We start from the raw sequence: 985,278 nt of genomic DNA on the forward strand, positions 1-985,278 counted from the left end.
TCAGGAGGGTTTCTGAGTTGACAGCCTTGTCTTGTAAGTCCCCATACTTGATCCTCCACAAGGATAAGGCGGTGCTATGCCCGTAGCCTTCGTTTCTTTCGAAAGTTGTTTTGGCTATTCACTTAAAGGAGTTGTAAAGGAAAACGTTTTTTCACCTTAATGCATTCTATGCATTAAGGTGAAAAAACTTCAGAGTATACCGGCCCCCCCCCCCCGTTATACTTACCTGACCCCTCAAAGTCCCACGCTCGGTCCCGAGATCCTCTTCGCCGCTGATTGGCTAGAGCGGATGGATTGAAAGCAGCGCAGCCATTGGCTAGCGCTGCTGTCAATCACATCCAGTGACACGGCATGCTGAGGGGTGGGGCTGAGTAATACAGTGAGCGGCTATGGCCGCTCGCTGTATCACGGGTGTTTGCCCGCAAGGACGACACACAATGCAAGCTCTCTTGCAGGGAGGACCAGAGACAGACGCCGAGGGACCCCAGAAGGCGTGGATCGGGGCCACTCTGTGCAAAACTATCTGCACAGTGGAGGTAAGTATAACATGTTTGTTATTAAATTTTTTTGTTTACAACCCCTTTAAATGAGGACATTGTGCTTCCGTCCTTATGTCCTCGGCCGTCGCACCACAAAGGGGTTGCTTTGCATTCCTTGGACGTGGTCTGAGCTCTGCGGTTGTATCTGTCTGCTACGGCTCCGTTTCGGAGGTCAGACTCACTGTTTGTGTTGGTGGCTGGTCCAAAGAAGGGCCCGGCTGTCTCGTCGGCCACCATTTCCCGGTGGATCACACAGATCGGGATTCAGGCTTATGCTCTAAAAGGGCAGGTAACTCCCTTTCCTGTCACAGCGCATTCGACCAGGGCAATAGGTGCCTCCTGGGCCTTCCGACATCAAGCGTCTGTCTCACAGGTGTGTAAGGCGGCGACCTGGTCGTCCGGTCACACTTTCACTAAGTTTTACAAGGTTAATGTGCATGCATCTGCGGATGCTTGCTTTGGCCGTAAAGTTTTGCAGGCGGCCATTTAAGGTTGCAACTCCTCCGTTGAGGAGCTCAACCTTAAATGAGCTGAGCCCACCCCTTGTTTTTTTGACACTGCTTGGGGACGTCTCTACTGTTAAGAATAAAGGAGCTGTGTCCATCCATGATGAAAGAGAAAATAGGATTTTTGTACTCACCATAAAATCCTTTTCTCTGTAGTTCATGGCCAGACACAGCACCCACCCCTCCTTTTTATGTTTGTACTGCTTTTTGACAAACTGAGCTGCTAGATGCAGAGTGAGGGGTTATAACCAGAGGGACCGCCCCCTGGGCGGTACTGTTCAGCTTTGCTGTTGTTACATGTTTTTAACTGTTTAACATGTCTGCCTAGTCCTCCCCTGATAGACAGCATATAAACCCTACTGTCAAGAATAAATAAGCTGTGTCCATCCATGAACTTCAGAGAAAAGGATTTTACGGTGAGTACAAAAATCCTATTTGTCACGGCTCCAGCTATAAATTCTTTCATGTTTCATTAACCACTTGCTTACTGAACACTGGATACGCCCTTCCTGCCCAAGCCAATTTCCAGCTTTCAGCGCTGTCACTCTTTGAATGACAATTGTATGGTCATACTACACTGTACCCAAATGACATTTTTATCATTTTTTCAAACAAATAGAGCTTTCGTTTGGTGGTATTAAATCACCACTGGTTTAAATTTTTTTGCTAAACAAACAAAAAAAGACCAACATTTTTGAAAAAAAAAACAAACGTGTTTCACTAATGGTCACTGGTGAGGTGGACTGATTGATGATGCGGCACTAATCAGGAGGCACTGATAGGTGGCATGGAGAGGCGACACTGATCAGGAGGCACTGAAGTGCACTCATAGGTGGCACTGATTAGCAGTACTAATAGGTATCTATGTCCCTCCAACAGAAGCTGGTTACCAGCTTTATTATTTTCTTCACACTGACAGCGTGAAGAAAAAGAAAAAGCCGGTAACCGGCTTCTGTTTACATTGTCTGACAGCTAATCAAGTGGTAAAGGGCCTGCTGTGATTGGCCCTTTACCCTGTTCTGTGATCAGCCAAGTCCAAAGAACTCAGCAATCACAGAGCAGGGAGTGCAGGCAGCGCGAGAACAGGACGACGTACATGAACGCCCCCGGGATTTGAGGTCTGCGCTGTAGCCGTCTCAAGCGGTTAAGGGCTCATGCACATTGCAGCTCAAAAAAAAGCTTTTACAGGCATTTAAGCTTTGATTTTTCTGTCTAAAAGCTTGAAGAAGCTTGTTTTTTTTTACGCTCTTTTGTGTGTTTTTATTGCGCTCATTTGAGCTTTTTTGAGCCAAGGCATTTTCTTTCCCAAACCTTCCCCTCGGCTCATTTTCCCTTTTTGTGTGTGTGCATTTTCTAGCTTTTTTCGTGTTTTTGGTCATTTAGGTGTCTTTTCTGCTCGAAAAAGGTCCTCTCAAAAAAAAAGGTTCTCTCAAATACATAAGTTTGGTGAGGTTTTTTTTTCTGCCTGTAAACTCCTGAAAACCACAGCGTGGATGGAAATATTGGCTAACATGGAGGGGAGTTTCCAGGCAGAAAAAAATGAGAACTCAAAAGCCTGTAGGAGCCGCTTCCTTCAGGGTACAGTAAAAACAAGGGAAGCCTTGTTATGTGGGAGCCGCCTCAACAGAACTATTGAGCTTGCTTGAAGTTTTCCTTCATATCCCTACAGTGCCTCTGAGTTTGCTGTTTCGGTATTCAGGTGATTAAGCACTGTACCATACAGACTATTTCTATTGTTTTCTGCAGGGTGAATTATGTTTGGTCTCTCCTCTTTCCACTGTTCCATCAATCAAAAATATTTTTTCGCCATTATCTCTTTGAAATAATATATTATATTTTTATTTTATTTTTTTAAAACACTGCCTCGCCCTTTCCTATTCGATTTCAGCCTAATCAAGCTGCTTATGTATTGTACAGAGAATGGGCAATATTTTTGGCTATTGTTTATAAATGCACTTTATTTCATGACAAACTTGCCAGAATATCATCCTCGTAAAAAGGCTAAGAACTAACACTATCATTTTTATTTTCATGCTAAAACCCACCTGTTCTCCATCTCTGAAACTGCAGCCTAGCAAAAAGGCTGAGATTGCATTGGTACAATATTTCTGATCTTTGTCTCTTCAATTGGCCCATGGTTCTTGACATTGCGTCATCTGGTGCACACACATCCGTAAGTTATCTGGTCCCAGACAGCTTTTTTGGGGGGTTTACCCACCCTCTCTTCTTTACCGTGACCTAGCTAACTTACTTAGACAACCATTCTCCCTTGCAGATACTTGACACGTCTGCTCCTGAAGAGCGGTTGAAAGCCACGAAATGCGTTGAGCTACTAGACACTGTATACCACAAGTTACACATCTACCGATTAATATGTGTTTATTTTATGTTTACCATGATAGGGAATATAAAGACTATGGACCGTGCAGATGCTATCTTTGTAATGCTTATACCTAACCATGAATATTGGTGGATCCCCTGAATTTTACCATATCATTAATATGTATAAACATGTTAGTACCAGTTATTGCCAACTTGGAAACCGGCACCTCTTATGGGGTGCATTTCTCTGTATATGCAATTCAATGTATGTAAACATGTTTTTTATCTGATACTATTAAATCTTTTATATTCCACCAATGTATTCACTTTGCCATCATGAGCTTCATTCAAAATCCCACTCTTTTTTGTTTGCAATCTTGCTGCCTTTTGCTGCGATATTCATGGAACTGGGTTTGGGACTTTGAATGAGGCATGTGGATGACACATACCTCCATCCCTGAAAATTTAAAGAAAGAAAGGGTTGGGACTTTAAATGAGATGCGTGTTGATGCAAACAGTATGAAAATAAATAAAGTAGTATAGCGTAATAACCAGGCTCAAACTTACCAACCAAATTGCAAGCCGAATTCAACTGTCTAACTTAGTATGTTAAAAGCAGAGGATTGGTTGCACACATTTGCAAATATATGGATAAGCCACAGGCCACTTACAACTCTCTGCATTCCTGTGGTCCTAACTAAACTTTTCTAATTTCCTCAGTAGAGGCATACAAGTGCTAATGAGTAGATGGAGAGCAGGTGACTAGGGGTGTGTGTCACCAGCCAGCCTCCATCTAAAATAGGTGTAGCAATAAAGAGCACTGGAAAAAACGCATAAGAGTAAATGTATAAGCATCAAAATCACATCTCCATCCCTATTGATAAACATAGAAATGGGTTTGGGACTTTGAATGAGGCATTCAACATGCATACTGTTTGCATCAACACGCATCTGATTTAAAGTCCCAACCCTTTCTTTCTTTCTTTCAATTTGCTGCGATATTGCTCCCTTCATCAAAATCACAGGGATGGAGGCACATGACTTTACCCAGCCATGGCCTCATGTAAAGTCCCAAATTTTCTCCTTCCCCCCCCTTACTACATTTAAGGCTAGTAAAGGGGTTTTCCATAGTATACATGGCGTTTCTACAATATTTGACTTTTTTCTTTGAAAGAAATACAAAATTTAGATTTCTCAATTAAAACCTGCCTGCTCTCTCCTTGTGAAACGGCAGTCTAGTAAAGGCGCTTACATAGTGTGCGCAGAGTCTGTACAATATTTCTGACTTTTACTCTGTGAACAAATACATTCAAATTTAGATTTTGTGTTTTAAAACCTACCTGGTCTCCCCCTTCAGGCTAGTAAAAGTGATAACATACTTTGCATGGAGTCTGTACAATATTTCTGACTTTTTTCTTTGAAAAAAATTGACTCAATTTGTGATTTCTTGGTTAAAACCTGTGTGTGCAATATTTCTTGGCTTATATTTGGCTTTCATTCCGTGAAAAATGCACTCCAATTTTTTTCATTAAAACTTTAAAAACAATTCAGTCAGTTTTGATTTCTTGAATAAAACCTGCCTATCTCTCCCACTTAAATTTCAGTCAGTTAAAGCTGAATATATTGGGCCAAATTCTCAAAAGAGATACGCAGGCGGAACTGCTGTTTAGCCTGCGTATCTCTGTGCCTAACTTTGGAAACGATCCTCAAAAGGATTTTTCCAAAGTTAGGCAGAAGATCTGACATCTGTAAGACACTTAAACTGTCAGATCTTAGGATGCAGTACCGCATCCGCCGCTGGGGGCATTTCGAGTCGAAATGCCGGCTAGCGTATGCAAATGAGTACTTAAGCAGATCCACAAAGCATTTAAGCTTTGTGTTTTCTGCATAAGTTAAGATTTGCACGCGTTAAATTAGGGCTGGTTTTACAATGTGTAAAGTTAGTACACCATGTAAAACCAGACCTTTTTTCCGATCGCCGCGATTTTTTTTTAAATTTGAATTTTTTTTTCCCGGCGCGTATTTTTTTTTTCACCCGTCGCAACTTTATTGTCCCGTCGCAATCCACAAAGCCCGGCGTAAATTACGTTCGCGCGATGCACGTCGGGAAAATTACATCACACGCATGCGCAGTACGGCGGGCGCGGGAGCGCGCCTCATTTAAATTGTAATCGCCCCCCGGAGAGGAGGACCGCCTTGCGACGGAGGCACTTAAGTTACACGGCCTGAAATTTCTAGGTAAGTGCTTTGTGGATCACTTAGGTAGAAATTTAACGCCTGTGTAACTTAACTGCTGAAAGTTAAGTTAGGCGGCGTTTTTGAGAATTTGGCCCATAATGTGCATCTAGTCTTTACAAAATTTCAGGCTTTTAATAAACACTAAATTTTCTTTCCGGATAAAAATTACTGAGTGCATCTGCCTAAAATGTCTAGGAATAACACTCTAATTTTTAGTTCCTGATAAACTTATTTTATGATAAAACCTTCCAGCTGCAGCCTGATAAAAAGGCTGACATAGGCCCCATACACACGAGAGAATTTATCCGCGGATACGGTCCAGCGGACCGTTTCCACGGATAAATCCTCTCAAAGATTTCCGCAGATTTCGATGCGATGGAGTGTACACACCATCGCATTGAAATCCGCGCGGAAATCCTCTGCCGATGACGTGTCGCGCCGTCGCCGCTATTATGACGCGGCGACGGGCGCGACGCTGTCATATAAGGAATTCCACGCATGCGTCAAATCATTACGACGCGTGCGGGGAATCCCTTTGGACGAATGGATCCGGTAAGTCTGTACAGACGAGCGGATCCATCCGTTGGAATGGATTCCAGCAGATGGATTTGTTGTGCATCACAGCAAATATCCGATCTGCTGGAATCCATCCCAGAGGAGATTTCTCCGCGGAAACAGATCCGCTGGCGTGTACACACCATAGGATCTTTCTGCAGAAACCCATTTGCTGGGATTTATCTGCGGATGGATTCTATCGTGTGTACGGGCCATAGTGTGTATGGAGTTTGTACAATATTATTGACGTTTTATTCAGAAATAAGTCTTTTATTTCATGATAAAATCTCCTTTGTATCTCCTACTTTAGTTGTGGTTTAGTAAAACTGCTTACATAATGTGAGTCTGCACATTATTTTTGAATAAGGTGTCTGAAATAACAAACTCTAATGTTTATGTCGGCTGTGTCTCTCCCTCTTCCATTGAAGCCCAGTCAAGCTGCATACATACTCTCCAGCCACTTTAATAGATGTGTCACTATTGTCTTTAAAATATGGCACTTTTTCTGTCATGATAAAAAATGCCTCATCCCTGAAATGCAGGCTTGCGGCTTTGAAGCATTTTTTTTTTTTACATTTAAACTGAAGTTACAGTGTGGTACTGGAAAAATGATTACAAGCTATATTATGCAACTGTTTTGTCATTGGCCAATTAGTACAAAATTAAGCACTTAAGTTTTATGTATTTTAAGAAAAAAAAAACTATATTTATAGATCTGTTGTGGTTGTTTCTTCCACCATTTGATTCAGGCCTATTAATGAAATAAAAAAAAAATCTAATACAAAATATATGATGCCAGAATTTGGTATCACTGACACTGTCCATGAGAAGCATTCTGTAACACCACATACAACTTAAAGGTATCTCTGAAATATGTAATAGCAAGTAAAGGTGATTTTCCCATGTCACCCTCAAAGTCGCTTAAGATAGAAGACTCTCTCCCTGCTGTATGGCATTTAAAAAATGTTTGCATTGGTATATGTCCCCCATTGCAGTGCCCATGTCCCCATGCCTTTGTTTAACCCTTTGCCATAATGGTCAAAAAATACTTTCAAGATTTGCTCTCCCAATTGACTTCAATAGGGGTTGTATTAAAATCCACAATTTTTGGCCCTTAAGATGGGTTCAACTAATCACAATGAATCAAACCTAGGGAGCAAGTCCACTCGTGACGAAACCAGTTGGGCTGAGTTGCAGATCTTTGTCATCGCGTCTATTTGAATCGCTAGCAAATGTTCGTTTTTATAATGTTTTCTACCTTTTGCATCCTTTTTATACCTCTTTTTTTTCCTAAGGGACTGTTGGCTCTTTCACCTTCTGCATACTCCTTAAAACCAAATACATTGTAAATCCTTTCACATCTGTATCACTCCCTTAAACCATTATACATTGTAAGCTTTTTCATCTTCTGTATACCTCACTTATAACCTAATAGTTTGTAAGCCCTTTTTATTTTCTGTATCCACTTTTATACCTTAAAGCGGAGGTTTACCATCTTATAGTTCTTTTTTTCACCCGGCTTCCGGGTTCTCACCGGGATGATTGACGGGGTTCATCTTCCGGGATGATTGACGTGCGGCTAAGGTGCGTCACGCGTTCCGAAAATATCCGAACTGGGACTCGGCTCTATACGGCGCCTGCGCACAGACTAGGAGCCGTGTAGAGCTGACTGCACAGGCGCCGTATAGAGCCGAGTCTCAGTCCGGATATTTTCGGAACGCGTGACGCGCCTTATCCGCACGTCAATCATCTACGCCTCTTCATAGGAACGCCTACTCCCGGCGGCAGTGAGAACCCGGAAGCCGGGTGAAAAAGAACTATAAGACGGTATGTACAGCAAAAAAAAAAAAAACACCAGCATACTGTACATGTCGGAAGTATGCTGGATTTAATGGTATAAAGATGTTTTAGGGTGAACCTCTGCTTTAATAAAAGGCAAGCTCTTCCACCTTCTGTGTTCTCCATTATACCACAAATATATTGTAATCTATATACGGTATATATTTTAAAAGATTGTAAGCTTTTCTGCCTTCTGAATCCTCCCTTACAACCTACTAGATGGGTGAGCTTTACCTTCTGTACCCCAACCTTATACTATAAAATTATGTAACCTATTTTGCCATTGCTTGGCTAAGAAGTGGACATACAGTAAGATGCTAAGGTCCTCTATGAAGTATCTTCCTTTCTAAAGATATGTTCCAATCAACCTACCAATGAATAGAATATTAAAACCAGTTTTATTACACTATTGAGAACATAGGAGAATTACATGATTGAAGAAAGAAAAGCTGTTTTAAAAAAGGCAGGAGGAGATTCTCCTGTCCAAACACAGGTGTTCTCTCTGCTGTGTTAAAGTGGTTATAAATCCCACATGCCATAAGGATGTATCTGTATTTAATTGTGTATTCCCCTTACAGGTGGCTTATTATCTCCGGTTCCGTGGGCCTGATGAGGGCGTGGACTTCCCTCCCAGAGGTACACGCCCTCACAAATCTCCCTGGCTCGGCTAAGCAGAGCACATGGCTGGGGGAGCTAGAGGAGTTGGTAGAGGGATCGTTGCGGATAGGCAGTGTTTTTCTGGCTGCAGGAAACACGATCCCTTCTCTCATGCATGAGTCTCCTAATTAAGTCTGTTAGTCACAGGAGAGGGGGCTTGGCAATTTTTTTTTTAAATGTGTTAAGCCCCATACACACTATCAGTTTTCCTGCTGGTTTTCTCTTCAGGTTTACCAAAACCATGTAGTACAAGGACCTGCCTGATTGCATTCAAATTGAAACGCTTAAGGTTTGACCTCATATTAGATGGTTTTGGTAAACCTGAAGAGAAAACCATCAGGAAAACTGATAGTGTGTATGGGGCTTCAGATTTTTTCACTGTCGGAACCAAGGAGGATTGCAGATGACTGGCTGCTCCTTTCTCGACCAGACTGGGGACAGATGACTTCTGCTGAATATGGTTTCATTTACATTTTTGAGGTTTACAACCACTTTAAGTCCATAGAATACTGCAGGCTACATATCACACACTGCATTTCATGAATGGACATTCCACATTGTGCAAAAGTTCTGCAAAGTATAATGGTAAATGGATAGTGATATCTGCTCACCATTATACATGGCCACTATACTTTTATTAGTTTTGAACTTATTGGCAAACAAACAAGCGAGTGATGCTGTTGTCACTACATAGATGGGCAACAAAGATCAGGTAATTTTGAAAGAGTAACTCCACTTTTGTTGAGAATAAAACATTCCCCTCTGGGTGCTCTATGTACATTGCAAGGATGTTAACAAACGTTGCCCTGGTTCACACTGACTGCGAGTTCAGCTGAACTTCAGCATGTCAGTGCTGCCCAAATGCCACGTCACACCAATTCGGACGCTGCCATTGCTGCCGATTTGGCATGTCAAATTGCATGTCAAATCGCATCATTGTGAACCAGGGCTTTGTTGCAGATTCCTACCATTTGTTATTCTGAAGAAATCCCTGTGTGTTTGTCGGTGTCCATGTGGGAAGTGAATCTAATGGGAATGGTTTCATAAATATCAACCAGCTGCTGCACTTGAAGGGCCCTAATGAGAAAAATTGTGTCTGCATCCCTTTGGAGGCGATTTCCTATTGGCAGTATCTCACCAATTTTTTTATTTTTTTGTAGTAGTAGGGAATGCCTGAAATGTCACTTGTATCTTAGTGCAGACTGGGAAAATCAGAGAGCCAATAACACAAGCAGAAAATTATGTTGCTGGGGGGGGGGGCCTTCTGTGTACAGAACACCTCCAGGTTGTCATGTTGCATTTTACAGAAAATTACAGAGCTGCAGATTGAAAAGTAAAGGTAACTAATTTTTTAATAACATCCAATTACAATATGACTTGTATCACAATTGCATATGCTATATTATTTTTGCTATTTTTTTTCCCCATGGAAGTGGAGTTACTCTTTATGATTTGAATAATGGGCGCCTAGACACCCAACGGTCTTTAGGCACGTACCTAGGTTGCCTTGTAGGTGATCAAGTAGGCTTATGTTAAATATGGCACTGTATAAAAATGTGGAAATGCCTTATAAAGAGTAAAAACCCCATGAAACCCATTAAATGATTTGTTTCAAGTAAACATGCAACGTGTAAAGAAATGCTAAAAAAAATGACAACTGTAAAGAAGCTCTTCAATTCATTTTGTCACCTATAAATTTCAATATTTAGACATTTGCCAAGAAAATATTCTTTTGTATGAAGCCATGTTATTTAACAACAAATGTTTCAGACATATGAAATGAATATAAAATAATTAAAAATGGTATTCAAAACATATAAAACATTTTGCAAATAAAACTGTCAAGTCATATATAGTTTAAACATAAAAATAAACAAACATTTGTGTCTCTGGAAAATTACAAAACATAATTTTCTATGCCGGGAAATTAGATCCCGTGATTTCTAGGATGTTGCTGAAAATACCGAGCGTTCATGGGGAAGGGAAGCAGAAGAGTCTGGAAAGCTGGATTGTGAAAGAGTTTATCTACCAAGCTGAAAGTTTCAATTGCTTGCAACTAAGCTATAAGTTGACACAGGTGCAAGTCCTCCCTGTACAATAAAAAGCCATGGTGCAGGTGTGTTAACGCCTCAAAGATCTGTGATGAGTTTTGTCTTTGAAACAACTTATTGTAAACCAGCAAGGATGTGAGTAGATCACTGAAATGGTGGTCAAAAATGTATCCGTCTCAAGAAAATTGGAAGTCATAAAAAGTTGCAATTGGTTACAATTTAAAGAGAATAAAAGGGAAGGAAAAAACCTTCCAACTCAGCACACTGATAGGCAAGAAGATGGACTGCATTGAAAGTATTTTCACCAGCTTCTCTGATGCCAACCGGTCAGCAAGAAAGTCTATGCATCATACATAGATACCAAAGGTCTAGAACGGGGGTCTCCAAACTTTCTAAACAGAGGGGCAGTTTACTATCCTTCAGACTTTAGGGGGCCGGACTGTGGCCATTGGGAGTAGAAAAGGCCCCGACGTCAGAGGAAAAAAAAAACAACGCCCCATCGTTGGTGTCATTGTAAGGAATTGTGCCTCTTCACTGGTCTCAGTCGGGAGGAATTATGCCCAATTGTTCATGAAATAAAAGGATATTTAATGCCGCATACACGCGATCGGAAATTCCGATAAGAAAACCGTAGATTTTTTTCTGACGGAATGTTGGCTCAAACTTGTCTTGCATACACAAATCTTGTCCAAAATTCCGACCGTCAAGGACGAGGTGACGTACAACACGTACGACGAGCTGAGATCAATAGGTAGTTCGGCTCTTCTGCTTGATTCTGAGCATGCATTTTTTTTTGCGCGTCAAAATCAATCTTTTGTTGGCAGAAATTCCGACAGAAAAAGTCTGATGGAGCCTACACAAGGTCGGAATTTCTGACAAAAAGCTCACATTTCTGATCGTGTGTATGCGGCATAAGAGCCTGTATGAAGTTGCAGATTGTCTTCTTCTACTAATTATGCCCCATTGTTGGCATCAGTGGATGAAATAGTGCCCCAAGGGCTGGATAAAAACAAACAAAGGGCCACAGTTTGGAGACCGCTGGTCTAGAGGTATCCACAGAGCTTTGGGAGTAGTTCTGGATATTATACCCCTAAGTCTTTATGCATCCAAAACTTTTTAGATATTTATAGTTTCATGGATGTGGGCTTAGTCTGGACCTGCTTCAGTACTCGGATCTCTGTACTAGAGTCAAGGACAATATAGTGTAGAGAACCACCTGCACCCTCATCACTGCCACAGAAATATATGTAATAAATTCCTAGAAAACTTCTTTAAAAGTTAGGTCCACCCGGAGCTGATAATTTAGTTTTTGGTATAGGCTAAGGAATTAAGGGCCAGATTCACAACAAACTCCGGTAGCGTAACGTATCGTCGTTACGTTACACCGCCGCAAGTTTACAGCGTAAGTGACCGATCCACAAAGCTCTTACCTGTAAACTTGCGGCGGTGTAATGTAATTCCGCTCGGCGAAAGCCCGCCCAATTCAAATGGGGCGGGCACCATTTAAATTAGGCGCGCTCCCCCGCCGGACGTACTGCGCATGCTCTGTTTTGAAATTCCCGCCGTGCTTTGCGCGAAGTGACGTCATTTTTTAGAACGGCGACGTGCGTAGCGTCCATTCGTATTCCCGGATGTCTTATGTCAAGAAAAAATAAAATTTAAATTCGACCCGGGAACGACAGCCATACTTTAACATGGCTCGACTAAAGTTAAGCCATGTTAAATCAGGCTTAACTTTGCGACGGGAAAAAATTACTAGCGACGACGTAACGAACGCGAAAACCTTTGTGGATCGCCGTAAAACCTAATTTGCTTACCCGACGCTGAAATACGACGCAAACTCCCCCCAGCGGCGGCCGAGGTACTTCATCTTAAGATCCGACGGTGTAAGTCAATTACACCTGTCAGATCTTAGGGCTATCAATGCGGAACCTGATTCTATGAATCAGCCGCATAGATACGACAAGAGATACGACGGTGTATCAGGAGATACGACGGTGTATCAGGAGATACGCCGTCGTATCTCTTCTGTGAATCTGGCCCTAAATTCTTAAATGGTTTATTATATTTGGCACCTGAGTTCCTGCAATAGCCATTTCAATGGGGTCATGGTATCCCTGCTGGATTTTTAACTCCACATCTGAATACAGCAGGAAAAAAACACAAGTGTGAGCATAGATGGGAGGAATCACACTTAAAGGATTCGTTCACTTTCACCATAAAACTGCTTGTGCAGGTAAGAGGCGCCTGTAGATAAAAAAACTGTGCAGCTTTGACTAAGGTTGGTAAATGCAATAGGTGACTGAAAAACTCTCAGAAATGGCATCATACCCCCCTTTTTCCCATTTCTCCCTCTCTTTCCCTTCTAATTTTTTTCACTCATGTCTCCCTGATCCCCATATCTGTTATATCTTAGGTTAAAAAAAAAAATTACTTAAAAGTAGAACTATAGACAGAACTTTTTTTCTTTATTTTGGATAGAGCAAGGGAGGGTTGTAACCAGTCAGATTTTTTTTCGCCATCTGTGTCCCATTGCAGAGATTTCCCTTCACTTTCCATCACATAGCCAAACAGGAAGTGAGAGGAAATCCCTGGAAATTAAGGGAATTTCTTGGGCGCCCCCAGGTCACTGGAAATAGTGTCCCCATTGGAAGATTTACCCTCTATTACTTTTTTGGGGACAACCCAGAATTTGGGATTTTCTTTTACTATCACTGTGTGCGCTAATGGTAAACAGGGCAAATAGCGAGGCAGAAACGGGGGCACAGACAGCAATAAAAACTGACAGGTGTTCTAATCCCTCTCCACCATATCCAAAAACAAACAAACGTTTGGCATTTAGTTATACTTTATCCCCTTGCCGACCGCCTAACACTAAATGTACGTCATTACTTTGACGTTAAAGCGGAGGTTCACCCTAAAACAATTATATACCATCCCATCCAGCATACTGCCAACATGTACAGTATGTTGTTGTTTTTTTTTTCGCTGTACTTACCGTTTAATCGTTAATTTTCTTTTCTTCCTCCCGCGGGGAATAGGCGTTCCTATGAAGAGGCGTAGATGATTGACGTGCGGCTAAGGCGCGTCACGCGTTCCGAAAATAGCCGAACTAGGACTCGGCTATATACGGCGCCTGCGCAGTCAGCTCCTAGTCTGTGCGCAGGCGCCGTATAGTGTCGTGAAGAGCAGAGTCCTAGTCTGGCTATTTTCGGAACGCGTGACGCGCCTTAGCCGCATGTCAATCATCTACGCCTCTTCATAGGAACGCCTATTCCCTGCGGGAGGAAAAAAAGAAAATTAACGATTAAACGGTAAGTACAGCGAAAAAAAAAAAAACCAACAGCATACTGTAGCTGACGTAAGTATGCTGCATGTAATGGTACATAGATGTTGTTTTTTAGGGTGAACCTCCGCTTTAAATACTAGTGTTATGGCAACAGCTAGCTGGTGGAAGGTTTGAATTGGCTGGGAATTTTTGAGCAATATCCTAGCAACAAGGTAGGATGCGATGATGCCAGCACTGGGAGTCTTTTAGTCAGGCTTCAGGGGGGGTAAATGGCATAAACCTATAGAAAAGACATTATGGAACTTTGTTTAGAGATGTACCGTTTATTTTTAAAAGCGCCACTCAGCTTCATAGGCAGTTTATGGTAAACATGCATTAACCCCTTAGCTTTAAAGTGGGCTGGAAAAAAGCCAGAAACTGTTTAAACGATAACTCATAACTGGAGTCCAAATGGATATAAGGAGTAAACAGGAGCTGTGGCCGAGCAGCTTTCACCTATATTTAAAATATCAGCTTTGGGTAGAGTGGTCTTTTAAAGAAGAGCAGTTGTCTAAAATACAATGTTTAAAATACAACATAGGTAATCATACCAGACAATAGAAATGTCTAGAGAAGAGATGTGTAGAAACAGTTGCAATCACACTTGATTATAATTTTAGGGCACTGTAATGACTAAGGCTTCTTTCACACTAGCCAACTCTGACGTCAGTGCAACTTTGGAGTCAGACTTTGATACAACTTTGATGAGACTTTTACACTCTCTGCAATTGAAGCCGTGTCAAAGTCAATTAAAAGTAGTGCAGGAAGTCACAGTGACTTCAGTAGTGTCCATTGAAACGACTCACATAGAGATACATGGCAAGTCGGATCCTAAGTCGCACAAGTGTAAAAGGAGCCTTAGGCCGCGTACACACGGTCGGACAAAACCGATGAGAATGGACCGAGGTTCAGTTTCATCGGTCCAAACCGACCGTGTGTATAGCCCATCGGTCTGTTGTTCTTCGGTCCAAAATTTTAAAACATGCTTTAAAATCGAACCGATGGCCCGCTGCCCGATCAGTCCAAACCGATGGTTAGTACAAAATCGGTTCAAAACCCGCGCATGCTCAAAATCAATTCGACACATGCTTGGAAGCATTGAACTTCGTTTTATTCAGAACGTCGTGTGTTTGACGTCACCGCGTTCTGACCCGTTCGGTTTTTGGAACAATGGTGTGTACGCACATCAGACCATCAGGCCACTTCATCGGTGAACCAATGAACCAATGGAAATGGCCCGTCGGACCATTCTCATCGGTTTAGAACGACCGTGTGTGCGCGGCCTTAGAGTTCCAAAGGTTCCAAAATGTTGTAAATTATTTCTGCCTTTCTTGTTGAACAGTAGCTAACAAACACACAGCTAAAACACTCTCAGTCACATCTCGTAACAAATAGACAAATACAAATTATTGCTGTTTCTTTAGACTGCTTCTCAGTCAAATACATATACACAAGTATAGTCATACACTTGTACCAACATTGCTTAGAAAACCCACATTGATTACTAATCTGGATTATTTGTTAAAATATTGAGAATAGCTAAAGAGCACAATTCCTTGTGAGTATAAAGCAGTAGGTGAGATATGATACTGGTGGTGAAATACATGAAAGGGAACTAAACCCAGCCTGTATTTTAGATATACAAACCAATCAGTTGTAGTACTACTTGCTCATCTGGGGTTACAACCTTTGCTTTCTAAAAGAATAATTTCAGAACAAAGACCCAAATGCAGGGGGCTTGGAAAAATATAGCATTGGTATAAATCTCTCCTCGGTACCTCCAGACTAATGGGACCTAAAGGAGTCACCATGAGCACTTCAACCTTCATGTACTGCAGTAGACACTGTCAGCATTATTGCCTAATGGAGAAGTGGCTCTATAGCCTTCAGTGAAAATTTTCATTGATGCATCAAGCGAGATCTGCTGTGGGATCCTTGGGTGATGATGGACCATGCACAGAGAGGTATGCCATGCGCACCTCTGCCATTCTGCACCTTCTCCACTTAATTATTTAGCCAAGAATTTTCCTTTTGGAGAAAAAAAAACAGGTCCCATATTTACACTATTTGGCAGAGTATATGCTTCACTATAGCAACAGAACATATCTATACCTGGATCCAAATCCAGTTATAGCCATTTAACTTGAAACCCTATTTTTTATTTGATCAACTCTGGGCCTTCATCTAAAAGTGAAAGTTCTGCTCACCCTCCTCCCCATTAAATTTGAATCTTTTCTGGGAGCTGGTACCTTTTTCTTACAGGTCTTCTGTAATTCTGGTCTACATAATAATTACATCAGCTTGCCCCTTCCACATACTCCGCCTCCCCCCACCCATCCCACCAACCTCCTGGCATAGGATACATGCCCCAGGAGGCTGCGGGACCAGTCCCATAGTGCTGTCATGCCTTGCGCATGCTTCAGGAAGTCACAGCCAGCTTCCATATCCAAGATGGTGGTGTTGGAGAGTTGAATTGTCTCCGAAAGAAGACCGTGTTGGACACCACAGGCTGGTAAGTGTCTATTTCTCAAAAAAAACAGCAGCTACCGTATTTGTAGCTCCTGGCTTTTATTTATATATATATATAGATTTTTTTTTTAATTAAGTAAAGTTCCTCTTTAAGGTGGCCTCCTGCAGCTGGAGGAGCTCTAAAAAACTGTGATCAGCTGATCAGACTATTGCATTTTTACAATGGTCGGCCTTGTGCCTTGTAACACTTGTGCACTTGGTTACCAATCATATAGTGTGGTACTTGCATACATAGTGCTTTTCCTTAAAAGTTGGGAACATTTGTAAAACGCTAGGGCTTAGATATATAGAAAGCTGCTTAAAAGCTAACAAATGGATATTTGCTTTAAGTTTGTAAACAGTACTTAAAAAACAGTCACTAAGTTTTTAGTTTTTTTTTTTGTTTGCAGAGCTACATGCACCAGTTCTCGTAAATATCTCCAACTGTGTCTTTAATCCCCATTAACAGAGGATCAGCCGGCTCAGCACATTGGCCAATAAATCTATACATTTGCACAGAAAAGCCCTAAGTTTAACAGTGGAAGAAAGTTTTCTTCTATATTAAAAAAAAAAAAGAGTGTTGTAGCAACCATAGCATTAATACTAAGTAGTATTAATGACTCCTATTCAATAAAGTATGGTGCCATTTCCTTTGTTGGGAAGATATATTTTCTGATTACATTTTATGAAGTCTAAAATCTTCCAAGACAAAGAAAAAAAAAACTAGATCATACTCTATTAAGCAGGGTTTCGTGAACCATTACAGAGATTATTCATCGGATACAAGAATTGGTCCAGTACAGGGTTACATTTCAATCGATAATCTGGCAACAAAAAGGAAATTAAATCAGATTTTTTTTTCCTCTCCACATCTTTAAAAGTCGTTAGGTTGATTAGGATTTATTAAAGTGTGGTTCTTCCTGCCAATCACAGAGATGGTAGAGCTGAATTTAAGTGTAATGTGCTGTCAGCCACCACCCAGCAAATGCCTTGCACTTGTATCAATCAGAAGAGAGGGCTGCCCAGTGCCATTAAGTAGGAAGCTGGAGCCATGCCAGTTTTGCTTAGCTTCACATCCCATGGTGGGTTCTTCAATAAAAACAAGCAAAAAAAAAGACTTGATAGTGTATCCAACCCGCTGGAAGATCAGATGCTGAAGGCTGAAAAACAAACGGCATTGTTCTTTCCAAACATCAACTTATAGATCAGTAAACTGTACTAGGTCTGACAGAAAGAAATAATTTATATATATATATATATATTTTGATATATATTTTTTTCCTTTAAAAAATAAATAATTCTTCCCTGGACTACAGTCAATCCATCTCGTCCATCTACTATAAAACAGACTCCATGTTTTCGCACCATTCGTGGTCTTCGAGGTTATAGATGAATTTTGTCCTGTTCGTTTTATTTTGGGCGATAGTCTCTCTGCCCAGGTTATCTAAGGTCAAAGTTGATGCAAAAAATTCACTTGTTGTGAGGCCTCCCTCATGGTTTTTGATGTATCTCTTATAGTTTTTCCTTAAGCATTGCCATGTGGTGGTATAAAGGATAAATGCTAAAGATTTCAGCGTTATAGCAATGCTGACATAAAGGTATCTGTAGGCAACGTTATCATACAGAGCACAAGCTCCCTGCTCCCCACAAAACGTGCTCCAGAAGAGGCAGGTGGAGTCAATCCCGGCTCCAAATATCAGCGGCGGAGGGATAAAGCCTACAAAATAAAAGAAGATTGAATTATTTATGCATTGTAACCTTCAAATGTGATATATTTATAGGTTATTAATTTATAATGAAACATGTCTAAACTGAAAGAGTGTGCAACAGAATTACTTAAAGAGAAAGTAAACCCTCTTAAACATTTCCTAAAAGAAAACCTGCAAGAGAAAGGCATAATGAGTAAGAATTACTTACCTGAGATCGAAGCCCCCGCAGCGGTCCTGGGTGACCTCCTCCATCGTCGCCATGATACCGGGAGTGACTTCCAGGTATTGCTGCTCCGGCACTGTGACTGGCCAGAGCGGCGATGACGTCGCTCCCGTGCATGCACGCAGGTGCCTCCACTAACGGCATGATCGTCGTTAGAAGTGGCACGCTCAGTGCGCCTGATGTCTACGGCGCATGCGCCCCACCTGTGCACACAATTAATGGCTTGAAGTGCTATATAAATCCTGTATAATATTATTGATGGATAGGTCTAGCAGAGGGAATGCGTGCTGTGGCCTGGCAGAGGACAATGGGCATTTTTACTCATCTTCCTTTCCTACTTTTAGTTGCTTACTCCAGTGTTTCTCAACTTTAGTCCTCAAGGCGCCCCAACAGGTCATGTTTTCAGGATTTCCCTCAGATGAAACGGCTGTGTTATTTACTAAGGCAGTGAAACTGATCAAATCATGTGTGAAAAATAATGGAAAGCCTGAAAACATGACCTGTTGGGGCGCCTGAGGACTGGAGTTGAGAAACACTGGCTTATGCCGCGTACACACGATCGGTCCGTCCGATGAGAACGGTCTGATGGACTGTTTTCATCGGTTTGACCGATCGTGTGTACGCGGCATTACTCTACCATTTTCTTTCCCTTCCCCACTACCACCCAAAAAAGTTTTTTCCTTTTTTTTACTGAGGCCTCAAAGACATTTTCTCTGGACTTCAAACATGTGCACTGCTCTTGCTGACATCAGGGCTTTCTATGTATTATTATGAGATTATCTAATTGCTGCTTCCCAAAAGATACCTGGGGGCTCAACCTTCATTTTATGTTACTGATGTGGTTTCTGTTACTGCTTTTGCTTCTACTTTTTAGTTAGTTTGGCTTTGTTTTGTAACAACTTGTATGCACTGTGACTGAGTGTAATAATCAAATCGCGTGCAAGCAAAAATCTTTTTTTTTATCATTTTCCTCTTGCATTCGGTTTTCGATACAAAATTTATTTTCATGTCATTTCACATCATTCCCTAAGATACGTGAAATCCCATTTGCAAAGTAAAAATGTACTTTAAAAGCAAAAATGCTTTTATTTTCAGCCCATTTTTTAGGGGGGGAATAACCTTCTGGTATAAAGCACAGGAACCTAGAAGTGCCAGAACATACCTGAAAAAGCCCCCAAAAGATATGCCCGGCACCAATGAGGAACAAATTAAGGAGAGGGCATACATAATTGTGTGGAAGGGGAGCCAAGCTGGAGGGGCTAACTATTTTAAAGTGGGTGGTCAGTGACTGACCCTTACCCAATTGGTCAAGCAGATGGGGTGGAGCTGGAGCATATGGTTGCTGGGGATAAGTGGTTTTGGTTCGCTCTCAGATCAGGAATCGTTGGAAGAACGTCCCTCCCTCCCACCCTTATGGTTTAAGGAACTCCGAGTTATTGTTTTCTTTGGTATGCTATTGCGGTTTGGAGTCCTTGACAGGGGTCTAAAAGCTGGTCCTATTAGGAAAAACGGTGGAGATCCATCCAAGGTATAGCATGCTCTAATTGGTAGAGGTGATTGTCTGAGGTCAGCTGGGTTAGTTCCTGAGGCGGTGCTTAGCGGCTGGGGGCGTAACCCTGCTAAATAGTGCCACAGACACAAAAGTTAGTAGTAATATGGTACTGTCATGGACCTGCAACCAAGTTTAAATGGATTATGTTATGTTGGTTAAAAGCTTGTTGTTTATTAAAAGGCAGTGTCAGACATTTAAACTCCACAAAAGAGTAGTGTGATTGTTTCTAAAGGTGGAGGTAACAGGATGAATGAGGGTGGCTTTGGAGAATGTAGTAGGGCAATGTAGCTTAAAGTGATACTAAAGCTTCATATACAAAAAAAAATAACAAACATGTCATACCTACCTCCACCGCGCAGCTCGTTTTGCACAGAGTGGCCTCAATCCTTGTCTTCTAGGGTCCCTCAGCGTCTGTCTCGACTCCTCCCCGCTTCTGATAACCCCTCTGGGAAGCGCTCTCCCAAGGGGGTTACCTTGCTGGCGTGCTCCAGAGTCCAGTATTCAGCGTCCATAGCCGCCAACTAAAGGACTTGGCCTCGCCCTCGCATCATTGGAGTGGATTGACAGCAACGTGAGCCAATGGCTGCTAACAATCTATCCAATGAAGAGCCGAGAAGCCCGGCCGAGAAGCCAGCGCGTTTACGACGTGGGACTTTTTCGAGGGCTCAGGTAAGTAAACGGGGGGGGGGGGGGCTGGGGGGCCTGTAAGCATCGGATGTTTTTTCCCCCTTTAATTCCTAAGATGCATTAAGGTGAAAAAATGGGAAGCTTTACAACCCCTTTAATAAGGTGAGCTCTGAACTACCCTGGTCAAGCCTTTAGTTATGTAACTGGAGATTAATCTGGGCTAATGGAGTGGACTTTAGAGGGTACAAGTAAATATTGTAGAAAATATATAAATATATTTATTCATAAAAAAAGGGGTATACGAAGAAAAATATGATATACAAAACTTTGTGAACAAAATAGTACAATATCAGCATATTATCACAGTACACAGTTTAGGAAATAATACATAAAAGCTTATACTAATGCAGATATGCTTATAGAAACAAGACCATACAGCACCAGGGAATATATAAAAACGTTTAGATCCTTAGGACTGGATTGGATATGCGGAGTGATGGATGTTACTTTTACTCGCTTTTACTCAACATGTTTTGCGTTCAGGACGCTTCATCAGGAGCATAACGGAAGGTAAGATAGGTCTCCGCAGGAATGTGTGGGACAAACCCAATGGGCATATGAAAGGCTATTTAAAACACCATAATATATAGAGGTAGAAAACTTCAGGCTAATGCACGGATTGTAAAGGTAAAAATAGCAAACGACATCGGATACTCCGGCTAAGATCCCTATATCGAGTCCCAGATTCAGTATTAGCTGGAAAGGCAGGATAGCTTGTAGGCTTGGTAGCCAGCAGAGCTTGGAATCCGGACCCGAGGGGAGCAGAGAAGGGGTGTGTGGTCTCCGTGTCGCACTTGCATGTGCAGCTCTTGCAGCATTTTATCGGGACGTTGGTATACTCTAACACTGGCATTCACAGCGTTTAGTCGCCCTGTGGTTTATGCACTTTTTTCTCTAGCAAGACCCATTTAAAAAAAAGCCTTTAGTTATAGCTGAATACAGGAATGTTCAAAGCCCAAAGCTTTCCCTTACATCTGTCTATGGCCCATCACTATGGAGGCCTGCCTTACTTGCCAATAAAAATAAAAAAAAGCACAGAATGTAGATAATCAATCAGAAAGTGTCAGAGCTTTGCTTGTCAGAAATGCCCAGCATTTGGCCCAAAACTTCAGGTTTGTGCAGCAGCGTTTTATTTTCCAGCTCTGCTAAAAAGAGATCCTCCAACAATTTTTCTGGCAGCTTCTAGCAGGAAACTATTTTCCTCTAATTACAGCATTTAATTCTGACATGCTGCTAAAATTTCAAATCTATCCATAGATATTTTACATGTACACAACAATGTTTATATTTTATTTTTATTAGTCCTTTTTTTTTTATACTCGCATATTTATTCCCATGGGGGATTTGCAAGAGAAACCAACTAATTTCCCAGAAGCCTTTGTATTTATGGCTCTTATGCACCCCCTGCAGAAACAGAGGTTTTGTGTTTCAGCTGAGAACTCCTCATCAGCTTATTAGTGCTGTTCTGCCTGTGGCTCAGCTGTGTAACATCAGAAGAGAACTGGTGAGGACTGAGCACAGTTGTATGCACTTCATTATCCTTATAATCTTCAGATATAAAGATCACACTTGTAACTGGAGGAAAGTAGTCCTAACTCCTGTACTAAAGTCAACATGTTGTTTCCGCTTTTTCGCCAAACAGCACAAACTTTGCCCGTAGCAATAAAACAAAATATCTAATACTTTGTCAGCAATCTAGAATACACCGCAGATAGCCTGCAGGAGCTCCGTAAGAAAAATAGCTAAAAGGCAACAAAAAAAAAATTGAGTTTCTTTTGTTCATAAAGGAGCTAAATTCAGTTCATAATCTGCTAAACATCACAGAGCCCCCAGAGTACATTTTAGAAAAGGGAAGTAGGTGACCTAGTTGTCACAACTGCCAGATACGGTAGCTTGTCGTGGCGTCCTGCCTGCCAAGTCTCATTAATATTCAGTAAGTCTTTGTGATTTGGATTTGTCTCACTAATTTCTACCTTCACATAATTGGGTTTTGGCCCTGCATATTCAGGATGTTGTGACACTTTTGTGTTCTTTTAGGAGTTCGGAGAAAATTTGGGAATAGAAAGATTGAAAAAGAAATCTCATAGTGATGATGCATGTGCCCACAATGTCATACGGGCCATTGCCTCTACCAATAGACCCTGCAGTACAACTGGACTCTATACACAACATATGACCTTCACTATGAATGAGAAGAACTAAAGTAATGTTGGGGTTAATATTTGAGGACGAATGAGAAAAGTAGCTCTCAGCATCGTCCAGAAAAAAAGATCATTCTACCCATGTTGGAAGAAAAAGATGGTATTTGTAATACACAGAGTATAAGTAGCAAGGGTAATTTCCCATAAAAACTGTACAATAGCATGACATTGTTAGGTGGTCCTGATCTACCTTCCTCCCTGTGTCAGAGAATGCAGGACATTGGGATCGGATCCGAGGTCTTTTATGAAAGCAGATAGAAAGGATCCTTCGCTGTAGGGGTTAGGGGCAACCCAATGGAATGTATAAGGTCAACTAAGTACCCAAAGTCCCTTGTATCTCATGCAGATTCATTCTACAGCTGGAAACCATAGCTGAAAGTGACACTAAACGATATCCTTATTTGTGTTGCTATGGCTATTTTGATTGTTATAGCAGTTACATGTGATGTTTCTGGAAGCTTGGCTCCTCTTATTCAAATGCTAACAAACCTTATTGGACTGGTTCATGAAGCTCAGGGCAGAAAATGATGTAGGCAAGAAGTGGAGGACTACAGGTACGTTGTATCGCACGGCTGTATATGTGCGGTGGGCGGTATAACAGGCCATATTGTCCAGTGGTAGTTAGATGGGCTGGGACAATGCCACAGGTCCTTACAATGATCAGTTAAGTTGATTTGTATTTTAAAGCAGATCCTAAAGCCTTTTAAAAAAAATATATATATATTAGGCGCATGTGCAGCTCAGGCATTGAGCATGTGTGAGTTCACACAACCTGCGCTGGCCAATCACTATGGCCAAAGAATGGCACCTGGAAGAAGCCAGGGAAAAGATGCCAGTGACAGCGAGGGACATTGCGGGCATTAAAAACACTGGAGCTAAGGTAAGTATCAGGGACTTCAGTTCCGCTTTAGCCTTGCATAATAGCAAAGAGGTAAACAGACTGAAGAATTGCTTTGTTACATTATGAGGACAGGGTAAACTCCAGTAGTAGATAAACTGATTACAAACTTAATAACCCCATGGTCACATTTTTGCATCTCCTCCAGGGCACTGGAGAAGATTAAGCATCCTCTGGAAATGTAAAAGAGTTGTAAAGGCAGAAGGTTTTTTATCGTAATGCATTCTATGATAAAAAAAAACCTTTGTGTAGCAGCCTCCTCAGCACCCCTAATACTTACTTGAGCCCCTTCTCTCTCCAGAAATGTCTGCGAGTGTAAGAAATCCGGGAAACTCCTCCAGATTGGCTTAAACACAGCAGCGGCGCCATTGGCTCCCACGGATGTCAAAGTCGGTCAGCCAATCAGGGGAGACAGGGGGCTGGGGTGTTATACTTACCTGCTCTGTGCAGTCCAGATCTCCTCTTTTCGGGTCCCTGGCTGGAGCTCCTGGCCCCTCCTGTTTAGTGCTACCAGCTTGCTATGTGGGCACCCGAGACAAAGCGCAGCTCTGTTTATCCATTCAGACACAGATTCGGCCCCAACCCCTCTCTCTCCTGATTGGCTGAGTTTGATTGACAGCAGCAGGAGCCAATGGCACCACTGCTGTGTCTCAACCAATCAGAAGGGAAAGTCCCAGACGGCCGAGGCACTCCACCTCCTCCTCCTCCTCATGTCGCAATGGCGGACATCAGCTGTGGTGCCAACATCTCTGGACTCCAGGACAGGTAAGTGTCCTATTATTAAAAGCCAACTTTAATGCACAGAATGCATTGAGATTAAAAACCTTCTGCCTTTACAACTACTTTAATTGTTCGGTATTTTAGAAGAGAGATTTCCAATAGGAAGCCAACTAGCTCTTCATAGCTACTGTTATCATTGCACCTATTCATTTAGCTCTCAGATTGTAAAACTATAAAGATTCAGAAAAATGTGCCTTTAGCACGAACAAACAAAACTTTTTTTTTTTTTGCAAACAATGGCTTAAGAAATGTATAATGGTCATTGTGATTGAAGGGCTACATAGTCTCATAAAGATTAGCCACTTTTGAATGTGTCAACTTATTTATTGCCTGGCAACAAAAGAGATTGACATATAATTATATATTTATTTTGTGTGGAGCCATTAGTATAATTCTAATGGGTATTAAAAGAATGAACAATAATTTACTTTCAATCCTGCAGCTGAAATGCAATATTCAAGGGCTTAAAGCTTGTACGCCTACTACACTGTATCATTATGCTTTCCTGTTAGCTTCTGAAAACACATGTACAAAATTATTGCTCAATTATTATAATTGCAAACATTACCTACAATGGAGTACAGATGACTTATAAGACATAAAAATAATACTTGGGATCTTTTATCATCTGAGTTAGTTTATGTGTTTTTTTTTTCATTAGACAAACTTTATCGGTTTTTGGAGGTATAAAAACACATTGTAATCTATAAATCTAAATAGAGATATAAAAGACCAATAAAATGAATACACAGTAGATTGCATATAAGAGCGACTATCAACATTCACAAGTGTGAAGGAGTCAGCTGTTTATGGGAATGAAAAATATATGACATCAGAGCCGGTTCACACGGGGGTGGCACGACTTCGGGGGCGACTCGGCAAGGCGTCCTGAAGACGACTTCAGAGACGACTTGCAAAATGACTTCTATATAGAAGTCAATGCAAGTTGCCCCCGAAGTCGTACAAGAACCTTTTTCTAAGTCGGAGCGACTTGCGTCGCTCCTATTAGAACGGTTCTATTGTATAGAATGGGACGCGACTTGTCAGGCGGCTGAGTCGCCTGACGAGTCGCCCCAGTGTAAACCGGCTCTAAGGCTATACGGGAGCTATGGAGGTTTCCTTGCATACAGCGGACCTGATATTAATAATCACATGAGGCACGCCCCAGTCACAAATATTTATCATATGTAGCACTACCCCCGAAGCTGCTGGTTTATATTTGGGTTTGCCGTTACCTTACTGTTCACCATGCTTGTCCTAGGGGTCCTTCTTGAAGAGTTACAAATGTCCACACCAACACTTGGTTTCCTTTGCTTCAAACGTTTTATTAACAAGTTCCTTTAGAGGGACAGAGGGTTAGGGAAGATTCAGGTACCTTGCTTTGCGGGTTGCCAGTATAATCTTGGATCCAGAGGGCAACTGTCCCACACTGGGTTCGGCGACCACCAGATAGGCCCCTCTCACTGGCCTACCAGGCGGTGCGAAGCTCACTCAACAATCTCTGCCACAGGCTTGATGAATACTGTTGAGTCGTTACCAGGGCTCAAGTCCTGTGGGAACGGTGATCCTGCACTTTTTTCACAGCAGGAACGCAGTTCCCCTTGCAGACTAGAGCAGCCGAGCCGCCCGAGCCAATTCTTCACTAAGCGCCGATGCCCAGCTCAAGTCACTGCTTAAGGTTCTTTCTAAATACCACGATAACTCGCGGCAGACCTCCGCAATGTCTCCTGGGAACAATGACAAAAGCTCCCAGGAGACATTGCGGCATCGAGGAAGTGACAGAATACCCGCACACTACCCGATGAATCCATATACAGGAAACGGGCAGTAACATAAAGGATTACTAAGGTACAGTGGATCGAAAAAAAAAATGCGGTTTAGTAATTAAGCATATGAGCGTATCATTTTTTTTTTTTGGTGGGGGAGTGGATCTTGGGTGAGAGTTCCCACACTTTTTTCCCCAGGACTTGACTCCTGGTCGTTACACGGTCCTCTGCCACAGGATCATGTAACTACACAAACACTTTGCAAAGTTCCAAGAAAGATTACACAGCTCACGGTGCTAGGATCTTTCAGCCGAGCCGGCCGCACTGTGAGGTACTTTGGTCAGGACGCATCCTCTAATTGAATCCTCAATTATTTGTCTCCTTCCTGCAGTGAAGACAGCACAGGACCAACCTTGGACCAGTAGGCCCACAGAAACTTCTGGGTCTACTTTCAGTAGCGGTGCCTCGGGCCAGCAGGCCCCGAGACCAAAAAGGTTGTCAATACATCGCTGAGGCCAGGAGGGCCACCAGGTCAGAATCGGAAGGCCCCGCCAGAATGGCATCAGCCGCTTAAGTACCCCTCCCCAGAATGGACAGCAGCGGTGACCACTCCACTGAGCTGTTTCTGGGCAACAGGCACCCAATATACCCAGCCCATTGCAATTCCAACCTTGTCCCCTGGTGAGAGCGACACCCACAGTCAGGTGGAAGATGCGCAACACAGCCGAGCTGGAACAGAGACCCATAATGTGGCAAAAAATCTGAGCTAAACTACAGCTCAGATAACTAAATTTACAAAATCGCGCCTACTCAACAGAAACAGGGCGCTACACATACTTTTACAACGTAACAACTGAGAAGAAATAAAAAAAAAATGCAATGTTTCAGCCCTTCAGAGCACACAATACTTAATATCAGGTTTTCTTAAATTAACTGGATTATATGGATTTTGCAAAAACATTTTGATACAGTTCCCCATACACGGCTAATTCACGAAGTGAGGTCTGTTGGCTTAGAACTTGAAGTGGTAGCAAACACTGTGTTACCACTCATACCTACAGGTAAGCTTATAATAAGGCGTACCTGTAGGTGCTGTAAATATCTCCTAAACTTGCACTGTTTAGGAAATGTTTAGAGTACATGCAGCCGTTGACGTGATCACCGCATACCATGCTGGACCTTCAGAGCCCTTGCTGTAATGTGGATGTGTTAACCCCTCTCGGCCACTCATGTAGCTGGAGGCCGCGTACCCGAAAGGAAGACCTGGTGAAGATTTTGAGATAAGTCTCTCATAATGTGCTAGTATGTGATGCATACTAGCACATTGTCACCCAGCCTTGCAGGGGAATTTGTTTTTTCTGTAACTGCAGTTTACTAATGCTTTAAGGTATGTACCTGGACTAAAACTGGTTATAGGGGCAGGTACAAAGGGTGGTGTTAATTAGCGAGTACTCAGAATGATCTGGAGTGGTAAGTGGGGTACCCCAAGGATCTGTCCTGGGACCAAGTCAGTTTAGCGTATTCATAAATGATACCAAGAGTGGAATAAATAGCTCAATCTCAGTGTTTGCTGATGATACAAAGCTAAGGAAGGCAATAACTTCATAGCATATATATAATCTTACAAGAAGACCTCAATAACATAAAGGGGTAGGTAAACACATGGAAAAATAGGTTTAATGTAGAAAAATGTTAAGTAATGCAGTTGGGGGCTAAGAACATGAATGCAAGATTCTTGCTAGGGGGAGAGCCTTTGGGGGAGTTCATGATGGAAATAGATCTGGGGATCCTAGCAGACTTAGCAATAGCATGAAATGCCAAGCTGCTGCAAGCAAAGCAAGCAGAATATTAGCATACATATTTACTCAAAGGATATAACTATAATTCTACAGCTTTAAAAGACTCTGGTTGCACCACATCTCGAGAATACCATCCAGTCCTGGTCACCAGTCCTCAGAAAGGATGTGTTGGAATTGGAGCACAGGCTCTGCACAGCACGGGCTCTGAAGGTTCGGCATGGTATGCACCAGTGACGTCAGCGACAGCATGCACTCTAAATATTTCCTAAACAGTGAAAGTTTAGGAGATATTCACAGCGCCTACAGGTAAGCCCATTTTTATAAGCTTACCTGTAGGTATGAGTGGTAAAACAGTGTTTACGACCACTTCAAGGTCTAAGCCAACAGACCTCACTTTGTGAATTAGATGTGTATGGGGAATTGTATCGAATGCTTTTGCAAAGTCCAGAGAAGGGCAACAAAGTTAATAGGGGGACTGAAGGACCTCAATTATGAGGAACAATTACAAATATTAATATTTTTTCTCCCTGGAGAAGAGAAGCTTGAGTAGAGATGTGATGTATCTTAATGGTGATTCTAGCATAGGGAGCAAACTATTTTGTTTCAGGGAGCTTAAAAAGACACGTGGCCACTTCAATGAAATTGATGGAGAAGCAGTTCAACCCTAAACTCTTTACTGTTACTGCGGTAAGGATGTGGAACTCCCTTCAACAATCAGTGGTGTCAGCAGAAGTGTCGGTAGTTTAACCACTTAAGACTTGGACCAAAATGCAGGTAAAGGACCTGGCCAGTTTTTGAGATTCGGCACTGCGTCGCTTTAACTGACAATTGCGCGGTCGTGCGACGTTGCTCCCAAACAAAATTGGCGTCCCTTTTTCCCCACAAATAGAGCTTTCTTTTGGTGGTATTTGATCACCTCTGCGGTTTTTATTTTTTGCACTATAAACAAAAATAGAGCGACAATTTAGAAAAAAATTCAATATTTTTTACTTTTTGCTATAATAAATATCCCCCAAAAATATATAAAACATTTTTTTTCCCCTCAGTTTAGGCCCATACGTATTCTTCTACCTATTTTTGGTAAAAAAAATTGCAATAAGCGTTTATCAATTAGTTTGCGCAAAATTTCTAGCGTTTACAAAATAGGGGATATTTTTATTGCATTTTTATTAATTTTTTTTTTTTACTACTAATGGCGGCGATCAGCGATTTTTTTCGTGACTGCGACATTATGGCGGACACTTCGGACAATTTTGACACATTTTTGGGACCATTGTCATTTTCACAGCAAAAAATGCATTTAAATTGCATTCTTTAGTGTGAAAATGACAGTTGCAGTTTGGGAGTTAACCACAGGGGGCGCTGAACGTTTTAGGCTTCACCTAGTGTGTGTTTACAACAATAGGGGGGTGTGGCTGTAGGTCTGACGTCATCGATTGTGTCTCCCCTATAAAGGGGATGACACGATCGATGCGCCGCCACAGTGAAGCATGGGGAAGCCGTGTTTACATACAGCTCTCCCCGTTCTTCAGTTCCGGGGAGCGATCGCGACTATAAACGAATAGCCGCGCCATCGTCCCGGATCGCTCCCCGAGGGAATTCGCCCGCCGCACGCAGCGGGGGGGGGGGGTCCCGATCGGACCCCCGACCCGCGGAAAGGTAAGGACGTTTATATACGTCCTTCTGCCTGTCCGTGCCATTGTGCGGACGTATATAGTCGTGTGGCTGGCGTTAAGGGGTTAAAAAAAATGTATTGGATATGTTTTATCGCACAAAGTAAAAAATATTGTTTTCTTTTCAAAATTGTCGCTATTTTTCTGTTTATAGTGCAAAAAATAAAAACCGCAGAGGTGATCAAATACCACCAAAAGTAAGCTCTATTTGTGGGGAAAAAAGGAAGTGCAATGAGTCATGCCTCGTACACACGACCGTTTTCGTCAAGAAAACTGCTGGCAGAGCTTTTTTGCTGAGAAAAACGGTCGTGTGTATGTTTTTCGTCTAGAAAAATGTTGTGGATCTCGACGAGAAAAAAAGAGAACATGTTCTCTTTTTTTCTCGTCAGGAGTCTCAATTTCCTTGTCGTGTTTCTCGTCGGGCAGGTTTACGAAGAGAAACAGGTTCGCATGTATGCTTAGAAACCCGCGCATGCTCAGAATAAAGTATGAGATGGGAGCGCACCTTCGGTAAAAGTAGATTTCGTAATGGAGATAGCACATTCGTCAAGCTGTAACAGACTGAAAAGCGCGAATCGTCTCTCACCAAAATTTTACTTAACACGCAGTAACATGAGATTAGCAAAAGCAGCCCCAAGGGTTGTGCCAGTGGAATCGAACTTCCCCTTTGTAGTGCCGTTGTACGTTTTGTACGTCACCGCGTTTGAGAACGACGAGATATTGTTTTGACAGTGTGTATGCAAAGAAAGCTTGACAAGATTCTCGACAAGCCTGACAAGAAACTCGTCGAGGAAAACGACGTTTCTTTTACGACGAGATTCTCGGTCGTGTGTACGAGGTCTTACTCCTGCTTCACTCCACCAAAAACCATAAAATCCATCTTCAGTAAAGATATGCTTTTACAATCACTAACAAAAAAGGACAGCATATAATATGGCTTATTTGGTGTATAGCAATTGGAGCTAAAAAAAAAAAAAAAAAAAAAAAAAAAAAAGGACGTGTCTTTTATAGTTTCTTTGTCGATATAACATTACAAGCTCCACTACACTGAGGCCTCGTACACACGACCGAGGAACTCGTCGTAAATGAAACATCGTTTTCCTCGACGAGTTCCTTGTCAGGCTTGTCGAGAAACTTGACAAGCTTTCTTTGCGTACACACTGTCAAGACCAAATCTCGTCGTTCTCAAACGCGGTGACGTAAAACACGTACAATGGCACTATAAAGGGGAAGTTTGATTCCACTGGCGCCACCCTTCTGAGCATGTGAGGGTTTCTAAGCATACACACGAACGTGTTTCTCGTCGAAAACCAGCCCGTCGGGGGAACACGACGAGGAAATTGAGACTCCCGACGAGGAAAAAGAGAACTTGTTCTCTTTTTTCTCATCGAGTTCCACTACAGTTTCTTGATGAAAAACATACACACGACCGTTTCCCTCGGCAAAAAAGCACTGCCACCAAGTTTCTTCATGGATTCTGTCGAGGAAAACGATCGTGTGTACAAGGCCTCACAGCGGTGTGTTCAAGTGCTGCTAAAAGCTGATATGTTGCGGCCCTGCATTTTTTCTTTTGTTATTTCAAAACTTTTGTTAAAAGCTCACATACATAATATTTCTACTGTGTTTTAAAACATTTCGATATTTTTTTTTCTTAACAAATTGTAATTTTCTGAATATACCGTAAGTCAGAAAAGAAAGATGTAGACCTAACAATTTAAACAGCTTTTACCATATTATGAATAAATGAAAATGGCAAAAGTGACAGAGTAACAATCATTAATGCAAAAGGCAGGGCATTTCTTGTACAAGGTAAGACGATAACAGCATCCATCAGCGTAAAACCCCCAGCCTGCAGAAAAACTTTCTCCAAAGTTCATGTCACCTAAAGCCCACATTGCTAGGATATGCTAATGCAGGGTTTGACAAATTTGCTTGGAATCTAGGAGCCAGCTAAAAAAGGTTAGGAGCCAGAAAACGCACCCCGTCCTGACGAGCTTGCACGCAGAAGCGAACACATACGTGAGCAGCGCCCGCATATGTAAATGGTGTTCAAACCACACACGTGAGGTATCGCCGCGATTGGTAGAGCGAGAGCAATAATTCTAGCGCTAGACCTCCTCTGTAACTCAAAACATGCAACCTGTAGATTTTTTTAAACGTCGCCTATGAAGATTTTAAAGGGTAAAAGTTTGTCGGCATTCCACGAGCGGACGCAATTTTGAAGCGTGACATGTTGGGTATGAATTTACTCGGCGAAACATTATCTTTCATAATATTAAAAAAATGGGGATAACTTTACTGTTGTCTTATTTTTTAATAAAAAAAAGTGTAATTTTTCCCCCAAAAAAGTGCGCTTGTAAGACCGCGGTGCAAATACGGCGTGACAGAAAGTATTGCAACGATCGCCATTTTATTCTCTAGGGTGTTGGGATAAAAAATATATATAATGTTTGGGGGTTCTAATTAGAGGGAAGAAGATGGCAGTGAAAATAGTGAAAAATTACATTAGAATTGCTGTTTAACTTGAAATGCTTAACTTGTAATACCAACGGCCACCACCAGATGGCACCAGCTCACACAAGGATCTGTGGGGACTTCACAAAAAAAAATTTAAATTTTGCCCACCTTCCAAGCCAAGTCGCCAGGATGCTATTTCTAGTCGCCATGGCGACCGGGATTTGTCGAGCCCTGTGCTAATGTACAAAGTCACAAAATTGCACAGAGTTGGGTAATTCTACTTTCATCTAATGTATCTCTTTTATCTGCACTAAGGGACATGGCTGCATTGTTTGCATTTTTAGATAGTATAGAAGCGAGGTAGAAAGGTATTTGTACCAGATGAAAATCCTCTTCTTGTATCCAGGAGCATTCTGCCATGTCAGAAGTCGGAGCTTGGTTTTCTGCCTCCTCTGGGAACTCACTTCCATGACCTCTGTCAAAATCCATCTGCCCATCATGAATATCTCTATTTCTGTATACATTTGGGGCAGTACAATGTAAGTCCCTAATTACTGCATTCTGTATACCAGGGCCAGCCAACTATGGGGCAGATGAGGTAACGAGGATCAGTGAGAAATCTGGTATTCACGCATGAAGAGTTTTTCCTTTTGGAAAGCGGCCATACGGAGACCAACCAGTAAGATTCCTAGTATAGATTTCAAATTGGCATTGGAAAATGAGAGATGGAATCTGAATAATGGTCAACATGAACGCAGTCCTGGGAATTAACCACTTGACGTCCACACTATAGCGAAAGACAGCTACAGTCAATGACAGCTGATCACAGAAGTAAACAGAAGCCGGTTGTCCGCCTTTTTTTTCTTTCTTTCCAGAGCTGCACCTGAATTTGCACCCTTTCGTTTTAGTAAATCCCCCCCTAAGTGACACCTTTTTTGGGACCAGTGACACCAATATAAAAAATAAATAAAGGGGGATTTACTAAAACTAAAGGGTGCAAATTTGGGTGCAGCTCTGGAAAGAAATCAATCAGATTCCAGACTTTATTGTCCAAGCTTATTTTAACCCCCCTGGCGGTATTCTCGAGTCTGGCTCGGGGTAAGATTTTTATACCAAAAGCGGTATCCCCGAGTCAGACTCGGGCTCGCCACGCTGCAGCCAGAGACAAAGTTACTTACCTTGTCCCTGGATCCAGCGATGCCACCGCGCTGTGTGAGCGAGCGGGTCCTCGCTCGATTCACACAGCGTCCTCCTGTGCCACCGATCTCTGTTCCCTGCGACGTTACGACGCACGGGGGTGGAGAACGGCGCCAAATTCAAAAAGGTAAACAAACACCTTACATACAGTATACTGTAATCTTATAGATTACAGTACTGTATGTAAAAAATACACACCCCCCTTGTCCCTAGTGGTCTGCCCAGTGTCCTACATGTTCTTTTATATAATAAAAACGGTTCTTTCTGCCTGCAAACTGTAGATTGTCCATAGCAACCAAAAGTGTCCCTTTATGTCAAAAATGGTTTTAGATCAGCTAGAAAACAGCGATAATAAATTATAATCACTTGCAGAATTGAGCGATAGCGATTTGTGGGGAAATTCGTCATAAAAAATAAAAGTAATGACAGCGACAATTCTGCAACTGAGCAAATTTCAGTGATTTTGAGTTGATTACATTATTGAATAATTTTTATTATAATTATATTATTACTCGTTATAATTATTTATAATTTATTTATTATATTATAATTTATAATTTTGTTTTTAAAAAAAATTCATACCCGGGATGCCTACTAGACTCTTGTTTGGACAGATATAAGTGAGTTATTCCTAAAAATTACAGGCCTACAGTATAAAACGTCAAATTTCCATTTAAAATAATGGTACCGCTCTCAGCACCTAAAATCTGAAATAATCATACCGCCAGGGAGGTTAACAAGCTGAAGTTAGAAGCTGATTGGCTACCCTGCACAGCTGCACCAGATTCCGAGTGCACACGTTTTAGTGAATCTCCCTCACAGTGTAAGATTTGTTCACCGCAATGTCGTAGTCCCGCTAAAAATTGCTGATCTCCACCATTACTATTAAAAACAATAAAATAATACTGTATAGGGAAGGGGTTAACATCAGGGGTAATCAAAGGGTTTATAGAGAGTGCTTTCTAACTGTGGGGGAATGCTGTGACTGGAGAAAAGCAGAGAATTGTGTTTCTGCTTAGCAGAAACACAAGAACTCAATTTTCCTCCCTCACAGAACAGCAGTCTGCCTTGTTTACATAGGCCAAGCCACTTCTGTGTGTCTATTCAGACACGGGCCCTGCCCTCTCTCTCTCCTCATTGGCTCACTGACTTTGACAGCAGCGGGAGCCTATGGCATTCCTTTGCTGTCTCAGCCAATGAGGCAGGAGAGTCTCTCCTGCAACATCGCTGGATCGAGATGGGGCTCAGGTAAGTATTAGGGAGGCTGAGGGAGCTGCTGCACACAGAAGGTTTTTCATCTTAATGCATAGAATGCATTAAGATAAAAAACCTGTCTTTACAACCACTTAAAGTGATTGTAAACGATCATCTTGTAAAACAACCTATTCAGTTTAAAATTGAAATGAAAAGCAAAACATTTTTGCATAGATATATAAAAAAAAAAAATATCCTTTTCCATTTTTTTTTAACCACTTAAGACCCGGACCTTTAGGCAGCTAAAGGACCCGGACAGTTTTGCAATTCGGCACTGCGTCGCTTTAACAGACAATTGCGCGGTCGTGCGACGTGGCTCCCAAACAAAATTGGCGTCCTTTTTTTCCCACAAATAGAGCTTTCTTTTGGTGGTATTTGATCACCTCTGCGGTTTTTATTTTTTGCGCTATAAACTAAAATAGAACGACAATTTTGAAAAAAATGCAATATTTTTAACTTTTTTCTATAATAAATATCCCCCAAAAATATATAAAACATTTTTTCCCCCAGTTTAGGCCGATATTTTATTTACCTATTTTTGGTAAAAAAATCGCAATAAGCGTTTATCAATTGGTTTGCAGAAAATTTATAGCGTTTACAAAAAGGGTATAGTTCTATTGCATTTTTATTAAAAACATTTTTTACTACTAATGGCGGCGATCAGCGTTTTTTTTTCGTGACTGCGACATTATGGCGGACACTTCAGATAATTTTAACACATTTTTGGGACCATTGTCATTTCACAGCAAAAAATGCATTTAAAATGCATTGTTTACTGTGAAAATGTCAGTTGCAGTTTGGGAGTTAACCACAAGGGGGCGCTGATGGGGTTATGTATGACCTAATCTGTGTTACTAACTGTAGGGGGGTGTGGCTGTAGGTGTGACGGCATCGATTGTGGTTCCCTATAAAAGGTAACACACGATCGATGACAGCGCCACAGTGAAGAACGTGGAAGTTATGTTTACACACAGCTCTCCCCGTTCTTCAGCTCCGGGGACCGATCACGGGACTCCAGCGGCGATCAGGTCTGCGAGTCGTGCGGCCACGGAGTTTCGGACGGGGTCGCGTGCGTGCATGCGTGCGACCCCACAGCTGGGCTTAAAGAGCCACGTACATGTACGTGGATGTGCCCAGCCGTGCCATTCTGCCAACGTATATCGGCGTGAATGGGTCCTTAAGTGGTTAAATAACAAAAACAAGAGAATTAAATTAACCGCTAGTGTATATCCCATAAAGTAGTCTTTCACAACCTTTTCAACATTGACAAACACTTTAACCACCTCAGCCCCGGACCATTTTGCTGGCCAAAGACCAGGCCACTTTTTGCGATTTGGCACTGTGTCGCTTTAACAGACAATTGCGCGGTCGTGCGACGTGGCTCCCAAACAAAATTTTTCTCCCACAAATAGAGGTTTTTTTTGTGGCATTTGATCACCTCTACGGTTTTTATTTTTTGCGCTATAAACAAAAATAGAGTGACAATTTTGAAAAAAATTCTATATTTTTTACTTTTTGCTACAATAAATATCCCCCAAAAATTGATAAAAAAATGTTTTTCCTCGGTTTAGGCCGATACGTATTCTACATATTTTTGGTAAAAAAAAAAATCGCGGATAAGCGTATATTGATTTTTACTAGTAATGATGGTGATCAGCGTTTTTTATCGTGACTGCGACTTTATGGTGGACACCACGGACACTTGACACATTTTTGGGGCCATTGTAATTTTTACAGAGATCAGTGCTATACAATTGCACGGATTACTGTGAAAATGACACTGGCAGTGAAGAGGTTAACCACTAGATGGCGCTGAAAGGGTTAAGTGTGCCCTAGGGCAGTGATGGCGAACCTTGGCACCCCAGATGTTTTGGAACTACATTTCCCATGATGCTCAACTACACTGCAGAGTTCATGAGCATCATGGGAAATGTAGTTCTAAAACATCTGGGGTGCCAAGGTTCGCCATCACTGCCCTAGGGAGTGCTTCTAACTGTAGGGGGGTGGGCTGTGTGTGACACGACACTGATCACAGCTTCCGATTAGAGGAATCTGTGATCACTGTCCTGTCACTAAGAAGAATGGGGAAATGCTTGTTTACAACAGCATCTCCCCGTTCTTCCTCACCGTGACACAATCGCGAGTATCCCAGCGGACATCGAATCCACGGCAGGCGCGTGCATCCATAATACAGTTTCCTAAAGGGGATGTATATATACATATTTTTGCGCAGCAGTGCCATTCTGTCAACGTATTTAGTCGTGCATCGGTCAGCAAGCGGTTAAATAACTTTACAGTCTTAGGCCTCGTACACACGACCGGTTTCCTCGGCACAATCCATCAAGAAACTTGGTGGGAGAGCTTTTTTGCCGAGGAAACCGGTCGTGTGTATGTTTTTCTTTGAGGAAACTGTCGAGGAACTCGACGAGCACAAAAAGAGAGCAAGTTCTCTTTTTCCTCGACGGGAGTCTCAATTTGCTCGTCGAGTTCCTCGTCTGGCTGGTTTTCGACGACAAACTCGAGCGTCTGCATGCTAAGAAACTCGCGCTTGCTCAGAATAAAGTATGAGACGGGAGTAAAAGTAGCGTTTGTAATGGAGATAACACATTTTTCACGCTGTAACAGACTGTAAAGTGCAAATCGTCTCTTACCAAACTTTTACTTAAAGTGGAGGTTCACCCGATTTTGGCACTTTGTCCGATTCACTAGTCCCCCCGATGTACATAACGATTTGGCTATTCAAAAAAATTCAAAAAATCTCCATACCTTCTTTATGGCTGCTCGTCCAGGCACTTCCTGGTTCTAGGGTTGCGGGACTGGGCGTGTCGCTTTGCACCGCAATGAATTTTGGGAGCTATCACGTGTGTCTCTGGACGATGACGAGACACTATTCTTTACAGCAGCCAGAGGAGAAATCTCGAGAGATTTCAAACGTCACATGACTGCACCGGGTCATGTGACGGTCATGTGACCGGGGGCGGATACAATTCGCCCATTGTAAGTATGCAGTGTTGACGGCCCAGCTCGCCGTCAGACTGCGCTTGCGCGGGATAGAGCGCGCATCCCGGAAGATCGTACAGGAGGGCTTCAGAGTGCCCGGAGTAAAGATGGCAATGTCCATCACGAAATTTTATAAAATCTATTTCTGAGGGATATCGTCCTGCTAGCGGCTGCCATGATGAGACTGGTGAGTACTATTTTCTTTGTACCACCAGCGTTACAAGAAAGTATTTAAAAAAAACAGTTTTCCCGCGGAACTCCCGCTTTAACACGCAAACTCATGAGATTAGCAAAAGCAGCCCCAAGAGTTGTGCAAGTGGAATCGAACTTCCCCTGCCGTTGTATGTGTTGTACTTCACCGCGTTTGAGAACGATGAGATTTTGTCTGTAAAGTGTGTACGCAAAGCAAGCTTGTCGAGTTCCTCGACAAGCCTAACAAGAAACTCGACGAGGAAAACGATGAGTTTCGCCCGACGAGTTCCTCGGTCGTGTGTACGAGGCCTAAGGCCTGATTCACACCTATGGCATTTTTAGTGCTTTTTGCATTTTGCAGATTTGCACTACAGAACATGTTCCATAGGAAACCATGATAAATGGACTGTAGTGCAAATCTGCTAAATGCAAAAAGCACTAAAAATGCATAGCTGGGAATCAGGCCTTGGGGATCGTCTGCTAATTAAAGCTACATCTACAGGTCACAGTACATTAGCGTGATGGTCAGTGGGAAGAATGCACCTTACATTTGTGGTCAGTGGAAAGAATTCCCACTTACAGATAGCTAAAAAGATAATTGGTAACAGTGGTAATTTATCTGAGAGGCAGTCATTACTCAAGGAACTCCTAGCAACCTCTGGGGGAACCCTGGTTAAGAAAGAATGGTGTAAGGTGTAAAGTATTTTAGATACTTACCAATTAGACGTAGTAAAAGGAAGAGAACACCCAGTGCATATGACTTGAGCTCCGGACTTACTGCCCTGCAGGGAAAAACAAAAACAAGAGACATTGTGGATAAGGGCATGTAACCTTTAGAATAGCTGGACTACCTGAAAAGAAATGCTTCTTTAGCCTAGGTTCACACTGCTGCGAATTCAAAATCGCGGTAAAATGCGCGATTTTACCGCGATTTCGCGGCCTCAAATTTTGCCGCGATTTCGGCCGCAATTTAATGTAAATCGCAAAAAGTAGTACAGGAACTACTTTTTGAAATCGCAGATGCGGCGTCGCACTGATTAGGACAGTGCCATTGCCGACAATTGCCGCCGATTTGAGATGCGATTTGACATGTCAAATCGCATCTCAAATCGTTCCAAATCGTACCCAGTGTGAACCAGGGCTAAATAAATAAAACAGAATAGAGTCAGAGGGACTGATTTACCAAAAGCAAATAGGCTGTTTGTTTTTGCAAGGACATTTTAGTGAATAAGGTGAAGCTGCCCTGGCTTTCATTATTGAATTGTGTGCAGGTAAAAATGCTATTTTTCTTCTATTTTTTTTTCTTTGCATGTGATTCAGGGTTGCCAACTTTCAGTAAATTTACAGTTTGTAAAATCCATAATTGTTGCGTCTGTCCATGAACGTCAATTACGGACATGCAGCCTATATGACTGTAATGGAAAATCAAGGACAGATGCAAAAAGTACAGATTTTACAAACTGTTCGTAAATTTACTGAAAGTTGGCAACCCTGATGTGATTGGGTATTCTTTGCAAAGTGAAATTTAACCACATTGATTGGGCACTGGGCCAAATTTACTTGCAAAGTGAACAGCCTATTTGTCTTTAGTAAATCAACCACAATATCCACATCGTTATCAAACACATTTGTTATGCCGCATACACACGCTCGATGGGAGCTTGTTGTTGAAGTTGCGACCGTCTGTAGGCTCCATCGGACATTTGCTGTCGGAATTTCCGACAAAAAAAATTTGAGAACTGGATCTTAAATTTTTCGACAACCGTTCGCGTAAATTCTGAGCGTGTGTAGACAATTCTGATGCATAAAATTCCACACATGCTCTGAATCAAGTACAGGACGGAAGCTCGGTCTGGTAAAACTAGCATTCGTAATGGAGATAGCACATTCGTCACGCTGCAATTTTTTTTATCTTTTAATGCAGCGCATTCTCTTTTCTTTTATAATGCTAGAATAATGAAGTTGTTTTGCTGCTGATATTCACACAGAGTTCTGACAAACTGATTTCTCCGAGACTCCAAGAGATCAGGAACAGCAGCAGATGACATAAGCACGAATTGTCTCTCACCAAACTTCTACTAAGACGAGATTAGTAGAAGGAGCCCAAAGGGTGGCGCACTTGGTATTGAACTTCCCTTTTCTAGTGCCTTCCTACATGTTAGACGTGACCGCGTTCTTGGTGATCGGAATTTCCGACATTTGTGCGACCGTGTTTATGCAAGACAAGTTTGAGCCAAAATCCACGGGTTTTGTTGTCGGAATGTCCGATCCTGTGTACGCGGCATTAGGTTCACTTGCTTGAAAATGTTTATCCATGCTGTTGAATCTTCATCTGCCCATGCCCTTATTCATAGATGTGTGCATCCTATTGCATTAAGGGGTCTACCCCAAAGCTCAAACACACATGCGTGTGTGTATATATACATAATATAATTTTGGACTTGACTTTTGGCTCTGTGGGGTGGAAGGACGGAAGTCCTCCCCTACATAAATGCCGCTGATATATCTCTGGGACCAGAAGAATACTAAAAGGCACCCAAGGATATTATCTATACTGTGAGAGATCATCTACTCATATACAAATTTAGGAAGAGGTGCTTATTGGCGTAAATTAAGGCCATTGGCGACCCCCATCTTGGAGGCTTGACAATCCTCGTCTCAGAATTAGAAGGATCTAAGAACCTCAGAATAATATCCTTTGAATGCGCCCCGCACAGGGATTTACACTATGGTCTGGCATGCCCCCCCCGATCTCAGGAGCAAGTGCATTGACAAGTTTTCTTTAATACTAACGCACTACTAGCTCCTGAAAAAGCGACTAGGTCACAAAACATTTAGATCAAACTATGATGGTGTAAAGGAACCCTAGCACCTGGCAGAATTTAAAGGAATTGGTCTACACCTAGACAACCCTCCTGGTGTCCGGTATACGTGTATTACACCATCTTTGGAATATGTAGTGCCCATCGATGTCTCAATGATTTTACATATGTTTATAATTGTGAATTTTGGATAAACTTTTATGATGCTGAAGAATCAAATATTAATCGATTTTAAAATTTAATTCATGTGTATATGCCTTTAAGGTCCTTTTTTTTTAGATTTTCTAAAATTGTGTATCAATTTGGGAAGTGGCACTGATTAACACCTGAGAGTGCCCATAGTACCACCACAGTTAGATATATATTAAAACATGGACAGTGTCAGTAGAGCATTGAACGTTGTCAGTAGAGCGGTGGACGATGTCAGTAGAGCAGAGGACTGTCAGTAGAGCAGTGGACGGTGTCAGTAGAGCAGAGGACGGTGTCAGTAGAGCAGAGGACTGTGTCAGTAGAGCAGAGGACTGTGTCAGTAGAGCAGAGGACTGTGTCAGTAGAGCGGTGGATGGTGTCAGTAGAGCGGTGGACGGTGTCAGTAGAGCGGTGGACGGTGTCAGTAGAGCGGTGGACGGTGTCAGTAGAGCGGTGGACGGTGTCAGTAGAGCGGTGGACGGTGTCAGTAGAGCAGAGGACTGTGTCAGTAGAGCAGTGGACGGTGTCAGTAGAGCAGTGGACGGTGTCAGTAGAGCAGTGGACGGGGTCAGTAGAGCAGTGGACGGTGTCAGTAGAGCAGTGGACCGTGTCAGTAGAGCAGAGGACGGTGTCAGTAGAGCAGTGGACGGTGTCAGTAGAGCAGAGGACTGTGTCAGTAGAGCAGAGATTCGTCTCAGTAGGGCAGTGGAAGGTGTCAGCATTTTTTTTTTTTTTTTACAATTTTATTATGTTTATTTTTTCGGAGCCCCATTGGGGGGGCTTTGGTGAAATATCAGGGGTCCAAACAGATTGCTGATCCCTCACTTTGGAGACAGATAAAGGGACTTAAGACAGAGATTCTCCAGTCTCTTTCTCTGCAGCCTTGGCTGCACTGGAGAGTGAATGAATGGGAAGTGCTCTGTGCTGAGCAGCTTCCTGCTCATTTAAAAACTGAAGATTGGTATCGATCATTCAGAAAAAGAAGGGACCGGTAAACTATATATTTACCGGCCTCTTCCCCGCTCTCCATCTTGAAACCTCCTCAGCAGCCAGCCGGAAAGGAGGGAAGCTGGCAGTGATGTGACGGGGCTGGGGGTCGGGCAGCAGGGGAAATCTGCGCCGCGCGGGGTGATTAGTGTGAACCCCTATGCCCTTATTGCTGTAAAAACCTGCCTGGGGAATTCTGCAAGCAATGGAACAGTAAGGCCGTGTACACACGGTCGGTCAAAACCGATGAAAGCGGACTGAAGGACCTTTTCATCGGTCCAAACCGATCGTGTCGGTTATCCTTCGGTCCAAAAATGTAGAACTTGCTTTAAAATTGAACCGATGGACACCTAACCGATCGGTCAAAACCGATGGTTAGTATGCAAAAGCATCGGTTAAAGGTCCACGTGTGCTCGGAGTCGAGTCAACGCATGCTTGGAAGCATTGAACTTCGGTTTTTTCAGCACGTCGTTGTGTTTTACGTCACTGCGTTCTGACACAATCGGTTTTTAACCTATGGTGTGTAGGCACATCAGACCATCAGTCAGCTTCATAGGTTAACCGATGACAACTGTCCTTCGGACCGTTCTCATCGGATGGACCGACCGTGGGTTGTAATATAATTCACAATAAACCAAGCAGCTTGGAATAAGTAGGAGTTGGAAAGGAAGCTCCATTATAGAAGCCTTGAGTGTTTCTACATTGAATCACTCCAGTATTGATTTCACATCATTTAGAAAAAATATGAACAAACGGATATGGGGAGAATGTACAATTCATTCATCAAATATAAACCACCAAGTTTAATCCCATCGCTATTACAGCAAAGGATGTTAAAATGTTACCCGCTCACTGAAGGGCAAGGATCAGGAGAATTGCCGAGATTGTTAAAACAACAGTCAGTATGAATTAAACATGACTGTAGTAGCTTTGCAGTGCGAAAAAAAACATGTAAGCATTGGGGTTGGACTAATCTTTCCAATAAAGACAGATAATACCCTGTATGCTACATGACCCGGTGATGAATGGTGACCAGGGACATTATACGACAGGCAGAAATAGGATCAGCTTTGCATATGTCTGTCTATCTTAAATACAGAGTGCAGAACTGAAAATGGCATAAACAGCTGAAGAACAATGATTATTACGCAGCTTTAATTAATGGGCCTTTCAACGACACTTTGCTGCCAATCAGGGAGGTGCTATAACCTCTTCAAAAATCATTACTGGGATTTTCGCAGCGGCTGCTCCCTGTCTCAGAAATAATTACATCTGGAGCTGCATATTAAGTTCTGGACTTCAGGAGCATTGTTAACACCAGCTAATGGTGTCACTGGGAAATAAAAAACAAGTCATTATGGTTGGGAACTGCAGATTTTGTCTGTTAATCTGCTAGAGAGACGTTTTGTGACATTGGTTTGGGGACCTAATATACCTCTATGAATTATAGACGGAATGCTCAGGTGTTCCCAGAGAGGTAAGCAGGACGCTGTCCAAAATGTGAGAATATTACATAGTAGAGATTTTTTTTTTTTATAACCCAGCTTGCGGTTTTACAATAAGCATTTAGCTATAGTGTGTTGGCTCAGGCTTAGAATGTAACAGCAGGCCTCATAATGTTTTAAGATATAACATCTGGGACAATTAAGCTCCGTCTTTAATGTCCCAAAATTCAGATGATTGGTCCATAGTGGGTTAAGTATCTTTTACATGGCTAAGGCTCTTTTACCATCCAAGAAGTCAAATCTGCCCCTTTACGGCGATATTTCAAAGTTATTAAACAAGAGTGGTTGGCTTAAAAAAAAAAAAAAAAAAGATCGATAGATAAAAACCCTGTGAGATTTCAAGTACTCCATCATTTACAGAATGATTTTGATAAAGCAGAATCCTGTCTTTCACATTATAAAAAAAAAAAAAATTAAATAAAAGGTAAAGACTGATTTAAAAAAAGAATGTGATTTAAGAGATAATAACAGTAGAGCCCTTTTAAAGCCTGCATTTTGGTTTTCTTAAAGTGCAAATCCAAAATCTATCCTTTGGTATGTTTGGCACCATGCCTCGATATATACAGTTTTCTTAAAGTGGTTGTAAACTCAATCACACAACTTGCACCTACAGGTAAGCCTAGATTAAGGCTTACCTGTAGGTGCAAGAAATATCTCCTAAACCTGCACGGTTTAGGAGATATTTACATTAAAGCGGAGCTCCGGTCACGTTTTTTTTTTGGCCATTTAAATATTATGTAGCTAAAGGGCCAGATCCACAACCAGCGGGCTTAACTTAAATGTTCCGATTTAAGTTACACCGCCACAAAATTTCTACCCAAGTGCCCAAGCACTTACCTAGAAATTTGCAGCTGTGTAACTTAAATCTGTCCGGCGCAAGGCGTGCCCAAACTAATGGGGCGAGTCCCATTTAAATTAGGCGCGCTCCCGCGCCGGACGTACTGCGCATGCTCCCGAAGCTATTTTCCCGACGTGCTTTGCGTTACGTTGCGCCGAGTTTTGTGAATCGCGACGGGTAAAAAAGAGATGCGGCAGGAAAAAAAAAAAAATAATTTGACAGCGACGCGGGAAAGAAGGGTATACTTTTACATGGTGTACTAAGTTTACAGTTTGTAAAAGCAGCCCTAATTTTGCGACGGCAAACTAACACTTACGGAGAATTAACGAAGGGAAAAACCTTTGTGGATCTCCGTAAGTGCTAATTTGCATACCCGACGCGGAATTTAGACGAGAAATGCCCCCAGCGGCGGCCGCGGTACTGCATCCTAAGATCCGACAGTGTAAAACTATTACACCTGCCGGATCTTAGGAATATCTATGCGTAACTGATTCTATGAATCATTCGCATAGATAGAAACAGGGATACGACGGCGTATCAGCAGATACGCCTGCGTATCCCTTTTGTGGATCTGGCCCAATGATCCCATTGTAATGCATATAACATACCACATCTATGTGTAAATAAATAAAAAACTTGTCCTCCTTTGCTGTGCAGTACGATGTGGCCGTTTCCATCCTCTGTGTGGGCAACTGAAGCCCAGCACATTTTTTTTTACTATTCCCGGCGAGATGTGCATGCTGGGTAAGCCTTAAATCTCCCGCGTGCGCATTAGAGCGCCGCTCGTATCGGCGATTGTGCCGTTGTCATAACAACGAGCGGCGGCGGAGGAACGTCCCGCCCCGTTGTTTTGACAACGTAAATAACATAATCCCCACACTAATAAAAATAAATTCACGCCGATCTAGTGAAAAGTAAGGGCTTTGTGCCCTTTTTGAAAATGGCGCTGTAAACAGCCCTATTCGTGTCATTTCCTCTACTGAAATCCCGCGATTTTTTTGGGGCATAGGAGCACACTCCTGAGAAATTATGACACAACATTCCCAGGAGTCTGTGCGGTATAGGCTACAGAGGAAAACAACTGCGGTGCAGGAAGAAGGCAGATTAGGAAGTCTTCCTAGCAACAACCGTTTTAAGGTATGTAAAAATATATATATATTTTTTTACTCGGCTAATTACATTTTTTTAAAAGTGCTGATGCAGAGTTTAATTTGAGGGTGGAGCTCCGCTTTAATTACATGCGCCAATGTCTATGGTGCGGAGCAGGCACACTGAAAGTGCAGTTTTACGCAATGGCATAACCTGGGTTAATGCCGCGTTTTCACGCATGCGCAGGGATCTTCCTGTCCCGTGCGCATGCACGGGAGTGACGTCATCGCTGCTCCGGCCAATCACAGCGCCGGAAGTATCTGCAAGGGGACACGGCAGCGGCAAACGAGGAGGACTACGAGGGCTTCCATTTCAGGTAAGTGGCACATAATGAGCTGGTATGCTATGCGTACCAACTCATTATGCCTTTCTCTTGCAGGATTAGGTTTTTCCCGTTTTTCACGGGGCGGTTTACTTCCTCTTTAAAGTTGAGTTTCACCCTGATTTTTTTTTCCTTAAAACACTCATGGAAACATTTGGATAAAAAAAAAATGTACTAACCAGAAACGTCCTGTTGCTATGCCGTCATCCTAATCTGCCACTTCCTATACCGCAGAGCTCCTAGGTCACTTCCTCCCCCTGCCCGTGTCTTCTGGGACCTGTGGGTGTCCCAGACAAGCTGGCCATTCACGAAGGCCCTGCGCGACTTGCACATGCGCAGTAGGAAATGGGCAGTGAAGCCGCAAATCTGCAATGCCAGTTTCCCTTAGTTAGAATGGCGGCATTGCACCCGATCTGATGAACGGATCGGCCTCGGCTGGCTGACATTGCGTGCTCCCTGGACAGGCAAGTGTCCTTATTAAAAGTCAGCAGCTACAGTGTTTGTAGCTGCTGACTTTTAAAGAAAAAAAATTGCGGGTGGAACCAAACACTAACCAGATATAAAAGACACAAATGAACCACTTCAGCCCTGGGCCAATTCTGACTCAAGTTCCATAAACACAAGGATGAGCGAGTTTGGGCTGGAGGAACTTGACTGTTCTGCACAGAGTCCTTACCTCAAGCCTATAGAACACCTTTGAGGTGAATTAGAGTGAAGACTGTGAGCTAGGTCTTCGCTTCCAATCGATGCCTGACCTCACAAATGCGCTTCTGGAAGAATGGTCAAACATTCACTTAGACACACTCCTAAACCTTGTGGACAGCCTTCCCAGAAGAGTTGAAGCTGCTATAGCCACAAAGGGTGGGCCAACTCAATATTGAACCCTACAGACTAAGACTAGGATGCCATTAAAGTTCATGTGTGTGTACCCTCCGCAACCTAAGGAAGTTGGCCTCAACGCTACCAACCTCCACGCAAAGAACACTACGGAAAGAACAACTACTAAGAATTTACCGCCAACCAAACCCAAAAAACGAGAAGCCACCGCATCGACTACAACACTTAGAATGCGCCCTGATCAACACAAGATGTGCAGTCAAGCACAGAAAGAAAATCCACAACTTCATCGTCCAACACAACACAGATTGCCTCTTTATCACAGAAAGTTGGCTAACACCTGACTGTAATCCCATCCTAGCAGGATTTGTGCCCGAGAACTATCGCATCCTAACCGAGCATAGAACAGGACAAAGAGGAGGAGGCCTTGCAGTGATCTACAAATCCCACCTCGCTCTTACCAAACCAACTCTACAGAACTCATTGCCCTTTATGGAAACACTCACCCTGCAACTTCAAACTACACCCGAGGAAACCGTCCACATACTACTATGCTACAGACCGCCCAGACCAAAGACGCATCTCCTCACACCCTTCACCGAATTTTTCTCAACGTACACCCTGAAAACCAAAAACCTGCTGTTACTTGGGGACTTCAACCTCTGGGCTAACTTAACCCAGGATCCCATCGCTACCGCCTGCATCGACCAACTCGAAGAACGTGGTCTGCACCAACTCATAAAGACTTCAACACATACGTCAGGTCACATTTTGGACCTCATCTTCAAACAAAATGTGAATATCAACAAACTGGACAACAGACCTTTACCCTGGATGGACCACCACGCCATCAAATTTATATTAACCACTGACACCGTCCTTCAAAAACCCAAACTCCCAACAACTTTACGCTGGGCAAGATCGCAGAAGAAACTACACTCTGAGCTCTTCAAAACCACACTAGCGACAAAAATAGAAGTACCAAATCTGAACCACTCAACGGAACAAACACTCAACGCCTTAAACAAAGCATTACTACAAACAGCAGATATAGTAGCTCCAAAACGTAGAGCTCTCAGCCGGAAAAACAACTCGGGCTGGTTTAACGACACTATCACTCTACTGAAACAGGATCGCAGAAGAGCTGAAGGAGCCTGGAGGAGGAACCCATCAAAAGAAAACCACACAAAGTACAAAACCCTCACTAAGAATTACCACAAAGCGATCTTTAAAGCTAAAAAAGAACATTTCGCAAACACCATCTCAAAAGCCCTAAACCGTCCACGGGAACTTTTTAAACTAGTCGCTAAGACTATGAACCCCTCCTGCTTGGAGGCCCCTGGAAGTGAGACACAAGAATTCTGTAATGAACTATCTGACTTTATCGACAAAATTGAAAAGATTCGGGCAACAGTTCAACAGAAAAAATACACCAACCCCACTCAGATACAGCAAGAAGAAGCAATCAACATAAATAGTCCACGATCGACGAATTTCGAGCTGGTCCCAATTACCATCGACACCACAAAAAACATCATCGGAAGCCTCCGAGACAACACTTCACCAAATGACATCATTCCTACAAAACTCTTGAAAGAATGCACTGACATCTTGGCACCCACCATAACGCACATCATAAACCAATCGTTCAGGGAAGGGATGGTTCCGAACACCCTCAAGCAAGGCATAATAAAACATCTCTTAAAGAAACCCAACCTCGACCCTAAAGACCCAAACCATCGCAGACCGGTAACAAGCCTGAACACCATCTCCAAGATCATGGAGAAAGCAGTAGTACAACAGCTTCAGCCCCATCTGGACGACCACAAACTCCTAGATCCCCTACAATCAGGTTTTCGCCCAGGCCATGGCACAGAAACGGCTCTCCTCAAGATATGGGATGACGCCCTCGAAGCAGCAGATGACGGAGAATCCTGTCTCCTAGTGCTGCTTGACCTCAGTGCAGCCTTCGTCACGGTAGACCACAACACGCGACTCAAAGAAGTAGCAGGAGCCTCTGACTCGGCCCTACAGTGGTTCGCATCTTTCCTAGAAAATCGCACTCAGACCGTGAATCTTGGAGGTTTTACATCAGAAACACAGACCATTACATGCGGAGTACCTCAAGGATCACCCCTCTCACCTGTACTCTTCAACATCTACATTCGCCCGCTTCTCAAAATCATCAGCAAACAGGACCTGTGCTACCACTCCTATGCGGACGACACGCAGCTTTACCTTCGAATCACCAAAAAAAAAGACCAATTTCATGAACTAGGAAAGTGCCTACACTGATCGACAATTGGATGACTGAAAGCTCCCTCAAACTCAACGGATCCAAAACAGAACTACTCACTACTCACCCCTCACGCAAATAGGAAATCCATTTCCAGGACCACATGGACACCACCCACCATCCTCGTACAAACCATTGCGCCAAGCAAGAAAGTCAAGTCTCGGAGTCATCTTTGACTCAGACATGACGATGGATGCACAAATAGGATCAGTCGTCAGCGGTTCTCATCACTGGCTCTGCATGCTATGTAGACTCATCCCCTTCATCCCCGAAGAGGACACAGCAGTAGTGGTTGGAACTATCATCAACTCGTGACTCGACTACACAAACTCCCTCTACCGAAATACCAGATCTCACGTCTACAAGTCGTCCAGAACACGGCAGCCAGACTGGTAACAGGTAAAAAGCTGTGGGAACCAATCTCCCCGGTCTTGAGGTCCCTCCACTGGCTGCCCGTACAGGACCGGGTGACATTCAAGACACTCTGCCTCACACACAAATGTACACAGGGTAACGCTCCTCAATACTTAAGCGATAAAATAAAACCCTTCGTCACCAAGCGCGTGCTCCGGTCAACCAACCAAAACCTTAAATCCCGCTACAAATCTAAGGGAGAACGTAGATTTTCGGTCCAAGGACCACGGCTCTGGAATGCTCTACCCACTACCATCCGCTTGGAAGAAAACCATTGGGCTTTTAGGAAAAAACTAAAGACCCACCTCTTCTGAAAGACCTGTACGACTCTGGATGCCAAGCGCCTTGAGGCGATTAAGTTTGCATTTGTTGCGCTATACAAGTTACCCACTCACTCTAATGGCACGCGTCCCAATACTTTTGGCAATATAGGCTACCTGGAGCGGCCTCCGAGTCTTGGCTTGAGAGCCTCAGCCTCCCCTCTCTAGATCAACAACAATTGAACTCTCTCAACACCCCCTGTACAATAGAAGAAATCACTCAAATCATCAAATCACTTAAAACCTCCACAGCCCCCGGCCCTGATGGTTATACTTCTCTATATTATAAAAAGTTTGCCCCACTCCTAGCCCCACACTTAAAAAACCTATTTAATTATATCCTGGAGGGTAATAACTTCCCAAAGGAGATGCTTTTAGCCAATCTCTCTCTAATCCCCAAGCCCAACAAGGATCACTCACTACCTCAAAACTTTCGCCCTATTTCGGTATTAAATAATGACCTCAAGATTTTCGGCAGGATCCTGGCGGACAGACTTGCTAAAGTCATTTCACCATTAGTACATATTGACCAATCTGGCCTCATACCCAATAGACAGATCACAGATAATATTAGGCTGGTTACGAATATCATCCAGGATGCCAACCTTCACTCACGCCAAACCTGTCTTCTCAGCCTAGACATCCATAAGGCATTTAACAGCGTCAGCTGGTCTTACTTGAACCGTTTACTACCTAGATTCGGAATTTCAGGGGGCTTTTTACAAGGGTTCAACGCACTTTATAGCTCCCCACAGACCCGCATCAGGATTCCTGGTATTAACTCGGAATTCTTCCCTTTGGGGAGAGGGACCAGACAGGGTTGCCCCCTGTCCCCACTCCTTTTTGCTCTGGCCATAGAACCCCTTGCTCAGGCTATAAGGTCAAACTCTGACATCACAGGTTACACTAAAGAACACCACGAATATAAAATTAGTCTATATGCAGATGATGCATTAATCTACCTCACAAACCCCCATACCTCCATACCAGTTCTTCTCAAGGAGCTGGATCTTTTTCACAAGATTTCAGGCCTTAAAATCAATCTGAATAAATGCTCGGCCCTACCTGTCAACATTCCCCCAAACACTCTCAACCTACTTCAGACTAACTTCCCTTTTACATGGATCTCATCCTCGATTAAATATTTAGGTGTTAATATCACCCCCGACCACAATGGCCTATTTAAAGCTAACTACACCCCCCTTTTTGCACGCATCAGCACACTCCTGGACACTTGGTCCACTTATCACATATCCTTTTTAGGCAGAGTGTGCGCTATTAAGATGAACATCCTTCCCAAACTATTATACTATTTCCGCACATTTCCAATCAACATCCCAAAATCCAAGCTAGAGGCCATACAAAGGCTCATTAACAAATTCATATGGGCGGATAAGAGACCAAGATATAGCTATGCTTTACAACATAGACCCCAATCTAAAGGTGGCTTAGGCCTCCCTAACATATGGAAATACTTTTTAGCTGCAAGACTTTCACAGCTCTCTCAATGGTTCTCCCCCTCTAAAACCATCCCATGGAAGAGATTTGAGTCTTCATCTATTAATCCATTGCATCTACAAGGGATTATGTGGTCCAACTATGTCCTATACCGTAACCTTTTAAACGTAATATCATAGTGGCTCACATGTTCCGACTCTGGCTTAGTACAAAAGACCCTTTTCTATTATCCTCAGCTATCTCGCCACTCACCCCATTCCTAGGGGACCCCAGACTTCTCTCTGCATACAATGATAGACCCTCATTCTCCATCTGGATGGACCGTGATCTAACCACTCTGGGATCGTTGCAGTCCAGGTGGAGATTTAAGACCTTTGAATCTCTCCAGAGGGAACATAACTTCCCTCCCTCTGAACAAGAGAGATTTCTGATGGTCAAATCTTTCTTCCAGGCGCATTTCTCACTCTCCACAAGCCCCAATGTCACCATATTTGAAAGGGTATGCATGTCCTCCTCCAGGGACAGGGGTATGGTCTCTAGACTGTATAATTACCTTAATGATTTCTCTGCTCCTGAAAAATCGCAACCTATGCTCCAATGGGAGGCAGAGCTGAATATTGCTCTCCCCCCAGACACCTGGCATTCCATGTCAGAGAATCTCCGGAAGAGTAATAGAGCAGTCTCCTTTAGAGAAACCCCAATGAAGCTATTTACCAGGTGGTACCTTACCCCATCGAAAATTCATACCTTCTACCCATCAGTTTCCCCTAACTGTTTCAGGGGCTGTCAGACAGAGGGTACATTGCTCCATGTGTTTTGGAGCTGCCCACGGTTATCAAAGTTGTGGTCAGAGGTAACTAGCAGATTTGAAAGATCTTCAAAACATAAAGTCTCTCTCACCCCCAGATCTGCCTTCTCTATGATAATATCCCAGACGTCCCCCTCCCATGTTTCAGACTTTTCCACTCACTCTGCAGCTCTGTGCAATGGATGATAGCGCTTAATTGTAGATCTGGAGAGGTGTTGTGGTCGCAGGTGCTGGACAGAATGGAGTTGTTGAAACTTTCTGAGAGAGTTTACCACACACTTAATGACAGCCTACACACTTTTGATGCTAAGTGGTCATACTGGTCGCTTACTAACCAACACTAATGATCCCCCCATGTACTTCAACGTCTTTCAATCTGCTGCTAGCATTTAAATGCTCTGTTTTACCATACTACCGGAACATATACCTCTCCTAGCCTACTTAATGTGCTTCCTTTTGTATGCCTTTGATACGATTTGATACAATTTACCTATGCTTGTATACTAATTATTTTTCTACAATAAAAGCTTTTGTAAACAAAAAAAATATAGGCTATATATACACTGCTCAAAAAAATTAAAGGAACACTTTTTAATCAGAGTATAGCATCAAGTCAATTCAGCTCCTGGGATATTGGTCAGTTAAAGGGGTTGTAAAGACAAAAATATTTTCCTCTTAAATGAAAGTCTGACAGTAGCTGATAAAGTAAAAAGTAATGTTTTGCATTATAACTAGTTTGATACCTGTTGAAATCGAGCTGTTTTTATTCACCTCTGTCACTCCTGAATCATTATTCTCACTGACTTCCTGGTTTGCGGTGCGCATTCATTCTTGCTACATCACGGCCTAATGGGAACTACAGTTCCCATTAGGCTTAGCCTCCATGCCTGTGAGGGATAAGAGCATCTTCACGCAGGGCTGTAGTCATAGGGAGGGGGTGAGCACATTCTGCTTTCCACCATGCAAAATGGCTCAGATGCTGGTGGAAAGCAAGAAGAGGAGTAACAGGAAATGGCATTTTCAGACCTGGATTACTGTATTTTGGAGGTCAAAAGGAAAAACGAGGTAAGTGATAATTAAATGATCTTGCTTACAGCAATCAATTGATCTAATAAAAAACAAACCTTTAGTGTTCCTTTAAGTAGCAGAGGGGGTTGTTAATCATTTTCAGCTGCTTTGGTGTTAATGAAATTAACAACAGGTGCACTAGATGGGCAACAATAAGACAACCTACAAACCGGGAATGGTTTTATAGGTGGAGGCCCACTGACATTTTTTTTCCCTACTCATCTTTTCTGACTGTTTTTCACTAGTTTTGCATTTGGCTAGTGTCAGTGTCACTACTGGTAGCACGAGGCGATACTTGGACCCTATAAAGGTTGCACAGGTAGTCCAACTCCTCCAGGATGGCACATCAATACGTTTCATGGCCAGAAGGTCTCATAAGCATGGAGGAGATTCTAGGAGACAGGCAGTTACTCTAGGAGAGCTGGACAGAGCCATAGAAGGTCCTTAACCCATCAGCAGGACTGGTATCTTCTCCTTTGTGCAAGGAGAAAAAGGATGAGTACTGCCAGAGCCCTACAAAATGACTTCCAGCAGGCCACTGGTGTGAATGTCTCTGACCAAACTATTAGAAACAGACCTGAGAAACCGACATCCTCTAGTGGGCCCTGTGCTCACTGCCCAGCACCATGGAGCTCAAATGACATTTGCCATTGAACACCAGAAATGGCAGGTCCGCCACTGGCACCCTGTGCTTTTCACGGATGAGAGCAGGTTCACCTTGAGCATATGTGACAGACATGAAAGGGTCTGGAGAAGCTGCGGAGAATGTTATGCTGCCTGTAACATCATTCAAAATTACCGGTTTGGTGGTGGGTCAGTGATGTTCTGGGGAGGCATATCAATGGAGGGACACACAGACCTCTACAGGCTACACAATGGCACTCTGACTGCCATTAGGTATCAGGATGAAATCCTTGGACCCGTTGTCAGACCCTACGCTGGTGCAGTGGGTCCTGGGTTCCTCCTGGTGCACGACAATGACCATCATGTGGCGAGAGCATGCCACCAGTTCTTGGAGGATGAAGGAATTGAAAATATTGAATGGCCCCCACGCTCGCCTGACCTAAATCCAATAGAACACCTCTGGAACATTATGTTTCAGTCCATCCAATACTGCCAGGTCCAGATCTGGGAGGAAATACCCCAGGACACCATACATTGTCTCATTAGGAGCATGTTCCAACATTGTCAGGCATGCATACAAGCACGTGGGGGCCATACAAACTTGTATTGGGCTATTCATTTTTGTTTTGTTATTATGCACTAACCGACTTAGTGGAGTGTGCTCTGATGGAATAAGGAGGAAGGGGAAACAGGTCCCCCTTACAGGAATCTTTGGGTATGATCCACTCCCCCACCAAAAAAAAAAAAATGATACGCTCATATGCATAATTACTAAACCGCATGTTTTTTTTTTTCCGATCCACTGTACCTTAGTAATCCTTTATGTTACTGACCGCTTCCTGTATATGGATTAATCAGGTAGTGTGCGGGTATTTCGTCACTTCCTCGATGCCGCAATGTCTCCTGGGAGCTTTTGTCATTGTTCCCAGGAGACATTGCGGAGGTCTGCCGTGAGTTATCGCGGGACTTAGAAAGAACTTTAAAGCAGATGTTCACCCAAAAAACAAGTATATAACATTACATTCTATATACCTCAAACATGTACAGTATGCTGTTTTTTTTTTTTTTGGGGGTGTACATACGGTATTATCGCTATTTTTTACCTGGCTTCCGGGTACTAGCTCCCGCGGGAGTAGGCGTTCCTATGCAGTGGCGCAATGTCCTCTGGGACTTCGCCTAGATGATTGACGTGCCTGACAAATACTTCCCCGGCGGATAAGGCGCGTCACGACTTTCCGAAAGTACCCGAACTGCGAGTCGGCTCTATAAGGCGCCTAGTCGGTGTGCAGGCGCCGTATAGAGCTGACTCGCAGTTCGGCTAATTTCGGAAACTCGTGACACGCCTTATCTGCCGGGGGGGGGGGGGGGGTTGTCAGGCATGTCAATCATCTGGGCGAAGTCCCAGAGGACATTGCGCCACTGCATAGGAACGCCTACTCCCACGGGAGCTAGTACCCGGAAGCCAGGTGAAAAATAGCGATAATACCATATGTACACCCCCAAAAAACAAACAAACAGCATACTGTACATGTTTGAGGTATACAGAATGTAATGTTATATACCGTATTTATCGGCGTATAACGCGCACTTTTTTCCCCTTAAAATCAGGGGAAAATCGTGGGTGCGCGTTATACGCCCATCCGTGCTGCCTGAGCTCCGCCACCTACATATACCGAGCGCAGTACACTTGGGTACACTCGGCTAAGCTCGGCCACGCTCGGCTCCCCTCGCGTTCACTCCCTGTCCCGCCTCCTAGCCTTTATGCGAGAGGAGCCGAGCGTGGTTGAGCCTAGCCGAGTGTACTGCGCTCGGTATATATGTCGGCGGTGGCACTTAGAGACAGCGCAGGATTAGCGGGGAGGATACCACCAAGGTCGCAGATGGACGCCGGCCCACGTTCCCGCAGGACTTGAGCCCTGATTGCGTGGTAATTAAAAATGTATATACAATCTACCAAGTTCTTACTACAGGGGTGAGAGCTGTGGCTCTATTTAGCCCTGGAATTAATGTACAGGTTAATTACACTGGTGGTCAAAACTATGCTAATTTATTCCATGGCCTAAAATATGATGCAGAAGGCCAAGTCATAAATAAGAAAACCATTCTGTCTTTACCACTATGAAATTAAACAGCCACGATACAAACATACAAAAAGCTGGCAAAATACTTCCACATTCTATGCTATTTAATCAGCAGTCATCTAGCAAATGTCAGTATATTTTTCAGTCTGTCCTGCAGTCTAATGGACATTGAGGATTTAGGCTTTGACAGCCAATCCTTTTGCCTGAGGGTAGCCTTAGGACCAGAGCACTAGGATACCGCTGTAAAATCTAAAACATCATATAGCAGGTTTCTCTAGAAAATATGACAGTATACCAGCTAAGAGCACAATGTAACAAGAGTGATAAATGATAAGAAAAGGATTTATGTTGTCCCTGGAGAATTTGAGATGGACTCCTAATTACAGAAGTCGCCTACAACAGCGAAGGGAACAGAGGACCAGATTCACAGCCGAGATACGACGGAGTATCTCAGATACTCCGTCGTATCTCTCGGAGTATCTATGCGACTGATTCATAGAATCAGTTACGCATAGATATCCCTAAGATCCGACAGGTGTAATTGTTTTACACGGTCGGATCTTAGGATGCAGTACCGCGGCCGCCGCTGGGGGGAGTTTGCGTCGTAAACCAGCGTCGGGTATGCAAATTAGTAGTTACGGCGATCCACGACGGTTTTTCGCGTTCGCTACGTCGCTGCTAGTCTAGTTTCCCGTCGCAAAGTTAGTCGTCGTTTTAAGTGCCCTAACTTTACATAGCACACGTATGTGCTGTATAAAGTATGGCCGTCGTTCCCGCGTCGAAATTTAAAAATGTTTCCTTCTTGCGTAAGACGTCCGGGAATACGGAAGTACGCTACGCACGTCGCCGTTCGAAAAAATGACGTCACTTCGCGCAAAGCACGGCGGGAAATTAAAAAAAGGGAGCATGCGCAGTAGGTCCGGCGCGGGAGCGCGCCTAATTTAAATGGCACGCGCCCCTTTGAATTACGCGGGCTTGCGCCGGAGGCTGCCGGCGGAAGTTTTCTCGCAAGTGCTTTGTGAATCAGGCACTTGCGATGAAAACTTGCGTCGGTGTAACTACGATACGTTGCCGCGATTCTACGTGAATCTGGCCCAGAATATCTGATGAAAGATTGCTTGTAACTGTGAAATTAGAAGCAGATTCCCAATTCTGAAACAACTCCCGGCTAAACTTCCCTCGTTCAGTTTACAGTGTCTTGAAAAAGTATTCATACCCCTTAAAGTTTCCCACATTTTGTCATGTTAGAACCAAAAACCTAAAAAAAAAATTATTGGAATTTTATGTGATAGACCAACACAAAGTGGCACATAATTGTGAAGTGGAAGAAAAATGATAAATGGTTTTCAAAATTCTTTACAAAACAATATAAGATAAGTGTGGTATACATTTGTATAGCGCCCCCCTGAGTCAATACTTTGTAGAACCTCCTTTCACTACAATTACAGCTACAAGTCTTTTTGGGGATGTCTCTACCAGCTTTGCACATCTAGAGAGTGACATTTTTGCCCATTCTTCTTTGCCAAATAGCTCAAGCTCTGTCAGGCCCCGTACACACGACCGAGTTTCTCGGCAGAATTCAGCCAGAAACTCGATCGGAGCTGTATTCTGCCGAGAAACCCGGTGGTGTGTACACTTTTGGCCGAGGAAGCCGACGAGGATCTCGTCAGGCCAAATAGAGAACATGTTCTCTATTTCCTCGTTAGTCAATGAGGAAACTTGGCTCGCCGAGATCCTCGGCGGCTTCACAAGGAACTTGACGAGCAAAACGATGTGTTTTGCCCGTCGAGTTCCTCGGACGTGTGTACAGGGCCTCAGACTGGATGGAGAGCATCTGTGATCAGCAATTTTCAAGTCTTGCCACAGATTGTCTCAATTGGATTCAGGTCTGGACTTTGACTGGGCCATTCCAATGCATAAATATACTTTGATCTAAACCATTCCATTGTAGCTCTGGTTGTATGTTTGGGGTCATTGTCCTGCTGAAAGGTGAACCTCCGCCCCAGTCTCAAACCTTTTGCAGACTCCAATAGGTTTTCTTCTAATGCCCCGTACACATGATTGGTTTTTCCGACGGAATTCCACTCAAGCTTGGCTTGCATACACACGGTCACACAAAAGTTCTCTGAACTTTCAACCGCCAAGAACGCAGTGACGTACAACACCATGATGAGCTTAGAAAAGTTTGATGCTTCCGAGCATGCGTCGGAATTTTGCGTGTCGGAGTTGCTACAAACAATCGGATTTTCAGATCAGGAAAATTTGAGAACCAGCTCTCAATCTTTTGTTGGCGGAAATTCCGACAGCAAAAGTCCGATGGAGCCTACACGCAGTCGGAATTTCTGTTCAAAAGCTCACATCGGACTTTTGCTGTCGGAGTTTCTGACCATGTGTATGGGGCATTAGATTGCCCTGCATTTGGCTCCATCCATCTTCCCATCAACTCTGACCAGCTTCCCTGTCCATGCTGACGACAGTCATCTCCACAACATGATTCTGCCACCACCATGTTTCATGGTGGGGATGGTGTGTTTAGAGTGATGTGTAGTGTTAGTTGGTCGCATCTGACCAGAGCACCTTCTTCCACATGTTGGCTGTGTCCCCCACATGGCTTCTCGCAAACAGAAAATGGAACTTCTTATGGCTTTTTTTCAACAATGGCTTTCTTCTTGCCACTCTTCCATGAAGGTCAGATTTGTGGAGTGCACGACTGATAGTTGTCCTGTGGACAGATTCTCCCACCTGATCTGTGGATCTCTGCAGCTCCTCCAGAGTTACCATGGGCCTCTTGGCTGCTTCTCTGATGAATGCTCTCCTTGCCCGGCCCGTCAGTTTAGGTGGACGGCCATGTCTTGGTAGGGTTGCAATTGTGCCATACTCTTTCCATTTTAGGATGATGGATTGAAGAGAGCTCCGTGAGATAATCAAAGCTTGGGAGATTTTTTATAACCTAACCTTTCTTTATACTTCTCCACAACTTTATCCCTGACCTATCTGGTGTGTTCCTTGGCCATCATGATGCTGTTTGTTCACAAAGGTTCTCCAACCAACCTCTGAGGGCTTCACAGAACAGCTGTATTGATACTGAGATTAAATTACACACTATTTACTAATTAGGTGACTTTTGAAGGTAATTGGTTTCACTATATTTTAGTTAGGGGTATCATAGTAAAGGGAGCTGAATACAAATGCACGCCACACTTTTCACACATTTATTTGTAAAAAATGTTGAAAGCCATTTATCATTTTCCTTCCACTTCACAATTATTTGCCACTTTGTGTTGGTCTATCACATAAAATACATTTATGTTTTTGGTTGTAACATGACAAAATGCGGAACTTATTTTTTTTGCATTATGTCCCCGAGTCCTAGGACAGCCAGTGGGGGAAAATATCTCCAAAGGTTTTTGAGATCATCATAAAGAAGTTTTCTTTTTTAGGGAAAAGGGTTCAGCACTCCTACCAGATATGTATTTGTGTTCCAGAAAGGAAATCTCTGCTCATTTCCCATCCCAGCATTAGTTTATCGAAAAAACAGAATCAAATATCAAACTAGTTTTATGTTGCCCTATTTTACCTTTATAATAAAAAATATTACAAAATTATGTTTTACTATTCAGATAGGGACATTAGGGTTAGGGGTTAGGGCTAGGGTTAGGGGGTTAGGGTTTCCCATTGAAGAATATGGCTAGGACTCAGGAATTTGAACAGGGACCTCCCCCAAAGGTCAGAGGGTGGGTTCCCAGAGGTCAAAGATCACAGGGCGGGGCTGACCCACCCCCACCAAGGTGTGCCGCCTACCCCAACTAAGTCAGGGAATGAACAAGTAGGGGAAAGAACAAGTCGGGGAAAGCGTCGATATATGTCGGCAGAATGGCATGGCTGTGCAAAGCAACGTATATTTACGTCACTTTGAATTTCCGTCCCCTACCACGAGCTCCGTGACCGTGCCCGTGGGACCCGCGGACTCAATGTCCGCCGTGTCCCGCGATCGGGTCACAGAGATGCAGAACGGGGAGACGCCAGTGTAAGTAAGGCATCTCCCCATTCTGCCTAGTGACACGGACACTAATCGTATGCTCCCTCTCATCAGGAGCAGCAATCAGTGACATGTCACTCGTAGCCACGCCCCCCAACAGTTAGAATCACTCCCTAGGACACACTTAACCCCCCTTTAAATCCCCTATTTTGTAAACGCTATAACTTTTGCGCAAACCAATCAATAAACGCGTATTGTAATTTTGTTTACCAAAAATGTGTAGAAGAATACGTATCGGCCTAAACTGAGGAAACAATTCGTTTTTTTATATATATTTGGGGGATATTTATTATAGCAAAAAGTAAAAAATATTGATTTTTTTTTTTAAATTGTTGCTCTATTTTTGTTTATAGCGCAAAAAAATAAAAACCGCAGAGGTGATCAAATACCTCCAAAAGAAATCTCTATTTATGGGAAAAAAAGGACGTGAATTTTGTTTAGGAGCCACGTCACACGACCGCGCAATTGTCAGTTAAAGCGACGCAGTGCCGAATCACAAAAGGTGGCCCGGTCATTTGGCAGCCAAATGGTCCGGGGCTGAAGTGGTTAATTTGTGATCTGCCTGACTTTTTCTGCTCATCAGCTTATTGTTTGTGTATTTTTTAATGCGTGCCCCAGGACAATTATTCTGTCAGTGTGGCCCAGGAAGGTCCAAAGGTTGGACAACCCTGGGCTAGAAAGTCATGTTACCAGACCAATTCTATTTTGAATTACAGATGACAAAATGCAATAACTCAGAGCAACCAGTCAGATATAATCTTTCATTAGTTTGACTGCAAAAAGCTTGGTCGATCATTGCTTACTGAACTTTTAAATAAAATACTAAAAAAGCATTTGAAAGGATACAATTGTCGTTTTGGAAGTTCAAAATTGCCATACATATAATTGGTTATTTATTGTTTTCCTTTTGCAAAAGAACGTATTTACTACAAAGACAAAATTGTAGCTTTTAATAAAAGTGGAATGTTTCCTCAAAGGTCACCTTCCTGTACAATTGTTCTGGGTCCTTCCACCTCGACATTAACCACTTGACCACTGGGCACTTAAACCCCCTTAATAACCAGACCAATTTTCAGCGTTCGGTGCTCTCACAATTTGAATGACAATTACTCAGTCACACAACATTGTACCCAAATGAAATTTTCGTCCTTTTTTTCACACAAATAGAGCTTTCTTTTGGTGGTATTTAATCACCATTGGGTGTTTTATTTTTTGCGCTATAAGAGAAAAAAAATACTGAAAATTCAGTAAAAAAAAAATATTTTTTCTTTGTTTCTGTTATAAAATTTAGCAAATTAGTATTTTTTCTTCATTCTTTTGCATAATGTGAAAGATGAAGTTACGCCGAGTAAATAGATACCCAACATGTCACCCTTCAAAATTTGCACACGCTCGTGGAATGGCACCAAACTTCGCTACTTAAAAATCCCCATAGGCGACGTTTTAAATATTTTTACTGGTTATATGTTTTTAGTTACAGAGGAGGTCTGGGGCCAAAATTATTGCTCTCGCTCTAACGTTCGCAGCGATACCTCACATGTGTGGCTTGAACACCATTTTCATATGTGGGCGGGACTTACGTGTGCGTTCGCTTCTGCATGCGAGCACACGAGGACAGGGGCGCTTTAAAAAATATATATATTTTATTGTTCACTTTACTTTATTTTAGTTTGACACGTTTTTCCCGCAAAAAATAAAATGTTTTGATCACTTTTATTCCCATTACAGGGAATGTAAACATCCCTTGTATTAGGAATATGGCATGACAGTTCCTCTTTACAGTGAGATATGGGGTCAATAAGACCCCATATCTCACCTCTAGGCTGGGAAGCCTGAAAAAAAAACAATCCTGGCTTCGATCGTAGCGTTGAGTCGGTAGAAGCAGGAGGGGGCAGAGTATTGAGGAGTATTGCAGAGTATTGCGGGGTATTGCAGAGTATTGCGGGGTATTGCAGAGTATTGCGGGGTATTGCAGAGTATTGCAGGGATTGCGCAGTATGGGGCAGGGATGGCTGAGCAGGGATGGATGGCTGGATCTGTGACTGCATTTGTCCCAGATCCAGCCCACAGCACTGCTGCTGCCTCCGCTCTCTTCCCTCTCCTCTCACACTGTACCGTTCGGTACAGAGAGGAGAGGGAAAAACCGGCGTCATCACATGACGCCGGTTTGTTTACAAGTGATCGCTCCGTCATTGGACGGAGCGATCACGTGGTAAACCGCCGCCATCAGGACCCGGCGGTCACGGACATTCCCGTGTGCGCGCCCCAGGGACGTCCTCCCAGAGTTAAGGAACCGCCTTGTAGACGTATTTTGTCTATAAGGCGGTGATTAACTGGTTAAAGTAAATATAAACTGCTAAATACCTTTTCTCATCACCAGTATAGAGCAGTCTTGTGACTTCTATCAGTGTCCAGCCAAGCACTGCCTAAAGCTTGTAGAAGGCGTTTTCATTCTCCTCCGATTGCTCGTTGAGGACCCTCTGGACAGTGCTGATTGGCCCTGTGCTGATCACATGCACCCTATAGAAATGCACCCCAAACTGAGCATGGCTAGGGCTCTGTGCGATCAGCAGATGGATTAGGGATAGTAAAAGAAGGGGTGGATCAGAGAAGACAGGATCAAACAGCCTGTTTACACAATGTGCAGGATTAACCTCTTAGGTCCCACAATGAGTACAGGTATACCCCACTTTTAAGTACACATGGGGTTTATTTACTAAAGCTGGAAAGCGCAAAAATCAGGCTCACTTCTGCATAGAAACCAGACCCTTATCCGAGCACGCAACCTGGCAGGCGACAAGGGCCTCATCCCCACAACCCTTGCCCGGTGGTTGTTGGGGTCTGCGGGCGGGGGACTTATCGGAATCTGGAAGCACCTTTAACAAAGGGGACCCCCAGATCCCGCCATGTGAATTGGTAACAAGGTACATTGTACCCCTACCATTTCACCCAAAAAAAGTGAAAAAAATTGTAAAAAAACACACGCACAGCTTGAAACAAGTCCTTTAACCACTTGCCGCCCGCCATATAGCAAAATGATGGCGGTAAAGTTGTTTCATGACGTCTTCAGAATATTGAGCAGCTGCGCGCCCTCGGGGGGGGGGGGGGGTTGTGCTGATCGATTATCAGCGCAGCCCCCCGAGGATGCCCACCAGGGATGCCAATCAGAAATGTATAATGGATAACTAATGAATGCCAATCCAATAGGCATCGCTGATTGGCAGGCATTATTGTTTGGCACTGATTGACATCCATTAGTACAACACATTACAGTACATCAGTGCCCATCCATGCCCAACTGTGCCACCTATCAGTGCCTATCCATGCCCATTCGTGCCACCTATCAGTGCCCATCCATGCTGCCTATTAGTGCCCATCCATGCCGCCTATCAGTGCCCATCTGTGTCGCCTATCCGTGCCCATACATGCCGCCTATCCGTGCCCATACATGCCGCCTATCCATGCCCATCCATGCCGCCTATCAGTGCCCATCCATGCGGCATATCAGTGCCAACTATCAGTGCCGCATATTAGTGCCCATCAAAGCCACCTCATCGGTGCCACCTTATCAGTGCCAGTGCAGTACCATCAGTGAAGGAGAAAACTTACTTATTAGTACTTATTAGTCAAAATTTTCTTTAAAAATCCCAGAGGTCATCAAATACCATCAAAATAAAGCACTATTTGTGGGAACAAAATGATAAAAAATTAGTTTGGGTACAGTGTAGCATGACCGCGCAATTGTCATTCAAAGTGCAACAGCGCTAAAAGCTGAAAATTGGTCTGGGCGGGAGGGTGTATAAGTGCCCTGTATGAACGTGGTTAATAAAACAGAAAAAAAAATTAAAGCGATGTAATCCTTCCACGACCCGACGATAAACGTTGCCACGATCCGCCTTCATGGGAGACGCCCGCCGAATGACGCGAGACCCGTCGTGACAGCTCTTAAATAGCCACCTGTGACGTACGCGGGTGACCCCGCCAGAGGGGTGACACCCTCCCGAGGGTGGCGAAAGCACTGGCTCCCTTATGATTTTTTTTTTAGCAAGCGAACACCTCAGGCGCGCTCTGCAGATGTGCCTGCCTGGCTCTGTGTACCTCTGGGTCCTCCCCTCTCACTACTGCACTGCTGAGCTTTTCACTTCCTTCTCCGCCCGGGTGTAACATCACATGTGCCAGAGGCATAGCCCTAAGCTAGTGCGGTAATAGGCGGGGTGGGGGGGGGGGTTAGATTGCAATCGGGGTGTCCTCTGAGGTGAGCTGTTGCTATAGGGTGGGGGGTTGGCATGGTGTCCGCCACCCAGTCACACCTGAGCCATCCAGAGCTGGTGTGGATATGGAGGAGTGCTTGTGTATGGAGCCCTGTGTCCTGAGCTGGTCTGATAAGGGGGGTGGGGGGGCACAGTGGTGGCATTTGATGGGCACAGTGGCTGCATTTGATGGGGCACAGTGGTGGCATTTGACAGGTACAGTGGCTGCATTTGATGGGGCACAGTGGCTGCATTTAATGGGAACAATGGCGGCATTAGATGGGCACATGTGGCGGCATTAGACTGGGCACAGTGGCGGCATTTGATGGGGCACAAGTGGCTGCATTTGATGGGGCACAGTGGCTGTATTTGATGGGAACAGTGGCTGTATTTGATGGGAACAGTGGCGGCATTAGATGGGGCACAGTGATGGCATTAGATGGGCACATCTGGTGGCATTAGACTGGGCACAGTCGTGGCATTTGATAGGGAACAGTGGCTGCATTTGATGGGGCACATTTCTGCTGAGAACAACCAATTGTGTCATGTGTTCCCGCACCCTGCAGAATGCTTCTCCTTTTCAGCTACTGTCTTCTGCTTGCTGACTACAGGGCCTTGTAGCAACACGACTTGTTGTCGGCAGGCCACAGCATCTTGCCATCTTCCCTGTGGCCATTAGATCCTGTCCAGCAAGCAACACACCGCGTCAGCAGGTTAGTTCCAAAATCAAATCAAAATTATTGGGGGGGGGGGGGGGTGACACCATGTTTTACAGCACCAGGTGACACCAACCCTAGTGACGCCACTGTGGCTACCAAGCTGCATCTGGTGGCTGGGGGCTACCAAGCTGCATCTGGTGGCTGGGGGCTACCAAGCTGCATCTGGTGGCTGGGGGCTGACAAGTTGCATTCTCCCAGATGCAGCTTGTCAGCTGCCAGATACAGAGTGGTAGCCCCCGGGAAGAGTGGGAGGGGGGGTTGGGGACGTCCCCTCCTGCTCCTTTAGGATAACAACCGATCAGCTTTTAGCCGCATTGTTTGTTATCCCTAAAGAGCCGACCCACTCTAAAAAAAAACTGTACCGGGGTGAGGTACCAGGCATCACCCTGATAGAACCCCTTCAAGTATAAAGCGCGGCGCATGCGAACTGAACTTCTGGGCGCTAGTTGTTCGTGTCTCATGCCCTCAAAAGAGCAGAGTTTTGATCTGTCTTCTGAAAGTCAGGTGGTTTTCCTCCAATCGAATGCTGATTGGTAAAGCGTTCCATAGTCTAGGACCCTGAAAAGCAAACCTCCTTTCTCCTTTGGACTTGTATTTGGTTTTTGGTACCTTGACCAGATTTTGGTCGGTGGATCGCAGAACGCGATTCGAGTTGTGAGGTTCTATCTTGTCGCAAAGATATTGCGGAGCCTTCCCATGGATGCACTTGTGTCAGACAGAGTGCTTTAAATGCAATTCTGTCTTTTACTGGCAGCCAGTGAAGGGTTCTCAACGAAGGTGAGATTGATTCCCATTTTTTTTCCCCAGTCACCAGTCTGGCAGCCGTGTTCTGAACGACTTGCAGGCGGGAGATTTGGTACTTTGGGAGTCCGAGGTAAAGGGCATTTGCATAGTCCAGTCTGGAATTTACGATTGTTCCCACCACGACTGCTACGTCTTCTTTGGGGATAAATAGAATAAGTCTGCGTAGTAGGCGCAACAGATGGTGCGCTCCGCTGACTACTACATATGTGAGTATGGTTGGCGCTAAGGGGGTAATGTAGGCTGTTTGCAAGAAATACATTTCATCCCATTTCCACACAAACGTACCTGCAATGTTTTCAGGTAAATAGCTAAAGAAAGTCTACATCCTATTGCAGGAGTGCACAGCAGGCCTAGGTCTATGCTGGTCTACATGGGGTTAAAAATATTTTCCCCGCCGGAGTAGCATCCAATGTAATGTGCACTCTCAGCATCGTCGCACAGCTCTAATACATGATCTTCCTTCACCTCTGTATATTTTGAAACCGTGGAGTGTTGTGAATGCAATAAGTGCTGTAATAATGACAACAATGAAACACTACACGGCCTGCACTGAATTCAATGCAAACCATTGAAATTTTGAGTGAAATGTCAGCATGGGAGAGCTTTGCAGGCCTTACATAGCTTTGTCATTGGAAATCTCTATTGAATGAGGACAGCTAATGTGGTATGAAATATGGTGTGGGCAGGTATACACCATTCTTCATACCAGGAGATTTGCAGAGGCTTTCATTCTGAATGGGGGGAGTGTGTCAGACCTTAACGCCCATGTAATCATCCTTCTTCCCAAGAGACATGCAAGCAAATCAGTCTAGACCTTAGTTAATGATAGCGATCTTGGATGGTGCAGGTTTAACTGTAGCAATGCCAGGAGGAGAAGTCTGCATGAAGCAACCAACTGAAGATCTGAACAAGCAGGCAAATCCAGGCGCATTACCCAAGTTTGCTTGCGATCGCTCGGCACATTTGGGAAGTTATCAGCTTCCAGGGCAGCAGGTGCATAGGGCAAATTCAAATAATAATCTTCATTTACAGGATATTGGGACTTCATTGAATGCATACAGCGGGGAGCATACGGGATTAAGTGCAGCAGGTTATCTGTAACAAGCAATAGACAAATCAATTGTAGAATCCAATTCACTTTCTGCAGGAAGCAACACAACCTGGGTCTAGCCACTGTCACCTTCATAGTATTAAACAGGATGCATATGTAGCGCCCCCTTTACTTTCAGTAAGGGCACTACGCTAAAGTTAGTGGGAGAATGAGAGAGGTAAGTTGCTCTCATTCTTGATTATGTTAAATTTGGCTGTCGCCAATTCTGGATTGTTCTGTGGGTCAGACTGCGTTCTAGGGATGCGGTATCATCCCTGGGCGGCAGGTGGCGCCAGAGAGGTCCAGGCGGAGCCGTTTCTTCTCAGCAGCCAATTAGAGGAGTTTTCCCTCGCGGGGCATGCTGGGGAGGAGTATTTCTGTGGCGGACGTCGTTGTTCTTGGTTCTTCGTGGGTTCCTGGTTCCAGGTGCGGCACGCACCTTTAGGGTGCGTGCACATCGCGGGCCCCAACACTATGGCCTACCTGATCTGGGGTCGCGCGCTACGCAGAGTTCCTGACTCTGAGCCCTTCCGGCCTGGAGCAACTGATGCCACAGAGGGGCCCCAGTGACTGACTAGGTTCCCCCTTCTATTGAGAAGATCCCAGGCTGTGTGCCGTTCGGTGGGGGATCGGCTTGAGGAAACCTGGAGGCAGGTTATCCAAAAGGGCTTGAACGAACCATCGGGGATCTTGTGACCGGAGCATTGACAGGTACACTTCCACTGTCAACCGGTGAACCTAACACAATTTACTGGGAGGATTCGCTCAACTATTTAGCTCATCCAAGTTCTAGGCCTGTGGCAGAGGCCCCACTAGAGCCAGGTCTGTAGCAGAGGCCTGTTCCTCCCAGCAACCTTAAAGTGGCACTTCGGCTGCCAGGCCTGTGGCAGAGGTCTGTCCGGAGGCACTTCACCCACTCTGGCTGGAGTGGCGACGAACTGTACTACTATTGCTGAAAGCAGGATTGCTTTCCTTTTATCCAAGCCTGATACCGCAAAGTTCCTTTACTTCATCAACCTTTTCTGTCTACCTCACGTTGATGTTGGTCGTGTTGGGCCAAGAAATAAAGCATTCCGAAAACCTTATCTACGAACTGGACATTCGACTTATTGCTCTGCTCACTACATTCACACCTAGACAACACATAGAGGTAACTCAATACGCCGATCCCAAAACAATCAGCGGCTCCTGAGGGGGTAGCGCTACACATATTAATAAGAATGGAAAAAATGTGCAGAAATCATAAGTCTATCCGCACATATGAAAGTGCTTCACGACAGCAAACAACCAATCTAATGTGTGGTGAATGTGCAATGAATGATTGGTGAATTCTCTGCAACATTCACAGGCTAGCTTTATAAATACAGTTGAACCTCGGATTACGAGCATAATCCGTTCCAGGAGAATGCTCGTAATCCAAAGTACTCGCATATCAAAGCGAGTTTCCCCATTGAAGTCAATGGCAATGAAAATAATGAAAAATGTGGTAGATGGCGCACGGTTATTAGAGCATACACAATAATGGTTAGTAAGATAATATAATATAGTATGGTCCATAAAAGGCACTAAAAGTTAAATCCAATGTCCAATAAAAATCCGATGAATAGTCCAAATACATATATATGCACTAGCGGCAGCAGCCCTGAAGCAGAAGCAAGCTCTGAAATATATTGTAAGAAGAGAAAGAGATGCACCAATCAGTGCAGTAAATAGAAAATGTATTAAAAAAAGTGTTGTGTGTCACATACAGCCAAATGGCTACTCACAAAACATGAGAGGTAAAAGGGCATATAGATGGTGATGCAGGCCCGATGTCACTACGGGTGGTCAGAATTACCTGGTCCCGATCCACATTCCTTTGCCAACAGGAGAGCTCAATTTAATGGAGGTCCAATGTCTCAGGGAGCCTCAGGGAGCCACGGGGAAGCAGGAAGCCAGATGCGCCGATCGAGACGGCGTGCGTGTCAGCGTGAAGCGCAATGTGCCGTCGTCGCACCGGAAGTGACGTGGAACACCCAGCCAGCCAATGGGATGGCTCGGTGTTTCACGTCACTTCCGGTGCGACGACGGCACGCTGCGCTTCACGCTGACACGCACGCCGTCTCGATCGGCGCATCTGGCTTCCTGCTTCCCCGTGGCTCCCTGAGACATTGGACCTCCATTACATCGAGCTCTCCTGTTGGCCGAGGAATGTGGATCGGGACCAGGAATAGCTGACCACCCGTAGTGACATCGGGCCTGCATCACCATCTATATGCCCTTTTACCTCTCATGTTTTGTATGTGACACACAACAATTTTTTTAATACATTTTCTATTTACTGCACTTAGATTGGCGCATCTCTTTCTCTTCTTACAATGAAAATAATGAGTTCCGCATTGACTTCAATGGAATGCAATACCACATGTGGCCAGAGGTGGGGGGGCGGGTGCCGGAGAGCCTTGTTAACACATGGAAAGGCCTGAGGACTAGACGTGCACACTGAAATATTTTGTTTCGGAATTTCGTTTCGTCTGAAAAAGAAATTTATTTAGTTACTCCCGAAATTCGTTTTTATTTATTTCGTTTTTTGTTGGAAACTGCATTTGTCCGAAAATCCGAACGAATTAAGGTTGAATCTGTCATTGAAGGCTTATTGTGTCTGTCGAATGTTCAAAGAAGATTCGACGGAGCAGCGAAACTGTACGAGTCTGCAATCATACATTTCCAGTCGAATGTTCCGCCTACAAGCTATAGTAGAAGTCTAATGTTGTAGGACTAGTAATAATTATATTTATTTATTATTACTAGTCAACCAACATTAGAATTTTTCTATAGCCTATGGGCCGAGCATTTGACCGGAAATGTACAATTGTGGCGTCGTACAGTTTAGCTGCTTGACGCCATTTTGTCATTCACATCTCAACGCTGTGAAATCACGGGCAGATCCACAGCAAATCTGCCCACGATTCAAAACGTATGTGTAGTGTGAATGCAGCCTTAATGCCAACATGTACTGTGACATACTGGAGCAGAGCATTATCACCTCCCTTTGGAGACTGGGCCGCAGGGCAGTATTCTAACATAATAACGACCCACCAACACACCTCCAAGGTGACCACTACCTTGCTAAAGAAGCTGAGGGTAAAGGTGATGGACTGGCCAAGCAAAACATTCAACCAGCGCAGGAAATGGCTTCATAACATTTGGGGATTCTTTTTGCCCCATTTAAAATGCTATAAATTTTGCGCAAACCAACCGATAAATGCTTATTGCGATTTTTTTTTACCAAAAATAGGTAGAAGAATACGTATCGGCCTAAACTGAGGAAAAAATTGTTTTTTTATATATTTTTGTGGGATATTTATTATAGCAAAAATTAAAAAAATATTCATTTTTTTCAAAACTGTCGCTCTATTTTTGTTTATAGCGCAAAAAATAAAAACCGCAGAGGTGATCAAATACCACCAAAAGAAAGCTCTATTTGTGGGGGAAAAAAGGACGCCAATTTTGTTTGGGAGCCACGTCGCACGACCGCACAATTGTCAGTTAAAGCAACGCAGTGCCGAATCACTAAAACTGGCCGGGTCCTTTAGCTGCCTAAAGGTCCGGGTCTTAAGTGGTTAAGGAACAGATGCTTACCAGTCAATGCAGTCTTGTACTGTCTTCCATGCAGTTTCTCAGGGTTCCTGTTCCTTCGAACCTCCAAGTTCATTTCAAGAGCTGACTGTCAGTTTTTGATGACTCGCAGATAGCGCCTCACTGTGCATGCATGAGGTATTGCCCGCAGTTTCCTGGGATGTGTGAGGAAGCTGCAGGCAGGTGGAGAATGGTCGGGGACCACGCCATCCTCTCCTAGGCATGAAGCAAGGAAGAGGAAGTGGGTACGGCCAAAAAATGTATACAGTGTATGCTCTTTAAAAGAATGCCAAGGAGGGGGAAGAGTCAATGATACATGGCTGAGACCTGCAGAGTGTCCAATTGCAGTACAGGGTGCTGTGTTTATAAACACAAAGGGCTCTGTAAACAGTGAATGTGAAAGGGGTCTTATTGGGATTTTTTTTTATTTATTTTTTTATAAACCAAAGACATGTAGAAGAATACATTTTGGCCAAAATTTATGAAGAAATGCAAGTTTTTTTTTATTTTATTGGATATGTTATATAGCAGGGCCTATTAATTTTGCCCTTTTATTGACAATTTATTCACATTACATGCTAAAAATCCTGTAAATATAAGCAGATGTAAGACTAAATAATTTACCTTAAAAAAAAAATGTTACATGTATATATCAGCTTAAAGCGGGAGTTCACCGGGAATTTATTTTTTAACATTAGATTCATGCTCATTTTGTCTAGGGGAATCGGCTAGTTTTATTAAAAACGAGGCAGTACATACCGTTTTAGAGAGCGATCTTCTCCGCCGCTTCCGGGTATGGGCTGTGGGACTGGGCGTTCATATTTGATTGACAGTCTTCCGAAAGGCTTCCTACGGTCGCATACATCGCGTCACGAGTAGCCAAAAGAAGCCGAACGTCGGTGCGGCTCTATACGGCGCCTGCGCACCGACGTTCGGCTGCTTTTGGAAAATCGTGACGCGATAGATGCGACCGTCGGAAGCCTGTCAATCAAATAGGAACGCCCAGTCCCGCAGCCCATACCCGGAAGCGGCGGAGAAGATCTATCTCTAAAACGGTAAGTACTGCTTCGATTTAAAAAAAAAACACCCGATTCCCCTAGACAAAATGAGCATCAATCTAATGTTAAAAATTTACATTTCCGGGTGAACCTCCACTTTAAGTTTTACGTTTAGTGTGCTTGTCATTAGGTTATCTTTCTGCTGGTATATGGCACTACTATGTTAAGCACCCGCTGCATCGTTTCCTTGTTTCTCTGGGAGATATTTTATAGTTTTAATTTTGTACATGTCCTATATCACTTTCCTTATTATCTTATCATTTCCCACAATGTCCTATAGCAAGAACGAAGGCAACAGGTGAAACAAAGGACACTTTTTTTTAGCATGACCTAAAGGTAGCCATGCAGGTTTTTATTTTGTCATTTTTTTTTGCTTTATTTTTTGGACCGAACATTGTGAAAAAAAAAACACGTTTCTCTTTGTTTCAGCTATAAAATTTTGCAAACAAATAACCTTTCTTTATAAATTTAGGCCAAAATACATTCTTCCACATTTCTTTGGTAAAAACAAAAAAACAAAACCAATCAGTGACGAGGATTTTGTCACTTCTGGTTTCGGTCCCATGTAAACAAGCCATTACTGTCTTGTGAAAGACTAGGGTTGCACCAATACCGTTTTTTTTATCAACGTTACAGAGTACCGATACTTTGTGGTGCGATGTGTGTCAATACAAAATAAATGGGCGCAGATCGCACTGTAGAATTGCATGCCATTTCACCCATCACTGTTGTGTGTGTGTGTGTGTGTGTGTGTGTGTATATATATATATATACAGTAGGTGACCGCGATATTGTGTTTCTAGCACGACAGCATCGCGCTGATTCTCGGCAACATGGTGCCGACATCTCGCACTCGCTGGAATAGACAAAGCACATTCCAGCGAGCGTGTCATAGAAGCGACGGGGATCCGACTTGGATTCCCGCCAATTCTAGCATTGGCATTTGGTATGCATTCCTGAGAGGGAGAACTCCACGACAATTTTTAAATAAAAAACCGACATTTCTCCCCCCCCCAGGAGCATACCAGGACCTTAGGTCTGGTATGGGTTGTAAGGAGACCCCCCCTACGCCGAAAAACCGATGTAGGGGGTCCCCCTACAATCTATACCGGACCCGTATCCAAAGCACACTACCCGGCCGGCCAGGAAAGGAGTGGGGACGAGCGAGAGCCCCCCCTCCTGAGCCGTACCAGGCCGCATGCCCTCAACATGGGGGGGTTGGGTGCTCTGGGGCAGAGCACCCTGTCCCCATGTTGATAAGGACAGGGCCTCTTCCCGACAACCCTGGCCGTTGGTTGTGGGGGTCTGCGGGCGGGGGGCTTATCGGAATCTGGGAGCCCCCTAAAATAAGGAGGCCCCCAGATACCGTCCCCCTACCCTAAGTGAATGGATATGGGGTACATCGTACCCCTACCCGTTCACCTGGAGGCAAAGTGTTAAAGTTAATAAACACACGACACAGGGTTTTTAAAATAATTTATTGGTCTGCTCCGGAGGCCCCCCCTGTCTTCTTTAGCTCTTTTAGCAGGGAGGGCTTCTTCTTCCGCTCTCCGGGGGGTCTTTTGCTCTCCGGGGGGTCTCCTCCGCTCTCCGGGGGGTCTCCTCCGCTCTCCGGGGGTCTTCTCCGCTTTCCGGGGGTCTTCTCCGCTTTCCGGGGGTCTTCTCCGCTCTCGGGGGGTCTTCTTCAATCTTCGCCGCTCTCCGTTGTTGACTCGGCGCACCCCGGTTCTTCTCCTTCAGGGCTGGCCGCCGCTATCTTCGTGTGTTAGCTCAATTTCTAGCAGGTGGCCAGCCCGCTGTTTTGTGACGTCTTCTTCTTCTCTTCTCTTCTTCTCCCTTCTTCCGATGTTGACCCGACGCCTCTTCTCGCTGCAATGACAGGTGCGCGGCTTGCATCCGACTTATATAGGCCTCACAGTCCCATCATGCTCCGGTACCTACCCACGTGGACATGCTGCAATCTGGGTTGCCACGATTGCAGCATGTCTTATCGTTTCGGCAGATCCGCACTGCAATTTGAGGTGTCATTCAAATGAATGGCATATCGAATGGGAGTCTCACATTTTGTCATTCACATCTCAATGCTGTGAAATCGCGGGCAGATCCACGGCAAATCTGCCCACGTTTCAAAACGCTGTAGAGTGAATGCAGCCTTAATGCCAACATGTAATGTGACATACTGAAGCAGAGCATTATCACCTCCCTTTGGAGCCTGGGCCGCAGGGCAGTATTTCAACATGATAACGACCCCAAACACACCTCCAAGGTGACCACTGCCTTGCTAAAGAAGCTGAGGGTAAAGATGAGGGACTGACCAAGCAAAACATTCAACCAGCGCAGGAAAAAGCTTCATAACATTTGGGGATTGTTTTGCCCAGGGCTTTTTTTCTCAGAGAATAGGTGCAGGAACTCCTCCTTTCTAAGTCACCCATTGACTCCGCCCCCTACCCACCTCCAAGCACTGTTCCTTGTATTTGTATGGAATTTGTTAATGATAACAAGAAAAGCAGTAAAATGGATTTAGCAACAATGGATACCCCAGTGACAATACACTCCCAACAACCAGCATCAATAGGCTCTCCAGCAGCCAGCAATACTAGACCCCTCCCTCCAGCAATGATTGTCCCGCTGCAACATAAGACCCACCCCAGCAACAATACAACCCCCACTGGCAACAATAGACCTGGACAGCAACAATAACCCCCCCCCCCGCAAAAATAAGTCCCCTCCAGCACCAATAGTTCCCCAGTAGCCAGCATTAATAGACCCTCCAGCAGCCAGAAACAAAGACCCCTTTCTTCAACAGTAAATCCCTCCCAGCAACTTAAGACTTACCCAGCAACAATAGATCCCCCATCCTCAGCAAATAGATTCCCTCCAGCACCAACAGATTCCCCAGCACCAATAGATCCTCCAGCACCCCTTGCCATTACAAATATTCAGTTCTGGAGGTGCCGGAACTGCGTTCACCCACGTTCCCGCTGAAAAAAGCCCTGGTTTTTCCCCATTTAAACAGAATGAATGTGAAGTTTTACTAGGCAAATTTTTTTAATACACCCCTAAAAGTTATTATGAACACATCTAGAAGAACAAAATGATCATACACATGACTTGATCTGAGTGAGTGAGTAACTTGTGTAGCGCAACAAATGCGAACTTAATCGCCTCAAGGCGCTTGGCATCCAGCGTGGTACAGGTCTTTCAGAAGAGGTGGGTCTTTAGTTTTTTCCTAAAAGCCTGATGGTTTTCTTCCAAGCGGATGGTGGTGGGTAGAGCATTTCAGAGCCGTGGTCCTTGGACCGAGAATCTACGTTCTCCCTTAGATTTGTAGCGCGATTTAGGAATTTGGAGAAGGTTTTGGTTGGTTGACCGGAGCACGCGCTTGGTGACGTAGGGTTTTATTTTCTCGCTTAAGTATTGGGGAGCCTTCCCCTGTATACATTTGTGGGTGAGGCAGAGTGTCTTGAATGTCACCCGGTCCTGTACGGGCAGCCAGTGGAGGGACCTAAAGACCGGGGAGACTGGTTCCCACGGCATTTTACCTGTTACCAGTCTGGATGCCGTGTTCTGGACGACTTGTAGACGTGAGTTCTGGTATTTCGGTAGTCCTAAATAGAAGGAGTTTGCGTAGTCGAGTCGTGAGTTGATGATAGTTCCAACCACTACTGCTGTGTCCTCTTCCGGGATGAAGGGGATGAGTCTACGTAGCATGCGGATCTGACTGAATGTTAAAGAGGAGGTCCACATTTGGCACCTTTCAGGGGGGAGGGGGTGCAGATACCTGTATAATACAGGTATTTGCACCCACTTCCGGAAATAGACTCCCGCGGGAGTCATGCCCTTTCCTGTCCCCCCCGCTGTCTTCTGGGAAACACACTGGTCCCAGGAGACAGCGGGGACCAGTGAGGACGGGCCGCGCCACTCGCGCATGCGCAGTAGGGAACTGGGCAGTGAAGCTGCAACGCTTCACTTCCCGATTCCCTCACTGAGGTGGCGGGGGCAGCCGAGAGACAAGCGATTGCTCAGCCTCAGCTGCCGACATTGCGGGCGCGCTGGACAAGTAAGTATGCATTTATTAAAAGTCATCAGCGGCAGTATTTGTAGCTGCTTGCTTTTTTTTTTTTTTATTCGGGCGGACCTCCGCTTTAAGGAAAATTGTCATCATTTTCTATTGTTTGTCTTTCAATCCGCAAAAAATATATCAATCAAAATGACATATGGTTATCATTAAGTTGACATTTTTGTACCGACCAATTAAATCACGTCATGAGTGCCATTTGATTGTGCACAGATGTCGTATCTTCATAAGCTTTGCCAGCCTGACAGCTGCAGTATTTTTGGAAAGTTGCTCCAATCAAAGGCTCTCTGTAGAGATTACCTTTTAAAGAAGACAGCGACTGACTACAGAGAAGTTGCAGCACCGCTCATATCAAGCCAATGAGCCCTTCAGTTACTGTCAACGTGTTAGAGGTGTGCAAACAGTACAGAAACATTCTCCAGCATTCCCCACCGGGGCAAAAATCATTTTCAGTCCTCCACTAGTAACATCCATAACGGCTCGGTATTTTGCTGGCACAGCATTCAACCGATGTCTCATTCCAGTTCATTTTGATTAGTTCAAGAGGTGACAAGCAGAGCCAGAATCAAGGAAGGTCACTGCCTGCATTTAACACCTTGCTTTAGGCTATGTTCTTATGAAACTGAAGATAAAGAGCAATTGCAGAAGGCCTGACATATTTTAACTTCCATGAAGCCGTGGCTAGGAGGTGTTGGTTGGCTGTCAAGGTCTAGATGAAGAGACAAAGTATGTGTGTCTTTAGAGAGAAGACAAGTGACACCTTTTCCAGTTTCTTCTGTTGTCAGCTGAATCTCTTGCATATGCTCATTGAAAGAGGAGCTCCATGTTCCAAAGTCAGCAGTTACAAGTATTGTAGCTGCTGATTTTTAATATTAGGACACTTGCCTGTCCTGGGATCCAGCAATGTTATCACCCGAGCCGATTCTTCAAACAGCTCCGGGTCACGGAACAGAAACGGCGCTGCTCAAAATATGGGATGACGCTCTAGAGGCCGCAGACGAAGGAGAATCTTGTCTCCTGATACTGCTGGACCTAAGCGTGGCTTTTGACACTGTAGACCACGGACTACTACTGGCTAAGCTAGCTGAAGTAGCCGGAGTCGCTGAAGGTGTTTTACCCTGGTTCTCCTCCTTCTTGGAAAACCGATCACAAATAGTGAAACTGGGGTCTTTCACTTCTGAAAAACGTACGGTGTCATGCGGAGTCCCTCAGGGATCTCCCTTATCGCCCATATTGTTTAATATCCATCTTCGCCCTCTCTTTGAAATCATCAGTAACCAGAAGTTACTTTACCACTCCTATGCAGACGACACACAACTGTATTTCCGCATCTGCAACAAAAAGGATCATTCTCTTGGACTAGAGAAATGCCTCACTCTAAGGCCTCGTACACACGACCGAACATGTCCGCTGAAACTGGTCCGCGGACCAGTTTCCGGGGACATGTCCGACCGTGTGTACGGCCTAGCGGACCGGTTTCCTGGCCTAGCGGACAGGTTTCCAGCGGACAAAAGTTTCTTAGCATGCTAAGAAACTTGTCTGCTGGAACCATGTCCGTCGGACATGTCCGATGGTTAGTGCGACTCATCGGACATGTCCGCTGGTTATGACGTATAACCAGCGGCCCGAAATCCCACGCATGCGTCAAATTGATTCGACGCATGCGTGGAAGCATTGAACTTCCGTGTCAGAGAACGTCGGTGTCTTCTATGTCACCGCGTTCTCTGTCCGCGGGGATTTTGGTCTGATGGTGTGTACCCACATCAGACCAAAACCTCCCAGCAGACATGTCCGATGAAAACGGTCCACGGACCGTTTTCATTGGACATGTTCGGTCGTCTGTACAAGGCCTAATAGATAACTGGATGACAAACAATTATCTTGAACTCAATGGGTCGAAAACAGAACTTCTCCTGTCTCACGCTAACCGGAAAAATCACCCCGCGTCAACATGGACTCCCCCGCCCATTTTAGGTAAAACTATCAACCCTAGCACCAAAGTCAAAAGTCTCGGAGTAATTTTCGATACCTACATGACAATGGATGCACAAATAGGGTCAGTAGTCAGCGGATCCCACCATCTGCTGCGCCTACTAAGCAGACTCACGCCCTTTATCCCGAAAGAGGACATTGCAGTCGTGGTGGGAACAATCATCAATTCCAGACTCGACTACGCAAATGCCCTCTATCTAGGACTCCCCAAATACCAAATCACTCATCTGCAAGTCGTTCAAAATACGGCTGCTCGACTAGTGACTGGAAAAAAAACATGGGAATCAATCTCACCTTCGCTGAGGTCCCTTCATTGGTTGCCAGTAAAAGACAGAATCACTTTCAAGGCACTGTGCCTACTGCATAAGTGTATTCAAGGAAACACCCCCCAATATCTATGTGAAAAAATAAAAGCCCATAACCCCAATCGCATTCTGCGATCCACCAATCAAAACCTACTCCAGATACCCAAGGCCAGATACAAGTCCAAAGGAGATTGAAGATTTGCAGTCCAGGGACCTCGCCTGTGGAATGCACTACCAACCACCATCCGACTGGAATCGGACCACTTGGCCTTCAGGAGAAAGATTAAAACCCATCTCTTCTGAGGTCAAGGGGTTCTTTACCCATGAAATGGATACAGCGCCCAGAGGCGATTCAGTTTGCATGTGTTGCGCTTCACAAGTTTCTCACTCACTCACTCACTCAAGGGAGACAGGCAGTGAGTGAGTGAGTGAGAAACTTATATAGCGCAACACATGCGAAACTGAATCTCCTCTGGGCGCTTAGTATCCTTTCCCTACTGTACTTTTGCCCTCAGAAAAGATGGGTTTTGAGTTTTTTTTCTGAAGGCCAGGTGATTCACCTCCAACCGGATGCTGGGTGGTAGAGCGTTCCATAGTCTAGGTCCTTGGATTCCAAATCTTTGTTCTCCTTTGGACTTGTATCTGGCTTTGGGTATCTGAAGTAGATTTTGGTTGGTGGATCGCTGGACTTGCTGGTTACAGTTTACCAGCCAGTTTCCTGCCACGCTATTCCCGATTCATATTGAGGCTTGGACTGCAGCACATTAAAATTCCCTTGATTTTGTGTGGGCGTGTCCTATCTCAGAACGGGACTTATGCCGCGTACACACGATCATTTTTCGGCATGAAAAAAACGTTGTTTTAAAAAAATGTCATTTAAAATGATCGTGTGTGGGCTTCACATCATTTCTCGGCTTCTGAAAAACGACAAAATGTTTTTTCGAACATGCTGCATTTTTTAACAACTTTTTAAACTATGTAGTTTTTCGGGTTGTAAAAAATGATCGTGTGTGGGCTAAAACGACGATAAAAACCTGCGCATGCTCAGAGCAAGTTATGAGACGGGAGCGCTCGTTCTAGTAAAACTACCGTTCATAATGGAGTAAGCACATTCATCACGCTGTAACAGACAGAAACGCGTGAATCCTCTTTTACTAACACGGAATCAGCTAAAGCAGCCCCAAGGGTGGCGTCATCTGCATTGAACTTCCCCTTTATAGTGACGTATTTTTAAAAAACGATAGTGTGTGGGCAAAGTCGTTTTAATGATGAAGTTGGAAAAACTTTGTTTTTTCTACATGCCGAAAAACTTCAGTTTTTTTTCATGCCGAAAAATGATCATGTGTACGCGGCATTAGATCTCAGTGCGTCATACACTCTCCCCTATGCGTGCGTGTCTCGTTTCAGAACAAGGCTTGGACCGCATTATGTCATATCCTCTTCCTTTATTTATTCATCATAGTGTTTGAAAGTGAGGCATGGAACACACGCCGGCGCCATTTTTTGGAACACCTCTGATGTGATGTTCAGGTGTCCACCATTGCCAGTTTTAGTGCAAATTTTATTGGCTGATATAACTATATATATTGCAACGATTACACATGAGCCTCACACCCCAGATGATGTCAGGTAGGAAAAAACACATTGGTTGACGCTCCTGGAAATGTTGCTTATGTCCTAGTTTATCTACAAGATTGTTTTATTGGATTTGCTGTAAGTGCAAACCCCCATTTTTTTACCATTAAACGTCATACAAGTATCATGCTGCGTACACACGATAATTTTTCGGGTTGTAAAAAATTTAGTTTTTTTTTTTAATGTCATTAAAAACGATTGTGTGTGGGCTTCAGAGCATTTTTCGGGTTCTGAAAAAAAATTCGAACATGCTCTATTTTTTAACAACGTTTTTAACATTGTCGTTTTTCGGGTTGTAAAAAATGGTCCTGTGGGCTTTAACGACGTGAAAAATCTGCGTATGCTCAGAAGCAAGTTATGAGACGGGAGCACACGTTCTGGTAAAACTACCCTTTCGTAACGGAGTAAGCAAATTCATCACGCTGTAACAGACAGAAAAGCGCAAATCGTCTTTTACTAACACAAAATCAGCTAAAGCAGCCCAAAGGGTGGCGCCATCTGCATGGAACTTCCCCTTTATAGTGCTGTTGTATGTGTCATACGTCACCGCGCTTTGCTAGAGCATTTACTTAGATCACTAGTAATGGCAGTGATCAGCGATTTTTTTCATGTCTGCGACATTGTGGCGGACACATCGGACACTTTTGACACATTTTTGGGACCATATTCACAGCGAAAAGTGCTATAAAAATGCTATAAAATGCTATCGAGTACTGTGAAAATGACACTGGCGGGGGGGCGCTAAAGGGGTTAAGTATGTCCTATTGTGTGTTTCTTACTGTAGGGGGGCGTGGCTGGACGTGTGGCGTCACTGATCGTCGTTCCCTATGACAGGGAACAGACGATCAGTGACAAGCCACAGAGAAGAACGGGGAAGGTTTGTTTATTTATTGTTTGCGTATAGCATAGGCTATCCCCCGGGGCATACGGCGTTCTGCATACTAATATGTACTTGTGGCTTCATTGATTTCACTGCCTATCCTATCTCTGAGGGTTCCTAATGCACATAATTTTGGATCCAGGTCTGATATACCTGGCCGTAGTATACTGGATACTTGTGTGTCTTTGCTACACCCTCTTTTCTCTGTCCTGGAACTAATGTTCATCTGCCAACCATTAGTACTGGTTTTCCATACCTATGGTGCATTTCCCTAACAGTCAGAACAGACGAATGAAGCTTTCTCTGGTAGATTTTGGAGACTTTTTCTACTATATCTGGAACTTCCTCTTACTATCCCCTCGACATATGTATATGCGACTTAGAGTATTCCGAGACAATAAAATATATTTTTATACTGTTAATTTCTTCTGCTCATCCTGAGGAAGCCCAATGGCGAAACACGTAGACGATGCACAGAGGATATTTTCCATATCATATATCCTATATGGTTTTATTTTATTGATTTGTTCTGTAAATTTAGTATTTTTGTATAAAATTTATATACGTTTTGATATTCCTGTCTTGCCTCTAAAGTCTGACCATTAATTAGTCCTTTGAGTAATTTTCCCTGTCTTCCAATTTTACGGATGTGGCAAATGTGAGTGCTCCCCACTTTTGTCCTATTTTTGGAAGGTTTGTTTACACTCACCTCTCCCCGTTCTTCAGCTCCTGTGACCCGATCGTGGGACACCGGCGGCGATCGGGTCCGCGGGTCCCACGGGCGTGGTCACAGAGCTTCGGACCGGGCCGCGAGCGCGACACCGGCAGCGTGAGGCGGTCTTTAAGTGGTTTAAAGTAAAAATCTATTTATAACTTTTTGAAATGTGATTTTTCTGGATATTGTTGTTATTCTGTCTGTCACTGCTAAAAATAAACCGACCATTAAAATTATAGATCGATCATTTCTCTGTCAGTGGGCAAACGTACAAAATCAGCAGGGGATCAAATACTTTTTTCCCTTAGGGCTCTTTCACACTGAGCGCCCGTACAGGTCCGTCTGTCAGGTTTTTTTGCGGACCTGTGCGGGCGCTCTGTGCTCCTCTATGGAGCCGCGAATGTCAGTGGTGACATGCCCGCTGACATTCGACCCGCTCCGATCCGCCAAAGTGTGACGGAGGAAAAACCTACTTTTCCTTCCGTCTGGCGGATCGGATGAACACGGACATACGGTCCGTGTTCATCCGATCCCCCCACAGGGGAGAGCGGAGAATAGACAGGGCGGTCCCTGCACAGTGTGCGGGGACCGCCCTGTCATCCGCCGGCTCAGCAGGGATCAACGGAGCGATCCCCACTGAACAAGCGGAGGTTCACGGGGCGGATCATTACTGATCCGCCCAGTGTGAAAGAGGCTTTACTGTATGCTTTTGCAATATAGGTGCATGCATTTTTTATTTTTTGCAAAAGGTGGAAGTCTCCTTTTTTTTTAAGGTTAGAATCCCTTTAACCTCCTGAGACCCGCGCTATAGTCAAATGACGGCTACAGCGCGGATCTCAAAATCCAACTAGACGCCAATTGACGTCCGCCCCTTTGGACGTTCCCCGCGTGCGCTCCAGAGCGCGTATCGGGGAACTTCTGTGTTGGCCGTGTCCCTTGGACACAGCCAATTACAGATCGCCACGAACGGCCAATCAGAGTGGCCATTTGCAATGCGATCTGTGCGGCCAATGAGAGATGATCTCATATGTAAACATATGAGATCATCTGTCATTGCCGGCTCTCACACTGACAGCGTCCTGTCAGGGAGAGAGGAGACCGATCTGTGTCTCTTGTACATAGGGACACAGATCGGTCACCCCCCCCAGTCACCCCCCTTCACCTACAGTTAGAACACTATACAGGGAACATATTTAACCCCTTCCTCACCCCCTAGTGTTAACCCCTTCAATGCCAGTCACATTTATACAGTAATTAGTGAATATTTATAGCACTGATCGCAGTATAAATGTGAATGGCGCCAAAAATGTGTCAAAAGTGTCCGATGTGTCCGCCATAACGTCGCAGTCCCAATAAAAATCGCAGATCGCCGCCATTTCTAGTAAAAAAAAAATAATAAAAAATAATAATTCTGTTCCCTATTTTATAGGCGCTATAACTTTTGCGCTTATTGCTAATTTTTTTTTTTTTTACCAAAAAATATGTAGAAGAAAACGTATCGGCCTAAACTGAGAAAAAAAAATTAGTTTTTTTTTTAAATTGGGCTATTTATTATAGCAACAAGTAAAAAACATTGTATTTTTTTTCAAAATTGTCGCACTTTTTGGTTTATAGCGCAAAAAATAAAAACCGCACAGGTGATCAAATACCACCAAAAGAAAGCTCTACTTGTGGGGAAAAAAGGACGTCAATTTTGTTTGGGAGCCACGTCGCACGACTGCGCAATTGTTAGTTAAAACGACGCAGTGCCGGAAGCTGAAATTTCACCTGGGCAGGAGGGGGGTATATGTGCCCAGTAAGCAAGTGATTAAATACCATCTCATAAAAAGCTGCAGTAGAGCACTATTTATCTTGATATCTTGCTGTATTCCTAGCTTTACACAACAAAAAATGGATGAATTAATTATTTCAGTGGCAACATCAATAAGATGCTTCATCTAGATCTCCTAATACAACAGCCCATGGGGCAACCTCCAGCATCTCACCTGATAAGAATGATGACAGATGGCGTCTGGGCCATCGCTCCAATCATGCTGCAAACGCACATCACACACAGGAATGTGAGAAAGGCCTCCTGGCATCCAGGGCTGGGACATTTTCCAGGAACCACTGTGCTGTTCTCCATGGGGACAGACATGACACACGTGCAGCCAGACAGATTCTAGATAAAAAAAAAATGAATAAAAATCTGAGGTAATGCGAGAGTTTATTTTTATATTATTCCCAGTGTGCCATTTATAAGCAAGTTATCAAGTGGAACTGCCAAATGGCAATTAAGCAGTACACAGTAATCTACCGATTATCATAAGCTTTATTTATATACACACCTTGCTTAAACTCTCACTGAGAACATAATTTACAGAGGATTATTAAAGCTGTTTTTTTTCGCATATCAGAACAAAACCCTACTTGGGAAAGCGTAAGATTACCGGAACATCCAATTAAGCGTGCTGAAGATGGTGGTTGCCAAGCACTATGGTGAATGAGAAGAATTTGAATTTATACCACAAAAGGGCTATAGTGTAAGATATATACTGTAAATACAATGCTGTACAAAAGTTTTAAGGCGGTGTGAAAAAATGCTGTAAATTAGCCACTTAAAGTGGATGTAAACCCCAAAAATTGTATTTATTTTTTTGGTGTCACAATGTAGAGTATAAGATTTCCTATCATCTGTGCCCAGTCTTGCCACACAGAGTTAATCCAGCTCTGAGCAATCCTCTTTTATTGTTCAGTAAAAATTAAAAGACTTCCAGATAAAAACCTGTCTAAATAAAAAGTCCTTTCCGTCCCCTTGCTTCGAGTGACAGGGTTTTTACATATCTCGTGCACTAGCTTGGACACATGCACATTCCTGGATGTTTATCATAATATGGGGGGTGATCCACAGTTCATTGTGAGAGGTAATGTATGTCACTCGACGTAATTCAAAGTAGGAAGGAAGTGGGCGTGATCCATTTAAATGAAGCGTGACCCCATGCAAATGAAGGGCCGAACAAACGACGCATGCGGCGTGACCATATGTCCCACGCCCCTCTGCACATGCTCACAACTACACCCGGCATAAATCCTGAGATACGCCGGCCCACCGTTTACGCCCAGGGCATAAATACGCTCAGACATGCACCCGTCGAGTGCAAAAGTACACCCGTCTGTTTGTTAGTGGTGCAAGTGCTTTTGCTGTCTTCCTTTGTGCCATGTCTGCTTGTCGTAGTGGTAGTAGGAAGAAAAACTTCTCCCCAGAGGAGAGGGCCATTATCATTTCGGCCATGGAGAGGTATGATGCTCGCCTCCATGGGGCACAAAGTAAAGACACCAGCGAGGGGAAAAGGGGTGAGATCCTGATGCGGATAACCACCCAGGTCAATGCCCTAGGGAATGAGGTAAGGAGGCCCCAGGACATTGTCAAAAAAATGAACGACCTGCGCAGGAAGGTCAAGGAGAAGCTGGGCAAGATGAGGAGGCATGCCAGCGCCACTGGAGGTGGACCAGCCTCTACTATTAGGCTGACTCCTGAGGAGCAGGTGGTTGCCCGGTGCCTTGAGAGGGAGCAAGTGGAGGGAGTGGAGGGCTAGGACTCAGTTGAGCCGGCCTTGAGGACAGGTAAGTGTGTTTTTTCTCCTATCTGGTGTGTAGCATGTGAGGGGGTGTAAGGGAACATGTGACAAGTGTGTGGGTCCACCAACATGTGAATGTTTTGTGTCATCCGCAGATGTCCAGGAGGGAGCTGGGCCATCATCTGCCTCTGCCCGTCCCACACCTTAATCCCCTGAGCATCATGCCCCTGACCCCCTGGGAAGCCAAGAGGCATTGGTGGAGGGGAATGGTGCCCAGACCTCCAATGAAGAGGTGGTTGAGGAGGATGGGGTCCATATGGGTGAGGAGGTGTCCCTGTATTTGGAGGAATACTCCTTCTCGGCTGACCTGTCGCAGACGTCAAGCCCCATCTCGTCCAGCCCCTCAGGATCCATCCCCAACACACCCACTTCCTCAAGTGCCTCCCCCTATGCCAGGCCTCAAGCCTCTTCTGGCCCCAGGAAGGCAACCAGGAAGACCAGGGGGGTTCCTGAGTTCCTTCCGGAACATTTAACCAGGGCACAGGAGTCCCAGACCCGCCATATGGGTGAGATGGCCGTGGAGATGCGGCGTGTGGCAGACAGCCTGGCCTCCATGGGCAACATAAATGACGCCCTTCAAGATCTGTCTGGCAACAGTGCAGCGGTGATCACCTGCCTGGGGGAGCTGCAGGCCACAACGGCTACCCTTGTGGCAGAGATGAGGTCCCTGAGAGAGGCCGTACAGGGCAACACAGCTGCCGCGGAGGGGAGGCAGTCGCAGCTGGTGCAGGCAGAGACAAATACAATCCTCACCCGCATTGCCGTGGCTTTAGAGGGCAGGCCTCCAGCCTGGGAGAGACCAGGGGATGCTCCTCCACCTGATGCCCCCCCCCCACCTGAGCCTTCTACCAGGCAGTTACGGAGCCGTGGCAGCAGGCTTGGCCCACGGCAGGGCAACTGATTTTTTGATTTTGCTTTTTTTTTGCTCTGGTGAAGAGCGTTTTTGTTTATTTTGGCTCAGGTCATGAGGTTTTTTTATTTTTCCTCAGGTTATGAGGTTTTTTTTTTTTTTTACAATTACTGCACACGGTGAGACGTGCAGATTATAGTGTGACTGGTGTGTGAATGGGGGGCTGACACTCCTGCCAGCAAAGGGGTGTCACCCTCCGTCGTTGGGGAGAAGTTATCCCCACGACCGTGTGAATGTGGTATGAATGGTCAGCGACATAATTGGAGCCTTGGCGTGGCGTTGCTGCTCCCAAGTCCTGCATGGTGGACTTGGGCTAATCCAATGTGATGTGAATGTGGTGTGTGTGAGCTAGGGACCACAGTGGTGTGCATGAGTGCATTCTCCTTGTGCCATGATGAATGTATGTGTTTAACGTGCAAAGATGCGTTCCACGAGGCAACTCCTGACTGCTGTTCCCTCAGCAGACGGGGTAGCCTCGGGCAGGGGGGGCATGTCTGGTTCGGGGGTCAGGTCATCATGTATGTCAATCTCTAGGCCCTTTCTCTCGGCAAAGATGTGCAGAATGCAACATGCACCGATGATCTGGCACACAAAGTTTGGGGAATACAACAGGGTCCCCCTGGACTTATCCAGGCATCGGAAACGGGACTTCAGGAGGCCAAATGTGCGTTCCACCACTGCACGGGTACGTATGTGTGCATCATTGTATTTTTGCTCTGCTCTGGTTTGGGGATCCCGGAATGGAGTCATGAGATGGGGCCCAAGTGCATATGCAGAGTCACCTGGAAGGGAAAGACAGGAGGATGTTAGTCGTGCATGTTCTCCTCGTGATGTGTGCATCATGGGGTCGGACAGTCATGCCTGACTCCCATGTCACTCACCAACCAGCCAGCTGTCCCCGTACACATTCTGTTCAAATTCCGTTGGGATGGTGCTTTGACGGTATATGTAGCTGTCGTGGCTGGCCCCTGGGTGTTTGGCACGGACGTGCCATATGAGGCATTGGGCATCGACTATCACCTGTACGTTGATGGAATGCCAGTGCTTCCGATTGCGGTATATGTGCTCTGTGGCACGGGGGGGGGGGTCGTAGTGCCACATGTGTGCAATCAATGGCCCCCCACGGTGCGTGGGAATCCTGCAATTCTGACAAAATCTGCCATTGCCTTATGCCACAGGTGCTCCTGGGTGGGACTGATGATGTGTTTGGACATGCGTCTGAGGATTGCGGGGACAACCTGGTGCACACATCTGCTCATGCTGGTTTGTGACATCCCAGCCACAACTCCACTTGTATGCTGAAAAGACCCACTGGCGAGGAAATGCAGTGTTGCCAGTACCTTGACCAGTGGCTGCACTGCATGTGAGCGGTGTGTCTGGCTGGTGATGTCATCATGCAGGGTTGTGGCTAATTCCAGGATGGCATCAGTGTTGAATCTGAAGATACGATACACCTCCGAATCCCCCATGCCAAAGACGTTCATGCGCGTTCGTTATATCCTCTCCTGTGCCCTCCTCCTTCTACGCGCCTGGGCACACACTAGTAGTGCTATGACCATGCCTGCCCCTGGCATGTTGGCATATGGATGTGTTGTCTTGCAAGTGTGGTTGCTCAGCTCGTCCGTAACAGTGCTGCTGAAGCTGCTCTCCAGCTGACCTGCACACGTCTGGTGCAAAGTTACCCCTGCTTTATGAGGGGTAACTTTAGGCCGGACGTACAGCTTACGCGCACCACGCGTAGCCTGCGTCGGGCGTACGTACGTTCGGGAATCGGCATATCTCCCTCATTTGCATATTTGAATCCAAAATCAATGTGAGCGCCAGATGCGCCCAGCATAAATATGCGCCCACGCTACGCCGGCGTAGAAAAGTTACGTTGGTCGGATAAAGCCTATTTTCAGGCGCATCTGGTTCTGTGGGTACAGCGCATAGATACGCCGGCGTATATATACACTCACGCCGTGCATCTCGAGATATGCCGGCGTAACTTCTTTGAGAATCTGGGCCTCGGTGTGTAGGTTGTTCTTAAACATCTTGGGGAACTAATCACAGATCTTCTGTGGATGTAGGCTGCCTCAAATCCTTCCGTCTCTTTATGTAATCCCAGAAAGAATCCATGATGTTGAGATTAGGGCTCTATGATGGCCAAACCATCACTTCTAGGACGCTCTGCTCTTTTTAAAGCCTCATACACACTATCAGACTTCCATCTGACTTTTCTGTGGATTTTGGTCCGAAGGGGCGTTGGGCGTGAACTTGTTCTGCATACACACGGCAGAACATTTTCAGCCAACTTTCACCAAATCAGCTCTTTACCGCCACCCTTTGGGCAACTTCTGCTGTTGTTGGCTAATGTTTAGCATTGGTTCTGAGCATGCGTGTTTGTACTTTGGTCTTTAGTCCGATGGACTTGTGTACACACAATCGGATTATCCTCCATCGGACATTTGTTGTTGAAAAGTTTAAGTGCATGCACAACAAACATTTGTCCGTTGAAAAAGCAACAACAATTGTCCGATGGAGCATACAAACGGCTGGATTGTCCGATAAAACAGGTCCGTCGGACCGTTCTTGTCGAAAAGTCTGATTGTGTGTATGGGCCTTTACACTGACAATAGTTCTCAATGACAATGGCTGTATTTTTGGGGTCGTTGTCCTGCTGCAGAATACATTTGGGCCAACCACACACCTCCCTGATTGTATGGCATGATAGATAAGTATCTGCCTGTATTTCTCAGCATTGAGGACACCATTAATCCTGACAAAATCTGCAATTTAATTTGCAGAAATGCAGCCTCAAAGTTGCAAAGAGCCTCCACCATGCTTCACTGTTGCCTGCAGACACCCATTATTGTACCGCTCTCCAGTCCTTCACCAACAAACTGAATCCTGCTACAGCCAAATATTTCACATGTTGACTTATCAGTCCTGAACACCTGCTGCCATTTTCTACACCCCAGTTCTTATGTTTTCTCGCATGGCCTTGTTTCCGATTTGGAGGTGATGCTTTTTGGCTCCAATTCTTCCATGCAGACCACTTCTGCCCAGACTTCTCTGGACAGTAGATGGGTGTACCTGGTGGCACTGCTGGACATATTCTGATGTGAAAGAAAAGTAAGCATGTGTCGTCTTTCATCTGCTGCATTGTTTCCTTGGCCAACCACAGCATCTACAGTCCTCAATGTTGCCCAAACAACAATGTCTTCAATGCTGAGAAATACTTATCCATCATGCCATACCATCAGGGAGGCGTGTGATTGGCCCAAAATGTATTCTGCAGCAGGACCCCAAACATACAGCCAATGTCATTAAGAACTATCTTGAGCATCATCAAGTCTGGATGTAGGCATCATCAAGCCTACATCCACAGAAGACCTGTGGTTAGTTCTCCAAGATGTCTGGAACAGCCTACCTGCAACCACCAAATCTAAGGGCTAATAAGCTGCAATAGATTACATTTTTGTTCTTTAATTAACACACTTTAATTCGCTCAGTTCTGTGCCATCTTACCTCCTGCCCTCTTTTGCTGAAATTATAAAAGATGCTTCTTAAGCCTCGTACACACGACCGAGAAACTCGACGGGCGAAACACATCGTTTTGCTCGTCGAGTTCCTTGTTAGGCTGTCGAGAATCTCGGCGAGCCAAATTTCTCCATTCCCGTCGAGGAAAAAGAAGACATGCTCTCTTTTTGGCTCGATGGGATCCTCGGCAGTTTCCTCGTCGAAAAGTGTACACACGACCGGTTTCCTCGGCAAAAAAAAACAGCAAGTTTCTTGCTGTTTTTTGCCGAGAAACTCGGTCGTGTGTACGAGGCCTAAGATATACCTGTAGACTTAAAGACGAAGTCAATTCTGATCCATTACTTGTACTGTACCTATAGGTAAGCCTATAATAAGGCAAGATATTTAGTATACATGCAGCCAATAACGTCATTGGCGCATGCGCTCTGAAGGAACTGCCGCTAGTGCCGTTCCTTCAGATTACTGTACTGTGAACTGCGGCTACCCAACACATAAGGGAGTCCGCAGATCAGGAAGGAAGACAGGTAAAGATGGATGCGGCCTGCAGCAGGGACAAGGCATTGATTGAGGGCTTCATTTACAGGTAAGTTTCACATAATGTGCTAGTTGTCATCTGTTGTCAACTGTCGGCCCCCACTCACCAAACTGCTTGGCGATGGTCTTGATTCCAGGCTTTTGTAGGTCTACAATATTTTCCCTGACATCTTTGGACAGCTCTTTGGTCTTGGCCATTGTGGAGAAATTGTGGAATCTTATTGCTTCTGTGAACAGGTGTTTTTTATACAGGGAACAAGCGGAGATTAGGAGCACTCCCTTTAGAGCCGGTTCACACTGGGGCGACTTGTCAGGCGACTCAGCCGCCTAACAAGTCGCGTCCCATTCTATGCAACAGAACCGTTCTAATAAGAGCGTCGCAAGTCGCTCCGACTTAGAAAAAGGTTCTTGTACGACTTCGGGGGCGACTCGGGGTGACCTGCATTGACTTCTATACAGAAGTAATTTTGCAAGTCGACTCTGAAGTTGTCTTCAGGACACCTTTGCCGAGTCGCCCCAGAAGTCATGCAGCCCCAGTGTGAACCGTCTCTTAAGAAAGTGCTCCTAACCTCAGCTCATTACCTGTATAGAAGACACCTGGGAGCCAGAAATCTTGCTGATTGATAGGGGATTAAATACTTATTTTCACACATTAAAATGCAAATCAATTTATAACTTTTTTGAAATTCGTTGTTCTGGATATTTTTGTTGTTATTCTGTCTTTCACTGTTAAAATAAACCGACCATTTGCTTGCTGGAGATGCTCTAGTATCCCTGTTGGCTTTCTACATATATTCTGGGATTGCCCACAGGTTCAAGATTACTGGGGGGGATAATTCAATTTATCCATGCATTGACTACCATACCTATTTCTATGACAATCAGTGTCTGTCTCCTCAGCCTTGTGAAACAGCTGGCATTAGCTAATGCAATCCGCACCCTAATAGGTATCCTACAATTTTACGCAAGAAAAGCCATAGTACTAAAATGGAAGTCAGCGACCCCCCTACCTTGTCATTGTGGAAAGCATTAATTAATACAATGATACAAAGCAACATATTTATCCTGAGGATGCCCCAAAATATATGAAAACGTCTTGCACTTGTGGACAGATGATCAGCCTGTTGGGAACTTCCCTGGTTAGACACCCTTAATTACTACCCGGCCCTGTTGAGTGTTGGGGTCCAGGCCCCAGACAAGTGAGTGGTGGTGTTAGTCCAGAGGTTGAGCGATCATGCTCGACCCTAGCTGTCCTTGTAACGTCCGGCTCAGACAGATAAGGGGGATGAGAGGTCCTACAGGAATATATACCTCCCACCATTATCCTACCATGTGGAAACTGGGTACTAGATACGTTGTATATGAGATACATGGTGAGTTGTACACTGTTATGCACATGGCTATGTGCACCAATTGGCCAGGATATTCCCCAATGGCCCTGTTTTGTACCTCCACGGTAAAAAATTTCAATAAAAAGAATTTCCAAAAAAATAAAAAAAAATTAAAATGATATAGACTGACTATTTCTTTGTCAGTGGGCAAACGTACAAAATCAGCAGGGGATCAAGTACTTTTTCCCCCCTCTGTAAGCAAGGTGGATGGAGGAATCATCCATGTTGTGCTATTGAATTCTCACAACGGGGACTCCTCCACAATCAGAATACAATGGATTTGAGTTGTAGCTCATTGGTTGCAGGCGCTCATAAAATTAAAATTTTCCACCAATCCCATCTGAGAGAAGTCATTCATTCGATTGACTTCTCTCCAGCAGGAATGGCCATAGATAGATCAAAATTCTTAGCGGAACCATCCAAATTTTGATCCATCTATGGGCAGCTGTACTTTCAGTAAACCCTAATTAGTTGGGAGTATAGATTGCCTTTAGCAGTGCCTTACTATTGAATACAGAAAATTAGCTAGATTCACATAGAGTTAGGTCGGCGTATCAGTAGATACGCCGACCTAACTCGGAATCTGCGCCGACCTAAGTTTAAGTGTATTCTCAAACAGAGATACACTTAAACCTATCTAAGATATGACGGCTTGCGCCGTCCTATCTTAGGGTGCAATATTTAGGCTGGCCGCTAGGTAGCGCTTCCATTGCGGTCGGCGTAGAATATGTAAATCACTAGATACGCCTATTCACGAAAGTACGCCCGGCCGACGCAGTACAGATACGCCGTTTACGTAACGCTTTATCAGGCCTAAAGTTATTCCATCAAATAGTTGGAATAGTAATGTTAAAGTATGGCCGCCGTTCCCGCTTCGAAATTCGAAAATTTTACGTCGTTTGCGTAAGTCGTCCGTGAATAGTGATTTACGTCATTTACGTCCACGTCGAAACCAATAGGCCTGTGCGGCGTATGTTGCCGCAATGCACACTGGGAAATGTAGGCGGACGGCGCATGCGCCGTTCCAAAAAAACGTCAATCACGTCAGGTCAAACCAAATTATCATAAAACACGCCCCCTCAGCCTATTTTGAATTAGGCGCGCTTGCGCCCGCCGCATTTATGCTACGCCGCCGTAAGTTAGGAGGCAAGTACTTTGAGAATACAGGGCCAGATTCACAAAAGGGATACGACGGCGTTTCTCCTGATACACCGTCGTATCCCTGTTTCTATCTATGCGACTGATTCATAGAATCAGTTACGCATAGATATCCCTAAGATCTGACAGGTGTAATAGTTTTACACTGTCGGATCTTAGGATGCAGTACCGCAGCCGCCGTTGGGGGGAGTTCGCGTCGTAAACCAGTGTCGGGTATGCAAATTAGGAGTTACGGCGATCCACAAAGCTTTTTTCCGTCGTTACGTCGTCGCGAGTGTTAGATTTCCGTCGCAAAGATAGGGCACCTTTAACATGGTGTAAAAGTACTCCACCATGTTAAAGTATGCCTGTCTTTCCCGCGTCGCTTTTGAATTTTTTTTAAACCTTTTATTTTTCCCGGCGTAAATCTTTTTTTACGTCGCGATTCACAAAACGTCGGCGCGTCGTAATTTCGCGCAAAGCACGTCGGGAAATTTTGCGACGGGAGCATGCGCAGTACGTCCGGCGCAGGAGCGCGCCTAATTTAAATGGTACTCGCCCCATTCTATTTGGCCCGCCTTGCGCCGGACGCATTTACTATACATCGCCGCAAGTTTCCAGGTAAGTGCTTTGTGGATCGAGCACTAAACCTGAAAACTTACGGCGGTGTAACTTAAATGGCTTACGTTTCCCCGGCGCAATTGTACGTAAATCTGGCCCACAGTAAATACGCTACGCTACGCCGCCTTAAAGTTGCGCGCCCCTACCTGAATCTAGCTAAATGTTATTTTCTTTTTCAGCCAGATACCATCATAGACAAAACACTTTGCCTGTGCTTCGGGGGATTTGCTAGGCTATCCCCAGTATTACAATCCTGGATAATGTTGTTCTAATTTAGTCCTGTGCCACTTGACTATAATATTCAACTCACCTTCCAATTTTTCTCTTAGCTTAGTAATGAGGAGCCAGTAAATTGTATCCGCATTAACAGTGAGAGGAATAAGTGTGTGCCGCGCAGGCAAATAGCCTGTTCTTAATGAATAGGAGATGAGAGAATTATCAATGAATCAGCATGCAGTTTGTTCACAGTCTGTAATTGTCTCAATAGGATGAAGACTTAGGAAGCAGGAAATTGCTTTCTAGGGTTAATGCTGTGTTTAAAATGAGTTATCTGTACCAAAGCATTCACCATTGCAAGAATAAACAATAAAAAAAATAGGGAGTTTACAGTTCCTTCTGGGAAAAACACAACAATATGGGGTAACTAATAAGAAAAATAAATGTGCCCAGATTCACAGAGAGCGGGCGCACATTACGCCGCCGTAGCGCAAATCAATGTACGCTACGCCGATGCAGCGCAGAGAGGCAAGCATGGAATTCAGGAAGCCAGTGCTCCCAAAGCTGCGTTGGCGTGGCGTAGATTTCGAAGGCGCAGGCCGGCGTAGGTGGAAGTGGGCTTGCCCCATGCAAATGAGGCGTGACCCCAAGCAAATGATAGTTTGAGAGCCAGACAAGTACGTTTAACGAACTGCGCATGCGTCGTGACATGGACGCATCCCCGTGTGCATGCTCACAACCACGTCGGAACAACTGCCTAAGATACGGCGGATCACTGCGTACGCCATGAACGTAACCTACGCCCATCCAGACACATGTCCAACGTAACATACGCCAGCTTGGCCGGCTTGTGTTCCCTGATGCAGACCTTTACATGTCTGCTGCTGGGTTACACCTCCTTTATGGGGCTTAACTTTACGCCAGACGTACAACTTACGCGCACCTCTCGTAGCCTGCGTCGGGCGCGCGCAGGTTCGTGAATCGCAGTATTTTCCTCATTTGCAGATTTGAATGGCTAATCAATGGCAGCGCCACCATGCGTCCAGCGTAAATGTGCGCCCACCCTACGCCGGCGTAGGCAAGTTACATCGGCGGGATGAAGCCTGTTTTTAGGCGTATCTTAGTTTGTGGGTCCTGCGCACATTTGCACTTACGTCGGCGTAACTTGATATACACCGGCGTAAGTGCTTTGTGAATCCGGGCCATTGTGTTTATGGGATCTTGTCTCTTCCTAACCATATGTCCTTCACCTATGTTTACAAATTGCATATGATACTACAAGGACAATAAAGGTTCCTTTATTGAGCAACTTAGGTCAGTCATTCTCTAAACTCTGGTGAAAGATTTGGACCTAATAGCCTACCCTGATAAGATAATCCTCAAAGCAAAGAAAGATCGAATTATGTTGTACAGTTCCTCTAAATATCAGGATATTAACTAGTACTCTAGGTCGTGGTCGGTGTCCCTTGGGCTTTAGAACTAGCACTCTGTTACAGCCCATTATTAATGCATTGGCTGGCATTATTGTAGCCAGGTCTACTATGTACCACAACACTGGATAAACTTCTGTACTGTAGGAAGAATGGGTGCAAATGCTGCTGAGATCACAAGTAGGCTACTTTTAAGAGTTTCCAAGTGCCCTTGCTGTATATGGAGTCAAGGAAAGATTTCTGATGCACAAAAACATGATCGAAACAGGCATCAGGTGTCTTTGAGTGTTTGAGTGGACACTTCTCAAACAAATGTGATTGAAAACTGTCCAATGGTAACATAGGGGCAGATCCACAGAGATCTGCACGGGCGCAGTGTACACTATACACTAGATACACTACGCCACCGTAACTTTCCCGGCTTTGGTTCGAATCCTGAAAGATTGCGCGCCGAAAGTTACGGCGGCGTAGTCTATCTCTGGCAGCATAACGGTGCATAATTCAAATTGGCGATTAGGGGGGCGTGTTTCATTTAAATGAAGCGCGTCCCCACGCTGAATGAACTGTGCATGCTCCGTTTCGAAATTTCCCGCCGTGCATTGCACGAAATGACGTCGCAAGGACGTCATTTTTTAATCTTAGACGTGACTTACGTCCATCCCGATTCCCGACTTACGCAAAAAAACGAAAAAATTTGAATTTCGACGCGGGAACGACGGCCATACTTAACATGGCAAATCTAACCATACGCCGCAAAAAAGCAGCTTTAACTATACGCCGGAAAAAGCCGACTAGAGACGGCGTAAGAGAATGCGCATACGTTCGTGGATCGTCGGAAATAGCTCATTTGCATACCCGACGCGGAAAAAGACGTGAACGGCACCCAGCGGACTCCGAAGTATTGCATCTTAGATCCGAAGGCGTACGAGGACGTACACCTGTCGGATCTAACCCAGATGCCGTCGTATCTTGGTTTGAGGATTCAAACTAAAGATACGACGCGGGTAATTTGAAAGTACGTCGGCGTATCAGTAGATACTTGTCTGTGGATCTGCCCCATAGACACTATTATTGTATGTTAGGCAAATGTCAGTTGGCAGGTGTATTCTGTATAGACGATGCATTTAGGTAACCAATGGTCAACATAGCTTGACCTTTTGACATGTACGACCTATGACATGCGTGTATGATACAATAATGCCCTCTAGAGGTTGAATTGGGAACATTTTCACCTATAGAAGACTATGGTGAAGGAAGTATTGAGAAAGGATAGTCTCATGTGGGCTTTTCTACCTAAACTTCCAAATTAAAAGGACCAGCAGCTAAAGCTGATGGAAGGACTCTACAATGACATAACAAAGAAGGTCTGTGACAGAAGAAAACTATCACACTTTCACTCTATTTCCCACAAATTGCTAGTACAGTAAAGCTTGGGATCCTGGTTGCCTACGAAGCAACCACTATACCCTGAGCCAAGTAACTTTTAAGCATGTTCTTATTGTATACCGATCATTATTCATGCCAATTTGATAGGAAATTGGTAGCATACGCATGTCTGTCAGTCTTGTATTGCTTTCCTTGGGTATGTGAAACATTTTGTTTAGTAGAAGCACATTGATATACTATAGAGGTTTTAATTGTTTCTAATGCAAAGAACCTTAAAAGATGCAAAGCAAAACATCTGTACAAATGATAATAGACTGTTTCAAAAACAGGGTCTGGTGTCCTTTACAATTAAAGAATAATAGCTGGATTCAGAGAGAGTTAGGCCGGTGTATCAGTAGATACGCCAACCTAACTCGGAATCTGCGCCGACCTAAGTTTAAGTGTATTCTCAAACTGAGATACACTTAAACCTATCTAAGATACGACGGCTTGCGCCGTCGTATCTTAGGGTGCAATATTTAGGCTGGCCGCTAGGTGGCGCTTCCATTGCGTTTGGCGTAGAATATGTAAATTACTAGATACGCCTATTCACGAACGTACGTGCGCCCGTCACAGTAAAGATACGCCGTTTACGTAAGGCATTTTCAGGCGTAAAGTTATTCCAACAAATAGCTGGACTAGTCATGTTAAGTATGACCGTCGTTCCCGCGTCGAAATTTGAAAATTGTACGTCGTTTGCGTAAGTTGTCCGTGAATAGGGCTGGACGTAATTTACGTCCACGTCGAAACCAATACGTCCTTGCGGCGTACTTTGTTGCAATGCACACTGGGATATGTACACGGACGGCGCATGCGCCGTTCGTAAAAAACGTCAATCACATCAGGTCATTCTCCATTAACATAAAACACGCCCCCTCAGCCTAATTTGAATTAGGCGCGCTTACGCAGGTCGCATTTACGCTACGCCGCCGTAACTTAGCAGGCAAGTACTTTGTGAATACAGTACTTGCCTAGCTAACTTATGGCGGCGTAGTGTAAATACGATACGCTACGCTGCCGCAAAGATGCGGCAATGTACCTGAATCCACCTATAAATCTAAAAGAAATGCCGCATACACACGGTCGGAAATTCCGCCGGCGAAAGTCCGATGTGAGCTTTTGGTCGGAAATTCCAACCGTGTGTAGGCTCCATCACTCTTTTGCTGTCAGAATTTCCGCCAGCAAAAGATTGAGAGCAGGTTCTCAATTTTTCCGACGGAAAAAAATTCCAACGTGCATAATTCCGACGCATGCTCGGAAACAATTTGAAGCATGTTCGGAAGCATTGAACTTAATTTTCTCGGCTCGTTGTACGTCACCGCGATCTTGAAAGTCGAAAGTTCAGAGAACTTTTGTGTGACGGCGTGTATGCAAGCCAAGCTCGAGCGGAATTCCGATCACGTGTACGGGGCATAAGATCTAAACTTATACCAGTGCTTGATCATTCCAGAACCCCCGGGAACATGAATATGGCCAATAACCCAACCCCAGAACAGGGATATAATTAAATAAAAGACCATTTTGTTTTAAATGGTGTTTTCATATTCCTTGCCCCTGTTTTGGGGATGGCTATTAACAAATGATAATGGCCTCAGCTGCAATTTAAAAGGTTAGTTCATATTTACCAAAAAAAAAAAAAAAACACCTTTGCAAATGAGGGGCACCTGTAGGTATGTAAAAGGCCTATACCTATAGCAAGGGCATTCCTTTTTGGTCAAAGCTGCAGAGTTTGTTTTTATCTACTGACATCTCTTACCTGTATAGTCAGTTTTTTGGCAAAGGTGAACTAACTTAAGGTATTCCCAGCATGCTGCCCAGAGTTTTGGGCAGAGTTAGAAGTCCTGTACAGTAGGTGCACGCGATATTGTGTCAATCTCGCTCCCTTTCTCGGCGAGATTGAGCACCTACGAGCCCCATCGCGGGAGCCAGCGCCGAGCTGGCCAGCCGCGATGGAGACAAAGCCGTCATAGAAGCGACGGGAGATCCGACTTGGATTCCCGCCAATTTTACACGTGTGCGGCGTTTGTTATGAATCCTGAGGGGGAAGTCCCCGCCGGATTTTAAATAAAGATTCGGCATGGGTTCCCCCCTCAGGAGCATATCGGGCCCTTAGGTCTGTTATGGGTTGTAAGGAGAGCACCCCCTACGCCGAAAAAACGGCGTAGGGGGGTCCCCCTACAATCCATACCAGACCCTTATCCAAAGCACGCTACCCGGCCGGTCAGGAAGGGAGTGGGGACGAGCGAGCGCCCCCCCCCTCCTGAGCCGTACCGGGCTGCATGCCCTCAACATGGGGGGGTTGGGTGCTCTGGGGCAGGGGGGCGCACTGCGGCCCCCCCACTCCAGAGCACCCTGTCCCCATGTTGATGAGGACAGGGCCCCTTCCCGACAACCCTGGCCGTTGGTTGTCGGGGTATGCGGGCGGGAGGCTGATCGGAATCTGGGAGCCCCCTTTAATAAGGGGGCCCCCAGATACCGGCCCCCCACCCTAAGTGAATGGATATGGGGTACATCGTACCCCTACCCATTCACCTGCAAGAAAAGTGGTAAAAACACAAATAAACCACACAGGGTATTAAAATATTTTATTAGTCTGCTCCGGAGGCCTCCCCTGTCTTCTTTAGCTCTTTTACCAGGGGAGGCTTCTTCTTCCGATTTCCGGGGGTCTTCTCCTGCTCTCCGGGGTCTTCACCGCTCTTCTGTGACGTCTTCTCCGCTCCGGGGGGTCTTCTCAGCTCTTCTGTGACGTCTTCTCAGCTCTGGGGGGGGTCTTCTTCTATGTTCACCGCTCTCCGCTCTTGACTCGGCGCACCCCGGTTCTTTCTCCCGCTGTCCGGTTCCTTTTCCTTCAGGGCTGGCCGCCGCTATACTGGCGGCGGTCAGTCCGCTCTTCTGTGACGTCATCTTCTTCTCTTCTCGTCTTCCGCCTTCTCCAGATGTTGACACGCCGGCCGGCTCTTCTCGCTGCAATGACGGGTGCGCGGCTTGCGTCGGATTTATATAGGCCTCACAGTCCCATCATGCTCCGGTAGGTACCACGTGGGTAGGTATCACATGGGTAGGTCTCCCGGTGAAGACCCCGGAGAGCAGGAGAAGACCCCCGGAAATCGGAAGAAGAAGCCTCCCCTGGTAAAAGAGCTAAAGAAGACAGGGGAGGCCTCCGGAGCAGACTAATAAAATATTTTAATACCCTGTGTGGTTTATTTGTGTTTTTACCACTTTTCTTGCAGGTGAATGGGTAGGGGTACGATGTACCCCATATCCATTCACTTAGGGTGGGGGGCCGGTATCTGGGGGCCCCCTTATTAAAGGGGGCTCCCAGATTCCGATAAGCCTCCCGCCCGCATACCCCGACAACCAACGGCCAGGGTTGTCGGGAAGGGGCCCTGTCCTCATCAACATGGGGACAGGGTGCTCTGGGGTGGGGGGGCCGCAGTGCGCCCCCCTGCCCCAGAGCACCCAACCCCCCCATGTTGAGGGCATGCAGCCCGGTACGGCTCAGGAGGGGGGGGGGGCGCTCGCTCGTCCCCACTCCCTTCCTGACCGGCCGGGTAGCGTGCTTTGGATAAGGGTCTGGTATGGATTGTAGGGGGACCCCCCTACGCCGTTTTTTCGGCGTAGGGGGTGCTCTCCTTACAACCAATAACAGACCTAAGGGCCCGGTATGCTCCGGAGGGGGAACCCATGCCGAATTTTTATTTAAAATCCGGCGGGGACTTCCCCCTCAGGATTCATAACAAACGCCGCACACGTGTAGAATTGGCGGGAATCCAAGTCAGATCTCCCGTCGCTTCTATGACGCGCTTGCTGGAATGTGCTGTCACTATTCCAGTGAGTGCGAGATCTCGGCACCATGTCGCCGAGAATCAGCGCGATGCTGTCGTGCTAAAAACACAATATCACAAACACCTACTGTATGTTTTAGATAGGACCAGTGAACCCTGCCTATAAAACTGTGAATGCACATATTAATATTTTGGTACACCAGTGTCTTTTCAGAACTTACAAACTTTCTGCATCCAGCAAAGCAGGCAGACAGGTAGGTTATGCCATCAGCACCACAAACAGGAGAGAAGGAGTCATTGTGACATTCGCAGCCAGTGTTGCATGGAGGTTGGTGGTTTAATGAAGACGCCAAAGAACTACTGAAAAAAAAAAAAAAAAAACGTGATTTACACAAAGTATGGATTGAAGGGTAGACGTCTTACATAGTTACATAGTTAGTCAGGTTGAAAAAAGACACAAGTCCATCCAGTTCAACCACAAAAAAAATAAACAAACAAAAAAAACACAGTACAATCCCATACACCCAACTCCATACCCACAGTTGATCCAGAGGAAGGCAAAAAACCACAGCAGAGCATGAGATCCAATTTGCTACAGTAGGGGAAAAAAATTCCTTCCTGATCCCCCGAGAGGCAATCAGATTTTCCCTGGATCAACTTTATCTACAAATCTTAGTACTCAGTTATATTCTGTACATTTAGGAAAGTATCCAGGCCTTTGTTAAAGCAATCTACTGAGCTGGCCAGAACCACCTCTGGAGGGAGTCTGTTCCACATTTTCACAGCTCTTACTGTGAAGAAACCTTTCCGTATTCGAAGATGAAATCTCTTTTCCTCTAGACGTAAAGAGTGCCCCCTTGTCCTCAGTGATGACCGTAAAGTGAATAACTCAACACCAAGTTCACTATATGGACCCCTTATATATTTGTACATGTTGATCATATCCCCCCTTATTCTTCTCTTCTCAAGAGAGAATAAATTCAGTTCCTCTAATCTCTCCTCATAGCTGAGCTCCTCCATGCCTCTTATCAGTTTGGTTGTCTTATGTGACAATGGAGTGAGTGTCTGTGGTCTGTTACATGGAGATCAAGTATGAAGCAATTCCTAAAGTCAAAAAGTAAAATCCAGCAAATTATTGTTATTTTACAGTAGGGGTCTCCAAACTGTCTAAAAAAATGTTTACTGTCCTTCAGACATTATAGGGGCCGGACTGTGACCAGTGGGAGTAGAAAACGTCCTGGGGTCAGTGGGAGTAAACAATGCCAAATCTTTAGTGGGAGGAACTGTGCCCCATCATTGGTTTCAATGAGAGAAATTATGCCTGAATGTTGGTGTCAGGAGGAGGAATAGTGTTGCATCATTGGTGTCAGTGAAAGCATAGTGTTCCATCATTCATGTCAGTGAAGGAATAGTGCCCCAATTTTTGTATCAGTGGGAGGAATATTGCCCCATCATTGGTATCAGTTGGAGGAATAGTGCCCCATCACTGGTATCAGTTGGAGGAATAGTTCCCCTATCACTGGTATCAGTTGGAGGAATAGTGCCCCATCATTGGCATTAGTGGGAGGAATAGTGCCCCATCATTGGCATTAGTGGGAGAAATAGTGCCCCATCATTGGCATTAGTGGGAGGAATAGTACTCCATCATTGTTGTCAATTGGAGGAATAGTGCCCAATCATTGGTAGCAGTAGGTGGAAGGGTGCCCATCAGTGGGAGGAACAGTCCTCCATTGTTTGTGTCAGTGGCAAAAAATATTCCCCCATAGTTGGTGTCAGTAGGAGGAATAAAGGCAAGCAAATGGCCGCATCTGGCAACTGGGCCGCAGTTTGGAGACCACTGTTTTACAGTATCAGTATTATAACTAAAAATCCACCACATTTACCCTTATACTCATGGGTTGATTGTGTATTTTAGTTTTGGACACAATGAGAAAGCATTAGAACCTTGACAGGAAGAGTTGAAGCTGTTATAGCTGCAAAGGGTGGGCCAACTCAATAAGACTGGCATGCCATTAAAGTTCATGTGCGTGTTAAGGCAGGTGTCCCAATACTTTTGACAATATTATATATACACACACACAACATCGCCACCATCTACATCACCAACCTCATTTGCAGATATCACCCAAATCGTCCCCTCCGCTCCTCCCAGGACCTCCTGCTTTCTAGCTCCCTTGTTACCTCCTCCCATGCTCACCTTCAGGACTTCTCCAGAGCCTCCCCCATCCTCTGGAACTCCCTGCCCCAGTATGTCCGATCAGCCTCTACCCTGTCCACCATTAGGAGATCCCCGAAAACTCATTTATTCTGGGAAGCCTATCCCACACCCACCTAACAACTGTCCACGAGCCACCCCCATCAAATCATTCTCTGCAGCTATTACCTTTTGTACCACCACCCCCCTTCCTTTAGAATGTAAGCTCTATGAGCAGGGCCCTCCTGTACCTTTTACAAGGCATACCCCACTTTTAAGTACACAATGGGACCAGAGCATGTATGTAAAACGAAAATGTACTTAAAGTGAAACAATACCTTTTTTAACTTCTAGGGTGTAGTGGGTGGTCAGGGACTGTAGTTAAGGTCTCAGGGGCTGTAGTGGGGGTGTCAGAAGCTGTAGTTGAGGTCCCAGGGGCTGTAGTGGGGGTGTCAGGGGCACCCCGGGAACAGGGCGGGCCATGCTCTCGGAGCTTCAGCTCCTTCTACTGCGGCTGCAAAATGTCTGTACAGTACTTGTAAGGCACTTTACATACACTCACGGGTATGTCCTTACTCGCGAGTGTATGTAAAGTGAGTGTACTTAAAGCGGGGTATGCCTGTATATTGAACTGTACTGTAATTGTGTTGTCCCTCCTATACATTGTAAAGCGATGCGTAAACTGTTGGTGCTATATAAATTGTGTATTATAATAATAATACATAGTATACATATGTAAAGTTCTGCCTAAAGTATTGATGCTATAGAAGTACTGTATATACTCGACTATAAGCCGACCCGAATATAAGCTTATTGACTCTAGTATAAGCCAAGGGTGTCCATCTGCATAACTCACTGTGCCTCACTGTGTCCATGTGCATGCCTCACTGTGTCCATGCCACACTGTGCCCATGCCTCACTGTGCCCATGCCTCACTGTGCCCATGACTAGACTGTCGTTTAACATGGGAGTCTATGGAAGGAGTGCCCGGCTTTGAAAAATCGGTGCTCCCCAGCTGTAGGTTCCCCAGACAACAAACATTGTACACTTATAGAGGAGAAATGGGGCTACATGTGTGCCCTGTTCTGGGTCCAGGGGACATACGACCGGTCAGTACCGGGTCCCCAGACTCACCGGAGAAATTACCATTTAACATGGGAGTCTATGGAAGGGGTGCCCGGGTTTGAAAAATCAGTACTCCCCAGCCGTAGGTCCTCCAGACAACAAACGTTGTACACTTGTAGAGGAAGAGTGGGACTACATGTGTGCCAAGTACTGGATACCGGACCAGGTCCCCAAATCCGAGAGATCAGGCGCAAAAAGGTGACTCGAGTATAAGCCGAGGGGGGCATTTTCAGCGCAAGAAAATGTGCTGAAAAACTTGGCTTATCCTCAAATATATACTGTCAGGGCAGGATTTAGGGTGGTGGGGGCCCCTGGGCTTAATAATCGAAGGGACCCTCTGGAGCAGAGAAGCAGGGGGGTGGGTTGTTACCGCTGACCGATCATAGTTGTTGAGTGGGGGGCAGCCGCTGGACAGAGGGCCGCCTTCAGTAATTTTGGTGCCCCTTACACAGCTGCAGGGGTGCCGAAATTTGCTGCGAACGGGGGATTGCCGCAAAGTTGCGGGAGGGGATTGCCGCAAATTTGCAGGAGGGGACTTCCGCAAAATTACGGAAGACGCTTGCCGCGATTGGGCCCGGGGCCCCCTTTTGGGCGGGGCCCATGGGCTTGAGCCCAGTCAAGCCCAATGGCAAGTCCGGCCCTGTATATGGTACTTGCAATTATATTAAACATCAAACTGAAGCAAAGTTTCCGGCAATCAGATTTATGTTTTTATCCAGACTTTTAGGCAGAAAATGGCAACTGGTAATTGATAAACGGCAACAGAAAAGCCTTTACTTTACCATTTTTTTCTGTTATAAACTGCATAATTTACAATGGGCAGAGACAAACGTCTATATTTGGGCTATTATATAGCTATCAGTTGGTTATTTTTCCCAGTTATTAAAGTTCTCTTTCTTTTTAGTAAATTTATGAAAATGGCTAACAGATTTACATTCATTTCCTCAACCAAAGTGTAATTTTACAAATGACAACTGTAATCTAGTAGCTAGATTCAGAAAGATTCACGCCGGCGTATCAGTAGATACGCTGACGTAACTCTGAATCTGCGCCGTCGTAAGTTTAAGTGTATTCTCAAACTGAGATACACTTAAACCTAGCTAAGATACGACAGCCTGTGCGGTCGTATCTTAGGGTGCAATATTTAGGCTGGCCGCTAGATGTGGCACTTCTGTTGAGTTCGGCGTAGAATATGTAAATGCCTAGATACGCCGATTCACGAACGTACATGCGCCAGTCGCAGTAAAGATACGCCGTTTCCGTAAGAGATACGCTGTGTAAAGTTAAACCTGCCCCCTAGGTGGCGTACCCAATGTTAAGTATGGCCGTCGTTCCCGCATCGAAATTTGAAAATTTTACGTCGTTTGCGTAAGTCGTCCGTGAATGGGGCTGGACGTAATTTACGTTCACGTCGAAACCAATACGTCCTTGCGGCGTACTTTGGAGCAATGCACACTGGGATATGTACACGGATGGTGCATGCGCCGTTCGTAAAAAAAAACGTCAATCACGTCGGGTCACCCCCCCCAGTAACATAAAACACACCCCCTCATCCTAATTTGAATTAGGCGCGCTTACGCCGGCCCCATTTACGCTACGCCGCCGTAAGTTAGGAGGCAAGTACTTTGTGAATACAGTACTTGCCTCTCTGACTTAAGGCGGCGTAGCGTAAATACGATACGCTACGCCGCCTTAAAGATGCGGCACCCTACTCGAATCTGACTATTGTAGTCCGTTGTATATGGTCTGTCAGTTTACCAGGATCTATTGTAACAAAGGATCATTGTAGAAAAAAAAAAAAAAAGAAGAAGCAACGCGCTGCTCTCTTAAAAGACTGTGAAATGTCAGGTGTGACATTTATTGCGGTTTAAAGCAGGTAAGAAGTGCACTTTGAACACTTTGGCTTGGTTTAAACATCAATAAACGCTGAGACTGTCTGAAATACTTTGTGAAGTGCTCTCTTTTGCAGTACGGCCATTCCAGGTATTTATGTATTTGACTAGTAGAAGTTTTATCTTCTATCTCTGAATTTCCAGACTGCCCAAGCTTTCTGTACTATGTCGTCTTGGATAAAATGCATTAAAAATAAAGCCAACAGACAAGCTGGAGAACTAACAAATAATTTATAGACACCCGTACAGGGCAGAGGAACTGCAACAGATGTCACTGGTCCACGTCTAATGATAGATGGGAGCAATCTTCAAAGACCATTGCCAATCACTGAGAAAGATCTGAGGACCTTCACACGCTGGTGCCGTGTTTGAAGATCCTTTCCACATTCTATTTACACATTTGATTATGAAAATCTACAGTACATGTGCGTAAAAAAAATAGGCTTCAAAGCTACTAATGAAATATCAAGGTTGATAACTGTACCAGCTCCTCTTTTTTTTTTTGTGTTGATTTTTGGCCAAATAAGAGGCAGTAGTGGCGCTGTTGCCCTATAGTTTTGCCCGCTGCCCACCTATGCTCCCACCCACAATGTGCAATAACAGACTATCTCAATATAAGGTGGCAGTAGGGTGGAGTGTGCGGCAGCAGCAGATTTGAGGACCCGCTTGTTGTCAAAGCCCAGGATGAGCTGCAGCCACAGAAAGGAGAAGCCACAGTCAGAGTCTAGGAGGAGGAGCATGAGGGCTGTGTGAGTTATAAATATATAGGTAGATTCAGGTACATTGGCTTATAGTTGCGGGGCGTAGCCTAGCCTGTTTAGGCTACACCGCCGTAAATTAGTTAGGCTAGTAGTGATTTTCAATCTACTTACCTGCTAATCTACGGCGGCGTAGCCTCAAACGAGCGGGCGTAAGGGCGCCTAATTCAAATTGGTTGGAGGGGGGCATGTTGTATGGAAATGAGGCTTGACCTCACGTTTTTTGAATTTCTTTGCTACTGCGCATGCGCCGGGCGCCTACATATCCCAGTGCGCATTGCGGCTAAGTACGCCGTACGGGCCTATTGATTTCGACGTGGATGTAAACGATGTAAATCCCGATTCGCGGACGACTTACGCAAACGATGTAAACATTTCGAATTTCGCGGCGGGAACGGCGGCCATACTTAACATTACTAGTCCACTAGAGCATAGCTCTAACTTTAGGCGGCCTATCTCTTACGGAAACGACGTAATTCGACTGCGGCGGCCGCGAGTACGTTCGTGAATCGAGGTACAAGCTCATTTACATAATCTATGCCGGCTGCAATGGAAGCGCCACCTAGCGATCAGCCAAAACATTGTAATCTAAGATTGGACGGCGCAAGCCGTCCTATCTTAGGTATGTTTAAGTGTATCTCTGTTAGAGAATACACTTAAACATAGGTCGGTGCAGATTCAAAGTTAGGTCGGCTTATCTGTAGTTAAGCCGGCCTAACTCTTTCTGAATCTACCTAACTGTGTTACATTAGTGGTTACTAGTGCAGTGGCCCCTCAGTGTCACTTCTTCACTGACATTGGTAGGTGAGCACATTACCACTGACACCAATATAAGGAGGTGGAACCAATATCATGGGAGACTTCTCCACTGATACCAATGTAGGGGGGGGGGGGCACATGACCATTGACACAAATGTAGGAGGGGCATATTACCACTGATCACAAATGTAAGGGGGTACTTCATCACTGACACAAATGTAGGGGGGCACATTAAAACTGACACCAAGGTAGGGGGGCACTTTGTTGCTGACACCAATATAAGGGGGTACTTTATCACTGGAACCAATGTCATGGGAGACTTCTCCACTGATACCAATGTAGGGGGGGGCACATTACCATTGATCACAAATGTAAGGGGGTATTTCATTACTGACACCAATGTAGTAGGGCACATTACCACTGATACCAATGTAGGGGTGCACTTTGTTGCTGATACCAACGTAAGGGGGGTACTTCATCACTGGAACCAGTGTCATAGGAGACTTCTCCACTGATACCAATGTAGGGGGGCACATTACCACTGACACCAATGTAGAGAGGCACGAAACGCCTGCAGAAGGTGCAGGCCCCATATGCCATGCTATACCCTGCAAGACTTCGAGTCATTTTGAATGGTCAGGCCCACTTTTTTGAACACCCTGCTGACGCCTCAGACTGGCTGGACGCTAATGAGGGGGCACTACGCCAGGTGAGGAGGCCTCCTGCGGAAGATGGCTGACACTATGGCCCATTAGCTTATGCACTGCCTATGTTGTCCCTCGGATGAGGGCCCTGCCGGAAACACTCAATATCCTTTTTCTTTGTTGCTCTGAAATGCGAGTTCGGAAATGCTGTTATTGTTGCACCCAGCAATGAGGGGAGCAGTGGCCGCAGCCACTGGTGCTACTTACCTGGAAGAATGCAGGGACCTGTTGTCCCAAGGTTTTCGGGGTTGCCAGTTGGCACCCCGCAGTTTGAGTTTACAAAAGGTCCTGTGGGCAGACGCGCACACACCCCTCACGGGCGGTTGGCCTGCAACGGAAGAAATTGGCGAAATGCCCTGATACACGGCTGTGTATTTATGTCCATCACATTGTTTCAATTTACTCCAGAGCTTTTTTTGACTTGTTTCTGCTTTTTTCTATTTTTTCTCATGGGAGATCATGCTCTTCCCTCTACACTTGGTTGACCAACCTGTATCTATTACGAGTCCTGAGGTCCGCCACGGCTTTTTCTACTAAGGGGGTGGCGGGTGGAGGGAGTCGAGGAGTCTTTTCCCAGTCTGGTGACATGCAACAACCCCCCTGATGGCGACGGTAACTGTATTATTGTGGAATGTTATGGGTCTGCAAGACCCGTTGAAGAGAACTACAGTAGGTGTTTGTGATATTGTGTTTTTAGCACGACAGCGTCGCGCTGATACTCGGCGACATGGTGCCGAGATCTCGCCGACATCTCACACTCACTGGAATAGTGACAGCACATCCCAGCAAGCGCGTCATAGAAGCGACGGGAGATCCGACTTGGATTCCCGCCAATTCTACACGTGTGCGGCGTTTGTTATGAATCCTGAGGGGGAAGTCCCCGCCGGATTTTAAATAAAAATCCGGCATGGGTCCCCCCCTCAGGAGCATACCGGGCCCTTAGGTCTGTTATGGGTTGTAAGGAGAGCCCCCTACGCCGAAAAAAATGGCGTAGGGGGTCCCCCTACAATCCATACCAGACCCGTATCCAAAGCACGCTACCCGGCCAGCCAGGAAGGGAGTGGGGACGGGCGAGCGCCCCCCCCCCTCCTGAGCCGTACCAGGCTGCATGCCCTCAACATGGGGGGGTTGGGTGCTCTGGGGCAGGGGGGCGCACTGCGGCCCCCCCACCTCAGAGCACCCTGTCCCCATGTTGATGAGGACAGGGCCCCTTCCCGACAACCCTGGCCGTTGGTTGTCGGGGTATGCGGGCGGGGAGGCTTATCGGAATCTGGGAGCCCCCTTTAATAAGGGGGCCCCCAGATACCGGCCCCCCACCCTAAGTGAATGAGTATGGGGTACATCGTACCCCTACCCATTCACCTGCAAGAAAAGTGGTAAAAACACAAATAAACCACACAGGGTATTAAAATATTTTATTAGTCTGCTCCGGAGGCCGCCCCCTGTCTTCTTTATTAGCTCTTTTACCAGGGGGAGCTTCTTCTTTGACGTCTTCGGGTGGGTGGGGGCCGCCGTCTGGTTCTCTTCCACCGCCGGGGGGGGGGGGTGGCTTTTAAAAAAGCCCCCACCCCCCCGGCGGGTTTCCTCCGGCGTCTTCGGCGGGGCTTTTCTTCTTCTTCCGCTATCCCGACGGGTCTTCTCCGCTATCCGGGGGGTCTCCTTCTATGTTCGCCGCTCTCCGCTGTTGACTCGTCGCACCCCGGTTCTTCGTCTCGCAGTCCGGTCCCTTCTTCCGTGCTGTACGTCTTCTTCCGTGCTGTGAGTTCTTCTTCCGTGCTGTGACGTCATGTTCTTCACTTCTCTTCTTCTCCCGATGTTGACACGCCGGTCCTTCTCGCTGAAATGACGGATGCGCGCCTTGCATCGGACCTATATAGGCCTCACAGTCCCATCATGCTCTGTACCTACCCATGTGATACCTACCACGTGGGGCACCCGGAGACGATGGTCTCCCTGTGGAGATATACAAACAGTATGGGGAACTGATGCTTCCACGTCTCTTGAAGGTGTTCAATGCCGCAAGGGAGGTGGGTACTCTCCCCACGTCCATGACCAGAGCAAACATTGTCCTGATCCTAAAGCCCGACAAAGACCCGCTTGACCCAGGATCCTACAGACCAATTTCCCTGTTACAGAATGATGTAAAGGTTCTCGCAAAGGTCCTGGCGGTCAGGTTGAATGGTGCCATATCCACTATTATTCACTCTGACCAGTCGGGGTTTATGCTGCAGAAATCGACGGCTATAAACTTGAGGAGACTCTTTCTCAACATGCAATCCCAGGCGGATAATATGGGGGACAGAGCTTTGCTGTCTCTCGACGCACACAAGGCGTTTGATAGCATCGAATGGGAATATCTTTGGGCGGTGATGCGAAAATTTGGGTTTGGAGAGGGATTCATTTCTTGGGTCCAACTCCTGTACTCATCCCCGGTGGCGGCGATAAGGGAGGGTGGCAGGGTGTCGCGCACTTTCGACCTGCACAGGGGCATGAGACAGGGGTGCCCTAGCCATTGAGCCTCTCGCGGTCATGATACGGACGGATCCATTGATTCAGGGATTCCATTTTGGGGACCTGCACGAGAAAATTATGTTATACGCCGACGATACCATGCTGCTTCTTGGGGACACGACCGGGTCATTGACGGAGGCCATGGAGGTGGTCCGGAGGTTTGGCGTATATTCGGGCCTGACCATTAATTGGACTAAGTCCTCTTTGCTGCTGCTTGATCGACGGCCTCTCCTACCCATACATACTATTCAAGACATCCCGGTCTCCGAATCTTTTCGGTACCTCGGTGTCCAGGTTACCGCATGCCCGCTAGACTATGTCAGACTCAACCTCACCCCCTTGCTTAATCGCTGTAGGGACTGGGTCAAGGTGTGTGAACTTGATAAAGATGATCCTTATGCCACAATTACTATACATATTGCACAACTCCCCGATGGTCATCCCTCTGAAAAAGTTCAGAATTATTAATTCTATTTTCCGCTCTTTAATCTGGCTAGCAAAACCCCCCAGGGTCAAACTTGAACAACTGCAATGTCCAAAAGAGGCCGGTGGATTGGCATTGCCCAATCCCTGGCTCTACTATTTGGCCTCCCAGGCGCAGCATATTGCGAGGGTGGTTGGCCCTCAACAGGACCTCCAGCTGAATCTGAGGGACTCATCGGTTCCGCTGCTCAGATTCACGACCGGGGGGGAAGTGATAGAAGGACTAGAGGACTTGAGATACGCGAAATCCAACAAACGGTTTCCCACATATGTACTCATGCAGAAAGTCTGGAACAAGGTCAGGATGATGCAGGGTGTGACTGGGTACACTAAATATAGCCCCGTATGGGACAACTTACACTACCGCGAGATAGCGAAAATACCGTATGGTTCAAGGTGGAAACAACATGGCATATCCCTCATGACACACATTGTAAGGGCAGGACGACTGAAACCTTTTGCTGAGCTCAGGGCTGACTTTCAGCTCCCGACTTCCATGCATTTTTACTACCTACAACTCAAACATGCATATGAAGCCCAACGGGAGGATGACATATGGGTCATGAATGTGGCACCGGTCTTTAATTACCTATCGGATGTGTCCTCCTACAAGGGATTTATATCCAGCTGCTATGCTATGCTGCTCAACCTCTTTTTACCAGGTGCCCCTCACAGGGCGGTGGCGCGGTGGGAACAGGATGTAGGAGCGTTTGAGGATGAGCAGTGGGAAGAGGCCTTGCAGGCGGTTCCCGCTTGCTCCCTAAACGTGGCACAGAGACTTTCACAGCTGTACATACTCCTACGGGTTCATTACACGCCGGCCAGGCTGGCGAGGATGGGACTGGGGGTAGACCCCTGCTGTACTAGATGCTGTAGAGACCATGGAGATCTCATTCACCTCCTGTGGCGATGCCCGAAGCTCCATCTGTATTGGTCAGGGGTGGTGGATACGATTAACAGGGCCTTTCGGGCTCAGGTTCCTTTGGAGCCCAAGGTGTGTCTCCTGGGGATCACGGAGGGTCTCCTGGTAGAGGATATACCCAGACAGGCTATAGGTAGAGCTCTGTTTCAGGCCCGCTTGTTAATACTGAGACACTGGAAAGACACTGAACCACCGACAGTGCAGGAATGGGTTAAACAAATGGGAGTCACTCTGAGGTTGGAGAAGGTGGTGTATCAGAAACGAGGGACTAGCGGCAAATATGAGAAGTTATGGGCCCAATGGCTTGACGTTCCTGGACTTGCCCCAATAGATTTGGTATACGACAGGTTATTTTAGAACCCTTTTCAGCCGGGTTGGGAGCAACCTTATAAGCCCCGCAGGGGGAGGAGACGGGATTTGTTGCAGGGAATTTTACCATGATGCAGAGTTTTGAATGTAGTACAAAGTTTTGTTTTATGTGTACTCTCCCATGTGATTTTCAATGTGAATATGCTCTGGAGATTGTAAACTGTCTTTTTTTTATATATGCTCAATAAAAACATTTGTTTGAGGAAAAAAAAAATATAGAGAGGCACATTACCATTGATCACATATGTAAGGGGGTATTTCATTACTGACACCAATGTAGGAGGGACATATTACCACTGACCACAAATGAAAAGGGGCATGTCATCACTAAAACCAAAGTAAAGGGGCTTTTTCAACTCGTCACCGATGTAAGGGGGTACTCTGAGACTTTCTTTGTAGTATAGCAATTAAAGCATATTTTGTGGGTACAAGGACTGTGTCACATATGTGCTGTGTATAAATCTAGTAGACAAGGTATTGGTTGACATCTTTAAGCAATATTAAGTAGCCATGGACTTTTGGTGGAAAAACAGTTAACAGATATATAACATTTTGGAAATGTTATTTGGACATAGATACAAACAGAAAAACCGGACATGCTGCAGACATAAAATATGTATATTTTTAGGTTCACATAGATGTACTGTAATAATTTACCAGAAAACTCAACGTGTTTCGAATGATCTTCCTCAGGAGTACACAAATGAAATCTACAAACATGAACACATTGGGGTTGATTTACTAAAGGCAAATCCACTGTGCACAAGTGCACTAAAAGTGCACTTGGAAGTGCAGTCGCTGTAGATCTGAGAGGAAGCTCTGAAATGAGGGGAAGCTCTGCTGATTTCTATCATCCAATCATGCATGTCCCCCTCAGATCTATAGCGACTGTACTTGTAGTGCACAGTGGATTTGCCTTTAGTAAATAACCACTTAAGCCCCGGACCAATATGCTGGCTAAAGACCCAAGGGGTTTTTACAGTTCGGGACTGCATCGCTTTAACAGACAATTGCGCGGTCGTGCGACGTGGCTCCCAAACAAAATTGGCGTCCTTTTTTCCCCACAAATAGAGCTTTCTTTTGGTGGTATTTGATCACCTCTGTGGTTTTTATTTTTTGCGCTATAAACAAAAATAGAGCGACAATTTTGAAAAAAATGCAATATTTTTTACTTTTTGCTGTAATAAATATCCCCCAAAAACATATATCATTTTTTTTTTCCTCAGTTTAGGCCGATACATATTCTTCTACCTATTTTTGGTTAAAAAAAAAAATCGCAATAATCGTTTATCGTTTGGTTTTCGCAAAATGTATAGCGTTTACAAAATAGGGGATAGTTTTTTTGCATTTTTATTTTTTTTATTTTTTTTACTAGTAATGGCGGCGATCAGCGATTTTTTTCGTGACTGCGACATTATGGCGGACACTTTGGACAATTTTGACACATTTTTGGGACCATTGTCATTTTCACAGCAAAAAATGCATTTAAATTGCATTGTTTATTGTGAAAATGACAGTTGCAGTTTGGGAGTTAACCACAGGGGGCGCTGTAACATTTAGTGTTCACTGTGTATGTGTTTACTAGTGTAGGGGGGTGTGGCTGTAGGACTGATTTCATCGATCGAGTCTCCCCTATAAAGGGGATCACTCGATCGATGCGCCACCACAGTGAAGCACGGGGAAGCCGTGTTTACACACAGCTCTCCCCGTTCTTCAGCTCCGGGGAGCGATCGCGACGGAGCGGCTATAAACAAATAGCCGCGCCGTCGTCCCGGATCGCTCTCCGAGGGGACCCGACCTCCGCATGTACCGGGGGGGGGGGTCCCGATCGGACCCCCCACCCACGTCAAGCAGAGGACGTACAGGTACGTGATTGTGCCTGTCCGTGCCATTCTGCTGACGTAAATGTACATGAGGAGGTCGGCAAGTGGATAAACTCCTCAGACATACATAGATAATAGAGGATATACAATTTTATATAGGGTTTCATAACATTTTTCATAGAGATACAATGGAACCGAAATTGTTTATTTTAAAATCACCAAAGAACAATATCAACTGGAATCCACATCAAGTGGAATATCTCCATTTGATAGGGTGCATATTGCGATGGAGAGATTAAAGGCCTCCTTTTTCAGTCTTGTGCAATTTTAAAAAGTCAGAAGGAATATATAGGCACTTGTATATATATATATATATATATAGGCACTGATTGCTGTATGCATGTCACTGGCAGTGAAGGGGTTAACACTAGGGGGCAATCAAGGGGTTAACTGTGTTCCCTGGGTGTGTTCTAACTGTGGGGGGGGGGTGGGCTAACTGGAACATGACAGAAATCGCTGTTCCCGATCACTGGGAACAGTAGATCTCTGTCATGTCACTAGGCAGAGCGAGGAATTGCATTGTTTACATAGGCAGTTCCCTGTTCTGCCTCTCCTTACCACAATCACGGGTCGCCGGCGGACATCTAGTCTGCGGGACCCATGGGCACACTCCCGAGGCACCCACGCCTGCTTGCCACCCTGCATGGACCGATGTACAGGCATGTCGATTTCCGCAGGAGAGCTGACCTGCTGCAGTGTATCGTGAGCTGGTCACTAGTGGTTAAAGTTAAAATAAGAACTAGATTATTAATAAAAATTCCATAAAACTATCCTCTATATATTGTAGCCGCTATAACTTTTGTGCAAACCAATCAATAAACGCTTATTGCGATTTTTATTTTACCAAAAATATTTAGAAGAATACATATCGGCCTAAACTGAGGAAAACAATTTTTATATATATATATATATATATATATATATATATATATATATATATATATATATATATATATATATATATATATATATATATATATATATATATATATTTTTTGGGAGGGGGATATTTATTATAGCAAAAAGTAGAAAATATCGCTTTTTTTTCCAAAATTGTCGCTCTTTTTTTGTTTATAGCGCAAGAAATAAAAAACGCAGAGGTGATCAAATACCACCAAAAGAAAGCTCAATTTATGGAAAAAAAAAAAGGACGTCAATTTTGTTTGGGAGCAATGTTCGCACGACCGCGCAATTGTCAGTTAAAGCGACGCAGTGCCGAATCGCAAAAAGTGCTCTGGTCTTAGGCCAGCTAAATGGTCCAGGGCTGAAGTGGTTAAGAAACAAATATAGGCCCGGATTCAGATACGAGTTATGACAGCGTATCTCCAGATACGCTGTCGTAACTCTGAGTTTGCGGGGTCGTATCTATGCGCCTGATTCTTAGAATCAGTTACGCATAGATTTCCCTAAGATCCGACCGGCGTAAGTGTCTTACACCGTCGTATCTTAGGCTGCATATTTACGCTGGCCGCTAGGTGGCGCTTCCATAGATTTACGCGAGGAATATGCAAATTAGGTAGATACGCCAATTCAGAAACGTACGTCCGCCCGGCGCATTTTTTTACGTCGTTTGCGTAAGGCTTTTTCCGGCGTAAAGTTACCCCTCATAAAGCAGGGGTAGGTCATGTTAGGTATGGACATCGTCGTTTACGCAAGTCATTCGCGAATAGGGCTGTACGTAAGTTACGTTCACGTCGAAAGCATTGACAGTTTGCGGCGTAATTTGGAGCATGCGCACTTGGAAACGTTCACGGACGTCGCATGCGCCGTTCGTAAAAAAACTTCAATTACCTGGGGTCACAAGTAATTTAAATAAAACACGCCCACATCATCCACATTTGAATTAGGCGGGCTTACGCCGACACATTTACACTGTGCCGCCGTAACTTAGGGCGCAAGTTCTTTCTAAAAATGGAACTTGCGCCCTAAGTTACGACGGCGTAATGTATCTGAGATACGTTACGCCCGCCGATATATACGAAAATGTATCTGAATCCGGGCCATAGAATCTTTCATCACATTAGACAAAGAATACAGGGCCAGATTCACAAAAAAGAGATACGACGGCGTATCTCCTGATACGCCGTCGTATCTCTGTGATCCGCCCGTCGTATCTATGCGGCTGATTCATAGAATCAGTTACGCATAGATAGCCCTAAGATCCGACAGGTGTAATTGACTTAAACCGTCGGATCTTAGGATGCAATTCTAGGCCGGCCGCTAGGTGGCGATTCCATTGCGGTTGGCGTAGAATATGCAAATGACTAGTTACGGCGATTCACGAACGTACGCTTTACCCGTCGCTCTAAATTTACGTTGTTTCCATCGAGATACGCCGCGTAAAACTAAGGCTGCCCTCTAGGTGGCCTAGCCAATGTTAAGTATGGCTGTTGTTCCCACGTCAAAATTTTAAAATTCACGTAGTTTGCGTAAGTCGTCCGTGAATGGCGCTGGACGCCATTTACGTCAACGTCGAAACCAATGACGTCCTTGCGACGTCATTTAGCGCAATGCACGTCTGGTAATTTGCCGGACGGAGCATGCCCAGTACGTTCGCGGGAACGCGCCTAATTTAAATGGTGCCCGCCCCATTTGAATTAGGCGGGCTTGCGCCGAGCGGATTTACGTTGCACCGCCGCAAGTTTACAAGGAAAGTGCTTTGTGAATCAGGCACTTACGCTGTAAACTTGCGGCGGTGTAACGTAAATGGGATACGTTACGCCGCCGCTGCGCAACGTATTTGTCTGTGAATCTGGCCCACAGTCTCAAGTTATTTTTTATTTTTTCCTATTTTATTTTTACATTAATATAAGGCAAGCAGCTACTTTATGTATCTCTAAATGTATAGATTGTGCTTACATCAGCTGTCAAATCAGAATTGAAGAATTTATAAGAGGTGCTTTTATATGTATTTACAACAAGGATAAATGGCCCTGACATTTTCATTATAACAGCCTTAAGTGTCTGTTTCTCTAAATCGTCTGCAGGAAAATAAAAACAGAACAGAATATGACTAATTATGGCGTATCAATACCGCTAAAGATTTATGTAAGCGCAGTAATAAGTACTCCTGTCACATTTAACTCCTTTTATAAAGACCTTCTTAAAATGCTGGCTGGCTGACTTTAACAGCGTGTTCTGCTCAGCTTGTGTTGTAGAGCTGCGCGGCGATAAAATCCTTTAGCGACATCTGTTTCATCGCTTAAATTAAGTAAACTTGACCTTTTGTACGGCAGCGACTTAGCTTGGCAAAACTGCATCATTGAGCAGAAAGTATCAGTCAATGGTATACAACAATGTTAGGCTACTGCAGAAAATGTCAGTTGGTAATACTCACACGTTTCCATAGGGAACAGTTATTCCTGCTACGGGCCCCGTGTCACAGCCCAGGAAGAGGAAGGACACGTAGCAGGCTGTGGACACTAGGTTCACCAGCATTGCCATTCGGATGGCACCAAGGGCAGACAAACTTAGTTTCTTCACCAGAAGTCCACCTAGGAAAATGCCTAAGCAGGCACATGGTATTGCTGTCATACCTAGAAGAAGACGACAGAGTATTATATCACTACCATTATATTATTATTATTATATAATTATATTAATTTCCTGCAACAAATGTGAAAGTATCAGAAAATAGCAGAGCTGCAGATGTTTAAAGTGAATGTACCCTTCCAGTGCCCCCTCTTTCCCCAAACTGCAAGGGTAAAATGTTCATCGGCTGAAGAAGTCCCCGTCCACAGGAACGCAACGCGTACAGAGCACGGGACAAGCGCAGTGACGTCACCCACAACCATCACCCACCTGTTTACATGCCGATCCAGCCAGCACTGGGACAGTGCTTTGTTTGTAAGTTTTATACTTGTTATTAATAAAAGTCAGGGCTTTTTTTCAGCAGGAACGCGGGGAAATGCAGTTCCGGCACCTCCCAAACTGAATGTATGTAATGGAAAAAGGTGCTGGGGTGTGCTGGAGAGTCTATTGATTCTGGCTGCTGGGGGATATATTTTTGCTGGAGGGGATCTATTTTTGCGAAGGAAGGGGATTTTTTGCTGCTGGGGAGTTCTTCTGTTGCCCGTGGGGGATCTGTTGTTGCTGGGGGGGGGGGGGGTCAGTCGTTGCTAGGAGGTATGTACTGTTGAGGGAGGGGTCTTTGTTGCTGGCTGCTGGAGGGTCTACTGATGCTGGCTACTGGGGAATCTATTGTTTCTGGAGGGGATCAATTTTTGGAGGGTATTCTATCGTTGCTCAGAGGTGGGTAGGGGGCGGAGTCAAGGGTGGCTTGGAAGGGAGGAGTTCCTGCACCTGTTCTCTGAGAAAAAAAGCCCTGATAAAAGTCATTTCATTACGGAGAGCACTATGGGATTGTTCTTTCACATGACGAATGCTATACAGTATTGGGATTATTCCATCGCCTATGAGATCGCTGACCAATAATAAGGATTTGGATTCATTCATTATACCCGCAAGGGGATGCTGGTTTTGACCCTGTTTTCTGTGGGGTCCTGACTGGGAGGTGAGCGGCCATCTTATTTCAGCTGGTGGAGGTTTTTCACATATTACGTGGATTTCTGCATGTTCCATCATTCCATTGAAGAACTCACTGAGGGTGTTTTACTGTTTATATGGACTGAATATATTTACCTCTGCACCAACTGTTTTTAAAAATGTTCGTAAGTCTAGGGGGAGATGAAGACAGTGGGCCGGATTCAGAAAGATGAGCGCATCTTTCTTCCGGCGTAACGTATCTCCGATACGTTACGCCGCTGTAACTTTGGGCGCAAGTTCTGTATTCAGAAAGAACTTGTGCCCTTAGTTATGGCGGCGTAACGTATGTGTTGAGGCATAAGGCCGCCTAATTCAAATGGGGATGTTGGGGGGCGGGTTGTATTTAAATTTTACTTAACCCCGCGTTTTTGACGTTTTTTTTGAACGGCGCATGCGCCGTCCGTAAAATATCCCAGTGTGCATTGCGCCAAAGTACGCCGCAAGGACGTATTGAATTCGACGTGAACGTAAATGACGTCCAGCTCTATTTGCGAATGACTTACGCAAACAACGTAAAATTTTCAAAACTCGGCGCGGGAACGACGGCCATACTTAACATTAGCTACGCCTCATATGGCAGGGGTAACTATACGCCGAAAAAAGCCTAACGTAAACGACGTAAAAAAAATGCGCCGGCGGGACGTACGTTTCTGAATCGGCGTAAATACCAAATTAGCATATTCCTTGCGTAACTATACGGAAGCGCCACCTAGCGGCCAGCGTGATTATGCAGCCTAAGATACGACGGTGTAAGACACTTACACCAGTCGGATCTTAGGGATATCTATGTGTAACTGATTCTCTGAATCAGGCGCATAGATACGACCGACCGCACTCAGAGATACGACGGCGTATCAGGAGATATGCCGTCGTATCTCGTTTCTGAATCCGGCCCAGTGTATTATTTACCTTACCTCCACTTCAGCAGACTCTGGTGCTTTACTTCTTCACATCAAATCTCCAGCCTAAGGCCCATTGGCTTGGCTATGACCAAGGGGTCTTAAAACTGGAGGCAGCACTGGACCAGTTGCCTGGATTGAGGTAGCCTGCCAGAATGGGGAATAAGGTATTGCTCTTATTCTTGAACCTAGACCAACCTTACTCCCGCTCCATCACGTACTGGCGCTCCCCTCCTCCACACCAAATCACCAGCCTGTGGGTGGTTTCTTGGTGTCATCCTGTGCAATGCAAGGCATTGTACGTGAAAGAGGCTGGAGTGCAACTGTGACAGGAGACAACATTGGACCAGTCGCATGGATAGAGGGAGACTGCCGGTGTCCTACCGACAATTGTCCCCTGGCGGATAATGCCCACTCTGTACTGCGCAGGCACAGCGCTTGTGCAATACAGAGCACAACGGACCTCCGAAAATCGCAGAAGATGAACACATCTGTGAATCACCTGTACACGGCACATGCGCAATGAGCACGATATTGTGCCACACGCTGATGCATGCTCCCGATGCTCGCTTCACTCTGCAAGGGGCGTGTGTATTACTATTATATCGTGTAAGGGGCGGATGGCAACAGCAAGGGGCGGGTGTATTACTATTATATCAAGTATTGAAATCGCCCATCCACATTGAACTACCCGCCCTTATCATCTCTGTCCATCAATTTACAATACGGCCTCTTCGCCCTTCATTTGTTTAAACATGCCCTGTAAAGACGTGTATTTTTTTGATAAAACCAGCCTAATACACCTGCCCCTTGCTTTAGCCATCCGCACCTTACACGATTTATTAGTAATACACCTGCCCCTTGCAGAGTGGAGCGAGCTTCGAGAATGTGCGGCAATGTCTGTCACAATGTCCTGTTCATTGCGCAGGCGCAGTCTACAGCTGATTCAAAGCTCTTCATATTCTGCAATTTTCGGCGGCTCCGTTTGCTAGAGCGCTGCGCCTGTGCAGTCCAGGGCGGGCATTATCCTCCAGGGGGACACATCTCGGCAGAACACCGGAATGGGGAATATGTTTTTTCTTATTCATGAACCTAGGGTTAACCTAGGCCTAACCTTACTCCCGGCTCCAGCAGGCTCTGCCGCTCTCCTTCTTCATGCCGAATCACCAGCCTTTGGGTGGTCCCTTGGTATCATCACGTGCAATGCAAGGCTATTAACAATGCATTGTACGTAAAAGAGGCTGCAGTGCAACTGTGGCAAAAGTGCCTTAGACAGGAGACAACATTGGACCAGTCACATGCATCGAGGGAGAATGCTGGAATAAGGAATAAGGTATTTTTCTTATTCATGAACCTAGACCTAATATTACCCCTGCTCCAGCAGGCTCTGGTGCTCTCCTTCATGCTGAATCACCAGCCTGTGGGTAGTCCTCACATGCAATACAAGGCTATTAACATGCATTGTATATGAAGGACGCTGGAGTGCAACCATGCCCAAAGTGCCTTAAAAAGGAGGCAGTATTGGACCAGTCGCATGGATTAAAGAGCCTGCTGGAATAGGGAATAAGATATTCCTCTAAAGCCTCGTACACATGATCGAACTTCCATCGGACAAATCTGTGGATTTTTGTGCGAAGGGGAGTTGGCCGTGAACTTGGCATGCATACACACAGCAGAACATTTTCAGCAAACATACACCAAACCACGTGGTTTTTCAGCTCTTTACCGTCCACCCTGTGGGCAACTTCTGCTATTGTTGTCTGATGTTTAGCATTGGTTCAGAGAATGTGTTTGTAGTTTGGATTTTAGTCTGACGGATTTCTGTACACAGGATCGATTGATCCTACGGAACACATGTTTTGACGGACAATTTGAGAGCATGCACAGCCAACATTTGTTTTCAGAAATTCAGACAATTGTCTGATGGAGCATACAGATAGTCAGGCATTCATTGACCCCTTAACCTAACAAGAAGATGGTGGGGGAGCCACTGTAAGAGTAGATTTTGTCTAACTTTCAGCGTTTAGCTTCTGGTGAGCTAGAAGAATAGGGAGAAAGTGTGTTACTGTACATGTGGCATGGCTGACTTTCTGTTCTTTATTCCCATAAAAATATAAATGCAATCTGACAATTCTAAGCTTATTTTGGTCTACAATAGCAATTAACAATAGACTGTGGGGGAGATTTATTAAAGCTGGAGCGTGCAAAATTTCTAATGATTATTCCCCTGAACTATGCCATGACTACACATAACGGCCCGGATTCACAGAGAGTTGGGCGCACATTACGCCGCCGTACGCCACGCCACGCCGACGCAGCGCAGAGAGGCAAGCATGGAATTCAGGAAGCCAGTGCTCCCAACGCTGCGTCGGCGTGGCGTAGGTTTCAAAGGCGCAGGCCGGCGTAGGTGAAAGTGGGCTTGACCCATGCAAAACCATGCAAATGAGGTGTGACCCCATGCAAATGATGGTCCGAGTAAAGTACGTTTACCGAACTGCAGATGCGCCGTGACGTGGACTCACCCCCCTCCGCATGCTCACAACCACGTCGGAAAAACAACTGCCTAAGATACGCCGGAGCAATGCGTACGCCAATGAACATAACCTACTCCCAGCCAGACACACGTCCAACGTAAAATACGCCGGCTTGTGTTCCCTGGTGCAGACCTTTGCATGTCTGCTGCTGGGTTACACCTCCTTTATGGGGCATAACTTTACGCCGGACGTACAACTTACGCGCACGTCTCGCAGCCTGCGTCGGGCGCACGCAGGTTCGTGAATCGCCGTATTTCCCTCATTTACATATTTGAATGACTAATCAATGGGAGCGGCACCATGCTCCCAGCCTAAATGTGCGCCCACCCTACGCCGGCATAAGCAAGATACGTCGGCGGGGTGTAGCCTGGTTTTAGGCGCATCTCTGTTTGTGGGTCTTGCACACAGATACGAAGGCGCACATTTGCACTTACGTCGGCGTAACTTGTTATACGTCGGCGTAAGTGCTTTGTGAATCCGGGCCAACATGTTTTTGTCCTGAATGAGCCATAACTTAAAGCGGGGGTTCACCCTATAAACAAAAAAATAATTATTATTTTTTCTTCTAGCATAAAATTAGGCATAGTAGCGCGAGCTACAGTATGCCTGTCTTATAAATTTTTTTAGCCCGGTACTCACAGTGCAATCGTACATTGAATATACCGACTCCCCGCGGGGAATGGGTGTTCCTATCCAGACGGAGGATGATTGACGGCCGGCTCTGGCACGTCACGCTTCTCCGGAAATAGCCGAAATAGGCTTGGCTCGCGCTACTATGCCTAATTTTATGCTAAAATTTTGCTATGGAGGGTGAACCACCGCTTTAAATCAATGTGAAATTAGGCCTCCAACACATTAAAGTTTGTGTTTCACAGTTCTGCATTAATTGCACTTTTGAACAATGCCGCGAAACATTCTAGACATAACACTTAAACTGCATGTAAATAAAGACATTTCTATGCTCTCCGTTTTCCTCTCACCTAGCAGTTGATTGGCTGATGATGTTGTCAAGTTAAATTGCTGCTCTAGGTATTTCCCCAAGAAAGCTGCAAAGCCGGCCACCACAGCAATCTCCATGCAGGCTGCGAGGACGATGCAGGTGAACACAGGGTTGGAGAGCAGGTGCTTTGTGACTTTTGGAATGACTGAAAAAGAACAGAGACATTAGGATCATGGTGTCAGAAATCAGCGTCACATTCATTTTGACATTCAGTTGTTTACCAACTTTCTTCTTCGTGAGCCAATACTTGGCATTTTCTGTTACAATGAAAACTACGCCGGGCTGAGCAGTTGACCTGTTAAAACCACAAACCTGAAAAACCGAACCTGCTGCACAGAGAATACTGTGAATGCGTCAAACAAGGGTGTTTTATTAACCACTTAAGACCCGGACCTTTAGGCAGGTAAAGGACCTGGCCAGGTTTTGCGATGCGACACTGCGTCGCTTTAACTGACAATCGTGCGACGTGGCTCCCAAACAAAATTGTCATCCTTTTTTTCACACAAATAGAGCTTTCTTTTGGTGGTATTTGATCACCTCTGCGATTTTTATTTTTTGTGCTATAAACAAAAATAGAGCAACAATTTTGAAAAAAATGCAATATTTTTTTATTTTTTGCTATAATAAATATCCCCCAAAAATATATAAAAAACTATTTTTTTTCCTCAGTTTAGGCCGATGCGTATTCTTCTACCTATTTTTGGTAAAACAAATCGCAATAAGCGTTTATCGATTGGTTTGCGTTTACAAAATAGGGGATAGTTTTATTGCATTTTTATTTTTTATTTTTTTTTACTACTAATGGCGGCGATCAGCGATTTTTTTCGTGACTGCGACATTATGGCAGACACTTCGGACAAGTTTGACACATTTTTGGGACCATTGTCATTTTCACAGCAAAAAATGCATTAAAAATGCATTGTTTACTGTGAAAATGACAATTGCAGTTTGGAAGTTAACCACAAGGGGGCGCTGAAGGGATTAAGTGTGACCTCATTTGTGTTTCTAACTGTAGGGGGGTGTGGCTGTAGGTGTGACATCATTGATTGTGTTTCCCTATAAAAGGGAACACACGATCAATGACGGCGCCACAGTGAAGAACGGGGAAGTTGTGTTTACACACAGCTCTCCCTGTTCTTCAGCTTCGGGGACCGATCGCGGGACTCCAGCGGCGATCAGGTCCGCGGGTCCCGCGGTTACGGAGCTTCGGACCAGGTTGCGCGCCCGCGACCCACGACTGGGCACTTAAAGAGAATCTACCTGTACGTGCTTTTGCCCAGCCGTGCCATTCTGCCGACGTATATGTGCAGGAGGCGGTCCTTAAGTGGTTAAAGGCAAAATAGATCTTGTCTTGGGGACACCAAGACAAGAGTCTACTTAGGACTCATGCACACTGCAGCTCGAAGGAGCAGCTCCTACAGGCTTTTGAGCTCTTTTAAACTCCATTTTTTTCTGTCTAGAAACTCCCCTCCATGTTAGCCAAAGGGTTTAAATTGACTAAAACTGGAGAGTGCAAAATGTGGTGCAGCTATGCATAAAAACCAATCAGCTTCCAGGTTTTACTATCAAAACATAATTGAACAAGCTGAAGTTAGAAGCTGAAGTTAGAAGCCGATTGGCTGCCATTTACAGCTGCACCAGATTCTGAGTGCTCTAGTTTTAGTAAAATCGACCACAATGTGCCCATGCACACTGGGGCTTTTTCAGGCATATGCTCCTACAGGCAGACAACTCCCCCCCACCAAACTCTCGTTTTTGAGAGGAGCTAGTGCCAAAAGGAGCTAAAAAAAAACTTGAAAACGCCCAAAAGCATTGGTTCCAGCCTTTTGTATTGTATATACAGTGGTTAAGAAAATACTATCTAGGCGGGTTTGTGAAAAAAGAGCTTCGAAAAAGCTCAATAAAAATGTGCACAAGGTCATAAAAAAGCACAAGGCTTCTTCAAGCTCAAATAAAATCTGCAGCGTGCATGAGCCCTTAGACCATGGGGGCTAAATCTGTGGCCCGCCAGCTATTGCGGAACTACAATTCCCATAATGTCCTATAACAACCCATGACTAAGTCACATGCCGAATGACGCACCACGTGGGGGAGGAGCCTAGTGACGCGATCGACGGACATCTTTTCGTATGAGGAGATCGCTACACTGAGCGGCAAACAAGGCTACATTTGAAGCTATCTTTGATCGGGGGTTGCGTGAGTGTACTTGCAAACACCGCACATATATTTCCTCTTGACCCACAATATTTGCACCATATTTTGTCTCCTCTTTTTTTCATGAGCTGTGTCATCGTGAAGCATAAAAGCACCAGCTGGAATTAACAAGCACTGTGCATACTCCCAGTTTCTACATAGGATTGTTCCTTCTCAGCTCCGGTCTATACACTATCTGGAAGGAGGGAGGTGTTTGTCTTGGTTTACAAGAACATTATTTATGCGCTCTTGTTTATTTATATGCACATATCTTACATATTTTATTTCACATTGCACTGGATTGATACCGTTATCCTAATTGGATGCTATTTGGTATCGTTTTGGCACATGATATTTACTGTACTTAAAGCGGGGGTTCACCCATCAATTTAACAGTTTGAAAAAGCAGTTACATTCCTGGCATTCCGGGAATGCTAACTGTCACATTGGTTGTGCTCTCAACCAAACTGTCAAACCATCCAATGGCTGGTGTCATAACTGATCACATGTGCAGCATCATGGCAGTTGAAGATTAAACAGAGGCCAAGACGCGCCTTAGCAGCCGTCAATCAACTCCTCTTCGCTTAGAAACGCCCATTCCCCGCAGGATCCCCCGCTCGGAGCCGGAAAACAAGGGCTCATATAACGATAAGTACAAGTAAAAAAAAAAAAAAAAACAGCATACTGCAGATGTTAGCAGTATGCTACAGCTAATGTCAAAAAGTGGGTGAACCTCCGCTTTAACAGCAACAAATGTTGGTATTAGCGCAGTACCTTTATTTCCCAATTCCCATAATGCTTTTTGCTTTGGAAGTAACTGTCAGTGGCTTGCAATGCCTCATGGGACTTGTAGTTCTGCAACAGCTGGAGGGCCTCAGGTAGAGCACCCATGCCTTAGCTTTGAGCATGGGTGCTCAACCTGTGGCCCTCCAGCAGTTGCGTAACTACAACTCCTGGCCTAGTCAGGAAGGGGGGGGGTGTAAATCTCACGGAGGTGAAGTGGTTAAACACCACCTTTCTTCCCTGGTCATCCTTGCTGCCTAAAAACGTCCTCCCAAACACATTTTATCCACACCTCAGCGTAGCGGAAATAAGTGTTCCTGCTCGCATTTTTTTTTTTTGTGTTTTTCAAATGCCCCTATTTATTACAGCAAAAAGTAAAAAATATTGCATTTTTTTCAAAATTGACGCTCTATTTTTGTTTATAGCTCAAAAAATAAAAACCGCAAAGGTGATCAAATACCACCAAAAGAAATCTCTATTTGTGGGAAAAAAAGGACGCCAATTTTGTTTGGGAGCCACATCGCACGAGCGCGCAATTGTCTGTTAAAGCGACGCAGTGCCGAATTGTAAAAACGCCTTTGGGCATTTAGCAGCATATTGGTCCAGAGCTTAAGTGGTTAAAAAAACGATCGTGCCAGAACGCGGTGACGTAATTCACAAGGACGTGCTGAGAAAAATGAAGTTCGACTTGATTCTGAGCATGCGTTGATTTTTAACCGATGGATTTCCCCACAGACGATCGGTTTTTTAACCATCAGGTAATTTTAAAACAGGTTCTTAGGGCCAGATTCAGATACAATTACGTTGCTCCACGGCAGCGTATTGTATCTGATTTACGTTACACCGCCGCAGGTTTACAGCGTAAGTGCCTGATTCTCAAAAATCTTACCTGTAAACTTGCGGCAGTGTAATGTAAATGCGCTTGGCGCAAGCCCCCCCAATTCAAATGGGGCGGGCACCATTTAAATTAGGCGCTTTCCCGCGCCAAACGTACTGCGCATGCTCCGTCGGGTAAATTACACGACGTGCATTGTGCTAAATGATGTCGTACGGACGTCATTTGTTTTGACGTTAACGTAAATGGCGTCCAGCGCCATTCACGGACGACTTACGCAAACAACGTGGTTTTTTTAAATTTCGACGCGGGAACGACGGCCATACTTAACATGGCTTAGAACAACTAGGGCTCAGCCCTAATTTTACGCGACGTAACTCAACGGAAACAACGGAAAGTTAGATCGACGGGCAGCGTGGACGTTTGGGGATCGCCGTAACTAGTCATTTGCATATTCTACGCCGACCGCAATGGCCTCGCCACCTAGCGGCCGGCCTAGAATTGCATCCTTAAGATTAAATTACACCTGTCGGATCTTAGGGCTAGCTATGCGTAACTGATTCTATGAATCAGTCGCATAGTTAGGACGGCCGTAACACAGAGATACGACGGCGTATCAGGAGATACGCCGTCGTATCTCTTTTGTGAATCTGGCCCTAAGTTTTTTCACCGATGGGGAAAAAAAACAATGGGGCCCACACATGATCGGTTCGTCTGATGAAAACGGTCCGTTTTCATCAGACGAACCGATCGTGTGTACGCGGCATAAGAGTATATTTGCAATGGCCTCTAAAGCTTTAGAAACCTCTATTGTCCCAGACCCATCCATGGCTCTTATAAATCTCAAAGAAGCTACACTTACCCGGTCTCAATTTCCAATTACTTATTCAAATCAATATTGCAGCTAAACAAACCATAGCCAAGGCATGGAAATCTAATTCTCTGATCGTGGCGGAAGCCAAACATAGAATGAATAGAGCCCTCATTTTTGCTAAGATGACAGCTATTAAAGATAACAGCGTTAATAAATTCCGTAAGATTTGGCAACCCTGGGTTAAAGTAAAGGGGTTGTAAAAGTTTGTTTTTTATTTTCGAAATAGGTGTTCACAGCTTCTCCCCGCATGGATGTATTTACAAGGGAGGGGGCAGGCACGCTAACTAACCCCCAGCCAGAATGGCTCGGATGATGGGGGCAAGCTTACTGAGGAGGAACAGGAAGTGAGAAATTCAGACAAAAAAAATAAACATTTAGAAGGGAAATCGAAGGAAAAGGTAAGTGAGCCAACAATGCACTAGCTTAACCACTTAAGCCCCGGACCTTTAGGCAGTTAAATGCCCAGGCCAGTTTTTGCGATTCGGCACTGCTTTGCTTTAACTGACAATTGCGCGGTCGTGCGACATGGCTCCCAAACAAAATTGGCGTCCTTTTTCCCCCACAAATAGAGCTTTCTTTTGGTGGTATTTGATCACCTCTGCGGTTTTTATTTTTTGCGCTATAAACAAAAATAGAGCGACAATTTTGAAAAAAATGCAATATTTTTTACTTTTTGCTATAATAAATATCCCCCAAAAACATATCTAAAATTTATTTCTTTCCTCAGTTTAGGTCGATACGTATTCTTCTACCTATTTTAGGTATAAAAAAAAAATCGCAATTAGCGTTTATCGATTTGTTTGCGCAAAATTTATAGGGTTTACAAAATAGGGGATAGTTTTATTGCATTTTTATTATTATAATTTTTTTTACTACTAATGGCGGCGATCAGCGTTTTTTTTCGTGACTGCGACATTATGGCGGACACTTCGGACAATTTTGACACATTTTTGGGACCATTGTCATTTTCACAGCAAAAAATGCATTTACATTGCATTGTTTATTGTGAAAATGACAGTTGCAGTTTGGGAGTTAACCACAGGGGGCGCTGAAGGAGTTATGCTTCACCTAGTGTGTGTTTACAACTGTAGGGGGGTGTGGCTGTAGGACTGACGTCATCGATTGTGTCTCCCTATAAAAGGGATCACTCGATCGATATGCCGCCACAGTGAAGCACGGGGAAGCCGTGTTTATATACGGCTCTCCCCGTTCTTCAGCTCCGGGAAACGATCGCGAGGGGGCGGCTAGAAACGAATAGCTCCACCCTCATCCCGGATCGCTCCCCGACCGGAAAGGCGGGGACGTACATGTACGCCCATATGCCTGTACGTGCCATTCTGTGGACGTAAATATACTTGCGGCGGTCGTTAAGCGGTTAAAGGAACCTATTTAGACAATAAAAAACAAACCTTTACAACCCCTTTAAGCATTTATTTCCCTCTGATTTTGAGCAGTCATTGTTGTTACCTTACTAGAATCCTTTTTTCGTTACTGTAGTAATACTTGTCCATGTCGGGAGCCGGGCTGCCACCAGAGATTATTTTATTTTCTTCTCTTCTTAGAGCCCATTCACACAGGGGCAACACGACTTCCAGCACGACTTTGGGAGGCAACTTGGACACGACTTGAGTGTGAATCATCAGGCAACTTACAAGGCAACTTCAAGTCGCATCCAGGACAGGAGGCTTTCCAGTGGCCAATCAAACAATAATCAGCTCTGTGGGAGGGGGGGGGGGGGGGAGGGGTTTGCCTGAGAAATGTATGTTATCTTCCTGTATTGTTGCTTCAGTTAAGACAGTGATCCCACTTCTGAGGCGACTTCCATTGAAATCAATGGGTACAAGTCTTTTTTGAAGTCGGAGTGACTGCAGTAGTGTGCATTAAGACGGCTCCATTCACTTACATTGATTTTCTCATGCAGTGCGACTAGGGGCGACTTGAAATCGGATCCAAAGTCGTCCCTGTGTGAATGCGCTCTTACTTTCTGTGATTTTTTCTCTCATGTTTTTGTTTGCTTTAATTAAAATAACTTTCAGAAGGGCAAACTGGTGCAATCCTTATCTTGTACTCATCCATCAATATTATGATGCTCACATGGGGCCAGATCCATAAACGAGATACGACGGCGTATTTACTGATACGCCGTCGTATCTCTGTTTCTAACTATGCGACTGATTCATAGAATCAGTTACGCATAGCTAGCCCTAAGACCCGACAGGTGTAATTGAATTACACTGTCGGATCTTAAGGATGCAATTCTAGGCCAGCCGCTAGGTGGCGAGGCCATTGCGGCCGGCGTAGAATATGCAAATGAAGACTTACGGCGATCCCCGAACGTCCCGAACAGCCCGTCGATCTAAATCTACGTAGTTTCCGTCGGGTTATGCCGCGTAAAACTAGGGCTGAGCCCTAGTTCTCTTAAGCCATGTTAAGTATGGCCGTTGTTCCCGCGTCGAAATTTAAACATCAACGTCATTTGCGTAAGACGTCCGTGAATGGCGCTGGACGCCATTTATGTTAACGTCTAAGCAAATGACGTCGGTGCGACGTCAGTTAGCGCAATGCACGTCGGGTAATTTACCCGACGGAGCATGCGCATTACGTCTGGCGCAGGAGCGCGCCTAATTTAAATGGGACTCGCCCCATTCGATTGGGCCTGCCTTGCGCCGGACGGATTTAAGTTACACCGCTGCAAATTTCCAGGTAAGTGCTTTGTGGATTGGGCACGGCGGTGTAACTTAAATCGGGAAAGTTAAGTTGCGCCCGGTCTACGTGGATCTAGCCCATGGTTCTTATATTCTATTCTTTCTTTATTCTACTTTTTTTTCTTTTATCGCTCACTATGCAAAATAGAAACTTTGGGTTACCTTAATGTTTCACTTAATTATTTATAACTCACAAGTATTGAGTAATGCTTTATCTAAATGTTTGATTTTTACGAAATTTCTCTCTAAATTGTTATATTTAGATAAAAATTTGTAAGGATAGTGTTCCACCACTTTTTATATATCATATAATCTACTTATTGTTTGCATTTAAATAATCCAATATTGTATAACCATGCCCCCACCCATCCACAGTTGGAGCCCATTTGGGGTGGATGGGTGGTCTGGAGGCATGATTTACACATTTTCTAAATCAATTCTTGACCCTCATGTGGGGATCCTCACATTTCTATCTTATCTACATTGGGCCAGATTCACAGAGAGCAGGGCGCACATTACGCCGCCGTAGAGCAAACACTGTACGCTACGCCAAGGCAGCGCAGAGAGGCAAGCATTGCATACAGCAAGCCAGGGTTTCGAAGGCGCACGTTGGCGTAGGTGGAAGTGGGCGTGAACCCATGCAAAAGAGGCGTGACCCCATGCAAATGATGGGCCGAGCGCCAGACAGGTACGTATCACGAACTGCGAATGCGCCGTGACGTGGAAGCAACCCCATGCGCCTGCTCACAACCACGCCGGCAAAACTGCATAAGCTACGCCGGATCACTGCGTACGCCGTGAACATAACGTACGCCCAGCCAGACACACGTCCAACGCACAATACGCCGCCTTGTGTTCCCTGGTGCAGACCTGTGCATTTCTGTTGCCGGGTTGCACCTCCTTTATGGGGAATAACTTTACGCCGGACGTAAAACTTACGCGCATCTCGCGTAGCATGCGCCGGGCACACGCACGTTTGTAAATCGCAGTGTTTCCCTCATTTGCATATTTGAATGGCTAATTAATGGGAGCGGCACCATGCGCCCAGCCTAAATGTGCGCCCACCCTATGGGCGGGGTGTTGCCTGATTTTAGGCGCATGTCTGTTTGTGGGTCTGGCGCACATATACGACAGCGCACATTTGCACTTACGTCGGCGTAACTTGTTATAAGTCGGCGTAAGTGCTTTGTGAATCTGGGCCTACGTCTCTACAAAATTTTTCTTTCTCCCCTCCTGTAAGTCTAGCTAAAGTTATACATTTATAGAAATGATTCTATTGAATACATATGTACCCCATATTACGATATTTATTTTGTATTGTCTTTCCTTATGTAAATTTTAAATAAAAATATTGAACAAGAAATGGGTAAGAGTAGGGCGAGGAGGGTTACCAACACTAAAAGGCTGCTAGACAGGGGGTGCAGGACATAATGCTGCAGCTCTCCCCGCTAGCCTAGTTGCTGTTATCTCTATTGCCTTTCAGAATTAATAGTCCTTTACCCCTGCAAGGTCTATAGGGAATGTTGGATTATACAGAACTAATATCATTCTACGGAGCATTCTAGTTTCAAGATTAACCCTTTTTTGAATCAAAGTGTCTAATTGAGCACATAAATTTGAAAGTGATTACTCTGAAGTAGGAAATTTGGTTAATGGATCCAATATCAAATTTTCTACATCAGTAAACATCTTAATTATTTTAATGATAACACAGCTTGATCTGGAAGTCATCATAATGTATGCTCGCACTCCTTTGTTCTTAATAAGTTGTGACTAATTTCGCACAGAATTAAAAGTGATAATCTATCTGTTTAACATTTAAATCAGCAAAGTGTTAGAAAGGTTTTTTGGTAGCGTTCATGCTGCATGATAAAAAAAAGTTAAGTAGGCTTTATGAATGGAGCCAATGCATTTAATAGCCATATTAAAGAAAATTCTATCACTATGAATGATGATCAAGCTTTGGATTCTGAAGAAACTGAGGCCTTTAAGTTACAAAGCAAAAAGCTAGGCACAATGAACCTTTTTAACCAATCAGTAGTCTTTTTTTTTTTTTAACTGCCCTAATCAAAGATAAAGCGGATCTTCACACATTTCAGAGAATTGCTCCTTTGCATGCCACCCATCCTCTGCTGCACAACTATCAGTTTTCTTTTTTGTTAAATATATAAAAATTTAAGCCGACCTCCCCATCCTCCATCCAATCTAGGCGATTCATGTCAGTGCCCCGGCACCTCCTGTAATATACAGTGGGGGAAAATAATTATTTGATCCCCTGCAGATTTTGTAAGTTTGCCCACTTCCAAAGAAATGAAGGGTCTATAATTGTCATCATAGGTGTATTTTGAATGATAGAGACAGAATATCAACCAATATATATATATATATATATATATATATATATATATATATATATATATATATATATATATATATATATATATATATATATATATACACACACCGTATTTATCGGCGTATACTGCGCACTTTTTTGCCCTGAAAATCAGGGCAAAATCATGGGTGCGCGATATACGCCGATACCCGCGCTGTGTTTGAACCACTGCGCCGACATATACCGAGCGCAGTACACTCAGGTATAGTCGGGCAGGCTCGGCTCCTCTTGCGGTCACTGGAATGGGCTACAAGACCATCAACAAGAAGCTTGGTGAGAAGGAGACAACTGTTGGAGCAATTATTTGCAGATGGAAGAAATACAAAATAACCATCAATCGCCCTCGGGTCTGGAGGTCCATGTAAGATTTTGCCTCATGGGGCAAGGATGATCAATGAGAAAAGTGAGGGACCAGCCCAGAACTACACGAGAGGAGCCTGTGAATGATCTCAAGGCATTTGGGACCACAGTGACCAAACAAACCACTGGTAACACAATACGCCACCATGGATTAAAACCCTGCAGCGCCAATAAAGGTCCCCCTCTTCAAGAAGTCACATGTACAGGCCCAACTAAAGTTTGCAAATGAATAAATGATTCAGAGAAGTATTGGAAGAAAGTGCTGTAGTCAGATGAGACCAAAAGTGAACTCTCTGGCATTAACTTGACTCACAGTGTTTTAAAGAAAAATGCTGACTATGACCATAAGAACACCATCCCTACAGTGAAGCACGGAGGTGGAAACATTATGCTTTTGGCTGTTTCTCTGTTAAAGGTACAGGCTGCATTTAGGAGCCAATGGACGGGGCCATGTATTGTAAAATCTTGGATGAGAACCTTCTTCCCTCAGCCAGAACACCAACGATGGATCGTGGATGGTCTTCCAGCATGACAATGACCTAAAACATAACACCAAGGCAACAAAGAAGTAGCTCAAGAAGAAGCACATCATGGAGTGGCCTAGCTATCTCCAGACCTTAATCCTATAGAAAATGTATAGAGGGAGCTAAAAATGTTTGTTGCCAAACCTTAAGGACTTAGAGAAGATCTGTAAAGAAGAGTAGGCCAAAATGCCTCCTGAGCTGTGTGCAAACCTGGTAACCAACTACAAGAACTGTCTTACCTCTGTGCTTGTAAATTAGGGTTACGCCACAAAGTACCAAGCCATTTTTTTCTTGAGGATCAAATACTAAGGCACTTTATTCTCTAAAATGGGCGGTACTGGGAGGTGAGTAGGGGGTGGAACCAAGAGTCAGTGGTTGGAGGTGGGTAAGAGGTGGAACTAAGGGTCGGCGCTCGGAGGTGGGTAGGGGGCAGAATCAAGGGTCAATGTTTGAAGGTGTGTAGGGGTGGAACCAAAGGTTGGTCCTCGGAGGTGAGAAGGGGGCCAAGACACGAAGTGACTCAGAAGAGGGGAGTTCCTGCACCTAATCTCTGGGGGGGAAAAAACAGCTTTATCAGCTTTGATATTTATTGTCTAGTTGGTTTTGCTATGGCCAAATATCAATTTTCCTTCTGAATTCAGTTAAATGTTTCTTATCTTACAGTACACATAAGGAAAGGAGCATTTTATGAGAGAAGTAATATTTTTATTTCTTTGGACTTAGAGTAGCATGTAGATTAACAACTACCATGGATCTCATGCTGAGATTATGGAAGGCAACTGTAGACATGCAAAATTTTAACAGCTCTCAATCCAACGTGCCCTTTGATTGCTTTCAGTCTATAGTGTGACCAATATAAACTTATTATGCTGCTATATGGAATGTTATTTCTTTTTCAATCCTATGGGGCTATTATAATGAGGACACAAACATCTTTTTGCGGTCACATAGACACGAGGAGATAAAAGACATTAAAGACATGGCTGGCCAGTCCCTCATTAGTCCCAGTGATAACCTGCTGGCACTCTATGTCATTAGGTGATCTCCTGCTGGCAGCGCTTCGCAATACGCCGCATAGTTGCATGATGCAACAGTACCCATGAATATTAAAGAAGAAATTAGCTAGAGGACAAGGAAAGACATTTGAGAAGGCCACAGAGATGAAGTTTACCCTTGTTATGTGTAAGTCAAGATAACAAGATTTTACTCCTGATCAGATAAAGAAAAGTAATTTGTATTTTGTGATAAACCAGTAATGATACATTCTCACAGGCTCAGCTTCAATGCATGATGTGCATTTTTACACTGAACAGCAATTTGCTGTCAGAAGTTGTCTTGTCTAATGTCTCATTCACATAGTTGGTAAAAATGGGCGGTTTGACTGCCTCCTGACCACCCACTGGAAGCCTAACATGGCAGCTAGAGGAGATCGTACACAATTGTGTCAAATTTGACTCAGCTTGTTAAGTTTGACAGGTGCTGTCCTGAAAAAAACTCATAGAAATACCGTTACCGGTAAGTGTAACTAAGGTTTTCTCAAATCGTCTTTCAGTACAGCACCTGGAGATAAGCGAGTACTTATTCTAGGGTGGGACCACCGTCTGAAAGGCCTATCTGCTAAAAGATTGCTCTGCTGCTGAGAGCAAGTTCATCCTATAGTGGCTGCTTTGCAGACTCATCCTCGCGAAGCCCCAGCTTGTTCCGCAGGGCCGAGAACAGAATGAACAGAGGATTAGTGTAACAAGCATCTTCTTACCTCACAACTGTGAAACTTCCTTTCTTTAGGACAGGACAGTAATGGAAAGAACGTTGGGAGAACTATCTCTTGGGATCTGTGCAAAACTGAAGAGACCTTTGAAAAACACTCCGTGTCCTCAGAACTACCCAGTCTGGGGGAAAAAAGGTTCAATAATAGACAAGGCCTGCAGCTCACTGACCCTTCTAGCCAAGGTAACTGCCACTAATAACGCTAGTTTTAAAGACCAATCTTTAATTGTAGCCTCCTCTGGTGGTTCAAAAGGCCTTTTAGTTAGATCTTGTAAAACCACTGACAAATCCCACTTAGGAAAAAAAAAAAAAAAAAAAATTAAAACGGAACTGGCCTGGCTCTGGCCAGTGCCTTAAAAAATCTAACGATCAAAGAGTCCTGAGGTAACTGACTCTCTAAAAATACTGACAAAGCGGCTACCTACCACTTTTAAAAGGTACTGGCCGCCAGATGCATTGCCATTCCATCATAGAGAAACTCAAGGACGAAAATGTTTGAAGTACACCAGGAGTTGAAATATTTCCATGTTTTTAAAATTAAAGGCCCTTGTGATATTTTTTCTGCTAACCATCAACGAACAAATAGGTAGATTCAGGTAGAGTGGTGTAAACTTGTGGCGGCGTAGCTTAGCGTGTTTAGGCTACGCCACCGTAAGTTAGCGAGGCAAGTACTTGATTCTCAAAGTACTTGCCTGCTAAGTTACGGCGTCGTAGCCTAAAGCGGGCGGGCGTAAGGGCGCCTAATTCAAATGTGTCTTAGGGGGCGTGTTTTATGTTAATGGGGCTTGACCTTACGTTTTTGACGTTTTTCCTACACTGCGCATGCGCCGGGCGCCTACATTTCCCAGTGTGCATTGCGGCTAAGTACGCCGCACGGGCCTATTGATTTCGACGTGGACGTAAACGAAGTAAATCCCTTTTCACGGACGACTTACGCAAACAACGTAAAAATTTCGAATTTCGAAGCGGGAACGGCGGCCATACTTTAACATTACAATTCCATCTATTAGATGGAATAACTTTAGGCCGGATAATGCCTTACGGAAACGGCGTAAATGTACTGCGGCGGCCGGGCGTACGTTCGTGAATCGGCGTATCTACTAATTTACATATTCTACGCCGACCGCAATGGAAGCGCCACCTAGCGGCCAGCCTCAATATTGCAACCTAAGATAGGACGGTGCAAGCCGCCCTATCTTAGATATGTTTAAGCGTATCTCTGTTTGAGAATACACTTAAACATAAGTCGGTGTAGATTCTGAGTTAGGTCGGCTTATCTACTGATAAGCCGGCCTAACTCTTTCTGAATCTACCTAAAAATGATTTTTTGGACAAACCCTTTTTCTTCATGATTTGCTCCTCAGCATCCAGGCTGCCAGCCTTAGATGTCCTATGTTGGTATTAAGAAAGGGTTCCTGACTCAGCAGGTCCCCTTGCAGGGATAAAAACCAATGGGGTTCTACTGCTAACTTCCGCGGGGTCGAGATCCATGCCCTCTTGGGCCAATAAAGGGCCTACTAGAATTATGCTTGTGGCCTCTCCCTGTAACTTTTTGAGCACTAGAGGGATCATTTGAACAGGGGGAAAAGCGTAACACAAGCAGAAGGTCCAAGGTTGGGCCAATGTGTCCAGACCCACTGATTGCTCCTGCCTGTTGAGAGAAGTAAACTGGTACTTTTGCATTTGTTTGAGATTAAAAAGGGCGATTTGTGGAACTCCCCATTTGTCTTTTATCATCCGGAAGCTTTCTGCATTCAGGCCCCATTCTGATTCTAGTACTCGTCTTCTACTTAAGAAGTTTGCCACTTAATTTAGGCTGCCCTTTAGATGCCCTGCTGTAAGGGATGCTAAATTGTCCTCTGCCCGTATCAGAATCTGGAGGGTGAAGGGCAGAAGAGCCCTGCTACTTGTGTCTCTCTGCCTTGAGACGAAAGCTACTGCCATGGCATTGTGTGATAATTTTTAATGCGTTGGCCCTTAATTATTTCTTTGGATGACCACAGCTCCAGGAGACTGGCCCTCAGCTCTATGCAGTTGGCGGTTCTCCTGGTTTCCCTGTTTGTCTAGCATCCCTGGGCAATCTGGCTCTCAAGATGTGCGCCCCTCCCCCAGGAGCTTGCGTCCATTGTTAATGTCTTTGCTGGTGGAAAGTTCCAGAACAAGCCCCTGTTTAAGTTTGTTTGACTCCTCCAATCACCATTCTCTAATGACTCCCCGTGAGACCAATTCTGCAGAATTGCCTGCTGGGGATCTCTTGAATGGAGGTGGGCCCCCTAAACAGCTGGGATCGAGGCTGTGAGAAGGCCTAACATAGACAAGGCTGCCCGAACTGCAAGGCTTTTTTAACAGAAACACGTGTGAATAGAACCCTAGTCCTTACTCTTCCTTTTTCTGTAAAAAGTTCCTGCACAAGGGACGTCATTGCTAGAGATTTCTCTGGGATTATTGGGAACTTGAATTACATAAAACCAACTTGGTGGGGTTTGCGAGAACTCCAGCCTGTAGCCCTCCGGATAGGATGTCACTGCTTTGCATTGTGGGAAAAAAGGACTACAGCCTTCCTCCCACAGGTTGGAAAACCATCACTGTTTTTTTGCGGGCTGGCTGGGGAGACAGAACACCCCAGTTTTTCTTTAACCCCTTTGAGACCTCCAGGGTCGCTTGTGTCTTGCCTTTTTTTGAATCCTGGGTTTGGTGAAACTATTTATAACCTGCGTGGTAATTTTAGTTTTCCCTGGAAAGGTCTTATTTTTATCTACCATTCTGTCTAAAACGACGTTAAGATTGGGGCCAAACACCAGATCCCCTTCAAAGGCCACACAGCTGCACTTTTGAGGCCGAATGTCCTGACCAAGTTTTAACCCACAATGCTCTTTGTGCCAAATTCACTAGTGCCAAAGATCTTGTGGACGTCCTCACGGATTCCGCCGAGGCGTCTGCCATATATCCCACAGCCTTTTGTATGACTGGCAGAGTGTCAAACAGATCTTTGCGAGAGATCCCTGCCTCAACATGACATTTTAACTGTTCTAACCACTGATCCAAGCTAGTGGCTACTATAGTTGACGCCATCACAGGTTTGAAATTTAGCTAGCTTTGAGTCCCAGGCCTTTTTTAACAAGGAATCAGCTCTCTTATACATACAGTAGTGTCCTTCAGGATTTTCTGATACCTGTGAGAAGGCTGAATCAAGCTTAGGTCTTTTGTTCTAAACGTGCACACTGTCCTCGTCAAAAGGGAATCTCCCTTCCCATTCTCTTTTTTACAGCCTTTGACAGGACACCCTATGCTTGAACTCATCCATACCCCGATACATTTTATTATGCAGGGATATCTGGGTCTTATCCTCCTTGATGTTCAGAGTGGTATCTATGTATGGTTTTTAATAGGTCGTCCACCTCTTCCAGGGACAGCCTATAACGGGAGGAAGATGCCTCCTTTTCTTCACCCTGCTCTCCATCTGACCCTATGGAGTCACATCCCTCCTCTTCCAACTTGCTAACCTCCCTAGGAGCCAAAGTGGACGGACGAGGGTGAATTACTCCTAGACTGTGCCACCAGACACTTATCCAGATAAGATCGAATTGACTGAAACATGTCTGCCAACTCCTTCCAGAAAGCAGTGAGAAGCTCACTAGGTTAAGCAGAGGAAGCCACTGAGGACATCTCCTCTGACTAGATCTGCTATACAGGACCTACATAAAGACTTGGTCCAAGAGTCCCTAAGGGAGGCCTTACAGGAGGGACATCTCTTTTTGGAGGGAGGGGAAACGTGCTTGGTCTTTTCTTTGGCTTTTGCCTGAAAGACACCACGCCCAAAAAAAAAACGCCAAATAAAATACCTCAGGCCTCCTCCCCAGCAGACCAATCATCAGTAGATGCAGGTCCCAGGAAGGGAGGGACAAAAATTCCACTTCCCCTCCTACCTGGGCCTAGCTGGTGCTTGTGGCTCCTGCTCCCGCCACCGCCGCCGGTTCCTCTGGCTCCATTCTTCAGAGGGCATCAAAAAAAGTCCGGAAGCTTTATGTCAAATTGTTCCCGGTCCTTTCCCAGCTGCGAGGATCGGAATTCCACCAGCCAAGGCAGTGTCCCCGTCCTGTGTCCAGCAGCCGGAAACCACTGTTCACCGTCGGAAGTCCCGCCCCATCCGGAAGTGACATCGCCTACCACCTGGGACAAGTGAAAGCCTGGATGCCAGAGACGCTGCCCCATGCATAGAGCAGCCCCTACTCCCAACTCGCACTCTCCAGTCTATTGGCGCGGGACCCTCCGTCAGCCTCTAACCTTGCCGGGCTCGAAGAGGAGGAAACCATCTTGTGACAACAAAAGTGATCCAAAAAAAAAAGCAACAGTGTAAAAATCGAAAACATAAAATAAATAATAATAATACAAAAAATGTAAGTGCCCCTTGTCCCCCTATGCTAGCGTGCAAAGGCAAATGCATGCTTCAGTCCCACACGCAAACAGTGATCGTCCCACACATGAGGTATTGCCGCAAACATCAGATCATGGGCAGTAATTTTAGTACCAAACCTCTTCTGTACTGTAGATATAAAGTGATATCCTGTAAAGACTTTGAAACGTTGCCTATGGATAGTAAAATTTACAGGGTTTGTCACCGATGCGCGGGCTTGTTCAATCAAGTGTGACATGTTTAGTATCTATTTATCTGGCGTGACATCATCTTTTATATTTTACAACAAAAAGTTAGGTTATCCATTTTTTTTTTTTTTGCATTCAAATTTAAAAAGGTTTAGGTTTTTCCCCCCAAAAAATACTGTGCAAATACTACAGTAGGTGACCGCGATATTGTGTTTCTAGCACAACAGCATCGCTGATTCTCGGCGACATGGTGCCGACATCTCGCACTCGCTGGAATAGACAAAGCACATTCCAGCGAGTGCGTCATAGAAGCAACGGGAGATCCGACTTGGATTCCCGCCAATTCTAGGTGCGGCATTTGGTATGCATTCCTGAGAGGGAGAACTCCACGCCAATTTTTAAATAAAAAACCGACATGGGTTCCACCCCCCAGGAGCATACCAGGCCCTTAGGTCTGGTATGGGTTGTAAGGAGACCCCCCCTACGCCGAAAAACCGACGAAGGGGGTCCCCCTACAATCCATATCAGACCCGTATCCAAAGCACGGTACCCGGCCGGCCAGGAAAGGAGTGGGGATGAGCAAACGGCCCACCGCCGCCTCTGATTTATATAGGCCTTACAGTCCCATCATGCTCCGGTACCTACCCACGTGGTACCTACCCACGTGGTACCTACCCACGTGGGTAGGTACCGGAGCATGATGGGACTGTGAGGCCTATATAAATCAGATGCAAGCCGCGCACCCGTCATTGCAGCGAGAGGAGGCGTGGGGTCAACATCGGAAGAAGGGAGAAGAAGAGAAGTGAAGAAGATGACGTCACAGAAGAGCCGGGCTGGCCGCCTGCTAGTAACTGAGCTAACACACGAAGATAGCGGGCGGCCAGCGCTAAAGCAGAAGGCACCGGACATCGGGAGAAGAACCGGGGTGCGCCGAGTCAACAGCGGAGAGCGGCGAAGATAGAAGAAGACCCCCCAGAGCGGAGAAGACCCCCCCGGAGAGCGGAGAAGACCCCCCAGGAGAGCAGAAGACCCCCCGGAGAGCGAAAGAAGAAGCCCCCCTGGTGAAAGAGCTAAAGAAGTCAGGGGGGCCTCCGGAGCAGACTAATAAATTATTTTAAAACCCTGTGTCGTGTTTTTATTAACTTTAACACTTTGCCTCCAGGTGAATGGGTAGGGGTACGATGTACCCCATATCCATTCACTTAGGGTGGGGGGCCGGTATCTGGGGGCCCCTTATTTGAGGGGGCTCGCAGATTCCGATAAGCCCCCCACCCGCAGACCCCGACAACCAACGGCCAGGGTTGTCGGGAAGAGGCCCTGTCCTTATCAACATGGGGACAGGGTGCTCTGGGGTGGGGGGGCCCCGCAGTGCGCCCCCCTGCCCCAGAGCACCCAACCCCCCCATGTTGAGGGCATGCGGCCTAGTACGGCTCAGGAGGGGGGGGGGCGCTCGCTCGTCCCCACTCCTTTCCTGGCCGGCCGCGTAGCTTGCTTTGGATACGGGTCTGGTATGGATTGTAGGGGGACCCCCTACGTCGGTTTTTCGGCGTAGGGGGGGTCTCCTTACAACCCATACCAGACCTAAGGGCCTGGTATGCTCCTGGGGGGGGAACCCATGTCGGTTTTTTATTTAAAAATTGGCGTGGAGTTCTCCCTCTCAGGAATGCATACCAAATGCCGCACCTAGAATTGGCGGGAATCCAAGTCGGATCTCCCGTCGCTTCTATGACGGCTTTGTCTCCATCGCGGCCAGCTCGGCGCTGGCTCCCGCGATGGGGCTCATAGGTGGTCAATCTCGCCGAGAAAGGGAGCGAGATTGACACAATATCGCGGTCACCCACTGTATGTGATATAAAAAATAGCAAAATTCACCAATTTATTCCCTTGGGCCTCTGCTTTAATAAAATATATCATGTTTGTGGGTTCTAAGTAATTTTCTAGCAAAAAAAAAAAAAAGATTTTCACATGTATGCAAAAAGTGCCAGAAAAAAAGCCTGATCTTCAAGTGACTATACAAGGTTTAAATTTTCTTTTGTCAGCCTGACTTGTGAAAAACAGCAAAAATTAGGTTAAGCAATTGAAAATGTAAAACTATTTTAGATTTAGTGTAAGCAATTTTAAACCTAGTATCCATTTTTTCTTTGTATTATCCCTTTTGTGTTATTAATCTCGATGGACTTTGGCATAACCCGTTGTGCACTGGAACTGTAAAGTTTAAACCCCAGCGGGAGTTAAACATACACTTCTCGACTACACATAAAGAGCATAGAGACGCAGCGAGAAGCTTGCAACGCAGACAATAATCCCTCAATCTCACACGGTAGCTGCCTTCAACACAATAAGAAATGAGAATATAAATAAAACATCAAGGATGCTAGAATCATCAGCCAAAATGTTTGTCTTCAAGCAGCCAGTTGTTATTTGCTGCCAAATTCAAAGCACTGTTGAAAAGATTGTCTGTTGAGGGTACTACCAGTAATTGCTCAAATGATAAAAGCTCAAATTTCTTCACAATTTCTTACAATAAGCAATACTTATCTTGTGTACAGTATTTTCTCATGCTAAAAAGAAATCATTTTCACTTCTGAATGGACACCCGCCGCACCCTGCACAGGTGTAACTGCAGTCAATGAATAATAGGAGGCTAGGGGAGAAACCTACACTATATTGCCAAAAGTATTGGAACGCCTGCCATGACACGCACATGAACTTTAATGGCATCCCAGTCTATAGCTAGATTCAGAGAGAGTTACAGCGGCGTATCAGTAGATACGCAGTCGTAACTCTGAATCTACGCTGTCGTAAATTTAAGCGTATTCTGGAAACCAGATACGCTTAAATTAGGCTAAGATACGAGCGGCGTAAGTCTCCTACACCGTCATATCTTAGGGTGCATAGTTACGCTGGCCGATAGGTGGCGCTTCCGTTGATTGCGGCGTAGAATATGCAAAAGAGCTAGATACGCCGATTCAGAAACGTACGTGCGCCCGGCGCATTTTTTTACGTTGTTTACGTAAGGCTTTTTCCGGCGTAAAGTTAGTCGAACAAAAAGCTGGCCTAGCCAATGTTAAGTATGGACGTCGTTCCCGCGTCAAATTTTGAAATTTTTACGTTGTTTGCGCAAGTCGTCCGTGAATGGGGCTGGACGTAATTTACGTTCACGTCGAAACCAATACGTTCTTGCGGCATACTTTGGAGCAATGCACATTGGGATATGTCCACGGACGGCGCATGCGCCGTTCGTTAAAAACGTCAATCACGTCAGGTCACGAATCATTTACATAAAACAAGCCCCCCTGTTCCTCATTTTAATTAGGAGCGATTAGGCCGGCCCATTTACGCTACACCACCGTAACTTAGGAGGCAAGTGCTTTGTGAATACAGCACTTGCCTCTCTGACTTACGGCGGAGTAGCGTAAATATGATACGCTACGCCGGGTCAAAATAAGGCCGCCCTACCTGAATCCAGCTATTAGTCCGAAGGGTTCAATATTAAGTTGGCCCATCCTTTTCAACTATAACAGTTTTAACTCTTCTGGGAAGGCTGTCCACAAGGTTTAGGAGTGTGTCTATGGGAATGTTTGACCATTCTTCCAGAAGCGCATTTGTGAGGTCAGGCACTAATATAGACGAGAAGGCCCGGCTTGCAGTCTCCACTCTAATTCATCCAAAAGGTGTTCTATTGGGTTGAGGTCAGGACTCTCAAGTTCCTCCACCCCAAACTCATTCATCCATGTCTTTATGGACCTTGCTTTGTTCACTGGTGTGCAGTCATGTTGGCACAGGAAGGGACCATCCCCAAACTGTTCCCACAAAGTTGGGAGCATGAAATTGTCCAAAAGGTATGCTTAACGCCTTTAGAGTTCCATTCACGGGAACAAAGGGGCCAAGCCCAACCCCTAAAAAACAACCCCACACCATAATCCTCCTCCACCAAATGATTTGGACCACACTGGTAAAGGTCTCCAGCAAAGCAAGATCCATAAAGACATGGATGGGCGAGTTTGGGGTGGAGGAACTTGACTGGCCTGCACAGTCTTGACCTCAACCAGACAAAACACCTTTGGGATGAATTAGAGCGGAGACTGCAAGTGAGGCCTTCTTATCCACATCAGTGCCTAATCTCACAAATGCTCTTCTGGAAGAATGGTCAAACATTCCCATAGACACACTCCGAAACCTTGTGGACAGCCTTTCCATAAGAGGTGAAGCTGTTATAGCTGCAAAGGGTGGGCCAACTCACTATTGAACCCTACGGACTAAGACTGGGGTGCCATTGAAGTTCATGTGCCCCAACACTTTTGGTAATATGGTGCATCTTCTCTCCTACCCCCCTTCTTACAGCTCTTCAGCCTCTCCAATCCACCCTCTGTTTCTCCCCCTTTTAATTAAATATTCTATTATTTTATTTTACATTTTTATTCTATCAGAGCTATCAATTTCAGTCCTTTTGCTTCCACTCCTATTGTCCTCCCAAATTGGGAGTACCTTCCTACTATTTCTAGCCAATTGCTCCTCCTCCCTACATCTTGGTGTCACCATCCTAGCCCCCCCCCCCCCTCATAAGAACCATAAGGTTTTGTGTTTTCAATGTATCATCATATTCTGATTTATACTGTGACTTGTACTATGAAAATTGTGTTTGGTAATATGGACCTCCTTTATCAGGAGGCCATGTGCTTTTACCAGTGTGTGGACATCTTCTTAAATAAAACAATATACATACAGTACTGTGCAAACGTCTAATGCTGCGTACACACAATCGTTTTTCGGCATGTAGAAAAAACAAAGTTTTTCTAACTTCATCATTAAAACGACGTTGCCCACACACCATCGTTTTAAAAAAATGCTCTAGCAAAGCACGGTGACGTATAACATGTACAACGGCACTATAAAGGGGAAGTTCCATTCGGATGACGCCACCCTTGGGGCAGCTTTAGCTGATTCCGTGTTAGTAAAAGACGATTTGCGCTTTTCTGTCTGTTACAGCATGATGAATGTTCTTACTCCATTATGAATGGTAGTTTTACCAGAACGAGCGCTCCCATCTTATAACTTGCTTCTGAGCATGCGTGGGTTTTTAACGTCGTTTTAGCCCACACACGATCATTTTTTACAACCTGAAAAACTACATCATTTAAAACGTCCTTAAAAAATGCAGCATGTTCGAGAAAAAAAAATTGGCGTTTTTCAGAAGCCGAAAAATCATGTGAAGCCCACACGATCATTTTAAATGACATTTTTTTTTAAAACAAAGTTTTTTTAATGCCGAAAAATGATCATGTGTACGCGGCATTAGGTAGGTGTAAGGTTAAGTCGCTTAGCCTTGTTTCCAGAAACCAGTTGGACCCAGGTACACTCATCTACTGTTTGGAGAAGTGTGGCCAGATGTGCTCTTTATAGAAGAATTGCAGGCAAACAGCCTTTCCTTCGATGTGTAAACATGGCTAAGCGACTCAACTATGCATGAAAACATAGGGACAGTGGTGCAAAAAAATAAAAAATCTCAGAAGGTGCTTTGGACTGATGAGTCAAAATTTGAAATAATTGGCTGTAGCAGGGGGCAGTTTGTTGGGGAAGGGCTGGAGAGGGTACAATGATGTGACTGCACAGAGCAGTGAAGCATGGTGGAGGTTCCTTGCAAGTTTGGGGATGCTTTTTTGCAAATGGAGTTGGAGATTTGGTCAGGATCAATGGTATGCTCAATGCTGAGAAATCCAGGCAGATATTTATCCATCATGCCATACCATCAGGAAGGCGTGTGATTGGGCCCAAATTTATTTGGCAGCAGGACAATGACCCCAAACATACCTCCAATGTCATTAACCACTTCCGGACCGCCGCATGTACATATACGTCTGCAGAATGGCACGGACAGGCACATCAACGTACCTGTATGTCCCTGCCTAGACGTGGGTCGGGGGTCCGATCGGGACCCCCCCCCCTCGTACATGCGGCGGTTCCCGTGGCTTCAGGAGCGATCCGGAAGGAGGGCGCGGCTATTCGTTTCTAGCCGCCCCGGAGCTGAAGAACGGGGAGAGCCGTATGTAAACACGGCTTCCCCGTGCTTCACTGTGGCGGCTGCATCGATCGAGTGATCCCTTTTATAGGGAGACTCGATCGATGACGTCAGACCTACAGCCACACACCCTACAGTTGTAAACACACACTAGGTGAAACATAACTCCTACAGCGCCCCCTGTGGTTAACTCCCAAACTGCAACTGTCATTTTCACAATAAACAATGCAATTTAAATGCATTTTTTACTGTGAAAATTACAATGGTCCCAAAAATGTGTCAAAATTGTCCGAAGTGTCCGCCATAATGTCGCAGTCATGAAAAAAATCGCTGATTGCCGCCATAAGTAGTAAAAAAAATAAAAAAATAAAACTATCCTCTATTTTGTAAACGCTATAAATTTTGCGCAAACCAATCGATAAACGCTTATTGCAATTTTTCTTACCAAAAATAGGTAGAATACGTATCGGCCTAAACTGAGGGGGAAAAAAATGTTATATATGTTTTTGGGGGATATTTATTATAGCAAAAAGTAAAAAATATAGATTTTTTTTCAAAATTGGCGCTCTATTTTTGTTTATAGCGCAAAAAATAAAAACTGCAGAGGTGATCAAATACCACCAAAAGAAAGCTCTATTTGTGGGGAAAAAAGGACGCCAATTTTGTTTGGGAGCCACGTCGCACGACCGTGCAATTGTCTGTTAAAGCAACGCAGTGCCGAATTGTAAAAACCCCTTGGGTCATTTAGCAGCATATTGGTCCGGTCCTTAAGTGGTTAAGAACTATCTTCAGCGTAAAAAAGGAATCCTGGAAGAGATGGTTTGGCCCCCACAGACCCCTGATCTCAACATCATAGAGTGTGTCTGGGATTACATGAAGAGACAGAAGGATTTGAGGCAGCCAACATCCACAGATCTGAGAGAGACAAAGCTGAAGCGATATAAATATATAGAGATAGACAGACCTGTCTTTGCTCTGGCATTTCTACCGAGTCCTAAATCTATGCCAGTATATGATGTTGTTCATACAAAAAAAAAGTAGTAGACTCAAATTTGCCTAAGAAACATCATTAGGTCCCTTTCACACCTGCAGACTGTATGTCCGCTTTTTCATCCATCCGTTTGCGGATGAAAAAGGGACATACATTGGTCCCTATGAGATCGCAGATGTCAGCGGATAAACATCCACTGACACCCGATCTCACCCGCCTCCGCAATGATCCGATTTTGCAGACGGAAGAAAACCCTATTTTTCCTTCCGTCTGCAGATCGGATTGGATGAACACGGACACACGGTCCGTGTTCATCCGACCCCCCCATAGGGGAGAGCGGAGAAAAGACAGGGCCGTCCCTGCACAGTGTGCGGGGACCGTCCTGTCATCTGCCGGCTCAGCGGGGATCAACGGAGCGATCCCCGCTGAGCAAGCGGAGGTTTACGGGGCGGATCATTACTGATCCTCCCCGTGTGAAAGGGACCTTATAGTGCATCAAAGCTTGGCAGCAAGAAGCTCTATGACTATCTGAATGCATACCAGCCAACAATGTACAGTAAAATAAAGTAATAAAAATGTACTAGTGTAAATATAAATGTAGATGAATATCAATCCCTTGTCTCGCTGCAATTAAGGATAAGCCTATCTGTATGCATACCCAGCTTACATAGCACAATGTGTCACAGCTTACATAGTATAATGTTTACCAGACATTGTAAACAAAGGCAATGAAACGAGGGAGAGTAAAAGGGATAGGGAAACATAATTACAAGACAACAGGCACTTTGTGGTTTATAAACTTTTTATCATAGCACTTCTGACTCAGTTTTCCTCTGTAGGAGATCAGTATACTGTATATTAGAGTATTGATTACCAATCTACCCATTCCTAATCCTGAGAAGAAGAAAACGTTGTGGATGAGACCGGCAAGGAGAAAGAGAGATAGAGAGAGAGCCAGAGAGAGGGGGGAGAGTGGAGGAGGGGAGGGGGAGAGAGAGAAGGGGGTGGAGGGAGAAGGGAAAGGGGAGAGAGGGAGGGGGAGAGAGGGGGAGGGGAGAGGGATAGAGTGCGAGAGACTGCGGGAGAAAGAGAGAGAGAGGGATAGAAGGAGAGGGGAAGAGAGAGAGGGAGGGGGAAGAGAGAAAGGGATAGAGGGAGAGGGGGAAGGAGAGACGAGGGGGAGAGTGAGAGGGGGAGAGAGAGGGATAGAGAGAGGGATAGAGGGAGAGGGGAAGAGAGAGGGATAGAAGGAGAGGGGGAAGGAGAGACGAGGGGAAGAGCGAGAGGGGGGAGAGAGAGAGGGAGGGAGGGATAGAGGGAGAAGAACAGGGAGATAGAGTGGGAGAGATAGATATAGAGGGTGGGAGGGGGAGAGTGGGGGAAGAGAGAGGGAGAGGGATAGAGGGCGCGAGAGATGGCGGGCGAGAAAGAGGGGGATATAGGGATAGCAGGAGAGAGAGAGAGAGGGGGATAGAGGGAGAGGGGAAGAGAGAGAGGGATAGAGGGAGAGGGGGAAGGAGAGACGAGGGGGAGAGAGAGAGGGGGAGAGAGAGAAGGGGGAGAGGGGAAAGAGGCAGGGGGAGAGAGGGAGGGGGGAGAGGGGGAGGGGGAAAGGGATAGAGTGTGAGAGAGATGGCGGGAGAGAGACAGAGAGAGAGGGAGTGAGAGAGCGAGGGATAGAGGGAGAGGGGAAGAGAGAGAGGGATAGAGGGAGAGGGGGGAGGAGAGACGAGGGGGAGAGAGAGAGGGGGAGAGAGAGGGAGGGAGGGATAGAGGGAGAAGAACATGGAGATAGAGATAGAGGGTGGGAGGGGGGAGAGAGGGGGAAGAGAGAGGGAGAGGGATAGAGGGCGAGAGAGATGGCAGGGGAGAGAGGGAGAGGGGGGGATAGAGGGATAGCAGGAGAAAGAGAGCGAGAGAGAGGGTGGATAGAGGGAGAGGGGTAGAGAGAGAGGGATAGAGGGAGAAGGGAAGCAAGAGGTAGAGGGAGAAGAACAGGGAGATAGAGAGTGAGAGATAGAGATAAAAGGGAGAGAGGGGGTGAGGAGAGAGGGTGGAGAGAGAGGTGGAAGAGAGAAGGGGGAGAGGGAGAGGGGATAGAGAGGGGGAGAGAGAGAGGGAGAGGGGAAGAGAGAGAGAGGGATAGAGGGAGAGGGGGAAGGAGAGACTATGGGGGAGCGAGAGGGGGAGGGGGAGAGAGAGAGAGAGAGAGAGAGAAGGATAGAGGGAGAAGGGAGGCAAGAGGTAGAGGGAGAAGAACAGGAAGATAGAGAGGGAGAGGGGGAAGAGAGAGAGGTATAGAGGTAGCGGAATAGAAGGAGATAGAGAGGAAGAGGGAGAAAAAGAGACTAATCACCACCATTAGTATATATATATATATATATATATATATATATATATATATATATATATATATATATATATATATATATATATATATATATATATATACACACATACATATACATACACATACACACACTATAGATTGTAGATACTAACTTTCATGCAAACCAATCAATATTGACTTATTGGGATTTTAGTTAGCAAAAACATAAAGCAGAACAGATTTTGGGCAAAACATTTTTTTGACATTTTATATAGCATAAAGTACATTTATGTTGGTCTTTTTAGGTTTATATTGAAAGGAATAAAAACTCAGTGGTGATCAAATACCACCAAAAGAAAGCTTTATTTGTGTGAAAAAATGATATAAATTTCATTGGTGTACAGTATTGCATAACCGTGTAATTACCATATTTATATATATAGTGTTGTGTAAATTGGCAGCGCTATATAAGCACTTGTAATAAATAGTGTTCAATACAGAGATACTGGCCCTGCATCAGTCTTGGTGACATCAGAGGACCTCCTTCACCTTCTCTGCTTTACAGAGTAAACATTAGACAGCAAGAGGTTGATATCCATTTAAATTCAGGTACTTACACTGCCTGCATCAAACAATAATGTTGTGATGTATTGTGTCTTTTATCTGCCCGAAGTTCAGCTTAAACTAACTAGTTGCAGCTAGAAGGGAGAAGGACACAGAGCAATAAAGAAAGTACAAACGACACGCTATCGAGAAAGGGAAAATGCTTCCAGCTGTATAAAAAACTTGTCTGAAGTGCAATAAGCTGTTATTAAACTGTTATGACAGAGATTGTGAGTGCTGTACCGAGAGGATGTCCTGGATTCACAAATTGTTAGATAATGTTCAAAGAATAAGCTGAACTTAACCTCTAAAAGCTGTGCTTGTTACTTATAAAAACTAATTATTCAAATGCATAATCTATGTTTAATTTTTAGATACAAGAACATTAATTAACAACATTAAAGGGTCACTAAAGGAAAATTTTTTTTTTGCTGAAATGACTGTTTATTGGGTATAGAGACATAAAAGTTAACTGATTCCTTTTAAAAATGATTACAAATTGAATTTAATCTATCATATAATGTGCTTCTAGTTTCACTTTCGGTTTTAAAGGTACATACATGAAGTTCCGGGTGAGAGGTGAGTCGGGAAGACACACAGAACAAAAACAAACACATCCAGGGCAGTGTTTTGTTTTTAAAATGAATCTGATTGGTTCTGGGGAGTTTTAGACACACAGTAATGACAGCTTAGACCCCCGTGAGAAAGCTCCCAGTACGATGATTATAAGGAAACAGGCAACCAGGAAGTGTGGAGATCACAGCAGAATTACAGCTACTTCAAAGCAAAAACGAACAATGAGGACATGAAACCAGGTCTGCAGTAAGGTAAAGGAAGCTATTTAGCTATAAAAAAAAAATTCCTTTAGTGACCCTTTAATAACGTCACCATTTTTTTGGGTAAATACATTTCTAGAGGTGCTATTGACATGAAACTTTCACCACATGTCGGTAGCAATCCGTGCAACCCATACATACAAAGGGGTTTATTTACTAAAGCTATAGAGGGCAAAATGTGTCACAAATCTGCATAGAAACCAATCAGCTTCCAGGTTTTATTGCTCCAATGGAGTTCCAACACAGACTTTGAAATTTCCTATGGTTTTTCTTTTTGATCGGAAAATTTTAAAACATGTTCTATTTTTTTACAAAGTCTGATGGGGCCCACACACAATCGTTTTTTTTTCCGATGAAAAAAGTCCATCGGACTTTTTTCATTGGAAAAAACGATCGTGTGTACACGGTATTAGGAGTGGCAGTAAACCGACTTGTGTCCTACATCCAATCCGATCCGCAAAAAATAAATAAGGAGTATAGTGGGTTGTGTCCATGTCAGCAGACACGGACCTGCCATCCGCCCGCTCTGCCCATTGTGCCCTGCGACCGGTTACCAAGTCGCTTAGGTGGCCCTCAACCTTCAAAAGGTTGGGCACCCCTGCTCTTGCCGGTGGAATGCTGGATCGTGTCTCAGGTCTCCCAGTGGGACGGGAGGCCCGGTAAGAGCAGCGTAAAAGCCGGCAGGCGGGGGGCAGTCCCTTCTCGCTCCTCTGGTTTAACAGCTGAGCGTCTTTTAGCCACATCGATTGTTATCTCTAAAGAGCCGTTTGCCCGCTTTAAGGCCCCTTTCACATTGAGGCGTTTTTCATGCGGTACATAGCGCTGCTATACCGCATGAAAAATCATACCCTGTAGTGTTCAATGTGAAAGCCCGAAGGCTTTCACACTGAAGCGGTGCGCTAGCAGGAGCGCTCCAAAAGTCCTGCTAGCCGCATCTTTACTGCGGTATAGGAGCGGTGTGTTCACCGCTCCTATACCGCGCCTTCCCATTGAAATCAATGGGAAGGCGTTGCGGGCGGTATTAACCCTTTTTCGGCCGCTAGCGGGGGTTAAAACCTCACCGCTAGCGCCCGAATATCGCGGTAAATACGACGGTATAGCGGCGCTAGAAATAGCGCGGCTATACCGTCACCGCGGCTCCACGCCTCAATGTGAAAGAGGTCTTAAAAACAGTACCGGGATGATGCCTGCAGCTGCAGGCAACATCCCGGTATAACCCTCCAAAGCCGAGGCCGAATATGTGCGTACGCTCGGCAGGAAGGAGTCAATTGTTCACAACAAGCAGTGCTTAGATGGCTTATTTTGCACTGGGAAAGCAGCAGGTTGCGTGGACTGAAATGAACTTAGATGTTGGTTCTCCGCTGCTGCTTCGCGATGTGGCTTGATTTCTCCAGGGCACGGCTTTAATCTTTGAAGAATATGTCCTGATTTCAACATAACTTTTCTGGTTAGGAACACAGTTTCTCTGTCCCTGACCTCCGGTCAACTCTCCTTCTCTTGTGTTCCACAAACTTCATCCCGGCTACTTTATTCACACATCTGAAAAGCCTTCCTGAACTTTAGCAGGAACCTCTACGGAGTCTATTTGGGTTATTTATGATGTGTTATTTATAAAGTGCAAATGTCACGCAAGGTCATTTTTTTTTCAATTTTTTTTTTCCAGACTGATTTAAATTTCAGGTTTCCTCCACAAGATACTGTATATATTGAGGAAATAATGATGTTAAATCCACTATTCATAACCAATACATCGGTATGACATGACATTAACCACTTAAAGGATCACTAAATAAATATAACAAACATGTTATACTTACCTTATACTTAATTACCTCCACTGTGTGGCTCGTTTTGCACACAGTGGCCCCGCTCCATGTCTTCTGGGGTCCCTCGGCGGCTGTCTCGGCTTCCCCCGCAAGAGCTTTCCACCTTCATGCGAGCAAGCTCGCATGGTGGAAAGCTCTTGCGGGCGCGCTCCCTGTATCACTCAGCCCCCGGCGCGCCGCCTCATTAGATGTTATTGACAGCAGCGCCAGCCAATGGCTGCACTGCTTTCAATCCATCCAGTGTAGCCAATCAACGGCCAGGCTGAGAACCGAGGAGGATAACGGGGACGAGCACGGGACTTTCGAGGGGTCAGGTAAGTAAAACGGGGGTTCGGGGGGGGGGGGGGGGCGGTACTGTTGGATGTTTTTTCACCTTAATGCATAAGATGCATTAAAGTGAAGAAACATTTACCTTTACAAACCTTTTGGCTGGCCAATGGACCAGAGCACTTTTTGCGATTCGGCACTGCGCCGCTTTAACTGACAATTGCGCGATCATGCCACGTGGCTCCCAAACAAAATTGACGTCTTTTTATTCTCACAAATAGAGCTTTCTTTTGGTGGTTTTTGATCACCTCTGTGGTTTTTATTTTTTGTGCTATAAACAAAAAAAGAGCAACAATTTTGAAAAAAAATAAGCCATTTTTATCCTTTTTGCTATAATAAATATCCCCCCAAAAATATATTAAAACAAAATATTTTTTTCCTCAGTTTAGGCCGATACGTATTCTTCTACATATTTTTGTTAAAAAGATAAAATAAAAATCGCAATAAGCGTGTATTGATTGGTTTGCGCAACAGTTATAGCATCTACAAAATAGGGAATAGTTTTATGGCATTTTATTATTTTTTTTTTTACTAGTAATGGTGGCGATCAGCGATTTTTATTGTGACTGCCCCATTATGGCGGACACCTCAGACACTTGACGCCATTTTGGGACCATTGTTATTGATACAGCGATCAGTGCTATAAAAATGCACTGATTATTGTGTAAATGACACTGGCAGTGAAGGGGGCGCTGAAGGGGTTAAGTGTGTCCAAGGGGGTGCTTCTAACTGTAGGGGTGAATGGGCTGTGTGTGACACGACACTTATCACCACTCCCGTGTACACTGTCCTGTCACTAGGAAGAATGGGGAAATGCTTGTTTACATCAGCATTTCCCTGTTCTTCCTCTCTGTGAAACGATCGGACAGCGTCACGGAGCTCGCGGCTGGAGCGCGCCCACAATTTCGCATCTTAAAAGGGAATATATATATATATATATACGTCGATCTGCCCACAGGAGGCATTGTGTCGACGTATATATGCGTGAGCTGGTCCTTAAAGCGGTATTCCACCTGCGATTTTTTTTTTAAAGTCAGCAGCTACTAACACTGTAGCTGCTGACTTTTAATAAGGACACTTACCTGTCCTAGTCGCCCGTGATGACGGTCCCCCAACGGCGATCGCTCGGTCCTTGCGCCTCCATCCTCACTAAGGGAAACAGGCAGTGAAGTCTTACGGCTTTACTGCCCGTTTCCTACTGCGCAATGCGTGACTCGCACGGCGCTTTGTGAATGGGCAGCTGCCTTCTGGGATACACACAGTTCCCAGAAGGCAGCGCGCCCCATTCACCAGAAGACACCGCGACGGAGGAAGAGGCAGAAGAGCTACTTCCACATAGCAACCGTCCTTTCAGGTGAGTATAAAAAAAAAAACATAAATTTTTAGATTTTTGGTGGAAAAAAAAAAGGGTGGAACTCCACTTTAAAGCGGGGTTCCAACCAAAATTAGCATTTTTTAAATGTATGTCCTTTCATCATGCGTTTTTATAATATAAATCCGATCACTTACTATTTTACAATCCGCCGCAGCTCCGCATAGTTATTCAAAAAAACTATGTCCACACCGTTGTCATTTTGCTTGTAGGCATTGTGAAGCCCACAAGCACTTACTTCCTGGAAGTCTTGGATGGGGAGTGATAATTGGGTAGCGCACTGCATCCTGGGAAATGATGACACACATTTCCCAGGAGCATTAGAGGGAGATGATGTCAGAATCCTAGGTGATTCCAAAGGCAGATTTCGTGGGACCGCATAGCAACAGGCATTTCCAGATGAGTAAAAAAACATTATTTTTTAGGTCTAATGAGCACAATAATGAAAAAAAAAAAAAAATTGGGATGGAAACTCCACTTTAAGCGGTTAAAAGAACTTTCCTACTAGAGAAATATCATTATACTTGCATACCTCTGAGCTGTTGAAAGCAGGTAGCGCTCTCTCCTGACTCGGAAGAATGAGCCAGCACTCCGTTACTGGGTTTTGGTCTCTCGTATTCTCGGTCAGGTAACATGGTCTGCTCGCTCTCCTCGACGTGATCCATATGTGTAGAGAGAGACTGAGGGAATCCAAACATCAGCAGGGACGAGAAGAAGAGTAAGGCACCGCAAAGCAGAAAGCCGGCCCACCAGGCTCCAATCCAGCGCGGGTCTTCTGGAGTGATTTCCAACTTGCCTGGTACAAATCACAAATAAAGGAATAAGGAATGCTTAAAAGTAGTACATACAGTAGCCTTCTATAATTAATTGTCAAGAAATTACATTACAAATGCAAAGAACAGAAAGAAAAAAAAACATCATCATACAGAGAGGGAATATGAGGGCTGTAGCAAAAGTTGGCATAACTTTGTTAACTTACTGCAAGTATTCATACCCCTTGAAATTTTCCAAATTTTGTCATATTACAACCAAAAACTTAATTGTATTTGGACTTTATGTGATAGACCTACACAAATGGCACATACTTGTGAAGTGGAAGGAAAATGATAACTGGTTTTCATTTTTTTTACAAATTAATATCTGAAAACTGTGGCGCACATTTGTATTCAGCCTCCTTTACTCTGATACCCCCAACCAAAATCTAGTGGAACCAATTGCCTTCAGAAGCCACCTAATTAGTATATAGAGTCCATCTGTGTGCAATTTAATCTCAGTATAAATACAGCTGTTCTGTGAAGCCCTAAGAGTTTTTTTTAGAGAACCTAATTGAACAGACAGCATCATGAAGGGTGTCAGGTCACAAGTGGCCAGATGACAAGTGAACCCTGTTGGAGTCAGGGGTGCACCACAAGGTAGTGAACCCTATAGCAGACTGCTGCGGATGGACCACAGAGTGGATATGGAGGAGAGGTTCACTGGGGCACAAACAGGGATCCTACAGGAAGCTTGAGCCCAAGATTCCCCAGGCAGCGGAGTCTAAGATCCAGCTGGTATTCACCAGAGCCTCTAGTGGTGAGGATGGCCTTTGCTGCAACTGGATCCAGGTCGCGGCCCCCGGAGTCCCCTAGGTCACACTCCGTAGGGAGAGAGGTGAAGCAGCCACTTAGGACACAAGAGATAGTGAAGGATAGCCGAGGTCGGGGCAACAAGCAGACGGGGATAACCAAGGGACAGGCCAAGGGTCACAGGCAAACAGGAGTAGTCGAAGACAAGCCAAAATCGGTACACAGAGATAACGTAGCACACGGCAAGCAGGAACACAATGATAACAAACAACGTTGATCAGCAAAGCAGACCTGCAGTGAACAGGTTAATATAGAGTTCCTGGGATGGCGTCATACAGGGAGGAGAGATGATAAAGGCAGCCAGATAAGAGTCTGGCCTCTAATGAACACATGGAGAGCAAGGTAATCTGCAGACATACTACATATCCATGACAAAGGGCAAGAAACAAACCAAACAGGGATAAAGTTGTGGAGAAGTTTAAAGCAGGGATAGGTTATAAAAAATCTGGTCTTAATGGAAGAGTGGCAAGAGGAAAGTCATTGTTGAAAGAAAGGCAAAATAAGTCCTATTTGCAATGTATGAGAAGCCATGTGTGTGGGGGGCACTGCAAACACATGGAAGATGGTGCTCTGGTCAGATGAGAACATTTTGGTCTAAAAGCAAAATGCTATGTGTGGCGGAAAACTAACACTGCACATCACCCTGAACACACCATCCCCACCGTGAAACATGGTGGTGGCAGCATCATGTTGTGGGGATGCCTTTCATCAGCAGGGACAGGAAAGCTGATCAGAGTTGATGGGAAGATGGATGGAGCCAAATACAGAGCAATCTTAGAAGAAAACCTGTTAAAATCTGTAAAAAACTTGAGACTGGGGAGGAGGTTCACCTTCCAGCAGGACAACAACCCTAAACATACAGCCAGAGCTACAATGGAATGGACTAGATCAAAGCATATTCATGCGTTAGAATGGCCCAGTCAAAGTCCAGACCTAAATCCATTAGAGAATATGTGGCAAGAATTGCAAAATTGCTGTTCACAGATGCTCTCCATCCAATCTGACAGAGTGAGCTATTTTTACATAGAATAATGGGCAAAAATGACTGTGCAAAGCTGGTAGAGACATCACCAAAAAGAGTTTCAGCTGTAATTGCAGTAAAAGGTGGTTCTACAAAGTATTGACTCAGGGGGGCGCCATACAAATGTACCCCACACTTTTCACATATTTATTTGTAAAACAAATTGAAAATCATTTAACATTTTCCTTCCACTTCACAATTATGTGCCACTTTGTGTTGGTCCATCCTATAAAATCATCAAGAACTCAATAATGACATGTTGTTTCTGCTTAAGATCAGATATTATTGTTTTATTTTATTTGCATTCCATCCTTGTTAAAGTTGTGCAACAGTATACAGAGCAAGGATAAAAAATATAAATACAAAGACAAAAAGAAGAATTTTTGGAAAAGAACAAATGAGAAAATGACTTCCATTCTTGTGAACAGAATAATATCCAATAGGGTCCTCTGAAAGTGAGGATGGGTACATATTTGCACAAAATACCTTATACACCTTATCGCACATGCTCATTGAAATGAACCAAAAAGCAAAAATGTAATAAACTATAAAATAAAAAAAAATAACTTGCATTCTCAGAACCATAAGCCAGCGGTTGATTCAGAGTAAGATAAGTAAAATAATCTTTACAGAATCTTCTTTTGAAAAAACCCAATGGGCCATCAGCTCCCTGTGAAGCTTTTTATTGAGACTTCTAAAACCATTGAAACACATCATTTGTTCACATCTCTGGTTTTCCTATCCATGGTTCTTCCATCCGAGTTACTATTAGCTTTAACTTCCCAAAACACATAGAAAAAAAACAATACTTGCCTAATGCTTTAAGGAAGCTTTTTCTGTCATGCAGACATGGTCAAATCTAACCAAATTTCTAAATATTTTGCCAAGAATTCCTCTCAAAACCTCTCATCACCTATCAAGGCCCGCCCAAATTGGAAGGTTGGCAACCCCAGCATGCATGCCCATGTGGGTATGCAATGTCTTTTTCAGCAACACTCTGACATTAGTTGCCTCCATTTCTGCAGGGAGGGCACTTCTTCTGTCTACTTGTGCAAAAGCAGGGTGTTCTAGTGGTGGCTCTGACTTAGCACAGAGCCTCCTAAGAATCGTCTAAGCATGGGGATCTGAGGGTGTGGAATTCAGGGCAGATCTGAGGTCTGATGATACGGGAACTGGGTCTGATCTGAAGTCTGTAGGTGCAGGAATTGAGGCTGATCTGAGATGTGAAGGTGCAGGTAATGGAGGCTGATGTCAGGTGTAAAGGTGCAGTTATTGGGCCCGATCTCAAGTATAAAGGTGCAGGAATTGGGGCCGATCTGAGGTGTGAAGGTGCAGAATATGAGGCTGATCTGAGGTATGGGGCTGATCAGAGGGTCTAATGGTGCAGTAACTGGGACTGATCTAAGCTCTTAAGGTGTGGGAATTGGGGCTGATCTGAGCCGTGAAGGTGCAGGAATTGGAGATGATCTGAAGTTTAAAGTGCACAAATTGAGGCTGATCTGAGGTTCGAGGTTACGAAAATTGGGACTGATCTGAAGTCTGAGGGTGTAGAAATTGATACTGATCCGAGGTCTGAAGGTGCAGGCATTGGGGCTGATCTGAGGTGTGAAGGTGCAGAATATGAGGCTGATCTGAGGTATGAAGGTGCAAGAATTGAGGCTGATCTGAGGTGTGAAGGTTCAGGAATGGAGGACGATGTCTGGTGTAAAGGTGCAGTTATTGGGCCCGATCTCAAGTATAAATGTGCAGGAATTGGGGCCGATCTGAGGTGTGAAGGTGCAGAATATGAGGCTGATCTGAGGTATGAAGGTGCAGGAATTGAGGCTGATCTGAGGTATGAAGGTGCAGGAATTGAGGCTGATCTGAGGTATGAAGGTGCAGGAATGGAGGCTGATGTCAGGTGTAAATGTGCAGGAATTGGGGCCGATCTCAAGTATAAAGGTGCAGGAATTGGGGCCGATCTGAAGTGTGAAGGTGCAGGAATTGGGGCCGATCTGAGGTGTGAAGGTGCAGGAATTGGGGTTGATCTCAGGTGTGAAGGGGCAAGAATTGGGGTTGATCTGAGGTGTGAAGGGGCAGGAATTGGGGTTGATCTGAGGTGTAAAGGGGCAGGAATTGGGGTTGATCTGAGGTGTAAAGGTGCAGAATATGAGGCTGATCTCAGGTGTGAATGTGCAGGCATTGGGGCTGATTTAAGTGTGAAGGTACAGAATATGAGGCCGATCTCAGATGTGAAGGTGCAGGAATTGGGGTTGATCTGAGGTGTGAAGGGGCAGGAATTGGGGCTGATCTGAGATGAGAATGTTCAGGAATTGGGGCTGATTTGAAGTGAGAAGGTGCAGGAATTGGGGCTGATTTGAGGTGTGAAGGTGCAGCAATTGGGGCTGATTTGAGGTGTGAAGGTGCAGGAATTGGGGCTGATTTGAGGTGTGAAGGTGCAGAATATGAGGCCAATCTCAGGTGTGAAGGTCCAGGAATTGGGGTTGATCTGAGGTGTGAAGGGGCAGGAATTGGGGCTGATCTGAGATAAGAATGTGCAGGAATTGGGGCTGATTTGAAGTGAGAAGGTGCAGGAATTGGGGCTGATTTGAGGTGTGAGGCCCCATACACACGAGAGGATTTATCCGCAGATACGGTCCAGCGGACCGTATCCGCGGATAAATCCTCTCGAGGATTTCAGAGGATTTCTATGCGATGGCGTGTACACACCATCGCATTGAAATCCGCGCTGAAATCCTCTGCCGATGACGTGTCGCGCCGTCGCCGCTATTATGACGCGGCGACGGGCGCGACGCTGTCATATAAGGAATTCCACGCATGCGTCAAATCATTACGACGCGTGCGGGGAATCCCTTTGGACGGATGGATCCGGTAAGTCTGTACAGACGAGCGGATCCATCCGTTGGAATGGATTCCAGCAGATGGATTTGTTGTGCATGTCAGCAAATATCCATCTGCTGGAAATCCATCCCAGGGGAGATTTCTCTGCGGATAAATATCCGTTGGCGTGTACACACCATAGGATCTATCCGCAGAAACCCATTTGATGGGATTTATCTGCGGATAGATTCTATGGTGTGTATGGGGCCTGAAGGTGCAGGAATCGGGGCTGATTTGAGGTGTGAAGGTGCAGGAATTTAGGCTGATTTGAGGTGTGAAGGTGCAGAATATGAGCCCGATCTCAGGTGTGAAGGTGCAGGAATTGGGGCTGATCTCAGGTATGAAGGTGCAGAATATGAGGCTTATCTCAGGTGTAAAGGTGCAGGAATTGGGGCTCATTTGAGGTGTGAAGGTACAGAATATGAGGCTGATCTCAGGTGTGAAGGTGCAGGAATTGGGGCCGATTTGAGGTGTGAAGGTGCAGAATATGAGGCTGAGCTCAGGTGTGAAGGTGCAGGAATTGGGGCTGATTTGAGGTGTGAAGGTGCAGAATATGAGGCTTGAAGGTGCAGGAATTGGGGTTGGTTTGAGGTGTGAAGGTGCAGAATATAAGGCTGATCTCAGGTGTGAAGGTGCAGGAATTGGGGCTGATCTCAGGTGTGAAGGTACAGGAATTGGGGCTGATCTCAGGTGTGAAGGTGCAGGAATTGGGGCTGATCTCAGGTGTGAAGGTGCAGGAATTGGGGCTGATCTCAGGTGTGAAGGTGTAGGAATTGGGGCTGATCTCAGGTGTGAAGGTGTAGGAATTGGGGCTGATCTCAGGTGTGAAGGTGTAGGAATTGGGGTTGATTTAAGGTGTGAAGGTGCAGAATATGAGGCTGATCTCAGGTATGAAGGGCCAGGAATTGGGGCTGATTTGAGGTGAGAAGGTGCAGGAATTGGGGCTGACGTAAGGTCTGAAGGTACAGGAATTGGGATGATCTGAGATGAGGTCTTGAGTTTAGAACCACTTTAATATAATACCATTTAATGTGTTTAATTTGCCATTAGCACTACAAATATGAAAGCAAAAAGTAGAGACATTAGATACTCTTTTGCAATAAACAGCATGTCTGCTCAAAGTTTGCTGAGCCCTGAGCTGTTATACAAATCCAAGATAATATACAAATTAAAGTGGTTCTAAAGGCTGAAGGTTTAAAAAAAACCTTGTGTGTCCAGCTCTCCCGAGCCCCCCAACTTACCTGGCCCTGTTTTCGATCCAGCGAACCCTGTCCTCGATCCAGCGATGTGCACAAAAGCAGTGTGCCTCGCTATATGTGTCTTGGGCCGGCCATACACAGTTTAAATGCTGGTGAACCGGCCAAGATTAGAACCGTTAATGGGCAGGCTTAATGTACCAAGTTTATCTATCAGTCAGCTTGGGTACAACCAGCTTGCTGGATTCTCTTACAATTATGCTATAGCCACTAGCAATCATCACTGTCCTCTCCAGCCCTCCCCTGCCCCACCCCCACCCCCACCAGGAGCAGACAACTGCTCAGCAGGAGGGACTCCTCTGTTACCACTGTGTCGATGAGGGAATCGCACAACCTTCTTTCCTGCAACCCATGGTCAGTGTATGGCCGGCCTAATAGGCACAGAGCTGGTCTTGGGAGAGAGCATGCACAAGTGCCCCCATACCAAGCAGCTTGCTATGGGGGCACTCAGCGGAGGGGGGAGCTAGGAGCACCAGTGGGGGACTTAAAAAGAGGAGGATCAGGGCTGTTCTGTGCAAAACTATTACACAGAGCAGGTAAGTATGACATGCTTTTTTTTTTTTTTTAATCTACCTTTAGTATCACTTTAAATTAACTAGAACTAATCAATAAACAATCCCTAGCCAGTTTCCTTCAATACCAAAAATAAATAGTTGAATATTTTGGTTTCTAATAGACAAAATCCTTAATGTGTCACTATATCCAGCTATTCCCATCACCCCTGGTCACCCTAAAGCTTCATTCACACTTGTACGACTCCTAAGTTGTGCCAACTTTGGAGTGCAACTTTTGACGCAACTTTGGATGGGTGCAACTTGGATACAACTTTGGCTTTGACCAGTGATAATGGACAACTGTTGCATTGTATAACATTCAGCTATGACTTCCATGCAACTTTTGAGGGTCAATATTGAAGTCTATGGCCCTCAAGTTGCATGAAAGTTGGACCAAATTAGTGCATGAACTACTTTGAAGTCACGCCAACTTTAAGTCACGCATTTGTGAATTGTTATCATCGGAAAACATGGAGAATGACTTGTCATGCAACTTTGATGTCCAAAGTTGCATGACAAGTTGCACAAGTGTGAATGAAGCCGATATGAAGAAATTTTATAGGAAAAAAAAAGTAAAGTTCACTGCCTTGATCGCGAGTACAAAAAGGTTTTCACAATTTTTAGTTCCTTTTGTATATCTCTATAAAATGATTGAAGTATCTCAAGAAGATCTCCACCTCCGTGCTGGAGTACACACCAGGGATGTCGGCCTCAACAGTTCAGATTCCGGTAGACCTCCAAAGCATACAATCTGACGAGAGAGCTGGAGTCCGATAAAAATCCTTCACATTGCTTTATTTGGTAAAAGATAAGCGATTCCCGACATCCAAACTAAGCAGAATGCCAACGTGCCGGTCTGAAACACATTTGAGTTCTGCTGGCTTTGTTTAGATGTCCCGACCGCTTATCTTTTACCAAATTAAGCATTGTGAAGGATTGTTATCAGACTTCAGCTCTCCCCCCGAACTCTATAAAATCCCATTCTGGGAATTTTCAAGAAAACTTGAATAATGGCAAAATGATAAACGTTGACATTAGGACAGAGTTAGGTGGATATCTGGATGGATATAAATGTATTTAGATATTATTATTATTATTATTATTATACAGGATTTATATAGCGCCAACAGTTTACGCAGCGCTTTACAACATCAGGGAAGACATTATAGTTACAATACAATTTAATACAGGAATGATCAGAGGGCCCTGCTCGTTAGAGCTTACAATCTAGAAGGGAGGGTAGTAGATGTGGGGGGTGATCAGGTAGGAAAAGTTAAAATACAGTTGTTAGGTGTGGGAAGGATAGGCTTCTCTGAAGAGGAGGGTTTTCAGGGATCCTCTAAAAGCTAATAGAGAAGGAGATAGACGGATAGTTTGGGGTAAGGAGTTCCATAGGCTTGAAGAGGCTCTGGAAAAGTCCTGTAGACGAGCATGGGAGGAGGTGATGAGAGAGCTAGAGAGTAGGAGGTCTTGAGAAGAACGAAGAGAACGATTAGGTTGGTATTTGGAGACTAGGTCAGTGATGTAGCTGGGGGCAGAATTGTGGATGGCTTTGTAGGTCGTAGTTAGTATTTTGAATTTAATACGTTGGGCGAGCGGAAGCCAGTGGAGGGATTGACAGAGAGGAGTAGCAGAGACAGAGCGGTTGGTAAGGTGGATAAGTCTGGCCGCAGCATTCATGATGGATTGAAGGGGGGTTAGAGTATGCAGCTGTAAGCCAATGAGAAGGGAATTGCAGTAATCAAGGCGAGAGATGACCAGGGAGTGAATTAAGAACTTTGTGGCGTCATTGGTTAGAAAGGGGCGTATTTTGGAGATGTTGCGAATGTTGAGGCGGCAAGATTTGGACATTGAACATGAGGCTTAAAGGACAGTTCAGAGTCCAGGACTACTCCTAGGACCTTGACATGTGGGGATGGGCTGATAGTTGTGCCATCAATTTTGACAAAGATATACTTGTTTGGATCTCTCTCACAATTTAACCCCTACCTGCATATTAACCACTTGACGACTGCCTCACGTACATCGGCAGAATGGCACAGGCAGGTAAAGCAACATACAGGTCACGTACAGGTTCGTTGCTTTGAATCTGCAGCCTAGCGGGCGTGCGTGCGCCGTGACCATACCTGCGGGACCCGCAGACTCGATGACCACCGCGATCATGTCACGGAGAGGCAGAACGGGGAGATGCCCGTGTAAACAAGGCATTTCCATGTTCTACCTAGTGACAGGACAGAGGTCTACTGCTCCCTCACTTGTAGCCCAGCCCCCACAGCTAGAATCACTCCCAAGGACACACTTAACCCCTTCCTCGCCCCCTAGTGTTTAACCCCTTCCCTGCCAGTGTCATTTACACAGTAATCAGTGCATTCCTATAGCACTAATCGCTGTATAAAATGACAATGGTCCCAAAATAGTGTCAAAAGTGTCCGATGTGTCTGCCGCACTATCGCAGTCACGATAAAAATCGCAGATCGCCGCCAATGCTAGTAAAAAATAAATTACTAATAAAAAAAACTATCCCCTATTTTGTAGATGCTATAACTTTTGCGCAAAACCAATCAATATACGCTTATTGCGATTTTTGTACCAAAAATATGTAGAATAATACGTATCGGCCTAAACTTTTTTTTGTATATTTTTATGGGGATATTTATTATGGCAAAAAGTAAAAAATATTGGCCCAGATCCACAAAGAACTTACGCCGGCGTATCTATTGATACGCCGCGTAAGTTCTAAGATGCCCCGTCGTATCTTTGTTTTGTATCCACAAAACAAGATACGACTGAATGTGGGCTCGATCCGACTGACGTACGTCTTAGTACGCCGTCGGATCTTAGGTGCATATTTACGCTGGCCGCTAGGTGGCGCTTCCGTTGATTTCCGCGTAGAGTATGGAAATTAGCTAGATACGCCGATCCTCTAACGTACGTCCGCCCGGCGCATTTTTTTAGGTCGTTTACATAAGGCTTTTTTCGGCGTAACGTTACCCCCTGGGTCTATGAGGCGTACGCAATGTTAAGTATGGACGTTGGGACAGCGTAGAATTTTCCGTTGTTTACGTTGTTTGCGTAAAACATTCGCGAATAGGGCTTTGCGTAAATTACGTTCACGTCGAAAGCATTGACTATTTGCGACGTGATTTCGAGCATGCGCACTGGGATCCCCCATGGACGGCGCATGCGCCGTTAAAAAAAAACTTCATTTACGTGAGGTCAAGTTGAATTAACATAAAACACGCCCACATGTTAGTCATTTGAATTGCGCGCCCTTACGCCGACACATTTACACTACGCCGCCGTAACTTACGGCGCAAATTCTTTCTGGATACGGAAAGTACGCTGTAAGTTACGGCGGCGTAGTGTATCTGAGATACGCTACGCCTGCCTAAAGATAGGCAGATCTTTGTGGATCTTGGCCATTGCTTTTTTTTTTCCAAAATGTACGCTTTTTTTTGTTTATAGCGCAAAAAATAAAAACCACAGAGGTGATCAAATACCACCAAAAGAAACCTCTTTGTGGGAAAAAAAGGACGTCAATTTTTTTTGGGTGTAACGTTGCACGACCGCGCAATTGTCAGTTAAAGCGACGCAGTGCCAAATCTCAAAAAATGGCCTAGTCATTGGGCAGCCAATTATTCCGGGGCTGAAGTGGTTAATGTTATTCAGCATGATGATCAGCGCTGCAGATACAGTGCATCCGGAAAGTATTCACGGCTCTTCATTTTTGTCACATTTTGTTGTTACAGTCTTATTCCAACATAGATTAAATTCATTCTTTTCCTAAAAATTCGACAAACAATACCCCATAATGTATGAGGCTACAAGCTCAGCGCACCTATTTTTGGGCAGTTTCTCCCATTCTTCTTTGCAGGACCTCTCAAGCTCCATCAGGTTGGATGGGGAGTGTCGGTACACAGCCATTGTCAGATCTCTCCAGAGATGTTCAATCGGGTTCAAGTCTGGGCTCTGGCTGGGCCACTCAAGGACATTCACTAAGTTGTCCTGTAGCCACTGCTTTATCTTAGCTGTGTGCTTGGGGTCGTTGTCTTTGGAAGATGAACCTTCGCCCCAGTCTAAGGTCCAGAGCGTTCTGGAGCAGGTTTTCATTAAGGATCTCTTGCTGCATTTATCTTTCCCTCGTTCTTGACTAAAAAACGTTACTCAGAGAGTTACCAATTGGTCGGACTTTAACCAGCTGCTCCATCGCGATCGCTCCCCGGAGCTGAAGAACGGGGAGAGCCGTATGTAAACAGGGCTTCCCCGTGCTTCACTGTGGCGGCGTATCGATCGAGTCATCCCTTATATAAGGGAGACTCGATCGATGACGTCAGTCCTACAGCCACACCCCCCTACAGTTGTAAACACACACAAAGTGAACACTAACTCCTACAGCGCCCCCAAACTGGTTAACTCCCAAACTGCAACTGTCATTTTCACAATAAACAATGCAATTTAAATGCATTTTTTGCTGTGAAAATGACAATGGTCCCAAAAATGTGTCAACATTGTCCGAAATGTCCGCCATAATGTCGCAGTCACGAAAAAAAATCGCTGATCGCCGCCATTAGTAGTAAAAAAATTAAAAAAAATAAAACTATCCCCTATTTTGTAAACGCTATAAATTTTGCGCAAACCAATCGATAAACGCTTATTGCGATTTTTTTTTACCAAAAATAGGTAGAAGAATACGTATCGGCCTAAACTGAGGAAAAAAAATTATATATGTTTTTGGGGGATATTTATTATAGCAAAAAGTAAAAATATTGATTTTTTTTCAAAATTGTCGCTTTATTTTTGTTTATAGCGCAAAAAATAAAAACCGCAGAAGTGATCAAATACCACCAAAAGAAAGCTCTATTTGTGGGGAAAAAAGGACGCCAATTTTGTTTGGGAGCCACGTCGCACGACCACGCAATTGTCTGTTAAAGCGACGCAGTGCCGAATTGTAAAACCCCCTTGGGTCATTTAGCAGCATATTGGTCCGGTCCTTAAGTGGTTAAAGGCATGAAAAACAATGTGAAAGTTTTTAGAAAAAATATAACAATTTATTGAAAAGAATACATAGTCACGCGAATGTTCAAAATGGTTAAAAATCAAATGAAAATGATACAATTTGTACAGTGAGCCCTTGCGTTTTGACGTGTTTCACCGTGAGGCTTCTTCAGGATACGGTACAGTTTCAGTGGAGTAACAATAAGGAGAACAAGTCTCACTGTTGCAACTAAATATATTCAAGTTACACATATGACAAAAAAACACTATGATACAAAGTCATAAAAACAAGTAATGATTTGTCCCATGAGGGGGCCGACATCACACAAAAGAACCAGAGGGTACCTTAAGATGGACTTGGCCTTGTTTGTGAAATGTCCAATGGACGCAATGTTCACAATATTTTAGATTATTGGAGTCAAAAATCCAAAGTAAGTGGGGACATTCCAAAGAAATGTAGCACTGTAGGCAACAGCCAATTAGCTCTGATAGAGATAAATAAAATGTATTTATCTCTACCAGAGCTAATTGGCTAATCTAAAATATTGTGAACATTGTATCCATTGGACATTTCACAAACAAGGCCAAGTCCATCTTAAGGTACCCTCTGGTTCTTTTGTGTCTCTAGATACGGGGTGGGCAATTATTTTTTCGATCGGGCCACATGAGAAACTAAAAATATTTTGGAGGGCCGGGCCAAAAGGCTAAACTCAATACTGCATAAAATCAATTGTATTTCTTTATAAAAAGCAGTAAATATCATTGTTGGAAAACTGGTACGAGTACTTGTTATAGACATGGCACAGGAGGGGGACAGAGGCTGGGGACATGACACAGGAGGGGGACAGAGGCTGGGGACATGGCACAGGAGGGGGACAGAGGCTGGGGACATGGCACAGGAGGGGGATAGAGGCTGGGGACATGGCACAGGAGGGGGATAGAGGCTGGGGACATGACACAGGAGGGGGACAGAGGCTGGGGACATGACACAGGAGGGGGACAGAGGCTGGGGACATGGCACAGGAGGGGGACAGAGGCTGGGGACATGGCACAGGAGGGGGACAGAGGCTGGGGACATGGCACAGGAGGGGGACAGAGGCTGGGGACATGGCACAGGAGGGGGACAGAGGCTGGGGACATGACACAGGAGGGGGACAGAGGCTGGGCACATGACACAGGAGGGGGACAGAGGCTGGGGACATGACACAGGAGGGGGACAGAGGCTGGGGACATGACACAGGAGGGGGACAGAGGCTGGGGACATGGCACAGGAGGGGGACAGAGGCTGGGAAAATGGCACAGGAGGGGGACAGAGGCTGGGGACATGACACAGGAGGGGGACAGAGGCTGGGGACATGACACAGGAGGGGGACAGAGGCTGGGGACATGGCACAGGAGGGGGACAGAGGCTGGGGACATGGCACAGGAGGGGGACAGAGGCTGGGGACATGACACAGGAGGGGGACAGAGGCTGGGGACATGACACAGGAGGGGGACAGAGGCTGGGGACATGACACAGGAGGGGGACAGAGGCTGGGGACATGACACAGGAGGGGGACAGAGGCTGGGGACATGACACAGGAGGGGGACAGATGCTGGGGACATGACACAGGAGGGGGACAGATGCTGGGGACATGACACAGGAGGGGGACAGACGCTGGGGACATGACACAGGAGGGGGACAGATGCTGGGGACATGACACAGGAGGGGGACAGACGCTGGGGACATGACACAGGAGGGGGACAGACGCTGGGGACATGACACAGGAGGGGGACAGACGCTGGGGACATGACACAGGAGGGGGACAGACGCTGGGGACATGGCACAGGAGGGGGACAGACGCTGGGGACATGACACAGGAGGGGGACAGACGCTGGGGACATGACACAGGAGGGGGACAGAGGCTGGGGACAGGCAGCCACTGTTTAATCAATAACAATTTATTAAACAGTGGCTGCATGTGATGGCACAGTGGCTGCGTGTGATGGCACAGTGGTTGCGTGTGATGGCACAGTGGTTGCGTTTGATGGGCACAGTGGCGACAATTGATGGCACAGTGGCTGCGTGTGATGGGCACAGTGGCAACAATTGATGGCACAGTGACTGCGTGTGTTGGCACAGTGGCTGCATGTGATGGCACAGTGGCTGCGTTTGATGGGCACAGTGGCTGCGTTTGATGGGCACAGTGGCTGCGTTTGATGGGAACAGTGGCTGCGTGTGATTGGCACAGTGGCTGCGTTTGATGGGCAGAGTGGCTGCGTGTGATTGGCACAGTGGCTGCATGTGATTGGCACAGTGGCTGTGTTTGGGAACAGTGGCAACAATTGATTGCACAGTGGCTGCGTGTGATTGGCACAGTGGCTGCGTGTGATGGGCACAGTGGCTGCGTGTGTTGGCACAAGTGGCTGCATGTGTTGGCACAAGTGGCTGCGTGTGATGGGCACAGTGACCCCTCCCGGCCCTGCCTACTGTTATCACCGCGGCGGGGAACATTACAGACAGCGTTCGTTTGAACAGCTGTTTTCCCTGCCGCGCATAGACACTCCCCCTTGGACGGATCTGTCCAATCGCGAGCAAGGGGGAGTGTCTATGTGACTTCCCCTTGCTCGCGATTGGACAGATCCGTCCAAGGGGGAGTGTCTATGCGTGGCGGGGAAAACGGCTGTTCAAACGAACGCTGTCTGTAATGTTCCCCGCCGCGGGGATTAACGTGGCGGCGATTTCGGCGGCGGCGGCGGGGGGGGCCGGATTAAAAGGTCCGCCGGGCCGTATACGGCCCGCGGGCCGTAGTTTGCCCAGGTCTGCTCTAGATGTTGGCTCTCTCATGGGACAAATCAATACTTGTTTTTATGTCTTTGAATGATAGTGTTTTTTGTCATATGTGCAATTTGAATATATTTAGTTGCAGACTGTGAGACTTGTTCTCCTTATTGTTACTCCACTGAACCTTGACTGTATCCTGAAGAAGCCTCATGGTGAAACGCGTCGATACGCAAGGCCTCACTGTACAAATTGTATAATTTTCATATGATTTTTAACCATTTTGAACATTCGTGTGACTATATCTATTTTTTTCAATAAATTGGTATATTTTTTCTAAAAACTTCCACATTGTTTTTCATGCCTTTAAAGTCCGACCAATTGGTAACTCTCTGGGTACTGTTTCTTGTCCCCTTCGTATATACAGATGGGGCAATGTGAGTACTTTCCTCTTACAATTATTCTCATCCTTGACTAGTCTCCAGTTCCTGCTGCTGAAAAACATCCCAAACAACATGATGCTGCCACCACCATGCTTCACTGTAGGGATGGTATTGGCCAGGTGATGAGCAGTGCCTGGTTTTCTCCAGATATGACGCTTGCCATTCAGGCCAAAGAGTTCAATCTTTTTTTTTTTTAAACCAGAGAATTTTATTTCTCATGGTCTGAGTCCTTCAGGTACCTTTTGACAAACTCCAGGCAGGCCGTCATGTGCCTTTTACTGAGGAGTGGCTTCCGTCTGGCCACTTTACTATACAGGCCTGATTGGTGGAGTGCTGCAGAGATGGTTGTTCTTCTGGAAGGTTCTCCTATCTCGACAAAGAAATACTGGAGTGTGGACTCCAATCAAGTTGTAGAAACATCTCAAGGATAATCAGTGGAAACAGAATGCACCTGAGCTTCATTCTGAGTGTCATGGCAAAGGCCGTGAATACTTATATACATGGGATTTATTTTTTATTTTTAATACATTTGCAAAGATGTCAAACAATCATCTTTCACGTTGTCATTGTGGGGTATTGTTTGAAGAATTTTGAGGAAAATAATGAATTTTATCTATTTTGGAATAAGGCTGTAACATAACAAAATGTGGAAAAAGTGAAGCACTGTGAATACTTTCCGGATGCAATGTACATTACTATGGCCCAGATTCTTGTATATGGGCGTAAAGCTGTGCGGGCGTAACGTATCTGATTTACATTACGCCGCCGCAAGTTTTACAGGCAAGTGCTTTATTCACAAAGAACTTGCCTATAAAGTTGCGGCGGCGTAGTGTAAATCACCCGGCGCAAGCCCGCCTAATTCAAATTAGCCGGGTAGGGGGCGTGGAGCATTTAAATTAGGCGCGTTCCCGCGCCGAACGTACTGCGCATGCGCCGTCCGGAAAATATCCCAGGGTGCATTGCTCCAAATGACGTCGCAAGGACGTCATTGGTTTCAACGTGAACGTAAATGGCGTCCAGCCCCATTCACGGACGACTTACGCAAACAACGTAAATTTTAAAATTTTGACGCGGGAACGACGGCCATACTAAACATTGGTTGCCCCTCATATAGCAGGGGCAACTTTACGCCGCGCAAAACTAACGTAAACGTCGTAACTTCACTGCTTCGACCGCGCGTACGTTCGGGAATTCGCGTATTTAGCTAATTTGCATACTCGACGGGGAAAACGACGGAGGCGACACCTAGCGGCAAAAAAAAAAAAAATTGCATTTAAGATCCGACAGCGTAAGAGCCTTACGACTGTCGGATCTAATGGATATCTATGCGTAACTGATTCTAAGAATCAGTCGCATAGATACGACGGCCCAGATTAGGACTTACGACGGCGTACATTGCGTTGCGCCGTCGTAAGCCCTTTGAGAATCTGGGCCACTATGTTCAGAACTAGAGGCCAGCACCAAGTTGTAATTGAAAAAAATAAAATATTATAACCTGTTACAATTAATTATAAGTGACAACTGCATTGTTTCCACTGTATGCATGATTGTACTCCCACGCTATCACTTCTGATAAATGCTATGCTAAACAAGAACAGGCTTCTGCAGGCACCTTGTAGCTTACCCACTGCAAATGAAATGCATAAAGTATACAATGAATAGTGCTGTGCTGCTTGAATATGTGCACAGAATCGTAGATATTCTGCGAAAACAAGGGGCCAGATCCTCAAAGAAGTTACGCTGGCGTATCTATTGATACGCCGCGCAACTTCTATTTTGCTCCGGCGTATCTTTGTTTTGTATCCACAAAACAAGATACGCCTGAAGCTGTGCTAGATCCGACTGGCGTACGTCTTAGTATGCCGTCGGATCTAAGGTGCATTTTTATGCAGGCCGCTAGGTGGCGTTTCCGTCGATTTCCGCGTCGAGTATGCAAATTAGCTAGATCCGCAAACATACGTCCGGCCGGCGCATTTTTTTACGTCGTTTCCGTAAGGCTTTTTTCAGCGTATAGTTACCCCTGCTATATGAGGCGTATCCTATGTTAAGTATGGCCATCGTTCCCGCGTCGAAATTTGAAAATTTGACGTTGTTTGCTTAAGTCGTTCGCGAATAGGGCTTTGCGTAGAATGACGTTCACGTCGTAAGCATTGGCTGGTTGCGGGTTAATTTTCGAGCATGCGCACTGGGATACCCCCACGGACGGCGCAAGCGACAGTTAAAAAAAAAAAATTAATTTACGTCGGGTCAAGACATATTAACGTAAAACACGCCCCCATCACATCCATTTGAATTGCGTGCCCTTACGGCGCCAAAGTTACACTACGCCGCCGTAACTTACGGCGCAAATTCTTTCAGGATACAAAAAAAAAGCTGAAAGTTACGGCGGCGTAGTGTATCAGAGATACGCTACGCCGGACGGATAGAAGCGCCAGGCTTCGTGGATCTGGCCCAAGGTGCTTAAATGTATGCAAAAGCTTGCTGCAAGTATGGTGCAAAACAAGCAATAATAAGTTGTGCAGCTCTCTAAAATTAATATGCTCCTCAGGTTGGTACAATAAATGCCAATGAATAATTAAAGTATAATTAAAGGCAAAACTTATTTTTTTAGTATTGCATAGAGTAGAGATAGATTAGAACACATGTTAGTTTGTATTGCTGTCTGTGTCCCCATTGGGGAGATCCCCCCTCTCTATTTGTCCTGTTTACCATTAAAGCGGGGTTCCGGGCATATTTTTTTTTTTTTTTTGCAAGCTAAAATTAATCACATTAAATAGTCCCTAAAACCTATCAATACACTCTCCAATCGTTCCAGAAATCATTGCAAACACTTGCCTTATATCCTCCAGCTCATGTTGTGGCCGTATCCATCCTATGTGTGGGCATGTGAAACCCAGTTCCTTTTTCTTCCTGCTTTTCAGGGAGAGGTGCATGCTGGGCGATTTGTAGGCAAAGTAATGCTCAGAGACTCCTGGGAAATGAGTGTCATCATTTCCCAGGAGGCAATGGGGTTTTAGGACAGGAAGCTGAAGCACCTAGAACCAGGAACTAGGCAGATTACGAAATTTGCCTAGTAACAGCCAGATAGAAATGAGTAAAAAAAAAAATGTTTTTTAATTTCCTTTTTTTTTTTTACATTAAAGGCAAGCTGTTCATTTTTAGGGTGGAACTCCGCTTTAATATTAAAAGTGAAAGTAAAATAAAATCCCCAAATTTTGGGTTGTCCCCAGAAAAGTAATAGAGGGGAAATCTTCCAATGGGGACACCAGTTGGGGTGACATGGGGGTCCCAAAGGTATTCCCTTAATTTGCAGGGATTTCCTCTCACTTCCTGGGGGGAGTGGTAAGTGTCAGGGTGGGGGGGGGGGGGGGGTAGGGTCCCGCTGACCGACTGACCAACCCCCAAAAAAATAACATCAGCCGCCACTGCTCTATATCGAAGGTTTTACTGTAAAACTAAAATGGCTTTTTATTTAACCACTTTACAGCGGTTGTATAGTAATATTTTGGAACTTTTACCTATAATAAGGGTCCTTTCACACGTGCGGACCGTTCGTCCGTTTTTCATACGTCCGTTTACGGACTGCAATGCTTTCCAATGGGATAGCGTACGTTAGCGGATGAGCATCCGCTAACGTCCGTTAACATCCGTCTCCGTTAAGCTCCGTTTTTTTGAACGGAAGGAAACCCTATTTTTCTTCCGTCAAAAAAACGGAACGGACGAAAAACGGATGTTAGCGGACGATCCGTTTAACATCCGATACGCTAACATCCGTTTTTCATCAAAATATGTAATAATAATAAAGTTCTAACAAAAAAAAAAAAAACGGATGAAAAACAGATGAAAAACGGAAGAAAAACGGATGAAAAACAGATGACAACTGATGAAAAACGGATGAAAAACGGATGACAACTGATGAAAAACGAATGAAAAAACAGATGAAAAACGGATGACAACTGATGAAAAACGGAAGAAAAACAGATGAAAAACGGATAACAACTGATGAAAAACGGATGTAAAACGGATCAACTAATGATAAAAAACTGATCAACTAATGATAATAAACTGATTTAAAAAACGGTCCGCACGTGTGAAAGGACCCTGAGGCCCCGTACACACGATAGAATCCATCCGCAGATAAATCCCAGCAAATGGGTTTCTGCGGATAGATCCTATGGTGTGTACACGCCAGCGGATCTGTTTCCGCGGAGAAATCTCCTCTGGGATGGATTCCAGCAGATCGAATATTTGTTGTGCTGCACAACATATCCATCTGCTGGAATCCATTCCAGCGGATGGATCCGCTCGTCTGTACAGACTTACCGGATCCATTCGTCCAAAGGGATTCCCCGCACGCGTCGTAATGATTTGACGCATGCGTGGAATTCCTTATATGACAGCGTCGCGCCCGTCGCCGCGTCATAATCGCGGCGACGGCGCGACACGTCATCGGCAGAGGATTTCCGCGCGGATTTTAATGCGATGGTGTGTACACTCCATCCCATCGAAATCAGCGGATATCTTTGAGAGGATTTATCCGTGGAAACGGTCCGCTGGACCGTATCTGCGGATAAATCCTCTCGTGTGTATGGGGCCTAAGGCTTACCTGTAAAAAAAAAAAAAAACTCCTAAACCTTTATGGTTTAGGAGATATTCCCCTCACAATGAGCCGCTGCAGTGGCGCATGCGCACAGGAGATTCTCGGCTTGCCGGAAAGAAATCTCCCGCGTGCATGCGCGGGAGTGATGACATTGAGGCTCCAGCCACTCACAGCACTGGAGCCGCGATACCCGGAAGACACACTGAGGCAACATGTCAGCTACCTCGGCGTGGACCAGGTAAGTTACCGACGCCTCATTCTAAGTTAAGTATCATTATGCCTTTTGTCTTACAGGTGAAAAAAAATGTAAACATTTTTATGGGACTATACAACCTGCTTTAAGACCATCCGCCATTGTTTGACGGCGGCACAGTGGCTCGCCTGCATGAATCACCGTAGCTGTACGACAGCTCGCACAGGTTCAGTTGCAGGCGGGCGCTCTCTCCCGCTGCGGGAGTGTGCCCGCGGGTCAGGAGGACTTGATGTCCTTCGGTGGCCCGCAATAGCCTTGTACACAGGCAGAACGGGGAGATGCTTATGTAAACAAGGCATTTCCTCGTTCTGACAGGTGACATTGCCAGGGGTCGGGAACAGTGATCTCTGTCATGTCCCAGTGAGCCCATCCCCCTACAGTTAGAAACACTTAGGCCTCGTACAGACGAGAGGATATCCGCTGGAAACGGTCCGCCGGACCGTTTCCAGCGGATAAATCCTCTGGCGGATTTGGATCTGATGGCTGTACACACCATCAGATCGAAATCCCTGCGGAATACATCCGCGGTGACGTGGCCGCGCCGTTGCGGCGACGATGACGCGGCGACGTGCGCGACCCTGGAAGGTAAATACTTCCACGCATGCGTCGAATCATTACGACGCATGCGAGGGATGGGATCGGACGGACTGATCCGGTGAGTCTGTACAGACGACCGGATCAGTCCCCTGGACTGGATTCCAGCGGATAGATTTCTTAGCATGCTAAGAATTTTTTTTACGCTGGGAATCCGACGGCTGGATTTTTATCCGCTGGGAAATGTCCGCTCGGACGTACACACGACCGGATCTATCTGCTGGAACTGATCCGCGGATCAATCCCAGCGGATAGATCCGGTCGTGTGTACGGGGCCTTATAGGGGACACAGTTAACCCCTTGATCGCACCCTAGTGTTAACCCCTTCCCTACCAGTGACGTTTATACAGTAATCAATGGTTATTTTTAGCACTAATCGCTGTATAATTGTCAATGGTCCCAAAAAAAGTGTCAAAAGTGTCCGCCGCAATGTCACAGCCCCGATAAAAATCGCAGATCGCTGTCATTACTAGTAAAAAAAATAATAATAAAAATGCCATAAATCTATCCCCTATTTTGTAGACGCTAGAACGTTTGCGCAAACCAATCAATGTACGCTTATTGCGATTTACATATACATATATACATATCGGCCTAAACTGAGAAAGACATTTTTTTTTATATATATTTTTGGGGGGATATTTATTATAGCAAAAAGTAAAAAATATTGGGCCTAATCCTCAAAAACCCGGCGCAACGTAACTTTTTTAAGTTACACCGCCGCAAAATCTCTAACTAAGTGCCCGATCCACAGAGCACTTACCTAGAAATTTTGAGCGGAGTAACTTAAATCCGGCCGGCGCAAGGCATTCCTCTTCAACTGGGGGCGATTCCCATTTAAATTAGGCGTGCTCCCGCGCCGGCCGTACTGCGCATGCTCGTGACGTCATTTTCCCGACGTGCATAGCACAAAATTACGTTACGCTAAGCTTTGTGGATTGCGACGGGTCAATAAAGTTGCGTTGGGAAAAAAAAAGATATGGCGAAAAAAATAATAATTCAAAACAAAAAAAAAAACGCGTCGCTGGACAGAAGGGTCTACTTTTACAAGGTGTAAACAGTTTACACTTTGTAAAAGCAGCCCTAATTTTACACATGCAACTTAATACTTACGGAGAAAAAACGAAGCTGAAAAGCTTTGTGGATCTCCGTAAGTGCTAATTTGCATACCCGAGGCGGCATTTCGACGCAAAATGCCCCCAGCGGCGGATGCGGTACTGCATCCTAAGATCCGGCAGTGTAAGTCCCTTACACATGTCGGATCTTCTGCCTAACTATGGAAAACTGATTCTGTGGATCAGTTCCAAAGATAGAAACAGGGATACGACGGCGTATCAGTAGATACGCCGTCGTATCTCTTTTGAGGATCTGGCCCATTGCTTTTCTTTTCAAAATTTTTGCTCTTTTTTGTTTATAGCGCAAAAAATTAAAACCGCAGAGGTGATCAAATACCGCCAAAAGAAAGTTCTATTTGTGGGGGAAAAAAGAACGTCAATTTTGTTTGGGTGCAACGTTAAAGCGACGTAGTGCCAAATCGCAAAAAGTGCTCTAGCCAGGAAGGGGGGGGGGGGGGGTGGTAAATTTTTCCGGGGCTGAAGTGGTTAAAAGACTAAAACTAAATCAAAACTTGACATCAAAATGAACACTGGTTGACATATCCAAGCACTTACTTGTGTCTGCGAGTAATGCATCCACGTAAATCTTGGTGCAGAAAGATCCCAAGATAAAGCCACAGGCAGGTCCAAATACCAACATCGTGAACAGGATACCTGCAAAACAAACAGAATATTGTTTCAGTAATTAAAATGAACCGAAGGCAAGGCTTTTCACAAAGAAGAAGACTGCTGCGGGCACACGCTGGGCACACGGTGGGTAAGTCTTCAACAGCTACAGTCGTTTTGCATGTAAGTAAGGCAGGTGTGAGGAACAGGCACAAGTCATTTCAAAGCTCTCTGCTAAATTGTAGCCCTTCTGCCGCACATTCATAACAAAAAACTAAATTACCATGAAGTTCTCCGCGCAGTTCCAAAAAGAACAGGCGCCGTTCATTAAGCTGGGAGATACCTGACCGGTTTATGTTCCAATGTACTTCATTTCTTTCAGCACACAGAGAATTTACATGTGATTATAGTCATATTATAGCTGCAAAAAAACGTACTTGTTCAGAAAGACAAAAAAAAAATGGCAGTTACCCTGTATTTACGTAGATCATCTAATAAAGATAAAGTCATATAAACCCTCGTTTTTTTTTTAAGTAATTTTAGCAGCTGATATAACGTGACCCCTGGAAGACTTACCCCCCCCCCCCCTTCATGACCCAGCTTTTTTTTCCCCGAAATGGAAGTGCGTTATTTTAACTGACAATTGAACAACAATTTTCGTGCAACACTGTACATATATAAAATCCATGTCATTCCCCCCCCCCCCCCCCCACAAATAGAGCTTTTTTTTGGTGTTATTGGATTAAAACATGTTTTTATTTATTTTTTGAGCTATAAAAACAACAAAAAACGGAAAAAAAAACCCAAAAAAAAACGATATTCTTTACTTTGTGCTATAAAACATATCCAATTAAAAATGTTTTAAAAGATCAAAACATTTTGGTAAAAAAGAAAGAAAGAATATAAGTGTATATTGATTGCTTTGCGCAAAAGCTTTAGGCCTCGTACACACGGACGGACTGTAAGCTGAAATCGGTCCGCCGGACCGTTTTCATCGGACATGTCCGCTCGGAGATTTCGGTCTGATGGTTGTACACACCATCAGACATAAATCCGCGCGGACAGACAGCGCGGTGACGTGGCCGCGCCGATGACGCGGCGACGTGCGCGACCCTGGAAGGTCAATGCTTCCACGCATGCGTCTAATCACTTTGACGCATGCGAGGGATGGCGGCCGATCGGACATGTTCGGTGAGTCGTACAGACGACCGAACATGTCCGACGGACAGGCTTCCAGCGGACATGTTTCTTAGCATGCTAAGAAACATTTGTCCGCTGATAACCTGTCCGATCCGCCGGACATTTGTCCGGTCGGCCGTACAGACAACCAAACATGTCTGCTGAAACTGGTCTGCGGATCAGTTTCAGCAGACATGTTCGGTCGTGTGTACAAGGCCTTGGCATCTACAAACTATGTGATATATATACTGGAATTCTTATTTATTTATTTTTTATACTAGAAATGGCGGCGATCAGCGAGCTATAGCGGGACTGCGATATTGTGATGGACAAATCTGACACTGTTTGGGGACCAGTGACACTAATACAGTGATCAGTGGCAAAAATTTGCACTGTCACTGTACTAATGACACTGGCTGGGAAGGGTTGAACATCAGGGGTGATCAAGGGGTTAACCGTGTTTTATTATAGCGTGGGAGGTGCGTTGCAAGGGGAAGACATGAAACACAGAAGCCATGCCTTCTGTCAGAACGGCAATCTGCCTTGTTTACATAGGATGATTGGCGGGTGACGGCAGACATCGAGTTCACCATACCAGACGATTGGCTCCCGCTGTGTATAATCACAGCAGGAGGGAGCCACCGGTGGCGCGCATTCATGCCCCCTACCCAGAAGTGCAGGATCACGTATATATATATAGCTAAATCAATGAAGATCGAGCAAAATATGGAGCTGCTATTTTAATTACATTCAAGGCTCATTTACACTTGCTTCAAAACAGGGCTTCAGACACGGGGGAAGGGGATTAACATCAGGGGCGACCAAAGGGTTAAATGTGTGCCTATCCTGTGATTCAGTGTAGTGGGGGAGGTAATTTTACTAGTAGAAGTTATTGATCGGTGTCCCTGCTTAACAGGAACACAGGATCCATGCCTTCTGTACTGACAGAACAGCAATATTCCTTGTTTACATAGGCAGATCGCCATTCTTCCTCTGTAACGAAGGATCGGCAGGTGTCGGCGTTAAATGTGTGCTAGCCAGTGTTTTTCTGCATCCGGCAAATGTTTATCAACACTGCTCAGTGCTGAGATAACTATAAACAATGTAACATTTGGTTCTTTTTTAGATCAAAGGGATGAACTTCGGTCTGCAAATAAGGTCAATTTAACCACCTGCTGACCAGGGCCTTTTCTGACGCTTGTTGCTTACAAGTTAAAACCAGTATGTTCTGCTAGAAAAATACTTAAAGCCCCCAAACATTGTATATATATGTATTAGGGTTGTTACTGTTTAAAATGTTCGTGTTCGAATTAATCCGTTTTTTTTATCGATTAATCAACTAATTTTGATTAATTATAACGTGCATACATTTTTCAGATCACCACCATATATAGTCCCCACTGTAATATCCACAGACATCTCCCCCACTGTAATATCCACAGACATCTCTCCACTGTAATATCAACAGACATCTCCCCCACTGTAATATCCACAGACATCTCCCCACTGTAATATCCACAATCTCCCCCACTGTAATATCCACAGACATCTCCTCCACTGTAATATCCACAGACATCTCCCCACTGTAATATCCACAGACATCTCCCCACTGTAATATCCACAATCTCCCCCACTGTAATATCCACAGACATCTCCCCCACTGTAATATCCACAGACATCTCCCCCACTGTAATATCCACAGACATCTCCCCACTGTAATATCCACATACATCTCCCCCACTGTAATCTCCACAGACATCTCCCCCACTGTAATATCCACAGACATCTCCTCCACTGTAATATCCACAGACATCTCCCCACTGTAATATCCACAATCTCCCCCACTGTAATATCCACAGACATCTCCCCCACTGTAATATCCACAGACATCTCTCCACTGTAATATCAACAGACATCTCCCCCACTGTAATATCCACAGACATCTCCCCACTGTAATATCCACAGACATCTCCCCACTGTAATATCCACAATCTCCCCCACTGTAATATCCACAGACATCTCCTCCACTGTAATATCCACAGACATCTCCTCCACTGTAATATCCACAGACATCTCCCCACTGTAATATCCACAATCTCTCCCACTGTAATATCCACAGACATCTCCCCCACTGTAATATCCACAGACATCTCCCCCACTGTAATATCCACAGACATCTCCCCACTGTAATATCCACTGTAATATCCACATACATCTCCCCCACTGTAATCTCCACAGACATCTCCCCCACTGTAATATCCACAGACATCTCCCCCACTGTAATATCCACAATCTCACCCACTGTAATATCCACAGACATCTCCTCCACTGTAATATCCACAGACATCTCCCCACTGTAATATCCACAATCTCCCCCACTGTAATATCCACAGACATCTCCCCCACTGTAATATCCACAGACTTCTCCCCCACTGTAATATCCACAGACATCTCCCCCACTGTAATATCCACAGACATCTCCCCCACTGTAATATCCACAGACATCTCTCCCACTGTAATATCCACAGACATCTCCCCCACTGTAATATCCACAGACATCTCCCCCACTGTAATATCCACAGACATCTCCCCCACTGTAATATCCACAGGCATCTCCCCCACTGTAATATCCACAGACATCTCCCCCACTGTAATATCCACAGACATCTCTCCCACTGTAATATCCACAGACCTCTCTCCACTGTAATATCAACAGACATCTCCCCCACTGTAATATCCACAGACATCTCCCCACTGTAATATCCACAGACATCTCCCCACTGTAATATCCACAATCTCCCCCACTGTAATATCCACAGACATCTCCTCCACTGTAATATCCACAGACATCTCCTCCACTGTAATATCCACAGACATCTCCCCACTGTAATATCCACAATCTCCCCCACTGTAATATCCACAGACATCTCCCCCACTGTAATATCCACAGACATCTCCCCCACTGTAATATCCACAGACATCTCCCCACTGTAATATCCACAGACATCTCCCCACTGTAATATCCACAGACATCTTCCCCACTGTAATATCCACAGACATCTCCCCCACTGTAATATCCACAGACATCACCCCCACTGTAATATCCACAGACATATCCCCCACTGTAATATCCACAGACATCTCCCCCACTGTAATATCCACAGACCTCTCCCCCACTGTAATATCCACAGACATCTCCCCCACTGTAATATCCACAGACATATCCCCCACTGTAATATCCACAGACATCTCCCCCACTGTAATATCCACAGACATCTTCCCCACTGTAATATCCACAGACATCTCCCCCACTGTAATATCCACAGACATCTCCCCACTGTAATATCCACAGACATCTCCCCACTGTAATATCCACAGACATCTCCCCCACTGTAATATCCACAGACATCTCCCCCACTGTAATATCCACAGACCTCTCCCCCACTGTAATATCCACACACATCTCCCCCACTGTATAGGAAGAGTAGTGCTTGCTTAGTCTTACCAGAGAAGCCGGCCGAACACGAGCAGTTGAGGCCGGGTGATGACATCAGCTCGCCACTCTAGGCTCACCTAGGCTGCCGCCGGGTGGACCAAGATGGCGGCCGCTCCGGAAGCTAGGCTGAAGCCGTGGCCTTTCCCATGGCCAAGGCAGCAGCAGAGCTTCGCGGATCACGTGGTGTGCCGATCCACATATGGCGACCCGTTCGGATCACGGATTTACTATCCGTTGCACCACTAGTACCGACCAAAAGAATTTTGATCGATCAAAAAAAATAACGATTAATCGAGGAATTAATCTTTAATTTCCACAGCCCTAATATATATATATTTAGTAGAGACCCTAGAAAATAAAATGACAGTATTTTATGTCACACGGTATTTGCGCAACGGTCTTTCAAACGCAATTTTTTGGGAAAAAATACACTTCAGTTAATAATAATAATAAAAAAAAAATGAAACTGTAAAGTTAGGCCAATTTTTTGTTACGCAGAGAATCGTGATCTTTATTCTAAGCAAAAAATTGTGATCCACATTTTTCGAGAATCGATCAGCTCTAGTGTAGACCAGCTAATACTATATAGAATTTCTCAGCAAATTCCATTTTTTCTACATACCCGAAATAATCCAAATAAACCGTATACGCTGCTCACAGCACAGGCTACAAGAAACTATGCATTGTATTTAGACACAAATCTACACTGCCATCTACTGGTAATAATACAAATTAACAGTTTCTACAGGACAGTTGAGTAACATCCACAATATTTTTTCAATTTGCACAGTTAGGGGCAGATCCACAAAGAGAGTACGCCGGCGTATCTACTGATACGCCGGCGTACTTTCAAATTTCCCGCATTGCATCTTTGGTTTGAATCCTCAAACCAAGATACAACGGCATCTGGGTTAGATCCGACAGGCGTACGGCTTCGTACGCCTTTCGGATCTTAGATGCAATACTTCGGCGTCCGCTGGGTGGAGTTCTCGTCGTTTTCCGCGTCGAGTATGCAAATTAGCTATTTCCGATCCACGAATGTACGCGCGACCGCCGCATTCTCTTACATCGTCTCTAGGCGGCTTTTTCCGGCGTATAGTTAAAGCTGCTGTTTTGCGGCGTATAGTTAAACCTGCCATGTTAAGTATGGCCGTCGTTCCCGCGTTTAATTTGAATTTTTTTTTTTCGTTTGCGTAAGTCGTCTGTGAATCGGGATGGACGTAATTTACGTCCACGTCCAAAAAAATTACGTCCTTGCGACGTCATTTAGCGCAATGCACGGCGGGAAATTTAGGGACGATGCATGCGCAGTTCATTCGGCGCGGGGACGCGCTTCATTTAAATGAAACACGCCCCCCTACTCGCCAATTTGAATTAGGTGTTGTTACGCCGCGAGAGATACACTATGCCGCCGTAACTTACGGCGCAAATTCTTTGTGGATTCAAAGCTGCCAAAAATAAGTTACAGCGGCGTAGCGTATCTCACATACGCTGCGCCCATCTAATTGTATGTGGATCTGCCCCATAGATTTTTAGGAGAAGCTTTTAGGGTCTTTAGTTCTGATAGACAATGAACCTTAGAAGAAAGGGTTTCCACCCCGAATGATTATATTAAGAAAATTAGGGGTTAGTGCAAATACAGAGTCATTGAATGTACTAAACTGTGCTGCTGCAAGTGAAATAATAAGGCTACAAATTACCTTAAAGCGGAGTTCCACCCAAAAATGGAACTTCCACTTTTTGAAATCCTCCCCCCCCTCCGCTGTCACATTTGGCAACTTTCAGGGGGGAGGAGGGAGCATCTTAGATACCTGTGTAATTCAGGTATTTGCTCCTACTTCCTGGCATAGATCACCACGGTGATCGCGGCGACCTACGCCACTTCTGGCGCCTACTCCGTCCTCCCCCGCTGTCTTCTGGGAAACACAGGTCCCAGAAGACAACAGGGACCAGTGAGGACGCGCAGCGCGACTCACGCATGCGCAGTAGGGAATCCTGTTTCCCTCACCGTGGATGGCGGCGGGGGCAGCCGAGAGACGAGCGATTGATCGGCTTCAGCTGCCGACATCGTGGGCGGCAGCCTGGGGAGTGTGGGCAGGACAGACTCAGAAGGAGGAGGAGCAGATGAGCTTTATCTCTCCTCGTGTCTGTGCAGAGAGAGAAGGGCATGTCAGCGCTGGTGTGCGCTGAGGCTGAGCTATGTGTGAGACGAGACATAGCTCAGCTCTGCAGCCATCTACCTCGGAGCTGACACAGGCACGGCTGCACAGTGTGAGGTGAGCAGCGGCCGTAACCTGTGTTAACAGAGCTCCAGCAGGCATATTCCTGCTCTCCAAAAACAGTATTTGGTAGTGGCTGCCGGTGGCTGTGCCTAGTGTCACCAGCCCGGGAGGAGATTTCCACCCTGCCCCCCCTGCCAGCCCTCCCCTGTTTACAACCCTACCCACGTTGCTAGCAGTTGTAATCACACAAACTCGATTGAATTTGTAATGAGGGACTGAAGACATCATGGCTTCTGGTAGACTTCAAAATGACCAATGTCGGGTATAGGTGAGGAAGCAACTGAGATCAGTCTCCGCTTTGCCTGCTCTGTGCCGGCAAGCCTGACTTCACTCATCTCTCTTCTTTCTGGTCATTATCTTCTTACTTATGGTCACAAAAAAAAGTCATTTTAAGCCCCAGAATGTATTGATTCTGCTTCTAATTGGATATAAATTGATTTGAATGAGCATGAAGTATAGAGATAATCAGACTCAAGATTACCAATCATAGTTCTGAAATGCTCAGCCACAAGCTTTCGGAATAAGATAATATTGTCATCAACATAATAAAGAGAGAAAAATAAATTCAAGTGCTCTTCAGATGAAAAGTAGCTTAATTTCCGTGTCTTTAGAGCGGCGTTTCGCAACCTTTTTTTTTCCCACCCTTTAAAAGTATGCAAAATACAGAGGCATTCCAGTCCAATACAGTAAAACCTTGGATTGAGAGTAACTTTGAGAGCGTTTTGCAAGACAAGCAACATTTTTTAATACATTTTGACTTGATATACAAGCGATGTCTTGATATACAAGTAGCGTCATGTCACAACTGAGTATAAAAGAGAAGAAAGGCGCCTCTAAGTGTAGCAATATGGTTATATTTAAAGCGGAGTTCCAGCCACAATTTCACTTTTTATATATAAATACCCCTGTAATACACAAGCTTAATGTATTCTAGTAAAGTTAGTCTGTAAACTAAGGTCCGTTTTGTTAGGTTGTTACAGCATTTAGACACTTTATAAAATAGAAATTGACTGGGGCCATCTTAAGTGTGGGCATCATGAAGCCAGACTGTATGACTTCCTGGATTTCAGCCTTGCAGATCTCGCACATGCTCAGTGCTGCACAAGCAGTGTAAAAGGTTTCAGATCAGGTTTCAGCACCTGTACTGTCCAAGTCACATGATTCTTCGAGACTGGGGAGTGCACAGACTCCTGGAAAGTTACACCCACTACATTCCCAGGAGTCTGTGTGGTGTAGGTTAGGAAGCTTAAGCACCTAGGTGCAGGAAGTGGGAAGATTAACTATTCTGCCTAGCAACAACACTTTGAAGGCATCTAAAAAAAAAAAAAAAATCTTAAAGGACTAATGACATTTTTTTTAAAACTACTGATGTAATGTTATATTTATGGGTGGAACTCCACTTTAATGAAGGTACAACATTTAGCAACATATTGCTACAGGCGCCTCTCTTCTCTTTTATACTCTGTGGCTCCTGCTGGATTTTGCTTCTAATCCCCTTGTGGAGGCTTCCATTTGTGGATGGACATTTTATGGTTACACAACCTATCACATTGCTATAATCTTTATAAGGAGTATAAACTGAAGGACTTATGAATAAATGGTTGTGGAATGAATCATTTGAGTTTCCATTATTTCTTATGGGGAAATTCGCTTTGATATACAAGTGCTTTGGATTACAAGCATGTTTCTGGAACGAATTATGCTCACAAACCAAGGTTTTACTGTATGTAAAAAAAAAATGCAAATGTTACTTATCAATGGGAAACCTGAGCCTTGGATTATGCACACAACCACCTTAATAAAATTAACTTCACAATAGAGCCCCCCCCCCCCTCCCTTCACATCAGAGGCCCCCCATCACATCAAAGTTGCCTTTATACATCAAAGTCCCATTTACATGAGCATTAGCGGCCCCCCGCTTCCCATCAGTGGCCCTCCATTGCATCGGAAGCCCCCTTATACATGAGAGCCCCTCATTACATCAGAGTGGTCTTTATACATCAAAGCCCCATATATACAGTGAGGGAAAAAAGTATTTGACCCTTTGCTGATACAAAAGCCTTAATGTAGGCTTACCTGTAGGTGCATGTTTCACAAGAGGGTATACAACCGCTTTAAAAAAATGTCCACCTTAACCACTTCCTTACTGGGCACATATACCCCTTCCTGACCAGGTGAAATTTCAGCTTGTGGCACTGCGTCACTTTAACTGACAATTGCGCGACGTGGCTCCCAAACAAAATTGACGTCCTTTTTTCCCCACAAATAGAGCTTTCTTTTGGTGGTATTTGATCGTCTATGCGGTTTTTATTTTTTGCGCTATAAACAAAAATAGAGCGACAATTTTGAAAAAAAAACAATATATTTTACTTGTTGCTATAATAAAAAACATTTTTTTTCTCAGTCTAGGCGATACGTATTCTTCTACATATTTTTTGGGGGAAAAAAAAAAAATCGCAAGAAGCATCTGGTTTGCGCAAAAGTTATTGTGCTTACAAAATAATTATTATTATTTTTTATTATTTTTTTTTACTACTAATGGCGGCGATCAGCATTTTTTTCGTGACTGCGACATTATGGCAGACACATCGGACACTTTTGACACATTTTTGGCGCCATTCACATTTATACAGCGACCAGTGCTATAAATATGCACTAATTACTGTATAAATGTGACTGGCATTGAAGGGGTTAACACTAGGAGGTGAGGAAGGGGTTAAATGTGTGCCCTAAATTGTGTTCTAACTGTAGGTGGAGGGGGGGTGACTGGGGGAGGTGACCGATATGTGTCCCTATGTACAAGGGACACAGATCGGTCTCCTCTCTCCCTGACAGGACGTGGAGCTCTGTGTTTACACACAGAGCTCCACGTCTTGTCCCTGTAGCCCGCCGATCCCGAGTCCCTGGCGGACATCATGGCCGCCAGGCACTCGCATCGGCATATCAGCGATGCGGCGAGCACGCGCGCGCCGCCGGACGCATGCGCGCCCCCGCCGCGGGATGCGCGCGCAGGCCGTGTTTTTACGGCCAGTTAGAGATTGAGAACCACCACGCGGCCGTATAAAGTCGTACGGCCGTCGGGTAGTGGTTAAATACAAATTCAACTTAGGAACACACCTACAGAACCTTGTTTGTCATCTGAGGATTGCCTGTAGTAATCGTTTTACTGTTAATAATAATGTTACCATTAAAGCGGAGCTCCCCCTAAAGTGGAACTTCCACTCATCGGATTTCTCCCCCCCCCCTCCGGTGTCACAATTGGCACCTTTCAGGGGGGAGGGGGGGTGCAGATACCTGTCTAAGACAGGTATTTGCACCTACTTCCAGGCATAGACTCTGCGGGAAACTCCGGGCAATACGCCACCTCCCGTGCCCCCGCCACCCCCCGCCAAACACAAGGCTCCCAGAACACAGCGGGGAACAGCGAGGACGGCGCAGCGCGACTCGCACATGCGCAGCAGGGAACCGGGCAGTGAAGCCGCAATGCTTCACTTCCTGATTCCCTCACCGATGATGGCGGTGAGGGAATTATTAGTATTATTAGTATTATTATTATTATTGTACATAGTATTATTCATATTGTATAAAAAAAAAAAGGCAGGAATAACCCAATGTTGGACTTTAAAGGCACAATGAGCAGTAGAGGATATACAGACTTGTTAGAATAATATTTATTAAATACAAGTACAAAAATAAATAAATAAGGAGAATTAAAAAAGGTATATACACATAGGCGTGCGCACAGGGTGTGCCCAGGCACACCCTAATCACCCCATGCACATTAGTGTTATCACTCTGTGTAGCAACAGGAACATGGGAAAGACCTCCCTCTTACCAGTTCTGCCATAAGAGAAGTTTTTATACTCTTCTCTTTCACTGTGCCAGCAGGGAGATCAATGTCCCAGGGTCATATATATGTAGACACATGCATGTGTGTTTGAGCTTAAGGGTGCACACCCTAATGCATTAGGCTGCGCACACCTATGTATAATATACAAAATATACAAGAAGAAGTGAGCCCCTTTGTGTCAACGTGTTTCGCCGTTAAGCTTCGTCAGGACACATTCAGGGATCGTTGGAAATAGAAAACAGGTCTCACTGTCTAGAATAGAACATGCATATAAGAATTTATGATATAACAACATATATCTTAGAAATAGACCATCATATCCAAGCAAACAAAATTGTTATTATTCTATTTCTCTCTCTCTATATATATATATATATATATATATATACACACACATCTCTCTCTCTCTCTATCTATCTATCTATACACACACACACACACATATAGATAATATATGTATATATATATATATATATATATATATATATATATATATATATATATATATTAATTATACAGGATTTATATAGCGCCAACAGCGCTTTACAATATAAAAGGGAGACAATACAGTTATAATGCAATAAAATACAAGAGGATTAAGATGGCCCTGCTCAGAAGAGCTTACAATCTATAAAAATATAGGGCCAGATTCACAGAGATCTGCGGCGGCGTAACGTATCGTCTTTACGTTACACCGCCGCAAGTTTTCAGCGCAAGTGCCCGATTCACCAAGCACTTGCGTGTAAACTTACGGCGGTGTAACGTAAAGCCGTTCGGCGCAAGCCCGCCCTAATTCAAATGGGGCGTGTACCATTTAAATTAGGGGTGTTCCCGCGCCGAACGTTCTGCGCATGCTCCGTTTGGAAATTTTCCGCCATGCTTTGCGTGAAATGACGTCGCCCGACGTAATGTTTTGAATGGCGACGTGCGTAACGTAATTTCGTATTCCCGGACGACTTACGCAAAAAAAAATCAACGCGGGAACGACGGCCATACTTTAACATGGACTGTCTATTGTTACACCACCTCAATAGCAGCCGTAACTTTGCGACGCGAAAAACCGTAAAAGCTCATTTGCATACCCGACGCTGGAAAACGACGCAAACTCCACCCAGCGGCGGCCGAAGTATTGCATCCTAAGATCCGAAGGCGTATGAAGCCGTAAGCCTGTCGGATCTTAGCCAAATGCCGTTGTATCTTGGTTTGTGAATTACAAATAAAGATACGACGCGGCAAATTTGAAAGTACGCCGGAGTATCAGCAGATACTCCGGCGTACTTATTCTGTGAATCTGGCCCATAGTATTGATATTATTATACATAGTATTGATATTATATACATAGTATTATTATTATTATTATTATTATTATTATTATCATCATCATACAGAATTTCTTAAGTGCCAACAGTTTGCACAGTGCTTTACAAAATAAGTCAGACAGTACAATTACAATACAAAACAATAGGAGAGGGTCAGGAGGATCCTGCTCAGGAGAATACACAATCTAATGTGCACATTGCAGTCTTCCCTTTCACAATATATTTTTTATTAATTATAATTATTATTATTATTGATCTACATGTCAAAAGATGGCATTATTAAGTATAAAAGATGAGCTTTATTATATTATTGTTTTTTTTTTGTCCTTTCAGCTCCTGAAATGGGTCAGCTATGGTCAAATCAAATTAATTTTGGTGGAGGCAGCATTTCTACTGCCAGGAAATAAAACGCAATTTAATTAAATGCACCCAGTAAATGAAATTTGGACCCTGTATTAGATCCAAGTTCAGCACATACAATAAGGCTGCAATGTTCATTAGTCGAATCATCAAATACCCTGCTGAAAAGTCGCGCTCCTTTGTGACTCAGCCTGTACCCTCGGCATCATTAGAATATCATAAAACCAAGCACTTTTTGATTTAAAGTTCATCCATATTCATGGCTGGAAATGGCTGTGTCAACAGTGCACTCGCCTGCGAGCCTCCTTCAGGACAGACGGGACGATAATGGCGGCACATTTGTCTTTGAGCAGTGGTGACAAGACGCGCGCTACAATTTAATCATGTAATCACGCAATTATTAGCTGGAACGCTGGCGTGGCATATCGAGACAGATTGTGACGGAGGTCACCGGTCCGCACTGACAAACACACACTTCACCGATGTAAATGGCAAATAGAAAGTAATGTAAAGCTGACAGCCATTGTGCTGACCTGTCAGTGCGAAGAAGCTCGGTCTACGTGGGTTTTCTTTTCTGTAATCACACAGCACAACACTAAGGGACACTTTTTGTAGAACGTTTGTTACACGAATGTCAGAAACATTTGCGCAACGCTAAACAAAATGTGATCATAATTTATGTAAGAGAATGATGCCTGTACCTTCAGCTCCATCTACTGGCCAAAATGTAGTATAGCTTTCTCATACAGGTGTTTAAGAAATCTATACCACATTTTGGCCACTAGAAGGAGCTAAAGATAGACATTAAAGGGGTTGTAAAGGTAGAGGTTTTTTTTCCTAAATAGCTTCCTTTACCTTAGTGCAGCGTATGTTGAAGCGTATGCTCAAACAGAGATACGCTTAAACATATCTAAGATACGACGGCTTGTGCCGTCCTATCTTAGATTGCAATATTTTTGATGGCCGCTAGGTGGCGCTTCCATTGCGGTCAGCGTAGAATATGTAAATGAGGAGATACGCCGATTCACGAACGTACGCCCGGCCGACGCAGTACTTTTACGCCGTTTACGTAAGAGATAGGCCACGTAAAGTTAGAGCTAGGCCCTAGTGCAGGGCTCAACAAATCCTGGGCGCCAGGTCGCCATGGCGACTAGAAATAGGGTCCTGGCGACTTGGCTTGGAAGGGTGAGCCGTTGGTATTACAAGTTATTACCACCAGATGTGAGCTGGCGCCATCTGGTGGTGGCCGTTGGTATTACAAGTTAAGCATTACAAGTTAAACAGCAATTCTAATGTAATTTTTCACTATTTTCACTGCCATCTTCTTCCCTCTAATTAGAACCCCCAAACATTATATATATTTTTTATCCTAACACCCTAGAGAATAAAATGGCGATCGTTGCAATACTTTCTGTCACGCCGTATTTGCGCAGCGGTCTTACAAGCGCACCTTTTGGGGGAAAAAATTACACTTTTTTTAATTAAAAAATAAGACAACAGTAAAGTTATCCCCATTTTTTTTAATATTATGAAAGATAATGTTACGCCGAGTAAATTGATACCCAACATGTCACGCTTCAAAATTGCGTCCGCTCGTGGAATGCCGACAAACTTTTACCCTTTAAAATCTCCATAGGCGACGTTTAAAAAAATCTACAGGTTGCATGTTTTGAGTTACATAGGAGGTCTAGGGCTAGAATTATTGCTCTCGCTCTACCAATCGCGGCGATACCTCACATGTGTGGTTTGAACACCGTTTACATATGCGGTCGCTGCTCACGTATGTGTTTGCTTCTGCGCGCAAGCTCGACGGAGCGCGTTTTCTGGCTCCTAACTTTTTTAGCTGGCTCCTAGATTCCAAGCAAATTTGTCAACCCCTGCCCTAGTGGAATAGTAATGTCAAGTATGGCCGCCGTTCCCGTGTCGAAATTCAAATTTTTTACGTCGTTTGCGTAAGTCGTCTGTGAATCGGGATTTACGTCGTTTACGTCCACGTCAAAATCAATAGGCCCATACGGCGTACTTACCGCAATGCACACTGGGAAGTGTAGGCGCCCGGCGCATGCGCAGTTAAAAAAAATATAAAAAATGTGAGGTCAAGCGCCATTAACATAAAACACACCCCCTCAAACACATTTGAATTAGGCGCCCTTACGCCCGCCGATTCAGGCTACGCCGAGGTAACTTAGCAGGCAAGTACATTGTGAATCATGTACTTGCCTCGCTAACTTACGGCGGCGTAGCTTAAATTCCTTAAGCTACGCCGCCGCAAAGTTACGCGAACGTACCTGAATCTACCTATAAATGTCCTTATTTCTTCTGAGAAATCCTCCCTTCCTGTTCTTCTGTCTGTAACTACACGCAGTAATGCAAGGCTTTCTCCCTGGTGTGGAGTGTCGTGCTCGCCCCCTCCCTTGGACTACAGGAGAGTCAGGACGCTCTCTACGTTGCTGATAGAGAAAGGAGCTGTGTGTTAGTGGGCGTCCTGACTCTCCTGTAGTCCAAGGGAGGGGGCGAGCACGACACTCCACACCAGGGAGAAAGCCAGCACCCTTGATCTCCTGAGACCATACTGATCATCCCAACACAATCCACCTGGAGCGGTAACTTTCTTTCTTTCTCACTTGTAGTTCATTCTCAGGAAAATTAGAATTGGTTGTAAACCCTTAGGCCTCGTACACACGACAGAGATTCTCGGCAGAATTCACCGAGAAACTCGTTCAAAACCCGGATTCTGCCGAGAAACTGTACAGTCGTCTGTACAGTTTTGGCTCGATGGAGCCGCCGAGGAACTCGACGAGAAAATAGAGAACATGTTCTCTATTTTCTCGTTGTCCTCGTTCTTCTATGGGAGAAGCCGGCCCGCCGAGCTCCTCGGCGGCTTCATCCCAAAACTCGACGAGGAACTCGACGTGCCAAGCACGTCGAGTTCCTCTGTCGTGTGTACGGGGCCTTACAACACACTTTTTGCTACAGGTAAGCAAATAATAGGGCTTATGCCTCGTACACATGAACAGTTTTCCTGGCAGGAAAACTGCCATGAGAGCTTTTGGCTGGGAATCCTGGCCGTGTGTATGCTTCATCGCAGTTTTCCCGATAGGAAAACCGGCGGGATTCCCGGCGGTTTTTAACCACTTAAGGACCGCCTCCTGCACATACAGGGAGTGCAGAATTATTAGGCAAATGAGTATTTTGACCACATCATCCTCTTTATGCATGTTGTCTTACACCAAGCTGTATAGGCTCGAAAGCCTACTACCAATTAAGCATATTAGGTGATGTGCATCTCTGTAATGAGAAGGTGTGTGGTCTAATGACATCAACACCCTATATCAGGTGTGCATAATTATTAGTCAACTTCCTTTCCTTTGGCAAAATGGGTCAAAAGAAGGACTTGACAGGCTCAGAAAAGTCAAAAATAGTGAGATATATTGCAGAGGGATGCAGCACTCTTAAAATTGCAAAGCTTCTGAAGCGTGATCATCGAACAATCAAGCGTTTCATTCAAAATAGTCAACAGAGTCGCAAGAAGCGTGTGGAAAAACCAAGGCGCAAAATAACTGCCCATGAACTGAGAAAAGTCAAGCGTGCAGCTGCCAAGATGCCACTTGCCACCAGTTTGGCCATATTTCAGAGCTGCAACATCACTGGAGTGTCCAAAAGCACAAGGTGTGCAATACTCAGAGACATGGCCAAGGTAAGAAAGGCTGAAAGACGACCACCACTGAACAAGACACACAAGCTGAAACGTCAAGACTGGGCCAAGAAATATCTCAAGAATGATTTTTCTAAGGTTTTATGGACTGATGAAATGAGAGTGAGTCTTGATGGGCCAGATGGATGGGCCCGTGGCTGGATTGGTAAAGGGCAGAGAGCTCCAGTCCGACTCAGACGCCAGCAAGGTGGAGGTGGAGTACTGGTTTGGCCTGGTATCATCAAAGATGAGCTTGTGGGGCCTTTTCGGGTTGAGGATGGAGTCAAGCTCAACTCCCAGTCCTACTGCCAGTTTCTGACAGACACCTTCTTCAAGCAGTGGTACAGGAAGAAGTCTGCATCCTTCAAGAAAAACATGATTTTCATGCAGGACAATGCTCCATCACACGCGTCCAAGTACTCCACAGCGTGGCTGGCAAGAAAGGGTATAAAAGAAGAAAAACTAATGACATGGCCTCCTTTTTCACCTGATCTGAACCCCATTGAGAACCTGTGGTCCATCATCAAATGTGAGATTTACAAGGAGGGAAAACAGTACACCTCTCTGAACAGTGTCTGGGAGGCTGTGGTTGCTGCTGCACGCAATGTTGATGGTGAACAGATCAAAACACTGACAGAATCCATGGATGTCAGGCTTTTGAGTGTCCATGCAAAGAAAGGTGGCTATATTGGTCACTGATTTGTTTTTGTTTTGTTTTTGAATGTCAGAAATGTATATTTGTGAATGTTGAGATGTTATATTGGTTTCACTGGTAAAAATAAATAATTGAAATGGGTATATATTTTATTTTTGTTAAGTTGCCTAATAATTATGCACAGTAATAGTCACCTGCACACACAGATATCCCCCTAAAATAGCTAAAACTAAAAACAAACTAAAAACTACCTCCAAAAATATTCAGCTTTGATATTAATAAGTTTTTTGGGTTCATTGAGAACATGGTTGTTGTTCAATAATACAATTAATCCTCAAAAATACAACTTGCCTAATAAATCTGCACTCCCTGTATACGTCGGCAGAATGGCACGGCTGGGCACAAGCACGTACGTCGCCTTTAAGAGCCCAGCCGTGGGTGGCGCGCGCACGCGACCCGGTCCGAAGCTCCGTGACCGCAGCCGCGGGACCCGTGGACCCGATCGCCGCCGGTGTCCCACGATCGGTCACAGGAGATGAAGAACGGGGAGAGGTGTGTGTAAACACACCTTCCCCGTTCTTCTGTTCCCTGATATAGAGAAAGACGAACAATGTAGTCACACGTCCAGCCCCACCCCCCTACAGTTAGAAACACATATGAGGTCACACTTAACCCCTACAGCGCCCTCTAGTGGTTAACTCCCAAACTGCAATTGTGATTTTCACAATAAACAATGCATTTTAAATGCATTTTTTGCTGTGAAAATGACAGTGGTCCCAAAAATGTGTCAAAAGTGTCCGATGTGTCCGCCATAATGTCGCAGTCACGACATTAGTGGTAAAAAATAATAAATAATAAAAATGCCATAAAACTATCCCCTATTTTGTAAACGCTATAAATTTTGCGCAAACCAATCTTTAAATGCTTATTTCGATATTTTTTTACCAAAAATAGGTAGAAGAATACGTATCGGCCTAAACTGAGGAAAACAAATGTTTTTTTATATATTTTTGGGGGATATTTATTATAGCAAAAAGTTAAAAATATTGCATTTTTTTCAAAATTGACGCTCTATTTTTGTTTATAGCGCAAAAAATAAAAACCACAGAGGTGATCAAATACCACCAAAAGAAAGCTCTATTTGTGGGGAAAAAAGGACGCCAATTTTGCTTGGGAGCCACGTCGCATGACCTTCATATTGGTCCGGGTCTTAAGTGGTGAAGGCGGCAGTTTCCCTATGGGGAAACCCTGCGCTGGAGCATACACACGGCCGGGTTTCCCGACCAATGCTCTCATGGCAGTTTTCCTGTCAGAAAACCCAGCTGTGTGTAGGGGGAAAAAGCTACCGAGCAGGTTCTCGGTTTTCCCGGCGGACTTTTTACCGCGGATATCTCCTAAAACTGAACAGTTTAGGAGATATCCCCTGCATTTGCCGATTTAATTGGCACATGCGCACTGAGGCAATGGCACGTAGTGCCGTTGCTTTCAGTGATTATGCCGTTACCATGCAGGGAGTGACGTTATCGTGGCTCCAGCCAATCACAGCCCCGGAGCAGTGATACCCAGAAGTAACTCCAGGACGACATGTCGCCGGCCGGTGCTGTGTCGGGCACCGCAGCAGGGGCTTCGATCCCAGGTGAGTATAACACTCTGGTGTAAGGGCCTCCAATGGGAACTCTGGTGTAAGGGCCTCCAATGGGAACTCTGGTGTAAGGGGCTCCAATGGGAACTCTGGTGTAAGGGGCCTCCAATGGGAACTCTGGTGTAAGGGGCCTCCAATGGGAACTCTGGTGTAAGGGGCCTCCAATGGGAACTCTGGTGTAAGGGGCCTCCAATGGGAACTCTGGTGTAAGGGGCCTCCAATGGGAACTCTGGTGTAAGGGGCCTCCAATGGGAACTCTGGTGTAACTTGGGCCTCCAATGGGAACTCTGGTGTAACTTGGGCCTCCAATGGGAACTCTGGTGTAACTTGGGCCTCCAATGGGAACTCTGGTGTAACTTGGGCCTCCAATGGGAACTCTGGTGTAACTTGGGCCTCCAATGGGAACTCTGGTGTAAGGGCCTCCAATGGGAACTCTGGTGTAAGGGCCTCCAATGGGAACTCTAGTGCAAGGGCCTTCAATGGGAACTCTAGTGCAAGGGCCTCCAATGGGAACTCTAGTGCAAGGGCCTCCAATGGGAACTCTGGTGCAAGGGCCTCCAATGGGAGCTCTGGTGCAAGGGCCTCCAATGGGAACTCTGGTGCAAGGGGCTCCAATGGGAACTCTAGTGCAAGGGGCTCCAATGGGAACTCTAGTGCAAGGGCCTCCAATGGGAACTCTGGTGCAAGGGCCTCCAATGGGAACTCTAGTGCAAGGGCCTTCAATGGGAACTCTGGTGCAAGGGCCTCCAATGGGAACTCTGGTGCAAGGGCCTCCAATGGGAACTCTGGTGTAAGGGCCTCCAATGGGAACTCTGGTGCAAGGGCCTCCAATGGGAGCTCTGGTGCAAGGGCCTCCAATGGGAGCTCTGGTGCAATGGCCTCAAATGGGAACTCTGGTGCAAGGGCCTCCAATGGGAACTCTGGTGCAAGGGCCTCCAATGGGAACTCTGGTGCAAGGGCCTCCAATGGGAACTCTGATGCAAGGGCCTCCAATGGGAGCTCTGGTGCAAGGGCCTCCAATGGGAGCTCTGGTGCAAGGGCCTCCAATGGGAGCTCTGGTGTAAGGGGCCTCCAATGGGAACTCTGATGTAAGGGGCTCCAATGGGAACTCTGGTGCAAGGGGGGTATTCAGGTTTATTTGGATATCCTTTGCTTTGTTTTACTGAATTTCTTTTCTCTCTGTTGTTCTAATCTAAATCATAATTCTGATTACTGGGGAAAAAAAAAAAAAACGGAATTTAAATTTGATTTGATAAAACTTTTTACCGCGGATATCTCCTAAAACTGAACAGTTTAGGAGATATCCCCTGCATTTGCCGATTTAATTGGCACATGCGCACTGAGGCAATGGCACGTAGTGCCGTTGCTTTCAGTGATTATGCCGTTACCATGCAGGGAGTGACGTTATCGTGGCTCCAGCCAATCACAGCCCCGGAGCAGTGATACCCAGAAGTAACTCCATGACGACATGTCGCCGGCCGGTGCTGTGTCGGGCACCGCAGCAGGGGCTTCGATCCCAGGTGAGTATAACACTCTGGTATAAGGGCCTCCAATGGGAACTCTGGTGTAAGGGCCTCCAATGGGAACTCTGGTGTAAGGGGCCTCCAATGGGAACTCTGGTGTAAGGGGCCTCCAATGGGAACTCTGGTGTAAGGGGCCTCCAATGGGAACTCTGGTGTAAGGGGCCTCCAATGGGAACTCTGGTGTAAGGGGCCTCCAATGGGAACTCTGGTGTAAGGGGCCTCCAATGGGAACTCTGGTGTAAGGGGCCTCCAATGGGAACTCTGGTGTAACTTGGGCCTCCAATGGGAACTCTGGTGTAACTTGGGCCTCCAATGGGAACTCTGGTGTAACTTGGGCCTCCAATGGGAACTCTGGTGTAACTTGGGCCTCCAATGGGAACTCTGGTGTAACTTGGGCCTCCAATGGGAACTCTGGTATAACTTGGGCCTCCAATGGGAACTCTGGTGTAAGGGCCTCCAATGGGAACTCTGGTGTAAGGGCCTCCAATGGGAACTCTGGTGTAAGGGCCTCCAATGGGAACTCTGGTGTAAGAGGCTCCAATGGGAACTCTAGTGTAAGGGGCTCCAATGGGAACTCTAGTGTAAGGGGCTCCAATGAGACCTCTAGTGCAAGGGACTCCAATTGGGAACTCTAGTGCAAGGGGCTCCAATGGGAACTCTGATGTAAGGGGCTCCAATGGGAACTCTGATGTAAGGGGCTCCAATGGGAACTCTGATGTAAGGGGCTCCAATGGGAACTCTGATGTAAGGGGCTCCAATGGGAACTCTGATGTAAGGGGCTCCAATGGGAACTCTGGTGTAAGGGCCTCCAATGGGAACTCTGGTGTAAGGGCCTCCAATGGGAACTCTGGTGTAAGGGCCTCCAATGGGAACTCTGGTGTAAGGGCCTCCAATGGGAACTCTGGTGTAAGAGGCTCCAATGGGAACTCTAGTGTAAGGGCCTCCAATGGGAACTCTGGTGTAAGGGGCTCCAATGGGAACTCTGGTGCAAGGGACTCCAATTGGGAACTCTAGTGCAAGGGGCTCCAATGGGAACTCTGATGTAAGGGGCTCCAATGGGAACTCTGATGTAAGGGGCTCCAATGGGAACTCTGATGTAAGGGGCTCCAATGGGAACTCTGGTGTAAGGGGCTCCAATGGGAACTCTGGTGTAAGGGACTCCAATTGGGAACTCTGGTGCAAGGGACTCCAATTGGGAACTCTAGTGCAAGGGGCTCCAATGGGAACTCTGATGTAAGGGGCTCCAATGGGAACTCTGATGTAAGGGGCTCCAATGGGAACTCTGATGTAAGGGGCTCCAATGGGAACTCTAGTGTAAGGGGCTCCAATGAGACCTCTAGTGCAAGGGGATCCAATGAGACCTCTAGTGCAAGGGGATCCAATGAGACCTCTAGTGCAAGGGGCTCCAATGGGAACTCTGGTGTAAGGGGCCTCCAATGGGAACTCTGGTGTAAGGGGCCTCCAATGGGAACTCTAGTGCAAGGGGCTCCAATGGGAACTCTAGTGCAAGGGGCTCCAATGGGAACTCTAGTGCAAGGGGCTCCAATGGGAACTCTAGTGCAAGGGGCTCCAATGGGAACTCTAGTGCAAGGGGCTCCAATGGGAACTCTGGTGTAAGGGGCCTCCAATGGGAACTCTGGTGTAAGGGGCCTCCAATGGGAACTCTGGTGTAAGGGGCCTCCAATGGGAACTCTGGTGCAAGGGCCTCCAATGGGAACTCTAGTGCAAGGGCCTCCAATGGGAACTCTGGTGCAAGGGCCTCCAATGGGAACTCTGGTGCAAGGGCCTCCAATGGGAACTCTGGTGCAAGGGCCTCCAATGGGAACTCTGGTGCAAGGGCCTCCAATGGGAACTCTGGTGCAAGGGCCTCCAATGGGAACTCTGGTGCAAGGGCCTCCAATGGGAACTCTGGTGCAAGGGCCTCCAATGGGAGCTCTGGTGCAAGGGCCTCCAATGGGAGCTCTGGTGCAAGGGCCTCAAATGGGAACTCTGGTGCAAGGGGCCTCCAATGGGAACTCTGATGTAAGGGGCTCCAATGGGAACTCTGGTGCAAGGGGCTCCAATGGGAACTCTGATGTAAGGGGCTCCAATGGGAACTCTGATGTAAGGGGCTCCTATGGGAACTCTGGTGCAAGGGGCTCCTATGGGAACTCTGGTGCAAGGGGCTCCAATGGGAACTCTGATGTAAGGGCCTCAAATGGGAACTCTGGTGCAAGGGCCTCAAATGGGAACTCTGGTGCAAGGGGCCTCCAATGGAAACTCTGATGTAAGGGGCTCCAATGGGAACTCTGGTGCAAGGGGCTCCAATGGGAACTCTGGTGCAAGGGGGGTATTCAGGTTTATTTGGATATCCTTTGCTTTGTTTTACTGAATTTCTTTTCTCTCTGTTGTTCTAAATCATAATTCTGATTACTAAAAAAAACACAAAAAAAAACGGTATTTAAATTGGATTTGATAAAACTTTCATTTATAAAATATATTTTATTCTGGCCTGTGAATATTTGTAAAACATTTGTTCTGAAACTTTTGGAGACCTATGGTATAGAATATTTGCTGAATTCTGATAGACCCGTTAGTTTATTTTTATATATATATATATATATATATATATATATATATATATATATATATATATATATATATATATATATATACTGTAAGGGGTTAGCTCGGTAGCGGGGGTGTGCGACCCCCTGGATGGGTTCACTACACATATACAGAACTATACAGAAAGGCAGTCGAAGACGGTTGAAAACAAAGATTTTGGTTTATTCTTCCATCTTGCTGGAAACAAGTGTAAGCATCCAAACAGCATAAACAAAATCAAACATAAAATAAACCCTGGCCACTTGGGGCGTCTATCTTCACCACACAGGAACCTATCTATGGAGTCTGGCACAGCCTAGTGCTGGGCAGACACTGCTGGTCATACAGCAGAAAAACAATAGTCTTTTGATTTTTATCACACAGAAAAATCAATCACTTCCTCACCTACTCAGAAGACTTTTAGCTACTGCTCTCTTTCACTCAGAAAGCCCCAGGATGCAGCAATTCAGTGGTAATCCTCTGGATTACTTATAGAGGCCTTAATTGCCTCATTCTGAACAGCTGAAGTTTTGAAACGCCCTTAGACCTTTTCTGGCTACAAATCGCAGCCGACGCCTAATAACAATTGGTGTATTGTCTAAACAAGGCAGAAATGTATCTCCCATCTGTGACACCACCCACAGATTTACCTGACTTCCTGTCACAACACACACATTATATATATATATATAAAAATGGATAACTTTGGATATGCAAATTAACAGTAAAAAAAATAACGCCTCTTGCAAATAGCAATGATGAACAACAGATATTATTTTAATCAAAGTGAACAAAGAGAGATCATTTGTCATTGGTTGTTGTCATTTACTGCACCTATTACACCAATAAATGCCCCGATCATGTGGTCACACATAGAAACAACAATAGGCAATCTCAAATCCCCATTACCAAAAATAAATAAAAATGATAATCATTAGCATCCTCTGAGAATTGAGCTTTATAAAGTGGTATGAACACCAGGAGCAGTAACCTCGCTCTCCGTGATATTAAGCCATAATTTATAAAGCAGATAATGGGCTGTTAAACGTGTTAAACAAAAGTAAATGGCTTTTGTGTTTTCCCTTTAATATGCGGTTCGCAGCATGTGGTATTTTTGATGTTCTCATAAAATCTGCATCACCTATTTTACCATGCCAATTAAATTTTGGAAGAGTGCCGTTAAAAATACCGTACACTAATACAATTTGGAAGATGCAACACTGCAGCAGAAAGAGAGGTTAATAAATCATCCTTATGTCTCCCTATAAATTCCACACAGTTGCTACTTTTAAATTGAACCCGATGTCAAACCCAAGAGTTTTATAGAGCGTTAGAAGTTTCTGCAAATCATTTTACTTAATGCAGTATAAAAACACAAAATCAAAAATCTAACATATTGGAATGTATTACCAATCCTAAAATGTGATGGATGCATTTATTTTCTTTTTTTAAAAGTGGATGTAAACCCTCACATGTACCCAGGGAAGTGACTGACCTCAGGTCAGGGTTTGACAAATTTGCTTGGAATCTAGGAGCCAGCTAAAAAAGTTTGGAGCCAGAAAACGCGCCCCGTCCCGACGAGCTTGCGCGCAGAAGCGAACTCATACGTGAGCAGCGCCCACATATGTAAACGGTGTTCAAACCACACATGTGAGGTATCGCCGCGATTGGTAGAGCGAGAGCAATAATTATAGCCCTAGACCTCCTCTGTAACTCAAAACATGCAACCTGTAGATTTTTTTTAAACGTCGCCTATGAAGATTTTAAGGCCGGGTACACACGGACAAACATGTATGGTGAAAGCGGTCCGTCGGACCGTTTCCACCATACATGTCTGCCAGAGGGCTTCTGTACGATGGTTGTACACACCATCGTACAGAAGTCCGCGCGTAAACAATACGCGGGGCGTGTCCGCGGTGTCGCCGCGTCGATGACGCGGTGTCGCCGCGACAATGACGCGGCGACGTGGGCGGCCCGCCTTTAAAATGCTTCCACGCATGCGTCGAAGTCATTCGACGCATGCGAGGGACGGCGGGCGCCTGGACATGTACGGTAGGTCTGTACTGACGACCGTACATGTCCGAGCGGGCTGAATTCCAGCGGACTGTTTTAAAACAAGTCCAGGAATATTTGTCTGCTGGGAAAAGGCCCGGCGGGCAAATGTTTGCTGGAATTCGGCCCGCTCGCGCCCACACACGACCAAACATGTCTGCTGAAACTGGCCTGCGGGCCAGTTTCAGCAGACATGTTTGCTCGTGAGTATGGGGCCTTTAGGGTAAAAGTTTGTCGGCATTCCACGAGTGGACGCAATTTTGAAGTGTGACATGTTGGGTATCAATTTACTCGGCGTAACATTATCTTTCATAATATTTAAAAAAATGGGGATAACTTTACTGTTGTCTTATTTTTTAATTAAAAAAAGTGTAATTTTTTCCCAAAAAAGTGCGCTTGTAAGACCGCTGCGCAAATACAGCGTGACAGAAAGTATTGCAACAATCGCCATTTTATTCTCTAGGGTGTTAGGATAAAAAATATATATAATTTTTGGGGGTTCTAATTAGAGGGAAGAAAATCGCAGTGAAAATAGTGAAAAATTACATTAGAATTGCTGTTCAACTTGTAATGCTTAACTTGTAATACCAATGGCCACCACCAGATGGCGTCGGCTCACACAAGGAAGAGCTGGGAACTTTTTTTTGCCCACCTTCCAAGCCAAGTTGCCAGGACCCTATTCCTAGTCGCCATGGCGACCTGGTGACGGAGATTTGTCGAGCCCTGCCTCAGGTGATACAAATCCTCCTAGATAAGTTGTAGCTGGTTATCTACGACCCTTTCTTCTCTACAGCTGTTCAAAGAGCAGAATTTATAAAGCTTGTTCAAGCTTACAGAAAGCATGGGGCAGAGAGCTGAAGTTAAAGGGGTTGTAAAGGTTTGTTTTTTATTTTCTAAATAGGTTACTTTAAGCTAGTGCATTGTTGGTTCACTTACCTTTTCCTTCAATTTCCCTTCTAATTTTTTTTTTTGTCTTTGTCTGAATTTCTCACATCCTGTTCCTCCTCAGTAAGCTTTTCTAAATGACTTTCCACCGCTCGGATGATGGTGGAAAGCTTACTGAGGAGAAACAGGAAGTGAGAAATTCAAACAAAGAAAAAAAAACATTTAGAAGAGAGATCAAAGGAAAAGGTAAGTGATCCAACAATGCACTAGCCTAAAGGAACCTATTTAGAAAATAAAAGATGAACCTTTACAACCCTTTAAATAGGAGCTCCACCCAAAAGATGAAGCTCCGCTTGTCTGCCTCCGCACCCCCCCCCCCTCCGCTGCCACATTTGGCACCATAGGCGTGCGCAGGGGGTGTGACAGGGCACACCCTAATCACTATGTGCAGTTCCGATTCCCCCTATTGCCTGGGCCTCCCCCCCTGTTGACTCCCACGCCCCGCAGTGCTGCTGGTTTCCCGTCTCTCCTCTCGCCCCAACTGCTGTGGGGATGTTTCAGGGTGGAGAGTGGGGGAAGTGGCTAGTACATATGTAATTTACCGACACCTTCCTTTCCTAAATGAACACAGTGAACACACTCCCAGTGTTCATTCATAACCGAAGCATAGTAAACTGTGTTTCTGTTTTAGAATGAAGCCACTCAGCACAGAGCAGTTCCCATTAACCACTTAAGCCCCGGACCAAAATGCTGCCTAAAGACCCAAGGGGTTTTTACAGTTCGGGACTGCGTCGCTTTAACAGACAATTGCGCGGTCGTGCGACGTGGCTCCCAAACAAAATTGGCGTCTTTTTTTCCCCACAAATAGAGCTTTCTTTTGGTGGTATTTGATCACCTCTGCGGTTTTTATTTTTTGCGCTATAAACAAAAATAGAGCGACAATTTTGAAAAAAATGCTATATTTTTTACTATAATAAATATCCCCCAAAAACATATATAATTTATTTTTTCCCTCAGTTTAGGCCGATACGTATTCTTCTACCTATTTTTGGTGAAAAAAATCGCAATAATCGTTTATCGGTTGGTTTGCGCAAAATTTATAGTGTTTACAAAATAGGGGATAGTTTTTTTGCATTTTTATTTTTTTTATTTTTTTTACTACTAATGGCGGCGATCAGCGATTTTTTTCGTGACTGCGACATTATGGCGGACACTTCGGACAATTTTGACACATTTTTGGGACCATTGTCATTTTCACAGCAAAAAATGCATTTAAATTGCATTGTTTATTGTGAAAATGACAGTTGCAGTTTGGGAGTTAACCACAGGGGGCGCTGTAGGAGTTAGGGTTTACTTTGTGTGTGTTTACTAGTGTAGGGGGGTGTGGCTGTAGGAATGACGTCATCGATCGTGTCTTCCCTATAAAGGGAATGACGCGATCGATGCGCCGACACAGTGAAGCACGGGGAAGCCGTGTTTACACACGGCTCTCCCCGTTCTTCAGCTCCGGGGAGCGATCGCGCCGTCGTCCCGGATCGCTCCTGAAGCCACGGGGACCGCCGCATGTACGGGGGGGGGGGGGGGGGGTCCCGATCGGACCCCCGACCCACGTCAAGCAGGGCACGTATATATACGTTGATGTGCCTTCCTGTGCCATTCTGCTGACGTATATGTACATGAGGCGGTCCTTAAGTGGTTAATTCGCTGTCAAGTGCAGCTGAGGCTGCAGGGAAAGGCATGTGTGTTTGAGCTTTGAGGTGCACACCCTAATGCGATGGGCTGTGCACACCTATGTTTGGCACCTTTTGGGGGGGAGCAGGTACCTAGTTTGGACAGGTATCCGCTCCCACTTCAGGCTCAGTTTGGTCCCTGCCCTCCTTCCCCTGCAGTCAGTCCACTCACAAAGCGCATGAGCTTCAGGCATGAGCAGTAGGGAACCGAGTATGAAGCCACAGGCTTCACTGCCAGTTTCCCTTAGTCAAGATGGCGACGGCAGCACCCGATAGCCAATTAAAAAATTGGCTCGGGTGAGGACACAGGATAGGTAAGTGCCCTAATATTAAAAGTCAGCAACTACAGTATTTGTAGCTGCTGACTTTTAAACCCCTTTCACACTGAGGCAGTTTTCAGGCGTTTTAGCGATAAAAATGACGCCTGTAAAGCACCTGAAAACCGTCTCTCAGTTAGAGTGCTATCACACTGTGGAGGTGCGCTTGCGGGACAGGAAAAAAATCCCTGCAAGCAGCGTCTTCGGGGCGGTTTGGGAGCGCTGTATACATCGCTCCTACACTGCCCCTGCCCATTAGAATGCATAGACAGCGCTTCGGCCGTTAGCGGGTGATAAAAGCACCCCGCTAGCAGCCTAAAAGTGCCGCTAAAACAGCAGTAAAGCCCACTATAACTAGCATCGCTTTACTGCCAATGGACCCGCCGCCACAGTGTGTGAAAGGGGTCTTAATTTTTTCCGAGCACGGAGCTCCCCTTTAAGCTCTGTACACACAAGCCAAATATTTTGTGAGATCGGACAATTCTATAGAAATGGTCCGTAATTCGGCCCGTAATTTTTGGGGATATCTGTACTGTCCCGGTATTTCAGGGTCTGCTCACATCTTGGCGTATGGGGGTGACAATTGTGGTAAAAAAAAACGCAAATAGAATCGCGGGATGCCCTTCGCCCCAAAAGAAGCTCATGTACATCTTTTGGGCCACAGACGCCCACGCGATTTTACCACGATTGTAACCCGACGAATCGTGGGAAAATCTTACCTCGTTAGGTGTGCCCCGTGATTTGTCGGGGGCAGAATTACGATGATTCCCCCCCCTCGGAACGCAAAGATGTGAATGGAGCCTCAAGAAATGAGGTCGTCAGTACATCAGAAATGGGCAATTTCCAAATATATATACCATAGTATACGCTTTCCCCAAATTTGTTCATTCCCCGACTTAGTTGGGGTAGGCGGTAAACTTTGGTGGGGGTGGGTCAGCCACGCCCTGTGACCTTTGACCTCTGGGAACCCGCCTGCTGACCTGATGTTCCAATTCCTGAGTCCTAGCCATATTCTTCAATGGGAAACCCTAACCCCCAACTTTCCTACAGACAAAATATACACCGATTGGGGTACAATATTTATCGGGGTATAGCGCGCTCCTGCGTATAGCGCGCACCCCTAAAGTTGCCCCAATTCCTGTGGAAAAAAGATTTTTTGTACTTACAGTTTTGGTGTCTTGCGCGGCGGCCTCGTCGGGTCCAGCGTCCGTCTGCGGCTTCGGGTGTCCTCTTCGGCGGGTCCGGCGTCCTTCTGCAGCGTCCTCCCCGCTCATTTCCCGCGCCGACATATACCGAGCGCAGTACACTCGTGTATCGTCGGGCAGGCTCGGCAACTCTCGCGCTGACGTCCTGTACGTCCAGGACGTCAGAGCGAGAGGAGCCGAGACTGCCCGACCATACACGAGTGTACTGCGCTCGGTATATGCCGGCGCAGTATTCAAACTCTGTGCGGGAAAGCGGGTATCGGCGTATACCGCGCACCCACGATTTTGCCCTGATTTTCAGGGCAAAAAAGTGCACGGTATACGCCGATAAATACGGTAATTTTCACCAAAGAAATGTAGCAGAATACATTTTGGCCTAAACTTATGAAGAAAGAAAGACAAACAGGTTTTCATTCAAAAGCTTAATTTTTTATTTTTTTTGTTCATATAGAAAAAAATAAAAACCCCAGTAGTGAATAAATACCACCAAAAAAAGCTCTATGTGTGTGAAAAAAATGATAAAAATTTCATATGGGTACAGTGCTGCGTGACCGCGCAATTGTCATCCAAAGTGTGACAGCGCTGAAGCTTGAAAATTGGCATGCTGCCCATGGAAGGGGGTAAAAATGCCCGGTATTGAAATGGTTTAAGAAAATCCAAAATGTGGGTTGTCTCCAGAACAGGAGTAGAGGGGAAATCTTCCAATGGGGACGATGGTTCTGGTGATCTGGGTGACAACCAGAGATTTTCTCACTTTGAAAGAATTTCATCTTGCTTCCTTTTGTGGCTATGAGACTAGAAGTGAAGGCAGCTCTGCTCAAAGGAACATAGGGCCAGATTCATAGACAGCAGCATATTTTTGTTCCGGCGTAGCGCATCTCATTTGCGCTAAGCTGACGTAACTCTGAGAGGAAGAGCTGTATTCACAAAGCACTTGCTCCCAAAGTTACGGCGGCATAGCGTAAATGGGCCGGCGTAATTCAAAGTAGGCATGCAGTGGGCGTGCCACATTTAAATTAACCGTGACCCCATGTAAATGAAGGGCCGTTCGAACGGCGCATACGCGCGCATGCTCAGAATCACATTGCATATACTCCCTAAGATACGTCGGCTCAATGCTTTCGACGTGAACGTAACCTACGCCCAGCCCCATTCACGTACGGCTTACGCAAACGACGTAAAATCCGACTGCTGTTCCGACGTCCATACCCTAACATGACTTACCCCTGCTTTATGAGGCTTAACTTTACGCCGGACGTACGACTTACGTAAACGACGTAGCTTACTGCGACGGGCGCAAGTACATTCGTGAATCAGTGTATCTAGCTCATTTACATATTCGACAAGTAAATCAATGGAAGCACCCCTAGCGGCCAGCGTAAATATGCACCCAAGATACGACGGCGTAGGAGACTTACATCGGTCGGATCAAGCCGAAATTCAGGCGTATCTTGCATTGAGAATAAGGCGCATAGATACGACGGCGCATCCATGGACTTACGCGGCGTATATAAAGATACGTCGGCGTAAGTCGTTCGTGAATCCGGACCATAGACATCAAGGAAAAAAAAAACGACAAGGGTTATAACCCTCCTTTAATTAAAAAAAAAAAAGTTTTTTAGTTCTAAATAAAGCTTTTTGGTTATTTTCTCATTTAAAATTGGGTATTTCTTTTAAACATTGCCAGAATTTTAAAAATAAACTTTGTGTTATTATAAACCTGTCTCTCAGTTTGATAGTAAAGCATAAAGTAAAGCAGTTTAATTCTATAACTGTGGACAGAATTCTATTTGTACACTTTGCTTTAAAAACTGCAATAATAAAATTGTCCACTAGAGTGCACTCGAGCATTGCACTTTAAAGATTGTAATATTCTCAAAAGTAAAAAATAAATAAATTCAGCCTATAAAAGCCATAATTAATTTAGATGCGGCTGCAGGAATTCTAAGATGACATACTAAATACAAACGTAATAAGAGATGGCATTAAGATATTTATGCACACAACCCCCCAAAAAAATAAAATGCACAGAGTATTATTAATAAGAATATTAAATGTTATGTTGAATTTGAAGGTTTACAAAATGAAGAACTGGAGTTTGGTTAGTCGTCATACATACATCAAAATGTAATTGGTTATTCATGGACCGTACTGGCGATAAACTTGGTAAAGGACCACGAGGAAACGCACAGCGGCAGTGTGGATAATCTTAAAGCCCTACTTGTCCCACATTCTGTCTATTGCAGTGGCTGAAGGATTTTACATATCTCTGTGTGCGTCTGCGGAGGGATTACAGAGATATATTTAACACGTAGTGAAGCTTGTCATGTTTTTTGTTGCCTGTTATGATGGCCATCTGTTAGACTTGTACAATGACCACAAGGGTTGCAATCAGCCTTAGGGTGGCCTTCAAGTTCCTGAATATTACGCTCCATGTACACGGGACGTTTTTACAACTGCTCCTAAATTATTAAACTTGACAGATAGTAACCCACGTTTAAAACGTCCTTTTCGCCACGTTTACATGCCGCGATTAGTGGCGTTTTGCATTTAAAAGCGTTTAGCCGCGTTTGGCATCTGAACTAATTTTTTTGCTTTCAAAGAAACGCTGTTAAAAGCAACTGCCTAAAAAACGACTGTAAACAAGACTGTGTACATGGTCACATAGGATAACATTGAATGTGTTCAGGGGCAGTTGAAAAACAGCAGCGGTGTACATGGGGCCTTAGGAGTATTATAATAACATACTCAGACTGGGGTTTACAAGAATGATCAATCACGAGGTTCACAAATCAAAATGACTATTGCTACCAAACCTGTGCCAATGACAGATCAATAGAAGAACCATTGGGTTATTCCCAAAACTGGTCACCCAAAGTCCTTATGGTGGCTTTCAGGTTGTTGAATATTCACAATTATTATAATAATATTCAGACTTAGGCCGCGTACACACGATCGGTCCATCCGATGAGAACGGTCTGATGGATTTTTCCATCGGTTAACCGATGAAGCTGACTGATGGTCAGTTGCGCCTACACACCATCGGTTAAAAAACCGATCGTGTCAGAACGCGGACACGTAAACCACGTACAACGGCACTGTGACGGATCTGCGATACCCCAGGTGGGCACATCCGCCAGACCTGTGTCTCCTGTCCTCCAAACGCACCCGCAGCCTCGCCATAACCAGGCCTTAACCCCTCAATCACGAGACAATCCACACAGGTGTTGAGGGTTAAACATCCAGAGCTTAAACTGTTTATTAAATACAAAACATACAGTTTTACACACAGTTTGGGACACTCCCCTTAGCCTTGTCTAAGAGGGGAGGGGGGCAAGAAACAACCAATGGGAACTGAACATTTGTACATTGAAACAGGCTACAGATAAACCTAATGAGATTATGGTGATCAGGCAGCCTCAATACGTCTCCACTCTCCAGTCCAGTCTCCATTGTCTATGTGTCATGAATCAACACAATTAGGCACAGCAACAAGGGGGGGGGGGGGGGGGGAGAAGGGCTGTAGCATTACATTACATTACTTTATCTCAATACCAGCTTGTCCCGGGTCTCCAGTATCTTCTGGCCCATAGTCTGACGGTAGGAGGCACGCGCACAGTCCCTTCCAAAACACACAGTGACAGTGGGTTCTGTCACAGGCACTATAAAGGGGAAGTTCAAATGCAATGGCGCCACCCTTGGGGCTGCTTTAGCTGATTTTGTGTTGTAAAAGACGTTTCGCGCTTTTCTGTCTGTTACAGCGTGATGAATGTGCTATCTCCATAACGAACGCTAGTTTTACCAGAACGAGCGTTCCCGTCTCCTAATTTAGTCTGAGCATGCGTGGATTTTTAACCGATGGTCGTGCCTACTAACGATCGTTTTTTTTTCTATCGGTTAGGAATCCATCGGTTAAACTTAAAACAAGTTGGCTTTTCTTTAACCAATGGTTAAATAACCGATGGCGCCCACACACGATCGGTTTGGACCAATGAAAACGGTCCATCAGACTGTTCTCATCGGTTTAACCGATCGTGTGTACGCGGCCTAAGGTTTACTAGAGTGATCAATCACGAGGTTCACAAATCAAAATGACTATTGGTACTAAGCCTGTGCCAATGACAGTAGGGTGACCAGACATCCTCGGTTTCCAGGGACAGTCCCCAGACCAAGTCTGTCCCCGGTTTTGTCCCCGGATTGGATTTGAACAGGGGATGGGGCAATTTAAAAAGACAGTCAGTGCAGAATAAAAAAAAAAAATCTGAATTACACACCCCCGCTCCTACTAGCTTAAGGGAGTGTATTTGTTTCCCATTATCTGTGCCCCTTTCTGATGATCATGTGCTGGTCGGAGCGGAGGGAATATTTCTTCAGTTTCGGGTGCATGCCCCGTTCAGCTCCGTTCACATGTTCTTCTGCCTCGGCTCAAGTCCCGGCCAGCCGCCTGCTTACTTATCTCCTTTTCTTCCCTGGCAGAGTGATCTTCCTCCGCTCCCCACCTAGTAGTAGCCGGGGTCCGGAGAGTAAGGCTTGATAGGCTGTGAGGCGGGCAGCAGCCGCGAGAGTCACTGATTGCTACCATTACTAGTAAAAAACAATATGTCCCCGGATTTCAAAAATAAATCTGGTCACCTTAATTTACAGAGATCTAAAGAAAGAACCATTGGGTCATCCAAAACTGGTCACCCAAACTCCCTATGGTGGCTTTCAGGTTTTTGATTATTCACAAGTGTTATAATATTCAGACTGGGGTTTACAAGAATCATCAATTATGAATTTTTACCACATTCACTCAAGTGAAAGTTTCTCTTTTCAAAGTAGACATGCTCTGTGCCTTTAGTAAATCAGGAAAAGAGAAAATTGCGCTAATCTAATGTAAATTAAGTGAATAAATGGGAAGGCTGCAATAGCGTGAACTAACACAAAACAGATATAAAAGGAAGAAAAATTGCGCCAACCAATAATAAATTAATATAAACAGTGAAGTCCTTTGTGTCTTCTACAAGTGAGACACAGAAAAAATGTGCACTATAAAAGTGCATAAATCGTGAACAAATGGTGAACAAGTTATTTAAAAATCCAATAACAGAGTCCATAAACTGAAATTCCGACCCAGACAGCACCCAGTGTGGAGATGATTGACAGTTGTGACCCGCCACCATATGGACTGAGGCTTACCACAGGGTAATTTGATAACAGCGTTATTCAAATTATTGCAGGATACTTCCAGAACGCCGGATAATGGCCAAACATACACCAGGTCACGATCCCTTTAAGAAATCCACGATGGGGTGCAGCAGCATATAATAGCGAATAGCGTCCTCATAGCATGTCACAGCCCAGTCAGTGTCAACATAAAAGGAAGGAGACCGCACATAGGGTAGTATGCACTAACAGGTTTTAATTAAAAAAGATTTAAAACTACTTACAGACGAATGTAAATAGAGAGCGAATAGACATTTGCCGGCCGGCATCTAACAGGAGCCCTTCCTGTACGCGGTGACGTCACTGCACTCCGTCCCAGACGCGTTTCGTCACAATATGACGTTCTCAATTCCCATTGAGAACGTCATATTGTGACGAAACGCGTCTGGGACGGAGTGCAGTGACGTCACCGCGTACAGGAAGGGCTCCTGTTAGATGCCGGCCGGCAAATGTCTATTCGCTCTCTATTTACATTCGTCTGTAAGTAGTTTTAAATCTTTTTTAATTAAAACCTGTTAGTGCATACTACCCTATGTGCGGTCTCCTTCCTTTTATGTTGACACTGACTGGGCTGTGACATGCTATGAGGACGCTATTCGCTATTATATGCTGCTGCACCCCATCGTGGATTTCTTAAAGGGATCGTGACCTGGTGTATGTTTGGCCATTATCCGGCGTTCTGGAAGTATCCTGCAATAATTTGAATAACGCTGTTATCAAATTACCCTGTGGTAAGCCTCAGTCCATATGGTGGCGGGTCACAACTGTCAATCATCTCCACACTGGGTGCTGTCTGGGTCGGAATTTCAGTTTATGGACTCTGTTATTGGATTTTTAAATAACTTGTTCACCATTTGTTCACGATTTATGCACTTTTATAGTGCACATTTTTTCTGTGTCTCACTTGTAGAAGACACAAAGGACTTCACTGTTTATATTAATTTATTATTGGTTGGCGCAATTTTTCTTCCTTTTATACCTTTAGTAAATCAGCCACAAAGTGACCCTCATTCACAAAAGGAGTGAAGAACGCTCACTTTCAAAGTGAATTTTCATTGATCTTGCGATGTACCGTATTTATCAGGGTATTGCGCGCTCCGGCGTATAGCGCGCACCCCTAAAGTGGACCTGCATTCCTGTGGAAAAAAGATTTTTGTACTTACAGTTTTGGTGTCTTGCGCGGCGGCCTCGTCGGGTCCGGCGTCCGTCTGCGGCTTCGGGTGTTCTCTTCGTCGGGTCCGGTGTCCTTCTGCGGCGTCCTCCCCGCTCGTTTCCCGCGCCGAGTTTGAATACTGCCCCGGCATATACCGAGCGCAGTACACTCGTGTATAGTCGGGCAGGCTCGGCTACTCTCGCGCTCACGTCCTGTACGTCCAGGACGTGAGCGCGAGAGGAGCCGAGCCTGCCCGACTCTACACGAATGTACTGCACTCGGTATATGCCGGCGCAGTATTCAAACTCAGCGCGGGAAAGCGGGTATCGCCGTATATCGCACACACACGATTTTGCCCTGATTTTCAGGGCAAAAAAGTGCGCGGTATACGCCGATAAATACTGTAAATGCCAAAAACTGTGTGCAAGGAAAATCATATGGAGGGATTTTCACTTCCCAATGACTGGATGGTTGAAGTCGGCATAACCTCACCCCCTCCGCTAAGCTAAATACATTTTCTCTTTCTAAAATGAATTTATACTTCGCTAAGTGAACGAGGTGGAAGCTGTGCTGGCTTTAATCATCCATTTATATGCGGTCAAAAATTGTATTTTCAATTAAATTTTTCTTGCAAATGATTGGGTAATCTTTGCAAAAAGAATTTCCAGTTTGTGTCACTTCATTTACCAGGGTAAGTGCAATTTCATATTGAAAATGAACATTGCTTTTGTACATCGGGGTCAATGCGTGAGGTCAGGCAGGCGACAAAATCCACAACTGTGATATGTGAAGTGACTTCTCACTCTGCGACTCGTCAGGATCAAACAAAGTAAATGAAGCCAAGTGGGCAAAAATTAATCCATCACGAGGAAGTATCCACAATTACAATGATTTAAGCTTATGCCGCGTACACACGGTCGTTTTTTGGCATGAAAAAAACCCGTCATTTTCCAGCATGTCCAAAAAACGATGTTTTTCCAACTTTATCATTAAAAACGACGTTGCCCACACACCATAGTTTTTAAAAAATGATGAACAAAGCGCGATGACGTACAACACGTACAACGGCACTCTGAAGGGGAAGTTCTATTCGCCTTTGGGCTGCTTTAGCTGATTCCGTGTTAGTAAAAGACGATTCGCGCTTTTTTGTCTGTTACAGCGCGATGAATGTGCTTACTCCATTATGAACGGTAGTTTTACCAGAACGAGCGCTCCCGTCTCATAACTTGCTTCCGGGCATGCGCGGGTTTAAAACGTCATTTTAGCCCACACACGATCATTTTTTACAACCCGAAAAACAACATTTTAAAAAAAATGCAGCATGTTCTAAAAAAATTTTTTTTCGTTTTTCAGAAGCCGAAAAACGATGATTTTAAATGAAGTTTTTAAAAACGTCGTTTTTTTTTCATGCTGAAAAATGATCGTGTGTACGCGGCATAAGTATTCAGATTATAGCATAAAGCCCAATGGAAATGTTTCTCAATAGCATCCTAGCAGAAGGGGTATCTGTGGTTAAAATTAGCCACTTGCTGACCAGGGCTTTTCTGGCCACTTCTGCCCCGGAAGATTTGGCGGCTCAATGACCAGGCCATTTTGCAGACTCGCTTTAGGGCTCGATTTACACCTATGCATGTTGCTTTTGAGCATTTTTGCAATGCTTTTTGCAGTGCTTGCTGCGTTTTTTGACGTGCGTTTTTCCCGCGATTTGCGTTTTTATTTTTTATTTTTATTAGCCAGTATTTTTTTTTTTTTACATTTCCTTTAACAACCAGCTATAAACAGGTTAAACGTATATCTGCAGGAGGCGGTCCCTAAGTCCCCTTTCACACTTATACGACTTGTCTCACGATTTTGGACTGCAAAATCGTATGACAAGTCATTCTCCATTATTTTCAATGACTACCATTCATGCTGGCACGACTTTAAGTTGTGCCTACTTCAGAGTAGTCCTTGCACTACTTTGGTCCGATTTTGATGCCACTTACCCAGGCATTCATTGAAATCGCGGCTGCGAATCGCGGCAAAATCGCGGTAAAAACGTGCGACTTTGAAGTCGTACAAGTGTGAAAGGGGGCTTAGTGGTTAAAAAAATATATATTATTTTTTTTTTTTACACTTTCCCTTTTTTTTTCCATTTTTTTTTTTTATTACTTTTATTCCTAGATGTAATGACGTCACTTGCGGCCTCCGAGCATCATATGAATGGCCTTGGACCATCTGGTCTGTGGTCAGCTCTATGGTAAACTGGCACCGCCATCAAATTCACACCCCGGCTCGCCAATCGCATGAGCAAGCTGGGAGAACCAGCAGAGTGCATAGTGTCCCTGGCCTGCCGATGATCGTAAATCACGGCCGCTGGAGAGAACAAGGAAAAAGAAGCCAACCAGCGATAATGTCTTCTTTAAATGCCTGCCCAACGTCATTTTACGGCGGCAAGTCGGCTCCCCTGTGCGAGAGCCCGTAGCTCTACGTCGGCTCTCGCGCAGGCCCCGACTGTAGCTCGCCCCCAACTCCCGTGCGCGTGCCCGGCGGGCGCGATCGCCGCCGGGCACACGCGATCGCTCTGTACAGAGCGGGGACCGGGAGCTGTGTGTGTAAACACACAGCTCCCAGTCCTGTCAGGGGAGAAATGCCTGACCGTCTGTTTATACAATGTATGAAAAGCGATCAGTCATTTCCCCTAGTGAGTCCACCCCCCCCTACAGTTAGAACACACCTAGGGAACATACTTAACCCCTTCCCCGCCCCCTAGTGTTAACCCCTTCATTGCCAGTGGCATTTTTATAGTAATCCAATACATTTTTATAGCACTGATCGTGATAAAAATGCCAATGGTCCCAAAAATGTGTCAAAAGTGTCCGAAGTGTCCGCCATAATGTCGCAGTAACGGAAAAAAAAACGCTGATCGCCGCCATTACTAGTAAAAAAAATATTAATAAAAATGCCATAAAAATACCCCCTATTTTGTAAACACTATAACATTTGCGCAAACCAATCAATAAATGTTTATTGCGATTTTTTTTACGAAAAATATGTAGAAGAATACGTATCGGCCTAAACTGAGGAAAAAAAAAAAAATTATATATTTTTGGGGGATATTCATTATAGCAAAAAGCAAAAAATATTCATTTTTTTTCAAAATTGTCGCTCTATTTTTGTTTATAGCGCAAAAAATTAAAACCGCAGAGGTGATCAAATACCACTAAAAGAAAGCTCTATTTGTGGGGAAAAAAGTACGCCAATTTTGTTTGGGAGCCACGTTGCATGACCGCGCAATTGTCAGTTAAAGCGACGCAGTGCCGAATCGCAAAAAGTGCTCTGGTCTTTGGACAGCAATATGGTCCGGGGGTTAAGTGGTTAAAAATGGTGGTGCAGGATTCCTTGTGGAGGTGGAAAAAAAATAAAAGAAGCAAATAATAATAAAAGTATGCATTTTGTATATATTTTTTTATCCATAGTGACAGTTTTATATAAACAAACAAAATAAATCTGCGCTATCAATACAGTGAGCAGCCACAAACAATCTAGTGAAACAAGAAAGTGATACAAATGTGGAAAAAAACAAATAAGTGGCGCTGGATAAATGATGACAAAAATGATGTAAAAATATATAAATAAATCAACATCAAATGGCAATAGAATCAAAATGAAAAGTCCATGTGTTTAAGGCCCCATGCACACGAGACGCTGCTAAACTCGAGTTCAGAGGCATTTGGGCATTTTTTTCAACTGCCCCTGAACACATTTAATGTTATCCTATGTGTCCATGCACACAATCACGTTTTTTGGCGTTTCAAAGCAGTTGGGTTTAGGGCCGTTTTTCCAAACCCAAAATTTTGGGTTCAGAAGCATTCAGCTTTCGCGTTTTAGACGCAAATCGCGGCAAATCGCGGCAAATCACGGCAAATCGCGGTAACGGCGTTTTGCCGCGATTTCGTCTATAGGCGTTTTTAAAGGTGACCTATTTTTTTACATTAGAAATCTCAAAAATGATGGCAAATGATGAAAAACCATAAAAAAAACATAAAAAATGTAATTGCTTGTATTGCATTGTGGACAATCCACAACTTGTGGCAGGTGACGTGGCCAGTGGACAATCCACAACTTGTGGCAGGTGACATGGCCAGGTGACGTGGCAAGTGGACAACCCACAACTTGTGGTAGGTGACGTGGCCAGGTGATGTGGCAGGTGACGTGGTCAGGTCACGTGGCCAGTGGACAATCCACAACTTGTGGCAGGTGACGTGGCCAGTTGACGTGGCAGGTGACGTGGCCAGTGGACAATCCACAACTTGTGGCAGGTGACGTGGCCAGGTGATGTGGCAGGTGACGTGGCCAGGTGACATGGCAAGTGGACAATCCACAACTTGCGGCAGGTGACGTGGCCAGGTGAAGTGGCCAGTGGACAATCCACAACTTGTGGCAGGTGGGGTGGCCAGGTGACATGGCAGATGACGTGGCAAGTGGGAAATACACAACTTGAGGCAGGTGACGTGGCAAGTGGACAATCCACAACTTGTTGTAGGTGACATGGCCAGGTGATGTGGCAGGTGACGTGGCCAGGTGCCGTGGCCAGTGGACAATCCACAACTTGTGGCAGGTGGCGTGGCCAGGTGACGTGGCAAGTGGACAATTCACAACTTGGCAGGTGACGTGGCCAGTTGATGTGGCAGGTGACGTGGCCAGTGGACAATCCACAACTTGTGGCAGGTGACGTGGCCAGGTGACGTGGCAGGTGATGTGGCCAGGTGACGTGGCCAGGTGACATGGCAAGTGGACAATCCACAACTTGTGGCAGGTGACGTGGCCAGGTGACATGGCAGGTGACGTGGCAGGTGGCGTGGCCAGTGGACAATCCACAACTTGTGGCAGGTGGCGTGGCCAGGTGACGTGGCAAGTGGACAATCCACAACTTGTGGCAGGTGACGTGGCCAGGTGACGTGGCAGGTGGCGTGGCCAGTGGACAATCCACAACTTGTGGCAGGTGGCGTGGCCAGGTGACGTGGCAAGTGGACAATTCACAACTTGGCAGGTGACGTGGCCAGTTGATGTGGCAGGTGACGTGGCCAGTGGACAATCCACAACTTGTGGCAGGTGACGTGGCCAGGTGACGTGGCAGGTGATGTGGCCAGGTGACGTGGCAGGTGACGTGGCCAGGTGACATGGCAAGTGGACAATCCACAACTTGTGGCAGGTGACATGGCCAGGTGACATGGCAGGTGACGTGGCAGGTGGCGTGGCCAGTGGACAATCCACAACTTGTGGCAGGTGGCGTGGCCAGGTGACGTGGCAAGTGGACAATCCACAACTTGTGGCAGGTGACGTGGCCAGGTGACGTGGCAGGTGGCGTGGCCAGTGGACAATCCACAACTTGTGGCAGGTGGCGTGGCCAGGTGACGTGGCAAGTGGACAATTCACAACTTGGCAGGTGACGTGGCCAGTTGATGTGGCAGGTGACGTGGCCAGTGGACAATCCACAACTTGTGGCAGGTGACGTGGCCAGTTGACGTGGCAGGTGACGTGGCCAGTGGACAATCCACAACTTGTGGCAGGTGACGTGGCCAGGTGACGTGGCAGGTGATGTGGCCAGGTGACATGGCAGGTGACGTGGCCAGGTGACATGGCCAGTGGACAATGCACAACTTGTGGCAGGTGATGTGGCCAGGTGACATGGCAGGTGACGTGGCCAGGTGACATGGCAGGTGACGTGGCCAGGTGACGTGGCCAGTGGACAATCCACAACTTGTGGCAGGTGACGTGGCCAGTTGACGTGGCAGGTGACGTGGCCAGTGGACAATCCACAACTTGTGGCAGGTGACGTGGCCAGGTGATGTGGCAGGTGACGTGGCCAGGTGACATGGCAAGTGGACAATCCACAACTTGCGGCAGGTGACGTGGCCAGGTGACGTGGCCAGTGGACAATCCACAACTTGTGGCAGGTGGGGTGGCCAGGTGACATGGCAGATGACGTGGCAAGTGGACAATACACAACTTGAGGCAGGTGACGTGGCCAGGTGATGTGGCAGGTGACGTGGCCAGGTGACGTGGCCAGTTGACGTGGCCAGTTGACAATCCACAACTTGTGGCAGGTGACGTGGCCAGTTGACGTGGCAGGTGGCGTGGCCAGTGGACAATCCACAACTTATGGCAGGTGACGTGGCCAGGTGACGTGGCAGGTGACATAGCCAGGTGACATGGCCAGTGGACAATCCACAGCTTGTGGCAGGTGGCGTGGCCAGGTGATGTGGCAAGTGGACAATTCACAACTTGGCAGGTGACGTGGCCAGTTGATGTGGCAGGTGACGTGGCCAGTGGACAATCCACAACTTGTGTGGCAGGTGACGTGGCCAGGTGACGTGGCAGGTGATGTGGCCAGGTGACGTGGCCAGGTGACATGGCAAGTGGACAATCCACAACTTGTGGCAGGTGACGTGGCCAGGTGACATGGCAGGTGACGTGGCAGGTGGCGTGGCCAGTGGACAATCCACAACTGGTGGCAGGTGACGTGGCCAGGTGACGTGGCAGGTGACATAGCCAGGTGACGTGGCCAGTGGACAATCCACAACTTGTGGCAGGTGGCGTGGCCAGGTGATGTGGCAAGTGGACAATTCACAACTTGGCAGGTGACGTGGCCAGTTGATGTGGCAGGTGACGTGGCCAGTGGACAATCCACAACTTGTGGTAGGTGACGTGGCAGGTGATGTGGCCAGGTGACGTGGCAGGTGACGTGGCCAGGTGACGTGGCAAGTGACACGCTAAATACACGTACACTGCTGCTCTCTCAGCTGCTCTGGTCTCACAAAATAGCTGAAATGGTTAAATAATATTGTTTTTTGAGCTTAGGGAGGGTCTTATGTTTCTTAACCAAATGCTTACAAACGCAAACGCGGTAAAACGCGGTAAATCGCGGTAAAACGCCGCGAAATTCGCGGCAAAAACGGGCGTTTTAAACGCCGGTTTTTGCGTTTGAAAACTTGTGTTTAGATGAGTTTGCATTTGCTTCTCGTGTGCATGGGGCCTAACAAATGATATGGAATCATGAAGAAATTATACTGTGGATGGATAATCTTGTATACTGAAAGACTTCAAACACCAAAGTGAGATGAAATGGATAACTGTGATGTGTGAGTAACCACCACCAGGAAAGGAGGCTTACCAGAGGTATTGCACCCTAATAAGCATACGCTTAGAGGGTCAATACAGACTTTGTATGGGTAGTTGAAACCCCATCAATCAGATCTGGATGTCCAGTTGAAACGATAACCTGAAGGAATCACTTTAGGCCAGAGCAGAAGGGATGACGACAGCTCAACGATGGCTTATTTTCATCGCCACGTCCGGGTATGTCTTCTGTGGGACTGGGCGTTCCTATCCGATTGACAGGCTTTCAACCGTCGCATACTATGCGTCACGAGTTGCCGAAAGAAGCCGAACGTCGGTGCGCAGGCGCCGTATAGAGCCGACCAACCGCAAACCAATCAATAAACGCTTATTGCGATTTTTTTTCTTCGAAAAATATGTAGAAGAATACGTATTGGCCTAAACGAGTTGTAAGTCATAAGTCCGGTACGTTCAGCACCTCCTGTCCACAGCTCTCCTCCACCTCATTACACGGCTCCCCCCACTTCTCTCCAAAGAGCTGTGGACAGGAGGTGCTGAATGTACCGGACTTATGACTTACAACTCGTTTAGGCCAATACGTATTCTTCTACATATTTTTCGAAGAAAAAAAATCGCAATAAGCGTTTATTGATTGGTTTGCGGTTGGTCGGCTCTATACGGCGCCTGCGCACCGACGTTCGGCTTCTTGAAGCCTGTCAATCGGATAGGAACGCCCAGTCCCACAGAAGACATACCCGGACGTGGCGATGAAAATAAGCCATCGTTGAGCTGTCGTCATCCCTTCTGCTCTGGCCTAAAGTGATTCCTTCAGGTTATCGTTTCAACTGGACATCCAGATCTGATTGATGGGGTTTCAACTACCCATACAAAGTCTGTATTGACCCTCTAAGCGTATGCTTATTAGGGTGCAATACCTCTGGTAAGCCTCCTTTCCTGGTGGTGGTTACTCACACATCACAGTTATCCATTTCATCTCACTTTGGTGTTTGAAGTCTTTCAGTATACAAGATTATCCATCCACAGTATAATTTCTTCACGATTCCATATCATTTGTTAAACACATGGACTTTTCATTTTGATTCTATTGCCATTTGATGTTGATTTATTTATATATTTTTACATCATTTTTGTCATCATTTATCCAGCGCCACTTATTTGTATTTTTCCACAGTTTTATATAAGGAAGAGGGGGCATTGTTCTAAAGCTTACTGTGAAACGCTGATCATTTGAAATGCTGATCCACAGAAGGAATAATATGCTGTAGACCCCCCAATAAGAGTATGTTTGCACAGACATAGCAGATACTGGAACTAGTTGGACATTTCTTTTCTCTCTCTCAATAAAGATGCAGGTTTCATTTATGTTTCTGTTTGCAGCCTTGTTGAAAACATTCCAATAATCTGCACTCCCTAGACATGCTGTACCCAGGTGCTTTATTAGATGGAAAATACAGACATCAGGGGAATAAAGAATAACAAGTGATATGTTGGTGCCGTGAAACTAAGAAACAGCATATAAAACAAATGCAATTACAGAAAAAAGTGTGGGCAAATGTAAATCCACCATTGTGTCCATTCACCAGAACAGCAGAATTTATTTAAAAGAAGAATTCCAGGTATGGTATATTTTTACATTGTTACAATTGGTTACATCTCCACTCCTCCCAGGATCTCCTGCTCCCTAGCTGTCATGTACCTGGCTGTCTTTGAACTGGGATGTTCCTGTTCCCACAACTGCAGTCTTACCTGTTGTGCCACGGAGGAGTTCTGGAGTTATTGCAATGTTCTCCCAGCTTGATGCATTGCCTTGGACTCACCAGCCCCACCTGCTGACAGCTTTGGACAATGTACAATCAAGCAACCCATAAACAGCAGCACTTCCTGTTACTCAGTGCCTGTTTGTTTGTCCTAGCTCCCTGGGTGTATTGATAGCGCTGTGATTTTGACTACCGTGTATTAACCATTATCCAACCTGCTGATTTGGCACTTCACCGCCAGCTAGTGTATGACCTTCGCCTGCCCGACCTTTTTTTGGATTTTCGATTTTGTACGGCTTTGCCTGATCTGTTGCCGACCAGACCTGCCCGACTACGTCTTCATCCAAATCCTCGGCAAACAAGCTCTGCTTCAGACACTACCTACCACGGGTACCTTACACATGCTCACCTCCAGGACTTCTCCATAGCCTCTCCCATCCCCTGGAACTCCTTGACCTAGCATGTGCGGTCAGCTCCTACCCTGTCTGCCTGTAGGCGATCCTTGAAAACACACTTATTCTGGGAAGGCAACCCCACCTAAACCTAAGAACTGTACTCAAGTCCCCTCCATCAGATCATCCCTTGCAGCCATTACCTTTTGTACCACCTCCCCCCTCCCTTTAGCAGGGCCCTTCTATTCCTTCTGTATTGAACTGTATTGTAAAGCGCTGCGTAAACTGTTGGCACTTTATAAATCCTGTATTATAATAATAATAGCTTGGACCAACTCTGCATATCCACTTGCAACCCGGGAAGATTTATCCCCCCCCCCCCCCTTTATGACCAGGCCATTTTTTGCTTTTTGGGACTGTGTTGCTTTAACTGCCAATTGTGCGGTCATGCAACACTGTACCCTGAAACTTAGCAAATTTTTTTCACACAAATAGATCTTTCTTTTAGTGGTATTTGATCACCACTGGGATTTTTTTTTTTGGGGATATAAAACTAAAAAATATCAAAAAGTAAAAAAAAAAAAATTGGCATTCAAATATACAGGTGAAACTCGAAAAATTAGAATATCGTGAAAAAGTTCATTTATTTCACTAATGCAACTTAAAAGGTGAAACTAATATATGAGAGAGACTCATTACATGCAAAGCAAGATCGTTCAAGCCGTGATTTGTCATAATTGTGATGATTATGTCTTACAATTCATAAAAAACCCAAATCCACAATCTCAGAAAATTAGAATATTGTGAAAAGGTGCAATATTCTAGGCTCAAAGGGCCAGATTTATATAGAATTGCCCTGGCGCAGCGTATCAGAGATACGCTACGCCGCCGTATCTTACCTGGCGCATTTTCGAATCCAGGAAGATTTTGCGCCGTAAGTTACGGGGGCGTAGTGTATCTCTCGCCGCATATTTCAAATTGGGCGGGTAGGGGGCGTGATTCATTTAAATGAAGCGCGTCCCCGTGACGATTGAACTGCGCATGCTCCGTTTTGAAATTTCCCGCCGTGCTTTGCGCGAAATGACGTCGCACCGACGTCATTTTTTGAACTTTGACGTGAGTTACATCCATTCCTATTCACGGACGACTTACGCAAAAAAATAAATTAAAATTTGACGCGGGAACGACGGCCATACTTTAACATGGCAAGTCTATCTATACGCCACAAAATAGCAGCTTTAACTATACGCCTGGAAAAGCCGACTAGCGGCGACGTAAGAGAATGCGACGGCCGCACGTACCTTCGTGGATCGACGGAAAAAGCTAATTTGCATACCCGATGCGGAAAACGACGCGAACTCCACCCAGCGGGTGCCGAAGTATTGCACCTACGATCCGAAGGCGTACGAAGCCGTACGCCTGTCGGATCAAAGCCAGAAGCCGTCGTATCTTGGTTTGAGGATTCAAACTAAAGATACGACGCTGCAAATTTGAAAGTACGCCGCTGTAACAGTAGATACGACGGCGTACTTGCTCTGAGAATCTGTCCCAAAGTGTCCCACTCTAATCAGCTAATTAAGCCATAACACCTGCAAAGGGTTCCTGAGCCTTTAAATGGTCTCTCAGTCTGTTTCAGTAGGAATCACAATCATGGGAAAGACTGCTGACCTCACTGTTGTGCAGAAAACCCTCATTGACACTCTCCATAAGGAGGGAAAGCCTCAAAAGGTAATTGTAAAAGAAGTAGGATGTTCCCAAAGTGCTGTATCAAAGCACATTAATAGAAGGGAAAGGTGTGGAAGAAAAAGATGCACAAGCAGCAGGGATGACCTCAGCCTGGAGAGGATTGTCAGGAAAAGGCCGTTCAAAAGTGTTGGGGACTTTCACAAGGAGTGGACTGAGGCTGGAGTCAGAGCATCAAGAGCCACCACACACAGACGGATCCTGGACATGGGCTTCAAATGTCGTATTCCTCGTCAAGCCTCCTGAACAACAAACAACGTCAGAAGCGTCTTACCTGGGCTAAAGAAAAACACACCTGGTCTGCTGCTCATTGGTCCAAAGTCCTCTTTTCTGATGAGAGCAAATTTTGCATCTCATTTGGAAACCAAGGAGCCGGAGTATGGAGGAAGAATGGAGAGGCACACACTGCAAGATGCTTGAAGTCCAGTGTGAAGTTTCCACAGTCTGTGTTGATTTGGGGAGCCGAGTCATCTGCTGGTGTTGGTCCACTGTGCTTCATTAAGTCCGAGGTCAGTGCAGCCGTCTACCAGGAGATTTTGGAGCACTTCATGCTTCCTTCCGCAGACGAGCTCTATGGGGATGCTGACTTCATTTTCCAGCAGGACTTGGCACCTCCCCCACACTGCCAAAAGCACCAAAAGCTGGTTCAGTGACCGTAGGATTACTGTGCTTGATTGGCCAGAAAACTCGCATGACCTGAACCCTGTAACAAGACCCTTGCTCGCTCGCTTCCGCTCTCCCGACACTCCTCTGCTACTAGTGAGTCAGCTTGCAGATCGCAACGTCTGATGGTTCGGTCATCTAAGTCTCTGGGATCCGAACTACAGCTATGTGCCGTTCGGGATCCATTAGAACAAACACCAGGCAGGCTGTATGTAAGTTCAAACAGGAAGACCTTTATTGGAAGTACACAACACACTTTTAAACAGAATTTGGAACATCCCGCCCCCAACAATCGCTTTCCTATTGGTCAATTGTAAAGTACATGGAGTTCTCCTTCAGGTCCTCTTAGGCATGCAAATGAGGACTTGAACATGAGTCAGCAGGGATTGGTCCGATAGCTTGCATTATGTCTTCTATGTGTAATGAGACAGAAGCCCCAGGGGGCAATCGATGTACACACTAGCCAGACACAGAACAATGGAGCCGTCTGGAGCTTTAAGACAGGGAAGAAGACCCCCCACTGTGTAACAGCTTTCAAAGAGATATACTTCAGCATTCCAAGGTCCATGACAAACCCCATAGAGAATCTATGGGGCATTGCCCAGAGAAAGATGAGAGACATGAGACCCAACAATGCAGAAGAGCTGAAGGCCGCTATTGAAGCATCCTGGTCTTCCATAACACCTCAGCAGTGCCACAGGCCGATCGCTCCCATGCCACGCCGCATTGAGGCAGTAATTGCTGCAAAGGGGGCCCAAACCAAGTACTGAGTACATATGCATGCTTCTACTTTTCAGAGGTCCCATATTGTTATATGTATAATCCTTGTTTTATTGATTGCATGTAATATTCTAAATTTTTTGAGATTCTGGATTTGGGGTTTTCATGAGCTGTAAGCCATAATCATCACAATTATGACAAATCACGGCCTGAACTATCTCGCTTTGCATGTAATGAGTCTATCTCATATATTAGTTTCACCTTTTAAGTTGCATTAGTGAAATAAATGAACTTTTGCACAATATTAAACATTTTCGAGTTTCACCTGTAAAACACGTGCAATAAAAAAATGTTAGGGTTGAAAATGTTTTTATTAAGTCAACATTTAAAGACATGTAATCACGACACACACACAAAAGTAATGAAGTATAACAGCAAGTCAGCTCAATGGCTATAGCCCATAGCATGACAAATGCAAACCAAAAAAGGAAAATCAGAGACTGTGGGTAGTGTCATAATAGAGGAACCATGTTGAATAACAGAAATATGGCATGGACCATTATCCAAGCCAACAGAGTGGGTAATACACAGTCAACCCGGTATGATATTTATATACCCCAAAAAATTGTCATGTTTTACAATGAACAGAGAGTAGAGAAAAAAGAAGGAAAACACAACAAGAAACCAAAAGGGAGATGGAAAGAAGGAGAGCAAGGGAAAGATTGGGGGGGGGGGCTGGTAGTGAAGCTGGGATGAGACTCCGGGAACGTTGGGTCTAGCGGGATTCATGGAATCAAGAAAAGTGTCACCTTAACAACTATAACATATAAGGAGAGCGAACACTAGTAGGAAAGTTATCAGGAAAAACTGTGGTTCAGACCCACACCATAGGAAACATGGAATTTAAGGACTCTTTCACACGGGCGGACCGTATGTCCGCTTTTTCATTCATCTGTGTACGGATGAAAAAGGGACATACATTGGTCCCTATGAGATTGCGCGTGTCAGCGGATGAACATTTGCTGACACCCGATCTCATCCAGGTTCGCAATCCTCCCATTCTGCAGACGGAGGAAAACCCTATTTTTCCATCTGTCTGCGGATCGTATCAGGTGAACACGGACAGACGGTCCGTGTTCATCTAATCCCTCCATAGCGGAGAGCGGAGATCTGACAGGGCGGTCTCTGCACAGTGTGCGGGGACCGCCCTGATATCCGCCGGCTCAGCGGGGATCAACGGAGCGCTCCCTGCTGAGCAAGTGGAGGTTCACAGGGCGGATCATTGCGGATCTGTCCCATGTGAAAGAGGCCTAAGGGAGGGTCAGGGATGACCACACAGGGGTCGAGAGCAGAGATGCAAGGGTAATATTTTTTTTTTTATAAAAATCATATTTCTTAATGAATTAGGCCAATATGTATTCTGCTACATATTTCTGGTATAAAAAATAAAGAAAAAAATACCAATAAGCATATAGATCATGATTCTTTCACAATTCTCACGGCGTAACATCATCATTCACATTAAAACAAAAAAAATGGGTTAACTTTACCGTTTTTTTTTTTTTTTAATTTATTGAAGTGTATTTTTCCCCCAAAAATTTGAAAGACTGCGGGGCAAATACAACGTGACATAAAATATTGCAGCAATTGCCACTTTATTCCCGAACGTCTCTGCTAAAAAAATATATATATATATATATATATATATATATATATATATATATATATATATATATATATATATATATAATGTTTGGGGGTTCCACATAATTTTTCTAGCAAAAAAAATAATTTTAATTTAAGAAACAAGTGTCAGAAAAAGATTTGGACTTTAAGTGGTCAAACTTCCTGCATTTACACACAGAAGTTTGATCTAAGAAGGAAGTTAGTTAGAATGTTTCATGTTGTTCAAAATTGGCAGACTGCCCATTTTATTTACACACACACACACACACACACACATTTATCCCTTTGATCTAAGAAGGAAGCGTTAGTTACAATGTTTCCTGTTAAAAACTTGGCAGACTGCCGGGATATATTCTATTGACAGTTGAGAAAGCAGATAAAGTCTCCCCACTTGTTATATGAAAGAAATCGGCAAACTCTGCATTGGAGATCGTCAGGGGGGGTTGAATCGAGATCACGATTTTTTAACGAACTGTGCAGCTCTAGGATATATACTGAATTTTTTATTTATTTATTTTATGCTAATAATGGCGGTGATCAGTGACTTATAGCGGGACTGTGATAGTATGGCAGGCCTGCTCTCAGGCAATGAGGAAAGGCATTCCCGAGACAGCTGAGGCTCTCCTGCACATCGCTGGATCCAGAGGGGCCTCAGCTGAGTATTAGGTGGGCTGGACTGGGACAAAAATTTGGCCGTGGACTTTATCTAGACTGGCCCACTTTGACAGGTCTCTCCCATGGCAGCCAACAACTCCCGCACCCCCCCTGGCCACCCAAGCCCTCTCTCCCCCTTCACTAGCCACTAGCCGTTCTACTTTATTAGAGTAGAACGTCTGGTACTGGTACTTTTATAGGCAGTACCAGTGGGGAAGCTAGACATTATTTCACCTGTGGGAAAGGATCAGTTTGATGTCCCCCCTTATGGGACAAGATGAGGCAGAAGTGAGAAACTCCCAGGCCATAGCTGTTGAGTCGGCTGTCTGTCCCCTCACCCCATGCTCCTCTGTCATTCCCCCTGCTCCTCTGGTCCTTCCCCTGCTTCTCTGTTCCCCCCCAGGTGAGCGCTAGGGGAGGGAGAGGAGGTGAGTGCTGCTGGGAGGGAGAGGAGGTGAGCGCTGCGGGAAGGGAGAGACAGAGAACCGGAGGGGGGCGTCGGTCCGCTGTCACTGAAGCCAGCCCACTGAGCCATCGGCCCACCGGGAAACTCCCTGTAGTCCCAATGGCCAGTCCATCGCTGTAGGTGGGACTGTAGGGGGAGCAGCACACAGAAGGTTTTTACCTTCATGCATAGAATGCCTTCAGCCTTTACAACCCCTTTAATGTTGATTGAGAGTGTTTAGTTCCCCTTTACAAGAGCAGTATATCCATGTCTTCATATGAATGGCTTTCCAAAGCATGCTCGGCCTGTACACACATAGGAGGAATAGGCTGATCATCGTTCCCCGTTGATGGAGGAACTCGTATTGTATAAAGGTTTGGCTCAGGTGTAGTAGGAACGGGGCCTCATATTGATTTGTTATGCTCCTTTAGTAAAGTCATTGGAGCGAGGGGAATATTAAAGCAATTCTGACAGATGTTTCAAAGTGCCTGCAGCTGTTAATTAATGAGGGGCACTACTGGAATGATTCACTTTAATGTTCAGTGCCTTTTATGACAGGATCACACTTATTCTAGACATCCAGATGCTTGAAGCGTGTAATCAAGGTTTTTTTTTTTACTTTCCATGGCTTCCAACTCATATTCAGCCTTTCCAAAAATTCATTAATTAAATAACAAAATTAAAAATGTCACCTTTGTCGTAAATACTTCAGTTCCATCTAGCGGAAAACATTGGATGTGTGACCACATATGTCTTCAGGGCATGGGGACACTAAATTGTTGTATTTGATTGGATTCAATTATTTCAAGCAATCCAGTATTTTGGTTATTAACGCTTTGAAACCCTCTCTTGGATTGCATAACAGGCACCTCCATGCACGATAAAGCTGAATTCCAGAAAGATATAAGACACACATTTAAAGCAGCTTTATAATCAATACATCACATAATGTATTTTTAACCTTTTTCTGGCTGCCCAACACATATGTGCAGTGGAACAGGGATATGCCTCCCATACAAGTCATTGGGCAGACAATGTTTATATGACAAAGAACTCTCTGGGCTAGAGATTGGTTGCAGAGGTCGGCTTCCAATCATGTGACCACTGTGACAGCAGTCATTTGACTGCCAATCCTTCCCACCCTCTGGGTATTCCAAACTGTTGCAAGCAGTACGAGTATCTAAATTACTTGGCATCAGATCCTTGCAGTGCAAATAGAATGCCGAGAGGAAGAGAAGAAGAGGAAGAAGAGGAGGAGAGGAAAAAGGAGGAAGAGGAGGAGAGGAAAAAGGAGGAAGAGAAGAGGAAAAAGAGGAGGAGAGGAAGAGTAAGAGAGAGGAAGGAGGGGGAGTAAGAGGAAGAGGGAGAGGGAGGACAGGAGAGTGAGAGGGAAGAGGAAGGAGGAGGAGGAAAAGGAGGAGAGGAAAAAGGAGGAAGAGAAGAGGAAAAAGGAGGAAGAGAAGAGGAAAAAGGAGGAAGAGATGAGGAAAAAGAGCAGGAGAGGAAGAGGAAGAGATGGAGGAGGGGGAGTAAGAGGAAGAGGAAGGAGAGAGAGGAGGGAGGGAGATAGAATGCAGAGAGGAAGAGAGGAGGACAAGAAGAGGAAGGAGGAGGAGGAAAAGGAGGAAAAGGAGGAAGATAAAGAGGAAGAAAGAGGAGAGGGAGAGAGAGATAGGAGGGAGGGGAAAGAGAGAAAAGGAGAGATAGGAGGGAGGGGAAAGAGAGAAAAGGAGAGAGAGGAGGGAGGGGAGAGAGGGGGGAGAGAGGAGGGAGGGGAGAGAGAAGAGGGAGGGGAGGGAGAGGAGGGAGGGGAGAGAGGGGAGGGGGAGGGGAGAGAGAGGAGGGAGGGGAGAGAGAGGAGGGAGGGGAGAGAGAGGAGGGAGGGGAGAGAGAGGAGGGAGGGGAGAGAGGAGAGAGCGGAGGGAGGGGAGAGAGAAGAGAGGAGGGAGGGGAGAGAGGAGAGAGGAGGGAGGGGAGAGAGGAGAGAGGAGGGAGGGGAGAGAGGAGACAGGAGGGAGGGGGAGGAGAAAGGAGGGATGGGAGAGAGGGGAGAGAAAGAGGGGGAGAGGGACAGAGATCTCCTTATCGGTGTGCTGCTTCTTTGACTGGACGGGGAGGAGACTTGTAAGTAAAAGTGAAACTGAAGCAAATAAAAATACAGTCTCCTTCCATGTCAGACTAGGACGTGCTGTTTGGAGAGAAGAGGAAAAAGGAGGAAGAGAAGAGGAAAAAGGAGGAAGAGAATAGGAAAAAGAGCAGGAGAGGAAGAGGAAGAGATGGAGGAGGGGGAGTAAGAGGAAGAGGAAGGAGGGAGATAGAATGCAGAGAGGAAGAGAGGAGGACAAGAAGAGGAAGGAGGAGGAGGAAAAGGAGGAAAAAGAGGAAGATAAAGAGGAAGAAAGAGGAGAGGGAGAGAGAGATAGGAGGGAGGGGAAAGAGAGAAAAGGAGAGAGAGGAGGGAGGGGAGAGAGGAGGGAGAGGAGGGAGGGGAGAGAGAAGAGGGAGGGGAGGGAGGGGAGAGAGAAGAGGGAGAGGAGGAAGGGGAGAGAGGGGAGGGAGAGGAGGGAGGGGAGAGAGGGGAGGGGGAGGAGGGAGGAGGGAGGGGAGAGAGAGGAGGGAGGGGAGAGAGGAGAGAGCGGAGGGAGGGGAGAGAGAAGAGAGGAGGGAGGGGAGAGAGGAGAGAGGAGGGAGGGGAGAGAGGAGAGAGGAGGGAGGGGAGAGAGGAGAGAGGAGGGAGGGGAGAGGAGGGAGGGGAGAGAGGGGAGAGAAAGAGGGGGAGAGGGACAGAGATCTCCTTATCGGTGTGCTGCTTCTTTGACTGGACGGGGAGGAGACTTGTAAGTAAAAGTGAAACTGAAGACTAGGACGTGCTGTTTGGAGGAGTTGTGAACATCTCAAGGCTGGATAGACAAAAGTAGAAATATTTTGGCAGGTAAAACAGCTTCCAATATACAGGGGTTGGACAAAATTATGGAAACAAGTACCGTATTTATCGGGGTATTGCGCGCTCCGGCGTATAGCGCGCAGCCCTAAAGTGGACCCGCATTCCTGTAAAAAAAAAAAAAAGATTTTAGTACTTACAGTTTTGGTGTCTTGCGCGGCGTCCATCGGCGGCCTCGTCGGGTCCGGCATCCGTCTGCGGCTTCGGTGGTGTCCTCCTCGTCGGGTCCGGAGTCCTTCTGCGGTGTCCTCCCCGCTCGATCCCCGCTTCCCGCGCTGAGTTTGAACTACTGCGCCGGCATATACCAAGCGCAGTACACTCGTGTATAGTCGGTCAGGCTCGGCTCCTCTCACGGTCGCATCCTGTACGTCCAGGATGTGACTGCGAGAGAAGCCGAGCCTGAATTTCAGGGCAAAAAAGTGCGCGGTATACGCAGATAAATACGGTATTCTAAAAGAACAAAATCGTTACCCAATATGGTGTTGGACCGCTTTTGGCATCCAAGACGGCCTGTAATCAACATGCCGTTGACTCTACCAAGTGGCGTTGAACATGAAACCATGCAGCTACCATCCAATAAGTGATCCATCAGCCACAGCTCAAGGAACTCGTAGAAACTTTTGTAGGAACCCTGGTTTAGATGTTTGCCTGGAGGTTAGTTTTAAGTTAACCTCTGGGAAAGAGGATCTAAAAGTTTGACTTTAGGAAGGTGGAAGATAACTGCTTCTCTCTTGACAATGGTGGGCCTCACTGCCTAATAACAAGGTGCAGATGACATGTCTTTTCCTATGTCCTGTCCACAGCCAGGCCCCTTATTCCATTTGGGCCAAGTACATTTGATGTCAACTAGGATAGACCACAACACTGTCCAGAAGGTAGGTATAAGCAAAGCTTTGAAGGGCAACTTAAAGTGGTTCTAAAGTCTTTAGGTTTTTAAAAAAAAAAAATCTGTTTTAGAGGATTCCCTCCAGCCCCCCTTATACTTAGCAGAGCCCGATCCCGATCCAGCGCTGTGCACAAGAGCAACTTTATCACTCCTCACTGAGCAGATTGATAGCCAATGGTTCCAGCTCCTATCATTCAAATCCTATGACGAGGGAGTGGGGGACGGGATCAAGCTCTGCTTTCTGTATGAATAGATGCATGAGAGTACTCAGCAGGGGGGGAGCAAGGAGAGCAGGCCGGGGACCGGAGAAGAGGGGATCCAGGCTGCTCTGTGCAAAACCAATGCACAGAGCACTGCACATGTTTGTTATTTTAACCCCTTAAAGACCGGCCACCGCATATTTACTGTGGCAGGGTGGCCCTATTGCACAAAACTACCCATATGTCGTTTTGTGCACAAGATACTGCGTGTGCCAGCTGCACTGTGGGGGAGGCGATGCGTGGGTCCGGCGGCCGCGATGTCAGAGAGGCAGAATGGGGATCTGCCTATGTAAACAAAGCAGATCCCTGTTCTGACTGGAGAATACAGTGAGATCGTCTGTTCCTAGTGATCAGGAACAGCGATCTCTCTGTACTCCCAGTCAGTCCCCTCCCCCCACAGATAGAACGCACCTCCCTAGGGAACATTTAACCCCTTGATCACCCCCTAGTGTTAACCCCTTTCCTGCCAGTATCATTTATACAGTGATCAGTGCATATTTTAAGCTCTGATCAAAAAAAAAGTGTCAAAAGTGTCCGATCCGTCCGTTGCAATGTTGCACTCCCGCTAAAAATCGCTGATCACTGCCACTACTAGTAAAAAAAAAAAAAAAATGCCATAAGTCTTTCCCCTATTTTTTAGACGCTATGGGGCAGATCCACAAAGCGAGTACGCCGGCGTATCTACTGATACGCCGGCGTACTTTCGAATTACCCACGTCGTATCTTTGGTTTGAATCTTCAAACCAATATACGACGGCATCTGGATTAGATCCGACAGGTATACGTCCTCGTACGCCTTCGGATCTAAGATGCAATACTTTGGCGTCCGCTGGGTGGCGTTCACGTCGTTTTCCGCGTCGGGTATGCAAATTAGCTATTTCCGACGATCCACGAACGTACGAGCGGCCGGCGCATTTTTTCCGGCGTCTCTAGACGGCTTTTTCCGGCGTATAGTTAAAGCTGGTATTTTGTGGCGTATAGTTAGACCTGGCATGTTAGGTATGGCCGTCGTTCCCGCGTTTATTTATTTTTTTTTTTTTTGCGTAAGTCGTTCGTGAATTGGGATGGACGTAAATCACGTCTAAGTTAAAAAAAAATTTTAGCGCAATGCACAGCGGGAAATTTAGAAACGGAGCATGCGCAGTTCATTCGGCGCGGGGACGCGCTTCATTTAAATGAAACGCCCCCTAATCGCCGATTTGAATTCCGCCGCCAGAGATACACTACGCCGCCGTAACTTACGGCGCAAATTCTTTGGGGATTCGAACCGGCCAAAAGTAAGTTACAGCGGCGTAGCGTATCTCACATACGCTGCGCCCATCTATTTCTATGTGGATCTGCCCCTATAACTTTTGCGCAAACCAATCAATCTACGCTTATTGTGATTTTTTTTTACCAAAAAATGTATAGAAGAATACATATTGGCCTAAACTGATTAATACATTTGTTTTGTTTTATTTATTTTTTATTGGATATATATTATAGCAAATAGTTAAAAAATAATAAAATAACATTATTTGATTGGCAAAATAGTATTTTTTAAAAAAAAAAAAAAAAAATTTTTGTTTATAGCACATATATATTAATATGTACATTATATATATTTATTTTTCAATTTTTTTTTTTTTTTTTTTTTAACAGTGCTATGTAAGGTTTTAGCACGTTTTAGCTCTGTTACCGCTGTAATTTCTTATTGCCACTAGAGGTCTTCAGTGTTCCAGGGTAAATGACAGAAGCTTCAAAGAGCTTCAGTAGATACGCCAGCCCAAGTCAGAATTTGCGTTGGCGCTAATTTAAGCGTATTCTGATAACCAGATACGCTTAAATTAGGCTCAGATACGAGCGGCGTAAGTGTCTTACACCCTCGTATCCTAAAGTGTAATTTTTAGGCTGACCGCTAGGTGGCGCTTCCATTGCGGTCGGCGTAGAATATGTAAATCAGTCGATACGCCTATTCACGAACGTACGCCCGGCCGACGCTGTACAGATACGCCGTTTACGTAACGCATTATCAGGCCTAAAGTTATTCCATCAAAATAGCTGGAATAGTAATGTTAAGTATGGCCGCCGTTCACGCGTCGAAATTCAAAAATGTTACGTTGTTTGCGTAAGTCGTCCGTGAATAGGGATTTACGTCATTTACGTCCACGTCGAAACCAATAGGCCCGTGCGGCGTACGTTGCCGCAATGCACACTGGGATATGTAGGCGGACGGCGCATGCGCCGTTACAAAAAAACGTCAATCACGTCAGGTCAACCAAAATTAACACAAAACACGCCCCCTCAGCCTATTTTGAATTAGGGTCCTTTCACACGGAGCGGACCGTTTCTGTGTCCGCTCCGTGTGTCCGCCAAAGCTCAGCGGGGATCCCCACTGAGCTGTCAGCGGATAGGGCGGTCCCCGCACACAGTGCAGAGACCGCCCTGTCTCTGATCCGCTCTCCCCTATGGGGGATCGGATGCAGACGGACCTTCTGTCCGTCTGCATCCGATCCGTTCCGCCGAACGGAAGAAAAATAGGGTTTCTTCCGTTCGCAAAAGCGGATCCCGACGGACGCGGACGCAATGTATTACAAGTCCGTGAACGGGATGTATAGGGATGTATTACAAGTCCGTGAACGGACTTGTAATACACGGACGAGCGGAGCGGACGTGTGAAAGAGCCCTTAGGCGTCCTTACGCCCGCCCGCTTTAGGCTACGCCGCCGTAACTTAGCTGCTTGTGAATCATGTACTTGCCTCGCTAACTTACGGCGGCGTAGCCTAAATGCCATAAGCTACCCAGCCGCAAGTATGCGCTCGCCATCCTGAATCTAGCTAATAGTGTAATGATGCAGAGAGTATCACCCAACACTGAAGAGGAAGAGGAACTTCATATCACGTAGTCTGGACATTGCAGAAAAATGCATGCATAAATACATGAAATACATACAGGGGGGTTGGTTGACTTGCGGGGGGTGGGGGTTTGGCTTTAAGCATTAATGACAAAAAAAATGATGATTAGCGAAAGGGAAAATAAAATGCAAATCTAGAATTAAAGACAAAAGCTAGAAAAATTGGAAGGGTCTCACATCATTTACTCTCAGCAGTTCCATCTGTCTTCTCCCCGGCCTTATATGACAACTGCTCTTCCTATTACACTTAATTCTTGCATGGCCTACCCTTCCAGCACAGCTAGACGTAATGAATGACAAACACATTTTTATGCATCATGTCTATTAAACTGAAGAAGAAGAATTCGGGGACACATCCAGGTCTCAACTCCATCTCATTCACCACTTTTTACAACTTTCTATACATTTTCCCAGCAGCTGGCGCAAAGGCCTAGAATCTGGGGATGAAAGGTGCTGTGAATGTGTTGGGTGTCCGACATATTTGGGTTGCTTTATTAACCACTTAAGACCCGGACCTTTAGGCAGCTGAAGGACCTAGCCAGTTTTTTAGATTCGGCACTGCGTCGCTTTAACTGACAATTGCGCGGTCGTGCGACGTGGCTCCCAAACAACATTGGCATCCTTTTTTTCCCACAAATAGAGCTTTCTTTTGGTGGTATTTGATCACCTCTGCGGTTTTTATTTTTTGTGCTATAAACAAAAAGAGCGACAATTTTGACAAAAATTCAATATTTTTTACTTTTTGCTATAATAAATATCCCCCAAAAATATATAATTATTTTTTTTCCTCAGTTTAGGCCGATACATCTTCTACATATTTTTGGTAAAAAAATCGCAATAAGCGTTTATCGATTGGTTTGCGCAAAATGTATAGCCTTTACAAAATAGGAGATAGTTTTATTGCATTTTTATTAATTATTATTTTTTTACTACTAATGACGGTGATCAGCAATTTTTTTCGTGACTGCTACATTATGGCGGACACTTCGGACAATTTTGACACATTTTTGGGACCATTGTCATTTTCACAGCAAAAAATGCATTAAAAATGCATTGTTTACTGTGAAAATGACAATTGCAGTTTGGGAGTTAACCACAAGGGGGCGCTGAAGGGGTTATGTGTGACCTAAATTTGTGTTTCGAACTGTAGGGGGTGAGGCTGTAGGTGTGACGTCATTGATTGTGTTTCCCTATAAAAGGGATCACACGATCAATGACGGCGCCACAGTGAAGAACGGGGAAGCTGTGTTTACACACACCTCTCCCGTTCTTCAGCTCCGGGGACCGATCGCAGGACTCCAGCGGCGATCGGGTCCGCGGGTCCCACAGTCACGGAGCTACGGCTGGGTAGTTAAAGAGGACGTACCTGTACGTGCTTGTGCCCAGCCGTGCCATTCTGCCGATGTAAATGTGCAGGAGGCGACCTTAAGTGGTTAAAATTGGGGAGTGCAAAATCTGTCACAGGTCTTCATAGAAACCAGATTCCAGGTTTTATTGTCACAACTTAACCACTTGCCGGCCAAGCTAAAGCAAAATCACGGCTACAGCGCGGTCGGCCAGTTCTGGGAGGGTGTCTTTCAGAATCAGCTGATCATAGAATGGGGTAAAGAGCCAATCACAGCTGATCACCAAGTAAACACACTTGCTGGTTATCGGCATTCCTTCCCTCTGTCCCTCTTATCACAACATGAGGAAAGGGGACATCTGCACTGATAACCAGGGCACTGATCATCTATGCAGCCCCAACAGTATTCATCAGTGGTGCCTATCAGTACCAACCAGTGCTCATAAGTGATGCCAATCAGTGTTGCCAAATTGTGCCCATCAGTGATGCCAGTGTTGAAAATCAGTGGCAATCTGTAAGAGAAGTCCTTCTAACAGACGCCCGTCTGCGCACAAGCACACCAGTATGTGTACAAAGAGGGACTTGTATTGGCGCATGCGCAGCACGCACAGGCATGTATGGGCGCCAATTAAGCCTATTTAAACTGAACATCCAGCTTCTTCCCAGCAGCAGCATAAAAAAAGGGGGATGCACTGTAATGTAAGGGAGAGTGGGAGACTCAACTTCTTATGGTGGGGTGGCTCTTGACATCTAATGTAAAGGGGAGGGGATGCGCTGGACATCTAATCTTACAGATACAACCGGCCCTTTTGAGGGCAATCATAATCAGGGGAGGGCTGGCAGTCTTAGGCCTGGGGGGAAAGTCCAGTCAAGTGGCCCATAGAGCGTGGAAAAGTGATGGATCGAGGAAAACAGTCTAAGATTTTTCAGGATCACAAGCGTCCGCACAGAGCCTCCTCTTACATCAGAGTCCGCAAAGAGGCCCCCCTTACATCAGAGTCCGCACAGAGGCCCTCCTTACATCAGAGTCCGCACAGAGCCTCCCCTTACATCAGAGTCCGCACAGAGGCTCCCTTACATCAGAGTCCGCAAAGAGGCCCCCCTTACATCAGAGTCCGCACAGAGGCCCTCCTTACATCAGAGTCCGCACAGAGCCTCCCCTTACATCAGAGTCCGCACAGAGGCCCCCCTTACATCAGAGTCTGCACAGAGGCCCCCCTTACATCAGAGTCCGCACAGAGGCCCTCCTTACATCAGAGTCCGCACAGAGGCTCCCTTACATCAGAGTCCGCACAGAGGCCCTCCTTACATCAGAGTCCGCACAGAGCACATATACATCAGATCTGATGTAAGGGGTGTTCTGGGAAACTTGATTTAAGGGTGTATGCTGTGGACTATTGTGTAAAGAGGGTCTCTGCTCACCAAAGCCTGCCCCCCCTCCCCTTTAACAAAGTCCACAGCGCACCCCTTTTTATACACTGGGAGGCAGGAGAGACTAGAGAGGGTGAGCTTACCAAGATGGAGGCTGAGGCGCAGGCAGGCTGTCTGATGCTTTTTTGGGTTCAAACTTCCTGTCCAGTGCCCACACATGCCCGGGGAGTGTGGGCAGGGCAGACTCAGAAGGAGGAGGAGCAGATGAGCTTTATCTCTTAGGCCTTGTACACACGGTCAGACAATCCGATGAAAACGGTCCGCCGGACCGTTTTTATCGGACATGTCCGCTGCCGGATTTTGGTCTGATTTGTGTACACTCCATCAGACCAAAATCCCCACGGACAGCGAACGCGGTGACGTGGTCGCGACGTGGCCGCGACGATGACGCGGCGACGTGCGCGACCCTGGAAGGTCAATGCTTCCACGCATGCGTCGAATCACTTCGACGCATGCGAGGGCTTTCGTACAGACGACCGAACGGACAGGCTTCCAGCGGACATGTTTCTTAGCATGCTAAGAAACATTTGTCCGCTGGAAACCTGTCCGCTAGGCCGGGAATCCGGTCCGGTCGGCCGTACTGACGACCGAACATGTCCGCGGAAACTGGTCCGCGGACCAGTTTCAGCAGACATGTTTGGTCGTGTGTACGAGGCCTCAGAGAGAGAAGGGGATGTCAGCGCTGGTGTGCGCTGAGGCTGAGCTATGTGTGAGACGAGACATAGCTCAGCGCTGCAGCCATCTACCTCGGAGCTGACACAGGCACGGCTGCACAGTGGGAGGTGAGCAGCGGCCGTGACCTGTTTTAACAGAGCTCCAGCAGGCATATTCCTGCTCTGCAAAAACAGCATTTGGTAGTGGCGGCCTGTGGCTGTGCATAGTGTCACCAGCCTGGGGGGAGATTTCCACCCTGCCCCCCCTGCCAGCCCTCCCCTGATCATAATGCTAATGCGGCCCACTGTGAAATTGAGTTTGACACCCCTGTTCTAAGCAAAAGTATAGTGATTCTCATTTTGGCCAGAATCGTGCAGCTCTACTACTTATATGATGTCATTATGGACACAAATTTATGAATGAAATCTCTTACATGTTAAGTACAGCAATAAACATTGTTTTTTTTACATTAACTGTGTTTCTGCTGCCGCACATACCTCAGAGTCCCACTTTAGTTATTTTTTGTTGCTACTGAATTAGGGATGGAGACTATGGATATTGTCATAAAAAGTGTTTGGGGACCCCAGTCCTGCCCCAGGGGACATGTATCAATGCAAAAAAAGTAGGGCTGGGGAAATTAAAGATTAATTCCTCGATTAATCTTTAATTTTTTTGATCGATCAAAATTCTTTTGATCGATCAAAATTCTTGACGTCACCGGACAGCCTGGACAGTGAGACTTACCCTGCTGGATGCGAGCAAACTGCACCCATTGGATTGAGGTACCTTTGCATCTGTGGAGCAGGAGGATGCATCAGGCTCCATCAGGGGAAGGGGGCAAAAATAACCATCGTTTTCCTGTCCTAAGCAGTTTTGTGCAGACAATGCTTTGTGTATGGCAAACATCTGTTCCGTGGCGAAAGACTGTTCAGTTCTTCAGGGTATATTGTCCATAAAATGCGATCATATCTGCTTCCAGAAATTGTAAACACTCTGGTATGTCTGCGTGATTGGCTAAAGTGATGCCTACTATAAAGTGACTGACAGTCAATATATACTAGATACGTTTTATAATTAAAGTTAAACTAACTTTCTACGTTTATCTTAAAGTTTAATACGAAAAAAATGACTTACGTCAGTGCTACAGTTTGAATTTAAAACGTATTTATGTGAACTGTGAAGTTAAGTTATGGATTGTGGAAACTAACTAGTGTCGGGTGATTGTATATAGTGTATATCACATTTACCACTGACTAATGCAGAGTTGTAATGCAAGGAGATCAGCTAAAAGTAGTTGGATCTGTATGTGCGTTATAATTAATAGAAATTAGTCGATTAATCGATTTAAAAAAAAAATCGATTAATCGAACACGACAATTTTAATCAGTAACAGCCCTAAAAAAAGTTTTAAAAAAAAACGTTTTTCCAGGAGCAGTGAATTTAATAATGCTTAAAGTGAAACAAAAAAAGTGAAATATTCCTTTAAATTTCGTACCTGGGGGTGACTATAGTATGCCTGTAAAGTAGCGCATGTTTCCCGTGTTTAGAACAGCCTCTGCAAAAAATGACATTACTAAAGCCATTACTGTGGCCTGCCGTGTTGCTTGGGCACCCGCGATTGCCCGTGAACACAGCAGATCCAGGTCCTGTCAGGTGTGAGGAGACCGATGGTGTGTTACCAATACAGAGGAACAACGATCGGTCTCCTCCCCCTACAGTTGGAATCACACCCTAGGTAACATAATTAACCCCTCGATCGCCCCCGAGTCACATTTACACAGTAATCAATGCATTTTTAACACACAGATCGCTGTATAAATTAGAATAGTCCCAAAAATGTTTTAAAAGTGTCCGATGTGTCCATGTCGCAATGTCACAGTCACAAAAAAAAAAATTGCATATTGCCGCCATTACTAGAAAAAAAAATTGCCATAGATCTATCCAGTATTTTGTAGACGCTATAACGTTTGCGCAAACCAATCAATATACGGAACTTATTGCGATTTTTTACCAAAAATATGTAGAAGAATACGTATTGGCCTAAACTGAAGAAAACATTATTTTTTTTTTTTTAATCTGGAAATTTATCATAGCAAAAAATTGTGTGTTTTTTTTTTTTCAAATTGTTTATAGCGCAAAATTTGGGTAGTGTTGCACGACCGCGCAATTGTCATTCAAAGTGCGGCAGCGCTGAAAACTAAAAATTGGTCTGGGCAGGAAGGGGGTGAAAATGCCTGGTATTGAAGTGGTTAAAAGTCAGCAGCTGCAGTATTTGTAGCTGCTGACTTTTATTTAATTTTTTTAAGTCGGAACTCCGCTTTAAGATCCTGCAGAGAATAAGTAGACAACTGCATATTGCCTGAACATGAAAGAGTTGGACTTCCTACGCATTGGGCTAGATTCACATAGATCAGCGGATCTTTAGATCCGCGTGATCTATGTGATTTAAGATCCGCTGCCGCAAGTTTGAGAGGCCAGTGGGTAATTCACAAACCACTTACCTCCAAACTTGCGGCGGCGGATCGTAAAACCCCCCGGCGGAAATTAAAATTCCGCGGCTAGGGGGAGTGTACTATTTAAATCAGGCGCGTCCCCGCGCCGATTTAAATGAGCATGCGCCGTCCGCGAAATTTCACGGCGTGTATTGCTCCCACTGACGTCGCTAGGACGTCAGTGGTTTCGGCGTGAGCGTAACTTGCGGCGTGCGGGTTTCTGAATCGGCGTACGCAAACGACGTAAAAAAAAAAATTGACGCGGGAACGACGGCTATACTTAACATTGGCTGCGCCTCATAGAAGCAGGGGTAAGTATACGCCGGGAAAACCGCTACGGAAACGTCGTAACACTGCGTCGGGCCCGCGTACGTTCGTGAATTGGCGTATCTCGCTGATTTACATATTTCTCAGCGTAAATCAGCGAAAACGCCCCCCGCGCCATTTTTAAATTGCAGGTAAGATTCGACGGTGTAACACAGTTACACCTGTCGGATCTTAGGCATATCTATGCGTAACTGATTCTATGAATCAGGCGCATAGATACGACCAGCCTAAGTCAGAGATACGACGGCGTATCAGGAGATACACCGTCGTATCTCTCTGTGAATCTAGCCCACTGTCTGCAACAACAAAAGTAGAATAGATCCCAAAATCCAAAATGTTGCCATCTGCTATGTTTCCCCCCCCCTCCCCCTCCCCAACACACACCCTTCATCTGAACTCCCCAAGTGTCTTATAGTAAATCTACCCCGGAGGGAAGGATAAGTCTGACCCACTTACACATGTGCTGGAGATACAGGATGCAGGATGTACTCACTACTAATACCAAATGAAAGCAACAAGTTTCCAGCAATAGAATATTCCTCCTCTCTCCCTACGTGTTGCGGTGTCACCTGCTCGCATGTATAAAGCTTCCTACTACTTAGTACACATCCTTGGGCCATGTAATATGTTCAGCATCCCTCCACCAACACCATATGTCAGCGCTGGCAGCTCTTCAAATCCAGCGGTAATTCATTCACAGCTTATTTTAATGTTTTTTTTTTTTTAAATGAAGATGGAGATTAATCTTTGCTATGGAAGAGCGTGCGTTGTATTAATGAGTAAATAACAATGACACCGTTATCTGCTGTGCTGATTAATTTAAAAACAGATCACTGAACTATAGAGAGAATTAATGAAAGACGTGCTCTAGTTTGGTCATTTAATTGATTGCTGTGTTACAGTATCGCTCCTCTTTATTATTACTTATCTAGCTAATCTAAAACACCCGCAGCTTGGAATTATGTTATTTTATTGAAGGAACCTAAATGGTGACAACACAGAAGATAATAAACTCATATGTTAACCACTTCACCTCCGGAAGATTTACCCCTCAAGACCAAGCTATTTTTTTGCGATACGGCACTGCGTTATTTTAACTGACAATTGCACTGTACCCAAATAAAATTTTTAGTATGTTTTTCCCTACAAATAGAGCTTTATTTTGGAGGCATTTGATCATCACTGCATTTATTTTTTGCGCTATAAACCAAAAAAAGTAGGGCTGTGGAAATTAGAGATTAATTCCTCGATTAATCTAAAAAAAATTTGAACGATCAAAATTTTTTTGAACGATCAAACTTCTTTTGATCGGTACTAGTGGTGCAACGGATCGTAAATGATCCGTGATCAAAACGGGTCACCATATGCGGATCGACACACCATGTGATCCGCGGAGCTCTACTGCTGCCTAGGCCATAGGAAAGGCCGCGGCTTCGGCCTAGCTCCCGGAGCGGCGGCCATCTTGGTCCACCCGGCGACGGCCTAGGTGAGCCTAGAGCGGCACGCTGACGTCATCACCCAGCCTCAACTGCTCGTGTTTGGCCGGCTTCTCTGGTAAGACTAAGCAAGCAATACTCTTCCTATACAGTGGGGGAGATGTCTGTGGATATTACAGTGGGGGAGATGTCTGTGGATATTACAGTGGGGGAGATGTCTGTGGATATTACAGTGGGGGAGATGTCTGTGGATATTACAGTGGGGGAGATGTCTGTGGATATTACAGTGGGGAGATGTCTGTGGATATTACAGTGGGGGAGATGTCTGTGGATATTACAGTGGGGGAGATGTCTGTGGATATTACAGTGGGGGAGATGTCTGTGGATATTACAGTGGGGGAGATGTCTGTGGATATTACAGTGGGGAGATGTCTGTGGATATTACAGTGGGGGAGATGTCGGTGGATATTACAGTGGGGAGATGTCTGTGGATATTACAGTGGGGAGATGTCTGTGGATATTACAGTGAGGAGATGGCTGTGGATATTACAGTGGGGGGGGATGTCTGTGGGTATTACAGTGGGGATATGTCTGTGGATATTACAGTGGGGGAGATGTCGGTGGATATTACAGTGGGGAGATGTCTGTGGATATTACAGTGGGGATATGTCTGTGGATATTACAGTGGGGGAGATGTCGGTGGATATTACAGTGGGGAGATGTCTGTGGATATTACAGTGGGGGGAGATGTCTGTGGATATTACAGTGGGGGAGATGTCTGTGGATATTACAGTGGGGAACATTTCTGTTCCCACAGGCCACCGTCTGGGCTTCTATATATATATATTGACTCTTTGTTTGGAAAGTTTTGGGACCGTTTTTTAAACAATCGACTTTAATATTGTAATGCATGATAGGCTCAGCAATGGCATGCAATGCCAAGCTGCTGCTAACAAAGCAAACAGAATATTGACATTAAAAAAGGGGAATAACTCCAGGAGATAAAACGATAATTCTCCCGCTCTACAAGACTCTGGTTCAGCCGCACCTGGAGTATGCCATCCAGTTCTGGGCACCAGTCCTCAGGAAGAATGTACCGGAAATGGAGAGAGTACAAAAAAGGGCAACAAAGCTAATAAAGGGACTGGAGGATATTAGTTATGAGAAAAGGTTGCGAGCGCTGAACTTATTCTCTTTGGAGAAGAGAAGCTTGAGAGGGGATATGATGATTTCAATTTACAAATACTGCACTGGTGACCCTACAATAGGGATAAAACTTTTCAGCAGATAGGAGTTTAACAAGTGTGACAGGAAGTCAGGTAAATCTGTGGGTGGTGTCACAGACGGGACATACATTTCTGCCTTGTTTAGACAATACACCAATTGCTATTAGGCGTCGGCTGCAAAAGTAGCCAGAAAAGGTCTAAGGGCGTTGGAAAACTTCAGCTGTTCAGAATGAGGCAATTAAGGCCTCTATAAGTAATCCAGAGGATTACCACTGAACTGATGCATCCTGGGGCTTTCTGAGTGAAGGAGAGCAGTAGCTGAAAGTCTTCTGAGGAGGTGAGGAGAGGATTGAATTGTCTGTGTGATGAGAATCAAAAGACTATTGTTTTTCTGCTGTATGACCAGCAGTGTCTGCCCAGCACTAGGCTGTGCCAGACTCCCTAGATAGGTTCCTGTGTGGTGAAGATAGACGCCTCAAGTGGCCAGGGTTTATTTTATGTTTGATTTTGTTTATGCTGTTTGGATGCTTGCACTTGTTTCCCGCAAGATGGAAGAATAAACCAAAATCTTTGTTTTCAACCGTCTTCGACTGCCTGTCTGTATAAATTCAGTGTGTAGTGAACCTATCCAGGGGGTCACACACCCCGCTACCGAGCTAACCCCTTACACAAGACACACAGCCACTCATTAAAGCGGTAGTTCCCCCTCAAAAAAAATGTTACCCTTAGATTGATGCTCGCTTTGTCTAGGGGAATTGGCTAGTTGTTTTAAAATCGAAGCTGTACTTACCGTTGTAGAGAGCGATCTTCTCCGCCGCTTCCGGGTATGGTCTTCGGGACTGGGCGTTCCTATTTTGATTGACAGTCTTCCGACAGGCTTCCGACGGTCGCATCCATCGCGTCACGAGTAGCCGAAAGAAGCCGAACGTCGGCGCGGCTCTATACGGCGCCTGCGCACCGACGTTCGGCTACTTTCAGAAAATCGGGACGCGATAGATGCGACCGTCGGAAGCCTGTCAATCAAGAAGGAACGCCCAGACCCGAAGACCATACCCGGAAGCGGCGGAGAAGATCGCTCTCTACAACGGTAAGTACAGCTTCGATTTTAAAACAACTAGCCGATTCCCCTAGACAAAATGAGCATCCATCTAAGGCCCCGTACAGACGACCGAACATGTCTGCTGAAACTGGTCCGCGGACCAGTTTCAGCAGACATGTTCGGTCGTGTGTAGGCCCGAGCGTGCAGGATTCCAGCAAACATTTGCCCGCCGGGCCTTTTCCCAGCGGGCAAATATTTCTGACTTGTTTTAAAACAGCCCGCTGGAATCCTGCCCGCTCGGACATGTTCGGTCGTCTGTACAGACCTACCGTACATGTCCGAGTGCCCGCCATCCCTCGCATGCGTCGAATGACTTCGACGCATGCGTGGAAGCATTTAACTGGCAGGGCCGCCCACGTCGCCGCGTCATCGTCGCGGCGACGGTGCGGACATGCCCCGCGTATTGTTTACGCGCGGATTTCTGTACGATGGTTAGTACAGCCATCGTACAGAAATCCCCGGGCAGACATGTACGGTGAAAACGGTCCGGCGGACCGGTTTCATCGTACATGTTTGCCCGTGTGTACGCGGCATCAGGGTAACAATTTTTTTGAGGGGGAACTACCGCTTTAAAATTAGAAGAAAAGAGGTTTAACCTTAAACTATGTAGAGGGTTCTTTACTGTAAGAGCGGCAAGGATGTGGAATTCCCTTCCACAGGCGGTGGTCTCAGCGGGGGGCATTGATGGTTTAAAAAAACTATTAGATAAGCACCTGAACGACCACAACATACAGGGATATACAATGTAATACTGACATATAATCACACACGCAGGTTGGAATTGATGGTCTTTTTTCAACCTCACCTACGATGTAACTATATAACATAATATCTAGGAAAATACAAATACATCAGATCTGGAGATACGAGCCTTCAGTCAAAATTAGTATCTTAAAAAGTCTTCCGATGGAGAATTTCTCTGCTTGACTCTCACCAAGTTCAGTGATAAAATGGAGTAATATTTTCTATCTGTCCTCCCAGAATTTCTGTCTTCAGATTGATGACTTTCCTGGGGCTGGGAGGCCGGAGGATGTATATGGAATTAAAAGAAAAGAGGAAGGTATTTCTACAGCACATGAATCATGGCGTTTATTTTATGGCTTCTGCATTCACTAAATGAGCAAATCAGAAGAGCGGAAACGACACGAGATCAAGGGCCGGAGAAAATTTATGAGCAGGTGAACGTGACTGCGATACGGCTCTTGTTTCTCAAGTCAGATAACATTACATCTAAGACAAATACAATGTGAACAGAAGAGGATAAAGCACACAAGATCAAATAAAAGGGAAATCTAACCAATACATAGAGGTCACACCTAACTACAGGAAAAGAACAGCTTTAGATGTCTGCTTGTAAAACAAAAATCCCCTGTAATGATTAAAGATGGGGTCCCATGGGTGAGGATGGGGTCCCATGGGTGAGGATGGGGGTCCCATGTGTAGGGATGCTGGTCCCATGCGTAGGGATGGGGGTCCCATGTGTGAGAATGGGGGTCCCAAGTGTGAGGATGGGGGTCCCAAGTGTGAGGATGGGGGTCCTGTGTGTAGGGATGGGGGTCCCATGTGTGGGGATGGGGGTCCCATGTGTGGGGATGAGGGTCCCATGTGTGGGAATGCTGCCATGTTATCTACAATTCTGGGTTTCAGTCATCATGTCACCAGTGTAAACGTCAAAGTCCCAGATCTCATACAGAACATATAGTGATGATAGTGGGTTGTTTACTCTCCAACTCATCCAATCACAAAATATTTTGCATTCTTTTCACAGAATACAGGGTGTTCTGTGATTGGATGAAGGGAGATCACCCTCTCCTCTACATATCTAATCTTAAACTAGAGGTCCCCAAACAGCGGCCCCTTTGATTGAGCACTACTCCTCCCATTAATACTAACAATATACTTCCCACCAATACCAATGACGGGGCACTATTCCTCCAACTAATACCAATGACAAGGCACTATTCCTACCGTACTGTGTGTTTTTTAGCCAGGTTTCCTCCTCACACACTGAGGAGAACCCGGAAACAGCACTACAGCCGTTTTATTGTCATTTGTGACCAGCTGTGATTGGACACAGCCGGTCACGTGGTAAAGAGACCATTTTTATTGCCACTTTACCCTGATCGGGGAGGGGGTGTGTCCGAGGGGCGCCCCCCCAGGAGTGGCAAGTTCGAGCACACCCCCCATTCTGATTGGACACAGCCGGTCACATGGTAAAGATACATTTTTATTGGTCCTTTACCTCGATCAGGAAAGGGCGCATAGGAGCCGCAAGTCCGGACAGACGTCATATGTAGTCTACCCGAAGGGACAGAGTGTTCCTGCCAGGGTCATTTTACAACAGCCCGGTATGGAACTGGTTATATAATGCAATACAATTTAACTAAACCCATTAGATCTTAGTCGACTAAAACCATTTAAAATGTCTAAAATACGGCTAAAACTAAAATGGAATTTTAGTCAAAAGACTAACTAAAACTAAATCGAAACGTGACGTCAAAATGAACGCCGCTATGTAGTTGAAGTCCCATGATGGTGCTTTTAGACTTTTGAATGTGTGTTTTTTTTTGCACATTTACTATTGCACTTTAGGCATGTTCTCTGTGATCATTAGCTTTAGAATCAAATTACGGTACATAATAATAGAATGGGTCATCAACTATCCCAACCACAGAAGACTGTAAATAAATATCTCAGAAGTGAATAAATACTCCAAAGAAAATAAATACAAGACATGTCCAAGGAAACAAAGACAATAATGGGGAGTGATCTGTAAGAAAAAGGTACGATGGCTGCAAAAAAAAACATAAAATGTATTTCTATAAAAAGCTCTTGTATGTCAGTTTGAATGAGATTGTTTACCATGGCAGAATGAACCATATGTTTTTTCCACAGCCCATTGTTTCCTGTCAGAACAATGCTTGAGGCAGAGCAAGTGTTTGGATAGAACTGGTACACAATGCCGGCCATTCTCCTTCACGGAGGTGAACACGACCCATTCTGAGCTAAAGAGAGATCTCCGTACAAGCCAGGTCTCCGTACAAGCCAGGTCTCCGTACAAGCCAGGTCTCCGTACAAGCCAGGTCTCCGTACAACCCAGAACTCCGTACAACCCAGAACTCCGTACAACCCAGAACTCCGTACAACCCAGAACTCCGTACAACCCAGAACTCCGTACAACCCAGAACTCCGTACAACCCAGGTCTCCGTACAACCCAGGTCTCCGTACAACCCAGGTCTCCGTACAACTCAGATCTCCGTACAACTCAGATCTCCGTACAACCCAGATCTCCGTACAACCCAGATCTCCGTACAACCCAGGACTCCGTAGAACCCACGACTCCGTACAACCCAGATCTTCTCACTGCTCTCTTCTCCATGTCCCCTAAACATAAACCATGCAAATAAACATGAGGACACACAAAGTGCTGATAAAACCCAAAATCAAACATTTTATATATTGCAGCTAACCATATCCACGATAAACAGTCTGTCAGAGAATAAAAAGAAACCGGACTTGCCAGTATAGCCGCTTTCCTGCGCGATGGAGTGGCGCTTCGGCGCACAAGGGTGCACGATCCAACAGAACGGCATACGCGCATTCGCACTGGAGCGTGCATAATGTGAGTTCCCTTGCCAGCCTATAAAAGACTGTTCAGCCCCATGTTTAGTTGCTGGTTTGTGTCTCAGCTTCCCGTGTTCCTTGCCTTTGTATCCTGTCCTGTTGTGACCCGGATTGACCTTGACCTGCTTTGAACTTCTCCTGCACCTGTCTCCGTCTTGCTTTAAGGACCTCTCTGCTCTACCTGCCTCCTGTGTTTGACCCCCTGCCTGCTTAAAGGACCTTGCTACCTGCCTCCTGTGTTTGACCCCCAGCTTGTTTTAGGACTCCTCCATTCCCACTGGGTTAGAATCTCAGCCAGGCCTGAAACACTGACCGTTGTCAAGCCTACCTCTGCACAGTTACCAGCTCTCCAGTCATCTTCACGCAAGGCCGTCCAGCCTGCTGGTGACTCGTGCCTCTTTGTGCCCTCCACCCTCTGTACCACCTCCAGGGGTGGAGTGCGCTTAGTCGCAAGGGGGACCTAGACAAGTATGAACCTACAAAAAATAAAAAACAATTCCATACATCTCTTTTAATGCTTATAGATGTTCCTCATTCCTTAGCTTAGTTGTCCATCCCTGGACTCTCCCAGTTCCAGCACATCCTTCCTGAGTATTGGTGACCGGAACTGGATGGCATACTCAAGATGTGGCTGAATCAGTATTGTAAAGTACGGTTTACCCAAAAGCACTAGTCGTGTGAAAATCTCTCCTCCTAAAAAAATAGAGAATGCCGGTCATGGCTCGTTCACTGGCCCGTCGATAACCCTAGTTTTGCCCCCTAGTGTACCGGTTTCATTTTAATAATCTTCTATGAATAGAAAACGTTTATTCTCTACTATCCTGCCATCCCTAACCCTGTGCTGAAAGTAAAACACATCTGGAAATGATGGGTGTAATTTCTCTGTATGACAAGCAAAGAGGAAATGTGCCAGTTTGTCCTCTCCCAGGAACAGAGATTTCATATACAGAATCATGGCAAAGCAGAGAAAGTGACATTCCCGGCAAACATTAGTAATTGGCTGTCATAACAATGTTTTCAGTTTATGAACCTAAGTGTTACAACAACCCCGACCTGCCAGAAACTATGGAACATTTCATACAAACATGTAAAATTTGTTGGCAAGACGCAGTGGGAGTTATCACCTGTAGCACACTGTAAAAAGGAGGTCTGTGTGACAAAGAACATAATTCTATGAAGAAACGTTCACAAGGGCATTTATGTTCTGTTTCTTGAAGGTACTCTTATTTGAAGAACACTTTACCAAGCCAATCCAATTCTATAGCTTTCTGCCTCGTACAGTACACACGACCAGTTTTCCCGTCTGGAAAATTGCCATGACAGCTTTTGGCCGGGAAAACTGTCCGGCCCCGTACACCCGTCCGAGAAACTCGACGGGCAAAACACATCGTTTGGCTCGTCGAGTTCCTTGTGAAGCCGCCAAGGATCTCGGCGAGCCAAGTTTCCTCATTGACCAACGAGGAAATAGAGAACATGTTCTCTATTTGGCCCGACGAGATCCTCGTCGGTTTCCTCGGCCAAAAGTGTACACACGACCGGGTTTCTCGGCAGAATACGGCTCCGATCGAGTTTCTGGCTGAATTCTGCCGAGAAACTCGGTTGTGTGTACGGGGCCTAAGTGTGTAGGCTCCATGGCAGTTTTCCTGACAGAAAAACCGCCAGGAACCCCGGTGGGAAAAATGAGGACATGTTCTCTTTTTTACTGCTGCGATTCCCGGTGGTCTTCCCTATGGGAAACACTGCGGTGGAGCATACTCACCCTTCTGCCAGGAAAACCGGCCGTAAGTAGGGGGAAAAAGCTGCTGAGAAGGTTCTCAGTTTTCCCGGTGGACGTTTTACCGACGGGACAACCGATCGTGTTCAAGGCATTCCAGTGCTATCCCCTTTGTACCAGTGGTAGTCTACTTCGTATATCAGCTTTTGCAGTTGGGTATACCAAGACTCTGTATCACCAAGAGTAAAATTGGCAAATTATTTCCCATTTTAACCACTTGAATACCGGACCTTTTACCCTCTTCCTGTCCAGGAATTTTCAGTTTTCATAATTGTGCGGTCATGCAACACTGTATCCAAACTACATTTTTTTCACACAACTAAAGCTTTCTTTTGGTGGTATTTATTTTAGATACCACTGGGTTTTTATTTTTTTTGCAAAAAAAAGTAAAGACAAATAGCCAGATTCAGGTAGAGTTACGCCGGCGTATCAGTAGATACGCCGTCGTAACAAAATGTATTCTGCTACACTTCTTTGGTAAAATAAAATACCAACAAAGCCGCCCTCTTCAGTCCTCCCAAGACCTCCTGCTCTCTAGCTCCCTTGTCACCTCCAGGATTTTTCCAGAGCTTCTCCCATCCATCTGACTGACCCCTAATCTATCCATCTTTAGACAATCCCTGAAAACCCTTCTTTTTAAAAGGGGTAGTAAACCTTGCCGTGTTTCACCTTATCCTATGCATTAAGGTGAAAAAACATCCGATAATTGCCGGACCCCCGAGCCCCCCCCCCCCCCGTTTACTTACCTGAGCCCTCGAAAGTCCTGCGTCGAGAATGTGCTTGATCTCGACCCGGTCTTCTCAGTTCTTCATTGGATAGATTGATAGCAGCACAGCCATTGGCCCCCGCTGCTGTCAATCAAATCCAATGAGGCCGGTGCCAGGCCGAGTCTGGCATTCGTGTCTATGAGCGCAAATGCTGGACTCAGGATCGCGCCCGCAAGGTAACCCCCTTGCATTTCAGCCCTGCCACAAAAGGACCAGCTGACATCATATCAGTGATTCTCTCGTTAACACAGGTGTCAGTGTTGACGAGGACAAGGCTGGAAATCACTCATTATTCTTCCTCTGTTAACCATGGTTACCTGTAAGAAAACATGTGCAGTCAACATTGCTGTGCACAAAATGAAATTCTCAGGCAGGATATTGCTGCTACTAAGATTGCACCTAATTCAACCATTTATCGGATCATCGAGAACTTCAAGGAGAGAGGTTCAATTGTTGTGAAGAAGGCTTCAAGGTGCCCAAGAAAATCCAGCAAGCGCCCGGACCGTCTCCTACAGTTGATTTAGCTGCGGGATCGGGGCACCACCAGTGCAGAGCTTCCTCAGGAATGGCAGCAGGCAGATGTGAGAACATCGGCACACACAGTGAGGAGAAGACTTTTGGAGGATGGCCTGGTGTCGAGATGGGCAGCAAAGAAGCCACTTCTCTCCAGGAAAAACATCAGGGACAGACTGATATTCTGCAAAAGGTACAGGGATTGGACTGCTGAGGACTGGGGTAAAGTCATTTCCTCTGATGAATCCCCTTTCCGATTGTTTGGGGCATCCGAAAAAAACCTTGTGCGGAGACCACCAGTCCTGCTAATCGTAAAACATCCTGAGACCATTCATGTGTGGGGTTGCTTCTTAGCCAAGTGGGCTCACTCACAATTTTCCCTAAGAACACAGCCATGAATAAAGAATGGTACAAAAACATCCCCAGAGAGCAACTTCTCCCAACCATCCAAGAACAGTTTGGTGATGAACAATGCCTTTTCCAGCATGATAGAGCACCTTGCCATAAGGCAAAAGTGATAACTAAGTGGCTTGGGGAACAAAAAATCAACATTTTAGGTCTATGGCCAGGAAACTCCCCAGACCTTGATCCCATTGAGAACTTGTGGTCAATCCTCAAGAGGCGGGTGAACAAAAAAAATTTTAAATAAAAATTCTGCCAAACTCCAAGCATTGATTATGCAAGAAGAATGGGCTGCCATCAGTCAGGATGTGGCCCAGAAGTTGATTGACAGCATGCCAGGGGGAATTGCAGAGGTCTTGAAAAAGAAGGGTCAATACTGCAAATATGGACTCTTTACATAAACCTAATGTACTGTATTTGCTGGCTTATAAGACTACCTTTTACATAAAAAAAAAATGGCTGCTGGATGTGTGGTAATACTGTATGTAGCTTCAGCTACATACAGTATATGCCGCTTAGCCAATCCCGGTGAGTGATGTATTCAAATGAATACAGAGCCTGCTCGGATTGGGGTAACAACCTCTGCCAATCCAAGTGCCTACATACAGAAGCCTGCTCGGATTGGCTTTGAGAGTCAGAGAGGCGTGGGCTGATGATGTTACAGTCTCTGCCAATCCAAGCAGGCTTTGTATTCATTAATAGAATACATTGTTCGCCGTAATTGGCTCCAGCTCCAGCAAGAATGAAGAATATGGATCCAGAACAAAGAAATATGAAGTATCGGAATGGGGGTCGTCTTATACGGCGAGTACAATCAAAAAATCTTAAAAAAAATGTAAAAGTAGGGGGTCGTCTTATACGCCCAGTCGTCTTATACGCCGGCAAATACGGTAATTGTCAATAAAAGCCTTATGAAATGCTTGTAATTATACTTCAGTATACCATAGTAACGGCTGGCAAAAAAATCTAAAAACACAGAAACAGCAGACTTTGGGAACATTTATATTTGTGTCATTCTCAAAACTTTTGGCCAGGGCTCTAGGTCTAAAAAAATAAATAAAAAGTACTGATCCCTATGCAAGGGCATTTATATATATTTTAATATAAGAACTCTTAGAATATAATTTCAAGTGATAAAAAGAAAGAACATATTTCCTGGAATATAAATGATTGCAATAATGTGCTGAATAATCTCTAATTTTAATAACACAATTGAAACCTAAAAGATTATTCTACTCAGGACTGGACATTCACTGCCTGATGGAATTACCATAACACGTCGACCACCATACTAAGCTCTATCTTTTTCCCAAGGCTTTGGGGGCAAGGGACATTGGCTAACGCTCATGCATTATTCACAACTGCCATTGCCATCATGCTCTGCATCCAAAAATCCAGTGTGGAATATAGTTGGTGAATAGCTATTCTGTTCCACTGGATAAGAATATGAATGATGGTGCCTTGAAGCAAACGTCTTGCTTGTTACCTGTAGGGGAGGAACCTACAGGTTCTTATGTGAAAATGAATACCGTGTTTCCCCGAAAATAAGCCTGGGTCTTATATTAATTTTGACAACAAAAGACACAGTAGGGCTTATTTTCGGGGTAGGGCTTACCATGTAATGTGCTGTCTTTTTTCCCCCTCTTCCTGCCTGACAGGAATCCCCAGTGTAAACGGAGTTAAAATGCTTGTAAAGTCCTATAATCCACTCAATGTGTGTGTTTCTGTAATATAATTGTGCCAAATACCTTCGTTCAGTGCTTTTGTGACCCTCCGGAGCTCTCTTCCCCGCAATTATATTACAGAAACGCACACATTGTACATTATATACCACTGTAATAGAGTGGATTATAGGAAGTTGCAAACATTTTAAACTAGGGCTTATTTTTGGGGTGGGGCTTATATTGCAGCCCTAAAATAATGCTAGGTCTTATTTTCGGGGTAGGTCTTATTTTTGGGGAAACACGGTAATAAACACAAGTCCAAAAATAGGCCATCAACAATACTCAAGTTTATTGCATGCGATGCAGTGCTCCACCACCAGTAAGATGCTTGTTCACTTGGCCCTATATTTATATACCGTTTAGAATACGCCTTCCATCTGGAGATGTCTTCAACCCATTAGGTAATGGTAGAGCGGTCACCTTTAAACCACTGGCAGATCTCATTTATATCCTAGGCATCCTTCCGTTCAGCCATTAAAAAGGCTCGGAGGGAAAAAAAGAGGCCTCCGATATTTTAAAACATGAATAAATGGTATTGCGCTAGAAAAAAAAAAGGAATATAGCACAGTCACATTAAAATCAAAGAGTCGCACATACTACTATTCTATGCCCGCAAAGCTATTGTGCTGCGGTGGAAGCATCCATCCCCCCCATCTGTCCAATTCTGGAAGGGACTGATAAACGCCAGTCTACCCCTGTATAAAACCACCTATGCAAACAGAGGGTGCCCCACCAAATTTACCAAGGTCTGGACATGTTGGATTGATGACGCCACCATGGCAAACTAAAACCATGGCCTTATGATTTTTCATAAAAAAAAAAAAGACTCATTACCAGACTCATTACCAGCATTAGAAAACACTCACTTCCAGGTTTCGGCTTTGGACCAGAAGTGATGTAACCCGGCTCCACCCTACACAAGGCGTGAAGTATCTGCAGCCAGACAAGGGTGACAAGGGCCATTGGCTGGCGCTGCTGTCAATCACATCCAGTGACGCGGCGCACCGAGGGGTGGGGCCGAGTGATACAGTGAGCGGCTATGGCCGCTCACTGTATCACGGGAGCACGCCCGCAAGAACTCATCACCATGCAAGCTCTCTTGCATGAAGGTGATGAGTTCTTGCGGGGAGGACCAGAGACAGCTGCCGAGGGACCCCAGAAGACGTGGATCGGAGCCACTCTGTGCAAAATGAACGGCACAGTGGAGGTAAGTATAACATGTTTGTTATTTTAAAGAAAAAACAAAATTCCTTTAGTGACCCTTTAAGGGCTGAGAGCAGAGAATTCTCTGCATACAAAAGATCGGGAAATACTTGGTCAAGAACAGGAAAACTGATTAATCGTGTAGCTCTAGCAGAAAGTAAAATGATTTTTTCAAAATTGTCAAATCCTTTGGGCCAGATTCACTACGCCGCCGTACCTTACCTGGCGTATATTCGAATCCTCAGCGAGTTCGCGCCGTAAGTTACGGCGGCGTAGTGTATTTCTGGCGGCGGAGTTCAAATTGGGCGGGTTGGGGGCGGGTTTTATTTAAATGAAGCGCGTCCCCGCGCCGAATGAACTGCGCATGCTTCGTCCCGAAATTTCCCGACGTGCATTGCGCTAAATGATGTCGCTAGGACGTCATTTTTTTTAACTTAGACATGAGTTACGTCCATCCATATTCTTACGCAAAAAAAAAGAAAAATTTAAAAATTCGACGCGGGAACGACGGCCATACTTAACATGGCAATTCTATGTATACGCCGCAAAATACCAGCTTTAACTATACGCCGGAAAAAGCCGACTACAGACGACGTTAGAAAATGCGACGACCGCGCGTACGTTCGTGGATCGTCGTAAATCGCTAATTTGCATACCCGACGCGGAAGACGACGTGAACACCACCCAGCGGACGCCGAAGTATTGCATCTTAGATCCGAAGGCGTACGAAGACGTACACCTGTCGGATCTAACCCAGAAGCCGTCGTATCTTGTTTTGAGGATTCAAAACAACGATACGACGCGGGAAATTTGAAAGTACGCAGGCGTATCAGTAGATACGCCGGCGTACTTCGTCTGTGGATGTATCCCTTTGTTTATAGCGCAAAAAATAAAAACCGCAAGGGTGATCAAATACCACCAAAAGAAAGCTCTATTTGTGGGGGGAAAAAAGGACATTGATTTTTTGGGTAGAGCGTCGCACGACTGCGCAATTGTCAGTTAAAATAATGCAGTGCCGTATCGGGGGGGGGGGGGGGAGGCCTGGTCTTGAAGGGGGGATGAATCTTCCGGAGGTCAAATGTAAATACATTTAATTGCACAGGAGGAACGTAGATTAAACTGTAACAGACTCTTTAAATTTTACAAGAGATGACATTTTCACTCCTGACAGAACAAGCACATGGTGATTTCTTTAATCTTCACATCTCTCAAGTTATGTTGCTTTTCCATTTTTTTTTTTTTTTTTTACGTTTTATCAAAAAATGAGATTGCCGGAGCTCCAGCAAACAGAGAGATTGAGAGTTGTTCCACAAACAGTGTACTGTAAATGTCAAGCAATCGGAGTAGCTGAGCACTGGGAAATAACACTACTCAGGAAAGAAACTCATTGTACAGAGAAAAAAAAAAATGGTCTTCCATTATAATTTGTAAACACATTATGAAAATGAAATTAATTAGCCCGCATGTCCACAGCCGGCGTCTTGAAATAACACACATACAATGGCAGCATGCAGAGACAGAGTGGCACGTGTCACTTCGGAACCTAAACACAATGCCACGGGCAGCCGGCCAGAGCAGTGCTAGGGAAAATTCAATTGCTTCTAAGAAATGGCCCGCACAAAGCATTCACTTAGAAGTGTCATTAGTTTTAAGAGGTACAAGAAACTGTTGCATGAAAATGAGATGATTGGCTAAACAGTAATTTGGGGGATTGGAACATGGCCATTTCCAAGTAATGGATAACAAATTACGGCACCTGAAGATAATGGGGAATCTTTTGTTAAAGAGGGACTTTCAGCAATGCAATTACAATGTAGGGTGGCTGCTAAATCACTGGGAAGACAGAATATTTCTGTCCAGTGAAAACATTGAAATTGGAAGTCATTTTCAAAGACATATTGCTATGTAACTATAAAGACGACATTAAAAAGAAATCCCGCTGAGCGCTGTCTGCTAACCACTAGATGTGTCTAACTTTTATCATAATCATTTCAGAAAAGTTATAACCTTTTCTGTAAATAAAAAGTTATTTTTTAAAGTATCCTCATGTCTCTAACTCCCAAGAACACAGGGAGAAACTGGAAATATATTTTTTGTAATTTTTTAAGATACAAAAAACATGTATCGTTTACAAATTCTCTTTTCGTCGTATTTTTATGCAGATTTTTGCTCTCCCCTATTCTCCTGAAGAAGTGGGACATCCCATGAAACGCGTAGAGAAAAACAGGATACCTATGACAGTTTCAGCAAGACAAAGACTGGTGCAAATATAGGCAGATTGCCTGATTTGGATATATGGTGTAAGATACCATAAATAGGGATCCCTTGTTTATTTACTAAAGCTATAGAGGGCAAAATTCACCACAATTCTGCAAAGAAATCAGCCTCTAACCACTTGTTTGTTTAAATAGGCTTTAGCAAAAAAAAACTGGAATACACACACATATACATAAATAGATCTATTATATATCATTTTTATATAGTCCTTGGGTGCCTGCTGATCACACACAATGGCCCAGATTCAGGTAGAATCGCGCAATATTTGCGTGGGCAAAGAGCAAAAATTTTTCTCTGCGCCCACGCAAATATTGCGCTTTGCCCGCGATTCACGGAGCAGTTGCTCCGTAAATTGCGCGGGCGATATGTTAATCAGCCGTGCGTAAGGCTGCCTAATGTAAATGATCCCGCCGGGGGCGGGAATCATTTAAATTAGGCGCGCTCCCGCGCCGAGCGAACAGCGCATGCTCCGTCGGGAAACTTTCCCGACGTGCATTGCGGCAAATGACGTCGCAAGGACGTCATTTGCTTCTAAGTGAACATGAATGGCGTCCAGCGCCATTCACGGTTCACTTACGTAAACAACGTAAAATTTGAACATCGCGAGCGGGAAGCGCAGCTATACTTTAGCATTGGTTGCGCCTGCTATTAGCAGGAGCAGCCTTATGCTAAAGTCACAAAAACATAGAATATCCAGGCTCAAACTTACCGACCAATCAGCAACCAACCAAATTCCCCTGTCTAACTGGTGCGTTAAAAACAGAGGCTTAGTTGCACACATCTGCAAATGCATGTGTAAGCTGCAGGCCCCGTCAAGGCGCTCTGTGTAAACTGCAGTCCTAACTGCAACATTGCATTTTATGTCTCCTCAGTGGGAGCACATGACTGCTGATGGATAGATAAGGGGCAGGTGACTGGAGGAGCCCAGCCCTCAATAAAGGGGCAGGAACACACTGCACACTAAGCACATGGAAGCAAAGGTGCTAGTGCGTTGCCTGACCACAATGACAAAAATTCAACAAACAATAGTCACTGCCCCTACCTATGAATGGTATAATAAGGAGCGCTGGAATGGGCGTATAAACATACAAAAACATAGAATATCCAGGCTCAAACTTACCGACCAATCAGCAACCAACCAAATTCCCCTGTCTAACTGGTGCGTTAAAAACAGAGGCTTAGTTGCACACATCTGCAAATGCATGTGTAAGCTGCAGGCCCCGTCAAGGCGCTCTGTGTAAACTGCAGTCCTAACTGCAACATTGCATTTTATGTCTCCTCAGTGGGAGCACATGACTGCTGATGGATAGATAAGGGGCAGGTGACTGGAGGAGCCCAGCCCTCAATAAAGGGGCAGGAACACACTGCACACTAAGCACATGGAAGCAAAGGTGCTAGTGCGTTGCCTGACCACAATGACAAAAATTCAACAAACAATAGTCACTGCCCCTACCTATGAATGGTATAATAAGGAGCGCTGGAATGGGCGTATAAACATACAAAAACATAGAATATCCAGGCTCAAACTTACCGACCAATCAGCAACCAACCAAATTCCCCTGTCTAACTGGTGCGTTAAAAACAGAGGCTTAGTTGCACACAGCGCCTTGACGGGGCCTGCAGCTTACACATGCATTTGCAGATGTGTGCAACTAAGCCTCTGTTTTTAACGCACCAGTTAGACAGGGGAATTTGGTTGGTTGCTGATTGGTCGGTAAGTTTGAGCCTGGATATTCTATGTTTTTGTATGTTTATACGCCCATTCCAGCGCTCCTTATTATACCATTCATAGGTAGGGGCAGTGACTATTGTTTGTTGAATTTTTGTCATTGTGGTCAGGCAACGCACTAGCACCTTTGCTTCCATGTGCTTAGTGTGCAGTGTGTTCCTGCCCCTTTATTGAGGGCTGGGCTCCTCCAGTCACCTGCCCCTTATCTATCCATCAGCAGTCATGTGCTCCCACTGAGGAGACATAAAATGCAATGTTGCAGTTAGGACTGCAGTTTACACAGAGCGCCTTGACGGGGCCTGCAGCTTACACATGCATTTGCAGATGTGTGCAACTAAGCCTCTGTTTTTAACGCACCAGTTAGACAGGGGAATTTGGTTGGTTGCTGATTGGTCGGTAAGTTTGAGCCTGGATATTCTATGTTTTTGTATGTTTATACGCCCATTCCAGCGCTCCTTATTATACCATTCATAGGTAGGGGCAGTGACTATTGTTTGTTGAATTTTTGTCATTGTGGTCAGGCAACGCACTAGCACCTTTGCTTCCATGTGCTTAGTGTGCAGTGTGTTCCTGCCCCTTTATTGAGGGCTGGGCTCCTCCAGTCACCTGCCCCTTATCTATCCATCAGCAGTCATGTGCTCCCACTGAGGAGACATAAAATGCAATGTTGCAGTTAGGACTGCAGTTTACACAGAGCGCCTTGACGGGGCCTGCAGCTTACACATGCATTTGCAGATGTGTGCAACTAAGCCTCTGTTTTTAACGCACCAGTTAGACAGGGGAATTTGGTTGGTTGCTGATTGGTCGGTAAGTTTGAGCCTGGATATTCTATGTTTTTGTATGTTTATACGCCCATTCCAGCGCTCCTTATTATACCATTCATAGGTAGGGGCAGTGACTATTGTTTGTTGAACTTATGCTAAAGTCGCCGTACGGAAACTCCGTACCTTGCGTGCGCAGGGCCCGCGCAACTTTTGTGAATCGGTGGTAGTATGCAATTTGCATACTATACGCCGATCACAAAGGCCAACGCAAGAATGCAGCCTGGGATGTGAAGGCATAAGGAGGCTTATGTCTGTCACATCCTAGGCTGCAGTTGGTGTAACGAGGTTCCTGAATCAGGAGCACTCGTTACACCGGAGCAAGTAAGCCCTTGCGCCGCGCAACCTATGGTTGCGCGGGCGCAAGTGCTTCTTGAATCTGGGCCAGTAGATATACACAGAATTGTGATTAATGACCCACTTGCAAGCTCGCATGGTGGAAAGCTTTTGCGGGCGCGCTCCCGTGATACAGCGGCGGGCATAGCCAACGACTATCACTTGCAAGGAGGAGCCGAGACAGCCGCCGAGGGACCCCAGAAGACAGGGTTTGGGGACACTCTGTGCAAAACGAGCTGCACAGTGGAGGTAAGTATAACATGTTTGTTATTTTTCCCAAAATGTTTTTTTAACTTTAGTGTTCCTTTAAATGAATGAGAGCATCTACTGCTAACAATAGAAAAAAAGAACAATTATGCACTACAGCAGTTCTGACCCCTATTCTCAACCTGGTCCATTGGATTTTGCCAGCCTTGCTACTTATTGTAAACTACATTCAGATTCTATCATGCAGAAGAAAAACTGATATTGTGAGCTACAAATAGCCTATGGAATGAAACGGCCTGGCCCAATCCTTTTGGCGTATTTTTAGTAGCCAGAAGCATCGAAAAAGCAAGTTGATAGTACCTTGTTGAATAATAAAAATGCTGCATAATTACCATATGAAAAAAGAGCTATACAATACGAAGTTACGACTGCAACAATTCAGAATTATATGTCTAAAAAAACAAGCATTGACATGGTATACGTTGTACAAACTAAAACACTGCTGACTGGAACAAAGTACTCCAAAAGAGGTCAGTAAAAAAATTGTTACATCATCTTTTCAAGAGATCCTACAAAAAAGTTCTGTAAATTCTCTAAATTCTAATATCACTTATGATTATATTATCACTTGCAATTGTAACTGCATTTATTTATTTTACCAAATTACTTAAAGCGGTGGTTCCCCCTTAAAAACAACTTTTTTTTATTCCACTGCCCCCCCACATTACAATCGAATTAAGGCTCTTATTTTTTTTTTGCTGCTGTACATACCTTGATACAGCATCTTCACCCGTGCATCCGGGTTGCGAGTCCCGCGGGAGTGGGCGTTCCTCACATGCTGTTGATTGACGTTTTGCCCAAAAACGAGCTCTCCCCCGTCGCGTAAGCCGCGTCACGATTGGCGAAAGGAGCCGAACGGCGATGCGCATGCGCAGTATAGCGCCGACACGCCGTTCGGCTCCTTTCGCCAACCGTGACGCGGCTTACGCGACAGGGGAGAGCTCGTTTTTGGGCAAAACGTCAATCAACAGCATGTGAGGAACGCCCACTCCCGCGGGACTCGCAACCCGGATGCACGGGTTAAGATGCTGTATCAAGGTATGTACAGCAGCAAAAAAATAATAAGAGCCTTAATTCGATTGTAATGTGGGGGGGGGGGCAGTGGAATAAAAAAAAGTTGTTTTTTAAGGGGGAACCACCGCTTTAAAGGGGTTGAAAAGGATTTTTTCCCCCCTAAATAGCTTCCTTTACCCTAGTGCAGTCCTTCTACACTTACCTCATCCTTCCATTTTGCTTTCAAATGTCCTTATTTCTTCTGAGAAATCCTCACTTCCTGTTCTTCTGTCTGTAACTCCACACAGTAATGCAAGGCTTTCTCTCTGGTGTGGAGAAAGCCTCTTGAGGGGGCGAGCAGGAGTGTCAGGACGCCCACTAACACACAGTTCCTTTCTCTATCTGCAAAGTAGAGAGCGTCCTGACTTGCCTGCTCGCCCCCTCCCCCCTCAAGAGGCTTTCTCCACACCAGGGAGAAAGCCTTGCATTACTGTGTGGAGTTACAGACAGAAGAACAGGAAGTGAGGATTTCTCAGAAGAAATAAGGACATTTAAAAGCAAAATGGAAGGATGAGGTAAGTGAAGGAGGACTGCACTAAGGTAAAGGAAGCTATTTAGGGGGAAAAAAATTTACCTTTACAACCCCTTTAAAGTAAAAATTACCTACTCGAGGATGACCTAGTGGCCTACCTGTTAGGCCTCGTACACATGAAAAACCCTTTGTTTTCTTTGACGAGATTCTTGGCAAAAAACTCTTGCCGCCCGAGTGTACTAACTTTCATTTCAAAGGAACCGCGGTTCTCTTGAAAGGAAAGAACGTGGTGACGTCATCACGTACAAAGAGCATGCGCTCGTCACATTCGATGCCCTCTCCGCCATCTTGCTTCACCCTACCTATCCCGGGGAAGCTACTGCGCATGCGTCAAAGTCATTTCGAGCATGTGCGGGTTTCCACTGCGACAGGTAAGTATACACACTCTCGGGTTTCTCGTCTGGAAACAGGCAAACGAGAATCTCGACGAGAAAAAAAAAAGAGAGCAGGTTCTCTTTTTTTCTCGTCGAGATTCTTGCTCGGCAAAAAACAGCAAGAAAACTCTTGCCGAGATTCCCGTTCGTGTGTACGAGGCATTCAGGTTTCTCGTCTGGAAATCAGGCAAGAATCTCGACGAGAAAAAAAGAGAACCTGCTCTCTTTTTTTTCTTGTCGAGATTCTCGTTTGCCTGTTTCCAGACGAGAAACCCGAGATTGTGTATACTTACCTGTCGCAGTGGAACACCCGCGCATGCTTGAAATGACTTTGATGCATGCGCAGTAGCTTCCACGGCATAGGTAGGGTGAAGCAAGATGGCGGAGACGGCATCGAATGTGACGAGTGCATGCTCGTCGTACGCAATGATGTCACCAAGCCCTGAGATCTGGTTCCTAAGTCATCCAAATGATATATTTTCTCTCACCATTCACCTACTCAATGCAGCCAAGGTCTGTATTCTGCCATGTTCTGGTGACAGATGATTCCACCCAGTATGGGGGTTTGGCTCGGTAAAATATGTGAAATTTGTACGATGGAAGAGACTCTGGCATCTGCCAACCACAGAAAAGAACATACTAGGGGGAGTACAACTGAGGGAATCCATAGTAGACAAGGATCTGGGGGTTTTGGTAGATCATAAGCTCAATAAAAACATGCAATGCCAAAAGTTTCCAAAGCGAGCAAAGTCCTTTCTTGTATTAACCAAGCAAATAAAAAGTGTCCCTTTATGTCAAAAGTGGTTTTAGAGCAGCTGGAAAACAGCAATAATAAATTAGAATCACTTGCAGAATTGAGCGATGGCGATTTGTGGGGAAATTCGTCATCAAACAGTGAAAGTAATGACAGCGACAATTCTGCAACTGAGCAAATTTCAGTGTTTTTGATTTAATTACATTGAATAATTTTTATTATAATTACATTATTATTTGTTATAATTATTTATAGTTATTTATTATATTATAATTTTTGATTTTGTGTTTCAAACTTTATCATACCCGGGATGTCTACTAGACTCTTGTTTGGACAAATTTAAGTGAGTTATTCCTAAAAATTACAGGCCTACAATATAAAACGCCAAATTTCCATGCAAAACAATGGTACCACTTTCAGCATCAAAAATCTGACATAATCATACCACCAGGGGTTAAAACAGGCACATCTAAGGCCCCATACACACGAGAGGATTTATCCGCAGATACGGTCCAGCGGACCGTTTCCACGGATAAATCCTCTCAAAGATTTCCGCTGATTTCGATGGGATGGAGTGTACACACCATCGCATTGAAATCCGCGCGGAAATCCTCTGCCGATGACGTGTCGCGCCGTCGCCGCGATTATGACGCGGCGACGGGCGCGACGCTGTCATATAAGGAATTCCACGCATGCGTCAAATCATTACGACGCGTGCGGGGAATCCCTTTGGACGAATGGATCCGGTAAGTCTGTACAGACGAGCGGATCCATCCGTTGGAATGGATTCCAGCAGATGGATATGTTGTGCAGCACAGCAAATATCCGATCTGCTGGAATCCATCCCAGAGGAGATTTCTCCGCGGAAACAGATCCGCTGGCGTGTACACACCATAGGATCTATCCGCAGAAACCCATTTGCTGGGATTTATCTGCGGATGGATTCTATCGTGTGTACGGGGCCTAAGAATACAGGGTACTCTTCCCAGTGACAATTACAGAGTGACGGTGAGAGCCGGCGGTGCGGGCGATGGTCTATGTGGACAGCTTTACCCCAGATCCCTGCATACTTTTAATCATCAACCATGTGAGTTGCTAAATGTTGTACCTTCATTAAATGTAACCATATTGCTAAACCTATGCCACGTACACACGATCGGAATTTCCGTTGGGATAAACTCTGACTGATTTTTCCAACGGAATTCCGTTCAAGCTGTCTTGCATACACACTGTCACACCAAATTCCGACCGTCAAGAACGCTGTGACGTACATCGGATAAAAAAGAGAACATGTTCTCTTTCTAAATCCGTCGTAATTTCTTAAGGAAAAACTCTGATAGGGCATACACACGGTCGGAATATCCGATGAAAAAATTCCGTCTGACTTTTTTCATCGGAAATTCCGATCGTGTGTACAAGGCATTAGAGGCACCTCTCTTCTATTTTATACTCTGTAGCTCTTGCTGGATTTTGCTTCTAATCCCCTTGTGAAGGCTTCCATTTGTGGATGGACATTTTATGGTTACCGCATATACTTGAGTATAAGCCAAGTTTTTTCAGCCCCTTTTTTAGGGCTGAAAATACCCCTCTCGGCTTATACTCGAGTCAGTGTACCTTGGGCGTCCATTCCCGTTCTGTGATAGGCGTTTGACACTGTGTTCAGTGTTCCGCCTATCACGGACGTTCTTTCATCCTCGAACTCAGTTTCCCAGCAGACACTGAGGTAGATTCAGGTAGAATGGCGCTTCTTTGTGCGGGTGTAACGTATCCTATTTACGTTACGCCGCCGCAACTTTTACAGGCAAGTGCCGTATTCTTAAAAGAAAGTTGCGGCGGCGTAGCGTAAATAGCCCGGCTTAAGCCCGCCTAATTCAAATTCTGAAGAGGTGGGCGTGTGTTATTTAAATCAGGCTTGACCTGACGTGATTGACGTTTTTCCCGAACGACGCATGCGCCGTCCGTGGAATTTCCCAGTGTGCCTTGCTCCGCAAGGACGTCATTGGATTCGACGTGAACGTAAATGACGTCCAGCCCCATTCACGGACGACTTACGCAAACGACGTAACTTTTTAAAATTCGACGCGGGAACGACGGCCATACTTAACATAGGATACGCCTCATATAGCAGGGGTAACTATACGCCGGGAAAAGCCTTACAGAAACGTCGTAAATGTACTGCGTCGGCCGGGCGTACGTTCGTGAATTCGCGTATCTAGCTGATTTACATATTCTAAGCGTAAATCAGCGTACACGCCCCTAGAGGCCAGCTAAATATGCAGTTAAGATCCGACGGCGTAAGAGACTTACGTCGGTCGGATCTAAGTCAAATCTAGGCGTATCTGATTCTATGAATCAGGCGCATAGATACGACCTACCGGACTCAAAGATACGACGGCGTATCAGGAGATACGCTGCCATATCTTCTCTCTAAATCTACCCCACTGTGTTCACAGTTCTGCCTATCACGGACCTTCTCTTGTCCGAGGATGAAAGAACGTCCAGGATTGGTGGAGCTCTAAACACAGTGTCAAATGCAAATGCCTATCACGGGACAGGACAGGACCAGGAGGAAGCCGCAAAATTTAAAAAAATGGACGCCCTGCAGCGCAGCCTGTCAAGATTTTCAGCAATGTACACAGTGAGGTTGCAATGGGCACAGTGAGGTTGTAATGGGCACAGTGAGGTTGTAATGGGCACAGTGAGGTTGTAATTGGCACAGTGAGGCAGGCAAATGGGCATTGTTGACCCTCTTTTCCACTTACAGTAGCTGCTGCATTCTCACCCTAGGCTTATACTCGAGTCAATACGTTTTCCCAGTTTTTTTGTGGTAAAATTAGGTGCCTCGGCTTATACTCGGGTCAACTTATACTGAAGTATATACGGGACACAACCGATCACATTGCTAAAAAATGTATATGGATTATAAACTGAAGGACTTATGAATAAATGGTTATGGAATGAATCATCTGAGTTTCCATTATTTCTTATGGGGAAATTTGCTTTGATATACAAGTGCTTTGGATTACAAACATGTTTCCCGAACAAATGATGCTCCCAATCCAAGGTTTTACTGTATTCTCTTCTACAAAAGAAAACACAATTGTGATTTACTATATTATTTGGATGGTGGATTACAGAGGAGCCATTGCCGGAAATCGAGGAGGATACAGGTTGGTCTGTCAGCAGTGAAAGGGGTTGGGTTGGTCTAATGCCTCGTTTCCACTGAGCGGATCAGTTCGGGTTGGTTCGGTACGCTACGCTACGCTATTTTGATGGTTTCCATTATGAAAGTGCCCCATAAAACTGAGCCATACCACACCATTCTAGATGTGGTGCCATTGAAAAATTGTACGGTTCGCTTAGGGGGCAGAGATACTATACATTCCACTCATTGGCGGACACGCTAGGAATTTTTTCTAAACCCTGTATGGCCCCTGACGGTCCGACTTGCAGTGGAAACGTTCACCAGAATAGGCCGAACCTATACCAAACTGTGAAAAATATTTGAGGTACACAAACCATAGGATGGACTATGGGTGTCCTAAGGTACTGCAGTGCCACGTCCTAGATACTATTAGAAACGGGTTTATTGTTCTTTTGGTTACAGTGCGTTTACGCACATTTCAATAATGTTTTTACCTACAAATGACGAACAATATACTAAATTGGAAACCAATAATAGTTTACTATTTTTCCTTCTTCGAATATCTATAGCTCCTGAAGAAGCACTCAACTGCGAAACATGTAGAGCTCATGCAAAATTACGTCTACTAACAATTACGCTGGTCATCAACCCACGTTGCTGTCCTTAGTGGACTTGTATTGGTTTCAGTGGATTTATTCTCATTGTTTTAGTATCACAGGAATGTTCTGTGACAATTTATGTGTTTTTTAAAATGTATTTTTTATATGTACTGTAATATTGGTTCATTACCCATTTTGGAATTGTATCAATAAATTCTATTTTTTGTCAACCATTGGTGCCTAGAAAGTCCATTCTCTCCGCAACAATAAACCCTATACCAAACTGTACCGACCCGAACCGTTCTGTTCAGTGGAAACGAGGCATAACCCCAGAACTGGGATTAGATCCCATCATGTATATTTTTTATTAGTTTGATGTTTGTATCATGATCTTGGGGAAAAAAACACATCTAAGATAGTGTTGAGCAGAATACGCCATATTCGATTTCGCGATATATCACGAATATATAGCCGAATATTCGAGAAATATTCGCTAAATTCGAATATTCGTGATATTTTATCGAAATGAAATGTTTGCGAAATTTCGCTATTGCGAATGCGAAAATAATTGCGAAATTTTGACAACTGCGGTAGGAGCACCTGATTGGCTCAGAATATTCGTGATATTTTATCGAAATTTCGCAAAATGCGAATGCGATATTTATTGCGGAATTTCGACAACTGCGGTAGGAGCCCTCTGATTGGCTCAGAATATTCGTGATATTTTATCGAAATTTCGCAAAATGCGAATGCGATATTTATTGCGGAATTTCGACAACTGCGGTAGGAGCCCTCTGATTGGCTCAGAATATTCGTGATATTTTATCGAAATTTCGCAAAATGCGAATGCGATATTTATTGCGGAATTTCGACAACTGCGGTAGGAGCACTCTGATTGGCTCTGATGCAAAAGAAGGGCGGAGAAAATAATCGTGCGATATTCCGATTGCCGAATAATCGCATTGCGATTTTTCGGCAAGATAAAATGATTGCTTCAGCTACTCGGCCCAAGGTCTCTAATCATACCAGCAATGCTTTTAGACGTCGATGGAGATCTCTAGGATGTGATCTGTTCTAAAAATAAAATTGAAAAAATTTGAATATTCGGAATAGCGAATATTCACCGCGAAATTCGAAATATATCGCGAATACTCGAATATGCCATATTCGAGCCGAATATTCGCAATACGAATATTCGTGAGCAACACTAATCTAAGATTGTTCAGTGCATGAATCAATTTTCACATTTTAAAAGCAGCCATTACTGGCAATAAAGAGGTTGAGGGGTTTAGATTTATTTTGCCATCATACCCAGACTTGCAGCATATAAATTATTACCTTTCATTTTTAAATAAACAGGCCTCTAGCTGTATCAGGGAAATAACACCTGCAACTCCTCTACTAAATCCCTGAGCGGATGGTGCTGCTGACTATTGGAATATGAAAAGTCCCGCAAGGAACCATTTACACTCTGAATTCATAAGGGAGCTCTGGAGCAGAATAAGTACAAAGTGCAAATGGCTTCATTAAAGACTTAAATTGGTTAGCAGGGAAGGAGCGGTCCTGCACATTCTTACAGTAATAATATTCTACTTCGGCCCACATTCATTTATCACAAGCCCATGGCTGGGAATTTAAGCAACTACTTATCATTGTCACATTTTACTTGCCGTGATTTTACTGGACTCATCGCTGCTTAGGAGATAAAACCTTGAAAAGAAAGAAGGGAATGCAATTCCAGGATCATAAAAATGCAATAAGAAAGTTATAAGCAATTCACTGAATATTCCCTTTAAACCCAAATGTTCTGTGATTTTATGTCAGTATTATCTGGCAGGAGCCATTTACTGATAAAGCACAATATGTGATATCTATGGGGCCAATGTATGAACGGTGTGGTAAGAAAAGCATTCCTTGTTGCATATCAGAATATTTATTTCATTTCCATCTTTGGACTACAGAAATGACAGTTGGAAGCAGAATAGATATCAAATATGTTGGTTGCGGGCAAAGTCAATCTGATTAACCACTTGACCACCAGGCACGTAAACCCACTTAATAACCAGACCAATTTTCAGCTTTCGGTGCTCTCACAATTTGAACATTGTACCCAAATAAAATTTGCGTCCTTTTTTTCACACAAATAGAGCTTTCTTTTGGTGGTATTTAATCACCATTGGGTTTTTCATTTTTGAGCAAAATAAGAAAAAAGACTGAAAATTCTGTAAAAAAAAATATATTTTTCTTTGTTTCGGTTAAAAAAATTTAGCAAATTTAGTATTTTTTCTTCATTCTTTTACATAATGTGAAAGATGAAGTTACGCCGAGTAAATAGATACCCAACATGTCACCCTTCAAAATTGCACACGCTCGTGGAATGGCGCCAAACTTTGCTACTTAAAAATCCCCATAGGCGACGTTGTAGGGTATTGTGGGGTATTGCAGAGTAGTGTGGGGTATTGCAGAGTAGTGTGGGGTATTGCAGAGTATTGTGGGGTATTGCAGAGTATTGCACAGGGTATTGTGTATTGCATAGTATGGGCAGGGATAGCTGAGCATGTAGGGATGGATGGATAGCTGGATCTGTGACTGCATTTGTCACAGATCCAGCCCACAGCACTCGTGCTGCATCCGCTCTCTCCCCTCTCCTCTCACACTGTACCGTTTGGTATAGAGAGGGGAGGGAGGAATTGGCACACATGACGCCGGTTTGTTTACAAGTGATCGCTCCGTCATTGGACGGAGCGATCACGTGGTAAACCGCTGCCATCAGCGGCGATTTACTGTGATGTCACGGACATTCCCGTGTGCGCGCCCCGTGGGGCGCGCGATTCTGGGAGGACGTCCATGGACGTCCTCTCAGAGTTAAGGAACAGCCTTGTAGACGTCTTTCGTCTATAGGGAGCGGTGATTAAGTGGTTAAAATGATTCTTATGCCCAGCTGCTTTACATGCTCCACAATTCCCTGGTAGTGATCCCACTGAAGACCTTTAGGATAGTGAATGCCATTTTTCGTGAACTGATCTGGAAAAATTGCCCGCCCAGGATAAAATTAGAACACTTGCAACGCCCCAAGGATGAGGGTGGCCTTGCTTTGCCGAATCCGTGGCTGTACTATCTCACATCACAACACCTGATAGGTACCATGGTTTCTGAAGGTGACCAGGCGGGCAGAACCTCCAGCGCCTCTGAGCATATTATGCTCCAGACGGTGGGGGGGAAGTCCATTCCGACAGCGCTTGAGTTCCTAGCTTTTGGAAGGCCCCAAAAAAGCTTCCCTACGTATAGTTTAAAGCAGAAGATATGGAAAACAACTAAATATTTATAGGGGCCTCGGGTATTACCGAGTTCAGCCCCATTTGGGCAAATGATCCCTATCCCGAGTTAGCCAAACTGCAACATGGGAATAGATGGAAGAGGTATGGGATCTGCTACCTGACACAGATTCTGGGGAGTGGTAGTTTATTGCCCTTTGAGACTCTGAGGGAGGCATATCAACTACCAGCGAACATGCTCTTCTACTATATGCAACTTAGGCATGCATTTGTTGCTCAGTCCAGGGCCTCGGAGTGGCATGTAGATTCCCTTCCAATCCTTTTGCAGCTTAAGAGTGCAGAGACGTCTAAGGGCTTCATTTCCCAGAGCTACAGTACACTGCTTCATACATTTCTCATGAAACACCCCCTGACAGTTAAAAGGAAATGGGAGGCTGATATAGGGCCCCTGGATGAGGATCAGTGGGAGGAGGCCCTGCAGTCGGTTATCATATGCTCCCTTAATGTGACACAGCAGTTGACACAACTATATACACTCCTAAGAGTATACTACACGCCCCACAGATTGCATGGTATGGGACTGCGGCCCACACCGACCTGTGCGAGATGTAAAAGGGACCATGGGGACCTGATAGATATGCTCTGGCGCTGCCTCAAGTTGCATGCCTATTGGAAGGGGGTGACAGACACGATAAACACAGTATTCCAGGTGTCAGTCCCATTAGATCCTAAACAATGTCTCCTGAATCTTTTAGATGAGCTGGAATGGGAACCCCATATTATGGAAGCCCTCACTAGGGCCCTTTTTATGGCACGAAAACTGATCATGCAGCATTGGAAGTCTGAATCACCCCCCACAGTCAGGGAATGGATCACTGCACTTGGTAATGCACCGAGAATGGAAAAGGTTATATACTATGGGACCTGTGGTTGGGAACACCGGGGCTAGCCCCAGATGACCTAATCATGGACAGACTCTTAAGACTGAATGTGGGTTAAATATGTTGCTTATGTGTGCCGACACTGGTGTATGGGGGGGCAAGTTGACCTGGCACTAATAGGGGCCAGGGGGTAGTGTGGTGGTCGGTTACGGTTGTATGACCACTCAGGATGATGACCTCTGTTTAAATACAGTTCTTTTATTGTATATGGCCTTGTACGTGTTTGCTATATTGGATAAGAATATGGTACTTTGGACTGTATGTGTTATATTCTGATTAATAAACTTGCTTTTTGGGGGAAAAAAATAGGATTTTTTGTACTCACCGTAAAATCCTTTTCTCTGAAGTCCATGGACGGACACAGCTCCTTAAATCTTGACAAGTGGGTTATGTTCCCTGTTTACAGGAGAGGACTAGGCAGAAACATGTTAAATAGTTAAATACATGTTACATTAACAGAGTTGAACAGCCCCGCCCAGGGGGCGGTCCCTCCAGACATAACCCTCCTCACTGCAGCTTGCAGCCTCAGTTCGTAACAAGCAGTACAAACCTAAAAAGGAGGGGTGGGAGCTGTGTCCGTCCATGGACTTCAGAGAAAAGGATTTTACGGTGAGTACAAAAAATCCTATTTTCTCTTATCGTCCATGGACGGACACAGCTCCTTAAATCTTGACAAGTGGGACGTCCCCAAGCAGTGTCAAAAAACGAGGGGTGGGAAATATATCAGTAAAAACAATTTTAACTTCACCCCAAAACAAGCAGAGCTCCTCAACGGAGGAGGTGCAACTTTAAACAGCCGCCGGCAAAAACTAGCGGCTGAAAAAAACATCATAAGATGCACTCACAGCAACCATGTAAATTCTGGAAAAAGCGTGAACGGACGAGCAAATCGCCGCCTCGCACACCTGTGAGACCGACGCATGATGTCGGGAAAAAAAAAAAAAAAACCCAGGAAGCACCAATTGCCCTGGTCGAAAGTGCCGTGACCGGAAAGGGGGGCCCGCCCTTAGGAGCATAGGCCTGTATGACGGCCTGCCCGATCCACCGAGAAATGGTGGTCGACGAGACCGCCAGGCCCTTTTGTGGACCAGACACCGACACAAAAGAGAGTCAGAAGCTCCGAAATGGAGCCGTAGTAGGCTGGTATACCCGCAAAGCGCGTACCACGCCTAAAGTATGAAAGGCCGAAACCTCCTTCGGAAGAAGGGAAGGTCGCGGGCGCACCATCACCTAATCCTTATGGGGGATCAAGCATGGCGGCTTGCAAGACAAGACCGCCAACTCAGAAACCCCTCTAACAGAGGTAAAGGCCACTAAAGGGGCCACCTTCTGAGATAGTGTCAAGAGAAAATCTCTCTGATGTTTCCAAAAGGAAGGTTCCTGAAGAACCGAGAGCACCAGAGTCAAAACTCATGGGGGAAGAGATGGGCCAAGAGGGGAAAGTATATGACAAACCCCTTGCACACAAAAAAAGGGGACCCACCAGGGAACGGGCCGCAAAAAGGCCACTAAAAGAACACAGCCAAGGCTGAAATCTGCCCCCAAACGGTGCTTTAAGCAATTTTTAGATCCAATCCAAGCTTTAAAAACAGCAGGACCCTGGACATTGAAAGTACGCCCGTGGACGTCACTCCATCCCTTCGCACCAAGAGAGGTGCGACGGTAGATCCTCCGGAAGAAGACTACGGTGCCCTGTTGAGATGACCGAGTCAGACAGACCCTGGTCACCTAAAGTCTGGCTTCCAATAACCATGTTAAGCAAGTCAGTGACTGTACAACAGGAGGAAGTATGGGACCTTGAGACAGGAACCTCCTGCCCTGGCAATCGCCAGGGTGCCTCCGCTACCAGGCGCCCGATATCAGCGTACCAAGGACGCCGAGATTAATCTGGAGCGATTAGAATCATCGGGATCTCCTCAGCATCCACTCTGTGGAGCGGCCGAGGAAGCAACTACCATGGAGGAATGGCAAAAAATCACCGATACAGACAACACAGGGCCACCAGCGCGACTGACGCGTCTGTACAAGATCACTAGACCTGGCCACTAACTGACACCCTTGCGGCGGAGACAAGCTGCCAGGAGATCCATGCCATGTGAGGCTCACCTCCTGCAAGGGAGCCGAAACACCCCAAGCACAAAGACCAGTCGCCCTGGTCCAGCATCTGGCGACTCCAGTAGTCTGCCTGCCGGCATACCTGATGGTAGACTGAAGCCACGGCCGTGGCGTTGTCCGGCTGAAACCAGATTGGTCGACCACAAGGAGAAGCATAGCCTGATCGCCTAAAATAGTAGGACAATGAACAGTAGACAGCACCTGGTATTCCCAGGCGGTCTTCCACCAGGCACTAGCCAGGCCCGACCCTGGGTAGCTACCGAGACCAGACACATTCAAGGAGGTGTGGTCATAGGTCCATGCAAGTCCAGCGACTCAGGGCCGACTGGACCCCCCAGTTTTGTGAACCTCCAGGTTCACAACCCGTGAGCTGGCATTCGTCGTAAACACCGACCACTGGAAGGAAGGAACAACTTCCCGGACCGAAGAGTCGGGAATCTCTGTCACCAACTCAGAGAGACTCTGACTAGGTGGCGCACAGGAATCTAATGATTTCAGAGACAAGAGATTTTTACCACCTGGACAGTAGTTCCACTGGAAAACCAGGGTGTGGAACTGGGCATACAGTACCACCTTGAAGGAGGCTACCCACAGACCCTGAACCAGCAGGCGCCCGGAGAGAAGACCGATTGCGTGATGCCAATACCTTCTCCGCAGACTGAAGAGTCTGCAATTTCTCCAGGGGAAGAAGGACCTTTGCCACTGAGGAGTCTGGATCAACACTAGATACTCCTACGCTGAGTCGGAACCTAGCATGCCCATAATTTGAACCCTGGGTCGCACACATGTAGGGCAGGCTTGCTGCCACTGAGCTACACTTTCTGGCCTAAACGTTTAACATCCACCCGAATCTTCGGAGGGTCTGAATGGGAATAACCCATCCACTAGGTCGGAGACAGAAGCTGCTCTCAGAAGAAAGTCGTCAAAGTAGCCAATGAGGCAAAGCCTCGCTGTCCCAACAAAATTCAAATAAGTGCGAGCTCCTAGCTGAAAACCCATGGTGCTGACGCCAGATCAAAAGGGAGGGCCACAGGCTGACAGAGACCCTTCTCTCATCACGAAGCACAGAAAAAAACACTGTGACATGTGCAAAACGGGACATGCATGTATGCGTCCCTGATGTCCGAGGACGTCAGGACATCCCCCGGATGAAGCGCAGCTACCACTGAACAAATGGATTCCATGCGGAACTACCCGACGTTCACAAAGGTATTTAGGGCCTGAGGCCCATAGAAAACCCCAAAACTCTCGTCCTGCAGGAAAGGTAAAATTACCTTGCAGCTTAGCAAATCCCACACTGCCCAAGGCAGACCGACGTGCCGGGAGGGGAAGACACAAGGACAGAACTTTGTTCTGTGGATAGGAGGAAACCCTATCTAGTACTCCGAAGAGACCACCTCGCAGACCCACTAGTCGGAGAGCAGGGAGGTTTCACTGAATTGTGAACCTGCAAGCCGCCCCTCCCACCTAGAGACAGGGAGGGAAGGCTATATACATTGGCAGGATTTGGGTGCCGGCGTGATCGGCTTATGCACCCAGGGACAGATTAGTCCCCCAGCTGGGCCTTTGACGGCCTGGGAGGGTTGCCCCTAAATAATACACACACATAGTGTGTATGTATATTATGTAGGTGTATGCACACATGTCTTTGGAGGAAACCGGAGTACCCGGAGGAAACCCACACAGACACAGGGAGCGACAATGCAAGCTCCAGGCAGATTGGCGTCAGTGTGCAGATTCGAACCAATGACTCTTTTGCTGCCAAGTAATGGAGTTAAGCACTACACCACCGTGTGCATAAAACCATTCTGAAACAGACGCCCTGGATAACAAGGGCGCAGCATTCAATGAAGCATCACAGACCTATATGAGATGAGGCCCTGGACCAGCTGGTCCGCTAGGCTAATAACCTCAGGAGAGAGTCGGTGCTCCTCCACTGTCTGGTGCAAAATGCTCACTCTGTGAGTTGTATACAGCACTAGGGGTCAGGACTACTCCAAGATGGCCGCCGAGCGTTCAGAACGCGGCCACAGGAAAAAGGCCAGCACAATGTAAGCTGCGCCATAGCGTGGCTACGACAAAATGGGCGCCAATGGGAGTTTTCAATGTAATTGAAAAATCTCCCAAAAAATAGCGCCAGCGACCACTGAGACCCCAGTGTAGTGGCCACAATAGGCCGCAAGCGGGGGCGTGGCTGACCAGCGCGGATGATGGCTGCCTGATCTCTTCGCTCGTATGCCAGGGAGAGGAACGGAGCGACTAACACCCACCATAGCCGACATCTACAGCCCGGATACCTGCCTGAAGATGCAGAGACCACAGCGGGACCTAACGCGGAAGCGGCAGACGGAACATCAGCCTCAGAAGCTGACTGCCTTCTTCGGAGCGCCGCGCCAGGTCAGTACCTCACAAAATGGCGCCGCCGGACACGCGCTGACAGGGGCCTACTCTGAGCTCCCCGAGGAGAACGCGGACACTAGGAGACAAGCCGGGTCACCCAATGCTAAAACGGGGGCAAACCCAGTCACAGGGAGCCCGGCGAAAGCGCGGATGCGCACTAATTCTGGGCCGCATCCCACTTCCCCGCAAATTGAGCCCCAGGCCTGTAGCTACCTTCCATCGAACCAGGCCCTGAACTCCTCCATGGCTGCTTTTCCCACATCAGGCCAGCCAGTGATGGATACGATCCTAAAGGATATGCTTCTCTCCCTCCAGTCCTCCCTAATGTCTGATTTGTCCTCCATCTTCACTAAACTCTCAGCTGACATGCACGTTGTGGAGGACAGGGTGACCCACTTAGAGAACAGCATGGAGGACTGCACTGCTACAGTAAATGACTTAGTTGATTCTTATGGAGATATACAGACAGAGCAGAAATGGGTCAGAGCCAAATTAGCTGATTTGGAAGATCGTTCCAGACGAAACAACTTAAAACTGCGGGGGGTCCCAGAATCCATCATCCCTGCTGACCTCCCTAAGTATGCTAAAGAAATTATGCATCTAATGCTACCGGATGCATCTCCCAGGGACCTGATCATAGACCGGATCCACAGAATTGCTAAACCCGCTCATCTCGCTGAAACGGTCCCTAGAGATGTTCTGATGAGGGTCCATTTTTTTCATGTAAAAGAAAAGCTCCTATCGGTCGCAAGGACCAATCCACCGCTGCAAGGTCCGTTTGAAAATGTCTTATTCTTCCCGGATCTCTCAAAATACACCTTGCAACTTAGACGCCAACTAAACCCAATCACCAAGGGTCTTTCTAACCACAAGATCCTGTATAAATGGCGCTACCCTGCCACACTACTAGTGACCAGGAATGGTACCACTCAGGTAATACAAGATCTACAGAAAGGAATGCGCTTACTCCACACCTGGGGAATCATCCTGGATCCACCACGTGACCTTGCACCCCCAAAGGAGCAACGCAGGTCTCGCACGCTGCGCCATGACCGTGACCTGGGCGAAGATATTTCAGACCAAGTGGTGTAAATGCCGCCGGGTATACTTATCTACTTGTTAAATGCTCTCCCTGGCATTCAGCTGCATGCATGTTTTTTTTTTCCTCTTGTTATCTCCGTTATTTTTTCTCTTTTTGCCCGTTAAGGTAACAGCCAAGTGACACTTGTTCCTCCACCCAGTGGTTTAGTGGGATTATTAGATCCTGTACTCCACCACCTGCCTTAAATCGGTGGCACCACCACCGTTGGTCATTACTGACAGAGCTATTTTTTTCTTATGTGCACCAGTTTTTCTTGTTTGTTCAAAAGATAACGTTAGTGTTTCAGGTACAGCATATACGGCTCCAACGTAAGATACCACGCATTGGGAAGCTTCATCTGAAACCAAAGTGACTTCCCCACACTACTACCACGGTCTTCCTCTCCAACTCCGCTACGCCGAGGGTGCAGGGACCTGCACTCCTGGGATCTCCATCCGACAGCGGCCTCCAGAGTGATCTCTGGTTGGTGCGCATTGATACTCTCAACTTCTTCAAACTGTAAGTGACCTCCATTTTTTTTTTTTTTTTGGGCTCACATCCAATCTCGATGGCGCTCAAGATACTGTCCCTAAACGCCAATGGGTTGAACCACCCGGCAAAAAGACATTCCCTATGGAAAACGGCAATAGACCTGAAATGTGACATTGTATGTGTCCAGGAAACACATTTTCTATCCACAGGGGCACCTGTATGTAGCAATAGGAACTTCCCTCACGTGTTCTCGGCCCCTTTCACCTCCAAGAAGAGGGGGGTATATATAGCAGTTAGGGATACGGTTAAATTCCTTCTGACACATGTTGAATTGGACCCAGATGGCAGGTTTATTGTACTTGTATGCAAAGTGAATGACATTGATTACACCTTGACTAACATTTACGCACCCAACGTCAAACAGATCGGATTTCTCCGTAAATTGATGAAAGTCATCTTACCCATTAAAAAAGGGCGCCTTATCTTGTGCGGAGATTTCAATCTGGTCCCAGATGTCCTCCTGGACTCCACCACCGCCTCTAAACGCAGAGCATCTCCTCTAAAAAATTTCATGGCCTCACAAGATCTGTTTGACGTATGGAGATGCTTCCATGGCTCTGAACGAGATTACACGTTCTTTTCACCTCTACACAGGACCTATTCACGCATTGACCTGTTTCTTACGGACAAATGGCTCTTGCAATCTATCAGCGCATCTGTGATCCACACCACGACCTGGTCGGACCATGCCCCAATAACACTCACGATATCTCAATCACAAAACGCACGTCCTACTTTTGTCTGGAGGGCTAATAATTACATATTGCAACACCCCTCTTTCTCTCCGGAGATATCTGATCACCTAAAAGAATACTTTGACACTAACACGGGCTCAGTGCCCGACCCAGGCGTGGTGTGGAACGCGCATAAGGCGTTTGTAAGAGGCATTTTGATTAAGCTTAACTCAGCTCATAAAAAATCTAGATCAGTGAAGATAGATGCCCTTGTGACGCAAATAGATACCTTGGAACGACTCGACAAATCCAATCCAGACCCTAACAACTCCGCACAAATTTTGTCCCTACGACAAGAACTCAGACTCCTCCTCTTACAATCATTTGAACGCACTCAGCGGAGACTGAAGGCGTTCTCCTACTCCACATCAAACAAAGCGGGTAGAGTCTTAGCCCAACGCATTAAAGGGCGGAGGTTGAAAAATAGAATAGACCACATTTTTCACCCACACACGAAAGAGCGACTTAAAAACCCCCAGGACATAGCTGACGCATTCAGCACGTATTACAGTGACCTATACAACCTACACGCCGACCCTGATACACATCAACCCTCCTCTACTGACATTGACGACTTCCTCAGCCACGTTAGACTCCCGTCCCTCACCACTGCCCAACTGTCCAAACTGAACGATCCCTTTACCGAGGCGGAAATATTAGCGACCATCAACTCCTTGCCTTCGGGTAAGTCCCCTGGACCAGATGGTCTCACTGGGGAATACTATAAACAATTTGCTCACCTCCTAGCACCAGCACTAACAGCCCTATTTAACCATGCGGCCACTACCTCCATTCTCCCAACGGAATCCCTACAAGCACTCATAGTAACCCTGCCCAAGCCGGGAAAAGAACCAACGACACCCCAAAATTTTCGTCCCATCTCCCTTCTCAATCTAGACCTAAAAATTTATGCAAAAACGATCGCCACAAGACTCCTTACTATCATGCCCGTGTTGATTCATAGAGACCAATCGGGGTTCACTGCAGGACGACAGGCGTCCGATGCCACGAGAAGGGTGATCGACATCCTACACCATGCTGAGTCTAGTGGAACGCCTTCTCTGCTTCTGGCTCTAGACGCAGAGAAGGCGTTCGACAGAGTCCACTGGGGATACCTCCGGAGGGTTCTCCAGAAATTCGGATTTCAAGGTCAAATAACGAATGCAATACTCGCCTTATACTCGTCCCCGTCGGCGCGAGTCTTCTCAACTGACATGCTTTCTCAACCCTTTAGAATAACGAACGGCACTAGACAAGGCTGCCCCCTCTCCCCGCTGATTTTTAACCTGCTTATTGAACCCCTTGCGGAACATATTAGACAAAATTCAAACATTTCAGGATTCAACATCGGTACCACTTCCCACAAAATCAGCCTATTCGCGGATGACGTCATCCTTATGCTGACTAACCCGACTACGTCACTAGCAGAAACACAAAAGATCCTTCAATGGTTCAGCAAAATCTCATACTATAGAGTAAACGCCACTAAATCCTATATCCTTGACTTAGGCCTAGACGCCACAACTAGAAACCTCCTCCAAGCCCAGTTTCCCTATGCATGGGCAGACCACGAAATAACCTACTTGGGAGTCCAACTAACGAGATCCACAAAACACCTCTTCAAGAGCAACTTTAAACCCTTCCTAGCTGCACTCCAAACAGATACTCAATCATTGGCCAAACACGAATTATCCTGGATAGGAAGACTAGCAGCATTCAAAATGCTTTACCTCCCCCAACTATTATATCTATTTCGGACAATCCCCATACCCATCCCATTGTCATACTTTCATGCTCTCCAAACTACCCTGAATAAATTACTGTGGCAAGGCAAGTCACCTAGGTGCGCGAAACACATTCTCACTAAACACAAATATGCAGGAGGCGCGGGATCCATAGACTTCAAAGAATATCACTGGGCTACGATACTCGCTCAACTTAAGGACTGGTTCCACCCCAGCCCCCTTACTCTTTGGGGGCAGTTGGAATCCACGATGGTTAGGCATCACACTCTCCGAAACTGGTTACTGGGAGTCCCTCATGGGTCTCTAGTATCTGAATCGCTTCCCCCTACGATGAGGGCTGCGGCCCTAGCGTGGCAATTTTTAGTTACACAGGGTGAACTACACCCCCAGCCGTTCCAACCTCCTCTTCCATTGACCGTACTGGAACACTGCACGACCGATCTTAGGCTGTCACACTGGACATCCTCTGGTGTACACTTTATACATGACATCTTCAAAGATGATTCACTGCTCTCATTCCCGCAGTTACAGGACAAATTTAAACTTAAACAGACGGAGCTCTTCACATACATTCGGATTAAACACTGTCTATCTCGGTTGCTAAAACCATGCTACTCCATACCTCCAAAACTTTGGTCATACTTGACCGATACCTCCTCCAAGTTGAAGGGAATTTCCGTATTCTATAACTCTTTTCGGCAAAAACAGGTCTTCACTAAAGCCAAACCCCACACTCTGTGGGACATGGATACAGGTCAGACACTCACTGAAGATCATTGGCGCTCAGCACTCAGATCTGTATACAAGTCCACCCGCAGTGCAACATTGTGGGAACTCACAATAAAAATCTCACTTAGGTGGTACCTCACGCCCGCTAAAATAGCTAAGTTTGGGAAGGACATTCCCGACTCCTGCTGGAGATGCACCAAACCCAAAGGTGATATCCTCCACATCTTCTGGACTTGCCCGTCCATCGAGACATACTGGACCAACATCTTTCGCATCCTGTCAGACATTACAGGGTCCGTCATAACACCCTCGCCAGCAATGGCGCTACTCAATATGCATGTAGATAGATTCCCCAAAGACTTGAGACTGGTGGTCACCAACATTTTACTTGCAGCTCGTCTGAGCATAACTAGACTCTGGAAAAATACTCAACCCCCGACGATTGTAAATACAATTGACTTGGTTAATCTACACTACAACTATGAGTTGACGATGGCCTCCAGTGCTGGAAAATACGCTGAGACCCACACCAGATGGCTTCCATGGTCAAGTTGGACCGGGGCAGCAGCAGTCCTGTGAACCCAGCGTATATTAAGGATGGGCCCATCCTTCTGGTCACTATGTCTTCTGTAATTTACGTAAATTTTGGTACTAGCTTGCTTACTGTTCTCTGTCTTATGTGTTCTTCTCGATCACCCGTAGTAAGACCGAGACACCGCTCTCTGCTTTATACGTTGTATACATTATGTGTACTGAATAACTGCAACTAACTGTAACCTGATACTTATCCTAACCACTACATTCTTACTCTTGACGAAAAACTGGATTGTATTCAAATTGATGTGATACTGTATCTGTGAAAACCCAATAAAAATTATTGTTAAAAAAAAAAATAGGCCGCAAGCCAGACCCCAGCATGGTAAACATGGAACGGGTCAGTACTTCGGATCTTCTATCAGTCAGATCCAGACAAGTAGGGGTTCCCGCCCGGCGGTGAGGGACTACAAAAGCCCTCAGTGGCTTTTCTCATTCCGCATCTCAGAAATTATCAAAGAAGGGCACAGAAGGAAAAAACCTACACAGCGGTCTGATTTGTGTGATCCAAAAAAGACCGAGCCCTCAGCGGAAACCCAGCTGCACTATGCAGCTTAGGAGAGTCCCTTGCAGCAGTAAAAAGCGCACCCATAAATGCCTTATTCTGCCTTTTTTTTTTTTTTTTTTTTTTTTTTTAACTAGGTACCTGGTCCATGGCTCCATAACAGAGCATTCCCCAGGGGATAACGGGGGAAGGGGGCACTCTTTTACCGCCCGCCCGCAGTCCACCCCCACCCTGGCACAAACTGTGTCCAGGACTAACAATAAAAACTCTGTGGGAATCACAGGTGCCAACACCTGCTGCCACCACCAGCATGTGGGGAAGGACCCAGATACTGACTCCAATATTTACATATAGTGTGTATTATAATATGCACACCTGTCCATACAAATAGACAAAAGCTCCTAGAGCCCTATTCAGGGCCTCTCACCCACTTGCTGCGCTGACCAGGTGTAACCAGGGGACTCCCTCAGGAGGAGACTGCACAGCGCTGCCTGTGAGGAAAAGAACCGTGAGGTAACTTTTGCAGGGACCTGTGTTTAAACAGGAAAAGCCTCCTAGGGCTGTTTTATTTAAGGATAAGACACAGATACAGCATAAAAAGCAAAACCGTTACAGGTGTCACCAATCAGTCAGCGTCTGCTGAAGTATAATCATAAACATCTGTGCTCATCACAGGGCTTTTTACCTCACAGGAAAGCCCAATACAAAAAAGAAAAAACACAGGCCAGATAACACAGTCCCCTCAGGAAGGCCCCCTCCCCCCTGACAGCGGCAATGTTAGCAATGCAGCAAGGGAAAGGAGCAGGGAAGTAAGGGGAAGGGACCCCCGAACCCCAGGAATGCCCAGCTGTACCAACCCACCGAAGCAGGAGGGACTGTACTTACCCGTCCAAGCGAGGACTCGCTGACGCATTCCTGACAGAACTACAACCGCAATGGAGGTAGCTGTCGGCCCGGTCCACTGTGATTGAGGCAACACCACAGCTCAGTCATATGTGGACCTCGGAGCAAAGCTCACCGGCCACCTCAGGAGTCATGAGGTATGGCGTGGCAGACCAAGCCTCTTTGCAAAGGTGTGCCCACGCTTGCTGGTCGGACTGAGTAGACTACAAGGATCTATAATATCCAGCCTGTCTCTCAGCCAACAGTTGAAAGAAGATTCTTCAAGAAAAAGTAAAGTAAAATAAAATAAAATTTCTCCTCAGGGCGCTGGGCCCAAAGGGAGCCATACGTCCTTCTCCTTTGCTAGGCAGAACGAAACTGAGGCTGCAAGCTGCAGTGAGGAGGGTTATGTCTGGAGGGACCGCCCCCTGGGCGGGGCTGTTCAACTCTGTTAATGTAACATGTATTTAACTATTTAACATGTTTCTGCCTAGTCCTCTCCTGTAAACAGGGAACATAACCCACTTGTCAAGATTTAAGGAGCTGTGTCCGTCCATGGACGATAAGAGAAAAAGAATTGATATCAAAACGGTTCTTCGCCCTAGGAGGGAGTGGGCTGTCATTTACCACGGTTTATACACCCACATGTGTGACTCTATAGTCACATGGGCTGCTCAGATGTGATAGGGAGGAAATGCTCAGCATACAGGGCCTTGAAAAAAGTAGTCACACCCCTCGAAATGTTCCACATTTTGTCATGTAACAACCAAAAAAATATATATATTTTATTGGGATTTTATGCGATAGGACAACACAAAGTGGCACATACTTGTGGAGTGGATGGAAAAAGATAAATGGTTATCATTTTTTTTTACAAATAAATACCTGAAAAGTGTGGCGTGCATTTTTATTCAGCCAATACTCTGCAATTACAGCTGAAAGTCTTTTTTGGGTATGTCTCTACCAGCTTTGCACATCTAGAGAGTGAAAGTTTTGCCACAGCTTCTCAATTGGATTTATGTCTGGACTTTGACTGGGCCATTCTAACACATGAAAATGCTTTGACCTAAACCATTCCATTGTAGCTCTGGCTGTATCTTTAGGGTCGTTGTCCTGCTGGAAGGTGAAACTCCGCTCCAGTCTCAAGTCTTTTGCAGACTCTAACAGGTTTTTAGCTCCATTCATCTTCCCACCAACTCTGACCAGCTTCCCTTCTCCTGCTGAAAAAAAAATCCCCACAACATGATGCTGCCACCACCATGTTTCACAGTGAGGATGGTGTGTTCAGAATAATGTGCAGTGTTAGTTTTCCACCACACGTAGCATTTTGCTTTTAGGTGAAAAAGTTCAATTTTGGTCTCATCTGACCAGAGCACCTTCTTCCACATGTTTGCGGTGTCCCCCACATGGCTTCTCGCAAACTGTGCACGGGCCTTTTATGGCTTTCTTTAAACAATGGCTTTCTTCTTGCCACTCTTCTATAAAGACCAGATTTGTGGAGAGCAGAGTTGTCCTGTGGACAGATTCTCCCACCTGAGCTGTGGATCTCTGCAGCTCCTCCAGAGTTACCATGGGCCTCTTGGCTGCTTCTCTGATGAATGCTCTCTTTGCCCGGCCTGTCAGTTTAGGTGGACGGCCATGTCTTGTTAAGGTTGCAGTTGTGCCATACTCTTTCCATTTTCAGACGGTGAATTGAACAGTGCTCTGTGAGATGTTCAATTAAAGCTTGGGATATCTTTTTATATAACCTAACCCTGCTTTAAAATTCCCCACAACTTAATCCCTGACCTGTCTGGTGTGTTCCTTGGCCTGTCTTCATGATGACGTTTGTTCACTAAAGGTTCTCCAACAAACCTATGGGGGCTTCACAGAACAGCTGTATTATACACAGATTAAATTACACACAGGTGAACTCCATTTACTAATTTCGGTGACTTCTGAAGGTAATTGGTTTGACTAGATTTTAGTTAGGGGTATCAGAGTAAAGGGGGCTGAATACAAATGACTTGTATTAGAAAGAGAGAAAGAGGGAAAGAGGAAAAAAAGAGAACGAGAGAAAAGAGAATGAGAGAAAAGAGAACGAGAGAAAAGACAACGAGAGAAAAGACAACGAGAGAAAAGACAACGAGAGAAAAGACAACGAGAGAAAAGACAACGAGAGAAAAGACAACGAGAGAAAAGACAACGAGAGAAAAGACAACGAGAGAAAAGACAACGAGAGAAAAGACAACGAGAGAAAAGACAACGAGAGAAAAGACAACGAGAGAAAAGACAACGAGAGAAAAGACAACGAGAGAAAAGACAACGAGAGAAAAGACAACGAGAGAAAAGACAACGAGAGAAAAGACAACGAGAGAAAGGAGGAAAAGAGAAAGGAGGAAAAGAGAAAGGAGGAAAAGAGAAAGGAGGAAAAGAGAAATAGAAAGAGAGAAAAGAGAAAGAGAGAAGAAGGGAGGAAGAGAGAAAAGACAAAGATAAAAGACAAAGAGAGATGCAAGCTATTATTCAGACAAAAGTATAACATGGTTACAACCACAAATGTAGAGTTGCAATTAATAAAGGATGAAATGGAACACTGTACTGTATAATATCTAGATGTTGTTACTTAATAAAGCAAAGGCGTACAGCTGATAATATCTTATGTTGGCACTGTATAGGGAAATGTGTGACAAATCCAATTATAGGTCGGATCCGTTGAAGATAATTTTATGCTCGGCAAGCTATATAACATTGTACAGCACTAACAGCAGACAAATTTATACTCATGAAAAAGCTCAAGAACCCCCAACCATTTAGGAGGACTCTTTGAAAACACAGTCCAATTAAATGGCAGACATTATTGGTAAAAATCAAAATTAATAATAGAAATAGAAATGAATGGCTTTATCAGATGTATGCACTTGTCCAAAGTGAGGGTATGCAACTGCTGCCTCGTTATTAATGGGTATTCAATATGTTTTTTTTTTATAAATAACTTTTTATTTATTTTTTTAGGTATCAAAGAATACAAAAATGTGAAAACGTGAAATTAATTTCATATAATAATTGTTCTGGAAATTTCATAGATAGGCAACGCCTATCCTCAAATTGATTAGTGGTTCCAAATGAATAAAAACTACTGCAGTAGGCAACAGACACAAAAGATACACTCTGCATCTTTTCATATAACTGTTCTCATTTATTTGACGCAATTGAAGGTTTTTATACACATGCTTATGTAGGGGGTCACATGAATATTACAATTGTACTTTTATGGTAACAAGGGGCGTAACATAGGCAGGCTAATTCTGATCAGAAAACAAAAGAATGCAAACATGTAATGAAAATATTATTAGTGCCGTGTGCACAATGTAAGTGCAAAATAGAATACAATTATAAACAGAACTTACAATGTTCCTTTACAATCTCCTCTTTTTTTGATCAATATTTTGACTACATGTTATGATCAATTTTTGCCACTAGATGGTTCGCTGGGCTCATTTCACATGTTTACCTGTCTCTACTAAGTAACTTTTTTTGAGAAAAGCATGAAGTTTATGGAGCTCAACAATTCAGGCTCAAAATTTACACAAACAAAAGAGACTCATAACCCTTCCATAGGTGTGTGCAGCCTATTGCATTAGGGTGTGCACCCCAATGCTCAACCAAACATGCCTTTCTCTGCAGCCTCAGCTGCAGTGCAATTTCAAGTACACTTTGCACTTGTAGTGCAAAGTGGATTCGTTTTTTCGTAAAGACCCCCAAAGTGTTCTATGCTTCAGTTAGAAAAGAAAGGGGCCAGTAAATGAAACATTTACTAGCCCCTTCCCCCGTTCTCCATTCTAAAAAATCCTTGCAGCAGCCGGGAAGGAGGAGAGGAGGGCAGCTAGCAACACTACAGGGGTAGGCACAACACAGGGGGCAAAAGTGCCCAGTAGGCAAGTGGTTAAATTAAACATTTTGGTTTTTTTATATATATAGTATATTGCGCTGAATATTAACTAAGATAATGTGAAAACCAAAATATAAGTGATTCAATATCCAATAGGTAAATACACAGATCCACAAACAAAAAACAATTAGTCCAATTGCATGGATGCACCAGTGCTTCTTCCGTGAACAACACCCTGTGAAATGATTGAGAGATGTGGGATCTAATCACACTATGTAGACATCTGTTTCATATATGCAGCACTTCCTCCACACTGATACAGCTCATAGAAAACAAGAGAAGAGATCTCATAGCGCAAATAGCATGAACAAATTGGGATAAATGATTTCTGACAAGGTCTCACTCACGAATCCGCCGAGTTTAAACAGCATTTAGGACAACCAAGCACCAATCCTTCAAATTAAGCCGCTCAGCGTATCTGATGCACTCTCCTCATTCGGATCTGCGATCCGTCCCGCTCGTAACTCCTCCCCCACGCGTTACGTCACTAGACACGTGACTTAGTCATGGGTAACTGCTTGCCAGGTCTCAGCTGATGTTATTTATAGTCAGCGAGATACTCAGGCACCAACGGGATGTGCAGTAAGGGAGTGTTTCATCTTACATCATCGCAGGCTAATAAGGATTGGTAACATATTCATATGTACAATTTATAATTTTAATACAGGTACAATTTTAAAATTTGTTGTTAAAAACAATCATTCATATTCGACAACTGGGGATATGTATATATACATAGCAGCCTCCAGTGGTCACAAGTGGTACAACACTATAACCTCCAACACATCATCAATTTATATGGACAACTGTGGGTATGCATATATACACAACAGCCTCCGATGGTCATTAGTGGTACAACACTTAAAATTGCGAAAAAAGAACTCCAGCAACTTATCAATACCCATATCTGCCGGACATGATAAAAAATTAATATAAAAATTAATATAAAAATGTATATAAAGTTTTAAAATATGCATAGAATATGTATATAAAAAACATAATAAAATACCTATTGAAATTACCTAATTAAAAACCAGAGAGGAAAATATCTCAACATTACACATATAGGTAAAAATGTGAAAATGTATAAAATATATAAAATATAAAAATCAGTAATCAGAGATGAAACAATTGAGGTCAAATTCAATATTTAACCCATTCGGTGATAATGATCTCATTTCATGTATCCATCTTGATTCAGTCTGACTTAATTGCCGTACCATATGACTCCCCCTCCAGTGTGGATTATATTTGGCAATAGCCCAAAATTTGAGGTCTTTGGGGTTATTTTGATGACACATAGAAAAATGGCGTGACACATTATGGTCAGGGAAGCCCTTTTCGATATTTTGAACATGCTCCCTCAAACGTTTCCACAAGGGCCTTTTGGTACGGCCAATGTACTGAAGGGAGCATGGACATTGTAAGGCATAGACTACACCCTCAGTTCTGCACGTTCTTAAATCTTTGATTTGATATTCCTTTTGAGTAACGTTAGATACAAAACTGGAGCATTTTTGTCCATTAAAATTAGTCTTTCTGCAGGCAAAGCATCTTTTACAAGGGAAAAAGCCTTTTCCTTGGAAGAAAGTTAGTCTGTTAGATTTAGTAGGGGGATCCGGTACATTCTTAGCCACTAAATCCCTTAAAGTGGGTGCCCGTCTATAGATTATTCTTGGCATACTTGGCAATATACATTGTAATTGTTTATCCGCCTGTAATATAGCCCAGTGCCTTTTAAAGATAGTCTCCAATTGTTTGTGTTGGACGTTGTAATTCAAAATAATTGGTACTTGATCATCCAAAACTGTTCTTTTAATCCTATCTTCTATTAGTGTCTCTCTGGGTATTTCCAACACTTTTTGGATCTGTGTCTGTATAAAACCAGTGTCATATCCTTTGTTCACAAACTTTTCACCAATCATATTAGCCTGGTCCATGAATATTTGTGGGTCAGTACAGTTTCTACGGATCCTGACCAGTTGCCCCTTCGGGATATTTATTAACCAGGGGTCATGGTGGCAGCTATCCACCGGTATGTAGCTATTACGCTCAACCGGTTTGAAATAAGTTTTAGTGGTAATTCGTTGAGCTTCAAGTGTGATTTCTAGGTCCAGAAATTGTATAGTTTTCTCATTAATCATGTGGGTGAGTATAATGTTTTTCTGGTTCATATTGAGTTTTTCAAAAAATTGGATCAACGAACCCTCATCACCACTCCATATGAGAATGCAATCATCAATGAACCTTTTATAGAGAACTAATTGCTCAGGTGGGTCTTCATAGATAGCAGTTTCCTCCCACTCAGCCATAAACACATTGGCAACACTTGGTGCATATTTTGCCCCCATGCCTATGCCATTCAGTTGACGATAATATTTCTGTCTATGCCAGAAATAATTGTGTTGTAGGCCGAATGCCAGACATCTCAACACAAACCTGTTTTGTTTCGACACAAGTGACCCAAATTTATTCAATGCCCATTTTGATGCCTGAATCGCCTCTACATGGTTAATAACCGTGTAGAGCGAGGACACATCAGCAGTGGCTAATAGGTATTTCTTTGATCTATCGATCCTCAATGTATCCAAAATCTGAATCAGATGTTTCGTGTCCCTTAGATAGGCCCTTGTTTGTGGGACTAGTGGTTGAATAAACTTATCTACATATTGTCCAAGTCTTGAATTTATAGACTGAATTCCATTGATAATGGGTCTACCTGGAGGTCTGAGTGGGTCCTTATGAATCTTCGGTATTGTATAAATTATAGGCACCCTGCAGTTATCTGGAACCAAATATTTTTGTTCTCTTTTATGAAGTACTCCTTTGTCCCTCCCTCTTTGAATCAAATCAATTAGTTCTTCCTTATATTCACACGTAGGATTTCCTCTGAGCTTAATATATGTATTTTGATCTTCCAGTTGACTTTCCAATTCTTCAAAATAATATTCTTTAGATAATACCACTATAGCTCCTCCTTTGTCCGCAGGTCTAATGATGACTTGTTTGTTGTCCTCCAGTTCCTTAATTCCTTTGTGTATGTTTTTGGGATCCGGGACTTTTTTTTAGTTTTTAATTTCTCTAGGTCTCTCAGAACTATTTTGTTAAAAACTTGGACATGTTCATTATTGTGAACCTGGGGATTGAATAACGACTTATTCCTTAATTGACTATGCTGAACTCTCCCCAAAAGGGTTTGATCCAGTGCTCCCTTTATGGGTTGACTCATCATATATTTCTTAATATTTAATTTCCTGGTATATTTTTGTATATCCACATAGACATCAAATTTGCTCAGATTCCGTTTTGGAGCAAACTTGAGTCCTTTATCCAAAGTTAAAAATTCCGTACGTGTTAGTTCTACCCCACTAATATTATAAATTCCTTCCCCTACTGCACCTTTCTTCTTTTGGATCTTGTGTTCACCTCTGCAGCCTCTCTTTCGTTGGGACTTCGCGGGTGTGTCATTTGTTCGTATCGTGGGGGTGTTCTGTCGCTCCGACGATACTCTAAAAAAGATCTAGAATCATTTTCCTCTCTGTAATTACCCAATGGTTCATATTTATTATACATTGGGACGGGACTTCTTCTATTATCATATTGATGATAGTCCCTAGGAGTTGAGCTCCCTTGTTGGTATTGTTGGGGCGGTACTCTAGGCTGTTGCTGTGAATGGTTATCCCTGGGATCCCTATAGTCATGGCAATAGTACTGATGTTCCTGTTGATATCCATATTGATGCCCCCGATTGATCCGGTCGATTTTGTGGAGCTTTTGATTGTTTTTGGTTGTTCTTATTTTTCCAAAAGACCTTTAGGTGATTTTGACCTTGGTTTTTGATTGCTTTTATTCCCCCACCAGGGTTTTGGAGTCCTAGGTTCATTCTGATCATTTCTTGTAGATCGACCTTGACTATTGGGGTATTGACCATTCGGGTTATCCCTATAAGGTCTTCCATATTCCCCTCCATTATGACTGGTGGGTTCTGGAGATCTATATCTCATCTCCCTCCTAGGAGATACTAAACTTACCTCCCTTTCTGGGGATGATGAGATTGATCCCCTATTACCATCCTTAAGGTTAATCTGCCATTTAAAGGTCTGGTGCTGTTGGTAATCATATGTGTCCCTAAGATATTTTCTCTTCTTCCGTTGTTTAATCTCGAGATCCTTTTGCTCCAATACTTTGTTAAGTTGAGCAGTGAGTGTTATAAAAGAAGGAGTATCCTTATGTCCTTCTAAGAATACTTTGCATTCAGCAATTTGTTTATTAATTGTTGCAATTTTTCTTTGTTTCCGTTTCATTATAAATTGCACTAATTCAAGCCCTTTTTCATTAAAAAACTTGTACCATTCTTCTATAGAGTCCTGGTCTAGAAGACCATCATTAATCGGTACATCCCATCTGAGTCTCCGGGGTACAATGCCCTCTTTGATATATTGTTCATGAGTGGTTAGGTCCCACCATATGCTAACCTTCTTCTCCATTAAATGGCCAAACTTTCTAAAGGTAGTATCAAGATCTCCTACTTCAGAAACAGGTTTGGTGGTAAACACATCTTTCAAATCAACTGTGCGGTTTTCCATAAATTTAAATATATCCATAATAGCTGCTGAATAGTGATAAAGTGACTGGTGTGAAAAAATGTAAAAATGGTACAACAGCGCTAATTAAATATTTAAAAAAATGACATTAACTAAACCCACTTTAAGGGATTTAGTGGCTAAGAATGTACCTGATCCCCCTACTAAATCTAACAGACTAACTTTCTTCCAAGGAAAAGGCTTTTTCCCTTGTAAAAGATGCTTTGCCTGCAGAAAGACTAATTTTAATGGACAAAAATGCTCCAGTTTTGTATCTAACGTTACTCAAAAGGAATATCAAATCAAAGATTTAATAACGTGCAGAACTGAGGGTGTAGTCTATGCCTTACAATGTCCATGCTCCCTTCAGTACATTGGCCGTACCAAAAGGCCCTTGTGGAAACGTTTGAGGGAGCATGTTCAAAATATCGAAAAGGGCTTCCCTGACCATAATGTGTCACGCCATTTTTCTATGTGTCATCAAAATAACCCCAAAGACCTCAAATTTTGGGCTATTGCCAAATATAATCCACACTGGAGGGGGAGTCATATGGTACGGCAATTAAGTCAGACTGAATCAAGATGGATACATGAAATGAGATCATTATCACCGAATGGGTTAAATATTGAATTTGACCTCAATTGTTTCATCTCTGATTACTGATTTTTATATTTTATATATTTTATACATTTTCACATTTTTACCTATATGTGTAATGTTGAGATATTTTCCTCTCTGGTTTTTAATTAGGTAATTTCAATAGGTATTTTATTATGTTTTTTATATACATATTCTATGCATATTTTAAAACTTTATATACATTTTTATATTAATTTTTATATTAATTTTTTATCATGTCCGGCAGATATGGGTATTGATAAGTTGCTGGAGTTCTTTTTTCGCAATTTTAAGTGTTGTACCACTAATGACCATCGGAGGCTGTTGTGTATATATGCATACCCACAGTTGTCCATATAAATTGATGATGTGTTGGAGGTTATAGTGTTGTACCACTTGTGACCACTGGAGGCTGCTATGTATATATACATATCCCCAGTTGTCGAATATGAATGATTGTTTTTAACAACAAATTTAAAAATTGTACCTGTATTAAAATTATAAATTGTACATATGAATATGTTACCAATCCTTATTAGCCTGCGATGATGTAAGATGAAACACTCCCTTACTGCACATCCCGTTGGTGCCTGAGTATCTCGCTGACTATAAATAACATCAGCTGAGACCTGGCAAGCAGTTACCCATGACTAAGTCACGTGTCTAGTGACGTAACGCGTGGGGGAGGAGTTACGAGCGGGACGGATCGCAGATCCGAATGAGGAGAGTGCATCAGATACGCTGAGCGGCTTAATTTGAAGGATTGGTGCTTGGTTGTCCTAAATGCTGTTTAAACTCGGCGGATTCGTGAGTGAGACCTTGTCAGAAATCATTTATCCCAATTTGTTCATGCTATTTGCGCTATGAGATCTCTTCTCTTGTTTTCTTTTTTAAATCGTTTATTTATATACCACATGAGGCCGGTCCACATGGACCACAATACAAACATCACATCTACTGATGCTAACAGTCGCACATAACAGTAACAGCAGAACGTGGATATGCGTCTTAACAGTATTCATGCGGCACATTTTAACACTTTATATCACGGGCCCGTGGCTCAGCCTCCCACTTTTTCTCGTTTCCTAAGAGCGAAATGAATGAAGAAGAGAGAGAAGAGGTTGCTGGGCCTGCTCGTTGAGCAGTCCAGCAAGTAAAGAAAAGAGAGGGAGTAAGAGAGGTGGGTGGGAAAGGGGATGGGGTAGGGGGGGGTGGGCAAGAAGGGGGGGGGCTCGCGATCATGGGCATCCGCCGCCGGCTGACAGCGTCTCCCGTCACGGATTCTCCAGAACATTCCGGAAAGCCTCGGAGACAGGCGCGGCTCGCTCAATCTGCCCGGGGAGTTGGTTGTCCACCTCTGAGGGCCTGGCCCTCATCTGAGTACTTGAACAGTGTCCACATTTGCCACGTTTGGGAGTATTGCTCATTTCTATCCTGTTTGGACAAAACTAGATCTTCCAGCCAACTAATCTCGTCCACCTTTTTCAGCCACATGGCTAATGTCGGTGGGTGCGGGGATTTCCAGCATAGCGGGACGCAGGCTCTAGCCGCGTCCAGCAAATGCCGAACAATGGACTTTTTATAGATCCGCGCAGGTGTGTCTGTGGCATGGAGAAGGAAATATGCCGGGTCATCTGGTACTCTGCGGTCCGTGAATTTTTGGACAATCTGTCTGATCTCCTCCCAGTATGATCTGATGCGTGGGCAAGACCAGAAAATGTGCATCAGGGTGCCCCTTTCCGCCTGGCACCTCCAGCACCTGTCTGATGCGTCTGGAAACAGTTTATTCAGTATGTCTGGGGTTCTGTACCACCTCGTCAGTAGTTTGTAATTGGTCTCTTGGACCCTGGTACAAATCGAAGATTTGTGCGTGAACGTAAGGATGTGTTGTCTCTGACTGGTTGTGAATTTTTTTCCCAGGTCTCGCTCCCATTTACTAAAGCTTGGTATCTGGTATCCCTCCGATGGCTCAACTAGCAACGTGTGTAGTAGAGAGAGCGCATGGGGTAGCGCTCCCGTCTCCACGCACAGCTCCTCCAGATATGTAGGGGGCTGGCTCGCAGGCGGGGGGGTCATGGTTTTCAAAAAGTGGCTCAACTGGCATGTTCTCAGAAAGTCTAGTTTGTAGGTTCCCGAGGGGTCCATCAGCTGAGCTGACGTCTTCCATCTGCTCGATTCGCTGAAGTGTGAGGCCTGAAAGTGACCCGACTCGCGCAGGGCGACGAACCTAGCGTCTCCTAGTCCGGGTGTAAAGCTCGGGTTGCCCAAGACTGGACGCATGGGTGATACCTCCGATGCAAGGTGACCTTGTGTCAGCAACCTGGCGCAGACCCTAATAGTGTTCCCTATAGTCGGGTGACATTGTACGTCCTTTTGTTGTATGTTATGGCACCATGGGGCTCGCTTCAGTAGGACTTCGCTCTGCGCCTGTTCCAGTCGTGGCCAGAGTTTAAGTAGGTCGTGACGGCACCAGTCTATAAGTCTATTTAATTGGGCTGCCTGGTAGTATGTTTTTATGTTTGGCATAGCTAGCCCTCCACTCAGTTTGGGTAGGGAAAGCACAGTTCTATGTACGCGGGGTCGCCTCCCTGCCCACAGAAACCGTCCGAATACCGTCTGCGTTTGTTTAAAGTATGATGTCGGAATATGAATGGGGAGTGCCTGTAGTAAGTATACGAATTTCGGGAGGATGGTCATCTTTAAGATGCTGTTCCTCCCGAACCACGAGTGCAGCCCCGAAGTCCAACCAGTCAGTAATTGCTGTACCGTCTTAAGCAGGGGGGGGAAGTTAAGTCTGTATATGTCAGAAAGTTTTGGTGGGATGCGCGTCCCCAAGTATGTCAGTGCCACGTCTGTCCATTTTAGTTTAAAGTCACGTTTGAGTCGCGTCAACTGCTGTTGGGGGACTCCCACCCCCATCGCCTCGGACTTTGTCAAATTGATTTTCAGGTTGGCTAATTTGCCGTATGAGTCAAATTCCTGCATCAGGCTCGGGAGGGACACCGCTGGATTGGTCAGGGAGAACAGCATATCGTCGGCATAGGCCGAGATTTTGTAATGACCCTCCCCCACCTTTATCCCGGTGATGTTCGGGTTTTGTCTCACGTGTTGTAGGAAGGGTTCCAGGGTCAATGCGAACAGGAGAGGTGACAGTGGGCAGCCCTGCCTGGTTCCGTTGGTAATCGGGAATGCATCAGACAGAGTGCTGTTCGCCTTCACCCTGGCCGTTGGGTTTGTGTACGCCGCTGTTATCCAGCTAAGCATCCTCCGTCCCACCCCTACGTGCCTCAGGGTCTGAAACATGAATTGCCAACTCACCCGATCGAACGCCTTTTCGGCGTCCGTTCCTACAAAAACACATGGCTCTTTTGTCTTATTGGCCACATGTAGCAGGTTCAGCACCTTGGTTGTATTATCCCTGGCCTCTCTGGTTGGGACAAAGCCCACTTGGTCCAGATGTATGAGGTCAGGGAGGTACCGCTGAAATCTGGTAGCGATTATTTTTGTAAACAATTTTACGTCGGTATTTAGCAGTGAGATGGGGCGATAGCTGCCACATTGGCCTGGGTCCTTCCCTTCTTTATGTATTACCGCTATCTGTGCCTGCAGGGTGTCTATATGGAACGCCCCCTCTGAGCCCACCTTATTGAATAGGCCCACTAACCGGTTTCCCAGTGTCGGGAGTAGGGATTTATAATACGCGGTGGTAAGGCCGTCCGGGCCGGGGGCTTTGCCCGGTTTGGCGGATTTCAAAGCTGCTTGGATCTCTGGAAGAGTGATTGGCTCCTCCAGAGTCTCTCTCATGTCTGTCGTTAGTGTCGGCATGCAGGAGGCCTCTAGGTATGTAGATGTCCGGTCTGGGTCAGTGTCCATAGGCGTGGAGGGAAGGTTGTACAGGTTTGAGTAAAAGGATTTAAATTCTTGTGAGATCTGTTGTGGTACCGAGATCTTCTTCCCCTCTCGTGTGACTATGTGCGGGATGTACGATGCCACGTTTTGCGCGCGGATCGTTTGGGCTAGCATCCTTCCGCATTTATTCCCTGATTCATATACATTTCGTCTACAAATCTGTATTGCTGCTTTGGCCTTGTAATGCAGCAAGTCAGTAATCTGCCGGCGGGTGGTGTCTAGGTCTGTTCCCACTTGGGGCGTCAGGGTCTGTTTGTGTTGGGTTTCCAGTAGCTGTAGTTTAACTAGCAGTGCGTCTAGCTGTTCAGTTCTCTGTTTCTTCAATCTAGTACCATGTTTAATAAGGAGGCCTCGCACGACCGCCTTGTGAGCCTCCCACACCACCCCCCCGTTGCTGTCTGGGGTGTCGTTGGTTTCAAAATAATGCCCCACTTCCCTGATCACTTCAGTCATGGTGTCTGAGTCCTGTAGTAGGCTCTCATTGAGTCGCCAAGACCTTCTCTGTGTTGATTGGGAACCTGCCAAGGCATACACCAGCTTGATTGGGGCATGGTCTGACCAGGTGATTGGTCCGATCTCTACCTCCTTAATCGCGTCTAGCTGTCTATGGGGTATGAAAAGGTAGTCGATTCGTGAATAGGATCCGTGAGGTCTGGAGTAGAAGGTATAATCCCTCTCTCCAGGATGAAAAAGACGCCAAGCGTCCACTAGTTGGGCCGAGTGTAGCGCTGCGTGTATTCGTTTCCGAGATTCTCTGGAGCTAGAGGAGGCGCCCGTCGATGTGTCCTCTGTTGGGATCAAGGGAATGTTAAGGTCTCCCCCTACAATCAACTGGCCCTCCGCAAAGCGTAGCAGTTTGTTTAAATGTCTGGTTATGAAGGAGTCCTGATGGTCATTTGGGGCATACAGGTTCGCAAGGGTTACTGGCGTTTGACCAACCTTGCCCTTCAGAAACACATAGCGACCTTCAATGTCCAGTACTGTTTCCCCATGGTGCCATGGGACCCTGGCTGATATTAGTATAGAAACCCCTCGTGATTTTGCTTTCGCATAGGTGGAATGGTAGACCGTGGGGTACTGTCTATTTTTTAATAGGGGTAGATTTCCTTCCCTAAAGTGTGTTTCTTGTATCATAACCACGTCTGCCCCCAGGCGTCGCATATCGTGTAGGAGCATTCTCCTCTTTTCCGGGATGTTTAAGCCCTTAGCGTTTAACGAGACCACCGTCAGGTTGTCCATGACCGCGAGTCAGTGTGGGGTAGGCCCCCAAATGTGTGGGGAGGGGGGGGGTCAGTTCACGCGTCCACGCGGGATCGGGATAGGTAGGGGAACAGGGGGGTTAGGGGTGAGTGAGGAGGGAGAGAGGTTAAGGTTAGGAGGCCTACACAAGAGCGTGTGGCCGGAGAAGCTAAGATAGTTTAGCTCAAACAGCTAAAAGCACTCACCAGTGCAGTACTGGGAATTGAGCGCAGGCCTAGGTGGGTAGGTGGGTAGACAGGACCAGTAAAGCGAGCTCCCTGGTCCTCGCCCCCCCCCACACCCGGCTGCTGATGCTGTTGGGACTCGAGTCTGCAATGCAATCAGATATAACACATTTGTTCAGGTAATCATATCAACTATGGTATGTCATCCTCCATAAGGTAAAACAACAAATTACGTGGGCATAAGGCCGCTAAACATATAACAACTCAGTTCTTATGTAACATTCCAGCCTGTCCCCCAACATGGGGTGCTAGTAAGCTCCCCCCTGTCGGAGGAGGAGCCGGGACAAAACGCCATAGGGTCTCCAACATACTTGGTGGGTGATAACATTAAGACAGGTAGCCGCGTCATCCATCCCCCAACCCTCCCGTCCCCCTGCTCCATCGACCCCCCTATTTGCACACCCTCCTGTATATCAGTTGCCACATAAGTATCCCTCCATCCGTGCCCTTCAACTTCAGCGCACAACCCCTGCATAGGGTGCCCCCACCCTCCCCTCTCCCCCTAGTTCAGAGTCCAGGACCCAGTCTCTGAAGCCTCAGAGTGCGGTGGTTCCTGTGGTCTCGTAAAAAAGCCGCCTGTTCCTCCCCCGCAGTCACGGGGGTGACCCAGAGCGACCGTAATCCGGTGGGGTTGGGGGGGGGGGGGCACCCCCACGGCATTATGCAAAATGACACCCGTTTCTCCCTATACGGCAGTAGTGTACCACGGTATCTCAAGGGGCGATGTTTAAGGGGGATATCATCCCCACCACGTACGGGCTCCTTCCGTTGCCCTCCTACAGTGTGGAATCTGCTCACCACTGCAGGCTATGCTTTTGTCAGGTGGACCGTGGTTCGGTGGGATCTGGGCTCACTGAGGACCTCAACAAGGGTAGTTGCCAACCTCCACCCCCTTCCCTCCATCTCGTATCGGATGCAGGCTCCCGATGGGGGGTAAGTCTGGTGCGTGCCGTGCCTGGGGATGGTCTCTGACACCCGCCATCAGATCTACACAATGGTGTCATGTATTCCCGAGAAAAAAGGGGGGGGCTCTCCAGTCAGATGGCACAATGGGCAGCACTGCCAACATGAACATAGGGGGGGGGGTTCAGGTGTCTCCTGGGGGAGTCAAGAGTAGTGTGTCTAGCGAACAGGGGTATATGGGCGGTAAGCGAATGGCGGGTTGCGGCTCAAGGCCTACTCACGTCACCCCTGCCGAGCTTCTCCCGATGGTGCCCGTTGTCGTCGGCCGCCCTGTCTTCTCTGGCGAGGTTGTGCTGCCACTCTGTAGCTGGAGGGTCCGGATCTTCCTGGCGCACGTGGCAGGATCTGCAGCCAATCCGGTATCGGCACTGGTCCCGCTCCCAGGAACCGGAATAAGCCAGGCAAGTCCGCAGGGGATTGTAGCGTGTAGGCCGAGCCATCCTTCCGGAATGTCACCGCGAGCGGGTATCCCCATCTGTAGGTAAATCCCAGCTGCTTGGCGAGTTCCAACACCGGCTTCAGCATTGCTCTGCGGCGAAGTGTTGCCCTTGAGAGGTCTGGCAGGATCGTAACCGGAGCCCCGTCTACTGACACCGCTCCGTGTTCCCATGCTCCTCGGACAATGCGATCCTTCTGGGCATACCTCAGGAGCCTGCAAATGACGTCTCGGGGCCTATCTTGGTCTTCCGTCCTGGGGCCCATGGCGCGATGCGCCCTGTCGATCTCCACGGTTGCCAGCGGTTCCTCCAGTACTTCACGGAACAGCTCCTGCAGTCTTCCGTCTAGGTCTTCTGCACCGACCGTCTCGGGGATTCCCCGGAGCCGTAGATTGTTGCGACGGCTCCGGTCCTCCACATCTTCCAGGTGGAGCTGCAGGGCTATCGCCGCATCTCTATGGTGGTCTCTCGCCCGCTCCAGGCCCGAGACCCTCTGTTCAAGGGTTGAGAGTGATGCTTCGCCCGATGTCACCCTTTCCGTCAGGGAGGACACCTCCGCTCTGACCTCCTGAAAGTCTCGCCGGTGAGTCTCCTCCAGCTTCAGGATCAGGGCCTCTATGTCAGACCGCGTGGGTAGGGCCTGCAGCAGGGCTCTGATCTCCCGCTCCGCCGAGGAGCCTCCCGGGGAAGAGGATGGGGAATCCATAGGTAAGTCCGGGGGGTTTGTTACTACCTTCGGACCGGATGGAGGATCTGGATCAGTAGGGTATAGGGCCCACTCGTCGTTCTCCTGTGCGGTGGCCAGTGCAGCTCGAGCCGTGCCTCGTGGCGTCGTCGCTCTGGCTCCAGGTGTGGTTTGCTGCTGCGGCTTGAAATACCGGTGTAAATCTCTCGCCGGTGTATTGGATCTGGTCACCCGGTTGCTGGCTTTAATGCTGCGTTTTTTGGTTGATTGCATGCCGACTTTTCTGCTTTTTAGCCGGTATAGGGGAGGACAAGGCCGGGAGCTCAAGAGAAAAGCAGCTTCACTCAGCCATGTCCAGGCCACGCCCCTCTTCTCTTGTTTTCTATGAGCTGTATCAGTGTGGAGGAAGTGCTGCATGTATGAAACAGATGTCTACATAGTGTGATTAGATCCCACATCTCTCAATCATTTCACAGGGTGTTGTTCACGGAAGAAGCACTGGTGCATCCATGCAATTGGACTAATTGTTTTTTGTTTGTGGATCTGTGTATTTACCTATTGGATATTGAATCACTTATATTTTGGTTTTCACATTATCTTAGTTAATATTCAGCGCAATATACTATATATATATAATTTTGCCCTACTTTGTTTGACATACATCACCGTATTGCTGCGTTTATTATTTGGTAATTTTGTTAATGTCATTTTTTTAAATATTTAATTAGCGCTGTAGTACCATTTTTACAAACATTTTGGGTTGACACCAGAACATGAATAGATGAGAAATATTTTAATGGGGACACTAGTTTGGGTGACAACAAGGGATTCTCTCACTTTAGAAGGATTTCCTCTCACTTCCCGTTGTGGCTTTGGAACAGGATGTAAAGGGAAATCTCCCCAATGGGACACAGAAGGCCAAACAACAAACAAAAAACAGACAGGGGTTATAACTATCCAAATTGAAAAAAATATTGGCTTTAGATTACAGGTATATGCCCAATCTTGGCTCTGGATGTACCGTATTTGCCGGCGTATAAGACGACTGGGCGTATAAGACGACCCCCTAATTTTCCAGCCAAAATGTTGGTTTTGGGATATACTCTTCGTATAAGACTACCCCCCTTCCTACTAGTCATGCCTCGCCTCATGGTGCCACCATTACATGCCAGACTGTGCCCCATTACATGCCAGGCTGTGCCCCATTACATGCCAGACTGTGCCCCATTACATGCCAGACTGTGCCCCATTACATGCCAGACTGTGCCCCATTACATGCCAGACTGTTCCCTTACCTTATCCTAAGACATGCAGAATCGCGGCCGTCCATTTTTTCAAAAGCCGCGCCTCCTACGTCTTCTGTTCCGTGATAGGCGGAACACTCAGCTTCCCAGGAGGCACTGTGTTCAGTGTTCGCCTATCACGGAGGCCCTCTCATCCGAGGACGAGAGGGCCTCCGTGATAGGCAGACACTAAACACAGGACGAGAGGGCCTCCGTGATAGGCGGACACTAAACACAGTGTCTCCTGGGAAGCTGAGTGTTCCGCCTATCACGGAACAGAAGAAGTAGGAGGCGCGGCTTTGAAAAATGTACGGCCGCGATTCTGCATGTCTTAGGATAAGGTAAGGATGTTAGGTTACCGGCGTATAAGACGACCCCCGACTTTTAAGAAGATTTTAAGGGGTTAAAAAGTCGTCTTATACGCCGGAAAATACGGTATTCTTTCTCCAGCTCTGGCTACCGCTCTTTACTCATGTTCCAGCACTTCTCTTGTGTTGCTTCCTTCTGGCACATAAAAAGGATATTTCTACAGACTCTCTGCATTCACCAAAATGTATGCACAGTTATGCCACCGCTACACTTTGCAATCTACAAGGAAGAGATCTTTAAAGGCCAACAGAAACTAGATGGTGACATTATAACTGGGTGACACACACAGTATAGTAACCAGATGTGACATGTAGTTCGACTCATCTTCATCCAAAGGACAGACATCCAGGCCTCATTAGCCATGATAAATGTCTGCTACACACACTAAGAACTCACGACATGAATTGATTTACTCAATTGCTTTAAAACTTATCTATACTACGGGTTTGAATTGAAGAGCATAAGGTTGCCGCTTTTGCGGACGACATACGTCTATACATAACTAAGCCAAGGTTATCATTACCAGATATAATAAAAGAACTGAAGGATTATGGTGAGCTCACAAACTTTAGGATAAACCCCACAAAAACAACAATATTAAATTTAGGAATAGAAAGGAAAGAGGAAACAGCTTTACAACAGGAATTCCCGTTTTCATGGGAGCCAGAAGCACCAACATATCTGGGAATTAAATTAACTCCCACTATAGGAAAAAATATATCATGCCAATTATATTTCATTATTGAATGAAGTAAAAGAAGATATAAAAATGTGGAAACCTCTAGGGTTGGGATTATGTGGGCAACAAAAAGAATATATATTCAAAAAATTATAAAAATATATTTTAATACATATGCGTAGAAAAATTTAATTTTGTAATTTTTCTACGCATATGTATTAAAATATATTTTTATAATTTTTTAAATATATATTGTTTTCGTTGCCCACATAATCCCAACCCTAGAGGTTTCCACATTACAAAGTTTTAAGGGATGATGGCAACTACATGGTCAATTGTATAGGCTGGTTTGTTTACAAGAAGATATAAAGAAAACTATCGAGGAGACCTATTTCGTGGATGGGAAGAATAAATCTATTGAAAAGATACTACACGGCAGTAATAATTGCAAGGTTAGTAGAATGGGCAAACACAAATAAGAGATGGGTAAAAATGGAAAACACGTTGCACCACCTAAAAATAGAACACTTAATTCTGACACGCACAAGTTACCATATTTATCGGCGTATACCGCGCACTTTTTTCCCCTGAAAATAGGGGGAAAATCACGGGTGTGCGCTATACGCCGATAGTGTACCTTGGGCTCGGAGGGGAACGAGCGCTGCCGGAATCCACGAGCCGTCTCTCCTGTTTACTCGGCTCTAACGTCACACACACAGTCCCGCTTCCGCCTCCGCCACTGGACCAGTGTTCTGCCTATCACAGTAGCTGGTCCAATGCCGATGGCGGAGGCGGGACTGTGTGTGTAACGTGTAACCTCCGCTCGTCCTGCACATTGAGTCGCCTGCCCAGTCCCAGCCCAGTCTCGATACAGGCTTTGTTTGAGCCTATCATCATCACCCGCTCAAAGCCTCGTTCTGGGTTATACTTCCTGGCCGTTTGACGTCACGCCCGGGAAGCACAGGCTTACCATCGACTGGATGTTTCAACGGCGGACTGACGTGACACCCACCAGCACAATTGGGCTCGCTTCCTCGCATCCATCTGGCTGAGTCATCCCCTCGTTTCCATCGCAGACACAAGATAGAGGTCCCACGAGGTTCCATCTACTGCAGCTCACTGCTTCTTGTCATCTGGTGTGTTTCACTCCGTCCCAGGTACCATCCCATTGCCATACAAGCTGAGTTTATTTGTGCTGCAATGAGGAGTTTATTTGTGCTGCATTGATCAGGCTGCATTGAGGAATTTGCTTCAAATTTGTTTTTTCCCTGAAACTTCCCTCTGAAATAGGGGTGCGCGTTATACGCCGGCGCGCGTTATACGCCGATAAATACGGTAACTAAAATTGTTTTCAAAGTATGGGATAGATTATATCGACAGGAAAATTGGGAATAGAATTCCCTATTGATCCCACTGTCGGGAACACGTTTTTTTATCCCAGGTAATGGGACACGGATGGGAAGATATATGGGAAAGGCACAATTGAAAGACATAACGACACAAGGACAAATTAGGACAAGACTAGATTTAATAAAAATGCACGGGTGGCAGCAGGTAAGCGAGTGGGAGTACCTGCAACTTAAAGCGGGGGTTCACCCTATTAAAAAAAAAAAAAAAATTTTTTTTTATTCTAGCATTACATTCGGCATCGTAGCGCGAGCTACAGTATGCCGGTCTTACATTTTTTATCCCCGTACTCACTGTGCTATTGTACATTGAAGATTCCAGGGGAATGGGCGTTCCTATGGTGAGAGAAGGTGATTGACGGCCAGCCCTGGCACGTCACGCTTCTCCGGAAATAGCCGAAATAGGCTTGGCTCTTCACGGCGCCTGCGCATAGCCTGTGCGCAGGCGCCGTGAAGAGCCGAGACCTACTCCGGCTGTCTTCGGGGAGCGTGACGTGCCAGAGCCGGCCGTCAATCATCCTCCCTCTCCATAGGCACGCCCATTCCCCGCGGGAGTCGGAATCTTCAATGTGCAATAGCACAGTGAGTACGGGGATAACAAATGTAAGACCGGCATACTGTAGCTCGCGCTACGATGCCGAATGTAATGCTAGAATGATGTTAAGGAGGGTGAACCACCGCTTTAAGCACTTAGTAAGCACAATCCCTCAACCAATTAGAGAGGAGAAAACCTTGAACCCAATTGAACAACTTTGCAATGTTAAAATGCCTTTGAAACATGGAATTTCTCAAATGTATAATATATTAACAGATTTACCTTATATAAGGAAATGGGAACATGATCTAGCAATAAAGTTGGAGGAAAAGCAAATGATAGAAGCAGTCTATAACTATGCAACAGATATTACTACTATTGAAGCCAACTATAAGTGCATGGTAAGATGGCATCTGACCCCTGAAAGAATCAATACATTTCAGCCAAGTAGATCCCCCCAGTGTTGGAGGGATTGGAAACAAATGGGAACAACAATACATATTTGGTGGGAGTGCCCAACAATAAAAGAGTACTGATATAGTATTTTAGAGTACATTGAGGTTAAAATCGGGGAAAAGATCCCTTAAAATGCCTGGAATGTGTTATTCCACAGGAACAATAAAACTAAGAAACAATATCGAGAAACTTTGGTCCCTCCCCTGCTCAATGCTACAAAGGCCCTGATCCCAAAAAATTGCTTCAAGTGGAGAAGCCATCTATAAAAGAATGGATACAGAGGGTAGATTATATATCAGAGATTGAGTACCTTTGCAGCAGAGAGCAGGGAACGGAGGAAAGACATCGATTTATTTGGAAGAAATGGCATGAGTTTAAGCAAACAGAGAACTATGCAGTAGCCATGATAGAAACGGAAGTGATTGAAATAAGTTCAAATGGGGAGAAAACCGGATCTTAGGGGGGGGGGGGGGTAAGTAGGTTGTTTTGTTAGAATTTTATTGTAATTTATGTAATTTGTACTGTATGCGGAAAAAAAATAAAGCAAAGATTTATATAAAAAAAAAAAAAAAACGTACCTATACTAAAAATCTAAGGGCCAGATTCAGGTACATTTACGGCGGCGTAACGTATCACATTTACGTTAAATCGCCGCAAGTTTTACGGGCAGTGCTTGATTCACAAAGCACTTGCCTGTAAAGTTGCGGCAGCGTAGCGTAAATCCCTCCGGCGCAAGCCCGCCTAATTCAAATGATCCGGGTAGGGGGCATGGATCATTTAAATTAGGTGCGTTCCCGCGCCGAACGTACTGCGCATGCTCAGTTTTGAAATTTCCCGCCGCGCTTTGCGCGAAATGACGTTGCACCGACGTCATTTTTTGAACGTAGACGTGAGTTACGTCCTTTCCTATTCACGGACGACTTACGCAAAAAAAAAAAATAAAAAATTTGACGCGGAAACGACGACCATACTTTAACATGCCACGTCTATCTATACGCCACAGAATAGCAGCTTTAACTATACGCCGGGAAAAGCCAACTAGCGACGACGTAAGAGAATGCAACGGCCGCGCGTACCTTCGTGAATCGCCGGAAAAAGCTAATTAATACCCGACGCGGAAAACGCAAACTCCACCCAGCGGGCGCAGAAGTATTACACCTACGATCAGAAGGCGTACGAAGCCGTACGACTGTCGGATCGAAGCCAAAAGCCGTCGTATCTTGGTTTGAGGATTCAAACTAAAGATATGACGCGGCAAATTTGAAAGTACGCCAGAGTATCAGTAGATACTCCGGCGTACTTCTTCTGTGAATCTGGCCCTAAATGCTTACAAACAGATTCAGTAGCACAGTTTATTTGGACGGAGCTAATGTGGGAAAAAAAGGTACCTTTGGCAAAGATTTCCTCTATTCTGCCTATCAAGACTTTGACATCATAGGCAAAACAGCAGTTGTAGAAGCCCGACAGTCCACAGGCTCCATTCACATTTCGCAATCACATTGCGATCGCTGCATGACGCATGTTTTGGTGCCATTATGCTTTTGTGGCACCACAAACCTAATGCGATTTTGCCACGAGGGTTGCATGGCAGTCCCAGCAAACCACGCCTTAAAAAAATCGCATGAAGCTTTTCACCCGAAAAGGAGCAGGAGCTTCTTTTAAGGCAACAAATGGGCATAGGGCAACCCATTCACTAATACAGTGATCAGTGCTAAAAATATGCACTTTCACTGTACTAACGACACTGGCTGGAAAGGGGTTAAAGGGGTGGTTCCCCCTAAAACAAATTTCTAACAATACATTTGTAAGACCCGTTACACTGCGGGTAGGCTGGCTTTTGTTTTGTTTTTTTAGTACATACCTCGATATCGGCGTTTCGTCCCTTGGCGGTGGGCAGGGCCGGACTTACCATTGGCCTTGACTGGGCTCAAGCCCAGGGGCCCCACCCAATAGGGGGCCCCCTTTAAAAAAAAAAAAAAAAAAAAAAAATTTTTTTTTTTTTTTTTTTTAGGGGTCCGGAGGTCCCCAGGGCCCCGGACGGCAACCCCCCTTTTTTTTATTTATTTTTTGTAAAAAAATGTTTTTTTTTATATATTTTTTTATTTATATAATATATATATATATATATATATATATATATATATATATATATATTTTATTATTATTATTAAAGGGCCCAGGGGTCTCCAGGGCCCCGGATGGCAACCCCCCTTTTTTTTATTTATTTTTTGTAAAAAAATGTTTTTTTTATATATTTTTTATTTTTATATATATAATATATATATATGTATATATATATATATATATATATATATATTTTATTATTATTATTAAAGGGCCCAGGGGTCTCCAGGGCCCCCGGATGGCAACCCACCTTTTTTATTTTTTTATAAAAAAAATTACATTTTTTTATATATATATATATATATTTTTTTATTAAAGGGCTCAGAGGTCCCCAGGGCCCCATGTGGCAACCCCCCCTTTTTAATTTTTTTTATAAATGTTTATTTTTTTATTTTTTTTTATTTTTTTATTTTTTATTAAAAGGCCCAGAGGTTCCCAGGGGCCCAGAGGTCCCCAGGGCCCCCGGGTTTGGCAACCTCCCTTTTTTTATGTATTTTTTATAAATGTTTTTTTTTTTATTATTAAAGGGCCCAGAGGTTTATTTTTTCTTTTTATTAAAAGGCCCAGAGGTCCCCAGGGCCCCGGATGGCTACATATATTTATATATATTTGTTTTCTTCTTTATTTCTTCTTTTTTTTGTAAAGGCCCCCCCGCTTCTCAATTTGCGGCAGCCCCCACGCTTCTCAATTTCAGGCGGCAGCACCCCCACCCCCCCTAGGTTCTCTGCTTCAGGGGGCCCATGCCTTAAGCTGTGCAAGGGGCCCCAAAATTCCTGATGGCGGCCCTGCGCATACCTCCCAACACGCACGGATTCTGTGGGACTTTCCCGCACAGACAGCTTCTTCCCGCAGTCCCGCAAAAGGGTTAATTTTCCCGCACTGCAAGAGGAGGCAGCACGGAAGCAGGAGGAACCGGAGTGGTGTGTGGAGGACTGTGGCTGCTGAAGGGAAGAAAGCCGAGAGCCGGGCTAATGACAGTCTGTGGCCCCGGCTGTTGGCACAGGTGAGAGGCACTCCCCCCCTCAACAACTGCAAAATCCCCCCCCGCTCAACAACTTTAATGCGCTCCCCCCCGCTCAACAACTTCAATTCGCCCCCCCCCCGCTCAACAACTTCGATCCCCCCCAATTCTCGGCTCCAGGGGGCCCCTTCAACACTCAAGCCCAGGGGCCCCCACCACCCTAAGTCCTGCCCTGGCGGTGGGCGTTCCTAGTTGATTGACGTTCCTCCGACGGGCACATACGTGACGTCACGACTTTCCGAAAGAAGCCGAACGTCGCTGCGCAGGCGCCGTATAGAGCCGACTCTATACGGCGCCTGCGCAATGACGTTCGGCTTCTGTCGGAAAGTCGTGACGCTCAGTATGCGCCCGTCTGAGGATCGTCAATCAACTAGGAACGCCCACCGCCAAGGGACGAAACGCCGATATCGAGGTATGTACTAAAAAAAAAAAACAAAAGCCAGCCTACCCGCAGTGTAAGCAGTCTTACGAATGTATTGTTAGAAATTTGTTTTAGGGGGAACCACCGCTTTAACCATCAGCGGCGATCAAAGGGTTAAATGTGTGCCTAGCCTGTGTTTATGTGTTTCAAGTTACTTTTATTGAGTTTTTTACATATATAAAATCGTACATACTTTGCGAAAAACAGTACACAAATGGATCTAACCTCTAACAGACACTTAAATAGAGTAAAGCCGCGTACACACGATCAGTCCATCCGATGAGAACGGACTGAAGGACCGTTTCATCGGTTCACCGATGAAGCTGACTGATGGTCTGATGTGCCTACACACCATCGGTTAAAAAAACGATCGTGTCAGAACGCAGTGACGTAAAACACAACGTGCTGAAAAAAACGAAGTTCAATGCTTCCAAGCATGCGTCGACTTGATTCTGAGCATGTGCGGCCTTTTGACCAATGCTTTTGCATACAAACCATCGGTTTTGACCGATCGGTTAGGCGTCCATCGGTTTAATTTTAAAGCAAGTTCTAAATTTTTCGACCGAAGTATAACGGACCGATGGGGCCTACACACGGTCGGTTTGGACCGATGAAACGGTCCTTCAGTCCGTTTCCATCGGTTTTAACCGACCGTTCAGTCCGTTTCCATCGGTTTTAACTGACCGCGTGTACGCGGCCTATTGGATCTATCCCACAGTAAATACTCCTCTTAAATTCTCCCCGACCATCTAAAAAACAAAGAAAGTGAAAGAAGAGAAAAAAAAGAGAAGGGAAAAAAAAGAAAGATGGGGAACAGGGCCATTCCCCCTCCCCCAAAAAAACAAATAAAATATGTTTTGACTGTGTGCTTCTTTTACTAAGGCATCTGCCGCCGCCCCATCCCCCCCCCCCCCCCCCCCCCGCCCCGATGACAGGACAAAGCTTTGTATTGTTTACATAGACAGAGCTCTGTCCTGTCTCCCTCCTCACTGATCAGAGGGTGCCAGAGGTCACCTATTGGCCGGCACCCACCGATCAGCCTGTGCTGTATCTAAACCCAGCAGAATCCCAAGCTGGACCAATGTAGCTTTGCATAAAATATCCAAACCTGGAATTATTTTTAATATTTTTATTGAGCCATCATGTGCTATAAAATGATACAGAATTTTTTGCTTTCATGTAATTTCTCCATCACATACACAGAGATCACTAAATGCTAATAAATGTCACAACATATGCCATTATTGGACACTAATAGGTAGATTCAGAAAGAGTTAGGCTGGCTTATCAGTAGATAAGCCGACCTAACTCAGAATCTACGCCGACTTATGTTTAAGTGTATGCTCAAACAGAGATACGCTTAAAACATATCTAAGATACGACGGCGTGCGCCGTCCTATCTTAGATTGCAATATTTTGGATGGCCGCTAGGTGGCGCTTCCATTGCGGTCGGCGTAGAATATGTAAATGAGGAGATACGCCGATTCACGAACGTACGCCCGGCCTACGCAGTACTTTTATGCCGTTTACGTAAGAGATAGGCCGCATAAAGTTAGAGCTAGGCCCTAGTGGAATAGTAATGTCAAGTATGGCCACCGTTCCCGCGTCGAAATTTTTTTACGTCGTTTGCGTAAGTCGTCCGTGAATCGGGATTTACGTTGTTTACGTCCACGTCAAAATCAATAGGCCCGTACGGCGTACTTAGCCGCAATGCACACTGGGAAATGTAGGCGCCCGGCGCATGCGCAGTTGAAAAAACGTAAAAAACGTGAGGTCAAGCGCCATTAACATAAAACACGCCCCCCTCAAACACATTTGAATTAGGCGCCCTTACGCCCGCCGATTCAGGCTACGCCGACGTAACTTAGCAGGCAAGTACATTGTGAATCATGTACTTGCCTCGCTAACTTACGGCGGCGTAGCTTAAATTCCTTAAGCTACGCCGTCGCAAAGTTACGCGAACGTACCTGAATCGGATTTTCCGCAGACAAAGCGTAGGACTTTTGTATGAAGGGGCGTTGGTCGTAAACTTGTATTGCATACAAACGACAAATCCAAAACTACGTTGTTTTTCAGCTCTTTAGCGCCACCCTTTGGGCAACTACTGCTAATGTTGTATTATGGTGAGCATGCGTGTCTGTACTTTGGAGTTTGGTCCGATGAACTTCCGTACACACGATCAGATAATCCGACAACACACATTTGTGGGCAGAAAATTTTAAAGCATGCTATGACCACATTTGTTGTTGGAAAATCCGACAACAATTGTCCGATGGAGAATACAAATGGTCGGATTATCCGACAACAGCCTGCCATCACACAATTCACGTCGGAAAATCCGATCGTGTGTACGGCCCTTTACTTTCCATCATGGGGAATCATTACGCGAAGAAAAAAAAAAAAACGATATTACTTTGGAATAAAAAGTGCTGTAATATTTGTTCATTTTCCCGAGACAGATTTACGCCCAGCAGACCGTTCTATATATAGTGCAGATTTCTATAGTCTGTGCTCTTCCAAGCAATATTACTTTCCCCAATGTCAGTTCTCAATTGCTATATATAGAGAAGGCTGCTGGAGTAATTGTCCTATTCCTAACCCCGTGACACAGAATGGATTCTATCAAAGGCTACACAAGTAAAGTCCTTTATTTTAGTTCTACTGGAACCTTTTCTTTTTTTTCTCTCTCTCATTTCTTCAAGCTTTCCATGATCCTAATAATCTTCCCACGGCCAGCATAGTCTGTGACCCGTCTATTACATGAACGATCCTGCGCCATTTCCTTCCTCCAGGTTCATTTATGGGCCATGAATTAATGAGACACCGCTCAATATTCAGCAGAGGAGCCCGTCCTTATTAGAATGACGCTGGTATGATGAGGCGTAGCTGGAAGAAACTTAAAGCGGGGGTTCACCCTAAAAAAAAAAAATTCTTTATCTACCATACAAACGAGCATACTAGCGTCAGCTACAGTATACCTTTTTTTTTTTTTTTGCGCTGTACTTACGGTTTAATCCGTAACTTTCGTTTCAGCCTCCGGCCGGGAAATGGGCGTTCCTATGAAGAGGGGTACATGATTGACGTCCAGCTATGGCGCGTCATGCCTTCCGAAAAAAGCCGAAACATATACGGCGCCTGCGCAGTCAGCTCCTAGTCTGTGCGCCGTATAGCGCCGTGAAGAGCCGAGTCCTACTCCGCCTATTTTCGGAACGTGTGACGCGCCATAGCCGGCCGTCAATCATGTTCCACTCTTCATAGGAACGCCCACTCCCCGCGGGTGTCTGAAACGAAACTTACGGATTAAACCGTAAGAACAGCGCAAAAAAAAAAGCCATACTGTAGCTGATGCTAGTATGCTAGTTTGGATGGTACAAAGTTGTGTTTTTGGGTGAACCTCCGCTTTAAAGGGTTACTATAGGAAAAAAAAAAAATCTTTAAAATAACAAACATGTTATACTTACCTCCACTGTACAGTTTGTTTTGCACAGAGTGGCCATGATCCACGTCTTCTGGGGTCCCTCGGCGGCTGTCTCAGGTCCTCCTCGCAAGAACTCCACACATTCATGCGAGAGAGCCTGCATGGTGATGAGTCCTTGCGGGCGCGCTCCCTTGATACAGCGAGCGGCCATAGCCGCTCGCTGTAACACTCGGCCCCGGCCCTCAGTGTGCTGCGTCACTGGCTGCGCTGCTCCCAATCCATCCACTCTAGCCAATCATCAGCCAGGATGAGCGGCGAAGAGGATCTCGGGACCGAGCGCGGGACTTTCGAGGGGTCAGGTAAGTAAAACGGGGGCTCGGGGGGCCGGCATTAATTCTTTACAACTCCTTTAAATTCATAGTCATGTATCACATTTTATAAAGTAGAAATATCAGTACAGATAAAAGTTTCTCTCACCTGGGAGGTGTAAAAGACATTATTATTAACTGCTTCAGCCCCGGAAGATTTTACCCCCTTCCTCACGTTTTACAATTTGGCACTGCGTCACTTAAACTGACAATTTCGCGGTCCTGCGATGCTGTACCCAAACAAAATGTGCATTTTTTCCCCCACAAATAGAGCTTTCTTTTGTTGGTACTTGATCACCTCTGCAGTTTTTATTTTTTGGGCTATAAACAAAAGAACAGTGACAATTTTGAAAAAAACACAATGGGGCAGATCCACGTACCTTTGCGCCGGGCGCAGCGTATCTAAGATACACTACGCCTCCGTAACTTATCTTTTTTTTTTTAATCCACAAAGAATTTGTGCCGTAAGTTACAGCGGCGTAGTGTATCTCTTGCGGCGTAAGGGCGCGGAATTCAAATGGATGTGATGGGGGCGTGTTTTATGTAAATACGTTGTGACCCGACGTAAACTAAGGTTTTTTTTAACCGCATGCGCCGTCCGTGGGGGTATCCCAGTGCGCATGCTCGAAATTAAACCGGAACCAGCCAATGCTTACGACGGTGACGTCATTCTACGCAAATTCCTATTCGCGAACGACTTACGCAAACGACGTAAAAAATTCAAAATTGTACGCGGGAACGACTTAACATTGAGTACGCCTCAGAACAGCAGCTTTAACTATACGCCGGAAAAAGCCTAACGCAAACAACGTAAAAAAATGCGCCGGGCCGACGTACGTTCGTGGATCACTGTAACTAGCTAATTTGTATACTCGACGCGGATTTAGACAGGAACGCCACCTAGCGGCCGCCGAAAAATTGCAGCATAAATCCGACGGCGTACTAAGCCGTAGGCCTGTCGGATCTAGTCGAGAAATGCCGTTGTATCTTGTTTTGTGGATACAAAACAAAGATACGACACGCAAAATTTGAAATTATGCGGCGTATCAAGAGATACTTTGTGGATCTGCCCCAATATCTTTTACTTTTTGCTACAATAGATATCCCACATTTAAAAAAAAAAAATTATATATATATATATATATATATATATATATATATACACATATACACACACACACACACACACACACACCGTATATACTTGAGAATAAGCCGACCCGAATATAAGCCGAGGCACCTCATTTTACCACAAAAAACTGGGAAAATGTATTGACTCGAGTATAAGCCGTAGGTCCCCCAGACAACAAACTTTGCACACTTATATGGGAGAAATGGGGCTACATGTGTGCCAAGTTCCGGGTCCAGGGGATCTATGACCGGTTGGTACTGGGTCCCCAAATCACCAGAGAAATTACAGTTTAGCATGAGAGTCTATGGAAGGGGTGCCCCGGGTTTGAAAAAAATCGGTGCTCCCCGGCCGTAGGTCCCCCGGACAAAAAACTTTGCACACTTGTAGAGGAACAGTGGGGCTACATGTGTGCCACGTTTAGGGTCCAGTGGACCTACGGCCAGCCAGGACTGGGTCACCAAAATCCAGGATATCAGGCGCAAAAAGGTGACTTGAATATAAGCCGAGGGGGGCATTTTCAGCACAAAAAAAGCGTGCTGAAAAACTCGGCTTATGTATATTTGTTTCCTCGGTTTAGGCCGATATGTATTCTTCTACATATTTTTGGTAAGAAAAAAAAAAAAATGCAATAAAGCGTACATTGATTGGTTTGCGCAAAAGTTATAGTGTCTACAAAATGGAGGATAGAATTATGGCATTTTTATTATTACATCAGTCATTTCTCCCCTAAGTGAACCGGGATCTGTGTGTTTACACACTCAGATCCCGGTTCTCGCTGTGTCACGAGCGATTGCTGGTGCCCGACGGTCATCGCGCCCGCCAGGCACGAGCAACCCGTTCCCTAGTGGCCACAGGGCGAAGCGACGTAACATAACGTCATTTTACCCAGCCGAGCCATGCTGCCGCAGTAAAAAAATGAAATGCCAAATGTGGCATGTAAGGGGGCGAGGAGTGCTTAAAGCGGATTATATAACAGTAATAAATTGGAGCCATTTCGCAGCTATAACATACCCATGAAGTCACAGGAAGAGCAGGATGAATTGGACCTGTCACTTTAATTAATGCAGGTAAAAGTGCAGAATGTGGTATAAAAAATATTGCGCTCATTCAAAGGTAACCAGCAGCAACTAAACAGTGTTATATTACACCAAAAACAAATAAGTAAGCAAAACGACAGCTGCGCTAAATAAAGAATCAATATAGCGATACCACTCTATATAAAGTGAAGTGCAAAAATTGATAATATAAATGAAAATGACTAAACATCAATAAAAATCAATAAAAGTGCCCCCACGTGAGTAAATAAGGAAACCAATAAGGAGTGTGATCATAAAAAGTCCAGTTATGGAACCGTCCATTTATTAAGATCTACATTTCAAAGAATTGTGATCCCCAAAACAGTGATAATGAAATCACAGAAGGTGTTGAAGCAATAAATATCCAGTGCACAAACTGCTAGCATCCGGGAAATGTGAAGAAATGAAACCTCCACCATATGTAATAGCTGCCTCTTACCAAATAGTATTGATCTCTGGTTAGGAGATGATACTCGCTTTGAAGGTTGTTAGTTTCCACACCGCTTTTCACCAGGGTAATCCTCCATACAGATATTCACATCCAGTGCATAAACCGATATGTCAGGAAAAGAGAACTCGCATAGTGTAAAATCCAAGGTGTATTTAATGTAGTATAAAAAAATGCACTTACAATGTAGATGACATTAAGAAGCATGTAAAAAGAGGACGTCCTCTGTGCGACGAAACGTTTGGGCAGGCGACGTTCTGATGTCACCGCGTTACCATCTGAACCCGGAAGATGGGCAGGCATATCGAGGAAGCCGGCCGGCTCAATTTTTTACATGCTTCTTAGTGTCATCTACATTGTAAGTGCATTTTTTGTATACTACATTAAATAAACCTTGGATTTTACACTATGCAAGTTCGATTTTCCTGACATATCGGTTTATGCACTGGATGTGAATATCTGTATGGAGGATTACCCTGGTGAAAAGCGGTGTGGAAACTAACAACCTTCAAAGCGAGTATCATCTCCTAACCAGAGATCAATACTATTTGGTAAGAGGCAGCAATTACATATGGTGGAGGTTTCATTTCTTCGCATTTCCCGGATGCTAGCAGTTTGTGCACTGGATATTTATTGCTTCAACACCTTCTGTGATTTCATTATCACTGTTTTGGGGATCACAATTCTATGGACTGTAGATCTTAAAGCGGTTCTCCAACCTAAAGTGGAGTCCCGCTGATCGGAACCCTCCCCCCTCCGGTGTCACATTTGACACCTTTCAGGGGGGAGGGGGGTGCAGACACCTGTCTAAAGACAGGTATTTGCACCCACTTCCGGCCACACGCTACGGGCGAAAGACGGGCATTCCGTCACATCCCGTCTGTCGCCCGTTGTGTGCTGGGAACACTCGGCCCCCAGCACACAGCGTGTGAGCCGATCGGCGGGCGCAGCGCGACTCGCGCATGCGCCGTAGGGAACCGGGCAGTGAAGCCGCATCGCTTCACTTCCTGGTTCCCTCAGCGTGGATGGCGGGGGGAGCAGCAGAGTGATGAGCGATCGCTCGTCCTCTGCTGCGATCGGCGCTGGACTCCAGGACAGGTAAGTGTCCTAATATTAAAAGTCAGCAGCTGCAGTATTTGTAGCTGCTGGCTTTTAATATTTTGTTCCCATGGCACATCCGCTTTAATATATGGACAGTTCATTAACTGGACTTTTTATGATCACACTCCTTATTGGTTTCTTTATTTACTCACGTGGGGGCACTTTTATTGATGTTTAGTCATTTTCATTTATATTATCAATTTTTGCACTTCACTTTATATAGAGGTGGTATCGCTATATTGATTCTTTATTTAGTGCAGCTGTTGTTTTGCTTACTTAAAAGTGCAGAATATGGTGTCACTGTGATCTGAAAACACAGATAAGAATAATAGGATTGCTAATTAGATACAGCTCCACTTCCTATATAGTGCCTGCAGGAGGCTCGGCTCAGTGAAATCTTCTTATAGGCTTTACTGCCTTTAGAACCATGGAGAGCAAAATAAACATTATTTATCACGTTTATCATAAAAATAATGATGCTTTGCACCAACTATCACACATAAGTATACCAACGTTGGGGAATTCCTCGGTACCATACAACCCCTCCCAAATGTACTTCCTATTCCTATTCTTTTTATAAGCTATTCAATTAGAAGGGTGGCTTGTCCTTCTAAAAGTTGAGTTCCAGAAGTTTTTGTGTTTATTATAAGTCAGCAGCTACAAAAAGTGTATTTGCTGACTTTTGACCTGTCCCACGGTCCAGCGATGCGGCCACCCCAACCCTCGCCTCTCCCCGGTGCTGACATTACAAGTGTGGACACCTGGCTGAGACAGCTTGCACAGCTTCACAGCCGGATGCGCAAGACGCACTGTGCCTCCTTAATAGTCGGTACATTTTCTGGGACCTTAACGTGTCACAGAAAATTGCAGGGAGGGAGGGGGAGAGGAAAACTTCCGCTTGAGTCGCCTAGGCAGCCCGAGCAAAAGTGAGAGCAGATATCTGTCAAAACTAGGCACCCACTCCCCCCCCCCCCCCCCAAAAAAAATGAAATGCCAAATGTGACGTACGATGAGGGGGGGGGGGGGGTTAGTGCTTAAAGCAGAACTTCCCCTTTAAGATGCACCACATCCTTATATCAGATACTAGAGCTGCACGATTCTGGCTAAAATGAGAATCGCAATTGTTTGCTTAAGGGCTATGTCAAGCGAAAAAGTGGAAGCAGCGACTCTCCTGTGTGACAATAAACAGTGAACAAAGATAAAAAATATATAAAGTCGCGCTACCTGAAAGCATACATAAATCACGAATGCTCTAATCAACCCCAAATTAGTGAAACATAGGAATATTAAGCCCCCTTTCACACTGGGGCGTTTTCGAGCGTTATTTGAGTGTTTTTCGAGCGAAGCCTCATCTGCAATCCCAATGTGCTGGTAAAGCACCGCTAAGACCCTAACGTTTTAGGGCGTTTTTGCAGTGCCTCAGTGTGAAAGGGTAAGGCGTTTTTACAGCGCTTTCAATTAATTTCAATGGAGAGGGGCGTTTTTGGAGCGTTTTTTTTCAGCGCCCAAAAGCTGCTCCAAAGATGCTGCTTGCAGGACTCAGTGTGAAAGGGTCCATTGAGATGCATGGAGAGCGTTTTATGAGCGTTCTATTTTTAATGCTAAAACGCTGTAAAAACGCTTCAGTTTGAAAGGGGTCTATGTGAAAGATAGTCAAATAAATTAAAAATTACTAAATATAGAATGCTGAAAAATTTGTGAACGTGAAATAAATGAAATTGTAATGTTCAAGGGAAAAATAAAATTTAAATGAAGTCCATATGCATAGACGAAATTAAAAAAAGTCAACCCGTGCAAACTTCTTGACATTGATTAGTGAATACAGGCTCATCAAACTCTGGTGACAAAGGCTAATGTGAAGTCCACCACCAATGGAGAGAATCACTGCTTCCCAGAAAAACGTGATGCCCCCACGACAGAGGATCAACAAAAGCATGTAATTAACACAGCCTGTGTTCCAAGCGCTTCAAACCTGCTTCACCGCTGATCAGATCGCTCGCATGGATATTTCAGACTCAAAGGCACATAGCGTGGCATGTAAAAGATATAGGCCCAGATTCAGGAAGCTATTGCGCCCGCGCAACCATAGGTTGCGCGGCGCAATAGCTGTTTTGCTCCCGCGTAGCGAATGCCCCTGATTCAGGAACATCGATACGCGGACTGCAGCCTAGGATATGACAGACATAAGCCTCCTTATGCCTTCATATCTCAGGCTGCATTCTTGCGTTGGCCGCTAGGGGGCGCGGCCATTTTGATCGGCGTATAGTATGCAAATTGCATACTACCACCGATTCACAAAAGTTGCGCGGGCCCTGCGCACGCAAGGTACGGAGTTTCCGTACGGCGACTTTAGCGCAAGGTTGCTCCTGCTATAGCAGGGGCAGCCAATGCTAAAGTATAGCCGCCCTTCCCGCTCGTGAAATTTAAATTTCACGTCGTTTACGTAAGTGATTCGTGAATGGCGCTGGACGCCATTCACGTTCACTTAGAAGCAAATGACGTCCTTGCGACAAAGCACGTCGGGAAAGTTTCCCGACGGAGCATGCGCTGTTCGCTCGGCGCGGGAGCGCGCCTAATTTAAATGATTCCCTCCCCCGGCGGGATCATTTACATTAGGCAGCCTTACGCCCGGCTATTTAGCATATCGCCCGTGCAATTTACGGAGCTACTGCTCCGTGAATCGCGGGCAAATCAAAATATTTGCGTGGGCGCAGAGCAAAAATCGTTGCCCTTTGCCCACGCAAATATTGCACGGATCTACCTGAATCTGGGCCATAGAGGCTCCGATAGTGTAAAACCTTTGTTTTATTGTATAAAATAGTAAAAACACACTTACAAACAACTTGATTATGGAAGCATTAAGTCCGATGTGCGGGCCGGTGCACCATCGGATAGACCCGTCTGTCTGGATTGCGAGCAGTATTGAGAGGTGACGTCAGCACGTCACTCAGCTCCGCCATACGCGTTTCGTAAAAAACTTGCGTCTTCCGGGGGCTGTGTGCAAATACAAGTGTGACATAAAATATTGCAATAATCACCATTTTATTCCCTAGGGTCTCTGCTAAAAATATGCGTAGCGCCTGTCTATTTTCATGGCAGGTGCTATTGTAAATTTATAGGGGTGTCAGAGAGTTAATTGACTCTGACCATGTTTATTTCACTAAAATTTGAGGCATCTGTTCCAGCTCTGGCTGTACTGTGTGCCCGTGCTGCTGTCTGGAGGACTTTAGTCACCCCCCAGACAGTAGGTGGCAGCAGTAGGAGTCAGGGTCATGTGGATACTTCTCCTCAGCAGCCAAATCAGGAGGGTTGATCGGCTCGCTGTGCATGCTGGGGAGGGGTATTTAGGGGACAGACGCCATTTGTTTGGTCATTGTCGTCCCCCTCCCCCCTGAAAGGTGCCAAATGTGGCACCGAAGGGGGGGGGGGAGAATCTGATGAGTGGAAGTTCCACTTTAGGGTGGAGCACCGCTTTAAGGCAGCTCTGAAGACAAAAGGGGGTCCAACCCGGTACTAGCAGGGTGGACCTAATAAAGTGGCCGGTGAGTAGAGCTGCACGATTAATCGTCAAGAATCGTTATCGCAATCTTTTTTCCGTTGCAATTCTTAACACAGGGTTTCACAATCTTTGACATGAAAAGGATTTTCTCTCTGCACTTTGGTATGCAAAGAATTTCCTGTCTGCTCTCAGCCAAAAGTCAGTCTGGGCAGCCTGCCAAGTTTTGAAAACATTCTTTATCAGAGAAAGTTAAGTCTAAACATTGTATCACATTTACATCAAAGGAATAAACTTCTGTATGTATATTAGGAATGTTTAACCACTTAAACACCAAGGCCCAGATTCTCAAAGGACTTACGACGGCGCAGCGCCATGTACGCCGTCGTAAGTCCTAATCTGACCCGTCGTATCTATGCGTCTGATTCTTAGAATCAGTTACGCATAGATATCCATTAGATCCGACAGGCGTAAGTCTCTTACGCCGTCGGATCTAAACTGCATCGAATTCCGCGTTGAGTATGCAAATTAGCTAGATACGCAAATTCCCGAATGTACGCGCGGCCGACGCAGTAAAGTTACGACGTTTACGTTAGGCTTTTCCCAGCGTAAAGTTGCCCCTGCTATATGAGGCGCAGCCAATGCTAAGTATGGCCGTCGTTCCCGCGTCGAAATTTGAAAAAGTTACGTCGTTTGCGTAAGTCGTCCGTGAATGGGGCTGGACGTCATTTACGTTCACGTCGAAACCAATGACGTCCTTGCGGCATACTTTGGAGCAATGCACACTGGGAAATTCCACGGACGGCGCATGCGCCGTTCCGCAAAAACGTCAATCACGTCGGGTCACAGTAGTTTTGCATAAAACACGCCCCCCTGATCCAAATTTGAATTAGGCAGGCTTACGCCGACCGATTTACGCTACGCCGCCGCAACTTACGGAGCAAGTGCTTTGAGAATACAGCACTTGCCTGTCTAAGTTGCGGAGGCGTAACGTAAATCAGATACGTTACGCCCGCACAATTTTACGCGGCTCTACGTGAATCCGGGCCCAAACCTTTTTCTGACAGCTCTTTTCAAGTTAAAATCATTTTTTTTGCTAGAAAATTACTATGAACCCCCAAACATTATATCATTTTTTAGTGGAGACCCTAGAGAATAAAATGGCGGTTGTTGCAATATTTTATGTTGCACTTGTATTTGCGCAGCAGTCTTTTTAAATGCAATTTTTTGGGAAAAAATTACTTTAATGAATTAAAAAAAAAACTAGCCAGTAAAGTTAGCCCATTTTTTTTTTTTGTATAAATGTAAAAGATTTTACGCCGTGACAATCGTGCGAGAATCGTGATCTTCATTCTAAGCCAAAAAATTGTGATTCTCATTTTGGCCAGAATCGTGCAGCTCTACCGGTGAGTGTAGGTTGAACTGGACGGGCCTGCACTGCGCCTTTTTTTTAACATTGCAGAATATGCAACAACAAAACGATACTGATAACGATACAAAACGAAACTAAGATGGCGAGTCAGCTGAGTGTGTGTCATGTCTGCTAATTGTGTAATTTTGTAATGAATTGTAATTGTTTTAAAAGTCAATCAAATATACCTGAAAAAAAACCCCATGGACACGACATGCCAGTCTTATTGCACGTGGATTATAAAGCCCAAAGAACAGGATAGAAGGTTTTCTCCTAATAGCTTGAGAACAATCCATCTCTGGCACAATACAGCTTCATTGGGTTATGTAGAACGTATTGACAGATCTCAACAGCTCCTCTTGCATTTACAAAATGTAAGTCAATAGCGTCCATTAATTTACATTGCACAAACCTTCTCTGGGGACTTCAAAGCAACCCATTGTTCCTCATCAAAGATTCAAATAGGGAAAGCTTCCGAAAAGAGAAGTTAAAGTGGAACTACAATGTATCCGAGCGCCACAAGCCAAAAACGTTATTTAACCCTCCGGGCCAATTCTGGCACTTTTCTTCCTACATGTAAAAATCTGATTTTTTTTGCTAAAAAATTACACAGGACCCCCAAATATTCTATATGTTTTTTTTAGCAGAGACCCTACAGCAGGGGTGCCCAACCAGTGGCCCGCTGAGCCCTCTTATGTGGCCCGCGACCACCTGCTCTGGAATGGCTGGTTGGCAAGCCCATAATGCAGGTTGGCGACCTGTCATCCCAGAGCATCAGTGTTGTGAATGAAGCTGGTGGTAGAGGAAGCAAGCAGCTTTTCAGACAGTGCACCCCACACCTGCCGGATATACCGTATTTATCGCGGTATAACGCGCTCCCGCGTATACCGCGCACACCTAATGTTGCCCCCGAAATTCCTGTAAAAAAAATTATTTTGATATGATTTTATTACTTACAGTTTTGGTGTCTTCCCAGCGTCCATCGTCCGGTCCGGCGTCCGTCTGCGGCCTCGATGGTGTCCTCCCGGCTTTTCCAGCGCACACCTCACGTCGAGTCCCCGCTACCCGCGCTCAGTTCGAACGCCTCCGCCGACATATACCGAATGCAGTACACTCGGGTACATTCGGCAAGGCTCGGCTTATCTCGCGCTCACGCTCTGTGACGTTTATGAGTGAGCACGAGCGAAGCCGAGCCTGGCCGAATGTACCCGAGTGTACTGCACTCGGTATATGTCGGCGCAGGATTTCAAACTGAGCGCGGGAAGCGGCTATCGGCGTATATCGCGCACCCACGATTTTCCCCTTATTTTAAGGGGAAAATAGTGTGCGATATACGCCGATAAATAGGGTAATAGACGTCTATGGCAAAGTGCAGCTAACTGGTGGGAAAACACAGGTACACTGCGCCGCACCCACGGTGTGGGTAGACCGCAGACCATCAGTGTAAAAGCAGCCTTAGGCCCCTTTCACGATCGGTCCGACCCAATCAGACCCACCATTCACCTCTATGGAGTGGCAGATGTAAATAGACTTGTCCATTTACACCTGCCTACCGCCAATTCAATCTGCTAAATTCTACAGAAGTGGATCCGTCTCCTTCCATCTGATTGGATCAGAGGGCCCATAGAGTAGATTGGGCTGTGTCTGCTTTACATATGCAGACTGAACACAGACCTGTCATCTGCCCACTCCGCTCATTGTGGCCCACGACCGGTTACCAAGTCGCTTAAGTGGTCCTCTGCCTTCAAAAGGTTGGGCACCCCTGCCATAGAGAATACAATGGCAGTCTTTGCAACTTTTAATCACGCACGGTATTTGTGCAGCAATTTTTCAAACACCTTTTTTGGAGGAAAAAAAACTTTAATGCTTTAAAAAAAAAAAAAAAAAAAGCATTAAAGTTAGCCCTTTTTTTTGCATATTTGTGAAAGATGAAGTTACGCAGAGTAAATAGATACTCGGCATGTCACGCTTCAAAATCGCACACGCTCATGGAATGGTGCAAAACTTTGGTACTTAAAAATCCTTATAGGCGATGCTGTTCATTTTTTTTACTGGTTACATCTTTTGAGTTACAGAGAAGGTCTAGGGCTAGAATTATTTCTCTCGCTCTAATGCTTGCGGCAATACCTCACATGTGTGGTTTGAGCACTGTTTTCATATGTGGGCGGGACTTGCGTATACGTTCGATTCTGCGTGCGAGCACACGAGGACAGGGGCGCAGTTTTTCAGTTCTTATAACAGACAGAGGGGAGACATTTGACAGGTAAGGAGATATGCAGGAGGCATCTATATCCTTATAGATCAGCACTATGGCAGTAGTTTAGAAAGGGTGAGAGTGGCTTTACATCCACTTTAATGAATAAAAATAAAAATGAACTAACCAGTAAAGTTAGCCCAATTTTTTGTATAATGTGAAAGATTTTACGCCGCGAGAATTGTGATGTTTATTCGAAGCAAAAAAAAAAATATTCTGTCTCTATTATTTAAAACACACATATGATAACAATTATAGACTCGTTACTTTGTAAGTGGGCAAACCTACAAAATCTACAGGAATTAGCAGGAAAAAAAAAAGAATTTGGAGATTTGGAGGAGGCCGAAAGCAATAGAATGCACTTTTCAGACATACTTGAATAGGAATTGTTTAGTGTCACTTTAACCACTTAAGCCCCGGACCTTTAGGCAGCTAAATGCCCAGGCCAGGTTTCGATTTAACAGACAATTGCGCGGTCGTGCGACGTGGCTCCCAAACAAAATTGGCGTCCTTTTTTCCCCACAAATAGAGCTTTCTTTTGGTGGTATTTGATCACCTCTGCGGTTTTTATTTTTTGCGCTATAAACAAAAATAGAGCGACAATTTTGAAAAAAATTCAATATTTTTTACTTTTTCCTATAATAAATATCCCCCAAAAACATATATAATTTTTTTTCACTCAGTTTAGGGCGATACGTATTCTTCTACCAATTTTTGGTTAAAAAAAATTGCAATAAGCGTTTATCGATTCGTTTGCGCTAAATTTATAGCGTTTACAAAATAGGGGATAGTTTTATTGCATTTTTAGTAATTATTTTTTTTTTACTACTAATGGCGGCGATCAGCGATTTTTTTCGTGACTGCGACATTATGGCGGACACTTCGGACAATTTTGACACATTTTTGGGACCATTGTCATTTTCACAGCAAAAAATGCATTTAAATTGCATTGTTTATTGTGAAAATGACAGTTGCAGTTTGGGAGTTAACCACAGGGGGCGCTGTAGGAGTTAGGGTTCACCTAGTGTGTGTTTACAACTGTAGGGGGGTGTGGCTGTAGGACTGACGTCATCGATCGAGTCTCCCTATAAAAGGGATCACTCGATCGATGCAGCCGCCACAGTGAAGCACGGGAAGCCGTGTTTACATACGGCTCTCCCCGTTCTTCAGCTCCGGGAAGCGATCGCGACGGAGCGGCTATAAACGAATAGCCGTGCCGTCGTTCCGGATCGCTCCCCGCGGGAATCCGACCGCCGCATGTAGCGGGGGGGGTCCCGATCGGACCCCCGACCCGCGGAAAGGCGGGGACGTACCTGTACGCCCATCTGCCTGTACGTGCCATTCTGTGGACGTACATATACATGCGGCGGTCGGGAAGTGGTTAACTACTTGCCGACCACCCGCCACAGTTATACGGCAGCAGGTCGGCTCCTCTGCGCGAGAGCCCGTAGCTCTACGTCGCCTCGCAAAGCGGGCACTAGGGGCGCGCGCACCCCCCACTCGTCCCTGTTCCCAACGCGCGTGCCCACAGCTCCTGGTCCTGTCAGGGGAGAAATGCCTGACCGTCTGTTCATACAATGTATGAACAGCGATCAGTCATTTCCCCTAGTGAGGCCACCCCCCCTACAGTTAGAACACACCCAGGGAACATACTTAACCCCTTCCTGTCCTAGTGTTAACCCCTTCCCTGCCAGTGGAATTTTTATAGTAATCCAATGCATTTTTATAGCACTGATCGCTATAAAAATGCCAATGGTCTCAAAAATGTGTCAAAAGTGTCCGAAGTGTCCGCCATAATGTCGCAGTACTGAAAATTGCTGATCGCCGCCATTACTAGTAAAAAAAAAATATTTATAAAAATGTCATAAAACTATCCCCTTTTTTGTAAACACTATAACTTTTGCGCAAACCAATCAATAAACGTTTATTTTATTTTTTTACGAAAAATATGTAGAAGAATACGTATCGGCCTAAACTGAGGGATTTTTTTTTTTTTTTATATATTTTTGGGGGATATTATAGCAAAAAGTAAAAACTATACATTTTTTTCAAAAGTGACGCTCTATTTCTGCTTATAGCGCAAAAACTAAAAACCGCAGAGGTGATCAAATACCACCAAAAGAAAGCTCTATTTGTGGGAAAAAAAGGACGCCAATTTTATTTGGGAGCCACCTCGCACTACCGCGCAATTGTCAGTTAAAGCGACGCAGTGCCGAAACGCAAAAAGTGCTCTGGTCTTTGACCAGCAATATGGTCCGGGGGTTAAGTGGTTAAGCTGATATTCTAAGAAGCTTTGCATGTTCTATCCTTAGAGAAGGCACTGTAGGCAATCCACGAAACGCATAGCTCACCAGAGCACAACATTTGCTCAGCTTTTGACATTTGAGGGTCGGCGAGCAGAACGCGAACTTCGGGCCACATAACTGCCATGGCTTCGGGAGCAATACTCGTTCAAACGCTTTTCAAGATGACTCAGTGTATGATCTGCTGAAATCACTTCACACACCACGAGACCATAAAAGCCCTCAGACAGAGCGCTGGCAGCTGTTCTCTTATTACTTACTTCAGAGGCCACGCTTCTAATTTCAGGTGGATTTTCAAACTTCGATTGGAACCGCTCAGAAAGCTTTGCAGTCGTAAAATCTACTTTTTCTCCTAATATTGATTTCTGTTTACACAGTGATATTAAATAAATGAAGCTTTGCAGACAGAAAACAGCTGTAAAAGGGGCTGTTGGAAAAACACCGGTCTACGGCTGCATTTAACCACTTAAAGGGGTGTTTCAGCCTTTATTTAAGTTTATTAAAATTCAGCAGCTACAAAAAGTGTAGCTGCTGGCTTTTAATAAACAGACACTTACCTGCTCCACGGCTCCAACGACGTGCCGACCGGGGCTCCGCTCCTCGCTCCTCTTCATTCCTAGTGTGGGCACCCGGCAGTGACAGCTTTCGGCTTCACGGCCGGGCACCCACTGCGCATGCACGAGCGGCACTGCGCATGTGCGAGCGGCGCGGCGCCGTCCGATTGGACAGGCGCTCGCCTACAGGGAAGGGCTGCAAGAAGGCGATTAAGCTAATCACCTTTCCAGCCCCTCGGCGGAAGGAGGAAGTGGGACAGGAAGTCCCATTCTCCTGAAGCCCCCACTCCCCTCCCAAAAAAATGACATGCCAAATGTGGCATGTAAGGGGGCGAGGAGTGGGTTAAGCGGAAGTTCCATTTTTAGGTGGAACTCCGCTTTAAGGACCGAGCCTCTTTCTGAGATTTGTTGTTTACAAGTTAACCACTTCCCGACCGCCGCATGTATATGTACGTCAACAGAATGGCACGTACAGGCAAATGGGCGTACATGTACGTCCTTGCCTTCTAGCGGGTGGGGGTCCGATCGGGACCCCCCCCGCTACATGCGACGGTCGGGTTCCCGCGGGGAGCGATCCGGGACGACAGGGCGGCTATTTGTTTATAGCCGCTCCATCGCGATCGCTCCCCGGAGCTGAAGAACGGGGAGAGCCGTGTGTAAACACGGCTTCCCCGTGCTTCACTGTGGCGGCGTATCGATCGAGTGATCCCTTATATAAGGGAGACTCGATCGATGACATCAGTCCTACAGCCACACCCCCCTACAGTTGTAAACACACACTAGGTGAACCCTAACTCCTACAGCGCCCCCTGTGGTTAACTCCCAAACTGCAACTGTCATTTTCACAATAAAGAATGCATTTTAAATGCATTTTTTGCTGTGAAAATGACAATGGTCCCAAAAATGTGTCAAAATTGTCCGAAGTGTCCGCCATAATGTCGCAGTCACGAACAAAAATCGCTGATCGCCGCCATTAGTAGTAAAAAAAAAAAAAAATTATAAAAATACAATTAAACTATCCCTTATTTTGTAAACGCTATAAATGTTGCGCAAACCAATCGATAAACGCTTATTGCGATTTTTTTTACTAAAAATAGGTCGAAGAATAAGTATCGGCCTAAACTGAGGGAAAAAATTTTTTTAGATATGTTTTTGGCCGATATTTATTATAACAAAAAGTAAAAAATATTGCATTTTTTTCAAAATTGTCGCTCTATTTTTGTTTATAGCGCAAAAAATAAAAGCCGCAGAGGTGATCAAATACCACCAAAAGAAAGCTCTATTTGTGGGGAAAAAAGGACGCCAATTTTGTTTGGGAGCCACGTCGCACGACCGCGCAATTATCTGTTAAAGCGACGCAGTGCCGAATCGCAAAACCTGGCCTGGGCATTTAGCTGCCTAAAGGTCCGGGGCTTAAGTGGTTAAAAAAAAATTTTGCTAGAAAATTACTTAGTACCCCCAAACATTATACATTTTTTTTTCTAACACCCTAGAGAAAAAAAAATGGCGGTCGTTGCAATACTTTCTGTCACACCGTATTTGCGCAGCGGTCTTATAATTTCTCTGCATAGCATACTAGCTCATTATGAATTACTTACCTGAGATCAAAGCCCCCGAAGTGACTCTCGCTCCTCACCTCCGCTGCCGCCATTGATACCCGAGTTACTTCCGGGTATTGCGGCTCCGGCGCTGTAATTGGCAGGAGCCGCGATGACGTCACTCCCGCGCATGATTGCCCTCACTAACGGCACTCTCAGTGCGCCTGCGCCATTGTCTACGGCCCGAATGCGCCGTAGACATTGGTGCAGTCTTCTTAGCAAATATCTCCTAAACCGTGGAGTTATTTATTGCACCTACAGGCAAGCCTTATGCTAGGCTTACCTATAGGTATAAGTGGTCTGTATGGGTTTACATCCACTTTAATTTCCACATTGTATTTCAATTATTCACTTTAACAATCCCTTGATGCTTAGTTTATATTCTAACAAATATTCTGAGTTTTCCATGACTGCCTATCCATTTGCAGGAAGAGGTATGCAAACTTTATTGGGCTTCTTTAATAGGGAAGCCGGCAACATATAAAGTGCAGCAATCCAGAACAGCTAATGACGAAATCTATAAATGGCCATCTGCTTTAGGCTTCATTTACAACGGCATCAGACTCAAAACGCAAGTCAAAAAGCAGGAGGTTTTTATATGGCAAAAAAAAAAAGTCCCCATCAATATCACCAGTGTTTTTGGCATATCTAGGGGAAGAGCCTTCCCGTGACGTTACTATGGGCATATAATACAATACAGGGAACCCTAAGAGGACAACCTAGCAACTCAAAAATGGTCATCTGCCACGTGACCACGTCCTCTAGCAACCACAGGGGGCGACACCAGAAGTGTTCACTCCTTGGCACCTCCAAATCCTACCCAATCTACATGCCGATTTCTCTTCAGCTACCAGCAGCTCCATCGGCAGAGCCAGAGACATGCCCACCGGGGAAAACACGAGGAGTGAGTAGACTAGGGGGAAGGGCAGGGCTGTCTTAATGAGAGGGCACACCTGGGCACTGCCCAGGGGCCCCAGGTGCATGGGGGGGCCCCTGCACTTTCCCCAAAGCAGCTGGTCCTTGAGCCCATGATCCCCCGAAATTGGGGGCCCCATGATGGCACTGAGAGTGATGGATGCAAAGGGGAGGCAGTCTGCCTCCTACCTACTTGATGTCGGTTTACCTGCACTGTCATCATTGTAGGGGCCCCAGAGCATTACTTTGCCCAGGGGCCCATGATGCTATTAAGACGGCCCTGGGGAAGGGGACATGCTGGGCACATCAGAAGTTGTCAGGATGGTGGGGATATGACAGAAGAGGAAGAGGAGGGAGGGATGGGAGTCATAGGGGAGACACAGCTGAACAGGGTGATGGGTTGCAGCTGAGAGTTACTAAACCCAGAACTGTGCATTCACTATCTCTGGTCTCCCACAGTACACAGAAATGCAATTATTTTAGTAAATATAAACTGCTAAATACCTTTTCTCATCAGCAGTATATAGCAGTCTTGTGACTTCTATCAGGGTCTGGCTAAAGCTTGTAGGGCGAGTTTTTATTCTGCACTGACTGTCCCATGAGGCTGCAGGACCCCTGACCCTCTTCCTAGACAGTGCTGATCACATGCGCACTCCCAAGAAAAACAAAACAAAAAATATCTAGCAAAACACATCAGACTGAGCATGTGCAGCTTGTCCCCGAGCCTCTGTACTATCACACAGCAGAAGAACTGTGTTGTAAATAGACAAGCTCTGAACCCCACCCCGCACACACACACACACACAAATGTATCTCATGTGCTGGGAAAACTTCTCAGAAATGACTTGTGCTGATAACAGAGGAACAAAGCACCAGAGAGAAACAGCACTTGTTCTTAGAGCTCTACAGAGATCTGTAAACACTACAGATATATGTGCTTTGCTCAGATTTCATGACTGAGGTTTTACAACTATTTAAGGTTTTTCACCTTAAAGCGGTGGTTCACCCACAATAACAACATTATAGCATTAAATTAAGCATAGTAGCGTGAGCTACAGTATGCCTTTATATTTTATTTTTTGCCCCGTACTCACTGTGTAATCCTATAGTGAAGATTCCGACTCCCCGCGGGGAATGGGCGTTCCTATCCAGAGGGAAGATGATTGACGGCCGGCTATGGCACGTCACACTCCCGAAGATAGCCGGAGTAGGTCTCGGCTCTTCACGGCGCTATACGGCGCCTGCGCACAGACTATGCGCAGGCGCCGTGAAGAGCCAAGTCCTATTTTGGCTATTTCCGGAGAAGCGTGACGCGCCAGAGCCGGCCGTCAATCATCTTCCCTCTGGATAGGAACGCCCATTCCCCGCGGGGAGTCGGAATCTTCACTATAGGATTACACAGTGAGTACGGGGCAAAAAAAATAAAATAATGGCATACTGTAGCTCGCGCTACTATGCTTGATTTAATGCTAGAAAAAAAAATTATAGGGTGAACCCCCTCTTCTGTTCTGCAAAATCCCCCCCCCCCCCTATACTTACATAAACCCAATCAGATCCAGCGACTGCTGCCTCCCACCTCCCTGGGCAGGTTGATAGAAGCTGCTGTCAATCAATTGCTGTGCCAATCAGGGGGGGGGGGGGGGGGCAAGGTTGAGATGCCCCACTCTGTGGCAAAAGACACAGACAGGGCGGCTCGGGAGCGGGCACACACGAGTGCCACCCTGGATAGTGGCTTTTAAGTGCCCCCATGGGAAGCGGCTTTCCGTAGGGGGGCACTTGAAGAGGAGGGACCTGGACTGTGGGTGGGGGACCCCCCCAAAAAAAGGATGGGGGCTGCTCTGTGCAAAACCATTACACAGAGCAGGTAAGTATAACATTTTTTTTTTTTTTTCAATTCAAATAACAAACAAGAAACTTCAATGTCACTTTAAAGCTTTCCCTATGTACAAACTTTAAGAAAAAAAAATGTTACGAGTAATCTGCACAACTGCAGTACCTCCTAATTTGGAAAAGTCTATTTTTGGCTCCAATTAGACCGGCTGTAACGGTTATTGCGGCTCTAAGTACAAGAGAACCATGTGCTGCAAACAGGATTTCACCATTAAAAGGTTTTTAGCCACACAGTGCAGCAAAGTAAAGATAAGGAGCGCCGGTGGGGCACCCTAGAAAAAGAGGCTCTGCTCTGTGCAATAACATGTTAAATATTTAATTGAAAATAAATTCACTTTAACCACTTGGCCTCCGGAAGATTTACCCCCAGGCCATTTTTTTGCAATGCAGCACTGCGTTACTTTGACTGACAAAAGCATTGTAGTGCAACGCTGTACCCAAATACAATTTATGTAATTTTTTCCCCACAAATAGAGCTTTCTTTTGGTGCTATTTGATCACCTCTGGGTTTTTTATATTTTGCGCTACAAAACAAAACAAAAAAAAAAAGACAACCAGTTTAGGCCAAAATGTACAGGTAGTGCAGAATTATTAGGCAAGTTGTATTTTTGAGGATTCATTTTATTATTGAACAACAACCATGTTCTCAATGAACCCAAAAAACTCATTAATATCAAAGCTGAATATTTTTGGAAGTAGTTTTTAGTTTGTTTTTAGTTTTAGTTATTTTAGGGGGATATCTGTGTGTGCAGGTGACTATTACTGTGCATAATTATTAGGCAACTTAACAAAAAAAATATATACCCATTTCAATTATTTATTTTTACCAGTGAAACCAATATAACATCTCAACATTCTCAAATATACATTTCTGACATTCAAAAACAAAACAAAAACAAATCAGTGACCAATATAGCCACCTTTCTTTGCAAGGACACTCAAAAGCCTGCCATCCATGGATTCTGTCAGTGTTTTGATCTGTTCACCATCAACATTGCGTGCAGCAGCAACCACAGCCTCCCAGACACTGTTCAGAGAGGTGTACTGTTTTCCCTCCTTGTAAATCTCACATTTGATGATGGACCACAGGTTCTCAATGGGGTTCAGATCAGGTGAACAAGGAGGCCATGTCATTAGTTTTTCTTCTTTTATACCCTTTCTTGCCAGCCACGCTGTGGAGTACTTGGACGCGTGTGATGGAGCATTGTCCTGCATGAAAATCATGTTTTTCTTGAAGGATGCAGACTTCTTCCTGTACCACTGCTTGAAGAAGGTGTCTTCCAGAAACTGGCAGTAGGACTGGGAGTTGAGCTTGACTCCATCCTCAACCCGAAAAGGCCCCACAAGCTCATCTTTGATGATACCAGCCCAAACCAGTACTCCACCTCCACCTTGCTGGCGTCTGAGTCGGACTGGAGCTCTCTGCCCTTTACCAATCCAGCCACGGGCCCGCCCATCCATCTGGCCCATCAAGACTCACTCTCATTTCATCAGTCCATAAAACCTTAGAAAAATCAGTCTTGAGATATTTCTTGGCCCAGTCTTGATGTTTCAGCTTGTGTGTCTTGTTCAGTGGTGGTCGTCTTTCAGCCTTTCTTACCTTGGCCATGTCTCTGAGTATTGCACACCTTGTGCTTTTGGGCACTCCAGTGATGTTGCAGCTCTGAAATATGGCCAATCTGGTGGCAAGTGGCATCTTGGCAGCTGCACGCTTGACTTTTCTCAGTTCATGGGCAGTTATTTTGCGCCTTGGTTTTTCTAAAAGGTTCTTGCGACCCTGTTGACTATTTTGAATGAAACGCTTGATTGTTCGATGATCACGCTTCAGAAGCTTTGCAATTTTAAGAGTGCTGCATCCCTCTGCAAGATATCTCACTATTTTTGACTTTTCTGAGCCTGTCAAGTCCTTCTTTTGACCCATTTTGCCAAAGGAAAGGAAGTTGACTAATAATTATGCACACCTGATATAGGGTGTTGATGTCATTAGACCACACACCTTCTCATTACAGAGATGTACATCACCTAATATGCTTAATTGGTAGTAGGCTTTCGAGCCTATACAGCTTGGAGTAAGACAACATGCATAAAGAGGATGATGTGGTCAAAATACTCATTTGCCTAATAATTCTGCACTCCCTGTATTCTGCTACATATTTTTGGTGGAAAAAAATCCCAATAAACGTATATAGATTGATTTGTGCAAAAGCTATAGGCCCGGATTCACAAAGCACTTACGCCGACGTATCTCGAGATACGCCGCGTAAATGTAAATATGCGCCGTAGTATCTATGCGCCGGACTCTGAAACCAAGATATTAAAAGACATTTAATGAAGCATTAATGCAATAACTGGTGTCTTCACATTGGCTTAAGTCCAGCTTTCAAAGAACATTGATTAAAAATAATGTTTAAAAAGGTTGTAAAGGTAAAAAAAAAAAAAATCCCTAAATATCTTCCTTTACCTTAGTGCAGTCCTCCTTCACTTACCTCATCCTTTGATTTTGCTTTTAAATGTCCTTATTTCTCCTGAGAAATCCTCACTTCCTGTTCTTCTGTCTGTAACTCAACACCGTAATGCGATGCTTTCTCCCTGGTGTGGAGTGTCGTGCTCGCCCCCTACCTTTAGGGGGGAGGGGGCGAGCAGGAGAGTCAGGACACTCTCTAACACACAGCTCCTTTCTCTATCTGCAAAGTAGAGGGCGTCCTGACACTCCTGATCGCCCCCTCAAGAGGCTTTCTCCACACCAGGGAGAAAGCCTTGCATTACGGTGTGGAGTTACAGACAGAAGAACAGGAAGTGAGGATTTCTCAGAAGAAATAAGGACATTTCAAAGCAAAATGGAAGGATGAGGTAAGTGAAGGAGGACTGCACTAAGGTAAAGGAAGCTATTTAGGAAAAAAAAAAAATTACCTTTACAACCACTTCCATACCGGGCCTATTTTGGCACTTCTCTCCTACATGCAAAAATCATATTTTTTTTGCTAGAAAATTACTCAGAACCCCCAAACACTATATATATGTTTTTTTTAGCAGACGCCCTAGGGAATAAAATGGCGGTCATTGCAACTTTTTATCTCGCACGGTATTTGCACAATAATTTTTCAAACGCCTTTTTTGGGGGAAATTAATTAAAAAATAACAGAACAGTAAAATTCGCTAATTTTTTGGTATACTGTGAAAGATGAAGTTACGCCGAGTAAACAGATACCTAACATGTCACGCTTTAAAATTGCGCACACTCATGGAATGGCGCCAAACTTCAGTACTTAAAAATCTCCATAGGCGTCGCTTAATTTTATTTACAGGTTACCAGTTTAGAGTTACAGAGGAGGTCTAGTGCTAGAATTGTTGCTGGCGCTCTAACGCACGCGGCGACACCTCACATGTGTGGTTTGAACGGCTTTTACATATGTGGGCGGGACTTACGTGTGTGTTCGCTTCTGAGCGCGAGCTACTGGGGATAGGGGCATTTAAAAAATGTTTTATTTTACTTAATTTATTTTATTTTTACACTTTAAAAAAAAAAAAAAAATTTGATCACTTTTATTCCTATTACAAGGAATGTAAACATCCCTTGTAATAGGAATCACTGTGACAGGTCCTCTTTATGGAGAGATGCGGGGTCAATAAGACCCCACATCTCTCCTCCAGGCTGGAAAGCATGAGATCGTGAAAAAAAAATCACGGATCTCATGCTTTTAGCCATGATTGCGGCTTTGTTTACATTCCGGTACCCGGGCGTGACGTCATAACATTGTGCCCGGGCCTCCGACGATCATAGAGATGACTGGTGACCATCTGGTCACCAGTCATCTCTATGCCTCCCATCCGGCGCCGACAGATCGTTTCTCCGGGTCTCCGATGGCACAGGAGAGCCCGGAGAAGCACCGGATGGTGGCGGGAGGGGGGGTGTGTCCCCTCCCGTCGCCTATAAGAACGATCAAGTGGCGGAACTGCCATTCCCCGAAAATAAGACCGGGTCTTATATTAATTTTGCCTACAAAAAACACACTAGGGCTTACTTTCAGGGGATGTCTTATTTATTTTACGGCATGTAAAATGATGATCTTACAAGTGGTTGTAATCCTTTTAAAGCACAGTGCTTGTGCTTGGTGCTATGTCATTTACCCCTTGTTCTAAAAATCCTGGATTAAATCAATAAAATATTCCTGTGTCCCCTGTCTTCTCTCCCTCTCCCCCAGTCAGGTCAGTATTTTGACATTTAAAAAAAAAAAAAAAACATCTTGCTTAAAATGATGTAATCGGTTTTAATAAAAAGATTATACGGTACCGGTATAAGTGTGTATACTGGCAGTGTGTTTCCCTTTGCAACAGTTTTCGGAAATACGGTACCTTTCTAACAGATCCCCTGGGCCCGCACGTGATCTTCTCTTGTCCGCTCTGAGATCCCTGCTGACGTCAGTCCGCTCCGAGCTCTGAGAAGGGAGGGGCCCCAGACGTCAGCCAGATGGAGGGAAGAGCCGAAATCCTGCTGACGTCAGCCCGCTCTGAGCTCTGAAGAGGGAGGGGCCGCAGACGTCGCCGGGAGGAGCCGAAATCCTGCTGACGTCAGCCCGCTCCGAGCTCTGAGAAGGGAGGGGCCCCAGACGTCAGTCAGATGGAGGGAAGAGCCGAGATCCCTGCTGACGTCGGCCCGCTCCGAGAAGGGTGGGGGCCCAGACGTCAGCCAGATGGAGGGAAGAGCCGAGATCCCTGCTGACGTCGGCCCGCTCCGAGAAGGGTGGGGGCCCAGACGTCAGCCAGATGGAGGGAAGAGCCGAGATCCCTGCTGACGTCGGCCCGCTCCGAGAAGGGAGGGGCCCCAGACGTCAGCCAGATGGAGGGAAGAGCCGAGATCCCTGCTGAAGTCAGCCCGCTCCGAGCTCTGAGAAGGGAGGGGCCCCAGACGTCAGAGAGATGGAGGGAAGAGCCGGGATCCGTGCTGACGTCAGCTCGCTCTGAGCTCTGAAGAGGGAGGGGCCGCAGACGTCGCCGGGAGGAGGGAGGAGCCGAAATCCTGCTGACGTCAGCCCGCTCCGAGCTCTGAAGAGGGAGGGGCCGCAGACGTCGCCGGGAGGAGGGAAGAGCCGAAATCCTGCTGACGTCAGCCCGCTCTGGGCTCTGAAGAGCAAAGGGCTGCAAATGTCAGCCGGGAGGAGAGAAAGAAACCTCTGGCAGAGCAGTGGCTGTAAATATGGGATTACTGTACTAAATACAGTTACAAAGGGAGACACACTGCACCTTATACCAATTTTACAGTTTTTTAATGAACGTTACTAGGGCTCATTTTCGGGGTAGGGCTTATATTGCAACAGAGAAAGTTTCCCGAATGGGGTTTTTAGGCAGCTCAATTAGACAAGTAGGATGCAATTTAAGTGAAAAAAGTATTTATTCACATGTATCAAAAGGGGAAAAAGGGAATAATAAATAGGATATGAGTTGCGGCAATACAAAAGACATAAAAAATTCATACAATATTATGCAGTACACAACAAATCATGTATACAGCTGAATACAATTATTGCATGTATAAACAATACTCTAACGCGTTTCGACCATAATGGTCTTCTTCGGAGGTTTAATTGGTTGAGACTGAAAGAGAATGTATAAAAGATTACATAAAGTGTTTCACATATTTTAGTCCAATCACCTACCCCGCCCACAGCTCCATTTGTATAGAGACATCTTCCATTTGGAAGGAGAGGTGGGGGGTGGAGGGAGCTTATATTGCAGCCCTCCCTGATAATCAGGCTAGGTCTTATTTTCGGGGTAGGGCTTATATTGCAGCCCTCCCTGATAATCAGGCTAGGTCTTATTTTCGGGGTAGGGCTTATTTTCGGGGAAACACGGTAGCTGCAGGCATCTTTCAGATATCCCCACTGAAAGTCCAGGATGTAATAGGACGTCCTTGGGCGGGAAGTGGTTAATACTCCATATTAAAAGGGGGAAAAAAGTCTGCATTTGTAGAACTAACAAAGCAGTAGCACACTTGAGAATTGTATTTTATCTGAAGCAATAATTTTTTTAAATGAAGATTAATGTCAGTTAAAATCTGCAGACACAAGGGGGAAAATGATGGATGGTCGCCTATAATGCGATGGATGCCATAAATCCGTACATCCCAGCCAACTCCTTTTATTGGCATCTTAAGTTACTTCTAATATAGACAGGACAACATTGGAGCTAAACACCCTAATTAATTGATGCCGTATATCAGGCTGTCAATGCTCTGACTGCGAGCCAATAACATGCTCAGCATTAGTAACAGCAAAAAACTACACGACCGATTTTAATCTCAGGCTACGCAGCAATTTAACCATTTGTTGGCGGTCAACCCATTTGTAGCGTATTGACTTGGATAAGATGGCAGTTAGGTGATTGAGGTCACTCCAAAGGAAACTAAAGTCGTCATTGAAATTTAGCGCAAGATTCTTTTAGCAACCAAGGGAAAATAATGATTTGATCCCCTGGCGATTTGGTACGTTTGCCCACTTACCAAGAAATGAAGGGTCGATCATTTTTATCGTAGATGTATTTTAAATGATAGAGACAGAATATCAACCAAAAATCCAGAAAAAAAAAAAAAAACATGATACAAATGCTATAAATTAAGTTGCAGTTCAGTGAGTAAAATAAGTATTTGGGGCCAGATTCACGTAGCATCGCGGCGGCATTACGTATCATAGATACGTTACACCGCCGCAAGTTTTCGCCGCAAGTGCCTGATTCACAAAGCACTTGCGATGAAAACTACGCCCACGGCCTCCGGCGCAAGGTGGGCAAATTCAAATGGGCGTGTGCCATTTAAATTAGGCGCGCTCCCGCGCCGGACGTACTGCGCATGCTCCGTTTCCTAACTCCCACCGTGCTTTGCGCGCCGTGACGTCATTTTTTCGAACGGCGACGCGCGTAGCGTACTTCCGTATTCCCGGACGTGTTACGCAAACGACGTTAAATTTTAAATTTCGGCGCGGGAACGACGGCCATACTTTAGACAGCAATACGTTTGCTGATTAAAGTTAGGGCACCTAAAACGACGACTAACTTTGCGACGGGAAACTAGACTAGCGGCGACGTAGCGAACGCGAAAATCCGTCGGGGATCCGCCGTAACTCCTAATTTGCATACCCGACGCTGGTTTACGACGCAAACTCCCCCCAGCGGCGGCCGCGGTATTGCATCCTAAGATACGACAGTGTAAAACTATTACACCTGTCGGATCTAAGGGCTATCTATGCGTAACTGATTCTATGAATCAGTCGCATAGATAGAAACAGAGATACGACGGCGTATCAGGAGAAACGCCGTCGTATCCCTTTTGTGAACCTGGCCCTTGATCCCCACGCAAAACATGACTTGATGGAGAAACCCTTGTTGGCAAGCACAGAGGTCAGACATTTCTTGTAGTTGGTTAACAGGTTGGCACACATCTCAGGCCTCGTACACACGGGCCAGAATCTCGTCAGGGAAAAAACTTTGTTTTGCCTGATGCCGCCCGAGTGTACACACAGTCCTTTCAAAAGAAATGAGGTTCTTTTGAAAAGGCCAGAACGCGGTGACGTCATCGCGTATGACGAGCATGCGCTCGTTACATTCGATGCCGTCGCCGCCATGCTTCACCCTACCTATGCCGTGGAAGCTACCGCGCATGCGTCAAAGTCATTTCGAGCATGCGCGGGTTTCCACGGCGATAGGCAAGTATACACACTCTCGGGTTTCTCGTCGGGAAACAGGCAAACGGGAATCCCGACAGGAAAATAGAGAGGAGGATCTCTATTTTTCACAGAAGGGGGGTAATGCTGCGCTGTATAGGGTGAGTGGGATCTCTATTTTCCTCGTCGAGATTCTGGACAGATTTCCTGACGAGAAACCTGAAAGCCTCGTACACACGCTCGGTTTACTCGAAAGCTCTGCCAGCAGTTTTCTTGCTGCTTCTTGCCGAGAAAACTGAGCGTGTGTACAAGGCTTCAGGAGGGATTTTGGTCTACTTTCTTTACAGATCTTCTCTAAATCCTTAAGGTTTCTTGGCTGTCCCTTGGCAACTCGAATTTTCAGCTCCCTCCATATATTTTCTATAGGATTAAGGTCTGGAGACTGACTAGACCACTCCAGAACCTTAATGTGCTTCTTCTTGAGCCACTTCTTTGTTGCCTTGGAGCTATGTTTTGGGTCATCGTCATGCTGGAATATCCATCCACGACCCATCATCGGTGTTCTGGCTGAGGGAAGGTTCTCATCCAAGATTTTACAAACATAGCCCCGTCCATTGCTCCCTCATTGCGGCCCTTTATTTCTTTGTAAGTGGGCAAATAAAATCTGCAGAGGATCAAATTATTATTTTCATCACTGTAACAAGCTCATGTCCAAAGCATAAGGCCTCGTACACACGGGCAAACATGTACGATGAAAACGGCCCGCCGGACCGTTCTCAGCGTACATGCCCGCCCGGAGATTTCTCTATGATGGCTGTACACACCATCATACAGAAATCCGCGCGTACACGATACGCGGTAACGAGGCCGCGCCGATGACGCAGCGGCGTGCGCGGCCCTGGAAGTTCAATGCTTCCACGCATGCGTCAAAGTCATTCGACGCATGCGAGGGATGGCGGCCGCTCGGAAATGTACGGTAAGTCTGTACAGACGACCGAACATGTCCAACGGGCAGGATTCCAGCGGGCATGTTTCTAAGCAAGTTTAGAAACATTTGCCAGCTCGAAAACAGTCTGGCGGGCAAATGTACGCTGGAATCCTGTCCGATCGGCCGTACACACGACCGAACATGTCTGCTGAAACTGGTCCGCGGACCAGTTTCAGCAGACATGTTCGGTCGTGTGTACGGGGCCTTAGACACCTTCATATGTATAAAGCCCATAGCAGCAGATTCAGACACATTCTATAATCTATCCCAGTAGTCTCCAAACTGCTGCCTGGGGGCCAGATGTGGACCTTTGTTTGCTTGTATCCCTTGGGGCACTATTTCATCCCCTGATACCAACAATGAGGCACAATTCCTCCCACTCACACCATCGATGGGGCACAATTCCTCCCACGGACACCTACGATAGGGCACAATTCCTCCCACGGACACCTACGATGGGGCACAATTCCTCCCACGGACACCTACGATGGGGCACAATTCCTCCCACGGACACCTACGATGGGGTACAATTCCTCCCACGGACACCTACGATGGGGCACAATTCCTCCCACGGACACCTACGATGGGGCACAATTCCTCCCACGGACACCTACGATGGGGCACAATTCCTCCCACGGACACCTACGATGGGGCACAATTCCTCCCACGGACACCTACGATGGGGCACAATTCCTCCCACGGACACCTACGATGGGACACAATTCCTCCCACAGACACCTACGATAGGGTACAATTCCTCCCACGGACACCTACGATGGGGCACAATTCCTCCCATGGACACCTACGATGTGGCACAATTCCTCCCACGGACACCTACGATGGGGCACAATTCCTCGCATGGACACCTACGATGGGACACAATTCCTCCCACGGACACCTACGATAGGGCACAATTCCTCCCACGGACACCTACGATAGGGCACAATTCCTCCCACGGACACCTACGATAGGGCACAATTCCTCCCACGGACACCTACGATAGGGCACAAGTCCTCCCACGGACACCTACGATAGGGTACAATTCCTCCCACGGACACCTACGATAGGGTATAATTCCTCCCATGTACACCTACGATGTGGCACAATTCCTCCCATGGACACCTACGATGTGGCACAATTCCTCCCACGGACACCTACGATGGGGTACAATTCCTCCCACAGACACCTACGATAGGGTACAATTCCTCCCACTCACACCGACGATGGGGCACAATTACTCCCACGGACACCTACGATGTGGCACAATTCCTCCCATGGACACCTACGATAGGGCACAAGTCCTCCCACTGACACCAACGGGGCCCAATGACACCAACAATAGGGCACAATTCCTCCCATTGACACCAACATTTTTTATGTAAACCATGCTAATAGATTTTTCTAAACCTACCTATGTGATAGCTCTGATTTGAGTAGAGTCACTTTATATAGTACCAGTATAGTCCTCCCCGCCCACCTTTCTCTGTAGTCTTGTCTATAGAGAGCCGTCTGTAGAGAGCCCTGTGTTTACCAACAGGGCTCTCTTCTGTCATTCGCTCAGCCGATGCCAGGATCCGGCCCTAAATCATTGGCTGGGACCCACTGATCATAATGTGCTGGAGCGAATAGCAGCACAGCCGGGGCAGCAGACTCACCCCGACCCGTATCACAGACATGTATGTGATCGGGGTGCAGTGGGGCCGCTCTGCCGCAGTATCTGTGGCAGGGATCGACAAATCCCGGGCGCCATGGCGACTAGAAATAGTGTCCTGGCGACTTGGCTTGGAAGGTGGGCAAATTTTTTTTTTTTTTTGTGAGCTGGTGCCATCTGGTGGTGAGCCGTTGGTATTACAAGTTATTACCACCAGATGTGAGCTGGCGCCATCTGGTGGTGGCCGTTGGTATTACAAGTTAAGCATTACAAGTTAAACAGCAATTCTAATGTCATTTTTCACTATTTTCACTGCCATCTTCTTCCCTCTAATTAGAACCCCCAAACATGATATATATTTTTTATCCTAACACCCTAGAGAATAAAATGGCGATCGTTGCAATACTTTCTGTCACGCCGTATTTGCGCAGCGGTCTTACAATTACACTTTTTTTAATTAAAAAATAAGACAACAGTAAAGTTATCCCATTTTTTTTTAATATTATGAAAGATAATGTCACGCCGAGTAAATTCATACCCAACATGTCACGCTTCAAAATTGCGTTTGAACACCGTTTACATATGCGGGCGCTGCTCACGTATGTGTTCGCTTCTGCGCGCAAGCTCGTCGGGACGGGGTGCGTTTTCTGGCTCTTAACTTTTTTAGCTGGCTCCTAGATTCCAAGCAAATTTGTCAACCCTTGATCTGTGGTATGCAGTAGCCAAGTGGATAAGGCTTGTTCTGCATCTACTCAACACATCCCTATCTTTTATATTTTACCAAAAACTAGGTTATGTATTGGGGTTGATAGACTTCAATGGATCAAAAACATAAATCGAAAGAACGCAAAATGTACTTTTTTTTCCCCCCAATTAAGATTACTTTATTGAAAAAATATAAAACAATACAATACAATCAACAAAGAAAAAATGTTTGACATGGTAAGATATCAAGAACATCAGAAGGAGTATAGGGCAGAGCAGTGATGGACATGGAATCAAACAGTACAAACTTTTGTAAAGATGCCCAGTCTCCACATCCCTAAGCGCAAGACAAAGAAAACATTGTGTGACCCAAACAATAGTAGGGTGGGGGGGGGGAAGGAGAGAGGGGAAGTAGGGAAGTAGAAGTGAGCGTTGGCAATTGGGAGGTTGGAAATCAGATATACCACATCCCAAAATGTCTGTCTACGAAAAATTACAATCTCTGCAAACAAGGCCACCTACCGTGGTCCAGGGAAGCCAAACCTTGTCATATTCCCAGGGCAGCCTCTATTGAGATACGTTAGGCTTGTACAATGACATGGCGCCATTAATCATGGGCTCCCAGGACGACACAACAGGAAGAGAGGCAGAGGACCACTTACACAAGATTTCTTTCTTAGCATAATATAATAAATATAAAATCAATTTTGTATGAAGCGGCCTTTGTTCATCTATACCCAATAAGGCCAGCTTGGGCATCACTTAAAGACTCAACTATAATTTAACATTGATAAGATCGAAGATCTCTGTCCAGAAAGGGGAGACCCAAAACTTGTGAAAATAAGTGCCCGAGTGAATTAGGCCACATAGACTGGTGGGGGCTCTACCAGGGTAAATCTTATGCAATCGTACAGACAATGGCCCGGATTCATGTATAGCCGTGTAAAATTGTGCGGGCGTAACGTATCTAATTACGTTATGCCTCCGCAACTTACACGGCCAAGTGCTGTATTCTCAAAGCACTTGCTCCGTAAGTTGTGGCGGCGTAGCGCAAATCGGCCGGCGTAAGCCTGCCTAATTCAAATTTGGATCAGGGGGGGGGCGTGTTTTATGCAAAACTACTGTGACCCGACGTGATTGACGTTTTTGCGGAACGGCGCATGCGCCGTCCATGGAATTTCCCAGTGTGCATTGCTCCAAAGTACGCCGCAAGGACGTCATTGGTTTCGACGTGAACGTAAATAACGTCCAGCCCCATTCATGGACGACTTGCGCAAACAACGTAACTCTTTCAAATTTTGACGCGGGAATGACGGCCATACTTAACATTGGCTGCGCCTCATATAGCAGGGGCAACTTTATGCCGGGAAAAGCCCAACGTAAACGTCGTAACTTTACTGCGTCGGTCGCGCGTACGTTCGGGAATTCGCGTATCTAGCTAATTTGCATACTCAACGCGGAATTCGATGGAAGCGCCACCTAGCGATCGGGAAAAAAAATGCAGTTAAGATCCGACGGCGTAAGAGACTTACGCCTGTCGGATCTAATGGATATCTATGCGTAACTGATTCTAAGAATCAGACGCAAAGATACGACGGGTCAGATTAGGACTTACGACGGCGTACATGGCGCTGCGCTGTCGTAAGTCCTTTGAGAATCTGGGCCATAGACTCTATGCAAAAATTTCTTTTAGATCAACTTGTCTCTAGAGGAAATCACCAATTTGGGGCAACTAATGGCCCGTACATACGATCTGAATATTGGCCGAAAATTGCCGTCTGAGGAAGAATCGTACGATTTTCAGATCGTATGTACACTACTTTCGAGAGCCGATCACAACAGTTCATCCGATATTATTAGATCGGACAAGCATGAAAATTTTCCTCGTACGATACCAGATCATCCGATTTTCGTTTAGTCAGTATAGTTGTTATCTGAAAATACAATACAAATACACTACAACACATGAAATCACTTCCGATTTTTTTTTCTGTCGTACAAGAATTACGATATTCGAATGGTGTGTACTGGCCATTAGGCAGTCCTCTTAGTCCTTTGAGGGCTGGAATAACTGCCTTTCAGAGATCTCACAACCACTCAATCATTGATCAGTACAAAGGAGTATTGCATATAAAGACGAGAGAGGCTTACTCAGGTCGCCCTGGGCCAGCAACCCTGCAATAGCATCAGCTTTGAGGACTGGAGTATGTGGAAACTGGGTGACAGCATGGCGTAATTTGAAGTGCCTAAATAACATCCAGCCTGGCAGTCGGCATTGCATGAGAGAGTTGAGAAAAGGGACCCGTTGGCATAATATCCCCCAAAGTTTTTATACCATATCATTCGCACCTGAGGGTCCAGAAGCGTACAAAAATGAGCCAAGGAAGGGTTTCCCCATAAGGCTTGTGCCGGTGACCAATGATTAGCTTGGCGAAACCTATGCCACGCCATTCCCCCAGACAAGCAAAACAGCCCTAGTAGGGCCCGGGAGCAGTGGCGGTTCGTCCATAGAGGGCGCTGGAGCGCCGCCCCTTCTGGCTCTCACCGCCACTGAGTGAAATAACATAGATTCATGCATTGCACGAATCTATGTTATTTTCGCCGCTGCCGCTGTTATTCAGATGGTCGGCGCTCAATGTCCGGCCATCTGAATAACGCCAGCTGGTTGGCTGTAGGGAAATGTCTATCAAAGCCAACGGCTCTGATAGGCTTTCCCAATACAGCCCCCGGGTCCCGGAATCTTATTCTCGGAGCGCACAGACTGTACGCCCCTTGAATAAGATGACAGGCGCCTCAGCCAATCAGGTTGGCCGGTTCTGGCTACCTGTAACCTGATTGGCTGAGACGCCTGTCAGTCATCGAGGGCGGGAGAAGACATCGTGGGACGTGGATGCCTGACTCCAGTAAAGGTAAGTGCCGGGCGGGGGGGGGGGAGGAAGAACGCAATTTACAGGGCACACGGCACAGTGGGGACAATTGGCACAGCGGCGACCATTAAAGGGCACAGTGGCTGCGTTTAATGGCATGGCACAGTGGTGACAATGGATGGCACAGTGGCTGCATTTAATGGCATGGCACAGTGGTGACAATGGATGGCACAGTGGTGACAATGAATGGCACAGTGGCTGCGTTTAATGGCATGGCACAGTGGTGACAATGTATGGCACAGGGGCTGCGTTTAATGGCATGGCACAGTGGTGACAATGTATGGCACAGTGGCTGCGTTTAATGGCATGGCACAGTGGTGACAATGGATGGCACAGTGACTGCGTTTAATGGCATGGCACAGTGGTGACAATGTATGGCACAGGGGCTGCGTTTAATGGCATGGCACAGTGGTGACAATGTATGGCACAGTGGCTGCGTTTAATGGCATGGCACAGTGGTGACAATGTATGGCACAGTGGCTGCGTTTAATGGCATGGCACAGTGGTGACAATGGATGGCACAGTGGTGACAATGGATGGCACAGTGGCTGCGTTTAATGGCATGGCACAGTGGTGACAATGTATGGCACAGTGGCTGCGTTTAATGGCATGGCACAGTGGTGACAATGGATGGCACAGTGACTGCGTTTAATGGCATGGCACAGTGGTGACAATGGATGGCACAGTGACTGCGTTTAATGGCATGGCACAGTGGTGCGAATTGATGGCACAGTGACTGCATTTGATGGCATGGCACAGTGACTGCGTTTAATGGCATGGCACAGTGGTGCGAATTGATGGCACAGTGGCTGCATTTGATGGCATGTAACAATGGCTGCGTTTGGGCACAGTGAGACTGCAATTTTTTTTTCCTTTGCGCCCCCCCAAAAATTTTGAGCACCAGCCGCCACTGCCCGGGAGTATTGCATTTGCCCTAGGACCACTATACACCAGGTTCTGGAGCTCCAAAAGGGAGCAAAGGAATGCAGATCCAGACAAACTGCAGCATTGGAACAGGATCTAACAAACCACAAATTTACTGCGACTAGAATCGCCACCCAATTGTAAATTTGAAAGTCAGGAAGGACCAGGCTTCCGCAGAGAGGTGAAAGGTGTAAAGTGGATTTCACTAGTTTAGGAAGAGACCCTTGCTATATGAAGGAGCACACACATTGGTCAATCTCCCGTAAAAAGGAACTTGGCACCCAAACCGGGCAGTTCCTAAAAATATGTGTACATTTAGGTAAAATCATCATCTTAAAGCGGAGTTCCGGCCACAATTTCACTTTTTAAATATAAATACCCCTGTAATACACAAGCTTAATGTATTCTAGTAAAGTTAGTCTGTAAACTAAGGTCAGTTTTGTTAGGTTGTTACAGCATTTAGACACTTTATAAAATAGAAATTGACTGGGGCCATCTTAAGTGTGGGCATCATGAAGCCAGACTGTATGACTTCCTGGATTTCAGCCTTGCAAACCCCGCACATGCTCAGTGCTGCACAAGCAGTGTCAGATCAGGTTTCAGCACCTGTGCTGTCCAAGTCACATGATTCTTTGAGACTGGGGAGTGCACAGACTCCTGGAAAGTTACACCCACTACATTCCCAGGAGTCTGTGCGGTGTAGGTTAGGAAGCATTAAGCACCTAGGTGCAGGAAGTGGGAAGATTAACTATTCTGCCTAGCAACAACACTTTGAAGGCATCTAAAAAAAAAAAAAACAACATTTTCGTAAAGGACTAATGACATTTTTTTAAAACTACTGATGTAATGTTATATTTATGGGTGGAACTCCACTTTAAAAGAGGAGTTCCAGACTACCCGAAAGTGGGAGCACAGGTATCTGCTCCCCCCCTGAAAAGTGCCAAATGTGACAGCGAATGAAGGGAGGAAGCAAGCAAGCAGAGCTTTCCCTTTTGGGTGGAGCTCCGCTTTAAGGAGATTAATGCACCCCAATAGATTAAGCAGGAGATTGGACCAAGAGAGTGGTCTCTTCCTCAAGCATTACACCCACTTCTCTGCTGGGTCTCCATCTTGGCACTCCAGATACCTCTCAAGCCTCACCCTCACTGGCCTGCTTGGTCCCTAACTTGGACACACAAGGCTGCTCTGCAAGCATCACCTCCACTGGCTTGATTGGGTCCCTGACTTGATTCCCACTGAAGTTTCCCTGATTCTTCACCGTCCCTGTTTGAAGCAAGTACCGGATCAGTATTCTCACCAGTTACTCACTGTGGTCCTTGGAAATTAGGCAGATAGGCGGAAATTAGGCGGATGCATTGATTACTGTATAAATGTGACTGGCAGGGAAGGGGTTAACCACTAGGGGGCAGGAAGGGGTTAAATGTGTATCCTGGGTGTGTTCTAACTGTGGGGGGAGGGGGGTGACTGGGGGAGGTGACCGATCTGTGTCACTATGTACAAGAGACACAGATCAGTCTCCTCTCTCCCTGACAGGACGTGGAGCTCTGTGTTCAGTTACTGGCCAATCGCGGGTGCACGGCAGCCATCGCGGCCGCCGGGCACGCGCACTGTGTTCCCAGTGCCAGCGTGCCCTAGAGGCTTTAAATGACAGGACGTCATATGACTTCCTGTCAGAACAATAGAGCATTCCGTCCGCCGTCATTTGACGGCGGGCGGGTGTCAAAAGGATTTTACTTCAAGAACCCTTCTTTAGGGTAATGCACTTTGCATAGAGTCCACAACTTTATTTCCCAACCCTTAAAGTGGTTGTAAACCCTTTACAACCACATTTACCTACAGTAACAAGGTTTAGGAGAGATTTACAATAATGACGGGGCGCCGATTTCTACAGCGCGTGCGCGTAGACAACGGCGCAGGCGCACTTTAGAAGTGGCGAGCGTGCTGTTTCAAAAGGAAACCATGCCATGACTGGCAGCTCCCGCGGTCCAATCACAGCGGAGCCGCGATACCCGGAAGTAACTCCGGTACGACAGCCAGTAGGGCACCGCAGCGGGGGCTTTCGATCCCAGGTGAGTATTACATAATGAGCTAGCATGCTATGCATACTTTGCCTTGCAGGTGTTAGATTTTTTTTTTTTTTTTTTTGAAAAGTGGGTTTACAATGTTTGTTCCTTACTCTGTTATACACCACTTGGATCTTTCCCGTAAAAGAATAAACGGGGATTGAAAAACTAAAGCAGCATTTAAAAAGTGAAGGATCAGAAAGCAGAATGAGGATGAATGATGATATGGATGAAATTGGACCTACAAAATGTGTATTTGCCATTACAAGCTATGCTGAGCCTCCCATTGGAACAATTGGCAGCAATTTCTGGAAGTTAAACAGATTTGTTTTGGGCCCTTGTGCAATGGAAATGTTCCCCTGAATTGTACAGCAACGGCGTTCAATGAGCTGATATTTTAAACTATTGGCAGATTTATGCCCAGCACAGTAAATGGTTTACATTTGGTTTTGTTTCAAAGAAGCCAATTTGCGACCAGAGATTTTCTATCATCCAGAAAAGAAAGGTGGAGGGAAGAAATCTCTCGGGATATTATAGTCAAAGTTTGCAAGTTCGCCCCATTCACACCTTTGTGATTTAAGAAAGCACACATTGCGTTATATGCAGGGCCGCCATCAGGGGGGTACAGGCAGTACACCTGCAAGGGGCCCTGAGGTCCCTATGGGCCCGGATGGCAACCCCCTTAAAATAATAATATATATATATATATATATATATATATATATATATATATATATATTTTTTTTTTTTTTTTTTTTTTTTTTTTTGGGGGTCCGAAGGTTCCCAGGGGCCCGGAGGCCCACAGAGCCCCAGATGGCAACCCCCCCCCCTTTTTTTTATTTCATATATATATATATATATATATATATATATATATATATATATATATATATATATATATATATATATATATATATATACATACACACACACACACACACACACACACACAGTATATATATATATTTTATTAATATTATTATTATTAAAGGGCCCAGAGGTCCCCAGGGGCCCGGATGGCAACCCCCTTAAAAAAAATAAAATAATATATATATATATATATATATATATATATATATATATGTACACACACATACCCAGTATATATATATTTTATTAATATTATTATTAAAGGGCCCAGAGGTCCCCAGGGCCCCAGATGGCAACCCCCCCCCCCTTTTTTTAATATTTTTTTATTTCTTTTATATATATATATATATATATATATATATATATATATATATATATATATATATATATATATATATATATATATATATATATATATATATATATATATATATATATACACACACACACAGTATATATTATTAATATTATTATTAAAGGGCCTAGAGGTCCCCAGATGGCAACCCCCCTTTTTTTTTTATAAAAAAACATTTTTTATATTATTTTGTTTCTTTTTTTTTCTATATATATATATATATATATATATATATATATATATATATATATATATATATATATATAATTAAAGGGCCCCCTTTTTTTTTTCATAAATGTTATTTTATTTTTTTTTATATATTTTTATTTACTTATTTTTTATTAAAGGGCTCAGAGGTTTCTTTTTTTTTTATTAAAGGGCCCAGAGGTCCCCAGGGCCCCAGATGGCAACCCCCCTTTTTTAAAAAAAAATATATATATTTTTTATTTTTATTAAAGGGCCCAGAGGTCCCCAGGGCCCCCGGATGGCTACCCCCCTTTCTTTATATATATTTTTCTTTATTTCTTCTTTTTTTTTTTGTAAAGGGCCCCCCGCTTCTCAATTTCAGGCGGCAGCACCCCCCCCCCCCCGGTTCTGTGTTGTGTAAGGGGCCCCATAATTCCTGGTTATATGTATTTTGATATATGTTCTAGGTGTGCTTTTGATTACTTTTACTGCATCATAATGCCTATTAGAGCTGCACGATTAATCGTCAAGAATCGTTATCGCAATTTTTTTTCCCTCTTGTGCGACCTTGACAAAGTATTTCCCGATCTTTTGCATGCAGAGAATTTTCTCTCTGCTCTCAGCCATCAGAAGTCCAGGCAGTCTGCAAAGTTTTACAACATTCATTATCAGTGGCATGTTAAGTCTAAACATTGTAACAATTTGTCTTTTACATCAAAGGAATAGACTTATGTGTGTAAATTAGGAAAGATTCACCACTTAAACACCAAACCTTTTTCTGACATTTGTTATTTTTTGTGCTAGAATATTACTTAGAACCCCCAAACATTATTATATATATTAAAAAAAGAAAGAGAGAGCGGGACTTTAAATGAAGCATGTGCAGGGATCAGATTACAATGGATAGGGGGAAAATAATAAATATGGAATAAGTTATTAATTTCAAGACTTTCAAATAATGCACCGTCCATGACTATATTGCATTATTAAAGAAATTTTGTAAACAATTATATATATATACTTAACAGAAAAAGCTGGGGTATTTAATATAGAAAAAAGGGGGGGGGGTTTTTTGGGGCTATAAATTAGATGACAAACTCAAATACAGGTGAAGCAATAAACATTTCTAACCAGGTTCCTCCTTACCATCCAATCAGCAAGCCAAGTACAACGGTCTAACTATACATATTAAAAGCAGAGGATTAGTCGCACACATTTGCAAATATATGTTTTAAGCTGCAGAGCCATCGCCAAGGCTCCCTGCGATTCTGCAGTCCTAACTACACACTTTTTAAAGTCTCCTCAATGGAGGCATGTACAAACTGATGGGTGGATGAAGGACAGGTGATTGGGGGGTGTGTCCCCACCTCACCTATGCCTGGTAAGAAATGAAAAAACAAAACCACAAAAAGAAACTGCAGCAATAGCAAAAATCAATGCAGACACCTGATTTAAACAATCGAGTCCCACAACTCACATGCTTCCATCCCTCATTATTTTGGAATAAAGGGGGGGGGTTTCAAATTTGGGACTTTAAATGAGGTAGTTAGTAAACCACCTCCATCCCTGGTTGTATAATAAAAAAGAAAGAGAGAGCGGGACTTTAAATGAAGCATGTGCAGGGATCAGATTACAATGGATAGGGGGAAAATAATAAATATGGAATAAGTTATTAATTTCAAGACTTTCAAATAATGCACCGTCCATGACTATATTGCATTATTGAAGAAATTTTGTAAACAATTATATATATATACTTTACAGAAAAAGCTGGGGTATTTGAAACCCCCCCCCCCTTTATTCCAAAATAATGAGGGATGGAAGCATGTGAGTTGTGGGACTCGATTGTTTAAATCAGGTGTCTGCATTGATTTTTGCTATTGCTGCAGTTTCTTTTTGTGGTTTTGTTTTTTCATTTCTTACCAGGCATAGGTGAGGTGGGGACACACCCCCCAATCACCTGTCCTTCATCCACCCATCAGTTTGTACATGCCTCCATTGAGGAGACTTTAAAAAGTGTGTAGTTAGGACTGCAGAATCGCAGGGAGCCTTGGCGATGGCTCTGCAGCTTAAAACATATATTTGCAAATGTGTGCGACTAATCCTCTGCTTTTAATATGTATAGTTAGACCGTTGTACTTGGCTTGCTGATTGGATGGTAAGGAGGAACCTGGTTAGAAATGTTTATTGCTTCACCTGTATTTGAGTTTGTCATCTAATTTATAGCCCCAAAAACCCCCCCCCCCTTTTTTTCTATATTAAATACCCCAGCTTTTTCTGTTAAGTATATATATATAATTGTTTACAAAATTTCTTTAATAATGCAATATAGTCATGGACGGTGCATTATTTGAAAGTCTTGAAATTAATAACTTATTCCATATTTATTATTTTCCCCCTATCCATTGTAATCTGATCCCTGCACATGCTTCATTTAAAGTCCCGCTCTCTCTTTCTTTTTTATTATACAACCAGGGATGGAGGTGGTTTACTAACTACCTCATTTAAAGTCCCAAATTTGAAACCCCCCCCCTTTATTCCATTATTATATATATATATATATATATATATATATATATATATATATATATATATATATATATATATATATATATATATATATATATATATAGGGCTTTTTTTCTCAGAGAATAGGTACAGAAACTCTCCCCTTCTAAATCACTACTTACCTCTGCCCCCTCTTACCCACCTCCCAGTACCGATCCGTTTAGAGAATACAGAACCAAATTTTATTTTGTCGTGCTTTTGTATGATATGTGTTGATGATAACAAGAAAAGTAATAAAAAATCCTCTGCAGCCAGTGAGAATAGACCCCCACCTCAGCAATAATAGATCCCCCAGCAATATAAGTTCCCACAGCAATAATAGATACCCCCGTCAACATCAGACCCACCCCGTCAACATTATACCCACCCAAGCAGCAATAGATTCGCCAGCAATAATAAATCCCCCAAGCAATAATAGACACCCCCAGCAACACTAGACCCACCCCAGCAACACTAGACCCACCCCATCAACACTAGACCCACTCCAGCAACACTAGACCCACCCCAGCAACAATAGACCTCTCAGCAACCAAAATAGACCCCCCAAGCAATAATAGACACCCCCAGAAACACTAGACCCACCCTAGCAATAATAGAGCCACCAGCAACAATAAATCCCCCAAGCAATAATAGACACCCCCAGCAACACTAGACCCACCCCAGCAAAAATGGACCCACCCCAGCAACAATAATTTACCCCCAGCAATAATAAATACCCACCGCAACACTAGACCCACCACAGCAACAATAGATCCCCCAGCAACAATAGACCACCTGTTACAAAATATCACCCCAGTAACAATAGACCCCCAGCAACAACAACAGATTTCCCAGCAGCCAGCAACAATAGACCCCTCCCTCATCAATTGTCCAACCAGCAACAATAGACCCCCCAAACAAAAAAAGATTCCTGCCAGAATACCCGGGTACCCATTGCCATTACATATATTCAGTGCTAAAGGTGCCGGAACTGCGTTCCCCCGCGTTCCTGCTGAAAAAAAGCTATATATATATATATATATATATATATATATATATATATATAGTAGAGACCATAGAGAATAAAATGGTGGTTGTTGCAATATATTCTGTCACACTTTATTCCTACTTTAATGAATTCCAAAAAAAAAAACGAACCAGTAAAGTTAGCCCACTTTTTTTTGTATAATGTGAAAGATTTTACGCCGCGAGAATCGTGATCTTTATACTAAGCAAAAAAATTGTGATTCTCATTTTGGCCACAATCGTGCAGCTCTAATGCCTATATTTTGAAACGCTCGTATAGATATACAAACATGCATTCAGCACAGGTGAAAATACAAGTTAAAGTCTTCTTTAATCATAATTCCCCCCCCCAACAAAACAAAAAAATGCATCTGACCGCCTCCTTTATCTGCAAGATGTTACCAATATTAGTCATTTTTTAAATATAAAATTGAAATATTACACACCGATCAGTCATACCTCTATGACCATGCCACCAATTTAGAGTAGGTCCTCCTTTGGCTACCAAGACAGCCCTGACCCGTCGAGGCATTGAACCCACGAGACCTCTGAAGGTAAGCTGTGGTATCTGACGCCAAGCCGTGAAAAGCAGACCCTCAAGTCCTGTAAATTGCGAGGTGGGGCCTCCATGGAACACAGTTAACCTCTTCCTATCCAGTGTCATGACAGCATCAGTGTACATTATCATCACTGTATTAGTGTCACTATTGATGGTCAGTGTCAGTTATACCTCCCAGCGAGGGTCTGTTAGCGCCAGATTTCCCGCCACCCAATCACAGGCACACTATAAGTCGCCATTACAGTATAGCGCCCATAGCTGCGTAAATTCCAGTATCTGTACAAAGTATCTGTGCACTTTCATATGGTCACATATAACCGATTTCTCCTGGCTCATGTTTAAGAGCTTTCCCTTTTTTTTGGAGCGCCCTTTCATGCACTCTGGCCCCCGGGTTTGCCCTTCTATCAGCTCCAGGACACAGTTTACCCCGCTGCAGTCACTTCCTCTCTGATCTTTTGATACAACTACCCTGCTGTTGGTGCCTTTTGTACATTGATGTTTGCACTACAAGTTATGTACAGTATATACAAAAAATATTATTGCCGACTCCTGATGAAGTGGGCGCTGCTCCACGAAACGAGTAGAGTGTTTTCTTCAATATTGTATACATGTTACTTTCTATAATGTGTGTGTATACTGTACTTCTTTTTAGGACACATGTAGCATCTACTTTGTCTGATTTTAACCTTTTCATGGAATAAACTGTATCTTAACAACTGACATTTACTTTATTTGGCACAACGCTCAACAGTCCTATCTGTTCCTTCTGTACCTTCAGAGAATTAACGTTGATATTTTTATAAATAATGTGGGCCAGATCCACGTACATCGGCGCATATATCCGTCGGGCGTAGCGCATCTCTGATATACTACGCCGCCATAACTTTTTATTTTTTTTAATCCTCAAAGAATGCGCGCCGTAAGTTACGGCGGCATAGTTTATCTTTGGCGGCGTAAGAGCGCGCCATTCAAATGGATGTTATGGGGGCGTGTTTTATGTAAATACATCTTGACCCGACGTAAATTACGTTTTTTTTCAACTGCGCATGCGCCGTCCATGGGGGTATCCCAGTGCGCATGCTCGAAATTAAACCGGAACAAGCCAATGTTTACGACGGTGACGTCATTCTACGCAAAGTCGTATTCGCAAACGACGTAACATTTTTAAAATTCGACGCGGGAACGACAGCCATACTTAACATAGGATACGCCTCATATAGCAGGGGTAACTATATGCCAGAAAAAGCCGAACACAAACGACGTAAAAAAATGCGCCGGCCGGACGTACATTCGTGGATTGCCGTATCTAGCTAATTTGCATACTCGACGTGGAATTCAACGGAAACGCCACCTAGTGACCAGCGTAAATATACACCTACGATCCGACGGCGTACTAAGACGTACGCTTGTCGGATCGATCCCTCATTCCGTCGTATCTTGTTTTGTGGATACAAAACAAAGATACGACACGGGAACTTTGAAATTACGCGGCGTATCAATAGATACGCCGGCGTAATTAGTTTGTGGATCTGGCCCTGTGTTTTTTGAAAGAAGCAAATACTGTAAAACAGTTTTTTGTATAAACTCCAAATGTATTTGTATTTGTTTTAAAGCGGGGTTCCGGCCATTCGTTTTTTTATTTTTTTTGCAAGCCAAAATAAATCACATTAAATAGTCCCTAAAGCATTAATAGCTCCCCAATCGTTCCAGAAATCATTGCAAACGCTTGCCTTATATCCTCCAGATTCATGTTGTGGCCGTATCCATCATATGTGTGGGCATGTGAAGCTCAGTTCCTTTTTCTTCCTGGTTTCCAGGGAGAGGTGCATGCTGGGCAATTTTTAGGCACAATAATGCCCAGAGACTCCTGGGAAATTAGTGTCATCATTTCCCAGGAGGCAATGGGGTCTTAGGACAGGAAGTTGAACCACCTAGGACAGGGGTGTCAAAACTCAATTTCATTGTGGGCCGCATCAGCATTATGATTGCCCTCAAAGGGGCCGGTTGTATCTGTAAGATTAGATGTCCAGCGCATAGGCGTGCACACAGGGTGTGCCAGGCGTGCCCAGGCACACCCTAATCACCCTGTTCAGCACAGATTCCCCCTACTGCCCTGTGTCCCCCCTCATTCCCTCCGCAGCGCTTCCAACTTCCCTACTCTCCTCTCCCTCCTCCAGCTGTTGCTGCGGGGATGTTTTAGGATGAGTGGGGGAAGGGGCCGGTATATATGTAACTTACCGGCCCCTTCCCTTTTATCGTGAGTGATCGGTACTATATGTTTCATCTTCAGGTTGCACACCCTAATGCAATAAGCTGCGCACACCTATGGTCCAGCGCATCCCCTCCCCTTTATATTAGATGTCAAGAACCACCCCACCATCAAAAGTTGAGTCCTCCACTCTCCCTTACATCACAGTGCACCCCCCTTTCCTTATGCTGCTGGGAAGAAGCTGGATGCATTGCTTGAAAGCAGAAAGTAAGGGTCTGGAGTAGGACCAGTGGAGGGATGGAGAGGTGCAAGGGCCACATAAAATGGCCTGGAGGGCCTTGTGTTTGACACCTGTGACCTAGGACCAGGAACTAGGCAGATTACAAAATCTGCCCAGTAACAGCCAGATAGAAGTTCATTTTTAGGGTGGAACTCGGCTTTAATTAGAAAAAAAAAAAATGAGCAAAATATTCTTATTTGGTTCAAACAGGTGTTAGGGACACTGCCATTGTCTCAGCGCTTGTGACCTGCCTCTTTTATTGTACAATATTAATACACCTGTGTAAATGGGCCCTTATTCATACAAATCAGACCCGGGAATTGGAACAGCTTACACTACGCCACTACAAATACATTTGGCCACCATAGGTGTGCGCAGCCTACTGCGTTAGGGTGTGCACCCCAAATCTCAAACACATATGCGTGTGTGTGCATGTGTGTATATATATATATATATATATATATATATATATATATATATATATATATATATATATATATATATATATATATATAGTGTCAGTGGAGCTGTGGAAGGTGTGATAAGGGCAGTGGATGGCATCAGTAGTTTTTATTTTTATTATTTTTTTACAATTTTTGTATTATTATTATTTACGTATTATGTGCCTCCTGCACATATACGTCGGTAGAATGGCACGGCTGGGCACATGTACGTACAGGTACGTCCTGTACTAGTACCCAGCCGTGGGTCCGAAGTTCCGGGACCCGATCGCCGCGGGAGTCCCGCGATCGGTCCCCGGAGCTGAAGAACGGGGAGAGCCGTATGTAAACACGGCTTCCTCGTTCTTCACTGTGGCGGCACACCTACAGCCACACCCCCCTACAGTTGTAAACACACTTCAGGAAACACGTAACCCCCAACAGCGCCCCCTGTGGTTAACTCCCAAACTGCAATTGTCATTTTCACAATAAACAATGCATTTTAAATGCATTTTTTGCTGTGAAAATGACAATGGTCCCAAAAATGTGTCAAAATTGTCCGAAGTGTCCGCCATAATGTCGCAGTCACGAAAAAAATCGCTGATCGCCGCCATTAGTAGTAAAAAAAATTTTTTTATAAAAATGCAATAAAACTATCCTCTATTTTGTAAACGCTATAAATTTTGCGCAAACCAACCGATAAACGCTTATTGCGATTTTTTTACCAAAACTAGGTAGAAGAATACGTATCGGCCTAAACTGAGGGGAAAAAAATTATATATATTTTTGGGGGATATTTATTGTAGCAAAAAGTAAAAAATATTGAATTTTTTCCAAAATTGTCGCTCTATTTTTTGTTTATAGCGCAAAAAATAAAAACCGCAGAGGTGATCAAATACCACCAAAAGAAAGCTCTATTTGTGGGAAAAAAAGGACGCCAATTTTGTTTGGGAGCCACATCGCACGACCACACAATTGTCAGTTAAAGCGACGCTGTGCCGAATCGCAAAACCTGGCCTGGGCATTTAGCAACAAAATGGTCTGGGGCTTAAGTGGTTAGAGACCATATAACTCCTATGAAAAAAGCAGAATCAAAGTTTGATTCTGCCTTTTTCATAGGAGTTATATGATCTTTAACATTATAGACATATCACTGGTCTGCTTTTTATATATTCATATTTTCAGATAAATCACAGGTTTATTTATTAGATTATTTATTTGGGGGGGGGGGGGTTCTGGCATTCAGTTTTTGAGAATCGCGAGAGAATCGTGATCTTTAATCTAAGCAAAAGAATCGTGATTCTCATTTTGACCAAAATCGTGCAGCTTTAACGCCTATGCTGGCAACGAAATACTTGTACAAGGAAGGTCGAAATTATAATTATCACACAATGTTGTAATAAGAACATCGGCACCCATGACATCCATTACAAAAACAAAGGACTGAAAACATTGCAACAAAGAATGAAAGCCCTGCAGGGGATGCCTGTAATTTGACATCAAGCTGTATGTAGACTTCTGTGAAAATCACTACATTTGGCATGCATGCAATATACCGTATGTATCGGCGTATACCGCGTACTTTTTTGCCCTGAAAATCAGGGCAAAATAGTGGGTGCTCGATATACGCCGATACCTGCTTTCCCGCCGCCGAGTTTGAATACTGCGCCGACATATACCGAGCGCAGTACACTCGTGTATAGTCGGGCAGTTTCGGCTACTTCCGCGCTCACGTCCTGGACGTACAGGACGTGAGCGCGACCTAGGCCGAGCCTGCCCCAGTGTACTGCGCTCGGTATATGCCGGCGCAGTATTCAAACTCGGCGCGGGAATCGAGCGAGAAGGACGCCGGACCCGACGAAGAGGACACCCGAAGCCGCAGAGGGACGCCGGACCCGACGAGGCCGCCGATGGACGCCGCGCAAGACACCAAAACTGTAAGTACAAAATCTTTTTTTCCACAGGAATTTCTGCCCAACTTTAGGGGTGCGCACTATACGCGGGAGCGCGCTATACCCCAATAAATACGGTAGATTTTTTTTTACATTTTTTTGCAGTTGTACAACATAATACTAATAAAAAGTCTTATCTTATCTAATGTCTTATGTAGCAATTATATATCTTATATTCATGTATGAAAAGGGAGTTTTCCTGGAAACGCAAAGAATCGTTTGGATTCCATTGCTAAAACAATATGAAAAGCACATCATTCAGCTTTGCTGATTTCCAAGTGGCGTTTTGGAGAAAAAGGTGCTTTCGCTGTTTGCTTTCCTCCAAGTGCGCCCGCTTGAGCTGATCGCTTTTAACCTTAATTGGTCCTGTCTTTTCAGAGCCGCTGAGCTTACTCACCTGCTGGGTGTAAAATATGTTATTATCCTTTTTTTTGGCAACCTTGTTCTTTCACGGAGCAGCCAAGTCGAATTGTATGTTGTATTAGACTCAGGGCAAAATGGAAAGACAGAGCAGGCACAACGCATTTTAAGAGCCGCAGCTCATTAGAATACAGTTTAACCGCGTGCATGTGTATTTTTACAAAACACATAGTTGTTATTCTTGTGTCTCCATCAGTGTGGAAATATTCAAGCCAACCATAAAGTGCAGGAAAAGAGGAGAATGAACAATACTTTGGTTGGTCAAAGACAAGCATTTTTTTTTTTTTAACCTTGATCACCGCATTGTCCCTGATTGCCGCCACACCAGTCACAGGGTCCCTGATCACCCCCACACCAGTCACAGGGTCCCTGATCACCCCCACACCAGTCACAGGGTCCCTGATCACCCCCACACCAGTCACAGGGTCCCTGATCACCCTTACACCAGTCACAGGGTCCCTGATCACTGCCACACCAGTCACAGGGTCCCTGATCACCGCCACACCAGTCCTAATGTCCCTGATCACTGCTACACCAGTCACATGGTCGATGATCACTGCCACACCAGTCACATGGTCCCTAATCACCCCCACACCAGTCACAGGGTCCCTGATCACCCCCACACCAGTCACAGGGTCCCTGATCACCCTTACACCAGTCACAGGGTCCCTGATCACCCTTACACCAGTCACAGGGTCCCTGATCACCACCACACCAGTCACAGGGTCTGTGATAGACGTGAAACTAAAATGAAAATTTTATGTTATGATTAGAAATATTAAAGTGTATTTCGGTAATATTTCTTTAGTATATTGCTTATTTTCCTTGATAAGTTCTATCAGAGATTGTTTTAAAGGGATTTGATGTTTTGTGAAAAGCAGAACTGTTTTCCAAATTAAGAAGCAGAGGACTTTTCAAATGAAGCTTCCCCATCCCCCATTGTAATTCACTCTTCCCTGCATTCCTGATCATTTCAAGAGGAAATTGTGACTTTGCTACATCCTGCCTTTTGGAGATGGAAAAGGAATTTGTAGCCTGGACTGTTTTTCCCTTAAAAGGCAACGTGCTGGTTTCCTGTGTATGGATTTGTAAATGGGCGATTTGCTGGAACTATTTCCCAACGAATATCCTTCCTCCTGCCCTGGACATGCCCCTTTCCAGCCCACCTCACTACATCCTTGCAGTTCTGATCGAGAGACCCCTATCATTTATGATGGAACAAAGACTTTGCCATGTGGATTAACAGAATGGGAGGGTAACTGGGTGGAGTAAAGGGTTATTGGGAGGGATTGATGGGTGTGTATTCTGTGACGACATAAGGAGAATAAAGCTAAGAATGAGAAGATTGCCATCAGCATTCTGCTCACATTTTCTCACATTCTCTGTGTGTGCATCTGTCTGTTCTTCTCTTCTCTCATCTTCCTGCTGTGCACTTCAGCTCCAGACCACAAGAAGCTGTGTGTGTGTGTGTGTGTGTGTGTGTGTGTGTGTGTGTCTCTGTTTGTTTCTGCTTATTTTAACAGATTATAGCAGTGAATCATGGCAAATCCAAATCAATTGACGCTCAACGTGCTTCTTTTGGACTTCAAGGACAGACTTTGTGGACGCACAAGAAACTGGCTGAGAATTGAGGGACCGTCTACCATTGAAAGGGGCGTCATGAACCCCTAAACACGGTAAGTGCGAGTTTTTTTTGGCTCCCTTACACCGTGTTACAGGCTGGACGGCCTCTGTTCCCATCTAGTTTGTCTACAAATTCCGAGCCTTTGAAACAGACGGTATAATTCTGGTCCAGAAGCGAACCCCGGTTTGTGTTGATTCACTGCTATTAATTTTTTTTGGTGTCTTGCTGCCTGTGAGTAGAAGGGTGCGAGTAGCTTGAGTAGAAGGGTGTGAGCTTGTGGGTTGTTTGCTGCCTGTGTGTAGAAGGGTGAGCTTGTGGGTTGTTTGACTGTGTGTGAAATCGGCCTACTAAGTTAAGGTACTGGTCGTGCATCGTCTCGGATTAAGCCGATGTGATAAAGGGGTGTGCACGGGGAGTGCATGCTGGCTGGGTTGAGCCTGGGACAGCTCTAAGGAAGTTGGCTGCGAAGATATGGGTTTGTTTTATTTTGTGCTTGTGTAAAAATATTCCAAACCTCCTTGTTTAGATTAATTGGGGAACTGGGATTCTGGGGTTTATTTGAGTATGTCTGTGGTGAGATATTGAGTCAGCTTTTCCACATTTTGTCCTTGCTTTGAATAACGCGGGGATTTTTGTTTACTCAACTTCCCTGTGCTAGGAAAGGTGGGGGCTGAGCTGGAGGAGGTCGTTTTTGTGTGGCTTCTGCTAGCTGGCTATTTGTGTACATTTGTGTGTCTTAAATTGCTTTTTCCCTTACACTTCTGCCTTTTGTTACAGCTGGCTTGCAATAGCTAGCTTACTTAACCCTTTATCTGGACAAAGGCTGCTAAATTCTGTGTCTGGCTTCTTGTTCTGCTAACTGTGCTAATTTGTGACCTGAAACCTTTTGCTTTTCATCACAGCTGGATACCAATTAAGGGTTTTCTGCCTAGCAGTCTTAACTCTTTGCAGTCTGAACAGGAAACTTTTTCATTTCTGTGCCTTTCCTAGTTAATTTTTTTGCTGGGATGATCCTTTTGTCTTTCTCAGTATGTATGTGTTTTTATTATGCTGGATAACTGTGTTTGACTGAATAGAATACCTGGCTTTCTTGTTGTATGTATTGACTGCTGTTGGCACTGACTTTTGTTTTTCATCTACAGAAGTCTGACGTTTTTCTTTATAACTTCTGACTCCCCTTCTTCTTCGTCTTCCATTTTGCTTTTCTTTGGCTTTAGATTTTTCCCGCCTTTTCTGAAAAGCTCCTCCCCCCTCTGCCATCTTTTTCTTAGCTCCTCCCTTTCTTCTCCCTTTTTCATAACCACCCCCCCCCCTCCGCAATCTTCTTCTTAGATCCTCCCGTCTTCTCCAAATCTTTGCCGCTCTTTTTTCATAGCTCCTCCCCTCTCCACCATTTTCTTCTTAGATCCTCCCGTCCAACCCTTTCTTTGCTGCCTACTACACAGCCCCCTATCTTCCCCTCCCTCTATGTAGCATGCTGATTGTACTGACTGTGCTAGAAGTGATTTGATTGCGTCTAATGGTACATTGTGTCTGTAACATATAACTTATGGTGTCTTTCTTTGCATGCACTTTTCGTTTGGGTTCTCAACTCTGTGCTGGAATCGAACTCTTTCTTTCTTATTTCTTTCTCCTTTCTTCAACCCTTTTTTTCTTCTTCCCATTGAAATTCATTGATCCCTTTTCCCAATTCCTTGTTGGCAAGTGGTGAATGAATTCTTCTTATTATTATTTTTGCTGTTTTTTTTTTTATATTTCTGGGATGCCTCCCTGATATAATATATACTCCTGCCCCCTCCCTGGTGGGGGGATAGAACTGGGTGTGTGAGGAATGTGGGAGGTCCAGACCCCTGCATCCTGCCCGCCCTGAGCTCTGCCACATTTGCAAGTTGGAGGATAGCCCCCCTCTTCCCCCCCAGGGACGACAACCTAGGAGACAGTTTTTTGTAACACAGAGTTTTTTTTTTTAACAAAAGGTTGACTTGGGATATTGCAACTGTTTCTGTACAATTAAAATTGGTCTGAATATGCCTGTTACATTGTACGCTGATTTATCAGATAATTCGATTTAACTAGAAATAATGGGATATTTCTCCTGAGGTTTAAAAAATATGGAACAGACATTTGATGCACATAATAAGCAATTGTTAAGTCTTTATTTTACAGTTAAAATCTTCTACAGAGAATTAATTTAGGTGAATTATTTCGTCCCGTTTTTTTTTATCCTTTTAATCGGATAGATTGAATGCGTGTTCTGTGGGGACCTGTCCCATCTGGGTTGCCCACTTACACTTACACTGACGATGCCATGCACTGTATTTTGACTTGATACATAGAGGGCTTTTTGCCAGTTTTGAAATTTATAATGTGATACCCAGGGCCTGTTATTGTCTTTTCGTTTCCCTCATGTTCTGCCCACGATGCCTGCTGGAAGCATGGGCCCCGCCCGACTGCTTGAGGCCGTGCCCCTTCTTTCCCCTCACGTTCTGCCCAACTGTCTGCCCGGCTGGAGGAAGCATGGGCCTGCCCGGATGCTCTTCCCTGCTGAAGGCTTTGCCTCATTCTGAACGCATATGGTGTCGCCTCCTGCCCGCTGCCCGCTGCCCATACTGGATTCTGTGCCCTCCGGCCCACGGGCCTTCTTCTTCATGCCCTCCTTAGTCTGTCCAGGGGGGGGTAACTACAATGCCACTTCGCTGGACAGACACGTAAGGGAGGAGAATGATGTAGATGGGAGTGGCAGACCTACCTGAAGGTAGAATCCGCTCATATGCTGTCATGTGTGCCCCGACCTCAATGCCTTGACCTCATGGGGTGCCCAAAAGCGGTAGAGAGAGTGTGTAAATCCTGGCGTTCATGACTACAGAAGCTGTGTTCACAAGTCACAAATGAGGGATGAGGAGATTCTGGGTATCACATTGGAACAGTAGAACATTTTACATAGTACATTTAAATGGTTTTATTCCACATGCTGTGCCATGCCATCCTCAGGGTTAAGTGGGTAAGTGGCCCCAAGGGGGGAGCATTCAATACATTATCCCTTTCTGAAATCTTGTTTGAGACAGTCTCTAGATTAGATTGTTATAAGCTATGATTATGTGACCGCTTTTGAAAATAGGTAACTAATATTCGTGTACGAGTTTTTCTCACATTCCTGATGTAGGTACCGATAATTACCAATATCCCCTGGGTGATGATTAAGAGGTTCCTTCGAAAATATTCTCTGGAAGATGAGTGATATTATGGACTGTGCCCAAACCTGAATGAAATTATATATCTTTTTTTCAAATACATGGGATTGTGACCACTGGGGTTTGTGGGTTGGAATATCTCAAAGGGGGGTCCCGGTTACATAGGGTAATTAGTTAATTCATGTCAGAGTGTAAAGAAGTTCTTTAATGAGATAATTAAGTTTAATTCTGCCTGTAAATGTTTATGAATATGTTTACCCCAACAACTGAAAATGTATTATGACATGTCAAAACATGCATGGGATTAGAACAAAGGTTTAATGGGAAAATTGTTGATTGAGATTGTGTGAAGAATTGTATACAATTCAGTCTATGGTAAACAACATGGTATTTTATGTTTAACTGAAATCCTACAGATCTGGTTGTAAGAATTAATAAGTAGAGGTTTGAGCAATGTTTACAACAGATTCTAAACTTGGGTTTGGTTTATTATAAGGTTCCCCAGAGAAAAATATTAAAATATGAAAGTTATGTTCAATCTAACAACTTTATAAAAAATATTATTATAAAAATTGTAAAAATAAAATTAAAAAATAAACAAGTGTTAAAAGTTATTATAAAATGACATTTCTGATAAAATATAGATTGTGAGTAATTATGAGTGACTTTATCAGTAGAAAACAATGGTCGGTTCATGCGCAGGGACTGGTCAGTGGATTTCATGAGATTTGTCCTCTAAGCGATCTTTTGTCGCTATTGGAAGTTAAGGAATGTCATGTTATAATGTGGTGTACATGATTTTTGGCAGATGTACAAACCAAATATGTTTTAAAATTTTTGAAAAAGAGTTAAAAATGAGAAAAACGATGCAATTCGATTGGATTGTATATGGTCTAAAACTTGTACAATCTGCTCCAAGCATGGGGGGGACAGATGTTTTCCCTTAGAGGTCATTAACAGCAGATCAGGTTACAGGCTGTGGTGGTTTACAGGAGTGAGTGCTAGCTTGAAATCCGACTCCCAGTCTAAGCATCCTCAGCTGCTGTGCTTTACAATGGCTCTTTTGCAAGTTTGAAGGGAAAAACAAATAAATATCAGAGTTTATGTTAAGTAAACTATGGAAGCGTATTATGAGGGTAAATCTTTCTTTAATAATAAAAGGTAATTTGTACACAATCTTTAGAAGATCTGCCCTTAATAATAAAATATTCTCTTTCTTTCTTTCTTTTTCTCTCTCTCTCTCTCTTTCTGTGGGTTTTTGCACCATTTGGTTTGAAGAATACCTTACTTAAAGGGTGTTATTTTAAAGAGAATGAAATATGGTGTTAATCTGCATAGCTTAAAAAAGGTCAGATAAAATAGTGAAAAATAAAGTAATAAATAAATAAAGTTTCTTTAGGAAATAAAATATTTAGGACAGAGCCCAATATAAAATTAAAATGCTAATGAAGGGAAATATAGTAATTTGGTGGGAACGGATGCTTTTATGAAATTTAACTTAGTAATGTAAATGTAGATTGGATCAATTATGGTTGCTATGGTCAATAGAGGTTTGTTAACTATAAACAAGAATGCATTCCAGTATATTACTGAACACCTAGAGGCCACTTCACAAATGACTTTGTATAAAATTATGGCCTTATACAGGATATTAGGTGAACAAGGGGGGCATTTAGAATGTCACCTGCGGACAATATTTTGGGTGATAACACATTTGTACTCAAATAGGTATAGCAATTTTGTTTGTATTGGTTATGATAATGTTTTGTTATATTGACCATGTCCTCCATTACCGTCCTTGTCTGTTAAGAAATAACAAAGAGAATGAACTGATAAAATATTCATTTCAAGGGGGGGCTGTGATAGACGTGAAACTAAAATGAAAATTTTATGTTATGATTAGAAATATTAAAGTGTATTTCGGTAATATTTCTTTAGTATATTGCTTATTTTCCTTGATAAGTTCTATCAGAGATTGTTTTAAAGGGATTTGATGTTTTGTGAAAAGCAGAACTGTTTTCCAAATTAAGAAGCAGAGGACTTTTCAAATGAAGCTTCCCCATCCCCCATTGTAATTCACTCTTCCCTGCATTCCTGATCATTTCAAGAGGAAATTGTGACTTTGCTACATCCTGCCTTTTGGAGATGGAAAAGGAATTTGTAGCCTGGACTGTTTTTCCCTTAAAAGGCAACGTGCTGGTTTCCTGTGTATGGATTTGTAAATGGGCGATTTGCTGGAACTATTTCCCAACGAATATCCTTCCTCCTGCCCTGGACATGCCCCTTTCCAGCCCACCTCACTACATCCTTGCAGTTCTGATCGAGAGACCCCTATCATTTATGATGGAACAAAGACTTTGCCATGTGGATTAACAGAATGGGAGGGTAACTGGGTGGAGTAAAGGGTTATTGGGAGGGATTGATGGGTGTGTATTCTGTGACGACATAAGGAGAATAAAGCTAAGAATGAGAAGATTGCCATCAGCATTCTGCTCACATTTTCTCACATTCTCTGTGTGTGCATCTGTCTGTTCTTCTCTTCTCTCATCTTCCTGCTGTGCACTTCAGCTCCAGACCACAAGAAGCTGTGTGTGTGTGTGTGTGTGTGTGTGTGTGTGTGTCTCTGTTTGTTTCTGCTTATTTTAACAGATTATAGCAGTGAATCATGGCAAATCCAAATCAGGTCCCTGATCACCACCACACCAGTCACAGGGTCCCTGATCACCACCACACCAGTCACAGGGTCCCTGATCACCACCACACCAGTCACAGGGTCCCTGATCACCGCCACACCAGTTACAGTGTCCCTGATCACTGCTACGCCAGTCACATGGTCGATGATCACTGCTACGCCAGTCAAAGGGTCCCTGATCGCCGCCACACCAGTTCACAGGGTCCCTGATCACCGCCACACCAGTCACAGGGTCCCTGATCACCACCACACCAGTCACAGGGTCCCTGATCACCGCCACACCAGTCACATGGTCCCTGATCACCGCCACACCACTCACAGGGTCCCTGATCACCGCCACACCAGTCACAGGGTCCCTGATCGCCGCCACACCAGTCACAGGGTCCCTGATCACCGCCACACCAGTTACAGTGTCCCTGATCACCGCCACACCAGTCCTAATGTCCCTGATCACTGCTACACCAGTCACATGGTCGATGATCACTGCTACACCAGTCACAGGGTCCCTGATCACCGCCACACCAGTCACAGGGTCCCTGATCACCGCCAAACCAGTCACAGGGTCCCTGATCACCGCCAAACCAGTCACAGGGTCCCTGATCACCGCCACACCAGTCACAGGGTCCCTGATCACCGCCACACCAGTCCTAATGTCCCTGATCACTGCTACACCAGTCACATGGTCGATGATCACTGCTACACCAGTCACAGGGTCCCTGATCACCGCCACACCACTCACAGGGTCCCTGATCACCGCCACACCAGTCACAGGGTCCCTGATCGCCGCCACACCAGTCACAGGGTCCCTGATCACCGCCACACCAGTTACAGTGTCCCTGATCACCGCCACACCAGTCCTAATGTCCCTGATCACTGCTACACCAGTCACATGGTCGATGATCACTGCTACACCAGTCACAGGGTCCCTGATCACCGCCACACCAGTCACAGGGTCCCTGATCACCGCCAAACCAGTCACAGGGTCCCTGATCACCGCCAAACCAGTCACAGGGTCCCTGATCACCGCCACACCAGTCACAGGGTCCCTGATCACCGCCACACATGGCTTGCACTCGAGGGTACATAGGGGACCCAGTCAATTAATTGCCGGACAATTTTTACTGACAGTCTACTGACTAGAATGGTACCAGGTGATTGGAGAAAAGCCAATGTAGCACCAATATTTAAAAAGAGCCCAAAATACATCCCTGGGAATTACAGACCAGTTAGCCTAACATCAATCATATGTAAGCTCTTGGAGGGGATGATAAGGGACTATATACAAGATTTTAGTAATGAGAATGGTACCATTAGCAGTAATCGGCACAGATTCATGAAAAATCGTTCTTGCCAAACCAATCTATTAACTTTCTATGAGGAGGTGAGTTGCCATCTAGATAAAGGAAGGTCCATAGACGTGGTGCATCTGGATTTTGCAAAAGCATTTGACGCAGTTCCCCATAAAACGTTTACTGTACAAAATAAGGTCCGTTGGCATGGACCATAGGGTCAGTACATGGATTGAAATCTGGCTACAAGGGCGAGTTCAGAGGGTGGTGATAAATGGGGGGTACTCGGAATGGTCAGGGGTGGGTAGTGGGGACCCCCAGGGTTTTGTGCTGGGACCAATCCTGTTTAATTTGTTTATAAATGGGGTAATGGATGGGGTAAATAGTTCAATCTCTGTATTTCCAGACGATACCAGGCTAAGCAGGGTAATAACTACTCCACAGGATGTGGAAACCTTGCAAAAAGATCTGAACAAATTAATGGGGTGGGCAACTACATGGCAAATGAGGTTTAATGTAGAAAAATTTAAAATAATGCATTTAGGTGGCAAAAATACACATGCAATCTATACACTGGGGGGAGAAGCTCTGGGGGAATCTAGGATGGAAAAGGACCTGGGGGTCCCAGTAGATGATAGGCTCAGTGATGGCATGCAATGCCAAGCTGCTGCTAACAAAGCAAACAGAATATTGGCATGTATTAAAAAGGGATCAACTCCAGAGATAAAATGATAATTCTCCCACTCGACAAGACTCTGGTCCGGTCGCACCTGGACTATGCTGTCCGTTTCTGGGCACCAGTCCTCAGGAAGGTATACTGAAATAGAGAGTACAAAGAAGGGCAACAAAGCCAATAAAGGGACTGGAGGATATTAGTCATGAGAAAAGGTTGCGAGCGCTGAACGTATTCTCTCTGGAGAAAAGACGCTTGAGAGGGGATACGATTTCAATTTACAAATCCGTTACTGATGACCCCACAATAGGGATAACACTTTTTTGCGGAAGGGAGTTTAACAAGGCATGTGGCCACTCATTAAAACTAGAAGAAAAGAGGTTTAGCCTTAAACTACGTAGAGGGTTCTTTACTGTAAGAGCGGCAAGGATGTGGAATTCCCTTCCACAGGTGGTGGTCTCAGCGGGGGGCATCGATGGTTTCAAGAAACTATTAGATAAGCACCTGAACAACCACAACATACAGGGATATACAATGCAAGACTGACCTATAATCACACACACAGTTTGGACTTGATGGACTTTTGTCTTTTTTCAACCTCACCTACTATGTAATAGGGGTGCAACAGATCAAAAAACTCACGGTTCGGATCGTTCCTCGGATCAGGAGTCACGGATCGGATCATTTTTCGGATCGGCAAAAAAAAATCTCCCCCACTGTAATATCCACATGCCCCCCCCCCCCACCAACTATAGTACCCCCTCAGTGCAGACACCCCCCCTCCTCTCAGTACAGTGACCCCCTCCTCAGTACAGTGACCCCCCCTCCTCACAGTGATCCCCCCCTCCGTACAGTGACCCCCCCCTCCGTACAGTGACCCCCCCCCCTCCTCAGCAGTGACCCCCCCTCAGTACCGTGACCCTCCTCAGTACAGTGACCCCCCTCAGTACAGTGACCCCCCTCAGTACAGTGACCCCCCTCAGTACAGTGACCCCTCCTCAGTACAGTGACCCTCCCTCCTCAGTACAGTGACCCCTCCTCAGTACAGTGACCCCACTCAGTACAGTGACCCCCACTCAGTACAGTGACCCCCACTCAGTACAGTGACCCCCACTCAGTACAGTGACCCCCCCTCAGTACAGTGACCCCCCCTCCTCAGTACAGTGACCCCCCCTCCTCAGTACAGTGACCCCTCAGTACAGTGACCCCTCCTCAGTACAGTGACCCCTCCTCAGTACAGTGACCCTCCCTCCTCAGTACAGTGACCCCTCAGTACAGTGACCCCTCCTCAGTACAGTGACCCCCCCTCCTCAGTACAGTGACCCCTCAGTACAGTGACCCCTCCTCAGTACAGTGACCCCCCCTCAGTACAGTGACCCCCCCCTCAGCTAGTACCGACAGGCACTCCCCGAGCGGTGTGTCCGAGTGCGGGCTCCTCCTCTGTGGGTGTAAACAGAGGAGGGCCGCCGCCGGGTGTACCAAGATGGCGCGGCTCCGGAGCTAGGCCGAAGCCGCGGCCTTTCCTAATGTTACGGCGGCCGAAGCCGCGGCCATAACATTAGGAAAGGCTGCGGCTTCGGCCTAGCTCCGGAGCCGCCGCCGTAACATTAGGAAAGGCCGCGGCTTCGGCCTAGCTCCGGAGCCGTGGCAATCCGCGGATCACAGTGTGATCCGATCCGAAGGGGGTGACCCGTTCGGATCACGGATCAACTGTGATCCGTTGCACCCCTACTATGAAACTATGATCACGTCTAGACAGTGGCGGCTGGTGCTCAATTTTTGGGGGGTGCAAACAAACGAAAAAACAAACAAACAATTGCAGCCTCACTGTGCCAATTAAAAAAAAAATTATATATGTTTTTGGGGGATAGTTATTATAGCAAAAAGTAAAAAATATTGTTTTTTTCAAAATTGTCGCTCTATTTTTGTTTATAGCGCAAAAAATAAAAAAAACGCAGAGGTGATCAAATACCCCCAAAAGAAAGCTCTATTTGTGGGGAAAAAAGGACGCAAATTTTGTTTGGGAACCACGTCGCACGACCGCGCAATTGTCTGTTAAAGCGACGCAGTGCCGAATTGTAAAAACCCCTTGGGTCATTTAGCAGCATATTGGTCCGGTCCTTAAGTGGTTAAAAAAAACCGTAATTTTTTACATCCCGAAAAACGGTCGTGTGTACGCGGCATAAGTCTTGTAAAATGTTACCGGTTAGAGGTCCAAAAGGTTTTCTTCTTTTTATCTACAGCCCTAGACAAATTGTGTCTAACAGATTACAAGCGCAATTCTATAAAAAGACGCGCCACAAAGAATATAAAAGAACTCATTTAAACTCCTAACAATGTTCCAGACATTTTTTTTTTTGCAGCACCCCAATCAAGATGACAAAGAATTCTGTAAATGGAACATCCAATCTAAAGATTCTATTACACCTCGGGAAGCAACAAAAGCCGTGAATGAACTGACTGCGGCTCTATTGGATAGGACAGTTACAGTGCAGTCTCCTCCGAGATTCAAATTGGTTGAGAACACATCCTTCCAGGAACTGCTTTGGGATGGTTGACATCTCCTGCTCCTCTATAACAAAGCCCGATCATGGCAGACAAATGATTGTGCCAAGGTTAGGGAAAAGCATAGGAAAGCAGCAGGAGTTAAACTGAAATTAGACGGTGGATTAGGTGAGGATTATTATACTTGACCTGGCTTTCCGCACAGCAGACAGATTACACAAGTGTACACTGGTAAATAAAACCAACAGATCAATAATACAGCTTGCGTCTGCTTTCTATAGAAGGCCAAGGATTATTTCTAGAATAATGTGCGCGGCAAAATAATTGAGAAATGCGCTGTGCTACGAGGTTTATTGCTGTTCCTTTTCTAAAAGAGCTGCAAGACATCTGACTTCACAGCAAACTCAATGCGATAAAAAGAGGCGTAGATTCTGCTTCAAGTTTATTTAACCACTTGCTTACTGGGCACATATACCCCCCTCCTGCCCAGGTGAAATTTCATCTTCCGGCACTGTGTCGCTTTAACTGACAATTGCGCGGTCGTGCAACGTGGCTCCCAAAATTGGCGTCCTTTTTTTTCCCACAAATAGAGCTTTCTTTTGGTGGTATTTGATCACCTCTGCGGTTTTTATTTTTTGTGCTATAAACAAAAATAGAGCGACAATTTTGAAAAAAAAAACAATATTTTTAACTTTTTGCTATAATAAATATCACCAAAAAAGATATAAAAAAAAGATTTGTTTTCCCCAGTTTAGGCCGATACGTATTCTTCTACCTATTTTTGGTAAAAAAAAAAATCGCAATAAGCGTTTATCGATTGGTTTGCGCAAAATGTATAGCGTTTACAAAATAGGAGATAGTTTTATTGCATTTTTAATAATATTTTTTTTTTTACTACTAATGGCGGCGATCAGCGATTTTTTTCATAAACCGCGACATTATGGTGGACACTTCGGACAATTTTGACACATTTTTGGGACCATTGTCATTTTCACAGCAAAAAATGCATTTAAAATGCATTGTTTACTGTGAAAATGACAATTGCAGTTTGGGAGTTAACCACAAGGGGGCACTGATGGGGTTATGTGTGACCTCATGTCTGTTTACAACTGTATGGGGGTGTGGCTGTAAGTGTGTGACGTCATCGATTGTGTATCCCTATAAAAGGGATCACACGATCGATGACGCCGCTACTGTGAAGAACGGGGAAGCTGTGTTTACACACAGCTCTCCCCGTTCTTCAGCTCCGGGGACCGATCGCGGGACTCCAGCGGCGATCGGGTCCGCGGGTCCCTGAGCTTCGGACCGGGTCACGGGCGCGCGCTCGTGACCCACGGCTAGGTACTAGCACAGGACGTACGTATACGTGCATGTGCCCAGCCGTGCCATTCTGCCGACGTAAATGTGCAGGAGGCGGTCCTTAAGTGGTTAATATAATCAATTGCTTAGTTAAAAAGTAAATAAATAGATATTAACAGTCTACTTTACCCATCAGGCAGTCTTTAAATAATATACTTCAGGTACTTAAGGTAGTTTGGTTAATCAGACCAAACGTTAATACGATCGTTCTTAGTTATTCACACGTGTTTTAGTTGCATGCGTTGGTGCACTATGCTTAATTTGTAATCCAAAAACGGAGAACCAATAACTGATGAAAGAAACCAGGTAGTCAAACCACAATGGCAAGTCTAAACGATCCACCCTCCTGCAACACAGTCAGTATGCTAGGGTAGCTGCCCGTCTCACCCGACCAAATCAGGCCTTGTCCTTTCAGATTGCTCCATCTGCAAACTCCAATCCACAGTCCTTCCGGCACCGACAGTCTCCGGTCCTCAACAGGTCACCGTTGCGCTGCGACACCGTCCGACCACCCCGTCAGAGATCCTCTCTCTACTGATGGCGATCCGCACAGGCGTGGATAGGCCTCAAGACTCTGGCCTAGATTTCCGGAGAGACCCCTTACACAGGCGTCCTTCTGGGTTGAAGAGGCAGTCCAGAGAGAGCGCGCCAAACACGTCCTTCTCCTTAAATTACATCCCCCAGCAGGCTGTGCGGAGTGCAAAGCATTCCGGTATTGCACTGTTGCTCTCTGGGTATAGTAGTCTATCAACTAACCAGGGCAATGAAGTCTTTCTCTCCCTGTACTTAGTTTCCCAACATTCCTTGCTGTACTAGTCCAAAACTAAATAGAAGGTGGCTATCCAACAATTGGCCACCAGAGGGAGCAGAGTTCCTTTAATATCTGCAAATGGTAGTCTTTGAATCACATAGAAAGTGATATCTTGCTACAGATGCAAAAGGGACAATCAAGTGAAGTAACAATCATCACGCAAACAAAAGTATTAGGAGTTCTAGAAAGTGCATATAAATGAGAGTTCACGTGTTGTACAAAAAGGGAAACTCCAACAGGAAAATTCTTTCAGAGGGGTTCCACCACCAAAAGAGCATGCAGATCCTTCTGTAATACTAATCGCCCAGTCAATGGGAACACTCACCAGATGATGTGGACCTCCTATTGCTTGCCACAGAGGTCAAATGGGCATGCAGGTAAACCCCTGTCACATAGAAAGTGATACCTTGCTACAGATGCAAAAGGGAAAATCAAGTGAAGTAACAATGATCACGCAAACAAAAGTATTAAGAGTTCTAGAAAGTGCATATAAATAAGAGTTCACATGTTGTACAAAAAAGAAAACTCCAACAGGAAAATTCTTTCAGAGGGGTTCCACCACCAAAAGAGCATGCAGATCCTCCTGTGACACCAATCGCCCTGTCAATCGGAACACTCACCAGATGATGTGGACCTCCTATTGTTTGCTACAGAGGTCAAATGGGCATGCACGTAAACCCCTGTAGGGTAATGCACAAGGCCTATGGAGCTGGCTGAAGGTCAGGAATATTCCTCCAGGATACCTGACACGCGTCTAAGAATCTCAATCAACCAAGACCGCAGGGTATATGTGTGGAAAAAAGGCTCCAATAGTGTAATAAAGTCTACCAGCCCTGTCCCTCTGTCCCAGTTTGTTTTCATGATCATTGTTACTTAAAGTGGAGGTTCACCCAAAAACTAAATTTTTAACATTAGATTGAGGCTCATTTTGTCGAGGGGAATCGGGTGTTTTTTTTAAAATCGAAGCAGTACTTACCGTTTTAGAGATAGATCTTCTCCGCCGCTTCCGGGTATGGGCTGCAGGACTGGGCGTTCCTATTTGATTGACAGGCTTCCGACGGTCGCATACAGCGCGTCACGATTTTCCGAAAGCAGTCGAACGTCGGTGCGCAGGCGCCGTATAGAGCCGCACCGACGTTCGGCTTCTTTCGGCTACTCGTGACGCGATGTATGCGACCGTCGGAAGCCTGTCGAAAGCCTTTCAATCAAATAGGAATGCCCAGTCCCGAAGACCATACCCGGAAGCGGCGGAGAAGATCTATCTCTAAAACGGTAAGTACTACTTCGATTTAAAAAAAAACACCCGATTCTCCTTCACAAAATGAGCCTCAATCTAATGTTAAAAATTGTTTTTCGGGTGAACTCCCGCTTTAACTTGATTGTCCTGCATCTTTTTAAGGATACGTGCTCTAATAGATTATCCTTCTCATTTGGTATTTTTGTTGTTGATTTTTAAATTTTCACTGTGACAAGCGACTTTTTTATTTTTTTATCTGAATAAACATAAACTGGCCCTTTTTTCAGAAAGTTTGAAGACCCCTGCTCTAGAGTGTCTGCTTTCAGAAAAATATAATGCTTGGATTTGTTTTTTGGTCAGGCCTTTTTTTTTTTTTTAAACATGTGTGGTTAAATCTAGTTGTCAAGTCACCTTGTTCGGTTTAGAGGAACTGTCACTTTCTATTTAAAACCATATGCTTCATATCAATATTATCACATAAAAAACTCAATAAAGGTGATAAAAATTGATAGTTTTATTGTTGCGGACGATTTATTGGATTTACAGATAAAAACCACCTTCGAAAGGAATAAAAAAAAAATAAAAAAACACAAGATGTGAGGGCATTTATGGAGGCCTGTTGAGTCATCTACTGTAGATCATGAAAAAGGCTCTATAGAGAAAACACCAGACGGCAGTAGACATGACTTATAGCAAGTACATAATACAAGTATTGTCCAATGAGTGTATTATCACATTACGCCGGTGACAGCGAGGTTACTTGCCGAGAGACACAACATTGTTTTCTGCTGCTGATCTGTCACGTATATAAGGAGAAGGGAGGAAGTCTTCTGTTATTAGAGAGGTCTCACCTACCATCAGTTCTACAAAAATAGAAACACATTGTAGAGTGACTGCAGGCCATAGACTGGAGATGTCTACCTTTCCACTTCTGTCCATCATTTAGATTCCAGATCAATAGAACTAATTTTACCTGGTTTACATCCCGCTCTTGGATCTTCCCACATCCTTGGAAGAGACTCCTAGGCCAGTTAGATATTTAACAAAACTAGTCTGTGTAAGATAGGCGTTTTTGTTTCCGTGTGTCATGGATATGCAATAGTCTGGCAGCTTACCTGTCTCCATCTGTCCATTAGGAGGCCTGACTCTGTTCTGGTTACCTTCTAATCTCCTCTACTTCCTGAATGGCCCCACCCAGGCCATCCCAGGAAGTCTATATTAACTGTTGCACTACAGGCCTGCAGTGCTGTTCAACAGTGTTGTTTGCTTAAGTTCCTGTCTGCAGTGTGCTACGATTACTTCTCTGTGTGCCGTTTTTGGCTCGTCCCTGAATTCTCCTGTTTGCCTGTGCCCTTGACCTTTTGCCTGTCCCCCGGTTACCCTGTCTGCCTATTGCCCTTACCTCGGCTTACCCATCACTTCCATTTGTCCTGCTTGCTGCTTCTCCTCTCTCTCTGTGGAGCGTGACCTAGGGGATCCCAGGGGTCGCGACCTGGATCCAGCTGCGGCGAAGGCCATCCTCACCACTAGAGGCTCTGGTGAACACAAAGCTGGGTCTTAGACTCCGCGCCCTGGGCGATCTTGGGTTCACGCTTCCTCTCAGATAGCAGCAGTCGGCTATAGGGTTCATTACCCTGAGGTGCATCCCTGACCCCTACGGGGAGCACTTGTCCCCTGGCCACAGGGGACGTGACACAGTGGCTTATACAGGCCAATTTTCAGCTTTTAGTGCCGTCACACTTTTGCCGCGTACACACACTCATTAATTTCAACAACAATTATTCGATGGGAGCTCTTGGTCGGAAATTCCGACCGTGTGTAGGCTTCATCGGACATTTGTTGTCAGGATTTCCAACAACAAAAATTTGAGAGCTGGTTCTCAAATTTTCCGACATCAAAATCCGTTCTCGTAAATTCCGATCGTGTGTGGACAATTCCGAAAGCACAAAATTCCTTGCATACTCTGAATCAAGTACAAGACGGGAGCACTCGGTCTGGTAAAACTAGCGTTCTTAATGGAGATAGCACATTCGTCACGCTGTAACGTGTTTGGAATCATGTGTCCGGGTTTCAGAAAGCATGAAACCTGGACACATTTAGACTGGTCTATGGCTTCCCAGCAGGGTTATTGGCTGCAGTTGTCTCAGCTGAGAGTGTATGTTACACTCTTTCACACTGCCTGAGAGAGAGGGCTTGATCTGCACCTATTCCCCCCCACCCCTACCCCTCTGTGTCTGCCCACACTCCAATCCCTGGCACTGTGCCTCAGAAAAGGAAAGTGGGGGCTCAAAATTTGAAATCCAGCAGTCTCAGATACATCTGGATGAGAGCTGCTGACTGCCAATGGGGTGAGGGAGCTTACCATCCATCCCTGTCTGTGAATGTCTCCCCCCTCTCTCCCTTCTCTCTCCTGCCTAGTGAGTACACTGAGCTAAGCCAGGGTTCTCAGAGCACCCTTACATCAGAGTTCCCCTTTACACCAGAGGCCACAGTGTTTCCCCTTACATCAGAGTCCTTTCCAAACATCAGAGTTTTCAGTGTTCCCACTTAAATCAGGGATCCCAGAGCATCCCTGATGTCAGAGTCCCCAAAGTCCCCCCTTTCAGTGAAGAGGAACTCTGCGATTTCAGACGTTAAAGGGGATCTCTTGTTATTAACTTCATATGATTAGAAATGTGTTTTAATAGCAAAATATATGTATAGTTTATACTATGAAAAAAAAATTGCTGTGGACCACTAAAGTGTTCGGGTTTGACTTGAAGAAAAGGTGGCAACCCTACCGCTAGCAGAGGGTTAAAAGTAATTGTACGTAAAAACCAAAAAAGCTTAAAGCAGGGTTCCACCCGCGATTTTTTTTTTAAGTCAGCATCTACAAACACTGTAGCTGCTGACATTTAATAAAGACACTTGCCTATCCTAGGTGCCCACGATGTCGGCCCCCACGAGGTCAATCGCTCGATCCTGGCAGCTCCCGGCGCCGCCATCCTTACTGAGGGAAAGGAAACAGGCAGTGGAGCCTTGCAGCTTCACTGCCCGTTTCCCACGGCGCTTTTGTGAATGGGCGGCTGTTCTCTGGGATACACACAGTTCCCAGAAGGCAGCGCGCCCCATTCCCCAGAAGACAATGCGGGGAGGATAAGGAAAAAGACCTGCCGCAGTATAGGAAGAGGCAGATTAGGAACATCCGCATAGCAACCGCCATTTCTGACAAAGTAAAAAAATATTTTTTTCCAATTTTTTTTTTTTTTTCATTTTTTTGGGGGATTTTTGTGCATTTTTTTGTTTTTAGGGTGGACCTCCACTTTAACTAATGACTGTAAGATGAGTTCATATCAGCATGCAAATCTGCATGGCTTTATGATTTTTTGTGAAAACGGGGAAAGGTACGCTTTGAAAGGAACACTTAAGGCAAGATTTTTTGGGGCGTAAAAAAACAAACATGTTATACTTACCTCCAGTGTGCAGCACGTTTTGCACAGAGTGGCCCCGATCCACATCTTCTGGGGTCCCTCAGCGGCTGTCTTGCTCCTCCTCACAAAAGCTTTCCACCTTCATGCGAGCTCCCGCAAGCTTTTGCGAGCGAGCTCCCGTGATACAGCGGCGGCCCTAGCCGCCGACTGTATCACTCGGCCCCGCCCCCCGGCACGCCGCGTCATTGGATGTGATTGACAGCAGCGCCAGCCAATGGCTGCGCTGCTATCAATCCGTCCAACCTAGCCAATCAATGGCCAGGCTGAGAACCGAACAGGATGAAGAGGACGCGCCCGGGACTTTCGAGGGGTGAGGCAAGTAAAACGGGGGCTCGGATGCATTAAAGCGGGGGTTCACCCTTAGAGGGCACTTTTCCACCTTAGATTCCTGCTCGTTATTACTAGGGGAATCGGCTATTTATTTTAAAATATGTGCAGTACTTACCCGTTTACGAGACGCATCCTCTCCGTCGCTTCCGGGTATGGGCTTCGGGAATGGGCGTTCCTTCTTGATTGACAGGCTTCCGAGAGGCTTCCGACGGTCGCATCCATCGCGTCACGATTTTCCGAAAGAAGCCGAACGTCGGTGCGCAGGCGCAGTATAGAGCCGCACCGACGTTCGGCTTCTTTCGGCTACGAGTGACGCGATGGATGCGACCGTCGGAAGCCTCTCGGAAGAATGTCAATCAAGAAGGAACGCCCGCTCCCGAAGACCCATACCCGGAAGCGACGGAAGAAGATGCAGCTCGAAAACGGGTAAGTACTGCTCATATTTTAATATAAATAGCCGATTCCCCTAGACCGAACGAGCAGGAAGCTAAGGGGAGATTTTTTTTTTTTTTTTAAATGGGTGAACTCCCGCTTTAAGGTAAAAAAAACATTTACCTTTACAACCCCTTTAAAGGGGTTGTAAAGGATTTTTTTGTTTTTCCCTAAATAGCTTCCTTTACCTTAGTGCAGTCCTCCTTCACTTACCTCATCCTTCCATTTTGCTTTTGTGGGGGAGGGGGCAAGCAGGCAAGTCAGGACACTCTCTACTTTGCAGATAGAAAAAGGAGCTGTGTGTTATTGGGTGTCCTGACACTCCTGCTCGCCCCCCCCCCCCCTCAAGAGGCTTTATCCACACCAGGGAGAAAGCCTTGCATTACTGTGTGGAGTTACAGACAGAAGAACATGAAGTGAGGATTTCTCAGAAGAAATAAGGACATTTAAAAGTAAAATTATAAGATGAGGTAAGTGAAGGAGGACTGCTATAAAGCAGTAAAGGAAGCTATTTAGGGGGGAAAAAATCCTTTACAACCCCTTTAAGTGAAATTCACAATTCTTGAATTTATTTAGTCGGGTGATAAATGTAGTCTAAAAGTCTGGTACATTTTTATCCAGGTAAACTGCATAAACAACTTCAGGAAACCACAACTTCAGGAAACCACACTGTCCACTTCCTCCTGAGCGCTAGATAAATAAAAAATGGTGAAACCAATTAACTGGTTTTAGCCTTTCTGAAATGTGCGTGGTTAAAGGATCCGACTTCTTCATTAACAGTTTGCAGCAAAGCCACATATGGAAGAATCAGTCTCTGTACTGACAAGTACAGGAATAGTTTATGCACACAATTAATAGGAGAACTGTAATATACAAACAGGGAAAAGAAAAGAAAAAAACGTATTAGTTGCTGCTTTGCAATATTGCCCTTTTGGGAAATGGTAGTTGCAGATAAAATTTAAATTAAAGCAAGCTCTTTTTTATGCAAATCACCTTGTTACTGAGGTGCCAATCGAAAAAGGGGCAGATTCACGTACCTTTTGCGGCGGCGTATCTCCAGATACGCTGGCGTAATTTGAAATCCGCGCCCGCGTATCATTACGCCGATTCTCAAAGGCAGTTACGCTGAAAAAATAGGCTTCCTCCACCGACGTAACTTGATTGCGGCGGCGTAGAATTGTGTGCAATATAACTTTGGCCGCTAGGGGCGCTTCCGTTGTTGTCGGCGTAGAATATGCTAATTTCCTAGATACGCCGATTCACAAACGTACGTGCGCCCGGCGTTCGTTTTTTACGTCGTTTGCGTTAAGGCTTTTTCGGCGTAACGTTGCTCCTGCTATTAGGAGGCGCAGCCAATGTTAAGTATGGACGTCGTTCCCGCTTCAAAATTTGAATTTTTTACGTCGTTTGCGTAAGTCGTTCGCGAATAGGCCTGGACGAAATTTACGTTCACGTCGAAACCAATACGTCGTTGCGCCGTACTTGGAAGCAATGCACACTGGGATATGTACACGGACGGCGCATGCGCCGTCCATACAAAACGTCAATCATGTCAGGTCATTATAAATTTACATAAAACACGCCCCCCCTTCCACATTTGTATTACGCGTACTTACGCCGGCCCCTTTTACGCTACACCGCCGCAACTTACGGAGCAAGTGCTTTGTGAATACAGCACTTGCTCCTGTATGTTACGGCGGCGTAGTGTAAATACGATACGCTGCGCCGCCGTATCATTGCGCGGACAAACGTGAATCTACCCCAAAGTGTTTACATGCTGGACCCTGCTTTACACTGAATTTCAACACAGGATCAAAGTTAAAGTTGTTGAGCGGGGGGGTTCTTCTACCTGTATAAATACCCCTCTGTCCCGAGTACGCGTCTGCTCCATCCGCCTGCTGCAGCCCGCTCCGTGGTGTATGACTGCACTGTACCGTCGCACTGTGATTGGCCGTGTAGCGGTCATGTGCGGAGGCGGGACTTCTAGACGATCGCTGACAGGCCAGCCCCACGCCGCACATGACCACCACGCCCAATCATAGGGCACCGGACTCAAACATGGCGGCAGGAAACCAAAACAAACATGGAGGCACGGAATGTCGCCCCACCAAATGTCGCGCCCGGGGGCCCTGTTTTCCGGGACTCTAGTCTAGTCCCCGGGACCCTGGGACACACTTTAAATTGCGGGAGGATCCCGCAATCCGGAACGGTTGGGAGGTATGTATATATATATATATATATATATATATATATATATATATATATATATATATATATAATGTACCACCCCAGGCCAAGGGTGGCAGCAGTCGAGTCAGGGCGTGTTGGGGGTTTTTCCTCGGCAGCAAATCAGTGGGGGTTGATCGCCTCGCTGTGCATGCTGAGGGAGGTTACTTAAGGGACAGACGTCATTGGTTCGCGTTCGTCGATCGCTGGTCTGTCGTCACACCACCCCCCCCCCGTGTGTGGCCCTCATGGCCGGGGGTGCGTGTTCAAGTGTTCCTGGCTCCGGGACCACGTTGGTCCGGGGTAGGGTGACCACGTGTCCCGGACTACCCGGGACAGTCCCGCATTTTGCAGGTCTGTCCCGGGCACCTTCATTCCAGCACAATACAGTGTCCCGGAATGAAACTGCCACAGCCACCCCCCAAGCCAAACTAATGCCCCAAAAAAGGCCACCACATCACCGCTTTACTCACTGACAGTACTTGTCCTGGCCGGGAATGCCTTAAAGAGCACAGTCCCCATACTTGTGATTGGAGAAATCATAAATCCCCCCTTTTGTGTCCAATCACTGTGCTGTGATTCATTACACCACAAGCTGATTTTTGGGAAGGGGGGTGTCCCTGAATGGTAGTTTGGAAATGTGGTCACCCTAGTCCGGGGGTTGTGTTCTACTCAGTGGGCCCGGTAGTCAGACTGGGTCTACAATCACAGAGTGGTCCTGTGCTGTCCGTCCTGAGGGAGGAAGCCACTCGATGAAGAACCTGTCTTGGAGAGCACCGAGCACGAGGCTGGTATCTCATAAGAGGCCTTGAACTTCATCGAAGGACGCACCATTACTGAGAGGCTGAGTAATGGTCGCCTGTCAGTTCTAAGTTCACAAGTTTATTCAAGAGAGATCCGGGTGCTTAATCCTGCGTTGAGAAGGATTCTGGACCGAATATACCTCCACCTTAGGGAAGGTCTGTGGCAGAGACTTTGCTAAAGTTTCCGTGTGACACCGTGGCTGGTAGGCTGGCGAGAGAGGCCTATCCAGGCGCACAATACCCACTCTGGCTAGAATGGTGACGAAAGTTTTATCGCTGGAAGCAGGAGTGTTTCTGAACAAAGTTATACACCTGAACCTACTACTTACTATCCTCTCTACCTCTTCTACTTTTATTCTTTTACCCCGTTGGGTAATAAAGCACAGAAAAAGACACCTGAAGTGTGGACATTGCTGTTCTTCTCAGCTCTCATCGTATACCCTGGACAGCAAAGGAATAGAGGCAACAAAGCTGCGCCACATTAGAATTGAATTAGTCCATAAATAGCAATCTTCAGTATAAAACGGTACATATGGGTCCTCTATTGGATACACTCATGCAGCTACGCCACACCACCACAGTGACAGGTAAACCATATATCTGAAGTGATCCCTCCACGGATAAATCAGGCCGCTTACCAGAGGGCAAGAAAACTGTGCGTTTGGCTATAACCCAGCCGCGGCCTTTAAATCTCAGGATCCCAGGGGAGAAACAGCTCTCAGGAACTCGGTGTGTGACACTCTCCAAAATGTCCAAAAATAGAATGAGAAAAGGGATGCACCATAGCGTAATTCCGTAAAAAAGGTAAAAAAACATTTATTAAAAGTACAGAGGAAATGTACTCACAAACATTGAGATAAAATCAGCGTGTAATGAATAAGATGCCGGCCGGCAAGTACAAGGAGCCCTTCCTCCTCAACGAGGTGACGTCACTGCGCGTCCTCCCAGACGCGTTTCGTCATCAATAGACATTCTCAATGACCCCCATTGAGAACGCTAAGAACAGCATACTGAGGCTACAATTTGCACAGGCTCACCAAAATTGGGCAATAGAAAGCCTCATACTCACGATTGGACTCCCCATTGGACAAATCCGTGGATATTTGTCTGAAGGGCGTTGGCCATGAACTTGTTCTGCATACAGACGGCAGAACTTTTTCATCCAACCTTCACGAAACTACATGGTTTTTTTTCTGCTCTTTAGCGCCACCCTTTGGGCAACTTCTGCTAATGTTGTCTGATGGTTAGCATTAGTTTGGAGCATGCGTGTTTGTACTTTGGATTTTAGTCCGACGGACTTGTGTACACACAATCGGATAATCCGACGAAACACATTTGTTGTCGGACAATTTGAGAACATGACCATCCAACATTTGTTGCCGAAAATTCCGACAACAATTGTTCGATGGAGCATACAGATGGTCGGATTACCTGACAAAACACGTCCGTCACATAATTGTTGTCGGAATATGAATTGTGAAAGCTTGTCACCCATAAGTTATTGGCACCACATCCCTTTAATTAGTAACAATAAAGAAGAAAGGATTGGGACTTTAAAAGGTGCTAATTACACAAACAAATATCAAAAAAAGATTTTATTTATAAAAGTAAAAAATTGACAGAATAAAATCTAAATATACAGACAATTTCAGGATGTGCAAAATGACAAAATTCTCTACATGTTTTACCACCGTTTGAGTAGCTTCCTCAGGAGATTTAGGTCTTTATGACCTCAGCCAATTGGGAATTGGATATTAAATGTGTATATATGTCTATGACAGGGATCCTCAAACTACAGGCCTAGAACTACACATCCCATGAGGCATTGTAAAACTCTGACATTCACAGACATGACTAGGCATGATGGGAATTGTAGTTCCTGAACAACTGGAGGGCCGTAGTTTGAAGACCCCTGGTCTATGCTATGTATATTAGTCAGGGGTCAAGTCCTGGGGGAAAAAAGGGTGGGAACTCCCACCCAAGATCCCCTCCCCCACCAAAAAAAAAAAATGATATGCTCATATGCATAATTACTAAACCGCATGTTTTTTTTAAGCAAGTTCTTTCTAAATCCCGCGATAACTCTCGGCAGACCTCCGCAATGTCTCCTGGGAACAATGACAAAAGCTCCCAGGAGACATTGCAGCATTGAGGAAGTAACAGAATACCCGCACACTACCCGATGAATCCATATACAGGAAGCGGCCAGTAACATAAAGGAGTACTAAGGTTCGCCTGCCCCTGACAGTGACTCGAGTTGGGCATCGCCGCTTAGTGAAGGATTGGCTCAGGCACTCGGCTGCTCCAGTCCTGCAAAGGGAACTGCGTTCCTGCTGTGAAAAAAGTGCAGGAACTCCGTTCCCATGCATTCCCGCAGGACTTGAGCCCTGGTATTAGTTCTTTGTAATTTAATGTTGTGTTTTTTTACTTTCTTCTATTTTTCAGTAGATAGTGCCTGACAAATGTAATTCTCCTGAGGAAGCTACTAACAGTGGTGAAACATGTAGAGAATGTCACTTTGCAGACCCTGAAATTGTCTGTATATTTAGATGGATTTTATTCTGTAAATTTTTTACTTTTATAAATAAAATCTTTTTTTTTATGTGTTTGTTTGTGTAATTAGCACCTTTTAAAGTCCCAAATCCTTTCTTCTATATTGTTACTAAAGGGATGTGGTGCCAATAACTTATAGGTGACAAGTTTTCACAATTCATATTCCGACAACAATTATGTGACGGACATGTTTTAAAGCCCCAATTCTTTCTTCTATATTGTTGTCGGAATATCCGATCATGTATACGGGCCTGAAGGTTGGAAAAACGTTGCCTCTCGTTGCCTCTCGATTTTAATGGCCATATTAGGAAGTAGTAAATAATAAAACATTCATGTGCAATATTTCATATTTAGGCGAGTAAAAAGAACATTTTGACCCAAATTTAATAAAGAAAAAAATACGTACTTAAGAACATTACAAATTCACTTTAATAGGGCCCCTATAGCACTATGGGGCCAACTTAGAACCGTGATCCGTTCTCTCATATCTTCCTTCAGCCAATAATCAATCTTTGTAAGTCTTCATGCAAACTGTACGGTAAATTTACAGGAAAACAATCCAAACTTGCAGTCGCCTGGAAAATACATTTTACTTGCTTTACAGATGTGTCCCTTGTTAGCAGCGTAGTGGTTATTGCTGTGAAAGTTTTTCAGTTGTTGGTTCTCCTGAAGCAGAACTGCAGCCAGATAAGTAGCGACATGCTCTGCTAATAACTGCGGGAGGATAATGATCACCTTCTATAATATTTTCTTTGGTTACAGCATAGATTTTTTTTTAAAGTGAAGGTCCACACAAAAAGTGAACCTCACATTTGGCACCTTTCAGGGGAGAGGGGGGTGCAAATACCTGTATGATATAGGTATTTGCACCCACTTCCGGGAATAGACTCCCACAGGAGTCACGCCCCCTTCTGTCCCCCCACTATCTTCTGGGAAACACACTGGTCCCAGGAGACAGCGGGGACCAGTGAGGACGGGCCGCGCCGCTCGCACATGCGCAGTAGGGAACCGGGCAGTGAAGCCGCAAGGTTTCACTTCCTGATTCCCTCACTGAGGATGGCGGTGGGGGCAGTCGAGAGACGAGCGATTGCTCGGCCTCGGCTGCCGACATCGGGGGCGCACGGGACAGGTAAGTGTCCATTTTTAAAAGTCAGCAGCTGCAGTATTTGTAGCTGCTGGCTTTTAAAAAAAAATTCAGGTTGACCTCCGCTTTAATAAATCTTGTAAACAGCAATTACTGTATACAGGCAGTGCCTGGGTTACGAATACGACTACGATACGAATACGGTTCTGTAGCTTTGTTCTTATGTTGAATTTGTATGCAAGTGGGAACGGGTAAATTTTTTAAGTGTAAAATAATTAACATTGGATATTTATTAGTTTTTGATAGCATAGGGAATGGTTAACTTGCCATGCAGTGATGTGGGACTGCTGTCAGGTCCCCCAAGCAGTAGGTGGCAGCATGTGGTGAGCAAGATGGTCACCCAGCGGCTTACGAGACCAGCGTGATATCATGCTGCCTCTGTTCTTAAAAGTGATACTAAAGTCTCCATTTTTTTCTTTAAAAATAACAAACATGTTATACTTACCTGCTCTGTGTAATGGTTTTTCACAAAGCAACCCAGATCCTCCTCTTCTTAGGTCCCTCTTCGGTGCTCCTGGTTCCTATCTCCTGTTGAGTGTCCCCACAGCAAGCAGCTCCGTGTGTCCATTCAGACATGGAGCCACAGTTGGGCCCGCCTCCCTCGATCTCCTCATTGGCTCACTAAGAGCTCTTTCTGATCCCCGCTGAGCAGGCAGATGACAGGTCCGTGTCCACTCACTGTGAAGAGATGGACATATCAAAGCCCCGCTGTCCTCTATGGGGAGATCGGATGAATACGGACTGCCTGTCCGTTTTCATCCAATCCGCCAGACGGATGGAAAGAAAGAGTCCCTATCCATCTGGATTTCACAGACATGATCGGATAGCAGCACGTGTCAGCAGACATGTCATCCGCTGCCCCATAGGGGTGAATGGAGCATCTGATCAGGTCCGCCTGAAAAACTGACACGCGGATCTGAGAAAGTGTATCAAAACCCTCAGCCTGAAAATAAATAGGTATTACCATTTCCTTAAAAGGGAAGTTCACCTTTTGGAGCATGTTTGTTACACCCGTATTTAGGCAGTAACTCAAAAACACTGAAACCAAAGGATCAGCATGACAACCAGGGAGCTAATGTTCTCAAAGAAGAGGTCTGCAGGGTGATTGTACCCAACCTTTTCAGAAAAAGTGACCCCCTCCCCCCATCCCCAATTCCCCAACCTTTTCAGAAAAAAAAATAAAAAGTGACCCCCCCCCCATCCCCAATTCCCCAACCTTTTCAGAAAAAAAAGTGACCCCCCCCCCATCCCCAATTTCCCAACCTTTTCAGAATTTTTTTTTTTTAAAAGTGACCCCCCCATCCCCAAACTTTTCAGAAAAAATAAATAAAAAGTGACCCCCCCATCCCCAATTGTCCAACCTTTTCATAAAAAATAAATAAAAAATAAAATAAATAAATAAAAAGTGATCCCCCCATCCCCAATTCCTCAACCTTTTCAGAAAAAAAAAAAGTGATCCCCCCCATCCCCAATCCCCCAACCTTTTCAGAAAAAAAATTAAAAAAATAACTCCCCATCCCCAACCTTTTCAGAAAAAAATAAATAAAAAGTGACCCCCCCCATCCCCAATTCCCCAACCTTTTCAGATAAAAATAAATAAAAAGTGACCCCCCCATCCCCAATTGTCCAACCTTTTCAGAAAAAATAAAAATAAAAAAGTGATCCCCCTCCCATCCCCAACCTTTTCAGATTTTTTTTTTTTTTAAAAGTGATCCCCCCATCCCCAATTCCTCAACCTTTTCAGAAAAAATAAATAAAAAGTGATCCCCCCATCCCCAATCTTTTCAGAAAAAAAAAAGTGATCCCCCCCCCCATCCCCAATTCCCCAACCTTTTCAGAAAAAAATAAATAAAAAGTGACCCCCCCCCATCCCCAATTGTCCAACCTTTTCAGAAAAAATAAAAATAAAAAAGTGATCCCCCCCCCCCATCCCCAACCTTTTCAGATTTTTTTTTTTTTAAGTGATCCCCCCCATCCCCAGCATTTTTAGGGAAAAAAAGTGATCCCCCATCCCCAATTCCTCAACCTTTTCAGAAAAAATAAATAAAAAGTGATCCCCCCATCCCCAATCTTTTCAGAAAAAAAAAAGTGATCCCCCCCATCCCCAACCTTTACATAAAAAAAAATAAAAAAGTGATCCCTCCCATCCCCCAACCCCAACCTTTTCAGAAAAAAAAAGTGATCCCCCCATCCCCAATCTTTTCAGAAAAAAAAGTGATCCCCCCATCCCCAATTCCCCAACCTTTTCAGTTTTTTTTTTTAAAAGTGATGCCCCCATCCCCAACCTTTTCAGAAAAAAATAAAAAAGTGATCCCCCCATCCCCAATTCCCCAACCTTTTCATAAAAATAAAAAAGTGATCATCCTCCAACCTTTTCAGAAAAAAATAAATGAAAAAGTGATCCCTCCTTCCCCAATCTTTTCAGAAAAAAAATAAGAAGTGACCCCCCCCCCCCCCAATTCCCCAACCTTTTCTGAAAAAAAATGAAGAAGAAACAATATCAAGCAAGTGGACATTGATGGTCAGACTTTAAGGCCAAGGAAGTATAGTTTTGTAAAAATATATAATTTAATAGCGTATAAATAAATTGAACAGGATATACATAAAATAAATAAGTTCAAGAAAAATTATCACAAATTCATCAACAGTAAATGACCACTGTACATTCCTCCGAAGTCGCCAACGCACGTTTCGCCGTGGGGCTTCTTCAGGGCGAAGATGAGGAATATATAGTTAGCAGAGAGATAGAAACTTATATGGCTGGTGGTCCCTCGATGGGTGCGTCCACGGGGCATATAAGATGGAAATATACCAAGTCGGAAGGTAAGCTTTAGGCACAAGTTTCCATATATCGAAAATCTTAGGTGAGTCGAAAGAGTCAAGACTGCAAGTCCAAAAGGTGGAAGATATGTACCACAGGAAGAGTTAATACTCGGACTATTTTTATGAAGTCCTGAGCACACTGGGACAACAGATGGCAGTATAACAGCAATGTGGAGGGGCTTACATAGAGAAACCCTTTCTGTAGCAGCCTTTGTATGGGGCTTTTGTACAGGCCCTATAACTGATTGCAGCAGCAATGCGTCTGTGTCCCAGGGTGTACACACGGTGACACCGTGTGTACACCCTGGGACACAGACGCATTGCTGCTGCAATCAGTTATAGGGCCTGTACAAAAGCCCCATACAAAGGCTGCTACAGAAAGGGTTTCTCTATGTAAGCCCCTCCACATTGCTGTTATACTGCCATCTGTTGTCCCAGTGTGCTCAGGACTTCATAAAAATAGTCCGAGTATTAACTCTTCCTGTGGTACATATCTTCCACCTTTTGGACTTGCAGTCTTGACTCTTTCGACTCACCTAAGATTTTCGATATATGGAAACTTGTGCCTAAAGCTTACCTTCCGACTTGGTATATTTCCATCTTATATGCCCCGTGGACGCACCCATCGAGGGACCACCAGCCATATAAGTTTCTATCTCTCTGCTAACTATATATTCCTCATCTTCGCCCTGAAGAAGCCCCACGGCGAAACGTGCGTTGGCGACTTCGGAGGAATGTACAGTGGTCATTTACTGTTGATGAATTTGTGATAATTTTTCTTGAACTTATTTATTTTATGTATATCCTGTTCAATTTATTTATACGCTATTAAATTATATATTTTTACAAAACTATACTTCCTTGGCCTTAAAGTCTGACCATCAATGTCCACTTGCTTGATATTGTTTCTTCTTTAATATTATTACAGATGTGGCCCATGTGAGTGCTATCCTTGTGTTTCCAACTTAATTTTCTCTTTTCTCTCCCTACGCCCTTTTCTCTCCTCCTCTCCCCTTCTTTTCTTCTTTCTTATTTCTCTTTTCTTCCCCCCCCTTTTTTTTTTTTTTTTTTTTTTTTTTTTTCTCTTCTCTCAACTTTTTCCCCAGGTTCTTTAACCAACCCCTCTCCTCCTTCAATCATTATATGAAAAAAAATGAAAAAGTGACCCCCCCCCCCCCATCCCCAACCTTTTCAGAAAAAAAATGAAAAAGAGTGTTCCCCCACCCACAACTATTTCAGAAAAAATTGAAAATGTAACTAACTCCCTACAATAGCGAATGAACATTTGTCGCCATCCCCAAAAAAAAGAAAAAACACATCAGCCACCACTGACTGCGGGGCGGCGGCTCTCCTGCGCAAAATCACGTACAGGTACAGTGGGAGCCGATCCGCTGAACGTTCACGAGACAGGTAGAACGCTGGCCTGCCTTTGTAAACAAGGCAGATTGCGGTTCTGCTAGTAGGGGAGACGGATCCTGTGTTTCTGCTAAGCAGAAACACGGATCTCTGTCTTCTCACAGCCAAAGCACCTCCCCACACAGTTAGAAAGCACTCCCTAGGAACACATTTAACCCTTTGATCGCCCCTGCTAGTGTTATTAGTACAATGACAGTGCTTTTGTTTGTTTTTAGCACTGTATTGTGTCACTGGTCCCCAAAAAGTGTCAGATGTGCCCGCCGCAATACCGCAGTCCTGCTAAAAATCACTAATCGCCACCATTACTAGTAAAAAATAAATAAATAAATAAAACAATTCCATAAATGTATGCCATAGTTTGTAGACAATATTATTGTTGTGCAAACCAATCAATATACGCTTATTGGGATTTTTTTTTTTTAATCAAACAAATGTAGCAGAATACATATTGGCCTAAATTGATGAAAAAAATAAATAAAAAATATTCAGTATGTTTTATAGCAGAAAGTAAAAAAAAAATTCTCTTTTCAAAATTGTCGCTTTTTTTGTTTATAGCGCAAAAAAATTAAAACCACAGAGGTGATCAAATACCACCAAAAGAAAGATCTATTTGTGGGGAAAGAAAGGACGCCAATTTTATTTGGGTACAGCTTTTGCAACTGTCAGTTAACCACTTAAGGACCGGACCAATATGCTGCCTAAAGACCCAAGGTGTTTTTACAGTTCGGGACTGCGTCGCTTTAACAGACAATTGCGCCGTCGTGCGACGTGGCTCCCAAACAAAATTGGCGTCCTTTTTTCCCCACAAATAGAGCTTTCTTTTGGTGGTATTTGATCACCTCTGCGGTTTTTATTTTTTGCGCTATAAACAAAAATAGAGCGAAATTTTGAAAAAAATGCAATATTTTTTACTTTTTGCTATAATAAATATCCCCCAAAAACATATATAAATTTTCTTTTTTTCCTCAGTTTAGGCCCATACGTATTCTTCTACCTATTTTTGGTAAAAAAAATCGCAATAATCGTTTATCGGTTGGTTTGCGCAAAATGTATAGCGTTTACAAAATAGGGGATAGTTTTATTGCATTTTTTTTTTTTTTATTTTTTTTACTACTAATGGCGGCGATCAGCGATTTTTTTCGTGACTGCGACATTATGGCGGACACTTCGGACAATTTTGACACATTTTTGGGACCATTGTCATTTTCACAGCAAAAAATGCATTTCAATTGCATTGTTTATTGTGAAAATGACAGTTGCAGTTTGGGAGTTAAACACAGGGGGCGCTGTAACATTTAGGGTTGACCTAGTGTGTGTTTACAAGTGTAGGGGGGTGTGGCTGTAGGACTGACGTCATCGATCGAGTCTCCCTAATAAAAGGGATCACTCGATCGATGCAGCCGCTACAGTGAAGCACGGGGAAGCCGTGTTTACACACGGCTCTCCCCGTTCTTCAGCTCCGGGGAGCGATCGCGACGGAGCGGCTAGAAACGAATAGCCGCGCCGTCGTCCCGATCCCTCCCCGCGGGAACCCGACCGCCTCATGTCGCGGGGGGGGTCCCAATCGGACCCCCGACCCGCGGAAAGGCAGGGATGTACAGGTACGCCAATGTGCCTGTACGTGCCATTCTGCAGACGTATATGTACATGCGGCAGTCGGGAAGGGGTTAAAATAACGTAATACCGTATTGCAAAAAATGGCCTGGTCATGAAGGAGGGGGGAGGGGGGGGGAAGCCTTCCAGAGCTGAAGTGGTTAACTAATAGAGCTGCAATATGCTGTCAGAAAAAATATGCGTTCAATTATAGATACCGGTAATCAAAAAACAAGACAAAAAAACAGAACCAATCTGAATCGGTAAATTTAAAAGCTGAATGACTAAGTTCTGGACCAATGTTCACAATGCGAAAATAAATTATTCATTTGTGCAGACTTGATGTATTTCTACTGAATGTCATTTAATTTCACGGAAAATTCATTTTAGATAAAGACTAGTAAATGAATTCCTTAATGACAGTCAAATGTCAATGGACAGAATGAAATAAAAACCAAATTAAAGGATTTGGCCACTTCGGGTAAAAAACACAATTAAATTAAATGTCTTTATTCATCAGAGAACAGAGGTAACAGTATGAAATTTATACATTCTCCATTCTTTTCTAGCAAAAAATACAGATTTTTACTTGTAAGCAAGAAGTGTCAGAAAAAGGCTTATGGCCCATACACACGATCCGAAAATCAGACGAAAGTCACCCGAGGAAGAATCGTACGATAATTGGATCGTTAGTACAGAGCTTTCGAGACCCGATCACGACAATTCATCCGATATTACTCGATCGGACAAGCACGAAAATGTTCCTTGTACAATACCAGATCGTAGGATTTTTGTTTAGTGAATGAATGAATAACTTGTATAGCGCTACACATGCAAACTGAATCACCTCAAGGCACTTTGGGCCATATTCACAGACATTTGCGTTACGCTGCGGCGGCGTAACGTATCCCATTTACATTACACCGCCGCAAGTTTACAGCGCAAGTGCTTGATTCACAAAGCACATACCTGTAAACTTGCGGCGGCGAAGCGTAAATCCGCCCGGCGCAAGCCTGCCTAATTCAAATGGGGCGGGGACCATTTAAATTAGGCGCGTTCCCGCGCCGAACGTACTGCGCATGCTCCGTCCCTAAAATTTCCCGACGTGCATTGCGCTAAATGACGTCGCAAGGACGTCATTGGTTTCGACGTTAACGTAAATGGCGTCCAACCCCATTCACGGACGACTTACGCAAACAACGTGAAATTTTAAAATTTGACGCGGGAACGACGGCCATACTTAACATTGGTTAGACCACCTAGAGGGCATGCTTAGTTTTACGCAACGCATCTCTACGGAAACAACGTAAAATTAGATCGACGGGCAAAGCGGACGTTCGTGAATCGCCGTAACTAGTCATGTAAAGGGTTTACAACCATTTTAAATATAATTAAGAATGTAAAGTGTGCACAAGGTATGTTAAAATGTGATAAAGGTGAACTTGGGCTTTAATGCCTACATCTCACAAGCCTAATGTAGCAGCTGTTACCTTCGTGAACACAGTGCTTAGCGCAATCGGCAAAGCGCACAGCTGTTGTCCTGTTTCCACGTTCATTTATTTGAACCCTTTCACTGCCTGGGTCTGCTTCCCATTTCGAACATCCTATTTTTGAATTGAAACTCATGGCTGAAGGTTTGGCAAAGACCCCCAAAAAAAAAAAAAAAAAAAAAACTTGTATTTTCCAAATGCACAGAACCTACAGCATTACAAATGGTACTGTGGGCTTTGCCTGCCCCCTGATCGTAGTGCCAAGGATCCTCAAAGAAATGTTTTTAATATAGAAAAGTAAAGTAAAATCATCAGTGGAGATGAACCCCAAATTGTCGTAAAATTTCCCGATATATGAAACTGAATCGCTAAAAAACAACAAATATGTATATTTTTTTTAACCTGAAATGGTAAAATAAAAAAAGAAGGTTTGTAAAATGTCTATACAAGTGATATACACTGCAATTCATTTGTTATACCACAAGGATGCCCTTTAACCAGTGGCGTCACTAGGGTTGGTGTCACCTGGTGCGGTAAAATATGGTGTCACCCCCGCCCCACCCCCCCCAATAAAAATTTTCAAATATTTTTTACCCTACTGTTTGCTCTCTGTTCTCCTTTCTTCCCCTTTTCTCTCTCTCCCTATCCATCTTTCTTGTTCGTTCTTTCCCTTCTTCTTTCTCTCCATTTTTCTTTGTCCCCCTCCCCCCACCTCTCTTTCTCCAGAACCCGAATTCACATCTCAGGAGCCTATAGGCCAGGGGCGTACCTAGAGCATTTGGCAGCCGGGGCGGATCCAATATCTGGCACCCCCCCCCCCCCACACGTTAAAATGTAAAAACACCCCACTGTGCCCCCTGCATACCTCTGCATCCTTCAATATCTTTTTGTTACTACTGTGTACCCCTCTCCACAACTGCACCTCTGGACCCCTTTACATTACACAGCCCCCTGCATCACTGCACCCCTTTTACATTACACAGCACCTGCACCACTGGACCCCTTTACATCACATAGCCCCCTGCACCCCTTTACATTACACAGCACCCTGCACCTCTGGACCCCTTTACATTACACAGCCCCCTGCATCACTGCACCCCTTTTACATTACACAGCACCCTGCATCACTGGACCCCTTTACATTACACAGCACCCTGCATCACTGCACCCCTTTTACATTACACAGCCGCCTGCACCTCTGCACCCCTTTACATCACATAGCCCCCTGCACCTCTGGACCCTTTTACACTACACAGCCCTCTGCACCCCTTTACATTACACAGCACCCTGCACCTCTGGACCCTTTTACATTACACAGCCACCTGCACCTCTGGACCCCTTTACATTACACAGCACCCTGCATCACTGGCCCCCTTTACATCTTATAGCCCCCTGCACCTCTGGACCCTTTTACATTACACAGCCCTCTGCACCCCTTTACATTACACAGCACCCTGCACCTCTGGACCCTTTACATTACACAGCCACCTGCACCTCTGGACCCCTTTACATTACACAGCACCCTGCATCACTGCACCCCTTTTACATTACACAGCACCCTGCATCACTGGACCCCTTTACATTACACAGCCACCTGCACCTCTGGTTTTAAATCGGGATGGTGTCACCCCTCTAGTGGGTGTCACCCGGTGCGGCCCGCACCCCCCGCACCCCCCTAGCAACGCCACTGCCTTTAACCACTTCCCGCCCAGTCAATAGTCAATTGACGTCCAGCAGGATTTCATGCCGGCGCGCGCCCGTGGGGGCGTGAAGCGTGGCGATGTGGGGTGTCAGTCTGACACCCTGCATCTCCGATCTCGGTAAAGAGCCTCCGGCAGAGGCTCTATACCACGTGATCAGCCGTGTCCAACCACGGCTGATCACAATGTAAAACAGGAAGAGCCGTTGATCGGCTCTTCCCCACTCGTGTCTGACAGAAGCGAGTAGAGGAGAGCCGATCGGCGACTCTTCTGACAGGGGGGGGGGTTGCGTTGATTGTTTATCAGTGCAGCCCCCCCCCCCTCGGATGCCAACACTGGAACACCAGAGAGTGCCCCCGGTGCTCAATAGAGCAAAAAATAAATAACAAATTAACACAATCAATGCCCACAAATGGGCACTGACTGGCAACATGGGCACTGGCTGGAATGATGCCCAGCAATGCCATCAGTGCCACCCCTCAGTGTACATCAGTGCCACCCAGTGTCCATCTATGCCCAGTGCTCATCTGTGCCACCCATAAGTACCCATCAGTGCAACCATAAGTGCCACCCATGAGTACCCATCAGTGCCGCCAAAGAGTGCCCAGTGACGCCTATAAGTGCCCATCAGTGCCGCCTATGAGTGCCCATCAGTGCCGCCTATGAATGCCCATTATTGCCGCAATATCAGTGCCCATCAGTGCCGCAATATCAGTGCCCATAATTGAAGAAGAAAACTTACTTATTTACAAAAAAAATTAACAGAAAAAAATAAAAACTATGGCCCGGATTCATGTAGAAGCGTGCATCTTTGTGCGGGCGTAACGTATCCTATTTACGTTACTTTGACAGGCAAGTGCGGTATTCTCAAACCAAAGTTGCGGCGGCGTAGCGTAAATAGGCCGGCGTAAGCCCGCCTAATTCAAATGTGGAAGATGTGGGCGTGTGTTATGTAAATTTAATGTGACCCCACATAAATGACGCTTTTTACGAACAGCGCATGCACCGTCCGTGAAAGTATCCCAGTGCGCATGCTCCAAATTAACTGGCAAGAAGCCAATGCTTTGCGCTTTACGCTGGTCGTATCTTAGTGAAATTTTGGTGTATCTGATTCTTTGAATCAGGCGCCAAGATACGACGCCTCAGACTCAGAGATACGTTGGCGTATCTCCTACGAGAATCTGGGCCTTAATTTTTTTCAAAAATTTCGGTCTTTTTTTAGTTGTTGCGCAAAAAATAAAAATCGCAGAGGTGATCAAATACCACCAAAAGAAAGCTCTATTTATGGGAACAAAATTATAAAAATTTAATTTGGGTACAGTGTAGCATGACCGCGCAATTGTCATTCAAATTGCGATAGTGCTGAAAGCTGAAAATTGGCTTGGGCAGGAAGGTGCGCAAGTGCCTGGTATGGAAGTGGTTAAAGTTTTAAAGTTCATCTAAACCCAAAAAACTAAAATATATATATTTTAATATTTTGCAGCTTTCCAGTCCTTAGATGCAATGTACTGCTGTATTTTTTGTTTGTGTTGCAGCATTTCTGCACATGTAACCAGTCCTTTGAATGGTCTCCTGGGAGGTCTACACTCACCATCCACTTTATTAAAGCGCAGTTCCACCCAAAAATGGAACTTCCACTTTTCGAAACCCTTCCCCCCCTCCATTGTCACATTTGGCACCTTTCAGCCCATCTGTCACCAACAACCAAGCCACGTTCAAAGTCACTTAGGCCCAGATTCTCGTATCTCGGCGTAAAACTATGCGGGCGTAACGTATCTCGTTTACGTTACGCCGCCGCAAGTTTTACGGGCAAGTGCTTTATTCACAAAGAACTTGCCTGTAAAGTTGCGGCGGCGTAGCGTAAATCTCCCGGCGCAAGCCCGCCTAATTCAAATGATCCAGGTAGGGGGCGTGGATCATTTAAATTAGGCGCGTTCCCGCGGCGAACGTACTGCGCATGCGCCGTCACTAATATTTCCCGACGTGCATTGCGCTAAATGACGTCGCAAGGAGGTCATTGGTTTCGACGTGAACGTAAATGGCGTCCAGCCCCATTCACGGACGACTTACGCAAACTATGAAAATTTTTAAATTTCGACGCGGGAACGACGGCCATACTTAACATTGGTTGCCCCTCATATAGCAGGGGCAACTTTACGCGTCGCAAATCTAACGTAAACGTTGTATCTTCACTGCGTCGACCGTGCGTACGTTCGGGAATTCGCGTATTTTGCTAATTTGCATACACGACGGGGAAAACGACGGAGGCGACACCTGGAGGTTTACAGCAAACTTTGTTTAGAAAGTTTGCTGTAAACTATGCCCAGTTTTCTATCTGTGCAGCATTGTTTTCTTACGTTGTGAAGTTTCTGCACAGCGCTGTCATCTCCAGTGTGGGCATCTGAAGCTACAGTGTCCTCCTTCCTGGATTCTGTGCATGCTGGCGACCCAGCATGCACCTGCCGATCTTGCACATGTGCAGTGCAATTTTGGTCAGCTTGGCATATCACAGCCATGACTAGCTGACCAAGATTTTCCATAGATGCCAAATGTTAAATGTTCCTGGAGCCGTGCAATGCCAAGCTGATCTAGATTTTATATAGACGCCAATGTTAAAATGTTGCTGGAGCCGTGCAATGCCAAGCTGGTCAAGAATTTCCATAGACGCCAATGCTAAATGTTACTGGTGCCGTACGATGCCAAGCTAGCCAGTAATTTCCATAGACGCTAATGTTAAATGTTACTGGAGCCGTGCAATGCCAAGCTGGTCAAGAATTTCCATAGATGTGAATATTAAATGTTACTGGAGCCGTGCGATGCCAAGCTGGGCAGGAATTTCCATAGACGCCAATGTTAAAATGTTACTGGAGCCGTGTGATGCCAAGCTGGCCAGTAATTTTAATAGACGCCATGTCACGCTGAACAAGATCTCCCAGGAGCCAATGCAAAACGACAAATGATACACTGCGCTGCAGCCCCCTAAAGGAGGAAGTGAAATTAGATATAGGCAAAAATCAGGTACGTGAACATAAAAAATAAAGTAAAAAATAGACAATTCATTTTAAGGATGCACATTAGTGCTGCATGGTTAGGAGTGAAAAATGTGGGTGGAACTCTAAAAAGAAACTTTGTTTTCCTCAACGAGAATCTTGTCAAGCTTTCTTTGCGTACACACTGTCGAGACAAAATCTTGTCGTTCTCAAACGCGGTGATGTACAACACGTACGACGGCACTATAAAGGGGAAGTTTGATTCCACTGGCGCCACCCTTGGGGCTGCTTTTGCTAATCTCATGTTACTGCGTGTTAAGTAAAAGTTTGGTGAGAGACGATTCGCGCTTTTCAGTCTGTTACAGCGTGACGATTACGAACGCTATTTTTACCGAAGGCGCGCTCCCGTCTCATACTTTATTCTGAGCATGCGCGGGTTTCTAAGCATACACACGAACGTGTTTCTCGTCGTAAACCAGCCCGATGAGAAACACGATGAGGAAATTGAGACTCCCGACGAGAAAAAAGAGAGAATGTTCTCTTTTTTTCTCGTCGAGATCCACGACAGTTTTCTCGACGAAAAACAAACACACAACTGTTTACACACGGCATACACGGCACACACACGGCAAAAAAGCTCTGCCAGCATTTTTTTTGATGGTTTTTGAAGAGGAAAATTGTCGTGTGTACGAGGCATAAGAGGGAAGTTTCAGGAAAAAGACTTCCCACAGCCCCCTGCATATAACACGCGGGCACAGTTTATCCTCTATTTTCAGGGTAAAAATGTGAGTGTTATACGCCAATAAATACAGTGGCCTAGATTCACGTAGGGCGGCTTTACGTTGTGTGGGCGTAGCGTATCTTATTTACGCTACGCCGTCGCTACTTACTGTATTCACAAAGCACTTGCGTCCAAAGATACGCCGGCTCAATGCCTGTGACGTGAACGTAACCTACGCACAGCCCCATTCACGTACGACTTACGTAAATTACGTAAAAAGATACGCTTGTTCCGACGTCCATACCTTGCATGGGCTGCGCCACCTAGAGACCTGCTTTATCTTTAAGCTGACGTATGTCTAACGTAAATGGCCTAACTAATTGTGACGGGCGTACGTACGTTCGTGAATTGGCGTATCTTGCTCATTTACATATTAGACGCGGAAATGAACGGAAGCGCCACCTAGCGGCCAGCGTAAATATGCACCCCAAGATACGACGGCGTAGGAGACTTACGCCGCTCGTATCTTGGCCAAATCAATGCGTAACTGATTTTATGAATCAGGCGCATAGATACGACGGCGGCCATTCGGGCTTAGGACGGTGTATCTGGAGATACGCCGTCGTAAGTCTTTGAGAATCTGGGCCTGTATATAATCTCAGTAAAGATTGTTTTCTGAATCAATATCACTATCTGTGAAATTTCAACAGCTTTTATACTCCGCAACAGCGCAAAAAAAAATATATGCAGACTGCACAGGCCGCAATACTTTACTAGACAAACATATGGAGGGGAATAAAGAGAATGGTTCATTCAATGAGTAACTGTCATTTGTACAAAACGCTTTTCTGCTGAAGACACAGATTTCTGGGAGCGCTCAGCAAGTCTGCAGATGTGAGTAATTAGCACAGACACAAGTCGATTAGATCATTTTTGGCGTGCCTTCCACGCGTTCCAGTCAAAAGATCAACTCCTCCCCACATGTAGATGAGCCCTGGAAGATCGGGTAAACTTGTAGCTGAAATGATAATCCTCATTAATAATTATAAAATCGAAGCTCCTTTTTATTATGAAGGATTTCCGTATTTTAATTATTTTCGATGAGCTGCGTTTCTGCTCTGCAGTCAAATTAACTTTCCGCACCCTGTATAGAAATGAGGAGCCGCGCCACGTCTGAATGAGAGAGGCATAAAAAGGGTTTCCTCTTCCATCATCGCATAGCGGAATATGACATGGTCCCTGGATAATAATGAGCTCTCTCCACCTTTTAAAATTAATCTGACAGCATCCTAAAAATGAACTGACCTGCGATTGTACCTTCATATCAAGGTGATCATAAATGAGTATGAGACAAAGTTGTAAAATTAGATTATTTAAAATCAGTGGAAGGCAAATGCTGGATTTTAAAGGGGGCATACAGCCAATGGTTTTGGACATTTTTTTTTTTTGTTAAGTATAAAAAAAAAAAAAAAGGAAAATCTACTAGCACTTTTCACTTTTTAGTTTTATTTTATATATATATATATATATATATATATATATATATATATATATATATATATATATATATATATATATATTTATATATATATATATATATATATATATATATATATATAAAAATATATTATATATATATATAAAAATATATTATATATATAATATATATATAAAAATATATTTTATATATATATATATATATATATATAAAAATATAATATATATAGAAAAATATATATAGAAAAAAAAATATATATATATATATTATTTTTTTTTCACCACATGTGATGATGTTACAGCCTGTCTAAAAAAAATAAACAAAAAATAATAATACTGTATATAATCGAGTATAAGCCGAGTTTTTCAGCTCATTTTTTTGTGCTGAAAATGCCCCCCTCGGCTTATACTCGAGTCATCTCCCAAACTTTGGGGGACCCGGTACTGGCCGGCCGTAGGTTCCCTGGACCCCATGTAGCCCCACTCTTCTTATACAAGTGTGCAAAGTTTGTTGTCCGGGGGACCTACAGCTGGGGAGCACCGATTTTTCAAAAGCCGTGCACCCCTTCCATTAGACTCCTATGATAAACAGTAATTTCGTTAATGAATTTGGGGAACCGGTACCGGCCGGTCGTAGGTCCTCTGGACCCGGAACTTGGCACACATGTTGCCCCATTTCTCCTCTATAAGTGTGCAAGGTTTATTGTCTGGGGGACCTACGGCTAGGGAGCACTGATTTTTCAAAACCGGGATCCCCTTCCATAGACTCCCATGTTAAACGTCAGTCTAGTCATGGACACAACTTGAAAAGAAAAAAATTGGACAGCCGCACTTCCACAAAATCCTTAAAAAGATGGCCTTTAATAATAAAAGAAATGGAGCGCTACAAAACACAGCAGGCAGTGGGGTGATACACATGCTTCTGAAAGGACATTGATTGTATAGTGCACTCACCTGGAGCGGCAGTTCCCTTCTTCCCTAGTCATGGACACAGTGAGGCATGGGCACAGTGAGGTATGCACATGGACACAGTGAGGCAAAGTGAGGCATGCAGATGGACACCCTAGGCTTATACTTGCGTCAATATGTTTTCCCAGTTTTTTTTGGTAAAATTAGGTGCCTCGGCTTATATCCGGGTCAGCTTATACTCGAGAATATACGGTAATAATAATAATAATAATTCAGCTCCTTTGTAAAAATGTTAGTATCTGGTTCGTGTTGGAAGACTGCGCTGGACTGACTGGATCAGTCACTGGTCTTGCGCAAAGGGGAAGTAATCCCTTTCAGTGGGTTGTGACCAATGGTTTGCCTTTCCGATACAGCCTTGGTGTCGTTTTAGCGAGACGACTTGGGTAGGAAAGAAGGAGCCCCTCCAGAAAACTGCAACTTATGACGCATGGTTCCAAAAACGTATCCTTTTTTTTTTTTTTGTAGATAAAACATATACATCAAGCCAACCCCACCAAAACACATTGGATAATGTAAAGGTTTATACCTAAATGTCTTTTGAGCTATGCATCAAAAGTTGCAGTTTTCTGGACACCAGGGGCTCCTTCTTTCCTCCCTTTGTAAAAAAAAATAAAAAAATGAAGGAACTATGCGTTAAGTGCATTGAGGTGGATAACACATCCTGGGCTTATTTCTATTATTTATATCTGACAGCTTTATAGTACTCCCGGTAGTTTGCTGTAGTTCCAGGAGAGCAATGCTGATCCCTCTGAGCTATACATACATCTTAAACAATAGAGTTGCTGCAGCTGCTATGCCTTCCTCTCCCGACCTCCTGCCCATTTACAGAAGCCTTTGTAGTATGTGAACACATTCACAAAATACAAAGGCTTCTCTGAATGTGAAGTAGAGGGGAAAGGTGGGCATAGCCAAGCAGAGAAATAAAACTGTCAGAGATATGCAGCGCTTGGTTGCTACTAGTAACTAACATCCACCATATCACCCTGCTGCCAGACCTCCATCTATCACCTCAGAGACAATGAAAAGTCATTTGCGTTGTTTTGTTTTTGTTTATTGGGGGGATATAACTTGGTCGGGGGAAAGGGGATATGGAATTCCCACAGAACATGTTGATTTGCCATCATATTTAGTGAACATTGGCTATTTGGATTAGCGTTGAAGAACTGATGTACTTCTAACATTTACATTCTTTTCCCCTGCATAATCACCATGCAGACTATTGCTCCTCCTCTGCATCAGCACCATGCAGACTGTTGCTCCCAGGACTTCTCGCCTCCTGCACAAACTTCCACTGTGAAACTATTAGAATCCATCCCATCATCTTCATTATGACAAAAGGGACAACTCTGAATAAGCCCAGATTGCTGGCTATATTTGGTTGTACTTAGTGGTAGCTGACTGTATAATTACTAGGCCAGAGGCCTGCAGTGCCCCTCCCCAGAGGCCTAGTAATTTAACAGCTTGTACTGGTTTATGGACTACTAATACCAGCTAGCTCAACTTGCAAATCCTGCACCCTCAGGAGGCATCGACTCCTCATCAATGACCGTGTAATTATGAGGACTTCATCCATGACCGTGTAAGGATGAAATTCTCTCCCAGACTTCCTGGCAAGTCTCCGCACCCAGCACTCCACTGTGGTACACTCACCGACCTTCTCCTGTCCTGAGTCCATGATGGAGAACTTTATCTGGACATACATTCCGACAGCCTCCAGCCCCACTGTGCCAGGAATTCCTCATCAATGACCGTGTAATGATGAAGACTTCACCAATGACCATGTAAGAATGTAGACTTTAGCAATGACCATGTAAGGATGTAGACGTCACCAATGACCGTGTAAGGATGTAGACGTCACCAATGACCGTGTAAGGATGTAGACTTCACCAATGACCGTGTAAGGATGTAGACTTCACCAATGACCGTGTAAGGATGTAGACTTCACCAATGACCGTGTAAGGATGTAGACTTCACCAATGACCGTGTAAGGATGTAGACTTCACCAATGACCGTGTACGGATGAAGACTTCACCAATGACCGTGTACGGATGAAGACTTCACCAATGACCGTGTAAGGATGAAGACTTCACCAATGACCGTGTAAGGATGAAGACTTCACCAATGACCGTGTAAGGATGAAGACTTCACCAATGACCGTGTAAGGATGAAGACTTCACCAATGACCGTGACCGTGTAAGGATGAAGACTTCACCAATAACTGTGTAAGGATGAAGACTTCACCAATGACCGTGTAAGGCTGTAGACTTCACCAATGACCGTGTACGGATGAAGACTTCACCAATGACCGTGTAAGGATGAAGACTTCACCAATGACCGTGTGAGGATGAAGACTTCACCAATGACCGTGTAAGGATGAAGACTTCACCAATGACCGTGACCGTGTAAGGATGAAGACTTCACCAATAACTGTGTAAGGATGAAGACTTCACCAATGACCGTGTAAGGATGTAGACTTCACCAATGACCGTGTAAGGATGTAGACTTCACCAATGACCCTCACAGCTTTCCCGGTCTCCTCCACTAGGCTTCACCGAACCCCACTGTCTAGTATTCCATTCTCCACTCCTCCTGGCTGACAACTCCTCCCAAGTGGCATGTTACCTCAGCTTATATAGGAGGCCTGCCCTCTGCCAATACAAATGAAATGACCATGGTGACAGGGGCATTAATAATACAAAAAAAGCAGAATAAAATACAACAAATAAACATATGCCAAGATAAATTTCACACAAGTTCTGGTATCGACATAATGACATAATGACTGTAGATAAAAACCAGCAATGAAGCTGCGGCATTGAGAATCAGAACGCCTCCTGGTAACTATCTATGCTTTCAAAGCAAACAGACAGCAAATTACTAAGGCCATCTGATTAAGAAGGTCGGTTAATTTGCAGACTGCGGGCTTCCAAGACAAAATTGTTAAAATGCCGTATTTAGAGATTAAAACAGCTCCGTCATTAGGAAGCACAGAAAAAAGATTTTCTTTAAACAAGAACTGCTTTTTAAAGTCTTCCAGACATCTCCCCCCCTTGTAAATGAATGTCTTCTCGGCAAGGTACCCATGCGTTATTAAAGTCCAAGGTCTATAGAAACACCATGCACAATAGATATTACAAATGTGAATCCAAAAATAATGGGTGAACAAAGTCCAAATAGGTGCAAAGGAAAAGGAAGATGGTGATATTCCCAGAATAACAGAAGATACAGCGGGACACCGGGACAAAAAAAAATCTCCAGATCATCCAGTGGAGATGGCAGTAAAGGTGGCAGCTTACCAGAGGGTGTTGGCTTTCAAATGAATGAAAAGCCAAAAAAACACCACAGGGAATGTAGTCCAAACACATCCACATAGGTCACGGCGGTCTCGTCATCCTCAATTCCTTACTTCCACTTGCGGTATCAGAGGGCATATAAACAACTCATAATGTAATATGTAAGGATACCAGTTTATTTAAAAAAAAAAAAAAACATAAAATGCACTCACATAATACAAGATGAAAACATGCGTTTCAATAGACAGTCGGCTGCAGCAATTCCAAATACTAAATTTATCTCCAGCCGATGGCCGCCAAGCATGGTGACGTCACGTCTGATACCACCAAGCACGTTTCGTCTCATGTTTGATGTGAGGGACGTGGCTTGCCCCTGACAATGTCAAACTTTTGATGAAACGTGTTGGGTGGTACCAGACGTGACGTCACCATGCTTGGCGCCCGCCGGCCAGAGTGATATGCATGTTTTCATCTTATATAATATGAGTGTATTTTTTTTAGTGCTACACTTTGCTTTTTTAAATATATTGCATTGGTTATTAGCTATTAACCTGTGCTGGCAGCTTTTGTTACACATTTTTTATATTTTGGTCTAAGCGCAGTATTTATTTTAGGTTTATAAACTCTATGAGGGACGGAGAGCTGCTGCGGCTGGACAGGCTGGACGATGCACCTAGCTGTACAAACTTTGAGGACAGTATGTGCCCAGGGATGAATGCCCAGAATGCAAGAAGTGGCATAGGTTACTCTTAACATAAGTACAGCTAAGTGCACCGCTAAGTGCACCGCCCAGCCTCTCACAGAGTTTCATAGGCTGCCAGCAACTGTGCCCTCCATCATTGACACTTTGGACCCAATTTGCACATTTTCACTTAGGGGTGTACTTACTTTTGTTGCCAGCGGTTTAGACATGAATGGCTGTGTGTTGAGTTATTTTGAGGGGACAGCAAATGTACACTAATATACAAGCTGTACATTAACTACTTTATATTGTAGCAAAGTGTCATTTCTTCAGTGTTGTCACATGAAAAGATAGAATAAAATATTTACAAAAATGTGAGTGTTTTACTCACTTTTGTGAGATTATATAATATATTATACGCACATACACTGTATCATATACACTTTTTACTTCTACATCTGGACCTCAGCAGACAGACAGCTTGACTTTAGTATAATCTGCAGGGATTCGGTTTGGTAAGCCCCCGATGTTTGATCTGTCAACAGCCCTTAAACTCCCACTGCGTCTTCGCAAACATTTTTCTAAGATCACAGTGCCCATAATAGCATTTGTGTGATGTGTAAATGTCACTTATATCAATCAGTCTGCTAAGAGATTCAGGGAGCCTCTTTGGCCACAGTAAAGCCCGCATCTGAATGTCAAGCTGAACATACCAACTCTACATCATTAAATCCTAAAGTAATATTATGGGAAATATATTATATATTTATTTTTATTTATTTTTAAAGAGAGACCCTTTTTCTTTATGCTCAATGTAGTGACAATATGAATAATTTTCAGATCCATTTTATGAGGTTCATATATAAAATTGATATCACATATTTTAAATTTCCATCACTAATAATTCGGGTTTTGACAGAGAGGTTACAGATTTATTGTACAATTTAGCTCAGGGCTCGACAAAATCCGAGCGACAAGAAATTTTGACCTGGCGCCCCGCGCCCGCTGGTAATTGAGGCCCGCGGCCTCAATTACCGGCCGTCGCGGCCCCACCGCGATTGGGAGGTGGGGGCGCACGGAGGCACAGAATTGGCCGGTAATTGAGACCGCGGCCTTGTGAAGTCCCAAGCTTCCTTCTGTGACCTGGCGCCATCTGGTGGTGGCCGTTGGCATTACAAATAAAACAGCAGTTCTAATGTGTAATTTTTCACTTTTTTCACTGCCATCTACTTCCCTCTAATTAGAACCCCCCAAACATTATATATATTTTTTATTCTAACACCCTAGAGAATAAAATGGCGATCGTTGCAATACTTTGTCACGCCGTATTTGCGCAGCGTTTTTTTGGGGGAAAAAATACACTTTTTTTAATTAAAAAAATAAAACAGTAAAGTTATCCCAATTTTTTTGTATATTGTTAAAGATAATATTACGCCGAGTAAATTCATATCCAACATGTCACGCTTCAAAATTGCGTCCGCTTGTGGAATGCCGACAAACTTTTACCCTTTAAAATCTTCATAGGCGACGTTTAAAAAATTCTACAGGTTGCATGTTTTAAAGTTACAGAGGAGGTCTAGGGCTAGAATTATTGCTCTCGCTCTAATGATTACGGCGATACCTCACATGTGTGGTTTGAATACCGTTTACATATGCAGGCGCTACTCACGTACGTGTTCGCTTCTGCGTGTTCGCAAGCAAATTTGTCAAACCCTGATTTAGCTAAAACAAAAAAAGGCCAATAGGCTGGCCTCTTGTGCTTGACAAACATATACACTATATCGTCAGAAGTATTGGGACACTTGCCTTTACACGCACATGAACTTTAATGGCATCCCAGTCTCATGCCACGTACACCCAATAGGACATTCCAAGAACAAAACTGTGGATTTTTTTTCGACGGATGTTTGCTCAAACTTGTCTTGCATGCACACAGTCACTCAAATGTTGACGGAAATTCCGAACTGCAAGAACGCAGTGACGTACAACACTACGACAAGTCGAGAAAAATGCAGTTCAATGAATCCGAGCATGCGTAGGATTTTTGTGCGTTGAATTGTGTACACACGGTCCGAATTTCCAACAAGAACTGTTGTAGGAAAAATTGAGAACCAGCTCTCAAATTTTTGTTGTCAAAAATTCCAACAGCAAATGTCCGATGGAGCCTACACACAGTCGGATTTTCCGACAACAAGCTCCCATGTTGGAAGAGGAAGGGGCCGTCCCCAAACTGTTCCCACAACGTTGAAAGCATGAGATTTTCCAAAATGTCTTGCTTTGTGCACTGGTCCAAATCATTTGGTGGAGGGGGGATTATGGTGTGGGGTTGTTTTTCAGGGGTTGAGCTTGGCACCTTAGTTCCAGTGAAGGGAACTCTTATGCCGCGTACACACCATCACTTTATGTGATGAAAAAAAACGACACTTTCTGTGAAGTAAAAAATGACGTTTTTGAAACTTCAATTTTCAAAGACAAAGTTGCCTACACACCATCGTTTTTCTCACAATGATCTTGCAAAGTGAGGTTACGTTCCACCACGTTTTACCATTGAAGCTTGCTTCATAAGTAGCTTCTGGGCATGCGTGGATGAAAAAACGTCTTAGAAAACAACGTTTTTTGCTACACACGGTCAATTTCTGTGAAGTAAAAAGTGCACTTTTGAAAAACGACACATAAAATTGAAGCATGCTTCAATTTTTTTTGGTCGTTTTTTACAAGACATAAAACGACGTTTTCCCCCACACACAGTCAATTAAAGGCATTAGGCCTCGTACACACGATAGGTTAACCAGAGAACAACGGTCTGATGGACCGTTTTCATTGGTCAAAACTGATCGTTTGTGGGCCCCATAGGTTATTTAACAATCGGTTAAAAAAAAGCCAACTTGCTTCAAATTTAACCGATGGATTCCTAACCAATAGGTCAAAACCGATCGTTAGTAGGCACAACCATCGGTTAAAAATCCACGCATTCTCAGAATCAAGTCGACGCATGCTTGGAAGCATTGAACTTCATTTTTTTCAGTACGTCGTTGTGTTTTGCCTCACCGCGTAATGACACGATCGGTTATTTAACCTATGGTGTGTGGGCGCGACGGACCATCAGTCAGCTTCATCGTTTAACCGATGACAACAGTCCTTCAGACCGTTCTCATCGGATGGACTGATCGTGTGTTCAGCATACCAAGACATTTTGGACAATTCCATGCTCCCAAATTTGTGAGAACAGTTTGGGGATGGCCCCTTCCTGTTCCAACATGACTGCACACCAGTACACAAAGCAAGGTCCATAAAGACATGAATGAGGGAGTTTGTGGTAAAGGACCTGGACTGGCCTGCACAGAGACCTGACCTCAACCCCAGCCAGGCCTTTTCGTCCACATCAGTGCCTGACATCACGAATGTGCTTCTGAAAGAATGGTCAAACATTCCCTAAACCTTGTGGACAGCATTCCCAGAAGAGTTTAAGCCGTTTCGGCTGTAAAGGGTGGGCCAACTCAATATTGAAACCTGTGTGAACCGAAGGACCGCTGCCCAATCGGTCCAAACTGATGGTTAGTACAGAAAGCTTTGGTTCAAAACCCGCGCATGCTCAGAATCAAGTCGACGCATGCTTGGAAGCATTGAACTTCGTTTTATTCAGCACGTCGTGCGTTTGACGTCACTGCGTCCTGCCTCGATCGGTTTTTGGAACGATGGTGTGTACGCACATCAGACCACTTCAGCGGTGAACCGATGGAAATGGCCCGTCGGACCATTCTCATCGGTTTGGAACGACTGTGTGTACGCGGCCTAACAGCACACTAACTGAAGCAACGGCACGTACTTGCCATTGCTTCAGTGAGCATGTGCCGATGACTTTGGCAGATACAGGGGATATCCGGGGTAGCTACAAGTAATTATTATTATAGGCTTACCTGTAGTAAAAAGTGGTTGTAAAGGGTTTACAACCACTTTAAATGTCATATGCGTGTAGAGGCAATATAGTGTATAAAGTGCTCCACCCATAGCAGGGGCCCAAAACTTGGACTGTTTGGTGTAAGGGTTTGAGTGTTGCCTTAGGCCGCGTAAACACAATCGGTTAACCAGAGGGCAACGGTCTGAAGGACCGATGTCTTAGGTTAACCGATGAAGCTGACTGATGGTCCGTCGCACCCACACACCATTGGTCAATGAACCGATCGTGTCAGAACTCGGACACGTAAACCACGTACAACGGCACTATAAAGTGATTTTGTGTTGGTAAAAGTCGATTTGCGCCTTTCTGTCTGTTATAGCGTGATGAATGTGCTATCTCCAAAACGAAAGCTAGTTTTACAAGAACGAGTGCTCCCGTCCTCTCATTTAGTCTGAGCATGCGTAGGTTAAATTTTAAAGCAAGTTCCTATTTTTTTAACCGAAGGTTAAATAACCTATGGGGCCCACACACGATCGGTTTTGACCGATGAAAACAGTCCTTCAGACTGTTGTCCTCTGGCTATCCTATCGTGTGTACGAGGCCTTAGGCCCCGTACACACGACCGGTTTTCTCGGCAGAATTCAGCCAGAAACTCGATGGGAGACGTATTCTGCCGAGAAAACCGGTCGTGTGTACACTTTTCGCCGAGGAAACCGACGAGGATCTAGTCGGGCCAAAAAGAGAACATGTTCTCGATTTCCTCGTTAGTCAATGGGAAAAGTTGGCTCGCTGAGATCCTTGGCGGCTTCACAAGGAACTCGACGAGCAAAACGATGTGTTTTGCCCGTCGGGTTTCTCAGACGTGTGTACGGAGCCTAAGGCCCCATACACACGGGAGGATTTATCCGCGGATACGGTCCAGCGGACCGTTTCCACCGATAAATCCTCTCGAGGATTTCCGCGGATTTCCATGCGATGGAGTGTACTCACCATCAAATCGAAATCCGCGCCGAAATCCTCTGGTGATGACGTGTCGCGCCGTTGCCGCGATTATGACGCGGCGACGCTGTCATATAAGGAATTCCACGCATGCGTCGAATCATTACGACGCATGCGGGGGATCCCTTCGGACGGATGGATCCGGTGAGTCTGTACAGACCAGCGGATCCATCCGTTGGGATGGAGTCCAGCGGATAGATTTGATAGCATGTCATCAAATATTTATCCGCTGGAAATCCATCCCAGGGGATAAATATCTGCGGAAACAGATCCGCTGGAGTGTACACACCATAGGATCTATCCGCTGAAACTCATTCGCTGGGATTTTTCAGCGGATGGATTCTATCGTGTGTATGGGGCCTTAGAGATGCTTTTGCATTTGACTGATGGCGGACGAGGAAATATAACTTTTTTCTCTTCTTGTGGAACACATTTTCAGAACATTTTCCATTAAATTTTTATCCGTTTCTCCACTCGGTAATGTTTGTGTGCGAAGGAAAGAAACGAGAAAAACAGTACAGCTCTGGGCAACAAGGGGCTTATCATTACCGGGCTATTTCATTTTATGGCACCGAGCTCGAAAAAGAAAATACCCAGCCTCTCATCATCATTATGCAATTTATGGATGTGATGTTTATTTCTGTCCTAATGCTTTTGCACGCGCCTGAGGGGGTGAATGGATTATTTTTTATTAATGAGTCCTGACGAAGGTCAGCAAACGATAACATCCGATTCTGGAAAATGTTCTGCTTTCAAGAGGGTGGCTAAAAAAAAGGATCGTGATGCCAATGGACACTGCAGTCTTCTTTACCTCTGTAGTCGCTCGTCAATGCAACGGACCAGAACAGAAAAGGGTTAGAACATGAGATCCTCGCAGAGCTGTGTGCAATTTAATCTTATCAAAGCCCATCTGCAGACAGGAATAATGAGACGGGATCCCTTGTGGCCATGTTATTGCTAATACATACGTGTAGTTCTCACGCTTGTAACGTGCTCAGCAATTTTCATGATGAAAAGGAAAATAATTCCACTCTGTTACATTTTATTCTGCTCTGCGGTATTCCTTTGGGTAGAAAGGACTTTTTATTTCCTTGCCATCTCCATAATGGACAGACATTGGTTCATCCAGCCTGCTTTATTAAACCCACAACGTGATAATCTGTGTGACCTTCAATGCTTGTCCTTACCTCCATCAGTGACGAACGAGAACGTGAATTTAGATTTTGTTCCCCTATTTTGTCTCAAAATGTCTTAACCACTTAAGCCCCGGACCAATATGCTGCTAAATGCCCAGAGGCGTTTTTACAATTCGGCACTGCGTCGCTTTAACAGACAATTGCGCGGTCGTGCGACGTGGCTCCCAAACAAAATTGGCGTCCTTTTTTCCCCACAAATAGAGCTTTCTTTTGGTGGTATTTGATCACCTCTGCGTTTTTTTTTTTTTGCGCTATAAACAAAAATAGAGCGACAATTTTGAAAAAAAAATCACTATTTTTTACTTTTTGTTATAAGAAAAATTGAATAAACTAAATTTTAGTCAAACATTTAGGACAAAATGTATTCAGCCACAGGTCTTTAGTAAACAAAAAAAATAAAATCGCAATAAAAAAAAAAAAATAGCTTCCTAGCGGCAACAGTGACACTAATACAGCGATCAGAAAAATGATCGCTTAGTGACACTGGCAATAGGGAGTGAAAGGGTTAACTAGGGCGGTGATCAAGGGGTTAAAACTTTATTAGGGGGGGGGTACGGGGCTACCCTGGACCTAACACTAACTGGCTGTCACACTGACACTAAATGCAGTGATCAGTACATATATGATCACTGCATTCAGTGACAGTGTGACGGGGGGGTTTGATCGGAAGGGGTTAAATGTGCCTATGTGTACTGGTGTCAGTGTAGTGTTGGTGCGACTTACTGTGACTCTTCTCTCATCTCGGCAGTTAGAAAATACCGCCGAGATGAGAGCTGCATCACTTCCTCTGCCAGTGTTTACATTTTACAGGCAGAGGAAGTGACACAGCGGCGGCTCACAGGATTGCCTGGGAGCGATCACGAGGGGGCGGACAGAAACTAACAGCCGTCCCCTCGAGTCGGATCGCTCCCCGAGGTAAGCCGCCCGCCGCGGAGGGGGTCCCGATCGGACCCTCGACCTGCTAGAAGGCAGGGACGTATATATACGCCCATCTGCCTGTACGTGCCATTCTGTGGACGTATATAGGCGTGCGGCGGACGTTAAGCGGTTAAAGAGGAACTGCAGTCCGCTCACATAGTTTGTAATAAAAATATCTTTGCCATTCTGAAGCTTCCCTCCAACCACTTTGCATATTATTTTATATATACTGCGATTCTGTATTTGCCAAATATGCTGCAGAAATCTCCCTCCACCAAGTCTGGCTGCATCCATTTTAACTGTGGGCAGCTGAAGCTGCTGCCTGTTCACTTCCTGGATTTACACAGACACACCTCCAGCACTGAAGCTCTCATTGGTCTTCTTATGACTCCCTTCCTGGTCAACTCTCACGAGAGTTAGAGAGCTGTGCATGATGTCATAAGCCTAGGCTATTGACCAGACAAGAGACAGGAAGTGGGCTGTATAACCTCTGCCGGGTTAGCCCCCCCATATAAAAAAATTTGACCTTTTTTTATGCAGTTTGTTAGATCTTTGTTAGATCAGGTTAGATCAATCATTGTTTGCGTTCGATCACACACAGAAGAAGCAATATTAACAGTTATTTGCTGGGGGGGCTAACCCGTCACCAGCCCCCCCTATCAAATTTTCTGGCCAAAAATCATTCAGGCTAATAGATATTCGTTAGATCCGGTAAGATCAAGTGGTTTTAACGTTAGATCTCACATCGTTAGCCCCCCCCAGCAAATAACTGTTAATATTGCTTCTTCTGTGTGTGATCTAACGCAAACAATGATTGATCTAACCTGATCTAACAAAGATCTAACAAACTGCATAAAAAAAAGTCAACATTTTTTATATGGGGGGGCTAACCCGGCAGAGGTCCTCATTAGTCCTTGTATACACCCAATATCTGTATTTGTATGTGGAATATCTCAGAAACAATGTGAGATCTAATGTTAAAACCACTTGATCTTACCGGATCTAACGAATATCTATTAGCCTGAATGATTTTTGGCCAAAAATATTGATAAGGGGGGGCCAGCCCCCCCTCATTAGTCCTTGTATACACCCAATATCTGTATTTGTATGTGGAATATCTCGGAAACGATGTGAGATCTAACGTTAAAACCACTTGATCTTACCGGATCTAACGAATATCTATTAGCCGGAATGATTTTTGGCACAAAAAATTGATAAGGGGGGGCCAGCCCCCCCCCATTAATCACTTAATAAGTGTCTAATTATGTGAGATCTAACGTTAAAACCAGTTGATCTTACCGGATCTAACGAATATCTATTAGCCTGAATGATTTTTGGCCAGAAAATTTGATAAGGGGGGGCTGATGACGGGTTAGCCCCCCCAGCAAATAACAGTTAATATTGCTTCTTCTGTGTGTGATCTAACGCAAACAATGATTGATCTAACCTGATCTAACAAAGATCTAACAAACTGCATAAAAAAAAGTCAAAATTTTTTATATGGGGGGGGCTAACCCGGCAGAGGTGGCTGTATAAGGTATTTACTGTCAGAAAAAATAAATGTTTTACTATCCAAAGTTAAAAAAACAATAACAGCCGGTTCACACAGGGGCGGCACGACTTCAGGGGCGACTCGGCCAGGCGACCTGAAGACGACTTCTAAGGCGATTTGCAAAATGACTTCTGTATAGAAGTCAATGCAAATCGCCCCGAGTCGCCCCCGAAGTAGTACAAGAACCTTTTTCTAAGTCGGAGCGACGGTTCTATTCACTACAATGGGACGCGACTTGTCAGGCGGCTGTGTTGCCTGACGAGTCGCCCCAGTGTGAACCGGGTCTTAGGGCAGGAGATTTAATGACCGCGCAATTGTCAGTTAAAAATAACAGTAAAAAAATAGCCTGGGGTAAATCTTCCGGAGGGCAAGTGGCTAAGGGCAATATGTTACTTTGCGTGTCAGGGAAGCATGCAAATTTGAGACGTTCCTGACACTCAGGGCCAGATTCAGAGAGAACTTACGCCGTCGTATCTGTTGATACGCCGCGTAAGTTCTAGGATGCGCCATCGTATCTATGCGCCGTATTCTTGAAACCAGATACGCCTGAATTCTGGCTCCATCCGACCGACGTAAGTCTCCTAGGCCGTCGTATCTTTGGCGCATATTTATGCTGGCCGCTAGGGGCGCTTCCATTGATTTACGATTTGAATATGTAAATGACCTAGATATGGCAATTTTACGAACGTACTTCCGCCCGTCGCAGTAAGCTACGCCGTACACGTAAGGCGTACGTCCGGCGTATAGTTATCCCTCATAAAGCAGAGGTAAGTCATTTTAGGGTATGGACGTCGGAACAGCCGTCGGATTTTGCGTAAGTCGTACGTGAATGGGGCTGGGCGTAGGTTACGTTCACGTCGTAAACATTGAGCCGACGTATCTTAGGGAGTATATGCGACGTGATTCTGAGCATGCACCGTTCGTTTGGGAATTCATTTACATGGGGTCACGGCTAATTTTAATACAACACGCCCACTACCTTCCTAATTTGAATTAGGCGCGCTTACGCCAGCCCATTTATGCTACGCCGACGTAACTTAGGGAGCAAGTGCTTTGTGAATACAGCTCTTGCCTCTCAGAGTTAGTCGGCGTAGCGCATATGAGATGCGCTACACCCGCACAAAAATACGCCGCTGTCTCTGAATCCGGGCCTCAGTGTCTAAAGCCTCGTACACATAATCGGATTATCCAACGGGAATTGTATGATGGCAGTGTGTTTGTATGCTCCATCGGACAAGTGTTGTCGGATTTTCAGTGAACAAATGTGGTCATAGCATACTTTAAAATTGTCCGCTAAAAAAATGTTTTACTATCCAAAGTAAAAAAAACAATAAGGGCAGGAGATTTAATGACCGCGCAATTGTCAGTTAAAAATAATGCAGTAAAAAAATAGCCTGGGGTAAATCTTCCGGAGGGCAAGTGGCTAAGGGCAATATGTTACTTTGAGTGTCAGGGAAGCATGCAAATTTGAGACGTTCCTGACACTCAGGGCCAGATTCAGAGAGAACTTACGCCGACGTATCTGTTGATACGCCGCGTAAGTTCTAGGATGCGCCGTCGTATCTATGCGCCGTATTCTTGAAACCAGATACACCTGAATTCTGGCTCCATCCGACCAACGTAAGTCTCCTACGCCGTCCTATCTTTGGCGCATATTTACGCTGGCCGCTAGGGGCGCTTCCATTGATTTACGATTCAAATATGTAAATGACCTAGATACGCCGATTCACGAACGTACTTGCGCCCGTCGCAGTAAGCTACGCCGTTTATGTAAGGCGTACGTCCGGCGTATAGTTATCCCTCATAAAGCAGAGGCAAGTCATTTTAGGGTATGGACGTCAGAACAACCGTCGGATTTTACGTCGTTTGCGCAAGTCGTACGTGAATGGGGCTGGGCGTAGGTTACGTTCACGTCGAAAGCATTGAGCCGACGTATCTTAGGGAGTATATGCAACGTGATTCTGAGCATGCGCCGTTCGTTCGGGAATTCATTTACATGGGGTTACGGCTAATTTTAATACAACACGCCCACTACCTTCCTAATTTGAATTAGGCGGGCTTACGCCGGCCCATTTACGCTACGCCAACGTAACTTAGGGAGCAAGTGCTTTGTGAATACTGCTCTTCCTCTCAGAGTTACGTCTGCGTAGCGCATATGAGATGCGCTACACCCGCACAAAAATACGCCGCTGTCTCTGAATCCGGGCCTCAGTGTCTAAAGCCTCGTACACATAATCGGATTATCCAACGGGAATTGTATGATGGCAGTGTGTTTGTATGCTCCATCGGACAATTGTTGTCGGGTTTTCCGTGGACAAATGTGGTCATAGCATACTTTAAAATTGTCCGCCAACAAATGTGTTTTGTTGGATTATAGCATGGGTCTTCAAACGACGGCCCTCCAGTTGTTCAGGAACTACAATTCCCATCATGCCTAGTCATGTCTGTGAATGTCAGTGTGTTACAATGCCTCATGGGATGTGTAGTTCTCAGGGCCGTCTTTACCATAGGACAAACAGGGGCAGCTGACCAGGGCCCTGTCACTGTTGGGGGCCCAAAGCAACCCCCTTTGAGGGGTCCGGAGGTCCCCAGGGGCCTGGAGGCCCCCAGATGGCAACCCCCCTTTTTTTTTTTTTTTTTTTAATAAAAAAAATATATATTTTTTTAATATATATATTTTTATTTTTTATTAAAGGGACAATTTTTTTTTTTAGGGGTCCCCAGGGGCCCGGAGGCCCCCAGATGGCAACCCCCCTTTTTTTATTTATTTTTAAATAAAAAAAATATATTTTTTTAATATATTTTTATTTTATTTTTTATTAAAGGGACAATTTTCTTTTTAGAGGTTTGGAGGTCCCCAGGGCCCCGGATGACATCCCCCCTTTTTTTATATAAAAAAAAACTTTTTTTATATATTTCTTTATTTATTTTATTTTTTATATATACAAAGGCATGGCAGCCCATTCAAATCAATGGGCTGCTGTGCCTGCACAAATGAGGGCGGCCAAAACACATACATGTGAACCAGCCAGGCCCAAAATAAGCTGGAGGGGGGCCCAAAAAAAATGTTTGCCCAGGGCCCAAACCATATTAAAGACGGCCCTGGTAGTTCTACAACAGCTGGAGGGCCGTAGTTTGAGGATCCATGGATTATACGAACGTGTGTACACAATGCTGTATCCTGGTCTAGGCCATTAAGGCCCAGGCCAGCACTTTGCAGGGGGGCAGCACGGAAAGAGTCCCTGTCGGCTTGCGCTACACTGTTAGTGTAGCGCCAGTCTTATGGGGCAGACTGGGCTGAGAGACAAATTAGTCTAGCGACCCCATAACGCAGCCACACCGAATCCGATATGCGGGCAGCCGGCATTCTGCAACTGTGGGGGGGGGGGGGCGCCGTTTCTAATTTTGACTGTCCTATCATCCTGGACCACAAACCTTCCTCACTGTCCTATATGTTTTCTGCTGTACCATTGGCATGGTTATATCTTCTTAGTCCTCTCCATAAAATTATTAGAAATTTGTGCTTAGAACTAAAGGCAACAATTTTTTTTTAATTTTGGATAGAGTAAGGGAGGGTTATAGCCCCTGTCCGTTTATTTTTTACCATCCTTGTCCCATTACAGAGATTTCCCTTCACTTCCTGCCCCATAGCCAAACAGGAAGTGAGAGGCCTAGGGAATCTATGCAAATGAAGGGAATCCATTGCCGCCCCACCCTAGGCCCTAAGAACTAGTGTTCCCACTCGAAAATTCCAGGGCGGGTCTTAAACTGCTGTGGGGACACTAGGTGTGGCCTTGACAGGAATTGGTGGGTCATATTTAAATTAGGGGGGTACACAAGTTTAGTACGGCCTAGGGCAGCACAAAGCCTAAATACACCACTGTGGGCTGGATTCACAAAGTGTTACGCCGGCGTATCAGTAGATACGCCGACGTAACTCGGAATCTAAGCCCGTCGTAAGTTTAAGTGTATGCTCAAACTGAGATACACTTAAACCTAGCTAAGCCGTTGTATCTTAGGGCGCTTCTGTTGATTTCGGCGTAGAATATGTAAATGACTAGATACGCCGATTCATGAACGTACGCTTCCCCGTCGCAGTAAAGATATGCCGTTTCCGTAAGAGGTACGCCGCGTAAAGATAAAGCTGCCCCCTAGGTGGCGTAGCCAATGTTAAGTATGGCCGTCGTTCCCGCGTCGAAATTTGAAAAATTAACGTCGTTTGCGCAAGTCGTCCGTGAATGGGGCTGGACGTAATTTACGTTGACGTCGAAACCAATATGTCCTTGCGGCGTGCTTTGGAGCAATGCACACTGGGATATGTACATGGACGGCGCATGCGCCGTTCGTAAAAAACGTCAATCACGTCTGGTCACCAATCATTTACATAAAACACGCCCCCCTCATCCTCATTTGAATTAGGCGCACTTACGCCGGCCCCATTTACGCTACGCCGCAAGTTAGGAGGCAAGTGCTTTGTGAATACAGCACTTGCCTCTCTGGCTTAAGCGGCGTAAATACGATACGCTACGCCGCCGTAAAAATGCGCCGATCTACGTGAATCCAGCCCTGTGTGTACACAAGTCCAACGGACAAAACTCCAAAGTACAAACACGCATGCTCAGAAGCAATGCTCACCATAACAACATTAGCAGAAGTTGCCCAAAAGGGTGGCGCTAAAGAGCTGAAAAACCACATCGTTTTGTGTTTGTTGGCTGACAATTATTTGCCGTTTGTATGCAAGAAAAGTTCACGGCCAACGCCCCTTCGGACAATAGTTCTACGCTTTGTCTGCAGAAAATCCGATCGTGTGTATGAGGCTTAACAGTTTACAACTAGCAAGACAAAAAGAATATTGGAAAGTCGGACATTATTTTTAATTTCAGAGATTGCTGCATTACAGAACTAATCTCCAGATATATTCGCTGTTCCTCAATTCTATGGGGAGCAGTTCCTATTAATAGTATTGGATGATAAAATGTGTTCTCATTTTGGAAGAAAGAACAGCAGCACGCTGGGCAAATATTAATTTACTGAAGGGATTAATCAATTGTAATCATGGGTTTCATATTTGCAGAGCGTAGTCTGTTCATTGCTAACTGTGATTAATAAGCTGCAAAACTGTTATTATTCTGCAGAGTGGCCAAAGAGTATTAAACAGAGCCGAGGGTCCGAACCCCCCAATGGGGAGCCATGGTATTAAACAGAGCCGAGGGTCCGAACCCCCCAATGGGGAGCCATGGTATTAAACAGAGCCGAGGGTCCGAACCCCCCAATGGGGAGCCATGGTATTAAACAGAGCCGAGGGTCCGAATCCCCCAATGGAGAGCCATCTAAAGGCAAAGGCTGAAGTTAGGTCCATGCAGGAATTATACCCTGGCCATCGGGATCACAAGGATTGATGTGTCATTCTGTATATTGCAACGACTGAGGGGTGACCGACATACATGAATGGAAATTTAGAGACATTTTTCACCCAAATTTGGGTTAAGACAGGGCTTTTTTACTAGTAATGGTGGCGATCAGCGATTTTAATCGTGACTGCGACATTATGGCGGACACATTTTTGACGCTATTTTGGGACCATTGTCATTTATCAGTGCTATAAAATGTGTAAATGACACTGACATGGAAGGGGTTAACCACTAGTGGGTGAGGAAGGGTTAAGTGCATCCTGGGAGTGATTCTATAGTACAGTGTAGTCCAGCTCAGGTAATACACCTCCAACCACGTTTTTTTGAAAGACCCATAATTCCCTGGGGCAATACTTTTACAGAGCTCAGGCCCAGCCCATACCCCCCTAAACAACCAATCCTTTGTGACCACTCAGCCACCTTGTCCTGCACCTGGCCATGCCCCCATCAGTCAAGGCTCTCTTTCCCTAAGGGGCTCAAGAGGCCTTGACTTGAGTCCCCCCCATACGAGGTTCCTTGGGGTTCCCAGTTTTTTATCTGTCAACCAGGCATGACCAGGACCCCGGGCCCTCTTCCCACCCGCTAAACATAGAAATGGGTTTGGGACTTTGAATGAGGCATGTGAATGACACATGCCTCCATCCCTGAAAATTGAAAAAGAGAAAGGGTTGGGACTTTAAATGAGATGCGTGTTGATGCAAACAGTATGTATAAGTGAATAAGTAAAGTTGTATAACGTAATAACCAGGCTCAAACTTACCAACCAAACTACAGGCCGAATTCAACCGTCTAACTTAGTATGTTAAAAGCAGAGGATTGGTTGCGCACATTTGCAAATATATGGATAAGCCACAGGCCGCTTACAAGGCTCTCTGCATTCCTGTGGTCCTAACTAGGGCTGCAACGGATCACAGGTGATCCGTGATCCGAACGGGTCACCCCCTTCGGATCGGCACACACTGTGATCCGCGGATTGCCACAGCCTTTCCTAATGTTATGGTTGCGGCTTCGGCCTACCTCCGGAGCCATGGCAAAAACGTTAGGAAAGGCCGCGGCTTCGGCCTAGCTCCGGAGCCGCGGCCATCTTGGTACACCCGGCAGCGGCCCTCCTCCTCTGTTTACACCCACAGAGGAGGAGGAGAAGCCCGCACTCGGACACACCGCTGGAAGTGACTCTGTACTACCTGAGGGGGGGGGGGGGGGGGTGTCTTACCTGAGAGGGGGGGCTGTCTTGCCTGAGGGGGGGGGGCTGCCTTGCCTGGGGGGGCCTGTCTTGCCCGAGGGTATGTGGATTTTACAGTGGGTGGGGAGGGATGTGGATATTATAGTGGGGGGGATGTGGATATTACAGTGGGGGGGAGAGATGTGGATATTACAGTGGGGGGGGGAGATGTGAATATTACAGTGGGGGGGAGAGATGTGAATATTACAGTGGGGGGGGGGAGAGATGTGGATATTACAGTGGGGGAGAATTTTTTTTTTTTTTTGCCGATCCGAAAAATGATCCGATCCGTGACTCCTGATCCGAGGAACGATCCGAACCGTGAGTTTTTTTGATCCGTTGCACCCCTAGTCCTAACTAAACTTTATTAGTTTCCTCAGTGGAGGCATACAAGTGCTAATGAGTAGATGGAGAGCAGGGGACTAGGGGTGTGTGTCACCAGCCGACTCCATCTAGAGTTGATATAGCAATAAAGAGCACTGGAAAAAACGCATAAGGGTACCCTTTCTCTTTTTCAATTTTCAGGGATGGAGGCATGTGTCATTCACATGCCTCATTCAAAGTCCCAAACCCATTTCTATGTTTATCAACAGGGATGGAGATGCGATTTTGATGCTTATACATTTACCCTTATGCGTTTTTTCCAGTGCTCTTTATTGCTATACCAACTCTAGATGGAGTCGGCTGGTGACACACACCCCTAGTCACCTTCTCTCCATCTACTCTTGGCACTTGTATGCCTCCACTGAGGAAACTAATAAAGTTTAGTTAGGACCACAGGAATGCAGAGAGTTGTAAGCGGCCTGTGGCTTATCCATATATTTGCAAATGTGTGCAACCAATCCTCTGCTTTTAACATACTAAGTTAGACAGTTGAATTCGGTCTGTAGTTTGGTTGGTAAGTTTTGAGCCTGGTTATTACGTTCTACAAACTTTACTTATTTACTTATACATACTGTTTGCATCAACACGCATCTCATTTAAAGTCCCAACCCTTCCCACCCGCTACGGCCTTACTAGACCCTGCTGTGACCCAAGTACACAAGGCGTTTCTGAGAGAAGCTCCCTTGTAGGCTAGAACCAGGAAGCAGTCCAGACACATATCTTTTATAACCTTAAGAGTCGGTTCACACTAGGGCGACACGACTTCCAGCGCGACTTTCAGAGGCGACTCCGACACGACTTGAACATGAACCACAGGGCGATCTGGGGCGATTTACAACACGACTTGAAGTCGTCTGGCCAATAAAACAACAATCAGCTCTGGGAGAGGGAGGGGGAGGGAGGGGGAGGGAGGGGTTTGCCTGAGAAATGTATGTTATCTTCCTGGAAAGTAGCTTCAGTTAAGACAGTGATCCGACTTCTGAGGCGACTTCCATTGAAATCAATGGGTACAAATCGCCTACAAGTCGGATTGAAGTAGTACAGGAACCTTTTCTGAAGTTGGATCGCCTTGAGTCGTGTGTATTAACACCGCTCCCATTCACTTACATTGTTTTTCTCTACAACGCGACTTGGGACGACTTGAGGCGACATGAAGTCGGATCGCAAGTCGCCCCAGTGTGAACCGACTCTTACTCACATCAGTGAATCAAATGAAACAATTCATGGGGGGGTGACAGCACAAGGCATAAATAGTGATAAACAGTTCATAGAAAGTTCAGAGATCTAGAGACCCATTCCCAGAAATCCCTCAGCAGGGGGATGCAAACAGTCACAGTTGTAAAAGTCTTAAGTCCCCCCCCCCCCCCCGAGGGAAACTGCGGCCTGGGGACCAGATACAACCCTTTGCTTGTCTTTATACAGCCCTTGGACACCAACAATGGGGAACTATTCCTTCCACTGACATCGATGGGGCACTATTGATTCCCTTGATATCAACAATTGGCACTATTCTTTCTCCTAATACAAGGGACAATTCCTCAGACTAACACCAACAACAATGAACCATTCCTTCCATTGACAACAATATTGGGGCACTATTGCTGACCCCAACAATTGGAACTATTTTTCGTCCTAATACAAGGGACTGTTCCTCAGACTGACAATGGAGCACCATTTCTCCTACTGACACCAATGATAGGACACAAATATTTCCCCTAATACCAACAATTGGCTCAATCATTTATTATTTATTTTAGGTACTTGTATAGCGCCGTCAATTTACGAAGCGCTTACATATACATTGTACATTCACATCAGTCCCTGCCCTCAAGGAGCTTACAATCCAAGGTCCCCAACTCACATTTATACATGCACATACTAGGGTTAATTTAAAGACAGGATCCAATTAACCTACCAGCATGTCTTTGGAGTGTGGGAGGAAACCGGAGTACCTGGAGGAAACCGGAGTACCTAGAGGAAACCAGAGTACCTGGAGGAAACCAGAGTACCTGGAGGAAACCAGAGTACCTGGAGGAAACCAGAGTACCTGGAGGAAACCAGAGTTCCTGGAGGAAACCAGAGTACCTGGAGGAAACCAGAGTACCTGGAGGAAACCAGAGTACCTGGAGGAAACCAGAGTACCTGGAGGAAACCAGAGTACCTAGAGGAAACCAGAGTACCTAGAGGAAACCAGAGTACCAGGAGGAAACCAGAGTACCTAGAGGAAACCAGAGTACCTAGACAAAACCCACGCAGGCACAGGGAGAACATGCAAACTCCAGACAGGCAGTGTCGTGGTTAGGATTCGAACCAGCAACCCTTATTCCTCCCACTAATATCGATGAAGAAACATTGCATACTCCCATTGACGCCAAAGCATTTTCTACTCACACTGGTCACATTCCGGCCCCCAGAGAGTCTGAAGGACAGTAAACTGGCCATTTGTTTAGAAAGCTTGGAGACCCCTGCCCTACATGATACTCCATATCCTGGCCCCAGAGAATACATTGTCCCACTGTATAAGTGTTCTCCTCTCCCCTTCTCCCATAGCCTTTCCGCCAGATTCTATATCTATCTATATATTCGCACTTTCCCAAGGTGCCTCTTTCCTGGCATGGACAGGGTCCTCCTGAAAGACGAGGCAAACTGGGGAACTACACCAGGTACCTTACCCAACACTTCATATCCTGCTCACTTGTACCATACTATAGGCAGACAACCCTTCTAATGAAAGGGGGCTTGTAGTTTTTTTCATTCACAAGTCTTTGTGAATGAATGACACAAGTGTGCGGGCGGAATCATGCACAACTGCACCTGTCAGGAAAGGCTGGTTGGGAACAGTGGGCCAGATTCACGTAGCCCGGGCGCAAGGTAACTTAAACGATTTAAGTTACACCGCCGCAAATTTTCCAAGTTAGTGCCCGATCCACAAAGCACTTACCTGGAAATTTGCGGCGGTGTATCCTAAATCCGTCCGGCGCAAGGCGGGCCAATTCAAATGGGGCGAGTCCCATTTAAATTAGGCGCGCTCCCGCGCCGGACGTACGCTCCCAATGCAAATTTCCCGACGTGCTTTGCGCGAAGTTATGATGCGCCGAGGTTTTGTGAATTGCGACGGGTAAAAAAAGAGTTGCGGCGGGAAAAAAAGAGATGCGCCGGAAAAAAAAAAAATGTGAAAAAAAAATTGAAAGCAACGTGGGAAAGACGGGTTACATGGTGTACTAATTTTACACTTTGTAAAAGCAGCCCTATCTTTGCGACGGCAAACTAACACTTGCGGCGACTTTCCAACGGGAAAAAGTTTTGTGGATCGCCGTAAGTGCTAATTTGCATACCCGACGCTGGTTTACGACGAGAACTCCCCCCAGCGGCGGCCGCGGTATTGCATCCTAAGATCCGACAGTGTAAAACAATTACACCTGTCGGATCTTAGGAATATCTATGCGTAACTGATTCTATGAATCAGCCGCATAGATAGAAACAGGGATACGACGGCGTATCAGCAGATACGCCTGCGTATCCCTTTTGTGAATCTGGCCCAGTGGTTCTACTCCTGTCAGTGCGCGCTTACGGGCGTTTCCAGCGCCAGACAGGCTATTTAAACTGTTGTTTTTCCAAAGCTCTGCTGTCTGATCTACAGCGTTCCTGTGTTTAACTTGATTGCTGAACCTGATCCTGTGGCTATCCGCCTGCATCTGACCCCGGCTTGTCCACAACCTTGCACCTGCCTTATCCTCTGATCCATCCGTGCCTGCCTGCTATTGATCCGGCTTGTCCAGTGACTCTGTTCCTGTCTCCTGCACCTGTTCCTGTACCGTCCGTCTGTGTTTGACCTGGTGTATTGTCAGTTTGCTGCCTATCCTAGAATGCTCCGGAAGTCACATGGCGGCCAACTGCGCATGCGCAATGCATTCCAAACGCAAATGCGATGCGTTCCAATGGATTCACGACAGTACACACCAGTGAAACCTCTGTCGGCATCCAGGCTCTTTCCTTAACACCCCCGTGGATTGGAGGATGTTAAAAAAAGAGCCAGGAGGCCGAGCGAGCCGTCCGAGCAAAGCGAGGACATGAGGCCGACTGGCCACTTTCCTCTAAATCCACGTCGCCCTGAATGCTGGGTTCGCTGGTGTGTACTGTCGTGAATCCTTTGGAACGCATCGCATTTGCGTTTGGAATGCATCGCGCATGCGCAGTTGGCTGCCACGTGACTTCCGGAGCATTCTAGGATAGGCAGCAAACTGACACTACACCGGCTTGCCTGACCTTCCTGTGCTTCAACCCTTGGAGCCTTCTACCCATCTCCAGCGAGTGACTCCCGTTGCAAGTCTTCTCCCGCTTCCTGCCAAGTCTACTGATCCAGTTACAAGAATCCTCTGGAACCTCTGTCTGCCACCAGCTGTTGATCCTGCCAGGCACTCATGCTACCCTGCACTCCAGTGCCTCCTGTTCTCTCTATCAGGGGCAGCGAGTCAGGGGTGTAAGAGAGGCCTCCCTCTGCATACTGGGCTCATCCACAAGGTACGCGACAGCACCAAATTAAAATTTGACAGGAGTCGGCGGGGAGAAGAACCCCTAAATTCTATAATTGGGAGGGGCAGTTTGAGGCTGGGGAGTTGCGGATTCTGACCATGTTTCAGGTTACATTCTAAATAGGGGGGGGTAATAGGACACATGGTCTACAAGGTGGAGTTAGCTTTTAACCACTTAAGGACCGCCTCCTGCACATATACGTCGGCAGAATGGCACGTCTCGGCACAAGTACGTACAGGTACATCCTCTTTAAGTGCCCAGCCGTGGGTCGCGGGCCTGCGCCCGCGGCCTGGTCCGAAGCTCCGCGGCCGCGGGACCCGCGTACCCGATCACCGCTGGAGTCCTGCGATCAGTCCCCGGAGCTGAAGAACGGGGAGAGCGGTGTGTAAACACAGCTTCCCCGTTCTTCACCTTGGCGCCGTCATCGATCGCGTGTTCCCTAATATAGGGAACCACAATCAATGATGTCACACCTACAGCCACACCCCACTACAGTTAGAAACACAGATGAGGTCACACTTAACCCCTTCAGTGCCCCCTTGTGGTTAACTCCCAAACTGCATTTGTCATTTTCACAGTAAACAATGCATTTTCAATGCATGTGAAAAGGACAATGGTCCTAAAAATGTGTCAAAATTGTCCGAAGTGTCCGCCATAATGTCGCAGTCACGAAAAAAAAAAAAAAACGCTAATCTCCGCCATTAGTAGTAAAAAAAAAATTAGTGCTGTCAGTTAAACGCGTTATTAACGGCGTTAACACAAACCCATGTTAACGCCGTCAATTTTTTTATCGCGCGATTAACGTTCGGGGGTTATACCGGGGTTGATGCCTGCAGCCGCAGGCATCATCCCGGTACCGTTGTTTAGAGCGGGCGATCGGCTATCCAAACATAACAACCGATGCGGCTAAAAGCCGCTCGGTTGTTATGCCGGAGGAGCGGGAGGGGACATCCCCCCCCTCCCGCCGCCTTTCGCCGCTCTGACCGGGCCTCCCGTCCCACCGGGAGACCCGATCCTCCATCCGCCGCGTTCTGTGTTCAGGCGGAGACTGACACTAAGCCGTAAACGGCTTTGATTCAGTCTCCGCATTGAAACCACGGAAGCGACGTCATGACGTCACTTCCGGGTTTCTCGGCTGCCAATGGCGCCGGATTTAAAAAAGTACACAGTATTCAGAATCGCCGTTTTCGGCGATCTGAATACTTTGAAGTGCAAAGGAGGGCTCGGAGGTCTTTTAGACCCCGATCCCTCCATAAAGAGTACCTGTCACCACCTATTGCTGTCACAAGGGATGTTTACATTCCTTGTGACAGCAATAAAAGTGATCAAAATGTAAAAAAATAAAAAAACACAATTTAATATTATAAAAAAATAAATAAATAAATAAGAAAACAAAAAAAAAAAATGTTTTAAAGGTGAACCTCCTTAATCGCGCGATTAATCGTGAGTTAACTAGGACATTAATGCGATTAATCGCGATTAGAAATTTTAATCGCTTGACGGCACTAAAAAAAATATTAATAAAAATGCAATAAAACTATCCATTATTTTGTAAACACTATTAATTTTGCGCAAACCAATCGATAAAACGCTTATTGCGATTGTTTTACCAAAAATAGGTAGAAGAATACGTATCGGCCTAAACTGAGGAAAAAAAAAAAATGTTATATGTTTTTGGGGGATATTTATTATAGCAAAAATTTAAAAATATTGCATTTTTTTTTCAAAATTGTCGTTCTATTTTTGTTTATAGCGCAACAAATAAAAACTGCAGAGGTGATCAAATACCACCAAAAGAAAGCTCTATTTGTGGGGAAAAAAGGACGCCAATTTTGTTTGGGAGCCACGCCGCACGACCGCGCAATTGTCAGTTAAAGCGACGCAGTGCCGAATCGTAAAAACTGGCCAGGTCCTTTACCTGCCTAAAGGTCCGGGTCCTAAGTGGTTAAAAGGACACCTGTCAGCAGTGGCGTAACCAGAGTTATGGGCGCCCGGGGCAGAATTTTTTTTTTCGCCCCCCCCCCTTATATAAACATCCACTCTGGCCCTCTAAGAGGATTACCAATAATAACACTTCCAGGAATCCCCCGTGTACGGGAATCCCACTGCCCGCTGCACCCCCGGCTACAGGGATCTGCCAGGAATCCTCCGAACCGCTTATGATGGAAGCAGTGAGGACCCGGCCGGCACAAATACATATGATTAGCACTGACACAGGGAAATGCGGGGCCAGCCGGTGTGGTTGCCATGACTACAGTGCGGCCCGTCTACACCAGCGGCCTGGCAGTGCCGAGGGAGGGGCAGCAGGCCGGGCTCCTCTGTCTCTCCCCAAGTTTGGTTCCAGCCATCAGCTGCCGGGCCGCCATCTTTATTCTTGCTGCCTACAAGCTGAGTAGGAGGGGGAGACACCGAGAGCTGTCATATAGGATGGACCGAGGGGCTTCCCCCGACAGCCCGGGCCGAGGGGACACTTCACAGCTACAGTAATCAAGAAAAAAATGTGCAGGCAGTGGAGCCATGGCTCGGATTTCTCTGCAATGCATAGAATGGTTTTTGCATCCCCCCCACTCATGCTATGCAGGAGCCAATAAAGAAGGCACTGAGTTACTCTGAGCTTGCCTTAACAAATCTTATGGCAAATAAGTAATTTATGTCTGGTTGTAAAGTGTACTAGGCTGCAATTGCCCTGCTTTATCACCAGCCAGTATAAAAGCAAATCTTGTTTTTTTTTTTTTTTTATGACAAAGCTAAATGCATTAATTACCAGTACAGTAAATGCATGCATTAGATCAGTCATCTATGATCTAATGCATGCATTTACTGTACTGGTAATTAATGCATTTAGCTTTGTCATAAAAAAAAAAAAAACAAGATTTGCTTTTATACTAGCTGGTGATAAAGCAGGGCAATTGCAGCCTAGTACAGTCACTGAACTTCGGTAAAAGTGTCGGAACAAAGTGACAGTGCTGAAAGGCTTTCAGGATTTGAGGTGCCGGTGGAGAACACACACTCACATTTAATCGCCCGCTCCTTTTCAAGTTGCTGTTACTTCTGTCCTGTCTGTGAGAGAAGGCATCCTTGCATCCCTGTGGATGTCCCTTCTGCCTGCTCGTCCCTCTGTCTCGCTGTATCAGCCCAGCTCCCACAGCTTCTTTTAGCATCAGCACCAAAACGGTAAACTTTACCGTCCTTGGTGGACATGGCTGGGGTGGCCGCTCGGCGCTGTCGGTGACTCGGCGAGCGGGCGGTCTCCTCCTGGCGGCTCCGGACTGTGACCTCACAGTCCGGAGCCGCCAGGAGGAGACCGCCCGCTCGCCGAGTCACCGACAGCAGGGAGCGCCGAGCGGCCACCCCAGCCATGTCCACCAAGGACGGTAAAGTTTACCGTTACAGTCTGTGAGGGAGGGAAGAGGAGAGAGGGAGGACACGAGCGCGCACGGCTTCAGAGTGACGGACGGTAGCGGCTGCTAGCAACATAGCGGCGCCCGGGCTGACACAGCGCAGGAATCCGCCCAGCATCCCGGTATAATAACCGGGGGGGGGGGCGACGTCGCCCCCCCTCAGCTTAGCGCCCGGGGCAGACGCACCGGCTGCCCCCCCGGTTGTTACGCCAGTGCCTGTCAGGACAGTGGCTGACACTGCCTAGGATCTCACACAGTGGTGGAGGATGCCATTGCCTGACTCACTGAAGTTCTGGTACATCTGGGGCGTGTGTCAGAGGCCAGAGAAGCGAAGCCCCTACTGTGCCGGGTAATAGTCTCAAAAACATCCTTTTCGCCATGCTCAAATACTTTTAAAAACCAATACACAATTATATAAATCGCCAATAAATAAAAAAAACATACATTTCTTTTGCGGTAGTTTATGCTCAGACTTTGGGCCAGATTCACAGAAAAAGTATGCCGGAGTATCTGCTGATACTCCGGCGTACTTTCAAATTTGCCGCGTCGTATCTTTATTTGTAATTCACAAACAAAGATACAACGGCATTTGGCTAAGATCCGACAGGCGTACGCCTTCGGATCTTAGGTGTAATTTTCCGGCGGCCGCTGGGTGGAGTTCACGTCGTTTTCCAGCGTCGGGTATGCAAATTAGCTGATTACGGTGATCCACGAAGATACGCGCGTTCGTCGCAATCTTACGTCGTCGCTACTCGGTTTTTAGCGTCGTAAAGTTAAGAGTGCTATTCAGATGGTGTAAAATTACACCATCCATGTTAAAGTATGGCCGCCGTTGCCGCGTCAAATTTTAAATATTTTTTTTTTTTGCGTAAGACGTCCGGGAATACGAAAGTACGTTACGCACGTCGCCGTTCAAAAAACACGTCGGGGCGCCGTAATTTTGCGCAAAGCGCGACGGGAAATTTTCACACCGAGCATGCGCAGAACGTTCGGCGCGGGAGCGCGCCTAATTCAAATGACACACGCCCAATTTGAATTAGGCGGGCTTGCGCCGGACAGATTTACCTTACGCCGCCGCAAGTTACAGGCAAGTGCTTTGTGAATCAGGCACTTGCGCCGAAAACTTGCGGAGGCGTAACGTAAAGGGGATACGTTACGCCGCCGTAATTATTCCTGAATCTGGCCCTTTGTTTTTTTGGGGGGAAGAGGGGGGGACACACATTTCAAATCATTGACTTGATGGTATTTCACTGTACCTATATAGAGAGAAGAATCCTTCCGCCGGACATGGTCATCGATATACGATACTCCAAGAGGTTGTACAGGTGTAGCGCCAATTCCTAGGAGGACTTGAGCTCCAATGAGAAGCAAGTACATCATGTTGGTGGTTGAAGTATTCCTGCAGATAATCTCGGTCTCCGGTAGATCTTCCGTAGAGGAACCATTAAGAGAACAGTAGTCTCTTCCTTCCGCACCCCACCGGATCTCACCAGATTCATACTCATACTGGTGCGTCAGAAACTCAGGAAGGGCCGAAAGAAAAGCTCCCAGGGCCATCACTATGCCTCCGCATCCAATTAAGCGTGGTCTGTGTCCCCGAGCTCCAAAGTAACTTACAAACAGTATAAGAGCCAAATTCCCAATCTCGAAGCTGCTGGCAATAACTCCCACATCGGCACTCTGCAGATTAAACCTTCGTTCCAAGGTAGTCAGTACGCTGACCTGCAAAGAAAAGAACATATTAAAGGACCATGTAACACAAACAGGGACATGCAAGTTGAAAATTCTGTCTAAACACAATCCAGTAAAACTGCCAATACAAGCATTACAAGGTTTATTTCACTCTGAAGGCTGAAAAACAAAAACAAATTTAACACACTTTCCCATCCAGGCTAAACACAAATGAACGAATCTCCTGCAAGGGTCTGCGCTAAAACAAGCATCGCTTTACCGCTAACGCACGTGTGGCCCCAGTGTGAAAGAGGTCTTAAAGTAAAAAACAGCTGGGCCGTGGCTCTCACGTCCCTTCCGGTACACAGCACAGCGTCACACAACTCCGCCCAACGCGTGTCGTCACAGTCATGTGATTTCCTCAGGGGTCTGATTTAATATCAGAAGTTTATGTGGTCATTGTAAATAGCACAGATAAAGGGTAGTGCATAATGCAATTTACGGTAGTCTGAAGTAGGCACAACATTGTTTATCACTTTATGCCACCAAAGGTGTTCAGAAACTACAGGGCAATGCTATAGGAGTAGCTGGAGACTGGAGATTCATCCGGTGCCCATCGTAAACACATTACATGAGACTGCTAGAGATCGAAGTCCCAAACAAACCAAAGAGTGTAACTACTAGAAGTGAATTTAACCACTTCCATACAGGGCACTTACGCACCTTCCCGCCCAAGCCAATTTTCAGCTTTCAGCCATGTCGCACTTTGAATAGCAATTGCGCGGTCATGCTACACCGTACCCAAACAAAATTGGCGTCCTTTTTTCCCCACAAATAGAGTTTTCTTTTGGTGGTATTTGATCACCTCTGCGGTTTTATTTTTTTGCGCAACAACTAAGAAAAGACTGACAATTTTGAAAAAAAAAATACGTTTTTATTTTTTTCTGTTATTTTTTTTGTAAATAAGTAAGTTTTCTCTTTAAATTACGGGCACTGATATGGCGGCACTGATGGGCACCGATGAGATGGCACAGATGGACATCGATGAGGTAGTACTGATGGGCACAGATGAGGTGGCACTGATTGGCGGCACTGATGGGCACACATAGGCGGCACTGATGGGCACACATAGGCGGCACTGATGGGCAAACATAGGCGGCACTGATGGGCACTCATGGGCGGCACTGATGGGCACACATAGGCGGCACTGATGGGCAAACATAGGCGGCACTGATGGGCACTCATGGGCGGCACTGGGCACTCATAGGCGGCACAGATGGGCACTTATGGGTGGCACAGATGGGCACTGATAGGTGGGCACTGTGGGGTGGCACTGATGGACACTGTGGGGTGGCACTGATGGACACTGTGGGGCGGCACTGATTTACCCATGTTGCCAATCAGTGTCCATTTGTGGGCACTGATTGGCATCTTTTTTTTTTTTTATGCTTTTTTTTTTTTTTGCCCTTCCCTGGTGGTCCAGGGTGGGCTTCCCTGGTGGTCCAGTGTGGTGATCCGAGGGGGGGCTGCGCGAACCCCCTCTGTCAGGAGAGCCGCCGATCGGCTCTCCTCTACTCGCGTCTGTCAGACGCGCGTGCGGAAGACCCATCAACGGCTTTTCCTGTTTACATCGTGATCAGCCGTGGTTGGACACGGCTGATCACGTGGTAAAGAGTCTCCGTGAGAGACTCTTTACCTAGATCGGTGTTGCGGGGTGTCAGACTGACACCCTGCAACAACGATCGCCGCGATGCGCGCCCCCGGGCGTGCAGCGGCTCAGAATCCTGAGGACGTCATATGACGTCTGGTCAGGATTCTACAACCACTTTGCCGCCGTCAATCTGTCATTGGCGGGCGGCAAGTGGTTAAAGATTATTTTTCCTTCACCAGCTTGAGTAAGCACCAAAACTCAGGCTCCTGTCTGCAGGGGCCCCAAGAACCATACAATAGGTGCCAAAGGGCCACAGGGTTAGGCGACAAGACTCTAAACAATCATAAAACTTGAACCCACCACAACCTTTCCCCGGATGCAAGCCATTCTTTATTTCAGTAGAAACAAAGGGGTTGATTTACTAAAATTGGAGAGTGCAAATTCTGAGGAATCTCGTCATAGAAACCAAACAGCTTCCAAGTTTAAGAGCCCTTTCACACTGACAGCGCCCAGCCATCGACGGTAAAGCGCTGCTAGTTTTAGAGGCGCTTTATCGTCGTTTTTGCTGTGCTTTTCGGGCGCTAGTGGGGCACTTTAACCACTTAAGGACCGCCTAACGCGGATATACGTTGGCAGAATGGCATTGTACGTGATTGTATAAAGCCCAGCGGTGGGTCGCGGGCACGCTCCCGCGACCCGGTCCGAAGCTCCGTGACCTTTGGCTGCAGGACTCACAGACCCGATCGCCGCTAGAGTCCCGCGATCGGTCCCCGGAGCTGAAGAACAAGGAGAGCTGTGTGTAAACACGGCTTCCCCGTTCTTCACTGTGGTGCTGTCATCGATTGTGTGTTCCCTAATATAGGGACGCACAATCAATGACGTCAGACCTACAGCCACACCCCCCTACAGTTGTAAACACACTTCAGGGAACTCATAACCCCTTCAGCGCCCCCTTGTGGCAGGAGGCTTGTATATCCTTATAGATCAGCACTATGGCAGTAGTTTAGAAAGGATGAGAGTAGCTTTACATCCACTTTAACCACTTGCCGCCCACCAATGACATATTGACGTCGGCAAAGTGGTTGTAGAATCCTGACTGGACGTCATATGACATCCTCAGGATTCTGAGCCGCTGCGCGCCCCCGGCGGCGCGCATCGCGGCGATCGTTGTTGCAGGGTGTCAGTCTGACACCCCGCAACACCGATCTCGGTAAAGAGTCTCTCACGGAGACTCTTTACCACGTGATCAGCCGTGTCCAACCACGGCTGATCACGATGTAAACAGGAAGAGCCGTTGATGGCTCTTCCTCACTCGCGTCTGACAGACGCGAGTAGAGGAGAGCTTATCGGCGGCTCTCCTGACAGGGGGGGTTCGCGCTGATTGTTTATCAGCGCAGCCCCCCCTCGGATCGCCATACTGGACCACCAGGGAAGCCCACCCTGGACCAGGGAAGGGCAAAAAAAAAACATTTTTGGGAAAAAAACATAAAAAAAAAATATGCCAATCAGTGACCACAAATGGGCACTGACTGGCAACATGGGAAAATCAGTGCCGCCCCACAGTGTCCATCAGTGCCACCCCACAGTGTCCATCAGTGCCACCCACAGTGTCCATCAGTGCTACTCCACAGTGCCCATCCATGCCCAGTGCCCACCTATCAGTGCCCATCTGTGCCACCCATAAGTATCCATCAGTGCCGCCCATGAGTGCCCATCTGTGCCACCTATGAGTGCCCAGTGCCGCCCATGAGTGCCCATCAGTGCCGCCCATGAGTGCCCATCAGTGCCGCCCATGAGTGCCCATCAGTGCCGCCCATGACTGCCCATCAGTGCCGCCTATGTGTGCCCATCAGTGCCGCCTATGTGCGCCCATCAGTGCCGCCTATGCGTGCCCATCAGTGCCGCATACCAGCGCCGCCAATCAGCGCCACCTCATCTGTGCCCGTCAGTACTACCTCATCGATGTCCATCAGTGCCATCTCATCGGTGACCATCAGTGCCGCCATATCAGTGCCCGTAATTGAAAGAGAAAACTTACTTATTTACAAAAAAATTAACAGAAAAAAATAAAAACTTAATTTTTTTTCAAAATTTTCAGTCTTTTTTTAGTTGTTGCGCAAAAAAAAAAAAATCGCAGAGGTGATCAAATACCACCAAAAGAAATCTCTATTTGTGGGGGAAAAAAGATGCCAATTTTGTTTGGGTACAGTGTAGCATGACCGCGCAATTGCCATTCAAAGTGCGACAGTGCTGAAAGCTGAAAATTGGCTTGGGCGGGAAGGTGTGTAAGTGCCCGGTATGGAAGTGGTTAAGAAAAGCAGCAATCACACAAGCAGGACATTCTGCACACCAAACATCCATTCAGGTTTAGTTATTGCAAGGAAGAGACATTTACATTATTTGAACGAGTTAGAAAATGACAACGGCTGCAGACTGAAATGGAAAGGTCATTTTTAATAACATTAAATTTCAAAATGCCTTGTGTAACAATGAAACATATATATACATGCAAATTAGATATATTTTTTTTTTGGGGGGGGGGGGGGGTTTAGAATAGAACTTTGCTATACTAAACCCAAAGCCAAGAATGTCATATATTGCAGATTACCAATCATTAGATGTGATGGTTGCATTTGTTTTCTTCTCTTTGGCTTTTGTCCCTCACTTTTCACCTGCTGATATAGCCAGTAACACACATGCTTAATTAGTGAGACGCAACTGGAGGAATGAGAACAGGGGGCACAGCAGACAACAACACCGTCAGTCTGGGGGGGGGGGGGGTTAGTGATGAACGTACTAGAAGATTTAGAACCACTTAGACCCCTTTTACACTGAAGGTGCCTTTCAGGCATTTTTGTGCTAAAAATAACGCTGGTATAGCCAATGAGTATCATTCAATAAAATTATGAAAAATGTGCTACAGAGATGACCAACCAAGAGAGATCAAGTAGAGGATCTTCTTCCTCCCACTGACCACTAATACTGGGGTATTCTTCCTCCCACTGACCACTAATACTGGGGTATTCTTCCTCCCAGTGACCACTAAAACTGGAGCATTCTTCCTCCCACTGACCACTAATACTGGAGCATTCTTCCTCCCACTGACCACTAATACTGGGATATTCTTCCTCCCACTGACCACTAATACTGGGATATTCTTCCTCCCACTGACCACTAATACTGGGATATTCTTCCTCCCACTGACCACTAATACTGGAGCATTCTTCCTCCCACTGACCACTAATACTGGGATATTCTTCCTCCCACTGACCACTAATACTGGAGCATTCTTCCTCCCACTGACCACTAATACTGGGATATTCTTCCTCCCACTGACCACTAATACTGGGATATTCTTCCTCCCACTGACCACTAATACTGGGATATTCTTCCTCCCAGTGACCACTAATACTGGAGCATTCTTCCTCCCACTGACCACTAATACTGGGATATTCTTCCTCCCACTGACCACTAATACTGGAGCATTCTTCCTCCCACTGACCACTAATACTGGGATATTCTTCCTCCCACTGACCACTAATACTGGGATATTCTTCCTCCCACTGACCACTAATACTGGGATATTCTTCCTCCCACTGACCACTAATACTGGGATATTCTTCCTCCCACTGACCACTAATACTGGAGCATTCTTCCTCCCACTGACCACTAATACTGGGATATTCTTCCTCCCACTGACCACTAATACTGGAGCATTCTTCCTCCCACTGACCACTAATACTGGGATATTCTTCCTCCCACTGACCACTAATACTGGGATATTCTTCCTCCCACTGACCACTAATACTGGGATATTCTTCCTCCCAGTGACCACTAATACTGGAGCATTCTTCCTCCCACTGACCACCAATACTGGGATATTCTTCCTCCCACTGACCACTAATACTGGAGCATTCTTCCTCCCACTGACCACTAATACTGGGATATTCTTCCTCCCACTGACCACTAATACTGGGATATTCTTCCTCCCACTGACCACTAATACTGGGATATTCTTCCTCCCACTGACCACTAATACTGGGATATTCTTCCTCCCACTGACCACTAATACTGGGATATTCTTCCTCCCACTGACCACTAATACTGGAGCATTCTTCCTCCCACTGACCACTAATACTGGAGCATTCTTCCTCCCACTGACCACTAATACTGGGATATTCTTCCTCCCACTGACCACTAATACTGGGGTATTCTTCCTCCCACTGACCACTAATACTGGGGTATTCTTCCTCCCACTGACCACTAATACTGGAGCATTCTCCCTCCCACTGACCACTAATACTGGCGCCTCCCCAGTGTGAAAGCCTGGCTGTTCTATGAAGCCCTCAGAGGTTTGTTAGAGAACCTTAGTGAACAAACGGCATCATAAAGGCCAAGGAACACACCAGAAAGGTTGGGAATAAAGTTGTGGATACATTTAAAGCAGGGTTAGGTTTAAAAAAATATACCAAGCTTCGAACAATCCATCATCCTAAAATGAGTATGGCACAACTGCAATCCTACCAAGACATGGACGTCCACCTAAACTGACCAGGCCAGGCAAGGAGAACATTCATCAGAGAAGCAGCCAAGAGGCTCATGGTAACTCTGAGGCCCCGTACACACGTCCGAGAAAACGATGTGTTTTGCTCGTCGAGTTCCTTGTGAAGCCGCCGAGGATCTCGGCGAGCCAAGTTTTCTCATTGACCAACGAGGAAATAGAGAACATGTTCTCTATTTGGCCCGACGAGATCCTCGTCAGTTTCCTCGGCCAAAAGTGTTCACACGACCGAGTTTCTCGGCAGAATACGGCTCCGATCGAGTTTCTGGCTGAATTCTGCCGAGAAACTCGGGCGTGTGTACGGGGCCTGAAGGAGCTGCAGAGATCCACAGCTCAGGTGGGAGAATCTGTCTCCAGGACAACTATCAGTCGTGATCTCCACAAATCTTCCCTTTATGGAAGAGTGGCAAAAAGAAAGACATTGTTGAAAGAAAGCCATAAGAAGTCCCGTTTGCCGCATGTGAGAAGCCATGTGGGAGGACACAGCAAATATGTGAAAGAAGGTGCTCTGGTCAGATAAGACCAACATTTTAATTTTTGACCTAAAAACAAAACGCTATGTGTGGCGGAACACTGCACATCACCCTGAACACACCATCCCCACCGTGAAACATGCTGGTGGCAGCATCATGTTGTGGGGATGCTTTTTTTTCCAGCAGGGGCAGCGAAGCTGGTCAGAGTTGATGGGAAGATGGATGAAGCCAAATACAGGGCAACCTTAGAAGAAAACCTGTTAGACGCTGCTATACCACCTGAAAAACTCCTTCACTGCCTACTCAATGTGAAAGCCCGAGGGTTTTCACACTGAGGCGATGCGCTGGCGGGAGAGAAAAAAATCTCCTGTCAGCGGCATCTTTGGAGCGTTGAGAGGAGCGGCATGTATACTGCTCCTTCCTATTGGGCGGTATTAACCCTTTATCGGAAGCTAGCAGGGGTTAATACCGCACCGCTAGCGGCCGAATCCCGCGGCAAACCCGGCGGTATATACCGCCACCACAGCTCTCGCCCCAGTCTGAAAGGGGCCTTAGTCTGCAGATAACTTGAGATCACCTTCCAGCAGGACAACGACCCTAAACATACAGCTAGAGCTACAATGGTATGGTTTAGATCAGGGGTCTCCAAACTATGGCTATCCAGGTGCTCAGAAACTACAATTCCCATTATGCCTAGTCATGTCTGTGAATGTCAGAGTTTTACAATGCCTCATGGGAAGTGTAGTTTCCGCAGCAGCTGGAGGGCCATAGATTGGAGATCCCTGGTTTAGATCAAAGCATATTCATGTGTAAGAATGGCCCAGTCAAAGTCCAGACCTAAATCCAATTGACAATCGCCGAAAACAGCGATTCTGAATACTGTGTATTTTTGTAAATCCGGCGCCATTGGCAGCCGAGTAATCCTGGAAGTGACGTCGTGACGTTGCTTCCGTGTTTACATCAAAGAGACTGAATCAAAGCCATTCGCGGCTTCGATCCAGTCTCTCTCTAGGCGCCGGAGGTGGCGCACTGTGGATCGGGTCTCCCGGTGGGACGTCAGTCCCCTTAAGAGCGGCGGAGGGATGTCCCCTCCCGCTCCTCCGGGATAACAATCGAGCGTCTTTTAGCCGCATCGGTTGTTATCCCTGGAAAGCCAATTGCCGGCTCTAAAAAAATTATACCGGGATGATGCCTGCAGCTGCGGGCATCATCCCAGTATAACCCCCGAAAGCCGAGGACGCATATATGCGTACGCTTGGCGGGAAAGGGTTATTAAACTCCCCCTGGTACCAGTGTGTGTCCTCCAATTGAATAAATATCCAGATAGGCTGCAGGCCAACTAGCACCATACTTGAAAGACTTGAAAATTGCTGTTCAGACGCTCTCCATCCAATCTGACAGAGCTTGAGATATTTTGCAAAGAAGAATGGGCAAAAATGTCCCTCTCTAGATGTACAAAGCTGGTAGAGACATCCCCAAAAAGACTTGCAGCTGTAATTGCAGTGAAAGGGGGTTCTACAAAGTATTGACTCCGGGGGGCTGAATACAAATGTACGCCACACTTTTCACATATTTGTAAAAAAAATGGAAAACCATTTCTCATTTTTCTTCCACTACACAATTATGTGCCACTTTGTGTTGGTCCATCACATAAAACCCCAATAAAAGAAGTTTACATTTTTGGTTGTAACATGATAAAATGTGGAAAATGTCACGGGGTATGAATACTTTTTCTAGGCACTGTATTAGGTCTCTGGTCAATACTGTGGCAGCAAAGCCTGAAGGACTAGACAAATACTGGCAGCTTATGCAGTTCGGTATTTTATAGTACGGTCACTTTGGCAGTTTTAACCAGCACACAGGTTTCAGAACTTCTCAATGCATTATAATGAAAAATTCTTTCATCTGGTAAACTCAGATAAAAAAGTCATTTACTGTGGCAGGTACATTACTTCACCACATTTCCACTTTTCCTCAAAGAGGAATGCAATCTTTTCTCCTGCAGACTTCTCATACACTAGATTGATAATAAATTGAGTCTCTTCATATATTTAATCAAAGTCCCCATTTTTTTTTTTATATAAAAAGTCTCAATTTTTGAGAACAGATTTTCTAACTAAAACAGAATAAAAACCATTATTGGTCATCTTTTCTGTCTCCATTACAGCCTTTCTCTACCCTTTTACCTTAGACCAGGGGTCTCCAAACTTTCTAAACAAAGGGCCAGTTAACTGTCCTTCAGCCCTTAGGGGGATGGGCTAGAGCCAGTGGGAGTAAACAATGCCCCATCATTGGTGTTAGGAGGAATACTGCCCCATCGTTGGTATCAGTGGGAGGAATAGTGCCCCATTACTGGCATCAGTGGGAGAAACATCACTGGTGTCACAGTGGGAAGAATAGTGGTCCATCATCAGGGGAGGGCTGGCACGGGGGGCAGGGTGGAAATCTTCCCCCGGGCTGGTGACACTATGCACAGCCACCGGCCGCCACTACCAAATTCTGTTTTTGCAGAGCAGGAATAGACCTGCTGGAGCTCTTAACACAGGTCACGGCCGCTGCTCACCTCCCACTGTGCAGCCGTGCCTGTGTCGGCTCCGAGGTAGATGGCTGCAGAGCTGAGCTATGTCTCGTCTCACACATAGCTCAGCCTCAGTGCACACCGGCGCTGACATCCCCTTCTCTCTCTGCACAGACACGAGGACTCTGATGTATGGGGGGCCTCTGTGCGGACTCTGATGTAAGGGGGGCCTCTGTGCGGACTCTGATGTAAGGGGGGGCTCTGTGCAGACTCTGATGTAAGGGGGGCCTCTGTGCAGACTCTTGTGATCATGAAAAATCTTAGACTGTTTTCCTCGATTCATCACTTTTCCACTCTTTATGGGCCACTTTACTGTACTTGCCCCCCAGGCCTAAGGCTGCCAGCCCTCCCCTGTCCATCAATGGTGTCAGTGGGAGGAATTGTACCCCATCGTTGGTTTCAATAGAAGGAATAGTTTGTGTCAGTGGGAAGGAATAGTTTGGGTCAGTGGGATGAATCATGCCCTTTCGTTGGCGTCAATTGAAGGAATAGTGCCCCATCATTGGTTTCAGTGACAGGAATTATGCCCAACTGTTGGTGCCAGTGAATGGAAAAGTGCCCCAAGGGCTGGATAAAGGCAAGTAAATGGCCACATCTGGCCCCCTAACTGGAGACTGCTTCCCTAGAGGAACCCTTAACCACTTCCCCCACCGCTCCATAGACAAAAGACGTCTACAGAGCGGTGGAGTTATTCCGGGACGACGTCCCTGGGACGTCCTCCCAGAATGCTTCACTCGCGCGCCCCCTGCGGCGCGCTCCCAGAAGCATCTGTGAGCGCCGGGTCTAGAAGACCCGGCGCATCACAGATCGCGGTAAATCGCCGCTGATAGCGGCGGTTTACCACGTGATCGCTCCGTCAAATGACGGAGCGATCACTTGTAAACAAACCGGCGTCATGCCGGTTTCTCCCTCTCCTCTCTGTACCGATCGGTACAGTGTGAGAGGAGAGGGGGGAGAGCGGCAGCAGCAGCAGCTGCTGTGGGATGGATCTGTGACAAATGCAGTCACAGATCCATCCCTCCCTCCCTGTGCAATACTCTGCAATAAATAACACCCATACTCTGCAATACCCCCCACACTCTGCAATACCACCCACACTCTGCAATACCCCCCACACTCTGCAATACCCCCCACACTCTGCAATACCCCCCACACTCTGCAATACCACCCACACTCTGCAATACCACCCACACTCTGCAATACCACCCACACTCTGCAATACCACCCACACTCTGCAATACCCCCCACACTCCGCAATACCTGCTAATATGACAGAAACGAGAATTTTATTTTTTATTTTTACAGAATTTTCAGTGTTTTTTCTTTTATAGCACAAAAAATAAAAACCGCAGAGGTGATCAAATACCACCAAAAGAAAGCTCTATTTGTGGGAAAAAAAGGACAGAAATTTCAGATGGGCACAATGTTGTATGACTGAGTAATTGTCATTCAAATTGTGAGAGCACCGAAAGCTGAAAATTGGTCCGGTGAGGAAGGGGGTTTAAGTGCCCAGTGGTTAAGAGGTTAAAGGGGTTGTACCATTTTTTTTTACCTAAATAGCTTCCGTTACCTTAGTGTAGTACTCCTTCACTTACCTCATCCTTCCATTTGTCGTGCTCGCCCCCTCCCTTGAGCCGTGCATAGCGCATGGAGGAAGAGAAAAGCCGCGGGATTACAGAGCTGATAGTCGGCTGTTACAGCAAAGTTTACATTATAAATGCCTCTGCTCCGCTCGTGATTACATAATACCCGCCTCCTGACCTTGCGCCTGTAACTGTCCTTACAGGCGCGGGGTCAGGAGGCAGGGTTGTGTAAAACCACGAGCGGAGTGGAGGCAAACTTTGCTGCAACAGCGGGCTATCCACTCTGTAATCCGGCGTCTTTCCTCTTCCTCCATGCTCTATGCACGGTTCCCGATCAAGCCCATATGCCAGCGGTACCCGCACTCTCCCCCCCCCCCCCTGCCTCCTGCACATCCGGGCTGAAATCATATGTTGGGCGTTTTAAACCTGGCGAATAAGACAACCCCTGATTTTTGGGCGTTTTTTTAAAATGTAAAACGTTGTCTTATACGCCGGAAAATACGGTATATATGTAGCATTACCCCCAGTGGAGCTGCTGGATTTTTGGGCGGCGTGTTACCTTGCGGCTCTTCCGAATTCTCTAGGGGTGAATGATGCGTATGTACATAAACAGAAGTAAAGGAATGTCCACGACAGGTGCTCTTTATTACCCAGCCGGGTAAAAACAGTAAAACTTGTGGTGAGGAAAGTAAAGTTGAAAGGAGAAGAGAATAGCAGATTCAGGCGTAATGATAGGAAACAGTCCTGCTCCCATGTATAACACTTCTCTGAGCCACTCCCGCCGGAATGGGTTTAGCGTACCCGGACAGGCCTCTCTCACTGACCTGGCAGCCGGAGTATCACTCGGACAATTGTAGGATAAAGTCTCTGCCACAGACCCTCCTTGGTGAACTTGAACTTTGGAGAAAGTCTCTGCCACAGACCCCTCTCAATGAGCCTCAGAAGATGCCTCTGCCACAGGCCCCTCTCAATGAGCCTCAGCAGATACCTCTGCCACAGGCCCCTCTCAATGAGCCTCAGCAGATACCTCTGCCACAGGCCCCTCTCAATGAGCCTCAGCAGATACCTCTGCCACAGGCCCCTCTCAATGAGCCTCAGCAGATACCTCTGCCACAGGCCCCTCTCAATGAGCCTCAGCAGATACCTCTGCCACAGGCCCCTCTCAATGAGCCTCAGCAGATACCTCTGCCACAGGCCCCTCTCAATGAGCCTCAGCAGATACCTCTGCCACAGGCCCCTCTCAATGAGCCTCAGCAGATACATCTGCCACAGGCCCCTCTCAATGAGCCTCAGCAGATACCTCTGCCACAGGCCCCTCTCAATGAGCCTCAGCAGATACCTCTGCCACAGGCCCCTCTCAATGAGCCTCAGCAGATACCTCTGCCACAGGTTCCCTCTAGGTAGAATTCTTGGAGATATGCCTTTTTGGATGATTTACGTCTGGAATGCCTTCAACTTGTCGCACAGGTACCGACCGACAGGTGATCAGTCCCGCAGTGTCCGGCTATCTGTGATCCCCGGTTGTTTAGTCTAAGCCCTATTGGACCGCCAGCCTCTCAATGGCGCTCCTCAGACCGACTCCCCACCAAACAGCACCCAGCTTGGGATCTTCAAAAGAGGGAACCCAGTCGCTCACTGGATCCCCATCGCGGGTTCAGATGTTCCGGGCCAACATGGTCCCAGAACCAGGAACACCGTGTAGAAGGCACGCCCTGGCCAGGTAGGCCATAGCGCCGGGGCGCCGTGATGTGGCCACCCTAAAGGTGGGTGCCACACTGGATGAAGAAGAACCCAGAACCAATGACGTCTGCCCCATAAATACCCCTCCCCAGCATGCACAGCGAGGACAACCCCTCGTGATTGGCTGCTGGGAAGAGCACCCAAACCTCGACTCCACTGCTGCCACCTGCAGTACCGGGGCTGGAAGAACACCCCAGCACAGCAGAATGACCCACAGCACAGCCAAGCTGAGACAGAGGCTCCATCCTCACACCTAGCAATCAGTATCAGAGTCTAACTATACTCTGATCTACACTTAAATTTGACTAGCACCCGTACTATAAACTACATGGGCGCTACACATTATATAATAATATATATATATATATATATATATATATATATATATATATATATATATATATATATATATATATATATATATATATATACACACATACACATATATATATATATATATATATATATATATACATATACACACACACACATACACACACACACACATACATATACATACACACACACACATAGTGGGCCGGATTCAGATACATTGGTGTATCTTTCCGGGTGGCGTAACGTATCTCAGATACGTTACGCCGCCGTAAATTAGGTCGCAAGTTCCGTATTCAGAAAGAACTTGTGCCCTTAGTTACGGCGGCGTAACGTATGTGTGTCGGCGTAAGCCCGCCTAAATTAAATGTGGATGATGTGGGCGTGTTTTATTTAAATTACATGTGACCCCGCGTATTTGACGTTTTTTACGAACATGCGCCGTTCGTGAAAAAATCCCAGTGCGCATGCTCAAAATTACGCCGCAAATCGTCAATGCTTTAGACGTGAACGTAACTTACGTACAGCCCTATTCGCGAACGACTTACGCAAACAACGTAAAATTTTCAAAACTCGACGCGGGAACGACGTCCATACTTAACATAGGATACCCCTCATATAGCAGGGGTAACTTTACGCCGGAAAAAGCCTAACGTAAAAAAATGCGCCGGGCGGACGTACGTTTGTGAATCGGCGTATTTACATCATTTGCATATTCCTTGCGTAAATATACGGAAGCGCCACCTAGCGGCCAGCGTAAATATGCAGCCTAAGATACAACGGTGCTTACGCCGGTCGGATCTTAGGGAAATCTATGCGTAATTGATTCTATGAATCAGTCGCATAGTTACGACCCCGCACACTCAGAGATACGACGGCGTATCTCCTTTCATGTATGTATGTATGTATGTATGTATGTATGTATGTATGTATGTATGTATGTATATATATATATATATATATATATATATATATATATATATAAAAACACACACGTTTTTCCTTTAGCCACTTGCCGACCGATGCATGTATATGTACGTCCACAGAATAGCACGTACAGGCATATGGGCGTACATGTACGTCCCTGACTTTCCGCGGGTCGGGGGTCCGATCGGGACCCCCCCGCTACATGCGGCGGTCGGATTCCCGCGGGGAGCGATCCGGGACGGCGGCGCGGCTATTCGTTTATAGCCGCTCCGTCGCGATCGCTCCCTGGAGCTGAAGAACGTGGAGAGCCGTATGTAAACACTGCTTCCCCGTGCTTCACTGTGGCGGCTGCATCGATCGAGTGATCCCTTTTATAGGGAGACACGATCGATGACGTCATTCCTACAGCCACACCCCCAAACAGTTGTAAACACATACTAGGTGCACCCCAACTCCTACAGCGCCCCCTGTGGTTAACTCCCAAACTGCAACTGTCATTTTCACAATAAACAATGCAATTTAAATGCATTTTTTGCTGTGAAAATGACAATGGTCCCAAAAATGTGTCAAAATTGTCCGAAGTGTCTGCCATAATGTCGCAGTCACGAAAAAAAAAAAAAAAAAATCGCTGATCGCCGCCATTAGTAGTAAAAAAAAAAAAAAAAAAATAATAAAAATGCAATAAAACTATCCCCTATTTTCTAACCGCTATAAATTTTGCGCAAACCAATCGATAAATGCTTATTGCGATTTTTTTTAACCAAAAATAGGTAGAAGAATACGTATCGGCCTAAACTGAGGAAAAAAAAATGTTATATATGTTTTTGGGGGATATTTATTATAGCAAAAAGTAAAAAATATTGCATTTTTTTCAAAATTGTCGCTCTATTTTTGTTTATAGCGCAAAAAATAAAAACCGCAGAGGTGATCAAATACCACCAAAAGAAAGCTCTATTTGTGGGGAAAAAAGGACGCCAATTTTGTTTGGTAGCCACGTCGCACGACCGCGCAATTGTCTGTTAAAGCGACGCAGTGCCGAATCGCAAAACCTGGCCTGGGCATTTAGCAACAAAATGGTCCGGGGCTTAAGTGGTTAATTTCTATTTTAAACTGAATGGGTTGCTTTAAGGTAAGAGTTCACATACTGTATACTTCCACCCCACCCGTTTCCATCTATATATAACCTGGGAGGGTGTACAGTATAATCTGATAGTGTGGCAGGGTTTCTAAGAACTGGAAGTAAGCCAGAGTCAAATCTTGTTTTCATAGAAGTATTTTCAGCACTGCTTCAAGTTACTTAATTAGCGAGCCGCGTGAAAGGCGTATAAAACATCCAGCAAAAGTAAAATGTGATGGATCGGGACTCTGGTCATTAAGGCTGATAAAAGGGGATATTTGAATTCAGCCCAGCCTCGAAATCTAAGCATCAATCTCATTTGGCTTCTTGTTTATATGCCAGTAATACACGGAAAGTGATGTCATGCCCCCACTTCTACCATTCCTCATTACTATGCCACACTGGGGAGAGCTGCACACCGCACTCTATGCGGGAAGAAAAGCTTGTGTTTTATCAAGTGCTCACTAAGAGACAGCTGCAGGACGTGATGTGCTGAATCATTACACGACACCACCACGGCATGAAGGGCACCAGAGTCTTCACACTGCAACAAAAAAAAAAAAAAAAAGGATCCTGCCAAACTGTGAACAGGTAAATAGCAACAGCAGCAGAATTACAGCCCAAGAATAAAGAACCGTGCCAGCCGACCAACACTGTTCCAAGACATTACAGAGCCCAAGGCACAGATCAAATCAGTAACCCTCTAAAACGCACCAGAAAGGCAAACGCATGGCTCCGTTTAGACTCACAATACATAAAGAACTACAGTTTGCAATTAGCATATGGGTTACGACCTGCCATAACCACTTCAATACAGGGCACTTTCACCCCCGTCCTGCCCAGGCTAAATTTTCAGCTTTCATCGCTGTTGCACTTTGAATGACAATTGCGCGGTCATGCAACACTGTACCCAAATGAAAATTTTTATTTTCTTGAGACAGGTAGAGCTTTATTTTGGTGGTATTTAATCACCACTGAGTTGTTTTTTTCTTAACCACTTGAGGACCGCCTCCTGAACATATACGACGGCAGAATGGCACGGCTGGGCACATGTACGTACAGGTACGTCCTGTACTAGTACCCAGCCGTGGGTCGCGGGAGCTTCCGCGACCCGGTCCGAAGCTCCGGGACCGCGGGTCCCGCGGACCCGATCGCCGCTTCCCCGTTCTTCACTGTGGCGGCTGCATCGATCGTGTGATCCCTTTTATAGGGAGACTCGATCGATGACGTCAGACCTACAGCCACACCCCCCTACAGTTGTAAACACACACTAGGTGAAACTAAACTCCTTCAGTGCCCCCTAGTGGTTAACTCCCAAACTGCAACTGTCATTTTCACAATAAACAATGCAATTTAAATGCATTTTTTGCTGTAAAAATGACAATGGTCCCAAAAATGTGTCAAAATTGTCCAAAGTGTCCGCCATAATGTTGTAGTCACGAATTGCTGATCGCCGCCATAAGTAGTAAAAAAAAAAAAAATATTATAAAAATGCAATAAAACTATCCCCTATTTTGTAAACACTATAAATTTTGCGCAAACCGACCTATAAACGCTTAATGCGATTTTTTTTTACCAAAAATAGGTAGAAGAATACGTATCAGCCTAAACTGAGGAAAAAAAAATTTTTTTTATATATTTTTGGGGGATATTAATTATAGTAAAAAGTAAAAAATATTGCATTTTTTTCAAAACTGTCGCTCTATTTTTGTTTATAGGGCAAAAAATAAAAACCGCAGAGGTGATCAAATACCACCAAAAGAAAGCTTTATTTGTGGGAAAAAAAGGACGCCAATTTTGTTTGGGAGCCACGTCGCACGACCGCGCAATTGTCTGTTAAAGCGACACAGTTCCGAATCGCAAAAAGGGGCAAGGTCTTATAGCAGCATTTTGGTCCGGGTCTTAAGTGGTTAACAAAATAAAAAAAAAAAGACAAAATTTAAGAAAAAAAAGTCGTAGTCTGTTATAAAATTTAACAAATAAATTATTTTACTTCTTCACTGATGTGCACTGATGAGGAGGCACTGATCATTAGTGTCCTGATTATCAGTGTAAACATTCTACTCACTCTGCCCTGTCAGACTTTCCTGTTATTGGCTCTCCTTTCCTCACACAGAGTGTGAGGAAAGGAATACCAATAACCGGCAAGTCTGTTTACATGTGACCAACTATGATTGGACACAGCTGATCACATGGTACAGGGCCGGCGTGATTGGCCTTTAGCATGATCTGTAATTGGTTGCGAGTGCCCTAGGGGGCGCATGTCTATGGACCCCTCCCGCTGCGATTGGCCTTTAGCATGATTTGTGATCGGTTGTGGGTGCCCTAGGGGGAGCATGTCTATGGACGCCCTCCCGCTGTGATTGGCCCTTTAGCATGATCTGTGATCGGTTGTGAGTGCCCTAGGGGGAGCATGTCTATGGACGCCCTCCCGCTGTGATTGGCCCTTTAGCATGATCTGTGATCGGTTGTGAGTGCCCTAGGGGGCGCATGTCTATGGACGCCCTCCTGCTGCGATTGGCCTTTAGCATGATCTGTGATCGGTTGTGGGTGCCCTAGGGGGAGCATGTCTATGGACGCCCTCCCCCTGTGATTGGCCCTTTAGCATGATCTGTGATCGGTTGCGAGTGTCCTAGGGGGCGCATGTCTATGGACGCCCTCCCGCTGTGATCGGCCCTTTAGCATGATCTGTGATCGGTTGCGAGTGCCCTAGGGGGGCACATGTCTATGGACGCTCTCCCAGAACTGGAGAGACACTCTGTAGCCACCTTGCGGCTGTAGCACAGTCAGGAAGCGGATAATTTGCAACACATGAATAAATGTTATAAGATTCAGAATAACTGGCACACACATGTTAAAAGAAGTGTTATCACTGGAAGTTGAAAACCAATTTTCAAATCCCCTAGGCAGGGGTCTCACACTTTCTAAACAAAGGGCCAGTTTACTGTCGTTCAGACATTAAAGGGGCAGTAGGAGTAAAAAATGCCCCAGCATCAGTAAACAATGACTCAGGCTTGGTAGTCAATGGAGGTTAAAAAAAAAAAATCCATAGCACCTGTGATCAGTAGAAGCAATAGTGCCCCATCATTAGTATTGATAAGAGTAATAGTACCCCATCGTTGGCGTCAGTTGAAGAAACAGTGCCCCATTGTTGGTTTCAGTGGGTGTAAGGCCTCATGCACACTTTTACAGCTGCCGTTTTTGGCTGCAGACATTTTTTTCTGCAGCCAGTAAACTTCCCAGCATGTTATCCTATGTAACCATGCACCCATAGGCTGTTATCAGCGTTTTCTGGCTGGAAAACCCCACAGAACTAGTGAGTTTTTAGAGGAGTTTTTCAGCTTTAAAAATGCTCCAACTGATAAAAGTCATTCTACGGCGGCAGGTCGGCTCTCCTGGGCGAGAGCCCGTAGTACAACGTTGGCTCTTAGAGCGGTCACTAGGGGCGCGTGCGCGCCGCCGGAGGCGCGCGCCACCCGCTCGCCCCCGACTCCCGTGCATGTGCCCGGCGGGCGCGATCGGCGCAGGGCACCCGCGATTGCTCGTTACAGAGCGGGGAACGGGAGCTGTGTGTGTAAACACACAGCTCTCGTTCCTGTCAGGGGGGGGAATGCTGATCTTCTGTTCATACAATGTATGAACAGAGGATCAGTGTTTCCCCTAGTGAGGACACACAGTAAGAACACACCCAGGGACATACTTAACCCCTTCCCCGCCCCCTAGTGTTAACCCCTTCACTGCCAGTGGCATTTTTATAGCACTGATCGCTATAAAAATGCCAATGGTCCCAAAAATGTGTCAACAGTGTCCGAAGTGTCAGCCATAATGTCGCAGTACCGGAAAAAAAAAATCGCTGATTGCCGCCATTACTAGTAAAAAAAATATATTAATAAAAATGACATAAAAATACCCCTTATTTTGTAAACGCTATAACTTTTGCGCAAACCAATCAATAAACGCTTATTGCAATTTTTTTTAACGAAAAATACGTAGAAGAATACGTATCGGCCTAAACTGAGGAAAAAATACTTTTTTTTATATATTTTTGGGGAATATTTATTACAGCGAAAAGTAAAAAATATAATTTTTTTTCAAAATTGTCGCTCTATTTTTGTTTATAGCGCAAAAAATAAAAAACCGCAGAGGTGATCAAATACCACCAAAAGAAAGCTCTATTTGTGGGAAAAAAAGGACGTCAATTTTGTTTGGGAGCCACGTCGCACGACTGCGCAATTGTCAGTTAAAGCGACGCAGTCCAGAATCGCAAAAAGTGCTCTGGTCTTTGGGCAGCAATATGGTCCGGGGGTTAAGTGGTTAAAAAACGCTGCTATCCTGCGTTTATTAGCATTTTTGAGCCATAAGCTTTTGTATAGTATAGTTTTGAAGAAAGAAAAAAAAAAAAAGCTACAGCTATAAAATGCTACTGCAAAACTCATTCTACAACTTTCTATAGCTAAGTCTACTGGCATTTGTATAACGTCCATATGCATGGGGCCTAATAGTCGAAGGAATAGCGTTTCATTTTATTGGAAGGAACAATGCCCCAAAGGCCGTTTAAGGGCAACCAAAAGGCTGCATCCAGCTCAAGGGCTGCCGTTTGGAGACCACTACCGAGTAGGTCACAGTGCATATAGCACTTAGTCCTATTCAGATATGTGCAGTGGTATTAAGATAAAAAGGACATTTTTGTTTCGCTTTGTGCCCACTGTAGCTCCACTGCAGGCTGAAGCCCAATTTATGGGTGCTCCTAATGGGTGTCACAGTCAGCACTAAAGCCACTTCCTCCCTCTTCGTTCAGAATTTCTGTAGCCCTAAGCCTCCCTTCTGCCACCTTCTTTGCACCGACAAGACTTCCTTGTAGTAAAGAAAAATACTCCAGAAAATGATCTAGAACCAGTCACCAGCTATTCTTAGAAAGAGACTACACAGGTTGCTGATAATTTGTGCTGTTGCGAATGACTGCACTAACCAGGGATTGCTGTCATTCATCAAAAAATGTGTCCTCATACTACACTAGCCTCTCTCAGATATATGAGCCCAGACCAGGGGCGTAACTAGAAATCACAGGGCCATATAGCAAAATATTGTATGGGCCCCCCCCTTCAAAAAAAATGAACTAATGCCATTGAACAACACATTACTACACTCATGTGGCACAGTACCCAAGCAACAGCTTATATTAATTTCGAACAGCAAAACAAAAATTTAAATAACCATATAATAAATAAAATGCAAAATTCAAAGTATTGTGTGCACTACTTTTACTCTTTTATACTCACGATTTGTAAAGGGCAAACAAGGGGGGGGGATTCTTCTGGGGCTGAAGTGGTTAAAATTACTAGGCTAGCATACTTCAGTAAATCCTGACAAATACCGTACATATGATTCACATAGTGGGAATGACACAGTATTTGAAATCTTCAATACGTTTGTAGAGAGATAAATGTATGACGTTTACCATTGCCACTATGTCTATTACTGCTGATTTTTTATTTTTTTTCCCATTTTTTCTTCAAGGACAAAAATAAAAATTCTCACTCGAATACAGGGTTTTTCTCCCCCCACAGGACACCTTACGGATACATCAAACTGGCAATGTTAGCAATCTAATCACAAACCTGTAATTCTGTGAACAACAATTTCTTATTGTGAACAGTATTGCAGCTTTTATGTTCATTTAGGTCAACTGAAGATCAGTAAGGGCTCCACAGCACACTGAGTCACCTACCTTAGCAGCCTCAGCCTTAAGTTGGTGTGCGGTCACAGCAGGGCAGGCACTGGCAGTCAGAGGAGCCGAGGAGAGCCGTAATTCCCGCCGTGGAGCCTGCAGCGCCTATGATGGACGTCCCGCGTCCCGCCATTGGCGCTGCAGACTCCAGAAGGCGGGGCAGCATCCGAGCACATTTTTAGCCCCGAGCGTCTGGGAGTCAGAACCATCTGATGCCGAAAGTGTCCGAAAGCCGCCAGCGCCGAGTACGGCACTCGGCCGTACTCGGCAACCTTCGGCATCAGATGGTCCTGACCTCACCGGGCCCCACTCGGCTGCGGGCCCCATAGCGCCCGCGTGGGTCGCTATGGCGGTAGTTCCGCCACTGGCCCAGACACATCTGCCTGCTATTCAGCGGAGAACGGCTAGTGTGGTAGCTGGCTTGTGTTCTTGTAGGCTTGTGTTTTTGTGAATTATGCCGCTCCTCTCCAGCTTGGTCAGTTACAACACAAGCCAACAGTTATTGCTATATTCTCTCTCCTCCAAAATAGTAGGTAGCTGGTGGGCAGGTCAGTCTTTTCAGTATTAGGAAAGTGGAGAGAAGCAGAGAAGGCTCGTGGTTGCAGGATTAGATGGAGGGCTGCCGATGTTCTGTACTGATAGCTTTCAAAGGAGATAAGGATTGTGCGGGCTCTGTGTGCATCATCTGCCACTGCCCTTCTAAAGTTGTGTGGGTCGTCAGTCAGAGCCAATTACAGACACATCTCCTCCAATCAGTGTGTTCATACAGCGGTGGGGTAAGGGGAGTGAGATGTCTGACTATGCTGCTCAGCCACCACTGCAGTGATTTGAACAGGACAAAAAGGGGTATGTCCACCAGGTCCCTTGAGGGATTCAGCCATGATTTCTAACTGCAGAACAGAGTAATCTGGTCAGCCACACATCCAATAAAATCATTTTATTTAGACATTCAAGAAAGACTCTCCACAATACACTCAAGGGAACATAACACTCCAGCTAACGCGTTTCACGCCAACATCAGCGCTTAGGTATACCTATGACTTCCTTGAATTTAACTACTTGCCAACCAGCCGCCGCAGTTTTACTGTGGCAGGTTGGCTCGGCTGGGCATATCGACATTACCTTACGTCGCTTCCTATTGTGGCCACTAGGGGAGTGCGTGATAACCGCCGGGCACCCACGATGGCTCGTGACAGAGCGAGAACCGGGATTTGTGTGAACACACAGATCCCGGTTCTTTCAGGGGAGAAATGACTGACTGTTCATACTTCTCTTCTAGTAAGTCCCATCCCCCCATTCAGTTAGAACATGCAGAGGGAACACAACCCCTCGATCGCCCACTAGCGTTAACCCCTTCCCTGCCAGTGACATTTATTACAGTAATCAGTGCATTTTTATAGCACTGATCGCTGTAAAATGGTCAATGGTCCCGAAAATGTGTCAAGTGTCCGATCTGTCTGCCATAATGTCACAGTCGCCAAAAGAAAAAAAACAAACAAACACACAACACGCAAATCGCCGCCATTACTAGTAAAAAAATAATAATAATAAAAAGGCTATAAAACGACCCACTATTTTGGTGACGCTATAATTTTTGAGCAAACCAATCACTATACGCTTATTGCAATTTTCCCCCCCCCCAAATTTTCACTTTTGTTTTGTTTATAGCGTAAAAAATAAAAACCGCAGAGGTGATCATCAAATACCATCAAAAGAAAGCTCCATTTGTGACAAAAAAAGAACGTCAATTTTGTTTGGGTACAGCAAAAATTCCTTTAGTGACCCTTTAACAACCCCTTTAATTTAGAAAGCTTTTATTGAATATGTCTACCGTATTTATCGGCCTATTGCACGCCCGGCGTATAGCGCGCACCCCCAAACTTGAAGAAAAATTCCTGAAAAAAAAAAATACTCAAAGTTTGGATGCCCCTTCGTCGGTGTCTTGCCCGTCGTCCATCGCGTCCTGCCCGTCGTCCATCTGCGGCCTCGTCCGGTCCGGCGTCCTTCTGCGGCCATCGTGGTGTCCTCCCCGCTTCCCGCGCTGAGTTTGAACCACTGCGCCGGCATATACCAAGCGCAGCACACTCGGGTATAGTCAGGCAGGCTCGACTCCTCTCGCGTAAAGGACGTACAGGACATGACCGCGAGAGGAGCCGAGCCTGCGCTCGGTATATGCCGGCGCAGTGGTTCAATCACAGCGCGGGTATCGGCGTATATCGCGCACCCACGATTTTGCCCTGATTTCAGGGCAAAAAAGTGGGCGGTATAAGCCGATAAATACGGTAAATAAAAAAAGGTGAGTTTATTAGATGTGCGGCTGACCAGATTCTTCTCTTCTACTGTCAAGCCTGTGACTAACAGGGCCAGCAGTTGAGGTGATACAAGTGGAAAACAACATATCTACGCTCCGTGCATTAACAAGACAAGCTGGCACAGAGAAGCTGGAGACAAAGGGGACATTTGATCTGCCCACCTCCTATTGATTCACAGTCCAGCCATCATAAAGTTTTACAAGAGAAGCACCAAGTACAAGAAAAATCAATGTAACGCCACACGCATGCACACTTGTAAGGAGATTGCAAGTACTCATGGAACAAGTCGTTTTGCTGTCAGTGCATAAAAAAAAAATAGTTGGTGTGAGGAGCGTTTCCTGACCGAAAATTGCAGGGAGAAGTGCACTAAATGAACAGAGCAAAATGCCATTTGAAAATGTAAGAAAAACATTTACAGTCACTTTATACAAGAATAATAGCCACTAATGCCGCGTACACACGATCGATCAAACCGAAGAGAATGGTCTGATGGACCGTTTTCATCGGACCAAACCGATCGTGTGTGGGCCCCATCGGTTATTTATCCATAGGTTAAAAAAAAGCAATCTTGTTTTAAAAATCCATGTATGCTCATAATCAAGTCGACGCATGATTGGAAGCATTGAACTTCGTTTTTTTCAGCACGTCGTTGTGTTTTACGTCACCGCGTTCTGACACGATCGTTTTTTTAACTGATGGTGTGTAGGCACGACTGACTATCAGTCAGCTTCATCGGTTAACCGATGACAACGGTCCATCAGACCGTTTTCATCGGATGGACCGATCGTGTGTACAGGGCTTTAGAAACAAAGCAAATGGATATACATGCGAGTTCCCCTATTATCAATTTTGACCATTTGATTAATGACCACTTGATTAAAAAGAGAAGTACAGCCAAAGCTCGTTTGGCTGTACTTCTCCTGCGTATCACAGGAGTGCAGTTTGTTCTGCACTCTTGTAACCCTTTCAGCTGTCAGCTGGCGTCACAGAGCCCGCCCAGGCTGGGAAAAGATTGCGACCATATGGTCGGGATCCACCCAGGAGCCTGGAATTGCACCTGGCTTAGCCTTTCGAGCCACTGAGAGCTTAAGTCAGCCACTCCCACTCCCTCCACAGCTCAGCGCTCCAATGAGCACGGGGGGGGGGGTTTCTTTAACTCTTTCAGATCCGCGCTGTAACGGTCACCACCGTTTACAACCTTCCATCAACCCACGACAGCTTATCCGACACACATACAAACCAGCAGGCACGATCTATATCAACTCCCCAGAAAATGAGACAGACAGCTCTATTCTCTGCTTCAAAATGTATGAACACTTTTAATGGTTAGCTCTCAAGTTTATATACAGTTTTCAAGGCATGTAAGGAACAATCAGACTCTCATCACACACTGTGGGGGGCTTCAATACACCTTCAGATGGCCAATTACTAAACATTCCAGACATTTCGGTGCCGGTCTATAATCAACATGACCTAAATCACTACACCTGAGGAGTCACATTCCTTCATTAACGGAATTCAAACAAAACACCATCACACAATGATTTCCCCTCAATCCACATCTTTAGACAGACGGTCTGTCTCCGACAGAAAGGTATTCACACCTGATCATCAATAGGCTTTAAACAGTGTTATCACACAATGAAAGGTCTTCCAGGAGCCAGCCTCATTTAACAACTCAATAGCCTGGGCTAAGCATGGAAAGAGTCATTCTATTGACCGGTAGGGTCAGAATAAACCAACACTTTGCAATATCTCAAGATCCTGTAATATGAGCTATCAGTAATGTCCCCTGTCCTGTAATTTAGGATATCATTTCTCAGTCACCCTATGGCCCTATTGGACAGAAGGTGACCCTAGACATAAGACTCCTTGGTGACGCCGGTACAGGAGTACCCCTCATCCTTCCAAAGTCTCTGTTTGTCACGGGTCATTCCGTTACACGCGCTATAGCCAAATGATAGCTACAGCGCAGACTTACTTTGCCGGGAGGCCGTCAATAGACGTCCTCCCCTTTTCATGCTCCTGGTGTGCCCCCTGCAGGGCACGCGCTGTGATCACTGAGACTCATGTGATCACAGATCGTAGTAAGGTGCCGATCCCGACCCTTACCACGTGATCAGCTGTCAGCCAATGACAGCTGATCACGTGATGTAAACAGAAACTAGATAATCCGTTTTCTTTCCTTGTGCTGTGAAAAAAAAGATGATCGCCGCCTTCTGTGCAAGGGACATCGGTCCTAAGGGGGAACCTGCCAGTGCCACCCCTCAGTGTCCACCAGTGCCACCTATCAATGCCATTCAGTGCCACCCATCAGTGCCGCCTCATCAGCCTTAATGAAGGAGAAAAATTACCTGTTTGCAAAATTTTATAACAAAATATAACAGTTTTTTTTTTTATTCTGTCTTTTTTTTATTTAAAAAAATAAAGACCGCAGAGGTGATCAAATACCACCAAAAGAAAGCTGATAAAAATGTCATTTGGGTACAGTGTTGTATGACCGCGCTATTGTTGTTCAAAGAGTGAGAGCGCTGAAAGCTGAAAATTTGTCTGGACAGGAGGGGGGTTTAAGTGCCCAGTAAGCAAGTGCTTAAAGTGCATGTCCTGTTGACAAGTAAAATCAATCAGGGAACTGTTAGTGAATGCACTCAACGCAAAAAGTGCATCCAATTCACTTGGAGTCTTATTTTATATAAATTCTTACAACTTTTCCTTCGAGGGGTTGCCATTTACCAAGAGCTTGTAGGAGAGTGATGCACTCGGATTTATGCTGTGAACTGTGAAGATTCAGGCTTGTCTGACTGTTTACAATGTAATAGTTTGCTTATGTACTGATGGACCAGGTTTAACTGACGGTCCCCACAGATTTTTCCTGATCTTAATTCCCAATTAAATGTCTTATAGCCATAAAGTGTAGAGCTCTCCTAAAAGGCTCCAAATGAAAGTCATGAACGAAGTAGTAAAGCGCTTCCAATTTAGGACCGTTTTACAAGCCTTCAGAGCAGCCGTCATTTGGTAATACGAGGGTGGTACCGAATGGAACATAAAAAGTAGGCATAACTTTTTATTAACCTACATTTTTTGTATTAACTTACATTCATATTTCACACGATGGTAGAGAAAATCTCTAAATAATGGATTCTAAGCAAAAGAAACATGCCGTCATTGAGTTCTTGATTAAAAAAGGCTGTCCAACATCCACAGAAAGTTTACAGAGACGACGACACCATTGACCAAAGTCATGAATTACTTGATATTGCTCTTGTTATGCCCCTTTCATACTGAGGAGTTTTCCAGGCGGTATAGCGCTAAAAATAGCGCCTAAATAGCGCCTAAAAAACTCCTGCCCAGCATTCTCAATGTGAAAGCCCGAGGGCTTTCACACTGAGGCAATGCGCTGGCAGGAGAGAAAGAAAATCTCCTGCAAGCAGCATCTTTGGAGCGGTGAGAGGAGCGGTGTGTATACCGCTCCTACACCGCTCCTTCCCATTTAAAACAATGGGGAACCGCGGTAAAACCGCCCGCAATGAGTCTCTGCAGAGGCACATTGCGGGCGGTATTAACCCTTCTTCAGCCGCTAGCGGGGGTTAATACCGCACCGCTAGCGGCCCAATCCCGCGGCAATTCCGACGGTACCGCCACCGCACCTCCTGCCCCAGTGTGAAAGGGGCCTTAGTGGTATCATCTCTGTAACCTCCTGTGGATGTCAGACAGCCTGCACCCCTCCATCAAGAACTTGTGCTTAGAATCCTTTACATGCAATTCAAAACAAAGAAGAGTTACTATTAAAGGAACACTAAAAAAAAATAAAAAAAATTTGCCTTTAAATAACAAACATGTTATACTTACCTCCACTGTGCAGCTCGACAGAACCCTGTCTTCTGAGGTCCCTCAGGGGCTGTCTCGGCTCCTCCTCGCAAAAGCTTTCCACCTTCATGCGAGCTCGCTCGCATGGTGGAAAGCTTTTGCGAGCACTCTCCCGTGATACAGCGGCGGGCATAGCTGCCGACTATCACTCGGCCCCGCCCCCCCCGGCGCGCCGCGTCATCCGCTGTGATTGACAGCAGTGCCAGCCAATGGCTGCGCTGCTATCAATCTGTCCAGCCTAGCCAATCAACGGCCAGGCTGGGAACCGAAGAGGATCACATGGACGCCTGCGGGACTTTTGAGGGGTCAGGTAAGTAAAACGGGGGTTTGGGGGGGGGGGGGGCTGTACCGTCGGATGTTTTTTCGCCTTAATGCATAGGATGCATTAAGGTGAAAAAACATTTACCTTTACAACCCCTTTAAGTAAGAGTTACCTTATCAACATGTGAAATTTGAACAAGCTATGCAAGTTAATAAAAAAAGTTATGCCCACTTTTGCATTACTTTCGATACAGTCCTTGTATAAGTATAAAATTTAAGGAAAAGTACTTTTGGCCTCGCAGATCATTTATATATTTTCAGCAAAAACACACAAACAATTGTAGATCATCAGAGATTGAGGGGAATGTTCTAAATGACACAGGAGACATTATCCAGATATAAAACATGTTAAAGTGGAGGTTCACCCGAAAAGTAAATTTTTAACCTTAGATTGATGCTCATTTTGTCAAGGGGAATTGGGTAGTTTTTTTATAATCGAAGCAGTACTTACCGTTTTAGAGATAGATCTTCTCCGCCGCTTCCGGGTATGGGCTGCGGGACTGGCCGTTCCTATTTGATTGACAGGCTTCCGACGGTTGCATACATCACGTCACGATTTTCCGAAAGTAGCCGAACGTCGGTGCGCAAGCGCCGTATAGAGATCTCTCTCTAAAACGGTAAGTACTGCTTCGATTTAAAAAAAAAACACCCGATTCCCCTTCACAAAATGAGCCTCAATCTAATGTTAAAAAAAAAGTTTCGGGTGAACTCCCGCTTTAACAGCTCATAGGATCTGGGTCTAGATAAATCTATTCCAGTACCAATGCAGATGATTCTTTTCTTGGGATATGACCTAGATGCAAAGTCAGGAAATCTGCCTTCCACTGAAGCCATCAGAAAGAAGAAAATAACAGTGTTAGTTGGTGACCATAACAATCAGATTCCTGGTGTTGTCCGATTCCTGGGGTTTCAGATAATTTCTCTATTTTGAAGAAGGCTACAGCTCATTAAATTGACACTTTCTTGGTGACAAGTCCCTTCTAAGGTAAGATTCATTTAACATTTATAAAGTTATGAAGAGTAGTATATTACAAAAAGTTGTTTTTGTAATACAATAAGACACAGAATTGGTGGCATGGGATCGAATACTGGTTTGGTCCATCACTGTAATGCATGGCCCCTGTGGCCAGTAATGAAGCTTAGGTGGCTGGAGGGGACGCATCAAAAAAGTAAATTTGGAATAAAGACCTGATATGCCAGCATATTTTTAAAGTTTAAAAAATTGAAGTTAAAAATTGAAAGAAAAAAAATAATATAGTGCATACAATTCATATTGTACATATTATACAAGTCATATTGTAATTGAAGGTTATTTAAAAAAAAAAAAAAAAAAAAAGGGACCTTTGTACTCTCGGCAAAATCAATTTCTCAGTTTGACGGACACAGCGCCTTGTTAATCTTGGCCATTGGGTTTTATCGCCCCTGCAGGAGTAGAAATAGGCAGAATATAAAACTTGGTATAACGGTCAGGGGTTAACGCTGTTACGATATTCCATTCCACCAACCCAAGACAGCTTCCGATACTCCACAATCCAGCAGACAGGACCCATTGGTTTTCCCCAGAATAACGAGACACAGCTCTGTTCTCTTGTTCCAAACAGATAGACTTTAATGGTAAACTCAGGTTTCTTATATACAGTTAGAAAGCATGCTGCAGTGATCAACGGGACAATGACACACTCCACCCACAACATCACACAATGGGTGCTAACGAGTCCCCCTCAATCCACATATTAGACAGACTTTCTGACTCGGCGATAAGCTATTCTCACCTGCTACACAATACGCATTCCTTTAGTGAACATAAGTCAGACGTCTGACCTTTAGAGTGTGTTAACTCACAACACATATTAGCATCAATAGAACTTTCACACAATACAGGGTTAGTAAGCATAGCACCATGAAATATCTTAAGAGCCAGGCTTAATTAACACAATAGAATGCAATCACAGCAAGCTTTCATCACTACAGCCAGGTAGCTGGAGGTGATTAACATCAATTAACATCTCAACAGTCTATGTTCCACATTGAAGGAGACACTCTATTGACCTGTTGTGTTCAGAATTAACAACTTGTAATATTTCAAGATATCCTGCAATACATGAATTATCATTACTGTCCAATCCCATTGGGATTATTAGACTCCAGCGATAGATGCGTTTTCTAGTGAGTACGCCAATCCAGAACGGAGTTTTTAAGGGCCTGTTAGCCCACTTTTATTTTAAAGCACAAAAGTTCAAAAATACAATAGCAGCCCTTGCAGGGGGTTCCACCATTCCAGGATTGGATATATCAGTTTGTAAATGGATAGAAAATTGGCTGAAAGCCAGAATTCAGAGAGTCGTGGTTAATGATTCTTACTCTGAATGGTCCAATGTTATCAGTGGTGTACCCCAAGGTTCAGTGCTGGGACCCTTACTTTTCAATATATTTATAAATGATATTGGATCTGGGATCAAAAGTAACATTTCTGTCTTTGCAGATGACACCAAGCTATGCAGTGGAATAACGTCCTTGCAGGATGTCTCCAATTTACAAGCCGACCTCAATGCTCTGTCTAATTGGGCGACTGAGTGGCAGATGAGGTTTAATGTTGATAAATGTAAAGTTATGCACTTGGGGGCTAAGAATATGCATGCATCATACATACTAGGGGGAGTACAACTGGGGGGATCCAAAGTGGAGAAGGATCTGGGGGTTTTAGTTGATCATAAGCTCAATAATGGAATGCAATGCCAAGCTGCGGTTTCCAAAGCGAGCAAAGTCCTTTCTTGTATTAAGAGAGGTATGGACTCCCGAGACAGAGATATAATTTTGCCCCTGTACAAATCATTAGTAAGACCTCATCTGGAATATGCAGTTCAGTTTTGGGCACCAGTTCTCAAAAAGGATATCGGAGAACTGGAGAAAGTGCAGAGAAGAGCAACCAAACTGATAAGAGGCATGGAGGAGCTCAGCTATGAGGAAAGATTAGAAGAACTAAATTTATTCACTCTTGAGAAGAGGAGAATAAGGGGGGATATGATCAACATGTACAAATATATAAGAGGTCCATACAGTGAACTTGGTGTTGAGTTATTCACTTTACGGTCAACACTGAGGACAAGGGGGCACTCTTTACGTCTAGAGGAAAAGAGATTTCACCTCCAAATACGGAAAGGTTTTTTCACAGTAAGAGCTGTGAAAATGTGGAACAGACTCCCTCCAGAGGTGGTTCTGGCCAGCTCAGTAGATTGCTTTAAGAAAGGCCTGGATTCTTTCCTAAATGTACATAAAATAACTGAGTACTAAGATTTGTAGGTAAAGTTGATCCAGGGTAAATCCGATTGCCTCTCGGGGGATCAGGAAGAAATTTTTTCCCCTGCTGTAGCAAATTGGATCATGCTCTGCTGGGGTTTTTTGCCTTCCTCTGGATCAACTGTGGGTATGGAGTTGGGTGTATGGGATTGTATTGTGTTTTTTATTTTGTTTGTTTATTTTTTTGAGGTTGAACTGGATGGACCTTGTGTCTTTTTTCAACCTGACTAACTATGTAACTATGTATCTTGACAAATCAACAGTTTAGCCTCCTGGCTGTCATACTTGATATCCGGCTGTTTCAGGCCATTAGCCTAGGCCTAAATTCTGTTCCTCAGAACAAACAGTTTCCCAGAGTTAAGCACACACCTAGTTTACTCCTATCAGCATCTTGCTGCTCAATCATTAATCACATCTGCCTCCTGCAGACATGCATACAGCCAGGGCCAGATTTCAGACAAGGCCAACAAGGCCAGGCCTCGGGGCGGCAGTGGGTGCAGGGGCGGCATTGCAGCTGAGAGGAGAGGACAATTTTATTTCGGGAGTCCCCCCAGGTCATGTCACGGATGGTGAGAGGAGAGAAAACAGAGGGAAGAGGAGGTGAGATGGTTCTCAATATCATTTGCAGCACCCCCCCCCCCCCCGACTCTCAATGTAATTTTCGGCAACAGCATCCCCCCCCCCCCCCTCTCAATGTCATATTCGGCAGCAGCACCCCCTCCCGCTTCTCAGTGTCCTGCCGAAAAAGTTCCCCCGGTGGATAATGTCCCCCCTGTACTGCGCAGGCGGGGGCGGCATTGAAGGACCCGGCCTTGGGGCGGCAAAGGGAGTAAATCCGGGCCTGCATACAGCCTCTGACTTCTCTCAGAGAGATTGGGAGTCCTCCTGACTCCCGGGAACAGGCTTCCTGTCTGTGGGTGGGGCCCTGAGCCATAGTCAGAGTACAACTAAATAGCCCAACACACAGCTGTGCAATTAATGTGTCTTTCTTTCCAAAATATGGCGTAAACCAGCAATCTTTCCCATAGCAGATTGCCACCCTCACAATATATATACATACACTCACACACACACCATTTGTCCTTTATCTGTTCCTTCTTTCAAAGAAATTTTAAAATGACAAAAAAAAAAAAAATCAATTTTATGACAGCAACTGTCAGGTGTGCGCTATTCTTCCGGGAACAAAAGGTAGCTCGCAGGAATCAATGACCTACAAACTATCCTTCTACAGAGCCGAACACTCTTATCTTTGGGATTCTTCAATGTTAAGTCACAGATTGATTCGGGGGATTTTTGCTTTAGGATGCATTTGGACCAATTACTGTATCTTGTTTACCCTCTTTAGGGCTCGAGTCCAAAACAGGAAAGTCAAGTAAAAGAAGAATCGTTCAGTGCAGTCTATTTATCATTCTTTGATTCTGCCCAGTAGCTTCAAGCTGCGGTTCATTTTGCAGATCACTTTTGCAGTATTCTCCTACCAGACAGAGGAGGAAAGTTACTGTATTTGTTAGGCCCGTTTCAGACGGACGGCTGTTTTGCCGAAGTAAAAAGCAGTACCAATGTTTTGTGAAATTCAACGCTCCAGGCACTGCGATTAGCTGCATTTGCACATTGCGATTACGTGCGTTTAATTGCGGCCGCGTTTAACAGCGGTATTCATTTCCATAGCAACCCTTTTTATTTTTTGGGATTATGATGCGCTTCCTGTTCTTTTTTTTTTTTCCCCCCCAACGCTGCTATCCGCAGTTGACAAAAAAGACTGCGATTACCTGCAGTTAAGTGTATATAGCTGCGCTACATTCGCACCTGGACGCATTCAATTCTATTTTTTCTATTCGCACCAAACTGCATGTAACGAAATCGCACGTAAACGCTGTGTGTGAATGGGGCCATAGGAAAACATTGTGTGCTTTTAGCTGAGGTAGAAAAATAGAAAATCCACAGCTAAAAGCACCATTCTATCCGTCCGTCTGAAAGGGGCCTTATACTGTGGATGTGCATTGCACATTTTAGGTCATTCATGTTTCAAGCTTCATGTCTTTTTACAAGCGTTTTACAATTGAAGATAAGGTTAAAGGAGTTCTGAAATGACGGTTTACCGGGTATAGAGACAAAGGCCCAGATTCACAAAAGAGATACGACGTTGTATCTCTGAGTATCTATGCGACTGCGCTGGGGGGAGTTTGCGTCGTAAACCAGCGTCGGGTATGCAAAATAGTAGTTACGGCAATCCACGACGGTTTTTCGCGTTCGCTACTAGTCTAGTTTCGCGTCGCAAAGTTAGTCGTCGTTTTTGCTGCCCTAACTTTACACAGCACACGTATGTGCTGTATAAAGTATGGCCGTCGTTCCCGCGTCGAAATTTGAAAATGTTTTGTTCTTGCGTAAGACGTCCGGGAATACGAAAGTACGCTACGCACGTCGCCGTTCGAAAAAATGACTTCACTTCGCGCAAAGCACGGCGGGAATTTCAAAACGGAGCATGCGCAGTAGGTCCGGCGCGGGAGCGTGCCTAATTTAAATGGCACACGCCCCTTTGAATTATGCGGGCTTACGCCGGAGGCCGCCAGCGTAAGTTTTCATGCAAGTGCTTTGAGAATCAGGCAGTTACGATGAAAACTTGCGGCAGTGTAACGTATCTACGATACGTTACGCCGCCGCGATTCTACGTGAATCTGGGCCATAATAGTTAACCGATTCCTTTTTAAAACGATTAAAAATAGATAAAAATCAATCATATAAATGTACCTGTAGTTTCTAGTTTCGTTTTTGCATGTTTCCTGCTTCTGCTGTACAGAGCCACAGAGCCAATACAGGGCAGTGATGGTTTGGAAAACTAAACTGATTAGTGCTGAGGGGTTTTAGACACACAGTAATCACACCTCCTTGATTAGTGACCACACAGAGAGAAAGCTCCCAGTACTGTGGTCATCAGAAAACAGACAACCAGGAAGTGTGGAGATCAGAGAAGAATTACAGCAACTTGAGAGAAAAAAACGAACAACGAGGACATGAAAACAGCACTGCATTAAGGTAAAGGAAGCTATTAAGATAAAAAAAATTCCTTTACAAACCCTTTAAGTTACATAGTTACATAGTAGGTGAGGTTGAACAAAAGAAACAAGTCCAACCTATGTGTGTGATTATATGTCAGCATTACATTGTATATCCCCGTATGTTGTGGTCATTCAGGTGCTTATCTAATCGTTTTTTGAAACCATCGATGATCCCCGCCTGTGGAAGGGAATTCCACCTTCTTGCGGCTCTTACAGTAAAATAACCCTTTACATAGTTTAAGGTTAAACCTCTTTTCTTCTAATTTTAAGAAGTGGCCACGTGTCTTGTTAAACTCCCTTCCGTAAAAAAAAGTTTTATCCCTATTGTGGGATTGAAATCCTATCCCCTCTCAAGCATCTCTTCTCCAGAGAGAATGGGCCAGATTCTCGTAGAAACGGCATTGGCGTAGTGTAAGCCATTTACACCACGCCACCGCAACTTACTGGAGCAAGTGCCGTATTCTCCAAGCACTTGCTCCGTAATTTGCGGCGGCGTAGTGTAAATGGCCCGCGTATGGCCGTGTAATTCAAAGGGGGCGGCTTGTATTCAAATTAAGCGCTCCCCCGTGCCGATTGAACTGTGCATGCGCCGGGCTGAAAAATAGCCCAGTGCGCATGCTCCAGCTCACGACGGAAAACGTCAATGACGCCGACGTGAGCGTCATTGACGTAAAGTCGTATTCAAGAACGACTTAGTAAAACGACGGAAAAAGACGACCCGGACCCGACGCCATACTTAACATGGCATACGGCGGACTGGCGTAAGGTTACCCCTCATATAGCAGGGGTAACCTTACGCTTACGGAAACAACGTAAACGACGCGGCGCAAATTCGTTCGAGAATCGGCGTATCAGGCTGATTCCCATAGTCAAATGAGACCTGAACGTAAACGCCACCTAGCGGTCAGCGTTGTATTGCATTTAGGATTCGACGGTGTAAGTGACTTACACCAGTCGGATCCTTGCCTAATTCCGGCGTATCTTGTTTTGTGAATACAAAACAATGATACGCCGGCGGGAATTTCGAATTACGCCGGTGTATCTGTAGACACACCGGCGTAACTCTTTTGAGAATCTGGCCCAATAAGTTCAGTGCTTACAACCTTTGCGTATAACCAATATCCTTCAGACCCTTTATTGGCTTTGTTGCCCTTCTTTGTACTCTCTCCATTTCCAGTACAGCCTTCCTGTGGACTGGTGCCCAGAACTGGAGAGCATACTCTAGGTGCGGCCGGACCAGAGTCTTGTAGAGTGGGATAATTATCGTTTTATCTCTGGAGTTGATCCCCTTTTTAATGCATTCAAATATTCTGTTTGCTTTGTTAGCAGTAGCTTGGCATCTCACGCCATTGCTGAGCCCGTCATCTACTAGGACCCCCAGGTCCTTCTTAATCCTAGATTCCCCCAGAGGTTCTCCTTCCACTGTATAGATTGGGTGGCAAAAATATGAATGCAAATGCATCATTTTAAATTTTTCTAAATTAAATGTCATTTGCCATGTAGTTGCCCACCCCATTCATTTATTCAGATCTTTTTGCAAGGTTTCCACATCCTGTGGAGTAGTTATTGCCCTGCTTAGGTAAGTATCGTCTGCCAATACAGAGATTGAACTGTTTATCCCATTCTCCAGGTCATTTATGAACAAATTAAATAGGATACCCTGGGGGACCCCACTACCCACCCCTGACCATTCCGAGTACTCCCCATTTATCACCACTCTGAACTTGCCCCTGTAGCCAGATTTCAATCCATGTACTCCCCCTATGGTCCATGCCAATGGACCTTATTTTGTACAGTAAACTTTAATGGGGAACTGCGTCAAATGCTTTTGCAAAATCCAGATACACCACGTTTACGGGCCTTCCTTTATCTAGATGGCAACTCACCTCCTCATAGAAGGTGAATAGATTGATTTGGAAACAGTGTCGCACGACCGTACAATTGCCCGTTAAATTAGCGCAGTGCTGAATAGCAAAAACGACCCTGGTCATGAAAGCGGAGGCAGGGGGGGGTAAAAAAATAAAATAAAAATCTGCAGGTCAAGTGGTTAAAGTTAAAAACTTTTTGCCTTCACAACTACTTCACATATGTAGCACCTACAAAGTCAACTTCATTAGTTGGAAGTAGGTTAAAGATGTTGTAAAAGTTTGTTTTTTATTTTCCAAATAGGTTCCTTTAAGCTAGTGCATTGTTGGTTCACTTACCTTTTCCTTCCATTTCCCTTCTAAGGCCCGGATTCACATACGTTGGCGCATATTTATGCCGGCGTAGCGTATCGAATATACGCTATGCCGACGCAGCGCACAGAGGCAAGCACAGTATTCACAAAGCACTCGCCCCCAAATCTACGCTGGGTTTCCTCGGCGTAAGCCAGCGTAGGTGGAAGTGGGCGTGAGCCATGCTAATGAGGCGTGACCCCATGTAAATGATGGACTGAGCGTCATAAAGATACGAATAACGTACGGCGCATGCGCCGTCCCGTGGACGTATTCCAGTGCGCATGCTCAGAATCACGTCGAAACAACTGCCTAAGATACGTCGAATCACTGCCTACGACGTGAACGTAACCTACGCCCAGCCCTATTCACGTACTACGTAAACAACGTAAAATACGACGGCTGTGTTCCCTGATCCATACCTTTGCATGACTTGTACCTTCTATATGGGGGATAACTTTACGCCGGACGTACGACTTACACAAAGCGCGTATATTATGTGCCCGGCGCAACTACGTGAATCAGCGTATCTCCCTCATTTGCATAGAAAATCAATGGGAGCGCCCCTTGCGGCCAGCGTAAATATGCGCCTATGATACTCCGGCGTAGGAAAGTTACGTCGGTCGGATGAAGCCTATTTTCAGGCGTATCTAGATACAACGGCGCATATTTACACCTACTCGGCGTATATACGTCGGCGTAAGTGCTTTGTGAATCCGGGCCTAAATGTTTTTTTTCCCCCTTTGTCTGAATTTCTCACTTACTGTTTCTCCTCAGTAAACTTGCCCCCATCATCAGGCTGGGGGTTAGTCAGCCAGAACAGCTTACTGAGGAGAAACAGAAAGTGAGAAATTCAGACAAAGAAAAAAAAAACATTTAGAAGGGAAATGGAAGGAAAAGGTAAGTGAACCAACAATGCACTAGCTTAAAAGCAGGGATGGACTGGCCATTGGGACTACAGGGAGTTTCCCGGTGGGCCGATGGCTCAGTGGGCCGGCTTCAGTGACAGCGGACCGCCGCCCCCCTCCGCTCCTCTGTCTCTCCCTTCCTGCAGCGCTCACCTCCTCTCCCTGCCCACAGCGCTCACCTGGGGGGAACTAAGAAGCAGGGGGAGGACCAGACAAGCAGGGACGACGACAGGGGAGCATTGGGGGAGGGGACAGACAGCTGACTCAACAGCTATGGCCTGGGATTTTCTCACTTCTTCCTAATCTCATCCCATAAGGGGGGGCACCAAACTGATTCTTTGTCTAGCTTCCCCACTGGTCCTGCCTATAAGAGTACCAGTACCAGTCGTTCTACTCTAATAAAGTAGAACGGCTAGTGGCTAGTGAAGGGGGAGAGCGGGCTTGGGTGGCCGGGGGGGGTGCGGGAGTTGTCCGGCCACCGTGGGAGAGACCTGTCAAAGTGGGCCAGTCTGGATGATGTCCAGGGCCAAATTTTTGTCCCAGTCCAGCCCTGATAAGGAACCCAATTTAGAAAAAAAAAACACACCGGGCCAGATTCACGTAGATGGGCGTATTTTTGGGCGGGCGTAACTTATTTGATTTACGTTCCGCCGCCGCAAGTTTTTCAGCCAAGTGCTTTATTCACAAAGCACTTGCCTGTAAAGTTGCGGCGGCGTAGCGTAAATCACCTGGCGGAATTCTAATTCTGCGGGTAGGGGGCGCGTTTCATTTAAATGAAGCGCGTCCCCGCGCCGAACGAACTGCGCATGCGCCGTCCCTAAAAAATCCCGGCGTGCATTGCTCTAAATGACGTCATTGGTTTTGATGTGGACGTAAATGGCGTCCAGCCCCATTTACGGACGACTTACGCAAACGACGTAAAATTTCAAAATTTCGACGCGGGAACGACGGCCATACTTAACATAGGATACACCACCTAGGGGGCAGCTTTATCTTTACGCCGGCATACCTCTTACGGAAACGGCTTATCTTTACTGCGACGGGCAAGCGTACGTTCGTGAATCGGCGTATCTACTAATTTGCATATTTTACGCCAAACTCAATGGAAGCGCCACCTAGCGGCCAGCGGAAATATTGCACCCTAAGATACGACGGCGCAGGCCGTCGTATCTTAGGTAGGTTTAAGTGTATCTCAATTTGAGCATACACTTAAACATACGACGGGCTTCGATTCCGAGTTACGTCAGTGGGGCAGATCCATCAAGGGGATACGACGGCGGATCTCCTGATCTGCCGTCGTATCTCTGCGATCCGATGGTCGGATCTATGCGACTGATTCATAAGAATCAGTTCCGCATAGATCTCCTTTAGAGCCGACTGGTGTAAGTGCCTTACACCAGTCGGATCAAAGGCTGCAATCTACCGCCGGCCGCTAGGTGTCGTCGCAGTTTTTTACGCGTCGGATATGCAAATGAGGAGAACCGCCGATTCAAGACCAGAACGCCCGCCCATCTCTTTTTTTTAACGTCGTTTGCGTTCGGCTTTTTCCGGTGGATAGTTACCCCTGCTATATGAGGGGGTAGCTGATGTTAAGTATGGCCTCGTTCCCGCGCCGAGATTCAAATTTTGACGTCGTTTGCGTAAGTCGATCGGGAATACAGATAGCCGGAATTTACGTAACTGCCGAAAACATTGACGTCCTAGCGACGTCATTTGGAGCATGCGCACTGGCAAATTTCGCCGGCTACGCATGCGCAGTTAAATCGGCGCGGGAACGCGCCTGATTTAAATTGTACAGTCCCCCTAGCCACGGAATTTGAATTCCGCCGGGGGAGTTACGGTCCGACAGTGCAATTTTCGAGGTAAGTGCTTGGTGAATCATGCACTTGCCTCGCAAAATTGGACCGGCGGATGGAAAATCAGATAGATTACGCGGATCTAAGGCTGCATTCACACCTAAGCGACAGCCGCGTTCGCGTGTAGCGGCAGATTTGCCGCGAGTACAAATGTTTCATTTTTTTTTCTTTTCCTAAAGTATTCCCATTGCTGTCTATGGGAAAACGCGCCTGTCGCGTGAAAAAAAGGGTCCGGGACTTTTTTTCAGGCGACAGGCGTTGCGCGTCTATGAGATGTGAACCATCTCCATAGACAGCAATGGGAATTCTCCCCTCTAGCGGCAGAAGCGTCCCGCGTCGGGCGTTTTGTCGCTTAGGTGTGAATGCAGTCTTAAGATCCGCAAATCTATCTGAATCTGCCCCAGTGTATCTACTGATACGCCGGCGTAACTCTTTGTGAATCTGGCCCACCACCTTTACAACCCCTTAAAAAAAAAAAAGGAACATATGCAAATTGCCATGTGATCTGATCTACCAGCCTAAAGGCGTATTTAGCGTGTAACAACCCACCGCTGTCAAAATACACTAAACAGTGGTTGCAGCCAATTGCCAGACATTTTAGGAGCATGTCCTTGACCCAGCTGAATTTTTAATCATTGCACGGCCAACTTTACTGGGGTCTATGGTTTGTTCTTTCTTGAACGAAGAATAAAATCAGATTTAATAATCCAGGATTCATTTGGTCTCTGGAGGACTGGCAATGCTGCCCCAGACAGTTATGAGTCTTTGTAATGAGGTCCATGAAATGAGGGATCTGTTCTCCAACACGTCTTCCAAATGACGATGACCTCAAGAAGACTTGTAATGATTTTTACATGACATTCGCCAACGCGTACTTACATTGCAATGTCAACTCCATCATTACAATATCCATCGGGGTTTCATGAATTACCCCCGCCGTCAGTTTTTTTTTTTTTTTTTTTCAAAAGTTCCACCTTCAATAGTACCAAACTTATCTAAGAGCTCCATCTGTGTAAGGTGCCCTTGGAATGTGAAGACGTGCCTGTAAAAGGAATACACGAGGATTGATGTGGGCCGGTTTGGCCGCAGTGCGGGTGCAGCGAAGCGTACTCAAGGTTTTCATGTGGATAAACCATAGACTTCTACTAGATCGTGCCTTTTTTGGTGACTTTTCTAAAAAAAAGCACCAAAGATGCAGGAAATTTGCTAAAGTTTTACCCCTAAAAAGTGTTAACCACTTGCCTACTGGACATTTTTACCCCCTTCCTGCCCAGGCCAATTTTCAGCGCTGTGACAGTTTGAATGACAATTGTGCGGTCAGTAGGGTTGGACGATTCTGGTCAAAATGAGAATCACGATTCTTTTGCTTAGACAAAAGATCACGATTCTCTCACGATTCTCAATCCAGAACCCCCCCAAAAAATAATAAATCTGTGATTTATCTGAAAATATGAATATATATATAAAAAAAAAAAAAGAGACCAGTGATATGTCTATAATGTTAAAGACCATATAACTCCTATGAAAAAAACTGAATAAAACTTTCTCTTCTGATTTTTTCATAGGAGTTATATGGTCTTTAAAGCGGTGGTTCACCCTAAAAACGACTTTCCCCTATTACACTGCCCCCCCACATTACAATACGATTATGCCTATAATTATTTTTTTGCTGCTGTACATACCTGGGTACAGCTATTCACCCGTGTCCTCCGGGTTGCGAGTCCCGCGGGAGTGGGCGATCCTAACATGGCGGTGATTGACGTTTTGACAAAAAACGAGCTCCCCCCGTCGCGTAAGACGCGTCACGATTGGCGAAAGGAGCCGAACGGCGATGCGCAGGCGCAGTATAGCGCCGACTCGTTGTTCGGCTCCTTTCGCCAATCGTGACGCGGCTTACGCGACGGGGGGAGCTCGTTTTTTTGTCAAAACGTCAATCACCGCCATGTTAGGAACGCCCACTCCCGCGGGACTCGCAACCCGGAGGACACGGGTGAATAGCTGTACCCAGGTATGTACAGCAGCAAAAAAAAAAAATTATAGGTATAATCGTATTGTAATGTGGGGGGTCAGTGTAATAGGGGAAAGTTGTTTTTAGGGTGAACCACCCTTTAACATTATAGACATATCACTGGTCTCTTTTTTTATAGATCAGAAGCAGTACTGCCAGCAACCATTGGGTGGCGCATGGATACACACAGTTGTACAGAACTGTGAGAAGGTGTAATACATCAGAAGCAGTACCGCCGGCAACCACTGGGTGGCGCATGGATATAAACTACTGTTGTGAGAGAAGCTCAGGCATCTATCCAGCGGCGCAGGCTGCTGACGTCGGTTTCGATATCGGCGGCATTTGCGTTCCACGCTGGTTACGTGGAACCATCGGTGAACACAGAAGAATCGCGGGTCATCCCACGGGGAGATCGTGGGCGGGGAGTATCGAGATCGCGATTCTCTCCGCGATTAATCGTGCAGCTCTAGCGGTCATGCAACTCTGTACCAAAATGACATTTTTTATCTTACAAATAGAGCTTTCTTTTGGTGGTATTTAAAGCGGAGTTCCACCCAAAAATGGGACTTCCACTTTTTGGAATCCTCCCCCCCCTTCTGTGTCACATTTGGCACCTTTCGGAAGGGGGGGGGGGGGACAGATACCTGTGTAATCCAGGTATTTGCTCTCACTTCTGGGCATAGATCACCGCGGTGACCTACACCACGTCCGGCGCCTACTACGCCCCCCCCGATGTTTTCCGGATGACACACAGGTCCCAGAAGACAGCAGGGACCAGTGGACTTGCGCATGCGTAGTAGGGAACCATGAAGTGCAGCCACAAGGCTTCACTTCCAGGTTCCCTTCCAGAAGACGGCGGCGCCTCCACCCGAGTGCCGAGGGACAAATCTGCTTCAGGACCCGACATCACAGGCGCCCTGGACAGGTAAGTGTCCATATATTAAAGATCAGCAGCTGCAGTATTTGTAGCTGCTGAATTAAGATTTTTTTTTTTTCCGGCGGAACTCCGCTTTAATCACTACGGGTTTTTTTTTTTGCTAAACAAACCAAAAAAAGTCTGAAAAATTAACCTGGAAGCTGATTGGTTTCTTTGCAGAGAGACGGGCCTCTGGGTAACCATAAAGTGATCCCACCTAGGCGAGCATGTTGGGCCCTAATTTAGTCAGAACCACCCAGAAGAATATCCAGTCCACCATCAAATGCTCTTCAGCATCTGTGGAGCGTAAGAGACAGGGTGGCTGGTCGGTCTGTAGTGGGGCCCAATGCATCAACTGGATGGCACGATTGGAATTATCCCTGGCTCCTCTTCCCGTAATAAAACCCATCGGACCAGGGTGAATAATTGTGGGTATTATGGGGCAGATCCACAAAGGAAGTACGCTGGCGTATCTACTGATACGCCGGCGTACTTTCAAATTTCCCGCGTCATATCTTTGGTTTGAATCCTCAAACCAAGATAAGACGGCATCTGGGTTAGATCCGACAGGCGTATGGCTTTGTACGCCTTCGGATCTTAGATGCAATACTTCAGCGTCCGCTGGGTGGCGTTCACGTTGTTTTCCGCGTCGGGTATGCAAATTAGCTATTTTCGACGATCCACGAACGTACGCGTGGCCATCGCATTCTCTTACGTCGTCTCTAGTCGGCTTTTTCCGGCGTATAGTTAAAGCTGGTATTTTGCTGCGTATAGTTAGACTTGCCATGTTAAGTATGGCCGTCGTTCCCGCGTTTATTTCGATTTTTTTTTTTTTTTGCGCAAGTCGTCCGTGAATCGGGATGGACGTAATTCACGTCTATGTTAAAATGACGTCCTAGCACAATGCACGGCGGGAAATTTAGGGACGGTGCATGCGCAGTTCATTCGGCGCGGGGACGCGCTTCATTTAAATGAAACACGCCCCCTAATTGCCGATTGGAATTACGTGCCGTTACGCCGCCAGAGATAGACTACGCCGCCGAACCGAGGACTCGAACCGAGGACAAGTAAGTCACGGCGGCGTAGCATATCTCAGATACGCTGCGCCGGGGCAGATCTTTGTGGATCTGCCCCTATGTGTTAAAGTGATTAGCCAGAATCTTCGCAAATATTTTAAAGTCGTTGTTCAGGAACGAGATTGGCCTGCAACTTCTGGAAGAAGTAGGATATTTTCCGTGTGTACGAGGCTTTAGGCTGCATTCACGCCTGAGCGTATAATTTTTCAGGCGTTTTTGCACAGGCGTTTTGAGGTCCAAAGGTCACCAATGTAAAAACACCTGTAATCTCCCTAAAAAGAAGCCCATGTACTTTTTTGAGCTTCAGGCAACAGAACACTCATATGTGAGCAGGGGCTATTTTAATGAATGGGATTTTGCTTGTTAGGCGTTTTGGAACTTTTGAGATGAGCGTCTTACGAGCTGAAAACACTCCTGGTGTGAGTGGAGCCTAAAGTAGGGTGACCACGTGTCCCGGATTGCCCGGGACAGTCCCGTATTTTGCAGGTCTGTCCCGGGCACATTCATTCCAGGACAATACAGTGTCCCGGAATGAAATTGATAAAGCCACCCCCCCCCCCGGGCCAATTGGATGCCCCCAAAAAAGGCCACCACATCACCGCTTTACTCACTGACAGTACTTGTCCTGGCCGGGAATGCCTGGAGGAGCACAATCCCGCCCCCTGCTTGTGATTGAAGAAATCATAAATCCCGCCTCTTGTGTCCAATCACTGTGCTGTGATTCGTTACAGCACAAGCTGATTTTTGGGAAGGGAGGGTGTCCCTGAATGGTAGTTTGGAAATGTGGTCACCCTAGCCTAAAGGGATGCGACGGTTTTCATTTCCTCCTTTGCAGGGAAACAAAAACCGGCACATCCCTACTGACAGGACAGCGCTCTGTATGGTTTACATAGGGGGAGCTCTGTCCCTTCTTCCTCTTCGCCGATCAGTGGGTGCCAGCGGTCATCCATTGGCCGGCACCCGCCGATCAGTTTGTGCTGTGATTAATCACAGCACAGCCGGTGCCGCCCCCTACCTGGAAAAGCAGAATCACACTAATAATTCGTATATATATATATATATATATATATATATATATACATATACATACACATATATATATACACACACACACACATACACACACACACACATATACACACACACACATATACACATTATATATATATATATATATATATATATATATATATATATACATATACATATACATATACATATACACACACACACATACACATACATACATACACACACACACACCCGAAAATAACCCTGGGTCTTATTATAATTTTGGCAACAGTAGGGCTTATTTTCAGGGTAGGTCTTACCATGTAATGTGCCGTCTTCTCTCTCTCCCTGCCTGACAGGAATCCCCAGTGTGAACCGAGTTAAAATGCTTGTAAAATCCTATAATCCACTCTATTATAGTATATAATGTACAATGTGTGTTTCTGTAATATAAATTGTGCCAAATACCTTCGTTATAGCGCCGCTCTGCGCTTCTGTGACCCGCCGGAGCTCTCTTCCCTGCATTTATATTATTACATAAACACACACATTGTACATTATATACTACTGTAATAGAGTGGATTATAGGATTTTACAATTATTTTAAACTAGGGCTTATATTGCAGCACCCCTGGAAAATAAAGCTAGGTATTATTTTCGGGGAAACACGGTATAAATAAAATGTACACACACACACAAAATAAAAATATATATATATGATCAGGCCCAGATTTCCCACAAGGCCACTGAGACCAGGCCTTGGGGCGGCAGGGCTCCAGCAGGCAGGGCTCCAGTGGCATGGAGTCCCCCGACGCCCGGAACAAACAGTTAAGGGCGGTAAGTTATGGGGGAATCCGCTCGCTCGTTAACAAGTGATTGCGGTGATGTCGCCGAAATCACTTTTCAAATATGTGCTACCGTCCGCCCCCCACCCCACATACCTCTCTCTGCTGGCTCTGTCTTCGGGACTCCGTCCTCCCCCCGGCCACCAAGTCTGTCTCCTGTCCCTGCTGCCGAGAGAGGGGAGAGCTGTGCTCTTCCCATCTCAGCTGTGACAGGAGTTATAACACAGTGCTAGGACTCCTGTTTTGGAGGTGACAGGGTCAATAAAGAGAACATGTCACCTCCAATTGCTATCACACAGGAAATTGTTTTCTCCTGTTTGATAGCAAAAAAGTTAAGTGAATTTTTTTTTATAAAAAATAAATAAATAAGAAATAATAATTAAATTAATAAAATAAAAAAAGTAAAGAATAAGAAAAATAATAAGAAAATTATACAAAAATGTAAAAAAGTAAGCGACAAGCTACAAAAAAAAAAAAAAAAAAAGTGATAAAAAAGTAAAAAAAACAAACAAAACATATTTGAACTAACCGTGCCTGCCGCACATTCTCTATTGATTTGGGGGGGTGCATTGTGGAACCTGGCCTTGGGGCGGCAGGGAGAGCAAATCCGGCCCTGTATATGATTCTGTGCAGCCGACCCGCAATGTGGCAGTAAAGCTACAGTGCGCGGTTGGCAAGTGGTTAATTGAACAACCTGAAGTTAGCCGATTGGCTACCATGCAGCGCTGCACCAGATTTTGCACTCTCCAGTTTTAGTAAATCATCTACATTTTCTTCACTATCATTACATAAAAAAATAAGATGGAGAAAGGGAGAAGGGACCATGGGAGGCTTCTAGTAAAGGAGGATCGTAGGTATGGGGGGCTTCTAGTAAAGGAGGACCGTAGGTATGGGGGGCTTCTAGTAAAGGAGGACCGTAGGTATGGGGGGCTTCTAGTAAAGGAGGACCGTAGGTATGGGGGGCTTCTAGTAAAGGAGGACCGTAGGTATGGGGGGCTTCTAGTAAAGGAGGACCGTAGGTACAGCCAGAAGTCTTGGTTCGGCATGTTCAGAATACACAGCGAATGAGTCGCAGATAAATCCTTATCTTACAACGTTATACATTTGGATTATTATAAATTAGCATACAATAATACTCTAGCAAGCTGTCAGGCTTGCTGAATCATTTTCCGAGTCTAGTCTGTTGAATAATTTCCAGTCATATTAATAAGGGTATAAGCCACCAATGATGCCATCTGCGTTATGGAATTGTGACAAAAAGACTGTTCCAGAAGACTTAATTAATTAGAGAGTCTTTGAAGTGTACCTGTGCTGAAATGTTCGCTGAGAATGAGGAAACCCGATAAATTAGGATATAGGATTGTCACAAGCCGCAGCAGCAGATCAGTAGGGAAAGTGGGGGAGGGGAGGGATAATCACATCTATATATCTGCAGTCATTCCACATCATACAAAGCCATTTTCAGAATGTCACATCAAAATTATTTAAAGCAGTAGTAAACGCGGTGAAGAAAAAAAAAAAAAAGTCTTCCTGCAATGCAATATAATAATGTGATATGAAAGTGCATACTAGTACATTATGTGAAACTTCAGTCCGGGAAGGTTTTACCCTCTTCATGACCGGGCCATTTTTTGCGATACGGCACTGCGTTCTTTAAAGCGCATGTGCCACGGGGAAAAAATATTAAAAGCCAGCAGCTACAAATACTGCAGCTGCTGACTTTTAATATTAGGACACTTACCTGTCCTGGAGTCCAGCGCTGATCGCAGCAGAGGACAAGCGATCGCTCGTCTCTCTGCTGCTCCCCCCGCCATCCACGCTGAGGGAACCAGGAAGTGAAGCGCTGCGGCTTCACTGCCCGGTTCCCTACGGCGCATGCGCGAGTCGCGCTGCGCCCGCCGATTGGCTCACACGCTGTGTGCTGGGAGCCGAGTGTTCCCAGCACACAACGGGCGACAGACGGGAAGGTATCTGCACCCCCCTCCCCCCTGAAAGGTGTCAAATGTGACACCGGAGGGGGGGGAGGGTTCCGATCAGCGGGACTCCAACTTTAGGGTGGAGAACCGCTTTAACTGACAATTACGCAGTCATGGGACGCTGTACCAAAATAAAATTGATGTCCATTTTTCCCACAAATAAAGTTTTCTTTTGGTTGTATTTTTTATTTATTTTTACCTCTGCGTTTTTTATTTTTTACGCTAAAAAACAAAAGAAGTTTCTAAAAAGTGTCAAAATTGTCAGTAAGCGTCTGATTTGTCTGCCGCAATATCAAAGTCCCGCTACCAGAATTGCTAGTAAAAAATTATTACATAAAAATATCCCATAACTTGCACAAACTAATCAATAAACGCTTATTGGGATTTTTTTTACCAAAAGTATGTATCAGAATACATGTTGGCCTAAACTGATAAAGACATTTGATTTGTTTTTTTAAATTTTCTTGTTATTGATTATTATTGATGCATTTTATAGCAGAAAAGGATTTATTTTTTAATTGTCAGCCTTTTTTTTTTTTTCTTATAGGACGCAGTGTTTTGGGAGTGCTTTAGACAGCACGCACTAAATAAAAAACGCAGAGGTGATCAAATACCCCCGAAAGAAAGCTCTATTTGAGGGGGAAAAAAATCCTGCGCAATTAAGTATTGCAGTGCCGTATCACAAAAATGGCCTGGTCAGGAAGCAGGGGTAAATCATCTGGAGGTCAAGTGATTAAAATAGAATTGTGGCGTTTACCTAACACTACTTAAAAAATCCCCCCCCCTCCCCAACACCTATACTAGAGCTGCATGATTCTGGCTAAAATGAGAATCGCTATTTTTTGGCTTAGAATAAAGATCACGATTCTCGGTGTAACTTTCACATTATACAAAAAAATTGGGCTAACTTTACTGTTTAGGTTTTTTTCTTTAATTCATTAAAGTGTATTTTTTTTTTTAAATTGCGTTTGAAAAACCGCTGCGCAAATATGGTGCGACATAAAATATTGCAACAACCACCATTTTATTCTCTAGGGTCTCTGCTAAACATAAACATAAAAAATATATATATCATGTTTGGGTGTTCCAGGTAATTTTCTGTCAGAAAAGATTTGGTCTTAAACTTCCTTCTTTGATAAAAGAACGTAAAGATACTTTGTTTCTACTTCTTGCATTAAACTTGGCAGGCTGCCTGGATTCTGTTTTTCCAGCTGTGAGAACTCTCTGCACTTGTTAGAGAGAAGTGAAATGCTGTTTTGAAGATCGGGAAGGTGAAAAGAGAAAAAAATAACAAATGCGATTTCGATTCGTAACAATTAATCGCGCGGCTCTAACCTATACCAAGTAAAGCTGCGTGAAAGAAGATGTATATAGGAACCTATTTTCGGGTCGCTCTGGTCCAATCATGTGGCCTCCCCTTTGTCGGGCAGCGCCAGCTGTAGGGGAGATAAGAGATCGCTCAACAATGGCTGGGAATCCCTGGGAGCCCATCTGTTGTCGGCAAGCCCCCTTCCTCCCCCCTGCAGCAGCTACTGGCTGACACAGGGGAGCCAGATTATGTGAACCCGTCCCCCTGAGCCCTGTAACAATCCGGGGTCTGTCTGCAGCAGTGCTGCACTTTCTCCCTGGTCTCACAGGCCCCACTGATTGCAGCTGGAGCCCCTTGCTCCTGGTTCTGTCAATTAAATACAGTGAGGAGGGAGCAGGACAGAGCTGTGTGTGTCTATAGATGCACACAGCCAGACTCAGGAGCGAGCCCACACGTGTGCCACCATAAGAGGCAGCTTCCTATTGTGGCACATAGAGAAGAGAGGGTGAGCAGAGAGCGCTGGCAGGGGAACCCAGGAAAAGAGCATCTAAGCACTTTGTGCAAACCCCTTGTGCAGAGCAGATAAGTATAACATGTTCATTATTTTAGTTAGTGGTTGTCAATCTCAGACATGAAATATGAACAAAGCATATCCCTCTACTCTACTTTAACTTACAAACATGTAAAGTAATGTGATGCATGGCAAAGGCAATACCAAGACCCTTCTCACACTGGGCCAGGGACGCATTAGCACGAAAGCGCCGCTCGTTTTAGCGGTGCTTTTTGCACGCTTTTGAACCCTAAAGAACGGGTCAAACACACCGGTGCTGTGGCGTTTCCGAATCGCTGCCCATTCATTTTGCTGGGCAGGGCTTTTGGGAGTGGTGTATACAGAGCTCTTAAACCGCCCCAAAAGATGCTGCTTGCAAGACTTTTCCTAACGTCCCACAACCATACCCCCCCAATGTGTGAAAAGACACATTGGAATGAATGGGAGGCGGTTTTCAAGCGCTATTTAGACCATTTCTAGCGGTAAAAAGCCTGAAAACCGCCTCAGTGTGAAAGAAGTGTATTCATAAAAAGTAATCTGCAGAGCTATTCATTCAATAAAACTGGATAAAGGGGGAATAAAAACGAATGTTATTGGTGCTCAGTCCTCTCCGGGTCAAATGTTATCCTTTTATACAGCATAAGCTAAAATCAGAAAAATACTACATTATGGCCACTAGATGATGCAGACGATCATAGGAAATAAATAAATACTTATTTAGTATGCTCAGCTACATAAAGTGGCCATATTGCAGTATTTTACTTGATTTTTATGGCATGAACAACATTTGACCCAACGAGAAAATAAACCAACATCTATTTTTGTCCCCTTTCACACAGAACAAAAATGTTCTCTCCAACTCCTAAATACATTTCTAAACATAATTTAACAGCACTCCGTACGATCCGGATCCAGATCCCAAATCCAACACGGAGGTGGATTTACTAAAGCCAAATATACTGTGCACTGCACGTGCAGTTGCTCTAGATTTGAGGGGAAATTCTGCTGATTTCTAACATCCAATCATGTGCATTATTTTCATTGCATGTCCCCCTCAGATCTACAGCGACTGCACTTGCAGTGTACAGACTCTTTACCTTTAGTAAATCAACCCCACGGTGTTCCTGATCTTTTGATTATTTCTGTTAACCACTTAAAGACCGCCTCCTGCACATATACGTCGGCAGAATGGCACGGCTGGGCACATGCACGTACCCGTACGTCCTCTTTAAGTCCCCAGCCGTGGGTCGCGGTCCCGCGATCGGTCCCCGGAGCTGAAGAATGGGGAGAGCTGTGTGTAAACACAGCTTCCCTGTTCTTCACTGTGACGCCGTCATCGATCGTGTGTTCCCTGATATAAGGAAAGACGATCAATGACGTCACACTTCCAGCCCCGCCCCCTACAGTTAGAAACACATATGAGGTCACACTTAACCCCTTCAGCGCCCCCTAGTGGTTAACTCCCAAACTGCAATTGTCATTTTCACAATAAACAATGCATTTGTATAGAATTTTTTGCTGTGAAAATGACAATGGTCCCAAAAATGTGTCAAAATTGACCGATGTGTCCGCCATAATGTCGCAGTCACAAAACTAAAAATCGCTGATCGCCGCCATCGGTAGTAAAAAAAAATAAAAACAAATTCAATAAAACTATCCCCTATTTTGTAAACGCTATAAATTTTGCGCAAACCAATCGATAAATGCTTATTGCGATTTTTGTTACCAAAAATAGGTAGAAGAATACGTATCGGCCTAAACTGAGGAAAACATTTTTTATATATATATATATATATATATATATATATATATATATATATATATATATATATATATATATATATATATATTTTTTTTTTTTTTTTGGGGGGGGGGATATTTATTATAGCAAAAAGTAAAACATATTAAATTTTTTTCAAAATTGTCGTTCTATTTTTGTTTATAGCGCACAAAATAAAAACCGCAGAGGTGATCAAATACCACCAAAAGAAAGCTCTATTTGTGAAAAAAAAAAAAAAAGGACATTAATCTTGTTTGGGAGCCACGTCGCACGCCCGCACAATTGTCAGTTAAAGCAGTGCCGAATCGCAAAAACTGGCCAGGTCCTTTACCTGCATTTTGGTCCGGGTCTTAAGTGGTTAAAGTGGTTGTAAACCCATATTTATTCATACACACACACATACATATACATAAACATATACATACACACTAGGGTTGTCCCGATACCACTTTTTTAGGACCGAGTACAAGTACCGATACTTTTTTTCAAGTAGTCGCCGATACCGAATACCGATACTTTTTTTTAATGTCATGTGACCGTTTTCAAACCACAATACAGACCAAAGATATTTTCTTTAGAATTATGAAGAACTGGTACATCATGGTGTGGGGCTGTTTTTTAGCATACGGTACTGGAAAACTACATATCATTGAAGGAGTGATCACTGCCAGTGCCACCTATCAGTGCAGCTCATCGGTGCCAGTGCCCAAAAGTGCAGCTAGCCAGTGCCACCTATCAGTGCAGATCAGTGCCCATTAGTGCATCAGTGCAGGGAGGCAGCTTATTAGTGCATCTCATCAGTGCCATTCAATCAATGCCAGTGCCATATATCAGTGCCATCCAATGGTGCCATCCAATTTGTGTTCGATGTCACACACAAAAAAAAAAAAGTATTCTATTTTGGTATCGGGAGTATTTGCGCGAGTACGAGTACTAGCGCAAATACTCGGTATCGGTCCCGATACCGATACTGGTATTGGTATCTGGACAACCCTAATACACACACACACACACAGAGATTTTTATATATATATATATATATATATATATATATATATATATATATATATATATATATATATATATATATATATATATATATATATATATATATATATATATATATATATATATATATATATTATATAGCCAGTGTAGTGACTGATCTCAGGTGATACACAGAAATGAAAAAACACATCATTCTACTCAAGTTGAACCTGTTTATCTGTAGCCCCCCCTCATCTTCATACGTTCACAGTCCAGAATTTATAAAGCTTGTCTGACAGTTGAGAAAAAGAGGGACGGAGAGCTGAAATGACACTCTGCAGAGCTGAGGGAGGAGCTCTGAGAGCTGATTGGAGGAAAGGAGCACACCTTCTACACAGCATACAGGAACAAAGCCGAGGCTGTCAATCAGCTAGGAGGTGCCTCCCCTGTCACCATTTTTCTCCTGGTGTCGGAAAAACTTATCAGAAGTGACTCATGCTAATAGCAGAAGAAGGAAGCAGCAGACAGAAACAACATTTAGTGGTCTGGATCGAGACAAGACACGCTATAGAGGGATATGCTTTGTTCATATTTCATGTCTGAGGTTTAAAACCGCTTTAAGCGGCAATTTTAGGCCAGAATATTTCAAGAGAATGAGATATATCAGTCACAGAACAACCTTGCCTTGGAACAACAGACGATATTTAACCAGTGCAGAAATACAAATAATATGTACAGGGCAGGGAGGGGCGACGATTAGAATATATCAAGGCGAAGTAGGATTTCTTATCTTTTCTCGCCTGTAGATCAGGTTTTGAAAAAAAAAATACAAAGTTTCTTTGCATAAAAAAAAAAAGTAGTAGTCAGAAATTAAAAGGAGAAGTACAGCCAAAGCTCTTAGAGAACAAAATATCTAACCCACTCTGAGAATTACAGATAGAAGATATATGGGCTCTTCAAAAAGTTTCCGCACTTTTCTTTAAACTCCAATATAAAGTGCAGAAACGTTTTAAACCTTTCACGCCGAGCGAACGCATATATGCGTCCTCGGGTTTCGGGGGTTATCCGGGGATGATGCCTGCAGCTGCAGGCATCATCCCGGTACCGTTGTTTAGAGCGGGCGATCGGCTATTCATACATAACAACCGATGCGGCTAAAAGCCACTTGGTTGTTATGCCGGAGGAGCAGGAGGGAACATCCCCCCCCCCTCCCGCCGCTTCTCGCCGCTCTGACCGGGCCTCCCGTCCCACCGGGAGACCCGATCCTCCATCCGGCGCCTTCTGTGTCCAGCCGGAGACTGACACTAAGCCGTAAACGGCTTTGATTCAGTCTCCGCATTGAAAAGACGGAAGCGACGCCATGAGGTCACTTCCGGGTTTCTCGGCTGCCAATGGCGCCGGATTTAAAAAAGTACACAGTATTCAGAATCGCAGTTTTCGGCGATCTGAATACTTTGAAGTGCAAAGGAGGGATCGGGGGGGGGGGGGGGGGTCCCTCCATAAAGAGTACCTGTCACCACCTATTACTGTCACAAGGGATGTTTACATTCCTTGTGACAGCAATAAAAGTGATCAAAATGAAAAAAAAAAAAAAACACACCACAATTTAATATTATAAAAAAAAAAAAATTAAATAATTCTAGCACTAGACCTCCTCTGTAACTCTAACCTGGTAACCGTAAACAAAGTTTAAAGCGTCGCCTATGGAGATTTTTAGGTGCCGTAGTTTGTCGCCATTCCACCAGTGAGTGCAATTATAAAGCGTGACATGCTTGGTATGCTTGGTATCTATTTACTTGGCGTAACATCATCTTTCACATTATGCCAAAAAATTGGGCTAACTTTACTTTTTCATTTTTTTAAAATTCATGAAAGTAAATTTTTCCCAAAATGTTGCGTTTAAAACATCGCCGCACAAAAACCGCGTGACATAAAATATTGCAACAATCGCCATTTTATTCTCTAGATTCTCTGCTAAAAATTTTTTTTATATATATATATATATATATATATATATATATAATGTTTGGGGGTTCTAAGTGATTTTCTAGCCAAAAATACGGATTTTAACTTGTAAACACCAAATGTCATAAATAGGCTTAGGCATCAAAAGGGTTTTAAAGAAAAGGGCAGAAACTTTTTGAAGAACCCTCGTACTAGTAGACGTTAAATCTGGCACATGTCAGATTCAAAAAAAAAAAAGGAAGGACCTGAAAATCAGTTGCAGATTTCCAGACAGGACTGTAATATAATACTATTCATGACAGACTCCCTTGTCATAGGTAGGTGGCTTGATACAAACTGCCTGTGCCTGCTGACACTTATGCTGGCTATATATGAACAAATTTGTCTTTCCAAAATGTTCGTTGTATAGCCTGGTACATACGATCGGATTTTCTGCGGACAAAGTTTATCACTTTTGTGTGAAGGGCATTGGTTATGAACTTTGTTGGCCGACAATTCTTTGCCGTTTTGTATGTGTAGCGCCTGTGTACTTTACAGTACTGGTGCTAGTTAAATTTAAGTGCAGATCAGAGTGTAGTTACTCTGATCCAGATTGTTAGTTGCAAATTGTGGTCTCTGTCTCAGCTTGGCTGTGCTGTGAGCCCATTCTGCTGTGCTGGGGTGTTCTTCCAGCCTTGGTGCTGCAGGTGGCAGCAGTGGAGTCGGTGTTTGGGTGCTCTGTCCCAGCGGCCAATCAGGAGGGTTTGTCCTTGCTGTGGGTGTTTATGGGGCAGACGCCATTGGTTCTGGGTCTTCTTCGTCCAGTGTGGCACCCACCTTTAGGGTGGCCACATTACGGCGTCCACGGCGTTATGGCCTACCTGGCCGGGGCGTGCGTGCCATGCAGTGTTCCTGGTTCCGGGACCATGATGGTCCGGAGCATCTGAACGGCGACGGGGACCCAGTGTGTGACTGGGTTCCCACCTTTGAGGATCCCAAGCTGTACTGCTGTTCGGTGGGGAGTCAGTCTGAGGAGCGCCATTGAGAGGCTGGCGGTCCAAAAGGGCCTGGACAAACCACCGGGGATCGAGGTAACCGGACACTGAGGGATTGATCACCTGTCGGTCGGTACCTGGGCAACAAGTTGAAGGAGATCCAGACGCAACTTAATTAAGGAGGAATATCTCCAATAATTCTACCCAGAGGGGACCTGTGGCAGAGGTATCTTCTGAGGCTCATTGGGAGGGGTCTGTGGCAGAGACTTTCTCCCAAGTTTAAGTTCACCAAGGAGGGTCTGTGGCAAAGACTTTATCCTACAATTGTTCGAGTGATACTCCGGCTGCCAGGTCAGTGAGAGAGGCCTGTCCGGGGACACTAAACCCACTCCGGCGGGAGTGGCGCATAGAAGGGTTACGTTTGGGAGCAGGACTGTTTCCTATCATTACACCTGAATCTGCTATTCTCCTTTCTTCTTCAACTTTACTTTCCTCACCACAAGTTTACTGTTTTTACCCGGCTGGGTAATCAAGAGCACAGCAAAGAGCACCTGTCTGGACATTCCTTTACTTCTACTATATGCAATACGCATCACTCACCCCTAGGAATTTCGGAGGAGCCACGAGGTAACACGCCGCCCAAAAAAACAGCAGCTCCTCAGGGGGTAGTGCTACATATGCAACAAACACAAAATTACATGTTTTTTTCAGCTCTTTAGCGCCACCCTTTGGGCAACTTCCGCTAATGTTGTGTTATGGTTAGCATTGCTTCCAAGCATGCGTGTTTGTACTTTGGACTTGTGCGACAAACTTGTGTACACGCGAATAATCTGGCAACACACATTTGTTGGTGGACAATTTTAAAGCATGCTATCCAACATTTGTTGGCGGAAAATTCAACAACAATTGAAAACCAGTCAGTTTCTGGTGTGGCCACCATTTTCCTCACGCAGTGCAGCACATTTCTTCCGCATAGAGTGGCCTGTGAAATGTTGGTCCATTCCTCTTCAATAGCTGTGAAGTTCCTGAATATTTGCAGGAACTGGAATACGCTGTCGTATACACCGATCCAGAGCATCCCAAACATGCTCAATGGGCGACAAGTCCGGTGAGTATGCTGGCCATGCATCTTCTCCAGAGAAAATAAGTTCAGCGCTTGTAACCTTTCTTCATAACCAATGTCCTCCAGAACCTTTATTAGCTTTGTTACCCTTTTCTACACTCGCTCCTTTTCCAGTACATCCTTCCTGAGGAACTGGACAGCATACTCCAGGTGCGGCCGGACCAGAATCTTGTAGAGTGGGAGAATTATCATTTTATCTCTGTAGTTGATTCTTTTTAATGCATGCCAATATTCTGTTAGTTTTGTTAGCAGTGGCTTGGCATTGCATGCCATTGCTGAGCCTGTCAACTACTAGGACCCCCAGGTCCTTTTCCATCCTTGGATTTCCGCAGAGGTTAGTGGCGGCAGCATCATGTTGTGGGGATGCTTTTCTTCAGCAGGGAGGATCACCTTCCAGCAGGACAACAACCCTAAAACATACAGCCAGAGCAACAATGGAATGGTTTACATCAAAGCATATTCATTTGTTAGAATGGCCAAGTCAAAGTCCAGACCTAAATCCAATTGAGAATCTGTGGCAAGACCTGAAAATCGCTGTTCAGACGCTCTCCATCCAATCTGACAGAGATATTTTGCAAAGAAGAATGGGCAAAAATTTAAAAAGAATGAAAAATGAAAAGCTGGTAGAGACATCCCCAAAGTATGCTGATTAGTTGTTTCAGCCCTACTATTTATTTTTACTCTATATTCCAATGGCGTGTTTTTTTTTCTGAACATGTGACCAGTAGCAGAGGACTAGAAGCTCCTCCGGCTTATGTTTCCCTGCAGACAGGCTGAGAAGGAGCGGGGTCATGTGACAGCTGTATATCAAATAGGATAAGGGTAATAGACATTTTGCCTTGTCTTGCGGTGGGACTGCGCTGGAATACTTAGGCCTACCACACCTGGTGTCAACAGGCCCTAAAGCATTGCTGCCTTTTCAATTATTTATAGCCAATGTTTATTTTATATTTGTAATACTGTAGAAAAGAGTTAGAACATTGTCATGTTTTTATCGTCATTCGAAAAATTGGGAAATCCAAGATTTTAAAGCTGCCCTGCAACAGGAGTTGTAGAAAACAAATCTTGCAATGGGGATACCCATTATGATATCCAAAGAGCAAACCCAATATGGTTGCAGCACTTTATACAGTAAAACCTTGGATTGCGAGCATAATTTGTTCCAGAAACATGCTTGTAATCCAAAGCACTTGTATATCAAAGCATTTTTTTTTTACAGGGTATAAAAAGAGAAGAGAGGCGCCTCCAGGTGTAGCAATATATTGCTAAATGTTGTACCTTCATTAACCATATTGCTACACTTATAGCTGGACTCAGGTAGGGTCGGCGTAGCGTATCTACGCTACGCCGCCTTAAGTCAGAGAGGCAAGTGCTGTATTCACAAAGCACTTGCCTCCTAAGTTACGGCGGCGTAGCGTAAATGGGCCGGCGTAAGCGCGCCTAATTCAAATTAGGAATGGGGGGGCGTGTTTTATGTAAATGACTAGTGACCCGACGTGATTGACGTTTTTTACGAACGGCCGTACGTGTACATGTCCAGGGCTGTGGAGTCGGAGTCGAGGAGTCGGGGGAAATTTTGGGTACCTGGAGTCGGAGTCGGCAAACAATGCACCGACTCCGACTCCTACTAAATTTATATTGGAATAAAAAAAAAAAAAAGCAAGTTTAAATGTCCCAATTCACAAAAAGTTATAATTAATGACTTCTCTACTGTAAGAATAAAGACCAATGCATGCAGTGCCTCACGTAACCGCAAAACGAACACGTTAAGTGACCGTGAAGAAGCATGCTTTTCATGTGCTTCACTATATGGCACGCAACGCACAATTAGGAGCTGCAATACTTATACTTTCCATAGTGTTGTGTTCTGCTTTTACAGGGAACGCAGCGTCCATGTGTAACCTAGCCTCTCACTGATAAGGGATTAAATAAATATGTTTTTTGCAGGACTAGAGAGTGAGACACTTGTATAAGTGAAGGGAATGAAGGGCCAATAGTTCAAGACTGAAGCTGTAAACCATTGGAAAAACTGCTGTCATTTAGCTAAGGCTATAAAAAACTTGTAAACTCTGATTGTTAGCTTAAACTTTAAACATGACTATGGGATTCTCCTAGGAAAATCATGTTTTAGAATAAATGCCCCTTCCTGGATCCTCCCACTGCCCTATCTTCAGCAGCAGATAAGCACACAAAGGAGAAAGCAGCAGCCCAACTACCTCTCCAAGATTATTTTCAGCCCTAAAAATAATAAAGTCTGACTTAAGAGCCTCTATGAAAGAGGATCTGGCAGAGGCAATTCTCTTCCTTAGAACTCTACATTGAATTGATTTGCATTTGCTAAGCCTAGAACTACATTTCAAGATTAATATAAACCATTTCTAGGTTTTACAGATTTTTTTTTTTGGTTCATTATAGATGAGCTTTGTTTTTGTTCTAAAACAACCAAATAATGTGGTTTGTATTTTTGAACTGGTAAAAATCCTGTTCCTGATGTTTATGCCTGCTGCTACTATCCAGCCACTTGATTGTTTTCATTGTGTTTGTCTTTTGCTTAAACTGTGCAATACAGTAGACTGTTGGCTTCCCAGCCAGTAGTCCTGTGGTAGGTTGCGTTTCTTTCCCTCAAGGAATGTATAAAATACATTCGCATATTAATACAGAGGAGTCGGAGTCGGAAGTACATAAAACTGAGTAGTCGGAACATTTATCTACCGACTCCACAGCCCTGTACATGTCCCAGTGTGCATTGCTCCAAAGTACGCTGCAAGGACGTATTGGTTTTGATGTGAACATAAATTACGTCCAGCCCCATTCACGAACGACTTACGCAAATGACGTAAAATTTTGAAATTTCGATGCGGGAACGACAGCCATACTTAACATTGGCTAGGCCACCTAGGGGGCAGCTTTATCTTTATGCCGGCGTACCTCTTACGGAAACGGCGTATCTTTACTGCGACGAGCAAGCGTACGTTCGTGAATCGGCGTATCTAGTCATTTGCATATTCTACGCCAAACTCAACGGAAGCGCCACCTAGCGGCCAGCGGAAATATTGCACCCTAAGATACAACGGCGCAGGCCGTCGTATCTTAGCTAGGTTTAAGGCTGCATTCACACCTGAGCGTAGGTCGTTCGGTAATTTTTTCCGGTGTTTTGTCGCGCTTATTTGCGCGTTTGCATACAGCGTCGTCCGACGTTTTTGTACTTCGACGTTTTTTATTTTAGCCAATAGGAAAAATGATCATCTTTTCATCACTTGTTGCTATGTTGGTAGATTTTATTTATCTTCTGCCTGGGTGAAAAGTTCTATTGATTAAAGCGACAAAACGCCCGTAGCAAACGCTCGTTGTCGCGCTAGTCGCTTGAATCGAGCGTTTCCATTACTTTCTATGGGAAATAGAAACGCTCAAAAACGCCCAAACCGCCCGATTCGCGCGACAAAAAAGGGTCCGGAACTTGTTTGCGCTTCAGGCGTTCGGCGTCAGGCGTTTTGGAGTGGAGATGTGAACCATCTCCATAGGGAATCATGTATTTTTTCCCCTCTAGCGTTTTTGAGCGTCGCGCTTCAGGCGACAAAACGCTCAGGTGTGAATGCAGCCTAAGTGTATGTCAGTTTGAGCATACACTTAAACATACGACGGCTTAGATTCCGAGTTACGACGCCGTATCTACCGGCGTAACCCTTTGTGAATCCAGCTATTAGAGGCGCCCCTTTTATACTCAATTGTGACATGACGCTACTCTTATATCAAGACATCGCTTGTATATCAAGGCAAAATGTATTAAAACATGTTGCTTGTCTTGCAAAACGCTCTCAAACCAAGGTTTTACTGTATACTGAATTTAGAGAACAGTGCCTGCAATAAAGTATACAACTGTGCAGGAGTAGGTCTGTGCTAAAAAATAAAAATAATAATATTCAGTTTATTATGGCTGTATTCACCTGACTACGCTTTCGTGTTCATAAATGCCTTTCATCTCCTGTAGAAGCCAGATGTGAGTTAAGCAAATGCAAACATCCCTGTAAGTGTAACAATAAAATAATCATGCATAATGTTAAAAGGTAATCCTCAACGCACGTCACCCTGGAATATAAAAATACTGTTGGGAACAAATGTGTACATTTTGAATTAAATAGAATATGTAGGAAAACCCCCCTCAAGTCTATAGCTCTCCCTGTGTCTTATCTCACTAACTCTGCTGCTATCTTTATTACCATTGATTTGTATGTGTTTTTTTTTTTTTGTTTCTTCCTTTCCCTCTGAGATTTTTTTTTTCTTGTTTTGTTTTAACATTCTGCCAAAAAATGTGTGAATCAGTACTGCTCTTGATGTGAATGTACATTGTATATGTAAAGTGCCGCATAAATTAACGGCGCTATACAAGTATAGAGAGCGCCGAAAAGGACACTTATAGCTAGATTCACGTAGGGTTACGCCGGCGTATTTACTGTAACTCTGAATCTACGCCGTCGTACATTTAAGCGTATTCTGGAAACCAGATACGCTTAAATTAGGCTAAGATACGAGCGGCGTAAGTCTCCTACGCCGTCGTATCTTAGGGTGCATATTTACACTGGCCGCTAGGTGGCGCTTCCGTTGAGTTTGGCGTGGAATATGCAAATTACTAAATACGCCGATTCACGAACGTACGTGCGCCCGTCGCAGTAAAGATACGCCGTTTCCGTAAGAGGTACGCCGGCGTAAAGATAAAGCTGCCCCCTAGGTGGCCTAGCCAATGTTAAGTATGGCCGTTCCCGCATCGAAATTTTAAAACATTACGTTGTTTGCGCAAGTCGTCCGTGAATGGGGCTGGACGTAATTTACGTTCACGTCAAAACCAATGCGTCCTTGTGGCGTACTTTGGAGCAATGCACACTGGGATGTGTACACGTTCGTAAAAAACGTCAATCACGTCGGGTCACCAATAATTTACATAAAACACGCCCCCCTCATCCTTATTTGAATTAGGCGCACTTACGCCGGCCCCATTTACGCTACGCCGCCGTAACTTAGGAGGCATGTGCTTTATGAATACAGCACTTGCCTCTCTGACTTAAGGCGGCGTAGCGTAAATACGATACGCTACGCCGCCTGAAAGATTCGCCCATCTACCTGAATCCAGCTATTAGGCTTGTTTCCTGCGCCCCGTACCTCAGGCCAAATGACCGAGGGCTTTTACACTGGAGCGGTGCGCTGGCAGGGCGTCAGGAAAAAGTCCTGCCAGCAGCTTCTTTGCAGCGCATTAGGAGCAGTGAATACACCGCTCCTAAAGTGCCCCTGCCCATTGAAATAAATGGGCAGCACCACCGACAAAGCGCCACTTTGCCAGCGGTTTTAACCCCTTTTTCGCCCGCTAACGGGTGTTAAAAGCACCGCCGACGCCCGGGCGCTATGAGTGTGAAAGCACTCTATGGGCCGGTTCACACTGCTACAAAATTTGAGCCGTTGCAATTGCTCAAATTCGCAAGTCATTTAAATAACAGTTTTCCATAAGTGCCGTTCACATCAACGCGTTGTGAATATAAGCTGCGTACAAAAAGGATCCTGTGCGAGTTTGATCCGCGTGTCATGCGAATTCAGCTCTATAGACAATTATTGCAGTAAAATCGCAAGAACACAAAGAATTCGCAATGAAAATTCGCAACGCAAATCAGATCACATTTGCGCTAAATTCACACTGCAGCACTGTGAACCAGCCCGAAATGTTATGTGATAAACTTGGCAGGCTGACTTTTTTTTGACAGCTGTCAGCAGTGAGCAGAAAACGGCTCTGCACTGAATCGAGGAAATGCTGGTTTTAAGATGGGTGGGTAGGTGGGGGGGAATCGCAATCTCGATTCTTTAAACGATTAATCGTGCAGCTCTAATTTTTATATTTATATATATATATATATATATATATATATATATATATATATATATATATATATATATATATATATATATATTTTTACACACAGAATAGTAGAATAAGATTAATAAATACCGTAGTATAAGTGGAATATAACATTTTTGTACTGCACGTACTAGAATAGAAAACTTACCCATACATTTTTTTGTAATAATTAATAGTTCTAAAATGAAAGAGTGTAGTACAGAAAGTAGCAGCGATTTCCTGGAAAGGTAATCTCAGGTATTCAAGTGTAAAAGAAAGAGAAAGCCGACAGCCTTAGCTAGGATTAGAAAAGTTTTATCTCCATCAAATTCTCTGCCGCTAAGACTTTCCACAGACTCAGAGCTGCATATCTCCCGGGAAATGCTGTGCGATTCGTAGACTTGCAAGGTTGGCTCGGCTAGTTATTATAATAACAGGGCTTGGGGGTGACATTTTCAGGACTGATTATTTTAAGGGGGGGGGGGGGGGTTATTTCAAGGACAGTTTTCTTTACTTGCCTGATTTTTTTCTAGAGCTGTCAGACGGTCTGTGGTCACAGACATGAGGCTCACAGTGCGCCGTGCTGAAGTGCATGCGATATTGTGGCATGCACTGAAATCGTGCCAATGGTTGTGATACACCATAGCGAACTGAAGAGTTTAAAGTGTTACTAAACATGCAACAGTAATATCAGTCTGTATATGCAGTGGCTGTTATACTCACTGTGGAACCTAAGGGGTTAATCCTCTGCATTGTGTAAAAAGGCTGTTTGACCCTGGCTTCTCTGATCCTCCCCTTCTTCCTCTGTCCCCTGATAATTTCCTGATAACAGAGTCTATGGAGTCAGGCTGCACATGCTCAGTTTGGCACTGTCCAGACAGAGGGTAAGGGGATTTACAGTCTGATAGGAGAGTCAGAAATCTCCTCCTAGAACCTTTAACCAGTGCTTGGCTGTAGGGATGAGCCGAACACCCCCCCCCCCCGTTCGGTTCGCACCAGAACCTTCGAACGGACCGAACATTCGTGTGAACAGTTAGAACCCCATTGACGTCTATGGGACTCGAACGTTCAAAAGTGCTAATTTTAAAGCCTAATATGCAAGTTATTGTCGTAAAACGTCTTTGAGAACCCGGGTCTTGCCCCAGGAAACATGTATCAATGGAAAAAAAGTTTTAAAAACTGTTGTTTTTTCTGGAGCAGTGATTTTAATGATGCTTAAAGTGAAAAAAAAAAATTCCTTTTAATATTGTACCTGCTGGGTGTCAGTATGCCTGTGAAGTGGCACGTGTTTAGAACTGTCCCTGCACAAAATGAGATTACTATAAGAAAAAAGCAATTTAAAACTGCTTGCGGCTTTAATGTAATGTCTGGTGTCCTGCAATATGGATGAAAATCATTGAGAAAAATAGCACAGAACACAGACAGTACACACACCACGTAGCTTAAGGTGCACACTGCAGAGGACACGGGCAGTCTCCTACCATGTCCCGCCCCCTAACGCCCTCAAATTATCTCATTAAATGACACTTAAATGTTTTATGCAGAATTAAGTTATAAAAATAAATATTAACAACAACTTTATCCACGCCCAAAAATGCAGCCTGCCCAAGTGTCCCAAGTGCAGCATGTGTCCCCAGTGCAGCCAACCTGTGCTGGGTAAAGAGAGAGGAGAGGAGCCACCTGGTTGTTCAAAGCGCGGGGGAACATAACAGCTTTCAATTCAATAGCTGTGTTCCCCGCCGCGAGCCGTCATATACAGCCCCTCCCCCCTTGTTTGGGAAACTTTGATAGACAGATCAACCGTCCAATCCTGGGATGGGTGATCTGTCTATCAAAGTGCCCGGACAAGGGGGGAGGGGCTGTATATGATGGCACGTGGCAGGGAACACAGCTATTGAATTGAAAGCGGTTATGTTCCCCATGCTCTGAACAACCAGACGGCGGCGGCGACTCTCGTCTCCTTGCTCGCCCCCCCTGCTCCCAGGCAGCCCACACAAAATGCGAGCAGGCGAGTGTAAATTATTGAGGGCTGCATTACCACTTAAGCCCCGGACCATTATGCAGCTAAAGGACCAGGCCCCTTTTTGCGATTCGCCACTGCATCGCTTTAACTGGCAATTGTGCGGTCGTGCGACGTGGCTTCCAAACAAAATTGGTGACCTTTTCCCCCCACAAATGGAGCTCTCTTTTGGTGGTATTTGATCACCTCTGCCAATTTTATTTTTTGCGCTATAAACCAAAATAGAGCGACAATTTAAAAAAAAAAATCAATATTTTTTACTATAATAAATATCCCCCAAAAATATCTAAAAAAAAAAAAAAAAGTTCAGTTTAGGCCAATATGTATTCTATAACATATTTTTGGTAAAAATAATAAGAAAAAAAAAATCGCAAGTGTTTATTGACTGGTTTGCGCAAAAGGTATAGCGTCTACAAAATAGGGGATCGTTTTATGGCATTTTTACTACTAATGGCGGCGATCAGCGTTTTTTATCGTGACTGCGACATTATGGCGGACACTTCGGACACTTGACACATTTTTGGGACCATTGTCATTTTTACAGCGATCAGTGCTATAAAAATGCACTGTTACTGTGAAAATGACAATGGCAGTGAAGGGGTTAACCTCTAGGGGGCGCTGTAGGGGTTAAGTGTGACCTAGTGTGTAAGTCTTACTGTGTGGGGGCGTGGCTGGGCGTGTGACGTCACTGATCACTAGGAAGAACGAGGAAAGGTTTGTTTACACTCATCTCTCCCCTTTCTCCAGCTTTGTGACCCAATCGCGGGACACCGGCGGTGATCAGGTCCCGCGGTCACGGAACTTTGGACCGGTCGTCGGTCCCCAAGTGGTTAAAAAGGTACAAAATATTTAGGGGTAGATTCACGCACGGCGGCACTTCTTTGGGTCGGCGTAGCGCATCCCCTTTGCACTACGCCGACATAAGATAGTGAGGCAAGTACTGTATTCACAAAGCACTTGCCTCCTAAGTTACGTCGGCGTAGCGCAAATGGCCCGGCGTAACCCCGCCTAATTCAAAATAGGCAGGTAGGGGGCGTGTTGTATGGTAATGAATTCACAATTCATTACCATACATGTAAATGAAGCACCGATCGTACGGCGCATGCGCACGCGCATGCTCAGTATCACGTTGCAAATACTCAATGCTTTCGACGTGAACGTAACTTACGCCCAGCCCCATTCACGGACGCCCCTAGCGGCCAGGGTAAATATGCAACTAAGATACGACGGCGTAGGAGACTTACGCCGGTCATATCTTAGCAACAGATAAGCGTATCTCAGATTGAGAATACGCTTATAGATACGACGGCGCCGCATTCGGACTTACGACGGCGTATCTACTAATACGCCGTCGTAAGTGTTACTGAATCTAGCCCTTAGGCTTTAGGGCTCTTTCACACGTCCGTTCCGTTCGTCTGTTTTTTGGACGTCCGTTAACGGACCGCAATGCTTCCCTATGGGTTAACGTCCGTTAGCGGATGAGCATCCGCTAACATCCGTCTGCGTTAAGTTCCGTTTTTTTGGACGGAAGAAAACCCTATTTTTCTTCCGTCAAAAAAACGGAATGGACGAAAAACGGACGTTAGCGGATGATCCGTTTACCATCCGATCCGTTAACATCCGTTTTTCATCAAAATATGTAAAAAGCCCAAAAAAAAATAAAAAATAAAAACGGATGGAAAAACTGATGGAAAAACGGACGAAAAACTGATGGAAAAACGGATCAACTGATGAAAAAAAAACTGATCTAAAAAACTGAGCTGTTGTGTGAAAGAGCCCTGAGCCCATTCACACCTTGGCGCTTTGTCGCCTGTAGCGCGACGCGCACAAACGCCAGAGGGACCAAAATACATGTAAGGCTATGGGCATGGTTCACATCTGAACGCCGATGCGCCTGACGCGCATCGCATTGAGTCAATAAAAGTTCCGGACCCTTTTTTGTCGCGCATATCGCGCGATATGCGCGTATTTGAGCGTTTCCATTTCCCATAGAAAGTAATGGAAACGCTCGATTCAAGCGACTTGCGCGACAACGGGCGTTTGCTACGGGCGTTTCGTCAATAGAACTTGTCGCCCATGCAGAAGATTAAAAAAATCTACCAACATAGCAACAAGTGATGAAAAGATGATAGTTTTTCCTATTGGCTAAAAAAAACCTGTCAAAGTACAAAAACGTCGGACAACGCTGTATGCAAACTCGCATATTAGCATGAATATGCGCGACAAAACGCCGGAAAACGCCGCTATTGCCTAGGTGTGAATGCAGCCTTAGAATCACTTTACCTGACCAAGCTGAAGATGGAAGCAGATTGGTTACCAAGCACAGTCCAGTGTTAGTAAATACCCCTGGTAAATAGAGATAGATAGGATACATACACACGTGCAAAACGCATGTAAAAAAATAAAAAAAATTGCCCCAGGTGATAGCACAATAGAGAGTGAAGCTAACATAAGTCATGTCAGATACAAGGACAGCATGTCAGGCCTACAGAAATCCAACACCCTACTAGTAAATATATAAGAAAAAAGGCATATTAAATATTTAATGTTTTCATGCAATATTTATAAATTTAGTGCTGTCATTCCTCCCACACAGACATATTTGTACGACGCCAATAAAAAAAGTTTTTGTTTTCCAATATTCGGGGCAATAGCCAAATTGTACCTCCTCTCTGTCAGCACAGGGAAAAAAAATTAACCCTTTCCATTAAAGTCTAAACCCAAGAATACGTTCACCTTTGGGAACGTGTTACATGCTCCGTCTGATTTAAGGGTAGAACATGCAGCATGTTTCCAGTGCTGCAGCCACTGCCCCCCTTCCTTGTGACAGCACTATGGGGAGAAGTTCCCTGTACTAGCTGTCACTATTTGAAAACAGCGCAGCTCCGCCCACACAGCTGTGTGTGAACGAACTACAAGCCCCAGCATCCTTAGCAGCCGTCGGCTTGTAGTTCTCAATGAACTACCACGGCGCTGTAGAGCGATGATTTGAGTCTTTCTGGCAGGGAGTATCGGCTTACCCAGACTGGATATATGGGTAACCCGATTCCCTGACAGTGTGCAGGAGACCTGCTGATCGCTGGGGCAATGCTTTCCAGACTCCTGCAACAAAAAAATAAATGCACATTTTTTGTTTTACCTCCAGACTTTTACTACTTCTTTTTCACCTGGTGATGAGAAGAGTAATGGACTTCCTGTCCTAGGGTGACAACGGGCCTTCAAAACTATATCTAAAGTACAGGAGTTCTACTTTCATGAACTTAAAGTGTGTGTGTGTGTGTGTGTGTGTGTGTGTTGCCCTAAACATTATTTTTCCCCTACGTGTGTATTTTCTAAATCATAGTCTCATGGTCATGTATAGTACTTCTTCCATATGACATACATGGTTGATCCTGCCAATTACCTTTGTTGTTTGTTCAGCCACCACTCCCCCTCAGAGCCTGCCTCCGATACACGCCCCTTCCCAATCACAGCCTGCCTCCGATACACGCCCCTTCCCAATCACAGCCTGCCTCCGATACACACCCCCTCCCAATCACAGCCTGCCTCCGATACACGCCCCCTCCCAATCACAGCCTGCCTCCGATACACGCCCCTTCCCAATCACAGCCTGCCTCCGATACACGCCCCCTCCCAATCACAGCCTGCCTCCGATACACGCCCCCTCCCAATCACAGCCTGCCTCCGATACACGCCCCCTCCCAATCACAGCCTGCCTCCGATACACGCCCCCTCCCAATCACAGCCTGCCTCCGATACACGCCCCTTCCCAATCACAGCCTGCCTCCGATACACACCCCTTCCCAATCACAGCCTGCCTCCGATACACGCCCCTTCCCAATCACAGCCTGCCTCCGATACACGCCCCCTCCCAATCACAGCCTGCCTCCGATACACGCCCCTTCCCAATCAGAGCCTGCCTCCGATACACGCCCCTTCCCAATCACAGCCTGCCTCCGATACACACCCCCTCCCAATCACAGCCTGCCTCCGATACACGCCCCTTCCCAATCACAGCCTGCCTCCGATACACGCCCCTTCCCAATCACAGCCTGCCTCCGATACACGCCCCTTCCCAATCACAGCCTGCCTCCGATACACGCCCCTTCCCAATCACAGCCTGCCTCCGATACACGCCCCCTCCCAATCACAGCCTGCCTCCGATACACGCCCCTTCCCAATCAGAGCCTGCCTCCGATACACGCCCCTTCCCAATCACAGCCTGCCTCCGATACACACCCCCTCCCAATCACAGCCTGCCTCCGATACACGCCCCTTCCCAATCACAGCCTGCCTCCGATACACGCCCCTTCCCAATCACAGCCTGCCTCCGATACACACCCCCTCCCAATCACAGCCTGCCTCCGATACACGCCCCCTCCCAATCACAGCCTGCCTCCGATACACACCCCCTCCCAATCACAGCCTGCCTTCGATACACGCCCCCTCCCAATCACAGCCTGCCTCCGATACACGCCCCCTCCCAATCACAGCCTGCCTCCGACACACGCCCCCTCCCAATCACAGCCTGCCTCCGACACACGCCCCCTCCCAATCACAGCCTGCCTCCGATACACGCCCCCTCCCAATCACAGCCTGCCTCCGATACACGCCCCCTCACAATCACAGCCTGCCTCCGATACACGCATAATTATATATATATATATATATATATATATATATATATATATATATATATATATATATATATATATATATATATATATATATATATATATATATATATATGAGTTTTTTCACTAAATTTTTGGAAATATCAGTTACTAGCACTGGCTTGCCATTTGAGACTATTGAGGAGCCTTTTTTCTTCCCCTTCTTAGAATATAATTTCATATGATTTCTCACTATTTTTCTGCTGTGAGTGCACGCACTATGAATATGGTTGATTAATGCATACACAGGTTCACATTTAGAAGCGCAGCTTTTTTTTTCTTGCTTACATAGTAAAGAGTCGCTGAGATGAGCCCTTTACCCCGATCAACTGTGCGCAAAAGGACACAGCAATCACAAAGCGTGCCGCCTATGAGTCGCAGTGGGCACAATCACAGGAGGACGCCATATATGACGACATCCCAGAACTGGCCGACCGTGCTGTAGCCGTTTTACTATAGCGCAGTCTTCAAGTGGTTAAACAGAAAGGGAGCCCTTGCTGGTAGGTGGGTTTAAGTGCGATTTGTAAAGCTGAACTTACACTTTAAAAAGTACCACGAAAAGAAAGCGTCATCTAGGAAAAAATAAAAATTATAAAAGGATTATATAAAAAATAAAAATTTTTTTATATATATATATATATATATATATATATATATATATATATATATATATATATATATATATATATATATATATATATATATATATATATATATATATATATATATATAAATAAAAGCGGTGGTTCACCCTGAAAAACAAGTTTCTAGCATGCCATTCAGCATAGTAGCGCGAGCTACAGTATGCCTTTATATTTTTTTTTGGCGCCGTACTCACTGTTTAAATCACGTAGTAAAGTTTCAGACTCCCCACGGGGAATGGGCATTCCTATGCAGAGGGAACGTGATTGTTGGCCGGCTATGGCGCGTCACGCTTCCCGAGATGAGCCGGAGTAGGACTCGGCTGTTCACAGCGCTATACGGCGCCTGCGCACAGACATCGGAGCTGACTGCGCAGGCGCCGTGAAGAGCAAAGTCCTATTTCGGCTCTTCTCGGGAAGCGTGACGCGCCATAGCCGGCCGTCAATCACCTCTGCATAGGAACGCCCATTCCCCTGAAACTTTACTACGCGATTAAACAGTGAGTACGGCGCCAAAAAAATAAATAAAGGCATACTGTAGCTCGCGCTACTATGCTGAATGGCATGCTAGAATTTTTTTTTTTTTTTTTTTAGGGTGAACCCCCGCTTTAATTTGGGTACATTGTTGCATGACCGAGAATTTGTCTGTTAAAAGTAACACAGGGCTAGAAACTGAAAAACAGCCCGGTAATGAAGGAGGGGGCATGAAAAAATTCTGGTACTGAGGTAGTTAAACAAAACAAAAAAAAACTTTTAGACTTTATCCATTCCTGCTTACTCTATGGGAGAAACCTTGAGTATTCTACAAACAATCCAAAGGATATGCCGAAGTTAATGAGTAGACGCGAGATAAAATCCTGCTTTCATCTGAGCACCTTACGCCAGTCACCGCCTGACAGTAACAGAGACTTCATATGTGTGTAATGAAGGGAAATAATCTCCCAGGTTTTTAATATTCCTTCCATTTCATCTAAAACTGTCATATGCTGGAGTGAAGTGGCAGCTCATGCTACACACATAGCAGAACACCCTATTCCCCAATGTCATTATTTCTACACTGGATAAGATGCAGCAAGTGCTCCCGAGATAGAACAGCAAAATCGTATTCCTTGGGAAAAAAAAAAAAAATGCAAAGGAGTAGGTGACTTTGTATGTACTTGCTTTGGGCAATGTACTAGAAGTCCTCAATTAAAAAAAAAAAAAGGGGGGGGGGGGAGAGAAGACACCAGCAGTTATTAACAGGTGGGTCAGTGAATCCAACTGCATTATAAAAAAGGACTTATTGCCTAGCTAGCATATTACCTGCAGCCCTCCATCATCCCCCCCCCCCCCCTGGATACGGTCTCATACTTTTCCGAGTGCCGCGGCCGCCAGCAGCACCAACTCTCCACCCCATCCTGTGGTGTCAGTGATGACTGCTTCCTCCCTCCCCATCACCTGCCACCAGATTCAGCGTGTCACTTGCCACCGTTACCTGCCTCCAGATTCAGCGTGTCACTTTCTACCGTCCCCTGCCACCAGATTCAGCATGCCACTTGCCACCGTCACCTGCCTCGAGACTCAAGTGACACGCTGAAACTGGCGGCAGGTGACGGTGGCAAGTGACACGCTGAATCAGGCGGCAGGTGACGGTGGCAAGTGGCATGCTGAATCTGGTGGCAGGTGATGGGGAGGGAGGAAGCAGTCATCAGGCGGCAGGTGACGGTGGCAACTGACACGCTGAATCTGGCGGCAGGTGACGGTGGCAAGCGACACGCTGAATCTGGCGGCAGGTGGCGGTGGCAAGTGACACGCTGAATCTGGCGGCAAGTGACACGCTGAATCTGGCGGCAAGTGACACGCTGAATCTGGCGGCAAGTGACACGCTGAATCTGGCGGCAAGGGACGGTGGCAAGTGACACACTGAATCTGGCGGCAGGTGACACGCTGAATCTGGCGGCAGGTGACGGTGGCAAGTGACACGCTGAATCTGGCGGCAGGTGACGGTGGCAAGTGACACGCTGAATCTGGCGGCAGGTGACGGTGGCAAGTGACACGCCGAATCTGGCGGCAGGTGACGGTGGCAAGTGACACGCTGAATCTGGCGGCAGGTGGCGGTGGCAAGTGACACGCTGAATCTGGCGGCAAGTGACACGCTGAATCTGGCAGCAAGTGACACGCTGAATCTGGCAGCAAGTGACGGTGGCAAGTGACACGCCGAATCTGGCGGCAGGTGACGGTGGCAAGCGACACGCCGAATCTGGCGGCAGGCGACGGTGGCAAGCGACACGCTGAATCTGGCGGCAGGTGACGGTGGCAAGCGACACGCTGAATCTGGCGGCAGGTGACGGTGGCAAGCGACACGCTGAATCTGGCGGCAGGTGACGGTGGCAAGCGACACGCTGAATCTGGCGGCAGGTGACGGTGGCAAGTGACACGCTGAAACTGGCGGCAGGTGACGGTGGCAAGTGACACGCTGAATCAGGCGGCAGGTGACGGTGGCAAGTGGCATGCTGAATCTGGTGGCAGGTAACGGTGGCAAGTGACACGCTGAATCTGGTGGCAGGTGATGGGGAGGGAGGAAGCAGTCATCAGGCGGCAGGTGACGGTGGCAACTGACACGCTGAATCTGGCGGCAGGTGACGGTGGCAAGCGACACGCTGAATCTGGCGGCAGGTGGCGGTGGCAAGTGACACGCTGAATCTGGCGGCAAGTGACACGCTGAATCTGGCGGCAAGTGACACGCTGAATCTGGCGGCAAGTGACACGCTGAATCTGGCGGCAAGGGACGGTGGCAAGTGACACACTGAATCTGGCGGCAGGTGACACGCTGAATCTGGCGGCAGGTGACGGTGGCAAGTGACACGCTGAATCTGGCGGCAGGTGACGGTGGCAAGTGACACGCCGAATCTGGCGGCAGGTGACGGTGGCAAGTGACACGCCGAATCTGGCGGCAGGTGACGGTGGCAAGCGACACGCTGAATCTGGCGGCAGGTGGCGGTGGCAAGTGACACGCTGAATCTGGCGGCAAGTGACACGCTGAATCTGGCAGCAAGTGACACGCTGAATCTGGCAGCAAGTGACGGTGGCAAGTGACACGCCGAATCTGGCGGCAGGTGACGGTGGCAAGCGACACGCCGAATCTGGCGGCAGGCGACGGTGGCAAGCGACACGCTGAATCTGGCGGCAGGTGACGGTGGCAAGCGACACGCTGAATCTGGCGGCAGGTGACGGTGGCAAGCGACACGCTGAATCTGGCGGCAGGTGACGGTGGCAAGCGACACGCTGAATCTGGCGGCAGGTGACGGTGGCAAGTGACACGCTGAATCTGGCGGCAGGTGACGGTGGCAAGTGACACGCTGAATCTGGCGGCAGGTGGCGGTGGCGGTGGCAAGCGACACGCTGAATCTGGCGGCAGTGGCAAGCGACACGCTGAATGTGGCTGTGGCAAGCGACACGCTGAATGTGGCGGCAGGTGACGGTGGCAAGTGACACGCTGTAAAATATAAATATTGTACTTTCATTCGAGAGTAGGTGCGTAAATTGGGGCAAGCTTGTAGGGGCCCCATAGCATTATTTTGCCCAGGGGCCCATGATGCTATTAAGATGGCCCTGCCCTGAATGATCCTGCCTTGAATCTTGTTTGCCTTGACCCGTGAACTCTTTGCTCCTCCTATTAACTTTCTAATCTCTGCACTTCCTGTTTGCCAGATTATTGCGCTCTCTCCAGCCAATATCTCACTTTTGTCTCTCCTGCCGCCGTCTATCTTCGCTACCAATTCGGGTAGTTTCTGTTGTCATGTCATTTAACCACTTAAGGACCACCTCCTGCACATATACGTCGGCAGAATGGCAAGGACAGGCATATGAACGTACCTGTACGTTCCCTTTAAATGCCTGTCCGTGTGGTCGCGCATGCCTGCCGCCATCCCCCTGGGTCCTGCGGACTCGATCGCTGCGGGGATCCCCGTGATCATCTCACGGAGGTATAGAGTGGGGAGATGCTTGTGTAAAGCAGCATCTCCCCGATATGACTAGTGACAATGACACTGATCTCAGCTCTGTGTACTCGGAGCGGAGATCAGTGTCATGTGACATAGAGCCCATCCCCCCTACAGGAAGTAATACTATGCAGGGAACACTTAACACTTAACTCCTACAGCATCATCTAGTGGTTAACCCCCTCACTGCCAGTGCCATTTTTCACAGTAAACAGTGCATTTTTATAGCACTGATCGCTGTCAAAATGACAATGGTCCCAAAAATGTGTCAAAAGTGTCAACCATAATATCGCAGTCACAGAAAACAAACCACCAAAGAAAGAAAAATTTTTTTTTGGGGGGGCTATTATAGCAAAAAATATTGCATGGCTTTTCAAAATTGTTGCTCTATTTTTGTTTATGGATCAAAAAATAAAAACCGCAGAGGTGATCAAATACCACCAAAAGAAAGCTCTATTTGTGGAAAGAAAAAAATGGATGTCAATTTTGTTTGGGAGCCACGTCACACGACCGCGCAATTGTCAGTTAAAGCAACGCAGTGCCGAGTCGCAAAAAGTGGCCTGGTCCTTTGGCTGCAAAATGGTGCGGGGCTTAAGTGGTTAAAAAGAGTAAACACCGCCGATTGATAACAAATGGCTTCAGCCAAACACTAACCATGAGTGAAAGAAAGGTTTTTGCGTTATTCACTACTTCCCGACCTGCCACCGCAGTTCTACGGCGGCAGGTCGGCTCCCCTGCGCGAGAGCCCGTACAATAATGTTGGCTCTCCCTGCGGCCACTAGGGGCGCGTGCACGCCCCCCGCGACTCCTGTGCGGGTGCCCGGCGGGCGCGATCGCCGCCAGGCACCCGCGATTGCTCGTTACAGAGCGGGGACCGGGAGCTGTGTGTGTAAACACACAGCTCTCGGTCCTGTCAGGGGAGAAATGCCCGACCGTCTGTTCATACAATGTATGAACAGCGATGAGTCATTTCCCCTAGTGAGGCCACCCCCTTACAGTTAGAACACACCCAGGGAACATACTTAACCCCTTCCCCGCCCCCTAGTGTTAACCCCTTCCCTGCCAGTGGCATTTTTACAGTAATCAATGCATTTTAATAGCACTGATCACTATAAAAATGCCAATGGTCCCAAAAATGTGTCAAAAGTGGCCGAAGTGTCCGCCATAATGTCGCAGTACCAAAAAAAAAAAAAAATTGCTGATCGCCTGTCATTACTAGTTAAAAAAAAATATTAATAAAAATGCCATAAAACTACCCCCTATTTTGTGAACGCTATAACTTTTGCGCAAACCAATCAATTAACATTTATTGCAATTTTTTTTATGAAAAATATGTAGAAGAATACGTATCGGCCTAAACTGAGGGAAAACATTTTTTTTTATATATTTTTGGGGGATGTTTACTTTGGTAAAAAATATTCATTTTTTTTAAATTGTCGCTCTATTTTTGTTTATAGGGCAAAAACTAAAAACCGCAGAGGTGATCAAATACCACTAAAAGTAAGCTCCATTTGTGGGAAAAAAAGATGCAAATTTTGTTTGGTAAACACGTCGCACGACCGCGCAATTGTCAGTTAAAGCGACGCAGTGCCGAATCGCAAAAAGTGCTCTGGTCTTTGACCAGCAATATGGTCCCCCCCGGAGTAAGTGGTTAATATTCTCTCTAAAAAAAAAATGGCCAAGAAATCATAAATTCTGCCAGGGTATGTAAACTTATGAGCACAACTGTATACTTTCTTGCTGTGCCCAGTGCCCTCAGACAATTGTGGATTTCTTTGAGAGTTCGGGGGACCTATGCTGACCTTTTCAAACATCTGTTTATAGAGTTCTCTGAGGTCATATGCCAACTTAAAATAGTTTTAGGTCTTGTTGTTGAACACCATAATGCAGATGTAATGTACACACGCTGGCATGTGATTATTACCAGTGTATTGTGCTGCAGTGCATTCTTTTTTTATCATTCATATTCTCTGAAAAATGGCCAAGAAATCATAAATTCTATCAGGGTACGTTCTACGTGCGTTGCAGCAAACTGAGTGTATCACCGTTGTGTTGACAGTGGATGGAGCATGAAAGGGTATGAATAAAAAAAAAAAAAAAAAACCTATGCTGCTATGGATCAAGAGAGCATGAAGCATAGAGTTCAGGGGTCGGGATTAAGAAGTGCGCAGAGTTTAGGGGGTCAGTTTTTTCTTAGTTCTCCTTTTAACCACTTGCCGACCACCGCAGGAACATTTACTTCGTCAGAATGGCACGGACAGGCAAATGTGCGTATATCTACACGTCTAGAGCCGAAACAAATCGATTATGAAATTAATCGATTACAATTTTCATAATCGATTAATCGGCCAGTAACAAAATGGGGTTAAAAAAACTAAAATTAGCCCTTTATAGTACAAAAAAAGCAAGAGCCGGATTCAGCAAGAATTTACGCCGGCGTATCTATAGATACGTCGCGTAAATTCAAAGCTGCGCCGGCGTATCTTCTTTCTGTATTCAGAAAGCAAGATACGCCGAAATCCAACTGGCGCAAGTCTCTTATGCCGTCGTATCTTAGGGTGCATATTTACGCTGGCCGCTAGGTGGCGCTTCCGTTGTTTTCGGCGTAGAATATGCAAATGACCTAGAAACGTGCGTGCGCCCGGCGGAATTTTTTTACGTCGTTTACGTAAGGCTTTTCCAGCGTAACGTTGCTCCTGCTTCTATGAGGCGTACGCAATCTTAAGTATGGATGTCGTTCCCGCATCGAATTTTGAATTTTTTACGTTGTTTGCGTAAGTCATTCGCGAATAGGGCTGGACGTAATTTACGTTCACGTCGAAACCAATACATCCTTGCGGCGTACTTTGGAGCAATGCACACTGGGATATGTACACGGATGGCGCATGCGCCGTTTGTAAAAAACGTCAATCACGTCGGGTCACCACCCATTTACATAAAACACGCCCCCCTCATCCTCATTTGAATTAGGCGCGCTTACGCCAGCCCCATTTACGCTACGCCGCCGTTACTTAGGAGGCAAGTGCTTTGTGAATACAGCACTTGCCTCTCTGATTTACGGCGGCGTAGCGTAAATACGATACGCTACATCGCTGTAACAATGCGCCCAGCTACCCGAATCCGGACCCAAATCGCTACTGTAAATATTACATTCACTGTCCCACAGTAAAAAAATGAACCCCTTAGGCTGCATTCACACCTGAGCGTTTTGTCGCCTGAAGCGTAAAGCTCCAAAACGCTAGAGGGGAAAAAATACATTATTCTCTATGGAGATGGTTCACATCTCCACGCCGAACGCCTGAATCTCAAACAAGTTCCGGACCCTTTTTTGTCGCGCGAATTGGGCGGATTTGGGCATTTTAGAACGTTTGTATTCCCACAGAAAGTAATGGAAACGCTCGAGTCAAGCGTCTAGCGCGACAACGAGCCTTTGCTACGGGCGCTTTGTCGCTTTAATCAATAGAACATTTCACCCAGGCAGAAGATAAAAAAAAAAAAATCTACAAACATAGCAACAAGTGAAGAAAAGATGATAATTTTTCCTATTGGCTAAAATAAAAAACGTCGAAGTTTAAAAACGTCAGACGACGCTGTATGCAAACGCTCAAAAACGTGCGACAAAACTCCGGAAAAAAAATACCAAAAACGATACGTTTAGGTGTGAATGCAGCCTTACAGTGGCGACTATTTGCTCTTTTTGTACTTTTTGTTTTTTTAACCCCATTATGTTACTAAACATCTCAGGCCGGGGTCACACCTCTGTGTTTTGGTGCTATTTGCAGAAACACACTACAGTTCAGTTACATGTTTTCCTATGGGACACGTTCACATCCAGGATTTTTTTTCAGCTGCTGCGTATTTGGAAAGGGCAAGGACTTTTAACGCAAAACGGTGCTATTTTGTTTTTGGTTCACTATACTTCAATGGAGAAGCTGCAGAAAAGCATGTAATGTGTTTTTGCGGCAATTTGTGTTTTGTAATCTGCCCAACAACAAATTGGCCCAAAAATGTATTTAAGCTATTATCCGATTAATCGAAACAATAAATCGGCCAACTAATCGATTATGAAAATAATCGTTAGTTGCAGCCCTATATACACGTCCCTTTAAATTTTCTGCCGTATGGACGCGTGCGCCCCTGCTGCAAGCTCTGTGACCGTGCCCTTGGGACCCGCAGACTCGATTTCCACTGGTGTCACAGAGCTGAAGAACAGGAGGGGGGGGGGGGGTGCCTGTGTAAACAAGGCATTTCCCTGTTCTGCCTAGTGACAGGACACTGATCTACTGCTCCCTGTCATCGGGAGCAGTGATCAGTGTCCTGTCACATGTAGCCCAGCCCCCACACAGTTAGAATTACTCCCTAGGACACACTTAACTAACGATTATTTTCATAATCGATTAGTTGGCCGATTTATTGTTTCAATTTTTTTTTTCTTCTTCTTTTGTTCCCTGCCAGTGTCATTTACACAGTAATCGGTGCATTTTTATTGCACTGATCGCTGTATAAATGACAATGGTCCCAAAATAGGGGCAAGTGTCCACCATAATGTTGCAGCCATGATAAAAGTCACAGATTGCCGCCATTACTAGTAAAAAAATTATTATATTATAATATATATATATATATAATTTTTTATTATTATTATTATAATAATAATAATAATAATAATAATAATAATAATACCCCCCATTTTACAGACGCTATAACTTTTGTGCAAACCAATCAATATACGCTTATTGCGATTTTTTTACCAAAAATATGCAGAAGAATACGAGGGAGAAAAAAAAAAAAAAAAAAAAAAGTTTATTTTTTTTTAGGCTATTTATTATAGCAAAATATGTTGCTTTTTTTTAAAAAAATGCTCTAATTTTGTTTATAGCGCACAAAATAAAAATTGCAGGAGGTGATCAAATACCACAAAAAGAAATCTCTTTGGCAGCCACGTCGCACGACCGCGCAATTGTCAGTTAAAGTGACGCAGTGCCGAATCACAAAAAGTGGCCTGGTCATTTGGCAGCCAAATCCTCCGGGGCTCAGGTGGTTAACAAAGTGGAGTCTATTCAGCTTCTCCGTACGCACCCCCCCCCCCCCCCAAATGTATGGTGTGCAACAGCTTCTATCTGAAGCTTCGCACAATTGCTTATTCAGTGTCAGATTCCCTTTGAATCAAGCTTGCTGTTGTGACAGTGTACATACCAGGCCCGGACTGGCCATAGGGCATCCTGGGCATGTGCCCGGTGGGCCACAACGGCCCAAGGGTCACGTCTCTAATGTAGAGGGGAGGGGGGGTCTGCACTGTAGGGAGGTCTGTGTAATGTAAAGGGGTCCAGAGGTACAAGGTGCTAGAACTCCACATCCCATCATTAACCGCCGCCGGATACATGCATGGATACAAGTTGGCAATAACCGAAGGAAAGGCTGCACCGGCTAAACTGTTCCCCGCACAATAACCGCACGCACAAAATGAGTTGATCCTCACCCCAGGGACTACTTATATTCAAAAGCAGACCACTGAACTGTATCTGGCACCGCTTGAGAAATTATTAGATTAATAATTGATGATTGCAGCTCGCCTGGAAGTTAGGCGCAAACAATTGCAGAGCCTCATTGCTCCCATCTGGTGTAGATAACCTGAGAGCTCTGCAGCTAGCAATTCCCATCCCCTCCCTGTGTCTTCTACCTCCAACTGCAGTGTGCTAGAAATCCTCAGCAAGGGGGCGAGACAACGCTTTCTGGGGGGGGGTCACCGCGTCGGAGACGCCACCGTCACACATCCCTGCACGCTAGAGGTGAGCCTGGCTGTCTCTGCAGAGCTGACAATCTTTTAAACCTCGGGACAAGCAAGGCAGCTGCTACTGCAGTTCAATCATCGGCTCCGAGAAAAATAGTAAAAGCGCGCAGAGCGAGCACCAGGCAACTTTACTGCGTGGCGTGCTGACAGCTCCTGTCCATTGCAGCAGATCATTAGATGCAGGGTGTGCTCATAAAAGTATAAAAAGACTTGCTGGGGGGATAAACAGGACTGTACAATGCAGAGCAATGCTGAACGTACTATGCGCCATAATGTAGTAAGAAGACGCGCTGTAAGCACACAAAGTGAGCGAGAATCACAAATGCAGGAGAAAGGCAATTCAATGATAGATGCATGACTAGAACACTATTACCACACTACTGCATGGTGCTTATGTACAGAAGTCCTTCACTTTGAGCTAAGCAGCTAATGGCATGCAATAGGGGGAAAGAAATATATAAATATAAATATATATATAAAAAAATTATTGTATTAGGGTTGTCCCGATACCACTTTTTTAGGACTGAGTACGAATACCGATACTTTTTTTTAAATGTGTCCCCAAATGCAGCCATGTCCCCCCACAGATGCAGCCATGTCCCCCCCCCATATGCAGCCATGTCCCCCCCCCATATGCAGCCATGTCCCCCCCCATATGCAGCCATGTCCCCCCCCATATGCAGCCATGTCCCCCCCCCCCATATCCAGCCATGTCCCCCCCCCCATATGCAGCCATGTCCCCCCCATATCCAGCCATGTCTCCCCCCATATGCAGCCATGTCCCCCCCCATATCCAGCCATGCCCCCCCCATATCCAGCCATGTCCCCCCCCATATCCAGCCATGTCCCCCCCCCATATCCAGCCATGTCCCCCCCCCCCATATCCAGCCATGTCCCCCCCATATATGCAGCCATGTCCCCCTTACCTACGTGCTGCCGCATCCCCCGCTGCCGCCGCCGCTTGGTTAATACGGGCGGCGAACATTACAGCTTTCATTTGAATAGCTGTAGTCTTTCGTGCCGCGCTGCGTATAGACACTCCCCCTTGCTCGGGATTGGACAGTTCACCCAAGCAAGGGGGAGTGTCTATACGCGGCGCGGCAGGAAACACTACAGCTATTCAAATGAAAGCTGTAATGTTCCCCGCCCGTATTAACCAAGTGGTGGCGGCAGCGGGGATGCGGCGTAGCGTTGGCGGCGGGGGGGGAAGTATTCTATTTAGGTATCGGGGGCATTTGCGGGAGTACAAGTACAGCCAATTTGATGCACTGTGTGTTCTAAGCACCAAATTTAACACACCTGCTCCCCATTCACACCTTGTAACACCAACGAGTCACATGACACCAAGAAGGGAAAATGCTAATTGGGCCCAATTTGGATTTTCACTAAGGCCCCTTTCACATTGAGGAGTTTTTCAGGCGGTACAGCGCTAAAAATAGCGCTGCTATCGCGCCTGAAAAACTCCTTCACTGCAGACTCAATGTGAAAGCCCGAGGGCTTTCACACTGAGGCGATGCGCTGGCGGGAGACAAAAAAATCTCCTGTCAGCAGCATCTTTGGAGCGGTGAGAGGAGCGGCATGTATACCGCTCCTTCCCATTGAAAACAATGGGAAAACGCGGCAATACCGCCCGCAATGCGCCTCTATAGAGGCGCATTGCGGGCGGTATTAACTCTTTATCGGCCGCTAGCGGGGGTTAATACCGCACCGCTAGCGGCTGATACCCGCGGCAATTCCGGCGGTATAGCGCCGCTATTTTTAGCGGCGTTATACCGCCACCGCAGCTCCCGCCCCAGTCTGAAAGGGGTGTACTCACTTTTGTTGCCAACGGTTTAGATATTAATGTGTTGAGTTATTTTGAGGGAACAGCAAATTTACAGCGTTATACAAGCTGTACACTCACTACTTTACATTGTAGCAAAGTGTCATTTCTTCAGTGTTGTCACATGAAAAGATATTTTCTTCTATTTACAAAAAGTGAGGGGTGTACTTACTTTTGTGAGATACTGTTTACACACACACACACGTTTGTAGATGCTATAACTGTCACACAAACCAATAAAAAACACACTTCGATTTTTTTTTTTTTTTTACCAAACACATGTAGCAGAAGACATTTTATAAAACACAACACATATATTATAAAACACAACACATATATTATAAAACTAATTTTATATATATATATATATATATATATATATATATATATATATATATATATATATATATATATATATATATATATATATATATATATTAAGCAGCGCTCCTGAATAAAATTGATTAACTGATATATATATATATTTTTTTTTTTTCATAAAAAAAAGTCCAAAGTATTCAAAAAAAGATCCCAAAGATAGTCCGTGATTAAAGCAAAGAAAGTGGATCCTGCAGATCAAAGCCAGTCCTATCCTTCTGTTACCAACACCACCACTCGTGAGATAGGCAGGGAAAACTCTTACCAGACAACGCTGGAATATGAATGTTGTAGAATCACAGCAATAGGTATCTCAAATACTTGGAATCCAAGCTCTAATGAAGACATGAGACAGATGATGTCAAAAAAATGATGAAACGCGTCTGGGTTGGATAGAGCGACTATCAATCAAGTGACGTCATCACGCCGATCGGCACTGGCGTGTGCTAGTGTGTCGGGTTTACAAAACAGAGGAAAGTGGTGGACGCCGTCCTGATAGCCCATGATCTGAGACCGTGATGAGACACTAATGTGATGCATTGCCTGTTTTAAATGTAAAGATTGAAAAATGCACTTACGGGAGTGACGTCATCGCTGCTCCGGCCAGTCACAGCGCCGGAGCGGCGATACAAGGAAGAAGATCGGAGGAGACATGGCGGCAGTGGAGGGGACCGAGGAGAACTTCGGTGGTTTTTAATCTCAGGAAAGTCAATCATGACTTTCTCTTGCATGGGTTTTTTTTTTCCTTTAAAGGAAAAACATTTTTTTGCTGAAATGACTGGTTACAGGGTATAGAGACATAATAGTTAACTGATTCCTTTTAAAAATGATAAAAAATAGATAAAAAATCAATAATATAATGTACCTGTAGTTTCAGTTTCGTTTATGCATCTAGTTTCATGCTTCTGTGAAGTACAGAGACACAGAGCCAATAGAGGGCAGTGATGGTTTGTAAAACAAAACTGATTGGTGCTGAGGGGTTTAAGACACACAGTAATCACACCTCCTTGATTAGTGCCACAGAGAGAAAGCTCCCATGACTTTTTTCATCAGGAAACAGACTGTTCAGAACAGAGAAGGATTACAGCAACATCAGAGCAAAAACGAACAATGAGGACATGAAACCAGGACTGCAGTAAGGTAAAAGGAAGCTAAAAAAAAAAGCATACACTCCCATTCAGACTACATCTTTTCCAGGGAAGGCCTTGCATATTTCAGCAGGACAATGCTAAACCACATACTGCATCTTTAACCACTTCAGCCCCGGAGGATTTGGCTGCCCAATGACCGGGCCAATTTTTTGCGATTTGGCATTGTTTAGCATGGTTTAGCATTGTCCTGCTGAAATATATATAAAGTGACACAGTGCCGAATCGCAAAACGTGGCCCGGTCATTTGACAGCCAAATCCTCCGGTGCTGAAGTGGTTAAATGGTACATTTTCTCAGTTTAAAGATTTGATATGTTTTCTATTGTGAATAAAATATGGGTTTATGAGATTTGCAAATCATTACATTCTGTTTTTTTTGTAGATTTTTTTTTACAGCATCCCAACTTTCTTGGAGTTGGGGTTTGAATAAAATATGATAAATATAAATAGATAGATGCATGGTTATCACACTGATATATGGCGCTTGCCTATATGACGTAGTCCCTCAATGATAGGACATACGTACATATCTACATTACATGCACACGCTTGCTGATATCACTACAATCACACTGATATATGGTCTTGGCCTATATAAAGTAGTCCTTCCCTCTGCAGCTGTGACAAGCAGATAATGGTGTGCAATAGGGGACAGCCATACACAATCATACATCACACTCACAGGCGGAGAACACTATCACACTGATTTATGGTTTTAGTCTACAGTGCCTTGAAAAAGTTTTCATACCCCTTGAAATTTTACACCTTTTGTCATTTTACAGCCAAAAAACGTAAAATTATATATATATATATATATATATATATATATATATATATATATATATATATATATATATATATATATATATATATACACACATATATACATATATACACACACACACACACACACACACATACATATACATACACACACACACACACACACACACACACATACATATACATACACACACACACACACACACACACACACACACACACACACACACTGCTCCAAACAATTAAAGGAACACTTTTGAATCAGAACTCCTGGGATATTGATCTGGTCAGTTAAGTAGCAGAGGGGGAGGGGTGTATACAGAGGGGGGTTGTTAAAGCGAGTTCCACCCAAAAGTGGAACTTCCGCTTAATCCACTCCTCGCCCCCTTACATGCCACATTTGGCATGTCATTTTTTTTTGGGGGGGGGGGGGAGTGGGGGCTTTAGGATAAGGGGACTTCCTGTCCCACTTCCTCCTTCCGCCGAGGGGCTGCTAAGGCAAATAGTCAGATCGCCTTTTTTGCAGCCCCTCCCTGTAGGCGATCACCTCTGACACGTGACAGGTCCCAGACGATCGCCTGGCCAATAGGATGGCGCAGCGCCTGGTCGAAAGCTGTCACGGCCGGGTGCCCACACTAGGAATGAAGACGCCGGACGGAGAGGGGGGACGAGCGGAGCCCCGGCCGGCGCGTCGCTGGAACGTGGAGCAGGTGAGTGTCTGTTTATTAAAAGCCAGCAGCTACACTTTTTGTAGCTTCTGACTTTTAATAAGCATAAAAAATGACTGGAACACCCCTTTAACCACTTAAGGACCGCCCACTGTATATATATATATATATATATATATATATATATATATATATATATATACACACAGAATGGCATGGCTGGGCAGATGGACGTACCGGCACATCCTGTACATCTACCCAGTCGCAGGCGCGCGACCGCGACCCGGTCCGAAGCTGCGGGACCCGCGGACCCGATCGCCGCTGGGGTCCCGCGATCATCTCCTGTGCCGTGTCCGCAGTCTCTGACCATCTCCTGTGCCGTGTCCGCAGTCTCTGACCATCTCCTGTGCCGTGTCCGCAGTCTCTGACCATCTCCTGTGCCGTGTCCGCAGTCTCTGACCTTTTACAGTAGTATGTCTGCAGTCTGACCATCTCCTGTGCCGTGTCTGCAGTCTCTGACCTTTTACAGTAGTATGTCTGCAGTCTGACCATCTCCTGTGCCGTGTCCGCAGTCTCTGACCATCTCCTGTGCCGTGTCTGCAGTCTCTGACCCTTTACTGTAGTATGTCTGCAGTCTCTGACCATCTCCTGCATCATATCTGCTAGAGGTGCACCGCATGGAAATTTTCTAATACTATTAGCAATGTGATATTTAAAAATCTATACATTTTATTTAAAATATATATAAAAAAAAAAAAAAAGAAGAAAAGTAATTTTCGGTATCGTTTTTTTCAGCCTAGTGTACTCTTCATTTTCGGTATCGGTTTTTCGGCCTAGTGTACTCTTCATTTTCGGTATCGGTTTTACAGCCTAGTGTACTCTTCATTTTCGGTATCGGCACCAAAATGTACATTCGGTGCACCCCCGATAGAAACCCCATTGAGGGTGTGTAGGATCTCGTTGTATTCTGAAGCATTTTGTTACAATATGCCATTGTGTACCTGATGCAATGAAACCGATCAACTTGTACCCGTGTTAACAGGTTTACTGCAAATTCAATAAAAATCAAAGAACGGTTTTCCACTTTGCAGCAGACCATTTTAAATGAGCTTTAATGGTATTGTCTCAAGATATCTGATGTGGGGGCGGGGTGCTCTGGACATCTGGTTTTGAATTATTCCAAATACAATTCTATGCCAGTTGAAAAGGACGGTCTCACCCCGCTGGCATCACCCACAAGAAACGTTATTAGTAAAGTTTCTTGTGGATAAGACCAGCGGTGTGTGACCCGCCTTTATAGACTTGCATCATCGGCTACACCGACACAACTGGCCCTCCGAGGGTAACCATAATGCTGATGCCGCCTGCGATGAAATGGAGTTGTCACCCTTGCTCTATATAAAGTAGTACTTCAGTTTGCAGCTTTGACAAGCAACCGATGGAATGCAAAATAGGGCAGACTCCTATACATTACACTCACATGCTTATATCACTACCATCACACTGATATATGGCGCTCGTCTATATAATGTGGTCATTCACTTTGCAGCTGTTGACATGCAATAGAGGACAGATATTTTTTTTCTCCCATCTCAAAACCTAGGGTGGAGATGTGGGGAGGAGATAATTGTTTAGGGTGGAGAGGTGGGGTGCAGCCTGTCAGTGTCACATCAGTGCAGCCCATCGGTGCCACCTCATTAGTGCCCACCAGTGCCGCCTATCAGTGTCCATCAGTGCCACCTCATTGGTGTCTCAGTGCCACCTCAACAGTGCCCTCCAGTGCAGCCCATCAGTGCCACCTCATCAATGCCCACCAATGCACCAGTGCATCCCATCATTGCCCACCAGCGCATATCACCAGTGCATCACATTAGTGCCAACCAGTGCATCACATTAGTGCCAACCAGTGCATCACATCAGTGCCTCACATTAGTGCCAACCAGTGCATCACATTAGTGCCAACCAGTGCATCACATCAGTGCATCACATTAGTGCCAACCAGTGCATCACCTCATCAGTGCCAACAAGTGCCCACCAGTACAGCCCAATGTCATTCACTCATCAATGCCCACCAGCCTAGCACAAGACTCCATTCGTCCCTGACGTGCTGCTGCCCCGCCACTGCCTACAATCCCCAGAATGCAGAGCGGGCCGGTAACAGCCAATCGACGCTGTCGACATCCTCCACTGTAAAGAAAACGTCCCCTGACTGCTGCGCCTCTGCCTACAAGCCCCAGAATGCAGCGCGGGTCGGTAACTGCCAGCCCGCGCTGCATTCTGGGGTTTGTAGGCAGAGGCAGGGTGTGCAGCACAGCAGGGCACGTCAGGGGACGTTTTTTTTTTTCCAGAGTGGAGGATGTCGGTAGCGGCGGCCGCCGATTGGCTGTTACAGGCCCGCTGCCGACTTCCTTAAACTAAAAAAAAAAAAAAAGTCCGCAGATAGCAGCGAGCGGGCCCCTCCTCCTCTGGGTGTAAACAGAGGGGAGGGCCGCCTCGCTGGGTGTACCAAGATGGCCGCGGCGGAAATCCGCGGTCACAGCATCAGGAAAGGCCGTGGCTTCGGCCTAACTCCGGATCCGAGGCACCGCTAACGGCCATGTTAAATATCGGCCTAATTTGGATGAAAATCGGCCGATGCCGATTTCTCCAAAACGTCCAAATATCGGCCGATATATCGGTCGACCTCTACTTAAGACACTACTATCACACTGATTTATGGGGTGAACCAATGTATAGCAGTCCTGACAAGCAGCATAGGGGGCAGACATACAAGTCAATACCACGACTATCACACTGATCTAGTGTTCTTCCCTATATGAACTACATTATATTGTCAAAAGTATTGGGACACCTGCCTTCTCACACACACAAACTTTAATGGTATCCCAGTCTTAGTCCGCAGGGTTCAGTATTGAGTTGGCCCCACCCTTTGCATCTATAACAGCTTCAACTCTTCTGGGAAGGCCGTCCACAAGGGTTAGGAGTGTCTATGGGGATGTTTGACCATTCTTCCAGAAGCACATTTGTGAGGTCAGGCACTGATGTTGGACGAGAAGACCTGGACCGCAGTCTCTGCTCCAATTCATCCCAAAGGTGTTCCATCGGCTGGGGCCAGGATTCTGTGCAGGCCAGTCAAGTTCTTCCACCCCAAACTTTCTCATCCATGTCTTTATGGACCTTGCTTTGTGCACTGGTGCGCAGTCATGTCGGAACAGGAAAGGGCCATCCCCAAACTGTTCCCACAAGTTAGGCAACATGAAATTGTCCAAAATTTCTTTGTGCCCTGACATCTTAAGGGTTCCCTTCCTTAGAATGAAGGGGCCAAGCCCAACCCCTGAAAAACAACCCCACACTAGAGCTGCACGATTCCGGCTTAAATGAGAATCGCAATTATTTTTGCTTAGAAGATAGATCACGATTCTCACGGCGTAACATCTTTCACATTAAACAAAGAAAAAAAAATGGTTTAACTTCCTTTTTTTTTTTTTTTTGCATTTGAAAGACCGCAAGTGTGACAAAATATTGCAACAATCGCCATTTTATTTCCTAGGATCTCTGCAAAAAAAATAAAAAATGTAGCGCCCCCTTACTTTCAGTATGGGCACTACGCTAAAGTTAGTGGGTAATGGGAGAGTTGTTTTGCTCCCATTCGTAATTTGCTAAATTGGGACTTCTGTCATTCCAGAAATGTCCACTGGGTCAGTCTGTGCTCCAGGGATGCAGTGCCATCTCTGGCCAACAGTTGGTGCTAGAGGGGTTCTGGCAGAGCAACTTTCCCCAGCAGCCAATTAGAGGAGCTTTTCCCTTGCGGGGCATGCTGGGGGAGGGTATATCTGTGACAGGTGTCATTTGCTAGAAATCTTTTGCGGGGTCCCGGTTCCAGGTGCGGCATCCACCTTCAGGGTGCGCGCATCCATGGACCCCTGAGCCATACAAAGGTAACTTAATATGCCGATCCCAACAACAAATCAGCGGCTCCTGCGGGGGTAGCGCTACAAAAGTAGAATTTATTTTATATATAATTTATTTGGGGGTTCCAAGTAATTTTCTAGCAAAAAATTGTGATTTTAAACTTTGTAAGAAACAAGTGTCAGAAAAAGGTTTAGACTTGAAGTGGTTAAACTTCCAGCATTTTACACACAGAGGTTTTATCCCTTTGATCTAAGAAGGAAGTTACAATGTTTCTACTTATCTACTAACACAATCGGCCAGATCCACGAAGCGCGGCACTTCTCTCCGCCCGGCGTAGTGTATCTCAGATACACTACGCCACCGCAACTTACTTTTTTTTTTTGTATCCTCAAAGATTTCCCGCCGTAAGTTACAGCGGCGTAGTGTAACTTAGGCGGCGTAAGGGTGCGCAATTCAAATGTATGTGATGGGGGCGTGTTTTATGTTAATACGTCGTGACCCGTTTTTTTTTAATGGCGCATGCCCCGTGCGTGGGGGTATACCAGTGTGCATGCTCGAAAATTAAACCGGAACAAGCCAATGCTCACGACGGTGACGTCATTCTACGCAAAGCCCTATTTGAACGACTTACGCAAACAACGTAACATTTTCAAAATTCGACACGGGAACGACGGCCATACTTAACATAGGATATGCCTCATAGAGCAGGGGTAACTTTACGCCAGAAAAAGCCTAACGCAAACGACGTAAAAAAACTGCGCCGGCCGGACGTACGTTCGTGGATCGCCATATCTAGCTAATTTGCATACTCGACGCGGAATTCGACGGAAACGCCACCTAGCGGCCAGCGTAAATATGCACCTACGATCCGACGACGTACTAAGACGTACGCCTGTCGGATCGAGCCCAGATTCCGTCGTATCTTGTTTTGTGGATACAAAACAAGATACGACGGGGGAACTTTGAAATTACGCGGCGTATCAATAGATACGCCGGCGTAATTCGTTTGAGGATCTGGCCCACTGTTGATAAAAACTTGGCAGACTGCCAGAGAAGTCTCTACACTTGTTACATGAAAGAATCTGTAAAATCTGCAATAGAGATTTGGGGGGGGGGGGGTGAAGCGAGATCGCGATTTTTTTAACGATTAATTGTGCAGCTCTACCTCACACCATAACCCCCCCTCTACCAAAAGATTTGGACCAGTGCACAAACCAAGGTCCGCAAAGACATGGATGAGCGAGTTTGGGGTAGAGGAACTTGACTATCCTGCACAGAGCCCTGACCTTAACCCGATAGAACACTTTGGGAAGAGTTGAAGCTGTTATAGCTGCAAAGGGTGGGCCAACTCAATATTGAACCCTACGGACTAAGACTGGGATGCCATTAAAGTTAAAGTGTGTGTAAAGGCAAGTGTCCCAAAACTTTTGGTAACAGTGTAGTTCTTCACTATGCAGGTTTGACAAGCTCATGATTATAACACTACTATCACACTGGTATAGGGTGTAAACTGATCTATAGTAGTCCTTCAGTTTGTGGGTTTGACAAGCAGCATGGGAGGGGGTAGACATAAAGACATGCAAGCTTATACCACTACTATCACACTGATATGCTAGGTTTGACAAGCAGGTAAAAAGATAGGATATGGAGACATACAATACACCATCATGATTATAACACTACTATCACATGAATATAGTGTGAAGTGATATAAAGTAGTCCTTCAGTTTGGAGGTATGACAAGCTACAGGGGGGGGGGGGGGGGGGGGGGGGGGGGGCAGGCATATGGACATACAAGCTTATACCAGTACTATCGCACTGATATGCTCTTGTTGTCTATAAGAAGTAGTTCTTCACTTTGCAGGTTTGACAAACAGATATACAGTAGATAGGACATGTAGATATACAATACACTCCTGTGATTATACCACTACTATCACACCGATATATTGTTCTGGTCTATACGAAGTAGCCCATCAGTTTGTAGTTGTGAAAAGCAGCTAATGACAGGCAGTAGGGAACATACACATGCTTATACAACTACTATCACAAAGATATATAATATTGCTCTTGTCTATTTGAAGTAGCTCCTCACATTGCAGGTTTGGCAGATAAAGGTATGATATGTAGACATGCAATACACCCCCCATGTAATTATAACACTACTATCACACAAATATATATATATATTGTTAAGTGATATAAAAGTAGTCCTTCAGTTTGTAGGCATGACAAGCCACGTGGGGGGGGGGGCAGACATATGACATACAAGCTTATACCACTACTATCACACTGATATTCTCTTGTTGTCTATATGAAGTAGTTCTTCACTTTGCAGGTTTGACAAAACAGATAAAGATAGGACATGCACTCTCATGATTATACCACTACTATCACACCGATATATATTGTTCTGGTCTATAGCAGCCCTTCAGTTTGCAGCTAATGACAGGGAACATAAACATAATGTACACATGCTTATACCACTACTATCACAAAGATATACAGTATTGTTCTTGTCTATATGAAGTAGTTCCTCACTTTGCAGGTTTGACAAGCAGGTAAAGATAGGATATGGAGACATACAATACACCATCATGATTATAACACTACTATCACATGAATATATATAGTGTGAAGTGATACAAAGTAGTCCTTCAGTTTGGAGGTATGACAAGCTACGGGGGGGGGGGGGCAGGCATATGGACATACAAGCTTATAACACTACTATCACACTGATATGCTCTTGTCTATATGAAGTAGTTCTTCACTTTGAAAGTTTGACAAAAAAGCTAGGACATGTAGATATACAATACTCTCTCATGATTATATCACTACTATCACACCGATATATTGTTTTAGTCTATGAAGTAGCCCTTCAGTTTGCAGTTGTGAAAAGCAGTCAATGACAGGCAATAGGGAATAGGGTTGTCCCGATACCAGTATCGGTACCGATACCGAGTATTTGCAGGAGTACTTGTACTCCCGCAAATACCCCCGATGCCTAAAGAGAATACTTGCCCCCCAATCCCCACCCTCCCCGCTGCCGCCGCCGCAACGAATGCCGCCGCCGACCCCGTCGCATACCGCAACAACGCCGCCGCATGGTTAAACAGCGTGCAGGGAATATCACAGCTTTCATTTGAATAGCTGTAGTGTTTCCCGCCGCGCATAGACACTCCCCCTTGCTCGGAATTGGACGGATCTGTCCAATCCCGAGCAAGGGGGGAGTGTCTATACGCGGCGCAGCGGGAACACTACAGCTATTCAAATGAAAGCTGTGATGTTCCCCGCACGCTGTTTAACCATGCGGCGGCATCTAGGTATGGGGGGGACATGGCTGGATATATGGGGGGACATGGCTGCATATATGGGGGGACATGGCTGCATATATGGGGGGGGACATGGCTGCATATATGGGGGGGGACATGGCTGCATATAGGGGGGGGGGACATGGCTGCATATAGGGGGGGGGACATGGCTGCATATAGGGGGGGACATGGCTGCATTTGGGGACACATTTAAAAATAAGTATCGGTATTCGGTATCGGCGAGTACTTGAAAAAAAGTATCGGTACTTGTACTCGGTCCTAAAAAAAGTGGTATCGGGACAACCCTAATAGGGAACATACACACACACAAATGCTTATATCACTACTATCACAAAGATATACAGTATTGTTCTTGCCCATTTATAGCTCCTCACCTTTGCAGGTTTGACAAGCAGATAAAGATAGGACATGTCATACAATACACGCCCATGATTATAACACTACTATCACATGAATATATAGTAAGCAGCATGAGGGGGGCAGACATAGGAACATACAAACTTATACCACTACTATCACAATGATATCTTCTTTTTGTCTATATAAAAGTAGTTCACTATGCAGGTATGACAAAAACACATCCCATGTTTATATCACTACTATCACACTGATATATGGTGCTTGTCTATGTACAGAAGTCCTTCACTTTGCAGCTGTGACGCGCAGCTACTGCCAGCCAATAAGAGGACACACACATGACTTCCCTATGCTGATACTATTACCATCACACTGATATATGGTGTCAGTCTATGTAAAGAACTCCTTCACTTTGCAGCTGTATAATGCAGCCAATACGAGATTATATACAAGTCGCGCCAACACGCCGATACCACGACTATCACATTGATATAGGCGGTTAGCTTGTATGAAATAGTCTTTCATTCTGCAAGTTTGATCCGCAGATGATAATGGCGAGACACTCGCATGTCTAGAATAGAATCACACAGGTATGCGCCGCCGGTGTACATTCCGAGTCCTTCACCTTGCAGGTCTGACAAGGAGCCAATGAGAAGGGACAGACATACATCACACTGGCATGCTAATACTACTACTATCATAGTGATCTATGGTGCTTGTCTATGGAAAGTTGTCCTTCACTTTGCAGCTAATGACAGGGAATAGGGGGCAGACAGCGGCACACTCACATGTGTATAATCCTATCACACTGATCTATGATGTGTCTATAGAATGGGGGGGGGGGGGGGTATGCCGGGTTCTGTCACTGCATAGCATCCTGCAGAGATTTCTCCACAATTCTGCCAGTAACTCAGCTCATCCACTGCAGTGCACCGGCCAGGCAAGGCTGAGGAATGCGGAGAGAAGTAATGACCGAGGAAAGTCACCCTGTACATGCAGTACTCAGGGAGCTAACCAGCCTGTATACTAGAGGGGGGCGCAAAGACCGCTGTATACTAAGGGGGGCGCAGAGATCACCGTATACTAAGAGGGGGCGCAGAGACCGCTGTATACTAAGGGGGCGCAGAGACCGCCGTATACTAAGGGGGGGGCGCAGAGACCATCGTATACTAGAAGGGGCGCAGAGCCCGCCGTATACTAAGGGGGGGGAGGGGGCGCAGAGACCACTGTATACTAAGGGGGGGCGCAGAGCCCGCTGTATACTAGAGGGGGGACGCAGAGCCTGCCGTATACTAAGGGGGGGGGGACGCAGAGCCTGCCGTATACTAAAGGGGGGGCGCAGAGACCGCCGTATATTAGAAGGGGGCGCAGAGACCGCCGTATACTAAGGAGGGCGCAGAGACCGCCGTATACTAAGGAGGGGCGCAGAGACCGCCGTATACTAAGGGGGGGCGCAGAGACCGCCGTATACTAAGGGGGCGCAGAGACCGCCGTATACTAAGGGGGGCGCAGAGACCGCCGTATACTAAGGGGGGCGCAGAGACCGCCGTATACTAGAGGGGGGGGCGCAGAGACCGCCGTATACTAAGGAGGGGCGCAGAGCCCGTCGTATACTAGAGGGGGCGCAGAGTCCGCCGTATACTAGAGGGGGTGGCAGAGCCCGCCGCATACTAGAGGGGGGCACAGAGGCCGCTGTATACTAAAGGGGGCTCAGAGACCGCCGTATAATAAAGGGGGCGCAGAAACCGCTGCATAATAAAGGGGGCACAGAGAGTCCACTGTATACTGGGGGGGGGGGGGGACACAGCCCACCGTATACTGGGGGGGAGAAGGGGCGCAGAAACCACCGTATACTGGCTGGGGGGGGGGGGGGGGGACACACAGCTGGCTATATATCAGGTTACCTCCTGTATACTAGGTGTATAATGTGTACATACAGAGCGGACACCATGCACTGAGCTGACCCCACTAGTATGCAGCCTCCAGCTGTGACTGTATATTAGGAGTATATTATATATTAGGAGTTGGGTGACAGCTGTGACACAACAGGTAAGTGCCCATGGCCCCCCTGTTTATTGGGTACACTTTGGGTGACCCCTGTCACTCACCAGGTAAGCTCCCACAGTCCTCTGTATCTCTGGTGTATGCTGGGTGTAAATTAGATACACGTTGGGCGTCATCATGCCAATCACCAGGTAAGTGCCTACAGTCCCGTGTGTTGGGTGTACATCGGGCGAGGATTAGGTGACCCCATGTCCCTAAACAAGGAAACTCCTACAGCCCCCTGTATATTAGGTGTGTGTAGGGTGGTCCCATGTCGCCATATCTTTTCCTACCCGTCTCCTATATATTGGATGTCTTTCAGGTGAGCATTGGGTAAATATTGGATGTATTTTAAGTGAATAGGAGGTGAATGTTGGGTCCCTCCTCTGCCATAGTCCCCTGTATGTTGGGTGAATGTTGGGTCACTTGCCTGCCATAGTCCCCTGTATATTGGGTGAATGTTGGGTCACTTGCCTGCCATAGTCCCCTGTATGTTGGGTGAATGTTGGGTCATGCCTCTGCCATAGTCCCCTGTATGTTGGGGCGACTCACCTGCCATAGTCCCCTGTATATTGGGTGAATGTTGGGTCCCTCCTCTGCCATAGTCCCCTGTATATTGGGTGAATGTTGGGTCACTCCTCTGCCATAGTCCCCTGTATATTGGGTGAATGTTGGGTCACTCCTCTGCCATAGTCCCCTGTATATTGGGTGAATGTTGGGTCACTCCTCTGCCATAGTCCCCTGTATGTTGGGGCCACTCACCTGCCATAGTCCCCTGTATGTTGGGTGAATGTTGGGTCACTCCTCTGCCATAGTCCCATGTATATTGGGTCAGTCCTCTGTATGTTGGGTGAATGTTGGGTCACTCCTCTGCCATAGCCCCCTGTATGTTGGGTGAATGTTGGGTCACTCCTCTGCCATAGCCCCCTGTATGTTGGGTGAATGTTGGGTCACTCCTCTGCCATAGTCCCCTGTATGTTGGGTGAATGTTGGGTCACTCCTCTGCCATAGTCCCCTATATATTGGGGCAACTCATCTTTTAAGCTCCTACATATTGAGTGAATGTTAGGGCGAGTTGTCACTCCTCAGGTGCCCCCTGTATACTGGGTGCACGTTGGGTTACTCACCAGGTGAGCTTCTAGTGTCCTTATTTTGGGTGAATGCTCAGTGTATGTTGGGTGTATATCACATGTATGTGACATCAGTCACTAGGTAAGCTCCTACCGTCCCCTGTATGTTCTGTGAAATGTTGGGTGTACAGTGCCTTGAAAAAGTATTCATACCCCCCCATTACCCACTGAAATTTTCCACATTTTCTCATGTTACAGCCAAAATATAAAATCTCACAAAATATGTTTACATGTAAGAGACCAACACAAAGTGGCACCTGATCGTGAAGTGGAAGGAAAATAATAAAAGGTTTTCAACATGTTTTACAAATAAATGTGAAAAGTGTGTGGTGTACATTTGTATAGCGCCCCCCGGAGTCAATACTTTGTAGAACCGCCTTTCTCTGCAATTACAGCTGCAAGTCTTTTTGGGGATGTCTCTACCAGCTTTGCACATCTAGAGAGGGAAATGTTTTTTCATTCTTCTTTGCAAAATACCTCAGATTGGATGGAGAGCGTCTGTGAACAGCAATTTCCAAGTCTTGCCACAGATTCTCAATGTGATTTAGGTCTGGACTGTGACTGGGCCATTCTAACACATGAATAAGCTTTGATCTGAATTCATTCCATTGTAGCTCTGGCTGTATGTTTAGGTCGTTGTCCTGCTGGAAGGTCTCAAGTCTTCTGTAGACTCTAACAGGTTTTCTTCTAAGATTGTCCTGTATTCGGCTCCATCCATCTTCAGCCACACAAAGCGTTTTGTTTTTAGGCCAAAAAGTTGAATTTTGGTCTCATGTGACCGGAGCGCCTTCTTCCTCCACACGTCTGCCGTGTCCCCTCCCCCACATGGCTTCTCACAAACAGGACTTCTTATGTCTTTCTTTCTCCAATGTCTTTCTTCTTGCCACTCTTCCATAAAGGGCAGTATGTGGAGAGAGCACTAATAGTTGTCCTGTAGAGTGCGCCACTAATAGTTGTCCTGTAGAGTGCGCCACTAATAGTTGTCCTGTGGAGTGCGCCACTAATAGTTGTCCTGTAGAGTGCGCCACTAATAGTTGTCCTGTGGAGTGCGCCACTAATAGTTGTCCTGTAGAGTGCGCCACTAATAGTTGTCCTGTGGAGTGCGCCACTAATAGTTGTCCTGTGGAGAGCGCCACTAATAGTTGTCCTGTGGAGAGCGCCACTAATAGTTGTCCTGTGGAGAGCGCCACTAATAGTTGTCCTGTGGAGAGCGCCACTAATAGTTGTCCTGTGGAGAGCGCCACTAATAGTTGTCCTGTGGAGAGCGCCACTAATAGTTGTCCTGTGGAGAGCGCCACTAATAGTTGTCCTGTGGAGAGCGCCACTAATAGTTGTCCTGTGGAGAGCGCCACTAATAGTTGTCCTGTGGAGAGCGCCACTAATAGTTGTCCTGTGGAGAGCGCCACTAATAGTTGTCCTGTGGAGAGTTGTCCTGTAGAGTGCGCCACCAATAGTTGTCCTGTAGAGTGCGCCACCAATAGTTGTCCTGTGGAGAGCGCCACTAATAGTTGTCCTGTAGAGTGCGCCACTAATAGTTGTCCTGTAGAGTTCGCCACTAATAGTTGTCCTGTAGAGTGCACCACTAATAGTTGTCCTGTGGAGAGCGCCACTAATAGTTGTCCTGTGGAGAGCGCCACTAATAGTTGTCCTGTGGAGAGCGCCACTAATAGTTGTCCTGTGGAGAGCGCCACTAATAGTTGTCCTGTAGAGTGCACCACTAATAGTTGTCCTGTAGAGTGCACCACTAATAGTTGTCCTGTAGAGTGCGCCACTAATAGTTGTCCTGTAGAGTGCGCCACTAATAGTTGTCCTGTGGAGTGCGCCACTAATAGTTGTCCTGTAGAGTGCGCCACTAATAGTTGTCCTGTAGAGTGCGCCACTAATAGTTGTCCTGTAGAGTGCGCCACTAATAGTTGTCCTGTAGAGTGTGCCACTAATAGTTGTCCTGTAGAGTTCGCCACTAATAGTTGTCCTGTAGAGTGCACCACTAATAGTTGTCCTGTGGAGTGCGCCACTAATAGTTGTCCTGTAGAGTGCGCCACTAATAGTTGTCCTGTGGAGTGCGCCACTAATAGTTGTCCTGTAGAGTGCGCCACTAATAGTTGTCCTGTGGAGTGCGCCACTAATAGTTGTCCTGTGGAGAGCGCCACTAATAGTTGTCCTGTGGAGAGCGCCACTAATAGTTGTCCTGTGGAGAGCGCCACTAATAGTTGTCCTGTGGAGAGCGCCACTAATAGTTGTCCTGTGGAGAGCGCCACTAATAGTTGTCCTGTGGAGAGCGCCACTAATAGTTGTCCTGTGGAGAGCGCCACTAATAGTTGTCCTGTGGAGAGCGCCACTAATAGTTGTCCTGTGGAGAGCGCCACTAATAGTTGTCCTGTGGAGAGCGCCACTAATAGTTGTCCTGTGGAGAGCGCCACTAATAGTTGTCCTGTGGAGAGTTGTCCTGTAGAGTGCGCCACCAATAGTTGTCCTGTAGAGTGCGCCACCAATAGTTGTCCTGTAGAGTGCGCCACCAATAGTTGTCCTGTGGAGAGCGCCACTAATAGTTGTCCTGTAGAGTGCGCCACTAATAGTTGTCCTGTAGAGTTCGCCACTAATAGTTGTCCTGTAGAGTGCACCACTAATAGTTGTCCTGTGGAGAGCGCCACTAATAGTTGTCCTGTGGAGAGCGCCACTAATAGTTGTCCTGTGGAGAGCGCCACTAATAGTTGTCCTGTGGAGAGCGCCACTAATAGTTGTCCTGTAGAGTGCACCACTAATAGTTGTCCTGTAGAGTGCACCACTAATAGTTGTCCTGTAGAGTGCGCCACTAATAGTTGTCCTGTAGAGTGTGCCACTAATAGTTGTCCTGTGGAGTGCGCCACTAATAGTTGTCCTGTAGAGTGCGCCACTAATAGTTGTCCTGTAGAGTGCGCCACTAATAGTTGTCCTGTAGAGTGCGCCACTAATAGTTGTCCTGTAGAGTGTGCCACTAATAGTTGTCCTGTAGAGTTCGCCACTAATAGTTGTCCTGTAGAGTGCACCACTAATAGTTGTTCTGTAGAGTGCGCCACTAATAGTTGTCCTGTAGAGTGCGCCACTAATAGTTGTCCTGTAGAGTGCGCCACTAATAGTTGTCCTGTGGAGTGCGCCACTAATAGTTGTCCTGTGGAGTGCGCCACTAATAGTTGTCCTGTAGAGTGCGCCACTAATAGTTGTCCTGTGGACAGATTCTCCCCCCTGAGTTGTGGATCTCTGCAGCTCCTCCAGAGTTACCATGGGCCTCTTGGCTGCTTCTCTGATGAATGCTCTCCTTGCCCGGCCCGGTCAGTTTAGGTGGACGGCCATGTCTTGGTAGGTTGCAGTTGTGTCATACTCTTTCCATTTTCGGATTGAACAGAACTCTGTGAGATGTTCAAAGCTTGGGATATTTTTTTATAACCTATCCCTGCTTTACACTTCTCCACAACTTTATCCCTGACCTGTCTGGTGTGTTCCTTGGCCTTCATGATGCTGTTTGTTCACTAAGGTTCTCTAACAAACCTCTGAGGGCTTCACAGAACAGCTGTATTTATACAGAGATTAAATAACACACAAGGGGGACTCCATTTACTAATTAGGTGACTTCTGAAGGCAATTGGTTCCTCTAGATTTTAGTTATGGGGGGGGGGGGGGTGTGCCTGACTCTCTATGGAGACGGATCACACAGCTCCGCTCCACATTTGGAAAGGATCCTGTGCATCTCTGGTTATGATTTCAGGAAAAAATTCTGACCTGATTAGCACCTGAACCCGGGGAACAGGGACACAGCGGACTCCGTGCTGCGAGCCGCGGCCTCAAGGGGGATGAATACAAAAAGGTGCCCCCCCACCCCGCACCCCCCACATTCATTTGCAAATAACAAATTGGGAACAATCTATCATTTTCCTTCCTCTTCACAATGATGGGCCCTTTGTGTCGGTCAATTAAATCCCCAATAAAATACATTTATGTTTTTGGTTGTAAAATGACAAAAGTTTGAGAATTTCAAGGGGTGTGAATATTTTTCAAGGCATTGTGTATATCAGGTGAATGTCGGGTCACCTGTACAATGGGTGAATGTTGGGTGAATGTTGGGCGAATGTCGGGTCACTCACCAGGTAAGCCCCCCACAGTCCCCTGTACAGTGGGTGAATGTGGGGTGAATGTTGGGCGAATGTCGGGTCACTCACCAGGTAAGCCCCCTCAGTCCCCTGTACAGTGGGTGAATGTTGGGCGAATGTCGGGTCACTCACCAGGTAAGCCCCCACAGTCCCCTGTACAGTGGGTGAATGTGGGGTGAATGTCGGGTTACTCACCAGGTAAGCCCCCACAGTCCCCTGTGCAGTGGGTGAATGTGGGGTGAATGTTGGGCGAATGTCGGGTCACTCACCAGGTAAGCCCCCACAGTCCCCTGTACAGTGGGTGAATGTGGGGTGAATGTCGGGTTACTCACCAGGTAAGCCCCCACAGTCCCCTGTGCAGTGGGTGAATGTGGGGTGAATGTTGGGCGAATGTCGGGTCACTCACCAGGTAAGCCCCCACAGTCCCCTGTACAATGGGTGAATGTTGGGTGAATGTCGGGTTACTCACCAGGTAAGCCCCCACAGTCCCCTGTACAGTGGGTGAATGTGGGGTGAATGTCGGGTCACTCACCAGGTAAGCCCCCACAGTCCCCTGTACAGTGGGTGAATGTGGGGTGAATGTCGGGTTACTCACCAGGTAAGCCCCCACAGTCCCCTGTGCAGTGGGTGAATGTGGGGTGAATGTCGGGCGAATGTCGGGTCACTCACCAGGTAAGCCCCCACAGTCCCCTGTACAATGGGTGAATGTTGGGTGAATGTCGGGTTACTCACCAGGTAAGCCCCCACAGTCCCCTGTGCAGTGGGTGAATGTTGGGTGAATGTCGGGTCACTCACCAGGTAAGCCCCCACAGTCCCCTGTACATTGGGTGAATGTTGGGTGAATGTTGGGCGAATGTCGGGTCACTCACCAGGTAAGCCCCCACAGTCCCCTGTACAGTGGGTGAATGTGGGGCGAATGTCAGGTCACTCACCAGGTAAGCCCCCACAGTCCCCTGTACATTGGGTGAATTTTGGGCGAATGTCGGGTCACTCACCAGGTAAGCCCCCACAGTCCCCTGTACAGTGGGTGAATGTGGGGTGAATGTCGGGTCACTCACCAGGTAAGCCCCCACAGTCCCCTGTACATTGGGTGAATGTTGGGTGAATGTCAGGCGAATGTCGGGTCACTCACCAGGTAAGCCCCCACAGTCCCCTGTGCAGTGGGTGAATGTGGGGTGAATGTCGGGCGAATGTCGGGTCACTCACCAGGTAAGCCCCCACAGTCCCCTGTGCCAGCATGAGCGCACACTCGGAGACCAGGAAGATCTTGATGTTGAGGAAGGGGGAAACCTTCTTCTCCTTCCCCGCCGGGCTCTCGGTCTCTCCCCCCTCCGCACTCGGGTCAGTCCGGCTCTTCATCCCTCCCGGCGGTGATGATGACCTCCCGCCTCCTCTCCTCTGCCCGGTCCGGCTCCGGGGATCAGTCCGCTCCGGTCCTCTGATGTGCGGCGCTCCGCTCACTCCTCCCCCCTCCTCCTCCTCCGTACAATCAGACAGATCCGAGCCGGGAGTCCGCCGCCTCCTCCGCACCTTCCATCTCCTTCCCAGCGGGGAGAGCCGGGAGAGGGGGCCGAGGAGAGCTCCGCATCACACAGTCCGCATCCCGGACTACTGCTGTCTGCAGGCCACACTCCGCGCTATATACCGCGCTCCACAGCGACCTCTAGCGGAGGACAGGAGACCGCACTGCATGGGGGAGCTCACAGGTGTCTGTCCCAGGAGTCACCTCTGCAGAGAGCTGCCTGCATCCCCATCATAAAGGAGTCACCTCTGCAGAGAGATCCCTGGTTCCCCATACAGGAGTCACCTCTGCAGAGAGATGCCTGCATCCCACCATAGAGGAGTCACCTCTGCAGAGAGATGCCTGCATCCCACCATAGAGGGGTCACCTCTGCAGAGAGATGCCTGGTTCCCCATCATCACCCACCATAGAGGAGTCACCTCTGCAGAGAGCTGCCTGCATCCCCATCATCACCCACCATAGAGGAGTCACCTCTGCAGAGAGATCCCTGGTTCCCCATCATCACCCACCATAGAGGAGTCACCTCTGCAGAGAGCTGCCTGCATCCCCATCATCACCCACCATAGAGGAGTCACCTCTGCAGAGAGATGCCTGGTTCCCCATCATCACATCATCACCCTGACCCACCATAGAGGAGTCACCTCTGCAGAGAGATGTCTGGATCCCATCATAGAGGAGTCACCTCTGCAGAGAGATCCCTGGTTCCCCATCATTACCCACCATAGAGGAGACCGCACTGCATGGGGGAGCTCACAGGTGTCTGTCCCAGGAGTCACCTCTGCAGAGAGATCCCTGGATCCCACCATAGAGGAGTCACCTCTGCAGAGAACTGCCTGGATCCCACCATCATCACCCACCATAGAGGAGTCACCTCTGCAGAGAGCTGCCTGGATCCCCATCATCACCCACCATAGAGGAGTCACCTCTGCAGAGAGCTGCCTGCATCCCACCATAGAGGAGTCACCTCTGCAGAGAGCTGCCTGCATCCCACCATAGAGGAGTCACCTCTGCAGAGAGATGCCTGCATCCCACCATAGAGGAGTCACCTCTGCAGAGAGCTGTCTGGTTCCCCATCATCACCCACCATAGAGGAGTCACCCCTACAGAGAGCTGCCTGCATCCCCATCATAGAGGAGTCACCTCTGCAGAGAGCTGCCTGCATCCCATCATCACCGTCCATAGAGGAGTCTCACGTGTCACCTTCAGCTATTTCTGCACACAATCCAGGGAATCCAATCCCGCTCTAACACACTTTCCTGCCCGTAGTTCCCTTTAAAGCTTCCTGTGATTAATTCATGGTGTTGCGTCGAGTAAATAGATACCAAGCATGTCAAGCCTTAAAGTGGAACTCCACCCAAAAGGGGGGCGAAATGGAGCTTTTGGGGAGGAGGGGAAGCGGGTACACAATTTTGCCAGGTACCCGCTCCACACAAATAGAGCTTTCTTTTGGTGGTATTTAATCACTGCTGGGGTTTTTTATTTTTTGCAAAAAAAATACAGAAATTTTGAAAAAAAAAAAAACAGTTTCATAGGGCCAGATTCACGTAGAAGTGCGGCGGCGTAACGTATCGTAGATACGTTACACCGCCGCAAGTTTTCATCGCAAGTGCCTGATTCACAAAGCACTTGCAGTGAAAACCTACGCCGGCGGCCTCCGGCGTAAGCCCGCGTAATTCAAAGGGGCGTGTGCCATTTAAATTAGGCGCGCTTCCGCGCCGGACCTACTGCGCATGCTCCGTTCTGAAATTCCCGCCGTGCTTTGCGCGAACTGACGTAATTTTTTCGAACGGCAACGTGCGTAGCGTACTTCCGTATTCCCGGACGTCTTACGCAAACGACGTGAATTTTTAAATTTCAACGCGGGAACGACGGCCATACTTTATACAGCTCTGTAAAGTTAGGGCACCTAAAACGACGACTAACTTTGCGACGGGAAAGAAGACTAGCAGCGACGTAGCGAACGCGAAAAACCATTGTGGATCGCCCTAACTCCTAATTTGCATACCCGACGCTGGTTTACGACGCAAACTCCCCCCAGCGGCGGCCGCGGTACTGCATCTTAAGATCCGACAGTGTAAAACAATTACACCTGTCGGATCTTAGGGATATCTATGCGTAACTGATTCTATGAATCAGCCGCATAGATACTCTGAGAGATACGACGGAGTATCTCCGCTGTGAATCTGCGCCATAGTTTGCGATACAATTTTGAAAACAGGTAATTTTTCTCCTTCATTGATGTGTGCTGATGAGGCTGCACTGACATGCTGCACTGATATACGCAACTTATAAGATGGCACTGATGGGCACTGGATGCACATAGCATTACTGCTTGTTGATTGGTTGCTAGAGGTTACTGCACATCCTTTCCACTCATTAATTGGTTCTTATGCCGCGTACACACGACCGTTATTCATGTCATGGAAAAAAAACAACGTTTTTCTCAACGTGATTCCTCTCAAGCCTGCCTTCCATACACACGATCGTGAAAAAAAATGCTTGAGCAAAGCGCGGTGACGTACAACACGTATAACGGCACTATAAAGGGGAAGTTCTATTCGAATGGCGCCAGCCTTTGGGCTGCTTATGCTAATTTCACCGTCTCATAACTTGCTTCCGAGCATGTGCGTTTTTTTCCCCCTCGTTAAAGCCTACACACGACCGTTTTTCACAACGTGAAAAACAACGATGTTAAAAAAAACGTCGAGAAAAAAATAGAGCGGGTTCTACATTTTTAACGGCCATTTTTCTTGTCGAGAAAAATGCTCTGGAGCCTACACGCGACCGTTTTTCACGACCAACGGTCGCGTGTATGTGGCATTAGAGGTTACTGCACATCATTATCACTCACTGATTGGTTGCTAGACATTACTGCACATAATTACTGCTAGCGGATTGGTTGCTAGAGGTTACTGCACATCCTCACCGCTCACTGATTGGTTGCTAGAGGTTACTGCACATCCTTACCACTCATTGGGGTGGATTCAGGTAGGGGCGCGCACTACTACGGAGGCGCAGCGTACCGTTTTTTACGCTACGCCTCCGTAAATTACTTGAGCTACGCTTCATTCACGAAGCATTTGCTCCGTAATTTGCGGGGGCGTTGCGTAAAAGTGGCCGGCGTAAGCGCGCGTCATTTAAATGATCCCGTAGGGGGCGTGGATCATTTAAATTAGGCCGAACGTAGTGCGCATGCTCCGTCGGGAAACTTTCCCGACGTGCATTGCGGTAAATGAAGTCGCAAGGACGTCATTTGCTTAGACGGGAACGTAAATGGCGTCCAGCGCCATTCACGATCCACTTACGCAAACGACGCAAATTTTTGAAAAACGCGACGCGGGAACAACGTCCATACTTAGCATTGGCTGCGCCTCCTAATAGCAGGAGCAGCCTTACGACGGAAGCGCCGTACGCAAACGACGTAAAACTTGAACGCCGTGCGCGCGTTTACGTTTTGTGAATCTGCGTGAGTATGTAATTTGCATACTCTACGCTGACCACTACGGGAACGCCACCTAGCGGCCAGCGTAAGAATGCAGCCTAAGATACTACGGCATAAGAGCCTTATGCCAGTCATATCTTAGGCTATAGTCGGCGTATCGAGCTTTCTGAATACAGAAAGTCGATACGCCGGCGCTACTTAGCGATTACGCTGCGTATCTATGGATACGCAGGCGTAATTGCTACCTGAATCTACCCCATTGATTGGTTCGTAGAGGTAACCGCGCATCATTATCACTCACTGATTGGTTGCATGACGTTACTGCACATAATTACTGCTAACTGATTGGTTGCTAGAGGTTACTACATAACACTATTGCTCACTGACACTCCCACTACCATGCTTGACTGTAGGCACGACACACTTGTCACTGATGGCGGGGCCGATCCTAGGGTCACAGACGCCTGGGTGCAGAAATATTTCTGGCGCCACCCACATGGGCGTGGTCATATTACCAACTCCTCCCCTTTACAAATGTTTCTATGGCAATGACTCAAACACAGAGATGCTCCCCTAACACGGACAAGGAGAACACGTCAGGCAAGGACCGCCCCCCCCAGCGGCTGGTCTCTCCACACAGAAGGAGGGAGGGGGGATGGGCTTGGGCAGGAAACACAGTGGCGGCGGTGGTGACCGACAGAGAAAGCCGCCTATGGACACAGACAAGGAGGGAGGGGAGCACTCTGGCGCTTCAGTGCCCACACCTCTGTGGCGCCTGGGTGCACTGCACCCTACGCACTTGCCTAGGATCAGCCCTGACTGATGGGCACTGAGAGGTGGCACTGATGGTGGCATTGATAGGTGGCACTGATTGGTCACTAATGATCACTGATCGGTGGCACTGATGGGCATTAATAGGTGGTACTGTTGGGCAAAGATAGGTGGCACTGTGGGCACTCGTAGGTGGCACTAGTGGGTACTGATAGGTACGATAGTGAGTACTGATAGGTAAGCATCTACAAAATAGGGGATAGATTTGGCATTTTTGCTATTATTATTTTTTTACTAGTAATAATGGTGATCAGTGATTTTTTACAGGACTCTGACTTTGCGACGTTGACAGATGGAACACTTTTTTGTGACCAGTGAATTTATACGGCGATCAGTGATATAAAAATGCACTGATTTCTGTATAAATTACACTGGCAGGGAATGGGGTTAACACTAGTGGTGATCAAGGGGTTAAATGTGTCCCCTGGGAGGTGTTTTAGACTGTGGGGGGAAGTGTACTGACTGGGGGGAGGAGAGAGATCGCTGTTCCTGATCACTAGGAACAGACGATATCTCTCTACTCTGACAGAACGGTGATGTTTGTTTACATTGACAGATCCCCGTTCTGGCTCTCTGTGGAGCGATCGCGGGTGGCCAGCGGACATCGCGGCCACGCGCACCGGCTCCGGGAAACTGCGTCACGTGTGCACACCTACTGTACCTAATACACGAACCGACGTACAGCTACAGCGATTCGCGTAATAGAGACAACTTGCCGCAGTATAATGACCGTGGCTGGTCGGCAAGTGGTTAAAGTTCATGTGTGTGTAAAGGCAGGCGTCCCAATACTTATGGTAATATAGTACATATATCTATATATGGATATATATAATTTGCCATATTGTAAGCGCCGAGTACCAATGGGGTGTTTTGCCAACTAACCAGTATATAGAATATAAAAGAAAGGGTGGCAATATCATCGAATGGAGTAGAATAAAGCTCCCAGGGGGGATAACAAAGTGGTTAATGAAAGGCAACAAGAGGCTAAAAGCATGTATTCATTATTACAAAATGTATCAAAGCCAATACATAGTGGGGGAGATTCAGAAAGTATCTCTGAGATCCGACGGTCGGATCTATGCGACTGATTCATAGAATCAGGTTACGCATAGATCTCCCTTAGATCCGACAGGTGTAAGTGACTTATACCGTCGGATCTTAGGCTGCAATCTCCCACCGGCCGCTAGGTAGCGCTTCGGTTTTTTACGCGACGAATATGCAAATTCCAATTTCCGCCGATTCAGAAACGAACGCCCGCCCGTCGCTTCTTTTTATGTCGTTTGCGTTCGGCTTTTTCCGGCGTATACTTACCCCTGCTATATGCGGCGTATCCAATGTTAAGTATGGCCGTCGTTCCCGCGCCGAGTTTTGAATTTTTACGTTGTTTGCGTAAGTCGGTCGCGATTATGGATGGACGTAATTTACGTTCACGCCGAAACCAATGACGTTCTAGCGACGTCATTTAGAGCATGCGCACTAGGAAAAATCGCGGCCGGCGCAGGCGCAGTACGATCGGCGCAGGGACGCGCCTGATTTAAATAATACACTCCCCCTAGCCGCGGAATTTGAATTCCGCTGGGGGAGTTACGATCCGCCGGTGCAAGTTTCGAGGTAAGTGCTTTCTGAATACAGCACTAGCCTCAAAAAATTGCGCTGGCGGATCGTAAATCAGATAGGTTACACGGGGGTAGATTCAGGAACAATTTCCGCCGGTGTAGACTGAGATGCGCGGCGTAAATGCCAATTTGCGCCGGCGTATCTCCGCGCCGTATTCAGCAAACAATATTACGCCGTAACGTAGATTTTTTTTTTTTCGTTTGGACCTTTCCACGCCGGTGCGGCGTGGGCGCCCATTTACGCTGGTCTGAACTAGCGCGGCCCTGGTTTTTCTATTTTAAATATGCAAATGAGGGAGTTGGTCCGATTCAGCAAATTACGAATTGCCGGCGCAGGCTACTCCCGGTGCGTGTAACTCTGGTTTGCAGCGGAAAGTTACCCTTTATAAAGCAGGGGTAACTTTGCACCAGACTTGCTCAAGTCAGCTGGAGAGGGCCCGGATGGGAACCCCCTTAAAGGTCCGGAGGCCACCAGGGCCCCAGATGGCAACCCCCCTTTTTTTTATAAAAATAAATTACCAAATAAAGGGGGCTTTCCATCCGGGACCTCTGGGCCCTTTAATAATAATAATAATAATGATAATAATAATTATATATATATATTTTTGTCCGAAAGGCACTGCCCGTGAACTTGTTCTGCATACAGACGGCAGAACTTTTTCAGCCAACATTCACGAAACTACGTAGTTTTTCTGCTCTTTTGTCCGATGGAGTGTACAGATGGTTTGATTATACGACACAACATGTCCATCGGAATATTCGATCCCAAAGGTGTTGAGGTCAGGACTCTGTGCAGGCCAGTCCAGTTCCTCTACCCCAAACTCACTCATTTATGTCTTTATGGTCCTTGCTTTGTGGACTGGTCCAAATCATTTGATGAAAGGGGGGATTATGGTGGGGGGTTGTTTTTCAGGGGTTGGGTTGGCCCCTTAGTTCCATTGAAGGGAACTCTTAAGGCGTCAGCATACCAAGACATTTTGGACAATTTCATGCTCCCAACTTTGTGGGAACAGTTTGGGGAGGGCCCCTTCCTGTTCCAACATGACTGCTCACCAGTGCACAAAGCAAGGTCCATAAAGACATGGATGAGCAAGTTTGGGGTGGAGGAACTTGACTGGCCTGCACAGAGTCCTGACCTCAACTCGATAGAACACCTTTGAAATGAATTAGAGCAGAGACTGCAAGACAGGCCTTCTTGTCCATCAAAAAAATATAATTACAAATATATTAAAAAAAATATTTTTTTTTTTTTAAAAAAGGGGGGTTCCCATCTGGGCCCCTGGGGACCCCCGGGCCCCTTACAGGTGTACTGCCTGTACCCCCCTGATGGTGGCCCTGGTCATAAGTCTCCATTGCTGTTATGAGGGCTGACATCTCCTGGGTGTTAAAGTTTTTTTTCCTCCTCTGCCTGTGGGGAACGGGAGTAGCCATCTCACAGCAAATGTACCTTCCCTGGGGGGGGAATAAAACTGGATGTACATTTGCATCGGCTGGGCGTAAGTTGGGCCGGCGTATCTCTGTAAGTTGGGCCGGCGTAGTTGTGAGCATGCTCAGAAGGGAACGAACGTACTGAGCATGCTCCGTTCAAGATACGCCGGGCGTAAATCACTGCTCCACGTTCAGAACATCATTTGCATAAGGTCACACCCACTTCCACTTACGCCGAGGAAATTAAGTTAGGCCGGTGCAAAGTTAGGCACAAGTGCTTTGTGAATACCCTACCTGCCTCTCCCCGCTGGTCCGGCGTAGTGTAAAAAAGATGCACTACGCCGGTCCAAAGATGCGCCATTGTACATGAATCTGGCCCACGGATCTAAAGATCCGCTGATCTATCTGAATCTAGCCCAGTGGCCCGGATTCAGATACAGTGGGCCAGATTCAGGAACATCAGCGGATCTTTGGTCCGGCGCAGTGCATCTTTTTTACACTGCGCCGGAGCAGCGCAGAGAGGCATGCTAGTGATTCAGGAAACTTTTTTCCTGTCTCTTGCCCCGGCGTGGCGGATTTTACACGGCGTAAGGCGCGGTAGAATAAAATGGGTGGCTCCCTATGCTAATGAAGCGGGGAGCGTGGCGCAGGGGTCACGGCGGGGCGCAGAGTCGGCCGCGCATGCGCAGTGTGCTCCCTGGGGCAAATGCCCCAATCTGCCCATGCTCAGAACTGTCCCCCGGCGTGACACCTGCGCTACGCTGGCCCACTGCCTACGCCCAGGCCATAAATCAGACCAGAGTTCCGCCCTACAGGTGCAAATGTTCCCAAGCAATTTTATCAACTGCTAGGTAATTTGCTATTGCTCTTGCTATTGTCTGTGCATTATTATGTCTGCTGAAGAAGCAACAGGTGTCCGGATGACCAACTTTAGCCCTGAGGAGAGGGCAGTAATTATTGAGGGGCTCTCCCAACATGGGGACCGCCTCTATGGGCCACAGAGTGGGCACACTGGCAAATCTGATAAAGAGCGAATTTTTGCCATCATTACTAACCAGGTCAATGCTTTGGGGGTTGCGGAGAGGCAGCCCAAACATATCAGAAAAAAAATTAATGATTTGCGCAAACTGGTTAAAGACAAGTTGGTGGCAATGCGTAAACATGCCAGGGGAACAGGTGGTGGGCCAGCAAAAAAAATTACATTGACATCAGAGGACCTTGTGGTGGCCAGGTTCCTAGATCGTTCGGTGGTGGAGGGCCTGGATGGGTTTGATTCTGGAGAACAGCCCTTGAGGACAGGTAAGTGTGTTTTCTCTTCTTTCTGGTGTGTTGCATGTGTGTGTGGGGGGGAGGGAACAAGTGACAATTGTGTGGGTCCACCAACATCTGAATGTTTTGTGTCCTCCACAGATGTGCAGGATGGAGCTGGGCCATCATCGGCTGCCGACCGACCCACCACATCCAGGGTGGAGACTGCCCCTACCTCTGTGGTGGAGGAAGTGGTGGAGGAGCAGCCCGTAGAAGAGGAGGAGGAAACGTTTATTTTTTTTTTGGAGACCCCCATTCCTGACCCCTCCCCCACCTCCCCCCTCATGACATTTACCCCCTCAGGGCTCTCTAGCCCTATCAGGGATTCCCCACCTAGGGACCCAAGCCCCTCCCAGGCCGGGCCCTCACAGGACCCAAGCCCCTCCCAGGCCGGGCCCTCACAGGACCCAAGCCCCTCCAGCCGTCCTCAATCTACTCCTGCCCCAAGGATGGCTCGTCAAAAAAGGAGGAGAGTCCATGACGAGCTGGAGGTGTCTCTGGCAAGGGACCAAACTAAACAGACCCGCTATATGGGGTCTCTTGCGGGGGATCTCTCACGGGTGGCTGCTAGCCTGGAGTCCTCTGCAGAGAGCCAGGCTGCCTGCACTCTGGCAATGAAGGAGGCCATTACTCAGCAGGCTGGCCAGAGTTTACTAATAAACGACAGCCTCCAGGACGTGGTGGGTAACGGGGCAGCCCTTCTCACGTCTCTGGGTGAGCTTCAGGCCACCACAAGCGAGCTGGTGGCAGAGGTCCGCAGCCTGGCAGGTGCAGTAAGAGAGGAGGGGAGGCTGACACGGCGCCAGCAGCGCAGCAATGTGACCCGCCGGCTGCGGATGCAGGCTGCAACTAATATCTACCTTAATAGGTTAGCCGTGGCAATGGAGGGCAGGGATGCAGCTAGGGAGAGACTGGGGGAGGTACCACCACCACCACCCCCTGCCCCACCACCCCCTGCCCCACCAGCCCCGGCCCCACCAGCCCCGGCCCCACCAGCCCCTGCCCCACCACCCCCTGCCCCACCAGCCCCGGCCCCACCAGCCCCGGGTCGCCGCAGGCAACTGCGCCCCAGGAGCCGAGGGCCAAGAAAGAGCCCACGACAGGGCCGTTGATTTTGGTTATATTTAATTATACTCAGGTTTTTATTTTTTTATTTTTTTTTATAGTCATGTTATTTAAAATTTATTATTTTTCTACTCAGGTTATGAGAATATTTTTTCCATTTTACTCATGTATTGCAAAAATTTATTTTTATTTTCTCAAGTTATGAGAATTATTTATTATTTTATATGCACACGGGAGTTAGTGCATGATTTATTCATAAAGATGTATGAATGGACAGCAACATAATTGGAGCCTTGGCGCGGCGTTGCTGCTCCCTAGTACCATGGGTGGTACTTCGGTCTAATCCAATTCTGTGTGAATGTGGGGTGTATGTGTTAGGGACCACAGTGATGTGCATGCATCCATTAACATTAATTTAATCGTGAAAAATAACGTTCGACGAGGCGACTCCTGACTGCTCTTCCTTCAGCAGACGGGTTAGCCTCTGGCAGGGGGGGATTATGTGGTTGGGGGGTCAGGTCCTACGTAGCTCAATCTCCAGGCCCCTTCTCACTGCAAAGTTATGGAGAATGCAACAAGCCCCGATAATTTTGCAAACAAATTCAGGGGAATATAACAGGGTCCCCCCAGACTTATCCAGGCAGCGAAAACGAGATTTCAGCAGACCAAATGTTCGCTCCACAACTCCACGGGTCCGTGCATGGGCTAGGTTGTATCTCTTCTCTCCTGGGGTTTGGGGGTTCCGGAATGGGGTCATCATATGTGGTCCAAGTGCATATGCTGCATCACCTGTAAGGGAAAAGACAGGAGGATGTTACTCATGCATGTGCCCCTCGTGATGTCTATATCATGGGGGGGGGACAGTCATACCTGACACCCATGTCACTCACCAACCAGCCAGCTGTCCCTGTAGACGTTCTGGTCAAATTCATCTGGGATGTTGCTATGACGATAAATAAAGCTATCATGGCACGAGCCGGGGTGTTTGGCACGGACGTGCCATATTAGTCCTTGGGCATCTACTATAATCTGCACATTAATCGAATGCCAGTGCTTTCGATTACAATAAATGTGCTCGATGTCACGGGGGGGCTGAAGTGCCACATGTGTACAATCAATTGCACCCACTGTGCCAGGAAATCTATCAATTGCATAAAAATCTTGCATTGTCTTCATCCGCTGGACCTCCTGGGAGGGTTTTATGAAGAGGTGGGACATGTGTCTCAATATTGCTGGTATCACCTGGTGAACACACCTGCTCACGGTGGGTTGTGACATCCCAGCCGACAGTGCACTTGTCCTTTGAAAAGAACCAGTGGCCAAGAAATGAAGTGTGGCTAATACCTTCACCAGTGGCTGCACTGCATGTGTGCGGAGTGTGGGGCTTGTGAGGTCATCCTGCAGGAATCTGGTGATTTCCAGTATGGCTTCACGGCTGAACCTGTAGGTGCGATACACCTCTGCGTCCCCCATGCCAAAAACATTAATGCGTGTGCGGAAGATTATCTCCTGTTCCCTCCTACGTGCCCGTCGACGCAGAAGTGCAAGGACCACGGCTGCCCCTGGCATGATGGCACACAGGTGTTGTCCAGCAAGTGTACTTGCAGCTCAGTTCGTCTGTAGCGATGTGGTTTTATCTGCTCTCCAAATGACCTGTGCAAGTGTGGTGTAAAGTTACCCCTGCTTTATAAAGGGTAACTTTCCGCTGCAAACCAGAGTTACACGCACCGGGAGTAGCCTGCGCCGGCAATTCGTAATTTGCTGAATCGGACCAACTCCCTCATTTGCATATTTAAAATAGAAAAACCAGGGCCGCGCTAGTTCAGACCAGCGTAAATGGGCGCCCACGCCACACCGGCGTGGAAAGGTCCAAACGAAAAAAAAAAAATCTACGTTACGGCGTAATATTGTTTGCTGAATACGGCGCGGAGATACGCCGGCGCAAATTGGCATTTACGCCGCGCATCTCAGTCTACACCGGCGGAAATTGTTCCTGAATCTACCTCAGTATCTATCAGTGGGGCGGAACGTATCTCAGATACGTTACGCCGCCGTAAATTAGGGCGCAAGTTCCGTATTCAGAAAGAACTTGCAACCTAAGTTACGGCGGCGTAACGTATGTGGTCCGGCGTAAGCCCGCCTAATTCAAATGTGGATGATGTGGGCGCGTTTTATCTAAATTCACTGTGACCCCACGTATTTGACATATTTTACAAACGGCGCATGCGCCATTCGTGAAAGAATCCCAGTGCGCATGCTCGAAATTACGCCGCAAATCGTCAATGCTTTAGACGTAAACGTAACTTACGTACAGCCCTATTCGCGAACGACTTACGCAAACGATGTAAAATTTTCAAAATTTGACGCGGAAACAACGTCCATACTTAACATAGGATACCCCTCATATAGCAGGGGTAACTTTACGCCGGAAAAAGCCTAACGTAAACGACGTAAAAAATGCGCCGGGCGGACGTACGTTTCTGAATCGGCGTATCTACCTAATTTGCATATTTGACGCGGAAATCTACGGAAGCGCCACCTAGCGGCCAGCGTAAATATGTAGCCTAAGATACGAAGGTGTAAGACACTTACGCCGGCCGTATCTTAGTAAAATTCTGGCGTATCTTGCTTTCTGAATACAGAAAGAAGATACGCCGGCGCTTCGTAGCACTGGGGTACACAAATTAGCACAATATTGCCGTGTGATGTTGCATAATGCAGTAGTCTAAACCAAATTGTGTAATCCACATAAGCCCCCGGGAGCAGTTAGAGTTGGTGCCGGGATGTTTTTTTTTTATTAGTAGTAATGGCGGGGATCAGCAATTTATAGCAGGACTGCGATATTGCAACGGACAAATCGGACATTAACTGACACTTTTGAAACTTTTTGGGAACCCGTGCTAAAAATATGCACTGTCACTGTACTAATAATGCTGGATGAGAAGGGGTGAACATCGGGGGCAGTAAAAGGTTTAAAGTGGATGTAAACCCGAAATGTTTTTATTTTCTTTTTGATGTCACAATGTACAGTATAAGATTTCCTATCATCTGTGCCCAGTCTTGCCACACAGAGTTAATCCAGCTCTGAGCAATCCTCTTTTATTGTTCAGTGAAATAAAACGGACTTACAGAGAAAAACCTTGGTCCGTTCCGCCCCCTTGCTGTGAGTGACAGGTTATTTACATATCTCATGCACTAGCCTGGAGACAGGCATTATTTTTTAATTCCCACCCCCACTCCTTTTCTGAAGTCATGTGGTTACTTTTCTGGATTTTGACTGGATGTTAGTGATCATAGCAGAATTTAGTGTAAGGAATACACAGGAAAAAATGCATGTTGACAAGGGGAGTGTAGAGGAGGGCGGGGAGTCTACTGACATCACGACTCCACCCACCGAGCTCCAGACAACAGATCCACCCACAGAATCTGAAGTTTTTCAGTTCTTATAACAGACAGAGGGGAGACATTTGACAGGTAAGGATACATGCAGGAGGCGTCTATATCCTTATAAATCAGCACTATGGCAGTAGTTTAGAAAGGATGAGAGGGGGTTTACATCCACTTTAACTGTGTGCCTAAAAGTGTTTTCTAACTGTGGGGGAGGTACCTTTACTAGAGGAAGGCATAGGGCAGTGTTTCTGCTTCACAGGAAAACAGGATCCATGTCTTCCTGTACTGACAAAACAGCAAACTGCCTTGTTTACATAGGCAGACTGTTGATCTGCCTGTTTACAGAACGATCAGCGGGTGCCGGCAGACATCGGGTCCGCAGGACACGCTGATCAGCTGCCGCAGAAATAGAATCACAGCAGGAACGAGCTGGCGGCAGCTCGCACTCGCGCCCGATACATATACAGTGTATATATATATATATAAATATACACCGGATCCCAAGCAGCACGTCCGCGCTGTAGCATTAAATGTGTCAAGGGGTGGACAGCAAGCAGTTATTATTGATTGGACCCTGGGCAGACATTTTCTTGAGCCCTCATTCTTGCAATTTTGCTCTCTACCTCAACATCCCAAAAGGGATGAACACATATAGCCGGATTCAGGTAGAGCGGCGCTTCTTTATTCCGGCGTATCGCATGTCATATGCGCTACGCCGACGTAACTCTGAGAGGAAGAGCTGTATTCACAAAGCACTTGCTTCTAAAGTTACGTCGGCGTAGCGAAAATGGGCCGGCGTAAGCCCGCCTAATTCAAATTAGGTAGGTAGGGGGCGTACTACATGTAAATTAACCGTGACCCCATGTAAATGAAGGGCCGTTGGTACGGCGCATGCGCGAGCATGCTCAGAATCACGTCGCAAATACCCCCTAAGATACGTCGGCTCAATGCTTTCGACGTGAACCTAACCTACGCCCAAACACATTCACGTACGGCTTACGCTAACGACGTAAAATACGACGGCTGTTCCGTCGTCCATACCTTGCATGGGCTGCGCCACCTATAGAGGTGTTTTATCTTTACGCCGGTGTATGTCTTACGTAAACGGCGTAGCTTATTGCGACGGGCGTACGTACGTTCGTGAATCGGCGTATCTTGCTCATTTACATATTCGACGCGTAAATCAACGTAAGCGCTCCTAGTGGCCAGCGTAAATATGCACCCAAGATACGACGGCGTAGGAGACTTACGTCGGTCGTATCTTGGCAACATTCAGGCGTAGCACATTTTAAGAATGAGCGCATAGATACGACGGCGCATTTTCAGACTTACGACGGCGTATCTACTGATACGTCGACGTAAGTCTCTGTGAATCTGGGCCATACTGTACTTATCTAAAAAAAAACGTAAAAGAAAACAAAACCGTTGCACGGATTTATGTCTACACGGGTGAAGGTCTCTGAGCCCTGCTGAACATCACACCTGACTCCCTTCTCCAAGCCCTGCAGAACATCAGTAGGGCTCTCCTCCACCTTGGTAGCCCAACAATGCACAAGCAGAAGAGGCTCTCACACCACATGTAGGCCCGGCTACTGAGTTTCTGGGCAGCGTGGGCTCAAAGGGGCAGCTGCTTTGGGCCCCACAACAATGGCAGCTGTCCCTTTTGCCCCACATTAAAGACAGCAGTTCAGTCACCATAGTCCTCTACTAAGACAATCTATAAATCAGGGCCATCTTAATAGCATCATGGGCCCCTGGGCAAAGTAATTCTCTGGGGCCCCAACAATGGAGACAGTGCAGGTAAACAGAAATCACATATGTAGGAGGTAGGGGATATCTAGGGTGTAGAGGGGTCAGAGGTGGCTCTTTAATTAGGCAAATTAGGCGGTCACCTAAGGCCTCGCACTCACAGGGGCCTCACGGCTGCTTAACTTACCCAATGCATTACCCCAATTTTGAGGGACAGGGGACCGTAACGCTGCTGTGCTCAGGCAGCGTTAAGAGCCCTGACTCAGAAGAGGGGCCGCCAGCACCCTTAACAACCAGTGAATATTGGTGACACCACCCCTTGTGACATCAATGACCCAGCATGCCCTCAGTCAATTATGTTACAAGGGGGCGGGTTCACCAGGTAATGTCACCCGCCCCTTAGTCATTAAAAAGCAGGATCTGGGGGCGGCCTTGTTAAAGGGGGCTTCCAGATTCCGAAAAGCCCCCTGCCCGCAGACCCCCACAACCACCGGCCAGGGTTGTGCAGAAGAGGCTCTTGTTCTTGAATTATTTTTCCCATCATGGGTGTGAGCCTCACAAAGCCTAGAGCTGCCTCTGGATATCTGGGATGTAGAGGGGCAGCCTGGGCTCAAGGACCTGCTGCTTTGAGGAAAGGGCAGGGGCCCCCATGCAGCTGGGGCCCCTGGGCAGTGCCCAGATGTGCCCTCTCATTAAGACAGCCCTGCTATAAATTAGTCTTTTTTTTCTTTTTTAGACCTGTGGTTTGAGTACCGGTTCGCACTGGAATCACACAGAAATTAGCTCCATGCCGTAACCATATCTTTGTATTCAATTAGGTAATCTTTCAGCTGTATGTCACCAAGACAAACGTTTAAAGGGGTTGTAAAGGTTCGTCTTTTATTTTCTAAATTGGTTCCTTTAAGCTAGTGCATTGTTGGTTCACTTACCTTTTCCTTCGATTGTTTTTTTTCTTTGTCTGAATTTCTCACTTCCTGTTTCTCCGCAGTAAGCTTTCCTCCATCATCCGAGCGGTGGAAAGTCATTTAGAACAGCTTACTGAACACCATACTGAGGAGGAACAGGAAGTGAGAAATTAAGACAAAGAAAACAAAGAAAACATTTTTTAGAAGGGAAATTGAAGGAAAGGGTAAGTGAACCAACAATGCACTAGCGTAAAGCAACATATTTAGAAAATAAAACACAAACCTTTACAACCCCTTCTTGTTCCCCATGTGACTTAAAAGAGGAAGGGCTTTAATGCCCACACGTCACCGATATGCATACATAGATGGCAGAGCTTTCCATGCTGAGAGCGTGCGCGCTGTAAAAAAACAACAACTCTGGAACAGGCTTTCAATCATGTGATCACTGTGACAGCCAATCACAGTAGTCAGATGATCAGCTGGTTCTTCCATCAGCAGAAGCCACACCTTAAGGGGCGCAGGAGTGCCACCCCCCTAATCTCCATGCGCCCGGCCACTAATCTCCATGCGTGGCACCAGACGCATGAATTTCAGTGTTTTTTTTTATTGAAGCACATGATCAGAGCCTGAGGCTCTACTTGGCTTCAAAAAAGGTTTGGATCAGGGGGCGCAGAGCACTGCGCCTCAAGCCCACCCACTTGTGTGACATTAGCGAATCAATATTTGCTATTGTCTTCCGGCTCCTCCTCCTGGCCAAACAGGAAGAGGGAGGGAGGATTGGTGGGGAGGAGAACTGACCGGATTGGCTGGGAGGAGAAGACGGGGAAGCCGCCTGTGACATGGTTAGAGTAAGTGCGGGGCTGGCGGACGGGCGAGCGAGCGGATGGGGGTGCTCGGTCGGGTGGTTTGTTGGAGCACCAGCTGCTTCCTGTCCCCTGGGCGCAAATACCCTGTTAAAGGGACGCCGGGGGGTGGTTGGGAAAGGGTTGAGAGGCACAGACTAAACAATCTTTTTTATTATACTGTAGTCTTAATTTAGTACAATCTCTCTAGGATCCGTGGTTGACAGCCAGGATATTGGACTTACAAAAATTTATTACTGTAAATCTACTTCACTTTTCCATGATTATGTTTTTGATTTTGTTTTATTTAAGTTTCAAGCCAGTAGAGCTACTAAACAAATGACTGATAGGCGTTCCGATTACAGCCTGAGGGCTGTAATCGGCTTCCAAATAGTTAACCAGGGGACGCATGGGGTGTGCGTTCCCTGGTTAACACTGACAGGTGTCTCAGCCAATCAGGTTCACCGGTTGTGGTTACCGGTAACCTGATTGGCTGAAGCGACATTAAGGGTGGGACTACTTCGAGGGATCGATCCGAGGATGACTGACTGAGAAAGGTAAGTGCCAGGCGGGGGCAATCTGGCGGCATTTTAGGAGCAAACTGGCGGAAATTGTTGGGCACAGTGGCGACAATTGATGGCACAGTGGCTGTGTTTGGCATGGAACAGTGGTGACAATTGATGGGCACAGTGGCGACAATGGCATGGCACAGTGACGACAATGGCATGGCACAGTGGCTGCGCTTGGCATGACACAGTGGCGACAATTGATGGGCACAGTGGCAACAATGGCATGGCACAGTGGCTGCGTTTGGCATAGCAGAGTGGTGACAATTGATGGCACAGTGGCTGCATTTGGCATGGCACAGTGGCGACAATTGATGGGCACAGTGGCGACAATGGCATGGCACAGTGGCTGCGTTTGGCATAGCAGAGTGGTGACAATTGATGGCACAGTGGCTGCATTTGGCATGGCACAGTGGCGACAATTGATGAGCACAGTGGCAACAATGGCATGGCACAGTGGCTGCGTTTGGTATAGCACAGTGGTGACAATTGATGGGCACAGTGGCGACAATGACATGGCACAGTGGCGACAATGACATGGCACAGTGGCGACAATTGATGGCATGGCACAGTGGCGACAATTGATGGGCACAGTGGCTGCGTTTGGCATGGCACAGTGGCGACAATTGATGGGCACAGTGGCTGCGTTTGATGGCATGGCACAGTGGCTGCGTTTGATGGCATGGCACAGTGGCGACAATTTTATGGCACAGTGGCTGCGTTTGATGGGCACAGTGGCTGCGTTTGATGGGCACAGTGGCTGCGTTTGGCATAGCACAGTGGTGACAATTGATGGCACAGTGGCTGCATTTGGCATGGCACAGTGGCGACAATTGATGGGCACAGTGGCGACAATGGCATGGCACAGTGGCTGCGTTCGGCATGGCACAGTGGAGACTATTGATGGGCACAGTGGCGACAATGGCATGGCACAGTGGCGACAATTGATGGCATGGCACAGTGGCGACAATTGATGGCATGGCACAGTGGCTGCTTTTGATGGCATGGCACAGTGGCGACAATTGATGGGCACAGTGGCTGAGTTTGATGGCATGGCACAGTGGCGACAATTTTATGGCACAGTGGCGACAATTTTATGGCACAGTGGCTGCGTTTGATGGGCACAGTGGCGACAATTGATGGGCACAGTGGCGGCAATTGATGGGCACAGTGGCGAAAATTGATGAGTACAGTGAGGCTGCAATTGATGTTTTTTCTTTCGTTTGTTTGCGCCCCCCCAACATTTTTGAGCACCAGCCGCCACTGGATTGGCCTCATTCAAAGTCCCCCCTGACCAAACTGTCTCTCTTTCTGTGCAGTTTCAGCAGGCTTCATTCAGCTGTACACATCAGTCTTCCTAAACATATTGTATAACAGTACGCAGCCAATGAACTGGATCAGCTCAAGGTTCCCCCTGCATGTGTGATGTTCCTGTCAGTTCCGAAGCGTTCCAGCTTGCTAGCGCATTACATGCAGCAGGGCACAGGATGACAATGGATGAGACGCCATAACTCCTACCAGGCACAAACCCCACGGGCATCTATGACCTCAGGCGAGTGCCGGGCATCCAGCCCTTCATGTTCATTCAGCTGGAAGGTGAGCAATTAGCCTCCAATAATCTCTGTTTACCCAACTGTAAATTGATTAATTACCATTATTTGCTCCGTTTCCTCATCCATAGCTCCTAATTATAGAAGAGATTTCGACATGGTGTGGAAAGATGTCTGGCATCAATAAAACATTTGAATATATCTCTTTTCAAATAGTCTTTCTCCTCTAGTCATTCTTAATTTACTACTTCATTTATGAAAAATGTGGCACTTCTAATTTCACTTACCTTCAACAAAGTTGAGTGATTAACGGCAAGGTCGCCGGGGATTCTAGGAAGAAAACATAAAATAAATAAAAGTGCAATCAGCAGGTTATAGAGATTGAAAGGCACGATTTTTTTTTACATCATTTCTTTAACCACTTCCGCCCCGGAAGATTTTACCCTCTTCATGGCCAGGCCAATTTTTGCGATTTAAAGCGGAGCTCCACCCTAAAGTGGAACTCCCGCTGATCGGAACCCTCCCCCCCTCCGGTGTCACATTTGACACCTTTCAGGGGGGAGGGGGGTGCAGATACCTGTCTAAAGACAGGTATTTGCACCCACTTCCGGCCACACAGTCTCGGGCAGACTACGGGCATTGCGTCATCTCCCCCCCCCCCCCCGTTGTGTGCAGGGAACACTCGGCTCCCAGTACACAGCGGGAGCCAATCGGCAGGCACAGCGCAACTCACGCGTGCGCCGTAGGGAACTGGGCAGTGAAGCAGGAGCGCTTCACTTCCTGGTTCCCTCACCGAGGATGGCGGGGGGGGCAGCAGAGTGACGAGCGATCGCTCGTCCTCTGCTGCGGACGGCGCTGGACTCCAGGACAGGTAAGTGTCCTAATATTAAAAGTCAGCAGCTGCAGTATTTGTAGCTGCTGGCTTTTAATATTTTTTTTTCAGCGGACATCCTCTTTAACTGACAATTGCGCGTCACTGCACCCAGATAAAATTGATGTCCATTTTTTCCCACAATTGGAACTTTCTTTTGGTGGTATTTGATCACCTCTGCGGTTTTTATTTTTTGCGATATAAACAAAAAAAAACAGACAATTTCAGAAAAAAAAACTATTTTATACTTTCTGCTATAAAACATATTCCTTAAAAAAATATAAAAAAAATATAATTTCTTCAGCAGTTTAGGCAAATATGTATTCTGATACATAGTTTTGAAAAAAAGAATCCCAATAAGCGTATATTTATTGGTTTGCACAAAAGTTATAGGCCCGGATTCAGAGAGCCGCGTAAAATTGTGCCGGCATAACGTATCTGATTTACGTTACGCCTCCGCAACTTACATTCTCAAAGCACTTGCTCCGTAAGTTGCGGCGGCGTAGCGTAAATCGGCCGGCGTAAGCCCGCCTAATTCAAATTTGGATCAGGGGGGAGTGTTTTATGTAAAACTACTGTGACCCGACGTGATTGACGTTTTTGCGGAATGGCGCATGCGCCGTCCGTGGAATTTCCCAGTGTGCATTGCTCCAAAGTACGCCGCAAGGACGTCATTGGTTTCGACGTGAACATAAATGACGTCCAGCCCCATTCACGGACGACTTACGCAAACGACGTAACTTTTTCAGAATCTGGGCCATAGCATCTACAAACTATAGGATAGATTTATGGAATTTATTTTTATTTTTTTACTAGTAATGGCGGCGATCAGTGATTTTTAGCGGGACTGCGACATTGCGGCGGACACATTTGGCATTTTTCACAATTTTTTGGGGACCAGTGATACCAATTCAGTGATAAAAAAATGCACTGTCACAGTACTAATGACACTGGCAGGGAAGGGGTTAACATCAGGGGCGACCAAAGGATTAAATATGTTCCCTGGTAGTGCATTCTAACTGTGTGGGGGATGGTTTAACAGTAAGAAGACAGAGATCCGTGTTCCTGCTTAGCAGAAACACAAGATCTCTGTCTTTCTTACTAGCAGAACGACAATCTGCCCTGTTTACATAGACAGACCGCTGTTATGCCTCTCTACGAACAAGTGTCCGCCGGACCCACTGATTGGCTTCCACTGTGTCCAATCACAGCGGGAGCAGGTCTCCGGCGCTGTGTGCCCCAAATCTGGAAGAAGGAATCATGTAGAGGTACGTGATTTTGTGCTTAAGGGCTGCCCTTCTGCAGTAAATCATCCCCCGGTGACCACACCCATCATCCCCCGGTGACCACACCCCATGCCAATATAAGTCGTTGCGCACCGCGCACTCGGCATTACAACGGGAGAGAGCGTCAACATTGGAGGAAAGAAGATGACAGAGAAGACCGGGCAACCGCTAGCAAAAGAGCGGGCAAAAGAGCAGAAGATAGCGAAGGAGCCCGGCAGAAGACACTGGACAGCGGGAGAAGAACCGGAGAGCGCAGAGAAGAGAGCGGAGAACAAAGAAGAGACCCCTGAAGTCAGGAAAGACCCCCGGAGCTGCCTGATAAATTACTTTAAAAACCTGTGTAGTATTTTTGACACATTTTTTTCCCAGGTGAATGGGTAGGGATACGATGTATCCCATATTCACTCACATAGGGTGGGGGCCGGGATCTGGGGGCCCCCTTAATTAAGTAGGCTCCCAGATTCCGATAAGCCCCCGCCCGCAAACCCTGATAACCAACGGCCAGGGTTGTCGGGAAGAGGCCCTTGTCCTTATCAACATGGGGACAAGGTGCTTTGGGATGGGGGTGCCCCAAAGCACCCACCCCCCCATGTTGAGGGCATGTGGCCCGGTACGGTTCAGGAGGGGGGGCCCTGGCTCGTCCCCACCCCCTTTCCTGACTGGCCGGGCTGCTTGCTCGGATAAGGGTCTGGTATGGAATTTGGGGGGATCCTGAAGGGAAAACACATGCTGTTTGTTTTTTTTATTTATTTGGCGTGGAGTTCCCCCCTCAAGATCATCAGAGCACAAGTCGCATGCCAAAGTCGGATCATGCAGGACGGCAATCCGAACTTGATCCAACTTAAGTAATATTCAATGGGTGGTAGCAGGATCAAAGTCAGACCAAAGTAGTGCAGGGAGCATTTTCAAAGTCGGACCGACTTGTGTCGGACCAGTTAACCACTTCAGCCCCGGACCATTTTGCTGGTCAATGACCGGGCCACTTTTTGCGATTCGGCACTGCGTCGCTTTAACTGACAATTGCGCAGTCGTGCAACGTGTCTCACAAACAAAATTGACGTCCTTTTTTTTCCCACAAATAGAGCTTTCTTTTGGTGGTATTTGATCACCTCTGCGGTTTTTTGTTTTTTTTGCGATATAAACAAAAATAGAGCGTCAATTTTGGAAAAAAAAATGAATATTTTTTACTTTTTGCTATAATAAATATCCCCAAAAATATATAAAAAAAAATTTCCTCAGTTTAGGCCGATACGTATTCTTCTACATATTTAAAATAAAAAAATAAAAAACATAAGCGTTAATTGATTGGTTTGCGCAAAAGTTATAGGTCCAGATTCAGGTAGAATTACGTTATGCCGCGGCGGCGTAACGTATCCCATTTACGTTACACCGCCGCAGGTTTACAGCGTAAGTGCCTGATTCACAAAGCTCTTACCTGTAAACTTGCGGCGGTGTAACGTAAATCCGCTCGGCGCAAGCCCGCCTAATTCAAATGGGGCGGGCCCCATTTAAATTAGGCGCGTTCCCGTGCTGAACGTTCTGCGCATGCTGCGTTAGGAAATTTCCCGACGTGCTTTGCGCGAAATTACTGCGCCCCAACGTTTTTTTTGAACGGCGACGTGCGTGAAATTCAACGCGGGAACGACGGCCATACTTTGACATGGCTGTTCTAAAGATAAGCCATGATAAAGCAGGCCTAACTTTGCGACGGGAAAAACCGACTAGCAACGACGTAAGAGATTGCGACGAACGCGACACCTAGCAGCCGGCCTAGAATTGCATCCTAAGATCCGACGGTGTAAGTCAATTACACCTGTTGGATCTTACGGCTATCTATGCGTAACTGATTCTATGAATCAGCCGCATAGTTACGACGGGCGGATCACAGAGATACAACGGCGTATCAGGAGATACGCTGTCGTATCTCTTTTGTGAATCTGGCCCCTAGTGTCTACATAATAGGGGATAGTTTTATGGCATTTTTATTCAATATTTTATTTTTTACTAGTAATGGCAGCGATCTGCAATTTTTATCGGTACTGCGACATTATGGCGGACACTTCGGACACGTTTGACACATTTTTGGGACCATTGGCATTTTTATAGCGATCAGTGCTATAAAAATGCATTGATTACTGTAAAAATTTCACTGGCAGGGAAGGGGTTAACACTAGGGGGCCATCAAGGGGTTAATTATGTTCCCTAAAGTGTGTTCTAACTGAAGGGGGGTGGGACTGACTAGGTGAAATGGCGGATCGCTGTTCATACATTGTATGAACAGACGATCGGTCATTTCTCCCCCTGACAGGACCGGGAGCTGTTTGTTTACACACACAGCTCCCGTTTCTCAGTCTGTAACGAGTGATCGTGGGTGTCCCCGGTGGTGATCGTGCCTGCCGGGCACTCGCATCAGCACCAGGGGCGAGCTTGGGGGCGCACACGCCCCTAGTGGCCGCAGAGCATCATCACGTTATATTACGTGATTTTGCGCAGCCGAGCCGACCTGCCGCAGTAAAGCTGTGGTGGGCGGTCGGCAACCGGTTAAGACGGCTCCCATAGGGAAACATTGATTTTCACACGTCATGCGACATGAGCTCCCAATGTCGGAGCGTTTGTCGTACCAGTGTGAACCTGGCCTAAATGCATTGAGTTTCTGCCATGGGATTGGCTGATTAGCAATTTGTGTTACCAAGCAATTAAACAGGTGTACCTAATGAAGTGACGGGCGAGTGTATATATACTTTTTGAAACCAGGAGATGAGTTTGTATAACGAGCAAAGAAAAAAGCGGAGTGTCTCCTCGCAGTATCCAGCCCTAGTATGGATATCTGTTAAACATGAGCTTACCTGAAATCCTGCATTGTTCATAGATACCAGCTGTTTTGGTTACATGCTCTAATAATAGTCTCACAAATTTTTAGGCTCTGTTCCATATCATGTTTTTTTCAAACAAGCATTGTAGCCGATTCTTCTTTGGCACAACTTGACTTCATTCCCAGTACAGCTTGATTTTCCCGAGAGATAAAGAGGAGCGTGCTACAGTATTAGGGGCCCTGCTGGGCCCTAAAGAGACCCTGTCGCCATACCATTATTTTTTACATTAACTACTTACCGACCAGCTGCCGCAGTTATACGGCGGCAGGTCGGCTCCCCTTGCGCGAGAGCCCGTAGCTATACGTCGCTCCCTGAAACGGCCACTAGGGGCACGTGCGCGCCGCCGGAGGCGCACGACGCGCCCCCCGCTCGTCCCTGACTCCCGTGCGCGTGCCCGGCGGGCACCCGTGATTGCTCGTTAAAGAGCAGGGACCGGGAGCTGTGTGTGTAAACACACAGCTCCCGGTCCTGTCAGGGGAGAAATGCCTACAATGTATGAACAGCAATCAGTCATTTCCTCTAGTTAGGCCACTCCCCCTACAGTTAGAACACACCCAGGGAACATACTTAACCCCTTCCCCGCCCCCTAGTGTTAACCCCTTCCCTGCCAGTGGCATTTTTATAGTAATCCAATGCATTTTTATAGCACTGATCGCTATAAAAATGCCAATGGTCCCAAAAATGTGTCAGAAGTGTCCGAAGTGTCCGCCATAATGTCGCAGTACCGAAAAAAAAATTGCTGATTGCCGCCATTACTAGTAAAAAAAAAAATATTAATAAAATTGCCCTAAAACTACCCCCTATTTTGTAAACGCTATCACTTTTGTGCAAACCAATCAATAAACGCTTATTGCGATATTTTTTTACGAAAAATATGTAGAAGAATACGTATCGGCCTAAACTGAGGAAAAAAATAGATTTTTTATATATTTTTGGGGGATATTTATTATAGCAAAAAGTTAAAAATATTAATTTTTAAAAAAATTGTCGCTCTATTTTTGTTTATAGCGCAATAACTAAAAACCGCAGAAGTGATCAAATACCACCAAAAGAAAGCGCTATTTGTGGGAAAAAAAGGACGCCAATTTTGTTTGGGAGCCATGTCGCACGACTGCGCAATTGTCAGTTAAAGCGACGCAGTGCCGAATCGCAAAAAGTGATCTGGTCTTTGACCAGCAATATGGTCAGGGGGTTAAGTGGTTAAAGTGCCTACCGCTTCAACATGATTTTTTGATGTGTTTTTGAGGCTTCGGTGGTGCTTTGGGGGTGAAGTCTAAAGTGATACTAAAGGTTCCAATTTATTTATTTATTTTAAATAACAAACAAGTCATACTTACCTCCACTGTGCAGTTTGTTTTGCACAAAGTGGCCCCGATCCTCCTGTTCTGGGGTTCCACGGCGGCTCCCGCGGCTCCTCCCCACCATAGATAACCCCGAAGCTCTCTCTCTCTCTCTCTCTCGAGGGGGGGTTACCTTGTGAGCGCTCCTGAGTCATTCACTCCACGTCCATAGATGCCGAGTGTATGACTCGGCCCCTGCCCCCCGTCGCCCGCGTCATTGGATTTGATTGACAGCAGCAGGAGCCAATGATTGCGCTGCTATCAATCTATCCAATCAAACCAGGGACTCAGATGCATTAAAGGGCCCGGTTGTGAAGGTAAAAAAGTTTTTTCCTAAATAGCTTCCTTTACCTTAGTGCAGTCCTCCTTCACTTACCTCATCCTTCCATTTTGCTTTTAAATGTTCTTATTTCTTCTGAGAAATCCTCACTTCCTGTTCTTCTGTCTGTAACTCCACACAGTAATGTGAGGCTTTCTCCCTGGTGTGGAGTGTCGTGCTCGCCCCTCCCTTGGATTACAGGAGAGTCAGGACGCTCTCTACACTGCAGATAGAGAAAGGAGCTGTGTGTTAGTGGGCGTCCTGACTCTCCTGTAGTCCAAGGAAGGGGGTGAGCACGACACTCCACACCAGGGAGAAAGCTTCACATTACTGTGTGGAGTTACAGACAGAAGAACATGAAGTGAGGATTTCTCAGAAGAAATAAGGACATTTAAAAGCAAAATGGAAGGATGAGGTAAGTGAAGGAGGACTGCACTAAGGTAAAGGAAGCTATTTAGGAACTTTACAACCCCTTTAAGGTGAAAAAACACGTAGGTTTACAATCCCTTTAACCACTTAAAGACCTTTGGTGTTTTTCAGATTTGGTGTTTGCAAAAATCGGCTTTGAAAAATCGGTCCTCCCCAGCCGTAGGTCCCCCAGACAACAAACTTTGCACACTTGTAGAGGAGAAATAGAGCTACATGTGTGCCAAGGTCCGGGTCCAGGGGACCTACGACCGGGTCCCCAAATTCACCGGAGAAATTACCATTTAACATGTGTCTATGGAAGGGGTGCCTGGCTTTGAAAAATCGGTGCTCCCCGGCCTGGAGGAAGAGTGGGGCTACATGTGTGCCAAGTTTGGGGTCCTGGGGACCTACAGCCTGCCAGTACCGGGTCCCCAAATTCCGGGAGATCAGGCGCAAAAAGGAGACTTGAGTATAAGCCGAGGGGGGCATTTTCAGCACAAAAAAATGTGCTGAAAAACTCGGCCTATACTCGAGTAAATTCGGTAGCATCAAAAGTGTCTGATGTGTCCGCCATAATGTCACAGTCATGATAAAAATCACAGATCGCCGCCATTACTAGTAAAGAAAGTAATAAATCTATCCTCTATTTTGTAGACTCTATGGGGCAGATTCACAAAGATCTGCCCTGGCGCATCGTATCTGAGATACGCTACGCCGCCGTACCTTACCTGGCTTTAAATCAAATCCATAAAGATTTTGCGCCGTAAGTTACGGCGGCGTAGTGTATCTCAAGCGGCGTAACGGCGCGGAATTCAAATTGGCGATTAGGGGACGTGTTTCATTTAAATGCCCGGTATACCTGCGTCCCCGTGCCAAACGAACTGCGCATGCTCCGTTTCTAAATTTCCCGCCGTGCATTACGCTAAATGACGTCGCAACGACGTCATTTTTTTTAACATAGACGTGAATTACGTCCATCCCGATTCATGGACGACTTACGCAAAAGAAAAAAAAAATTCAAATTTAACGCGGGAACGACGGCCATACTTAACATAGCAGGTTTAACGATACGCGACGAAATACCAGCTTTAACTATACGCAGCAAAAAGCTGACTAGAGACGACGTAAAAAAATGCGACGGCCGCTCGTACGTTCGTGGATCGTCGGAAATAGCTAATTTGCATACTCGACGCGGAAAACAACGTGAACGCCACCCAGCGGACGCCGAAGAATTGCATCTTAGATCCGAAGGCGTACGCCTGTCGGATCTAACCCAGATGCCGACGTATCTTGTTTTAAGGATTCAAAACAGAGATACGACGCGGGTAATTTGAAAGTACGCCGGCGTATCAGTAGATACGCCGGCGTACTCGCTCTGTGGATCTGCCCCTATAACTTTTGCACCAACCAATCAATAAACACTTATTGCAATTTTTTTTACCAAAAATATGTAGAAGAATACATATCGGCCTAAACTGATACAAATTTTTTTTTATATATTTTTGGGGATAATTATTATAGCAAAAAGTATTTATTTTCAAAATTGTCGCTCTTTTTTTGTTTATAGCGCAAAAAATAAAAACCGCAGAGGTGACCAAAAGAAAGCTCTATTTGTGGAAAATAAAAGGATGTCAGCTTTGTTTGGGTACAACGTCGCACGACCGCGCAATTGTCAGTTAAAGCGATGCAGTGCCGAACCGCAAAAAATGGCCCCCACCATTGGGCAGCCAAATCCTCCGGGACTGAAGTGGTTAACAGCAGGGTAGTGTTATGTAATGTGCTGGGAATGTTGGATTACATGTTTTTTTTTTTTTGGGAAAATAGACATTAATAGCCAGATTCAGAGAGGCTTACGCCGGCGTATCAGTAGATACGCCGTCGTAACTGAATCTGTGCCGTCGTATATTTAAGTGTATTCTCAAATTGAGATACACTTAAATGTAGCTAAGATACGACCTCCTACGCCGTCGTATCTTAGCTGACTATTTACGCCGGCCGCTAGGGGCGTGTACGCTGAATTACGCCTAGAATGCGTAAATCAGCGAGATACGCCTATTCACGAACGTACGCTTGCCCGTCGCAGTAAAGATACGCCGTTTACGTAAGGCGTTTTCAGGCGTAAGGTTAGTCCACCAAAAAGCTGGCTCAGCCAATGTCAAGTATGGACGTCGGACCCGCGTCGAATTTTGAAATTTTTACATTGTTTGCGCAAGTCGTCCGTGAATGGGGGTGGGCGTCATTTACGTTCACGTCGAAACCAATGAGTCTTTGCGGCGTAATTTGGAGCATGCGCACTGGGATACGTCCACGGACGGCGCATGCGCCGTTCGTTCAAAACGTCATTTACGCGGGGTCATGCTTTATTTACATAAAACACGCCCACCTCTTCACAATTTGAATTAGGTGCGCTTACGCCGGGACATTTACGCTACGCCGCCGTAACTTAGGACGCAAGTGCTTTGTGAATACAGCACTTGCCTCTCTAACTTACGGCGGCGTAGCGTATATGAGATACGCTACGCCCGCCTAACGTTAGGCGCGTCTTTTTGAATCCAGCTATAAAAGTCAACTATCCCTTTAATTTTTATTTTTTTTACCTTTCTATATAAAATAATATCAGTAAAAAACGGATTGTACTTTTACACGGCGTCTCCAGCATTCTGTATGCATGCATATTAAACGCATGTCACACAAATAGTAAACATTCATTTACTGTATTGAAGCGCTGGGCCCTGGGGCTGAGAGTTCAATAATCCGTTTAGTTTCCTGTTAGACTGTTAACACTTATGAGACTTGGGTATGACGTCTATTCCCCCAGGAATCTAAAATAGAATTAGCGTGCAGTGAACATTTGGCGCATATTGTGCCGATCGGCGGTCGTCTTTTACAAAGCAGCGGCAATATTCTATTCTAATGAATTCCCGACTCAGGGAGCTAAATGGGATCTTACCAAAATGTTTTTTTTTTTTTTTTTTTAACATTTGGTCCGTTTTTGTCTTTAGGTTAAAATGTTATATTTAAAATTGTATATTTTATATCTGTAAAATAAGAATAATATACAGTATATCACAAAAGTCAGTACACCCCTCACATTTTTGTAAATATTTTATTATATCTTTTTATGTGACAACACTGCAGAAATGACACTTTGCTACAATGTAAAGTAGTGAGTGTGCAGCTTGTATAACGGTGGAAATTTGCTGTCCCCTCAAAATAACTCAACACACAGCCATTAATGTCTAAACCGCTGACAACAAAAGTAAGTACACCCCCAAGTGAAAATGTCCAAATTGGGCCAAAAGTGTCAATATTTTGTGTGGCCACCATTATTTTCCAGCACTGCCTTAAAGGAGTTGTAAATAAAACTTTTTTTTTTGCTGAAATGACTGTTTACAGGGTATAGAGACATAATAGTTAACTGATTCCTTTTAAAAAAACGATTAAAAATATATAAAAATCAATCATATAATGTACCTGTAGTTTCTAGTTTCGTTTTTGCATGTTTCCTGCTTCTCTGCTGTACAGAGCCACAGAGCCAATACAGGGCAGTGATGGTTTGGAAAACAAAACTGATTGGTGCTGTGGGTTTTTAGACACTGTGGCCCGGATTCTCGTACGAGTTACGCCGGCGTATCTCCAGATACGCCGTCGTAACTCTGAGTCCGAGCCGTCGTATCTATGCGCCTGATTCTTGGAATCAGTTACGCATAGATTTGTATTAGATCCGACCGGCGTAAGTCTCTTACGCCGTCGTATCTTAACTGCATATCTACACTGGCCGCTAGGGGCGTGTACGCTAATTTACGCCTAGAAATATGTAAATCAGCTAGATACGCCAATTCACGAACGTACGCCCGGCCGTCGCATTACAGATATGCCGTTTACGTTAGGCTTTTCCCGGCATAAAGTTACCCCTGCTATATGAGGCGTACATGAGGCGTACCAATATTAAGTATGGACGTCGGGCCAGCGTCAAATTTTTAATGTTTTACGTCGTTTGCGTAAGTCGTTCGCGAATAGGGCTGTGCGTCATTTACGTTCACGTCGAAAGCATTGGCTTTTTGCGGGTTAATTTGGAGCATGCGCACTGGGATACTTTCACGGACGGCGCATTTACGTGGGGTCACATTAAATTTACATAACACACGCCCACATCTACCACATTTGAATTAGGCGGGCTTACGCCGGCCTATTTACGCTACGCCGCCGCAACTTTGGTTTGAGAATACGGCACTTGCCTGTCAAAGTTGCGGAGGCGTAATGTAATTAGGATACGTTACGCCCGCACAAAGATATGCGGTTCTACGTGAATCCGGGCCACAGTAATCACACCTCCTTGATTAGGGACCACAGAGAGAAAGCTCCCAGTACTGTGGTTATCAGGAAACAGACAACCAGGAAGTGTGGAGATCAGAGAAGAATTACAGCAACTTGAGAGCAAAAACTAACAATGAGGACATAAAAACAGCACTGCATTAAGGAAGCTATTAAGATAAAAAATGTTTTCCTTTACAAACCCTTTAAAGAGGAGCTCCACCCTAAAGTGGAACTTCCACTCATCGGAACCAATCCCCCCCCCTCCGGTGTCACATTTGACATCTTTGGGGTAGGGGGTTGCAGATACCTGTCAAAGACAGGTATTTGCACCCACTTCCAGGAGTCCTCACTGCGGGGAGTTTGCAGGTAGTGTGTCACTTCCCGCCCTCGCCCGTTGTGTTCTGGGAAACACTCGGCTCCCAGAACACAACGGGGACCAGTGAGGAAGGCGCTGCGCGACTCATGCATTCGCCGTAGGGAATCGGGCACCCTTTGGATGGGTGGGGCTCTGTGAGAGGGGTGGAGCCTGCCAATCAGTGGTCATCAGCGCTGGGGGCCGTCTTTGCACATGTGCACACACACACACACACACACACATACCTATATTAAGGAGGACATGCAGGAGAGAGATATCACGGACCATTTAGGCTTTGAAGAAGGGGGTACGCCCCAGAGACGCGTCAGCCGTCCAGATGTTTGAGGTTCTACTGGCAGGTGCCGCAACAAATTTAAGTGGTAATGCACTAGGTCGGTGCGCCCTCCTTTCTTTTCTTTTTGCTCCCCAGTGTCAGCAGCACTCATGCAGCCCCAGACCATGACACTCCCACCACCATACTTGACTGTAGGCAAGACACACTTGTCTTTGTATTCCTCACCTGGTTGCCGCCACAAACTCTGCACTGCATGAGGCAAATGGTGGAAGAGGACTCCAGTGGCAACTCGTGAAGCTCTGGTGAACTCCAGGTTAAGGCAGTGCTGGAAAATAATGGTGGCCACAGAAAATATTGACAATTTGGGCCTAATTTGGACATTTTCACTTAGGGGTGTACTTACTTTTGTTGCCAGTGGTTTGGACATTAACGGCTGTGTGTTGAGTTATTTTGAGGGGACAGCAAATTGACACTGTTATACAAGCTGTACACTCACTACACAACATTGTAGCAAAGTGTCATTTCTTCAGTGTTGTCACATGAAAAGATATAATAAAATATTTATAAAAATGTCAGGGGTGTGAGATACTGTATGTATGGATATATATATATATATATATATATATATATATATATATATATATATATATATATATATATATATATATGTAGGGGTAGATTCAGATACAATTGAGTATCTTTGTGCGGGGCGTAACGTATCTCAGATACGTTACGCTGCCGTAAATTAGGGCGCAAGTTCCGTATTCAGAAAAAACTTGCACCCTATGTTACGGCGGCGTAACGTATGTGGTCCGGCGTAAGCCCGCCTAATTCAAATGTGGATGATGTGGGCGCGCTTTATTTAAATGTAGTGTGACCCCACATATTTTATGTTTTTTACGAACGGCGCATGCGCCGTTCGTGAAAGAATCCCAGTGCGCATGCTCGAAATGACACCGCAAATCGTCATTGCTTTCGACGTGAACTTAAATTACGCCCAGCCCTATTCGCGAACGACTTACGCAAACGACGTAAATTTTTTAAAATTTGACGCGGGAACGACGTCCATACTTAACATAGGATACGCCTCATATAGCAGGGGTAACTATACGCTGGAAAAAGCCTAACGTAAACGACGTAAAAAAATGCGCCGTGCAAACGTATGTTTCTGAATCGGCGTATCTACCTAATTTGCATATTTGACGCGTAAATATACGGAAGCGCCACCTAGCGGCCAGCCTAAAATTGCAACTAAGATACAACGGCGTAAGAGACTTACGTCGGTCGGATCTTAGTCAAATCTATGCGTAACTGATTCTATGAATCAGGCGCATAGATACGACGCCGCACACTCAGAGATACGATGGCGTTCTGGAGATACGCCGTCGTATCTCCTACATGAATCTACCCCGTAGTGTATATGAGAAAACCTAAACTGCCTTTTTCAAGTGTTCATTTGGTGCTATTAGTTGTGTTTGTGTCTATAAATCATCGACACAAAGGGGGGTGTTTATAAAAAAAAATCTCAATTAGTTTTATGTGAATGAGTGCAAAATCAAATGTTATTAGGCTATTTCATCTGCAGGTTGAATGTTCTTCAGATAGTGAATCAAGAAAATACTGCATTATGGCCACTAGGTGGAGCTGACGATCATAGTAAGGTATTTATTTCCTATGATCATCACCTCCATCTAGTGGCCATGATGTGGTATTTTCCTGATTCACTCTTGCCTGTATGAAGAAAGAACACTTGACCAGGAGAGAAAATAGCCTAATAACATTTGATTTTTGCCCCCACTCGCACAGAATAAATGTACATGCATTTTTATAGGATGAATACCTCAGCAATTTTTTTTTATAAATACACCGTAAAGTATTCATATGTTGGATATGTTGACACAACTGGAGAGTGCAAAATCTGGTACAGCTCTGCATAGAAACCAATCAGATTTTTTTTTTTGTCAAAGCTTAAGTGAACAAGCTGAAGTTAGAAGCTGATTGGCTACCAGGCACAGCTGCACTGGATTTTGCACTCTCCAGTTTTAGTAAGTCAGCACCAATGGGGTGGATTCAGGTAGGGACGCGCACTACTACGGAGGCGCAGCGTACCATTTTTACGCTACGCCTCCGTAAATTACGTGCGCTACGCTTCATTCATGAAGCAGTAGCTCCGTAATTTGCGTGTGCGCTCCGTAAAACTGCCCGGCGTAAGCGCGCGTAATTTAAATGATCCCGTAGGGTGCGTGGATCATTTAAATTAGGCGCGCTCCCGCGCCGAACGTAGTGCGCATGCTCCGTCTGGAAACTTTCCCGACGTGCATTGCGATAAATGACATCGCAAGGACGTCATTTGCTTCAACGTGAACGTAAATGGCGTCCAGCTCCATTCACGATTCACTTACGCAAACGACGTAATTTTTAAAAATCGCGACGCGGGAACTACGGGTATACTTGGCATTGGCTGCCCCTGCTAATAGCATGGGCAGCCATTACGCAGAAACCGACGAACGCAAACGACGTAAAATGCGAACGCAGGGCGCGCGTACGGTTGTGAATCGGCGTGAGTATGCAATTTGCATACTCTACACTGACCACTACGGGAACGCCACCTAGCGGCCATCGTAAGAATGCAGCCTACGATACGACGGCATAAGAGCCTTATGCCAGTCATATTTAGGCTGCAGTCGGCGTATCGACCTTTCTGAATCAGGAGCAGTCGATACGCCGGCGCAACTAAGCAATTGCGCTGCGTATCTATGGATACGCAGACGCAATTGCTTACTGAATCCACCCCAATATGTTCATAAAAAGCTTGGCAGCCACCAGAGGGCACACATGTCTCTATGCCAAGGCTTCATAGAGTAAATGACATACAGCTTCATATTAGACTACATGCAGTGAATGGGGAAAATACTGCATTATGGCCTTTAGACCGAGCAGATAATCATACTAATGTATTCTGTATGATCATCAACTCCATCTAGATACAATGGCCCGGGTTTCACAAAGCACTTACGCCGACGTATCTCGAGATACGCCGCGTAAGTGTAACTATGCGCCGTCGTATCTGTGCGCCGTGCCCACAATCTGAGATACGCCTAAAAATAGGCTTCCTACGACCGACGTAACTTGCCTACGCCGTCGTATCGTGTTTTTATATTTACGCTGGGAGCATTTTCCGCTCCCATTGATTTTCTATGCACATTTGCAAATGAGGGAGATACGCCGATTCCCGAACGTAGTTGCGCCCGGCGCATAATATACGCGGTTTGCGTAAGTCGTATGTCCGGCGTAAAGTTATTCCCTATATAGGAGGCGCAACTCATGCAAAGGTATGGACCAGGGAACACAAGCCGTCGTATCTTTTGTCGTTTACGTTGTACGTGAATAGGGCTGGGCGTAGGTTACGTTCACGTCGTAGGCAGTGATTCGACGTATCTTAAGGAGTAGTCCAGACGTGATTCTGAGCATGCGCACAGGGATCCGGCCACGGGACGGCGCATGCGCCGTTCATTTTAAGTACTTCTATGGCGCTTGCCCCATCATTTGCATGGGGTCACGCCTCATTAGCATGGCTCACGCCCACTTCCACCTACGTTGGCTTACGCAGAGGAAACCCAGCGTATCTTTAACAGTGAGTGGGAGCGAGTGCTTTGTGAATCCAGTGCTTGCCTCTGTGCGCTGCGTCGGCGTAGCGTATATTAGATACACTACGCCTGCAGAAATATGCGCCGATGTATGTGAATCCGGCCCAATATGCAGCTTGGCAGCAAGAAGTGGGCATACCTGGGGATGGGGGGGGCGGGGGGGGGGGGGTTGAATAAACGCAATAGCAATGCTGCATAACTGCCACAAAATGCATCAAATACAGAATAGGCTACACAGGGTGAATCAGGAAAATAACAAATTATGGTCCCTAGATGGACCAGACCTTCAAAGTAAAGTATTTACAGTATTTTCTAAGATTATCAGCTCCATCTATTGGCCATAATGTGGTATTTTCCTGATCAACTCTATTCTGTATGGCTGAAGAACATTTGACCTGGAGAGAAAATAGCTTAATAACATTGTTTTGCCCTTATTTGCACAGAACAACAATATATGGGGGCAGATCCACGTAGATCGGCGCATTAATCCGCCGGGCGTAGCCTATCTAAGATACACTACGCCGCCGTAATTTTTTTTCCCGAATCATCAAAGAATTCGCGCCGTAAGTTACGGTGGCGTAGTGTATCTTTGGCAGCGGAATTCAAATGGCTGTGATGGGGGCGTGTTTTATGTAAATACAAAAAGATACTTGGTGGGCACACCCTAAAAATGCTATACATCTAAGCTGGTGCTGCTATAAGACCAAATACAGTACAAAACAGATTATAGCGCACACATGCAAAAATGACATTTATCCTGCAAGGCTAGTTAAAAACACCTGAACATATTCAAAAATACGGGGGTTTGGTCACACTATATAGTCATATAGTGCTAAGCCCACTTACTGCGACAAAGTACCCCGAATTAGTGGGTCCTACCCTAGTAATAGAATGAAAGAACCTGGGTCTCAACCATGGGAGATATACTCCTCTATGTGGGAGAACTGAAGGGTTTCTTCCTATACACTGGTGGCCACTAATGTGAGGTAATGAAGAGGGGGAGGGGTGCTCCAGCCAAGAGACCTGGTCAGGGTCTATACAAAATACAAAAAGATACTTGGTGGGCACACCCTAAAAATGCTATACATCTAAGCTGGTGCTGCTATAAGACCAAATACAGTACAAAACAGATTATAGCGCACACATGCAAAAATGACATTTATCCTGCAAGGCTAGTTAAAAACACCTGAACATATTCAAAAATACGGGGGTTTGGTCACACTATATAGTCATATAGTGCTAAGCCCACTTACTGCGACAAAGTACCCCGAATTAGTGGGTCCTACCCTAGTAATAGAATGAAAGAACCTGGGTCTCAACCATGGGAGATATACTCCTCTATGTGGGAGAACTGAAGGGTTTCTTCCTATACACTGGTGGCCACTAATGTGAGGTAATGAAGAGGGGGAGGGGTGCTCCAGCCAAGAGACCTGGTCAGGGTCTATACAAAATACAAAAAGATACTTGGTGGGCACACCCTAAAAATGCTATACATCTAAGCTGGTGCTGCTATAAGACCAAATACAGTACAAAACAGATTATAGCGCACACATGCAAAAATGACATTTATCCTGCAAGGCTAGTTAAAAACACCTGAACATATTCAAAAATACGGGGGTTTGGTCACACTATATAGTCATATAGTGCTAAGCCCACTTACTGCGACAAAGTACCCCGAATTAGTGGGTCCTACCCTAGTAATAGAATGAAAGAACCTGGGTCTCAACCATGGGAGATATACTCCTCTATGTGGGAGAACTGAAGGGTTTCTTCCTATACACTGGTGGCCACTAATGTGAGGTAATGAAGAGGGGGAGGGGTGCTCCAGCCAAGAGACCTGGTCAGGGTCTATACAAAATACAAAAAGATACTTGGTGGGCACACCCTAAAAATGCTATACATCTAAGCTGGTGCTGCTATAAGACCAAATACAGTACAAAACAGATTATAGCGCACACATGCAAAAATGACATTTATCCTGCAAGGCTAGTTAAAAACACCTGAACATATTCAAAAATACGGGGGTTTGGTCACACTATATAGTCATATAGTGCTAAGCCCACTTACTGCGACAAAGTACCCCGAATTAGTGGGTCCTACCCTAGTAATAGAATAAAAGAACCTGGGTCTCAACCATGGGAGATATACTCCTCTATGTGGGAGAACTGAAGGGTTTCTTCCTATACACTGGTGGCCACTAATGTGAGGTAATGAAGAGGGGGAGGGGTGCTCCAGCCAAGAGACCTGGTCAGGGTCTATACAAAATACAAAAAGATACTTGGTGGGCACACCCTAAAAATGCTATACATCTAAGCTGGTGCTGCTATAAGACCAAATACAGTACAAAACAGATTATAGCGCACACATGCAAAAATGACATTTATCCTGCAAGGCTAGTTAAAAACACCTGAACATATTCAAAAATACGGGGGTTTGGTCACACTATATAGTCATATAGTGCTAAGCCCACTTACTGCGACAAAGTACCCCGAATTAGTGGGTCCTACCCTAGTAATAGAATGAAAGAACCTGGGTCTCAACCATGGGAGATATACTCCTCTATGTGGGAGAACTGAAGGGTTTCTTCCTATACACTGGTGGCCACTAATGTGAGGTAATGAAGAGGGGGAGGGGTGCTCCAGCCAAGAGACCTGGTCAGGGTCTATACAAAATACAAAAAGATACTTGGTGGGCACACCCTAAAAATGCTATACATCTAAGCTGGTGCTGCTATAAGACCAAATACAGTACAAAACAGATTATAGCGCACACATGCAAAAATGACATTTATCCTGCAAGGCTAGTTAAAAACACCTGAACATATTCAAAAATACGGGGGTTTGGTCACACTATATAGTCATATAGTGCTAAGCCCACTTACTGCGACAAAGTACCCCGAATTAGTGGGTCCTACCCTAGTAATAGAATGAAAGAACCTGGGTCTCAACCATGGGAGATATACTCCTCTATGTGGGAGAACTGAAGGGTTTCTTCCTATACACTGGTGGCCACTAATGTGAGGTAATGAAGAGGGGGAGGGGTGCTCCAGCCAAGAGACCTGGTCAGGGTCTATACAAAATACAAAAAGATACTTGGTGGGCACACCCTAAAAATGCTATACATCTAAGCTGGTGCTGCTATAAGACCAAATACAGTACAAAACAGATTATAGCGCACACATGCAAAAATGACATTTATCCTGCAAGGCTAGTTAAAAACACCTGAACATATTCAAAAAATTTTTATGTAAATACGTCGTGACCCGACGTAAACAGCGTCGTCCGTGGGGGTATCCCAGTGCGCATGCTCGAAATTAAACCGGAACAAGCCAATGCTTCGGACGGTGACGTCATTCTACGCAAATCCCTATTCGCAAATGACTTACACAAACGACGTAAAAAAATTAAAAATTCGACACGGGAACGACGACCATACTTAACATTGAGTACACCTCATAATAGCAGGGGTAACTATACGCCGGAAAAAGCCAAACGCAAACGACCTAAAAAAATGCGCCGGCCGGACGTACGTTTGTGGATCGCCGTAACTAGCTAATTTGCATACTCGACGTGGAATTCGACGGAAACACCACCTAGTGGCCGGCGGAAAAAATGCACCTAAGATCCGACGGCGTACTAAGACGTACGCCTGTTGGATCGATCCCAGATGCCGTTGTATCTTGTTTTGTAGATACAAAACAAAGATACGACGCAGGAACTTTAAAATTACGCTGCGTATCAATAGATACGCCGGCGTAATTCTTTTGTGGATCTGCCCCACGCAGTTTTACATGAAGGTTACCTTTGGGAATTGTTTGATAAATACACCCCAAAGTGGTCATATATTAGATACCTGAATACAATACATTCATATATGGCTTAGCGTAATTTTCTGTATGCTGGGTGTGCGGCTCAATACTAATGCTCTATAACTGCCACTAATACATCAACAGCAGAACTGATTTATTGAAACTGCGGAGAAGAACAAAAGTGGGATGGTTGTGATGGATGAGTCTTTGTTTTTCATTGAAAAATTAACCAAGAATTTTTAATTGGCCACTAAGCGCAACAACTTCATTGTGATCATTTTCTTTTCTCCAGTTCTAACAAATGTCTTGGCTGGAAATCCTGTTTACACCTACACAGCGTTCTATGTTTCTAAAAATAGGAGAAATAAATATAAGTAAACCCTAAGCTTTTTTTCCACCGTCATGGAACACTTCACTCCTGTACCTGATCCATGAATGTAATAATGTGAACAGGCATGTTGGCAGGTGTAGTTCTCTCCCACCCAGCAAGTGGCACCATGCCACCCGGGATCGAGTGGAGACCCAAGGGGAAGATGTTTCCCTACAGCCTATGTAGGTGTCACAGGGAGACAGCTGTCTGATTGGACGCTGCACTTTAGGTAACCTTCCACGGCCATCTTGGCTGAGGGCAGTGCTACTAAACAACACTGTCCTGACATGGCTGTCTGCAGGTAGGGGCAAGGGGGGGCAATTGCCCCCCCCCCGGAATCATCAAGAAGGTGTTGTAGTTGCCAGCTGCAGTGTCCGCCGCTGACTTTCTTCTGAGTCAGCCGGCTGCTCTCTGTCCTGACACATCTGATGTACCTCCCTCACCCACGGCCCGATCATCGGATGAAATGGCTTGGCCGTTCCGCCGCTCCTCTTCAGTGATTGGTTGCCTGCCTGTGTACATCCGGCCGACACCGCCCACTCAGTGCAGATAGTGGCCGAGTCGCAGAGTGATACGCTGCCAGCGCCTACTGAAATGAGTGGCATATACAGTTGCAAGCAACCATAGGTAACAGCAGTTAGGAGGTGCATTTTGATTTATTTATTGCTGGAAATTTGGACAGCTATTACTGGAAAGATATGTCTGTGTATGTTAAGAGATAGTTCATCCTCTTAACTTTGTATAGGCTGTTTTCATCAAGATCAAAATATGGCCACAACAGATGGTGACCCCGCCCCCCTCTGACACAACGAGGGGTTTCTGGCGTTTTCCCCATGGCGTCACGGGTGACCCCACCCCCCTCTGGCACCATGGGAAACCCCTGTTGCGTCAAAGGGGGGCGGGGTCACCCGTGCACATCACGGGTGGCCCCACCCTCAGCTATTTAAGAGCTGTCACACGGCGGGTCTAGCGTCATTTGGTGGGCGCCTCCCATGGATCCCGGCTCGAGGAAGGTTTACATCGCTGGAATTTTTTTTCCTTTTTTAAAAAAGGACTTGTCCCAAGCTGTGTCTGTGTGTTTTTTTACTATTTTTGACTCTTCTTTTGTGAAATGGTAGGGGTACCAATTCACATAGGGGGCTTCCAGATTCCAGATTGTTAAAAGGGGCTTCCAGATTCCGATAAGCCCCCCGCCCACAGACCCCCACAACCACCGGGCAAGGGTTGTGGGGATGAGGCCCTTGTCCCCATCAACATGGGGACATCCTCCTCCCATGTTGAGGGCATGTGGTCTGGTACAATTCAGGAGGGGGGGCGCTCTCTCATCCCCCCTCTTTTCCTGCGGCCTGCCAGGTTGTGTGCTCGGATAAGGGTCTGGTATGGATTTTTGGGGGACCCCAAGCCATTTTTTTTTATTTTGGCGGGGGTTCCCCTTAAAATCCATACCAGACCTAAACGGTCTGGTATGGATTTTGAGGGGGACCCCTACGCCATTAAAAAAAATTATTGGCACAGGGTTCCCCTTAATATCAATACCAGACCTGAAGGGCCTGCTAATGGAATTTAGGGGGGGGCCCAACACATTTTTTTTTTAATTTTGGTTTGGGGTTCCCCTTAATATTCATACCAGTCCAAAGGGCCTGGTAATGGACTGGGGGGAAACCCATGCCGTTTTTTTCAATGACTTATCTGTATTGCTGGGACCCGACAATTCTTTATAGCCGCGAGTAGTTTTAAATGACTTTTTTTCCTTTAGAAATGTCACTTTGTGCAGTGACTGTTCTAAACACGGGAAACATGCGCCACTTTACAGGCATACTATACACACCCCCAGGTACGAAATTTAAAGGACTATTTCACTTTTATTGTTTCACTTTAAGCATTATTAAAATCACTGCTCCCGAAAAAACTGCAGTTTTTCAAAAACATTTTTTGCATTGATATCCCCTGGTGCAGTACCCGGGTCCCCAAACACTTTTTATTACAATAACTTGCATATTAACCTTTAAAACTAGCACTTTTGATTTTTCACGTTCGTGTCCCATAGACTTTAACGGTGTTCGCGTGTTCGAACATATTTTTTGCCTGTTTGCATGTTTTGCTGTGAACCAAACGGGAGGGGGGGGGGGGTTCAGCTCATCCCTAGGACAGAGTATTACAGCCAGGGTTCCCGTGCACGTAGGGCTAGAGTAGGAGGACACTGCTGTGTGCTGTAGTAGTCAGCACTGATCTCTTCACCCACAACATTTTTTCAGCTTTATGCAGACTCAAGAATCAATCCGGGAGATGTTTGTTTTGTTTTTGGTTTATTTAGGGGTTTAAAACTTGGATGGGGAGTGGAACATGGGATGCCCAGAACCATAGAGCTTGAACTCCACTTGAGGATTTACCAGCTTTCTGGTGGCTACTAATTAGAGTTGCAAAGCTGTCCTCCCTTAGGATTGGTACAGTTAAACTGATAGCAAAAGTGCCAAACTGCCAAGTACAAGTGCTGCTCCCTAGAGGAATGCTAGCACACCTGGCTGCTCTTGAATCCCCAGCTAGAGGTGTAGGTTGGCTTCAGGGGTATCTAATGGTGTCACTAAGCTGTCCCTTAGTTATGGACAAGAAAAGTATTGCACCTTGCTGTCCTTCTTCAGTCCAAGCTTTGGGTGTAAAGAATGAAGGTCCCTCTTGTGTTAATCCTGAAGTCCAGATGGATAATGAACAGGCTTTCTGCTGAACAGGCCCAACTCTTGACTGTCAAGGTACTCCAGCTAAGCCTAGCTGATGATAGGCAAGGAGTCTTCAGCTTTCTCTCTGTATCTTCTTCCTTTTGGGTCCCCTCCAGACAACTGGACCCTGGACTCTGCTCCTGCATGGCCAGGTTCTGGAATATTTATGGTCCATCTTCCCGCATTCTGCGCCTTCCTCACCCAGAGATTGGAGGAGACTTCAATATCCATGCTTAAAGTGTAACTGTAGGCAAAACTTGTCTTTAGTTTTGGATAGGGTTGAGAGGCCTTAGAACACCTGTCAAGCTTCTATATTGGTCCTGTTTAGAACCCTTTCACACTGAGGTGCTTTACAGGCGCTAAAGCTATAAAAAATAGCGCATGCAAAGTGCCTGTAAAGCACCTCTCCTGTCACTCCAAAGTGAAAGCACAGGTGCTCTGACACTGGAGCCGGGCGCTGGCAGGACATCAAAAAAAGTCTTGCAAGCAGCTTCTTTGATGTGCTTTAGGAGCGCTGTATACACCGCTCCTAAAGCGCCCCTGCCCATTGAAATCAATGGGCAGCACCGGCAAAGCGCTGCAGCAGCCAGTGGCCGAAAAGCACAGCTAGAAATAGCGGAATTGCAGAACTTCAGTAGAAAAGATGGTGGAGGGGTGGAAAGGGCAGGTAGGTTCAGGTGCATAATCACAGATAGGGAAACCCTCCTGCTTCCAGCAAACAGTTCTCGTCGCCACTCTAGCCAGAGTGGGTATTGCTCACCCGGATAGGTCCCTCTCACTGGCTTAGCAGCGGGGATGGAGCATGAAGTAAAGTCCAGTCTCTGCCACAGACCTTCCTTTATAGGAAGACACTTTGGTCCGGAATCCTCTGCCAAAGGATTCAGCAAAAGGATCTCTCCAGCTTAGCTTTAGTAGAACTTTTAGACCTGACAGGCGACAGTATCAAGCCTCTCGGTTGGTGGTGCATCCTTCGATGAAGTTTCCAAGCCTTCTCCCAAGGTACCAGCCTCTGCATGGCCCTCTCCAGGATAGGTCCTTCTCTGGCTTCCTTCACCAAGTGGCTTCCTCCCGCAGGACGGACAGCACAGGATCACCTTTGCAAGGCAGGCCCCAGCCAGACTACTGGGCCTACCAACAAAGTCACACCCCCGGGCCAACGTGGTCCTGGAACCAGGATTCAGGAGACGCACCTCAGGCCAGGCGGGCCTCGACCTAATGGCGTCTGTCCCTTAACCTCCCTGGCGGTATGATTCTGTCTGGAATTACGTACAAAAAGCGGTACAATTATTTGCAAGGAAATTTGGTGATTTGTACTGTAGGCCTGTAATTCTTAGGAATAACTCACTTAAATCTGACCAAACAAGAGTCTAGTAGGCATCCCGAGTATGACATTTTTTTAAAAACAAAATTATAAATTATAATATAATAAATAATTATAAATAATTATAACAAATAATAATATAATTCTAATAAAAATTATTCAATAATGTAATCAAATCAAAATCACTGAAATTTGCTCAGTTGCAAAATTGTCGCTGTCATTATTTTTTTTTTTATGACGAATTTCCCCACAAATCGCTATCGCACAATTCTGCAAGTGATTATAATTCATTATCGCTGTTTTTTAGCTGATCTAAAACCATTTTTGACATAAAGGGACACTTTTGGTTGCTATGGACAATCTACAGTTTGCAGGCAGAAAGAACAGTTTTTATTATATAAAAGTACATGTAGGGCACTGGGCAGACCACTAGGGACAAGGGGGGTATTTTTTACATACAGTACTGTAATCTATAAGATTACAGTATACTGTATGTAATGTGTTTATTTACATTTTTGAATTTGGCGCCGATCTCCGCTCCCGTGCGTTGTAACGTCGCAGGGAACGGAGATCGGCGGCACAGGAGGACGCTGTGTGAATCGAGCGAGGTCCCGCTCGCTCACACAGCGCGGTGACATCGCTGGATCCAGGACAAGGTAAGCCAGCGCACGCTGCAGGCTCTGCATAGCTTACCCCGAGCTTACCCCGAGCGTGACTCGGGGTTACCGATTTCAGCATAAAAAACCCACCCCGAGTCACGCTCGGGGATACCGCCAGGAGGGTTAAAAACCCCTCCCCGGCATGCACAGCAAACAACCACTCCCACTGATTCGCTGCCGAGGGGAATACCCAATGCACCTTGACCTTGCTGCTGCCACCCTTGGCCTGGGGTGGTAATGACACCCCCAGACAAACAATGGTGGAACTCACAGCACAGGCACGGCTGGAACAGAGGCTAAATTGCCCTTAATCATTCTTGTCTGAGCCAAATAACAGCTCAGACCCCACTAAATTCAAAGCAGCGCCTGATCAACAGGAGCAGGGTGCTACACATATATTAAACATGGCCCTTTGATGGCGATAGGGGCCGCATTTGAGGCTCCCTTAAGCTCATAAGTTGACAACCACTGGTCTAGTGTTACTACTTAAACTGGAACTATTTTCTTCAGTTCATGTTTTATATATCCCTAGCTATAGAGAGATGGATGACTTCTGATGGTCTAAAAATAATCACGTACAAAATTAGAATAGGTCTTTCAATAATAACTTCCAGCTTACTTTTTTTTAACATATGCGGTGATCAGAAGGTATTAAAGATTTATTGGTACTGTGAAGAAATTAAATTTTCCTTTGAACTTCCGCTTCGTACTTTCAGCCAGTAATGAGCTGACTATGGATGTTGCATTAAACACAGATTACATTAGATTTCTGAACAGATAAAAGCTTTAAAGGAACACAGAATTAAGATCATTGTGAATTAAATTAGCATTAAAGTTGCTGATGACTTGTCCGTGACATTCCCCAGCTACAGGACTGTAGATCTAAACCCAATATCAAAATTTCGCATAAGTTTAACATTTTATTATAAATGTACGGGGTCCAATTATAAAGCAGGGAATGTGACCTTCACCAAAAATTTTCTGGTGTAGAATCAATCACTGTCATTCAGGCCCCTTTCACACTTGTGCGACTTGTCCTGCGACTTGGGACTGCAAAGTCGCATGACAAGTCGGACGCCATGTTTTCCAATGAGTACCATTCATATATGTGCGACTTCAAGTCGCAGCGACTTCAAAGTAGTTCCTGCACTACTTTGGTTCGACTTTGATGCGACTTGAGGTCCATAGACCTCAAGATTACACAGGTATTGCTTCAAGGTGCATGACTTTCAGGTTGCACAAGTGTGAAAGGGGCCTTAAAAGACATGGACCTGGAAGATTCACTTGCAGAGAATGTCACATTCACTGCTTTTAGGCTTGGGTAGACAAAGAGCAGATACTTTGCTGTAGGCTGTAGTCCCCAGGCGACCACCAATAACACGAGCCGCTTTCCTATAGTCAGCCCCTGTAACAGCTCCAAAGAAGATAGGGTAACTGCTGTGACTCTTTAACCATTTAAGACCCGGACCAAAATGTAGGTAAAGGACCTAGCCAGTTTTTGCGATTCGGCACTGCATCGATTTAACTGACAATTGCGCGGTCCTGCGACGTGCTCCCAAACAAAATTGGCGTCCTTTTTTTTCCCCACAAATAGAGATTTCTTTTGGTGGTATTTGATCACCTCTGCGGTTTTTATTTTTTGCGCTATAAACAAAAATAGAGCGACAATTTTGAAAAAAATGCAATATTTTTTACTTTTTGCTATAATAAATATCCCCCAAAAAGATATAAAAAAAATATTTTTTTACTCAGTTTAGGCCGATACGTATTCTGGGCCAGATCCACAGACAGAGTACGCCGGCGTATCTACTGATACGCCGACGTTCTTTCAAATCCTCAAACCAAGATACGACGGCATCTGGGTTAGATCCGACAGGTATACACCCTTGTACGCCTTTCGGATCTAAGATGAAATACTTCAGCGTCCGCTGGGTGGCGTTCACGTCGTTTTCCACGTCTGGTATGTAAATTAGCTATTTCCGACGATCCACGAACATACGCGCGGCTGTCGCATTCTCTTACGTCGTCTCTAGTCGGCTTTTTCCGACGTATAGTTAAAGCTGCCTTTTTGCGGCGTATAGTTAGATTTGCCATGTTAAGTATGGCCATCGTTCCCGCGTCGAAATTAGAATTTTTTCTTTTTTTTGCGTAAGTCGTCCGTGAATCGGGATGGACGTAAGTCACATCCAAGTTTAAAAAATGACGTCCTTGCGACGTCATTTCGCGCAATGCACGGCGGGAAATTTAGAAACGGAGCATGCGCAGTTCATTCGGTGCGGGGACGCGCTTCATTTAAATGAATCACGCCCCCTAATCGCCGATTTGAATTCCGCCGCCAGAGATACACTACGCCGCCACAACTTACGGCACAAATTCTTACAGGATTCGAACCAGCCAAAAGTAAGTTACAGCGGTGTAGTGTATCTCTGATACGCTGCACCGATCTAATTCTATGTGAATCTGCCCCTCTATTCCTATTTTTGGTAAAAAAAATCGCAATAAGCGTTTATCGATTGGTTTGCGCAAAATTTATAGTGTTTACAAAATAGGGTATAGTTTTATTGCATTTTTATTAATATTTTTTTTTTACTACTAATGGCGGCGATCAGCGATTTTTTTCGGTTCTGCGACATTATGGCGGACACTTTGGACAATTTTGACCAATTTTTGGAACAATTGTAATTTTCACAGAAAAAAATGCTATAAAAATGCATTGTTCACTGTGAAAATGACAATTGCAGTTTGGCAGTTAACCACTAGGGGGCGCTGAAGGGGTTAAGTGTGACCTCATATGTGTTTCTAACTGTAGGGGGGCGGGGCTGGACATGTGACATCATTGATCGTGCTTCCCTATATCAGGGAACACACGATCAATGACAGCGCCACAGTGAAGAATGGGGAAGCTGTGTTTACACACAGCTCTCCTCGTTCTTCAGCTCCAGGGCTGATCACGGGACTCCAGCGGGGATCGGGTCCGCGGGTCCCACGGCCAAGTCATGGAGCGTCGGACCAGGACCCACAGCAGGGCACTTAAAGAGGATGTACAGGTACGTGCTTGTGCCCAGCCGTGCCATTCTGCCGACGTATATGTGCAGGAGGCGGTCCTTAAGTGGTTAAGTAACCTCCTTGTTGAGTGAAACGCGTTAGCATGTTTGTACCTTGGATGGACTAATCTGTTTGATTGATAAATGGATCTGAGTCTTTCAACGTGTTGAGCGGTTCTCCTTTCTTATTTGGAGCTGTTATAGCGCACCCCTCCCCCTCACCCAGAGGCACCGCCCTCCTTCTGATGTCATGTGATGGAAGGGTGGCGATGTCACCATGTGATGTAAATGGGTGGCCCCGCCTCTTGCTTATACTGTCAGAACGGGCAGACAGCGGGAGGCTTCCCAGGAGGTGGAACGTTTTTTTCATGTATTTTATTTTTCAGGTCCGGCAGACATCGTGATTGTCTATGAACATCGAGGGACACTATTTATTAATTTTTTTTAAGTAAGTGCCTGGTATTGAAGTGGTTAATAAAGGATTTGTCAAAAACAGTTTCTTGTGGTTTTCACTTTTTGATTTATTTTTTTGGGTGAATGGGCAGTGGCCTTTGTCCCCATTCCCAAACTTCTGCGGCCCTATCTCCAGGAAGTTCGGCAGCCTACTCCTTCCTCCGCCGCCGGACCAATTAAGAAACTGCAGCGCGCTTCGCGCATAAGCAGTAGGGAACTGGCTTATAAAAACTGAAAAGCGACACTGCTGGATTCCCTTACCAGGAATGGCGGAAGCAGCATCTGACAGCTGCTCTGAGGATTGGCTGGGGTGCTGACGTAGCCGGCTCCCTGGACAGGTAAGTCTCCATACATTAAAAGTCAGCAGCTGAAGTATTTGTAGCTGCTGACTTTTTTGTTTTTTTCGTGGGGAGGCTGGACCTTCTTTTTAAATTGTTTACAAAAGATAAAAAAAATCAATCAATTTAAAGAAACTAAAACTTTACATTAAAGGGGTTGTAAAGGTTTGTTTTTTATTTTCTAAATAGGTTACTTTAACCGCTTATATGTACATCCACAGAATGGCACGTACAGGCATATGGGCGTACATGTACGTCCCCGCCTTTCCGTGGGTCGGGGGTCCGATCGGGACCCCCCCGCTACATGTGGTGGTTGGAAACCCGCGGTCCAGGACAACGGCGCGGCTATTCGTTTCTAGCCGCCCCCTCGCGATCGCTCCCTAGAGCTGAAGAACGGCTTCCCCGTGCTTCACTGTGGCGGCGCATCGATCGAGTGATCCCTTTTATAGGGAGACTCGATCGATGACATCAGACCTACAGCCACACCCCCCTACAGTTGTAAACACACACTAGGTGAACCCTAACTCCTACAGCGCCCCCTGTGGTTAACTCCCAAACTGCAACTGTCATTTTCACAATAAAGAATGCAATTTAAATGCATTTTTTGCTGTGAAAATGACAATGGTCCCAAAAATGTGTCAAAATTGTCCGAAGTGTCCGCCATAATGTCGCAGTCACGAAAAAAATCGCTGATCGCCGCCGCCGTAAAAAAAAAAAAACTATCCCCTATTTTGTAAACGCTATAAATTTTGCACAAACCAATCGATAAACGCTTATTGTGATTTTTTTTACCAAAAATAGGTAGAAGAATACGTATCGGCCTAAACTGAGGACATTTTTTTTTCTATATATATATGTTTTTGGGGGATATTTATTATAGCAAAAAGTAAAAAATATTGCATTTTTTTTCAAAATTCTCGCTCTATTTTAGTTTATAGCGCAAAAAATAAAAACCGCAGAGGTGATCAAATACCACCAAAAGAAAGCTCTATTTGTGGGGAAAAAAGGACACCAATTTTGTTTGGGAGCCACGTCGCACGACCGCGCAATTGTCTGTTAAAGCGACGCAGTGCCGAATTGTAAAAACGCCTTTGGGCATTTAGCAGCATATTGGTCCGGGGGTTAAGTGGTTAAGCTAGTGCATTGTTGGTTCACCTACCTTTTTCTTCAATTTCCTTTCTAAATATTTGTTTTCTTTGTCTGAATTTCTGATTTCCTGTTCCTCCTCAGTAAGCTATTCAGTAAGCTGTTCAAAATGACTTTCCACCGCTCGGATGATGGTGGAAAGCTTACTGAGGAGAAACAGGAAGTGAGAAATTCAAACAAAGAAAAAAAAAACATTTAGAAGGGAAATTGAAGGAAAGGGTATGTGAACCAACAATGCACTAGCTTAAAGGAACCAATGACTCTACAGAGAAAATACTGTATTCATGTAATGTCCCCAATAACATCTTAACCGCTTGCCGACCGCCTCCTGTACTTTTACGTCGGCAGAATGGCACGGGCACGCAAAGTAACTTATATTTACGTTACTTTAAATTTCGCGCCGTGCAAAATATGTAGAAGAATAGGTATCGGCCTAAACTGAGGGTATATGTTTTTTTTTCTATATTTTTTGGGGGATATTTATTGTAGCAAAAAGTAATAAATATTGCTTTTTTTCCCAAATTGTTGCTCTATTTTTGTTTATAGCGCACAAATAAAAAAAACGCAGAGGTGATCAAATACCACCAAAAGAAAGCTCTATTTGTAGGGAAAAAAGGACAACAATTTTGATTGGGAGCCACGTCGCACGACTGCTCAATTGTCAGTTAAAGCGGTGCCAAATCGCAAAACGTGGCCCAGTCATTTGGCAGCCAAATCCTCCGTGGTTAAAGTGTTGCTAAACCAAAGACCCTGCATTCACTATACTATATAGCAGTCTTATGACTTCTATCAGTGTCTGGTTAAAGCTTGTAGGAGGAGTTTTCATTCTCCTCTGATTGTCCTATGAGGCTGCATGACCCCTGAGTCTTTGTCTGGGCAGTGCTGATTGGCCCTGTGCTGATCAAGCAACCTCCCAAGAAAAAAAAACTCTCTAGCAAAACACACAAAACTGAGCATGTGCAGAGTGACTCCAAAGGCTCTGTCTTATCAGGAGATGGATTGGGGACAGGACAGTGGAAGAAGGGGAAGATCAGAGAAGACAGGATCAAACTGTCTTTTTACACAATACAGAGGATTAACCTCTTAGGTCCCACAGTGAGTATAACAAGCATGCTTTACTGCAAATACAGACTGATTTTACTGTTGTGGGTTTAGTAACACTTTAAAGTACATAAACCATAGACATCAGGCTCACATTACAAAGGAGTGTATTCGAGCTGCGCTAATAATCAAACACCAATTTTTGCAAAAATGAAAATTTGTGAATTATTCTTTCAAGTGTGTGGATCACTTTTCAGTGTCCTCAATTAGACAATAAAAGTGTAGTGAATAAATATGTGCAGTAAACCACTGTTCAAAGGATAATATAAATTAATAAAATTAATTAAAACAATAGAGAGAAAAACAAATGTGTGAATCGCTCTTCTAAGTGTGTGAACCACTCTTCAGAGTCCTCTCAATTAAAAACATCACAATTAAATACAAATGAAAATATTTTTGCAAAGTGTCAAGAACACAGTTGTGTAAATCGCTCTTCAAAGTGAATAGATCGCTTTATAAAATCTTCCCAATGTGAGAGTGGCTCACAACTAGGAATGAGCCGAACACACCCCCCCCCCCCCCCCGTTCGGTTCACACCAGAACCTTCGAACGAACCGACCGTTCGCGCAAACATTTAGAACCCCATTGACGTCAATGGGACTCGAACGTTCGATTTCAAAAGTGCTCATTTTAACCTCTTGACCACTGGGCACTTAAACCCCCTTCCTCACCAGACCAATTTTCAGCTTTCGGTGCTCTCACAATTTGAATGACAATTACTCAGTCATACAACATTGTGCCCATCTGAAATTTTTGTCCTTTTTTTCCCACAAATAGAGCTTTCTTTTGGTGGTATTTGATCACCTCTGCGATTTTTATTTTTTGCGCTATAAAAGAAAAAACACTGAAAATTCTGTAAAAAAAAATCGTTTCTGTCATATTAGCAGGTATTGCGGAGTATTGGGTGGTATTGCGGAGTATTGGGTGGTATTGCGGAGTATGGGGGGGTTATTGCAGAGTATGGGGGGGGGGTTATTGCAGAGTATGGGGGGGTTATTGCAGAGTATGGGGGGTTAATTGCAGAGTATGGGGGGTTAAATGCAGAGTATGGGGGTTAATTGCAGAGTATGGGGGGTTAATTGCAGAGTATGGGGGGTATGGGGTATTGCAGAGTATGAGGGGTTAATTGCAGAGTATGGGGGGTTAAATGCAGAGTATGGGGGTTAATTGCAGAGTATGGGGGGTTAATTGCAGAGTATGGGGGGTATGGGGTATTGCAGAGTATGAGGGGTTAATTGCAGAGTATGAGGGGTTAATTGCAGAGTATTGCAGAGTATGAGGGGTTAATTGCAGAGTATTGCAGAGTATGAGGGGTTAATTGCAGAGTATTGCAGAGTATGAGGGGTTAATTGCAGAGTATTGCACAGGGAGGGAGGGATGGATCTGTGACTGCATGTGTCACAGATCCATCCCACAGCAGCTGCTGCTGCTGCCGCTCTCCCCCCTCTCCTCTCACACTGTACCGATCGGTACAGAGAGGAGAGGGAGGAACCGGCGACATGACATGACGCCGGTTTGTTTACAAGTGATCGCTCCGTCATTTGACGGAGCGATCACGTGGTAAACCGCCGCTATCAGCGGCGATTTACCGCGATCTGTGATGCGCCGGGTCTTCTAGACCCGGCACTCACAGATGATTCCGCGAGCGCGCCCCAGGAGGCGCACGAGTGAAGGATTCTGGGAGGACGTCCCAGGGACGTCGTCCCGGAATAACTCCACCGCGCTGTAGCAGTATTTTCGCTATGGCACGGTGGGGAAGAGGTTAAAGCCTAATATGCAAGTTATTGTCGTAAAACGTCTTTGAGAACCCGGGTCTTGCCCCAGGGAACATGTTTCAATGGAATTTTTTTTTTTAAAACTGTCATTTTTTCTGGAGCAGTGATTTTAATGATGCTTACCTGCTGGGTGTCTATAGTATGCCTGTGAAGTGGCACGTGTTTAGAACTGTCACTGCACAAAATTAGATTACTATAAGAAAAAAGTAATTTAAAACTGCTTGCGGCTTTAATGTAATGTCTGGTCCCTGCAAAATGGATGAAAATCATTGAGAAAAATAGCACAGACAGTACACACACCACATAGCTTTAGGTGCAAACTGCAGAGGACACGGGCAGTACACACACCACATAGCTTTATGGTGCACACTGCAGAGGACACAGGCAATACACCACGTGAGAATACTGCAGCTAGCACAATCACCTGCCTGCCAGTAAATTAGGAACAGCTGATCTAGCTAAACTATACAGTGTATAAATATATGTACAACACCTGGGATGCATATATATCCTCTACACACTGTAACTTTAACTGACTAGCCTGCCTGTCTGCTCTATCTACCTCCTAAAAATGACACTCTCTCTCTCTCTCTCTCTCTGTCTTTTCTCTTTTAACCACCGCAACACACTACACAAGGCCTACCTACAGGCGGCCTTTTATAGTGTGGGGCGTGTACTAAACCCCCTGAGCCATAATTGGCCAAAGCCACCCTGGCTTTGGCCAATTATGGCTCTCCGTTTTTTGCAAGCTGTGATTGGCCAAGCATGCGGGTCATAGTGCATGCTTGGCCAATCATCAGCCAGCAATGCACTGCGATGCCGCAGTGAATTATGGGCTGTGAAACGTAACTCGAATTTGGCAAGAACGGCCCAAAACGTTCGTAATTCGACGAACGATCGAACATACGATGTTCCAGTCGAACATGAGTTTGACTCGAATACGAAGCTCATCCCTACTCACAACACGAAAATCCCTCCACCACATAAAATTCACGCTTACCAGACAGTAGAGCTGCACGATTCTGGCTCAAATGAGAATCACAATTTTTTTGCTTCTCTCACGATTCTCGCTGCTTAACATCATCTTACACATTAAACAAAAAAATTGGGCTAACTTAACTGTTTCGTTTTTTTTTTTTTATTCATTGAAGTGTATTTTTTCCCAAAAAAATTGCGTTTGCAAGACCACTGTGCAAATACAGCGTAACATAAAATATTGCAACAATCTGCATTTTATTCCCTAGGGTCTCTACTAAAAAAATATGGACAATGTTGCCTGTGCTAGTAGATAGAGTAAGTAGAAACATTGTAACTGGCAGACTGCCAGAGTGAGCAGAGAAGTCTCTACACTTGTTACATGAAAGAATCTGGAAACTCTGCAATAGAGATTGTGAAGGGGTTGAATCGAGATCGCGATTTTTTAACGATTAATTGTGCAGCTCTACCAGACTGTAAGCTGTGTATCGCTTGCGGCTAATAACCCAGTCTGGGCCTTTATTCATCGGTAGAATCGAACAGCAACTCTCATCCAGGGGCCACCTACGATGGAGCCGGACAGACGGTGTTGGACTTGAAGGCGAACACCAGGAGATTCAATCTCAGTCAAGGATGGTACTCGGAGTGACCTAAAGAGAAAACTCACCATAGCGTAAAATCAATGGACCAATTTATTGTAAAAAAAAGTCATGCACTTACTGAAGGAGCTTAAAAAACAGCATGAAGAAACAAGCCAGTCGGCTTTAGCAAATGTCCATGACTGTGGGTTTGCAGCGACATCAGCACATCCCTCCTCTCGACGCGTTTTGTCACAATATGACATCATCCTGGGGCACAAGTGACTCACCACGCCTTGGTTTGAACCTCAGGTGGGCTCCCATTACAATTTGTCTCTTATGAGCTCATCTTCTTTCAGTTGTTGTCATCATGCCCACTTATTAGTTCAATGTTATACTACTAGAGTGTGCGCACCAGAAACCTCCAGATACCTGTGGGGGGGGGGGGGGGGTGAAGTTTCACCTGCCTAGGGGCCTCCACAGAGTTTATTCTGGCACCAGTAGACACCACTACTCCAGTGACTTCAACTTGCTTCCGGGTCCGGTGATGAGCGGCCGGCTTGATTATAAACCCTGGAGGTCAGCTGCTTGGTACAGGCACCATTCAGAGAATACTGGGAAGTGCGATGGAAGAAGTATAGAGGCAGTCATGCTCTTGACCTTGTCCAATGAAAAACCCTTTGAATTCCTTTGGAAAATACAAAGTGCCTGTGCTAAGTGGCCAACTTCCTGTGTTCATAATGCCCACTCTACACGGGACCCAGAAGCAAGTGGAGATCCCTGGAGTAGTGGGTGTCTACTTCAATGATTTCCAGCTTCCAGGAGCATCGGCCAACTATGGTATAGGCATAGTTACTACATTGATCCAAACTGGACCAATGTGACTATGTATAAAATATCCATACCTGGAATTCTTCTTCTTTTATTCTTTCCTTTTCCAAAAAGATCTGCTTAGATGTAAAATAAACTGCCACCAAAGACAAGGAAAATGCGGTGATAACAATATTCTTTAAGACTATTAAGACTATTCTTTAAGACTATTGTCGTACTAGGTTATCTCTTTTGCTCTCCGCAGTCCATTTTCTAGCTGCACACATTTGTTAGTACATTCATTTCCAGCATGTCATCTATAAAAAAATAACTGTTTGCTACCTTCAGGCCAGGCATCAAATTCAGACTCGATTGCAGCAGACAAAAAATCTGGAAAAAGGCTGGGAAAGGCAAAGAGTAACTGTTTAATGTAACCCAAAGGACTGTACAGTGGTTTTAAAGCTGTCTACTCGCCCACATCGAATGGGACTGAATTTGATAGCTTGATAAGTCTAGGTGTACTTCTAAATCAGAGGAATTGCAAAGTTATATGGACAGTGGTAAAACTAAAACAGAAGTAGGGGGTCATATATATATATATATATATATATATATATATATATATATATATATATATATATATATATATATATACATGGGGTATATATATATTCAATATTGAGGTAGACCACCCTTTGCAGCTTTAACAGCTTCAACTCTTCTGGGAAGGCTGTCCACAAGGTTTAGGAGTGTGTCTATGGGAACGTTTGACCATCCATCCAGAAGCACATTTGTGAGGTCAGGCACTAATGTTGGACGAGAAGGCCTGGCTCAGCCTCCGCTTTAATTCATTCCAAACTCACTCATCCATGTCTTTATGGACCTTGCTTTGTGCACTGGTGCGCAGTCATGTTGGAACAGGAAGGGGCCATTCCCAAACTTTTCCCACAAAGTTGGGAGCATGAAATTGTCTAAAATGTTTTGGTATGTGGGCAATCCGAGGTCAGAGCCAGGAGAGAGACAAGAGGTATCCAAGTGCAAGCCGGGTCGGTAACGGATAATAAGGAGCATAGGCAAAACAAGGGAACAGGAAGCTGAGGACCAGTCAGCAATGTCCATGTGCAACAGTCACACCCTTTTAAAGGCCAGAGGGTGCCAGGAGGCGCCATTCATTGAGTGTGCCAGAGTGCACATGTGGCGTGACCATATTGAAGATTGGTCACTGTGCCAGGCCTATGGGCAACTCTTCTCCTTAAACCAGGGTCACCAGGACTAATTCCCGCATTGGAAGATTTCCCCCTCTATTCTTGTTCTGGGGACAACCCATAAATTGGGGATTTTCTTTTACTTTCACTTTTGATAATGATAAGCATGAAAAATAGAGAGGGTGGATCTCTATAATAGGAGCATAGGCAGCAATAAAAACTTGACAGGTAATTCATCTTAAGATCTCTTTCACACGGAGCGGATGCGTATTGATCCGCTCCGTTAGCCCGTTTGGCTCAGCGGGGATTCCTCCGTTAATCCCCGCTGAGCTGTCGGCGGACAGGGCGGTCCCCGCACACAGTGCAGAGACCGCCCTGTCTCTCCTCCGCTCTCCCCTATGGGGAATCGGATGAATACGGACCGTCTGTCCGTATTCATCCGATCCGATCCATCAGACGGAAGAAAAATAGGGTTTTACTCCGTCTGAAAAAACGGATCCTGACGGAGGCGGGTGATTACGGACATTAGCGGATGCTCCATCCGCTAACGACCGTGATCCCATAGGGAACCATTGTAAGTCCGTAAACGGACTTATGAAAAGCGGACCGTTCGTCCGCTGGTGTGAAATGGCCCTTACTCTATCCAAAACCCTCCATCATGCCTGAGGCTTATAAACAAGCAGTACATAAAGGCAATAACACAGAGGGGCAGGACCTGTACCCCTCAATGGGGTATTTTACAATAATTACAAAAATCATATTTTCCTTATCATCCATTGAGGGACACAGAAATGTAGTGTAAGAAAAAGACAGGAAAACATCCACTAAAAAAAAGACTTCTTATATTTGAGTTTGCAAACCGCTTGCTGATTGGGTTCCAATCTCAGTCACTCTTCCAACTCAGTGATCAGTCTATTGGTATTCTTTTTGATGCTTTATTGAAAAAAACTTGAACTTTGATTGGTGCAGGGTAACCATGGGATACTCCCAGCAAAATTAAGCAGTAACTTGAGGACAACTATCTTTTTTCTTAGGCCCCTTTCACACTGACACACACACTTTTTCAGGCGGTTCATCGCTAAAAATAGCGCTGCTATACCGCCTGAAAAAATCATGCCCTGCAGTCTTCAATGTGGAAGCTTGAAGGCTTTCACACTGAAGCGGTGCGCTGGCAGGACCGCTCCAAAAGTCCTGCTAGCCGCATCTTTGGAGCGGTATAGGAGCGGGGTGTTTACTGCTCCTCCACCACTCCTTTCCATTGAAATAAATGGGAAATCGCGGTAATACCGCCGGCAATGCGCCTCAACAGAAGCGCAATGCCGGCGGTATTAACCCTTATTTGGCCTTTAGCGGGGGTTAAAACCACACCGCTAGTGGTCAAATATCGCGGTAAATACGACGGTATAGCGGCGCTTAAAATTGCGCCGGTATACAGTCACCGCACTTTCACTGCCCCATGTGAAAGGGGATTTAGAGATTATGAGCACGGTCCTTGCAGCAGCAAATGATGGGCTGGGCTACATAGAAGCACCATGAACCATGTCCACTTTAAATACAAGCTGCTTTTGATGCAAAAAAACAGCACACAGTCACTGGGATCTCACACAGTGGTTTGTACTCACTAATGTCCTTGGATAATTGGATGCCTCCTTTCAATATCAGACACCTCTCTTGTGAATCCTCAAGACCAGATCCCCAAAGGAAGACCCTCAGTCAACTCCAGCAATGTTCAGGAAAGTAACCCCCCTCCCCAGTTAGCATAGCCGGGACCTGAATATTAGAAAAGCACAGCTAGCAACCCTTCAGGCTAGGATCTCCTCCTTCTGAACAAGAAGACCCGTGTTCCAAGCCCCAAACTATTTATGCTCTCTCCCAGCCACCATCTGGGCAATCACCTCCCAGGGATTGACTGAGACTGAATAAATATTCAGTTGCTGATTTGGCTCTCCCAACCTACTACCTTACAGAAGGTTGTGGGAAGTAGCAAATCCTGCAAACAGTAAGACACAGAACAGATCAAAATAATTAGTAGATTACTGATTACAGTAAAACTAATAACTAAATTTACCTACCCTAACACCTAGCCAGGAGGGTGCTACATCAAGAAAAATACAACTTAAAATATGAGGACAACATTATAACAATTGTGACAAATCAAGCACTGTTGCATTTTTTTCCTCTTTTGTAAATGTAGATCACTCACCTTTTCTTTCTAAAATTCTTAATTGCCATTCTGATTGCTTAAGTGGAGAATAATTTTTGAAGTACATTCATTTTAATCAGTGTGTTCATTTTAAGTATATGAAATGACGCTGACATACCCAGCTCATGCCTGTAAAATATACATTTGGACAAAGGAAATTTATATATTTTGGCCCGGATACAGAAAGGACTTACGACGTATGTCCAAATGTGTGCAGTCGTATCTTTAAGCGTATTCTGGTAACCAGATACGCCTGAATTTGGCCAAGATACGACCGACGTAAGTCTCCTACGCCGTCGTATCTTGGGTGCATATTTACGCTGGCCGCAAGGGGCGCTTCCGTAGATTTACGCATCGAATATGCAAATGACCTAGATACGCCGATTCAGAAACGTACTTGCGCCCGTCGGATTTAGCTACGCCGTTTACGTAAGGCGTATGTCCGGCGTAAGTTTACCCCTCATAAAGCAGGGGTAAGTCATGTTAAGGTATGGACGTCGGAAACGTCAGAACAGCATCGTATTTTACATTGTTTGCGTAAGTCGTACGTGAATGGGGCTGGGCGTAGGTTACGTTCACGTCGACAAAGCATTGAGCCGACGTATCTTGGGGAGTATTTGCGACGTGATTCTGAGCATGCGCGCGCATGCGCCGTTCGATCGGACATGCATTTACATGGGTTCACGCTTCATTACAATACAACACGCCCACTGCTTTGCTACTTTGAATTACGCAGGCTTACGCCGGCCCATTTACGATGCGCCAACGTGTAACTTTGGGAGCAAGTGCTTTCTGAATACAGTACTTGCCTCTCAATGTTACGTCGGTGTTACGCCCGCTCAAAGATACGACAATGTATCTGAATCGCGGCCTTTGTCTTTAACCACATGCCCTCTAGAACATTTACCCCCCTTCGTGACCAGGCCAATTTTTGCGATATGGCACTGTGTTACTTTAACTGACAATTGAACGGTCATGCGACTCTGTACCCAAATAAAATGTATGTCCAATTTTTTCCACAAATAGAGCTTTCTTTTGGTGGTATTTGACCACCTCTGCGTGTTTTATTTTTTTGCTTTTGAAAACAAAAAAGACAGACAACTTTGAAAAAAAATAAAATACAAAGGGCCAGATTCACAGAAGAGATACAACGACGTATCTCCTGATACGCCGTTGTATCTCTGTGATCTGCCTGTCCTAACTATGCGACTGATTCATAGAATCAGGTTACGCATAGCTAGCCATAAGATCCGACAGGTGTAATTGTCTTACACTGTCGGATCTTAGGATGCAATTCTATGCCGGCCGCTAGGTGGCGATTCCATTGCGGTCGGCGAAGAATATGCAAATGACTAGTTACGGCGATCCACGACGATCCGCGCGTTCATCGCAATCCCGTACGTCGTCGCTAGTCGTTTTTACCCGTCGCAAAGTTACACCTGCTTTAACATGGCTTATCTTTAGATCAGCCATGTTAAAGTATGGCCGTCGTTCCCGCGTCGAATTTCAATTTTTTTTTTTTGCGTAAGATGTCCGGGAATCCGAAATGCCGTAACGCACGTCGCATTTAAAAAAAACTTTGGGGCGCCGTAATTTCGCGCAATGCACGTCAGGAAATTTCCTAATGGAGCATGCGCAGAACGTTCGGCGCGGGAACGCGCCTAATTTAAATGGTGCCTGCCCCATTTGAATTAGGCGGGCTTGCGCCGAGCGCATTTACGTTACACCGCCGCAAGTTTACAGGTAAGAGCTTTGTGAATCGGGCACTAACGCTGTAAACCTGCGGCGGTGTAACGTAAATGGGATACGTTCCGCCGACGCGGAGTAACGTAATTGTCTGTGAATCTGGCCCAATATTTTTGACTTTCTGCTATGAAACATTTTCAATAAAAAAGTTAAAAAAAAAATCGAATTTCTTCTTCAAGTTTCTTCATAAATTTAGGTCAATATGTATTCTGCTGCATATTTTTGGTATTTTTTTGGAAAAAAATTGTTTCATGAATTAAAAAAATAACAAAACAGTAAAGTTAGCCCAATTTTTTTGTAAAGTACACTGAGTAAATAGATACCTAACATGTCACGCTTTAAAATTGCGCACACTTATGGAATGGCGCCAAACTTCGGTACTTAAAGCGGTGGTTCCCCCTTAAAAACAACTTTTTTTTATTCCACTGCCCCCCCACATTCCATCACGATTAAGGCACATATTTTTTTTTTCCTGCTGTACATACCTTACTACAGCATATTCACCCGTGCATCCGGGTTGCGAGTCCCGCAGGAGTGGGCGTTCCTCACATGGTGTTGATTGACGTTTTGCCCAAAAACGAGCTCTCCCCTCGTCGCGTAAGCCGCGTCAAGGTTGGCGAAAGGAGCCGAACGGCGAGTCGGCGCTATACTGTGCATGCGCATCGCCGTTCGGCTCCTTTGCCAATCGTGACGCGGCTCACGCGACGGGGGGAGAGCTAGTTTTTGGGCAAAACGTCAATCAACACCATGTGAGGAACGCCCACTCCCGCGGGACTCGCAACCCGGATGCACGGGTGAATATGCTGTAGTAAGGTATGTACAGCAGGAAAAAAAAAATATGTGCCTTAATCGTGATGGAATGTGGGGGGGCAGTGAAAAAAAAAAAAGTTGTTTTTAAGGGGGAACCACCGCTTTAAAAATCTCCATAGGCAACGCTTTGAATTTGTTTACAGGTTACCAGTTTAGATTTACAGAGGAGATCTAGTGCTAGAATTGTTGCTAGTACTCTAATGCACGCGGCAATACCTCACATATGTGGTTTAAACGGTGTTTACATATGTCGGCGGGACTTACGTGTGCGTTCGCTTCTGCGCGCGATCTACCGGGGACAGGGGCGTTTAATTTTTTTTTTTTTTACACTTAAAAATAAAACCAAAAAAAAACATTTCACTTTTTTTCCTATTACAAGGAATGTAAACATCCCTTGTAATAGGAAATGTGTGTGACAGGTCCTCTTTATGGAGAGATGCGGGGTCAATAAGACCCCACATCTCTCCTCCGGGCTGGAAAGCATGAGACCGGTGAATTTTTTTTCACCGATCTCATGATTAGTGTTGCTTACTAGCCGGGTACGGGTACCCGGGCGTGACGTCATCACATCGCGCCCGGGCCTCCCACGGTCCTAGAGATGACTGGTGACCATCTGGTCACCAGTCATCTCTATGCTTCCTGCCTGCGCCGGATGATTCTTTCTCCGGGCCCCCGATGGCACGGGAGAGCCCAGAGAAGCACCGGACATCCCCCCCTCCCGCCGCCTATAAGAACGATCAAGCGACGGACCGGCCGCTATGATCATTCTTATGTTGCACAGAATCACCGGCAGAAGAGAAGGATATCTGAATGATGCCTCTAGCTGCAGGCATCACTCAGATATCCCCCCACAAAGCCCAGGACGTCATATGACGTCCACCCAGGATGGGAGATCCCATCTGTGGACGTCAAATGACTATGGGCCGGTATTGAAGTGGTTAAGCGTATATTGATTGATTTGAGCAAAAGTTGTAGCGTCTACAACTATGGGATATTTTTATTTATTTTTACTAGTAATGGCAGTGATCAGCGACTTATAGCGGGACTGCAATATTGCAGCGAAGATTCTGGCACTAAGTGACACTTTTGACACTTTGTGAGAACCAGTGACACTAATACAGTGATCAGTGCTAAACAATATGCGCTCACAGTCCTGTGTATGTTTTCGAACGATTAGCAGGTGTCGGCAGTAATCTATTGGCCAGAACCCACTGATCGACATCTGTTGTGTAAAATTACAGCAGAGCTGCCTTGCCATCGTATATCTAGGTTACATGGTTGGCAAGTAGTTAAAGAGTAACTCCATTTTTGGTGAGAAAAATAAATTTTTCTCTGGGTGATCTATGTACATTGCAAGGATTTTAAAAAACTTTATTTTGTTTCCGACCTTTTTTTATTCTGAAGAAATCCCTGTGTGTTTGTCTGTGTCCATGTGGTAAGTGGATCTAATGGGAGTGGTTTCATAATTAACAACCAGCTGCTGCACCTGCAGGGCTCTAATGAGGAAAATTGCAGGGTCTGCATCCCTTTAGATGGAAATTTATCACCAAATACAGTATTTAATTTTTGTTGCAGGGGATGCCTGATATCTGACTTTTATCTTAGTGCAGACTTCTGTGAAAATCAGTGAGCCAATCACACAAGCAATAATTTATGTTTCTCGGGGGCGTTCTGTACACATTCTGTGTACAAAACACATTCAGGTAGCCATATTGCATTGCATTTTACAGAACATTACAGAGCTGCAATTTTAAAGAAAAGGTAATTGTTAATAGCATTCAATTACAATATGACTCGTGTCGCAATTGTATACACTATATTATTATTTTTTTATTTGCTATTTTCCCACGGAAGTGGAGTTATGCTTCAAAAGTTTAACAAACAAAACATTTTTTAACTGTGAATAGAGTAGGGATATTAGAATTATTTTCTTTAAATGTTGCTGTCCCATTGGGACAATTTCCCTCACATCCTCTTCTTGTAACTCCAAAGGCACTGCTTATCCTTTGATCAGTTGAGTCACAAGTGCCAACAGGGCCGCCATCAGGGGGGTGCAGGCATTACACCTTACAGGCCCGACTGGCCCCCATCCCGTTTTTTCTCCCGTCAGGAGAGAAGAGATTACACTTGTTTTTTTTTCCGTCTGCACCCCCTCCCCCCCCCCTGGTTCTCTGCTCCAGGGGGGCCCTGCCTAAAGCTGTGTAAGGGGCCCCAAAATGTGTGATGGCTGCCCTGAGTACCAAGAGGCAGCATATCTCCTTCTCACCATCTGCTTTAATGGGGAACTTCACTCAAAAGGGAAAATTCGGATTGTTTGCATCTCCCCCTCCTCTTTCACATTGGCACTTATTAATTGGGGAGGGGGTATCAGGTTTTGACAGGTACCCACTCCCACTTCTTTCCCACTTCTGTCCTCATTTCCTAGGAGATCCCAGTGTATTTTCATCACCCCATCCTTCTAGGACACATCAGAGGTCCCAGAAGACATCAGGACCATGTACTAAGCACAAGGCTTCACAGCCACTTTCCCTTAGTAAAGATGTTGACACTAGGGACCTTTCAGGGGACCATTCAGAAAGCGCAGCACAACTTGCGTATGCGCAGTAGGAAACAGGCTGTGAAGTCATAAGTAATGATGCCAGAGCCTGCACCCAGAGCCGAGGGATGGGTCGGCTTCAGGTGCCGACATTGCGGGCTCCCAGGACAGGTAAGTGTCCTTTTATTAAAAGTCAGCAGCTACAGTATTTGAGGAGAGGAACTCTGATTTAATGCATTCTATGCAGCTGCTGACTTTTAAAATAAGGACATTTACCTGTCCAGCGTGCCCGCGATGTCAGCACCCGAAGCCAATCTACCGCTTGGGTCTCGGATGCCGCCGCCGCCATCTTCAGTAAGGGAATCAGGAAGTGAAGCCTCGCAGCTTCACTTCCTGGTTCGCTACTGTGCATGCGCGAGTCACGCCGCACAATTTGAATGGTCCCTGCTATCTTCTGGGACCTGTTTGTTTCCCAGAAGACAGCGGGGGGCGTAGATACCCGCAAATAATGTGGATATCTATGCCCAGAAGTGGGTGCAAATACCTGTCTTAGACAGGTATCTTCTCCCCCGATACCCCCTGAAAGGTTCCAAATGTGACACCGGAGGGGGGAAATCCGGACAGCAGAGGTTTCATTTTTGTGTGGACCTCCGCTTTAAGGTGGAAAACCTTCTGTGCTGCAGCTCCCCCCCAGACCCCCCCTTTCACTTACCTGAGCCCTACCTGATCCAGCAATTTGCACGATTGTAGTAGTTCCCGCTGCTGTCTCTTTCCGCATTGGACAGATTGATAGCAGCAGGAGCGATTTGCCCCCGCTGCTGTCAATCAAATCTGGCGACACAGGATCAGGGGGGCGCAGCTGAGTCCTGCTGACTGTGTCATTGGATGCAGCAGCAGGACTCAGGAGCGAGCCTGCATGGTATCCCCCAGGAAAAGCGCCATTCCTTGGGGGCACCTGATGAAGAAGAGGGGCATGAGGCTCCCCAGAAGAGTAGGATTAGGGTTGCTCTGTGCAAAACCATTGCACAGAGCAGATAAGTAAAGGCATGCTTGTTATTTTTATATTAAAAAAAAAAAGTTTACAACGACTTTTATTACTGATCAGCTGCTGCACTTGCAGGGTTCTAACGAGGAAAGTGACAGGGTCTGAATCCCTTTAGACGTGGTTAACCCTTTGGGATTATCTCACCAAAACTGAAATGTTTGTACCAGAGCATGCAAGAATGCCCAAAATCTGATTTGTATCTTAGGTCTCCAGGTTGCCATATTGCATTGCGTTTTACAAAAAAATTACAGCACTGAAAACTAAAGGTAATTTTTACAAACATTATATTATAATATGGCATTTGTCGCAATTGTTTATGCTATATTATTTTTTTTTTAATTGCAATATTTTTTTCCTCACAAAAGTAGAGTTACCCTTTAAAATTATAATGCAGTGTTAGGAGGTATTGTCTTTTTTTATTCCTTTATCTAACACCAATATATTGCAATAACTATCAGCACCACCCAAAAGTACCATGGGTTTTCAAAGGGTTAACCGTAATAATCATTACCTTGGTAACTGAGATGAACAATGAGCTGAAAATATTGAACCTACAGAAATACTACGCCTAATAAACCAACATTGAAACAAGAAGTCTTGCATGACTGCTGATCGTTGGCCTGACCTCACTGCTTGGTTACACTAATGAGTTTTTTTTTTTGTAAATTGGCTATTTTCACTCTTGATGAAATGGACACACCCAGACTTACAATAACATACTGGCATAGGTGTGCACGGCCTATTGCATTAGGATTCACACCCCAAAGCTTAAAAACACATGCACAGTAGTGCAGTGGATGGTGTCAGTAGAGCTGTGGATGGTGTCAGTAGTTTTCTGTTTTTATTATTTTATTTTGTTATTATTTTTTACAGTTTTTCTTTATTATTTCTTTATAATATTAATCATTTTATTATTATTATTATTATTTTACAATTTGTTAGTAGCCCCATCAAGGGGCTTTGGTGAAATAGCAGAGAAAGGGACCGAGGACAGACATTCCCCAGTTTCTTTCTCTGTAGCCTCAGCTGTCACAGGGGTAGGAGTGTTCAGCAGGGGGAATCTGCATCACACAGGGTGATAAGGGTGTGCCCTGGCACATCCAGCACACCCTGTGCTCACGCCTATGCATAATGAGATATACAGTCCTACATACAATAACGTACTGGGATATATACCTATGTAGCGGCCTGCTCCTGTCGAACAGGCGCTGCTTTAAATTTAGTGGGGTCTGAGCTGTTATTTGGCCCAGACTGATGTGATTGATGGCAAATTTAGCCTCTGTTCCAGCCATGGCTGTGCTGGGAGTTCCCACCATTGTTTGCCTGGGGGTGTCATTACCACTCCAGGCCAAGGGTGGCAGCAGCAGAGTCAAGAATGAATTGGGTGTCCCCCTCGGCGGCAAATCAGTGGGAGTGGTTGCCCTGCTGTGCATGCTGGGAAGGGTACTTAAGGGACAGATGCCATTGGCGGGGGTCCGTCCTACGCGTCTCGTCGACCAGCCTGGCCTGGGGTGTGTTGCCATGAGTTCTGGCTTCGGGACCACGTTGGTCCGGGGTCGTGGCTTTGCATGGTAGGCCCAGTAGTTAGACTGGGGCCTGCTTTTTGAAGAGGTGATCCTGTGCTGTCCGTCCTGCAGGAGGACGCCACTTGATGAAGGAAGCCAGGGGAGGACCTATCCTGGAGAGGACAATACAAGAGGCTGGTATCTTGGGAGAAGGCCTAGAAATTTCATCGAAGGATGCACCATACACTGAGAGGCTTGACAGTGTCGCCTGTCGGGTCTAAAGTTTTACTGAAGCTAAGCTGGAGAGATCCGGGTGCTGAATCCTGTGTCAGGGGATTCTGGACCAAAAGTATCTCCTCATAAAGGAAGGTCTGTGGCAGAGACTGTACTTTATTCCGTGTGCCATCCTGGCTGCTAGGCCAGTGAGAGGGACCTATCAGGGTGAGCAATACCCACTCTGGCTAGAGTGGCGACGAGAACTGTTTGCTGGATGCAGGAGTGTTTCCTATTTGTTACTATACACCTGAACCTACCTACCTTTCCACCCCTCCAACTTATTTTCTACTAAGTTCTACAAAAAAAAAAACGAAAAAGAAGTGCATTGTGTGGACATTGAAATTCTTCAGACTCTCACTTCACCCTGTAAATCTTTGCTTTATTTTAAGAATGTTTTCACATACAGTACAAAATGCATGAAAAATAAATGAAAAACAAAACATCCTATTTTTGTCTTGTGCAACATGTTTTCCATTTTTACCCATCTCTTATTTGTGTTTGTGTTTGCCCATTCCACTAATCTTGCAATTAATTTTAATATCAGGCACCGCCAAGCCTCCTTTCTTTTTTTTCCTAGATAGGAGCCCGCCGCTTACTTTAGTTTTTTTGTTCTGCCAGATATATTTCAGAATGATTGTTCTCATAGTTTTAAAAAAAAACATTGAGGTATCTCTATCTGGAGCATTTGGAATTTGTATAGAAGTTTTGGTAGGATCACCATTTTAGGTAAATGTATTCTTCCCATCCACGAAATAGGTCTCCTCGATAGGTTTTTTATATCTTCTTTTACTTCATTCTATAATGAAATATAATTGGCATGGTATATATTTTCTATAGTGGCAGTTAATTTAATTCCTAGATATGTTAGGGCTTCTGGCTCCCAGGAAAACGGGAATTCCTGTTGTAAAGCTGTTTCCTCTTTCCTTTCTATTCCTAAATGTAATATTGTTGTTTTTGTGGGGTTTATCTTAAAGTTTGTGAGCTCACCATAATCCTTCAATTCTTTTATTACATTTGGTAAAGATAACCTTGGCTTAGTTATATATAGAAGTATGTAGTCCGCAAAGGCGGCAACCTTATGTTCTTCTTCTCCAATTCTAACTCCTCCTATATCCGCATTTTTCCTAATTTTTTCCAACAATGGTTCCAATGCAATTACATCTAGGAGTGATGAAAGCGGACAACCTTGTCTTGTTCCATTGAACATCTACAAAGCAGACGACATACTTCCATTCACTTTAACCCTTGCCGTGGGATGTTTATATAAGTTCTCAATCCATCTCATGAATCTTGGGCCCAACCCTATACTTCGTAATGTATACATCATAAACCCCCAGTCTACTCTGTCAAATGCTTTCTCAGCATCAATTGACATGAGCAAGACTGGGGTATTTTTCTTTTGATCCCTACGCATTAAAAGCATTGTTCTTATACTATTGTCCCTACCCTCCTGACCTGGGACAAAGCCTACTTGATCTACATTAATTTTTTCAGGCATCACATTTTTTAGTCTTGCCGTCAGTATTTTTGCATACAATTTTACATCAGCGTTTAATAACGCAATAGGGCGATAACTGGAACATATGGATTTATCTTTCCCTATATTTGGTATGATTGTAATATCTGCTAAGAGTGAGGCCCCATACACACGATAGAATTTATCCGCAGATACGGTTCAGCGGACCGTATCCGCGGATAAATCCTCTCTAAGATTTCAGAGGATTTCAATGCGATGGCGTGTACACACCATCGCATTGAAATCCGCGCTGAAATCCTCTGCCGATGACGTGTCGCGCCGTCGCCGCTATTATGACGCGGCGACGGGCGCGACACTGTCATATAAGGAATTCCACGCATGCGTCTATTCATTACGGCGCGTGCGGGGAATCCCTTTGGACGGATGGATCCGGTAAGTCTGTACAGACGAGCGGATCCATCCGTTGGAATGGATTCCAGCAGATAGATATTCTGTGCATGTCGACAAATATTTATCTGCTGGAAATCCATTCCAGGGGAGATTTATCTGCGGATAGATATCCGACGGAGTGTACACACCATAGGATCTATCCGCAGAAACCCATTTGATGGGATTTATCTGCGGATAGATTCTATGGTGTGTATGGGGCCTGATTCTTTTCTAATTTCCTAATGTTCTCCTATTTTATTAAAATAGGTACATAATGCTGGTACTAATTGGTCCTGAAATCTTTTATAATATTTTATCGTAAAGCCATCTGGGCCTGGACTCCCCCCCCCCCCCCGGTATATTTTTTAGGGCATTGTTTATTTCTTATTGTGTTATTGGCCTCTCTAGGAACTCTATATTATCTACTGTTATTTTTGGTAGGTTTACTTCTAGCAAGTATTGTTGTATTTTAAGTTTCATATTCTTCTCCTCCTGTCTTGTTTCTTTATTTCTGATTGAATATAATACACTATAATATTCCTTAAAAATCTTTGCAATTTCAGTTGTTTTATATTTCATTTCGCCTTTTCCATTTTTTATCTTTTCTATATAATTTTAATGTTTTTTTTTTTCCCTTGCGATTTTCGCTAGATACTTTCCGGGCTTTTTTCCCCACCTATATCTTTCTTTAGCCACATTTTTAAAAACTTGTCTAGTTTCTGCCTCCATTAGTTCCCTTAGTTGATTTCTCTTTATTACCAACCTCTGGTATATTCCCCTATCTAAGTGTATTTTGTGTAACTGTTCCAGATCATGTAGTTCCCTTATTACCCGTTTCCGTATTATTTCCCTTTCTTTTTCCCTGCTCCTATTGATATTAATTTTCCTCTAATATACGCCTTGTGGGCTTCCCAGATTGTAGCCCTTGTAACATCTGGAGTGTCGTTAATATAAAAAAATTGTTCTATTTCAACTATTAATTTCTTGCCCACTTCTTCATCCTCTAGGAAATCTTCGTTTAGCTTCCATGTCCCTTTCCTTTTTTCCTTATCTTGAAATCTAATTTTCAGTGTTACAAGGGCGTGGTCCGAGATTGTTGTTGTTTCTATAGCAGTTTCTCCCACATACTCCACAATTGAATGATCAACCAGAGTGTAATCCAGTCTTGTATACGTGTCGTGCATCGACGAGTGGAATGTATAATCCCTTTTACTAGGGTGGGTCTATTCGCCATATGTCTACCAACTGGTGCATGTACATTTTTTTTTAATCAATTTTAATTGTTTACCTCCTCTCGTTGGTGCACTAGACGTACTATCGAGACCACAATCCATTGAATAGTTAAAGTCTCCTGCCACAATCAAGTATCCTTGTTTGAAGTCAACTAAGGCATCTAAGATCCCTTTTAGATATTTTTGGGGATTTTTATTAGGGCAGTATAAATTAGCTAACGTATACCTAATTCCCTGTAGGGTCCCTTTCAGGAACAAGAAACGACCTTCAGAGTCCACTTTTCTATCTTCCTATACCGATAGCAACTCTTTTTGCCCTTTTATTCGGGGAATCCCCATAATACCAGACTGGGATGGCTCGTGAATACAGTCTGATATTTAAGTCAAGGGAAAGATGTGTTTCCTGTAAAAAACTTATCTCAGCATCATACCTTTCCAACTCCCTCAGCACCATATGTCTTTTTTTTTGGGGCATTTAATCCTCTTACGTTGTATGTTATAAACTTAACCTCAGTCATCTGAATTGTTTTTTTAGCGTACTTATATCAACTAACAGATTCCTGTTATGCATTATAAAAATCTCTTTATTTCTTAAACCAAAAGATATATGTATAACCCGAAATTAGCACATCTGCAAAATGATACCGATCTTACCTACCCCCCCTGCCCCTCTCCCCTCCCACCCCCCCTGACCTCTTGGTCTGGAGCAGCAGTCGTCCTCTCCTTGGGGGCACTCTTGCCCCCCCTGCTCACACGGACCCAAGATGTAATTCTGTATGGCGCTTGTGGTCATGCCTCCTCCAAAATTGGGGGGACAATTCCTAAGTATGCAGAGAATCAATGAACTCCCTCCCCCCCACACTCGCTATCCTTCATCTTTATAAACCCTTCCCCACTCCCCCCTCATCCCGACTCCCCCATCCCCCCGCCCCCCCCCGCTCACCCAGTCTGTTGAAGTGCCAGAATAGAGAAGAAAAAGAGAGGAAAAAAACACACACACGAGTCCTCTGTTCCTTCTTCAAGTCTTTTTCAACCCATAGGGTCTTTATTCCTATCTTTTCCTTCTCTCTCTCCTCTTCCCTCCTCCTCCTTTCCTACTTGATCTATCCCTCTGCTACTCTTAGCCTCCCATCCGGGCCACTCCCTGGTAATGGAATCTCCAATTTTTCACAAAATTCTGTGGTCTCTTCAACAAATCGCAGTCTAGTCAAAATCCCATTTTTCTTGCCAATCAGGCATGCAGGGAAACCCCAGATGTACTGTACTCCATGAACCTGCAAGATCCCTAAGCGCCGTTTCAATATTCTTCTCCTTTTTAAAGTTTCCTGAGAGAGGTCTTGAAAAATTTGTATGTTGTTTTCTTCAAATTTTATTGGCGACTTTTCTCTTAACTTCCCAACTTTCAAATCGCACTATAATATCTCTTGGTTTTTCCTGTGGTATTTCTCTTGGCCTTCTTAATCTATGTATCCTCTCAATTTTGATTGGGTTTGTAATTTCTCTGTCCATTACTGGATTAAATATCCTCTTTGTTAATTCTATTAAATCTTCATTTTGGGGTGCCTCAGGTATCCCATGGATTCTTAGATTTTTTCTTCTGTCCCTGTTCTCTTGATCTTCTATTTTATATGCCTGTTCCTGGTGGTCTCTTTTTATATTTTTAATTTAATAAACCTTCTAATTTTTTTATTTTTACTAGATTAAGATACGTTGATTTTTCCACTTCCTCTACTCGTTCCAGCATATGGCCGAGATTTCTATGGATTATTGTCATATTGGCTTTTAGCGATTTTTCCAAAGCCGCTAACATCAATTGCATCTCCGTTTTAGTTGGAGGTGGTTCTAAGTTTAGGGATTCCTCTGTTCATGGCCTCCTTCCAAATCTAGTTCCATTCTGGACTCCGGTACTGTGTCCGTTTCTGTACTCTTATTCTGACCCTTTTTTTTTCTTCTCCTTACTCTCTGCCTGACTGGCGTGGGTTACATATTTATTCATTGGGTCTGGACTCGTATTGGGTGGGAGGATTAGGCGAGGTGACTTTGGGGTTGCTCCTCCTCTTCCCGACCTACCCCTCATCATCTCCTTTGTAGTTTCCCTGTTATATGCTCCAGTGGGATGGTAAAAATATTTTAAGGGTGCTTCTGCTACTAAATCTGATTTCACCTTCCGTTGTTTTAACAGACTAGGTGGATATATCCCCAGCTTTAGATCACGGTGTTTATTGAATTTCAGTAAGCAGCAACTGATCCCAACTATTCAGATTGATCTCCTTGATACCTTATGTCACCAGAGTCTCTTATAAGAGTCTCTCTGTGTTTTTGTTTTTTATAGCTCTTTACTCCATTTGTTTATAGAGCATTTAGTACCATCACAGTCACTTTTACCATTTATTATAACAATATAGTAAATATGGCAATTATGACAAGAAACAGCGGATCATTAAAGTTTGTTAGAGTTCAGTAAACAGCAGCCAATCCCAACTATTCTCACTTCACCCTGGACCGCAAGAAGACAGAGGTAACGTGCCACCCAAAAATACTCAGCAGCTCCTTCGGGGGTAGTGCTACACCTACATACAATAACATACTGTGATATATACCTACATACGGTGCATATAAAGAGAAAAATGGTTTGCAGGAGTGGATGTTTGGAGCTGACACAGGTTTACTACAGCAATGAAAATTCATTCTGTAGTAGATTGACCTTTTAACTGCTAACTTCAATCTAAAATCTAAATGACAAAACACAGGATATACATCCGCTCTGAAAAAGCTGGTCAACATTAAATGGCTGCATTTGTTTCAGTCAAAACATGATATCAGTTACCATAGTGTTCATTGGAACAATTACCAAAAGCACCCACGGAGAAAAACACACTGAGCTGTGGAATTGTATACTATTATTTGCGCCCCTTCTTTTCTGCTTTATTGCCAAAGGACATAGGAAGCAACCAACCAGCTATGGCCCTGAACACAGACTGCTGCATTTGTTGAGAAAGTCGGCTTCACTCATCTAAATTCACATATTTGAACTATCAGGCTACAGGCACACTAGACACTCAAATACCGCTGAAAAAGCGCTGGATAAAAAAACGCTAATATTTAGATTTTTTTGCCAGCGTTTTTGCAGTGTTTAGGATCGTTTACAAGTATTTAGGAGAGGTAGCGTTTTTGTTAAAGAGCAGGCGGCAGTGAATAGCTGTTTGTTTAAAGCGGAGGTTCCGCCGTTTTTTTATTTTTTTTAAGTCAGCAGCTACAAATAAGGCAGCGGCTGACTTTTAAAAAATGGACCTGTTCAGCCTCAGCAGCTGAGGCTGAACAATCGCTCGGTCCTCGGCTGCTTCCGCCGCCATCCTTGGTGAGGGAATCAGGAAGTGAAGCCTGACGGCTTCACTGCCCGATTCCCTACTGCGCATGCGCAATGATCGCGGCACACTTAGGGCAGCACAGTGGTGCAGTGAGTAGCACTTTCGCCTAGCAGCAAAAAGGTTCGCTGGTTCGAATCCCAACCACGACACCATCTGCCTGGAGTTTGCATGTTCTCCCTGTGTCTGCGTGGGTTTCCTCCGGGTACTCCGGTTTCCTCCCACACTCCAAAGACATGGTAGGTAAATTGGATCTCATCCAAAAATTGGCCCAGTATATATGTATATATGTGTGTATGACTGTGTGTCCCTAGCGTGTCATGATCCTACGGGGTAAAAATAACCGCACCAACCAAGCAGATACTGGCTGGAAAAAGCGCCCAGAGGCGATTCAGTTTGCATGCGTTGCGCTATACAAGTCATTCATTCACACCATCACTGGTCCCCGCTCTCTTCTGAGAACAGTGTTTCCCAGAAGACAGCAGGGGGGGTGACGTCACAGGCTGGATTCCCCGCAGGGATCAGACCTGGAAATAGTGCAAATACCTGTCTCAGAAAGGTATCTGCACCCCCCTGAAAGGTCCCAAATGTGTCACCGGAGGGATCCAAAAAGCGGAGGTTCACTTTTTGTGTGAACCTCCGCTTTAAGTAATTGTAAACCCCCCCCCCAAAAAACAACAACAGCCCTGTAAGACAAAGGCAAATTTAACTAGTTCACTATGAAATACTTACCTTAGATCGAAGCTGTTGCAGTGGTCCCCACACACCGCTGTGACTGGCGACATGTCTCTCAGAGTTATTTCCGGGTTTGCAGATTGGTGACATCACGGCTGCTAAAGAAACGTCACGAGCAGGCCGTTTCTTCAGTGCGCATACGCTGATGTCATCGGCGCAAGCGTATATGGTAAATATCTCTTAAATCGTCCAAGTTTAGGAGATATTTACAGTACCTACAGGTAAGCCTTATTAAAGACGCCGGCCGCCATGTCCTTAACAACAGATGATGCAATCGCTGTCAGCGGGTTTCTTCGCTGACAGCTGAAAATAAATGAAACAGTTGCCGGCAACAGTTGCCGGAAATGAAAAAAAACAGCGTGGCCCCCCTTCCATCCATACCAGGCCCTTTCGGGAACCTCAAGCCAAACAATTTTTAAATATGGTGTGGGATCCCCTCATATTCATACCAGGTCTGGTAATGATTTTGAGGGGACCCCCATGCCAAAATAAAAAATATATATATGAGGAGTCCCCCTTAAAATCCATACTAGACTAAATCCATGCCCCTCCATGTTGAGGGCACATAGCCTGGCAGGACAGGAGAGGAGGGATAAGCAAGCGCCTACCCCCCCTCCTGAACCATACCAGGCCATGTGCCCCCAACATGGGGAGGTGCTTTGAGGTAGGGTGGCTCCCCCCAAAGCACCTTGTCTCCTTGTTGACAAGAGCCTCTTTACCACAACCCTGGTCGTGGTTGTAGGGGTCTGCGGGCAGGGGGCTTTTTGGAATCTGGAAGCCCCCTTTAACAAGGAGACCCCCAGATCCCAGTCCCCCCAATGTGAATAAATATGAGGTACATAGTACCCCTACTCATTTCCCCCAAAAAAGTGTAGTGTGAATAAACAGGGGGCAGTTTTTGACAAGTCATTTACTTAAAAAATAAATAAAATTAAGTGTCCCCCTGTTGTAGATCCAGCATCAATCACGATGAACGCCGGGTGCTGGGTCAGAAAATAAAAGTAAAGAGGTCCGCACCCAACGAAGGCTCCCGCCAAATGACAGCTCCGCCATCTGAGAGTTCTTAAATAACTAAGGGGTGGGGCTACCCAGTGACATCCCCAGGGAGAACTTGTCCTCAAGTGATGTCACTGACCCAGAAGGAAACTACTAACTTACTTTATTGTGCAATAACCAAAATTTTGCTTTTTAGAAATAATGGGCATACAGTGGAACCTTGGATTACGAGCATAATCCCTTCAAGGAGATTGCTTGTAATCCAAATCACTTGCATATCAAAGCGAGTTTCCCCATAGAAACAATCGAAACAAAGATAATTTGTTTCGTATTGACTTCTATGGCATGCAATGCCGCATGTGGCCAGGGGTGGGGGGCACCGAAGAGCCTCTGAAATGCTTGGGGACAGATAGGCTGATCTCAGAAACCCTTGGAAAGGTTCAGAAACACTCGGGAACTGAGTATTTCGGAGTATTTCCCAATGGTGCGCCGGCGCCACCCGCACCACTGGCTAAATGCAGTACTGCACACCCTATTAGCTTGAATTCTGCTCGTTTTGCGAGACAACACTCGCAAACCGAGTCAGGATTTAAAAAAAAAGTTGCTCGTCTTTCAAAACGTTCATCTTTCAAAATGCTCGTTAACCGCATTACTCGTAAACCAAGGTTCCACTGTATTTAGTTCTGGGCAGCCAGGTCGTGTACCCTGTATGTCTTGTTTAGTGCCTTAGGTATAGAAGCTGAGCCCACCCACCATTTTTTAACCCCTACAGCAGTAGCATAGCCAGCAGCTCCTGTCCCCATCTGCTGCCTCCCAGACCTAAGATATAGAAGTGATGGGCAATGGAGAGCTGAGAGAATCGTACTCTCCTCTTTGACTCTGATGTGTCAAATTACACATCCAAGTGTCTCATACCTGGTTGAAGGCTAAAATGACGCTTCCCTTGAGGCTCTATTGTTCCCTTGAAGGATGACCATAGCTCCCAACTGTCCCTGATATGGAATAAAGTCCGTCTGTTCCTCTTTCTTCCTCATGTGTCCCTCATTTTGGTCTGCTCTATATAGCTGTATATAAAATGCATTTTTTATCTTTCAAAAAGTGTTTCCCAGTTCTAAAAGGGGTTGTAAAGATAATTTTCCATTTTTTTTAAAAAATAACAAACATGTTATACTTACTTCCACTGTGCAGCTCGTTTTGCACAGAGTGGCCCCGAAACCTGGTCTTCTGGGGTCCCTCGGCGACTGTCTCGTCTCCTCCCCACAAGAACTAACCCCCTTCATGCGAGCTCTTTCCCATGAGGTTTAGTTCTTGTGAGCTCTCTCCCGTGATACAGCCAGCGGCCATAGCCGCAAACTGTATCACTCGGCCACACCCCTGGCGTGCCGCGTCATTGGATGTGATTAACAGCAGCGCGAGCCAATGGTTGCACTGCTTTCAATCAACCAATAAAAGAGCCAAGAAGCCCGGCTGAGAAGCCAGCACGTTCAAGGCGCTGGACTTTCAAAGGGTCAGGTAAGTAAACGGGAGGGCTGGGGGGCCGCTAATCCTCAGATGTTTTTTTGCCTTAATGCATAGAATGCATTAAGGTGAAAAACCGTGTGCCTTTACAACCCCTTTAACCTTTCATCCAATTTCTAAATTGCTGCATTTGTACATTCCAAAAGCTAATATAGAGTTCCGGGTATCGCTGCTCTGGTGCTGTGACTGGCTGGAGCAGCGATGATGTCACTCCCGAGCATGTGTGCGGGAGCCGGCAGTAATGGCATGATTGCCTTCACTAGCGGCACACTCAGTGCGCCCGTGCCGTTGTCTACCACCGAATGCGCCGTAGACATCGGTGCCTTCTTTCTTGCAAATACGTGTAGGTTTAGGAGATATTTTTTGCACCTACAGGTAAGCCTTTATCTAGGCTTACCTGTAGGTCAAAGCGGTCTGTAAGGGTTTACAACCACTTTAACTAATCATTATTTTTGTATATTTTGTATAATTCTCCTTTAAGGGGGCGTGGCAGGGTGTGTGTTCTATGTGTGATGGAAGTTACTAAAATGAATATTTTTGTGTTATGATTACTTTTCTCCTGAGCTACTCAAATGTTGCCTTTCTTTGTATTCTTTTATTTCTTGATCTATATACTGTATATATAGAGTTATATATCAGACAGGAGGCTCATATCTTATGCATTTACTTTCTTTATTAATGCCCATAGCAGACATTTTTTAAAAACTTTTCTATTAACTTTTAATGAAAGAATTTTTTAGTCAGTGAACTACGACTCCCAGCAGTCCTTGTAATCTGTAACCATGCCCAGGTCGGTGACCTCTATATAACAGACTGCCCGACTAAGATCCTCCTCTTTCTTTCTGCTCATAGCAAAAGATAAGTACTCTCGTGTAATTTTCTCATATATTTACTATTGTAGAGATTATATCCTAATATATCTACTGTTGTTAGAGATTATATATATGTGGCTAGTCTTGTTATAGGCGATTGATGGGAATGTAGATCTTCCTGCTTTGCTTCCAGAGGTTTCCTCTCTTTCTCTCTTGTATTTTATTTTCCCTCTTATATATTTTTACTCTATTTTATTTATTCCCCTTATCGGTGGCTTCTCCAGCTCTTCACTGGGTTACTGTGCTAACTCTGTGCCCGCCGAGCGCCGCGCTGCGCCGCTGTATCGATAGGGAAATCTGCCTCTCTTTTTTCTCCCCTCAATTCCGCTGGTGCATCGGATCACCTCACAGAGGCGGCGCGCCATTTTCATTTCTTACCCGTCCTTCCCGCGCGCCGCGGGGGGGAAGGGTCCTCCTCCCCCTCACGTTCTCATCTAGCAGATTCGCCTGCTTGTCTCAACGCTGGTTGTGACAGGGCGGCCAATCGGAGGAGAGTCACAGGACATGTGACTCTCCCTCTACACAGGCAGCTAGTGTAGGCTCCCTCCTCACGCTGTAACGTCAGTCCCTGCACTGCGGCGGTGAGGAGAGAGCTGGTACTGTACTCTGCCTGTTATTCTAGCGTTTTGCCTGGTATTAACTTCCCTAATAATATACTATCTATAGAGCTTGCTCTGGTTGATAACCTTATCAATTAACTGTTCCATATCTGTTCCTGGGTACCATATCTATCCCTTGAACATAATATATTTCATAGCAGCAGCATGTCTGACCTCCCTGCCCCTACCGATCCTATGGAGGATAGCACCAATAGGGATACAGCCCCAGCCCTGAATGCTGCCCAAATTCAGGAGCTTATTAACAAATCTATCCTGGCTGCCCTGACCTCTGCTGCTTCCTCGAGGGCCCATATACCCATGACCCCACATTTACCGACGCCACTCGGCGACGAACCACCGACCAAGAAAGGCAAAGCCACCCATAAAAGAAAACATACTCTGGCGGTGATGGACTCCCCGGCAGGGGAAGGAAACAATATGCCTCAGGTAAACCCTAACTCGGCTTACCAACCCCAGCATCATACGCACTCAAATAGACCCCTGGACCCCAGGGAGATACAACTTAAAGGGTTTAAGGCCGTAAGACGGGCCAAACCGGACTCATATATTGACTCTCCACAAGAGGATTCTGACGACCCCTTAGAGGGATCGGATGAGTCAGAGCCGGATTCTTATGAGGACGATGCTGGGGAGACGGCACTCACTACAGCTGCCAACCCTGCCACGCAGGGAGATATTCTCCTAGACTCCCTAGGTGAACCGTTCTTTGATCCAAACGCTATCAGTCACCCGCGTTCTGGAGAATGGACCCCTCTACCAGAGGTTAACCAAAACATTGAATTATGGGCTAGAAAATCCCTTGACAGGGTTTGCCGCAACAAACTTAGGGCTGAATGCCCCAGGCCCCTCATACCAAATAAGGTGGTGGCTACCCCTGAGATAGACCCTATTTTAAATAAATATTTAATGAAATCTGGCAAATTCCAGAGAAAAGGGGTAGAAAGATCATTCCGATCTATTCAAGATCGTGTCCTAGTCATGATGGGGCCCCTGACCAAGATTCTTAATCTTTCGGAACAGGCGGCGGCATCCGGGCAACCGGTCGATTTACAACAGCTGAGAGGCTGGGCGCAAAGGGCAATATGCCTGGCAGGCACTGCCAACACGGCATGCTCGACCGAAAGACGCCGATCTATCCTGATGCGTCTCGACCCCCAACTAGCCCATCTGGCTGAATCTGAACCCGGACCGTCGGCCGACGGTATGTTATTTGGAGACTCCTTACTAAAGGATGTCAACAAATTTGTGGGCCTCTTTACAAGCCTGGACAAGGCTCAAAATTCCTTGAGGAAAGCCGGAAACCCCAAGGTTTTTAACAGGGCCGGCAGAAATAGAGGCCGCTCTGCCGGCCGTGCCCCATCCTACAGGCCACAAAATAGAACCCCAGTACATTACCAGTACCAGCAGAATCAATCCTACGCCGCCCCAGTGGCTCAACCTGCACCCTTCTTTCCACCACGTGGCAGACCATGGCGAGGACGAGGTGGACGCGGCTACCCACGATCCCGACCTCCCACCGGTGAGTATGATGCACACACCACTCATTCACATTCCTGTGGGGGGACGTCTCAGGTATTTTACCCACGCCTGGTCTGCGATTACGGCAGACGCGTGGATATTACACACGGTAACAGGGTTCATCGTGGATATTATGACACCCCCTCCACCCATTCGCTTCGCAAACCAGAACGTTGCTCTAATAGACAACGAACTGCGAGAATTACTGACCAAACAGGCAGTCGTAGAGGTGGACCATTGCTCCCCAGGATTCATCAGCAATATATTCCTGGTACACAAAAAAGACGGCGGCTATCGCCCAGTAATCAACCTCAGGGAGTTGAACCAATATGTTGCATACCGACATTTCAAAATGGAAGGTATTCACTACCTCCGAGACCTCTTACACCCAGGGGACTGGCTCGTGAAAGTAGATTTGAAAGATGCCTACCTCACAGTTCCCATACACCCAGACTCGCAACATCTCTTACGATTCCCATGGAGGAGCAGGATGTGGCAATTCACCTGCCTTCCATTCGGGCTATCGTCCGCCCCTTGGTGTTTCACCAAACTCCTGAAACCAGTGGTGGCGGCACTAAGGAGCAGAGGGGTACGTCTGGTCATTTACCTAGACGACATCCTCATCCTAGCTTTCTCGGAGACTCAAGCCCAGCTCCACATGTCATGGACTGTGTCATTGTTACAACAACTGGGTTTCATTATCAACCAGGACAAATCGATATTGATTCCTTCTTAAACGATGGAATTTCTGGGTTTTACGGTGAACACCATCCAGTCCACCCTCAGCCTCCCCAACACCAAGCTCGCTCTAATCCGCAAAGAGATTCGAGCTGCACTACAAAAAGGTTGCCTATCCCTACGCACGCTAGCGCGTCTCGTGGGCCTCTTGGCAGCTTCCATACAAGCTATTTTCCCGGCCCCATTACACTACAGGGCCCTTCAGAGGCTCAAAATCATGCACCTGAGACAAGGGCTCAGGTACACCAACGAAGTTCCCCTATGCCGGGACACGATCGAGGAGTTGAAATGGTGGCTTCGACATGCCGTAGAATGGAACGGCAGGACCATCTTCAACCCCTACCCGGATGTGGTCATAGAATCGGACGCCAGCCGCAGGGGCTGGGGCGCCAGATGCGGCAGGGCATCCACCGGCGGGACTTGGTCAGTAGAGGAAACCAAGCTCCATATCAACGCACTAGAACTCCTGGCAGCTTTATTCGCCCTCAGGAGTTTTATGCCGAGTACCTCTACATGTTGTATTCTCTTCCGCATGGACAACGTAGCGGCGGTCCAGTACGTCAACTGCCTGGGGGGTACCAAATCCAAAGTCTTAGCGACCATCGCGAAGGACTTCTGGCACTACTGCTTAGACCACAATATAACCCCTGTCGCGGAATATATTCCGGGCGTTTCCAATTCAGTGGCCGACTGGAACTCTCGGTACCTGAGGGATTCCAGCGACTGGAGATTGGACCATGCGGTATTCCTTCATCTGCAACGGATCTGGGGCCCATTTGTCATAGACCTTTTCGCCTCACGCCTCAATCATCAGCTGCCTCGCTTCTACAGCTGGAGGCCGGACCCAGAGGCCTATGCAGTCGACGCTCTACACCAACCTTGGCCGGAGGGCACGCATTACGCATTCCCTCCCTTCCAATTAATCCCCAGACTCCTCATTCGGATTGCCACCCTAGAAGCAACGGTGGTGCTGATCACACCATGGTGGCCGACCCAACCGTGGTTTCCCCTCCTGCTGGGGATGACCGCGGACCATCCCAGACTCCTGCCTCACTCTCCTCACCTTCTCATCAACCCGAGCGGGGATCTACATCCCCTGATCTTGGAGGACAACCTACCACTCTTGGCGTGGCTGGTTTCGGGGTCTCGGACGCTGACAACATCCTTTCACAGTCGGCTCGGGACCTCCTCGCCCTGGCTTGGGCCCCCGGGACTCGATCGGCATATCGATCAGCCTGGGGACTCTGGGTGCGTTGGTGTGATCGACGGCAAGTCGATCTCATACGAGCACCTGTATCGTTAGTGATAAATTATTTGGCAGACTCCTTTGAATCTGGCAAATCGTTCAGCTCCATAAACGTCTACCGATCAGCTATCTCGGCATATCACTGCCCTGTAGATTCCCTACCGATCGGCAAACACCCGTTAGTCTGTCGACTCCTAAGAGGCATAAGATTTCAACGTCCCCCACGGCCTAGATACCAAGCAACCTGGGATGTTTCCAAGGTGCTGGATATGTTCGCCAGGTGGGAGGATAACCAAGATCTTCCTTTGAGACTCCTTTCCATTAAACTGACAGTCCTTCTCTGCCTAGTGTCCATCAAAGAGTATCCGATGTCAGCGCTTTAGATATCTCTAGACGACAATTCTCTCCACAAGGAGTCAAGTTCGATGTGGTGCGCAGGACTAAGACCGGTATCCAATCGGTCTTCTACCCGTGTTTTCCTGCTCACCCACTTCTCTGCGTGGTTCGGTGCCTTCAGGCATATGAGCTACAAACCGCTAGTTTGCGCTCCCCGGGTTTGTCGCAACTCCTGGTGTCTTACCTTAAGCCACACTTTCCAGTCTCGTCGACCACGCTAGCTCGCTGGGTACGAGTTGCCATGGACATGGCTGGTATTGACGTGTCCCTCTTCGGAGCCCACTCCGCCAGAGGGGCCATGGCCACTAAGGTAGTCACGGCAGGAGGCTCCCTCTCCGATCTTCTAGTGGCGGCTGACTGGTCTTCAGAGACCACCTTCCGTCAGTTTTACTTTAGACCACACGATCATGTATCCATGGCGGTCTTACCCTAAATGTTGAATATACAATGTCTTATGTGAGGGTATGCATATTATGTCTGCAGGATAAATGTTAGCTTTAAACTTGCATAAGATATGAGCCTCCTGTCTGATATATAAATCTAGATTTTCCTAGCTTGTGACGGAAAATATAAGTTATATGAAGACAGGAGGCGAGTATCTTCCCTCCCTTCCCACCCTATTATGTATATTTTCTGATTTCTTCGCAGGTTACTGAAAATCGTACCAAGTTACTACCCCAAAATGGGATATTTTGAAGAGTTCATGTCTCCTTACCCCTGTTGGGTCGGAACGACGGTTAAACTCTAGTTGGGAAGAAATTTCCTCGGCGTCCCCGTTGGGACTCAGCGAACGATCCTGAACCAAGCTCTGGATTCATCAGACCTCGGCCGGCCGGCCCACAGTTCAAGAGATCGACATCCGACGGACAAGACGACGACTTCCGATAGACAAGACCTTCGCAGCAAGAAAGAGGAGGATCTTAGTCGGGCAGTCTGTTATATAGAGGTCACCGACCTGGGCGTGGTTACAGATTACAAGGACTGCTGGGAGTCGTAGTTCACTGACTAAAAAATTCTTTCATTAAAAGTTAATAGAAAAGTTTTTAAAAAATGTCTGCTATGGGCATTAATAAAGAAAGTAAATGCATAAGATACTCGCCTCCTGTCTTCATATAACTTATATTTTCCGTCACAAGCTAGGAAAATCTAGATTTATAATACATATGTATGTATGGTTTTATGTTACAATACTATTATTATCCTTAAATGAAGAAACAGATTATAATGTTATAAAGATACAGTACATCTCAGCTTGAAGAGAACTAATAATAGTAAACAGATGTCACTTCAAACCCCCCTTCTTTCTTTCACCGTGTGAGCTTATATGGCTCTGAATGAAACCCCTGTGAGCTTCAGGATGGGACCCTGTGCGTCTGAGTGTGCCTCGTGGCAAGAAGAACATGTAACAGGAGAAGACTTTATATGGACTGAACCAATCACATGTGCTCATGTGAATGATGTCATGTTGTCTTTAAAAAGCCAATAAAGGCTCCGCCTCTCCCTCTCTCTCTGGACGTTGGGAAAGTGAAGAATGTAGACTGTTTCTCTCTTGTCTGCGTGTTTCACTATTATGAATTTGACTCAGAGGCAGAATGGGTTTATGCTCTGGAATTGGGCCAGAGAACGTCTATTTCATATGCCTACATACTTTTGCTAATAGGTGTCCCTCGTTGCCATCTCAAAAAGTCGGGAGGTATGGGGATCTATTGTTGCTGGTGGAGTATCTATTGTTGATTGAGGGGGTCTTTTGTCGCTGGGGGGGGGGGCTTCTGTTGTTGGGGATGTATTGTTGCTGGATGGGGGATGATCTTTTTGCTGGGGAGGATCTATTGTTGCAACTTATTTACTGCCTTTCTTGTTATCATTAAAATAATTCAAACAAATGACTTATCAACCAAAGATGATAATTGGTTCTGAATTCTCTAAAGGAGACTAGGGGTGCAACGGATCAAAAAACTCAGGGTTCGGATCGTTCCTCGGATCAGGAGTCACGGATCGGATCATTTTTCGAATCGGCAAAAAAAAAAAAATTCTCCCCACTGTAATATACACATCTCCCCCCCACTGTTCACCCCCCCCACCAACTATAGTACCCCCTCAGTGCAAACACCCCCCCCTCCTCTCAGAACAAGAGACCCCTCCCCTCAGGGCAAGAGACCCCCCCTCGGGCAGTACAGACACTCCCAGCGTGTGTCCCACGAGTGCGGGCTCCTCCTCTGTGGGTGTAAACAGAGGAGGGCCGCCGCCGGGTGTACCAAGATGGCCGTGGCTCTGAAGCCGCAGCCTTTCCTAATGTTATTCCTGAGGCTCCGGAGCTAGGCCAAAGCCGCGGCCTTTCCTAGTGTTATGGCTGCGGCTCCGGAGGTAGGCCGAAGCCGCGGCCATAACGTTAGGAAAGGCCACGGCTTCGGCCTAGCTCTGGAGCCGGGGCCATAACATTAGGAAAGACCGCGGCTTCGGCCTAGTTCCGGAGCCGTGGCAATCCGCGGATCACAGTGTGTTCCGATCCAAAGGGGGTGACCCGTTCGGATCATGGATCAACTGTGATCCGTTGCGCCCCTAAAGGAGACAGTACTGAAAGGTGGGTAAAGGGGCCGAGGCAAGGGACAGTGCTCAGAGGTGGGTAGGGGGTGGCAGGGCCGGACTGACAACTCATGGGGACCCCGGGCAATAGGAGATTATGGGGCCCCGTGGCAATAGATTATGGGGCCACACAGTACTGTGTACACACACACATACAGTATACATACACAGTATACACACAAACACACAGTACACACACACACACACAATGAGAAGGTACTGGAGAGGCGGGGCAGCTATAATCTTGGGATTTTTAGACCAAAAGGATGTAAGGGACATTTCAGGGACAGAAATAACAGATTTTTACATACTGTCCTTGGTTTTACTGAGGCTGGCAACCCTGATGGGGCCCCCTTAGTGGCATGGGGCCCTCGGGCAGTGCCCGAATGGTCAGTCCGCCCCTGGGGAGTGGAGACACGGGTGACTCAAGAGGTACCTGCATCTATTCTCTATTATATGTTATCTATCTTATGTTTGCAAAGTCAAGTCATGACTAATGACTATTTTCTGTTTTCAGTGACACAAGACAGCGCGTCATCTCAGAGTCTGCCACCAATTGTATCCAAAAATAGCATGTGCTAATCTGCTAAGGAAATCTTCATGGTTCTGTCTAGGAGTGGGTAAAAGCCAAGAGACTAACAGGCACAATGCAAAAAAAAAAAAAAAATATGTCTGTCTCCGAATGTCTGTACCGTTCTTTTATTCCTTTTCTTTATTTAACCTTGCTACTGTACTGTGTAGATTCTTTAACTGTGACAGAGATAAGCGCATGGAAAGCAGCTGCCTCAACAGAATGCAAATGCAAAGTGAATGTGTTAGTCATTTTACTATTATTAAATGCAAGCTTCAGTTGCTTCTCAATATTAGAGCAGTATTTATGTTTAAAGTCCAACTGAAGTCTCACACCTTTTTTTTTTCTTTATAGTCTTCTATGGCTTATTTTATTTTTTATTTTTTTACAGATTTTTAATTGGAAATGCTTTATAATACCCCTTTCTCATAATATAATTGTTCTTCTTGCCCTCCCTGTACAGTGCTCTAGGCTGGCATTGGTGAGTACCAGCTACTCCCCTTATCATAGGTGTTTTTACACACCTTCAGGGCTCATGCACATGGCCTTATTGGGTTGTAGAACAAAAAATACTCGGCACCTGGGAGCCACAGGTGTTATGTACAGCCGCCTGTACAAATGTGATACAGGTGTAGCACCCTGGTGTTGAAACACTGCAGACCACCAAGCTCTGAGGAAAGGGGTACGCCCCCGAAACGCGTCAGCCCTAACATCGCTCGTAGATTCAAGCGAATATCGCATCCTGCTGATGTTGTTGGACTTCTGCTGTATTGTCTTTCAAGGCTTGATTTTAAACTCCACTTTGTAAATACAATGATTTATTTTAACAATTTTAATAAAATTCATTTAACAGTATCACACTAGGTCGGTGCGCCCTCCGTTCTCTTTTTTCTTTTTTACCCTGGTGTTTAGGCAGGGTTGCTAATAAATTTAGTTTGTCAGGTATTAAAGTGATACAAAAGGTTTGATTTAAAAAATAAATAAATAACAAACATATCATACTTACCTCCACTGTGCAGCTCGTTTTGCACAGAGTGGCCCCAAACATCCTCTTCTGGGGTCCCACGGTGGCTCCTCCCCGCATCAGATAACCCCCTCTTGGAAGCGCTCTCCCAAGGGGGTTATCTTGCGGGCATGCTCCCGTGTCCAGCATTCGGTGTCCATAGCCACAGAATGCCGGGATCGGCTCCGCCCCTTGGTGCCCACGTCTTTGGATTTGATTGACAGCAGGGGGAGCCAATGGCTGTGCTGCTATCAATCTATTCAATGAAGAGCCGATAACCCGTGGAGAGAGCGACGGCAGGATTGCGCCCACGGAAATTCGGGGCTCAGGTAAGTAGAACGGGGAGGGGGGCTGGACGGCCGGACACTGCAAGGTGTTTTTTAAAATGTGTTTACAACCTGTTTAATCATCCTGGCCGATACTTCTCTCTTATGTCACCAGGAGACGCTTGCTGGTGGCATTAGATTGACATAGGTGTAGCAAGGTCAGACTATGGATGGATGGGGTGTCTCAGCCAATTGGCAGGAGTTTATTTAGTCCCTTGGCCTGCTAGGAGAGCCTATTTATTTGGGTGGAGTCAGGTGATATGGGTTCTGTGCCACCTGGACGGCTGTCTGGGTGGACGTGTGTTATGTCGCCCTGGGCTGCTAGGCCAGAAGCCTGAGGCCTATCCTGGAGACACTTGGCTGCTAGGCTACCTGAGGCCTATCCAGGAGCAAGAAAAGCAGCAGAGGGATGGGACTGCTGGATTAGAGTCCAACTGCGTTGTGAAGGTGCAGCCGGATGGGAAACCAGTTGTGGTTGGAGGTAGAAGCGAAACTGTCACCACTAAGGGACCATCCACCTTGTTACCGGAGGCTACAGTGAGTAAGCTGGAGCCAGTACCAGAGCAGTCTTCTCACCAGCTGCGGACGGTAAGAGAGGAACTATTTTGTGTTGCCAATAGTTAAATGCAACTACCATTAGTAACTGTTACAAGATTTGCTGCCATAGGAGACAGCAGTCTTCCCTATACAGAAGTGGTATCTGGCTGGAGGCCTTCCCCTGAATAGCTGTCTACCCAAAGTCTCGGAGTCTGCCAATTATCATTGCATCTGCTTAAGGGTGTCCTGGCTGGCCCTAACCATCTCTCCCACAGTTCTGTTAAGAGACAATAAATCTCTTTTGCATTAGGTCTTTGGAGGTCCGGGACCTTGCTACACAGAATGTAGGCAGGTATAGGCAGTTTATAGTGTAAACTTAAAGGGTCACTAAAGGATTTTTTTTTTTTAGCTAAATAGGTTCCTTTACCTTACTGCAGTCCTGGTTTCATGTCCTCATTGTTCGTTTTTGCTTTGATGTAGCTGTAATTCCTCTCTGTTCTGGACACTTCCTGGTTGTCTGTTTCCTGATCACCACAGTACTGGGAGATTTCTCACTGTGGTGACTAATCAAGGAGGTGTGTCTAAAACCCCTCAGCACCAATCCAGTTTCGTTTGGTAAAACCTTCACTGCCCTCTATTGGCTCTTTGCCTCTGTACATCAGAGAACCAGGAAACAGCAGCAAAAACGAAACTAAACTGTAGGTACATTATATGATTGATTTTTATCTATTTTTAATCATTTTTAAAAGGAATCAGTTAACTATTATGTCTCTATACCCTGTAAACAGTCATTTCAGCAAAAAAATTGTTTTCCTTTAGTGACCCTTTAAGCATGCATATCGGGTACAACCCTAAATGCAGCCTGTATATGCCTGTTTAAGTATGTACTGACAAATTCCCACGTACAGCCATGCCCTGTAAGGGCTCTTTCACACGGGCGTCGGACCGTATGTCCGCTTTTTCATCAATCCGTGTACGGATGAAAAAGGGACATACATTGGGCCCTATGAGATTGCGGGTGTCAGCGGATGCTGACACCCGATCTCACCCGGTTCCACATTCCTCTGATTCTGCAGACGGAGGAAAACCCTATTTTTCCATCCATCTGCGGATCGGGTGAACGCGGACAGACGGTCCGTGTTCATCCGATCCCCCCATAGAGGAGAGTGGAGAAAAGACAGGGCGGTCCCTGCACAGTGTGCGGGGACGCCCTGTCATCCGCCGGCTCAGCGGGGATCAGCGGAGCGGAGGTTCACGGGGCGGATCATCAATGATCCGCCCCGTGTGAAAGACCTCTAATTCCTTTTTAGAGCCAGCTGTCTGCAACACCTGCAGACATCAATTGCCGCCACTGTGTCCATTAAATGCAGCCACTGTGCCCATTAAACGCAGTCAATGTGCCCATCAAATGCCGCCAGTTTGCCCCCAAATGCAGCCAGTTTACCCCCAAATGCAGCCAGTTTGCCCCCTCAAATGCAGACAGCTTGTCCCCCCAAATGCAGCCAGTTTGTGCCCCCAAATGCAGCTAGTTTGTGCCCCTAAATGCAGCCAGTTTGTGCCCCCAAATGCAGCCACTTTGTCCCCCCAAATGCAGCCAGTTTGGCCCCCAAATGCAGACAGTTTGTCCCCCCAATTGCAGCTAGTTTCCCCCCAGCCCAACCTTTACCTTCCTCGGGTTAGCGCCGTCCTCTCCGCGCTCCCTCCGGTCCCTCAATGTCTTCCCCCGCCCTCGATGTCGCTTCAGCCAATCAGGTGACCGGTAATATGCTTCTCACCATCAAAGAACATTGTATGGCTCAGATGCATATAATTTGACCTGCAGCTTGGTGTATACCAATGGGAAAAGCAATAGGACAATTACACAAAATAGGGACAGGATATCTGGGAAGCCCTGTACACAGAGTACTGTTCTCATGGCTGCAAGGAAAATAAATCACCCACATATAAGTCCTCCATAGTGGGGTGGACAATGTGTTCCTAAGAAAGACATATTTATTTGGTGTTGGATGGTAAAAATGTAACCCTTTGTGGACTCCTTGTCTCAGGAAGCCCAAGCTATATCCTGTATCATAATAATAATAACATTAATAATAAAAAGAAGAATAATGCCTAACAGCTCTGAGTGTTGGATTTGGGCCAGGGGATATTCCATCCGCCAGGCAATTATAACTCTGTAGTGTACAATGTATAACATGAGACATCCTAATGTCTTCCATTTAAAGCGGGAGTTCACCCATAAAACAATTTTTCCCCTTAGATGGATGCTCGTTTTGTCTAGGGGAATCAGCTAGTTGTTTTAAAATATGAGCAGTACTTACCGTTTTCGAGATGCATCTTCTTCCGTCGCTTCCGGGTATGGGTCTTCGGGAGCGGGCGTTCCTTCTTGATTGACAGTCTTCCGAGAGGCTTCCGACGGTCGCATCCATCACGTCACTCGTAGCCGAAAGAAGCCGAACGTCGGTGCGGCTCTATACTGCGCCTGCGCACCGACGTTCAGGTTCTTTCGGAAAATCGTGACGCGATGGATGCGACTGTCGGAAGCCTCTTGGAAGACTGTCAATCAAAATAAGAACGCCCAGTCCCGCAGCCCATACCCGGAAGCGGCGGAGAGGATGCATCTCGTAAACGGTAAGTACGGCTCATATTTTAAAACAACTAGCCGATTCCCCTAGACAAAACGAGCATCCATCTAAGGGGAAAAAGTGTTATGTACGGGTGAACCCCCACTTTAACTCATATAGCAGAAAGAATTACAGCATATATGAAATAGATCACTATAAGTAGAATTGGCCAGCTTTGGTTTTGCCTTCCCTGAGATTTTCTGTATCGTAAACAGCAAAAACGCACTGAATGTATTTATGCTAAACAGCTACTAATATAAAGCCAGCCAGTAACAGCACTTTTTGTTGTGGTCGTAAACCTCAGACATGAAATATGAACAAAGCATAACCCTCTATAGCAGGGGTCCTCAAACTTTTTAAACAGGGGGCCGGTTCACTGTCCCTCAGACCGTTAGAGGGCCCGACTATAAAAAACAACTATTAACAATTTCCTATGCACACTGCACATATGTTATTTTGAGCCCCCCCTCACTGTCATTTCAGACCATCATTGCAAGACCCCCCTCACCACCATTTCAAATTCAAGCCATTATTTCAAGCCCCCCCTCACCATTGCAAGCCCCTCACGATCATTGCAGACCCTCCCCCTTCATCATTATAAGCCCCTCATTGCAAGCCCCCCCTCACAATCATTAATTGCAAACCGATCATGATCATTGCAAGCCCCCCCCCACCTCACCATCATCATCATTACATCATCATCATCATCATCCCCGCATTGCAAGCTCCCCCTCGCCATCATCATTGTAAGCCCCTCATTGCAAGCCCCCCCTCACAATCATTAATTGCAAGCCGATCAAGATCATTGCAAGCCCCCCCAATCATCATTACATCATCAGCCCTTCACCTTTGCAAGCCCCCCTCACCTTTGTAAGCCCCCCTCACCATCATCAGCCCCTCATTGCAACCCCCCTCACCATTGCAAGCCCCCCCACCTTCATCATTACATCATCAGACCCTCATTGCAAGCCCCCCCACACCATCATCATTTCATCATAATCAGCCCCCCCCCACCATCATCATTACATCATCATTTCATCATCATCAGCCTTCCTCACCATCGTAAGCCCCTCACAGCCTTTCTCCTTACTGTGCCAAACTGGTGTCATGATCCCGCTGTGTCACGATCCCGCTGTGTCATGAAGCTCACAGTGTTGGTAACAGTTCTGGCGCGCTGTGATAAATGTCCCGCCCTCCTCCTCCTAGACCAGCTTGTGTGATAGACAGAACGCTGGCTCTATCACACAAGCTAGTCTAGGAGGAGGAGGGCGGGACATTTATCACAGCGCGCCCGAACTGTTAACACTGTGATCTCCGTGACACAGCGGGATCGCTGTGTTACAACCTGCCGTGTAACTGGCGTCGCCTGTCAGGGTCGGGTGGGCCGGTTAAAAGTCCTCCGCGGGCCGCAGTTTGAGAACCCCTGCTCTATAGTGTGTCTCAATCCAGAGCACTAACTGTAATTTCTGCCTCATTCTTCTGCTATCAGCATGAGTCACTTCTGACAAGTTTCATGACACCGAGAAAAAAAAGGTGACAGGACAGCCTCAGCTCTGTTCCGGTGTGCTGTGTGAAGGGGGTGTGTTCCTTCCCTCCTATCAGCTCTCAGAGCTCTCATCACTGAGCTCTGCAGAGTGTAACTTCAGATTCCCACCCCCTGCTTTCTGACAGCTCAGATAAGCTGTTTAAATGATACACTTTGTATAGCTGTAAAGAAGAGAACACTGCAGATAAACAGGTACAACTTATTAAGGAGGATTTGTTTTGTCTCTGTGTATCACCTGAGTCTAGTCATTTCACTGGATATATACTGTTAACCCCCTCAGCGGTATTCCCGAGTCTGGCTTAGGGGGGAATTTCGGAACCAAAAGATGTAACCCCGAGCCAGACTCGGGATCGCCTTGCAGTGTCCACAGGCATGGTTTACTTACCTTGTCCCTGGATCCTGCGATGCCTCCCCGCTGTGTGATTGAGCGGTGTCCTCGCTCGATTCACACAGTGCCCCGAGTGCCGCCGAGCTCCGTTCCCTGCGACGTTACGACGCACGGGGGCGGAGATCGGCGCCAAATTCAAAAAAGTAAATACACACAATACATACAGTATATTGTAATATTATAGATTACAGTACTGTATGAAATAATTACACACCACCTTTGTCAAAGTAGAAAAGAATGTTTGGACAGCCGCACTCTGAAAAAAACCTTTCGGTTGCCTTTTATTGGTAAAAACTTTTTAAACACCACAAATCACAACAGAAAATCTGACTAAGCACTAACCAATAGTGTGAAACGCGTCAGAGGCATCCCCCGATTTTCTGCTGTTATGTGTGGTGTTTAAAAAGTTTTTACAAGTAAAAGGCAACCGAGAGGTTTTTTTCAGAGTGCGGCTGTTCAAACATTCTTTTCCACTTTGCTTCGTGCATTGCCGGCACCTGGGCTTTTCTGAGAAGACACGGATTGTTTCATATACCCATCTGGAGCGGTGACTACAATTTCTCTGTTTCGTTTTGGACATTACACCCCCTTTGTCCCTAGTGGTCTGCCTAGTATTTATCGGCGTATACCGCGCACTTTTTTGCCCTTAAAATCAGGGCAAAATCGTGGGTGCGCGTTATACGCCGATACCCACTTCCCGAGCTGAGTTTGAACCACTGCGCCGGCATATACTGAGCGCAGTACACTCGGGTATAGTCGGGCAGGCTCGGCTCCTCTCGTGGTCACGTCCTGGACGTACAGGACGCACAGGACGTGACCGCGAGAGGAGCCGAGCCTGCCCGACTATACCCGAGTGAACTGCGCTGTGGTTCAAACTCAGCGCGGGAAGCGGGGATCGAGCAGGGAGGACACCGCAGAAGGACACCGGACCTGACGAGGAGGACAGCACCGAAGCCGCAGACGGACGCTGAATCCGACGAGGCCGCCGATGGACGCCACGCAAGACACCAAAACTGTAAGTACTAAAATGTTTTTTTTACAGAAAGCGCGCAATACCCCGATAAATACGGTAATAAAAACTGTTCTTTCTGCCTGGAAACTGGAGATCGTCCGTAGCAACCAAAAAGTGTCCCTTTACATCAAAAGTAGTTTTAGAGCAGCTAGAAAACAGCGATAAATATTAGAATCACTTGCAGAATTGAGCGATAGCGTTTTGTGGCGAAAATCTTCATCAAACACTAAAAATAATGACAGCGACAATTCTGCAACTGAGCAAATTTCAGTGTTTTTGATTTGATTACATTATTGAATAATTTTTATTATAATTACATTATTATTTGTTATAATTATTTATAGTTATTTATTATTGAATAATTTGTTATTTTGTTTTTCAAACTTTATCATACCCGAGATGTCTACTAGACTCTTGTTTGGACAGATTTAAGTGAGTTATTTCTTAGGCCCCGTACACACGACCGAACATGTCTGCTGAAACTGGTCCGCGGACAAGTTTCAGCAGACATGTTTGGTCGTGTGTACGGCCGACCGGACAGGTTTCCAGCGGACATTTGTCCAGCCGACCGTTTTGCAGCGGACAAATGTTTCTTAACATGCTAAGAAACATGTCCGCTGGAAGCCTGTCCGTCGGACATGTTCGGTCGTCTGTACAGACTCACCGTACATGTCCGATTGGCTGCCATCTCTCGCATGCGTCGATTCACTTTGACGCATGCGTGGAAGCATTGAACTTCCAGGGCCGCGTACGTCGCCACGTCATCGTCGCGGTGACGGCGCGGCCTCGTCACCACGTATCGTGTACGCGCGGATTTCTGTCTGATGGTGTGTACAACCATCAGACAGAAATCTCCGGGCGGACATGTCCGCTGAAAACGGTCCGGTGGACCGTTTTCAGCGAACAGTCCGTCCGTCAGTACGAGGCCTAAGAATTACAGGCCTACAATGTAAAACGCCAAATTTCCATGCAAAATAATGGTACCGCTTTCAGCACCTAAAATCTAAAAGAATCATACCGCCAGGGAGGTTAAGCTGGCCATACATGGATTAATATTCAGCTGGTTCAGCAGGGACTGGCTGAATTTCGATTTATGTATGGGCAGGGAGATTGTACAGAAGTTGATCTACCGATTATCTTCTGTACAACCACCCTGTCGGATTTTCCACACTCACTCAGCCCTACAAACTATAGCCTGCAACACTAATCAGTGTATTCTATCAGCGGCCGTCGCGAAGGTAGCGCTAACATGTATAAAGCACATTGTAAGTGTAGAGCCCTACTCACAATTACTGGGGCGCTATTTTAAATTTAGAGGGCGTCTGAGCCAATATTGGGCTCAGACTTTATTGGCCCAGATTCTCGTAGATGGGCGTAAAACTGCGGCGGCGTAACGTATGTCATTTACGTTACGCCGCCGCAAGTTTTACAGGCAAGTGCTTTATTCACAAAGAACTTGCCTGTAAAGTTGCGGCGGCGTAGCGTAAATCCCCCAGCGCAAGCCCGCCTAATTCAAATGAGCCAAGTAGGGGGCGTGGAGCATTTAAATTAGGCGCGTTCCCAAGCCGAACGTAATGCGCATGCGCCGTCCCAAAAATTTCCCGACGTGCATTGCGCCAAATGACGTCGCAAGGACCAGCCCCATTCACGGACGACTTACGCAAACGACGTAAATTTATAAATTTTGTCACGGGAACGACGGCCATACTTAACATTGGTTGCCCCTCATATAGCAGGGGCAACTTTACGCGTTGCAAATCTAACGTAAACGTCGTAACTTCACTATTTTGCTAATTTACATACTCGACAGGGAAAACGACCGAGGCGATACCTAGCGGCGAAAAAAAAAAATGCATTTAAGATCCGACAGCGTAAGAGCCTTACGCCTGTCGGATCTAATGGATATCTATGCGTAACTGATTCTAAGAATTAGTCGCATAGATACGACGGCCCAGATTAGGACTTACGACGGCGTACATTGCGCTGCGCCATCGTAAGCCCTTTGAGAATCTGGGCCTATTGAATCCAATTTCAATAAGCCCCTGTTCTGGCTATGGTTGTGCTTGAACAGGATTTTTTCCCTGTTGTCTGTAGGTGGCGTTACCACCTCAGGCCCATGTTGGAACACAAGCGAACCAGGGTGTGTTGAGTGACCCTTCTCGAGAGCAGCCGAGTGGGAGTGGTGCCCCACTGTGCATGCCGGGAAAGGGATACTTAAGAGAAAGACGCTGTTTTACAGGGGTCCTTCGCCTCGTGGCCCTCCTGGCGCGAGGTATGTGTGTGTGATTCCAGCCCCGGGACCACGTTGGTTGCATCTCTATTGAGTAGGCCCAGCTATACTGTCTGGGGCTGACGATTCAAAAGGGGATCCCAAGCCGTCCATCCAAGTGGAGAAAACTGCTTAACGAAGGAAACCAGGGGAGGACCTGCCATGGAGGAGACCAAGCAAAGCAAGCTAATGTCTCGGGATAGGCCTGGTGACTTTGTTAACAAGGAATCCACAACTCTATTAGGTAGATTCACACACAATAGCCTAAACTTGCGGTGGCGTAGCTTAGCGTGTTTAGGCTACGCCGCCATAAGTTATCTAGGCAAGTACATGATTCTCAATGTACTTGCCTGCTATGTTATGGCGGCGTAGCCTAAAGTGGGCGGGCGTAAGGGCGCCAAACTCAAATGTGTGTTAGGGGGGCGTGTTGTATGCTAATTGTGCTTGAACTTACGTTTTTTACGTTTTTTTTTAACTGCGCATGCGCTGGGCGCCTACATTTCCCAGTGTCCATAGCGGCTAAGTACGCCGTACGGGCCTATTGATTTCGACGTGGACGTAAACGACGTAAATCGCTATTCACGGACGACTTAAGCAAACGACGTAAAAAATTCGAATTTCGCCACGGGAACGGCGGCCATACTTGACACTACTATTCCACTAGGGCCTAGCTCTAACTTTACGCGGCCTATCTCTTACGTAAACGGCGTAAAAGTACTGCGTCGGCCGGGCGTACATTCGTGAATCGGCGTATCTCCTCATTTACATATTCTACGCCGACCGCAATGGAAGCGCCACCTAGCGGCCATCCAAAATATTGCAATCTAAGATAGGACGGCGCAAGTATCTTAGATATGTTTAAGCGTATCTCTGTTTGAGCATACGCTTAAACATAAGTCGACGTAGATTCTGAATCTACCTATCTATGTCTTACAGTCCGCCGGGTCGGCTTAAAGGCTCTTTTACTGTAAGGCTGGAAGTTCGGGACTTAAATCCTGTAGCAGAGGATTCCCTGACTATCCATCTTCCGTTCTTAGACGGTCTGTGGCAGAATCTGTCCTCATAGTGTCCGTGCATCATTCTGGCTGCTAGGCCATGTGAGAGGGGTCTATCCGGGAGAGCAATTTCCACTCAGGAGAGAGTGGTGAATACTGTAACTTTTTGTGCATTCTGTACCGCGTACCTGAACCTCCCCCTTCTGTCTATACTCTCCACTTTCTTCACAAGTTTTAGGCAGCAAAAATAAAACCTAAGACCCCTTTCACACTGGGGCGTTTTTCGGGCGTTTTTTAGGCGCTTTGGCGTTTAAAAAAAAGCCTGTAAAGCGCCTGAAAGAAGCCTCATCTGCAATCCCAATGTGAAAGCCCAAGTGCTTTCAGAGGCCTTTCACACTGCCAGCGCCCGAAAAACGCTGGTAAAGCGCTGCTAAGACCCCTTTCACACTGAGGCGCTTTTCAGGCGCTTTGGCATTAAAAAAAGCTTCCTCAATAGGAAGGGGGCTTTAGGAGCGGTGTATTAAACGCTCCTAAAGCGCTGCAAAGAAGCTGCATGCAGGACTTTTTTTGACGCCCTGCCAGCTCAGCGCCTCAGTGTGAAAGCACTCAGGCTTTCACATTGGGATTGCAGATGCAGCTTCTTTCAGGCGCTTTTTTTTAACGCTAAGACCACTTTCACACTGGGGTGTTTTTCAGGCGCTTTAGTGTGAAAGCACTCAAGCTTTCACATTGGGATTGCAGATGCAGCTTCTTTCAGGCGTTTTACAGGCGCTTTTTTTAACGCTAAAGCGCTTGAAAAATGCCCCAGTGTGAAAGGGCCCTTAGTTCAAGGTTTTACATCTTGTGTGGACATTGCAATTTCTACAGACTTTCTTCCCCTGACGTGCAAAAGCCAATCAAAACCAACAGCTCCTTAGGGGGTAGTGCCACATAAGCACTATGCACACATTGCACAATTGCATTTATTTTGTACTATAGCATTTGCACATTTCTATGCATTTATGATACAGTGGGGTGGATTCAGGTAGGGGCGCGCAAAACTGCGGCAGCGTAACGTATGACATTTACGTTACACGGCCGCAAGTTTTACGGGCAAGTGCTTGATTTAGAAAGCACATGTCTGTAAAGTTGCGGCGGCGTAGCGTAAAAGGGGACGGCGTAAGCGCGCGTAATTCAAATGATCCCGTAGGGGGCGTGGATCATTTAAATTAGGCGCGTTTCCGCGCTGAACGTACTGCGCATGCGCCGTCCCTAAAATTTCACAACGTGCATTGCGGTAAATGACGTTGCAAGGACGTCATTGGTTTCGACGTGAACGTAAATGGCGTCCAGCGCCATTCACGGACGACTTACGCAAACGACGTAAAATGTTGAAATCGTGACGCGGGAACGACGTCCATACTTTACATTGGCTGCACCTCCTAATAGCAGGAGCAGCCTTTACGCCGAAAACGACGTACGCAAACGACGTAAAAAACGACCGCCGGCCGCACGTACGTTTGTGAATCGGCATAAGTATGCAATTTGCATACTCTACGCTGATAACTACGGGAGCGCCACCTAGCGGCCAGCGTCAGAATGCACCCTAAGATACGACGGCGTAAGAGACTTATGCCAGTCGTATCTTAGGCTACAGTCGGCGTATCTAGCTTTCTGAATACAGAAAGTAGATACGCCGGCGCAACTTAGCAATTATGCGGCGTATCTATGGATACGCTGGCGTAATTGCTCTCTGAATCTACCCCAGTATATATACTTTTTAGAGTAGCACAGTCTTGATATTCAACTACTGTAGGTGAGCAATAGTGGTGCGTCCATAAAGGGTGCAGGAGCGCCACCCCCTCCCCCCTCCTGTCTCTCTCTCACATAGATAGAGTCATGCATTGCTGGGTTTCTTTGGAAGCGCCTGATTAGAGTCATAGGCCGTGGGCTCTAATAGGCTTTCAAAAGGGTAAACAGCGGGCGCACTGCTGTGCGTTCGCCGATTACTCAGTGTTGTGTTAGGAAATCGAATAAAAATCGCTTTCCTAACACTGACCCGCCTCTCAGCCAATCAAGTTGCTCAGGTCTGGTTACCTGTCAACTGATTGGCTGAAACAACAGGCGCCACTATTGGATGCCTGACGGGAGGAGATGACGGGAGAAAAAGTGCAGGAGACGCATAAAGGACCCCGCTCGTCGCTTTCACCTGCCGCCCCACCAAGACAGGGTAAGTGCTGGGCAGACGGCGAGTGGGCACACCGGCAGAATTTGGCACACTGGCAGCATTTGATGGGCACACTGGCAGCATTTGATGGGCACACTGGCAGCATTTGATGGGCACAGTGGCTGAAATTGATGGCACAGTGGCTGCAATTGATGGCACAGTGACTGCATTTGATGACACAGTGGCAGCATTTAATGACACAGTGGCAGCATTTAATGACAGTGGCTGCAATTGATGGCAAAGTGGCTGCAATTGATGGCACAATGTCAATGGCAGTGTTTGATGGCACAGTGGCTGCAATTGATGGCACAGTCGCTGCGTTTGATGGCACAGTGGCAGCGTTTGATGGCACAGTGGCAGCGTTTGATGGCACAGTGGCTGCGTTTGATGGCACAGTGGCTGTGTTTGATGGGCACAGTGGCTGCGTTTCATGGCACAGTGGCAGCGTTTGATGGCACAGTAGCAGCGTTTCATGGCACAGTGGCAGCGTTTGATGGCACAATGGCTGCGTTTGATGGCACAGTGGCTGCGTTTGATGGCACAGTGGCTGCGTTTGATGGCACAGTGGCAGCGTTTGATGGCACAGTGGCAGCGTTTGATGGCACAGTGGCTGCGTTTGATGGCACAGTGGCTGCGTTTGATGGGCACAGTGGCTGCGTTTCATGGCACAGTGGCAGCGTTTGATGGCACAGTGGCAGCGTTTGATGGCACAGTGGCAGCGTTTGATGGCACAGTGGCTGCGTTTGATGGCACAGTGGCAGCGTTTGATGGCACAGTGGCAGCGTTTGATGGCACAGTGGCTGCGTTTGATGGCACAGTGGCTGCGTTTGATGGGCACAGTGGCTGCGTTTCATGGCACAGTGGCAGCGTTTGATGGCACAGTAGCAGCGTTTGATGGCACAGTGGCAGCGTTTGATGGCACAGTGGCAGCGTTTGATGGCACAGTGGCTGCGTTTGCTGGCACAGTGGCTGCGTTTGCTGGCACAGTGGCTGCGTTTGATGGCACAGTGGCTGCGTTTCATGGCACAGTGGCTGCGTTTCATGGCACAGTGGCTGTAATTGATGTTATTTTTTTCAATTTTTATTTCAGTTTGTAGGCTGGATTTGACCTGGTGTCATCCATAGTATGAGGCCCCGTACACACGACAGAGTTTCTCGGCAGAATTCACCGAGAAACTCGGTCAAAACCCGGATTCTGACGAGAATCTCTGTCGTCTGTACAGTTTTGGCTCGATGGAGCCGCCGAGGAACTCGACAAGAAAATAGAGAACATGTTCTCTATTTTCTCGTTGTCCTCGTTGTTCTATAGGAGAAGGCGGCCCGCCGAGCTCCTCGGCGGCTTCATCCCAAAACTCGACGAGGAACTCGACGTGCCAAGCACGTCGAGTTCCTCTGTCGTATGTACGGGGCCTGAGAGGAAAAAAGCCAATGAATTCATGTGCTGACATGAAGCATGTTGGTAGGAGGAGAAAGCAGACTTAGGCCCCGTACACACGACCAGTTTCCTCGGCAGAATTCAGCTTCCGACCGAGTTTCTGGCTGAATTCTGCCGAGAAACCCGGCCGTGTGTACACTTTCGGCCGAGGAAGCCGACGAGGAGCTCGGCGAGGAAATAGAGAACATGTTCTCTATTTCCTCGTTGTTCTATGGGAGCTCTCGCCCGCCGAGCTCCTCGGCGGCTTCAGTGCTGAACTGGCCGAGGAACTCGATGTGTTTGGCACGTCGAGTTCCTCGGCCGTGTGTACGGGGCCTGACAGATGAGCTCATCAATGTGCAGCTTCTGCCCAGAGCCTGGGATGAGTCCAAGATAACTTGAGTTTTTAGAGGAAGTACCGTAGGTTGAATGATGCTGGGGATCTCTGGACTGAAGGTGAATAATGCAGCGAAAGCTGGTTTTCCTATTTAATCTTTTAATTGTCTACTGATCTTTATCTCGTTATTTATAACTGGAGTTTTGCTTTAAAGAGTGAATGCCAGCTAGGGAAAACAAAAAAATCCATTAGATGACAGAGAAACTACATTTAACAAAACTGGGATGGTGACAGGATTAGAAGCAAATATAATAAATCTGGATATAAATCTGAACAAGTGAAATAAGTCTGTCTTATGTTACCAGAGATGGACTTCTGCTGAATTCCGGCGCACATTAAGCCAATGATTCCTGCAGGGTCATACTGAGGGAATTCAATAAGTCTCTTTAAAGAATTCTCTAACTGCAAGATTATAGCTGAAATGTCAGTAGCTTGTGAAACAAATCAGTTACAGGCCTTGAGACATAAAGTACTCGTAGGGTCTTGTTCGATGACTTAAGCTTTCCCGCGTCCAATCTTATTCAATAAGTGCTTGAAACACATGGCAAAATCTTTACCGCTGCCATAAATCTTGGGTGTTCGTCTCTGGTAATATGAAAGCACAGCTGCCATTGGCTTGAATAATATCCACCTAGAAAGAACGTGGCTCCAAAATGAGTTTGGAAAGCTGCAAAGAAGACTGAAGGTACATTTACTGAAGCATTCCACTTCCAGAAAGGGGAAGATGGAAAAGGCCATCAATGTGCAATGACACCAGTAGCACAGGGAATTAAGGGCCAGATTCTCAGTGGAGATACGACGGCGTATCTCCAGATACGCCGGCGTATCTCTGCGTTGCGCCGTCGTATCTATGCTCCTGATTCTTAGAATCAGTTACGCATAGATATCTGTTAGATCCGACAGGTTATGCCGTCAGATCGTAACTGCATATTTACGCTGGCCGATAGGTGGCGCTTCCATCAAATTCCGCGTTGAGTATGCAAATTAGCTAGATACACGAATTCCCAAACGTACGCCCGGCCGACGCAGTAAAGTTACACTGTTTACATTAGGCTTTTCCCGGCGTATAGTTGCCTCTGCTATATGGTGGCGTAAGTGCGGCGTACCAATGTTAAGTATGGCCGTCGTTCCCGCGTCGAAATTTGAAAAAGTTACGTTGTTTGCGTAAGTCGTCCGTTAATGGGGCTGGACGTCATTTACGTTCACGTCGAAACCAATGACGTCCTTGCGGCGTACTTTGGAGCAATGCACACTGGGAAATTCCACGGACGGCGCATTCGCCGCTTGGGAAAAACGGCAATCACGTCGGGTCACAGTACATTTACATAAAACACGCCCCCCTGATCCAAATTTGAATTAGGCGGTCTTACGCCGGACAATTTACGCTACGCCGCCGCAACTTACGGAGCAAGTGCTTTGAGAATACAGCACTTGCCCGTCTAAGTTGCGGAGGCGTAACGTAAATCGGATACGTTACGCCGCCGCAAAGATACGCGTTTTTTTGTGAATCTAGCCCTAAGTTTCCAAGATGTATGCTATGCTGCACTGAAAACACTGCCAGCAGCCTATAAACGTTCAATCTGCCTAAAGCTCAGAGAGGTCGGCGTATCTTTAGAGCGGCGTAGCGCATCTGATATGCGCTACGCCGACGTAACATAGAGAGGCTTGTACTGTATTCACAAAGCACTTGCTTCCTTTCTTGCGCCGGCGTAAAGTAAAATGGCCGGTGTAAGCCCGCCTAATTCAAAGTAGCAAGGCAGTGGGCGTGTTGTATTAAAATGAACCGTGACCCCATGTAAATGCATGGCCGAACAAACGGCGCATGCGTGCGCATGCTCAGAATCACATCGCATATACTCCCTAACATACGCCAGCTCAATGCCTGTGACGTGAACGTAACCTACGCCCAGCCCCGTTCACGTACGACATACGTAAACGATGTAAAATACGACGCTGTTCCAGCGCCAATACCTTAACATGACTTACCCCTGCTTTATGAGGGGTAAACTTACGCCGGACGTACGCCTTACGTAAACGGCGTAGCTTACTGCGATGGGCGCAAGTACGTTTGTGAATCGGCGTATCCTGCTCATTTACATATTCAAATCGTAAATCAACGGAAACACCCCTAGCCGCCAGCGTAAATATGCACCCAAGATACGACGGCGTAAGGAGACTTACGTCGGTCGGATCAAGCCGAAATTCAGGCGTATCTGGTTTCGAGAATACGGAACATAGATACGACGGCGCATCCTACAACTTACGCGGCGTATCAACAGATACGTCGGCGTAAGTTGTCTCTGAATCCGGGCCAGAATGTTTATGTGGATTACCACAGCAGTGTTTCCTCAAACTTATTCATTCAAGGCACCCTTTAAAATTCTGCACAATCCCGAGGCACCCCATTCTAAAATGTAAAAAACCAAACTAACAGTTTTACATAATATCCATTATATATATATATATGTATATATATATATATATATATATATATATATATATATATATATATATATATATATAAATATGTATACATATACATATACAGTATATATATATATATATATATATATATATATATATATATACACACACACCATATATACTCTAGTATAAGCCGACCTGAGGAGTATAAGCCGAGGCCCTAATTTTACCACATAAAACTGGGAAAACGTATTGACTCGAGTATAAACCTAGGGTGAGAATGCAGCTGCTACTGTAAGCAGAAAAGAGCATCAGGAATTGCCCATTTGCAGCTTCACTGTGCCCATTTGCACGCCTCACTGTGCCCATTTGCAACCTTACTGTGCCCATTCTCACTGTGCCCATTGCAGCCTTACTGTGCCCATTCTCACTGTGCCCATTGTAGCCTTACTGTGCCCATTGCAGCCCTACTCTGCCCATTCTCACTGTGCCCATTGCAGCCTTATTGTGCTCATTGCATCCTTACTGTGCCCATTCTCACTGTGCCCATTGCAGCCTCAGTGTACCTGTATTCTTGACAAGCTGCGGGCATCCATTTTTCAAAAGTCGCAGCTTCCTCCTAGTCCCATTCGTTCCGTTATGCATGTCAGGTCGTGGGCGTCCATTTTTCAAAAGTCGCGGCTTTCTCCTGGTCCGTGATAGGCGTTTGACACTGTGTTCGGCTACCGCCTATCACGGAGGTCCTCTCATCCTCAGACTCAGTTTCCCAGCAGGCACTTTGTTCAGTGTTCCACCAATCATGGACCTTCTTTCATCCTCGGACAAGAGGACGTCCATGATAGGTGGAACACTGAACACAACGTCTGCTGGGAAAGTCCAAGGATGAGAGGACCTTCATGATAGGCGGTAGCGTAACACAGTGTCAAACGCCTATCACGGACCAGGGGGAAGCCGTGACTTTTGAAAAATGGACGCCACGACCCGACAGGTACACTGACTCGAGTATAAGCTAAGGGGGCTATTTTCAGTCCTAAAAAAGGGCTGAAAATCTTGGCTTATACTCGAGTATATACAGTATATATATATATATATATATATATATATATATATATATATATATATATAAGCATGTAATATTGATAAAGCTTAACTGTAGCAAAATGAGACTAGAATTAGATGAGGGTGTGCTTCTCTACACACCAAAAGGCTACTTAACTAAAACCTAACCTTTATTGTAAATCATAAAAAGTAGGTAAATGACCATAACAGGTATATCTATAGGATGAGGTCAATGCAAGGGGGAAGCCTGGGCTTCCCCAGTGACGTAGCAGAGGGTGCATCAAAGGGGGACGTGGTCACGTGACGGGTGGCCCCGCCTCACCTATAAAAGAAATGTCACAGCTTCAGCAGCGTCATTCACCGGGCTGTGTCCGGTGGAGACAGGCGGCCGGCGATGCTGCGCTCTGGATCCTGGATGACCTTCTCATCCTTGGACCAGAGAGGAGATCACCTGTCGCTGGATACCGACAACATTGGAGCAGGGAGCCGGGACCGTTTGGATTACCACCGATGGATTTTATTTTTTATTTTTAATAAAGGACTTTTTTCCACGGTGTGTGTTTTTTTATAACTATTTACACTTCCTTCGTGAAATGGTAGGGGTACAATGTACCCCATTACCAATTCACATAGGGGGGGCAGGATCTGGGGGTCCCCTTTGTTAAAGGGGTCTTCCAGATTCTGATAAGCCCCCCGCCCGCAGACCCCCACAACCACCGGCCAGGGTTGTGGGGATGAGGCCCTTGTCATCCTCCCCATGCTGAGGGCTCAGGAAATACGAGATGTAGGCCTGCATATTTAAAAATACCTTTTTTGTTTGTTTTTGGTTTAGGGGATGAACATGTGGCTGAAGAAAGGCCTAGATTCTCCCGTTCAAGGGCCCAAAACATCCTCCTCCAAATCAAGGCGTGCAGTAGGGAGATGGACGTCATAAAAAAAAAAATGGCCTTTATTGAGCAAACATTTAAGGACATTATTGATGACTTGGGGGGAGAAACTAATAAGACCCCCCCCCCCCAGTTTACAATTTACTTTTTCAAACAAGCCAAAATTTGAAGATGCACACAGTGGGTCAACATGTGCTATCTGCCATATCTATGTCCGTGTTTTGTGGGTGCAACCCCTTCCTCGCTACGCAAGTAGGTGAAAGGAAGAAGGGGTTGCACCCACAAAACTGGTCCATTGATCACCCATGGTGGAAGATAGCACATGTTGACAATAGGGATCAGGAGGGAAATACCCATTTTGAACCCTAAAAAGACTGTGTGCATCTTCAAATTTTGGCTTGTCCAGGGGTGACAACACCCCATCTTATTACGGGAAATTAGACAATTTAATAAAAATTAGAATATCCGAGTTATTGCCTAGAGGTTTACATTGTTGAATGTTGTGGTATGTTATTTAAAGTTTGGTATTTTCATAAAAAAAAGAAAAAAAAGAAATGCCAGTTTATGGCAATTAAAAAAAAAAATGATACACCTCAAATATTTTTTTAAGACCAAGGGGCAGATCCACATAAATCTGCACTGGGCGCAGCGTATCTAAGATACGCTACGCCGCTGTAACTTACTTGTAGTTGGTTTGAATCCTCAACGAATCCGCGCCATAAGTTACGGCAGCGTAGCGTATCTCTCGCAGCGTAAGGGCGCGGAATTTCAAATTCGGCGGGTAGGGGGCGTGTTTCATTTAAATGAAGCGCGTCCCCGCTCCGAACGAACTGCGCATGCGCCGTCCGTAAAAACTCCCAGGGTGCATTGCTCCAAATGACGTCGCAAGGACGTCATTGGTTTCGACGTGAACGTAGTAAATGGCGTCCAGCCCCATTCACGGACGACTTACGCAAACGACGTAACATTTTCAAAATTATACGCAGGAACGACGGCCATACTTAACATTGAGTACGCCACCATATAGCAGCTTTAACTATACGCCGGAAAAAGCCGAACGGAAACGACGTAAAAAAAAAATGCGACGGCCGGTCGTACGTTCGTGGATCGTCGGAAATAGCTAATTTGCATACTCGATGCGGATTACAATGGGAACGCCACCTAGCAGATGCCGAAAAATTGCATCTTAGATCGGACGGCGTACGAAGACGTAAGCCTGTCGGATCTAGCCGAGATGCCGTCGTATCTTGTTTGGAGGATTCAAAACAAAGATACGACGCGGGAATTTTGAAATTACGCCGGCGTATCAGTAGATATGCCGACGTAATTTCTTTGTGGATCTACACCCATGTGTGTGAATATGCACCAAGTACATTTTTTTTAAAAACAACAACAAAGTGTGGCTTGTTTTTCTCGAATCCGCTACAACTTTTTTGTGTTTAGTTTTGGTGTTACCAGTGAAATGGTTGTTAGTTCATAATGAAAATACACTTGACACTACAAGTAGTACAAAAAGGAAAAACTAGGAGATGGCTAAAATCAACACAAGCAAGACATCAAAGATCTAATTTCAACAGATTTCTGTTTTTTTTTCTTAAAATAATGAATTTACACGTTGGCTGGCATAGGTAAGGCCCCCCTACCCATGAAATATTCCACATACTTATCCTGGACTGTCTCTTTAGAAAACTGTGGAGAATACAGCAACAAAAATGATATAGTTCCATTTATATTCCGCCATGTGCATAGAGGTTAAAAACAGGCGGAACCGGCTGGTCATTATCCCAAAGGAGTTCGCTGGGGAAATGGCCTCATGAGATGCTGTCCCAGGCCAAAGGCTTCATCAGCCAGAAATACAAAGGGGAGTCCTTCCACATTCTCTGCATCCGGTGGCAATGCAAGGTCATCACTCTGTAGACGAAGAGCAAACTCCATCTGCCTAAAGGCTCCCCCATCCGACATCCGGCCGTTCTTTCCCACGTCAACATAAAGGAATTCATACTGTGCTCACACCACCGCCATCAGCACAATGCTATGAAACCCCTTGTAGTTGTAGTAATGGGAACCCGTATGGGGGGGGGGGGGCACGATGCGGACGTGCTTCCAGTCAATGGCTCCACCGCAGTTGGGGAAGTCCCACCGCGTAGCAAACTCCGATGCCACAGTCTGCCATTCCTGTGGCATGGAAGGAAGCTGTGGAATCAAACAAGATAAAAAAAAATTGTACTTTTGCACATAACATTGCAAGCAGGTTATACAAAAGCATTATTGGCCAACATCATTCTAACGTTTATTTTAAGGAGCATTTAAATACAAAAATATAAGGCCCAATTATCACATTCCTCACCCCCTCTGATGGACCATTGTAAACATTTTAGGGGGGGGAGGGACAGATGGTTTTTGGACCTCGAAAAAAAAAAGTGAAGCTATACTTTAAAACACATTTTAGGGGGGGGGGGCTAGATGAGTTTGGGACCTCAAAAAAAAAAGGTGAAGCTGTACTTTAAATCACATTGGGGGGGATAAAGCACTACAATGGATCTTACAAAATACATTGGGAAGTGACTAGGCTAGGTGTGTTTGGGCCCAGGTTAGCATGCTGGAGAGGTTAGTGAAGGGAAATGTGCATGTAGACCAAAAAAGGAGCATTAAAAGCTTACAGCATGTATGGGGGCAAAGGGGACATTCACAGCATATTACAATCATGGTAATTATGGAAGGAGGAAAGAAATACAATACATTAGCATACATTAAATACATTGAATGTGATATTAAAGGAGAAAACTTACCTTCATATAGTCCTCCTGCAGGAGTTGTATAATGGCAGAACAGGTATCTGGGATTATGAGGCCGAGAGCCTGGGGGGAGATGACTGTCGTGAACTTCAAGTCCTGCAAGCTTATCGCAGTTGCCAGATAGCGTAATGTGGCAACTAGCCTCTGGCTCAGCGCTGATGGCTTACCGCATAACGGTATCCTACCTGGTGATACTGTATAGGGCGACACCAAAGCCAAGAGCTGCTGGAAAACGGGGTCAGACATCCTAAGGAAATTCCTGTAATCATCAGGATTATTCTCCTAGATCGCACGCAGCAGAGGCCTACACAGCAACCAATTTTTGGTCCATGAACGCCTCTTCACCCTGTTCATGGCCTCGTCTAGGTCTAAAACAATAAGACCAACACACACGACTGCATACCATGAACTCTACGATGAGCAGGTGCCTGCAACATGGCTAGAAAATTAACGTCTGATCAGAAAGAACGAACTAAACAGAAAGCACTGAAGAACAGCAAGTCCTATGAAGAATGACCTGAAAATCTGAAACGAGCGGACAGGAACGCACTGTAAAACAAATACGACCTGACCACAGGACTTGAAAGACAAAATACGAACCCACTCGCACAAATTGAACCGCAGAAAACGATCTGAAAGCGCGAAGACTGAAAAGCGTGAATCGTCTCTCACCAAACTTTTACTAACGCACGGTAACACGAGATTAGCAAAAGCAGCCCAAAGGGTGGTGCCAGTTGAATCGAACTTCCCCTTTATAGTGCCGTCGTACATGTTGTACGTCACCGCATTTGAGAATGACAAGATTTTGTCTTGACAGTGTGTATGCAAGGAAAGCTTGACAAGAACCTCGTCGAGGAAAACTACGTTTCTTGATTCTCGGTCGTGTGTACGAGGCCATAGAGTCTCAGCATTTTTTTGGAGATGAACACTTATTCATGCTGAGCAAAGCATTTGCTAGCATTTATTCTATTAAAGAGTTATGGTCACTGTCTGGTGCGCTCTGATGTTTTCTTGTTAAAAAGATAGCTGCATATAGACAACGTATATTAAATCCAGAATGCTAACTGGAAGAATTCGTCCACAGAAACAGGAAGAAGAGTTGTGTAGCACACCCCTTTTAGGGGTGCAGATAACTGAGACCCCCCACCCTGCACAACCAGGCACAACGTATTTTCCACAGCCTCTCCAGAGTCAGAAAACAGTCGGTGACTTTATTTTTTTATTTAAAGTGCCCCCGTTCCCCGAGCTCGCTTAGCAAAGAAAATGCATACGTAAGTTGCTCCTGCATATGTAAACGGTGTTCAAATCACACATGTGAGGTTTTGCCAGGATCTTCAGAGCGAGAGCAATTATTCTAGTACTTGACCTCCTCTGTAACTCTAACCTAATTTTTTTTCTAAATCGTCGCCTATGGACATTTTTAGGTACCGTAGTTGCCATTCCACGAGTGTGTGCAATTTTAAAGCGTGACATGCTTGGTATCTTCTTACTCGGCGTAACACCATCTTTCACATTATACAATAAAAATTGAGCAAACTTTACTGTTTCGTTTTTTTTTATTCATAATAGTGTATTTTTTCCCAAAAAGTTGCGTTTGAAAGATCGCTGCACAAATACCGTGTGACATAAAATATTGCAAGAATTGCCATTTTATTCTCTAGATTTTCTGCTAAAAAAATGTATATAATGTTTGGGGGTTCTAAGTAATTTTCTGGCAAAAAATACAGATTTTAACTAGTAAGCAACAAATGTCAAAAATAGGCATAGTCATGAAAGGGTTAGAATCCAAATCCCATATAACTAAAAAAGCAGTTACTGATGCAGTAAACGCATGGAACCCTCAATACCTCATTGCTGCATTATAAGAGTTTGGACTCCCTGGGACCCTATTAGTTTGTTTTCCCACTTTTCTTTTTTGTAATGTCAGCATTAGTGTTGCCTAGGCCCCGTGTACACGGGACGCTGCTAAACATACGTTCAGAGGAAGTTGGATGCTTTTTTTTAACTGCCCCTGAACTCATTCAGTGTTATCCTATGTGACCATGTACACAGTCTCGTTTATTGCCGTTTTTAGGCAGTTGCGTTTAAAAGCGTTTCTTTGAAAGCGAAAAAATGGGTTCAGACTCAGAAGATTTCCAGGTTTCAGACGCCAAACGCGACTAAACACGGTAACCCGCGTTTAGCAGTGTTTCGTTTATAGGCATTTTTCGTTTTTGGTCATTTAAAAAAATAAAAAATAATATATATATATATATATATATATATATATATATATATATATATATATATAAAAATGCTTCTAAACCCAAACGCGGCAAAACGCAGCTAAATGCTGCTAAACGCAGCATTTAAACGTAGCAAAACTGACGTTTTAAACGTGGTTTACTATCTGTCATGTTTATTTAATCATTTAGGAGCAGTGGTAAAAGTCTCCTGTGTACATTAGTATTATTGGTTTGCAATATACTGGCTATTGATGTTCCCAGTTATGTTTGGTATATAGTTGGTTGTAACTAATGCACAATATTGCTTATTTCTTACTTATAAATATAGAGTATTTGTGTATATAGCTGCCTGTATCTCTCAATAACCCCATAGCACTAAAAGTCCATATTGTCAGTGGTATATGACATCAATTATCTAATGATGCCTGGTAATGGGGTAAGGCTTCATGCATTTCATGAATAATTCTTCACCGGCTTGGAAGGGTACTTAGTTCAAAAAATAGTAATGTGAATTTGAGCCAACCAAAATTAAAACGCTGTTATTAGTTGCCTTTAGTGCCTACGGGAACCCAGCGGCCTCAGGCCTCGTACACACGACCAAGTTTCTCGGCAAAAACCAGCAAGAAACTTGCTGTTTTTTTTTTTTTGCAGAGGAAACAGGTAGTGTGTACACTTTTCGACGAGGAAACTATCGAGGATCTCGTCGAGCCAAAAAGAGAGCATGTCTTCTTTTTCCTCGACGGGAATGGAGAAATTTGGCTCGCCGAGATCCTCGACAGCCTAACAAGGAACTCGACGAGCAAAACGATGTGTTTCGCCCTTCGAGTTTCTCGGTCGTGTGTATGAGGCTTCAGAATGAGCGATGGAACAACAAGGGACTGTAAAGATGCCTCGTTGCCCAAATCTTTTCCCAATCCACTGTCACAAATATATACCCCATTACCAGGCCACCTTAAGAAGTTGATGTCATATACCACTGACAATATGGACTTATGATACTATGGGGTTATCTTTATTGATTTAAATCTGAATTACAAGTATGGTATATGTTTAAATGTTTTAAATACAATTTTGATCTTAACTTATATATAGTGCTATTGGGTTGTTGAGGGGTATATGCATTAATGTGTTGGCTGAAGATTATGCCAGCTTTCTATTTTATGTAAATATTTAACATGTTCCTTAGAAAATTTGGATCCTAATTTATATATGGTTGATAGTCTTTCTAGTCCCTCGAAAAACTCAAGGAGTTTTGTTCTTGTTTCCTTTTATCTATATAAATAACGCAAAGGGATGATAGTACTTCCCCTTTTTGGGATTTAAACACCCTACTTGTAGGGATGGAACATGATTGGATTTATTATCGTATCTAATGTGTTTTAAGCACTTGTTGATCCATTTTTTATATTCACTCCCCATTTTGGCATTAACACTCCCCCTTGTGGTGATGGAACATGATTATTGTACCTATTGTGTTTTAACCTGCCTGGCGGTGTTCCCGAGACTGACTCGAGGTGAGATTTTCCTGCTGCGAGCAGTAACCCCGAGTCAGTCTCGGCTTGCCTCGCTAGATCCACAGGCACTTTTTACTTACCTTGTCCCTGGATCCAGCGATGCCACCGCGCTGTGTGAGCGAGCGGGACCTCGCTCGATTCACATAGTGCCTCCGTGTGACGCCGATCTCCGTTCCCTGCGACGTTACGACGCACGGGGACGGAGAACGGCGCCAAATTCAAAAACGTAAACAAACACTATACATACAGTATACTGTAATCTTATAGATTACAGTACTGTATGTAAAAAATACACACCCCCTTGTCCCTAGTGGTCTGTCCTGTGTCATGCATGTCATTTTATATAATAAAAACGTTTCTTTCTCCCTGCAAACTGTAGATTGTCCATAGCAACCAAAAGTGTCCCTTTATGTCAAAAATAGTTTTAGATCAGCTAAAAAACAGCGATAATAAATTATAATCACTTGCAGAATTGTGCGATAGCGATTTGTGGGGAAATTTGTCATAAAAAAATAAAAATAATGACAGCAACAATTCTGCAACTGAGCAAATTTCAGTGATTTTAATTTGATTACATTATTGAATAATTTTTATTATAATTATATTATTATTTGTTATAATTATTTATAATTATTTATTATATTATAATTTATAATTTTGTTTTTAAAAAAATGTCATACCCGGGATGCCTATTAGAATCTTGTTTGGTCAGATTTAAGTGAGTTATTCCTAAAAATTACAGACCTACAATATAAAACGCCAAATTTCCTTGCAAATAATGGTACCGCTTTCAGCATGTTTTTTCTGAAAGAATCATACCGCCAGGGAGGTTAATTCCATCCAGTTCAACCATAAAAAAATAAAAAAAATATTTGTTGATCCTTTTAGTACTTCTCCTTTTTGGCGTTAACACTTTCCACTTGTACAACGTAAAAATGGAACATGATTGGATTTATTATTTTATCTAATGTGCTTTAATTATTTCTTGATCCTATTTAGTTCTTAACACTCTCCACTTCTAGTGATAGAACATTATTGGATATATTATTATTTCTAATGTGTGTTAATCACTTGTCGATTATTTTTGGTACTTCCCCTTTTTGGGAGTACACACTCCCTACTGGTCAAAATGGAACATGATTGAATTTTTTAATATACTTGTTGATCCTTTTTGGTAATTCCCCTTTTTGGGGTTAACACTCCCCACTTGTCAATGATGGAACATGATTGAAATTAATATTGTATCCAATGTGTTTTAATCCCTTTTTGATCTTTTTTTGGTATTCCCCTTTTCTGGGGTTAACACTCCCCACTTGAAGTGATGGAACATGATTGAAATTAATATTATACCGAAAGTGTTTTAATCACTTTTTGATCCTTTTTGGTACTTCTCCTTTTTGGCGTTAACACTTCCCACTTGTACAACATAGAAATGAACATGATTGGATTTATTATTTTATCTAATGTGCTTTAATCATTTGTTGATCATTTTTAGCACTTCCCCTTTTTGGGGGTTAACACTCCCCACTTTTAGTGATGGAACATGATTGGATATATTATTATTTCAAATGTGTTTTAATCACTTGTTGATCTTTTTTGGTACTTCCATTTTTTTGGGGTTATCACTCTCCACTTGTAGTGACAGAACATTATTCAATATATTATTATTTGCAATGTGTTTTAATGATTTGTTGATCCTTTTTGGTACTTCTCCATTTTGGCGTTAACACTCCCCACTTTTACAATGTATTAGATGATTAGATGTATTAATTTATCTTATGTGTTTTTGGGGTTATCACTCTCCACTCTAACATTATTGGATATATTGATATATCTAATGTGTTTTAATCACTTGTTATAACTTTTTGGTACTTCTAATTTTTTGGGGTTATCACTCTTTTTTAGTGATGGAACTTTACTGGATACATTATTATTTGTAATGTGTTTTAATCACGTGTTGATCCTTTTTGGTACTTCCCCTTTTTTTGGGGTTCACACTCCCAACTTATATATTATTATGCCTAATGTTTTTTAATCACTTGTTGATCCTTTTTGGTACTGTCCCTTTTTTGGAGTGAACACTCCCCACTCATAATGATGCAGCATGATTGAATCTATTATTATATCTAATGTGTTTTTAATCACTTGTTGATCCTTTTTGGTACTTTCCCTTTTATGGGATTCACACTCTCCACTTGTAGAAATAGAACATGATTGAATTTATTATTTTATCTAATGTGCTTTAATCATTTATTGATCCTTTTTCGTACTTCCACTTTTTTTGGGTTATCACTCTCCACTTGTAGTGATGGAACATTATTGGATATATTATTATTTCTAATGTGTTTTATTCACTTGTTGATCTTTTTCCGTAGTTCCACTTTTTTGGGGTAATCACTCTCCACTTCTAGTGATCAAACTTTTATTGGATATATTATTATTTCTAATGTGTTTTAATTACTTGTCGATCCTTTTTGGTACTTCCCCTTTTTTGGGAATTACACACTCCCTACTTGTCAAAATGGAACATGATCGAATTGATTAATATACCTAATTTGTGTTAATCACTTGTTCACTTTTTGGTACTTCCCCTTTTTTGGGGGTTAACACTCCCCACTTGTAAGTGACGGAACATGATTGAAATTAATATTGTACCTTATGTGTTTTAATCACTTTTTGATCCTTTTTTTGGTATTCCCCTTTTTGGAGTTAACACTCCCCATTGAAATGATGGAACATGATTGAAATTAATATTATACCTAAAGTGTTTCAATCACTTTTTGATCCTTTTTTGGTACTTCCCTTTTTTGGAGTTAACACTTCCACATGTTGATCTTTTTTCGTACTTCCACCTTTTTGGGGTTATCACTCTTCACTTGTAGTGACAGAACATTATTGAATATATTATTATTTGTAATGTATTTTAATCATTTGTTGTTCCTTTTTGGTACTTCTCCATTTTGGCATTAAAACTCCCCACTTCTACAATCAAAGAAACAGAACACGATTAGATTTATTATTATAATCTAATGTGTTTTTAGGTTATCACTCTCCACTTGTAGAAATAAAACATTATTTGATATATTGATATATCTAATGTGTTTTAATCACTTGTTATGACTTTTTGGTACTTCTCATTTTTTGGGTTATCACTCTCCACTTGTAGTGATGGAACATTACTGGATATATTATTATTTGTAATGTGTTTTAATCACTTGTTATAACTTTTTGGTACTTCAAATTTTTTGGGGTTATCACTCTCCAATTGTAGTGATGGGACATTACTGGATATATTATTATTTGTAATGTGTTTTAATGACTTGTTGATCCCTTTTGGTACTTCCTCTTTTTTGAGGGGTTCAGACTCCCGACTTGTAAAAATGGAACATAATTGAATTTATTATTATACCTAATGTGCTTTAATCATTTGTTGATTCTTTTGGTACATCCACTTTTTTGGGGGTTATCATTTTCCACTTGTAGTGATGGAACATTATTGGATATATTATTATGTCTTAGAGCCCTTTCACACTGGGGCAGTGGGGGCGGCGATTTACCGTCATTTTCGTGGCGCTATTCAGGCAGTAACCGGGCGCTTTTAACCCCCATTAACGGGCAAAAAAGGGTTTGGCAGCTGTTTGGCAGCGCTGCCCATTGATTTCAATGGGAAGGGGCACTTTGGGAGCTACAGCACCTCAAAGATGCGGCTATCAGGACTTTTTTTACCATCCTGCCAGCGCACCACTCCAGTGCTGGAGTGAATGGAGCGGCTGTTTCAGGGTGCTTTGCAAGTGCTATTTCTAGCGTTATAGCGCCTGCAAAGTGCCTCAGTGTGAAAGGGGTTTAATGTTTTTTAATCACTTGTTGACTCTTTTTAATACTGTCCCTTTTTTAGGGGTTAACACTCCCCACTTGTAATGATGCAGGATGATTGAACATTATATCTAATGTTTTTTTTTTTCCCCTTTAAAGATTTTATAAAAAAAAAAAAAAGGTTTTACAGATGTCACAGAGAAATCAAAAGTAAAAGGTGCAACAACAAGCAACGGAGCACCGGCTCCCAATGAGATACAATTACATGCCATACAACTTGGAAAGGTCTGGACAGATCGCACAACATCCATTACAAAAAAAAAAAACAACAATGCATATAAAAATAGGGTGAAACATCAAACTGTTAATGATTGCTCATGTTTAAAGGGTCACTAAAGGATTTTTTTTTATCTTGATAGCTTCCTTTACCTTAATGCAGTGCTGTTTTCATGTCCTCATTGTTCGTTTTTGCTCTGATGTTGCTGTAATCCTTCTCTGTTCTGAACACTTCCTGGTTGTCTGTTTCCTGATGAAAAAAGTCATGGGAGCTTTCTCTCTGTGGTCACTAATCAAGGAGGTGTGATTACTGTGTATCTAAAACCCCTCAACACAAATCAGTTTCGTTTTACAAACCATCACTGCCCTGTATTGGCTCTGTGCTCTGTATATGACAGAAGCAGGAAACAGCATGCAAAAACGAAACTGAAACTGTAGGTACATTATATGATTGATTTTTATCTATTTTTAATCATTTTTAAAAGGAATCAGTTAACTATTATGTCTCTATACCCTGTAAACAGTCATTTCAGCAAAAAAAATTTTTCCTTTACAACTCCTTTAAGTGAATGCAACAGATGCTACAGAGCCTATAATAAATCTTTGCATATCCAAAACCCTCCCACAATAGAGCAGAGCCTTTGGTATGAGTCTCAAGCCTAACTCTAGAGATCCCCGTATTCTAGAGATGATGCGTGAAGGGGCCACGTAAGGCCTCGTACACACGACCGGATCTATCCGCTGGGATTGATCCGCGGATCAGTTCCAGCGGACAAATCCGGTCGTCTGTACGGCCTAGCGGATATTTATCCGCGGAGATTCGTCCGGCCGATCGATTTCAAGCGAATAGAAATTTCTTAGCATGCTAAGAAATCTATCCGCTTGAATCGTGTCCAGCGGGTTGATCCGGTCGTCTGTACAGACTCACCGTATCAATCCGTTCGCTCCCCTCCCTCGCATGCGTCGTAATGATTCGACGCATGCGTGGAAGTACTTACCTTCTAGCGTCGCGCACGACGCCTCGTCATCGACATCGTCGTGGCGACGGCGCGACACGTCACCGCGGATGTATTCCGCGCGGATTTTGATCCGATGGTGTGTACAAGCCATCGGATCAAAGTCCGGAGGAGGAGATCCCCTCGTCTGTACGAGGCCTAAGGGTAGCCCCGGTCACCCATCACCTCCGTTTAGTCAGAGTAGATATAGAAGAGATAGAGAGTAAAAAAGGGCGGGGTGGGGTTGGGAAGAACAAAAAAAAATGGGGGGGGGATGGGGAGGGGTGTGAATGAATGAATGAATGACTTGTATAGCACTACACATGCGAACTGAATCGCCTCTAGGCGCTTTTTCCAGCCAGTGTCTGCTTGGCTGGTGCGGTCATTTTACCCCGTAGGATCTCGACACGCTTGGGACACACAGTCATACACACAGATATACATATATATATATACTGGGCCAATTTGGACAAGATCCAAAACCCACGCAGGCACAGGGAGAACAAACTCCAGGCAGATGGCGTCGTGGTCGGGATTCGAACCAGCGACCCTTTTGCTGCTAGGCAAAAGTGCTACTCACTACACCACTGTGCTGCCCTTGTGATAAACGTGTGGAGAGGGGGTGGGGCCACCACCAGATACCCTCTCCGTCTGTCCTGTTCCGAAGCAAGGACACCCCAACGACACAGTCTGCTGGATCTAATGTTTTTTAATCACTTGTTGATCCTTTTTGGTACTTTGCCTTATATGGGATTCAGACTCTCATCTTGTAGAAATAGAACATGATTACATTTATTATTATACCTAATGTGTTTTAATTATTTGTTGAACCTTTATGGTACGTCAACTTTTTTGGGCTATCACTCTCCACTGGTAGTGATGGAACACGATTGGATATATTATTATTGAAAGAAATTATATCAGAAAAAACCTACTGATTATTCTGATCCCAGCGCTCAATGGAAAGGTAGTTGAATGTATAATTGTTTTATGCAGTAAAAAAGCAGCTATTATAATAAAATAGTGACATAAAAAACGATGTATTATTAAAAAAATTATTAACAAAACATTAACAGCGCTAAAAAGAGCCTATAAATGGCTTATGAGTCCAATACTCATGTACTGCAATGGTAAATTGAGAAAAAGGTTTATGAGACTATATATATATCGCATAAAGGTTATCATGTAACATATATTCCCACTCTTTGTGAGTCAATTAATAATAGTCCATGCAATTCCTCAGATGTACAGTTCTTTGTTAGGAGTGATCTCACAGTATAGCTGTTTGTCTGCTCAAGTGCTGATAGGGACTCTCTGTGATTTCCCCCTAAGGTTTTGTACTCACCAGAATGTAGTACTTTAAAGGCATTGGATACATCCACTTGTAGTAATCACGCATCGGTTCTCCTCCTCTGGTGTATGGTGATGATCCGTGTGCTCTTCAATGAGTGTAGCTTGGCAGTCATGCAGGGAGGCAAGAGAGACTTTGCATAGTGTAAAATCCTTTTATTTAAACAGTAAAACCCCTGCTACCCGCTCATGCTTACACAAAGTTAAGATAAAAAAGCGCTTGTCATAAAGGCTGCTGCCTCTGCTCACTCAGGAATATGGCTCCAAATTGCTCAGGCTCAAATTTCCCTTCGTAAGTCCCGGGTAGAAGCTAAGCTGCCTTGCAAGCTGAATCGTCGTGTAGTCACGCCCTGACGCGTTTCGTGATAGGTCCACGTCTTCAGAGGGCGTGGCTACACGTCTTATTCTGTTTGATTTATAGTGGGGACTCTGCTTTGGGTACCTCCCCTCTATGGACCCTATTGGGCAGCATTTGACAGGGCTGTAGAGAACCTCCCCATCAGCTGTGCACCATTGCTCTGGGTTCATTTGCCGTGACGTCTACCGCTCACCCCTGATTGGTGCGCGGCGGTCACGTGGTCCAAGAGATCGGGATGCAGAGTTCCCACCCCTCTGCTATGCTGACTGGACGCTCGTCAGCAGCCTTGGTGGAAGTCCTCCCACTTTGCTGACCGTGCGTTCCAGTCACTGAAACCAGCCCTCGTTTTGACCATCGCTTGTATTAGCTGATGTGTCTAATCGGCTGATGAATACTCGCACTCCAGCCATTCTTATGCAGTTGTGGAGCCGTGTATCCTTCCTTGTTAACCCCTCTGGCTCAGTTATTCCTCTCGGATTATCGCTGATCCTAGTAAGGGAAGTAAGGGGATCATTTAGAATAACTTTTAAACAAATTTATATTTCATATTGTTTAAACTGATTATTTAAAAGAATTTTGTTAAAAAAAACTTTTTTAAAAAAACATATTATTATAATAATTAAGATTTTATAACAGTTTTATGCAAACTATAAATAAATATATACATATCTAGGTGACAATATATATGTGCGGCTGTCACCCTATTACCGTGTGAGCAGACACTTCTGACAGCCGAAAAACATTGAAACCGTTATGCATATCAGATAGCATTATATGTAAAGAAATATATAGCAGCATCCATCATTAATGTAGCTAGAGTGCAATCTCTGATATTTATCCACAACAATTGTACATAGCTAATTTTACAGAAAGCAATGATAAGAATCCTCTCACTGTAATCATTATTATCATCTGATAGATGGATCTGAGTCATTCCAATACTGTTCTATAAATAAATATAAATATAACTATAACACCTAGACTGTAATAATCATTGCATTCCAAATATTTAAAAATATTACTATGTTACAATGTTAAAAAATATTAAAAGTGTTAAAAATATTAAAATAAAAATATTAAAAATATTATGTTAGATAGAGGACCTGAAATTTTGTGATAATAAGGCAAGATTGGCTTGATCTTATTCTGATTTCTGTCTTTCTAGTGGTTGCTAATAAAACAATTAAGGTCCACATCTATATTCAAGCCATTCGGACTGAGAGTGTTGGTCATGTACAGCCATTGTGTTTCGCGTTTTGAGATTTCTCGGACCATGTTGGCACCCCGCCAGTTGGGGCCAACACGATCAATCCCCCAAAACTTCAATCCTATGGGGTTCTTGTCATGTTTCTTCAAAAAATGTAACGAAACACTATGCTCCTCATATCCAATAGTAATATTGTATATGTGTTCAGACACCCTTTTGGACAATTTTCTTTTTGTTCGTCCTATGTACATTAAGCCACAAGGGCATTCTAAAGCGTAGACCACATGTGTTGTAGCACAAGTAATTGACTCTTTAATTTCAAAAGTTTTGCCATTGGCTGTGGATGTAAAGCTACTTATGCCCCTCAAATGAGTGGATACCTGGCGACAAGATTTACACTTTCTACAGGCTGTAAGACCAGTACCGTGAAGTGGAAATGATTTTCAAAAAGCATTGGAACATACTAGCTATGGATAAAACATTAAAACCAATGTTACCTGAATCTCCTGTGTTCATCTACAGAAAAACAGCAACTTTTGGGGACCAAGTAGTTCATAAAGTTCATAAAGTTTTAGACCCCCCAAAAAAACTCCAGATGTTTTGGAACAAACCAGGTTTTACAGCCTGTAGAAAGTGTAAATCTTGTCGCCAGGTATCCACTCATTTGAGGGGCATAAGTAGCTTTACATCCACAGCCAATGGCAAAACTTTTGAAATTAAAGAGTCAATTACTTGTGCTACAACACATGTGGTCTACGCTTTAGAATGCCCTTGTGGCTTAATGTACATAGGACGAACAAAAAGAAAATTGTCCAAAAGGGTGTCTGAACACATATACAATATTACTATTGGATATGAGGAGCATAGTGTTTCGTTACATTTTTTGAAGGAACATGACAAGAACCCCATAGGATTGAAGTTTTGGGGGATTGATCGTGTTGGCCCCAACTGGCGGGGTGCCAACATGGTCCGAGAAATCTCAAAACGCGAAACACAATGGCTGTACATGACCAACACTCTCAGTCCGAATGGCTTGAATATAGATGTGGACCTTAATTGTTTTATTAGCAACCACTAGAAAGACAGAAATCAGAATAAGATCAAGCCAATCTTGCCTTATTATCACAAAATTTCAGGTCCTCTATCTAACATAATATTTTTAATATTTTTATTTTAATATTTTTAACACTTTTAATATTTTTTAACATTGTAACATAGTAATATTTTTAAATATTTGGAATGCAATGATTATTACAGTCTAGGTGTTATAGTTATATTTATATTTATTTATAGAACAGTATTGGAATGACTCAGATCCATCTATCAGATGATAATAATGATTACAGTGAGAGGATTCTTATCATTGCTTTCTGTAAAATTAGCTATGTACAATTGTTGTGGATAAATATCAGAGATTGCACTCTAGCTACATTAATGATGGATGCTGCTATATATTTCTTTACATATAATGCTATCTGATATGCATAACGGTTTCAATGTTTTTCGGCTGTCAGAAGTGTCTGCTCACACGGTAATAGGGTGACAGCCGCACATATATATTGTCACCTAGATATGTATATATTTATTTATAGTTTGCATAAAACTGTTATAAAATCTTAATTATTATAATAATATGTTTTTTTAAAAAAGTTTTTTTTAACAAAATTCTTTTAAATAATCAGTTTAAACAATATGAAATATAAATTTGTTTAAAAGTTATTCTAAATGATCCCCTTACTTCCCTTACTAGGATCAGCGATAATCCGAGAGGAATAACTGAGCCAGAGGGGTTAACAAGGAAGGATACACGGCTCCACAACTGCATAAGAATGGCTGGAGTGCGAGTATTCATCAGCCGATTAGACACATCAGCTAATACAAGCGATGGTCAAAACGAGGGCTGGTTTCAGTGACTGGAACGCACGGTCAGCAAAGTGGGAGGACTTCCACCAAGGCTGCTGACGAGCGTCCAGTCAGCATAGCAGAGGGGTGGGAACTCTGCATCCCGATCTCTTGGACCACGTGACCGCCGCGCACCAATCAGGGGTGAGCGGTAGACGTCACGGCAAATGAACCCAGAGCAATGGTGCACAGCTGATGGGGAGGTTCTCTACAGCCCTGTCAAATGCTGCCCAATAGGGTCCATAGAGGGGAGGTACCCAAAGCAGAGTCCCCACTATAAATCAAACAGAATAAGACGTGTAGCCACGCCCTCTGAAGACGTGGACCTATCACGAAACGCGTCAGGGCGTGACTACACGACGATTCAGCTTGCAAGGCAGCTTAGCTTCTACCCGGGACTTACGAAGGGAAATTTGAGCCTGAGCAATTTGGAGCCATATTCCTGAGTGAGCAGAGGCAGCAGCCTTTATGACAAGCGCTTTTTTATCTTAACTTTGTGTAAGCATGAGCGGGTAGCAGGGGTTTTACTGTTTAAATAAAAGGATTTTACACTATGCAAAGTCTCTCTTGCCTCCCTGCATGACTGCCAAGCTACACTCATTGAAGAGCACACGGATCATCACCATACACCAGAGGAGGAGAACCGATGCGTGATTACTACAAGTGGATGTATCCAATGCCTTTAAAGTACTACATTCTGGTGAGTACAAAACCTTAGGGGGAAATCACAGAGAGTCCCTATCAGCACTTGAGCAGACAAACAGCTATACTGTGAGATCACTCCTAACAAAGAACTGTACATCTGAGGAATTGCATGGACTATTATTAATTGACTCACAAAGAGTGGGAATATATGTTACATGATAACCTTTATGCGATATATATATAGTCTCATAAACCTTTTTCTCAATTTACCATTGCAGTACATGAGTATTGGACTCATAAGCCATTTATAGGCTCTTTTTAGCGCTGTTAATGTTTTGTTAATAATTTTTTTAATAATACATCGTTTTTTATGGATATATTATTATATCTAAAACCTCGTACACACGACCGAGTTTCTCGGCAAAAACCAGCTAGAAACTTGCTGGGATTTTTTGTTTGCCGAGGAAACAGGTCGTGTGTACATTTTTCGACAAGGAAACTGTCGAGGATCCTGTCAAGCCAAAAAGAGAGCATGTCTTCTTTTTCCTCAACCGGAATGGAGAAACTTGCCTTGTCGAGTTCACTTGTTGATCCTTTTTTGGTAATGTCCCATTTTTGGTGTTATCACTCTCCACTTGTAGCGATGGAGCATGATTCAATATATTATTATAACTAATGTGTTTGAATCACTTTTCTGTGTTGATCCTTTTTGCTATAAAACTTGACCACTTTACAACTCATTGCACCTTCTCAAGGACTCTTATTTATTTTAGCAGCCACATTTTTGGACCTAGGGATTTAGTCTAAGCTAAATTCCTCAGCAAATATAATTTCATATAGTTACAAACTGTCTTCAGCATCTTAGTCCAAACACAAGTTACCAACGTGTGGAAAAATAATGTCACAAACATCGTCACCAAATTGCATTTGTCATCCATGTCACTCTTGTAATTTGCAAATCCCCCTAAATGTTAACAAGTTTTAAGTTTGCTGTTGGTGAAACATATTCTTGTAGAAAGGAATATGTACTGCAGTCTTGTATTTAAAAATGTAAAATGTTTATTTATAAGGAGTAACACCTTGTATTGGGTTTAATGTAGGAATATTGTGGCTGGCAAACGGCATACGCACATGTACAAAATGGAAATGCAGATCAGGAATCTGGAGCATGTACTGAACTATATTTAGAAAAGTATAAATCTACAACAGTATGAATACAATGCCAGCAGCATTAATTTGACATGAAGCATTTGAACAAAATCCCTAACAAAAGTGGGTTTGTTATAATGAATAAATGTGAGTGAATCTGTTATCAGGTTAGCTGCAGTAGATAAAGCAGGAGTGAATTGGTGTGTATATATATATATATATTTTTTTTTATTGCACATAGACATGGGAATTCTGATTTGTTGAGATATAGTAAATCTCTCAGCTTCCAGCCCTAAAGTAGCATTAAACCCTCAACATTTTTTGTTCAACACAACAAGCACAATATAATAAACATTTCCCAGTAAAGTATTTGTTAAAATTCTTAACCCAGCACTGTCTATTTATAATTTGTAATGCTGCTGTCTGCTGCTCTCTTAGGGCCAGATTCACAAAAGAGATACGACGGCGTATCTCCTGATACGCCGTCGTATCTCTGTTTTAGGGTCTTCCTAACTATGCGACTGATTCATAGAATCAGTTACGCATAGTTAGCCCTAAGATCCGACAGGTGTAATTGAATTACACTGTCGGATCTTAGGATGCAATACCTCGGCCGCCGCTGTGGGGAGTTCGCGTCGTAAACCAGCGTCGGGTATGCAAATTAGTAGTTACGGCGATCCACAGCGTTTTTTTTGTGTTCGCTACGTCGCTGCTAGTCTAGTTTCCCGTCGCAAAGTTAGTCGTCGTTTTTGCTCCCCTAACTTTACACAGCCCACGTATGTGCTGTATAAAGTATGGCCGTCGTTCCCGCGTCAAAATTTGAAATTTTTTTGTTTTCGCGTAAGACGTCTGGGAATACGAAAGTACGCTACGCACATCACTTCGCGCAAAGAATTTCAAAACGGAGCATGCACAGTAGGTCCGGCGCGGGAGCGCGCCTAATTTAAATGGCACACACCCCTTTGAATTACGCGGGCTTACGCCGGAGGCCGCCAGCGTAAGTTTTCATGCAAGTGCTTTGAGAATCAGGCACTTGCGATGAAAACTTGCGGCGGTGTAACGTATCTACGATACGTTACGCCGCCGCGATTCTACGTGAATCTGGGCCTTAGTTCTGCTTTCTTGAACTTCCTGTCTTCACAGGAAAGAGTTTACAGTGGACTGTGCAGTCTGGAGTTAGTGTCTGTTAGCTTGGGAAAGGGAGTGTGTGTGTGTGTGTGTGTGGGGGGGGGGGGCAGAGTAGCAAGTGAGGTATTTTGCTATCTTGGACTATGGGGCTGTGTATTGCTATTGATGCACACAGTGTATGGAGACACAATTCTAGACTCTAGGCCGTGCATGCAAAAGTGGCTCCATAGAATGCTGCCAGCCGTCTGGGATTCACCCAGTAAGTTTGGGTTTTGAATCGTGTGTCCAGGTTTCAGACCGCCTGAAACCTGGACACAATATTAAGAATGGACTGTTGCTCCCTAAGTAACCAAGGGGGTATCTGTGTCAGTTTCATTCCGGGACACTGTATTGTCCTAGAATGAAGGTGCCCGGGACAGACCTGCAAAATGCGGGACTGTCCCGGGCAATCCGGGACACGTGGTCATCCCAGTCTCCTCCCCCCTCTGGTGTGGTATTTGGCACCAATTTCAATTCAATTCAATAGACAGAGCAGTGCAGGAGCGCCGCCCCCTCTCTCCTACACTGCTCTGTCTATTGTCACCACTATTCAGGTGTCCGGCCCCTTGTCGGGCTCTAGGCATCTAAATTACAGCAGGGGGGGGGGATGTGTTTCTGGAAGTGCCTGATTAGAGCCGTGGGTTCTAATAGGCTTCCAAAATTGGTAAACAGCAGGTGCAATGCTCTGCGTTCGCTGTTTACACAGTGTTGTGTTAGAGAAGTAAATAAATCACTACCCTAACACTGACCCGCCTCTCAGCCAATCAGGTTACCTGTCACCTGATTGGCTGAAGCGACAGGAGGACTCGGAGGGAGCATGGAGGACAGCGCCGTGACCCGAGACAGGTAAGTGCTGGGCGGGGGGGGGGGCACACTGGTGGCAAATGATGGGGCAAACAGGCGGCAATTGATGGGGCAAACTGGCGGCAATTGATGGGCACACTGGCGGAAATTGATAAGGCAAACTGGCGGCAACTGATGGGCACACTGGCGGCAATTGATAAGGCAAACTGGCGGCAACTGATGGGCACACTAGCGGCAATTGATGAGGCGAAATGGTGGCAATTGATGGGGCAAACTGGCGGTAATTGATGGGGCACACTGGTGGTAATTGATGGGGCACACTGGCAGCAATTGATGGTTAGAGTAGCTGCGTTTGATGGCACAGTGGCTGTGTTTGATGGCACAGTGGCTGTGCTTGATGGGCACAGTGGCTGCACTTGATGGGCACAGTGGCTGCGCTTGATGGGCACAGTGGTTGCACTTGATGGGCAAAGTGGCTGCGTTTGATGGGCACAGTGGCTGCGCTTGATGGGCACAGTGGCTGCGCTTGATGGGCACAGTGGCTGAGTTTGATGGGCACAGTGGCTAGGTTTGATGGGCACAGTGGCTGCGCTTGATGGGCACAGTGGCTGAGTTTGATGGGCACAGTGGCTGGGTTTGATGGGCACAGTGGCTGCAATTGATGTTTTTTTTTTGTTTCAGTTTGTTTGCACCCCTCAAAATTTTTGAGCACCAGCCACCACTGCAGACAGTGGCTGCGTTTGATGGGAACAGTGGCTGCATTTGATGTGAACAGTGGCTGTGTTTGATGGCACAGTGGCTGCAATTGATGGCACAGTGACTGCGTTTAATGGCACAGTGGCGACAATTGATGGGTACAGTAGTTGCGTTTGGCACAATAGCGGCAAGATGGGTACAGTAGTTTAGTTTGATGGCACAGTGGCGGCAATTGATGGGTACAGTGGCTGTGTTTGATGGGCACAGTGACTGCGTTTGATGGGCACAGTGGCTGAAATTTATGTTTTTTTGTAGTTTGCGCTCCCCCAAAAATTTTGGGCACCAGCCACCACTGCATAGAAGGGTTTAAAGACCTTGGTAAAGGGACACCAGGGCTGGGCAGGAAGGGGTTGACATCCCACCATCATCTCATAGGCATTGCTAACATTCAAAGAGTAGTTCCATCAATCCCTGATACAAAGAGCAAGAATTTTGCCCCGTTAGTCAACAGATGATAGACAATTGAAAAACTATTTATATGTTGTGGGTGTAAGTTACTGTGACGGAAAAATAATGAGGCAGTAAAATCTGCCCAGAAACTGCTGATGCTGCACAGTATTTCACAGCGCTTGGGCTTCTGTCAGATTCCCATTTTGTAAATAGATCCAGCAGTGTGAAAGTAAAAGCTGAGATTGCTTCTTATTATATACTAAAACACCACAATAATTCTTGCTGCCAGTTTCCTATACACCCGTCCTGAGCAATATAATTATCGCTTTTCCGCTGATCTAAATAATAGCAAAGTATACATTTTCCAATAATAGAGCTTTTTCCTCCTGACACTTCAGATTAAAACATCTATTTACTGCTATAATACTAATAAGGATTCCACTACTAGACTCTATGCGGAGACAGAAGGAATGACTACCACCAGTTGTAATTATCCGGACTACAAATGTCTAAGATCTAGATTTATTTTATTTATTTATTTATTACAGGTATTTATATAGCGCTGTCAATTTACGAAGCGTTTTACATAAATATATATATTGTACGTCCACATCAGTCCCCGCCCTCAAGGAGCTAATAATCTAAGGCCTCGTACACACGACCGTTTTCCTCGACAGGATCCATCAAGAAACTTGGTGGCAGAGCTTTTTTGCCGAGGAAAACGGTCGTGTGTTTGTGTAGCGCTACCCCCGAAGGAGCCGCTGATTAGATTTGGGATCGGCGTATTTAAGTTACCTCTGTGATGTGTCTAGGGGTGATGATGGCAACGAGAGCAGTAACTGAATGTCCAGACTGTTGGTTGACGTTTTCAATGCTTTATTTCTGATCCAACACGACCAACAGTCAACTCGAGGTAGATAAGACAGATTGGTGAAAAGAAAGAATAAACCTTGCAGATACAGGCAATGGATGAACAGAAGCAGTCCTGCCTCCAGTAGTAACTCTTTCCTAGTCGCCACTTCAGCCGAAGAGGGTAAAGTGCCCCCGGACAGACCCCTCTCACAGGCCTGGCAGCCGGAGTGTCACTTAGCTCTCCTGGGAAAGAACAAGTCTCTGCCACAGACTCGGCTCTAATAGAATTAGGATTCTTGGATGAGACCTCTGCCACAGGCCCAGTACTTCAAAAGTTGAACAGTAGAGCTAATCCTCCCAGGTTATAATTTGGCGTCACCGACTAACAGTTTGCCGCATACAACCTGTCAGTGTCCGGTACCCAGATCCCCGATGGTTCGTTCAAGCCCTATTGGATCACCTGCCTCCGGGTTCTCCTCAGACCGATCCCCCACCGAACAGCACAACTCGCTTGGGATCTTCTCAATGGAGATGGGGGAACCCAGTAAGTCACTGGGGCCCCTTAGCAGCATCAGTTGCTCCAGGCCATGAGGACCCAGATTCAGGAACTCTGCGTAGCACGTGCCCCCCGGCCTGGTAGGCCATACCGCCGAGGCCCGTGATGTGCGCACACCCTAAAGGTGAGTGCCGCACCTGGAACCAATAACTCGCAAAGAACCCCAAGCCAAGGCCTCCGTCACAGAAATACCCCTCCCCAGCATGCTCCGCAAGGGAAAACTCCTCCAATTGGCTGCTGGGAAGAAGCGGCTCCGCCTGAACCCCTCTGGCGCCACCTACTGTCAGGGAATTCCCGTAAGACGCTTTGCACATAGACGTGCGCAAGCGCATAGTCTTTGCCATAGAATGGCTCACAGATGCGCGCATGCGCGCCAGAGCTCGCAATTGCGGGCACGCATGCGCACAGATACAGGCACGCGCGCACACGTACGAGCCTAATTCAGTTTACCGCCAGACAGCCTATTTAAAGGGTGTCTGGGCTCTTGTGCCCTTGCTGACTGATCTTCAGCTTGTTTCTGTAATCCTGCTTGATCCTGTATGTTTTCCCAGTATTCTGACCCGGCTCCGTTCCTGACTCTGGCTCTGTCTACGATTCGGTACCTCACTGCCCGCTTGCTGACGAACCTGGCTATCCCTGAGACCTTGCTCCTGTCTATGCCTCTGGTCACTGTTAACCCTCGGTTACCTGCCTGGCTTTCACCTGTTCATGCGCAACTCATCACGGACTACTCCAGGCCGCTGAACCCTGCCAAGCTGTTCTCCCGGGACCCCCGGCTCCAGGCACTCGTGTCCCTCCTGTCTTTCGGCTTCCTCTGTTTCACCTTCAGCGGAGCCAGGACAGGAGATATAAGAGAAGCCGTCCTCATCAATTCAGTCTCCCATCCGATCCCTGACACCTACCGTCCTGAGATGAAACGGCATCTCCGGAGAACAGAATGACCCACAAGACAGTTCAGGGCTGACGACAGCCAAATTTAAATAAATCAAACACAGATGAGAGCAAGTAAGTCTCTCATCCTACTAATTTTAACATAGCACCTGTACGGATAAGTACTCAGGCGCTACATATGTTTTTCATCGGAACTTTTCATCGGAACTCGAAAGAACAAAGAACAAAGAACAAAGAACAAAGAACAAAAAAAGAGAACAAGTTCTCTTTTTCCTCGTCGGGAGTCTCAATTTCCTCGTCGGGCTGGTTTTCGGCGAGAAACACGTTCGTGTGTATGCTTAGAAACCCGCACATGCTTAGAAGGGTGGCGCTAGTGGAATCAAACTTCCCCTTTATAGTGCCGTTGTACGTGTTTTACGTCACCGCGTTTGAGAACGACGAGATTTTGTCTTGACAGTGTGTACGCAAAGAAAGCTTGTCAAGATTCTCGACAAGCCTAACAAGGAACTCGTCGAGGAAAACGATGTTTCATTTACGACGAGTTCCTCGGTCGTGTGTACGAGGCCTGAGGGTAGATCATGGAAATTCTACACCACCAGCAACAATCTGTTCAAGCACACCTAAATGACAGTATCTAACAAAAGTGAGTACACCCCTCACTTTTTTGTATATATCTTTTCATGTGACAACACTGAAGAAATGACACTTTGCTACAATGTAAAGTAGTGGGTGTACAGCTTGTATAACTTGTGTAAATTTGCTGCAGTTACAATTACTCCCAGAAGCATGATGGGACTTGTAGTTCTGCATCAGCTGGAGGTCCCCAAGTTGCCTACTAGGGTTGCCACCTTTTCTTTGAGCCAAACCCGAACACTTTAGCGGCCTGGGAAACCTTTGGGTGCCCCCAAGGAAAGTAGTAATGTGCTGGGCATAGCATGCCACAGTGAAAAGTGGGTGTGGCCAAATTGCTCTCGCTGACATCATCACCCTGCCCCCACAATGATGTTGAACCTGCCCCCAGACAGCTGCCCGCAGCTCCAGGACGGCAACACATTTGTGTTTGACTATCTTGGTTACTTGGAGAGTCACAGCCCGATCTAAATAATGTGTCTGGGTTTCAGTCCGCCTGAAACCCAGACACATGATTCAAAACGCGGACTGTCCAGGTATATCCTGGACAGGTGGCAACCCTATTGCCTACCCTTGCTCTTTTTTTTCCTTCAGCTCCCTTTAGTGGTAGTTATGAGCAGGAAGGAAAGATGTAAAAACACTGCCCCCCCAGTACCAGGGTATATCATGACATAATCCTCCCTCCTCTTCACTCCTCCAATCATTAAATGCCTTGTATTCACTAAAAAAAGGTCTGCGAATGTCAGCAGTGCTAAGTAAGTTACCCCTAGTGGTTAGTAAGAGAAAAGCAATCAAATTAAAACCTGGAAGATTGTGGCTTTTAACTGTATTCAGCTCTGACTATTACAGTGATTAATAGCTTCCCAAGTTGTGTTTTGTTTCCCAATGGAGTTTTGCTTTAAATATTTTTTTTTTTAGTTTTGGATGGAGTAGGGTTATTTTCACTTTCTGGCTCAATAGTCAACAGGGCAAAGAGAGGGATGAATCTCCCCAGTGGGGACCAGGGGAGGGCTGGGCCAGGGGGCAGGGTGGCAATTGCCTCCCAGGCTGCTCTAACTTATGTTCAAAATGTCCGGCAGCCGCTGCCCTCTACCATTTTCTTTTTTATTCTGCACTAGGAAGTCAGGCCGGGGGCAAGGACACAGAGGCTGACCACTAGCTGTTGCATTCCGGGAGTTGTAGTCCACGCTCAAGCTCCCGGTGGGTGGAAAACAGAGAAGCGCAGAGGAAACTACAACTCCCTGGGACCGGATTCTTGGAAGCAGGCAGAGGCAGTGTGTGCCAGGGAGTCAGGACGCAGGGCTGCAGGGCTGGGCACTGGCTGCAACTTGACCCCAGGACCAGGACCATTACCCCCCCCAGGAGGCCGTGGCATGCAAGGACCAGCTGAGCTGAGATCACTGAGGTGAGAGACCCTGACACGCCTAGCTGACTCCCCATCGCCCCCCCCATTCACCCCATGTAACCTGCCCCAGTGTTTAGGCTGCATTGATGGGCACTGGTGAGGCTGCATTAAAAAAACAGGTGGGTCATGGATGATGAGCTCATTCGGCGGTTCAATGGGCCACTTGACTGGACTTGCCCCCCAGGTCTAAGGCTGCCAGCCCTCCCCTGGTAGGGACAGATACAGAGCCTTGTCCAAGCCTTACCTACTCTGTGTCTCTACATACACTGTACTATATTTAACTACTGCTTCTCAATTATGCGGCAGTTAAAATAGCATGGATGATATGGTACTGACTATGCTTGGAGTACACTTTTAGTATTATCAGTAAATGTGAGAAGTGATGCGTCTATTTACACTTGTTGATGCCATTTACAGGATTGTGGCATTCATATATCCATAACTCCATTGGCTGCAGCTCTATTATATATTTAGAATCTGCTTCCTCTTTGATCTACAGCTTGCGTTCTTAGGTTTTTGAGGACATAATAAATTTTATTTTGGAGACCCGTGATAGCTGTCTTTAAATGAAACAGCACTGGGACAAGGAAGCAACTGGTGTGCTGTGAAAGTGATTTATGGAGGCCAAGAGACTGCCAGCATGAGTCTGCAGTAAGACCGAGGCATCCAAATCACTTATAAGTGGTTGGCCCTGCAACAGCAATTACCTCATCAGCAAAAGGACGCACTGCATAAAACTAAAATAAACTGTACACCATAGTTATTCGCACAAAGTAAAGTAATTATATTTGAAATTTTGCTTAATTATTCCCTGCCATTCAAAAAAAAAAAAAAAAAAATATTTATATATATATATATATATATATATATATATATATATATATATATATATATATATACACACACACACACAGGAAAACCTTGTTTTGTAAGTAACTTGGTTTAAGAGCATTTTGCATAACAAGCAAAATGTTTTCATACATTTTGACTTGATATACAAGCAATGTCCTGATATAAGTAGCGTCATGTCACAACTGAGTATAAGAGAGAAGAGAGGCACCTCTAAGTGTAGCAATATGGTTATATTTAATGAATGTACAACATTTAGAAACTGACATGGTTGATGATTAAAACAGGCGCATCCAAGTATGCAGGCCTCCGGGGTAAAGATGTCTACATAGACTGTCCTCCTCACCACCATTGATATCATCTCTTCCACTTCATGTCTCGCTTTTTAGATCGCTATACTGCATGGTAGTCTTCCCTGTCACGATTGCAGACAGCTTTACCCTGGATGCCTGTATACTTGGAGGTACTTGCTTTAATCATCAACCATATGAGTTGCTAAATGTTGTACCTTCAATAAATGTGTAAGAGAACTGTGACCCTACGTTCAAGGCGCGCTTTGGCGCATGCGTGCGCACACAGGCGCCCGGAGACGTTTGGTGTGCCGAAGCGCAAGCGCGCGCCAATGCGTACACGCGCGCCAATGCGCATGCATGCGCACAACGAATGGCGTGCATGCAACGGATGGCGTGCACGCGCAGTTACGCGCCCATAGCGCTAATTGGCGCCAGCCTGCCTATATTAAGAAGTGCCTGACACCAGACTCTTGCTGATCGGTCTTCAGCTAGTACCCTGTTACCCGGAATCTCTGCTAAATGCCTGCCTACTTCCTGTTGCTGAACCCGGCTTGACCTGACTCTGATTCTGAACTCTGTTATTGTCTGACTACCGGTTCCCGATCCTGGCTTCCACTTGATGTTTCTTCTGCCTGCTGCTTGGTACCCTGCTGCCCGCCTGTTACCTGACCCGACTTCCTTATGACCCGCCTCGGCTGTCTGAACCTTCACCTGCAGGCACTTGTGTTCCTCCTGGCCCTTGGTGTCCTCTGTTCCATCTCCAGCGGTACCAGGGCTGGAGATACAAGAGAGGCCGACCTCGTCATCTCAGTCTCCCATCAGGTACGTGACAAAATGTAACCATATTGCTACACTTAGAGGCAGAGACGTAAGGCTAGAATCTTCAGGGCCCTAGTGCAAGAAACCATGAAGGGCCCCCACCAGGGTTGTTGCTAGGTCTACAAAAGGTCTTTCCTATGTTTCAACCGATAATGGTTAGAAACAGAATGATTTTTAAATCCTGCCAGAATGTTGGTAATGTGTTCATTGACACGAATCTGGAAGGATCTTTTAGTCCGGCCCACATACTGTAGGCTGCAAGGGCACTGCAGTAGGTATACTATGCCGGTGGAAGCACAAGTGATACAGGGTCTAATTTTATGTTCTCGCCTAGTAGCTGTAGAGATAAAGGTGGTAACACACCTCTGTGTGCAGTAATTCAAAGAGCAGACTCTGCAGCGTTTGCACTTGTAATATCCTTTCAGTTGATCGAAAAAACCTATACCCCTAATCGGAGGGTCTAAAACATTCACTGCCACTTGGTTCCCTAGGGACTGAACACCCCTAAAAATAACCCGTGGTTTGGAGAGCAGGATGTCCTTCAGTACAGGATCATTATATATGCCAGTGCTTGTTGACAAGTTGGGTAATAGTTTTGTGCTGGATAGAATAAGGCATTATAAAAGGCACCCCATCGGGGAACTTCTCTCCTTCAGTGGCAACTTTTTCCTGCAGAAGGTCCTCCCTCCTAGTGGCCAGAACTCCATTCAAGGATCCCTGTAGGGAATGAGTATCCTTTCTCTAGGAAACGACCAGTCAGTATCTCAGTCTGGGACAAAAATTGATTGGGATCAGAACAATTCCTCCTCAGTCTGAGATACTGACTCTTAGGGACCGCTCTTAGCCATGGCTCATGGTGGCAGCTATCCGTTGGTATAAAGGAATTTCTATCTGTTTCCTTGAAATACGTGGAGGTAACGAATTTGTCATCCCTAACCTCAATTTTCAAATCCAGATAATGGATTTCAGTTTGGCTGGCTTCGTATTTTAGTTGGATCCCTCTCTGATTGTTTAGGGATACCATGAAGTCAGCCAAATCTTGATGTTCACCCGCCCATAGGAGGAGGATGTCATCAATATATCTAGCCCTTATAGAGCACAAAAAATGGTAGCACTTACTACCGGTAAAAATGATTGGTACATTATTTCTTTAGTACACTTTTGTTTCTTATAGCACTTATTATTTGTTTCTATAGCGTCCCTATTTTTTGGAACGCATGATACACCACGTTTAAAAATTAGTAAATAATTATTTAGTTAATTGAGGGATGAACATCATCCTCGCTATTTAAGGTTTTGGTACCTGAATAGGAGAGGCTCTAGAATATTATCTCTTTAAAATGATTTTTTTGTTAGATATGAGAGAATCCACATACTGTCACAATAAGGATATGGAGGCAGGCAGCCTATGGTTGCTGCCTGTATGTACATATCCATATAATCTTTCACAATTTTTTACATTGAACTCAATTTCCTTGAGAGACTTATGTATAAGGGGGTTATGTTTGGGTTAGCCCTAGGAGAGTAAGGGAAACATTCCTAGGTTCTGGGTTAAGTAAGGTCAGTTTCTTAAACCTGTTTTTAGGTTTAACATGTATATGTAGCGCCTGTTGTCCATTGGCGGCACATAAGGAGTGCTCTGGGTGGATTTTTAGGTTAGCATGTATATGTAGCGCCCGCAATCCCTAAATAAAAGAAGGGGATGTTCTAATTATTGTCCATTGGCGCCACATATGGAGTGCTCTAGGTGGGGGTAGGGTACAATATACAGGAGTAGAGTGGAAGTCACGCGGCTTGTGTCTGGCCAGTTGGAATCATTCTATGAGACTTTTTTTACCAATAAATTGTCACACAGAGGGTAATGACCGGTTTCAGGCATTAGTCCCCTTTCTGTATTTATTTTTCTAAGTATTTATTTATTTTTCTAAGAATTTTTATAATTATTATTTTGCTTGGGGGTGTAGCGCCGCAACGCTGAGTATTGGCATCTTTTTTCACAGTTAAGATGGTGTCCACGCTGCCATTGTCCTGCATTTCACAATGAGTCTTGGTTATATATATTTGGTGAATCACTGATACGCCCTATCCCATTGAGAACGTCCTATTGATGACGAAACGCATCTGGTAGGACGTGCAGTGATGTCACCACACTAAGGAGGAAGGGCTCCTAGAGTTTGCCGGCGGGCACTTTTGTTTACATGCTGTTTTTAAATCGATGTTTGTAAGTACGCTTAAGTTTTTAATAAATGCCAATCTTTTATATGGAATTATGCTACGGTGCATCTTCTTTTTCATTCTTACCATCGGATGAGCCTGAGATCGTGCCTGGCGTTTCCTTGGGACCTGTCTCCCCCTGTAATCCTGTGAGTCCATAAAGGCCGCGGCTGGGCTATATCCGACTGCATAGAAAGCTTGCCCTCTGGTAAGCAGCCTTAAATTTCTGGTGAAGGGATCACTCTAGTATTACAATACCTGTCACTTTGGGTGGTGTGAGCTTCCAGGACCCTATATCTGCATGAACTTTATTGTCATTGGAGACTTATGCTGAATTATTGCATTCTATGAACTTGACTTACATCATACCCTGAATAATTGTATTTGTTTAGAATCTCTTTGGCGCGGCTTTGTTTTTTATGTATGTTTTTAGTCTGGTTCACTGTCAGTTGCAATCATGGCACAGCAATTCGTGTCTCTGTCATGGCAATTCATTTAATTCCCTTTCCTCAACAACACATTCCTCCCAGCAACAATAGCACCCCCCCTCCCCCAAACAAAAAATCCTCTACTTCAACAATAGATCCCCAAGAAGCCAGCAACAAGAAACCCCCCTGCACCCTTGGCATTACATACAATTAAAGTGGAGGTTCACCCGGAAATGTTAATTTTTAACCTTAGATTAATACTCATTTTGTCAAGGGGAATCAGGTAGTTTTTTTAAAATCTAAGCCGTACTTACCGTTTTAGAGAGCGATCTTCTCCACCGCTTCCGGGTATGGGCTGCGGGACTGGGCGTTCCTATTTGATTGACAGTCTTCCGACAGGCTTCCGACGGTCGCATCTATCGCGTCACGATTTTCCGAAAGTAGCCAAACGTCGGTGCGCAGGCGCCGTATAGAGCCGCACCGACGTTCGGCTTCTTTCGGCTACTCGTGACGTGATGTATGCGACCGTCGGAAGTCTGTCAATCAAATAGGAACGCCCAGTCCTGAAGACCATACCCGGAAGCGACGGAGAAGATCGCTCTCTAAAACGGTAAGTACTGCTTCGTACCCGATTCCCCTTGACAAAATGAGCATGAATCTAAGGTTAAAATTTTTTTTTCGGGTGAACTCCCGCTTTAATGAGTTCCCCCATGTTCTCGCTGAAAAAAGCTCTATCTATATATCTATATACAAGTTACCGCTGCAATCCACACTTTTTCTTGCTCCATCCATGAAGAAACTCTTTATTAAACAGTACATCAGTTTCCAGTGTCCTCAATCTTCCACAGGTGCATGTATAATTAATACAACAAATGTGTCTAATTAGATAATGCTCAGAACTAGAAGCCTCATAGGCACAGCATCAGACTCACTTCCCACTGCAAACTATATATTTATTCATAGAACCCATTCATGAATATGCTGCAATTAATTACTATTAGAAAAAAAAGAAAAAAGAAAAGCATTACCTCCTTGGCTACAAAATAACCAAACATCAATCAAAGGGAAAACATTTATTTGCCAAATTGTAGCAATGACAATAGTAGAGCAGCGGAGAACTCCCAGTGCTCATACCCATTCTGTTGTTCCACTGCCTACAACAATATAATGGTTAAAGAAGAATTCTAGGTATGGTTATTTCTATATAAAAGTAAAAAGTGCTTTCCGCCACCACACAAATACAAAAGATGAAGGTAAAAAACCCAAAATGCTGCTTAATCTGAATAAGTAAATAAATAATTATATATCTCAAGTGGATGTGATAAAAAATGATCAGCGCAAAAAAAAAATAGATCAATAATGGATGAATATATGATACTAAATGTGATGTATAAACTAGTGATCAAATGCCAAAAGATGACAAAAATTTATTATGGCAAAAAATATATACAAGAAATATATATATATATATATATATATATATATATATATACATATATAAATATAATTGTGCAAAGTGTAGCAATGTGCAAAAAACACATGAGGTGTATAGTAAGACAAAAAAGTCCCAAAGAGTGGATAATGAATGTCCTTGTGTAGAAAAGTATCAAACAAACAAAGGTGTCTTCACAGTCTTCTTTATGACTCTTCTATAAGTTGTGCTCACAGAGCGCTTACCTTATGGCAGGTATGTAACAGCTTGTATGGATGTAAATATATCCAGGGATGGTTCCACTGCGTGGGTCTCCAGCTGCTGTCTGTCACTGTGGATGGTTTCACAGGATCTCTCCTCGGTCTTACATTGGTCCAGCTTGGACCTACACACAATCGTTTTTAATGACCAATTTAAAAAATTGCATTTTTCTGGTCATGAAAAACGGTTGTGTGTACATTAAATAAATGCATTAAAATAAAACCTATGTGGCTCAATTAAAAAAAGCTATAAATAAGAACAAAAGTGTTTTTAAAAAAATATGAAAATAAAGGAATACTATCATCATTTTAATGTTACAAAGAATATAACAGAGGGCCAGATCCACCTAGCGGATCGTATTTTTATGCAGGCGTAGCGTATCCCAGTAACGCTACGCCGCCGCAACTTTGAGAGACAAATGCTGTATTCACAAAGCATTTGCCTCTAAAGTTACAGTGGCGTAGCGTAATTCTCCCGGCGTAAGGGCGCGCAATTCAAATCTATGTGATGGGGGCGTGTTTTATGTTAATACGTCGTGACCCGACGTAAATGACGTTTTTTTTTAACGTCCGTGGGGGTATCCCAGTGCGCATGCTCGAAATTAAACCGGAACAAGCCAATGCTTACGACGGTGACGTCATTCTACGCAAAGCCCTATTCGCGAACAACTTACTCAAACGACGTAGCATTTTCAAAATTTGACGCGGGAACGATGGCCATAGGATACGCCTCATATAGCAGGGGTAACTATACTCCGGAAAAAGCCGAACGCAAATGATGTACAAAAATGTGCCGTATCTAGCTAATTTGCATACTCAACGCGGAATTCGACGGAAACGCCACCTAGCGGCCAGCGTAAATATGCACCTATGATCCGACGGCGTACTAAGACGTATGCCTGTCGGATCGAGCCCAGATTCCGTCGTATCTTGTTTTGTGGATACAAAACAGAGACACGACGGGGGAACTTTGAAATTACGCGGCGTATCCATAGATACGCCGGCGTAATTCGTTTGAGGATCTGGCCCAGAATATTTAAAAAGGAAATCAAGGCCACAAAAATTCAAAATGAACGACAGAATGCAAAAGATAGTAGGACAAACTCAAAGAAAATCTTCAAATATATTAATAGTAAAAATGCCAGGTCTGAGCATGTAGGCCCTTTACTAAATAATCTAGGGAGGACAAGGAGAAGGCACATTTATTAACCACTTCCAGCCCAAGGACGTCATATGACGTCCTGGACTTTCAGTGGGGATATCTGAAAGATGCCTGCAGCCACAGGCATCATTCAGATATCCATCTCTTCAGCCGGTGAATCCCTGCACCATAAGAACGATCATAGCGGCGGTTACGCCGCTTGATCGTTTTTTTAGGCGGCGGGAGGGGAGGCCCCCCCTCCCGCCGCCATCCGGTGCTTCTCCGGGCTCTCCTTTGCCATCGGATACCCGGAGAAACGATCCGCCGGCGTCCGATGGAAACCATAGAGTAGACTGGTGACCAGATGGTCACCAGTCATCTCTATGATCATCGGAGGCCCGGGCGTGATGTTATGACGTCACGCCCGGGTCCTGTAATGTAAACACAGCCGCAATCGCGGTTGAAAGCATTAGATCGGTGAATTTTTTTTCTAGATCTAATGATTTCCAGCCTGGAGGAGAGATGTGGGGTCTTATTGACCCCGCATCTCTCCATAAAGAGTACCTGTCATGAACCATTCTTATTACAAGGGATGTTTACATTCCTTGTAATAGGAATAAAAGTGATACAAAAAATGTAAAAAAAAGTGTAAAAATAAAAGAAATTGAGTAAAATAAAAAATAAAAGAATAAAAAAAATGTTTTTAAACGTCCATATCCCCCGGTAGCTCACGCTCAGAAGCGAACACACACGTAAGGCCCGCCCACATATGTAAACGCCGTTCAAACCACACATGTGAGGTATCGCCGCGTGCGTTAGAGCGCCAGCAACAATTATAGCTCTAGAGCTCCTCTGTAACTCTAAATTTGTAACTTGTAAAAAAAAATATAAGCGACGCCTATGGAGATTTTTAAGTACTGAAGTTTGGCGCCATTCCATGAGTGTGCGCAATTTTAAAGCGTGACATGTTAGGTATCTATTTACTCGGCGTAACTTCATCTTTCACATTATACAAAACAATTATTGGGCTAACTTTACAGTTTTGTTATTTTTTAATTCACAAAACCGTTTTTTTCCCAAAAAAAAGGTGTTTGAAAAATTATTGCGCAAATACTGTGCGAGATAAAAAGTTGCAATGGCCGGCATTTTATTCCCTAGGGTGTCTGCTAAAAAAACATATATAGTGTTTGAGGGTTCTGAGTAATTTTCTAACAAAAAAATTATGATTTATGCATGTAGGAGAGAAGTGCCAAAATAGGCCCGGTATGGAAGTGGTTAAATACATTCTTCAGCTCTATGTATACAAAGGAGCATGGGGGAGCTCATGTCCATAATGGGAATGATATTGACACATGTTTTGCCATTTCTCTGTGTTGCATCACAAATGTGGAAGTGCTAATGCAATAAAAACATATACCTTCCCTTCATTGCTCGGGCTGCATGTTGCCTGTTTCAGATCGAATTACTAGTTTTCATCTGCAGAACACGAAACTGAGAGACCCAAGGATTGTGGGATATGTTGTTTCTTCACAGTAAATGTCAGTTCTTAGATTACAGACCGAGGTCATGCATTAAAGGAGTTGTAAAGGTAGAAGTTTTTCTTTATCTTAATGCATTCTATGCATTAAAATAAAAAAATGTCTGTGTGTAGCAGCCCCTCCCCCCCAGCACCCCCCTAAATACCTACCTGAGCCCTTTCTCTCTCCAGTGATGTTCACGATCCCCTCAGCCATCCATGACACTTCTCCTGATTGGCTGAGACAGAGCAGGGGCACAATTGGCTCCCAAGGGGGCAGGGTAGGTCAGAGCTCTGTGTCTGAATAGATACACTTGGGTAGATTCACATACAAAGGCCTAAAATTAGGACGGCCTAGCCTAGTCTTTTTAGGCTACACCGCCATAAATTATTTAGGCTATTAGTGATTCTCAAACCACTTACCTTCAAATTTTCGGCGGCGTAGCCTAAAACGAGCGGGCGTAAGCGCGCCTAATTCAAATGACTGGGAGGGGGGCGTGTACTATGGAAATGAGGCTTGACCTCACGTTTTTCGACGTTTTTGCGTACTGCGCATGCGCCGGGCGACTACATTTCCCAGGGCGCATTGCGGCTAAGTACGCCATACGGCCCTATTGACTTCGACGCGGACGTAAACGACGTAACTCCCGATTCGCGGACGACTTACGCAAACGACGCTAAAAATTTGAACCTCGCGGCGGGAACGGCGGCCATACTTAACAATAGTTAGTCCACTAGAGCATAGCTCTACATTTAGGCGGCCTATCCCTTACGGAAATGACGTAACTTGACGGTGTAGGCCCGGCGTACGCTCGTAAATCGTCGGGAATCGGCGTATCCCCTCATTTACATAATCTAGGCCGGCCGCAATGTAAGCGCCACCTAGCGGTAAGCCAGAACATTGCAATCTAAGATAGGACGGCGCAAGCTGTCCTATCTTAGATATGTTTAAGTGTTAGAGAATACACTTAAACATAGGTCGGCTTAGATTCAGAGTTAGGTCGGCTTATCTGTAGATAAGCCGGCCTAACTCTTTGTGAATCTACCTAACTGAGCTCTGACTCGGCTTGGGTGCCCCCTGTAGCAGGCTGCTGGGTGAGGGACACTCAAAGGAGGGAGGGGCTAGGAGCACTGAAGAGGGACCTGAGAAGAGGAGGATGCGGGCTGCTCTGTGCAAAACTACTACACAGAGTAGGCAAGTATAATATGTTTCTTAAAGCTTGCTTTTTTTTAAAATAACAATCACTTTAACCTGTACAGTTCTGCCCCCTACAGGACAAAGTATATGTAATGCTTTGTCCCATGTTTCTAAGTGCTTTCTAAACCTAGTTATAGGGTCTCCTCCCCTCCTGCTGCAGCCAATCCAACAGCAGCTATGAACGAGCTTGTCGTCTCGATGCAAGCAACAGCAATGGAAATGCAAAGGGAGGGGGGGACGTGTAATCATCTGCATTCCTCATGTCGTCGCTTGTTTTGGAAGCGTGCTCACAGCTGAGACAAGCTGCAGCTATGAATCAGCCGTCTCTTTCATAGCTGTTGTCAGATCGGTCTTAGCAGGAGGGCAGGGGGAGAAAGTCGGGCCTCATAACTAGGATTAGAGAGCGCTTAGAAACATGGTACAAAGTTCTACATTGTCCCATAGAGGACAGAAATGTATGATATATCTTCTTGAGCCAGTTCCCACACGGCCTGCAGCAGGACGCTCCTCCTTCAGGGTGGATGTCCTACGACATCCTCCCAGTCACGTCGCTTGTGAGTGGCGATCAGTGGTGAGCCATGCCTCGGACATATATGGTCCGGGGGTTAAGTGGTTAAGTAAAAGTTTGGTGAGAGACGATTTGCGCTTTTCAGTCTGTTGCAGCGTGACGAATGTGCTATCTCCATTACGAACGCTACTTTTTTTCTCGTCGAGATCCACGACAGTTTTCTCGACGAAAAACATACACACAACCGTTTTCCTCGGCAAAAAAAGCTCTGCCAGCATTTTTCTTGATGGATTCTGTCGAGGAAAACGGTCGTGTGTACGAGGCGGACGTGGAAGGGTGATGTAAAACAAGGGCAGCAGGTGACTGAAACCAACAAGTGATAGAGTCAGATCAACCCTGCCAGGAAGGAATAACATTTCTACGGTTACAGCTGTCATTTCATCCTTATGTCAAAACTGTGATATTGCTCAGTACTGTGACAGTAAAGCTCACGCTGTGTCTGCCTATTGATCTAATGAGATTATACACCATTACCACGGTATGTATATTATGGTTATTGGATATGGTGTTTTCTTATGTAGGCTGAATTTTTCTGCTGCTAGAATGATGTGTGGAATGTGTTATTCATCCCTATTTAGGTAGAGTAGTGATTTGCAAAGCATCATCATAGTTTATATCAACACATTCAGCTCCTTCTTATATTCCGAAGTGCAAACACTGCAGTTTTTGTAAGGATGCGACACTGGCGCTGAGTGATGTATGTGATAAGAGCCCAACTGAAGGCCAAATATCATCATATGCTTCTTTTGCTCGTCAGTACAAGAAATAGGAAGGAACATTGCTTTATTCCTATTGAGTAATTGCCAATAGGGATTCAAGATTCCAGGAAGTCTGTTTTTGAGGATATTCCAAAGTTTTTTTTTTAACCACTTCAATCCTGGGTACTTTTACCCCCTGCCTGCCCAGGCCAATTGTCTCATTTCAGCACTTTCGCACTTTAACCACTTAAAGTGGAGGTACACCCGGAAATAAAAAAATTTACCCTTAGGCCCCGTACACACGAGAGGATCCATCCGCTGGAATTGATCCGCGGACCGGCTCCAGCGGATAGATCCTATGGTGTGTACAATCCAGCGGATCTGTTTCCGCAGATATTTATCCCCTGGGATGGATTTCAAGCGGATACAAATTTGAAGACATGCTTTAAAATCTATCCGCTTGAATCCATCCCAACGGATTGATCCGCTGGTCTGTACAGACTCACCGGATCAATCCGTCCGAATGGATCCCCCGCATGCGTCGTAATGATTCAACGCATGCGTGGAATTCCTTATATGACAGTGTCGCGCACGTCGCCGCGTCATCATCGCGGCGACGGCGCGACACGTCATCGCGATGGGATTTCGGCGCGGATTTCGATCCGATGGTGAGTACACTCCATCGGATCAAAATCCTCGCAAATCCTCGAGAGGATTTATCCGCGGAAACGGTCCGGTGGACCGTATCTGCGGATAAATCCTCTCGTGTGTACTAGGCCTCAGATTCCTGCTCATTTTGTCTAGGGGAATCGGCTAGTTGTTTTAAAATCGAAGCTGTACTTACCGTTGTAGAAAACGATCTTCTCCGCCACTTCCGGGTATGGGCTCCGGGACTGGGCGTTCCTTCTTGATTGACAGTCTTCCGACAGGCTTCTGACGGTCGCATCCATTGCGTCACAATTTTCCGAAAGTAGCCGAATGTCGGTGCGCAGGCGCCATATAGAGCCGCACCGATGTTCGGCTTCTTTCGGCTACTCGTGACGCGATGGATGCGACCGTCGGAAGCCTGTCGGAAGACTGTCAATCAAAATAGGAATGCCTAGTCCCGAAGACCAGACCCGGAAGCAGCGGAGAAGATCGCTCTCTAAAACGGTAAGTACAGCTTCGATTTTAAAAAAAACTAGCTGATTCCCCTAGACAAAATGAGCATCAATCTAAGGTTAAAACATTTTTTTAGGGTGAACTCCCGCTTTAAGTATGTACTGACAAATTCCCACGTACAGCCATGCCCTGTAAGGGCTCTTTCACACGGGCGGACCATATGTCCGCTTTTTCATCCATCTGTGTACGGATGAAAAAGGGACATACATTGGTCCCTATGAGATTGCGGGTGTCAGCGGATGAACATCTGCTGACACCCGATCTCACCCGGTTCCGCATTCCTCTGATTCTGCAGACGGAGGAAAACCCTATTTTTCCATCTGTCTGCGGATCGGGTGAATGCGGACAGACAGTCCGTGTTCATCCGATCACCCCATAGAGGACAGTGGAGAAAAGGCAGGGCGGTCCCTGCACAGTGTGTGGGGACGCCCTGTCATCCGCCGGCTCAGCGGGGATCAGCGGAGCGATCCCCGCTGAGCAAGCGGAGGTTCACGGGGCGGATCATCACTGATCCGCCCCGTGTGAAAGACCTCTAATTCCTTTTTAGAGCCAGCTGTCTGCAACACCTGCAGACATCAATTGCCGCCACTGTGTCCATTAAATGCAGCCACTGTGCCCATTAAACGCAGCCAATGTGCGAATCAAACGCCGCCAGTTTGCCCCCAAATGCAGCCAGTTCGGCTTCTTTCGGCTACTCGTGACGCGATGGATGTCGGAAGCCTCTCGGAAGACTGTCAATCAAGAAGGAACGCCCACTTCCGAAGACCCATACCCGGAAGCGGCGGAGAAGATCGCTCTCTACAACGGTAAGTACTGCTCGGATTTTAAAACAACTAGCCGATTCCCCTAGACAAAATGGGCATCAATCTACGGGTAAAAATTTTTTTATGGGTGAACACCCGCTTTAAGACTCGGACCTGGCCAGTTTTTGCGATTCGGCACTGCGTCGCTTTAACTGACAATTGCGCTGTCGTGCGATGTGGCTCCCAAACAAAATTTGCGTCCTTTTTCCCCCACAAATAGAGCTTTCTTTTGGTGGTATTTGATCACCTCTGCGGTTTTTATTTTTTGCGCTATAAACAAAAATAGAGCAACAATTTAAAAAAAAATAAATTTTTTTTTTTCTTTTTGCTATAATAAATATCCCCCAAAAATATATAAAAAACATTTTTTTCCTTAGTTTAGGCCGATAAGTATTCTTCTACCTATTTTTGGTAAAAAAAAAATCGCAATAAGCGTTTATCGATTGGTTTGCGCACAATGTATAGCGTTTACAATCTAGGAGATAGTTTTATTGCATTTTTATAATTTTTTTTTTTTACTACTAGTGGCGGCGATCAGCGATTTTTTTCGTGACTGCGGCATTATGGCGGACACATCGGACAGTTTTGACACATTTTTGAGACCATTATCATTTTCACAGCAAAAAATGCTATAAAAATGCATTGTTTACTGTGAAAATGACAGTGCAGTTTAGGAGTTAACCACTAGGGGGGCGCTGTAGGGGTTATGTGTGACCTCATATGTTTTTCTAACTGTAGGGGGGCGGGGCTGGACGTGTGACGTCATTGATCCTGTTTCCCTATATTAGGGAACACACGATCAATGAAGCTGCCACTGTGAAGAGCGGGGAAGCTGTGTTTACACACAGCTCTCCCCGTTCTTCAGCTCCAGGGACCGATCGCGGGACTCCGGCGGCAATCAGGTCCGTGGGTCCCGCAACCGCGGCTGGGCACTTGAGGAGGATGTACAGGTACGTGCTTGTGCCCAGAAGTATATCTGCAGGAGGTTAAATGACTGTTGCGTGGTCATGCGACACTGTACCCATATGAAATAATTCATATTTTTTTCCTCACAAATAGAGCTTTTTTCTCTTTTGATTTAGAGGCAGCAGTGTTGGGGGGGGGGGGGGTTCAGTCAGAGGCAGTGGTGGTGGTGGACTAATGGCCCATACAAAACTCATAAAAGAAAATATGGACGGCCGCACACCAAAAAACCTTTGAGAGGTAGCCTTTAATGGTAAAACAGGAAAAGGCACTACAAAGCACAGCAAGCAGTGGGGTATATAGCTGACGCGTTTCACACTGGGGTTCAGTGCTTAGTCATAGCCCGTACAGACTATCCGAATTTGGTACGAAAAATGTCGTCCAAGGAAGAATCGTACTATAATCGAATCGTTAGTAAAGAGCTTCCGTGAGCTGATCATGACAGTTCATCCGATATTATTTTATCGGACATGCATGAAAAATCGTAACATACCTAATCGTACGATTTTCGTTTAGTCAGTACAGTTGTTGTCCGAAAATACAACACAAATACATTACAACACATGACATCACTTTTTTTTTCTGTTGTATGAGAATTTTCATGACTTTGGTATCCTATTAAATTTCTACTTGCGACTAGTAAACGAAAAAAGTCAGACAATCTGCCAAATTAAAGCTCATGTGCGTGTAAGGCAGGCGTCCCAATACTTTTGACAATATAGTGTATAAAGACGTACCAAATAAAAGACCCAAAGGATCTTGAAAGTACATACTGTAGGAATCACTATAAAAATAAAAGGAGGGCGTAGACCTGTATGCAGACTACACACATCACTTTACAGCTACAATATGTTAAGTAGAAAAGGACAAAGAAAGCAATATCCAAACACAAATCTCAGATAATCATAAAAAATTACAAATGGAAATATATTTAAAGTATTCCAGGAGAGTATATCTGAAGAACCTCCTATTTAAAAGTGAGCTATGAATCTTGTTCTTGTCCACTGGAGTACGGGTCTATGGAGCCTGAAAAGAAAGTTGAATGATAGCCAGCGTGAGGGAAATTGAAGGAGGGATGGGAAGAAGATTAGAGGAGGAAGAAAGAGGTCCCAGCAGGAAAGCTCCGGGTGAGAGACACCTGCTGCACGCACAGGGGCAGATTCACGTACCTCCGCGCATTTCTCAGCCGGGCGCAGCATATCTAAGATACACTACGCCGCCGTAACTTATTTTTTTTTCAAATCCACAAAGAATGCGCGCTGTAAGTTACGGCGACGTAGTGTATCTTTGGCGGCGTAAGGGCGCGGAATTTAAAACGATGTGCTGGGGGCGTGTTTTATGTAAATACGTCGTGACCCGAGGTAAATCAACGTTTTTTTTTTAACAGCACATGCGCCGTCCGTGGGGGTATCCCAGTGCGCATGCTCGAAATTAAATCGAAACAAGCCAATGCTTACGACGGTGACGTCATTCTTTTTTTTTTTCTAATTAACTTAAAATATTTCATGTTTTTTTTTTTCAAAATAACTGTTTATTGAGGTTTACAGTCGTTACATCAGTAAATCACATCACATTAAGCCAAAGGTAACAGCATGACATAACAGATATGAAATGTGGTTAACATGTAGTATCCTCAGACAAGCAAGAAACGAATCCTACGGTCACCTGAATAACGTGCGGACTAAAGGGGACAGTGGAACCAAACTCTTGGACAACCCGTCCGGCACAAGGGGTTGAAACAACCATATAGGAGGTTTCGGGGGGACGGGACTATATCTTGTAGGAACTTGACAGAGAAGACCAGTGTGAAAAAACCCTTCCACCGCCCACCCCCAACGGGAACTAAACTGTGGGCGGGGGGGGGGGGGTACATAGAGTATGGGGAGGTAGACTTGGTCCGAGTGCGTAACATGTCCCATCCTCCTGTGCCGGGGCCCAATTCAGCAATCTCTCTAACCAGCTGTAAAGAGGGATAAGCCTCCCGTTAAGGGGGTTCCCCTGCTGGGTACATCGCCAAGGCGATGCCTTCTATTGGTGGGTCAGCGAAGTCGATATCTAAGGTAGTGGGGTAAAGAAAGGAAAAGAGGGCCTGACAGAGGGGGGTGGGGGGGGGGGGAAGGGGTCCAGGGACAGCTGCGTCAGTTAGTGTTCCAAGTCAGCTTCATTGTGTCAGTGTGGGGGGTCAGGAGGAGTCGTCGGAGAGCCCGGTTCGAGCGATGCTCTGTAGTGTGTCCAGCAACCCCAGGTGTGTCTAAAGTTTTCAGTAGCATCCCTAGCTTGATGAATAAGCCTTTCCATCTCCTCAATCCTGTCGACCCTATACTGCCAGTCAGCCACTGTAGGCGGAAGGGGGTCTTTCCAGCGCATGGGAATGCACTGGGTAGCAGCGTTAATCAAATGGAGAATCAGAGATTTACGGTAAGTCTATTGGGGCAAGGAGGTGGGGTGAAGTAGGTACTGCGCCGGGGTAAAATCAGGTGTGTATGTGGTTATGTGGGCGATGAGGGCATGGACATTTACCCAGAAGGGTCGAATTTTCGGGCAATCCCACCAAATATGCAGAAGAGTACCCTCGGCTTCCTCGCATCTCCAACAAGTGGAGGGGACCGTGGGGAGAAATTTATGCAGTTTGCTGGGGGTTCTGTACCACCTCGAGTAGATCTTATACAAACACAAGCAACATATGTGAGTTCAATTAAGTATGCAAATATTTCTTTTCTTCTCTATAAAAAAAATCCTCTTTTTCTCTTCTCTCATTTCTTTTCATTATTACACTTTATTATTATTTTTTCCACATAGTCCTTTATGTATACTAACACAATTTTATTATAAATATAATATTGACTACATCCTTTCTTTTATTCAATTATTTTTCTCGAATCTATTCATTGACTACAGTACCTATCCATTTGATCATATCCATGATTATTAACTATGGACACCCAAATACTGTATGCGACATATATTATATATTATTAACTGTACTTAGTATAGCTATCAAGGCGGCTTACGCCCCTGATTAATTAATCTGGATGCCATACACAGGGCCGTCTTTAATATGGTTTGGGCCCTGGGCAAACATTTTTTTTGGGCCCCCCTCCAGTAGTGTTGCTCACGAATATTCGCATTGCGAATATTCGACTCGAATATAGCATATTCGAGAAATCGCGCTATATTTCGAATTTCGCGGTGAATATTCGCAATTCCGAATATTCGCATTTTTTCAATTAGATTTTTAAAACAGATCACATCCTATCGACGTCTAAAAGCATTGCTGGTATGATTAGAGACCCTGGGCCGAGTAGCTAAGCTGAGGCGATCCTTTTATGTTGCCAAATTGAAAAAAAAAAATTGCGATTTTTCGCTATTGCGAATGCGAAAATGATTGCGAATTTTCGATAACTGTGGTAGGAGAACTCTGATTGTCTCTGATGCAAAAGGGGGGGGCTTTGTGTATGTGTATGTTATGAATATGTGTATGTTTGATATTATTTTTTTTTGTAAGAAGGAAAAAATTGCGCATACCTTAAAAAAAAGGGGAGAATACAGCAGCAACTCAAAAATGTTATACAACATCAATTAATACAAGACAGAAAATGGAGTCGCTCTACAAGAATAAAAAATATGTCTAGTGACAAGACATGTGGGCAAATTATAAAATAAGCAAGCGCAAATAACTTGTGAAATACACAGTGAAACAAATATATAAAGAAATATAGTCCCAATAATAGAAAAATAATCTTTCATAAAAATGTCTTTGATATGTGAAGTGAAAAAAAGTCCAAAGCATGCAGCATGAACGTGTTCAATCTTCAAGGTGTTTGATTGACAAATGGCTGTGACAGATGGATAGAGTAAAGAACCACCAATGCAAAACACTTTTTATTTTGTATTGTAAAATATCACGAATATCCTGAGCCAATCAGAGTGCTCCTTCTGCATTTGCCGAATATTCGCAATTATTTTGTATTGTAAAATATCAAGAATATTCTGAGCCAATCAGAGTGCTCCTTCCGCATTTGCCGAATATTCGCAATTATTTTGTATTGTAAAATATCACGAATATTCTGAGCCAATCAGAGTGCTCCTACAGCATTTCTCGAAATTGCGCAATAAATATCGCATTCGCATGTTGCGATATTTCGATAAAATATCACGAATATTCTGAGCCAATCAGAGCGCTCCTCCAGCATTTCTCGAAATTGCGCAATAAATATCGCATTCGCATGTTGCGATATTTCGATAAAATATCACGAATATTCTGAGCCAATCAGAGTGCTCCTACCGCAGTTATCAAAAAATCGCAATTATTTTCGCATTCGCAATAGCGAAAAATCGCAATCATTTAATTTCGATAAAATATCACGAATATTCGAATTTAGCGAATATATCTCGAATATTCGAATATATATTCGAGATATATCGCGAAATCGAATATGGCATATTCTGCTCAACACTACCCTCCAGCTTATTTTGGGCCTGGCTGGTTCACATGTATGTTTTGGCGGTCCTCATTTGTGCAGGCACAGCAGCCCATTGATTTGAATGGGCTGCCATGCCTTTGTTTCCATGCATTCAGCATTTTAAAAATACAGTTGCCTTGAAATGCATTCTGCTTTTGCACCATGCTACTTACCTGCAGTTCTTGCACACACAAACGCACTGTGTTTTTAAAAGCGTGACCTAAACGTCTAAAAATGCAGCAAGTTTGACAGTGCGGGAACTGCAGATAAGTCACAGCAGAATGGACAGACAGTGCTGTATTTCAGTGCTTGATGGGCATAAGCGTGCCGTGTGCGCAGCCTATTACATGAGGCATGCACTTTTCTTTGCAGGAAACGCAGGCATGGTGGCCTATTCAAATGAATGGGCTGCTGTGCCTGCGCAAATGTGGGCCGCCAAAACACATACATGTGAACCAGCCAGGCCCAAAATAAGCCCATCAAGCAGTTAAATACAGACAGTAATGTCATGTACTCTGAGGCTTTACTCAGCCTGGACTGCAGGTCTGGTCTGTGATTTAAAGAGTTCCTCTATTTTACACATGGCATGGCATGGGGTCCCATGGTGCTAAAGCAGAATGGACAGACGGTGCTGTGACCCCATGCCATGCCATGCCATGTGTAAAATAGAGGAACTTTTTAAAACACTGACCAGACCTGCAGTGAATCATCAAATATTATAAAGACTTTGGGCACACTCTACAGAAAACTTCAATTTACAATATAGATTAGCAAACAGTGACATACCTTGAGGAGCATGACATGAAGAAGTCAGCCTCAGAAAGAGCAAACTGGGGATGTTATAAAATCACATTCTAATTCACTTTTATATGCAAGCAGCACCCAGTGGCAGGAAGGGAGAAGTGCGCGTCTAAAGGGAAGCCAGGGGTGCTGTACATTTTAAAACACTGGGAAGGGAAGCAGTACTGTCACTGGCTGTGTGCTGCTGATGATTTTCAGCCTGATTTGTGGGCAGCACAGGGGCTTAACGGGAGGCAGGGCCGCCATCAGGAATTATGGGGCCACTTACACAGCTTCAGGCATGGCCCCCCTGGAGCAGAGAACCGGGATGGGGGGTGCTGCCGCCTTAAATTGAGAAGCAGGGGGGGGCTGCCGCAAATTTAGAAGCGGGGGGCCCTTTACAAAAAAAGAAATAAAGAAAGAAATAAAGAAAAATATATATAAAAAAGGGGTGTAGCCATCCTGGGCCCTGGGGACCTCTGGGCCCTTTAATAAAAAGAAAAAAAGAAATAAAGAAATATATATAAAACATATATTTTAAAAAGGGGGTTGCCATCAGGGGCCCTGGGGACCTCTGGGCCCTTAAATAAAAAAAAAAAAAAAAATATATAAACAAAAACAAAAAAAAAAAAAACATTCATAAAAAAGATAAAGGGTGTTTGCCACATGGGGACCTCTGAGCCCTTTAAAAAAGATTTTTTTATATATATATATATATATATATATATATATATATATATATATAAAGAAAAAAAAGAAATAAAATATATAAAAAAAATGTTTTTTTATTAAAAAAAAGGGGGGTTGCCATACGGGGCCCTGGGGACCTCTGGGTCCTATAATAATAATAATAATAAACATTTATATATATATATATATATATATATATATATATATATATATATATATATATATATAAAAAGATTTTTTTTTTTTATAAAAAAAGGGGGTTTGTCATCCGGGGCCCTGGGGAACTATGGGCCCCTGGGGACCCCCAGACCTCTAAAAAAAAAAGTCCCTTTTAATAAAAAATAAAATAAAAATATATTAAAAAATTGTCCCTTTAATAAAAATATATAATTGTTTTTTTTTTATTTAAAAAAAATAAAAAAAAGGGGGTTGCCATCTGGGGCCCTTGGGTCCTCTGGGCCCCTGTGGGCCTCCGGACCCCTAAAAAGGGGCTTTGGGCTTTGGGCCCTCAACAGTGACAGGGCCCAGGGCACCTTCCCCATTTGCCCTGCGGTAAAGACGGCCCTGGCCATACAGATGCATTCATGGGTAGGAACATAGACTCACTAATCGATTTCCCAAATCTTTATTAGATCTTTGCATCAGCGCAGATACTTTATAATTGCTTTTTTCTTATGCTATACTATATTTTCCTTCAACTTTTTCTTATTTCATTTTTCATTTTTCATTTTTTGTTTGATTAATGACATTGTTGATAATTAACCCAATATCCTTATACTCCCAAATAGGATTGATTAGCACCACGTTCTTTCTGTCCTTGATCCGGTTGCTTACCCTCTGGGGTTTTATAGTGTCTACCTTTTCTGTGGCCAGTGAGAGGAACCACCAAGGAGGTAATTATTTACACAAGTTTGTAATTCCCTGTATGAATAGGGGTGCCAGTATGGAACAGTAAAAAAACGGCGACTCATCGCTAATATGTTGTCTTTATTATCGCAATAAATCAGATACACATGAAAAAAATCTCAAATACCTTAGTAACAATATGAATCCGTTTTGTAAATATGTATATATATTAGTCAAGATGTCTTCACCATTTGTATTTCTTATTTTAGATTGAGATCTTTTATATATACATAAACATACGTCCCTGAGGAAGCCCGAATGGGCGAAACATGTTGGACATTCTACTGTATATAATATCTCAACAATCAACTATTGGTGAAACTCAATATAATATATGATTTTATTATATTTTTGTATGTATATAATATGTAAGATTAAAATATATCTTTTTATCTGTAAACTGTTTCTGGTGTACGATTTCTGTGGTCTCAGAACTATCCAACTGCATTCGTACAGTCCCATGCCCCATCCCTTATTGGGATAATATACATAGATCTAATACCTATTCTCTTGGGCCGACACATTTATGGAGCCCTTGTGAATGTGAGTCCAGATCGAGTTCCAGTCATCGTTAGACATGGAGATCTGTAGGTCATTTTCCCACCTCTCATGAACGTCAACATTGGAAGTATTACGTGGCGTGAGCGTTGAGTATAGGACGGAAACCAGATGGCGTTGAGGTATAGTGGAGTTACACAGATTCTCGAGAGGTCAGAGATCCCTACACCATAGAGCAGGGGTCGGCGAACTCTGGAGAAAATGCCTAACTTGGAAGAACTTAAAGCGGGGTATATGAAAACTCTGGAATTTCAAGGCCATTTCCGTCTGGGAGAGGAGCGCGTGTGAGTCAAAAAACTGATGCGCCCGCAGAGAGGGAGCGGTCCGAGAAGTCTGCGGGTCAATAGTGCTGATACCGTCAGGATAGCCGGGGTTAGGATTAAGCGGAGTCATGAGGCCGGGGAAGGGGGCTGTGCCCATGCCGCTATTCACCGCCCGGAGGCATGAAAGGGTAGGACCGATCAGAGGATGAGATGTGCAGGACTTAGGGGCGGAGGCCGGGTCTATCCAGGGAAGGTGGGAGATCCGAAAGCCAACGAAAGCTTCCTCCAGTTCCACCCAGTCCTTATCTCTCCTGTGAACGTGCCAGTCCACGATCCTCATCAGGAGGCAAGCTTTGTGATACCGGGACAGGTCAGGCACGCCAATACCGCCCATCAGCTTAGGCAGAGTGAGTCTATCCCAACGGATCCTGGTCGGATGTCCAGCCCAGAGAAAGGATCTGCATATCGATTTGAAGGAGGTTAGGAAGGTGGCGGGAGTCTAATGGGAACCGCCTGTAGCAAATACAAAAGCCTTGGAAGGACATTCATTTTTAGAATTGCTGCCCTACCAAACCACGAGAATGTTCCCTTATTCCAAGCAACCAGGTCTTCCTTAACTTTCTGTAGGGTGGGCAGGAAATTCTTAACATATAAGTCAGAGAGTCTCGCCGGCAGTTTGATCCCTAAATAGGTGATGTCACTAGGTTCCCATTTGAAGGGGAAATTTTGTTTACAGAGGGTCACTAATTCCTGTGGGAGGAATATGTTTAGTGCCGTGGATTTACCAAAATTGATTTGTAGGTTGAAAAGCGTGTTAAACAGGCTAAAGTCTTTGAGCAGATTGGGTAGTGTGACCAGTGGGTTTGTCAGGAATAACAGGACGTCGTCCGCGTATGTTGCTATCTTGTAGTGCCGACGCTTGATGGTAACTCCCCGTATGTCCTGATTGTCTCGCAGTCGTCTCAGGAAGGGTTCCATGGTCAAGATGAAAATTAAGGGTGAAAGGGGGCAGCCCTGTCTGGTGCCATTGTGTACCGAGAAGGCGTCCGAGAGTCAGCCGTTAACCCTGACCCGGGCTGAAGGGACTGAGTAGAGCGACATAATCATTTGCAGGAAGCGAGTAGGAAAACCTGTTTTGCGGAGAGCCGCCTCCAGATAGTCCCAGGCCACCCTATCAAGCGCCTTCTCGACATCAAGGGACAGTAGGAATCCTCTGGTCATGGATGTGGACAGCCAGTGGTGAACATTTATTGCCTCGGTGACGTCATTCTACGCAAATCCCTATTCGAGAACGACTTACGCAAACGACGTAAAAAATTCAAAATGCGAGGCGGGAACGACGGCCATACTTAACATTGAGTACGCCACCATATAGCAGGGGTAACTATATGCCGGAAAAAGCCGAACTCAAACGACGTAAAAAAAAGCGCCGGCCGGACGTACGTTCGTGGATCGCCGTAACTAGCTAATTTGCATACTCGATGCGGAAATCGATGGAAACGCCACCTAGCGGCCGCCGAAAAAGAATGCACCTGAGATCCGACGGCGTACTAAGATGTACGCCTGTCGGATCAATCTGAGATGCCGTCGTATCTTGTTTTGTGGATACAAAACAAAGATACGACGCGCAAAATTTGAAATTATGTGGCGTATCAAGATATAAGCCGGCGTAATTCTTTTGTGGATCTGCCCCACAGTGACGATGGGGAGAGGGAAGTGAAGGAAGAGAGGTATATGCAGCCAGCAGCATGGGCGTCCGCTGAAATTTTTTCAGGCGCTTTTCAGAGGCCATACACAGTCGCATTTAACTCTTTCTTCGATCGCTAGCGGGGGTTAAAAGTGCCCCGCTAGCGGCCGAATAGCGCAGCTAAAACGATGGTAAAACATGGCTTTTTAGTGGTGCTTTACTGATAACACGGCCAGCTGGCAGTGTGAAATAGCTCTTGAGATAATTCAGATTCACTCCATGCCCATATAAATCGAGCCTAGAGAATGTTTCAGCACAGATGGACCCCCCTTCAGCACAGACCCCCCCTTCAGCACAGACCCCTCCATTCAGCACAGATGGACCCCCCCTTCAGCACAGACCCCCCATTCTGCACAGACCCCTCCATTCAGCACAGATGGACCCCCATTCCGCACAGACCCCCCCCTTCAGCACAGATGGACCTACTTTAAGCAGAGACCCCCCCTTCAGCACAGATGGACCCTCCTTCAGCACATACCTCCCCTTCAGTCTAGACCCCCCTTCAGCACGGATGGACCCCCCATTCAGCACAAACCCACCATTCAGCACAGACGGACCCCCCTCCCCCATCCTATTCAATGCCTCAGCCATCAGTGCGGCACAGGCACAGCAGGTTCCCTCCCCCTGTGTACACATAAACACTGGAGGGGGAGGCGGCTTCACTCTGCTTGCTGTGCCTGTGTGACATCTGGCACGGGACCGCTCAGACAGCCCGCGGTCGCGAGACTCTTCAACACCTTCTCGATTTTCTGTGGGGGAGGGTGTCAATTTCTCCTCCTTGCCCTATGGAGCGGATGCCCATGGCCAGCAACTTACCTGACTACATCATTGTTAACAATTAAGGACCGCCTCCTGCACATATACGTCGGCAGAATGGCACGGCTGGGCACAAGCACTTACCTGTACGTCCTCTTTAAGTGCCCAGCCGTGGGTCACCCGCAACCCGGTCCCAAGCTCCGTGACTGTGGCCGCGGGACCCGATCGACGCTGGAGTCCTGCGATCGATCCCCGGAGCTGAAGAACGAGGAGAGCTGTGTGTAAACACAGCTTCCCCTTTCTTCACTGTGGCGCTGTCATTGATCGTGTGTTCCCTGATATAGGGAAACACGATCAATGATGTCACATGGCCAGCCCCGCCCCCCTACAGTTAGAAACACATATGAGGTCACACTTAACCCCTTCAGCGCCCCCTAGTGGTTAACTCCCAAACTGCAATTGTCATTTTCACAGTAAACAATGCATTTATAGCATTAATTTTCTTCATCTGATTCACCACAAACTTGTGCATTGCCCATGCACTGCAAAGTAACAATCTTGGTTTAAGGCATCCTCTCCAGCATCATACATATACCTTTCCTTCCTTGCTTACATATTATACCTGTTTTTAGGATGTAACATGTGTGCATGTCACCCCCCCCCTTCCCCTCCCGCTCACCTCCCTCACCCCTTGCAGCAGTGTGCGGGGGTTCCTCGCTACCCACACAGCCACATTATTCATTGATAGAGTTTTGTGGATGATTGAAATGCAAGTACCATTTTCCACCTCATCAGACATACTAAAAAAATAAAAGGTTTGGGACTTTAAGTGAGGCAGTTAATAACACAATTGTAAAAGTAATTTACACGTTTAATAACATGGACAATGAAGACCCATAACAACAAGTAGGTACAAAGAGGATATAATCCTGAACATGCAGAACACAGCAAATTAGCAAGATGAAATATAAATACATATAAAATAGAACCATATAGGACAGTGTATACCATGTCAGAAACCACATATGCAATATAGGTAGGTATGGTAGGGTGTATATATATATATATATATATATATATATATATATATATAAGATAAAAGTAAAAAAGGTAATGGTCTAAATGGGAAAACATGTTGTAAAAAATATAGGAAGATTAATAATCTAATTCAAAAGACTTACATCGCATAAAAGGTTCAACCTGAGCAGTACTGGTGTAGGAGGGTCGCCATATGTGCATCTCCCGGGAGCTGAGGTGTTGGGATCTGCAGGGGACATGGGCGTCCACTCCATAGGGCAAGGGGGGTCAATTGCCCCCCCCCTGGAATCGTAAAAGAGACTAAGTGTTGAAGTCAGAGTGAAAAAGACACATCCGATCCGTCCCTCCCTCCTCACCCCCTGGCCCAAGCATCGGATTGGCTCTGCCGACTGCTGCTCGGGCCTCTATTTAACATCACCTGCTCCGTGATTGGCTGCTGCCTCAGCCTGTGTAAATGAACTTGTGCCTATACCGATGCGGCCGGCACGATGCCGGCTCCTCCCACAGGTCACATGAGTGGCGTGCAGTGGCCGAGACAAGAGAGAATACACTGCCTGGCCAGTGCCTGCCCTGGGGAACTACAGGTAAGGACTGTTCTGCAATTGACCTTATGCAATGTCAAAGAGATATACTTGGAAGCCTGGCCCGTTTCCTTCCTCCTCTCTTTTTCTTGCACCAGTTTACAACTAGTTAAATTTCCTTTATTTGTTTAAAATGCAGCAATAGGCCCCCCCCCCGCTTATTTGTACCAACAATATGGAGATAGGACTGCATGACAAACAAGAAAGTTCGGGGGTTCTTGGGAGTCTAGAGCAAATAATAAAATAAATAAAAAAAAAGTAAATAGATTGTTATTTCAGGGTTTTAGAAATGTGTGACTTAAAGTGGATGTAAACCCCAAAATTTTTTTTTTTTGTTTTTGATGTCACAATGTAGAGTATAAGATTCCCTATCATCTGTTCCCAGTCTTGCCACACAGAGTTAATCCAGCGCTGAGCAATCCTCTTTTAATGTTCAGTGAAAATTAACAGAATTCCAGATAAAAATTTGCCAAATTAAAAAGTCTGTTTCTCTGTTCTTGCTTTGTGTTACAGGTTATTTACATATCTAGAGCTTGGACATGTTTATCATATGTTATGTTATGTTTATCATAATATGAGGTGATCCAAAGTTCATTGTATATTACCAGGATATGTAAATAACCTGTAACACAAAGCAAGAACAGAAAAACGGACTTTATAATTTAACTTTATATATAAATACTCAACTTAACAAAAAAGGTCCATTAGGGTCAAGAATGTAATCATTAGTGGCTGTTACAGGTGTAAATATAAAGAAAAAACACTTACAGTTCCCATACATGCTAACAAGGTACATGCACAGGGCACCATGATAAATTGGGCACAATTATTTCACCTACTTTTTTTTTTTTTTTTTATTAAAGCAGGCCTGATTTTTTACCAGCCCCCCCCCCCCCAACGCAAATATGACAAAGCCCCACCTCTTCATGACATTGTCAAAAAGAGACCGAGCATGATGCCCCCCCCCCGGAAAAATTTCAGCGGACGCCCATGGCTGGGGATATCAGGAAATTCCGATAACAAAACTGTGGATTTTTTTTCTAACGGAATGTTGGCTCAAACTTGTGTTGCATACACACGGTCACACAAATGTTGTCGGAAATTACGAAGAGCTGATTCTGAGCATGCATGTTTTTTGTGCGAAGGAATTGCATACAGACGATCAGAATTTCCAACAAGAACTTTTCTTGCCGGAAAAATTGAGAACCAGCTCTCAATTTTTTGTTGTCGGAAATTCCGACAGATAAAGTCCGATGGAGCCTACACACGGTTGGAATTTCTGACCAAAAGCGCACATCAAACATTTCTTGTCGGAATTCCTTCATGTCTCTAGGAAGCACTTTGGGAGATTGCAACAGATATGAAAAGATTTTACAAAATATTTTTGCAAATATTCGCTGCATAGCCATGCAATTGTTCCATTTTTGTCTGAATCTGAAGTTCGTCCTTAATTACCCTAAGGCCTCGTACACAAGACCGAGACGGACGAAACACATTGTTTTGCTCGTCGAGTTCCTTGTTAGGCTGTCGAGGATCTCGGCGAGCCAAATTTCTCCATTCCCGTTGAGGAAAAAGAAGACATGCTCTCTTTTTGGCTCGACGAGATCCTCGACAGTTTCCTCATCGAAAAGTGTACACACGACCGGTTTCCTCTGCAAAAAAAACAAAAAACAGCAAGTTTCTTGCTGGTTTTTGCCGAGAAACTCGGTCGTGTGTACGAGGCTTCACACGTTACCTTATGTAACGGTCACCACCGTTTACGACCTTCCATCCCATCCACGACAGCTCATCTGACACTCCAACCGTCCAACAGACATCAGACATCCCAGAATAACGAGACTTGCTCCATTACTGGTTTCAAAATGAAGACAACTTTAATGGTTTCTTCTCAGCTTATATACAGTACAAGGCATGGAAGTATTCAAAGGGACAATGAAATATCCACCCCCCTAATCACACACTAAGGCTAAATACTAAACATTCCTTCATTAACAGCATAATAAACAAAACACCATCACACACTGAGTTCCCTAGGCAGACGTTCTGTCTCCGACAAGTACATTCCACACATAAACAGTATTTAGCATACATAATTCGAGGTCTGGGAGCAGACCTGGATTAACACCTCTACAGCCTTACACAATGGTTAATGTAATCTCTTAGGAGTCTATGCAAATAACACCTTTCACAAGGACAATGAAATGTCTTCCAGGCCCTGACTCAATTAGCATGTCACTAGTCAGGGCTAATCATAGAATGAGTCACTATTGACTGGTTGGGTCACAATTAACCAACATCTTGCAGTATCTCAAAATCCTGCAATACGAACTATTATTAATGTCCCATCTCATGTAATACATGAATTATGATTCACTTGCCACCCCATGCCCAAAGGGCACAGGGTGGACTCAGACCCAAGAGTTATCAGTGACGCTGACACAGGAGTATCCCCCATCCTCACAAAGTCTCTGGGTGTCACGGGTCATCCTATTACACCTTATATTACATTTTAGAAATCCATAAACGCTGATCTTCAATTAGTTTTACTTTGAGCCAAAAAAAAGTAAAAAAGTTCTATCATTTTTACGAGCAACACAAAATCTAGTAATGAATATTTCAGAAATGAGTAAGCTACTGGGAAACATTCTAAGCTCAAGGCATGATTGAAGTATTTCATATTTCCAAACTTTGTTGCTAATTAACTTCGTTATAATTTGCAGAGGCAGGTTTAGGCACAAGGAGTTTCTTCTTCAGTCATCTTTCTAGTAAACTTTTGTAACAGCCAACTTTTTTCAAAGGGAGATGAGTGAGTTAGCAAAAGACTGCCACAAGGGCTAACGCATCGAAATGTAATGACACAGTAGCATTGACTCGTGTTAATAGTGAGAGATAGAAAAAATTATTCTCATTGTTATCATTGTAAGGCTACCCCCGTGAGGGCTGCTGGTTGAATCAGTACCCCACTGGTTGCCCCGACCCTGCAAGTTCTCCGCCACCTCTGACACTCTGGGTTCAGACATTTTTCTATCAGTAACAATGATGAAATAGACACACTACCAGATGATGAACCAATAAGCTTTGTTTACTGATATGTTAAAGGCAGTTAAAAGTGAACAATTACAACATAAACTTAAGCCTCGTACACACGACCGAGGAACTCGACAGGCGAAACACATCGTTTTCCTCGTCGAGTTCCTTGTTAGGCTGTCGAGGAACTCGACAAGCCAATTTTCTCCATTCCCATCAAGGAAATAGAGAACATGCTTTCTTTTTGGCTCGTCGAGTTTCTCGACAGTTTCCTCAACGAAAATGTACACACGACCGGTTTCCTCTGCAAAAAATATCTCCCAGCAAGTTTCTTGCTGGTTTTTGCCGAGAAACTTGGTCGTGTGTACGAGGCCTTACACTTTATAGAAATACTTCAGGCAAAATTTTGCTTGTGATAAAATAGCAACAGCAGTCAATCAAGTCAGATAATCAAATATAAAGAACAATTAGATATTGGCAGCCCTTATTCCAACATATACAGCCTATTTGAACAGGCAGAAAAGGGGCAGGGGAATGACTTTTAACTATGTCAGACCACTTACTTCTGTTCCTCAACCTATAAGGCGCAAGCAATAAACAAAGTGTCATAACACATAACATTCAGCAAACTGTTATAAGTTGTGGAATTTAACCTGCTCCCCCAAAGAGTTATAGGAAAATTGTGGCTCTATGAGCACAGCAAAATAAATCCCTTATGATGGGGGGGGGGGGTAGGTGCAGTCCTGTATTATAGAAAAAGTTCTTTGGTTTATAGCTAGCAATTAGAAGAGTTGTATTGGAAGCATAGGCGTGTGCAGGAGGTGTGCCAGGTGTGCCTGGGCACACCCTAATCACCTTGTGCAGCGTCGATTCCCCCTACTGCCGGGCCCCCAATGTCCCACCCCACCAATTCTCACATCTAAGAATTGGCAAGCTGCAATATAATAAATGTGTCATTTACCAGCCCCTTCATTTCCTGAATGAATACAGTGAGGTACCAATCGCTCCTGTGTCCATTCATAACTGAAGCATAGTAAACTGTGTTTGTGAAGAAACAGGAAGCTGCTTAGCACAGAACACTTCCCGTTCATTCACTGTCCAGTGCAGCTGAGGCTGCAGAGAAAGGGACTGGGGAATCTCTGTCCTCACTAGTTACATTGGTCCAAGCTATGTATAAAAAATATCCATAGCAAAAATGTATCTTTAAACTTTGAATACAAAGGGGAAGAGTTAAACAGGTTGTTATTTCTGGCACTGACCCCTTAAGTTTTCTCTTACTTCCTGTCCCTATGACACAAGTGTAGCGCCTGGTTACTTTCCAGAACCGTTGCTAGTGTAAATTTAGAGGGGGTCAGAGAGTTAGGTAACTCTGACCATGTTAATTGGTTTAAATTTAAGCCTCTGTCACAGCTTTGGCTGTGCTGTGGGTTCATGCTGTCGTTTCTGGGGTGCGGGTCACACCCCAGGCCGACAGGTGGCAGCAGTGAAGTGTCAAGGATTTGGATACTTTTCCCAGCAGCCTATCAGGAGGAGTTTCCCTCGCTGTGCATGCTGGGAGAAGGTATTTATGAGGCAGATGCCATTGGTGTGGGTCTTCTTCCCGTGTGGTGCCCACCTTCAGGGTAGCCATACCACGGCACCCCGGCGAAATGTGTGCGTGCTGCGCGGTGTTCCTGGTTCCAGGACAATGTTGGCCCGGAGCAACTGAGCTGTGGCGGGGGCCCAGTGATGCGACTTGGTTCCCCAAACTGAGGAGGTCCCAAGCTGTTCGTTCCTGTGTGAGGAAGCTGTTCGGTGGAAAGTCTACCTGAGGAGAACCAAGAGAGGCTGGTGTTCCAAGAGGGCCCTGACTATCCACCGGGGACCAAGGTAACTGGGTGCTGAGAGGCTGGACGTCGGTCGCCTATCAACCAGTACCTGAAACAAAAATTACCCGAAGGAGATCCAGGTGTCGAATCTGTTAAGGAGGATTCGGGACCACCATTGTCTCCATTTTTTTCAACCATTTGGGAGGGTCTGTGGCAGAGACTTAACCCCAGTTTGAGCGTCATTCTGGATGCCAGGCTTGTGAAAGAGGCCTGTCCGGGTGCGCTACATCCACTCCAGTTAGAGTGGTGAGACAGAAGTTTGTCGTTGGAAGCAGGACTGTTTCCTATTTACATACACCTGGATCTGCTGTTCTTCATTCCCACTATCTATTTACTTTTCACCAAGTTCTACTGTTTTTACCCGGCTGGGTAATAAAAGCACAGAAAAGATACCTGTCGTGTGGACATTCCATTACTGCAACTCTCATCAAGTATCCCCCAAGTCGGCGGAGGACCATGAGGTAACATGCCACCCAAAACAAACCAGCAGCTCCTTTGGGGGTAGTGCTACACAAGGACAAGAAATTTGGGGCATAATTGTCACCAAGACATGAAGGCACAGAAAGCAATAAATCATCACAGACTGAGCATGTATATTTCAGTCTGTTCAGGAATTGCACTTAGCTGGATGCCAAATCACAATGTGTGATTTCCTCTGCATATATAAACCTTGAGGGTATTTTAGATCTGGAGCAAAAGTAGAACAAGCAATCAAATTTATTTTTTCATTTCAAAGATGAAGCCTGACTAGTTGCTACAATCAGCAGTTTCAGTTTTGCTTTTAATATCTTTATGCTGGTTTTTATAAATTCATCCCGTAATTGTACTTTTTTTTTTAATGAAAATGACAGCTTAAAGTGGACCTTCTTTCATTACATGTACCTGTTCTCATTTGGTTCCACCCCCCCTCTGTATTACAAAACTGGGACACGTTGTATGTGTAAGTAGAGTGTCGTTTTTGTGCTGTAAGGCAGCAATTATTGCTTTCTTGGCTAATCGGGAATGTACCCCCTTCTGCCTCCTGGGATTGGCACGTCACACATTTCTTGGAGGCAGTTTTACCAAGGACGCATGCGTGCCTGCAAGATTGTGCGCATGTGCAGGTATGGTACTCCACTCTGCCGGGTATTTGGGACCTAACAGGACCTAGCAGCATATCCGCAAACTCATAGGAGAAGGGTTTGGAGTCTACTGCATGTGCATAGCCCGGATAACAGAAATCGTCAGCATCTGTGCGCATGCGAGAACCCCGACGCTTGTGCCGATGCAGGTACTTGGCAAAGTTATGTGCGTGGGTAGTTGTTTTCAGTTAGTTGCCTTTCTTACACATAAAGTATATGTGTGTGTGTGTATATATATATATATATATATATATATATATATATATATATATACAGTACAGACCAAAAGTTTGGACACACCTTCTAATTCAAAGAGTTTTCTTTATTTTCATGACTATGAAAATTGTAGATTCACACTGAAGGCATCAAAACTATGAAGTAACACATGTGGAATTATACATAACAAAAAAGTGTGAAACAACTGAAAATATATTTCATATTCTAGGTTCTTCAAAGTAGCCACCTTTTGCAGCAGACACATCTCTAGAACTGGTAAGAGGAGACTGTGTGAATCAGGCGTTCATGGTAGAATATCTGCTGGGAAACCACTGCTAAAGAAAGGCAACAAGCAGAAGAGACTTGTTTGGGCTAAAGAACACAAGGAATGGACATTAGACCAGTGGAAATCTGTGCTTTGGTCTGATGAGTCCAAACTTGAGATCTTTGGTTCCAACCCCCGTGTCTTTGTGCGACGCAGAAAAGGTGAACGGATGGACTCTACATGCCTGGTTCCCACCGTGCACTGTTCAGGGCCGCAATGCATTGTGGTCGGTTCGTGGGGGGGAACAAACGGAAACGCCACAACGCGGGTGCTTTCAAACCCTTCTTCAGCCGCTAGCGGGGTTTAAAAGCACTCCGCTAGTGACTGAAAAGCACCGCTAAATTAACGGTAAAGTGTCGCTAAAACGAGCAGTGCTTTACCGCCAACGCAGCCGCAGTGTGAAAGTACCCTTAGGCCCCTTTCACACTGAGGCGATGCGCTGGCGGGAGAGAAAAAAAATCTCCTGCAAGCAGCATCTTTGGAGCGGTGAGAGAAACGGTGTGTATACCGCTCCTTCTCCGCTCCTTCCCATTTAAAACAATGGGAAACTGCGGTAATACCGCCCGCAATGCGCCTCTGCAGAGGCGCATTGCGGGCGGTATAAACCCTTTTTCGTCCGCTAGCGGGGGTTAATACCGCACCGCTAGCGGCCGAATCCCACGGCGATCCCGACGGTATAGCGGCGCTATACCGCCACCGCACCTCCCGCCCCAGTATGAACAGGGCCTTAAAGTCCACACCATTTCTATACAGTCTTTAGGATGGCGAGTAGTTAAGCACTATTTATTCTAACTTTATCATTTTTAGCTACAGAACAGCTTTAAATCTGTCATTATATCCCATATTCAAGAAAAAAAATGGATAGAATATTGCAGTTATCAGTTGCTCATGACAATTTTCACATTCTGTATATACAGTATATATACAAACATATCATTTCACAAAGGTTTTAAAAATGTTAAAAAAGAAAAAGAAATTAAATAAATACTTAATTAAAACTGTTGAACTGTAGATTAAATAATAATTAGAATTTATACACTTGCAAATTAAAAGCGTGTCCCTTTCGGTCCCAGCTTAATGTGCTTTGCTCGTGAACCTGTTTCAGAGCTGACAGCCCCATTATCAAAGAGACACATATACCTTTTGTCTCCAGTAATGATATATTATGTTGGATTTAATTAGTCTGACTCTGCTCTTTAAGCATCAGTCTGGAACAATAGAGGTTAAAGCACCAATATGTATTTGAATTGTAGTTATATTACAGAAAGACAAGGTCTGAAGAAAGCGAAAAGTGACCAGAAATGAACAAATCTAACGACCCCCTAAAACCCTGGTGCCCAACCTGCGGCCTTTTAGTACATGATGTGTGGCCCTCAGACCTCAGCAATTTGTAGTGGCAACATTGATTAGGATAATGGCATTGATCTCTATTAGTCTCATGTAACATGTTCTTAGTTTCGTCTTGTCTTCTGCAGCATATCCCCAGCCAAAGGCATGTAACATGTCCTCACTCTCTAATCCTCATTTACTCTATTAGCTCTGAAGTTTCTGGCAGTCCTTAATCATTGTATATATCAGTGGCGGCTGGTGCTAAAATTTTTTAGGGGGGCGCAAACAAATGAAAAAAAAAAAAAGAAAAGACAATTGCAGCCTCACTGTGCCCATCAAAGGCAGCCACTGTGCCCATCAAAGGCAACCACTGTTCCCATCAAATGCAGCCACTGTGCCATGCCATCAATTGTCACCACTGTGCCCATCAATTGTCACCACTGTGCCATGCCAAACGCAGCCACTGTGCCATCAAACGCAGCCACTGTCCCATGCCATCAATTGTTACCACTGTGCCCACATCAATTGTCGCCACTGTGCCCACATCAATTGTCCCCACTGTGCCCACATCAATTGTCCCCAATGTGCCCACATCAATTGTCACCAATGTGCCCACATCAATTGTCCCCACTGTGCCCACATCAATTGTCCCCACTGTGCCCACATCAATTGTCCCCACTGTGCCCACATCAATTGTCCCCACTTTGCCCACATCAATTGTTCCCACTGTGCCCACATCAATTGTCCCCACTGTGCCCACATCAATTGTCCCCACTGTGCCCACATCAATTGTCGCCACTGTGCCCACATCAATTGTCGCCACTGTGCCCACATCAATTGTCCCCCACTGTGCCCACATCAATTGTCCCCCACTGTGCCCACATCAATTGCCCCCACTGTGCCCACATCAATTGTCCCCACATCAATTGTCCCCACTGTGCCCTGTAAAATGCTGGCAGTCAGATGGCCCCCCGCCCGGCACTTACCTTTCTGGGGTTCGCCACCCTCCTTCCACGGTCCCTCGATGTCTTCTGCCGCCCTCGATGACGCTTCAGCCAATCAGGTTACTGATAACCAGAATCAGTGAACCTGATTGGCTGAGATGGCCGTCAGTCTTATCCAAGGGACGTAGCCCACTACGTTCCGAGATTAAGACATCCGGGAGCCGAAGGGCTGTACTGGGAAAGCCTATCAGAGCTGCTGGCTCTGATAGGCACTTCCGCACAGCCAACCAGCTGTCCTTATTCAGATAATCGGCGCCCAATGTCCGGTTATCTGAATAGGCTGGCAACAATAACATACACTCATGCAATGCATGAGTGTATGTTATTTGCGCGGCGCTGTAAAACTAATTTGCGCGGCGCTGTAAAACTAATTTGCGCGGCGCTGTAAAACTAATTTGCGCGGCGCTGTAAATTTTTTTTTTAAAAGCCTTAAAGGGCCCGTTTTTTTTTTTGACTACAGGAGGGGGGGGCAGCGCCCGGGTGTCCCCTATGGACGGGCCGCCACTGGTTCATATGGAACATTATGAGCTAAAGAGGGGGTATACAGTGGGATTTAAAATGAAGTACATGAAAAATGCACCCCCATCCCTATGCTCTGAAAATAATAAGGGGGGGGGGGGTTTGGGACTTTAACCACTTCAGCCCTAGAAGAATTGGCTGCCCAATGACCGGACCATTTTTTGCGATCCGGCACTGTGTTGCTTTAACTCACAATTGCACGGTCATGCGACGTGGCACCCAAACAAAATTGTCGTCCTTTTTTGCCACAAATAGAGCTTTCTTTTGGTGGTATTTGATCACCTCTGTGGTTGTTATTGTTTGCGCTATAAACAAAAAAAGAGCGACAATTTTGAAAAAAAAAACAACAATATTTTTTACTTTTTGCTATAATAAATATGCCCAAAAGAAGATATAAAATATTTTTTTTCCTCAGTTTAGGCTATGTATTCTTCTACATAATTTTGGTAAAAAAAAATCACAATAAGCATGGTTTGCGCAAAAGTTATAGCGTCTACAAAATAGGGGATAGTTTTATGGCATTTTTATTATTTACTAGAAATGTCTATATAGTGGGCCCTAAAAGCTATCAGATATTCCCAATCTTACTGTTTCTATTTTGTAGATGGATTTTGCTATTTTATATAGAATTTGACCACCAAAACTGTACAATATGCTAAGCATGGCATAATCTATTCCCTATAATGAAGAGAATTTGAATAAGGAGCTTCATTTTTCATTTTATTTTTAGTCTTTTTTTTTTTTTTTGTTCTTGTCACATTTTGTCATTTTTTGTCACCAGTCTGCCTGCTTCTCACTGTAATGAAATACTTTGTTTTGACAGTTTGCATAAATTGAAGAAGGGTTAGAACCTTTGTCAATTTTTTTTATTTATGCCTGGGTCCCAATTGGAGAGATTTTATCAGCCAGAAAAAATAAAATAAAACTTTTCTAATTGATTGAAGAAGGCCAACCTCCATTTGGAATTTATTGCTGTCATGTACCCAATGTTCAGATTACACTTAATTTCCTATTCAGATGATGGGTGTCAGATAGAACAGGGAGAGAATATAAATATATGGGGTATTTAACCACTTAAGCCCCGGACCATTTTGCAGCTAAATGCCCAGGCCAGGTTTTGCGATTCGGCACTGCGTCGCTTTAACAGACAATTGCGCGGTCGTGCGACGTGGCTCCCAAACAAAATTGGCGTCCTTTTTTCCCCACAAACAGAGCTTTCTTTTGGTGGTATTTGATCACCTCTGCGGTTTTTATTTTTTGCGCTATAAACAAAATTAGAGCGACAATTTTGAAAAAAATTCAATATTTTTTACTTTTTGTAATAAATATCCCCCAAAAACATATATATATATAAAAAAAAAAAATTCCTCAGTTTAGGCCCATACGTATTCTTCTACCTTTTTTTTGGTAAAAAAAAATCGCAATAAGCGTTTATCGATTGGTTTGCGCAAAATTTATAGCGTTTACAAAATAGGGGATAGTTTTATTGCATTTTTATTATTTTAATTTTTTTTACTACTATTGGCGGCGATCAGCGATTTTTTTCATGACTGCGACATTATGGCGGGCACTTCGGACAATTTTGACACATTTTTGGTACCATTGTCATTTTCACAGCAAAAAATGCATTTAAATTGCATTGTTTATTGTGAAAATGACAGTTGCAGTTTGGGAGTTAACCACAGGGGGCGCTGTAGGGGTTAGTGTTCACTTAGTGTGTGTTTACAACTGTAGGGGGGTGTGGCTGTAGGACTGACGTCATCGATCGAGTCTCCCTTATAAAAGGGATCACTCGATCGATACGCCGCCACAGTGAAGCACGGGGAAGCCGTGTTTACATACGGCTCTCCCTGTGCTTCAGTTCCGGGGAGCGATCGCGACGGAGCGGCTATAAACGAATAGCCGCGCCGTCGTCCCGGATCGCTCCCCGATCGGACCCCCCACCCGCTAGAAGGCAAGGACGTGTATATATACGTCCTTCTGCCTGTCCGTGCCATTCTGCGGACGTAAATAGTCGTGCGGCGGGCGTTAAGGGGTTAAAATCCAACAGAAAATCTATCATTTCCCCTCTCTATCCGAAACGATCTTCATAGACATTGGGGGTTATGTACTAAAATTGGAGAGTGCTAAATCTGGTGCAGCTCTGCATAGAAACCAATCAGCTTCCAGGTTGTATTACCAAAGCTTAATTGAACAAGCTGAAGTTAGAAGCTCATTGGTTACTATGCACAGCTGCAGATTCTAAGCGCACCAGCTTTAGTAAATCCCCCCATAGTCTTCATCAAGCTTTGCTGTGTTTTGTTTGCAGACATGGATGAGATTGGGGTTCACCTCTACCATAGGTTTGGGGCAAATCCTGTGGGTTTGGGATTTTTGTGTAAACTGGCCACAATAATCATTTTTAAAACCATAATGCACTGCATGACCTTTAAAAAGTGGGACGGGGGCAAGCAAAGCAACCAAAGTCTTATTAAATTGAAAAGCTGCTGCACAGGAAGGACAGGGAAAGCAGTATAGGCATTTGCTGCTTTTATCTTTGCTCCTATTATTGAGGATTTTCGCTTGCCAGGCCCCCTTAAAAAAAAAAAAAAAGGTTTTTGTTTCAGGGGAGTGGTATTTTGGCATTTTCATTTACTCTGGGGGTATATTGCTTTATCTAATGTTGATAGAGTCTTTATCTTAGGTTAAAATGATTTCTGCAGGCTTTCAGAGCGGTTTATTTGGGGGTTTTCATTTATGCTTGGGGGGAGGGGGTATTTATTGTATTTTTAGGGAAAACTGTTTCAGAAGTGTATTTTTGTATTTTTTTTTTTTATTATTTTTTTTACTTGGGGTGCTCACAGCTCAGGATTTACTTATGATTAGCCATCTGTTTTTGTAGGTGCCTTTTTGTTTGCGGCATGCTGCCACAGCGTTTCAGAGGGGAAAAAAATACCAAGTGCAACAACAGTGTGCCCCTAAACCACCTCACATTACATCACTCACATTTACAGCACCTCCCCTGTCCCCAGAGATAAAATAAAAGTTAGGAATACTCTAGTTAGGTCTATTATCCCTGCCTAAGGCTGTCCTGCTGCTGGCCAATTTTATACTACTGTATCTGCTGCAGTGTCCTAATTCTTTTAGTAAAACCTCAGCCTGTAGTACTTGGCCCAGATTCACGTCCAGCGGCGTATCTCTGCGGCGGCGTAACGTATACGATTTACGTTACGCCGCCGCAACTTAGACGGGCAAGTGCTGTATTCTCACAACACCTGCTCCGTAAGTTGCAGCGGCGTAGCGTAAATCGTCCGGCGTAAGCCTACCTAATTCAAATTTGGATCAGGGGGGCGTGTTTTATGTTAAACTACTGTGACCCAACGTGATTGACGTTTTTGTGGAAACGGCGCATGCGCCGTCCGTGGAATTTCCCAGTGTGCATTGCTGCAAAGTACCCCGCAAGGACGTAATTGGTTTCGACGTGAACGTAAATGACGTCCAGCCCCATTCACGGACGACTTACGCAAACAACGTAACTTTTTCAAATTTCGACGCGGGAACGACGGCCATACTTAACATTGGCTGCGCCTCATATAGCAGGGACAACTTTACGCCGGGAAAAGCCTAATGTAAACGTCGTAACTTTACTGCGTCGGCCGCTCGTACGTTCGGGAATTTGCGTATCTAGCTAATTTGCATACTCAACGCGGAATTCGACGGAAGCGCCACCTAGCGGTCAAAAAAAATGCAGTTTAGATCCGACGGCGTAAGAGACTTACGCCTGTCGGATCTAATAGATATCTATACGTAACTGATTCTAAGAATCAGGCGCATAGATACGACGGGTCGGATTCGGACTTACGACGGCGTACGTGGCGCTGCGCCGTCGTAAGTCCTCTGAGAATCCGGGCCCTTGTCTCTAGTAAATTTGGGTCTAGCCTTGCTATTTAAAAATGTCCTGTTGCTTGCCAATTTGACACTGCTTAATCATCCAGAGGCCTCGTACACACGACCGAGGAACTCGTCGGAAAAGACACATCGTTTTCCTCGACGAGTTCCTTGTCAGGCTTGTCGAGAAACTTGACAAGCTTGCTTTGCGTACACACTGTCAAGACCAAATCTCGTCGTTCTCAAACGTGGTGACGTACAACACGTACGACGGCAGGGGATGTTTGATTCCACTGGCACAACCCTTGGGGCTGCTTTTGATAATCTCATGTTACTGCGTGTTAATTAAAAGTTTGGTAGGAGACAATTTGCACTTTTCAGCTTGTTACAGCGTGATAAATGTGCTATCTCCATTACAAACCCTACTTTTACCGAAGGTGCGCTCCCGTCTCATACTTTATTCTGAGCATGCGCGGGTTTCTAAGCATACACACGAACTTGTTTCTCGTCGAAAACCAGCCCGACGGGGAACACAACGAGGAAATTGAGACTCCCGTCGAGGAAAAAGAGAACTTGTTCTCTTTTTTTCTCAGCGAGTTCCTCGACAGTTTCCTCGATGAAAAACATACACACGACCGTTTTCCTCAGCAATAAAGCTCTGCCACCAAGTTTCTTGATGGATTCTGTTGAGGAAAAACGGTCGTGTGTACAAGGCCAGAGTCTTCATTCTAATGAACATTTATTAATTAAAATTTGCCAGCAGCAAATTTACGAGCTGTGAAGATGTGGAATAGATACTCCCTCCAGAGGTGGTTCTGGCCAGCTTAGTAGATTGCTTTAAGAAAGGCCTGGATACTTTTCTAAATGTACAGAATATAACTGAGTACTAAGATTTGTAGGTAAAGTTGATCCAGGGTAAATCCGATTGCCTCTCGGGGGATCAGGAAGGAATTTTTTCCCCTGCTGTAGCAAATTGGATCATGCTCTGCTGTTTTTTTTTTTTTTGCCTTCCTCTGGATCAACTGTGGGTATGGAGTTTGGTGTATGGGATTGTACTGTGTTTTTTATTTTGTTTGTTTATTTTTTTTTGTGGTTGGACTGGATGGACTTGTGTCTTTTTTCAACCTGACTAACTATGTAACTATGTAGCAGCAGAACAGTTTTGCAGCGGCAAGGAACAGGAACAAGCAACTATTGGCCAATTTCTATCTATCGGTCTATCAGTCAAAACAGGCTCTTGTTATTATTATAATAATAATAATTTATATAGCGCCAACAGTTTATGCAGCACTTAACAATTAGTGATGTCGCAAACCTAAAATTTCCCGTTCACGAATCGCGAACGCGAACTTCCGCTAATGTCCGCGAGCCGGCGAACCGCGCGAACCGCCATAGACTTCAATGGGCAGGCGAATTTTAAAACACACAGGGACTCTTTCTGGCCACAAAAGTGATGGAAAAGTTGTTTCAATGGGACTAACACCTGGACTGTGGCATGCCGGAGGGGGATCCATGGCAAAACTCCCATGGAAAATTACGTAGTTGTCGCAGAGTCCATTTTTAATCCATAAAGGGCATAAATCACCTAACATCCCTAAATTGTTTGGAATAACGTGCTTTAAAACATCACGTATGATGTTGTATCTATCAGGCAGTGTAAGGATTAGGGTTAGGGTTAGAGTTAGGGTTAGGGTTACAGATAGGGTTAGGGTTAGAGTTGGGGTTAGAGTAAGGGTTAGGGTTACAGATAGGGCTAGGGTTAGGGTTAGAGTTAGAGTTACAGTTAGGGTTAGGGTTAGGGTTAGAGTTAGGGTTAGGGTTATAGTTAGGGTTAGGGTTACAGTTAGGGTTAGGGTTACAGATAGGGTTAGGGTTAGAGTTAGGGTCGAGATGTAATGTACTGTGCCACCAGATCTTAGTGGCACTGGTGACACTGGCAGAGGCTGGCAGAGTAGATGCTATAGGCCTGACACAAACACTTGCAGAAAACTAACTGCTATTCTCTATTGCAGTTAAAATTGTGGTTTATTTTTCCATGTAATGTACTGTGCCACCAGATCTGAGTGGCACTGGTGACACTGGCAGAGGCTGGAAGAGTAGACGCTATAGGCCTGACACAAACACTTGCAGAAAACTAACTGCTATTCTCTATTGCAGTTAAAATTGTGGTTTATTTTTACATGTAATGTACTGTGCCACCAGATCTGAGTGGCACTGGTGACACTGGCAGAGGCTGGCAGAGTAGACGCTATAGGCCTGACACAAACACTTGAAGAAAACTAACTGCTATTCTCTATTGCAGTTAAAATTGTGGTTTATTTTTACATGTAATGTACTGTGCCACCAGATCTGAGTGGCACTGGTGACACTGGCAGGGGCTGGCAGAGTAGACGCTATAGGCCTGACACAAACACTTGAAGAAAACTAACTGCTATTCTCTATTGCAGTTAAAATTGTGTTTTTTATTTAAATGTAATGTACTGTGCCACCAGATCTGAGTGGCACTGGTGACACTGGCAGAGGCTGGCAGAGTAGACGCTATAGGCCTGACAAAAAAACACTTGCAGACAACTGCTATTCTCTATTGCAGTTAAAAAAAATTATTGCTGATTCATTAGCCCTAACAAGGGCTGTTTGGGGTGCTGTTATAACAGCAGAGATCAGATGATTCTTTCAGGACTGGAGTACTGGAATACAGAGCAGCTTGCAACACTGTACCCCTTTACATAGCACAGCACCCCACAGCTCTGGGCCACTTTACATAGCACCCTGCAACACTGGATCCCTGTATATTACATAGCACTCTGCACCACTGTACCCCTTTACATAGCACAGCACCCCACACCTCTAATCTAACTAAACTATACAGTGTATAAATATATGTACAACTTTTGAGATGTATATATATTCTCTACACACTGTAAGATTAACTGACTAACCTGGCTGCTCTATCTATCTAACTACAAGAAATTACAGTCTCTCTCTCTCCTCTCTGTCTCTCTCTGTAAACCATGCAGCACTGATTACAGAGAAAAGAAAATGATTGCTGATCCATTAGCCCTAACAAGGGCTGTTTGGGGGTGCTGTTATAACAGCAGAGATCAGATGAATCTTTCAGGACTGGAGTTCTGGAGCCCTAGCTAAGACTTTCCCTATGAAATCGTCAGCAGAAAAACTTTCCCTCCTCTCACTAAGAATACAGCTGCAGAATGAACGTAAAATGGATGCTGCCCTACAGGTGGGAGGGTCTACTAGGGAGGGTGTGCTGCTGATTGGCTGAAATGTGTCTGCTGACTGTGAGATAGAGGGTCAAAGTTTGCTCAATGTTAATTAATAGGGGGCGGGTCGAACATTGCATATGTTCGCCCGCGGCGGCGAACGCGAACATGCCAAAATCGCCACGAATAGTTTGCGGGCGAACCGTTCTATACATCTCTATTAACAATGTAGAGGGGGGACAGCACAATTACACTACAGTTAAATACAGAATGTACAGGAGGGCCCTGTTCGTAGAGCTTACATTCTAAAGGGAGGGGGGTGGTGCAAAATGTTATTAATAGCATGTTGAAAAAGCATGTATTGCTGCTAAAACTACCTGCAAAAAAGCAGCTTAAAACAACCTGGGTCAGGTTGGGGTGCTGCTGAATGTAAGTCAAGCTAATTTTAAAAGAAAAAAAAAACCCATGCTAAAACAAAAAAACCCATAGCCAAAATTTGTCTGCCAGTGTAAGTGGTTATGAGACTCTCCATAAAAATTGTACTGTTCTGTAACACCATGAACAGCGTTAGGGTACCGCCCAAGCATGCCGAATGTAATACGTATATATACTTTGCAGTTTGCAAGTGGTTTACTGGTGTATATGGCTGAAAATATCAGTCATAACCCTAGTATTGGGGGACATCCCCCCTCCTGCTGCTCGCCAATGTCTCTTAGGCTTACAATTTCCGCCGCCTTGCCCCATAAACCATCCGATAGTGCCACCAGCTGGTCACAGAGGTGATAAAAGACGAGCGTCTTTGATCGCCTCTATGGCCTTGGAGGGCTGGACCAACATCATGAGACTGCTTTCGGTCCAGGGTGGAAGTAACCTATTTTTTTTTTTTTTACAGCAAAAGATGAAAAACATTTGTTTTAAAGATAAAGAAGAGATTTGGGGTCTTTTTGACCCCAGATCTCCCCATAAAGAGGACCTGTCCTTTTTATTTTTATTACAAGGGATGTTTACATTCCTTGTAATAAGAATGAAAGCAATCAAAAAAATAGAATGGTATACAGAATAATTCCGTGCAGCCCTAAGGGTAAGCTGCTGACACACCAAGTAGACAAATTGCAACAATGTGAAAACAAAAAAAGTAGGGCTGTTACTGATCAAAATTTTTCTGTTCGATTAATCGTTTTTTTTTTTTATCGATTAATCGACTAATTTCGATTAATTATAACGCACATACAGATCCAACTACTTTTAGCTGATCTCCTTGCAGGCTGATTCCCAGTGCAGCTACCAACCACTGGAAAACTGGATAGCAGGATACAAAAAACACACAAAGGCAGCGCTCGATGGGAATAGCATTAAAACTTTTATAGTCTTCAAGTAGGTAACCAAATAAATATTGCACTGGAGATAAAATCGATGTAGCTACATAAACTGTAAAAATGGTGCGAGTAATACCAAACGGTACCAAAAGCAGTCATAAAAACATGTAGCTAAGTATTATACTGGTATAAAAATGTGTACAACGATACCACTGCTGAATCCAGATGAGGAGGGGTTAAAATCAGTCCGTCGGCATGTAGATGTCCCATGAAGGGAACTATCACAACTCCCAGTGGATGGTTGTAGAATCCCAGGTTGATAGAGGGAAGTGATAGAGGGAAGTGTAACAGCCCTTGCGTGTGGCAGATAGTAAGGTCCCGCCGGCATGCAGATATGAAGGCACAGCAAAGGAGCCCTTCAGATGGACACGGCAAGCCCTGCAGGTGTCCGTGACGTTAATGGATCTCCGACGGAACTCCCTGAAGGCCCAGAAGCCGGCGGAGAGGTGAGTACCAATCAAAAGAATTTTAATCGATCAAAAATATTTTTTTTTTTTATCCAGAAAACGAGTTTATTGAAGCACACATATAAAATTACATACATCGAGAATGCATTCAGGTATAAGACAATAGGCTACATTCCGTTACAATTTTCAACAATGGTACATCATATCACTCCACCATCCACGTACATGTCAAAATCCGATCCGTCCCTGACCCCATCCCAGCCCCCTTACATAGTGAATTAAAAAGAAAAAAAAGAAAAGAAAAAGATCAGGAAAAGTGGTTTTCCACATCCCTCCGACCTATCTCATTTACATTGCACAGATCAGGTTGAATTGCTCAGGCCGAGTAACCTGCCCGTGACCAGGTCCACCGGGGCCAAGCCCGGTACATCCAGCCACCTGCCCCACATCTTCTCAAATTTCTGGGAGCACCCTCTGTGTTGGTATATCACCTTTTCCTTTCGGAGCATCTCCCCCATTATGTTGATCCACTCCTTCAGGCTGGGAGGTTCCTCCGCTATCCAGTGAGACATTATGAGTTTGCGAGCTTGGAATAGGGATCTAGCAACCGCTGTCTTGGTACCTTCCTCCCACTCCAGCTCATCTAATATAAGGAGCAAGCATCGTTTAGGGTCAGTAGGGAGCAAGACTTGGAACACCCTATTAATGGTGTCCACTATTCCCGCCCAGTAGGGGTGGAGCTTCGGGCATCTCCATAGTAGGTGGATCAGGTCGCCATGATCTCTCTTACACCTAGTGCATAGCGGGGTGGGCCTTAGCCCCATAGCAAAAAGCCTATGGGGGGTGTAATACACCCTCAGTAATAGGTATAGTTGCGACACCTTCTGGGACACATTCAAGGAACAAAGTGGTACTGCCTGTAAGGCTTCATCCCACTGTTCGCCATCCATTGGGCCCACATCGCCCTCCCACTTGGCCTTCACTCTCAGCGGATGCTTGGACATGAAGCTGTGTAACAGCATATTGTAACACTGCGATATGAACCCCTTGGTAGAGGCTGCCCCTGCAATCAGATTAAACAAAGGGGTAGGAGAAGGAAGCCAGTCCGAGGCGTCCCCCTGGGCCTTTACCGCATGACTAAGTTGCATATAATAGAACTGCATGGATTGTGGTAACTTGAAAAGATCCCGCAGATCTGCAAACGGGAGGAGTTTCCCGTTGCGAAATATCTGTTTCAGATGAACTATCCCATATCTCCTCCAGAGTGCCCCATGTTGTAACTTGGCCAATTCAGGGTATGAGTCATTTGACCAGATGGGGCTATAGTCCGTGTATCCTGTCACTCCCTGCAGGTACCTAGCTTTGTTCCATACTTTTTGCATAAGGTTATAAGTGGGGTACTGCTTGTTCGGCTTCCCGAAGGCGAGCGCCTCAAGGGCAGGAGCTACCGACTCCCTCCCAACTGTATGGAGCATCACCATCTCCGAGGAGCCCCCTCCCTCCCCCTCCCTCCTCTCCCCAGTGCTAACAACCCCCACCAGCTGTTGCAGCTGAGCTGCTATATAGTATAACCAGGGATTAGGGAGGGCAAGCCCCCCCTCGTCCTTCGGGCACTGGAGATGTTCTAACTTTATCCTGGGGGTACGATTTTTCCAAATGAGTGAGCGGAACAGGGAGTTAACAATCCTAAATATCTTCAGGGTCACTACTGTGGGGGCATTATGAAGTACATAAAGCAACTGGGGCATTAGGATCATTTTGATCAAGTTCACCCTACCAGCCACTGATAGGGACAGGGAATTCCATGTTTTAATACGGTCACGAAATTTTTGCAGCAGCGGGGATACATTCAGTCCACCATACTCGCATATCTTGGGTGTCACCTGGATTCCCAGATATCTAAATGAGGCAGTCAGGGGCACCGTAGACGACGTTGGGGGAGCCCCCCCTTCGTCAATAAGCATCAATGAGGACTTAGTCCAGTTTATCTGTAGTCCCGAGAACTTACCAAACTCCTGTATTACAGTCATGGCCCCCGTCAGTGAGCTCTCCACATCCCCTAACAAGATCATGGTATCATCTGCATACAACATTATTTTCTCCTGCCTGTCCCCGTATCTGAACCCCACTACCTCCGAGCTGGCTCTGATTTTAATTGCAAGAGGTTCTATCGCCAAGGCGAATAGCAGAGGCGACAGAGGGCATCCCTGTCGCGTGCCTCTCCCCAAAGTGAAAGTGTGTGAAACCGCCCCTGAGGACCGAATGGCCGCCTTTGGGTCATAGTATAATAGCCGGACCCAGGAAACAAAGGATTCCCCGAAACCAAACCTCTCGAGAACCTCCCATAAATACTCCCACTCAACGCTATCAAAAGCCTTCATAGCGTCCAGTGAGAGCAAGGCCCTTTGTCCCACATTGTCTGCTGAGGATTGCATATTAAGGTATAGCCTACGCAAGTTGACAGCCGTCGACTTGTCAGGCATAAATCCTGCTTGGTCCGGATGGACCAGGCTAGTAATGACCCCGTTCAGCCTGATCGCTAGCATTTTAGCCAGCAGCTTAATGTCGCTCTGGAGCAGCGATATCGGCCTGTAGTAGCCCGGATCCAACGGATCCTTACCAGGCTTTAAGATCAGTACAATGTTAGCAGTAGTCATGGAAGTGGGCAAAGTCTGTCGTTCCCTGGCCGCATTAAACACCGCCAGTGCCAGTTTCGGTAGGAGTATACCCGCGTATTGTTTATACACTTCAATGGGCAGTCCGTCTGCCCCCGGCGCCTTACAGTTAGGAAACGCGGCTAGCGCTGTTTGCAACTCTTCTAATGTGAAAGGGGCGTCCAAGGTCCTCCGCTGCACCTGACTCAGTCGGGGGAAGTCAATGTCCTGCATGTAGGTCAACAGTTCTGTCCGGGTAAATAGCTCCGTCGGGAGGTACAATGTCTCATAAAATCTAGCCAGTTCTGCCAAGACCGCGTCCGGGGAATTCACTATCTTGCCCTCTCTATTTCTGATTGCCCCAATACTGGGAGACCTCTGCTGGGAGTTAGCGATCCTGGCAAGCATACGCCCTGTACTTTCACCCTCCTCAAAGAAAGCCAGCCTAGAGAAAAATAACTTTTTTTCTGCCTTAGAGGACAGCAGCCGCTCATATGCTGATTGAGCCGACTGCCATGCCTCCTTAGCAGCCTCCGTTGGGGTTTGCACGAAGGCTTCCTCCAGGGCCGTTACCTGTTTTTCAAGGTCCTCTATGAGCCCCGAAGAATCCCTCTTCACCCTGGTAATTTCCCGGATAAGTAACCCCCTCACATAGGCTTTACAGGCATCCCACTGTTCAGACGGGAATTCAACAAAGCTCCCTCTATCCAAAAACTCCCGCATGCTCCGCTCCACCTCCTCGTGCGACAGGAAGAGTTCCAACCAAAAGGCGTTAAATTTCCATGGGGATCTGGGAAGTGTAGAGGGTGGGGAAGCAATTAAGCTAGTTACCAAATGTGAATGATCTGAGACACTACGGGGCTTGTACGTCACATCCGAAATGGATGGGAGCATGGCGGGGTTGCACACTACCAGGTCTATCCTAGACAATGTCCCGTGGGTCTTGGAAAAGCAGGAAAACTGCCTCTCCACTGGGTTCCTAGACCTCCATACATCTATCCATCCTACCTCGGTGAGCAATCTTAGCAATGGAGAGTCCCTCAGAGGGGGCGAAACCCCAAATGCGGGGTGTCGGTCCATCGAGGGACTCAGCCAGCAATTAAAGTCCCCCACTATCAGCAGCGGGAGGTCCGGCCTGCCCTCCAAATAGGCTAGCAGCAACCGGAGCACCGCCACCGTAAACGGCGGGGGTATATAAACACATGCCAATATACAGTTCAGTTTTCCCACCCGGCAATGTAGAAAAATAAACCGCCCCTCCGTATCAATACACACATCCATTTCCTGAAAATCAATAGCAGCGTGTATCATTACGCTCACACCTCTAGAGTACGATGTGTGAGTGGAATGATAGGCCCTACCCACCCAGGCATATTTAAGACAGCATTGCGTTTCAGTGGTTAGGTGCGTTTCTTGCATACATAAAATCATTGGATGATACTTTTTCAGACAGGTGGATACCATCATACGCTTCAGTGGGGAGCCTAGGCCCCTCACATTCCACGATACCACTGGTAGCTCAGCCATTGGGATATAGCATGCATAAATGAAAGAGTAAATGCAATATAAATAAAAACATCAGCCTCCGGTTGGTACCTAGGGTCCCGGGTGTGGTCAGGACAGAACGGACATGGTATCTCGGTGTGGCCATTCGTTCGCAAAGTTCTCGATGTAGGTGGTAAAGGTGCAAAAAATAATAATAACAGGCCTGGGCCGTCAACAGAACGAACCCGTATTCATGGCCTGTGCTCCAAAAACAGCACTGCAGTGTGAGAAAAGAAAAAAAACAAGTCCAGGCCGCCAACAGAGCTGGCCCCTTGGCTCCAACAGGGAGCAAACCGTAATAAGGCACTTTTGCTCCACGTAGATTGTGGAGTAACCGCATTTTCCTTGCAACTTTACAAGATGACTCAGAGTTCACATCCTAATATAACGTCTCCCAGCAGAACATAGTAAAAAAGAAACTTTAGTCACTCAGGTAAAGGAAGTGAAACAAAATTGAAAGGGGTCCTTTGTGCAAAGATCAATGAGTAATAACAGCAGATCTTCTTCCGCAGTCCGGGGAAGGGGGAAGAGGGGACCAGAATCAAACCCTCCGTTTCAAAGAGTGCACGTATTGCACCAAAAAGCACGACTAGAACTTAAAACATAATAACCTGCTCCAACTTCTGTAGGGTCAGTCTCCTTCCTCCTCTCTCTCACGGTGTCTCAGGGCCTGCTCGTTGCGATCGAGCCACATTGCCGCGTCCTGGGCTGATTCAAAGAATTGGGCTTGTCGATTAGCGGTAACTCTCAGCTTGGCAGGGTAGAGCATGGCATATGGCAGTTGTAGTGCTCGAAGGCGCCTTTTCACATCCAAAAATTTTGCCCGGCGGCGTTGCACCTCAGCAGAGAAGTCCGGGTAGAATGACACCCGGACCCCATTAACCTGGACGTTGGCCTTCTCTCTAGCATGTCTCAGCACCGCTTCCCTGTCCCTATAGTGAAGCATTCTGGCCAAAATAGGCCTAGGGGGGGGGCCCCAGGCTGTGGTGGGCGACCCGGTGTGCGGTGTGCTCTTTCAACTGTGAAAAACGGAGAGAAGGCCTCTTTTCCAAATACTTCTATCAGCCAGCCTTCGACAAAGGTGGTGGGGTCCCGGCCTTCCGTCTTCTCCGGCAGCCCCACTATGCGCACATTGTTGCGGCGTAAACGGTTCTCAATGTCGTCGGCCCTGTTGTTAATGTCTCTGGCCAGCTGCATAGCCGCATGGGCCTCTCGAGCAACTGGGGGCAGCCTATCTTCCACTTCACTCACCCTGCTTTCCACAGCCGTCGTTCGCTCCCGTATCTTTTGCATGTCCTGCCGCAACAGAGACACATCCTCTCTGAGGCCCCCAAACTGTTCCTTGAGTGTATTTACAGAAGCAGTGCATACATGAACCGCTCTCAATATTTCAGCCAGGGTCGGTTGCTCTGTATCCCCCGTCTCAGCCTCCGTATCTGTGGGTATGGAGAGTGGTTGTTCCACTGCATTCCCCCGTTCTACACATCTCCAGGCCCCTCCATCTGCCTGCCCCTGTAAGGCCTGCCCCGAGTCCTGGGCCCGATCAGCTTCCCCCCTTCCTTCCTGCTCCGAGGGACCCCCCAGCTTTTGTGTAAAGAAAGTCATGTCTCTCGGGTAATCCTTACCCTGTGCCTTTGCTGTTTTTTTGCTAGTCTCCCCCTTGGGCCTGTCAGCGCCTCGTGGAGTGCGGAGAGCCTGGGCCGCAGCGGCGCCATCTTGGATCTCGAGCGCCGGCCAATCATCCTTTTTTTTAGCCATTCCGCGGGTGCAGAGAGCCGGCGGGTGGACCGGGAGGGTGACCGGGTGAGTAGCCAGCTGAACAGCCGTTCAAATCCGTCGGATCGCTGCCGGGAGAGGATCAATGCCAGGTGCTGCGGAGGAGCTGTGAGAAACACGTCTTCTCACATGCCGGTCTTGGCCACGCCCCCCCGATCAAAAAGATTTTGATCGATCAAAGAAATTAAAGATTAATCAATTAATTAAAAGTTAATTTGCACAGCCCTAAAAAAAAGTGTAGCGCTAATCCAAAATATATAAATTAATAAATAAATAAATATGTGAAAAATGAATAAAACTTGATAAATAAAGTGCTCAAATATTGATAGTGAACAATGTAAATAGAAATGTCCCCATAAGCACAATATGAAAGTCTATATGCAGGAAATCCAAAACAGGTGCAAAAATGCAAAGCCTATCTGTCCTTAGAGATCAAACTTTGGTGTTGACAAAGTTCAAAATATGGTGACAACTTCAAACCATGCAGATCTGTGCAAGTGAAGAATTGATGAAGTGAAGGGAACCACCCCACAGGTAAAAGGCTTACCAGAATGTATGGACCCTAGAGAACCTACATTCAATGGGTCAAAAAGGCTTGCGTGGTGGAACCACAATGTAATTTGGGCGATCCTATGGACTTCAGGATGCTGTGCCGGAAATGACAATACACCAACAGGATAGAGAGTATCTCAGGGAAAGGTGACTTCCTAATGGGTTGACTCATAGAAATGATGTTCAAGGAAATCCCAAATAGATGTAGAAGAGTTGTGTCATATAATAGAAGAAAAAAACAGCCACATAGCGTAACTCTGTATTACATATCAAAAGTTTATTGAAGTCAGACCACCTACATTTGTGATGATATTAAAGCGCTTTGTATAAATGGCAACACTGGAACCCCTCCGATGATGTCCGCTAGGACATCATCTGTGGTATGAAAAAAATAAAATGTAAAAATAAAACATAAATTAATAAAAAATGTAAGCGCCCCCATCCCTCCATGCTCGCACACAGAAGCGAACACATATGTATGTAGCGCACGCATACTGTACATACACGGTGTTCACACCACACATGTAAATGTTAGAGCGAGAGCAATAATTCTAGCGCTAAACAGGTAACCTGTAAAAGCGTTTAAAGCATCGCCTTTTTAAGTACCGTCGTTTGAGCGTGCGCAATTTAAAGCATGACATGTTACGTAATTTACTCAGCGTAACGTCATCATTTATATCAGCCCTCAAAATTTCCACTCGCCTACTAGCATTTGGCGAGTGGATTTAAGCTGGGGTCGAGTGATGACAGGGCTGCATGACCAATCTCCCTCCAATCTGTGCCTACACTTAGAGTCCAGATGAGATTGGCGGCCGAAGTGGAAAGGTACATGCTCAGGAAAAGTAGTCTGGTGAGCCGCGCACAGGCAGAGCAGTACACAGGTGCTCTCCTTACAATTCTCATTAAGCCATGGGACCTAACAGTATGACCTCTCTGAGCCTGCCCCCCTCCCCCGGGCCCCGACCAATGTAGCTGGAGAGCAGAAAGTAATGAGAGAGGTGGAGAATTGCAAAAATTACCACTCCGGTGCAGCGCTCACTGAAAGTTGCCCTGACATGAGAGCGGCAGCCTTCTAGTTTGTGTAGTTTTCTTCTCCGTGTGCTCTATGTAGGTGTCCAACAGTTTAGCCTGAGCACTGTGAACAGACTGGTCTCAATGTGTGCTGTGCGCTGTCAGTGTGCGCTGTGCTTTGGTGTCAATGGCTGTGCAGTTGTGTGGATCTCAGCGCTGGATTGTACTCCCTCCTGCTGTGCTGCAGCTCCTCTCCTCTCTGCCAGCCTGAATAAAGGGGGGAAGTGGGGACATGCAAACGTAGAGCCGCACACACAGGCTCCTGATGATGAGATGAATAGGAGAAAGAGAGAGGATGGATGGGAGTTGCAGAGGAGACAGCAAGAGAATGGGGAAGAGACCCAGTTCTAGTGCCCTGTCCCTCTGGTCTGCCCCCAGTGCTCTGTCCCATTTTGTTAAAGTTGTTGTTGGTAATATTTAATTTTGTAACTTGATTCTGCATAAAACATTGTCATTCCATGAGATAATCTACGAGGGCGTGTTTACGGGTGCAATTAGGCGCAGGGCAGTGTATGAATTAGGTGGGGCAACTGGTGGCGAGTAACTCTTGAGGCCTGGCTAGTAGCTCAGGACTTGAAATTTTGAGCCCTGATTTATATTATGCAAAAAAATTGTAATATATGTTTTTTTGGAGTGTATATTTCCCAAAACCGCTACGCAAGTACCCTGTGACATAAAAATTGCAACAAATGCTATCTTATTCCCTAGGATCTCTGCTAAAAAAAAATATATATATATATATATATATATATATATATATATATATATATATATATATATATATATATATTATATAATGTTTGGGGTCATAAGTATTTTTCGAGCAAAAATTACTGATTTAAGCCCGTAAACAAAAAGTGCCAGAAAAGGCTTGGTCTTCAAGAAGGTATTTTGTTTTAAGATTGCCCTCAGAGCCGCATAAAAACCCCCTCTCCCTGCTGTACGGTATTATTGCATTGGTACGTTTCCTCCATGACAGTGCTCAGCGTCCTATACCCTTTTTTTTTTTGTTTAAACATTTTATTGGTATTTTCAGAAGAAGTCATACAATAAAGCAATACATATGTGAAAAGACACCCAGATAAACAGTAGATGAAATGGAGTGAATCAACAATATATACACAGAACAGAATAATTCAATAAAATACATGTTTTCATTTCATATAAAATGGAATCAATTAAAGCGGTCCATCCAGATCAGATTGATGGACATAGCAATTACTTCAATGGAAATTAATAAGTCAAGGGTAAACAATATTATATAAAAGAGGAGAGAGAAAAAGAAAAAAAAAAAGAGGAGAGAGAAAAAAAAAAGGGGGGGGGATCATAAGGCAATAAAAAAAAAATTGCCGATGAAACCAGAACAATTTCAATTAACAGTAGAATGGTGAGTCAGGTTTCGAAACTCAGTAGATCTAGTAAACCTTGTCCAGCAATTCTATTTATCACGAAACTTAGTAGGGGAATCCAACGATTGAAAAATCAGATCCTCTATTTCCGCAGTTCGTTCAATTCTTCGGATCCATTCCATAATACTAGGAGGGGAAGCGTCTCTCCAGTGTGTCGGGATACAGAGCTTGGCTGCATTAATCAGTTGCAATGCCAATGTATTTTTGTAAATGTGTTGGGGTAATGAGGTATGGTGTAGCAGGAATTGTGCAGCAGAGAAATCTGGAGAGTAATGAGAGGGATAATGCGGTGAACATCTTTCCAAAAGGGTTGTATAAAGGGGCACCAAATATGTATGAGAGTCCCTAAAGAGGATTTGCAGCGCCAACAGGCAGGGGAAGTGGTAGGGCTGAATTTGTGAATGACATAGGGTGTCCTATACCATTTTGAGAAAATTCATAGAACCCTTATGAATATTGGTGAAAATATGACGTTAATCATTGGCAGAGAGGTGTAAGTCAAGATCTCTCTCCCAATGTAGGATTTTCCTATACCCTTTTTAACAAATTAGTTTGCCTATTAGCGCTAAAATTGGCCAAACTTTAACACAAAGGTTCCCCCCCCCCCCCTTCCCTCCCGTAGACTACAATGGGATTCACTGCTAAATTCAGGTATGGAAACTTTTAAATAAGATTCACCAAACTCTTGGCGAATTGAACACGGGCAGTTTTTGCCCATTTTTATTTGTGGAAATGCAGAACGCATATGTGAACCTAGCAAAATATATTTCATTTTTTTTTTCTCATGCTGTTTCTTCTAATCATTATTTAGAAGACGAATTCTGTCTTTTCGGAAAATACTAAAAATATTCACTGATTTATATAGGCCAAGATCCTCCATAGGCCCATTTGCCTAAAGGGCTATATCTTATCAGATCATTTCCATGGCAACAGCTCTGGGATTAAAAATGAATAAAGGTTTAGGAATGGTTGCTGAATTGCTTGGTAGTTGAATTGAGGATTATTGAACAACAGTGTTACTTAGGAAATGTAATGTTTTGCAAATTATAGAGGATTTAAATCACCATTATTAGATTTTGTGGGCTTGCAGCAACAGATCAAAGGTGTCCTGCAAATTCAGAATATTCTCCCATTTCATTCATTTTATGTTTTACCAATCTATTCAACTTCTTGCACAAGGCAGATGTGCACAGGGGCACGTTGCTGCTTTATACCTGATAAGATTCTAAAGAGCAACCCCAGACAGGGTTAGATTAGTAGTTATTCGGCTCACCCTTACAATTTGTATTTGATTTTTTAAAGCAGAATTCCACTGTATCTGAGCACCACAACCTTAAAATTTTATATTAGGGATGCAGTTGCACCGATGTGATTTTTTTTACCGATACTTGTTTTTTGTACTCGCCGATGCCAATTACCGATACCTACCGGTATGGTACAAAGCACTGAAAAGTTATTTACAAATGAAATAAAAATGTTGTGCTTTTTTTCAATGTGAAACATGTAAATATATGTTACAGGTGTAAAAATATTAACAAACACATAAACAACGTTTTAATTATTAATAGTTTATAAAATAGAAGTGGAAAAAAAAATCATCAGGAAAATAATAATTAAATGGAGAAGGAGAATAAGGAGTTAATGAAGGCTGATTAGAGTAAATTTATTTTACTTGACAGGTTGCATAACCACTTAACCCCCGGACCATATTGCTGCCCAAAGATCAGAGCACTGCGTCAATTTAACTGACAATTGCGCGGTCGTGTGACGTGGCTGCCAAACAAAATTGGCGTCCTTTTTCCCCCACAAATATAGCTTTCTTTTGGTGGTATTTGATCACCTCTGCGTTTTTTAGTTTTTGCGCTATAAACAAAAATAGAGCGACAATTTTGAAAAAAAAATAATATTTTTTACTTTTTGCTATAATAAATATCCCCCAAAAATATATAAAAAAAACATTTTTTTCCTCAGTTTAGGACGATACGTATTCTTCTACATATTTTTTGTAAAAAAAAATCGCAATAAGCGTTTATTGATTGGTTTGCGCAAAAGTTATAGTGTTTACAAAATAGGGGGTATTTTTATGGCATTTTTAATAATATATTTTTTTTTACTAGCAATGGCGGCGATCAGCGATTTTTTTTCGGTACTGCGACATTATGGCGGACACTTCGGACACTTTTGACACATTTTTGGGACCATTGGCGATCAGTGCTATAAAAATGCATTGGATTACTATAAAAATGCCACTGGCAGTGAAGGGGTTAACACTAGGGGGCAGGGAAGGGGTTAAGTATGTCCCTGGGTGTGTTCTTACTGTGGGGGGGGGGGGTGGCCTCACTAGGGGAAACACTGATCTTCTGTTCATACATTGTATGAACAGAGGATCAGCATTTCCCCCCCTTGACAGGACCGGGAGCTGTGTGTTTACACACACAGCTCCCGGTTCCCGCTCTGTAACGAGCAATCGCGAGTGGCCGCAAAGAGAGCCGACGTATAGCTACGGGCTCTCGCCCAGGAGAGCCGACATGCCGCCGTATAATGACGGTGCGCGGTCGCCAACTAGTTAAAGTGGACCTTCAGTTTTTTTTTTTACTTTCCATCCATTAAATCTTCTGCCCTTGTTGTTTTAACTTTGGATAGTAAAACATTTTTTTCTGCCAGTAAATACCTTCTACAGCCCACTTCCAGTTTCTTGTCTGGTCATTCACCTAGGTTTATGACATCATACACAGCTCTCTCACTTTCACTCTCACTCTCACTCTCACTCTCTCTCACTCTCGTGAGAGTTTGACAGGAAGGGAGAGGGGATGAGTCATAAAAGGGCCTATGAGAGCTGCATGGCTGCAGAGCTGGAGGTGTGCCTCTGTGTGTCTGTTTTAATCCAGGAAGTGAACAGTCAGAAGCTTCAGCTGCCCACAGTTAAAATGGTTGCAGACAGATTTCTGCAGCATTTTTGGCAAGTACAGAATCGCAGTATATATAAAATTATATGCAAAGTGGTTCGAAGGAAGCTTCCGAATGGCAAAGATGTTTTTACTACAAATTATGTGAGAAGACCGCAGTTTCTCTTAAAAAATGACTTCATCTGCAGATCGAAATTCATTCCTTTGATCTGTAGATGAATAAACAGAAAGATGCAAAAAGAAACAATGGGCCAGATCCACGAAGCGCGGCGCTTCTCTACGTCCGGCGTAGTGTATCTAAGATACACTACGCCGCCGTAACTTACTTTTTATTTTTTGTATCCTCAAAGATTTCCCACCGGCGTAGTGTAACTTAGGCGGCGTAAGGGCGCGCAATTCAAATGTATGTGATAGGGGCGTGTTTTATGTTAATACGTCGTGACCCAAAGTAAATTACGTTTTTTTTTAACGGCGCATGCGCCATCCGTGGGGGTATCCCAGTGCGCATGCTCGAAATTAAACCGGAACAAGCCAATGCTTACGACGGTGACGTCATTCTACGCAAAGCCCTATTCGCGAACGACTTACGCAAACGACGTAACATTTTCAAAATTTGACGCAGGAACGACGGCCATACTTAACATAGGATACGCCTCATATAGCAGGGGTAACTATACGCCAGAATAAGCCGAACGCAAACGACATAAAAAAATTTGCCGGCCGGACGTACGTTCGTGGATCGCCGTATATAGCTAATTTGCATATTCTACGCGGAATTTGACGGAAACGCCACCTAGAGGCCAGCGTAAATATGCACCTACGATCCGACGGCGTACTAAGGCGTACGCCTGTCAGATCGAGCCCAGATTCCGTTGTATCTTGTTTTGTGGATACAAAACAGAGATACGACGGGGGAACTTTGAAATTACGCGGCGTATCCATAGATACGCCGGCGTAATTTGTTTGAGGATCTGGCCCAAACATTTTGAAGTGTATAATGCCTTTACGTAGCACTTTTTTATAATGTTTATATTAGCAAATTCTACATTTTACATATACATTTCATATAATCTTTAGAAATCTTTTCTTATTCAACATACTTAAAAAAGCAAATTAACTTATAGAAACATATATTGCTTCAGAGGGAAAGGATAAATGTATCTAGTGTCAGCACTCTCCAGTAACACGTTCCCAGTATATTAGCAAGCTCATGTCTTAAGTATAGCACTACTGCATATATACTATATTACCGAAAGTATTGGGATGCCTGCCGATACACGCACATGAACTTTAATGACATCCCAGTCTTAGTCCGCAGGGTTCAATATTGAGTTGGCCCGCCCTTTGCAGCTATAACAGCTTCAACTCTTCTGGGAAGGCTGTCCACAAGGTTTAGGAGTGTGTCTATGGGAATGTTGGATCATTCTTTTAGGCCAGGTACACACGGTCGATCCAAACCGATGAGAATGGTCCGACGGACCGTTTTCATCGGTTCACCGCTGAAGTGGCCTTATGGTCTGATGTGCGTACACACCATCATTCCAAAAACCGATTGGGTCAGAACGCGGTGACGTCAAACACACGACGTGCTGAATAAAACGAAGTTCAATGCTTCCAAGCATGCGTCGATTTGATTATGAGCATGTGCGGGGTTTGAACCAATGCTTTCTGTACTAACCATCGGGTTGGACCAATCGGGCAGCGGGCCATCGGGTCGATTTTAAAGCATGTTTTAAAATTTTCGACCAAAGAACAACAGACCGATGGGCTATATACACGGTCGGTTTGGACCGATGAAACTGAACCTCGGTCCATTCTCATCGGCTTTGTCCGACCGTGTGTACGCGGCCTTAGAAGCACATTTGTGAGGTCAGGTACTGATGTGGAAAAGAAGTCCTGGCTCGCAGTCTCTGCTCAAATTCATTCCACAGGTGTTCTATTAGGTTTAGGTCAGGACTTGCTTTGTGCACTGGTCCAAATCATTTGGTGGAGGGGAGATTATGGTGGGGGGTTGTTTTTCAGGGGTTGGACTTGGTCCCTTAGTTCAAGTGAAGGGAACTCTTAAGGCGTCAGCATACCAAGACATTTTGGACAATTTCATGCTCCCAACTTTGTGGAAACAGTTTGGGGATGGCCTCTTCCTGTTCCAACATGACCAGTGTACAAAACAAGGTCCATAAAGATATGGATGAGCAAGTTTGAGGTGGAGGAACTTGACTGGCCTGGACCCCAACCTGATAGAACACCTTTGGGATGAATTGGAGCAAAGACTGCAAGCCTGGCCTTCTTGTCCACATCAGTGCCTGACCTCACAAATGTGCTTCTGGAAGAATGGTCAAACATTCCTAAACTTTGTGGACAGCCTTCCCAGAAGAGTTGAAGCTGTTATAGCTGAAAAAGGTGTGCCAACTTAATATTGAACTCTACAGACTGTGGGACAGATTCAGAAAAGAGATACAACGGCGTATCTCCTTATACGCCGTCGTATCTCTGAGTGCGGTCGGTCGTATCTATGCGCCTGATTCAGAGAATCAGTTACGCATAGATATCCCTAAGATCCGACAGGTGTAAGTGTCTTACACCGTCGTATCTTAGGCTGCAATTTCAGGATGGCCGCTAGGTAGCGCTTCCGTATGTTTACGCAAGGAATATGCTAATTAGGTAGATATGGGGATTCAGAAACGTACGTCCCGCCGGCGCATTTTTTTAAGTCGTTTACGTTCGGCTTTTTTCAGCGTATAGTTACCCCTGCTATATGAGGCGTAGCTAATGTTAAGTATGGCCGTCGTTCCCACGCCGAGTTTTTGTCGTTTGCGTAAGTCGTTCGCGAATATGGCTTTACGTCATTTACGTTCACGTAGATTCCAATACGTCCTTGCGGCTTACTTTGGCGCAATGCACACTGGGATATTTTACGGACGGCGCATGCGCCTTTAAAAAAAACGTAAAAAACGCGGGGTCAAGACGAATTTAAATACAACACGCCCCCAACATCCCCATTTGAATTACGCAGCCTTACGCCGCAACACATACGTTACGCCGCCGTAAATAAGGGCGCAAGTTCTTTCTGAATACAGAACTTGCGCCCAAAGTTACAGCGGCGTAACGTATCGGAGATACGTTACGCCAGCAGAAAGATGCGCGCATCTTTCTGAATCTGGCCCTAAGACTGGAATGCCATCAAAGTTCATGTGCGTGTAAAGGCAGGTGTCCCAAAACTTTTGACGATATAGTGTATCAAACTATTCAGTTTATTCAGTATCGTAAAGCAGTATGTAGTCTACAGCAACCAGACTTCATGTAGGAAAATTCTAATTGAATTGGCTACTTCTGGTTAGTGTATTTTGCATATCAACATTGCTCTTCTTTGCATGGATTTACTGAATAAGCCTGATCTGTGAGATGCAGACCTCAGACTCCAACTCTGAGTCAGTATTAAAACTTTAATGCTGTTAAGAAAATTGCAGCATGCATGTTAAGTAAGGTTTGCTTTCACTCACTACGTAAAAATGTTAGCACTCCAGTGCTCACCCCTAGTAACCCTGCAATGATTAATGTGGCACACAGAGGCTATGACATTATTAGGTCACATTGAATTAATAATAATAGGATTCTAATTACTGCAGTTTGTCACTCTGGGATGGGAAGACAGCGTTAAGAACCTTACAAAGAGTTGTTGAAATAGTAAAATAAAATTATATTAAAAGTTTGGACTTCAGGGTGAAGTTTTCTTAGAGCTGACTTTAATTCCCTTGGTTGAGGTTTATTGCATATAGGCAGTATCCCTTTTGCTGTAGAGGTAGCAGTCCAGAATGCCACACACATCCTACAGTAGAGAAAATCTTTACATTTCAATATCAGAAGTTTCTGTTTGTGTTCAAACATGAGGCATGTGACATGGCACTGCCCAGGTTAACACATGACCTCCACCTGTAGTCCAAGAACTGACACTACCTGTGAAGAAACTATATATGCCACAGTCTCAGTCTAGTGATCTGCAGGTTAGAGCTACATAGTAATTAGATCTGACTCAGACACAAACAGAGAGAGCAATAACAGAAAGATCCCTATGCAGGGTTTCATATAATTTGCACGCCAATATTTGTTACGCAACACAGAGGAAATAAAAAATCATGCAGTGGACCTAGAACAAGACGTTTTGTCCCTTAAGTGAACAGAGCAACATAGCTGCAGCAATACATGGACATAACAGTGTTCATTGTTCTCTTATTCAACCATATACATGTCATCTTCCTGGCCCTACCCTTTACCCCGAAACATTAGTAAATTGGCTAGGTTCAACTCCTTTCCAACACACTTTCTGGGGAACAAACTGGAAAATGATGTGGGTTCTTGAAGTCTAGGCAATAATGTTCTTTCAGTCATTATTAACCACTTCAATGCAGCACATAGTCATATGACGTTTACAAAAGGGATCTCCTATCCCGGGTGGACATCATATGACGTCCTGGACTTTGTGCAGTGATATCTGAATGATGCCTGCAGCTAGGTATAGCACAGGCTATTACCCCGGGGCATGCTACGTTTTTCCAGGCACCTATGTACTTGTGGCTTCATAGACTCTATTGTCTGCCTTGCTAGCTGCTAATACATACAGCACGTGGATGCAATTTGTTTACACCTGGTGAGGAGTACATATTATTGATGGCCACAATATATCCTTATCTGTTCCCCCGGAATTAAGGGTTTACTTGGATCCTTCAGATCTGGTTTTTAGCAACTGATATGTCCCTCTATGATTGATACCATAGGCTGAGAGAATTTTCCTCTTTTTTTTGGATCTTGGAGATTTTTCGACTATACTTGGACTTCTCTATACAACTTTTTTTGATATATCTACATACCCGGTTGGAATGCTTTCGAGACAATGAAATATATCTTTACATTGTCAAATTCCTTCTGCTAGTCCTGAGGAAGCCCAACGGCGAAACGCGTAGTCGATGCACAGAGGATACAGTACATATGTACTATATATCTATATGGTTTTTATATCTTTATTGTCTTTTGCTATATTTTGTAGTAAAATTTATAATTTTTATATTCCCGTCTTGCCTCTAAAATCCGATCATCAATTACCGGTTTTTCGAGTAACTGTTCCTTTTTTGCCTTCAAAATGTACGGATGTGACATATGTGAGTGCTCCCCTTTTCCCTTTTTCTGTTTTTTGATTAGTGCGATAAAACTGCACTGATTACTGTGTAAATGTAACTGGCAGGGAAGGGGTTAACACTAGGGGGCGAGGAATATGTTCCCTAAAGTGTGTTCTAACTGTAGGGGGAGGGGACTCACAAGGGGAGGAGACCGATGTGTGTTGCTCTGTACTGGGAACACACATCTGTCTCCTCACCGCTTACAGTTTACACACAGAGATCCATGGTCCTGCCGTGATTGCGTGCAATCGCGGGTTGCCCGGCGGACATCGCGGCCACCGGGCACGCGCACTGGGTCCCGAGCAATGCGGCGGGGCCGCCCGGGAATGCAAGGACGTCATATGACGTCCACTCTGAGGGAGGGAGGAAGGGACGCACACGTAAGTCCCCCCCAATTATGTTAACGTAATTTAAACCACATATGTGAGGTATTGCGTTAGAGCGTGTGCAACAATTCTAGCACTAGACCTCCTCTGTAACTCTAAACTGGTAACCTGTAAAAATGTTCAAAGCGTCGCCTAAGGAGATTTTTAAGTAACGAAGTTTGGCGCCATTCCATGAGTGTGCGCAATTTTAAAGCATGACATGTTAGGTATTCATTTACTCGGCGTAACATCATCTTTCATATTTTACAAAAAAATTGGGCTTATTTTACTGTTTTGTTGTTTTTTTAATTCATGAAACCATTTAAAAAAAATGATCGCCATTTTATTCCCTAGGGTGTCTGCTAAAAAAACATATATAATGTTTGGGGGTTCTGAGTAATTTTCTAGCAAAAGAATGATGATTTGTACATGTAGGAGAGAAGTGCCAGAATAGGCTCGGTATGGAGGTGGGTTTTAAAGCCCTGTATTGAAGTGGTTAAAGGCAGGGCCGGCGCTACCACTAGGCGGATTAGGCAGCCGCCTAGAGCGCACTGCCGCCTAGAGCGCAGCCATGGCCAGTCACCTACTCATCCCCGCTGGATGTAACCTCTGGAGCGGTGCGTTGCGGTGCGGTCCCTGTGCGGTGTGTCTTTAGGAGTGTGCACTGTACTGGAGCGGTCCGGAGGAGAGGGAATGTCTGCTGCCGGGGATAGTGCAGGGGCGCGGGGAGGGAACTTTCACATCAACATGCAGTACACTGATAGATCGCTCCCCCGGCTCCCACAGCGGCAGAGTTGTTCGGCGGCTCAGGGCTCTAAAGCCGAAGAGCTGGGCCGCCTCCTTCACGGTCACTGGTCGGGACTCGTGAGTGGGTGTGGCCAGCCAAGGGATGATCCCGCCTGTCACTGGGGGACGGAGAACGGAGTGGGCGGCCTCAGGGATGATCGCAGGTCTTTCTGGGCAGAGCAGCAGGTAAAAAAGAATGGTTCTAAAAATGCTGTTTTGTTTTTGATGAAGCCACTGGACTAGGAGAAATTGAGTTGAAAATTGCTCAGTCAGGACAGGGCTACAAGAAAACACAGATATCATATTGATCTTTGTCAACTGTATGACTTATATCTTTAGACTTTTACATAGAAGTAAAAAGTGCTATTAGCTGACAAAGATCAAGATGGTATCTGGTATCTACTGACTGAGCAATTTTCAACTCAATTTCTCCTTGTCCTCTGCCCTGCTGTCACCCAGTCCTCTGCCCTGCTGTCACCCAGTCCTCTGCCCTGCTGTACCCAGTCCTCTGCCATGCTGTCACCCAGTCCTCTCCTCTGCCCTGCTGTCACCCAGTCCTCTGCCTTGCTGTCACCCAGTCCTCTGCCCTGCTGTCACCCAGTCCTCTGCCCTGCTGTCACCCAGTCCTCTGCCCTGCTGTCACCCAGTCCTCTCCTCCATCCTGCTGTCACCCAGTCCTCTGCCCTGCTGTCACCCAGTCCTCTCCTCTGCCCTGCTGTCACCCAGTCCTCTGCCCTGCTGTCACCCAGTCCTCAGCCTTGCTGTCACCCAGTCCTCCTCCCTGCAGTCACCCAGTTCTCTGCCATGCTGTCACCCAGTTCTCTGCCATGCTGTCACCCAGTCCTCTCCTCTGCCCTGCTGTCACCCAGTCCTCGCTTCTGCCCTGCTGTCGCCCAGTCCTCCGCCTTGCTGTCACCCACTCCTCTGCTGTCAGCCACTTCTCCGCCCTGCTGTCACCCAGTCCTCAGCCATGCTGTCACCCAGTCCTCAGCCATGCTGTCACCCAGTCCTCTCCTCTGCCCTGCTGTCACCCAGTCCTCAGCCTTGCTGTCACCCAGTCCTCAACCCTGCTGTCACCCAGTTCTCTGCCCTGCTGTCACCCAGTCCTCCGCCTTTCTGTCACCCACTCCTCTGCCCTGCTGTCACCCACTCCTCCGCCCTGCTGTCACCCAGTCCTCAGCCATGCTGTCACCCAGTCCACAGCCATGCTGTCACCCAGTCCTCTCCTCTGCTGTCACCCAGTCCTCAGCCCTGCTGTCACCCACTCCTCCGCCCTGCTGTCACCCACTCCTCCGCCCTGCTGTCACCCACTCCTCAGCCATGCTGTCACCCAGTCCTCAGCCATGCTGTCACCCAGTCCTCTCCTCTGCCCTGCTGTCACACAGTCCTCTGCCCTGCTGTCACACAGTCCTCTGCCATGCTGTCACACAGTCCTCCGCCATACTGTCACCCAGCCCTCTGCTGTCTTCCTGTCCCCTGCTGTCACCCAGTTCTCTCTAAAAAAAAAAAAAAAATTGTTGGCAACTATGCTCGCTGTGTACGGCAGTTCAATGAGGGTCAACAAACATCACAGGGGGTATAGACAGGGCCGGTTCTAGACTTTTGCGCCCTTTATATACCTTATAGAGATATAGAAATGATATTTTAGCAGTATAGAAGTTTTATTTTCATATTTTTTTGGGGGGGGGGGGGGGGGGCGCAAGTAGCTGGTATCGCCTAGGGTGCAAAAAAGTCTAGCACCGGGGGGGGGGCGCAAAAACAAACTGAAAAAAAAAAACAATTGCAGCCACTGTGCCCATCAATTGCCACCACTGTGCCCATCAAATGCAGCCACTGTGCCCATCAATTGCCACCAGTTTGCCCCATCAAACCCCCGCCAGTTTGCCCCCTCAAACGATGCCAGTTTCCCCATCAAATGCAGCCAGTTTCCCCATCAAATGCAGCCAGTTTGCCCCCGCCCGAGACTTACCTTTCTCAGGTCAGCGCCATCCTCCTCCACGCTCCCTCCGAGTCCTCAATGTCATCTCTGCTCGCCTGTCGCTTCAGCCAATCAGGTGACCGGTAACCAGACCCGGTGCACTTGATTGGCTGAGAGACTGGTCAGTGTTAGGGAAGCGATTTCCCTAACACAGCATTGTTTAAACAGGGAACGCACAGCAGTGCGCCCGCTGTTTAACCATTTGGAAGCTGATTAGAGCCCACAGGCTCTAATCAGGAAGCCTATTAGAGCCTATTAGCTGGATTCAGGTAGGCGGGTGCAACCTTGCGTCGGCGTAGCGTATCGTATTTACACTACGCCACCGTAAGTTAGCAAGGCAAGTACTGTATTCACAAAATACTTGCCTGCTAAGTTACGGCGGCGTAGCGTAAATGTGGCGGGCGTAAGCGCGCCTAATTCAAATTAGGCTGAGGGGGCGTGTTTTATGTTAGTATGGGTTGACCTGACGTGATTGACGTTTTTTAGGAACGGCGCATGCGCCGTCCCTGTACATATCCCAGTGTGCATTGCGGCAAAGTACGCCGCAAAGGACCTATTGGTTTCAACGTGGACGTAAATTACGTCCAGCCCTATTCACGGACGACTTACGCAAACGACGTAACATTTTCAAATTTCGACGCGGGAACGACGGCCATACTTAACATTACTAGTCCAGCTATTTGATGGAATAACTATACGCCTGAAAATGCCTTACGTAAACGGCGTATCTGTACTGCGTCGGCCGGGCGTACGTTCGTGAATCGGCATATCTAGTGATTTACATATTCTACGCCGACCGCAATGGAAGCGCCACCTAGCGACCAGCCTAAAAATTACACTTTAAGATACGACGGTGTAAGACACTTACGCCGTTCGTATCTTAGCCTAATTTAAGCGTATCTGGTTACCAGAATACGCTTAAATTTGCGTCGGCGCAGATTCTGACTTAAATCTATCTGAATCTGCCTATATGGCTCTTATCAGGCACTTCCAAAACACACCCACTGCTGTAATTTAGATGGCCGGTGCTCAACAGTGGGCCAGACACCTGAATAGTGGGCAGCAGCGGTGACCAGGGCCGGATTAACAATGGGGCTGATGGAGCTGCAGCTCCAGGCCCCTTTCTCAAGATAGGTCCATTTGCCCAAAAAAAAATATATATATATATATATTTTTTTTTTTTAAGATTTTTTTTTTTCTAAGATCGAATTTGGGGGGTTGTAGCTCGATGACCAGAGGTCACAGAAACCCCACATTTGGGGGTAGGCATGGGAAGAGCTACCCCACAACTGGTTAAAATATGGGATGGCTATCATTTATGGTTCCGGAGATACGGGCCTGCTTGCACAGCCTGTCAGAAGCTACATTCAGAGCGGCCAATATAAATACAAGCTGACACACTACAGCAGACTGATAGGATCACAGTGCTTATAATAATTATTTGTATATTACTCATGGTAATTAACCCCTTGCCACCAGGCCAATCCTGACACTTCTCTACTACATGTAAAAATCATCATTTGTTTTTTGCTAGAAAATTACTCTATGGTGGTCTTTGCACTTTTTATGTTGCACAGTACAGAGCTGCACGATTCTGGCTAAAATGAGAATTGCAATTTTTTTGCTTAGAAGATAGATCACGATTCTCTCACGATTGTTGCGGCGTAACATCATCTTTCACATTAAAACAAAACAAAAAAAAAAAATGGGCTAACTTCACTGTTTTGTTTTTATGGTTTTTATTATTCATTGAAGTGGGAAAATGCAGTGTGACATAAAATATTGCAGCAATAGCCATTTTATTCCCCAAAGTATCTGCTAAAATATATAATGTTTGGCGGTTCCAAGTAATTTTCTAGCAAATAATATTGCTTTCTAACTTAAGAAACAAGTGTTGGACTTTAAGTGGTTAAATTTAGTTACAATGTTAGTTAGTTACAATGTTTCATTTTGTTTACAAACTTCGCAGACTGCCCAGATTTGTTCTTTACACACAGAAGTGTATCCCTTTGATCTAAGAAGGAAGCGTTAGTTACAATGTTTCCTGTTAAAAACTTGGCAGACTGCCCGGATATTTTCTTTTGACAGCTGAAAGTCTCTCCACTTGTTATATGAAAGAATCGTCAAACTCTGCATTGGAGATCGTCAGGGGGGTTGAATCGAGATCACGATTTTTTTTAACGATTAATTGTGCAGCTCTAGCACGGTATTTGCGCAGCAATTTTTCAAACATGTTTTTTTGGAAAAAAATGTTTCATTCATTAAAAAAACAGTTAGTTAGTTAAGTTAGCACATTTTTTTTTTGGTATCCTAAGCGATGCTTTAAATTTTTTTAGGTTACGTGTTTAGAGTTACAGAGGAGGTCTAGTACTAGAATTATTGTTCTCGCGCTCTAACGATCGTGGCGTATGTAACCTGTGTGTATCTGGCTCTGATACTACCAGTGCCTACCCAGCCACTGACTAGTATCTCTCCCCAGCCTGTCCCCACACACCCTCTCACCTGCTGACCTGTGGATGGGGGAATCACTCCTGCAGTGTTATTGTGTTCTGCCAGTGCGTACAATGATCAGTGTTGCTAACTTTAGCTGGCAGCACTGATTGTTTTAAGAAAAAAAAACAGACTGGTTTAAAACCAGCTAGCCCATACATAGATTGACTATGGCTGGTCTCTGCATAATTGGCGTAATTTTAATCCATGTATGACCCGCTTAACCACTACTCAGTCCCTAAATATCCTTCCACTCCTGTACATAGTGCTCACTGTCATACTCTCCACACTCCTCTCCTGTACATAGTGCCCACTGTCATACTCTCCACACTTCTCTCCTATACATAGTACCCACTGTCATACTCTCCACACTTCTCTCCTATACATAGCGCCCACTGTCATACCCTTCACACTCCTCTCCTGTACATAGTGCCCACTGTCATACCCTCCACACTCCTCTCCTATACATAGCGCCCACTGTCATACCCTTCACACTCCTCTCCTGTACATAGTGCCTGCTGTCATACACTTCTCTCCTGTACTTAGTGCCCACTGCCGCACCCTCCACACTCCTCTCCTGTACATACTGCTCACTGTCATACCCTCCACACTCCTCTCCTATACATAGTGCCCACTGTCATACCCTCCACACTCCTCTCCTATACATAGTGTTCACTGTCATACCCTCCACACTCCTCTCCTATACATAGAGCCCACTAGCATACCGTCTACATTCCTCTCCTGTACATACTGCCCACTGTCATACCCTCCACACTCCTCTCCTGTACTTACTGCCCCATCATACCCTCCACACTTCTCTCTGGTACGTACTACCCTCTGTCATACCCCCTCACTCTTCCTGTACATACTGCCCATTGTCATACCCTTCACACTCCTCTCCTGTACATAGTGCTTTTTTCCGTACCCTTTGTACTCCTCTCCTGTACATAGTGCCCACTGTTAGACCCTCCACATTCCTCTCCCTCACCTGCACATACTTCCCACTTATATACCGTCCATACTCCTCCCCTATGTCGCTTACCCACAAAAACAGTTCTTTAAAATTATACTGAATATCCTCAATGTTACCAGCTCTAGAATGGACACACTTTTGTTAGTTCAACTAAAGGAAATATTTGTTCTCACATTTGTTCTGCCCCATTATTAGTACTCATTTAATTTTGTGATTACTACTATGATGTATAGAGGAACATCAGGGATCTCAGCTACTCTAAATATAGCACTTATATAAAAAAGTGGCCCTGAAAATATTTTTTAAATGTTGGCAACTGTGCACTTAGGCACTGCCCAAGGGCCACCGTCCACCGGGTCAGTAGGGGGCCCCATGAGAGGCTCCTGGGATCCTGTGATAATAAAGCGGTAGTAAACTTTCCTGACATTACTACTTTTTAGAGGCCCTGGGGTAGGTTATGCCACAACATACAAGTATGCACAGCATATTAGCACATTAGTGTACACTTCAATTTTCAGACTGAGCCCTCCAGTGCTGCGCTGTGATGAATCAGGCGGGGCCTGGACACTTCCATCTTCACCCGGTCTTCCTTCTGGGTTCTGTGCCTTTGGTCACTTGCCTTGGCTGGGCTGCATTCATGTCATTCCCACGCATTTATTTATTATTTATTACACCCCATTCACACCTCCGCGACAAAACGCCCGACGCCGGCCGCTCGTGCCGCTGGAGGGGAGAATTCCCATTGCTGTCTATGAGATGGTTCACATCTCATAGACGCCGTACACCTGCGGCATGAAAAAAAGTCCCGGACCCTTTTTTTCAGGCGGCATTGGCGTTCGGCCATACAAAGCAATAGGAAAAAAAAGTTACACTATTCGCGGCAAAATACGCCGCGTACGCAGCGTTACTTGTCGCGGAGGTGTGAATGCAGCCTAAAAGGCCCCACCAAAATCCTCAGCACCAGGCCCATGATGTTCCTAATCTGGCCCTGGCGGTGACAATAGATGCATTAATGCAATGCATGAATCTATCTATTGTTGAGTGTCGGGTGCAGGAGAGAGGGGGCAGCACTGCCACTGTCATGCAACTAAATATAAATGAAAACTTTAAAAAGAGTTCACAAGCATAAATAAGTCTATGGTAAGGGTACACAATACAATGAAATATTAGAGCTGAAGTCAAGGCATGGATTTTATTGCGTAGTTACATTGGCCTAGCTTGGACTGAGCAAAGCAGCCGCTTGCACGATTTCTCTTCTCGCATTTTCAGTCCCGATTTCGGCTGCGATTTCAGAGACATCTGTGCGGGTTTATGTAAATCGCAGCCCGAAATCACAAAAAGGAGTACAGAAACTACTTGATTCGATTTAGTTCGCATTCGTAGCGCTATATAAGTCACTCACTCACTCTTACTTCTTGAAATTGGTGCAGCGCCGCAAATGCGGCGTCTCACCGATTTAGGGCGGTGCGATTGCCGCCGATTTGACATGCTCCACAACACTCCAGTGTGAACCAGGGCTTAGCCAGATCCTGGAAAAAGTGGGCATTGGACTACAATAAAACACATTTTGGCCATGTTTGGAAAGCATTTGAACAATTTGGTACAATGTTTAGGCCGGTTGGGGCCAAATAATGTATCAGTAATGGAAGCACAAAAAATACAATGTAGCATCCACTAATATTTTAAAGCCTCATACACACGATCAGACTTTTGCGTGGATTTTTGTTTGAAGGGCTTTGGCAGTGAACTTGGTATGCATACACAGGGCAGGACTTTTTCAGCCAACATACACGAACGTAGGGACGAAATTGACGTACTACGTGGTTTTTCTGCTCTTTAGTGCCACCCTTTGGGCAACTTCTGCTATTGCTGGTTTGATCTTTTGCATTGGTTCTGAGCATGTGTGTGTACTTTGGACTTAAGTCCGATGGATTTCTGTACACACGATTGGACTTTGCACCTTTGGACTTTTGTTGCTGAAAATTTTTCTCATTTTGAAGTTTGTTGTCAAAAAGTCTGAGGCCTCGTACACACGACCGAGAAACTCGACGGGCGAAACACATCGTTTTGCTCGTCGAGTTCCTTGTGAAGCCGTCGAGAAACTTGACAAGCCAAGTTTCTCCATTCCCTTCAAGGAAATAGAGAACTTGCTCTCTTTTTGGCTCGTCGAGTTTCTCGACAGTTTCCTTGACGAAAGTGTACACACGACCGGTTTCCTCGGCAAAAAAATATCTCCCAGCAAGTTTCTTGGTACTCGGTCGTGTGTACGAGGCCTGATTGTGTGTATGGGCCTTTAGGCCTATTTGACACCTTTTAGGCCTCTTTGACACCTTGTGCAGCGGGAACCCACGCTTCGATGTGAGTATTAAGCCTCATACACACGATCGGACTTCAAACAAACTTTTCCGTGGATTTTTGTTTCAAAGGGTGTTGGCCGTGAACTTGGTATGCATACACACGGCAGGACTTTTTCAGCCAACAAACATGAACGTAGTGACCTAATTGACGTACTACGTGGTTTTTCTGCTCTTTAGTGCCATCCTTTGGGCAACTTCTGCTATTGCTGTTTGATCTTTTGCATTGGTTCTAAGCATGGAAAGTTTGTCTGTTTGCAGAGCGAACATCTGTCTGATGAAAACCCCAAAAAGTTTGTCCAATGGAGCGTACACACGGTCAGATTTTCTGAAAAACCTGCTAATTTTGAAGTTTTTTGTCAAAAAGTCAGATCGTGTGTATGGGCCTATACATGCATTTCTGTGTGTCATGCACAGGGCTGCCCATTCACGTGAATAGGCTTCCCTATGCGCTCTTTGTTGCAGCAAAGACGCTTAAAGTGGATGTAAAGCCACTCTCATCATTTCTAAACTACTGCCATAGTGCTGATCTATAAGGATATAGATGCCTCCTGCATGTATCCTTACCTGTCAAATGTCTCCCCTCTGTCTGTTATAAGAACTGAAAAACTGCAGCTTCTGTGGGTGGATCTGTTGTCTGGAGCTCTGTGGGTGGAGTCGTGATGTCAGTAGACTCCCCGCCCTCCTCTACACTCCCCTTGTCAACATGAATTTTTTCCTGTGTATTTCTTAAAGGGTTTGTAAAGGTAAAAGTTTTTTTACCTTAATGCATCCTATGCATTAAGGTAAAAAAACATCTGACAGCACCGCCCCCCCCCCCCCCCCCGAGCCCCCGTTTTACTTACCTCACCGTTCGAAAGTCCCGGGCGCGTGCTTGTCATCCTGCTCGGTTCCCAGCCTGGCCGTTGATTGGCTAGGCTGGGCGGATTGATAGCAGCGCAGCCATTGGCTGGCGCTGCTGTCAATCACAGCGGATGACGCGGCGCGCCGGGGGGCGGGGCCGAGTGATACAGTCGGCGGCTATGGCCGCTGCTGTATCACGGGAGCGCGCTCGCAAAAGCTTTCCACCATGCGAGGGAGCTCGCATGAACGTGGAAAGCTTTTGCGAGGAGGAGCCGAGACAGCCGCCGAGGGACCCCAGAAGACCGGATCCGGGTCACTCTGTGCAAAACGATCTGCACAGTGGAGGTAAGTATAACATGTATGTTATTTAAAAAAAAAAAAAATTGTACCTTTAGTGTTCCTTTAAGGCTCATACACACAGTGAGGCCCCGTACACACGACCGAGTTTCTCGGCAGAATTCAGCCAGAAACTCGGTTCAGAGCTGAATTCTGCCGAGAAACCCGGCCGTGTGTACACTTTCGGCCGAGGAAGCCGACGAGGACCTCGGCGAGGAAATGGAGAACATGTTCTCTATTTCCTCGTTGTTCAATGGCAAAAGTCGGCCCGCCGAGTTCCTCGGCGGCTTCCACACTGAACTCGACGAGGAACTCGATGTGTTTGGCACGTCGAGTTCCTCGGTCGTGTGTACGGGGGCTCACACATCCAACAAACTTTCCCTTGGATTTTTGTCTTAATTGATTTGTCCGGTCACACCCATAGCATACACACGGTCAGACTTTTCTGCAAACTTTTCTAAAAATTACCCAACATCACGTGGTTTTTCTGCTCTTTTCTGCTCTTTACCGCCACCCTTTAGTTAACTTCTGCTATTGTTGGTTGATTTTAACATTGGTTCTGAGCATGCGTATTTGCACTTCGTACAAAAGTTGGTTGGCTTGCTGTACACACAGTCAGACAAGGCACCATCAGAATTTTGTTGCCGAAAAGTTGGTCTGTTTGCAGACCCAACTTTTTGTTGGATGAAACCCGAAAAAGTTGGTCCGATGGAGCGTACACACGGTCACACAAATTAGAAAAGTTGCAGATTTTGAAGTTGGTTGGCAAAAAGTGTGACCGTGTGTATGGGGCTTTACACTGAATTCTGCTATGATCACTAACATCCAGTCAAAATCCAGAAAAGTTACCACATGACTTCAGAAAAGTTGTGGGGGTGGGAATTAAAAAATAATGCCTGTCTCCAGGCTAGTGCATGAGATATGTAAATCACCTGTCACTCACAACAAGGGGGCGGAACGGACTAAGGTTTTTCTCTGTAAGTCCGTTTTATCTCACTGAACAATAAAAGAGGATTGCTCAGAGCTTGAATAACTCTGTGTGGCAAGACTGGGCACAGATGATAGGAAATCTTATACTCTACATTGTGACATCAGAAAAAAAAAATAAAACATTTTGGGTTTAATCCACAAATTTTGGCCATGAGCCAGGAGTGTTTTTTACATGCCTTTGTCATGCGGCAATCGCATCACTTTTCCGGTGCCATTAAAAATGAATGGCACCCAAACTTGCGCCATGCGCTTTGCCGTGATTGCATTGCGAATACAAATCTCTAGATGTGAGCGAGGCCTTAGGATCACACTGGTACTTTTTCTTATATGGTTGCATTAATCAATGTTAGAGCAGTTTTGGTTTGTGCGGGTGCAGCCTGTGTACCCACAGTTTTCATGCTGGTTACCTGAGGTGTCCCATTGCCTTTCTATTAGATTGCGTTTTCTGAAAGCGCACCAAAAGTTCTGCATGCTGCACCTTTGGTGCGCTTTCAGAAAATGTACCAAAAATGTGCGAGCTAATGGACAATCTATACGTATGTGTAGATACACAGCCCCTGGAAGAAGTAATATCTTACGAACCGGACGTAGGGCGAGTGGCGTGCTGTCGTCACCCAAGAAGCTCCTAACGTTCCCCCAGTGGACGGGTGCCTGAGAGTTTTGTGTACCGGCCGGCACATTAGATTCAAGGCGATTTTTTAACTGCATAACTAAGTGCAATTTTAACTTTTTTAAATACATTTCTCCACATTTAATACCCTATGTGGATCTGTTACTGTTTCTTACATGCAAAAATTGGGAGTATGGCTTCATGTAGAGAATATGATAATAAAGAACAACAACGTACCATCATCCAAATTACTTAAGTAGAACAGAGTGGGGGAAAGGGAGTAGTGGCTGAGGTTACCCCTATATAATCCCCACTCAAAGGGGGTTTTCCTGGACTATCTCGGTACTAGTAACAATAATTAACAATATGAGATACAAAGGATTATTTTATTTATAAAAAAAAAAGATATACAATTAACATATTAAAATCAGAAGACAAAAAAACGCTCAAGGATTGCCCAAGAGACATCTGTAGTTGTCGATTAAAAGATTGGTCGGAGTCTCGACTAGTTTCACGGTTATCCGCTTCCTCAGGAGAACCAATCTATAAACAATAAAAGCATGTAAACAAACTAATTTAGTTAAAAATAAAAGTTCAGCAAACAATCTACAAATACGTAAAATTAGATAGCATACCCGATACATGGACAGATAATGTGTGGGCAATGGTCGCCATAAAAGGTCCCCTATGGCAGGAACTATACTATACTATAGGAATCCACCCACATCCCCCTTGTCTGCCGTAGGGGATCTTTTATGGCGACCATTGCCCACACATTATCGGTCCATGTATCGGGTATGCTATCTAATTTTACGTATTTGTAGATTGTTTGCTGAACTTTTATTTTTAACTAAATTTGTTTGTTTACATGCCTTTATTGTATGATTTGCTCTTCAGATTGGTTCTCCTGAGGATGCGGGTAACCGCAAAACTAGTCGAGACTCCAACCAATCTTTTAATCGACAACTACAAATGTTTTTTGGGTAATCCTTGAGCGTTTTTTGTCTTCTGATTTTAATATGATAATTGTATATCTGTTTTTTTTTTTATAAATAAATTAATCCTTTGTATCTCATATTGTTAATTATTGTTACTAGTACCGAGATAGTCCAGGAAAACACCCTTTGAGTGGGGATTATATAGGGGTAACCTCAGCCACTACTCCCTTTCCCCCCACTCTCCCCTTGTTCTACTGTTTCTTACATGGTGGGCACTGATACCGGTGAAATTTCTTGTGAGTGAGATCCATCAGGACCGCATATGTCTGAAACTGCAAGATTGGGACCTATTACATGCTTTTTCTGATTCCCTGTCATAAGGGATCGTGGAAATCCGGTAAGAAGCCAATCTATAAGTCTGGTGGAGGACACATCACGTTCTTCTTTTGGACACGTTTGCAACTAATCTGTAATGTGGCACAGATGCACGGTGTTTGACATCTTACCTGCTAAACATCTATGGACTTTCTATTATCAATATTTTCGATTGTTTATTATTTTTATTCAGAGCTATAACCCAATTTTAGTTTATGGTTTTTGATTCAAGTGTCATTTGGTTTTGGTGGCTGCATGGTCACCCTAGCGGCCATCATATGTTACTATTTTGATACAGCAGTGATTTTCTCATATATATCACTAGAGATTACCTACTTGTACACGTTTGTGTTTGTCAAGAAGGGTAGTAGAGGTAGCGCGATTTATATTTTCCCATGTGTGGATAACCTGCACGAAAACCATAGGAACACTGCACTGCAGCCGCTCTTACTTCAAAATTTGGGACTGGATTGCAAAGAAATTAGAGTGCCTATAATACTGTACATAGGAATATTTACTGTTAGCACCAAATTGAAGTTAGCTGGATGTGGTCCAGCTGGTGTTAGTTTAATTTCAAGTGAGAATACTCTTGCCTGTAATCGATTTTTTTCCACACAGAGTTCAGAGCCTTTTTTGCAATGCCAACTAAACATTATTTCCTCCACGTTAAATATTAATCTGTAAAAAAACAAAAAACTGTAATATAAATCTGTAAAAAAGCTTTCAGGTTTTCCTATATAGGATTACGCTAAAATAACTCTCAAATTGCTTGAGCCAAATGATACACACTAAACCTGAACACATATTATATCCAGTTGTACCATCTTTTATCTAAGGGCCCATTCAAACTTGTGAGCGCCCCACATGGTACAGCAAAAACAAAAATGTTCATTATTTTGCATGGTAATGTATATCATAATGGTTCAACAGCCATTCCTTTTAAATGGTGCTGCCCATGTCACAAAAGGCAGGTCGTGCCCCATTGGTATTAGTGGGAGGAATAGCGCCCCGATTGTTGCTGTCACTGGGAGGCATAGTGCCCCATAATTGATATTAGTGGGAGGAATAATGTCCCTTCATTAGTATTAGTGGAAGAAATAGTGCCCCATCATTGATATTAGTGGGATGAATACATTGATATTAGTGGGAGGAATAGTGCCCCATCATTGGCACCAGTTGGATGAATACATTGATATTCGTGGGAGGAATAGTGCCCCATCATTGGTATTAGTGGAAGAAATAGTGTCCCATCATTGATATTAGTGGGAGGAAGAGTGGCCCCATCATTGGTATTAGTGGGAGGAATATTGCCCTATTGTTGGTGTCACAGGGAGGAATAGTGCCCCATCATTGATATTAATGGAATGAATAGTGCCCCATCACTGGTATTAGTGGGAGTAATAGTGCCCATTGTTGCTGTGAGTGGGAGGAACAGTGCCCTTTCATTGGTATTAGTGGAAGAAATAGTGCCCCATAATTGATATTAGTGGGAGGAATAGTGCCCCATCATTGGTATTAGTGGGAGGAATAGTGCCCCGTCATTGGTATTAGTGGGAGGAATAGTGCCCCATCATTGGTATTAGTGGGAGGAATAGTGCCACATAAATAATATTTGTGGGAGGAATGCTGTCCTTTCCTTGGTATTAGTGGAATAAATAGTGCCCCGTCATTGGTATTAGTGGGAGGAATAGTGCCCCATTGTTGGTGTCACTGGGAGGAATAGTGTCCCATAATTGATATTAGTGGGAGTAATGCTGTCCCTTCATTGGTATTGGTGGAAGAAATAGCGCCCCATCAGTGGGATGAATACATTGACATTAGTGGGAGAAATAGTGCCCCATCATTGGTATTAGTGGGAGGAATAGTACCCCATTGTTGGTGTCAGTGGGAGGAATAGTGCCTCATTGTTGCTGTCAGTGGGAGGAATAATGCCCCATCATTGATATTAGTTATTGTTACTAGCAGAAATGATGCCCCACTGCTGGTGTCAGTGGAAGGAACAGTGTCTCATAACATTGGGTGGAATAGTGCCCCAAGGGCCAGATAAAGGCAAGCAAAGGGCTCCATTTTAGAGACCAATGGGTTAGAACATCAATATGCCCAAAAAGTGATGTTACCCTTTTTTTTGCTGCTGTAATCTGACTTTCTGTTAGAGAGTGACTACATTCGTTCGCCATAGTCCCACTGTGTGTAAGAACACCTGAGACTATGGCAGGGGCGGACTGACCATCCGGGCACTCGGGCACTGCCCAAGGGCCCCATCCCACTAGGGGGGCCCATCAGGGCTGCCAGCCTCAGTAAAACCAGGGACAGTATGTAAAAATCTGTGTTTTTTTTAAATCCCAAGATTATAGCTGCCCCGCCTCTCCAGTACCTTTTCAGTGTGTGTATGTGTATTCTGTGTGTGTATTCTGTGTGTGTATACTGTGTGTATGTATACTGTGTGTGTATACTGTATGTGTGTGTGTGTGTGTGTGTGTGTGTACTTTGTGTGTATACTGTGTGTGTATACTGTATGTGTATTCTGAATGTGTGTGTATACTGTGTGTATATACTGTGTGTGTATACTGTGTGTGTATACTGTATGTGTATACTGTGTGTGTGTGTGTATACTGTGTGTGTATACTGTATGTGTATACTGTGTGTGTGTGTGTGTGTGTGTGTATACTGTGTATGTATACTGTGTGTGTGTGTGTGTGTGTGTGTGTGTACTGTGTGTGTATACTGTATGTGTATTCTGTATGTGTGTGTATACTGTGTGTATATACTGTGTGTGTATACTGTGTGTGTATACTGTATGTGTATACTGTGTGTGTGTGTGTGTGTGTGTGTATACTGTATGTGTATACTGTATGTGTGTGTATACTGTGTATGTATACTGTGTGTGTGTGTGTGTGTGTGTGTATACTGTGTGTGTATACTGTGTGTGTATACTGTATGTGTGTGTATACTGTATGTGTATACTGTGTATGTATACTGTGTGTATATACTGTGTGTGTGTATACTGTATGTGTATACTGTGTGTGTGTGTGTGTATACTGTGTGTGTGTGTGTGTGTATATACTGTGTGTGTATACTGTATGTGTATACTGTGTGTGTGTGTATACTGTGTGTGTATACTGTATGTGTATACTGTGTGGCCCCATAATCTATTGCCCGGGGGCCCCATAATCTTCTATTGCCCAGGGGCCCCATAATCTTCTATTGCCCAGGGGCCCCATGAGTTGTCAGTCCGCCCCTGGACTATGGACTATGGGATGTGTAGTGTACATAGAGCAGCACACATGACTGAAACTAACGTGCCCCACATTCCAAACAAACAGAACTGAGATGAAAAAAGGAGAAGTTGGGGAGATCGCAGAAGACCTTACAAGGAGGCAGAAAAACACAGTTAGAAAAGAAAATGTATGAAGAATAGATTACACGGCCATTAGGTAGTGGATGTGTATGGATTCTTTTTGGAGAATAAGAATATAAATTAGTGTCACTTTAACTACTTCAGCCCCGGAGGATTTGGCTGCCAAATGACCAGAGCACTTTTTTGCGATGGTATTTGATCACCTTTGCGGTTTTTATTTTTTGCGCTATAAACAAAAAAAGAGCAACAATTAAAAGAAAAATGTTTTTGCTTTTTGCTATAATAAATATCCCCCCCCCCAAAAAAAAAAAAAAAAATATATATATATATATATATATATATATATATATATATATATATATAGTATATATATATATATATATATATATATATAAAAAAAATTCCTCAGTTTAGGCCGATACGTATTCTTCTACATATTATTGGGTTAAAGAAATCGCAATAAGCGTTTATTAATTGGTTTGCACAAAAGTTAATGGCCCGGATTCACAGACACTGGCGCATATTTATGCCACCGTAGCGTATCTCCTTTAGGCCGACGCAGCGCAGAGAGGCAAGCACTGAATTCACAAATCCAGTGCTTCCAAATCTGCGCAGGGTTTCCAAGGCGTAAGTCGGCATAAGTGGAAGTGGGCGTGAGCCATGCTAATGAGGCATGACCCCATGCAGATGATGCGCCGAGCGCCAGACAGATACGTTTCGCAAACTACGTAAAATACGTCGGCTTGAGTTCCCTGGTGCAGACCTTTACATGGATGCTGCTGAATTACACCTCCTTACACCTTACACCATTACACCTCGGACGGACGTACGTTTGTGAATCGGCGTATCTCCCTCATTTGCATATGTGAATAGAAAATCAATGGGAGCGCCAAATACGTCCAGCGTAAATATGCGCCCACTCTACGCCGGCGTAGGCAAGTTACGTTGGTCGGATGAAGCCTATTTTCTGGCGTATCTTAGTTTTGTGGGCACGGCGCACAGATACAACGGCGCATATTTGCACTTACGCGGCGTATCTCGAGATACGTCGGCGCAAGTGCTTTGTGAATCCGGGCCATAGTGTCTACAAAATAGGGGATTGTTTTATGCCATTATTATTAATAATTGTTTTACTAGTAATGGTGGCGATCAGCGATTTTTATCGTGACTGCGACATTATGGCGGACACATCGGACACTTTTGATGCTATTTTGGGACCATTCACATTTATACAGCGATCAGTGCTATAAAAATGCAGTGATTGCTGTGTAAGGCCCCGTATACACCATCGGATCTATCCGCTCCAAACGGTCCGCCGGACCGTTTTCAGCGGACAGATCCGCTGTGTCCGCTGCCAGATTTCTGTCTGATGGTTGTACACACCATCAGACCGAAATCCGCGCGTAAACAATACGCGGGGCGTGGCGACGATGACGCGGCGACGTGGGCGGCCCTGGAAGTTCAAAGCTTCCACGCATGCGTCGAATCAGTACGACGCATGCAAGGGATGGCGGTCGGTCGGACGGACGTGTCCGGTGAGTCTGTACAGACGACCGAACACGTCCGACGGACTGGTTCCCAGCGGATAGATTTCTTTGCATGCTAAGAAATTTTTTTCCGCTGGAAACTGTCCGATCCGCGGGACAATTGTCCGCTCGGGCCTACACACGACCGGATCTGTCCGCTTGAACTGGTCCGGCGGACCAGTTTCAGCAGATCGATCCGGTCGTGTGTACGGGGCCTTAATGTGACTGGCAGGGAAGGAGTTATCCACCAGGGGGCAAGGAAGGGGTTAAGTGTGTCCTAGGGAGGGATTCTAACTGTGTGGCGGCTGGGCTTACTCAGTGTTGCCAACCGTCCTTATTTTTACAGATAGTTCGTAAAAACTGGCACTTTTTTCTCCCGTTCGTTAATGTCCGTGGTTGCGGAAATGTGCCAGTAAAAATAGCCGAGATCGGTTCGGAACTGCGCATGGAGATTGAAGGCAGGGGGTGACTGGAGGCAGGGGGTCATGGTGGCTGCGGTGGCACCGCAGAGGGGGGTAGATGAAGGGGGCAATGGAGGCAGGGGGAGATTGGAGGCAGGGGGTGTTAGTGGCAGGGGGTGATTGGAGGCAGGGGGTGTTGGTGGCACCGCAGAGGGGGATGGTGGCACCGCAGAGGGTGGGAGATGGAGACAGGGGTTGTTGGTGGCACCGCAGAGGGGGATGGTGGCACTGCAGAGGGTGGGGGATGGAGACAGGGGTTGTTGGTGGCACTGCAGAGGGGGATGGAGGCAGGGGACGATGGAGGCAGGGGGTGATTGGAGGCAGGGGGCCTGGGGAGATGGAGGCAGAGGGAGATTGGAGGCAGGGGGAGATTGTAGGCAGGGGGAGATTGTGGCACCGCAGAAGGGGGTGAAGGCAGGGGGTGTTGGTGGCAGAGGGGGATAGAGGCAGGGGGTTGTGACTAAATAATTTGCCCTTCTTATATCGAAAATAACAAAAATATGCTTTTTTACCTTAATATCTACCTTAAATCACATTGCTATTTGCCTAGCGTACTTGTTTGTAGCCTAAATACTGAAATTTGCACCTAAAAATGTAATTTAGTAACTTTTGTGAAATGCCAGTGCCAGTAAATTTCAATCTGGTAGGTTGGCAACCCTGGGCTTACTGTGACGCGATGCTGATCATTGCTCCCGATGACAGGGAGCAGACGATCACTGTCCTGTCACTAGGCAGAACAGGGAAATGCCTTGTTTACATAGGCATCACCCCGTTCTGCAGCTCCATGACATGATCGCGGGGCACCAGCAGACCTTGAGTCCGCGGGTCCCACGGGCACAGTCATGGAGCTCACAGCAGGGGCGCGCGTGGTGCCGCCGACGGCGCGCGAGCGCCCACGCAGCTGCAAATTTAAAGGGACGTAGATATGCGCCCATTTGCCTGTTGTAAAAGTGTGTGCGGGGGTCGGCAAGTGGTTAAGTAAAAGTTGTACAATGATGGGACCAATTGTTTTATACAAAAAAATGTTATAAAAAAAGCATGACACGACTTATAAAGTGGCTTTGTTGCTTGATTTGCTAAACAATTCTCTGTTTCACAGTAACAATTTGGTTATAAAAATTACATTTAAGGTTCAGATAATAAGAACAGTGGGGTAGATTCAGGTAGCAATTGCGTCTGCGTAACCATAGTTACGCAGCGCAATTGCTTACTTGCGCCGGCGTTTCGAATGCTCCTGATTCAGGAACCTCTATACGCCGACTGCAGCCTAAGATATGCGCGGCATAAGGCTCTTATGCCAGTCATATCGTAGGCTGCATTCTTACGATGGCCACTAGGGGGCGTTCCCGTAGTGGTCAGCGTATAGTATGCAAATTGCATACTAACGCCGATTCACTACCCTACGCGAGCCCTGCGTACGCAGTTTACGTCGTTTCCGTTCGTCGGGTTTTGCGTAAGGCTGCTCCTGCTATTAGCAGGGGCAGCCAATGCTACGTATACACGTTGTTCCCGCGTCGCGAAGTTTAAATTTTACGTCGTTTGCGTAAGTGAATCGTGAATGGCGCTGCACGCCATTTACGTTCACTTTGAAGCAAATGACGTCCTTGCGACGTCATTTGCCGCAATGCACGTCGGGAAAGTTTCCCGACGGAGCATGCGCACTACGTTCGGCGCGGGAACGTGCCTAATTTAAATGATCCACGCCCCCTACGGGATCATTTAAATTACGCGCCCTTACGCCGGGCATTTTTGAGGAGCGCCCACGCAAATTACGTGGCTACTGCTTCGTGAATGAAGCGTAGCGCAGATAATTTGCGGGGGCGCAGGGCAAAAGCGGTATGCTGCGCCTCCGTAAGAAGTGCAAAGCGGTACCTGAATCTAGCCCAATAATGAGAAATTGCGGAAAAGAAAAAAATAATGATGGTGATGTTAAAAACTTTCCTGAGCAGAAAATATAACCTTGATATATCTAAAAACAGGCAATTTGTCTGCTTCTTTCTATATAAATCCCATTTATGATAAATATGCTCAGGAAGAACACCGAGGGGCAATCACTTCAATTCCACTCCTATTTTATTCTTTGGGATGTAAGTGGGGGATTAGCATAGATACTTGTGACTGTAGAGCTTTCTAGAAGGCATCCGTCTTTCTGTTTACAAGCTGTTTATTTCTGCTTTGCAAATGTTATTATCTTTAAATGTGGATAATTCTAAATAATTCCAGAAAGCACTGTTTGCATCCAAGTCTACTAGAGAGCGTGAGTAGAATTTTGTTCCGCTCGTGATTCGCCAGAGCGGAGTGTCATACTGTATTCCCTTCGGCAAAAATGAAAATTGAAGCTCTACACCAGTGGTCTCCAAACTGCGGCCCGGGGGCCAGATGCAGCCCCTTGCTTGCTTTTATCTGGCCCTTGGGGCACTATTTCATCCACTGATACCAACAATAGAGCATATCCCCCCCCCACTGACACTAATAAAGGGGCACAATTCCTCCCAATGACACCAATAATGGGGGACAATTCCTCCCAATGACACCAATAATGGGGGACAATTCCTCCCAATGACGCCAACAATGGGGCACAATTCCTCCCAATGACACCAACGATGGGGCCCAATAACATCAATGATGGAGCACAAATCCTCCAAATAACAGGAACGATGGGGCACAATTTCTCTCGGTGGGCCAGATTCACAGAAGAGATACGACGGCGTATCTCTGAAACGCCGTCGTATCTCTCAGAGTATCTATGCAACTGATTCATAGAATCAGTTACGCATAGATAGCCCTAAGATCCGACAGGTGTAATTGTTTTATGCCCCATACAGACGGTCGTTTTTTGTGATGAAAAAAAAATGACGTTTGAAGTGATGAAAAAAAACGACATTTTTGAAACTTCATTTTCAAAAACGATGTAGCATACACACCATCATTTTGAAAAATGATGAACAAAGTGACGGCACTCTAAAGGGGAAGTTCTATTCGCCTTGAGGCTGCTTTTAGCTGGTTACTTGTTAGTAAAAGATGATTCGTGCTTTTTTGTCTGTTAAAGCGTGATGAATGTGCTTACTCCATTATGAATGGTAGTTTTACCTCCCGTCTCAAAACTTGCTTCTGGGCATGTGCGGGTTCAAAAACGTCGTTTTGCCCACACACTATCATTTTCATTGACACAAAAAATGACATTTTGAAAAACGACACAAAAAATTCGAGCATGTTCGAATTTTTTTTTGGTCGTTTTTCTGAAGACATAAAACGACATTTTCCCCACACACTATCATTTTAAATGACGTTTTCAAAAACGTCATTTTTTTTCATCACAAAAAACGACCGTCTGTATGGGGCATTAGGCCCCATACACACGAGAGGATTTGCGCGGATTTCCATGCGATGGAGTGTACTCACCATGGAATCGAAATCCGCGCCAAAATCCTCTGGCGATGACGTGTCGCGCCGTCCCCGCGATGATGACGCGGCGACGTGCGCGACGCAGTCATATAAGGAATTCCACGCATGCGTCGAATCATTACGACGCATTCGGGGGATCCCTTCGGACGGATTGATCCGGTGAGTCTGTACAGACCAGCGGATCAATCCGTTGGGATGGATTCCAGCGGATAGATTTTAAGACATGTCTTAAAATATTTATCCGTTGGAAATCCATCCCAGGGGATGAAAATCCGCGGAAACAGATCCGCTGGGTTGTACACACCAGGGGATCCATCCGCTGAAAACGATCCGCTGAGATTTTTCAGCGGATGGATCCTCTCGTGTGTATGGGGCCTTACACCGTCAGATCTTAGGATGCAATACCTCGGCAGCCGCTGGGTGGAGTTTGCGTCGTATTCCAGCGTCGGGTATGCAAATTAGCAGTTACGGCGATCCACGACGGTTTTCGCGGTCGTTACGTCGGCGCAAGTCTTACTGTAGTTTCCCGTCGCAAAGTTAAGCAATCTTTTTCATTGCTTAACTTTACACCAGCCATGTTAAAGTATTGCCGTCGTTCCCGCGTCGATTTTGAAATTTTTTTTTTCGGTGTAAGTACGTTACTCACGTCGCGATTCACAAACACGTTGCGCCGCCGTAATTTCGCGCAAAGCATGTCGGGAAAATTGCGAACTGAGCATGCGCAGAACATTCGGCGCGGGAGCGCGCCTAATCTAAATGGTACACTCCCCATTTGAATTGGGTGGGCTTGCGCCGGACGTGTTTACGATACACCGCCGCAAGTTTACAGGTAAGTGCTTTGTGGATCGGGCACTTACACTGAAAACTTGCGGCGGTGTAACGTAAACGGGTTACGTTACATGGCCGCAATTCTACGTGAATCTGGCCCAATGACACCAGCAATAAGGCCCAATGATCAATAAAGGGGCACAACTCCTCCCACTAAGACCAATGATGGGTCGCAATTACTCCCATTGAAACACGAGATGGGGCATTATTTTTTTTCCCACTAACATCAGGATATTTTCTACTCCCAATGGCCACAGTCCAGCCCCCTAAAATCTGAAGGACAGTAAACTGGACCTTTGTTTGGAAAGTTTGGAGACCCGTGCTCTATACCACTAAGAGGTCCGGATAAAACTTCATTCCAATAAATGTCAGAAGGGAAATCCAAAAAGTAGCCAAAGTGTTTTGGGGGTCCAAGAGTGATCCCTTTTGGCAGAAAAAACATAATAACATCTCCATAGCAATACAATATCCCCTCCATGAATTGATATAGAGATGTCCTTATGTTTTTTTTCAGCACTGGTGAAGGGGGCGCTCTTGGACCCCTTAAACGCATTTAATACTTTCTGGATTGTCCCCCTGACTCAGTGCAATAAAGTTGTATCTGGACCTCTAAACAGTAGTGCAGTGCTTCAATTTCCATTTTGTTACATTACACTACAGGCCAAGGAGATCACAGAGATCCTCTGGGGTGCAGATGCTGCCTGGGATCACCTGAACTACTGAATCACCTGAACTACTCTTCTGACACCCCAACTTTAAAAAAAAAAAAAAAAATTGTAACCACTTAACGCCTGCCGCACGACTATTTACGTCCGCAAAATGGCACGGACAGGCAGAAGGACGTATATATACGTCCTTGCCTTTCCGCGGGTCGGGGGTCCGATCGGGACCCCCCCCCCCGCTGCGTGCGGAGGGCGGATTCCCTCGGGGAGTGATCCAGGACGGTATGTAAACGGCTTCCCCGTGCTTCACTGAGGCGGCGCATCGATCGTGTCATCCCCTTTATAGGGGGAGACACAATCGATGACATCAGACCTACAGCCACACCCCCCTACTGTTGTAAACACACACACGGTGAAGCCTAACACGTTCAGCTCCCCCTGTGGTTAACTGCAACTGTTATTTTCACAATAAAGAATGCAATTGAAATGCATTTTTTGCTGTGAAAATGACAATGGTCCCAAAAATGTGTCAAAATTGTCCAAAGTGTCCGCCATAATGTCGCAGTCACGAAAAAAATCGCTGATCGCCGCCATTAGTAGTAAAACAAAAATAATTAATAAAAATGCAGTAAAAATATCCCCTATTTTGTAAACGCTATAAATTTTGCGCAAACCAATCGATAAACGCTTATTGCGATTTTTTTTAACAAAAATAGGTAGAAGAATACGTATCGGCCTAAACTGAGGAAAAAAAAATATTCATATATGTTTTTGGGGGATATTTATTACAGCAAAAAGTAAGAAATATTGCAATTTTTTCAAAATTGTCGCTCTATTTTTGTTTATAGCGCAAAAAATAAAAACCGCAGAGGTGATCAAATACAACCAAAAGAAAGCTCTATTTGTGGGGAAAGATTTTGTTTGGGAGCCACGTCGCACGAGCGCGCAATTGTCTGTTAAAGCGACGCAGTGCCGAATTGTAAAAACGCCTTTGGGCATTTAGCAGCATATTGGTCCGGGGCTTAAGTGGTTAAATCACCTGATTTCTGGAGTGGAATTTCCCCTTTTAGATAAACTGCATAATGGAAGTCCTGATGTCTTCATACAATGCAGCTTTGATCTCTATACTATGGGCCAGATTCACATATAATTGCGGCGGCGTAACATAAGTCATTTATGTTACACCGCCGCACGTTTTCAGCGCAAGTGCTTGATTCACAAAGCACTTGCCTGTAAACTTGCGGCGGCATAGCGTAAATGCGTCCGGCGCAAGCCCGCCTAATTCAAATGGGGCGTGTATCATTTAAATTAGGCGCGTTCCCGCGCCGAACGTACTGCGCATGCTCCATTTTGAAATTTCCCGCCGTGCTTTGCGCGAAATGACGTCGCAACGATGTAATCTTTTGAACGGCGACGTGCATTACGTCCTTTCCTATTCACGGACGACTTACGCAAAAAAAAATTAAAATTCGACGCGGGAACGACGGCCATACTTTAACATGGGCAGTCTAAATATAAGCCACGAAATAGCAGCCGTAAGTATACGCCGGGAAAAGCCGACTAGCGACGACGTAAGAGAATGCGACGAACGCGCGTACCTTCGTGAATCGCTGTAAACAGGTAATTTGCATACCCGACTCGGAAAAACAACGCGAACTACACCCAGCGGGCGCAGAAGAATTACACCTACGATCCGAAGGCGTACAAAGCCGTACGCCTGTCGGATCGCAGCCTAAAGCCGTCGTATCTTGGTTTGAGGATTCAGACTAAAGATACGACGCGGCAAATTTGAAAATACGCCGGAGTATCAGTAGATACGCCGGCGTATTTCGACTGTGAATCTGGCCCTATATATGTAATATTTGATCCGTGTTCTATATAGTAAATATCCAATCTCTGTTCTATATGTAGCGCCTGGTTACTTTCAAGTACTGGTGCTTTGTTAAATTTAGAGGGGGATCAGAGAGTTAGTTGGCTCTGATCCAGTTAATCTGCTCAAATTGGGTCTCTGTCTCGGCTTGGCTGTGCTGTGGGCTTATTCTTTTGTTCCCGGGGTTCCCGGAACGATAGGTGGCAGCAGTGGAGTTGAGGTTTGGGTGCTTTTCCCCAGCAGCCTATCAGGGGGGTTTCTCCTCGCTGTGCATGCTGGGGGGGATATTTATGAGACAGACGCCATTGGTCTGGGTCCTTCTTCGAGTGCGGCACCCACCTTCAGGGTGACTGCATCACCGCGCCCCAGTGAAATTGCCTACCAGGCCGGGTGCACGTGCCACGCGGTGTTCCTGGTTCCGGGACCATGTTGGTCCAGAACATTTAAAGCTGTGGCGGGGGCCCCCAGTAATCGACTGGGTCCCCAATCCTGAGAAGATCCCAAGCGTGTTCCCAGTGAGAGGAAGCTGTTCGGTGGGGAGTCCATCTGAGGAGAGCCTAGAGAGGCTGGCAATCCAATAGGGTTTCGACAATCCACCGGGGATCAAGGGAACCGATTACTGAAAGTCTGGACGTTGGTCACCTGACAGTGGGTAACCTGCAAACTACCCGAAGGAGATCCAGGCCAAAGTCTATTAAGGAGGATTACCTCTGCTACCTCAATCCTAAGGAGGGTCTGTGGCAGAGAGTTTTCCTCTAAAGAGTGATACTCTGGCTGCCAGGTCAGTGAGAGAGGCCTGTCCAGGTAGGCTATACCCACTCCGGCTGGAGTGGAGAAGAAGACTAAGGCCCGGATTCACAAAGCACTTACGCCGACTTATCTCCAGATACGCCGCGTAAGTATGCACCGTCGCATCTATGCGCCGTGCCCATAAACTGAGATATGCCTGAAAATAGGCTTCATCCGACCAACTTAACTTTCCTACACTGTCGTATCGTGGGCGCATATTTACGCTGGGCGGATTTGCCGCTCCCATTGATTTTCTATGCACATATGCAAATGAGGGAGATACGCTGATTCACGAACGTAGTTGCGCCCGGCGCATAATATACGCGGTTTGCGTAAGTCGTACGTCCGGCGTAAAGTTATTCCCCATATAGGAGGCACAAGTCATGCAAAGGTATGGACCAGGGAACAGACCCGTCGTATTTTACGTCGTTTACGTAGTTCGTGAATGCTGGGTGTAGGTTATGTTCACGTCCTAGGCAGTGATCCGTCGTATCTTAGGGAGTAGTTCCAACGTGATTCTGCGCATGCGCACTGGGATGCTTCCACGGGACGGCGCATGCGCTGTTCGTTTTAAGTATTTCTATGACGCTTGGCCCATCATTTGCATGGGGTCACGCCTCATTAGCATGGCTCACGCCCACTTCCACCCACGCTGGCTTACGCCGAGTAAGCCCAGCGTATCTTTAACAGCGAGTGGGAGCGAGTGCTTTGTGAATCCAGTGCTTGCCTCTGTGCGCTGCGCCGGCGTAGCGTAAAAAAGATACGCAACGGCGGCATAAATATGCGCCGATGTATGTGAATCCGGGCCTATGTGTTGTTGGAAGCAGGACTGTTTCCCTATTGCTACGCCTGAATCTGCTATTTCTCCTTTTACTTCAACTCTTCTATCACCACAAGTTTTATTGTTTTTACCCGGCTGGGTAATAAAGAGCACAGAAAAAGACAGATTCACGTACAATTGCGCCTTTGGAAACCTAAGCCATTTAAGTTACACCGCCGTAAGTTTTCAGGTTTAGTGCTCGATCCACAAAGCACTTACCTGGAAACTTGCGGCGGTGTATCGTAAATGCGTCCGGCGCAAGGTGGGCCAAATCGAATGGGCGGCTAACATTTAAATTAGGCGCGCGCCCACGCCGGACCTACTGCGCATGCTCCGTTTCCTAACTCCCGCCGTGCTTTGCGTAGCGTACTTCCGTATTCCCGGACGGCTTACACAAACGACGTTAAATTTTGAATTTCGACGCGGGAACGACGGCAATACTTTAGACAGCAATACGCTTGCTGATTCTATGAATCAGTCGCATAGATAGAAACAGAGATACGACGGCGTATCAGGAGATACGCCGTCGTATCTCTTTTGTGAATCTGGCCCCACGTTACTACTACATTCACCATACACCCCTAGACGTCGGAGGAGCCATGAGGTAACATGCCACCAAAAACAAACCAGCAGCTCCTTTGGGGGTAGTGCTACATATATAGTAAATTTCTGATCTCTGTAATATATAGTAAATATAATAAAATAAAATTTAAATGTATAATTTATACATTAAGGGCCAGATTCACAAAAGAGATACGACGGCGTATCTCCTGATACGCCGTCGTATCTCTGTTTCTATCTATGCGACTGATTCATAGAATCAGTTACGCATAGATATCCCTAAGATCCGACAGGTGTAATTGTTTTACACTGTCGGATCTTAGGATGCAGTACCGCGGCTGCCGCTGGGGGGAGTTTGCGTCGTAAACCAGCGTCGGGTATGCAAATTAGAAGTTACGGCGATCCACGACGGTTTTTCGCGTTCGCTACGTCGCCGCTAGTATAGTTTCCCGTCGCAAAGTTAGTCGTCGTTTTTGGTGCCCTAACTTTAGTCAGCAAGCGTATTGCTGTCTAAAGTATGGCCGTCGTTCCCGCGTCGAAATTCAAAATTTAACGTTGTTTGCGTAAGCCGTCCGGGAATACGGAAGTACGCTACGCGCATCGCCGTTCGAAAAAATGACGTCACTTCGCGCAAAGCACGGCGGGAGTTAGGAAACGGAGCATGCGTAGTAGGTCCGGCGCGGGCGCGCGCCTAATTTAAATGTTAGCCGCCCATTCGATTTGGCCCGCCTTGCACCGGGCGCATTTACGATACACCGCCGCAAGTTTCCAGGTAAGTGCTTTGTGGATCGAGCACTAAACCTGAAAACTTACGGCGGTGTAACTTAAATGGCTTAGGTTTCCAAAGGCGCAATTGTACGTGAATCTGGCCCATAATAAATATAATACAAATCTGCTCTCTGTACTATATAGTAAATAGCTGGTCTCTGTAATATATAGTAAAAATAATAAAATACAAATTTAATATATAGTTTATAAATATAATAATTATAATACAAATGTGATCTCTGTACTATATAGTAAATAGCTGATCTCTGTAATATATAGTAAATATAATAAAATAGAATTTTAATATATAATTTATAAATATAATAATTATAATACAAATCTGATCTCTGTACTATACAGTGAATAGCTGATCTCTGTAACATGTATGAAAATGGTATCACCAGTGTTGAAATATAAAAATATGAGAGCATTTTATGAACAATGTCTTCACACTTTCTTTTCCGATGGGCAAGTAACTATGTACTTATTTCAAGAACAATTCACAAACCAGCTGAGACAATAAACACAGTGTCAGGACAGTTAGATTTGCCTTTGGGTTTAAAGGAAACAAAACATTAGACAATGAAGCCGGTATCGCCGTCTTCTGATGTGGAGCGAGTACATAGATTGTGATCTGCCTGACACATCCAATTAGGCTTATAGTGCTTCTTATTACATGCATGTTTGACACTGCAGCTGAAATGTGAATATATGATATCAGTGTATGTACAGTATATATATGATCTGCAGTGCCAGCCCAAGACATTGTGCTGCCTGGTACCAAGAATGAAATGCAGCCCCCCCCCCCCCAAAAAAAAAATTACGTTCACCAAAATGCCCCCACATCCATTATTTTATATCATGATAACTAAAGTGGACCTATCATGGCTCTATACATGTATAAAAAGGACCTGTTATGGCTCTATTAATGCAATTAACCCCACAGTGAAGCGGAGAGCGGAACGGGAGGAGCGGTTGGGCGGCAATTAGCCCCACAGTGGAGTGGAGAGTGGAGCTGGCGGAATGGAATGGCGTGCGGGTAGTAAATTTGCTGCCCCCCTGAAAGTGCTGCCTGGTACAATGATACCATCGGGTCCCATGGTAGGGCCACAACTGGTGTCTTCTGGTATTGAAGATGTCCAATGGAGCACCTTTAATTTATAGTTGTTTACGAGCATGGAGCACCAGCATTTTTTATTAAGTTTGACTGGCCATTAAGATAATGTATAAGCTTTAAAGGGACAAAACACTTTTGCACTATAATGATTTGGGTCTAGCATTCAAGATATAATAGCTGCAGCAGTCTCTAGAATACCACTAAACCAAGGGTAAGAGCTTATTTAGATTTTTTTTAAATGTAATACAGGTGTCAGGGTAAACAAAAACCTCCTATGGGGTCCTTCTTAGTATTCTAGGCCTAGCAGGATATTGATCCCTGACCCATATCAACTAAAATGGAGAAAACCATTTCAGAACAATTCTCTTTTCCATAAATATTACGTATTTACCATGAATATTAAGGGACAGTTTGAGCTACACTTGGACGTGAGATGAAACCAAGATGTGGCCAATCCTAATGAATCCAATCTATATTATAGGAAACGGCAATAACATTATTGATAGTTTAACAAAACATAGCCATAGTTGTTATATGTTCGGCAATAAAACGGAGAACAGAGAATCATGTTAGCAAAAGAATAACAGCCAAAGTCAATAACATAACTGATTGCCAAAATGTGTCAATCAATGTCACATGTGTAAGCATGAATTGCTATTGATTTGAAAAACAATATACTCATTATCAAGTCAAGAAATTAAAATCAGCAACTTAAAAATGTTAAGAATAAAACTGAAATTAAACACATTTGTGGCAGTTTAAGCTTTTAAATACACTGCTCAAAAAAATTAAAGGAACACTTTGAAAACATATCAGATCTCAACGGGCAAAAATCTCATGCTGGATATCTATACTGATATGGACTGGGGGTAATGTGTTAGGAATGAAAGGATGGCACATCATTTGATGGAAATGAAATTATCCACCTACAGAGGGCTGAATTTAAAGACACCCCGAAAATCAAAGTGAAAGAATTATGCAGCAAGCTAGTCCATTTTGCTGAAATTTCATTGCAACAACTCAAAATGGTCCTCAGTAGTTTGTATGGCCCCCAAGTGCTTGTATGCATGCCTGACAACATCAGGGCATGCTCCTAATGAGACGACGGCTGGTGCCCTGGGAAATTTCCTCCCAGATCTGGACCAGAGCATCACTGAGCTTCTGAACAGACTGAGGTGCAACCTGGCGGCACCGGATGGACCGAAACCTAATGTCCCAGAGGTGTTCTTTTGGATTTAGGTCAGGTGAGCGCGGGGGCCATTCAATGGTATCAATTTCTTCATCCTCCAGGAACTGGCTGCATGCTCTCGCTACATGAGGCCGGGGCATTGTCGTGCACCAGGAGGAACCCAGGACCCACTGCACCAGTGTAGGGTCTGACAATGGGTCCAAGGATTTCATCCTGATACCTAATGCCAGTCAGGGTGCCATTTTGTAGCCTATAGAGGTCTGTGCGTCCCTCCATGGATATGCCTCCCCTGACCGTTACTGACCCACCACCAAACCGGTCATGCTGAATGATGTTACAGGCAGCATAAAGTTCTCCAGGCTTCTCCAGACCCTTTCACGTCTGTCACATATGCTCGGGGTGAACCTGCTCTCATCTGTGAAAAGCATGGGGCACCAGTGGCGGACCTGCCAATTCTGGTGTTCAATGGAAAATGAAAATCAAGCTCCACAGTGTCTGGCAGTGAGCACAGAGCACACTAGAGGATGTCGGGCCCTCAGGCCACCCCCATGAAGTCAGAGATATTCACACCATTGGCCTGCTGGAGGTCATTTTGAAGGGGCTCTGGCAGTGCTCATCCTGTTCCTCCTTGCACAAAGGAGCAGATACTGGTCCTGCTGATGGGTTAAGGACCTTCTACGGCTCTGTCCAGCTCTCCTAGAGTAACTGCCTGTCTCCTGGAATCTCCTCCATGCTCTTGAGACTGTGCTGGGAGACGCAGCAAACCTTCTGGCAATGACACGTATTGATGGGCCACCCTGGAGGAGTTGGACGGCCTGTGCAACCTCTATAGGGTCCAAATATCACCTTGTGCTACCAGTAGTAGGGTTGTCCCGATACCGATACTAGTATCGGTATCGGTGCTGATACCGAGCATTTGCCAGAGTACTTGTACTCGGGCAAATGCTCCGATGCCCAATCCGATACTTTTGTCAGTGGTGCTTGTGTCCCCCGCCGTGCTCCGCTCCGGTTCCCCTCCATGTGATGCCTGTGTCCCCTGCCGTGCTCCGCTCCGGTCCATCTCCATGTAATGCATGTGTCCCCCGCCGTGCTCTGCTCGTGTCCCCGCCGTCCTCCAGTCCCCGCCGTCCTCCGCTCCGGTCCCCCGCCGTCCTGCGCTCCCCTCTGTGTACCGCTCCGGTCCCCCTCCTGTTACAATGTATCAGTTTATGAATGGAGAGGAGACGCTGTTTCCTTTACATTCATCTACAGTGCAGTTGAGCCTGCAGAGAAGGGGACTGGGGAATCTGTGTCCCTAGTCCCTTTCTCTGTCTCAAGTAGGAAATTTCAGGGGTCTGTTAAGACCCCCAATATCTCACCAAAGCCCCCCCCCCCAACAGGGCTGTTAAAAACAAAAAAATAATTGTAAAAACAATAAAAAAAAAAAAAACACACTGACCCCCCCAAAAGAAAGCATTGTAAAAAAAAAAAAATAGTAAAGAATAATTAAAAAAAATAAAGGACAGTTAAAAAAAAGTATCGGTAATCGGTATTGGCGAGTACTTGAAAAAAAGTATCGATACTTGTACTCGGTCTAAAAAAAGTGGTATCAGGACAACCCTAACCAGTAGTGACACTGACCCTAGCCAAATGCAAAACTAGTGAAAAACAGTCAGAAAAGATGAGTAGAGAAAAAATGGCAGACATCTCCACCTGAAAAAACATTTCTGTTTTGGAGGTCGTCTCATTGTTGCCCATCTAGTACACCTATTGTTAATTTCAATTAACAGCAAAGCAGCTGAAACTTATTAACAACCCCCTCCGTATACACCCCTCCCCCCTTTGTATACACCCCTCCCCCTCTGTATACACCCCTCCCCCTCTGCTACTTAATTGACCAGATCAACATCCCAGGAGTTCTGATTCAAAAGTGTTCCTTTAATTTTTTTGAGCAGTGTATATCCATTTACTGTTAATTGCTCAGACACGAGATACCATGTACATTTATGTCCTTTTAAGTCTGTTTTGCATTAGGCTGTTGCTCTGGGTAGGAAAGTCACATCAGAGTCTGCTGGAAATTCACGAAAGTTACTGACCTTTTGTTATTATATTATTTTTATTTTACAGTGGAACACCCTCAGGTGTACAGAGTAGGAACATTTAGTTTTAGCTCCTCTGTAGGCAGAGAAGCTGGAGGTTATTGTTATTATACTGTTCAGAGCTCCAACTGCTGAGTCTCTGTTACCTTGCACTGGCTTCTGGAACTGCTGGAGAGTTCTAGGATTTAAAGCAGTGGTTCTCAACCTGGGGGTCAAATGATGATTTGCCAGGGGGTCACCCAATCATGGGCTGTTCCTAAAGCCGCCCATTCAGCCACCCATTCAGTTCACGGCATGGCTGGGGGGTAGAGACTAGAAGTCAGCTGACATGAGGAATGTGAAGTGGGAGAGGCTGCAGGAGACCCTATCTCCTGATTTCAGCATAGGTGTCACTGCTACGAGACACTACAAAGTCTGAGACACCGTGAATGCGGAGACACAGTGAGTAACACTACCTGTGATTATAATTGCCATTAAAAGTCCCCACTACAGTTCTCAGATCAGCAGATGACCTTGATTAAGCGCACCTAAGTTGACTGATCAGAACTCCCTGCCAGCACCGCCACTGATCCTACGAACCCCACACCCCACCAAGAAATAAGAGAAGAAATAAAAATAGAGAATGCATGGAAGGGAGCGAAAAAGAGGGGAAGGAACAAAGAACAAAGAAAAAGGGAGCGAAAGATGGCTAGAGAGAGGGATGGGGGGAGGGGAAAGGAAAAGGAAGCAGAACAAAGAGATCGAGTGGTAAATTCTCAAATGTACCATAAGGGGTTTTAATATTGTACAAGTGGAAGGGACTCAAGGAGCGCTAAATGTCCGTGGGTTAGGGGCACAAATTAATTGTCTTTTCTTGGATGCTGACAAACCACGCTACAAAAATAATTGTACCGTTAAGTGTCCCCGCAACTTGGCAAATGTTATCAAGGGGTCACGGCACTAGTAAGGTTGAGAACCACTGATTTAGAGGGTGGAAGAGCAGAGGTTAACCATGCATATTTATGCAGTCTCTTCCAATCCCTTGGTGGGGACAGCCCAGAAGGTGGGGGAGATAGGCCATAAATATTCTGGTGCCCAGCAACAGGGCAGCAGAGTCCAGCGTCCAGCTGCCTGGAGGGGACCCCTGTGCTGGGGGTCTCTGCCCTGGGCAGAAGACAGAGAAGGAGAGAAAGAGGGAGAGATGTCAGAAGCAGCTAAAGACTCACATCCCTTTCAACCCTGAGCTAGGCCTAGCTAACGCCATCCTGGCAGCCAAGATCAGGGCCTGTTCAGCAGGAGGTCTGTGCAGCAGTCACTTGAGCTTCAGAATTCACAAAAGGGACTGAGTGAGTAACTTCAACCACTAGTGCCAATTAAAACACCTGTAAAGCCATCCTACACCTCTTGCTTGGGGATCTAAGAAACAGCCAGGTTCTTTAGTAGTTTCTACGGAATCAGCATCTAGATTTTGAAACCTTTTTTTCTTCTGCTACCAATTAAGCTGACCCGTTAATCTTATGGGAGGACAGCATAGTGACTTTTAGCAGCCAGAGACATTATCAAGTTCTCAGTTTGCATTCAAGTTATGGTTCTGGGCATCCCATGCTTTCCCTTACCTATCCAAGTTTATCCCCTAATAAACCAAAACAAAACACACTGGACTGGTTCTTGAAGTCTGAGCGAGTGCTGAAAAATTCCTGTTACATGGCTGTGCATGTAAGGGAAAACCCAAACATCCAGCGGTCCTTACGGGGGTGTATCTACAACAGGATTTTTATAGCGCCGTCGGATTGCACATCACTTACAAAATAAAAGCATACAGTACAGTTACAAAATAATTCAATATAGGAGGGTTAAGAGCAGGGTGGGACAGGGGTGGAACAAAGTCATGCAGTGATAGGGCCCCCCCCTTCCTGAGGATGGAGAAGGGAATGGGGCCAATAGCGACCGTGCGCCGAATGTGAATAATGTATGTGGCAGGCAAATAAATAGTACCAATGTTTGTGAACTTAAGAGTTTAAAATTGGTGCACAAATATTGGACTAAACATGGTGAAGAAAACAAATGTCCTATGTTGGTGGTGACATCACCGATGCCCCTGCATCAGTGATGCCAGTGAAAGGGGAAAAAAATGTCTCTGTGTTGGTATCAGTGGAAGGAAAAAACGACTCTGTGTCTTGGGTGCAAGAAAGAAAATGCCCCTGCACCTGTGCTGTTGGTAAGACCAAAAAGAGTGCTTCATCAGTGTTAATGGTAAAAAAAAATGTGTACACATCCATGGTGTTAGTCTGAGGAAGGCTCATAAATGCATGCATGGTTCAGGAGTGCTTTAACGTAGGGATCAGAAATGCATACAGTATTGTGTAAGATCCAGGGCTCAAAAGTGCCTATTGCACAGGGCACAGGAGGGCTTAGCAGTGCATATCAATAAAAATGGATACTAATATTTATAGGTAAAGTTGATCCATTAAATAGAAGGCACCTGGAGGAAGCTGAATGAACACAGCTGCTCCTTAAAGGAACACTAAAGGTTCGTTTTTTATTAGATCAATTGATTGCTGTAAGCTAGAGCATTTAAATATCACTTACCTCGTTTTCCCTTTTGACCTCCAAAATACAGTAATCCAGGTTTGAAAATGCCATTTCCTGTCTCTCCTCTTCTTGCTTTCCACCAGCATCTGAGCCATTTTGCATGGTGGAAAGCAGAATGTGCTCACCCCCTCCCTATGACTACAGCCCTGCGTGAAGATGCTCTCTTATCCCTCACAGGCATGGAGGCTAAGCCTAATGGGACCTGTAGTTCCCATTAGGCCGTGATGTAGCAAGAATGAATGCGCACCGCAAACCAGGAAGTCAGTGAGAATAACGATTCAGGAGTGCTGGAGGTGAATAAAACAGCTCGATTTCAACAGGTATCAAACTAGTTATAATGCAAAACATTACTTTTTACTTTATCAGCTACTGTCAGACTTTAATTTAAGAGGAAAATATTTTTGTCTTTACAACCCCTTTAACCTTGTAAATACTGACTGCTCCACAAAATCCTGGTAACTGTGTGCTATTAGGAAATCTGGGCCAAGTAGTTCTTCTTTCATGGGGTTCCTAAATCTGGCCTTTTCTCTAGTCACTTGAAAAAGGGAATGTAATCTTAAGTGAAGGAAAATAATTGCTTCTGAGGATCATAACACAGTGAAGAATGTCCTCTTATAGCACCTCATAGTCTAAAGCACAGGCGTCAAACTGGTGGCCCTACAGCTGGTGCAAAACTACAAGTCCCATAAGGCATTGCAAGGCTGACAGTGAAAAGCATGACTCCCACAGGCAGAGGCATGATGGGACTTGTAGTTCCGCAAAAGCTGGAGGACCACCAGTTTGACACCCCTGGTCCAAAGTATCCTACACCCTACACCAGTGATGGTGAATCTTGGCACCCCAGATGTTTTGGAACTACATTTCCCATTATGCTCATGTACTCTGCAGTGTAGTTGAGCATCATTGGAAATGTAGTTCCAAAACATCTGGGGTGCCAAGGTTCACCATCACTGCCCTACACCTTCCCCCATTGCTAAAGTTTCTAGCAAAAGATCACAGAAAAAGACATTCCTCTAGAGCAGTGGTTCACAACCTGGGGTCGGGACCCCTTCGGGGGTCGAATGATGATTTGCCAGGGGTCACCAAATCCTGGGCTGTTCCTGAAGCCCGCACCGTTCTCCCACCCTTTTTGCAACCGCCCAGCAGGGCTGTCTCTGGAGCCTGTGGCCGCCCAGCTGGGCTGTTCCTGGAGCCCGCAGTCGCCCACTCAGCCTCTTTGCAGCCACCCATTCAGTTCACAGCATGGCTGGGTGGCAGAGACTAGAGGTCAGCTGACTGGTGAGGAATGTGAAGTGGGAGGGGCTGGAGGAGACCCTATCTCCTGAATTTGGGATAGGTGTCACTGCTATGAGACACCACAAAGTCGGAGACACAGTGAAGCCGGAGACACAGTGAGCAACACTAGCTGTGATTAGAGTTGCTTATAAAAGTCCCCACTACAGTTCTCAGATCAGCAGATGACCTTGATCAAGAGCACCCAAGTTGGCTGATCAGATCTCACCCCCAGCACTGCCACTGATCCCAACTCCCCGCCAGCACTGCCACTCATACGTTCCCCCCCACCACCAAGGAGTAAGAGAAGGGAAAAAAATAGAGAATACACGGAAGGGAGAGAAAGAATAAGAGAAAGAACAAGAAAGACGGCTAGAGAGAGGGATGGGGAAAAAAAACAAGACATTAGGATAGAGAGAGATAAAAAGGAAAGAAAGGAGAACAAAGAGAGAGTGGTACATCCTAAAATATACTATAAGGGGTTTTAATACTGTACAAGTGGAAGGGACTCAGGGAAGGCTAAATGTCCATGGTTTATGGGGGGGGGGGAAATAACTTGTCTTGCCTTGGGTGCTAACAACCCACGCTACGATTTTTTTTTTACTGTTTGGGGTCCCCACAACTTGGGACATTTTAAAAAGGGGTCACGTCACTAGTAAAGTTAAGAACCACTGCTCTAGAGTCTAAACTGCTCCTTGTGTCAGTGTGCTTGAACTTTGTATGTGCTGGCAGCCTCTGCACTAGTAGGGGGAGACCTTTTATCACCATCATCAAACATTAGTCCCTTTGAGGGTACCGCTACAAATACATAACATACCATGGTGTTCTAATTCTCTTTAACCACGTGCTTACTGGGCACATAAACCCCCTTCGTGCCCAGGCAAAATTTCAGCTTCCGGCACTGCGTCGCTTTAACTGACATTTGCGCAGTCTTGCGACGTGGCTCCCAAACAAAATTTACCTTTTTTTCCCACAAATAGAGCTTTCTTTTGGTGGTATTTGATCACCTCTGTGGTTTTTATTTTTTGCGCTATAAACAAAAAAAGAGCGACAATTTTGAAAAAAAACACAATATTTTTTACTTTTTGCTATAATAAATATCCCAATTTTTTTTTTATTTTTTTATTTTTTCTCAGTTTAGGCCGATATGTATTCTTTTACGTATTTTTATATAAAAAAAATTGCAATAAGCGACTGGTTTGCGCAAAAGTTATAGCGCCTACAAAATAGGGGACAGAATTTTTTTTTTTTTTTTACTAGTAATGGTGGCAATCTGCGATTTTTATACGGACTGCGACATTACGGCGGACATTTCGGACACTTGACAAATTTTTGGGACCATTCACATTTATACAGCAAACACGGCTATAAAAATGCATTGATTACTGTATAAATGTGACTGGCAGTGAAGGGGTTAACACTAGGGGGGCGAGGAAGGGGTTAAATGTGTAAACTGGGAGTGTTTCTAACTGTGTGGGGGGGGGACCGATGCTGTGTCCCTATATACAAGGGACACAGCATTGGTCTCCTCTCCCTGACAGGACGTGGATCTGTGTGTTTACACACACAGATCCACGTCCTTGTCTGTGTATCCGCCGATCGCGGGTGCCTGGCGGACATTGCGGCCGCCAGGCACGCGCATCGGCACTTCAGACGTCCTCCCGGCAATTGAGAGCCACCTTGTGGCCGTCTTTTGACAATTGGCCGGATCTAAAGTGGTTAAAAATCCACCCACCAGATCCCTTATCTCAAGGGGAGCTCTGCTATATACACTTTGACAATACTGTCATGTCAACTATGCAAAAAAGATGTCTAAATGAAGGGACAAGCGAATATGTGCCTTCCAAGGAAAAAGCAAGTACAATCAATAATATACATGCATTGTGATGTCATGGTACAAAACCAACATTATGACAAGATATTTATATTGTGTGATATTCATCACATCTATCACACAGTATAAATATATTGTCATACTGTCTGTTGGTTTCGTTTTTCGGGACAGCTTAAAGGGGTTGTAAAGGTTCGTTTTTTATTTTCTAAATAGGTTCCTTTAAGCTAGTGCATTGTTGGTTCACTTACCTTTTCCTTCAATTTCCCGTCTAAATTTTTTCTTTCTTTGTCTGAATTTCTCACTTCCTGTTTCTCCTCAGTAAGCTTTCCACCATCATCCGAGCCGTGGATTGTCAGCCAGAACAGCTTACTGAACAGTTTACTGAGGAGGAACAGGAAGTGAGAAAAGTGACAAAGAAAACAAAGAAAAAAACACATTTAGAAGGGAAAAATCGAAAGAAAAGGTAAATGAACCAACAATACACTAGCTTAACCTCCCTGGCGGTCTTCCCGAGACTGACACGGGGTTAGATTTTCTTGCTACTATCGGTAACCCCGTGTCAGTCACGGGCTTGCCTCGCTAGATCCACAGGCACTTTTTACTTACCTTGTCCCTGGATCCAGCGATGCCACCGCGCTGTGTGAGCGAGCGGGACCTCGCTCGATTCACATAGTGCCTCCGTGTGACGCCGATCTCCGTTCCCTGCGACGTTACGACGCACGGGGACGGAGAACGGCGCCAAATTCAAAAACGTAAACAAACACTATACACACAGTATACTGTAATCTTATAGATTACAGTACTGTATGTAAAAAAAACACACCCCCCCTGTCCCTAGTGGTCTGCCCAGTGTCATGCATGTCATTTTATATAATAAAAACCTTTTTTTCTCCCTGCAAACTGTAGATTGTCCATAGCAACCAAAAGTGTCCCTTTATGTCAAAAATAGTTTTAGATCAGCTAAAAAACAGCGATAATAAATTATAATCACTTGCAGAATTGTGCGATAGCGATTTGTGGGGAAATTCGTCATAAAAAAATAAAAGTAATGACAGCGACAATTCTGCAACTGAGCAAATTTCAGTGATTTTGATTTGATTACATTATTGAATAATTTTTATTATAATTATATTATTATTTGTTATAATTATTTATAATTATTTATTATATTATAATTTATAATTTTGTTTTTAAAAAAATGTAATACACGGGATGCCTATTAGAATCTTGTTTGGTGAGATTTAAGTGAGTTATTTCTAAAAATTACAGACCTACAATATAAAACGCCAAATTTCCTTGCAAATAATGGTACCGCTTTTAGCATGTTTTTTCTGAAAGAATCATACCGCCAGGGAGGTTAAAGGAACCTATTTAGAAAATAAAAAACAAACCTTTACAACATCTTTAATCTGCATATAAATGTTATATAAAATCATTACAAGTATTAATTGCATAGCGTTATAGGAATTCCATATTTTTTCGCAATATTGATCCATATAATGACATTTTCATTTCTTTTTTAAAACTGTAATTTCAGCACCACGTCACAATTTAATTATTACACATACCTTTGTAAAGACCATATAAACGCCTTTATTTTATTTTTTTCTAAAAACAATTATTTTACAAATAATAATTTTGCTATGTCATAAGAGTATCAACATTCTGACCTTTTAAACATGTAAATTCAATGTTTCCATCACAATTCATATGTAGATAAAAATCCACTTGAAAAACATATGAATTGCTACAGATCTAAGGCTTTAGGAAAGCACAATTTCTTAAGAATGTGGTACCAGACACTATGGGGTTGATTTACTAAAGGTTAAATAGACTTTGCACGTTTGAGAGTGCAGTTGCTCTAGAGCAGGGGTCTCAAACTGTCGGCCCTCCAGCTGTTGTGAAACTACAAGTCCCATGAGGCATGGCAAGGCTGACAGTTAGACCCCATTCACACCTGAGCGTTTTGTAGCTTGAAGCCTGAGGCTACAAAATGCTGGAGGAGAAAAAATCTTTTATTCTCTATGGAGATGGTTCACATCACTCCAAAGCGCCTGAAGCCAGAAGCTCAAACAACTTCTGGGACTTTTTTTTAGGCAGATTTTTTTTTCTGCTTTTTACATTGGCGAAATTGCGTTAAAATTGTGCGATTTTCAGCCTGAAAAACGTTATGCTCAGGTGTGAATGGGGCCTTACAATCATGACTCCCACAGGCAGAGGCAAGATGGGACTTGTAGTTTCACAACAGCTGGAGGGCTGCCAGTTTGAGAGCCCTGCTCTAGAGCTTAGTAAATACAAAAACAAAACAAAGTTAAAAAGAACAACCAATCACATGCAAGGAAAATAAAAAAAAAAAACATTTTTGCTTGCACATGATTGGATGATGGAAGCCAGCAGAGCTCTCCCTCATTTACTAAGCTGTGGAGCAACTTCACTTTCAAAAGTGCACAGCAAATTTGACATTAGTAAATCAAGCCCTACTATGTGTCTAAAATTTAGAAGGTCTCCTAATGGGATACCTTCCTCCCATCATTTATCCGTCCCTCCCTTTATATCATTGTTCTCAATTCCCCTTCACATTGCAGCCCCCCTTTACAGTGCAGTCTTCTTTACACCACAGCACTGATCACGGCTGTTTCATAAGGGGAGCAGGGGCGCCATCCCTAATCTCTATGCGCTGGCCCCTAATCTTCATGTGGGGTGCCGGATACATGAATTTCTTTTTTTTGGGGATTGGCTGGAAGGAGAAGCTGCTCCTTACCTGGATGGAGTAAGTGCGGGGCTGGCTGGTGGGCCAGCGAGCGGGCTAGGGTAAGTGCCAGGCTGGCAGGAGAGCGGGTTAGGGAAAGTGCAGGGCCTACTAGTGGGCAGAGGGGTTGGAGGGTTTGTTTGCCAACCCCCCCCCCCAAAAAATGGAGCACCAGCCACCACTGCATCATAGTGTCCCTTTACATTTATGTAACGGGGACTGCTCTGTAAAGGGGGTACTGGGATGCAAAGGGGGCTGTTATGTGAATGGGGACTGCACTGTAAAGGGGCAATGTCATGATTATAGTGCCCCTACAGTGACAGTGCCCTAGCAATCAAAGCCTCCTCCATCACAGTGTCCCTGCAGTCTGACCCAACCCCCCCTCCCCCGCCCCCCCCCTTCCCCTTCGCTTTCGAACATCACACTTCCCATTCTAATCTTTGCCTCCCCTGCACACGACTCCTACCTTTAGCAGGACAGAGGCTGTGATCAGTTTGTGTGTCCTCTCCCATCTCCCCTGGCCACACGACAATGTCATCCAATCAGCAGGCACTGCCCTGCTGATTGGATGATATCGTTGGCTGTGTGGGCGGAGGATCCAGGAGAGGACACACGGGCATGGTCGCACAGGTAAGAGGCGAGTGCGGTCTGTGATAGCTTTGTGCGGGCCGCGGACTGTAGTCGCTGCTCATCACCTGCTGTGCGGCCCGGTAATCAACAGGCTACAAACCGGTGTTCTGACAAGAAATGCCCCCTGTCGAATAATGGGCACCCGGTACTGCGAGTGCACAGCGCTTGTGCAGTACGGAGTCACCGAAAGCTTCCGAACATCGGAATTTACAATCAGCTGTAGACAGTGCCTGCACACAATAGCCGACATTGTGCTACACACTCCTGATGCTCGTGCAACTCTGCAAGAGGCAGAATTTATGATGATGGCCATCTGTGAGGGGCGGATGCTTACAAAAGGGGGCATATTTTGTAATGATAGGCAGTGCTGTTAAGATGGGGGTGGATTTTTTCTCGAAACTCAAACACATCTCCTAAACAAATATATTTCTGCTATTCTTCCTACGCACGCATGTGTCCGTGCCCTGCAGAGTTGTACGAGCATCGGGAGCTTGTGGCACAATGTTGGCTATTGTGCGCAGGCGCCGTCTACAGCTACTAAGTTACATAGTTAGTCATGTTGAAAAAATACACAAGTCCATCCAGTTCAACCATAAAAAAAATAAACTAAAAAATATCATACAATACAATATACCCAATTCTATACCCACAGTTGATCCAGAGGAAGGCAAAAAACCCCAGCAGAGCATGATCCAATTTGCTACAGCAGGGGAAAAAATCCTTCCTGATCCCCCGAGAGGCAATCAGATTTTCCCTGGATCAACTTTACCTATACATGTTAGTACCCAGTTGTATTCTGTACTGTACATTTAGGAAATAATCCAGACCTTTCTTAAAGCAATCTACTGAGCTGGCAAGAACCACCTCTTAGGCCCCGTACACACGGTCGGTTTGGTCCGATGAGAATGAACCGAAGTTCATTTTCATCGGACCAAACCGACCGTGTGTATAGGCTATCGGTCTGGTTTCCTTTGGTCCAAAATTTCTAAACATGCTTCAAAACCGAACCAATGGACCGCTGCCCCATCGGACCAAACCGACGGCTAGTACAGAAAAGCATCGGTTCAAAACCCGCGCATGCTCAGAATCAAGTCGACGCATGCTTGGAAGCATTGAACTTAGTTTTATTCAGCATGTCGTGTGTTTGACGTCACCGCGTTCTGACCCGATCGGATTTTGGACTGATGGTGTGTACACACATCAGACCATCAGGCCACTTCAGAGGTGAACCGATGAAAACGGTCCGACGGGCCAGTCTCATCGGTTTGGTCCGACCGTGTGTACGGGGCCTTACCGTGAAGAAACCTTTCCGTATTTGGAGATGAAATCTTTTTTCCTCTGGACGTATAGAGTGCCCCCTTGTCCTTTGTGTTGACCGTAAAGTGAATAACTCAACACCAGGTTCACTATATGGACCCCTTATATATTTGTACATGTTGATCATATCCCCCTTAATCTCCTCTTCTCAAGAGAGAATACATTCAGTTCCTCTAATCTTTCCTCATAGCTGAGCTCAGGGGAGGGCTGGCAGCCTTAGGCCTGGGGGGCAAGTCCAGTCAAGTGGCCCATTGAACTGCCGAATGAGCTCACCATCCATGGCCCATCTGGTTTTTCAATGCAGCCTCACCAGTGCCCATCAGTGCAGCCAACTCCAGTGCCCATCAATGCAGCCTAATCACTGGGGACGGTTACATGGAGTGTATGGAGGGGAGATGGAGGGTCAGCTAGGCGTGTCAGGGTCTCTCACCTCAGTGATCTCAGCTCAGCAGATCCTTGCACGCCACGGCCTCCTGGGGGAGCAATGCTCCTGGTCCTGGGGTCAAGTTGCAGCCAGCGCCCAGCCCCGCAGCCCTGCGTCCCGACTCCCTGGCACGCACTGCCCATGCCTGCTTCCAAGAATCCGGTCCCAGGGAGTTGTAGTTTCCTCGGCATTGCTCTGTTTTCCACCCACCGGGAGCTTGAGCATGGACTACAACTCCCGGAATGCAACAGCTAGTGGTCAGCCCCTGTAGCCGCGCCCCCAGCCCAACTTCCTAGTGCAGAATAAATAACAAAAATGGCCGGCCATTTTGAACATAAGTTAGAGTGGCCTGGGAGGCAATTGCCACCCTGCCCCCTGGCCCAGCCCTCCCCTGGCTGAGCTCCTCCATTCCTCTTATCAGTTTGGTTGTCCTTCTCTGCACTTTCTCTAGTTCCCTGATATCCTTTTTGAGAACTGATGCCAAAACTAAACTGCATATTCCAGATGAGTTCTTACTAATGATTTGTACAGGGGGGCAAAATTATATCTCTCTCTCTGGAGTCCATACCTCTCTTAATACAAGAAAGGACTTTGCTCGCTTTGGAAACCGCAGCTTGGCATTGCATGTTATTATTGAGCTTATGATCTACCAAAACCCCCAGATCCTTCTCCACTACGGATCCCCCCAGTTGTACTTCTCCTAGTATGTATGATGCATGCATATCACACTCGCTTTTAGATCGCTTCTCACATAGAGACAGACCCCGCCACCTTTCCTTTTTACCCTGTCTTTCCAAAAGAGTGCATAGCCAGGAATATTAATAGCCCAGTCATGTGAGGATTGATGCCAAGTTTCAGCAATACTGATTACATCATAGCACCAGAGCTTCCAACCCACCTATTTTGCTTGGCAGACTTCTGGCATTGGTGAACAAACACTTTAATGAATTATTACATTTTGCTCTGGTGTTTTTCATATAATTTTTAGTAGTACAAATGGCACTATAGTTTCCAATGGATGTTTGTAACATGGGAAATTTCTTGCCACCTGCCATAACACTCCCCCCCATCTATTCCCATTCCACTCTCCATTAATGTCTGTCCCCTAACTGACCTGTCTGCCCGCTGTAATTCTAGTTCACCCTCCCCCTTCAGTCCTAGTTTAAATACTCCTCCAGCCTTCCCCTAAATTTTTCAAAGCCGGGCACCCCTTCCATAATCGAATCCGAGTTTGATTGAATTCACCCATGGTGAGGTTCCAGTCCAGGACTCAAGTCCTGCGGGAACGCGTGGGAACGGAGTTCCTGCACTTTTTTCACAGCAGAAACGCAGTTCCCTTTGCAGGACTAGAGCAGCCGAGCCGCATGAGCCAATCCTTTACTAAGCTGCGATGCCCAGCTCGAGTCACTGTCAGGGGCAGGCGAACCTTAGTAATCCTTTATGTTACTGGCCGCTTCCTGTAATTGAATTCATCGGGTAGTGTGCGGGTATTCCGTCACTTCCTCAATGCCGCAATGTCTCCTGGGAGCTTTTGTCATTGTTCCCAGGAGACTTTGCGGAGATCTGCCGCGAGTTATCGCGGGATTTAGAAAGAACTTGCTTTAAAAAAAAAACATGCGTTTTAGTAATTATGCATATAAGGGTATAATTTTTTTTTTTTTGGTGGGGGAGTGGATCTTGGGTGGGAGTTCCCACACCTTTTTCCCCAGGACTTGACCCCTGACTACAGCCTTATATCTGGATATCCTGTGTGTAGTCTACCATTGGGCCTTCGTCCAGCTGAGCAGATTCGAGTGGAGTCCTTCCATGCGCTTATGATCTGTTGTCGCTGAAAAGCAGATCCACGTTATCCGGTAAGAGTATTGCATCTACTCCTGTTTTTATCGTGCAGAATGTCCCCTCCATGACGATGATGTGGTCATATGCTTTCTACTGATGGACTTGTGTTTGTCTCAGTGCTTCTATTATCAACTAATGGACACTTATTCACATGTTACTGTGGCTTAATTTTATTTATCCATGGTTTTCACTTATTTATTGCTTATAAGTGTTTCTACTAGCGCTACATATTTTTTCACCATTTCCTTCCAATTTTTGTCACGTTGCTTATGTAGCTGCTCACTTTTCATTTTCAGATTAGCGCAGTTTTTGCCTTTTTTTCACCCCTTCCATAGACTCCAATGTTAAACGTCAGTCTAGTCATGGGCACAGTGAGGCATGGACACAGTGAGGCATGGGCACATTGAGGCATGCACATGGACACAGTGACACAGTGAGGCATGCACATGGACACAGTGAGGCATGGGCACAGTGAGACATGCACATGGACACAGTGAGGCATGGACACAGTGAGGCATGGGCACAGTGAGGCATGCACATGGACACAGTGAGGCACAGTGAGGCATGCAGATGGGCACCCTAGGCTTATACTCGAGTCAATAGGTTTTCCCATTTTTTTGTGGTAAAATTAGGTGCCTCGGCTTATATTCGGGTCGGCTTATACTCGAGTAAATACGGTAGTTTGTTAAACTTTTAGATTGGTGCTGTATCTTGTGATATGCAATCCTAATGGAGATATTCTTGTACATTCCCCAGGCTGCTCTTTATTTTGGATATGGTTACAGACTGTGGATTCTGTGATACCTGGTATGTGCCTTCAACTGTATAAAAAAAATGTAATGGACTTTACATCTCCATTATGAGATTCTGGAAAATCTTGTCTACAAACTTGCAATTTTATTTTTTTCAATTACTGAAAATCATTGCCAGCGACAAACTGAAAATAGAAAGATTATTTTAATAACATTAAATTGCAAATGGCTCGTGTAGCAATATGATAAAGGCTACATTGATGTTTAACAAAAAGTGCGTTTTTTCTGGAGTGCAAAAAAAATAAAGCCATTTACTTGTTAAACACATTTAAATGAATGCATTTTCAATTTTCGAAGTAATATGCCAGGACGGTACTAAAAGACGGATCTTCTTCCAGTTATTTACCCAACCAGTGACTCATCACATGGATGACAGTGTATGTGCAACGTCAATCTCCAGTAAACAGAACCGTCATAACCAAACATAAAGAAGGAGATAATTATACGGAAAAGGTCATTACAATGCGATTACATGTTCTGACAACGTTATAATCTTGACGTCATGTTTTTCTAAGTTGGTGTTGATTAACACGCTGCATAATGGAACATTTAATTAAAAACTACTCCAGCTCTATCAGATTCTTTTTTTTGTACCCGATGTTGTCCTTCCTAATGGCTGCGTACTAGAAGCTAAATATAGATGAGACTCAGACAGATAGCTAGATTCAGGTATAGTTACGCCGCCGTAACTCTGAATCCGCGCCGTCCTACATTTAAGCGTATGCTCAAACTGAGATACGCTTAAATGTTGCTAAGATACGAGCGGCGTAAGTCTTCCTACGCCGTCGTATCTTAGCTGTTTATTTACGCTGGCCGCTAGGGGCGTGTACGCTGATTTACGCCTAGAATATGTAAATCAGCGAGATACGCCTATTCACTAACGTACGCTCGCCCGTCGCAGGAAAGATACGCCGTTTACGTAAGGCGTTTTCAGGCGTAAAGATAAACCACCAAAAAGATGGCGCAGCCAATGTTAAGTATGGACGTCGGAACCGCCGTCAAATTTCACGTCGTTTGCGCCGTTTGCGTAAGTCTATTCAGAATAGGGCTGGGCGTAGGTTACGTTCAAGTCGAAAGCATTGACTATTTGCGACGTGATTTGGAGCATGCGCACTGGGATACGACCGCAGACGGCGCATGCGCCCTTCGTTCAAAACGTCATTTACGTGGGGTCATGCTTTATTTACATAAAACACACCCACCTCTTCACAATTTGAATTAGGCGCGCTTACGCCGGCACATTTACGATACGCCGCAACTTAGGACGCAAGTGCTTTGTGAATACAGCACTTGCCTCTCTAACTTGCGGCGGCGTAACGTAAATTACATACGCTACGCCCGCACATCTTTAAGCCACCGTACGTGAATCTGGGCCAGAGTGTTTAAACACGAAATGCGAATGTCATTTTTTTCCTGTTTAACATGATAGGTATGTTATTTAAACAGCAACTATCTGCCATTCCACGCCTATTCCCATGGTTCCGACAAACCAAATATTTATTGTTAAAGGAGTTGTAAAGAATTGTTTTTTTCACCTTAACTGCTTGCCGACCAGCCGCCGCAGTTATACGGCGGCAGGTCGGCTCTGCTGGGCGAGAGCACGTAGCCCAGCAGCCAATAGGGGCACCTTGCCCCCGACTCCTGTGCGCGTGACCCGCGATCGCTCGTTACAGAACGGGGACCGGGAGCTGTGTGTGTAAACACACAGCTCCTGATCCTGTCAGGGGGAGAAATGCCTGACCGTCTGTTCATACAATTTATGAACAGAGATCAGTCATTTCCCCTAGTGAGGCCACCCCCCTACAGTTAGAACACACCCAGGGAACATAACCCCTTCCCCGCCCCCATAGTGTTAACCCCTTCCCTGCCAGTGGCATTTTTATAGTAATCCAATGCATTTTTATAGCACTGATCGCTATAAAAATGCCAATGGTCCCAAAAATGTGTCAAAAGTGTCCGAAGTGTCCGCCATAATGTCGCAGTACCGAAAAAAAAACGCTGATCGCCGCCATTACTAGTAAAAAAAAAATATTAATAAAAATGCCATAAAACTACCCCCTATTTTGTAAACGCTATAACTTTTGCGCAAACCAATCAATAAACGCTTATTGCGATTTTTTTTTTTTTTACGAAAAAATATGTAGAAGAATACGTATCGGCCTAAACTGAGGAAAAAAATGTTTTTATATATATTTTTGGGGGATATTTTTTATAGCAAAAAGTTAAAAATATTAATTTTTTTCAAAATTGTCGCTCTATTTTTGTTTATAGCGCAAAAACTAAAAACCGCAGAGGTGATCAAATACCACCAGAAGAAAGCTCTATTTGTGGGGAAAAAAGGACGCCAATTTTGTTTGGGAGCCAAGTCGCACGACCGCGCAATTGTCAGTTAAAGCGACGCAGTCCCGAATCGCAAAACCTGGCCTGGGCCTTTAGCTGCATTTTGGTCTGGGGCTTAAGTGGTTAATGAGCGGCCGCCACTGGCTTTAATACAGGAAGTGTGTTTCTGGCTGAATAACTTGTTCATGGGTTAACCTCCTAACGCCGGTGTGTCTCCTGGGCCTTTAACAGGTTTCGAATGCTGGGAGGCGGGGCAGGGTTTTGTGATTGGCTGTCTCAGCAGTGACATGATTGGAAAGCTCCCAATCACAAGTAGAGATAAGGAGCTTTCCGTTAACTGCTGGTAACTGTGCCAGGAGCGTGCAGGATGCGTTCTCTCGGTACAGGTGTTTACATTCTGCGTACCACCGGCATGAAGGGGTTAAGGATACCACTTTAATAGGTAAGCCGCAATATATTACATTTTTGTTCATAGATTTATTACAGATTTAGGTTCTCCTCCTTAGGTGCCCTGTAACACAAGCTGCGATGTCAGATATGGCGTCCACCCCCACTGGTGCAAACAAAACAAGATGTACAGTATTTTCAAGCATACTTATTAACTAGCCAGCATTTTTTTCTTATTATTGAGGCAGTTGCCTTCTTTTCTGGTTTTTAGCTGCCTGTATTAGGCGCAGGAACGCAATGGATGCCTTCAGTTGCCATCATGCTGTGCCGGGCTTCTGGTGTGTCCCTGAACCTATGAGGAGGAATGGGCTACCTCCAGGCATATCGTTCCTTAACCACTTCCCGACGGCTGTACGACTATATACGGCCGCAGGGTGGTTCTACTTCTCTGGGGCGCCGTCATTTGACGTCCGCGCATTCCCCGCGCGCGCTCCCGAGCGCGCAGCGGGGAACTTCTGTGCTGGCCGTGTCCCTTGGACACAGCCAATCACAGATCGCCGTGAACGGCCAATCGGAGTGGCCGTTTGATAGGCGATCTGTGTGGCCAATGAGAGATGATTTCATATGTTTACATTTGAGATCATCTCTCATTGCCGGCTCTCACAGACAGCGGTGCTGTCAGGGAGAGAGGAGACGGATCTGTGTCTCTTGTACATAGGGACACAGATCGGTCACCTCCCCCAGTCAGTCCCCTCCCCCACACAGTTAGAACACTATATAGGGAACACATTTAACCCCTTCCTCACCCCCTAGTGTTAACCCCTTCCCTGCCAGTCACATTTATACAGTAATTAGTGCATATTTATAGCACTGATTGCAGTATAAATGTGAATGGTGTCAAAAGTGTCCGATGTACCGCCATATTGTCGGAGTCGCAATAAAAATCGCAGATCGCCGCCATTACTAGTAAAAAAAAAAAAAATAATAATAATTCTGTCCCTTATTTTGTCGGCGCTATAACTTTTGCGCAAACCAGTCGCTTAATGCCATTTTTTTTTTTTTTTACTAAAAATATGTAGAATACGTATCGGCCTAGACTGAGGATAAAAAAAAAATTAATAAAAAAAAAAAAAAAATTGAGCTATTTATTATAGCAACAAGTAAAAAAAAATTTTTTTTTCAAAATTGTCGCTCTATTTTTGTTTATAGCGCAAAAAATAAAAACCGCAGAGGTGATCAAATACCACCAAAAGAAAGCTCTATTTGTGGGAAAAAAAGGACGTCAATTTTGTTTGGGAGCCACATTGCACGACCGCGCAATTGTCAGTTAAAGCGACGCAGTGCCGAATCGCAAAAAGTCCTCTGGGCAGGAAGGGGGTTTAAGTGCCCAGTAAGGAAGTGGTTAAAGCAATGGTAAACCCAAAAGCAAATATTTATATTGCAGCTTATCAATTCTTAGATGTAATGGTTACATTAGTTTTCTTTTTTAGGCTTTCTTTCTTGTATTTTTATATGCTGACCCAGCCAGTAAATATGTTGTTTTAGTCGACTAAAATATGACTAAAACTAAAACAAAGCTGCTGTAAGATTAATATTTAATTGTATTAATATATTCAGGTAATATGTGCAATGGCATAACAGCCAATAGAGTTTACTTTTTTATTATATTTTCACGTTGTACTTCTGCTTGTCAAAAAGCAATATTTTTGTTTATTTCTGAAATGTGGTTTTATTTATAAAGACGTTCTATATCACAACAGCTAAATCTGTGTCTGTAGTGCAGGTTCAAACCTTAATACCATAAATAATATGTTATTCGATTTTTACTCCAGGAGTATATAATGAAGATCCGTATCAATAATTGAAACGCGTCAGTTTATATCCATTATCATGTTTTTGTATCATCTTGTGGTTTTGTCTATTTGACTATGGACCAAATGGTATGTTTTTATATGCACAGTGTTTTTGTTATACTTTTGAAACCTAGTATAATAAATATTTTGGTTTTAATTATTGTTTGATTGTCTTTTGGTGCCCCAAAAATATCGTATTCTTTGCTATTATCTTCCCCCTATTCTATTGTTGGAACCAAGCACTGGATATAACCAGACTGAACTACATGTTCTCAGTGGGGAGTATTCCTCTATCCGCCTCAATCGTGTGTTGCGTGATCCATTTATGGCTAGCCTAGTCTTGTGTATCTAGGGACAATTTGGTCACATGCTGTTTCTCTCCCAATAGACACATTCACTACAACACTATTTGTACTCATGACTATTGTCACAAAAAAAGTAAGTAAAGGAAAAGCCAACATTTTAAAGTTGTCCCCAGGGACAAAATGTAGGGGTAAACCTTCCAATAGGGACACCTGTTGTGGAGACTGTCCAAGAGAGTAATGACACTAGGTTTGGAACTTCCCACTGCATCTCTAGGACACAGACTGCAAAAAAAAATGCAAAGAAAAACTTGGCTATACATATACTTTAAGGGAACCAACCCATAGCAACCAATTGCAATCACGTTATATTGGTCTGACTTTAGAAAAGCGAATTCTGATTTGTTTTTAATGTTATAATACGCCTAGAAGCCAACTTTGGGCAAAATCTCTCCACCATCTCTGGCCAACTTCAGACAAAGACTCCCTACCATCTCTTGCCAACTTCAGGCAAGGCTCATAACCATCTCTGGCCAACTTCAGACAAAGACTCCCTACCATCTCTAGCCAACTTCAGGCAAGGCTCATATCTCTGGCCAACTTCAGGAATGATTCCTAACAATCTCTGGCCAGTTTCAGGCAAGGACTCCCAACCATCTCTGGCCAACCTCAGGCAAAGACTCCCTACCATCTCTGGCCAACTTCAGGCAAGGACTTCCAACCATCTCTGGCCAACTTCAGGCAAGGCTCATAACCATCTCTTGCCAACTTCAGGAATAATTCCCAACAATCTCTGACCAGTTTCAGGCAAAGACTCCCAACCGTCTCTGGTCAACCTCAGGTACGGACTCCCTACCATCTCTGGCAACTTCAGGCAGGGCTCATAACCATCTCTTGCCAACTTCAGGAATAATTCCCAACAATCTCTGACCAGTTTCAGGCAAAGACTTCCAGCCATCTCTGGCCAACTTCAGGCAAGGCTCATAACCATCTCTTGCCAACTTCAGGAATAATTCCCAACAATCTCTGACCAGTTTCAGGCAACGACTCCCAACCATAGGTAAGGACTCCCTACCATCTCTGGCCAACTTCAAGCAAGGCTCATATCTCTGGCCAACTTCCGAAAACAACAATCTCTGGCCAGTTTCATGTAAGGACTCCTAACCATCTCTGGCCAACTTCAGGCAAGGACTTCCAACCATCTCTGACCAACCTCAGGCAAAGACTCCCTACCATCTCTGGCAATTTCAGGCAGGGCTCATAACCATCTCTTGTCAGGAATAATTCCCAACAATCTCTGACCAGTTTCAGGCAAAGACTCTCAACCATCTCTGGCCAACCTCAGGCAAGGACTTGCTACCATCTCTGGCCAACTTCGGGCAAAGAATCCCTACCATCCCTGGCCCACTTCAGGCAAAGACTCCATACCATCTCTGCTCAACTTCAGGCAAAGACTCCCTACAATCCTTGGCCAATTATGGGTAGATGCTCCCTACTATCATTCCTTTTTGGTCTCCTCCAACCCATTCGGCCAAGTCTTTAGATTTTCTTAGCTGATCAAGCTAATTATACCATCCTAAATCCCCCATCCTGGTCCCTTGGTTGCCATTCCTTAACAGCAAGTGCCTTAACAGGAACCTCTTGGCAAGATCACCAAATATTATTTTTTAATAAAAGCTGCATACATCAAAACATTGAAAACAACATTTAAGCTACATCACCCTGTTAAAGCTCACAGAAGCTCAACGATTGGGTTTAGTTTTTCTTTAATATGATGTATTTTTCTATTGAATTAGTTATGTTCACATATAACCTACTCCATGGCATCTCTCCCTCCTGCTCTCCTCTAACCCATCCTGCCAGGTGTTAAGATTTTCTTATAAGATGAAGCTAATTATATTCTCCCGAGTCCCCCATCCAGGTCCCTCGTTGACACTGTTTACCGCCTACGGCGACTGCTAATCCAGCACTGTATATTAACCCTTGCTGTCCGGGTCCTTTGACTCACCTCAGGCCGACTTTAGTAGTCTTCTGGATCCTGAGAGCACCCCACCCTGGATCTTGAGGCCGCAGACGAAAGAGGACCTTGTCTTCTAGTACTGTTGGACCTTAGCACAGCTTTTGATATGGTTGACCACAAACTATTGCTAATTCGGCTAGCTGAAGTAGCCAAAGTCGCGGAATGTGACTTACCCTGGTTCTCCTCCTTTTTGGAAAACCGATCACAAGTAGTGAAACTGGGACCGTTCACCTCTGAAAAATGCACGGTGTCATGCGGAGTCCCTCAAGGATCACCTCTGTCGCCAGTGCTGTTTAATATCTATCTTCGCCCTCTTTTTGAAATTATCAGCAGCCAAAAGCTGCTCTACCACTCTTATGCGGATGACACACAACTGTATTTTCGTATCTGCAACAAAAAGGATCACCATCTCAATCTAGAGAAATGTCTCTCCTTGATAGAGAACTGGATGACAAAGAGTTATCTCAAACTCAACGGCTCAAAAACAGAACTTCTCCTGTTTCACGCCAATCGGAATAATCAACTAGCAACAACCTGGACACCCCCGCCCATTCTAGGAAAAATCATCGCCCCCAGCACCAAAGTCAAAAGTCTCGGGGTCTTCTTTGACACCTACATGACAATGGATGCACAAATAGGGTCAGTAGTCAGCGGATCGCACCATCTGCTACGCTTATTATGCAGACTAATTCCATTTATTCCTAAAGAGGACATAGCAGTCGTGGTGGGAACAATTGTTAACTCCAGGCTGGACTATGCAAATGCCCTCTACCTCAGACTCTCAAAGTACCAAATCACGCGACTGCAGGTCGTTCAGAACACGGCCGCACGTCTGGTGACTGGGAAAAAAACATGGGAATCAATCTCTGGATACCAGTGAAAGACAGAATCACTTTCAAAGCACTCTGTCTAACGCATAAATGTATTTGGGGAAATGCCCCCCAATACCTATGCGAAAAAATAAAAGCCTACAACCCCAATCGCGCTCTGCGATCCTCCAACCAAAATGTACTCCAAATCCCCAAAACCAGATACAAGTCCAAAGGAGAAAGAAGATTTGTTGTCCAAGGCCCTCAACTTGAGAACCACTTGGCCTTTAGGAGAAAGATCAAAACCCACCTCTTCTGAGCTCAAGGGAGAAGTGGTCAAACAAGCGCGATTCAGTTCGCATGTGTAGCGCTATATACGTTTTTCACTCACTCACTCACTCACTCACTCACTCACTCACTCACTCACTCACTCACTCAATGGTGGAGAGCCAATGGAAATTGTCCATGAAGCAGTCTGTGGTGAAGGATCCCTGCAGGAAATAAATAGAGAGAAGAAAGACCAGGCGCTAGATGATCATATGATGGTAGTTTTAGGTAAACGAAGAAGGGATTTAGAAAGTTGGTGAGAGGTTATTTTCTCCTGGACTTCTCCTGGAATTAGACTTTCAGAATTTGTTTTAGCATCGGTGTGTTCCATGATAATTCCTTCTTTTAAAATAACACCAAATAGTTCTGGCATAGTAAAATGATAGCCTTAGCAAGGCTATAATTAAGGGCAAAAGCTGCTTAGCCAGTTTTATTCTCTTGCTACTAAGTGATTCCACATATTGTTGGCAGTCATCTTGTTTACAACACATTAAAATCAATGTGCTGCTACGAAGGTGATTGCCAACAGTTAGTTAAATCTTTTAGCAGCAAGAGACCAAATACGAACTCTGCAAACAGCTAAATATGCAGGGTATATGAACCATCTTAATTGACAAGAGGTTTGTAGTGATCAGCCAGTCTTTTGGTCCAGGCAACTCGCACACATTGCATATGCAGTTTAGACAGTCAACTTTTTCTAAAACAGTAAGGGCCAGATCCACGAAGCGCGGCGCTTCTTTACGGCCGGCGTAGTGTATCTCAGTTACACTATGCCGCCGTAACTTACAGCGTGTTTCCCGTACTCTCAAAGAATTTGCGCTGTAAGTTACGGTGGCGTAGTGTAACTGTGTCGGCGTAAGGGCGCGCAATTCAAATGGATGAGATGGGGGCGTGTTTTATGGTAATACGTCTTGACCCAACGTAAATTACGTTTTTTCTGAACGGCGCATGCGCCGTCCGTGGGGGTATGCCAGTGCGCATGCTTGAAATTAACCCGCAACAAGCCAATGCTTATGACGTGAACGTCATTCTATGCAAAGCCCTATTCGCGAACGACTTACGCAAACAACGTAAAATTTTCAAAATTCAACGCGGGAACAACGTCCATACTTAACATAGGATACGCCTCATATACTGTAGCAGGGGTAACTACGTAAAAAAATGCGCCGGCCGGACGTACGTTCGTGGATCGCCGTATCTAGCTAATTTGCATACTTGACGCGGAAATCGACGGAAACGCCACCTAGCGGCCAGCGTAAATATGCACCTTAGATCCGATGGCGTACTAAGACGTACGCCAGTCGGATCTAGCCCAGCTTCTGGCGTATCTTGTTTTGTGGATACAAAACAAAGATACGCCGGAGCAAACTAGAAGTTACGCGGCGTATCAATAGATACGCCAGCGTAAACGCTTTGTGGATCTGGCCCTAAAACAGTATTGTTGCTTGGCCAAGAACCAAGTAGCAGCACCACAATGATGAAGCCCTAACTCTGCGATCACGTTGTCATCAATGTCCCAGTTTTATATTGACATTGCTGTTCAATAGTTAGCTCATGGTGTTGCCATTCGCTCTTCTTGAGATCTGCTGTGCTGTACCATTGGTTAAAATTAAAGCATATTAAGGTACTTACAGTAGCAACGTTTAAATATACATGTGTTTATCTGTTAAAGCCTAATTAAATGTTCACAAAAAAGTTCACAAAAAGTCTTATGCCGCGTACACACAACCATTTTTCATGTCATGGAAAAAAACAAAGTTTTTCTTGTCGTGATTCTTATCAAGTATATGACAAGTAAAATCAATAAGCGTGAACCGGTGTTCAAATTGATAAAAACATCGCTAATAAGTGGATAATCATCCAAATAAATAAATAAATGGTGAAACCTGAATGATACTGATGGTGTGGAAGGTGATCTATAGCTGGTATAAGTGCACCTGGCACCAGATAATGCACCAAAAAATGTGGATAAATCCCAGAGATAATGGGATGTGTGCTTACCACAAAAGAACAAACCTTCAGATCAGACTGGTACTGTATGGGTTAATACTCAAGCAGGGTCATATGTGGAGACAAAAACAATAACATATTCATGGTACAGTAACGCCTGCACAACAGCCCATTAGCCAAGCTGGATGACAAGCCCCTAATGTATGCCCGTACAGTGGTTATGAATGAGTAAAACCAAATAAAAACGAGTTCACCGCCTCTCACTGGTGTCCTCCTGTCCACAGGGGCCGCGCTAGTGCTGCGGATGCGATGGTGTGCTGTGTCCTGGGTACGATTGGATGATGGTGGAGCGCAGTGGAACGCACAAAGACTTCCTGTGTAGCGCTGTGTAGCCACGCCCTGACGCGTTTCGTCACTTCCGACTTCAACTGAGGGCGTGGCTACGTGGCGCCGTCAATATCCCTTTATACCCATGTAGCGAACGGCTATTGGATGAATCATCTCTACCTGTTGGATCTGATTGGTGCTACTTAATCCGGATGTCAGGCAGGACATCAGCCGGGCTAATGTTGGGTTTAAAAAGAGTATATATCGGGGGAGTCTGAAATTATAAACTTTAATGTGATCAAACATATTTGACCTAATGGAATAAAAAGAGATCTGTGACCTCATTGTTAAAAAAACGTACTATTTGCTGTTTTGTCTTAATAGAGCAACGTGGCAGAGTAGTACTGAGTGGGTTTATTCTATATTTTTATAAAAAAACGAGCAGAAGTATAAAATGTCAGCAAAGACTAAGAAGGAGCAGATATTTAATGGTATAATAAGCTTATTTTGTTGTTACGACGTAGAAGTAAAACTTGCTATTTTATTATTATGGAGTGATAGAGGGACGCACATGAGATTGGAGATATCCAATTACTATGGGTGGGCGTGTCTAACTACCCAAATTTACATCGCGGGGATAGCACTGACAAGCTGTGTAGGGCTAAATAGAGATTTTAAATGTGTAGTTTATGTGAGGAGTATCATATGTATCTCACATAGGTCGCATACACTATGAGTGTGTTTTATTGACCATAAGGTGTTATCTGTTGTTTACGATAGATAATAGTTATAAGTGCTTGCACACGGAGGTCATAGGTCATCGGGTCAGTGTTATAATAATGCTAGATAACAGCCATAACTGTGCATCAATGGTTGGAAACATGTTTTAGGTCTACATACTGAATCAGTGTTCAAAGATTAATCGTGTCTATAGAGAAAACGAATGTTTCTTTTTTTCTTTTTTTCTTTTTCCCATATCTTCAAACCCCAGAAATTGAGAAGTGGCGGCTTCAAGTGTATATCACAGAAGACATTTTCCATGACCCGGATTAGTCATATCTGGCGTGTATGGGTCATATACATGTGTTTAGGCATAAGGAGATATGCGCACATATATATTTCTATAAATGAGTATTTGAAGAGAGTTGATATAAATATAAAAATAAAATTAGAATAAATAGATATATCTATAGGTATAGACACATAAAAAATTCCTAAAAATACATATATAAAAAAATCAATTAATTAATTAAAAAATATATATGTATAATATTATGTAAATATATATAAAAGATATATATATAAAATAGAGAACAATGGTTTAAAATATATAAGAGAGGGGAAGTTAGACATATCAAATAAAATTCACTCGGATGGATGTAAAAATTACATATAAAATATGTAAAAAATACCCTTGCATAATTTTTTGATAAAAGGATTAAAAATCACTGTATCTTTTTTATATATAAATAACTATGTGCAAGAGGGAGCGGATATGAGAGGAGGGGGTCTTCGGTGGTCATTCATAGACCATGTAGCATATAGGAGAGAATGTCATACTGTGGAGATGGGAGGAGCCAATATCAATGATCACTAATGAAGCAGTTTATGTCCAATTCTATGTTTAACCCTTTTGGAGCCAGAGTTCCTGCTGAATATATCCATTCCGTCTCACGTTTGGATAGCTCCCTGACTTGATTACAGCCCCTCCAGGGTGGTTCAAGGTGGTCTATGCCCCAAAATTTCAAGCCGGCAGGGTTCCGGTTGTGGTGTAACATAAAATGGAGTGACACATTGTGATCTTTATATCCTAATTTGATATTGGCAATGTGTTCAGCTAATCGGATTTTTAGCTTTCTTTTGGTCCTTCCAATATACATCAAGTGACAGGGACATTCGAGCATGTAAACCACATAGGTAGTATTACATGTAATAAATGATTTTATTGGGAACTGGATGTTGTTAGACGTAGAGGTAAACGTGTCAATATAGTTCCTTAGTCTGTCAGCTTCTTTGCAAGGGAGGCATTTTTTGCAAGGAAAAAAGCCATCTTTATCCCAAAAAGTTGGGGTTTTTTTTGGAGGATCCAAGATCTTTTTTACTATTTTATCTCCAAAACTTACAGCTTTCCTGTATATGAAACCAGGTTTACTTGGTAGTACTGGATTTAATGTTTTATCAAGGAACAGAATGTGCCAGTGATTTTTAAAGATAAGTTCAACCTCTTTATATTGACTATGGAATCCCGAAATGAAACTCCATTCATGTACATTCTTCTTGTTTTGTGGTTGTCTTGTGGTGAGGTAGGATTCCCGGGGTAGGAGTCCTATTTCTTCAATGACTTTATCCAGGTCTCTGTTCATGTATCCTTTTTCCAAAAACTTCCCTTTAAGTATAAGAGCCTGTGAATTAAAGTCTGTGTCATTGCTACAATTGCGTCTGACGCGCATTAGTTGTCCCTTTGGAATGTTCCTCAACCACATTGGATGGTGACCACTTTGGATGGGCAAGTAGCTGTTAGAGCCTGTCGGCTTAAAGTATACTTTGGTACCTAATTTATTCCCATCTCTAAAAATATTAAGGTCCAAAAAATGTATACTTTGTATGTTATATTCACTGGTCAAGTTTATGTTGTAGTTATTTAAATTCAGATCCTTTAAAAACTCTTCTAATGTTAAAATGGAACCTGTCCAGATAAAAAACAAATCATCGATATAGCGACGGTAAAAGAGAAGCTCCTCCCGCTGTTTGTTAAAAATGGTTTTATCTTCCCACTCGGACATAAAAAGGTTCGCAATACTCGGTGCAAATTTAGCGCCCATTGCAACCCCATTCTTTTGTGTATAAAAGAAATCATTGTACCAAAAATAGTTATGTCCCAGACAGTAGTCTAGGCAATTCCGCAGGAATACTTTAAGGTTATGGGACAGGTCTTCTCTTTTCGACAGGGCCCAGTTCAGAGCTAACAGGGCATCGTCATGCTGGATTATTGTATATAAAGATGACACGTCTGCCGTCACTAGGTATACTTCATCCCTGCCTGTTAGGTCAATTTCTTGTAGCTGGATCAACAGGTCTTTGGTGTCCCTCAAAAAAGCTTTGGTAACAGTAACGCTTTTTTGTAGAAAATGGTCCAGAAATTGGCCCAACCTGGATGTGACTGATCCAATTCCATTCACAATAGGTCTTGCTGGTGGATTTTGCACATCCTTATGGATTTTGGGAAGTGTGTAGATGGTTGGGATCCTACAATTACTTGGTACCAGGTATTTCCTCTCCTTATTTGATATCGCACAAGACCGGTATCCCATTTGTACGAGTTTTTGTAGATTGCTTTCATATTGTGGTGTGGGGTCCTTTTTAAGTTTCATATAGGTATTGGTATCTGATAGCATGTCACATATTTGTGTGTGATAAAATTCTTTGTTTAAAATCACTATGCCTCCCCCTTTATCCGCCGGTCTGATCACTATTTCCTTTCTTTTTTCAAGTAATTCAATCCCATCCCTTATATGTCTTGGGTTCACGTTTTTTTTTGGGTTTAATCTGTTCTAGGTCACGTAACAGAAGACCCTTAAATACGTCCAGGGGCTGGTTTGAGCCTACAAGGGGATTGAAAAGGGATTTATTACGTAATCCACTGTCTTTGGGCGGAATAGGGATGTTGGCTATAGTGTTGGGGTATTTATTTAAAAAATATTTTTTCATGCTTAATCTTCTGGTATATTTGTGTATATCGATAAAAACATCAAATTTATTGATTGGACGATTTAGTCCACATTTTAGTCCTAAATTAAGAATGTTCGTCTCTTTATCTGTTAAAATCGTTTCCGTTAAGTTAAAAATGCCCCCTAATCGTATTCTCTCACTCTTCTTTTTTTGGTGCTCTTTTGTCCGTCTCCCTGCTCTCCCTGCGCTCCACCATCATCCAATCGTACCCAGGACACAGCACACCATCGCATCCGCAGCACTAGCGCGGCCCCTGTGGACGGGAGGACACCAGTGAGAGGCGGTGAACTCGTTTTTATTTGGTTTTACTCATTCATAACCACTGTACGGGCATACATTAGGGGCTTGTCATCCAGCTTGGCTAATGGGCTGTTGTGCAGGCGTTACTGTACCATGAATATGTTATTGTTTTTGTCTCCACATATGACCCTGCTTGAGTATTAACCCATACAGTACCAGTCTGATCTGAAGGTTTGTTCTTTTGTGGTAAGCACACATCCCATTATCTCTGGGATTTATCCACATTTTTTGGTGCATTATCTGGTGCCAGGTGCACTTATAGCAGCTTCAGATCACCTTCCACACCATCAGTATCATTCAGGTTTCACCATTTATTTATTTGGATGATTATCCACTTATTAGCGCTGTTTTTATCAATTTGAACACCGGTTCACGCTTATTGATTTTACTTGTCATATACTTGAAAGGGCTTTACCCCCCTTTTTAAAAATAGCTGCTCACAAAGGCTGTGCCATTTGACCACTTCTGGCATAACCGTTTTCACAGCATATTTTGCTTTCACTATACACATCTGTTTATTACCACCTCCAACACACTCGGGTTGAATCATCTGGTTTCCTTGGCGCCGGAAGTGCATTCCTAGGCCGCTCACGTTTGCACCTTTTATATATATTCTGCATATAGATATTTATATTTATATTTATTTATATTTTTTTCCGTGGCCGCCATGGACGCAATAAACTTCCTGAGTGAGAGGAACTTGGATATGAACACTATTTTTTCTGTGAATGAACAAACCACCGCACAAACAAATTATAACACAACATTAACCACCCTTGGTAACATCCTAGAGAAACAAATCAGGACATGGTGGGATATTTGCACATTGGAGCAGTATTTGAAAGAAAAAATTATTATAAGAAGTCTGAGATGGGAAGTGACACCACAAGATGGACTAGATGATAGAGACTCTATGGTCGAATGGCTAGAGTTCTTTAATGGAGTGGGCCACAAACTACAAGACCTCATCCTAAAAAGGAAAAAGAGGAAAATGGTGAAATTAGAAACAAAGATAAATGAACTAAATACACTGTTAGATCCCATCAAGGACTCCCAACAAGTTATTGATTTTAATAACAGAATAAAGAAACGCTTAGAGAAGGTTGACAAAGAAACACAAAAAACAAAAACCAAGAAGTTTCATAGAGATATGGGGGACTTCAGAACAAATACCATTTACTTATGGCAACAAACTAATACCATAGACACAGGTGAAAATGAAATAATGGAGACACAGCAGCAAGAACAGGCTACTGGTGAACCACAACCCTCCACTAGTACAGCTCCACAAGCTGCTAATGGAAGAATTTGGGGTTTTACACAAGAACCCAACCGTTCCTCCACACCTGCTAGAAGAGTGTCTAACAACAATACAAGAGGGAAGAATAGGAATATGGCCCCCTCCAACCATAACTATAACCAAAGGCCAGCCCACACGGATACATATTATCCAATCCCTGTCTATAACAGGTACGAACCCTTAAGGGATGAGGAATATGAGATGAGGTACCAAACACCCCGTCCTTTTTTAGGGAGAGGCCGGGGGTGGCAGAAAAGGGGGAGAGGGACATCATCCAACAGGGGGAGAGGCACGATACAGCCACAACAATATCCACAATACAGAGAGGCCAACCAAGCACCTCCACACAGGGAACCACAATGGAGAGACCACCCTCAACCGGAACAAGAGAGGAGCACTTATCCAGGACCCTGGAGAGGAGAACCAGAGGTTGCAGAGCAGGGAGACGGACAAAAGAGCACCAAAAAAAGAAGAGTGAGAGAATACGATTAGGGGGCATTTTTAACTTAACGGAAACGATTTTAACGGATAAAGAGACGAACATTCTTAATTTAGGACTAAAATGTGGACTAAATCGTCCAATCAATAAATTTGATGTTTTTATCGATATACACAAATATACCAGAAGATTAAGCATGAAAAAATATTTTTTAAATAAATACCCCAACACTATAGCCAACATCCCTATTCCGCCCAAAGACAGTGGATTACGTAATAAATCCCTTTTCAATCCCCTTGTAGGCTCAAACCAGCCCCTGGACGTATTTAAGGGTCTTCTGTTACGTGACCTAGAACAGATTAAACCCAAAAAAAACGTGAACCCAAGACATATAAGGGATGGGATTGAATTACTTGAAAAAAGAAAGGAAATAGTGATCAGACCGGCGGATAAAGGGGGAGGCATAGTGATTTTAAACAAAGAATTTTATCACACACAAATATGTGACATGCTATCAGATACCAATACCTATATGAAACTTAAAAAGGACCCCACACCACAATATGAAAGCAATCTACAAAAACTCGTACAAATGGGATACCGGTCTTGTGCGATATCAAATAAGGAGAGGAAATACCTGGTACCAAGTAATTGTAGGATCCCAACCATCTACACACTTCCCAAAATCCATAAGGATGTGCAAAATCCACCAGCAAGACCTATTGTGAATGGAATTGGATCAGTCACATCCAGGTTGGGCCAATTTCTGGACCATTTTCTACAAAAAAGCGTTACTGTTACCAAAGCTTTTTTGAGGGACACCAAAGACCTGTTGATCCAGCTACAAGAAATTGACCTAACAGGCAGGGATGAAGTATACCTAGTGACGGCAGACGTGTCATCTTTATATACAATAATCCAGCATGACGATGCCCTGTTAGCTCTGAACTGGGCCCTGTCGAAAAGAGAAGACCTGTCCCATAACCTTAAAGTATTCCTGCGGAATTGCCTAGACTACTGTCTGGGACATAACTATTTTTGGTACAATGATTGCTTTTATACACAAAAGAATGGGGTTGCAATGGGCGCTAAATTTGCACCGAGTATTGCGAACCTTTTTATGTCCGAGTGGGAAGATAAAACCATTTTTAACAAACAGCGGGAGGAGCTTCTCTTTTACCGTCGCTATATCGATGATTTGTTTTTTATCTGGACAGGTTCCATTTTAACATTAGAAGAGTTTTTAAAGGATCTGAATTTAAATAACTACAACATAAACTTGACCAGTGAATATAACATACAAAGTATACATTTTTTGGACCTTAATATTTTTAGAGATGGGAATAAATTAGGTACCAAAGTATACTTTAAGCCGACAGACTCTAACAGCTACTTGCCCATCCAAAGTGGTCACCATCCAATGTGGTTGAGGAACATTCCAAAGGGACAACTAATGCGCGTCAGACGCAATTGTAGCAATGACACAGACTTTAATTCACAGGCTCTTATACTTAAAGGGAAGTTTTTGGAAAAAGGATACATGAACAGAGACCTGGATAAAGTCATTGAAGAAATAGGACTCCTACCCCGGGAATCCTACCTCACCACAAGACAACCACAAAACAAGAAGAATGTACATGAATGGAGTTTCATTTCGGGATTCCATAGTCAATATAAAGAGGTTGAACTTATCTTTAAAAATCACTGGCACATTCTGTTCCTTGATAAAACATTAAATCCAGTACTACCAAGTAAACCTGGTTTCATATACAGGAAAGCTGTAAGTTTTGGAGATAAAATAGTAAAAAAGATCTTGGATCCTCCAAAAAAAACCCCAACTTTTTGGGATACAGATGGCTTTTTTCCTTGCAAAAAATGCCTCCCTTGCAAAGAAGCTGACAGACTAAGGAACTATATTGACACGTTTACCTCTACGTCTAACAACATCCAGTTCCCAATAAAATCATTTATTACATGTAATACTACCTATGTGGTTTACATGCTCGAATGTCCCTGTCACTTGATGTATATTGGAAGGACCAAAAGAAAGCTAAAAATCCGATTAGCTGAACACATTGCCAATATCAAATTAGGATATAAAGATCACAATGTGTCACTCCATTTTATGTTACACCACAACCGGAACCCTGCCGGCTTGAAATTTTGGGGCATAGACCACCTTGAACCACCCTGGAGGGGCTGTAATCAAGTCAGGGAGCTATCCAAACGTGAGACGGAATGGATATATTCAGCAGGAACTCTGGCTCCAAAAGGGTTAAACATAGAATTGGACATAAACTGCTTCATTAGTGATCATTGATATTGGCTCCTCCCATCTCCACAGTATGACATTCTCTCCTATATGCTACATGGTCTATGAATGACCACCGAAGACCCCCTCCTCTCATATCCGCTCCCTCTTGCACATAGTTATTTATATATAAAAAAGATACAGTGATTTTTAATCCTTTTATCAATCTTTTTTATGCAAGGGTATTTTTTACATATTTTATATGTAATTTTTACATCCATCCGAGTGAATTTTATTTGATATGTCTAACTTCCCCTCTCTTATATATTTTAAACCATTGTTCTCTATTTTATATATATATCTTTTATATATATTTACATAATATTATACATATATATTTTTAAATTAATTAATTGATTTTTTTATATATGTATTTTTAGGAATTTTTTATGTGTCTATACCTATAGATATATCTATTTATTCTAATTTTATTTTTATATTTATATCAACTCTCTTCAAATACTCATTTATAGAAATATATATGTGCGCATATCTCCTTATGCCTAAACACATGTATATGACCCATACACGCCAGATATGACTAATCCGGGTCATGGAAAATGTCTTCTGTGATATACACTTGAAGCCGCCACTTCTCAATTTCTGGGGTTTGAAGATATGGGAAAAAGAAAAAAAGAAAAAAAGAAACATTCGTTTTCTCTATAGACACGATTAATCTTTGAACACTGATTCAGTATGTAGACCTAAAACATGTTTCCAACCATTGATGCACAGTTATGGCTGTTATCTAGCATTATTATAACACTGACCCGATGACCTATGACCTCCGTGTGCAAGCACTTATAACTATTATCTATCGTAAACAACAGATAACACCTTATGGTCAATAAAACACACTCATAGTGTATGCGACCTATGTGAGATACATATGATACTCCTCACATAAACTACACATTTAAAATCTCTATTTAGCCCTACACAGCTTGTCAGTGCTATCCCCGCGATGTAAATTTGGGTAGTTAGACACGCCCACCCATAGTAATTGGATATCTCCAATCTCATGTGCGTCCCTCTATCACTCCATAATAATAAAATAGCAAGTTTTACTTCTACGTCGTAACAACAAAATAAGCTTATTATACCATTAAATATCTGCTCCTTCTTAGTCTTTGCTGACATTTTATACTTCTGCTCGTTTTTTTATAAAAATATAGAATAAACCCACTCAGTACTACTCTGCCACGTTGCTCTATTAAGACAAAACAGCAAATAGTACGTTTTTTTAACAATGAGGTCACAGATCTCTTTTTATTCCATTAGGTCAAATATGTTTGATCACATTAAAGTTTATAATTTCAGACTCCCCCGATATATACTCTTTTTAAACCCAACATTAGCCCGGCTGATGTCCTGCCTGACATCCGGATTAAGTAGCACCAATCAGATCCAACAGGTAGAGATGATTCATCCAATAGCCGTTCGCTACATGGGTATAAAGGGATATTGACGGCGCCACGTAGCCACGCCCTCAGTTGAAGTCGGAAGTGACGAAACGCGTCAGGGCGTGGCTACACAGCGCTACACAGGAAGTCTTTGTGCGTTCCACTGCGCTCCAACATCATCCAATCGTACCCAGGACACAGCACACCATCGCATCCGCAGCACTAGCGCGGCCCCTGTGGACGGGAGGACACCAGTGAGAGGCGGTGAACTCGTTTTTATTTGGTTTTACTCATTCATAACCACTGTACGGGCATACATTAGGGGCTTGTCATCCAGCTTGGCTAATGGGCTGTTGTGCAGGCGTTACTGTACCATGAATATGTTATTGTTTTTGTCTCCACATATGACCCTGCTTGAGTATTAACCCATACAGTACCAGTCTGATCTGAAGGTTTGTTCTTTTGTGGTAAGCACACATCCCATTATCTCTGGGATTTATCCACATTTTTTGGTGCATTATCTGGTGCCAGGTGCACTTATACCAGCTATAGATCACCTTCCACACCATCAGTATCATTCAGGTTTCACCATTTATTTATTTATTTGGATGATTATCCACTTATTAGCGCTGTTTTTATCAATTTGAACACCGGTTCACGCTTATTGATTTTACTTGTCATATACTTGAAAGGGCTTTACCCCCCTTTTTAAAAATAGCTGCTCACAAAGGCTGTGCCATTTGACCACTTCTGGCATAACCGTTTTCACAGCATATTTTGCTTTCACTATACACATCTGTTTATTACCACCTCCAACACACTCGGGTTGAATCATCTGGTTTCCTTGGCGCCGGAAGTGCATTCCTAGGCCGCTCACGTTTGCACCTTTTATATATATGTGATTCTTATCAAGCCTGTCTTGCATACACACGATCGTGGAAAAAAATGCTCGAGCAAAGCGCGGTGACGTACAACATGTACGACGGCACTATAAAGGGGAAGTTCCATTCGAATGGCGCCACCCTTTGGGCTAATTATGCAAATTTCCCTTCTCATAACTTGCTTCTGAGCATGTGCGTTTTTTCCCCGTCGTTAAAGCCTACACACAAGCGTTTTTTCAGGAAGAAAAAAAAATGACAAAGTGAAAAATGACGAGAAAAAATAGAGCAGGTTCTAAAATTTTAATGGAAATTTTTCTCATAGAGAAAAATGCTCTGGAGCCCACACACGATCGTTTTTAATGACCAATTTAAAAAATTGCATTTTTCTCGCCATGAAAAACGGTCGTGTGTACGCGGCATTACAATTTGTTTTTGCTGTAAAGCAACCGCAGTGAGAATAAATCCGCCTGTCCCCCTCCAGCCTGTATGTAAGAAGTGACCTGTGCAATGGTCTGACACACCCCTCAGAGCTGATTACACAGCTTTAGCTCATACTCACTGGGGGACATTTCAGACTGCTTCAGAGAGGCTTCTGCTTACATACAAATAGCAGCATACTGGCAGAGGACAGGCAGATTTATTCTCACTGTAGCAAGCCTTTCGTTTTCCCCCTGAATTTATTTAACTGGTTTTAAACAAAGGTTCAGTTGGGCTTTAAAATGTTGCTAAACCCACAACAGTAAAATCAGTCTGTATATGAAGTTAAGCATGCTTGGTATGCACACTGTGGAAACTAAGGGGCTAAACCTCTGCATTGTGTAAAAAAAGCCGTTTGATTCTGTATGTACTGATCCTCCCTTTCTTGCATTGCCCCCAAAACATGTCCGCATAAGACAGAGTAAATGGAGTCAGGCTGCACATGCTCAGTTAGGTGTGTATTGCTAGAGTTTTTTTTTTTCTTGGGAGGGTGCGTGTGATCAGCACAGGGCCAATCAGCACTGTCCAGACAGAAAGTGAGGGGTCCTGTATCCTGATGGGACAGCCAGTGCATTATGAAAACTGATAGAAGTGACAAGATTGCTATATACTGCTGATGAGAAAAGGTATTCAGCCATTTATATTTACTAAAATAATTGCATTTCCTTGTTCTGTGTACTGTGGGGGACCAGATATAGTGAATGCAGAGTCCTGGGTTTAATAACTGTAAGTAATAAATCATTGCTGTAAAGCAAGAACTTCTATATCTGCCCGGTGTTTAGCTTTAAAATCCTTTGTGCAGCTCAGATTTAATATAGTAGCTGTAGCCTAATATTTACTTTGCTGGGAGACTTGTATTCTTTTTTCTTAACCCAGATGATGACGTTACCTCTTTAACCACTTCCGCACCTGACCAGAGCACTTTTTGCAATTCGGCACTGCGTTGCTTTAACTGACAATTGCACGATTGTGCAACGTTGTACAAAAACAAAATTGATGTCCTTTTTTTCCCCACAAGTAGAGCTTTCTTTTGGTGGTATTTGATCATTATTTTTGGCGCTATAAACAAAAATAGAGCGACAATTTTGAAAAAAAATGCAATATTTTTTACTTTTTGCTATAATAAATATCCCCAAAAAATATATATATATAAAAAAATGTTCCTCCGTTTTAGGCTGATACGTATTCTTTTACATATTTTTGGTTAAAAAAATTGCAATAAGTGTTTATTGATTGGTTTGCGCAAAATGTATAGCGTTTACAAAATAGGGGATAGTTTTATTGCATTTTTATTATTTTTTTTTTTTACTACTATTGGCGGCGATCAGCGATTTTTTTCGTGACTGCGACATTATGGCGGACACTTCGGACAATTTTGACACATTTTTGGGACCATTGTCATTTTCACAGCAAAAAATGCATTTAAATTGCATTGTTTATTGTGAAAATGACAGTTGCAGTTTGGGAGTTAACCACAGGGGGCGCTGTAGGAGTTATATTTCACCTAGTGTGTGTTTACAACTGTAGGGGGGTGTGGCTGTAGGACTGACGTCATCGATCGAGTCTCCCTTATAAAAAGGATCACGCCGCCACAGTGAAGCACGGGGAAGCTGTGTTTACACACGGCTCTCCCCGTTCTTCAGCTCCGGGGAGCGATCGCGACGGAGCGGCTATAAACGAATAGCCGCGCCGTTGTCCCGGATCGCTCCCCGAGGGAATCCGCCCGCCGCACGCAGCGGAGGGGGTCTCGATCAGACCCCCCACCCGCTAGAAGGCAAGGACGTATATATACGCCCATCTGCCTGTCCGTGCTATTTTGCGGACGTAAATAGTCGTGTGGCGGGCGTTAGGGGTTGACCACTTCCGCACCGGAAGAATTTACCCCCTTCCTGACCAGAGCACTTTTTGCAATTTGTCACTGTGTTGCTTTAACTGACAATTGCATGATCGTGCAACGTTGTACAAAAACAAAATTGGCGTCCTTTTTTCCCCACAAGTAGAGCTTTCTTTTGGTGTTATTTGATCAGCTCTGTGGTTTTTATTTTTGGCGCTGTAAACAAAAATAGAGCGACAATTTTGAAAAAAAAAGCAATATTTTTAACTTTTTGCTATAATAAATATCCCCAAAAAATATATAAAAAAACTATTTTTTTCCTCAGTTTAGGGCTGATATGTATTCTTCTACATATTTTTGGTTAAAAAAATTGCAATAAGTGTTTATTGATTGGTTTGCGCATACGTTATAACATCTACAAAATAGGGAATAGTTTTATGGCATTTTTATTAATATTTTTTCTTTACTAGTAATGGCAGAGATCATCGATTTTTATCTTGACTGCGACATTATGGCGGACACATCAGACACTTTTGACGTCATTTTAGGACCATTGTCATTTATACAGCGATCAGTGCTATAAAAATGCACTGATTACTGTTTAAATTACACTGGCAGGGAAGGGGTTAACCAGTAGGGGACGCTGAAGGGGTTATGTGTATCCTAGGGAGTGATTCTAACTGTTTGGGGGATGGGCTAGCAGTGACACGACACTGATCACTACTCCCGATGACAGGGAGCAGACGATCAGTGTCCTGTCACTAGGCAGAATGGGGAGATGCTGTGTTTATACTGGCATCTCCCCGTTCTTCAGCTCTGTGACACGGTCGCAGACACCTGGCGGACATCAAGTCTGCGGGTCCCGCGCGCACGGTCACAGAGCTTGTGGCAGGCACGCGCAAGATGACAAATTCAAAGTGACGTACAGGTACGTTACTTTACGCAGCTGTGCAATTCTACCGACGTATATCTGCAGGAAGTGGTCGGCAAGCGGTTAAACACCACTGTGAAATATTTCAGCAAAATATTGCAACAAAAAAATGCAATTGTTGGCTTAGTTTGCTTACTCAAAATCCAAGATCAATCTCTTTTTTTTTTTTTTGCAAGATGGTAGATGCACACACTGGATCACTCTATATGACATATGAATGATTGTTTCAAGCCTACCCAAAATCCTATATGGGGATACTGTGCCCTTCATATTTTTATCGCTCCTTTGTGCCCTCTTTGGAATTGGTTCACTTCAATTTTGGAATCCGGTCTCTTAAATCTCTTTGCTTTTAAGAGATGGGATTCCATTGTACTGATTGTGTTCACATATGTTCCTGAGGAAGATGTTCTATCATTTGAAATGTGATGAGCCCACATGTGGATTGTTAAATGGAAATGATCTGTGAACCCTGTATCTGATAATAATGTTATATGTATTTTAACATTCGTACAATAAACCTGATGTTTTTAAAAACTTTTTTCATGTGGTGCCAATATCTGAATGCCCTTTAAATCCATGGCTACAATGATTTTGGTATTTTATGTACAATTTATAGGATGTGAGAACATAGGTGTTGTGGAAATTTTAAGAAGATGTATTTAATATGTATTGTCATAGGGGCAGATTCAGAAAGATCGGCATCATTTTCGACGGGTGTAGCGCATCTCATATGCGCTACGCCCACGTAACTTAGAGAGGCGAGTACCGTATTCGGAAAGAACTTGCCCACTAAGTTACGGCGGCGTAGCGTAAATGGGCCGGCGTAAGCCCGCGTAATTCAAATTATCAAGGCAGTGGGCGTGTTGTATTACAATGAGCCGTGACCCCATGTAAATGAGTGGCCGATCGAACGGCGCATGCGCACGCATGCTCAGAATCACGTCGCAAATACTCCCTAAGATACGTCGGCTCAATGCTTTGTCGACGTGAACGTAACCTACGCCCATCCCCATTCACGTACGACTTACGCAAACAACGTAAAATACGACGCTGTTCCGACGTTTCCGACGTCCATACCTTAACATGACTTACCCCTGCTTTATGAGGGGTAAACTTACGCCGGACATACGCCTTACGTAAACGGCGTAGCTAAATCCGACGGGCGCAAGTACGTTTCTGAATCAGCGTATCTTGCTCATTTGCATATTCGATGCGTAAATCAACTTATGTCAGTCGTATCTTGGACAAATTCTGGCGTATCTGATTCTTTGAATCAGGCGCACAGATACGACGCCTCACATTCAGACTTACGACGGCGTATCTGGAGATACGCCGTCGTAAATCCTTTGTGAATCTGGCCCACAGTGTCTCCCAGGGTTTGTTCTCCCACACCCCTGCGCTAAAGAGCTGACTGGGGCAGACTGACGCTGGTTGAGATCCGTCTAAGAGTAAAAAGCTTCTTGAGGATGCAGAGAAGTGTGAGGAGTGGGGATATGTCCACCAGCAATGCACAGAACAATCATCTGAGGGGGATGTGTTCACTCTGCAAAGACATTATCAGTTAGGGGGTGTACACTTGTGAGTCTCTGTGTGCCTGATCAACACATAATGGGACCCTAGCGTACATCTGCAGGTAATCTCCCATCCACAGGAACGGTAGTATATTTCGGGTATGCGTTGTTCTCTGAACAACGCAGAATAAGGATTCACGGCAACAATAAAAACGTGAGCCTTTGATTTGTTATGGTCGGGGACAGGGTTCATGATTTCAAGCCATGCGGCTTCCTGTTTACTGGAGAGCATGGCTTCCAGGTACAGGGGGTAAGAAATCGTACACACTGCCTCCGCCCCTGCCCCCAGACACGCTCATAAGACTCGCCTAGTCATTGTTCATTGGTCGTTGTATAACCCCTCCTGCTTTCCTGTGCTTGATTGGCCGATTTGTGAAGCCACCAAGCTCTATTGTTATATAAATAAAGATTTCTCCCAGGACCAAGTCAGTTGGTCGAGCGATGGAGCTAAGAAAGTGAGTACGGTGACTATGTCTGTTTACTTGGGGATATGCAGGAATTAGGGTGATACTGAGATGCATTATACCATTAGGTTGAAAGGGCGCTTATTAGTGCAGGTGAGATAGATTACGCGTAGCCTATAGTGAAATTTCCACGACATAGGGCACAGAGACCCTATCTAAACAATCTTTGATATCTCCATAAACATACCCTTTCCCACCCTAGGTGATCAATGATGTAATTTGTTTCCTGATGTTTTAGACAGATAGGTTTGCATCTGTGGAGCTTCCACACTACTCAATTAAGAAAAAAAAACTCTGATAAACTCAGTTCTTCCCCTTCCTGCCTAAAATAAAAAAGGTTGATTAAGAAGATTAAGGGCCAGATCTACGTACCTTGGCGCATCTATACGTCTGGCGTAGCGTATCTCAGATACACTACGGCGCTGTAACTTACAGCGTATTTTCCGTACCCTCAAAGAATTTGCGCCGTAAGTTATGACGGCGTAGTGTAACTGTGTCGGCGTAAGAGCGCGCAATTCAAATGGATGAGATGGGGGCGTGTTTTATGGTAATTCCTATTGACCCCACGTAATCAACGTTTTTTTTGAACGGCGCATGCGCCGTCTGTGGGGGCATCCCAGTGCGCATGCTTGAAATTAAACCGCAACAAGCCAATGCTTTTGACGTGAACGTAATTCTACGCAAAGCCCTATTCACGAACGTTTTATGCAAACGACGTACACAACTGAAAATTCGACGCTAGCCCGACGTCTATACTTAACATTGCGTACGCCGCATAGAGCAGGGGTAGCGTTACACCGAAAAAAGCCTTACGGAAACGACGTAAAAAAAATTGCCGGCCGGACGTACGTTTGTGGATTGGCGTATCTAGCTAATTTGCATATTCGATGCGGAAATCGACGGAAGCGCCACCTAGCGGCCAGCGTAAATATGCACCTTAGATCCGACGGCGTACTAAGACGTACGCCAGTTGGATCTAGCCCAGCTTCAGGCGTATCTTGTTTTGTGGATACAAAACAAAGATACGCCAGAGCAACCTAGAAGTTACGCGGTGTATCAATAGATACGCCAGCGTAACTGCTTTGTGGATCTGGCCCTCAATGTGTAGCTCTACCTCCTAAGAAGTCGCTGGATAGATGGGTCCTCCTGTCTTTCCTCAGTGATGACCCGTACTGGCAGACCCAAACTTACTGACACAGCTGGTAGTGTAAATTGGGCTTTTTTAACAGCTGCATACAGCATACAGCTCCCAGAACAAAAGCAAATTGTGCTGAATTCTTCTCAGCCATTGAGTGAGTGAGTGAGAAACCTATATAGCGCAACACATGCGAACTGAATCGCCTCTGGGCGCTTAGTATCGTTTCCCTACTGTACTTTTGCCCTCAGAAAAGATGGGTTTTGAGTTTTTTTCTGACGGCCAGGTGATTCACCTCCAACCGGATGCTGGTTGGTAGAGCATTCTATAGTCTAGGTCCTTGGATTCCAAATCTTCGTTCTACTTTGGACTTGTATCTCAGCCAATCAGAAGAAGCTTTGTATTCATCCATAGAATACAAAGCTCCATGTGAATGGCCCATCCCACTGCCAGAGCACAGCGCTGTAAACTTGTAGGCAGGTGCAGTCTGTTTTCTCCACTGCTGGTGACGCTCTGTGGCTGGAGAGGGATTCATGAGGAACAGGGTTCACCAGGAGCAGCCCATCAAAAACAGAGACTTGGGAAATAAGTTAACCCTTTCTCTCACTGCCAGGCAACAGCTAACTAACACTTTTCAACCTGCTTACAGGCCTGCAAGCAGACGCGGCCTAAGCAGAATGGCTTAGGCCGCGTACACATGGTTGTTCCAAACCGACGAGAATGGACCGAGGTTCAGTTTCATCGGTCCAAACCGACGGTGTGTACGGCCCATCGGTCTGTTTTCCTTCGGTCCAAAATTTTAAAACATGCTTCAAAATCGAACCGATGGACCGCTGACCGATCGGTCCAAACCGATGGTTAGTACAGAAAAGCATCGGTTCAAAACCCGCGCATGCTCAGAATCAAGTCGACACATGCTTGGAAGCATTGAACTTCGTTTTATTCAGCACGTCGTGTGTTTGACGTCACCGCGTTCTGACCCGATCGGTTTTTAAAACGATGGTGTGTACGCACATCAGACCATCAGGCCACTTTAGCAGTGAACCAATGGAAATGGCTCGTCGGACCATTCTCATCGGTTTGGAACGACCGTGTGTACGCGGCCTCAGAGTATTTCAAGTTTACGAAGCCCAAAACAGAGCAACAAAGAAGAAACTGGAACAAGTAGGGGTGGCCCACACTCCCCCAAAAGAAAAGTTAATCATAGCACACAAGAGGTGGTCTGGTCCCTCCCAGTGGGGGCTCACAGGAAGCTACAAGGGGCCACCATTATGGTATAATCCTGCGAGGACCCCTTGACACCAGGGGAATGGTTGGTAGGCCTCAGGTTATCTAAGGTCCACCGTGGAAGAGTGTTGGCATAGCTAATCAACCTAGGGACATCTCCCATCTCACTGCCTATGCAAGCCGCACTGGCTGACTTATACGTTGCATCTCGCCACTGCATCTCTGAGGCCCAGCCAGGGGTGAAAGTTGTATGTGCCCCCCTACAGGCAGCTATGGCTTCTTGTGATGAGACCCAATACAAGTCCTGATTTGAAGCAGCTGGAAATGACCATTAAAGACTTTTCTTTACCTTAGCAGAGATTACTTCATCGACTACTGGAAAAGCACTTGTTGGTGTTCGTTACCAGTCCTGAGGATTATGGGTTGATGAGAGCCATTGACCACCCCATTCATACAGGGGACACACCGCCCATCTGGCAGCGGTACCCTCACATCCCCACAGCATTGTGCCAAGTCTGATTGTACTTAGACAGAATACTTTGTCTTCCCATACAAACATACTGCAAACCATTTGTCATCCCAATCAATGATTCAGTACCTTAGTTTCATGACAATGTCTCTTCTGTCCTTCATTGCAGCTAATCAAGCACAGATCATACTTTAATAGCTGCATCCTGGACTACAGTAGCCGAGAGATGACAGTTGTTTTCTGAGGTCATTCGTCGCAGGAGGGATTGTTCCCTGATTACCTCCTGCTCTCACTGTACAGTCTGCTTTACCTGGAGGAACTACTAGAGAACCCAAGAACCACCAAGGACGGCACTAGCTGGGGGGTGGAGGCACACTTTCAAAGCTCTGCAAAAATTAGTGGTGCGCTCTAGACCCTTTTATTGGAAAGCCCTTTGCTGGTTGTTAAAGCTTATGCCGCGTACACACGATCATTTTTCGGCATGTAAAAAATACGTTTTTTAAAAAATGTAAATAAAAATGATGGGGTGTGGGCTTCACATAATTTTTCGAGTTCTGAAAAACGACGAAAAAAATATTCGAACATGCTGCATTTTTTAACAACGTTTTAACTGCTTGCCGACCAGCCGCCTCAGTTATACGGCGGCAGGTCGGCTCTACTGGGCGAGTTCACGTAGCTATACGTCATATCGCCAAACAGCAGCCAATAGGGGTGCACGCGTGCCCCCCTACTCGCCCCTGACTCCCGTGCGCATGCCCGTAAACACATAGCTCCCGGTCCTGTCAGGGGAGAAATGCCTGGCCGTCTGTTCATACAATGTATGAACAGTGATCAGTCATTTCCCCTAGTGCAGTGGTTCTTAACCTGGGTTCGATCGAACCCCAGGGGTTCAGTGAGTCAGTCTCGCGGGTTCGGCGGAGGTCAAGACACACACCCGACTCATATGATTCGTGATGACACGCCCCGCTTGTCTATCATTGGCTGCAGTTGATCACGCAACATCGCTTGGCCTATCTGTGCTGCAGGGAATTTGGCGCGCCCAGTAGTCGAATTGTAACTGTCGTGATGGTACGTCTTGTGATTTCTTTCTTAATATTTTAATCCCTTCATACTAACTATGTCCAGCAAAAAAAGAAAGTGGTCGGACGAATATATACAATATGGATTCACATGTATAACGGAACGTGATGGAGTCAGCGTCCTAACTGCATGATTTGCAATGCCAAGTTGAGCAATTCTAGTCTAGCACCGGCAAAACTAAGAGAACACTTCTTTAAGCTGCATGGAGATGGAAAATACAAGAACACAACACTCGCTGAATTCAAGGTGAGGAGAGCCAGATTCGATGAAAAGGCTAGTCTGCCTGTTCTCAGCTTTGTACCCATCAACAAACCGATCCTCATAGAATCGTACGAAGTTGCTTATCTGATCGCAAAGCAGGGCAAACCACACACCATTGGTGAAACGCTCATAAAACCAGCTGTGTTGAAGATGGCAAATATCATGCTGGGAAAAGCAGCTGAAGTTAAGTTATCCCAAATTCCTCTTTCAAATGACACCATCAGCCACAGAATAGAGGACATGAGCAAAGACATCTTGGCTCAAGTAGTTGCAGATCTGATTTCAAGCCCGGCAAAATCCAGCCTTCAACTCGACGAGACCACAGACGTTTCCAATCTAAGCCAGCTTGCAGTATTCGTGCGCTATGTGAAAGACGCCGTGATAAAGGAAGATTTTTTATTTTGTAAGCCTCTTACAACAACAACTAAGGCAGCCGATGTGAAGAAACTTGTGGATGACTTCTTCAAAGACAACAATCTTTCGTGGGATATGGTTTCTGCAGTTTGTTCGCATGGAGCTCCAGCCATGCTGGGAAGAAAGTCTGGTTTTGGTGCGCTAGTGAAAGCCGATGCACCACACATCATTGTTACGCATTGTATTCTGCACAGGCATGCGTTGGCAACAAAAACCCTGCCTCCAAAACTGGCAGAAGTATTAAAAATTGTAGTGGAATGCGTGAACTATTAGCTGGATTCAGCTAGGGGCGCGCATCTTTGCGGCAGCGTAGCGTATTTACACTACGCCGCCGTAAGTTAGCTAGGCAAGTACTGTATTCACAAAGTACTTGCCTGCTAAGTTACGGCGGCGTAGCGTAAATGTGGCCGGCGTAAGCGTGCATAATTCAAATTAGGCTGAGGGGGCGTGTTTTATGTTAATATGGGTTGACCTGACGTGATTGACGTTTTTATGAACGGCGCATCCGTGTACATATCCCAGTGTGCATTGCAGCCAAGTACGCCGCAAGGAGGTATTGGTTTCGACGTGGACGTAAATTACGTCCAGCCCTATTCACGGACGACTTACGCAAACAACGTAAAATCTTCAAATTTCGACGCGGGAACGATGGCCATACTTAACATTACTAGTCCAGCTATTTGATGGAATAACTTTACGCCTGAAAATGCCTTATGTAAACGGCGTATCTTTACTGCGAAGGCGGACGTACGTTCGTGAATAGGCGTATCTAGTGATTTACATATTCTACGCCGAACGCAATGGAAGCGCCACCTAGCGGCCAGCCTAAATATTGCACCCTAAGATACGACGGCGCAAGCCGTCGTATCTTCGATAGGTTTAAGTGTATCTCTGTTTGAGAATACACTTAAACTTAGGACGGCGCAGATTCCGAGTTAGGTCGGCGTATCTACTGATACGCCGGCCTAAAGGCTCATACACACGGTCAGACATCCAACAAAATTTCCCTTGGATTTTTGTCCTAATTGATTTGTCTGGCCACACCCATATCATACACACAGTCAGACTTTTCTGCAAAGTTTTCTAAAACTTTCCTAACATCACATTTTTGCTCTTTTCCGCCACCCTTTGGTTAACTTCTGCTATTGTTGGTTGATTTTTAACATTGGTTCTGAGCATCTGAGGTTTGCTGTACACACGGTCAGACAAGGCACCATCGGACTTTTGTTGCCGAAAAGTTGGTCCGTTTGCAGACCCAACTTTTTGTCGGATGAAACCCGAAAAAATTGGTCCGATGGAGCGTACACACGGTCAGACAAATTAGAAAAGTTGCAGATTTTGAAGTTGGTTGGCAAAAAGTGTGACCGTGTGTATGGGGCTTTACTCTTACTGAATCTAGCTATATGTGCGGAATAGTGCTCTGAGGCACCACATCTTCAGGGAGCTGTGTAAAGAAATGGGATCTGAATTCGAGGTACTTCTGTACCATTCTAACGTTCGGTGGTTATCCCGGGGACAGGTGCTGAATCGTGTTTTTGCTGTGCGTGTGGAATCAGCCCTGTTTTTGCAAGAGCACCAACATTGTCATGCAGATTGCTTCAAAAATTCTGAGTTCATTCTCATTTTAGCGTACATGACTAATATCTTCGCAGCTCTCAATCATCTCAATCAACAGATGCAGGGCGGTGAAGTCAACATCATCGAAGCGGAAGAAAACCTGAAGGCTTTTAAAAAAAAGCTACCGTTATGGAAACGACGAATAGAGAACGATAGGCATGTGCAAAAGGGAAAAATTTGTTTCGTATCAATTAGTTATTTAATTAATTTCGTTAAGTTAGATTCGTTACATGTGTTAAATTCGTTTTCGGAATTTCGACCGAATTTCGAAAAATCCGGTCGAATTCGAAAATATTTCTACCGGATTCGAAAACAAAATCTATTTGAATCGAATTCGAAAACAATTTGATTCGAAAACAAATTCGAATGAAAATTGAAAACAAATTTGAATCAAAATCTAAAAAATATAAATCGATTTCTAAAAAAGAATACAATAAAATAGAATATAAAATAATAAAACAATAGAATGAAAATCAAAGAATAGTAAAGAACAGAATGGAGTTTAATAGAATGTAATCAAATACAATAGAACATGACCTGGCTTCTTCTATCTATCCTCTATCTATCTTCCATTTTCTGAAATTTGAAATTCATATAGAATGAACTCAAATTCGAATAGAAAAATATTAGAAGAGTAGAATAATATTAAATTCCATTCTGTTCTTTACTATTCTTTGATTTTCATTCTATTGTTTTATTATTTTATATTCTATTTTATTGTATTCTTTTTTAGAAATCGATTTATATTTTTTAGATTTTGATTCAAATTTGCTTTCAATTTTCATTCGAATTTGTTTTCGAATCGAATTGTTTTCGAATTCGAATATAATTTGTTTTCGAATTCGATTCGAATAGAAGTTGTTTTCGATGTTCGATCGAATTTCGTCCGCGGGTTTTCGATTAGAAAACGTGCGTTCGGATTCGGTAAATTCGTTAATATTACAATTCGGGAATTCGTATGCATCCAAAGTCTGAATAATAAAAAATTTGTCCGAATTTCAATTCGGAACGAAACGAAAAGCACATGCCTAGAGAGCGATAACTTTCCCCTGCTAGGCGACTGTGTAAGTAAGATCGAAGATGTATCTGGAATCGGAGACATTTCTGTACCCGCGGAACTGAAGCAAACAATTGCCACGCACTTAAATGAGCTTGCAAAGTCTCTCGACGGATACTTCCCTACAAGAGAGTCATATCCAGCATGGGTGAGACAGCCGTTCACGTTTAATCTTGAAACAACAGATGTCAACGATGAATACCTTGATGAAATCATTGAACTTCAGCAGAGCCAGGTTCAACAGCAACTCTTCAGAACAACAACGCTCTCAACGTTTTGGTGTCAACACATGGTAACGTACCCTGTTATTGCTAATAAAGCTCTGGAGATTTTCATACCGTTTGTTACAACATATCTTTGCGAGCAATCCTTTTCGAGGATGCTGGACATAAAAACGAAGAAAAGGAACAGACTTTGTTGCGAAAATGATACGAGAGTGGCACTTGCCAAGGTAAAGCCGCACATTTCTGAACTGGTCTCTGAAAGACAACAGCAGAAGTCACACTGATTTGCAGTAAATATTCATTATTATGTTTTTGTTTTTGTGTGAAAATCATGTTTTAATGGTTTTGTTCCTTGTTCTTAATGGTTTTGTTCTTTAATGGTTTTGTTCATTTTGTGCACCTATGTATAAATATATACCTAAATATATACCTATGTTTTGAATTTGAAAAAAATCATATTTTATTTTTCCAATTCAGAAGGGTTCGGTGAATGCGCATATGAAACTGGTGGGGTTCAAGTACCTCCAACAAGGTTAAGAACCACTGCCCTAGTGAGTCCACCCCCCCTACAGTTAGAACACACCCAGGGAACATACTTAACCCCTTCCCCGCCCCCTAGTGTTAACCCCTTCCCTGCCAGTGGCATTTTTATAGTATTCAATGCATTTTTATAGCACTGATCGCTATAAAAATGCCAATGGTCCCAAAAATGTGTCAAAAGTGTCCGAAGTGTCCGCCATAATGTCGCAGTACCGAAAAAAATCGCTGATCGCCGCAATTACTAGTAAAAATATTAATAAAAATGCCATAAAACTACCCCCTATTTTGTAAACGCTATAACTTTTGCACAAACCAATCAATAAACGCTTATTGCGATATTTTTTTTTAGAAAAATATGTAGAAGAATACGTATCGGCCTAAACTGAGGAAAAAAAACATTTTTTATAAATTTTTTGGAGATATTTATATTAGCAGAAAGTAAAAAAATATTCATTTTTTTCAAAATTGTCGCTGTATTCTTGTTTATAGCGCAAAAACTAAAAACCGCAGAGGTGATCAAATACCACCAACAGAAAGCTCTATTTATGGGGAAAAAAGGATGCCAATTTTGTTTGGGAGCCACGTCGCACGACCGCGCAATTGTCAGTTAAAGCGACTCAGTGCCGAATCGCAAAAAGTGCTCTGGTCTTTGACCAGCAATATGGTCCGGGGCTGAAGTGGTCAAACGATGTCGTTTTTCGGGTTGTAAAAAATGATCGTGTGTGGGTTAAAACGACGTGAAAAACACGCGCATGCTCAGAAGCAAGTTATGAGACGGGCGCGCTCGTTCTGGTAAAACTAGCGTTCGTAATTGAGTAAGCATATTCGTCACGCTGTAACAGACAGAAAAGCGCAAATCGTCTTTTACTAACAGGAAATCAGCCCAAAGGGTGGCGTCATCCGCATGGAACTTCCCCTTTATAGTGCCGTCGTACGTGTTGTACGTCACCGCGCTTTGCTAGAGCATTTTTTTTTTAAAGATCGTGTGTGGACAACGTCGTTTTAATCAGGGGTCAAGTCCTGGGGAAAAAAGTGTGGGAACTCCCACCCAAGATCCACTCCCCCACCAAAAAAAAATAAAATTATACGCTCATATGCATAATTACTAAACCGCATTTGTTTTTTCCGATCCACTGTACCTTAGTAATCCTTTATGTTACTGGCCGCTTCCTGTATATGGATTCATCGGGTAGTGTGCGGGTATTCTGTCACTTCCTCGATGCCGCAATGTCTCCTGGGAGCTTTTGTCATTGTTCCCAGGAGACATTGTGGCATCGAGGAAGTGACAAAATACCCGCACACTACCCGATGAATCCATATACAGGAAGTATATAAAGTGTAGCGCTGCACTTTATATTCTATAATTGCTTTGTACTTTGTTTGTGTGTGTGCCGGCAGCTCACGTTTTATATTCATTTATTTATCTATTTTATTTACTTTTTAGCGCAGTTGTTTTTCTATATATCCATATACAGGAAGCGGCCAGTAACATAAAGGATTACTAAGGTTCGCCTGCCCCTGACAGTGACTCGAGCTGGGCATCGCCGCTTAGTGAAGGATTGGCTCGGCTGCTCTCGGCTGCTCTCGTCCTGCAAAGGGAACTGCGTTCCTGCTGTAAAAAAAGTGCAGGAACTCCGTTCCCACGCGTTCCCGCAGGACTTGAGCCCTGGTTTTAATAATGAAGTTGGAAAAAAAACGTTTTTTCTAGAGGCTGAAAAACGTTGTTTTTTACAAGCCGATAAATGATCGTGTGTACGCGGCATAACAGCTGATGTTTGCTTTAACCACTTGTCTACCATGCCATTTATAAACTCGGTACTCAGGGTGATCTGCAGAATATCTTTTGGCCTGAGTCCCTAAGAGGTTTGGACAGCATGCTTTGTCCTCCCATGTCAATACAAACATACAGCAAATCATTTGCCATCCCCATCAATGATTCAGTGTCTCAGTTTCATGACAATTACTCTGTGTAATTGTGTTTATGATTCATAATTGATTTATCTCTCAGGCCCCATTGAAGCTCATTAACAATGCAGGTCAAGATATAAGAGCTTGTATTATACTGCCATGCCGAGGACTCTTTTTGGAGTAAGATGATTTTGTGGCTGCCCAGCACTACGCTGGCACTGTGACAGGCAGAAGACACTTTGTTCTCCCTGCGCTTTGATGTCTCCGGGGATTAGCTTTGCAGAAATGCTGAAGTCGTTTGTTTTCAGTCACAATCAAGCAAAAGCAGAAACATTGCGGCCCGCGATAACGGCATGCCTAAAATTGATGAGTTGGATGCTATTGGATTAACTTCCCTTCCATGTCCAATATTCTGATTTAATAGCGTCTGAGTAATTAAATCGGCAGATATGTGTATAGATCATGTCATAAAGAGAATTGTATAAACAAATTCCTTTGTTTAAATTACATTTACCTGCGCCACAATTTACTGAAGGCCATCATTTCATAATAAAAAGCAAAATTTAGCTTATTAAAGCGGGGGTTCCGCGGGTTTTAGTTTTTTTTTTTTTTTTTTATGGCTTCTGCCGCTCTTACCTTGTTACAGTAATCGCTAATCTCTCCCAGTCTTTTATCCCGCTGCATTACAATTCGCCCGAAAAGAATGGGCCAGATTCATAAAAGAGATACGACGGCGTATCTCCTGATACATCGTCGTATCTCTGAGATCCGCCTGTCGTATCTATGCGCCTGATTCATAGAATCAGGTTACGCATAGATCTCACAAAGATCCGACAGGTGTAAGTGACTTACACCGTCGGATCTTAGGCTGCAATTCTAGGCCGGCCGCTAGGTGGCGATTCCATTGCGGTCGGCGTAGAATATGCAAATGACTAGTTACGCCGATTCACGAACGCACGCTTTGCCCGTCGCTGTAAATTTACGTTGTTTCCGTAGAGATACGCGGCGTAAAACTAAAGCTGCCCTCTAGGTGGTCTAGCCAATGTTAAGTATGGCCGTCGTTCCCGCGTCGAAATTTGAAATTTCACGTCGTTTGCGTAAGTCGTCCGTGAATGGCGCTGGACGCCATTTACGTTAACGTCGAAACCAATGACGTCCTTGCGACGTCATTTAGCGCAATGCACGTCGGGTAATTTTAGGGACGGAGCATGCGCAGTACGTTCGGCGCGGGAACGCGCCTAATTTAAATGGTCCCGCCCCATTTGAATTAGGCGGGCCTGCGCCGGGCGCATTTACGCTGCGCCGCCGCAAGTTTACAGGCAAGTGCTTTGTGAATCAAGCACTTACGCTGTAAACTTGCGGCGGTGTAACGTAAATGGGATACGTTACGCCGCCGCAGCGTAGCCAAATTCTATGTGAATCTGGCCCAATATCTTTTAAAATTCTATGATGGACGTGTCCATCTTTACTGTGGGCACTGTGAAGCCCAGCAGCTTGTCCTTCTGGGATATGGTGAATAAAATGGAGAATTCGTCGCCGCCCACGTCACATGACCCGATTGCCGAGTCACATGACCCGCTTGCCAAGTCACGTGACCCGCGAGATATCGCGGGATTTCAGCACAGTGCGTCTCCTGGGATTCTCAGGACTCACTCCCAGGAGACATAGTGCTGGTCGGGGGAAATTGGAATCCACGCCCACTCCCGCTGGGAAAAGTGACTGACAGCAGAGAAAATGCTTGATTCCAAAGGTAAGGATGGCGATTAAAAAAACCCCCAAAAAAAACAAAAAAAAACGGATTAGTTACTATCAATGGCTGGTGGTTTTAGACAGCCAAAGTCATAATTTAGGGTGAACCTCCGCTTTAACTGATTAGGAACCTTTCTGAGGCAAAGGGTAGAGTCCTTTATCCACCTCAATACCGGGCACTTACACCCTCTTCCTGCCCAAGCCAATTTTCAAATTTCAGCGCTGTCGCTGTTTAAATGACAATTGCGCGGTCGTGCTACACTGTACCCAAACAGAATTTTTATCATTTTGTTCCCACAAATAGAGCTTTCTTTTTGGGGCTATTTGATCAGCTCGGCGGTTTTTATTTTTTGCTAAAATTTTTTAAAAAAGACCGAAAGTTTTGAAAAAAAAATAGTTTTTATTTTGTTTGTTATAACATTTTGTAAATAAGTAAGTTTTCTCCTTCACTGATGGGCACTGATAAGGCAGCACTGACGGGCACTGAAAAGGTGGCACAGATGAGGTCACACCAATAAGGTGGCACTGGCAATGGGCACTGGTAGGATGCACTAATATGCAGCACTCATGGGTGGCACTGGTGGACACTGATGGGCACTGATAAGTGACACTGATGGGCACTGAAAGGCTGCACTGGTGGGTACTTATGGGTGTCACTGATAGGCGGCACTGCTGGGCACTGATAGGCAGCACTGATGGGCACTAATAGACAGCACTGATAGATGGCACTGGCAGGCATTGGGGATGGGCATTGATTGGCAGCTGAGTGGGCACTGATTGACATTTCCCTGGTGGTCTAGGGTGGCATATCTGGTGATCCAGTGTGATGGCCGTCCCTGGTGGTCTTTGCGGGATCCTGGTGGTCTTGGGCGGGTATTCGAGGGGGGGCTGCGCTGATAAACAATCAGCACAGATCCCCCGGTCAGGAGAGCAGCTGATCAGCTCTTATCTACTTGCAGCTGTCAGATGCGAGTGAGGAAAAGCCGATCAACGGCTCTTCCTGTTTACATCATAATCAGCCTGACCGCGACGCGAGCCCCCACGGGCTGTTATCCTGCTGGACATCATATGACACCCATTCAGGATAACTTAAAGTTTTGTGTCCAGAGTTCAGCATTAACCACTTCCCGCCCGGGCCTATAGCAGAATGACGGCCGGGCGGGAAGTGGTTAAAGCTGAACTCTGGACACAAAACTTTAATTTAAATATATAATTCTCCATAACCACAGAGAATTTACACTATATTACCAAAAGTATTGGGACACCTGCCTTTACACGCACATGAACTGTAATGGCATCCCAGTCTTAGTCCGTAGGGTTCAGTATTGAGTTGGCCCACCCTTTGCAGCTAAAACAGTTTCAAATCTTCTGGGAAGGCCGTCCACAAGGTACTCCAAATGCCTTTGCAAACCCAAATATAATCTTGTAAATGTAGCAGTGACATCATCTGACTGTACATAGCCTGTGCAGAGGTCAGAGCTGTGGGAGGGGCCCAACAGGCTCCACCCACTACAAACTGCCTGCAAAAAGCAACAGAAGGGGGCGGAGAGGAGACCAGTCACCCTACACAAGGAGAGAGAGCAGCAATGAGTGGTCTGTATTACAGGAAGCTCCTGCAAAGTTTCACACTAGATTACTGCACGCATTTGGAAGAAATACACAAAGCATACCAAGATTCAAGAACAGACTACACATGTTGAATGTATTTAGACAATAATTGCTTATGCCAGAGTTTAGCTTAAAAGTGAGTTTAAAGGGAAAAAAACGCAAACATCTCTATGTAGCGGGTGCCGACCCCCTCGGCTCAGTCAGCCGCCGCTGACAGAGAGAGGAAAGGCTGGTGTGGGAGACACTGACAGCAGCTGCGAGCTATCCCCCTCCTACTTACGCTGCTGCATTGAGGAACCAATCACAAGAGGGGAGCAGGGGATCATGGGACATGTAGTCTCCAAGACCAGCGGCCCCATGTAGGGAGAGATAGAGTGGACTCCTCCAGCCCCCACCATGCCCAGGGAACATGGGAAGAAAAGGAGTGTGATGTGAGAGGCACCACGAGGTGACCAAAGTGAGAGAGAGGGAGCCATACTGTTATCCAAGAGGAAAAGAGAGGACCAGGTGGCCTTGCTTGTGGTGCAGAGCGATTGCTGCTAGGACATAATAAAGCTAGCTTCAACCCTGGGCACTACTGGCAGACATACCATAAGCAGTGTGGGGACCTGTACAGACATCGCCGGGTCCCTGGGATGTCAGGTTGCCAGTTGGACTTCCTTAGTCTGGCTGCAGACCTTTCTGGAGCTTGTTCTGGGACATGCCCACCCTTGAAGCCTTGGTATCATCAGGATTGGTTAGCAAGTGGAAGCCTACTTAATGCACACACAAAATAGACACTGCATGTGTCAAGTCTCTGATGTGAGGCCAAGTGGCAGAGAGGGCGGCTAAGTGCAGCGCTCCCCTGGGAGTGATACAGGGGATATGGTGCCCAAAGGGGCACGGGTTGCCAGTAGTGCTGCAACAGGCTGGTAAGCAGAATGTGGCTGGGGTGCGCTGGGTAGCGATGTCAGTAGCCGTGCAAGAAGAAGTCCTGAGTAGGCGTTTGCAGGATAAACCAGGAGCAGGGTTCGCAGCCAGGCCAGAGGTCATATACCGGGAGACAGTCTAAGAGCAAACAGGAGCAAGCCGGGTCATAAACAGTGGGCAGTTGATCGAAGAATAGTCAGCCAAGCCAAGGTCAGAGCAAGGAGACAATCGGGATCACAGGTTAAGCCAGAAGCAGAAGTCAAGCCAGGGGTTTTAAGGTAAACAGACACAGGAACACAGGAAGCTGACGACAATCCAGCAATTTGGGTCAGACAGTGGCAGCCTTTTATAGGCCAGCAGGGGGATCCACCTGTCACATGATGTGTCTATGGCGGACATTTCTTCTACTGGCAAGTTTGCCAGTACTTCCACGGCCATTTCCCTGACAGGGATCCACCTGTCACATGATGTGCCTGTGGCAGACATTCCTTCTACTGGCAAGTTTGCCAGTACTTCCACGGCAATTTGACAACATGCAGACATCTTTATCCCATTTTAGAGCATTCAGAGTAAAACACTTTGCATAAGTTGCATAAGGCTCTAATAGGCTTCAAAATAGGGTGCTCTGCGTCCTGATCCCACCCTGTTGTGTGACGATAGAGAATTAATTTTTGCTATGGTCACACTACAGTTCCTCCCCGCCAATCAGGAGGCAGGTCTGTGAGACCTGTTTCCTGATTTGCCAAAGTGCCAGGCGACCCTATTGGACACCTAGCGCTTTGGCGGAAGAGAAGACAAATAGGGGAGGAAGCCTGAAAAGCGGACACCGGAAGAGGTAGGATGATAGCCCTTCCAATGCAAGAGAGGAGAATAGCCCTGCCACACAGCGGGTAAGTGCCGCGGGAGGTCCAGCTGATGGTTAGTGCCACGGGTGGTCCAGCAGGTGCCGAGGGTGGTCAGTGCCGCACCACCCAGAGACAGGATGGGGAGTTGGTGCATGTTTGCCACTGCCCTAAAGGAGAACTTACCAGCCGCCACTAATTTAACTAAGCCCATTGGACCCTAGTCAACTTAAATGTACTGGAGATTTTAGTAAACTAAAATACTATTATGTATCTACACATGGGATGTTGGCAACATTTAAATCAATACCTGGCGTAACATTTTTTTTGTAAAATACGATTAAAGCTACAACAATGCAGATAACTAAAATACGACTAAAACTAAAATGGAATTTTAGTCAAAAGACTATGGGCCATATTCTCAAAGAATTACACCGGCGTATCAGTAGATACGCCGACGTAAGTCCGAATCTAAGGCCGTCGTATGTTTAAGTGTATTCTCAAACTGAGATACACTTAAACATGCCTAAGATACGACGGCCAGCGCCGTTGTATCTTAGGCTGCAATATCTACGCTGACCGCTAGGTGGCGTTACCTTTGCGGTCAGCGTAAAATATGCAAATGAGCAGTTAATATTACTAGGGAAATACATGCTGACTTCCAGAATCTGGGCTCCAGGATGGAGATTATAGAAAATAAATTGGACATCACTATATCTAGAACTAACCAGAACACCGACCAAATACAATCACTTCAGGAGCAACTGGACGTGGCCCTTAATAGAATTGACGACCTCGAGAATCGTTCCAGAAGGGACAATTTCAGGGTGAGGGGTCTCCCTGAGTCCGTTACAGATATCCCTAAAGCTATCCAGGACCTCATCAACAGCATGATCCCCTCCATTGCACCCCACAAGCTGGAGCTGGACAGGGCCCATAGGTCCCTGGGCCCTCTGAGAAAGGACGGATCTCCCAGGGATATCATAGTAAAACCCCATTACTTCTCAGTGAAGGAAGAGGTCATGAGGGCTTCCCGTCAGCAACCCCGCATATCCTTCATGGGTCAGGATATTCAAATTTTCGCTGACATTTCTGCAGCTACCATACAAAGACGCAGATCGCTGAAACCTTTATTGCTGATTTTGTCCCAAAAGGACATCAAATATTGGTGGGGATTTCCGTTTGCCTTAAAATTCGCCTTCAAGGGCAAAACCCACGCCTTCACCACGCTATCTGAAGGAGAAAAAATTTTGCTAGCCTTGAAACTGATCTCGCTGGACTCAGCAATGGACACATCAAATTTTCCACCAGGTTCATCCAAACGATCCACCCCGGCAAGTCCTTTATCCCCCACCTGGCACACAAGCAAAAGCAGACGCACCAAAGATACCACAAAGACCTGAAATAATCATCATAGTGGCCCTGCTCACTGTTCTGGAGTTTCCCTCTGTTTGGTGTTTTTAATGGAGGATACTATACCTGTTAGGTATATTGGTTATGGGTACCCTATCCGTGGCTGGGGACCCATGAAATCCCCATACAGTTTTTTATTGAGACTGTTTTGTTTCCTAGTTTTATGTTCTCCGCACTGACCGTGATCCGTATATTTTTTTTCATGTATCACAATAGTTTACATTTAGAGTATTATATGATAAGCTATCGTCTCCTGGTTGACTCTAAAGGGTTGATAGGGGCCGGGGCAGTTGCCTTGCGCCTCAGATCATCCCTGGACGGGGACTATGTCACTGTCGGGGTTTGGTCCTGTAGCCCGAGTTAAGGGCTACGTTATTGGTTCGTCTGACGAAGGTGGAACGGATCTTTTTCCCTTCCACGTTCGTTGTGAGGACAAACTTTATATTTTAAAATGTATTATCTCTTCTTTTGTTTGCTCGCTTATCTCTCTTCTCACTAACCTTTTTTTCTTGATTGCCAGTCCGTGCTTGTGTCACCTTGCCCATAGTATTCCAGGCCTCGGCTCGGTTCCTGCTCTGCTCCGCTCTGCTGTCTCCCATGCCTCCATGTTGAAGGGGTAAGTTCCAAATTGCACCCACTTTGTTCTCCCAATGACTTCACCACATAACCCGACTTTGCCGAACTCGGTTAGAGTTGCCTCACACAATGTTCAGGGCTTGAATTCGCCCGTTAAGAGAAGGAAGGTGTTTCATTCTTACCACTCCCGGAAGATGTCAGTCGTTTTATTACAAGAGACACATTTTCCGGCCACTTACACGCCCTCCTTTCTTCATGCACATTATCCACAATTTTTTCTGGCTAACGCCGAGGATAAAACGAGAGGGGTGGCTATCCTTTTCGCGAAATCCTGCAAATTTAATCCGCTCCTGACTCATAGAGATCCTAATGGTAGATTCCTGTTGGTTAAGGGGGAATTGGATGAACTTCTAGTGTCATTCATCTCATACTACGCTCCCAACAGAGGACAGACCGAATTCTTTAAAACTATGTTTGATACCTTAGAACCTCTCTTGGAGGGAATGATAGTGTGCGGAGGAGACTCCAACATTGCATTCGACCTAAGCTTGGACAAATCCAAACCTATAGCTACAGCATTGACACGCCCATCTAGAGCTAGCTCACACATAGCAAAACTGATATATCAGCATAACCTGGTAGACATTTGGAGGGAACTCAACCCAAACAAAAAGGACTACTCCCACTATTCCCATCCGCACAGATCGTACTCTAGGATTGACCATATATTTATATCTGCTAGACATATTCCCCTGATCACGAAAGCTAATATAACGGACACAGCCCTTTCGGACCACTCCATGGTGGTTTGCTCGCTACAAACTCAAAACTCAAATCCCCACAAATCACACTGGAAATTAAATGAAACTTTACTACACGACCCTAAGGTGGTTTTAGAGATTGAAGGGGCCATCAAGGAATATTTTGGATTTAACAGCGTTGAAGGGACCTCGGCCGAGATATTGTGGGCAGCTCATAAAGCTACCATTCGCGGTAGGATCATCCAGATAGCCTCTAAAAGAAAGAAGGAAAAATCTGCGGAGGTGACGAGGCTTGAGAAAGATTTCTTAACCCTGCGCAGACAACATAAGAAGGACCAAACGACGGTTCAGGCTTCGCAGCTTGACGCCGCTCGACTAGCTTTAAATTTAGCCTTGACGGTCAGGGCGGAACGATCATTAAATTGGTCTAGCGCTAGATTTTATTTACACAGGAACAAAATGAACACGATGCTAGCCACCAAGCTCTCGCCGAGGTTCCGAACGTTTGCTCTGCCCAAGATTAAGACCAGGGACGGGACAACAACCCTTAACCCTAAACGCATACTGCAAGAATTCAAAACCTTTTATACCTCCCTATATCGGGGGTCGGGGATGGCCAGACACCCCGAGGTCAATTCCTTTTTGGACCGGTTAGCGATCCCGAACCTACAGGAGAGTCATGTAGATTTGATGGAGGCACCGATCTCCACAGAAGAAACTATAGAGGTAATTAGGGGACTTAAGGATGGTTCGGCCCCTGGACCAGACGGTTTCTCAGTCCCATATTACAAGACTTTCTGTGAAATCTTGGCCCCTCACCTCACTAAATTTTTTAATTCAAAACGGGGGAGGGAGGGCGGATCCATGCACCCGAATTTGAATGAGGCATTTATCTCAGTCATCCCCAAACCAGATAAGGACTCAGAGCTCGTTGAAAATTACAGACCTATTTCCCTAATCAATAACGATTTAAAAATATTGACCAAGATACTAGCCAACAGGTTAAATTCTTTTATAAACATTTATATCCATAGGGACCAGGTTGGATTCGTCCCTGGTAGGCAGGGTCCTGACCAGGTGAGGCGAGCACTTGATATTATCTCTCTGCTTCAGTCGGGCTGGGACGGGAACCCGCGGCAGGAAGGACTCCTCCTTTCTTTAGACCTAAGAAAGGCGTTCGACTCTGTATCGTGGTATTACCTCTTCGAGATTTTGCGGCGTTGGGGCTTCGGTGAACAATTCCGGGGATTGTTGAAATCTCTCTATTCTGAACCCAGTGCACGGGTCAAACTACAGGGATTTTTTTCGGGCCCCATTAGAATTGCTAGGGGTACTAGACAGGGCTGCCCCTTGTCCCCCCTGATTTTCGCAATAGCGATTGAGACACTTGCTGTTGCGATCAGGTCAGACCCGGATATTAGGGGGGTATCATGTGGTTCCCAAATCCATAAATGCGCCCTCTTTGCAGACGACCTTCTTCTGTATATCTCCTCCCCGATCACCTCTCTTCCAATTCTTTGCAACTTACTGGAGTCTTTCGGGAAGATTTCGGGTTTGCGGGTTAATTGGAATAAATCCCAAGCCTTAAACATCTCCACCCCCCCCTCAGTGATCGATCACTTGAAACCCTTGTTTGAATTCCAGTGGGCCGAATCATCCATTCGTTACTTAGGTATAAACCTCACAACCAAAATTGAACATCTCTACCAGGCTAATTATCCCCCTATATTTCGTAAACTAGAATTAGATCTACAGACGTGGGATCGACACAAACTTTCTTGGACAGGTAGAGTTAACGCAGTCAAAATGACTCTCCTACCAAGGTTACTCTACTTGTTTAGATCTCTACCAATAGCGGTTAAAAAAGACCAACTCAGACCACTACAGAGTAAAATTCTGAAATTTGTTTGGGAGGGCAAGGGTTATAGAGTGGCACAAAATGTCCTATACGGGCTCAGAACACAAGGGGGCCTTGGACTACCAAACCTGTTTAAATACTACCAAGCTGCCAGACTAGCACAATTTTCTGCTATTTTTGCGGAATGTGAAAAACCAGAGTGGATAGAAATGGAGGGGTTGGCGATCCCCAATCTTTCGATAGAGAGCCTTTTCTGGTCTCCCCAAAAAACTAGACCCTCAATACTATCCCCCACATTGTCGCAATCCTTCAGACTCTGGGATGGCCTGAGACACCTTCCTTCTTTGGTCTCGGAGACTAAGCCTTTGACAAGGATCTTTCTCAACCCTCAGTTTCCTATAGGGATGGACATTTCGGCTTTCCAATGGTGGCTGGACAAAGGGATCTATAGAATAGGCGACTTTCTGACACCCATGGGCCCACTTTCACTGGAACATTGTGTGAGGACACTTGACTTGCCCCTAACGGAAAGAGCCCGGTACACCCAAATTTTTAATTTCGTGTCATCCTTCTGGACTGACAATTTTAGACACGCAACTCTTACTAGTTACGAAAGCTGGTGTAAACAAATGACGGAACACAAGGGGGGAATATCTATAATATATATAGCTTTATCTGAGGTGTCCACAAAATTCTCATACATGGAGGCATGGGAGAGAGACCTGCGGATGACCTGGGACCTGAGTAGATGGCACAAGGTAGGTTTGAAATCTTTCAAAGGTTTAGTAAATACTTCATTAGCTGAAGCCAACACAAAGGTTCTGATGCGGTGGTATCTGGTCCCCAGTAGGTTGGCTGCGATGTTTCCTACATCTTCCCCGTTATGCTTTCGCAACTGCCAAGCCCAAGGCACGATGCTTCATGTTTGGTGGGAGTGCCCCAGAATCAGGGGGTTTTGGAACAGAATATTTTGCCTTATCAGAAAAGTCACGGGGGTACCGTTGGTGAAGTCTCCGCAGATAGCTCTGCTGGGATCCGAGATCCCTCGGGTCTCCAAACCCATACAAAAACTGATAGCTTTCATGCTCATAGGAGCTAAAACCACTTTAGCGGCGGCCTGGAAGCAACCTAGGGTCTCTTTCTTGGCAGCTAAGGGGAAGATTTCTTGGATCATGACACAGGAAAAAATGGTCAGCTCCATCTCTAATACAAGCGATAATTTTGAGGCCACATGGGAGCCTTGGGCCAGACATGTTGGCGTATCTCTATCGCCGGGTCATGCGCTGTCCCCTTCGGGCACTTAATTAGCGTACTGGCAATCATTCTTTCTCATTTGCTCTATCTTTCTTTTTTCCTCTCTTTCTCTTTCCCTCCTTCTTTTATGCTAACCTTGGTACATTCTCCTCCTCGAGATCTTTGATTTAGTTATCATACTAGTCTGTTAATAGTCAATACTTTCATGGGAGCGCCCTGGGAGAGGGGGAGAGTATGGTGGGGAGTGGGAGGTCTTTTTCTTCACAGGTCCCTTGGGAAGGGACGGGTTGTCTAGCGCTCTTTTCCACATTTTGGGCGGGGTCCTAGGTTATCTGGGGTCACAGAAGTCTCTTACCAATACCTAGTTATGCTACCCATTTATCCGACACAGTTTGCTCCCTTTACGGGGTGTCGGATGAGACTCTGTACGGAAAGCGTTGATTGGGTTGCCCGCCCCTCTTTAGCCCAGCCTACATATAGTTGAGTAGGGGATCTCCTACGGGGACATCGATTTATATTTTAATTGCTTCCCCTTTATGGTGCTAGATTAATCTAAAATGAAAATTGAAGTTTGTATTGTATCTTCACTATTTATTTGTCGTTGACTTTTTGACATGGAATGTACTGAGAGCTTTATGTTGTACATTGTATTAATTTATTTCTTTATCAATAAAATAAAACATTAAAGTGAAAAAATATGCAAATGACTAGTCACGCCGATTCACGAACGTACGCTTGCCCGTCGTAGTGTTTTTACGTCGTCTCCGTAAGCGATACGCGGCGTAAAGATAAACATGCCCCCTAGGTAGCGTACTCAATGTTAAGTATGGCCGTCGTTCCCGCGTCGCAATTTGAAAATTTAACGTCGTTTGCGTAAGTCGTCCGTGAATGGCGCTGGACGCCATTTACGTTACCGCCAAAACAAATGACGTCCGTGCGACGTCATTTAGCGCAATGCACGTCGGGTAATTTACCCGACGGAGCATGCGCAGTACGATCGGCGCGGGAGCGTGCCTAATTTAAATGATCCACGCCCCCTACCAGGATCATTTGAATTAGGAGTGCTTGCGCGGGTGGACTTTACGCTACGCCGCCGCAAGTTTACAGGTAAGTGGTTTGGGAATCAGGCACTTGCCCGTTAAACTTGCGGCGGAGTAACGTAAAGGAGATACGTTACGCTGCCGGATATCTACGAGAATCTGGCCCTATGACTTAAACAAAATCGAAATTTGACTTAAAAATGAATATTGGTTTGAAGACTCCCGTGGTATAGACTTGCTGTACAAAGCCCCCTTCCCCCCTTAGACTGCTGATCCTGGGTGTCCCTTACTAGTATTATTATTATTAATATTATTATTATACACGATTTATATAGCGCCAACAGTTTACGCAGCTCTTTACAATGTATAGGGGGTACAACACAATTACAGTACAGTTCAATACAAAAGGTACAGGAGGGCCTGGCTCATAGAGCTTACATTCTAAAGGGAGGGGGTGGTATGGTAGTGCATAGTTTACTTCTGCCACTACCAGGTGAGCCTTACGATTAATATATATATTAGATTGTAAGCTCTAATGAGCAGGGCCCTCTTGTACCAAATTGTAATTTAAAGCGGTAGTAAACCCGCTGCTGTTTTTTTTTTCCATACCTGAAAAGAAAAAGGCATAATGAGCTAGTATGCGCCGCATACTAGCTCATTATGAAATACTTACCTTGGAACGAGGTGTGGGGAACTTGCCTGGTCCAGGCCGAGTGAGATGTCATCTTGCCTCAGCATGTCTTCCGGGTATTGCTGCTCTAGCGCTGTGATTGGCTGGAGCGGCGATGTCGTCACTCCCGCGCTCGCGCGACGGGAGAATTCTTTCCGCCAAGGTCCAGCGGCTGCCGGGCCTTTAGCCGAGGATCCCCGCTGCGCATTCATCGCTGCAGTCAGCGGCGCATTACGAGGGGAATATCTCCTAAACCGTACAGGTTTAGGAGATATTCTTTATACCTACAGGCAGTGGCATAGCGTGGGTTGTCAGCGCCTGGGGCGAGGCAAGTAATTTGCGCCCCCCTGACCCATGGACTTACCTTTTTTCAGTCTGGTCACATGATCCACTATGTGAGAGAGCGGTGGCTGTAGGGAAAAGGACAGTGTGCTTGATAATGACTGGATAAGCCTGGAGCGGTGACATCATGCATATGTTCCTATGTCCCATCTGTTGTTGACGCTCCCTCCTCTTCACAGTCGTGACAGTGCCCCTCTACATTTTGCGCCCAGGGCGGTGGCCCCCCTTGCACCCCCCAACGCTACACCACTGCCTACAGGTAAGCCTTATTATAGGCTTACCTGTAGGTAAAAGTGGTAGTACAGAGTTTACTACCACTTTAACTGTAATGTCTGTCTTTATTTTGTTAAGAGCTGCGCAAACTGTTGGCGCTATATAAATCTTTTATAATAATAATAATAATAATAATAATATTAATATATATATATATATAAACTACACAGGGGATGGTCCATAGGCATTGGCTGGTCTATGCAGCCTTTGTCCTGCTATCAGTTTAATCCATCCAGTATCATTAGTGGTAATCAGCTTTTGCGGTGAATAGACTTAACAAGTGTGAAATAATGTACTTACTCAAGTGACAAAAATGCTCATTATATCCATACCCTCTAACATCACCCCCTCCAGCAGATACAAACACTTTGGTCCTCATGTTTATAGCTTTCAAATTAAACGCTCCTCAGCTAATTCTTTTTTTTCTTTTAAAGTGGAACTAAACGTTTTCAATCAACATTAACAATTTTTAATCCTTATGTTGCTAGCATTAGTAAATACAGTGGTGAAAATAATTATTGGATCCCCTGAAGATTTTGTAAGTTTGCCCACTTACAAAGAAATGAAGAGTTTATCATTTTTATCATAGGTGTATTTTAACCACTAGCCGACCGCGCACCGTCATTATACGGCAGCAGGTCGGCTCTCCTGGGCGAGAGCCCGTAGCTATACGTCCGCTCGCCCCCGACTCCCGTGCGTGTGCCCGGCGGGCTCGATCGCCGCCGGGCACACGCGATCGCTCGGTACAGAGCGGGGACCGGGAGCTGTGTGTGTAAACACACAGCTCTCGGTCCTGTCAGCAGGGGAAATGCTGATCTTCTGTTCATACAATGTATGAACAGAGGATCAATGTTTCCCCTAGTGAGTCCACCCCCACAGTAAGAACACACCCAGGGAACATACTTAACCCCTTCCCCGCCCCTAGTGTTAAACCCTTCACTGCCAGTGGCATTTTTATAGTAATCCAATGCATTTTTATAGCACTGATCGCTATAAAAATGCCAATGGTCCCAAAAATGTGTCAAAAGTGTCCGAAGTGTCCGCCATAATGTCGCTTTACCGAAAAAAAAATCGCTGATCGCCGCCATTATTAGTAAAAGAATATATTAATAAAAATACCATAAAAATACCCCCTATTTTGTAAACGCTATAACTTTTGCGCAAACCAATCAATAAACGCTTATTGTGATTTTTTTTTACGAAAAATTTGTAGACGAATACGTATCGGCCTAAACTGAGGAAAAAAAACGTTTTTTTTATATATTTTTGGGGGATATTTATTATAGCAAAAAGTAAAAAATATTTATTTTTTTTCAAAATTGTCGCTCTATTTTTATTTATAGCGCAAAAAATAAAAACCGCAGAGGTGATCAAATACCACCAAAAGAAAGCTCTATTTGTGGGGAAAAAAGGACGCCAATTTTGTTTGGGAGCCACGTCGCACGACCGCGCAATTGTCTGTTAAAGCGGCGCAGTCCCGAATCGCAAAAAGTGCTCTGGTCTTTGACCAGCAATATGGTCCGGGGGTTAAGTGGTTAAAAGATAGAGACAGAAAATCAACCAAAAATCCAGAAAAAACACATAACACAATTGTTATAAATTATGTTGCAGTTCAGTGTGTAAAATAAGTATTTGATCCCCAAGCAAAACGTGACTTAGTACTTGGTGGAGAAACCCTTGTTGGCAAGCAAATAGGTAAGACATTTCTTGTAGTTGGTTACCAGGCTTACACACATTTTAGGAGGGATTTTGGTCCACTCTTCTTTACAGATCTTCTCTAAGACCTTAAGGCTTCTTGGGTGTCGCTTGGAAACTCGAAGCTTCAGATCTCTCCATACCTTTTCTATATGAATAAAGTCTGGAGACTGGCTAGGCAACGCCAGGACCTTAACCTCCTTGGCGGTATGATTCTGTCTGAAAAAACATGCTGAAAGCGGTACAATTATTTGCAAGGAAATTTGGCGTTTTATACTGTAGGCCTGTGATTTTTAGGAATAACTCACTTAAATTTGACCAAACAAGAGTCTAATAGGCATCCCGGGTATGACATTTTTTTAAAAACAAAATTTTAAATTATAATATAATAAATAATTATAACAAGTAATAATATAATTAAAATAAAAATTATTCAATAATGTAATCAAATCAAAATCACTGAAATTTGCTCAGTTGCAGAATTGTTGCTGTCATTATTTTTTTTTTTTTATGACGAATTTCCCCGCAAATCGCTATCGCACAATTCTGCAAGTGATTATAATTTATTATCGCTGTTTTCTAGCTGATCTAAAACCATTTTTGACATAAAAAGACACTTTTGGTTGCTATGGACAATCTACAGTTTTCAGGCAGAAAGAACAGTTTTTATTATATAAAATGACATGCATGACACTGAGCAGACCACTAGGGACAAAGGGGGAGTGTATTTTTTACATACAGTACTGTAATCTATAAGATTACAGTATACTGTATGTATAGTGTTTGTTTACTTTTTTGAATTTGGCGCCGATCTCCGCTCCCGTGCGTCGTAACGTCGCAGGGAACGGAGATCGGCGGCACAGGAGGACGCTGTGTGAATCGAGCGAGGTCCCGCTCGCTCACACAGCGTGGTGACATCGCTGGATCCAGGAGAAGGTAAGCCAGCGCACGCTGCAGGCTCTGCATGTCTACCCCGAGCGTGACTCGGGGATACCGATCGCAGCAAGAAAAACCCACCCCGAGTCACGCTCGGGGATACCGCCAGGGAGGTTAATGTGCTTCTTCTTGTGCCACTCCTTTGCCTTGGCGCTCTATTTTGGGTCACTGTCATGCTGGAAGACCCATCCACGACTCATCGTCTGTGTTCTGGCTGAGAGAAGAAGGTTCTTATCAAAGATTTTACAAAAAAGGGCCTTTCAATGCGGCAAAGTCGGCCTGTACCTTTAACACAGAAACAAAGCATAATGTTACCCCTTCTGTGCCCGACTGTAGGGATGGTGTTCTTAGGGTCATAAACAGCATTTTTCTTCCTCAAAACACGGCGAGTCAAGTTATTGCCAAAGAGCTAAATTTCCATCTCATCTGACCACAGCACTTTCTCCCAATCTTTCTCTGAATCATTTAGATGATCATTGGCAAACTTCACACGGGTGTCTATACACGTGCCATCTTGGGGAGGGGGACCCTGCGGGCGCTGCGGGATTTCAATCAATGGTGGTTTATTGAGTTACCAATGGTTTGTTTGGTGATTGTGGTTTCAACTGCCTTGAGATCATTCACAAGCTCCTCCTGTGTAGTTCTGGGCTGATCCCTCACTTTCCTTATGATCATCCTTACCCCATGAGGCAAAATTTTGCATTGAGATCCAGCAAGCGGGCAATTGGTGGTAAATTTGCCTCGGTGAGGGAATCGGGAAGTGAAGCCTTGCGGCTTCACTGCCCAGTTCCCTACTGTACATGCACGAGTGCGTGGCAAGCTGTCACTGGTCCCCTCTCTCGAGCTGGAAACACTGTGTTTCCCAGAAGACAGCGGGGGGGGGGGGGGGGCGGGTGACGCGAAGGAGTCAATATCCAGAAGTGGTGCAAATACCTGTTTTATACAGTTCCACTTTTGGATGGAACTCCGCTTTAACCCCCCTGGCGGTATTCCCGAGTCTGATTCGGGGTTACATTTTTGTGCTGCGATCGGTAACCCCGAGTCAGACTCAGGCTTGCCTCGCTGAATCCACAGGCAGTGTTTACTTACCTTGTCCCTGGATCCAGCGATGCCACCGCGCTGTGTGAGCGAGCGGGTGCTCGCTCGATTCACACAGTGCCTCTGTGTGCCGTCGATCTCCGTTCCCTGCAACGTTACGACGCACGGAGGCGGAAAACGGCGCCAAATTCAAAAAGGTAAACAAACACCTTACATACAGTATACTGTAATCTTATAGATTACAGTACTATATGTAAGAAATACACACACCCCACATGTTTATCATATGTTATGTTATGTTTATCATAATATGAGGTGATCCACAGTATAAAAAGTGAGAAATCCACCCCTCCCCCACATAACACATCCTGGTAATATACAATGAATTGTGGATCACCGTATATTATGATAAACATAACATAACATATGATAAACATGTCCAAGCTACATATGTAAATAACCTGTCAGTCAAAGCAAGAAGAGAGGAAAGGACTTTTTATTTAGACAGGGTTTTATCTGGAAGTCTGTTAATTTTCACTGAACAATAAAAGAGGATTGCTCAGAGCTGGATTAACTCTGTGTGGCAAGACTGGGCACAAATGATAGGAAATCTTATACTCTACATTGTGACATTAAAAAAAAAAACATTTTGGGCCAGATCCACAAAGAAGTTACGGCATATATTTTTTGGGCTAGATCCGACTGGCGTACGTCTTAGTATGCCGTCGGATCTAAGGTGCATATTTACGCTGGCCGCTAGGTGGCGCTTCCGTCGATTTCTGCGTCGAGTATGCAAATTAGCTAGATACGCCAATCCACAAACGTACGTCCGGCCGGCGCATTTTTTTACGTCGTTTACAAGTTCAATCACTCCAGTGCAGGCTTTATAAGGGATTTTTTTTTTTATACTGTACATATATTCACAAAAAATAAATTCACAAAAAACATTTTTACATTTCTAAACACTGTGGGCCGGATTCATGTAGCTCAGCGGATCTTTAGATCCGCTAGATCTACCTGGTTAACGATCCGCCGGTGCAATTTAGCGAGGCTAGTGCATGATTCATAAAGCACTTACCTCGCAAATTGCACCGTCGGATCCTAACTCCCCCCGGCGGAATGCAAATTCCGCGGCTAGGGGGAGTGTACAATTTAAATCAGGCGCGTTCCCGCGCCGATTTAACTGCGCATGCGCCGCCGGCGAAAAAGCCCAGTGCGCATGCTCCAAATGACGTCGCTAGGACGTCATTGTTAGCGGCGGGTACGTCAATTGTGGCCATCGGGATTCCCGATCGACTTACGCAAACGACGTAAAAATTTAAAAATCGGCGCGGGAACGTCGGCCATACTTAACATTAGCTACCCCTCATATTAGCAGGTGTAGCTATTCGCCGGTAAAAGCCGAACGCAAACGACGTTGAAAAAGAGCGACGGGCGGGCGTACGGATGTGAATCGGCGGTTCTCCTCATTTGCATATGCGACGTGTAAAAAAAAGCGACGACACCTAGCGGCCGGCGGGAGATTACAGCCTAAGATTCGACTGGTGTAAGTCACTTACACCAGTCGGATCTAAGGAAGATCTATGCGGAACTGATTCTTATGAATCAGTCGCATAGCTCCGACCGTGGGATCTCACAGATCCGACCGTCGGGTCTCACAGATACGACGGCGTCCTAATGCATCTAAACTTGAATAATTTATTTTGCCCAGGATCTTCTGATGCCTCTGCCAGCAAGAACGTGCATTTGATGCAGAAAATACACCACCTGAATGAGCCCGTAATATTTTAGGATAGCTTGTATGCAGATATTTAAATGCAGGCAGTCATCCTAACTTATTACATATGCAGGCTGTGTTTCCTCTGTAGTAGTTCTTTATTGCTTCTAATCTCAATGTGAGTCAATTGATCTTATTTCTTATTCATTTTATCTCATCAGCGGTTCTACAGTGATGCTAATTAAACTCCCTGATGTACAAACAGCTACTACAAAGAGAGAATCTCCATATCTATATATAAAATACAATCATTAACATGTGAAATAGAAAGTCATTAAAAATGAGTAAGCTATTTAACCACTTCAGCCCCGCAAGATTTGGCTGCTCAACCAGGCCATTTTTTACAATACGGCACTGCCTCGCTTTAACAATTGCGCGGTCATGCAACGTTGTACCTAAACAAAATTGATGTCCTTTTTTTCCCAATTGACCAATAGAGCTTTCTTTTGATGGTATTTGATCATCTCTGTGGTTTTAATTGTTTTTATTTTTTGTGCTATAAACAAAAAAAAAGACAGACAATTTTGAAAAAAAAATAGAATATTTTGTACTTTTTGCTATAATAAATATCCCCGATTTTTTTTTAAAAAAAAAGGAATGTTTTTTCACAGTTTAGACTGATATGTATTTTTGAATGGCCGAACGAACGGCGCATGCGCGCGCGTGCGCGCGCATGTTCAGAATCACGTCGAATATACTCCCTAAGATATGACGGCTCAATGCCTACGACGTGAACGTAACCTACGCCCCATTCATGTACAACTTACGTAAACAACGCAAAATACGACGGCTGTTCCGTCGTCCATACCTTTGCATGGGATGCGCCTCCTATAGGTGGAATAACTTTACGCCGGACGTACACCTTACAGTACGTAAACGGCGTATACTACTGCGACGGGCGCAAGTACGTTCGTGAATCGGCGTATCTCGGTCATTTGCATATTCAACGCGTAAATCAATGGAAGCGCCCCTTGCGGCCAGGCTCCGACGGCGTCCATCAGTGCAGCTTTACCAGTGCCCATCAGTGCAGCCTGATCAGTGCCCATCAATGCAGCCCCAATGCAATGCAGTGAAATTGGAAGTATAGGTATGATAGATTGGCAGGGGTGGTGAAATTGGAGGCATAAGTATGATTCAGACCTATGCCTCCAATTCTACCCCCACCAAATCCATTATACCTATGCTTCGAATTAACCCCCGCCCCTCCCCCAATCCAGCACATCTATGCTCTGAACCCCCCCCCCCCCCTCTTTCCTCCAAGCAAACATATTGTTCAATCCCCCATTTAATGCCTCCAACCCCAACAAGCACATGTGGTGCTTCCAATCACAACACACTAATAGTTACCATGCTCCTTTTTTCCTGCAGCCGGGGGGGGGGGGGGGGGTAAGGCATCGGTGCACAGAGAACTGACTTGAGGCATGCACCGCCCCACTCCTTAGACATGCAGCAGGAGGGAGGTGGAGTGGGGCGGTTCCAGGCAGCTGTCTGTTTCTTTTGAAATGCCTGTGCTGCGGGGGGTGGGATGTGTGACAGGGAGGGAGGGAGAGGGGCGGTCCCCGGCTGCTAACTACCGTATGCCCGTGCTGCGAGTGCGGGGGGCGTGATTGCAGCAAGGAGGGAGGGAAAGGGGCAGTCCATAGGCGCTAACTAGTGTATGCCCGTGCTGCGATTGCGGGGGGTAGGATGTTCAGCAAGGAGAGAGGGAGAGGGGCGGTCCATAGGCAGCTGACTACTCCTGTTGTAATGCCCGCACTGCGAGTGCGGGGGGCGGGATGTGTGGCAAGGAGGGAGAAAGAGAGGCGGTCCCCGGCGACTGACTTCTGTAATGTTCTTGTATGTCCGCGCTGCGAGTACAGGGGGCGGGGGGGTGTGGAACAGAGTGAGGGAGAGGGGTGGTCCCTGGCGGTTAACTATACCTAATGATGTAATGACAGGATGCAAGCCTGTGCGCGGCGCGGGGGGTTCATTGGCTTTACATTCCTGGGACAGGGCAGCCCAGTACATACTCGCACACCTCATAATTCCACTCGCAAAATGCGAGTAGGCGAGTGGAATTTTTGAGGGCTGCTCTACTCACAAACATCTGCATGGAAGAAAACTATTGGGCCTTCGGGGAAAAAGTAAGACCCACCTCTTCTGAAGGATCAGGACAATGGATGGAAATAAGCGCCTTGAGGCAATTTAGTTCGCATTTGCAGCGCTATACAAGCTATTCACTCACTCACTCTGCAACCAAAAATTCATTTTTTTTCCTTGCTTGAGATTACAGTAAAACCTTGGTTAACACCCCTGGCGGTATTCCAGAGTCTGGCTCGGGGTAAGATTTCTGTACCAAAAGCGGTATCCCCGAACCAGACTCGGGATCGCCTCGCAGCAGCCACAGACAAGTTACTTACCTTGTCCCTGGATCCTGCGATGCCTCCCCGCTGTGTGAGTGAGCGGCGTCCTCGCTCGATTCACAGTGTCCCTGTGTGCCGCCGATCTCCTTTCCCTGCGGCGTTACGACGCACGGGGGCGGAGAACGGCGCCAAATTCAAAAAAGTAAATAAACACATTACATACAGTGTACTGTAATCTTATAGATTACAGTACTGTATGTAAAAAATACACACCCCCCTTGTCCCTAGTGGTCTGCCCAGTGTTCTGCATTTACTTTTATATAATAAAAACTGCTCTTTCTGCCTGAAAACTGTAGATTGTCCATAGCAACCAAAAGTGTCTCTTTATGTCAAAAGTGGTTTTAGAGCAGCTAGAAAACAACGATAATAAATTCGAATCACTTGCAGAATTGAGCGATAGCGATTTGTGGGGAAATTCGTCATAAAAAAAATAAAAGTAATGACAGCGACAATTCTGCAAGTGAGCAAATTTCAGTGTTTTTGATTTGATTACATTATTGAATCATTTTTATTATAATTACATTACTATTTGTTATAATTATTTATAGTTATTTATTATATTATAATTTATGATTTTGTTTTTCAAACTTTTTCATACCCGGGATGCCTACTAGACTCTTGTTTGGACAGATTTATGTGAGTTATTCATAAGGATTACAGGCCTACAATATAAAACGCAGAATTTCCTTGCAAAATAATGGTACCGCTTTCAGCACCTAAAATCAGAAATAATCATACCGCCAGGGGGGTTAAAGCATAATTTGTTCCAGAAACATGCTTGTCATCCAATGCACTTGTATATCAAAGCATTTTTTTTACAGGTTATAAAAGAGAAGAGAGGCACCTCTAAATGTAGCAATAAGTTGCTAAATGTTGTACCTTCATTAAATGTAACCATATTTCTACACTTAGGCCCCGTACATACGAGTCGACCAAACATGTCTGCTGAAACTGGTCCGCGGGCCAGTTTCAGCGGACATGTTCGGTCGTGTGTAGGACTGAGCGGACAGAATTCCAGCAAACATTTGCCCGCCGGGCCTTTTCCCAGCGGACAAATATTCATGGACTTGTTTTAAAACAACCCGCTGGAATCCTGTCCGCTCGGACATTTTCGGTCGTCAGTACACAAAAGCAGCGTAGAAAAAACTCAAAATGAGGGGATATGGCACATTCGTCATTTCAAAGATTTATTCTAGCAAGAGAACAATGAATAAAACGATGCAATAAACAACAGTTTATTGCGTCGTTTTATTCATTGTTCTCTTGCTAGAATAAACCCGTTCTCTTGCTGATGCCATTTCAACTGAGTTGTCCCATACTGAAATGTGACATTTCTTGCTTGTGATGTAATATTTCGTAAATGTTTTCTAGCCCAGACGTGGCTTTTTTTTTTGGTGGTCCTCCACATGTATTTTTGGATTTTTTATTTTTAGTTAATGTTCATTTTGTCTTTATTTTTTGGTTGTTTCTAGTTATGTCACCATTTTTTTCATTTTGGTACTTGTTATATTTTTAATTTTTGTCATTTTTGGAATAATTTTTTTTTTTTTGGTTGATTAAAATAGTTTCCCATGTTGGCACACCAAATGTCCCCCCCCCCCCCCAAGGAGTTTTTATTTTTTGTAAATGACCCATTGTATTTGTTTTTAATGTTTGATGCCTAATAATCCCCACAGTATAACAAACAATAGACAAGTTTTCAAAATAAAGCAAAAAGCCATTTATTTTGGCAAATGCAAATTTAAACAAAAAACAGAACGGCAGCACTTTAACAGCAGCACTTGAAGAGCTAGCAAAATACATGCAAACTTGCATTTTCAACATGATGAAGGATAAACTAGCAAACCTCAGGAGGCACCCAAAAAAAATCTGAAGCAGCAGCACATAACCAAAGGAACCCAAACTGTGGTAGTCCAAACAAGATGTCTTTTGTGGGGAATCAAATGGAAGGCAGGGAATCAACGTTTCCTCCTCTTTCCAGCCTTCCCTCCAGGCTGCCTTCCAGCAGATCTTCCACAGACCCGTACACGGCCCCTTGCAGGTGGGGATGATGTGGCAGCAGGAGGATGGTGTTCAGCAAGCCGGGCCGGGTCACATAGCCCAGTGTCTGTGGTGAGCAGGTCCCTCTCCATCCACCAAAGGACCTGATTAATAAGGCCCTTTGCCAGTCTCCTCTGCTCCCCCCCTTGATTAAGATCGTGTGCCACAGAGGCACTGTAGGCCTCTGTGGGGTTGAGGGGGGCCCTCATGATGGCACTGGCCTCCTGGATCATACGGAGGCTCGCCTCCTTAACAAGCCTCAAGTGCCTCCTTCGGCCTGGTGGCCTCACCTGGGGGGGAGGAGCCTGGCTGGTGGTGGTTGTCCTGGGCGGGGGGACCTGCTGTACGCCACTGGGCCCGGCCTCCTCCTGGCTGCCACTGACCCCTTCGGCCTGGCTGACAGTGACTGGAGGATCTGCCACCTCCTGGCTGGTCTCTTCTTCCTGTGTCAAAAAAAGGGACATGTTTTAATATTTATCCCAATCAAATCACACAGATTTTCTTGCTTGATTTTATATTCTTTGGGTTCATTTTAACTTGAACAGACTCTCCTTCTGACCCCTGCAGTTGTCATCCCTGACACCTATTTGTGTCGCCACAATTTTTTTAGATATTTCCCAGCTTGGCTTTTATTTTACAATATCAAGTCAATAATCCAACAATAATTATTTAGCCCAGAAATATTTGGGAAACTACTATACCTCATCAGTGAAGAATCGCAGATCTGACTCTCTGTCAGCCAGGCCCTCTTCTTCCGACTCTGCAGGGCTGTGTGGATCTTGGGAAGGTCCGCTGGAAGGTAGCGTGGAGGGAAGGCTGGGAGTCAGACTTGACATCGATTTCCTGCCATCCAGTTGATCCCGCAAAAAAGACATCTGTTTGTAATACCACAGCTTGGGCTCCTTTGGTTGTCTTGCTGCTGCTCCAGATTTTTTTAATTGGTGAGCTTTGTACGCTCTTCTATATGTGCCCCTGAGGTTGGCAAGTTTATCCTTCACCATGTTGGCAGTGCATTCTGGCACCCATGTTCTCATGTAGTTTGCTAGCTCTTCAAGTGCTGCCGCTCGTAAATCTTTATTGCAATAATTAGGTTGCTTAGAATCCCACAGGATGGGCATCTCTCTGAATTTATCCAGCAAGTTCTGGATAACTTCCTAGGTTTGAAGTAGGTCCATTGCTTGGCCTTTTCAATTGATCCTAGTTTAGTCTAGATTAACAAAACATAAATAAAAAACAAGATTGTAAAAAGGCTCAGTGTTGACATTGATAGAATATGTGTCTCCAAATTTATGACCTAGATATAAATACAAACACAGTGTCTCCTGTTTCAAAAAATCTGGCCAGCTCTTCCCCATTGGTTGTCCCAAAAATTGATTTTATACATGCAGCCCCTTTGGTTACATTGCAGTAAATAAGTGGAATCTAGAACCATACCCAAGTATTACAAATGAGAGCATTCATCTAGGCACTCTTTCATGTGTAGATATCCTGCCCCTCAGCATTGATGACATAAAAGGCACTTCCTAATGACCTCTGTCCAACCAACACAGAACAATACTTGGCCTGATCTGAATACACCATTCCAAAATTTAGATGAGGTATAGCATTGTTCCCATGTATATTTTGTGATGTGTCCAAAAGCATTTGGCAACCAAAATACCGTTGTGGTACTCAAGAGACATAATAGCTTAAAAGGCTACAACCAACAGATCAAACCCCCATCCCATGGATCTCCATTTTCTAGGCCTCTGCTGATCCCATGTTGAAATTTCTTACCTTCGTCTCTCTAGCTCCTCGATTCTCACGCTCGACTAATTACCGCGTAACCTACATAATCACGTCGTTTGCCTTTTATACACTCCGCGTATGTATGAAACGCCGCCCTCGTCACCTTTGCCATGCCCCTAATCAATGTGTTTCGGAAATATGGCGTTAACTGTGTATGTTCTGGAATCGCTCGAATAGTCTCCGTGTAACCTACGTAAACACGTTGTTTGCATTCTCTACACTCCGCGTATGTATGAAACGCCACCCTCATCTCCGCCCATGGCGGAACATTTCCTCTTTTCCCCGCCCATAATCTCTGTGGGAAGGAAAGATGGCGAAGTCACACAAGCGGGCACGATGCTCTCAGGCCGCAAGTGAAGGGACAGAGGCAGGGACGTCCCGATCCAGGCAAAAAAGATACAAAGCCACTAATATGGGGTTCGACGAAATGGTGGAGTTAGTTTCCATCATGCGGAGGAAGGACTATGATGGTGAATTAGGGCCATACAAGACCCCTAACCGCCGAAAGGCACACATTATGGACAAGGTGGCGAGGAGAATGCAGGAGATGTTTGGGGTCACCAGGTCCAAAGAACAGCTCCGAAAACGCTGGTCCGACTTAAAATTGAGGGAGCCACATCAGATGAAGAAGATCCTTAAAATTCTGCGTAAAAGTAAGTTAATTTTTTTTTGGGGGGGGGGGGGATTGTCTGCAAGAATATGTTGACATGTATATTTCGACATCTGCCTCCTTGGCCTGCTTGTACTTTTGAAGGCATGTTGAAATTTTATGTTTTTTACGTAAATACCTACCTTTTGCAAATAGTGTTCTTAGTAAACCGCGTAACATCACATCGTTTCTCATAAATGCGAGGTTAGTCCAGGAACAACACACCTGGACATGGCTCACTGGCCAAAAACTTGGTTTGCAAACATTGTGTAAAAGCTAGTTTTGAAACATCAAATTAAGAGAATGTGAAAGGCAAACAGGATTCATTCTCAACACTGATAATAAAGCAGATGTTTTTCCCTGTGTCTCCAAAATAAATGTAAATTTTTTGGTAGGGTCTCCCAGAAAGAAAGTTTAGGGGGGACATCCATGTGTGTCACTTTGCTAAAAAGGGGCAGGATCAGAGCTTGGCATAGAAGTCTGTCAAAAATGTAGGTTTGGTGAAAGAAAAAACAAAATAAATGAAAGCCTCTTCTAAGCAATGTATGCGATTTCTGCTCTCCAATATCTGTGTGCTGATGAGTATACCTTTTGTTTTGTGTTATTTAGGGGAAAGAAGACGCCAGCATTTGGAGGAGGCAGAGAGGGCCAGACAAGGCCAAAATCTTCCATCTCGCCATGTGGAGGAGGAGGAGGATGTGGAAGGAGAGGAGGATGTGGAAGGAGAGGAGGATGTGGAAGGAGAGGAGGATGTGGAAGGAGAAGAGGATGTGGAAGGAGAAGAGGATGTGGAAGGAGAAGAGGATGTGGAAGGAGAGGAGGATGTGGAAGGAGAAGAGGATGTGGAAGGAGAAGAGGATGTGGAAGGAGAAGAGGATGTGGAAGGAGAAGAGGATGTGGAAGTTGAGGAGGATGTGGAAGGAGAGGAGGATGTGGAAGGAGAGGAGGAAGGAAGAAAGGAGGAAGGAAGAGAGGAGGAAGAAGTAATTTTGGATTTAGAATTTATAGAAGATGAAGGGGAAGTTGAGGAAGAAGAATTTGGCGAATTGGAAGAAGGTGGATTGATGGATGAAGGAGGAGTTGATGATGATGGGGAAGTGGTTGAAGAAGGAGGAGTCGTGGAAGATGAGGGTGAAGTGGTGGAAGAAGGTGGAGTGATTGAAGATGGCGAAGTTGTGGAGGTGGAAATGAGCAGACCATCAGGTCAGTGTCACCCCAGCTTTATATGGCAAAACATATGTAGATAGGCCTCATAAAATATTTTATTTTTGATTGCCCATTTTTGTTTTTTTTAGGGGATGAAGATGGTGTTGCAAATTTTTCGCATGCAAGTGCTGCAATAATTATTCAGCAGGTAATGGAGTGCAGCACCGAAATGGACAATATGCGGGAAAGGATGGTTGTCATGGAACAGAATGTAACAAATGTCCTTTTGGAGTGCAGCACGGAAATGGACAATATGCGGCGAAGAATGATGGTCATCGAAGCTAATTTTAAAAATATTATTGACATGATGGGCCGTGTCAAAGACTGAAACACCCCCCGCCCATCCCCCGCCCCCACAACCCTTTTTACTTTTTGAATAATCAATACGCCAAAATTTGAAGATGCACACACAGTGTGCCAACATGTGCTATCTGCCATCACAGAATATCTATTGTCTGTGCTTTGTGGGTACAACCCCCTCCTCGCTCCTCAAGTAGTTGAGAGGAAGGGTTTGCTCCCCCAAAACACAGACATTGATCACCCATGATGTCAGATAGCACATGTGGCCATTTGTCTGTTTAACCAATGACATTTGGCGAATTGACACTGAATGTGTGCATCTTCAAATTTTGGCGTGTTCCAGTGTGAAAGCACACCATGACTGACTGCTGTTGTGAATTGTTTACATTTTTTAAAGTTTAAGTTCTATTGGTTGGCCATTTTGACCTAAGAAAAATGTGAGAAAAGCAACAACCCAAAACAAAACCAAAAAGAAAAATTTGGGATATATCTATATATATAAAAAATTATGAAAAAAAAGGAAACAGAAAGCTTTATTTTTCAAAAAAGAAAAAAAGAGAAAAACAAATCACATTTTGTAGGGAATAATGAAAACTATTACAAATTAAAAAATATTATATTTTTTACATAAAAAAATGAAAATGTTTTGTAAAACCAAAAAAAAAAAGTAAATATTTTTATATTTTGCTAAAAAGCAGACAAATCTATATTTGATGACCTAGATCTTTTTTTTTTTTATTTGTTTTGGAAACAATTATATTGAGTATATATAATATATATATATATATATATATATATATATATAAAAAACATTTCCGTTACAAAAAATGTCAACATTTTAACAAATGTATATTGTTAATAAAAATGTTGTACAAAATAAAATGGTCAAAAAAGATTAAAACAAAAAAATAAATAAATATGACTCCAAATTTTAAAAACATGTTTGGCGAAAAAAAAGCCTACTTTTTGGTGTGGTCATGAACAAGCTGAAAATAAAAAGCTTGACCTCAAAATTGAAAAAATGAGTGGCTTCTTATTTCTAGACGCAATACCCAGTTTGTAGATGAGTGAATAATGTGCAAATGTGGTTATTTACTAAAAGTGGAGAACTAAATTTCGCACTATAAGTGCAGTAGTTAGTTTGAGAACCAGGAAGACAGATAAAAAGAGAAAAAGCATTAATGACAAACAACTGTATAAAGTCCAATGGTCAAATTATTTATTAGTTCTGTGAATATTTATTTCTTTTGGGGGCCGAATTAAAAAGAAATATGATCTGGCATAGCAATGGCCCCCCGACCCATGAAGTACTCAACATATTTGTCGCGTACCTCACAAGCTGATTGGGGGGCCAAGCCAGCGCGACCAGTGTCCAGCCCGGGAAGGGGATCTGAGGGTAGTCTTGCCTCAGAACCGATGTCAGGTAGGTACGTCTGGGAGTGCCTGCGTAAAAAGTTGTGCAAAATGCAGCAGGCAAATACAATGGTGTTCATATTATATTCCGCCAAGTGTATCGCTGTCAGGAAAAGGCGGAACCGGTTGGAGAGGATCCCAAAGGCATTCTCGACTACCCTCCGAGCCCTGGCCAACCGATAATTGAACACCCTCCTCTCTGAGGTGAGGGTCCTCTGGGGAAAAGGCCGCATGAGGTGAGGTCCAAGCCCGAAAGCTTCGTCCGCTACAAACACAAACGGAAGTCCTTCCACATTATCTTCATCCGGTGGCAGTGCCAGACCACCAGCTTGGAGACGACTGCAGAAATCTGTCCGCGCGAACACTCCCCCATCAGACATCCGTCCGTTCTTCCCCACGTCCACATATAGAAACTCATACTGTGCCGACACCACCGCCATCAACACAATACTATGATAACCTTTGTAGTTATAATAGTAGGACCCCGAGTGGGGTGGGGGCACTATGCGGACGTGTTTCCCATCTATTGCTCCACCGCAGTTCGGGAAATCCCACCGCTGGGCAAATTGGGAAGCCACAGACTGCCATTCAAGTGGTGTGGAGGGTAGCTGTGGGGACAAACAAATAAAGAGATTTAGTACTTTGGCACATAAACATTGCAAACATAATCCTACAAGCATCCTTGTGCAACTTCACAGTATTCAAATTGCATTTCTAATTTGTGCAGGGAGAATTTGGGTAATGAAATATATAGGGACACTTAATTAAGAGACTCCACAGCCCTCTGATGGGGACAAAAACTGTTTTAACCACTTGACCACTGGGCACGTAAACCCACTTAATAACCAGACCAATTTTCAGCTTTCGGTGCTCTCACAATTTGAATGACAATTACTTAGTCATACAACATTGTACCCAAATGAAATTTTCGTCCTTTTTTTCACACAAATAGAGCTTTCTTTTGGTGGTATTTAATCACCATTGGGTTTTTTATTTTTTGCGCTATAAGAGAAAAAAGACTGAAAATTCTGTAAAAAATAATAATTTTTCTTTGTTTCTGTTATAAAATTTGGCAAATTTAGTATTTTTTCTTCATTCTTTTGCATAAATGTGAAAGATGAAGTTACGCCGAGTAAATAGATACCCAACATGTCACCCTTCAAAATTGCACACGCTCGTGGAATGGCGCCAAACTTCGCTACTTAAAAATCCCCATAGACGACGTTGCAGGGTATTGTGGGGTATTGCGGAGTATTGTGGGGTATTGCGGAGTATTGTGGGGTATTGCAGGGTATTGCGGGGTATTGCGGAGTATTGTGGGGTATTGCAGGGTATTGCGGGGTATTGTGGGGTATTGTGGGGTATTGTGGGGTATTGTGGGGTATTGCGGGGTATTGCGGAGTGTTGCGGGGCATTGCGGAGTATTGCGGGGCATTGCAGAGTATTGCGGGGTATTGCGGAGTATTGCGGGGTATTGCGGGGTATTGCGGAGTATTGTGGGGTATTGTGGGGTATTGCGGGGCATTGCGGAGTATTGCGGGGCATTGCGGAGCATTGCGGAGTATTGCGGGGCATTGCAGAGTATGGGGGCATTGCAGAGTATGGGGGCATTGCAGAGTATGGGGGCATTGCAGAGTATGGGGGCATTGCACAATATGGGGGCATTGCACAGTATGGGGGCATTGCAGAGTATTGCACAGGGAGGGATGGATGGCTGGATCTGTGACTGCATGTGTCACAGATCCAGCCCGCAGCAGCAGCTGCTGCTGCTTCCGCTCTCTCCCCTCTCACACTGTACCGTTCGGTACAGAGAGAAGAGGGAGGAACCGGCGTCATCACATGACGCCGGTTTGTTTACTAGTGATCGCTCCGTCATTGGACGGAGCGATCACGTGGTAAACCGCCGCTATCAGCGGCGATTTACCGTGATCAGCCGGGTCCGTGGGAGCGCGATTCTGGGAGGACGTACATTGACGCCCTCCCAGAGTTAAGCAACCGCCTTGTAGACGTATTTCGTATTAAGTGGTTAAGGGGGGGGGGTGGGGGGTTTGAACTGAAAAACTAAAACGTCCAGATAAAAATAGGCTAGGTGGGGTTGTCCCTAGGATAGCATGCTGGACAGGTTAATATTGGGTAAGGTACAAATATGCAGGTAGGCCAAGAATAAAACATGGACAGCTTATATCAACATGCATAGGGAGAAAAGGGAACGTTAGTTAAACACACAGCATATCTGGGAAATAAAAGAAAAAGTTAGTTGCCCACATTATTAAAGACAGATTGTGAGGTTAAAATGAGGAAACTTACCTTAATATACTCCTCCTGCAGAACTTTGATGATGGCAGCACACGTGTCCGGTATGATGATCCCAAGCGCCTGCGGAGAGATGCCTGTCGAGAACTTGAGGTCCTGCAGGCTCCTGCCAGTCGCCAGGTACCGCAACGTGGCAATAAGCCTCTGCTCGGCCGTGATGGCTTGGCGCATAACAGTGTCCTGCCTCGTGATATAGGGGGACAGAAGATCCAGCAGACGGTTGAATACGGGGTCCGTCATGCGGAGAAAGTTCCTATAGTCATTAGGATTATTCTCCTGGAGTTCCCTAAGCAGAGGCATATGAGAGAACTGGTCACGCTGGCGCAACCAATTCTTGGCCCAGAAACGCCTCCTCCCCCTGTTCCTGGCCAAACTACTGGAATGATGAGCATATCCAGAAGCCATCCCATAAACAGCACCAACTCGCAAAAATTGACGCTGCTGCTCCATCATGGCTTCAAACCGGCCGGCTGGTCAGTCAAGAACACACTCCTTCAGAAAGCACTTGCAAATCCAGCACTACCTGCAAAGAACGCGCGACAAACAGATACAAGCGGACAGGACGCAACTGCAAAGCAGCACGACCTGAAAGCCTGTACCCGATTGCCAACTACGATCCAGCAAACACACGCACTGAACCCGAGAATACTACCTGGTAAAGCGCGGAGACCGAAAAGCGCGAATCGGCTCTAACCAAACCTTCACTAACACGAGCAAACCCGGAACTAGCAAAAGCGGAACAGAGGGCGACGCCATTGACTTTGGGCTTTCCCTTTATAGTGACGTCGTACGTGGTTTACGTGCACGCGTTCGGGTACGACGGGAATTTGGTCCGCTGGTGTGTACAAGCCAGCGGACCAAAAGACAAATCTGCTTTGTACGCCGGAAACTGCCCGTCGGACTGTTTCAAACGGACATGTTTGGTCGTCTGTACAAGGCCTTAGAGGCGCCTCTCTTCTTTTTTATACTCAGTTGTGACATAACGCTACTCTTATATCAAGACATCGCTTGTATATAAAGGCAAAATGTATTAAAACATTTTGCTTGTCTTGCAAAACGCTCTCAAACCAAGGTTTTACCGTATGTATCCTTTGCAAAATGAACATTCACCAAGCTCTAGGGTAAATTTGTTTGCATTGATGTAACTTACCTGGCAAACAGTCATTTGCCTTTTGTAAATCAGCCCCAATGTGTAGAAAACTCACCCAACTCAGTCACCTCTCACTGACCACGCGTCCTACTACGTGTATATTCTTCAGTAAGATGCAGCGCGTGTCTTAGTGCACGCTTCAACATGTGCTAATTGCCCCCAGGGACTGGTTTGATGACCTTTAAAGGAAAATGGCATTTAGTTAAAGGTTTAGAAATATTTTAATATATACAAATAAAAAGGGCAGCCACTTCAAATATATACTTATTTACTTAGTATGTCTTTGGATTATTCAACGCCGCTTGATGCAGCTTGAAAAGAATCCTCCATGGGGATTACAGGTAAAACTAATCAGCTGTTCTGTGATCTTAGGAATTTAATAGAAAAATCTATAGGTGGTTCTTTCGCTGTGTTTGCTGAGCCATGAAATAAAATGTCTTTGCTGAGAAGCACAATGGAAATGTCACATTTTCACTTTCACTTTAAAACTCAAACACTTAAGCCAATTGTTCAGGCATTTGCCGTTGCTTTCGATACTGACACATAAATCTGGTAGCATCCCTTCCTACTAAAGATTGTGGCTGAATGCCATAAAAAAATAGTAAAATGTATTAATATTATAAGTTAGGCAGTTTATTTTTTGAAGTCGGATATAGATGAGCCACCAGGCGGAAAAAAAACACAATTAACGGATTTCTCTATCCACACCTCAGGCCTTGTACACACGACCGAGTTTCTCGGCAAAAACCAGCAAGAAACTTGCTGGGAGATATTTTTTTGCCGAGGAAATCGGTTGTGTGTACATTTTCGTTGAGGAAACTCGAGCCAAAAAGAGAGCAAGTTCTCTATTTCCTTGACGGGAATGGAGAAACTTGCCTTGTCGAGTTCCTCGACAGTCTGACAAGGAACTCGACTAAGAAAACGATGTGTTTCGCCCGTCGAGTTCCTCGGTCCTGTGTACAAGGCTTCAGGCGTCTTCAAGGAATTTTTTCCTTTCACCTGGAGGAGGGACTTTCTCAGCTACGCAAACCCTCCAACCTGCATGTCTGAGCTAAGGGCAAATGGATTCCAGGGAGAAAATGCTACATGAATCATCTGCCCTTACTCAAGATGGCCACAGTTAGAAATGCCACAGACCTGCCCCCCTAACTCGCAACAGCCGCCATTGGATTCCCCCAAACCCCCTGAGCGTGCGCGAGAGACAGACGGGAATTGGAGGTGGTGCAGGCTCTTGGAAGCTGCCCCTGGCCCCCTCACTCGCATTAGATCCCTTCATTGGTTGCCAGTAAAAGACAGAATCACTTTAAAGGCACTCTGCCTAATGCATAAGTGTATTCAAGGAAACGCCCCCCAATATCTATGCGAAAAAATAAAAGACCATAACCCCAATCGCATTCTGCGATCCACCAATCAAAACCTCCTCCAGATACCCAAAACCAGATACAAGTCCAAAGGAGATCGAAGATTTGCAGTCCAGGGACCTCGGCTGTGGAATGCACTACCAACCACCATCCGACTGGAGTCGGACCACTTGGCCTTCAGGAGAAAGATTAAAACCCATCTCTTCTGAGGTCAGGGGGTTCCTTACCCATGAAATGGATACAGCGCCCAGAGGCGATTCAGTTCCCATGTGTTGCGCTTTACAAGTTTCTCACTCACTCACTCACTCATTAGCACAAGACCCCTCCCCCCACCCAGATAGATCAGACTCCATCCATGTTCAGCCAACACCCCACCCCCCCACTTGAGACGGATTGGAAGCTGCCCCTGGCCCCCTCGCTTGCACTAGCCCCCCATGCAGATGGTTTGGACGCCATCCATGTCCTTACCTTAGGAGGTGGTGCTGGTGATCCAGGGTAGGGCTACAGCTTGCCATGACGTTGGGCCGTTGCTTCTCCCAGCCAAACAGGAAGTCCTAAGACTCCCTGGCCAATTGGGTCGCAGGACCCGCTTCCTGATTGGCCAGGAGGAGACAAAAGAGAATATTAATTCACTACTGTCACACAACTGTGTGGGCTCAAGACCGCAGTGCTCTGCCTCCTGAGCCCACCCCTTTTCAAGCCAATTATAGCCTCAAGCTCTAATCACATGCTTAAAACATGCTTAGGGAACCGGGGCATACATTGGGGGGGGGGGGTGGCGCCCCGTATTGGAGAGGCCACCACTGAACTGAATGCCATAGGGGTGTTTTCAATGTAATTTCTCAACAAAATAAAGCGTGGAGACATGGATGGATGGGTGAGTTTGCTTTGATTATTACAAATTTTATTAAATAGCATTTTCAGTTTGTGGTGCTCAGCACAGTTTAGTCTTACTTTAAAGCGGAGGTCCAGCTGGGAAAAAAAAAAGTAAACGTCAGCGGCTACAAACACTGTAGTTGCTGACATTTAATAAGCACACTTACCTGTCCAGCGTGCCGCCCAAGGCCGATCCATCCTCCGGATCGCGTGATGTCGCCACCATCCTCACTAAGGGAAACAGGCAGTGAAGCCTTGAGACTTCACTGCCCGTTTCCTACTGCACATGCAGTGATTTCCCCTAGTGAGGCCACCCCCCTACAGTTAGAACACACACAGGAACATGATTAACCCCTTCCACCCTAATCACCCTGTGTGGCCCCTAGTGTTAACCCCTTCACTGCCAGTGGCATTTTTATAGTAATCCAATGCATTTTTATAGCACTGATCGCTATAAAAATGCCAATGATCCCAAAAATTTGTCAAAAGTGTTCGAAGTGTCCGCCATAATGTCGCAGTACCGAAAAAAAATCGCTGATCGCCACCATTACTAGTAAAAATATTAATAAAAATGCCATAAAAATAGCCCCTATTTTGTAAACACTATAAATTTTGCGCAAACCAATCAATAAACGCTTATTGCGATTTTTTTTTTTTTACGAAAAATATGTAGAAGAATACGTATCGGCCTAAGCAGAGGAAAAAAAAAGTTTTTTATATATTTTTGGGGGATATTTATTACAGCAAAAAGTAAAAAATATTATTTTTTTTTCAAAATTGTCGCTCTATTTTTGTTTATCGCGCAAAAACTAAAAATCGCAGAGGTGATCAAATACCACCAAAAGAAAGCTCTATTTGTGGGAAAAAAAGGACGCCAATTTTGTTTGGGAGCCACGTCGCACGACAGCGCAATTGTCAGTTAAAGCGACGCAGTGCCGAATCGCAAAAAGTACTCTGGTCTTTGACCAGCAATATGGTCCGGGGGTTAAGTGGTTAAATTATGAAAAAAATTGATTTTTTTAAATGTTTTATTGGATTTGTTTCATAACTCTATTTGTGCGAAAAAAATATATATAAACAATGTCATTTGTGTACAGTGCTGCATGACCGCACAATGGCCAGTTAAAATAGCACAGTGCTGTACAGCAAAAAATGTCCTAGTCATGAAGGGGGTAATACCTTCCGGTGGTTAGGTAGTTAACTAATTTCCATTAACTGCATAGGTGTGCTCAAAAAAATAAAATTGTAAAAAAAATATATATTTATAAAAAAATGTAATAATAAAAATAAAAACTACTGATACTGCCCACTCCCCTACTCATAGGTGTACGCACAGAGTGTGCCAGTGAACACCCTAATCACCCTGTGTGGCCCATTTTTACCCTTTTTTGGACCACTGATATCTCACCAAAGCCCCCTGAAGGTGCTCTTAAAAAAAGGTAAAAAAAAATTGTAAAAACATAATAAAAATAAAAACTACTGACCCCAATCTCTGCCCTACTGACAACGTCCATTGCTCTACTGACGCTGTCAGTATATATATATTTATGGTCGTTACCCTCTGACCGAGAGAGATGTGGATCACATAAACACGCGACAAGACTTACAACATAAATAGACCTGAAGTGTGTCTTGGTGGTCTGGTCAGTATGCCAAGAAAAGGTGGCATACCCAAGGTAAGTAATGGGTAGTTAATTGAAGAAGGATATGCTGAGAAGTGCCCTGAAAAAGGGAAGGGCGGGAGGGTGTCGAATGCGATTGAATGCGCAGACTCACGGACATGAGGTGAGCTGGGAAGAGTCAGCCCAGTGACGTGTAGTACTGCACACTGAACCGACAAAGAGCATGTGTGAGTGGAATGCTTAAATACCCTCCGGGCTCCTCCTATAAACTCAGGCCACCATACTGGCCTTCATATATATATATATATATATATATATATATATAGATATATAGATATATATATATATATATATATATATATAGATATATATATATATATATATGTATTAGGGCTGGGGAAATTAAAGATTAATTCCTCGATTAATCTTTAATTTTTTTGATCGATCAAAATTCTTGACGTCACCGGACGGCCTGGACAGTGAGACTTACCCTGCTGGATGCGAGCAAACTGCACCCATTGGATAGAGGTACCTTTGCATCTGTGGAGCAGGAGGATGCATCAGGCTCCATCAGGGGAAGGGGGCAAAAATAACCATTGTTTTCCTGTCCTAATCAGTTTTGTACAGACAATTCTTTGTGTATCGGCAACATCTGTTCCGTGCGAAAGACTGTTCAGTTCTTCAGGGTGTATTGTCAATAAAATGCGATCATGTCTGCTTCCAGAAAATGTAAACACTCTGGTACGTCTGTGTGACTGGCTAAAGTGATGCCTACTTGCCTACTATAAAGTGACTGACAGTCAATATACTAGATACGTTTTATAATTAAAGTTAAACAAACTTTCTACGTTTTTCTTAAAGTGGAGGTTCATCCGGAAATACAATTTTTTAACATTAGATTGATGCTCATTTTGTCAAGGGGAATTGGCTAGTTTTTTTTTAAAATCAAAGCTGTATTTACCGTTTAAGAGATGCATCTTCTCCGCCGCTTCCGTGTATGGGCTGCGGGACTGGGCGTTCCTATTTTGATTGACAGGCTTCCGACGGTCGCATCCATCGCGTCACGATTTTCCGAAAGTAGCCGAACGTCGGTGCGCAGGCGCAGTATAGAGCCGCACCGACGTTCGGCTTCTTTCGGCTACTCATGCCGCGATGGATGCGACCGTCGGAAGACTGTCAATCAAAATAGGAACGCCCAGTCCCGAAGACCATACCCGGAAGCGGCGGAGAAGATCGCTCTCTAAAACGGTAAGTACAGCTTTGATTTTAAAACAACTAGCCGATTCCCCTAGACAAAATGAACATCAATCTAAGGGTAAAAAATGTTTTATGGGTGAACCTCCACTTTAAAGTTTAATAAGAAAAAATTACTTACGTCAGTGCTACAGTTTGAATTTAAAACGTATTTGTGTGAACTGTGAAGTTAAAGCGGTAGTTCACCCTCCTTCACAGCATTAGACCATTACTTTCGGCATCGTAGCGCGAGCTACGGTATGCCGGTCTTAAATTTTTAATCCCCGTACTCACTGTGCTATCGATGATTGAAGATTCTGACTCCCGCGGGGAATGGGCGTGCCTATGGAGAGGGAGGATGATTGACGGCCGGCTCTGGCACGTCACGCTCCCCGAAGACAGCCGGAGTAGGTCTCGGCTATTCACGGCGCCTGCGCACAGGCTATGCGCAGGCGCCGTGAATAGCCAAGCCTATTTCGGCTATTTCCGGAGAAGCGTGACGTGCCAGGGCCGGCCGTCAATCACCTTCTCTCACCATAGGAACGCCCATTCCCCGGATTCTTCAATCATCGATAGCACAGTGAGTACGGGGATAAAAAATGTAAGACCGGCATACTGTAGCTCGCGCTACGATGCCGAATGTAATGGTCTAATAAAAAAAAACATTTTTTTTTTTTTTAACAGGGTGAACCCCCGCTTTAAGTCACGGATTGTAGAAACTAACTAGTGTCGGGTGATTGTATATAGTGTATACCACATTTACCACTGACTAATGCAGAGTTGCAAGGAGATCAGCTAAAAGTAGTTGGATCTGTATGTGCGTTATAATTAATCGAAATTAGTCGATTAATCGATTAAAAAAAAAATCTATTAATCGAACACAACAATTTTAATCAATAACAGCCCTAATATATATATATATATATATATATATATATATATACCGTACATATATATACCGTTTTTATTGGGGTATAGCGTGCTCCCGCGTATACCGCGCACCCCTAAAGTTGCCCCCGAAATTCCTGTAAAAAAAAATGTTATATGATTTTATTACTTACAGTTTTGGTGTCTTCCCAGCGTCCGGTCCGGTGTCCGTCTGCGGCCTCGGTGGTGTCCTCCAGGCTTCTCCAGCGCGCGCCTCAAGTTGAGTCCCCGCTTCCCGCGCTCAGTTTGAACTCCTCCGTGGGTGCGCGATATACGCCGATACCTGCTTCCCGCGCTCAGTTTGAACGCCTCCGACATATACCGAGTGCAGTACACTCGGGTACATTCGGCAAGGCTCGGCTTCGCTCACGCTCTGTGACGTTTATGCGTGAGCACGAGCGAAGCCGAGCCTAGCCGAATGTACCCGAGTGTACTGCACTCGGTATATGTCGGCGCAGGAATTCAAACTGAGCGCGGGAAGCAGCTATCGGCGTATATGGCGCACCCACGATTTTCCCCTTTTAAGGGGAAAAAAGTGCGCGATATACGCAGATAAATACGGTATATATGCACACACATGCATATGTGTTTGAGCTTTGGGGCACACACCCTAATGCAATAGATTGCATACTGACACTCTATTTTGTAAGTTACCTTTCACTTTACTAGTATTCACTGTACCCTAATGCCACGTACTCACCATCACTTTATGTGATGAAAAAAAACGACATTTTTTGTGAAGTAAAAAACGACGTTTTTGAAACTTCAATTTTCAAAAACTAAGTTGCCTACACACCATCGTTTTTTCACAATGCTCTAGCAAAGCGAGGTTCCGTTCACCACTTTTTTCCATTGAAGCTCGCTTCATACAGTAACTAGCTTCTGGGCATGCGCGGGTTTAAAAACGTTGTTTTAAATGTCTTTTTTGCTACACACGGTGATTTTTTGTGAAACAAAAAACAACGTTTTGAAAAACGACACAAAAAATTGAAGCATGCTTCAATTTTTTTTTGTCGTTTTTCACAAGACATAAAACAACGTTTTCCCCCACACACGGTCATTTAAATTGACGTTTTTACGTCTTTTTTTCATCACATAAAGTGATGGTGTGTACGCGGCATAATATTTATACGATGTGTCAATATTTGGCCCATGAAGATTGTGGTTGCTCAGGACACCGCAATTTAAAAAGTTAAATAAAATTCAAGCTAAATGCAATGCTACAGAGTAACTGATTGTCCAATTAGAAGATAAACAGATGGAATAAATAAAACATTCCATCGTTTAGCATTTGTCAACTACATATTTTTTCTCTTTTCATTTTCATATGAAGTACAATAGACGCTTTACAAATAACACAAATACTTGGTCATGCTGTCAACCTAACACAATAACACATGAGGCTGTTTTCGCAGTTAAGTAGTGGAAGGAGAAACACTTCTAGCTTGAACTGTTCAACAATTTATTGGTCAACAAAGCTAAATTCTGCCAAGCTTTGGTACCATCTGTGCTGCTCAAAATTTGGAACAATGCAGAAGACTTACTGAGCCATTTCAGCTGGCTTCCACACAGAAACAGTCCATTTGCTTTACTAGTCAGTCAATTAAATGTATAAAAAATAAAAACACACATACAAGAGCGGTTCTTTACTGAAAAACATGTCACTTAGTAGCAAAATAACTCTTGTAACAAATAAGCAGATCCTCGCTTACTGGGCCTGATTTACTAAAGCTTATTAGTGTATCACAGAGCATCGATCATGTAGGAAAACCCCAAATTGTATCCTCACTGTAGTTATGATGCACCCAGGATTTGCGACTTTACACACACACACACGCACACACACACACAAGCCACATTGTACATATAGGCCCAGATTCTCAAAGGGCTTACAATGACACAACGCCATGCACGCCGTCGTAAGTCCTAATCTGGGCCGTCGTATCTATGCGACTGATTCTTACAATCAGTTACGCATAGATATCCATTAGATCCGACAGGCGTAAGGCTCTTACGTCGTCGGATCTTAAATGCAATTTTTTTTTTGTCCGCTAGGTGTCGCCTTCGTCGTTTTCCCCATCGAGTATGCAAATTAGCTAGATACGCGAATTCCCGAACGTACGCGCGGCCGACGCAGTGAATTTACAACGTTTACGTTAGGTTTTTCCGGCGTAAAGTTGCCCCTACTATATGAGGGGCAACCAATGTTAAGTATGGCCGTCGTTCCCGCGTCGAAATTTATAAATTTACATTGTTTGCGTAAGTCGTCCGTGAATGGGGCTGGAAGCCATTTACGTTCACGTCGAAACCAATGACGTCCTTGCGACGTCATTTGGAGCAATGCACCCTGGGATATTTTTTGGACGGCGCATGCGCAGTACGTTCGGCGCGGGAACGCGCTTAATTTAAATGCTACACGCCCCCTACGCGCCGGGTGATTTACGCTATGCCGCCACAACTTTACACGCAAGTGCTTTGTGAATAAAGCACTTGCCTGTAAAACTTGCGGCGGCATAACGTAAATGAGATACGTTACGCCCGCCGACATTTACGCAATTCTACGAGAATCTGGGCCACAGTGACTTTACTAAAAGTGTATTTTGTTGGTATCCAAACTTGTGCCATCCAAGAGCTGGAATGCGTAAAATAATGTTTTTCTCAATTTTTTGGGGTCTATCAAACCACTGTTAGGTCTTGCTGGCATGCATGGCAGTATTGTCTTCTGAAGGACGGATTCACGTCAGTAGAAGGAAACCAGTGTAGGCATACTGTATGTGAATAACTCTTCACAAGCTGGATGTACATTACTATGCACACTCCACACTAGTATTGGCACCCAGTGGCCAATATCAACTGCTGAGTGGTCTTTAGCTTGTTCTTGATTACTCTGACCTACTGATTCTGCCTTACTGTATATGACCATGATCAACCTGTTCAAATGAGGAATAAGGTGCTACAACCTGATCAAAAAGCTCTCAGGCTAAGACTCAAACCAGTGTTGCCAACCGTCCGTATTTTTACGGACTGTTCGGAAAAACTGGCACTTTTTCCCCCCGTTCGTAAATGTCTGTGGTTGCCGGAATGTGGCAGTAAAAATAGCCGAGATTGGTTCGGCTTGGAACTGCGCATGGAGATTGGAGGCAGGGGGTGATGGTGGCTGTGGTGGCACCACAGAGGGGGATGGATGCAGGGGGAGATAGGATGCAGGGGGAGATTGGAGACAGGGGGTGTTAGTGGCAGGGGGTGATTGGAGGCAGGGGGTGTTGGTGGCACAGCAGAGGGGGATGGTGGCACCGCAGAGGGTGGGGGATGGCTATTTTCCACCCGCCACAAAAAAAACAGCCGCCATTTTCTTGTATATAGACATCCAGAAAATGTCAGCAACAAGGTGAGTATAACAGCTTCTTCTTTATTATTTTCAAAGAGTAAAATATTCCATAGAGCAAACAACGCTAATGCATTTCAGTCAAAATATGACCTTACTCATAGCTGGTGCACAATACAGATCACTGGAGAAGAACTTCTAAGTCCCTGTAGTCATTCACCACGTTCTCTTGAATGGGTATTGCTCACCCGGATAGGCCCCTCTCACCTGGCCTAGCAGCTGGAGTGATGCACGGACAATAATCAGCAACAGTCTCTGCCACAGACTGGTTATGAGCAAAACGAACAGTCCGGAATCCTCTGCCAGAGGATTTTAAAACCCGAACTTCCAGCCATACAGTTAAAGAGCCTTTAAGCCGACCCGGCGAAACTGTAGGGTAACTTTAGCTGTAGAATCCCCTTAATATGGTCACCAGGCCTACCCCGAGACATTAGCCTTCCGCTTGGTCTCCTCCTGGGCAGGTCCTCCCCTGGTTTCCTCCATTTAGTAGCTTCCTCTAGTAGACGGACAGCTTGGGATCTCTTTGCAGTTGTAGGCCCCAGCCAGGATAGCTGGGCCTACTTGGTAGAAAGGCAGCCTCGGGCCAACGTGGCCCCGAGACTGAAAATAACAACAACGCGTACCTCGCGCCAGGAGGGCCACGAGGCGAAGAGTCCCAAAACATGGCATCCCACTGGGCTGTTCCTGGGAAAGGACACTCAATAACCATAGCCTGCCCGTGTTCCAACATTGGCCTATGGTGGTATCGCCACCTACAGGCAACAGTGGGAAGATCCTTTCAGGCACAGCCACAGACAGAACAGAGGCTGATTTAGCATAAATCATAAAAGTCTGTGCCAACTATCGGCCCAGACACCCACTAAATTTAGCATAGATTAATGGGAGCAGGGTGCTACATCTGCAACTGGATTCTGAGTGTTTGCTGCCACTGCACCACGCTGCTCCTACCCACAGGCAGATAGTAGAGAAAGGAGAGAGCAGACAAAAATCACACTAGGTGCTTTGGATTGAGGCAAGAACACACTATAGAAGAATATGCTTTGTTCATTTTTTAACCACTTGCCGCCCGCCAATGACATATTGACGTCGGCAAAGTGGTTGTAGAATCCTGACTGGACGTCATATGACGTCCTCAGGATTCTGAGCCGCTGCGCGCCCCTGGAGGCGTGCATCGCGGCGATCGTTGTTGCAGGGTGTCAGTCTGACACCCCGCAACACCGATCAAGGTAAAGAGTCTCTCACTGAGACTCTTTATCACGGCTGATCACGATGTAAATAGGAAAAGCCGGTAATCGGCTTTTCCTCACTCGCGTCTGTCAGACGCGAGTAGAGGAGAGCCGATCGGCTGCTCCTGTGACTGGGGGGGTTTGTGCTGATCGATCATCAGCACAGCCCCCCCCCCCCCAGGATGCCCACTGGACCACCAGGGATGCCCACTGGACCACCAGGGATGGGCATATAGAACAGCAGTGGAAAAAAAAAAGGATGCCACCCTAGACCACCAGGGATGAGGAGGACACACAAAATGGATGCCAATCAGTGCCGGATGCCAATCAGTGCCCACAATGGGCATCACTGATTGGCAGGCATTGTTTGGCATCCATTAGTACAACACATACAATAGTGCCCATCTATGCCCATCCATGCCACCTATCAGTGCCCAACCAATGCCGCCTATCAGTGCCCATCCATGCTGCCTATCAGTGCCCGTCCATGCCGCCTATCCGTGCCTGTCCATGCCGCCTATCCGTGCCCGTCCGTGCCGTCTATCTGTGCCCATATGTGCCACCTACCCGTGTCCATCCGTGCCGCCTATCCAAGCCCATCCATGCCGCCTATCCGTGCCGCCTATCAGTGCCCATCCGTGCCGCCCATCAGTGCCGCATATTAGTGCCCATCAATGCCACCACATCAGTGCCACCTCATCGGTGCCCATCAGTGCCGCCTTATCAGTGCCCGTCAGTGCAGTACCATCAGTGCCCATCAGTGAAGGAGAAAACTTACTTATTTACAATGGCCCGGATTCAGGTAGAATTGCGCATTTTTTTTTGCCCTGCGCCCCCGCAAATTTGCTCCGCTGCCCTTGATTCACGGAGCAGAAGCTCTGTAAATTGCGCGGGCGCGCCGGCAAAATGCCCGGCGCAAGAGCACGCAATTTAAATGATCCCGTAGGGGGCGGGAATCATTTAAATTAGGCGCGTTCCCGCGCCGATCGTAGAGCGCATGCTCCGTCGGGAAACTTTCCCGACGTGCATTGCGGCAAATGACGTCGCAAGGACGTCATTTGCTTCAAATTGAACGTAAATGGCGTCCAGCGCCATTCACGATTCACTTACGCAAACTACGTAAAATTCAAATTTCGCGACGCGGGAACGACGCGGGAACGACGCGGGAACGACGGGTATACATAACAGGGGCAGCCTTGCGCGAAAAACCGCCGTACGTGAACGACATAAATTGCGTACGCAGGGCTCGCGCAACGTTGTGAATCGGTGTTAGTATGCAATTTGCATACTATACACTGAGCACAACGGGAACGCCACCTAGCGGCCACCGCAAGAATGCAGCCTAAGATATGCGGGCATAAGAGCCTTATGCCGCGCAGATCTTAGGCTGCAGTCGGCGTAACGAGGTTCCTGAATCAGGAGCACTCGTTACGCCGGGGCAAGTAAGCAATTGCGCTGTGTAACCTATGGTTACACAGGCGCAATTGCTTCTTGAATCTACCCCAATGTTTTATAACAGAAACAAAAAAATACTTTTTTTTTCAAAATTTTAGGTTATTTTTTTATTTTTTTTTGCAGAAAATAAATATCCCAGAGGTGATCTAATACCACCAAAATAAAGCTCTATTTGTGGGTACAAAATGATAAAAATGTAGTTTGGGTACAGTGTAGCATGACCGCGCAATTGTCATTCAAAATGCAACAGCGCTGAAAGCTAAAAATTGGTCTGGGCGGGAAGGTGTATACGTGCCCGGTATGGAAGTGGTTAATTTCAGCGGTTTTACAGCCACTTTAACAGAGCCAAAGCAATCAGATACTGAATTAAAAACCCAGACAGTCAGGTTAGTTGGGAATCCTGGAACAAGGGGAATATATAGGTATTGCCTACAGCAATCAGTCAGCCATTACCTTTTATATCCTTTAGCCCTGGTTCACACTGGGTACGATTTGGAACGATTTGAGATGCGATTTGACATGTCAAATCGCATCTCAAATCGGCGGCAATTGTCGGCAATGGCACTGTCCTAATCAGTGCGACGCCACATCTGCAATTTCAAAAAGTAGTTCCTGTACCACTGTTTGCGATTTCGGGCCGCAATTTACATTAAATTGCGGCCGAAATCGTGGCAAAATCGCAGCCGCAAAGTTGCGGTAAAATCGCGCATTTTACCGCGATTTTGAATTCGCAGCAGTGTGAACCTAGGCTTAGCGTCGCTATTTACAAATGAGCCGGTGTATTGTTATGTTATCAAATACGAGAAAGCAGCTCAGTCCCATGGTCCTCTTTGGGCACTTGTCCTTGAAGCTATGTAATTCCTTCACTCTCAAGTAACGGCCAGGTTGTCTATAACACGCCGTGGTTCTGATGACTCCTCCAGTTTATATATTTTAACGTACCATATACATTGATTATCTCTCACAAAGCAGCTTTGGTGGCCTGGAGCAGTGCTCCTCGTGAATTTCAACAACAGGAAAATGAAAGACTTAATCAAATAGCTCTTTGTGATTATATTTTCTAACTGCCGCCATCTAGAAGCACTGTAAAAGCCTTATCTCTAGCATGCAGCCCGCAGCTTTTGCCTTTGTAGAGTAGCTGCTCGAATTCACAGCGTCTGAGAAAACTTATTTAAGAAAATCGGTTTCTTCCGCTTTCAACTGAGAATGCGAACTGGGAGAACGCGGCACGGAGACGCGAGTCTGTTTACTTTTCTTCCAGAACGATGCAAAAGGACTATTTGCATACATAAACCGGACAACAAACAGCCTTTCTTTTTTTTTGTAGGGATGTATATTGATGTTGCCATTTGGAGGTTTGAAAGTATTTCCGTAACGTCTAGATTTGAACGCATACATAGTGCCGGATCTTTGTACCGTCTATAAACAACACCCCTTATTTTTTTAATAGAGATGTGTTTATATAAAAAGTGAATCTGCCGAGTTAGCAGAACTGAGATAAGCTTTTGCAAGCTAATGCAAAATGAATGGGAATGAATGCACTAGTAGCTATCAGAACTATTATTATTATTATTATTATTATTATTATTATTTATTATTATTATAATACAGAATTTATACAGCACCAGCAGTTTTTTTTGTTTTTTAAAGTGTATTTTGTGCGTGTACTCGAGAGAGGAGCCGGACTGCAGGAGTTGGGAGTAGGCAGGCCTCCCCCAGAGGCAATCTGCCACCTTTCTCCATGCCCCGGGTGGCAATGGCAGGTGTGTCAGGGGGTCCTCCCACACAGCCCACCCTACCTGCTCCGCTTTGAAGCTCAACGGGGCAGAGGGACTCCCTATAAGGGAGTGAGAGCATCTAGCCCGCTCAACCAGCCCCGTTAGTCCTTCGCCTCTCTTTGTTTTAGAGACCGCGTGGTCAAAGTGCGTGCATGTTAACCCAATTTCGAGTGCGTGTAAGTGTGGTGGTTTTTGTGGGAGGGGGGTGGGCATACCAAGCGCAGGCTTACCTCGCATAGCACACCCACTTGGAGCCGGGCTGAGACCACCAAACTCAATTCACATGTAGCCGAGACCGGGATCCGAACCCCTAGCTGGTGAATGGCTTGTCAGCGCAGTGCCAATCACATTGAGCCACCGCAGCTCCCAGCACCAGCAGTTTAACCAGTGTTTTACAATAAAAAGGGGGACAGTACAAGTACAATACAGTTTGATACAGAAGGAATATGAGGGCCCTGCTTGTAGAGCTTACAATCTAAAGGGAGGCGGAGGTGGTACAAAAGGTAATAGCTGGGGGGGATAATCTGATGGAGGTGACTCAGGTACAGTTCTTAGATGGAGGTGGGGTAGACTTCCCTGAATAGGTGAGATTTCAATGATCTGCCTAAAGGCCGAGAGAGTAGGAGCTGACCGGACATACTGGGGCAGGGAGTTCATGAGGATGGGAGAGGCTCTGGAGAAGTCCTGTAGGTGAGCATGGGAGGAGGTAACAAGGGAGTTAGAGAGCAGGAGGTCCTGGGAGGAGCGGAGAGGACAATTTGGGCAATATCTGCAGATGAGGTTGGTGATGTCGTTGGGGGCGATGTTGTAAATCAGTGATTCTCAACCTGGGGGTCGGGACCCCTTTGGGGGTCGAATGATGATTTTCCAGGGGTCACCAAATCCTGGGCTGTTCTTGAAGCCTGTGGCCGCCCAGCTGGGCTGTTCATGGAGCCTGCAGCCGCCCATTCAGTTCACAGCATAGCTGGGGGGCAGAGACTAGAGGTCAGCTGACTGGTGATGAATGTGAAGTGGGAGGGGCTGGAGGAGACCCTATCTCCTGATTTTGGGATAGGTGTCACTAGACACCACAAAGTCAGAGACACAGTGAAGCCGGAGACACAGTGAGTAACACTACCTGTGATTAGAGTTGCTAACAAAAGTCCCCACTACAGTTCTCAGATAATCAGATGACCTTGAATCAAGAGCACCCAAGTTGGCTGATCAGATCTCTCCCCAGCATTGCCACTAATGCCACCTTCCCCCACCAGCACTGCCACTCATCCCAACTTCCCGCCAGCACTGCCACTCATCCCAACTTCCCGCCAGCACTGCCACTCATGCCCCCCCCCCCCACACACACACACACCAAGGAGTAAGAGAAGGAATAAAACTAGAGAATACATGGAAGGGAGCGGAAAAGAGGGTGAGGAACAAAGCAAAAGGGAGAGAAAGAATAAGAGAAAGAACAAGAAAGACGCTAGAGAGAGGGATGGGGGAAACAACGGGGTGGTGTATCTTTCCTGTGGTGTATCTTTCCTAAGCTTGCATTTCTTTTGAGGCAACGTCTGTCTTATTTCTTCTTTGACAAACCACTCAGCCTTTTCTATTTCCCTTCTATTTTTGCATTTCTATTTATTAGATGCATCATGTATATATGTGATATTTTGTAATTATTAAAATCTCTTATTAATTTATACGTGCCTATAAAGTCCATTTTCCACAAAATTCCAATTATTTCTTCTTTGGGCTTTTATGTACACTCCGCTGCATTTGTTTGCATTTCCGTGCATTTGCAGTGCAGAAAAATGCAGCTTGCTGTACTTCTTTCTAGTGTGAACTATACCCCTGGGATTTGGACTGTCTATGCAGTTAGAGTGCAGTCCAACAAATAGGCCTGAAGCAAAAAACAAAAAAAGGCAAAGGCCAGACATGACTGAGCTAACAGGGAAAGAGAGGACTGGGATGATCAGTCTGGAATGGGTGCAGAGCCAGTCAGGGGGATTGTGGTGGCATGGCAGTGGAGAGGGGCAGCTACAGCCATGAGGGCTGGCAGTTCCTAAAGAGGTGGTGCTGAGAGCAGTATCCACATGGACAGCTAGCACTGGGACTACCTACAATTTTGCTACACTAAAGGGGCCTGCGGTCCCTGCCTGCAAAGAGCATCTGCTTTAGGCCTGGCTGAGCTAGTGTCTGGCCTACAAACCAGTGCTAGCTAGTCTGGGAAGTGCAAGCAAGTGATGTGCTGGGGGTGTTGAGGAGAGATAGTCTGCAAGCAAATGTGCTGGAGGAAGAGAGGACATTGTATATACTGTGAGTGTATATAGTAGACATGTGCACACTGAAATATTGAGTTTCGGAATTTTGTTTTTGTCCGAAAAATACATTTATTTAGTTACTCCCGAAATTAGTTTTTATTTATTTTGTTTAATTAAAAAATGCATTCGTCCAAAAATCCCAATGAATTAAGGTCCAATCTGTCAATTGAAGGCTTATGGTGTCTGTTGAATGTTCTAAGAAGATTTGAGGAAGCAGCTAAACTGTACGACGCCGCAATTGTACTGTACATTTATGGTCGAATTCTCCGCCCACAAGCTATAGTAGAATTCTAATGTTGTATGACTAGTAATAAGTATATTTAATAATTATTATTACTAGTCAACCAACATTAGAATTTCTCTATAGCCTATGGGCGGAGCATTTGACCATAAATGGCTGCTGTTTTTAGCTGCCTCATCGAATCTTCATGTCTCTATAATGTCAAATCTTTCCTCTCTATGTCGAATAATCTCAGACTAATAGAGTTAAGTTAGGAACATTCGACCGCAGGTTCGATAGACACAGATCGCTATTGTCACCTTCATGTTGAATCTTCTATCTATATCGAACTGTTGCAAAGAAAAGAAAATAAAGCATTTTTTATGTCGGATCTTTCCGATTATGGATTCTGTGCGTTTGTTGTCATTTGTTAAAACGAATGTGAAAATCCCGAAATTCGGACGTAAATGCATTTGGACGAAAACTAATGCACATGTCTAGTATATGGTTCAGTCCCAACATTGACTTTCAATCATCTGGGCATCTCATGATTTCTCTATACCTCAAAAGGAAACCAAGTGCAAGGACTGTTTCATGTCTCTGGATGCTTGAAATTGTGTGCCCGGCTGGGCAGGGTGACGGACCGACCACAACACTCAGCAGCCCTTACGAGGGTACCCCCACATGTGTCTAAAGGATTTTTTTTATATGTTGGGTATTTGTTAATAAATGGCCACTATGGCTAATTTTCTCTCCAAATGGTGTCAGTCGGATCATCAGGCATATGGACTAAGAGGGGATGAGTGCATAGCGGTATCTGTTGGGCCTCGTACACACGACCGTTCAGCCATCAAGAAACTTGGTGGCAGAGCTTTTTTGCCGAGAAAAACGGTCGTGTGTATGCTTTTCATCGAGAAAACCGTCGAGGAACTTGACGAGGAAAAAAGAGAACAAGTTCTCTTTTTCCTCGACGGGAGTCTCAATTTCCTCGTCGTGTTCCTCGTCGGGCTGGTTTTCGACGAGAAACAGGTTCGTGTGTATGCTTAGAAACCCGCGCATGCTCAGAATAAAGTATAAGGCCGCGTACACACGGTCGTTCCAAACCGATGAGAATGGACCAAAGTTCAGTTTCATCGGTCCAAACCGACCGTGTGTATGGCCCATCGGTCTGTTGTCCTTCGGTCCAAAATGTTAAAACATGCTCTAAAATCGAACCGATGGACCGCTGACCGATCGATCCAAACCGATGGTTAGTACAGAAAAGCTTTGGTTCAAAACCCGCGCATTCTCAGAATCAAGTCGACGCATGCTTGGAAGCATTGAACTTAGTTTTTTTCAGCACGTCGTGTCTTTTACGTCACCGCGTTCTGACCCGATCGGTTTTTGGAACGATGGTGTGTACGCACATCAGACCATCAGGCCACTTCAGCAGTGAACCGATGGAAACTGCCGTCGGACCATTCTCATCGGTTTGGAACGACCGTGTGTACGCAGCCTAAGATGGGAGCGCACCTTTGGTAAAAGTAGCGTTTGTAATGGAGATAGCACATTCGTCACGCTGTAACAGACTGAAAAGTGCAAATCGTCTCTTACTAAACTTTTACTTAACACGCAGTAACATGAGATTAGCAAAAGCAGCCCCAAGGGTTGTGCCAGTGGAATCGAACTTTCCCTGCCGTTGTATGTGTTGTACGTCACCGGGTTTGAGAACGAGGAGATTTGGTCTTGACAGTGTGTACACAAAGAAAGCTTGTCAAGTTTCTCGACAAGCCTAACAAGGAACTCGTTGAGGAAAACGATGTGTCTTTTCCGACGAGTTCCTCGGTCGAGTGTACGAGGCCTATGTGAGTGGATTGAGGACATCTGTTCATACATCCCACTTCATCTGGTGTGAATGGGTTCTTTGTGATGGGAAGAGCAATGACTGAAACTGGTAAACCTGCGGTGCTTCAGTCTATCATTTTCATTCACAGCTCTCTCTTGATTTACTGACTGAAATGGTAAACTTCTTCATTGTCCTTAAAAGAAAATTGTGTATAAAAAAATGAATTAATGATCAAAGAGGTTTAAAGTAGTTGTTGGCTCGACTGCCTGAAATAAACCAGGATTAAGTGTAAATCTTTTAATTACAGCTCCGAGTCTTCTGGCAAAGTGCCGATGCCTTTAGGATTTTTACTGCTGTTAGTGAAGAAGATCCAGTTCTAAGTAGAATGTGACATTTTGCAATTATGAAATTAGCAACATACCGTATTTGCCGGTGTATAAGGCGACTGGGCGTATAAGACGTATAAGACGACCCCCTAATTTTCCAGCTAAAATTTGGGTTTTGGGATATACTCGCCGTATAAGACGACCCTCTTCCTACTAGTCTGTCTGGAAGCTGAGGGGTAGCCGGAACAACCGCTGACAGGAAAAAACGGTGACAGGAACAGGCTTTATTCAGCTTTTTTTCCAATCTCACTGTGCCCATTACATGCCTCACTGTGCCATTACATGCCTCACTGTGCCATCAACATGCCTCACTGTGCCATCAACATGCCTCACTGTGCCATACCTTATCCCTGTACTGCGGGCAACCATTATTCAAAAGCCGGGCCTCCTCCTCGTGCTGTTCCGTGATAGGTGCCTGTGTTCCGCCTATCACAAAGGTCCTCTCGTCCGAAGCTGAGGATGAGAAGACATCCGTGATAGGCGGAACACCGAAAAGAGGATCTGCTGGGAAACCAAGTGTTCCGCCTATCACGGAACACCACAAGGAGGAGGCGCGGCTTTTGAATAATGGATGCCTGAGACAGGTACCGGCGTATAAGACGACCCACGAGTTTTGAGGCAAGTTTTTAAGCCCAAAAGGTCGTCTTATACTCTGGAAAATACGGTACATACAGATTTTGTACTGTCAAAAACAATCTTATTGCAAACAGGTGCACATATTTGTATCCTTTTGTTACTGGCAGCAATTTTGTCATCTCAAGTATACTATTATCACAATAGTATGTAAAATGACATTGTTACTTTAGAAAAATCTTAAAGCGCCATAAAACCCAGTGGATAAAAATTGAAAAAGGACATAGCCACACTTACATTTCATCTGGATTGCAAATGCATGTCCTTTTCAGAAACTCCCATCCATCACAAGTCAAAGTTAATCACAGCACACAATGGATCTTCAAAATAACGTCCAAAAACAAAATAAAAATTATCATATCACAGAAGTAAATTCCAAATTTTGGGGCCATGCAGAACCCCTTCATCAGGCAAATCCCCCGAAATATTGCAGCGTCTTCAAGGGGACGTGCCTATTGAAGGGAGTGTCCTTTCTGCATCAGGCAGCTGAGCAATGTCCCCGTATTTCTCTGAGCTCCCTCTTGTGACTCCTCATCCTGCCTGTTGTCCGCTGTGATTTTATGGATTGATGTTTTAGCCTGGACCTCCCCACTGTGCGAATGTCAAGACACAGAGACCTCCAACATTGTTACCTTTTACACGCTTCCCTAAAAACTTTCGATGAATCGGGTAGGGCCTCATCTGCTGCTGAAGCTCTCAAAAATACATGACCATAGGCCAGTTCTCTGGCCAGTTTTACACTCTGGCCTGCTTGTAATAATGAGGATATTGCCTCTTTTGGTGAGGCATATAGGATGAATGCACTGGGTGACCGGACCTAAATTATTGTCTGCTTCCAGGAGCAAGCTCAAGGAAAATCTAGATGATGTCATAGTTCAGCTGGCTGTACAGCTCCCATTTTCCAAAAAGCTCTTGAACCACTCTCCTAATCACTCTTTCAAGCATTGGAAGAACCCATGCAACTAGTATGACCATGCCTGAAGCAGGAAAAGTGCACCTGTCGACTGAAGTTTGAGTTATGACTCTACTGTAGGTCCAATAACCACCTATTGAAGATCTGCTCAGTCCACTGTGGAAACTCCCAGGTCTATTTCACTTAGAGGGAGGTGATATACAATTGACTTGCTAATTTTCACTTCATTTCCTCTCACCATACCCGTTTTCATCCACTGGGCTCTGAACACTTGTCAATTCTCTCTATATCTGGACTCTGGGGTAGCCGGTAACTTCATCAAGCGAACCATTGCTTCTGAGTTGAGCATCCTTCTCGCCCCCCTGGTAATTCCTCTCTCAATTTCTCCAGTGGATGGCTCTACCTTTGCTGTGAGTCCTATTCAGTTGAGAACTACCTCCATATCTATGTACAAGAGATTTCTACAGCATGAAAAAGTCTCCTATATGGTTCTTCCTAAGTCCACCAGTCCTCTCTGCTTCCCCTGAATACAAAGACATTCGCCCCATCTTGGCTGGAACTCAGGTGTTGTCTTGAGGGTATCACTGTCACATGATTTCCCTTCCCAAAGTCCTACTACCTCCTTCTGTACCTCTGGCCGGAACTATCACCACCTCAATGCTTCCTTGGCATTATCAGTCCTTCCAAGATATTTTTTTGCAAAAAGACAGCAATCTTCCCCCCTCTTTATCGTCCTTATGACAGTACTATTGACAGTCCTATTGACATATTACCCAGGCACTCCTCACCTTGAGGTTGTGTCTACCCACTCTCCATCCTAGGCAAGAGCTACAGTACTGTGCAAGAGTTTTAGGCAGGTGTGAAATGCTGTAAATGAACAATGCCTTCAAAAATAGAAGTGTTAATAGTTTATTGCTATTACGTAACAAAATGGAAAGTAAATGAACAGAAGAGAAATCCAAATCAAATCAATATTTGGAGTGACCACTCTTTGCCTTCAAAACAGCATCCTTTCTTCAACTCTTCTCGATACACTTGTACACAGTTTTTGAAGGGACTGGGCAGGTACGTTGTTCCACATATCTTGGAGAACTAACCACAGATCTTCTGTGGATTTATGCTGCCTCAAACCCTTCTTTCTCCCATCTTGTCTCGTCCCATCTCCTCCCACCACAGGAGTGGGCTGTGGGACAGGTGGGGGGCAGTGGAACAGGAGGGGGATAGATGGGGTACAGGAGGGGAGCAGAGGGACAGTAAGGGGCAGTGGGACAGGAGGTGGGCAGTGTTATGGGGGGGAGAGTGTCACAGGAAAAGAGCAACAGGACAGGAGGGGGCAGCATTACAGGAGGGGGCAGTTGGATGAAAGGGGGAGCAGGACAGGAAGGGGGTAGTGGGACAGGAGGGAACAGCAGGACAATAGGGGCAGTGGGACAGGTGGGAGGCAGCGGGACAGGAGAGGGAAGTGTCACGGGAGGGGGCAGGGGGACAGGTTGGGGGGCAGCATCACAGGAGGGGGCAGTGGGACATGAGGGAGGCAGAGGTACAAGAGGGGTCAGTGGGACAAGAGGGGTCAGTGAGACAGCAGGGGGAAGTGTCACAGGAGGAGGTCAGCGGGACAGGTGGGGGGCAGCAGTACATGTGGGGGAAGTGTCATAGAAGGGGGCAGCACGACAGGTGGGGGGCAGCATCACAGGAGGGGGCAGTAGGACTGGTGACTGGTTATAACAGAGAAAATAGTGACCGCAGTTTTCCAACATGTCTGATCACTTTTTCTCTCCAATGAACCTCATTTTGGATTGGGGGGTGGGGGCATGTAGGCATAGAGCTGGAGGACCTTCTCCTGGTACTAGTTTTCAGCATCCATATAACAGGTGGAAGTGACCCACTTAAAGCATGAGCAGAAATGTGAATGATAAACTTTTTCTAAACGTAACGGGAATTATTTCAATTAAATCTTATAAATTATTCAACCTCAGCTTAGTTTACCACTTCTCAGAGACTCTTACTACAGCTGGTGTTCAGGTAGGTAATGACTGCTGAGTGAGTGCTAAAAGGCTGCCCAGAGCAACATCAGTCTAACTAAGAAACACATGTGGCTCAATATCCATTGGCTGGTGATCATTTGTTAAAAGTACATTACAAAAATGAGGAAAGCACAAAGCCATCAACAGAGGTATTGGAAAGTAAAGTTTCCCATGTACTTCTAGTTGTATCCCTTATCAATTTCTTAGTAGTAGGGATGAGCTTCATATTCGAGTCAAACTCATGTTCGACTCGAACATCGTATGTTTGATCGTTTGTCGAATTACGAAAGTTTTGGGTCGTTCGCGCCAAATTCGAGTGGCGTGTCACGGCCCATAATTCACTGTGGCATCGTAGTGCATTGCTGGCTGATGATTGGCCAAGCATGCACTATGACCCGCATGCTTGGCCAATCACAGCGCGCAAAAAACGGAGAGCCATAATTGGCCAAAGCCAGGGTGGCTTTGGCCAATTATGGCTCAGGGGGTTTAGTACACGCCCCACACTATATAATGCTGCCTGGAAGTCGGCCTTGTGTAGTGTGTTGGTGGTTTACAGAGAGAGACAGAGAGAGAGAGAATGTCATTTTTGGAGTTAGATAGAGCAGGCAGGCAGGCAGGCTAGTCAGTTAGAGTTACATGGGTAGATTCAGTAAGATCGCCGCAACTTTGCGGCGGCGTAGCTTAAGGAATTTAAGCTACGCCGCTGTAAGTTAGCGAGGCAAGTACATGATTCACAATGTACTTGCCTGCTAAGTTACGTCGGCGTAGCCTGAATCGGCGGGCGTAAGGGCGCCTAATTCAAATGTGTGTTAGGGGGGCGTGTTGTATGCTAATTGTGCTTGACCTTAAAAAATTTGAATCTCGCGGCGGGAACAGCGGCCATACTTTAACATTGTTATTCCACCTAATAGATGGAATAACTTTAGGCCTGCTAATGCCTTACGGAAACGGCATAAATCTACTGCGGTGGCCGGGCGTACGTTCGTGAATCGGCGTATCAACTCATTTACATATTCTACGCCGACCGCAATGGAAGCGCCACCTAGCGGCCATCCGAAAAATTGCAACCTAAGATAGGACGGCGCAAGCCGTCCTATCTTAGATATGTTTAAGCGTATGTCTGTTTGAGCATACGCTTAAACATAAGTCGGCGTAGATTCTGAGTTAGGTCGACTTATCTACTGATAAGTCGGCCTAACTCTTACTGAATCTACCTAACAGTGTGTAAAGGATATATATGCATCCCAGGTTTTGTATATATATTTATACACTGTATTGAGTTTAGCTAGATCCGCTCTTCCTAATTTACTGACAGGCAGGTAGGTGATTGTGCTAGCTGCAGTATTTTCACGTGGTGTACTGTCTGTGTCCTCTGTACAGTGTGCACCTAAAGCTATGTCAATAGATTTGCTGGTGTTTCTCATATTAATTCCTAAAGGCAGTAGAGCTGCACGATTCTGGGAAAAATGAGAATCACAATTCTTTTGCTTAGAATGAAGATCACGATTCTCTCACAATTCTCAAAAAAATGTGTAACAGTCAGGGGTTAACACCGTTTACGATCTTCCATTCCACCAACCCAAGACAGCTTATCCGACAATCCGACAGACAGGACCCATTCCATTTCCCAGAAGGACGAGACATACAGCTCCGTTTCTGGTTTCCAAAACAAATGAATGCTTTGATGGTAACTCAGCCTTGTTATATGCAGTTACAAGCATGCTATAGTAATCACAGGACAATGAAACTCTCCACCCCCAAATCAAACAATGGGGGCTTTAATACACATTCAGGTGGACTAATTACTAATCATTATCCAGACGGTCTGGCTCTGCGATAAGTTATCCCCACCTGTTACACAAAACACATTCCTTTACTAAACATAATTGACATGCTAATTCACTATACCTGAAAGGTTAGACTTTTTGGCACCGAATAATGCAATCACAGCAAGCCCCATCACTACAGCCAGGTGGACTTAATTAGCATCTCAACAGTCTATGTTACACATTGAATGAATCACTGTCCTATTGACCTGTTGGGGTCAGAATAAACAACCTGTAATATTCCAAGATATCCTGTAATATATGAATTATCATTAATGTCCCATGTAATCCGAGATATCAGTTCTCAGTCATTCTATGCCCCTAAGGGACATAGGATGACCCTAGACCCAAGAGTCATTGGTGAAGCTGGCACAGGAGTACCCCACATCCTTCAAACGTCTCTGGGTATCACGGGCCATTCCGTTACATCTCTTCTCTTTTGGTGGGAGACTAACACAGGAGGGGACCCCAAACGGGTTGACTCTGAAGTTAGTCAGTAGTTCCAGTCCTCCAATGCTGGTATCCATACAGTACCCCAAATAAATTGCTCCAAACAGAGCATTACTCACCCAGCCAACCTCTGCCTCTCTCAGAGAACATGCCTGCCGCTGGGGAGAGGCCTGGACTGGCTCTTTTCCCTGGAGTCCTTTCAGCCGCTGGAGAGAAGACAGGGCTCAGTCCATCATGCTGTTGTGGATCTGGGCCAATTGACCCCCATCCCTGGGGTATACCAGTGGAGACTGAAGTCCCATCCACTGGTGGTAGGTGAAAATCCCCCGGTGCTTGCAAAGCAAAGCTGACATCCTCCTGTCTCAGTGCCGCACCATTTTCTGGGGTTGTGTCAGTGAAGACTGAAGTCCCATCCACTACCCCAGGAACTCCCTCTTCCGTTAGTTGAGAGCAGAGGCCCGTGGCACTCTGCTCTGTTGCCAGCTCTTCTGCTGGGTTGCTTTGAGTGGAGACCACAGTCCCATCCACTACTACAGGAACTCCCGCTCCTGCTAGTTGAGAGCAGAGGCTTGTGGCACTCTGCTTTGTTGCCAGCTCTTCTGCTGGGTTGCTGTGAGTGGAGACCACAGTCCCATCCCCCGATATCAGCTCAAGCTGCAGTGGTGTGCAGCGGTCAGCAGCATCCTGCCCCGCTGCCAGTGATTCAGCTGGGAGTAAAAGCTTTACAACCTCAGCTTGTTGCTGGAGAAAGGGGCCAACTGCCCTGGCTTCCTGGAACTCCACATCATCCGCTTCGGCTTTAGGGATGGCAATCTCCATATTTTCCACTGCCGATTTATCAGCCAGGATTTCAGAGTTGTCATCTGAAATTTCCTCATAGTCCCAGGCAATGGGAGCCCCACCCTGCTGCTGAGCAGAGTCTAGCAGCTGTTTGTAGGCGATCTCCAGCTCCCATTCCTGAATGGCCAGAAACTCCAAATCTTCCTGTAACCAGTGCCCTTCCGAGACATTCAATTATTGCTCTCTGTGCTCCATTATTTCCTCCAAGCGCCACTCTCGATAATCCCCGAAGTCAGGGTCACTGGACATCCTCCAATACAACAATCCCAGGCCATCATAGTCAAAGCCTTCCGTGGGGCTGTCATCTGCTGACCACGGGCACTCTTGGGCTACATACCACCGGAGGGCTCTGTAGCTCTCGTCCAACCGCATCTCTGCCTGGATCAGCCTGCTTAACTCGGCTGTCCACTCCTGCTTTGGCTGTTCCCCCAACAACGGCATTCGTACGTCATACTGCGGCCAGTACCTTACATGGATGGAGGGGAGGACCTTTCCCTGGTGTTGCTGTTCAAGAGCTAGCGCTTCCTTCCAGAGTTGGCAACGGATCAAATCCGACCATCCCAGCAGGGCCTCCTCTGATACTGGTCCTCTGTGCTGTGTCCGCATCTCTTGTAACCTCCTTCTGAATTTCTCTTCCATGGCGACTGGTATCTGTACCTCTCCTCTCTCTTCAGTTGGTGCTGCTGTGATTTCTGCTGCTGCAGCACCTCTTTGATGTAGCCAAGTTGCATCCACAGCCACTATAACTAGGTCTATGATCTCCGGTGGAGGGTTAGGACTAGGGTTGTTCCGATACCACTTTTTTAGGACTTTTTTTAATGTGACAGTTTTTAAATTTAAGAATGTCTCTTACATTGGTGGTTAGGGTACTGGGCACAGGGTATGGGGCACATCAGAGTACTGGGCACAGGGTATGGGGCACATCAGAGTACTGGGCACATCAGGGCAAAGCGGGGTACTAGGCACATCAGGGCACTGGGAACAGCGGGGTACTTGGGCACAGGCTATGGTGCACATCAGGGTACTGGGCACATCAGGGTACTGGGCACAGTGGGGCACTGGGCACATCAGGGTACTGGGCACATCAGGGTACTGGGCACATCAGGGCACAGCGGGGTACTGGGCACAGCGGGGTACTGGGCACATCAGGGTACTGGGCACAGCGGGGTACTGGGCACATCAGGGTACTGGGCACAGCGGGGTACTGGGCACATCAGGGCACAGCGGGGTACTGGGAACATCAGGGCACAGTGGTGTACTGGGCACAGCGGGGTACTAGGCACATCAGGGCACAGTGGGGTCCTCGGCACAGCGGGGTACTGGGCACATCAGGGCACAGCGGGGTACTGGGCACAGCGGGGTACTGGGTACATCAGGGCACAGCGGGGTACTGGGAACATCAGGGCACAGTGGGGTACTGGGCACAGCGGGGTACTGGGCACATCAGGGCACAGTGGGGTACTGGGCACAGTGGGGTACTGGGCACACGAGGGCACAGCGGGGTACTTGGCACAGCGGGGTACTGGGCATATCAGGGTACTGGGCACAGCGGGGTACTGGGAACATCAGGGCACAGTGGGGTACAGGGCACAGCGGGGTACTGGGCACATCAGGACACAGCGGGGTACTGGGCACATCAGGGCACAGTGGGGTACTGGGCACAGTGGGGTACTGGGCACATCAGGGCACAGTGAGGTACTGACAACAGCGGGGTACTGGGCACATCAGGGTACTGGGCACACCGGGGTACTGGGCACATCAGGGCACAGCAAGGTACTGGGAACATCAGGGCACAGTGGGGTACTGGGCACAGCGGGGTACTGGGCACAGTCAAGTACTGGGCACAGGGCACATCAGGGCACAGCGGGTACTGGGCACATCAGGGTACTTGGGCACATTGTACTGGGCACAGTGGGGTAACTGGGCACAGCAGGGCACTGGACACATCAGGGCATTGGGCATGGGGCACATCAGGTTACTGGGCACATCTGGGCATGGCATGCTCAGCAGGGCACTGTTTTGTTTTAGTTTCCTTTTAAATGTAGAGTAGCGCAGGAAGCGGCTCACATCTGTAATAAGTGGCTATAATTAGTTCTTACTGTTCTCTATCATGTTGCGCTATTCCCCGGCGGCCCCTCCTCTCCTCTCGTCCATCTCAGATGATGTCACAAGCGTACAACAAGAGGAGAGGAGGGGAGGGGCCACCGGGAACAGCGCGACATGATAGAGAACAGTAAGCACTAATTACAGCCACTTATTACCTGCCTGAGGACTGCTCTCCGCCACCTGCCCACTCTCCGCCCCGCCGCTCTCTTGCAATAGAGAAGTATCGGGTCAGGCATCGGCAGCATTTGCGCGAGTACAAGTACTCGCGCAAATGCTCGGTATCGGTCCCGATACCGATACAAGTATCGGTATCGGGACAACCCTAGTTAGGACCATACTGTGCCAGTCCTCGTTTAACAGCCCGATCAAAACTTTCTTCCTCGGGTGTCCTGTCTGTTACGCTGGGCCTTTCAGCTCTATCCATTTCGACAAGTTCTGCGATAATGTCCCTTTTTTTTTTTTTACGGTTGCTGGCCGGTCTGCCCCGGCTCTCCAGTAAGTCCTTGAGGGAAGAGAACTTCAGCCGTTCATACTGCATCTCCATTGTCCTGTGTCCTTGTAGCTGTCCTTTAAGGCTGTGGGATCATCTCACTGCTAGCCAACAATTGTAACGGTCAGGGGTTAACACCGTTTACGATCTTCCATTCCACCAATCCAAGACAGCTTATCCGACAATCCGACAGACAGGACCCATTCCATTTCCCAGAAGGACGAGACATACAGCTCTGTTTCTGGTTCCAAAACGAATGAATGCTTCAATGGTAACTCAGCCTTGTTATATACAGTTACACGCATGCTACAGTAATCACAGGGACAATGAAACTCTCCACCCCCAACATCACACAATGGGTGCTTCAATACACATTCAGATGGGCTAATTACTAATCAATATCCAGACGGTCTGGCTCTGCGATAAGTTATCCCCACCTGTTACACAAAACACATTCCTTTACTAATCATAATTGACATGCTAATTCACTATATCTGAAAGGTTAGACTTTTTGGCACCAAATAATGCAATCACAGCAAGCCCCATCACTACAGCCAGGTAGATATAGAACATGTTCTATTTTTCTCCGATGGAATTCCGATGACATTTGGCCGGGCAAAAGCCTGGTCGTGTGTACGTGGCATAACAGTAATGTTTTGATCTGTCGTGAATGGGGTTCATTCATAACAGCTGTGATTACTAGTGATCTGTGTTTGGCTACAGCTAATCACATGGTACAGGGTGCTGTGATTGGCTCATGTACCATGTGATAGCGGTGGGCCAATCATAGCAGCACAATACTAAGCACAACTGTTATAAATGAAACCCATTCATAACAGTTGTGTTCGCATAGCAATCCGCAATTCGCTGTGTCCGTTGGACACATTGGTCCCGGAAGGGGTGCACTGCGTGCCTGGCCTGGAGCTGCCGCCCGCCCGCAGTAAAACTACCGCAAGTGAGTGGATGGTGGTTAAACAAAACATAGCTGACTCCTTCCTACTCATGCACTGTAAGGCCTTGTTCACACAGCACAGGGGGGCCATACACAATGAACAGGCCATTAGCTTATGAGTCCCTAGTCTAAGGTGACCAGATTTTTTAAATTAAATCTGGGGACATATTTTTTTTACTAGTAATGGCAGCAATCAGCGACTCTCTGCCCGGTACAGTAGAAATATTTGCCAGTATACCATGGAACAACGTAAATAGCGTCCAAACGGATGATTTATTGAATGATCACAACACAAAGAGAGTGCAACGTTTCGGAGCCTCGCAGGGCCCCTTCATCAGGCATGTGATGATGAGCTTATCCAGGAATGTGTGCGATGGGAATATGAAGTATGATCTCTGCCCGGAACCTCACAGCCTGTCAAGTCTTACTCTCCAGGCCCCAGCTACTACTGGGTGGGGAGTGGAGGAAGATCACTCTGCTGGTGAAGGCAAGGAGATAAACAGGCAGGCGGCTGGCCGGGAGTTGAGGCAGAAGGCAGAAGAACATGCGAGCGGAGCTGAACGGGCATGCACCCCGAAACTAAAGAAATACTCCCTCCGCTCCGACCAGCACATGATCATCAGAAAGGGGCACAGATAATGGAAAAATAATACACCCCCCTAAGCTAATAGGAGCGGCAGAGCGGGGGTGTGTAATTTCCTGTTCAAATCCAATCCAGGGACAAAACCCAGGGACAGACTTGGTCTGGGGACAGTATCCTCATTCCGGGGACTGTCCCCGGAAACCAGGGACGTCTGGTCACCCTACCCTAGTCAGCAGGTGCTGCATGGACACAGCGGCTGCACAGCCTCAGCTGTTTGTCCTAATGTGACAGGGGGTGGGTAAGTGGAATGCACATTGTCTTTCTGTGCAACCACTGCATCCTCATAGACATTAATAGACTGCCTGTACCTGCCGGCTAGGGATGCATAATCAAAAGGCCTGTTCACTGTGTGCAGGCCTCAGTGGCCACGTGAAGGAGGCCTATATCTAACCAGTGTTACTGATATATAGGTACATTCACAAAGAGTTAGGCCGGCTTATCAGTAAATAAGCCGACCTAACTCCGAATCTACGCCGCCGTATGTTTAAGCGTATGCTCAAACAGAGATACGCTTAAACAAAGCTAAGATAGGACGGCTTGCGCCGTTCTATCTTAGCTTGCAATTTTTCGGATGGCCGCTAGGTGGCGCTTCCATTGCGGCTGGCGTAGATTATGTAAATGAGCTTGTACGCCGATTCCCGAACGTACGCCAGCCTGCCGCAGTCGAATTATGTCGTTTCCGTAAGACCTTAGGCGGCCTAAAGTTATTCCACCTATGAGGTGGAATAACAATGTTAAAGTATGGCCGCCGTTCCCGCCGCAAGGTTCGAATTTTTTACGTTGTTTGCGTAGCTTAGCCGTTTTAGGCTACGCCGCCGTAAATTAGCTAGGCTAGTAATGATTCTAAATCAACTTACCTGCTAATCTACGGCGGCGTAGCCTAAAACGAGCGGGCATAAGGGCGCCTAATTCAAATTGGTTGGAGGGGGGCGTGTTGTATGGAAATGAGGCTTGACCTCACGTTTTTTGACATTTCTTACTACTGTGCATGCGCCGGGCGCCTACATTTCCCAGTGCGCATTGCAGCTAATTACGCTGTACGGGCCTATTGATTTTGACGTGGACGTAAACGACGTAACTCCCGATTCGCGGATGACTTACGCAAATGACGTAAAAAATTCGAACCTCGTGGCGGGAACGGCGGCCATACTTTAACATTGTTATTCCACCTCATAGGTGGAATAACTTTAGGCTGCCTAAGGTCTTACGGAAACGACGTAATTCGACTGCGGCGGGCTGGCGTACGTTCGGGAATCGGCGTACAAGCTCATTTACATAATCTACGCCGGCCGCAATGGAAGCGCCACCTAGCGGCCATCCGAAAAATTGCAAGCTAAGATAGAACGGCGCAAGCCGTCCTATCTTAGCTTTGTTTAAGCGTATCTCTGTTTGAGCATACGCTTAAACATACGGCGGCGTAGATTCAGAGTTAGGTCAGCTTATCTACTGATAAGCCGGCCTAACTCTTTGTGAATCTACCTATATATTTTTAAGTTTTATTTAAATTGCTTGTATACCAACCGCTTGTTTTACCGAAATTCAACATTTCAAAAGCCAAAGTCTCCTTGGTTTTCTGCTAGCACATCATTTTGGAACACACGTGTTCTTTCAAGTGTGCTTAGTCCATCTCTTTGCTGCAAGTTTACATCTTCTGACAACCTGACAAAGTCTTTGCTTGAGGACATCAGTGTCCTTAAGACTAAAATTTTGTTGTACTTCTGCATTCTGAAACGCACAAAGCACCTTCAACTGTCATCCAGCCACATTGCTTATCAGGGGTTTTGCTAGAAAAGTGAACAATTCTTTTTAAAACATGATGGTTTTATTACTAGCATTGCTCAGTGACATGAAGAAATTGCAGACTGTTGCCTAAATGGAGTGACTCTAAATACTAGTTTAGTAATGATGTGTTAAAAACGGCAATTTCACATTCCAACTGCTTTCGCTTGACTATACACTAAGGACTAAGCATTACAGGTTTTATGGTTTTAAGGCTTTATGTGCAACTTTCATCAATAGGCACTGGTGAGCAGTTACATGATCGTTACCACTGGAGCCAATGCACCAGCCAACCCCTCCTCCAATGTATACTATGATCTAGAATAGGGGTCTCAAAACTTTCAAAACAAAGGGCCAGTTTGTTATCCTTCAGACTTTAGAGGGGCTGAACTATGGACTGTAGGAGAAGAAAATATCCTGGCATTGGTAACAATGCCCCATCATTGCTGTCAGTGAGGGGAATAGTGCCCCATCATTTCATCATGGGACGAAAGTAGGCTGCCTGTAGCATTAGGACTGGGCTTTCTGTTCTTCAAAGTACCCCCTGGAGCATTCTGTCAATACCCGCTGATCCTAGCAGTACAGCCATTGATTAGGTGCTTCCTTCGAAAGGGTAGTAGTGCTCTTTTTTATGCAATGAAATTGCTGGTGTTATCACCCTTGCTGCTGCACTAGCTGCTTGGATGTTGTCAAAGTTGATAGCCTTATAAAATGAGTGAGTGAAAAGACTTGCCTAGTTCTGCCCACAGCCCTTTAGATTGACACTACATTTATCAGGCACCAGTGGCGGAGCCTGAACTATCAGGGTCGCAGCAGTCGCACTTGCGACTTGGCCCTGGTGTTCTGCCATTGTGGGGGGGGGGGGCAAGACCCGGCATCTCCACCTACACCTCTGGCTGCCAGTTTAGTATGCGGTGGGGTGAGGTGGGAGGTGGCAGCTGATAAGTCATCGGTTGTTAAGGATGGGACGGTCGGCTTCCCAGCCCGCTCCTTAGAAACCAGCTCAATGCGGTAACTAATGCAGTAATTATCGCTAAATCCAACAAGTACCGCATTCGATATTTAACTACAAATTCTACAAATTCTTAGTCAATTGAACACTTGCACAATTGTTACCACATGCAGTGTTTTACCACATATTTTCAGCCGTTATTTAAAGCGGTGGTTCACCCATAAAAACGACTTCCCCCTATTACACTGCCCCCCCGCATTACAATACGAATATGCCATTAATTTTTTTTTGGCTGCTGTACATACCTGGGTACAGCTATTCACCCGTGTCCTCCAGGTTGCGAGTCCCGCGGGAGTGGGCGTTCCTACTATGGCGGTGATTGACGTTTTGACTAAAAAACGAGCTCCCCCCGTCGCGTAAGCAGCGTCACGATTGGCGGAAGGAGCCGAACGGCGAGTCGGCGCTATACTGCGCCTGCGCATCGCAGTTCGGCTCCTTTCGCCAGTCGTGACGCGGCTTACGCGACGGGGGGAGCTCATTTTTTAGTCAAAACGTCAATCACCGCCATGGTAGGAACGCCCACTCCCGCGGGACTCGCAACCCGGAGGACACGGGTGAATAGCTGTACCCAGGTATGTACAGCAGCCAAAAAAAAATTAATGCAATGAAATGCGGGGGGGCAGTGTAATAGGGGGAAGTCGTTTTTATGGGTGAACCACCGCTTTAACTCTTGCCCCATGCACACGAGAAGCAAATGCAAACTCATCTAAACACAAGTTTTCAAACGCAAAAAACGGCGTTTAAAACGCCCGTTTTTGCCGCGAATTTTGCGGCGTTTTACCGCGATTTACCGCGTTTTACCGCGTTTGCGTTTATAAGCATTTGGTTAAGAAACATCATAAGACCCTCCCTAAGCTCAAAAAACAATATTATTTAACCATTTCAGCTATTTTGTGAGACCAGAGCAGCTGAGAGAGCAGCAGTGTACGTGTATTTAGCGTGTCACTTGCCACGTCACCTGCCACATCACCTGGCCACATCACCTGCCACGTCACCTGGCCACGTCACCTGGCCACATCACCTGCCACATCACCTGGCCACATCACCTGCCACGTCACCTGGCCACGTCACCTGCCACAAGTTGTGGATTGTCCACTGGCCACATCACCTGGCCACGCCACCCGCCACAAGTTGTGGATTATCCACTGGCCACGTCACCTGGCTATGTCACCTGCCACGTCACCTGGCCACGTCACCTGCCGCAAGTTGTGGATTGTCCACTTGCCATGTCACCTGGCCACGTCACCTGCCACATCACCTGGCCACGTCACCTGCCACAAGTTGTGGATTGTCCACTGGCCACGTCACCTGCCACGTCAACTGGCCACAAGTTGTGGATTGTCCACTGGCCACGTCACCTGGCCACGTCACCTGCCGCAAGTTGTGGATTGTCCACTTGCCATGTCACCTGGCCACGTCACCTGCCACATCACCTGGCCACGTCACCTGCCACAAGTTGTGGATTGTCCACTGGCCACGTCACCTGCCACGTCAACTGGCCACAAGTTGTGGATTGTCCACTGGCCACGTCACCTGGCCACGTCACCTGCCGCAAGTTGTGGATTGTCCACTTGCCATGTCACCTGGCCACGTCACCTGCCACATCACCTGGCCACGTCACCTGCCACAAGTTGTGGATTGTTCACTGGCCACGTCACCTGCCACGTCAACTGGCCACGTCACCTGCCACAAGTTGTGGATTGTCCACTGGCCACGTCACCTGCCATGTCACCTGGCCACGTCACCTGCCACGTCACCTGGCCATGTCACCTGCCACAAGTTGTGGATTGTCCACTGGCCACGTCACCTGCCATGTCACCTGGCCACATCACCTGCCACGTCACCTGGCCACGTCACCTGCCACAAGTTGTTGATTGTCCACTGGCCACGCCACCTGCCACGTCAACTGGCCACATCACCTGCCACAATTTGTGTATTGTCCACTGGCCACGTCACCTGCCACATCAACTGGCCACGTCACCTGCCAAGTTGTGAATTGTCCAATTGCCACGTCACCTGGCCACGCCACCTGCCACAAGTTGTGGATTGTCCACTGGCCACGCCACCTGCCACGTCACCTGCCATGTCACCTGGCCACAAGTTGTGGATTGTCCACTTGCCACGTCACCTGGCCACGCCACCTGCCACAAGTTGTGGATTGTCCACTGGCCACGCCACCTGCCACGTCACCTGCCATGTCACCTGGCCACGTCACCTGCCACAAGTTGTGGATTGTCCACTTGCCATGTCACCTGGCCACGTCACCTGCCACGTCACCTGGCCACGTCACCTGCCACAAGTTGTGGATTGTCCACTGGCCACGTCACCTGCCACATCAACTGGCCACGTCACCTGCCAAGTTGTGAATTGTCCACTTGCCATGTCACCTGGCCACGCCACCTGCCACAAGTTGTGGATTGTCCACTGGCCACGGCACCTGGCCACGTCACCTGCCACATCACCTGGCCACGTCACCTACAACAAGTTGTGGATTGTCCACTTGCCACGTCACCTGCCTCAAGTTGTGTATTGTCCACTTGCCACGTCATCTGCCATGTCACCTGGCCACCCCACCTGCCACAAGTTGTGGATTGTCCACTGGCCACGTCACCTGGCCACGTCACCTGCCGCAAGTTGTGGATTGTCCACTTGCCATGTCACCTGGCCACGTCACCTGCCACATCACCTGGCCACGTCACCTGCCACAAGTTGTGGATTGTCCACTGGCCACGTCACCTGCCACGTCAACTGGCCACGTCACCTGCCACAAGTTGTGGATTGTCCACTGGCCACGTCACCAAGCCACGTCACCTGCCATGTCACCTGGCCACGTTACCTGCCACAAGTTGTGGATTGTCCATTTGCCATGTCACCTGGCTACGTCACCTGCCACGTCACCTGGCCACATCACCTGGCCACATCACCTGCCACGTCACCTGGCCACGTCACCTGCCACAAGTTGTGGATTGTCCACTGGCCACGTCACCTGCCACATCAACTGGCCACGTCACCTGCCAAGTTGTGAATTGTCCACTTGCCACATCACCTGGCCACGCCACCCGCCACAAGTTGTGGATTATCCACTGGCCACGTCACCTGGCTATGTCACCTGCCACGTCACCTGGTCACGTCACCTGGCCACGTCACCTGCCGCAAGTTGTGGATTGTCCACTTGCCATGTCACCTGGCCACGTCACCTGCCACATCACCTGGCCTCATCACCTGCCACAAGTTGTGGATTGTCCACTGGCCACGTCACCTGCCACGTCAACTGGCCACAAGTTGTGGATTGTCCACTGGCCACGTCACCTGGCCACGTCACCTGCCGCAAGTTGTGGATTGTCCACTTGCCATGTCACCTGGCCACGTCACCTGCCACATCACCTGGCCACGTCACCTGCCACAAGTTGTGGATTGTCCACTGGCCACATCACCTTCCACGTCAACTGGCCACGTCACCTGCCACAAGTTGTGGATTGTCCACTGGCCACGTCACCTGGCCACGTCACCTGCCATGTCACCTGGCCACGTCACCTGCCACGTCACCTGGCCACGTCACCTGCCACAAGTTGTGGATTGTCCACTGGCCACATCACCTGGCCACGTCACCTGCCATGTCACCTGGCCACATCACCTGCCACGTCACCTGGCCACGTCACCTGCCACAAGTTGTTGATTGTCCACTGGCCACGCCACCTGCCACGTCAACTGGCCACGTCACCTGCCACAATTTGTGGATTGTCCACTGGCCACGTCACCTGCCACATCAACTGGCCACGTCACCTGCCAAGTTGTGAATTGTCCAATTGCCACGTCACCTGGCCACGCCACCTGCCACAAGTTGTGGATTGTCCACTGGCCACGCCACCTGCCACGTCACCTGCCATGTCACCTGGCCACGTCACCTGCCACAAGTTGTGGATTGTCCACTTGCCACGTCACCTGGCCACGCCACCTGCCACAAGTTGTGGATTGTCCACTGGCCACGCCACCTGCCACGTCACCTGCCATGTCACCTGGCCACGTCACCTGCCACAAGTTGTGGATTGTCCACTTGCCATGTCACCTGGCCACGTCACCTGCCACGTCACCTGGCCACGTCACCTGCCACAAGTTGTGGATTGTCCACTGGCCACGTCACCTGCCACATCAACTGGCCACGTCACCTGCCAAGTTGTGAATTGTCCACTTGCCACGTCACCTGGCCAAGCCACCTGCCACAAGTTGTGGATTGTCCACTGGCCACGGCACCTGGCCACGTCACCTGCCACATCACCTGGCCACGTCACCTACAACAAGTTGTGGATTGTCCACTTGCCACGTCACCTGCCTCAAGTTGTGTATTGTCCACTTGCCACGTCATCTGCCATGTCACCTGGCCACCCCACCTGCCACAAGTTGTGGATTGTCCACTGGCCACGTCACCTGGCCACGTCACCTGCCGCAAGTTGTGGATTGTCCACTTGCCATGTCACCTGGCCACGTCACCTGCCACATCACCTTGCCAACGTCACCTGCCACAAGTTGTGGATTGTCCACTGGCCACGTCACCTGCCACGTCAACTGGCCACGTCACCTGCCACAAGTTGTGGATTGTCCACTGGCCACGTCACCAAGCCACGTCACCTGCCATGTCACCTGGCCACGTTACCTGCCACAAGTTGTGGATTGTCCACTTGCCATGTCACCTGGCTACGTCACCTGCCACGTCACCTGGCCACATCACCTGCCACGTCACCTGGCTACGTCACCTACCACAAGTTGTGGATTGTACACTTGCCACGTCACCTGGCCATGTTACCTGCCACAAGTTGTGGATTGTCCACTGGCCACGTCACCTGGCTACGTCACCTGCCACATCACCTGGCCACGTCACCTACAACAAGTTGTGGGTTGTCCACTTGCCACGTCACCTGGCCATGTCACCTGCCACAAGTTGTGGATTGTCCACTGGCCACGTCACCTGCCACAAGTTGTGGATTGTCCACAATGCAATGCAAGCAATTACATTTTTTATGTTTTTTTTTTTATGGTTTTTCATCATTTGCCATCATTTTTGAGATTTCTAATGTAAAAAAATAGGTCACCTTTAAAAACGCCTATAAACGAAATCGCGGCAAAACGCCGGTACCGCGTTTTGCCGCGATTTGCCGCGATTTGCGTCTAAAACGCAAAAGCTGAATGCCTCTGAACCCAAAATTTTGGGTTTGGAAAAACGGCCCTAAACCCAACTGCTTTGAAACGCCAAAAAACGTGATTGTGTGCATGGACACATAGGATAACATTAAATGTGTTCAGGGGCAGTTGAAAAAAATGCCCAAATGCCTCTGAACTCGAGTTTAGCAGCGTCTCGTGTGCATGGGGCACGCCGGACCGTTTTCATCGGACATGTCCGCTGGGAGACTGCGAGACCCTCTTTCTCAGCCCCTCCATCTCTCTCAGCCCCTCCATCTCACTCAGCCCCACATCTCTCTCACTCAGCCCCCACATCTCTCTCACTCAGCCCCCACATCTCTCTCACTCAGCCCCCCCATCTCTCTCACTCAGCCCCCCCATCTCTCTCACTCAGCCCCCACATCTCTCTCACTCAGCCACCACATCTCTCTCACTCAGCCGCCACATCTCTCTCACTCAGCCACCACATCTCTCTCACTCAGCCACCACATCTCTCTCAATCAGCCCCCACATCTCTCTCACTCAGCCCCCACATCTCTCTCACTCAGCCCCCACATCTCTCTCACTCAGCCCCCACATCTCTCTCACTCAGCCCCCACATCTCTCTACTACCCACTCTGAGCCCCTCTCTCTCTGTCTCTCTTTCTCTCAGCCCCCCTCTGTCCACTACCCTCTCTCTCAGCCCTCTCTCTCAGCCCCCTCTGTTTGGTGGGCACTGGTAGGCTGCATTTGGTGGGCACTGATAAGGCTGCATTTGGTGGGCACTGGTAGGCTACATTTGATTGGCACTGGTAGGCTACATTTGATTGGCACTGGTAGGCTGCATTTGATGGGCACTGGTAGGCTGCATTTGATGGGCACTGGTAGGCTACATTTGATGGGCACTGGTAGGCTGCATTTGATGGGCACTGGTAGGCTGCATTTGATGGGCACTAAGTAAGGCTGCATTTGGTGGGCACCCCCTCTCACTCAGCCCCACATCTCTCTCACTCAGCCACCACATCTCTCTCACTTAGCCACCACATCTCTCTCACTCAGCCCCCACATCTCTCTCACTCAGCCCCCACATCTCTCTCACTCAGCCCCCACATCTCTCTCACTCAGCCCCCACATCTCACTACTACCCACTCTGAGCCCCTCTCTCTCTGTCTCTCTTTCTCTCAGCCCCCTTCTGTCCACTACCCTCTCTCTGAGCCCTCTCTCTCTCAGCCCCCTCTGTTTGGTGGGCACTGGTAGGCTGCATTTGGTGGGCACTGGTAGGCTACATTTGATTGGCACTGGTAGGCTGCATTTGATGGGCACTGGTAGGCTGCATTTGATGGGCACTGGTAGGCTGCATTTGATGGGCACTAAGTAAGGCTGCATTTGGTGGGCACCACCTCTCACTCAGCCCCACATCTCTCTCACTCAGCCCCACATCTCTCTCAGCCCCCTGTCTGTCCACTACCCTCTCTGAGCCCCTCTCGCTCTCTCTCTCAGCCCCCCTCTCTGTCCGCTACCCTCTCTCTAAACCCTCTCTCTCAGCCCCCCTCTCTGTTTGGTGGGCACTGGTAGGCTGCATTTGGTGGGCACTGATAAGGATGCATTTGGTGGGCACTGGTAGGCTGCATTAATCTCTTGTATCATTTCCGCAGTCTCTGACCATCTCCTATACTATGTCTGGGGTCTCTTTTTAAACAGACTTTCTAACAGAGGCCCTCTTTGTGTCCATTAGAGAGACCCCCCTCCAGGTCCAATTAGAGTACTCTGCTTCTCTTTCTGTATTGTGTTTATTGTTAAGAGATTGTAGGAGGATCCCAGGGTAAAGATGACTCCTTAGCGGAGCATCTTTGTGTTTGAGTCGTTGCCATAGAAACATTTGTAAAGGGGGAGGAGTTAGTAAGGTGACCACACCCTTGTAGGGGCTCCAGAAATATTTCTGCACCCAGGCGCATGTGACCCTAGGATCGGCCCTGAGCGGAAACATTGTATTCATTGGTAAAAATACAAGGCTTCTTGTGAATGGAGGAAAAGCATTCAGCCCGACTTTTTTTATTCAGGAAGTAGAGTTTTCCTGACGCATTCATGGCAGCACACACTGGGTTGTGACTCCGCCCCCACAACCTGACAGGATTGGTTAGCTATAAATTCGAAGAGGAGACACCCGGCATCATTCTCTTTTTTTATCCTCACCTGACAGGACATGGACGTACAGCTTGCCTCCTACCGCTATCGCCCCAGCAGGTTCAGCCTCTCCTGTTTGGAAGTCCCCCCTGTACAGTCTCTAATAGAGCTATATGGGGGGATCCCCGCTCTGGTGGTCTCAGGGGCTAAATCCCGGCAAAATTCCTGGCATCACACAAGCTCTAAATGAGCTTAGAACTCTGGCAGTGGGTCTCCCTCTTTTTCCAGGTATTTGGCTAGCTGCCTTCTGTATGCCTTTTTTTCCACTATTTGACATGCCTTTATACATATATATATATGTGCCTATCTGCTGTGCCTGTTAGTATACATATGTAGGTGCCTGTTAATTGTGCCTGTTAACTTTGGGAAGTTCCTACCTCTTTCTTTCTCCTCAGGCTTGCTGGGCTGTGTTGTCCCATGCTTCCCCTCCACCACCGCGCTCCCCGTCCGCTCTGCGCATGCGCGCCGCACTCTGATGATGCGGCAGCCTCCCTCGCCCTCATCCAAAATGGCGTCCGGACACGCGCGGCGCTACTGCGCATGCGCGATGACGTCATCAGCGCCGCGACGGCGGCGCCGAATTTAAAAAATGTCATTTTTTGATTTTTTCCTTTTCCCAGCTGCTGCTCTGCCGTTTTTCCTGGAATTTTTTCCTGCAAGGTACCCAGCTCTTCTCCTCTGCCAGGCTCATCTCATTTATCTTTTTCCACCTCTTTTAACCATTTCTTTGCTTCTCCAGCTCCCATTTCTGCTGCTGTCTTCTCCATGGAGCCCACTGCCCTAGCAGACCACTACCAACAAACGAGGTATGGAGGCCATCATTTGACGGGTAAGTACTGAAGAGAAAAAAGAGAGCCGGCCACTGAACACTGCCTTTGTTTTGCAGTCCCACCAGGCCTAGAGACGCAAGCCCACGGCGCAGGGAGAGATCCAGGCATGTATCAAGCAGAAGGTCTCACAAGAGTCGGTCAAGATCATCCTCCCGTTACCACCGATCAAGGCATAGCCGATCACGCCACAGCCGTTCCCGTCGCAGCCGGTCCCACCGCAGACGGTCTCCCTCATCGCACCGTGAACATTATCATGCCCGTCCTGCAGCAAACGCCTGCTGGGTATGCGGTGCTACTGCCATGCCAGGAAAGCTAGCCTGTCACTCTTGCTTTAATGAAGCAACGAAGGAAAGGGAGATGGATGTTAGAGCCTCTTCTGACCGTCCAAGAGAGCCGGCACAAGAAGCAGCCTGGGCCGTGGCCCCTCTAGCCTGCGATGACCCCACTCCGGGAACCTCTTCGGCCTTTAGTCCGTATGCCCAGCTACCAGGAACCCTTCCCGATCCTGAGGAACAGGAGATGATATCAGGGTTTGATTTCAGCTTGGTCGAACCCTTTGCACGCTCGGTTAAGGAGGCCATTGGCTGGGAAGAACCAGTGGCAGATCCCCCGAAGGTGGGGAAATACTTCCCAGAATTAAGAAGGGACCCTGAACTGTTCCCCTTCATTGAGGAATTAGAGGACCTCATCAAAGACGAGTGGGAAAAACCAGACAAGCGGCCTGGTCTGTCCAATAAACTAGCTAAGTTATACCCGCTGAAGGAGTCTAAAGTCTCCCCCCTCATCAACGCCCCCATCGTTGATTCATCCCTAATGCGGCTCGCCAGGCATGTTACGCTGCCCATAGAAGACGCGGTCTCGTTCCGAGATGTCCTTGACCGCAAAATTGATTTGGAGCTAAAAAAGGCATATTCTACGGCAGGGGGAGCATGCAGACCAGCCATTACCACGGCAGCTGTCGCCAGAGCCATTTCCACATGGGCAGCCAATGCTGAAAAGGCCCTCCTGGAAGGTACCGATCAGGGGGAGGTGATTTCCACTTTACAGGAAATCAGACTGGCTGGCGACTTTGTGGCAGGGGCTTCAGTAGATGCGATTCGCTCCTCGGCTAGATCCATGTTAGCCTCAGTGATGGCCCGCAGAGCCTTATGGTTGAAACCCTGGGTCGCTGACACAACATCGAAGTCAAATTGGTGCAAGATACCATACGATGGCGCAAACCTGTTCGGCGCTAAATTGGACTCTGCGATCTCCAAGGTCACTGGAGGAAAATCAGGGCTTATTCCATCGGATAGGAGACCCAAACCTCAGAGGAATCCTACCTTCAGGCGCAATCTGCCTGAAAGATACAGGGAGGCCAGAACCTATCGCCCCGGCAGGGAGTTTAGGAGAGATTGGAGATCCACTCGCCCTCCCTTTACAAGGGCTCAGAAGACCAAGCCCGTCACCGCAGGGGACCAACCAAAGTCCTTTTGAAGCTTTGCCTGCCCACCCAGCTCAGGTGGGCGCCAGGCTCAGGGCTTTTGCACAAGTGTGGTTAGAGCACATAAAGGACCCATGGACCCTCTCTACGATCAGCCAGGGTCACAAGTGGAACTTTATGGGGGCATTGCCTCACACTGTCTTCCAACCCACCAAGATTCCATCTTCTCCGGACAAAAGGAAGCTTCTCGTTCAGTATATTTCAGAGCTGATTCTAAAGGGGGCAGTTATAGAAGTTCCTTCGCACCAAAGGGGCAGGGGATTCTATTCCCCTCTATTTTTGGTCCGAAAGAAGTCAGGGGACCTTCGGCCCGTTCTGGACCTCAAACGTCTCAACAGGAGAATTCAGATAGAAGCTTTCAAAATGGAAAGTCTCCAGTCTATCCTTCTGGCAGTAAATTTAGGGGATTGGATGCTGTCGGTGGATCTTTCCGACGCCTACCTCCATGTGCCAATCCATCCGGCGTTCCAGAAGTTTCTACGCTTTTCCATCAGCCAACAGCACTTCCAATTCCGATGCCTACCGTTCGGCATCTCTTCGGCACCCAGAACGTTCACAAAGGTCCTCCTACCTCTCGTAGCTCTCCTCAGGGAAAGGGGACTTCGCGTGCATCACTATCTGGACGACATCTTGCTCTTAGCAGCAAGCCAGGAGACTCTGCTCCTCCAGCGGGAGATCCTGATCGCTACCCTTCAGAATTTCGGCTGGCTGATCAATTGGCGGAAGAGCAGCCTTCAACCCTCACAGGTGATGATATTCCTTGGGGCAGAGTTGGACACCAAACAGAACAGGGTACAGCTGCCCCTGGAGAAGGTGGAACCTCTAGTTCAGAAGGTACGGAATCTACTGTCCTCCAAACTCGCGTCAGCCAGAACCTGCCTCAGCGTACTGGGCTCAATGTCCTCAACCATTCCCATGATGCAGTGGTCCCAGTGGAACATGAGAGCCTTCCAGAACTCCTTTCTAAGACAGTGGGACGGAGTTTCAATGCACCAACGCATCAGAATCTCCACTCAAGTGAAGCACGCTCTTGTGTGGTGGACATATCCTGCCAACCTCAGGAGATCCAGACCTATAGCTCCTCCGAGTCCAGAGATCGTGACCTCAGATGCCAGCGAAAAGGGCTGGGGAGCTCATTACCGGGACCAGACAGCCCAGGGACCGTGGCACTTCCCTGCCCGGGGCACAGTTTCGAACATTTTAGAGCTCCGAGCTGCGTTCCAGGCACTCTTAGCCTTCGCGCCTCTGCTACAAGGGAAGACCGCTTTAATCCGGATGGACAACAAGGTGGCGGTAGCTTATGTCCAAAGACAGGGCGGTACCCGAAGCCACACTCTATTAGAGGAGGTTCACCCCATAATGGAATGGGCACAGGCTCATCTATTAGACCTGAGAGCAGTTTACGTTCCAGCGGCACAGAACACGCTAGCCGACTTCCTGAGCAGGGAACTTCGTTCAAACAACGAGTGGTCTCTGAACCTCCGGGAGTTCTCCATTTTGACGGAGGCATGGGGGACTCCAGAGATCGACCTGGCCGCAACACCAGCGAATGCCAAATGCGTGAAATTTCTTTCCAGAGTTCCCTTTCCGACAGCAGAAGGGACAGATTGCCTTCTTCATCCATGGGACTTCAATCTGGGGTACATCTTCCCCCCAACTCCCTTGATAGCAAGGTTTCTATCTCGGCTCCGAAGGTCATCAGTCACAGTGATCGCGGTAATACCATTCTGGCCGAGGAGGCCGTGGTTCACGACTCTCCTGCAACTCAACACCCGACCTCCTATCCACCTTCCGGTCTCAGCAGACCTCCTTCACCAAGGTCAGCTCCTCCATCCGGCTCCGGACAGACTCCACTTGACAGCCTGGAGGTTGAGAGGGCTAGGCTTAGAGAACAAGGATGTTCCCAGGCAGTTATAGCAACCTTAATGCAGGCCAGGAAGGTCACCACGAACACTGTCTACACCAGAGTCTGGGAGAGATTCGCCCATTTGGCGCAACTCAAAGGTTGGAATCACGTCTCTCCGGATCCTTACCAAATCCTAGAATTTCTGCAAATAGGAATTGACAAAGGTCTGAGCTCAAGCACCCTGAAGGTGCAGATCTCCGCTCTGTCTGCCAAAACAGGCACTAGATGGGCCCTGCACCCCTTGATAATTCAGTTCATGAAGGCATGTATTAAAATTAGGCCGCCCAGGAGACCATCCTTTCCGGCTTGGGATCTTTCAGTAGTTCTGGAGGCGTTGTCCAATCCTCCCTTCTTCCCGCTCAACTCAATTTCCTTGTGGGACCTGACCCTAAAATTGTCCTTCCTCATTGCCATTGCTTCGGCTAGGAGAGTGTCGGAGCTGCAAGCTCTTATGTCAAAGGAACCATACTTAGTTTTCCTGTCCGACAGGGTGGTACTAAGGCCTTCGGATCGCTTCCTTCCCAAGGTTACTTCAGCCTTCCACTACGGCCAGGACATCGTCTTGCCATGCCTTTCTAACGAAGATGGTGAACCGCATGCCTTGGACATTAAGTCTGCAATTTCTAACTACCTATCAGCCACTATCCACCTTCGGTCAACAGACGCCCTCCTGATTATACCTCACGGAGCCAGACGAGGTCAGGCAGCCTCCTCTCGAACCATCGCCTCTTGGCTAGTTAAGGCCATCGAAAAAGCATATTCCACTCAACAGCTGGAGATCCCAGAAGGCATCAAAGCGCATTCAACTAGGGCAGTGGCTACCTCTTGGGCAGCATATTGTGGAGTCTCTTCAGAGACCATCTGCAGAGCAGCAACCTGGTCTTCCAGGCATACCTTTATCACCCACTACAGAGTGGACGCCGCTCTGTTGGCAACTTCCGAGTTTGGCAGATCTATCTTCAGGGCCAATTCTTCAGCTCTATAGGAAATAAAATACTTTTGCATTGAACCCGCCCGACTAGCGAGTTATTTCCCAGTGTGTGCTGCCATGAATGCGTCAGGAAAACGGAAAATTGTATACTCACCTTTCCGTAATTTTCCTTTCCTGACGCATCTTCATGGCAGCACACAACTGCCCACCCTGTTGTTCAATGATGATGATATTTACGGAGAATGATGCCGGGTGTCTCCTCTTCGAATTTATAGCTAACCAATCCTGTCAGGTTGTGGGGGCGGAGTCACAACCCAGTGTGTGCTGCCATGAAGATGCGTCAGGAAAGGAAAATTACGGAAAGGTGAGTATACAATTTTCCGTTTTCCCATACTGCTGCCGGAACACAGTGCCACAAATTGTATGTAGGAGGATCCTAAACAGGGTAGCCGCTCGGATGAGATTACACACACACCAGGTTTTCCAAAATAACGTTAGTACAGTGGAACCTCGGTTTAAGGGTAACTTGGTTTGAGAGCGTTTTGATTTGCGAGCAACTTTTTTTTTTAAATTCTGACTCGGTTTGCGAGTGTTGACTCGCAAGACGAGCAGAATTCAAGCTAAATAGGCCTGCAGTACCTCATTTGGCCTGAGGTACGGGGGTGCAGGAACTGAGAAAAGTCGAACATTGGCCTGCAGTACCTTATTTGGCCTGAGGTACAGGGAAACAAGCCAAAGTGTCTTCGGGCCTTTTCCTGGGGCCACATTCAGTATTGCATCCCATTGAAGTCAATGCGGAACAAATTATTTTTGTTTCCATTGACTTCAATCTGAAAACTCACTTTGATATGCGAATACAAGCATACTCCTGGAGCGTATTATCCTCGTAATCCGAGGTTCAACTGTAATTGCTGCCATCTACAGGCAGAAAGAATAACTGCACCTACCTACATGTACTGTATGTACTGTATGTAGATAGCGCTACTACAGTATTTTACAGAGCACATAGAGGCCACATACTTAACCACTTGCCGCCCGCCAATGACATAATGACGTTGGCAAAGTGGTTGTAGAATCCTAACCGGACGTCGTATGACGTCCTCAGGATTCTGAGCCGCTGCGCGCCCCCAGGGGCGCTCATCGCGGCGATCGTTGTTGCGGGGTGTCATTCTGACACCTCGCAACACCGATCAGGGTAAAGAGTCTCTCACGGAGACTCTTTACCACGTGATCAGCCGTGTCCAATCACGGCTGTTCACGATGTAAATAGGAAATGCCGGTAATCGGCTTTTCCTCACTCGCGTCTGTCAGACGAGAGTAGAGGAGAGCCGTTCGGCTGCTCCTGTGACAGGGGGGGTTTGTGCTGATCGATCATCAGCACAGCCCCCCCCCCCCCGAGGATGCCCACTGGACCACCAGGGATGCCCCTGGACCATATAGACCACAGAAATAAAAAATAAAAAAAATAAAAAGGATGCCACCCTAGACCACCAGGGATGAGGAGGACACAATGAATGCCAATCAGTGCCCACAATGGGCATCACTGATTGGCAGGCATTGTTTGGCACTGATTGGCATCCATTAGTACAACACATACAATAGTGCACATCTATGACCATCCGTGCCACCTATCAGTGCCCATCCATGCTGCCTATCAGTGCCCATCCATGCCGCCTATCAGTGCCCATCCGTGCCGCCTATCCGTGCCCGTCTGTGCCACCTATCCGTGCCCGTCCGTGCCGCCTATCCGTGCCCATCTGTGCCACCTATCCGTGCCCATACGTGCCGCCTATCCAAGCCCATCCATGCCGCCTATCCGTGCCGCCTATCAGTGCCCATCCGTGCCGCCCATCAGTGCCGCATATTAGTGCCCATCAATGCCACCACATCAGTGCCACCTCATTGGTGCCCATCAGTGCCGCCTTATCAGTGCTTGTCAGTGCAGTGCCATCAGTGCCCATCAGTGAAGGAGAAAACGTACTTATTTACAATGTTTTATAACAGAAACAAAAAAAAACGTTTTTTTTTCTAAATTTTCGGTCATTTTTTTATTTTTATTGCAGAAAATAAATATCCTAGAGGTGATCAAATACCACCAAAAGAAAGAAATTTAGTTTGGGTACAGTGTAGCATGACCGCGCAATTGTCATTCAAAGTGCAACAGCGCTGAAAGCTAAAAGTTGGTCTGGGCGGGAAGGTGTATAAGTGCCCTGTATGGAAGTGGTTAAAGCGGTAGTTCACCCCCCCCGACACATTTTACCATCGAGACAGGCATTGTAGCGCGAGCTACAGTATGCCTGTCCCGATTTTTTTAACCCCGTACTCACCTTGTACTCGGACATCGTAGATTTCGGCTCCCGCGGGGAATGGGCGTGCCTATGGAGAGGGAGGATGATTGACGGCCGGCCCTGGCACGTCACTCTCCCCGAAGACAGCCGGAGTAGGTCTCGGCTCTTCACGGCGCCTGCGCACAGGCTATGCGCACGCGTCGTGAAGACCAAGCCTATTTCGGCTATTTCCGGAGAAGCGTGACGCGCCAGAGCCGGCCGTCAATCATCCTCCGTCTCCATAGGCACGCCCATTCCCCGGTATCTTCGATGGACGACTACAAGGTGAGTACGGGGGTAAAAAATTCGGGACAGGCATACTGTAGCTCGCGCTACAATGCCTGATTTTAAGGTAAAAGAAAAAAAAAATTTTTTTTTTTCGTCGATAGGGTGAACCCCCGCTTTAAGTAATGTAAACAGTTCATTAGGGCCAGCTTGGCCCAAACCAACTATCTAAAGTAATATTAAACCTGGATTTCTACTTTAAGCTCTGATTTCTGTGTGTGGTCTTTTCTCTAGACATACATTTATTGGCCTTGTTTCTAGCTGCCTGCTTAATTTGGCACTTATGTGCTTTCTTCAGAAGAGGAGAAAGCTAACATAGCTGCGGAATGAAGTGATAAACAGCAAGCTCAGATTAATTATCACAGCAGCAGGTGCCTAAGAATAGGAACTCCAATACTACTAAGCGCTGCGAGCCAGACTGGGGGAAAATGCCCCCCACAAATCACAAAAAATGACATTTTCTCATGATGAAACTTTGAAATATGTTAAGTCAGCTCAAAAGATGAATGCATAAGCCCTTTTCAAGTGGCACTATTAGCTTTTGCTGGGCATCAAAGCAAGAGCTCAGTTGCCATGGCTTGAATAACATGTACATTTGTCATACTTAGCGTAAAATGTCATGTAGAGAGAACAGAGGGAAAGCACCTGTTGTGGGTTTGGTTGCTGCATGCGACAAGCTCAGTATTTTTATCAAGTACAGCCATTTAAAAAGAACAATAAAAATGTGTGTATCTTACCTGCCTACAGCTCATCCTAATATATGGATGCATTTATTATTACCGTATTTCTAAAGACTTAAAGGAGGTGGCTGGGTGAAGTTGACCAAGTTGACCAAGCTAAGTACTTTTGGAACAGGTCAATTGTAGATTGTGGCCAGATTCATAATAAAAAGCCAAAATAATTTTAATAGATGAATACAGCGCTTTACTTTTTCCACATTTTGTTACAGCCTTATTCCAAAATGGATTAAAGGGGTGTTCCAGCCTTTTTTTAAGTTTATTAAAAGTCAGCAGCTACAAAAAGTGTAGCTGCTGCAGACACTTACCTGCTCCACGGTTCCAGCGACGCGCCGGCCGGGGCTCCGCTCCTCGCCCCCCTTCATTCCTAGTGTGGGCACCCGGCAATGACAGCTTTCGGCTTCACAGGCCAGGCACCCACTGCGCATGCGCGAGCGGCACTGCGCATGCGCGAGCGGCGCCGTCCGATTGGACAGGCGTTCGCCTACAGGGAGGGGCTGCAATAAGGCGATTAAGCTATTCGCCTTACCTGCCCCTTGGCGGAAGGAGGAAGTGGGACAGGAAGTCCCACTTCTCCTGAAGCCCCCACTCCCCCCCAAAAAATATTACATGCCAAATGTGGCATGTAAGGGGGCAAGGAGTGGATTAAGCGGAAGTTCCATTTTTAGGTGGAACTCCGCTTTAAATTCATTATTTTCCTCAAAATTCTACAAACAATACCCCATAATGGCAACCTCAAAATCTTTTCAAATTTATTAAAAATAGACAAAGAAAAAAAAATCACATGTACATATTCACAACCTTTGCCACAACACTCAAAATTGAGCTCAGGTGCATCCTGTTGCCACTGATCATCCTTGAGATGTTTCTACAACTTGATTGGAGTCCACCTGTGGTTAATTCAGTTGACTGGACATGATTTGGAAAGGCACACACCTGTTTATATAAGGTCCCACAGTCAGCAGTGCATGTCAGAGCACAAACCAAGCCATGCAGTCCAAGGAATTGACGATAGACCTCTGAGACAGGATTGTATTAAGGCACAGAAATTATCAAAACAAATTGTAATAAAAATGCCATAACACTATCCCCTATTTTGTAGACACTATAACTTTTGTGCAATATACACTTATTGCGATTTCTGTTTACCAAAAATATGTAGAAGAATACATATCGGCCTAAACTGAGGATGAAATTCTTTTTTTCATATATTTTTGGGGGATATTTATTGTAGCAAAAAGTAAAAAATATACCTTTTTTGTTCAAATAGCGCAAAAAATAAAAACCGCAGAGGTGATCAAAGGCCACCAAAAGAAAGCTCTATTTGTGGAAAAAAAAAGGACGTCAATCTTGCTTGGGTACAGCGTTGCACGACTGCACAATTGTCAGTTAAAATGACGCAGTGCTGTATCGCAAAAAATGCTCTGGTCATTAAGGGGGTAAAATCTTCCGGGGCTGAAGAGGTGAAGAATCCTTTTTATCAGTTCATATATATATATATATATATATATATATATATATATATACAGTATATCACAAAAGTGAGTACACCCCCCATTTTTGTAAATATTTTATTCTATCTTTTCATGTGACAACACTGAAGAAATGACACTTTGCTACAATGTAAAGTAGTGAGTGTACAGCTTGTATATTAGTGTACATTTGCTGTCCCCTCAAAATAACTCAACAGCCATTAATGTCTAAACCGCTGGCAACAAAAGTGAGTACAGTAAAACCTTGGTTTGAGAGCGTTTTGCAAGACAAGCAAAATGTTTTAATCAATTTTGCCCTGATATACAGTACAAGTGATGTCGTGATATAAGGCCTCGTACAGACGACCGGATCTATCCGCTGGGATTGATACGCAGATCAGTTCCAGCGGACAAATCCGGTCGTCTGTACGGCCTAGCGGATATTTTTCCGCGGAGATTCGTCCGGCCGATCGATTTCAAGCGGATAGAAATTTCTTAGCATGCTAAGAAATCTATCCGCTTGAATCGTTTCCAGCGGATTGATCCGGTCGCCTGTACAGACTCACCGGATCAATCCGTCCGCTCCCATCCCTCGCATGCGTCATAATGATTCGACGCATGCGTGGAAGTAGTTACCCTCCAGCGTCGCGCACGTTGCCGCGTCATCGTCGCGGCGTCACCGCGGATGTTTTCCTCGCGGATTTTGATCCGATGGTGTGTACAAGCCATCGGATCAAAATCCGGCGGACCGTTTTCAGCATATATCCCCTCGTGTGTACGGGGCCTAAGAGTAGCGTCATGTCACAACTGATTATACAAGAGAAGAGAGGCACCTCTAAGTGTATCAATATGGTTACATTTAATGAAGGTCCTTTATACCCTGTAAAAAAAATGCTTTGATATAAGTGCTTTGGATTACAAGCATGTTTCTGGAACAAATTATGCTCGCAAACAAAGGTTTTACTGTACACCAATAAGTGAAAATGTCCAAATTGGGCCCACTTTGCCATTTTCCCTCCCTGATGTCATGAGACTTGTTAGTGTTACAAGGTCTCAGGTGTGAATGGAGAGCAGGTGTGTTAAATTTGGTGTTATCGCTCTCACTCTCCTATACTAGTCACTGGAAGTTCAACATGGCCCCTCATGGCAAAGAACTCTCTGAGGATCTGAAAAAAAAGAATTGTTGCTCTGCATAAAGATGGCCTAGGCTTTAAGAAGATTGCCAAGACCCTGAAACTGAGCTGCAGCACGGTGACCAAGACCATAAAGCGGTTTAACAGGACAGGTTCCACTCAGAACAGGCCTTGCCGTGGTCGATCAAAGAAGTTGAGTGCACGTGCTCAGCGTCATATCCAGAGGTTGTCTTTGGGAAATAGATGTATAAGTGCTGCCAGTATTGCTGCAGAGGTTGAAAGGGTGGGGGGTCAGCCTGTCAGTGCTCAGACCATACGCCGCACACTGCATCAAATTGGTCTGCATAGCTCTCGTCCCAGAAGGAAGCCTCTTCCAAAGATGATGCACAAGAAAGTCTGCAAACAGGACATAGAATACAGGAACCATGTCCTGTGGTCTGATGAGACCAAGATAAACGTATTTAGTTCAGATGGTGTCAAGCCTGTGTGGCGGCAACCAGGTGAGGAGTACAAAGACAAGTGTGTCTTGCCTACAGTCAAGCATGGTGGTGGGAGTGTCATGATCTAGGGCTACATGAGTGCTGCCGACACTGGGGAGCTACAGATCATTGAGGGAACCATGAATGCCAACATGTACTGTGATATACTGAAGCAGAGCATGATCCCCTCCCTTCAGAGACTGGGCCGCAGGGCAGTATTCTAACATGATAACGACCCAAAACACACCTCCAAGATGACCACTGCCTTGCTAGGTGATGGACTTGCCAAGCATGTCTCCAGACCTAAACCCTATTGAGCATCTGTGGGGCATCCTCAAACGGAAGGTGGAGGAGTGCAAGGTCAATAACATCCACCAGCTCTGTGATGTCATCATGGAGGAGTGGAAGAGAACTCCAGTGGAAACCTGTGAAGCTCTGGTGAACTCCATACCCAAGAGGGTAAAGGCAGCACTGGAAAATAATTATGGTCACACAAAATACTGACACTTTGGGCCAAATTTGGACATTTTCACTTAAAGGAGTTGTAAAGGAAAACATTTTGTTTGCTGAAATGACTGTTTACAGGGTATGGAGACATAATAGTAAACTGATTCCTTTTAAAATTGATTAAAAATAGATAAAAATCAATCATATAATGTGCCTCTAGTTTCGTTTTTGCATCTAGTTTCGTTTTTGCATGTTATCCTGCCTCTGTGCTATACAGTGCCATAGAGAAGTGATGGTTTGGAAAATGAAACTCGAATCTCCCAGTACTGTGGTCATCAGGAAACAGACAACCAGGAAGTGTCCAGAACAGAGAGGAATTACAGCAACATCAGAGCAAAAACGAACAATGAGGACATGAAACCAGGACTGCAGTAAGGTAAAGGAACCTATTTAGCAAAAAAAAAAAAATCCTTTAGTGACCCTTTGAGCCTCGAACACACGATCAGTCCATCCGATGAGAACGGTCCTAAGGACTGTTGTCATAGGTTAACCGATGAAGCTGACTGATGGTCCGTCGCGCCTACACACCATCGGTTAAAAAAATGATCGTGTCAGAACGCGGTGACGTAAAACACGACGACGTGCTGAAAAAAAACGAAGTTCAATGCTTCCAAGCATGCGTCGACTTGATTCTGAGCATGCGTGGATTCTTAAACGATGGACGTGCGTACTAATGATCGTTTTTTTCACATCGGTTAGGAATCCAACGGTTAATTTGAAAACAAGTTGGCTTTTTTTTAACCTATGGATAACCACTTCCCGCCCGGCCTATAGACGATTTACGTCCGGGAAGTGGTTTTGAAATCCTGACAGGACGTTCACGAACGTCCTGCAGGATTTCATGCCGCGCGCGCCCGTGGGGGCGCGCAGCGTGGCGATCGGTGATGCGGGTTGTCAGTCTGACACCCTGCATCTCCGATCTTGGTAAAGAGCCTCCGGCGGAGACTCTTTACCATGTGATCAGCCGTGTCCAACCACCACCACCGATCGGCGGCTCTCCTGACAGGGGGGGTTCGCGCTGATTGTTTATCCCCCCTCGGATCGCCACACTGGACCACCAGGGAAGCCCACCCTGGACCACCAGGGTGGGCCAAACAAAACAAAAAAAGCCTGAAAAAAAAAAAAAAGCATAAAAAAAAAAGATGCCAATCAGTGCCCACAAATGGGCACTGACTGGCAACCTGTGTAAATCAGTGCTGCCCCACAGTGTCCATCAGTGCCACCCCAGTGTCCATCAGTGCCACCCCACAGTGTCCATCAGTGTCACCCCACAGTGCCCATCCATGCCCAGTGCCCACCTATCAGTGCCTATCTGTGCCACCCATAAGTATCCATCAGTGCCACCCATAAGTGCCGCCCATGAGTGCCCATCTGTGCCACCTATGAGTGCCCATCAGTGCCGCCCATGAGTGCCCATCAGTGCCGCCTATGTGTGCCCATCAGTGCCGCCTATGTGTGCCCATCAGTGCCGCCTATGTGTGCCCATCAGTGCCTCCTATGTGTGCCCATCAGTGCCGCCTATGAGTGCCCATCAGTGCCGCATACCAGCGCCGCCAATCAGTGCCACCTCATCTGTGCCCGTCAGTACTACCTCATCGATGTCCATCAGTGCCATCTCATCGGTGCCCATGAGTGCCGCCATATCAGTGCCCGTAATTGAAAGAGAAAAACGTATTTACAAAAAAATTAACAGAAAAAAATATAATTTTTTTTCAACATTTTCAGTCTTTTTTTAGTTGTTGCACAATAAAAAAAAATCGCAGAGGTGATCAAATACCACCAAAAGAAAGCTCTATTTGTGGGGGAAAAAGGACGCCAATTTCGTTTGGGTACAGTGTAGCATGACCGCGCAATTGCCATTCAAAATGAGACAGTGCTGAAAGCTGAAAATTGGCTTGGGCGGGAAGGTGCGTAAGTGCCCTGTATGGAAGTGGTTAAAAAACCTATGGGTCCCACACACGATCGGTTTGGACCGATGAAAACGGTCCTTCAGACCGTTGTCCTCTGGTTAACCTATCGTGTGTACGAGGCCTTAGGGGTGTACTTACTTTTGTTGCCAGCGGTTTAGACATTAATGGCTGTGTGTTGAGTTATTTGGAGGGGACAACAAATGTACACTGTTATTCAAGCTGTACACTCAATGCGTTACAATGTAGCAAAGTGTAATTTCTTCAGTGTTGTCACATGAAAAGATATAATCAAATATTTACAAAAATGTGAGATACTGTGTATACTGTATATATACACTGAGAGGGTGTAATTACTGTTGCTTTTCCTTTAAAACTCTTTATTCCAGCTATACCGATAAACGATGGCTGTTATTATGCCTTTGATTATTGGGCAATCTTTTATGTTTATGCTACCAGATGACAAAGACTTTTTCAAGCAAAACGTGACATCTACACAGTATGGATGAATAGATCCTATCGATGATGAGCAATTATATAATCAGTCACCTAGGACAATGCATTTGTTCCATTCATGGTTCTTTATGAAGCATCATTAATATAAAATGCTTGCAACCCCCCCTTCCTTGGGTACCTCAGCAGTGATTTCCTTTCTATAATTAATTAGCTCTGGGTATCCTGCAGTGTAGTCTAGAATAATTTGTGTAGCTTTAACCCACTCAGTCCTAATGGCTTATTATTTTATTCTTATTACATTTTGTTATAAATTCCCAGTATATGGTAGAGAACTGTGCATTAAGAGGATTGCATCACCAATGAATTTGAATGATGCAGAAACAGAATGTAACACCAGATGTTAGCAAAGGCAGAGGAGGAAAAAAATGGTATGGATGGTTATTTTGGGAAAATATACAACAGTATAAAAGTTTCAACGCAGGTTTGGATATTAGCAAAATAAATAACTTGAAAAATTCGCAAATCTATCTGGGAATTCAGTAATGAGCTCATTTTGCTTAACCACTTCCCAACGGCCGTACGACTTTGTACGGCCTCTGCTCCTCCTGGCCACTGGGATGAGATGCCGATGCGCGTGCCTGGCGGCCGCGATGTCCGCCGGGCACCCGCGATCGGCGGTTACAGAGACAAGGACATGAATCTGTGTGTGTCCTTGCCCAGTCAGTCCCCTTCCCCCACAGTTAGAAACACTATGCAGGGTACACATTTAAAGGGGTTTTCCACCCATTTTGTAAGTTTATTAAAAGTCAGAAGCTACAAAAAGTGTAGCTGCTGGCTTTTAATAAACCGACACTTACCTGCTCCACGGCTCCAGCGACGCGCCGGACGGGGCTCCGCTCCTCGCCCCCCCCTCGCCGGCCGGCGTCTTCATGCTCAGTGTGGGCACCCGGCCGTGACAGCTTTCGGCTTCACGGCCGGGCACCCACTGCGCATGCGCGAGCGGCATGAGCGAGGCGCCGTCTGATTTGACAGGCGATCGCCGAGGACCTGTCACGTGTCCTGGGCAATCGCCTACAGCAACCCCTTCCTGTAGGTGATTAAGCTTAATCGCCTAGGCGATTAGGCTTAATCGTCTACCGGGAAGGAGGAAGTGGGACAGGAAGTCCCACTCCTCCTAAAGCCCCCACTCCCCCCCCAAAAAAATTACATGCCAAATGTGGCATGTAAGGGGGGTGAGGAGTGGGATAAGCGGAAGTTCCAAATTTGGGTGGAACTCCGCTTTAACCCCTCCCTCACCCCCTAGTGTTAACCCCTTCAATGCCAGTCACATTTATTCAGTAATTAGTGCATATTTATAGCACTGATCGCAGTATAAATGTGAATGGTGCCAAAAATGTGTCAAAAGTGTCTGATGTGTCCGCCATAATGTCGCAGTCCCAATAAAATACGTAGATCGCCGCCATTACTAGTAAAAAAATAATAATAAAAAATAATAATTCTGTCCCCTATTTTGTAGGCTCTATGGGCCAGATTCAGGTACAATTGCGCCCGTGTAACGTAAGCCGTTTACGTTACACCGCCGCAAGTTTTCAGGTTTAGTGCCCGATCCACAAAGCACTTACCTGGAAACTTGCGGCGGGGGAATCGTAAATACGTCCGGCGCAAGGCAGTCCAAATCGAATGGGCGGGTACAATTTAAATTAGGCGCGCTCCCGCGCCGGACCTACTGCGCATGCTCCGTTTCGTAACTCCCGCCGTGCTTTGCGCAAACTGACATCATTTTTGCGATCGGCGACGTGCGTAGCTTACTTCCGTATTCCCGGACGTCTTACGCAAACGTGAAATTTAAAATTTCGACGCGGGAACGACGGCCATACTTTAGACAGCAATACGTTTGCTGTCTAAAGTTAAGGCACCAAAAACGACGACTAACTTTGCGACGGGAAACAAGACTAGCGGTGACGTAGCGAACGCGAAAAACCGTCGTGGATCGCCGTAACTCCTAATTTGCATACCCGACGCTGGTTTACGACGCGAACTCCACCCAGCGGCGGCCGCGGGACTGCATCCTAAGAGCCGACAGTGTAAAACAATTATACCTGTCGGATCTTAGGTATATCTATGCGTAACTGATTCTATGAATCAGTCGCATAGATACTCTGAGAGATACGACGGAGTATCTGAGATACTCCGTCGTATCTCCTTTGTGAATCTGGCCCTAAAACATTTGCGCAAACCAGTCGCTTATTGCAATTTTTTTTTTTTTTTTACCAAACATATGTAGAATACATATCGGCCTAGACTGAGAAAATTTTTTTTTTTTTTTAAATTGGGCTATTTATTATAGCAACAAGTAAAAAATATTATTATTTTTTTTTTCAAAATTGTCGCTCTTTTTTTGTTTATAGCGCAAAAAATAAAGACCGCAGAAGTGATCAAATACCACCAAAAGAAAGCTCTATTTGTGGGAAAAAAAGGAACTTTGTTTTGGAGCCACGTCGCACGACCGCGCAATTGTCAGTTAAAGCAACGCAGTGCCGGAAGCTGAAATTTCACCTAGGCAGGTGCCCAGTAAGCAAGTGGTTAAAGTGGAGTTTCCATCCCAAAATGTTGTTTTCATTATTGTGCTCATTAGACCTAAAAGAGAAAAAAAATGTTTTACTCATCTGGAAATGCCTGTTGCTATGCAGTCCCACGAAATCTGCCTTTGGAATCACCTAGGATCCTGACATCATCTCCCTCTAATGCTCCTGGGAAATGTGTGTCATCATTTCCCAGGATGCAGTGCGCTACCCAATTATCACTCCCCATCCAAGACTTCCAGGAAGTAAGTGCCTGTAGGCTTCACAATGCAAAATGACAACGGTGTGGACACGGTGTGGCTTTATAAACTTGTTGGCCTAGGCCAGGATACAGCGTTGAGCTCCACCCACATCATTCATTCACAGGAGTCCAGTTGGCCACCATGACAGAAAGACCATACTTGTAAATGGAACAAAGGTATGATGACATCACCGCACTTGATACATCGCACTTGATACATTAAAATATCGTCCAGCCCTGTAGCGGCATGTCAGTACCTTGATATGGACCGATAGCTGCATGAATAGTCTGCAGGAGCCAGAGCATTGGTCCTATGATCAGTTGCTCATGCTTCCAATGGTTCTTATGCCGCATACACACGACCGCTTTTCGGGTTCTAAAAAATAAATGTTTCTTTTAATGTCATTAACCACTTCCATACAGGGCTTTTATACACACCTCCATACCGGGCCTATTCTGGCACTTCTCTCCTACATGTACAAATCATATTTTTTTGCTAGAAAATTACGCAGTACCCCCAAACATTCTATATATTTTTTTAGCAGACACCCTAGGGAATAAAACGACAGTCATTGCAACATTTTATCTTGTACGGTATTTGCACAATAATTTTTCAAACGCCTTTTTTTGGGGGAAAAAAAATGTTTCGTGAATTAAAAAAATAACAAAACAGTAAAGTTAGCCCATTTTTTTTGTAAAATATGAAAGATTAGGTTACACCGAGTAAATAGATACCTAACATGTCACACTTTAAAATTGTGCACAGTCATGGAATGGCGCCAAACTTCGGTACTTAAAAATCTCCATAGGCAAGGCTTTGAATTTTTTTACAGGTTACCAGTTTAGATTTACAGAGTATATCTAGTGCTAGAATTGTTGCTGCCACTCTAACGCACGCGGCGATACCTCACATATGTGGTTTAAACGGCGTTTACCTATGTCGGCGGGACTTGCGTGTGCGTTCGCTTCTGCGCGCGAGCTACCGGGGACAGGGGCGTTTTAATTTTTTTTATTTATTTATTTTTTTACACTTTATTTTTTTATTACTTTTATTCCTATTACAAGGAATGTAAACATCCCTTGTAATAGGAATGTGTCTGACAGGTCCTCTTTATGGAGAGATTGGGGGGGGGGGGTCAATAAGACCCCACATCTCTCCTCCAGGCTGGAAACCATGAGATCGGTGAAAAAAATTCACTGATCTCATGAATAATGTGGCTTACAGCCGCAATCGCGGCTTTGTTTACTTACGGGACCCGGGCGTGACGTCATCACATCGCGCCCGGGTCCTCCGACGGTCATAGAAATGACTGGTGACCATCTGGTCACCAGTCATCTCTATACTTCCTGCCAGCGCCGGACGATTCTTTCTCTGGGCCCCCGATGGCACGGAAGAGCCCGGAGAAGCACCGGATGGCGGCGGGAGGGGGGGGATGTCCCCTCCCGCCGCCTGTAAGAACGATCTAGCGGCGGAACCGCCACTATGATCGTTCTTACGTTGTGCAGAATCGCCGGCACAAGAGATAGATATCTGGATGATGCCTCTCACTGCAGTAGGGTGACGACGTGTCCCGGATTGCCCGGGACAGTCCCACATTTTGCAGGTCTGTCCCGGGCACCTTCATTCCAGGACAATACAGTGTCCCGGAATGAAACTGACACAGCCACCCCCGAAGTCAAACTAATGCCCCCAAAAAAGGCCGCCACATCACCACTTTACTCACTGACAGTACTTGTCCTGGCCGGGAATGCCTGGAGGAGCACAGTCCCTGCCCCCTGCTTGTGATTGGAGAAATCATAAATCCTGCCTCTTGTGTCCAATCACTGTGCTGTGATTCGTTAAAGCACAAGCTGATTTTTGGGAAGGGGGGTGTCCCTGAATGGTAGTTTGGAAATGTGGTCACCCTACGCTGCAGGCATCATTCAGATATCCCCCTTCAAAGTCCAGGACGTCATATGACGTCCACTTTGGATGGTAGAGACACTTTGTGGACGTCATATGACGGTGGCTGGTATGGAAGTGGTTAAAAACGATCGTGTGTGGGCTCCAGAGCATTTTTCACGGTCTAAAAAATGGGCAAATTTTTTTCAAACATGCTCTATTTTCTCTTACCACCTTCCAGGACGGCACCCGAGAGATGATGGCTCCTCCTGCAGGAAACACAATCACATGACAGTTTAAAAGGCCCCGCCCTTCCCCTTGCTCCTCAGTATTGATTGTGTTTCTCCAACACAGCGACACGTTTGTTTTGTTTATGGAAACCTAGAGACCGGGGAGGGTCGAAGGTACCCCTGTGAGACAGGTTTAAGGGAGGCCGGGGAGGGCTGAACTTACCTGTAGACTTCGGTCCAAACTCACAGGTCGCCCTATGGAAGCACCAGTGCTCTGAGCTGCGGGGAGGTGAGCCATCACTGCGTGCTATCGAATCCACCACCATTCGAATCGCCGTTTTCCCGGGTCTCCAGACGTGAAAACGCCGCTCTCCAGGCCTCATTCTGAGACAGGAACTGCATCACAGGAAGTGGGCGGTTCCGGACGGCGTAACCCAGAAGTTCCGAGTGGAGCGAGGAGACAGCGTGGGTGGTGGACGGGTCGGCTTGCAGTGACCAGTACAGGAGTACCGAAAGCCAGGACCGAGTCACCCTCCTCATGGAAGAGGACGGAAAGACCGACACGACCGCTGGCAGATCCAGGTTGGGGGGCGGTAAGTACCAATCCCCCTGGAAAGGGAGGGGGGAAGTGGTGAGAGTTCCCAAACTTTTAGGGAACGACCGGAGCAGGATCTGGTCCCTTCTCGTCTACTTCCTCCCCTCCCCAGTACAGCCAGCAGTCTTGGGGGGAAAAAAGACAATTTAAATGTATATTTCATGTCTTTCAGAAACCCCCAGCGGACCCCAGGAGGCCTCAGCTCAGTCTCCCTCCGCTACAGGGCATAGTTCCTCTAAAAAATGTGGGAATTGTAGAGAGAAGCTCCCCAAGTCCTACACAAAACCTTTCTGCTACAAATGTATTAATATACTGGCGGGAAAGGAGGCTGCTGCCATGATGAAGAGTTTTCTCTCATCCATGCAAACAGAAATGTTAGCAACAGTCAAAGCCTTTCGGGAGGCAGCCGGGCAGTCGGCACAGACTGAAACAGAGGAACTTACCCCTAAGGAAGGCACTTCCTCTCAGGAGACCCCCTTTTCTAAGGGCCCAAGTGTTTTCTTTACACCTTCACAAAATCCCCCTTTGGGGGAAGCAGATGGTGAAGAGAGTGAGGTAGCCAGTCTACCTAGGTCTAGGCACAGCTCAGGGGAGGTAGATGGAGACTCCAATAGTCAGTCTCAGGAGGACACACGTCCAAGAAAACACCTCTTTGCTGTAGAAGATCTAGAGAGTCTCCTCCAGGCTATCTACGCCACAGAGGAAATTCCTGAGACCCCTAAACCTACCTCAGCACAGGATAAAGTTTATAGGGGCCTGAGTGACGCTCAATCTAAAGTATTCCCCCTGCACAAATCCCTCAAGGAGTTAGTCCTTCAGGAGTGGAGAGACCCTGAAAGGAGAATAATCAAACAAAAAACCTGGAAAAGAAGGTTCCCCTTCTCCCAGGAAGATGAGGAAGTCTTTTTTAAGCTTCCTAGACTTGATGCGGCTTTGTCGCAAGTCACTAAATTGTCTGATCTCTCCTTTGAGGATACAGGTAACATCAAGGATGTGATGGACCGTAGAGCAGAGTCTCTCCTTAGAAAAGCCTGGGAGGCCAATGCGGCAGCACTAAGCCCAGCCTTAGCAGCAGCATGTGTAGCTAGGAATACAGATGTTTGGGTAGAGACACTCACCGACCACCTCGCCCAGAATTCGGAGGCGGAGGAGGTAGTTGAGTCACTTACAGTAGTAAGGAAGGCGATTGCTTACCTAGCAGATGCAGCTACGGAATCTGCAAGGGCAGCAGCCAAGACAGCAGCCCTCATTAACTCTACTAGGAGGGCAGTTTGGATCAAGGCCTGGGAAGGAGATGCTACATCCAAGGGAAAGCTCTGTGGCATCCCCTTTCAAGGTTCCCTGTTGTTTGGGAAAGAACTGGATGATGTCCTGGCTAGGTCATCAGAAAAAGGTAAAAAATTCCCAGTTAAACCCAAAAAAGAAGGTTTCAAGAAAACTTTTCGAGGCCCCCAGGGGCAGGGTAGACAGAAAGCCAAAAAGGAACCTTTTAGGCGTTGGAACTTTGGCAAAGGGAACAGGAAGAACAACCTCCTTTTCCCTCCTCCAAAACCCAGCGACAAACCGTCCAAGTGACGACGTAGTCAGAGTGGGGGGTCGACTATCTCAATTCCTTCCCCTATGGGAGAGAATTTCGAACAGTCATTACATCTGCCAAATAATTCAAAAAGGCTATCGCCTAGAATTTCTGGCTACACCCCCCACCATGATCACCATTACTCACCTTTCCAGGGATACCCTGAAAAGGTCTGCCCTCTTGGAGGGCATACAGGACTTAGCCAAACAACTAGTGGTAGTACCAGTACCAAAAGCTCAGCAGTACCAGGGATTTTATTCCCATATTTTCGTAGTACGAAAACCCTCCGGGAAATACCGTCTAATAGTAAACTTGAGAAACCTGAACAAGTTTCTGGAATACAAAAAGTTTACTATGGAAAGTATTTATTCGGTAAGAAAGAACCTCATGAAGGAGGCCTTCTTGGTGACCCTAGATCTCAAAGATGCCTATCTCCACGTGCCAATCCACGTGGATCACCAGGTATATCTGAGGTTTGCGGTCGTGGTGGAAGGAGAAACCTTCCACTGGCAGTTCAGAGCACTACCATTCGGACTAACCTCCAGCCCAAGGATTTTTACAAAAGTCCTAGCAGAAGCGGTGGCATACCTGCACCTTCAGGGCATATCCCTTATACCTTATTTAGACGACTTGCTGATTTCAGGAAAATCAGCCGCCCAAGTCACGCTGGATGCCAACAAAGCAATGGCACTCCTAGAGAGCCTAGGGTGGATAATCAACATAGAAAAATCCTCCCTCAAACCAGAACAGGTCAAGACCTTCCTGGGATACGTAGTGGACACCAGGCAGCAGAGACTCTTCTTACCAGAAGAAAAAGTTTTAAAACTAGCCTCAGCAGTCGGGAACCTTATCAAAAACCCCAAACTCTCCAGACGGAATGTTCTGAGAGTTCTAGGCCTGATGTCAGCAAGCATCCCAGCGGTGGTTTGGGCTCAGCTTCATGCAAGGGCATTACACTTCTTCTTCCTGTCCTCATGGGACAAAAGGAAAGAGTCCTTAGATCAGGATATACTACTCACCCCCCAGGTTCTGTCCTCCCTGGAGTGGTGGACATCTACCCAAAACCTGAGGGGAGGGCGACCGTGGGCTCAGTGGAACCCAGTGAAGGTTACCACGGATGCCAGTTCCTGGGGGTAGGGCGCCCACCTGGAGGGGAAAAAAGCGCAGGGGCAATGGGACAGCTCACTAGCTCGCAGGTCATCCAATTACAGAGAACTCAGAGCAGTGGGGGAAGCCTTAATAGCCTTCCAGGAAGACATCAGAGGCAGAGAAGTCCAAGTAAGCTCAGACAACTCTACAGTAGTAGCGTACCTAGGTCACCAGGGAGGGACCAGGTCCAGTCCCCTACTAGAACTTTCCAGGGAAATCCTAACCTGGGCAGAAGAAAGAGTACTCTCTATCTCAGCCATATACATAAAGGGGACGAGCAATATAGAAGCAGACTTCCTCAGCCGTCACAAGTTGAGGGAGGAGGAATGGGAACTGAACCCAGAGGTGTTTCAACACCTAGTCCAGTATTTCCGGGAACCGGAAATAGACTTGTTTGCCAACAGACTAAACAGGAAGGTAGAAAGGTATTTCTCGATTTCCTGGGAACTACAGTCGGAAGGTCTGGATGCGCTATCCCAGACCTGGCGCTTCGGGCTGGCCTATGCCTTCCCGCCGGTAGCGCTCATTCCGCGAGTTCTTCAGAAACTCAGCAGGTCTCCAGGCCAGATTCTTCTGATAGCACCATGGTGGCCAAAAAGAACTTGGTTCGCAAACCTAAGAGCCATGGCAATGGTGGAGCCTCTGAAGCTCCCGTACAGGGCAGATCTCCTCAGGCAGGGCCCAGTACTCCATCCAAAGCCGGAATTCTTCCAGCTAGCAGCCTGGTTAGTGAGCGCCAGATTCTAGAACGCAAAGGCTGCTCAGAGAGGGTCATAGATACCCTTCTCATGAGCAGAAAACCAGTAACTCAAAAAATTTACCAAAAGGTATGGAAGACCTTCTGTTCCTGGCGTAAGGAAAGACAGGTAGCTTCAACTTCTATCCCGGTTATCCTGGACTTCCTCCAGGATGGGGTAGATTTAGGATTAAAAGTTAGTACCCTTCGGGTCCAAATAACGGCTCTTTCAGTCTATCTGGATAAAAGATTGGCGAAAGAGGACCTTATAAAACGTTTTTTGTTAGCTAGAGAAAGAATTTCTCCAGTCCAAAAATATAATTGTCCGCCTTGGGACTTAACTAGGGTGTTAGAGGCGTTATCTATACACCCATTCGAACCTCTGGAAGAGGTTCCCCTTAAGTTTCTAACCTTAAAGTTGACTTTTTTGTTAGCCATTACTTCGGCCAGGAGGGTAGGGGATTTGCAGGCGCTATCCATGAAAGAACCCTTCCTGAGGGTACAGCCAGATAGGATCACCCTCAGAGCAGACCCCCTGTACCTGCCGAAGGTGGCATCCCTATTTCATAGGACGCAAGACATAATATTGCCGTCCTTTTGTTCTGAACCAAAGAACAAAAAAGAAAAGAAATTTCATTTGTTAGACGTGAGAAGGTGTCTTCTCATTTATCTAGAGAGAACTAAAAGTTTTAGAAGATCTAACCACCTACTAGTTCTACACGCTGGGCCCAGGAAGGGACTGCAGGCATCAAAAGCCTCAGTCTCAAGATGGATTAGAGAAGCAATATCCAAAGCCTATGTATGTACTGGAGCAACAGCTCCCAAAAAGATCAAGGCTCACTCTACCAGAGCCATAGCAACTTCCTGGGCTGAGAAAGCAGGGGCCTCCTGGGAACAAATCCGCAGTGCGGCCACCTGGTCCAGCCATCATACATTCCTGAAGCACTACCGTGTGGAAATGTTGTCACAGCAAGACTTAGCCTTTGGTCGAAAGGTGCTACAAGCTGTGGTCCCACCCTGAAGGTAGGCCTGTGTTTATTACTCAATTATCCTCTCGGGTGCCGTCCTGGAAGGTGGTAAGAGAAAACCAACGTTAGACCTACCGGTAACGGTATTTCTATGAACCTTCCAGGACGGCAGGCCTACTTCCCACCCTATGTGGAGGGAAAAAAGGTAAGTACCTATAAGGACTACGTCCCTTGTGAACCAGTTCAGGATTACTCTATTGCATACTGAGGAGCAAGGGGAAGGGCGGGGCCTTTTAAACTGTCATGTGATTGTGTTTCCTGCAGGAGGAGCCATCATCTCTCGGGTGCCGTCCTGGAAGGTTCATAGAAATACCGTTACCGGTAGGTCTAACGTTGGTTTTTTTTTACGACGTTTTTAACGTTGTCGTTTTTAAGGTTGTAAAAAACGGTCGTGTGTACACGGCATTAGGCTCCTTTTAAAAAAAAAATAACAAATGCAATGTATTCATTAATATAGGCGCAATTATTTATTTTTTTGTGTAGCGCTACTCCAGTAGGAGCTGCAGGAATTACTGACCAGGTCTTCCCAACTTCTGCCCCGCAGCCAAGCACGCAACAAGCTCATTCACTCCTTCTCCAAGGACCAGTCTAGGGGATGTTTACTTTTGTTGTTTTTATTTTTGAAGAACTTGGATAGGGATGAGGGAAGTGGTGAGGACTTGGTGTTCTTTAGGACAAGATATGATGAAGTCTGGCCATGTAACCAGTGCCGATCCTGACCTCCCTGGGGCCCTAAGCAAAATGACATGTCACATTAAATTTGAGAAACGAGGGGGCACTGCCATCAGGTTAACCGATGAAGCTGACTGATGGTCCGTCGCGCCTACACACCATCGGTTAAAAAAACGATTGTGTCAGAACGCGGTGACGTAAAACACAACGACGTGCTGAAAAAAAACGAAGTTCAATGCTTCCAAGCATGCGTCGACTTGATTCTGGGCATGCGTGGATTTTTATGGATGGTTGTGCCTACTAACGATCGTTTTTTTCCCTTCGGTTAGGAATCCATCGGTTAAATTTAAAGCAAGTTGGCTTTTTTTTAACCGATGATTAACCACTTCCCGACCGCCGCATGTATATGTACGTCCACAGAATGGCACGTACAGGCAAATGGGCGTACAGGTACGTCCTTGCCTTCTAGGGGGTGGAGGGTCCGATCGGGACCCCCCCCCCGCTACTTGCGGCGGTCGGATTCCCGCGGAGAGCGATCCGGGACGACGGCGCGGCTTTTCGTTTATAGCCGCTCCGTCGCGATCGCTCCCCGGAGCTGAAGAACGGGGAGAGCCGTATGTAAACACGGCTTCCCCGTGCTTCACTATGGCGCTGCATCGATCGAGTGATCCCTTATATAGGGGAGACTCGATCGATGACGTCAGTCCTACAGCCACACCCCCCTACAGTTGTAAACACACACTAAGTGAACACTAACTCCTACAGCGCCCCCTGTATAAACAATGCAATTTAAATGCATTTTTTGCTGTGAAAATGACAATGGTCCCAAAAATGTGTCAAAATTGTCCGAAGTGTCCGCCATAATGTCGCAGTCACGAAAAAAATCGCTGATCGCCGCCATTAGTAGTAAAAAAAAAAAAAATTAATAAAAATGCAATAAAACTATCCCCTATTTTGTAAACGCTATAAATTTTGCGCAAACCAATCGATAAACGCCTATTGCGATTTTTTTTACCAAAAATAGGTAGAAGAATACGTATCGGCCTAAACTGAGGAAAAAAAAAATTATATATATTTTTGGGGGATATTTATTATAGCAAAAAGTAAAAAATATTGCATTTTTTTCAAAATTGTTGCTCTATTTTTGTTTATAGCGCAAAAAATAAAAACCGCAGAGGTGATCAAATACCACCAAAAGAAAGCTCTATTTGTGGGGAAAAAAGGACGCCAATTTTGTTTGGGAGCCACGTCGCACGACCGCGCAATTGTCTGTTAAAGCGACGCAGTGCCGAATCGCAAAACCTGGCCTGGGCATTTAGCTGCCTAAAGGTCCGGGGCTTAAGTGGTTAAATGACCTATGGGGCCCACACACGATCGGTTTTGACCAATGAAAACGGTCCATCAGAGCGTTGTCCTCTGTTTAACCTATCGTGTGTACGAGGCCTTGCATTAAAGTGAGGAGCTGGGGGTGCTGACCTCTTACCTCTTCTCCCATGCAGCCAGTGAGTTGAGAAGCGGGGTGAGGGGCTGAAAATGACTTCTCACCAGATGGTGCCTCTAGTAATTTGGGGGGCCCTCCACAGCTTTGCGGGGCCCTAAGCGGCTTGCCTAATGAGCCTATAGGGCGGATCGGCCCTGCATGTAACAAACAGTAGACTTCAGCCTAAGTAGAAATAGAGGGCCATATTCTCTAAGAATTTACGCCGGCGTATCAGAGATACGCCGACGTAAGTCCGATTCTAAGGCCGTCCTATGTTTAAGTGTATTCTCAAACTGAGATACACTTAAACATGCCTAAGATACGACGGCCTGCGCCGTTGTATCTTAGGCTGCAATATCTACGCTGACTGCTAGGTGGCGTTTCCTTTGCGGTCAGTGTAGAATATGCAAATGACTAGTCACGCCGATTCTCTAACGTACGCTTGCCCGTCGTAGTGATTTTACGTCGTTTCCGTAAGCGATACGCGGCGTAAAGATAAAGATGCCCCCTAGGTGGCGTAGTCAATGTTAAGTATGGCCGTCGTTCCCGCGTCGAAATTTGAAAATTTAACGTCGTTTGCGTAAGTCGTCCGTGAATGGCGACGGACGCCATTTACGTTATCGTCAAAACAAATGACGTCCGTGAGACGTCATTTAGCGCAATGCACGTCGGGTAATTTACCCAACGGAGCATGCGCATTACGATCGGCGCGGGAGCGCGCCTAATTTAAATGATCCACGCCCCCTACCAGGATCATTTGAATTAGGAGTGCTTGCGCGGTAAGTGGTTTGGGAATCAGGCACTTGCCAGTTAAACTTGCGGCGGAGTAACGTAAAGGACATACGTTACGCCGCCGGAGATCTCTAAGAATATGGCCCAGAGCCATTAGAGCAAAGTCCTTTTTTTTTTAAAGTGTCAAACTAAAAAATGTAATGTAAAATTAACAATAAATAAAAAGTGCCCTTGTTCCCGCGTGCTCACACGCAGAAGTGAACGCATACACAAGTCCTGCCCACATATGAAATCGGTGCTCAAACCACACATGTGAGGTGTCCCTGCAATCTTTAGAGCGAGAGCAATAATTATAGCCCTAGACCTCCTCTGCATGTAATCAGTAAAAAAATGTAAAGCGTCACCTATGGGGATTTGTATGTATGCAGAGTGGAAGTGCAGACGTAGAGGGGACTCACAGGACTCTATAGATCCCACAGCACAGAGAGAACATGACTATAGTGCAGCCAGAGCACAATTTAAAAAGGGAGTTCTAAAATAGGAATTAAAAAAAAATCTATTGCATTTGAGTTATGTTATTATTATATGATTTACCAGAGTCTGATCTCAATTCAGCTATGTGCACAAGAGCAGCGGTTCTTGCGGCTCTCCCCTTTATCATTGGCTCAGAGACAGCAGCTAGATTGGCTATCATGGAGCAACGCTCTGTGTTTTAAGTCAGTGGTCATCAACCCTGTCCTTAGGGCCCACTAGCAGGCCAGGTTTGCAAGATAACTGAAATACATCACAAGTGAAATCATTTGCTGCTCAGTGATTGGAGTATTCTAGTCTGCATCTCCCCAAGGTAATACATAAAATCTGACCTGTTAGTGGGTCCTGAGGACAGGGTTAATGACCACTGTTTTAATGGACCCACAGAGTAGGGCTTGGGAGTGATCATGCACGAGTGCCCCCAGAGAAAATGGCTTGCTATAGGTGCACGCGGCAGGGGGAGGAGCCAGGATCACCAGCAGGGGACCCGAGAAGAGGAGGATCGAGGCTGCTCTGCAAAACCAATTGCATAGAGCAGGTACCGTATTTATCGGTGTATACCGCACACTTTTTTCCCCTTAAAATAAGGGGGAAATCGTGGGTGCACGATATACGCCGATACCCGCTTCCCGCACTGTGTTTGAACGCCGCCGCCGACATATACCGAGCGCAGTACACTCGGGTACACTTGGCCAGGCTCGGCTACGCTCGCGGTCACGCCCTGTGCCGCCTCCTAGCCTTTATGCAAGAGGAGACAAGCATGGCCGAGCGTGCCCAAGTGTACTGCGCTCGGTATATGTTTGCCGCAGCGTTCAAACACAGCGCGGGAAGCGGTGATCGGCTCAAAAACAGCACGGGAGAAGCGGGGAGGACACCCCCGAGGCCGCAGACGGACGCCGGACCGGACAAGGCCACCGATGGACGCCCAGCAAGACACAGACAAGGGGCATTCAAACTGTAAGTATTTTCTTTTTTTTCCTTAAATTTCCCTTCTAAGTTGGGGGTGCGCACTATACGCTGGTGCGCGCTATATGAAGATAAATACGGTAAGTATATTATGTTGTTTTTTTTTTTTTTCATTTCTAAAAATGTGAGCATTTACAATCACTTTAATACCACTTAACCACTTGAGGACTGCCGCTCGCAGATATACGTCTGCAGAATGGCACGGCTGGGCACAATGGCGTACATGTACGTCCCCCTTAAGAGCCCAGCCGTGGGTTGCGCAGCGCGCTCGCGACCCGATCCTCTTCTCTGTGACCGTCCCCGTGGGAACATCGGACCCGATCGCCACTGGTATCCCGCGATCGGGTCACAGAGAGGAAGAACGGGGAGAGGTAAGTGTAAACAAACCTCTCCCCATGCTGACTCGTCTGTTCCCTGTCAGAGAGAAAAATGAACAGTGACGTCACGTGCTAAGCCACGCCCCCCCCCACAGTAAGAAACACACATTAGGGCACACTTAACCCCTACAGCGCCCCCTCCTGGTTAACCCCTTCACTGCCAGTGTCTTTTTTACAGTAACCAGTGCATTTTTATAGCACTGTTCGCTGTAAAAATGACAATGGTCCCAAAATAGTGTCAAAAGTGTCCGATGTGTCCGCCATAATGTTGCAGTCACGATAAAAATCGCTGATCGCTGCCATAACTAGAAAAAAAAATATTAATAAAAATGCAATACAACTATCCCCTATTTGGTAGACGCTATGAGCCAGATTCACGTAGATCAGCGGATCTATAGATCCGCTCGATCTACCTGATTTAAGATCCGCTCCCGCAAGTTTGGGAGGCAAGTGGGTAATTCACAAACCACTTACCTCCAAACTTGCGGCGGCGGATCGCAAATCCCCCGGCGGAATTCAAATTCCGCGGCTAGGGGGAGTGTACTATTTAAATCAGGCGCGTTCCCACGCCGATTTAAATGCGCATGCGCCGTCCGCGAAATTTCCCGGCGTGCATTGCTCCCACTGACGTCGCTAGGACGTCAGTGGTTTTGACGCTTACGTAAACGACGTCCGTCCGTATTCGAGAACGACTTACGCAAACGACGTTAGAAAATTCAAATTCGACGCGGGAACGCGGCTATACTTAACATTGGCTGTGCCTGAGAAAAGCAGGGGTAAGTATACGACGGGTACGCCGCTACGGAAACGTCGTAAGAAGACTGCGTCGGGTCCGCGTACGTTCGTAAATTTGCGTATCTCGCTGATTTACATATTATTTATCGTAAATCAGCGGGAACGCCCCCGGCGCCATTTTTAAATTGGAAAAAAAGATCCGACAGTGTAACACATTGTAACACTGTCAGATCTAGCCCTATCTATGCGTATCTGATTCTATGAATCAGGCGCATAGATAGGACCAGTGTAAGTCAGAGATACGATGGTGTATCTGTAGATACACCGTTGTATCTCTTTGTGAATCTGGCCCTATAAATTTTGCGCCAACCCATTAATAAGCGCTGTTCGCATTATCGTGTTCTTAGCATTATCATGAGAGCGATTCACATTACTGTAACACGAGACACCGCACGCTACATGTGATTGTGCAATGCAGTGCCATTCATGATGAATGGCACCCCAACGCACCGTGCAAAAATGTGCACTTCAGGGCACTATCAAAGAAGGCGCAGGGGCTAAGAAAGACCCTCTTCCCCGCTTCCAGATGAAAGAAAAAAAATGCCCATGAAGACTCCTGGGATGAATAACATCATTTTGGCCAGAAATAAGAAAACAAGTGAAGAAATAAAATGAAAAAAAATATGTTTAAAGTAAATATAACTTACTATATATTTAACGATGATAGCAGCATAAGGATTAAAACTATTGCATGTTGACTGGGAGAGTTTATTTTCTAATCCGATTTATTGCCTTAAAGTGGATGTAAACCCCAACATTTTTATTTGTTGATGTCACAATGTAGAGTATAAGATTTCCTATCATCTGTGCCCAGTCTTGCCACACAGAGTTAATCCAGCTCTGAGCAATCCTCTTTTATTGTTCAGTGAAATAAAACGGACTTACAGAGAAAAACGTGTTCCTTTCCACCCCCTTGCTGTGAGTGACAGGTTGTTTACATATCTCATGCACTAGCCTGGAGACAGGCATTATTTTTTAATTCCCACCCCCACTCCTTTTCTGAAGTCATGTGGTTACTTTTCTGGATTTTGACTGGGTGTTAGTGATCATAGCAGAATTTAGTGTAAGGAATACACAGGAAAAAATGCATGTTGACAAGAGGAGTGTAGAGGAGGGCGGGGAGTCTAATGACATCACGACTCCACCCACCGAGCTCCAGACAACAGATCCACCCACAGAATCTGCAGTTTTTCAGTTCTTATAACAGACAGAGGGGAGACATTTGACAGGTAAGGATACATGCAGGAGGCATCTATATCCGTATAGATCAGCATTATGACAGTAGTTTAGAAAGGATGAGAGGGGGTTTACATCCACTTTAAAGCTTATACCGATGTCATAAGTGGTCAAATGGCCAGCAGATCTCTATTGAATAGTGTTACCTGTTAACCACAATAGGAAAAAACAATAATAAAAAACACATTGCACCTCAGCGGCGGTCCGTCCATAGTGGGCGCTGGAGCACCGCCCCCTCTGGCTCCGCACCGTCACTGAAAATAACATACATTCATGCATTACATGAATGTATGTTATTGTTGCCAGCTGCCGCTGGTCTATTCAGGTGGCCGGACATTGAGCGCCGACCACCTGAATAACGGCAGCTGGTTGGCTGTGCGGAAGTGCCTATCAGAGTACAGCCCTCCTCTCACGGATGTCTTATCCAGGGAACGTACGGGGTGCGTTCCTTGGATAAGACTGACGGCCGTCTCAGCCAATCAGGTTCGCCGATTCTGGTTATCGGTAAACTGATTGGCTGAAGCGTAACCAAGGCGGCAGAAGACATCGAGGGACGTCGAAGGATTAAGGTAAGTGCATTTTACAGGGCACAGCGGCGACAATGGGCACAGAGGCGACAAAGGGCACAGTGGCATCAATGGGCACAGTAGTGACAATGGGCACAGTGGCAACAATTAAAGGGCACAGTGGTGACAATTGGCACAGTGGCGACAATTGAGGGGCACAGTGGCTGCGTTTGATGGCATGGCACAGTGGTGACAATTGATGGCACAGTGGCTGCATTTAATGGGCATGGTGAGGCTGAAATTTTTTTATTTTTCTTTTTTTTTTACGTTTGCGCCCCCCCCCCAAATTTTTGAGCACCAGCCGCCACTGGTGCACCTGTATACCGGCACTTGAAATGTGCTAGGATGGTTCTGACTTCTTCAATACTTTTAGGCTGATCTTGACATTAATCTGATTGTCACAAAACTGTTTAAATATTCCATTGAAAAGAAAGTACAAAGTAAATGACTTTGCTTGTCACGGCAGAAGTTCTATTTCAACCATTTTCCATTCAAAGTATACAAATAATTACAGTGATGGAAATGGCATGGTGGTCATGTCTGAGAAAAAAACAAGGTCATTTAAACATCAAGTCATTCTTGTCAGCTTATTTTAACAAAACACATTTGCACATGGATGCGTTCCTGCCTCTGCTGCCAATCCAACCCAAGCATTGTGTGGCGCTGTGAAGGACTGTGGATAAATATAGCTCAAAACAAGAACAGCAAATGCAACTGACCTGGACGCCGCTCAAAGATCAGCAAATCTATCCAAACCATACTGCGTGCGATACATTCAAAAAAGCTTTGCTAAGAGCTAAATGTAGTCAAAGATGCTAAGCGTCTCCACTGACAGGTACCTACAACACCTGTCGCCGAGAACGTGTTTCCAGCACGACGGCATCGCGCTGATTCTCGGCGACTTTGGTGCCGACATCTCGCACTCGCTGGAATAGAAAAAGCACATTCCAGCGAGCGCGTCATAGAAGCGACGGGGATCCGATTTGGATTCCCGCCAATTCTAGCCGCGGCATTTGGTATGAATCATGAGGGGGAACTTCACGCCAGATTTTAAATAAAAAGCCTGCAATGGGTTCCCCCCAGGGGCATACCAGGCCCTTAGGTCTGGTATGGATTGTAAGGAGAACCCCCTACGCCAAAAAATACCAGACCCGTATCCAAGCACGCCGCCCGGCCGGTCACAAAAGAGGGGGGACGAGCGGGCACCTCCCCCCCCTGAGCCGTACCAGGCCGCATGCCCTCAACATGGGTAGAGTTGGGTGCTTTGGGGCAGGGGGGCGCACTGCGGGGGGCTTATAGGAATCTGGGAGCCCCCTTAAATAAGGGGGCCCCCAGATACCGGCCCCCACCCTAGGTGAATAAATATGGGGTACATCGTACACCTACCCATTCACCTGGAGGAAAAGTGTAAAATAAAATAAACACACAACACAGGGTTTTAAAATAATTTATTAGTCAGCTCCGGGGGGGTCTTCTCCGCTCTTCAGGGGGTCTTCACCACTCTCCTGGGAGTCTTCTTCAATCTTCTCCGCTGTCGTCTCGGTGCTCCCCGATTCTTCTCCCGCTCACTCTCTGGTGCCTTCTTCGGGGCTGGCCGCCGATTTCTTCTTTTTAGCTCTATTACTAGTGGCGGCGCAGCCCGCTCTTCTTTGCCGTCTTCTGCCTTCTTCTTTTCTTCCGATGTTGACGCTCCACATTTCTAGCCTACGACTTCTCCCACCATCGAGTCTCATAAGTTCTGCTGGACAGTTACTTCCAGCGCTCAGAGGTCCACTGTTGCAAAAAGGACAATGGCAATTTTAAGATTAGGCAGATGCAGCCATCCTCAGACAGGGTAATCCGAGTCTCATAAGTTCTGCTGGAGCTTTGGGGCTAAGGGTCAGTTCATAGAAAACAAAGAAGGAAGGCGCACACACCTAGTGCAATTGCCAACCACCATTTATTTGTATATTAAAAAGGATAAAAATGCACTCACTAAAAATGGGTACTCACGAGGTGCAACTGACAATTAGCCATAGGACCACTCAATGCTAAGCAGTATGGACTCCCATGTGCCGTTCACATCAAGAAGTATGAAACTGATGCGTTTTTCAAGGGTGCACAGGCCCCGATTTACTCCCTTTGCCGCCCCAAGGCTGGGTCCTTCAATACCGCCCCCCCCACCAAAAAAAAAAATGAAAGTCCCCCAAGCCATGCCCATCATTGCCACCTCACCATCATTGCAGCCTTACCGTGCCCTCATTGCAGCCTCACCATCACTGCCGCCTTACTGTGCCCTCATTGCAGCCTCCCTCACCAACATTGCAGCCTTACTGTGCCCTCATTGCAGCCTCACCATCACTGCCGCCTTACTGTGCCCTCATTGCAGCCTCCCTCACCATCATTGCTGCCTTACTGAGCCCTTAATGCAGCCCCCCTCACCATCATTACAGCCCCCCTCACCATCATTACAGCCTCCCTCACCATCATTACAGCCTCCCCTCACCATCATTACAGCCTCCCCTCACCATTATTGCAGTCTTACTGTGCCAAACAATGTAGCCTCACCAGTCAGTGTGTGCATTACGCACATCGGGTATCTCCTGCTGTGTCACGGAGCTCACTGTGAAAAGTTTGGGTGCGCTGTGATAAAAGTCTTGCCCTCCTCCTAGACCAGCTTGTGTGATAGACAGAACACTGCCTCTATCACACAAGCTGGTCTAGGAGGAGGGAGGGACTTTTTTCACAGCCAAACTTTTCACATAAAGCTCCGTGACACAGCAGTCTCCCACTGTGTGTTACAACCGTCACCGACCTTGCACCCACTGCCGCGTCAAGGCCTGGCCTCGGTGGCCTTGTCGAGACTCCGGCCCTGGGGGAGCACCCTCTTCCTCTGAGCTAGGCTAACGATTGCCCCCGTAACACATCATGCTCCACACTCCTCAAAGTGAATGGTGCATTTGTGTCCATACTGCTTTGCATTGTGTGGTCCTATGGCTAATTGTCAGTTGCACTTTGTGGGTACCCATTTTTATCCTTTTTAATATACAAAATAAATGTTGTTTGGTAATTCACTAGGTGTGTGCGCCTTCCTTTTTTGTTTGTTTTCTATGAACCGACCCTTAGCCCCAAAGCTCCAGCAGAACTTATGAGACTCGGATTACCCCGTCTGAGGAGGGCTACATCCGCCTAATGTTGAAATTGCCATTGTCCTTTGTGCAACAGTGGACCTCTGAGCGCTGGAAGTGTATTTATTGGCGTATAACACTCACTTTATTACCCTGGGGTGGATTCAGGTACGTAAGTAGCTACGTAATTTGCGCGGGCGCTCCTTAAAACTGCCCGGTGTAAGGGCGCGTAATTTAAATGATCCCGTAGGGGGCGTGGATCATTTAAATTAGGCGCAATCAATGTATCTGTATCCACCACACGACTGTCACCTCGATATCTCCTGCAAGCCAACGGTTGTAAACCTGGTCCCTTAATAGAGTACCTGGGGAACCTGATTGGACGTGTAGACAAAGACACGTGACTGTGTCGTAACGCGTAGGGATTGGACAGACGTACACCAGGAAGTGGCGTGAGATGGTGCAGAGGACGCCACTGTTTATGTACACACTCGTTTTTATTCGTTTTACATGTAAGCGCAACTTATTACATTAAATAATTCTAAGCACTTTATACTACACCATTGGAGGCCCTCGTTTGTCCCTCTTGTTCCCCGGGTTTGAGAATCTTTAGGTACTCTATTAATGGACCAGGTTTACAACCATTGGCTTGCAGGAGATATCGAGGTGACAGTCGTGTGGTGGATACAGATACATTGATTGCTGTATTTATGCCTCTATGAGGTGAGAGTTCTGGGAGACCAGACTGGTGCCTTTGGTGGATTTTCCATTTTCTTTGGGATTAGTGGACACCTATCTATAGCAGCCCTTGATATTTTCACCTGTGGACTTTTGACACTATTCTTTTTGGTTAATTTGTTTTATTAATATTTTGATCACTTCAACACAGCGCAATTATCTTATTTATTTTCGATCTATTTTATTGTTGTGTATGCACTGCATAGTTTTTGCCGCAATTTCATACTGTTTATATAGGAAGACGTTACCCACTTAGTAGCGCAGAAGCCTTTTGCACAAATAGAAAGAATATAACCATCTTCCAAAATTTGAATTTCGAAAAGAAAAAATTAGATTTTGAATGGAATTCAATTTGAATTTGAATGCAACACAAATGGGGCGGCACAGTGGTGTAGTGGGTAGCACTCTCACCTAGCAGTAAAAAGAAAGGGACGCTGGTTCAAATCCCAACCATGACACTTCCTGCCTGGAGTTTCCATGTTCTCCCTGTGCCTGTGTGGGTTTCCTTTGGGTACTCCGGTTTCCTCCCACACTCCAAAGACATGCTGGTAGGTTAATTGGCTCCAGTATATGAACACGCACTAGGGACCTTAGATTGTAAACTCCTTGAGGGTAGAGTGAATGTACAATGTAAAGCGCTGCACAAATTGACAGCGCTTTATAAGTACTTAAATAATAATAATTTGAATCGATTACTTTTTCGAATTGAGTTCAATTCGATCAAATTCGGAAAATTATAATCAATTTGAATTTAAATAAATGAAACTAATTCCAAGATTGAATTAAACAAATTGAACTAAACAAATGAATGCAAATACCAAAGCAAGATGTGCACATGTCTAAAGGGGATCGAGCATAGAGGATTGTGAGCAGAAGAAGTTACATACATTAAAGCGGGAGTTCACCCATAAAACAATTTTTCCCCTTAGATGGATGCTCGTTTTGTCTAGGGCAATCGGCTAGTTGTTTTAAAATATGAGCTGTACTTACCGTTTTCGAGATGCATCTTCTCCGTCGCTTCCGGGTATGTGTCTTCGGGAGTGGGCGTTCCTTCTTGATTGACAGTCTTCCGAGAGGCTTCCGACGGTCGCATCCATCGCGTCACTAGTAGCCGAAAGAAGCTGAACGTTGGTGCGGCTCTATACTGCGCCTGCGCACAGACGTTCGGCTTCTTTCGGAAAATCGGGACACGATGGATGTGATCGTCGGAAGCATCTCGGAAGACTGTCAATCAAAATAGGAGCGCCCATTCCCGCAGCCCATACCCGGAAGCGGCGGAGAAGATGCATCTCGTAAACCGTAAGTACAGCTCATATTTTAAAACAACTAGCCGATTCCCCTAGACAAAACGAGCATCCATCTAAGGGGAAAAAGTGTTATGTACGGGTGAACCCCCGCTTCAAGGCCCCTTGCACACTGGGGCGTTTTTCATGCGGTACAGCGCTAAAAATAGCGCCGCTATACCGTATGAAAAATCATGCCCTGCAGTGTTCAATGTGAAAGCCCGAAGGCTTTCACATTGAAGCGGTGCGCTAGCAGGAGTGCACCAAAAGTCCTGCTAGCCGCATCTTTACCGCGGTATAGGAGCGGTGTGTTCACCGCTCCTATATCACGCCTTCCCATTGAAATCAATGGGAAAGCGCGGTAATACAGCCCGCAACGCGGGCAGTATTAACCCTTTTTCGGCCGCTAGCGGGGGCTAAAACCTCACCGCTAGCGCCCGAATATCGCGGTAAATACGACGGTATAGCCGCGCTACAAATAGCGCGGCTATACCGTCACCGCGGCTCCACGCTGCAATGTGAAAGCAGCCTTAAAAAAGTCATAGGTCCAATAATGGACACCTGCTTCCTTGAATTGGGGCCCCACCCACACTGAAAGGATTAACTGCTTATTTAGGTCTAGAACAGAGGACTAAAAACTGTGGCCCTTTGCTTGCCTTTATCCGGCCCTTGGGGCACTATTCTCCCACTGATACGAGACACTATTCTGCCAACTGACATCAACAATGGGGCACTATTCCTCTCAATGATGGGATACTATTCCTCTTAATGACACCAATGATGGGCACTATTCCTCCTAATGATACCAACGATGGGAACTATTCCTCCCAATGATAGGGCGCTGTTCCTCCCAATGACACCAATGATGGGCACTATTCCTCTCAATAATGCCAATGATGGGGTACTATTCCTCCCAATGATGGGGCACTATTCCCCCTAATGATACCAATGATGGGGCACTATTCCTCCTAATGATACCAACAATGGGCACTATTCCTCCCAATGATAGGGCGCCGTTCCTCCCAATGATACCGATGATGGGGAACTATTCCTCCCACTGATATCAATGATGGGGCACTATTTCTCCACCTTATACCAAATGTTGTGATGTTTACTCATACTTTTGTCAGAACAAATGTCACTCCGGATGGCCACAGTCCGACCCCCCCCCCCCTAATGTTTGATTGTCAGTAAACTGTCGCTTTGTTTAGAAAGTTTGGAGACCCCCTGGTCTACTCTAGAGGAAAGAACAGGAAGTCTTTTTTTTTACAAAAAACACAGTCACTTCCAGTGCTAATGGGCCTTCCAAGGTGTGACGCAACAGATATCAGATACAATGGTGGTGTGAAAGGTATATGTGGTATCCCAAAGCTAGGTGGATGTTGCCTTCCTCAGATGGGGTAATCCGAAAGGAACTACGCGAAAAACAGAAATGGAAGGCGCGCACACCTAGTGCATTACCAGAGATAATTTAATGATATTTTTAGAGTCAGACCCTCTTATGTCTTAAATCATCCTATGTCCACTAGGGGCATAGGATGACTGAGGAATGATATCTTGGACTATGTAATTATTATCTACAATATATTCCAGGATATCTGTAATTATATTTACTGGTTGTTGATTCTGAACTCAACGGGTTAATTGTAAGAGTGACTCATTCATAATGTTATATGCTAATGCCGTCACCTCCAGCCATCTCTCTGTTCTCTGTGCTAATTCACCCTGCTATTGTGTGAAGATGTCCTGTGTTTACACTTATGATAATGTGTATTGTATAGCAGGTGAGCGGAGACGTCTACATTGAAAGGTCATAGCTCGGAGTCACCTCGTCTGGGTAAATGATTGGTTAATTAGCTTATGTTAATTTATGTTCTGGGTACCTCCTCTTTAAACTGTATATAAGGTTACATTCTTGGTTCTATTAAACACTCCGGTCCAGATTCACAGCGGAAATACGCCGGCGTATCTACTGATACGCTGGCGTATTTTCAAATTTGCCGCGTTGTATCTTGATTTGGAATCCTGAAACCAAGATACGACGGCTTTTGGCTAAGATCCGACAGGCGTACGGCTTCGTACGCCTTCGGATGGTAGGTGTAATTTTCCGGCGGCCGCTGGGTGGAGTTTGCGTCGTTTTCCAGCGTTGGGTATGCAAATTAGCTGATTACGGCGATCCACAAAGATACGCGCGTCCGTCACAATCTCTTACGTCGTCGCTAGTCGGTTTTTCCTGCTTTTTCATGGCTTACATTTAGACAGCCATGTTAAAGTATGGCCGTCGTTCCCGCGTCAAATTTCAAATTATTATTTTTTTGCGTAAGACGTCCGGGAATACGAAAGTACGTTCCGCACGTCGCCGTTCAAAAAACACGTCGGGCGCCGTTATTTCGCGCAAAGCACGTCGGGAAATTTTCACACGGAGCATGCGCAGAACGTTCGGCGCTGGAGCGCGCCTAATTTTTATGACACACGCCCCATTTGAATTAGGCGGGCTTGCGCCGGACAGATTTACGTTACGCCGCCGCAAGTTTACAGGCAAGTGCTTTGTGAATCAAGCACTTACGCCGAAAACTTGCGGCGGCGTAACGTAAACGGGATACGTTACGCCGCAGCGCAGGTATATGAATCTGGCCCTCCATGTTTAGCACACAAACAAGTCTCGTCTCGTTGTGTGTTGAGGGCAACTGGAATATCTGATATCTATATCCAGACTGATAGGAAGTGGTATATGACGGAAGCACTCAACCGGAAGCACTCATTCCGTTACATTTCCTTCCATTTCTGTTTTTCTTGTAGGAAGTCTTTTTTTACCTGATCCCTGCTCCTCTGTGCTTCTAGACTGGTACCCGCAGTGTCTTCTTCATCATGCTTCAGCGGTTTATAAGATCCTGCCAGAATGACACCCAATGCCGGGTCCATTGACCTGTGCTGGATTGTCACGGAAGCATGAATCAGACGTACAACAACAGATAAATGAAGTAGGAAGGCTTTATTAAAAACCAAACAGCAAGGTTAAAGTCCAAACGGATGATCAAACAGTCAGCAGAGTCTTCCACCGGAGCCAGGGTCGATAGCCAGGAATGGGAGTCAGCCAGCCGGAGTCCGTAGTCAGAGAGAGGTGGTGAAATGAAGCCGGGGATCAGGAGCCATAAGGATCGTCCGAGAAAACGAGAGGCCCAAGCAAGGACATGCTGCAGCTGCCCTTATATATATATGCTGAGCATCCAGCTCCTCCCAGTGGGAAGGAGGAGCCGCAGGGTGTGGTAAGTTATAAGAACCCCAAGAAACAAGATGGCTGCCAGCACATGTCAGTGATAAGAAGCCTGCAAGGAGGTAAGGCCATGACATGGATGTGATGATGCCATGGGACAGTGTACCACAGGGGAGCACCGTCCACTAAGGAAGCTTAGGATCGGGTAAGTTAAAGTGTGCTTACTCCGCCCCAGACTGAACAAGCAGTTAAAGTGGAGGTTCACCCTAAAAACAAGTATTTACCATTCAATCCAGCATACTGCCGACATGTACAGTATGCTGTTTTTTTGGTTTTTTTTCGCTTTACATACCGTAGTATAGGTATTTCTTCCCCCGGCTTCCGGGTAGTGAATCCCGCGGGACTGGCCCTTCCTATTCGAGACTAAGTGATTGACGTATGACAAAAGCTTGCCCCCTGGCGCAAAAGGCGCGTCACCAGTTTCCGAAAAAAGCCAAACGTCGGTGCGCAGGAGCCGTATAGTGCCAACTCGCAGTTAGGCTTCTTTCGGCAACTCGTGACGCGCATTATGCGCCGTGGGAAAGCTTTTGTCATACGTCAATCACTAATGCCGCGTACACACCATCACTTTATGTGATGAAAAAAAATGACGTTTTTAAAAACGTCACTTTAATTGACTGTGTGTGGGGGAAAACGTTGTTTTATGTCTTGTAAAAAACGACCAAAAAAAATTGAAGCATGCTTCAATTTTATGTGTCGTTTTTCAAAAGTGCACTTTTTACTTCACAGAAATTGACCGTGTGTAGCAAAAAACGTCGTTTTCTAAGACGTTTTTTCATCCACGCATGCCCAGAAGCTACTTATGAAGCAAGCTTCAATGGTAAAACGTGGTGGAACGTAACCTCACTTTGCAAGAACATTGTGAGAAAAACGATGGTGTGTAGGCAACTTCGTCTTTGAAAATTGAAGTTTCAAAAACGTCATTTTTTACTTCACAGAAAGTGTCGTTTTTTTTCATCACATAAAGTGATGGTGTGTACGCGGCATTAGTCTCGAATAGGAACGCCAAGTCCCGCGGGATTCACTACCCGGAAGCTGGGGAAAGAAATACCTATACTACAGTATGTAAAGCGAAAAAAAAAACCCAGCACACTGTACAATGGTAAATACTTGTTTTTAGGGTGAACCTCCACTTTAAGCCTTGCAGTGTGGGCACAGCTCCAGTGCAAGGAAGAATTTTCACATTTCCCAAAGTAGGGCTTTAAATGTCACTCCTGACAAAATGTATTTAATAAAGCGGAGAAGAGTTAGACCAAAATACGTGTTTTTGTTTTTTCTGTCACCATTAGAAGGTTGTATCTGTCGCTTTCTATTCCTGTGACCACTATCTACAACATACAAAATGAAGGAAAATTTCCCATCCCTTAACACACTAATGAAAAAAAATAAAAAGAATGAGAATCCATGTTTTTGACCCCTACCTACCAAATCAATCCAAATGTATGAGGCCTCGTACACACGACAGAGATTCTCGGCAGAATTCGCCGAGAAACTCGGTCAAAACCCGGATTCTGCCGAGAATCTCTGTCGTCTGTACAGTTTTGGCTCGATGGAGCCGCCGAGGAACTCGACGAGAAAATAGAGAACATGTTCTCTATTTTCTCGTTGTCCTCGCTCTTCTATGGGAGAAGCCGGCCCGCCGAGCTCCTCGGCGGCTTCATCCCAAAACTCGACGAGGAACTCGACGTGCCAAGCACGTCGAGTTCCTCTGTCGTGTGTACGGGGCCTAAGAAAAAAATATTGTCTGGGGGTTCCACTTTTTTGGAGAGATTTTGTTATTTAGTGGCTTCAGTTTTGGGACATTTAATGGCATTTTTTTTTTTAATGCTGCTGTGTGATAACAGTAAATTGGCCAAGTTCTTCAGGGTTTTCTTGTTTCAGTAGATTTTTTAAGTGTGCTCCTCATGCCCTCTACTGGCTGTTTTAGTGAAATTACTTATGCCGCGTACACACGATAATTTTTCAGCATGAAAAAAACATTGTTTTCCCAACTTCATCATTAAAACGACGTTGCCTACACACCATCGTTTTAAAAAAATGATCTAGCAAAGCGCGGTGACGTACAACACGTACAACGGCACTATAAAGGGGAAGTTCCATTCGCCTTGGGGTTGCTTTAGCTGATTCCGTGTTAGTAAAAGACGATTTGCGCTTTTCTGTCTGTTACAGCGTGATGAATGTGCTTACTCCATTATGAACGGTACTTTTACCAGAACGAGTGCTCCCGTCTCATAACTTGCTTCTGAGCATGCGCAGGTTTTTTACGTCTCTCTCCCCTGACCCCCCTCTCTCTCCCCCGACCCTCTCTCTATCTTCTTGATTCCCATCTCTCTCTTTCTAACAATTTCTCTCTCTCCCTCCCTGCTGCCCCCTCTCTACCTCCCCGCCCCTCTCTCTCTCTCTCTGCCCACCCTCTGTCTCTCTGCCCCCTCTCTCTGCTCCCCCTTTCTCTCTCTCTTTGCTCTCTCTCTCCCTTCAGCTTACCAATTCTTAGATGGGTGGCTAAATTAGTATTGTTTTTAAGTTTTCTCTCTTTTATTTTCACTTGGTCACCCTGCAAGTAAGTCTGTTGTTTTTCAAAAGAACGAGCTGTCTTGGGGGAAGGGGAGGAGTCTAGAGATGGCGCGGACGGTGTGAGGGAGTAGCGAGATGGGAGCTCTCGCTCTCCAACCCAGCTCTGACCCATGTAATAGGTGGTGACCGGCCCGGTCCCTTTCCCCGCTGGATCATCCCTGCTGGAGCACTGTAGCGCCGATCCCGCGCTGAGCCCCCCCCCTTTTTCTCTGTCCCCGGTCGGATCGTTCAGGAAAGTTTGTATGGAGCGCGTGGGTACCTAGGAGCAGGTCTCCCTGAACGAGCAACGCCTCGAGGACGGCTCACGGCGTACACAGCGTGCGGGGCGGGCTCCTGTGCCCGGACGTAGGACCGTAGTCTCCCTCCGCATGAGAGTGTCCATGGCCAGCGTTCACGGCTAGCCTACTCTGCAGAGTGAGCAAGCGGTGATACTGGAAACACCGAGGAGTGCCGTGAGTTACAACACAAAACACGGATCCCAAACCCTGCACACGGAGCACCGCATGGTGGAGAGAGATGCAGCGTCTCACAGCCTAAAAAAAGGTGACCAGGTCCGGTTCCCCGAGCATCTCAACTGAAAGGGTAAATATCATAAAAACTGCAGAAGTCTTATCCTTCGCCACAAGAAGCGTCAAAGCGGTGAGTACACTGTACTGCAATAACTAAAAGGAAAAGACTGCGGGGACACCTGACCTAACAGTTACACCAAAAAAGAAATCAACAGCTAGACCATGCGGACATAATTAACCAGGGACATTTTCTAAGCAATATTATTAAAGCGGAGTTCCGGCCACAATTTCACTTTTTAAATATAAATACCCCTGTAATACACAAGCTTAATGTATTCTAGTAAAGTTAGTCTGTAAACTAAGGTCTGTTTTGTTAGGTTGTTACAGCATTTAGACACTTTATAAAATAGAAATTGACTGGGGCCATCTTAAGTGTGGGCATCATGAAGCCAGACTGTATGACTTCCTGGATTTCAGCCTTGCAGATCTCGCACATGCTCAGTGCTGCACAATCAGTGTCAGATCAGGTTTCAGCACCTGTGCTGTCCAAGTCACATGATTCTTTGAGACTGGGGAGTGCACAGACTCCTGGAAAGTTATACCCACTACATTCCCAGGAGTCTGTGCGGTGTAGGTTAGGAAGCATTAAGCACCTAGGTGCAGGAAGTGGAAAGATTAACTATTCTGCCTAGCAACAACACTTTGAAGGCATCTAAAAAAAAAAATTCGTAAAGGACTAATGAAATTTTTTTAAAACTACTGATGTAATGTTATATTTATGGGTGGAACTCCACTTTAACAAAATAGTTAATTACACGGCATACTGGTATTTCTCCTGTGGAATTATTAAGGTATCTTGACTGAAGTTACATTAGAGTCTACTTTTTTTCTCTACTTCTTCCACTCTCTCCAATATATGCCCCATATTTCTCTCCATTCTCTCCATCTGCTATTTGAGTGTTCTTTCTAAAGCTGCAAACATTCCTTCAATTTCACATGGGAAAAAGAAGCTATAACATATCTAGGAATAAAAATCACACCAACAGTGGAAAAACTGTACGCGGTCAATTTTGTTCCATTAATCAATGAAATCAAACAAGATTTGAAAAATCTTGCAAGAAAACCCATCTCCTGGATTGGCAGGATTAACGCTTTTAAAATGATGAGACTACCAAAAATTACTTATAAATTTCAAATGCTTCCAATAAGAATACCGCAAAGTTTCTTTAAGATAATTAAAACAGTAATCCTGAAATACATTTGTGTAGGCAAAAAGGCCAGAGTAAGCTACACACTGTTGAGTATGAAAAAAAAAAGGAGGCGGGTTGGCGCTCCCCGACATAAAAAGATATTATTTTGCTGTAATATTAGGTAGGTTAGTAGAATGGACAAATACATACACTAAAAAGAAGTGGGTACAGATGTAAGACACATTAACCCCTTCCCGACCGCCGCATGTACATATACATCGGCAGAATGGCACGTACAGGCACATTGGCGTACCTGTACGTCCCTGCCTTCTAGCGGGTTGGGGGGTCCGATCGGGACCCCCCCCCCGCTACATGCGGCGGTCGGGTTCCCTCGGGGAGCGATCCGGGACGACGGCGCGGCTATTTGTTTATAGCTGCTCCGTCGCGATCGTCCCCGGAGCTGAAGAACGGGGAGAGCCGTATGTAAACACGGCTTCCCCGTGCTTCACTATGGCGCTGCATCGATCGAGTGATCCCTCGATCGATCGATGACGTCATTCCTACAGCCACACCCCCCTACAGTTGTAAAAACACACTAAGTGAACACTAACTCCTACAGCGCCCCCTGTGGTTAACTCCCAAACTGCAACTGTCATTTTCACAATAAACAATGCAATTTAAATGCATTTTTTGCTGTGAAAATGACAATGGTCCCAAAAATGTGTCAAAATTGTCCGAAGTGTCCGCCATAATGTCGCAGTCACGAAAAAAATCGCTGATCGCCGCCATTAGTAGTAAAAAAAAAAAAATTTATAAAAATGCAATAAAACTATCCCCTATTTTGTAAACGATATAAATTTTGTGCAAACCAATCGATAAATGCTTATTGCGATTTTTTTTACCAAAAATAGGTAGAAGAATACGTATTGGCCTAAACTGAGGAAAAATTATTTTTTTAGATATGTTTTCGTGGGATATTTATTATAGCAAAAAGTAATAAATATTGATTTTTTTTCAAAATTGTCGCTCTATTTTTGTTTATAGCGCAAAAAAAAAAAAAACGCAGAGGTGATCAAATACCACCAAAAGAAAGCTCTATTTGCGGGGAAAAAAGGACGCCAATTTTGTTTGGGAGCCACGTCGCACGACCGCGCAATTGTCTGTTAAAGCGACGCAGTGCCGAATTGTAAAAACCCCTTGGGTCATGTAGCAGCATATTGTTCCGGTCCTTAAGTGGTTAAGTATGACACAACTAAACAGAAATGTTTGGATACCACCGAAGAGTAGGAAATTGGGCACAAATACACACAGCATAACAAAGAATGTATTTAAAATATGGGACACAGTATTTAGACGGGAAAAATGGGAGTACAACTCCCCATTAATTCCACTAGCAGGCACAATTTTTTTCCCACCAGGTAATAAAACACGATTTGGAAAACAATTGGGCGAGAAAAAATTAAAGGACATTGTCACACGGGGAAAAATAAAAGCAAGACAGGACATAAAAATGGGAGAAGGGGATCAACACATGAGTGAATGGGAATATTTACAGTTGAAACACTTTGTGAGCACTCTACCACAGCCGATTAGGGATGACAAAACATGATATCCAATAGAAAAGATATGCAGCATAGACAAGCCTCTGATATATGGTATATCAATGGTATATGGAATATTAACTGAGTTGGAGACTCAGGAAACATTGCCATTTGTAGAAAAGTGGGGAAACGATTTGGGCAAAAGGATCGACAAATCTCAAATGATAGGTGCAGTGTACAACAACGCCTTAGATATAACTACTATAGAAGCAAATTATAAGTGCATGGTCCGATGGCACTTGACCCCACTAAGAATGAGTAAAATACATCCAAATAACTCAGACCTCTGCTGGAGGAACTGTAAGCAAAAGGGAACAACAAAGCATATCTGGTGGGACTGCCCGAGAATACAGGAATATTGGGAAGAAGTTTTGGAATACACAGAAGAAATAACAGGGGAGAGGATCTCACGTAGCCCCTTGACTTGTCTGTTTCACGGAACAGATAAGCCAAAAAAACAGTATGGAACAACTTTGGTTCCGGTGCTGCTAAATGCAGCTAAGGGCCTGATCCCAAAAAATTGGTTACATCCAAAAAGGCCATCAATTAAAGAGTGGATAGAAAGGGTAGATTATATAGCAGAAATGGAGTACCTCGCTTGAGGGGAGGTAGGAGGAGAGGACAGAAATAGAGTGGTGTGGGAGAAATGGAAAGGTTTTAAAGTATCCGAAAAATTCGTACAAGGTATGACAGAAACAGACAGGTGATTAAAAAGAAGTGATAAAGGTCGCAGGGCACACAGATCCGGGTAGGAGGGAGTAGAGAGGGGGGGGGAAGACTAGCCACAGTATTAAAGTATTAAAGTGGAGGTTCACCCACAAAAAAAAATTTAAGATTAGATTCATGCTCATTTTGTCAAGGGGAATCGGGTAGTTTTTTTTAAAAACAAAGCAGTACTTACCGTTTTAGAGAGCGATCTTCTCCGCCGCTTCCGGGTATGGTCTTCGGGTCTGGGCGTTCCTTCTTGATTGACAGGCTTCCGACAGGCTTCCGACGATCGCATACATCGCGTCACGATTTTCCGAAAGTAGCCGAACGTCGGTGCGCAGGCGCTGTATAGAGCCGCACCGACGTTCGGCTTCTTTCGGCTACTCGTGACGCGATAGATGCGACCGTCGGAAGCCTGTCGGAAGCCTGTCAATCAAGAAGGAACGCCCAGACCCGAAGACCATACCCGGAAGCGACGGAGAAGATCGCTCTCTAAAACGGTAAGTACTGCTTCGTTTTTTAAAAAACTAGCCGATTCCCCTAGACAAAATGAGCATGAATCTAATCTTAAAAAAAAATTTGCGGGTGAACTCCCGCTTTAAGTCTGTATTTCCCTGATGGGTCGAAGTGAAAGAGCACAACTGCTGCTCCAAAAATGATAAATGTGCAATTGTTAAAAAAAAAAAAAAAAAGAACATAAATATAAGAAGGATAAAGAAGGAAAAAAAAAAGAAAAGAGAGAAAAAAATAAAAAAATAAAAAAAAAGAAAATATATCAAAAGGGGAAAAATTAATAAAGAACCACGCATGATGCGAAGCCACAAGAGAGACGCTATGGGCGGTCGAACCGTGAGCAAGTCTCGCTGCCTAGTGCTGGCGGAGTCTGAAGTGGAAAAAAAAAAAGAACGAGCTGTCTTGCAGATGTAGCAGTTAGAGGGTTAAATCAAAACATTTAACCCTGGCAAAGGGGGTGAGGTTAAGTGCGAAGCCAGGGGCGGCAAAATTAGGTTTTGCCTAGGGTTGTCAAAAATCCTTGCATCGGCCCTGAGTACCTTGCAATTGTAGATCATCAAAGCTCACAACAAAATCTAAATATAAGCAGTAAAAATGTTAAATCCACAAACTTTTTATTGTAAAGACCCTCATACATAACACCAGAAACACACAGCTGATGATCCTACTAAGTATTGTCTACCATCCATTTTGCAGAGGTTTGTGTCCTGGAAATAGAAACACTTCGGCCGGTTGGATAGGGCAGTCTCCAGCACCGGATTGTTATCTCCATGACATATAACGGAGGCTCCTTTTGTTATACTTTATTTGGTAGTGACAACATCTGTAAATAAAGAAATTCAACAGAGAAATTGCGTGAAAATGTATACTGTAGTAAAGCAATAGAAAAGGCGAGATAAAGTTGGGATAGCAGATACAATAAAAGGAGAACAGGAGAGAGGAGATATAATGTTAAAGGAAAGAATCAACTAGAGCAGGGGTCTCCAAACTTCATAAACAAAGGGCCAGTTTACTGTCCTTCAGATATCAGGAGGGCCAGACTGTGGTCATTGGGAGTAGAAAATACCCCAGAGTCAATGTAAATAATGTCTCATGCCACGTACACAAGATCATTTTTCGGCATGTAAAAAACTACGTTTTTTTTAAATGTCATTTAAAACGATCATGTGTGGGCTTCACAGCATTTTTCGGGTTCTGAAAAGCGAACAAAAAAAAATTTGAACATGCTGCATTTTTTAACAACGTTTTAAACTATGTCGTTTTTCGGGTTGTAAAAAATGGTCGTGTGTGGGCTTAAACGATGTGAAAAACCTGCGCATGCTCAGAAGCAAGTTATGAGACGGGAGCGCTCGTTCTGGTAAAACTACCGTTCGCAATGGAGTAAGCACATTCATCACGCTGTAACAGACAGAAAAGCGTGAATCGTCTTTTACTAACACGAAATCAGCAAAAGCAGCCCCAAGGGTGGCGTCATCTGCATGGAACTTCCCCTTTATAGTGCCGTCGTATGTGTTGTACATCACCGCGCTTTGCTAGAGCATTTTTTTTTTTTAACAACCGTGTGTGGGCAACGTTGTTTTAATGATGAAGTTGGAAAAAACATTGTTTTTTTCTAGAGGCTAAAAAACGTAGTTTTTTACAAGTGTGTACGCGGCATTAAGTTTACTGCTTAGTTGAAGTAAAAAAATGACATAGCGCCTGTGGCCAGTAAGTGTAGAAATAGTGTCTTATAATTAGTATTAGTGGGAGGAATCATGCCCCATGCCCCATGTTTGTGTCAGTGGGAGTATTGGTGCCTCATATCAGTGAGAAGGATAGTGCCAAAAGGGCCAAATAAAGGCAAGAAAAGGGCCACAGTTTGGAGACCACTGAACTAGAGGATGGGAGAATAGAGGTACAATAGAGAGATGGTAGAAACTGTACCACTTGGGAACGGGAGATAGAAACTACAATTGATGGATGGGGAGACAAGAAACTGTTGGGCTATAGAAAAGAACAGACCTAGATAGCAATGAAAACCCATCAGAAGTTCCAATTTCACTTGAATAATTGGCAATTATTCATGGTTTTATGCCCCGAGTCGCACTGTGCGATCCGAATGGTCCCTGCTGTCTTCTGGGATCTGTGTGTCTCCCAGAAGACAGTGAAGGGGATGGAGGAGGGGCCGGACATGGCTTAGCTACCCGAAGATAACGCAGCTATGTATGCCCGGAAGTAGGAACAAATACCTGTATTAAACAGGTATCTGCTCCCCCCTGAAAGGTGCGAAATGTGACACCGGAGGGGGAGGGTTTCCAAAAAGCGGAAGTTCCATTTTTGGGTGGAACTCCGCTTTAGGTGTATTTTCTCCAGGGGACTCTGGTGTCCTCCCACAATCCAAAGACAAGGTACGCTAGTTGGTTCCTTTCTAAATTGGCTCTAGTATCTGTTTATATGTATATAAAATAGGGACCTTAGATTGTAAGCTCCTTGAGGGCAGGAACCAAGGTGAATGTACAATATGTAAAGCACAGTGTAAATTGTTAGCAGTATAAAAATGTCTGTAATAATTAATAAATATATATATCTTTCAGCTCATAGACTGTTCAAGACAACATGAGCTATATTTACCACCATGAACATTTGGGTGCCAAGCCTCATAATCCACAAATTGTGATAAATGTTTTCTCATTTTGTTTCCATGTACAATTGAACATTTGTGACTATATTCAGCAGTAGTAGGAAGGGGCTAAAGAAATTCTTAGCATCAGAAGGCTCTTTATAGTTAAGGAACCAGTGACGAGACCATCGAGTTGTCAAGTCTGTATATGAAAGAGATTCTATGTTGCCTTCAACAGCATAATCCTACTGAGGTTATTCTTTCAAAAAGTGTTAAAGAAGATTTTTAGGCAGACCTGATTGCAGTGGCGTTGCTAGGGGGGTGCGGGGGGTGCGGGCCGCACCGGGTGACACCCACTAGAGGGGTGACACCATCCCGATTTAAAAAAAAAAAAAAAAAAAAAAAAAATTTTTTTTTTTTAGCTGACATGACCAGAGGTGCAGGTGGCTGTGTAATGTAAAAGGGGTGCAGTGATGCAGGGTGTTGTGTAATGTAAAAGGGTCCAGAGGTGCAGGGGGCTATGAGATGTAAAGGGGGCCAGTGATGCAGGTGGCTTTGTAATGTAAAAGGGTCCAGAGGTACAGGGTGCTGTGTAATGTAAAGGGGTGCAGAGGGCTGTGTAGTGTAAAAGGGTCCAGAGGTGCAGGGGGCTATCTGATGTAAAGGGGTGCAGGCGGCTGTGTAATGTAAAAGGGGTGCAGTGATGCAGGGTGCTGTGTAATGTAAAGGGGTCCAGTGATGCAGGGTGCTGTGTAATGTAAAGGGGTCCAGAGGTGCAGGTGGCTTTGTAATGTAAAAGGGTCCAGAGGTGCAGGGTGCTGTGTAATGTAAAGGGGTGCAGAGGGCTGTGTAGTGTGAAAGGGTCCAGAGGTGCAGGGGGCTATGTGATGTAAAGGGGTGCAGAGGTGCAGGCGGCTGTGTAATGTAAAAGGGGTGCAGTGATGCAGGGTGCTGTGTAATGTAAAATGGTCCAGAGGTGCAGGGTGCTGTGTAATGTAAAGGGGTGCAGAGGGCTGTGTAGTGTAAAAGGGTCCAGAGGTACAGGGTGCTGTGTAATGTAAAGGGGTGCAGAGGGCTGTGTAGTGTAAAAGGGTCCAGAGGTGCAGGGGGCTATCTGATGTAAAGGGGTGCAGGCGGCTGTGTAATGTAAAAGGGGTGCAGTGATGCAGGGTGCTGTGTAATGTAAAGGGGTCCAGTGATGCAGGGTGCTGTGTAATGTAAAGGGGTCCAGAGGTGCAGGTGGCTTTGTAATGTAAAAGGGTCCAGAGGTGCAGGGTGCTGTGTAATGTAAAGGGGTGCAGAGGGCTGTGTAGTGTGAAAGGGTCCAGAGGTGCAGGGGGCTATGTGATGTAAAGGGGTGCAGAGGTGCAGGCGGCTGTGTAATGTAAAAGGGGTGCAGTGATGCAGGGTGCTGTGTAATGTAAAATGGTCCAGAGGTGCAGGGTGCTGTGTAATGTAAAGGGGTGCAGAGGGCTGTGTAGTGTAAAAGGGTCCAGAGGTGCAGGGGGCTATGTGATGTAAAGGGGTGCAGAGGTGCAGGCAGCTGTGTAATGTAAAAGGGTCCAGAGGTGAAGGGGGCTGTGAGATGTAAAGGGGTCCAGTGATACAGGGTGCTGTGTAATTTTAAAGGGGTCCAGTGATGCAGGGTACTGTGTAATTTTAAAGGGGTCCAGTGATGCAGGGGGCTGTGTAATGTAAAGGGGTCCAGTGATGCAGGGTGCTGTGTAATGTAAAGGGGTCCAGTGATGCAGGGGGCTGTGTGATGTAAAGGGGTCCAGTGATGCAGGGGGCTGTGTAATGTAAAGGGGTCCAGTGATGCAGGGTGCTGTGTAATGTAAAGGGTCCAGTGATGCAGGGGGCTGTGTAATGTAAAGGGGTCCAGTGATGCAGGGTGCTGTGCAATGTAAAGGGGTCCAGTGATGCAGGGGGCTGTGTAATGTAAAGGGGTCCAGTGATGCAGGGGGCTGTGTAATGTAAAGGGGTCCAGTGATGCAGGGGGCTGTGTAATGTAAAGGGGTGCAGAGGGCTGTGTAGTGTAAAAGGGTCCAGAGGTGCAGGGGGCTATCTGATGTAAAGGGGTGCAGAGGTGCAGGCGGCTGTGTAATGTAAAAGGGGTGCAGTGATGCAGGGTGCTGTGTAATGTAAAGGGGTCCAGTGATGCAGGGTGCTGTGTAATGTAAAGGGGTCCAGAGGTGCAGGTGGCTTTGTAATGTAAAAGGGTCCAGAGGTGCAGGGTGCTGTGTAATGTAAAGGGGTGCAGAGGGCTGTGTAGTGTGAAAGGGTCCAGAGGTGCAGGGGGCTATGTGATGTAAAGGGGTGCAGAGGTGCAGGCGGCTGTGTAATGTAAAAGGGGTGCAGTGATGCAGGGTGCTGTGTAATGTAAAATGGTCCAGAGGTGCAGGGTGCTGTGTAATGTAAAGGGGTCCAGTGATGCAGGGGGCTGTGTAATGTAAAGGGGTCCAGTGATGCAGGGGGCTGTGTAATGTAAAGGGGTCCAGAGGTGCAGTTGTGGAGAGGGGTACACAGTAGTAACAAAAAGATATTGAAGGATGCAGAGGTATGCAGGGGGCACAGTGGGGTGTTTTTACATTTTAACGTGGGGGGGGGTGCCAGATATTGGATCCGCCCCCAGGGGTGCCAAATGTTCTAGGTACGCCCCTGCCTGATTGGAAGGTTCATTGGGCCAAATCCACAAAAGAGATACGCAGGCGGAACTGCTGTTCAGCCTGCTTATCTCTGTGCCTAACTTTGGAAACAATCCTCAAAAGGATTTTTCCAAAGTTAGGTAGAAGATCTGACATCTGTAAGACACCAAGGCCCAGATTCTCGAAGGCATTACGACGGCGCAACACCATTAGCGCCGTCGTAACTCCTCATCTGGCCCCGGGTATCTATGCGACTGATTCTTAGAATCAGTTCCGCATAGGTACCCATTAGATCTGACAAGCGTAAGGCTGTTACGCTGTCAGATCTTAAAAGTATTTTTTTTTCCCGCCGCTAGGTGTCGCATCGTCGCTTTTCCCCATCGTCTATGCAAATGAGGTAAGTACGGCGATTCCCGAACATACGCGAGTTCGACGCAGCGAATTAACGTCGTTTGCGTAGCGTACCCGACACGTAAGGTTGCCCCTGCTAATTAGCAGGGGCAACCAATGTTAACTATGGCTGTCGTTCCCGCGTCGAATTGAATCAAAATTACGTTGTTTGCGTAAGACGTCCGTGAATGGCGCTGGACGCCATTTACGTATACATCTAGGCAAATGACGTCGGGGCGACGTCATTTAGCGCAATGCACGTCGGGTAATTTACCCGACGGAGCATGCGCAGTACGCTCGGCGCGGGAGCGCGCCTAATTTAAATGGTGCCCACCCCATTTGAATTGGGCGGGCTTGCGCCGAGCAATCTAACGATACACCGCCGCAAGTTTACAGGTAAGTGTTCTGAGAATCAGGATTTAAACCTGTAGACCTGCGGCGGTGAAACGTAGAGCTCATACATTACGCTGCCCAGGAGCAGCGCTAATGTATGAGAATCTGGGCCTTACACTGTCAGATCTTAGGATGCAGTACCGCATCCGCCGCTGGGGGCATTTCGAGTCGAAATGCCGCCTAGCGAATGCAAATGAGTACTTAAGCAGATCCACAAAGCTTTTAAGCTTTGTGTTTTCTGCGTAAGTTACGATTTGCACGCGTAAAATTAAGGCTGGTTTTACAATGTGTAAAGTTAGTACACCATGTAAAACCAGACCTTTTTTTCGATCGCCGCAATTTTTTTTTTAATTTGAATTCTTTTTCCCGGCGCGTAACTTTTTTTTCACCCGTCGCAACTTTATTGTCCCGTCGCAATCCACAAAGCCTGGCGTAAATTACGTTTGTGCGCTGCACGTCGGGAAAAATTACGTCACACGCATGCGCAGTACGTCCGGCGCGGGAGCGCGCCTAATTTAAATGGGAATCGCCCATTTAAACTAGGAACGCCTTACGATGGACGGAGTTAAGTTGCGCTGCCGCAATTTTCCGGGTAAGTGCTTTGAGGATCGGTACTTAACTTCGGAAAATTGCGGCAGTGTAACTTAACTCTGAAAAGTTAAGTTAGGCTGCATGTCTGTGGATTTGGCCCATTCATCCTAACAAATAGGCAGGTGTAAACGGACTTGTGTATATTTACCCCCGGCTACCACTGAGTCCGGACCATTGAAAAAAATTGAAAGGGATCTGTCCCCTTCCATTTAGGCGCACCTGTTTCGAGGGTAGTCGGGTGTAAATGGATAGCAAAGTCCATTTGCACCCAGTTGCCCATAGAGCAGAGCAGGCTCTATCCATGTCCGCTCTGCAGAAACTGAGCGGACACAGACCTGTCATACGCCCAGGGGCGTCCCTAGGGGGGGGCCAGAGGGGGCCCTGACCCCCCCAACATCATGCTGTGCCCCACCATGTGCCCCCCCCAAAAAAAAAAAATTTTTTTTTTTTTTTTTTTTTTTTGCAATTTTTGTATTTTGCTCCCCGAGAGGGAGAGCGTCCCCAGTAAGCTCTGCGGGGGATTCCTCCCTCTCCCTCTGCTCGCCATCACTGCATAATGTGAGCGCTCGCACAACCAGATATTCTAGCCTGGACCGTGTTTAAGTGTGTGCACTGCAGACTGCAGTACACTGTAATCACTGAACTACATTATCTCCATCCCTTCTCTCTCCCCCCCCCATCTGTCTCCCTCCCCCTCTCCTGTTCTTTCAAAACATTCACAATTTACTTTCACTTTCAGTTAGGCAGATAATATACGGTGCAAATTTCTTTCCTGCATCCACAGATTGCAGGAAAGAAACTTGCATGATTCCCCCATCAACAGACAGTGGTGACAGGGGAATATCCCTCCTGCCCAGCAATTGTATTCTCCCAATAAACAGTGATTATCACTAGTGACTATACAGCAACCACTAGTGATAATTATAAGATAATCTGCTCATTAATGGTTCAAATCTCAGCCAGTTTCTGCTGAACCAGCTGAGATTTAAACTGTCTATGGCTGGTCTTAGCAGCCCATACATTGATTAGCACTGTGGAGTGTCGGCTTCCTGGCGGGATCGGGCATGTGGGATTTCAAACACACCCGAGCCCATCTCTATTGGTTGTAGACAGTTGAGCTCCCTGCAGGTTGCTTAGCAGCAGTGGACCCTTCTCTGACATGCTGATCGGGATGCAATCCAGGTGATGCTCTTAGTCAAATCCTAGTCATAAATATCAGTGATTTTATTGATCAAAGCCCACACTTTACAGGCATAGAGCCCACACTTTACAGGCATAGAGCCCACATGGCTGCGGAACATACGGTTGATTATATTCATGTGGTTGTACTCTTGATGCTAATAAATACCGTGTTTATTAGATCTGACTGGGAGCATCACCTGGATCACATCCCGATCAGCATGTCAACAGAGAGGGTTATACAGCATTACTGCTGCTAGGTGACCAGCTGGGGGCTCGGCTCTCTATAACCAATAGTGCCAGCCTTCCCCTGCACTAGGTCCTAATAGACTGCCGCCGCTGCCAAGGAGACAGATGCCAGACCAGCGCTGTAAATAGCAGGGACAGGACAGCTGGGGATCCCCACTGTGGCAGAACCCCAGGGCCCGGTGGCAAGACAATCTTTGCAACAATGATAGTTCTCCCACTGCTTTGGACCCTTATATTTTCTTGGTGTGCTGGTGACATATATCTCTTGTTTTCTGCCACCCTGGGGGGCCCCAGTATAGTAGGAAGGGAGCTCACTGCAGAACATATGAAAGGGCCCATAGTGGGATCGTAGTAAAGGGCCCCAGGATATATATATATATATATATATATATATATATATATAATTGCATTTTATAGTTGGCCCCCCTACTTTTGTCCCTGTCCCCCCATGTGCCCCCCCTAAATATGAAAGCTGGAGACGCCACTGCATACGCCCGTTCTGCTCTGCTTAGCAAGGGATATGTGAGTCAATACACTGCTGATAAGGACAGAGTCCACCCCATCTGCAAGGGGCCTTAGGCAGTAAGAGTGGTTGGGTTGAGGTGCTGTATTTATCTTTCATGACAGAAAGGGCAGAACTTTTACAAAAGGGTATAATCATTTATATGTGCCCCAGGACAGTATGGTGTCAAAATATAGTCCTGCAAGACATTCATTGTAGGATATACAGAGGATGCACTAATAAATACCTCCAGAAGGCTATTTGAAATATAAGAAGGAGTATAAGTAAGACCACAACACTGATCTGAACAGTCTTTATTATGATGTTCAGGGGAACTAAAAGACAGAAGAAAAAAGAAGTTAAATATGTACGCACAATATAGAATGTAATCTGTCCAACTGTCTTAAAACTCATCACATACTTGTCCACCCTAAACAGTATATACCAGTTATGGGTGGATTTAATAAAGATTTTTTTTAAATCTGATCAAAATTCATATTTACCGTATATACTCAAGTATAAGCCGACCCGAATATAAGCTGAGGCTCCTAATTTTACCACAAAAAAATGGGAAAACGTATTAACTTGAGTATAAGCCTAGGGTAGGAAATGCAGCAGCTACTGTAAGTGGAAAAGAGGGTCAACAATGCCCATTTGCAGCCTCACTGTGCCCATTTGCAGCCTCACTGTGCCCATTTGCAGCCTCACTGTGCCCATCTGCAGCCTCACTGTGCCCATCTGCAGCCTCACTGTGCCCATCTGCAGCCTCACTGTGCCCATTTGCAGCCTCACTATACCCATCTGCAGCCTCACTGTACCCATCTGTAGCCTCACTGTACCCATTTGCATGCCTCACTGTGCCCATTTGCAGACTCACTGTGCCCATTGCATGCCTCACTGTGCCGATCTGCTGCATACCTGATCTCCGTGTCGTGCAATCAGTCGGTGGCCATCCAGTGTAACAAAGCCCTGCCTCCTCCTTGTCCTCGTGACGAGGATGAGGAGGAGGCGGGGCTTTGTTACACTGGATGGCCCGCCGTCTGACTGCATGACAGAGGGGCTGATCGGGTATGCAGATTGGAGAGACCGAGGGGGGCTTTTTCAGCACAAAAAAATGTGCTGAAAAACTTGGCTTATACTCGAGTATATACGGTAATAGTTTCCTTGGGTAAGTAGGTGAATTCCAGCCCATTTCATAGATTCACACTCATAAAAACTAAGCTTTCCTATCACCAGTTATAATGTATATCTTCTTTCAAATTTTGCTTTAAAGGGTCACTAAAGGAAAAACATTTTTTTGCTGAAATGACTGTTTACAGGGTATAGAGACATAAAAGTTAACTGATTCCTTTTAAAAATGATTAAAAGTAGATACAAATCAATCATATAATGTGCCTCTAGTTTCACTTTCACTTTTAAACTGGCTTCATGTTTATGTGAAGTAAAGAGACACACAGAACAAAAACAAACAAATCCAGGGCAGTGTTTTGTTTTTAAAATGAATCTGATTGGTTCTGGGAAGTTTTAGACACACAGTAATGACAGCTTAGACCACCGTGAAAAGCTCCCAGTACTGTGGTTATAAGGAAACAGGCAACCAGGAAGTGTGGAGATCACAGCAGAATTACATCAACTTCAAAGCAAAAACAAACAATGAGGACATAAAACCAGTACTGCAGTAAGGTAAAGGAAGCTATTTAGATAAAAAAAAAAATCCTTTTGTGACCCTTTAAATCTAAATCCCAAAACAAAAGTGTAACATATTGCATATGTGGTGGTCTGGTGGACACATTCATTTCCTTTTCTTTTTGTGCCCTTTTTTGTATTATTTTTAACCTGGTAATCCTGGAATAACACACTTCCTTTCCATGTGTGGCTACATTCAGCTCTCCATTGCATCCAGGGAGGGATCCATGGTTGTCACATAGGCTAGACTCAGGGCCGCCATCAGGAATTATGGGGCCCCTTACACAGCTTCAGTCATGGGCCCCCTGGAGCAGAGAACCGGGGGGGGGGGGGTGCTGCCGTCTGAAATTGAGAAGCGGGAGGGGGGCTGCCGCGAATTGAGAAGCAAATTATTATTATTTTTTTATAAAAAGAAATTACAAAAAAGGGGGGTTGCCATCCGGGACCTCTGGGCCCTTTAATAAAAAATTAATAAAAAAAATATATAAAATAAATAAATTAAACATTTGGGCCCTGGGGACCTCTGGGCCCTTTAATAAAAAATAATAAAAAAAAAAACATTTATAAAAAAATAAAAAACAAGGGGATTTGCCACATGGGGCCCTGGAGACCTCATGAGCCCTTTAATAAATATATATATATATATATAAAAAATATAAAATAATATAAAAAAAATTATAAAAAACGGGGGGTTGCCATCCGGGGCCCTGGGGACCTCTGGGCCCTTTAATAATAATAATAATAATAATAAAAAAATATATATATATATATATATATATATATATATATATAAGAAATAAAAAAATATATAAAAATGTATTTATTTTTTTATAAAGAAAGAGGTGTTTTCATCCTGGGCCCTGGGGACCCCCGTACCCCTAAGAAAAAAAATTGTCCCTTTTAATAAAAAATAAAAAATATATATATTAGAAAAAAAATATATTTTTTATAAAAAATAAATAAAAAAAAGGGGGGTTGCCATCATGGCCCTGGGGGGGGGGGGCTTTGGACCCCTGGGGACCTCCGGACCTCTAAAAAAAAAATGGCCCTTTAATAAAAAATAAAATAAAATATATTAAAAAATATATATATATTTTTTATAAAAAATTAATAAAAAAAAGGGGAGTTGCCATCTGGGGCCCTGGGGACCTCCGGACCCCTAAAAAAAAAAAAAAAAGGGGGTTGCCATGAGGGCCTCTGCTGGCCGGGCCCGCTACAACAGGGCCAGTTGTACTGGCTTATCAGCGGCCCTGGCTAGACTACAAACATGTCTGCCTTTGCTCATCTACATTACACGGAGGATGAGATTCTGGGCTAGATTCAGATATTCAGATCTCATTTACGTTACGCCGGCGCAAGTTTTTCAGGCAAGTGCTTTATTCACAAAGCACTTGCCTGTAAATTTGAGCCGGCGTAACGTAAATCCCCCGGCGGAATTTAAATTCCGCGGGTAGGGGGCGTGTAACATTTAAATCAGGCGCGTCCCCGCGCCGAACGAACTGCGCATGCGCAGGCCGCGACTGAATCCCAGTGCGCATGCTCCAAATGATGTCGGCAAATCGTCATGCTTTCTACGTGAACGTAAATTACGTCCAGCCGTATTCGCGAACGACTTACGCAAACGACGTAAAAAATCCAAAACTCCGCGCGGGAACGACGGCCATACTTAACATTAGCTACGCCTCATATAGCAGGAGTAACTATACGCCGGAAAAAGCCGAAAGCCGAACGCAAACGACGTAAAAAAAAAGTGCTGGGCGGTCGTTCGTTTCTGAATCGGCGTAACTCCTCATTTGCATATTCCTTGCTTAATAATACGGAAGCGCCACCTAGCGGCCGGCCTGGAATTGCAGCCTAAGATCCAACGGTGTAAGTCACTTACACCTGTCGGATCTTAGGGAGATCTATGCGTAACTGATTCTATGAATCAGGCGCATAGATACGACGGCCGGACTCAGAGATACGACGGCGTATCAGGAGATACGCCGGCGTATCTCTTTTCTGAATCCGGCCCTCTGTCTTTTCAGCTCACAATAAGTGGCAAGGGAACTGCATTTTTGGCAAGATCAACAGATATTTTCTGTACTTGCTAAAAAAAAGGACTGGTAAGCTGCAATATTTTATGTAGCGCAACCTCCGTAGGAACCACTGATTTTAACAAAAAAATTCCCAAACAACTAGCAACAGTCCATTCACTCTGGCTCCAATAAACATCCCAGGGGTTGTACTTTTTGTACTTTATTGTTTTTAGAACTGGGGGTGGGAGAGGGAGGAAGGTGGTATGGGATACTCAAATCACCAGTGGCGGCCCGTCCATAGAGGGCGCCCGGGCGCCGCCCCCCTCCCCAATCAGTAAAAAAAAAAAAAAAAAAAAAAAGTTTATTTAAACATGTCCCTTTAAGGAATTTTTTTTTTCCAAAAAAGGTCCTTAGGTGCACTGTGTCCGAGCGCCGGACACAGTGAAGTGTGGGTAGCGTCACGTCTGTGCAATCTCGCGCAGGCCACTAGGGGCGCATGCGCGCCGTGCGCTCGCCCCCGACCGGCCCCCGACCGGCGCGAATGTATGAACAGCGATCTGTCATATCCCCTAGTGAGGCCACCCCCCCTACAGTTAGAACACACCCAGGGAACATACTTAACCCCTTTCGCGCCCCCTACTGTTAACCCCTTCACTGCCAGTGGCATTTTTATAGTAATCCAATGCATTCTTATAGCACTGATCGCTATAAAAATGACAATGGTCCCAAAAATGTGTCAAAAGTGTCCGAAGTGTCCGCCATAATGTCGCAGTACCGAAAAAAAACGCTGATCACCGCCATTACTAGTAAAAAAAAAAATATTAATAAAAATGCCTACCCCCTATTTTGTAAACGCTATAACTTTTGCGCAAACCAATCAATAAACGTTTTATTGCGATTTTTTTATGAAAAATATGTAGAAGAATACGTATCGGCCTAAACTGAGTAAAAAAATAGTTTTTTTAGATATTTTTGGGGGATATTTATTATAGCAAAATGTAAAAAATATTATTTTTTTTCAAAATTGTCGCTCTATTTTTGTTTATAGCACAAAAACTAAAAACCGCAGAGGTGATGAAATACCACCAAAAGAAAGCTCTATTTGTGGGAAAAAACGGACGCCAATTTTGTTTGGGAGCCACGTCACGTGCGACCGCGCAATTGTCAGTTAAAGCGACGCAGTGCCGCAAAAAATGGCCCGGTCATTTAGCAACAAAATGGTCCGGGGCTTAAGTGGTTAAATGGGGTAAAGCTTCACTTCATTGAGAATACTCAATTGATTGCAAGGACAATAATAAAAAAAAAAATGTTTTAGCTTGTACATGATTGGATGATAGAAATCAGCAGAGCTTCCACTCATTTCAGAGCTTCCCTTCAGATCTAGAGCCATAGCTGTGCGCAGCCTATTGCATTAGGGTGTGCACCCCAAAGCTCAAACACATACAGTGCCATGCGAAAGTATTCGGCCCCCTTGAACTTTGCGACCTTTTGCCACATTTCAGGCTTCAAACATGAAGATATAAAACTGTAATTTTTTTTCGAAGAATCAACAAGTGGGACACAATCATCAAGTGGAACGAAATTTATTGGATATTTCAAACTTTTTTAACAAATAAAAAACTGAAAAATTGGGCGTGCAAAATTATTCAGCCCCTTTACTTTCAGTGCAGCAAACTCTCTCCAGAAGTTCAGTGAGGATCTCTGAATGATCCAATGTTGACCTAAATGACTAATGATGATAAATAGAATCCACCTGTGTGTAATCAAGTCTCCGTATAAATGCACCTGCACTGTGATAGTCTCAGAGGTCCATTTAAAGTGCAGAGAGTAGAGGTCGACCGATATGGGTTTTTCTCTGGCCGATACCGATGCCGATATTTAGAATTTGGGGTGGCCGATGGCCGATATATGATGCCGATTTTTGCGGCCGATATTTTAGGCCGATTTTTATTTTTTGGCAGGTGGCGCTAATTGGCACTGGCAGGTTGCACTGGATGGCACTGGCAGGTGACACTGGTTGGCACTAAGGTGAAACTGGAAGGTGGCACTAATTGGCATGTGGCACTGGATGGCATTGGCAGGTGAAACTGGTTGGTACTGGCAGGTGGCACTAATTGGCAATAGTTGGCACTGGCATGTGGCACTAATTGGCAGGTGGCACTGGATGGCAATAGTTAGCCTTGGCAGGTGGCACTGGATGGCCTTGGCAGGTGGCACTGGATGGCACTAGTTGGCACTGGCAGGCACTAGTTGGCACTGGCAGATGGCACTAGTTGGCACTGGATGGCCTTGGCAGGTGGCACTGGATGGCCTTGGCAGGTGGCACTGGATGGCACTAGTTGGCACTGGCAGATGGCACTGGATGGCATTGGCAGGTGGCACTGGATGGCATTGGCAGGTGGCACTGGATGGCATTGGCACTGCCAGGTGGCACTGGATGGCACTAGATGGTATTGGCAGGTGGCACTGGATGGCGTTGCCACTGGCAGGTGGCACTGGATGGCATTGACAGGTGGCACTGGATGGCATTAACAGATGGCACTAGTTGGCATTGGCAGGTGGCACTAGTTGGCATTGGCAGGTGGCACTGGATGGCACTAGTTTGCACTGGTGGGTGGAACTGGATGGCACTAGTTGGCACTGGCAGATGGCATTGGCAGGTGGCACTGGATGGCCTTGGCAGGTGGCACTAGTTGGCACTGGCAGGTGGCACTGGATGGCACTAGTTGGCACTGGCAGGTGGCACTGGATGGCCTTGGCAGGTGGCACTGGATGGCACTAGTTGGCACTGACAGGTGGCACTGGATGGCACTAGTTGGCACTGGCAGGTGGCACTAGTTGGCACTGGATGGCATTGGCAGGTGGCACTGGATGGCATTGGCAGGTGGCACTGGATGGCATTGGCAGGTGGCACTGGATGGCATTGGCAGGTGGCACTGGATGGCACTGCCAGGTGGCACTGGATGGCAGTAGATGGCATTGGATGGCATTAACAGATGGCACTAGTTGGCATTGGCAGGTGGCACTAGTTGGCATTGGCAGGTGGCGCTGGATGGCATTGGCAGGTGACACTGGCTGGTTGGCATTAGCAGGTTTCACAGCACATAATGTAGCTGATGTGTAAAACTCTCTCTATACAGTTTCACATGGTGCTGCAGAGAGCGGAGAGAGAAGCTCAGATTCATTGTGATGTTGAAGGTGGGCGGGACCCGGGTTGGGCAGGACTCAGCTGTCCAACACCAGCCAATGGGATGAGATCACTGGCTGGAATGCTGTCCCGCCCACCTTCAACATCACGATGAATCTGAGCTCCTCTGTCTCTGCAGCACCATGTGAAACTGTTTCACACATTCAGCTACATTATGTGCTGTGAAACTGTGAGAGCAGAGAGAGAGAGAGGAGTTCAGATTCATCGTGATGTTGGAGGTGGGCGGGACCCGGGGTGGGCAGCTATCCAGCCAATGATCTCATCCCATTGGCTGGTGTTGGACAGCTGAGTCCCGCCCACCCCGGGTCCCGCCCACCCCGACATCAGTCCGACAGCTCCATTCTCTATCTCCTTAGTGTTTCACACACACGGCACTGCTCTGCAGACAGTGTGGAGAAGGGAGGGGGAACCCCATGTTCCTCCTTCCTTCTCCACACTCTGCTGATGCAGATCTGCTAAATATCGGCCACATTTGGATAATAATCGGCCGATGCCGATTTCTCCAAAATGACTGAATATCGGCCCGATATATCGGCCAGCCGATATATCGGTCGACCTCTAGCAGAGAGCATCATGAAGAACAAGGAACACACCAGGCAGGTCCGAGATACTGTTGTGGAGAAGTTTAAAGCCGGATTTGGATACAAAAAGATTTCCCAAGCTTTAAACATCCCAAGGAGCACTGTGCAAGCGATAATATTGAAATGGAAACTTTCAGCTCATACAAGGAGAAGACTGATCAGAGATGCAGCCAAGAGGCCCATGATCACTCTGGATGAACTGCAGAGATCTACAGCTGAGGTGGGAGACTCTGTCCATAGGACAACAATCAGTCCCTGTATACTGCACAAATATGGCCTTTATGGAAGAGTGGCAAGAAGAAAGCCATTTCTTAAAGATATCCATAAAAAGTGTCGTTTAAAGTTTGCCACAAGCCACCTGGGAGACACACCAAACATGTGGAAGAAGGTGCTCTGGTCAGATGAAACCAAAATCGAACTTTTTGGCAACAATGCAAAACATTATGTTTTGCGTAAAAAGCAACACAGCTCATCACCCTGAACACACCATCCCCACTGTGAAACATGGTGGTGGCAGCATCATTGTTTGGGCCTGCTTTTCTTCAGCAGCGACAGGGAAGATGGTTAAAATTGATGGGAAGATGGATGGAGCCAAATACAGGACCATTCTGGAAGAAAACCTGATGGAGTCTGCAAAAGACATGAGACTGGGACGGAGATTTGTCTTCCAACAAGACAATGATCCAAAACATAAAGCAAAATCTGCAATGGAATGGTTCACAAATAAACATATCCAGGTGTTAGAATGGCCAAGTCAAAGTCCAGACCTGAATCCAATCGAGAATCTGTGGAAAGAACTGAAAACTGCTGTTCACAAACGCTCTCCATCCAACCTCCCTGAGCTCGAGCTGTTTTGCAAGGAGGAATGGGCAAAAATTTCAGTCTCTCGATGTGCAAAACTGATAGAGACATACCCCAAGCGACTTACAGCTGTAATCGCAGCAAAAGGTGGCGCTACAAAGTATTAACTTAAGGGGGCTGAATAATTTTGCACGCCCAATTTTTCAGTTTTTTATTTGTTAAAAAAGTTTGAAATATCCAATAAATTTCGTTCCACTTCATGATTGTGTCCCACTTGTTGTTGATTCTTCAAAAAAAATTACAGTTTTATATCTTTATGTTTAAAGCCTGAAATGTGGCAAAAGGTCGCAAAGTTCAAGGGGGCCGAATACTTTCTCAAGGCACTGTGTGTGTGTGTGTGTGTATATATATTTATATTGGGCATGTGTGTCGGTAGAGCAACAGTGGACAATGTTAGTAGGGCAGAGGTTGGTGTCAGTAGAGCAGCAGTGGACGGTGTCAGATAGGCATATCCGAATTTCCGAATTTTCGTATTTACAAATTTTTCATTTTTCGAATTTTTAAATTTTCGAAATTTTCATTTTAGAATTTCGAATTTTTAAATTTTCGAATTTCGTATTTCCGAATATTTTCGTATTTGCGAATTTTCGTATTTCGAAATTTCGAAAATTGAAAATACGAAATTTCGAAAATTGAAAAATTCGAAATTCGAAATTTTGAAAATTGAAAAATTCGAAATTTCCGATTTTTTTTTTTCGGAAATTTGGAAAAAAAGGATTTTTGTACTCACCGTAAAATCCATTTCTCTGAGTTCATAGACGGACACAGCCTTCATTGACCTTAGGGTTATGCTTCTTCCTACCAGGAGATTTAGGCAGAATTCTACAGCACTTAAGGTGTTAAAAACTTTCCTTCATGCTGCTCCTCCCAGGGGGTGTGGCTCCCCCAGGCATAACCCACACCCTGCTCTAGCAGCTTCAAACTTCAAATGTTTCAAATTTCGAATTTTTCATTTTCCGAATTTCGAATTTTCGAATTTTCGTATTTCCGAAAATTCGAAATTTAAAAAGTCGAAAATTGAAAAATTCGAAAATTGAAAAATTCGATTGTCGAAAATGGAAAAATTTCTAATTTTTCAATTTTCGAAATTTCGAATTTTTCAATTTTCGAAATTTCGAATTTTTCAATTTTCGAAATTTCGAATTTTTCAATTTTCGAATTTCGAATTTTTCAATTTTCGAAATTTTCGAAATTTCGTATTTCCGAATTTTCGTATTTCAGAATATTTTCGTAGTTCCGAATTTTCGTATTTCGAGATTTCGAAAATTGAAAAATTCGAAAAACAAAATTTCGAAAATCGAAATTTGAAAAATTGAAAAATTCGAATTTTTCAAATTTCGAATTTTTCAAATTTCGAATTTTTCAAATTTCGAATTTTTCAAATTTCGAATTTTTCAATTTTAGAATTTTTCAATTTTAGAATTTTTCAATTTTAGAATTTCCTAATTTCGAAAATTCGAAATTTCGAAAATTCGAAATTTCGAAAATTGAAAAAATCGAAATTCGAAAATTGAAAAAATCGAAAATTGAAAAAAATGTTTCAAATTTCGAATTTTTCCATTTACGAATTCTCGTATTTCCGAATTTTCGTATTTACAAATTTTTCATTTTTCGAATTTTTAAATTTTCGAAATTTTCATTTTCGAATTTCGTATTTCCGAATATTTTCGTATTTGCGAATTTTTGTATTTCGAAATTTCGAAAATTGAAAATACGAAATTTCGAAAATTGAAAAATTCGAAATTTTGAAAATTGAAAAATTCGGAAATTTTTGTACTCACCGTAAAATCCATTTCTCTGAGTTCATAGACGGACACAGCCTTCATTGACCTTAGGGTTATGCTTCTTCCTACCAGGAGATTTAGGCAGAATTCTACAGCACTTAAGGTGTTAAAAACTTTCCTTCATGCCGCTCCTCCCAGGGGGCGTGGCTCCCCCAGGCATAACCCACACCCTGCTCTAGCAGCTTCAGTTCGTAACAAGCAGTACAAACCAAGGAGGGGTGGGTGCTGTGTCCGTCTATGAACTCAGAGAAATGGATTTTACGGTGAGTACAAAAAATCATTTTTTCTCTTTCGTTCATAGACGGACACAGCCTTCATTGACCTTAGGGACGTCCCCAAGCAGTGTCAAAAAAATTTGAGGGGTGGGAAAACAACACAGCAAAAACAGGTTACACCCCAAACAAAACCGGAGTTACTCAACGGAGGAACTCCAACCTTAAACCGCCGCCTGTAACACCCTGCGGCCGAAGGAGGCATCAGAAGATGCACTCACGTCCACCTTATAAAACTTTGAAAAAGTGTGGACCGACGACCAGGTCGCAGCCTTACACACCTGTAACAGAGAGGCTTGATGTCGGAAAGCCCAGGAGACCCCGATCGCCCTGGTCGAATGCGCTGTGACCCGAAAGGGAGGCGCCCGCCCCTTCAGGGCGTAGGCCTGAAGCACAACCTGTCGGATCCACCTGGAAATGGTGGTCGACGAGACTGCCAGGCCCTTACTGGGACCGGACACAGACACGAACAGCGAGTCCGACTTCCGGAACGGAGCTGTCGCCGACAAGTAAACTCGAAGGGCCCGAACCACATCCAGAGAATGTAAAATGGCCTCTTTCGGGTTCTTCGGCTGAGGACATAAGGATGGAAGAACAATGTCCTCGTTAATGTGGAAGGCCGAAACGACCTTCGGAAGAAAAGAGGGCTGCGGGCGCAGCACCGCCTTATCCTGATGGATGACCAAGTAGGGGGCCTTGCAAGACATGGCCGCCAGTTCAGACACCCGTCTGATAGAGGTAATAGCTACCAGAAAGACCACCTTCTGCGACAAAGTCAGCAAAGGGATCTCCCGAATGTCCTCAAAGGGGGCACGCTGAAGCGCAGAGAGGACCAAATTCAAGTCCCATGAAGGCAGTGGAGGGCGCACCGAGGGGGCCACATGCCGGACCCCCTGCACAAACGTGCGAACCAAAGAGTGCGCTGCCAAGGGACGCTGAAAATAAACAGCCAGAGCAGAAATCTGGCTCTTGATCGTGCTCAAGGCAAGAGCCTGGTCCACTCCCCGCTGTAGGAACAGCAGGATCCGGGACACCACGTAAGTACGGGGGTGCCACTTCATCTCCTCACACATAGAGATGTATGCTTTCCATGTACGATGGTAAATTTTTCGAGAAGTGGACTTCCGTGCACGCAGCATGGTAGAGATTACCGGGCCCGACAGGCCCCGGTCCTTCAGTACCTGGCTCTCAACAGCCACGCCGTTAAAGCCAGTGACCGTAAAGCAGGATGGAAGATCGGACCCTGAGACAGGAGATCTTCCCTCAGCGGCAAACGCCAGGGGGCGTCCGCCACCAGACGCACCAGGTCCGCGTACCAAGAGCGACCCGGCCAGTCTGGGGTGATCAGGATTGTCGGAACCCCTTCGGCTTCCACCCTGCACAGCAGGCGAGGGAGGAGCCTTAGAGGAGGGAAGGCGTAAATCAGGTGATAGCGACCCCAGGGAGCCACCAACGCGTCTGACGCGTCCGCCCACGGGTCTTTTGACCTGGCCACGAACCGTGGCACCTTCCGATTGAGATGGGACGCCAGAAGGTCCACGTCTGGAGTGCCCCATTTTTGGCACAGGCTCTGAAACACCTCCGGGTGGAGAGACCACTCCCCTTGATCCAGAGTCGTGCGACTTAGGAAGTCGGCTTGCCAATTCTGAACCCCCGGAATGTATACGGCCGACAGAGCCGGAAAAGGACCTTTCGGCCCACCGAAGTATGTGAGCGACCTCTGTCGCTGCAGCCAAGCTCCTTGTGCCGCCCTGATGATTGACATACGCCACGGCCGTGGCGTTGTCGGACTGGATCCTGACAGGAAGGCCCTGCAGCTCCAGGGACCACCTGGCAAGGCACAGCTTGATTGCACGGAGCTCCAAAATATTGATCGGCAGGCGGGACTCCATCCGAGTCCAGCGCCCCTGGGCTGACTGGGTGCCCCAGATGCCCCCCCAGCCGAAGAGGTTGGCATCCGTCGTGACCACTGTCCAGCGGCACGGAAGAAAAGACTTCCCGGACCGAAGCACCGGAGACGTCAGCCACCACGCCAGGGAAGACTTGGCCAGATGGCTCAACCGAATCTGGCGATCCAGAGAAGACGGGACCCTGTTCCAACGTGACAGAATCTCCTTCTGTAGTACCCTGGTGTGGAATTGGGCATACGGAACCGCCTCGAAGGAGGCCACCATCAGACCCAGAACCCTCATGCAGAAGCGAAGAGATGACCACTTCTGGGTCGACAACTGTCTCACTGCAGATTGCAGGGTCAGCAGTTTTTCCGATGGGAGGAACACTTTTGCCTCCCCCGAATCCAAAACCAGCCCCAGGTGTTCCAGTCTCTGGGACGGAACCAACACTGACTTTCTGAGATTCAGAATCCAGCCGAACTCTTGCATAATTTTGAGCCTGAAGAAGCTCTCAGGAGAAGGTCGTCCAGGTATCCCACGATAGCGATTCCTCGCTGTCTTAGCAAGGCCAGGATCGGTGCGAGCACCTTGGTGAAAACCCGTGGCGCCGAAGCCAGACCGAACGGGAGGGCCACAAATTGATAGTGGTCCTTCCCGATCGCAAAGCGCAGATACCTTTGGTGTCTCGTGCAAATGGGAACATGCAGGTATGCGTCCATGATGTCCAAGGACGCCATGAAGTCCCCCTGGTAGAGGGCCGCTATGATCGATCGGACCGACTCCATCCTGAATCTTTGCACTTTGACAAAGGAATTGAGGGCCTTTAGGTCCAGGATAGGGCGAACCCCTCCCTTCTTGGGGACCACGAACAGATTGGAGTAGAACCCCTGAGACCGTTCCAGCGAGGGAACCGTCACAACCACCCCCCTGTCCAGAAGATCCTGGACAGCCCCGGACAGGGCTAGCCGACGATCCGGAGGAAGCTGGAGGTTGGAGGAAAAAAATCTGTTTGGGGGACAAGAAAGAAACTCTATCTTGTACCCCGAGGCAACCACCTCGCAAACCCAACGGTCGGATAGAAGAGAATTCCACCGATCCGCAAATTCGTGAAGCCGTCCCCCCACCCGAGACCCGGGCTGGGGGCAGTAATAAGAGCTCCAACAAATTCCTTGTCAGCCGACTCTGCAGCAGAGTCATCCTCGCTGTCCATGTGGGTTAAGCCCGCATCCTCTGACATGACAGAACCAGAAGCAGCAATAGCATTGTCAGATTCTGCATCAGATATGTCCCCAGAAGCAGGTTCAAGGGGGGGGGGGCGCTTTTTACCCCCCAACCGAGCACTGGCTGCTTCAAACCTGGTGAGAAAGGACTCCAGGACAGCCAACACCGCCTCAACAGATGTGGCAGGGGAAGGGGCGTTAAGGGTTAACTCCGGCATCGTGAGGAATGAGGGGCCTGATTCAGGCTCCATAGTGTAGCTGCCGTGTCACCCACACTGCCAAGGGCAGGAAAAAAGTCCCCCACAGGTCACCTCCCGGCCGCTAGAAAACAGTATGGGGCCTCTGGGACTCACCACCCCCCTGGTACAGCGCGGTCTGTGAAGGACAAGTGTGTGCCAAGAAGAAGCTGCAGCGCTGCGTCTGTCACCTCAGAGGATTTGCGGTCTTTTTTCCTCGCCAAAACGGACACTAGAGCTGAAAACAGCGCTGGCCACAAGAAAATGGACGCCGAACAATGCAATCGCGGCTCCGGCAAAATGGCCGCCGTGGCGCAGATTTAAAAAGACAGTGGGCCAGATTCATGTAGCACTTACGCCGGCGTATCTCGAGATGCGCGGCGTAAGTCAAAATGTGCACCGGTGTATGTCTGCGCCGTACCCACAGAACCAGATACGCCTCAAAATAGACTTCTTCCTACCGGCGTAACTTTTCTACGCCGGAGCGGCGTGGGCGCATCTTTACACTGGACGGATCTGGCGTGGCCATGGTTTTTTGGTTTTAAATATGCAAATGAGGGAGATACGCCGATTCACAAAACTACGTTTGACCGGCGCAGGCTACTCCCGGTGAGCGTAACTGGAAATTCCGGCGCAAAGTTACCCCCTCATAAAGCAGGGGTAACTTTGCACCAGACTTGCTCAAGTCAGCTGGAGAGGTCCCGGATGGCAACCCCCCTTTTTTTTATAAAAATAAATGACCAAATAAAGGGGGCTTTCCAACCCGGGACCTCTGGGCCCTTTAATAATAATAATAATAATGATAATAAAAATTATATATATATTTTTGTCCGAAAGGCACTGGCTGTGAACTTGTTCTGCATACAGACGGCAGAACTTTTTCAGCCAACATTCACAAAACTACGTAGTTTTTCTGCTCTTTTGTCCGATGGAGCGTACAGACGGTTTGATTATACGACAAAACACGTCCATCGGAATATTCGATCCTTTAGCCTGTAGGGTTCAATATTGGGTTGGCTCACCCTTTGCAGCTATAACAGCTTCAACTCTTCTGGGAAGGCCGTCCACAAGGTTTAGGAGGGTGTCTATGGGAATGTTTGACCGTTCTTCCAGAAGTGTATTTGTGAGGTCAGGCACTGATGTTGGACAAGAAGGCCGGGCTCACAGTCTCTGCTCTAATTCATCCCAAAGGTGTTGAGTTCAGGACTCTGTGCAGGCCAGTCCAGTTCCTCCACCCCAAACTCACTCATTTATGTCTTTATGGTCCTTGCTTTGTGGACTGGTCCAAATCATTTGATTGTGGTGGGGGGTTGTTTTTCAGGGGTTGGGTTGGCCCCTTGGTTCCAGTGAAGGGAACTCTTAAGGCGTCAGCATACCAAGACATTTTGGACAATTTCATGCTCCCAACTTTGTGGGAACAGTTTGGGGAGGGCCCCTTCCTATTCCAACATGACTGCGCACCAGTGCACAAAGCAAGGTCCATAAAGACATGGATGAGCAAGTTTGGGGTGGAGGAACTTGACTGGCCTGCACAGAGTCCTGACCTCAACCTGATAGAACACCTTTGAAATAAATTAGAGCAGAGACTGCAAGCCAGGCCTTCTTGTCCATCAAAAAAATATAAATAAAAATATATTAAAAAAATATATTTTTTTTATAAAAAAAAAGGGGGGGGTTCCCATCTGGGCCCCTGGGGACCCCCGGGCCCCTTACAGGTGTACTGCCTGTACCCCCCTGATGGCGGCCCTGGTCATAAGTCTCCATTGCTGTTATGAGGTCTGACATCTCCTGGGTGTTAAAGTTTTTTTTCCTCCTCTGCCTGTGGGGAATGGGAGCAGCAATCTCACAGCAAAAGTACCTTCCCTGGGGGGGAATAAAACTGGATGTACTTTTGCATCGGCTGGGCGTAAGTTGGGCCGGCGTATCTCTGTAAGTTGGGCCGGCATAGTTGTGAGCATGCTCAGAAGGGAACGAACGTACTGAGCATGCTCCGTTCATGTTACGCCGGGCGTAAATCACTGCTCCACGTTCAGAACATCATTTGCATAAGGTCACACCCACTTCCACTTACGCCGAGGAAATTAAGTTAGGCCGGTGCAAAGTTAGGCACAAGTGCTTTGTGAATACCCTACCTGCCTCTCCACGCTGGTCCGGCGTAGCGGAAAAAAGATACACTACGCCGGCAGAAAGATACGCCATTGTATGTGAATCTGGCCCAGTGTACCCAAAACTGTCAGCACACAAAAACAGCACACAGCACACAGAAAATGCCCAGAATGTCCACCACAGTCCCCTGCAGTGACACAAAACAGCCCCCGCCATACCACGGAGTGAAAATGAGCCCCAGAGAAACCCCCCCCCCCCCGTACAGCCATCACCCAAAGGGGGAAGGAGGGAGAGGAATAAGGGAGAGAGGAAAGCAGGGAAAAACCCTCAGTCGACCTCCCAAGGGAAAATTCCAGCCAGACCACTTACCTGAGTAAGGGGCCACTACTTACCTGTCCTGCGACTACCCGGCTGGAGGTATCCCAGACAGAACCAACGTCCGCGAACGGCATGGCTGTCGGCCAGACACACTGTGACAAAGCCATAAAAGACCGGTCATATGTGTGCCCTAGAACTGAAGTTCACCGGCCGCCCCTGGAGCAACGGGGCCTGTCTTGGACGTCCCAAAGCTGAGCTGAGGGCCGGCACACGCTCGAAGGCCGAACCTGGGGGGACTACAAGGGTCGAGGACCCAGCCTGTCACCCAGTCGGCTGTTGATAGAAGAATCGCAGGATTCAAAATGCAGGAACAAAATAATAAAAAAGCGCGAAAAATCGCAAGAAAAATTGCAAGAAAACTCCAGAGTCCAGGACTCCAGAGAGAGCCTGACTCTCCTGTCGGTTAGGCAGAAAACAAACTGAAGCTGCTAGAGCAGGGTGTGGGTTATGCCTGGGGGAGCCACGCCCCCTGGGAGGAGCGGCATGAAGGAACGTTTTTAACACCTTAAGTGCTGTAGAATTCTGCCTAAATCTCCTGGTAGGAAGAAGCATAACCCTAAGGTCAATGAAGGCTGTGTCCGTCTATGAACGAAAGAGAAATTCGTTTTTTCCGTTTTTTGCTTTTTCGGAAATCCGAAAATTTCCAGAATTTCCAAAAAAAACAAACGAATGAAACAAAAACGAAAAAAACAAATTTTTCGAATTTACCAAATTTACGAATTTAGGAACTTACAAAATAATAAAATAAAAAAAACGAAAATAACATAAACGAAAAAAACAATTTTTTTGGCAGTGCACATGTCGAATATAGATCAGACCAAAATGAGGGACAAATGAGGAGGAAGAGGGACAGAGGGACATTTCTCAAAATCAGGGACAGTCCCTCGAAATCAGGGACAGTTGGGAGCTACAGTATGGTATTCATTAGCATGAGTCTGAGTGCCGAAATCTGAAGCAATGCTGCACACCCAGAGCGACCAATGGCTGTTCAAAACAGATCCTTTGTACAAACCTTTAGACTAAAAGTAAAAACTCAAATTACCTTTCTGCTTTAGTTTTGGTGTTTCACCTATGAAGCGTGAAATTTGAGCAAGCCTATCAGTATCGGTGTCCGCGTAATCAAAGAACAATGCTGTACTCTTTGGCGGATATGGCGCTTCGGTGATCGGAGGGCTTTCGGAGTTCCATAGGTCTGGGGGAGAAAAATTTCCACAGTTACATTTAATTCAGTTTTAAATTAAAGTGGATGTAAACCCAATTCATGAAATTTGAACTGGGCACATCTATCTGCAGTGTTTTCTTATCTCTCTTTAAAGAGCCAAGTCTCGTAGCTCTCTCCTGTTATCAGCCTGATAAGTTGTGACAAATTCCCGGACACATCAGATAAAAGCAGCCTGAAATGTCTGTCAGGGGAGGTTGCTAAAATAGAGTAGCAGAGAGCAGCTCCTATTACAAAACAGCTCTGAGAGTCTCTGCCTATGAGGAGAGGGGGTGTGTGCCTTTCCTCCAATCAGCAATGTTAACTATCTTGGCTGTATGCCCAGACATCACACTCTGTGTTAACCAGGAGAGAAAATCTCATAACACGATCTGAACTTTCTAAACAGTATATAAATGTGAAGACAGCAGATATACATATAAAACCTATATCTGTGTATCATCTGAGGCTGTTCACTTCACTGGGTGTACGGAGGGTTTACATCCACTTTAAGTGTATTTCCCCTTTTACAGTCAAATTTGAGAAAACTCCATAAATATATTTATGTGTTCCCATCTACACAGCATACCTAAAACAATGTTTTAAACAATATTTCTTACTTTAAATGCATCTTAGGAGAAGGTGTCATGGCAGACTGCAAGCATTTCTGAATAAGTTCACATTGAGGTTGATTTATTGGAGGTAAATAGCCTGGAAATTTTCCCCAGGGATTAAGGTGACACTAAGGGCTCGGTTTTATTTTGTCACACTTACCTGTTCTGTAAAGTGGTCTTGCACTGAAGAGCCCCGATCATCCTTTTCTCTGGTCCCCTGTCGGAGCTCCTGACTCCTCCCCCCCTTAGTGCCCCCATAGGAAGCCGTTTGCTTTGGGGGCACTCGTGCATGCTCGCTCCTAAGCCCTGCTCTGTTTGTCTACAAAACCGCAAAGTGGGTCAGCCCCGCCCCCTCACTGGCTGTGCACATCACTGGATCAAGATCAGGCTCAGGTACCAATTTAGGTGGACTGGGGAAAGCCGCATACTGAAGGTTTTTCACCTTCATGCATAGAATGCATGAAAGTAAAAACCTTTATAGCTGGATTCAGAGACGCCGTCGTAACTTTAAGGCGGCGTAGCGTATCGTATTTACGCTACGCCGCCTTAAGTCAGAGAGGCAAGTACTGTATTCACAAAGTACTTGCCTCCTAAGTTACGGCGGCGTAGCGTAAATGGGGCCGGTTTCGACGTGAACGTAAATTACGTCCAGCCCTATTCACGGACGACTTACGCAAACGACGTAAAATTTTCAAATTTCGACGCGGGAACGACGGCCATACTTAACATTGACTAGTCCAGCTAATTGATGGAATAACTTTACGCCTGAAAACGCCTTATGTAAACGGCGTATCTTTACTGCGACGGGCGCACGTACGTTCGTGAATAGGCGTATCTAGTCATTTACATATTCTACGCCGAACTCAACGGAAGCGCCACCTATCGGCCAGCCTAAATATTGCACCCTAAGATACGACGGCGCAGGCTGTCGTATCTTAGCTAGGTTTAAGTGTATCTCAGTTTTAGAATACACTTAAACTTAGGATGGCGCAGATTCCGTGTTATGTCGGCGTATCTACTGATACGCCGGCCTAACTCTCTCTGAATCAGCTATAAGTCTTTATTAGAACCACTTTAATGAATAGAGAGAAATTTCACTTTGAAAAGAATACCCAATCATGTGCAAAAAAACAATAACAAAACAAAAAGCAGTTCTTCACCTCATTCACTAAGACCCCTTTCACACTGAGGAAGTTTTCAGGTGTTTTAGCGCAAGAAATAGCGCCTAAAAAAATTGCCTCCCATGCCGCCCGAGTGTGAAAGCCAGAACGCTTTCACACTGGAGCGGTGCGCTTGTGGGACGTTAGGAAAAGTCCTGCAAGCAGCATGTTTGGGGCAATTTGGGAGCACTGTATACAGCGCTCCCAAAACGCCCTGCCCATTGAAATTAATGGGCAGCGCTTCCAAAGCACCTGAAAAGCGATTCGGAAGCGCCGCAACACATGCATTTTAACCCATTCTTTGGGGTTAAAAGCGCCCCGCTAGTGGCCAAAAAGCACCGCTTAACCACTTGCCGACCAGCGTACGCACTTTTACATTGGCAGAACGGCACGGACAGGCAAATGGGCGTACAGGTATGTCCCTTTAAATTTTCTGTTGTGTGAGTGTCCTGCGAACATGTCACGGAGCGGCAGAACAGGGGGATGCCTGTGTAAACAAGGCATCTCCCTGTTCTGCCTAGTGACAGGACACTGATCGTCTGCTCCCAGTGATCAGTGTCGTGTCGCAGTAAGCCCAGCCCCCCCACAGTTAGAATCACTCCCTAGGATACACTTAACCCCTTCCTCCCCCTAGTGGTTGATTCCTTCCCTGCCAGTCACATTTTTACAGTATCAGTGCATTTTTATAGCACTGATCGCTGTATAAATGTGAATGGTCCCAAAATAGCATCAAAAGTGTCCACCATAATGTCGCAGTCACAATAAAAATCGCTGATCGCCGCCATCACTAGTAAAACATTTTTTTACTAAAAATTACATAAAACTATCCCCTATTTTGTAGACGCAATAACTTTTGCGCAAACCAATCAATATTCGCTTATTCCGATTTTTTTTAACAAAAATATGTAGAAGAATACGTATCGGCCTAAACTGAGGAAAACTTTTTTTTTATATATTTTTGGGGATATTTATTATAGCAAAAATTTAAAAATATTATTGTTGCTCTTTTTTTGTTTATAGCGCAAAAAAAAAACCCAGCAGAGGTGATCAATTACCACTAAAATAAATCTCTATCTGTGGGGAAAAAAAGTACGTCAATTTTGTTTGGGAGCCACGTCGTCCAACCGCGCAATTGTCAGTTAAAGCGTCGCAGTGCCGAATCGCAAAAAGTGGCCCGGTCATTTGGCAGCCAAATCCTCCGGGCCTGGGTAAACGGCGGTAAAGCACCGCTAAAATGAAAAATCTCTGGCAGCATGCAACTGTGCTTTGCAAACAACCGCCTTTTTACTTTTAGTAAATGAACCCTTCTATCATTGAGTAGATCGATGCAATTTCGTTTTTTTTCTCAGTGAATACATACACCTGACTGATCATTCAAATGCACTTTTCTTTGCCATAGACTGACATTTCAGCTCACCGTTGCCTTTTTGTAGCAGTGACTGCAGATGTTGCAGAATCCAGTTTTTCTTCACGTTCTGTTTAATATGTTCAGGTACTTGGCTGTCATTAGTCATCATCTCATTCGGAGCGGTCGCAGAAAATCTCCCCAGCAGGTTCATATCTGACCAGAGAAAGCAGGAGATGAATACAGCACCCTATGATCTGATTACCACTGGCACAGCATGCTGGGAAGTACAAGGATTTATTGGAAAATGGAGTAAAATCAGTCTCAGTGCACACTAAAGCTGTAGAGCGGGGGTAGTCAACCCTGGCACTCCAGTTGTGGTGAAACTACAAGTCCCATCATGCCTCTGCCTCTAGCATACCTCCCAACATTTTGAGATGGAAATGAGGGACACCTACTAGCAAATGTATGTAGGCATAAGACACGCCCCCTGTCACACCCCTTAACCCCCTGAGTGGTATTCCCGAGTCTGGCTCGGGGTGGAATTTCAGAACCAAAAGCGGTAACCCCCGAGCCAGACTCGGGATCGCTCTCAGTGTACACAGGCAGAGTTTACTTACCTTGTCCCTGGATCCCCGCTGTGTAATCGAGCCGTGTCTCCTCGTTCGATTCACACAGTGCCTGTGTGCCGCCGAGCTCCGTTCCCTGCGACGTTATGACGCAAGGGGCAGAGATTGGCGCCAAATTCAAAAAAGTAAATACACACAATCAGTGGCGTAGCGTGGGTTGTCAGCGCCCGGGGCAGGGCAAGAGATTTGCGCTCCCTAACCTGCGGATTTTTAGCACTCTGAGTCCCATCCGCTAGTACAGTAGTACTGACCCACCTGATTCCTACACTGACCTACCTGACCACTATACTAACCTACCTGATTCCTATACTGTCCTGCCTGATTCCTACACTCAGGGCCGGCCCTACCATGGGACCCGATGGTACCATTGTACCAGGCAGCACTTTCAGGGGGGCAGCAAATTTCCTGCCTGCACCCCATCCCATTCCGCCAGCTTCACTCTCCACTCCACTGTGGGGCTAATTGCCGCCCGACCGCTCCTCCCGTTCCGCTCTCCGCTCCACTGTGGGGTTAATTGCATGAATAGAGCCATAACAGGTCCACTTTAGTTATCATGATATAAAATAATGGATGTGGGGGCATTTTGGTGGGCGTAATTTTTTTTTTGGGGGGGGGGCAGCATTTCATTCTTGGTACCAGGCAGCACAATGTCTTGGGCCGGCACTGCCTACACTGACCACTAAACTGACCTGATTGCTATACTGACCACTACACTGACCTACCTGATTCCTATACTGACCACTACACTGACCTACATGATTCCTATACTGACCACTACACTGACCTACATGATTCCTATACTGACCACTACACTGACCTACCTGATTGCTATAAAAATATGTAGAAGAATATGTATCGGCCTAAACTGAGGAAAACTTTTTTTATATATTTTTTGGGGATATTTATTATAGCAAAAATTTTAAAATATTATTGTTGCCCTTTTTTTGTTTATAGTGCAAAAAAAAAAAACAGCAGAGGTGATCAATTACCACTAAAATAAATCTCTATCTGTGGGGGAAAAAAATAGGATTTTTTGAACTCACCGTAAAATCCTTTTCTCTGACGTCCATGGACGGACACAGCTCCTTAAGTCTTGACAAGTGGGTTATGTTCCCTGTTTACAGGAGAGGACTAGGCAGAAACATGTTAAATGGTTAAATACATGTTACATTAACAGAGTTGAACAGCCCCGCCCAGGGGGCGGTCCCTCCAGACATAACCCTCCTCACTGCAGCATGCAGCCTCAGTTCGTAACAAGCAGTACAAACCTAAAAAGGAGGGGTGGGAGCTGTGTCCGTCCATGGACGTCAGAGAAAGGGATTTTACGGTGAGTACAAAAAATCCTATTTTCTCTTAGCGTCCATGGACGGACACAGCTCCTTAAGTCTTGACAAGTGGGACGTCCCCAAGCAGTGTCAAAACGAGGGGTGGGAAATATATCAGTAAAACCAATCTTAGCTTCACCCCAAAACAAGCAGAGCTCCTCAATGGAGGAGGTGCAGTCCTAAACAGCCGCCTGCAAAAGCTAGCGCCCGAAGGAAGCATCATAAGATGTACTCACAGCAACTACGTAATTCTGGGAAAAGTGTGAACGGACAAGTAAGTCGCCACCTCGCACACCCGTGATACCGACGCATGCAGTCGGAAAAAGATCCAGGAAGCACCATTGCCCTGGTCGAAAGTGCCGTGACCGGCAAGGGGGGCCCGCCCCCTAAGAGCATAGGGCCGCATGACAGCCTGCCTGATCCACCGAAAAAGAGGTGGTCGAGTAGACCACCAGGCCCCTTTTGTGGACCAGACACTGACACAAAAAAGAGAGTCAGATCTCCGAAACTGAGCCGTAGCAGGCTGGTAAACCCGCAAGTGAGTACCGCGCCTAAAGTATGCAAGGCAACCTCCGTAGGATGCGCCAGTTGAGGACAGAAGGATGAAAGAACAATGTTCTTATCCCGGCGAAAGTTCAAAACCACCTTCGGAAGAAGGGAAAGTCGCGGGCGCACCACCATCTAATCCTACGGAGGGCCAAGCATGGCGGCTTGCAGGACAAGGCCGCCAACCAAGAAACCCCTCTAACAGAGGTAAAGGCCACCAAAGGGGCCACCTTCTGAGATAGTTGTCAAGAGAATCTCTCTGACGTTTCTAAATAGAAAGGTTCCTGAAGAACCGAGAGCACCAGAGTCAAAACTCATGGGGGAAGAGATGGGCACAGAGGGGAAAGTGTAGGACTAACCCCCTGCACAAAAAGGTACCCACCAGGGAACGGGCCGCAAAAAAATGCCACTGAAGAACACAGCCAGGGCTGAAATCTGCCCCCAAACAGTGCTTTAAGCAATTTTTAGAACCACTCCAGGCTGGAAAAAAACAGCAGGACCCTGGACACCGAGTATGTCCGTGGACGACACTCCATCTCTTCGTATTAAGAGATGTAAGCCTGCCAGATGCGACGGTAGATTCCCCGGAAGAAGACCACCGTGCCCTCAGCATGATTGAGATGACCGAGTCGGACAGACCCCGGTCTCTTAAAGTCTGGCTTCCAATAGCCCTGTTGAGCAAGTCAGTGACTGTACAACAGGAGGAAGTATGTGGCCTAGGGACAGAAGGAACTCACACTCTGGCAACTGCCAGGATACCTCCGCTACAAGGCGCCCGATATTGGCGAACCAAGGACCCCAAGGCCAATCTGGAGCGATTAGAATCATTGGGATTCCCCAGCCTCCACTCTGCGGAGCAGCCGGGGAGGCCGCTACCAAGGAGGAAAAAACATAATGTCGTTGATACAGACCCCACAGGGCCACCAACGTGACTGGCGCGTCTGTACAGGATCACCATACCTGGCCACAAGTTTTGACACCCTTGCGGCTGAGACGAGCGGCTTGGAGATCCATGCCCTGTAAGACTCACCTCCTGCAAAGGAGTTGACTCCAAGTACCAAGACCAGTCATCCTGGTCCAGAATCAGGCGACTCCAGTAGTCCGCCAGCCGGTATACCTGATGGAAAACCCAAGTCACGGCCGTGGCGTTGTCAGGCTGAATCTAGATCGGACGACCTAGCAACCTCCTTGACCACGAGGAGAGGCATAGCCTGATTGCCCAAAGTACTAGGACAAATAATGGTAGACAGGGTCTACAGCACCTGGTATTCCCAGGTGGAACCCCACCCAGGTACTAACCAGGCCCGACCCTGGGTAGTTTCTGAGGACAGACGAGAGCGAGCGCATACAGGGAGGCGTGGCCATAGGTTCACTCAAGTCCAGCGACTCTGGGCTGACTGGGCCCCCCAGGGGCTCCCACAACACGAAAGGTTGGCGTCCGTCGTAATCACCGTCCACAAAAAGGAAGAGACTATTTCCCGGATCGAAGAACCGGGGATCTCAGCCAACAATTCAGGGAGACGCGGACTAGGTGGTGCACCTGAACCTGACGATTCAGGGACATTTGTACCACTCGGACAGTATTTCCCTCTGGAAAAAAACACGTGTGTGGAACTGGGCATACGGTACCGCCTCGAAGGAGGCTACCCACAGACCTAGGATCTGCATGCAAATGGAGAGAAAACCGATTGCGTGATGCCAATGCCTACACCGTGGACTGAAGAGTCTGTAATTTCTCCAGGGAAAGAAAAAACCTACGCCACCGTGGAGTCCTACTCCAAAACTGAGTCGGAACCAGAACCGACTCCAAATGTTTAACGCCCACCTGAATTCTTGGAGGGTCTGAAAAGCTACCGACACGACCACTAACTCTGAGTCAGAAAGTTGTCAAACAAGGTTAGGATACCTTGGAGAAAACCTGTGGTGCAGGCGCCAGATCAAAAGGAATGGCCACAACAGACAGTGGGCCTCCCCATCGCGAGGCACAGAAACCTCCGTGACTCGCGCAAAGTGGGACATGCATGTATGCATCCTGATGTCCAAGGACGCCAGAAAGTCTCCCAGATGGAGCGCAGCTACCACAAGGCATCTTAGGCCCCTGAGGCCCAAAATTGGACAGACCCTGTCCATCTTTGGGAACAGATATGGATAGAATCCCTCACGCCTCTAGACCTGCAGGAAGGTAAAATTACCCCGCATCCTAGCAAGTACCACACTGCCCCAAGGCAGACTGACAAGACGGGAGAGGGAGACACAAGGGAAGAAATCAGTTTGGTGGATCGGAAGGAACCCTATCTAGAACTCCGAAGACACCATTTTGCAGACCCACAGGTCGGAGATCAGGGAGGTTCACCCAGTTGTGAACAGAAAGTCGACCCTCCACCCCAGAGACGGGCAGGGGAAGCTACATACATTGGCGGGTTCGGGTGCCGGCGATATCGGCTTACGCACCCAGGGACGTTTTAGTCCCCCAGCTGAGCCTCCGCTGGGAGGGTTCGCCCGTGGACCCTGACTGACAAAAAATACCACTTTAGCGTGGGAAAAGGAAGGACCCGGCCGACGGCGGGGCTCCTTCCCCCTGGAAGTCTGAGGGAGGCGAGTGCTCTTCCCTCCAGTGACATCTTGATAATGTCATCCAGCGAGGACCCAAAGGGTCACCCACCCATAAAGGGTAAATCTGCCAGGGCGTATGTTAGAGGCCTGGCCAGCAGACCAGCGTTCCAACCCGAGAAAGCGGCAACCATCTCCAAGACCGAAGCCCTGGATACCAAGGGCGCGGCATCTAGTGAAAAAACCCCAGACATAAAAAAGGCACTGGACCAGCTGGGCAGTTAGCCTAATAACTTCAGGAGAGAGTCGGTGCTCCTCCACTGTCTGGTGCAAAAATGTTCACTCTGTAAGCGACTGGGACCCCAGCGTAGTACAATAAACTGCAAGGCAGACCCCAGCATGGTAGACATGGAACGGGTCAGTACTTCGGATCATCTAACAGACAGATCCATACACGGGGGGTTCCTGCAATAAGGGGGGTGGCCACCTATACATGACCCCCGGAGGGTCCACCACCGGAGAAGAGGCCCACCTCTTGAAAGGGCTCTCCTAAAAGGGGCGGTGAGGGACTACAAAAAGCCCTCATCGGCTTTTCTCATTCTGCAGTCAGGAATTAATAAAAGAGGGCACAGGAGGAAAAACCTACACAGAGCGGTCTGGTTTGCAAAAAAAGACAGATCCCTCAGCGGAAACCCAGCTGCACTATCCAGCTAAAGAGAGTCCCTCGCAGCAGTGAGAAGCGCACCCAATAATGCCTTATCCTGCAGACCCAGCTACCTGGTCCAGGCTCCATGACAGAGCATTCCCCAGGGGCTAACGGGGGGAGGAGGCACTCTTTTAACCCCCACCCGACCGCAGTCCCCACCCTGGCACCAAAAGGTCCAGGACCAACAATAAAAAGCACCCATGGCACTAAGCATCTGCTGACAGCATGTTGGGGAAGTGGTCAGGTACAGACTCCAACGTTTAGTAATACATACACATGTTGTATATGTATACATAAAAAATCGGACGCTTCCAGGCCCTATGCAGGGCATCTCACCTCTTGCTGCACTGACCAGGGTATCCAGGGGGCTCACCTCGGGAGGGGACTGCCCAGTGCTGCCATCCGTCCGCAGCACGCGGCATGTGGGGAGGAAAGATCCCGTGAGGTAACTTGCGGCAGCCGAAGGGACCTGTGTGCGCCGTAGGATACAGCACTAGCATAGTTGCCAACATTTGAAAAAAATTTCCAGGGACACTTTGCAGCACAGCTATTAAGCTCCCGAACCAAGTCGCGAACATGCCGCCGCGCTCGCGACCAATGGCTCCGCATCTTAAAGGGGACATACCTGGACGCCCATGTGCGCAGCCGTGCCATTCTGTCAACGTACATAGTCTTGTGGCGGTTGGCACAGAATTGCCTGTGCCCAATACAGCCTGGCCTGCCTGTGCCCAATACAGCCTCACCTGTGCAGAGGAAGAGGCAAGCCGGCCGGATCAGCAGAGAGCGGGATTGCCCGCTGTAATAGCTTTCATTTGAATTTCCCGTCTTCCCGGGGCTCATCGTCACATAGCCCCACCTCTTAGCCCAGCGCCTTTGATGACATCACATGTCCGACACTGGACCGGCGTTCTGTCGATCAATGGTGCCGGACCAAGAGGTGGAGCTATGTGACATGAGCCCCGGGAACACTGGAAGTTCTAATGAAAGCTATTACAACGGGCAATTCCGCTCTCTGCTGATACGGACAGCTCGCCTCTTCCTCTCCTCTCTCTTCCCCTGGCTGGGGGACCATGCTGGCGATGCTCTTATCCTCACCGGGCGGCCCAGGGGCGGACTGACAACTCATGGGGCCCCCGGGCAATAGAAGACCATGGGGCCCCCGGGCAATAGAAGACCATGGGGCACACAGTAGGGCACATCAGGGAGTACACAGCACATCACAGGGCATGGGGCAGAGCACTGGGATCCTCCAGACACAGCACAGTGTCTCTCAGGGCAGCCGTGGGGGGACACGGTGGGTGGAGGACACTGTGGGGGGGTGTAAGGCACAGGGGGACACTGTGGGGGGTGTAAGGCACAGGGGGACACTGTGGGGGGGTGTAAGGCATAGGGGGACACTGTGGGGGGTGTAAGGCATAGGGGGACACTGTGGGGGGGTGGAGGACACAGGGGGACACTCTGAGGGGTGTAAGGCACAAGGGGACACGGTGGGTGGAGGAGGACATAGGGGGATACTGTGTGGGGGGTGTAAGGCACAGGGGGACGGTGTGGGGGGTGCAAGGCACAGGGGGACAGTGTGGGGGGTGCGATGCACAGGGGGACGGTGTGGGGGGTGTAAGGCACAGGGGAACGGTGTGGGGGGTGTAAGGCACAGGGGGACGGTGTGGGGGGTGTAAGGCACAGGGGGACGGTGTGGGGGGTGTAAGGCACAGGGGGACGGTGTGGGGGGTGCGAGGCACAGGGGGACAGTGTGGGGGGTGTGAGGCACAGGGGGATACTGTGTGGGGGGTGTAAGGCACAGGGGGACGGTGTGGGGGGTGCGAGGCACAGGGGGACAGTGTGGGGGGTGTGAGGCACAGGGGGACGGTGTGGGGGGTGCGAGGCACAGGGGGACGGTGTGGGGGGTGCGAGGCACAGGGGGACGGTGTGGGGGGTGTAAGGCACAGGGGGATAGTGTGGGGGTGTAAGGCACAGGGGGATAGTGTGAGGGTGTAAGGCACAGGGGGATAGTGTGGGGGTGTAAGGCACAGGGGGATAGTGTGGGGGTGTAAGGCACAGGGGGACGGTGTGGGGGGTGCGAGGCACAGGGGGACGGTGTGGGGGTGTGAGGCACAGGGGGACGGTGTGGGGGTGTAAGGCACAGGGGGATAGTGTGGGGGTGTAAGGCACAGGGGGACGGTGTGGGGGGTGCGAGGCACAGGGGGATAGTGTGGGGGTGTAAGGCACAGGGGGACGGTGTGGGGGGTGCGAGGCACAGGGGGGCGGTGTGGGGGGTGCGAGGCACAGGGGGATGGTGTGGGGGTGTAAGGCACAGGGGGATAGTGTGGGGGTGTAAGGCACAGGGGGATAGTGTGGGGGTGTAAGGCACAGGGGGATAGTGTGGGGGTGTAAGGCACAGGGGGATAGTGTGGGGGTGTAAGGCACAGGGGGATAGTGTGGGGGTGTAAGGCACAGGGGGACAGTGTGGGGGTGTAAGGCACAGGGGGACGGTGTGGGGGGTGCGAGGCACAGGGGGACAGTGTGGGGGTGTAAGGCACAGGGGGACGGTGTGGGGGGTGCGAGGCACAGGGGGATAGTGTGGGGGTGTAAGGCACAGGGGGATGGTGTGGGGGTGTAAGGCACAGGGGGACGGTGTGGGAGGTGCGAGGCACAGGGGGACAGTGTGGGGGTGTAAGGCACAGGGGGATAGTGTGGGGGTGTAAGGCACAGGGGGACGGTGTGGGGGGTGCGAGGCACAGGGGGATAGTGTGGGGGTGTAAGGCACAGGGGGACGGTGTGGGGGGTGCGAGGCACAGGGGGATAGTGTGGGGGTGTAAGGCACAGGGGGACGGTGTGGGGGGTGCGAGGCACAGGGGGACGGTGTGGGGGGTGCGAGGCACAGGGGGGCGGTGTGGGGGGTGCGAGGCACAGGGGGGCGGTGTGGGGGTGTAAGGCACAGGGGGGGGTGTGAGGCACAGGGGGACAGTGTGGGGGGTGCGAGGCACAGGGGGACGGTGTGGGGGTGTAAGGCACAGGGGGGCGGTGTGGGGGTGTAAGGCACAGGGGGGCGGTGTGGGGGTGTAAGGCACAGGGGGATAGTGTGGGGGTGTAAGGCACAGGGGGACGGTGTGGGGGTGAGAGAGAGAGAGAGAGAGAGGGGGTGAGTAAAATTGACCCCCTAGCCTGGCCTGCGGTCCTTCCTGTCCCAGCCCCTGTCTGTAGTGGGTAGGTGTGTGATGCACCTACCTCCCGCCCATCCTCGTCCCCTGGGCACTCGGCCAGACCATCTTTCTTCTTGATGACAGGCTGTCACAGCTGGGACTGGGAGCCGACGTGGAGGTGGTGTACAGGCTCTGGGAGGTCCCGGGGATGCCGCGCTTACTGCTGCTCAGCCTCAGGTCAGGGTGGCGATTCTCCCACTCCCTCTCGTTGCTGTTTCTTCAAGCCAGCCTCACACTTGACTCGGAGCTCAGCTGTGTTGGACCCCAGCCTCCCAGGAGCAGTAGCGCGGAGGAGGAAGTAAAATCCTTCATGTGCCTCGCTTTCAATGCTGATGGGGGTTGCAGCCGTGACGTCACTGGTTGCTACACGCCAAGCGGCACAGGCGTTAGCAACCAGGGCAGGGGAAGACTAGCCAGCAGCGCAGCTCCACCCACCTCGTCCCACCAGCGCGGCTCGGGACTGCAGTCAGATTTTCGGGGGGAACCTTCAGGGGCGGACTGAGCTGACCGCCCCCCCCCCACCGGGCCCCTGATCCTCCTTCAGCGCCGCGGACGGATCGCGGACAGCTGCGGCGGCCAATGTTGTTTCGGTCTGCGTTCCTTCCCCACTAGCCGGGACAAGTCCCGGCAGGCTAAATTGGCCGGGACTAGGTCCTATTTGACGGGACTGTCCCTTTAAAAACGGGACAGTTGGCAAGTATGCACTAGGGGCCAGGACCATCCAAAGATGGCCGCCGAGCATTCAGAACACGGCCACAGGAAAATGGCGGACCGCAATTTAGCCTGCGCAATGGCGCGGCTACGCAAAATGGCCGCCAATGGGGTTTTCAATACAATTGAAAAAACACCCAAAAAATTGCGCCAGCGTCAGCAGGATGGCGGCAAAATGCCGCATTTAAACAGTAAAAGCCTTTTAAGGCTTAAAAAGTTCCAAAAAGACAAAGCCCCTCACAGGAAAGCCCCAGTTATAACAGACTCAGGCCAGATACACAGTCCCCTCAGGCAGGCCCCCCCCCCCCCCCTGACAATATACATGTTGTATATGTATAAAATAAAATTTTAACAATGCAGCAGAGAGAAAAGAGCAGGGAAGGGAGGAGAAGAGGACCCCCAAACCCCAGGAATGCCCAGCCGTACCAACCCACCGAATCGGGAGGGACTGTACTTACCCGTCCGAGCGAGGACTCGCTGACGCATTCCTGACAGACCTACAACCGCAATGGAGGTAGCTGTCGGCCCGGTCCACTGTGAGTGAGGCAACACCACAGCCCAGTCATATGTAGACCTCAAAGCAAAGCTCACTGGCCACCCCAGGAGTCATGGGGTATGGCGTGGCAGACCAAGCCTCTTTGCATAGGTGTGCCCACGCTTGCTGGTCGAACTGAGTAGACTACAAGGATCTATAATATCCAGCCTGTCACTCACCTGACAGTTGAAAGAAGATTCTTCAAGAAAAAGTGAAAATAAAATAAAAAAAAAATTCTCCTCAGGGCGCTGGGCCCAAAGGGAGCCATACGTCCTTTCTCCTTGCTAGGCAGAACGAAACTGAGGCTGCATGCTGCAGTGAGGAGGGTTATGTCTGGAGGGACCGCCCCCTGGGCGGGGCTGTTCAACTCTGTTAATGTAACATGTATTTAACCATTTAACATGTTTCTGCCTAGTCCTCTCCTGTAAACAGGGAACATAACCCACTTGTCAAGACTTAAGGAGCTGTGTCCGTCCATGGACGATAAGAGAAAGTACGTCAGTTTTGTTTGGGAGCCACGTCGCCCAACCGCGCAATTGTCAGTTAAAGAGACGCAGTGCCGAATCGCAAAAAGTGGCCCGGTCATTTGGCAGCCAAATCCTTTCGGGCCTGAAGTGGATAATTGGCGGTAAAGCACTGCTACAATGAAACATCCCTGGCAGCATGCAACTGTGTTTTGCAAACAACCGCCTTTTTACTTTTAGTAAATCAACCCTTCTATCATTGAGTAGATCGATGCAATTTCGTTTTTTTTCTCAGTGAATACATACACCTGACTGATCATTCAAATGCACTTTTCTTTGCCATAGACTGACATTTCAGCTCACCTTTGCCTTTTTGTAGCAGTGACTGCAGATGTTGCAGCAGCCAGTTTTTCTTCACATTCAGTTTAAAATGTTCAGGTTCTTGGCTGTCACTAGTCATCATCTCATTCGGAGCGGTCGCAGAAAATCTCCCCGGCAGCTTCATACCTGACCAGAGAAAGCAGGAGATGAATACAACACCCTATGATCTGATTACCACTGGCACAGCATGCTAGGAAGTACAAGGATTTATTGGAAAATTTAGTAAAATCAGTCTCAGTGCACACTAATAGCTGGATTCAGGTAGGCTGGCGCAACGTTAGGCAGGCGTAGCGTATCGTATTTACGCTACGCCGCCGTAAGTTAGAGAGGCAAGTGCTGTATTCACAAAGCACTTGCCTCCTAAGTTACGGCAGCGTAGCGTAAATGGGGCCAGCGTAAGCGCGCCTAATTCAAATGAGGATGAGGGGGCGTGTTTTATGTAAATGGGTGGTGACCCGACGTGATTGACGTTTTTTACGAACGGCGCATGCGCCGTCCGTGTACATATCCCAGTGTGCATTGCTCCAAAGTACGCCGCAAGGACGTATTGGTTTCGACGTGAACGTTAATTACGTCCAGCCCTATTCACGGATGACTTACGCAAACAACGTAAAATTTTAAAATTTCGACGCGGGAACGACGGCTATACTTAACATTAGCTAGGCCAGCTATTTGTTGGGATAACTTTACGCCGGAAAACGCCTTTCGTAAATGGCGTATCTTTACTGCGACGGGCGCACGTACATTCGTGAATCTGCGTATCTAGTCATTTGCATATTCTACGCCAAACTCAACGGAAGCGCCACCTAGCGGCCAGCGTAAATATGCACCCTAAGATACGACGGCGTAGGAGACTTACGCCGCTCGTATCTTAGCCTAATTTAAGCATATCTGGTTTCCAGAATACGCTTAAATTAACGCCGGCGTAGATTCAGAGTTACGACGGCGTATCTACTGATACGCCGGCGTAAACGTACCTGAATCTGGCTATAAAGCTGTAGAGCAGGGGTAGTCAACCCTGGCACTCTAGTTGTGGTGAAACTACAAGTCCCATCATGCCTCTGCCTCTAGCATACCTCCCAACATTTTGAGATGGAAATGAGGGACACCTACTAGCAAATGTATGTAGGCATAAGACACGCCCCATGCCACACCCCTTAACCCCCTCAGTGGTATTCCCGAGTCTGGCTCGGGGTGGAATTTCAGAACCAAAAGCGGTAACCCCGAGCCAGACTCGGGATCGCTCTCAGTGTACACAGGCAGAGTTTACTTACCTTGTCCCTGGATCCTGCGATGCCTCCCCGCTGTGTGATCGAGCGGTGTCTCCTCGCTCGATTCACACAGTGCCTGTGTGCCGCCGAGCTCCGTTCCCTGCGACGTTATGACGCAAGGGGCGGAGATTGGCGCCAAATTCAAAAAAGTAAATACACACAATCAGTGGCGTAGCGTGGGTAGTCAGCGCCCGGGCAGAGCAAGAGATTTGCGCTCCCTAACCTGCGGATTTTTAGCACTCTGAGTCCCATCCGCTAGTACAGTAGTACTGACCCACCTGACTCCTACACTGACCTGCCTGACCACTATACTAACCTACCTGTTTCCTATACTGTCCTGCCTGATTCCTACACTGACCACTAAACTGACCTGATTCCTATACTGACCACTACACTGACCTACATGATTCCTATACTGACCACTACACTGACCCACCTGATAGCCAAACGGTATAGCTCACAGTCTCCTAGACTGCACAGCTCAGGAGAAGAGGTGCAGGTTACCAGCTGCCTGCCCTGTGCCCCTGTAAATTTTGCGCCCGGGGGCAACCGCTGCCCCCTGGCCCCCCCACGCTACGCCACTGCACACAATACATACAGTATACTGTAATCCTTTAGATTACAGTACTGTATGAAATAAATACACACCCCCTTTGTCCCCAGTGGTCTGTCCAGTGTCCTGCATGCACTTTTATATAATAAAAACTGTTCTTTCTGCCTGGAAACTGTAGATTGTCCATAGCAACCAAAAAGTGTCCCTTTACATCAAAAGTAGTTTTAGACCAGCTAGAAAACAGCGATAATAAATTGGAATCACTTGCAGCGATAGCGATTTGGGTGGAAATTCGTCATCAAACAATAAAAGTAATGACAGCGACAATTCTGCAACTGAGCAAATTTCAGTGTTTTTGATTTGATTACATTATTGAATAATTTTTATTATAATTACATTATTATTCTGTTAGAATTATTTATAGTTACTTATTATATTATAATTTATGATTTTGTTTTTCAAACTTTATCATACCTGGGATGTCTACTAGACTCTTGTTTGGACAGATTTAAGTGAGTTATTCCTAAGAATTACAGGCCTACAATATAAAACACCAAATTTCCATGCAAAATAATGGTACCGCTTTCAGCACCTAAAATTTGAAAAAATCATACCGCCAGGGAGGTTAAAGGAGAATTAACCCCCCAAAAAACGGTTTATTAAATCTACAAGTGCTTTTTTTTACCACTACTATTCCTTTTTATTGGCTTTTAAAATTTACAAATGCAACAATTTAGAATTTGGATGAAAGGTTTACCACTGGGAAACACTTTTAAAAAGATACAAAGTGCATTTTATATACAACTATATAGATCAGATCAAAATGAGGGACAAATGAAGAGCAAAGAGGGACAGAGGGACATTGTTCTGAATGAAGGACAGTCCCTCGAAATCAGGGACAGTTGGTAGCTATGCTCTAGGAGTCATGCCTGTGATTGTCAGGGTCTTGCAATGTCTCATGGGACTTGTAGTTTCACCACAGCTGGAGGGTCGAGGTTGCCTACCCCTGCTGCAGAGGATGGAGAACCCTGGGCAGTTTATTTTTTTGTGTACTTTTGTACCATTCTGTGCACCATTTGGGAAAGCTATCTCCACTTCCTGTCCTAGAAATATAGCAGGAAGTTAGAAAAAAATCCCCCAAAGAGGGAGGGCAATTCCTCTGTTAGACAGTTGTCCCTATTGGAGGATTTCCCCTTACCTAATGTTCTGGGGAAAACTGTAAAATGTTGGATTTTCCCTCACTTTCTTTCTCAGTGACAGTGTTCACAAAATACAAATAGAGTGGTGAATCATCCAATAGGGGCCACTGAGGCAGAACGAATGGGAGAGAGGATTTGGATGATGATAATGCTCAAGTCCAAGTGGGGCAAACCAATTAAAGCGGGAGTTCACCCATAAATGCTGTTTTTACCCTTAGATTGATGCTCATTTAGTCTCGGGGAATCGGCTAGTTGTTTTAAAATCCGAGCATTACTTACCGTTGTAGAGAGCGATCTTCTCCGCCACTTCCGGGTATGGGTCTTCGGGACTGGGCGTTCCTTCTTGATTGACAGTCTTCCGACAGGCTTCAGAAAAGCTTCCGACGGTCGCATCCATCGCGTCACGAGTAGCCGAAAGAAGCCGAACGTCGGTGCGGCTCTATACTGCGCCTGCGCACTGACGTTCGGCTACGCTTGCGCCGTCCTATCTTAGATTGCAATATTTCGGATGGCCGCTAGGTGGCGCTTCCATTGCGGTCAACGTAGAATATGTAAATGAGGAGAAACGCCGATTGACAAACGTACGCCCGGCCGACGCAGTACTTTTACGCTGTTTACGTAAGAGATAGGCCGCATAAAGTTAGAGCTAGGCCCTAGTGGAATAGTAATGTTAAGTATGGCCGCCGTTCCCGCCGCAAAATTCGAATTTGTTACGACGTTTGCGTAAGTCGTCCGCGATTCGGGATTTACGTAGTTTACGTCCACGTCAAAATCAATAGGCCCGTGCGGCGTACTTAGCTGCAAAGCACACTGGGAAATGTAGGCGCCCGGCGCATGCGCAGTGACCAAAATACGTCAAAAACGTAAGGTCAAGCCTTATTACCATTAAACACGCCCCCCTAACACACATTTGAATTCGGCGCCCTTACGCCCGCCTGCGTTAGGCTACGCCGCCGTATATTAGCAGGCAAGTACATTGAGAATCATTACTTGCCCAGCTAACTTACGGCGGCGTAGCCTAAACACGCTAAGCTACGCCGCCGTAACTTTATTCCATTCTACCTGAATCTAGCTAAAAGAATTGATCTTTGGACACTTTACTAAATAACCCTGAAAGAAATTTACAGATGGCTCAATGCCTGGAATTCATAAGCAGTGTTGTAGACACTCCACCCACTGCTGTGCACTTGTGGACCTGATGGGGAACTAGTCTCGCAGTGTTCCCCATCAGGCATGGGCATCCGCTGAAATTTTTTCAGGGGGGGGGCACTTCGGCAGCGGCGATACAGTCGCATTTAACCCTTTCTTCAAACGCTAACGGGGGTTAAATGTGCCCCGCTAACGGCCAAATAGCGCAGCTAAAACGATGGTAAAATGCCACTTTTTAGCGACGATTTACCGATAACGCGGCAGCTGGCAGTGTGAAATAGCTCTTGAGATAATTCAGCTTCACTCAATGCCCATATAAATATAGCCTTGAGAATGTATAGATCCCCCTTCAGCACAGACCCCCCATTCTGCACATACCCTACCATTCAGTACAGATGGACCCCCCATTCTGCACAGACCCTACCATTCAGTACAGATGGACCCCCCATTATGCACAGACCCCTCCATTCAGCACAGATGGACCCCCCTTCAGCACAGACCCCCCCCCATTCCGCACAGACCCCTCTCCATTGAGCAAAGACCCCCCCTTCAGCACAGATGGACCCCCTTTAATCACAGACCCCCCTTCAGCACAGATGGACCCCCCATTCAGCACAAACCCCCCCCTTCAGCACAGACGGACCCCCCCTCCCCCATCCCATTCAGTACTTCAGATCAGCCATCAGCGCGGCACTGGCAGCAGGTTCCCTCCCCCTGTGTACACATAAACACAGGAGGGGGAGGCGGCTTCACTCTGCTCGCTGTGCCTGTGTGATATCCGGCCCAGGACTGCTCAGACAGCCCTTGACCTGGGAGACTCTTCAACACCTTCTTGATTTTCCAGGGGGGGTCATTTGCCCCCCCCTGTCCTATGGAGCGGACGCCCATGCCATCAGGCCCTGCGCACTTAACAGGGGCAACAAGGTGGAGTTAAGCTATTGGGTGGATGGACACTAATGGGGATTTCTGAGACTAATGGTGGCAGATTCCATAATCACTTTTCAGACCAATAACAGTAAAGTCAGTGGACAGGGGGGTACACATGATGCAGCTGCAATCCTTTGCATTGCTGTGGGGCAAAAATTATGACCCCGTCACATTTAATGAGCAGTACCGCCCACCGCATGAGACCCATTCAGTGGCGGTGCGTCCATAGTGGCCGCAGGAGTGCCGCCCCCTCTCTCCTGCACCCGTCACTTAACAATACATAGATTCATGCATTGCAACAGAGGGCCAGCCCCCTGTTAAGCCTGGCCATCTGAATAACAGAGGTGGGTGTGTTTTGGAAGTATCTATCAGAGCCAGTGGCTCTGATAGGCTTCCCCATTACAGCCTGTGGGCTCTAAGCAGCTTCCAAATAGTTAACCAGGGGACTCACAGGGTGTGCACTCCCTGGTTAACACTGACACGCGTCTCGGCCAATCAGGTTCACCGGGTCTGGTTACCGGTCACCTGATTGGCTGAAGTGACATCAAGGGCGGGAGAAGACATCGAGGGAGCATGGAGGAGGATGGCTGACCCGAGAAAGGTAAGTGTTGGGCGGAGGGGGGGGGGGGGATTCATACTGGCGGCATTTGATGGGGCAATCTGACGGCATTTTACCTGGCAAAGTGGCAGCATTTTACGGGGCAAACTGGCGGCATTTTACGGGGGAAAATTTGCGGCATTTGAGAGGGGCAAACTGGCGGCAATTGATGGGCACCGTGGCAACAATTGATGGCACAGTAGCTGCGTTTGATGGTACAGCGGCGACAATTGATGGCACAGTGGCGACAATTGATGGGCACAGTGGCTGCATTTGATGGCACAGTGGCGGCAATTGAAGGCACAGTGGCGACAATTGAAGGCACAGTGGCTGCGTTTGATGGCACAGTGGCGACAATTGATGGCACAGTGGCGACAATTGATGGCACAGTAGCTGTGTTTGATGGCACAGCGGCGACAATTGATGGCACAGTGGCGACAATTGATGGGCACAGTGGCTGCATTTGATGGCACAGTGGCGGCAATTGAAGGCACAGTGGTGACAATTGAAGGCACAGTGGCTGCGTTTGATGGCACAGTGGTGACAATTGATGGCACAGTAGCGACAATTGATGGCACAGTGGCGACAATTGATGGGCACAGTGGCTGCATTTGATGGCACAGTGGCGACAATTGATGGACACAGTGAGGCTGCAATTTATGTTTGTTTTTTTTCGTTTGTTTGCGCCCCCCAAAAAAATTTGAGCACCAGCTGCCACTGGAGCCATTTAACTAAGTGGGGCCGTGCCACAACACCCTGCAACTGCATGCATTGCAACCAATGGCCTACCAACATGACTTTCTGCAGTCCAGTTTTCAAAAGCTTTGCTTTGCCATAGAAGGACATTTCAGCTTACCTCTCCCTTTTTTTAGCAGTGGATTTAGATCTTGCAGCTTCCAGCTTTTCTTCACATTACCTTTAATACGTTCAGGTACATTGCTGCCACTAGTCATCATCTCATCTGTAGTGTCCACTGAAAATCCCCCAGACAGCTTCATACCTGCCCAGAGAAAGCAGGAGACAAATATAACACCCTATAATCTGATTAGCACTGGGAAAGCATGCTAGGAAGTACAAGGATTTATTGGTAAAGGGAGAAAGATCTGGGCCCGTGTACACTAAAGCTGTAGAGGATCAAAACCTGGACTGTTTATTCTTCTGTGTACTATTGTACCATTCTGTGTACCAAATGGGACGTCTTTCTCAGCTTCCTGTCCCAGTGTTTGGTGAGCATTGCTTCCGGGCATGCGTGTTTGTACTTTTGTCCGATAGACTTGTGTACACTCAATCGTAAAATCCGACAACAGACCGCTGTCCAGGGAATTTTTAAAAAGCCTGCCATCCAACATTTGTTCGCGGAAAATCCGACAACAATTGTCCGATGGAGCTTACAAACGAATATGTAGAAAAATAGTGCAGCGCAAATAATACAATAAATACAATAATAAATCAATAAATAAATTTGGTAAAGTCCATAAAGTGCAAAGTGATAAAAGTGCTCCAAAAAATCAATGGTGATCAAAGGTGCAAAAAATCTTCAACAGATCCGTGATCCACAGGAAAGGGTTAACCTCCACCAAGAGAAAAGGGTGGCCTCTCACCTCAATAATTCGACCTGTGGCTAGGTCAAAAGGCAAGAAGCAAAATCTCCAAAGATTGGTAATCAGCTTTACATGGGTTCAATTTCCAAAGAATCCACCAGATGGCACCAGCGGGCAATAAGCAAGGCAACACTCTCCCATACAGCAATAACATGGACCGAAAAGGAGTAAGAAGGACAATTCTAAGTGCTAACTGCTTAAAACGTTTAATGAAATTTAAAAGCATAAGGTAAAACACTCACATAATCCTGCACTCATAGACCGAGTGCAGGTATAACAGCAGTTACCGGAACGAACGTCCGGATCAATGTACACAGCTTGTTAGGTCTCTGTGAGGCAAACGCGGATGACGTCGACGTAGCTCCTCCCCCTCGTACGCGTTACGTCCCAAAGTGGGCGGGACTTCATCAGCGTGGGGCGGGGCTTACAAACGGTCAGATTTTCCACCAACAGGCTATCAACACACAATTCCCATCGGAAAATCCAATTGTGTGTACGAGGCTATAGAGTAACATGTCAGCTTACCTTTCCTTTTTTGTAGCAATGGATTTTGACGTTGCAGCTCCCAGATTTTTGTCACATTACCTTTCATACGTTCAGATTCTTGGCTGTCATTAGTCATCATCTCATCTGTAGTGTTCACTAGTGTTGCTCACGAATATTCGCATTTCGAATATTCGTTACGAATATGGCATATTCGAATATTCGCGAATAACTCGAATTTCGCGGCCAATATTCGCTATTCCGAATATTCGTATTTTTTCAAATTTATTTTTAAAACAGATCACATCCTATCGACGTCTAAAAGCATTGCTGGTATGATTAGAGACCCTGGGCCGAGTAGCTAAGTTGAGGCGATCCTTTTATGTTGCCGAATATTCGCAATCGCGAATATTCGATTTCCGAATATTCGCGAATACTTTCTCCGCCCTTCTTTTGCATCAGAGCCAATCAGAGTTGTCAAAATCTCGCAATCAATTTCGCATTCGCATTAGCGAAATTTCGATAAAATATCACCAATATTCGATTTCCGAATATTCGCGAATACTTTCTCCGCCCTTTTTTTGCATCAGAGCCAATCAGAGTTCTCCTACCACAGTTGTCAAAATTTCGCAATCAATTTCGCATTCGCATTAGCGAAATTTCGCAAATTTTTTTTTTTTATAAAATATCACGAATATATCACGATTTTAGCGAATATTTCACGAATATTCGGCTATATATTCGTGATATATCGCAAAATCGAATATGGTAACGTATCGTGGATACGTTACACCGCCGCAAGTTTTCATCGCAAGTGCCTGATTCACAAAGCACTTGCAATGAAAACCTACACCGGCAGCCTCCGGCGTAAGCCCGCGTAATTCAAAGGGGCGCGTGCCATTTAAATTAGGCGCGCTCCCGTGCTGGACCTACTGCGCATGCTCCGTTTTGAAATTCCCGCCGTGCTTTGTGCGAAGTGATGTAATTTTTTCGAACGGCGACGTGCGTGGCGTACTTTCGCATTCCCAGACGTCTTACGCAAGAAGAAAACATTTTGAAATTCGACGCGGGAACGACGGCCATACTTTATACAGCAGATACGTGGGCTGTGTAAAGTTAAGGCAGCTAAAACGACGACTAACTTTGCGACGGGAAAGTAGACTAGCAGCGACGTAGCGAACGCGAAAAAACGTCGTGGATCGCCGTAACTACTAATTTGCATACCCGACGCTGGTTTACGACGCAAACTCCCCCCAGCGGCGGCCGAGGTATTGCATCCTAAGATCCGACAGTGTAAAACAATTACACCTGTCGGATCTAAGGGCTATCTATGCGTAACTGATTCTATGAATCCGTCGCATAGATAATCTGAGAGATACGACGGAGTATCTGAGCTGTGAATCTGGCCCAGAGAACCTGCTCTCTATCTAAAGTCAGTCAGAAATTCAGACGGAAAAAGTCAGATGGGGCATACACACGGTTGGAATATCCGATGGATCATCAAATCCCATCAAACTTTTTCCATTGGTAATTCCGACTGTGTGTACGCGCCATTAGACAGTTGTCCCCATTGGAAGGTTCAACTTGTTCTAGGGACAGCTATAAAAATTTGGATTTTTCCTCACTTTCCTTCTCAGTGACAGTGGTCACAAAGGACAAATAGAGTGGCAAATCTCCCCAATGGGGACACTGAGGCAGAGCAGACCAGAGAGAGGACCTTAACAAAGCGGAGGCTAGGGATCTTTATGTCGAGTTTTCTCTCTTTGTCCATCTTGACGCAAGTTGGATTTGGCTGATGATGATGCTCAAGTCTAGGTAGGGCAGACCAATTAAATACAGTGGAATATAGGATTCCATTTACTAGAAATCTCTGGTCTAACCTAAAGCCTCTCTAAAACCATGTAGAAAGCATGTCTCAGACATCTGGTTGGTTTTCTGTTCCTCATCCTCTATCCTTCTCGTCAGGGCAGCCATCACAAATTTTGGGGCCCCTTACACAGCTTTAGGCAGGGCCCCCCTGGAGCAGAGAACTAGGGGAGGTGGGGTGCTGACGAAAAAAAAGCAAGTGGGGACCATTGGGCCCCTTACAGGTGTAATGCAAAAACATAAATTAAAAAACGGGAGGGGGGCCAGCCGAGCAGAGAACCGGGGGGGGGGGAAGTGCTGACGAAAAAAAAAAAAAGCAATTGTAATCTCTTCTCTCCTGACGCAAGATAATAAGCGGGGGGGGGGGTTTGGTGGGACCATTGATAAAGAAAAGAAACATGTAAAAACGGGAGGGGGGCCGGGCCTGTAAAGGGCCTTGGGAACCATTGGGCAGCTTACAGGTGTAATGCAAAAAGTAAATAAATAAAAAATGGGAGGGCCAGCCGGGCCTGTGAGGGGCCCTGGGGACCATCGGGCCCCTTACAGGTGTAATGCAAAAAAAAATAAAGAAAGAAATAAAGAAAAAAGAAACGGGAGGGGGGCCAGCTGGGCCTGTAAGGGGCACTGGGGACCATCGGGCCCCTTACAGGTGTAATGCAAAAAAAACGGGAGGGGGGCCTACCAGGCCCCTGGGGACCATCGGACCCCTTACAGGTGTATGGCCTGTACCCCCCTGATGGTGGCCCTGCTTCTCATGGTCCTCGAGTCAGGCTTTTGTTCACTGTTGGACCTTGTAGGGTTAATTTCAGTGGCGGTTGGTGCTCTATTTTTTTGGGGGGGGGGCGGAAAAAAAAAAACACCTGACCCCCCTTCCCTGGTCGGTCAGTCAGTCAAAACCCCCACCACGTTGATAAGTCAAACTAACCCCCCCCCCCCCCCCCCCCCCCATCGTCTGCATGGCTTTCAGGTTTTTGTTGTCAAAGCTAAATTTAAGTTTTTATCTATCTGGTGGAGTATATGACTGGAGTGGAGTATATGAGTATATAAAAGTGTTTTTTTAGGCACTTTACAGGCGCTTTTTCTAGCGCTAAAATGCCGGAAAACCTCCTCAGTCTGAAAGGGGTCTAAATGAAAATAAGGAGAGATAAGAAAAAATCAAAGGCCTCCCCCCAACCTAGCAGGGAGAGCCTACCTTAATCAATCAAGAAAGGAAAGGGAAGGAGACAAAAGGGGAAATAAAGCAGGAGGAGGAGAGGGAAGAGGAATAATAAGATGGAGGGGGAGGAGGAAAAGGAATGGGAGGAAGGAGAGAGACCCCAGAGGTCTGTGCTGACCGTGGCAGGAGAAATGGCATAAATTTGTGGTAGCACTTTTTTTCTAACCACTTGCTGACCGTATAACACAGATATATGGGGCAAGACGGCTCGGCTTTACACAGGACAGGGTTCTGTCTATGTAAACAAGGCAGAGTCATCTCCTGTCAGCAGGGAAGTAATAGATTTCCTTTCCCCCCTGCAAAGCAGGGAATAAAATCCATTACTTCCCCTAGTAAAAGAAACTAACACAGTACACCAAAACAATGGTTAGGAAAACATTTATAGGTAGATTCAGGTAGAGTTAGGCAGACTTATCAGTAGATAAGCCGACCTAACTCAGAATCTACGCCGACCTATGTTTAAGTGTATTCTCAAACAGAGATACGCTTAAACATATCTAAGATACGACGGCTTGCGCCGTCCTATCTTAGATTGCAATATTTCGGATGGCCGCTAGGTGGCGCTTCCATTGCGGTCGGCGTAGATTATGCAAATTAGTAGATACGCCGATTCACGAACGTACGCCCGGCCGACGCAGTACTTTTACGCCGTTTACGTAAGAGATGGGCCGCGTAAAGTTAGAGCTAGGCCCTATTGGAATAGTAATGTCAAGTATGGCCACCGTTCCCGCGTCGAAATTCAAATTTTTTACGTCGTTTGCGTAAGTCGTCCGTGAATCGGGATTTACGTAATTTACGTCCACGTCAAAATCAATAGGCATGTACGGCGTACTTAGCCGCAATGCACACTGGGAAATGTAGGCGCCCGGCGCATGTGCAGTAAAAAAAAACGTAAAAAACGTGAGGTCAAGCCTCATTAACATAAAACACGCCCCCCTCAAAGACATTTGAATTAGGCGCCCTTACGCCCGCCGATTTAGGCTACGCCGTCGTAACTTAGCAGGCAAGTACATTGAGAATCATGTACTTGCCTAGCTAACTTACGGCGGCGTAGCCTAAACACGCTAAGCTACGCCGCCGTAAGTCTAAGCCATTCTATGTGAATCTACCTATAAATCCTTTGATTGCCCTAGATGTTTAACCCCAGCCAGTGTCATTAGTACAATGACAGTGCATATTTTTAGCACTGATCACTGTATTAGTGTCACTGGTTCCCAAAAAGTGTCAATAGTGTCACTTAGTGCCCGAATGTCTGCCACAATATCGCAGTCACTGATTGCCGCCATTACTCTACAAAAAAAAAAAAATTCCTGTACATATCCCATAGTTTGTAGACGCTATAACTTTTACGCAAACCACTAAATATACACTTAATTGGATTTTTGTTTTGCCAAAAACATAACAAAATAAATATTGGCCTAAATTTATTAAGACATTTTAATTTTTTTTATTTGATATGTTTTATTGCAGAAAGTAAAAAAAATATATATTTTTTTAAATTGTCGCTTTTTTTCTGTTTATAGCACAAAAAAAAAAAAAACACATTGGTGATTAAATACCACCCAAAGAACGCTCTATTTGTAGGAAAAAAGGACGTACATTTTTGTTTGGGTACAGTGTCCCACGACCGTGCAATTGTCAATTAACCACTTCCATACAGGGCACGTATACACCTTCCCGTCCAAGCCAATTTTCAGCTTTCAGCACTGTCGCACTTTGAATGGCAATTGCGCGGTCATGCTACACTGTACCCAAACAAAATTGGCGTCCTTTTTTTCCCACAAATAGAGCTTTCTTTTGGTGGTATTTGATCACCTCTGCGATTTTTTTTTTTTGCGCAACAACTAAAAAAAGACTGAAAATTTTGAAAAAAAAATACGTTTTTATTTTTTTCTGTTATTTTTTTTGTAAATAAGTACGTTTTCTCTTTCAATTACGGGCACTGATATGGCAGCACTGATGGGCACCGATGAGATGGCACTGATGGACATCGATGAGGTAGTACTGACGGGCACAGATGAGGTGGTACTGATTGGCGGCGCTTGTATGCGGCACTGATGGGCACACATAGGCGGCACTGATGGGCACACATAGGCGGCACTGATGGGCACACATAGGCGGCACTGATGGGCACACATAGACGGCACTGATGGGCACACATAGGCGGCACTGATGGGCACTCATGGGCGGCACTGATGGGCACTCATGAGCGGCACTGGGCACTCATAGGCGGCACAGATGGGCACTCATGGGCGGCACTTATGGGTGGCACTGATTGCTACTTATGGGTGGCACAGATGGGCACTGATAGGTGGGCACTGGGCATGGATGGGCACTGTGGGGTGGCACTGATGGACACTGTAGGGTGGCACTGATAGACAATGTGGGGTGGCACTGATGGACACTGGGGCGACACTGATTTACCTATGTTGCCAGTCAGTGCCCAAAAATGCTTTTTTTTTTTTTTTTTTACAGCCTTTTTTTTTTTATCTGCCCTTCCCTGGTGGTCCAGGGTGGGCTTCCCTGGTAGTCCATGTGGCGATTCGAGGGGGGGCTGCGCTGATAAACAATCAGCGCAAACCCCCCCTGTCAGGAGAGCCGCCGATCGGCTCTCCTCTACTCGCGTCTGTCAGACGCGAGTGAGGAAGAGCCATCAACGGCTCTTCCTGTTTACATCGTGATCAGCTATGGTTGGACACGGCTGATCACGTGGTAAAGAGTCTCCGTGAGAGACTCTTTACCGAGATCGGTGTTGCGGGGTGTCAGACTGACACCCCGCAACAACGATCGCCACATTGCGCGCCCCCGGGGGCGCGCAGCGGCTCAGAATCCTGAGGACGTCATATGACGTCCAGTCAGGATTCTACAACCACTTTGCCGACGTCAATCTGTCATTGGCGGGCAGCAAGTGGTTAAAGCAAAACAGTGCCGTATTGCATAAAATGGCCTGGTTATGAAAGGGGGTAAATCTTCCGGAGGTCAAGTGGTTAAAAGGTGACTTAACCCTTTAAGAAATCCTTTACTGAATTCTCCACAATAAAACGACTTTAAAACCAAACTAAAATAAAATTTCAAGGCGGACGGCTTATTTAATATTCTACTTTCTAGTCTTCAGAAATGTTCTGGGCATCCAAAATGGAGATCCTAAAACAATATATAATATTACATTTAAAACATAAATATATTATGAATTATCTCACCTGCGACTCCCGAAAGGATGACTAAAATCAGTAAAATGAAGAGTACGTAAACCTTCATCTTTTTCTTCTTGTCTCTGGGGTTCGGTGTCAATCTACGGTAACCGTGGGCGTTGTCAGGAGCAACCTAACAGAGCTGGGCTGATTCCTAGATCTAATGTAAGGAACTAAACCTACCACCTTTTCTTCACAGCCATCTTAGTCTCTGATATGCAGTTGCCATGGTGATGGACATGTGATCAGTTATGGCACCAGCCATTTGATCGTGACAGTTATTGCCTTGAATGCAACTGTTTTGGGAAACCGTTATAATGGGCTTAGTTCTGCTTTAGGTTCCATTCACATTGTAACGCCGCGTACGCGGCGTATTTTGCCGCGATTAGGTTACTTTTTTTTTTTTTTTACAAAGAATTTACATTGATGTTTATGGCCGAACGCCAATGCCGCCTGAAAAAAAGGGTCCGGGACTTGTTTTCAGGCGGCAGGCGGCAGGCGTTTATGAGATGTGAACCATCTCATAGACATCAATGGAAATTCTCCCCTCTAGCGGCACGAGCGTCGCGCTTCAGGCGTTTTGTCACCTAGGTGTGAATGCAGTGTTAGGCCTCATTCACTCAATACATGCATTAACCTCTATGAGCCAGCGCCTCAGCCTCTCGGCCCACCCGCCTAGAGTCTGCATATTTGTGTATAGTCAGTGTGAAGGGGTTAAAACCCCAGCAAATAAATAACTCAATAAATCAAGCTATCAAAATGTGGTAATCCTACTGGCTATAGTGAATAATGTCTTTCGCGCTACTAAACAGTGGATAAATAAACAAATAAAGTCTTCCAAAACAAACAGTGGTGAAAATGCAGCAAAAACGAATAGTGTTTACAATACACAACAACAAATTAATAAAGTGAATTCTCGCGCAGAATCTGTAAAACACACTAACAATGTGACAGATAGTAAATGAGTGATAAGTAAATGGTGATCAAAAGTGGGATAAATAAAAAAGTCCATATGTGATAAAGCAGTGAATACTAGACATGTGCATTTGTTTTCGTTAGAATGCATTTTCGTCTGAAAATCTGTTTTTTTCGTTATCGTTTTAACAAACGATAACGAAAGTGCAAGAAACGAAAACCGAAAGATCCGACATAAAAAATGCTTTATTTTCGTTTTCGTTGCGGTAAAAATTCGATATAGAGAGATTCGACATTATAGGGAAAAGATTCGACATCATAGAGAAAAGATTCGACATACAGAGAATAGATTTTGATTTATGAGAAAATAGATTCGACATTATAGAGAATAGATTCGACATTATTACTAGTCATACAACATTAGAATTCTTGTAGGCGGAATATTCGAACGGAAATGTACGATTCGACGTAAATATTCGACGTTCCATCAAATATTTTTTTGACCATTAGACAGAAACCAACAATGATTCGACGTTCCGGGAATATTCTTTTGACCATTCGACAGAAACCAAGTATTATTGGATTTTCGGACGAAAGCTATTCCCCAACGAAAAACGAAATAAATCAAAACGATTTTCGGGAGTAACTGAATAAATTTATTTTCCAAAACGATAACGAAAAAACAAAACAAAATATTCCAGTCTGCACATGTCTAGTAAATACTGCCTAAGGCTGCATTCACACCTAGGCGAAAAAACGCCTGAACCGCGACGCTCGATACGCTGGAGGGGCGAATTTCCATTGATGTCTATGAGATGGTTCACATCTCACGCCGAACGCCGAAACGCCGTACGCCTGCCGCCTGAAAACAAGTCCCGGACCCTTTTTTTCAGGCGGCATTGGCGTTCGGGCATAGACATCAATGGAAATAATTTGTAAAAAAAAAAGTAAACAAATCGCGGCAAAATACGCCGCGTATGCGGCGTTACAATGTGAATGCAGCCTAAGAGGAGAAGAACTCAATATCCACAGATCTTAGAGATGGATGAGTGACTTAATCACATGTGTGTCTGGTCTCACAGAACTCTCACCTCACTAATGAATAAAATCAGCAACAAGGATGATCCTAGAGAGCTTCACCTTCACAGAGAAAAACGTTCCACACTATCCACACTTCCACTGGTGCCTTTCAACACATATCCAGGCTCATATAGATTACCACAGCCTTATCGAGTCTCCTCGATCAGTCCCTGTTAGAGCTCCATCAAGAGGAACAAGAGAAGGAGAGAAGAAAGAGGGCCTCCAATAGTGTAGTATTCAAGTAAAGGGGAACGTTTATTTGGGTGTTAATGCTCTTACATAGGTAAATGAAAACGAGTACACTATAAAAAAAACGAACAGCGGTGTCCTCTGCGCCTTCTCACGTATTTATTTACCTATGTAAGAGCATTAACACCCGAATAAACATTTAGATTTACACAGAAGGGCTGGTGCTAGAATCTATGGGCCAGATTCACGAATAATTACGTTGCTCCACGGCAGCATAACGTATGTGATTTACATTACACCGCCGCAGGTTTACAGCGTAAGTGCCTGATTCTCAGAACTCTTACCTGTAAACTTGCGGCGGTGTAACGTAAATGCGCTCGGCGCAAGCCCGCCCAATTCAAATGGGGCGGGCACCATTTAAATTAGGCGCGTTCCCGCGCCGAGCGTACTGCGCATGCTCCGTCTGGTAAATTACCCGACGTGCATTGCTCTAAATGACATCGCACCAACGTCATTTGCTTAGACGTTAACGTAAATGGCGTCTAGCGCCATTCACGGACGACTAACGCAAACGACGTTGTTTTTTAAATTTCGACGCGGGAACGACGGCCATACTTAACATGGCTTAGGACACCTAGGAGGTAGCACTAATTTTAGGCGGCGGAACTCGACGGAAATTACGTAAAGTTAGATCGACGGGCAGCTCGGACGTTCGGGGATCGCCGTAAGTATTCATTTGCATATTCTACGCCGACCGCAATGGCATCGCCACCTAGCGGCCGGCCTAGGATTGCATCCTTAAGATCCGACGGTGTAATTCAATTATACCTGTCGGATCTTAGGGCTAGCTATGCGTAACTGATTCTATGAATCAGTCGCATAGTTAGGACGGCCGTAACACAGAGATACGATGGCGTATCAGGAGATACGCCGTCGTATCTCTTTTGTGAATCTGGCCCTTTGTCTTTGATCTGACGTTCGCGATGATACCTCACATGTGTGGAACGATCGCTGTTTGCGTGCATGTTTTCGGCTTTGCCCCCGAGGGCACTTAAAAAAAAAATTATGATATCTCCTCTGCCCTTAAAAGCATTTGATAACACCAAGATTTCCAGGGAAACCGGAAGTGATGTAAGCTCACCTCTTTCAGGTTCCTTTATTACAGAGGCGATCAAAGCTATTCTGGTCTTTGATCGCCTCTAGCTGGTCGATTGGGACTCCCGGTGGGAAAGGAGAACCCAGTAAAGCTATGGAAAGCGGTGGGAGAGGGGAATATCCCCTCCTACTGCTTGTAATAGCAATCCATTGGCTAGTTAGTTGATAGGATTGCTTTTACAAGTGAGCCAGCTCTAAAAAAACGGTACCGGAGTGATGCCTGCAGCTGCAGGCATCATCCCGACATAACCACTTTAAGTCCAGCGATGTACAAGTAATTTGCTAGTTATTAGTAAATTGATAGGAAGAAATATTATATTTACTCATTTAACCACTTCATCGGACACTTTTGACACATTTTTGGGACCATTGACAATTATACAGCGATCAGTGCTATAAAAATGCACTGATTACTGGTTAAATGTCACTTGGGTAGATTGAGGTAGCAATTACGCCTGCGTATCCATAGATACGCAGCGTAATTGCTAATTTGCGCCGGCGTATCGACTTTTCTGTATTCAGAAAGCTTGATACGCCGACTGTAGCCTAAGATATGACTGGCATAAGGCTCTTATGCCGTTGTATCGTAGGCTGCATTCTTACGCTGGCGGCTAGGTGGCGTTCCCGTAGTGGTCAGCGTAGAGTATGCAAATTGCATACTCACGCCGATTCACAACCTTGCGCGCCCCCGGCGTTCGAATTTTACGTCGTTTGCGTTCGTCGGTTTCTGCGTAAGGCTGCTCATGCTCATCCTACGGGGTAAAATGACCGCACCAGCCAAGCAGACTCTGGCTGGAAAAAGCGCCCAGAGGCGATTCAGTTCGCATGAGTTGCGCTATACAAGTCATTCATTCATGCTATTAGCAGGGGCAGCCAATGCTAAGTATACCTGTCGTTCCCGCGTCGCGATTTTTGAAAATTACGTCGTTTGCGTAAGTGAATCGTGAATGGCACTGGACGCCATTTACGTTCACGTTGAAGCAAATGACGTCCTTGCGATGTCATTTACCGCAATGCACGTCTGGAAAGTTTCCCGACGGAGCATGTGCACTACGTTCGGCGCGGGAACGCGCCTAATTTAAATGATCCACGCCCCCTACGGGATCATTTAAATTACGCGCGCTTACGCCGGCCAGTTTTACGGAGCGCCCGCGCAAATTACGGAGCTACTGCTTCGTGAATGAAGCGTAGCGCAAGTAATTTACGGAGGCGTAGCGTTAAAACGGTACGCTGCGCTTCCGTAAGAGTGCGCAGCCCTACCTGAATCTACCCCACTGTCAGGGAAGGGGTTAAACACTAGTGGGCGATCAAGGGGTGAACTGTGTTCCCTACGTGTGTTCTAACATACTACTTAGTATGAACACACGATCTGTCTCCTCACCCCTGAGAGAGCCGGGATCTGTGTGTTTATACACACACACACAGATCCCGGTTCTCGCTCTGTCATGTGCGAATGCGGTGTGCCCGGCGGTCATCGCGCCCGCCGGGCACTCACATTGGCTCCAGCATGGTGCCGCACCCCCTAGTGGTCAAAAGGTGAACCAATGTACATTTACATCAGTTCGCCCAGGGGAGCAAACCTGCCGCAGTACAACTGCGGCGGCTGGTTGGGAAGGGGTTCATTTATTTATTTTTTGTTCATTTCTTTGGTTGCTTCCTGGTTTGAAGCAGGCCAAAATTATGTTATACATTCTATTATTTTTTCATCTGGAGGAAAGAAGGGGGGGGCTTTCTCAGCTAAGCACATCCTCCAGCCTACATGCCATGGGTGCCTCGGTGGCAAAGCGCCGCTATTTTTAGCAGCGCTTTACCATCAATTTTGCGGCGCTATTCAGCCGCTAGCGGGTGCTTTTACTCCCCGCTAGTGCCCGAGAAAGGGTTAAAACCACCGAAAAGCGCCACTGCAGCGGCGCTTTGCCGGCTGTATAGCCGCGGTGCCCATTCATTTCAATGGGAAGGAGCGTTCGAGGAGCAGTATACACACCACTCCTTCACGGCTCCAAAGATGCGGCTAGCAAGACTTTTTTTACTGTTCTGTTAGCGCACCGCTCCAGTGTGAAAGCCCTCGGGGGGTTTCACAATGGAGAGACAGCAGCGGTTCTTTCATAGCACTTTGCAGGCGCTATTTTTAGCATTATAGCACCTGCAAAGCGCCTCAGTGTGAAAGGGGTCTAAGAGCAGATGTATTCCAGGAAATAAATACTACATGAATCATCTGCCCTTACTTAAGATGGCTGTGGCTGGAAATGCTAGGGGGGTCTTTTTTCAAGTGATTTCTCAACAAAATAAGGCATGGAGACATGGACGGATGCATGAGTTTGCTTTGAATATGGGATGGGACACTCACTCCCATCATTACAGGAGTGCAAACCAAGGCAGGACATGGGGGTTGCTAGCCCAGCCAGGCTCCTGGGGTGACCCAACTGGCCCATATTTAAGACAATAAAATGTATTACAATTTTACAAAGCTGCTCAGTTTTCTAACTGGGGCTCCTTGACTACTTAGGCTGTTTTTTGGGAACAATGTAACAGCCTTTTAACCACTTCACCCCCGGACCATATTGCTGCCCAAAGACCAGAGTACTTTTTGCGATTCGGGACTGCGTCGCTTTAACAGACAATTGTGCGGTCGTGCGACATGGCTCCCAAACAAAATTGGCGTCCTTTTTTTCCCACAAATAGAGCTTTATTTTGGTGGTATTTGATCACATCTGCGGTTTTTATTTTTTGCGCTATAAACAAAAATAGAGCGACAATTTTGAAAAAAAATATTTTTTACTTTTTGCCATAATAAATATCCCCCAAAAATATATAAAAAAAACATTTTTTTTCCTCAGTTTAGGCCGATACGTATTCTTCTACCTATTTTTCGTAAAAAAAATCGCAATAAGCGTTTATGATTGGTTTGCGCAAAAGTTATAGCGTTTACAAAATAGGGGGTATTTTTATTTCATTGTTATTAATATTTTTTTTTTCTTAGTAATGGCGGCGATCAGCGATTTTTTTTCGGTATTGCGACATTATGGCGGACACTTCGGACACTTTTGACACATTTTTGGAACCATTGGCAATTTTATAGCGATCAGTGCTATAAAAATGCATTGGATTACTATAAAAATGCCACTGGCAGTGAAGTGGTTAACACTAGGGGGCGGGGAAGGGGTTAAGTATGCCTGGGTGTGTTCTTACTGTGGGGGGGGGGGGGGTGGCCTCACTAGGGGAAACACTGATCCTCTGTTCATATGTATGAACAGAAAATCAGCGTTTCCCCCGCTGACAGGACCGGGAGCTGTGTGTTTACACACACAGCTCCCGGTCCCCGCTCTGTAACGAGCGATCGCGTGTGCCCGGCGGCGATCGCGCCCGCCCGGGCACACGCACGGGAGTCGGGGGGCGCGCGCCGCTAGTGGCGGCTGAAAGAGCCGACGTAGAATGACGTGCTCTCGCCCAGGAGAGCCAGCTTGCCGACGTAGAACGGCGGTGCGCGGTCGGCAAGCAGTTAAAACCAGTTTACGTCTATGTTATAAGCTTTCTTTTGAAGACCAAAAAGCAGATGCACATTTACAACGGACAACAAAAAAATTAGACCAATTATAATTTTTTTCTCCTTTTTTAAACCACACCGCTACACAACTTTATATATTGCTTGTAAGATAAAGGACTAGCAATTTTTTTTTATTAGCTCTATGATGAAGGTACAAATCACCAATGTATGGCTTTTGCAGGATGAAGATTTTCACAATTCAGTTTCTACTCAACCTTTGCTTCTAAAACCGCTGAGCATTTTCTTTACCGCTACCTGTATTTATGACCATACATATATTCAATGTGGCGGTTACATCCAGTCATGCAGCAAGGACAAAGAAGCTGAATTAGGTTTTCTAGCAGAATTAAAGCTGCCCAAAACCCATCAATTTCCTGAATATATCTAAAGAAAGTTATTGCAGTGTCCTGCATATACCAGAACATACATTTTATTTTGGTGGTTGATGCACAGTGTAAAATGTGAGAAATGTAAAAAAATCTAAGATTTGGACAGTTAGATGTATGGTCCATGTTTAGGGTCCCTTACCTCGGTATTGCTATTGCCACTGATTGGATGGGTGCCATACTAAAAGGTTACTCACAATGCCATATGGAAGTATTTATATAAACCTTTTTTTTAGACATGTGCACAGAAAAAAAATTAGTTTTTTTTTGTTCCGTTTCGTATCGTTCCGTAGGTTCGTTTCCGTTCGTTTTTCGTAAGACGCCCGTTTTCCTGTTCGTTCCCGTTCGTTTTTTGTACGACACGATTTTTTCGTATTCCGATCGTTTCGTATTTTGGTTACCGTTTTATTTTCGTGAATGCGGGATGGTTCGTTATTCTGTTTAATTCATGTTCGTTACTTGTTAGACAATAATTTTCGTGAATTTTCGTCGTTTTGTACTTTCGTAAATATATTGAGGGATTTGCGGCACTTTCAACACGCGGCTCATCCATATTAACTATTGTTAAGCCCCATACACTTGGTCAGACTTTAACAACAAACATAAAAACGATCGTTTTACCGAACGTTCGTTCGTTTTTAAACTCCATAAGAAAACCATTTTTGGGTTCCAGGTTCAAAAGTCTGGCCAACTGATCTCCCTTCAGACGAAAATCCACAGAAAAGTTTATTTGGCTTTACTGTACTCAGCACAAAAGAGAAGCTGCTTCACTAACTAACTACACTCACTGCCCATTCAAAAAAACGAAAATTACATCTATAACAAAAGATTTGTATTCTGTATTTTGAAACCAAATTACGAACAGAAAAAAGGAATTCAGAATACAGAATACAAATCTTTTGTTATAAGATGTCATATGAACATACAAACAGAAAAAGGATTCAAACAAAATACAGAATGAAAATCTTTTGTTAGATGTCATATGAACATACGACTGAAAATCAAAATACGAACAGAACAAGGATTCAAACAAAATACAGAATGCAAGTCTTTTGTTATAGATGTCATTTTCGTTCTTTTGCTGTTTTCGTTTTGTCGTATTTTCGTTGGATTGTTCGTTCGTATTTGCGGTTGTTCGTTATGCGGCTCATTCGTAGTCCCGTCGTTTTCGTATTTTGGTGCTTTAATTTTTTCGTATGTACACATTATTCTGCGGGTACGAAAATGAACATTTTCGTACGAAAATAACATTCGTACGAATGGGAATGCACATATCTACTTTTTTTATTATCAGGCATGATATCCTTGATATGCAGTCATTAATATTTGTTCTTGTATTTTTTTAACAATTACCCCCTGTTTGTCACACATTTTAAACCCTGTACAGATCAGTGTTTAAAGCTTTGCACCCATCCAGTGACCAATGGCTCCCTATGTTGTTATGGCAATAGTGATTTTTTTATAGCATAAACATAAGTAGAAACATCCCCTATTCATGTGCTAATGAACTTGTTGGACTGGTGCATGGGCTCATGCAACAGGAAATTATGTTGGTAGGGAAAAGTGGGAGGAAACAAAGGACTCGTTTAAAGCTTTGTACCCACCCAGTGACCAATGGCACCATGTGTTGCTTTGGCTATTTTAGTGATTTTTTATATCATAACTATAAGTAGATGCTTCCCCTTAGGCATATATAAGGCTAATAATCTTGTTGGACTGGTTCATGGGCTCATGCCACAGGAAATTATGTTGGCAGGGAGTAGTGGGAAGAAACAAAGGACTTGGACAGAGCCATGTACTGAACAAAAGAAAGCAAAAGTAGGCTTGCAGGACTCCAAGAAGCAAGAGGCAATATGGAAGAGATACTGGATCCTGAAGGACGACTCCATCATCGAGACTGAAAATAGGAACGTTAACGGGGGATGAAACTAAATCTACAATGCAAGTTAAGTAACTTTTAGTGTATCCCTCTTGCATACATTATTCATGCTAATTTACTGGGAAGGATAGATAGCTTGTGCATTTGTATGTTATATGTACTGTATATCTGTAAAACTCTGTGGGCCAGATCCACGAAGCAGTTACGCTGGCGTATCTATTGATACACCGCGTAACTGCTAGGTTGCCCCGGCGTAGCTTTGTTTTGTATCCACAAAACAAGATACGCCTGAAGCTGGGCTAGATCTGACTAGCGTACGTCTTAGTACGCCGTCGGATCTAAGGTGCATATTTACGCTGGCCCCTAGGTGGCGCTTCCGTCGATTTCCGCATCGAGTATGCAAATTAGCTAGATACGTGAATCCACAAACGTACGTCCGGCCGGCGCATTTTTTTTACGTTGTTTCCGTAAGGCTTTTTCCGGCATAAAATTACCCCTGCTATACGAGGCGCACTCAATGTTAAGTATGGACGTCGTTCCCGCGTCGAATTTTAAAAATTTTACGTCGTTTGCGTAAGTCGTTCGCGAATAGGGCTTTGCGTAGAATTACGTTCACGTCAAAAGCATTGGCTTGTTGCGGGTTAATTTGGAGCATCCAGACAATTTCTTTCACCGCTCCAGGTGAGTCTCATAGGTCATCAAGGGTAGTTTGAACCACCAGGGTGCCGGCAATGCTGATTGTAGCAAAAAAACGAAAAGAACTCTGGACAGCCGCACTCCAAAATGACTTAAAATAAAGTTGGTCTTTTAATGTAAAAAGTACATACAGGCACTGCAAACAACGGGTACAGAATGGCCGACGCGTTTCACGCTGCAATTCAGCGCTTAGTCATGGCCATGACTAAGCGCTGAATTGCAGCGTGAAACGCGTCGGCTATTTTAAGTCATTTTGGAGTGCGGCTGTCCAGAGTTCTTTTCGTTTTTTTCCTTAATTTGGAGCATGCACACTGGGATACCCCCACGGACGGCGCATGCGCTGTTAAAAAAAAACTTCATTCACGTCGGGTCAAGACGTATTAACATAAAACACGCCCCCATCTCATCCATTTGAATTGCGCGCCCTTACACAGTTACACTACGCCGCCGTAACTTACGACGCAAATTTTTTCAGGATACGGAAAATACGCTGTAAGTTACGGCGGCGTAGTGTATCTGAGATACACTACGCCGGACGTAAAGAAGCACGGATGTATGTGGATCTGGCCCTGTATGTCATGTATTGTTTTCCAAACAGAGTGTAAGTAGTTTGTGCACCATTTTTGTTTAGTAAAGCAAACATTAATATACTGCAGAAGCTTTTTATGCTTTCTTGCTTTTACTGTAAAGAACCTTAAAAGGAAAAAAACAAAACACACCCACTGACTATGGAGCGTTCTGAGTCATTCTGCTTAGTACACTCCCTCAGACTGCTTATTTAGGATATGTCTAACAAAGGTTAGAACTGTTTGCCCCTCTTTAAAGTTAAAGTTGATGTATTATAATTTTTACATAGTAAACTTTTACACCCAAGCTGAACCAAAGTACTATGGGCCAGATTCACAGAGCAGATGCGACGGCGTATCTCCTGATACGCCGTCGTATCTGTTGTTCTATCTATGCGACTGATTCATAGAATCAGTTACGCATAGATAGCCATAAGATGTAATTGTTTTACACTGTCGGATCTTAAGATGCAATACCGCGGCCGCCGCTGGGGGGAGTTTGCGTCGTAAACCAGCGTCGGGTATGCAAATTAGGAGTTACAGCGATCCCCGATGGATTTTCGCGTTCGCTACGTCGCCGCTAGTCTAGTTTCCCGTCGCAAAGTTAGTCGTTTTTTTGGTGCCCTAACTTTAGTCAGCAAACGTATGTGCTGTATAAAGTATGGCCGTCGTTCCCGTGTCGAAATTTAAAAATGAACGTCGTTTGCGTAAGCCGTCCGGGAATACGGAATTACGCTACGCGCGTCGCCGTTCGAAAAAATGACGTCACGGCGCGCAAAGCACGGCGGGAGTTAGGAAACGAAGCATGCGCGGTAGGTCCGGCGCGAGAGCGCACCTAATTTAAATGGCACACTTCCATTTGAATTGGCCCGCCTTGCGCCGGAGGCCGCCGGCGTAGGTTTTCATCGCAAGTGCTTGGTGAATCAGGCACTTGCGATGAAAACTTGCGGCGGTGCCGCTCACCTACGTGAATCTGGCCCTATGCAACTATGCATATACCAACCTCCATTGAACTCTGTGCTAATGTAAAAAGAAAAAAAAGAAAAAAAATTCTAAGTAATAATTATATAATTTCATCAAAAAGGACAGCAGCTTAGACTAATATCCACAAACTGATATCAAGAGCAATATATATGTATAAACTCAAACGTGTATCGCTATCACTTTTTAAAATGTTATTGGGTATGTATTATTCACGTTTGTGTTATATATATTTGCATATATCATACCTGTAGGATCCCCTTGGAAGCTGGCATTCACTGTAGTAGACACCACTACTCCGGTGATCTTAACTAGTTTCCGGATCCCAATGTCGAGCGGCGGCCCTGCTGCTTATTAAACACAAGAGGTTGCTCACTCACCATGGGCGTCGGTCAGAGAACACTTTGCATTTTCTCAATGAATGCAAAGTGTTCTCTGATTGGATGAGGTGGAGATTGTGATCTCAAGCACAGCTGCATGGTCAGTGGGTGTCATTGAAGGACTGGGCTGGAGGACAGGAGGGCATTGCCCCAGGCCAATACAAATATTGATATATTCTGTATATATTTCCAAGGGTAGCCATGGTGCTCTAAGCTTGAAGTCAAATCCCAGGTGCTCACTCACATAGACATCCATATAAATCCAAAACTGGTTTAAGTTCCTCTCACACTGGGGTAGTGGGTGCGTCTGCAGTAAAGCGCCGCTATTTTTAGCGGCGCTTTACCATCAATTTTGCGATGCTATTTGGCCGCTAGCAGGGTGCTTTTAACCCTTGTTAAAGCTTGTTTGGCTGTACTTCTCCTGTGAATCACAGGAGTGCAGATGATTCTGCACTCCTGCGACCCATTTTAGGCTGAAGCCCGCTGTTGGCTGACATCACAGAGCCGGTCCAATCTCGGGCAAGATCATGGCCCTATGTTCCAGTGATCCGCTGAGAACCTGAGCCAGCCTCTCCCGCCCCCACCCCCTCCACAGCCCAGCGCTCCAGCACAACACTTTCTTGGAGACTATCTCTCCTTAACACCTCCAGCACATCACTTGCTTCCTCTTCCATGACCAGCTAGCACGGATTTGCAGGCCTGACACTGGCTCGGGCAGGCCTAGTGTAAATGCCCTTTGCAGGCAGGGACCGTGGGCCCCTATGGTGTAGCAAAAATATGTTTGTCCTACATGTGGCTACTGTTCCCAGTACCACCTCTTCAGGCACTGCCAGTCCTCCTGGCTGCAGCTGCCTCTCTCTCTACTGCCCGTGTCACCACAGTGCTCTCCACTGGCTCTGCATCCATCTCAGACTGCAATCTCGCAGTCCTCTCAGGCGTGCCTTCCAGACCTCTCGACTGTGTGGCACTCACCATCTTGGCTGCGACTTGTAGTTCCTCCTAGAGACTTTGCTTGGCAGCGCTCTCCCACTGTCTTCTCCTTGCTCCTGTGCCACCTGTCCAGGTCACCTTCATGTGTTGTAAGAGGGTTCCGCCCCCACCCGAGCCCAGGCCCAAGGTCAACCCCCCCAGACTGGGGAGCTTGCTCAAAGGCCACGACAGCCTAGCACTCCATCCCCAGCTTCCTCCCGAACAACTCCCCTCCAGCTGGGCTGACCCTGGGTATTTAAGGAGGTCTGACCCTTGCCAATCCAAGTTGGGAATTGGTCAGAGCTCCTCAGAATACCCCAGGAAGCTCCACCTTTCCCCTCCTCCTTCCTTTCCAGAAGACACCAGAACATTCTGGAAAGAAGTGGGGGGTCTGAGAGATGCTGCTTGTGAGTCACTCCGCTCTGCCCTGAGTCATTCCCAACCCAGATCAAAACACACCCAGGCCTGGCTGCCAGCCAAGCCTGACAATTTACCTACACTATGAACAAAATGCTATCTCTCTCTAGCACACCAACTAGAGGGTGCTACAGCATAGCTACCAACTGTCCCTGATTGTGAGGGACTGTTCCTGATTTGGAGCAATGTCCCTCTGTCCCTCATTCCTCCTCATGTGTCCCTCAAGTTGGTCTCATCTATATAAAATGCACTTTTTATCTATCAAAAAGTGTTTTCCAGTGCTAAACGTTTCATTTGATTTCTAAATTGCTGCATTTGTAAATTCCAAAAGTCAATATAAAGGAAGAGTTGTGGTAAAAAAGCACTTGTGGGTTTAACCACTTTAACCACTTAACCCCCGGACCATATTGCTGCCCAAAGACCAGTGCACTTTTTGCGATTCGGGACTGCGTCGCTTTAACTGCCAATTGCGCGGTCGTGCGACGTGGCTCCCAAACAAAATTGGCATCCTTTTTTTCCCACAAATAGAGCTTTCTTTTGGTGGTATTTGATCACCTCTGCGTTTTTTATTTTTTGCGCTATAAACAAAAATAGATCGACAATTTTGAAAAAAAATTATATTTTTTACTTTTTGCTGAAAATTGCAATAAGCGTTTATTGATTGGTTTGCGCAAAAGTTATAGCGTTTACAAAATAGGGGGTATTTTTATGGCATTTTTATTAATATTTTTTTTTTACTGCGACATTATGGCGGACACTTCGGACACTTTTGACACATTTTTGGGACCATTGGCATTTTTATAGTGATCAGTGCTATAAAAATGCATTGGATTACTATAAAAATGCCACTGGCAGTGAAGGGGTTAACACTAGGGGGCGGGGAAGGGGTTAAGTATGTTCCCTGGGTGTGTTCTAACTGTAGGGGTGTTGGCCTCACTAGGGGAAATCACTGATCTTCTGTTCATACATTGTATGAACAGAGGATCAGCATTTCCCCCCCTGACAGGACCAGGAGCTGTGTGTTTACACACACAGCTCCCGGTCCCCGCTCTGTAACGAGCAATCGTGGGTGCCCGGCGGCGATCGCGCTCGCCGGGCACGCGCACGGGAGACTCGCGCGCGCCCATGGTATCCTGCGAGAGAGCCGACGTATAGCTACGGGCTCTCGCGCAGGGGAGTCAACCTGCCGCCGTAAAACGACGGCGGCAGGTCGGCAAGTAGTTAACCAATCTTGTTTTTTGTACAATTCTCCTTTAAGGGGGTGTGGCAAGGGGAGTGTCCCATGCCTCCATACTTTTGCTGATAGGTGTCCCTCATTCCCATCTCAAAAAGTTGAGAGGAATGCTACAGTATGATTTAAAAAACAATATTCCCATACTTCTCTTTTAAGTCTACAGGACAGGAAGTGAAAGGAAATATTTCTAATAAGACAAAGAAAGCAAAAAACCCGACAGCGGTTATAACCCTCCCTAATTTATCCAAAATGAATAACAATTTGTCCTTAGAACAATTGTAATGCTATCTTAAATGAATACATAATTGCATTTGTTTTTTTGTTTTTTTTCTTTGCCAGAGGTTCACTCTCATAAGAATGAAGCAGACCAGGAAATTTGCGTGGTTCTCATTGCCTTCGTATCATTAGTCATTTCATATGCAGTAAATAGATTGGGAAACACTATCTCTGGTGCTCCATCACTCAGACGGAGTCCTACAGAGCCAGATCAGGCAAAGGTCCAATATTCCCTGTCAGCTACTCGATCCGTGCAAAATTCATTGCAGCTCAGCTAACGAACATCTATAGACCTCATCAATCATGCTGTAATATCTGTGAATGACTGCGAGCAAGACACTGCACAGCTCCATAATTTCAATTTGCTAATGTTCAGTTCCATAGGATGGAGTAGATAGTAAACCAAAAAAAAACAAAACACTTATCTAGTTGCATGTCTTCTTGTTAAACCAGAAGACTTTATCAATTTTTATAAAAAATTAAATACATTTCCAAATATAAATGTAATAGTAATAATAATAAAATGAAGCGTCATACAATTACATTTGTCAGTATTGTAATAATGTAGCTCTTCTTTAGGCATTATTTGGCATTTGCCAGATGCGTAACTAGAACCTTCAGAGCCCCAGTGCAAGAAACCACCTAGGGCCCCCTTTATTCCCCCCTTCCCTTCGAGCCTGGGGCCCTTCCCACTGATCCCGGGCCCTTTACTTCTGTTGTGGGGTCCTTTATTATGGTTCCACAGGGGTACTCTTTCACATGTTCTGCAGCGGGACCTCTTCCTGCCATCTTGGGTAGGGTTGCCACCTTTTCTCTAAGCCAAACACCTTAGCAGTGCATGGCAATTGTTTTCTTGTAATATACACTATACATATACTTTGTGATTAAATAACATTTTTAATACATGTCCCCCCTTACATCAGAGTCCACAGAGTTTCCCCCTT

General features: G+C 45.5%; 2 protein-coding genes across 3 annotated transcripts; both read right to left on the bottom strand.

The window, feature by feature from the left end:
- Nucleotides 1-16,934: 16,934 nt before the first annotated feature.
- Nucleotides 16,935-525,459, bottom strand: SLCO3A1 (solute carrier organic anion transporter family member 3A1). Of its 2 annotated transcripts, none has more exons than XM_040342366.1 (10): nucleotides 525,049-525,459; nucleotides 425,703-426,168; nucleotides 175,992-176,090; nucleotides 153,872-154,135; nucleotides 121,979-122,143; nucleotides 116,358-116,556; nucleotides 99,642-99,777; nucleotides 82,818-82,993; nucleotides 38,649-38,713; nucleotides 16,935-18,260 (listed from the first exon to the last, which is right to left on the bottom strand). In XM_040342366.1, exons 1-10 carry the CDS (start codon nucleotides 525,199-525,201, stop codon nucleotides 17,881-17,883), a joined length of 2,103 nt encoding a protein of 700 aa, XP_040198300.1. In that variant the 5' UTR covers nucleotides 525,202-525,459; the 3' UTR covers nucleotides 16,935-17,880. The 2 variants fall into 2 exon arrangements, with proteins under 2 accessions (XP_040198300.1, XP_040198299.1); XM_040342365.1 differs by having other exon boundaries at nucleotides 99,642-99,780.
- A 390,634-nt stretch (nucleotides 525,460-916,093) lies between these two features.
- Nucleotides 916,094-962,305, bottom strand: LOC120931175. Its single transcript, XM_040342367.1, has 6 exons — nucleotides 962,167-962,305; nucleotides 955,596-955,739; nucleotides 944,639-944,782; nucleotides 941,292-941,441; nucleotides 924,255-924,342; nucleotides 916,094-916,282 (listed from the first exon to the last, which is right to left on the bottom strand). The coding sequence occupies exons 1-6, from the start codon at nucleotides 962,264-962,266 to the stop codon at nucleotides 916,222-916,224; spliced, it is 687 nt and encodes a 228-aa protein (XP_040198301.1). The 5' UTR covers nucleotides 962,267-962,305; the 3' UTR covers nucleotides 916,094-916,221.
- Nucleotides 962,306-985,278: the final 22,973 nt, after the last annotated feature.

The sequence above is a fragment of the Rana temporaria genome, chromosome 3 (assembly GCF_905171775.1).
Source record: "Rana temporaria chromosome 3, aRanTem1.1, whole genome shotgun sequence".
In the NCBI taxonomy this organism is placed as follows: Eukaryota; Metazoa; Chordata; class Amphibia; order Anura; family Ranidae; genus Rana; species Rana temporaria.

Bases quoted from the DNA above. Each gene is read 5' to 3' on its own strand.
- SLCO3A1 (XM_040342365.1), bottom strand. From the start codon at position 525,201: ATGAAGAGCCGGACTGACCCGAGTGCGGAGGGGGGAGAGACCGAGAGC. The intron at 116,557-121,978 runs GTGAGAGGAAAA...GTCTTCTTCTAG, and splicing joins ATCAGCCAATCAACTGCTAG to GTATGACAGCAATACCATGT. The intron at 18,261-38,648 runs GTAAGTATCTAA...TTTATTTTGTAG, and splicing joins CCTTTTACTACGTCTAATTG to GCTTTATCCCTCCGCCGCTG.
- LOC120931175 (XM_040342367.1), bottom strand. From the start codon at position 962,266: ATGATGACTAGTGGCAGCAATGTACCTGAACGTATTAAAGGTAATGTG. The intron at 944,783-955,595 runs GTGAGCTGAAAT...TTCTCTGGTCAG, and splicing joins ACTGCTACAAAAAGGCAAAG to ATATGAACCTGCTGGGGAGA. The intron at 916,283-924,254 runs GTATTTATTAGT...CTTTATTTACAG, and splicing joins TTTCAAATAGCCTTCTGGAG to ATGTTGTCACTACCAAATAA.